Source organism: Apis cerana, linkage group LG10 (assembly GCF_029169275.1).
Source record: "Apis cerana isolate GH-2021 linkage group LG10, AcerK_1.0, whole genome shotgun sequence".
In the NCBI taxonomy this organism is placed as follows: Eukaryota; Metazoa; Arthropoda; class Insecta; order Hymenoptera; family Apidae; genus Apis; species Apis cerana.
The window spans coordinates 11,242,752-12,221,451 of record NC_083861.1 but is presented as its reverse complement, the minus strand read 5'-3'; the positions used below and the strand labels follow the sequence as shown (position 1 = coordinate 12,221,451).

At 33.2% G+C, this 978,700-nt stretch overlaps 73 protein-coding genes, 18 long non-coding RNA genes and 1 pseudogene across 273 annotated transcripts; 44 read left to right on the top strand and 48 right to left on the bottom strand.

The window, feature by feature from the left end:
* The first annotated feature begins 30,306 nt into the window (after positions 1 to 30,306).
* Positions 30,307 to 49,135, top strand: LOC108002202 (zinc finger protein Elbow). 2 transcript variants are annotated; one of them, XM_062080681.1, is made up of 3 exons: positions 42,720 to 43,053; positions 43,175 to 43,266; positions 45,589 to 49,135. In XM_062080681.1, exons 2-3 carry the CDS (start codon positions 43,204 to 43,206, stop codon positions 47,185 to 47,187), a joined length of 1,662 nt encoding a protein of 553 aa, XP_061936665.1. In that variant the 5' UTR covers positions 42,720 to 43,053; positions 43,175 to 43,203; the 3' UTR covers positions 47,188 to 49,135. The 2 variants fall into 2 exon arrangements, with proteins under 2 accessions (XP_061936666.1, XP_061936665.1); XM_062080682.1 differs by lacking the exons at positions 42,720 to 43,053; positions 43,175 to 43,266 and adding an exon at positions 30,307 to 31,055.
* Positions 49,136 to 57,795: 8,660 nt separating this feature from the next.
* On the bottom strand, positions 57,796 to 96,133 carry LOC108002221 (syntaxin-binding protein 5). Of its 14 annotated transcripts, none has more exons than XM_062080676.1 (23): positions 95,802 to 96,133; positions 89,179 to 89,276; positions 88,273 to 88,455; positions 87,902 to 88,036; positions 86,237 to 86,300; positions 83,242 to 83,446; positions 82,976 to 83,051; positions 82,734 to 82,888; positions 82,328 to 82,619; positions 81,991 to 82,234; positions 81,590 to 81,843; positions 81,319 to 81,508; positions 79,531 to 79,560; positions 72,240 to 72,285; positions 66,812 to 66,928; positions 66,533 to 66,652; positions 66,229 to 66,354; positions 65,895 to 66,104; positions 64,381 to 64,489; positions 62,118 to 62,201; positions 61,708 to 61,803; positions 61,512 to 61,636; positions 57,796 to 61,434 (listed from the first exon to the last, which is right to left on the bottom strand). In XM_062080676.1, exons 1-23 carry the CDS (start codon positions 95,919 to 95,921, stop codon positions 61,172 to 61,174), a joined length of 3,342 nt encoding a protein of 1,113 aa, XP_061936660.1. In that variant the 5' UTR covers positions 95,922 to 96,133; the 3' UTR covers positions 57,796 to 61,171. The 14 variants fall into 14 exon arrangements, 13 of the variants coding, with proteins under 13 accessions (XP_061936660.1, XP_016919253.1, XP_016919254.1 ...); XM_017063764.2 differs by lacking the exons at positions 72,240 to 72,285; positions 79,531 to 79,560 and adding exons at positions 75,040 to 75,556; positions 75,907 to 76,206 and having other exon boundaries at positions 66,812 to 66,937; XM_017063765.2 differs by lacking the exons at positions 72,240 to 72,285; positions 79,531 to 79,560 and adding exons at positions 75,040 to 75,556; positions 75,907 to 76,206.
* A 1,671-nt stretch (positions 96,134 to 97,804) lies between these two features.
* Positions 97,805 to 100,918, top strand: LOC108002204 (phosphatidylglycerophosphatase and protein-tyrosine phosphatase 1). 2 transcript variants are annotated; one of them, XM_017063738.3, is made up of 6 exons: positions 97,805 to 97,878; positions 98,169 to 98,221; positions 99,883 to 100,022; positions 100,181 to 100,258; positions 100,382 to 100,615; positions 100,715 to 100,918. In XM_017063738.3, the coding sequence occupies exons 2-6, from the start codon at positions 98,212 to 98,214 to the stop codon at positions 100,835 to 100,837; spliced, it is 585 nt and encodes a 194-aa protein (XP_016919227.1). In that variant the 5' UTR covers positions 97,805 to 97,878; positions 98,169 to 98,211; the 3' UTR covers positions 100,838 to 100,918. The 2 variants fall into 2 exon arrangements, with proteins under 2 accessions (XP_016919227.1, XP_016919226.1); XM_017063737.3 differs by lacking the exons at positions 97,805 to 97,878; positions 98,169 to 98,221 and adding an exon at positions 99,067 to 99,207.
* On the top strand, positions 98,212 to 100,114 carry LOC133666806 (mitochondrial GTPase 1). Its single transcript, XM_062080711.1, has 2 exons — positions 98,212 to 99,207; positions 99,883 to 100,114. The coding sequence occupies exon 1, from the start codon at positions 98,212 to 98,214 to the stop codon at positions 99,184 to 99,186; it is 975 nt and encodes a 324-aa protein (XP_061936695.1). The 3' UTR covers positions 99,187 to 99,207; positions 99,883 to 100,114.
* Positions 100,919 to 101,561: 643 nt separating the features above from the next.
* LOC108002207 (alanine--tRNA ligase, mitochondrial) lies at positions 101,562 to 106,561 on the bottom strand. Its single transcript, XM_062080680.1, has 11 exons — positions 105,883 to 106,561; positions 105,561 to 105,734; positions 105,129 to 105,469; positions 104,693 to 104,974; positions 104,476 to 104,620; positions 104,199 to 104,371; positions 103,242 to 103,570; positions 102,907 to 103,171; positions 102,404 to 102,799; positions 101,951 to 102,302; positions 101,562 to 101,838 (listed from the first exon to the last, which is right to left on the bottom strand). Exons 1-10 carry the CDS (start codon positions 106,066 to 106,068, stop codon positions 101,960 to 101,962), a joined length of 2,634 nt encoding a protein of 877 aa, XP_061936664.1. The 5' UTR covers positions 106,069 to 106,561; the 3' UTR covers positions 101,562 to 101,838; positions 101,951 to 101,959.
* Positions 106,562 to 106,577: 16 nt separating this feature from the next.
* On the top strand, positions 106,578 to 119,456 carry LOC108002229 (RNA-binding protein 4.1). 28 transcript variants are annotated; one of them, XM_062080688.1, is made up of 9 exons: positions 106,763 to 107,255; positions 107,309 to 107,357; positions 109,196 to 109,219; positions 109,693 to 109,972; positions 110,430 to 110,702; positions 110,826 to 111,045; positions 111,480 to 111,734; positions 113,224 to 113,280; positions 115,749 to 116,587. In XM_062080688.1, exons 3-9 carry the CDS (start codon positions 109,199 to 109,201, stop codon positions 115,786 to 115,788), a joined length of 1,146 nt encoding a protein of 381 aa, XP_061936672.1. In that variant the 5' UTR covers positions 106,763 to 107,255; positions 107,309 to 107,357; positions 109,196 to 109,198; the 3' UTR covers positions 115,789 to 116,587. The 28 variants fall into 28 exon arrangements, with proteins under 28 accessions (XP_061936689.1, XP_061936676.1, XP_061936685.1 ...); XM_062080684.1 differs by having other exon boundaries at positions 106,764 to 107,255; positions 109,693 to 110,035; positions 110,388 to 110,702; XM_062080694.1 differs by lacking the exon at positions 115,749 to 116,587 and adding an exon at positions 118,859 to 119,456 and having other exon boundaries at positions 106,767 to 107,255; positions 109,693 to 110,035; positions 110,388 to 110,702; positions 111,600 to 111,734.
* On the bottom strand, positions 111,054 to 118,859 carry LOC133666807 (uncharacterized). Its single transcript, XR_009831490.1, has 2 exons — positions 117,792 to 118,859; positions 111,054 to 111,721 (listed from the first exon to the last, which is right to left on the bottom strand). It is a non-coding gene; the product is annotated as an uncharacterized LOC133666807 (long non-coding RNA).
* Positions 119,457 to 120,284: 828 nt separating the features above from the next.
* Positions 120,285 to 125,209, bottom strand: LOC108002209 (phosphoacetylglucosamine mutase). Its single transcript, XM_017063743.3, has 8 exons — positions 123,231 to 125,209; positions 122,880 to 123,088; positions 122,669 to 122,739; positions 121,948 to 122,525; positions 121,597 to 121,878; positions 121,320 to 121,477; positions 120,952 to 121,260; positions 120,285 to 120,683 (listed from the first exon to the last, which is right to left on the bottom strand). Exons 2-8 carry the CDS (start codon positions 122,972 to 122,974, stop codon positions 120,545 to 120,547), a joined length of 1,632 nt encoding a protein of 543 aa, XP_016919232.1. The 5' UTR covers positions 122,975 to 123,088; positions 123,231 to 125,209; the 3' UTR covers positions 120,285 to 120,544.
* Positions 125,210 to 125,243: 34 nt separating this feature from the next.
* LOC108002255 (DNA (cytosine-5)-methyltransferase PliMCI-like) lies at positions 125,244 to 131,825 on the bottom strand. Of its 5 annotated transcripts, XM_062080670.1 has the most exons (17): positions 131,638 to 131,825; positions 130,862 to 131,440; positions 130,402 to 130,765; positions 130,000 to 130,326; positions 129,666 to 129,818; positions 129,133 to 129,595; positions 128,846 to 129,045; positions 128,164 to 128,581; positions 127,766 to 128,089; positions 127,480 to 127,631; positions 127,122 to 127,350; positions 127,016 to 127,049; positions 126,827 to 126,938; positions 126,615 to 126,764; positions 126,348 to 126,514; positions 126,018 to 126,258; positions 125,244 to 125,819 (listed from the first exon to the last, which is right to left on the bottom strand). In XM_062080670.1, exons 2-17 carry the CDS (start codon positions 131,326 to 131,328, stop codon positions 125,592 to 125,594), a joined length of 4,029 nt encoding a protein of 1,342 aa, XP_061936654.1. In that variant the 5' UTR covers positions 131,329 to 131,440; positions 131,638 to 131,825; the 3' UTR covers positions 125,244 to 125,591. The 5 variants fall into 5 exon arrangements, 4 of the variants coding, with proteins under 4 accessions (XP_061936654.1, XP_061936653.1, XP_016919322.1 ...); XM_062080669.1 differs by having other exon boundaries at positions 127,016 to 127,350; XM_017063833.3 differs by lacking the exons at positions 130,862 to 131,440; positions 131,638 to 131,825 and having other exon boundaries at positions 127,016 to 127,350; positions 130,402 to 130,445; positions 130,607 to 130,746.
* A 1,427-nt stretch (positions 131,826 to 133,252) lies between these two features.
* Positions 133,253 to 134,862, top strand: LOC108002241 (leucine-rich repeat protein 1). Its single transcript, XM_017063802.3, has 3 exons — positions 133,253 to 133,420; positions 133,548 to 134,368; positions 134,520 to 134,862. Exons 1-3 carry the CDS (start codon positions 133,253 to 133,255, stop codon positions 134,746 to 134,748), a joined length of 1,218 nt encoding a protein of 405 aa, XP_016919291.1. The 3' UTR covers positions 134,749 to 134,862.
* Positions 134,863 to 135,012: 150 nt separating this feature from the next.
* On the bottom strand, positions 135,013 to 138,449 carry LOC108002242 (uncharacterized). Of its 4 annotated transcripts, none has more exons than XM_062080713.1 (5): positions 138,319 to 138,449; positions 137,270 to 137,416; positions 136,902 to 137,006; positions 136,502 to 136,831; positions 135,013 to 136,423 (listed from the first exon to the last, which is right to left on the bottom strand). In XM_062080713.1, exons 2-5 carry the CDS (start codon positions 137,402 to 137,404, stop codon positions 136,169 to 136,171), a joined length of 825 nt encoding a protein of 274 aa, XP_061936697.1. In that variant the 5' UTR covers positions 137,405 to 137,416; positions 138,319 to 138,449; the 3' UTR covers positions 135,013 to 136,168. The 4 variants fall into 4 exon arrangements, with proteins under 4 accessions (XP_061936697.1, XP_061936698.1, XP_061936696.1 ...); XM_062080714.1 differs by lacking the exon at positions 138,319 to 138,449 and adding an exon at positions 137,703 to 138,072; XM_062080712.1 differs by lacking the exon at positions 138,319 to 138,449 and adding an exon at positions 137,881 to 137,991.
* Positions 138,450 to 138,489: 40 nt separating this feature from the next.
* LOC108002200 (phospholipid phosphatase 1) lies at positions 138,490 to 154,457 on the top strand. 3 transcript variants are annotated; one of them, XM_062080710.1, is made up of 7 exons: positions 141,939 to 142,142; positions 142,758 to 142,849; positions 144,968 to 145,130; positions 148,379 to 148,533; positions 149,192 to 149,415; positions 149,595 to 149,715; positions 150,560 to 154,457. In XM_062080710.1, exons 3-7 carry the CDS (start codon positions 145,067 to 145,069, stop codon positions 150,917 to 150,919), a joined length of 924 nt encoding a protein of 307 aa, XP_061936694.1. In that variant the 5' UTR covers positions 141,939 to 142,142; positions 142,758 to 142,849; positions 144,968 to 145,066; the 3' UTR covers positions 150,920 to 154,457. The 3 variants fall into 3 exon arrangements, with proteins under 3 accessions (XP_061936692.1, XP_061936694.1, XP_061936693.1); XM_062080708.1 differs by lacking the exons at positions 141,939 to 142,142; positions 142,758 to 142,849 and adding an exon at positions 138,490 to 138,632; XM_062080709.1 differs by lacking the exons at positions 141,939 to 142,142; positions 142,758 to 142,849; positions 144,968 to 145,130 and adding an exon at positions 146,233 to 146,858.
* An 11,496-nt stretch (positions 154,458 to 165,953) lies between these two features.
* LOC108002249 (F-box/LRR-repeat protein 14) lies at positions 165,954 to 181,667 on the bottom strand. The gene has a single exon (XM_062080667.1). The coding sequence runs from the start codon at positions 180,387 to 180,389 to the stop codon at positions 178,944 to 178,946; it is 1,446 nt and encodes a 481-aa protein (XP_061936651.1). The 5' UTR covers positions 180,390 to 181,667; the 3' UTR covers positions 165,954 to 178,943.
* Positions 181,668 to 184,047: 2,380 nt separating this feature from the next.
* LOC108002208 (ras-related protein Rab-35) lies at positions 184,048 to 188,870 on the bottom strand. Its single transcript, XM_017063742.3, has 3 exons — positions 187,904 to 188,870; positions 185,896 to 186,320; positions 184,048 to 184,558 (listed from the first exon to the last, which is right to left on the bottom strand). The coding sequence occupies exons 1-3, from the start codon at positions 187,953 to 187,955 to the stop codon at positions 184,430 to 184,432; spliced, it is 606 nt and encodes a 201-aa protein (XP_016919231.1). The 5' UTR covers positions 187,956 to 188,870; the 3' UTR covers positions 184,048 to 184,429.
* Positions 188,871 to 189,513: 643 nt separating this feature from the next.
* On the top strand, positions 189,514 to 191,710 carry LOC108002244 (tRNA selenocysteine 1-associated protein 1). Of its 2 annotated transcripts, XM_017063808.3 has the most exons (6): positions 189,514 to 189,937; positions 190,324 to 190,383; positions 190,476 to 190,673; positions 190,788 to 191,110; positions 191,194 to 191,393; positions 191,477 to 191,710. In XM_017063808.3, the coding sequence occupies exons 2-6, from the start codon at positions 190,342 to 190,344 to the stop codon at positions 191,599 to 191,601; spliced, it is 888 nt and encodes a 295-aa protein (XP_016919297.1). In that variant the 5' UTR covers positions 189,514 to 189,937; positions 190,324 to 190,341; the 3' UTR covers positions 191,602 to 191,710. The 2 variants fall into 2 exon arrangements, with proteins under 2 accessions (XP_016919297.1, XP_016919298.1); XM_017063809.3 differs by lacking the exon at positions 189,514 to 189,937 and having other exon boundaries at positions 190,323 to 190,383; positions 190,480 to 190,673.
* A 334-nt stretch (positions 191,711 to 192,044) lies between these two features.
* Positions 192,045 to 197,487, bottom strand: LOC108002243 (transcription factor TFIIIB component B'' homolog). Of its 4 annotated transcripts, none has more exons than XM_017063806.3 (7): positions 197,423 to 197,487; positions 195,581 to 195,959; positions 194,569 to 195,016; positions 193,979 to 194,412; positions 193,292 to 193,393; positions 192,527 to 193,125; positions 192,045 to 192,275 (listed from the first exon to the last, which is right to left on the bottom strand). In XM_017063806.3, the coding sequence occupies exons 2-6, from the start codon at positions 195,930 to 195,932 to the stop codon at positions 192,545 to 192,547; spliced, it is 1,917 nt and encodes a 638-aa protein (XP_016919295.1). In that variant the 5' UTR covers positions 195,933 to 195,959; positions 197,423 to 197,487; the 3' UTR covers positions 192,045 to 192,275; positions 192,527 to 192,544. The 4 variants fall into 4 exon arrangements, with proteins under 4 accessions (XP_016919295.1, XP_016919294.1, XP_028524757.1 ...); XM_017063805.3 differs by having other exon boundaries at positions 196,784 to 197,483; XM_028668956.2 differs by having other exon boundaries at positions 196,992 to 197,465.
* Positions 197,488 to 198,014: 527 nt separating this feature from the next.
* On the top strand, positions 198,015 to 204,823 carry LOC108002248 (WD and tetratricopeptide repeats protein 1). Of its 5 annotated transcripts, none has more exons than XM_017063817.3 (15): positions 198,183 to 198,586; positions 198,798 to 199,085; positions 199,340 to 199,457; positions 199,689 to 199,819; positions 200,026 to 200,137; positions 200,290 to 200,676; positions 200,802 to 200,919; positions 201,034 to 201,201; positions 201,400 to 201,500; positions 201,599 to 201,726; positions 201,952 to 202,032; positions 202,143 to 202,285; positions 203,822 to 203,966; positions 204,046 to 204,238; positions 204,386 to 204,823. In XM_017063817.3, the coding sequence occupies exons 3-15, from the start codon at positions 199,392 to 199,394 to the stop codon at positions 204,587 to 204,589; spliced, it is 1,977 nt and encodes a 658-aa protein (XP_016919306.1). In that variant the 5' UTR covers positions 198,183 to 198,586; positions 198,798 to 199,085; positions 199,340 to 199,391; the 3' UTR covers positions 204,590 to 204,823. The 5 variants fall into 5 exon arrangements, with proteins under 5 accessions (XP_061936646.1, XP_016919306.1, XP_061936648.1 ...); XM_062080664.1 differs by having other exon boundaries at positions 198,319 to 198,586; positions 198,837 to 199,085; XM_062080662.1 differs by lacking the exons at positions 198,183 to 198,586; positions 198,798 to 199,085 and adding an exon at positions 198,015 to 198,092.
* On the bottom strand, positions 203,770 to 208,188 carry LOC108002199 (Bardet-Biedl syndrome 5 protein homolog). Its single transcript, XM_062080665.1, has 8 exons — positions 208,035 to 208,188; positions 207,602 to 207,750; positions 207,227 to 207,276; positions 207,030 to 207,157; positions 206,409 to 206,544; positions 206,205 to 206,306; positions 205,919 to 206,110; positions 203,770 to 205,853 (listed from the first exon to the last, which is right to left on the bottom strand). Exons 1-8 carry the CDS (start codon positions 208,073 to 208,075, stop codon positions 205,650 to 205,652), a joined length of 1,002 nt encoding a protein of 333 aa, XP_061936649.1. The 5' UTR covers positions 208,076 to 208,188; the 3' UTR covers positions 203,770 to 205,649.
* Positions 208,189 to 211,185: 2,997 nt separating this feature from the next.
* LOC108002251 (uncharacterized) lies at positions 211,186 to 218,789 on the top strand. The gene is made up of 7 exons (XM_017063822.3): positions 211,186 to 211,708; positions 215,549 to 215,837; positions 215,998 to 216,191; positions 216,414 to 216,799; positions 216,866 to 217,140; positions 217,419 to 218,020; positions 218,275 to 218,789. Exons 1-7 carry the CDS (start codon positions 211,674 to 211,676, stop codon positions 218,720 to 218,722), a joined length of 2,229 nt encoding a protein of 742 aa, XP_016919311.2. The 5' UTR covers positions 211,186 to 211,673; the 3' UTR covers positions 218,723 to 218,789.
* A 143-nt stretch (positions 218,790 to 218,932) lies between these two features.
* Positions 218,933 to 221,494, top strand: LOC108002214 (programmed cell death protein 5). The gene is made up of 4 exons (XM_017063750.3): positions 218,933 to 220,641; positions 220,883 to 220,991; positions 221,062 to 221,225; positions 221,291 to 221,494. Exons 1-4 carry the CDS (start codon positions 220,576 to 220,578, stop codon positions 221,333 to 221,335), a joined length of 384 nt encoding a protein of 127 aa, XP_016919239.1. The 5' UTR covers positions 218,933 to 220,575; the 3' UTR covers positions 221,336 to 221,494.
* Positions 221,495 to 221,702: 208 nt separating this feature from the next.
* Positions 221,703 to 225,575, bottom strand: LOC108002239 (protein disulfide-isomerase TMX3). 3 transcript variants are annotated; one of them, XR_009831487.1, is made up of 11 exons: positions 225,303 to 225,575; positions 224,630 to 224,687; positions 224,488 to 224,527; positions 224,129 to 224,292; positions 223,869 to 224,052; positions 223,651 to 223,795; positions 223,269 to 223,509; positions 222,999 to 223,191; positions 222,685 to 222,877; positions 222,483 to 222,600; positions 221,703 to 222,400 (listed from the first exon to the last, which is right to left on the bottom strand). XR_009831487.1 is itself a non-coding variant. In XM_062080656.1 (10 exons), the coding sequence occupies exons 1-10, from the start codon at positions 225,343 to 225,345 to the stop codon at positions 222,566 to 222,568; spliced, it is 1,296 nt and encodes a 431-aa protein (XP_061936640.1). In that variant the 5' UTR covers positions 225,346 to 225,575; the 3' UTR covers positions 222,357 to 222,565. The 3 variants fall into 3 exon arrangements, 2 of the variants coding, with proteins under 2 accessions (XP_061936640.1, XP_061936641.1); XM_062080656.1 differs by having other exon boundaries at positions 222,357 to 222,600; XM_062080657.1 differs by having other exon boundaries at positions 222,357 to 222,600; positions 224,630 to 224,678.
* Positions 225,576 to 226,201: 626 nt separating this feature from the next.
* LOC108002238 (jouberin) lies at positions 226,202 to 233,787 on the bottom strand. 2 transcript variants are annotated; one of them, XM_062080652.1, is made up of 7 exons: positions 231,013 to 233,787; positions 230,771 to 230,919; positions 230,032 to 230,379; positions 229,609 to 229,764; positions 229,441 to 229,527; positions 229,079 to 229,344; positions 226,202 to 228,455 (listed from the first exon to the last, which is right to left on the bottom strand). In XM_062080652.1, the coding sequence occupies exons 1-7, from the start codon at positions 232,796 to 232,798 to the stop codon at positions 227,195 to 227,197; spliced, it is 4,053 nt and encodes a 1,350-aa protein (XP_061936636.1). In that variant the 5' UTR covers positions 232,799 to 233,787; the 3' UTR covers positions 226,202 to 227,194. The 2 variants fall into 2 exon arrangements, with proteins under 2 accessions (XP_061936636.1, XP_016919289.2); XM_017063800.3 differs by having other exon boundaries at positions 229,079 to 229,527.
* A 314-nt stretch (positions 233,788 to 234,101) lies between these two features.
* On the bottom strand, positions 234,102 to 237,436 carry LOC108002213 (dynein axonemal intermediate chain 2). Of its 2 annotated transcripts, XM_062080654.1 has the most exons (10): positions 237,115 to 237,436; positions 236,883 to 237,044; positions 236,534 to 236,792; positions 236,196 to 236,449; positions 235,976 to 236,135; positions 235,659 to 235,851; positions 235,412 to 235,547; positions 234,634 to 234,780; positions 234,331 to 234,540; positions 234,102 to 234,241 (listed from the first exon to the last, which is right to left on the bottom strand). In XM_062080654.1, exons 1-10 carry the CDS (start codon positions 237,286 to 237,288, stop codon positions 234,176 to 234,178), a joined length of 1,761 nt encoding a protein of 586 aa, XP_061936638.1. In that variant the 5' UTR covers positions 237,289 to 237,436; the 3' UTR covers positions 234,102 to 234,175. The 2 variants fall into 2 exon arrangements, with proteins under 2 accessions (XP_061936638.1, XP_061936639.1); XM_062080655.1 differs by lacking the exon at positions 234,102 to 234,241 and having other exon boundaries at positions 234,330 to 234,529.
* Positions 237,437 to 237,446: 10 nt separating this feature from the next.
* On the bottom strand, positions 237,447 to 239,588 carry LOC108002216 (uncharacterized). Its single transcript, XM_028668963.2, has 5 exons — positions 239,425 to 239,588; positions 239,026 to 239,345; positions 238,362 to 238,703; positions 237,983 to 238,274; positions 237,447 to 237,914 (listed from the first exon to the last, which is right to left on the bottom strand). The coding sequence occupies exons 2-5, from the start codon at positions 239,293 to 239,295 to the stop codon at positions 237,661 to 237,663; spliced, it is 1,158 nt and encodes a 385-aa protein (XP_028524764.2). The 5' UTR covers positions 239,296 to 239,345; positions 239,425 to 239,588; the 3' UTR covers positions 237,447 to 237,660.
* Positions 239,589 to 240,420: 832 nt separating this feature from the next.
* LOC108002225 (protein disulfide-isomerase) lies at positions 240,421 to 243,810 on the bottom strand. The gene is made up of 8 exons (XM_017063775.3): positions 243,663 to 243,810; positions 242,698 to 243,029; positions 242,444 to 242,581; positions 242,115 to 242,345; positions 241,669 to 242,040; positions 241,448 to 241,576; positions 241,284 to 241,370; positions 240,421 to 241,213 (listed from the first exon to the last, which is right to left on the bottom strand). Exons 1-8 carry the CDS (start codon positions 243,808 to 243,810, stop codon positions 241,163 to 241,165), a joined length of 1,488 nt encoding a protein of 495 aa, XP_016919264.1. The 3' UTR covers positions 240,421 to 241,162.
* A 124-nt stretch (positions 243,811 to 243,934) lies between these two features.
* On the top strand, positions 243,935 to 246,737 carry LOC108002198 (methyltransferase-like protein 22). Of its 3 annotated transcripts, none has more exons than XM_062080659.1 (6): positions 243,935 to 244,071; positions 245,107 to 245,178; positions 245,251 to 245,382; positions 245,501 to 245,686; positions 245,761 to 245,928; positions 246,025 to 246,737. In XM_062080659.1, the coding sequence occupies exons 2-6, from the start codon at positions 245,109 to 245,111 to the stop codon at positions 246,309 to 246,311; spliced, it is 843 nt and encodes a 280-aa protein (XP_061936643.1). In that variant the 5' UTR covers positions 243,935 to 244,071; positions 245,107 to 245,108; the 3' UTR covers positions 246,312 to 246,737. The 3 variants fall into 3 exon arrangements, with proteins under 3 accessions (XP_061936643.1, XP_061936642.1, XP_061936644.1); XM_062080658.1 differs by lacking the exon at positions 243,935 to 244,071 and adding an exon at positions 244,107 to 244,814; XM_062080660.1 differs by lacking the exons at positions 243,935 to 244,071; positions 245,251 to 245,382 and adding an exon at positions 244,107 to 244,814 and having other exon boundaries at positions 246,025 to 246,485.
* Positions 246,738 to 247,331: 594 nt separating this feature from the next.
* Positions 247,332 to 252,957, bottom strand: LOC108002224 (polycomb protein suz12-B). Its single transcript, XM_017063774.3, has 9 exons — positions 252,734 to 252,957; positions 251,884 to 251,930; positions 251,218 to 251,401; positions 251,022 to 251,113; positions 250,714 to 250,906; positions 250,149 to 250,514; positions 249,571 to 249,923; positions 249,246 to 249,499; positions 247,332 to 249,174 (listed from the first exon to the last, which is right to left on the bottom strand). The coding sequence occupies exons 1-9, from the start codon at positions 252,831 to 252,833 to the stop codon at positions 248,634 to 248,636; spliced, it is 2,130 nt and encodes a 709-aa protein (XP_016919263.2). The 5' UTR covers positions 252,834 to 252,957; the 3' UTR covers positions 247,332 to 248,633.
* Positions 252,958 to 254,166: 1,209 nt separating this feature from the next.
* On the bottom strand, positions 254,167 to 280,647 carry LOC108002196 (diacylglycerol kinase eta). 6 transcript variants are annotated; one of them, XM_062080641.1, is made up of 23 exons: positions 279,897 to 280,647; positions 279,330 to 279,534; positions 278,763 to 278,899; positions 278,467 to 278,558; positions 278,260 to 278,390; positions 277,875 to 278,043; positions 277,698 to 277,800; positions 272,384 to 272,706; positions 271,754 to 272,071; positions 271,528 to 271,679; positions 271,184 to 271,430; positions 270,619 to 270,887; positions 269,931 to 270,184; positions 269,490 to 269,778; positions 268,533 to 268,760; positions 268,002 to 268,104; positions 267,640 to 267,909; positions 267,258 to 267,552; positions 266,850 to 267,170; positions 266,507 to 266,602; positions 266,064 to 266,195; positions 265,812 to 265,956; positions 254,167 to 254,537 (listed from the first exon to the last, which is right to left on the bottom strand). In XM_062080641.1, exons 1-23 carry the CDS (start codon positions 279,933 to 279,935, stop codon positions 254,515 to 254,517), a joined length of 4,341 nt encoding a protein of 1,446 aa, XP_061936625.1. In that variant the 5' UTR covers positions 279,936 to 280,647; the 3' UTR covers positions 254,167 to 254,514. The 6 variants fall into 6 exon arrangements, with proteins under 6 accessions (XP_061936625.1, XP_061936624.1, XP_061936628.1 ...); XM_062080640.1 differs by lacking the exon at positions 254,167 to 254,537 and having other exon boundaries at positions 265,307 to 265,956; XM_062080644.1 differs by lacking the exons at positions 254,167 to 254,537; positions 277,875 to 278,043; positions 278,260 to 278,390; ... (2 more) ...; positions 279,330 to 279,534; positions 279,897 to 280,647 and adding an exon at positions 275,186 to 275,327 and having other exon boundaries at positions 265,307 to 265,956.
* Positions 254,192 to 257,891, top strand: LOC108002197 (probable glutamate--tRNA ligase, mitochondrial). The gene is made up of 9 exons (XM_028668965.2): positions 254,192 to 254,329; positions 254,418 to 254,652; positions 255,494 to 255,689; positions 255,783 to 255,997; positions 256,535 to 256,757; positions 256,921 to 257,081; positions 257,170 to 257,333; positions 257,418 to 257,575; positions 257,654 to 257,891. Exons 1-9 carry the CDS (start codon positions 254,230 to 254,232, stop codon positions 257,732 to 257,734), a joined length of 1,533 nt encoding a protein of 510 aa, XP_028524766.1. The 5' UTR covers positions 254,192 to 254,229; the 3' UTR covers positions 257,735 to 257,891.
* A 1,118-nt stretch (positions 280,648 to 281,765) lies between the features above and the next one.
* Positions 281,766 to 285,307, top strand: LOC108002232 (probable actin-related protein 2/3 complex subunit 2). Its single transcript, XM_028668959.2, has 7 exons — positions 281,766 to 282,696; positions 283,172 to 283,265; positions 283,501 to 283,600; positions 283,706 to 283,907; positions 283,995 to 284,215; positions 284,326 to 284,527; positions 284,601 to 285,307. The coding sequence occupies exons 1-7, from the start codon at positions 282,623 to 282,625 to the stop codon at positions 284,626 to 284,628; spliced, it is 921 nt and encodes a 306-aa protein (XP_028524760.2). The 5' UTR covers positions 281,766 to 282,622; the 3' UTR covers positions 284,629 to 285,307.
* A 209-nt stretch (positions 285,308 to 285,516) lies between these two features.
* Positions 285,517 to 286,781, top strand: LOC108002195 (transmembrane inner ear expressed protein). Its single transcript, XM_017063727.3, has 3 exons — positions 285,517 to 285,657; positions 285,978 to 286,330; positions 286,436 to 286,781. Exons 2-3 carry the CDS (start codon positions 285,985 to 285,987, stop codon positions 286,603 to 286,605), a joined length of 516 nt encoding a protein of 171 aa, XP_016919216.2. The 5' UTR covers positions 285,517 to 285,657; positions 285,978 to 285,984; the 3' UTR covers positions 286,606 to 286,781.
* Positions 285,933 to 289,606, bottom strand: LOC133665593 (uncharacterized). 2 transcript variants are annotated; one of them, XM_062080650.1, is made up of 2 exons: positions 288,684 to 289,606; positions 285,933 to 286,048 (listed from the first exon to the last, which is right to left on the bottom strand). In XM_062080650.1, the coding sequence occupies exon 1, from the start codon at positions 289,604 to 289,606 to the stop codon at positions 288,686 to 288,688; it is 921 nt and encodes a 306-aa protein (XP_061936634.1). In that variant the 3' UTR covers positions 285,933 to 286,048; positions 288,684 to 288,685. The 2 variants fall into 2 exon arrangements, with proteins under 2 accessions (XP_061936634.1, XP_061936635.1); XM_062080651.1 differs by lacking the exon at positions 285,933 to 286,048 and having other exon boundaries at positions 286,780 to 289,002; positions 289,207 to 289,606.
* On the bottom strand, positions 289,385 to 301,978 carry LOC108002231 (S-adenosylmethionine decarboxylase proenzyme). The gene is made up of 6 exons (XM_017063786.3): positions 301,329 to 301,978; positions 297,584 to 297,670; positions 291,177 to 291,303; positions 290,409 to 290,511; positions 289,999 to 290,282; positions 289,385 to 289,915 (listed from the first exon to the last, which is right to left on the bottom strand). The coding sequence occupies exons 1-6, from the start codon at positions 301,457 to 301,459 to the stop codon at positions 289,613 to 289,615; spliced, it is 1,035 nt and encodes a 344-aa protein (XP_016919275.1). The 5' UTR covers positions 301,460 to 301,978; the 3' UTR covers positions 289,385 to 289,612.
* Positions 301,979 to 302,320: 342 nt separating this feature from the next.
* On the bottom strand, positions 302,321 to 306,403 carry LOC108002194 (U3 small nucleolar RNA-associated protein 14 homolog A). 2 transcript variants are annotated; one of them, XM_062080647.1, is made up of 8 exons: positions 306,161 to 306,403; positions 305,488 to 305,704; positions 305,074 to 305,370; positions 304,744 to 304,995; positions 304,052 to 304,355; positions 303,817 to 303,942; positions 302,953 to 303,737; positions 302,321 to 302,877 (listed from the first exon to the last, which is right to left on the bottom strand). In XM_062080647.1, the coding sequence occupies exons 1-8, from the start codon at positions 306,259 to 306,261 to the stop codon at positions 302,392 to 302,394; spliced, it is 2,568 nt and encodes an 855-aa protein (XP_061936631.1). In that variant the 5' UTR covers positions 306,262 to 306,403; the 3' UTR covers positions 302,321 to 302,391. The 2 variants fall into 2 exon arrangements, with proteins under 2 accessions (XP_061936631.1, XP_061936632.1); XM_062080648.1 differs by lacking the exon at positions 305,074 to 305,370 and having other exon boundaries at positions 306,161 to 306,373.
* A 506-nt stretch (positions 306,404 to 306,909) lies between these two features.
* Positions 306,910 to 308,276, top strand: LOC108002215 (guided entry of tail-anchored proteins factor 1). Its single transcript, XM_017063751.3, has 4 exons — positions 306,910 to 307,145; positions 307,211 to 307,376; positions 307,663 to 307,730; positions 307,832 to 308,276. The coding sequence occupies exons 1-4, from the start codon at positions 307,077 to 307,079 to the stop codon at positions 308,021 to 308,023; spliced, it is 495 nt and encodes a 164-aa protein (XP_016919240.1). The 5' UTR covers positions 306,910 to 307,076; the 3' UTR covers positions 308,024 to 308,276.
* A 1,786-nt stretch (positions 308,277 to 310,062) lies between these two features.
* Positions 310,063 to 313,215, bottom strand: LOC108002252 (coiled-coil domain-containing protein 6). The gene is made up of 6 exons (XM_017063823.3): positions 312,994 to 313,215; positions 311,679 to 312,219; positions 311,093 to 311,228; positions 310,899 to 311,026; positions 310,606 to 310,700; positions 310,063 to 310,470 (listed from the first exon to the last, which is right to left on the bottom strand). Exons 1-6 carry the CDS (start codon positions 313,213 to 313,215, stop codon positions 310,315 to 310,317), a joined length of 1,278 nt encoding a protein of 425 aa, XP_016919312.1. The 3' UTR covers positions 310,063 to 310,314.
* Positions 313,177 to 315,143, top strand: LOC108002253 (nuclear nucleic acid-binding protein C1D-like). The gene is made up of 3 exons (XM_017063824.3): positions 313,177 to 313,309; positions 314,458 to 314,699; positions 314,801 to 315,143. The coding sequence occupies exons 1-3, from the start codon at positions 313,194 to 313,196 to the stop codon at positions 314,971 to 314,973; spliced, it is 531 nt and encodes a 176-aa protein (XP_016919313.1). The 5' UTR covers positions 313,177 to 313,193; the 3' UTR covers positions 314,974 to 315,143.
* Positions 315,144 to 315,768: 625 nt separating this feature from the next.
* LOC108002203 (bifunctional 3'-phosphoadenosine 5'-phosphosulfate synthase) lies at positions 315,769 to 321,524 on the top strand. The gene is made up of 6 exons (XM_062080624.1): positions 315,769 to 316,559; positions 316,796 to 317,599; positions 317,726 to 318,160; positions 318,238 to 318,447; positions 319,054 to 319,336; positions 319,488 to 321,524. The coding sequence occupies exons 1-6, from the start codon at positions 316,524 to 316,526 to the stop codon at positions 319,580 to 319,582; spliced, it is 1,863 nt and encodes a 620-aa protein (XP_061936608.1). The 5' UTR covers positions 315,769 to 316,523; the 3' UTR covers positions 319,583 to 321,524.
* Positions 321,525 to 321,634: 110 nt separating this feature from the next.
* Positions 321,635 to 329,043, bottom strand: LOC108002237 (uncharacterized). Of its 2 annotated transcripts, XM_062080610.1 has the most exons (4): positions 326,843 to 329,043; positions 326,660 to 326,770; positions 322,512 to 326,564; positions 321,635 to 322,434 (listed from the first exon to the last, which is right to left on the bottom strand). In XM_062080610.1, exons 3-4 carry the CDS (start codon positions 326,511 to 326,513, stop codon positions 322,141 to 322,143), a joined length of 4,296 nt encoding a protein of 1,431 aa, XP_061936594.1. In that variant the 5' UTR covers positions 326,514 to 326,564; positions 326,660 to 326,770; positions 326,843 to 329,043; the 3' UTR covers positions 321,635 to 322,140. The 2 variants fall into 2 exon arrangements, with proteins under 2 accessions (XP_061936594.1, XP_016919288.1); XM_017063799.3 differs by having other exon boundaries at positions 326,660 to 329,043.
* A 264-nt stretch (positions 329,044 to 329,307) lies between these two features.
* On the bottom strand, positions 329,308 to 334,061 carry LOC108002233 (inositol polyphosphate multikinase). Of its 3 annotated transcripts, none has more exons than XM_017063790.3 (5): positions 333,919 to 334,061; positions 332,575 to 332,892; positions 331,886 to 332,062; positions 330,923 to 331,183; positions 329,308 to 330,659 (listed from the first exon to the last, which is right to left on the bottom strand). In XM_017063790.3, exons 2-5 carry the CDS (start codon positions 332,741 to 332,743, stop codon positions 329,953 to 329,955), a joined length of 1,314 nt encoding a protein of 437 aa, XP_016919279.1. In that variant the 5' UTR covers positions 332,744 to 332,892; positions 333,919 to 334,061; the 3' UTR covers positions 329,308 to 329,952. The 3 variants fall into 3 exon arrangements, with proteins under 3 accessions (XP_016919279.1, XP_028524755.1, XP_028524754.1); XM_028668954.2 differs by lacking the exon at positions 333,919 to 334,061 and adding an exon at positions 333,425 to 333,566; XM_028668953.2 differs by lacking the exon at positions 333,919 to 334,061 and adding an exon at positions 333,415 to 333,559.
* Positions 333,674 to 337,527, top strand: LOC108002234 (meiotic nuclear division protein 1 homolog). 2 transcript variants are annotated; one of them, XM_017063793.3, is made up of 5 exons: positions 333,674 to 333,809; positions 335,850 to 336,089; positions 336,194 to 336,299; positions 336,401 to 336,547; positions 336,606 to 337,527. In XM_017063793.3, exons 2-5 carry the CDS (start codon positions 335,863 to 335,865, stop codon positions 336,741 to 336,743), a joined length of 618 nt encoding a protein of 205 aa, XP_016919282.1. In that variant the 5' UTR covers positions 333,674 to 333,809; positions 335,850 to 335,862; the 3' UTR covers positions 336,744 to 337,527. The 2 variants fall into 2 exon arrangements, with proteins under 2 accessions (XP_016919282.1, XP_016919285.1); XM_017063796.3 differs by lacking the exon at positions 333,674 to 333,809 and adding an exon at positions 334,387 to 334,570.
* On the bottom strand, positions 334,785 to 335,535 carry LOC108002235 (zinc finger HIT domain-containing protein 1). Its single transcript, XM_017063797.3, has 2 exons — positions 335,394 to 335,535; positions 334,785 to 335,306 (listed from the first exon to the last, which is right to left on the bottom strand). Exons 1-2 carry the CDS (start codon positions 335,533 to 335,535, stop codon positions 334,984 to 334,986), a joined length of 465 nt encoding a protein of 154 aa, XP_016919286.1. The 3' UTR covers positions 334,785 to 334,983.
* On the bottom strand, positions 335,391 to 336,929 carry LOC108002236 (general transcription factor IIH subunit 5). The gene is made up of 2 exons (XM_017063798.3): positions 336,787 to 336,929; positions 335,391 to 335,800 (listed from the first exon to the last, which is right to left on the bottom strand). The coding sequence occupies exons 1-2, from the start codon at positions 336,819 to 336,821 to the stop codon at positions 335,614 to 335,616; spliced, it is 222 nt and encodes a 73-aa protein (XP_016919287.1). The 5' UTR covers positions 336,822 to 336,929; the 3' UTR covers positions 335,391 to 335,613.
* On the top strand, positions 337,358 to 340,228 carry LOC108002222 (cytochrome c). The gene is made up of 4 exons (XM_017063771.3): positions 337,358 to 337,522; positions 338,739 to 338,788; positions 339,201 to 339,342; positions 339,435 to 340,228. Exons 2-4 carry the CDS (start codon positions 338,750 to 338,752, stop codon positions 339,578 to 339,580), a joined length of 327 nt encoding a protein of 108 aa, XP_016919260.1. The 5' UTR covers positions 337,358 to 337,522; positions 338,739 to 338,749; the 3' UTR covers positions 339,581 to 340,228.
* On the bottom strand, positions 339,540 to 345,816 carry LOC133666803 (uncharacterized). The gene is made up of 2 exons (XR_009831483.1): positions 341,358 to 345,816; positions 339,540 to 340,789 (listed from the first exon to the last, which is right to left on the bottom strand). It is a non-coding gene; the product is annotated as an uncharacterized LOC133666803 (long non-coding RNA).
* Positions 345,817 to 348,249: 2,433 nt separating this feature from the next.
* Positions 348,250 to 384,788, bottom strand: LOC133666802 (uncharacterized). Its single transcript, XR_009831482.1, has 2 exons — positions 382,904 to 384,788; positions 348,250 to 349,337 (listed from the first exon to the last, which is right to left on the bottom strand). It is a non-coding gene; the product is annotated as an uncharacterized LOC133666802 (long non-coding RNA).
* On the top strand, positions 348,705 to 450,482 carry LOC114578087 (rap1 GTPase-activating protein 1). 13 transcript variants are annotated; one of them, XM_062080618.1, is made up of 12 exons: positions 358,780 to 359,154; positions 362,812 to 363,224; positions 376,806 to 376,889; positions 410,724 to 410,835; positions 410,909 to 411,001; positions 439,394 to 439,702; positions 444,075 to 444,257; positions 444,654 to 444,892; positions 444,978 to 445,256; positions 446,286 to 446,451; positions 446,556 to 447,392; positions 447,465 to 450,482. In XM_062080618.1, the coding sequence occupies exons 2-12, from the start codon at positions 363,184 to 363,186 to the stop codon at positions 447,624 to 447,626; spliced, it is 2,505 nt and encodes an 834-aa protein (XP_061936602.1). In that variant the 5' UTR covers positions 358,780 to 359,154; positions 362,812 to 363,183; the 3' UTR covers positions 447,627 to 450,482. The 13 variants fall into 13 exon arrangements, with proteins under 13 accessions (XP_061936597.1, XP_061936596.1, XP_061936595.1 ...); XM_062080617.1 differs by having other exon boundaries at positions 358,780 to 359,372; XM_062080616.1 differs by having other exon boundaries at positions 358,780 to 359,984.
* On the bottom strand, positions 410,266 to 410,823 carry LOC114578088 (uncharacterized). The gene is made up of 2 exons (XR_003698704.2): positions 410,702 to 410,823; positions 410,266 to 410,591 (listed from the first exon to the last, which is right to left on the bottom strand). It is a non-coding gene; the product is annotated as an uncharacterized LOC114578088 (long non-coding RNA).
* Positions 444,909 to 446,289, bottom strand: LOC133666805 (uncharacterized). The gene is made up of 2 exons (XR_009831485.1): positions 445,346 to 446,289; positions 444,909 to 445,280 (listed from the first exon to the last, which is right to left on the bottom strand). It is a non-coding gene; the product is annotated as an uncharacterized LOC133666805 (long non-coding RNA).
* A 593-nt stretch (positions 450,483 to 451,075) lies between the features above and the next one.
* Positions 451,076 to 451,707, bottom strand: LOC133666804 (uncharacterized). The gene is made up of 2 exons (XR_009831484.1): positions 451,566 to 451,707; positions 451,076 to 451,482 (listed from the first exon to the last, which is right to left on the bottom strand). It is a non-coding gene; the product is annotated as an uncharacterized LOC133666804 (long non-coding RNA).
* LOC108002220 (disks large homolog 5) lies at positions 451,227 to 468,021 on the top strand. Of its 7 annotated transcripts, none has more exons than XM_017063758.3 (13): positions 451,227 to 451,402; positions 452,044 to 452,149; positions 452,766 to 452,783; positions 453,144 to 453,291; positions 453,403 to 453,751; positions 453,850 to 454,269; positions 454,459 to 455,547; positions 455,638 to 457,585; positions 457,763 to 458,789; positions 458,887 to 459,128; positions 459,198 to 459,427; positions 459,619 to 459,838; positions 459,931 to 468,021. In XM_017063758.3, exons 2-13 carry the CDS (start codon positions 452,107 to 452,109, stop codon positions 460,035 to 460,037), a joined length of 5,841 nt encoding a protein of 1,946 aa, XP_016919247.1. In that variant the 5' UTR covers positions 451,227 to 451,402; positions 452,044 to 452,106; the 3' UTR covers positions 460,038 to 468,021. The 7 variants fall into 7 exon arrangements, with proteins under 7 accessions (XP_016919247.1, XP_016919250.1, XP_061936593.1 ...); XM_017063761.3 differs by lacking the exon at positions 451,227 to 451,402 and having other exon boundaries at positions 451,479 to 452,149; positions 455,638 to 456,202; positions 456,479 to 457,585; XM_062080609.1 differs by lacking the exons at positions 451,227 to 451,402; positions 453,144 to 453,291 and having other exon boundaries at positions 451,479 to 452,149; positions 455,638 to 456,202; positions 456,479 to 456,772.
* A 62-nt stretch (positions 468,022 to 468,083) lies between these two features.
* On the bottom strand, positions 468,084 to 477,051 carry LOC108002210 (protein spaetzle 4). 2 transcript variants are annotated; one of them, XM_062080628.1, is made up of 7 exons: positions 475,427 to 477,051; positions 475,144 to 475,260; positions 474,805 to 474,983; positions 470,707 to 470,862; positions 469,798 to 470,586; positions 469,516 to 469,638; positions 468,084 to 469,441 (listed from the first exon to the last, which is right to left on the bottom strand). In XM_062080628.1, exons 2-7 carry the CDS (start codon positions 475,171 to 475,173, stop codon positions 469,201 to 469,203), a joined length of 1,518 nt encoding a protein of 505 aa, XP_061936612.1. In that variant the 5' UTR covers positions 475,174 to 475,260; positions 475,427 to 477,051; the 3' UTR covers positions 468,084 to 469,200. The 2 variants fall into 2 exon arrangements, with proteins under 2 accessions (XP_061936612.1, XP_016919233.2); XM_017063744.3 differs by having other exon boundaries at positions 475,492 to 477,051.
* A 121-nt stretch (positions 477,052 to 477,172) lies between these two features.
* On the bottom strand, positions 477,173 to 482,900 carry LOC108002254 (monocarboxylate transporter 14-like). Of its 10 annotated transcripts, none has more exons than XM_017063827.3 (9): positions 482,658 to 482,900; positions 482,163 to 482,326; positions 480,765 to 480,965; positions 480,055 to 480,325; positions 479,662 to 479,906; positions 478,852 to 479,110; positions 478,307 to 478,534; positions 477,827 to 478,021; positions 477,173 to 477,751 (listed from the first exon to the last, which is right to left on the bottom strand). In XM_017063827.3, exons 3-9 carry the CDS (start codon positions 480,846 to 480,848, stop codon positions 477,606 to 477,608), a joined length of 1,428 nt encoding a protein of 475 aa, XP_016919316.1. In that variant the 5' UTR covers positions 480,849 to 480,965; positions 482,163 to 482,326; positions 482,658 to 482,900; the 3' UTR covers positions 477,173 to 477,605. The 10 variants fall into 10 exon arrangements, with proteins under 10 accessions (XP_016919316.1, XP_016919314.1, XP_016919317.1 ...); XM_017063825.3 differs by having other exon boundaries at positions 480,765 to 480,972; positions 482,658 to 482,871; XM_017063828.3 differs by having other exon boundaries at positions 480,055 to 480,321; positions 480,765 to 480,972; positions 482,658 to 482,869.
* Positions 482,901 to 483,465: 565 nt separating this feature from the next.
* Positions 483,466 to 488,620, bottom strand: LOC108002256 (monocarboxylate transporter 2-like). 4 transcript variants are annotated; one of them, XM_017063835.3, is made up of 11 exons: positions 488,537 to 488,620; positions 486,893 to 487,291; positions 486,403 to 486,529; positions 486,159 to 486,302; positions 485,582 to 485,709; positions 485,426 to 485,441; positions 485,232 to 485,366; positions 484,817 to 485,083; positions 484,331 to 484,486; positions 484,061 to 484,252; positions 483,466 to 483,992 (listed from the first exon to the last, which is right to left on the bottom strand). In XM_017063835.3, exons 2-11 carry the CDS (start codon positions 486,971 to 486,973, stop codon positions 483,829 to 483,831), a joined length of 1,410 nt encoding a protein of 469 aa, XP_016919324.1. In that variant the 5' UTR covers positions 486,974 to 487,291; positions 488,537 to 488,620; the 3' UTR covers positions 483,466 to 483,828. The 4 variants fall into 4 exon arrangements, with proteins under 4 accessions (XP_016919324.1, XP_061936620.1, XP_016919323.1 ...); XM_062080636.1 differs by lacking the exon at positions 485,426 to 485,441 and having other exon boundaries at positions 483,466 to 483,982; positions 484,817 to 485,102; positions 488,537 to 488,619; XM_017063834.3 differs by lacking the exon at positions 485,426 to 485,441 and having other exon boundaries at positions 484,817 to 485,102; positions 488,537 to 488,617.
* Positions 488,621 to 489,914: 1,294 nt separating this feature from the next.
* Positions 489,915 to 496,648, top strand: LOC108002245 (monocarboxylate transporter 9-like). Of its 4 annotated transcripts, XM_062080625.1 has the most exons (11): positions 489,931 to 490,327; positions 490,581 to 490,769; positions 491,920 to 492,141; positions 492,311 to 492,437; positions 493,233 to 493,447; positions 493,549 to 493,639; positions 493,733 to 494,004; positions 494,794 to 495,053; positions 495,258 to 495,550; positions 495,767 to 495,961; positions 496,131 to 496,648. In XM_062080625.1, the coding sequence occupies exons 3-11, from the start codon at positions 491,938 to 491,940 to the stop codon at positions 496,310 to 496,312; spliced, it is 1,839 nt and encodes a 612-aa protein (XP_061936609.1). In that variant the 5' UTR covers positions 489,931 to 490,327; positions 490,581 to 490,769; positions 491,920 to 491,937; the 3' UTR covers positions 496,313 to 496,648. The 4 variants fall into 4 exon arrangements, with proteins under 4 accessions (XP_016919300.2, XP_061936611.1, XP_061936609.1 ...); XM_017063811.3 differs by having other exon boundaries at positions 489,915 to 491,641; XM_062080626.1 differs by lacking the exons at positions 489,931 to 490,327; positions 490,581 to 490,769 and adding an exon at positions 491,661 to 491,713.
* A 136-nt stretch (positions 496,649 to 496,784) lies between these two features.
* Positions 496,785 to 497,671, top strand: LOC108002247 (cytochrome c, testis-specific-like). Its single transcript, XM_017063815.3, has 2 exons — positions 496,785 to 497,209; positions 497,349 to 497,671. The coding sequence occupies exons 1-2, from the start codon at positions 497,083 to 497,085 to the stop codon at positions 497,531 to 497,533; spliced, it is 312 nt and encodes a 103-aa protein (XP_016919304.1). The 5' UTR covers positions 496,785 to 497,082; the 3' UTR covers positions 497,534 to 497,671.
* Positions 497,672 to 500,742: 3,071 nt separating this feature from the next.
* On the bottom strand, positions 500,743 to 510,038 carry LOC108002250 (uncharacterized). Its single transcript, XM_017063821.3, has 3 exons — positions 506,971 to 510,038; positions 506,486 to 506,895; positions 500,743 to 501,536 (listed from the first exon to the last, which is right to left on the bottom strand). Exons 1-2 carry the CDS (start codon positions 507,609 to 507,611, stop codon positions 506,493 to 506,495), a joined length of 1,044 nt encoding a protein of 347 aa, XP_016919310.1. The 5' UTR covers positions 507,612 to 510,038; the 3' UTR covers positions 500,743 to 501,536; positions 506,486 to 506,492.
* Positions 510,039 to 514,739: 4,701 nt separating this feature from the next.
* Positions 514,740 to 532,158, top strand: LOC133666800 (uncharacterized). Its single transcript, XR_009831481.1, has 2 exons — positions 514,740 to 515,415; positions 518,241 to 532,158. It is a non-coding gene; the product is annotated as an uncharacterized LOC133666800 (long non-coding RNA).
* On the bottom strand, positions 530,943 to 537,238 carry LOC108002211 (uncharacterized). 8 transcript variants are annotated; one of them, XR_001766830.3, is made up of 8 exons: positions 537,035 to 537,238; positions 536,799 to 536,925; positions 536,189 to 536,672; positions 536,026 to 536,134; positions 535,738 to 535,937; positions 535,307 to 535,643; positions 534,813 to 535,156; positions 530,943 to 534,697 (listed from the first exon to the last, which is right to left on the bottom strand). It is a non-coding gene; the product is annotated as an uncharacterized LOC108002211 (long non-coding RNA). The 8 variants fall into 8 exon arrangements; XR_003698712.2 differs by having other exon boundaries at positions 536,022 to 536,134; positions 536,189 to 536,675; positions 537,035 to 537,237; XR_001766829.3 differs by having other exon boundaries at positions 536,189 to 536,675; positions 537,035 to 537,237.
* Positions 537,239 to 544,014: 6,776 nt separating this feature from the next.
* LOC114578086 (achaete-scute complex protein T3-like) lies at positions 544,015 to 632,460 on the bottom strand. Of its 7 annotated transcripts, none has more exons than XM_062080602.1 (8): positions 632,208 to 632,460; positions 631,316 to 631,549; positions 612,908 to 612,944; positions 582,865 to 583,007; positions 569,254 to 569,331; positions 555,483 to 556,097; positions 546,446 to 555,380; positions 544,015 to 544,992 (listed from the first exon to the last, which is right to left on the bottom strand). In XM_062080602.1, the coding sequence occupies exon 7, from the start codon at positions 547,453 to 547,455 to the stop codon at positions 546,463 to 546,465; it is 993 nt and encodes a 330-aa protein (XP_061936586.1). In that variant the 5' UTR covers positions 547,456 to 555,380; positions 555,483 to 556,097; positions 569,254 to 569,331; positions 582,865 to 583,007; positions 612,908 to 612,944; positions 631,316 to 631,549; positions 632,208 to 632,460; the 3' UTR covers positions 544,015 to 544,992; positions 546,446 to 546,462. The 7 variants fall into 7 exon arrangements, with proteins under 7 accessions (XP_061936586.1, XP_061936589.1, XP_061936587.1 ...); XM_062080605.1 differs by lacking the exon at positions 569,254 to 569,331 and having other exon boundaries at positions 546,446 to 554,867; positions 555,144 to 555,380; XM_062080603.1 differs by lacking the exon at positions 569,254 to 569,331.
* On the top strand, positions 565,788 to 568,064 carry LOC114578085 (uncharacterized; annotated as a pseudogene).
* Positions 620,796 to 627,020, top strand: LOC108002227 (protein yellow-like). Its single transcript, XM_017063777.3, has 7 exons — positions 620,796 to 620,927; positions 622,212 to 622,493; positions 624,207 to 624,336; positions 624,862 to 625,024; positions 625,674 to 626,033; positions 626,134 to 626,322; positions 626,606 to 627,020. Exons 2-7 carry the CDS (start codon positions 622,232 to 622,234, stop codon positions 626,789 to 626,791), a joined length of 1,290 nt encoding a protein of 429 aa, XP_016919266.1. The 5' UTR covers positions 620,796 to 620,927; positions 622,212 to 622,231; the 3' UTR covers positions 626,792 to 627,020.
* Positions 632,461 to 633,778: 1,318 nt separating the features above from the next.
* LOC107999026 (putative 1-phosphatidylinositol 3-phosphate 5-kinase) lies at positions 633,779 to 642,555 on the top strand. Of its 2 annotated transcripts, XM_017058656.3 has the most exons (14): positions 633,782 to 634,089; positions 634,266 to 634,477; positions 634,555 to 634,744; positions 634,819 to 635,056; positions 635,154 to 635,360; positions 635,425 to 635,639; positions 635,743 to 636,091; positions 636,169 to 636,529; positions 636,594 to 636,864; positions 636,942 to 639,648; positions 639,745 to 640,295; positions 640,414 to 640,746; positions 640,825 to 640,986; positions 641,051 to 642,555. In XM_017058656.3, exons 1-14 carry the CDS (start codon positions 633,975 to 633,977, stop codon positions 641,245 to 641,247), a joined length of 6,108 nt encoding a protein of 2,035 aa, XP_016914145.1. In that variant the 5' UTR covers positions 633,782 to 633,974; the 3' UTR covers positions 641,248 to 642,555. The 2 variants fall into 2 exon arrangements, with proteins under 2 accessions (XP_016914147.1, XP_016914145.1); XM_017058658.3 differs by lacking the exons at positions 640,414 to 640,746; positions 640,825 to 640,986; positions 641,051 to 642,555 and having other exon boundaries at positions 633,779 to 634,089; positions 636,942 to 639,677; positions 639,745 to 639,909.
* LOC107994231 (UBA-like domain-containing protein 2) lies at positions 641,689 to 659,963 on the bottom strand. 2 transcript variants are annotated; one of them, XM_062080598.1, is made up of 4 exons: positions 659,657 to 659,963; positions 651,281 to 651,355; positions 644,524 to 644,617; positions 641,689 to 644,193 (listed from the first exon to the last, which is right to left on the bottom strand). In XM_062080598.1, the coding sequence occupies exons 1-4, from the start codon at positions 659,762 to 659,764 to the stop codon at positions 644,045 to 644,047; spliced, it is 426 nt and encodes a 141-aa protein (XP_061936582.1). In that variant the 5' UTR covers positions 659,765 to 659,963; the 3' UTR covers positions 641,689 to 644,044. The 2 variants fall into 2 exon arrangements, with proteins under 2 accessions (XP_061936582.1, XP_061936583.1); XM_062080599.1 differs by lacking the exon at positions 659,657 to 659,963 and adding an exon at positions 652,952 to 653,092.
* On the top strand, positions 659,483 to 660,260 carry LOC133666799 (uncharacterized). Its single transcript, XR_009831475.1, has 2 exons — positions 659,483 to 659,590; positions 659,951 to 660,260. It is a non-coding gene; the product is annotated as an uncharacterized LOC133666799 (long non-coding RNA).
* A 627-nt stretch (positions 660,261 to 660,887) lies between these two features.
* LOC108001447 (tRNA-uridine aminocarboxypropyltransferase 1) lies at positions 660,888 to 662,423 on the bottom strand. The gene is made up of 4 exons (XM_017062446.3): positions 661,945 to 662,423; positions 661,750 to 661,890; positions 661,489 to 661,672; positions 660,888 to 661,321 (listed from the first exon to the last, which is right to left on the bottom strand). The coding sequence occupies exons 1-4, from the start codon at positions 662,170 to 662,172 to the stop codon at positions 660,987 to 660,989; spliced, it is 888 nt and encodes a 295-aa protein (XP_016917935.2). The 5' UTR covers positions 662,173 to 662,423; the 3' UTR covers positions 660,888 to 660,986.
* Positions 662,424 to 664,762: 2,339 nt separating this feature from the next.
* Positions 664,763 to 665,772, bottom strand: LOC133666816 (uncharacterized). Its single transcript, XR_009831502.1, has 2 exons — positions 665,345 to 665,772; positions 664,763 to 665,282 (listed from the first exon to the last, which is right to left on the bottom strand). It is a non-coding gene; the product is annotated as an uncharacterized LOC133666816 (long non-coding RNA).
* Positions 665,773 to 670,368: 4,596 nt separating this feature from the next.
* LOC108001517 (diuretic hormone 44) lies at positions 670,369 to 697,804 on the top strand. 2 transcript variants are annotated; one of them, XM_017062548.3, is made up of 4 exons: positions 670,369 to 670,750; positions 692,739 to 692,916; positions 695,436 to 695,843; positions 695,939 to 697,804. In XM_017062548.3, the coding sequence occupies exons 2-4, from the start codon at positions 692,767 to 692,769 to the stop codon at positions 695,966 to 695,968; spliced, it is 588 nt and encodes a 195-aa protein (XP_016918037.1). In that variant the 5' UTR covers positions 670,369 to 670,750; positions 692,739 to 692,766; the 3' UTR covers positions 695,969 to 697,804. The 2 variants fall into 2 exon arrangements, with proteins under 2 accessions (XP_016918037.1, XP_061936575.1); XM_062080591.1 differs by lacking the exon at positions 670,369 to 670,750 and adding an exon at positions 675,601 to 676,082.
* LOC114577996 (uncharacterized) lies at positions 686,454 to 689,225 on the bottom strand. Its single transcript, XR_003698539.2, has 4 exons — positions 689,039 to 689,225; positions 688,591 to 688,677; positions 688,332 to 688,527; positions 686,454 to 688,236 (listed from the first exon to the last, which is right to left on the bottom strand). It is a non-coding gene; the product is annotated as an uncharacterized LOC114577996 (long non-coding RNA).
* Positions 697,805 to 697,874: 70 nt separating the features above from the next.
* Positions 697,875 to 701,212, bottom strand: LOC108001479 (F-box-like/WD repeat-containing protein TBL1XR1). The gene is made up of 6 exons (XM_017062490.3): positions 701,071 to 701,212; positions 700,475 to 700,762; positions 699,495 to 699,841; positions 699,074 to 699,418; positions 698,613 to 698,981; positions 697,875 to 698,505 (listed from the first exon to the last, which is right to left on the bottom strand). The coding sequence occupies exons 1-6, from the start codon at positions 701,126 to 701,128 to the stop codon at positions 698,374 to 698,376; spliced, it is 1,539 nt and encodes a 512-aa protein (XP_016917979.1). The 5' UTR covers positions 701,129 to 701,212; the 3' UTR covers positions 697,875 to 698,373.
* Positions 701,213 to 701,325: 113 nt separating this feature from the next.
* LOC108001481 (methionine-R-sulfoxide reductase B1) lies at positions 701,326 to 707,534 on the top strand. Of its 8 annotated transcripts, none has more exons than XM_062080594.1 (5): positions 701,417 to 701,465; positions 701,620 to 701,681; positions 703,589 to 703,688; positions 704,331 to 704,503; positions 706,868 to 707,534. In XM_062080594.1, exons 2-5 carry the CDS (start codon positions 701,669 to 701,671, stop codon positions 707,056 to 707,058), a joined length of 477 nt encoding a protein of 158 aa, XP_061936578.1. In that variant the 5' UTR covers positions 701,417 to 701,465; positions 701,620 to 701,668; the 3' UTR covers positions 707,059 to 707,534. The 8 variants fall into 8 exon arrangements, with proteins under 8 accessions (XP_016917982.1, XP_016917980.1, XP_028524274.1 ...); XM_062080593.1 differs by having other exon boundaries at positions 701,426 to 701,549; XM_062080595.1 differs by having other exon boundaries at positions 701,428 to 701,549; positions 706,904 to 707,534.
* A 133-nt stretch (positions 707,535 to 707,667) lies between these two features.
* Positions 707,668 to 716,325, bottom strand: LOC108001482 (serine/threonine-protein kinase Pak). The gene is made up of 9 exons (XM_017062496.3): positions 715,002 to 716,325; positions 714,034 to 714,229; positions 712,661 to 712,829; positions 712,430 to 712,556; positions 712,216 to 712,333; positions 711,849 to 712,132; positions 711,263 to 711,758; positions 710,964 to 711,182; positions 707,668 to 710,850 (listed from the first exon to the last, which is right to left on the bottom strand). The coding sequence occupies exons 1-9, from the start codon at positions 715,055 to 715,057 to the stop codon at positions 710,767 to 710,769; spliced, it is 1,749 nt and encodes a 582-aa protein (XP_016917985.1). The 5' UTR covers positions 715,058 to 716,325; the 3' UTR covers positions 707,668 to 710,766.
* Positions 716,326 to 716,330: 5 nt separating this feature from the next.
* On the top strand, positions 716,331 to 720,631 carry LOC107993325 (ras-related GTP-binding protein A). 5 transcript variants are annotated; one of them, XM_062080589.1, is made up of 8 exons: positions 716,377 to 716,514; positions 718,307 to 718,396; positions 718,505 to 718,584; positions 718,692 to 718,791; positions 718,880 to 719,264; positions 719,336 to 719,551; positions 719,627 to 719,742; positions 719,810 to 720,631. In XM_062080589.1, exons 3-8 carry the CDS (start codon positions 718,573 to 718,575, stop codon positions 719,899 to 719,901), a joined length of 921 nt encoding a protein of 306 aa, XP_061936573.1. In that variant the 5' UTR covers positions 716,377 to 716,514; positions 718,307 to 718,396; positions 718,505 to 718,572; the 3' UTR covers positions 719,902 to 720,631. The 5 variants fall into 5 exon arrangements, with proteins under 5 accessions (XP_061936572.1, XP_061936571.1, XP_061936573.1 ...); XM_062080586.1 differs by having other exon boundaries at positions 718,474 to 718,584; XM_062080588.1 differs by lacking the exon at positions 718,307 to 718,396 and having other exon boundaries at positions 716,331 to 716,514.
* LOC107993326 (beta carbonic anhydrase 1) lies at positions 719,856 to 725,975 on the top strand. 4 transcript variants are annotated; one of them, XM_062080590.1, is made up of 5 exons: positions 719,856 to 719,997; positions 721,508 to 721,592; positions 721,849 to 722,036; positions 722,101 to 722,292; positions 722,387 to 725,975. In XM_062080590.1, exons 2-5 carry the CDS (start codon positions 721,532 to 721,534, stop codon positions 722,594 to 722,596), a joined length of 651 nt encoding a protein of 216 aa, XP_061936574.1. In that variant the 5' UTR covers positions 719,856 to 719,997; positions 721,508 to 721,531; the 3' UTR covers positions 722,597 to 725,975. The 4 variants fall into 4 exon arrangements, with proteins under 4 accessions (XP_061936574.1, XP_016905192.1, XP_028520381.1 ...); XM_017049703.3 differs by lacking the exon at positions 719,856 to 719,997 and adding an exon at positions 720,698 to 720,955; XM_028664580.2 differs by lacking the exons at positions 719,856 to 719,997; positions 722,387 to 725,975 and adding an exon at positions 720,698 to 720,955 and having other exon boundaries at positions 722,090 to 722,228.
* A 380-nt stretch (positions 725,976 to 726,355) lies between these two features.
* Positions 726,356 to 728,038, top strand: LOC114577995 (uncharacterized). Of its 3 annotated transcripts, none has more exons than XR_009831474.1 (3): positions 726,401 to 727,057; positions 727,448 to 727,532; positions 727,736 to 728,038. It is a non-coding gene; the product is annotated as an uncharacterized LOC114577995 (long non-coding RNA). The 3 variants fall into 3 exon arrangements; XR_003698535.2 differs by having other exon boundaries at positions 726,407 to 726,765; XR_003698536.2 differs by having other exon boundaries at positions 726,356 to 727,532.
* Positions 728,039 to 728,389: 351 nt separating this feature from the next.
* Positions 728,390 to 737,313, top strand: LOC108001518 (uncharacterized). Of its 8 annotated transcripts, none has more exons than XR_009831473.1 (5): positions 728,390 to 729,007; positions 729,078 to 730,001; positions 730,163 to 732,710; positions 732,955 to 735,657; positions 736,169 to 737,151. It is a non-coding gene; the product is annotated as an uncharacterized LOC108001518 (long non-coding RNA). The 8 variants fall into 8 exon arrangements; XR_009831472.1 differs by having other exon boundaries at positions 728,390 to 729,311; positions 729,472 to 730,001; XR_001766727.3 differs by having other exon boundaries at positions 728,390 to 729,315; positions 729,472 to 730,001.
* A 270-nt stretch (positions 737,314 to 737,583) lies between these two features.
* Positions 737,584 to 751,044, top strand: LOC108001428 (uncharacterized). The gene is made up of 4 exons (XM_062080734.1): positions 737,584 to 737,654; positions 739,183 to 739,318; positions 740,449 to 740,605; positions 746,373 to 751,044. The coding sequence occupies exons 1-4, from the start codon at positions 737,584 to 737,586 to the stop codon at positions 748,694 to 748,696; spliced, it is 2,688 nt and encodes an 895-aa protein (XP_061936718.1). The 3' UTR covers positions 748,697 to 751,044.
* Positions 751,045 to 757,342: 6,298 nt separating this feature from the next.
* On the top strand, positions 757,343 to 760,830 carry LOC108001449 (uncharacterized). The gene is made up of 3 exons (XR_001766698.3): positions 757,343 to 759,791; positions 759,854 to 760,062; positions 760,148 to 760,830. It is a non-coding gene; the product is annotated as an uncharacterized LOC108001449 (long non-coding RNA).
* A 2,515-nt stretch (positions 760,831 to 763,345) lies between these two features.
* On the bottom strand, positions 763,346 to 803,257 carry LOC108001483 (uncharacterized). Of its 17 annotated transcripts, none has more exons than XM_017062499.3 (6): positions 802,588 to 803,257; positions 775,927 to 776,045; positions 775,122 to 775,426; positions 766,710 to 767,073; positions 765,725 to 766,095; positions 763,346 to 765,597 (listed from the first exon to the last, which is right to left on the bottom strand). In XM_017062499.3, the coding sequence occupies exons 3-6, from the start codon at positions 775,351 to 775,353 to the stop codon at positions 764,615 to 764,617; spliced, it is 1,950 nt and encodes a 649-aa protein (XP_016917988.1). In that variant the 5' UTR covers positions 775,354 to 775,426; positions 775,927 to 776,045; positions 802,588 to 803,257; the 3' UTR covers positions 763,346 to 764,614. The 17 variants fall into 17 exon arrangements, with proteins under 17 accessions (XP_016917988.1, XP_061936568.1, XP_061936563.1 ...); XM_062080584.1 differs by having other exon boundaries at positions 802,849 to 803,257; XM_062080579.1 differs by having other exon boundaries at positions 775,649 to 776,045; positions 802,588 to 803,255.
* Positions 793,966 to 796,047, top strand: LOC133666798 (uncharacterized). The gene is made up of 2 exons (XR_009831466.1): positions 793,966 to 794,714; positions 795,462 to 796,047. It is a non-coding gene; the product is annotated as an uncharacterized LOC133666798 (long non-coding RNA).
* A 1,713-nt stretch (positions 803,258 to 804,970) lies between the features above and the next one.
* LOC108001510 (proline-, glutamic acid- and leucine-rich protein 1-like) lies at positions 804,971 to 808,273 on the top strand. The gene is made up of 8 exons (XM_017062538.3): positions 804,971 to 805,351; positions 805,474 to 805,872; positions 805,967 to 806,313; positions 806,391 to 806,570; positions 806,640 to 806,904; positions 806,987 to 807,187; positions 807,261 to 807,553; positions 807,647 to 808,273. Exons 1-8 carry the CDS (start codon positions 805,250 to 805,252, stop codon positions 808,194 to 808,196), a joined length of 2,337 nt encoding a protein of 778 aa, XP_016918027.2. The 5' UTR covers positions 804,971 to 805,249; the 3' UTR covers positions 808,197 to 808,273.
* On the bottom strand, positions 808,173 to 811,155 carry LOC108001511 (esterase E4-like). Its single transcript, XM_017062540.2, has 7 exons — positions 810,868 to 811,155; positions 810,115 to 810,400; positions 809,864 to 810,049; positions 809,507 to 809,786; positions 808,959 to 809,434; positions 808,604 to 808,880; positions 808,173 to 808,520 (listed from the first exon to the last, which is right to left on the bottom strand). The coding sequence occupies exons 1-7, from the start codon at positions 811,120 to 811,122 to the stop codon at positions 808,319 to 808,321; spliced, it is 1,962 nt and encodes a 653-aa protein (XP_016918029.1). The 5' UTR covers positions 811,123 to 811,155; the 3' UTR covers positions 808,173 to 808,318.
* Positions 811,156 to 811,177: 22 nt separating this feature from the next.
* On the top strand, positions 811,178 to 813,247 carry LOC108001439 (large ribosomal subunit protein uL2). 4 transcript variants are annotated; one of them, XM_017062438.3, is made up of 5 exons: positions 811,178 to 811,443; positions 811,700 to 811,847; positions 812,080 to 812,221; positions 812,417 to 812,730; positions 812,933 to 813,247. In XM_017062438.3, exons 2-5 carry the CDS (start codon positions 811,710 to 811,712, stop codon positions 813,110 to 813,112), a joined length of 774 nt encoding a protein of 257 aa, XP_016917927.1. In that variant the 5' UTR covers positions 811,178 to 811,443; positions 811,700 to 811,709; the 3' UTR covers positions 813,113 to 813,247. The 4 variants fall into 4 exon arrangements, with proteins under 4 accessions (XP_016917927.1, XP_061936552.1, XP_061936551.1 ...); XM_062080568.1 differs by having other exon boundaries at positions 811,413 to 811,620; XM_062080567.1 differs by having other exon boundaries at positions 811,425 to 811,626.
* An 88-nt stretch (positions 813,248 to 813,335) lies between these two features.
* LOC108001497 (putative ATP-dependent RNA helicase Pl10) lies at positions 813,336 to 822,695 on the top strand. The gene is made up of 8 exons (XM_062080563.1): positions 813,336 to 813,904; positions 814,986 to 815,067; positions 815,509 to 816,053; positions 816,150 to 816,616; positions 816,691 to 816,995; positions 817,080 to 817,379; positions 817,481 to 817,744; positions 817,836 to 822,695. The coding sequence occupies exons 1-8, from the start codon at positions 813,860 to 813,862 to the stop codon at positions 817,931 to 817,933; spliced, it is 2,106 nt and encodes a 701-aa protein (XP_061936547.1). The 5' UTR covers positions 813,336 to 813,859; the 3' UTR covers positions 817,934 to 822,695.
* A 719-nt stretch (positions 822,696 to 823,414) lies between these two features.
* LOC108001498 (dnaJ homolog subfamily C member 3) lies at positions 823,415 to 826,824 on the top strand. The gene is made up of 7 exons (XM_062080566.1): positions 823,415 to 823,592; positions 823,836 to 824,121; positions 824,195 to 824,305; positions 824,418 to 824,617; positions 824,715 to 825,040; positions 825,175 to 825,518; positions 826,025 to 826,824. The coding sequence occupies exons 2-7, from the start codon at positions 824,073 to 824,075 to the stop codon at positions 826,441 to 826,443; spliced, it is 1,449 nt and encodes a 482-aa protein (XP_061936550.1). The 5' UTR covers positions 823,415 to 823,592; positions 823,836 to 824,072; the 3' UTR covers positions 826,444 to 826,824.
* A 1,457-nt stretch (positions 826,825 to 828,281) lies between these two features.
* On the bottom strand, positions 828,282 to 833,479 carry LOC108001492 (5'-nucleotidase domain-containing protein 3). The gene is made up of 8 exons (XM_017062509.3): positions 833,281 to 833,479; positions 832,026 to 832,201; positions 831,510 to 831,737; positions 830,803 to 830,943; positions 830,559 to 830,716; positions 830,283 to 830,469; positions 830,076 to 830,216; positions 828,282 to 829,902 (listed from the first exon to the last, which is right to left on the bottom strand). The coding sequence occupies exons 1-8, from the start codon at positions 833,477 to 833,479 to the stop codon at positions 829,546 to 829,548; spliced, it is 1,587 nt and encodes a 528-aa protein (XP_016917998.1). The 3' UTR covers positions 828,282 to 829,545.
* On the top strand, positions 833,276 to 842,138 carry LOC108001494 (uncharacterized). 11 transcript variants are annotated; one of them, XR_009831462.1, is made up of 6 exons: positions 833,276 to 833,415; positions 833,779 to 833,982; positions 836,521 to 836,923; positions 837,652 to 840,063; positions 840,132 to 840,791; positions 841,416 to 842,138. It is a non-coding gene; the product is annotated as an uncharacterized LOC108001494 (long non-coding RNA). The 11 variants fall into 11 exon arrangements; XR_003698527.2 differs by lacking the exon at positions 833,276 to 833,415 and having other exon boundaries at positions 833,841 to 833,982; positions 836,521 to 839,417; positions 839,491 to 839,561; positions 839,901 to 840,063; XR_009831461.1 differs by lacking the exon at positions 833,276 to 833,415 and having other exon boundaries at positions 833,841 to 833,982; positions 836,521 to 839,417; positions 839,491 to 839,561; positions 839,822 to 840,063.
* Positions 842,139 to 854,573: 12,435 nt separating this feature from the next.
* On the top strand, positions 854,574 to 869,019 carry LOC108001504 (uncharacterized). 2 transcript variants are annotated; one of them, XM_062080564.1, is made up of 6 exons: positions 854,574 to 854,729; positions 860,479 to 860,556; positions 865,912 to 866,684; positions 866,744 to 867,067; positions 867,127 to 867,445; positions 867,508 to 869,019. In XM_062080564.1, the coding sequence occupies exons 2-6, from the start codon at positions 860,500 to 860,502 to the stop codon at positions 867,916 to 867,918; spliced, it is 1,884 nt and encodes a 627-aa protein (XP_061936548.1). In that variant the 5' UTR covers positions 854,574 to 854,729; positions 860,479 to 860,499; the 3' UTR covers positions 867,919 to 869,019. The 2 variants fall into 2 exon arrangements, with proteins under 2 accessions (XP_061936548.1, XP_016918016.1); XM_017062527.3 differs by lacking the exon at positions 854,574 to 854,729 and adding an exon at positions 859,075 to 860,113.
* Positions 868,942 to 875,081, bottom strand: LOC108001505 (uncharacterized). The gene is made up of 14 exons (XM_062080733.1): positions 873,568 to 875,081; positions 873,350 to 873,498; positions 873,213 to 873,287; positions 872,043 to 872,916; positions 871,756 to 871,926; positions 871,460 to 871,592; positions 870,707 to 870,849; positions 870,283 to 870,409; positions 870,095 to 870,206; positions 869,952 to 870,013; positions 869,759 to 869,893; positions 869,546 to 869,674; positions 869,390 to 869,473; positions 868,942 to 869,323 (listed from the first exon to the last, which is right to left on the bottom strand). The coding sequence occupies exons 1-14, from the start codon at positions 873,746 to 873,748 to the stop codon at positions 869,152 to 869,154; spliced, it is 2,547 nt and encodes an 848-aa protein (XP_061936717.1). The 5' UTR covers positions 873,749 to 875,081; the 3' UTR covers positions 868,942 to 869,151.
* Positions 875,082 to 893,774: 18,693 nt separating this feature from the next.
* LOC107997012 (tyrosine-protein kinase Drl-like) lies at positions 893,775 to 978,473 on the top strand. 4 transcript variants are annotated; one of them, XM_062080534.1, is made up of 9 exons: positions 893,775 to 894,406; positions 922,418 to 922,557; positions 951,179 to 951,449; positions 961,582 to 961,753; positions 966,157 to 966,361; positions 972,383 to 972,539; positions 972,818 to 973,085; positions 973,363 to 973,549; positions 974,426 to 978,473. In XM_062080534.1, exons 1-9 carry the CDS (start codon positions 894,262 to 894,264, stop codon positions 974,672 to 974,674), a joined length of 1,794 nt encoding a protein of 597 aa, XP_061936518.1. In that variant the 5' UTR covers positions 893,775 to 894,261; the 3' UTR covers positions 974,675 to 978,473. The 4 variants fall into 4 exon arrangements, with proteins under 4 accessions (XP_061936518.1, XP_061936519.1, XP_061936521.1 ...); XM_062080535.1 differs by having other exon boundaries at positions 893,790 to 894,406; positions 922,418 to 922,545; XM_062080536.1 differs by lacking the exon at positions 893,775 to 894,406 and adding an exon at positions 914,571 to 917,369.
* On the bottom strand, positions 916,246 to 929,328 carry LOC133666796 (uncharacterized). The gene is made up of 2 exons (XR_009831456.1): positions 922,746 to 929,328; positions 916,246 to 922,653 (listed from the first exon to the last, which is right to left on the bottom strand). It is a non-coding gene; the product is annotated as an uncharacterized LOC133666796 (long non-coding RNA).
* LOC133666797 (uncharacterized) lies at positions 964,318 to 965,316 on the bottom strand. The gene is made up of 2 exons (XR_009831457.1): positions 964,556 to 965,316; positions 964,318 to 964,476 (listed from the first exon to the last, which is right to left on the bottom strand). It is a non-coding gene; the product is annotated as an uncharacterized LOC133666797 (long non-coding RNA).
* Positions 978,474 to 978,700: the final 227 nt, after the last annotated feature.

Sequence of the window (978,700 nt, the reverse complement as noted above, 5' to 3'; positions counted from 1 at the left end):
ATAAGCAGCTTTCAAAATAGAAATGTAATGGGTCGGTGGGGAAGGGAATGTCGGGTGATTGATTGCTCGCTCAGCGACTTACCGACTTGCCACAGCCCACGGGGTAACGAATGACAGCCACTTAAGCGCTGTTTGCCTACAGTTTTGTAAAAGCGTTTTAATTATCGCCCCGACCGCGCCTCGAGTTTGTCGCGTACGCTCATCCACCGTACACCGAATCCGATCCGTGTTTTCGTCGACTTTCGTTCAACGACCGATCCCGCGTCTATCTTCGTCTCGATAACTTTCCAATTTTCGTCTCGTTTCTCTCTCTCTCTCTCTCTCTCTCTCTCTCTCTCGAAACTCACGCGAAACGACCACAAGTCGATCGTGACCCGATTTATAAAATATACCATACATATATAACGCCGTTCCAGGCGGTTGCGAGATTGTGACACCGTTTCACGCGATACGATTTTAAATAAGATAAAGCGATCGGTCGAGTAGTTATGTTACAAGGTAATTACGACGAATTATCACCGCGTAGACTGCGTATTCGCGGTAACCGATAAAGTTAGCCTCCGAGTAGAGGGTATTTTGCGTTGGAATGCAAACTATACATACTATAATACAGCGGAGCGAATATATAGAGTCGTGGTCGTTGGTTGTTGTCGTTTCGATTTCAATTCGCTACGTTTCGTGCGTGGACGAGGAACGCGATAAAGTGCGATTATTTTTTTCCATCGCGAAAATTCTAGATAAGATTTAAATTTTAAATCAACCGCTCGATACCGAAGATAGGTTTGGAACGGGAAAAAAAAAAATAACTTTGACTCCAAGCTGTAATCATCGATTCGATAATAATTCCGACTTTTTAAAATAAATTTATATATATAATATAGTAATCGTATTACGACTATTTACGATAAGGATGATCGTTCCCGTTCAATTTTCCATTTTCAATCAACGGTTCGGGGACGAGGTAATATTAAATCTTTCTATCTTGTAATATTTCCCAGAAGAAATAAAGTCTCTGGGAGTTCTACTTCCATTGTATATCCGTCTTTGTTTTCCCGTTTATCTCTCTCTGTCTCGCTCTTCCCTCTTGCTCCGTTTCTGCGAAGTTATGGCGCCGTTAATACCCCAATGGCAAGTCTTTGACGTTTTGACGCTGACGGATGAGTTTACGGCTAATATAGTTCTCTTTCATCTCCGCCGCTCCTTCAGCCCACGTTTCGGAGATTTCAAAACGACAGCTACCAGACGGATAAAGATTCAGCTTTGATGCTTTAGTGACAGATGTAGCGACATAAACGATGTTTCGACGTCGAGTGAAAGAGAAAGAAAAAGAAAAATGGAAAAAGGAAAACCGAGTAATGCCGAGTATGACCAACGTGAAATTTTGCTTGTCGTCCCGATAATACTTTAGACAAATAACGATGATGAAGAAGAAAAAGAAGGGAAAGAAGAGGAAAAAAGAAAAGGAGGCTCCTTATTCCGTTTCTATATCCTCTCGAAATATATATATATATATACGTATCGTTAATACGTCGTAAAACTTCTCCTATTTTTCTTTCCTCTTTTTTCCGTCTCTTTACTCGCGCTGCCGAGTAAATCATACATTCGGTGTTGCCGCACGATAAGCGGTGCAAGGATAACAACGCGACAAAGGATAAGTTGGCGGATGCGTCGAAACGAATTATAAACGAATTATAAATCGTACGATCGGGATTATTTTACAACGTTTGAACGTATCGTTATCCCAATTTGAGATAAATCGGTTTTCTCTCGGATTATTAACTCAACTTAACAGTTCCCGAAAGGTTTCTCTCTTTCCTTCTTCCTCTCGGAACGCGACAATAAATTTTTACGATCGTTACGATTGTAAAATCGTCAACCAGTCAACGACAAATCGTAAATAAGTAATTTGTAGCCATATTTCACGAACGCTTGGAGAATAGAACGAGGCGTGTCGATGAATCAGACGGTTTCCGCGGAAAGATATATCGCGTTGTTCAAAACTAACCGTCTTGCTTGTTGATTCCGCATTTTAACGCGGTTAAAACGAAATTTTCGAGAACGAATATATATATATATATACACACAAATACACACGGATTCGGGGGATGGGAGAAAGCGAAGGGACAGCTGTCCCTTTGGAAGAAATCTCCACTCGGCGCGGAGTGAGTGAGTGTATAATTTACACGATCCGTGGCGTCTATTCGAATCGGACATTAAACCGCAATAGCTTTTCAAACGTCACCGCTATTCCGAAACGAGATTCGACGATACTTTGGTAATACCGGAGGATGATCGTTGTTCGTGACGTATTGTGACCAAACGAATTCGCCCCGGGGACAATAGATACTAGAGAACGGTGGATAAAAGTGTAAAAATGCTGACAAGCGGATAATAAAGGAGGCAGTCAGTCACTTTGAGAGATGGTGCGGAACAAAGGGGGTTGAAGGAAGAGGCAGGGGAGGTGGGGAAAAGTTGCTCGGTGAGCCGTGAAAGGGAAAAAGATGGATGAACGCAAACGCAGTTGGCGCGCACCAAGGAGAAACAGAATTTGCGGCCGGTAATAAATCATAGCGGTCTCCTTTCTTTCCCTTCGCCGCCTCATCCCTTGTTTCTTCTACTATGTATACATCTATATATATATATATACACATCGAACTCGAACCGTATCATACAAGAGGGGAGGGGGGAGTGACGTGTTATTATGTACTACATATATATATATATATATATATGTATACATATATACACACGTATCGTTGCTTTTAGAATTCGATCCAGAAATCGATGTAGGAGAAAAAAATCGATTCGATTTGGGGGGAAAGGAAAGGAAAGGATTTTATATATATACATATATATATATATACACGCGCAGAGGCCCGTAAGCGATAACGGTAACGAGCGCTCAAGCAACAATAACATAACTGCGCGCGACTGGCTCGTAATTATTTCTGACACGGCATTTCATCGGCGCGGTGATCAAACAGGTCACGTCGTCGGGCTTCCGACGGTGTGACAGTCTATACGTGGAGCGGGGAAAGAGGAAAGGAAAAAGGGGAAAAAAGGGAGAAGGAAAGAAAAAACGCATGCGGCAATAATAATAAGAGGGGGAAGGGATGGAGACGTAGACAGAAATACGAAGCTGGTGCAGCGCAGACGACTCGGCAAGGGCCTCGTTGCCTCATGTTTAAATCAGCGATAACGAGAAGCCTCGGTGACATATGTCACTGTCGCTGTCAGCCGGCTACACAATCAATATAGTCACCCACCCGTCCGTCCGTCCGTTCGTTCGTTCGTTCGTTCGTTCGTTCGTTCGTTCGCTGGTTCGTTCGTCCGTCCGTCCGTCCGTCCGTCCGCCAGCTAGCTCGCTCTCAGCCTGCCTGCTGCCCGCTAGCCTGCCCTCCAGCCTGCCTGCTTTTCAACCTTCACATGCATACACCGTATTCCACCCGATAATGTATTCGGTACGTGACTTCGTATTCGACAAATACAAGAGCGTCCTCGGTCCGGCGACGGTGCGGCCAACTATCTTTCCCTGTCCGGCCGAAACGCGTTTATGGAAAAAGGGGGAGGGAGAGGGGGAATGTTTTCCACCTTTTCCCTGTTTCCTTCGTAACATCGAGTTCGGATTCTCGAGGATTAGGTTCAAGATTTTCCTTTCACCGCGAAACGGGTACCGGTTTCGAAGGTTGTAGAAGGGGAAGGGAGGGTTAAAATCGTTGTCCATATTATCGCGTAAGAATAAAATTGGTCGGGAAGAGAATTGGAAAATTGTTGGCTCGATCGATGATAATAATCCGCGTTTGCGGAACGTACGAGATAATTAATACGAGATTATTAATAACGCGTGATCCAAGTTTCGAATAACAAGTATGACGTTCGATCGACTTGTACGACTTAATCGAGGCGACAATTTGTCGATCGTTCTTATACACCTATGTAACTCTCTGTTTATATACCTGTGATTAAATAGCTTTATCAGCCGTGATCAATAAAGGCCGACTTGACCGATTCGTTCGAGGCATTTGCTTATCTGTATACATGGTCGGATTCCTCGTAAAGGTGAATTTTAACGAGGAATCGTCATCTTTTCGTCGTCGATTTCAAGGGAAAAGGAAAAAAAGTACGCACGGACGATTATAAAGTTATATTCTTATATACGATCGAAGAAAACAATTTTTTTTTTCTCTTCCATTATGGTGATTTACGCTTCACGTATTTACGCGGATAATTATTGATACACACACATATATATATATATATATTTAACGTTAATTCGGATGCGCTATAAATCTCTATAACTCTTAATTACTCGAAGCACAAACATCTGTTTATACGGCTTATAAATATGAATGAAGCAAGACGAAACACGAAGTGTGGAGATATAAATCATTCATCATGCTCAAAGCCTGGGACGGTTATGTAAATCGTATTAATTTGTGTAATAATAGATAGACTATTATACATAATTGTGGTAAATAAATTGCACGTACATAGTATCCTGCTACGTATGCGAACGTTTCGTTCTTGACACGTTTACATTACATACAAACGATTACGGTACGCGTTGCGATCGAAGGCGCAGGTAAGAAGAAGGCGCAGATGTAAAAATTTGTCCACCGAGCAAAGCATCGTCGCTTGCGCTTTCCCCGCGGAAACGCACGTTTTTCCAACTGTTTCTGGCCTGCGCGGAAACCTATTACTATCTAGAGCGAAATTAAGTACGTCGCAGCTGACGGAGGAAAAAGAGGAAGAGAGAGAGAGAGAGGGAGAGAAAAGAATCATCGGAAAGGGAGTTTCAGGTATATATAGTAAATTTATTATAGGCACTGTACACCGGCATCCTCACCGATCCCCACTCTAAACTATACCCTGGGGATCATATTTTATGTTTTAATCTCTCCATTGTTCCAGGTATAACGGAGTTTAGAAAGAAAAATAATGCCTACTCGGAACGCACAAAGCTGTCGGCCATAAAACACCCGTGTCGGGTCACCCAGCCAATGCGCAGGCGTGCACGACCTGCATTTTTATGTCCGCGGTCAGATCCGCGTACAGATTTTCTCGAAAACGCGGGATAAAAACCGTGGACGGGAGAGAGAGAGAGAGGGAGAGAGAAATACGTGAAACGTAATATTACAATAGCATCCGGCCACGGCACGTAAATCCGTCCCGCCGTGTCGACGCGTGTTTTGATTCTTTGCGCGATCCTTTCTACGTTTCCACTACCTTCTTTGTTTAATCATTCCGTCACGTTTACTCATTTCAGAATTCAATTCGCCGCTTTATTCCTGCCGCCTCGTATTCCATCTCGCCTCGGATCGAAATCCTTTCCCCTCGCCCCTCTCCTCGAGTCGAACGGAAAGATTTTTCTCTTTTTTTTCCACGATCGTTACCTACGCCGCCTACGACACCCTCCGAGAGAGAGAGAGACGGCCGAATTCGTGTTATTGAAATATAGGATTGCTACGATTCTTGGCTGCAATGTATCCAAGTGATCGATTCGGATCGACCATCGATCTAGAAGGAGCGTGTTATTATTGTTAGTACGACTTTGTCGAAGGGAGAGAGGGACGTTTCTCCGACTCGGAATTTTGGAATTTTGGCGTGTAATCAGAGACGACACGTTGTCTCGCGCGGTGGGAGAAGTCGTGGCATCTCGTCACTCGGCCGTCTGCTTTCAACGCGACACCCGTTCGATGCTAGACGTCGCCTCCCGCACACTCTCGACCAATATGTCGACTCTCCGCACCGGGGAAACCATTGGAACGTGAAAACCTATCGTGACAGCCGATCCTAACTGTTTCACGCTACTCACAGACGGGAAACACGACGTGCTTATTATACGAATTAATCGACTAAAGTGCCATTCCGCTTTCTCCTCCATTACGCGGGGAACGCGTAAGAAAAAATCTCCCTCTTCGACCAAACGCGTGTAAACGATTTTATTTTTTCTTCTCTCTCTCTCTCTCTCTATATATATATATAGAGTGCGATACAGCAGAGAGAATCGGCCAAGTTTCTTCGTTTCAAAGTTGAAATTTCAAATGGAGTGACGCCCGTTAACGAAATATCCTGGCAGACGAACGCGCAACGTACGAGCATTAACAGTTTTTTACACGCGAGTTTTTACACACGCGCGCACACGTGTACATATATATATATATATACACACGGGCCGCCTTCAAAGTCGGCACGACGGTACAACGGTGAAATTACTGGCGACGCGACTCGGAGCGGGCAGGGTAAGGGAAATACGTCGGGTTTTGAAATATGACAAACGCACGTGTGTTGTCCATGGGTAAATTTTGTTTATACTCCGAGTTGTACGGGTGTTGCTCGCCGTGTCTGCACAACGCGCTCCTTTGATGAGGAGAGACGAGCCGTACAAGAGTCGTGAGCTTGGCGCGAACGCAGAGCCGCGGCCAGAGGGAAACGGCGAGAGATGGCCGCGTAAACCGTGACGCGTCTGATACCCATTGCATCCGAGCCGCGGAAAAAATTTTTAAAAATCGAGTCTCCCTCGAAACGCGCCCGCTACTCATTCCAGCACTCGCGGAAACCGTGAAAATTAATTTAATCGCCGTTACGTTACGACCGATCGTCTTAACAATTTTTGCGGAAATGGAAAAATTGGACGAGTCGTTACGGGTTGGACTAGCTTTCCCGGAAAGCGGGCGAAGGATATATACGAGTCGGGGGATGAATTTAAATCCCGCGCGAATCCTTGGAGAATCGGCGGGTGGCAAGGCGTGAAAAAGACGCGAGTGCCTCGCGAGAGATCCCGTGTAATTTGTATTTGTCGTTGGGATGTGCGTAGTAAAGTCGGATCCGCGTAGAGCAGCGGTAGACGCCCGACGCAGAACGCGTTTTCATCCTGATGTACGACACCTGGCGTATGACAGCCGTGATTTATCGGCTACCGAACACGGTTCGCCCGACCTGCGATGGAAAATGGAGATGAGTTTTCTCCGCCCGACCTCCCCCTCTCCTCTCTTCCAGCCATCCATCCCGAATCCGCGTCTATCCTTCCAATGCTCGATAATTTATCGAGGAGGGGGTGCGAGGAGCGGGGCGGGAAATGGAGACGATTATTTCATCGGGAGAGAGACTTCGGGGTTTCGTAGCACGGGGGGATCGAAAGACTTATTACGATTATAAGGTAGAATCGGTAGTCACGAATCGGGACGTCCATTTGTCTCCGGCCGGGTGACTAACGGAACGCGTGTTATATCGTCGCCTAACACGCTACCTACCACGTTGACGACCAACGGCTTGAACGAGACGCGCGATACTTATCTCCGGACCCTCGTCCGCTCTCTCTTTCTATCCTTCGTCGCGAGAGGACGATAATTTAGACCGAAGACCGTTTTCACTTTTTTTATCGAGCTCGTTCTTCGCGCACATTCCCAATATAACGCGAGAACGAACGCGTTTAAAAAACGACGATATATATATATATATATATATTTATATATGTATATATACACACGCACACAAGTTGTAGCATATGAGTTTTTGTGCTCGTAAAACTCGTAGAAATTGAGGGAAAGAGACACGTAAGTACGCGTATAGGTATAGGAATAGAGCGAGGCTGGAGAGAAGAGAGAGAGAGTGGGAGCTCCGAGTGACAGGCGGACGTAGTGAGAATGACACACTCGTTTCCATTTGAGCAATTTCAGCGCGACTCGAGACCGAGACGCCGCAACGACCGACCACGGTTGTCTTGCTGTCAAGGGGAAGAAAGCCGACGAAACGGCAGGAACAAAAGAGATGAGACAGGGTCTGTGGGGTGCGCGAGCTGTCACCTGCATTGTGTCGTTGCTTTCCTTCTCGCTCCCTCGCCCATACACCCATACTCGTAATTCTCTTTCTTGGCTTTCCTAGCCTGTCCTCGCGACTCCGCAGCCGCGTTCGGAGCTACAATAGCCAACGGCGGATTTCCCTGTGTCCTTGCGTCACCGCGCGCCACGCCTAATCACCCTTGGGCACCCGTCTCCTGCTATTGAGATGTTTAATTAACTCTATTGTGATCCTCTTTCGGCTCGCGATCGCCCGCGTACTCCCGATTATTGTCAACCGACGCCCAAGGCGTCTTATCCCAACGGGAATCTCTTTGTGCCTTTGATCTCCGTGAAAATTTACCTCTCCCTCCACCTCCGCTTATTCCATTAATACCCTTGCATATACATATATATGTGTATCCCGGCTTTAAACGTTCCTTCTCTCGTCCAGATCTCTGGTCAAAAATTGTCCGATCCGTAATAAAAGTTTTGTCTCTTGGGCGAAAATTTTGCCCCTCTCTCTCTCTCTCTCTCTCTTTCGCCTCCTTCTCCGTTATCGTGCGGATAATTCCTTTATTTTTTTTAACGTTTCGAAAAATATTGCCTCTCCCCGAGTTTATTTATTGTTGACGGAACAAACCTTCCCTTTTCCTTTTCGACGACGCCTCTACCTACGCCAGGTACTCGAACGCAATAAGCAAAACAGGCTCCGGTCGTTCGGACCCGTCAATAACGTTTTATTGTATTTCCCACCCATATTTTCCTATATTTACAGTTAGAGGATTACCTAGGATTACCATTACAACGAGTTGCAAATTAAGATAATTGAGCAGCTTAGATTTACAACTCGACTCCCTTTCGAATACCTTTGGAAATATCTTTCGCGAAACGTACTCAGTCGCGATGAACGACTAATCGTCCGAAATTCGTGAAAGAGAAAAGGGAACGAGTCGTTCTCCTCCTCCTCCTTGGAGTCGTTCTTCTCTCTCTGCCCGAGAGAATTTGCCGGGATTTTCGAATTAATCGGATCGAGCGTATTAGAGAGGAATGGGAAGGAAGGGAAAGACGCGGCTTCGCGCGGAAAAGCTTTTCACCGTTTCTGCCGCAATACGCTGTCCGCGCGCGGTCGACGTTATAAATTTTGAAAGCGAGCTGTCGAGCTAACCTATTCGGCTCGAATCCAACGAGCGAACAACAAGCTGCTGCCGGTTCGTGTATTTTAAGAGTCGATGCTGGTAGACGTATTATGTCGTGGATTTCGAATGCACGGCTACGTTTCGTGCGGGCACATTGAAGATCGTGGATACTGGTTCCATAACAGCGTGCGCCGTTTAGATACGGACGTCATTTCGTATTCGAGGCTGGAATGCACTTTGGGTTTCGGTCATATTTATTTTCGTATCTGCTTCATCTTTATTCGCGTGTTTAGCTGTGTTAAATGTTCCGCGATACGACCCGTAGATTGTGACACTTTGTGTCAAACTCTGAAATGGAAAATTACAAAAGCTGGCAACGAAATATCTCGCTGTATTTTATTCGATCGCCGACGCTATCGCCCCCTCCCTCCTTCGATAAAAAAGTCTCCCCTTCTTTATCGATGAAACCGTTTCCACGATGCCGCATGCTCCCGAGATCTCCATATTTCTCCTCTCCTCCACGCGTTTATACGCTCTTTACGACCGCCCGATCGACCATTCGAACAAATTTTCACAAAATACGATAACGCGAACGCTTAAATCTCTCTTTCCATTTTTCTTTCCTCTCTCTCTCTCGAAACGAGTTGCAATCATCACGAAGAAGATCGATCGAAGCTTCGAATTCGACTCGAGGAATCGTGCGATTATTTATTTCCATCGAGTCATTTTCATCAGTCGGTGCCAATTATTAAAATTGAACGAGAAATCGTCAACGTTTTCGCCATCGACGAAAATCGACGCCTGGCGTTTAGAGCGAATATATATGTGTGTGTGTGTATGTGTACATAGGATTGTTAGATATTATCGTTCGACGCACATTTATCTTATGCAAATCGAACGAGCGAATTACGTGTTTGATATTGAAAAGAAAAAAGAAATAATATATAATAGCGTTGAAAACGTGGAAAACAATCGATGGAAAAATATATTTACTCGCTACGTGAATTTTTCCTATCCTTGTACTTTGTTGAATACGGATAATTATTCGTTTCCGTTTTTTAATTATATACATATATATATATATATACATCTTTTTTTTTATTTATTCAATATATATATTCCCAAGATGGCGTTTACGCATATTAACGTATCGCGCGAGTAGTGCCAAGTACGGGTAAACAAACGATCACGATCGATAAAACATCATTGCTAATTACCAATCGCTTCTAACGATCCACTCGTCGTACGAGCGACAACAACCGATTATTCAATCAATTTTCGAGAGATAATCACGATCTCTCTCCCGTATGAAATCCAAATATAATTAAATCCGTGCTTTTTTTTCTTAAAAAACTATTTCCATCCGATTAACAGGTTTTTCACAACGTTATGCGCGTTATAACCTTTAACTTTATTGCTCGTGCTAAAAGGAGGTAAAAAAAAAGAGAAGAAAGAAAGAAAGAAAGAAAGAAGGAAAAAAAACCCGCATACACGTGTGTGTATACGATACGTACAAGGCTGCGCGTTAAACTAAATAGTTTTAGTTTCGTTGCGTGTATATATTACATAATACGTATATAGGATACATAGTGGTAATTTTTATCGCAGGTATTTTTTAAAAAAAAAGGAGAGAGAGAGAGAGAAACGGTTTCAAAGAAACGGGTGAAATATATTTCCTCTCTCTCTCTCCCTCCTTTTCCTTCCTATTTATTCCACCTCGCGAGTTTCATCCGACTCGTTCGTTGCGTTTATTTCAAATTCGACGTCTATCGAGCGGACGGAATAAAAAACGCGCGACACAGTTTTTTACGATTCTTATTCGAGCGTTGTTCGACTTTGAACCTTTTCGGTAATGTCCGTACACGCGCGCGCATACGCGCGCAGTACGCGTGTGTGTGTGTCGGTATAGGAGCGTACGTCCGTCGGTATTTCGCGATCGTTAAGCTTGTAACGTATACGTTACGTGTATACCGGTCCGCGTATACACGAAGCATCGCACTACCTCGTAAAAAGTTAAACGTATTACACGTTCGCGCTGCGGCTCCGGCCACGTTGACATTTCGTGTATAAGCACGCAATATAATTAGCGGCCATAACCATAAATAAGATAATTTGCATGTATTTTGTATAATAAAGCTATTTTACGCCGTGGCACGAATCTCGTGCTTTATGACCGGGGTGTATGTAAGAGAAAAAGGAGGAGGAGGGGGGAGGGGGGAGAGAGAAGAAGGAGAAGAAAAAAAAAAGGAACGAATATTCCGTGGAAATGCTACACGATAACCCGGCCTAGAGGATCGAGCATCGCCGTTTCCATCGTCGCTACGCCTCTCCCAAGAATTTATAAATCCTAATCACTCGACGAGGAGCGACGCTCTTTTTCTTTCCTCCAACCTTCGTCATCGTCGCGAGGGAGACAAAGAGAGAGAGAGTTGGCCCCATTTCCACGCTCGTTTAGCGGCGTCGAATCGCGAACTCGGGAATAACGTAACGATGAGGAGGATGACAGAAATTGGGAGGAGTCGCTACGCCGGTGCAAAGGCAGCCGACTTCGGTGCTCGGCCACGAACAGTTGCTCGCCCGGCATACGAATGAAGAATATAAACGTGCGTCGTCGTTATCCGCCGGATTTATAATAGGTAAGCTCGACGCACAGGTGGTTCCCACCGGTGCCCGTCGAGTCGCCGCCTATGCGAGCATCGTCGGAATATATTTGAAACAGGTTCGAAGGAATGCATCGAACCGACACCGTGCTCCTGTCCGTCCACCGTCCGTCCGTCCAGCCTATCCCACGAACGTGGATAACGTTTTCGTGAGATTTAGGGAGAGGAGTTTCCGGGGGAAAAGGAAGGAAAGGAAAAAAATCGAACGTTAGAATTTTCCTGGCAAATTCGAGAAATTGAAGAAGAAGGAGAGGAAGAAGAAGAGAAAGAGGGGGAAGACTCGAGGGAAGGAAGGAAGGAAGGGAGGGAGGAGGAAAGGGGGAAAAAAGTGCTTATTAAAGCGAATGACGTGAGAAATAAGTTGTGCACGGAGAGATGGTAAAATCGCGATAAACATCGCGAGGAGGAAGTTACGGAAACGTTGAAGATATCGCGTTGAAGATTTATTTCCTTTTATTGCTATTAGATTAATTAAGGAGATTGAAGATCGAAGGATAAATTAAAGTGTAAAAATATCGTATCGTTAAATAAATATTAACCGGTATAAAAATCCGCGCGGAGAAGAACACGCTCGAAAAATTACATTCAACGAAGTAATTCAACGAAGAATTCTTTTTCTTTCTTTTCCTTTTTTTCCCCTTCCCACGATGGAATCCGTCGATCGTCGATCCGTCGACGATGACGACTGTAGTTTGGAAAAGAAAAAGAAAAAAGAATCACCGTTGCGAGGAGAAGCATTGCGCGATAAATCTTATCCGGGGACGGGATAACGCGTTTAACGCGCGATCATACGCGCGATCCCTTCCTTTTAATTTCGCACAACGGAGAGGACGGTACATCGCATTAGCGGCCGTATTATGATCCATAATAAGAATTATGGAAGCGTTGTTGGCTCGTCGTTGCGTGCGCGACACGCGAGCGGTAATTAGCCGAACGACGTCTCCATCGGCGCTCGAATCGATACGCGTCGCTTCATTAGGAGATAATGAGCCGTTCGAGTTAATAATTTCCTGCAAGGAACCGTAATTATATCTCGCGATATCTGGCGAACGACGAAGCCGCTCGTTACGAGCCGAACGTTAATTGGGGATAACAATAAGCGAGCGTTGTAATAGTAATAAGGACGATGACGACGATTACGATGATGATGATGACGATGATGATGATGATGATAATAACAATAACAATAATAATAATAATAAACGTCGCGGTGTTATTGTCACGCCGTTGCATCGGAACGCCGTTTCGAGGACGTCTGGTTAAAAAGCGATTAATGCCAAAAAAATTGGACGCGCTTGTAAAAAGAATTACGCGCGATAATTAACGTCCGCTCGCAACGTCGACGATTTTGCAACGTTGCCGTCGATCCAAACGACACAAAGTGTGTTTTAATATTTTTTAGAAAGCGGAATTTTACAATACGTAAAATTAAATATTGAAACGCGTGCCACGTGTAATAACGGATTTACGCGAGACGAATCACGGATCCGTTAACTACTTTCCGCGTGTACGATATATAGAGTGTATAATCGTGTTCAACTGGTCGCGGAGTGTGCGTGCCGCGTATACGTACGCGAGAGGTAATTCGAACGTTCGTTTCGCACGATAATCGCTGAGCTGTCGCGAGGATATCGAAACGTGTATCCCTGGCCGTGGTGTATTATTCGTAGTTTCCTCTCTTTCCTTTTTTTAAGACGGTGGGAGAGTAGTTGAATCGGTGGCGAGGAAAAATCGGATGTTCTCCCTCGATCGGTTCCTAGGTTGGCAATTTTGGTCGGGAGGAAGGAGGGGAGGAAGAGCGAGGCAGCTGACCGAGGCGTACGTGTTCGCAGGGCCATTATGAAAAAGAGGAGCAGGGAGGAGGAGGAGGAGGGAGGGAAGAAAAATAAGAGCGAGCGCGCGGGAGCTTCCCTTCGCAGATTTTTCGTGACAAGATAAGCCACGTCCTGTTTACTCTGGACTGGTGTGGCGTACGAAGATGCTCGTTAAGCCTTTTAGTGGCGGCGTATCGCGCGAGCACCCACAAAGTCGTATATCACCCGGGGGTACCTCGGTTTGTACCGGTACCTTAACTCGCCGCACGTAAACCCCTGCGAACGAGACAACGATTCTACATTAAGTACTCCTCCTAGCTCTATCGCGCTCCCCCCAATCCCCTTTCTCGCGTTGGGCGTCCAAGAAGGAGGAGAAGGACGCTCGTGTTATTTCTGTTCTATTAATTTTTAGGAGGGGGAAAGGGCAGACCGTTGGAAGCGCGAGATCCAGGATCCGATACAGCAGGCCGAGGTGAGGTACGAAGCAATAACTGGTCATGTCGCCCAGTAATTCAGTAGCCAATTAGTTAGACGGCGGCGGGAGAGTCGGCGAAGATGTCTATCTGGCCTCGTACGAGGCGAGCTGTTGCAGCAGCTTCCTGCACCGTTACCGGCACCTACACCACCGCGTCCCGCCACCGACACATCGGCAGCGAACGAGCGGTGAAGCGCGACGCGATTGCGGCGCAGTCCTTGGCGAGAGACAACCGTGTACCTCCTGGAAACCGATTCAACCGTGATTTCTCTTCTCCTCCGGCTAAGCTCGATCCTCCGCGATATATTGGCCGTGGCGAAACGCAAATCTTTCGGGTCGTTGCACCCACCAACGACGACCACCGCAACGACAACTTTTCGATAAATCTCCTCTTTCTTTCTTTCTCTCTTTCTCTCCTTCCGCGCGGAGACGACGAGTTCTCGATCGTCGAGAATGGAAATTGGAAGGAAACGAGGAAAGATTCGGTGTTGCCGAATTTAAGAAAGTGGGTTTCAATTAGGGGAGAGGGGGGCGAGCGATAAAATAACGAGGAGGCAAGCCCTTGCACGAACGCGTCCCCGAGCGAGAGAGAGAGAGAGAGGTTAAACCCACACTTTCTTGGCTCTCCGGGTGAATTATGCTCTCTCCGGACCGTAACTTACCCACACCGAGTTAATGCGTGCTTGTGCAATCTCGCCTGCCACGGTCCAGCCTACCTGGGCTAATGAGTAGGTGTTTGTTGGACATTCTGACACGTTTTACGACTCACCAGATTACTTCCCCCCCGCTGCCCCGCGGCGGGTAGAGACAGAGAGCCGGCGGCCCGTGTGCGAGTGTGCCGCCAACAAAGATCGGAATAGGATCGGTTGATTTACTAGGAGCGATCCGCTACGATTTCATTCGGGGATACGCCTCGTATCGCCGCCTCGTTACTCTTCCGACCTTGTCAACCCGAATCGAACGCCGCCGGATTATAAAAATCGTTTCCCGAAAGGAGAGGGAAAAGCGCGTTTTCGCTTCACGGATAAGACTCGTTTCCTACCTACAAACAGCTCGCACTACCGTCCCGGCGGGTTATCTGATTTTTCCCACTCGTCCAAATAATTCTAAATAGCCGAGCTCGCCGTTCTTTTCGGTATTTTCTGGTTATCGCGATGCTCGCCACCACGGTTCCTCGAAGGAAGGTCGCCGCCGCGTGAACGTCGGCCGCGCTATTTCGGTCCGCGCCGCATCCGCTCGTAAAAGTCGCCCGAGGCGTGGGCATCCATCCTAATTAACAACCGTGGAACCAGGTACGGGACCATCTGATACCGCGCGGAGAGGGCATAATCCGCTCGTTACGGACACGAACCTGCCCTGCTCGTCGCCCGGGGCAAGGACAACCCTCGCGATCTACGATTCCGGAAATTGGTCGATCGCGGCGGAAAATTCGGAGACCGAGACTTGTTGCTCGGAATCGAGAGTGGAAGAGGAGGAGAGGGGAAGGAAAGCGGCGGCGAATAAATAGGCGAGATAAACGCGAGTCGCAAGTTATAAACAAAGATACGAACTGGCCGTGGGTCGCGGGACCGCGACTCGCGCACGGCTGGCGGCGATAGAAGCAGCCAGTTCCGCTTTATGATCCCATAAATATCTCAATAGGATCTTAAATTACCTCTCCCCGGTGGCGGAGCGTCCCTCCGGCTGCCGTTCCCCGCCACTCTGGATACACGTTCACCCGGCCGAGTTTTCGGTGGAGACGTTACCGTTATTTACGGCCTCGTTTATCAACGTGCCACCCCTTTCCCCTATCGTTGCCTCCACGCAGACTATCCGAGCCCAATCCCGAGATATATCGCCCCGATACCAATCCGGATCTCCTCCCTCCCCTTCTTTCAACTTTTCGCCCGGGGGCGCGCGCAACTTCTCCTCCCGTTCCTCGGTGATAAATGCCGGCGAGGAATCGCGCGGCGGAGCGATAGCGGCCAATTAGCAGCGCCTCGTTCGCCCGCTCGCGGAATATCTCGCTTCGAAGGCGAACGTATCACATGGGAGCTCGTCCGCGTCAACGTTTCGCAGCGGGGAAAAAGGACGGTGGTTTTGGGTTTCTCGGCCGGAAGACGAATAGCGGCAGTCGACAGCGTGGCGAGTAAACGCCCGATCGCTTTGACTGGCGAGAGAGGGACAGAGCGGAGGAAACCTACCCCCTCGACGCTTTGGGCACCTCGAAACCGCGCTGTCCGTGCGAAACCTGATAATCCTCCGCCCGATTAATCTCTCCTCGTTCTCGCGGAGGAGAGGAAGAAGGAGGAGTTCAAAGAATCGCGACGGTGGTAACGTAAACCGCGCTGGGGCGGAATATAATGGGAAGCCGGGGATAAAAGACGAGAGAGCGAGCGAGCGGGCGAAGATAAATAAACAAAGGAAACGGGTTGCCTTTGCCGCCTCGTGGTCGAGTCGGGAGCTAATAGCGGTTGCCGTAAACGCGGAAACGTCGCCCTCCTGCCTTCTCCTCCGTTCCCTCTCCCTCCGATCGACACTCGATCGCAAATTCGCGCCGGGGTGGTGGATCTAGGGTTGCTTTTTTCGGGAGCGATGTTCTCGAGACGTTATCGAGATTGGAGAGCGTGGAAACGGGCTGGAGGGCGAGAACCGGGTGATTTAGTGGGGTGGCTACTCGACGACTGACCGAGATAACCCGCCTGTCCACGGAACAACCCCATTTGTCCAACGTCTTCCGCTACAAAACTGCTCGCCGCCCTCCAACCTCGCCTTCCTTTTGAATAACGATCGGCGCCTCGTCGAGAAACCTCCCTTCCGCTCCCCTCGATAACGTCTCGGCCGCCTTTTAATCGTCGAGAAATACGGCGAAACAAGGCAAATTTGTCTCCGACGATAATCCCGTAGCTGTCAACGGGAATTACCGAATCCAAAGATATTGGCGGTAACGAAAATTGACGCGCTCGGTTCGTACGTCGCGCCGAGTACAAGCGAATGGAAAAAGCATGGGAGAAGGAAGCGCGAAAGGAAGGAAGGAAGGAAGGAAGGAAGGAAGGAAGGAGCGATCGATCGACGCTGGTCGGGGGCAGTGGAGCAGCGGTGGTGACACGGTCGCGAGGTGGCAGTCTCGGTCGGTTTCTCGGCATTATCGTAGAAAACCAGTCGGATCGAACGTGTGTGCGTGTAGCGATCGCGAATAAATATATATCGCGAGGAGGGAGAGAAAGAGAGAGAGCAAAGGCGGAGTCCATCCTCGAGGTCCTCCCGAGGAAGGAGAGCGAAAGAAAGGAGAGAGAGAGGACGAGCGAGGTGGGCCGTGGATTTATATCCCGGTCAACCACTTTGAGCCATCAGCGGCTCGTTTGAAGTTCAGCCGCGGCCGCGCAGACGTTATAAAGACAAACTATGCCTACGGCACCGTCATGCCCCACCACTTCGTACCATAATTCTTCGGGCCGATCCCTGAAACGGTCCCGCTCTCTCTCTCTCTCTCTCTCTCCGCCCTCCTCCCTTCGGCTTTCGGCGCGTATACACGCATACCCCGTGCTCGAAACGTGTGCAGCACGGGACCCCTCTGTTCGACCCTCTCGCCACCCCCCACCCCCGCCCTCGCTCGCCGCTTCCCTCTCGACTCGTTTCCTTTACGGTTAGTGCCCGAGGGTAATAAAGATGGTTCTGCTTATGTACAACCGGCAACTGGAGGCGGAGCCAGGCTGCCCTCTGTGGGCAGGACTAACGCAAATGACTGTTCCATGCAAGATGGCGTAGGCATACACCGCGCCGCACCGCGCCACGCCATCCACCATCCGTCCCGCCGCTTATATTTAGCATGCAACGCGTACCCTCTCCGCTTCTCTCTTCCACTTCTCTCCGTACGCTTCGACGTACGCGCGATCTCACTCCGCCTCTCCCTCTCTCTCTCTCTCTCCGTCGAGTCCTCGTTTCGCTCCTCTTTTCCAAATTCCCCGAAAATCGAGCACGAGCCCCTTTCTCGCGAGGCACGAACGAGTTTCCACTTGTTAATTCCGTCCAAATTCCCCGCCCGATTCATTGATACCCGTAAGGAAACGGGGGAACGAGACGACGGGAGCCTCGTAGACCGTCTTTTTACGTATCGTCTCCGTCCGTAAAAAACCACCACGATTTATCGGCCGCTTCTCTTCCCTCTATTCTTCGATCGAGTCGAGGAGAAAGTCTTCTAGGTAGCAGCTCGGTAGCGGCGTCGCCTGGATTCTCGTTGTCGTGGAAGGTAAGAGGAGAGGAGACAGTTTTATAGAGACGAATCCTCGTCGTAAAAACGTCGAGGGCCAGGAGAAGCGTCACCGGGGGAGGATCGCTGTTCCGTGGAAAATCGAGACGCGTGGACGAGAGCTGAGAGAGAAACTGAAGGGGAAAATGGAGGGGCGCCGTTAACAACCGGCGGAGAGAATTCCAGGGAGGAGAGGACGCCGGTCCTCCTTTGATACGGCGGGGCCTCGGCGAGTTTAAGACACATGCCTGGTTGCTAAGTAGCGGCTTCTGCCGCCGCGTCTACGCGTCTCTCGCATCGGCGAGGACGACGAAGACAACGGACGAGGAGCAGGACTGATGTCGGTCCGCTTTGCCGTGGCCCACGGCTCTTCGTCTACGTCTCGAGGCCACGATTGATGGCCCTCGTGCGTTCCCTTCCCTCCTCCCTTCGCCTCCTTCCCGACCTGCCAGCCGGAACCGCGCTCGTCCCGACATCTTACATTTATGGAATATCTTGAAATCTCCGTTTCACCGCCGAGCTCCTCTCGATCGACCGATTGTTTCCTCCCCGCCTCTTCGCCATTCCATCTTTATCTCCCATCTCGCTTTTCCACCGTTCCGCTCGTAATAAGGGATACGCGTACACGTGTACTTATCTTTATATATATATATACATATCGTGAGAAATTGGACGAATCGAAATCGAAGGAAGAAAGAAAGAAAGAAAGACTCTATATTCTCCGCGGAACTTCTTCACCTTGACGCCCTGCGTCTCTCGTGCCGCGTAATGGAGAGTGTAGGGTCTCCATGTTGAATCTGACAAGCTTTTTCTGCTACGATAAAAGTCGGAAAGGGGCAATCTATTATACCTTCCCCCTATCGGGAGAAGAAGAAGAAGAAGAAGAAGAGGGCTGAACCGGACCGAAGGTTCGAGTAGTCGGTCGGCGCCCTTTGATCCATCCCGACTTCCATCCGGCTACTGGAATTTTCTATTTACCATTTAAGACCGCCACTCGATACCGGCTCTCTCTCTCTCTCTCTCTCTCCCGTCAATTCGATACAGTCTTTTCCCCGATTTTGCGAAAAATTTATTCGCGGGCGAGGCGCTCGTAATACGCGGGCTCTTGATCCGTCGCGATCAAGAGGAGTCGAAAAATCGGAGGGGGCGAATTCCTCTCTCGGGCGAATAAAACGGTCGTAACTCGATTCGGGCAACGGTCGGTTATCCTCGATTGCGTTTGCCCGGATTGACGGTCGGGGGGAGAGGCGCGTAGGTATGCGTGCACGCGCTCACGAGGGAGGAGAGGCACCGAAACGAAAAGAATCCGATCCGTTTGGTAAAACCGAGGCCGTAGATCTCGCGGCGCCGTTGATGTGACACGCCGGACTCCGACCCCCCCCCGCCTCTTCCTCTTCTTCTGGCCGGTGCTGCCGGCTTTCGATACCCGTCCGTCACGAGCCCGTCATTAAGCCCCGACCAGATTCCTATCTGAGCGGACGGGAGAGGGAGGGAGAGAGCATTAAAGCTGCCGACGGAAGAGCAGCAGGGTCAAGGCTTCGACAACCCCTCAACCGCCCGTTAGGAACCTATCGATCAGTGTCGTTCTCCTCTCTGCGCCGACTAACTACTCCCGCGGTTAGATTTGCGGAAACCCACCGGGGATCGGTGAATTTCAATGACTGACGGCACGTCCAACGTGATTAGTGTTCCCCTTTTTGATCTCCCTCCCCACTCCTTCGCCCCCTCTATCTCGTAATTGGAAAATAGCGCCACTCCCCTTCTTCCCCTCCCGCGTTATTTCTCCCGCGTGATCGCCGAAACGATCGATCTAAACGATATTACACGCGTGTGTATATATATCGGTCACTCGGTGGCAAGGCGTGGCGTTGGAAGTTCGGTACGGCGATCGGGTGGTGGACGGTTGGAGACAGGCTGCTAATGACGAGGCGTTAATTCAGCCACGCGAGAAGGAAACGTGGCCTGCCTCGTCTCGCTACCTGTCAACCGTTATGGGGGCTTATGCATCACGGTGATGAACGATGTCCCGCGGCCAACGAAAAGGAAGGGGGGCCATCCGCACGCGATACGTGGATCAGCTCGATCCTAACGGAAAAAGAAGTCGAGTTTCCCCGAGCGGTCGAGGGAGTATTTTCGAAATCGCGTCCGGTTGGATTTTGATTCGATCCATCCGGAGGAAAGAAATATCGAATATTAAAATGTACAAATATATAAACAATACGCAAAACCGTGATATCGAATTTTCTTTCTTTCGTAAATATCGAATCGAGTATTAATTGAAATTTGAGACGATACATTTTCATTACTCGATCGAAAAGTAATTAAATTTGACGCAATCCCCAAAAGTAGGAGAAAGAAGAAAGAATCCGAATTAAGATTTACATTCCTCCCTTCGATATCGCTTCGATAAACGATACGTGAATCGATGGAGGTGCAAATTGCGCGAGCCGATAAGATTGGAAGTCGATAGAGGAAGTCGATAGGCGTTTTATTGCGCTCGTTGCATCCGAGTTTTCCCGGAATCCGATCGAGAAATCGGTGCTCTTGGCGGGTGTTTCGAATTAAGAAAGATGCGGCGATAATAGCGATTGGCACGCTTGCGCGGAATTGCAAAATGGGAGAAGGGACGGGCGGTAAATCAAGATACGAAGCTCATTGGGTAGCCGTGTATTGCGACAGTTATACGAGCCATCCATCATCATTTAGAGGTGGCATCTATCAGCGTCACCACTCGTGAGAGCGATAATGACGATTCCATGGCTTAGCGGCTCGCTTTGACCCAAGACAACCTCTGCAATCGTTAATTTACGGACACCTCTCCTTCTATTATTTCTTTCTCCATTTACGCGTCGCGCCTTCTTTTTTCCCTCCTTTCTTTCTTAACACTCATTATCGCGCCGTCGTAATCGAGAGAGAGAGAGAGAGAGAGTTTGCACATTTTTCGACGAGCTTCCCACGAGTATTTTTCACGATTAGAAAGGAGCGCGTGGTAATTACGTACTCGGGGGAGAATGTGACGGGAAGGAAGAAGGTTTCGACGTTTCGGAAGGTTGTTGTCCGCGAGGGGGGAAGAAGGAGGAGGGGCTCCGTTGGGAGCATTGTGCGCTGATAGATGTGTCAAACGCGGCCCGTATTGTGCGCCGCGGAGATAAATGGAGGCCGAGTGAAGAAGCGAAACACGTGCCTTTGTTGCCACTCCGCTCGTCCAAGATAATTTAAACCGGCTTTCTTCCCCGATACCCACCGTGTCCGACCCGTATCCCTATCCCACCGGTGTTATTACGTCGAAAATTTCCCGGATCGGGTGTAAAAATTATTGCGAGGCCGAGCCTCGCTCTATGATTAGCCTCTCCTCTCGAGTGAGCGTCGACGCGTGTGAGCGGATGCGCGGGAGAAAGAGGGGAGGGAGGTCGGTAGTCATCCAAGAAAGATGCATCGTAGCGCTGAGGGAGGACGTCGAGGCAGGAGGAGCGAGAGAGAGCGAAGGCAATGCCACACTCTGCCACCCTGGCGACACGGCTGGGTGCAGAGCTGAAAGCGAGAATTCTCCCGCAGCGTGGAGACGCGGCACTCGCTCCGCATAAATCATCCTGCTTCTGCTCGGAACAGGGAGGCGAAAATAGATGGAGCCCTCTTTCTCCTCCTCTCCCCTCCTCTCGCGCTTATCAACCCGACCTCGCCTATTTTATTTACCCCGCTCGTTATTCGGCCAAACTGCCACCTTCGCGGACACCTTCTGCTTCCCGATACGATTTTCGTCCTCTCTCCGGTTCTCGCTCTCGAACAAAGAAAGACCTCCCACGCAGGTTTCCGCGATTTCCTCCGGGCGTCCACTCGGCAGGAGTCCGTCCTCCGTCGCAAAAGTCCATTTTCGTGGGAACGGTATACGTGTAACGGCAACACTTTTTATCGCGAGCGACGAAGACTCGACGTGACAAAGTAGACGTCGTTTTCTTTCAACGATTCAACGGGAGAGGGAAAATCGATCGTTTCGAATTTCAGAGGCGCAGCGTTTCGCAGCGTTGTTCTCTTTGTAGCCGGGAACGATGGCGCTGATCCGTTCTCCCTTTCCGGCCTCGCTCTCGCTCGTTCCACTCTTTATCCACAGCATCACGCTGGGCGAAGCGTGCTGAGCCATAAATCTTCGCCCTGTTTTTACGTGTTTGACCCCCGAGCGACTATACCATTATTAGAAGCAGCTTTCAACCTTATCCCGCTAAGAATTTCACGAAACCGCACCATAACTAAACCCGCCCCGCTTCCTCCCTTTTCTGACGTTTATTGACCGGCTACGAGTTTTCCCCTGTTCTCCTTGAGAGAGGGAGAGAGAGAGACGCGTTCGATTCATCGTGTCACCTCGGCTACCATCTTACCCTATCGAATTTCTCCTCCCCCCTTTCGCATCTCCTTTGAAGTTCTAGCCGTGTCGCGAGAGAAATTATCCCGCCAAATTGCTCTTTTATCCTTTCTTCGTCTATCCTTCCATTCGGGACGCGTTTGATCGGGTTACGAAACGAATTAGGGGAAAAAGTTTAAACGATCGCTGGCCCAACCAAGTATAGAGCGACAAAGAAGTGGGGAAATATTTAAATTTCGTTATACGCACGATCGGAATGTAATCGAATCGGTGAACGCTATCAGCGTTGCGTGTCGTGAATTCGTAAGAAATTCCGTATTTCGGTCGTAATTGAACGGGGGGACGGATTATTTGGAAAGAACGCCAGCGTCTCTCAAACGTTCCTGAGCGAAAGTTCGAAAGTTCGCGCGGCGGAAGGACGAGAAGGTTTGGGAGAGGGAGGTATTCGGTGCGAGATGCAAAGTCGACAAATCGTAACGGAGCGACGTGAAAAATTGCCCCCGGATAGAGAAGCGATAACCGAGGAGGTGGAAAGCGTTGCGTCGGTTAGCGAGAGTTTGCTCGGACGAGAACACGTTCGAACGAGCAGTAATATCGCGATGACGGTAATTGCCGCTTTGATCAATGCGGAGCCGGCCGCGAGTAGGCAGCCCGCGTCACGCCATCCAGATGTAGACGTCGCTTTGCCCTCCTCTCCGCTTCGAGCGAACGATTGCAAGGAGGAGGGGAGGGAGAAAAGAGCGAAGAAGAAGAGGAGGGGCGGTTGGAATTAGAAATTACGAGACGGTGGAAAATCGGCGATGCCATTAAGGAGGAGGGAATACTAGAGATACGTTGGGTTGGCGGGAAATCGAAGAAGCCACCTCTCCCTTCCTCCTTCCCTCTTCCATCCTTCCTTCTCACCCTTCATCTCCGAGTTTTATTTGCGGCGGAATAAATAAAAATTTACGAGCAATTTACGGAGGGTCCTCAGCCGGGTCAGGGGGATCCATCAATTTACTCCGAAGTGCTCGTTTGGCGCGCAGGCTACAAAATCGTCGACCAAGTTCTCTTTATGAAGCTAGAATAGATTAATGCTCTCGTTTGTTCGGTAATGGCCCCGATAAATTATCTTAATAGCTCGAGGCGGCTATAAATATATTCCTCGGTTCCTGCGATCTTACGCTTGTTTTCCTGGTATATCGCTGTCTCTCCTCGCGCCGTCCAACTGCCATGTTTTCCGTGTCGCTGATTCTAAGAACGCGAGATTCGAAGCGACGAGGAAGGAACCGGCCCGTCGTTTCGCCATCGAATTACATTTCGACGCCTCCCCATCGACGTCCCTGTCCTTCTTACCGATTTACGATCTCTTCCTCTCCAACGTTCTCTCTCGCGCTCGATCGTTCGAATTTACGCGCGCGTCCCGATCGACGGAGGGCTCGAATGCACGCGTTTCGGGGGGGAAGGGAAGGGTGAAATTAGGCTGGCGATGCATCAGTCTCGGGGAGCACTTAACGGCGCAAAGTCGTTGGACGGCGCGCTATCACCCCTAACGGTTGGCAACGGTCGTCGGACGGCACGGCTCACGGCTGCGCCCCGCGAGTCTGACACCGCAACCGTGAGTTATTCACTTAATGCGGCCATTACGCGCTCCTCGATGCCGCTTCATCCTGATTTACTCGACAAGCATTTATCGCTGCTATCTCGGCTACCGATATTAAACCCTCTCTCGTGGTACCTTCGATTCGATTCCGCCTCTCGATCGGGGGAGGTGGAAAGGATGGAAGGTAGAAATAAATCGGAGGAGAGGGTGGTCGGGAACTGTGGCGTTTGTTGGCGTAACATCTCTGGCCGCGTCGTAGCGCCTCGGTTGAAACCTCGTAAACCGGGCAACGACCAATTAAACGAAACGAGCAGCGCGCTGATGCACTCTCTGCCTGCCGGCATTACCTACGGGTTATACGACTCGCGGAATTACCCTCAAATTACACAGTTGGTACCGATGTGTGCACTCCCCCCCTCGCGCCGCTCTCTATACTTACCGGCTGGGTAACAACCGGTCGGCCAGCAACGCCGCGGAAACCCTCCGCCTCCTCCCAACTCGGCGGGCATCATCTTTTCCGTCCCGTATTCGCGCGCCTTCGCCGAGGATCGTTCCGGGAACCTATAAACTTTCGTCCTCCCTGCACGAGTCAGCTTTTCGTTCCAGCTTTCCTCTTCTTGGCTGAGAATCACAAATTGGAAATGGAAAAGGAGAGAGGAAAAGCTTTCCTCTTCTTGGCTGAGAATCGCAAATCGGAAGAAAAGAGAAGAAAAAGCCAACTTTCCTCTTCTTAGCTGAGAATCGCAAATTAGAAATGGAAAAGGAGAGAAAAAAGGGCCAACTTTCCACTTCTTGGCTGAGAATCGCAAATCGGAAGAGAAGAGAGGAAAGGCTTCTTGGCTGAGAATCGCAAATCGGAAGAGAAGAGAGGAAAGGGCCAGCTTTCCTCTTCTTGGCTGAGAATTGCAAATCGGAAGAGAAGAGAAGAGAGAAGAAAGGGCCAGCTTTCCTCTTCTTGGCTGAGAATCGCAAATCGGAAAAGGAGAGAAGAAAGGGCCATCTTTCCTCTTCTTGGCTGAGAATCGCAAATTGGAAAAGAAGAGAGGAGAGAGGAAAGGGCCAGCTTTCCTCTTCTTGGCTGAGAATCGCAAATCGGAAGAAAAAAGAGGAAAGGCTTTCCTTTTCTTGGCTGAGAATCGCAAATCGGAAGAAAAGAGAGGAAAGGCTTTCCTTTTCTTGGCTGAGAATCGCAAATCGCAAGAGAAGAGAGGAAAGGCTTTCCTCCTCTTGGCTGAGAATCGCAAATCAGAAGAGGATTGAGGAAAGGCTTTCCTCTTCTTGGCTGAGAATTGCAAATCGGAAGAAAAGAGAGGAAAGGCTTTCCTTTTCTTGGCTGAGAATCGCAAATCGCAAGAGAAGAGAGGAAAGGCTTTCCTCCTCTTGGCTGAGAATCGCAAATCGGAAGAGAAGAGAGGAGAGAAGAAAGGGGCTCGCGAATTCCGGATCGGGGGCGAGGCCGAGGAAGAAAACGAACGTCGTCCCCGTCGAATACATTAGTGATTCCTAGCAGGCGACGCGGCGTAATGAATGTTTCCGGTGACAGCCGACAGCGGGGAATGCCTTCCGCGACAAACAATGCGGTTCTCTGTTCATCGAAACCGCTTCTTCTTCTTCCTCCTCCTCCCCCTTCCCTCCCCTCCTTCTTTCCACGCCGCCAAAAGGATTCGTCGTCGCCACCCCTGCGTCGTATACGCTTGAAATTCACCATTCGCCGCTCTCTAGCCTCGCAAAGGAGGAGGAGGAGGCCTCGCGCTTCCAGCCTTCTCTTCCTTCGAGGTTAATTGGCCGGCATTCTGCCGTCGAAGGGATTCGGATGAAGGATTCGGAAGGGAAACCGCGCTATTATCGGGGGGGGGGGAGGAAGTGGCAGAGGAAGGCTTCGAAAGATCGCGTCGCACGGAAAATTGGTCGATCGGTATGCGCGCACGGCGCGAAACTGCACTTGCGGTCCCGGCCGATTCGCACGCTGGAATGTCGACTCGATACCCGACCACCACCGAGTCCATTTCCATTGTTGCCGCGGCCACAATTCCGAACTCCTCCTTCCTCTTCCGTTCAGATTTCGACTCGACCCCGTATTTTCCCACCTTCCTCTCCCCCTCTCTTTGCATCGCTCGCGTTACTCCTGCACTTCCGTAACCACCTATCGATCCACCCGGTATCCGATTCTTTTCGCTCCCACCCGTTCCGTGAATTTCTTACCACCGATCAAACCCACGAATCAACGTTTCGTATTCCGTGATCTTTTCCGCGTCTTTCCGCGTGAGCAAAGAAAATTTGTCCCCCACGCTTTGCAAGATTCGCGATTTCGTCTTAAAAAGATGAAATGAATCAAACCGATGCTCGAACGAGCAGATCCGAAGAGGTAATAAAGAGAAGCAAGATTTTCTGTTCGTATCTTCTCCACGATCTTCCGAATTCGAGTCGCTTTCGTGGCGCCGTCCGGAACAAACAAACGTTCTCGCGACGAGCGCTCCAAGAGTTTCCAGTCCCAGAGTTTCGAGCGATTGAGAAAAGACCTAAATTTTAATTCGTAAGAAAATCCATCCCGTGCGATTATAAAGTCCTTGAGTTTGAAGAAAGGGGAGGGGAAAGAAGTTATTACGCGCACGTAACAAAAAGGACCGTTTCGATCGCGCGCACAAAGAAACGCCGTGAAAATGCTCGTACACCGGCGTTATTTCGTTCGCTTCGGGGTTGTGTTACGCCGCGTAATCTTACCGCGAGCAGCCGTGTTAACAAGCGTACGTATATATATGCATATATATATATACGAGTCCAACGTGATAAACTTCCAACGTGCGTTTCGTTGGCCAATAACCGTCGCTTAATTCATGTATATCCCCGTGGGCACACACGCGTTACGCGGATAGTTCTACCGGGATACACATGTATATACATTAGGAGTGGCGCTCGCCGATAATTTTGCGGAAAATTTTCAACAATTGCACTCGGCTTTTTATTCCAGCTGGAAAGATAGGGACAATTTCATTCGGGGCGAATAAATCGCGTTTCCTCTTTAATTATCGCGTCACCGGTGAGATAGATCGGTGGATGCGAAAGAGGGAGGAAGAGGGACGAGTTGGGATTCTCCGTTACACGATCCGCGCCTGGGGCCCCACGCTTGCACCGCGTATGGCTCGAGATTCATGCCAGTCCCATGCTTGGATCATGTAGCGAGGGGCCTTTAGAGAGCCGTGGAGAGTCGTTGATCAGAGGCGAGGTTATCTCTTGTCTCCGCAAGAGGCGGTCGAATGAAAGGCACCGACAACGTCCAGCAGCGGACCATACATCAACCCGCGGCTTGAGTAAATAAGCGCTGCTCCGCTCCGTCTTCTCTCCTCTCCTTCTTCTCCCCTTCCACCGGTGTTGTACCACCGATCCGACTCCCGTTTTTTCTCCCTCTTCTTCCCCTCCCCGACCAACCAACGCCCAACGCATTTTTACGTTCGTGATATTTTTCCAAAACTATTCCGTCCGTCTCTTTTCTTTTTCCCTTACCTCCAACTTACTTCGTAAATAATACGACGATAACTAGGGGGATAACGTTATTCTCGATGAGTTATCGATGAATCCCTCTCGTTGCAGGGAGAGAGAGAGAGAGAGAAAGAGATATACAACGCGCGATAAATCACTCTTTCACGCCGGTGCGAATATTTGCCAACGGTGGACGAGATAAGAAGAATGGAAGGAGAGAGAGAGAGAGAGGAGGGGGGGATTTAGAAAAGGAGCGTAAGAGGGAAGCGTAATTCGGGCGGAACGACACGATTCGGAGGTGGGATGTATCGATGTCGCGGTATCGTTATCGAGCGTGTAACGCGTCGGTCGAACGAAGCGAAACAGGACGAGGCAGAAACGCGGATGTTCGGGTTGATGTCGCGGTGCTAGCGCGAAAACAGGCAGGACAGCTTACCTACCACCAACGTGTTTTCCCCTGTCACCGGTATAAACGCATTTCATATGTGTGTATATATATTTTAAACATATATTCCGTGCCGCGACGGTACGATAAACGGCCCTAAAATAAAATAGCTATCGGGCCTGCAGATAAACCGGTAATATGTTTCAGGAGTAAATGGCCGGATCCTGATAAACGCAAGTTATGCGCTTACGCGCAATGTCTTTTCGGTCGTCCAATAAATTAAAGCCCTTCCCTTTCTCTCTCTCTCTCCCTCTCTCCTTCCCTCCCTTCCCGAACGTCGAACGGAACGAAGGCAGAGGTGTTGCCGCGATTATAATTTATTCTTGATTAGCATTAATCCTCGCGGGCCTTCCGTCTCCCTTTTTCTCTCTTTCGACGTTAACTTCTCGGTAGGTTTATCGGCCCATTCGCCCGCCCGTAACTTACACTTACGATTATTAATGTCGACAGATTTATCGGAGATTGGCACGAAGAAAATCTCGAAACGTAAAATAGAACGGCGCATAAATACGAATCGGGCGTGCGTGAAAGCGCTGTATTGTATCGCCCGACCTGTATCTATTTACCTTACCTTCAAAATCATCGTTAACTCCCTCCAAGGGATCTCAAATCGTAAACGCGATAAGGTAAAGTGATCGAGAATCGTCTATTCTGTTCGTGGTTATTTGTCGGGAGAAAATGCTTCAACGTTTCGTAGTTAAATGTGTGTTAAAAAAAAGCGAGCGATCCTTATCGATATTTGCACGTGGTGGAACGATATTATCGATACGGAGGAAGGCGGTATTAACCGCGGTAAGAAAAAGCATTAATAACTGCACGCGTCTAGGCGGCACATTAGTCGTGATTAATGGGCTTTACCGCTACGTTGACTGGTGATGGATGAAGAAAACATTGTTTCTGAATACACGCACGACTAAATGATAAATCCATTTATTTTCTATTTAATATGGATTTTCTCTTTCCAAGAATTTCTCGCAATTTGTATTTACGCGTATTTCAAAATTGTAATTGATGGATTCAGAGAGCGAGAGAGAGAGAGAGAGAGAGAGAATGATCGTTCCATATCGTTTCTTTCGAAGACTAAACTTAAAAGACCGTGTCGACTCCACGGGCGTTGTATTCGAAATAGGTAGATAGATTTTCGCGCGCGCACACTGTATATATACATATACGTATATATTATATATATATACGTATATTCGGTCCCGAGACGAAACGACATTAGCCGCTCTTATCCATTCAAACAAAATGTCAAAGTGCCAGATGATAATGCGGAGAAGATAAATCAAGCATGCTGAAAAGATGACGGTGATAAATGTAAACCCGTCTGCCAGGCGGCCCCGGAGATAGTTACCGAGATACACGACGAGTCGTGACTGATGGCGATGTCGTGAGATGTGGTATCATAATAATTCATAAAGGCCGAGGCCAGAGGCTTAATCGCTGATTAATGAAAGGACAGACTTGTCCCGATCTCGTTCTTCCTTTTTCTCGTCCCACTTCTCTCTTTCTTTCGCCGCTATCGTTCTTCCTTTTTCTTCCTTCCTCCTTCTCCTCCTCCTTCTCTTTCTCCTTCTCCGCGTCCTCTTCTTCTTCGTTTTCTTCTTCTTTGTCGACGGTGCTGCCGCCTGACGTATGTATATGTAGCAACCGAGCGAGACGAGTAATCCGACATGTGTTCGTTTCGGCGATAGAACCAATTAATGTTGCGCCGGCGACGTTACCCCCGTCGAGTCCATAATTCACCGAGCAATCTCCTTCCACGGAGATTCCTCGACGTAACTTTGAATCCGGGAGAGGCTATCCAAACCCAACCCGTAAACTCGTCCCCCTATCGACCGCGTTAACTAATTATTTCGCGTCACGCGTTTTTCGCGTTCCCTCGCGTTGTTGTCGCGTTCATACGATTGTTCGTAAGTAACGATAGCACGGTGATATTAATCCGAAATATAAAAAGGTTCGAAAGATTTTTTTTTTTTAGAAACTCGAGAGAGAAAGGAAAGGATAGATGGATTTTCGCCCGACCATTTTCTTATTCGCGATTCGGGATTCTCGCGAAAGAATCGCGGTAAAGAAAGATAACGGCTTTACCGACTACGCGATAACCACGTATTTACCGCCATCTGAAGCGATCCCCGATCAACTTTCAACTTGGAATTTTCAAATATAATTCCAACAGTCCTCTCGAGTCGTTTCACGGTTCGAAAGTTGTACGAATATAATTCCAGGCCGTTCTCTCCCCTCTCTTTCGTAAATTTTACGATATCGTTTTATCTCGAGATATTTTATTCGCCCCGACTCGTTCGTTGTGAGCGAACAAGTTTATCGGAATCGATCGTCGACGGACGTGTTCCAAAGGAGGCTCGCCGCGTTTGCGCGAATAATTATATCAATCTCGTCACATGCGGAACGCGCGCTCTTCCTTAATTGCGTACGATTGAAAAATTGCTCGACGCGAAGAACTTTCCTCGACCGTGTCATCGATCCGCGCGCGAGTGCGAATCGATTTAATTAAAATTATCCGTATTTGTCCCGCTCGATCCAGAGCCGGACCGCGTTTTCTTTCAACTCTCCAAGGAAACGCTCGAACAATCGACGTACCTCGATCGAACCAATTTTTTTTCTTCTCTTCTTACCATAGAGAGAGAGAGGGAGAGGACGAGAGAGCATCCGCCGATTTTTTTACACGTCGTTTACTCGTCGTTTTCGCAGAGGAACGTTTCGTTATCGCGTTTCGACATCTCCGCCCCGTAACTCGGCCGTTTCGCCACGGAATATACAGAAAACAGAGATTCGCCTACATTCTCCGGCCTCGGTTCTTAAGCCGCGATTATTTATTGCCGACCGCTCGCGCGTTTATTACGTGTTCCAGCGGCCGAAACGATTCCCCGGTATTCCGTGTTCTGACCGATGAGGACGTAATAGGAATTTGTGGCCGACCCTCCTCTTCTTCTTCCATCTTAATCCCCCCGCGACGATTTTCAACCATTTTCAACCAGTTTCGGCTTATCGACCGAGCGAAACAACGACGACAACAATATTGAGAAGTTTGGAAAGCGAAGGCGACTTACTTGCGGATATGGATAGGATATTAGAAGAGGTAAGGAGGAGCAATGGAGAGAGAGAGAGAGAGTGATGTTTGGAGAGGGGAGTAAAACGCAGGGCTGCGTGCCTGCCGGTAATCACGCGTCGGGATAAAGTTATTCCGGGGCATAAATAACCGACATGTCTGGAATAAGGCATTAATTTATGTTATTTATCGCCCATTACGCAGCAAAGAAACATTCGCATGGGAAATAATGTATCATTCTCAACACGCGTCCGCGGCCAACTCGGGGAATCGAGAATGATTCAGAATGCCAACGAACGGGCGAACAGTGCGTACGTATGTACATCGTGCTCTCTAAGAACCGACAGAAGTAATGTTCCGCGTATACGTGTGGCTGCGTACGCGTCGTTGCGTAACCCAACGCACACCTCTCTCTCTCTCTCTCTCTCTCTCTTTCTCATTCACCGATGACATCGCCTCGCCGATCATTCTTTTTTTGCACACCGTCAAGATTAATCGTCGACCCGATCCCGCCTCGATAAACGCTTATTAAGCCGTTCATCGAGGAGCAACGGTAAACTCTTCGATTAGCTATCGCTTCCAATTTAATTTCGTCCCTTCGGTGGAAAGAAACTTAACGTTGAGGTTAAGATTCGTCGATCGTTCCCGACTTTCGAGCGCGTTCTACCGCCGTTGAAACCTCGCATAATTTCTCCATCTCTGCTTCTCAATTCGTAGGATGATTACGTAGCAAACTATTTCTCGCTGTTCGAACACGTCGTAATTTAAGCACGTGAAAAAATCGTACATTTTTCTGGTCAGTTGCCATTACTTTCTTCTACAATCGAACTCGAGTACGTACCCTCGCGATTATTCAAGCGACTTGTCCGAGTCACCGGTCACGTAAACCTATAACGCGAAGCGTGTATTACGGTATAGGCTCGGTAATCCGATGCGAGAGAAAATGGTATCGAGGAGGAAGGGGGAGAAGGAAAAGAGAGAAACGATTGCTAACGCACGCGATGTGTTGGCCGTATCGCGACGCAGTTTGAAAAGTTTAGTACTTTTTTAAAGAAGAAAAAGCTCGTAGGATCGTTTCCGTATCCGATCGTTCGTAACGCGTAATTTTTCGCGGTCAAGTTCAATACGGGCGCGTCTCTCCAATCTCGATTTATAGTTTTATACCTGCGGTCGAAGGGAAGAAGAGATACCTAATAGACAAGATTTACTACGGCACGCCCGTCTCAATTGCGGAACAAATTTATCTTCTCTGTGGTCAGCGGCCTTCCCACCGCTTCCCAGCCTCAATCTTGGTTCCGCTCCTTTCGTGAAATATTGGCTTACCCTCGAAACTTGCTCGAACGGACGCACGGCGGAGGAGAGAAGAAGAGGGGCAATTCCGGTGGGGCCCCGTAAACTTTTCCGCCTGGAGAGGAAGAAGGGCGAGGAAAGCCTCTCGCTTTCACCGAAAATTTTCCCCGATCGATCCGGCAAACTTTTCCTTTTCCCGAATCGAAAATTACGAGAATAGAAATTGGCGGAAAATACAGGAGTTTCGGGAGGGCGGGGAAAGAGGCGCGCGATTTCATTGTGCGTGAAACCGAGCGCGTAAACCGGAACAGGTCAAAGCCAGCCTCGACGAAGGAAAGTCAAATACTTAAGAGTGTTTGGACAAGCCGTCACTCCCGTAACAATGGGGTTTTTACGTCGAGTCGTAAATACACAAGGGGCTTTCTTCTCTCCCCTACTATCGATCGCTCCCCCCCCCCCCCCCTCATCTTCCACGTTGCGCTTCCACGCGTTCGTCACTCGTGGTGAAACCGAGTTGGAAGAGGAGGGAATTTGGAGGGCGAATTACGCGCATAAACGGATACGACAGGTAGGTAGGTAGGTAGGGTGGAGCGATAGCCGAGATCTTTGGCGAAGTAAACACGGTTAATGGAGTCGTTGCTCGGTCGGTGAGGCAACGACCGAGGTGAGCGCAATACGCGCGCGCCGTTAGTACGCCGGGCTGCGTAATCTTTGGCGGGGGCAGGAGGTAATTAGCGGCAACGGACGGTTACGTCCGATATAGGAACAATGGGACACGGGCGATGCGATGGGAATAGGAAGAGGGTGACGGCCGAGGCGAGTAATGATAAATGGACGGGTGGCTGACAAGCGGCCATCGTTCGGCCGGTGATGGATGGCCGCCGCTCCTCTCCCTAATTATTTCATACTTTGCAATCGGAACGATAATCCATCCGCGGTACCTGCACCCTGTCACGGATAAATCATCGGTTATCATTCCTGAGTCATAACACGTGTGCACCGCCGGCCAGTGTCACGAACAATCGGCGAAAGCTCGTAGCGGCGCATTAGTGTCAAGGCGAGTCGTTAATTCCACGCCGGCCGGCCAACGGGATAACGGCGCCGTGAATTTTCCATCGATCCCCCCCATTGTTCCCCGTCGCCTTATATATACCTTTCCTTTCCCTCCCCATTGTTCGCACGAGCGCGATAATGATAATAACAGCAACTTTCGTTTTTAAAGATTTTTCGGGCACAAAGCGATATTGTGTTTTCGCCGAAATGCGAAAAGGCAAGTTTGAAGTTTCTTAAGAAAACGGAAACGCGATAATTTACGACGCGGCCTACGATTTTCCATTTGCATTCGCCGGCCAACCTTGCGCCTTTTTATTACCCTTCGTACCTCCGCCACTCGGAATTACGGTCATCACGGAATGGACGTGCGACGTATATTTCGCAACGACCCGTTCTTCTCCATTCGATAAAACCATTGTTATCGTCGCGCGGGATCTAACGCGATTAGAAAGGAATAGAAGAGGAAATGGCGTGTCTCGACGGAGAGTCGCTTCGAAATATCGGGATTTCGGGGTCGCGCGGTAAATCTTGGAGATGCGAAGGGCGAAAGGTGTGACGTATCTTATCGTAAACGTCTCGTAACGGCGTCGCGGCACTAACGACGCGTGACACACGACGACGTAAAGCCGTGGCGCCTCGTCGGGAAGCTCGCTCCGCTCGTAAACCGCGGCTAACGCGCCCTTTTCTTCAACCGCCGCCGTATTAACGTCGATCGAAATCACCCTCCCGTGAAATACGTCCTCCTTTCTATTATTCTCCTCCGCCTTCCTCTCCCGCACCTTTTTACCTTTGCTCTTTTCAAAAAATTCATCCACCAAAAATTTCTACGTACGTTTCTGTTCGATCATTCGTTCGTCGGATCGATTATAAAAAGCGGAGGCAGAGAGAGAGAGAAAAGAGGAAATCGTAGGCTTTACGATCCCCGGTTATGGGCGGCGGAATTTGACGAAAGTGGCGACCAAGAGTTGTTTCCCTGGCGCCGGCGGAAAGTAAATTGGACCGGGCTTTTGTATAATGTCGGGTCTTGGACGAAAATAATAACGAGCGGATCTCGTAGCGCTTAAAGGGATCGGCCGCATCCATTTATTAGCCGCGAGATGACGGGCAGTTTAGAAATCATCAGCGGCAATTAGACACGGCTCGGTCAATTGTTTGCTCGCCGGCAATATTCGAGGGACGCTCTCGAAAATTATTACCTCGAATCCGTCGCCCTGTCTGACGTAAACACGTAGAAGGGGGAAGAGGGGGAAATTGTCGTGCTCGATAATTTTTTCGATCGGGTTATTATTAATTTTAAAATCTCGAGCCGAGGCGGAAGTTGGAGGGATTTTTATTAGCAGGGCGACGGGTCGAAGGAACGAGGCAGTTTGGCTGCGTATCGCGAGAATGTGATAAGCGCGTCTGGCCGAGTTGTTTACGAGAATGCGGGAACCGTGTAACGCCGCGCAACCCCGTAAGGCAACGGCAGCTAGTCGGGGCTGAAACACCCCCCTTGATGGCTATAAAACTCCGGGAAAGCATGCGCGGTAGGTCGGTCGGCTCGCCCGTTCGCCTGTCCGCCCGCTGTCACATACGCTCTTTCCCGCTTACCCAGAGTTACGAGGCTGTAATTTCACCGAGGGCGTCTCTTTTGCCCTTCCCGCTTTATCTTCGCGTCTCCGAACCACTCTACCTCTCGCCTATACTATCCTGTACATAGTGTGTGTATATATATATACACGTATACACGGTGCGCTTGTCTCCTGTCCCACGGTAGAAACGCTGTCGGCGACAAACTCCGAGTTACGACGCTGCTAAACTCACAAAAGCTTTTTACAAAACTGTTAGTCGGTTCCGGGGGACCCTACTATACCGACGATAATTCGCAGCCTCGAACGTCCATACTCGAATACCTCCTTTTATCCTTTTAGTATTCTCGCAAGAGCGCTACCTTGTGATATCCTTGGGTCGTTTTCTCGAAAAAGATCCCCCCATTCGCCGAGGATGTAACGCAAACGTGGACAAACGTCGCCTCGACTCCCGTCTAACCTCGTTGTCGATAAATACGAACGGATATCTGCGTGTATCCGTAATGTAATTCGAGCGTATATAACGAATATAAAAGGGGAAAGAAAAGGCGAAGAGAAAGTTTAGAGAATGTTCTGGTGGCAGGAGAGATAGCGGAAACGAAGGCTGTCTAAACAATCCATTCTTTCTCGCGACAAAGGTGACGGGGAACGTGATATATATATATATATACATGCGCGTAATGACCGTGTCCAAAATCGAACAGCTGTTCGTCACAGCGTGCAAGGCCGCAAGAGAAGGCTAAAAGGCGAGTGTATACACGAGTGTCGCACGGCTGAATGCCACCGCCGTTCGATGGCGCAGGCCTTGACGAATAGAGTTAATGTTAAAAATGTCAGTATGAAATATTCGAGTGCCGATCGTTCCGAAAGATGGGCGTGAAGGCATCGGATGGACTCGACGATGCTTTTGTACCCGATACAAAGGCGATATTTATCGAAGTAATTTTATATTTTTTCTTTTTTCTTCCATCTCTTCCATCGAAAAAAAAGAAGAAATTTATATCTCAACGCGGACGAGTACTTCTTTTTTTTTTTTCCAAAAAGGGAAAAAAGAAAAAGTACACGCGATACAAAAGAGAGATGTTTCCTTCTCACGGATAAAATATATACGGAATATATTGGATATTGGACGCGACGTTAAACTATTTATCGGCGCGAAACAGCCTTCTCTCTGGGCGAGATACAAAGCGATCATGTTCCGGTCCGAATGCGTTAAGTGGTTAAAGTTGTTTCCTTAGATAAATGGTACGGTAGCTCGAGGGTTTCGACTGACAGAGGTGATGTCAGTTTAGCGATGAATAAACTAAGATTGTGAACGCGGCGGACCCATCCATAAATACCAACTGTACGGATAATGTTTGTATAGTCGGTTACCAGCGAATGCTACTGTACACATAGGACAGTCGTTGGTGTCGACATGTGTACGGCGTAAATAAAGTAGCCGCAGCCGCTAACTCCGCTAACCGCTCTCCCGATCTATGTGCGTTCCTCGTCAGTGTTTCGCGGCAGGAGGAGGGAGGGGAAAGGTAAGTGACCACCCTACGAAACTTGTAAACGCTAAACGAGCCGTTTTACTCCCGATACACGAAACTCGATCTTCTTGGCCTCCCGTTTTTAACACGAATTAGCGACGCTTATAATATTCAAATATACATTCGTATATTTATACGCCCCGTACGTATTTATACGTACGTGTGAAGCGTATAATGGAACGGGCAGGTCGCCGAGCGGCCGATAAACGAGAACCTGTCGGTCCGACGATCGAATCGCGAGGATTAATATTCGTATTTCGTCTCGAGATGTTATCGAGATCGATGTCGCGCGTGGATCGAAAGGAAGAAAAAGAAGAAAAAAAAAGGAAACTTTTTCCAACTCTCCATATTTTTACGGAATGAAGATCCGACGTAGGTTTTTCGAAGTGGAGGGGGCCGAAGAAGAAATATCTCGATCAATCGACATAACCGATAGTGGATATATCAGCGCGATACGGTTAAAAGGGATCGAGATGAATATTGGATCGCACGATGAAAGCAGCTCGTTAAATTAGTTTCTAATCTGTCCGATCTCTGAAAGCGCCGAGTTTCAGGCTTCGTTCTCGTGCGTCTAATCATTAATCTCTGCCAGCAGATGTGCCGCCGTCATTGATTTAAATCACCGCTACGTTGGTTAACCCTTCCTAATCTAGTCTGCCTGTCTGGACTGGCTTAACGTTTGATCCGATTGCCAGCACGACGCCACGTATTAACGAGACAACGTATATATATATATATTTTTCTTTCTTTTTCTTCGTCAATTTCCAAATGAATTATCCGTATTTTCCTCCGTGAGTGCACGAACGAGATCTCTCGACGAGAAGGAGGCGATGAAATTACCTGGATCGAGCGAAAAATCCCTCGGATTCGCCGTTGAAAATTTCGTAAAACGAACGTAATTCGTGAAATCGATCGATCATTGGCGAGTAAACAGGGGAACGGAAAATTGTATCCTCCTCGCTCGAGGAGAGGATCGGTCGTATTTTTATTATTCGAGTTAAGGAAAATTAATCCGCTCCGTACCTTGTGGCACTCCTTGCGTACACACTTTTCACAACCGTCTCGTCGATCGATCGATGGAACGAAGAGATATTCCACGTACAGGTGGTGGAATCTTTTCGTTCAGTTTATCAATCGTGACGAAAGAGGGGAGGAGGGGGATAAAAGTCGAGGGTAAAGGCGGGGGATGGAACGATCTTTGGAGGGAAATTCGGGTACACGGTGTTTGCGGGGCCGGGAAGCGACGGGAAGCAGCGAACTCGGGACGGTAAATCAAGGCCGAGAGTGAACTCTCGCCAGTGGCAAACAATGCGCGGCGTGACGAAGGCATTGTCGAGTTTACGCCCCACAGGGTGCTGCTCTGCGGCCAACATCCCGGTTCTCGGTTCGCTCGCCATTATGGGCAAAGGGGGAGGGGGAGGTTGGAAGACGGGGGCGGGGGGAGGGGAGGGTACCCCATCAATTACATGGGAAATTGCGCTCGCATTATTTATGTGCGTATACACCGACACGGGCTGCACTAGGCCACGCCACACTTCTCTGCACCGGGTTATCGATGGCCCGACAAAGAGGACATAAATAACGCCTTTTGCACCGATACAACCGCGATTCTAAGTATAGGTATCGCTCCGATGGACGCGCCTATTCCGATCCGTGTAAGTACGTGTAACGTGCCATCCTCACCAAATCCTAGCACACGAGCTCCGATTCGACCCTTCCACGCTTTTCCAATTTTTGATTCCGATTCACTCTGATACTCGACATTTAATCCCGTGAGATTTTCGTCCTCGGCTCGGAAAAAGAAATTTCTCGATTCGAACGATATTTACAGTTATACAAAACCGCAGACAAAGTAGAGAGGGAAGTGGTAGAGAAGTAGAGATCGTGGTGAAAGTGTGTATGTGTATATATATATATATCTATATATATATATAGGGGAAAAAGGGAGAAAAGAATAGAGACTAAAAGAGAGGGAAAGAAGATGGATATACGGAGGTGGCGAACGAAGCGACAGCTGTCGATTTTCCTCTACAGACCTTGCGCAGAATGCGCGAGCAAAGTTGTAACGGGCTAGTCATAAATAACGCGCTCGTTTCTCGACCACGGAACGGCGAAGGGCGAAGGGAGGGGAGAGGGAAAAAAGGACCGAGGAATAGGAAGAGAGAGAGAGAGAGAGAGAGAGAAGGAAAATATACGGAGACATCGTGCCAGGGATAGGTTCGTGCTCGTCGAGGACGTGGCGGGATTAGTTCATTAGCTGTACGTTATACTAATCGCGTTTACGTTTTGGCTGATCGATGCGCGGCGAACGGACGGTGATTATCCGCTCTCCGACTAGTTTCCTAGCGGAGACACGTGAGAAATCACGACGAAATTTCGGTCGAGGAAGAGGGAAAAAAAAGAAGCAGGAGAAAAGAAAGGAAAAAGGTGATGAAGAAGCTCGTTTTATAGATCGTATTCGAAGAGAAAGGGGGAACGAACGTGTGGTTTATCTTGGTGGGGAAGTGCGGTGTATCGAGCAGTTTCCACGGAAGGGCATTAGCGGCGTTATTAGCGCTAGTTAGAGGATACGTGGTTTGGCGGAGAGTAATAATTATCCGAGCCTTCTTTCTCCCTTTCTGTCTACGCGACGACCAACAATCGGCCGACAACAAAGTCACGGGGGCTTTTTCTTTCGCGATTCACAATCGCGTGGAACGTGGAAATCGTGGACAATAATTTTTTTCCATCGATTTGGGTGGCCGGGTGGGTGAAATCGGGGGATGGGTTATTTTATCGGGTATGTCATGGAGATTATAAAAATCGATTGGGAAATCAGGTTTGAAACGACAGATCAAATTAACTCACCTAATAACGCGCAATTTCGTGATCGATACGAATTATGTAAATCAACTTGTCTGCATTGCACATGTACGTGCGGGTACAATCGGTATAATTCTGTGAATAGTAATGAAGGGAAGTAACACTCGAATTTCCATGAAACAATTGATATGCATTTCGATGCAGCACGGAACCCATCCACGTCCGTGAACATATACCAGTTCCATTACCACCTCAATCTATTTCAGCCAAATTCATTAATCGCTACAATATGCATTCGACCTGGTGTTACGTATGCATTTAAAACGTATTTGCGTTAAATTTATTCGGAACCAATCTTCTACGAATATATACGTACGTTAATAATATTTTAAAAGTTATCGCTCTTTTCTTTCCTTCTCTGTTATATCTCTCGAATAAAAAAACATATCGCGATAGATGAAAGATCGAATTTTTATTTCACGCGTTAAAGGGGCGAGGATTGAATAGAGAGAATAGACATTTGACACGCGTAATAGATATTCGCACGCGTTTTACAATAGTTTTTCTTTCTTTTCTCTCCCCTCCCCGATGTGACGAAACAAAGAGAAGAAGGAAGGAAAGTTTATCCTCGTTACGCGTATATGATATATCGTATTATTTCATAATTTTCGCGTTTCGAAACTGTACTTGCGTGCAATATTTTATGCAAGTAGTGTAACGTTCGAGATTTTGAAACATTTATACTTTCACCGCAAATAGCGTGGTAATCGTTCGGGGACGTGACAGCGTTCGGGATAAGATCGTTGTAAAAGAAAATTATTTTTTATAGCTGTCGTAAAGCTGTAAATTTGGTGCTTTAATAGAATTGCCAAGGGTCGAGCTTATAAGTTGTATTACTTAATTACCCGGCTCGGTATTCATCTTTCAATCGGAAACGTTCCTTTAATTCCATTGAACGCTACTATTGACATTTATTACTGTGGCTTACAAATGAAAAGTCTTTTCAAGACTTATGCCTATACCGTTTTACGACACCTTCCCCCGATATTTCCTCTTTTTTCTTGAAATATATATATATATATATAAACATATATACACACACAGACACATATATATATAAATATATATATATATATACACACACATATATATACATGTATATACTTTTTCATGAATATAGAGAAGGGAACAAAAGGTAAGCTTGGACTCGTAGTCGTATTTTCCCTCTATTTATTTTCCGTCCATTATCCGAGAACACTTTAAGCCTTAAACCTTCGTCAAAATTAAATATATTCGTGAAAGGAAACATCCCGTATTGAAATAGAATTTATAATTTTTAATTTCGAGTCGTAAAACTCGTAATTTTAGATTATAGATTTGCTTATGACTCTTGGGTATAAAGTTTTATGCGTAAGTAAGTAGGTACTTGAAAACGATCATAAATCTAAACGAATTGTTTACCCGATGTAATTAAATGAATGGAATAAAATCGTGGTAATAAATCACACGGTGGAATCTAGTTATCATTGCCAACGAATGCTTTGATGTACGTGTGTATCCTTGTGTAAATAAAAATTATTAATGCAACGTAATAAATTTCATTTCGAGAAACCCAAACTGCACGTAACTGCAGAAAAAATTATTGTATTAATTTTTTAACGTCGCTCGTCCCATAACTCGTCCATCTTTCGATATTTCGTTATTCCATCTTTCCTCTTTATCTCGCGCTACAAAAAATAAACGCAAACGTAATTTTACCGTTTTTCGGAATTCGATTTAAAACGAACGTACCAACAATATTTATCCATACGTTACTCGTAAATTTTCGAAGAAGAAACAGCTTTTACAATTCTCGCAATTCGTCTAGTTTCGAACCAGATCTTTCTCGAAATTAAAATTAAAATTGAAATTGTATTATTATCCAAAATAATATAACGTATCGCATCATAGGTAAATATTATCATCGCCACTACCTAATCCTCAAATTACACGATATTTTCTTTATTTGCATGTCAGTAAAGCAAAAGAAAGTATGGCAGTAAATATTCACGAAGAGCATATCTTAATTTCCAATATTTTATAGCAGGAAAGGGCAGAGATTTTAGTTACCTGCTTAGTTAGTTTCCCTTAGTTTCTTACTTGAAACTTTAATAAAACCATAAAAGAGAAAGAGAGAGAGAGAGAGAGAGAGGAGTTCAGCAAATTATTATTCTCTGGTATACACTACTACTCTGCAAGTTTAAAGACCTGTTCAAACTTGAAATACCAAGAGAACAATCGTAACATGTCGGATTAACACTGCTAATTTACCAACCGTATCGTAAAGCTTTATACGTATATATATATATATATATATTACGAAAAGTATTATATTATATGAACGAGAAAGAGAGAATATGGAATAGGGGAAAATTATTTATAAATAATTTTTCGTGGAGGAATGTAGAGATATTTTTTTAACAGAAATGTTTACAAATCGTTTTTCGAATCGTGGCATCTTGTTCTCGATCGAACGAACGAAAAAAATGTGGACGCGGTGTGTAAGAGGTGTATAAAGGATCGGTTGGCGAGAAAAGGAAGAGGGTAGAAAGAAGAGGAGGGAAGCGAGTGGAAGAATGGAGGAGAGGGCGGGGTAGGTGGAAGTGGTTGTCGTGTGGGGGGCACCTTGCACGAGTTGACACGTCGTTGGTCGGGTCGGTTGCACCCGGCAAAAGTGTCGGCAAAGCGCGAACCGACAACGACCACCGTGTCGCGAACGCTACCGCCACCATCGCCACCATCGCCACACCACCGCTATCTCCACGTCACCTTCCTTCTCTTTCCTTCGTATCGCTTGCTCGCCTTCTTCTTCCTATTCGCTCCGTCCTTGTCGTTGTCGTATACCTCTCGATACCTCTCGCCAGGGGAGTGGGGAATCCTTCGACGCTAGTAGCGATGGCTTCGAGTTCGAATCCGAATCGAAGCGCGCGGAAAACAAATATTCGATTGATCGTCGAAATTTCGACTCGAGTCGAAAGTGTACGCGAGGAGAGGAAAGAAAGAAATTAGATTATTCGAATAAGATGAAAAACGGGCGCGTATTTGCGATCGATCGACGCAAAAGGAAAAGGAAACGCGAGACGATGGATTTGGATAACGTTGGATCGAAATGTCCATTCGATACGAATATCAACGAAAAAGAGAATTACTTCTGCCTTCTTCTTTTGTTTTGTTTATTTATTTTTTTTCTTTCCCCTCCCACGAGAGCGTATCACTTTCATCGCTAGAAAATCCGAAATGGTGAATGGTGGGAGAAACTAGGATGTACCGACAGAGCGGCGAAGGGGTAAGCTTTCCCGGGGGAGCATGGTATGGCGGGGTAAGTCAGCTGAACGGTCATCGATAGAGTGTGTGGTGGTGTAGCGGAGGGGTGGGGTGGGAGGGGGGCGCAGGGAGGCTCGGTCGAGGGAACAGTAAGCGATGCGACTCAGTCGCGATTCGAAGCCGGTCGTGGTAACCGAGCGTGTTGCGTACCGTGTCGCGTGAGCACACGGTATCCTCTTTATTTCGTTTTTTTCATTTCCATATATTTTTTTGTGCTCCGTTGTGTTCCCTCTCGTGTGTTGAACGGAACAGTGGTGTTCACGCTGGAATATACCGCTTTAGAATCGAGATGGCTTCGTTTACGTGTACTTTTCTCGTTTCACCTTGACGAATACAACAAGAAAGAGAACGTGTTTTTTTCGAGCCTTTGCTCGTTTCCCCTCAGCTCCTTTGTGTTCCACCGTCGCGAGTGATCACAGTGTTATTATTCGTTCCAAAGAGAATATATTTATATATATATATATACATATATATATATATATGTATATATGTACATAAATATATATATATATGTATATATGTATATATTATTCGTGAACAGGAAGACGGCGAACATTCTTTCCTTCGAAGATGCTGACTTCTAGCGCGAATCAGTACCTCCGTCCGGAATATCTCACGCCTTTACCTACTACGGTTGGTGTCGAATTTCCTAATTTCTGTTTCTTTCCTCCATTTTTTTTTTCTCCCATCCCGATACGAATATTGTATAATTATTACGGTTATCGTATCGTGTAAAGAATACATGAATAATAATAATAATAATGATCCAATTGAACGCGCGTTTAATACGCGGAATTTCGTTTCGAATCAGTGGTGATCGATATGATAAATGATCGATCAAGGTAAAGTTTAATTTGGTAAAAAAGAGAGAGAGAGAGAGAGGGAGAAAAAAGAAAAATATCGATAAATCGCGTAAAGGAAACGGTTATAAAATAAAAGATCGAAAATGGGAATATCGCGACTGGAGGCGTGAAATTCGCATTACGATCGAGTCGACGTAAAATGAACACGATGAAGAAGGATAGTTTCGACGGTTCGTTAATTCTAGTTGTCGACTTCTCGTTAATCGCGACGGGAATGCATTTCACGTCTTATGCTTTAACTCCTGTAAACTATTTTGAGGACAGCGAGTGCTGGCAAAGTTTCTGCTTCAACGTTCACTGATTTACGAGCGCCATAAATCAAAACACGATTCGGTAATACAATGCTCGGAGGATCGAGAGAGAGAAAGAGATGGACGGAGAGCGCGTTCGCGTTAAAAAATGAACGAAACATTTTGCTCCTCCGTTGTTTCTTCCTACCTTTTTTTTTTTTCTTTCTTTCTTTCTTTCTTCTCTTTTACGCGAGTTATGAGTGAGCATTCTGCGCGGTGAATACGCATTTACGACGATAATAAGTCTTTCTTCCTATCCTTTATTTTATTCCGTCCTTCTCTTTCACTTTTCCCTCGATCGACTATCTTTTCCTTTAATCCCTAACTACGCGTTTCCCTTCGCGTTTCTACGTTTCAAAACGTGACGATGTAACTCGATTAAAATAACGATCAAGCTTAACTTTCAACGGAACGATTTTCCAAAGAAACGATTCGTTATAGATATTACCGTGCATTCCCTCGAGTGCATGGGCAAAGAGCATGCGTATTATGTTTCAATTGGTATCACGAGTAAAAAGCAACAAGTAATTGGCAGTACCCGATGCTATCCGGTTAAGCGGTCGCGAATCGGGACTCGCAATTATTTAATCGGAGCAGGGGTATTCCATTTCTATGAAATTTTACGCGACGATAGTTTTGACGTCCATTGGGGTCAAGGGAAAAATTTATTCGAACGGGACGATTTTGAAATTAACGCGTGATATATATAAGAACAATTTATTTTTCTCCTGTTTTTTCTCTATCGTCCTATCTCTCGTCTCATCAACGGGGTTAAGCGTTCGATCAGCCCTCGTGTAAAGGAACTTTCAACGCGGCCAAGAGTTAATTTTAAACGAGTTAATTTTCGACGATCACGTTTTACCCGTCCACGAAAATTCGAGTCGCGTATCGCGATTTAAAAAGGGAATGGGACGGAATTGGAAATAACGATCGTTTAAAAGATTGAGAGAGAGAGAGAGAGAGAGAAGGACGCGTTTATACATGCTACTATTCGACACGATGGGGGATTAAAAGGGAAATTTCGAACGATGAATCCATAAATTAAGGTTAACGATAAAAATACGATATCGCGAGCGTTGGCGCGTTCCGTTAAGTTGTCCGAGGGAGCGATTAACATACAGCTCCGGACCCGTAATGCCGTAATAGCCTGTTGCAATTCGTGGCATTAATATCTGTCGGCGTCGAGCCATTAGCAAAAGCAACCGTAAACCGGCGGGTTAGCTGCACGAACGTTGCGTTTTAATTACGGCGAACATCTGTTCGATCGAGCGCGTATCAAACCGCGAGAAATATCGTTCCTCTATACGCTAATTACACCGACTGCATCATCTCTGCCCACTTGGAAGGGAAAACGCTCGCTCGACACCGATATTCAACGCCGCCAACGGCTTATTAATTGGCCACCGTCCTACCTCCGTAAACAGCCATTTTAATTCTCTCTCTTAACAACTTGATCGCGGCAGACGTAACGCACGAATAACGCCTCCGTGCTCTTTCCCTTCCTCCCTTTCTCTCCACCAATTTTCTTATTCTCTCGAAACTACCCTAAACGTTAACGAGTCTCGAAAAGGAAAGCGCATAAAGAAAGACTCAACGTGGAGTCGACAAAAAGAGAGAAAAAGAAAAGGATGAAACAAGAAAATATGGAAGGATAAAATCGGTGTAGTAAATTTTTTGAAATAGGCGTGACACAATAGGTGTATATTCGTATAGAAAACGAAAAGTCCTCGCTCGGGGAGTTAACTCGAGCGAGGAGGAATTAATTGGAAAGAGGAATTGTACGAGTCGTTTTTCGTTTGCAGCTGGACGCGAAGAAGAGCCCGCTCGCGCTCCTCGCCCAGACTTGCAGTCAAATAGGAGCGGACACGCCGTCCAACAAATGCTTGCTGGGCTCGTTGGACAAAGGTTCGAGCAACAACAAGTCGTGCAAGTCGACGGATCAGTCGCGGGAGAAATCGTCGCCGGGGATCGTGGTCGGAGGCTCGTGCTCCTCCTCCTCCTCCTCCTCCTCCGCGGAGTCGAGCAAGGCGGCCAACTTCAAGCCGTACGAGTCGTGTTTGTCGAGCGGCGTGGAAAAAGCGTCGAGCCCGGACGAGCAGCAGCGGTCCTCCTCCGCTCACTCGATATCCGGCCGCTCGAGGACACCCGGGAGCACGAACAAGCGATGCTCGAGCAACCAGAGCGGGTGCTCCGTACGGGCGATCACCCCTCACCAGCAGGGGAGGAAAACGGCGACTCCGAACGGTGACGGGGCACGGGAATCGCCCGCCTCGAGGAACCAACTCGTCGTCGACTCGTGCTCCTCCTCCTCCTCCTCGTCGTCCACGTGCTCTTCCTCCGGCTCCTCGCAACCGGCGGTGGTCGGCAGTCCGTCGTTGCAGGCGTCGTCGAAGCCATCGTCGTACAGCCCTGCGGGCGTCCTCGCGATCGCCGACCCGTCCATCAAGGACCTTCCGTTGGGGACGTTCAAGCCGGGCGTCAGCCTGTCCTGCTCCTCCGCCTACCTGGCCTTCAACCCTCAACTGCCGATCGACGCGACGGCCAGCTCCCTGATATCGCACCAACACGCCGCGCTGAAGAACGGCCTGGTGGGGAACCCGTACCTGAGCTACGCCAGGTTGAAGAGCTCGGGATCGGGGGCCGACACGGCGGGGCTGATGCCCGTTTGCAGGGATCCGTATTGCACCGGCTGCCAGTTGAACTCTCATTTGCTCGCGAGCTCGGCGAGTTTGGCCGGCGGCGGGAAATTGGGGTCGGCCGCCTCTTCCTGCCCCGGTGGATGCGCGCAGTGCGACCACAAAGGGAACGGTGTCGGCGGCGGCGGCGGCGGCGGCGGTGGCGGCGGCGGTGGTGGTGGTGGTGGTGGTGGTGGTGGGGGCGGTGGTGGTGGAAGTGGTGGCAGTGGTGCGACGACGGCGGGTTACGGAGCGTTGGGTGTCGCGGCGTACGCTCACGCGCAACTCGCCGCTTTGGCGGCCGTCTCTCAGCTCCCTTACGTGTGCAACTGGATAGCCGGGGACGCGGCGTATTGCGGGAAAAGGTTCTCCACGTCGGACGAGCTGCTGCAACACTTGAGGAGTCACACGAGCGTGACGGGCGGCGCGGCCGCCGATCCTTCGGGGGCGGCCCTCTCCCTGCTGTCGCCCCCCGTCGGCCTGCCCGCCGCGCACCCCCTGTTCGCCAGGACTTACCCAACGCCCCCTCTGAGCCCGCTCGCGACCGCCCGCTACCACCCGTACGGGAAGCCGTCGCCGCTCTTGGCCCCGTCCCTGTCGTCCTTGGCTCTGCCCCTGCCCCCGCCGCACCCCCACACGGCCCCGGCCTTGCCACCCTACTTCTCCCCGTACTCCTTGTACGCCGCCCCGCCGAGGCTCGGCGCCGCTTCCGGTCTGCCTCAATGAGTTCACGGCCGAGCCAGCGGCTATCGATCGTCTCGTCGACTGTGATCCACGCGCGGATATTTCACTTCTCCACCTCGCTCCCCCTCGCTCTTCCTGCACCTCACCTCGTCTTCATTTTCTTTATCTCTCCCCGCTCGTTTAACCAGCTTCTTCCTCGTCGGGTACGCCACGTAATTTCGCGTGGAAACGCGGATCGGAAAGTTGGTGAACGGATTATTCCACCGATTGCGAATGCGTGGACGCGCGCTTTTAACTGTGATTCCGTGCGCGAGAATAATAGGGGAGCGACGAAGGCGGATCCGAAAATAACGCGCGCCCGAAACGAACAGCGGCCGCGTAACGGCCGCTGCGTGATTATTAAGTCTCGTCGACTTATCCCCCCGCACTAAGGGGAGGCAGGAGGAGGGAGTGGGGATTTTACCACCTTCTCTCTCTCGGTCGCTCGCATATCTCCGACATCACGTTCGCTCGTGATCCTACGTTTCTTGTTTACATCGACCGATATATATCATTTTCCTGTTCCCCCTCCGCGTTGAGCGTTGTCGACGAAGGTGATCGAAAAACTCGTTTCCCCGCGCACGAAACGAGACGAAAGACACGTTTAAGGTTAATTTCGAGTAAGAAAGGAAGGAAGGAAGAGAGAGAAAAAAATAAAAACCAATGTTCAACTGTGATTTTCGAGTGAGAAAGCACGTGCATGAGTGAGATATACCGCGCTTCCGCTACAGTTACAGCGTGATCCTAGAATTTATCCGTATACAGCGACGCCGATCGTTCCATTCGACGGACTGATTATTTTTAATATCGAACATCTGCCCCTCCTCTCCGAGTATTTCTTTCCAACATCACGATTATATTCACCACCCGATTCGGACGATTTGGAACGTGAAACGTGGAAACGTTCGAGATACCGAGAAATAGTACAAAGTGTAAAGATAAATATCCGCACGATCCGTGTAAGGTAACGAAATTCCGATCGTAAATTCGCAACCGACGTTCTTTTCCGGCGTCGTTTCGCGTTCCAAGCCCGAAAAGCGAAGATAACGCGTGTATGGATGGAGAAACGGACAGGCGCCGTAAATTCTGGTCGATCGCGGTCTACCAGTCGTACCAATCGTTCGTATCGCGGAACGCTCGAGTCTATGTGTTTAGTATTTACGGATCAATATAACAATATTCATCGCTAAACCTTTATTGTAACTATTGTACATTTGTTCATAGACACGTTCATAGAGGATGAAATTTAATAATGATGAAAAAAAAAAAGAAGAAAAAAAAAAGAAAGGAGGAAAGGGACGCGTGAATAAACGAACGGACGGGTGAAGTTTCGAAGCTTGGATGCGCGCGAATCGAATGAAACGGGATCCTTGATTGATCGACTAGTTGGGATACATCGCGTCTATATATTTTTAACCAAAGTTTTAGCGATCGATCGATGATTAAGTAGCGAATAATAAACGTGTATAACGTGTATCGATATGTATATCATCGAAGAGATAAACGAATCGCTCGAGATATTTAGTTGTAAATAGATTTATTTTCTTCTACGTCCTTGTACGCGTATATACACGTATATACATATATGGATATTTGTGTACGCGCGTATGTATATGTGTATATACGTTTGTGTATATGGTAATTGCCACTGTATCGCGATTATTATTATTATTATTATTATTATTATTATCATCGTCATTATCACTATCATTGTTCTCTACGATAAAGGAAAAGTTCAAATTTATGTTTCCGAAGGAAATCACGTGTAACGTACGACGAATTCGTTTAATTCAATAATTGATTTGTACTTGGAATCGATATTTTTCTATTCATTTTTCTCGAAACCCTAAACGTTCACTTGTTGATTTTATCATTGTTGTTCCGATAAGTTACGCAATCCTGTTCGGTATCCTATTGAAACGAAATATATCGCAACTTATTTCTCAAATAATTATTTCGAACGATGCGTGCTTTTTTTCCCCTCCCCCTCCCTCCTTTTAATCGATCTAAATGGGCAAGAAGGGAAGAAGGGGAGAGGAAGGGAGAAGGGGGCGAGCGAAGAAATTTGAAAAAAGGAGAGAGAAGAAGGAGAAAAACGAACTCGCGTACTATTTTGAAAGTAAGCAAGAGGATATTCCGAGAATGAGTCGTAAAGAGACGGAACGAGCGATGGTTGGTAATTTTACGGTCGAATGAGAAAGCGCTTTCTCGCTCGAGGAAGAGGAGGGAAGAAAAAAACGGAGAGCGACGGAGAGGAGTACGTTGCGCCGGGTCCCAGGGTGATCTCGATTGCCCTTTGAGTGATTTATGGACAGACTACTTCTTCGTCTATTCTCCTCGTTTCGAAACGATAACGTATTGCGGCGAACGATCATCCTCGTTATCGTCAACTTTTAAAACTACGCGCTGTCCTGTTCGGATCCGATCCTTGTGGTCTTCTCTCTCCTCTTGTTTTGAAAAAAAAAAAAAATCTTGTTTTCGTTCTTTTTAGAAGCTTTAGGAGAAAAAAAAAAATAGAAAGAAAAGAAAAGAAAAGAAGAGCCTATCTTTAGGAGCCTATCGAGTTGCTTCCTATCCTGTCAGTTTGCGTCTAGTAACGGCGAGGCGCGACAAGAAAGAGGGTCTGGAAGCGAGGCGAGTGGCTTGTCGAGAGTTTCCTTCCGGCGATGTGGTGTGTCACGGAAGGCATTGGACGTCGGCGAAAGAGACTCGCCGAAGGGTGCTTCGAACGAATTACGACGAATAGTTGGCGCCAGAAAAATGACCGACCTTCGACCGAAGAAACTCGCGTCTCCCCCTTTTCCTCACCGAGTCGAACATTTTTTAAAATTTCGATGATCGAGCAGCGGCGAATCGGACGAAGAAATTTCTCTTCTTTTTTTTTTTTCGTCGACCGAAAATCGGGTCGAAAATTTTGGAAACGAGTTTCGATTTCGCAATCGAAATAGCAGTAAGAATTTTTTTTCCTCCGGGCGAAAGCGGTGTATTATCCGCGTAATTGCGCAGCTGCTTCGAAACTGTTGGCCTTCGAGAGCCGACCGATATCTCTCCCTGGTTAACCGGTCGGCGACAAGAAGAAAGGTAGTGGTCGTTGAAAAAGAAGATTAATCGGTGTCTTTTAAAGGGCCGCTGTCGTCCCAGCACGACCACAATAGCTCGTTCGTGCCGCGAGATATTACAACGATCATCCGGCTATAGAATGTTGACCAAGTTGGCGCAACATTCGCCGCGCCATCTCGAACCGTTTTCCACGATTAATTTAGTCGTACGGTATACTCGACGACGAGACGAAACGAGACGAGACGAGACGAGACGAGTCTAGCTGCTATCGTTGGTACTTAATAGAGGCAATTGCGTTTATCGCTAGTTTTGCGTTTAGTCTGTTCGATAAAGTAATTACTGTCAACAGACTCGAGAACGCGAAGAAAAATAGTAGAAGCGAGGAAATCGTGAATACTCGAATAAATTATGAAAACTTGGCTAGGAGCGAGGTTAACTGTCGGAACATACGCGTATTCTCGTCCAACGAACGAACGAGTTTATCGACTACGCGCGTAACGTCGTACTGTTCACTGGTGGAAACAAGTCTCGCCGAAGGAATCCGATTGGTTAATTCGAAAGAAAACGCCTATTTTTCACGCGCACATTTTCTATCATTTTATTTATATCGCATATACTAATCCAAAACGTACGCTAATTACAATTCGTTGGATAATAGTTTAATTTATAAATTCGAGTAATTAAGATATAATACTAATGTACGCGTAGATAATTTCCAATCTTGGACGACTGTCCTAACGTAACTTCATAAATGAAAATAACTTTCACGATTTTGAACATTCGAATTATAAATCTTCCACCACTGTGTAGCGTACGGTGTCAATAAAGTGAAGTCGTCTGTGAAGTGAAGATAGGCGGTCCTAGCGAAGGACCCCTCTTGCCCCTCCCCCGTCCCACGTGACTTCTTGCACCAGCGAACAGTAGTACGCGTGTACCGAAGGAACGCGGCTTATGCGCAATCGTACCAACGATAAATTAACGAATTCGAACGTTTCGCTTTCGATAATTCGATAAACGTTTGATCGCGAGAAGAAAAAGAGAGAAGAAAACGAACGATTAGGAGCGTGGGATGAGTAAAGATGGAAGGAACATCGGTATTCGAGTGAGAGAGAGAAAGAGAGTTAGAGGGGAGGGGAGAGAGCTTGTAACGGACACGGAAGGATATCTGGACGGAAAGGAAGGGATGTCAGAGATGTTTCTCGCAATTAGTCAAGTTTTCCCGGTGCGCGAGCGGCCGTGTCCAACACCGTACTAGCTTATTTATGACCTCCGGGATACGCGTAAACGCGAAAGTAGACGCCGAAGAGGGGAAGAAGCCCTTATTTCCAAATATTCCCTTCTCTGAACCTCTGCACCCCACTCCGATTCCGATTTTTCTTCTTTCACGCGCGGTAATCGATTGTACGCGGTCACGAATCGTAATCGCGAGATGCGTTCACACAGGGTGAAATAAATTGTGTTGTGCACACAACGGAAATACCTTGGCGCAAACGAGCGTGAACGAGTCGAACGAAGGAGGAATTGATTCGAGCGGATTAGCGTACAGCGAAGGGAGAGGAAACCGATACGGCATGCGGTGATATCGCGAGATCGAGTTCGAAACGGTTCTTCGCCCCGGGGTAGCTATAACTAGGTTTTTAATTTCTTTGTTCCCCTCGGGTGTACACACACCGGGCGTGCACACGCTCGGCGAATTTCCAACCGAAGAATCGTACGAATCACGGACGAATTATTCTCAATGCTCCTTCGAAAAAAGAGATTTCGATTCCCGTGAAACTTGTTTGACACGCGATCGCGTCGTCCCCGGAAAACACCGAGTAATTCGTTTCAACTTGTTCGCCTTATACCGATCCCGAAACGAATCGTTTAAATCGTCGCGTCGTCCCGTCTCGCGTTTATGCGTATACACCCTTATTATTTATACATATATCTTTTAACTCGATCGGTCGACGGTAAATTGACGGTGGAGGAAGAGGAGGGGAAGGAGAACGGAATGGAACCGATTATGCGTGATTTATTTAAATTTCTTCGCGTCGATGTAAAGTGGATTGGTAGGAAGGGAGGGAGGGAGAGGGGAGGGGAATGACGAATAATTTATTGCAACAGCGTTATAATTCTATAATCTGGGGATAATGGAGGTCATTAACGTAATGCTTGTCTTCGAGCCGGATGATCACACTGCCCTGAAATCTGTGATCATTTCCGACAAACCCTCGGTATCCTTCGACGCTGCATGATTGCACGTTTATGCGATTCCTGTTATTTTCAATCATTATTTTCACCGGATCCTCGCCCCCCTCCCTTCCTCCCCTCTCCCTTCCCCCCCTCCCCGTAGACCCTCGCCATCCTTCTATCACCAGGTAATTGTTATAATGAACAGGGAAATGATAGGTTTAAGACCCGGCTTGCCTCGCGTTTTGTTTGAAAAACCTGCGCGCACAATGCGATCGATCTTTACGACGATTCACCCAATTTACTTTACCTTTATAAATACGTCCTTCTCTCTCTCTCTCCCTCTTTCCCCCTCTTTCTTCCCCCCCCTCTCCCGTTCCCCCCTCTTTCCATAAATTCCACTTTTACAAATTTATAACGCTCTTAATTACGCTCCTTTTATTTGTTTATTTATTTATTTTTTTTTAAACACAGCTCTCGAAAAATTCTGGTTATTCATTCCCGTGATACGTACGCCCATAAATTTGTAATTCAATCGTGTGTCTCGTCAAAGTTGGTAGATCGATCTTTCGTTGTAATGATAATTATAATTTTTTTTTCTTCCCTCCCCGTTCGCTCAGGAAGGGAAAGGAGAGGGGGGAGGGGGGGAGATATTTCGAAACGGTTTTAACGAGTCACGAAGCGGGCATAATTAAGCACTTGCCAAACGTAATGCGGATAATTATTGGAGCACGTAAAGGGAAAGGATAGTTAGTCAAAGTGATTCTTCAATGATGAACGTGAACGTGAACGTACGACCGAAATATGGACGCTTGAGAATTGAATATCTCCGAGCAGGTAAGAAGACCGATTCATAACGATTTATACGTGTTATAAATTCGTTATCATCTACTCATTATCTAGATAATTTCCTCGAATGATAAAGTGGCGAAGAATATATTATATTTGTTCTTTTTTTCTTTGTATTTTTCTCTTGTATTTTGTATCTTGCGTCTTTTCAAGACGAACAAAGCATCCAGTTCTAAAACGTCTAGAGCGTTTAATAATATCTTATCTCTCGTTATAAAAAAAGGAAGTAGATCTTTTTATGAGGGCACATTAAGAATATCGCTGAGCGATGTATATATACTTGCGAGAGAAACCCGTGTATCGATATCTCGGGTGACATTAAAAGAAATCATTACTAAAAGCATAATTAACAAAGCTGAAAATTACGTCCTCGCTAATGTAACTATGTACCCTTATCGATAAGATATCACGATATAATATTTCGAGTATACACCTAATTTTTTCTCTTTTTTTTTTTTCCTTTTAAAAACGCATAAATCGATCGCGACGAAATACCTCCTTGCTTTTCCTTTTGATTCTTTTTCTTTCTCCGCGCCAAATTCCCGAACGAAATGAAAAATAAAAATAAAAGAAAATAGTAATAGGTGCGATATTTCCAAGTAAATTCGGGGCGCAAGCTAAGCTCGCGATAAAAGCTACTTTAAATAAACCGTTCTACGTATGATAATCGCGTAGATGGGTATACCGATACATATACATATATATATATATATACATGTATAGAGCTGAGGGGGATAACGCGGTAACGTGGAACATATTCTATCAGTTTGATAGCTCTCGGTGGGACACTCGATGGTGGATGAAAGCTAAGGCGGATGCCTTGATATCTAATATCGGGTGTGCACCTTTATGTCGTCGGTATCGGTTTATGTTGCCCCGGGTAATCTTCACCTTCCCATACCGGGCTTAAACTTTTCACCGCCGTAAGTGAACCCGCTGGCTGGCTAAATAAAAGTGTGAAAAGTCGTCTCTCGGGTGTATTTCGTTGCATTCATATTCCTTTTTTCTTTCTCTCTCTCTCTCTCTCTCTTCCCGCTCTATAAATGCGGTGTGAACACGACGATCGTAACGTTGTAAATATTTTCAGGTTAACATTAAGAAGTATCTATTCGAATATGACGTATATTCGTGAATGTAGAAATTCGTGCGTGTTAGAAATTTTAGATTGGTTGGATTAGAATACACGTACGTTTTTAATATACTTCTTCATTCAGGATAACAAAATTTGTACAGGAAGATATAATTGAAGCGGAAGTGGCACGCGGTAAACTTTTTTAAACGATTTTCGAAATCGTGGTAAATCGTGCTAAAAATTATTTTTATTTATAATCTTATGATTTCGTGTATTAAAGAAATCTAAAAAGCGACACGTAGATCGATATATAATAATGTGTAATAAAAATATGAAAAATATATAAGTAAAATATGTGTATATATTTAGAATAATAATTTTATTAATAATATATAAATAAAAAAATAAATTTTTTTTCCCTTTCTTTGAGCACGTTATTTTCAATGGAATACGTCTTATTCGTGAATTAAATAAAGAAAAATTTTTCGGACCATCAACGCCATCTCGCGTTTGGATCGTGGAAGCTTCGACTCGTTACTAGCATAGCAGAATGTGCAAGGAGGTATTCGTGACGTTACAGAGAAGAAGAGCAATACTGCGCGAGAAGGACAGAGAACATCTCCCACCATTTTAAGGACATCGCATGAAAAATTCATTAATTAATCGTTTTCTACTTAAAATTTCGACGCTTTTAAGCTCGTATCTTAATATTAGAACCTCTAACAAGTTTCTCGTTTCAATTTTAAAGAGAAATTCTTTTCCATTAATTATAAAATATAAATATAAATGTACGAACACTCACTTCGAGATCGAATAATAAACAATTAATTTATTCGTTCGAATAACAACAGAAATATACAAAAAAATTGTACGAGAAAATAGAAGAGGAAAGAACGTTACATATTCATGTATTCATATTTATAAATAAATTCCATAATAAATTAATGAAACAAGCATTGCAAATTGATCGGACGCGTTAATTGTTAATTGTTAATAATTAATCGAAAAAGATTTCACGTTGAAATTGACACGAGAAACTTGGCTAAAGTTCTATCTTTAAGATGCGAATCTAAAAGTGCATAAATTTTTAATAAAAAACTAATGATTAATTAATTTTCAACGTAATCGAAATGGTGAGAGATATCAGGAACCGTATAACCAAAAATAGTAACACGTTTTTTCTTATCCTTTTCGATGACGTCACGAATACCTCCTTGCACATTCTGCTATGCTAGTAACGAGTCGAAGCTTCCACGATCCAAACGCGAGATGGCGTCAGTTACTCTAAACTCATCGACTCCTTTTAATTTCTGGCCGAAATATATTCCGTCGATAATGTACAGCTTCTGATAAATAGTTCTGAAAGAAATTTTTTAAAAGTATTTTTATACCGTATACATCATATATCCCACGAAGTTCGGTTAGTATATAAATATTAAATAAGAAGCGAATTTCTTTTTCTATTCAATTTCATCTTTTGATTTGTACGATACGAACGCTGATTCTGTACGTGCAAAGAAAACAGAAGCGTTCTTTCATTTTAATACGATTCTGATTATTTTTTTTCTTTTTTTTTTTTAACATAGCATTTATCGCAACGTAATTGTTCGACAAAAATAAATGAAATATGCACGATCAGACGGAACGCGAGGAAAATTCTCGTGACGCAAGCACGCGAAGAAATATATAAAAAAAGGGGGTAAGAAATTGACGTGGAAGCGAAAATTGAAGGGAATGTTGAAAAGATAGACGTATCGCAAATAATTGCCACGTGCAGTTTAACAGCTACCTGAGATGACTGAGGGTAGAGGGAAGGTACCAAGGCAGCTATTTAACATTCCGCCTCATTTCCTGCCGCCACCCTCTTCCTCAGCCCCCGTGTCCCGAGTCCCCGCCCTTCCCCTATTTCTCCTTGCTCGTTCCGGAGGAAACGTTGCGCTCGATGCGAAAATTGCTTCGCCAAGAATTATTGACTATAAATTACTCGTCTCGCTACCCTAACCTCTCGGTTGCACCGTTACTCATGCAAATGACGCAGCGAAGCCCGCGGGCCCTTTTCGGTTTCTCTCGCTCGCCTTATTCACTGTTACCACCGATCCAAAGAGTAAACGGAAAAGTAGGTTGGAAAAGGCGACTCTCTCGATATTGGCCGCCAATTGCCGCGCATTTACATTTTATTACTACGCGTACTCGAGGCAGACTATCGCTCCCCCCGGCTCCCCCCTCTTTTCCTCCTCCCCGCCCGGCAACCTTCGCTCGCCACCTTACCGTGTTTCGATTGTCATTGGGGGGGAGGGATCGCGATTCCAAAGATTCTTCTTGCTCCAACAGACGTCGAATACCTCCACCCTCGGGGGAATATTGCTCTTTCAAGGCTTCCCGTGAAACGACACCGATCAATTACGAATCGGTTAACGAATGTTGTAAAAAATTCTCTCTCTCTCTTATTTTATATCGTAATATCGGATTATATAAAGGACAATTGTTAAACGATTGATAAAATATATTTATTTACATCATCGAACGAGATTGAGTTTTCGGTGAAATTCGACGTTTTCTTTCTTCATAATTTTTCTCGAAGAAGTTGGGGAGGAGAAGAGGTACCGAAGAAGGAAAAAGGAGGAAATGAAAAGGGAGGTGAGGAAAAGGAGAGAATGGAAGAGGAGGAAGAAAAAGAACGCGGTACAGTGAGGCTAAATTGAATTTTTTTCAATTCATTCCACTTCCCACAAGCGAGCTCAGAACTCGATGAGTATCTGTACGCGACAGCGGCGCCTATTCGCGGTAAATTCTCATTATTTTTAAATTGGAAATGAGAAGTGTGCGCGGCGGGTGTGGTTGAGAGCCTACCGCCTTTATCGCCGTGGAATAAAAAAAAAAACACCAGGAAGCCCTGGTGCTGCGGCGTCTGTATTATTCCAGACCGATGCCTATCCTAACTGCGGGAGCGTCGCAAAAATTAATTTAATTACCTGGCCGGTGTCAATAACAGTAATCGTTCTCCGATTTAAAACTTCGATCGAGTATAATCGGCCTAATTTTCCGCGTCGTTCGCATTATTAATCGCTCCTTGTCGCTTCGATCATCTATGTAAATATTTCTCCGATCAAGAAATGCACGCGATATATAAACGGGCGTTCTTTCTCTTTTTTATTTTACAACGTAACGTTTGTAATTGTAAAAAAAAGAAATTTACGTAGCAAAAATTTATGGGTTCTTTTTTTTTTTTGCTTTAAATACTAATAATCCCAATGATAAAAGAATGAAAAATAGTATCGCGATAACGATGTAATCTCGTCGTTCGTTTCGAAAATATTCTCGGGTCTCTATCATTTATTTTCGTATTTTCGAACGATCTTGCGTATAAAATTAAAATTGAAATTAATACATAGAGATGACCGGTGAATAAATTTCATAAATTTCTTACGGAAAATTATTTGAAAGAAAAGAAGACTTGGTTTGGTTCAAACTCATTTATTAATCGGAGCCAAGATACAGTCTGTCCTCGAGGCAGTACTTTTACAATAACATGGTATATTATATTTCTTGAAAAATAAGAATTGTACTAGATTAGTAATAGTATAAATCGAGAGTATTAGATATTTCGCTGCATCTAAGGACAAAAATTTCATGTACAATGTATTAGATTTACAGATTCAGGCCACAGCGTCGAAATAGGATATTTAGACAGAATAGACGTGATGAACATTCGATACGAAGGAGGATACAGAGCGAGTGGAGGGGGAAGAGGTAGGTCTAAACGCACGGTCGTTCAACGAGACAGAACGGCACGGAATTGTACGTTGGAAAATATTTGGCCGTACGTTCGTGCGAAAATGAAAACTCTCGGATATATAATTATAACGATGGATCGATTTGTTGAAATTAATAATAATAATAATAACAACAACAACGGATGGAAAATAAATTCGCAAAAAGAACGTTATCCTCTTTTTTATCGAGCTTAGTAGAGAAGAATCGTGCGTTATATAACGAAAAGAATTTCTAATTAAATCGAACGACGATATTAAAGAGACGAACCAAGTTTACAACCGGATAAATTCTGCACGTGCGTGTATGAAAAATAATTTCTTCGATCGGGCATAACGATAAATCTCTGGTTTTTACGATTTCCTGTCCTGCGTTTCCTCGACACAGTGAAGCGAAACGAAATATAGGAGTTAAAATTTGGATAATGCGTATAATCTCCAAACAATAATTATCTTTATATAGTTTATCGTTCGTATCGTATCTAGTAGTTTTAAATTACTTCATTTATTACAACAATAAATTATTTTCAAACATATGTCAACCTGTTTGATATGATAAATAATTCAGAATCACCTAAACGATAGTCTTTATACAACAAGTGTTAGAATATGTTATATTATCAAACACTTAAGTAATAATGTATTTCTTGTTTCTTGTCTGCAACTATTATACATTTAACTACTATTCTATTTTTAGAGCGGTAAACAACTTTTTCTCACTTTCACAAAAGATCCGAGAAGGATATTTTTATCCGCGTAATACACTATTGGTTTCTTTTTCTTCTTCTTCTTTTGTAGGATATCGGTATAGTAGTAGTAGTAGCAGTAGTAGTAGTAGTAGTAGTAGAGTAGTAGTAGTAGTAGTAGTAGTAGTAGTAGTAGTAATAGTAGTAGTAATAGTAGTAGTAGTAGCAGTAGTAGTAGTAGTAGTAGTAGTAGTAGTAATAGTAGTAGTTTTCCCGTTTATGTTTTGTATATATATATATATATATTTATAATCACACGATAGCGGTTACTTTTTTTGATTTTTTTTGTTTTTTGTTTTTTTTTTGTTTTTTTTTGTTGGGACTTTATTTTATATCTGAGGAAATCTGTGGCGTATCGAGCTGCTGGATTTCGAAGACTATCGAGACTATCAAGACGATAAAAGCTGTCGCGAGAAAAGATATTGATTTAATAAAGTTAATAAAAGTAGAATTAATTCTCGGTTCTCTTGTGTTCGTTATACTTGTGTGTGTGTGTGTATATATATATGTAATGTATATCACAATCCCAAAATTCGAAAAACTTTTCATATGGATATTACAATTACGATATTCGAGCAAGTCCACCCTGTTTCTTGTCGTGGACCACAACGGTATAATATTAATACATCTCGTGACAAAAGTGGTTCATCGTTCAGTTGTTCACCAACGAACCTCTACTTACGTATATTGTCCGAGGGAAATTATAATCAAGTAGTTTGTTCGACTCAACTCGAAGAAATTGCGATCTAATTAATTCTCTGCAGGACACGTTATATATATATATAATATAAGTTTTTTTATGCGGGTGATTAGTACCATTAACATCAACTATACAATTATTGCTATGGAAGCAGTACGACGATTCAGAATCTCGATAAATTCAAATGAACTTACCACGATACGTACTATATACGGCATACATACGTATGTATATGTATAATATATATATATATATATTGTCTTTAAATAATCTAATCTACGTATAATTTTTTTAAAATTACAGTAGCTCTTCTTCCCTCCTTCATCGTACCATAAATTCAGTTGAATTCATCATCGACGCTGAACTAGCGTAACTTACAACACGTTATTATACAAACAGCTCTTTGTTTTAACGTATAATATTTCTTTCTACTGCATTTGTTTCCTTTATGTACATAGCGTATCTAGCGATAACTACGATTAATAACAACTAATATATAGTTTATCAACGATGCGACAGGTTTATCTCGATCGATAATACTAATATAATCCCGAAGATCCGATACATCGTAGGTAAATCATATATTATACACCGCATTCAACTTTTATCTCGGTTGATTAATTTAATTTACCTTTATTGTCAATACATTCGGACCAACGTCGATCTTTTCAATTTTCAATTTCCATCTTTTTTTTGTTTTTTTTTGTTTTCGTTTATTTATTTTTTTTCCTCCCCTCCTACTTTATTTCATCTTTATCACGGATAAATTAATTAATCGTAACGTGTTTTTCACCCGTTCCCTCTTACAATGGGATTTGTTACAGGACGTCCGAATGGATTAACAAATATAGCGATCGGTTAAAAGGCGAATTGTTACATAATTGTGTATTGACTCGCACGTAGTTGAATCCTATGCCTGCCTAAGATAGTACTTGGTTTCCTTTATACCTTATTTAACCTATATATATGCGCTATAATAATTTCTTTTATCTCGAATATAGCAATCATCCTCGCTTCTCCTCGATTTTATCCGTGCTTGATTCACACTTGGTTAACGTGCATATCGTTCGTCTCTTCGCTTTATACCTTATGTATATAAGTAGTATATATATATATATATTTTGAGGTTATAACACATTTTTGAGAAATCGCGCATATATATATATATATATATTTAATCTTATATCTGTGTTATACGTGTATATATACGATTCTTTTTTTTTCCTTTTTTAATATTCTTTGTTGAAAGATGTGCGTGTGTATATATATACCTGCTTGTAAAAGTATCTCGTTATATGTCTCCTTTGCTCGTGCTCCATTTTCGCTCTCCCATTCTCTCTCTATTTCTCTCTTTCCTCTTTCTTCTCGTCTTCGAAGCACGCACGCACGCATTCACGCATTCATTCACACGCCTCGTATCGCTCGCATGCCCTTTATCACGTAACATGTTTCCTGTGTGTGCGTGTAGTAAAGTTCGCGATTTATCCGATACAGGAGTTTATCCCTTCCAACGACATAGCTAGTACGTAGACAGAACTCATGGGTGAAACGTGAACGCTAGACTGCAATGTAATCGCACGCAATCCGAAATTCGAATCTCGATCGGCGGCCTCGATCCTCATAGCTGGTACCATTTCTTGTCCTTGTATTTGAGCATCAATCCGTGGGCAGATTGAGAGAAGCTCTCGGCCTCCGACATCATCCGCGCCGTCCTGTCCTCGAGCTGCGACAGCTTCTCGCCTCGTTCCAGCACCATTTGATGGGCCAGGTTCACCTCGCCCGTCGCCGTTGTCACGCGCTCGCGAAGGCTCTCGGCCCCTGCGTTCGGCCCCGGTATGTGCTTCGCCACCGTGCGGGAAGCTCGCCCGCTCGACTCGCCGACTGCAATTATCCGTTGGAAGCTTTTTCTTTTCTTTTCTTTTCTTTTCTTTTCTTTCCTTTTCTGAAAAACCACTCACATAATTCTTCTCTGTCCAGACTTCGCGACCCCCCGCCGAACAGGCCTTTGAAGAAACTCTCTTTGGGCGGCTCGGGCATATCGTGACCGATGAACAAGTCTCCCATCATCTCGGTTAACTCGCCGCTGGAAAGGAAGAAAGAAAGATGAGAAAGAGAATTTCTTTTAACTCGGTTCAAAATAAACAATTCGATTACCAAAATTGACTGGAAACGGAAAACTTTTGGATCTCGGTAGGCGAGGAGAGGTACAAGCCGTGGCCTCTATTGCTGAAGCAAAGCGTTTTTGCAATTCTGTAAAAAAGATGTGGGATCGTTATCGATGCGTTCTCTTCACTTCGCAGGGTATATACGATATATGCGTAGGTTTCGTCGGGACGTAACATCGAAATTGAGAAAAAATATAAAGCTTCTTTTTTATCGAGTGATAATAAAAGGGATTAATGAAAAATCGAAGCGATCGTTGGCATTACCGTGATAATAAACAGAGGAAAGGAGGAATCGAAAAATAATATGCGGAGAAATATAATGTGGGTGATAATACGCGCTAGGCATTGCATATTGTATAAAATACATATTGTGAAAAGTGTATTTTATAGATCACTTACTGATCGGTATCGCCATTAACAAAGAGTTGATGACCCCATATGGACAACATGGGGTCTACAATGCCATGTTTTGTAGTCTGAAAACTGTTAGAGATTACAGAGACAGGAGAAAAGTGAGCGTTAAGCCATACACGAGTAAAAAAGAGATTTTTAGTTCGCATTAATTAGCATTAACCCTTAAAACATCGAATCTTTCTTTCAGATATATTCTCAAAACAAAATAATATATTCCACTTGATCCCAGTTTTTTTTCTCTCTCTCTTTCCAAATATGTAAGTATGTAGAAAAAACGATGTAAGAAAAACGAAATACAATAATAACAATAATGTAAAATTAATGATTTATCGTTTCTTGCTAAAAAGTCAAGTGTTAAATTTTAAATCTAATATAAAAATTAAATATAGCGAATTTCCATAATATTCATATTCTGATTTGTGTTGATTTGTCTACGAAAAAAAAAAAATGTCCATACAAATAAGAGAGATTTTTCTTATCTGTGTATTACTTATTACGTATATAATTCTACCAGATGATGTGTTAATTAAAAATTTCCTGGAAAATCAATATCAAAATTTAATGGAATATCTGAAGTGTTAAAATATTATAAATACTTATATATATATATATCTACTATACTACAGTTTACGTTAAGATACTAAGGAAAAAATGTGATATAATTGTCGAAAAAGGAATAACAATCGAGTAATGATTAAATTTTCTAACGACTAAAGAGATTTTTTTTATAAAAAAGAAAAAAAAAATAGCAAGTATCTCGAGGGATTTCTAATCTGTAAGAAGGTACAAAAAATTAAAAATACCTTACATTTTATATTTTATAAAACATTCTTAAAGAGTCTTACTTAATCAAGTAACTAATTACATGAATACGTTAATCAGGATATGAATATTTATATTATTCACTATAACTAGTTAACAAGAAGAGATGTTACTATATAAATAAAAAAGTATAAAAGTTGAAGATGCAAATACGATATCATTTTTGAAACGAATAACGACCAATTCATTAAAATAATAGCAATTTGAAAAAATTTTTTTCAACTATGTGGAAGATATAAAGAAGTGCAATATAGAATTGTGCTTGTATAAAGAATTTCTACGCAAGGCATGCTATAAGTGTATTAAGGGTTAACGAATATATACATATGTACGTATGTATATATAATTAAATATAGTAAAGAAATTACATGCTATAAATATTAGTAAAATTAATATCGTTATCATATCACTAGTATCGTAATTGATTATTTATTATATATCGGTGTTAAATATAAGATATAATGTCTAATCAACATTCAATCAGCTACATGGTGCATAACGCTATACAATGAAACAACGAACGTTTAAATTCGCGATATATTTATTTATTACGAGCAAAACTATACCTGAAATTTGTAATTTGAAATTGTTCTCGAGTTCGTTCTTCGAATTCATTCTTACGTGCGTGTATTAATGTATTTTCAATTTTTAAATTTTTAATACGATAAACGATATAACTTTTTTTTATTAGAAACAACGATTAAGTGCTCGAGAAAGTAAAGTAAAATAGAAAGGAATCGTCATACTTGAAATCAAATCAAAATTAACTTTTAAACTTCGGTTTTCGAAAATTTATCACGCCTACTTTCGCGAAACAGTAATTTTTCTGTAATTGATAAAAAGATTTAAATGTTACGTCAGTAATGACATCAAATTTATATACAATTTGGACGAAGAATTAATATATATATATGTATATAGCCATTTATTTTTAACATCTTACCTATATTTCTTTTCATTCTTTGTTGATAGCAATTTTTAATTAAGATTAAAATTACAATATTTCTCGAATAATAACGAAATTGTACAAAGTTTGTCAATTGATATCATAATAATACTTTAAAACAGAGAGGATTGTAAAAATATAATCGGAGTTAAATTTCAAAAAGAAATTAAGAATTAGAAAGCGCTCTCACACGTGCATTGTCTACGCAAAATTGTTATCTTTTTTTTTTTTTATTACTCGCTATAGTATTTATATATATATATATTTATTGCGAAAACGATCGATTAGAAGTATTAGGCCAAGAGAAGAATTTTATTAATATAAAATAAGTTTTACGCTACCGTTCAATATAATATTATAAAATGTTGCTGTATTAAGAAAAGTTGCAGTGGCATGTTAGTGCATTATATACCATGTGCAATTGTAATCGTTATTTTGCCGCAAAAAGCAAATTATCCAGGGTATAATTGTTATTCTTACCTCAAATCTATAAGCGGTAGAAAATCGACGTCTATAAGTGGCCTCAGACTTGGCAAACTATAGGTGGCTATGTGACCATTCGAAACGTAACAAACGAGACACACGTTATCTGAAATAAACAAAAGACGCTTCTTTATAACAACGAACGAAATTTTATAAAATTGGTCGAAGAAAAAATTTTGTACAATGAAAAATATAAAAATAATTGCGGACCTTTTAAAGTCGTAACTTTTGCTTCGATCACGTAATCCTTTATTACTAAATTTTAATTTTTAATTTAGTTGAAAAGATTCGGACGAATCGATCGAAAATTGATCGAAGAAAGAATTTTATATGATAAGAAATGTAAAAATACTTATACACTTTTTAAAATCGTAATCTCTACTTTGATCACGTATTCCTTTACAAATTTATCTCGTTGAAAGATTCAGATCCGACGAATCGATCGAAAATTGATCGAAGAAAGAATTTTATATAAGAAATGTAAAAATACTTATACACTTTTTAAAATCGTAATCTCTACTTTGATCACGTATTCCTTTACAAATTTATCTCGTTGAAAGATTCAGATCCGACGAATCGATCGAAAATTGATCGAAGAAAGAATTTTATATAAGAAATGTAAAAATAATTCTGCACCTTTTAAAATCGTAATCTCTACTTTGATCACGTATTCCTTTACAAATTTATTTCGTTGAAAGATTCAGATCCGACGAATCGATCGAAAATCGAAGAAAGAATTTTATATAATAAGAAATATAAAAATAATTATGGATCTTTTAAAATCTTTACTTTGATCGCGTATTCCTTTACAATTTTATTTCGTTGGAAAGATTCAGATCTGACGAATCGAAAATTGATTGAGGAAAAAATTTTATGTAATAAGAAATATAAAAATAATTATGAATCTTTTAAAATCGTAATCTCTGTTTTGATCGCTCGTTTCTCCGAGGAATCGATCGAAAGTAAGAAGACAAAATTTTGTGTAATAAGAAATATAAAAAATAAAAAAAAATAAATAATTACGGATACAAATTTACAAATTTATTTGTAAAGATCCGACGAATCGATCGAAAGTAAGAATTTTATATAGTAAGAAATAAAAAAAATAAAAAAAAAAATAATTACGGATACAAATTTACAAATTTATTTTTTAATTTTTTAATTTTATCGGAAAGATCCGACGAATCGATCGAAAGTAAGAATTTTATATAGTAAGAAATAAAAAAAAATAAAAAAAAAAATAATTACGGATACAAATTTACAAATTTATTTTTTAATCTTTTAATTTTATCGAAAAGAACCGACGAATCGATCGAAACTAAGAAGACAAAATTTTGTACAGTAAGAAATATAAAAATAATTACGGATATGATCCTTTTAAATTTCTTTACAATTTTATTTTTTAATCTTTTAATTTTATCGGAAATCGATCGAAAGTAAGAAGACAAAATTTTATAGTAAGAAACATAAAAAAAATATAAAAGAAATACAATATAATTACGGATATAGACCTTTTAAAGTCGTAATCTCTGCTTTGATCACAATATGAGTTTCGGCCAGTTGTTGCCTGTACAAACAATTTTGAGACGGTAATGCCACGACTCTGGCCTGTTTCTCCGACGCTAATACGACAAATTGGCGATCCTCGAACCCGTCTCCTGTACCTGCTGGCGTATTCATCGATGGGGACATTCGGCTATTCGTACATTTACCTTGACTTCCTGAAACGGGAAACATAAAGACAGTTATCGTTTCTTCGAACCGTTTCTAAACAAATAAGCTCAACAGTTAAACTTTAACTTTGCATCCCATAAATCATAAACAATTAAATCTACAATAACGTACTGTTACGCTCTTTGCTGTCCATACTGTCGTCTTTCCAAGACTCGTAAGAATACGGAATCAGGGCACCATTACAATCCAAGAATGACATCGATAGAATGCATCCTTTCAACTTAAAGGTAGATCCGTCTGTGAAAAGTATGGAGGGAGAGAGAGAGAGAGAAAACGTGATTATACGTCAACTACAAAAATTTGCGTATCAAAATTTAACATATCGCCAAAGTTTACCGATAAAGTTGCTTCGATCGTCTATCGAAATATAATAATTTCAAATAATTTCCATAACTTGTTAATAAAATTCACTTACTGCACGTAGAAACAACGACCGGATGCGCGTGTCGTTCTCCACGAGCTGGCGTGTTAAATATCACCGTTTGTATAGATCCTAAAGAGGTACCGATCCAAAGCGTTGGTACGGGGCTGGTATCTTGATTGACGAAAGAAGATGATGAATGAAAAAAGGAAAAAAGGAGAGAAGAAAAAGAAGAGAGAGAGAGAGGTAAATAAATAAATCCTTTACATTAATTAATAAGAGGATTACAAGAAAGAGAGAAGAATCATGCGTAGTTATATTACGGGAACGTACCGCTCTTTTTCGTGTAGGAATCTGCGAACGTAAGGCAGCTGATGGTTTCGGTGGTGATATTCTCGAGCGAGGACATGCTCGAGCTCCTTGACCGTTGAAACGAACTGTCATATTTGTCTACCCGGCCAGCAGTCCCGAGAATAAATGGAAAATTAAAATACCGTAATGTTGGGTAAAAAGGATTTATATTACGATTAGATTTTTTTATATATATATATATACGGACACGACGAGCATGCAACACCTATATTCACAATAAACATCCCCGACAAATTCTTAGCCATTTTTATAAATGAAAATTGAATCAAGGAAAATCGCTAATTAAGAGATCGACAGATCGGATCGAAAGTATGAGAGAAAAAAAAAAAAAAAAAAGAAGAAGAAAACAAAAGGAAAATTTGAGATGGTATTTGATATTGACAAGACAGATGTGACGTGGCGAGAGAAATAGCGATAATTGTAAACAACAATAATAATAATAACAGCGACAGCAACAACAACAACTATCACGACTAGAGTGTATATATATCTCTCTTGATATATATATATATATATATATAGGACAGTTCACAGAATAACATATCTTCCATTCATTTCAACATTCATCAAGTCGATCCGACGTGTGTTCTATTCTGTCGCAGAATTGGAATTAGAATGCCAACGCAAAATGAAAGGATAAAATAATAATAATATATATATAAGAAAGGAAACAAATAACATTATTGGTAATTGTTATAATCGAGAGATCGGTGAATCGAATAGTTCCATCGTGTTAATTATCCAAAAATTCGAAAAGGGATTTTTAATCGATCAATCTTCCCGCATTTGCCCAAAGTGATTGAAAATCGAAACGCGCGTGAAAGAAAATTTATTTCTTTTTTCAAATTTTGCAAATGGTGGAATTAAATTTCAGATCAGTTTTATTCCGAAGTAAAGAAGTTGTTCGCTTCAACTTGTCTTATTTATTGTAATTATCAAAAGAGATCGTTTTTTTCTTTTTTAAATCCAATCCTGGTTAATAATCGACAAAAAAAAAAAAAAGGAAATGTCGTTGGAACGAAATTTTCGCCTCTGCATAATATTCATTGTGCAATGCGCTGTCGTCCTCGAGAAATTGAAATCTCGATCGATAATATTGAAATGACGAGTTGCGCCACTCGATCATTTCGATAACGAGATTATAACGGAACAGATATAGATGCAATCCTCAAAGCCGCTCGAAACCTCGAAAGGCGTTGACCTATTTTTTTTTCTTTATTCTTTTTTCTTTTTCATCAAACCGAAAACGTAAATTTTTGAAATAATATACGAGATCGAATAAGAGGGGAGGGGGAAATAAAAAAAGAAATCTCTAATAGGAAGAACACGATTATGCGGTTTGCAGTTTAAAAAAAGGCATTCTGCGACATCCCCGCGAATTCTACGCTTTTGAAGATATATTCAGAATACATTCAGTATACCCGCGTAATATGCACAAGATTTTAATAAAATTTTCAATCGAGTTCTTTTTTTTTTTTTTCTTTCGGAATACGATTCGTAACTTGAAAAATTGATCGAGAAAGATATTATTATTGTTATTATTATTATTATTAATTAGCTCGAGACACGATAAATTCATCTTTATCAACATCCTGTGCATGTTCGATGTTTCGTTAGTTATAATAGTTGTAATAGTGTAACACCGAGCTGAAGAACGAATTCAATCGTTATCATTAGGCAACATTTATCAGAAAGAGAAAAGGAAAGGAAAGAGAAAAGAAAAAGGAAAAAGCCAACCGAAAGATTAGGCAGATAGAATGGAAAAATCGGAAAGAGAACGCGGAAGAAGAATATCTTTCATCAGAGGTGCAGAGTGAGAGAATTAGAAAATCGCACGCAAAGTTGGAAATTGGAATGTGCCGTTTCGTGTCTTTCTTTTCTTTGAGAGAGAGAGAGAGAGAGAGAGAGAGAGAGAGAGAGAGAGAGAAAGTGGAGTTTGACCAAGAGCGAGAGTGAACGAATCTTTAGGAAAAAAAAATAAAAAAAAATAAAAAGAAAAGATGCGATGCAGAGTAATAAAAGTCTGCCCAGAGTAATAATTATAATAATCCACACATCATGTCAGCAAGAAAAAGACCAGACAGTATTTAATTGAAACGTAACATAGCGAAAAAAGAGGCACGATAACGAAGACCAACCTTAAAAAAAAGAAAAGGAAAAAATTTTTTTCTACGCATCTTTTTCCCGACACATGGCTTCTAAGAGAACGAGATCGAAAAAACGCTGGTCTCCATTAATCGTAAATCGAACCTATCGTAAGAAGAATCGCTCTAATAACAATGATTGAAATCAAAGGAAGAACGAAACGGAGGAAAAAAAGCGGTTCAGAGAAGAATAGATTCGTTGATCTCTGATAAATAAATAAATAAATATATATATATATATATAAAATATACATAGAAAAGAATCGATGAATCTATTAATCAAGTATATTTATATATATATATATATATGTATGTGTGTGTTATATGTATATATGTAAATAGCAATTGTATATAGATAGGTAGAGAGATATTAATAATGATAATTCATCGAAATAATACTACCGAAACTGTTATACTGTCTGGTGTTGGAGAGAATATTCTGGTAGTTGAAAGAAGGTTGCGGAGCGGTCGACGAATAGCTTCGTATCTCGGCGCTACGGTGGCTAGGGATCAACGAAGCCGTTGGAAAGTTGTTCAACGAGGAAGAATCCAGCTCATAATGGTTGGTAGTGGTACTCAGACACTTCTGGAGCTTTCTTATACCCTGAGCACGAGATTGACGTGGCTCGACCGTAAGGGATTTGCGAGAACTCGCATTCGAGGTGGAGGCGACGACATCGTCGTCGCAACCGGCATTTACCACGGTATTCCGAACACCCGATCGAGGGCTAGTGCACGCACCGCCCGCGGCGCTACTTTCGCTATCGGAACCAGCGTCGCCGCACGGGCTACAGGGGCTATTACTATCGGCGTTGTCACCTTTCTCACCGCAACCACCACTACCACCAACGACCATTGTACCTCTTCGCGTTATCGCCAACACGCACATCCCGTTCATCTACAAATCATCGACAGATCAACTGTGAAGAAAATATAATCAGCAGTCTTGTGTATCCCCGTTTCTCAACTTCGAAAAAAAAATAAATAAATAAAGGGAAGAAATATATCGCCTTCTTACGCACTCTTACTTCCTTAATAATATTATTACGTCAACGATATAATTAACTTCTTATTCTTCCAGGTAATACTCTCATTTTTTTTTTCTTTCATTTATTTCCTTCAAATGATTGCGCATTCGATCTGCGCATACGATACAACGTGCTAAAAAGATAAGATTTAGTTCAATTTTTGTTCTTTTCGTTTCATTCAGAGAAAAGTAAAGAAAAGGAAAGTGTAGAAAACAAAAGAAAAGAAAACAAAAGAAAACAAAAGAAAAGAAAACAAAAGAAAACGAAAGAAAAGAAAACAAAAGAAAACGAAACAAAAGAAAAACAAAACAAAACAAAACAAAAGGAAAACGAAACAAAACAAAACAAAAGGAAAAGAAAAAGTCTTAGAAACTAATTTGACAGCGATTTGGTGCGAGAAATTTGCTTGTCTTATGTATTGTCTTATTTCTACTATTATTTCCGCTTTAAAGGAATAGCTTTAAAATACAGAGAGAAAGATAAAGAAAGGAAAGTTGATTTAAAATTTAAAATTATATTGATATTAGAAGAAGAACAATTTCTTTTATATAATATATATATATACCTGTGGGTTCCACGTAATCTAAAAATTCTAATAAAGAAATTTTGGTCAACAAGCGCAAAAAACGTCAGAATCGTCGTCGCAACACGACGACACGTGTGCTAAAGCTTTCACTTTTTCCACCTTTTGTGTTTATTCGACTTAAATCCTATTCTTTTGGAAGGCATACTTGTAACAAGTTTTCTTCAACATCGAGAAAAATATTTTCGTGATAGATCGACAAGGAAATTACGACAATTATCGATGATAGAAGAATAAAAAAAAAATAAATCGATACGTACATCGATTCATCCATAATATTTTTCGTTCAATAATATATATGATATTCCAAACGAACTAAAAAAAAAAAGAAGAAAATCGTAAAAAAAAACGTCACGAAAATGAAAAATTATTCCACTGTTCTTTTTTTTTTAATTCAATTTCGTCTAATCTAATCCAAATTATATCGATCGTTTTAAAGTAACAAGGATTCCCTCCTATCTGTCGAGGCTAAATAAAAGAACGAAACGATTAATGAGAAAAAATATACGTGACGGAAGATTCTATTCTATTTTCTTCGCATAGATGATTATTTCTAAGATTTGCTATGTGGAATATCGGCATATATTATGCAGAGTCCTTTATAGCAGTCAGTCAATGTCTGGTAAAAAAGAAAAAAAAAAAAAAAGAACAAAAAGAACAAACGAAATAAAGTATTATGCGGACATATACGATGATGCAATGATGTTATTTGGGAAAAAGAAAGAAAGAAAGAAAGAAAGAAAGAAAGCAAGAAAAGAAAAAAAAAATGACACGATGATATTTTTTCTTTTTCTTTTTTTTAATTTCACGCCCTGTTGTCATTGATTGATGCCGTAACCATCCGTGTTATTATTATTACTATTGCTATAGCGTGCAAATTATTAAAAAACATATCGAGAAGCTTTGAAAAGCGATGTTTTACCGAGAGAAAGGTATGTAGAATCGTTAAACGAATCCTATGACATCGTATTTTCAAAAAAAAAAAAAAAACAAACAAACAAACATACACATATCAGAGTATGGAAAGCATACATATGTGTATACGATTCTTATATATTATATTCTTATACATATGTATATGTGTGTACATATGAAAATGTATCACGTATCGCCAATATCGGCTGATAAATTATTTATCGGCTGAGAATTATTTATTAATGGAGGAGGAGATTCCGAATAAGAAAAATAATTGCTTGCGTAATTAAGATATTCAGAGAGAAAATTTTGAATCTCCAATGATGAATATAAGAAAATCTTTTTTGAAAATAACTCTTTTTACTCGGAATTTCGATCATCCATTAATAGCGTCCGTCGATCGATATCGGATACATTTTGATTCAGCTTTGGCAATACGTATGTAGGAATGAAAAAGGTTAAAAAAAAAAAAATGTTGAAAATATCAGCGTGAATTATAACGGCGCTCGATCGAATCGCACAGTTAGATAGCACAGATAGTTGAGAAAGAAATAAAACAGCGCGCTTATTCATCATGTTCACGCGGGAAAATTATCCGTTTTTACAAATTTTTTTTTTTTTTCTTCTTCTTCTTCGGAATGAACATATATATATATAACTTTTCTCTCGGTGATCGGACAACTGTCAAAAATGTGAAAAACCTTTTTTTTTTTTTTTACCTGAATCAACCTTGCTGTCGGGGAAGACCGCAAAACTGATTTGAACCTGAAAAAGCGTCAAAGTAGAATCTCTTCACATTTTTAATTAGTAGATTGATTTTTATCGCTCAGAGGGTATAAATTTTTTGCGAGTTCTTTTTTTTTTTTCTTTTTTTTTCAAATCAGAAGAAAAAAATCTAATTTTACGTATTATTATGTAATCGGTTACGGTACACTTCGGAGGAGAATTCTTGAAACGTTTGACAAACAACTCGAGGGGGAGGGGAAGAGTGTGTGTGTATATATATAATAATAATAATAATAACAATAATAATAATAATAATACCGTTAAAAATGGGGGGGGGTAGGATATATATATATTTATACAAATCGAAATACGGAAATTCACACAAAATGATGGGCACCAAAAAAAAAATAACATATGCGAATATGTATAGTTTCAATATATATATACGTACGTAAACTACGCATTCCAAATACTCGTAATATGGGTATACAGATATATATATATATATGCTTGTATGTAAAAAAAAAAAAAAAAAAAAAAAAGACAAGTAGTCTTTTCTAGTAAAACGAACAAGGCGTATGGGATACAAGCTGTATAAATGTGGATTAATGAAAATGTCGCAATATAATTGGGATATATACGTATATCTCTCTGCTCCGCGATATCCTAATCGGGATAATTATATAATAAATTCAATCGCCTCTTTCCAATCGATCTCTTCTTCCTTATTTGCAGCAACTCTTAAAAAAAATTACGTGTAATACGTACGTATTTTTCGCGTTCTGCAGCTGTTCTGCGGCTGTCAAACGAGGCAATTAATCAAACGTACGCGGCGTTAATTTTATATAAGAAAGAATGAAAGTAGTACAAAAAAAAAAAAAAAGAAAGGAAAAACTTTCAACGAGCTTGAAAATTGAATTGAAATTTCTCGTTCTTTAAAACGTAGAAAACGTAGGCACCCTCTTTCAGTACAACCCTATCGATGAAAATGCGAGATAAATAACGACGAGTCTGCACTCTTGTTCCTAATCCCTTACTCAAAATTCCTTCTTGTATACGTGTGTGTATATATATATATATATCGATGAAACTTGATTGACTGACTATTATATCAGACTCTACATTTTCCAACAGATCGGGGAGAAATTCCACATAACCTTTTCTTTTTCTTTTTTTCTATACTTGTACTTTTTCATCCATGGTTCAGAAATTCAATTTATCCCTTTAAAAATTCACCATTCTCGTTCTCGCGTCGTGGTGTATTTAATATACTCGTAAAATCATATTGAATCGAAAGTACGAAAAAATACCAGATTTGCACGAGTAGAACTTTATATATCGTTGTTAAATCTTGTGATATTAATGATTTATGAGAGGGGAGAGAGAGAGAGAGAGAGAGAGGGGAGGAATGATCAAAATGATCGATCCAACTATACGTTTATATATATATATATGCACGTATATACTTTAAAACGAACGAAAATTTTCGTTCTATCGATTTTCGAATGTATCGTTCGAAAATTCCTAGAAAAAAAAAAAAATAAAAATAAAAATGTCACGATAGATGATACATGCTCCGCGGGAATGAAAGGGTTCTACTACTTTCTTCATGTGCAGCGGTTAACAAATAAAAAAACTAGATAACATTAGTCCTATATATATATACATATATATATATATACACATATACATATATATATATATAGTGTTAACGTTTGCATATATTAGTCATGCACAAAAATACAAATGTTATTCTAATCAAATACAAAAGATAAAGCTTGGGGATCTAATAATATCGCAATTGGCTTTGTTCTTGCAAGCTGCTATTTTTTTTTTTTTTTTTTTACGTGCGCGTCTCATCCTCAGATTTATGTGAGTCGAATACAACAGATAAATTTTTCTTTTCTTTTCAATTTTTTTTAAATTGAATTACGCGCACGACCTAAGTTTAGTCTTTCTCTTTTTCTTTTTTTTTTTTGCTCCCGTTATTCGCGCGAATAAGTGAAGAGAATCGAGAAGATGGAACACAATCGCGGGCAGTAAAATAAAGAGTGAAAGTAGAAAGAATAAAAACGCGATTGGACACGCGTATTCTTTCGAGCGAAACGAGCAGAATGTAAGTAACAACGTTTCACATAAACCTTTGATTCCAACGGTTATATATTTTGGCCAAAGCTTAATTCGTTTACGTATACGTATATATACGTGTATATATACGTACAATATATGTACACGTATACATATTTCGATATCAATAGTTATATTACCTCTAAAAAGTTTATTTTACACGAATCTACGAGCATCCTAGGCCTTCTTTTAAAATCGAAAAAAAGAAAAAAGGTAGAAGCATCGTCGAAACGTAGCACAGCTTTTTTTTTTTCTATGTAATTGATCTAATTTTTTTTCTTTTTCTTTTTTTTTTTTTTTTGTAGAACACAAGTACACGCTTATACACGACGAACGAGGCATCGCGGAGGGATCCGTTTCTTTCTTTCTTTCTTTCTTTCTTTTCGATCGAAGAAGTCAGTTGGCAGTGAAACGCAACGACGTTACGATTGAAAGAAAATGTTGTTAGTTAAAACGAGGAATCAAATTCAATCACTCGGATTCCACACTAGAAAAACACGCACGTACTCTCCATTCTCTTGTGTTAATAAAAAAACGTTCAACTCTACACGTGGTCACATCTCTAAATGCGTACACGCACACACGCGCGCGCACGCCACACACACGCACACATATGGGCACAACACAACAAACTCTCTTCACTACTCTCTAATTATAAACACTTACTGAATCTTCTTATTAGATTGTAGGTGAAAGATTCGGGGGCCGTGTTCGTTTCCTCGCATCGTAGGTCACAAATCATGGTCGGATCATTTTTCGCAAATTTTAAATTCGGCACCGACAACAAACGACCCTCCCTTTTCGCTTGCCTCATCTTTACGATCTTCTTCAATATAGGGGGCCTCGATTCTTGGCTCTCGGCCAACGTCAAATTAACAGGCCGGGCCACACCTCCGTCCGGCCTCCTCTCCGCGGGGGGAGCCTCTCTCTCCCCCCGCCCGATCCATCTGTTTCTATCTGCGGCGTCGATCGCCACCACCGCCCTCCTCCTCGCTTCCTCCTCCCGATTCTTCCTCTTCCCTGTCTCCTCGCCCGTCGGGCTCTCCCCGCGCTCCGATAACGAGTCCTCGGGCGACAATGATGATTCCGACACGATACTCTCAACTGGAGACAACGAACTCGCGTTTTCGTTCACGTTACAGTAAAAAACGCAAGATTTCTGACTGCTAGTATCACTGCCTACCTGTTAACAATGGGGTACTTGTATATACTTTTTTTATCCTCTGGTATTAGTAGCCCGTCTATTCCTAATCTTCTCTTCGTACGAAGAAGCAACGTTATTGATTAATTATTGATTTTTCCACCTCTCTACTAAGTATTCCTTTCTTTTTCCCTTTCCATTTTAATTCGAGCAAAAGTTTAGAAAATTTATAAAAATATAGGTGAAAAGTATAGAAATTTGAAAAGAGAAATAAACATAAGATGGATTGTTCTTACATCTCGACTCTAGAGTCTCTAAATAGATAAAAAAAAAAAAAAGAAGAAGAAGAAGAAGGAGAGAATATCGAAGAATACGAAAAAGCATACAAGTACCCCATTCTGAGACGTGAGCAAAGCCGGCGAGAAAGTACTTTTTATTTTCAGATCAACCTTGCTGAGCTGCCTCTTCAGATTGAATCCTTTCCAACCGTGATGATTCTTAGCGCACTCTTCCTCGTTAACCGCAGATTTATTGATCTCAATCACAGATTCCTCCGCGGTTCCCTTATCGTTATTGCTCCCAGTTTGATATTCGTGGCCGCGAGGCGGCGGACATTTCTGAGAATGTTGACCGTCCCTGTCGGCCACCATCCCTAATAATCCTTCAGATTCCGCGCCAGTGTCCCCACGAGTCTGACGGATCATTAACCATGTTGGATTTTGCACAGTGAAATTAATTTTTCGTGTATTAAATGAGAAACGTCAAAATTTTTTTTTAATTCTAATTCTAAAAGCACCTTACGCACACATATATATATATATATACATACATATATATATATACACGTTACACGCGCAACATACCGTTGCAATATATCGCTTGCGTGTTTGCTAACGCTTCTTATCGCTACATAACCGCACCGTATCTCGTCAAATTTTGTCAAGCAAGATATATATATATATGTAATATAACTTGATAACACGTTACTACTCGTATATTTATCTACGAATTTCATTGTGAATTAAAAAACAAAAGGAAAAGAAAGCTTTTTATAATCATCAAACGAAGAAAATATCGCAAACGCATGGTCAGTCACTTGTCACTTCCCAAATGGACGACGCAGTTATCGAGAAATGTTGAGAATGAAGAGTGCAGACAAGGGATAGAGATTGCATTTCGATGAATAAAACCTAAGATGCTCATAGAAACAAATATATCTCGATCAAACGTATTTTTGCAAGATGTATCTAGTGTGATCGGATTTTTTCCAATATTCGGTCATTTTCTGATATGAATGCTCTTAATATTGAGTTCTCTTCTTCGTAATTCAATCTTGACAACGCGCTTGCTCGACAACAACGGATATAGTTATAAGCAAGAAAACAATCGAACCTATTCGAGAGAAACGGAAGGTAGTCACGTTTTAAGTAAGTTGGCTTCTGAACAAGCATGCACGTATATATATATATATACCATAGAGGGTGTCTACAATTTTTCTTTTCCATTCGTAATTCATATCGTTAAAAATTTGCTTACCAAATATTATTGAAACGAGTCGATGAACATGAATACGTATTGTTATTCGAGTTAACTTAATTTCTCGTAATTAATTAATAACAAAAAATCCCAACTATTCCAACGTAAAATTAAAGAAGATGGAAATCATGCAAGATTTATAAGATATATCTAACGAGACACGTGTTTTATATTATTAAAGCCGCGATATCGCGAATATCTCGGTGAAAAAAGATACGAGAGACGCGAAGCTTTTCACGTATGAACTTTTATCCGAAGGAATAAAAAGGTTCTTCTCGCAGCGAGGAAATCTTCGCTATCTTTCATAGTTTTTGAATTATTAAACAACTTTAATGGTATACCCTTCGTTCATATTCGTGTACGCTTTGTGCGCACGTATTTCAAGTGGGTGAAATATTTGAACGAACGCGAAGAAATCTTGCATGGTTTCTTTTTTTTCTTTTATGAAATGAATTATAGCAGATAAATTTCTTCTCTAACAAAGCTTTTTACTAAGCGTATACGCATCGTTTAAAATAGCAGAAATAGTTAAACGTTCGAATTTATCACCGATATTATTTGAAGAATAATAATGTCTTCTTTTCCATCGTAAGATATCTAGCAATTTAATCAAACTTGGCTGCAGTATACATATATTATACACTATACTTACTATATGATATACTCGTTATAAGCAAATTAAAAACATTCCAAAGAATTCTTGGTCGCATTGATTGAGTAAAATAAAAGAAAATATATATATATATATATCTTTTAAGAATTCTATAGAATGCTTCGACTTTTTAATTTTTACTTTTTACTTGATTACTGATACGTATATTTTTATTTTATTATTTCAAATCACCTGCTATAATCGTCATTACTTGATTAATGCTGTCATTTACGGTGGCGATATATGCCTGTAGCTGAAACATTTCGTAACTTCTCGTTATAAATTTGCGTTTTTAAAATCACTACTTTTATTTTATTTAAAATCAGGTACCACTAGAAGAAATAATCGCTTATACATTGACTCTTTTTAAATAGTATCTTACCGTATTTTTCCAAATTTTTAACACGATACAAATACTGTCAGATGTTACTTTTTTTACAATTTAATGATGTGCAGGATGGTACTTTGATGTAATACTCGACTGAAATGTTTGCAATCGCTTTGCTACTTGTTGTCATGTACAACGTAAAAACAAGTAAATCAATTGGAAATTTATATATGTACTCTATTGTGAATTATGCAATTTATTCAAACTACTAAATATAACACTATAAATAAAACACAATACAGATCGTTTAACACAATTACATTTTTTATTACGTTCTCTGTTAATCGTTATAAGAAGAAAGATTTATAATTAACTAAAAAAAAAAATGTGACCATTTTTGTAACCATTTTGAAATATACGTGACGATCATTTTTAGCAATAATTTTCTAATATACAAGACTCAACGTTTAAGTTTAATGTTGCATGTACAAGGGTAACATTTATATAAACGATAAAAATATTCTCTCTAATAAATTATAGTTAATATTTGTTTGAATATCGAATTAAATGCCTATTTTCAAATGAATACTTTTTATGTAAAAAATTTACAGACAGAAGATAAATAACTTTTTTAAAAAATCCGTACGAAAAAAAAAAGAAAAAAGAAATGAAAAATAGGAATATATCGATATATACATATACGTAATAATACGAATAAATTTTACACGCAGCCTCGAATTAATATTATTTATATATATCTCTAAAACATTTTTTCTATTTTTGATATTTTCGTGACAAATAAATCTTGCAATAAAACACATATGTGAACAAGCACGATTATAACGTAAATAAAAAAAAAATTGTCAACAATGTGTGCAACAATATGTATTTGCAAAACGTGCAAATATATAAAAGGTGAAATGCTTGAAAAACGGGTATCGAGTCGAAACGAGCAGGAATCGACACTTTCGTTTCGTTTGATTATCGATATTTAAAAAAAAAAAAAAAGAAAAGAAAGGAACGATTTTGCATATTCGGTATTGTTTCATGCGTTTTTTTTTTTCAACGATACACTATATGCGTTTAATTCGATCATATCGTATAGATTCGTATCGTTGTGAATTGACTGCCATATACGTACATGCACACCAAACGTTTGTGTGAATAAATCGATCAAACTTGTGTATAATTTTTTACATGGGGATATCATTAAAAGCAAAGTGTACAATATGATTAACTGGACATCGGTTTATCAGGAAACTAATTTATCATCTGTGTTACTTGTTTTGCTTCTCGTTACTACGTATTTAACATCGATCGATAACTTCTAAATACGATTGAAAGCTAAAAATTATCTACCAGTTAACTACCTACTTCTCTCTCGAACTTCTGCTCATTTTTTCGCAATAAAATAACAACAATATGGTCGCATATTCATATCAAACGAAAATAAAATTATCTAGCTGTTTCTTTAAACGAAAAAAATAGTATTGCTCTTACTTGTTTCAACGTGGGTAGACACATAGTTAGCTAAACATTAAATGCAATAATAAGCATGAATATGATGAAGAGATTCGTCGTTTCTTTATCAAGAAATAAATGTGTGTGTGCATGTGTGTGTATACGAAAGTGACTTCGTTAAAAATATGCAACGCGTTGGAAAATAAAGTAAAAATTTATCTAATAAATCGGTCGGAATGATCGATCTCGGATGCATGATGTGAATAATAATAAGAATAATCTTGAATTGAAAAGTGATTTATATAAATATAAATCGCAACTAAACTTCAATTCTCTCGGAAAATGACAAGTTTGACCACTAGTTGCCGATAATATTCTCGTTTGCTACTTAAAATCGAACAATTCGTATAATTTCGTATATTCGATAAAAAAATTTCTCCGCTAAATTTTAATATCTCTAAGATTCCAAGCAGAAAATATTATTTTTTTAACGTTGTTGAATTGTTCGATAATAATAATTACTTATTAAAAAATATATCGTAACAAAAAAATAAAAAAAAATTATTTCAGAAAAATTATTTCGCGCATCGTCTATCGAATAATTTACGAAATAAAGGATAAATTTCATATTTAACGATACGTTTAATATTAACGATTCCCATAAAATGTATAATTCCGTGAATTGTTAATTTCATAAAATTTATCATCATTGAGAGAAACGAAGGATTCCAATACTTTTTCACGGGGAAAAAAAAAAGAATTACAATAAACGTTTAAATCTCGTTTTTTTTTTTTTTCTTTAAATATCCAACAAATTATTCGTACGAATAATTTTCTGCTTGGAATTTACGAAAATAATATATAATAATTATATACTTACTTAACTATTTAGAATTTCTAATATAGAAACGATGGGTTAGTTAGAAGCATCTTATGAATTAAAATAACGCATGACAATTATGAGATATAAGAAGAAAAAAAAAAAAAGAAAAAAAAAACGACGAAACGAAAATTTTAAATTTGACAAATGTTTGATATTTTTAACTTTACATAAATGATGGATTTCACAATTATATGTTTTAAACGTTGTTGATGTATATATATATATATTGAGAGTAATCATTTCCGACACCGTCTACGTTATTTTTATTCGATTGAATTAGTCGGGTGATTCGGCTTATCAATATATATTAGGCGTTTGGTGTATTGTTAATTGTCATTTTTACCAAAAGTCGTTTTTATTTATCATTCAATTCCATCTTATAAATTAACGTAAAACGATTATAAATAAACGGATTAACTTTTGATATTCGATAAATCAAGTAATTTTTTCTTTTTTTTTCGTCTTTATTTTCTAGGAATCGATCGTGAGAAAATCAATGAAAGCACCAAAATTCGATCATCGAATTTTCAAACAATATCGTCAATTATAAAACTGTTCTTCGAAACATCGTATCGTATCGTATCATCTAAAACTATTCGATAAATTCTACTTTTAATAGATAGCTCGTAATCAAAGCTGAAGTGTTTACGATTTAGTATCGAGAGTAACTGAAGTTTTCAATATTTACAAAAGAAAGAAAAAATTTGTAATTACAAAATTTATAAATGATAAATCGAACATTCAAATCATCGGTAATTTTTCTTTACAATCATGCAATAATAGAGATTATTAATAATTTTAGTATCTAGAGAAAAAGCGAAATGCATAATAATTATAAATATTAAATTTTCAAAATGTTTTCGCCGGATAAGGTTAAGGAGAATGAGAAGGGAGACGATTAAAATATTTAAAACAATTTTGTCTAATAAAGAAGTACATTTTACCTGATCTGTACTAGGACTCCTCGCTTTGTCTTCGTTTTCTCGTTTCAATTCATCCTGACGTTTCGGGCTGCGTAGCACTCGTTGACACAGATCCACGTTACCACCGATGTCGCCGGTGTTCAACACGATCAAAGAGATCTTCTGGACAATGTCTATTATCACTATGCCAGACTCGTTCCCGTAAGCCATTCTAACAACAAAACAGTAAACGGAATTTTTCTTCTTTTTGAAAATACTTTCTCAAATATTACATCAGATTTCAAATACTCACAAACCGTACGAAGAGTTCAAACTGAGGGCTGTTATATTTTCAGCTTGTTCCCCGCTATTAGTAACCGTTAAGCAAACTAGGGTCGCCTGGAAACCGGCGGCTCTCTTCTGTAAACCGGTCTTAATTTTGAGCGATTGGCTCGACTCGTTATTTTTCGACTCGCTACTTCCCGAAGTATTGCCAGCCGGAGAATCATGATCGGATGAGCTTTCCACTTCCTTAACCGGGTCGGCTGTCAGCGATATCTCCAGAGTCTAGAGCGAATTCCAATTTAACGATTATTACGATTACGTTGCGATATCGTTTGAATTATATAAATTTAAATTACGAAAAATGTGAAGAAGCGTTACGATAATCAACTTTATCATCGATTTTTACGGATAGAAAAATTAATTACTTACCACCACCTCGGACATACTCTCGACCTTTTTGAATTTAAACAAGACAACGTGTCTTCCGCTTCCCGCAATAGCCAATTTCCGACTCTCGGGGCAAAGGAAGATGAGTTGTATCGCTAAAGGATCCTCCTCCGAATCTAAACTACGCGCTCTACCTTTTTCAAAAAGTTTCGCCGTCTTTAATTTATAAAGGACTTGTAGCGTGCCTGCTGACGCGTCCCAAAATTTTATACTGCCGTCAGCGTGGCTGAAAGGAAAACGAGACGTGTTTCGTTATATACAATCTTCTATTGGAATTGGAATCTAAATATTTCCATTATTTCTTTTCCCAAAAGCTTACCCGGTCAAAATAATTTCATTGTAACCGCTGGAGCTCGAGCTCCATTCACCGCCAGATATTGGCCAATCCTTCTCGCTGAATCCAGTCTTCTTTTGAGACTTGGACCCGACCGAATAAAACGCTGGCACTAGATCCGATGGACAGTCCGCGAAATACGCGCAACACGTGACGGGTGATTCGTGTATGTCCATTGGATATGGATTCTCGAAACACGGGAATCCGGGAGTTAATAAATCTATCACAACCAAGTCGTTTTGTAGTAGAACCACAACGGCGTATGGATCTTGATAATCTGTAGAAGGGATTAATCGTTCATCATTATAGAAAAAGAACATCTCGTTGAAGGATCATCTGGAATTTTTTTAAGAACGACTGAACGAAGAAAGAGAAATCGATTTATATGTACCACTGGTCCATGGATTTTCGCAGAGCGTTATAAAGTCTATCACGTTGTGCTCCATTTCTAGCACGGTGGTAGTTTTCCCATGTATCACCGTTATACTTGGAGTTCGGCCAGTCGTGTCGTAGGCTAAACCACCGGAAAATATAACGTACGCTTCCCTAAATTAATCAGAACAGTACACACTATTTTTAATCGCGCGAAATGGTGGTGGAAAATATTTAGAAGAAAAATTGAAGAAATCTTACCCCGATCTTGATAGCTTCCACTCAACCTTTTGTATCAGTTTACAAGGTTCTGGCTCGCCGTCTTTCGTAGTTTTCGCTGTAACGAGATATTAAATGATGAAAATGAAGTACACAATGCGTAGCAGTTTAAATGATTTACACCGTCGAAACACTCTTCGAGTCGAAATAACGTGGAGGGGGTAGTTTACGATGTAGATACTTACCGAGAATAAAAATATATATTTTATAGTGTAAAAATGAAAAAATAAAAGGAGAAAATTTCTTACCGTGTGGATACGTTATATTCGTTGGTTTTAATTGACGCACTGTCCACGTTGACAGGGAGCCATCGGTATGACTACACATAAACTGTTTACCCTCGTGGTGCCAAGATATCGATCTCAAAGGTACGTCGCTTTGGCATCTGTAATCCGCATTTTTCGTCTTCAAGTCCCAAAAAACTATTTGTCCCGACTCGTATCCTATCAGCATCTGAAATCAAAGATTAAACGGATGATAAAAAAAAAAAAAAAGGTTATCTTGGAGGTAAGGTAATATAATTTATCTTGCGAATTACCTATTCTAACAAATAAATGTTACATATATATATTAATTTTAATAATAAAATCTCATCTTCATGATACATCGATATAATTTATAATACAAATTACGTACACACAACAAGAACAAATATGAAAATATGTAGTGCGGAATGAGTCACAAAATTTAATATTATTTTAAATGCAACAATCGATGACTTCTTTGAAATTTGTATTGTGTTTGAAATTGTAAATTATGAGTAATATATATATATATATATATATAAAAATGGACATCCGGCACAATGGAATATCTTCGAAAAAATAATTTTAAAACGCCGTCCTTATATTTCCTGCCGATATATTTTACGATTCGTTGAAATTAAAATTAATTTCCATTTTCGCGAATGAAATTTAAATTAAACGAAATCACGTGCAGTAATTTATTTTATTCGAAAATATTAATATTAACAATCGAGAGAAATTATTATTATTATTATTATTTTTATTTTCACGCACGAATTCAATCTACGTGCACATGTCTATTATCTCTCTCTTTTCTTCTCTGAGATATCAGATTCTCCAGATACACGTTGCCTATTCGAGGGTTCATTCAAGAAATAGAAAAAAAATCATCAAGTCACTTTTTGTTTTATCCCGATATCTCAATCGGTCACCGAGATAAAGATAAAGACTCGAAGCGTCCGCAATGCTCAAGACGGTGTAAAGGTTATGAATGGGCCCGCTGAATCCAGTGACCTATATTCTTCTATCCGAGTACTACGGTTTCCCGCATGTCTGCCGTTTGTCCGCAGTTGGAATAGAATGCGAGCGAAAGATCCGAGCAAGGGCGAAGATAGTAAACGATTAAAAATTACTCTTTTCTTCGCACTAAGATATCTCGGCAACCGATAATCGTATCGAGATAAATGAAAAAGCGTTTTAAAGGAGAGAGTTGCGCGGTTCTAACGATCCTTCGTCCATTGGCCGGGAATCTCTGTCTTTCGAGTTATAGCGATCCAAATTTCTCGTAATTTTAATAACGTTTAATAATCGGGTTTAAGGTAGATGATTAAAAATTACCTTTTCTTTATGCGACGATATCTCGGGAACGGCGAGTCGTATCGAGATAAACGAAAAGGCGTTTTAAAGAGCAAAGTTTGGCGCTTCTAATGGTCTTTCATCCATTGATCGGGAAACGCTATCTTCGGAATTATAGCGGTTAAAGTTTTTCTTAATTTTAATACGATTTCATCGAGTTTTAAAATAATTTGTAATAGAATGTATAATACCATCTTATTATTAATGATGGGTTTATATATTTTAAATTTATTTCAAAAATTATCTTAATCTCATCCTTTGCTTCAAGTTGGATTATTTTACTTCTATTTCCATCTAATTCGAGTTTATTTGTCTTGATTAATCGAAGAAATTTTATGAGTTTCGTAAAAAAAAAAAAAGAAAAAAAGTCTTTAAATCGTAATCTTCAATCGTAGTCTTCTTTTCTAGATATATATATATATATATATGAATTAAACTACCGTTCGGATTCGAGTTAGTCTCCTTCTTTCTCTATATTCGTTCGTACAGAGAAATTTATCGATACCTATGAATATTTTCGTTGATATATCCTCGATTAAAAATAAAGCCGAAAATATAACGTTTTTCTATTCTTATTTTATTCTCTTAAATCATCCCTTAAATTTTTAGATAACACATTTGTTGCTGAACGTATAATTATTCGTGTAAAATACGCAAAACGTATGCAATATGAAAATCTTTACATAGATTGGAATGATCCCATGAAATGAGATAGAGAAATTTTAACATTAAAAAATAAAAACCAAGTCCAATTTACATAATATACATACGTATATACATATATTAATTCTGATATCGATATAATTATATTAATGATGAGCTTGTGTAAAATGTATAAAAAGATGAGTGATCATGATTGCGAGATAAATTTTTATTAAGCTCTTTATATATTCTGTGACTAACGCAACACCATTATGCATTGTTAAAGCGACATAAATGTAATGGGATTTAAAAATGCAAACGAAACAAAGAAGATACGATGCATTTTAATTGTAGAATTAATTAAAATAAATATTAACGTCTAAATATAAAAAAATAAAAAAAGTAAGAAGAAAAATGAAAAGAAAAGAGGAGAAAAAGAAAGTTACAAGTTCAATCACAGAGAACTATCGACAAATATCGATTGATTGTCGATCGACGATATAATATATTTAAATTTATATCTGCATTTTCGTTGTTTCGAACGAATTTTATAATACGTAAAATTAAAATTAAACGATTACCAGATAAAGAAAAACTAATTTTCGTGGCATTAGTACGTCGAATAAAAATATAATAAAATTATCCCATTACCTTTCCATCTGCATAACACACGTATATTAGTAACAAATTAAACGATACGATTCTATCAGAAAGAAATAATTTCGTTAAATCATTTTGTACGACAGTAATAGCATGCACGCATGCACACACACAACATGCAAGCACACACTTCTCAGTCTTGTTACAATCAACACCCTAAAGAAGGATTTATAAAAAATATATATGTTAAAATGAATCTTGAGAATATATATATATATATATCCTAACATCATGATTTCGCTTCATAATTCGACATAATATATTAAAAAATGTAAGGTATGACGTCATGGTAAGGATGGAGAATAATGCAAAATAAAACGTACTCAAAAAACACGCGTACCTTGCTCAAATCTAAAGGATTATCACTCAAGTGTACTACAGCACCAGGATGGGTCTTTCTAGATCTGGAAAATATATATACATATATTATATACGTGTGCGTGTATGTGTAATTGTAAGTATGCGCTGTTGTATCAATGTATATGTAACGTGTTCGCATACGTAATTTATATGCCTACTTATAGGATTAATTTGCATAATACTCGAACATACGTGTATCACTTTTTTGAAAAAAAGAAAAAAAAGAAGAGTATTCGAGTAATCATTTTTACCAACCAATTCCAAACCAATTGTGCATGAACAACGTTCTTTTGGAAAAATACTTGATTTCGTTTAAGCTTGGTAAGTTGACTTTATGCTTCTCTGCACTTCGGCTCTTTCCAAACAAACGTATCTGTTAGTATGCCTCGTACGAATTAGAATACATACAGTATGTAATCGTAATCTAATTACAACAACACGAAAAAAATAAAAAAATAAAAGAATTGAAACAAGAAATTAAAATAGATGCACAAAATACAATGAAAGCTGTGCTTGTGCTTAATGCGTAACGTATACATAATAAATACATGTTATCTCGTAAAAATCCTGAAACGAAGTTTTTAGAGAGAGAAAAAAGTAAAAAAAAAAGGAAAAGAATAAACAAATTAGAAATATTCTATAATATGTATCTATAACATTATCGTGATATCAAGAAAGCTGATAATATCTATTCCATATTAAAGTAAAATCTCGAGTAAGGAAGAATGGATGAAACTTAAAAAGTATTAACGTCATAAATAATAATAATTAATATAGGATACGTTAAATCGTTTAGAATCAATGCATCAGATTTTACATTTAAAATAATATTATTTTTATATTATATTTAATTTTAAAATTTAATCTCTACGAAGTAACATTATTTCCCATCCTTCTTGGCTAATCAACAACCCATTGAAAAATTTTTTACCAAGTATTCATTAAAGATTCACATGTGTTATTCACACTGACCACTTTCTTGATCACTTTTCTCCCACTTAAAAATTTAATTTCAATCTACTTGTATTTTCATTCCCTCTTTAAACCCTTTTGTTTTTTAAATAAACTTCAACGATCGATAATACATGTTTTAAAATTGATCCTATATACAATATTGTTCTACGGATTAATGTTCCCTCTATACATTCACACATTATACATATTCACACATTCTAATATGACGTACTTATGATTACAAATTATATTCCTTAATTCTAATCTCACTCATCTTTTTGAAAACATATTTAATACCGAATTCTAAAATATTTTTTTTTTCAAAATTATACGTATCTTAATTTACTTATTAACGGTATTTTAATCATAAAATTTAAAAATTTATTATTTCTACATTGTCACGGAAATAATTTAATTAATTAAAATTGTACGTGAAAGAAATTTAAATAGTATATATATATATACATATATACTATTTAATACACTGCCTATTTTATAATTATAAAATTTTATAATTTATCAAAAGTATAATAGAGTAGTAACAATAGCAGCTTCGAACAGAATTACAAATTGAAAATGTGTGTTGCTCGCGTTGTTTATTCTACATATGTACGTATAACACAATTGTTATAATATAATTATAATATAATTAATGTTATACATTTACATAGAAAGATATTTGCATACTCACACTTCGATAGCCTTGTTCCAATTAATTACATATCCAGAAAGGACAAATGTTTCGATATGGAGTACATGAATGTTCCCTCGTTCCGTACCGACGTACAGCCATTTACTTTGCAATGGTAGGTGAATGCACGTTATTCTGTTTGAAATATACAGAATATATTACAACTACGTTACGCGCAAATTACGTAAAATTTTAACGAATACTTTTAAAAACGTTCGTTGCGTCGAGTTTATTATATTTCTGTTTCTTTTTTTTTCTTTTTATTTAGTATAAAAAAAAGGGGGGGGAATAAATTAGTATCGTTGATTATCAGGAATGCGGAATAAAAATTTTATCGAAAAAGAAATCGTATATTTAGTAAAAAAACTGACCTTTCTCTCTGGAACTTTAGACTCTGCACAACCTGTGGTATTTTCTGCCGAAAATTCCATAGATGTAACGTGTCATCCGCAGTGGCGGAAACCAATGCCCCCTCGTTGATTAAAAATTGTAATTGTATCACCGCTGTACATCCTTCGTGTTTGACGTGTGCATCTACACCTGGCCGGCCCAAACTGTTTTATCGTTTTAATCAAGGAAATATTGCCGATTTATCAACAATAACTAACACAATTAACAGGGATTTTAAATAAATCACGCCTCGCTTTCTATCTCTACAGAGAGATAGAAGCACCGTTATAATTTTACTTCTGGCTTGTCGTGCACGAGCATTGATTTTCTGCATTCTTCATAGATGCAGGATCGATTCTTTACAGAGAGATTTTATCGAGCAATAAAGCGCATCGTTCGGATGAAAGTAGTTACTTTGTCGCAACTACCTGTCTCGATGGCGACTAGGAAGCTTATCGAGCTGTGATGAGCATTCACTACCTGATAACTCTTTAGTCGGAATAGACCAATAAAAGCAGCCACGTGAAAGAACACACGGTTGACGAACCATAAACCAGCAGCACCGTGTTAATTAATCCATTCAAATGTTATTTCTTGAAAAATTTCTCGAAATCGAGAGAGAAAGGTAATCGAAAAAATAATAAACTTTTCTTTTTTCTTTGAAAGGAAGATTATCGTAATAAGTCCTTAATATATTTTGATTGATATTTTTCTTTTTTTATATTATTAATTTTCAATCATCGCGAATAAAACGAATAAGTGAAGAGAGAGAGAGAGAAAGGGGTCGAAGAACGAAAAGAAAATGAAGATTTATGAGGAATCTTTGTGAAACCAGTACCCATTTACCTGATCTCAAATTGAGCGTATTAATGTTAAAAAAAGGATACATTCTAAGAGATCCTGATTTAGTGCCAATAGCAAGAAGCCTTTGAATTGGATCGAATGCCACTGCTGTCGGCTGATGTGGAAACCCATGTCTGAATGTCTGAAACATAAAAGCATTTGTTTCATTTCATGTTTCCTGCTTTAGTCAGCTGAAAGTCTATTCAACCCCACAAGGGCTGCAGAACAAACGATATAAGGTAAAAGATAGCATTGTTCCTTTCAGCTTTCAATATAAGTATATTTGGCTTATATTATACAACAATTTCAATCAATGTTAATTTTATCCTTCAATTTCCTCTCTATATTTCGTTTAAATAAAAATTGCTACCCTCCAAAAAACTTTTTCCCCATTTTTTTTTCTTCTTTGCGATATTAGAATATTCCAGTAAAGAGTATTTCTCAATTGTTATTGTCGAATGACTTATGTATATTTTATTATAGAATATTTAAGTAATAATTTCAATGTCTATTTATTATCTGACAATCGGTATGTACATCGTAGAGAGGGGGCATTCGTTATTTTACTGCTGTCAATACTGCGTGTCAAGAAGTTGACGGTATTATGCACCGTATATCTCATTTTCTATTTTCCGGAACGATAAATATAACCGCATATCAAGCATTGCTCCGTTTGTCAAGTAGCGTACATTAATTAGCATTCGTGTTTACTGAGAATAATAATGTCCCAAATATTTAATAAAAAGTTCAAAAAAAATAGAAAATCGTCCAGAAGATATTGATTTAACATTTTACAAATACTTATTTAGATATTGCCAGATGTTCTCAGTGTGTCTAAATTAATAAGAATCAATTGATTATTTGATACATCGTTGAAGGAACTTAATTAATAATATCGAGTTGGAAAGTGCGATCTTGATTAATTTATAACGTCTAAATTCTGCGAATAATAATTCGGTTTGATTCTAAATCAAATTTAGAAATTTAACGGTGGAGATGTGGTTTACGACGAATGTAAAAAAAAAAAGAAAATGGACAAAGCTTTGATAAAAAACTTGAGATAAGTTGGCTGTAATTAGGATGTGCAATGCTCTAATAATAAAATGCTCTATTGTACGGAATATTTAAGAAAGATTCTCTTTACGACTGCGAGACAGATTCTTTACAAATGAATATTGCCTCTGGCAGTAATTTCTCTTGCCTTTAGAAAAACAAAGTCTAAAATAAACCGTATAGAAATTTATAAATTTACACCACGTATCTTTCATAGATAATTGTTACATTACGTAATATAAAAATATAATATACGTATATATATATTTCAAAGACGAAAATAATTGCGAGATAATTGTAAAAATCATCGTCAAAGAGAAATACATTTTGGTATATTTTTTCAATCGTATCTAAAATTACTCCAATTAATTTGATAAACGTCGTCAGGTGTCGCGTATCTTTTCATCCAAGTACGCGTATTTCACACGTGATTGTTCGACCAATGAACAAGTACAATATAATACAATATAGCATAGGGATAAAATGTATCTATGGGGAAGAAGATAAAGAAAGAAGAAATTTGGGACAAAGTGGAGTTAGGATTAATTTGACGCCCTAAAAGATAGATATATGTTAAAATCGATTCTGATGCAGCACTACTGCCTTTCCACTGGTCATGAAAACTGCCCTCGTTCCATTTCACCAGAACGGAGAAGTAGGTTAAAATACAGCAATACGAAACTTATGAACGCTACCCGCCTTACCCGATACGCCCGATTTTAACTTTCCGGAGGTGGTCTCTGGTCAATTTCCGACAGTTCCGCGTTACAGTGTTGCGGCCAGTGTAGCAGACTGCCCAACTTTAAGCATCCGATATACTCGTGTATAAATTGATACACGGTATAAAAATGCCGAAGCGGTGCACGCAACTGTCGGCGATTCGAGAGAAAGGATGAACAAATCGAATTTTAGTATTTTATTATTTTAGTTTCTTCTTTTATCGAAATTCGTGTTGGTCGAGAAGATGAATCAGAAAATTGGACGAGATGGTAAATTTTATTTGTCTGAATATATTTTGAATTAATTGTTTTGAATAATATGACGTTATTGCAAAAATAATAACGTGATAATATATATTGGCACGATTTTACTTAATTATTAGTTTGCATGGAACTGTCTGTCGAATAATTTATGCAAAAATTGATTTACTTTTATCTAACTGTAACAACATTCTTGTGTAACTTTAATATAAAATACTATTTGATAATTCATAGATGTATTTATAATTTATATTTATTATGTACGAGTGAATCTCGTATAACTGCATGGATGTGATATACATAATGATATTATAAGTATCATAATCAAGAGTTACTTCGAAGATATCATTAAACGTCAGACAACATCGCGATATTAAATTAATAATCGAAGATTTTCCTTCTTTGAGATTTCATTGACTAAGTACTTGTACTCGTCATAAAAAGTATATGTAACAAGTTGCATACTTCACGCGTTTCAGCGTGCAATGAATCATAAAAGTATTTGTAAGTATTTGCAATAAGTGAATCGTCGATTTCACACTTTTATCGCGTTATATGAAAAATTTGTTGATATTTTTATCGATAATGATTAAATCTGCTATCTGTATTCATTAAGTACAATTATAAATAGTACAATTATAATATATAACGATAAAATATAAAAAAATATATAGAACTTTAAGTAAGGATTATTTAAGTATTTAAAAACGTTATCGTTTTTATACTGATTAAACTTTTTTTTTTTTAAATATAAAAATTAATATTATTATTTAAGACTTAAACTGTGCTAAGCAAAAAAAGTCACGCAATTGAAACTAGTTTAATCTGTAATCTAATCGAGAAAATGCAATATGTTATACTGAGTATAATTATATCGTATATTTTTACTTGCTTACAAATAACGTTTAACGATAAAACATTTTACATTCATTTGATTAGTAACATATTTAAATACCGAGATTTACTTTTTTACAAGGTATTTATTTTTCTGATATCTTAATACTCTATTGAAATATATCTACATATAAAAAAAAAAAATAGAATTTAATTAAAAATTCAACTTTATAATGTTTTTATATATCTATTATATAGAGAGGATTTTCCAGAGAAATAGATTTTTTTACAATATTAATTGTGTTTTCTATCATTTATCCAAAATAAAATTTATAATTATATACTTTTTTCAACCTGCTATCTATTTAGTATCTACTTCTATTCATAAATAATCCGGATTAAATATCTTGAAATTTAAAATATAAAATTAATTTTATAAAGTTTTTTAATAAATTCTTGAAGCTGTGAAACGAAAAAATCAATTATAACTTTTAAATAAATCATTCTTAGCAAGCATTTGATAAATTTTATATTAAATTTCAATTTTAATCTACTTTGATCATTTTTGTCAGTAAGTACGTTATATATATGTTATCAATAATACATATACAATTTTAATTTTTCGATGATAAATCAGGAATATATTTAAAAAATAATTAAAAATTTGAATATTAAAATCCTGTTAACTAAGCATTTTTATATACATAGTATCAGCAGTTAACATTTGCTTTCCGCAAGATCATATTGCTGAAACAACACATTAATATGATTATGCGAAAAGGCAAATTTTTACATTTTAAAAATTAATTATATATTTATAATAGTTTAAAAAAGAAGTAAAAAAAAAACATAAGAAAGTCAGAAATTTGATGTTCTACGTATAATCTTTTAAATATAAAAAATTCTTCGTTAAACAATTAAAATTTTTCAAAAGTTTTTTTTATGATATTAAAGCCTCCTTTATACGTCTTTATTATAAAAGAAAAAAAAATATTCGTCCATGTTTATTAAAAATCGAGAAATCTGTTCAATAATTTCCGTTTAATATTATCGTAATTACGCTTCTAAATATTTATAATCACACGTACAATCAGTATGTACAGTTCATGAATAGTAAAAGAATATTGAGAAATATTAACATTTTATTTTATATCGTATGTATTACATTATAACAGATTATTATGTACTTTGAGTTGAAATTTCATTTTGCCAATAACAGTTTATATCAGTTTATATAGCTGACATAATTGTTTTTAAAGGTGCATAAACCGATACGCATAACGTAGAAGATAGAGAAATTCGTTTCGATATTGCTATCGACACAGCTGTGTCGAATCCCGGCCTGCATTCACTTCCATTAAAAGTAACCTCTTTTATGCGCGCATTTTGCAATGTTTGTTGCATTAGTTTAAACATCGTTTTATACTTTGAATTAATTGTGAAATAAAAAATATAATTAATCGTAAAATTCATATATCAAAACAGATGCATTGATAAAAATGCTAGAAAAATAATAATTTCAATATTATTATAAAACAATAAATGATATTTACATATTGTATATTTCTTTTTAATATTTCTTTTACTTGAAATAGCCAAAATCACAAAGTGGTGGAAAAAATTGAATCATACTTTCCGCTTTATAAAACAAATTTATAAGATAAAAAAATATTATATATATTATATAAAAATTTATTAAATATAAATAAATATATAAACAATATTTTATTTATAATATAATTTATATAAATAATAATATTTTTATTTTTATGTAATATATTATCAAATTATAATGTATATATTATCAAAAATATAAAAATTTTAAATCTTCTACAAGTTTTACATTTCGAGCTTTTTTTCTTTCTAAAAATAGCAAATTTTGTTTGAATATCCAATGAATTAAAATGTTAAAACACACGCTATTTATCGATAGCGCATTTATTAGCACAATTATTGTGAATTTTGAGTTTTATTCCTAATTGTTGCTTCGTATTTTATAAAAATTATATTTATAAATCATACTTTATAAATTTATTTTAAAATTACGATGTTTTTATTTATTGAATCCTTGAATTTGTCTTTGAATTATATTCTGATTTATATCTATACACATTAAATAAATAATTAATAAAAAAATTTTAAGAAATTAGATTAAATCTTCAAACTTTTCTAAAAAATATTAAAAATACAAATATAATATTTATAGTAAATAATTATTATGTAATTATTTTATATAAATTCTATTAATTTTTTTTATTTATGTTGTTAGAATAAAAAATGCTATTAAAATAATGTTAATATATTGTAATGTTATTGCTAAAAAATTCGTTTATTCGAATTAATTTTCATCATTAGATTTAAACGATTTTAAAATAATATTCAATAATATTCAATAATAATATTTTTCTATGTCATGTTGATACGCGATCCACAAATGTTAGCTTGATAATATATAATATACATATACTTAGGATAAACTATCGATATCAGATATGCATCATGCATGTTTCTTTCATATATAATATAATAATCTTCTTTTATTTAGAATGTTAAAGATATTAATCGATTAAAATATGTAATACATATATTAAATGAAGAAATAAATGTAAAGTTTTGAAAAAATTAAAAATAATGATTAATTCTTTTATTTAAATTTATTTAAATTTTTTTTTGGAACAATTAATATCGGAATTAAAATCGGAATTAAACAAATTGATTTCAAAATCGATTAAAAATTTTAAAACATATTTGAAATAATTTAAGAACTTGTATATTTTAAAAAAAAATTTCAATCAATATTCATAAGAAAATATTTTTATACGGATGCCTACATAGATTTTATTCTTTCATTTATTTATTTACTATACAATTATAATTTGAATAATTTTTTTTTATAATTTAATTCATATTTAATTTTCTCACAATTAATTTATATTTTCATGATATTTGTTATCATTATATTATTATTTTCATTATATATATCTTCTATAACAAATAATCGCTATTTAATTTAACTATATTTAAATATAGTTAATTAATCTTTCGTGTCTGTGTGTGTGTATATATATATATATATATATACATATATATATATATATATATATACATATATACACATATATTAATTCTCAATAAGTATACCTTATATTCAATATCATTTATCGAAAATGGATATATCAAAAAATATTTGAAAAGATATTGTTTACCAACAAATAGATTTACTTATTCTATATCTATTTAAATTAATAATTACATTTATATTAACTTTAAAATAATAGTTACAATTTCGAATGTATTTAAGATATACTAAATATATATAATTAAATCTTTTTACTTTTAATTATTTTTATAATATATATTTTTTATCATATCTTATTTATAATTATTTTTAAATACTTCTATATATGATTAATAGGAGCAGTATCATAGTATAAATTACTTTCACGATGATAATATAACATGGATGATTTTACTTCATTACGATATAATTATATATTAATAATTTACATGTAATAATATGTATCTAATTAATATATTAATTTCATAGTTATATATAAATCATATAATCATACTAAAATATGTAAAAGATAAATCTCAAAATAGATCGCAGAATGCAATTAATATTTTTTAATTGGGTCATTCCAATTATAAACTAGAAATTTCAAAAGAAAATAATATTATAGATTGAAAATACATAACATACGCAAATTACTTTCATACATCTTAAAATTAAATAAGATAATTGCAAGTCTATTTATATATGTATAATTTAAAATTAATAATATGTTATTGTCACTGACCTTCTTTACTTGAAAATGTTCCGGTCGTAAATTTTCGACGATTTCTTGATCGGGTTTGACGGGTTGCGGTACCGACGATCGGAAACCGTCAAGCACGCCTTTAATTGTAAACTTCTTCATTACGAATCGAAGATAACACCTAAAGGATCACATGTGCAGCAGCAATACAAATTCAACTCTTCTTAGAGTTCCAAGTCAAAATACGTAGTTTTTAAAAAATGCGTTTAACAAAAAATTACAAATTTCTTAATAACAAGAATTTTCAATATGTTCTATTTAAAAGTTTCTTTTTCCGCAAAAAACTACCGATGACATCTTTCCGTATAAATGGTACAAGTGTCACTCATCGATATTTCGAGTCTTACGAAACTTCTACATTTTGACAGAACAACGATGACGTCGAAGAGGCACTACAGCACATTTCGATATCATAGTACTTTGTGTAAATATAGGCGCACACGTTACCGTAACAATTTATCGCCACGTTTTTATAAATGCTGCGTGATCAGAATTGTTTTCGTAGTTGACAGCAATGCAGTGTTGTTTAATCGTATCAGGATCAATAACTGGCAACAGGCTCATGTGGACTCTTGCACGACCGCGAACCAACTCTATGCGCAATCGTGAAAGAAACTTTATGCCAAGTTTTTATGTCAAGTTCATCATTAAAATAATCTAGAAACAAAAATAGTTAATTTAAAAATATTGACCTATTTAAATTAACTATAGATTATAAATTATCTTAATTATAAATTTTAATTATAAATAATAAATTATATTTTTAATTATATTTAATTTATATTTGTAAATTTCGTATCTAATTATTTAAATATAAATTGAAGTTTAGAATGAAATTCGCATTCTAGTATATTATACATACTAAATAATTTCAATTCACTAAATAAATTTATCTAGTTTTTTATTTGATACATATTTTTTATATGATTTTATTATTATTTATATATATATACATATATATTTATATAATAATAATAATAATAACAATAACAATAATAATAATAATCAATCTGATTACATTCCTATTAATGTATAGTATTTTTTCTAGGGATCTTAGATCCATAAATGTACTATACATAGATTTTAGATACAAATCGTCAATCAAATTACTAAAAATTACTAGTTTTGATGCTCTGCGTTTTCTCGCAATTTTATAAAATATTTGTTTATCACGATGCAAAAAAATTTCTAATGACTGAATTAAAACTTTTATTGAATTGAATTTTATTTACATATTTAAAATCTATTGTAAAAAACATAATTTCTTTTTTTTCTTAATTTGCGATTGAATTACTTTCACTATTATATATAAATTTACTAATAATATATTATTATATACAAATTTTTATTTAAGATCATTAATAAAATAATTAATTTTTAGATTATTTATTTTTTAATAATTTTTTAATAATGTATACATACAATCATATAAAACTGATTCAATATAAAAAATTACAAAACATTTAAAAAATTTAATACGTAATACTTAATACGTAATACTTATTTATTTTACATTATATTTTTAAAATTAAAGAAAATATTTAAAAAAAAGTTTTTTTTTTAATATTTACAATTTTATTATAATCAACTTTAGTTAATTTATAATGTACATGATATACAAACATGTTACATATTTTATTTATATATATATATATATATATATATATATATATATATATATATATATATATATTTTTATATATTTACAGAAAATAAAAATATATTTATATATATCAAAATAAAAAAAATTTTAACGAAATTAAAAAAAATTAAACGAAACAAAATTTAAACAAAATTTAACGTATTTAATTATTCATTTATTATAAAATATTTATTATCATATTGTAGTCATATGTTTTATTTTATTATATCAATCTCTAAATAACTTTTCCTTACTTCATTTTAATATGTTTAATTTTAAAAATTTAATATACTATTATTTTGAATATTTTCGTAAATGAATAATATATATAAGCATATGAAGAATCAATGATAAGGTTGGTAGTATTCAAAACTATTTGTTATTATTATGATATATTCGGAATAGAATTTGTGAAAGGTAACTATTAATTTTTTATCATATCAATATTTTAAATGTATTATATTTAATATATATGTAATATATATTATATGTAATATTATATGTAATATATTATATTTAATATATATGTAATATATATTATATGTAATATTATATGTAATATATTTAAAACATATATTATATAAATATATATTTTATATATATATATAAATTAAATTGTAAATGTTAAATATATTTATTAAAAAATTTGGCATGTATTAGATTTATTGATTAATTAAAAATATTGTATGATAAAAATATTATTTCAGGAAAATTTTCAAAAGGAATATAAATTAAAATTATCTCAAAAAAATGAGTCTAGGTAATGTAGTACCCAAATTTCGTGATACTTTTCATCTAGCAAATAAAGATATATTAAGATGGTTCCCTGGACATATGGGTAAAGGATTAAAACAAATGCAGCATCAGTTAAAAAATGTAGATTGTATCATTGAAGTTCATGATGCAAGAATTCCAATTTCTGGACATTATGCAGATTTTAACAATGTTTTAACTGGATTGAAACCTCATATTTTTATATTAAACAAAATAGATTTAAGTGATATGAGATTTAAGGATTCTATTATAGAAAGTTTAAATAAAAAGGGATTACATAATATATTATTTACTAATTTTAAAAATGTAAAATGTGAAGGTGTTAGAGAATTAATACCTTTAGCACAAAAATTAATTAAAAAATCAAATCGATATAATAGATCAGAAGAATCTTCATTTCAAATGATGATTATAGGTATTCCAAATGTAGGAAAATCATCATTAATCAATCGATTAAGAAATAATATCCTGCATAAAAGTAGTGCTGTACAAGTTGGTGGTATTGCCGGCATTACACGATCTGTATCAACAAAAGTTAAAATATCAGAAAATCCAAATATTTATGTTTTAGATACACCTGGAATTTTAATTCCTAAAATAAATGATATAAATACTGGTCTGAAGTTAGCATTAGCTAGTTGTATGCAAGATCATTTAATAGGGCCAGAATTACTTGCAGATTTTTTGTTATTTTGGTTGAATAAACATGAACGATTTGAATATGTAAAAAAATTAGGATTAATAAAACCATCTGATAATATATCAGATGTTCTTATATATATTGCAGCAAAATTGAAAAAAACTTTAAAAATTAAAAATTATGATGGTAGAAAAATTATAAAGCCAGATTTAAGATTTGCAGCAGAATATTTTCTCTCTTTATTCAGAAAAGGAGAATTAGGTTATTATTGCTTAGATGAAGATTTGTTACCACTATTATCAACAAGATGAAATTTAATATAGAATACATAGGTATCATATATTATTAAATTTGTTTATATATATTTTTTTGTTTATGTATAATAGAATAAATCTTGAGAAATTTAAAAAACTGAATTGAAAATGTTATGTAAATAATAATTAGTAAAAATAGTGTTAGAGATACTATATAATTATTTTACTTTTTAATATTGAAATATTAAACCTTAAATCATATCAAATGTATATGACAATATATATATTGCAATAATACGTATATTATCGTAATTCAAAAAAAAAAATTTATTTTTAATATATAAATTATCTTCGTATTATATCTATATTACATTTTTTTATATAATTGTATAATTTTTTCAAAGAAATTTTCAAAATTAATTGTAAATTAATATAAATTATATTATTTAGATTTTTTTAATTTTATAAATTTGTTATATCGTAACATTTATGTACCGTTATGTTAATGTACAATCCCCTCTTCGTATATATAATTATCTTACTTTCGGTTAGACAATTCGGATAACTTTCTAAAATGTTATAACAGTTGTAAGTTTTTCAACAAGATATTGGTGAAAAAATACTTTTAATAGGATCATTTCATAAATGAAAGTTATAATACATATATCATATTAGAATTGATTTATTATTATTTCATTGAATAGATTTTAAATTGTAATAATTATTTTTATTAATGAATTAAAATTACAACAGCAATGTTTGCAAGAGTGACATTTTATCCAACACTAGTTTATAATATATTAATGGAAAAAATTTCATCGAGAAATTGGTATGACAGAATTGACGAAACTGTTATATTAGGTGCTTTACCATTTCGAAGTATGACAAAACAGGTATATAATTATTATAATATTATAAATAATCTTAATAATTAATTTTCAAACTTTAGAAATAAATAATAAATATTTAAGAAAAATTTAAGAAATGTATACATATATAATTTAAATTTAAAAAAATTACATTCGGAAAAATAAGATCTATAAAATTTTAGTTAATAGCTGAAGAAAATGTTCAAGCTGTTGTTTCAATGAATGAAGATTATGAATTACGGTTGTTTTCCAATGAAAAGGTATATATATTGAAATTATCATTATGTAAATGAAAGTTTTTAATAACTATATTAAAATATCTATATTAAAATAGTATCAAAATCGATAAATAATTTAACCGCTTAATATTATACATTTTCTAGGAATGGAATAAAAATAACATAGAATTTTTACAATTATCTGTAACAGATATTTTTGAATCACCTTCACAAGAAAAGTTATATCATGGTGTAAATTTTATCAATAAATTTCGTGATGCAAATACATTAAATAATTCTATCAATTCTGATAAAAGTTATTATCCTAAAAGTGTTTATGTACATTGCAAAGCAGGGAGAACACGTAGTGCAACATTAGTTGGATGTTATTTAATGATGGTAAGATAATTGAAAATATATGAATTAAATTTTTTAAAAAATTTTATACAACATTCTTAAATAAAATATTGAACATTTTATATTATAATGTATATCTAGAAGAATCAATGGACTCCAGAAGAAGCAATAACATATATACAGCAAAAAAGACCACATATATTATTACATAAACAGCAATGGAATGCATTAACACTCTTTTATAATAACCATGTAAAAAAATAATGAATAATGAATATATATATATAATTATTAATATAAATATATATATATAATAATATAATAAAAAGAATTTTTATTATATAATGCTATATAAAGTTAATATATATATATGTATATATATCATTTTATAAAACATTTCTAATTTTTTTAATTAATAATAAAAATAATTATTAACAATATATAAATAATGATTATTAACAATATTTCTAATTTTATAATATATTTTATTTTTATATATTATTTAAATAATTTTTGAAACCTTATAAAGTTTATGCCTAAATTTTAAAGTTAAAAAATAAAAAAAAATTGAAATTTCTATAATAAATATAAATTATTAAAATTTGAGTACAAAAACTAAATTATAATTATTAATAATTTAAAATTTGCAAATTATAATGTACAATATTGAAATGTAACATTTATATTGTTGTAATAATTTATGTTGTTCTATTGTATTATATTATTTCAATTTATTTTATAGCATAAAGTTTATTTATAATCAATGATAATAAACAAGAAAAAAAAATTTTATACATGTAATACATATAGATACATGTAAGTATATTTGAAATTTTTATTAAAAAATAGAAATATAAATTTAATTAATTTTGTCTCAATTAAATTATACTTAATAATATTTATTTAATTATGAGTATATATATGTATATATATATATATTAAATAATATTTAGATAAATGTATTTAAAAAAATAAAAATATTAATATTATAATAATATAAATAATATATTAATATATTATTTTATCAAAATAATAATAAAATATATATTAAATATAAATACATTACATACATATAATTACATTACATTATTTTTACATTATTAATGTTAAAATGTTATTATTATAATTAAATTATAATAATAAAAAATAAAGATGTTTTTAAAATAATGTTTTAAAAAGTAAAAAGAAAAAATAAACAAACCTGTTTATATAGATCAGATCACATTCAAATGTCTCAATCCATACTTTTTTATTCTTTTGAATACCTGTAATTAATAAATTATATGTAATATTACGTTTGTTATAAAATTGAAAATAATTAATGTTTCAATATTTTCGTTATTTTATTAAAAAAAAAACCAATATCACAATACTTACTTTTGTTTGTTATTTTTTTTGTATATGGATAATTTTATTTAAATCATTTAATTTTGTTAAACATTCTTCTTTAATAAAATATGGTATTAGTATATCTTCATTTTTTAATTCATTCTCTATCTCTTTACTAATTGTTTTAAATGTTTCACATGTAATTTTTCTATTTTTCAATTTATTTTCTAAATCCAAAATTTTATATTGCATATTTTTACCTGCCATTTTAGCAGTTTTTGCAAGTGATCCTACAATTGCTTTAAGAATAAAATTTGATGCTCCTTTTGAGGAATAATTAAGAAAACAAAAATATTCTAGTTCTGCTGTTTTCAGTATATGTGTACCACAACATGTTTCTCTAAAAAAATATTCAATTTTATTAAATAAAAAAAGCACTAAAAAAAAAAGACACTTTTAGAATGTATAATTTTCTAATGTTATTTTTCAAAAAATACTTACTTTGATTTCAAGTCAGAGAAATTAATTTCTATAACTCTAATATCTTTATAAGGACAAATCTGTCCTGGTATTAACGTTACAGAATCTTCTGCTAATAATTCCATGGCATTTAATATTTTTGTAGTAACTGGAACATTAGCTGTTATGATAGTATTTATAAATTCTTCAATTTCTTTCAATTGTTTAGAAGAAAGTTTTTCTCCAAATGAATTAAACTGACACTTTAAACCATATGGGAAAACAAGAGAATGACGCAAATAAACTGCTTGCATTTTCTGTTGTATTATTGCATGTAATAAATGTGTTGCAGTATGATGTTGCATTGTTTCTATACGAAATTTGGGTTCAATACAAACTAAACAATTATCTCCAATTTTTAATTTCTCAATGTCTTTTCTGTATGAATAAATTCCTTTAGATTTTTTATATTATATTAATAAATATAATATATAATTATAATATTATAATAAATATAAATTAATTAAATTAAAATTAAAACTTACTTTAAATAAACATGTGAAAATTTTCCATAATGTATTACATATCCATTAATTTTCTTCACATTATTTATATCAAAAATCAAATTTTGTATATAAATAGAACCTTTATCTGATATTTGACCATCTTTTAATGAATAACAGACTGTTTTATCCAGTATAATTCCTATTTCATCTTTATTTGATTCTGTATTATAATTTGCAATTTTCTTATTAATTATTGAACATATATCATTATTTGTTTCATTCGTTTTGTTTAATATTATATTATCTATAGCAAACAAATTGTGTATTCTTCTATTATATTTAAACAATATTATTAAATCAATGATAATTTTTACCATTTATAATTAATGCCAGGATTTTACTTTCAATTTTAGGAAACTCATAACTATTTCCATTAAAAACATATTTATATTTAAAACTGTCATCGGTTTTAGGTACATAACTTTTTTCAAGTATTTCTAACGATTTTTTAATATCTATTAAATTACTCTTTTCAAGACCAATTCTTGATTGATTCTTCAGATTCTCTAATTCTTTATAAAAAGCTACTTCATCGAAATATAAACATTCAATTTCTGCTAATTCTTTTATTGTTTCTATATTTAATCCATATGTATCATACAATTTAAAGGAGACACTTCCTGGTAATACTTTAGTTACTTTTCTATAAAATAAACAATATATTAGACAACATGTATATTTTAATATGTAAAATTTTATTTAAAAAAATTGTTTTTTTTTTAAATTTTCAAGTAATTAAATTTTTGATAATATCAAAATTATTCAAAAACTCAAGATTTTCTTATCAAAGTTGGACCATTTTGCATATGAATTGCATATAATATTTATTTAGTAATTTTATGATAGCTAATAAAAAAATAATTTAATTATAACATTATTAAAAATTCATAAAATTAAAACTTTTATAAAAAAAATTTCCTTAATTATTAAATTATAAATCCAAATATATTGAAACCTAAATAAAAATATGATAAAAATATGAGCAAAAAATCAATTTCGTTTGATCAATCAATATTTTGTTTCTGATATTCACATATTCGTCTAAATTCGTATTTATTATAATTAATTATAATTAAAGCCAAAAGGATAGATAATAATCATAACATTTAATAAAAAAAATTCTATAATTGTGTATAAAATTTAGAAGAAAAAATAGTCTAGTTTAATCTAATAATTTAATCTAAATTTCGTGATTTAATCTAATAATATAAGAAAACAATTTTTTTATTTGATATAAATCCTGCATATTTATAAATTATAAACATACATACAAATCATCATGTATGTTTTGAAGATATTTATATCCATCTCTAAGACCAGGAGATAACCATTCAGTAATTGAGCTCAATTGAGGATACGTTTTAATAAGTTTTATCCATTGTTTACTAGAAGTGTATTTTAATCTTTTATATAATTCTTCTTCATGTTCTATTATTTTTTGTATCTAATTTCAATTATATTATATAATAAGATATATATAAGAAAATAAATTTTAAATTTATTAATATAATAATATAAATATCCATACTATATTTTGTTGTATAATACCTTTTTTATATTGTTCTGCAATTCTGGATAAATATTACCTAAAGTTTCTACTACAATATAAGATAATTCAGAAAGTATTTTCTCTTTTTTAAATATTTTTTCACTTACATCAATTGATTTTCTTATTATTTTTCTAAGTTTATTGCTGAAATTACAATTATATATTATCATTATGTATATAAATAATATATTACTTATAACTACAGATTAATTTTACCTTTGCTCTGGTATTACTCCATCTGCTAATGATACAGTAATCATTCTGCTATGATCTGCCAAAATTCTATATCCACTATCAAGAGTATTGACAACAGTATTACTAAATGTGCCTTTGTATTCTGGTGCTTTTGTGCATTTTTGAATAGCTTTAAAAAATGGTTGAAAAATATCTGTATCATAATTGGATTGTTTTTCTTGTAATACTGCGACTAATCTTTCAAATCCCATGCCTGTATCAACATAATGTTTTGATAGAGGTATTATTGCACCACTTGGCAACCTAAAATAAAAAAATATATAAAATAATATATAAAATTAAAAAAAAAAGAAATTCATATTTAAAATACTAAATATTTTATATAAAATAATATATTAATATAAATATTCATATATTTATTTCAAAATATGAAGATAATTTTTTTAAATTAATATACCGTTCATATTGTATAAAAACTATATTCCACAATTCTGTGAGATCTTTATATCCTTTGTTAATTTGCATGCATCGATTTTTCAATTGCTTTGTATGATCTACATGTATTTCGGTACATGGCCCACATGGTCCTGAAATACCCATTTCCCAAAAATTCTCTTGTAATCCAAATGGTAAAATTTTATCTTTCTTAACTCCAATATTTAACCAAATTTCTTTACATTCTAAATCAGGCTTTAATTCTAATTTTTCATCTCCATTAAAGTATGTTACATACAAAAATTCTTCCTTAATACCATAATGTTTTGTTAATAAATTCCAAGCATAACGACAAGCTTCTTCCTATATAAAAATATAAATCTATATTTATTATTATAGTTTAAATTAGAAACTAAAAATAATGAACTATGTTAAAATATTTTTAAAAACATACTTTAAAATAACTTCCAAAAGACCAATTTCCTAACATTTCAAAAAATGTATGATGATAACTATCATTTCCAACTATATTTAAATCATTATGTTTTCCACTAATTCTTATACATTTTTGGGAATTTGTAACTTTCATTGCAGGTGAATCATAATAATTTAAAAAAATCCCTTTAAACTAAAAAAAAATTAATAAAATCTATATAAATGATATCGTAAAAATATATAATTAAAATTTTTCATTCATAAAAATATTATAATTACAATAATATTAATTTTTCACTAAATATTTATAAAAAATATTATTTTATGATTATAAAACATACTTGATTCATGCCAGCATTAACAAATGCAATTGTATGATCATTAAATGAAATAACCGGACTTGACCGAATAAAAGTATGCTCCAAATCTTTTTTAAAATAATCCAAAAATTCATTTCTAATTAAATTTGCACTTTTTTGTATTGTAAATGAAGAATTATACACACGTGTCAACAAAATACAATTCATATTATTTTTTTATATCAAATTAATCAAAATTAATCTATTAATTCAAATAAATTTAAATTAATATTATTAAGTATTTATTTACTGCAATTGTATAAAATATTTTTCAAAATTTTATTTTTTAAATTTTATAAATATGAATTAATTTTAATTATTCGGAATTTTATTTAAAAAATTTATTTCAACTCATAGTTCATTACGAAAATTTTCTATAATTATTCTATAAAATAAATATTTGAAATTTTTAAAGAAACGTTTAAGTCAACTAAATTATATTATATAATTTTTAAATTTTATTTTCAATAGAATAATAAATTACAAAAATCATCTTATGAACACGTATAAATTCTTTACATGTTAATCTTTTGTAATTCAATTTTATTTTATTAGTGTAAATTTTATTTACGCTAGATATTACACAAGATATATTTTTAAATATTATTAAATATTTACAATGTTTCCAAAAAGAATATTCATAAAAATCTACCTAAATAATCTAGTGACTTTATCGTTAAATGAATTAAAGGTGGCAGTATGTAACACAAAACTTATTGCTTGCCGTCAAAAGTATTCAAGGTGGAAATCGTTGACGCCATTTCGTATCTCGTTTCGCTGATAGCGTCACGAAAGTTTTATCCCTTTTTACTTTAATTTAATTTCGCCAAAACGTCGCAGCCACATGTAAGTATTAATGTAATATTATAATAAAATATTTGATCATTAAAAGTATCTTTGAGGAATTTGCGACTTAATGGAGAGGAGATTCGCATATCGTCAGTTACTAGGGCACGCCAAGGGCCGGTTGTTTTTAGATATCTTTTTTTCTTCGTTGTAAGGTCGTATTTCAATTCTATGTTTTTAAAATTCAATCTGTAATACATTTATTTGTATTAATTCATTAGAATAATTATGATTGATTGAAAAAGTAGTTGACTATTTTTCTTTTTATCGATAAAAATCTGATAACTTCTATGGCCTTGAACAATATATGTATAAGCGTCTTTTATACATTTACCGGAAAGGAATGCAACTTCTCAAATTTTATTTAATTTCTTTTTTCAGCTATTTGAAGTTTACAAAATTTAGTAAATCAACTTCTTTCCTCATTTTATTAGAAAAAATATAAAATTGTTTTATTTGTATTTTAAGATCTGTTCTCAGATAATAAAAAACTGTCTAATAAGGATCATGTAAGTTTTATGCATTTTTTTAATATTCTTGAAATGTAGTTTCTTCATTTCAGGAAATTTCAAGGAAATGTTAATGCTTACATGTAACTATTTCTTCAAAAGGTACTAATTTTTAAAGCATACCTATATATGGACTTATACATATTTACAATTTCTTTTTTTTATTTTCTATTTTCTATGATTAATATTAATATTAAGTTTAAATAAAAAATATGCATATAATATAATTTATGAAATGTATCAAAAAATTATTTTAAAATATGAAGTTTTAATATTAAATTATATTTGTTTCATAAAAATTATTAATGAGATTTAGAATTTTTGTATAAACATATTTATTAAAAATATTACTGTCATATTTCATTAAAAATATTTCAATTTCGTATATATTTTGCATTTTTTATAAAGATTTATAACTATACATTGAGTTCATTATATTGATATTTAAAATAATTCAAAATATTGCTTTTTTTTTTATTATAAAGTATAAAAATAATATCATTAGAAAATCTATTCCTTAGACAAAAAGATACATGTGTATATTTTTTAATAATATACTTGTAATTGTTTAATATAACAGATTGCATATAATTATTTTAAGAATATGGAAATTATGTATAAATTCTCAATACATTACAATTTTTAATTTTCACAAATATAAATATAATTAAAAAATTAATTATTAAAAATAATTACTAATTAATTATTAAAAATAAAACAAATATAGAGTTTTAATGTATTAAATTATATTTTTTTCATAAAAAATATAATTAGTGAGATTTAGAAATTATAAAATTATAAAAAAAAATATTAATGTCATATTTCATTAATATTATATATTTAATAATATATATATATATTGCTAAGCTCAATGTTGTTCAATGTAGAATTTAAATAAATTTAGACAAAAAATATTCTAAAATTCTTTTGCAGTATACAGAAATATTATTATATTAAAAAATAAATTTTCTTTTATCTATTTTTTATTAAGTTCATTCATTTCTTCTTTCAATAGATTACTAGAAAGAAATAAAGTATATATTTTATCATGGTATCTAATTTCTAGTCAAATTATATTACATATTGCATTTTAATAAGAATTTTGCTTGTTAAGTCATTATTATCCCATTTATTTCTTAGCAATATTTTCATAAATAGAACTATCAGTTATACTTTAATAAATAATAAGTTCATCTAACAAAAATAAATGCAAATATCTTAGTTCTATTTATCTTACATCAATATAATATTCCTGCTATAAACTGTTTTGCAAATTGATCAATTTCAGTTCTATCCTTGATTAGAATATAAATCATCATTGTATCATCTTTTATTAGTTTATGGAATAATAATAATAATAATAAGAAGAATCACTAAACTTATTAAAATTATACGAACTGAATTGTTTTACAGGTAAAACTGTATTTATAGAAGGAATATATAAGAAAATTTCATGAATTTTTAAATATTATGCTACTATATATCATATATCATACTATCGGCTTAGTTTTTTTTTAATATTTGTAAATATAAGATTTCTTATTATGTTAGGTTTATGATTAATTTCCATATTCTTATGATTTATATATGATACATATTATATAGATTTGTATTTTATTATATTTTATTATATTTAGAGAATTAAAAACATAATTGAAAACATTTTTTTGTCTATAAATGTATAATTATAAATATTTTATATATTGTTGTATATATAATTATGTATACAATATATATATAATTATACATATATATGTTGTATATATAATTATATATAAAAAAAATATACAATACATTGTAAGCAATCCTCATAAATGTAAATTATTACTATTATTATTTAATGAATTTTAAATAATTGTAAATATAAAATGCAATCATTTAATAGTGTAATAATAATATATATAAGATAATAATTAATTACACTATTTTTTTATTTTCAGAAAATGGTTTCATCTAATCAACCGGTAAGAACAATGCTAATAGTAAATTGTCTTCCATTTTGTATTATTTAATGACCTCATTGTTTATTTTTCATGTATAATATTACTTTTTTCAAAAAAATGATTAATATAAATTGAATGGCACAATTTATTTATAGGTACGTAAAGTATTGTGTTTTTGTAATTTTTTTTATATATTTTATTAAAATCTTTTATAACTTATTGTTTATAATTATAATATATAAATTTTAATATAAGCTCAGTGATATCACATTATCATTATATTATATGATTTTTGTAATAATAGCAAAAATTTTGAGCAAGATAAAATCTCAAACAGACACCATACTTTCTGCATACAGGGGTATGGTCGATTTTAGAGGTACAATATAAACGTAATGTTTTCTTTAATAATTGGTATTTATAAATGCATGTATTATTAGTAAATAAAAAAATATGTCAATAAGTATTATTAATTGTATATTTCAATTTTACAGAGAAAGACAAAAATATTTGTGGGTCGGTTACCAGAAAATTGTCGCAACGATGAGTTGCGACAATTATTTTTACGATTTGGTGAGGTAACGGAATGCGATGTCATGAATCGGTATGGGTTTGTCCACATGGCACGTGAGGAAGATGCAGCTGCAGCAATCAAAGCTCTTCACAATTCCAACTTCAAAGGGGCAACAATCAACGTGGAACAATCTACGGGCAAATCACGTGGCGGAGGAGGAGGACGCAGGGATGGAGACAGAAGAGGTGGACCAGTGAGAGGTGGTAGGGGAGGACGAGACGGTGGTAGAGACGCTCGTCCTGGACCATACAATGATAGAAGAGGTTGGTATTTATTTTTATAATATTCTATTTTTATACAATTATTTTCTCATTGCAATTATAATTTTTAACATTATTCATTATAAGAAATTGTTCAATATTTAAAAATGTAATATATTTAAAATTTTATATAAAAAAATATTAATATGTTTTTTGCTATACTTTATTTTACATTAAATTTAATACATAAATTTAGTTTTCTTAAATATTATTAATATATACGAAATTAATATAATAATATTAATTTATAATATAGTATAAACTAATTACAATGAGAAAATAATAAATTATAAAATAAATATATTTTTATAATACAGACTAAAATACAAATTGGATATCTCGGCATGCTTTACAGTTCTTCCGATCCAACTCGTTGGTTACGATGGATCTGCTGCAGGTGGCGTCGCAACGGGGTACACCGATTACAATCGTGGCGCTGGAGACTTTAGTGGACGTGGAGCAGACTTCGGGACTGGATACACTGATCGTGGAGCATATGGTCAAAATGTGGGAAGCGCGGCAATGGGTTACACTTCTACGGCACCTGGAATGGGAGGAGGATATGGACCAGCAACTGGAGCTGTTGGAGGATACGGACCAACTGGAACAGCTGATTATGGTCGAACCGACTACAGTCGCGCTGCAGATTTTGGAGCCAGAACAGATTATGGTAATGATGATTAAAATATTTTAACGTAGAGATATTTTTGAATATTAAATATTTAATAAATAAATTTATTCAAATAATAATAAAAAAATATTAATATAATAACATAAAATATATTATTTGCAGTAGTTGGAGGTGGAATGACTGGGGATTTTAATAGAGGTGCACCAGGTCCAATGGATTATGGACGTACAGATAATTTTGGTGCAAATCGTACAGTTGATTATACAGCTAGAAATGATTATGATCGAGCTGCAACTGGGCCTATGAGAAATGGTGGTGGTGCAGTTGCCACTACTGGGTATGGAACGGGTTACACAGATGTAGGATATGATGAAAGTCATTGGTAATATATTTTATTTATCACATTAGATTTTATTTTATTGCATTTTTACTAATTTAATAAATTTTAAAAAATAATAAGTTAAATATTAAAGATTCGAATTAACAATTAGTAATAACTTTTCTTTTTATAAGATTCTATATGTTATATGTGTTTAAAAAACACATTTTTAATATTTGAAAAGTTTATATAAATCTTGACAATTTAAAAAAATATTTATAATAGAAGAATAAGTATTTTGTAGCATTTTAAAACATTTTAACGATAGTATAACGATTATGAATTGAAACTTTATTTTTATTCTAACCTGTAATGCTTATACTAATTTAAAAATTGCAACCATAGTATATCTTGAATTAATTATGCTTGAGAAAATTTTGGTGCATTATGCAGGATAGAGTGAAAATAGGTTAACATATTCCAATTATGTATGACAGGGGTTATCCGGGCGGGCCTGGGGATATGATGGGTGGGCCCGGGGGGGTAAGTCAGGGAGCTTCAATGGCCTATGACAGGAGGGATGGTCCCCCTGTTAATGATATGCCTCCATTTAACAGGCCAATGAGTACTGGACCCAGCTACAGCACTGGGGCACCTAGTTATAGTACTGGTCCTGGACCACAAGCAGACATGTTTAGTAGAAGACCTGGCAGTGCTGTCCCCAGTGGTGGATATCCACCTGTTGGTGGAGGGTAAGTAAAAAAAATTATTCATTTTATTATCTAAAATAAATAATTTTATATATTAAACGATATTATATACAGATTTTTATTTCATAAAATCAAACATATTACTATAAAATATTTTTTTTTTATTCATATTCTTTATTTATAATTTCATGATATAAAATATTATATAAAATTATGATGTACATAGTTACACATAGTATTTCATAAAATTAATATGAAACTTCAGGAATATATAATAATATTTATTAAAATAATTTAAAAAATCAGAATAAAAAAAATATGAGTTCAAATATCAATAATTTATAATTATATTTTTTCTAAGGAGTTATATTTTCAATTATATATGTGTAACAAAATAAAATATTTTATTTATCTGAAATTCAAAGGTCATTGCTTATTTAATAGTATCGATATTTATTCGCATCGATTAAGTATTTAAGTATTAAAATAAATTTTCTATTGTTGGCACAATAACAATAAGATATTCATTTTATCTTATTACGAAATATATATATTATTTATATATATAAATATATATAAATTTTGCTCATATATAGATAACTGAAAATTTTATTTGTCGATATTCTGCTGTTAAATGAAGAATATGTTGATATTTAATATGTTGCTCAAACATTGTATTGTTAGATAAGTAATGACCTTAAAGGTTAAAAAAAAAATACAAATACAATACATACTATGTTTCATTCAGCAACACTACAGAAGAATTTATATATTCTTTGTCATTTTAATATTAAAAAAATATTCATCGATATGTTATTTATTTATTTAATATTATTTAATAACAATTTAATGGTTTAATGGTTCTATAATCAATGATATTCTTTTTCTATTAGATTAACTGTACTATACTAATAGACTATTAAACTACATATTATATATTTCGAAGTATGATAAAATATATATACGTATATGTGCTTTGTATGGCGCGTGTGTATCCTTTTTTATTTTTTTATTCTTTTTTGTATACAAATTCATCTTTTTATAAATTTCTAGAAAGATAAAATCTATTATTATTTTTCTATTTGAATTATTATATTTTTAATTATATTTAGCAATAAAATCGAATTAAATTTTGTAAACAAAAAGTCAGATAAATTTTTGTTTTTACAAAAATATTATTATTATTTCAATTTATTATATAATTATTATTATATAATTAGTATATATAATTATATCATAAATTTGATTAGCAATTAAAACAAATTATTATTTACATAAAAATATAATTTTACATATTATATAACTATAATAGTTATGTAAAAAAATACAAATTTAATTTTTTTAATAAAAATGATTTATTAATGTTTTGCTTAAAAATATGTTGGAATTTAATATTAAAAAAATTAGCATTTTTGGAATTTGCAAATTTTTAATTATCTGTTTTGTTTGTCCGAAAAAAACATATATATATTTATATACATATATTGATATTTGTTATTCATTATCATAATAAATTTAATTTTTATTTCAGCTATACCGAAGGGTACGACAGACCAGATGCATATGGTCCTCCACGTGGTGGCGGACGGTAAGTCTTATTGTTATTATTATTATTTAACATTTACACTTATTACACCAATGCGTTTTTCAAGTGACATTGATCACACAGCGTTAAAGAGCGATATTAACTTATGCGAGTAATCGTTCGTTGTTTAGGCGACCACGCTCTTTTTGCGCAACGTTATTCGGTTTGATTGAACACTGATATCAGTGTATTTATATTTTGCGGATCGAGATAGGCTAAACATTTTCTGTAAAAGTATAAGATGTAACACTCAGCGCGAAATCAATATTTCTTGATCGTAGAAAGCGTATATTTGTGCATATAATGGTACAAGATTAATTTTTATTGTTGATAAAATATGAATAAATTATTCTGCGACTTTTCTAGTGTTGAGTGTAAAAGAGAACAGAGGTAGTTGTATATTTGAATATTTATTAATTATTACTCATATTAATTGATTTTTTAATGCAATAGTATTAAAATAGTAGTATATTTTAGTAAATATGTTATAGATATGTATTTATGAATATGTTTCTTAATATAATATTTTTGTGACGAAATACAAATCTTCATAATTTATTTATATATTAATATTTCTTATTATAAATTCAAAAAACAGACTTTAGATTTTTTAAATATTTTAAAAATATTTATATATACAAAAATTAAGTTATCAAAATAAAGTATGAGATACATATATGAAAATTAGGAAACTATTGTATAAATATATTATAATCAGAGAAAAAGGAAAACTTTGTCGTTGAATTATCTTATCAAAGAAAAAAAGAAAAAAAAATGGTTGTCATTGACATCAATTGAATATCTATATTTTTAAATAACTTTAATGGTTTAAAATCTTTTTTGTTAAATAGTTGACATTTTATTCAATTACTAGTATTTTTTTTAAGACAATTATAATAAATTCATTGAGATTTATAAAACTTATAAACAATATAAAATTTATGTACTTTGATATGAAAAAATGAATAAGCCATTAAATTATTTTGGAAGTTATGATGATATTATAATGGATAAGTTAAATTCAAACAAATGTAAAAAAAATATTATTAGATTAGTATTTCGTATTTGTGAAAAAAAAAATCACTTTTGCTTAATGCTACCTCTCTTCTTTTATGTACTCTGCGGTAAAAGTCCGCGAATTCAGCGTGTACGTGATTCGAGATATTTGCGATTAATCGAACAACTCGGTTCGGTAGATGGTGAAAAGTAAACCGTAATGCGTTACGACACACTGCGCCGTTAAACGACATGAATTTCGAAGATGCACGCCATCGATCTCTCTGTGCCTCGAAACCGCATCGGCCTTAGCTTTTTTAAAAAAAATATTCCACGTCGAAAAATGCGTATTACGTTTCGAGATATAAACGAGAGATGAAGTCCGGGTTGATTGTTTATAAAAATTGCGTTGCGTTATTTTGCTATTGCGCCTTTTGTCAACATAATTGCAAGTGATCAAGCAGCTAGCAGAACAAATTTTCAACGATCATTCAGAAATTCTTTTTTCGAATGTTCAAAACTTCTGAAATATTCATGAACGTTTAAACGAACGTCATCGATAATTTTTTGCGACAATAGCGAGAAATACTTGAATGTGCCGGTAAAATAGTTTTAAACATGTGACAACTTACCAGACCTGTGCATATATATCAGAACATGTTGCTTATATATGTTTCTTCAATTCAAATATAACGATTATATTATTTATATTTGTATTTTAATTATTATTTGCTTAAAAATTATCTTAATTATCTTAACGAAATTAATGGAATATTTTATCTTCATCGAATTTAAATGTATATTAGAAAATATTTTTTTTATATCTTTTTTTATATGCATTTTATTATTTAAAATTTTATATGGTGGTTTAAACATTAAATATAGTAGTTAAAACTTTATATATATATTATTTAAAAAAAAGTAGTATTAAAATTTCCTAATAACTTAACGATAGATTGTACATACATTAATTAAATTTTTAAATATAAATTATAATTTTTATGTAATTTATATGCAATTATTTAAAAACATCAATATCGAAATATCTCTCTCTTTCTATATATATATATATACATATATATATTATCTTTATTCGCTTTTATTTGATGGTATCATGAATGAAATAATAAATAAAAAAAATAATTTATTAAATCACATAGAAGAAATACAAAATAGCTGAAATAGTTCAAAAAATGTTTAGCCAGGTCTGTAAGTTGTATGTTATTCGGCAAATGTGTGTTACATGCGTTGCGAGGAAGTTCAATCGTTAAAATCAGGTATATCCATACGTGGTGTGATATTAAAAGGCGACAGTGTGAACGCGACACTGCCGTTGTGTAAGAAAGAGAATGAAAAATATAAAAGTAAAATATATTCGTGCATACCAGTGTTACATCTTATACTTTCCAGCTATTGTTGCGCCGAAAGGCGATGAAGAAATTAATACTGCGATTTTTCATTTTTTGACCTTTTAGCTTCCCAGGTCCGGCAGACGCGATGCCACCGAGGTACTAAAAGCGTACACTAAAGCGAATACTAAGCGCATGCGAAAGGCTCCCTTAAAAAAAAATGCCTCTTTAGTGGTGGTCATTCGCTTACGGAATCGAAAACCTAGGAACTGCCCTGCGTCCGACATACAGAGTCCATACCATTACATACGATACTATGTATAATGATATAGATATGATATAACGATATAGATACGATCTAACGTTTAACACACTAACTTAAGGTACGGTAAGAATAAGGAGCACATCAATCAGCAACATAATGAATGAATTAATGAAATAAGCAACTACGATTATTTGAAGATAAGAAAGAAGAAGATTGAATTCCTGACTGAAGTGAACTTTGTAATGTGGAATCAAGAAATTTTATATATCGTTCATTTTTTCCAGCAGATAGTGGATATATATTCTTTTTGTGCGATTTGTGTTCGTAGTTTTTTTTCCTGATATTTCCAATGTTTTTCTCTCTCTATCTCTATCTTTCTCTCTCTTTTTCTATCTCTCATAGTGGTACAACTCAATGCTAAAGGCATGGGTTGAATTATCTTTTATCTATCTTAAGTCACATGATTATTACACATTAGTAGGATAGATGATTTCGTTATAAGTTTGTAATATTTAGCATCAGCAAGATGGTGACTTAGGCTATTAAACAAAAAATGCTGTATAATCTTTTTTTTTTTTTACACGTAAGAACTTGGATAATGTTTTAAATGTTCATTAATAAAGCAAAGAAACGTGTTTGCAGAATTTATCAATGTACCTCAACGGAATGAAAAATAAAATTCAAACGTATATGTCTTTAAGTCTCTTAGCTTGAATATTTACAAGTACATTTTCCTCGTTACAATTTCTTTATAAATACCTTATTATTCGCAAAATCTCTATATCAAATTCTCTTATACATGCTAAATAATTAATCAAGATTTATTTTTAACTTTCGATTATTCATCACATTTTTATTTCTTTTTTAAATAAATTTTTTTTATCAAAGTTTCTTCTACTCTTTATTGAAATATGCGACATCGACTAATGGATACATTAAAAGGAGACCATCGAAGAAATTTATATACAAGACCAACTGAAACATGATTTATTCCTTTCTCGTTCTTCGGCAAAACAATCTAGGTATTATTAGCGCGCGTTTATACGCGATATAAACATATGATAGTTATTAGAATGACGTTTTGCATTGTAAAATTGTTCTTTCTCTCCTTCCTTTTCTTCTTTCTTTCTTTCTTTTTCTTTCTCTCTTTTTTTCTTTTTTCCTTTCTTTCTTTCTTTTATCCAAACTTCAGTACAGGGATATTGAATATTATTAAACAAATATATTAATGAGCATGCAATATTAAATACAAATATATTTTAAATCAAGATCAAGTGTTTATAATATTACTATTATTTTTACATAATAATAAGTTTCATATCATTCAATAATAATTAAATATGTGCACAAATGCAACAATTTTATATTAAATATATAATTCATGTAGCATCAAGGTAACATATTTTTTTATTGTTAAAATTTAATGAAATTTATTTTTTGAAAAAAATTCTTTATTCTTTATATGTGCTTATAAGTAAAAATGCCTTTTATTAAATTTAATTATTTGTTATTTCTCAAATAAATAATATCAAAAGTGAAAATATATTAAGTTTCTATGAAGATATTATAAATTTCTTGATCTCGATCATTAAAATTAAAGTAGTGATTGCAAGTAAAGTAAATTGCAAAAAAAATTCATGTTATTTTTATATACAATATGGTATTTTAAGGAACTTCAAAATGTATATAAAAGGATATGTAAATTTATAAACTTATTAAACTTTTAAAAATAGAAAAACATAAGAAATGCAGAACGTCATTTAACTTTTGATGGTATCTACATGACTTGTACTTAGACAGCGTAATCATGAATTGTGCGACGAATTGCGCGTAAATACAGCGCACTCTAATCCTGGTGGCATATCAACGTCAAATTATTGAAGAGGCGATATCAAGTCGCTTACCTATGCGTGTGGCCTATAGATGCGACTCTGGTGAATAATGCAAGCTTCGATTTGCGGATAACGTGCTACAAATTGCGTTTGCGCTCAAAACTGGCGGTGCTTTGAATTTAAACAGAAGGTATGTTCAACGCGTGCGCCATTTTACTCTTTGCTCGTTAAAGCAAAAAAAAAAAAAAAAAAAAAAAAAAAAAAAAAAGAAAAAAAAAGTTATAATGATAATGAAAAAAAATGAAAACAGAACGCGCTTATTGCGCGTATTGTGTCAATTATCGGTTATTGCGACGCTGAAAATTTACAATTAAAAACTACGAAAAAAATGTTCCTGCAATCGTCGATTATAATACCGTTGCGAAGATGCTGCGATGGCGAATGCTTTTAGCATTTAATACGCGTTAATTCTAATTCCATCTGTTAGCAAATTATCGATTTTTTTTTTTTATTTGTATCAATAATATGTTGTCATACGTGGCACGAGTCAAACTTATTTTATTCCGAATGTGTGTTTCATCTCGAAAATTCTATATCAATAAATTTTTTATTTTTCTTATATTTTTTTACTATTAATTTTGATCGATTTAATTAATTTTTAATTTTTTCAACATGTTTTTAAATCAATAATATAAATAACGAAAATATCATATATAATATCATATATATAAAACAAATTATTAGCTGTTGTATTCTTCATTAATCTATATATTTTCAATACAACATTTTAATTATTTTAATTACGTTGTATTTAAATTGACTCAATAATATGTCATTATTTGCCACAGATTTTTAATCAATTATTAATTATTAATAAATTATAATATATAATATTTTTAAAAAATTAAAATTGAACATAAAAATTATCGCAGTGAACATTTACTATTTCATATTTATAATCAATATAATGTGGATGGAATTAGGACTAAATTAATGCGAATATAATGAACAATATATCAAAGAATAAATATAAATAAAAAAAATTTACTTAGTTTAAGATCTCATGATGATATGTATGCTCATATTTATATGAGCTTCAAAAATGTATTGTGCATCAAATAATATAATCTTTTTGATAGATTACAAGCTGGATGACGAGACACTGGACATTGAGATGAACTCAGATTGGAGGTATGAATCCTAATAATATGAAGAAGCCAATCCTGTACTCAAATCGATGGATTTATTCTCTCAAGGAAAATACTTACAACAACATTAAAACAAAAAGGATGCAAATAAATGAAGAAAAAAGAATTTTTATTTTGATAATAAATGAGAAACATGTAAAGATATAACATGTAATAATTAAACATCATAGATTATTTCCTTAAAATCTATTATTTCTATAATTAATTATTATATTATTTTTAATTGAAGAAATGATTTTACTTTCTAAATATAAAAAATTAATTTTTATTTAAAAATTTTTTTTTTTAATTTAAATTTAACTTTTTAATTTAGAGAAATAATTTATTTACAAAAAGTTTTTAAACAGATATGATAAAATATTTCTAATAAAAAAAATGATTCTTAAAAATAATTATTTATTATATAAAAGTAGCATTCGAACTTAATAAAATATATAAATTTTAGCCAATATAATCATTCAATTAATGTATTTATTATGTATATATGCTTTGCATATAATTGAATAAATAAAGTTTAAATAGAAAAAAAGTTTTTTAGATTGTTCATATCTATAAATTTTCATATATTAACAAATAATATTTTTATATTTAATATTTAATACATAATTTCTGTCATTTAAAAAAATAAAAATAAATATTTTACAAAAAATATTCGTTAAATAAAATTGAGATTAAAATAAAGCCAAGGTTAATATATAGTATATTAATATATCCGTGAAATATTCTTGAAGATTCGATTCTAGAAATTAAAACAAACAAAAAAGTTAGTATATAAAAATATCAATTGAGATTTCTTATTATTTATATATTATTAAATTAAATTATTAGTAATTTAAATTATTCAAATCAAAATTGAGATGGAACAAGAAAGTAATGTGATAGGAATAAAATTGTTTTATTCTATTTTTATCTGATTTCGATAACTCAAACTTTAATTGATAACTTAATAGATAAATAATTTAAAAGATAAGCAATCAATCGGTATTTTTAAATTCAATTTTTATATTTATTTTGATCTTTAAAATATCAATTCTCTTAAAATATTCTACGAATATATTAATACAGTGTATACATACAAAGTGGGATTAGATTCATGACAGAATTAAAATAAGAAAAATCTTAAATAAAAAAATAAATCTTAATTTATTTATATTAAAAATATATAATATATTACATATTAATTATATTATTTATTGTATTATAAAGAAACTCTACAATAAAATTAGTAACAAAAATATTTATTTTTGCAATAGAAATATAAAAGTAAAAAATTACATTATTATGTAGATATTAATATGATTATATATTATATTTCATTACATTAATAAGAATAGATATGAAAATAAAAAATAACTAATTGGTTTTTATATACATATATTTTTTATATATAGTATATATGATCTTAATTTTCATATTTGTACTTTATGAATATTTATTATTTATTATATAATGTTTCTTTATAAAAAATATAGTAATTTTTAATAAATTAATAAAAGACATTTTTGTAAAGATTTTGTAAATTTATAATAAATTTATAAAAATTATAATTATTATATATAAAAATTAAATGTTAATACAAATGTTATTTTTATATCGTAAACAATATAAAATTATTTATTATTCAAATTGAGGTTTAGGTCCAATTCCACCTGCATATTTGTATACTAATGATGCCACATCAATAATTAATTTATTAAGATCGTATAAATTTTCACATTCTGCATATATTCGTACTACATCTTCAGTTCCTGATGGTCTAAAAATAAAAATTTTTATAATTAATAAAATATTAATTCTTTATCGTAATTGTTATTATTTGAATATTTGAATCTAATAAGACCATTGAAATTTATATATAAAAGATATTGAAAGTTTAACTAAAATAATCATATAAAAATAAAAAATTATTAATAAATATTTACTAGAAGAATAATATTTCTCATGAATAATAATAAATAATCAGTTTTATTAGAAACTTTTTTGAATACTGTATATATGATTATAATAATAATTATATATATTACCTTACAAAAGATCGTCCTCTTTTATATCGCAATATTACTTTATCAATTTCGTCTTGTAATCCTTCAGGTGTTAAACATTGTCTTCCTGCATTAGTTGTTGTTATAACATTTTTATCATTAACTTTTATCATTAATTGTTTATTTGGTAAATCTGTGTACATTTTTTCCCATTCCATAATATTCCAACCTTTTGCATGCAAAATTGTTTCTACTAATAATAAATCACTAAGAGCATCTCCAACTGTTTGATTAATTATATCTATTATATTTTTTAATTTAGAGGCAGCTGCTTTCTCTTTTATAGACCGTCTATAATGTGTACATATATATATTTTTTAATACAAAAGGAAAATTTTCATACTACTTACTTTGAATTTATAATAGCTTTCTTAATTGCTTCGATAGTAGTTTCTTTAAAAAGTACTGTTCCATGACCATTTGCTTCAAAATATATTCCTATATCAAATTCTAATGCTTTATTATGTAGATATTTAATACCAGTTGAAACACAAGAAACTGGAATTTGCTAAATAAAAAATTGTAAAAATAAATATAAATTTATATCTATATCATAAAAAATATTGATTATATATAAATAAAATATATGATTTTTAAAATAAACAAAAAAACATGAAATATACATACCAATATATTTGAAATGTAATCAGTAGAAGCACCATTGGCATATGCTGTTTGTACTAAGCCAATTTGAAATGATAAATGACTTTCTTGTAAAAGTTCTTTAAGATATGTGGCAATAAGTGTTGCTATTCGATCACCATCCAAAAGATGAAATTTATCATTTTTATCCAGATAAAAATAAATTATTCTATCTGCATCACCATCTATGGATACACATCTAACATTTGATTTAATAGGAATATTTACCGGTGGTGCTTGATGCACTTTGACATAATCAGCTCCACACTACAATAAATTATTTAAATAAGTTATAATGTTTAAAGTCAATGAATGTATTATAAAAGTAAGATATACCATATAATTTAATTCTCCATTTCCATCATTATACATATTAATTGCAATTGTTTTTCCTAGATAATTTTGAAATTCTTTTGTAGCAATAGCTCCAACACCATTAGCAGCATCTAATAATAATTCTGCGATATACTGCTCATTATTAATTTTATCTTTTCTTATATGTTTAAATGCTTCTGATAATTTTTCATAATAACCATGTAATGTAGGCATACCATAACTACCATCTGTATTAATACATACAACTAGATAATGCAATTGAGGAGTTGTAACTATACCAAAATCTTTTACAATTCCATTTAAGGCTTGAATTCCTGTAATAGCAGCATTTAATAATGCTGGACTACTTTTTCTAGTATCTCTACCAGTTATTACAGTTGCATTTATAGACATATTAATATTTTGTTCTTTTATAATATGCTTTATCATAGAAACTAAATTTAAATCTTCTGTATTAACTAAGTTAGTAGCTATATGTTCCCAAGTTGCTTCTAACATTTCACCAGCTGGATCTATAAGTTTTACACCATTATCACATTCAAGATTATGACTTGCCGTAATCATTAAACCAATTGCAGCTATAAAATATTAAATATATTTAAATAATGCTAAAAGTAAAATAAATAAAAAATACAAAACAATAAAAATATTTTATAATATCATGTAGCATAAAAATAGTTTATTATATAAAATTTATTTTTATATTTATATTTAAACTTACCATTTTTAACTTTAGATCTTAATACTGCTAATAATCCCATTCTATATAAAACATGTCCTAGAATATCTGCCCTAATAAAACAATTAAAAATATGTACATAATTTAATGATAAATTTAAAAATGAATGAATGTAAACTTAATTTAAATATAAATTATTATTCAATATTAAAAAATTGAAATTGTTACTGATATATAAAAATAAAATAATTACTTTGTTCTAAAACCAGCTGTTCCATATTGAATATTATCACTGGATTTTTTCATATAATTGATATTAACAATATTTTCTAATTGAGAAAATTCCATTGTTTATTAATTTTTTATATGAAAAAATATCTGTATAAAAATTTTTCTTCGCGTATATAATACCTTTTGTTACCATATGGATTAAGTGAATAAAGTGAAAGTAATATTGCAATGCTAAAAATATTAGAGAATTTAAAAAAAATGATTAAAATAATTTTTCAGAAATATAATTTCTGAAAATCTATATTAATATTAATGTTTATTACAAAGAATTACAATAAAAAATTATTTAATATTATTTAAATATAAAACTAACCTCATTTAGTAATTTTTTCTTAATTTTTTAATAAATTTTTAATACTATTAATTTTTTTTTTTAAATTTTCTCATTATATTAAATTTATATAAAATACTTATTTTTTAAATAAATTATAAATCATTCATTATACATCATTAAAACTGAAATACTATATTATCATTATTATATTCTTATCAGATTAAAGAATTTATCATTTTGATTTTATCAAAACAGATTAATAAGAAATAAATCAAAAAATGAAATTAATATAAAAAAAAATAATTCAATACAAATAATTCTTTTTAATATATTTATTTTGTGATATATATGATGTACAATATATGAAAATTGTACATATAAAATATGTACCAAATTTTATAAAAGATTCATAAAAAGGATATTATATAATATAATGTACATTAAAAGTATTATCTTCAACTGAATTATGAATAAAAATTCTTAAATATAATATTAAGTTATGCTATTATTTTTTTATATTATTTTTAAATATTACTTTTTTCTTATTATTTTATCAGCTAAAATAATTATTCGTGAAATGAAAATAAATAAAGAATATGACATTATTCAATTGTATCTTTTAAAAATGCTTTATCAGATAATAAATAATAAAAAAATAAATTCGAATTATCGGAAAGTGAATTATCGATAGCATTGTTCTAAATAAAATTCGCACTTCTATTTATTTTTATTTATATTTTATTATATTTAAATTAAAAATAAATTAATACATATTTATACATTAATATATATAATCTTATTATTCATCTTTACATTTCTATATACATTTTCACTTAAAAAATTTTTGAATTATAGTTAATTTAATACATTTCTTTTCCACATTTCAAATTCCATTCTAATAAAATAATTTTACTGATAAAAGCAACGAATCAAAAGTTTTCGATCAACACCGGTTCACGTTTGAATCTGAAGCTTCGATTTGTTGTTAGCATAGCAGATTATGCAAGGATACAAGGTTACAGACATTATTATTCGAAAAGGATCAAAAACATTAATATTTTTAAGGATGATATATAAAAAAATCATTAATTATATAGTTTTCTACTTAAAATTTCAATATTTCTAAGTTTACAAGAGTTTTAAGCAACTTTGTATTGATTTTAATGCAAATTTTTTTTAGAATCTTAAGCACAAGTCTCTAATACATAATTAAGTATCAAATAATTAATTTATTTATTTAAATCATAGTAAAATTGTAAGTAAAATTTATATATAAACCTATAAATTTTAAATGTATATAATCATATTTAAAAATAAATTTTATAGTAATGAGAAATTAATAAATCTTGTGTATTATTAATTGATTCGATATAATACATTAATTGACAATAAATTATTTATTAAAGAGAATTTTGTAATAATAATAATAAAAATAAAAATTGAAAATCTCATTGAAATTCTAATTTCAAAATATGAATTTGAAAGTACCAAAATTTTTAGTAGAAAATAATATATTACATATATGAGAAATTAATGAATTTTTAATATGGCATCTTCAATTTTTTCATTATTAATTTCTATGATGTATTAATTGTTAAGAAATAATTAATTGAAAAAAATTTTATATTAAAATTGATGAAAAATTTATTTAAAGTTCTAGATTCAAATTTAGAAGTAAAGAAAATTTTATAAAAAACAAATAATTAATGAATTTTCTAAATGCTATCTTCGAAATGGAGAGAAACTCTCTATCTTCGCACGATGTTATTTTATCCATAATTTTGAACATCTTATATATTTTGCTATGCTTTTAATAAGTTGAAGCTTTTAATACCTAAACTCAAGAAACTTTTTTATTATTGTCATACTTATCGATAAAATATTTTTTATTAACAATTAAAATAGAATTTAAAAAAAAAAATAATAGATTATCTATACTTTAAAACAAAGAATACTAATACTATTATCAACTAAGAATATATGAATAATAAAGAAATAAATAATAAAAGATAAATAAAAAAAGACATATGTATATAAAACAATAAAAACAATGTTTATACAAAAATCAAATTTAATATAAAATATATAAATAATATAAAATTAAAATTTTTAAAAATATATTAATATATTTACAATTAAAGAGAATATAATGAGAAATTTTAAACAAATAAATAAATTATATAATAATTTAGAAAAACATATTTAATTATAGATATTTATTATAGATTAATTATAGATATAATTTATTAATAATAATAAATTATATCTATTAATAATAATAAATTATAATAAATCATAATTAAATTCATTCTTTTAATGTTTTTCTATATTTCATCACACAATTTTTTAAATGTTTTTTTTATTTTTTATTACTTATTCCAAATTTAAATCAATTAAGTTTTAATCATTTTGTATTTTTATATCAATTTCAGTTATATCTTTGTTTTGTATACAATTCCTTATTTCATAACCAATAGCTACTCCTAGTGGTGGAGGAACTGCATTTCCAATTTGTCGATGTTTATCGAGTATATTGCCATAAAAACGAAAAGAATCTGGGAATCCTTGAGACCTAGCACATTCACGCACACTTACTACTCGAGTTTGTACTGGATGTAATACACGACCCTTGAAAATGAAATAAATTATTTACTTTATATAAATTTTAATTAAAATTAATATTTATATTTTAGAGATATAAATTTATCAAAGAAAAAGATATAATAAATAGAATTAGATTATATAGGCTTGATATAGATATAAATATTTAAATATTTATAGAAATTATAAATATTTAAAAAAATTTTAAATAATAGTTTTATATACTTGTTTTCCCATAGGTTCAGGATTTGTAATAGTTGTACTAAAATATCCATTCCATTCTAGTCTACCATATAAACCTGCCCAATGATTATGACGATTTCCCGTATGTGGTAAACACCATGGAATTAAAGTATTAAATTGTCTATCTGTAGGATCACATGATTTTCCAGTGCAACAACAACATACTCCACGATATGCTCCCACAGAACTCTTTCCAGCTTTTTTATCATCATGAGTATATTCTCTTGAATAAAAATTAGACATGTAAAATATTTTTCAACATTAAAAAAACTTTGAAAATCATATTTTAAAGATATAAATACAATTACTTACAATTTTTTACAATAAGTACCATCACTTAATCTAACAGCAATATTTGGTAAATCCCGCCAGTCAGAACCACTCGCAATTGGAATATGAGCCATTCTTGCTTCTACAAGAGGTGTCATTTCTTTACATATATGATCTCTTAATAATGGTTGATACTGTTTTCCTCTCATCTAAAAAAAAAATTTTAAATATATTATAATAAAAGAAATTGCTATCCATACAAAAAGTATATTTTTTATTTTTTTTTAAATATTTTTATGAAATTATTACTTTTCTTTGAAAATGTGTTGTTGGTTCATTTGTATATGACATTTCTTCCTTATTCCAACCATTTTTAATTTCTGGTAAATCAAACATTGCATCTTTTACACTAATTGTCCTAAATGGTGCAGAATCTATCCAATTACAATTTGAGCTATACTGAAATATTTAATAAATGTAACAATATAAAATATAAATGATTATCTTTATATAGTATTTACCTTTTTATTATCAACTAATACGCTTAATTGGCAAGCACGTTTACTAAAAACATGTGAAGGTTCCGGATATTTTGGTAGCATTTGTCCAGGTGCAGCAGCTAGAATTATCATTCTAAATAACATGATAAAATGATATTAAAATATGAAATTGTTATGAATATATATATTTGAAATAAAAATAAAAATAACCTTCGTCTTGTTTGAGGTATTCCATAATTTCCAGCTTGAAGAATACCAAATGTACATTGATAACCCATACGAATTAAACATCTTAATGTTAATTTTAAAACCATACTTCTCTTGAAAGAAACAAAATTTCGAACATTTTCCATAATAAAAAAATTAGGTCTGTAGTAATCACAATATGATAAATATGAAACAACAAGAGAATTCTTGAATAAAGAATATTGACGAGAATTGAAACGATTCATGCCACTAAAACCTTGACATGGTGGACCACCACACAATAATTCTACTTGCCCTTTCTGTGGAAGTTTTTGACCAATTTCATTTGTTGTTTCACCCTGAAAGATATGTAATTAATTCACTATATTATCATTAAAAAAAGACAATATAATATAAACTAAATATAAACTACATACAAATTATATTTATCTAAAAAAGATAAATTATAATTACAAAATTATATTTACATTCATAACTTTTTTTAATAATACATTACAATCTTCTATAAATACTGTTGCATTAGGATTATTTAATCGATATGCATAAGCAGCAGATTCTTCTTTTTCTATAGCCCAAAGATTTTCAGCTACACCAGCTTGATGTAAACCTTCAGATAACCCTTTAAAACAATTTAATTAAAACATTTATTTTTCTTAATATATTATATTGATTTATTATATTGAAATCAATAAAAATATAATAAATTATACAAAAATATATTAAATTTTGCAAAAAATGCAATAAATTACATACCACCACAACCAGCAAATACATCTAATGTTTTTAATTTTTCTGATATTTTCTTATATTCAATAGGTGTATTAACAATTGCTCTTTTTTCACTTTCCTCTGTTTTTTTCCCTTTAAATTTTAAATTGCCTTTACTTTTACCACATTTACCAATACTAATAGCATGATATGGTGGTTCATCAAATGTTTTTTCTTGTACATTATAAGCTTCATTGAAATAAAATCGATATGGTCCTGCAGCAATCCATTCTTCGATAGATTGATTTAAATTCTCAGAATAAGCAAGATAGCATTTTCCAACAACTTTAATAAATTTGATATTGCATACTACAAAATTATTATATATGTATCAAAATATTATGTATGATATTATAAAGAGAGAAAAAGATATCATAATATACCTTCATTACTCCAATAAACCATATTTAGATCTGCTTGTTCCATTAATGTAGAACTTCTATGTGTATTTTCTGGTCTATATAATTTATTTACCATAATATTAATGTCAGAAGGTGGAACTAACATATCATTTGTATTGGCGAATATTTTATTTATATATCCTATACAAAAAGGATCAGGAGTATCAAAATTTGAACCTTTTATATGATCAGAAGATTTTCTATAAAATTCAGGATACATATCTTCATCTACATTTTCTTTTTTAAGTTTTAAAACATCTTGATATGTAGTTTTATATTTAAAATTGAAAACATCTGGTTGTAAAAATACAGTTGTTCCAACTCTATAGTCTTCCCCTTTGTACTTTACTAAACCATAAATAACTTCTTTGCTATTTTTTTCTTCTATTCGTTCATATACCTTGAAATATAAAAAATATGAATAATTATTGAAAATAAGGAATTAATATTAAATAAATATTAAGTATAGTTTCTGTCATCCAATAAAAAAAAATAAATAATATAAAATTATTTTATATGCTATATGATATATATATAATATATCATTATAAATCTTCAATATAAAATATTACAAAATAATATTTTAATTATCCTAATATTATAAACAAAATTTATTTTAATATTATAATATAAACATTATCATTACAACATTAATTTTATATACCTTTGGTGTATTGAACTGTTCCAACATATTTAAACGAGTACATGCAGGACAAAATCGATAACTGTTTTTTTTATGAAAATATTTTATATCAGGTACAGGATCTTCAAATCTAGCCGTTTCGGGTATATAACGCTTTTGAAAAAAAAATGTTTTACCATCTAGATCTTTTACATCATTTTCAAAATTTAAATCCATATTACCTATAACATAAAATAATATAGAATAAAAAATATTATTTTTGATCTTAATATTCGTATTTAAAACTTCATTAAATATTAAATATATACCTAATTCACTCCAATTTTTTTGTATTTCTTTAAAAATAACAGTACATTTAGATCTGACAGATTTGAAGGGTATATCATCACAGTCATCGCTCAAAAATAGTTCTATAGGATCTGATGTTTCTCCAAGAATAGTATCATTTCCTCTATGCAACCAATTTGCATGAAATTGTTTTATACCATTTTTATTTTCCCACATATAAATAACTTTAGCAACATGAGATGGAATTGCTGGATTTCTTGGTTCTACAAGTACATAATCATTTATTCCTATTTCTTCATCACCAACTATAACAGATTTGTAATATGTTTTTAAATTTTCATTGGCAATTTGATCTCCTATCCATATAATCTCTTTTTTGAGTTCTTTAAAATCTTTTTTTTTGCTTTTGTCTTCTTCAATTTTTTTATTTTCCATTAAAATTTCATATTGATCTTCATTTTCTGGATCAGAATCATCCGCTTCCTAAAAATACAAAATATTATATATATACACAATTATTTAAATAATAATTATATTAAAAAATAATTCTTACTTGAATAGCCATATTTGGACATCTTCTTTTAACACAAGCTTGCTTACTTCTTCCAGTTCCTCCAAATTTAATCATATCTTTACAAGCATTACAAAGACCACAATCAGGTTGTTGACAATGTTCACATACTCCACATCTTTGTCTTTTAGGTCCCTAAAAGTATAATTACATAAAATTTATTTTTATTTATTTTTTTAAATATGTAATATATATGATACAAAATGTAACAAAAACAGTTTCTATAATATTTTATTATGATTATATTATAATCAGCAATGCATTCAATTGTTTAAAAAATCATTCTATATTTTAAATAAAAAAAGTAAATGCTTACCATTGTTATCTTATCGTCATGTTTAATTAACTGATCTGTAAATATATTTTCAAACATATCACTAACTAATTTTGTAGTAGTTGCTTTTGTCCAAGCAGGTTTTCTAACTTTTTGTTCTCTAAGTTGCGTTCGACGGAAAGTTATTCTTTTTCCTAATGTAACGCCTGCAAGATTTGCTAATGCGCGCATACAAGGACTTGTAATAAGAAGTGTATCTTCTGGGTCAGCAGAATTATCAAATGATAATACTTGATCACATATAAATTGTGCATGTCTTAGTAAAGAATCTTCAGTAAATTTTGACATATTTTTAGGTGGTACTATTGTCTGTAAAAATTATATAATTTTAATATAAAATAAAATATATTATTCAAAAATTCTTTAATAATGCTCTCAAATTACTTGAAATTTATTAAGTAAATCTTCGTAGCTGGGATTAATTTCATCTAAAAGAAATTCGATAACCAATTTACTCATATATATTTTTTCTTTAACAATATCCATAAAAGGAGCATATTCTTCAGATGGATCCATTAAAATATATTCCGCAAATGCTGTATTGAAACCTATAAGAGCCAGTTCTCCTCCATCAAAACCAGATACATACCACTCATTTATTGGACCCATATCTTTTGTTGGTACTCCACCCTCTGGTGATGCATCTTCTTCATAAATAGCTTTTATATAACCAGAAAAATATAACATTACATTTTTTTCTATAAGTCCAGTATCAAAAGCACATAAATGGCCATTTTTATCATAAACACTAAAATTAGATTATTAGAAATTAGAAATTAAAAATAAAGTTATATAAAATTTTTACAAGATATATCAAATTATTCATAAAATAGAAGAATCTTACCTGAAATAAGTCAATTTATTTTGAGGACGCTGATCACTTTCATGTATGAAAGATTCAGTTCCATTAAATAAACATAATTTTGGGTCGATTAAAGCAATTTCTTCATCTACAGCACCATTCGGATGACCCAGATAAAATTTTATTTCATTTAATTTTTGACGACAATATTCACATTTATTATGAAACATATTTATATTTTTAATTTGAGGTGTTGGTAATATATTAATATCTGTAAGTTTAGCTTTTTTTTCGATGTGCTCATCTAAATATTCCTCATCCGTCTTTGGATCATGATTTTCTTTATTTTGTTCACTTTTTTGCAATATATTATTTTCTGTTTTTATATTTTGTAATTTTTGTATGTCTTCTTTATTAGTTGCATTCATTTGCTTTTTTTTAGCAAGTTGTTTAGAAAACATATCAATTATAGATGTTTGTCTATTAAATTTTGATGTATTAGACTTCATTGTAATATAATTTAAAAAATTTAGAAATGTAGAAATATTTCCACTATTTCTCTTGTTATGATAATATTGACAATTTTAAATCATGTTTGAATTAATTATTTCTAAAATATTACTAAAAAAAATAAATAATTGTTATAATATATATAAAAAAAATTTTATATTATATACTTATATTATATATGTATATTATATTATGCAAGAATTTTATTTACTTAATAAATAAATAAAATATAACATTTTAATTAAGTTTGTCTTATTAAATAATATATAGATTTGGCAAATAATAACTAATTTAATAAAAAATAATACCTTATAATTTGATTTCTATAAAAGAATATAATGTTTTATTTAAGAAATTCATTATAATTTCTAAAATTTAGATCTACACAAATATAAAAAGAATATTTATTCCAATTTTTTATCACGAATAAGATTTCTTTTATATATTTTATATTCTATTATAAATATTATATATATTATATATAATATTAATTTTTTATATAAATTTCATAGATTTTTATAGACTTTATTTATACACAAATACACTTTATATGAAGTACTCCTTCTTAATTTACAAAATTATAATCAAAATTTGTTTTTATTTAAAATCATATATTTTTATACTTAATTTGCATATAACATTTTAATCCACATTTAAAATACTGTAAGCAATTTAACTTTTATATTCGTTACTCTTTTCAAGAAATGTTTAACGATTTCCATGTGTTTATTTTCCCGCCTTTAAAGACTATATAAAAAAATTTATTATATATTATATGTATATTATATGTTTGCGTATTGTATATATTTTGTATATTAATTACATTTAAATTTAAAAATTAAATAATAAAAACAAAGTTTAAATTTTTTAAATTCTTTTTTATTAATTTTAATATGAATCCAAAAATGACAGTTTAAATTATTGGAATTAAATAATTTAAAAGTTTTTGCATCTAAGTTTCGCATTTTTAGGGACTTTTCTGAATTATATGATGCCATATTGAATTTTTATTCAATTTATAATAAATTTATAATAAAAATAAAAATATGTATAAAATTCAATTTATTATATTATTAATTTATTTCAATTATATAATTAATAGTTAATTATTAATTTATCAATTATAGCTTATTCAGTTAATTATAAATAAATAATTATTATATGATGAATGAAATATATGATTATTATGATTATTATTTGATAATTTATTATAAATATCTTTTTTTTCAATTATTTTCAGACTCTTAATTATGCTAATATGCGATTTGAAGTTTGAATTGATCTAAATTATTCGAAAAATAATTTAAATTTGGTATTTTATATTGTATTGTATTATATCAGGATTGGATAAAAGTCCAACATGGCATCATCACATTAATTTATAAAAATCCCTAAAAATTCATAACTTCGAATGCAAATAATTTTTAAATCACAAATGAATTTACAAATTCTGAATGTCAAAATTTAAAAATATATATAAAATTAGTTAAAAATTTTAATGCTTTTATTTAAAGTTTAAAGTTTTTAAAATTTAATCAAATATAATAATATAAATGAATTTATTTGTTTGTTTTTAAAGAAATTGAAATTTATATGGAAATAATTCATATATTAGTATTAATAGGTTAAAAGATATATTATATCTGGATCAGTTTCTTGTTTTTGTTGTGCGCGAAAAAACAATTTTTTTATTTTCTTATAATTTAAAAAATAATTAAAAAAACATTACAGTAGTAAAGTGATTATAATTAATAATCAAATATGTAATTAACAAAAATTAATTAAATTATAATAAATAATAAATTGATTAAAATATGTATCATGTAATTATTAATAAAAATATGTTAATAGAAATATTATGAATATCGTATATTTATTGAAATAATAAAGTGTTCTTTTTATTTTCTTTAAAATTTATTCAAAATGAAACTTCATTGTAACATAGAAATAAATAATAGATTATCTACAACAAATGTAGTAAGAAGAAAATCACAACGTTCCATTCTAGCAATTGGAAGGCAAACAGTAAAAAATACAGAGATTTATATATTTTGGCAAACATTACAAAATAAACAGGGTACTAAATATAAGGTAAATAATTGTTTTATATATATATATATAATAAATTATATTTAAATGTATATGTAAATGGCAATATTGTTATTTGAAATATATTTTTCTAATTTAAATATTTAAAAATTAAAAATTTTTTTTTCAGATTGATAATAATATTGATAAAATATTTACAAAATTTATTGATGAAGGAAAAGCTACAATTCGCTTTATTGACCCACCTCATGATTTGATTATTCAATCTGATACAATTCAGTTAAAAAGTTTCATTCATACTTTAAAACTTGGAATAACTAAAAAAATTAATCCTTCAATTCTTACTATTTCAAATTTGAATCCAAAATGTATGACTTTTGTTCCAAAAATTAAAGTAACAATTAACAAATCTTCTGAATATCCAACTTTAGAAGGTTTTCCAAGAACAACTGAAGAATTATATTTAATAGGATTAAATAGAAAATCATTTGACAGACAAATTTTAAAACTTCAGAGTTTAAGAATTTTAAATTTATCAAATAATCAGATTTCATCTTTGCCAAAAGAATTAGGAACATTACAACACCTACAAGAACTTATTTTATCACAAAATCGACTAGATCGAGCTTTAAAATGGTTGTGGTTAGATCAAGTTGCTATTAGATCTAATCTAAAATTATTAGATATAAGTAATAATTTATTACAAAAATTACCACATGAAATTGGAAAACTTGATAGTCTTGTAAATTTAAAAGCCAGTCAAAATATGTTATCATATTTACCTCAAAATCTTGGAAAATTGCATAATTTAAAATATTTGGATATATCGAAAAATAATTTACATTGCATACCTGGAAGTATGAGAAATTTACATCTCATTTCATTAGATGTATCAAGCAATTTATTTCTACCTACAGATTCATATTCTATATGTACAATAAATGTACCAAGTTTAACCGAATATGCAGCCAAGTCATTTCTGAAAACAAGGTTTGTATGAATTTTTAATTTTTCTTTAATTTGTATAGTTATATTAGTTAATTTTTATTTAATAAAATAATGAAAATTCAATAGAAAAATATATATTTATGTTTAAACTTTTAATAAATAAATTTAAAAAAAATTTGATTTCCTTGTGTAGATGTTGGTATGATGCAAGCATAATTCCATTTACACTGGTAAAATATTTGGATGAAGCAAAATATTGTGTCTGTGGTAATCCATGTTTTAATTATTACATAAGAAAATTTATGAAATTTAGTTTAAATACAATAGCAAATATTATAAAATCATCAGATAGTACTGTATTACCATTTGATTGTTATTTTTGTTCAAAAAAATGTATACGTTATGCAAAACAACAATATTAAATTAATTTATTTATGATAAAATATATTTATCTTTTTTTTGTATATTTTTATATAAAGATACTTATTTAGAGATATATTTTTAAATAAAATATTAAATGAATATTAAAAAAATTATTTATAAATTTTGTTTTATTTTTATCTATATTTTATATCCATAATTTTTATCTACATTTATTTATAAAAAAATTATATTTGAATGAAATTTATAAAATATATGAAATTATTGTCAGGATTGTAGGAAAAAATTAAAAAAAAAAAATAAAATGCATAAAATAATATAATAAATTTTATTGTGCAAAAAATAACTATAAATATAATTATACATACAGCAAATAAGAAAAAAATAAAATTCTCTCCATCTTGCACACAATTTCATGTATTTTATAAATATTTTAAATTTTAATTATTTAAATACATTTTGAAATATAATTTAAAATGTTATAATTTAAAATATAATATATAATTTAAATGTGTAATTTAGATATTCAGATATTAGATTAGATATTCATGCAAGATATTCATTTAATAGACCAATTTAATTAATTAGTAAATAAATTTAAATAATTAATAAAAATTATTTAAATATGTTTCATATGAAGTAAAGCATTTTAAATATTATATAAATTTTAAATAAATTTATAATACACTTTTTTGAATAAATTTTGTTCAAATATTTAAACAATTTTTATCAGGGAAAAAATTTAATACAAAGAATTAATTATAGAAATATTGAAAACTTATTTTAATAACAGAAAAAATTCTACAAAAAAAATAAAAATTCTGCAATGCAATAAATAAACAATTACATAATTTAGAAAATAATGATAAATAACAATAAATATTATATCATAGAAACAAATTAATAGAAGAATTTTGATAAGATAAAAAAGTAAAACTTTCTAATTAATAAAGTAGTAATTTTGGCCAAATAATATAATAAAATATATAAAAATAAAATATATTATTCAAATGTAATTTTTTTAAAAATATATATACTATAAAATTATATAATCAAAAATTGATATGATTATATATATATATTTATTTTTAAAATGTATATAAAAAATATATGACTCATTACATAAATATAATTTTTTTATACATTCGAAAAAAATTTTTATTTTGAAAAACAAGAAATATAATAATCATTGTTTAAAAAATGTTTTTGAAAAAATTATTTGATATATTAATTAATAAATTTACAAATATAGCCATATAATATAATACAAACTTCTTTAATTTAATGATATTCAATATTAAAAATGTCATTTTTTTTAATTTAATCTTATTCAATATATCAAATTTGTATGTAATGAAATAAACAGACAATAAATAAACTACTACTTAAAGTATTTACTTTTGAAAAGTTATTTTCTTTAAAGTTAAAAAAATATTATTTTTGAACATTAATATTATTTATTTATTTTTTATCTGCCATATTTTTTTTTATAAAATCAAAATCAGAGTCATCCATATTAATAAAAAATTGTCGTGATGTAACAACTTGTTTTTTACCTATGTGTGGTACACAAAAATCGATATCATTATATTTATTCTCATCTATATGACCATGAACTTGTAAAGATTGAACAAATACTTCTGGATCTTCTGGACATTGAATTAATTTCATAGTATCTTTTTGTAATAAATTATTCGATGAAAAAATATTTTGATTCTATTGTGTGTGTAAATATAAATTAATTATAATATTTGTATTAAAAATATAGAATGTAGAATGATTCTTTATACAGACCTGCAGATTGGTATTTTTAATTTTTATATTTTTACAATTGTTTGGTATTTGTAAATCATTTAATGATATTATATGGCTTTTTAAAAGACTTCTAATTACCGCATTTTTGTGAAGTCCACATTCTTTTAAAATATTTTCTTTATCCTCAATATCTTTATTATCAATATCATTTTTATTATCAGTTTTTAATATAGTAATTTGATTATGAATTTCTGTAGTTGAATTTTTACAGTCATGATTGTTAGATTTAATATTTAAACTAGCTTCCATTTGTCTAATTTTCCAATGATCTTGAAGATACTCATTTGAATAGTTAATACCATAATTAGCCTATAAATTAAAATCTGTTTGCATATCCTACATATTTATCATAGTTTCTAAATTTATAAATTATATTTACTTCTTTAATACTGGATGCAATTTCATTTTCATGTAATAAATACTTAGAAGGCGAAGTGTTATATATTTCACCACTGCTATCATTAGTATCATTAAAATCATATAACTGTAAATGATAATATTCAAGATAATTAAATATTTTTTCATTTATATATTTAGTGAATAATTATTTTATATTTTAATGAAGAATTATTGAAAATTTATTTTAATTATTATTTAATATATAATTGTTATTTAAGCTATATAATTGTAAATATTATATTTTTTTCATTAAAGAAATATAATTAATATAGGTATTATAATATATTATAAAATATATAAAAAAAATAAACTTGATTTTAAATATATTAAAAGAATATAATTACTAACATTTACATTTTGTGGAACTTTGATCTTTTTTAATTTTAGATTTTGTTCATAAGAATCTTTCCGACGTATGAATACAATATTTTCATCTGTTTGAGGTATTTGTGTTACTTTTTGAATTTCAGCATATAGATTCATTATAAAAATAACCTATAAATTAAAAAGTATAATTATAAATAAAAATATATTAAATAAAATATAATATAATTATTTATAAATTTTTTATATATAGTTTTATAAAATAATTTTTAGAGAATTTTTTATATTTTAAAATTTTCGTAAAGAAATATTACAGTTTTTTATATTCATTATAAATTGATTTGAATTAAAATGAAATTTAAGATAAAGAAAAAAAAGATAAAAGAATATAAAAGTGATGATAAATTAAAATACTTAATTCTTTATATAAAAATAAAATAAATAAAAAAGTACCCACATTAATTTTTTAAAAAAATTTTTAATAAATTTTATATAGCAAGAAAAATCTTATTAATTATATAATATTATAATATAAAATTAATCTACTATATTCTTATACTTTCTTTTCACAATTTAATTAAATAATATCACTTTGTTATCAGATAATATCAAACAAGGTTAAAGCTTGACTATACCAGTAACTGTATTATTTAAATATAATTCGTAATAGTTTTTATATCATGGATCATAAGTAAATATTTTTGATTTAACTAATTAAAAAATTACGAGATAATCTAAAATATTTATGTAAATATTTCTAATTCTTGAAATTTAAAAACGAAATTTATATATAATTTCATTATTTTTATTATTTTAAATTTCAAAAACTTATTTTCATATTAAATATGTATATAGTATATGTAGATTATATATATAAATATTGTGTATATAAATATTGTAATATGTTATATATCATTATGCATTATGTTATTTAAATATTATTAAAAAATATATAATCATTAAATATTTTTGTCTTTATTTTTTTATTTGTTTATAAAATATGCCTTTTATTTATAATATTTAAAATAAGAGTAATGAAAAATTAACATTTTGTTAAAATTTTACTCATTTACATTTTAACAGTATTTAAGAATAGAATAAATATATAAATCTTTTAAATAATTTATTTTTTCTATTATTCCAAACTTTGTGGTTGAATCATCAATGACGCTATTTTAAAGCAGTGTTTGTCAGTGAACTGTCAATGAGACAGTTTTGAGAGTGTCAATTGTATTTATACATGAGTTATTTTTTTTTTTATATTATTACGATTAATATTGATTTTTAATATCAGAAATATATAGTTAATTTGTAATGTTTCATAAGTAACATTTTTTTTAAACTATTCATCACTAGAAGAAATAATTTCTACACGTGGACAATGCAGGTTAGAATTTAACTATATGTAAAATTAATTAAGGTTTAAATTGATTTGTTTTTTAACTATTGCTATGTATTTATATATATATATACATATATATGTATATATATATATTTGAATATTATATTATTGCGTATAGAAAAATATTTCATTTTTTTATATATTTTTGTAATTATGTTAATTGATAATAGAGGATAATTTAAAAGCAAATATTCATGTAAAAAGATTTATTTTATATTTATAAAAATTTTTATATATTAATATGTAAAAATAAAAAATATATTATAAGTTATTTTCAATTTAAATAGATTAGTATGCAACAAGTTTAGAATAAATTTATTGAGTATAAAAAAATGGGTTCGAAATAAATAATATTATTGAATAACATTATTAATAATATTATTAAATAATAGTTACTTGAAATTTTTTTTTCATTCTAATTGATTCAATTCTAATTATTCTTGTAAAAGATCAATTTCTCTTGTAAAACATCGACAAAATAATGGAATTAAACATATTTTTGATTAAAAATTATTAACATATTAAAACACGTTAATTAAAAATTAATATAAAAAATTCATAAAAATTCATTAGAAATAAGAATAAAATGAGAATTCAAAAAAAGTTCATCAAAATTAAAGAGAATTAATAAAAAATTCGTAATAAATTAAATTAAAAAAGTAAATTTTTCATAAATTCTATAATTATAAATTATAAATAAAAAATATTTTAAAATAATTTAAATTAATTATAAATATTACTCAATTGTTTTTATACTTCAATAAATAAAAAATTTTTGTTATGTTAATTATATTAATTGCCTTAATACATACTTATAAAATATTCTAATATTAAATAATCTTATTATTTTATCATTGACAATGCATTATATTTTTAATTTCAATTATTTATTATATTTATTATATTTATTTATTATATTATATTTATTATATTATTAATTTCAATTAATAAATAGATAATAAAAAATAATCAATATTTTAATTTTTTTTAGAAAAATCTTTAAAAAATATATCATCTTTATATCAGATTTATATTTTTCTAATATTTTATATATATTTCATAGATTTTATTTTTGTATATTAGAATATTTCATATCACGAATATTATAAAGTTAATATAAAAAATAAATATTGTTTAATTATTATTATGTTATTATATGTTAATTATTATATTTTAAATTTTACTAATATTAGACGTAAAAGAAATTTATACATGAAATAACATTTAAACATCTATAGAATTTTGCAAATAAGTAAAATGTATGTACTTTGTTTATAATAAATAAATATTTTCAAAAAAATATTTCAAGAAAAATAATTGAAAGCTATTTAAGATAAGAAAGATATATACATAATTTTCTTCAAGAAAGAAAAAAGACTCTTATCATATTTAATGAAATTATTAAATTAATTAATACTGCTCGATTAAGATAGCTAAGTTATGATAATATGATGAGAAACAATAGATTCGAATTATTTGATAAATATAGATCTTTATATATAAAAAAACTAACAGGATAAACAGTAAAAAATATATAAATTGTTATTGTATTTAAAATTTTAATTATAATTTCTTTTCTAAATCTAGAAGTTTTCTAGATCATAACTATTAGTATAATTTATTTTCTTATGTATTCTTTCTTATGTATCCTAATTTTCGTCTAAAAAGTTTAAATTTAAAAGTTTACGCTTTTTTGTTTTCTTTTATAAGATATTTTTTGAGATATTAAATCATTTCTATTTAAAAAAACAATATATAAAATAAGTAAAAAAAAAAAAGATATGTATTGAATATTTTTCTGAGAATTTTTCATAGAAATTCCCCCAAAATTGGTATACTGACAGACTCAATATGATTCAATTCCTTATAAATATACTATATGTGATTCATTTTCTAGAATTATTGTCGATTGATTTCTATTTATGGTAAGTATTTGTAACCTATAAATCTATAAACTTTATAAACCTTGTAACCTTATAAATCTTAAATATCCGCATTCCATATTAAACATTAAGCTTAAGAATGAACTTACGTTTCTAAATACATGTATGTATATATGTCATTCATGTGTTAATCAAATTTTAATAAAAAATTTTTTATTAATTATATTGATTCATATTTAATATTATTTTAAAAATTATAATTTGCAATTATAATGTAAAATTATTATTTATTACATTCATACATTCTATATCAAATGTATATAACTGATTTATGCATAGACTACAGATATGGAATAATAAATAAAAATAAAATAGTAATAAAAAAATTTTTAAATTTATTTGAATTATATATCTAATATATATGAATTATATATTATTTATTTGAATTTAATATATATATTAAAAATAAATAAATGTTTTTTAAATGTTTTTTTATAAAATACTATTATTTTTTATTTTTTTTATATTTTAATTAAAAATTATTAATTTAATTACTTTACTTTAATTGACATTTTTTTTATATATTATTATAAGTTAACCGTTAACTTTTAAATTATATATATATATATATTAGATGTAGAAATTATTATATATATATATATTATAATTAATATATTATCATTTTGTCATATCGTATAAAAAATTAAAAAAATAATATTATATGATATGCAGAAATCGAATAATTCGAAACAAATAAAAAGAAAATTAAATTAATTAATTAGTAATTCAAATTTTGCTTTTTATTTAATATATTTTATATTTTATTTAATATATTCTCAATGATAAATATTACAAATATCATGAAATGCTAAACATTAACAAAAAGATTCATATATACGAATGTTAATTTTAACTTTTTTCTTTTTATTATGTATTTCGATGAAGAGAATTGTAACATATTTGAATATGATGAAATTAAATTCAAAAAAGTTTCAACTGATTGTCAGATATTATTTTTTAATGGATATTATCTATGTCAAATATTTTGAATAAAATTACATTATTTCGTTTATTTTTGGATATCTTATCGTTCGTCTTGATGGTGGTATTAAAACGTTTGTAGCACATATGAAAACCGCACCACACGTGTCGAATTCTTTCATTGGTTGGTCCATGGAGGGGACAAGAGGGTGGGTAGAACATTTAATTGCAAGGGAAGTCGTTGATTGAAGACGAGGTATACGCCAGTTGTGTTTCACCGTTGCTTCGAGTTGAACCGTTCTTTCATATTTTTTAATAAAATGTGTCGTTAGTTTCAGATATATATATATATATGTATAAAAAGACAGTTTTTGATTTTAATAAATTTTTTATCCTCTATTTTTAATTCATATAAAATAACAAATTGTTTGAATTTTCCTTGAAAAATAGTGTTATTGCATATTTATAGTGTTTAACATTCTAAAGTTTTTTATAATTTCAATATTTGCGATATTAAAATATAGTTAATCATTTTAAAATAATAAAGATTAAAATTTATTATCAATGTTTCGTTAAATCAAAATTGAACGATGACGAATCCGTCTCGTTTTCTTCTTTTTCAACCTATGAGGTCAGACATTTACTTTGTAATTTATGAAACCATAATTTTAATAAAATACATTTTATATGTGTTCAAAAAAAAGGGAGGGAAACAATATATTTTATTCCAAATTATCATTTTTAATCATTTTTTTCTTTCAAATTGAAAATGAAAAAATTTTTTTGATTTATTATTAATGTTATTATTATTATTTGAAATATGATTGATAATATTATTATTTGAAAATATCGTATTATATATTATATATATATAATGTATAATAAACAATATTATATAAGGTTTTATTTATTTCTTTGTATGTCTTTATTTCTTATATGTTTTTATGTATTTCTTAGGTATGAATCATTTACTCTTCATAAAAAAATAATAGATAATAAAATATAATTGTAATATTTTCTCTTTTCTTAATTTGAATAATTTATTGAAATATTATATTTAATCGATTATTTTTCGATTTTAATCGATTTTTTACTTGAGATATTTGTCATTTGTTTATTTTTAATAACCAATGTGTATTGTATACATTGATAACGTTATTGATAAAATTTTTATCATTCACTTTTATCTATTTATTTCCTTCTACTACTGATACAATTATTACTGATGAATATTGGAAATACAAAGCGTGAAGATTGATTATGTGTCAGTGTTTGAATATTTTCGTGACCGACTGAAGGTGCTTCATATAAGAATAGAATATTGTCTCAAAAATAAAGGTTCGTAAGTTAGAATCTAATAGTTCGTGCTATCATGTATTTATATAAAATTTCTCTTTATTCTTTTTTCTTTTATTTTCATTAAAATGAATAGATAAAAAAATATATGATGTGAAAAAATATAAAAAAGATAACATCATATATTTTATATGTTTATATATATTGAATGTATAATGTTTAAATATACTAAATTTTAAAAGATAAATTTTAAATATTAATAAAGATTAAATTATCTCAAGTATATTGAATAGTATATTGTGAACTATAATATTTTCCTGCCTGCTAAGTTTCACTTTTCCTCTTAATTAATTTAATAGTAGTACTTGGGTTAAAAAATGCTTATGTTCCCCTTTGAAAATGCGGATGTGCTATCATGTTTTTCAATCAAGTTCCATTAATCGACGTTTTTGAAGCCTCGACCTAATTAATAATAATTCTTTATGTTCTTATATTTTTTTGGTTTTGCAAAACTTAATTAAAAATTTTCTCCAATTAATAATTTTGAATAATTTTAAAAATTTTGTATAAAATAAAATTTAAATATAAACAATGCTTTTATTTTTATAAAACTTTTAAGATGAAAAATTCCTTATATTTTACAAGTAGAATATTTAATATTTCTAAAACTTTTTTTTCTATCAATAATGTTTTAATATCAATATTAAATATTTAATATTTTGGATATTATGATTCTCTTAAAACGAACTTCCCTATATATAACATATGTATTCCGTCTCCGTAAGATTAAATCATATGTATGTATTTTTCCAAGAAATAAAATTCAATGAAATGAAATATCATTCAAATGAAATATCTTTCTTTTTAAAAATTTAAAAAAATTTTAAGTTTCTTTTTAAAAAATTTTTGTTTGTAAAATAAGATTTTAAAGCATATATTATACAAAACTTATTCGAAAATATATGCAAAAATCGAGATTCGTTCATAAACGTCATCCAATATTTCTTCATTATGTATAATACTGTGTATATTTTTAGGTATAACTATACTCATTCCTATTAATAAAATACACTGTTTTTTTTTATTATTTCTATTTTATTTCCTTTATTTTAACATCAAATATGAATATTTCTTATATTTTTAGATATACTCAAATAAGTTTTTTTAATTCGAATAATAATCAATATAATTTGTATTCAATTGATGATTATTAATAAGAGTTATTAGTAGCTGAAATTAAAAACTATGTAAATTAGTATTTAAATGAATTTAAATTAATGTAAATTTAATAATCCAACTTTATTTTCATGTTGCATATAGCATTGGTAAATATGAATTCAAAAAGATTATATCTTAAATTGTCATCTGTTCAATTAAGTGTTTAATGATGTTCTAGAAGATGACAATTATTAATTGTTTTCATACTTTCATAGAATCCATTACTTCGTTATTGAATAAACTTTACATTATTTTTTAAGAATAGTCTCTTATTAATTAAAAAAAACTTCTCTAAATAAAAATAACTATTGAAAAATTATTAATTTCTGAAATTAAATTATCGGTTCTTATTTATTTATTTATAACATTATTCATATTTTATTCATATTGAATATTTATTTTAATTTTGTTTAAATTCAAACAAAAACAACTCTAATATAACTTTGATATAAAAATATATAATTATATCTTTTTAAAATTTAATTTTTAAAGTCACATTATAAAAATATTTTAAACATCATTAAAGTAATAATAATTGAAAAATCATTGAAATAATAATGAAATAAACATTGAAAAATAATAAATATATACTATAGTATAATATATTATATATTATATCTCAATGACATATTTAATTATTACTATATGAATTGTGAAATTTAAATTGATAATACAGAATACAATTCAATAGAAAAAATCGTTAAAGTATTGTCAGAGAATGAAAAATTATACGAATTTTTTGCCCTATTTTTTGTCATATAGCGTATTTTTCGACTATCTCTTTAATATCCTTCTATAATCATTTTATTAAAGAAAAATGTAATTTATTTATTTCGAAAATATATAAATTTTAAAATTATTATTTTATATCTAATTCAATATTAATGAATCAAATACAATTTATAATTATCAAAAAATATCATTGTCTTTATATTTTTCCAGAGGTCAACGGAGCAATTGACTCGTTGCAGTACAGGAACGTTAGAAGATATTTTGGATAATTCAAACGGAATAACAACCCGAACTGTCTCTGAAAAGATCATGAGTATCTGTAAAAACACTACGCGTTGGATATTAGTTTTCGATGTGTTTCTCGCTTTATCAGGTTTGAATACGTTTCTTTTTTTTTCTCTCTCTTATTCTTATATTTAATTATAAAGTATAAATTAGAATGATTGTATTTTAAAATTTATTATTAACTATGCAATTTTAGAAAATATTTTAAGAATAAATTGTTTATATATCAATATTATATTTAATATATTTAAATATAATACGTTATCCGATTATCCGCACACTAGAAACGAATCGTGCATGCAATGAGAGTTGGCTGGAAAGAAAACCACGAACCATGTAATATAATACTATATGAGTCGACTGTCTGCTTAGAATTTTTCCGGGCGTGTCGCATTAAATAACTTAATACACATATACGCACATACGGTTAATGAACTGTGTTGCAATAAAATGAATCGTGTTATTATTAAAAAATATATAAAATTTTTTAATGAACTGGTCGATCAATGAGATTAATTGACTTCAATGATTTTGAAATATGTAGTCAAAGATATCTTCTATTTTAAACAATTTTGTCTTATAGATATATCGGATAATCGGTTTTAGTTTTCCAGATGTAAAAGTTCTTCTAAACTTATCGAAAAAAATACTCAAGGATTTTCTGTTTAAAGAAAACTTCACATAAATACTTAGTGACTTTAATGCGTAGACGTAACTCTCCCTTTGCATCTTTATCTAAAAAAAAATAACCTAATTCAATCTATCCTTGAATTCCTTGCAGGAATGTAGGATGATTAAATAGGATTAGATTTTTCTGGATAGAAAGGATAGGAAGGAAAGAAATATTTTGTTGTTCTTTCGTTTATGCATTAATTTAAAAATTTTTTTTTTAAATTTTTAAAAATTTAATGAATTATTTCAATATTTATTGAAATATTTGTGTAATAATTTTTTCACAATATACAACAATTAATTAATTGCTGATCAATCTGATGGTGAAACAGATTCATTGACGTAACGATTTAACGCATATCAGTTGTACATGCATGCACATTAAAAATTGATTTTTAAAATTAATGTTATAATAATCTGTTAAAAAATTGATATACTATTATCGTACACGGTCACACGTGTTTGTACGTCTTTTTATCTTATCTATTGAATTTATTTATCAATTTTTTTTACAATAATTAAATTATATAGTATGTGACAATATATTAATATAATCTATAATATATCAAGATAATTTATCAAGAAAGTATTCATTTCTTTTTTTACATTTAAATATCAATTAAATTTAAGAAGAAATTTCAAAGAAATTTAAATATCAATTATATTGCGATTTAAACTTTTATATCGAAAGAACAATTGCTTGATCATCGTGAGAAGTGATACAATATCGTCAGTTATACGCATGCGTTTCAGTTGAATGTATATTTAGTGTATTGCTTCACGTAACAAGGGCACAGTACCGTGTGTGACATTGAATCTACCGGTATTCGAAGTGAGAGGATTCCTCTTCTTCTTTCTCTCTGTTTTCTCCCCCCTCTCTATTATTATCCTTCCTTATTTCTCTTCCTTCTATTTATCTCTATTCCTCCCCTTCCCCTTCTTCATTTATTTATTTTTTTCTTTCTCTATTATTCTTATTTTTCTTTTTTTTTATTTTTATTTTTATTAAATTTAACGCTAATTCTTTATAATTACGTACTAAATTTGCATAACATGGACAAGAGTAAACGTGAGAGAAAAGTAGCTTCACGATGGAGAAATTTTAAACGAATGCTGTTAATTAAACGAAATTTATATTGTCTCAGTAAGTATCAAACGAAACTAAAACAAAACATATCATGATTTTTCTAGATATGACATGTATTTTTCTAGATATGATATGTATTTTCCTAGATAAATAGGTATATATTTCTAAATAGATATTTAAAAACTTATATATAAGAAAGATTTCCAAATTCGTAGAAAATTTAAAAAATTATGAAACTTTAATAATAATATTATATAAATATCCCCAAAATTTTATAATTTTTTGAATTTTCTAATTAAAAATTTTCTTTAATTTGGCAAGGATTTTGTATTTAAAATTTTATACTTCTTCGTATCTATACTATAAAAATTAAAAATCACGAAGATATATAATATATTTATTCAAATATATTTAAAAAATTCATCTAAAAAGATTTTTATTAAAAAAAAAAAATTACATAATTGAAAATTATTTTATTATTTAAAATTTTAAAATTTATTTTATTAGAATATTATTTTATTATTATTAATATTATTTTATTAGAATTTTGTAATTAAAATATTTAGAATTTTATAATAAAATTTCTTTTAATTAATTATGAATAAATTACAACAAAATTATCATAATATTAACAAAGTTTTTTTATTATATTTTTCTAAATATTATATTTTTTTAAATTTATATATATAATTAAACATATATAAAAAAATTATTCTTTTTTATTATATTATTCTTTTTTTTTTTCTTTAAAGATTATTAAAAATATTCGTGAATTTATATAATTTTCATAATTTTTTAAATTAGAAATTATTAATAATGTGGATGCTATTATAATAAAATATTAAATTAAAAATATATATAAATAATTTTTCAATTGATAAAAATAAAAAAATTCAAATATAATCGAAATAAATTAAAATATATTGCATTTTATGTTATATTAATAATATTTCCTATCTTTATCTATTATATTCTTGTATTATTATATAATGTTTCTAATATTAGGTATCGATTAAAATTTTTTTATATAATTAAAAATAACATTGAAATTATAAATATAAATGTTATTTAACATTTATACATTTATACATGCATAAATTTGAATTGTAAAAGATAAAAAAATTAAGCATTTTAAAATTAGAATTGTTAATGAATAAATGAGTAATTTCAATTGATTATTTGACATTTGTTTATTATGTCGTATATTATGTAAATAATGATTAAATTATTCTAACAAGTTGTATGTTGTTTATTTATGATATTATTTATGATAAAAATATATTTTTAATAATTTTAATAATGATTAGTAAAAAAAAATGTATTTAAATCTTTATATCTATTTTAATTTATATTTATATTTTATATTTTATATTTTATATTATATTTAAAATTAAACATAATTTATCCAGTATATCACTTTTCTTTCGCGCATTATTCATAAGTGTATATGTATTACATAAAAATTATAAATTGTTTAATAAAAATTTTTCTGTGAAATTTCCTCATATTGTTAAACTTTATAATTTTTTATTTTTATCGTCATTTCTAATTTTTAATTATATCATTATATATTTCAGTTATCGTACTTCTAGGAGTATTGGAATTCAGAGCAGTTCCACGACAATATATTGGCTTTTATTGTAATGATCCAAAAATTTCTTTCAAGTTCAAAGGAGATACAATTTCTAATTCATTTTTAATATTTGGATGTCTTTTAATACCAATTATAGTGGTATGTAAATCAAGCTAAATTTATATCATCGAATTTATATTAGAAAATTTTTTATTGTCAAAAAATTTTGGCAATTATTAAACAGATTAATAATTTAGATTTAAATAATTATTTACTATGTACTAAATCGAAACAATGGATTGGATAGAACATGAGAGTTAAATATATATATATGTAAATATGTAAATAACATTTATATGAATAATAATAGTTATATATTAAATATAATTAATAAGAAATAAAAATAGTTTAGAGGAGAAGGAATTATTTAATTGTATTCAAATTTTATTAGTTACATTTCCGTGTATGCGAAAACAATCACAATTGAAGATTTTGAATTAAAATATGACTGTGAATTTCATTAATCTCATTATTAAAATTTATAAAATAAATTAAAATAAAGATATCGTAAAATAAAAAGTTTTTAAATAATAAACATATAATTGATAATAATTATTATTATAATTAATAATAATTACTTTTAATATATTTTTATAAAAAAATATTAAGCGTTTATATTATAACTATCAATTATAACATATATTATATATATTATAACTAAAAATTATAAATGCAATTACATAATTGCAATTTGATAATATTTCTGTTTTTAAATATATACAATTCGTAAATAACGTTTTATTTTATTTATTTTTAGATGTGGATAGCTGAATTTGTATGTTATCCTGCAAATAGTTATGCTACTGAATTAGGATATGTTGGTTCGAGAGCAAAACAAATATGGTTATGGTATAGACAATTTTTAATTGGATCTGTTAGTTTATTGTTTACATGTGAAGTTATAAAAACTGTAATTGGCGAACCAAGACCGCACTTTTTGGATACCTGTAAGCCACGAGAGGCTGAGAATTGTACCGATGGGTAAGCATTTTTTTATTCATAACAATACGAAGTTTTATATATATATATATATATATTTAAAACAAGAATTAGATTTAAAATATTATGAAATGATATTATATACATATATATAAATAAAAGTAAATAATTATTACAAAATATATTATTATCTAATATATCATTTTTGTGTTTTATTTCAGATATGTGGAAAAATATACATGCACAAATACAAATGTTTCAGACTGGAGTATCTTAGATTCTAGCAGATCATTTCCATCTGGTCATTCTTGTCTTTCCATGCATACAACTATTTTTATTATAGTAAGTATTTACAGAATATATATATATACCAATTTGCATATAACTATAATATATATTTATATATTATATTTTGAGATATATTTTACTGTCACTTAAATTAAATTTATGATTTTTAAATAAAAAAATATCATTTTTATAATTTTTATAGTTTTATAAGTAATGGAATAATATTTTATATTATTTACATTTATAATTGTTTGCATTTCGTTAAAATTTGCATTTATCTTTAATATTTATTAATATGAAATAGTAATAGAAAAAGAACTCTGGATATTTTTTGTTTTTAATAGAATAGAAATCTTAAGTTTGAAATATTTATATTAAACAATATTTAATTAATTTTATAAAAAATAATGGGAATTTAGAAAATAACTTTTTTTTACAATTAATAATATTGTTAATTTATTAAAACATTTTCTTTTTAAATTTTCAAAGTTTTTTCATGTAATTTTTTTCAAATAAACACTTGCACATTATATAGGACTTTGTTATCGGTAATTATTTGCAGATATCACATGTGTATGATATGAGCCACTAAGTAAGTATATATATATGTATATAAATGTACGTCATTTCGCATGATTTACATCAAACGTGACATTCGATTTTTTAGATGATTATTTCTTATTATGATTATTTCTTATTATTTTATCATGAATATCATTTGGATGATATATTTATTTTATTATAAATTATTTTATTCTTTTTTGCTTGAATATAAAATAAAATTATTTTGCAATTATTTTTATTTGTGGAAGTAAATATAAAAATACTTATTGCTTTCTTCTTCGCTGTTCGAAACTTTTTTTTTATATTATTAGAAAAAAATATTTTTCTGTTATAGTGCTATATACAGCGCCGTTTGCCAGATCGCTCGGTTATGCTAAAACCGTGGTTACAATTGTTGATGTGCATGTGGACCGTAGTATGCTCATTAACCAGACTTGTTGACAATAGACACCACTGGTGGGATGTACTCGCAGGCATCATTATGGGTTTTATTTGTGGCACAGTAATTGTTAACGTACTGTGTTGTAAGTTTCATATAAATCGAAAAATCTCACAAATTTACTGTGAAAATGGACAAGTTAATATTGATTATGAAACAAAGCAAAACGGCAAAAAACTTTTACACGAAACAACAATTGATCTTTCAGAAAATCGTGAATTAAAAAATGTTAAGTCATCGACATGGAAGGAATAAAAATAAAAAATTCAATTTGCAAAAGAAACATTCGAAAAAATTATATATATTTTTAAAAACGTTTTTTTTATATAAATTTTCTAAATTATTAATGGAATTCTATGCATTACACAAAGTAGATACATTTTAATTATATTTAAAATTTAATTCTTCTTTATTTTATTCATAAACATTTGAGAAAAAATTACATGTTGTAGTTTGTATTGATAAATTTATCATTATATATATTTAAGTACATTTAACATACATTGTCATAATTTAAAAATTTATTTTAAAATATTTCTTAATTATATAATTATTATTTAAATTATAATGTTTTAATTTTAATATTCAGAAGTATTGATTAACTGTATTTTTGAATTATTGATTATCATTTTTATTAAATAATTAAAAATTACAATTTTTTAGAAACAAAAAGAAATTAAAAACAAAAAAACAACAATAATAATAATAAACACTAATAATAAAACTTTTTCAAATGTTTCTTTTTTTTCAAAAAGTATTTTCTTGCAATTTAATGTAATGAAAAATATTAAGCAAAAACAAAACTTTTTTAACATATCAAATTAATGTAAAGAACAAAAAAGAAATTCTTCTTATATTATAAAAAATCTATTTAAATAGTTAATTTCTCATTTTTTATATTTATATTATATTTTTGACATGATCATTAATTTATATATTAATGATCACGCATGTTATAGTATTGGTTAAAGAGATTTAATTCTAAGAATAATAATTCAATCTAGAAAATATATAAAACAAAATATATAAAATATAAAAATTCGAGAAATTTTTTTATAATAAAAATTAATATAATATTTTTATTATTGAAAACAAATAAATATTAACATCTTTGAATAAATAATTTAATTTTCTAGATTTTATCAAATATTTTAGTAATAAAATATTCTCATTTTAATAAAATTAATTCTGCAATTTTAGAAAAATTGTTAATGAACAAAATATTAAAATTAAATTTCAATTTACAATTTTAATTTCCTATAAGATTTGAAAAGAAACAAAAATCTATTATGAATTTGATTATAATTTTATATTAAATTATATTAAATAATTTTATATTTTTTCTACAATTTCTCTTTTTTTCTTGATATATCAACAAATAATTTTTTTTCTAAACGTACAATTCAATGAAAATTTAATTCAGTTAAAAAAATATTTATAAAGTATCTAACTTCATTGATTTCACTGATCTTGAAATATATTATTAAGATCATTTAAACAATTTCGTCCATAGATATAAGTGCTGCAAAGCTTTTATTATAAAAATTATAATTATTTTTATTGGGAAAAGTATTTTATATAATAGTACTAATCGTAATTTTAAAATTTGAAATAAATTCGAATTAGATTCTGGCGTATTCAGGTTATTTTAAGTATAATAAGTATAATAAGATTAACTTTGAATAATAAATAAGAAAGGTTTCAATGGCCTTGTTATGATGTTAGGTCAATGTCTTGAGTAATTTCATTTTTACATTCAAATAAAATAATTAATAAATCGTGTTATTAGTTTAAAATACTAGTTTATAAGAAATACTAAATATAAGTAAAACACATTTATCATGAGTATAAAACTCATATTTTGTTTGTAATATGTATTACAACCTAAAAGTACAAAGTTTTGCAAAATAAAGAGTACATTGTAGGTATGTAAAAATGAATCTCACAATGAAAATTATTCAATCTAATCATATAGAAATAATTTGAAAAAAAGATTTTATATTTCAGATTTTGTAAAATTTTCTTTACTATTTTTTAATATTACTCCAAACAATGTTATTATTTAATTTTACTAATTTTTTAATGTGTTTTTTAAAAATTTTTTAAAATTTTTTTTTATTTTATAACATTTTTTTTAATCATTTTCTATTTTTAATATTACCAAATTTTTATCCTTAATTTATCTTTTTATTATATTCAAATCTGACGAACGAAATAATTTTTTCTTGATTATCGATTATAATAATTATTTTTTTATACTTTTCTGATGGATATTTTCCAAAGTTTTTGACAAAGTTTTTTCCGTGATTTATTTTAATTTCATTATAAATATCGATTATCATGATTGTTTAAAATCTTTTTCTACTTATTTTTATTTTATTCGATATAAGATTTTCATTTTGCTATTTTTTTTAAAATATACGGTGCGTTTATGAAATTATATATAAATTAGGTATAATTTATATGTAATATAATAATATAACAAATAGATCGTATATAGATGTAATATCATATATGAAGGTCATTGAAATCGTTGAATACAATCATTTTGTAAATAATTATTTTTAATTCTTTAAGACATTAATTTGATCAATATCATATTCTGAAGTTTTAGATTTATTATACCTTTATAACATTCCAAATCTTGCATTTTTATTTTTATTTCGATTAAATATTTTATCAGTAATAATACTATATTAATAATAATGATTATTGTGATTGCAATCTATTTAAATAAATATCAAAATCGTGATGCTATAGTGATTAAAAAAAATAAAAATATGTAATATATTAAACATATAAATATATTTCTTACACTGTATTATATTAAATACATTTGTAACATTGTATTAGTATATACAAATAGTAAATTATTTTTTAAGAAAAATTAGAAATAAATTGTTAGTTCTATGGTATGTGATGCTCAAAACTTCTCTGGTCAAATTTATATTTTATAATATTTAAAAAGTCAGAAACAAATTCTTGTGCTAAAAAATATGATAAAACAACATTAAATTCAGAATAAAAAATAAATTCTATTTATACATACACACCTTAATTATTTTTATTTTTTATTGTTTTTTAAACATATTATTTGCTACTATATTTTTGGTAAATTTTTCATATTAAATGACTTGATATTAAAAGTTTTTATGTTTTTAATGTTTATTTTTATTATTGTATATGATTTGTATATGAAAAACAAGTCTTATTGATAGATTAAAATAAGATCTAGTGGAAATAAAATATGTATATTTTGGAATTTAACAAAATAAGATTCATATTTTTTTTATAAAAAAAAAAATTAGAAATTATTATTATTATATTCAAATCCAGAAATACCTAACTAGAATAATAGTAAAATTACATATACATTCCAAAGTCCATTTATTAATTCCATAGTTCATAAAAAAATAATTTTTTAAGTAATTTACGATTTTACATGTGATTTTTATGTATTATTTTTACATTCCAGTTGCAGCTATGTTATTTATGTATTTAATATTAGTATATGATTATAAATAGTTATTATATAAATATGTATGTATAATATTTTTTTTTTGCAAACATCAGAAATTGCACCTTTTATAATTGAATATCTTTTATTTTATGTAAAATTTTGTTAATTTGTCAAATAAAAAAAATAAGAACGATTAATATAAAAAAGAAAAAATAAGAAATGTAAAATAAATTTTTTTATGTAAAATTTTATGTATTCGCATTTTATAATCATATTTGTGAATTTTACAATTGTATAATTTAAATATTGTATCCAATAAACTTTTTTATATTATCTATTTTTTATTATTAATATTATTATATTATTCCTTATGCACCGATATGTTAAAATTTTATTTCTAATCTTATCTTATCTAGTACCTTATATTTATCTTTATAATTATGTACTGAAAGCAAATTTTTTAATATTATTTTTAAAATTTTCTTTTTTCAGAATAATAAAATTTCTATGGCATTTTATATAATGAATACAATAGAAGAAAAAATAGAGAAAAAATAGCAAACAATCGTAACCTAACATTACATGTTACATGATAATTAACAATCTCATCATTATTTAATCAATTGATTAACTTTGTTAGATCAACTGATTTGTTTCTCAAGTACGAGATTTAGATATGAAATATGCAATAAATCATTGGATTAGTGATGTTATTAATAATTTGTTGATATTATATAGAAAAATTCTGTTTCACATTTATGTAAGATTTTAAATAATGAAAATGATTGTATAAAAATCTTAAAAATTAGAAATTATAATACTTTGATATATCATATTTCTTTTTTTTTTACAAATAACGAATAAATTATTTTGAAACGAAAACATGTTTCTAAAACAATGATAATTTTACATAATAATACATAATAATTTTATTCGAGAAAACTTTTGTCCTTATTTATGCGTGTTAATTAAAGAAAAAAAAGAAAAAACTTATTATCAATTAAGATCTTTATCTATCGTTCTATCCACAATTGCTTAGAATAACGATCATTAAATGTAATCATATTACGCGATCAGAAGTAGTACAAAACTACTACATAGAAAGTTTGCCATATAACAGCTTAATCAAGTTGATAGGTGTCGGTGTAAACACGTGGTTTTATCGTTCGTTTAAAACTTTCTCTTTCGTTGGTTATTCTTCTTTTTGTTCGCGCGTAAATGGACGGATGCGTCGAAAACGAGCGATTTAATTTAGTAGGCAGCCAGTTGTATACAACACGATGGCTGAAGCATTTTTTCGTCAAAGGTTCGCATTCGCGCGCTTCACGTTCTCTCTACCCGAAGCACTTTTTTTTCTTCTCTTTGGCCAACGAAACAATTGGTCAGGGGTGAGCGCGAGAAGCGGTACACACGCATGCACGCATACACATACACGGACACGGATAGCATGGGACGGGGGTGGAGGCTGGAAATGGGTTGGCGGGAGAGTGGTGAGATTGCCGTGCGTGCTACACCAGCAGCACGGAGTTGGATGAGAGAGATGAAGTGGTAGATTAACGTCAACCGACGTAGCCCATTCATAACTGGCCTCTCTTCTGTCCGTGCGCGCCCCGAACCGCCTACGTATACGCAAACCTTCTCTATACGCCGATTTATAGAATTGGAAAAGCGATATCGGAAAAATAGTAAACTTTATTGATGAATCCCTTCCGACCTTTAAGCGATATCGCAGCGATCGAGTCGACCGCATTCCCCTGCTATTCTGGCATCGTGCTACAGGTGGCATGTAAGCCAATCCATGCTGTTCTCCGCACTTTTTTCTCCACTTCTCTCTCTCTCTCTCTCTCTCTCTCTCTCTGTCTCTGTTTCTCTCTCTCTCTCTCTCTTCTTTGATAATAATACTCTTAAAATACGATTAATTGAAATTTTTCCAACTTGATATCATTATTGATTATTTTGTTGATTTAATCGCGAGCATATTCTTTTTTATTTTCTTATTGAGATTTTATTGCGTGTAATTATTTTGTACTCCAAATGATTTATTTTTAAATTTTTTAATCTTTTTTTTAAAAATATTTCTTTCGAATTTGATTTTTTTATTTTCTGGTTTAACAAATTTGATTTAGTCTTTTTAAAACTTTTATAAACAAAAACTAAGTTTTAAATAATTTAATAGAGATATTTTTAACAATGATGTGTTGGAAAGAGAAAACTAGAAAACTTATAGTTAAAATTAAAATAAAAATCAAATTAGAAATTAAAAGTGAATACGAGTGGAAATAGTCGATCGAATAGGGAACAGAAAAGAGGAGGCGCGCATCGAAGATATGGGCGCATGTAATACTGCAGCTTTGTATTTAGGCTTTAATATTGTGACATTCCCTTTATACCAACGAACGAAGCACAACATGAAATATACTTTAATCCTAATATATCATATATACAATGTGCCACCGGCAAAATAATAGTATAAATTGCATCATTGAAACGATCGATATTCGCAATAGTTAACATTGAATTCAAAATCGATCAACGCCATTGTCATCGATTAGTTTTGTCGGATTTTCTTACTACGTAAAATTTCAAACAAGTCACGTTAGATGGCGCTACTAGTTGTACGGGACGCGGCTTTCCTGACAAAATATTTTCCGTCACGATGTTTGTTCGAATTGTAGGAAAATTCTTGTCACAACATATATGGAATAATATCCGATGATAGATTAATGGTTATCATAAAAATAAAAACTTATCTCTAAATTGATGCTTCCTTTTGCGATCATTTGAATAACATTGAAAATATTCGAGATAATTTTGGTAATATAATTCTATAAAATATTTCAATGAGACTAATGAGTCAGTAACTTTACAGTCTCTCTGGTATAGGCAAGGGAGAACGTACGGCAAGACCAGAAGGACGTCCTGTGACGCATTCAATTGAAAATCTCAAGGCACCCCCGTGCATCGTTCGAAGATAATATATAGGGTTACATTACGTGCAAAATCGATCAGTTATTTTAGTTAAAAATATAATTTTTAATGAAACAGATAATGATAATTTTGTTCTCGTAGAAAATTTATATACTTATTTTAAACATATTCCTTGTTGTATCAATATTTAGTATATTTTATATATATATATATATATATATATCATAGAATTAAATATCTATTTATTTTAAATGAATATTTTCATTTCATATTCGTATCTTAACTAATTATAAATAAGAAAGACGAAGAGAGTTTTTACTGTTGGTATTCTCAGAATGTTTCGAATCGAGAGAAACTAACAATATGTATGTATAAAAGATAAAATAAATATAAAATGATAGAATCGTAAGGAAAGAACAATTGATAAATTATTTGTCACTATTTGAATGGATATAATTGAAAATATATCGTGATTCGTGGGGAGTAGCGAAACGTCGGCAAACAGGATTCTATTTAATTCAACGTATATAATTGTTACGTGGACTATTAAAGCTTTGCATAAGCTGCTGTTTCAACGCATACTGAATATAGTAATAATTGACGTACCATATGTACGATTCAGAAATCGAAAATGAATAATAACATAATAGACAGAGAAAAAACATTAACACGATCAAAAAAAGTACAATCTGCCAAAATATAATTGACAATTTAATTTTCTTCAATTTTCATTTTATTAGAGAGAAAGAGAAAAAAGAAAGAATTAAATTTATTATTAATATGAAACTATTCATTTTTTAATACAGTACAAATCTACTTTTTTTACGTTATACATGTAAAGTCATCGATTTGATGTTTTTCAATTTATTCATTGCTAGGCGTATTTTTTTCTCTTTCTCTCTCTTAATTATACTTAATTATATTTGAAGATAAAAAATCTCAATCTCAAGTCGTTTTTCAACGAAAGAAACATACAAAATATTATTATTCTAGGTTGATTGCTAACAATCAACGTATGCCGTTGAATTTCTAAACAGATTCTAGCTCGACAATTTAACGTTTATTAAAAATTTTAGAATTCTAAAATAACAATGCGTATACGTATGTGTATTTTATGAATAATGAAACGATTTAAACTATGAACATGTCTTTAAATAATAATATGCAATTATTCCAATTCAAAGGAAAAGTTAATTCTAAAATTTAATTTACAGAATAGATTTATAATAATTAAGGATTGACAGATTAACCATTGTCTACAATGTTTCAAGATATAAAACTGTTTGTCATCGAAATCGTCGATCATACTTGAAAAGTTTATTATCAGTACATATAGAATAAACGTTTCGAAGAATCTACAAATAATAATTTAAATTTAATTAAATAATAATAATTAATATCGAAAATATTATATATAAAAAAAAATTTAACACTTAAAATATCAGTATCATTTTAAAGTGAATTAAAAATGTTATTATAAAATATTCAATAATTTTTAAAATATCACAAAATTGCTATTTTACAAATCTTTCTATAAAAAAATTTAAATTATTTAATAATAATCGATCATATTTGAAAAGCTTATCAGTATATATATATATATATATATATATATATATATATATATGCAATATTAAGATATGCAAAAACATATCTAATGGAAAAATATGTATACAAGTAAGTATACAAGTAATAGGAGAAAATAAAAAATATAGAATTAAAAGAGATAAATAAAAAAAATTATTTTCAAAATGTTTCGATCGATAGTCTTGTAATATTTTGGAATTCATGATTTAAATTATTAGAGAAATTTAATCATAACATTTATATTCGTATTATTTATATCGTATTATTAGTAATGTTATATATTTAGAAATAATTTTTACATCCTTACATTTTCAAATTTTGTTCGATTTTATATTTATGCTTTTTATAATATACATTATGCTTTTAATTAAAAGTATCGATGAAACAAAATCAAAATGATCTCATCTAGTAAATAAATGAACGAATCGGATAAAATGAATGGCACGAGTCGCCAACTTTCTTGTCTTCTTCGTATTTTCGATCATACATATGTTTTGTATTGTGGAGAAAAAAAGAGGACGCAGGAAAGAAGATGATAGATGGGGAAAAGAGAAAGAGAGGAAGAGGGGAAGAGGGGAAGAGGAGGAGAGGAGGCGTGCGAACGAGTAAACGAAGGAGAGAGAAGAAGGAAAGAGAAAAGATAAGGAAAGAAAGGAAGTCTCGGTGGCTCGACGGGGCACTTTCACCTGCTGGCCCTTAAGGGTTCAAAAATACGCGAGAGGAGCGGAGAAGTTTACGCAGACGCTCGTTACACTTGCTCAAACAGCGGAAGTCGCAAGTGCAACGACGAGTACCGTTGATTCCCTTAATTTGACGATATCAGCTTTAATGGAAAGGCGGTTGATACGTTCCCTTTAATATACATATACAACATAAAAAGTTTCACGACGAATAAAGCGACTAGGAGGAGTGGGAGAATGGAAGCGAGTTAGTGTGCGAGTGAACGTGTGCGTGCAAATGAGAGAGTCGAAGAGAAAAAGAGCTGAAGGATGGTGTGCGTGGGGTGAGTCACGGGTGGTAGAGGAGGAGGAGGAGGAAGAGGAGAAAGAGGTGGAGTTGCCGCGGCATGGAGGGGACTGGGGTAAAGAGGAGTCGTGCGTGGGGTGTGAGTTAGGGGCGCGCGTACAAGAGACGGAAAAAGATAGAGAGCAAGAAGGAAAAAGAGAGGAAGCAACGGCGTTGGTGGGAGACGAGAGGAATATAAGAGACGGCAGGAGGAGGCCTCGTTCGAGAGAGAGACGATAAATGATCGGAAATATATTGACCAACGGTTCGATATTGCCGAGTTTTTTCATAAATTTCGATGTTTTTTATTCGTCGCGAAAAACATAATTTTTGGAAATGTTTACTTCGCTAATGTGAAACTTTAGATTCTCAGAATTCGTGGCTTTTCGCGAGAAAAAGAATCGCGAGCTTTTTGTTAACGAATCGACCAATAATTTTACATTTTAACCTTGGAAAGACAAAGAGAGTCACGGCACGAGCGAAAGCCACGAACGATGAGAGAGAAAGAAAATACGAGACTGAGAGAACGAGAGAGCGAGGGCGGAAGGGTAGAACGGAGAGAGAAAGAGAGAGAAATGGAGAGAGAGCGAGGAACGAAGAGGAAGATAACCGAACAAGCAGAGACGATGGCTCTGAGCTACCAGCGGATTTGCTATTGTCCATGGATTCTTTCGAATAAATAGTTCTCGGAATTTACAGAAAGTTCGGATAAAAAACTTTTTCCTCTGATTCGACGATACTCGTTATAAGCGATATTTCCAGAGAAAAGTTTCATTTTTATAAGATGCGAAGGAAATTTTAAAAAAATACCGCTACGCTCGTAGATGGTCAATTCCATGCCGGTCCGTAAGGTCTCGTTTATTTTTGCATTTTAAGGCATTGAAGAAAAGAAAATGTTAAAAAATAGGAAAAAGCGAGCGCTCAGGTACAGGGTGAGAGCTGAAGAGAGGACGGCTTGAGGGAAGAACTAGGGAGTGGGAAAGATGTGCACAAAAACGTACTGACGAACGTACAATGAAGCAAAAAGAGGTATCTAACCTACCAACGCGAAGTAGAAGTCTGTAGGCCCGGGAAAGAGTTGTGCCGGCGCAGGATCGGGGTGCTAGTAGCTCGACCGAACTAAAGTAGAAAGAAGACGAGCCTCTTCGCTAGAATTCTTTAAAAAATTCTTATATAACCGATCTTTACTGTTCCTGTCATTGCGTCACAATCATTTAATTTTTATTTCAAACAATTCCGCACATTTGTTTCACCGATTTCAATTTTTTTCCTCTTCAACTTTTTCGGCCAATTTCGCGATATTCGATTAAAATAAAAAATAGTTTCCAAATTTTTTAAATAGGTTTATAAAGACAAATATGTAAAATGTAAACAATATTTATTATCGTTACGATAATATTCTTGTCTATACTTTTGTACTATTTATATAAACTAATAACATGACATTAATTATAATAAGAATTACGTTCGTTAATATTAAATATTAATGAATGTATTGTAATTATTAATTATATTTAGATATATAAACAGAAGAAATTTCTACTACAATACAAATATTGAAAATATAATAATTCTAATTATAAAGTAAGCTTGTTAACGTTTGTGTATAAGTATCTATATGTAAAATTTACTTTTATTTTAATCTGTATCTATTTTATAAAAAAATTTACAACACTATATAAATTCATAATCAGATATTATTTATTTTTTTCTAAAATACTTGAAGAAGGGAATAAGAAATCAAAGAAAGCATATGATATTTCGAATAATTTTTCTTTTATTTTTATATAAAGTATTTCAAAGCGGATGACGCAAGCAAATATAAGACGAAGATCCTACTAATGTAAAAAAAAAAAAAAAAAGTTTATTTCGGAAAGAACGATCAAACAAAAAAAAATAGAACAGTATCGATTTTTGAGAACGAAAAATCGAATATCGATAAAATAACGAATTTTCAAACATAACTTATTAATTCACACTCCCACTTTGTGTAAATCTAGCTTAATTAAAGTTAAAGCTTCGTGTCTTCGTATAAAATTTGCACACAGTAGCTGATTCGTACTACTCCACGTGTACAAAATACTCGCATCGTATCAAAAAAATAAAATAAAATAAAATCGACAATCGTTATCACAGACTTCATCACTTATCACATATTCTACAGATTAAATCAATTGATAATTAATATTTCTAACTCTGTCTTCATCGACGCATTTTGAAATTTCTTTTCATTGTCAAAAGTGAGGTTAAATTAAAACCTATATACACGATACAACACGGACACGTAGGTAGAGCGTGAAAGCGAAATGCGTAGTGACGGCGAGAAAACGAAGGAAGCACGTAGCGTAGCAAGACTTTCGTTTGGCGAAGGAGAATAAAATTCGTACGGTTGCGTAGGTAAATAGTTTGGAAAAAGAAGGAAAGGAACGCAGGACGCATTCAGGTAGTTTCCTACATCGAGGCGAATCCGCTTACTTGTCCGCCCTGGAGCGGGCTGCTTTGTGATGAATGCCCATCCTTCCCTTTTGCCCTCTATTCCCCGGCCCAACTCGGCATCGGACGGACGATCCCCGCGCGCACCATGCCCCGCGCTTTTGTCTCGGAGAATCTGCACAATGCTTTTCTCCTCGTGGAACCCAAGCCTCCTGCATCTTCCTCCCTTGCTCCATCCATTTTTTTCCTTTTGCTTCGTTCGGGTTCCGTGACTCTGTGAAAAGGACTTAATCACATGCGGCACCAGGGATTTGTCCCTTCTCAGGTAGTCTCGTTTAGCGCCCAGAAACTCTTTGGATTTCCTTTCTTACTCAACTTTTCGCTTCCTTTCCAAATATATCTATCAAGTACCTGTAAATGTCCACTACACCTATATATCTTTTTCATATTTTTCAATGATATTTGAACTTTTACTTTTCTCCAAATCTATTGGTTGTTCAACCTTGTTCCAACTATGAAACGCATATATAAAAGAATATATTAATAAATTGCATTAAGGAATATATTTATATGCATGTATATATATATATTTTTTTTTTTTTTCTTATATTCATTATATGCTAATATATTATTGTTAATTGATATGAAAATCTTGAAATTTTGACACTACATTTCAAAGTATAGTTTCTTCTTTCGTAGCACCTGTTATGCTATTAGTATTGTATAAACATTTCAAAAACGAGAAAAAAGTAATATATGTACTTCTGTATCAACAAAATATGGAAGAGAAGATGAATATTTAGAAATAATTGGAGTAGAGAAGCAATAAGAGAAGAAATGTGTAGCAGGATAAAGATGAATTTACCAATTATTGGAAGAAATAAAGATAAATCTTAGTAAATAACATATAACATATATTATTTTATTTTATCCTATCATTTTGCGATATATTTTTTAATCTAAGGTATAATTTTAATTAAAAAACACAATTTGTGTTTATTTTTATTTTCTTAGTTTAGTTGGTATAGTCTTTCAAGTTCTGTTAAAGTATTCATTCAATGAATGATTTAACATATTAATCTTTTAATGAAAATATCGATAAAATAATTATTTACAATGATATAATTTACAGAGAATACGAGATTATATCAATTAATGTATTAAAAAAATATATATTTCTATTTAAAAAAAATTAATAATATTAAGCTTTTTTTTTGAACCATTTAACTTTTATCTTTAATGTTTCTTAATTATATCAATAATAAAAGAAATATAAATTACGTGTTTCATCTTGTGAATCCTTTATAATTAGAAAATTAATAAGAAACAGTACATTATTTCAAGAAATTGGAGCTGTAAGTAAAATATTTTTATTCTTAGAAATATCAAAAAAATTTTCTTTCTTATCTCTTCTCGGATTATATTTTTTTAATATAAAATCGAAATTTTTAGCAGTATAAATTTTTATCAAAATAAAATTTTTTAAAAGGAAAATATTATTGGAAAAAAAAAGTGCCACACAAAATTTTTCTCAGATTCTCGAGAGTAAGAATTTTTCTCGTAAGTAAGAATTTTTAATCGAATTTTATGATTCTGTTAGAGGATTATAATCTGAGTAGTATAATAATCTGAGAGCAGTAGCACGACGCATAAAACGAGTTTTTTTTTTTTAATATTATATATTTTTAATGAAATATATTTTACTTATATAAGACAAAAAAAAATTTTCGGGGATCAACGCCATCTCGCGTTTGGATCATGGAAGCTTCGATTTGTTACTAGCATATCAGAATATGCGAGGAGGTATTCGTGACGTCACAAAGAAGGAGAACAATATTGTGCGAGAAGGACAAAAAATTCGCCATTTTTTGGTTATGTAATTCTTAACATTTCTCACCATTTTAATGATGTTACATTGAAAATTAATTAATTTTTGTTTTTTTTTTAAATTTATGCATTTTAGACATTTTAAAATTAAAATTTCACATAAATTTCTCGTATTAATTTTAATGAGAAATTATTTTCCATTAATTATTTATTAATGATTAATACATCATAAGAATTATCGGAAATATTAAATACTATTTATATTAAATACTAATTATCAATACTGAATGATTATCAATTTTTTAATAAAAATTTATATATTTTGAAACTTGCACGTTAAAATTAGACAAATTTCTTGTGCCAGTTTTAATTTTAAATATGAAATTTCTTTTAATTAATTATGATTAATCATGATGCCATTCATATATTTTTCATTAATCTATTATTATTATAATATTTATTTATAAATATATGAATTTAAAATTTTATTTTTTCCGTATAAATTTTATTCAAATTCATAATTTTGTTTTTATTTGAACAAATAAATTGATTATTTATTACTCATTATTTCTTACATAAAGACGAGATGAATAAAACACTCTTTATGATAATTATTGATAAGTAATTAATTAAAAAAAATTAAAATTGAAACGAGAAATTTTTGTTTGAAATTTTAATTTCAAGATGTAAATCTAAAAGTGCATAAATTTTTAGTAAAAAATTAATAATTAATAAATTTGTATTTATTTATCAACTACTTCAATTGGGTAATAAACAATCAATTTGTTTATTCAAAGAAAAATAAAATTATCAATAAAATTAATACGTAAAAATAGAGAAGGAAATAACGTTTCAGATTCATACATTGGTATTTATAAATAAATGCCGTAATAATAAATTAATGCAAAACGAATTACGATGGTATCGATGATATCAATTCAGTAATACAGTAGTTACTAATAAGTAATTCATTGAAAAGAAGTTAAAATTTAAACGAAAAATTTATTTAAAACTCTAATTTTAAGATGTAAATCTCAAAACGTAATTTTTATTAAAAATATTAATAATTAATTAATATTTATAATATAATTGATGAGAAATATTAGGAGCCGTATAATCAAAGTAAGTGGTACATATTTTCTGTCTTTCTTTATGACGTCACGAATACCTTCTTGCATATTCTGCTATGCTAGTAATAAGTCAGAGCTTTCGCGATCCAAACGCGAGATGGCGTTGATGATCGAAATTTTTGATCGAAATGATTATTCCCTAATTTATATATCACTTATAAATGTAAAATATATTCTGTCAACAGTTTATAGAAAAGAAAAAATGGAACTGTAATTCTATAATGTTTAGAAATAGCTGTTTAAAAAATATCGTGAAAAAAATTCGTATATAAATGTTTCAAAATGAAAAATTTCTGAAAGTTTTACAACAATTATATAATAGAGATACATAGGTAAGTACCTATATATTAAAAATTATGGATTCAAATTAATTTCATTTACTATACATGTGAAAAAATAAATCTAACCTCTAATTTTTAGTCCAGTTGACAATTATTATTTGATACAATATATTATATATTTTTATACATCTACGTAGTAAGAAATAAAAAAAAATTAGAACTTACCTTGCTTTTCTTTTACGGCTTTGGAGTTCCATAAAAGTACAGTATCAAAACTTGGGAAAATTTTATTTGAAAATATAATAATACTTTCTTTCGGGTTATTATTTTTAATATTGTTATTTGAAAATACATATGACAATTTACTTAAAATATTAACAATTTCAAACGATCAATTAATTATTAATATTTCTTTATTTTAAATTTAGCAGAAGAAATAACTGTCAAAATAATTCTTTAACAGAAATTGTTACATTACTGTACCCGTTACAAATAAAAGATGAAAATATTCTATAAATGAGATATTATCAGAATTATTTCTACTAAAATTGTACATGTAATAACTATTGAAATTATTTAAAATAATTATTTCAAGTGATTTGAAATGATCTATGAAAGGAATAAAAAATCAATAGACATTTTAAAAAACGTAACGTATTCTATATTTAACAAACATCTTCGTCACGTCTGATATTTACAATCACACAATGCGCGTGTATTTGCTAACATATTCATCGTTGAATATTTACAGTGTGGTACATAATTACAAAGTGCGATACGGACGGAGCGATCAGCAGGCCGAATTCCTCTTCAGTTCTTCACGCGTGCATATGTTACACTTTTTATATAATACATACATTCAGTCATAGGTATACGTAATAATTGAATATTGAAGTTTTCTTTACTTGTATTTTCGATATTCCGATCAGTTTGAATAGTTATGTAGAACACGAAGTTCCTTCCTTCCTTCCATATAGACATTCATCGCAGACATTTTACTCTTCCACGTAAATGATTATCATCGAAATATAGATGATATAGATGTAACAAAGTAAAAAATTTGATAATTCCACCATTTCATATATTTGAAATTTTATTATTTTTATTTGTATTGTTTTGAAATAGAATAAAGAAATAGGGACGATAAGTTCTTTCTTGCAAGATATTATTATTATCATGATTAATAACTTTATCATCAAAAATGCTAAATTAAAAGAAACGTTTTCCTTTATTTGCATGAAATTTGATTGAAGTAATTACCGGACACAATACTTTCTATGTAAATCGTATATTTGATAAATTTCAATGGTAATATTTCCGTTTCAATTTTCTTTGATTTTTATGTCGTTGACATTTCTAACATTTTATTTCTCTCAAAATTTATTTCATTAAAATTCATCGTTTTCTCAATTCTTTTCGTTCCTATTTTCGTATCAAAACATAAAAAAAAAAAAAAATTGTGTTTTGGATAAACATTGTTTATAATCAATTATTTTATGAATAAAAAAAAGGACACTATTTTTTTATTTATTTCATTAAAGAATATCTTATGCTTGTTTTCTTTGAATCACATTTGTTTAATTAAAAGTATAACAGTATAATATTAATTCGATGGAATCGCTGAAAGTATTTTAATTTCGAAATTTACGTTTCCAAAAAATAATTAAATTTTTCATCTTTTCTATATTAATATTTTGTTCAAAATGTAAATCCCTTTCTATATTCCTATATTCCTTGAACAAAATAATTTTATTTTCTTTTTGCAATAACTTTTGCATGTTTTGAATTTCTCTGAATTTGCATATATAATATGTATCTATTTTACAGATAATATTAATAACGTGAAATAAAAATAATAAGGGAAACGTAAATTTCAAATAATGTATTTTTTTTTTTTTTTTATACAATTTACAAATACATAAATCGATCGATCGATACAATGGTATTATCGATAAATCTCATTATAAACTTTGTAATTAATTACAAATCATCGTGCATTTCTCTTATATTACATAAATAAATATTCACTGACTAGTGTGCAATATTGGTTCGCAACACAATCGCAATTAAATTAATTATGTAAGTATTTACGAATGCACAACTTTTTCTTCTCGTCTAACGCTTAAATAATAATGATTTTTGAATTCGGCGCGCCGAAGAGACACTCCGATCCGTTCCTTTTTTTCTTCTTTTTTTTTCTTTTTTTCTTTTTATACAAAAGCTTATACAACAAGTAAACAACAAAAAAGCTTGAAACGCTGAGACATTTCGATTTATCGTGTTCCTTCCTTTCTCGTCATTCTTCTCATTCTTTCATCATTTCTGTTTTCAATTCACAAAACAATCGGTAGATTTTTGTCGACCATTTTCTTTCTGTCGACTCTCTTTAAGTATTCGCTAAATGCTTCCTCCCCCCCCCCCCAATAAATTTCTTTATTTTTCACAAAGTATGCATCCATGGAATACTTTCCCCATCTTTTGTCTAATCGATCGACGCTTTTTAATCGATTTTACAATTTTACAACCAACGTATACATACATACAATATGTTACATGTTACGGGGACGAATGTATGAACGAATCCGTGACATTATTGGTTCTTCTAAAGAAAAATATAACAGTATCAGTGAAAAGTTTCAACGCGTATATCGATTTATCCGAAAAAAAAAAAAAAAACAAAAAAAAACAAAAACGAACACATAAAATAAACATTGAAATATACAATGTATATACAATGTATATTTGTAATTTGAATGTGAAATATTTTTCGATACGAATATTAATCGTATTATTCGTAATGCAAAACGTAAATGTATATATTTATGCAAATACATATATACGTTAAAACGGTATAGTGGTTATTTCTCGGAACAAATATTTATATAAATTGAGGAGGAAAAAAAAAAAAAAATGTTTAAAAAGTTAAATCATCGAAAAAAAACTCGGATCGAATGAGAAATAGATCACGAGTCACGAGTTTGTATTTTAAATGTTTGTGTTTCGATAAACGCATAATACATGTACAATAGAAGATGAGAAATATGAATATTCGATGATAAAATTTAAGTGATAAGGATGCATAATAATCAGTATTCCATTATTATACGTATGTATACACATACCGAGACACATACGGATTATGTACAACTCACGATAACAGTTAATTTAAAATTTTTTTTTACATCTTGGAATTATTACATTGTTACAGCGTTAGTCGCTTATCTTTCACAAAAAGTAATTTACTTTTTTTTTTTTTCGCATTTTATTTTATTTTCGAAGATACCTAATTTATAATGCGTTTCAATTCATTCAACAGTCGCGAATAATTCTTTACTAAAAACACATGAAATGTCGTAAGAAAAGTTTTTACAAAGATCGCAACAACACGGCACTGCGAAATAGTACTATTTCCATGATTTGCGCAATACTTATGTTTTTATCACATCGTTCGATGTTATTTCCATAATATTACGTACCTCTATAGAGTATTTCCGACAATTCTATAATAGTATACATATGTGTATTTCATTTGACCAATTAGAAATAACAAAGATTTTACACGATGTATAAGCGCATCTCTATTATATTAACATTTTTCGTTATCGATATTACTCGGTAGTTATATAAAAGATTACTCGAAACGTACCGTAAACATTGGTAAGATTAGTTTTTCTCTTTTTATATCAGAAAACAAATACATGATCGATTAAAATTGAAAGGATAAAGAATCGGTCAAAACTGTATCGTCGTTGTTATTGTTGTTATTGTTGTGTTGTTGTTTCTCTTCATCGATCGGTAAATTGCAGTTTTTTCTGTTTATTTATTGCAAATCATTCCTGAAATTTGATTTCATCAAATCTATTCGCTGAGAGAATTATTATTAGGAACCTTTTCTCCAGCTTTTTTTTTTCTTTTCACATATACAATTATACGAATTATATCCTATTCGTCATATCGGGACGAGAAAAGTAAGAGAAATTGATGTGTCGAGGATTCGGGAAGAATGGGTAATGGGAAATGATATTGAGAAATAACTGAATTTCACCTGTTATTGCCGCGTACGCGTGCCTCGATTCAACAGCTTCGTTCATCGTGTGCAAGGTACTTACCACCTTGTATATATACACCATACGTAACTATATATATATATCGATCGAAAGACGAAAAAGTCTCCGTTTCTTTGTCTTACAAGGAGATTCATCTATACTTGTAAAACTGTATATTTTGAAGAAAATTTTGTTGCGTAGAATGTAGAATATAGAACGTAACGTGTTGTATACGCGTTAAATAATTTTTTTCAAGGAGCGAAATCAATCCTCCCAGTTTCTCGTTTCTTAAATACAATTTCGCTTAGGAATATTTTTCACGATGCAGAATGACGTTAGCATTGAAACGTTTTACACATTTCAAATTTATCTTTGCATAAAATTTATGAATATGAAAAATTAATCCGAGTCGAGGAAAAAAATGAACACGCATGTTCGTTCGAAAGTAAAACGTTCACGAGTTACGCTGTTGATAGTAGATTTCTCACAACTTGCGTTACCGCGTTACCGAGAATGATTGTGCAATTCGGCGGGTTTATCACTGAAAAGAGGTTATTACAAGTATCCCTTCCCCACTTCTCTAGGCATCACAACATTAAGGGCGTAAAAAATTAAAAAGAGTCTTTATTTTTCATCTCCGCTATTTTCCTCTCATAACCTTTCATAACCTATTTTCAATTCGAAAAACGAGTCAAAATATATTTTATTCTAATTACACGTTTCGATTTAGAAGATTTAGATTAAGTCGATCATTGCTAACACATTTTGACAAATTGACAAAAATAATCTAATAATGTACGATACATCTGAAAGAAAAATGTTCTAAACTTATTGTACAAGAAATATTGATGAAACACTTGGAATTTTCCTCGAATTCGTATATAACTCGAATATCACTCGATTAACCTAAAATTCTTGAAAGCCTTTAAATTTTCGATAGATCTTGAAACTCTGGATAAGTTTGCTTGTCTTTAGAGTCTCGACAGGCTTTTCAAAGTTTAACGGAATATTCGATATCCTACATACAAACATTTTAGGGATAGATATTTTCGTTCAAGTAGTATCTTTCTTATGTAAAATAGTAAAGAGAGAATTTGAAAAGTTCTTTTTTCAAATAGTTTTTCGAGTACGTTAATATTAAAAAATGCTGACAATCTAGGGAAATCGAGAGAGGGAAAATGAAATGAAGTTAAGGTTTCTCAATGACTGTGACAAAATTCGTAAAAAAATAAGTTTATTACATTTACATATTACTTATTCAATAATAAAATCGTATTTAAAGCTAATGTAAGTATTATATATAATGTAATATAATACATATATAGTATATAGTAGTGTCATAATTACATTTAAATTTAAATAAGTAATAAAATAGTTTTATTACTTATTTAATAACAAGATTGTATTTAAAATGGCATTTTTTTTAAACTAATTTTTTTTTCTTCCTTTTTCTTTTTTTTTTTTTCTTTTTTTTTATATATTTCCGATAATATTCCCCATTTTAAAAAACATTCTTTCGCAAGGCACCGATGTCGCAGAAATCAGTAGAGAATTATTTTCGTTAATTCCGCAAGGAATTTGGATATTTAGATATACTTATCAACAACGCGATGAATCTAAATATCCCTGTTAACCTAACTTTCTGCTACATAAGTTTATAATTCGTTTATACGGACACTTAGCGCTCGGTGACACGAGCGTTGAAGATAGAAAATACCGGATGTTGAGTCAAATTTGAAAGGGAAGTTGTTACAGATGTCGAAAGAAATTTCATAGTTAACGAAGAGTAGAGGATTGACGATATAGAAACAACAATTGTGGTTTTATAATTGTATTATGAATAAAGGAAAGAAGTATGAAAAAAAAAAAAAAAGAAAAAAAAAAAAATATTGGATAAATTTTATAAATATTTATTATGTTTTTTTTATTCATCTTCGATCAATTGTTATCTAAATTTTTCAATTTCATTCTCGCATCGGAAATAATATCAAATAATAACTTAAAAAAAAAAAAAAAAAAAAAATATTATTCATCGTGGAAAGAAATATATATATATATGGTATATAAATCTTCATACTAATAATTATCACAAATTCATTGCGAATAATTTTTTAATGATAGATAGACGAAAGAAAGCGTGATAAATCGATGCACGAATCAAATTTCCTGAGTGCGTTCTACTTTTATGGATATGATGTAAAATGGAAGAGATAGATCTACGTGTCGATAAAGCAAAAGTAGAGACGGTAGCGCACAAATGATGACGACGAATTTTCCATAAATCATCATTGGAGTTTTCCTTTATCATTGGACTTCTCGGAAAGTATCTCGTCAAACGATTTCCTTCAACAATTTTACAAACGATATCGCGCGATTACGATTATCTTGGAAAACCAGGCACGGATTCGTTATTATTAGACATTAAAAAAAGAGATTTCCATCCGAAATTATTACTCGAGAGGAGAAAATATCTTCTATCGGCCCCCTGTGAAAAAAATGCTTTTTCAGAATGTTCTCGATACGTTTCGTGTTTCTTAAACTACAACCGTTAACGCGAGAAATATTCGTACGATGATGAGAAAGGACGGATATCAAAGGATACGTTACACGATAATAACAGAGGGATAAACCTAAGTTTTTATCAAATTTTTCCATTTCTATCAGTCTTACAGGATGTTCCGCTTTTGACGCAACAGGTCTTCCTACATCGAATCAAAGATAAACGAAATCAAATGCAATATTATTAATGCTATTACACGCCATGTGCCATGGGCGTTTATGCGAGAGATAACGATTCAAAGTGTACAGAAAATAATGGTTCTTTTTTTCTTTTTTCTCTTTCAAACAACGATATCGATGATGATCCCTCTTAATCGATCGTCGGATTTCGATAGAACGATAAAAAATTTCAGTCTTTCGAGGATGTAAATTTGAGTGCTAGTTACATGTATAATAAGTGAAAACAAAATGCGTTCCTTAGTTTCCTTAAGAAAGTAAAAAAGATATACATCGAGGAGAACCGATGTATACTGGCGTTCGGTACGAGTATCGGGAAAAGAGAATCGAAGAAATTCAAAGGAATGTAAAAGTTTATAAACTGGCATAAAAGTTGAGAACGTTATTTACACTTTTATACAAAAGTGTTATGCGTACCGGAGTATAAATATGTGCGGGGAACAGTGAAAACGGAGGAATTGTAAATTTCAACGATCAGTTTCTTTTCTTTTTTCGCACGTACGACGGAGAAGGAGGAGGAGAAGAAGAAGAATTATTCAAGTTTGTATTGACCGTTTATCAATGATTATCCACCTGAAATGAATGGGCATAAACGTTTATACCGACATTCGTTGAATGCGCGTGAAATTAAAATTAACCATGAACGTGAAAATTAACCACAAACAGCTAATGTTAGTCATTCTTCATCCGCGTCTAAATTAATCTTTCAACTTTCCTTAAATGATCGTGTCCCATTCTCGCTTCAGATAATATTTTAATGCTTTGAAAAAAATTGAAAAAAATTGGCAAATTAAGCGCGTTCGACAACGATTCTTTCCAACTTGAGAAACTTTTTAACCATAAGAAAACAACGATTATCGTCGAAAAATTATTAAAACAATAAGTAACAAAGTTAAGCTCGCGTTTCCTTAATGCAAGTCGTCGATTGTGCATAATTGTGCATAGGTACACATCAAATGTATATCGTGCCATTTACGATTCTGCAATTCGTTTCGGTTTTTTTCTGTTCATTACATCATTAATACGTACGATACAGAACGAAACAAGTCTGATTTGGCTCGGATCGGTTCGCGAGTACTTTTTAAACGAAATATTCGTGTATATATCCTATGTGTCTAATCTACCGAATTCTTCTTCTCTTTTTTAACGTATACAGAAATATCTATATCCTTTGAAAGTCGAGCATGGCTTGACTTCGATAATAATCAATTTTGATAATTTCTACAATTAGTATGACAAATGTATCATCATGAATCGAAAACGATTCTTTATTTTATTTTATTTTATTTTATCCTTTAAATCGTTATTGTTTCCTCTCTCTCTCTCTCTCTCTCAAAATCGTATTGCTTCGTTATTTCTTTAAAAAAAAATTTCCATTATCTTAAATACATCTTAAATGTAAAGAACACGTCTTTGGCGTAAATTATTTATATTAATGGAAAATTTAAATTTATTATTTCCCATTTGAAATGATAATTATCGTTCTATTGCGTTGGTTTAATCGTGAAAATCGATTAATCCGATTTTTTTCTTACTAAAATTTGTAGAAATATTTTTTTCCAAAATATCAATAACTTCGAAAAATGTAAACAAACTCGAAATTTCCAATTTAAGATAAAATCATTCATTGAAAAACTATGATTTTGATATCTTGATTATTTTCTACATTGATCGACTGTCATCTAAAATGTGTCATCTTTGTATCTTCAATATATATAATAATAATTGAATCGAATGTATTTATTTGAAGGAAAAATATAATGATTAAAATTCGTAAAAAAGAATTTCTTGCAAGATTATTCGCGTAGTAATAGAAAAGATTTTCTATGCTATTCGTGTACGTAAACCATAACACGGAAGGATTAAAAGTAAATTGAAATAAATCATATGTTTTATGTTCTAATTTATCGTAAAAACAATTTGTTTTTATCATCGATTGTTATTTAACGAAACTATTATAATATTTTTCCAACAGCGATCTATCCGAAACACGTGATGTGAAATTCATCCATTTCATTGCAATTAAAATAAAAAATAATAAATGATAGAAAATTACGTAATTCAATCAATAAACATTCACAATAAGCAATCTAACATACTACACGTATCTATGTATATCTTTACTCTTGTTTTTAATGCACAACGATAAAAATTTTGATCACGTTTCAATATTTGCTGGATAGAAGAAAATTCAGTGTTTTATGTACTCGGAATCCCCGCACCGATCGAAAATAATAAATATCGCGATACTAAGAAATTTTGCGTGAATTTTAAGAATCTATAAAAATTATAATAATAATAATAATAATAATAAATGCAATGTATATCTACGTACAACTATAAATAAGTAGCAACTAATAGAAGAACGTAATTGTAATAAGAGAAATTTGATAAAATGTATCATAAAACAAAAAAATTGTGTAGATATGTATGTGCGCACGCTTGTTTATATAGGATATTGAAAAAAACATGTTTGTAAAAATACAAATGAACTGTATTAACATTTAAAGAAATATATTATAAAGATTAACAAACGCAATCATTTTTCACAGTTTCAACACGACCAACGATAACAGCGAATCGGTAAAAATTATAAAATATTTAATTATAAAATATTTCTGCCATGTTTCTGCATGTCGTATTTAATAAATGCTGTAACGAATTCCTCGTTACACAACAATAGTTTCTACACAACGAAAAAATGGAAAATTGTGCTTAATAATAATTTTCTAATTTCTAATCTGTAACGAATCTCTGTAATAATTTTATCCTTTTCCAAATATAATCAATGTAAAAAATTGACCTGCAAAAACAAGGCGCACACAAATATATGTACGTCCCTAAATACATACGTATCCCTTAGATTCGAATGAGCATGGTAACATACAACTGTGGTCAAAATAATACTTAGGAACAAAAATTATCTACAGCTATCTATTTATCGATAGAAAGTCACGTAGATAATATACGGATAAATGTACCAATGATGGAAATATAATCCAAATCAATGTTACAAAATGAATTAGTATCGTTATTAATAAAAAACTAGATAAAATTTAATAACGCGTTAAAATATTACACAAATTGAAAATATAAATCAATTGCACTTTACTTTCTAATTGTTATAAATTGAAAAATAATTTGATTCGCATTATTGATTTATTCGTATTATATAATATTTGATCTACTAATTAATAAAAGATTTCTATACATTTGACTAGAATTTTCTAATGAATTTTTCTCAGTTATTCGAACAACTTCATTGACGTCGTTATTTATTAAACTATATATATAAACGTAAACAAATATCATGATAGATATTAGCAGGGCAATAACAATAATATTTGAAACGTTATATAATCTTATCAAAAAGACAAATTAATAAATATAATATTAAAAAATTATTGAATTATTATTATTATTTATCTCATTTCTGCCTTTCCTGTCATTTCTGAACTCGAAGGCAATTGTATACTATATGCTTGAATTTATTTTAAAACACGCTTCTTCTTCTTTTAAAATACGATATAAATAAAAATTACAGTATTTCATCCAAAAGATTAAAGATTTCGAAATCTTAAAAAAAAAGAAAAAGTATAAAAAATTTGTATGAATCAATATTAAAATTTTATAATATATATATGTGCATTAACGATTAATTTATTCTGATTAAAAATAGGTATTTGTAATACCTGTTAAATACATTAAATTTTTTTTTCAATAATTAAAATTGACTTTTGTACATAATAAATTATCAAGAAGAAATGTATATGAATGTATATGTAACAAAAATATACAATAATTTTACTTCAAATTAACACTTTCCAATTTCGTTTCTTTCTTTTTATTTTAACATAACATAAACAAAGATACTTTATCATAAAAGATTATCATTTATCTAATAAATTATAAAAATGTTTAAAATTATTCAAATTTGTCAAATTCTTTCTCCTTTAACTAATCAAATGTTAGATAGAAGCGAATTATTGAATCATTTTTAACATTTTTCAATCATTAATTACTGTATCTAAATATTTTATTAATACAGACAAGTTAAAGTGAATGAAAAATGTAAAATTGATACAAAAACGAATTGATCAGAAATGAAAAAAAAAAATGTTTACAAATTTGAATAGAAATAGAAAAATAAAATTCACAAATTACATATGTTGAAGTTACACGAATATGGATACATAGTAGCAAGCAAAGTAAGAAAAAATATAGATAAATGAATCGATAAGTTATTAAAAAAAAAAAAAAAAAAAAAGAGAAACAAATGGTTCGTAAAAATTAAAATCATAATAATTGGTTAAAAATAAAAACTTACGTTGTATATCGTTAAAAAAAAAAAAGAATTATTCTTATTGAAATCTTTAACAATTTTATTGTTAAAGTATTGTTCGTTTTTTCATCGATATTTTATTATTTCGTTAATAATTAATCACATATTGAACTGAATAAATATCTTATAATGCGAAGAAATTTCAACTTAACGATGCATTTGAAAATTCTAGTCAAATGTGTGGAAAATATTTCGATTCGATGTACACTCGAGCAACAATAGTATTATATTTTTTTTTGGCTATAAAAAAAGAATTGAAAAAAAACCGAATACATATTTTTAAAAAAATTATCTCAAATATAACATTATTCGAAAAGATCGATACATATGTACCCATACATTTGTCATAAACAAAATAACAAAGAGAACAAAGAATTTTTCTATCCCGTTTGTAATCAGCATTGATGCAACAACGCAGATAGATTATTTCTAATATGTAGGTACATATACGTACATTTTATTCAACAACCGGTCCGAATGAACTAAATCGATACGAATAAATTATAATTATCATCGAATTTGATGTGATTTATTGCTACTTGCATGCACTACTTTATACCTACATCTTATTTTTATCTTTTTTAATTCGTATACAGATTATCAACGTAATTCACGATTTTTTTTTTTTTTTTGCGATAACACAGAAAAAAATTTGCTACATCACATGTATTATAATACACAATGTACTAATCTTTGTCATTTCACACGCTCGCGTCTTTTTCTCGTTTCCTTCTCTTTCTTTCTTTACTTGTACATATCTATTTACAAAGTTTTAAGAAACAGATATATGCTTCATATATCATATATATATAAAATAGAAACATATTTGTTATATTACAGAAGATCTATACAGGCAAAATGATCGTATCGTATCATAATTCGGTGCCTAAAACATCGCGCATTCGATATCATTCACGTTATAATATTATATATACGAACTTACGTTATTAAAGAAGAAAGCAATGATTTTTTTCGCTAATCAAACAAACATAACGACCCTACATACTACACGTATTATATCATATTGAAATAATCGAATCACGTTGAAAACGAATCGAAGGACTGAGGCATTATTCTAATCTCCATGTTCTTTGGTATAATATGTCAGATAATTACGATAAACCGATGGAACAAAAAAATCTTCAACGAAATAACAAATTCAATGATCTCATTATAAAACACACGCGTACGTAAAACCAAGTATATACGTATATACGTAGAGAATAACTTGCAATTTTTTTTGATTAAAAGTTATCAAAAGTTATATAAAATTACTACGAAAAATGAATTAAAAATTTTAAATCTTTACGTATATGAAACTTAACAGTATTCACACAAAAAAAAAAAAACAATGAAAAATAATACGTAATTGTGACGACAAGATATCCGGTAATAAAAAATATTCGATGAATTGCTTCGTGTATTTTATGCCCACGCGTGTATGTGTGTACATAAAGATACATACGATAGATTATGTGATTACATTCACATAAAAATGCACATATAAATATGAGTGAGAGATCAAAAATATACAGAATATTAAGAAAAAAATTATCCAGACGGAGAATCAAATACAACACTTTGGTCATAAGTATTATCGATACTTGATTCGCTAAAACAAAGATTAACAGATACGCATACATATATATATACATATGTATATATATCTATTACATATATATATATGTACATATAAAGAAAAAAACGTTAATGTTTGATACGATAAAGGAAAGGAAAAAAAGAAACAATACGATGTATGCGAATTTTCATTACGTACGTAGAACGTAGTTGAAAAACACGAAAAGAGCGTAAGCGCTAGACCTATAGTCTAATTTAAACTTCGATTGAAATTCAATTTTAACGATTATAATAAAGGAAACGAATGGAATCCCGAATTCTATTAAAATAAATACGATTATGTATCGTCGAGAAAATTACATTAGAAATTAATTTCCAATAATATGTCTATGTAAATACGTATGGTAGATACGCGATGAACGAAGCGTTGAAAATTTGAGAAAAAAATCTTGAGAAAATTTGATATGATAAAATCAAAATATATACAAGTACATCGAATACACTGATCCGAATTGTACCAACTAAATATTGGTACATGTACGTGTATGATGATGTATAATAATCGAAAAAGGAAAATTTGTGTTTAACGTAATTGTGAGGATGACAAGGAACAAAAGATAAGCGTGCACGCGTTACGCAATCGTGTCACATTATCTGAAAAGAAAAAAGAAAATGGAAGAGATCAAGTTGAATTATTTATAGATTATCTATGTACTTATGCATGAAAGGGAAGGGAGATGTAGGGAATAGAATAATGGAGAAGAGAGAAAAGAATAAGGAAAGAATAAAAACTCACAAGAAGAAGAAGAGAAACAACTAGAAAATCGGCATGGTATCTGGCAATGTTTCGCAGGCACCGAGGAAACATGTTGGTCACTGATACGAATGTAGGGACGCATATAATGTATACAATTGAGAAAAAGCCATCACCGCACGTGCCAAAGACCAAGATTTAACGTACTCAATTGCGGCAATTTCATAATCCTTTCTAAGCCATTGGTACTTATCCTGGTGCATCCGTAAAGATCGATACATTTCAAGTGTTTCATACTCTCAGCAATGGTGTAGAGTCCTTTATCCGTCAATCTGCTGCACTGACCAATATTCAACGTTTCCAAATCGTGCAAGGTCTTTGCGATTTTGCAAATACCTTCGTCGCTGATTTGACAAGCAGATAGCGACAGTAATTTCAAATTAAACAATCCTTGGGAAATGTGAACAAGCGCTTGATCTCCGATTTTATCGCAAAATGATACATCCAATGAAGAAATCCTACTGCCGCCTTCCGCAAGATAAGCCATACCGATATCGGAAACATTGTCACAGGATCGAAGGTTCAATTCGCGCAAGCTAGACATCTTGGCTAGATGTTTCAGCCCTGAATCGGTAATACATACGCAAAACGAGAGATTAATCGATTTCAAAGTGGTTAAACCGATCGACACGTGCCTGAGAGCTTCATCGCTCAGCCGTTGACAATCCTGAAGGCTCAAGTGCTCCAATGCAAGATTTCCTCCAGCTGCTTCGCGATTTACACCGGCCAAATGAGCAATACCCAAATCGGATACTTGCCAACAACTTCGTAAATCGAGTCTTTTTAATTTCTTCAAATTCCATGCTATACAGAGAAGCCCTCCGTTGGTAATGTTACAGCAACCACCAAGTTCTAAATGTTCGAGATTTTTTAAATACTGCACTATCCTACCGAGAGAAATGTCTGACACTTGTTTGCACAACGAAAGATTGAGTTCGGTAAGTGTGGTATATTCTTGGCAAAAAGCATTGATCAAGCCAGCGTCGGTAATATTATAGCAACCCGAGAGATTCAACGCCTCCAAGTTTGGCACGCCTTTCAAAACATCGCCGAGACCTCTGCGCAACGACAGTACCTGGACCCTTTTCACTCCTCTTCTTACCAGACTGGCGAATAACGCTGGTGCCTGTTTTCTTAGGTGTAATCTGGCTTCAACCCCTCGCCAAACAGATCGGTAATATGCTGCATCTCTCCACGCCGTGCATACTTGGGCGGCACGTCCCTTATCTCTGACCTCGAGATAGCTGAAGATCAACGCCAATATTTCAGGATACAGGCAGGAGATATGCGTGCTCGGTGTGACAGTACCGCGAGCAATTACTTGCGGTTGTTGCCTCGATGAAAGACCTTGCGCGTATGCCGGTAGACCGGTCGTACCGCTAGTATAATGTGGCGCGTTACTCGAGTTATAAAGAATCCCTTGACTCTGCGAGGTCGGTATCGCAGCCAGGTGCGGTTGGTGTAACTGATAATAATGTCTTGAACGATGAAGCAACGTTGTACCACGACTCGGCGTCAATGCCGGAAGTTCCGTCATCAACAGCTGACTTTCCTCCATCTTGCCCACTGATATACTATACACACGCACGCACGCATATACACGTTTCTCAAAAAACTCTAGCCTTAATGTTATTATTTCGTACGCGTTTTCCTCTTTATTTTATTTCTTTCCGTTTTCTTTGCTTCTCTTTCCTATACTTTCTTTCCTATACATTTCTCTGCCTTTATGAGATCATCTCTTTATATTTTTCACTTGTTTCTTCCTTGCTTCTTTCAAACACCGCTATTCTATTTCTTTCTCGCAATTAATTATATCGTACCACATATCTCGTATCATATTTCGTCTTCGATTTTTCCATGTAAATAATAATTCGAAATTAACGATATTCAATCTCGAACACTGTATTTTTCTATCGATCACGTCAATATTTACTTGGATTAAATCGAACATCGACGACAAATTTATTTTAATCAATGAAAAATAAAAGAAAAAGTTCGTCGATTATTTTGCTTTACAATTTTCAGTCCCACGCGGATCGCTTAGTACTTACGAACACCGCATAATAAATGTAACGCTATCATATTTTTTGATTCCTATTTCCTTTCATCCACACGTTTCGCTTCTTTCTTTCTTGTTCTCTATATTTCTCTCTCTTGTTCTCTCGGTTCTTTCCTGACCGTTCTCCTTTAACCTCCCTCGCACCGTCCTTCTCTTCTTCTTCTCTTTCTATTATGTATAAATACGTGTATGTATTCATCTACTATAAAGTACATACACACACGCGCGCACGCGCGCGCGCGTGTGCGTGTGTGTGTTTGAGTGCGCGTGTATGTAACGTTATTACGTGCCTGTATCTGTAAGCGCGCCCGCAAGCGCGCGTATCTATATATGTGTGCGTACGCGTACGTCGTGCGTGTCACACGTATGATGTATAGTATATTTTTTTTTCTTTTTTTCCAATGTTTGTTATCACCCCACCATTTCCTCTCGCTGTTCCTATCTTTTTTTCGCTTATAATTGTTAGTTTTTTTCCGATTTTCCTCTTTACTACAATGATCACCTTTTTCTAGACGCGATATGAATATCAGCAATACTCACACGCACACTGCCGTTACGTTCTTTCGAAATAAAAACAAATTGCCAACAAATTTTGTCAAGCATCAAATTGATTTGTTTCTACACACCACTACCGTGATATTATCTTTGTATTCACTCCCTTAACGGTTAAACGTGTCACAAAACCACTCGCGTAACTGGCTTCGGAACGACACATCGCCAAAACGTAAACCGGTGCGCTGCCAGTCGCGAACTGTTGTTCCAGTTACCTAAAGTTAGATGTCGTGTCGTCGCTCTGTAACACAAGGAGAGTAAACTTCGTTTCAGCGAAACACCGATTGGCTGAGAGTGCTCAAACCTAGATCACGTGACTCTACCGACGAATATCGATTCGGGTCGCGCTGCGGCGGCATTTTTAAGTTTTCGTCAGGAGGTGGGGGTACAACACCATGTACTATTCCGAACCACGTTGCCAAACAGGCCACTGTTTCCTTAATTTTTTTACATACTTTATTCTTATTTTAAAATTATTTTTGCTTAATTATTTCTCTCTAATTTTTCTTATTTCAATTAAAATTCTTATATCCTCTTTATAGCTATTTATTATAATAATTAATTTAAAGAAAAAAATAAATTATTTTGATTAGCATCGTATAATATGAAACATAATATAGAAAAAAAAAATTTTTTTATATATGTACTTATTGTGTAAAAATTTCTATATATGTATGCATCTAACAAATAAAATATTTGGCAAATAAAATGAAAAAAATCAATATTAAAACTTTAAAATAAAATTTCAAATAAAAGTTAATTTATTATAATCATTGATAGAATGAATTTATTTAAATATTTTAATAATGAAAATATTCTTCGTTACAATTAATACTTTTATGATAATTAATTTTATAAAATATATTTTTTTTAATATATATATTTGCTTACGATAAATATTCAATAAAAAATTAATATAATAACATTTTCTCAATTTTATATTTTTAAACATTAGTTTATAATTTATAATTTTATCACACATTATATATAGCCATATCAATAGCATCTACATATTATATTAAATAATATCATTTAAGAATTTATATCATATAAAACTTAAATTTCTATATATTAAAAATAATATTATATTACATAAAAAATATAATTATATATAAATGATATTGTATAAAAATATAAAAAATTAATTATATAATATTATTTATAATATTAAAAATGGAAAAAAAGAAAGATAATATATTTGAAAAGTTATTTTTTATAAATGAATTTATTTATACATTTATCAATATATCTTAGTTGTTAATTATTTATACATTATAATATTTTAAGCGTTGTAGTTGCTTAAAATTAATAATTTTTTTTATTCAATAATATGTTTCAAATTTAATTTATAATTTTTATAAAATGTTAATACAATATAATATTAATCATTATTTCGGAATTAATATTAAAAAGAAAGAGGTAATAAATAATTTAAAAAAATATAAAATATATTCATATACACATAAATTCTATTTATATTTTAAAGTATATAATAATTCATGTACAATATTATAACTGTATAACAGTAAACAATATTGAATATACTTGATTGGAATATTTGTGATATGCCACTAAAACTGGCAAGTAAAATATTTACATATTATAGGATGCCACTTCATTCCCTTATTTAAAAGATATGTTATTCTGATCAAAAATTTGTAATATCATTTAGAACTAACGGTATTACAGCGGCAGCTGGATAAGTATCTTAACTATTATCACAGATGATAAAATACGTTTATTGTATTATTGTATTATTGTAGCACATATATATCAATCATATTTATTATTAAAATTAGCAAATTATTACGTAATTATAAAATATTTAATTTTATACTTATAATAATTTTTATTTCAATTACTATTAATAATAGTAGTAATAAAAATTATAATTGTTTTAGCAATAAAAATGATTCTATAAAGTGAAGATTTAAATTTGTTATTTTAAAAAATTAATCATTTAAATTACTTTCATAAAAATAAAATTTTCATACATGATTATAGTATTATATTAACATTAAAACTTTGTAAGACTTACACTTTACAAAATTAAATTTTATATTATATATTCATATTGCAAGAATAAATAATTTTAATTTCTTATAATTTGTTGATTCATCTTTCATAATGAATAATTTTTTTAAATACCAATTCTATTTACATTTTGAATTTGTAATATTTAATTTACACATTATATTCTGTCAATTAAAAAAAGCTTGCCTCTGTTATACCGTAAATATGTTATACATGATTATTATTAAAATTTGATTTATAAAGTTCATTCTAAAGCATCATCAAACTACAGGAACTTTGTACAGTAAATATGCACAAAATTTTCTTAACCTGCTGATGATTAGATAATTATTTAATTTTTATTAAATATTATATATTAACAATATTGAATTCACATTATGGTAACTTATCCAGAAAAATTTATCCATATTCATCCAAATCTCATACATACAATGTTTCTTTATTTTATTCAATAAATTTAGATTAAACTTTGTACAATATATTTCTTTATCTTCTACTTTATACCACTTTTTTTTATAATTTTTTTGAAAAATGAAAAAAATGAATAAAAGAAGCAGTTATGTATATTTCATTTGTTTTTCCTTTTTGTGCTGATATTTTGTAAATTATAAATTGTACAATATAAATAGGCCTTTATATTTTTAATTCCACATTCAAAATGCAGTTTTTTGAAAAGTGTGTACTTACAAAGTTATTTTTGCTAAATAAACACTACACACTCATAACATTTGCATCCTATGTATATTGAACATTACTAGCATCAAAGTATATTTCTATGAGAATACAATCTTCGATGTTGTAATATAAATACAAAACTTAATAGTTTTAAAAAACGTCAGTATTACATTATATGATCATTTTATCGCTATCACATGCTCTCTGTTTATTTTTGTTTCACTTGTGTTATGTGATTAAATGATATCAACAACAGATTGCATGCTTATACAATGCTGTTAACAACACTTCTTTTTATGTTGTTTTGTGCTTTTTCTTAAATTGACTGTTTCACTGGTTTGTATAGCTTGTCGTTCCTTCCTTTCTTTTTTGGTTCTTAATACTTGTCGTGTTATAGCCATAAACATCTAAATATAACAAATTAATGTAAATTAAAATTATTATAAAATTAAAAAAATTTAATAATTAGTATTATTATTAATTATTAAATTATATTATGTATTTAAACACATAAAATAATTTTTTTATTTCATTAAACATAATATATTATATATATATATATATATATATACATAAATTATGTTTAATGAAATAAAATTATTTTTAAAAATATATATTAAATTTAAATTTCTATTAATAAATTTATGAATTTATATTATACATATAAAATATTATTACATTATATATAACTGTATATATTATGAAATCTAAAAACATAAAAAAATGTAAAAATTATTAATAAGTAAAAAACTATAATATATATATTATTAATATTATTGTAATTAAAAAACAATGTTTTTTACAAATCAAATGTTTAAATAATTCTACAATATAATAATATCTTTAGGAACAAAGCTATTTACATTATATGATATAAATAATTTAATAGAAAAATATATTATTTATACACTAATGAAGAATTAAAAAATTTCAATGTTTTAGAATTTTGATATATTTTATTGCAATTTAAACAAAAAACAAATTAAAATTTGAATATTCTATTTTTTGATCTTTTTATTCAATTTTATTTTATTAAATTGGCTTTCAAAAAATAAAATCTTTTCTTACAGAGAAAGTTATACATCAAAATTTATTTATATTTTAAAATAAATGTAATATATAAAATATGGAACAATATTTGTAATTTTAACACACATTGTCAGAGAATATGATTTTTTATCTTCTAATTATAAATATGAATGTTTTTCAACAAAATTATAGCTATTCATAGAAATATCTGCATTTTTGATTTTATGACTTTTTGTATATGAAATAATAAATAATTTTTGAATAATATTTTATGTAATAATAAATAAAAAATTTATAATTGTTTAATAGGAAAAACAATAAAAATAAAATATAATTAAATAATATTTATATATTAATTAAAATATATAATTTTTATTCTTTTTTTATAAATGTATAACAAATAAAAATAAAAAAACAAAGAAATCTTTGTTTAATATTATATAAAAATCAAAAAGTTAAGTAAAATATTCTAATAATATTTATTAAAAATAAACAATATTTTAAATATGTATTTGTAATTGTCAAGATATATTATTAAAACATATTTAAAAAGTTGAATCATTAAAAAGATTATTTAGAAAGATATGAATACTGATATTTAAATAATTATTAAATATAAGAATATTTCAACTAATTAGTATATTTAATAATTAGTTGAAATATTCTTATAAAAATATATTTCTTTGTAAAAACATATTAATTATTATTTACTTACTTCTTGCACATTAACATTGTCTTTAGCAGAAGTTTCAAATAACTGAATTCCCATTTGATTTGCAAATCTTTGTGCATCTTCTGTTAATACCACCTTTTCATTAGGTGCATCATTCTTATTTCCTACAAGTACCCTGTTGACCACATCACAATTTTGTTCGATTTCATGTAACCATCTTTTAACATTAGCAAAAGAATCACCACTGGTCACATCATACACAACTATAACACCATGTGTTCCCCTGTAGTAAGTTGAAGTTATTGTCCGAAAACGTTCTTGTCCAGCTGTATCCCAAATTTGGAGTTTTACTCTCTCACCATCTACATCCACAGTTTGAATTTTAAAATCCACTCCTATTGTCGTTATATAACTGCCATTAAAAGTATTGTCAGCAAATCGTAATAGTAGTGAACTTTTACCTACACCTTAAACAAAAAATACAAAATAAATATAAAATATAATTAATATATATAAATATATTTAAATAAATAATAGATTGTAATCTATAAGAAAATAAATAAAAAATAACTATTATTTATTAATTGAAATAATTGTCAATATATAATTTTATTTTAATAATAAAGATAATCCTAGTTAAATCCTATGAAAAATTGTTCAAAGTCAACTAAATATAGTGATTCTTTTTTATTTATTATTATTCATTATAATTTTTAATTATTGATAAAATATGTCTAATTGTTCAACTATTTCATTTTTTAATTTTTTTTTATATTTATCAACAATATTTGTATTTATTTGGTATAATTGAAAAGATAATAAATAATAAAAACAAGAATATGTAATTCAGAAGATTTGATGATTCTTTTGAAGTTATATTAAAACAAACAATAATTTTATAGATATGATATAAATATTTGATGTTATTGTTTGAAATTATAATCAATTTAATAAATTATATTGAAAATAAATTATATTTGTTTTATAATTGATTAATATATAGAAAATAAAACATTATTGCTATTATATTTGAAGAAATTATCTAAGAAAAGGTTAACTTTTATCATTAATATGATAACTTAACAATAATAATAATAAATGTTATTAATAAAAATTAAGTTAATAAATGTAATAAAATATAAAAATATAAATTTTCTATTAATATAATAAAAAAATAATTTTCTTTATAACTAAACATATTAAATAGTTAAATCTAAAAAGATATATACATTTTTCAATTTAAATTTTATTTCATAAACTTAAAATTTAATAAAACATTTACATAATAAATAATAATTAATTATTTTTTTCATAAAAAACATTAACTTAATTTTTGTAATGATAGTAAAAAATTTGTAATTTATTAGAATATAAATAAAAAATATATTCGGATATGTTTATTAAAAAAGAATTTTCATTTATTTATGTTAAATATATAATAAAGCTTTATATATTCTTACTATTAATACTTTTATATTATATACACATATTATTAAAGTTTTGAAAAAATATTTAATATTAAAATCTTTTTTATAATTAAAATATATCATAATCAAAATATTATTAAACATATATATAAAATATCTTTAAAATTTAATATTATACGATAAGAATTAAAAATTTTTATATCATAATTATTTAATACAATATAATAATATTAATATAATAATGATATGAATATATATAAGTGAATAGCTTATTAATAATATCAAATATATAATTTAAATATATAATTTTGTATATTTTTTAATACATATCATAGAAAAGAAAATCATTTGTAAACAGAAAATTTTAATGAAGATTAACAATAGAAGATTATTACTTAAAAAAGTAAAAGTTTTTTAAAAAAATTTTTATATCTTTATTGTAATCATATAAAACATAATTTTTTAGAAATCTTAATTTTAATAAATTTATTTTATCCATTTTCTATTAAAAATATAAGTAATATGATATTCTCTCTATAATAATTTTAAAAATTTATTATACTATATTTGTGTGAACTTCATTATTGATGTATTTAAACAATGAAGAAAATTTGTACACTTACCACTATCTCCTATTATTAGAAGCTTAAATAAATGATCATATTCCCGGGCCATTTTGACATGTATGACGTTCAGGTTTATCAAGTGTTTCCTCGTGAAAATGATTCGAAATAAAAACGATACATTCACTGTATCGTAAATAGTATGGATATAATTAAATGATATATGAATAAATTCAAAAAATAAAATTGCTAATTTGATACGAATTGAGACAACAGTTGCGGCTTATTCCAACTAAAGACTCCAGTATCAAATAAGCGCCATGTTTATTTGTCGTGATATCATAATTTATTATCACCACTGAGAAAAAATTACATTTGTTAACGATGATAATTATTTCATATTAATTTCTAATAATCAACACATTTTATTTATTTAAAAATTTTTTATTTAATGAAAAAAATTTCAACATATTTGGCAATAAGTGCCATTGGTTGAAAGAAAAGAAAAAACACCTTTTAATAAAATTATTTATTTAGTGAATGATTTTAAATTATTAATTGTTTCATATGATTACTTGTGAAATTAAAATTTTATGTTATATTCAATTAAAAAATTAAATATTTTATTACATTTTTATAAATAAATAGCAAATGTCAATACACTACATACATGCATACATATGCATATAAACATATTATATCAATATCATTTATTATTAAATATCTATCCAGTATTATTTCATTCCTTTTTGTTACTAATTTTTATTATTCCGTAATTATATATTTATATATTTTATAATAACTACAAAAATTTGAAATGAATAATTTAAAATATAAAAATTTACTAAATATTCGTAATATGATTCTTTTTTCCTATTCCCCTTCCATTTAAATCTTTTCTCAATCATTTTTTTTTTGCTTTGTTCTTTCAAGCTTAACCTTTGAATAATATTGTTGAGATGTCAATAATTCTAGAAAATTGAAATATTTCTCACATATATATAAAATAATAAATATTATAATATAAAATTATCGTTTCTCTATAAATTTATTTAATGATTTAAAGAATAATAATAAAAAAAATTCTCTAGATATTTTTATCAATTCTTATCATTAATTATACATTTCTTATTGTAATAAATTTTAATTCAATAAGAAATTTTCTATCGCTTTAAGTATTAAAGACAAATATAATATTTGATATAAGATTTGTTAATAATTTATATGTTTAAAAATAAAATATCATAATTTAAGTATTCATTGTTTTTAAGCTTTAATTTACTCTAATTAAAAATTATTCTAATATGTATTTGAATATTTCATATGACTCAATAATACATTAAAAACGTATGAATTCTAGCTTAACATTTATGAATCTTTTATTTAATATAATTTTCTTCTAAAAATTATAGGAGAGAATAAATAAATAAAAATTAAATAAAAATTAAGTAATTATAAAAATTATCCTATTTCATATAAATTTTCTTTTTATTGAATCAACGAATATTACATAAATACACATAGATAATATTTATAATATTTTTTATAAATTTTTTATTTAAAATATTATATATCATTTTGTCATTCTCCAATAGAATATGATTTCATCTAGTGAATTCTTGTTTCATTTTTCACTAAATAATAAATATAAATTATTAATAATATATTGTAGAATATCAAAATTATGTAATAATTAAATTAAAATTCATATTTAAATTATAAAAAATGGATTAATTAAATCATTCATTTTTTGTATCGAATATTAATACTTGTTTCATTTGTTGTCAACGAATATTTGTTTTTCGATATAAATTTGATATCGTATTATAGATTATCGATACTAATAATATTTAACATCGAAACAAAAATATCGAAATATCAAGTATATAGCTTAAATGAACATTGCCATCTAAAGTATAAATATTGTTCCCTAATTATTTTAAATAGAAACAATGAAATTTGACAATGATTTTTTTTTTTGAATGATGTGAAATTTATTTAAAACAATCGTAATCTTAATAATCATTGTTTTATGAAAACATAAATGAAAAACGAAATTAATTGTTATTAAAATAAAAGACTAATGAAAACACAGTAAGTTTATAACATTTTTTTATTTAAATTTATGGTAATTTTGGAAATTTTTAAATTCAAAAACAATTAATTAATATTTAATAATGTTTGTATATAATAATATTATACATAAGATTCTAACCTCTTTTTATTAAATAATTATAATAGAATATTATATTTCATATATATTGTTATATATTATTATTAATAATAAAGTATCATTATTAATATAGTAATAATAATTATGAAGATTATAATAAAACAATAATATAAAAATAAATATATAAATGCAATATTAATTTTGTTTGTAAAAAAATAAGTAAATTGATTAGTTAATATTTAAGTAATATAAATTATGAATTTTGTTTTGTTTTGTTATAAGATTTTACGAGATTTTTCTGTTTCAGACAATTATAAACAAGAAAATGTCTGGTCCTATGGTATTATGTCAATTATGGATGGGTGGTGTAAGTAAATATTCATTATTTTATATGAAAATATAATTTTTATATTTTATTTCTAATATTTATAAAAAAATTAAGAATATATTTTGATTTAGTTAGAACCATATATGACAGAAAGTTTTATAATGAATGCTTTTCATAAAATGGGAGAACAACCACAAACAGTTAAAGTAATGAGAAATCGTTATACTGGTGAACCTGCAGGTTATTGTTTTGTACATTTTCCAACTGATGAAATGGCACTTGATGCTATGCATAAATTAAATGGCAAAGTGATACCTGGTTCAAATCCAGTAAGGATTTACAAAATTTTAATTAAATCCTTATTTATAATTTATTATATCATATTAATATTATATAAGTAATATAGACATTAGTTTCAACTTTTATTTTTTTTTATATTGTAGGCTGTAAGATTTCGATTAAATCATGCTAGTACTACAGGAAAACCAACAGCAGAAAGAGAATTTAGTATTTGGGTTGGAGATTTATCAACAGATGTAGATGATTATTCTTTATATAGAGCATTTGCTGCTAAATATAATTCCATCAGAACAGCAAAAGTCATTTTAGATAGTTCTGGATTTAGTAAAGGATATGGTTTTGTCAGATTTGCTAATGAAGAAGAACAGAAAAATAGTTTAGTGACTATGAATGGATATAGGGGACTGGGAACAAAATCATTAAAAATTTGTAATGCTGTCCCTAGGCCTTGGAATAAATTATCAGGGTATACACATTTTGATTTTTTATTTATAAAATATATATCATATATTCTCATATAGTACTAACAAATGATTCTTCTCTTTTTAGATCAACACCACCACAGTCATCATCAGAATATACACCTTCAAATTTAAATTCAGATGCTTATAATTATTATGATACATCATCCTATTGGAACAGTTATAGTGCATGGCAGCAAGGTTATTATGAAAGTGAACCTACATCAGATGGATATAATAGTTATGTATCTGATCAAAAACCTGAAGAAGATGAATTAGAATTAATTGGTATGAAACACTATATTATTTATAGATATTGTATTGTTTATAGATATATTGATATCATTTTAATTTTTTTTTTTTTTTTACAGAACATTCAGTTCCTATAGATATTGATAAACTTAATAGAGAAATTATAGAACAAGATTATAATCTGTGGGATGCATTAGAAAGTTCAAAGTGGATTCCATGTGACACCTTAGAATTGTGTTATTAAAATTTCTTTTGACATAAATTACTTATTTGCTATATATATGCAATTATGTATTTTTACGTATGATTTAAATAAATTTATAAATTGTAAAATAAAAATTTGTAAGATAAAATTTACTTTTATTACAAAAAATTGTTTACTACTAATTTAATAAATTTCATGTTATAAAATTTACTATATAAAAAGATTGAATATTTAAGTATTTAAAAATGGAATTATTATTTAAATGTAATAAGAAATTAATCATATTTTATAATATTCAAATCTATAGAGAATAAGACTGTATAATTTATATAAAAAATCTAATTATAAGTTTAAATATATAGAATGATACAAAAAAACCATAATTGTTAAAATGGATATTATATCTTTAGATTGATGAAGAATCATTAAATTATTAAATGATTAATAATTGGTAAGATTCAAAATTGGCATTTTCCTAGAAATTCAAAATAAAAGTTCATTTTTATTGAATCATATTCTATTCGTTACAAAGATAAAAAATATTAAAGCAACCATAGGTTACAACTCAGTTATTTTCTTGAAAAAGAATGATGTTAAAGTTCCATTAGTCCTTAGACTTCATTTACAATGTGTTTACATTTTGCAGTCAAATATAAATTACATATTTTTTTTGTCCCTTATTCTTCTTAATCTAGCATTTTTTTATATTTTATCTAAAATTTAAATAAAATTTAAATAATTAGATTATATTAATAATTATAATAATTAAATTATTAAATTTTTTAATAATAAATTTTGTATTTTGTATTTTAAATAATCATAACAATATATTTATATAACATGAAATAAATAATTTAAAAATTTTATAAAAATTAAATTAATTATAATCTTTCCTTTTCTATAGGAATTCATTCAAAATATCATAATAATTATAATTGCTAAATATTTTAATAAATATACTTACATTAGCTTTCTTAAGATTTTAAGTATTAACGTCCGAACTAACCATATAAACTTGTAAAACACTTTTACCAGGTTCTTCCAAAGATTCTTTTGATAAAATGACCAAAGAACCTGGTTCTACATTACCAATACTTGGTATAACTGTTTTAATAGGATCTATATGATGAATTTCTGAATTAAGATTGATATTGTCAAAAATTAAATTCTCTGTAACTTTTGCATTATCTTCCGATGAAATTGTTATTTCATCATTGGAAGAACAATTTAACCTTTCATTATCAAGAGTATTTATATCAGGTCCCTGTAATCTTTTTACTTTTGGTAATCTTCCAGATCTTGTTGGTCTTACACGATAAATTTCTGTGTCGCTGTCAACATCATTACATGAACTTATTGATTCTACATCATCTTCTTTGATTAATAGTTTTCTTTCATCTCTTGTTCTTTTATATATTTTTTTATTTATTTTATTTGATGTTTGTTGACATTCATCATCATTTAAATTTTCTTTAGACATTATTGAATCTAAACCAAAATCGTCTTCTTTTTCTTCTTCATTGTCAGATGCATCCATTTCAGCAATACTAGATGCTACAATTCCTAAATTAATAAATATTTTAATAAAAATAAATTAGTAAATATAAATTAATAAATATTTAATGTAATAATATAATTTTGTAGAAGAAATATGATTTTGTATAAAATAAAATCAATTAAAAAAATATTTGATAAACTGAAAAATTTTTAATTTATACTTTAAACTTACTTCGTCTTCTGGTTGATTTTGAATTCTTCTTACTCTTTGTCTTTTGTTGCTTTCGTTTTTCTTGTATATGTAAGTATTCTTTTTCTGAATTTTCAAATGTCGCTATAAACAATAAAAATTGATATTAATCAATAAATAAACAATTTAATAATTTAAGAAATCATATTTTAATTTTATTGTGAAAAAATAATAAAATTGAAGAAAAAAATTATTTATAATTTTTTTAGATGTTGAGTTTCCATTTTATTATTAATATAAACATAAATTTATTCATAAAATTATCAGTAGAATCTATACAAATTTTAAATATATTTTATATAAAATTCCATTATGTAAGTTAAATATTTGTTGAATATAAATATATATATTCAATTGATTAAATTATTGTTTACTTTTATGTTAAAATTTTATAATATTTTTATTATATAAATATAATTAATAAAATATAATATATATAATTAAATAAATTGAAATAAAGTATTTCTCTAATGTGAAAAAATACAAAATAAATATAATACATTTTAAAAGTTTCGAATAATTTTAATGCTAAATTATATTTATAAATGCAAAAATAATAAATAGCTTTATTGTAAATATTTTTATTATTTAACCATTTTATGCAATATTTTTTACAAAATATATGACATATGAACTTGTACTTGATTTTTAAAAAATATATAAATTTACCTAATGATTTTTCTAACATTTCAGTATCAAATTCTTGATGATATGCCAGTGCTTTCTCAACCAAATGTCTATTAACTTTTTCTTCTTTCTTAAATTTTAACTTCATTTCTTGCCTTGTTCTATGAGGAAAAAGACTTTGCATCAACAAAAAATCTGTACCAATTGTATTTAATGCTTTATAGAATTTTAAAGTTTCCCGTTCGGACCATTCTTTGCTTTTCTGTCGTTTTTTATAAAATCCACTTCCATTATTATCATCATCAATAATAGCTTCTTTTGCTAATACTTTCCTACCTTTTTTTGCATTAGTTTGTTCTATAACAAGACTTTGTTCATCTATTATTAGTTGACCATTTGGTCCAACTTTTACTTGAGGCACTGGCATTGCAGATGATGGATCATCTTCATTTTCTTCTTCTTGAAATTCTTCAGATCTGTAAAAATAATTATTTGTCTTCTATTTTTACTATATTATTTTTATAATTATTTTGTTATATTTATATATTATTATTACAATTACTTTTGAATTTAAATATTTATATTATTTAATTTATTTATAATAAATGTTTATTTATTTATTTAATACATACTGATATTCCAACATTTTTCTTGTTGTAGATTCATTAGATTTCTTCATAGGATTAGTAACAGGGTTGTAATATATTAAATCATACATTGTAAGTTTGCTTCTATCTGGAGTTTTATTTTCATGTTTTAAATGAAATTCTCTTCTAGCTTCTGCTAGTTTTCTTGTAGATTCTGAGACTAAAATACGTCTCTTTTGTCCCAATTTAGTTGTTATTAAATTGTTTTTAATATTATTAGTAACAGCATCTTTTGTATTATATGATAATTGTACTAAATCATTTTTTGTATGATTGGTAATACTGCAAGGTAATCTTCTGCTATCATCTTCAGATTCACTTGTACTCGCTCCACTTCCTTGAATACTGTTTCTTCTTACTCTGGTGTTATTATCAAATTTTGGTGTTGGTTTCATAAAACCAGACCGATTTTGTGTTGATTTTATGGGAGAAGCTACAACAACAAAATATTTTAACAATTCTTTATGATAACTTTTTTTTAATTTTCCTATCTTACAATTTACGATATATCTCTATAATAATTGTTTAATAATTTTTGAAAAACTTATGATAAAGTGTAATTTTATTTTTCAATTTATATAAAGAACAAATAACATAAATAATTACTTTTACTGCATTCCATTATCTGTTTTTTTTTTTTTTATGATTCAGTAAAGAATATCAGTATTTCCTTTAAAATCATTGCAAATAATGACTTGCCTTTTCTTTAAATTACAGACTGATAATCAGTTAGGCTGTTAGTGTCTGCATGCAGCTTTGTATAGCACTAATACAAATGCATAATGCATTTGTACATTCCAAGTATAAAAATGACTTTACGTAGGAACTTAAACAATTATAAATCAAAAAATCAATAATAATACAAAATAATAATATAAATAATAAGAATTATATTATATTCATTAATAAATATAGCTCATTTATATAAATATTCTTAAATTGTGAATGTAAACTCTAATTTTTAATCATAATACAATATATATTGAATTATACTTACGGATTTGCGTTATATTTAAAATTTCTGATGACTGTATATTTACAATTTCTTCCTTAGAATTTTGCATAGAATCATTTTTATATTCGTTACATTGTTCAGTAGGAAATTGTTCATTTGGCACTTGCTCTTCTATTTCTTGTATTTGTATTATTTTTTTTGTATTTTCTAAATTTTCTTGTTCTTGAGTTTCATATAAAATATTTTCCGAACTTTGTTGTAATGAATCATCAGATACATTTTTATTTTTGTCTTTGTTCTCAAATGTATTAATAATTTCGGCATCAGATATATCTTGTGTTGCTTTCCTTCGAGTTGGAACTGTAACTATAGCTTTTATACGTGCTCGCTTCATTGTTTTAAAAATTTATTAAGAATAAATCTGTAAATATTATTTAATATTAAAATTTATAAACATTTATTATATATTATGCATTATTAATATTATTTATGTATTAATGTATTATTATCAATAATATAAATATAAATTATAATTTTAATTATAATATTAATTTATCTCATAAAAAAGATTGTAAAATTATCCATTTACTTCAAATTTTAAGTAATGTTAAATTTTATCATGGATATTTAAAAATTCCATTATTAGAATATATTATTTTAATCATTTATATTTAAAAAAATAAAATCATTTTAAATATCAAAAATATAATTGTAATATCTAAATAGTTAAAATTTTAGTTATTGATAGATTTTTTTTAATTTATAAATATTTTTTTTAATATTCTTTAAAAGATAATATAAATATAATAATACAAAAATGAAAATAATAATATAAATGAAATAATAACAAAAATTTACAACAAAAAATTTTATAATTAAAATGAAAAAGAAAGATAACGTTTTCTTTACATTTTGATTAATTTATAGATCTCGTTACAATGTTATATCATTAGTATATAATTGTTAAAATTAATAAAATACAATATAAAATATGATTATGCAATATAATGAAAACTGTGACAAAATTTTTTAAAATAATTTTAGAAGCATAATAAATACCAAAAATACAAATATAAAAAATATAAAAAATATGAATATAATTATATAAAATAGATCAATAAATATAATTATGTATAATCAAATATTATTGCAATCAAAAAAAGAATTAATTATTTATAAAAAAAATAAAAAAAAGAATTTCCAAATTTAACATTACTTTATAATGTAAAGTTATATTTTACTTACTAAAGTTTACGATATAATTTGGGTAAAATAAACTATCAATACCATATTATTTTCAATAGCTAATTTTTTTTATCATTTATAATAGTATCATTATTCATTAATTCATTATGCTTTCTAATTTATTTTTCCTTTTTATTTTACTGAATTTTTCCAAAAAATTTTTCTGTTTTTTTTATAATATAAATCTTTTTTATTTTTTTTAAATTACCATGATTTCATTTTTTCAGAAGAATAATTGATTGTATTTATAATATTTCAATGATACTTTATCATATATTTTAATTTTTAAATTTTATACACTTTATAGACATATCCTAATGTCATTCCATCTTCCTGAAATTTCTACTATTCTATTTTTATAAAATAATCTTGATTTATTTGCAAAATACTTAAAATAACTTTTAATGATATTAAAAAAAACAGTTTTTCTATTGAAAATCATTAAATCATCTAATTATTTTATTTAATAATAATTGCAAAAATATAGCTTATTCAACTTGCAACTTGTTCCAATATTATTAATTGGTAAATTTTACAAAAAAACTTTGGACACTTAACTTAGAATACACAATAGTGAAAAATTAAAAGAAAACTGAATGTCTTGTCCTAATTCTAATATTAATAAAAAATAGACTGTACTTCTCAAATTTTGATCACCAAAACCGTATGTACAAATAACGAAAAGAATTTTTAGGACAACTTTATAATTATATTGTTGTGCATTTGCCTTGAATGTACTATTAGTATTGTTGTATATTTGCCTTGAAGATAATATATAATTATGAATATTTTAGATTAATTAAATGTGTATAGATATAATTATGAATTGTGAATATACCTTGATCTAATGAAAATATTACAATGAAACATATGAAAAAAGAATAATTTTAAAATATTTTAATATAAAATGATTATTTAACATATTTAATTAATCAAAATTTAAATTTAAATATTCTTAAATCGATAAATGTTATTTTAATTAAATTATTAATCTATTTTCATATTTTTTGGATTTTGATTTATTAATATTATATTAAATTTTTTATCAAAATTTTATTGATTCTTATTCTAAATCTTAATTTCATTTATATAAATTACAGTTACTAATTTATTATTAATAAATTTATAACAAGTAATTCATAATAATTAAAAGTTTTTATTCATAAATGTTGTTTATATATATTTCTCTAGAAATCCCGATCACAACTTACATTTTAAAGATTCTATTTTAGTTCTGAACTCAAGATTTAAACATCATTTTTAAAATGTTTAGTGACAGATATTTCGAGCATCGTCTTAAAAATGATTGGTATAAAACATACGAAAGATATTATATTTTGTTTAAATATTTCTCATAGATTTCTTAATCTAATTAATAATTATATTATTTTTAGACAAAATGCAAAATTTTGAAATTTTCAATTTTATATTCATTTAATTCAGAATGTTTTAAGTTTTAAATTACTTTACGTCTTATGAAGATAAGTTTTAAACTTCATCTTATAAATTTTCATTAATTCCTATATGAATAGTCAATCCAATTTCAATCTATAACGAAATAACTATTCATGAAAATATCAATATAAAAAAAAAATGTCTTAATTTTTAGTATTTTTAAAACATATTTAAGACATTTTTAAAATATTATTAAATGTTTTTAAAACCTCTTATAATATTTAGAATTTTAAAATGTCTAAATTGTAAAATTAATAATATTAATATAATGATAATATTAATTAAAACTATATAATAATAGAAAAATAATAATAATAATTGTAAAAAATCTACCAAATGTAATAAATTGTAAGTTTTAAATATATAAATATTATAGCATTTATAAATAAGATAAAATAGATAAATTTTGTTAGGTTAGAAAATGATATAGTATATTTCCAAATTGAAAGTTTCATAAACAAATGATATACGTAAAAATTTTTATGTAAATGATAAAATTAAGAAAATTTAATATGAACATAACATTGATTATTTTCTTAGATTAATTTAATTATTATAGACATCAAAACATTACAAATCAACGAATATCTATTTATAGAACATGAAAGAAATGGAAATGGAAACAAAGCTTGACATTATGTAGAAAGTTACATCTTCACATCAGTTGTCCTAAAAGATAAAAAATAATTGTAAAATTTAATTATATTTTAAAAAAACAATGAAGTATATAATATTTAAATAAGTATATATAGATATGTGTATACATATATTAACTATAGGATAGGATGTGATAAAGTACAAAAGTAATGTTAAGTTCATGGTATTGTGTAAAAAGACAGCAGTACGAGTACGTTTCAATAACGCTTTAATGATGCATAAACAAGTAACGACTTATTAATCATTTTGTATTTTATTTTATCATATTAATTTTAAGTTAAGTATTTTTAACCAATGTTCGTGAAAATAATTATTGCACTTTTACTGTAGTACTCTCTTTATATTAGAGGTTATTTTTATAAAATGATTACATTTACATTTTTCATTAAAAAAATAAACGCATAATACAATTAATAAAAATAATGAATTTCTTATGATTTTCAGAGGATATTTAATTTTTTTAGTACAATAAGTGATTTATAAAATAAATATAGAAATGCTTCCTAACATACATGATAAAGATTACAGAGTTTTGGATTTAGTACGGCAACGTGAAATACGGGTATGTTAATGCAATAAAAATTTAATATATTATATATATTATGTTAATAAAAATTTAATATACTATATATATTAAATATATTTATTTTTAAATGCATTATTAATTAATATTTCTTAATATAAATTTCAAAACATTATTTTTAAATATATTTAAAATATTAAAACATTTTTCATAATGTTTTTATATTCTGGTATAAAGTGTGTTTAATTTTATTTGAATTATTTTACACAGGATTCAGTAGCATATGCAGTTTCGCAGAAGTTACATGTGACAGAAAATTTAATATCCCGTTTAGGACTTGAAAAAGAATTAGTTGGTCATACAGGATGTGTTAATTGTTTAGAATGGAATGAAAGTGGACAGTAAGTATTTATCAAATAAAGAATATAATAAATAATAAATTATTTGCAATATAAAAAATATTTATAGAATTGATAATTTATATATATTTATAATATATAATATATAATATATATAATATATATTATCTCATATAAAATGAGATAATTAAATGTAATTTAATATTTAATAAATTTTTATTTTTATGAGTTATAATATATATTTTTAGAATTCTTGCTTCTGCATCTGATGATATGAATATTATATTATGGGATCCATTTCGATATGAAAAAAAATTAGTACTTCGTACACGTCATCATGGAAATATATTTTCTGTCAAGGTAAACATTGATTTTAAATATTAGTTTGTTGATTTATTCAAATTGTATTTTAAAATATTAATTTTTATAATTTAAAAATTTTTTTGATACAAATCAAAGAATTTTATAATTAAAAATAAATCAGAAAAATATATTATTTCTTTTTTCTTTAGTTCCTGCCAAAATCAAATGATAGGATATTGGTATCAGGTGCTGGGGATGGAAAAGTACGAGTTCGAGATCTTACACTTCTTGAACCAATATTTTCGTGTAATTGTCATATAGGTCGCGTAAAGCGTATTGCCACTGCAACTACTGTACCTTTTCTTTTTTGGAGTGCTGCAGAAGATGGTCTTATTTTACAATATGATATTCGTGCTCCTCATAGTTGCAAAAGTAATGACTGTAATAGTGTGTTAGTAAATCTTGTTAATCATGCTGGTCGATATGCAGAGGGTAAATGTATTTCTGTGAATCCAAAGAAACCTGAATTAATAGCTATTGGAGCTAATGATGCTTATATACGAATGTATGATCGTAGAATGATTAAGCTTTCTCAGGTAATTATAAAATTAAAATTAAACGTTTAAAAACTTAAATAATAATAGAAAGAATCTAGATGCAAATATTATTCATAACAAAAATAATAAATTTGTAGTACAAAAAAAATGATTTATAATATTAGGTGCCTATTTCGTCTCCACATAGTAACTGGACAAGAGGAAATGTATGTATACGGCTAGCTGGTGGAGGTGATCCAGATGAAAATATACCATTGGGTTGCGCACAGTACTTTATCGCGGGTTCGTTCGTACGATCAGAAATAGCGTACGCGACTCCTTTACCCTTATTTTCCTCTTTTGTTACATTTTATATGATCACTCTAACAAAGACTGTTAATGTTTGATATTGAGCAGGCCATCTGCATTCTCGACAACGTGACGGTAATAGAAGTCTTACTACTACATATTTAACCTTCAGTGCTGATGGAAATGAACTTCTTGTTAACATGGGTGGAGAACAGATTTATTTATTTGATATCAATAATCCAAAGAATTTGAAGACTTGCTTTGGTTACTCTACAAGTATGTATTCATAATTATAATTATGGAAATTTTATATTATCATAATTATAAAAATAATATATATTAAAATAAAAATATTATTAAAAAAATTTTATATTATATCTATTATAATTTACAAATAAAAAAATTAAGCTATACTTTAAACTTGTATACAACATATATGAAATAAATCGTAAATATTTTTAAATTTATTAATAGGAAATTTTGAAAAGTGCTGTATAGAGAATAATGAAGATATAGATTTTACTAATAAAAATATTAAAATCCTGCCACCATATGTTGAAGAATTAAAACGTCAAGTAAGTTTTTTTCAAGTTTTTCATAAAATTTAGATATGTTAAAAATATAATTAAATGAATTAATTTTTTTTCTCTTTGTCAATTATTTTTGTTTTTAGGCTAATGAAAGCTTTGAGCAACAAAAATATACATTGGCAATTAATTTATACAATAAAGCAATTAGTTATTGTCCTACTGCAGCTGTGCTTTTTGCTAATAGAGCTGCAGCATACATGAAACGAACATGGTATGAATTTTATTTCTGTATTTAAAATTTTTAAATATTTAAGAAATAAAGTAATGAGTAAATAAAATAAAGAAGAAATAAAGTAAATAAAAAAATTAAAAAATTTTTTAAATTATCAAACAATATTATTTTTCAATTAAAAATATTTATAACATACATTCATTTTTATTTTTTTTATTTTTCTAAATATAAAGTCTAAATATCATATAATTTTATAATTTATAGGGATGGTGATATATATGCTGCTCTTAAAGATTGTCAAACGACATTACTTCTTGATCCTGGACATGTAAAAGCTCATTTCAGGTATATATAATAACAATTTATCATAATAACATTAAGTGTAATGTAATATATATATTACATATGTATACATATATATGTACATATATATACATACACATATATATTTGTAGATTGGCTCGTTGTCTCTTTGATTTACATCAATCAGCTGAAGCTGATAGAATAATTAAAGACTTTCAACAAAAATTTCCTGAATATGCATCTAACTCTGCATGTAAAGCATTAAAAATGGATATAAAAGAAGCTATAGATTCTGGTATGTCTTTCCTCATTACATTCTATTGAAAGATTGATATGATATATAAGATATTTTACATAATTGCTAAGCCATAAATGAAACTAGAAAATAGAAAATAGAAAAAAATTTCATTACACAAATTTAAATGATTTTGAATGATGTATGATTTGATGTATGTTTATATTAGAAATGAAAGCATTTTAAAGATTTCACAATCAATATTATTTTAATGAATGAACCTGTATATTTTTGTATTAATTAATATATATTTTTATTCTCTAAAGAAAAATAATAAATATTTATTACTAAAAACAATTTAATCTTATAAAATAGCAGTTATATATATTAGTTATATATACATATAAATAAGTTATATATATACTTATATTCATAATATAAATTTAAATATTAAATTACTAAGTTATAACTAAAATTAAAATATCTTTTAAACTAATTATTTTTTAACATAATTATATTTTAATATTCATTTTTTATAGAAAATAAAAAATTAATCAATTTGTAAACATATAGTTTAACATAAAGAAATTGTACAATTCAAACCTATTTAATTTTGTTTAATAAAATTTCCGTTTATTTTCTACCATTTCTTTAAAGTTATGGTTCAGCCTATGTTCAAATAGAATTCATTTTGTTTTGAGGGGGATATAATTTAATGTAATTGATTTTTTTTTAAATGAAAATAGAAAACATTCATTTGTTGAAATGCAAATGTATATTTTTTAATAAATTGATTAATATACTTAATTATCCCTTATAAAAAAATGACTAATTTACTTCAGATAAAAATCCGTTAAATTTATTTTTTAATTTAATTTTTTTTTTAATTTAACTTCAGTTTTATAAAAAATAAGATAAAAAAAATAATTTATATAGAATAAAAAAAGATGCAAAGCACTTTTTTTCATATCTTCTATATATATAAATCATACATATTAAATTTTGTAATATTATCTTTTAAAATTGTGTGATTCTTATCACCATTATTTTAATAATATTATAGATAATATTATATGATGATGTGATTGCATTAATATATTAAAAAATATATATATTTCCATTTAAAAAAATAGCGATTATTTTGAAATTTTAATATATAAAAAAATATAAAAAAAACATAAAAGAATATTCTAAAAAAAAGTTGTTTTATTGTTTTATTATTATCTCTTTCAAATAGTGAAACTTTGTTCTGAATATTTTTTTCATAAGTTATAAAAGAAGATATATTCATAAGTAAAATCATTATCTGTCTCTATTTAAATACCACAGCTTGTATATTAAAGTTTAATAAAATAATCACTATAAAAATCATATCTGAAATCATTTCTTCCAAATTTTGATATTTGATTTTCAAATTCATAAAAAAAAAGAAGAGCAACCAATCTTATGTATATTTAATTCTTATATTTAATAATATGATGAAGTATTGATAAGTTTTAATAATTATTATATGTGTAATAATAAATACTGACAATAATTTTTTCATGTTCAATTTATCAAAAATATTTTTTTTATAATTAATTATTGTACAATTAGGTAGAGATATTGATATGAATCAATTAATGATACAAATATCAGAATATGAACAAGAATGGCGACGCAATACAATTGATTATAAAATGAGGTTTTGTGGGCATTGTAATACTACAACTGATATAAAAGAAGCTAATTTTTTTGGAAAGTAAGTATATTTTAAAATAATATATTAGATTATTTTAAAAATTTAATTGAATTTGTAATTATTATTTTTTTCCTTTAAGCAATGGTCAATATATTGTGGCAGGATCAGATGATGGTTCTTTCTTTATTTGGGATCGTAATACTACAAATATTATACGTGTATTAAGAGGCGATGAACGCATTGTGAATTGCCTTCAACCTCATCCATCTACTTGTTTACTAGCTACTAGTGGCATTGATCCAGTAGTTAGATTATGGAGTCCTTTACCTGAAGTATGTATAGTAATTATTTATTAAAACTATTCATTAAAAAATTTCATTAAAAAAAAAAGAAAGTTTATATTTATATTTATTTAATCATGTAGAATTTATATATAAATTTTTTCATTAATTTTAAAAATTGAAATTTATTTGATATAGGATGGTAGTATAAATGAAAGAGAAATTCAAAATTTAGAAGATGCTGCATCTGCAAATCAAATTCGCATGAAAAGTGACCCATTTGAAGTAATGCTTATGAATATGGGATATAGATTTCCTGTTCAGCAGGCTGAACTGAATGAAGATGGTGATGATAATCAAGATCAATCAATTGTGCAACCTTTAAATTGTAGACCAAGTTAAATTTAAAGACAAAATCTGAAAAGTGGTATGAAATTGCAATTAAACAATTAAAGACTTATTCAGTGTTATATTATAGAATACTGATGCTTTAATTCCAGTTATCTATTTTTTTATCAATTCCGTATAAACGTTGACTTTTCCATAAATAAAATACTAAAAAATATTTGGTAAAGTGTTAAATATAAATGTTGAATGAGAGAAAAATAGTTATATTAAATAGTTGTGGAATTCCTATCATTGACTTTTTTATATAAAACAAAATTAACAAAAAATATTTAAAGAAATAACGAGTTTTAAGAAGTCAATATAGTTACATTAAAATAATTAAAATATAATATAATTCATTATATCTTGTATAAATATATATTGTATCCTACAAATTCTAATTATTTAAATTATTTTCACTATTTCAAATAATAAATGAAAATATTATTTATAAAAGTTATAAAGTTTATTTGATATAATAATAATGATAAGTTTATAGATATAAACATAAAGAAAATCTTATTTTTTTAAGTGAAATATATAATTTTTTATATTTAAATTCAATAGAATATTGGATTTTGAATATAAAAATAATTTCCTGTAAGAGTATAGAAATAATAATCTTTAATATATATAACATTTTCATTTATTATTTAAAATACCGAAAATATTTCAAAAATATAGAGTTAGTAGAACACTCTATATATGTATACACATATATTTATTATCTATATTTTTTTTTATAAATATTTTATATAAATATTCTTTTTATAACAATTATTTAGTTATAAAATTATATGACCTAAAAAATTAAAATTAGTAAAAATGTCAAATAATATACAATTTTTTTTATATAATTATTTTTCTTGTCTCAATTATTTTTTTATTAATTTTAATTATAATAATAAATTTTATATTCATTTTATATTTTAATTTTATATGATCTTTGATTGAAATTCTTAAATAGAATGAAAATATATAAAATATGTTTAATATGTTAGTATTAATCTTTTTTTAAATTTTATATTAAAAAAATGATAATTTTGTAGCATTTAAAATATATCAATAGTATTAATTAAGTTTGTGGCACAAGCTCCCATAGATTTTGCAATGTACTGGCTTCTCGAGGTTCTTCTGCTGCAAGACCTAAATAAATTGAAAAACTTGGCTTCCTTTGATTTGATCCTTCAGAAAAGTAATAACCAAACACATTCGAAATTTCAATTTGATTGTCTTGTATTTCAGTATATTGTTCCATATTTGATTGTTGTAATGGAGCCTGTAATAATTGATAGATAATTAATAACACTTATTCAATAAATTATTTAAAAATAATATAATTACCTGGTGTTCAAAAGTATAATCAACACCAAAAATAGGAAATTTTTCAAATGCTTTCCATAACATTAAAATTTCTTTATAAACGATATGAAGTTTTTGAACAGGATTAACTTGAAATCCTAATATATATCCTCCACTGGATTCAGTACTGTTAATAACTAAAGTTGGACCAAACTTTGAATTTTTGATAATAATCTATTAAAAAAAAAAGGAATGAAAAAGTTTTTACTATATTTTTGATTAGGAAATTCTATATATTAATGTGTACATAATATATATTTGTACTCACATTTGCTATTATAAGATAAGGAATTGATATGTTAAATTGACAGTTAACATCAGCGAACCATACTAAACGTATATTTGTCACGATAAAAGTTCCAATATTCCCCTAATACAAATGTTAATAAAAAATATTTTAATAGTTTTATATATATATATATATATATATATATATAAAATATATTATTATTATAGAAAATAATGAATTAACCTGTTCTAATGATAAATTCCAGATATCTTGCAGTGTTGAATGAACTGTTTCTTGTGGTAATAAAGTCAATTGTTTATCATTAATTATTCCACTTCTTAATTTAATTTCTCGATAAATTTTAGATGAAATATATGCTCTGTAATGTTTGAAATATTTTTTTTTATATTATAATTATAATTAAATTTTATTTGAATAATAGTAATAATTATAATTTTTATAAATTTTCATTTTTTGATTAAAATTTTTTATATAATAATTTATCAAAAATAATTTATATAAATATAGAAATATAAATTTCTACTATAATTTAAATTTTTCGTAATATTAATACAAAATAATGCTATTATTATATATAAAAATATTTTATAAATATTCATTAGAAGATATATTTTTATCTAATACTTTAAACATGTAATAAAATAAATATAATCAAAATATATGGATTTATTTAAAAAAATAAAAAAAAAGCAAATAATTTTATTTAAAAATAAAATTAAATTTAATTTAATAAATTTTTATGTTTTTAATAAATAATTTTAATTTTCAAATTTTTTAAATGAATATTTAAAGAATAACTTATATGATAAATAATAAAAATTTTTAATTAAATAAAATATATACCTGTAAACACCAATAACAGAAGTGTAATGTCGTGTACTTTTTAAATCTCGATTTGTGAATAAAAATTCGTATCTACAATTTCGAAAAGAAGCTAAAATATATAGAGCTTGCATGTGTCTTCCTTGTAACTATAAAAATAATATTTTTTGTTATTTAAAAAACAAAAATAAATCAATGATTTAATAAAGTATACTAACACTATGTATAATTTTAGTATTTACTGTTATAAAGGTGTTATAGCCAATACCTGTATAATAAAAAAATAAAAACATAATTCACATTAATTTTAATATTTTTTATAATATTTTAATATTATGTAAAATTTTCATATTTATTATTTTTTTCTATATATTTATATTTATGTTTTATAAACTATAATAATTATACTTTTATATTTTATTTATAATATTTATAAATTACAAGATTACAAAATTCGATTTTAATTAAAAATATGTATAATTTAAAGATTTTATTTAATATAAATTTAAAAATATATATTTATAAAAATGATTATAAATGAAAAAAAAACATTAAATTATTTATGTGTTTCTTAACATATTTATGGTTCATACTTAAATTGATTTTAGGAAGAAGTAAAGAATGCCATATAATTCTGAGATTGGTCACTATCAATCTTCCATTATCACCTGCATTTCCTTTTGTATCTTCTATTAAATCGAGTTTATCAACATTAAATTCTCCCAATCTTAGTTGCATATGACTAGTAGAAAAATAAAAATGTATAATTATCGTAAATATCCATTATTATTTCTTTACAATATTTCAAATAAAATATAATAAATTATTTTTTACACAACACTATTAATTTTAATAAACATTTCAGTTAATTTGATTTTTAGTACAATTTATATAAATTGAATTTTTATTCATAATATATGAATAAAATTCAATAAAAATTCAATAAAAATATGAATAAAATTCAAATAAAATTTATATATATATAAGATAATAATTAATATGAAATACATTTAAAAAAAATATTACTTATAAGAAACATCAAATCGAACTTCGTTATCTTGCCACATTTTCTTCTTACTGGTAAATTTTATATCAATATATTGTAGAATCCACCTATTATAAATCTAATCAATATCGTTACCATATCTATATATATATATTATTTATATACAATGTCATAAAATAATACATATATATATTATTAGCAAGTTAAAATATTTATATATTTTTATTTTTAAAAGATTAATTATTATATACGAAATAGAAATAACATAGAATAAATAGCTTAATTTATTATAATAACACAAAAATATTTTTTTTATTTCTTATTTTTCATAATTAGATAATTAGATATATATAAATCTAAATAAAATTTCTTTTGTCTCAATTAATTTTTTTCTGTAAAATATAAAAAAATTCAATTTTATTCTCATCTCTTGATTATTTCATTTTTATGTATTGTTGTGAATTTAAAATATAAAAATATTTTCTTTTAATGGAATAATTTTTCTGTTGTGAAATTTCTCAAAATCACTTTATACTTTTAATTTAAATAAATGCAATAATAATTTGAATAAATTATTTTTTAAAGTTTCGTACTTGTTAATTTGAAAGTAAATATAAACAAAGAAAGGAAATAATGAAAGAAAGATAGAAATAAAAATTATGGAATCAGCGCCATCTCCAGAGTGGCACAAATGAAACATATAAAGAAAAGATAGTAAATAATAGAAGAAAGATATAGACGAAGTGAGAATGAATCACCAGTACCATCTTTTGAGTATCAAAGATATCGCTTCAAAAACAGAATAAAAATTAAATATTACTGCCATCTTGAGAAAAATAGAAAAAGACTTTTAGAAAGATATTTTTAGCATTTAAGAGATGGAGTTAACCCTTTATTCTTATTCTGCTTTATCCTACCTTTAGGGAGATCTTAGATTAGTTAAGATTATATATATATAAGTAAAGAAATGGAATTAACAATCAATTTTTAGTTTATTTCTATCTTTCTTTTATTTTATATTTTATTTACTACCTTTTCCATTTGTGTTTTATTTGCGGTATTTTAAACATGGCACTAATGTCATAATTTTTATTCTATCTCTATCCTTTTATTTCTTTGTTTCTCAAAATTATTTGCTCCTCAAAATTTATACATTCAAAAGATGGCATATTTAATTGACATTAATTTGTTTTCTTTATTATCTTATTTATATCTTAATTATTTCTATTCTGTTTTTTTTTAAATTTTTCTTCTTTATTTAACAAGATTAAATTAGTTTTAATAATTTAATATACTTTATTTTTAATTTAATATTTTATTTTTTAGTAATTTATTTACTAAATTTATTGTTTTTATTATATAATTGAGTATATATCGAATTAAGTTTCTTTATAGAATACATAAATTTTTTAACAAAGTTTTAATACTTTTATTTTTTTATTTTTTCTTTTAAATAAGACAAAAGCACTCTTTATATAGATATTAATTAATTAATAAATAAATATAATTTATAATTAGAAAATATAAATATATCATAGAATAGATGTTTAATTAATTAGTTTCAAGTTTATTATGAATGAATTCCATGTATACTTTCTAACTTGAAACAAAAAATAAAAGTCAATTCTTTATTCTTTCGTTTATAATCTTTGTGTTTTGAGTTTTTATTGTTTTCTTGTTTTATCTTGAATTTTTATATTTATAATTATTTGTTTTGAATAAAATTTTTTTTTAATTTAATTTTTTCTTGAATATTTATTTTTATAATTATATATTTAATTATATTAATTAAATTAATTATATAATTATTCTATAATTTGTTAATTTTTTTGCTCTCTTCAAATTTTCGAATTTATTGTTGAATTGTGATGTAACATGATAGCGAGAGTGAGTAAGCTACTTTGAGTAATGAGTGGGAGGATCCGCATTTTTGCCGATTGGTATCTTGATATCAGAGTTAAATTCTACATATTGGACGTTGTCTTCTTAATCTAATTCCAGTAAGCTAGGATTTTTATCTACTTTCTATTCATTTTTCTTTTTTTTTATTTCCTATCTCTGTTTACCTATCGAGATGTTCCAAGACCTCTATGTTCCTTTTTGCATTATTGGCATATTGAATACGTTTTTCTATTGTCTCGATTCGATCTTATCATCTAAGTATCATCTATTTGACAGTTCGTGCAAATCAATTGATGTATGTCTGATACATAAAAATTGATAGATGAGATTAACAATGATTCGAATTGATTTTTTTCGCTTTTTTTTTAATTTTTCTTTTTTGTGTTTTTTTATTTGTATTTTTTTACTTTCTTTTTCATCTTCTATTCTTTCTTGTTCTGACTTTTTACTTTTTTTCTGAAAACAATAAATTTTTCAATAAAGCATCAATAATAAATGTGATTCACTCTTTGCTTTAAATAAGAGAATCTTTGATATAAGGATATTGTCAGTAGACTGATTTATAGATTTTAAGATTAGTATCAAAATCAAGATCTTGATTAAAAAAATTTATGACAAATCGTTGGACGAATTAACTTGTATTTATTGCAATTAATGCGAGTGATCATTGGATATAATTTTATAATGTATGAGATATCAGATTTGATATATGAGAGGGAAATGATTGATAATAAAAATCTATATTCAATATATGTAAAAAATAAATTATAAAGACACATTCCGATTTCATTCACAATCCATTATTATTTATAATAATTATAACTTACGATATATATATATATATATATGTGTGATTGATTAATTCAACTTGATGTAACGTACTTGACAATGGCTTTGAATGTAGCATCGTTTGTTCATATCGCGTGTATGACACGGAAAAACATTAATATCTATGAATAACGATTGCATACATGTTTAACTATCGCGATGATATCTAAAGAAACATCAAAATCAAGAATTCTACGTATGCGACAAAGAGAAAAAAATTTAAATATTTAATATTATTAATATATTTTTAATATGTCATTAATATATTATTAATATATTTAATTTAATATAAATATTTAATCGCATGCACATGCAAAATATCTAATAAAAATATCGGTGAAATATTAAATGAAATTTATTCATAAAAATCTAATATGTGATACATATATGATGATGACCAATTCAATATTCGTTAGGTTATAATAGAAATAAATGCGACGAAAATTCAACTTGCAATTTATAAATTGGGAAACAAATAATATCCAACCAATTACATACGAAAGAAATAATACGAAATGTTCAGTAAAAATTGGATTTTCTAAGAATTGATGAATCGAACGGAAAATTGCGACAGGGTAATCCCTGCAATTAACGTTCACACCCCGGTATAATCGAATTCTTCGAAAAACAAAATCGAAACGGATGGCTAGAAGCGAGCTCGATGTTCGATCTTTATTCCATCTAGCGTGTGATTGAGTCGAGTGAACGTTTCGTCGCAGCTGCGCAGGTGTATCACCGGCACCTTTTCATTAACATCTTGTCCGAAAAGGCAGTCACGCCAGCGGAAAGCTTTGGTGCGGTCGAGTCATCTTATCGATTTCGTTTCGTTAACAGCCCTTTCTCAATAATCTGTTCGATCGGGAACAAAATCACTTTGAGCGTAATAGATTCGAGAGACCGGAATCTGATAGTTGGGATAGGAGAATGCAATGGACGAGGGCACAAGTGATCGTGCTGGTAAAAGGTAACTAATAGTCAAATATTTCCGATGTCAAGTCACATCGGTGGGAGAATGGATGCAGGCTATTGAACTTTCCAAGTTTAACGAACCATTAGGGGCTATTTGTTCCGTAAACTATTTGAAAAGTCATTCCAGTCAATCTCCTTATTGAGAGAAATTAACGATAATTTTTCAGAATATTTTACGAGATTTAATTATTTAATTTCTTTTTTTATAAAACAAGGAATTTGTTATATTTTAAAAATAGAATTTTTTTATAATATCTTTATCGTGATTATAGAAATGAAATTTAATAGTATTGGTAGACTCTTTGATTGTTTTTTCTCCAATTTCAAAGATTCTAAATCAACATTAAATATGATCACATGGATGATGTTTCTTTCGAAAAATTATATTTTTGATTTGAGCAAACAATAAGTTTTTTATCAAATTATTATTCCGTTTCTTTGACTAACAAACGATTTTGTTCAAAATTTTGGAGGTGATTCAAAATTTCTGCCAACGAATTAAAAATTTTTTAAGAAAAGATTAGATGTAATTTGGTTATTTATGAAGTAATCTTTTTCTCTCGAATAAAATTTAATCAATTTCCCAAATTTGTATAATTTATTCCATAGTTTGGTGTAGCATAATAATCAACCCTATATTGGAATGTAAATTTATGATTGATGCCTTTATCGAAGATCGAAACTTCTGTCACGAAAGGAAAATAAATTTTTAAAATTTGAAAAATGTAATTGACCCAGATATTATAAATCATGTAATCATAATACGATGATTTATCGTAATATTAAAATATTATATTAAAATATCATTTCATCGTTATATTACGTTAATAAATCGTATACATTAATAAATGAGTTACTTAAAGAAATTATCATCTTAATTTCTCGAAGAAATTTAGGACAATAGATGCCAGATTTTAACGAGAATTGATAATGATTGGCCATAGATTGTAATCTAGGTTAATTTCCTGTCTTGAGTAAAAGCATTCTTCGTACTTCGACTATTCATCACTTACATTAATGTTAAATGATTTGCTACAAGATTTTTCCAATAATAAATGTGTTGTTAACTTTTGACTTATAATCGAACATTAACAAATTTACATAATTAAGTCATGTTTTTATCTAAATATATAAATGTTAAACAGTTTCATTAATTAGTTAAAAAACTTTATTAGTCTATTGCTTATTTCTCGTTATCGAATAAATTTGATTTATTCACGATTTTTCTACGAAAATTTTGATTTAAAACATTGATTTCAATAATTATTATTTCATATACAATTCCAAGCTTAAGTACATGACATGATAACGATCGAAAAAATTTTTTATAACCTCAATATCGATCGAAATCGAATCTGTTAATTCAGAAAAAAGTTTACTTTAAGAATTCATCGTAAATAGAAGGAATAAATAGAAGATAAACTAAGGTACTGAAACCCTGACTCTATATTTATAATAGATACTCACGTAATGTACAATATATACTCAACGCAAAAATTTCTCCAATTAGCAAAGTAATATATATAATATAATAATTATATGATTCTTTTTTAACATTTTTGTCAATCTTTGATAAATTAATATAAAAAAATTATCAGTTCTTTAAATGCGCATAACTTTTTTTTCTTCAAAGTAATTAGACTTGCGTGTTGATATAAAATGCATCGAGTAGATCGAATCGTGCGAACCGGTAAAATTACTGACCGAATTCACCGGTAGAGTTGCGTGTGCGTACATCAACACGTCACGGACATTTATTTGTCGGTGTATGTAAAATTCGTGGTCGGCTACAATCATGGAAAATCGAGGTCACCAGGTTATGTTGAACTTTGACGTCGCGTTTCCTTCGTTGACCCTCACGATTATTTGGCACATGGAAGGTAATTCTACTAACAACAACTAACCTAACTTCTTGTTTCTTTTACGAGCGAAAGAGGAATCGGCTTTGATCTCGATTATGAAATACAATCTGATGAAGATACATGAAATTAAGAAATAAACGAAAAATTATAAACATTTATTAAGTTTGTTCGTGTTTTACACCCCAATTGTTTTCCCAAAATACATTGATGGTCTTTTATCGCGTGATCATGATAGTCATTGATCACGTAAAGCACAAACTACGAGTTAAAATAAATTAGTCTGAAGTAATAAATTCTTTTAAATAATATAATTCAACTATAAATCGTTTATTATTGATTAAGAATTATATTATTTAAAATTCTTGTAATTATTTGTATAACTTATGTAACATTTTTAACGAATTTGTAAATGTCTAATTGATAAAGATCTGTTTGTTCAAAAGCTCATTTGAGATTTGTGGGTAGATATTTGTACACGTTCCAAATCTGTATCGATAAAGAGCACACAGTGTTTGAAATCAGGGCCAATTTCCAGTAAAGGTAATATAATTGTGTGCCAATCACGAAGAAATGTTGGTCAATTACGTTCACTTCCTTATTTTGTAGGTCATGTTGATTGCTAAACAGATAATTTTATTTTTTATTTTTAATTAAGCAGCTATTCTATTTCGAAAGTTTTCACAATTATCGTTGTCTGCGCATTTAAAAATAACATTATCAGAATTATAAATCTTTAAAGAGTAGTTCATTTATCTTCTGTAATCGTTCATCAAAAAATGACAATAATTTAATGCCAATTTCTTCTTTACATTACATTTTTAATATCTGATTTTAGAAATTTCTTAATAATAAAATTATGATATAAATGAATAGAAAAATATAATCAAATGATTCAACTAGATTTGATAATTTTCTTAATTGAAGAATAAAAACAAGGATTGTTTTTATATTCATTAATTAAATTATAAATATTTCAACTATTCAGATTTCAATATTATCTATGAAACTTTAAAAATATGCATATAGCTTCTTTAAACATAAAACTCAATGAATTGACATCTGCAAAAATAAATTCATGCCCATATTCTATCTATCACAATTTTCATTGTCTATTTTTACCAATTCCATCATCCATTTTATCAATTTCTATTGTTATCGCGACATAAGTTAGCAAAGGTTCTTTTTAGGTCGAAACATTTATATAAATTCCGATAAGGATTGTTACGTCGTCAATGTCGTTGGTACGAAACTGGATAATGCTTAAACATTTCCGTGCACGTAAACTATTAGGCTTTAACGAAATTTCTTTTTCGAACTCCTCTCTCTCTCTCTTTCTCTCTCCCTCTCTTCCTGTCTCCCCTCTCGTTGTTGTCGTAGATCGATGCGTCGCGTCTGGAAGGCTCGTTCCGTAAAGGCACGTACCACCCTCTTCCTGTTCCTCCGTTCGACCCTCCTCGGGCTGCACCACCTCCACTTCCGCCCACCTTTATATCCTCCCGCAGCTTCAATACACTCGCTGAAACATTTCAGTCCGTTCCGGGCATCCACCCGGTTCGATGCTCCATCTTTCTTTTCTTCGTCTCATTGCGACTTTATAACAATTACACGTGACGTTTTATCACGTTTATTTCAAATCAAAAAATGCTACTTTTATTTTTACAATTCATCATCTTTTTTCATTAATTTGTTTGTTCTATAATTTATTTTTCTATTTCAAAAACATTTATTCAGGAAAATCACTGTTACAATAATTTTTATACGAAATAATTCATTCCTCAACGAATATATTATTCTCCGATTGTTTAGTTTTATGGTCAACTTGTTTCCACGTTATGGTCTTTCCCTTTTAAGTATCTCCGAGGAAAAATATTTTTGACGGCAATAAATCAGGAGAAACGAGAAACAAAATTTTCTTCTAATTTTCGTTCAGTCTGTGCTTTTTGAACGATTATTTTTATAACGCGTTATTATAGGCGTCGAACATTCCATAATAAAATTGGATGGTCCTCTCACGAGGTCAATAAATCTTCCTCGGACACCGAGCTAGCACAGAGTAAAAAGAAAAACCGAAAGAGGAATAAATCGAAGGAAATATGGCCTTTGCTGGAAGGATTGACAGTGGACGAGTTGGCTCGTTATCGAAGAAGGCGTGTACAGGGACAACCAAAGGACAATCTTCAACTTTACATCGAGGCTGAAAGCGAAGATCTCGTGTCCGAATATCGCCAAGCTTTTCGCGCGAGAAGCGAAGAATCCCTCGAGGTTCGTATTCTTCTTTGTATGCTCATCTCTAACAGATGAATCAATTTTTCTCATTTCTTAAACGTCATACAACATTTACTCTCGTTTCAAGTCTGAACACCTTCATGATCCAAGTAATGTTGTTAAATTTTCCGATTCATAGATGTACCCCTTACCGTAGGAATGTGTCTGGCCTCAAAATCTTGAGACAAAGGAATCGAGCGAAAGTGGGCAAGCTTTAATTCGAAAAGATGTAAGGGAACGAGAGGAAGTAAATCCGATTAAAAATAAAACGAACGAGATCAATGACGATAATAATACGATGGAGACCGAATCTCTTACCAATTCTCTTAAACGAAATTCTTTGAGCAGAAGGTATGAATATAATCTATAACGAATAAAATTTCTTAAAGAATATTTCGATTAACCCATAAGCTTGTTTGAAAATAATAAATTCTTTTCTAACAATGGTAATAATAATGGATATTTATTAAACAGAAACAGTGAACAAAATAAAATTATTTGATCGTTCTTCGTACAGGAATTAATCGATCTATTTGTTTTGATCGTTCAATTAATATCTCTACGATGTAACAGGGGTACCAGTTCCAAACGTGATAATGAATTATACACGGATACGGAAACTTATTCATCGTACGTGGCTTACGAAGGTCGGCATAAACCTGACCTAGCTCGTAGATCCACATCTTTAAAAATGGAAGGTGATTTGGAAACAACTACTGAAAAATGTGAAAAATTCATCCAATGGTTGAACGTTAGTCGACCGGAACTTATACGTGTACCTACGCATTTAAAACTCGAGGGTGAATTTGAAACGACGACGGAAAATCAGGAAAAATATGTACCGTTTATAGGTGTGCGAAGACCGGAATTGTTAAGGCAAAATACCAATTTAAAATTAAATGGCGAGGCTAATTTCGTGCCAGAATATACCGATATGTTTAAGAAACACGATAATAAGGGTAATTATGCAAATTTAATTTGTTATTTTTAAATTTGATAAATATTTCGATATTTGTATTTTGCAGAACGTCCTCATCCTGTAAAACCTGAAACTCATCTAAAGTCTGGAAATTTATTTTTTGAAAATACACTGGAGGATACTGTTAATTTTATTAATTCTAGTATCGGGGAGACACGATTGATGCATGAATCGAGCAAAGATTCTGAAAAAGAAAAAAAAAAAAGAAAGGAGTTAATAGAGAAACAGAGGAAAGACGAGGAGATGAAAATGCTGGTTTCAAAGTTAGAAGATCTGAAGACTTCACCACTTGAAATCCCGGAGTATAAAGATGCATATAAGGCAAATTGAAATTTCTAATCCTGAAATTATCGTTTCATCGATTTTTGTTCTACTTTTATTTTTAATTAATTTATATTTGCATTATATTGAATCGAAATTGCTACGTAATGTTTATTCTAACTTTAATCTAACTTGGTCGACGTATTCTTTTTTTTGTCTATTTATATCTCAATAACAAAAAAAAAAAAATGAAATATCAGCTGTATATAAGAATTTTGTTGCCAATTTTATAGCATGATATTATTAAGAATATAATTTGAACACTTCTTTACCTATAGGATTTTCCAAGAGAAAGGCCTAAAATTATAAAGCCAGAAGATGAAATTGGACGAGCTGATGGATCAAAAATACTTTCTTCTCCTACATTAAAATTTTTAAAAAAAATTGATCAAGATCCAGAATACAAATCGAAATACTTAGATTATCAAAGAGATTGTCGAAAATCACCATTATCTTCGAGATCAACATTCAATTCTTCGCAATATGGTGTACATTTTGGAAGACAAGATTCCAAACGATACGATCACGAAATTACCAGCGAGGTACGAGCTCAATACATTCCTTACGGTCACATACCAAGGATCGAAAGTTTAAAAATGCCTGCCAACTTGCGCCTAGAAGGTAATCTTGATTTTGAACCGGAATATAAAACTGCTTATTGCGTAAAACGTGAAAATCAATTACAAGCTGATCAGAGAATGCATCGTAGACGAGATCGTAGTTTAAGCGCTTCTAGGCGAAAAGAAAATTATTGGATAAATAATAATTCAGAACAATTTGGATTCACAAATGCTGCTCAAGATCAAGATGCATTTCAAATATTAAACACGCGAGTTCATGAAGATAATGTCTGTGGAAAACCACCATTAAGTAATCAAAGGTTTGTATTATATAAAAATTCTTGATTGTAATAAGTTGTATTTAAATAATTAGTATTAATGTACAAGATATTTTTTACTTATTGCTTATAAGGTAATTTTTGATTTTTATGATAAAAAAATATTGATATATAAGGTTTGAAATATTTAATTTTAAAGTAAAATAAATATAAATTCGAATTTTTTGTGAAATTATTATAACAGAAATGTTAATATTCGTTATAATTTTGATTGTAATATGTATAATACAATTTAGGGGATCAAAATCTTCACAAATGCATGTCCAAAGACAAATGCAATCAAATATGATGGAAAATAATAAAATAAAACATAGATCGACTAGTCCAACATATCGACTTCATGTTTGTAATGTCGATGATGAGCCAAGAGGTTTCCGACATAGGCATTCGCCATCATTTCAGTCTTCCGGAAGAATACATGATTCTTCATCGAATTGTGTACTTCAAACTAACATTATTAGACCATACTCTCCTAGTTTTGGTAAAAATACAAAACAACACATCAATGGTCAATCATTTGTTGTTTTGGATAATGAAACTTTTGATAAGAATAAAAATGAAATACGCAGAAGACAAACAGATCAAAATTATAATATTGATGGTATATTGTCTATTTCTAAAAAAAAAACAAAACCTTTAGCAAATTGGATGCCACCATGGTATGATAGTACAAATTCTATTTAAATAAAAAAAGAGTTTTGTACTTTTTAATATTGATTTAAAAATAATAAAGTTTCTGTATAAATATAAATTGTATGACATTTATCAATATTTAATTCTTCCAAAATAACACATTTAGATATATTATATAAAATTAACATAACATAGATACATACGTATGTATTATATAATTTAAATTTATAATATCTTCTAATATCGATTAATAAAAAAATAATACATGCATGTGTATTATATAGTTTTAAATATGTATTAGTAAAATCCATTTTTTAATGTATATAAATTAGAAATACATTATTTCTTATAAAAACAATTTTTTTCCACAAATAACAAAAAAATTTTATGTATCATGTCTTCTTGATATATTTTTCTAATATAAAAAGATAAAATTTTTAGAGAATATAATCGAAAAAGAAATGACACATGAAATTTTTTTTCATATATAAAAATTTTGATTCGTATACAAAGTATCATATGTAAAAAAATTATATATATGTAAAATACGATATGTACAATTTATAAAAATAAAAATATATATAAAATAACAAAAAAGAATATAGGATAAAAATTTGTACATTTTTTTATAAAAAATACATATAATATTTAAAAATTTTTAATTTAACATATAAAAATTTAAAAATATATATTAAAAAGAATGATAAATGATATTAAAAATACAAAATATATTTTGCCGATAAGTAAGACAACGATCAAAAATCAGCGTCATCTCATTTTGGATTGTGGAAGCTCTCTAACTTGTTACTAGCATAGTAAAATATGCAAGAAGGTATATGACACAGAAAAAAAAAGGATATTGTACGAAAAGAACAGAGTATCACTATTTTTGGTCATGTAATTTCATGTAATATCATTACCTCAATAATATTATATTGAAAATTAATTAATTATTAATTTTTTGTTAAAAATTTATACAAATCTATAATTTAGATTTGCATCTTAAAGTTAAAATTTCAAACAAGTTTTTTGTAGCAATTTTGTATTATTTTTTTTTATTATTATTTATTTATTCTGAAAGTATTTATTTAATAAATTTTGTAAAGAAAACTATATCCGAAGCGAAAAACTTGTAAAAATAAACTTGTAAATGTAAATATAAAATGTTTGAAAATGTAAGAAAAAAAAAAGATTAAAAAGTATATAAAATATAATAATTGTACACATAAAAATACAATATTAAATATATATACATATATATGCAATATATGTATAAAAATGTACAATTTTTCTATAATTTTAAAAGCAAATTTCACTATTTTTATGATATTGTTAAAAAAATAATCTTAAATTATTAAATTATAAAAGAAATTATAATTTTTTTAAAATTATATTTTACTTAAAATTCATTTTCTTATACAATTTTTATTAATTATGAATTTTTTACAATTTTTTTTATATCTTTTCTTAAGATATATTCTATCTTTTTAAAAATCAATTTTAATTAAAAATTTAATTAATATAAGATTATAAATGCGAATCGATGAGAATAACCTATATATTTATATATTGGCCAACACTTATTCCTTAAAACTTATTTTTATATATAAGTATATATCTAAATGTTACATAATAATAATTTATATAATCTATTTGAAAAATATTTACTATTATATGTATAAATGAAATCACTTTGAATTATTTTATTAAAAATCCAAATCTTTACTGAACATGCGTACCTATGTAGATCTATTCGACGTGTATATATTCGACAACCTTCATGTTTCTCATTGCTATATTTTAACGGAAGTTGCGTTTCTTAGAAGTAACATATATTAAAAAATATATTGAGTTTAAATAAAATTTGTTAAATATCAAATAATAAAGAATTAATACTATAAAACATGTCAGACCCAGAACTTGAAGCAATACGACAACAACGTTTAGCTCAATTGCAATCCCAATATAAGGTAAATTATATTATATTATTTTTGACAAGTGTAACCATAAATTATTCAACAAAAATATAAATAAAAATCAAATTAAATTAATTAATAATTAAAATATTTTTAATTTTATGATATAGTACATTTAATTCATTGATTTTAAATATTGAACCATATTAAGCTGTTTATAACTGTAATACATAAATATTATTTCAATAAGTAGTTATTATAATATTCATTATAATTATAATTTTTAAATGTTTAGAATAATAATGCAGAAAATAAACAAGCAATGGAAGAAAAAATACAACAAATGGAAGATATGAGAAATTCTATTCTTACTCAAGTATTAGATCAATCAGCTAGAGCAAGATGTGAGAATATTATATTTTACATATATTTTACATTATGTATATAATTTTATAATATATATTATTTTTTTAGTAAATACATTATGTCTTGGTAAACCTGAAAAAGGAAAGATGGTAGAAGATATGATATTAAGTATGGCTCAACGAGGTCAATTACCTGGTAAATTAGGGGAAAAAGAACTTATCAGTTTACTTGAAAGTGTAAATCAACAAACACAAAGAAAAACTGTTGTGAAGGTTAGTTATAATACATTATGAATATGTTTAAAAAAAGAAATGAATTCATTAATTATTAATTTTAGTTTGACAGACGAAGAGCAGCATTGGATTCGGATGATGATTTATAGCACCTATATACAATTATATGTGGTTTGTTAAAGACGACATAATATTCTTTGTCTAATTTTTGAACAAAAGTTAAGATTATAATACTATTGTACGCTTAATTAGTCATACATTTTTATTTTTTATGATATATTGAAATAAAAATTAAAATCTAATATTAATACTTATTTTAATCCAACTCATGTTTTCAAATTTAACATTTTTTTAATATTCTTAATGCTATAAATTTGAAGTGTTATCTCTTTTTATTAAATATAGATAAAAATATATATACAAAATGTATAATTTTTTATTTTTGAAACAATTATATTATCATCAAATATTCAAACTTTTCAACATTTATGTGGTATGAAATACTTTTCATTATAATTACATAAACAAACATATATATATTTAATTTCAAAGTATACAGAACATTATTTACCACTTACATTTTTTTCTTAAAACTTTAATATATTTTTATATTTTTTTTGTAATATAGAATAAATTTTTCTACGAGGTTTAAAAAAGCTTATTTATGTCTACATATGATTTGTATTGTCTTATGAAAGTTCCATTTAGTTAAGATATTTATTTTTACATTATACTATATATACGAGTACACAATATTAATATATTAGTGGAACATTTTTAGAAAATCGATTCTAGAAGCCAAAACAAATATGTAAGTTACTATTGAAAAATATTGGTTGATATTTATTTATTAACTTGTAAGAAAATGAAATTTGCGTTAAACGCAAACACTTTATAACTTTTACATCACCATTTCTCTTTTTGCTTCAATGAGAACTTAAATTGCTTATAAATTAATAAATAATTCTCAACTAATATTTTTACATTTTAATTTTTGTTTTGATCTTCTAAAATTAATCTTCCAAAACTATGTTATAAATATATTCTGTGTATATCTGTATATACAGGATAATGCGTAATTCGTAAAATCTCCTGATCTATTTGTATTATGGACTATCTTGTATATATTCATAAAATTTGTTTCATTTTACTAATTACAAAAAATTATCATTTTCATAATTCATGTAATTTAATTAAATTAATATATTAAATTACTGTAATAATAAATAAAATGTCAATTATGATACAATCATATCAATTATGTAAACTTTTTAATATAAAATTAATAAATATTACCTAAATGAAATTGAAATTTACAGGTTAAAAATTTACAATTTTATACAATTGTTTAATATAAACAATATGTTAATCCAATTATTCTAATCTTTCTTCATATGATTTGCTCCTGGATGGTCTGAAAAATCATTTAATATTAAAAGATAAAATATATATATATATCTATATTATTTATATAAACATTATAAAAATAAATTTATACCTTCTTCGTCATCATCTGCATCTAAAATATCTGGACAACAAATACCATAACATATTAATGATAAGAATCCTGCTGGTAAACCAAATAAGACCATTGTTAGAATGGGATTACCCATCCACATTGCAGAAAGAGTTGTTTTTAATTCAAACCATGATCTATATATACGTATCAACCAACTATTTCCACCATATCGCTGAAAATATATTCCATAATATTAATCTTTTTTAATTATATAAATACATATAAATTATATAAATTTTTTAATTATATATATACATATAAATTTATTTAAAAAAAAATTAATTTTTTAATACCGGAGCACTTTCATTTCGAATTTGCTCTAGGAACAATTCTATCACATGAGGAGTTAATTTTTCAGTTTCATCCTCCGGAATGTGATGATGGTTTGTTGTAGTATTAATAACAATTAAACTTGGTAATGGTAAAATCATCATTGCTATACTATTGACTAGATCTGGACTAGCTATCCAACCAAACTGAAAATAACTAAATATAAAAAAAAATAATTACAATCAATTTTATTTAAAATAATAATATGCAAATTGCTATAATATAATACTTACTCATGATATTTTTCTCGTTTGTTTTTAATGATAGATTCTACCATGTCTTTAAACCGTGCCATGTGTAATGGTATTTTTTCTAATTGATTTTCTTCTACTACTGCCAAAACCAAATTTTTATTTGTCAAAAAAAGTTGATTTATGTTTCCTCTTGTTACTTTTGGGAATGTAGGAAAACGTTCTGCATTTATCCATTTATACATTGTCTCATTTAATTTTTCTATATCATTTATATTATGATCTGTATTGTAAAATAATTATTATTAAAAACATATTATGTAATAATTATTAATATTATTATCGATAATATATAATTAATAAAAAAAAATAAAGTAGCTAAAAATATTTCTATACATAATATTAATATATCACAGATACTTACCACTAAAGTTGTAATGTATATTTTCCTTATAAACAAATAATGCTGGAATATTTTCTACAGGAGCATGTTTACTAACAATATTTGGATGAGATTGATAGAAAAATGCATGTGGTTGGAACACATTTGCAGTCTTATGATAAAATTCCTAAATATATTTATTTAAATTAACATCTTTATTAACAATATTTTTATTATATTATGAATAAAATTTATCTTACCCATAATGGACCAGATCGTTCTCCAACATATAAAAAGTATATATCATGTTCTTTTTTAATAGTGTCAAAACTTTGAGTTTTTGTTATTCCCTGAACTGGTGGACCACTTACTCTTAATGCAAATTTTACTATTTCATCTCGTGTTCTATCCCCATTATATATAAATTCTTGCTCACCTTTTAAACTATATATAAAATATAAAAAAAATATTATTTTATGTATAATTTTATATTATAAAAAAATATAATCTTTTTTCTTACAATATAATAGTTGGAAATCCTTTAACTTTAAAAGCATGAGCAACATTCGTAAATCTAGTACAATCAACTCGTCCAACTCGTATTGATGTTGCATGTAAATATTGTGCTACGTGAGCCCAAATTGGTTCTAATCTTTTGCAATGTGCACACCATGGTGCATACATCTATAGAAGAAAAAGAATTTTTATAATATATATTATAATTATACAAAAAAACATACAAGATAATTTTCTTGTTATATAAGATTAAAATAATAGTATCATGTAATAGCACTTTATTTGAATAATATAATAGAGAATAATAATAATATAATAATATAATATAATAAGAGAATCATATAGATATAAAATATTTTATACCATTACAAGCCATTGTCCATCTTTATGAATGTCCAAAAATCTATAAAAAAAATTTAATATAAAAAATTATATAAATATAAAAAATATTAATATGTATTATTAATATAAATATAATATAAAATAAATATTAATCATTACATACCTATCACTTAATTCAAGTACACGTGATGCTATTACAGAAGTAAAAATACCTGAAAAAACTAAATTATGTTTTAATAATAATACATATATAATAACAATTTATTAATTTAATAATAATAATAATAATAATATAATTAATGTATTTAAAGATAATTAATTTAAATAGACAATTAATTTAAAGACGATTAATTAAAATATTAAAAAATTTTTAATTTAAAAATTTATTTTAAAAAACATTATATATAAATTAATTTTTATATATATTAATTTTAAATATAATTTTTAAAACCATAATTTTTAAATAAATATTTAAGAAAAAAAAATATATAATTATATATAATATGCACATTAAAATTTAAATCTAATCACATATAATATATGTAAATTTTTTGATTGAATTATTGAAATTATGAAATTATTTGTTGAAAAAAAAATTATTTTAAAAATATTGAATTAGACAAATTATTTGTCCTAATAACTTATAATAATTTTAATTACTAAAATTAAATTAAAGATTTAAATGCTAATAATCAAATCTAATTCTAAAATATCAATCGATCGACAATATTTGAGGGTTATGAAATTCATTTAATATTAATTTATAAATCTAATCTAAAATCTAATCTAACATGTTATATTTTGTAAACAACATTAAGTAAAATGAATAAATTTACCGTAAATAACTGCAATAAACATCAATTTCGTTATTATTACCATTGCAGCAAAAAAATTTTTTTATCGAAAAAGACTACTTTTTTAAATAGTAAAATCCAAAATATAATATTTAATTAATTTATTTTCACATAATTAAGATAATTAACACTTTTGATTGTCAAATTGAAATGTATATGATAAAATCCAGTACATTTCTACTGTGTTTTTATTCTCTGATGCCATACAATCTTCATACCGGCAGTTTCTGAACTAGTAACGTTTATACTATGCATCTGAAAATATATACATATAAGAAAATACTGCACAAAATGCAAATTTTAAATGCAATAATTGCAAATTTAAAGCAGTTTGAAGTATACGCATAATTTACATTCGAATTATTAAAATTACAAAAATGACACTCAGTAAAATCAAGTATAGTTGTAAATATTTTTTTATTGTATTTTTTATTATTTTTTAAAGTAGAACATATTTTATATATGCAATAAAAATAATGTAATAAATTTTTTCATTCTCTAAAACTGTTGTTCAAATCATTTTATAGAAATTTATTAATGTATACATATAAATATAAAAAATTATTTTTTTACAAAAGAATTATTAGTAAATTGAATATTAATAAAAATTAATAGTTTTGAAATTTAAAAATATATTTATTAAATTTATGAAAATTGATACTTCATTTATACATTTCTTGAAAAATATTTTACATTTTAACCAAATGGAAGAAATTATAAATTTATATAATTATTTTTAAATAAATGAAAATGTTTGTGTGAATATTTTATAGATTTTGAGATTGGTTTGTATCTTCAGAATTGATATTAGATTCAGCATCTTCAAAGTCCTGAAAGTAAAGCAATAATGCAGATTTTGCATAAATATATAAATCGAAAAATAATTGAAAATCATATTTTTATTTGTAGATTATAAACTCACATAATCTTAATCACTAATTGTGCTATCCGGAAAACCGTTAAGTAACATTAAAAGAAAAATATAGAATGAATGTACGATATTAAAGATAATCATAATAAAAAGAATGTATATATAGCAAAGAAATAGGAAAGGATAAAAAATGAGACTAATGCCAATCGTAGCTAAACTTGTCAATATACTGCCCATTTCTCGCTTTTTTTGCGAGATTCATTTTTTAATTACATATATGTACATATATATGTAATGCATCCAGAAAAATCATACATTTTATCAACTTTTCATGTTTTTATGAAATTAACAAAGTATTTAATATATATTTATATTTTGTTATTATAAATATTAAAAAAATATTATAAATAATATAATATTATAAATAATATTAATTAATAATTACGAAAAATTTCGTACCTCTTCATCACCTGACTCTTCATTTTCAGTACTTATCGGTATACCAACTAATTTAAATATGAATAATATGTAAATTATAAATGCTATATTAATTAAATTCGCTAAATATACGCCATATAAATATGTCAAATACAAAAAAGGAAGAATAATTATTTTCACAGAAATTCTAGCTATATTTCCGAAAAAAGAACCCATATTTAAAATAAAAATAATTTTATTTAAGTTAAAATAACTTGCACGTTTATTTCTTAACTGTTATAATATAAAATAATATAATAATTAATTTCTCTTAGATAATATATAGACATCTTTTGTCGATGTACGATTTATCATCGAAACAACTTCGTGTTATATGATAAATAATAATTTAAAATACATGCTTTAGAAATACATGAAATAAAATATTTTTAAATTACAAATTTGTTTTAAATACAATAAGTTATAATATATAAAGGCATTTTATATTAAATACATTAAATAATGATTTTAAATATTATATTTTTATTTTTAAATTCTTAAAAAGATTTTAGATTATATTTTTTTTTTATTTTGATGTAGAAACTTCACGTTCAATAATAAAAGTCGCATTACTACGTATCGAACAATCACTTTCATAATTATCTATATTTGATTCAATATTTGTAACATCTAAAACTAAATTTTTGTTTTCAAACATTTTTAACGAAATTTCATCACAATTTTTTACATCATTTTTTTCAACAATATGTATTTTATTATCAGTAGAATTTGAATCATTATTTTTAAAACGCTTATCACAAATAATTATTTTTCCATCATTTTTTTCTATTTCAGTAATATGCTCTGATTCAATATTTTCTTGTGATAAATCTTTTGTACTTTCATGATATACTTTCATCTTATAATAATCAGTAGTACTATCAGAAAAACTCTCTGATATATAATTTTTTAATGTGTCATTATTTTTCATTTCCTTTATATTTTTCAATCTTTTTTTTATATGCCAATCATTTATTTTGTTACTTTGTAAAGCGTAACTTTCAATAACTTTCTGTTTGTCACTATTTGTTGTACTTGACTCAAAATAACTCGATTGATCTTCACTACTTATAGATGTATTTTTTCTCAATTTTTTTTTCTGTTTTTCTATATTTTCATCTAAACTTGTTAAAACTTTGATCTTATTTAATTCTTGGACAAAGTTTTTTCCAGATTCAATATCACCTGATGATTTTGACGTATTTGATAAAATGCTATCGATTTTTTTAATAATATTATACAAACGATTCGCACTGCGATTTTTTATTGTTTGTCCAGTTTCATTTAATTGTTGGAGTTTTATTTTTGTATTATTATATTTATTTTTTTCTAAAGGAATATTATCAGGAAATTTAAAAAGATTAGAATCATAACTCTGATTAGATAACAAATTCTTTTCTTTTACAGTATCTTTATCTTCAATTATTTCTTTATTATTTGATTGTAAATCTTCTTTGGATATTAAAGATGTATTTAAAAATTCAAGGGAAACATTTCTATTGTTTACTATATTTTCAATTTCTCTCATTTTTAATCCTATATTTTCACCTGTGGCATCTTTATTAAATTTTAAAATTTTTACCGGAGCAGAACTGCCAAAAATTGTAAAAGCTAACATATGATCGTATGGATGATAATCTACACAAGTTACTGCTCGATAGTATTGATCGAATGTATATTTTGCAATAAGATTTCCAGTTTCTAAATTCCACACATTTAAAGATGAATCTTCATCACCGCAAAAGATTAAACTACCGCATGGAGAAATACAGGCTGTTGATTGTATTCTGCAACAAATATTTAAAAAAAATTCTTATATATAGAGATTAATTAATAATAATATTCCAATACCAATACCAATTATACATTAGATAATTTATATAAAAATTTATATAAAATGAATCACGTTTCGTTTTATAAATATATTTCTTTCAAAATTATTATAGATCTCAATTTTAATTTTTTTTGTATAAATTAAGTAAAATAGAAAAATAAAATAATTATTACAACGCATAAATAAGAGAAACTTATAGAATGATATGTTAATTTTTTATTATTCGAATAATTATTATCCAGATTAATAAGATTTACTTGAAATATTTTGTTAAAGAATTTTTTTATATTTTTCCTTTTAAAATTCATTGCATTTAAAATAATTATTTTTTTATTTTATTTTATTAAAAAAAAAATATATATAATTTGTAACAATTTCAAAAAATCTATCATGATAATTCGCGTAACTTGCCATTACTTGTTCATTACATTATGTATATGTATATATATAACAAATATAAAGAATCAAGTTATAATTTATAAAATTTGAAATTATTAAATTAAATTATTTAAATTAAATTAATTATAAATAATAATATAAAGAATATTTAATTATAAAGAATAATATAAAGAATACCTTTGATTATTCAATTCATTATATTTTTGCAATATTACACCAGTTGCGAGATCTAACATTTTTAATCCATTGTTTCTCGAATGAACAAGAAGTCTAGATTCCAAAGGATGTAAAATAATCGTATTAATTATTATACCGTCGATTTCTCTGACTTTTATTTTTCGTGATATATGCCATTCCTTTTTAAATGATACTTTTCGATTTTTTTTTAACGCCCATAATATTATTATTCCAACACTGTCTGCTGTTAATAAGTTACTATTTTTCTGAAAATACATTGAATTTACAAAACCCTCGTGACCTTCCAATTCCTGATTAAGATCATGATTTTTCAATTTCTTATCTTGTATCCAAATGCGTACTATTCGATCATAACATCCAGTTGCTACTATCGAGGTATTTTCAGACTCGAATTTACCACAATATACATACGAAGGATGAGGCATCATCTATCATGCAATTTCATCTCGATTAATATCATAATAATATGTATAATGTAAATATATATGGAAACAAATTATATTATATACTTCTATGTGTTGTATAATTTGATTCTGCACATCCCAAATGCGAGCAGTTTGATCTGACGAAACAGAAAGTAAATAATTATCATTGTTAGACCAATGAAGAGAATAAACAAAAATTTTGTGTCCTAAAAAGCGTACGTGTATTTTCTTTGCTTCAACCTAAAAAAAATTTTAATATTTATTAATATCAATATTTAACAGAAAAATATAATAATAGAGAAGTATTTAAATATTTATAATCTTTTTAATTTATTTTTAATATATGAAAGATAATTTAAAATCATAAGGAGTATAAAATCTGAATTATATATATTTTATGATATAATTTAATTAAAATTTAATATAATATAAAATTTAATTTAATAATCACAAATTAAAATTTAATCCTATATATTGACAAAAGCAAAAAATTTCTATATAATTTACCTTATAAATGACAATAGGATAATCTTGGTCCTCAACAAAGCTACAAGCCAAATATTTGCCATTGTTGCTAAAAGCAACATAAAAACATCCGTTTTCGCTGATGTCTGTTTCGAAGAAAATATCATTTGGTACTTTGCAAGATTGTGCAGTTAATCTAGTCCATTTTGGTAAATTTATATTGTCTGAAGTATGATTTTTTTGTGATTCATTACATGTATTAGATAAATAATTCAATGATAATTGTTGATATAAAACAGGTTCTAATTTAGGTGGATCAATGGACTTTATAGTAACAAATAAGCTACTAGGATATTTTTCTCGAATATTTGATTTCCACCATGTGTATACCTAAAAAATTTCAATAAATTTCAATTTTATAAAATTTTAAAAATTTAAAAATTCTGAGTAAAATTTGAGAATAAAATTTGATAAAAAATTCTTATTGGAAATATACATAGTACAATATATAATTTAATTTGGAATTTAATTGGAAATAATTATTTAAAAAAATAAATCGAAGAAAAAAAATATATATATAACCAAGATACTTAAATTTTTCTATAATTTTAAAATTTTCTTTTGTATATTAATGATCATAATCATTAGATTGATCTATTATAAAAAAATTATCAGTTGTGATTATCCAAAATTAAAACTAAATATAGAATTTAAAATAAATATAATAACGCTTAAAAGAATAAAAATAAATTTTTACAATATTTCTAAAAACGTAACTTACTTCACATGTATGAAATCTTTCAAATTTTTGAAAATTTTTTTGAGGCTTATACAATTGTAATCTGATCTTTTTATCAATATGTAACATATTATTGTATCCTATAGGTTTTAAAAAAGCCCATGCTATTTTATACCAACAACTTTCATGACCTATTAATAAAAATAAAATCAAATGATTAAAATGATTAAAATGATTAAAACTAATTATTTTGAACTAATGATATTAGGTATAATAAAACTTGCCAAATTTATCATAATTGAAACTGGCTTCGGCAAAACTTAAAAGATCTATAATTTCGAAAAGAATTACAACATATTCATTATCGGTTTTCAGAAGCTCTTCAAAATTATGTTCGAAAATAAGTTCTTCCTCCCATATTGGTATTATGGATTTATTTTCTTTGAAATCGAATTTTCCCGTTATTATAGGTTGCAAATATGTACTTGTACCATATTTATTTTTTAAATATTTCCCACTCTCTCCTTTTATTATATGAACTTTTACCATAGGATGTTTCGTCATATAATCAATCTCTAACATATCCGTTCTATGAATTGTTACAGAAATATATTTTATATTTTTCTCTTCTTTTTTTTCTTTTTTTTTTAAATTTTCTTTGACATTAACAGGTGTATGCATAGATGAAGTAGAAATATTTTTTTGATGTATTTTTCGCTTTTGTTGCATTTGACATTGTTCCGTATAATTTGTTTTTTTTTTCTTCATATTTGATCTTTTTAATTTAGCTTCATTATAAATTTTTCTCGAACGATTCTCATCCAAATCATCATCCTCAGAAGTAAACGATTGTTGACTAGAATGTTTTAAATAATTCCTATTTAGATAATCATGTTCATCGACAGATATTAAATTTTCTTTAGAATGCTTTTGATCATTTTTAATCGAATGTTTTCGATTATATTTTTGATTATTCTTTATTAATATTTTTTCGGAGGAATCCGATTGCACAGTAATATCTTCCAAGCTTTGCGATGTATTGGAATTATCAGAAATATTTTTCCCATTCTTATCTGTGGAAAAATTTTTTTTATATTTTGATTTATGATTCATTCTATCTTTCAAAGACATATCATAATTAGATTTTTCAGTATGTTCAATATCTAATACTGTTTTTTTTCTTTGATTTTCATAATTTCGACCATTTAAATTTATAGTCTCATTTAAATTTTCGATCATGATTGTCGTTTCTCTCAAACTTTTGTTTTCCTTGCTCAAATCTTGAGAACTTCGGCCATCAAATTTCATTTCGATTTTCGTGTTATCATGATTGTGATCGGTTTCAATTTTAAGAATTTCTTCATTTTCCGAATCAAAAGCTACATTATCAAAACCAAATAATAATTCCTGTTTTAAAAATGAATTTGTTGTCAATGCTTGTTTTGAAGAATGTATCGCTGGCAATGATTGATTTGAAAAACATGCCATTGACAATGATTGTTTTGAATGTTGAACAGACGAAGATGTATTGTCTGGAGATGTATTTGTCCAAGAAATACTCCTTGGTTCCGGTAATTGAATCACAGTGGTATCTTTTGACCATCGTTTCCTCGTTGGTTTCTTCATTTCTACTATTTCATTTTTTGATATATCCCATTGTTTTCTATCATGCTTTTCCTCTATAAACGATCGATTTCTATTTTTCTTATTCGATTTATTATCTTTTATTGTACGAATTTTTTTTTCATTTTTTTTCTTAATCTGTGATTTTTCAAATTCTTCAATCAGATCTATCGATTCTATAATTTTTATATCATTATTATATTTTAAAAGATTTTGATGTGCAGTTGAATTGATTTTAGATCTTTTAACTTTTTTATCACGAATAGTATTTATATTCGAAGATGTATTTTCACATTCCTGTAGAAATCGATTTGAAATATTTTTATCTACCGTTTTATTTTGATCATCATTATCACTAAAAAATTTGTCTTCTTCATATTCTTGATGAATATCAACGATGACATCCATTGATTTTGATGAAAATTCTGATAAATTCATAGTTTCCATATTAAATAATAAATAATTTTAATTTATTTAATTTAATTTTAATTTTTTTATAATGAATATTGATAAAAACTTCTATATTATGTATATTTATATATTCTCTAATATTGTTAGTAATTATTATTAGTAGAAAATAAATATTTATTATAATAATCACTTTAGATTCACTTTATTTTAATTTTTTTTCGTTAATATAGTTTATAATCTTATATTATTTTTTATTTTTGAATTGAATTATAAAAAATTTTTTAACTATAGATATATTTAATATTTCCTTATTATATTTTTGATTTCTAGAATTGTTATAATATATTCTAAATAAATATTTTTTACTTTTCTATATATATAATTATTTTTTTTAAAATAAAATATAAACACAACCAGACATACATATATACATAAACACATACATACACACATATATTCTTTTATTAATAAAAAAAAATTGTTCAATAAAAACTTCAAAATAATTTAGTTTATATTTCTATATAGTTTATATATTTTTTATAATAAACGTAATTATAAAAAATTGTTATATCATATAAAAATATAAAATTATAAATAAGTAAATAATAAATAAATAAAATAAATTTTGCAATATAAATTAAATCTATATAGTTTTTTTTATTATTTTTTGTATAAAAATTGAGTATTTTATTTTATTCCTCTTATTATTTCTCAGAGGTTATGTGCATTTTTCATTTAAATCTTAACAACTTTTTGATTAATATATAAATTGATAGTAATTTACTTATTTTTTCAAATAAAATACATAAAAATATTTGTACAGTAATTTTTTAACATATGAGAAATAATTTTCATATAATTCTATTATTTTTTTTCAAATATTTTCGTATTTTTTATATTTTTTAAAAATTACACTTGTATTCAACTGCAATCAAATTTTTTCACTATATTATAATATTTATATATATATATATAAAGTATAAACTTTTATTTATTCAAATATGTATATACAACTACACAAATATATGTAGATATATAAAATAACAGTTACTCTTGCTAATTCTCATCCGATAATTAGAATTTATCGGAAATTTCAATTAGTGTTGTTATGTTTTTGACTGATATATTATATTATACCTGTTCTTTATTATTATGTATACATACATACGCAAATAAAAAAAAATACAAAGAGAAGAAAAAAAGAATAAATATTTTTTTATATAGATATTTATTGTACAATTTTTCAAATAATTATAATATTATTAGAATAATTATAATTAGATAAATTTGAAATTTAATATATAGGAGAAAATTCATTTTTTGAATTTATATACATATATAATATTAAATTTTATATTTATTTATTATATATATATATATATATATTTATTTATTTCATTATATAATAAAAATTTATGATTTTAATTTGCTTCTCTGTTCATCATTTGTTATTTCTTGTTTTTGTTCTTTTATTAATTCCTAAAACAACAAATTTTTAAATTAAATTTTTTTGCTTCTTTTCTTACATTAATATTAAATTATATATATTTTAAAAACATTACACTTACTGCTTTTATAGCATTTTCATAATCTTCTTCGCAATGTATTAATATCTCATCATGATTATTAAAATATTTAAGATTTTTTTCATCATTTTTTATATTTCCTATTGGACATTCCATTTCAAAATTTATATTTCGAAGAGATTTCATTTTCAATCTTTGTTCTCTACTTTTAGCTTCCTTTATCTTTTCTCTACGTGTTTCTCTATCAAGAAACTAATTTCAATTATTTGAATATAGCAGAATTATTATATATAATTATTATATATTATAATTACTATATGCAATTATTATATTAATAAAACTTACTGTTGTAAATAAAACTTTATCATTTTTTTGATTAGTTGTTAAAGCTTTTGAAAATTCAAGTAAAAATATTGTTCCTTTTTTATTAGCTATTGCTGCTAATTGTCCTTGTTCATGTGGTTTTATATATGTTAACACCTCATCACAAACCTAATATATGTTACATTAATTCTTAAATATGAATAACATTGCTCAATAAATTAATAATATAAATATACTTTTAATATATAATTGAATGATTTTATTGAATTCTTTGTCTTAAACATAAATTCAAAAAATAAAAAAAAGATAAATGACATAATTAAATATTTCCTCAATTCAAATTTTTAAATTTAAATTTTTTTTTAAATTCAAATTTTTCATTTTGTTTCGATATCTTTTTTGAATGATTTTTTTTTAAAATATCTAAAAAACCCAACATTATATAAAGAAAAACTTTTTTTTATAAACAAAAATTTATATAAACAATTTACAAGAAAGTACATTTATTCTTTTTATAACTTTGATGATTTTTTACAATCAGTTACGAAATTAAAATTATGAAATTAAATAATTATTGATGCTTTTATTATGTAGAGAATTCTTCTCCATTAAAAATTAAAATAACTATTTTAATATAACATTTCAACATTTTTATTTTTATTAAAAAATTTTGTATTTTCAAAATAAATGTAATTCTATGTCGAATTTAAATTTAAATCAAAAAATTCAATTAAAATCATTCATTAAATATTGAAAATCAAAATTTTTATTAAATGATGTAATATTAAAATAAACATGCTTTCACACTAAGAACAGGAGAATCTTGTTGAATTAACAAATCCCAGATATCTAATGTTCCATCCATTTTTATCAAAAAAAATACAGAAAATCGTGTTATACTCCAAGCTCCACCCATTAAAAAATCTCTGTGACCACTAAAATATAATTTTAATGGAATTATAATATTAAAATATAATTCTAATGTAATTTATATTAATTTTAGTTAATAATAAAAATGTAAATTAGGTAATTTTTAATATATTTACGGTGTCCAAGCAATGCAAGATTCTTTACAATCTTCCGACCATATTCTTGTTGTCCAATCTCCAACAGTTAAAAAATTTTTAACAAATGTTGGATTTCTTTCTAAACTTATTACAGGTCCATATTGTGCTTTGAATCTTGTTGCAATTTTTTCACTTGAAGTTTTACCTTTGCGATTTCCTGATATTACTATACCTAAATATAGAATAAATACTAAATATAAAAATATTATATTAAAATTACTATATCTAAACATATAACATGCATAAGCATATAACAATAAATACATATATGATTATTATATAAGGTTTTTATTTACCATTTTCAAGACCGCACATAAAACGTGTACCCATGGATGGTTCAAATTGTAATGCAGAAATTCCAATTGCTTTATTAATATTCTGATCATCAGGTTTGTATAAATCAATTACTAATGTTTCTGTAGGCATTTGTAATTTTCTAATATCCCACCACATTATCTATACAATTAATTTATAAATCATATATATATTAATTTTTATTTTATTTTATTATTATACCTGTCCATCTTTTGAAGCACTGAAAAACTCTGTACCAGTTTTAGAATTTATCCATAAAACTTTATTACATAAATCTCTATGACTAAATTCCATTGAACTTGTCTCAACTAGTTCTGATCCTTTTCTAATATCCCAACAAGCTACTTGACCAGTCATTAATCCGCTAATTAGTATGTTGCTATCTTTGGGATTGTATTCCAATGTTAGAATTGGACAGAATGGTTTTAAAGTCATACAAGGTATATTTGGATTTTCTATGAATTTAAATAAAATATAAATCTTTTTTTTTAGAAATTTTTAATTATAAAAATTAAGTTTTAATTAATTTTTCAACTTACCTACATCCCAAATATATGATTGAGAATTGTCATTTATTGCATTTTTAAAATCAGTATTACAATAACTAGCTGCAAAACGATTTCCTTGATCTGGTGACCATGAAAGATGTGTTATTTGTCTTTTTATTGGTAAAATATCACGATATACATTAACTGTACGTGAATACACTTGTTGTATTAAAGAAACTGGTTCCATATAACTAAAGTATTGTTCATAAATATTACATACATTATTCTGTGAAATGCATTGTTCCATTGGCTAAAAATGATAAAATATGTATTAATTTATTAATAGTAAGATTTATTAATAGTAAAATATTAAGATAGAAAACAAAAAAAAATTAATTACAGGCAGCAATTGAAGCATTGTATGAATATATAATTCATCTTTTTCTATTTTACGTTTATATCTCATAGCTTGTTCTATATCTTTTGCATTTAAATCTTTTGGCCAACCACCTTCAAAATGACACATACCATTATCTTTAAAAGTTGCAGTATTGGTATTTACCTGAAAATTAATAATAATAATAATATTCATATACATATATATTTTTAAATATAAATTTATGTGCATGTACCTCATGAACAGAATATATATTGCTACATTGAGTTGCCCGAGTTGTAGGATTTATTTGAATATAGTGATTCATATATCCTGCATGTGGTTTAATATCAACTTCTATTTTTTGATAATTTGAAAAATTACATTGTTTTCCAAATTCTAATCGCTGTTTTGTATAAATGTATTGCATGTTAATATTTTTTGTATTCCAGATTATTTTTAATTTAATCAATAATTTATTTAATGAATTAAAATATTTAATAAATTGCTTATTAATTAACTTAAGATTATTAATTTTAAAAAAGGAATAATTTTTAAATAATTGAAATGATTATCATCACTTATAAATCAATTATAATTAATTACATTTATTGACATTAAAAATCATATTAAAATATTTCATTAATTTATAAAATTATACACTGTATTTATAAAATAATATCCATTGTGTTTTCTAATTGCTATAGTAACGAATATATATTTCTTTCACTATCTCTCTCACTCATTCACTCATTCACTCTCTTTCTAGATAATTTTATAATAATAACGATTATCATAATTTTTATTTATTAATTCTTACTAAAATAGGAATTTTTGGATCTAAACCTTGATAGAGAATAAAAATCATTTTATAAATTTTCACATATTCCAATTGTGTATAATCAAAGAAGATCTTCATGTTAGGAAGTATATCTTCTATAATAATTTTAATTAAATCATTATAATATTGTATATATTGAAATTTTTGCATTATATCAAAGAATAATAATAATTGATCTTTATTTGTATAACGTATACAACATATTTCTGACATTCCTAAAAAAAAAAAAAAAACAGAAAATAAAGTATTCATTAAAAATTGTAAAAAAAATTTAGTTCAATACCTTCAAAATTGCTATTATAAAATAAATTCCAAATTCCATTTGACATATATTGTGTCACATTAGAAATAACAGATAATTCTTTGTATGATTCATTTTTTAAAATATATTTATTATTAAATTTTTTCACTTCGTACATTTTCCATGCAGAATTTAATTTTGCATACATTGCTCTAATATCTTTTAAATTAAATACTTTAATATTTTTAGAAAAAAGAGATTCAAATAAAGTTATTGATTCGGAGAATATAGATGAAATATTTTTATGTACTGATTTTTTTTTTACAATTTCATTCTATGTACAAATAACATAAGTATACATATATGTTATTTATTTATAATATTATATATTATTTATAATATTATATGTATATTTACTTACCATTTTATTAAATTCTATCAAAAATATATGTAATATTTTCTGATGTTTTTGAATAAATAATTTTTTTGTAAAATCAATATTTAAATAAGTATGGTAAATTTTTAATGATTTAATTATTTCTTCTGAAATATTATTTCTATTAAAGTTATCTATAATAGTACCAATTATTATTTTCTGGTCAGAAGTACATTGAGAAATTGCATTTTCATGTAATGGACACTTTATATTACACTTGTTAATCAGTGTACAATCATTAGATTTAATTGACATTTTTTGTATTAGATTTTTCAATTCACTAATTGATGTTGCAGAACATTTTTCATCAGATTTACAATATTTTGACTATACAAAGAAAATTATATTAAATATTAATTAATTAAATATAAAACAATTAAAATATTTTCAGAATTTATAATAAATGAATTCATTAATAGAAAAATTATTATTTTTATATAATATATAATAATAAAATCAATCAATATCAATAGGTAATAGTAAAATTTAAAAAAAAATTTTTATAATACACATAAATAATATATAAATATTTTATAAAAAAAATATAATAAAAATTAATAAAAACTTAATTAAAAATTATTACATTTAAAATTTTATTAGATTAAAAAATAAAAAATAATATATGTGAATATATTATCCAAAAAATTACCTCTTTTATGGAACAATTAGATTTAATTTTATTTTCCAATTTATGATTAATGCTTTTGCATTGATTAACTTTTTCAATATTTTTAACATTTCTTTTATTTATTGCAAGAAAATTTTTAGTTTCTGTAAATTTTATTGAGTTTATTAATAATTGATTATTATTCTTTGTTTTTTTAATTGTATATGTATCTATCTCATTTTGTACTTCTTTATCATTTTTCATATTTTGATTATTTTGTTTTATAGCATTAAAATCTTGTTTTAAATGCATGTTCTTATTGTTAACATTTAAATTTTGAATCTTTTTTTTTTTCTTATTTTCTATAATTGATAATATATAATTAAATAAATTAAATAATACATTTTTTAAAATTTTAACAATATTAATTTAAATATTTACCAGTTTTTTGATAATATTCATGTTTGTTGAAAAATTTTTGATTTTTTATATTTAAAGATGATTTCTCTCGTAATTGTTGTGTTTGTAATAATGTTCTACTAATATCTGCAGCAATTTCTTCATCTTCATCTTTGGACTTTAAAATAGAAAATAAAATTAAAGTAACTTATTTATAACAAATTTTATAAAAAATGTATAACAATAACGTATAATAGTCTTACTTTGAGACAAGTACAAACATTTTTATTAACTTCTTGTTGAGGATTAACTTCTACGCACCATGGTTGTAAACAATACATTGCTTCTTCACAATTTGTTTTTAGTATAGTTTTTACTTCTTCTGTCAGAATCAAAGTTCGATGTAAAAATTTAATTAATTTTGAAAGATTGAAATTTTGTAAATCTTCCATTGTTACTCTTGAATCTTGTTTCTAATAAACAAAGATAAAAATAATTAAATAAGAAATAGAATATTAATAAAGAACTATAAAGAATAAAAAAAATTAATAAATTATAATAAATTAATAAATGTTGCTCAAAGTGTTAACTGTATTTCTTATACACTAAAATATCATATAAATAGAATTTATGTATGATATATTTCACAATTCCTTCTCATACATATGCAGTTTTTTAACATATAACAACATTAAGTAAAATAAGTATTATATATTAAATACTTTACGATTTATTGATATTATTTGTGAAAATATGAGATAGACTGAAAAAAAGATAATGAAAAAAAATGAAATAAACATTTATGAAAATGAAAAATTGATGTAATTATATATATATTATATAATTGTATATATAATATATATATATTTTCATGTATATATAAAATTCATTTTTTTATAAAATTTTTATTTAAATTAATTTAAAAAAATGTTAAAATCGCTTCTACTTTAAATATTCATAAAACTGTTATATATATATAAATGCTGTAAATGGAAATATATATATCATCTACAAGTTCAGAATAACTATTCTACAATATTAGAGATAATTTTTTTTTTAATATTAATTTGTTGTACGAGCGCGTGTGTGTTTATTTAATAAAAAACAAGGTTTTTTTTTATAAAAATAAAATACGTTTTACGATTTTGCGAAATCCTTAGCCTAATGATCTTTCATAAGTTCATACATCAACACCTTCATACATCAACATCACAAGGACAAAGATACTGTATCTAAACATTAGAGATTTTAAACAGTTTTTAGAGGGCACTCATACAAAAAATGATAAGAACGATGTGAACAATACAATATTTTTGAATAGTTTTTTGATATACAGATTATCTTCATATCAGACATTCAGATAAAATATTATTTTATCTATTAAATCTAAAACATATAAAACAAATTGTTTTATCTCTATGTGCAATTTATCACATTAGAAACTCAGTCATATGCGAAATATACATTGTAAACAGATTATACCAATTATATGCATACGTGATTATTATAAATATATATATATATATATATATATTTAATAATAATTATATATATATGTATATATATAAACAAATTCTATATAACATTGCAGAAATAAATTTTTAGTAATTGACATATAATAATTTGAAAACTTGATTTATAAATTCAAGTCTAAAAATATTAAAATAGAAATGGATGAGAAAGAAGTCTTCTATAAATTAATATCTTTTAAGCAGAATTATTAAGTTTATAAATGTTGTTATGAGAAACTATGGAATTGTTTCTTCATAATGTCACATATTTATAATTCATCTTTTCTTGGCACATCATCATCTTCATCTTCTTCTTGAGCCTGTAAAAATAAATATTATAATTTTATGTTATTAAAATACAAATAATATCAATTATAAATTTTTACTAACTTCTTCTGCAGCTTGACCATAAGCACCATCAGATTCAATAAATTTAGAAAGTCCTTCAAGCGTTCTTTCGCCGTTATATTCTATAGCCTAAAAATTTACTTAATTTAGAATACATTATTAATCTCAAATAAGTATTAATATTTTAATTAATCTATTATTCTTACTTCGTTTGTTTCCTTTTTGTAAAGAGTAATTGTTGGATAACTACTAACTTTAACATCTTTTAATTCATTTGCAGTAGCATCCATTTTTGCTATAACTAAATTTTCACTGTCTTTATATTTTTCCCCAAGCTATAAATTACATTATATTTATTATATTATATTCAATTTTTTTTTAAATTTATTAAAATTGTAAAAATAATAAATATGTAAACAAAACATACTGCTTCGTATATAGGAGCTAGTTGTTTGCAATGCCCACACCATGGAGCATAAAATTCAACTAAAACGTTTTTCTTTTTATCATATGCAACTTCATGGAAGTTAGTACCAACAAGAACTTTCACAGGATTCTTATCCCAATCTTCTGGCAAATCTTGCGTAAGAAAATGCCTTTTCAATTTGCCTTCGATAAATGCAGTTACAAATTCCAAGACATTTTCACTGGATATTTCTGGCTTTTCTGGTTTGTATTTAGCCATAATTTGTTCAAATTTTATAATACGCATAGCAGGTACTTCACTTTTTTTCATACCAAAATATTCTAAGATGCGTTCATGATCAGATTCATCAGCATTAATTGTCACAAATAAAACCTGCAAAATACAATAAAATAAAAAATTATTATTATACTATATTTATATTTATTATTTATTTTTATTTATTATACCTCTCCACGGAATTTTTTTGCTGGTTCTTTAATTTTATCTACATATTCTTCAAAATGACCAGCTTCTTTGCTAAGGAACACAAGAAGATGGCTTTTGATATCACCACTAAATATTTTTTGTACTGTGTCTTGATTGAAATCAACAACTAATGGCAGTGAATGTACAGAAATGAAGTTTTGTAATTTTTTAACATCAAGTTCCTCATCAAATTCTTTTCTGCCTTCATCAAACTAAAACAATTATTAAATATTATATGATTGAAATCTACAAAGGAAAATTGAATACATAACAAATATATTGAATATATAACAAATAAAAATTAATATACCTTTTTAAACAAAACAATTTTACCATCTTCTACTCCATACTCATTGAAAACTTTATCATTATTACTTATACCAAATACATGATCATCAACAGCATTACCAACTTCTAAAAATACTTTTGCACCATCTGATTCTATGTCCTAAATAATAGTTTAATATATATATAATGATTAAAGTTTCATAATACAATAAAAATCTTAAACATGCATATATTTCATTATTTTAAATGAAACATAAATAATATACTATATAATACCTTAAAGAATCCAATAATAGCAATATTATGTGACTCAATAAATGATTTAGCTTCTTCAACTGTTGATAAATTTTTTGCAGCAGGACCTGATTTTTTTATTACCCAATTTACAATATCATCTGCTTGACGACCTCCACTATAATCAATAGCTGATCCTTTACGATAAAATTTAAGGGTAGGATATCCACGAACTCCATGTTTTTCAGCTAATTCTGTTTCAATAATTGCATCAACTTTAGCTAATTTTATAGGAAAACCACCATCCTGTAATTTTTTAGCTGCTTTAGCATATTCAGGTGCTAAAGCTTTACAATGTCCACACCATGGTGCATCTAAATAATAGAAAATATAAGAAACAATAATTAATATGAATAAAATATTATATATATAATTGTTATATAAGTATTATATTAAAAAATCTATTGTACTATTATATAAAATAATAACTTAAATATTTACTAATAATAATAATACATAATAATAAATGAAACTATACACAAATGAAATATATACATTTTCATATATTTTATTTGTATTGTAATTGATTTTTATTTGTTTAAATGTTCATGCATATAATATATTATATTATATATATACATATTCATATAAATTTAAAATTTTATATATGATAACAATATTATTACTAGAATTTCTTTATATATAGTAAATAATTTAATCTTATTTTATAAAAATTTTAATTTTATTTATTAAGATAAATATTATATTATATCCTATAAGATTTCCATTATATATTAAATATCAAATTAAAATAATGTCAACAATCATGAACAATTTTATAAGCCGGCTTCTAAATGATGACGTGTAAGAACTAACCATCTGGATCAGCTTCTATTGTATTTTGTTTTAAATTTATATAAAAGTAACAAATAAGATAAATATCATATTATTATTTTTTTTTAGATATAATTAAAATTTATTCAAGAAAAAAATCAAAGATTACTCACAAAATTCAATGAGCAGGTAATCATTTTGTTCGATTGCTTCTTCGATGTTATCTTTTGTAAGCACTAAAACCGAATCTTCGATTTCAATTTTTGCAAGACTAAAAGTAAAGAAACAAATTATTAAAATTGTTAATGCAAAAATCTTCATCTTTAAACGAAGACAATATTATTTCTTGATAAGTTATATCACGACACGTATATAAATTTCGTTTAATCGTACGACAAAATAACGGATTCTACCGTTACAATATTGAGATTAAAGTCACCAACACCATTCGTTGAGGAATATGAATAAAGTGACCAAATACAATGATGCAGAGAACTATACAGTTGGTAGATTGTGGTTAATGCGTGGCATCACATTCATCGTGGAAGATGCTGATTGGTCAATACAGTATTTAGAGATCCAGTAAGATGTAATATAAGATTACTATACAAGAGTTAGAACATCATCTTTTTTAATGATACAATTTTATTATTTAATAACGTATTTTATGTTATATTTTAATATAATTAAAATTTTTTTAGAATAATTTTTAATTTATAATTTATATATATATATATATATATATATATAAAAGAAACAAATGATAATGATATATATTTATTCAATATGTTGATATATTTCATTCTTGAATTGATTGATCATTAAAATTATCTTAATTTTTATAAAATACTTTTGTTAAAATTTTCAATATTCAAAACTTAAATTTTTTATATATAAAAAAATAAACAATATATTTCAACATATTTAATTTAATAAAAAATATAATTTAAACGTGTATTTTATATAATTATTTTTTATATTATAATGTATGAAATATTTTTCGTATAATTTAAATATAAAATTTTTAATGAAAATTAAATTTTATTAATTTAAAAAAATATATTTTACAAATATTTATTTTTTTTATTTTCTAATTTCAAAAATGTATAGTACAAAATATTTAATAGATTCATATTTTTAAAAAAATAAATATAATTGAGATATTCAACAAATATGTCATATTTATATACAATAGTATATTACATAACTACAATTAAAATATAAGTGCTTAAAATAACAAATTAGAATTTAACCTTATATTTATTGTGAAATATTGTACATTAAAGGAATTTTTTTAAAAATTTAAATATTTCAGGATTAAACAGGTATATTAAAAAATAATTATTCCATGATATATAATTGTTTTTTTAAATATGAAAATATATTAATTATAAATATATAATAATTATAAATAAATCAAAATATACTACTTTTCATTAAATAATATATCGTTATTATATTATATAAGAAAAATTAATTTAATTTTTTATTTTATTAAAATCATTTATATTAAATATTATGTTTAATATAGAAATAAGAAAAAATAAATATAAAAAAATATTTAAAACAAGCATTCAAAATTAAATTTTTAATATAATAGTGATCTTTTATTTACAGAGATGACATATGTAATAACATCAGAAATATTTACAGAAAATAAAAATTTGTATATAAAATATAAAAATAATAGTAAGTTTTTCAATTTTTAGAAAATTATATATATATGTATATATATATATATATGTAATTATATTTTTTTAGATGCAATATCCAGTTTTATTTTTAAATATCCATCCTACATGATTAAACCAAAATGTCTTAACAATATTATAAGTCATGATAATGATAATGATATAGTGTTAGATAGACAACAAGAAGGAAAATTATTAATAGGTATAAATTAATATATAGAAATTTTATATGATAGCGAAAAAACCAAAAAGTTAATATGATAATTTATAAAAAATATCATAAAAGATTAGTTAAAATTATATTATATTAATATTTTTAGAACATCATATATCTACAAACTTACAATATGTTGGATTACAAGTATGGCGAGGTGCATTATTGTTAGCTGATTATATTTTATCGAATCCTGATTTATTCAAAGATAAAATAGTTTTAGAATTAGGTGCTGGAGTTGGTTTAACTAGTATAGTAACTAGTTTTTTAGCAGAAGAAGTAATTTGCACAGGTAATGAAATTTGTAATGAAATGATATAATAGTATATATTATTTTTTATATTTAAAATAAATATTATATTCTAGATATTGATGTCAAAGGAATATTGAAATTAATATATAGAAATTTTATACGAAACAAAAATTATATTAAAGCTAAAATTTATATTAAGGAATTAGATTTTTTAAATTTAAAATCATTTACATCTTATAAGAAAAAATTAGATAAAGCAAATGTTATTTTAGCTGCAGATGGTGAGTTATAACTTTATATTTTATTATAATTATAACTTTATAAACTTATTTTTAGAACAAAAATAATGCATATTAGATAATATCTTATGTTTACAGTAATTTATGATAAAACTATAACTGAAGGATTTGTTCAAACATTAAGTGAACTTTTAAATTCAGATATATCAAAAGTTATTTATATTGCTTTAGAGAAAAGATATGTTTTTACTACAGCTGATATGAAAACTATTGCACCTATGTATGATGAATTTTTAGGACTTATTGAAGCAAAACATTTTAATTGGCATACCGAATATATTAAAATAGATTTTCCACAATATTTTAAATATAATAGAATAAAACAGATGGTTCTTATGAAAATAGAAAACAAGTTAAATAAATAATGTAATTTAATATGTAACATATATAACATATTCATGGACATAAGAGAAATATTAAACAGTATTAAGTAACTAAATATATAATTGTAAAAATCTTGGATAAATTTAGAATGCTATTATAAATTTTCATTACTAATAACTTTATAAATGAAAATAAAGTTTTTATATTCTTATTAATTTTTTCATTAATTAGTAAAAGTATATATAGCATAATTTATTACTTCATAAAAAGATATATTTTTCCGAAATTACATGATTGTTTGTGCGTATGTGTGTATTTGTGTATATAGAAACATGTACTACAATTTTATCCAAAAAAGCTACCCCTTAGAAGGAAAATAATTTTTAATATAATGTTATAATAATATAATTACCATTATATAATTATTCTAAAAAATAAAAGAATATATTAGGTTGTCTTGAAATAAATTGCAATTTTTTATTACTATTTCTAATATTTAAAATTTTACATATTACAACCTTATGAACTGTAAATTATTTTTATATTTGTTATCTAATATTATTTTAAATTTCTTAAGAAATTTATTTTCAAATATATTTACAATCAATATAAATATTGCACTACATAATTTAATGATGATACTTTGATTTTCTCTATTTTTATTAATTTCATTAATATTTAATAATGACGTAATAATAAAAAAAAACATTCATAAAATCTTTTTATAATTTAAAATATTAAAACAAGAGAATTTCTTTAAAATATGAATCATATATTCTGCAAAAATAAAATAAATTTTGCTGAACATATAACTTTTTTCAATATTTTGTAAAAAATTTTTTTATAATGTTCGTATAAATACATTTATACGAAATCAGATTTTTTTTTAAAATATAGAATAATTTGTATCTCATCAAATAAGCTATATAAATTGTAAGGAATTTATTTCGATTAAATAAGTTAATTTTAAGTAAAGCTTTATACATGATGTTATCAAAAATCGCAATTAATTTTCGAACAACCTAATAATTTGAATAATTTCAAGTAAAAGCACTGAACACTTTAAATTATAATATTTCTATGTTTATTGTATTTTTTATTTACAACCTAGCATAAGTATTAATGGACAGTGATCTAAGTCGTTCGAAGAGAACATTACTAGAAATTAATACTTAAAAATTGAATAAGATTTCATTTTACATATAGAAATATCTTGGGAATGTAATTGTTTCTTCGAACGATTATCGGCAGTAAAATTGTGTATATTATATATACACAGAGAATAAACTTACTGTAACTTACTAAATTTCGTCTATAAGTTTATCTGAAAGAATGACAATCGACAAAGAAATCTTTACTAAAAATAAAAAAACATACAAACATTTAACGCATTATAAATGAGCACAAATACTTAATGTAAAGGTCATATATTGGCGAAAGTCACTCTCACATTCAGATTTTCTCGCTTTACAAAGGCACTTTTTTTATAACAGTTCATTCCTTACTTTGGGGTAAAACCTATAATTTACAGCCTCAGTTTATTAAATTGAGTTTATAAGAAATATCTGAAGTAATTTTATCAAGGTCCCATATTTTAAGAGATTATGTGCTAATTTTCCCAGTTTTGTATTAACTTCAGATATTAAATTTATTCATTAATCTATAAGATTATAATTTAAATTAATATTACATAGGAGGTACAACTGTTTTATCATGTAAAAGAATAATCTATTATCTCATGAATATACAATATTTATCCAATGACCTTGATTTCCTTCAAAATGTAGTTATATGTAAATTTAACATATATTATTGAATAAATTAAATGTATATACATATATGTAGAAATAAATGTAGAAATAAGCAGTTGAACAAGACGCGGCCTGCACGAATGCGGGTAAAAGACGAGAGACGAAAGCGATTCATCTCACTCGAACGCGCGATATTTTGACCATATCGATTGGTCAAATGCTGTTACCCGTTCGTGTATAAAAAGAGGTTTTTTTTTCCAATAAAGTCAGTCTTATCCGACACCTACTAGAGTAATAGCAAGTACAAGCGGCAGACGTCTTCTACGTATTCTTGTTCTTCATGTTACCTAGTACGCTCAGGATTCGGTGACTAGGATTATATTCTTTATATGTTCAAATATCTAAAGATAGATATTTTCCTTCGAGGAAACAAATTTGCAAACAAATTTTCTACTATTCATAACTTCGCAAATGAAGGAAAATATTTCCTTCTTAAGATTACAAATAATGCATCTTTCAATTATCATTTCATCTTCAATTTTCCTAAAAACCTCGTCACCGGAATCGAAGCGAACACTTTATATTGTGGTATCTAAAAAAAGTCAATCCTCATCACTCTATACCATTAGAATTTAATCCTTCAATATTTAAATTTTCTTTAGTATTTGTATTATTTTGTTTAGTATCTAAAGATGCATGACAGCCTGAATTAAGCCATTTTTCAACTTGAGCTTCATGAGATTTTTGTAAAACTTTTCGAATATCACTATCTTCGCCTCCTTCTTTCATGATTTCTTGTAATTTTTGTATTGTTTGATATAAAACCACAGGACTAATTAGACCAAAATCAAACAAACTACACATATGTAAAACAAAATTACGATATAAATTTTTCATGAGCAATTCCTTTCCTTTAGTTTCTAGAAACATTTGGCAAGCCAATGGTATTTGGCAGTCTCCTACATATCCATATTTCATGACATGTAAATTCCACATTTTCATAAGTTCTTTTTCTCCTTCATTCACATCTGTAAAATCATCAATCATCATTCTTGTTTTTGTTTGTAACCATTTTGGATCATTTTCTCCTTCAGAATCAATATCCATTTCTTTTGGATATATAGGTAAACATGTAACAGTATGATGATACAACCTATGAAAATTTTCATAAATCATATAATCTATTATATATTAAACAATATTTATTTTAAGTAAATTTTGTACCTATTATGCCCTGTAATATAAGGTCTCTGGCTTTCATATTCATTTTCATCGAGTTCTAAAAATTCAGAAAGACTTGGTTTAGTTCTTTTTGGACGACATACTAAAATATTTGTTACACTTGTTCGTCTTGTCGGTCCTGTTCTTGAAAATGCTACATTTGATGGTTGCGAAATTAATTCATGAGGACTACCAGCATAAGAGCCATCATAACATTCATTTATTGCTACATCTATGCGAGCACCTTGTGGAATTGGCTATTAAAATAATCATAATTACATTATAATGTCGTTATGTTATGTAGAATTATATATATTTAAATACTTACCACATATGTAAATGTAAATCGCGAATGGCATAATTTTAAGTGTTTTAAAAGTGAATAAAGTTTTCCACAATCTAATGAGCACCATGGACAATGTAAATCTTCACAAGCTTCTGTTTGTTGCCGACTATTATTATTATACAGGAACTGATAAACTATTTGCTGTGTACCCATGACAGTATCTGTTTTTTCACTAGATGTCGTCATTCTTGAAGAATTAAGAGGACTAGGTGTTGGCAGTGTAGAGTTATTGTTGTTGTTATTGTTATTACTATTATTGTTGTTGTTGTTGTTGTTATTATTATTATTATTATTATTATTATTATTATTATTTGTGGAAGAACGTTCTAGACCAGCTGAAATTATAACATTAATTTATAATTTCTTAAAATTTTATTTATGTATTGTGTATATATATATGTATATATATATATATATATATATATATACATATATATATATTTTGTGAAGAAAAATATGAAATAAGACATAAAATATATTAAATTGTTTTTCTAACTTTTGTTTTTCTATTCTAAAGAAACCAGCTTGTTGAGCATTATATATTTTCATAAATAACTTACTATTTCCTGATCGATTTTCCTTATTATCACCATTTGGTAATGGATGAATTGGAGCTGGTCTATCAACTAAACCATTGCTTGGTTCAGTTGTCCAATTAAGCCTAAATTTTAACGTTGGACCTTTGCTAAATACTTCAAAAGGGCCACATTCTTTGATGTCAGGTACAGACTCCCAAGAGCTATGCTTCTTTGGGCTAGATCGAATATTAGTTTGTACTTCTTGTAAACCTAGTTCATAATCTCCATCAGTTAATAAACATCGGTTGTGCTTATCATATACTATCAGTTCAGAACCATACAATTTTATTTCCTCTCCTCCAGACTTAATTGAACCCGTGGAGGATTTACGACGCTTTTGAGCTGGTTCTAAAAAAAATGTTTATGTATATATAATTATTAAATATAAAGAAAAAATATTTTTAACATTCTTTTTTCATAATATTGAAAAAAATAATTGCGTGTATATATATATATATATATATATATATGAAGAAAGAAATATATGAAACAATATATTTTCTAAATAATAATGATATAATAATTTATTATATATATTTTTACCAACCATCTAAATCACAGTTATGCATAAGGCAGCCAGTACTGGATGTACAATATACTCTAAGTAAAAGCATATAAGTTTTTGCTACATGACCATTATTTAAACTGAAAGATTCATTAGGTATAGATATAGTAGGTGCTTTTGGAGGGGGTTGATTTTCACAAGGATTGATTGGAACTTCACTTGTACCAACAGAAACCTAAAATAAATAATATTTACTTAGTTAACAACTTTTAATTTTTTTGATATATTTCAATTCATAGATATTTAATGTTGTATTATTATGTTAATGTAATTCATAAAAATCAACTTGCCTGCATAATTGGTGAACTCACATCTTTTCGTTTCTTATGACATATTTTCAATAATAATGTTTCCACTTTTACAGGATCTTGAGGTGTTTCAACTGTAATATTAATATCATTATAAAGATATATTATAATAAAATCTTAAATACAATTATTTTTAACATACAAAAAATTAAACAAAAAATGTTTTACATATGATTACCTTTTTTATCATAAAAACCTAGAAAAGTAAGAGTCATATATCCACGAACACCTGGGTTTTCTTCTTGATTATTTTTCAACATTAATTTTTCCAATATCATATCAATTTTAAATCCTCGTCGAGACTTATGGCTTCTGGACATACGTTGCCTCATGTAAGTTAAATTTCTATATAGAAATATTGGCTAAAAGAAATTTCATAAAATACTTTACACAATTATATTTCTCCTAGTTTATATAAACAAAAACATAAAGAACATACAATATGCAATATTTAATTTATATCTTATAATGAAATTATAAGACAGTTTTATAATATAATTTTATACCTACCGTTTTTATATATTAAAAACAAATATAAAAAGTTTCAAAATATTTTTACAGTTTGGATTACATTCACAAGCACTCTACTGTAGAGTTTAATTTTTACAATTCAAGAAAAGTTCACTAAACTCTTGGTACAAAAAAAATTGTACCAAATACACTTTCATTCACTTTATTTGTCTACAAATGTTTATTGTTTCACCTTCATCTAATATTTGTACTTTTTTAATATTATTATATATTAAAATATTCAGTTAACACTTTGAGGAGAAATTAAACTATAAATAATTAATAATTAAAATAAAATATGAAATAGAGATAAATTTATTTTATTTTTACTTACTGAAATTTGGTTTCTTGTGCGAAGAAATCGATAAATTTGGGTTGGCTCTGAAAAAATAAATATAATCTATTATAAAAAAATAAAAATATAATTATAAATTCAAATAAATGAAATAGAAAAAGAATTCAATTAAATTCCTTTAAATAACAAAGATTAATATTTTTTTCAATTAAAATAATTTTTATAGAAATTTAAAAATATACATATATTAAAAACATCATAAATGTACTTTCTGATTGAATGTTTTTTTCAATATGAAATTGAAATATAGAACATATATATGAACGTATTTATATATATATATAACTTATATTAAAAAATAAAATAATCAAAAAGAAATTAAGTTTTTTATAATAAAATGTAATAAACCATAATAAAACTATATAAAATCTTTATTTTTTTATGTTTCTATATGCTAATAAAATAATAATTTAGGGATCAAATTGAATAATAATTGAATATTATATAATAAACATTTATTATTTTAAAAATGTAAAAAATATTTTATTATTAAAAATAATTACAACAATTAACCATAAATATAAATGAAACTAAATAATATATCAATTATCATAAATGACTTAATTTTTCAAATTGAACATTAATTTACATATAGAAAAATGACATGTGCCCAATTGAAATGAAGGAGGGAACGAAATGTAACGACGCGCGAATCGGCGCTCCGTACGTTCAATACATAAGGTTATGTATGATCATTTTTATTATTTATAACATATATTCAAATAGAACTAATCATTAATTACTTAATTATTATGAATTTTTATATTAATTAATTTTGAAATTTCAAAAATATATAAAAAAGAAAAATAATATGACTGAAAGTTCTTACTTTCGAAGGCCTGTAGGAAGAGCTCATGGTCTGCTTGTATTTGATCCATTCGAGGACCTTTTTGTCCATCCACTTCTTTTTCCCGCTTTTTCGGCGGCATTTTCACGCGATTCGTTGTCAAATTTTCTACGAAAATTCACTTTTGTCACGTAAAAATCCAATGACAACACCCGCCCCGCGCGAAATCTGCGGCGCTTAGCCTGCGACTAAAGCGCACCCTTATGTATGTATCGTTAATAAGTATCTAACTAACTATTTATTGTGAATATATTTCGCGCAAAATTTAAACAATTTATTCTAATTATGTATCTATGAATATAAATATATATACATATGTATATATACATATGTAAAAATCTATAAAAATTATAAATAATTTTCTCTTAATAATATATTATATTATTTTGTATTTTATATAATTAAATAAATGATAATGTGAATGATAGATATGTGATATATGAAATGATAAAATTTCAAAATGTATAAATGTAATATAAAATTGATATAAGTTTATATTTTACCAAAATTATATATTGCAGATTGTAATTGCATTTATTTATTGTCATAATATTTGTCATTTATTTTGGATTATTGGATTGGCAAATAAATATCTTGCATATCCTATTATTTTTTAATTAATTATTTTATTTAATTATTATATATTTTTAATTTTAATTATTTATCATAAATAATATATATTAATAAATGGTACTAAATTGAATTACTTTTATATTATATATACATTATTGAAAATTATATTATTATTTTTGCGGTATTTCAAAATCTAATTTTCTTCTTTAGAATTTCATTCTCTAGAATGATTTTGAATAATTAATTTTAACAATATTAATTCAGCAGAAAAAATATGATTTACTATTTGTTAATTTATTTACACTTAATATTTTGTAAATTAAAATTTAAAATAAAATTCCTAGTAAATACTTGCATTTAGTTACTAACAATTGTCATGTAGCATAACGGCTTACATATATTTGAAGTAAGCTGTGAAGATTATTATTAGAACAAATTATATTTATTCTTTAATATAAATTAATTTTATATTTCATTTTTTTAAATAATATTATTTAATATAAATATATAAATATTGTTAATATTAAATAGTACTTTTATATTTTTCAAAAAAATTTTTTGAGGTTAGTTAATGAAATATTTTATTAGAATTATATATATATATACATATATATATATTTATTTATTTCAAATACATATTCGATATATATTCATATATATGAATGAAAAAAACAAATACAATTGAATTATGTGAATTAGTTTTTAGTAATTAATTTTTGTTCATTTCAGGAATATTGAAAATAAAAAATAAATTTTAATGAATAAATATAAATAATATTTTGTAATTAAAATTAATTATAATTTATATTTCTCTTTTTGTAGTATGATATAAAATAAAATAGTTTTACATATAACAATATTTAATGAAATTTATTTAAAAATTTTAACATAATTCAGTTTAAAGTATGAAGTATAACATATTTCATATTGTGAATGTTCAATTTATCCAAAAACGATTCATCAAAAAAGTACAAGTAAGAGTTAGATTTGCTCCTAGTCCAACTGGTGTGTAAAATCTCTATTTATTTTATGAATATTTTATTTTCTTGTGAAGTAAATAATCTTAACATGTAAAAAATTTAAAAAATTACAGGTTTATTACATGTAGGAAGTTTAAGAACTGCATTATATAATTATTTATTTGCTCGTGCTAATAATGGTGCATTTATTTTACGAATTGAAGATACAGATCAAACTAGATGCATACCTGAAACTGTAAAAAAAATACAAAATGATTTATTATGGTCTGGAATTATACCTGATGAGGATCCAATAAGAGGAGGACCTGCAGGACCTTACATACAATCAAAGCGACTTGAAATATACAAGTATGATATAATTCATATGATTCATATTATTCAATTCAAATAATAATAAATATTAAATTTATTTCTTTATTATAATTACAAATATGTAAATGCAATATAAATTTTATATTTATAAAACTATTACAAAACTATATATTATATTATATATATTATAAACCTTTTTATAAAATTATTAAATATAATAATAATATTTTATATCTTAAAGCTCAAATTTTTTTTTCAAATTGAAATTTTTTTTTCAAATTCAACAAAATATATATATAATATAAAGTACAAATTATACAATTATATTATATATAACAATTATATTTCAATTATATTTTTATATTATATAAACAATTATATTTCAAATAATTATAATTTAAGTAATTATTTATATTTATAATTATTATTATATTATTATAATTAAGTATTAGTTTATATTTTAGCTATAAAAAAATTAAAAAGAAAAACTAATATTGTAAAGAAAATTCTACTTTATTATAATCATTATAATTTATTTTAGTTTTAATTTAAAATAAATTTTTTTATATAAATTAAAAATTTAAAAATTCATTTAAATAAAATTAAAAAAATTATATTATTGTTTTCAAAAAAATAAATATTATTTAAAAAAACAGATATTAATATTATAATAGAAATATATGAAAAATATATTTAACATTTTTTATGTTTTATAAGGAAACCATTTTAAAAGTTAGTATATTATTAATTAATTTTATTTATTATTTAAATTTTACATGTAATTTTAATTAAAAAATTTTTATATATATTAGTATTATTATTAATATTCTTTTAAATATATTAAAAAACTATCAATATATCACTTATTAAATTACAGAGAACAAGTGCTTAAGCTCATAGACAATCAATCTGCATATTACTGTTTCTGTACAGAGAATAGATTGAAATTATTGCGAAAAGAAGCAATAAAAACTGGACAAGTGCCTAAATATGATAATAGATGTAGAAATTTAAGCAGTAATGAAATAAAAGTAAAACTTAATAATGGAAATCCTTTTTGTATTAGATTTAAGGTATAAAAAATGTATTATCATTATATGATATATGGCACATTAATAATATTATATTTTTTGAAATTATATTTATAAATATTTATATATTTATAGTTATCTTCTGAAATAGAATATTTTAATGATTTAATATATGGTAAAGTAGAACTTGATATTACAAAAAGAGAAGGAGATCCAATTATTATTAAAACAGATGGTTATCCAACTTATCATTTTGCAAATGTTGTTGATGATCATTTTATGGAAATATCTCATGTATTACGAGGAATTGAGTGGCAAGTATCTACACCTAAGCACATAATGATGTATAAGTAAGTATTTGTATAAAATTTATAAGTAATTCACATAATATTATCTTTCATTTTATCAGTATTTATAAAAAATATTTATTAAGTATTTAGGCAAATTATTAAATTTTAATATTAATATTAATAAATTATTAATATTTAATAAAATGATTTTTAATCAAAAATATGTCTATTTTCATTATTTATTTTATATATATATATATATATATATATATATATATATATATATATATATATAGAAAAGTTTATATATAGAAGAATATATAGAAAAATATTTCTCTGATATGATGCTTCTTCAAATTTGTAACATTTTATATAGATATTAGGTTTCAAATTTTAATGGCTTAAGAGATTTTTATTTTTTTTTAATTTAAAAAATAATTCATTATTAACAATATGAACAATAATTTGAAAAAATATGATTTTAAGATTATTGAAATAATAATTTGATCAAAAATTTTTCAAAATGAAGTAAAATTATTAATGAAGTAAAATATAAACTATATATGTAGAAAATAAATATTAGTATAATTATTACAGAGCATTTAATTGGACTCCACCTATATATGGACATTTACCTTTAATATTAAATTCTGATGGAACTAAATTATCAAAAAGACAAAATGATATAAATATAGAATCTTTTAGAAAAGAAGGAATTTTTCCATTAGCAGTGTTAAACTATGTTATTCATGCTGGTGGTGGTTTTGATAATAAAGGAGGTGCTCATTATATTGATAGTTATGAAGAATTGATTAAACAAGTACTTAAGTTTTTATACTTTTTTCTTGTAATATATTGGCCATTAATATTATATTATAATATTATATTTTGAATTAATATAAATTGTAATATATGAAATATGATATATATATTTAAATATATTTTTTTTTCCACTATTTTATTTTATTTTAATTATTTTACAGTTTAATATTTCTAAGATAAAAGTAAATTCTAATAAACTTTCACCTCCAAGATTATTAGAATTTAATAGACTAGAAATAACAAAATTATTAGCAAACGAAAAAAACAATAAATTTTTAATTGAAAGAATCAAAAAATTAGTTATGGAAACATTTTCAAATAGGTATGCATAATTTATCTAATACCTATTTTACTTTCTTTTATTTAAAATTTTTTAAATATTTTTAATATTATATTAAATATTATTGTAGGCAAATTGATGAAAGTTTACAATTAGACGAACATCATATCATTTCTACATTAAAATGGGCACAAAATAGAATATCAAAATTAAATGATCTTGTATCTCCAAATTTAAGCTTTTTATGGATTATACCAACTAAACCATTAGATACTACTTATCTAGAATATTTAGGTATAATTTATTAAAAAATTTATCAAAAAATATTATATGTGATTAAATTTATTAAATTTTGTATACAATCATTTTTCTTTACAGATACACTTAAAATAATAAAAAAAAAATTGATTGAAATTGACATTCAAAATTTTAATAATATATGGATAAATAATTATCTAAAAAAATTTGCTAATGAACATAAAATTCCTTATCCAATATTGATGAAACTTTTACGTTTTATACTTAGTGGTTTAAAAGTAAATATAAAATATTATAAATTTATAGATCTGTAAATTATGTAAATTATTTTACATAATGTATTTTAATACTTTTAGGAAGGTCCACCAGTAGCTGAAATGATGGAAATTTTAGGAAAAGATTCTACACTATTAAGAATAAAACGCTATATTTCTTAAAAATTGTGATCAAAATTTAAAAAAAAAAATTATAAATTTGTTATATACTTATAATTTAATATTATAGTTGTAAATGAATACTTTTTCAACTACAATTGCTCTTTAGTAATAATAGAATAAAAATAATTCTAAATAGAATAAAAATTTTGAATATCTAGTCAATTTTTTTATTTATGAAGCATTTTTTTTTTTTAAAGATTTTTTTAAAAATTTAAAAGCATTTAATTTTATATATAAACTATTATACAATTTTCATTTTTATTTACATATGAATTGTATATATAAGTATATATAAGAAGTAATAAATAATAGATATAAAAATATATAGGATTCAGATGTTCATATAATTTTTAATCTTTTGTAACAAGATAGTAAAAAAGAATTATGAATTAAAATTTATTTATGATGATATTTATAAAAAATAGTATTTTTTTTTATATTATTTCATATTATATATAAATGTAAAGATAAATTTATAGTAAATTTATATTAAAATATAAAACATTGGTGACATGAAAAATAGTGATATTTATTTTTTTGAATTTAATTTAATTTAATTCAAATGTTAAATACATTTGCAACATGAAAATAAATATTATTTTTTTTATTAATAGTTTATAAACAAAAATAATATTACACTTTTAAAAATTAATATTACTGTCTAAAATTTATTTATCAAACTTTCATTTTATCTAAAAAAATAAAAATACAATTTAAATTCATTTATAGGAACTTTCATATAAATTCATTTATAGAAAATATTTATTATTATTATATATTTTCTATATAATTTTAAAATATACAAAAATAATAAATATATTAATATTATATAATATATCTAATATAAATCATAATATATAATATTAAATCATATAAAAATATAAATATCAAAATTTAAATTTTGATTAATATTCATTTTCAATATAATTTCATTTTTGTTCTTTATTATCAAACATTTGAAAAATTATATGGGATATAAATAAGAATATCTTACATATTGAGAGAATAAAAATTTTAATATCATGTTAAAAATATTATAATTTATTTTTAAATAATGCATACTAATATTAATATATTAATATTAATATTAGTATTTTTATATAATTATTTATATAAAAATTATATGATATATAATATAATAAAAAATAATTATATAATAATGATGTAAATACCAAATGTTAATTTTTAAGATTAATAAGATTAATAAGATTAAAATAATACATATGATAATAGTTTATAAGAGCATAAATTATATTTCTAATACATGAAAATTTTAATGAAAAAAAAATTTTACAAATATTTTCAAATAACAATTACATTTATATCTATTATATATATTAAATTAATTCTAGAGAAGGAAGAATAAATAACAATATAAAATTATTTCTTAAAATTATTACATAACTTATTTTAAATATAAAATTTATTATAAGAATATTATTTTATTTTGAAAATATGTTCCATTTTCAAATAAATAAATAAATTTTAAATAATTCCGTAATATGAAAAATTTATTATTGTAAAATAAAATGCTTATTGCTTTCACTCTTCTCAACAATTATGATTATGCTTTTCTGAATTATGTGTTTGAAAATATCATTCAAAATATTATAAGAAAGTGATTAAAAGAATATAATTATAAGAAATATTATAAGAAAGATTTCATCAAGAATGAAAGATGAAGAGATACAAATACATTAAATTATATAGTTTTCAACAACAAACATATACTTTAAAAATTGAATTTATAAATAACTAATAAATGAAATTAATATCTTTCTTTTTTTATTAAATTTGAATTCAATAAGATATTTTTTAAAAAAATTGAATTTAATGTAATAAACTCTCTTTTTTCCTTTTCTGATGAAAGATATCCATCACTTTTTCTATTTTGTATAATTTTAGAAAAAGTTATTTTTAAATGTAATTGATTATTGTAAAATTAAAACTATTACACCATAAATGATCTTTTTAAAACATTTATGATAGTCTAAAAAGAATTGTAATATATGTAAAAGTTACATAATACATAATTGTATGAATTTATTAATATCATTTATAGCAAGGATAAAATTTTGAAAATAAATAATATATAAATTTTGGAATTGAATAATACATCATAATTTAATCTAAGATTTATTCTGAAAACAAGAAAACATAAATAATTTGAAAGAATCTAGTTGAATGCATAGCAGATATATTTCTTTATGCAATTCTAGATAATATAATGTATTGATTTTTTTATATAAGAATGTTTCAAAATATTTTATATTTGTTATTATAAATTTCAAATTAATATTTTATACAATAAAATAAAAACATTTTCCAAAAATATAAGAAAAAAATTTTATTATTCATTTATTTTATTAATTTAATTTTATTTTTTATTAATCAACATCAATTTTATCAATTATTTATTAATTATATTAAATTAAATTAATTATATAAAAAGGAAAGTAATATTTAAATAAACTAAAAAAATAAAACATAAATATATAAAATTCTCATTAAATATTTAAAATGAAATAAATTTTTTAAAATCTTTAAACTATCTTCTTTTAAGTTATACATATTTTTTCATTATTTTTTATCACATAATATATGCATTATAATTATTACATAATTTATTCTTATTAAATTTTTAGAAATATTAAATATACAAGTATGAAATTATAACTGATTGCTTAACATTATATATATATATATATATATATATATATATATATATAATATTATTTATTAAATATGTAAATTATAATTTTTATTATAATTATTTTATAAATAAATATCACATGCAAATTATTTTTATAATACTAATATATATTATAATATATATTTATAATACTAAATATAAGATTTTTTTTGGAATGCATAGTGTAAGATTGAAATTAATATATGTTTAATAATAATAATAAATTAATCAAATACTAATTAAATACTGTTTACATATTATGATTAGAAAATCTAGATAGGCACTTGCAAATTACATTGAAATCTAACACACACTCACTCACACACATAACGCGCGCGCGCGAGCGAGCTAGAGAGAGAGAGAGAGAGAGAGAGAGAGAGAGAGAGAGAGAGAGCGAGCGAGAGAGAGAGAGAGAGAGAGAGAGAGAGAGAGAGAGAGAGAGAGAATTAATTTCACTTTGTATTATAAATTGAGCATTTGATCATATTTAAAAGGAAAACATAATATATATATCAAATTATACAATCTAAAAAAATTTCATAAGTATATTATTAACATTTCAAAATATTTCATTAATATTTATACTATAAAAAAGATAAATATAATATAATGAGAATGAGAATGAGATAATGAGAAACAATTTTTCTTTTTTTATTTTTTAAGTTAATAGATTGAATCATATAATATTTCCAATTTTTGTTAAAAAAAAATAGAATTACTGGACAAATTTTTTTAATCACATATTATAAAAAAATATTCATTCAATTATATTATTAATAAAAAAACTTATTATTTGTAAGAATAAATGTAATATATAATGTATAATAATAGTGACAATTTTTTATGTTAAAAAATTATTTTAAATATTATTTTAATGTTTTTAAAATTTTTGATTCACGTATTGAAAACATTTATACATTAGATTAAAGTTATATATTTATCTGTTAATTTTAAAACACAAATAAATATGAAAGATAATAAATTAATTGTTAAACATAGATTATCTAAAAAACTATTAAGATTAAAACCACAATATCTCATTTCAAAAGTTTTAGTTATTGTATAATTGTAATATAATGTACAATTACAATTATACATGTGTATAGACTATGTAGACACATGATTCTGTACATAAATTTTCTATATATATCTTTACAATATATTTAATGCATTTCACATATTCATATTAAGTACATATATTATGTATATATGCATTAATATATTATTATAATAAAAAGAATAAACATGATTCTCTTACACAATAAATAATTTATTAATTAATAATATTAATATGAGTTACAAATTATATATTGTAAACTTTTTTTTATGATTTTACATTAAATACATCAATTAGATTTATAATTTATTAAATATATTTATAAAGCTTCATTTATTTCATTATTAAGTTTATTATGTAAGAGAATTTAGTATTGGTATCTTATAACTTGTGATATATGAAATATTCATTAATAATATTAATTCAAGAAGTTTAGAAAATAATTATTAATATATTATTTATAAATTTAAGAAGATAAAATTTATCATTATTAATCAATTATTAAAAATCGTTTTTTTTATTTTTTAAAACATTTTTATAGTTATTTCTATAGCAACTTAAAATATCTCTAAAATTATTATTATAAGTTCATTGATTTAATTTTTTTTTATTTAATAAGCTTAACATCACATCACATCATACTGACAAAAAAATATCAAATGTAAATAAAAAAAAAAATATGAATACTGAGATCAATGATAAGATATGTATACATATATACAAAGCAATATGGTAGTGCTTCGTCAATTTGTACTCCACTAACATAGATATCTTCATTAATACTTAGAATTAAGGATTGAAGAATGTGTAAAATAATAATTTACTCGTATACTTTTAATATTTGTGCAATAATATTCTACTTATATTAATAGCTATTCATAATTTTTTAAAATAGAATTTTATAATCTTAGTTTTGATACATATAATCTTCTTTTTAATTTATAATTAACGAGGCATTACTGATCAACCAAATTAGTTGCAACATCAAAAATTTTTTAAAATTAATAATGGAGTGTAACAATAATATAAATATAAATGTAAATTATAAAATATGATATAATATAATAATGCAATATATATAATATGGATACTGAAATTATTAATAATATATGTACAAAACATTTATAGATACATACAAATATAAACACATTTCATATAATACACAAGCACACATGCATTTATACATATATTATGCACACATATTATATATTCCAAACTGAATATAATACAATACATCATACACACATTGTCATACACACAGAGAATATGTGCTCATTAATCTCATAAGAGATGAATATTAATGCATTAAATGCTTGAATTATGAAGTGAATAAATTTGAAATTAGATATTATCCCAGATAATATTATCTTCAAATTCTATCACTCTTTTTAAAGTATAAATAAAATATGATCAAAGGCAATATACTAAAAAAAATACTAAATCTTGACAATTTAGCCACAGATAGTTCTGAAAGATAGTGATTCTTTTTTTTGCATTTAAAATAATTAATAGTAATAGTAACATTGGCAATAATCAATAATTATAATAATTACAATAATGTTAATAATTACATGAGCTCATTTATAATAAATTATTTCAAAGTTAAATTGATTAATTTCTATTATTTGGTTAATTAATTTAATAAATGTAATATTATAGAAATCTTATAGATATATATTTGAATTTTAATTGTCAATCGCGTGCTAACATAGTTAACATAATAATATAATTTTAACATAGCAACAAAAAAATTATAATACATTTAAAAAATTTTCTAAATTTTTCATTAAATTTGTACATGATATTTTTATTGCCATTGGCAGGTATTTCATACACATTTTTCTTTATTATTATCAGTATTATTATTATCATCTTAATTATTATTTATTTCAAAACTCTTATTATATGATTATAGGAATTTCACTTTCATTTAATTATGTTAGATTGTGTTAAAAATGTTTTCTTAAGCGCTTTTTAATTTAATTAAAGATTTAAATGTAATAAAACACTAGATGATAAAAAAATTGCAGAGCACTTCATGTACACAGTGTGTTATTTTTGTATATATGTGTATGTATATGTGTACATATATATCTTTATGTAAGTTTATATAAATTATTAATATATATAAATAAGGATTTATAGCTATACATTTTTGTATATATTTAAATTATACTAAATGTAATTTTAAATATAAATAATAATTTAACAAATAATGATTATAATCTTAAATTATTATTTTAATTTATTATTTTAATTTTTGTACTTATAAAACAAAATTAAATATGCCATTATTGCAAATTTTATAATTCATAACATTATAATCTTACTTTACTTTTTTCATAGTTTAAATACCTATTATTATGTATTTATTTTATTTAATAAATATTTTTTATTAGTTCTTTATATTCATTGTTTAGAAATACTCTTGATTTAATAAAATTTGTAAATGATTTTTAAAATATCTATAATTTTATTTTCCAAATTTAAAAATTTTTTTTATATACAATATTTAACAACAAAATATATATTATAAACTACATAATAAATGAAATTAAAAAATTTGCTACAGATGTAAACAATTATAAAAATTTATTATTGTTATTATTGGTAAAATAAAAGTTTTCTGACTGAAATCATAAATAATAGCAAATTTAATTTATTTGAAAAAAGCACTTTATGACTTTTTTTTAGCATATTAGTATTTATTTTAATTTTTATTCGTAAATAAAAAAAGATTTCTTCAATATTATAAGAAATGAATAATAAAAAAATAACAAACCAATGATATAATAATTAAAATGATTGTTAAATGATATCTATAAAATAAATCAAACAAATACAAGTGATAAAGAAAAATCAAATAAGTTTCACAAAATAAAATATATTATATTTAAATATATATAACTAACAATAGCTAAATAATAATTTAAGAATTTTCTTTTTAAGTTCAAATTTTTTTAATTCAAAATAATTTTTAATTCAAAATTTTTTTAAGTTCAAAATATGAAATATAAAAAGTGACATATAAAAAATTATTTTTTAATTTTATTACATACATATATCTATTAATTGCAAAAAAGAATTCTAAAATTCTATATTGTAATTTTTATTAATAAATTTTAATTTATATATATTATAAATTTTCCAAATATTTCATTTTTATCTTTATTTTATCTTTATTTTAGTGACTGTCATATGAAAGTACTAATTTATATTAATTTTAAATTATTAATTTTATTAAAAAGTTATAAATTTTAAATATTATTTTCTAATAAATATACTGTAGTTTTTCCTTAATATTTATACATATACATACACATTTTACTTTTTGCACAGAAAAGTTAAAATAAAATAATTATAAATTAAATATATTTATGTAAATAACATAATTGACTTATTTCAAATTTAAATTTAGAATGTGGTTTTCAAATACATTAATACTGTTATAAGTAAATTTAATACAATATTCTGAAATTCTAAATATAAGTTAAATATAATAAATATAATAATATAATATATATTTTTAAACTTATATATAATAATTTATATTAATATATAATTATCCAAGTCTTTAATTTTTGCATAATATAAAAAAGAATAAATATAATTTTTAATTCTTAATTAAATTATAATTTAATTTAATATTTAAATCTTTGTTTAATAAATGCATTGTTAATGTTATGCTCATATCTAATAATATATAATATGAATTATTTTATTAGACATGTCTATAACATATATTAATACTTTTAAAAAATTAAAAATTTCTTAAAGTTCTCTAAAGTATAATTATTTGTCTTTTGACGTAGAATCAGTTCAATAGTTTGGCACAAGTAATATTATTTTATTAAATACAGCAGTATAGAAAATAATTTTCATATAACATTGCTGTGTCACACTAAGTGCCCCTTTTTATTAGAATATTCATGTTATATTTGTATTCTATCTTATTGTTACACATAATTTTTAATTGTATAATCTTTTTTCTATTTTTCAAATAATGTATATTTGTATCTATATATTTTTTTAAATCTATGTTAATAGCATCCAGATAGTTATTAACTGGCATAACATTTTTTGTTTGATTGTATATTTTAAACTTTTAATTACTAACTACTTTAATTAATTAATAATTTTAATTAATTGTATAGTTTTAATATTTAAATAAATGTCATGTATTTAATTATTTAGATCATTGATAGCTTGTAAGATTCGTTTAACATGTCCTACTTTAATAATACCAAGTTCTTTGAGATCTCTACGAGCTAATGATAATAACTCCCTACCTCTTATATCGTGAGAAATAAATTTTTCGGTATATTCACCTAACTGTAGATTTTCCAACCAGCAACATACTTCTTGTACGCCCCATGTAGTAATTTGATCTCGAGCAAGATTTGTTCCAGAATTAATTCCTGAACGTCGAAACTTTAACCAAAACAAACCTCTATGACGATTCTTTTTATCTCCCTAAATATAAACAATTTCATTATATTATTGTATTAACTATGTTCTAATCATATAAATTATATTTAAAGATTTAAAAAATATGTTATTAAATTAAAAATTTTTTATACCTGTTCATCTGATGGTAAGTTTTGTAAATATACTAATCTTGTACCTCCTTCATCAAATGTACATTTTTTTAATTCTTGTTCCATACTGGCCAAAGAAAATGAAAGTTTATTTTCTAAGTCTTCTCGTAATTTCTGCATTATAAATTTTATTTATTTATTATAAAGTTATTAAAAATTTTATTGATATACAAAAAAGAATTAACCCTTTCACTGTTGATTATTTGATTGTCAATTGTAATGTACACATTAAATTTAGTAATATAGAAATTTGCATTCTTTTGCCTATTCTTCACTACTTTGATCTTATAATCCGTCTAATGATAATATAAAATTCTATATTGTATAATTTATTTCATTATTTATTATATTTTATAGTTTATTTTAATCTCAAACAGTGATAAGCAAAAGTACAACAGTGAAAGGAATATTAATTTATTACTTACTAAATTATGTGCTTTATCTCTGAGTAATTCACATGAGTCTTCATAAAGTTGTCTTGCACTTGACACCAATTCTGTTACTACTGGTCTTAAATTAATCTGTTGAATGAAAATTAAATTATTAAAAATATATTACTTTAAAAAATATATAATAATAAATAATATTAATAAATAAATAATATATTTAAATATTAAATATAAATAATAATTCTTTAATTAATTTATTTAAAGAATATATTTTACAATTTAATAATAAAAAAAATATTTTAAAAAATATTTATTTATATTATTTATATTTAAAAATAATTATAAGTAAATTGTAAATATAAAATAAAAAATTATTAACTCCTTGCAAAATTTTTCCATCTGGATGAACTTGTTCAAGTGCCTGTGCTGTTCGTGCTGCAACTTGGTATAAATCTGGTTCCAAACTTGGATGTGATATAATGAGAAGTTTAACCCACTTAACTAAAGTTGTAACCACTTCAATAAATCCCAATAGAATATACATTTCTTCCTCATTTAAATGTGTTGGTTTATTATGTATTTGAAGAAGTTTAGATTGTGATTGCAATTGTGTAGTGCTTAAAGTTGATATTGATTGGGATATTGCATTGAGTGTACTGCGTTGTTTTTCTTCCCATGTTTTTAAAGATGTTTCAAGTGCCTATATTATAAAAAAAAAAAAAATTATATTTTAGACTATATTTATTGGCGCATATTGTCACTATAATCTTAAATTAATAATATTTACCCTATTTCTGTAAAGCATTTGCATACGATTTTTATGTATAATACGTATAATACCAGGAGGTTGAATCCAAGCTTCGCCATCAACTTGTATAGGTACTCCTTCATCACCCAAAATATTAATTTGAACTGTTTGACATTGTGCAATTCTATGATGTTGTAAATTAATTAATCGTGATGCAGCCATTTGAACAGAACCAAATACAGCTACAACTTCTAATATACGATCATCAAATGAAGGTGCTAAAAACAAATCTCCTTCTTTTGTGCCTCCCCAAAAATTTGTACCACCCATAAAGCTGGAAAATATATTTTTATAAATATAAAATATTAATGAAAATATTTTATTTTTATATTTTTATTATATTTTATTTTTATGTTTTTACCTTGGAATGTTTAATACAACAATTCCTTGTAAGGAAGGTAATGGTATTCGTTGGCCATCACATTCTAATTGTACTCTTTGTTCAAGATTTTTATATGTTTTTTGTAACCATTGTTTAGATCCTAATACACCATACCACATATAATTCTTTGCTCGTGATCGACATTTTTCAGGATGTTCTTCTCTTTTATGATGGAAATCAAGACTAATTTTTGCATCTATGCCAATTCCAAAATAATTATTCATAACACAACGTTCAAAATAACCTTCCCTGTAACAATTAAAAAAAAATTATTTTAATTATTTATTAATATTATTTGTAAATAATTAATATTTTATTTTATTCTTTAGTATATTATTTACATTAATGTTTCATCAGGATCCATCAATGGTGATACTGCAGCACAAAGTGCATCTGCATTTGCAAGTAATGCTTGACTAATAAGTCCAGTTCCTCCACTAACATCTATAAAGATATAGATTGTTATACAAAAAATATGTAATTATTACAATTATTCTTATAAAAAATAATAAATAAATTATATACACATATTACATATATATAATTTTTTTAATAAGAATATTAATAACATTTTTATCGGTTTTAATCATAGAAAAATTTATGAAAGAATATTTTTTTATTTAATAATAAAGAATAAAATAATTAAAACAATTTTTATTTTTAAGTTGAAATTGACCGTGATAAAAATATATAATATATATAAATACAATGTTAAAAATTTTCTTAATTTATGATTATACATCATATTTCAATTTAAAAAAATATTCGATATTCGATTGTATAATATCAATTATAAAATAGATCTTGCTATATTTTTATATTATTCTATTTTAGAATAATTTAATTATATAAGTATTAAAACATTTACTTACTTGGCCACATAGGTAACTGAACTAATGGATTAATAATTGGAAGTTTTTTAACATCTTCTGTTTTATCAACAGATTTGACTCTTTCATGACGTAAACTTGCATTAGAACCACCAAATCTTGCAGCTGTAGCAGCTAAAGAAACAACTTCTGATGCTTTTAACAAACTTCCACTACTAATTCGACGAGTTGCTTGAGGAGAAAAACCTAATTCAGGTAGTTCCACGCTTACTAACCATTCATAAAATCAAAAAATAATTATATTAGATAATAAAATTTTACAAGTTTTCATATATTGAACATATTGAACAAATAACTTATAAAAAAAGTTTTAAGTAATATTACGAATTTTTTAAAAGGATATTAAAAAAAAGTAAAAAATTTTAAATGTATGTATATAGAGTGCAAATATATATATATATATATATATATATATAAAATGTATACATATAAAGTGCAAATATATATAGAATGAATAATATAAAATTTTACAAATTATTTTTTTTAAAATTATATAAATATTATTTTACTTTTTAACAATATTAAATAAAATGATTTTCAATCATATATATAAAATATCAATTATAAGTGCAAGAAATTTAGAACAAAACTTTTAAGAAATCTAACTTATAAAAAACTCATACATTCTTTTATTTCTTTTTTAATGTAATATATATATTTTTTATTAGTATTTTAATTTAATAAATAATACTTAATTATAATATATATATTTACTAAATTTTTTTTGCATGTTATGATAAAAAATATTTTTCATATCAAAGAATAAATAATAAGTAATAAGAATAAATAATAATAAAAAAAAACAAATATGTTTTAAATTAAAAATTACACATTCGTCTATTATTTATCATCTATTATCTATAATCATTATTATTACATTACTATAAAATTATATGAATTTAAATATAAAAATTTAAACTTAAATTAAAATTAACTTACATCTTTCCATACTTTCGTTAGTATGTCGTCTTAAATAAGGATTCATTTTATATTCTGCATCTGAATCATGTTGACTTTCAATTGACATTGATGGACTGGGAGGATTAATTATAACACTTATTGTGGGTGGAAAGCTATTACGTTTTTCATTTGTTGGAGTAGTATCTGAAGATACAGTAAAGCAACAAACAGGGCGTAATAAATCAGATGCCTTACCATCTTGCTCTTTAAATTTATTTGCCTTGTTTACATTTTGTTCTATTGATCCCATTTTGTACTTAAATTTATTCTAATAAAAATTGAATAAATTCTAATAATACATTTAATATTTATATTAATATATATTAATATTTATATAATATATATGTAAATTCTTTCATAAAAATAAACATAATTATAGAATATTAGTAAATATATTATATTATTAGTATTAATTGTTACCTCCATTTCTATAACAGTAGAATATTTTGTTGATTTCTTAAATGATTTAGCAATTTCATTTGTAATATCAGTATTTTCTAATTCATTTTCTAAATACTCTCTTACAGAATCATATTCTTCTCCATTTATAATACTAGTTAAATCTTGTCCTATTAAGCTTTCAGAATTTTGTAATTCACTAGTAATCATTTCTGAATTATCAGGAGAATCAATGTGTCTAATTTCGGAATCAAATGTATCACTACCTATATATCCTAAAATAAAATATATATAAATAAAATATAAAATATAATATAAAAATATACATATAAATATTTTAAATATTCATTATAACTATCAATTATAACTGTAACATTTTATCATTTAAAATAATTTGATTTATTTATATACTATAAATTTTATTTATATACTATTATATACTATTATTATTTATATACTATAAATTTTATTAAACAAGATTGTTATAATAAAAGTTTATGATAATTATATTAAAAATAGTGTGAAATATAAAAAGATTTTATATCATAAACAAATTTTAAAATAATAACAAATAATTTAAATAAATAATTTTTAAGATATTAGTTGAATTAATATTTTAATATAAATATTAAATAATAATTAAAATAAAGTTTAAGTATTTGTAATAAAAATTTTAAATATTTATATTAATGATATTATTACAATTTACCTTTAAGTACTTCCATTTTAGTTTTATTTTCTGATTTTTGTTCATGTTCTGGTGATTGGATTGAATCTATATCAGATGAAATGTCTTGTGTAGTTCCATCTTCTGAAGGTGAACTTGTATCAAAAGTGGTTCTTGTAACACTAACTTGAAATTCTGAAGAAATTTCTATATTATTGGAATCAGATATTTGTTGGTCATTAGATTCAAGTATTTCCGTTTCTTGTTCATTATCCATACAAGGAATCATAGAGGTATGAAAATTAAATGTACTAAAAGAAAATCCAATAAATATTAATTATCAATAAATATTATTTCTATGTTTGCTATTATTATTTTTGTTTATTAAAAATTTTTCAATTTATAAAATTTAATTTTTTTCTTAGAATAACTTTTATATATAAAAAAAAAATAATTTTAAAATTTATTTTTATAAAATACAATTTCATATATTATATTTGAATATCTATAAATATTTTCATATGTATTCAAAAAATAAATAATAAATAAAAATTGAATCTAATTTTTATTAATATTTTCTATACGATATAAAAATTACAATATTTACCCTTGAGGTAAATTTTCACTATTTCGTCTACTATCAGCAAAACCATCAGGAGCAGGTAATGTTAATATCTCTTCAGGTTGAGAATCTCTTCTAAGATCTGGTATAGGACTTAAAGATGCTACATTAGGAGTTGGACTAGTACATATTGAATTATCTGTACTTTTTACAGATTCTATTAGTGTTTCTACAGATAAACTTTCAACATGATCTACTTTTAAACCAGGAATATTTAATTGTTTTTTTTTGCCTAAAATATATTATTTTTTTATTATTAAAAATATTTATAATAAAAGAATAAAATACATTAGGAATTTATTAAAAAAATTTTATATAATTATACTTACTCAATATTGAATTTATTATTGTACTATCATCTAATGAACTATTTGTATTTGCTATTTTATTACCATGTTTTGAGTTGACATTAATTTGATCATCTATAACCAATTGAGCATATTCTACAAATTTTCTTACAGTTCTCTTTAAACTATTTGCTCTAAAATTTTATTAAATTTAGAACAAATTATAATAAATTTATATTTTTTTTAAATAAAGAAATATTTAATATACCTTGACATGACAATTTCTTTATCTGCAAATTGTTTTCTTTTTTGCACTTTTTTTAAATTTGTTATATCTTTCTCTGGCTTTTCTAATACTCCTTTTTCACAATTATCAGATGAAACAGAAATTTCAGTATGTAAATTAATATTATCAGCATCATCTATGTGTTCAGTTGATAGATATTCTTCTTCTTTGCATAATATTGTTAAGAACAAATTAAATTTTTGCTGAAGTATTTTACATTTTTCTTCCACTTGTTGGTCCTCTGAGTTTATATTTTCCATTATATATGCTACAAAATCTTTTATTGTATCACATAAAATTCTGCAAGTAAGTATTTTATTAATATAATTTTTTTTTCTGATTTTATTTTTTTCTTATATCATATTTTAATGAATTAGAGATTATATTTTTTATAATAAAATATAATAAAATATAATAAAATATAATAAAATATAATAAAATATAATATATAATAAAAATATAATTAATTAAATAACTCTATTTAAGACTAAATAAATTGGATAAAATTAATTTAAATAATAAATTGTATATAGAAAGTTTACTTTAAAAGTTATCATTAATTTAATTTATATCATAATTTATATTTATATACACTTTATAGAAGATACATACCTAATACTAGATAAAATTATATTTTCTTGATCTGATTCCAAAACATTTGTTATATGGGTAAGAATATTCTCTTCATATTGACTAGCAATATTTGATTTTTGTACAGTATCAGGATGATTTAAAACACTTTTGGGACATGGCAAAGATATACTACGTTCAAAAGTCATAATACTCCATCGATCAAGCATTTTTGTGCCTGCTTTTTCATATTTTTCTAATAACTGAGGTAAATGAGCATCATCATCACAAGAAGATCCCCAACCCAAAACACGTGCCAAATCATTTCCTGTTCCCAATGGTAGAACTCCAACTTGACACTGCTTCTATTTTAAATTTTTGTGCAAAAAAATTATTTTGTTAAAGTTTAAAAAATTACATGCACATTTAAAAAATCTATATAAATCATATGTTATTATATTAATTATATACAATTCATTATTTTTATATTGATATAATAAAATATATAGAAATATGGATTAAATTGTTATATTTTTATCTATTATATAGCATACATTGCATATAAGCAAAGCAATAATTAACATTCAAAAAAAATATTAGTTCTTACAATAAAAATAAGAATTTTAAACATAAAATATATTATAAAATATTTATTAATCTACTGTGCAAATAGAATTCTATTCCTCTTAAATTGTTTATTACATACAAACTAAAAATTTAAAAATTCCTAAAAAGCTTTTATTACAGATGGAATTACAATAAAAATTATAATAAAAATATTATTTTTAATTATAATTATATATTATAATTATATAATTATAATTATAAAATATTAATATTTTTTATATAATAATAATTATATTTGTTATCCTTCAATAATAATTATAATTATTAATAATTAATGTTTAACATATATATTAAATTATCATTTAGTTTTCCTTCTTTTTTTTATAAAATTTTTCTTAATTAAATCTTTATACTTTATTTAAAATAACTATACATAACTGAATGATATAAAATCAGGATGAATGAAGATTTCTTTTTAATATTAATTTTTTAATTTATATAAAAAATAATTTAAAAAAATATATAGAAATAATTATAATATATTTTATTATATTTCTATATGTACATATTGTAAAAAAACAAAAAAAGAAAATTTTATCTAATAATTTTTATAAACACAAAAATTTTCATAAATGAAATTAAATAATTATTAAAATGAATGAAATCATTTTAAGAAATATATATGTTTAAAATTTTATTATAAAAAAATATCTCACAATAATTATAAACATATAATATAAATAAATATGTAACTAAACTATAATTATGAAATATATTAAAAATATATTTTACCAAAATGGAAAATAATATTTCTATTGTAAATTAAAATGTTATAATAAGAAAGGATAATAATCAAGATATTACAATAAAAAATTTCACTAAAAAACACATTTAAAATTACTTTACATATTCTTACTTTCTAGATTACCTAGATCAGGTTTGACCAACTTTGCTATAAATTATACAACCAATCCATTCACTCCTTCATCTAACACTTCATGCTCAGATACATTTATTTAAATATATACAAAAGATATATAACATACTTAAAATTAAAATTAATATAAAAATCTATATTATTTTTTACTTCATTTGAAAATTTTAACAAAAATAAAAAATTACTTAATTATTTCATTAACTAATAAAATAATTAAATAACTTTTCAACTTAATGAAAAATAAAATTAATTTTTATAAGTCATTTTTAAAATAAAATTGATGAATTAAAATAAATTATTTCAAATTATAATTTTGTTTATTGTAAATTGTAATTTTTATTTTATATAAAATTTACTCAAGTCACAATATAGTTTAGTTTTCAAATCTAAATTTTCATAATAATAGAGCAACAAAGAAAAACGGATAAAAAAAGCCACATATAGCTTACAAATCATCAGTTGATCATCTTTGATCTAGATTATATATAATATAAAATTAAATAAATCATTGTGCACATAGATCCAATTAATAAATAATTAATAAGTTAAGGAATAAATATTAATTTTACAAATGCCACATTCTAGAATTGATATCATTAAATTTTTATTAGTTCCATAGTATAAATTTTGTATGTGGTAATTAGTATAATTACATAAGATATAATAAATATGATTTAAAAATTATTCTTTAACATAAAAAAAAATTTTTATAAAAAAACATAATAGAAATACTTAAATGATTATTAAAATAGTTATATTTAAGTATATTTTTCAATGAAAAAAAAATTATAAAAAAAAACTAAGATAATATTTTTCATATCTATTAAAAATTGATATTATAAAAAAATACAATTTTTTTATGCATTATAATTTAATAATGAATCAAATAGATTAAATATTAATTAATATTATTAAAGCATCTAATTAGTTACAATCTAAAACTATTAATTTAATACATATAAATCTATATACTATTAAACTTATAATTAACAATATTTATTCCAAGACAAATATACAAAATTTTGTTAACAGCATAATATTATAAACAAAATAATATTTAATAATTCAAAAAATTATTAAAAAAAGAATAAATAACTATATATTGATTTGATCTTTATTTTTGAATATGTAATAAAATATTCTTCATAAGTAAAATTAAAACCTAAAAATCTAATATAATTTTGTTAAAATTGATTTAAAATCTTAAAATTCCTATATCTTTTATACTACTAATATTTATGAAATTTATTTTCAATACTATCATTTGCAATTATACTTTATATTACCACTATGACTGCAATCTATAATTATATGGAACACTATACAATTCAATCACACACCTTTTGAATCGTTTGGTGCAGCATTCCACTACAAATCCAAATCCAGAGGAATTAATTCCATTGTTATAATCATAGGGAGTATTGTTTTGTACTTTAATCCATATTCCACTGGTTCCAATACTGCTCCAGTCTCTTAATTACACTGAATAATATAACAAGATAAGTGAAACATAAAAGATAAATTTACGGAAATTTTGTCCTTTTTTTGAAAGTGTAAGGCTAAAAGACTAAAATAAACACGAATATATAAATCAAAAGTAAATCACGTATATATACAACAATTAAACAAATGAATTTTATACATATTATATTATATCTGAATTCTTTAAATGCAGTATGAATTTGTACAATCATATTAATTGAATTTAATTTTTCAAATTATAAATTATAAATAATTAATATTTAAGGATGATAAATATTAAGAATTCTTTAATATATCAATATGTTTCTAGTATATAATTTCAATATTTAATTCTACTTTCTATTAAGTATTATTTTTTTTTTAAAATAAAAATTATTTATTTATATTTATTTATATATTTAATATTTAAATAAAAAATTGAAAAAATTTTCTAAATAATATATATAGATATCAGAAATATTTTATTATTAATAATATATTGATAATTGATAAAATCGATAAATCCATATATTTTCAGACTAAATTAATAATATTTCGATACGCAAAAATCATATGAATGCAAAAAAAAATTAAATTTCTTCAATTAATATTTCGTATATTATTTATTAATTAATATTTGTAGAATGCTTTTTATTATTAAATTTACATTATGTTGTTCAGTATAACAATGTTCACAAACAAAATTCATTTGTTTATTATATTGTAATCATTCTATTCATATATAATATTTATTTGAAAAAAATTTTATTAAAAATCTTTTATATTGCCTAATATAACTATTCACTTTATTTTTAAATTTGTTTATATATTGTTAATATTGTTTATATATATTATATATGTAATGTTTTTTATTAGTATATTAATATTACATATTAACAATATATATAATATATTGTTAATATTGTTTATATATATTATAATTTTGAACATTGCAATATTTATTAGATATTATAATTAGCAACAATACATAACAATTGTAATACAAGTATATCTTTTTAAATAAAATAATTATTTTCCTATACAAATTTATATATTTTTTTTAAACTTTATATCTTATAAACATCCTTTAATAAAATATATAAAACATAAAGTTACAAATTTTATAATAAAATTTTAATAGTAATTATTTAAATTAGTAATTATTTAAATCACAAATATACAATTATAATTGTATATTGATTTAAATTATAAATTTAAAACTAACTAACTTTCAAACAATGAAAAATTAAAATGAATTATAATATGAAATACTAAATTAAAAATACAAATAATAATATGATTATTAAATATTTGATTTTTAAATATATATAAATAAGACATTAAAAAATTTTCAAAAATTACATGCTTAACATACACTTACCATCTACAAATAAAGTTAATGAAGCTTCATGTATACAAAGAATCCTAATGCACAAACACCAGTATCATCTGAAATAAAATTATAAAAAAGACACACCATGCTATTTAAAATATGAAAGCTTTTCATTGTTATATACTTAACTTTTTTGTAATATTTATAAAATTATACTCTCTTAATTTATTCTAATATCAATTAATAAATTTAAAAAATAATTAATTTTAAATATTTATTTCTTTAATTTTTATAAAATTTTAAATCATATATTGAATATGATCATTTTTTTACATTTTTCATATTATATTTTCAATTTAAAAATATAATAATAAAAATATAAATTTTTATTATTTAAAATATATGAATAAAAATAACTTACTTTTAACTTACATATAAAATTTAAGTTTTTAAAAAAAATAAATAATCAAAATTTTTAAAAAATAATTAAAAAAAGATTAGTTTATAACTTTTTATTGTAATCTTAATTTTTATTACAATAACAAAATCATTAATAATCTTAAAACTAATAAATTTAATGTCTGATAAGATTATAGATTTTAAAATACTGAAAGTTTTATTATATTAATTAAAATAATTAAATATAATTATAAAATTGCTTTCATTGATGATAATGACTGGACAATAAGATAATATAACATTAAAAATAATAATATAAAACAATAATATAAAATGCTAATAATAAACAAACATGCTAATAATAAAAAGATAAACTTCTTTATTATTTTACCTCAAGTCTTTGTTTAAAATAATTTTATGATTTCTAAATGTATAAATAATTATAATTTAAATATTTCATGCATATTAATATAGAACAATATAGCTTTTGCATAGCATAAATATGTTTAAAATGAATATATATATATATATATATATATATATATATATATAATTTGGTAGCCAAGAGCTGTAAATGTATACTACGTAATCTCATGCAATTAGCAAGAATTTATCAAGCCAAAAAAAAATTATTTAATTTATTTATTTAATTTACTTACATGCATTCCTAGACGATCAATTTCAGAAAGAACCCAACCAACAGATCCATCCCCACTGCATACCAAAATACGAAATGGATCAAAATGACGAAATAATCTTAACCTATAAAGTTATATATTAATAAGTTATATTCTCAAATAATTTAAAATTATAAGAAAGTTTGTAAAACATTTTACCCTGGTCCTGGTCCTCCTTTTATCAGATCAAATACTTGTGCTGGATTTAATAATTGTTTAAATCTTCTAAGAAATTTAATACCTTGATTGTCACCAGATTTACTATTTACAAATACTAAAAGTGGACTGCATCCAGTAGGTCTTATAGCTTCCCAAGCTTCATCACTACCTATAAAATAGTTATTACATTCTTTATAAAATTTTAAAAATTATTGTATTGTAAAAATAATATATATATTAAGATTTTTTAAAAAAAACAAAATTTTCTATAAAAATTATGGATTCTATAAGTTTAAAAAAAAAATTCATTAAATATATATATATATACAATTAAATTATAAAAAAATATAATTAATAAAATACTGGATATTATAAATAATGTTACCTATACTATGCAGTGCTGTAGGAGGAACTACACTCAATTTAACTGGTCCTAATGGACATTTAACACTCATGGCAGGTCTACAAGCTGTGTGTACTGTAGCTCTACACCATAAACATCTCCAATCTTGAAGCCTATATAATTATAATAAGAAACTAAACAAAAATTTTAAATTTAAATTATGCATATATTTGAAATATAATATTATACCTGAGTACAGAACCACAAGTTTTATCACATACAGAACATTTTGAAGATACTGGTAAATTGCCTTCCATCCATTGATGAGGCATAGTAATATTCTGTATAAGAATAGTTCATAAAATATATTATAATAATTATAATTTGTTTTTAATAAAAAACAGTACAAAATATCACTTGTCATAACAATTAGAAATTTCATTTTATTTTAGCAATTCCACAAGATTATGTAAAGAATTAATGTTAAAATTTAGAAAAAGAATTAACAGAATTATACTAATAAATTATAATCTTTTTACATATACCCCATCTTTATCCTCAATAATGTCTTTGCCAATAGATGCCAAAGTGGTCCATTTGCAATTATTTATTGCTTTTATACTACATCGTTTATGAACTTTATATTTACATATTTCACAACTTAAACCATGAGAAGTAACACCTGTAATATATAAATATAACATATACATTATATATAATATATATTATTATTTATAATACCTGTAATTATTAACATTTTTTATAATTTATACGTTAAAATATAATAATATTTATATGAATTTATAAATCAAAGATTATCATATACATAATAATTTTTTATTATCTTTTATATTATTTTATTTTTTATTAATTAAATTTAGTATTATAAAAATATATACTATAACAAAAATTATTAATTACTTATTGTAAAATTAAATTATTTTATAATATATTTATTCTTATTAAAATATAATTTATAAAAATTAAAAAATTAAACTTATTTAAACTTATTTTAATAAATACATGAATTATTATAATTATATATATTATATATATATAATAAATAAAATATATAATAAAAATATATAAAAATATATAATATTTATATTTACCATAAAGAGCATCTCTACAAACATTACAATATGTTGGTCTTGCATGACTTGTTGCATACCATTGATGATTACCACTAAGCATTTCTGCAATTCCAGAATCTGTCTGAGGGCAATTTTTTGTTACTGTTCTTAATGCATTCAACCAGTCTTCCATTTCTTGTCTACTTTCACCACAAAGAACTAATGATCGAAATGGAGTTATCACCTTAAAATTATAAGAAATATTTATTTCATTTAATATGATATAAAAATATTAAGACATATTAATAAATTATTATATTCAATATTGTAACGTAAGTATTTATGATATTTTTTCCAAAAAGTAAAATTATAATTTTATAAAAAAAATATGAATTATATATAAACATTATTTTAAATAATATTTATATTTTCATAAAAAAATTATCATATTTATCATTTTTCATTAATCTAAATTAATTATTTATATTATTTAATAAGCAACAAATTTTATATTTATTTTTACAATTATCATATAATTTATTATATAATTTTCAAAAAATTTTTTATATATATTTATATATTTTTTCATATATAAATCAAAATTACCTTGAATCGAGAATGAGTTCTTTGTTGCTTTGGTGACATTTGAATTGCAATTTCAAACACAACATTTGAATGTATATAATTTGTACATATTTCGACCAATTGCAAATATTATGTTCAAACGGAAATCGGTTTTTAGACATACAAAAAATATAGAAAAACGTACTGAGCATCGAAATAATTGAAGTAATAGTTATGTGCACGATCTTTTCTTCTTCTTTAAGCCATTGCTATGTCCTATTTTCCATGGCGCATGTCATGTCACCTCATTTATAAATAAATATTTGAATGAAAACATAAAATATTGTTATAGAATTATGTTATATATATTATTTATCTTGTTTTCAACATATTTTTATTATTATCATATTATTAAAAGTTCTCCGCTATAGAATAAATGAGTAATGAAAATAAAATTTAAAATGAAAATAAATTAATTAACTTATTAAGGAATATTTCAAAAGTTCAATAATACCAACATATATGAATAGTTTATATTATATTGATTATGTAATTAATTAAAATTTAGAAAAATAGAAAATTATTTAAAATTATAAAAATAATAGAATATATAATTAAAATAGAATAATTTACTTAAATTAAAAAATAATTTATTTAAATACAAATTATAATCGAATTAATAGCATTTTTTATTAATTTTTTATAATAATGTGTTCAAAAATTTATAATAATATCAATAATGAAAAATAAAAACATAAAGGTCATATATATCATAAATATTTAATAAGAAAATTTAAAAATATCAGTTTATATTTAAATAAATGAATCTCACACATTTTTAATATATAAATTCATTTGTAATTTTTAATTAATAATGAATAAACGAATGCGTATATATATATATATATATATATACATCGTTCTATTAGATGTTCCTTAAAGATTATCGGTTCAGGTTACTTGTGGAATGTTAAAGTATTTTGATCGCGATGATAAAAATTATGATATAAAAATAAAAATACAATAAATTAATATTTAAACATTACTTTAATTTAATAATAAGTTGAATAATAATAATTTAATAAACAAATTATAAAACCAAATAACTTTAATATAAGTGTTTAAAATAATGTCTAATTTCTTCAAGCACAATAACTAAATGTGTGAATCTAATTTTTTTTATTTTATGTTATTAGATATATATGTTATAATTCTATTATAGAATTTATATAGAATTTCAAAAATAAAATATATTTTTCTATATTATAATATATAATACTCATGTTAAAAAGTGATTAATTAGAGTTATCAATGATTGATATATCATCAATAAATTGGTTATCAAATTGTTCATTGTCTTCTATATCTATATTTTATTATAATTTATATTTAGCACTAAGTACATTATAGAGAACCATCTTATGATGATCTCACATTTTTAATAACATTATGGTCGATATTATAATGAATTCATGTAGTAGGGCAGTTCATTGAATCTAATTACTGGATGTAAATAAATCAAATAATGTGATTTCAGTTATTGTTGAAATTAATTTCAAAATCATTTATAAATTTTTTAATTATTCATTACTCCACAATTTTTGGAAATATAAAATCAGTATAATAAAAGTTATGTATATCAATAAACATCAAACATATATATATATACACACATATACATTCTATAACGATATAAATTGATTTAGATTTTAATATTTTGTCTTCCAATAAATTGCAACATATGTCATGATTTTATGAACTTTCGATATTTGATTCAGAGAATATATATATTGTTAATTGTGAATGCATATTGTTTTGAAATTTTTGGCGCGAATTTTAATTAAATATTATGAAATTCTAATATTTTAATATATATATTGTAAAATAATATATATATTTAATCACATTTTAATACATATAATATGAAATCTTCTTTTTTAATGTTATTTATATTAATTAGTAAGTAATATTTAAATATTAAAATAAAAGAATACGTATCTTTAGATTAATTAAAAATATATAAATCATTTTATTTGTTATGTTATTTTTTTAAATTATTTAATTATTGTTATTTAATTAAATTTTAAATTTAAATTTAAAAATTTATTTAAAAAGTTCATAAAGATTATTTAAAATTCAAGAAATATAAAATTTATTAATAACAAAAAAATTAAAAAATTATCTTAGAGATAACTAATATGAATATATATAATATGAATATATCATAAGAACTTTATTTTATTAATTCGGATTAAATAAAATATTCCGACAAAATAAAACCATTATGCTTATGAAATTATTTTTAAAATTAAAATAAAACATTATTAGTAAATATTTGAAATCTATTTTAATTTTTCTTATAATGTATGAACATTGATACAATATGTGGTGAACTTTTAATATTTTTCTGTATTGTAAACTGACTTAAGTACTTAGTTATAACTAGATTAGTAAAGTAATTAATTATTTTCTGAATTCAATTAATAAAAATGTTTATATATTATATATATCTATGAAATAAATAAATGAAAATTTTAACATATTAAATAGAATATCATAAAATGTATATTGTCCAATAAATCAATTGCTATTGGTAGTGGTACAACATACATATAGTTAGGTGATCTGGCTATGTTAAATCTACGATCACTTGGTACAAGAGAAAAGATTAGAAATTAGTCAGAATCGTGTATATGATTGAATTTCTCAATAGATAATTAATAATTACTGTGTTATAATATTAAAATTAATTAATATAAGATATAATAATGATTTTATTAGAGATACACAATAGGATACTAGAAGAAACATTAAGTAACAAAATAAAAAATGCTCTGTCGGGGTAAGTAAAGTGTTCCTTTTTTAAGAACAAGATATTTTTCACGTTTTTAAGATAAAGTTAAAGATTATAAATTAGGGCGGTGTCCATTTCAAATATTAGCGATGTTTATTTTAATAGAATATTTAATATTTATATATATATATATATATATATATATATATATAAAAATATATATATATATTATATATATAAATTAAAAAAAATGATTAAAAATTTAAATCTATTTACATTATATCAAAAAATATTTATGTAAAATATAATTTTTCCAGCATTTAGTCATCTATTTTAATATTTATTTAATACTATCTTAATATAAAAAATATATAATTAATATTAAAAATTTATGAAAACAAAAAATAATGAAAATAATATATTATTATGTTTATAATATAATTAATTTTCATTATCAATTAATAATTTTGTATTTTATATATTTAATATATGTAATATAATTAAAATATATCTTTTTTTATAGTCATAAACCAGAATCTACAGATGTTGTTATAGCAGATTTTGATGGAGTTTTATTTCATATTTCTAATTTAAGTGGTGACAAGTCAAAAATTAGAGTAAGTTCTAAAAAATTTTATTATGTGTATTTTTTAGCATAATAATGTATAAAATTTATATATTATATATTAAAATAGTAATATATAATTAATATTATTTATTTATTTTATTTAAATATTAATCAAACTTAAATTTATAATAATAATAATTCACAATAAAACTTTATTTGGTATTTTTTTATTTATTTATATTTGATATTTTTTCTTTTAAATAATGTATTTAATTTTATTACAGATAAGTATTTTACTTAAATTTTATAAACAATTGCAAGAACATGGGGCTGATGAGTTACTTATACGTGAATATGGACCTTATCTTATAGCTCCTGAAAATGGTAAACAATATAATTAAGTTTAAGAAATATTTAATAAATTAATAATAATTATTAATTATGTTATTCAAATATTATTTAATAAGATTTTGGTATTTTTTTTATTAGGTTATAATGTCTCTGTATTAATAGATTTGGAAAATTTGCCTGAAGATTGGGAATCATTAGTTAAAAAAATTGCACTTTTAAAAAGGCATTGTTTTGCTAGTGTTTTTGAAAAGTATTTTGATTTTCAAGAAGAATATTATGATTCACCAGGTACACAATTGCAAAAAAGGGCAGTTATTCAATATAGAGATGAAGAAACAATGTAAGAATGTACTTTTATTTTATAATATATAAAATAAAAATGATAAAAGTAAATAATATCTTTAATTTATATATATTTTATATAAAGGTATGTTGAAGCCAAAAGTGATAGGGTAACAGTGGTATTTAGCACAATATTTAAAGATGAAGATGATATGGTTATTGGAAAATTATTTTTACAAGAATTGAAAGAGGGTAGACGTGCAAGTCATACAGCTCCACAAGTTTTATTTAATCATCGAGAACCACCATTAGAATTACAAGATTCTGAAGCAGCTGTTGGAGATTGTATTGGATACATTACATTTGGTAAATATTAATTTAATTATGTTAAAATTATAAAAAAAATAACAAATTATAAAAATTATTAAAATTTATAAATTTTACATTAATTTTTTCTTTATATTTTTTTTCTATAGTATTATTTCCAAGACATACAAACAGAGAAGCTCGTGATAATACCATTGACTTAATACATATGTTTAGAAATTATTTACATTATCATATTAAATATAGTAAAGTTTATATTCATTCAAGAATGCGTACAAAAACAACAGATTTTTTAAAAATATTAAATAGAGCAAGATCTCAATCAAAAAACACTGAGAAAAAAACTATCACGTAAGTTCTTTCAAAAATATTTCTTTTTTAATATGTTACATTAGGATATTAAATTTGAAAATATATTTTACAGGGGTCGAACATTCATTAGGAAGGAATGAGTGTAAACATAAAATTATATTCCTTATATTGTTTTAATAAAAGATAAATGATTTCTCATTTATCTTATAGATTTATTAGAAATTTTTTGATCTTCTGGCAAGAAAATTTGTTATTGTTTATAACAAAAGATTCTAATTCATCACATGACTTAAAAACTATCAATTTTTGAGTCTTAATATTCATTATCTATGAACAATATAATGTTCTTTATAAAAACTCTATATTGCTAAATACATTTGAAATGTGTACACAGCAATATGATTGAAAAGTCATTTTATATCGAAATTTTTTAAATAATATTATTAAAATGCATAAAGTTTTCAAAAAAATCAGGGAATAGTCTGTTTACGAATATAATTAAAAATTTCTTTTATTTTTATTCGATAAAATGTAATTAATTCTATCTTTAAAATCAAAGATACATAATCGCACTTCTCTTTCTTTAAATTTTTTATCTTAATAAATTCACGAAAATGATCTTTTTTTTTTAAATTCCACGTACAACGAAAATGTTTAAAATAACAAGAAACGCGTGGATTTTACAAAATAATATATTGATGTATCATTTGTATTTTTAATAACATAGATGTCTTTTTTGATAAATTATTTTTATTAGCTACATTTTATTGTCTCTCTTATTAACATATTAATTGTAATATAATAAAAGTATTAATTCTATATTATAAGTGATATAATTATCAAACCTTTGTTTGTACTAATTGAAAATATTGAATTATTATGAAAATTAATATTAATATATAATTAGTAAATGGATATAGGGATTGGAAAATAAGATTAAGATAAAAACTAGGGTGTGCCAAATAGGGATTCATTAATAACCACACCTCTTTATTTAACACTGACATAAAAGCTACAGTATGTGCCTCATAGAATTTCAGTTATACGCGTTTTTCTACAAAATACACATTCTGTTTAAAGTTCATTGTATTAATTATTTTTATAATTAAATGAAAAAAATTGAAATCTTCAATGTTGATACATATATTTCATTATATTTCTTTTAATATGTAAGTATTATAAATGATTACAATAATTTATTAGAATTGAAATATGTATATATGTGTATATATATATATATATATATATATATATATAAATTTTTAAACAAAATATTTTATTAATAATTCTGAAACAAATTTTATATTATTTTGTATTAATTTTTTGATATAATTAAAGTTTAATTTTTTAATTATATATGTATAAGATATTTATAAATTATATTATTAATATCATAAAACAAAAAATAAAATCAAATAATTATAATAATGATTTAATAATGACATTTGCTTTTAGAAAATTTATTTCTAAATAAATTCAAACTTTCCAGTTAAATTATGAAGATAGTAAATGAATCAACTATTGCATCAACTTTATCTTCATCTTTGTCACCTTGTTCACCTGAAATAGTCATACAATATGAAGATTGTGTTGGAAGTGAAGTTGAAAAATGGTTAGAAGATGAAGTACTAGCAGGGTTTCGAGTTTGGCAACTTGCTGGCATAATTCTTTCTATTCTACTTAGTATATTGATTGGATTTTGTTGTTGCATCAGATTCAGAGTACCACGAACTAAACAAGAAATAGAAGCTGATTATATTCGAAAAAAAATAACAGACAATTTTAGACATGAGTTATCTAAAATCAGTAATATAGAAATGAATGATATGGATTTGAAAAAAGGTAAAGAAATTTAAAAGTTGTAATATGAAGAAAATTAAAATTTAACTTTCATTTATTTTATCTATTAAATTAATTAGTATTGATATATCTATTTTTCATTATTAGCATTAAGCAAAATTCAAAATAAATTTGATATAGAAACTTATGAAGTACAAAAGCTTCATGAAGAATTAACATATAAAAATATCCATAAATTGCATTCAAAATTCAATGGAATATTTAATGGAATTTATTTTAATAAACAAGAATATTCCAATACTGGTAATATAATTTAATAAATTTATAAATTATTTTACTTATTATCAAATACAAATATAGATCTTATTTTTTAAAACAATGATTATTACTAATATTATATTTCTAATTAAAATTTATAATAATTAAATTAGATATTATAATAAAAGATAAGAAATATAACATTAAACAAAATAAATAAATTCTATACATCATTAATTGACTAAATATAATCTTTATTTTATGAGTATAATACAGAAATTAAGTTATCTTACATGCAACAATAATCTATAGCAAAAGATAATACATTTTAGAAAGCATATAATAGGACTAATGTATATTACCTACCACATTATTTATTTACTTATATTATTAGATGATTAATATTGTAAAAAGTGCAGATTCTTCATTATTTTTAAACAAAATAAATTTTTTACAAATTATATGTAATTTAAATGAAATATATAGATATACACATACATGTGTATAACATTCATAAAATAAAAAATAAATATAATATAAATTTTATATTCTCATTCATGATTAAAGATTATTATATTTGTTTTTAAAGAATATTAAGTTATTACTATTAGTACATTTATAAAATTAAAACATCTTATAAGTATGTGAAACAAAATTTTTAGATAATACTTTTTAAATAATTCTTATTGTCTCTCTCTCTCTCTCTCTTTCTTTGAAAACTGAAATATTTTTATAATTTACTGTATTTGAGTAACTATAAAATTATGCATTATTATTATTTTTAAAATATTTTTTGGAAATATTATAAAATAAAATTTAACAGAATATAGATACTTATAAAACCTATTTATTTGTTGACAAATAAAATAAATAGTATAATTGAAAATAACTTTTACAACTGATTTTATACAGGAAATATTGAAAATCAAGCAGAGGAAAAAATAACAAAATATAAATTTTTTTTATAAAAACTTGAATATTCAAAAAATTAAATTTAACAAAAGTTAAATTTTAATCAACTTTTTAGAAATATGGTTGCTTCTTTGTTGATATAAATATTTCTCACAGAAAAATAAAAATTTTAGAAGAAATATTTGTCATATATGCATACATCGCTCACACATATTTTACACACACGCATATAGGAATGATTTAATTAATCATAGTAATTTAACTAGTTCAATGCTCTTTCCATTTCATAGAATGATTATTAATTTAGTAAGGAAATCTATATCAGGTTTACAAAGATCTAATCTAAATTTCCAACATTGTACAACACCAACTGGTGTATTATTTTTCATATTTTTAATAATATCACATATAGTAGTTATTCACATGTGGAATATTTTAATCATACTCTGATGAATTACGACATTAAAAAGTTTAATAAATCTTTTATAGATATTTATATGAATCAATAAATTTTTTTAGAAATAATACATCGAATTAAGAAAAAAGTTATTTCATATTTATATTTATAAATATAAATAGAAAAAATATATTTAAATAGATAATTATTTTTTAATTAGAAAATAATTTTTATAAAGAATTTTTTTAAAATAGATATCCTTTTATCTGAAAAAATGATTTATAATAAAAATAAATTTAAGAGAATTCCGATATTACTAATATATCTCATTTGAAACTATATCCTGTAATATTGTAATATGATCTATTTTGATTTTTCTAAAATGAATTCTTACAAGAAATATTGATTAACTAGACTTTATAAGAGAATTTTTCACATGGAACAAGGATACTTTATGTTTTATTCTACCTATAAATTAATAAATGTAGGAAAAACTTCATGGACTAGAGGATCCAATAGAAACGTAATGTACAATATTGTTTTGAAAGAATTCAAAGTTGTACATTGTGCAAAACGTTTCCATAGAATGAAAGAACTATTTATGCTTTTAAAATCTATTTGCATGCATTCTTTCAGTATGATTTTATTTATAATAATAAAGAGGTATAGGCTGACATTTAAGTATAGCGATGATAGGATACCTCTAATTGATGAAGATTGGAAACTAACTACGAGGTAAGAGGTTTTCATAGAGCTTGACCAAATAGCATTTAATTGTGCTATAAGACCACTAGCAACAATTGCGCTAAATGGTCTACTTAAGCGTACCTTCACGAGATTTTGTTTCTCCACCATGAAAATTTCATTTTTGGGCTTAAATATTGAAAGCTGATTACTGTTTGTGGAATCAATGATAAAATTGGCAAAAAATTTCCGCAACTTCGACTTTTTGGTTCATCATCTAGCGATTCTGTTACAGTTTCACTTATAATATTATGATGGGGTGTGGAATATGGATATGGTGTTGAAAGTGGATTACAAGTAATATGTACTTCTCCCATATTCCACTTATTTTTTGTATCAGTCGAATTATTTTCTTGAGTCAATTCCGAAATACAAGAAAAATGTACTTTTTTATCTGTGGAAGCTATAGAACAATTAGAAATATTAATTATACGATTTTCCGAATTCAAAAAATTACTTTTACGATGATTAGATATATTATGATCTAACATAGAATTTGATAAATTCATTGATTTTAAAGATGTTTTCCTATAAACTTTAGATCGTGTAAGGGGTTTAATTGTTAACTGTGGTGATGATATTGATCGTATAGAATAAGAATTAGTACCTCTATTAATATCCATGTAATTCTGCAGAGAATGACAATCGTTACTTTTTCTATTTAAATATTTATCTTCTATAGACACATCAGGATTAATGGATTGTGGCGTGGATGTAATTAGTGGAATTGTGGGTGTTGTAACATTCTTTCCTCGGGTAATTATAGAATTTTGTGTAGCAGTGCATTCATTAAGATTTGTTTCATTATTATGTTTTATATATTGAGTAGATACAAGATTATGTTTTTTGTAAATATTTGTAGGTTTTAATATATGTTTTATAGATTGATTAAATTTGTTTTTTTCATTTATAGAATTAAAAAAAGAAAAAGAAGTTTGCGAAAAAGAAGAATTATTAATAAGCGCTTCATTTGTTCCTGATTCATTAGGTCCGAATGAAGCGTCCATGAACCCTCAGCTTGGGAATCTTGAATAAAATGCACAAGTCAAATCATAATTCTTGAAACGACAATATTGTACATCTGTACGGAGCCAATCACCAGAACATTTTAGAAAATCAGTTTGTTCTAAATCACGCGGACAACTAGCAGCTATTGATTCTTTGTTAGCAAAGACAGTTACAACAAATTTTTTTGGTTTAAAAGTGTTCAATACACGTCGTATTATTTCCTCATATGATGCTTCTGGAATGTTACTCTCAAATGAGACATATGAAAACTCTGGTTCTGGTGTGATGTGAATAGTCATGTAATTTCCCTGTAAAAATAATATTTATTTACTAAGTATTTATTTCTATATTTATTTTATATACAAGATTATTTTTTATGAAGAATACTTACATTTTTAGATACTCCATTCATTGAATATCCACAAGGTTCGAATAAAAAATCATCAATAATCATATTTGGAATAAGTTTGTCAATTCCTGATTTTTGAGTTGCTTCATCTGCAGATGAGCATACATCTCTAGTGAAAAGAGCCATTATTTCTGGATCTAAATGAGTCATTAAGATTTCTAGGGTTTGATCTGGTTCTGAGGGTTCATCAACAGACTTCTCTTTATTCAAAGTATATAAATACCAACAATCTGAATCTACGGAACCTAAACAATAGGCTTCTCCACCTAAAAAAAATACAGCAAATTAAATTTTTTTTTAAGTTTTTCTTTCTTAAAATTATTAATTATATAATAGCTATTTCAAATCTCCTATTTGGAAATCTGAATATATAAATATATAAAAATTATTACCTGGAAAAAATGTATCGAGTAAGCCAACTTCTTCTTCAAATGCTTGATGCGGAGATATTTGCAATTCTGGCTTCTTGTAATTTTTTCGCGAATAAAATACATTCTGAAATAATTATAATTTTTTGTATTTTAATTTTTCTGGAATTTGATTAAGAAAACAATTAATAATTTAATTATTATATAATAATGAAATAAAATTAATTAAAATATATATTCAAAGACATATTATATATATTACAAGACATATTAAAATATTAAATTAGAGATAATTTGAACAAATATATTTTCATGTACTATATCATGAGTAGGAAAGATCAATAAACCAAGAGGTAGAGATGTATCCTGTATATTAGAGGTTTCCTATATATAGATACTTATCCATGTACTAGGTCAAGTTATATAGCTAAGTACTTTTAAGTTTAATTTGTTTGCAATAAATAATAATTATTATAAAGAATATTATATTATCAAAAGATTCATATTTTAATATATAAAAAATGTTTATTATTAATATTATAATATTATAATGTTATATTGATAAATATAATAATTTTCAATATGTGATTTCTAAAAAAAAGATTTTCATAATTGTCTTTTAGATATTTCATTTACATTTTAAATTTTATATAATTAATTATTTATATTAAATATATTTATTCAATATTAAAATGTTAGATAAATAATTAATTTTATAAGTAATTATTTCTTAAGAAACATTTTAAATATTTTGATATATTAATAATAAAAAATATAGAAAATGTTTTATACCTCCACTTCTTCAAAGCCAGTATATTCTTTTATGAGTTCCAAAAGAGGCTCCAAACATTGAAGAGGAGTAGTTGTGCCACATGTTTTCAAAATAAGTCTACGTTTTGATAGGAACATGCTGCTTTCACTGTAAAATAATTTATATTTCTATAATTTTGTATTAATATTGAATATACAAAATATACATTTAAAAAATTGATAATATATTCATTATATATATAATAAATAAATAAACAAAATAAATATTACAGATAAATATTATAGGATATCAAAAGAAAATATCATGTTGATATTTAATCATTTTAGCAAAAATTTTCAAGATCATTGTAAAATCAAATAAATGTATCAACATTTCTTAATATCTCATAATTATTATTTAATATATGTTTACTTAATATCAATATTTATATAAAAAAATGAAATAATATAATATTTTTGTTTATACATTTCGATAAAAATAAACAATTTTCAATCAGATACTAGAATTTTTAAAAAAATTTAAGACATTTACTAAAAAGAAATATGACAGTTTCAAATATCAATATGAAACTGTTTAAATATTTATTATTTACCAATTATAAACATTTATTTATATCTTAAGGAAATATTTCAAAAATATTACATTACAAAATTTACATTATTACATTTTAACATATGACATCATCGTCGTTAATCAATATTTCAGAAGAGCAATGACGACAGAAACACGTGTTTAACAATATTTAAAATTTATTATAAATTTATTATTGTTTTTTGTTAAATATAATTTTAAAAAATTAAATTTTAAAACTTAAATATAATTTTAAAAATGTCAATAAAAAAATAAAAAAAATTGTAAGAATAATATATAATATTATATGTAATATATTTAAAAAAATTTTAAATATTTTATTGAAATTAAATTTTGTTCTTTTTTGATGAAAATTTTTAATATAAATAATAAAGTTGAAGGTTATCAAAGAATGAAGATTATTAAAAGACATTTACTTGGCTTCTACTGTAAAATTATTTTTAGTTTCAGATCTAGATGGTATTAGATATAAAGATTAAGTAAGTCAAAATATGCTTATTAACATTTTGTAAAATACTTAATATATTAACTAAAAAAAATAATTTATTAGAAATATATATATCATTTATCATTTAGAAATGAATTTAATTATATTTAAATATAATGTTTGATTAAGTCGTATCTTTATAAAAATACGATCTTCTAAATTCATTATGGATGTTTGTATAACTTCCCTAAAACTAAATTAAATATCACAATTTCTTCTAGAATTTACTAAATATGATTTACGGGTTATCATTGATATTTCATATTAGACCCCATTGACCCTAGATTTTCTGAGTAAAAGTGCATAATAAATGAAATATATGAATTATTTTATTAATCAAAATGAAACATTATAATAAGCTACCGATGAAAGTACAATATAGACAAGATAATTTTGATATTGATTTAAATATGATAAAATATAAATACAATTATTTAAAATACTGATTCTTTTATGAACTCTCAAATTTTTTTCACATTGTAATATTTGCGACATTATTTTTCATAATTTTTTTCAAAGATCAGTTCATAAGATATTATTTAAATTATAAAATATAATAAATTTAAATTATAAAATATAAAATATGAAATTTAAGATTTTATTTGACTTATTTTTTAAAATAAAAATATTTTACAGAATGCATTACAACTAATATTTAATCTTTAATAATTTAAACTTACAGTATTTTATATTAAATAATTAAGTTTGAAAAAATTTTATAAAAAAAAATGTTTTATTAAACATGCCAATATTATATATTATTATATACATAATAATATATAAATAATGTTAAATTAATGTTAAATTAATATTAAATATTAAATTAATTTGTACATTTTTCTTAGAATAAAATTTTATTATAGTATATTTGAACAAAAAATTTATGAATCGATAAAAATCTCATAAAGTTAAGCTGAATAAAAAAAAAAGCTGAGTAAATAGATTGAATGTTTATGATATGTATTATCAATTAGAGAAATATTTAATTTTTATGATTATGGGTTATATTATTTTGTAATAAAATAATAAAATTACTTTGTAATAAAATATAATAAAATAGTTCATATTCAATTTTAATTTCAGAAATACAATCTCTTTCTCTTTCTTTGGTACACATACATATATGTATACGCGCATATATATATAACAATGCGTGTTAACATTGTGCAACGCGAAAAAGCTGTTGAAAAAAAATAATAAATGAAATAAAATTTATCAAACAGCAAAATGATTTTTTTAGCAATTTCTGCTAAAAAAAATATATACTTTCAATTTTTTATACAAATTTAAAATAAAATAATGGACATTTTTCTCTTATTCCTACAAATAAAGTTAATTTATATTTTTATCATAAATGTTTTATTAAAAAATTCTCATTTATAAGCACACATATTATACGATATGATAAAGTTCAATTTTTATATCAATATAAGATATGACAATTAGAAAGAAACGATTAATCTTTTCCTGAAAACGAATCCGGTAACAAATCAATGATCATAATAATGTAATTTCTATTTCAATAATAAATAAATAAAATATCAAATATCGAATTGGAATTTAATCAAAAAAATAATGATATATTGAATAATGATATATTGAAAAAAGAAGTTCACTTTAAATATTAAATCTCTTTTAACTTTCAAATCCTTTTTAATTAGTAAAAGATTAAGAATGTCTCTAATGAATAGATATCTTATCTTGTTATAAACTTTTTTAATACTATATTAGTTCGTTAAATTTAAAGCGATAAAAAACAAAATACATATAAAAATAAAAAACAAAATATATAGAAAAATAAAATTAATAATTCGAAATAATTTAACGTAATACATATATAATATAACATAACAATTTATATTATATTATATAAAGCCATTATTACTTAGTTAATTTCGAAGAATAATTAGATTACATAATTTAAAAATGATAATTAACAATGTTTATCATATAATACATAATAATAATACATAATAATACATAATAAGTAACATAACATTAAAAAAGAAGAATATATATAATAATATATAATTTAATAATCACATTATAAATATATATAAAAAAATATGAATCAAACATATTAATTTATTTAATATATTTTAATATAATAATATTTTAATATAAATTATAATTTGTAAATAATAATAAAAAAAAATATGAAATAAATTTTTTTCATAAATATTTTTATTTATAAAAATATCGATTTTAAAAAATTTTAAACATTAATTTAAATTAATTCATGTATAATTCATACATAATTAAAATTAAAATATTAATTTAAAATAATTTTAGAAAAATATATATTGAAAGAGGTAATAGTTAAAATTACGATAATATAGGTTTATGCGATCATTTTCCTCAATTTAGCTATAATTTTTCAATGAATAGTTGATTAAGAAATATTTCTCTATGACTTCCTCATTCAAATATATAAATCTGTAGAGTTAAAATAGTATTTTTATTAGTACTCTATAATACTCTTTTACATCGTGATAATAGACAGTATTTTTTGAAATTAATAAAATATATTTTTGGTCATATTAAATTTTGTTTAAATTTTGTATAAATAATAAAAAATAACTTTGAAATTTAATAAAATATAGATGATTAAACATTTGTAAAATTGCATTTTTTATATATATATATACATATTATATATACATATTTTAATTTCATATATTGAAAAATGAACTTTTACTGATATTTCATATATTTTTTTTGTGAATAATTAAAAATGTTTAATTACTTAGAAAAAAATTTAAAGATTTGAATTATTGGTTTATTTATAAAAAACTAAAATTATTTAAATTGCAAATTTAAAAATTTAGATTTTATCGATACGAGATTTAAACTTTATTTTTCAAACGATAAATAAAATTGTGCCAAAAATGTTATTAAAAATGAAATTACATAATGATATTTTCATTTTATTTCTGATTTGCAAGTAATTTATTATTTAATAGACTTTTAATAATTATAATAATAAACTCATAATTTAAAATATTACATATTATAAATCTTATTATTTTGAATAAATATTTCTTTTTTAGTAAATTTAGTAATTAATTCTTTTATATCTTTTTTCTTTCATATTTTTACATGTATTTTGATCATGATCATGTATGTGATCAAAATAATAAAATAATTTAATCACATATATCATTGTATAGATCAATATTTCTTAAAAATTATATAAAATTCCTTAAAAATTTCTAAAGTAAATCTATTATTTTTCAGAAAAATCAATAACACATTTTATAATAACATTATTATTTATTATTTTTCTAAATAAACAATGTCTAATAACACGAAATTAATATTTAATTTATAAAATTTATTAAAAAAATAATTTTTTTAAATCTGTCAGTTCATACTTCTTTATGTCTAGATAGAATAGAAACTATCTTTTTTCTAGGAATTTTTCTGTATATTTACAATTCTTGTTTTATAGTAAAAAATAAATATAATAAATAATATAATAAAAAATAATTTTTTAATTAAAATATATAATATAGTAAAAAATAATTTTTTTATTATAATTTAAAATATATAATAATTAATTATAATAATTAAAATAATTATAATAAACTTTAATAAATTTTCTATAAATTATAATATTATATTACTATATAATATTTTAAAATACTATAAATTATGAAAATTATATATAAATAATAGAATATATAATATATAAGTAATAAGTATAAGTAATAAGTATAAATAATAAAAGTTATATGATATTATGAGAAAAAATGTAACAATATTATAATTTTTATATTATTTCATTTCTTCAAAATTAATTATATTTTTAATAGAATAAAAATAAAAAAATAAAAATATGTAAGAAAAATAACAAAAGAATTAAAAGAAATTTCATTAATCCTATTAGGAAAAATTTGTAAGAAATATCAGAAGAGGATGAAAATATATAATAACAATTATTCTAGCTGCCTTAGTCTTTCTCTCAAGATATAATACTGAGAACTAATCAAAGAATGCATTTTAAAGTATAAAGATTACCTTATCAGTTGTAACATAAACAATTGACAGCTTAGATTATTCATTATATATATTGGATCATTATAGTATGGAATTTGATGAGGTTCTGGGAACGTAAGTCAAAATAAACCCAGGCAAGATTCACGAAGAATTAAAAGTTCGTAAAAATGATCTTATCACAAAATTAATGTAATTAAAAAGAAATAAGAAAATAGAATAAATATAATTTAAGAAAATATTTAAACATATATCAATAATTTTTATATTTTTAATATATCATATATTATCATATATATTATTTTTAATTTATATAATAAATATATATTTAATTTGTATATACATTTATTTTCAAGAAATTTTTAAAATACATAATGATAATATATTGTAAATTATTTTTTTAAAATATTAATAAGTTTTATAAAATTTTATATTTATATATTTACTTCATGAAAATTGTACTATTCATTCTTTATAGATTAAAAATTTATTTAGTTTATTTAGTTTAGTTTCATAATTTTAATTGAAAAATATAAAATTTATATATTATTCTAATGATCTTATTATCTCAAATTTAATAATAAAAGTTAAAAAAGAGAGTATAAATTTATCTCATTGCTTGCAAAATATTTTTGATAAACATCGCTTCCATTTTTCTCTTTATTTTTTTTCTGTAATTCATTACTTTTTTCATTTTTTTAATAAAATTAATTAAAAATTTTATATTAAATAATTATTTTTCATTTAGTTAAGCCCTTAAAATTTTAAATTTTTATTTTTTATCATTTTAATTTTCACAAGCAAATATTTTGAAAAATATATAAATACAAAAAAATATTTTACATAAAGATATAAAGTATAAAAGAAAATCAATTATGCTTACATTTATTTTAATATTATAAAACACTATAAAGTTTGTATTAAATTGTTAAAAAAAATTGATATTTTTTAGCTAGAGATTAAAGATAATTTTAGCTAATATAAAGATAATTATGAAATATCATTTATTTATCTCTTGCACGATTTATTTTTAAAACATAGAACATAAAAATATATAAAACCATAATAAATATATTTATATAATTATTAATTTACATTTCAACTTAAAAATGTAATGTTAATCTTTATAGAACTTCAGTTATTATTAAATTAAATAAAGATAAATATAATATAATATTTCATTTATTTCATAATTTTCTTTTTCAATTTTTTTTCTGTATTTTCTGTATTCTTCTAGATATTTAAGTAAATTAATAATAACCAACGTACACATAATACATATAATATTTAAAATAAAATAAAATAAAATAATATTAAAGATATTAAATATTTATATAAAGTTTAAATATCTACCTGAGAACATAAGCATCTACATGCTCAGTACGACAAATGCTGATAATCTCACAACGAACGATTTTTAGTAACGATTGCCACTTCCATCTGAAACAAAATATTAACTTTTTATATATAACTTTTATTAATATCAATTGATATACAAAAAATATCGTTTATAAAATTTATCATTCTTCTTTATTCTTTATAATTAATTGTTTTAAAAAAAATATTTATTTAAAGACATTTATATTCATCATTAATATATATATATATACATACTATCAATAAATAATTCAACTTATTAATCCTTAAAAATCCTAAAAATATTTATATGGTAAAATTAATTTATTTATTTGAAATATATATAGATATATATCACTTTAAAATATTTCAAATATCGATAAATTCAATTTATATAAAAAAAAATTAAAAATAAATTAAATTTAAAAAAAAATTAATTTTATTTTTAATATTTAATTTTTAATATCAAATCTAAATTTATATTAATTTATATTATCCAATAAATGTTAAAATGTTAAAATATTAAAATAATATTAAAATTTATATTATCTAATGAAGTAAAGTATCATATCAATTAATTAATATTAATTAATTATTAATTAATATGTATTTTAAAATAAATTAATTATTTAAAATAATTTAAAATAAAATTTTAAAATAATAATTTAAAATAATATTATAAATAAAGTTATAAAATCGATAATAAAAGATCAGATAATGAGATGATTTGATATGCAAAAACAAATAAAAAAAAAAAATAAACTAAAATTTATGTTTTTCGTCTTATTTTTTCGTCTTATATTTGGAAAGGAAGCTTCAAACAATAATTTTAATTATTATTATCTTTTTTTTTATTTAACCATTAACTCGTTTATATTATAAATTACCTCAACATTATATATACAAAATGAATCACTCTATATATAAAATGAATCTATATATCCTACATCTATAGCCTATATATACAAAATATACAAAATAACTGAATTCAAGTTATTTCAAATGAAGTTAGAAAAAAATTGCATTATTTAATAAACTTTAATTAATATTAATATTTTAATATTCAAATGTTTCTATTGCTAGCATACTTCACATGACAAATATCCAAATGATAAATGCTAATAAAATACATGTACTGTGCACGTGTTAAAAATGATAAAATATTCTTCCTCTTTTCAATTTTATCTGTTTATATTTTACACTTATCATTCCCTAAAAAAATCCTTATATTTCTTAATAATGTTGAATTATTCGAGACAATTTTTACTTGATATATTCATATTTATTGAATGGTATTAAATATATTACTTGAGAATATTAGATTATAATATTAATATATTAAAATATGCAATATACGTATAATTTCTACCATATTTAATTTCAAATTTGCGTTTTTTTAATATTTATGTATAACTTTTTTATTTTTTCTTAAATAAATATATAAAATATATATAAAATATATATTTAAGATAAATATAACTCTATTATAATTTATAATTATAATTTTTTCTATTGAAGAGGAACAATTATTGTATAATCAATTAAAAATTTATACGAAGTTTTTCTTTGAAATATTAGAACATTTATGTATATCAGAATTATATTTTAAATATTTCAAGAAAATCAAATAAATTAAATTTCCAAATAATGAATTCTAATAATAATTTTTAATAGATTAATAAAATAAATGATTACAAAACTATTCAAATGCATCCAAACTATTCAAATGCAAAGGTGAATATTGAAGAATTATTGATCTTTTTACTCGATATCGATATGATTATAATAATACTAAATTTTAATTAAATTAATTATATAAAAATTAAAATGATTGTTTTATTAGTTCCTGTTTATAAATTTTTGTTAAAACAAATGTTTACAATAGAATATCGTCATATAATAAAAATAAATTATTTATTTCTATTATTATATTTTAATAAATTATTGATAAATATAATCTATATCTAAACTAAATCTATAATAAATGATAGTAAATAATATTGATAAATGATTTCGCAATTAAAAAATTTATAATAAATGTTACATAAATTATATTTATTATATCCTTGTTTTGTAATTCATAAATAGCGCGCTTTTAAATTTCCTCTACGGGAAGGTATATAATAAGTCATATTGAAAAACATTTTTCAAATAATAATATTTAATATAAATAATATGCATTTCATATTTATTGAAAAATTTTATATTATTTATTAAATAATTTTTAATTTAACTTTATTTAAAATTATTATATAGAATTTGAAACGAATAATTATAATAATAATAATAACAAAATAGTAATTATAAATATTTAATATAATAATAATAACAATATTTTAATATTCTTGTAATTTACTTTTCAGATACATATACATAATTTAGAAAAATAAAAATATTAATTTAAAATATTTGAAATATTTGATCGATTGCTATGAAAATACACTTTTATACAAAATATAAATATATAAAAATATATAAATTATACAAATATATCTTATACAACTATATATGTAGTAGTACATGTTTCTCGAAAGTACTATGTAAATCAATAATATATAAAATGTCATTAACAAAAATCTTATATATTTTAATTTTTTATTAGAATATAAAGTTATAAAATAAAAGATAAAAAATAATATTTTAAATACTATGTTTCTATCTATAAATTTTTGTTTTTTTTCTATTAAAAATCATTATTATAAAAACCGTCAGTTATTTTACTTCTATTCTTATTAATAAATTTTGTAAATGAAATTTTAAAAGTAATTTTTATATATCATATAATGATATAATAATAATTTTGTAATTTTAAATTTTTTATTTGTTAATAATAATAATAATAATTGTTTAACATTATTTACATATCTTATAACGATTTTTTAAAAAATATATTGTGTTATATTAATTTATATTCGATTTTAAAAATGAAAAAAATTATATTCAGTGAAGGAATTTAAATTTATAAATTACTTTTTTCAAGCAATGATTTAATCTAGATGTTAGTAAGATCTTAGAAAAAAGGAAGATCGCATCGGTGCTTATGTCTATTTATATTCAATTAAAATAAGGAGATAAAGTAATGTATGTATATATCAGAGTCTCGTAGCCTCGCTTTAAGCGGTCGGTATTACTGGAACAAGAAGGTGGGCGCATCGATCTTCGCCAAAAAATACGACATATACTACTATACAATTCAATGCATTCAAAGTAGTGCGTCGTCAGAAAAATTTTCCAACAAAATCATTTTTTTTTAATTAAACAATATATGAATCAAATTAAAACCATAATAATATAATTTATCAAATATTGAAAATTAATCTTTTCTTTTTAGAATAATCATAAATATAAAAAACTAATTCTCAAAAAAATGTTAGGTTAAGCATACTAACAATTATCATCACTACACCACAAGGTACCGGCAGTACAGTCATGTTTGAGAGACCGGTTTTATTTTATTAAGATATTTATTTATTTTGAATTATGTCATTGATTAATTTTTAATACTTATGATACTTTAATTTAATTTCAATGCATACTCATAAATGAATTAATGTTCAAACATGATTAGAAATTATGAAAGTTGTATTAAATTACTATAAAGCTTGATATTATATGATATACTATAAATTACAATGATATTATATATAAATTATAGATAGCTTTTAAAAGATAATTTTCAATTAAATTACGAACAGAAGAAATAATTGATTAAATCTGAGAGAGATAGCATGTTTCAACTTACTGAGGAATCTGCCTAAGATCGCCCTGCTTTCTGTTTATGCTGCTGCTGCTTGTGAACCAAATCTCAAGAAGTTTCTCCACTCCTTCAAAAAATTGCACGCTATCGGTGCTGTCGTCTTTGGTAGTTGCCATTCTTTGGTGGCACAAAATATTATTTACAATTACGATATATGTGAAAACAAACAAAAATTTCTTTCTTGAGTTTGTGTTTCGCTCCAAATATACGACAAACCGACCCTCTCACCCAACTTTGCTTTACTACTGAGAACAAGTGATCGAGTAATCATATTGGCGGTGGTTTCTATCTCTCTCACTCTTCTTTGCGTGCGCAAGATGGCGTTTTCTATCTTTTTCTACTCCTTTGCGTTACGTTCTTTTTTAACTACTATCTCTATCATGGATGCGTGTATCCATTGCTCTACCAATCGAAAATTACTTTTGGTGCATGCGCATTAATAGATTCCATTTAAAGTATATTTATTCTTTAATTTTCAATAAATAATTTATATATAAATTTTTATTTATTAAAATATAAATGCAAATTAAAATAAAAAATAATAATATATATTATTACATATAATATATATTTATATATTATTTTTTACTTTAATTAAATAATTATATTTTAATTATATTTTATTATATATATTTTATTTTATTAATGATTTTTAATTTTATTAATTTTAAAATTATATTCTAATAGTTTTTCTTATATAAATTATAAATAATTATGAAATATAATATATAAGATTATATATAATTCTACTTTACAATTATAAACTGTAAAATACACTTGTGAATAGAAATTAAAATATAAATTATGATAATGAACTGAAGAAGGAATTTAATTTTTCATCATTTTTAATATTTAATATTATTTTTTTAATAATAATGAATTATTATATTTATTATATTTAATTATAATTATAAAATATTTATATAATCAATAAATAATTAGTCAGAAATGATAAACAAGGAGAAAAAAATATAAAATTATTATTATATATATAATATATTAAACAAATTTGAATATTTCTAAAAAATTTATACATAATTATTTCAATTTATTTTAATAATTTTTTTTTATTTATTTTATTTAGATTTATTTTATTTTGTTTTTTATTATTTATTATATTTATTTTCTTAGAAGTAAATTTTCGATTTTTTTCATTACTTTTTTTAACTAAAACATTTTCATTCATTGGTTCAATAATTTTTCCTATACGTGTTTTAATAACAGGTTCAATTAATTTTCTATGAGCATTTTCAGATACAAAATTTCTTCCAATTGGCATTCTAACACTAGCTTCGTAATCTTTAACACTTGTAAATGGATATGGCAATTCATTAATCTGATGCTCTTTTATTTTAGGATTATCTTGTTCTAATATTATTACATCACCCTTATTTTCATCTTTTCGAGGTAAATCTTTTGGTACTTTCAAAATAAAACGTTTTTTTTTACGTTTTGAAACCTTAATATTTTTTCCACCCCAACAACCCCATCCTGGTAATGTTAAATCGATATCTTTAGGTTGAGATTTTTTCACCTGCATATAAATTTAATATTATATTTTATAAAAATAATTTGGAAAAAAAATTATAATAATAATTTTTTTATTTACCTCTTCTTCTTTTTCTTTTCTGAACTCTTCTATAACGTCATCATCTGCAAATGCTTCACTTATTATATTACACCTTTCTTCATCATTTTCACTATCATCCAAAACATCATTACCACCAGTAATATCAATTGGAAGATCTGTATTTAGATGTTTAGGTTTTATATTCATGTACTTATTTGGGTCTATTTCTATTTTATTTGATTTATCTATAGATAAAGTGTTATCAAATTTTATGTTTTTAAATTTTTCTAATTCAGTATTCAATTCCAAATTATTTTTATTGGTAGTTTCATATAAACTTAAATCTAAGATTGGTTTTTGTTTTTTTGCTTGAATTTCAAGACCATCAAAATTATCTTCTTCAAATTCAATATTTTTATATTTTTTTCTTTTTTTTTCAACTTTGTCATAATTCTGAGTAATACATTGAAGCTTAGATTCAATTTGATCTTGAATTTTTTCTTCCAAAGAATCAAATATTTTATTTATTTTTTCGTTATTTAACGAATTAGATAATAGATTTAAAGAATTGACATTTTTTGTAGTAATATTTTCTATAGATTCCACATTCCAACTAGAAGTGGCTATAACTTTATTTAAATGTATTTTTGATAATTCAATCTTTTTCTTAGATGTTTCATCATTATTTAATATAAGTTTTTCTGTAATTTTATCATGTGAATTAGATATATCATTTATGTTTTCAACATTAAATTCTGTCATTGCTAAATTTTCCTTATGATTATCAATTTCAAATGATTGCACATTACATGTATTATTATCAACTAAAAAAAAAAAAAAAAGTTAATTTTATACTTGTTACTCAAAACATAATATGTTCCTTTATTATTATATATGAAGTACCTTTTGAATTGGAATTTGATTCATTTATTACTGAGATCATCTGTTTATTCAAGTTTCCTGATATATTTTCATCATCTTGGTTTTTAAAAAAATCTTTAATAGTATCAATATTTTTGTCTTTTTTCTCTATGAAACAGATTTTAATAATAAAACTTACAATTCTTATTAATAATTATATATTAATAATTATATTAATATATATTAATAATTTTTATTATAATTTTTATAAACATACCATTACAAAGTTGTTTATCTTTGGATGAATTATTCATTTGTTTACTGTCATTTGTATTGATGTTTAAATCTTTTTTCTGTAATTCATTATTTTGATTATTCCAATATTTTCGATAACTTTTAACAAATTCATCAATTTCTGATTCAGTTTTGATATGTTTCATCCATGGATTTTCTTTATCATTAACTAAAAACTGTATAGATGAAGTATCTCCTTCATCTTCTTCATCACTATCATTTGGATTTTTTAACTTTTGAGTTAGGTCTCGACTAATTGATAATTGTTGTGCAAGTTCTTGTCGAGTCTAATAACATTAAAAATAAATTATTAATGCAATGGATTGCAATTAGATTGAATATCTGATGAATATTCACAATACAAATATTCAAATATAAATACAAATATTCATAAAAACACTTAGTATATATATGTAATTATGAATATATAATTTCAATTAAAATATTATTTATCACATAATGAAAAATCATCATATTATATATAAAAAAAAAAGAATAACAAAACTCTTTTTAAATTTTAATTAAATTAAAAAAAATAAAATAAAAAATTAAATTATAATTAATTTAATTTCATTAAAGAAAATCTTATTATATCTTATCTTATAATAATAAAAATCATAATAAAGATTTCTTTTCATTTTAAGAAATTTATTTAGATTTATATAAAATACTTACTGCTTTATTATATTTTGCTCTAATTTGCATATATTTAGCCCACTTTCCTGTATTTCTATGTTTTAATGACATTCGTTCTTCTGCTCTAATTCTATCCAATTGTTCAAGTTTTTCCAATGCAGCTTCAGGATTAGTTTTTTTTAATTCTTCAAATTCTTTTAATTGTAATTTTATTTTTTCTTTTTTTTGAACACGATGAAACTTTTTACTTTTAATTTTACTTTGACGATGAGCTTTTGCTTCTTTATAAGACTATAAAAAAATATAATTAAATATATATAATATATAATAATAACTAAATTATTAATATTTTAAGTTTTTAACATAAACCTGTTGTGCTCTAATTCTAGCAGCTTCTTTTCTTTTCATAATAATTTCCTTTAATGTCAAAGAAAATCTATCTTTTTTTTGTTCAATATTTTCTTTTTCTGGTTCTAATGTGGCAAGTTCTTTCTCTAAATCTGATTGAAGTCTAAATCGTTTAACAAATTCCTTAGAAGGTTCTAATTTCATTGATGATTGATTTAAAGGAAATTGAAGTGATTCTGCTATTCTGTTCTTTGTTATTACAGCATTCCATTTTTTTAATTCTTGTTTTGTATTTTTAAAACCAACTATTCTTTTAATCTAAAGATTAATCAAGACTATTTAAAACATTTATATTCTAATACATTACTTATAAAATTTATATAAAATATTATATAAATATTTTAATTATACAATATATAATAAAAAAATTTTTACTTTATCAGCTATTGGCTTTTCCAATGGTTTTGATAAAACATGTATATTTTTCTTTATATCTTGTAAACTTTTAGTAATTTCAAGATGATGACCTTTTTTCCCTAATGTTTTGGCTAAATCATGTATTTGAATTGTATCTCGATCAGATATTCCACTTTTTACTAAATGAAATTCTGATACTTCTAATGTAGGTTCACTTCTCTCTGCTTTTTTTATCCTACAATAAATTTAAAAATATATATTTTATAAAGATTTTAAAATTAACAAAATCATTTATATATTTTCTTCTAATATTTTCTTCTAATTTTTCTCATATTTTCTTCTAATTTTTTTTATTTTGATTCTTATATCTTATACAGTTATAACATTATATATAAATAATGTATATATAAATAAACATAGAATATATTTTTGTAATTGTGATATAACAGAATGATTTATATTAAATTTCTATTTCTATTAAATATTGATAATTTTTAAATTTTATAAAATATAATCTTGAAATTAATATTTACTATTTTGAAACAAATAATATTTGCCTTTGAAAATATATTTTTTCTATTATTAAAAGTAATATATTTAAAATAAAATGGTTATAATTATAAGATCCTATAAAATAAGAAATAAGAATAACATAATAGATATTATTATATATTATTATATTATATGCAACCTTTGTCCTTTATCAAGTTGTAATACAGCATCCAAAAGTTTAGAATGAGATTCTGATACATCTTTTTCTGTATCATCTAAAATTTCTGAATAGTTTAACATATTTAATCACATATATCACGTATCTTCTACTCGTATATTCTACTTTTTATAAAATACCGATGAAAACACCACGAATTGTAAGCATAGAAGAAACAAAAATCATATAGAAATAATATTACATATTATATTTTTGTATCCAGATTTAACAGTATACCAATAATATAATATTATATATCCTCTTTAACATAATATAAATATTATAAATTTATTATAATTTATAAATTTATAAATTTATTATAAATTTATTTAGTATTTTTGGAGTAAATTTTTTTTATAATATAATTTTATAAAAATTTTATAAAAAATTAATATAATAAAATTTTAATTATAATATATTAATAAATATTAATAATATTTAATAAATATAACAAATTATATTTATTAATATAAATATCAATATAAATATTTAATAAATATAAATATTTTTTTAAGAATTCTATATCAATCTTTCAAAATGATAAATTATATTGAGTTATAATAAATTAAAAAAATTAAGAAAATCATTTGTTTGAGATTTAAGAATTTAACAAAAAAATAAATTTGTTATTCAAAACCAATAAGAAAATGCCGCATTCAATATTTTAATATACCAACTAAATAAAATTTAAAAACTTGTAATTAGTTATCCCTAATATAATTAAGTTGTCCATCTATTATATATCTTTTCATATGTTTAGGTTAACATAAGTAGTCATATAATGTTGTAACCTCCAAAGCCTTTTTTATTAAAAATCAAAAGGTATTTTCCGATGGTATTTAATATTTTGATTAATATCCAATAAGAAATATGAGATTTGTCTTATTGGAAATATAAAATGAATTTACTTGTAATATCAACTGTAAGTTGTCTTTTAGAATACATTTTCCCATCTTTAATTAAATATGTAAGTATTAATGATATTTTATATTTCTTAATTATATTTATTATAAATTATTATTCTTATTATAGATTACGTCTCGTTTATATACAATAAATAAGCATGATATGGAATTACGAAATGATTTGATTAATTTAAAACAAGAAATGACTGGGATATCCATAGTAGATGAATTTTCGAAGTATGCAAAACTTCAGCGTAAATGTAATAAATTAGAAAGTACATTAAAAGAAAAAGGTAAAATAATATTATATTTACAGATATTATAAATTAAAAATTAATAATAAATATAATCATTGATAGAATTATAAGTAATAATTAGATATATTTCATATTTTCAAACTTTTTATGATTTATTATTATAATAATTAAAATCAAGAATTAAAATTCATTTTTAATTTATGATTGAAATATGAAGTAATAAAATTATTATTACATCATATCAAATTTTAGTTTTATTTTGCATTTCTTTTCATTATTTATTGTTAAATTTATCTTATAAAACAATATATTCATTATTTAGCAAATGAGAGACTGTCTTCCAGATTGAAGGTACAAATATCTGTAACATATGGTTTTCGCATATTAAATGTAAGTATTTAAATTAATAATATAAGTAAATATTTATTTGTTTTTATTATTATTTGACTTATTTAATGATTTATAAAGAATCATATTATTCATATTTTCAGGGTTTATTAATGTTGATTTTATTATATCTATATACAAATAAACCTGTAATAATTTTACCAAAAGGCATACTATGGCCTATACAAAGTTTATTAAGCTGGCCATGTTATCATGAAGATTCTATTTCTTTGATTATGTGGTTAATAATTGCAAGATTAGTTGTGGCTACTTGTAAAAAAAATGGTATGACATAATATTAACAATTTAGAAAATTAGATTTTATAAGTAACATAATACAAATTTTCCAATAAATAAATTATTATTCTTTATGTATAAACATTCATGACAAAATTTGAATTTCAAGCTGTCAACATATGAATGAAAACAAGTTTAAAAATGTACATAAAATTTATACTTCTTCCTTAATATGCTATGAAAATAATTGTAGTGTTTGCTATATATATTGTATTTGCTAAAATATTTAAATAAATGTCATATTTTTAAGTATTTTATTAAATTATTAATATAATATTTTTATTTTATTTTAAATTTATTATTTATTTATTTTATTTTAATTTTAAATAAGGATAGCAATAAATTTTACAAAAATAATAGCAAAAAAGTGACTGTATTTCATAAAAGCTTAAGTAAAGTACATAATACGTAATAATGAAGTATGTCTGTATAACTATTAATGAGTAATAATTTTATGTTTTAACAAAATTTCTTTATATGTGACAATTAATACATTTATTCCGTATAATGTAGCAACGTTTTATTCATGTGTAGAGTATTCGTGAAACATCTATTTTATAAAGCATAAAAAAAGTATTAATTTTTGTTATTATTATAGGTAAATATTTACCATTTAATTCTCAATAATTTTATGATTTTAGATTAGCTTTTATGTGATATTAATTTGCATTTTCTTAATGATTTTATAATTTAATATTGTGACATATATGATACTCAAATATTACACATAGAAATTTTATCATAGAAAGTTCTATAATACAAAGGTAGAATTTTTTTTTAACTAAAAGATGAATTATATATCTTTTACTTTATTACTGAACAAAGGACAAAAAATATTGTCCATAACATATTTTCAATAACAAATTCATAAATCTCACGTTTTTTTGAGCACCAATGTAGTAAATAATAATGTTTAAATTATTATAAAATATAGCGCAAGATTGTTATGTCATATTTTATCACATTTATATAAATATCAATTGAAAATATATTATACATGACATATGTTACAAAATTGCAAATTTTGTGATTAAAAGGCACACAAAATATATTAATTTAATATTTGACAAATATATTCATTTTGTCAAAGACCAATATTATTAAAGATTAAAAAAAAAAAAAACAAATATTATATGCATTAAATAATGGTATGTTTACCAAACCAAATTAAATACTTAAATATTATTCATTATTAAATTGAAATACTTGTACATTATTAATACAACAAAATATTTGAAATATATTTAATTATAATAATTTTTCTTTTTCAAATGTTTTATATGATTGCATTTAAATGCAACAATGTCATGTAGATGTTATCATCACAATATTAGTTTTGTTGATTTTAAACACATACAAATGCTTATATTTGAAATACTCACATTATGTGATTGTATATAAAGTATTAAACGAATCATAATTGAGATATTACAAAATAAAATATTTTTTTGGGGAAAAAAAAAAAAAAAAAAAAAATTGAAAAAAAAAGAGAAATTTTCATTTTTTATTTCTTTGTTAATCGCTTTTTTTTTTTTACCTGTAATTGCATATTTTTTTTTTTAAGGCATATTAATTTGAAATGTCGTTCTCGCTCTTCTATTTTCATTATAAATATTAATCATACAAAATTATAGTTATGCAACTTGAAAACTATATTATTCACCATATTATGCCATATAATCAAATTATAAAAACTAATATTACAAGAAAAAAATATTAAAATTTAAATAGGTTACATAGTAACCGCTACAGAAATATTTATTTCTATTACCTATATACTTAAATTAAAAAGTAATATTTTTTTTTATACTACTACTTTGAAGATTTAAAAAATGCATTAGGTTATTTATAATAATAATAATAAAATGCAAAGGAAATTAGAACAGCGATCTTCCCATTAATTTTCATTCTGTTAGGCTATTTGAAGCAGTTCAGAATTTTTATATATGATTATTTTTGTTTTTTTATATTTCTTTTTGTTTTTTTCTTTTTTTAAAATTTTTTTTTATAAATACTATTTTATATATTTGAAGAAAGATTTAAGCGACTTGATACCAAATACAGAGCAATTCATAAAATATTCAATTTTATGGATATTTCGAAACTAATTTATGCGCAATATACTATTATCATAAAAACAGAAAAAAATGACTGAAATGTTAAAAAACAAAATGTTTTTAAAAATAACTCTCAAGTATGTTATACAATCACATAGCAAAAATGCATCAACAAAAAAGTACTTTATACGAATACACGATGAAATATTTGTTATTAGATGAATTCAACTGACTTATGTTTTAGTAATATCCATTGGTGATCCACCAGTTGTATTTGTAGCTGTATTAGCCGCAATTGGTGGACCACTTGGACTTACAATAGTTGGAGGAATTGCAGGTTTAATGAATCTATCTGATGTGCGTCTATTGGATGAGGTTACCACGTGACCCTGTTTTAAAATTATTAAATATTTCAGATTAATACAATTTTAATATTTCATATAATATTTCATATATATTATGTAATAAACATTAATTAATTAATATATTAATTATTGTAACTACTTAAAATAAATGTAACTTACAGTGGAAGGAGGCGATGAACTTGCAAACGGAATTGTAGTAGGTTGTCCACAAGCATAACATCGATTTGTATTAAATCCCTCTCTGGTTGATGAGCCTATAAATGGTGTTGATATATATTAATAAATATTAATAAATATATATTTATATATAAATATATACAAGTAATAATGATAGAACATATATAAGTATAAATGATATATCACATAATGATATATAAATAATAACAATAATATATTTTATAATATATAAAAATAATAATTTTATTTCATTTTTATTACATTATTATGATTACCTGGACTTAGTGGTCTAGAGGAACTAGGTGAAGGATTATATGGTACTGGGCTAGAAACAGTACGATTTCTAATATTTCCACCAGACATCACAATTTCATTGTAGTGCCGTTCTTCTTCCATTTCCAAACTAACAAATAAATGAAGTTTAAATATCAAATTAAGATATTTATATAATTTATATAATATTATTTACCTAGATTCTGATTCCGAAAGATGTCTACATAAAGCTTCACGACGCTCTACTTCCAATTGCAATTTTCTCTGAAGTCTTAAATTTTCTTCACGAATTTGTTTTTCTTCATTTACATATCGTTGCATTTTTTCTGTATCTAAAATATAAATATGTATTTTATTATATAATATGCATTATTATTATATATTATATATTATAATATGCTTTAAAATATCTATGTAAGTATTTTTTTTAATTATAATTATTTTTTTATTATAATTTTCTCATATCTTAATTTAATATTTTCAATATTTTATTTATTTAATAAATTTTAAATGCTATGCAAAGGAATTGTAATATTTTAATTGATAATTAAATATTCTATATTATATTAAATGTTAAAAAATTAATAATAAAATATTTTATTAAATAAAATATTTTTTTTTTATTTTTTTTGTAATTAAAATAATTTAGCAAACTGCAGTATAATAGCATATTTAAATTGAATGTTGCAAATATAATACATTGTTATATTTTTATAAATTTCAAAACATACTTATTATTTATTACAAATAAATTCACGTTATTGCATGATAAAAATTCTTACGTTCTTGTTGTGAAATAAACAAGGTATGTCTTAATCTGGCTACTTCACTTCTTAAAGTTTGAATATGTGCACTTAGACTGGTAGCAGTATCACCATTATTGATTTCTCTTGGCGAAGCAGGATCTGACACAGGTTGATCTAATTTTATTTGAAGCATTCGTTTTTCAGCTTCCAATTTATCCATTCTTTTCCATAATTTATTTACTAATGCTTCCTGTTCTTGTTCAAGTGTATTTTCAAGTTCTACTTTCTCTCTACGTAACTGTTCTAAATTGCTTTGTTTTGCAAGTGTTTCAGCTTCAAGTTTTTCTATCTTCCTCATTAACTTATTCACAAGACATTCTTGTTCTTGTTCTAAAGTTTGTTCCAATCTACATTTTTCTTGACGCAATTGATTCAACTTTCTTGACAAATCATTTGTTAAACATTCTTCTTCTTGTTCATAATGATGTGCTAAAGTTTCTTTTTCTTTTTTAAGAGCTTGAATTTTTTTTAATAATGTATTACTTATAAATTCCTCTTCTTGTTCAGCTTTAGCTTGCTATAATATAATTCAACAAGAAAATTAACAAAATAATAAAATATTTTTTTTATCACAATTTATTAAAATAAAAATATATGAAAATTATAAATTATTATGAATTTCATTTTGAAATTAAATAATTTAAAATTTTTATATAAAAAATATATTAACTATATATTTATAATTATAATTATTAATTTTATTAATTTTATCAATATGTTAATAACTACTTATATCAAACAATTTTCAAATTTATAATATTTTATATAAATAATAAAATATAAAATATTCTACATTATAGAAATATTTAAATTGTTTTATAATTATTATTCAATATTCATCAATTCAATAATCATTAATCTAATATTCAAGATTTGTCTTTATTTATAAATGATACATATTAATAATACAATTTATTTTTGTTAAATAAAAAAATAAAAATAAATAAATCTAAAATTATTTTACAAAAATATCTTATGTAAATATTAATATATTAAATATAGTTAAATTATGGAAAATTAAATAAAAAAAGAAAATTAAAATATAATCATATAAAAATATATATATTTCAAATAATATATAACATTGGAAAATAGTTATAATAAAAAAAAAATAATTTTATATAAAAAGTATTTTATAATGAATAAATTCTTTTAATTTAACCTAAAATTAAATATTTTAAATATTGAATAATGAGGTATGTCATTGTAAAATATTTTGCAATCAAATAACATTTATAATTAATAAATAAATATATTATTTAGTTGATAAGATATACTACAAGAAACTTACTATAATGACAGAGGCTTGCCGAAGACCACGATTTTCTTCTTGTAATGCTTTTACTCTTAATTTATACGTTTCTAATTCAACTTTAAGAACACGATTATGCTGTTGTAGTGACTCAATTCTTTTTTGAAGTTGTTCTCTAGTTACAGGAGACGGTGGCATCATTATTGGCCCTCCGTCGATCGAGCTTGAATCGCTTTCAGATGCGCTATCACGGTCAGCCATTTTTCTTAGACGAAAATTTTTTAAAAACAACTTATAATTCTTTCTTTTTCATCGCACATTCAAATAAAGATGAACAATATCTTTTTTCTACTATGTAAGTATCAATTTTTTTTGTTAAAACTTCATTACTTTACATTAAAAATACTGTAATATTATAACATCCTACCACGACATGTGTTCTACCATAAAACAAATCAGCTGTTTGATTCTCCATGAATTACTTGCAAAGAAGATGTCAAATGTATTTCGAAAATGTAATTCCCTAGATTTTTAAGAACTTATTTTAAAATTGCAAATTTAGGGAATAATTAAGGGTTATTATATTTTATATTGATAACTATTGGTATTGAAATTCTTTATTTAACAGAAAACACAACAAATTAAAACGATTAATTTAGAACATACATAATTTTTATTTTTGTAAAGACAATTTTCTGAAATCATTTATTGTCTAAAATGTAGAAGAATATTAATTCGAAAAAGATTTTTTTTTCTTAATGTATTTGTTTCAATTTTTATTTAAAATCTTGGATTTTCTTAAACTTATAGTTCAATCATAGATCAAATTACATTATATTAATTGAAGAATTTCAAAATTTCATTTTCTTAAGATCATAAAGAAATAATTTATTATATTAAACAATAGCATTCACATATATAAAAAAAAAAGTGTACTACACTTAAATTAAAAGAAAATAAAATTAAAAAAACATAAAGATAATTCTTAAAAAAAATTATGATTGTTTTATTATTGTAATATAATCTAATCAAAATCAAATGTTTTGTAAAAGTAACATTTTTTAAATATTTAAATTTTAATTTTTTTTATTATGTCATTTGTATTAAATATTCAAAATAATAAGATAGGTACATTTCTTATTTTTTACACGTAATAATAATTTCAAATTTCAGTTCTTATTTATAATGTTATTACATGATAGTTAAATATAAAGTTAAGTTCACATGATAACATAACAATTTATTAAATTTTTGATTATATAAAAAAGTTTATAATAATCTTACAAAGTAAGAAAAATAAATTAAAAAAATATTAAAATTTATCATATTGAACAATAAATTGCAAATAATGTACAATATTTTAAAACAAATATTATCTTATGATTTGAAATTTTAATTATGAGAATCATTTAGATTGTGAATAAAAGAAGAAACTATTATACTTTATAATAGATATTTTTTTCTGTAAGATTTAAGGATTTCATTATATAAATTAAATTATAGGTTAGAAGTGTTATTATCCGGAATAAACATGGACGCAGATTTTGAAGAATTGTCACATGATACAGATATTATTACAAGAATTAAACAGTTTCGTGATATAACTTTAAAAATTGAAGATACAATTAAATATGCTACAGATCCTGCGATATATGAAAAACTTTCTAACACAGATAAAATTGAATATAATCTATTAATGTCTTATTGCTTAAATAGTATGTTTTGGATGTATTTACGTGCAGAAGGTAAAATAAAAGAAAGAATTAATAATTATATAATAATTTTAAATTTAAGAAAATATTGCATTTTTTTAAAATATTTTATATAAGATTTTGATTTTATATAGGAATTGATCCAGCAAAACATCGAATAAAATTGGAAAATGATCGTTTAAAGAAGTCTATGACACGTGCAAAACAAATTAATGACAGAAAAACTCTAATGCCTCATATAAACAAAGATGCAGCACAAAGATTTGTTAGAAATGGATTATGGGAAATAAAAAATAAAAAAAAATAATATGAAAATAATATAAATAATATAAATTTATTATATTTATAATTTATTATAATTGTAATATAAAAGTATAAGTATAATAATGCATTAAATTTATAAAAAACATGTTTTAAATATATATTTATGTGTATGTTAAATTTATTAAAAAATAAACGTTTTTTTTAATGGATTAATTTCTGTATATAAAGTTTTAAAATTACGTACATAATATACTTTTGAATAAATAACTAATGTAATATTTTATATAATGTAACAATTCTATATAATTCTTTTTTTTTCATATATATTTAAAAAAAATATATCTTTAAATATAAAAGAGATATATTTCTTAGAATATATATCATATTTATTTATTATCATAACTTTGTTTATATGAATAAATATTTATAATCTTAGAGTAAAAATAATCTTATATTCAAGTAATACAATATGAAAAAAGTTAATCAATCTATATCAATAAATCAATAAATAATATATATAAAATCCATTGGTCCATTATGTAATATAAATAATTACATATTACATAATTTTATTTATATATTTTTTTAAAATAAATAAAGAATTAAGAATATAATTTCATATAAAATATAATGAAGAAAATAACAGATATCTTGTAGGAATGATATAATATTTATATTAAAACATTTAATATAATGATTATTAAATCATGTTTTTAGATATTTAACTATATATTTGAACATCTCTATTTTTAATTTGTTCAGATTTTCAAAATAAATCAAAATATATATTGTTAGGTTATATTTTTGGATCTATTAAAGAACCTATGTATTTTGTAACTAAAGTGCAACGCAGCAGATATATTGAATAATAATTCGTATGTATACTATTTTCCTAACTATCCAAATATATTATACATGTATATAGAATATATCATAGATAAAATGTCTAATAATAAAAAATATAATATTGAAAAAAAAATTTATAATCATTATGATACTAATTGTAGTTTATAATATTAGTTTCGTAATATATTTTTATTTTTATATTGAAATATTTTTTTAAATTTTTAAAGCATAATAAATATAATACTAATAATTTAATTGTGTTTATTCAATATTCTCTAATTAGAATTAATAATATATAAATATAAAATATATATATTTAGTTCTTTTATTTATAACATATTTAAAATTTAATAATGAATTTATGTTCTTGAAATGTTAAAGATAATTAAGAAATAGCATGTATTACAATTATAAATTAACATCGTTTGTTAAAGTGTTAGCATTTCGAACTAGTTTTATAGTATAGTATAGTTAGAGCATATTTCGTATTATTCACTATTGCAGTTGTGTATCACTGATCACGGAATAGAATATTTCTTATTTTCTTATTTATTCAATTTTAATGTTCAAAAACATATATAAAAATAAAATCAGAATTTATTTTCTTGTTTTTTTTAAAAAACAATTATTTTTATATTAAATATTTAATATATTAAAATTTTATCTTATATTCGCGATCAATTGCCACGTATACAAGTGCATTCATAAATATATATATATTTACGTAGTCAAAGATATAATATAGTTATGTCAAACGAAACTCCAAATAAACGTATGATGACGGTACATATCATTTATATTTTCTAAGATACTTTTACTAAGAAACATATATATACAATACATAATATTTAAAATGTTTATATATATTTATTTTAATTTAACTTTTAAGACAGATAAATTCTTTTTATTATTTTATAGATAAAATTATTTAAATTTTAGAGTTATTAAGAATATTTAAAATTAATATTTTATATTTATTTTTTTAATTTTTGTATTATAAATAATAAAATTTTTATTAGACTTGTAGCAATGTATCAGAACAAGCACATCATGTATCAAGAGCAAAACGTGGACAAGCAATAGGGAGTATAAGAGGTTTTCGAGGATGTACAGTTTGGTTAACAGGCCTTTCTGGTGCAGGAAAAACTTCCATAGCTTTTCAAGTTGAAGCTATTTTAGTTAATCATGGAATTGCTGCTTATGGACTTGATGGAGATAATGTAAGAAGTGGTTTAAACTGCAATCTTGGTTTTAGCAAAGAAGATAGAAAAGAAAATATAAGAAGAGTTGCAGAAGTAGCAAAATTATTTGCCGATAGTGGTCAAATTTGTTTATGTAGTTTTGTATCGCCATTTGAAGAAGATAGACAAATGGCAAGACAAATTCATAAAATGTCGGATCTTCCATTTTTTGAAGTTTTTGTTGATACACCTCTTAATGTATGTGAAGCTAGGGATACGAAAGGATTATATAAAAAAGCACGTGAAGGCACAATCAAAGGTTTTACTGGAATAGATCAGATGTATGAAAGACCAACAAATCCTGATTTAGTGGTAATCACTGAAAACTGTACTCCAGAAGAATCAGCTGCAACTGTTATTGATCTTCTGGAGAAACATTGTATTATACCAATACTTCAAAAACCTTCTATACCAATACGGGAGTTGTTCATTCCAGAATCACGAATATCTTCTGCCAAAACAGAAGCAGCTACTCTTCAGAGTTTAGAAATTAGTGAAATAGATGTACAATGGCTCCAAGTTTTAGCAGAAGGTTGGGCAGCACCTCTTACTGGTTTTATGAGAGAACATCAATATCTTCAGGTATATAACATACATATATAATATACATTAATATAAAATATAAAACAATAATATTAAAAATAAAATTAAAAATTCAACTATTATTATTACAAACATAAACTAAAACTAATTTTAAAATATTTTTAGACTCAACATTTAAAATGTCTTCTTGAAGATGATAAAGAAATTAACCAATCAGTTCCCATAGTCCTTGCAGTACATGCAGAGGATAAGCAACGTTTGAATGGGCTTTCAGCTTTTACATTGAAATATAAATATAAACCTCTTGCAATATTACGTAGGCCTGAATTTTATTTTCACAGAAAAGAAGAAAGATGTGGTTGGCAATTTGGTACTAACAATTTAGGACATCCATATGTAAAAATAATTCATGAATCTGGCGATTGGTTAGTAGGTGGTGATGTGGAAGTTATTCAAAGGATTAGATGGTATGATGGTCTAGATAAATATAGACTTACTCCAAATGAAATTAGAACAAAATGTAGAAAAATGAAAGCTGATGCTGTATTTGCATTTCAACTTAGAAATCCTATACATAATGGTCATGCATTATTAATGCAAGTATGTTAATTTGTTAACTTATAATAAATTTATATAATAAATTTTTTTGCATAAATATTTTATATTTGTATTTATAGGATACAAAAAAACGTTTATTAGAAAATAGAGGATTTAAAAATCCTGTTTTATTGTTACATCCTCTGGGTGGTTGGACAAAAGATGATGATGTACCATTACATACAAGAATTCTACAACATGAAGCTGTACTTAATGAAGGAGTATTGGATGCCAGTTCTACATTGTTAGCAATTTTTCCAAGTCCAATGATGTATGCAGGACCAATTGAGGTAAATTTTAATTATATTTTCATTTTTATAATTACAATAAAATAAATAAAATTATAATATTGCATTTATTTTTTTTGTTTATAATTGCATTTCACAAATATTATTAAAATTAATGATATTTTATTTATAAATTTAATTATTATTGATTTTAGAATTTGATAATATTATTATGTTTATATTATGAAATAAATTTCGTAGAATTAAATTAAAATCTGGTAATTTGAACTGATTATCATATATACTGCTTTTTTTAATTTAATCATTGAAACTTTAATTCTTTAAGAAGAGTATTATTTTTTCATATTGATCATATATATATATATATATATATATATATATATATATATACATTATATATATAATGTAATAGAGAATAAGAAATAAACTCTACAAAATATAAAAGATTTAAATTTTATTATAAGAAATATACAATAAAAAGAGACTAATAACTTAATAACATTAAATATTTTTTTGTAATTTTATATAATTTATATAAATTAAAATTTATAATAAAAACAAAAATATAAAATTATATTATTATCTTGTAGAAAATTCTATATAATAACATGTCAGATAGAATTTTATATCCATTTTATTTATTATTAGGTACAATGGCATGCAAAAGCCAGAATGAATGCTGGTGCTAATTTTTATATTGTTGGAAGAGATCCTGCTGGCATACCACATCCTAATAAAAATGCAACACCAGATGGAAATCTTTATGATCCTACTCATGGAGCGAGAGTTCTCTCAATAGCTCGAGGTTTACAATCACTAGAAATCATACCATTTAAAGTTGCAGCATATGATAAAAAATATAAAAAAATGTCTTTCTTTGATGAGAAACGAAAAGAAGATTTTGAATTTATATCAGGGACAAAAATGCGTTGTATGTATAATAATATATATATGTATATTACATATATATATTATATTATATTTCTAAAAAAGAACATCTATTATTTAATATAAATTAAAAACTTGATTTAATAAGAAAATAGAAGTTTAGTGTTTAAAACATATATAATATTTTTTTATAGGTTTAGCAAAAGCAGGTAAAAATCCACCTGATGGCTTTATGTCATCCAAAGCGTGGATTGTTCTTGCACAATATTATCAAAATCTAGAGAAGTAAAAATTTATTATGAAACATATTAAAAATTATTGCACTTAAAAAACACTTAAAAAAAAGTGTTTATCTTGAAAAAAATAAGTAAAAAAAATATTAAAAATGATATGATATTAATATCATTTGTATATTTGTACATTTTTCTTGTACAGTACAGTAATTTCAATATTTATCTATTTTAGATAACTTAATATATATATATATATATATATATATTTTTAATGTATAATATATACGTTAATTTTATTTTATATAAAATTTAATTGTATTTTCTTCATAAGAATTTTATAAAAATATATATAATATATATAATATATGATTTATTATTGTATTTAAAAGATATATATTACCCAACATTAAAAAGTTATATTTAATTTAACAAGATATAGAAAAATATAATTAAAATAAATATCTGTAAAATATTTTAAGTATAGAAATATTTAATATTTAAATTTTTTTATTACTACAATAAAATACAAATATAATTTATAAAAGTTTGATTGCATAAGAAAATGAATAAAAGTTAAAATTTAAAAATTAAAATATGCGAATATATGATTTATTATAATATGTGATAAATAAAAAATATATTTCGTAAAAGTTTTAATAATTATGCAATATTCAATATGAACCGGTAATCATACTATAAGTTAATAATTAAGTTATAATAAATAAGTTAATAAGATTTTATAAGAAAAAAAATTGATATAAAATTTTTTGAAAAAAATTAATTTTGAAAATTTATAACAAATAATTTTAATGAATATAATTTTTTAGTTACATATTATTATTAATTGTTTCTATTCAAGTTAATGTTTATAAGCACTGATGATAATATAATTAATATATAACAAAAAGTGTTTCTTTGGATTATTTATTTTTTATTTTTGTATTTTATATTACAACAAAACTTTAGTATTTTAAAAAAACAATAAATTTCTTAAATTAAAAATATTTGTGATAGATCGATTATAATGGAAAAAATATATCGATCATCAAAGTTGCTAAATTTTAATGTAAACTCTTTATTTTCATTTTTTATATTTTATATTTTTTATATCTCTACAATTATTTATATATAAAAAATAAACAATATAAAATAAAAAATTTTTGAAAAATTAAAAAATGTAAAATTTCATTATATTCAATCATCTTTTTTCATTGAAAAAAAGTTATGTATGCAGTGACAGAAATTTTTAACAATATTTCTAATTTAATAAATAATAAATAATATTCAGAAATACTTTTTGCTATTTCAATCTACAAAATTATTATTATTATGTTTATAAATACTAATATAAATAAAGATAATAGAGTGGCATAATGAAATGGCAAGATAGCCAAGTCTTTATACTTCCTTTGTATATCTTCCTTTGTACATTTAATTTTTTTAATCGATTTTTCCAAAAATGAAATTTCGGATGAAAAAAATGTATTAAATTTTTTTTTATTTTTTTCAGAAAAAATTACCTTTTACCTGGCTGTATAGTAGTCACAATGACGAATTTTTCAATGAAATGTATACAAAAATTTTAATTATATATAAATACATAAATTTAACTGTACTTTTATATTTTAATAATAAAGAAGTACAGTTTCTATTAGTAAAAATTTCTAATTTATTATAATATGAGAAATTATTATCATAAAGCCAAAAGAAAAAGAAAAAAAAAGAAAAAAGAAAAAAAACAAATATTAACTCTTGAGCATTATAATATATAAAAATCTATAATAAGTCTATAATAGTTAACCATACAAAATTATATTAAAAATATATATAAATATATTTGACAGATTGGAAAAATATTTTTGTATAAAGTTATGCAAAAAAATTATTGAAAAAATCAAAAATATTTGACAATTCCTTAATTTACTATTCTTTATAATAACTATAAAATGCATGACTTTTTTAAAAATATTTCCAGTCCTTTACAAATTAAAAAACAAAGAATACTTATAATATAAGTATAAATAAATAGGTAACGAAGTATTAGTAATCAAAAAGCAAAAAGTAAATGAATTTAAATCACAAACAATTTATAAGTAGACATGTGGTTATGAACAATGTTAATTTTATTAATCTTGAAATTTTGTATTTGCATTATCAAATAAAATACTTATTCATCTTTTATAGATTTGTACAAAATATTTTATATATCATACTACAGATATTTTTATTTATTTTATATAGTTAAACGAAAATTTTGTATCGAAAAACATTATGAAGATAAAATTTGTTATATCATTCTTTTTACAATCTTAAATTGGTTTTAATAAGTATTTTCACACAGTAAATTAATCTTACAAAACTGCTATTTTGACAGCAGATAACTATTCTGCCCTTTGGATACATAATTAATGTTTTAACATAATGAAACCTATATATACTGAAAGTAAATATACATTTTAGAATATTCTGAAATTGGGTCTATAGGAATGTGATTTAACCCCTACTTATTTATATCAAATAAACATTTTTTTTAAATGTACGATTACCACAATAAAACTGTAAAAATCATTCTTTTATACAAAGCATATCGCAAATATAAAATGCGAAATTGAATTCAATTATTATACATAATAGATGCAGTAGCTAAATTGACTTCTGTATTTGCATCAGTTAAATCAGGTAAAGATAACATCACTGGGATCACTTGTATTTTTCCTGAATCATCTTCTTGTTGCAAGTGAACTACAGCACCTGATTGTAATATTTCATTTGTCATCATTTCATCTGCCATAATTTCTGCAGGTTCAATATTATCTGCAGTTACTTCTTCAGTATAAACAGTTGTATCTTCCATATTCATTATAACTTCTGCTGCATCCGAAGCTTCTCTAGATGTTTCTTCATATTCCTGATAAAATATACATAAAATATAAAAAGTTAATTCAATAAAAATAAAATAAAATTACAAAAAAAAATTATATTTACCTGTTCATATACTTGTTCGTATTCCTCTGCTATTTCTTGTTCTTCAAATTTAACTATCTGTTCTTCTTCAAATTTAACTATTTGTTCTTCTTCGAATTTAACTATTTGTTCCTCCTCAAATTGTTGATCTGTTTGTTCTTGATATTCATTTTCAGGAACTTGAGGCTCTGTACTAGCTAAGACTTCTTGTTCATGCTCAGAACAAGAAGAATCTTCTTGTACTTTAGCTTTAATATTTCGACCAAGTACTATTCTTTTAAATCCAGATCCTCCTAAACTTTCATGTCGCCTTTCATGTTTATTTTTATCACCTAAATATTTAAAACGTTGTCTACACACACTACAAGAATATGGTCGTTCATTTGTATGAGTTCTCTCATGACATACAAGAGCACTAACTTGTTTACATCTCCAAGGACAATATCTACACTGTAAAGGTCTTTCATCACTATGTCTATTTTGATGATGCTTAATCAACTGTATTTTAGTCTTTAAATTAAATCCACAAATTTCACAAGTGTATGGTCTTTCTTCAGAATGGGATATCATATGAGTTTTTAATCTGAGTTGATTTACAAATCTCTTCGGACAATGTGGACATGGCAAAGTTCCTTCTAATCTGTTATGTGTGACCATCATATGATGTCTTAATCTTACTTCAGATGTAAATGTTAGTTCACAATCTAAACATTTCATAGGATCTTTTTCCATATGTGTATTTTTAATATGTGTCCTCAAAATCATTTCTGTTTTAAATGTTTTGTTACAATGATAACATGACGCCCTTTTCTTTTCTGGTGGTCCATCTATATCTTCCTTTACAACACCAGGAAGTAATTCATTATGTATATGAGACATATGCCATTCTAATGATCTAGTTGAAATCATCGATCTATTACATATATGACATGTATATTGTCTACCATCCTTATGAACTCGATTTCTATGTATAACAAGTGTTGAATGATTTGGAAATTTTTCACCACATACTTGACATGAACATTCTTTTAATCCTCTACTATCAGTTTTCTCATGCACTCTCATGTGTAATCTTAAACCATCTCGTCTATTAAATCCAACACCACAAGTATCGCATCGATATTGGCGTTGATCTTCATGAATTCTTACATGTTGTTTTAAAGTTGAACTATTTTTAAACATTTTATCACAGTGTGGACACTGGATAGTATATGCTTTATGAGTATGCATATGCTTTGAAAGACTATAAAATGGTACTAATTTATGACAAACAGGGCATTCTCTTTTATTACCTACAGGTTGATGTTTACGTATTCTATGGTGTCTAAGACTTGCAGGATTTTTAAAATCAGCTCCACAGTCTTCACACAAATAGGCTCTTAATGTTGTGTGTACAGATTTCAAATGAAAACTGAGTTTTTGTTTGAATGCAAACTTTTTAGGACATTTTGGACATTGATATATTTTTTCCCAACTCATGTGCTGTGTTTTTACATGTTGATCTAATGTTCCTTGATGTTTAAACTTTTCACCACATACATCACATAATTGTCCATACATACTGTCACAATGTTTTTGTTCATGCTGACGTTTTTTTCCTTTTGAATCTAACATCATGTCACAATATTTACATAATAATTTTTTTATACAAATTACATTATGATTGCGTTTTGCTTTATTTGTTGGAAATTCTTCCATACAATCTTCACAAAAATGCATAATTTTATAGTCATGCATTTTCAAATGTTCTTCAAGAACTTCTTTTGAAGCAAATGTTTCTGGACAATAATCACATTCTAAATAATGTTCCTCTGGAATATAATCTGCCGGTTGACTTTCATCTATCAAATCAGGTAAATTATTTTTAAGCACTGCGTTATTTCTATCTTCATAAAGAGAAATAATATCCTCATCTTTTAATCTTGTAATTACAATTTTACTTTGTTTTAAATAATCTTGAAAATCTTGTAAGTTTTTTTCTTTTTCACCTAAAATTCTTGTTAATTTTTCAATATTTCCTTCTGTATATGATTCGTCTAATTCTTTTTGAAGAGATTCTTTTTTCTTTTTTGCTTCTTCCCATTTCAACTTAAGTTTTGCTAAACGCGATAAATACTCTTCAGTATTTACATAAGCATTTTCATTAGTAGATTTTTCCTTGACTGATTCTATAATTTCTGAAGTATCATCTTCAATTTTAACATTTTCATTAAATTCATTATCATCTTTATTAAACTGTATGTCTATAACAGTATCATTTTCTATATGTGTAAAAGAACTTTGATTATCTTGCCTTTCATTACGCTTAAAATAACGAGTTTGAGATTCTTCAAGTTTTAAAGGATGCGAAATATTAGCATGTCCACCTAATACTTTTTCTCGTTTTTTCTTATATTCTTCTATTTGCTCTTCTATAATTTGTTCTCTTATTTCTGATTTTTTTGTTCGTTCTGAAAATAAATCTTTTTCTTTTGTAACTAATGTTTCATATCGTTTTAAAATTTTTTCCATTGGTTTAATGTCAAAATTTTTCTTTAATGTAGATTTATCATCTTTTTTCTCTAATGGTTTATCCATTTTTTTAACTTTCACTAACAATATTTCATTTGGTTTTGATCCTTTCACAGTAACATACATAATCCCATCTTCTTGATTGCTGTTAATGTTTAAAGAATTATTAACATCTAGTTTTTGTACTTTTAAATCTTTATGACTTCCAGTTTTATCAGAAATATTGGACTGACAAATATTTTCATCAGTTTCTTCTATGGATCCCTTTTTATTTTGCAATAATAATCTGCGTTTTAATATGTTTGGTTGTTTTGAACATTCTTTTGTACTTTCAGTATTATATATAGTTTCAGAATTAATGATGCTATGTGATTCAATAGACTGATTATTACTCTCTGTATCTTCTATTTTAATATATGTTTTTAGACGTGTATCATAATTATATGTTGTTTGATTACAATCAATATTTTTATTATCTGATACTGAATTATTATCAGAAACAAAAATTGACTGTGAACTTTGTTTGATGTTTTCTTTCTGTTGAAAATGTCGCCTTTTTGCATTCGGTATTACTACTTCATCATCAGAATCTGCAACATCAGAACTATCAGGTTGAAAAGGAGGATCATCCGGATCAAACTCTTCTATAGATTCATTATCATCACTGTTTTGTAGAATAGTTGAATCTTCAAAAATTTCGAGTTCAGCTTTATTTTCTAATTTTTCAAGATTTACTTTTCCAGTTTTTGAAAGTTCTTGTTCATTTTTTTTTAATGAAAAGATTGCAGATATTTTTGGTACAGAAGCATGTTCATTATTTTCTTTACTTGTAGATGGATTTGTTGCAATACTCTCAACAATGTTCTCCGTTTGTTTTTCAAAATTTCCTACAGATTGAATTTTATTTAATTCTATATTTTTTGTTGCTGTATCAGTCAGAGTAATATGAATAGATTTTAATTTGACTTCTGCTTTCTTAATTTGCATAAAAAATTTATAACTCATTTTTAAGTCACAAATACAATCCATACACATTTGAGTTGATAAACTATCATATGGATTTATTTCTTCCAAATGTTTTATTTGTTGACTTAATCTCATTTGATTACCTTTTTCACTAAAAATATCAACTAATGGAAGTTTTAAACCAGCACAAGTTCTACAATATTTTCTTAATTCCTGTTTTGTTTGTTCCAATATTGATAATTTCTTTTGTGCAGATATTTTATTGTGCAAAGAAATTTTGGTTAATTCATTTAAACTATTTGCATCATGAGTTAATAATTTTACACGTGGTGTTATTCTCTTTAATTCATTAATATTTTTAATCTGACCAAATACTTCTTTGTTTGATATTATACCAGATTTGTTTGATTTATATGTTGTTCTAATATCATTGTCGTACGCATTTTGAATATTAGTACCAGTATGTTGAAGGTTATGCAATTTCACTTCACTATAATTATGATCCTTGTTTTTAATTTCAGTGTGCTGCATTTTTGATCTAGTCATTTAAAATATTTCCATTGTATTTTAAATGTATATTTAAAAAATTTGTATAACCTAAGGAAAAAAAGCAATAAAAACTTAATAAAATCTAATATATATATTAATATTAATAAAATATATATTAATAAAGATAAATATATTTCATTTACCTGATTTTTATGTAAAAATGAAAATCCTTGTAACATTACTTGTGCATGCTGTGATTATAATATTTATTATTTTTTTTTAATTTTTTATAAAATTATTACATATAGCACATCCTATTAATATAACTTTATTGATTTAAAAAGTAATAAAAATTAGTTAAACTAGATAATATATGTTATTGTTACTTGTAAAATACCGTCGTTATTGATATTTTCAGGCTCTTGAAGTTCACGTCTTTTCTTGCAAAATTAAAAAAATTTTCGATTTTCTTTTTCAAGAAAGATTGAATTTTTTTATTATCACCGTAAGACAAATATAAAATTATGTATTCATAGTCACAGGTATTCATTTTTCATTCAAATTGAGGTTAAGTGAATATAATCATAAGGAGTACGTACTCCTATACTGAATCATAACGCAAATGTAATTACTATGCGTTATATTAGTTTTTAAATTCGTTAATTTTACTATACAATACTCCTAATCAGAAAGAGTAATAACGTTATTCAAAAGTTTTTCCAAACTCTAGCTAATATAATTTCTTCGTAATGATATCCAGATGGCGCAACGTAATGGCGCCTGTAGTGTATATTATTTTTGATCTACGCAACGGACATTCTACAGTTCCGAAATTCATGACTAGTTTTCATTAGCCATAGAACATTTTCGTATGTATTACTCTACAACATGTTATAAAGATTTGTCATAAAATACGAACCAAGAGATGTAATTTCGTAAAAAGAATCGACTAATTTACGCACACTCTGAGATGAAAATTTACACCACGTTCAACTATCGTGTTCTGAAATTCCTTTACTGAAGCTATGACGTTGCTTATGTTCATAATGGCCGCGATTGTGACTTTGTTATTAAAAATATTAAATGTGGAAAATTAAATTTAGTACTCAGCATATATCAAGTACGTAACGATAAAATATGTAATAATAAAATAAAATTTATAGCATTTTAATTATTTTTATCAATATTTGTTATATAAATTTCATGTATTACGTACCCATTTGTGCATGAAATCACGAACAATTTAATTGATTAAACAGAAAGTTTAAGTGTTTTATATATTCTTATAAATTATAAATTTATAATTTATAATAAATTATATTTCTTTAAAAAGTTTTTATATATACTGTTTAATGTATTATAAAAGAATACTTAATAACTTTTGAAGCATTATCATACAATCTAAATAAGAATATAAGAACTTCTTAAAAGCGTCCTAAATACGTCCATTAAATTACTTTTCTTATAAATCACAATATTTTTAGGATGTCTTATTTATAAAATATATCTTTAAAATATATTTTATTTTAATCGTAACTAGATAATTAGAAGACGTTAGAAGAGACGTTTTTAAGACATTTAGAAGACATTACTATTTTTAAGACATCTCTAAAAGTATTCAAAAGATGGCGCTATGTTTCAATTCTTATTTTATTTTACTTTGCCTTTGAAGATACGTGTTTGGTATTCTATCTTTTTTTTTATTATGTGCTGTTCTTTCCTTTATTTATGTATTTTTTTTTATGGTATTCTAAAAATATGCTGAAAATAATTAAAATTTCAATATTTTTATTCTATCTCTGTCCTAATAATTTTTATCTATACCTGTTTTTGATGCATGATCATCATATAAAATATAAAATACAAAAATGTCAATTGAGTACATTTTTATAATTTTTCTTTTAAAATTATATTTTAATCATTAATATAATAATATAGATATTATTGTTTATATTTTATTATAATTATAATGTATTTTTAAAATGATGATCTCGCAAAATATAATGTATAAAACAATGTAAATAAAATGTATAAAACATTTTGTTATCGACATTAGATAAAATAGAGTTCGTTATTATTACATGGTGTATAATTTAAAATGAGTGTATCATTTAAAATTAAATATAAACTAAAAAAAATTGAGAAATTAAATTAAGTTTAAAATTAAGATTTAAAATATGAATATATTGAATTCAGAATATATTGAAATGATAAAAATATAATAGATATTCACAGATATTCACTAGATAACTACTTAATATTTTTACTTAATATTTTTTTATTTATTTTAACAAGTTGTAATAAATGCAATTATATAATTACTTTTTATGATTTAATATATCAACATTATTATTATTTTATGGATAACATATGTTTGTAATTAAAAATTAGATTTTTATATTAAAACAAAGATTTTATCGTTAGAATTCAATTTAAAATTTGTTGGACAATAGAATTGTTTAATTTTATTTTCATTCGTAGAAACGAGTATATAATATTTCTCTCAAATTTTATCATTCGTTTCTTATTTAAATAACAACGATTGTCCTTTTCTAATTTTCAAAAATAAATAGATATAAAATAGTTCGTTTATAAGCGTGTTCTTAATTATAATTTTTAATTTTCCAATAATAACATACTTTCCAATAATAATTCCTTACCAATTTCTTAATTGATCAAGACAATTTTCAATCTAATTTCTTCCAGAGGGAGGATAAGATAAATTTCATGATTTTTTTATACGTGGATTACACTTTTATAAATAAAATTTGACAGAATGAGACAATTTTTTTCTTTCATCAGTATTGTGAGTTTATTCAAAGGGTAAAAAGAAAAAAACATTCAAACGTTACATTAACACTTGTATGTTTTGTATTTATATTAACATAACAATTTTTGTGTTTAGTAAGTGTATGATTATAGAATCTTATTTGCATGGTAAGAACATAAGAAAAGAAATGATACGAATTAATACGAACAATCAATGACTACAACAATGGTTGCGTGAATGACGAATATACATATATGTACGACCATGTATGTAAAACCAACGAATATGGTCTTTAATAAGGTGGAATATCGACAAGTGAATGGTGCACCGAAAAAATGAGAGCATTATAAATGTTGTTATATTTGGTGCGAAATAATTAACATTCAGTTTTCAATGTTTCCATTATATCCAATTACGGATACATTTAAGACACATTTCGTGAAAGCTTTGAAATATCGATAAATATTTTACCGCTCGTTTTAGGATTGTCGCGTCGCAACAATTGATAAGCTTTCACGAAACGTTCCTAATCTCGCACTTTAATTCACACGGTAATGTGCATTGCATTATCACGAGTTACAACTTTCGGTTTATCACTGACCTAACGTCAAAAAATCAATCTAATTTTATTAAAGAATATAAAATACAATTATATAACATCTCGTATTGCGATTTAAAAGAAAATTTGTAACAACAACTTCCTACGTTGCAATAAATACATATAGTTCATGCAGTGATATCCTTAGAGATCAGGAACATCTCCACAAGTTTGATCAAGTTCTCGATTCCTTCTAAATAATTTAAATCCAGAGTATTTTGATCCTCTGCTGGGAAGACATGCGTAAAGTCAATCATATTAATTCTAACCCAATTTTGTTTCTCTTCCATGGAACTAGTAAGCTCGTTCAATAGATCATCGTAGTCCTCCTTGATTCTTATAATGTCGTCGTCAAAGTTGTTTACGTAAGAATGCGTTCGACACAGTCGATCAACTCTAAAGTCTGGACTACACGATTCGCTTCTGCTCAGAGTTTTTTCCTTTCCTGATGAATCGTACTCGCCGCTCAAGCTGATGCTCCTTTTAATGAAATGTACCCTTTCCATCGTCCGATTCCTATTAGTTTCGATATTACTCGAAACTGAATTACTTGTCGCGTCGTTCATGTGTTTGAACACATTTGATGTAGTTGTATGGTTATTTGTGGAGGAAAATGACGTGGATACGTGGCTGGGTAATTTATTCGTGTTATTTAGGCGGAGATAATGCCGCAATCTTTTTGCGTCATATGCCACCAACAAAGAACTAGAATAAAAGCGGAACAACCGCTGGATACGAAAGAATAGTAAGATCTTCCACAAGAAAGAGAGCAGCATCACGATCAATTGACGACAGGGCGGTCTTTCTGGACTTATATTCAGGAAGATTTTCAGCGCTGCGCAGGAAAGAAAAGGCACTATATGGAATAGTTTGAATAAAAAAAGGTGAATTATTTAAAGTGTTCTGGAAATGGCTTCCAGCGTTTCATTACAATCGTTCCTCATACGATCCAATAGTGATATGTATACCACTTATACGACTATATGTACGTGACTAATGGAACATTAAAAAAACATTTCAATTATAACACTAGCGGTAATTCGTAAATTCATAGTACTGTGTATATTCCCTATAAAATAATTGAAGTTAATAATATACCTTCCACGACACCTTTAGCATCGAGAGTCTTGCCGTAATGTTTGCCAAATTGTTTTAATTGCCCGGAAGAAACGCAATATACTTGAAAGCCGGTTATACAGAATCCATAAGTGCGTTTAGATTCGGCGTATTTTAATTCTTCGGTTGCTTTTTTCTCTGGCGTGGCTAAAGGGTCCCACGTTCGTCTACCTATTTTTATATCCATCACGCACGGTTCCGCCATACCATCGGTAATATCTTTCAGCGTAAGGAATGTTACTCCTAATATTTTACGAAAATGATTAATCATGTTGTGTTAAACTGTACGTAACCGAGCAATTTTTCAGCAATTAAGTGTAGGTAGAGAATCTTGGGATAAACTCTTTAATACTTATTAATACATGCATGGTAAATTAATAACAACATATACTAAGCGTCGAATTTGTATTAATATAGATACAATCTATCTTCTATTTTACGCAGGAGAGTCGATAAAAAGCAAAATATTTATTTATTTTCTTTATCGTTAAAGATAAACGAAACGTTATTCGGAAAAACATCCAATTGCTTCATACAGGGTATAATAAATAAAAATATATTTAAATTAGAATTATTTCTTTGTAAAACCTTTGTAAAAAAAAAATATCAATAATCGCAAAAAAAAAAAAAAGAAAGAAAGAAAGAAAGAAAAGAAAAGAAATGACTTTTAAAAAAATTTCATCTTATCAGTTTATCTGTTCATTTTATAAAATTATTCATCACTTTAAATATTTATCTTTAACTGCGAAAAAATAATTACATATCTTGGTCTCAAGAAACAATATCGTTGACAATATCATCTTTCACTTTTATCTACTTAAAATGATTTTTTAATACAATTATGATCATAAAAAATATATGAAAAATAGAATTAAGGGAGGATATGAAAAATGTAAGAGTATTATATGTAGACAAGTTAAAAATTCGATACTTTTGATATCTTACGTCTGCCAAAAATTTGCAACTCTGTTGTGCCGTAATATCTTGGAACATAATTTTTCAATTGTAACATAACAGGATCTTGAGATATTTGTAAATTTTCATAAAACGAGATTTCTCTTTTCCCAAGTAACGGTTTAACAACAGGTTTATATACACGGCCGTCTGATCTACGTAACATGCCTACAACATTTATTAATGTTTTTATTACATCAATCGTGACATAATAATAAAGATAAAAAGAAAATATATATATCATACGAATGTAAAATTTTAAATGAGAGATTTATAACAAGCCAATTGAGTAAATAGCAATAAGGAATATGGAATAAATAGTGAGAATGTATCACGGATTTTTATACGAGATATCTGAATTTTATAATTTTTTTTTTTTTAAATACGATTTAATTCGATTTAATAATAAAGATAGTTTTATATATATATATATATTTCTTCTTTATTTTAATATAATAAAAAAATCGTTTACTTATTATTAAAGCAAAGTAAATACAATATATAGTCTATTCTTCTAAAAAAATCGAAATTATTTCTCTTTAAAAAGCAAGAATCAATGAAGCATCTTGTATTGTTGTTCTTTTTTTTATCAAATTATGAGATATCAAAATATAATATATAAAATTATTTTCTCAATAATCTTTCATTTTCCACGGCATTTAATTCGATCAGGTGCTTACCAATCGTCTGCCGTTCGATGTCTAACGACGGATGTCCGGCTACCCGAGATTCCAACGGGCTTATTCCAACAGGAAGTCCATGATCGGATGGAATTTCAGCTAGCTCCGTGTTAGAAAGCTTATCAAGATTGCTTAAAGTTTTATCGGTCTGTGAGTCTAAGGTCGTCATCGTTATTGCACTGAATGGTATGCAGTAATTACTTCTGCAATTAAAGAGTTGCACGATTCGCAAAGATCTTATCTTCGCTGTAATATCCACCTTAGCCACCAGTTAGTCATCGAAATTTATCTAATTATCTTCGGCTGTCTTACTTCCGTCTATAAATACAAATTTCAATTGATGAAGGAGCTCAACATAGTCCTAGAGAGAATATATTGCATCTACTTATAGATTACGATATTATTAAAGTATAATTAAAATAATTGAATGATCTTCTTCAAAAGACATTTCAATTAAAAGTAAGACGTTTTTATTTAAATTTTAATATAATATTTTTAAATGTATTATATTATCCATTTTTCAAACAAAGTGGAGAATACAAATAAAATTCGAATTTTTTTAGAAGAAATTTTAATACGTGTTCTACAATTGTAAATTAATTATATAAAATTATAAAAATAAATTTTTACATTTATATTTTTATTACCAAATTTTAATATTGTGATTAAATTATAATATTAATATTAACATTTCTAAAGACGAAAAATATATTATTATATAAAACATGCATCGATGTTTAAAAAAATCTTCCAAATGTCTTATTTTTTTTTTTTTTTTTATTTAATAAAAATTCTATTGTACTACTGTATCGATAACTTCATTCTTAAAATAAATGTTACCTTCGATTACCTATTCTTTCTCATTCGAAAATCCGCAATTAAAAATTTCGGATTAATCGTATCACAGGAAAATTCACATCACACTGAATGACATATATATATATACATATATATATATAGATGCAGCCTCTCAATACTTTGTTAAATGATCGAAAATCAAAATAATTTGGAACAAACATTTCGCGCGATACTTAAAACATCGTATTAAGGTACTCGTCTAGATCGGTAGAGGGCAGAATGTGTTTGCGAAAACTGAATGTTCTAAATTCGCGCTTTTACCAACAAATCGGGATATTCGTTCGTCTTTTGAAACTGCAATATTAGCAAAGACAATATTTGTATAATTAAATTAAATTTGAACAATTTTCTACCTGATTAACTATATCTACATTAAGGTATTAACACATTCATTAATTAATACGGGAAAACTTATAACATTTCAGGAATCAATATTTTGAACATACGAAAGAATCATAAAATACAACTCATATAAGGCATACGTACATTTATTGGAAATAACAGGAGAATAATTTATTAGCCACTCTTCTTTTACAATTGTTATATCTATGACATTTTACATGCCTATGTATTATTATAACCTATACAATAACCAGTCCACAACACAATAAGATATACTCGAATATGTAACACTTTCACGTAGTAATTTCGTTCTAATCCGTCCGTGTATTAGGCGGAACAAATATTACATTCACGAATTTAAACTTCACATAATTATAAACGATCATACGTCCTTCCACTAGACGTTTTTCTACTTTTCTATTGCTGTCTCTTTCGTCACAGTATGAAGATTCTTCTAAGTTCCACTAGAGGGCTATTGTTTTTATAAAATGAAAATCGTTCCCGCTTTAATTTCGGGCTTTCATATTCCTTAGTTCGTTGATTAAAACAACAATTTTCATATTCATAATATTCATTTTTTTATTTTGTATTTTTACTTAACTGAGCATAATCTAAATATTTTATTTAGAAATTAGTTTTTTGTACGATAATATTATTATAAGATAAAGTTTACTCTATATTTGACTTAAATATAATTATTATTGTAAATACGATATAGCAACAAGAAATATACAGTGTAATTTAATGATGTTAAAAAAATTTAATTATTTCTATTAAATGGTACATATTGTGAGGGGTAAGTTTTAAAACAATTAATGATAATAACTTTCCAAGATAGTAATTTTTCATTTTTCTATAATTACATATAGAATATATTGCAAAATAATCAAATTAATGAAGAGTAAAAAAATTTCATTAATCTTTTTTGATAACATATAATTATAAACCTATTATTTTGTATATAAATATATAATTATTATTAAATTTAATATATAAAAAAATACAAAATATTAAAAGTATAAATATACAATTTTATTTAACATTTTGTCTTTATTACATATTAGATTTATTACATTTGTAATAGAAAAAATAAGTATTTAATTTTGTTTATTATTATTATTTATTATTAATTATTTAATTTTATTTAATACTGAAATACATATAAACTTCATAACACACTTAACATAATATAACATAATTTTACACTTATTAAGCTGTCCATTTTAAACATCTTGTATCAAGATGAGTACCTAAACATTTCATACTACAATATCTAGCACCGCAAGGAATACATGTGTAATTACTAGGGAATCCACAAACTGCACAAAACTGTCGTTCAGGAAATCTTGATACCGGTGCTTGAGCAGATGCATAATTAGGAGGATTTGGATTAATGTTAAGATCTTCTTCTACTAATTGAGCAAATGTTTTACGAAATCGTTGCTTATAATATTCTGCTGATCTAGTTTTTTTTCTTCTACCACCTCTATTGTCTAAAGTTTCTTGAAATTTTGGAACTTTTTTACTCATTACTGAAAGAATTATAATATTTGTAAAATATTAGAAAGATATTATTTAGATTTATGAATGAATATAATTGTAGAAAATATTTAATATACCTAAATCAGCATGCGGATCATCGTGAAAATTATCTTGTTCCAAAGCTTCCAATGCTTTCTTTTGTCTGCGTTTACGAGCAGCTTCATCAAGTACTCTTTTTTGATAAGCATCTTTTATTCTACCAGATTCACGTGCAGCCATTTTTAATTATTTTACAATAAATATATAATTTCTTAAACTGTTTTATGATATATTGTAAAGAAAAACATTTTTTGATATTTATATTCCTTTCTCTGCTAAAGGAAATGATATTTGATCCATAAGATCATCTACTTTTGTCTGTAAGGTGTCCAAGATATCAGCAGAAATAAACAAATGTCTTTCATCTAAATCTTGAATAATAAATTTTCGCCCCAAAGCAAATGTCTCATCTAAATGTAAAAGAAATTGCTTCATAGCAGCATCGCTGTAATTGTAACAAATAATTTTTTTTAATATTTCCTATTTTATTATAGTTATTTAAATAAAATGTCTAAGCGGAAAGGATTAACTCTTGATGAAAAGCGTATAAGAATGCTTCATTTATTTTATGAAAAAAAAGAATTTTTTACTTTAAAAGAATTAGAAAAAATTGCACCTAAAGAAAAAGGCATTATTGCACAATCGGTAAAAGATGTACTTCAAACTCTAGTAGATGATGGATTAGTTAGATCAGAAAAGATTGGTACTTCTGTATATTTTTGGACTTTTCCAGGGTAGGAACAAAATATATAATTTTATATATTTATATTTTCAATAATACAATTATTAAAATAATACAATAATACAAATTAAAATAATTAATAAATATATCATGCAGAGAAAATATTACTGCAATAGAACAAAGAATATCTGAAGCCTCAAAAAAAATAGTAGAAGCAGAATTTAAACTTCAAAAACTTAAAGAAGCTTGTGAAAAAGAAAAGGTAATAATAAAATGAAATATTATAAAAAATTAGTTAATACAAAATTAAAATATTTAAAGGTATTCATTTAATACTTCTCATTATTGCAATAAAACATATAGATAGGAAAAGAAGATACAGAGGAAAGGCAAATTTTATTACACGAGTTAGAAGAATTAAAAGCCAAAGAAGATCAATTGAAAAAACAAATAACTAAATTCAGTGATGCTGATCCAGAAGTTATAGCTAAACTTGTAGAAAAAGCAAAGGTTGTAAAAATTAAAATTAAAAATTTTAAACTTTTATTGATTAATTTTTATTTTTCAGGAATATAGAGAAGCTACAAATAAATGGACGGATAATATTTTTGCTATTCAAAGTTGGTGTAAAAATAAATTTGACATATCCGAAGGATATCTTAATAAACAATTCAACATTCCTGATGATTTAGATTACAAAGAATAGAAATATTTAAAATTCTATTTAATTTTTTATTTTATATACATACCATTCAACTAAAATTCCTTTCGTGACATTTACCATGACTTCTTGTCTTTTACCTTTCACAGAAAAGATCAAATTCGTATTTGTTTCATATTTATAGTTCTCTCTGCAATACCGCTTGCACGCGTGTAAAAATCATAGAATACGTTCGACTAAATCTCTAGATAAGAAAACCAATCTAATTTAAATTGTTCATTTTAGTATGTATCAATAAAATTGTTATTAATGAAATATAATGCAATTATATATATTTTGTTTTTATATTGACATTATTTTTACAAATTATAAAATATATATATAAATAAAAAGAATAAAATTTTAATTTTACAATGAATTTATAATATTATTTTATCATACGTAATTCAATAAAATTATATAATATTATATAAGAAAAAATATGTTTTATTTAATTAATTATCAAACATAATATAATTTGTAATTTATAAATATATAAATTTTAATATTTATCTATGGTCATTTAAATATAATAAAAATTAATTTCAATCAAATTTAAATTTTACACAAATTATTTAACCAATCAAAGAAGAATCTCTTAAAATTTTATTTAAGCGCCCTCTAGAGAAACATTTCGAATATCCATAAACTGTTGCATCAGCTATTAAAATACGCTGAATTCATGCTCAGAGGAAATCAGTGGTTATACATCGATCGAAGCATCTATTCACGGTCAGGCTATAAACGTCTGTAAAATTTTCTCGCGCGAGTGTTAATCACTTAAAGTAAGTTCGATTTTCTTTTTTTTTTTAAACAATAATCCAAAATATTGATTAATTTATTCATTGTTCTTATTGAATTAATATTTCTTATGGATTTTTTGAAAAATTGCATAAATCATTAAATCATTTAATTAAAAATTTTAATCTATGGTTTATACACGTGCAATTGAATTATAGTTCTTGAGAACCCATAGTTAATGAAATTTTAATAATTTTTATTATATTTTCATATTATTCTCCAGTTATTTTATTCAAATGCAAAATCAATGTGTTACGTAATGTATCCATCATTGAACTTCTATTATATTTTCATTAATAAAAAAATTCTAAATTTTTTGATAAAATTTCTTATTTTTAATAACTATTATTTTAAATGCAATTTGTAAAATTATAGAAAGGCATATCAATAGATTTGGTTATAAATTTTTAGTATGTTAAATTTTTTTATAAAATTCACATTTTAGTATTTTATATTTTTTAAAAAAATTATTATAAAGTATTGCAAAATATTATATCATCTTTATATCATTTATTTATATAAAATAATATCTTTATTGTATAAATTTTCTTTTATATTTAATAGTTATGTCAATTTCGATATATATTTACGGTAAAAATGTATTAAAATTTTTAATATTATATTTTTAATATGAAAAAATGAAATATAGAATGAAATTTTATGTATTAGATGTTAATGTATAAAAATTTTATATTAGATTGAATTGTTGCATTCAAATAGTAAATTTGACCTTTAGACGAATTCTATGTATGTCAATGTCATAGTATTTTTAAAATTGAATATTTTTATATTATAATATATAACATTTTTTTATTATATTATGCTTTTTTTTAGTTTTAATTATTAATTATATGTTAATAAATTTTCAATTATAACATTTTCTTTTATCGTTTTGTGTATCGAATTTATTTGACATATATTGAACAGAAAATGAAATATACATTAATTTATGATATATAATATTAAATTATATAATATTAAATTGAATTATATAGTTTAATACATATATATTTCTTGTGCAATAATATTACGAAATCTAATTTTTGTTCACGTGTCTCATGCTTATGTAACATGAAATAACGAATCAAAATTTAAAAATGTATCTCATATATACAAAAAATTAACAAAAAATTTTAATATTTTATTTATATCTTAAAAATTTATATGTGAAAATTTACAAATTTTACAAATTTTATCCAGATTAGAAAAAAATGGGTATTCCTGCTGGTGATCCAGAAAAAGGAAAAAAGGTAAAAATGAAAAATATATAATTTTAATAACATTTATTTTCTATTATTATTTAATATTATTCTTAATTATTTAATTTTGAACATATTTAAATTTTGTAAATATAAATTTTTATTCGAAAACACGTGTAAAATTTTGATCTTGTGACATATATAAAAGTTGATAGACATGCGATAGATATGATCGCAATAATAATAATTCGTTCGATAATATTGATTTATTATTTTTTAATTATTCTATCATATTAAATGAGTATTATATCATGATTTTTATTTTATATTTAAAAAATTAATATATTATTTATTTTAATAATTTTATTATTTTATTATTTAATTATTATTTAATTATTATTTTATATTAATTTAACATTTATTTGTATTTCACTATTTCATATTAAATTTCTTTTTTTATTAGATTTTTGTACAAAAATGTGCACAATGTCATACAATAGAATCTGGTGGTAAACACAAAGTAGGACCTAATCTTTATGGAGTATATGGTAGGAAAACTGGTCAAGCACCTGGTTATAGCTATACAGATGCGAATAAAGGAAAAGGTAAATAAAAGGATATCTTTTATTAAAATATTTTTTAATATAACATATAATTTTTTAAAAATATTTAAGCTATATTATGAATATTATTTTAGGTATTACTTGGAACAAGGAGACTTTATTCGAATACCTTGAAAATCCAAAAAAATACATTCCTGGTACAAAAATGGTGTTTGCTGGTTTGAAGAAACCGCAAGAACGTGCTGATTTAATTGCATATATCGAACAAGCTTCAAAGTAAGCTTAATATTTTTCAAAAGTGATAAAACACGCTAGACGTGTACAGCGGGTAAAGAGGACTTAGTACTAATTATCATTTCAAACCTCATGGATATCCCGCATACATTTCATTTGACTCATTCATTGATTCTCCGTCTGGTACTCGAGCGTTACAAAGTCTGAATAGTGACAACTTGTTAATTATAAGTAGGTGTATCATGCATGTAATTATGTACATTGACAGGAGTTGAACTGGAATTATCTAGAATCGACTCTGCTTTATCATTGAAGATATTTTGGTGCTCTCTCGCGATGGCTGAGCCATATATAGATTGTGCACTATTATTTATTTATGAATATAAACTGTTAAAATCGTTCAATGAAGTATTAAATTGTAATGCAAGAATATGAAAATACAGATTCGACAATGAATTTGTAATATTCATTTTCTCTGTATTAACAGAGAACAAGTTTTTTAACATCAAAAATACGTCAAAGTACAAAAAGGCAATAAAGAGATACGCCTTGCCAATAATTTGAATCTAAATTTTACTGGTATTAAAAGATTGTATTAATTACACAAAGGAGAAAATAGTGTCAATAGTAAAATTTGAAAAATTCTATTCAAAAAATATGAATGGAAATAAAATAAATAATTGCAAACATTTAATTGTAGTATTATAAATATTAAAATCCATTTCAAATGAATTTAGATAAGTATTTGTATTTGATAAGAATAAGGAAGGATGCGGTTAAAAATGCCAGGAAATAAAACCATATTCAAAATTTTATATAGTTTTCAAATAAGAATATTTGCATTTCGTTTCGATAATTCGTGAAAGTAAGTTGTTTTTATTTTTGTTAAGTTTCTAATTACAATGGAAAATAATTTCAATTCTTGTGATGAGAAAATATTAAATACTACTAATAATCATGTAATTGAAAACAAAAAGAATTCTTTAAGATTTAAATTGATTCGAGTATTTAGTTTAGGAACTTTAAAGAATCCAAAAAGTCCGAAAAGTGTTTCAAATTCTGCAAGTTCGAGTCCTGATTACAATATTTCGTGTCAAAAAATGAGATATTCTTGGCATTCTTCACCCAGCAAAGAATGTTATAAATTGTGTTCATTGGAAAGTGATATTTCGGTTTCATCTTCGGAATCAATCGTAAATACTAGTTCTACAAATTCACCAATTACTTCGTTTTCACCGCAGATAATTTATTCGACCTGGTATAACAATGAAAGGTAAGTTTCCTTTATAAATTTATAAATATATGAAAATATTGATTAAAATATTATTATTCAAATAATAAGAAAGTAAATATATACATGTATACACACATATACATATATATATATATATATATATAATTTTTATTTTTTATTTTTACTATTACATATGAAAATATTTATATATAAAAATATATACATAGATATAGTAAATATTTTGTTTATCATGATATATAATGTTTTAATAACAATATTTAATATTTTTTTTTATATTTTTAATATTTAATATTTTCTTTTTCTTCAATAGTTTCATTGAGAAAATAAAACATTACTTTAACTACAAAAATATCTCGAAATATTATTTGAAATGGAACAATGTGTTTTCATAATCGTAACAATGTTTTACAAAGAAATTAATACATGTATATATAGTATATACAAATATATATACAATTTTAATATTATATAAGCAAATATAAATTAGTCTTATAATAATCTTCAAAGAGTTATTAAATAAAATATGAATATGAATGTGAAACGTAAAAATGGAAAAATAGATAAGTACTTTGAAGGTATGATGAAACGAACGTACGTCGGTAGTGTGGGATGGGTCGATGCAGCGCCGGCGCTGCAGAACATAACCAAGAAGACGAATATCCCCACCAATTCTCTTTATCGTCGAAACGATCGCGTCGACGTGTACCCACTTCTCCATCTATCGCACGAAACAGAGTGAGAAGAAAACAGTCTCTCTATCTCTATCTCTTGTTCTCTTTCCTTCTTACTTTTCATCTTTGCCTCTTGTCACACGAATGCAGCTCCGCAGAACACTATACGAAGCACCTCGAACCAGTGTAGAACGGTTTGCAACAAAGTAGAGCCGTTTTCGCGTTTACCTCCTCGTGGGGAATTAGGAATTGAATAAAATTCACGCAGGTATGTATCAAACTCATTTTTCTATCGCACCTTGATATCATGTTTATATAATTGATTATTTTTTAAAAATATTTTATAGTTGTACTTTTATATGTTTTATATCGTTAGAACGTATAGAACGTTGACAACAATGACAAGTAAATTGCCGCGCTTTTACATAGAATAAACGATGTTACTTCTTAAACATTATAATGTAAAATATCACGTATCAAAAATGCGCGTATCATAAAAACGTATATCATTAAAAAGCTTATTTGGACTCTTCCAAATATGCAAGCACTGCAGAAAAATCTCAATATGTATTTTTATACTTATCATTTTATAAAATTTTGTTTCCAAGTTTTACATATATTAAAATAATTGTCTACTCCTTAGAAAAACAATAGTGCTGTAACTATTGCGTGACTTGTTCACAGCAAGTTTCGAAAACAACGATTTATTCATTCATGTAACGGTTTCTTTCGAATACCGTGATGAAAATTTATCTTGATTTGATCAAACGTATCATCTCTATATACTATCCGTATAATTTTATTATTAATGGAAGTTGTGGTTTATGCATATAAATAGTATAATTAAAAATGATAGAATATCGTTGAACATATCGTTTCGATAAAAATTTTATTTATTTAAAGCTAAATATATTTTAATTTTTTTATTTAATAAATGTTTCTTTCTTTATTTGTTTATTTACTAATTATAATGACCAATTATTTTTATTCAATTAAATGATTATAATTTGTAATAAATTTTAACTTTCCGTAATATCTAATAGAAATTTGACGTAATGCTCGAGAAATTTTACGATCATAGAGCAAAGAGCATTTTATTCTTAACTTTCAGTTTTTCGAATGCCTGAGAATGGCCTCAAGCAAAGAGCATGATTTAGGACATACAGTATTTCCTAAAGTATGTAGGTATATATACAACAGAACAAGAAGTACTTATGCATATATCCATTTACACACACGAGTATTCGTGACTATATCTATTTGTAGCCTGCATCATCGGGCAAAAAGTAGGTCTAGGGAATCAGCTGACCGAAAGAGGCGCGTGCGCTTTACTAAAAGCAGAATACATTTGAAACGCCCACTATACACCTACTCGTAGGATCTTGGAAAAAGTCCTCGAAACACGGATACTGATAAACCTACAAAAATTTTTTTTTACTTAATCATTCGTTGATTACACATTTTTATTACACACACACACACACACACGCACGCATATTTATAGACGCATTGATATTTTATATTTAGAAATATTATAGATTATATATATTTGATATATGTAGAAAGAAACTTGTAATACGCATATTATAAAAATAAAAAAAGTATAAAATAAAAATAAAATAAGTATATCATAATAGAAAAAAGTTGTAATAGAACTTTTTCTTTTATATTTAATAACTTATATTTAATAATTATTGTTTGTATTATATATCCAGCTTGTTTTTTTTTCCGTTATCTCATTTATTGAATTTGAAATTTGAAATTTGAACATATCCGTTCAATTATTATATCAGCGCACTTTGCAATGCACACGTAATGGATCTTTGACCATGACCGAGTGAGAGTTTAACGCGAATAAACATAGTCAAGGTCAATATGACATTTGCGTAAAAAAGCAGTAAGATTTTGAAGAAGCGGAATATTTTTTCATGATGTAAGACGAATAGAAAATTTAATAATGCTTTCGTTTTCACGTATACAACTCGTTCGTAACGCTCTCTCCGTTGCGTAAAACAGCTTTCTTAAACAAAAGAGGATTTGCCAGTGAAAGGAATTTCACCGTTAGCCGTGAGAAAAAAAGTAGTGCAGTGACATACGGAAAATCTCATTACTTAACCATACTAGTTACATTCTGCGGCCGTAAAATCGTTAGTCTACCTTCGAGCTCCGCATCTTTTATGTTGTCATAAATTAGCTTCAGAACTATATATTTCAACTATATTTTTATAATTATAATGAACTCTTGTAGAAACTTTTTTTCTTTAAAAGCATTCTTTTTATTAAGGAATAAAATTATCCATTTTCATTAAAACTCGGAATAACTTGATCAACAATGATCCATATTATTCGAACTTACTTCATTTAATTAGCATTTAATTGTCATCTGATCGATTGGATGGAAAATAATTCACTCCCATTGAAACGACTGAATTGAATTGATTGGAAGTTTGAGTGGATCTTTATTTCAACGAATAATTCCACAAAATTACACGATCGATTCATTTTAAAAGATAATGAACACGCGACGAAAAGAAGTTTCGGCTTAAGAGCGATATAATTAGCGCGTGTATCGCGATTGAAACAAGCGAAACGCTTCGTTCGGCGCGTTGTTTCCGCGTGCGTAGAGTTTCTGCATGAAAAAGTGGGGCGCTTAATTCCCATGGTTGTATCTCAGTTTGAATCGAATTAGAAAGGGAAATCCTGATTAATTGTTGCCAATAATGATACACAGTGATGAAGTACTCGCCGCAACAGCAGCAGCAGCAGCAAAAGGAAAGGAAGTCGGAGAGCGACGTTTGCTCGATCGACACGGCGACACCGAATCGCGGCGGAGGAGGGAGGCGTCAGTCGACATCGACAGAGTGTAAAAATTTCACGAGCACGTCGTCGAGGAGCGCGATCTGTCGTTCGCCATCGACGGGGATGTTCGCCTGGATGCGCGTGTTCCGGCTTGCCTCGATGCTTCATCAGGTTGGCTGCTAGATTCGAGTGTTATACGGAGCGCCTCGTGTCCGCAAAACTCATAGATGTATTTAACGATTTAAAAATTGAAAGGGATCGTGTACACGTGTGTATGTATGCGCGCGTTCGTCGCGTTCAATCCGCGCCTGCACTTATGCAATCCGGTCCATCTGTCGTTTATCCGCACGCATGGTCACACGTGTACAGGTGCATTCGACGACCCTTTTCTCTCGGTCGTGATTACCTTGTATCCATAGGGTGGTCGGTTCGTAACGTAGGGACGGCCGACGGTAGCTCAACTATAGTGCGTTACGCGATAAAAAAAAGCAACGGGCGTCGTACTGGCTACGTATCGCCTACTTATACGTAGAGACGAAGTTACACACACGTATATATATATGTATATATATGCGCGCATACCGGTATAAACGTTTCTGTAAGTACGTGTATACACGCGTGTGCATCGTTACGCATGCGTATAGAGCGCAGTCCCGGGTTCCAGTTAATCAATTGGTCGTTTAAGAGGCATTAATTAGCGCGTAAGCTTCGAAATCGGAAGTAATTCGTCGCGACACGTCGCTCACCATCCATTCCAAGTTCTATTCTCTCTCGACGTTCCGTTTTCTTTCTTTTTCCTTCATTTGTTCAATTGTCACGCATTTGGAGACGGGTTACATGTGCACGCGTGTACCATTACCTGCCATAGTAAATACGGTTTTTTAGCTTGTACGTGAATAGCGATAAGAATATAACGTGGTGCTACGTTTACAACTGTATTCCAATTTTATTCCGTTGTTTTGTTTTATTCTTCCTTTTCTTTTTTTTTTTTTACTTTTTCGCTCTCTCTTTCTCTTTCTTCAATATCGATTCGTTTTCTGGATGACGACAATCTAACAAATGTTCAATATTTTTGCACGAACACGAATGATCGAATATTGTTTTCCCGAATCGATCTTGGTTTATAAATTTATAAAAAATATCGCATCGTGCGAAAAAATGTACATCGAAATTAATTCGACTCGACTTCTTTCTTCGCATTTATTTCCTCTTTTGAAATGTTATTTATCGCGCGCGCGCTTCAGGTATCTACGAATCACGAATTTACATCCGATTTCACTCCCCCCTTCCCTCCCCTTCTCTCCTCCATTTGTTATCACGCGATCGTTAAGAAAATCTTCGATCTTCAATGTTATCAATATCGATCGATATATTTTACGACTATGCAAACCGACAAATAAATTTCAATATTCGTTTTAACGCGCGATTCATCACTGTTTTAATGCGCCAATCGTACGAGCATCCCAGAAAAAGATCTCCTCCGTTACTGTGAAACTGTGGTGGAACTGCGACCAGAATTTTTAGAAGTACGTTTATCTTTGAATAATAAAACGTTGTTCTGTCAAACGATAGTGTTTATTGATTCATATACATATAACCAGAGTATAATTAGTAACTATCTATAGATTAATCGTGGCTTTATGAAAGATGCTTTAGTAATTTTCTTTTTTCTTTCTTTCCTTAGTTATCCTCCAATTTCGATAAAAAATTAAATCGTATTTCTTCTCTTCCTTTCCGATCACGTACTTGCCTTAATTTATTGAAAGAAGATGTAATAGTGAATAACAACTACGAAGCCATTTGTGCAATGCACAGAGGCAAAAAAAAAAAAAAAAATAAACGAAAGTGAGTCACACTTGTTATAGGTTAATAATAGATATGTTTCTTTACATATGTTTTTACATCGAGTATAAGAGAGAGAATGTTCGCGAAATGGTTAGTAATATTAATTTTTAACGGAACCCATTCAAAGAGTTGTTTTAAAGAGGTTAGATTTAAATTTGTATAACTTTCTCGAATACGAGGTACATGGAGGTTGTCAATTTGTTCATGTACAACGATGATTGAAATTTGCAAGTTTATGTACATCAATGATCTCGTATATATCAACTCTCCGTTCTCAAGGATCATTTTCTTTACGTAACACATTCAATTGAAGGTTTTTTTTTTTTTTTTCAATATTCTAAATTTTACACGTGATAAATTTAACAGTAACGAAACACGATTTTTTATTATTATGCAAAATAATTATATTTTAAAATATAATATTAATTCGATTTATTCGAAAGAAAGATAATATGAAATATTTTAAGATATACGATAAGATAGAAAATTTCATGAAATTTGTTTTGATAAAAGATAATAATATCGATACAATTAAATTGATATTATTATCATTTTTTACGTGAAAAGAAAAGAAAGGACATAAACGAATACTAAATCTATGCTTATCATTAATTATTCGATATAATTTAAGATAAGATAGTAAAGTTTATTTTTAATATTTTTGCAAGCTTGTAATTGAAATTTATTATTTTTGATTGAAATATGTATGCGAATGATCATTCTAAACTCGTATACTCGTAAAAAATGAATAGTATATATAAAAAAAGAAAAAACAATAAGATATTGTATTGCATCATATCCTATCAATTACTGTTAGAAAACTGCTTATGTAATATTATCTGAAGTACGTACATATTTAATTTAAACCCATGACGTAAATGTCATAAATACACAATTAACACACTGCATTTAATGCACGAATGAATATTAATGGTTTAATAATATTCGAATATTAATTTTGTTGAACAAAACGATGTAAACTTAATTACAATAATACGTTATCGGTGTAATTTTTTTCGCGTTATTCAGTGTTCGTAAAGTAGGTCGTGAATTCTTTTATACCGGATATGAGTTTAGTTTATCAGAGTTGATTATTTCGCACTTTCGTCATAGAAAATTCTCACTTCAAGGAAGAATTGCTTCAAAAATTTGAATATTTTGAACGTTTAAATTTAAATTTAAAATAATTTTTATTTTTGTAATTAAATGTTAAAAAATTAATTTATTCTTGAATAGATATTCAATAGATTACGGAAAATAGAATAATTGTTTAACGATTCTGAACGAATAGTAATGTAATTGATAAATTAAGTCAAAAACGAGGTACAGAATATATCTACACGATCGATATGTCTCGAAGGATTCTTTTATCATTTTAGCGTCATTTTCGACGTTACCGATTCGGCTCAAAATAAGACTATAATGGTTGGAATCAAAACTAAATTTCAATTTAAAATTACAAATGATCGTTTTAAATTTCGTCGAGCGTTGTGCTTTGTCAAGACACTCGGATCATGTATTAGGTGTATAATATGATTTGCGAGGTCATCGTCCTAAAAATACATTGTAAACTCGAGAATGTAATATTTATATTTTTTACATAAAAGACACATTTTGTAGTTTTGAAAGAGAAATAATAAAAAGTTTACTCAATCGACATCTCGTACCTTTTACGTGTCACGCGCCAAAAGCACGTATAGACAAGAAGAGGAAATAGTGGGAGAAGGACGGATATAGGGTAAAAGTATTGAAATCAGCGCCATCTTCAGAGTGTCGCAAATGAAACGCATAAAGAATAAAAGATAGTCGCAAGATAATTATAGAATAAGAATTAACTACTAACGCTATTTCTTGGATGATTTCAAAGAGATTCTATCGAGATTCTATCGAGAGATGGCGCTGATAGTTCATTCCTGCGTGTATTTCTTTTGCGGCACTCCAAAGATGGCGCTGATTTCAATATTTTTATATAATTTCCGTCTTTTTCCTATTGTTTCCTCTCTTTATCTATACTTCTTCAAAATTTATACGATCAAAAGATTTCGACATTCGATTAATTTTATCTTCTATTATTCGTAACAATCAAAAGATCAATGAATATAAATCAATAATATAATGATGATTTATAAAAGAATGCGTGAAAAGTATTTTTAAAATCTGTTGACTTTTTTTTATAAATTTTTGTGATTAAATTAAATACAATTCTTACATTAAATCTTATGCTCTAAATCATAAAGAGCATTCCGATCTTTTGCGCGATTATATAATATAATATTTCGGAACACAAAGTTCCATTAAATGTTAAATCTATTCTATATCTCGTCTGTGATTAAATATTGCCAGTAAAAATTGGTTGGAAAATTCAAGACGAAAGACAATAACGACATCTAGGAAAAGAAGTCGATAAAAGGGAACTCCGATAAACAACCCCCGAAGCTATCCACCTTACCGGCCAATCACATTGAATGTTCGGTACGGTTCGGGACTGTGGGTGGCAGGTAAGACAAATAGTGGTAGGGAAGGAGGGTGGGGGGTGGATGGTCGTAAACACTCGCGCAAGAAGCACGTACATAGTCTCGCGAGAACTCGTGCCATGATTACGTCGTTCTGGAATATGAGCGTGATAGACGTGTAACGATCGAGCGAAACGATCGCAAAAGTTTGACAGAACTTGTCACGGATTTCTTTTTCTCCAAGATTCGTCGGTCGAATTATATCGAGGTTGTTATCGTGTACAGGCGATATTTGCCGATTCGTTCGAATAGAAAGAATTATCGGAGGTATCGGTTAAATTTGCGCGGCGGTGTTTCGAATGTGCCGGTGAAACATAACCTTATGCGATGCGTCGTCCCCTGATTCGCCATCTCTCCGAGGGTGGTGCAGGTGACAATACCAATGGCAGGAGGCAGCAATCCGTAAAGGAGGATGATCGTGCCAGTTACACCTGGAATTGTCGCGAATATGGGCATCATCTGTCTTCCTGCGACCTTCTCAAGGTTCCGACAGCCCTCGGATGCCGGGGGCAAACCACATCGCCGGAGCCACGAATCGCGATCCACAGGTAGGCCGATTTCGATCAACAGTAGTCGTGTTTCATGTTGGTAGGGGAGGCTAGCTCCGAAATTGTCCGGGTCAGTGCATCCTTCGGGGGCTCATTCTGGGTAACCGCGCTCGCGCACTACACTCGATTGTTATATTTAAGCAAACAATCCTTTGAACTTTGTTCCTTGAAACTGTTAAAAAAAAATTTATTCGATTAATTTCAAAGATGATAACGAACGTGATCGTATAATCGTATCGTTGTTTGTTTGTACAATGGATCTTAACGTACCTATTTGAATCCGAAATATAAATTTTAAGATGTTAACTTCGTATTTTTATTAAATGTCACTTTCTATTGTAGATATTATTTTACTTTATACCTTTTTATATTTGAATCGAATCGAATCAAACGATTCATTATTTTTCCAACGAAATTATCGATTACACGACAATTTTGACAAATTCTAAAATTTTTTCGTAAAATGAGGTTAATGGATACGTATCTATATTTTCGTGTATAGATTAAGGCTGCGCCCTATATTTCGTGACCCAAATTCTCTTTCGGTTGCTTCATATATTCCGGAAAAGGAATATTTTCTAAACGACGGCCCTTGACTCGATGGGATCGCTATGTATTATTTACGTACAGAGAGTAGAAACGTAACAGGGAAATGTTTATTGCGTCGTCAAATTGTCGACGATCGCGGAATTATTTCTGGAAAATAATGCGTCTCCGGTTCGACTAGTTCCCGAATTACATCAGAGACAGAAGTTACAGAAGTTTGTCGCTTGTTTGCGCTCGCACCACGAAATGAGAAACCGGTAAACAGTTCTAGGTGAAATAGGTCATCGACGAAATTTACGATCAAAATAATCTTCTTTAATTTTGAACGAAGTGTATATAACGCGTGCAGTCCTTTTTATCCCAGAATCGTAGAAATTTGATTTTACGACAAGTGAAGCGCCGCGTATTCGAAGCTTGCCCGTCCTCTATAAATATATTTATATTCGAATATAAATACGAATTTCGAGGATCGATTAATTAATTTGTCGGCGCTTAAAGTATACACGCTCTACATTTCTCATTCACGTTATCTCGGTCGTGCAGGAATTAATGATTTCTCGTAAGATGGTTAGTTAGTAGTCATTCATCTTTCGTTTCGGTATCTCCGTGATTTATTGGATGTTATTAGAATTTCCTGACCGTATCGCGATTTAATTAAACGTGGGAGAGATATTTGGTGGTTGGCCAAGAGTTATATTCGCTTAGAAAGATACGCCCTATTTGATCGATTTCGTAATTTAGAAGAAAGAGACGTTGATTCATTGGATTGGATTCGTAGCAGTACGATTCAAATTTCGCGCGATCCATGGCATGGATTGTTCGTCATGTTCGAGAAGAGAGGACGAAAAATTGGAGAGAACAAAGCTCGCGTCGGTTTTGATCGAAATTTTTTTTTTCCTTTCGAAAGAAGGAAATTTTAATAAAAATCTTCTCTCTTCTAATTGTAACGCCAATTTACGTCACTTACCGGTCGTAAATGAGAAATTACGAGAAAACGGTATATAAACTGCGAACAAAGAGAGGGAGACAAGCGGATAAAAGCGGGAAATAAATGGCACGCTAATTTCGTCCCTTATTCAACAAGTGTAAACACTTTTGTGCTCGCGTTCCGTTTAACCTGTTGAATAAATATGAGTCTGAAAAGAAGCGAGTTCGGATGCAGGATCGTATTTCGATGCTCCTTTCTTCCAGACAATTGTTCAAGAATAGAGAGAGAGAGAGAAAAAAAACTGGTTTCGAGTCCGAAAAGAGAGTGGAAGCGCAAAAAAGGACGTTGGATGGATGGCAGGACGCATTCGTAGAAATTCGGTTCTTTTAGGGAATCAATTGTATAGACCCTGTATGCGCGTCATCGGGCGTATTTGGACATTGATAAGGACGATAGGGGAAGGGAGAGGGCGCGATGCATTCGTTTATTAAAAACTTGGACAAAGGTATATATAGTTCTCGTTTTTTTTTTATCGATTTTAGACGAAGCGATATGTTTTATCAATCGAACGACTACTGATAATCCTACAATCTCCTTATTTTCGATTATTTAACCGCGTAGATTCTTGCAGCATGGAAACAATTTTATTATAACAAGTATGTGTGATCGATTCGAAGAAAGTCCTCTTCATTTCAGGTTTAATTTTCATTCAGGATCTCTCTCACGATGCGTTATTTGGATGGAAAAAAGGAGACGCGATGGTAATAAGTTTTATAAAAATTTCCCAGTTTTTGTTGCATCTTCTGTCCCGTGTTTTCACGACGATCGAGAGATTCGTAAGAATAATAAAGGATTTAAGGATACAAAGGATTGATTGGTTGAATGTCAGATCGTGTCTGATTTGAACAAACTATGCCAATTAAGATTAGGCAGGAATTATATATTACAGTTTAAACGAAGATTTATCGAGAAAAATTGTAACTGAAGTAGAAAGAACGGGTTTTAAAAAGACAGATCAGGTATAAATATCTCACTTAACTTAATAAATTACTATTAATTTGTATAACCTTACCTAAAATTCCAACTTATTTTGCCAATATTATCTTCACTAAAGAAAAGCTTCTAAAGAAAAGCAACCCAGTTTCCTTAGCTCCTTCTTCGTAAGACGATAATTTGCAACTAAACGAGTAACCACATATATAAAACAGTGGGCTGGAAATTGACGAAGCGCAACTCTTTGAACGGTATCGGTGCACGCGTACGTTTAATAAAAACGCGTTCTTTTACATAATCGAGAAAGGGGATAGCGTGGGCGAAGGAGGGGAGGGTAGAGGACATCCTCATTCCACCCGCGGTGGTCGATCGGACGAGCGGAGATGATCGTTGAGTAATAAATTAGTTTTGCCAGAGCAGGCAACGGGAGATTATGCAATCGGTGGCGATAAGTGGGGCAATTCGATGAGGAGCGGAGATGACCTTGACTACGGGCCCGGAAACGGAAGTCGACTTTTTGCGCTTTTCTCTCCCTTTTTCGAATACAAAAATATCTCGAATTCGGTCTTTTTCGTATACAAAAATATCTCGAATTCGAATTCGATCTTTTTCGAATACAAAAATATCTCGAATTCGGTCTTTTTCGAATACAAAAATATCTCGACGTCGAATTCGATCTTTTTCGAATACAAAAATATCTCGAATTCGGTCTTTTTCGTATACAAAAATATCTCGAATTCGAATTCGATCTTTTTCGAATACAAAAATATCTCGAATTTGAATTCGATCTTTTTCGAATACAAAAATATCTCGAATTCAGTCTTTTTCGAATACAAAAATATCTCGAATTCGAATTCGGTCTTTTTCGAATACAAAAATATCTCGAATTCGAATTCGGTCTTTTTCGAATACAAAAATATCTCGACGTCTTTTTCGAATACAAAAATATCTCAAATTCGGTCTTTTCAAATATACAAAAATATCTCGACGTCGAATTCGGTCTTTTTCGAATACAAAAATATCTCGAATTCAGTTTTTTTCGAATACAAAAATATCTCGAATTCGAATTCGGTCTTTTTCGAATACAAAAATATCTCGAATTCGAATTCGGTCTTTTTCGAATACAAAAATATCTCGAATTCGGTCTTTTTCGTATACAAAAATATCTCGAATTCGAATTCGGTCTTTTTCGAATACAAAAATATCTCGACGTCGAATTCGGTCTTTTTCGAATACAAAAATATCTCGACGTCTTTTTCGAATACAAAAATATCTCGAATTCGGTCTTTTTCGAATACAAAAATATCTCGAATTCGAATTCGGTCTTTTTCGAATACAAAAATATCTTGACGTCGAATTCGGTCTTTTTCGAATTTTCCTCGAGTATTATCGAAAGGGAGATTGATCGATCGAATCAATCAGGAAAATAATGAATTCTCGCGAAAATTCACCACCCGCTTCGAAGTTTCAAGCATTTTCGAAGCTTCGTCCACGCGTGGTCGCTACGCAAACATTTTGAATGGAAACTATTCGCTTCTGCGGAGCAAAATTTTGGCAGAATTTCAGCCGATTCTCCGCGCGAAACGAAAGATCTTCTCGAATTAAGTCAGGTCGAACCGTTTTCGCCCTTTTTGTGACATTATCGAGAATAACGACCACTTTGTTTCCTCTGCTCTTCCATCCCACGGCAGAGCAGATCTCGTTTTCCCTCGTTTCAGGATCGCAGTCGAATCCCTAGGAGGATTTTCGCTCGGTCAGATGGCGGCCGAATCAGGAAGCAGTTTCTTCAGGAGAAGAAACTGGGATACAGTCAGCCGGGAGAACCTTTCCGCTTTGTGATCGTACACGCGGATTAAAATTATTATTTATTAATTAGAGAAGGAACAAGGAAGGAAGGAGATCTTTTTCGCGAGAGTTTTGAAGAATTGATTGAAATTCTTCGTAAGAAAAAGAAAAGGGTAAGAAAAAGACACGTATTTATTATTAAGAATAATTCCAACGAAAACGAACACGAGTTCGTTATTCGCTCGATAAATTCAACGAAACACTCCTCTCCCGATCTTTCGTAACGTTTTACTTCATTAAGCCATCCCGGCTTTTCACCGTATAATTTTCCTTTGATCTATACCTCGCCTCCTCCCCTTCTTTCCTCCTGTATCGAAGGGCGGATGAGCCTCCTCTCCAATACCTGCATCCTCCTGCACACGCGTGTGTAAACTCCCCCTCTCCCCCTCCTCTATTCACATCGCTACGTGAGCCCACATCGCAACTAGATCATCCACTTCTACTTTTATCAGACTCCCTGCAAAAAAGGACGAATCAACATGTGTGTACATATATATATATATATACCATTACCTGTCTGCAATCTCTCTCTCTCAATATCGTTTCGTTGGAACGCGAGTTTTTCGTGGATACGCGAATTTTTGCTCGGGGAATGTGGACGGGGCGCAGCGGGGCACGTTCAAGGACTTCTCTTTGCGCTTCTTTCGTCCGGAGATTAATGGTGTCGGTGGCGAGGGGAGGGGAGGGGAGCGAGATAATTCCGCTAAATTTCGTGTTCACAATGGTGGCGAGATTGGCGAGAGAGAGAGAGAGAGAGAGAGAGATGCAGTCCGTGCGTAATTGACTATTCTTGCGTCGAAACGCCTGAAATGCGCAGCGTCCCCACTTTCGCCGTCCGAATAATTGAATCGTCCGAAAGGATTCCCTTCTATTCTTCGGGCGAGAGAGAGAGAGTGGGGAGGGGATAGGAGGGTTTGACAGAAGCGGGCAGATCGGTTTAATTAACGATGGGGAGAATATATCCTTTACTTCTTGTCGAAAGGATTCGATTTTTCCCGCGTTTCCCCGTTCGAGATGTCTTCTTCCGGCATTCGTTCGAACGAGCATTGCTATATACTTTGGATGGAACGTATAGATATAGGCATAAACGATTTTACGGTTTAAAATCGTTTACCGTAAATCGATTTTACGATTATTCGATTTAAACGAGTGGATGTAATTCCTTGGGATCGGATGCAACGTGACCGGTGTAAAATTGCATTGGATATCGGTACGGGAACGGTGGTTGATTAGAAACGGAGAAGCGGCGAGAAGGGAGCGCGTGTCGCGGTCGATTTTTCTCCTTTCGGCTATTTTCGGCTCGACTCGGCTCCGTTCGGGATCTGCCGACGGCCGATCTGCCCGTTCGCCGCGCCGTTCGATCCGAGTCGAGCGCACGAGGGAGGCTCGTGCTCCGTTGGAAAAAAACCGTGGTAAGTTGACCACGTTGCGCAAAATAGAAAGAGGGTTAAACGTGGAGATTTGCGCGAGGAGGTGGTAACCATCTATGGCTTCCCCCGATAATACGCTTGCAGGGGTATCCGGCGCCGACACCTCTCTCTCGTATTCGCCATCTCGCATACGATGATTCTCGTATCCCCAAATCCGTTGACACGAATTCGTTCGTTTCGTTTCGGCTGAAATTGAAATTATACTCGCAGGAGAGGAAGAGAATTTTTTCAAAGGGGCACGCAGTGAATAAATAGGAAAATCTCTTTAAAACTTTGTGCGCGAGTATTAATAATAATAAGCATAATGAAACTCAAGTACGAGTCTCTCTCTCTCTCCCTCTCTGCCGATGTTTTTTCAACCGTGACTATAAAATTATACGTACGTATGTAATTAAGCGTCCCTTCTTTCGAATGAAATCATAAAAGGGGAGAAGCGGATAATTTTATGAAAGCTTTACAATTTACATCTCGTAAAAATATCTAAATCTTTTTACGTTCGGTGGAAAGGAGAGGCGAAGAGAGGGAGAGAGAGCGGGCGGGAGAAGAGAAATGAGAATATTTTAGAACGCGTCGTTAGTACACGCGCACGCGCTTTGCGTTAATATAATCGGGAGGATAGGAGCGAGAAAGGAACGTTTAAATCTAGGAAAATATTTACTTAAAAAACTCGCGATCCTTTTCTGATTAGAATACCTAGCTCGGTGGAGGGAGAGATACGGATTGTGGACGTAATTGCAGGCGGTGCATCCGAAGAAAAAGAAATCTATTGTAGAAATTTCCGGAAATTTTTCCGCGGTATAGCAGCTTTATTCTCTGGGACAAAGAAACGTCGCTTGCACGCGGCTAGTGGAACTTCCTGAAGCCGTTATCTCTCTGGCTGGCTTCCCGAGGGAATCTACCGCAAACAAATACTCGTATCTTCGAGTCGAACGTTGGAAAAACGTGGCACACGCGTTGCGAAACACCGTTACTTTGTTTTTTTCCGATCCCCTCCTTCACTCGACGTAAACCGAGTAGGACGCGTCCTTTCCGAATATACGAGCCATCATTTTTTTGTTTTTCTTTCCTCGTTCCTCGTTTCGCCTCTATTTGGAAGAAACCGAGCGTAATTCGGCCCACGTTCAGTTTATTTTTCCGTACGCGCATTAGATAACCGAACCGTTTCGTTTCAAACTGCTTCTTAAAAAGTATCCGTAGTTCTCGTTGGGCCGATAGAGGCGCTCTCTTCCGAGATAATTTCTTCTTTCTCTCTCTTTCTGGACGAAGTCAAGTTTATAAAATTCATAACGCAGTCAGGCTGGAAGAGAGCAATTGGTAACACGATCCGTTGTTCCCGCGATGCCCTCTTCCCACCAATGTTATTATCCCGTTCGAAAATGACACGGGCTTTGTAATAATAGCATCATCGTGAGAGAAGCGAAGGAAAGATATAGAAATCGAATCGATTTCTATCTCCTTCGAGACGTGTCGCAATGGGCCGTGTCGCGTGCATCCTCGCTACGGGATCGTTGGTGGTTGGGATTCTTGCAATTAGTACGAGTACGGGACGAGAAATGAGCGGATGATGTAATCGCGGTATACAACGTCCGAAGCGAAGAATTCCTTTCGAGTTGCGCTCCAAGAAAATATACCTTCGAATGCTTTGTTATTCTCGATTATACGACCAGGTTTATGCATCGGTTAAATCAGCGATTCGACCAGATACGAGTCGTAAATTTTGGAGCGCGTTTATTGGAAAGAAATAGGCCACCATGATAACGATACGTTATATAATCGAACCACTCGAGACTCGATTCTGGACGCGAAAATGGACGAATAATTTAGACCTATTGTCCGATCGATCCGATTGACCGTCTCGATTAAACGTTTGCCCTCGTTGAAATTTCTTTATGAAAATTTCTTTATATATATATATATAACATAATAAATGGATAAATTTATCGTCTAATGCACGATCGTAAACCGACGGATTACCTTGTTACTTTTATTGTTATTTCTTATTATCTTTACGTTATTCGTGAAATGGTAACTCGACCGATTTATTTTCATCTCTCGGTACGCAACAAAACAATCGATATGAAGAAAATGTTTATGGCTTCGTGATTATGGCTTTTGGCATCCACACGGCATCCTGCATGGTAGTTGGCATTCTTCTTCGAATTCGATGTCGACTGGTTTTGGTAATAAGACGTTTGCTAAACAACTTTGATGCATCGATATATAATTAGAACGATATTTCTTCTTCTCCTTCTTTTTCTTCTTCTTCTTCGATTCGAACACTTGAAAAAATTCGCCGCTTTTCCTGACGAGGCTCGGTGAAAAATTCGAGGATAAATTTGTAAACTGGTGCAGTGGAAGCGGACCATGGAGCGCGGTTAATCGGTCGGAGCAGGCCACTCATATTCGACGAACGTTGACGTACAGATTCCCCCATGAATATGCGCTACCTTTGGTCACCGTGCGCGCTCTACGCCGCGTGCACGACGAACCCTCGGTCTCGCGAGCTCTCCTTCGGGAGCGAGATGGGGAAAAAAAAGAGGAATACGGTCGAGGAAGGATCGGAAGGAGAGTCATTGCCACTGGCGATGAATTGAAAAGGAGAAGCGAAAAAACGTGGAGCCAAGTATTATTCGAGACGATAAATTCCTCTCTCGCTTAAAAAGATTTCGTGGAGATCGAAAATTGAATTTTTCTTCCTCCTTTTCACTTCCTCCTCGTTTTCTTCGAGTGGAAAACGACTCGTTTCGCGCGCGCGAATAACAGAGATTTCGAGGTCGAGCGGTTCGATCGAACGAACGTGTAATCTCGATGTTGCACGAGCAACGATGCGCCACTTCTCGTGTGAAAAAAGCGTACGAAACCGTTCTCCGTTTCAATTTTGTAGGTTGAGTTCGTATACAACCTCCATTTCTGGGCCAGTTTAACACGGTGATAAACGATACTTGACGATTATATTAAATCCGTTTTAATTATTTAATTCCTCGAAAAATATCTTTCGAATAAAAAACAATATATTCGAGGGGATAGAAATTGACACCCTGTTTTTAATCACGATCAAGAAATTATAAATTTTGGGCTTTGGGCTTATTAGAAATTATAAATACGGAAAATGGCGCCCGAGTGGACGAGCAGGTTGAAACTCGTAGCACAAAGCACCCGCTTTTCTCCGTTCCGAGCACGAGTACCGATCGAGCTGTGTGTTTTACGCTTTCCACTCGTCTCGTCTCTAACCTTCTCCCATCGGAACGAAAGTGAAAGTAGAGGTGACGCTTTTGACGAGGAAGAAAATAAGGGGGGAAGAGAAGAAGCAGGGTCGTCGTTGAAGTAAAAAGTAACGAGACCACTCTTTACTTTTTCGCTACAATTTCCTCGAATCTTTTTAAAAAATTTTAAATCATCTTCTTTTTTCTCTTTCCCTCTCTCGTCGAGAAAAAGTGTTACAAAGCGAGACGAGAAATCGTTTGCTTCCGCGTGAGTCAAGCGCGCACAGAAAGCATAACGCCCGCCCGTCAAATGTATAATTTATAACGAAAACTAGGAAAACGAGTTTCAAAATTTCTTCCATTATCTTTGAAATTTTCTCGAAACTTACTTTACCTCCTCGAAAACGGATATCGCGGATATAGGGAAATCGGGGGAGCGAGAGAGAGAGAGAGAGAGAGAAGGGTTGGTCAGAGAAGGCGGTTAAAAGCGGTGCACGCTTCGGTTCCCTCGATCGTGGGACTCGCGAAGAGAGGTTGTCAGACGGAGGGAGGCGGCCGAGGAGGTGGAGGTGGCGTCCAGTCGGTGAGAGGGAAAGAGAGAAGAGCGAGACGTCGTCGAGAGACGGAGAGAAGGGAGAGCGAGTGCCACTGGCGATGCATTCAGCCGGCCGCTAAAACAGTCCTCCGCCACTTGGATCCGTTGTCAGGTCGGGTAGCGCGTGCCGATCGAGCGTCTTTCCTTTCGATCCGCACATCGGTCGGCAATCCCAATTCCCTGCGCGAACAACGAAACGCTCGATCGATACACGACTGGTCGACGAATTCGTGTGCCAACGCGCGTGGAAAAAGATTCGGCAACAGTGCATGGACTCGAGGCGAAGAGTGCAAAAAATTCACATTCGAAGAAACGATGTTATGAGACGTTTGTTGGCCGCGGTACGATCGGTGGAACGACTAATTAACGACGACGACGACGACGACGATTCAACTTGGTTAGTTTCGAGGAGAAACGGTCGAAGAGATACCAGGAGGGAGAGATCACCGGTTAGTTTCCACGGACTGGAAAAATCGCATTTCACGCGACCATAACGAGTCACTTGGCTCGTGGTAATTACCGTTAACGGTAATTAATTCTTCCACTGTCCGCGTGGCTAATTTCTTAGGTGTAAAAGTAACGCGTGCCTCGAATCCAACCATTAATCCTCGCTCTATGATAAATTGCAGATGAAACGCGATCGATATTCCGTAATATATAATAATCCGTAAGTATTACGCGATTTAAACCGACGTACGTACCGTTCTTAACTTAATATTTCGTCCGTTTAAACCTTTTCTCCTTCGATCATTTTTTCGCTCGTCCCGTTTTTCTCTTTTCTCTTCCTCTCTTTTATCGTTTCACTCGATTATCGACACGATTCGAAATCGAAAATTTCTTCGAATCTTTCGACATTGCGAGGGGGAATCGACGAATACAAACAAGAGGAGCGGCCCGATCTGTGCGCGTTTCTGTTCTGCGACGCGAGCTTCGCGCGTATATTGATAAAACCGGGGGAAGGGAAGAAAAAAATGTGTCATCGAGTTTGATAGTGGCGATGACGACAGTTGAAATGTGAAAACGGTTTCCGTGTCTACGATTCCAGCGTTGCCGCCAATTTCCAAAGGGATTCGAGCGAGGAGAAAAACGAGGAAAGAAGAGAAAGAAGAAAATACGAAGAGCGGGAAAGAAACATCGAGGGATCTTAATCGATCGCGAACGATAACGGGACCTCGATGTATCCTGGGATCCTCGTGTAATCGCGAGGACGTGATTCGGTGAATCGGGTAACGAGCAAACCGAGTCCAACGGGAAACCTACCCTCTAGGATTGTGATCCGGTAACGAGCAAAAGACGTTGCTTTTCTTTCGCCTCGCGATCGATACAAAAAACCATCGCAACGCGATTCCAAAGCGGCCGGTGTGTAGGTTAACGCGTGCTTAGACCGGATTCGAACGGGAACTTCTATCCAGGGATGTTGTCTCTCGGCTGTCGAGAAAGGAAAAATTTTCGTTCGAATTTTAGATCGATCCATCTTTTTATCTTCGCGAGGAATTCAGTTGGCAAAATTTAATCGCGAATAAAGTTCGATAATTTCTCAATCTTGAGAAACGTGATAATAAAATCGTGGAAATAACGTAGCAAAGAGAATTATATTATAAAATCGATTGTGATAAACGTTTCATTCGGATTAATTTTAATTACTTATTTTTAACTAATTTTTCTTTTTTAACCAATATCGAAGAAGCGTGCATCTGATCGAAAGATCCATAAAAACTTTTCGTTTTGAATTCTCGAGCTTCTTTCTTCCAAGCTTATCCCGGTTGGAAGAAGGATCGGAGGTGGTATTCGAGCGAAACTTTAAGATGGATCGCCGACGCTTGAATCGAGGGGCGGAAAGAGAAGGGGTGGATGTACGTCGACCGAGCGGAATTGTATTTTGATTCGATGAGTCGTGATCGAATCGACTGGTCGGAGAATACTGGACGTTCGGAAAAATTTGGTTGGCGAGAAAGATCCGGTATATTGGAATTTTGAATTTCTTCGAGGGAACGGGATAGGGAAGAAGTTGAGCGGACTTTTATCTCGGAATCGTGTCGTTTCTAGAGAGGACGAGAACGAGTTCTCGACGCGCAGTAATCTATATTTCGGGAGGGAGAATCGATCGAATTTGTTTTTTCACCTCCGCATCCTCGAGCATTGGACGGTTGAGAAAGGCGAGTAGTTTCGAAGTATCGCGAAAACATGAGGCAAATTTCGAAGCGGCGTTTTATCCTCGACAACTTTAAGGATAGATACGATCGAAACAACTTGGTTAAAGTTCCTCGTGAAAAAACGATGAAATTTATATTGGCGACACCTTTCGATAAATCGATCGAAATATGCAAGTCGTATTTTGTCCATAATCCGTTCGATAAAAATCTTAAAAAAGGGATAGTGAAAAATTTAGTGAAAGATTTCGAAAAATAATAAAGTAATAAAATTTGTATGAACTTGAATCTTTCGATCGAAACGCTCGATCGAAATATGGAATTTGAAAAATATTTTATCCATAATTCGATAAAAATCTTAAAAAAGGGATAGTGAAAAATTTAGTGAAAAATTTCGAAAAATAATAAAGTAATAAAATTTGTACGATTGGCGACGAACTTGAATCTTTCGATCGAAACGCTCGATCGAAATATGGAATTTGAAAAATATTTTATCCATAATTCGATAAAAATCTCAAAAAAGGACAGAAAGTGAAAAATTTCGAAAAATAATAAAGTAATAAAATTTGTACGAACTTGAATCTTTCGATCGAAATATAGAATTCGAGAAATATTTTATTCGTAATACGTTCGATAAAAATCTCAAAAAAGGAAGTGACAAATTTCGAAAAATAATAAAGTAATAAAATTTGTACGATTGGCGACGAACGCGACCTTGAATCTTTCGATCGAAATACGGAATTCGAGAAATATTTTATCCCTAATCCGTTCGATAAAAATCTCAAAAAAGAAGAGGAAGTAAAAGATTTCGAAAAGTAGTAGAATTTGGCAATGAACACGAATTTTGAATTTTTCGACAACTCGATCGAAACGCTCGATCGGAAATATGGAATTCGAGAAGTCCCTATTTTATCCCTAATCCGTTCGATAAAAATCTCAAAAAAGGATGAGAAGTGAAAGATTTCGAAAGAATAAAGTAGTAGAATTTACGCGATTGGGGATAAACCTTGAATCTTTCGACAACTCGATCGAAACGCTCGATCGGAAATATAGAATTCGACAAGTCGTATTTTGTCCCCAATTCGCTCGATAAAAATCTAAAAAAAGGAGAGGAAGTGAAAAATTTCGAAAGACGTAAAATAGTAGAATTTGGCAACGAACACGAGTTCGAATCTTTCGACAACTCGATCGAAACGCTCGATCGGAAATATGGAATTCGACAAGTCGTATTTTGTCCCTAATTCGCTCGATAAAAATCTTAAAAGAGGAAAATTTTGAAAAACTTTAAAAAATAGCAGAATTCGTGCGATCAAGGTATCCGTTGGAATATATACGTTGGGTATGGCGATAACGTAATTGAAATGTCTCGAGTTCCCGGAATGTTCCCGCATAAATCACAGCCGTCTGATCGACTCCTTTAAGTGGATCATTCGTTAAATGTAAATGTTGCAATAGAAATCTCGCCGGGGTGTTCGAGGAGTTGTACGGATTTTTCTCTCGCCGCTGCCTCTCGAAACGATTACGCGGTTCCCCGATAATGGCCGAGGAAACGTTTCTCGATGCTCGATGCTTTTATCTACAAACTTTAAAGTGAAAATTACAAATTCCTTGGAGCTTCTCTTAACCCGCATCCTTGAAAATCATCGTGGCGCGAGAAATCATCGCGCAAAACTCGTCCTTTCGAGATCAAGTTTAACGTTTTTTTAGGTTAGCTTTTATTTTACGTAATTTAAAATAGGGCGACGGGTTAAAACTTCGAATATACCCGTGGTTTCGTTTCTCTTCGAAGAAGAAACATTAATCGAAACGACGAGATAATAACACGGTACGCTTTCGAGAAAGAAAGAGAGAGAAAGAGAAAAAGACGTTCGTCTGACGAGGATACACGCACACTACGAAACGGATGGCGGAAACGTTCTGACTCACTCGACTTTTTTTCGCCACCATTCGACACAGGAGCGGACGAGCCATTAGCAGAAATAGATGGAAGAAAATGAAAATAGTGTCGCTGGATCCAAGGAGTGACGATCGGAGCGATTGGACCATCGATCGAAGGGTAATAACGAAACGAAATAATTATACGAATAATTGACTTGGACGGCGTGGAATCGTGTGGATTGTTTCGAAACCTGTTCGATAACTACGTTCGAAACATCGTAACAGAGTGCATATAGCAGGTAGAGTGACGTGTGTTCGATTCGAGGCATCGAGGACGTAGTACCGTTTGATTCCTCGTGTTAGACTGTGTGACGATACCGGCCCACCTTCCTCCGCCGTTCCATTTCGTTTTATTCTCTCTCGTATGCAACTCATCATCCCCCACTGGAGATGCTCAAGATACGGATGTTGGATTACATCGGGGATACTGGGTAAGTATTGTCACGATTCTTCCGTCTCATCCATTCTGCGAGTAGAAACGAATTCGCGTTATTAATTTCGCGTACAGTGCGATATAATTGCACTGAATAAAAATTACGTACGACGAAAAGTTGAAATCGCGCGAAATGTTATTCGAGTTTTGACTTCCGGTGAAGAAGGAGAAAAATAAAAAAGGAAGTTTGGAAGCGAGTTGGAAAGTATTTTTTCCCCAAATTCCTGTGCACGCTCTCTCCGCTCGCAACAACAAGGCGAAACAAGCACGTGCATTTATACGGACGACGTTCCCTCTGTACGCTCGCATAGAACTGGCGAGCGCGCGAACAAAACTCATTCATAGTCGAGTCGCGAAACGACGCATGGATTGAAACGTAGATTGTTCGTTTTAGGCATGCGCAACGAGACATTCGCTCGCTCGTATATATGCTTGATTATTTTACGTTGACAAAAGAGAGCAATATTTGGCCTAGATTGAATCGGTAATATAGTATTCCTATATTATCGATTATGTTCACGCGTTCTAATTAATTCCGTTAAGTGTCGATTGTGAAATTTTAAAAAGAGAGAGCGTAATTTTAATTTCGCGAAATTTCGAAGTCTAACGGTTTAAATTATTATCCGATTCTCGAGCGTGTCATTTATACAGAGTGTCAATCAGATATGTTCCTTCGTGAACGAATGGGATAAAAGAGAAATAAAGAGCTTCGGCTTAAAAATTTGCCAAACGATTCGAAAGTTGCGTTTGTTAAGTAAGGTCATCGGCAAACTGGTTTCTTTCCATTTTTTCCCCCCCAACACGAAAACAGAAGTTGCACGCTCGAGATAAAATCGGCGCGTGCAAAATGGCCAAAATTACACGCCTCTCTCGTCTTATTTTCTATCCGACAACATACTTGAGTCGATTCCCCTTTTCTCTCGTCGCTTGTTTTCAACAACAGTATATGTACTGTTCCCTGGTGAAAAAACGTCTCGCGGGACGGCAGAGGAGCGAGAGGAGTTCCTCGCTAGGATCGTTTATCCCCACTCTAGACTCTTTGTTGACAATCCTGACACCTTGCGCTACATAATAGTGGAAGAGCTACAATTTGAACGGTCAAAAGTGTAAAAATTATTTTCATTTACGAAGTTATATTTTTCGAAACTATCTATATATATGTCTAGCTTATTCGTAGCTTATTCGAACACGAAATTACATATATTTTACAACTACCGTTACGAATTATAATTAACATATATTATAAGAAATAAAAAAATTTTTATATTACATTGATACATCAGAATACATTAAACTTCTACACACAGATCGTTTTATCGTCCCTCTCTGCCCCAATCGGATTAATGTACAAATAATACTAGTTAGGAATAGAAATGCGTGTAAAAATAAACGTTTCCTCCCACATTAATCAATCAGATTGCTTCTTTCTAGCAATGAACAATATATTCGCGTGGAATGAAATTATGATCGGGCCACCCATTTTTACTCGGCCGGCCACTAGAAACGTATCGCCCGGAATACTAATGAACGCGGCCGAGAACAAGACCGATATTCTTTCCCACTTGGGGTATAATAACCGACCACGCCTCTCGGCCACGGTGCTTCGCGTAGACGTAAAATTTCGAAGCGAAATTGGACCGAGTGGAGACCTCGTTTTCTCGAAAGGGACGTTGAATCTCCGATATTTATCTCGTTTGCTACGCGATTGCACCGTTACACAAATACGATACAGCGTAATAATCGATTCGCTCGAAAATAACAACGGGCACTTCGAGCGAGTCAATTTGCTTGGGGAGGGGGTAATGGCTTCGAATATTTGTCGTATAAATATAATCGTTACGTTAAGGTCGCGCAGGGACGAATTATTATCGAATCTCGAATTAATATTTCGTGGCGCAATTTCAATCGAATGGGGAAGGGTCAAAGCAGCGGGAACGCGTTTCTAATTTCCTGTTTATTATAGAAACGACCCACACCACCGGTTTGCGGGTGCAGAATTGATCTAATTGAGGTCGTCGATGCTCGAACAGGAAGGCAAACGGAGGCGTCTCGGAACGTTTTCACTCGGTGAAACTTTTCCAACGAAAGAAAGAGACCGCTCGCCTCGTAGTGCGCAACGATTTTTTTTTTAAAATCGTTCTAGCTCTTATTTATTTATTTTAACTGCTCTGAAAAAAAGTTTCTCCACACGGATCGAAACAGTCGAATTCCGTATATAGAGAAAGCGTGAAATTAAGAGAGCAGAGTTTCGTATTTTCATCGCGTCCGGTCCACATTTATATTATAAACACGGGGCGGGAAAATTTGATTTTCCAGGGATCGTGATGAAATTTCAGGGAATAAAGTAAGAGCTTTTAGAGCTCGCGGTTTTGCGGATTCCACGATTAGTCGAGATTGTGTCATCGCGGATGTGTGCGGCCAGCGTCGTGATATCCGTGATAAGAAGTTAACAAACATTGTTAACAACATGTTGCGACATTGTTTCCATTTTTTTTTTTTTTTTATATCTTTTGAAACGAAATCGTAATACGCTTTTTTTAAAAATATTTTCTCGATTGATCGAACGTCTCTCTCTCTCTCTCTCTCGTATTATTTCGAAGGACGAACGAGATTGAAAAACGAAAGGAATGCGAAAGCCGGGGAAAGCTTCGATTTATCGAAAATAAAAAGGCGACGAGGAAATCGAGCGAGACAGAATCCGTATCGGTCAATTGTACGCCGTTCCAGATAAAGCTTTTAATCGAGAGCAAAATATACGTATATATACGAAGTTATATTACTCGTCAACACTTAATAAGCAGATAAGCACTCGCTGTTGTAATTTTAATAGCGAGGCTACACTTGTGAAAAGCGTGCAGTCGGCCTCTCGCTATATTCGTCGTTCTATGCGCCGTGTGTGAGTCACTTTTTGAAATATAATTAAAGAATATTCATGATTGTTAATTCGCTCGTTATATATTCAGGCTGTCGTGTTCGTATTCCCAACTATCGCCCCAACACGTATATATGGACGGGGAGTTTGACTCTCCATTGGCGAGGCAAGGTCTCTCCTCCTCCTCCTCCTTTATTATTAATAAATTCAACCTTATTCACCAACTCGTAAACACTTGCGTTATATTTTTTCCAACGATCGAAAAACGGGGGAAAATGATATTTTCGTAGGAGAGAGAGAGAGAGAAAAAAAATTTCTATCTTTACCGATCGTAGGTAACCGTTCGTCGAGGATTCATTTTTTAGCTGTTCCAATTCGAGATGGAAAAAAGCGAGGAGCGAATTAGTAGCGTCGGCGATATCTCCTCCTCCCTTCATTTCGTTCGCCGATATCTGGCCTCTGGGCAATATGGCAATACGCCCGGTATTCGTGGAAATGATACTTTGCGGGCAAGGTTGTCCGGTTCGTATAAGCGTACTACCTACGTTTCTATATATACGTGGATATACACCACGTTTCATAGGTGGAGCAACGAATCTTACGACTTTCGATAATTTTCGTAACGAATAAATTGAAATGGTCGTATTTGCTTTTTTCACAGGATCGTAAAACAAGTTGAGTCCCTTCTCGATTAATCCTCCTCGTGGTTTGCTATAGTTGGCAACGAAACACTCCTGACGGACACTCCTTGTGTATATTTAATAAACGTACGTCGCTCGCTCGCAGTAATGTTCGTTATTTCAATAATCTCTGCGGTTGTAACTGCTTGGTTAAAACTGGTTATTTCGCGTGTATGTTTGTAATAATAATAGGACAGAAATGAATTTCTGTATTTTTTTGAAAAAAAAAAAAGTGATTTATAAAAAAGAAAAAAAGGATAAAAGGAGGATAAAAGGAAATATATTTTACGTATGATGTTTCACGTTGCGTTGAACTACTCGTGATGAATAGTACGTAACCAGACGTTAATTATTAATTATTACACGCTTGTATATATTACACAAGCACCGGTGCAGTGAATCGGATTGAAAATTTACTTTTCCCAGATTCGCAGGTTTTTTTAACATGGAACGGATAAGGAATATTTTTCAGAAAGAAGAAACAAAAAAATACTCGTTTCGAAGAAGCGATGATTTTTAATTATTGACCGGAAGTACAATAAAGTATATCGTGAAACGAAATATCGAGCATTTCGCTTCCCTGGCGAGTACATAAAGTAAGGATCTGCAAAGTTGCCACGGATATCGTAAACGAAACTTTTCTTCCGATGTCTTCTTTCGATTAAAATCCAACGAGTTTCTTCAACGCGCGAAACTTCTTCTTTCGAGTCGAATTAAACTTCGGAACGGAACTTCTTTTTTTAAAAAGAGTAGTAGTAAAAAGACAGGGAGAGGGGAGGGGGTAATTTCCCAACCGCCGCGATAACGCATCCGTCGCTCGAACGTGTTTCGAATCTTCGCTCGAGCCGAGCAACTCGTGGCCAGGTATTATTATAATTTAATCGACGCTAAAATTGATTCGCTGCGCGGCCGATCTATTCGCGCAGCCCTGATCGGCCTTGCACGTTCCAATGAATAGATGAATGTGTAATTGCCACGCGCGATTCGATCGATTCCAATCGAGCCAATGAATCAGTCAACGTCGATGATGTCCGCGAGACATGTCCGATGGGAACCCTTGTTTCCACCAAGGTCGCGCCTCTACGCTGCCTCTTATGGCGCTCTCTCCTATTTCGAAGGAACGTTAATTAACCAGTTACTTCCTACGAGTAATTATGCGTGTCCTTGAACGCGGAAATTCTACTCAGGAGCGTAGAAAATTTTATTTATTTCTCGTTCTTGGGGGAGGGAGAATTTTTTTTTCCTTCTTTTTTTCAAATTTTTCCAATTAAATTTTTACAGCGTGGAACGAGTTGAAAAATTCGAAAAATTCGAGGTTATGAGCATGTCTCCCCTGTATCGGATAAATTTGAGAATCAGGTTCGAAGTGAGCGTGCATCTCGAAAGAGCGACGATGGCGAGTAAGCGGGAGGAAGAGAGGGAGAGTATGCGAGAGGTAGGATTCTTTGTCGAGGGAGAGAGACGGTTTGTGTACACTTCGCGAATACGTAAAAGCTCTCCGCCGGTACTGCAGAAAGCGAAGGGAATCATTCCTTTTAGGCGTGTTTCCTCGAGCGTCCGTTTTCGAGGATTGTAAAAAGAAATGGTAACGAGAAACCCACACTTCTTTAATTTCCGAAATTAATTTTCCAAATTCTTTTAAGAATTTCTTACAGTTAATGTTATCTTTATAAGGTTTAAGAAAAACTCGATTTGCCAAAATAAAATAATTTAATACAATAATATTTTTCGAATATCGTTAAATCATTAATTTCGAGCGGGAAATAAATTTCCATCTTTCCCCTCCCCTCGTGTTTCGCGTTAATTTCCGTTTATTACGCGAGTGGAAGGCTCACAATGTAAGTAATCCGTTTAACCGTTACTCGTTTAATCACGCGTGGCTCGTCTCCTTTTGACACCACGCTCTAAAAAGAAGGAGGCGACGCGACTGGTAAATTCGCATGCAACGCCCTTCTCGATCAATCTTCAAAACTCGCGCTGATTACTTACTGCTCGCGGGACGCGATACATTTGCATAATGAACAGTCTGCGTACGCGTTATTATTACTTTTTCTTCCCGATTTATTTCGTTTCGAAATTTCGCAATCACGAGATTCGTGAGAACGCGAAGGAATTTTAAAAATTTTCCATCTCGTCGCAGCAGACGTATTGCTCAAACATCGAGAGGAATAAAAAAATTGTCAACTAAAGTCAGGAATATTATTATTGGTAACGTAGATAGGTTAAAATTAATCCATAAATGATTGGATTAAAGGATTCGCTGGATGGCGAGTGTATATTATGAGTGGAACGATGTGACAAATCGTTATATCGCGTGAATTTCCAATAACAAGTGATTACTCAACATTAACTTCGATTTGCAAAGAAAAATAGGATAAAATAAAAAAATCTAAGCGATAATTTATAACGATGTAAATTTAAATTAAAATAGATGTTCTCGAGATTGTTGTTGTATATAAAATTGAAATTCGAATGGTTTTTACAAAATTCACGGAATATTTCTATTGAAATTAAAAAAAAAAAACTACTGACCGATCAGTTATCGATTAATCGCCTGCCTATAAATATCCCGTATTTCGTTTAATCCGTAAACGTTTAAAAAGAGGATTACAAAATTTTTTAAACGTGTATTACATCGAAACAATTACTTTTTATACGTTTGAGAATAAATTTTAATACACATTAAATTCCGCAACACGCTTCGCGACGGGATCATGCAACGCGTCGCATTATCGTTCTTTAACAACTTTTGTCACGATCGGAGAAACGGGGTTGTGGGATACGACGTACGCGAGGTAAAATCAATTTGCAGCCTCGCTTCTTTAGTTACTTGTACAGCGCGGTAATTGGATCGCGGTTAGCCTCCTTACGAGTTTTCGAATGAAATTTCACGCACCTTATGAAACTCGATTTCGTTACACCGCCGTCGATATTATCCTCTTTAATAACCCCCCTCCTCCCCTCCCTTCCCCCTCCTCCTCCTAGCTCCTCCAACTCGCAATCTCGCATTATGAGCGATGCGGCGGTCAGCGAGGATACGAGTCTCGCGTATGAAATTTTTTTTCTCTTTTTTTTTTTCTCTCCTCCTCCTCCTCCTTTCATTTTTCTTTCATCGACTATCAACTCTCGTCCAGCTGTGCTCGAATACGATCACGCGCCTATCGTCCACCATCGAAGATTTATCATCGCGGCTGGAAACTAACTATTAATTACGTGTATATATCGTTACCGCTTATTTCCGCTTAATGGCCGCGCGCGATCACGATTATCATTCGATCCGAACGATTAACGGCCGATCGTGTTTCCCGTCTATTTACATCCTTTTACCCAGCTCTGCAAAATTTAACTCGTTCGTTAAGAACAGACGACGATTAGCGCACGGGCCGACTCTCGATATCGACTCAACGCCTCTCTCTCTCTCTCTCTCTCCGTCGAATTATTTATCGATACACCTGCGCCCCGTCAAACGCTCTAGGAACCGAGAGCGAGACAGCGAGAGAGCGAGACGAGAGATGGACAGAGAGAGAGAGAGAGAGAGAGAGAGAGAGAGAGAGAGAGAGAGAGAGAGAACCACACACACACACACACACACACACACACACACACACACACACACACACACACACACACACACACACACACACACACACACACACACACACACACACACACACACACACACACACACACACACACACACACACACACACACACACACACACACACACACACACACACACACACACACACACACACACACACACACACACACACACACACACACACACACACACACACACACACACACACACACACACACACACACACACACACACACACACACACACACACACACACACACACACACACACACACACACACACACACACACACACACACACACACACACACACACACACACAGAGAGAGAGAGAGAGAGAGAGAGAGAGAGAGAGAGAGAGAGAGAGAGAGAGAGAGAGAGAGAGAGAGAGAGAGAGAGAGAGAGAGAGAGAGAGAGAGAGAGAGAGAGAGAGAGAGAGAGAGAGAGAGAAGGATTAGGAATCCTTGTTTTCGACGTTTCAGCTATATTAATACGGGCTGGATGCAATTTTCTCAGCGTGATCTCGCCGCGCGCGAACCCTCTTCCTCCCCCTCCCCCGCCCCTCCCCGCGTAAATCCTCGCGGGTCGTAAAGACGCGATTTCAATTTAACCGTCGGTCACGAGCCGGATACGGGGTTGAAATATTATCGCGATTTTATAGGATAACGATTACGCCCATTGTACGAGATATTAACGGAGCGAGGCGAGAATATCGATCCGCTCGTTCTCGATCGTCGGTCGAATCGCGAGAGAGGAGGCGGGGGAAGAGGGGAGGGGGAGGGGAAAGGTGGGAACGTGATTTAACAGCGTGACACCGGCTCGGAGATATTATCGGGGGGCGGTTAATAATCTCGTCGAAAATTTTTCTATCTCCGTATCGCGGCGGGTCGATTGTGCGCCGGGTGACGTGCGGGGACGCGAGAACCGTTCAACCGTCGCTCACCCGGCCGGCGAGTAAGAAAGAAAAAGAAAAAAAGTAGTTCTCCACCTCTGGAGAATATTAAACAGCCTCTCCGGTGTTCCGTCCCCCCCCCCCTCGAGACCCTCCCTACGGGCCCCAGCGCGCGTATATTTTCATGCACGCCCACTTCATTTTTTAACCTCTTCTCGTCTTTCAACATCCTCGTTGAAAAGAGGGCACGACTCGTTGAAACGGTCCGATCTTCCACGCACGGATCACACCAAGGGGGGAGGGAACGAAAACTGGAACCCCTGTACCTGCTCAACCTGCTCCCTCTTTCTTCGATGCTCGATCCGCGCCCGGTTAAAGAGGAAGTTGCAACGGAGAAGAGGGCGTAGCACATCCGGTAGCGGATAATACGCGGTCTAATAATTTCGTCCACGAGGGAAACCTTTTCGAGTTACGACGGTTACACGCTTTGATACTCGGCAGAGAGAGAGAGAGGGAGAGAAGAGAGAGAGAGAGGGAGAGAGAGAACGGATACTCTTTTCGAATCCGGAAGAAGAAGGGAAGAATAGAAACCGTCTCTAGGTAGATAACGAAAGTGTGGAAATCCTTGTCACTCTCCGTTTATTATGAAAGGCTTTAACGTACTTTCGCGACAGGATCGAGCATTCTCTATTTCGTTTACGATTACCGTGGTCATTTATTCGTCGAAGCGAATCGCGTGTTTTTTCCTCTTTGGACGGAAAGGAGGGAAAAATCGAAGAATGCATTTTTACGGGAGATGCGTTATTGTCGAATTATTCGACGATAAGAGGCGTGTATTTAAACGCGCCGTTTGGAAATCCGAATGGAAGAATCCGAAAGTAAGGAAAAAGCGAATTTGCACGATACAATGCCGCGGTTAATTTCCATAGAGGGATCCCTATGGAAGACGGTTCGGCGGATGCCTGGCTCAGCAAGGGAGCATCCTCTTTCCTTTTGCACGACGAAAATATCGTTGGGCTATTACCACGGGGCGCGACTGGAGAAACGTATACAGCCATGGTATGTAACAGGCCACAATTTCTCGAACAAAGCCACTAACAAGTGAGCGCGGCCTCTTGTGAATCAGGCTATATCTACCAAGTGTACGTACAGTGACCCGACGTGCTCGTGAGTTCGAGCAATAATCCCTTGACACCGGCAACCGAGCTGTTAGCTTCACGCACCATCGTCTCTTTCCTCCCTCTCCCTTTCTCTCTCTCTCCTTATATCGTATACGCCCGCGATATACTATATCGAGTTGTATATATACGCGGATCCCAAGCCGCAAGAATTTACTTTTCACCGCTGCGCGAGCAGAAATGATCGTTGAATCTGAAAACGCATCCAGCCAACAAGACTGCGGCAAGAAGGTAGCCTTTGTTTCTTCTCTCTCGAGTAATATTTCTTCTAACGTTTCTGCGTTTGTCAAAGTTCGTCGAAAATGGCACGCAATCGTCCGCCATTACCAAACCAGATCGATTTCTCGAATAATAAAATTTATTTCTTTCATTCGCTAAATCGAGGAAAAATCGAGTTTAGAAGCGAAAGTGATTTACGAATCGACGTAGAAAAGATCAGAAAACACAAAAATACGTTACGTAAAATATCATCTGGGTTATATAAGTGATCGAAAAGAAGGTGTGATCTTCCCCGCAAATTACATTATTGCCGGCTCGATTGATTTATCCCTCTGCGCTCGTGCAACAGGTGTTGTGTCGCTGTGCTTCGCGTAGCGACGATATTCTTTTTATTCCGACGCGAAACGCGATTTTTGAGAAACATCGAAAGGGAAAACATCGAACGACGAATTAAAAGAGGCGAATGTATAGAAACAGCGAACCGAGCGAATGACGGCGTCGAACACCGAGGTCGAGGAAAAAAAAAATTAAAGAAAAAACATGTTGGCTATACGCCAAGCGCGAAAAAGACCGTTGCAGGATGAAGCATCGTGTTTCTTCGCAAAGGAAATATCTTCTCTAAAATCGTTTTACGGCACACTAAATTATCGTATTCTATAGAAATAATGTTACTCGATTTTATTGTTCTACGTGAAAGGTAAAATTCCCTTCGAATCGTAAACTGGTGGCCGAGACGTTGAGGTTGAATCAACGTCTTACGAGAATAGATTTTAATATCTGCTTCTTTTTTTTCTCTTTTTCTTTTCTTTTCTTTTTTTTTTTTTTTTTACGAGAATTTCAATGGAAGACCAACGTTGTAACGTGGAAAATAGTGGTTCTTACGATCATGAGATCGAAGATAGATTTCTATTATCGCCTCGGACGAATCGATTTCCTGGAGATTAGCCGCGGCCATTGAGCATATCGAATTAGAGAAAGGTAGGAAAAATTGAGCAAACAGAGCGACGAGGCAAGCGTTATTCTCCAATTCCGATTCGCGTTCCTTTCCGCCGTATCCCACTTACGCTCGCGGGGCATCGTGCAAGTGTCTTTACACCTCGTTAGTCACTGTCTCGGAGAAAACGGACGTCAGCTCGATTTACGATCCGCCGACAGGAAGAAGGATTTCCATCCTGGATCGAGTGTACCCGACTTTATTTTTTACCCGCCAGGATAAAAGGAGATAACGTACGGCTCGCGTGTCGCCACTTTTCTCGACATGCAGAATAAGCAACAATTTTTTTTTTTATATCTAATTCAAAATTTCCTACTAAATTCGAAATTAATAAAATAATAATATTAAAATTATTCATGTTATAATATGTAACGGATTGACAAGTAGATCCCAGCAGTAACTAGAATTGATGAATGAAGTGAAAGTGAAACTGGTGTTGGTGCTATCATCGTTAATCAAAGTGAAAATTTGGAACACTTTTATAAAAGCTATTATTGGTAAACCTGGAATCACCTGGATCCTTTGAAAACTTGAACGCTTCGAAAAATTTGAATATTTTGTTCAGCCATTCGGAATAGATTATCCAAAAAATTAATTACTTCCAAATCGTTGATTGAATTTTTTTCACGACACGAGTTACAATTAAACTGTAATCTATTTCGAATTATCTGTAAATTATAAAAAAAAAATTTTCTTGCGACGTTTAAAAATCAAAAAAGTTACTAAACAATGACTCACAAGTTGAGAAGCACTGCAGCAATCGCGTTAAAATAACGCTGTTCCATGGGCGAACGAAAAGAAGAGGAGGAAGGTAGATATCGAATCTACGAAATCGTTTCCGTTTCCGTGCTTTCGATTCGAGCACGTACGTGAAGAAAAAAAAAAAAAAGAAAAAGAAAAGTGTTTCAAAGTGTTCTTGTGCTCAAGATCGTACAGTGATGCGCACGCCAGCGCGGATTTAATTTGCCGGAAATCGTATGCCGGAAACGAGAGCGAAATGTCCGATGGCGGAACGTGATAGGAATGACGGTGTCACACCAGTTTGACCCTCCTTTGCGTCCGTATACGCATACAACATGTCTGTGCCGCACCGGAAAAAACAAGATTAACTATAGATCGCACAAGGGAACACGTTCGTTCTAATGGACTCAATTATTTAACCGTGTAAATTAATTTCTATCTGTATACGTGTAAGAATTATTTAAGTATCGGGTGAAATTGAGTTTTTTGGTCGGAAGAAAAACAATACATTTTCGAAACAATAATCTTTATTCGATCGAAATATGTTTTAGCGCGAAGAAATTCTTCATGATAATCGATTTGAAATATTTGGTGAGTATGGTGATTTGTGATGTATGATTAATGCCGATTGTTTCTTAATCAATTTCTTAGGATGCTGTTATTTCTTTGATTCAGAAAAGAATTTATCTTTGTTTAATATGGATTTCAATCTATTTCGTTCCATATCAATTTTTGAAAACTGAATGGTCCTCTGATCAATAGAATTTTCTGTGGCCCAGCTTAAATTCATACAAAAATAATATAAATTTCTAAATTCGTTCGATAATATATTTCTCGAAAAACAATTAAACTTATACAAAAAAGAACTTACTATACAAAGGAAATATAAAAGTGAAAATATGTTAATCAAAATATAAATGTTGATTATAATTTATTTTAAAATTGACAATTTCACGTTATATAATATATTTTTATATTCTCCTCTTACTTTTGCTCAAAATATCGAATACAGTAGATCGAGAATTAGTCAAATTTGATTTTCTCGAAAGCAGAGGATTAAAATCGTTTTTAACCAATTCTTTTATATCTGAAAAATCTTTCAATATTTTAATGAACAATTTACACGAGAATGACAATTCCAACCGTGGGTGGTACGAATTAAAAAAAAAATGTCCGAAACGTTTTACCAGCGAATAATATACCGTATTGCACGTGTAGGACATTTCGTTGAAATAAATTAACTGTCAGTTTGAAACGACGAACGAACGACTGTTCATCTTTGTCGGATAGAATAGCGATGATTGGGGAGATAACGTTGGAAACGCTCTTTTTCCTCGACGCGCAAAAATAAATTGCGGTCAACCGGGGAACGCCCCTAGTTTTCAAAGCTCGAGAAAAATTTCGCGAAAAAATAACACTCGGCATCGGAGGCTCGAAACATCCGATGAAACCAGAGGAAATTTTCACGCGAGACAAGTTTCGCTTGAAAGCGAACTAGCCCTTCGTAGCTGGTAATAAAACGTTCGCACGCGCGTGTATATCGGATAAATGAGAATAGGTATATACTGTTCACTGGTGAAAAAAGTCTCGCGGGACGGCACAGGGGCAAGAGGGGTCCTTCGCTAGGACGCTTCTATCCCCACTCTAGACGCTTTGTTGACGATCCTGGCACCACACGTTACGTAGCAGAAGAGCTATAATTTGAAATAACTTTCGAAATAAAAATTATCTTCATTTATGAAGTTATATTAAGATAATCGTCTAAGACTATTCATTATTTTGATATAATATACGAAATTATTAATATATTATATTAATACGAAATTACATTTATAAATTAAATCGTTACGAATCATAGTTAGTCCACGTATATTATATCGATACATTAAATTATTTTGAATTCTACAACTTAGGCGTAACTTATACGTAACAAATAATATGAAGAAAGAATAGAATAATAGAAAGAAAAATGTATATACGAAAATAGACGTATTAACCAATCAGACCTCCGAAACTTCTTTCCAGCAGTACGTACTGTGCTCGTAGCAGGTTTCTATGGAACACCCTTCGCGCTTCTTCGACCGTATGCTTGAGTATTCCCCTCTCTGGTATCTGACCCTATTTTCGGAGCACGCGTCCCAATCGTTTTGGTCTCCCTCTCCATGAGCGCACGTGTCGCCAACAGAATGCTGTTACACTTTGATCGCTATTTCACGCTTCAATCGGTGTTTCGAGATTCGAATTATTAATTATTTCGATGGATTCGAGGAAAATGGACCAGACGAATATTTTTCAAAATATGATTTTTTTCGTCGAAATGAAAATTTTCCGGTCCATCTCTCGCCGAATCATATCCGACTCGAAATCTGGAATAAAGTGATGATACGTGATATTGTTTCAAGCGGCAGAAGTAAATGGATTGACGGACGATTAGTAGAGTATGTACAGAAGAAGAGGTGGAATTCGGAGGATGGAGGTTCGAGGGGGTGAGTTGTCTAATTATTCAATTTATCGTAACGCACCGCGCATGCAAATCCATCGAATACACGAATAAGAATCGAAACGCGATCCGTCCGTCGCGCAGCCTATCCGTGACGAGTGTCGTCGCTCCAGTTGTTCCATTCGCTACCACAAAGCGACGAGACGCAACAGTGAAGCGGAAACGATCGAGTACGCGTTACATTATTATTTCGATTGTTGATTTCGCTACGCTTCGTGCGCTCCCCTCTCCTCTTCCTCGATGGATTCCTTTGGCGCGGCTTTTCGAAATCGAGCAGCCGTGCCGTGGCTCCTGTCAAAATTCGTCAAGCTCTGTCAAAACGTCCGTGTTCCCTTCCAAACAGGGAACCCCTTCTTCCACTTCCCCCTTTCGTTTCTTTAAAGCTGTTCCATTTTTTTTCTTTTTTCTTTTTTTTTTTTATTTTTCCACCGTTATCCCTCTCGTCTACGGATTCGATTTAAAGAATGAGGCTTGCGTTATTAAATTTTTTGTTCGAAGATCATCAATTATTTGTTCTTTCGAAATTTAACGCTATCTATTTTATACATAAAAATATATCGAGGAAAATAAATTTCGATAAAACACGAATCATTTTGATCAGTTTGCAGTGTAATAAATGAAATACGTAAATATTCGAAATTTTCGTTTCAATGTCTCACGATATCGGTGATTTGAACGAGCTTAGATATAATTCCAAACTTTTTGCGATTAATGAAAACTTATGAACGAATGCTGTTTGTGATATTTTTTATATGTCTCGTAACAAATAATCTTTTTTTGCGGCGACATTTTTATGCTATGTGTAGAAAAAAAAATTTATATAATATATGATATTTATATATTATATTTGGAAATATATTTAGCAAATGATTCTTTTAAAATAATGTACACAATTCCAAGCAGACTTTGTCATACAGATACATATCGATATGTATTAAAATTCGATATTTTCGATCTAATTTATCGCAATATTGTATGTATTTTCGAAAATATATAATTTTATATTAGCAAATATAAATTAATGTTCCTAGATCATTTTGGTTTTCATTAATTAATATAATAGTATTGAAAACTTTATAATATTTGAAAAAGAAAACTATAAAATATATATAATAATATATCAAAATATATTTTAACCAATGCAAAATTATAATTTCATCATAAACAAGATATTGAATAGATTTACCACTTTATTTTGTTTAAATTATATATGTTCTAAGGTCTAATGTCTAATATATATATATATATATATAACTTAAGAGATTTTCTGTCTGAATTGCCGATGCAAAAAGCAAATTCAGTAACAAACAATAAATATCATCAGCGTCATATATGTAATATACATAACGCTGTAATTTCATTTCAATTTAAATAATCAATAATGTCTGGAATAATTCATTTAAATTTGATGAACTTTGTCTTTTCCAGCGCGCGCTCACGTCACCGCATTACGTAACTTGCCTCATTCTTCCTTTTTCCCGCGAGCAGATCCTTCCACCTGAAGTCATTGTCCGTGCTCTGGCGCGATAAGAGAATCGCGGTGAAACAACATGCAATCGAATTATCATATTAATCGGCATTGTGATTCGTAATAGAGGTTATCGCCTACGGCATCTATGTTATCTATCTGGTCAATCGTGAGCGTCCACGCCTCTTCGTTTATGACTTTATTGCGTATTTACGCGCTAATCTTGCTGTTTACGAAACCCACCGCACGTTATTCTTTCTTTCGTTCCACGCTCAGCAGAGCCGCGTTAAGGAGACTCGGTTACGCATGCGCGCAATAGAATTATTTGCTAGAAGAGCATGCGCCAATTCCTTACCACTTGCTTTTCGGTAATTTTTCTTCGTTCAAGATTAAGATATTTTGTCCTTCGATTTCTTCGATTTCTAATTTATGAATTTCTTTTTCTTTTTACATAGAAGATTTCTCTTTGAATTTTCTTGTATAATAATATATATCTGCATTCAATTCGAAATACGTATATATATATATTCAAACGACTTCCATAACTTTTTTATTTCCATAAGAGACGTTAATGCACGAGATAAACTCTACAAAATGCGATCGAAAGAAACGTCATCGAAATATTCATTTCGCACGAATACAGTGATCGACAGTGACGTTAATTAAATTGCAAAGTATGTACCGGCCGATTCGAGTTTTAAATTTAATAATTTGTCCGCATTCGGCTAATAAAGTATCGGTATGGAATTCGATTCGACTTTAATCGCGCAATCGGAAACATCGTGCGAGCCACGTTTAAGGCTTTAACCGCGTATACCAAGTAGACTCGCATAGTTTGCTCGCATTAAGCGAGAGCAAAGCGGCGCAGAAACGGGACAGGTTAGGTGAATGGATATGTACGAGTAGGTGAGTAGGTAGGTAGGTAGGCAGATAGCTGGGGCAACAGAGGTTGATCGTGTAGGTAGAGAGGTAACGCGTGTGCGCGCATTGATGCACACGTGTTTGCGCCCTGGAGATTCGATCCAACTACCGAAACATGACATCCTTTCTTAGATGACCCATAGTTCAAACCAAAATATATGACCGTGTCTTATTTAAAAAAATCTCGACAACAAGTATTGTATCGATATAATACTAGACTAGTTAAAAGAAAAAATCGTTGTGCACTTGAATCGAACGAACGTAACGTGTAAAAGTATGCGTTTTCTGTATAAACAATGTTCTAACTGTGTAACTGTCGAGGTATAGGATCGATGACTTCGCTCCTGCTCACGTTTTGGAACAATACTAATCAAGTGATGGTATTGTGTCCGCGTAGTTTACGAGTGGCGCACATATGCTCCGCTATTTTCCACGTTGGGACATCGGATGAAGAAATTGTAAATCATCCGAAGCGGGGACCTTCGTTCCCAATCTTTATATAATAAAGGATATTCGTTACATTTATACCGTTATGGATTTGCACGTGAACGTAAAATAAAAATTATGAAGTAAGTGTAAAAAGGAATAATCGAGTTTGCGGAATGCGTTCAATTTGCCGTCGAGTTGGATCCATTATAACCGAATGGTGAGTCGAAATAATTCGCGCATCGCCGGATTATTATCGGCAACAGTGGCATCGAGGCGTTTAATTTTTCGTTCCACCGACTTTTTCCCCCACTCCCTCCGAATTGGCGGGATTGGGTGTCGCGGACGGCGCAATATGTCGCGTGCCACGGTCCCTTCGAAATGGTTATAGCTTTGCTCCTCCAAAGAGGGGGAAATTCGTATCTAAACTGCGTTTTTTTGCCACTTTGCCAAGTTTACGAACCACGTACAGCTTTGCCTGTTGCGGTGTTGTATCCTTTTCCGAAGAGGAAGATATTTTATTCGTAACGTAATGAAAAATTCGAATGCCGCTTTTTGGCATTTACGTTAGCGCTCACATTTCTCCTACCGCTCATTTACATAAATGGAAATTTGCTCGGATAATTGAACGAGACGCGTTTCCTTTGATCTTTTTCAGCGGTTTAATTAATATAACACGTTTTCAACCACGCGTTCCTTTCTCTGTCACGTGTCATTGAATAAGATGTTACGAGATCGATTTTTTTCTTTAAATCTTTGTCGATTAAATTCGCGAGAATATATAGAAGAATATTCGAGAAATATGCCTCGATCATAGCAATTGTTTGAAGCGTTTTTTCGAAAGGATTCTGATTGATTTGTGACTCGTAAATTTACACGCATGTCTAAGAAAATTAAAGGAAAACATTCTTCGTTTAATTATCCGTATATTCGGAAATCTGATGTAAATAAAAATTGAAATTGTTTGGCAACGAGTTTATAATGCCGGATTTTATATATAATTCATCGTGAATATTTTAATCGTTTCGATTATTATTATTATTATTATTATTATAAGAAACGAGAGAGAATGTTTTATCGATTTGTTTAAAGCGATAAATTTCAGAAATTAAATTAAAATGCGTAAATAATAAATAAATAAATAAACGTGCTGAATGATAATCGAAGCAAAAGTCAAACGAACACGGATAAAATTGTTTTATTTTTATTGCTAATGAAATCGTTTGAATACGAATGAATACGTTTCTAGACTTTTTTTTTTTCACAAAAGTAAACGCATCGGATAAAATCGATTACGGATTAATTTTACATATCTCTTTTCTATAAGTGCTTGCACGATCGAATAATTTCGTTACATCAATCATTTATTTCGATTTCAGTAATAATCTATGACGCAAATGCAATAAAATATTCACACGTAATACTTTACATATATATATATATATATATACACACACACACACATATATATTTACATTTTAAAATTAATTATTTCAATGTACGAATAGATTGTAGAAAATTGATAAAATTTTTCGCCTGGTGATAAGAAGAAAAAAAAAAATGTCAAAAATATGAAGTGCGACGCGATAAGAGAAATAAGTTGAAGGAATAATTTTTCATCGTAGGAAGTAATTCGATGCTGATTCAAATTAAGCGTTGAAATGGTCGCGCAATTTTCAACGCGTTGACGAATAATAGTGGAATTAAAGGAGCGAATTATTTGCAATTTCCTTACAAGTAAAAGCAATTATCTTTGATATCAGTTGAAAGTGGTACAGCAGCACTGTCGAGAAGTGGCAAAAGGGGTCGTGGGTGGTCAAAAGTCTCCTCGATTTACATCATCGACGATTACCACCTACGGTCCTGAACCTCGCTGCCAACAGTCACGGAAACATATGCACGCGCATATTTAACGCATAACGGCACACCACGCTGCTCGTACCGTGACATGGGGTTAACCTACAGAGAGGCAATAGACGAGGCAAGAAACCGTGGAAGAAGAAGTTGCTCCCGCTGAAACTCGAAGAAACTCGTGAATAAGCGAACGAAAATTGTCGCAAAGTTGAGATAGAAAGGAAGATAGCAAGTGTATAAAATGCGAAGAAAAACGGAAAATCGGAAAATATTTTCGCGCGAAATTAAATTTTCAGCGTTGTCGATCGTCGTCGATCGATAAAAAAAAAATCGAGCTTAATAACAATAAATTTACAAGCAAGGAATACGCGATGAATATTTTTTAAAACGTTTCGTGGGATCATAATGGAGGGAAAAATCATGAGGGCGGAAACGAGAGACGGTAAAGGAGAGGCAGCTCGAAGCAGACTGAAAAGGAGGGAAAACGGGGAGCAGAAGAAATACGAAACAGATAGACAAGTAAACGAGATAGTGAGATGGCAAGGCTACGCAAGGTAGAAAGGGAGAGAAGGATAGGGAAAGAGAGAAGCAGAAGAGGGGGAGAAGATATTTCCTCCCCGGGGGCCTACTCGTCGATTTTCCCTTCCTCTCGTTCCCCTAGCCATCGCCGTACCCCCTCCGGCGCAGTTGTGCCACTAGGATCGGGGCCTTACGAGCGCGTGACGCATGCTTTCTTGTTTCATACTCGCTCCGTCGGGCTCCGCGTACGCACGTGCGTTCCTCACCGAGGCCCATTCAAGTGTACGTGCGAGAATCCTTGCTTGGAGTGTGCGTGTCCGTTCGAGAATTCGCGCCCTTCGATATCGAGCTCGATTTTTCACCCATTCCCGCGCTCGAATACACCGCCCTCTCTTGTGCATCCTTTTTTCAACGTAATCGAAAATTATAGTGAACGAATCGGTCGGATACAAGCCCGCGAGTGTGAAGGACGTACGACGTGGTGCTCGAATGTGAACACTTTGTATCGTTCGTGGAATTCGAAGTTCGTAGAAGACATTGAACGATAAGCGCAATATTTTTTTCCTCGTTGCTACTCTGCTCGATCTTTGTTGACTTTCGTTACACAAAACAACGCGCACTGTGTACTTTCAAATCTTGTTTACGAACTTTTATTTTGCGATAAAATATGGTCGACTATCCCGCTGCTTGTTGTGCACGCTTCGCTTTTCGTTTACAGGAGCGAATTACGTTTTACGTTTTCGAGCGAAGACCGATACGTGAATCGTGATACGTATATATATATTTCGATTCTTTATATATATCATACATACCTGAGAAGAGGCGTAGCGACGCATAATCTTGATCGAATTAGTGATTTGAAAATTGAAGTTGTTAATTCGAACGAATAGAATAGATAATTACGAAGCGAGCAATACTCGAGAGTTTCCTTGGACTGTTTTACAGCGGCACGTGACGTCACACAGAGAACGCTCGTTCGATATTCACGCAATATTTACACTCGTATCGGTAGTGCGGGTGCGGAACATCGCGATATCTATCAACGTCTTAAACTTTTTTTCGCGTCCGCCTCGAGATCTCTTGTTGACTTTTGCCATTGGATTCCCAGAGGACTCTCATAGCTCCCCTCTTCTCACTAGCACACTCTACACCAATCGTCCGACGATCGGTACGTTCATACGAAACGACGCAAGCATCGAGTTTGCCTCGTCGTTTCTGTTTTCTTCTCGTTCACGTGTTTTTTGCCATTATTTATTACACCAATTCTATTCGACACCGTATCTGTTGTTTCTTCCGATAAACGTAATCGAAATTTTCAGTGGGAATTTTTAAGTGCATTATTCCGAGCGTAATCTTGACGAAAAATTTTGAGACGTTTTCGTGAATTAGGTTATAATATTTCGTATCGCGTCAAATTGTGTCCACTGTGTATTGATGTTTTACGCCATTATATACATATATTTTATATACGATAAAAAGGTTAAACGTTTAAACATTGTTAAAATATTTGCTGTCGATGATTTACGTGGTATTTGATGCGTCGTAAACGTATCGATATATTTAGTGCGATATTGTTTTAAATAAAAAGTGTTCTCGTTCGAAAGTGATTCAATCGAAACTTTCCGGTTTAAAAGACACAAAGTGTTTCGTTTAATTAAATTCACAATCGCAAGATCCACCAGCGACAAAGCAACGCCATGTTCATTCGCGAACGTTCAGAAGTTGCACTTCGAGAGTGATTCGATTTCTCGAGAGACCATTCGGCCTGAAGATAGCGACACCATTTTCAAGCGGAACGAAGATCGATTACGAAGCGGAGATCGATCAAAATCGAATTAGCAATCTCGAATTTCATCAGTATCATCGGTTTCGTTCAAATCGGAACGCGTGTAGAACATCTTGAGCACGATAAACGCGAGAACGTGCGTGTCATTGTTATTTTCGTTTCGTTTCGTTTCGTTCAGAAATAAGAACCGCATCGTGGATTGTCCTTAATCGCATATACGAGACTCGTCGAGCGATAAAGCGTGTGTGCGGTTCTTTGTGTCGGAGACGAGGTGATGAATTGCTCGTGCTCTCGCATATCGTTGCAATCGTTTATTTCTCGCAACTCGAAAAGAACGACGACCCGTGGCGAGAGAGTTTTATCGTTTTCGCGGTGAATATTCGTGGAGCATCTAAGTCTTCGAATGTGACGCTTGTTTCCGCAACATCGAACGGAATAAGGTTAAGAAACAAAATTTGATCCGAGAATATATAGCGTTTTACGGTGTGGTGACGCGATCAAGGAAAATATCGGAAACACGCGATACAATTCCACGAAGTGCGAATCGAAACGCATCGTCGTCAAAGCTGCTTTTGATCTCGAAGAGAAGCAGGAAATAGCAAGTTCTTGCCATTGCACTTACGCTTATCTAACGAAAGACTTCGATTGTCGAGCAAAAAAGCCACTTGCAAAGCCCGCGCTCTTTTCCACGCGCCGGATCTAACCTAAAAGATAGGTTTCTCGCGCTTAATCGCGATCTAACCTAAAAATCAATTCTCGATACGATTGTGAGAGCGGAGTGAGAATATTCATCGATGAAGAGTAGGCTTTTGGCCGAAGGCTACGTTCTCTTATCTTTAATAATTGTTTAGAAGAACGAGTGAGAAAGGGAAAAGGAGATATAAAGAAACAGCGAAGAATCGTGAAAGAGGAGGAGGAAAAAGAGGTGGTGTACGTATCGAGGACAATCGTGGGTGGAGAGTGGAGCTCTCTTCTGGATAAGGCTAGCATAGAGGAAGAATTATCGACGATAAATTATATTACTGGTGTCTAGGAAAAATAATCATCGACGAAATAATTACCTGGTGCGCGGCGAGCAGAAAACGATTAATCGTCCTTTCGATTATTCCCAGCCGGACTCGGTGAATCGGGAAATTTTAAAAGCAACGAGCGAAAGCACGAAGCGCGTAGGAGTGGTGCGTAGCTGGTGATATCGTGGGCGGTGTGTTCAATGATCGTAGCGTTGTTGTCGGTTTTGTCGTCGATCGACGTGCGTCGAATTCGCCTGGATGCCAGTTTTGGAGGGTGGTGTAGCTAAAAAGCGAAGTGTCGACAGGACAGCTCGCAAAATGCGGATGAGACTTTGCACCGGTTCCAAGGAGTCGTATACGCTTCTCTCCAAGAAACGGTAATTTCTCACTTTTTTTCATATTTATGGATTTAACAACTCTGACTATTTTGATTAGAATTTTATAATTTTAAGCGATTTTTAATCGACATTCACCGCATTAAAAATCCTTTCCAACTCATAATTTAAAACATGATTACATCTAATTCAAACCGTTTATAAATAATCTCGATCCACGAATTGTTGTTGGAATATTGGAAAAAAGACTCGAAAGATCGTTGAAATTGGGATTAAATTGAAAAATTTGTATTTAGAAGCGCGATATGTTCGGGATAAGATTTCAGTTTGGTTATTCCGCGGGATGCGAATTAGGGTAGCGTGTAAGTATTCTTCCCCTACGGTGCACGTCGTTAAGAGTTTAGAGCATGCCCGTTACATCCTGGACGGGAGCGTACCGTGAAGTTTGCATGAAGCAACGTAACGAGCCGTAATCTCGCGGTAATTTACGAAATGACAGTCCATAAATATTTCGTTGGTAAATTGTGATTACGGGTTTGATCGACTCGACGTTTTTTTGTCTTGACGCTCCTCGCCCCCTTTTCTTAACTGTAATCACTGTTCGCGTTTTATGTAGCCCACTACGTGTGTGCGTACACTACCGTTCACAAGTATCCGGACTCCTTTTGACGGACTCGTACAAATAATAATGATACTCGAATCTTATCGCAGATTGAATTAAAACCAATAATCTCCTGATTATTATCCAGATTAATATTCCATTCGAATAATAACGAATGTATATCAGGAGAGATAACGAAATCATAATTTTGCAATCACGCTTGCTGTCTTCAGAAAGCAAACACCTGTCTGGACGCTTTGGTGGACGGTATAGTATTGTGTACGTGATTCGCTGTTGAATTCCGGGGAAGGATTCTCGACTCGGCGGCGTTTCAGAAAATCGGAATGCAGCGCGATACACGCGGATGCGCCAGCGTTCCCCGGAAACGTGTTTGTTTTTCGATGCGCTGCTGAGCGGACACGAGCGATTTTTTATGGCGATGCACTACGTTATTGTACGCCGCGATTGTTCCTCGAATACTTGGCGAACAGGCTGTACCCCTCGTTTCGAATACGAAGCCTCTCGACGAGACGATAAAAAGATGGCCGTGATATAAATCGGAGTTTCCCCTCCCCGTTCAACAGGATTATCAAATCTGTCGGTAAAGTAATTTTACCGACCGGGTAAACGTGCCATTAAAATATTTTTATCGCGTCAATTCACTTACGAATCTGACAAATGCCACGGATTATTCTTCTTTTTTAATTGTTAACGAACGTGAGCTGATTCCTTCGTAAAGTAATCGTCGATTTTTATGGATGCTCTCGAGCATCAATGGGATTGACGATTCTTTAGGAGGAATAAGAATCGAACGGTTCTGAATCGAACGAGCATCTTGAGACGCTTGTATAATAAATTCGTGGACATATTCTAGATAGCTCTTGCCGGCCTATTTGAATATCAGCAGATGCATATCCGAACGTCTAATTTTCGTATTATCCGGTTAAAAGGATTCGTTCGCGAGGCCAAGCCTGAAAATACGATTTCTCGTGCAATTCATTTAAATGGAAATGAGGTATACGTCAGAGTGTTTCGCGGCGTTTTAAATATCAATTCGTCCTCGTATAATGGATATAACTATAATTACGCTTATTGAGATAATTAAAGGATCCTCCTCGGTAAGAATTCTTGGAAATAAATTGGACGTCAAGAATGATAAAATTCGCCTTATTAATATCTGCATTAATGATAAATCTTATACAGTGGAAATCTCGAGTAGCTATCATCCAATCTTTTTACGATTTTTTTTTTTATTCGATCTTTTTCTTCACGAATTTTGTTAATTCTTCGATTTAAAATTCATAGATATTCAAAACTTACGCGATTTTGGTATTTGCGTTTTATTTATTTTCGTTAGGGGTCGGAGGGGGAGGTGTAATTAGCGAAAGAATCAATTAGGAGAAAGATATTGGCAATACGATTAAGTAGGGAATATTATTTATCGTTAATTTTTCGTCTTTAAGGATGTCGGATATTTTTATCGGGTATCCATCACGGATGGAACGGTTCGAGTCAAATACAGCGCTCTATATTTCATCGTGCACGCGCGCGAGCACCGGAACTAAAAAAAGAAGACACGGAGGGATAGCACTAATATAACTCCAGACATATCCGCTCCCGCCAGATTAATTCACCGTTAGCCTCTGCTTTCGCGATGTAACGTGTCTCCCCCAAACGCGAAAACAATTCCGCTAGAATTCGTGCCTCGAAATCCCTTAAAAAATTGTTACAGAATTTTTCGTTTGAAAAGGATTTTTCTCTCGACGATGCAAATTATTCTTTTCGATTCCTTTAACTTAAGTTTAAATAATATACGTTTCGTCTTTTATCCATAATTTTTCGAACTTTCGTCATGGCTTATATCGTTCATCGTACGTTGAAACCATTAAACGTTTTTTGCTATTTTTCTTCGGTCACTGCGCGCATGCTCCATCCGAAGTTTGGATAGATGGCGCTCGAGTAATTTCAGTCCTCAATTTTCGACGGCTGACGGTTATTACGATAAAAACCAGGGAGCTAGCCGATATAACCTGAATTTAGTCGCGAATTTTTTCTACGGTTAGATCACTCGTCGCTTAAAAACTTTCTTGTATCCGGATAGCTCGATTATTTCTATCCGTACGTAACGTGTGTAACGTTTATCGATATTTTCAATATTGGTCTTTCCGTGAATAGCTGTATCAATTTAATGGACAGCGCGTTCAAATTTCTCGAGAGAAGAGAGAATCTACGAGTATCGTTTAAGGACCGACTCTGCGTACAAAGAGAGATCTTTCCAACTCGCGATTAAGTTTAAAAAAGAAGAAGGAAAAAAAATGAAATATCGCGATGACAATCGTGTGGTAAAATTATGGTAATTCGAGGACCAAGATATCCGCCCGTGCCATAAATATTCATTCAGACGCGGGAAGAGGGGGTACTTAAACTATTTACATAGACGTGGATACGAGCGGATTGAGAATTCGAAATGGGCCTCGGTGAAAATTTTTCGTATCCGATTACGACTGAATACGATAAACGTCTTGATGATTCGAGAGAGGGAAGGGGGAGATCCCTTTCACTCGAGACACGGATAAAAATATTACCACGATTCTCGCGAATGAATCGGTGCGCTCGTTGTGTCGAAAATTGTCGTGTTATTTATTATTAATCTTTCCAATATCCACGATGATTTCCACTATGATTTTGCGTTTTTCCCCCTTATTTAAAGAATCTCTCTCTCTCTCTCTCTCTCTCTCCGCCAACCGAAACCTATTCCTGATTTCGTTCCTAAATTAACCGTCACGTGGCACAATGACGAAAATGATGACTATATTGGATGGAAAACGTTTAGGACCCCCTGGAATTATCGACATTAATACCGATTTAGTTGAAAGGAGACGAGAAGGAGGGAGGGGTAGGCGCAGGTATAGAAAGCCGAGTGCTCACCCCTTTATACGTGTTGGCTCGTGTAACGCGTGTCTACTCATTGAAAAGTCTGCGTTAAGCCGGTCAGCGTTAAGTCGACGGTGAACCAATAAATCCTCGGCCCTTTGATTTCATAGGGAATGCACGAATGCCGCGGCAACACGAGTGCCCTTTCAAGTTCTATTTAACACGAGACGTGGCGTGTACATTGCGTACGCGGATACTGTTACAAACGTATTGCCAACGGATCTATTATGGTCGCGTACAGCCGTGTCAAATCCACGTTCTTGCGGAGGATGACGTCCATCATTATTGGCAGATTCCTTTATTATAACTTTGCCAATAAATTTGAGAAAATGCGATATGTCGGGTTAAGAATGGAAATAGAGGAGGATGACGCATTGAATTTACGAATTTACTCTTCGAAAAAATTAAATATCGAGATATCGAGGTTGTTTTTTTTTTTGGAACGAGGTAAATACGGCGTCGAAAAGTTTCGTAGATTCGGGTCAATTTTAACGTTGCTTATCATGGGAAAAGTTTTAATCTCGTTAAAAGCGACATTCATCCCGCTTCTGAATCCATAAATACCATATGTGTATACTTTGTAAACGCCTCAATACGATCACAGATAGAATTTTCGTCGAAAATTTTAAAAAACTTTGAAAAACCTTGACAAATAATATATTGCAGCTTTATTGATTAATTTGGTATAAAATTTAATGAATTGAATGTTCTTGTTATTAAGTGAAAATATTTTTTGAATTTTATTAAATTTATTTATTTTAACGTAAATAAAACTTTTTTTTACAAGTTTAGATCCTACTGGTCCTTTGTTTTATTTTTTCGATTCTCATTTGACATTTTCTGATGCTAAGTTCGTAGATATTATACACATTGATATGGGTATCTATGGTTTAGCATTGAAAATTGGTAATGTGGACTTCTTTCTTAATTATGGCTATAAACCGCAATCCGACTGTGCAGTAATAATCTCCATTTCTGTCGGAACAAGGTTCGTACAAGATTCCTAGATATTAATTTTTTTAATTTTCCAAAATTAAAATTTAAAATTTTTTATAAACAATTTAATATTTACGAGAAACTCAAAGTCAAGAAAAACCTGGAGTATCGTAATATACATTATTACAGTTTCTAGATAAGATCAACGAACGCATTTCGAAAAAAGAAAATAATACTCTCGAATATTCGAGTTCGACGACAGTCCATGTCTTAAAATTTTTGCGTTTCTATGCCTCTCTCTCTCTCTCTCGTATCGACGAGCCGCGCATTATAAATTAACATGTAACGTCGGGATAGAGAACAAGTGAGCGTATGTTGGCGATATCTTGACCGGATTCTCTCCACGGATTACTTCCTTTCTTCTTCTGGCCACACAGAGTACAGCTGCCAGAGTCCGTCTCTGCAACGCCTGTCCTTCCTTTCCCCCCACTCCGCGCCCTTCCCCACGATGAATCGAACCTCTGTGGCGAATCGCGTTACACGGCATTCGGCGAATTTTCGATCGGTCATAATACGGAGGAACATAGCGTGCGCGCGCCGATGTTTAAAACTCCAAACACTCGGCATTTGGAAGCCACTCTCGCGGGCGACAGTTTCTCTGCCTGTATTTCTCTCGATGGAACGAAACTACGAATAACGCTAAAAGAGGAATTTCGTTCTCCCCGTGAAGATCGATGCTTGAATGCGATTTAAAAGTTGACGAATACGAAACGAAGTGATTCGTTGGTAAAATAAATAATGAAAGGAATATTTACGATCGGTCTCGTTCTTTTTCATATAGCATTTTATGGATACTCTCTGGAAGAGAGAACGGTCTAGCAACCGGTCTATCTTTGGAGGAAATCTTCGAAGGGAATCAGCGCACGGTCTCCGAGGATGAAACGATATAATTGAATTCTTTGTCCATTACGCTATCGCGTTTCTTCGTTCGAAGGTATTCGCTACCGTGCGGGATGATTTATTACCGAGATCGACATTCCGCGGATCGCGCATCGATCCCTCTCTGCGCCCTCGATATGGAATTTTTCCTCCCAGGATTATAATCCATTCTTGAACCTGAGGCAGCGAGAAAATGGAATCGCGCTTTCTCGTAAATTTCTTATTTCTCGTCCCGAGTATAAAAACCCGGGTCGGTGACCATTCGGTCAATTTTTTTCTCCCTTAATCTCGTCTCGAATTTTCAAAAAATAAAAAAGAATTTACCCTCCGCTCTCTTCCCTCGACTTTTATTATTTCGTATCACGTATAAGGAAGAAGCAAGGCATCGTACTCCGTATAATAAATGTATTCAAGCTTGGAAATTTCTCGTGAAAAGTGCGATGTCACAGTGTCGGGGGATTCGATCTTTGCATAAAAAAACCGGAAGACGACGTTGGCCTATTTTGCATTCATTAATTCGAGGCAGGCGCCTACTTCTTAACCGCATCATCGCGATGATGCATCCGTATCGTTGCGAAAACGTTGAAAGGAATAAGTATGGGGATAGAAACGGTCCATTGTGCAGCGAATGACGATTCCTCCAACGGTTCCAAGAACTCGCGAAGTTATGCGAGGTTATTTTTCAATTTCTAATTGTTACTCGTTTACGGATTACGGTACACACGTATATATATATATGTTCCTTTGACTCGATAAAAGAGTTAATCTCCTGGATCGGATTACAGAGATCGGTTTACAGCCCGGTCTGGCTTCGATAGTTTCGTTAATTGTAACATTTGTCTTATTTTTTTTCCCCGCGTTTCCGCGTTTCAAACATTTATGAATCGTTGCGATAATGAAAATAATCGAAGAGAGGCTTAATTTTTGAGGCGAATCACCGTTGCTGATTCGAGGATGGCGAAGATTGTAGAAGGAAGGGGAAGGAAAAATTTTTCATCGTGCGTGTCCGCGTTTAATATTTCACGTTAAATGCGTTTCACGCTCGAGAACGGAATAAGTGGAGAATTAATCTTGGAGATAAAAGGAATTTTTATAATTAAAAAAGAAGAAAAGAGACGAAAAAAAAAATAACGCAGAGATACAATCGCGCCTTATTATTCGCTTTTGTTGAATAATTTGAGAAAGGATTTTTTGCGCCGTCGATATCGTAATTGAGCTTCGCAACGGTCCGGCATTTCTTTCTTCGTCGCATCTCTAGAAACGCATCGCGTTGATTGTTTCTATTAAACGCAATCAGTACCATTCACTTTATTGCCGCTGTGTATAAAGTTATTTAATGGGGAGGGGTATTAACGGTCAGGGTAGCCTCGATAGAAGCCATTACGCTTTATTTCACCGTTGCATCTCCTCCCTTCATCGGCCATTTTTATGCCGCGGCACGAACTTGTTCGAAACAGCTCGAGCCAATCTCCAAACTACTTGTATCCGCGAAGAACATAGGCGATCGAAAAATTTTGTTACAACGTTTTAAATACAAATTTCTCGAAATTAAACGCGATCGAAATACTCGACGAGAAATTTTTAAAAACTTGGCAAAAAGATTTCTCATTCGAGTTCTTTATGGCACACGTTTTGGTTAAAAATTTTTGGAAATGCGATCGAAATACTCGATGAAAAATTTTAAATCGTTTTAACAACTTCATAAAAGGATAAAGCACACGTTTTAATTACAAGTTTTTGGAAATTAAAGAAGATTCAAAATTTCTCGAAATTAAAATCGATTGAAATATTCGACGAGAAATTTTTAAAAACTTGGCAAAAAGATTTCTCATTCGAGTTCTTTATGGCACACGTTTTAATTACAAATTTTTGGAAATTGAAGCACACGTTTTAATTACAAGTTTTTGGAAATTAAAGAAGATTCAAAATTTCTCGAAATTAAACGCGATCGAAATATTCGACGAGAAATTTTTAAAAACTTGGCAAAAAGATTTCTCATTCGAGTTCTTCATGACACACGTTTTGATTAAAAATTTTTGGAAATTGAACAAGCACACGTTTTAATTAAAAATTTTTGGAAATTAAAGAAGATCGAAAATTTCTGGAAATTAAATATTCGCGATCGAAATATTCGTCGAGAAATTTTTAAAAACTTGGTAAAAAGATTTCTCATTCGAGTTCTTTATGACACGTTTTAATTACAAATTTCTCGAAATGCGATCGAAATACTCGATGAAAAATTTTAAATCATTATAACAACTTCATAAAAGCATAAAGCACACGTTTTAATTACAAATTTTTGGAAATTAAAGAAGATTCAAAATTTCTCGAAATTAAACGCGATCGAAATATTCGTCGAGAAATTTTTAAAAACTTGAAAAGATCTCTTCGAGTTCTTCATGACACACGTTTTGATTAAAAATTTTTGGAAATTAAAGGAGATCGAAAATTTGACTATTCTCGACGAAATTCGAAACGATTCACGTTTTCCCTTTTCGATCGGTCGAAATCGTGATGATCCACGTCTGCGCGATCGACCCTTGATTCGAAAATCCGGATCACGAGGGAGGATTAGCAGGGGTTTAAGTCGGCGGCCTGGGGTGGCGAAGCCCTACCTACCCATTTTTACGAAGCCGGCCGCGCTCTCCCGCTCCGATCCATCATTCCGTTCTAACGTACGCGCTTCGCTTCACATCTAATCTCCTACCAACCCACGCGCTCGAATTACGTCCACCTCGAATTATCATAGCCCGATCATGATGTCGATTTCTCGCCGATCGATCCGTCCTCCCTTTGTCGCTTACAATCCTCCATTCTTGAATTCTTGATTCTTGGAGAAGAAGAAGGAGAAGGAGAAGAATGGAATCGTTTCCTTTCGCGTTTTTTTTTTACGCCGCGTCATCGTTGGTGAGACAGACCGGAAGGAGAGTGACACGATCCGACAGGAATGTGGAACGCGTTTGGAAATTGAAGGGAATTAACCCGGGTCAAAGATCGGCGAGAAAAAGAAGATTTTTCAAAGTATTGCGTCACCACTTGCCGGATCAGACGGAACGATGCTTTTATTTTGTCATTGGAAGCGGCAAGCGAGGATTTAATTAAGCATCTGCTTCTCTCTCTCTCTTTCTCGTTAGTCGCGAGTCGCATCGATGATGCTTGCAAAAAAGAAAAAGAAAAAAATCGACGCCAATTTGAAATAAGAAACCTTTGAATTTGTTATTTTCGTTTCGAGATGTAATACGAAATCCAGGCTTTTTCTTTTAAAAAAATTTTCCCTTCAATTTCGATATTTGTATTCACTGCTATTTCTCGTCGATTTGAATCGAACGTTCGCGTTGAAATTTCGGATGGAAGGTGTTTCGCAATCCGGCGGTTGGCTTCGCTTCTGGACAGGAAACGAGCAATTAAGCGGGCAGAGCGAGCTTATCTCGCGAAGCGAGAGACGGAGGAGGAAGGGGGGAGGGTCGTAAACTCGTCCACGAATCCGTCGTGGCACGAGTCCGTGTCGTGGTGCACGAGCGCGATCCGTGAAACGATCATGATTGGAACGCCGTAAGAGCCTATCTCGCCGTCTCTCTATCCGCAATAAAATCGGTGATTTAGCTATGGCGAAGATCGAACGTGCGTATAAAATTGATTTACGCAAGAAAGGGATAAAAGATTTTCTCGTATCCTTGGCGATTTTTCCTCTTTCCTTCACTACATCTGTCTTCTTTGTCGCCCGCAAACGCGGCCGTCCATGATAAATCCGTCCAGCGCCGAATTTTATGCTGGCAACAAATTTCGCGCAACAGTGCGCTTGTATTTCACCGAGAGAACGTTCAACGTCGCACTTCGCCTCGTGAAACACAAGCCGCGCTAACGTTCGCGTCGTTAAGAAACCAGAATTTCTCGTACGGGCGATAGTCGTACAGGGGGCACCGGTCTGTTTCTAAGCAAACACATCGGAACGATCGGGTTTTTGATACATAAGATCCTTACGATGTTGAAGGCATACGACACTTGCCAGCTGTGCTCTAAACCATCTTTCGAACAACGACGGTCACTGTGTTTACTCTCTGTGCTACACTCGAAAGGAAAGAAAAATGCATTCGAATATAAGATATAAATTCTCGCAGTGGAAATAGTACTATATAATTGGACAAAATTAATTTTCAAATGTATAAAAAGTAATTGTTTCGCTGCAGTGTGGAACAACTGTACGTTATTAAAATTCTAAATTCTTTTTATTCGCGTGCATACGCGAACTAATCGATAACTGATTGGTCACATTTCAATAGTTCCATAAATATTCCGTAAGTTTATTAAGAAGCATTTAAATTTCCATTTTATAACATCTCGAAAGATTTAATTTAATTTATAAATTATCGATAAGTTTTTTTCTTGCAAATTAAACTTAAATAATTACTATTACATCTTCTAATAGTGTTTTTTTCATTTTATAATTTTCAATTTTATCGTTAGTTTGTTAAATTTATAATAATTTATAAGATAGAAACTTCTTCTTTTTAATAACCATTTTTCCCTTAACATCCGTTTCTTATACCAATTCCCAATCAATTCAGTTTATCGTGCGTTTGCCAAATTCGCTTTCGAAATTAATCGTCTGCCAAATATAATACCAAAAACCGGAAAAAAATAATTTATTATCCAATTAACTCCTATTATTCGAACCAACTGTGCGTCTCGTAGATTCCACGAGATCCTGCCTATTAATAACACGATAATATTAATTTTTCACAAATTATGAAGACATTTATATATATTTTATCGATATGATTGTCCATCCCCTCCTTTATCTGAAAAAAAGGAAAAAAGTGCGAATCGTAATCCGACATCCCGTTTGCGGACCGTTTTATTAAATCAATCGGATTAGGGAGAGGGTAGGGGGGAGTCATGTTTGCACAAAACAGACGTTATCGAGCACGTAATCTCGGTGAATGGAGTCGTCGAGCGTAACCGCAATTCCGTCGTATGCGGAAGCGCGGCCGTATAATGCTCGAGGAGGGAGCGACATGCCTGCCTCCCCGCCGACAATGGCGGCGGATCGGGCAGGGTGCGCGGGACAGTGGGCACTTTGTGAGTCACGCGTCGCCGTCCACCCCTCGGACGGAGATCATCATCCGACGACCCCTGCGGCGAGCCTTCGATACTCTCCTCTCCGCCAATTTTTTCCTCTTCTCGCTCCGTGCCGATTGTCATTCAAATGTACGAATCGCGAGACGTGTGTGTATGGGATGCTGGTACCTCGTGTGTTTCCGTTTTCTTCTCTTCGAGTTTTTTTTTTTCTGCTTCTTTCATCTCGAGTTTTAACGAGTTTCATCGAGAGCGGAGGTCTCTTTTGATTTTATTGTAATCAATCTTTGGTTAATTTATGTTAAATGTGAGAATGATGTGTGTATATATATATATTAAAATTTAAAGATCGGTTTAGTTATTTATTTAAAATTGTTTCAATCGTCGCGTTATATTATATATTTATAGGGATAATTATTCGATTATCAGTTTCTAATAATCGAAATTGATTTAAATTTTTATAATTTAATATATATGAATCAAATTCAATATTGTTAAATTCAGGGTATTCATAGGATCAATATCATTGATGACCAATTGATTTTACAGAAAAAAATAGATTTACAATTTCATCAATTAAATATAAAATTTTTAATGATGGAAAACAAATAATTAATAAAATAATAATTGGGATTACTGTCGTATGTTTTATTTTCATATCAATCGCCATATGTCGTAATTTCGTCGTTTTATCGCGCCCTCGAGCCGAGTTTAAATAAGCTTTGGATCGAGGATTTTATCTTTGGAAAAAAAAAATTTTTTTCTCAGTATTTGCGTGAAGGATTTGCGATTTATTTACGTTATTGCGTTTTCATACGTGAAATATGAGTTCCATTACGCAACGAACGGTAGAGACTGGTCACTGGGCCCATTGTAGTCGTACGGGTAATGACAATCGGCGATGTGCACAGCACAGTGGGCACTTTGTGACTCACTTTGCATCATCCGCTGCAACAATCCCCAAGCCATCGTTATTGTCGGCCGATTCAGTTTACGCGATTTATTTTTTTCTCCCCTCCTCTCGACGCTCTCGTAATCGATTTGCGGACGAGTCTATCGGAAATAAAATTACATACTTATGAACTGACGGGCACAGGGAAACCCGTCCACCCGGAAACCTCGATATTTGCCAAGTTTTCCTTCCGTCGAATTTTAAATTACGTCCAATTGTTTTTTTCTACTTCAATTTCTAACGAAATTTCAGGATACTTTGAAGAATGTTCACGGATGTATAAAAAAAAGAGGATGATTTCGACGGAACAACTAGGCTTATAATATTCGAGTACCTATTTTATATATAAACGATTGTAATCAAGAAGGTAAAACGAAAAATACGAAGTTGAAGATGTAACACGAATATATTCGTCGGGTAAAATTGGAAGTTAATGAAAAATATTAATTTTATTCTCTTTTTAAATTAAACAAAGAATTGATCTTTTGGTTGTAGGAATTTTTTTTTGAAACGACTAATAGAAGATTTTCCAATTTTTCTAACATTTGTAATATTTGTCATTAACCTTGTTTACGTACGTATACATACGTATAGAAGGCGCATATTTATCGCGTTGAAATATACCGATTAAATGTCGGTTTAAATTTCTCTCACGCCAATAACGAAATTGCTGTAATGACGCTCCATTCCCAGTAACGCGACCGCGCTTTCTAATTGGGCTTATCCCGTGAAGCGTGACGCGTTCCGATTAGAACCAACCGATGAAATTCGGTCGTTTCGCGGTCGTTTCGTCCAGTCGGTATATACGAACCCTGTTTTAATTTCGTGTTAGGCGTTCCTCTCTAAACATTTCCAACCCGGTAATAATAACGTATTCGCGTAACCGTATAATTAAACTTTCACGGCATGGAATTAAATTCCGTAGGAAAAATGTTGATCGATACTACTGCATCGTGATTGACGGATAATAAAAATGTGAATAGTTTGAAGTAAACGAATGTTGAAACGCGCGTTTCGCTCTTTATCGGTTTGCTAGATTCGTATTGGGGAGGGGGAAAAGGAGACGTGTGCTGCCCATTGGTGGAAAGAAGTCTCGCGAAGGAAACGTTTATTTTCACGCGTATTCTTTTCTCTAGCGTTGTATTCGTCACGTACACTAATTCGATCGCGACAGAGACGATCTATGTCGTAGAATTCGGATTCTACGATATCGACATGATACATAAATTTCTTATTTTTCGTAATATAAATATAATTATGATTCGTTTAATTTTATAATTAAAATTGTGTCAGAATTGTCAACGAATAAAGTTACTTCGATAAGTTATCGTTCGATACATAATAATAACAATCGGAAATAGTGGCCGAATTTATATAAAAATTAATTATAACAACCACGAAAAAATGTTATATTAATGCATTTTAATAAGTAATTATTCAAAGTAACTTTTATTTAACTTTTTTCACGGATTAATATCCAACTTTGTTGTCAAAGCGTCTGAAGTGGCGGAGAGGCGGTCCTTTTCAGACTTTTTTTCACCAGTGAACTAACGATACGTGCACGTAAGTACGTACTTACGTGCGGGTTGCAATACAGATAGTCGTCTAGGCCTCGAGAGTAGAAAGAAAATTCGAAGCGAAGTCGGTTCGAGAATTATTGCCGATATTAAATTGTATGGGTTGCATCGAAATAACAGGGTGGATAACGATAACTACTCTTTATCGTAACGAGGGGAGAGGGTTGGGACGAGGCAGCGGTGCGTTACCGATCGTTTCGACGATAATATCGAAAGCCACGCGAGGAATTAATCTTTCGATCGAGGAGGGAAAAACGATGCAACGATGCATAACCAATGTTGAGGTGGGGCAGCTACGAAGCTACCCCCTTTCGTTCTAAATTAATACGTATCCCTACGTTTTATAAGTGACGAGATATCGGCGATGGGAAAAATTTAACAGTCGAAGTTACGAATAAATTACTTCAATAATTCATCGTTCGAAATATAATAATTAAACTGAGATTATACGAAAAGAATCGAATAAATGTTATTCTTCGTTTCGTTATTATTCGAGATTTTTAATTACTCACCGAGGAATACGAACGATGAAAAATATAAACTTTTGTCTCCTCGAAATTCCAAATTGGTTTCACATTCGTAACTCGTTTTAATAATGGGTCGCGGTTCCCGTCTAATTATCCTTATCGAGGTGACGCGGTGCAATAAAGGTGCGCGCGATTAAACGGAAGACGTTGCTCGTCGATTCGAAACGGGTATTCTAAATTTAGCTGTCGGCCGGCAACGTTATCCAAACTGTCGCGTGTCGCGCGTATTTATTAAACACCGTTTCGGTGAAACTGATATTACAATCTAACATATGGGCGTAACGAGGTGTGAATAACTCGGGATTACCCCAAGCATCGTGTCGGATGCATGGAAAATTCGAGCGTGTCGATTTCGAATCGACATCTCTCATTTCTCTCTCGTTCGCGTTCGATTTAAACAAAGTTTCAAACCGATCGAACGGGACAATGATACAATAAATAGGAAAATTTGGAAAATTTGCGTATCGTAACGTTGGCCGTCGCTGCAAAGACGATTAAAACTCGTGGAGAAACCGTGCGAGATACACGGGAGTATACGCAATTTCATTTGCTCTCAAGGTTACGCAGGACTCTGTTGGTCGAGGCTTTCAGGTAATTACCGACGGAACACGAGACACGACACGATGTTATGTACACACGCGCATGCGCGTTTGTGTGAAATTCCTCTGCGGTTAATATATATATATATATATTCGTGGTTGAATCATGATGTCTCTCGGCATATGGACGTTCCGTTGGCCGTCGGTGTGGAATCGCGTGCCGCGTCCTGCTCGGCCGAATGGAAACGAGCACGTGGCCATCCACTCCGCCTCGCGATTCTATCTCGATCCCGTCTCGATTCCACGCTCGAGATATAATACGTAATCCACACCGCGCACGCGCGTCATCTGCTTGGAAGAACAAGGCTAATATAAGATTTCGATATACGTGTGCTCGCGCCATTTCCGCGCTGTGCAAAAATCCGATGGAACGAGCTGTGGTCGTCTTCTCGATTTTAATTAGACTGGGTTTATTCTCTGCTGCGAGGATTTTATTTCTTTCTCTCTTTTTCTCTGTTTGAATCACTTTGATATTCAGGAGGGAAATCTTGAAAGCGATTCCAAGTCTTATTTGTGTCCCTTTTGTCGACAAGTTCGTTATCTCTTCGCGAGGAAAATGATTTCTCCTTTTTCTCTCGAATAATCGAAATAATTTCATTTACCCCCCGAGGGTAAGGCTTGAAAAAGGATATGCAAAGGAGGAGAAATTTGTGGATGGTAGTATAAAAAAATAATTGTAATGAGTTATATTTAAAATATTTTATTCTAAATGAAACCAGATGTCAAATTTAAATTAATATATATATAATTTAATCCAGGCAAACGGAAAAGTTGTGTTCTTCCATTTATTAATTAGTATATCGTATCTTAACAGTAATGGGGAAAATTTAATAGTCGAAATTACTTGAATAAAGTGATCTCGATAAATTATCGTTCGAAACGTAATAATAATCGTAATAATAATTGTAATGGCAAACGACCATTATTACAATTATTATGTTATACGAAAAGAGAATCAACTATGATACGAATAAATTTTTTATTTTAATTTATCTTGTTCGAAATTTAACTTTTTTCTTTAAATTGAACTAATACCCAACTCTGTGATATCGAACGATATCGTTAAAACGATAAATTCAAAATTCCTTCGAAGAACGCCCGATAAATTCGCAAGTCGACTAAGGAGCGTGTCGCCGCCATAGAAATTCCCCCTATGACCTCCTTTGCTCCATAAGCGTAGTCACGGGTTACGCGGAACGGGGTCAAATGTACATCTCGTAAACGCGAAACGTCGAGAGAAGCCCCGTATCAGCCTCTCGAGCGGGCAATTTCGAGGGTGCCATCGAGAGGCGTGAATGCTCTCTTTGTCGGGATGCAAATGTCACGGACGGAAGAGAGAGAGAGAGAGAGAGAGGGAATTATGCTCGATGCACAATACTCGTAATAATGGTAATGAAGAAGAAAGAAATATGGGTTATGCAAATGCAAAAGGACGAGGCTCGAGAGAAGCGAGGCGATCGAGAGATAAATGCGACGGAAGGATGCGCGACGTGAAAGCGAGAGGGAAAAAGTAAGGGAGTGGAAAGTTAAGAGCGAGAGAAGGAGGAAAGTCTGGTATTTTTCTCGCTTAAATTAAAGGCAGAGGTGACATATGCGGGGTTGCGCATATATCACGTGGTAGTCAACAACAACCCCTCGAGCGGTCGAACCCCCGAAATTACGAGGGCCACTGTTTGTTATTTCTTTCTCCCTCTCGACGGCCGGCCGATGCTGCGTGCTCCCTCTGTCCAAACATACGGCGCGCGCGATGCGCCTTTCGACCGCTGTTTTCGCGGCTTCGTGTTATTTAATTCTTGTTTAATCGTCTCGAGACAAACAAATCCTTGTCCTTTTTTTTTTCTTCCTTTTTTTCCTTTTTTTTTCCCTCCACAGACGTCAAGCTTGTCCGTACGAATGATTGAATTGTTTTGCGTGGCGCGTGGCAGTTGTTGGCGGTGAATAAATAGAGGAGAACACGGTGTTGATATCGGATATACGATGCTTAAGCGGGCCGTCGTACGGTTATTTACGCGGTAAATTGCAGGGTCGGTTCCGGAAAAAATGAGGGAGCTTGTTTTGAATCACCGCGATAATAAAAGCGAGCCCCGTGTTTGTCGAAATAATTAATCATTTTATACGTGTAGCTATTCTCGTCGAAAGCCTTGATTCGTGTAACGCGTGAAGAGGTTATTCTCGAAACGAAAATCGTTACGTTGTTCAATTTAGTTTATAAATATCTATATTTGTGATGAAATATCGAACCACGATCAGAGTTGGGCGTTAACCCGTTGAAAAAGTAACTAAGTTAAAAATCTCGAATAAAGTTACTTTAAATAATTATTTATTGAAATAACACGATTCGTTTTATGTTTGGCATTACAATTATTTCCGATTTTTATTACGATAAATTATTAAAGTAACTTATAGAAGTAACCTTACTCGTAACTCGGACCATTAAATTTTCCCCATCGCTGACCACGATGCTCGTAATCTCGATACGTCTTGAAAAGAACGCGAAAGAATTTGTTTCGGGACAAGGTCTTGGTCGGAGCGAAACGTTCTACTGAACAGCGCATGCGCATTCTCCTCTCGATTTATCTACGCAACGACCAATAGAATTTGAACACGGTAGAAACGGTAATCGCGGATTCGTGATTCTCACATGTATATCTAAATATTGGCGAGAAGTTGGTGTGGAGTAAGACGGTTGACACGATCTCTTCGAGTTCAATATATTTGCCTGTTTATTCGATTCGGTGTCGGTGGTAAAACGCAAAAGGGAAGTAGCGGGAAGACTCGACCGTGTTTTCACGAGCCTCCTCGACGTTGAAGCGCACGTGGGCGTGAAGAAAATGACGCGAAGTAACGCGGTAACGCGGTTTTCACGGAACAATCGTCCCGCGATTGCGATCGTTTCGATCTGGTAGAAACGATCGAGGCAGGGGTCGAACCGGAACCGATCTTTGAGATCGCATCGAGAGGGGGAGCTCGACCTGTGGGGACAGTGTCGTTAATATCGGCAAACTTGCCTCCCATAAATCACAATGGGATAACGCCCGTTGCCATCGCCCTATCGATTCATTTATTCTCCCCATCGTGCATCGTGATGAAGTTGTCGCGCGAATCATCCTTCTGTCCGATCTCGATTCACTCGAGGGGAAACGGATAAAAATCCGTTGAAGTTTTTCGGTAAGAAAAATTTAATCGTACTCGAAAATTCGAACAAAATAATCGTTCAAAATTGTTTTTAACAAGTTTTACACACTGTGTTTGATTGGTGATCGATCGAGGTTGACGAGTCTCGCGATGAACAAATATTTGTACGTGAAATCGAACGAGGATACGCATCGATCCTTCGACAAGCATCTCGGACGCGGAAATTGATTATTTCGCTGCGTGTTTTCACGACGGAATACGCTTTATTCGCGCGCTTTCGGGGATTTCTGCCGTTGGAAATTAAGTTTGCCAATAGGATCGTGCGAATTTTTTCATCGACGTTTTTCACCTCGCGATGCTAGTGATTTCCGGAATGAAAGCGCAACAGGATATTGTATCGCAACTCGGTCCAGACTTGGCTTGGCGCCGTAAACTACGTTCATTCGTAATATTTGTATTTCGTTATCGTTCGATAAATCGAAAACTATACGAGGTCGCCTTCGGATCCTTTTATGCGCGTTCCACTCTCGATAAAGTTGAAAGTTTAAACGTTCGAGCCTATATTTCCTTTCCTCGATATTCGAATTTAAAAAACGAATAACTGCCAATTTTCTTCGTTCGTTTCTCTCGAGCTTCGCACGTCGATACAAATCGTGAAAAACGTAAAACGATGAAGAAGTGCTAGGAGGCGTTAATTAATAATACGCGATGGAATCAAGAAAAATTGAAGTTTCGTTTCGCTCTGCAAACTTTCTACTTCGTCTCGAGTCATTATATACACATTCTCGTTACCGCGCAAACCCGAAACTCCTCTCTGAATAATTTCACGGTGGTTGGCCACCGTGGAAAGGGTGTGCTCCCCCGTTCGCGGAGATTCGAAGCTCGGTGATCGATGTTAAATATCGACGCGTGCACGCGCAACAGAGCATGCTCTGTAATAAAGCGATCACGCGGAGGAACGCGACGCATTTATCATGGGGCAGCGAGCACGCTCCTCGACGCTCTCCTCGGTATCCTCGATGCGGCGGGATACTTGGGATCGATCGATCGATCGATCGGAGGCAACAATGTGGCGTCGCGTCACGGGTGTGTCCCGCGTGTCGAGAGGGGAGGGAGCAAAATGAAAAATCGAAGAGGAAAGAGAAAGCGCGTTCGTGGCCGTCCACCTTTGTTGCAACGATCCATCATCCAGCCGGCCTTGCGCGTATCTCTCTACACGCATATATCCGTCTTTCCCGCTTTCTTTCGTTTTTTTTTCATATTCGACCAGCTGCTTTTACGACCAATTACGACCGGTAATTTTCAACCGTAAGTGTCACATCGTTCTACGAGTTCGAAGATTTAAATCTTGCCCGAATTCTTGAGTGTCGTAATTTACCAGTTTGCCGACAAACTGGTCCGCTTGGCGGTATCGCAACAATTTTCGCGGTGATATTCTTGCGTAATAATCGCGGGGAGGGGGGGGAGGGTAACAACGGGAGGTTTATCAAACGAGAGAGAGAGATCGTTTTTCAATCCAGGGTCGCGGAAAGGGTGGTACCTGCGTGGTGGGTGCCTTCGGTCGGGGGAACTTTCCTCGAAACTGATAAACTCGTCTCGGCACGGTAAATCTGAACGGGCGGCGCGATAACTTTCACGAGATAAAATTGTTGTGCACCATCGATTTATATATCGGTGCGCTCGAATATATTTCCAATATTTTCAGAATAAGCGGGAGGTAAAATTTTGAATTTGTATTATACGGGGATTTGATTTAATTTTTAGATAATCGATACTTAGAAACGTGTGTGATGTAAAAATTTCGACTGGAATGCGTAAAATTAATATCTCGTTTAATTAGTGTGGTGGAAAGGTTGATTAGAAAAATTGATAAATTGGTTCGATAAATTGGAGAATTGGATATGTACATTCCAAAGAAACGGGTGTTAAAAAAGGAAAAAGTTTTCCTATCCTATAAATTATCCCGATGGATGCGGGCCGGTTATGGATCTGAACAGTGAAAATTTAACAAAGTAAAACGATGAAATTGAAAATTGTAAAATTGTAAACATTGAAAGGGATGGAAAAATTGGCAACTAAAGTTAGGAATATTATTTTTTTATTGGCAATAAATAGGTTAAAATTAAAGAATCCTCTAGGCGAATATATTCCCGTGAATTAATTTTAATATAATTTAAAAAAAAATAGAAAATTTTTCGTACATTCTTATCGCGTGGAAGATGTAAAAAAATGATTGACAGATCGTTTCATTGCGTGAATTCTAATATAATTACGTAATTACTTAACTTTAATTTATAAGAAAAAAAAACTTATCGATAATTTATAACGATTTAAATTAAAATAAATATTTCGAGATTTTATATCGATCAATCATCGATTAGTTCTCTGCGTATTTTGTTTAAAAAATTGTTAATAAAAATAATTTTCTTCAATTATGCAATACATATTATTCGAACCGTAGTTTTTTAATTAGTCTCTTTCCTGCTTTTTTCTTTTTTACGAAAAAAAAACTCAAGATTTCGAGCCAAAGTATTCGATCTGATGATGTTGCAGCTTGCACTCTTGTCGCAAGAGCGGTTTAGAAAATGAGGAATTTATCAGGGGGCGTCGCGTAAATAGCGTTTTTGTTCATAGTCCTGGCGTGGTGAGAGCAGGGCCCTCGTCACGAGCGCTTATTAAATTAACTCGTTTAATTGGAGCCGTTCTTTTATTTCACCAGCACGTGCAGCTCCCGTAGAAACCCGATTCCTATGGGAAACCAGCCACGTAGTTTTCTCGTGTGTGTCTCCTGCGAGATCTTCCCTCTTTTTTTCGAACGCGGTCGACCGTGGACAGAATCGTTTTCCAAATCCCCGAGCTTCAGTCTCGAGAGAGGGGAAAATGGAAAAATTCAAATTTCGTTGTTTTATCAGAATATACACGTTTGTAAAAAAATATATATATATATATATATAATTTATTATGGTCCCTGAGATTGTTGCGCAACTTGGTTGTTTTTCTCAAAAAACAAGAGCTTTATTTCTACTAGACTTGACCTTTTCGGAATACGAGAAATAACGATCTCGCGGCACAAACTTCCCTGGAATTTTTCAATAAAATTCTGTTCAAAGGACTCGTATCTATCTTACCTGCATACTTTCTAACGATTAAAAAAAGAGAAAAATGTGAAAAGAATAATATGAAAATTCGAGTGGCGATTTTTTGGAAATTTCGAATTTCACGCGTGAGCGTGTATGTATCGTTAACAGAGGTGAGAATGCGCTCGGAGATAAGATTCGGTATTTAGCCGTGGTATAATTCAATTTACAAACGCGCGATAAGGTGCACGAGATACAACGCGACACCCAACCTTTTACCGATCTTTTACAGTGGAAAGGAATGCGAGATTAACGATAAGAAGGAGGACAATAATGACCGAGCTACTTGAAATTCCGTTTCGTTTTGAAAACGAACAAATTGTTCTCTCTCGCCGTATCGAAAACGTATCGATTATTCCCCTTGTTACATAGACCCTTTTAGACGCTTCACGATCGTAGATATAGCGGAAAAGTAGTAGTAGCCATCGCCGATAAATCATTTCTGAGATGCGGTGAAAGTAGAAGGGAATATTAGTTTGGAAAGTAAACAACAGATACGAAACGTTTACGTAACCTATCTCTCTCTCTTTCTCGTTGGCGTGCTTGTTAGGAAGAAATTCATCGCGGCGATCAGCCTTCGAGTCTCCACAACGCGAAGCAACTGTCAAATTGACAAAAATCATAGCTATTTAGGTCGGCGATTGTGCTTATCCGCTGCCAGCCGATACAAGCGAGCTGGAATAATAGCGGTAGCGCTGAACGCGAAACGCAGACTCCACGATGCTGAAAACAGAAATTCCATTCGCGTGTCGCGAGCCCGTGTACGAATCGTAGTAGTTGGCGCGCGTGCGTAGACGCATGAAAAATTTCCTTTTACAACCTGTCCATCGATAATCTATCTATGCGTCTGTCTATCAATACGACCGTTTCAATTCTTAATGCGTTAATTATCTGTCACGATTCATTTGCCACGAGCGATCCAAAAACACGTTCGTTCTAACTCTCTGTCCCGATTTTACGTGCTCTCGATAAATCGTTGGATAGGAAGCCGTAGCCGTGTTGCGTCGTCGCGGTCACTCTAACGACTGTTATTACGGTCGCCCGATAGATGTCGTTGGCGAGTCGAAAATACGGTACAAGTGGCGCAGATCGTAATTCCGAACTAATTGCCGACGATCCTTTTTCTGCGTCGATACGAGGCAAGCATTACGTATCGCAGATTGCATATCGCGCGGTCCGTTACGATCGCTATAATTTCAGAAATTAAGTTATCATCAACGTCCTCGCTTTTCTTTCCTCTTTTTCCCCCCCTCCTTTTTTCTTTCCTTTCTTTTCTCGGATTTTTCTTATTTTTGCACCCGATCGCAGGAGGAAACGAGTGGTTTTTTTCTCACCGATGTATGTAACGACTGTGTCGGCGATCGGACCATGGATTTTTATGCATATACTTTTCCTGTCGTCGACAATTGGCAAGTTTTTGCGTGCGTAATCGATATAATATCTTACGTAATAATGCATAAATATATCACTCGAATATTTGAGCGCGTTACAGTACGATAAAAAGCAAGCAGTCTCGTTACGACGGAGGATGCGGTTCTTCTTTTGTTTTTCTTTGAAAAACCTGTTCGCAAAGCGTAATTTTACCTTCGACAATGTAAACTGGAAGATTTAGTAATAACAACCGTTCCTCTTTTAAAAAGGCAAATAATCGCTTTCCGTGTTTCTCGATCGTTCTCGGTCCATTTTCGAATATATATCCACGCTTCTTCCGATCATATTACATATCAATTCTCATCACACATCATTCTCATCCCTTGTTCCCTCGTAACAGCAATAAGAAACTTTAAAATAAATTTCCCTTATACACTCGTTATATTATATTTTAACTCGAAATCTCTTTCCGTCCAACATGAAAATTTCTCATTCAACGTTGAGACGAGATAAGAGGAACGTGTCGTGGATTTTCGAGGCTTTCGATGATAGAAAACGAGGAAAGGGCGAGAGAAAAGAGAAAAGCTTCGTTCGATTGCGAATAACTACAGAGTTTTTCTTCTCTCTCTCTCTCCCTCTCTCTTTCGTGCCTCGATTTCGATCCAGGTATGGATCAGGACACCCCGCGAGTCGAACAGCTACACCTTTATGGCGGTCGACGAGGCGGAATGCGCGATTATCGACAGATACGACGATAAATGCCAGAGTCGCAGAACGATTGCGAGTTCGTTTTAGAAGCTCGCCGATTTGCCTTGTCGAGGCAGGCCGGCCGCTGCCTGTCCGCTTTCTCGCTCGTTTCCAATCCTTCTTTCGCAATCAAGCAGCGCTCTACCACGCGCACGCGCGTCGTTACATCGAATCCTCTCCAACACTCGCTCCTTTTAACTAAATCGAACCCGCCGATTTTTCGAAAGGGGAAATAATAAAAGGGGGGGAAAAAAGGGAAAAATGTTAGATTTGCCAAAGGGGAAGGATGACGAGTGGAGATTGAATGTAAATTTATATTCCAGCTAACGACGTAATATTTCATCGATTCGTTGGGGGGGTGAGAGGATAGCTTTACGAGCCTTTGTTCGCGATTCTCAACGGTCCCTTGTCGAAAATTATGGATGTGCTACTATTTTAATTAATCGAGAGAGGGGGAATAAAAATACAGAAATTATCGGGATCTTTATTAAGATTGTATTATTATTGTAATGGAAATAAGGGGGGAGTAATACAAAGTTACTTTGAATTGGATTATTTAAATTACCCGCGACACGATCGAGAGATCCAGTACGATTATCTTTTTATTTTTATTTTTATTTTTATTCCTTCCTGGAAAAATTTTAATCATTGGTGTAAATGCCACGCTCACATAATCGTGAACATTTGAATGGCAACAGAACGTTGAAAGTGTTAACCGGGATCCTCTTGACTGTTCCAAATCGGTGGAGCAGATGTGCGTTCCGATTTTGAAGAGTCCGCGACCAAAGGCCGAGATATTTCCGGCAATATGCTCCAACATATTTCCTGCAGCGTCAAAAGTTTAATAATCGAAGTCGCTTTAATAATTTATTTAAACGAAATAATAATCGCAAATAATTTTAAAAAATGGCAAAGAATTGTAGTTACGAACAAATGTTATTCTTTATCTCTTTGTTCGAAATTTTTAACTACGTATTTTTTCAACGGATTAATGGCCAACTGTGGCTCACAGCGCGAAAGAGAGAGAGAGAGAGACTGCGTAAAACTGTCCTCGAGGCGAGGAATCGGATTGAAATCGATCGTCGCGTATCCCTTCGTGAGAAAAGTCCTTCTCTTACGCTTGGAAATCTTCTCTCCTCTCTCAAGTTCCAAGCTTCTCGAATGCTTGTTTAGAACGGAGACAGGGAAAATTAAATTTACTTCCATAAGTTGCTTTAATTCATTCTTCGAAAATAATAATAATCGGGAATAATTGCAGTAGGAAACTTCGAGTTTATGCGAAAGGTAATTATAATAGCTGGAAATAAATGCTATTCGAGCGTTCTAATAAGTAATTAGAGATAACTTCACTCGAGACTTTTTTCAGCTAGTTACTATTTCAACTTGGATCAGTGCCAAATTTTTGCCTAGAAGGAGAACGTGCGTTACGAATTTTAATAACGATAATCTGGAAAATTAGGAAAAATTTGATCGAGAAAAAAAATTGAAGCGTAGTTCACTTCGATAAAACCAGACGATTTCGATCTTACGGAACGATTGTCTCGGGTTAAAGAGAGAGCGAGTCTCGCTTTTGCTAATCGAGTTTAACGACGTCGAGCTGACCGCGTGTGCCTTTCGTATAAATATACCTTTCTTTCGCAGAATTTCAAATATAACGTGAAAATTGAATTACCCAGTGCGGATATCGAGTTTTCATTCTCATTTTCCATTCGAACGATGTAATTTTAAAACCGTTGGTGACACGACTAGCGCTTGCGAACGGTAGTTCCGATTTCCTCCGCTATGGATAAAAACGATCGACGCTCCATCTGGAAGAGAAACAGGGAACTATCGTTATTTCTCGAGGACACGCGATTTTTTCGGTGGAAAAAAGGATTTAAATCGATACAGTGTGCAACCTACTTGAGAGATTTCCTTACGTTCTTACCTTTGTGCGAAACGTACTTTCCGCTTCCTCGAAGAATAAAGTTGAGAGCGAGGTCGAGGAGGGTTAGAATTTGAATAATGTATCGGATTGAATTCGCATTTCAATTGGTTGATTCGCGATCAGTTGTAAGTAAATGTATGTTTGATTGGATTTAGAATACAAGTACAACGTAATTTTTTTTTTTGCGAGAAATTTTGAAAGAGAAAATTGTACGTAAATTGATTCCTATATTAATTTCATTGGATGGAGGAATATTCAATGAACGAAAATTACTTCGCGTTACCTATTGGCGTAAAGGTTATCGACAGAGTTGAAAAAGTAACTAGTTAAAAATTTCAAAGACTACTTTAAATAATTACCTATTAAAATGCTTGAATAACGTTTATTCCTAGCTATTGTAATCTCAGATCGTTTTGCATTACAATTATTATTATATTTTGAACGATAAACTATCGAAATAAAATTTATTCCGTAACTTCAACTATTAAATTTTCCCCATCACTTGTTACACTATTTCAACAATGACCTTATACGGAATAAAAAAACAAAGAAAACGAAAATAGGAAAAAATGTTTACACGTGTTATTAACTTCTTTCGAAATTGTTTGCTCGTTTTGAACCAACATCTCGTTATATATTTCTACGACTATCCATACAGATATCCATATATTTGGACGAAATGTTAATCCGAGATAAACGAAAAGAAAATTAGATCGTGCGTGATGGCCGAGGGGGGCAAGTAAGCAGCAGCAGCAGCACCAGCTGCTGCCAGATGGTTGTTTCGAAGGATCCTCGTAGGAGGGGGCGTCGAATTAGGCGATCTTCACGACTTTTTTCCAGAATGTCTAGTCGATCGCGTCCGGCCCATCTGCTCCTCGACGTTAATCTCTCGACCATTCTTCGATGCGCGACTGTGTAACGAATGATACATCATTTTTATGAGTTTTCGTGAATGTAACGAAAAAAATAAAGATAAAAAAGAAAAAAGAGTTGTTATAATATCAAATAAAAATTTTCTCACACGGGTGATTATCGTTTTTCAGGAGACAACAGCTCGAGCAATCCGTGTATTGCGAGGCTGAGTCCCGGCGTAGCGCTTCCGAGGACGAGAGACAAGATGTTCAACCGGGTGGCAATCAGCAGGAGAAGATCAAGGTGAGAATTTTGGATCGATAAGAAAATTCGATAAACTCGTTGTCACTTGTCGATTGACTTTCGAACGTTGCAGAGTACCACGCAAGATTTATTCGAATTGCTGGAAAGAGTGCAGTGTTCGCGTCTCGACGATCAACGATGCGTTCTACCGCCGTACTTCTCCCAGGTAAAACACACGTTAACACTCTTGTTTATTTTTTAACGTTGGACCTTAAGTCATCAAAATTTACATTCCTAATGATTTTTAATATTTTGTAATTTAACGATTATTTTAATGAGAATCTCCTTGGAGAAAACTGTTAGTTTGATCTTGTCTTAAGGGACATTGAATTAACGCCGATACCCGTATATCACCCGTATATGGTTCGTAGATCGGTATCTATATCACTTCTTTTAATAACAATTCGTCCTGTGGGTCTAATCAAATTCTTGAGGGCGAACGAAGAAATCGATGAATTCGTATTAATTCTCACGAATAATTTTAAAGATCGCGACGTGTTCCGATTTATCATCGCTTGACATCGATCGATACGGTTCTCTCGTTTATTCTCGTTGATACGATAGAACGAATGGAATATGTCTCGAATTTAACGTACGATTAGATAAACAAGTTCATTTTCGATGAATGTTAATAAACCAACGTTAATTGAAATTAATCGAGAGATATCGATCGAACGATAATATCCATGACACGTCGCATAGCTATATTTGGAAACACGTAGCGCGTATCTCTATCTCGATGGATATCAGCTGTCGTCGCGAATTAATTAGAAATAATTGCATACGATGAAATGGAACGAAAATATCTCGTATCTGTACGATAAATAACGTTTCGTATTTATAATACAATAATATATATATATATCTTTCTGTGGCAAATGAAAAAAGAATAAAAAAGAAAAGAAAAAGAAAGATAAACGGTGGCGAAATGTATATATATATATATATATATATCTTTCTGTGGTAAATAAAGAAAGAAAAAAAGGAAGCAAAAAAAAAGAGATAAACGTGGCGCGGTGTTTGGCAGGAGGCCCGAGTAGTTAAGACTCCATTGTGGTTGAAAAATTCTGTACGTATGCAGAATCAGTTCCGCGAGCTCACTTGTCTGGCTAGTACTATCCACGTGCAACCGGAATCTCAATCTGTCTGCTGCGAATCACTCGAAGATAAATGAACGTCATGATGGTACGGGTAGCAAAAAGCTATAGGACGAATCGTTTGGTCACGCGCTGCTTGAATTTCAATCAGGATTGTTTTCTCTCTCTCTTTCTCCTTTTCTTTTTTTTTTATTCTGCTCGCCCAGTATCTATAAAATTTTCAGTCTATGTAGATTTCGAAGGGAGAATTTCGCCAGTCACGTATTGGACCGAGAGGGGAAGATTCGTACGATTAAAAATGATCGTGGGGATCATTCGAGTGTCAATTTTCAGTGTTGCGGTTGTCTGGTAAAATTTAACGATATAGGGATATTTCTTTGTTCGACGTCGATCAATGGTCGGAATGAATTGACGAAAGTAGTCGTCTACGGTTTAATGAACTTTTGGTATAACGCTTTGGTATAATGAGAATCGTTTAGGACTGTTGACTTGAATGTGAGAAAAATGAGAAGGGGATTTTTTTTCTTACGACGCGACGAAAACTCTTGACAGAAAAGATTAAACGATTATCTTTTTTGTTTTATAAAATGGAATCGATGATATCTGGGGAAAAATTGACGATATAAATTTATTTAATATCTATCCTTTATTTATTCTCGTATCTCAATTAAACGTTAGGAAAAGATTTTATTTGTGGAAGATTTTAAAAAATGAAAATAGCAAGTAAATACATCTGCTTTTTTGCGATCTTTCTCCACGTGGTATCCAAATGTATGTAAACATATGTATAACACGTGTAACATTAATATCGTGAGAAACTTAGATTTACAAGTATTATCTCCAAGTTAAAAAGAAAATCTATTGGATCGACCGATATTTTACTATGAATCGATATAACAGTTTTCTTTCGTCTACGAGAAGGAACGCAGTAGATATATACGAGAGGCAAAGGTAACTTACCGACAGTCAATACCGATTTAGTCGGTTAGTAAGAAATCTTCTTTACTTGCTGCGATCCATTCCACTTTACCGTTCGAAATCTACCTTACTTTCCAAAGTAAAATTCATACATCTCATTTGAGATAGCAACTAATTTAAATATATCTCGATAGAATTGACTTTTTAATATAAAAGATAAATAATTTGTACTTTGTATTCCGTCATGTCATATCTTTTATTATTTGAAAAATCATAACCAATACCAATCAACGATCTAAATATCTTCTACATTTATATATGATACAAGTTTCATAATTTTTAAAAAAAAAACAAATTAACAAAATTCTTCAAACGATTACAACATACGTTGGAATAAAATTAAAAGATCGATTTTCCTAAGAAAATTTCAGAAAACACGACTTACCGTAAATTCCTAAGTTTTCCACATAAGAATCGAAATTTCTTTCGATTCAAGTTGGATTCATGTTCGAACTTTTTAAAATTCCACGTTCGTTCGATAAAATGGAAGTCGGTGTAGACCGTAAATTGGCTTTATGGTTTAGTGGAAACGGACGAGTATCCAGTGAAAAGTTCGAAAATGCGGGATGTCGTTATTGGTAAAACGAGCATATGTGATCCTCAGGATGTAAGGGGGAGGAGCACGCTTCCGGCCGTGCAGGTACGCGCGGCGGAAGTGTCGGTTGAACCGCCGCGACCGCTCGTCATGGTGTGGCTTTAACCGAATAGCCGGGAAGATTTTCTGATTTCTGTCTGCTCGCAATCCGTGAAGATCGGAGAGATTCAAGTTTGGCTACGTTCACGGTAACACAACAGGTTATTGTATCCGCTGCTTTTACGTGGGAACGACCCCGAAACTGGCGCAAAACACAGCCCGAACTTGACATCGTTACGCTTTGAGCGTTTTATGAAATCGTTATTATTACGCATCGTAATATATATATCCGCTTTTTTCTTTTTTCTTTTTCGCGGTTATTAAATTATCGCGTGACGCAATGCGTGTATGCATTAATAATAATAAACTAATTTTAATCCTCGAGCGCACGAGACAGAGATGGAAAGAAATCTGAGGGAATACGAGGGAACTTTTTCATCGAGGTCGTTCAATTTCCATCGGTACTAAATAACCGAGACCGTGCGAGTATGTATTGTCATGTTAATGAACGGTACTCGTTACCTAATTTTTAATTGTTTCTGTGTCAACAATAGAACAACTTCCTAATTTGACATAAAGAAACGTCGTAAATTAAGTAACGTTTATTTACACGTTCCGTCTACTCTCGTTAAATTAAATTTTATATTTGTATGTTCAATGGAGAAGAAGTTTCTTTCGTGGTCGTAACCAATCGATCGATTTTTTCCTTCGTATAAAAATTTTAATATTCTCTAAAGGAAGAAACCATCGATTTCCTTCGAAAGTTATTAAAGAATCCTATGATTCAAAAAAGAGAAAGCGCGGAGAATCGGTCGATCGGTTGAACATGCATCGAAGGATGATGATTCCATCGTTGTTTCTCCACGATACAATAATTTAAACCGAAACGCAGCTGTCTGTTATCTCGAATTCGAGCCTAATTCCGTAAAAATAAAAAGGGAGTGAGGAGGCCGATATCGATACTATTCTAGCTCAGTGTTTCCCAACCTTCCAAGATATCCAAATAATAATCGCAATATTTTTCATTTAATTATTCACATTATCATTTGTAATAATACCTCGCCGATCACCAGACTTGTATATTTACCATTCTTTAAAGATCAAGAAATATCGTATTTACTTGATAAGATACACTTTCGTATTTGTAAAAAGAGATAGCATTTGCATTTTATTTTAACTTATCCGTAAAAAGGATGGTCGAGTCCGAAAAGAATATCGGATGAAATATTCTATATATTCATATCTCGTGTATCCGTATTCGTCGTAAATCATAACGCAGATTTCCATCCGTGAAGAGAATAAACTACATCGTGCCCTAGGATCACTGCTATTCCCGGAGAAAGAGAGGTTGGCTTTGATGTTCCTTCTGAAGAATAAAGAAGAGGGCAGGCATCTGCCCACGCGTCAACGCGATAACTCGTAGTCGGTCCGACGCTTATTGCCCAATGTCTTTGACTCGAAGAACGGTCGTTAAGAATGGAACAAGGTTGGCGTTTTCAAAGAGTCGCGCGCAAGACGAAGAAACGCGAGAAAGGGAGGCGGTGAAAGGGGGGTAGGGGCGGAGGAGGAGAGGGGAAGGATGGCCGCGAAGAAGGAAGGCGGAGAGGGGAGGCGAAGGGGAGGAACGGCATCGCGGAGACGATCGCAGCCGAGAGAAGCCGTTGTGTCGCTTTCGGACGCAGGAAGTTGGGTAAAATAATGAAAGAGGTGGACACAAAGGAATGGGAAGCCTTGGTACTATCTACCTACCTATACCGGTAACGAAATAAGTCGACCACGAAATGACATCCGCTCTGCTGCCAGCCTCTGTGCCGTGGCAGCGCGTTTCCTCTTGGCTGGAAACCTTCCCTCCGCCTTCCTCTCCACCTGTCGTTAAAACAATTTCGCCCAACAATTGTTCGTCCCTTGGCTTTCGAGAGTCAAACTTCATCAAATTCTCGTTTTCGATAATTTTTCATCCAGTTATCGGATGGTTAAGTCTAGATTGAGTGAAACAAGAGGATTACGAGGGTTATAAGGGTTATAGAGCGTTTAAGGGTTTACCATCTTGGTTCTCGGCCACTAATTCTCCGTCCATGCTTGCAAATTGTCTCAATTGGACGAATACGTTTCGCACGAATCAACTGCAGAATTAGGATTGAATTGCGGTTTGCTACTTTAGCGAGATCATCATCGATGCTCGAGAACTCTTCTCTTCATCGTCGAGCATCGTTGTTAAGGTTTCGATTATTTTGCGGATTGCGGCTCGATTATGTATCTCTCTGTCTCTCTCTCTCTCTGTTTCTGTTCCTGAACGGAGAAGCTTAATGTTCATAGCATCGTTGCTATCCATTAGAGAAATTGTAGTCGAGGGAAGCATTCGAAGAAATGTCAATTTATAAAATTAGATGTTTAATCATAAAAGCTTTTGTACTTTCTTATCCTTTATATTGAATATATCGATAAATTTTCTTTCTTAAATGGCAATGTTATTTTATTGGTAAATCAAAACGTGGACATGATTCATGTTTTCTTTATTTATAGTAGAAACACATATAATTTATAGATATAGAAAAGCGTATTTTTTTTTAAATACGCATTAAAAATTAAAATATAAGCAAATAATTACGTTACATTAATTAATGTCGTTTTCGGCTTTTTTTTGCAAATAAATTCGAAAGCGGCAAGCATTCAACGTCAAAAACACGAATTCATCTAGATTTTAAATCTGTCAAATTTATTTATACATATATTTTAATCTTGGTTCCAATATAGAAATAGCATGTACGAATTTAAATCGGATAATAATTCCATACGAAATCTTTAAACGATCGAATCGATTTGAATTGAAAATAGTTGGGCGGTCGCGTTCAAAAAATTGATCGAATTAAATTCCGTTAATTCGCAACTACTTGGTTTTCGTAACTGTGATGAAAAATTGCGAGTTATTAACTAACGGTTCTCGAAGAGAGCTAATTTGAGAACGCCTACGATCGAATCGATTGATCGTTAATCTCGAGAAAAGAAAATGATGGAAGTTTGCGTGGAACCAAGTTTACGCGTTTGATGGCGACCATGGCAACGTTTGTTCACGGCACGATAGCAGGATGGTGGGAGAGCTTTAAGAACAGCAGGACGTTCAAGCCGCGAGCACGATGGGGTTGGAGAGGGGGGGTGAGGAGGTAGCGGTGGGAAGCAGAGACGGCAGACGAGGCAAGCCTCGAACCGTACGGTCTCGATGCCAGTCGCGCTCCTGCATTTCTACGACACCGAACTGTTGATACGCGTTCCTTTCGTCCGTCTACGTGTTCGTGTATCGTATACATGCTCGTGTGTACACAATCCTGTCTACCGAACGCGCCCACGGTGTAAACACTTTCTATTCTGACCTCGCTCGGTTGATCGAAACGTGAGCGACGACCAGAGAAGCTAGAATAACCAGGAAAAAGTGACACGCACCGTTAAGTGGTATCGTATACGTTTTGTCCGCGGTTCGATTGCGAGAGATCGAACTATGAAAATGACAGTGAACTTTAGTGATCAAATGAACAGTCGTACGATCGAATTTCAAGTGATTCAAAATTGTATTTATTCGCGATATACACGCGAATAGTGTTGTGAACAGTTACGAGATATTATCGAGAAAATTACAGAAACGGAAATATTGGCGTATAGTTTGGTGGTTGGTTATCGGTGTGCTAGTACACGACAAAAGAAATATATGCATATTTCCGTAGTACGAAGGATTTTTTTCCCGCGCGTTTTTCGATCAAAGTAAAAATAAGTGCACAAATATCGCTTATGATACGCTCGTATTTTTACGCGGCGTGTGCCGACTTGTACCGAGTCGAATTTAATCGTACGCTTTATCGAGGTGTCTAACGTTTCGAGGATCAGCATAGCCTCGTAAAGGGTGCAACAGGACACTCGTCGCGTTAGGTTAGGTCGGTGCGTCAAGATCGAACTGGTTCCCCTAGTGCGGAGTTGAAAGGATACGTGTTTTGTAGAGGTTTAAAACGCAATCGAGGATACAGTAGGCGGTTATGATGGGTGTATTGAGATGGAGGCACGATCTCAGATCGGATGCCGGCCAACAGCAGCAACAACGGCCTAACACCGAACGGTCTTCGACAGGACATAGCAATCATGCGCACGCGCATACGCATACACTGCCGAAACTAATATCACAGGTGAGTTTTTCCCGCGCTCTTGGAAATTCACTACGATAATCTTGGCTATTTCGTCGCTTCTTTTGATCCCTTTCTCCAAGTATAGAGCTTATCATCGAATCCGGAACTATCTTATGAACCTTTTTCGTTCTTTTCTTTTTCTCTTTTACTATATTACTATACATCGAGATTCGGTTGGATTTATTACGATTGGATTTTCTTTAGGACAGGGAAGATTGGTTATCATTCCGATCAAATCCGATCAGAGTTTTTATCGTCGACAGATGTCGATCTATGAAAGGAAAATATCGTACGGCTTACTGGTTACCTTTTCATTTTATGAATGGAACATATGTTCCACGAGAGAAGATTATTCAAGTAAGACCCATCATTGTGGTTGTTTATAATTTTACATTTCGTTGTCTTTTTTCAACAAAATTTGCGATGAACCGTTTACGCAATGGAATTAAGAATAAAATAGGAATTTACGAATCTCATCTTGGATCATTATCGATATTAAATATATTTAATAAACAATTCGTGGTATTAAACGAAGCAGTATATTTTTTGTTTGTAACTCGTAATTTTACGTTTATTACGCGATAAACTTTCGCAAGTAATGTGCGTAGTTGACGAAATTTGAAAGAAAAATACGAAAGGAGCATCTGACAAAATTAAACTCGTCGAAACTTTGGGTCGTTTGGCAAAGATACAAGTGTGTAATCGTTGGGTATAAACGAAATCCACGCGATCTCGAAATAGCTCGTCGCGTTTCACGAATAACGAGCAAATTGCACGACGATCGTGCTTTCACGTCTGCTTTGCAACCAATTAAACCGACCGGTTGATATTTTCCAGTGACACAGGGGATCGAACGCAACAATGGTCGAACCAGTGCGCGTTCGGTGCGTTGTTCGCGCATTTCCGGATGATCCGTTGGTGATCTTAATTTCCTCCAGCTGCGCATGCCCAGTAGGCTTCCGCGTATTTGGTTTTCGTGCGTTGAGCGTTGGTCATGGCGTGTCCAGGCCGGAGAGAAACGCGTGTAATACCGTTGTTACGCTTTTTTGCGCGCAACCTCGACGAGTTTTGAACCTGTCGGAAGGAAAAGCAGCAGAAGACCTTAGTCGCAGCGTTCTAACACCGGTGTCGAGACAAAAGAAAGGGTCCAAGAAGTGGAAGGAGAGATGGAAAGGAAAGAAAAGGAGCAACGGCGAGAAACGAGCGCGGTAACTGTAACCACAAAGATCGGCTTCGCGGTAATTTTCCTCCGACAACCCGTTACTCCATCGTTCTACGGCCAAGGCGCTTTAAAAACTTCTATTTTCCCATGACCGGCTGACTCGTTGGTTCTGCACGCGTAACGCTACACCCACGCTGCGTAGTACTCGCCATTATCGATGATACTATCGATATCGCCAAGATTACACAAATACGAAATATTTATTGTACGATTACGGTTTAATCAGTTTTTTAAATCGTCCGAATTTTTCTAACTATCGAGGCAAATCCCGTCCAAATTGGACCATATTTTACAGTCAAAGAGCATTCAAATCGGATCTGGACGATAGCCAATCTTCCCGTTTGATAAAATTGCTCGCATTTACCCGTCCCTTTCTGAACGGATATTTGATCTTATTTGAATATCGTTTCGCGTTATTCTTATCTACCCTTGCATTAAAACTTTAAGTTGGAACAATTTTCCAAAGAACCGACGTCCATAACCTTCGCGTTAATCGATCGTATACCGTTTCTATGGTGGAACAGTTTCGGTCAATGTAAACGCAGCTTAAGATGTTGGCCAGCATCACGCGCGAAACCCTATACACGTTGACACAATTACTCGAAGGGCCTCGGTTGTCCATCTAGTTAAAGTCTCGCTTTTAACGACTCTCGCCAGCACGTGCTGTCGACGACAGCCGGTTCAATTCTCGTCCAAGAATTGTTTGTCTGATTGGCGAGAATTACACTCGTCGAAAGCGAATTAAAGTTTGCTTAAAGGTTTCGAAATCGTGAGTTGAAACGATCAATTATGAAACCTTACTACTCCACCTTTTTGCACGAGTTTCGATCTTCGTAGATGTATATAATTGATAAAAATCATCGGTAAAATACGCTCGCTTTGAAAATATATATAAATGGTTAAAATCGGATTTTCGTTGTTTTTCGGATCAAAATATTTCAGAAATCGATTATTTAACTTTCACGAACGTTTCATAGCGAGACCAACAGCTGTTGTTGGTGTTCGTCAACAAATTGTTTCCCGTTCCGACTGAAAGTTGAAATTTCGTTTGATCGACGAGAATTTCCCATTCAGTGTTCGCAATAAACGAATGCAACGTTTTCGCTATTAATCGAATTTAACGATCCGCTTAAGATTTTCAGCGTTCATCTCTTATTTTATCGTCGGCCAGAATTATTATTCGCGAAGAAGGTGTTTATTATGAATTATTGGAATGTATTTCGTGATAAGCAGGTTCCTTCTTCCTCGAAGGAAACTAGAACGCGACCCAAGATAAATTCTCGTATTTTGCATAATAAATGAGCAAGCTTTCAGTGGTGAAGTTCGTGACAAAGAACTCGTCATGCCCTCGAAATAGTCGATTCTCTCGGTATATGATTCATTGGCTCTGCCCACTTCTCATTAACCGTGACACCGAGATCGATAATAATTTACGTAACAGACTGGAATAATTTCGCGGACAATCTTTCTTTGTCGTTCCCCCCCCTCCATTCGTCAATAATATCCCACAACAACCGATATATTCGAATAATCCTTCTCAACAACGATCCACGGCGTTATTTTACGGAAATATAAATTTTCCCTAGTTGGAAAGATTTTTATTTTTTGATTATCTCGAAGAAAGGATTAAGCGAGGTGTAATAATCGAGAATGTCTCCAAGACGATACGTTCCTCCCTCGTTTCCGCTCAAGAGACTCTGTTTCCGTGTGATTAATTGAATAGCTTGTTCAAAAGTTTTCGATTCTCCTATAAAATCCTCCATTTTCTCCGCGGCTGCATTTCGCGTATCGACGCCGCATCCCCCATTCACTTTCAAATTTCCCTTTTCAGAGGGATCGTGCTTTCATCCGCCTGTGTCGAGCATCTTCAATGCCTAAAATTCCTTCGTTCGCATCCGCGTGTGGTTGAATAAAAGAAATAAAAGATTGAAGAAGCCTCTCCGTTAAAAATTGTCCGTAATATTATAAAAGAATCGATTAATTTCATTTCGCATCTCCTCTTCCCGTTTAAAAGATTATCGTGGAATACGTCGCTTGGAAAAAGAAGAGAGTATATATATATACACGACACGAAATATTCCATTTGCGGTTGGAAAGCGGTGTCGTGGTTGGCCGAAACTGTTCTCCGTCTTCGTCTTTTTCTCTCCTGTTTCTTTCGACGCGATAGCTATTAAGACGCGAAAATATCGCGATAGGTTAGGGGAGGGGAGTAGGGAGGGGAGGGGGGAATAGTTAGAAAAGATAAAATCCGCGTGGGGAGGAGAGGGACGTGGCCGGCGAGGAGAACGTCCGTCGTGAAAGCGAACCGTGTAATAGCGAGAGGAGGACTGGTTTTAAAAGGAGCTCCGCGAAAGGAGTCGTGTGTATGTACTCCGGTTTTACGTGCGCGTCGTTTTAGATCGAATTTTATCGTCGCTCTTCTTCCACGCAATTGTACGAATTTTGTATCCGAGAAGAAGTAAATTTCGAACTTGCAGGTTTTCATCGTTGCGAATTTCAGTCACGGAAGGTGAAAAAGGAAAATTTGAAAAATTGTTGAAAAGTCCTGTTAAATTTAAATTTCTGTTCACTGTTTAATCGAGGAAAAAAAAAAAAGAGAGAAATTCGAAAAGAACTTTTCGAATGTTGAAAAAGACACGATTAGATTTTTATTGGGTTTTGTATCCTCCCGATGAAAATAAATTTCTCGATACAGAGTTCATTCCAAATTCCACTATTGTGATCCGTGAATTTATTCGAAAAAATGAAATGAAAAAGTTGAGAAAGACACGATTTTATTAGCGAGTTTTGCGCGAATAAAAAAAAATATTGATCGATGCGAAAAGTGATAGATAGATTACGCGAAAAAAGGGAATTAGATTGTTGCACAATTGCGCATAATTTGTGGCGAAACGAGAATTGGAACGAGCATCGGCCGCTTGTACCAATTTTCTCGGTATAAATTAATGAGCGATGAATATTTCGAAATCGTGGCCTTGGCTGCATCGATACATGGCCACTTATCGATTTGCCGATCACGAAATAATTATCAGTATCCCCCGTAGACTTGAACCATATTTGAAACGGACTCGAAACGATACGTCGAAATTTAATAAGACGTTAAAATTAAGGGACGAGACGCGAAGGGGAGAGCGATAGTTAAATTGTTCCGAAAGAAATTCAAAGGTCTGGCGCGTTGGATTTATAAAAAAAATAACATTTCCAGAAGCTTTTGGAAAAAGGTAAACGAAACTCGGAGAAAGAGAATTTTTTCCGCGGCTGCGAGTACACTGGATCGAATGCATTTTTAAAAAAAGCAGCGGCGAGCCTTTTCTATATTCTGCTTACTGCTTTGCTCCATATATGGACTCTTTTCGAAAAAAAAAAATGATACAGAGAACGTAAAACCATTCTCGACTTACGGGATAACTCGTTCGCTTTGTACTTTTTACTTTACGCAAACATTTCCTTCGAATATCGAATCGTATCTTCTTCCTCTCTCGTCGTTGTACGCGTGTAATTATCCAATTGTTCCGAACAATCGAAAATATTTCATATTTCCGTTGGTATATGTAAACCGATGAAAAGAGAATTAAAGAAGGAAAAATGCAATGGCGCGTGAAAACAGCCCGAGGCGAACCTCTCGCAATTAGCAATCAACGTGTGTATTAACCGGCGCATTCTTCGAAGCACAAAACACGAGGCATGGAAGAAGCGTGTTCCGAGGCCTTAAAAGCTCAGTTTCGTTTTAAAAGGCGGTTGGCGCAAAAGGGGCCGCACAGCTGTTCCCCTCTTTTTCTTTCTTTCCCCTCCTTTTTTCCTTTTCCCTATTTCCACGTATAAGGCCCGAAGCCAAGGGTAGGCACATATACTTGGCGTATATCGCGTACTCGACTAGCGAAAAGGCAGCGTTGCGACACGTTGGCTCGGTTGCCAATGTAGATAGCCAGGTGCAAAGGGATATCGCAGCTGCCACACCGTCTGCCTACCGAGCAACGAAAAATCGACCCATCCTAGAATCGGCCTAGCCTGTGTGCACGCGTGTACGTGTATACGACCGAGTGGAAAATCGATACACGGTGGATTACCCTTTAACCCATATGCAACCCATGTCTATGATATATTCTAGTGGATACGGCGACGCGTTTAGCAGTGTTTAGCGAGTGGGGGGAAAAAATTTGATCAAATTTGATTTTTAATAAAAGTTTTAATAAACGTTCTCCTTTGATTCGATCGATCTTTTTCGTTCTTTTTCGTCCGTTCGATCGTACGAAAGTATGGGAACGAAAAATTCGAGCGATCGGTGGACTAATTCCCCTCGGCTTATAAAGGATCGTCAACCTTGGCATAATTGAACGTTCTTTCCATTTCAGGCGAACGTATCGAACGCGTCGCATCCTTGCACGTGTCTCGTGGATCGATATTCATTTACTTCAAGTAGAAAAAAGAAAGCGTGTTCTAATCTGACACTTTTTGTTTTAATTCCAGCGGACAAATTTTTTTGGCACGTAATATTATTTCTCTCTTCTCTCTCCTCCCCTCCAGCGACCCAATTACCTCCTCTCCGCCTTTATTTTCTCGACCGACGCGATAATGCATAGCATCGGTGTAATTATCGATCTTATCGGTGGAATTCAAATGAACGGCCAGAGCTTCGCGAAAGGTTATCGTCGTCCAATCGAAAGATAACACGGCCGAATTAGCTTAAAAAGCTACGTGTACGCGTGTAATCTCGTATCGAGCGTTTTGTAACAGTGGCACGGAAACGGCTTGATATTCCAACAGTGGCGCGTATATATATATACATATAATATGTATATATATATATACGTGTACATACATGTGGTGTGTTTACGAAGGATCGCCGTGTTGCCGCTAATTTCACGTTTTCGACCTTAACCCCCTTTCCAAACGAGCGTGTATACGTGTAACTACACACATGCACGCGATTAACGGTGGTTAAAAAAAATGTTGGGCCGCCAGCATCAGATAGGATTAATTGGATTATTCGAAAAGATTGGAACGGCGCGCGGATACACAATGGATGGAAATAAAAGAGCGAGAAGGAAAGTTTGAATTGCAATTTGGAATAAAATGATGGATCCTAGCGATGGTTACAGGTATGTATATATATATATATATATATACATGGCGTAATTAGTCGAAGAGATGGTTTGATAATTCTAAATGCCACTCGCTCGATAGCGGGCTCATTAATCTCTAACGACTAACAAAGGCTGGAGCGTTAATTGGCGTTGTACGCGTTTGATTGGTGCCCTATTAAGCGCAACTTTTTATCGTCTGTGATCCGTCCGCCTGAGAACGCGGGTGAAGTAAAATGGCGCGCTGTTTAAAATTCGAAATTGTTTGAAGAGAATAATAAGAGTAATATATTGTTGGAGACTTTTGTGTATTTTTACTTTCAAAAGGGGGATCGAGTCAAAAACAAGTTTACCAAGTTTTCTGTATTTCGAAATATTACAAAGATTCTAGTATCTTTGCGTTAACTTTATTATCCTTTATAACTTTTTTATTTTATTATAAAGTTAGGATAATTTCTGGTATATTTTTAAAATAGGGACCAATTGTTTTTGCAAAACGCGAGGGTATTCGCCCGATCCGTTTATTCTTTTGGCGATAAGTTTTCACTCTCGAGATTCGCTGTTGCAGCGAAATATGGAAATAGCGTTATATAACGTGAAACGCAATTTACCCGTCGTCGGAGAGTGACTCAACGATGAAACTTCCATTTCTTTGACAAATTTCCCCCTGAAATTCGAAACGCAGTTTGTTTCGTCTATTTACTCAAATATTATCGCCAAGTTTCTTTCCTTACCGAATTAAAACGTTAAATACCACAGTTTCGAAATTATGAAATATTTATTTATTCCCCTGGAAAACAACAGCTCTTTTTCTCTCTCTCTCCCTTTTTACGAAACTATGTCGTTACGAAAATATTGCAAAATTAAAATCGAAGAAATATATAAGTTTAACAATTTCGAATTTATCTCTTTTATTTCGAATTATCCTCCGAATTTCCGATACTTAATTCTCACGCGAATTAATCTCACGCGGAAGAGCAACGTTTTGGCAACAACGGCGGTTAAAGGAAGTGGTATTTCCTCGGTTAGTTTGGCCGGTGAGGCTGAACAGAAGGCGCGAGCGACAGCTCGCAACGCAGGACGGAAGCGGTACGTTTTGCAAATTAAAAAAACGATAAGACGAAGCGAGCTGTATATAATTTAAAGTAATGTGAACGAATATTTTAAAATATAAAAAAGTAGAATTTATTTTGTACCTTTTGTATCAGGGTTGATTAAAATTTATTTAATAAATTTAAATATCTCGAAAATAAGTGAGCTAAATTTATAAAATTTTTTTTCTTACATTAAAATTATAAATATAAATTTAGAGATTAAATGTTATTCGAACTTATTAATATCTAGTTTTTTTAGAAATAAATTTAATTTAGATATAAAATTTTTAATACATTAAAATTTACTTTATTAGTATTAATTTTTATATTAAAAATTTATGGGATAAACTATAAATTTATTTATAAAAATTTAATTTTTAAAAAAAAAAATTTTAAGTTTTATTTATTCTATAAAAATATATATTTTAATTTTTAAAATATAGTGATAATGATTAAATTAGTAGTAAAAGTATATTTTGAATTTATAAATTATTTATATATATATATATATAATTTAAAGGAACTCGGCAAAAATGATTATTCACCTGTTTAACAAAAACATGGCCTATTGAATTGAATTGAAAGCTTGGGATCGAAATCCGAAATTTTTATTTTTCCATCGCGAAATGTGTCGTAGAATTGTAAAAAAAAAAAAAAAAGAATCGGAAATTTGAAATCGAAGATCGAAGGACATGGAGGAAGAATTTCGAGCATTCGTGTGGAGGCATAGATTGGATGTTGTTAGTAGAAATGAGCGTGGTTCATGACGACAATTTCATTCCTGGCACACCTTGTGCCTGCCCTACGTATATATGTATATATATACGCACGGATTGCACGCGCAACACTCGCACACGTATAAGCAACATGGGCGCGTCCAACTATGCGCGCCCGTACTGAATTATTCATCCCCGCGGGAGACAGCGTCTCTCTTGTTTCTTTCTCCTTTTCTGCTACACTCTGGACGAGAGAGAACTTCCCCCTCCACCTCCTCCTTCTCTTCCTTCACTCGGTTTCTTTCTTTCTTACTTTTCTTTCTTTCCATTTCTTCCATCTTTTCTTTCCCTCTACGATCCAGCCAAGAGGAAATCCGGCCCCTTGTAGCTCTCGCGAAATATTCTCGAAAACGGGAATCGTCTTTTTGATTTTTCTCGCGAACCACTCTCCCGGGATTTCGCTCCGAAGAAATTTCTATTTGTCGTTGAGTCCTTTCTTTTTTCGCTTCCTTTCTTCGACCTCTCAAGAAATTCTCCCGCTTTCGCGCGATTTCGGGAAGCTACGTTTCAAATATCATCCTTTTGGTAATATTCGATCAAAAAAAATCGTATCCGTTGTTTAATTACACAACGAAAAAGAAACGAAAGAAGCGAAGGTTAATTACTAATTATCGCGAAAGGAAGCTACGAGATTAATTAGCGATCGATGATGCAGCATACGTGGTTACACTGGAATTAATTATCGAGCGTGCGCTCGATCATCGATATAATGTAAACGTGGATACGCGCTACTTTTTCCCCTCTTCCTTATCTTTCTCTTTTTCTTCTTTTTTCCTCCCCTCTCCTCCCTTTATACCGTCGTGCACTCACAACTTTAAAATCCCAACGCGGCGATGACGAATCTCACGCGAGTTGCCAACGCGACATAATTGCTTCGTTTCCCCCTTGTTACATCATCGCTTACGTCGTTCGAACGCCTCCGTTCTTCGCTGCGTTCCTTGTGTCGGGCAGAGCGTCTCTCGTTGTATTGTCGCAAGTAGGAGGAGTTGGAAAGGTAGGGAGAGGGAGGGAGAGACGGTGTTACGAACGTTAAGACAAGTTTTCCGCCCTTCATCGCGAACAATCTATCGCGTATAAATAACGCGTCGTTTTCGAAACGACCATTAACGGTTATTGTTCCGCTATATGTATTTCGATGATGAATATTCTCTCTCAGCCAGGAGAGAGAAATTTCTAAACGTATGCGTGTTTCCCTCGTCCTACCTGTTTCTGTCATTTCATACCGCTGATTCCCCGTCGGTAACCACTTATGTACAGAGTCGCGTTTCCACACTCATGGGTGTGACTTTGCATGTGAAACACGCGTACCGTATATATAGGTATCACGGAGAATATTTGCGGATGCATTTACGGTCCATTGTGCGGTGTCACTCTCACGCCACCAACCAATCGACTCTTTTCTGCCTTTCATTTCTTTTTTAACTTCTCTTTGAATCATCCATCGAAATTCAAGGTTAGAAACGATTCAATCGATCGATACAACGCGTATTGAAAGACGATCGGTGTTGCGTTATAATCTTTCTCGGCTAGACTCGTGGAAATGGTCTATCCACGCTCGGCATGAAGATACGCAAATACACGCGCACCGTTACAGCGCATCGTACGTTTGGCGGGCGCATAGACGGTGTATACTGGGAGAGAAAAGGGGGAGCGGGGAAAAGAAAGAGGAGGCGAAGGAGGAGGAACGATGAATCTGCACTCGCTCGCAGTTTGCTTAGGGTCGAGGGATAATGCGGCAAACTCTTTCTCTCTCTCTCTTTCTCTTTTACCACGTTTGTCAGAGGGGTTAAAAAGGCCCCTCTTTCTTTCGATTTTCCATCTCGCCCTCGCCGCTCGCGTTATTAATACGCGAGTTGCGTTCAGCCTTTTCCTTTCCACTCCTCTCCCTTTCTCTCGCGTTTACTCTTCTCGTTCCTCTAGGTTAGCAAAACTCCGCGTTCGTATACTCGTGTGCTCGAAACTCGTTCGATTCGAATCATCGACGTTCGAACGAGCAAAAGCACTGTTTGTTCTCGATCGTCCGACGAATGTTTTCTCGTTGAGCATCGGTGGGTCGGTAATGTAGGTAACGTCGCGATCGAGGTGTAATATGCCTTTTGCGCCTACGTATTAGAAAGTTTCGCATTGTTCACGGATGAATCTACTACATAGGGAGGAAGCTTAGAGCGTTATTTATCGGCGATGTTTAGCGAAGGATTACGCGAACTTTGTGGAAAAGTAAGGTACTACGAAGAAGATAGATAGGATAATTCGAAAAATGTTCGACGAAATGTTCACGAGTCGTATTTTTTTTCGAACTACGTGATATACGTAGTTACGTGTATACATGACAGGGCGAAAGAATGGATTTTATATAACGCGTAAGAGCATTCGTAAGGTTATGTTCCTTCTAGCTCAAAATTAGTATCTATTTAAAGACGTGGTAATCGTCGTTGAAGAATTTTTTATCGCGTATTCCATTTCATATTTTATTCGTATTTATCTCGGTTTGTAAATAAGATTTCTCGGACGATGGAATATTATTAACTTTGATCTCTTTCCTCGGCATACTTTGCAATTACGATTGGATGCGTCACGTTTCCTACTTAACGAGTTCTAGCCTCTAACTCGCAATTAAGAAGGATGTAAGTAATAAACCTGAGGCGCTATTATCTTATTGATACAATCTCCTTTGCTTAAAAAATTGTATAATTTTAGGATAAATTTTAATGTATTCGTACAAATTTACTCGTTCTAATTATTATTATTACACGACGCGTAACGAAGGAAGGACGCAATTCGATGAACAATTTTACGAAATTCGTCGTTTTTCTCAAAGACAGGTTGAAATAGAAAGGGAGGCAGCGTCGGAAATAAAGTCGTAATACTTTTCCCAATTTCAAAACGGAAAATTCCCCGTTATATTTATCTTCATGTCTATCTTTAGTTTATTTAGATAATAACAATAAATAAGAAAAAGAAGCCTTTGGAAATTCTTTTAGACATTCGATGTGTTTCGTTAAGAAAAATATCCCTGTAAGAGAATAAGAATTCATTCTTTAACGAATAACAACAGATAAGTTTGTTGGATGTGAAGTTTTTGGAACACATTTCCCTTGATCCAGCTTTATCAAAACGTATTATGCCCCTTCGATAAATTCGACATATTGCGAACGATACGCGAGTCGGACACGAAATTGGCTTCGATCGATTCGTGGAGCCACTGGTCACTTCCCTACGCGTAAACGTCTGTTACCGCTCGCCTAGCAAACTTCTTTTTTCTTCTCCCTTTACGGTCGTTTGCATTCTCCCCTAAAATTCCACGAACAGAGAGATACGAGATAAGATACTCGAGGGTAAATCTTCTCTCCCTCCTCCATCTTTTCCTTGTCATTTAACGATCCGTTCTTAGATAACCTACCGATTTTTCGCGAAATTTTGGAAGAAAGGAAATTGATACCTAAGATACTCGAAGCATAAGATACTCGTAACCTTGCAACTTTCACCTAAACGTTTACTCTCGATTTCGTCCATCTATTCGACGAGTTCTCATATTCCTGGTTGTCGATGCGATCGAGGGTTTTCTACGACGGTTCGCCACTCGATGAGTCATGTCGCGCACACCATGCTCTCTGTCTCTCTCTTTCCTCTCCATTTATGCTCTTCTCCGGCCTCCACTTTTCTTCGTCGTTTTCCCACTCGCTTCCCCCTCCCACCTCTATATTTCTTTCAATTCCCTGGCTCAGCCATCGAGTCTATCTCAGTATCTCTCTCCGTGTCTGGGTCGTCCGCTTGTTTCTAGGTTACCGAGAAATTAACGACTCCCCTTCTCGAGCAGAAGGATTTATTTAAGCCCGTGATTTTCAAAATATATACATACGCACGATCGAAACGGATGGAAAGAGTCTTTGTATATTTACAAGAACGAGAGAGAGAGAGAATTGACCTAAAATTCCTATCTCGCGGAAAGAAATTTTCGCTAGAAACTGTGTAGCGCGGATATGTATCGTTGTATAGAGTGGAATATGGGTTCCATCGCGTTATTTTCAGTCAGTCGTTATTTATAATTCAAGTGGAGATACGCCTCCTTGTCGGGGTGGTATACATTCGATGTGACACGCATTCGTATTATGCCCGTTGAATAATTAAAAGGGGAAAAATAAAGGTTAAACTTAGCCGAAGATTAATTTTAAAACGTTCCATCGCGATACTATCGCGGAGATTACGAATTATACTCCTTCGTTTTATAATATTACGTGATTATAGAGCGCGTCGTGAGAGTATTTATCTTACGCAATTATATTTTTTCTCCCCCCCTCCATTTTTCTCTCTATTCGAGAAAACAGTCCTCAAAAATTATCGACCGTAACATTAGTCGTATAAGTATATCCGTTCGCGTAGTATATCGCTTTTTATCTTTACATAAATCTCCCCGTTCGATTCCTCTTTTCTTTATCTACATCGAAGTTTCTATACATCATCATTTCATTTTTATCTCCTCTGTATCGCTCGCTCGCATCTCTCTTCCTCGCCTCGGGCTTGTCGCTTCTTCGCGCGGTTTATCGAACTCCGAACGCTTTTTATTTTACCTTTTCCATTGTATTAATTCCTTCTAAAATTACCTCTTCCTCCCTCGATAATTTTCGTAATTAAATATAAATAATACAGTATCCGGTATGAATCGGCAGTTATTTCTTTTTATCGATTATGTACTTGATGTTTATAGGAAAAAGGAATTAATAAAATTATTACGCAAGGGAAAAGGAACTGTCGAGAAAACGAAATAATCGATTGATTCTTCGAAGATAGCGAGAGGATCCTAATCTGCCCTTTCAAACACACGCCTATGCGGTTCGAGTGAATCATAGCACAGTGTTGATCTTTCGCTATTTTTCTCGTTCCAAGAGCGAGAGCGAGTCGATCTGTGCCTCCCCCCCCTTCTTATCTCTTCACCGACCTTCGATCAATTATTCGAATAATTTTCACGCTCGCTTGCCGACAGCCCACGGACGACCATTGTTCGGATTAAGAGGTCTCGTGGCTTCGAATCATCCCTCTTTAAACGTAGGCTCGTGTGTAGGCGGACAATGGCACGATTACTTTCCAAAGAATCAAATCGAGATTGCGAATTCGATTGATTTGGAAGCGAAGAGAGTCGAATAATATTGGGAAAAAATAACCGGAGAGGATTCCGTTGGTATTAATCGAACGGTCGATATCGAGAAATATTTTTTCCCTCCCGATTATCTGTCGAGGCTAATATTTATACGCGCGAGATAAACGGACAAACATTGGCTAACCTTATTTTTGCAGAAACCAGTTACCAAATCCGTTGTTTTTCGTGCTGAGTCACTCGAAAAACAGTTACACAATAGATGAATCACAATCGTGGAATCAAATCAAATTTCAATTTGTTACGAGCTTGCGTGGTAACTATCCTTGATGATCGACCGATCGTTACCTTCCAATAAATTTACTTTTCGTAAATTTTATCTTCCGTAGCTTAGTGTTCACTGCTCGAAATAAAGAAGTCTCGCGGGACGGCGCAGCGGCAAGAGGGGTTGTCCTTCGCTAGGACCATCTATCCCCACTCTAGACGCTTTGTTGACGATTCTGACCACATGGAAGAGCTACAATTTGCACGGTCAAAATCGTAAAAATTATTTTTATGAAGTCGCGTTAGAATAATATTTCTAGTCCAAGACTAGATCGATGCTTGGACGCATATCATCGTTTTGGATTATTACATGTGACAAATATGAAGAAACAAAAATACGTGTGAAAATAGATATTTTTTTCCAAATTAATCAGACTCTTCCACCAGTGAATAGTACGTAAATTCTCTGGTTCTTTCAAGAAGGTGGATAACGCAGCACGTAATTCGTTGTTGGGTGTACGTGTTTGGCGCGAAATACAAATAACAATTACGGTGGAAAAGAAGTGCACGTCCTATCCTTGCAAGAAAGCAAAATATTTCGTCCGTAGCGCTGCCTCCATTTTATTTACACGGTATATACGAGCAAGTAAGTGCGCAAGTTAAGATGGCCGTTGCCTCGAGAGACACGTCCTCCTCGGAATTGAATCTTTAAAGACCTGTAAACTCTGGCCAACCTGTCCTAGATTCGCAGGCCTCGCATCGTCCAACCTGGTTACCCGTTTCTTTCTTTACATTTTTAACCGAAAGTAATAGAATTACGATGAAAAAAGAGGCAGGAGAGGGGGAGGATGAAACGTGTCGGGCATAAATCGGTAATGCAGCGTGTTGGAGAAAAATGGTTTCTAGTTTTAAATTATCGAAACGAATATAGACAGATGGAGGATTATTAAAACGAAACGTGTGTGTCGATATGGTCCAAACACGTTTAATATTTTAGCCATAAACTTAAACGTAGAAAGCGAATCAGTGTCTACGACTGGATGGAAATTGATTTCGAATCAACGATTTATTACAGTCTCGTTCACCGTTACGATCTTTTTCTCCTATTCTTTTTTCTTTTTTTTTTTTCCTATTAGAATCGTATTTAATTAAAGATTGTAAAAAGAAGCAGTTCGAGGAGTGCAATTAAGATAAGAAAAATTGGCGGGCATGATTACGCGAGGAGAGTATAATCAACGTGTTCGTACGAGTGTAATCGTAGGCTATCGCTTGCGCACGGTCAACGTTTTACTTCGCAGTAAGTTGGTTAATTACGCGTTCATTATCGGCATAGAAACAGGAACTAAAATTATCGCGTTGAAAAACTTATTCGATGGACATTCGACGACCTTTAAAACGTAGCAACAGTCAAGGATGTCCGCTCTTGTGTGCAAATAACGTTTAACCATTTGGCGTTTTGGTTCGAATCGAATTCGACGATTCGTCATTAGTGAGATAATACGATTGGACACGGGCGAAGAAAAGAAAAGGGGGGAGGAATATCTTTTTTCGTGGAATTTGTAGAAAAATTAATTATTTATTTCGAACGAAGCGTGTCAATGGTCGAAACGTTGGCTCGTTCGTAACGAAACGTACACGTGTAATGCGACCGATTAATTCTACTCTCGTGATGAAAACATTCGTCGCGCACGCGACGGCAAGCGTTATTTTTCGCCGTGTAACATTTGCACGAACGAAATGTAAATTGGAAAGCATCGATACATTCGGTGCGGAGACATAAGTTTCGCAATTGGCGTCGATTCATCAGCCTCCGCGTGAAATTATTTTGTTTGAACAGAAGAGTTATGCATCGACTCGTTTAACGATGTAATCATGAAAATTGTAGCGATTAATTTGTAAGCCAATAACGGACGGATGTGAAATATTTTGCGTCGCTTTACCTAGTAACATATCTGTGCACACCGCTTAAGTAATATTTACAGAGTAACTCGTATGTACTTTGTTCGATAAGAAGTTGTACGTCGATTTTCACATCGAAATTATCTTTATCAAATATCGAGAAATTAACTTATTTTTTTCTAACTCGGTTTTCTAAATAAATTGGATAAATAAATTTAAGAGAGTAAATAAGAGTATTTATCATTCGAGACGCTTCTCGTCGAAGAAAAGAGACGAGAGGTGAAAAAAAAATTGAGTAAATTTCTAAAAAGTCGGCTTTCGTTCAGATTCTCATTAATAAAACATCGGAGGACGTGCATACAAAGTGGTAATTCTCTCCATACGACGCTCCGCGTTTAAATATTCGAATCGCGAGTGTATCATCATCTCTCGTTTGTTGCTTCTAATACCAGTTGGGCGGAAAAAGTGGTTGGAAAAAGCGGTATAATAGCGATTGTTTTTCCTTCTTCTTCTTCAATGTTATAATTTCTAATCCGTTAAACACGCAAGTGGAACGCCTTTTTTCTCTTTCTCTTTCCCACGATGCGGTTTCCACAAGAAGGAAAGCAGTTTGCTAGAAATTCTTTCGCTCCTTTCTCTAACCTGTGCTACGCTGCTAACTAATCGCTCAATTATTTTTTTTTTTCTTTTTCTTAACGATAAAATCGTTGAACGGATAATTCGTTGCAAAGAATGGCGGTATTTTTTCAAAAGCCGTTACAGTTATTGTTACATCAGTTCTGGGTAATGAAAAAGAATTTTTTTGAAAACATCGATCGACGTGTATACAAGGAAAAATTTCTCATTGTTGCTTCATCGAGAGAACGCGGCTTAACGCATCGCTAAATTGTCCAATTGGCTGCGAAATATTGCGCGGTACGTGCACGAGCGTTATTTGGCTCTAGAGTGTGTGGAGCCGCGAACGTATGCCGAGCCGAGCATTAATTAAATCCGAAAACGAAATTTCGTAATTGAAATTGGCCATTTCGTGACCGTTTCCATCACCGAGTAACGCGCATTTTCGGTTTACTTTCGAGTCAAGTTATTTCACGTTAAATTATCACGTTCTTTTTATAGATATTCTTTAGAATAATATAAAAAACTGTAGAAAAAAATACTCAAAGGGAAATAACAGCGTTTAACAAGAGTTTCGAGTTAATTGTAAAAATTTCCGTGGCGCTTTATAAAAATATAAATATATAATAATAAAGAGAAAAGAAAAGAAAGAAAGAAGAAACAAGTGGAAAAATTCGTCGCGATGCTTAAAAATAATCGAGCAGCCGAGTTTCATAGGAATGAGACAAAAAACAGTGGAAAGGTTAATAATCCAACGGTCGAAACGACGTTCTAAAAAGTTAGGCGCTGGATCGGTATGCGTGGTGAGCGCGCGTGGTAGACTTGGCGAAACTTTCTCGTTCCGCGCGGTGCGTTCCGTCTGAACGGATTTCAAGAATGAATAGGATTTTAACAAGAAGCTACGAGCGGCGGAGAAGATGAGGAAGAAACGAAAGGCGTAAGAAAGGAAGGGAAATATTGAAATAAAGAGCAAGGAAACGACATTTTCTTGCGTCGATGAGAGAAACAGAGAGAGAAAGAGAGAAAGAGAACGAAGCATCGTAGACTTGAAAAGTAATGCGGATGTGCTCGTTCGGATTACGTTTCTCTACGGTCCGAGTTTTAACTTCCTGCGGTTTCCTCGAGTCGTGTGCCCCTCTCCCTCTCTCTCCCCTCCCCCCTCTTCCCCCATTCGCCGGGAAACTCGCTCTGCCTATATTTCCCTTCCTCCTGTCCTTCAACCGCTAATTTAAGTGGCTCTAAATTCGTTGTTAGACCGTTGAACGAAGAATAAAAAAGGAACGAGTATATGTAGGAGAGAAGAAGAAAAAGAGGATGATGTTTCTTCGTCTCCCTCCCGTTCTCCGCTTCTTGCTCGCTCCCATTCGTTCACTGCCAAATATAAACCCAACCAGTGTCGAAGCTTTGGGGAAAAAGGATGGTTGGAAGTGGAGCAAAAAGGTTGAGAGCAGTGACAGCAATTCCATCGCTATTCGACTATCTTTAGATCGCTCGATTTTAGAGGGGAATCCCGGCGTTGCTACCGATTGGAGAACCGCCATATTTAAACGTGATTACATACGTAAATCATGTTTCATTATTCGATGGATTAAATTTTTTTTCAAACGAGTCACGGTTGGTCGGCAATCGGTATAAACGAGGAGGAAATGGAATGAAAATCAGATATAATTGGAAACGAATAACAGGGCGAACTGCTTGCTCTGCTAACTAAAGTGTTGCACGGGGAACAGGCGTCGGCCGTTTAATTAACGGGAAGCAAATGTGCTTCCGGCACACGCTTGAATAATCGTTTAATTATTTATTCCATGTATCTTGTACAGCTTGGATGTGAAAGGAGAAATGAATCATTGGACATTGTCGTGTTTCCGTAAAATCCCGTTAATACTTATGAACTGATTCGGCCAACGAGGATAACACAAATAGATAATAATCTTATATTAATTCCAGAAACGAATATCGTACTTTTTGCCCGCGAAATTATACAATTGTATATATTAAGAACCAGCTGGAAAATGAAATAGCCGATTATTCGCAACTTGATATATCGATGGTTGAGCAGCGATATTCACGAGCGGCTCGTTCGTACTATACAGCTGCCACCTGCCGCAACACCATATGTTCCTATTATTAGCCACTCTTTATGGCTAGTGCGTGTCATTTTTATTATTTCCTCGTCGAAATACCTTCTATTTTTACTCGATAGGATCGAAAATTTCGTTTTCTACTCTCCCGGCCGATTCGTATTTTCCATCGAGTTCATAATCGACTTGCCTCGTTCAGGTAAAAAAAAAGGCGAAAATTGATCGCTTCGTTACAACGAGTTATTCCTCGTACGATTAATTAACCCTAGTTTAGAGGCGTACAAGTGTTAATTTTTTTTTTTTCGTTAGAAGAATCGATTTTATTATTCGGTTAATCGGGGAAAATCTTCAAAGGAGTATCGATCTCTCGTTCAAATTGTTCGTCGTATTCTCAGATTGTTGGAAAGAGGGCGTTTTGAAATTTAAATCGTTTAAATCAACAATTAAAATGAGATATACGAGCGGTATATTTTATCGCTTTGCTCCAGTTTACACCTGTCCGGTATATTGCGGATGCACCGGTGTCGTGCATCATCCGTAACGCGCTCTGCGATTCCAATTTATAATATAATAAATTTTACGCAGCGAGTTTGCGAACCGAATGAAAATTTTCCGCCTCTCGCCTCGGAAAAGAGAATGAAAAGTTTGTCAAAGTTGGTTCGATTCACGCACGATGTAAATCATCCGAGTTAGTTGACGAGTTACATCGATCTCGATATCTTTTCACAATGCGCGATAATCGAATCCAGCCGCTCGATTAATTTTTAAGGAGTCGAGCGGAAGAATAATTATTTCGAAATTAAATACATTGGAGATATCCTTGGGAGCGAATAACGCAGAAACGGTTATAACGGTTATGTAACGGAGGAACAACACGGGAAACGAGCGAAGACGTAGATCGCATTGGAAATCGGTGTTCGATAATCGATATTTCGTGTGACGCGTGTGATAACGTCCAACCGTTGATATTTCGGCAACGCATGCCACCGGCTTGCGCCGCCATGTGTTCGATGCACTTTCCAACGGTACGTTGTTACATTAACGTACGCCTCCCGCTACACGGTCTACACGTGTTCGTATTTCATCAACTGCGTAAATATTTCCACGACTTTTATGCGCTTCTATTTTTCGCTTAAAGAGAGAATGATATTGGCAAAAAAAAAAAGAAAAATTAAATCTCACAGTTCGTCAAAGTTCGTCAAAGTTTACTTTAAGTTCAAATAATAACAATGATTATTATAGAGAGAAGAAAATATTTGCTCATACCGGTACATCCTCGTGCAAATAGCAAATACTCACGGCCAACGATTCGATAATATTTCGATGTGCGACGTCGGTAAGTAAGTAAACTATCGACATTTCTACCGGTTGTCCATTACGAACGTTCCGGATGGTGTACACATCGTTCATTTTGACGTATGGACATATTCCAACTTGAATTTCTCTTACGGCATGGAAGCTGTTCAAATTCTTATCGAATTAGCGACAGAACGAAAGATAGTTACGCAAATAGTACGTGTTTCTTTCTTGCCGATATATTTGCCCCTTCGTTTTCTTTTCTCTTTCGTTCCAATTTGCAAGTATAATCTTACAAAGCTAATATTTCGCAATGTAGAACGTGGTGGAATAGTGGCGGAGAGAAGGAAAGTGGTGGGGGCAATAGGGCGATTGCCGCGCTACCGACGCAACAACGTTCTGACCTTTTCAAAGAACGTATCCTGTAAAGTTCTATCGCCTCGTTGAGAACGGCTCGAGTATTCGCGAATGGTCGATCTCCAATTTGCTTATGGTGGAAGCAGCGTATACAGTGGTTCTCGCATTATAGTTTCTGCTAGGTGGCGAAATTAATTGGAATTAGCAGGTCGGAAAATGAAAATTTACGATTATAACCGCGTAATGTTACGATATTGCTTTTGAATGGGTTATTTACGACGCCGTTCCTGCTAATTCTTTTCATTGAAATTTATCATTTAATACCCGGTAAAATAATTATTCGATATTTTAACGAATAATCGTCACGGAAAGGGATAACTTTGTTAACGGATCAAGATAATTTTTACACCGCACACTCTCCTATATCGCCATTCATAATAATCGTGGAATATTTATATTATAAATAGTATCGAGTAATATTAATTCTGTGCGTATTTAACAATTTAAAGTTTTAATCCTTCATGGAAGCATACCATCCGCATTAAAGATAAAATGCGTTTGTATAATTTAATTAACCGTCTCGATTAATCGACGACAATTTTTTCCAACAACGATATTTATGTAATCATATTTACACTTCCCTTCCTTTTATAATCCGCGAAGCCGTTCCACAGTTCTTGTTTCACGAACACCGAAGCAGAATCGTCCAAGACACTTGGATTTCCCGCAATACGAGCATTTCTTCGGTCGATCCCCTTCCGGTCAATTCGATCGATCGTTCGCCGGTGAAACCGACTTTTTATTTACGTAATTTAACAGTCGAAGCGGGAACGATGAAACAGGACGCTAGACAGTGCGTAACGCGATCCCACGCATAATCGTCGGAAATTTATACCCGATTACATAGTTGAATAAGAGTTGTGCAATTGAATTGCGGCCAGCCGGAATTTCTTTTAATTTTCCAATAGAAAAATTTAAATTTGACTTCCACGAGTTCGTAAGAATTTCATTCGGGGACGAAAGGAATCGTGGTTGAAAAGTGGGTTTCGTCGATTTATTTTTTTTTTCCTTTAATTAGTCACATCATTCGTTCGCATCTGTTGCATCGAATAGTTGGCCATCCTGCTCGGTTCTTTATATAACCGGGACTATTCAAAGTTCCGCAAAAGGGCCGGCACGATAAAGAAGCGTAGAAAGCGAGTGTATAAGAAGTTCCGTGCATCAAAGGTACAGGAGTGGCGCGTATGGTTGGTACAACAATGCCAAATGAAATTCATTAAAAGGCGTGTGTATACGTATAAAAGAGCGTGTACATGGCTCTCTAATAATACTTAAAAAAGAAAAGAGGGGAAAAGGAAAATAATTACTTGGTTCCCGCCGGTGTATAACGTTGAGTTAAAATTTTACGGCTTGTAGACGTGATGTACAGTTAAGTTACGTTATTTATCGCGAAATGACTTACCACGTCATGAATATTCTCCCTCGATGTTGATTGATCAGTGTATTCAAAATTGCGCATATATATATGTATACACACACACATACATATATATACACATACCCGACTACTTATTTTAAAACGGTATACATATTGCGTTAAACTCGTTTCGTTAATTAGTTTCGCAAGTTAAACAAAAAAAAAAATTTTTCACCTCATCCGCTGCGCAATTTGAAAATTACTCAATTTACGATAATAATTACAATTATAAAATACGTTTCCTTTCCTTTTTTTAACATCTACTTTACATTCATTCATTTATCGATACACCTGATTTAAAAAAGAATGAAAATTCTTCGAGTTTAAATTGCGAAAACGCAGAGAGAGTGAGTGAGTGAGAGAGAGTGAGAGAGAGGGAGGGAAGGACAGAGAGGCGAGTATCGAACTGGGCTGTCGTGATTACAGACCCCGAGGGAGGACAGGGCAGCGTCGAGTCCTGGTAATCAGAATAATCACACACCCACGCCATCCCCGTCACCGGTCGGCGATGCACCCGTTGGCAGGGCTCTTATGGAGGCTGCGCTTCAGCAAGCCACTTCCGGATCTCAGCCACCTCTGGTGGTGACACCGCCTGGTTACTGGGTCGACGGTACCGATCATCGACACGCCCTGGACTCGGCTGGCAGGGCGTTACTTCCGGCCCAGCCTGCATGGCAACCGAGGATAGACCAAGACGACACGGCCAAGTGCTACAGGCGATTTTTCGTCGGCAGGGTAACGTATATATATATCACTTGTATAATTTTAAACATCGGTTATCTATCTCCCTTTCGTCAATTTCGCTCCGTGGTCGAAGTGAAGAACGAGAAAGAAACTAAAATTACCCACGTTTCACGTACACACGTGGACGTGAATTTGTGGTATAGGTTTCACGGGGAAAGATACAACGGGATTAAGTTCGCTAAAACTTGGTCGAAAGGTTTCTCGTTTGAAATATGGTGGGGAGGCAGGGGAAGGGAGAGGAGAGGGGGGAATGTTACTGGCGTTTTTTCTCCGCGAGCATGTAGTGGTAGCTAATTCGACGATACACACACACGCAGCGGTCGATGGCAAGGTCAGTCGTTAGATACTTGGACGTCTCATTATGCCTGTATTACCGAAATACAAAATACCGTTTAATCCACTTACGGTAAATTGTAATTTCGAATAAACATTACGTAAATATCGTCCGCCCTCGCCTCGTATTTTTCCGTGAAAAATTTCTCGCGTCGCGTAACGTACGAAAGCTTCGAGGATTCGTAATTGTGCCGTCTCGCGTTGTTGTTACATTGTTGTCGCGCTTTTCTAGTAAAAGATTAAAGCGAATTCTTACAAAGTAAATTCATACCTTTCAATTAGAGAGAGTTAGTTAACCTCTTTCTCTCTCTCCGTTCTGATTTTACAAATAAATTGTAATAACTTTGAAAATTGTTCGTTAATTATAAACGTGACGCGAGAATAATGCGAAATGCGTACTTCCGTAAACCGTGTTTCGCATATAAATTCAGTATATCGGTTATCGATTGGCTGGTCAAAGTGTTTGGTCGTGTGTATCGAAGACGTACCGTTTCCTTCAAGTTTCGTATCGTGAATGAAATAATTTAAAACGTCATTCAATTTTATTAGAAACAATTTTGTAAACGTATATGTGTAATTTCCGATTACATAATAAAGAACGATTAACGCGGTAGTAAATTGTTACTTACTCTATGGTAACTGTTAAAACTGTAAATCCGTGGTAATTGACCGATGTTGAACGAAGGAATTATAAGATTATAGTCCGTCTTGAGCCGATTAGTCCCCTTACTCGCTCTCGAACAAACAACACGCGTGCAGTTTGAAATAGTAAACGCATGATGATTGCGAACATCACTGTCCGTATCCTTTGCTTAATTATTGCGGCCGAGTTGCAATTTATGAATAAAGATGCGTGAACATTGTTCGTGGAACAATGTAGTCTGATTAAAGGAACGAATTTTAATCGTTGGTAAAAAATGCATATCCAACGGAAAAAATCGAGGCGATAAAATCGTTTATTATTAAGTCTGAAACGGATTTTGATGATTTTGCTTCGTATACGTTATAAGAAATATGTTTAATAAACGCGTATCGAGACGCGACCCGATTAAAAAATTGTAAAATCTGAAATTTCAAATTCAACGCGGTAACGCCGTTCGAGATGACATTTTATCGAAAACAATCGATAGACGTACAATGTCTTTGAAAATGTTTCATCGAAATGATATTATTTCTTTTGTTCCGTTGAATTTTTTTCACGGTTCGTTTAATCGAATTTTTATGCAGTAATTAAGAGATAATTAAGCCAGTTATTTTTCTAAAATAATATTAATTATGCCAAGATAGCGTCAGAACGTATTATTCGATTATTGAAACGAATTCTATTTATACTTGGCAAAAATACAGATGCTAAAGATAAAACGGAGAGAATAATAACGGTTAGGATCAAATGGTTCCGAGTTTATTATTACAAAGCTTAAATTTATCTTTATTGGCTGAAGCACGCCGTTAATGGGCAAGATAGATACGCACGCGTGCTGGAAACCATGATGGCTTTTCGAAGGAATACGGAGGAGGTGATCGTGGAATAAATTTGCTTTTCTAGACCAAGATAAAAGATCGCGCTATTTAATCGCGTGTTACAATCGTATCCAGCGATCCAAGCAGAAATAACCGCGTTGGTTACTTGGTAATCAGGCTGTGCGCATTGCATATATACATTTCGCGATCGTTGTACGCGCATAGTGACCAAGGTAGATGGAGAAGGAAGATGAGGCGCGGGTCAGAGAGAAAAGGAATGGAGGGGAGGCGCAGGAAAAGGAAAGGAGCACTGTTCGGGCGTGGGAGTGGGAACGTTCTCATAGCTACGAGCAGCAATGCTTGTAAGAAGAAACTCTTCTCCTCTCCTCTTCGACATCCCCGATTTTCATTCTTGCTAGCTTTTAAGATGCCTCCGCTTTTCTTCCGTTTGCCCTCTTCTCTTTCTTTTCTCTTTTTTGGATTATTTAAGATCGAGATTTAACCGAGATATAACATAGATTTTAATTCCACGCTCGGACTTTGTTTTTAAACATTTTTCAATCGCTTCGTTCTTTTTTCATTCCTCTTTGAACTTTGATTTTCGTTGAAATACGGAGAAAATATCGAAAGGATAAAATACCAGAAGGAATGTGTATATATATTCGCTTTCTCTTTGGGTATTAAATGGATCTTCGTGCGTCTCTGAGAATATCGGAAATCACGAATAAACGTTTAACGAGATATAACAAGGTACTAATAAATTGTAATTACACGTAATTGTAATTATTCTTCGGAATATTGAGAATTAATTTTTACGAAGATTTATCTTACGAAGAAACATGTTTATTTCGATGATGAAGTAAAATGTGCGTTACCAATGGATACATCGAATTTTTTTATCTTAATTGCGATACTTGTTTGTTATTAAGTTTTATGAATCGAATGCGTTCGTTTTTATTTTTCTTTTTTCTCTCTCTCTCTCTCTCTCCTCCTCAACTATTCTGTTTTATCGTCAGTCGTTATTATCTAAGGATTTTACTCTTGCACAGATATGTTACCGTATCTCGTTTCGGAAAAACAATCTGTATTTTAGTTTTTATTTCATTACTTTGTAATTTGTTTTCATTCATATCTCTATAATCTCTATGGCACAAGTAAAGTTTTATGAGATTTCTATGCAATTTAAATTTCTTGAATATTCTTTCCTACAAGCACAATTACAGTTACAAATTGCTTGAGTGGATATAAATGCAATTTTATTCCTGTTAGGCCGTTAACTGGGAAAGACGAGTTTATCCGTTTAACGGATTGCCGACGCTTTAAACATGTTCATTTATTTCCTCCATTTTCTCTTTTTTAATTTATCGTTACGTGCGTAAAGATGGACAGTGTTTTCTTTTTATTAAAAACAAAGTATATTTAGTATATTTATAAATTTTACAAATAACGAAGAGAAAAACTTTTCGAGACTATTAACAAAATTTCGTGTAGCTACGAAGAAGAAGGAATTCACGAAAAAAAAAAAAAAAATACAAAGTTCGCGCTTTCAAGAATTACTTTAAAAACTTTCTTTTCAATTAACCGAGATTATTTTTTATCTGTTTACCGATTCAATCACTACGTATACGTATCATCCGGTTTAATTACATTTAATTAAAAATTGTTTCCCAATTAAAAGCCCGCGATACGTTGCTTCGAATCCAATTTTTTTGACTAAAATCTTTTCATTGATATTTTTCCATCAAATTTCCAGTTTCAACGTTCGTTCAATTACTCGATGTACGTATATATATATATAATAAACAAGTTGGTAAAAAAAAAGATAAATAAATAAATAAATAAAAATAAAAGTCAAGAGAATTCAATGTTAAGTCAAATCGTGCGAAAAAGAAAATTGCCGTATGCGCATCGATTATTATCATGCCCGAAGATAACATTATCGGTAATTCTATGCTCGTGAATAAAATATCGTTTTTAACGAGCGTTTAATTGTAGTTAAATATAACTCGACCTTTCCGGAGTTAGTGCATTTTAATTGTTATTCTCTTGACGATGTCTCTGCAATAACCAATTTACGATTATTTTCATTATTCGTACATTACAAACACGGTAAACAAATTCGTAGATAATTACGCGTTTTATATTGTCGTTACGCGTACTTTTTTCTCTTTTTTTTAAATACATATTTTCTTCCGACTGAAACTTGATTTCCCGATTGATCACACACGAAATTTTACACATGAATTCCGTTCGGATATAACTCAAAATCTTACTCGATTTCTCGCCAGAAAATTCGTTGAAAATTCTCAACTTGTCCCGTATATAATCAAAATACTGTTCCAAGTTCAGCCTTGTCATTCATTCTTATCCCCATTCGCGTTCGTTCGAAACGCTTTTCGCAGGAAAAAGGAGGCGACGACGAATCGATCGTTCGACCTTTCGCGCGCACCCTTTCGAAAATGTTGCGCCTTTCACCGCTCGGTCGGAGAGCGAGGCAGCGGATGGGTCGTAAAAAAGTGGGCCCGGCTCGCTTCCAACCCACCCGTATTGAACGAATTTTCTTTTGCAGGAGCACGTGAACCTGGTCGGAAGGGACGGAGAGAACGGGCCGGTCCTCGTCTCGGTGAAGGCCGAGACGGTCGCTGGACAGGAGCATTGGAGGGTATTGTTGCGGTTGCGGGCAGGCTCCACCCACGAATTGGTACCGGCCGCGAACCTCGGCCCGAATCCGTCACCCGCGAAAATGGTCAAGGTGAAGCGAATTTTTTTTTTTTTTTTAAATATTTCATCGAAAAATTTCAACATTTAACTCTATTCGATGCTCTGTTCGATCGATTTCTTCGTTTATTCCAAGATCGTTTATCGATAATTTTAATTAATAACCTTTGTTTAATTAATTCTAGATAAAGTAAGGAGTCTCGAATCTCTTCCTTGAATTATAAAAATGAATTTTAAAAAAAATTTTATTTTCAATATTTAAGTCTTGTTTATTATTTACACCTCGCAGGATATTGGATTATTTTCAAAGAGGCATTGAGATTGGTGAATTCGGGTCGATTCGATTTTGTTAATTTTAATAATCGAGAAGCTTAAATTCTTCAATCGATTCATCGTCGCTTATTATTATTTTCGATCGTTTTCATCGCAGGCCATCAACGAGTCGCTGAACGTGAGCACGCTGATGCCCGTTGTCTGTTCCGGTGCCGGTACGCTGATAGCGCGATACGACGAGCACGCATTGGTCTCGAGGTTCAAATTCGGCGTTCTTCATCAACGCGCCGGCCAGGTGACCGAGGAGCAGCTTTTTGGGAACAGGCAGATCACGCCTGCTTTCCAAGAATTTCTCGACTTGCTCGGGCAAAAGATCGATTTAAGGGATCACAAAGGGTATAGTATATATATGTGTATCAGTTATTTATGGAATTGATTGTGAAAATAATTTTTGTTGAATTTTTTTTCAACAAAAAAATAGGTATCGCGGAGGTTTGGACACTAGACACGGGCAGACGGGCGATTCGGCGGTGTACGAGGTATTTCGAGGCCGAGAAGTGTTGTTCCACGTCGCCTCCCTTTTGCCGTACAGTCCAGGGGACTCGCAGCAATTGCAGCGCAAAAGACACATCGGGAACGACATCGTCGCGATAATATTCCAAGAGGAGCCAACCCCTTTCAGTCCAGATATGATCGCGAGCCACTTCTTACATGCATTCATCGTGGTACAAGTCGTCGACCCCTGCACACCTAATACGAGGTATATTCTTAGATTCGTATATATCTGTGGAAGTAAGGTTATGCGTGAAATTCTCGGATGCGTCAGTTACGAAATCGCTAAATACTTACTTTGCGAACGAACAATCCAAATATTTTAATAGAAATCCTTACGTTTTCCTTTTGTTCGATCGATAAATAATTTTCTTTTTTTTTTTTTTTTGTTGCATACCGTGTAAGTAAGGTTATGCGTTCGATCGATAAATAATTTTTCTTTTTTTTTGTTGTATATCGCATAAGTAAGGTTATGCATGGAATTCTCGGATGCGTCAGTTACGAAATCGCCAAATACTTACTTTGCGAACGAACAATCCAAATATTTTAATAGAAATCCTTACGTTTTCCTTTTGTTCGATCGATAAATAATTTTCTTTTTTTTGTTGCATACCGTGTAAGTTAGGTTATGCGTGAAATTCTCTGCGTTAGTTACGAAATCGCTAAATACTTTACGAACGAACAATCCAACAATATTTTAATAGAAATCCTTATGTTTTCCTTTTGTTCGATCGATAAATAATTTTCTTTTTTTTTTTGTTGTATATCTCATAAGTAAGGTTATGCGTTCGATCGATAAATAATTTTTCTTTTTTTCTGTTGTATATCGTATAAGTAAGGTTATGCGTGAAATTCTCGGATGCGTCAGTTACGAAGTCGCTAAATTCTCAACTTACGAGGAATCCAAATATTTTAATAGAAATCCTTACGTTTTTCTTTTGTTCGATCGATAAATAATTTTTCTTTTTTTTTTTTGTTGCATACCGTATAAGTAAGGTTATGCGTTCGATCGATAAATAATTTTTCTTTTTTTTTTGTTATATTATATAAGTAAGGTTATGCATCAGTTACGAAATCGCTAAATACTTACTTCACGAACGAGCAATCCAAATATTTTAACAGAAATCCTTACGTTTTCCTTTTGTTCGATCGATAAATAATTTTTCTTTTTTTTTCTTGTACGTTACGTTCTGGTCGGTATTCGTACGATATTTATATAAAGATTCGTGTTCTGTAGGTACAAGGTCAGTGTAACGGCACGGAACGACGTTCCCTTGTTTGGTCCAGCTTTACCGACTCCGGCTGTATTTTTACGAGGAATCGAATTCAAGGAATTCCTCCTGACGAAATTAGTGAACGCTGAGAATGCGGCGTATAAAGCTGAGAAATTTTCGAAACTCGAGGTAATTTAATTATTCGCACTATTACGAGAACATTAATAAATTATAAGAATATATATATATATATATATATTTAAATATCAATTATTTTTTAAACGCCGAAATAGTTGAGAACGAGGTCAGCTTTGTTGGAATCTCTGACGGAAGAATTGCAAGCGAAGACAGCTGAATTTCTCGGTGGAGCAATCGGATTCGGAGGTAGCGGTCTAACTTTCGGAGGCAATTGTCCAGTAAGCCCGACCGGCAACGACGCATCGGGATCCGGCAGCGGTGGAAGTGGATCCAGATTTATCGACACCGTACGAAAAGCTCTGATATCGCGCGTTAGAAACGCGTCGACGGAAAGCGTGCCGCAACAGTTGTCGAAAAAGGGCCAGTCGGAGTCTAGTCCGCCGAGCAATCGACAATCGACCACGAAAATTAATAGCAAACGTTCGGTGGAGCCCTCGAGCCCCTTAGGCTCGCCCGATTTAACCCTTAGAAGAGATTCGGAGCGTGGAAGTCCCAGCTTGGGTAGTCAGGACAGTAGTTTGTCGAACACGGATAACCAAGATAGCAGTTTGGCCACTTTGCAGCAAGACGAGGTTGATCGGAGAGAGTCTACCGCATCCATTTGCGCTAGCAACGATAACACGGTGGTGGACAAAATTTCATCCGTTCAAAGACTGACTCACGAAAATTTACGGAAGCAAGAGAGGTCGGAAAAGACGGAAACGACTCAACGTGTTATTTCGGAAAGTGACGACAGCTCGTTGAACAGCGAACTTGAACTGGATCAGGTCGTATATCCGGACAGCGACACGGGCCTCGAATCGATGAGCTCGGCCGAGACGCACGATACCACGAGGTGTACCACTAAGGATGGCATTTTAGAAACCGAAAACTTGAGAATGGAAGTTACGAGGCTTAAATGCGATAAATTAGATTTGCTGAGGCAAAATGTGGTACGTTTGTACGCTGTGGTAAATGTTGTATACGCTTTGTTACCATGATTTAAGTACGATATTATTTTACAGACCTGCCAACGTGATATAAAACGTCTGCGAGAAAAGGAACTTCAATTGCAGTCCGATCTCGCAGCGGCATCGAAAGAAATTCTTCGATTGAGAGCTATGCTGAAGGAATGTTCGACGAGTATTCCATTGGACAACAACAATCAACAGACATCTACCGTTTAAAGATGGCTTTGAGATACATTTAACCCTGCCTTCATCGGCGCATAACTTCCCGTTGCAATTATTAGATTTTAATAATTAGTTAGGCGCAGTAGTTGAAAACTCTATAAATAAACTCGACATACTTTTTCGGAATCGATTCTTGAAAAGAAATTTTTCCGAAGCTGTTTGCAAAGAGTTTGAAACTTGCAATTCAAATGCTTTACGTTACGTTTTAACACTGTGGTTGAACTTCTTTAGGTAAATTGATATATACCCTGTATATTACGAAAGAACGGGTCAGTGAAGGATATTTAGAGAAAATGTTTTTTGCGATATAAATATAGCGATACGTCTTTCGAGGTATTTACAACGTAGACGCTAATTGTTACTTGTAGAAATATTTGTTTGATCTTTAACAATATTATTTATCTATTAATTTATTAGTAGACGTAAGTTAATCTCTAATAGTCAATATAATTACAAATAAATGACACATACAAACATACACATAAATAAATACAAATAGGAATGTTTGAAAAAGTAGGTACATCTTGTCATTATAATAGATAGATTAGAATAAAAAGTAACATGGCCTTTAGACTTAGTTTCCAAAATCGAGAATAAATATACAGAAATTAATATAACATATTTTACTTGTAATAATTAAATGTGCATAAATCGAAAGATCGATATATATATATATATATATATTATATATTATATATAAAATAGCAGTTACAATTCTCATACTGTTTTCGAATGAGATAACTGCATATTGTCCCATACAATAATATAAAGTGACTGGTATAAATACCCATACGCTTGTGGGTTATAGAAATATGTGTTTTATCGATATATTTCTGACGTCTCACATTGAAACAAGGATATGTATCGTTAATTACAGTATTCGTCGCGGTGAATTTACCGAAACCATTACTAGTTTTTTAGTATTAGTCTGAAACAACTTTAACAAATATGAAAACACCTCGTTAGTTAAATCTTCCGGCATCATTAGCCAATGTAGAATAAGATTAGATTTTCTAACCGTTTTCACGGTTGTAATGATTTAAATGCACCAAATTGTTTAATAACAATTATTACGATATATCGATGTGTCAGTAACATACGAGTAAGACACGTATTACCGTTCATTGTTCACTAATACGCAAAGTAAACTAAGTGTATTTCATTTGCTTAGTTATGCACCGTTTTTTTCATTATCTTTCACAAAATGGTATTAGTATGATTTATTTTTATTATTATTAAAACTATTGCTATTATTATTATATTATTAATATTATTATCATTATTATTAATTTCGTTGTATTTTATATGTTTTTTTTTTTTTTTTCTTTTTTTTTTTTTTTTATAAATATTTGGCTATCTTTCTACGTAGAAAGATCGAAAATGTTGAAGAAAAGAAAGGACAGAGGGACTCGAAAGTTCACTCATATATAATACCAAAGTTTATCATAGTAAAATCTACTTTTCTTAGTTTTCTACATTCCTTTTCATACAATATTCGCCTCTAAAATCTGCGTATAAAATAGCATGTACTTTTCTCAAGCAAAAGTTTTTTCTACAAGTACAAGTTTTTTTTTTCTGAATTTTGTATCTCTTTATAAATATTTTGCAGACATATTACGATTATCACTGCCTGTACAATGTCGTTTTGGACTATATCACAATTTTCCTCTTTAAATGAAACTTCTAATTTGTCATTTTCTCGATATGACATGATTTTTTTCAATTACTTGTATTGTTTATAGCGAAAAATCGTTATTCACGAGAATTCTTATCTCTAGAAAAAAATTGTGGTATACGAAAAAATGAAAATTTCTCGTCAAAACATCATCACATATAAAAGAACTATATCTTGGAATCTATTTTATGACAATTTACTTTTAAATTTATTTCAAATAATGATTTTTGTAATGCCGGCTAAAATTTTCAACAAAATGAAACTTTCAAAAAATATACAAAAAATAGTAATCGCTGCGAACACTTTTCAGTAATGCTATTTTTAACTGTCGTAAAGATGAGCACACACGGTGTATTTTATAGAGTTTACGATCAACGTATATTTACAATGTTGTTTTAGACTGAGCGAAAAATAGGTCATCCGAATATTTGATTTCGTGGAATTTGTAAGAGAGATACTCGAAGCATCTCGACTACCAGAAAATATATCTCGAGTGATTTTGAATTCCAAAATATCGTTTTATAAACAAACAACTAAAATGATTTGAAGAAAGCACGCACATACGTATATACATACAATATAAAAATTTGATGCTGCAGGATATGAAAGAAATTTTAATAGCTGTATACATATATCTCACTATCGAATATAAATGCAAGTACTCACAAATTTTCATTACTGCGCATTAAATTTCATATTTATGAAAAGCTCGAAAATTAGGTGAAATTACTTTTACAAATGTATATAATGTTAATTATGTTTAAATAATGGGTCATTTGATAAGAGCGTCTCTTTGTCTAAAATTTAGAAAAAAAAAGACTAAGTTCATCATTCTCTAGTGTGATTTCTATGCTGGCCTTGCAAAATCAAAGAAAGATTATCTATATTACAAAGAGATATGTGTTATTATATTACGAGAGAGAGTGTGAGTGCGAACGAAAGAGAGATAAAATATTACTGCTACAAATATATATTTTGTATTTAATATTAATCGCCCAAATCTATCTAACAGAATTGCGAATACTATTATTCTCTGACACTACGACACGAAAGTATATATTTCTTATGACTGGTGTAAGTATTCGCGCATACTATTTTTTCTTTTCTATGCACGACTGTCAACTTGAAAATCAGTGATAATGATGTTCGCCAATAAATAAAATGATTTAAACCAATATTTTCCAATTATTATCATATGAAATAATTTTAATATGAGTAAGTAATTTTTAATAAATTAAGTAAATAATTGTTATTTATTTTATTAATTTCAAAAATTTTATTAAAATAAGTGATTTGAGTATATATTTAAATGTTAATAATTTGAAATTTAAAAAAATTTTTTTTTATTAAAATAAAACTATAACAGATTAATTTTTAATGTAATAAATTATTTAAATATATATCGATACAATTTTAGATATTTTTAAATATTATATATTTTTACATGTAAAGAGTCATAAATTTTCTAAATAATTTTATTTATGTCAAATAGATTTATTGCTATAAATATATATTATAATATTTAATTGAACATTATTTGAATTTATATTTAAATATAAGATTTAAAATTGACCTTGTTTAATCGATTTTATTTCAATATACTATAAATAACTTTTTATAAAAAATAAAAAGTTTAATTATAACCATATTTTTAAAATCAAAATATTTTGGTGCGTGTGTGTGCGCGCGTGTGTGCGTGTGTGTGATATGTATGTATGTATATATGTATTCTTTCTGATACAAACAAACAAAAATCAATCTTGATCTCATAAGATAACATAGTTTTCTTAATAATACATCAAAAAAGTTGTATTGATACAAATTTATCATTTATCATTTTACAAATTTACATGAAATGTTGAAAAATATCGTATGTTCTTTGTAATTATTATTTAAATACAAACTTAGGAATGCATTAAATAAAAATATTCTTCTAGAATGAACCTTTCCAAACAACATAATCGACTGATTTTATGTGGATACTAGCGCCGCAAGTAACAAGCTCGTCCATAAAGTATGTTTATTATCGACAATGCGAAACAGACTGTAGTGGCGGAATGAAAATGGCTAATTGTCAGGTTCGTTGGTGCAGCAGGTGAGCGATCAATTATCGTTAATATCAGGACATTAGTTGCTTCGGGATGAACGGTGCGCAGTTTGTAGCGATCTGAACAGCTGAAATCAGTGAAAATTGTGTCGATTTTAGTGTTGTCGAACGAGTTAATGGATTTTCTGAAGAGGTGCGTGATCAAGATTACCGCTGGAAGGCTTGTTGGCTCCTTTTTTTCTACAGTGATAACAAGTTTTCAGTTTGTTAGAAATGAGCCAGCCAATGATCATTACTCGTCTGGCTTCACTCTTATACGGGAATCAATAACCTCCTAGAGGGAAAAAAGAACGGATGCGACGCGGTCTCAAAACATTGAGACACATCAGCAAAACGTAGATTAATTTATTACGTCCATTCAGAAAACATACGTCCACCCGTTGTTTCTCCCGTATCAGTAACCGCGCGGAAAAAAGTGATGCATGAAAAGTCTCGATATTACGAGGCACGTGTTTGTATTGGAGTAAGAGCTGCTCTGTGTGTATGTGTGCCAGGTGCACTGTTGCATCCCTCTGATGAGCGCCATGCACCGTTTAGACCATAGCCATAATGTCATCCCGAAGGCTACTTCTTAGTAATTCACAAAGGGTTCACTCTTCCGTGAAGTACAGCGCATGGATACTTTCCAGGCAATACCTAGCACGTACCTTGCTAGAGAAATATTTGTGGTAGATTCTCGGTGAATCAAGAGTATGGCTTCTGGTGCATCTTCCCTGGATAGTGCTGGAAGTAGTGGTAAGTTTTTAGTTCTCTATATTATGTTAATATATGTTTGTATTGATTGTCTATATCTTTTACATATATAGATTTAGGTGGAAAAAATGACCTAATAATATTGATGCTATTATAAAGTTTTTATTTTAATTTCAATCTTTAAAGAAAAAGAAAAATAATGGAAGCTGTTGTGTTCTATTTTTAAGAATGGAAAAGAGATATTTTTGTATGAACATTGATATATATTTAATGGATTTCATTATGTTAGAATAAATTTATATTATGAAAATTCATTGTCAAAAAGTAGTTTTATATTTTTCTTTAAATAAAAAAATAATATGATATTTAAGTTAAATAAATCAAGTTTTATAATCTTGAATTTAAATAGAGAATTGTAATTGATATATTTAAAGGATATTTATAATTTCACTTTACAAAAAACAGTGAATCATGATGCTTACATGCGTGACATAAAGTTTCTTTCCTGGTGAAAGCTAGCTAGACTTCTGATTATATTCTGTTCTACCAATTGTAACAACATAGTAGATACTGTATAAATATAATCATTTCACTTTTATATTTGTAGTGAATCTTATATTGTACTTATAATTGATTTTTATTCATTGTTCTTTTGCAGATGGAGCACTCAATATGGGTAAGACTATATATATATATATATATATATGAAAAAAATGAAAATTAATGTCAATCAAATTGTATCGTGTATTGAATCACTTCTTGTCACAGATATTTTATTATTGAAAATAAGAAAATTATTTATTCACAATAGATTATCAAGTTTATTATTTTGTGTTTTGTTAAAATGTGTGTTTAATCCATATTATAAAAAATGCAAATCAATTTTTAACACAATTTAATATCTCAATTTAATGCACACTTTGTTGCACCAGTATTATATTTTATACGTAGAAATCCACTTTTTATATTTAATTGCATTTTATTTATTATTTTGCAATTTGCATTATTGGATATAATTTGCGCGTATGGCATGCAGAAAGAGATAGTGGAGGCTATGGCAGTGTCGGCAGTCCTGTCGGTGGGCCTGAATGTCGTAGTGATTATGATGGTTTGCAAGCTCAATGTGATCAAGCCATGCATCAGCTTCAGCTACTTAGGCATAAACACTCCGATACTATAAGACGGTTTGTCCTGGTTTTGCTTAATTGTTTGTGTTATTCTGTTTGATGTCTTTTATAGAAAATATATAATTTGAACAATCATATATTTATTTAACAATGTATTTTAATATATAGGTGTGAACATACTATGAAAGAATTGGAATACTATAGAGGACAACATATAGCAGTCATGAATCAGTTAGAGGCAACATCACAAGAGAGTTCCGCACTGCGGGGCAAATATGGAGATCTAGTAAATGATAAACAACGCCTGGATCGGGAAGTTCAGGCGTTGCAGAAAGAAGTATCCGAATTACGATGCCAAAATCAAGAAGTTCTTGTTTCTGATGCTAGTAATAGTGACACCATGAATCAACATTATTTATCCGCGCTTCGAAAATATGAAGCTGTTAAAGATGAGTATGATGCCCTTCGAAAACGGTACGATGACTTAATATCATCACATTCATCGGCTGTTAACAAGGTATGTGCGTTAATTTTTGGAACGTTAAAACATGGATGTGTTTTATGAAATGCAAACAATGATAATTTTTTTTTTAAACTTTATTTGATCGATAATAGTTGGAATTATCGCAAGAAGAAGCCGCCAGATTAAAAAAACAATATGATGAAATTGTTCAAGAGCGTAATAGTGCAGTTCGTGAGCGTAATGGTTTAAAACAACAGTGTACTGCTGCAATTAGGCAATGGGATATTGCATTAAGAGAAAGAAATGAATATCGCGAAGCTTTAGCCAAAGTACAGCAACAACATGAAGAGGCAGTAAAGGAAATTAATCATGCAATGGTGCTACGCATGAAGGCTAGCAAGGATATGAAACGATTAACGGAAGAAAGGAATGCTGCATTGCAAGAATACAGTTTAATTATGGGTGAAAGAGATACGGTACACAAGGAAATGGAAAAACTTGGCGATGATCTTACACAAGCGTATACAAAAATCACTCATATAGAAAATCAGAACAAGCAATTTATAGAAGAGGTAGATTTAATTAGATTATTAATTTATTGTACTTTATTTTTTAATTAATTTAAACACGGTATATGCATATTTCTTATAAATTTTGTATTGGTTTTTATAGTTATTTATACGTTGTACATTACTTGCTACTGTGTGTACTATTTTTAAATGAATGTTCTGTATTTTAATATCTGCTCTTTTTATTTTTAGAAAAAAGCTTTATCCTATCAAATAGAAACTTTAAGAAGAGAAATTTCATCCGCTTTACAAGATCGGGACGAAGCTTTAAAACAATGTAACGAATTGCGTCAAAAGTTTGGTGATTATTCTGAAGGTTCAAATAGAGATTACAAGAATCGTATGGAATTACATTCGTACAATCACGAACGCGATAATTCGAGCAAAGAAGCCGAAAGAGAAAATAACACGGCAGATTATACTAAACGTGATAAAGAACGTATGGACAACTTGGATCAGGCAAATTTGGAGTTGGATAAACTTAGAAAATCTGTTGATAAGTTGCAAACGGAGCTCGAAGAAGCTTTGCAAGAAGCAGAGGTATCAAAACGAAGAAGGGATTGGGCTTTCAGTGAAAGAGATAAGATAGTTTTAGAAAGGGAAAGTATTAGAACTCTCTGCGATAGATTAAGAAAGGAACGTGACCGTGCAGTTTCGGAACTAGCGGGTGCTTTGCGTGATTCTGATGATATTAAGAAGCAACGGAACGAAGCGTCGAAAGAGCTAAAGGATCTCAAAGAAAAGATAGAATCCGGCGATCACGCGTTAAGAGCGAGTCAATTCGCACAAAGCTTAGTGCATGCGCATGATTCGGCGATCGATACTGATGTTAACGACTGGGAGATTATTCCCATTCATTTGGATCTCAGTCGACTTTGTTTAGATTCTGATCGTGATTTGGGACTAACGCTGGTCGGAGGCCGTGATAATCCGTATTATCCAAACGACACAGGAATTTATGTTGCTCAAGTAATATCAGGAAGTGCTACCGATGGTAAATTAAGAGTGAACGATTGCATTATGCGAGTAAATAACGTAGATTGTACATCTGTTTCTACACGTATAATTATGGAAACTTTACGTACCTGTTCGGGGGGATCGGCCACGTTGACGGTAAGGAGACGGCGTTTGACCAGAAGATCTTTAAGGACAACTCAATTGTCCGTTGGTTCAGTTCCTCATGGTATTTCTTTGGAACTTGGAGTATATATTTCAAAGATTTCACCTGGTAGTTTAGCCGCTAAAGATGGCAACCTTGCCGTTGGAGATAGAGTGTTGAACGTATGACTCTTATAAAAGTTACTTTATATTAATTTTATTTATATTTGTTCGTTTAACACCGATACAACATCTCCTTTCCTTTTTTTGCAGATTAATAGTAAACCAATGGAAGGCATTAATTCCAGTCACGAGGCAATGGCAACTTTGAATGACACGAATACGGATGTGTTGACTATCACAACTTTGAAGGGAATACCATTGCCTTCGGCGACTAGTTCTGAAACCATGACCATCGATGGTAGCTTCGGCACTGAAAAACAGAAAATGGTGAACAGTTGTTCTCAAACGGAACAAGGAAGAATATTGTTGAAAATTCCGTCAGACGATTACGAGAGAAGGCACGTTGCTTCGAACTTTGGCGACAGAAGTATCTACAAAGTTTCGAAATCGGTTAGCGGTGAGAAACCAAGTGGAATTAGCAACGCCTGGGACAACATAAGAGAGAAGATCGATATAGTGCGAGGACGCAAGCACAGCAAAGATCGGGAGGAGAAGAAGAAACGACACCGCAACTCGAGCCCGAACACCTTCGAGCAAGAGCAAGACGCAATAGCCGAATTAGATTCGGTGATAGAGAGTTATCACAAGAAAGCAAATAACGGAGTGTTGAAACGAAGTAAACGACGCGGAACGGAAAAAGTTGAGAAGAATGGAGGTACGTGGCCGAAAGCCAGAGGTGGGCCTCTGATTCAGAATGGTACCGGTACTATTTTACATTCACGTAAGACAAAAGAAAGATTGCCCTTAAGCGTACTCCTTAACCAACCGCCAAAGTATGAAAGTTATAATTATAACCGCATCTCCAATCCTATCCCCTTGACCAATTTTTCCAACGTGAACAATCGGCATACAGTTTATAAATCCGTAGAAAAACCATTATCAAATTTCCTTAAAACTGGACCGTTATTTAGTCAAAAATCCTTTACTCCAGTGGTGCAGTTCAAAGATATCCCGATAGATAAGAAACCGGCAACCGAGTTCGAGAACACGGAAAATAGACTCGGCTCTACGCTTACACCATCCGAAACTAGCATCGACTTTTCCGTGAAGTCGGTTAATACCGGGAAAGACGTGGAATATTTCTCAAAGAAAAGAGCGCAAAAGTATACCCCTAGCAACGAGAGCCAAGTAGACACGCTACAGCATAATAGAGCGCAATCTCAACTTTATTCCGGGGCTGGATCATCGACATCCTCGACTAGCGGGCCGAGACAGCAGTTGACTGGTAATTTTTCATTTCCTCCCTATACGCATTCGCATCCGCATCCCCATCAACAAAATTCTCTACCTTCGAGATACCCTTCCCCGCCCTCTTTGCCGTCTGCACAGTCCGGGGAGTCGATAGGACTTCCCGATGCACGATCTTATTGTTTCGAACCTTCGTATAGCCCCGGCCCGCAAACAGGATTCGGGCATTTGCACACACCCTCCGTAGATTTGCATTATCACAAATCTCGCGCTCCACCGATTGGCACTACGTACGATGTATCAGCATACACGCATGGCTACGAGGGTGGAACATTTCCAAGGAAAAAGGAAAACCAACGTTTTCGAATACCGTCAAATCCTAGTGTGACATCGAAAAGCAGCGTGGGTAAATTGTCCACCGGCAGTATAGAAAGAACTTCGGAAAGAGGCAGTCCAATGCCGACATTCCACGTGGAGGTGCTTAGCCCTGGTACAGGAGGCGGAAGCGGGTCTGGTGGAACTATTAGAGGAAGTAGTAGCAATAAGAGATCCAGCATGCCGGATTATTGTTACTCTCAGCCAAGGCCTGCGCCCGGAGAACTCCGCAGGGTTCATATAGACAAATCGGTCGAGCCCCTAGGTATCCAAATTTCTTGCTTAGAGAGCGGCGGTGTATTCGTTTCTACTGTTAGCGAGCACAGTTTAGCATCCCAAGTCGGCCTTCAAATCGGCGACCAATTGCTCGAAGTCTGTGGTATCAATATGAGAAGCGCCACTTATCAACTTGCTGCCAACGTGTTGCGTCAGTGCGGTAATTCCATTACGATGCTGGTGCAGTACAGTCCAGACAGTGAGTACAGTGTTTCGTACAAGACAAGTAGAATATCCCTATCATGAGCTGCACTTTATATCAATTTTTTTTGCACTTTTATATACGTCATCATTATCTCTCATTATTGCATGCTTTCTACTCTAATCTTAACATCCTGCTCATATCCCCCCCTCTCTCTCTCTCTTTTTCCAACAGAGTACAACGAGTTGGAAGAAGGATCCGCTTCTTCGAGTTCATCGGAAGCCGGCGGCGCCGAGGGAGGCAGTCGTAGTGGATCGCCAACGCCGTGCAACAGCCCCGAAGCTCCTAGAAAAACAACTATCGAGCCGCTGGAAACCTCGGAACCTGAACGCGATGCTTCTAGTAGTTTAAGTACCACGCGCGATACTTCTAATACTTTAAATATTATGCGAGAAACTTCGAATACCTTGGAACCACCTCGCACCATTCGAGAGAGAGATATTAGAAATTCCGCTTCCTTGGAAGTGCCGAGTACGCAGCAGAGAGAACGAGAAATCAGAGCATCGGCGTCGTTGGATATTAACATCAGGAAACCGGAACTTCGTAGTTCAGCCACGTTGGATAATATGCGTAATTCCGCAACTCTTGATACGTTACGTGGCACTGCAAATACTCTTACACGCGCACAGCTTAATCAAGCAGCGACCACGTTGCAACGGCAAAATGCCACGGTGAGAAGTCCAACGCAAGAAGACCAAAATCGTAAAAGCCCGCCACCGAGTGAACCGAGATATCTTTTCATCGAAACGAGAAAGTGTTCGAATCTAGGTATCTCGCTTGTCGGTGGGAATGGTGTTGGGATATACGTACATTCGGTACAACCAGGTTGCCTTGCCGAGGACGCAGGATTACGTCCCGGTGACCGAATCTTGGAATACAATGGCGTTGATCTCAGACAAGCAACCGCGGAACAAGCTGCTTTGGAATTGGCTAGACCAGCGGATAAAGTAACACTGATTGCTCAATACGTACCTGAAAGGTATAACGAAGTGAAGGATAAACCTGGAGACAGTTTTTACGTGAAAGCGATGTTCGATCGAGTAGGCGAAGTTGGAGATAGCCTGCAACTTAGGTTTAATAAAGACGATATTTTATACGTGGATAACACAATGTTCAATGGTACCCCGGGTCATTGGCGAGCTTGGATAGTTGATCAAACTGGGAGAAGGCAAACTTGCGGTATAATTCCAAGTAAATTCAAGTAAGTTAGAAGAGAAGAAGGAAAATTTAAGATAATGGTTTTAAATCGTATTGTATGTATTTTTAATGTATGTGCTATATTTGTAATATGTTTTAAGGGTCGAAGAAGAATTGCTTTTGCGACGTTCATTAGGTGATTTGGAAACGGATACTACTAGAAGAGGTAGCACAAGTGCAAGAAGAAGCTTTTTCCGTCGGAAAAAACATCAACGTTCTTCTAGCAGGGATAGTAAAGAATTGTCACATCTTACAGGAGTAAATTTGGGTTGGTATAGCGATAGTGGAACATTGAATGAGGATACTCTTCCAGCAAGCTATCAACGTGTTGAACGATTAGATTGTAAGTGTTTTTTATCGTACATTGATACTTGTGATCATTCGTCATTAATTTTATTTTATTTTTATACAGATCCAGCTTTAAGACCAGTATTGATTATCGGGCCGTTGAGCGAATGTGTAGTAACAAAACTATTACAAGAATTTCCAGGACAGTTCACCAGATGTCTTGCAGAGGCAATGCATTGTTCTCAAGCAACGCTCGAACAAGGTTTACGTGATTCTCTTTATGTGGACTATAGAAAAAAAGGAAGCTATTTCGAGTGTACTACAGTGCAAGCTGTGAAGGACATCTGTGAGAAGGTATTTTTTTTATCGAATGCCTATAAAGTATTGATAACGTTATTTATAGTAAGAGTATAAACACTAGGTAAAATATCTAAAAGTAGATCATCTAAAATTTATATAATTCTTTGGATTTATTTATATTCCTTTATTATATTTTATTAAAACTATTATTATTAAAACTTTATTAAAAACATATCTATTTATAGAATACTCATTGCATTTTGGATGTTTCAATTGCATCGATTGAGCGACTTCATCGACATCAAATCTATCCTATAGTTTTGTTGATTAAATTTAAAAGTACCAAACAAATAAAGGAAGTGAAAGATTCCAGATATCCAAGCGATAAAGTTAGTGCCAAAGTTGCCAAGGAGATGTATGAACAAGCATTGAAATTGGAAGCTGAGTATAGGCATCATATTTCTGGTAAGAATATTTATCAAATAAAATTTCCATGTATTTTATTTTCTTATAGATTCGCTTCGTTATTATTCATTATATCTTTTTCTATATTTCAGCTGTAATTCCAGCTGGTGTAAATGTTGCGTATATATGTACGCAAGTAAAAGCTGCGGTAGATGAAGAGCAAAGCAAAGCGCTTTGGGTTCCCAGAGGGCCTCCCTGACATTTAAGGGGGGGTCCCCACAAACCGCAGTGGAAATCAATCTAAATTCCACCAGGGGGCCCTTACGCCGTACGATTGTACAAAATTGTTACAAGTTTGTTTTTTATGGTCTCTTATTTGTCTCGATGATATACAAGAATTTCGATTCTTCGTTTTATGGTTTCATTACTACGATTGTTTCGATAATTTTTATCTATTTTGTTATCGTAATTCAATTATGCAAAGATTAACATATTTTTGTTTCTTTCTTTTTTTCTATCTTTACTACATTGAAGTTTAATATAAATTATAAAGTTTATTTGAATCAGTTTTTTTATATAATTATTTCATCAAATATCTAACGATTTTAACAAATATTTGACACTAATTAAATAATACTAATGTTTCCTATAAAACATCGCGAAAAAATATAGTATGTGATGTAACTTTATAAGATTTTCCTTAAATCGTTAAATATATTCAAAAAACTATTCATATTTCAACAAAGTGAAATATTTTTCACGTCTGCTTCGAACCTCGATCGATCGTAATTTCTCAGTTAGATATTCACTAATATGAAAACTTTTTATTACAATTGGCATGAGACCATAAATGAAACGATGTAGCAAGTAAAAATATTCATCGTACCGTGGCCCGTAAAACATTTGGTGGATGAATTCGTAAGATTCGTTAGCGAATAAATTTCAGCCAATCGTACTTGTCTAATATTATTAACTCCTCAAATCATTACTATTGTACAGAATAATTTCGCGTAATTAGTATTATTGTACAGAAAATGTAATATTATAAATTAAAAAAAAGTTACTTATTTGTATATAATTTACTTATAAAACTTATGGATTATATGCTTCTTAATTTTTAGTTTAGACAAATCCTTTAAATTTAAGTGATATTTTAGTCATATTGTTTTATATATATATATAATATTATATATATATATAAATAATTGTTTATAATCCATTTGTTGAAATTGCGCGACAATTGGTTTGAGGGGTTAATATTTTAAGATTTAAGATCGAGGAATTAAAAAATGTAAAGAAAATGAATATGGAATTGAAAAACAATGGCTTCTTTCCGCCATTTTTTTAATTTGTAAATATCTAAAATGATAATAAGCAATAGATATTCGTGACACAGACTAACTCAATATAAAACGCTCGTAACAAAATATATAATGCGTTATTGCTTTTTTACTTCTATAGTTTGAATTATTTTACGAATTTATACTATAATGTTTTTTAATCGACTTTAAGGCGCTTTATAAGGTGCAGTCATATTTTGAAAGATATATAAAAGTGCAAGCACGTATTATTACGTATCTACATTCAGAATCTAATACATATTTATAAGACATTTTTATAAAAAAAAAAGTATAGTTTTTCTTATTACAATTTTAAAAATTATATTTAAATTGTTTCATTCTTAGTTTTTTTAACATTTTGATAAATATAATGAATTTTTTTACATTATTTACAGTATCTGAGGTGTAGATATGTACAAGGTACATTTAATGTACCAAGAAATAAATATTAAATTTAATTATAAAAATTTATCATAACAATGCTTCGATACTTAAATTACATAATTTTCTCTTGTATTAGAAATGAAGCCTTTTTGATTTTAAAATAGGCTTGCATTTTCTAATGATATCGATGAATATTATACAAATCAAGAAAACATTTTGTCATGAGAATCAAGAAATTAAGGTAATTTACAAAAATTTTTTATAAGTGTCACAGACATGAAATGATTGTCCAGTTTTGTACGTACAGAGAGGATTAAATAAGAAAGACAAAAAAAAAAAAATTAAAGTTAAACATTGCTTTTTGTAAAACAGAAATTTAGTTTTTTAACAAGACAATATTTAGGCGTAAGTTATCAAACTGAGACCAAAAATTTAAAGGATACTATGCTAATTCATAAGGATAATTAAATTTATTCGTATCATTATTATCAATATGTTTAATGCAGAAATATAGATATACATATATACTTTTTGATATATTGCGAAATCAATATCAAATCGATTATGAATTTCGTAATACAAAAAGCTGGAAAAGAAAAAAAAATATATAAATTACAAGAAAAATGCCAAATATGTTTGGCAGTTTGTAGCAACAAGGAATTATTGTTTCACATCCAGGGTAAATACTCTTTAAAAAAGCGATGGCGGACAATCTAAACATTAAAATTAGGAATTTATTAATATTTCAGGAAAAAATATTTAATTTTTATTCTTTTATAATTAATAGGAAAGATATTATAATAATGTACGTGTTACGTACATTTATACATGTATTGTATATATTTTTGTACACACATATGAATCTTAAACGTTATACTAACTTGTGAAATGAAATATATAAATTATTATTTAAAATCGGCAATCTTAACTATATTTTATACGATGATATTATGCGTGAAATACAGTATATTTTCTGTAACGAATTTATATTTTTATATAAAATTGTTTTTTGAAATTATTGTAAAATATGGAAATTATTTTCAGTAGAACTGGTAATAACTTTCTTTTTTGATATTTGTTTAATAATAAAAATTTGTAAAATAATTAATTATAAAAAAAAATAACAAAAAATTAATTTATATATATAATTATATATATATTTGTATATATTTTTCTTTTCTTTTCTTTTTAATAGATATATAATATATATATATATATATATACAAGAAATGTGATTAAGAAATAAGATAAACACAAAGTGCATTATTAAAATGAGATTTATTTTGTTATTCAATTTATATTGAAAATAAAATTACAATGAATATTAAAAAAAAAATATTTAAATTCTTTATGTTCTTAAATATTGTACTTCTTCATCGAAATGTAATTAAATATAATGTAATTATAAATAGAATTATTATTTCGTAAAACTTTTTTTAATTAAAAAAAAAAGATTGTAAATATATCGATCCAGATTCTTTAGATAGAATTGATAGAAATGATAAAAATTTTAATTTTGAATAAGAATCTTATTATTGTATAACGAGTAAGATTCATTTGTGGAGAGTTGCAAAAAAAATGCACCTTTTATGTTCTCTTTCAAAAGAAACTTTTTTTCCAAATATTCTAATGTAAAAAAAAAAAAGAGAGAGAGAGAAATATTGTTGATATACATAAATTAAACATAATTTTTGAATGAGTGAAAAATTAAGATAGGTCGAGGGCGAAGTATAAATGCCAAAAATAATACGAGAGAGATAGAAAAAAAGTGAGCAGTATCGAAGGAGGAGGGAGAAAAGATTAATTTTGTATTAACAATTATTTTAAATCACAGCACTGTGATACATGTGTAACTGCTTCGATGATGACATATCAATTTCACAATCCTTCTACATTATTACTATTATACATATACGTACGTAGTACGAAACTCATATTTTGGGCAATACTTATATATATATATATAGTATACATAAATGTTATATATATATATATACATATATATATATACACATACATATATATACATATATATATATACACATACATATATATTTAACTACGCACTTTTACTATTTTTCATAAGCACGTGATTCTGATCCATTTAATAACCACTATATACAACAATTGGTGCGCGCAAAGATACGAAAAGAAAATGAAAAATATATTCTTAATTTTTTTATTCAATTTAATTTCGAGATAGATAATGTTCGAATGGAAAAATTTTTAAATACTCTCAACTACTATTTACAAATTTATAAAACATAAACAAAATATATGTACATATAGATTTTTTTTTTACCATAGAAATATTATTTGGAACAAATTTTTTTGAACGAAAATATGATTTCGTTGAAAATCAATGATATAAATTTATATAAGTTTAATTTAATCTCGAGATACGTATAATAAAGGTATTTTAAGACGCGCGTGCTAGATCATAATATAACAAACAATTAGGTATACGATAATAAAACAAGCATTGATTACTGATCATTGAAGCGTTTATGGTGATATATATATTACATGGACGAGAAGCAGAGCATGGCGATTGGGTTTGAAGAATGCGCGGATACAGATCGATGAGTTCTGATAGCAATTTATTCAAACGATGATCGCGACTAGTCTTCAATAGTATTCTATTTCCTATTAACGAATTTCTCCTCGCAGTATCACTATCTATGTTCCGATCGAAGTTCTATCGTCTTGATATCTCACCTTATATTCCCACGCTCTATCTTTATATATATATTTTTCTATATTCTATTTGTATCGCACGTTTTTTACGTTATTGCGGGAAAAAAAAAACAATAATTTACTTACCGATTTTTCATTTTCGAACGTAACGAAGAAAAACATTATTCTTCTAAATTTTAATTTTTCTCGCTAAATATCAATATTAACCGGGCATGCAAATGTCTTCTTCGTCTCTCTTCCTCGTCGGTAGAACCGTCTTCGAATCGAAGTATTACCTCATCGATAATGAAATTCATCCTTCTTTAAGAAAAAAAAAAAGCTGTTGTAGCAAATGTAACAGTGCTGCGAGTTTAGTTAAATCGGATTTAAGTATTTTTCAGTGCAGAATATCCAGATAGTCGTCGATAAATAACAATTCGTTCGTTCGTAGAGTTTAAGTTCTCGCGTAAATTTTTAAATATTTGTGAATTATTATTTATATATAAAAAGTTTTTTTTTCGAAGAAGAAATAATGAAATATAATTGTGAAAAAAAAATCGTGCGCTGAAAAGATCGATGAAAAGAATAGGTAATAATATTAGAATTGGAATTTTGTAAAAAAAAGTTAGGTTACGGCAGAGCGGCATTTCTAGTTCTTTTAATGATCACGTTTCTATCGTTGTCTTTTTACATACACAGAGTGCATTATTATAAAATGGAATTGCATAGTTGCTAAGTGCAGGTTAACCTAGACTGATTTACAAATCGATCAATCATCAATCAAGTATGTGTCTATTTTGTCGGAAATAGAGTTGGGGAAAATTTTTTTTTAATAATTATTGAGTAATTAGTAGAGGAAGAAATACTATGCTCCATAGGTTGTTGAGATTTCTATTTACAAGCGAAAAAATCGAAATACACGGTTGTATCGTTCGTTTATAAAACGCATTCACTGCCAAAATATTTATTCAACTTTCTCGTTATTAATCTCGCAGATGAATTGTTCGTAGAGAAAGTTATATAAATAATTTAACAACAGAGTAATAGAATAAACGTACATGTTGCGAAGAGAAATAATAATAAAAAAAAAGTAAACAAATGAAATAAAATGCATCGTGGTGGGAAAATTATTTTGTAAAGATATTATTGTTAAATGTAACGGATGTTTAGGTTGAAAAGGAAACTCGATAAAATTTGATTGTAAATGATCTTTTTTTTTGTTGAATGATGTTATATTATACACGTAATATTATTTAAATAATATTCATTGGTATGTATTTAATAATATTATGGTAATATAACATTACATTTTATAAATGTATTGTAAATACGTATGTAGCATATTTGTGCGTAATGTATTATGGATTGTATAAAGAGAAAGTTTCTTCGTTTTTTTTTTTTTTTACTTTTAAGCGAATCTTAAATGATCATTTTTTTTATCTCAATTGGTTCGCAGTTTGCCCACTAATGCTTCCACGAACAAACACACATAAAAATTATTCATGAATCCCCTTATTAAGTTATTAAACTTATTTTTAAACTTATTTATTATTTATAGTTAAACCCTAATATAATATCAGCAATAAACTTGATCGTTTATTCGCAGAATATAAACGTGTTTTCTTGTTTTCTTAAAATGTTTATCCAGCATGTTCGAATTGTTTTGTTTATTTTGCATGTTCAATCTTATATATATATATATATGTATATTTTTATTCTTTATTTTTTTTCTGTATTTATAAAACGTTACAATACTATTTACTAATAATTTTATTCTGTAAATGGAGAATTACACTAACGAACGAGACAGAGAAAGATATATCAGAAATATTTATTTATTATAAAAAAATAATTTTTTTGCATTTTCATCATTCTAATCATTAAGATTGTAATCAAAATGTCCAATACTTCCACTGTCGATTGATACTAATACGTGTATATGTATATTTATGTATAAAAAAAAAAATTATTCTTTTTTATTACTTATTTCGACTTTTCCCACCAATATGCTTTCTATACATAAGCTTTAACAGTGAATGCGTGCATAACTATTAATGTAATGTTTCTATATGTGCTCGATAACTAACTAAGTGCATAGCACAGATATGGCGATTGTAGCATTTTTTGTAGCAAAAAAAAAAAAAAAAAGTCTTTTGTTAACAGCATTGAACAGATAGGATATTTCAAAAATCTGTGATCAATATGTATATCGACGCGTATAAGCAGCATGAAATTTGTGATTGTATTAAGATGCAAATATTTTTTATACGAATTGGTGTATACGCTCAGACGGTACGAGGGACGAAATTAGCGGTTAGAAATATTCCGAATATCGGAATGAGAGCAAATCGCAAGATATAGATTATTGATTATCATTGAGCATTAATTTATGTGATGTAAATATTAATAGCTAAAGAATGAAACTTTATTAATTTTATTTTATCGAGTTGTATTCAATTTTGAATTAGGACGAAAAATTTGTGACATAATTTTATGAAAAATGTAATTTTATTCCGAAAAGAGTTATTTGAATATTTTCCAGAGATCCATTATTTTATTTATACAATTGCATTATTTAAAAAAAAAAACAGGAGGATTCGATTTACAGTGCGCGAGTTTCGCTTGAATTTTAAATAAAATTCAAGTTGTATGTGTAGCTCAATAATTACGTATGCCGATATATCGTATAAACCTGACACACGTTCCAACTGTCCAAGTTTCACGCTGTTTCCTGTTAAAAGAAAAATGAGTCTTCCTATATGTCTATTCCTGCCACGCGCATCGACTGCCCCGAAGATATTTTTAAAAGAAAAACCTTCATGACTTTTCATTCGACTTTAATGTGAATGTATACGTATGCAATAATGATAATACACTATTTTCACGATCAGTGAAATCCTTACTATTTTTGAAATCTTTTACCGATATGGATTGAACATGCCACGTGTTAATATATCACTTGATATACTTGATATCGATTGACTTTTCAACGTTACAGCGAGAAAAAAAATATTGCAATCGTCAAATATGATACAAATTTAAAGCAATTTATAGCACTTTTGGTACGAAAAATTACGATAAAATTGAAAAAATTTAATTATACAATAAAAATAAAAGTTGCCCTTATGTGCTTGCGTGTACGTAATAGTAATTAATATCGCAATTTAAAATTTATTCAATTCACAGCTAGTTAAATAATATATACGAAAAATTACCATGTATCGATAAAAAAAAAAGTCTGTCGGTCTCTTCGAGAATCTGTTATATATATAATTTGTAATTTATTTATAATTATTAGAAGAATGAGCAAAACATGGTTTCTTTGCTATTTTTCATTACATTGCAATACCAAGTACATTGTTTGGAAGCAATTAACAATATATAAAATACCGTATTGTGTCATCTGATCCCCTCCCTCTCTTTTGCAATGGTTTTGATACCAAATGTTCTAGCTCGTAATTTATAAATACATATATACTTCTATTTATAAGCATATGTCTTTTAATATGATACAAACAACTTAACAGAATACATATATTGAAATATATGTGTGTACATGTACATATGTATATATGATATGTACACACATGTATTTGCAAATGCGACACAGATGATACGATCTTTGTAATATTATGATATAATATATATATATATATGTATATGTGACACATTGATTAATATGTACGATGTAAGGAATGGATTCGGTGTATTCGTGTGAGGTTATTACGGCAACACGTGCGAATACCCAAATATCGACGTTATTGTTTGTAAGTCTTTTCTTGTAAAACGTACAAGTTGTCTTATGTAAGAGAGAAAGGAAATAAAGTCGATTCTAACGAAAAACTTTCTCGTTATTTTATCATTATTTTCATCATCCAAATAAGATAAGATTAGATAAGAAGTAATACACAAAATTCAAGATTTTATTTTTATAATTTTCATTTTCTTTTAATAATAACAAAAATTCCATGATATAATAATTGTAACAGTGGCAATTATTTGATCATTTTCACATCTTAATCTTTTAATACAAAACATGTAAAAATTCGCATTCTTATGAATAAATAATTATACTCTTATGGTTGTTATAACATTATGAATAATTATAAAATATGGTTTAGTGTTACAAAATATATAAGCAATGCTCCATTACCGAGATTTACGTTACATGTTACAAATGTAAATAATAAAATCATATTGAATAAATGCAACGAAGATATGGCTTATAATATAGTTTCATTCACGAGCCTTATTCATTTGTGATTATTTGTAAAAAATATTTAACAAGCATTACATACGCAAGTCTTACAGTATGAAAATATAATATTATTCTGTAAAGAAAAACGTGACAATCAGATTATTCTGTAAAGAAAAAAAGTGAAGACAGAATCAAAATATAAATATTATATTTCTTTAAAATCTTTAAATTTATAAAAATGTTCATTAAATAGTATTAACAATAATATTTTCTGATTTTACACGTTTGTCGATTATGATTGTTAAGACAACTTTTGACTTGTACATGTAAAATACAAATATATAACAACTTAACTATCTATCGAACAAATGATAATATAAATTGACATTTGTAACAATCGAGGCACCAATTTATAACAATTTACTAAAAAACAAATATATCGTATATATACTTCTTTTCATGAATTATCTTTTTTCATCTTATTATTTATATTTACAAAATATATTTCGAAAAATATATGTGCTATAAATGGCTATGGCAAATGGATTCTATCAAACAGAATTTCTTCCTTGTTATAAATAACAATAACGAAGACTAAATTTCTTGACTAGGCTGGAGCCATTCAGTTTTTCCATTAAATTTTAAAAATTTTCACAAATTAATATAATAATTTTTCTCCGTTCTCAAATTAAATTTAAGATTCAATTTTATTATATCCATTAATCCAAATAACGAATTATAAAAACAAAACATCTTTCACGACAGTACATATGAAATTAAGAGGAGAATTTTGAAATTTCTATCGACCAAAAAAATTAGTTCCTTTACGTGTATCGAGGCGATTGTACTTTAATTCGTTGCTTTTGAGTGCGAGGAGAGCGTGATGTTACGCGAAATTCAAGAGGCAAATCGTAACAACGGCAAACGCAGCAACTTGGAAATTTAAACCAGTCGCTGAAAATACCACGGCATTCGTTGTTTGGGTCATAAGCTAATAACCGATGAAGTCGATATTGTTGCTCGCATCTGCATCCATCTCGACAGTACATCTGCTTGTTCTCGTGTCTTGGAATAGATAAAATTTTTTTAAAACATTGTCCAAGAATTTATAAAAACAATATATCAATATATAAACTTACGTGCATTTTTCCCAATGAACGTATTGCTCGAATGGATAAAGATTCAAAAGTGCCAATACCTCTCCTCGTGTATTATTCGCCCAAAATGGTGCAACAACTTCCTCCTTTACAGGACAAGCATTCCTGAAATATTTTTATCGTTTACAAAAAAAAAAAAATACATCATAACTATATCATAACTATATCGTTCCTCTTTTTTAATCTTAATTATACTCATCGTGCAAATTTTTAATTTTACAAAAATTTTTCTGGATCGATACAAACGAAATAAACGACATTTACACTCCTCGAAGCTTGAGAACCGGTTGTTCCTGTTGATCTTTCGCCGCGACATCCTGATACAGCTGGCCTTCCATAGTCGAAACTTCCGGCTTATTGGGTCGATATTCCGGTCGTGGCCTGAACTCTTGTTGCTCGTTCGAGTTGGACGTCTCCTCCTCTCGAACGGTCGTCTCTTTCGGTGTCGCGAATAAATCTTCGTTACCATCGAGCTCATCCGGTAATTCAGTAGTGCCGGGGAAATTCATCGTCGTCGTTTCCTCTATGTTGGATTCAGAAACCTCTACGACCTCGCCAGTTTCTTCAACGACCTCGTCTATTCTGTCTATTTGCTCGGAAATTTCATTGATACTGAAATTTTGCTCTTTCACCGTGTAAGAACTCGTCACTGTGGGCGATGTCGTTATCTCGTCTGACGAGTTTTTCTTTTCCTCGTTCGTGCTATTTACCAAACTTGTCATCGAAGGAGTATTTCTCGTAGTTGATTCACCAGTGGTCGAAACAATCGTCGAGGATATCATTGTCGATGAATTTTCCTTGCTAGACGAAGTGGCAGTTGGCGGTTGCGCAGTAGTTGTTGTTGTGGTCGTTGAAATAGTCGAGGTTCTCTCGGTCGGTCGAAAATGAGGCCTTGTGTATTCGCTTAATTTTGGAAATTTGTTTAACCGTTTTGCAACGTTATCGTTGAACGATCTACTCGTAAAACCTCGTCCCTCGTCCCTGAATTCGTTGTTCAATTTTAAATCATCATCCGCCTCGAAATATTCGTAATCGTGACTGTACTGGTATTTTCTAAATTGTCGTTGGATAATTGAATGATTATCGATTAAAGAAATAATATTGTAAGAAGGAAAAGATTATTCGAATACACACGTGTATTATTGGGAATCAAATCTTCGATATTTGACTTACCTATGATCATCTGAAAAATGATGATAATAATCATCATATTTTAATTCCACATCATTTCTCTCAAATTCTGCTCTTAATACGTTAATATGTCTTTCATCGCCATACATGCGTCTCATTAATCCTTGATTCTCTTGTACGAAACGACGAACTGCATGCCTATATAATAAAATTATATCATAAATATATCGAATACATTTCATTATATTAACATTATACATTAACACAAACGAAATTTCGATTGACAATACTTTCTATCATTTCGAATATTCCGTCACAACAATCATATTTCGAACGAGTATATTCATTATCGAGAGTAAAATTACATCGCTTTCTCAATATTCTAGTAGTATTGTCACGTATGATTTTAATAATCGAAGCATACTGTCTATTTAAAATTCATAACGAGGATGAATTCATTTGAAACTTTCAGTACAAGTGAGGTATAGAATAAACATAACATTCGATATTGCAATATGAATAACAATTGGAATTTAAACTAAATTTCAATAACAAATTATAAATAATTATTTATTTCATATATATCACCACGTTTACGTATAAAAATATACGTATTTTACAAAATCTACTGTCTTAAAGATACAAAACCAAAAATCTATATCTTTTATATTAAGGATATGACACTAATTGTTGACAATATACATTTTGTCGATAAATTAGAGAGTGATCGAAAAGTTTTCGAGAGCAACGCCATCTCGCGTTTGGATCGCAGAAGCTTCGACTTGTTACTAGCATAGCAGAATGTACAAGGAGGTATACGAAGTGTGTGACGTCACAGACAAGGTAAGCAATATTGTGCAAGAAGGACAGAAAGAATCTTTAATCACGTTGTGTGGGAAATTTATTAATTACTCGTTTTCTATTTAAAATTTCTTAACTTTTAAGCTTGCATCTTGAAGCTGGAACTTTACACAAGTTTCTCGTATTAATTTTAATATGAAACTCTTTTCTATTAATTATTTATTAACGATTAACGCGTTATAGGAATTAATACATTGAAGACGCCATATTGAAAATTAATCGATAATTCGTTTTTTAATGAAAATTTCTACACTTTTAAGCTTTTATTTTCAACTTAAAATTTTAGACAAATTTCTCATATCAATTTTAGTATATAATCTTTTTCTATTAATTATTTATTAAAATATTAATGCATTGTCATTTCTAATATATCGAGACGCCGATTCGAAAATTCATTAATTATTCATTTTCTAATTAAAATTTCTATGTTTTTAGACTTGTATTATGAAGCTAAAACTTTAGCCAAGTTTCTCTTGTTAATTTTAACGTGAAATCCTTTTCTATTAATTATTTATTAACGATTAATGTATCGTAATTTCTAATACATTTAATAAATAATGGAAAAGAATTTCACATTGTAGTTGACACGAGAAACTTACTTGAACCTCTAATTTTTAAATACAAGCTTGAAAATGCAGAAATTTTGATTAGAAAACGAATAATTAATTATTGTTCAAATTGTATTGTTCATCTCCATTGTATTAGAAATTACATTGCATTAATCGTTAATAAATAATTAAGGGAGAAGAATTTTATATTAAAATTGATACGAGAAATTTAGTTAAACTTCTAGATTCATGAAACAAGCTTAAAAGTGTAGAAATTTTAATTAGAAAAGTTATTAATTAATTTTCAATATGGCGTCTTCAATGTATTAATTCCTATGACGCGTTAATGGTTAATAAATAATTAATAAAAAAGAATTTTATATTAAAATTGATATTAGAAATTTGTGTTATGATGTAGCTTCAAGATACAAGTTTAAAAGTTCAGAAATTTTAAGTAGAAAACGAGTAATTAATAAATTTCTCGTATGAGAGATTTCTATCCTTCTCGTATATTGTCTGTGACGTCATGCGAGTTCGTATACCTCCTTGCATATTCTGCTATGCTAGTAACACATCGGAGCTTCCACGATCCAAACGCGAGATGGCGCTGATGTCAGAAACCTTTCAATCAATCTGACTTATCATTTGATCAAAATGTATTTCAATATTTAATGTAGAATTTGCATAAAATGAAATAGTATATGCAATAATAGTTTCTACAACATATAAGAATGTAAATATATATATATATCAGAGAATCAAAAATAAAATGAATATTGATCGTTATCATTTCTTGAATTTCCAAAGACATTTTCTCAAAAACAGAATAAAATAGAAAATTGATTATTGGCGATACGATTGATAACTCGAATGTTCTATTCTATTTTGCTTTTAAAAACATATCTTTGATATTCAGAAAATGACATTAGTTTTCAATTCTTACTCTGTTTTATCCTATTTTTGGAAAAGATATTTTTGATATTTGAAAGATGGCGCTAAAAGTCAATTCTGGCTCTATAACTCCTTTTACTATTTTCTATTCTTTTTTTTCGTTTTTTATTTATGATATATTTTGTAGATGGATTTCAATATTTTTAATCTATTTTTGTCCTTCTCTCATTTGTTTCTTTATTTGTTCTTTAAGCATAACTATAGGCATACAGAATATGAATAAATTTTCATCATTTTTCTTTCGAGGAAATATTTTAATACAAAAAATATAGATATAGATAAAGGAAAATAAAAATATAAATAAAGATATAAATTCTTAATTTTATAATGAAATTTAATTATTTTTAATTATTATTAACATTTGATTTTGTAATATCGTAATTCAAATTATATATAAATGTCCAGCATTTAATGATATATATATGAATTGTAAAAATAAGTATAAGATAAGATAAATGCATCGAATTATATAATTAGAATTAAGTAAAATGATGAAAAAATGTTTAGTTTCTAAAAATATAACAAGAGATAGAGATAAGGATAAAGATAAGTATAAAGTATAAATATGTAAAGATAAGTAAAAAAATAAATAAGTATAAAAATGTTCACGTGTCACTTTCTCTCAAATTATATTCTCCTAATACAAAATTTTGAAATCCAATCCAAAAATTGCATTAAAATCCAAAAATTTTAAATTTCGAAAAGACGGGAAAAATTTCGCGTGCCACCTCTTATATTATTATATTCTCCTATTACAAAATCCTAAATTGAAAGAAAAATTTTTGTTCAAGTTTCAAATCTTGATTTTGTATCAGGAGAGTATAAAATGAAAGAAGGTTGTTCAAAAAATTTTTCCAAGAATTTTCGCCCAATTCCAGGAACTTTTCCTCGAGTTTCAAATTTTTTAACAGGAAAATATAAGTTGAAAGGAGATTGATCGAGAAATTTTTCCACGAATTCCAATTCCATTTTTTTTTTAATACTAATAATTATTAGATTTTTAATACTTTCTTAATTCTAAACATATTTACTCTTTATATACTTACCTTTTACTTACCTTTAATTGCGATTTTTTTTTTTGATATTTTTTTATATATTTTTTTTATCAATTTTCTTAATTTTAAAGATACTTAATTTTTTTGAGATTTTAAACGTTTTTTCAACAAATTTCTTAACTCTAAGATACTTACCTTTATATACTTACCTTTTAGTAATATTGAATTTATCGTCTTAAATATTTCTTTTTTTGATAATATTAAAAAAAATTTCGAATAAAAATTTAATGTTTTAAAAAAATCATTATATTTGATATTGTAATTTATTTTTTTATAAATGAGTTAAAAAAATTATAAATCTTTTTTTTTTAATGAGATTATATATTTTAATGCATTTGAGACAGTTCAATATTCTCTATGAAAAAGTACGGAATCATACTAGTTGAAAAATTACTAATTCAGAAGATATTCAATTATCTCTTTGAACTAATGGTTTTTTATGGCTAGTAATTTTTTATAAAAACTTATATGCTATATTTTTTAATGCACACAATAACGCATATTCTATTTTATTAAAAAAATAATTTGATCTTTATATTATTTCTACGCGTTCATCTACAAAAAAAATAGTACCTTATATTATACTTTTTTTAAAATCATTCATTTTTTAATCAAAACATTATCTAATATTATTAAATTTCTTAAACCTTCATCCTTCGAACTCTTTTATATAATAAAAAATATTATATAAATATTTCGTTAGAAAGATAATTCTGTTAACTTACCAAGGATAAGAGCTGCCAGCTATCGTGCACCAGTTTTGCCGTCGAAAATCACAAGGAAGATTCGACAATCGGGCACGACCAGCCCGAGAATACGGTTTACTGCAAGCTGAGGATGCATCGTATCCGAAAGTGCTTGGTCCACCACCTCCTTGACATGTTACAAGTTGATATACGATCACCTGTGCAAATTTACAGAGAAATTTCGCTCAAAATCCATTCCGTTTTGATTAATCTTCGTCTCGTCGTCAATTTACACGAATCATGATTCAAAAATTAAATTGAAATTATAACCGTAACACCTCGATTCCACATGAACAAAACGAATCGATTATCACTCACCTGAAAGACGAAATGCACGATCACATTCATAACTCGCGTTTGATTGACGTTTAATTCACAGTTTGGACCTGCAACCCGTTTAGGTCCGAATATTTCACACTGTTAATCGACAGGAATCTGTTACAGAGGACGAAAAGTTCGTAAAATGTTTCTTCTTTTCTTACACCCAGAAACACTGCAGCAACGTTTCGACGAGGAAGAAATATCCGCTAGGACTGTTGCTGTACACGGATCACGATCGCGAAAAAATTGGAAGAAAGAAAAAAATGGCACTATAGGTTACACGGCCATTGATAGAAAACATGGGTGCAGCGTTTTCTATGTAGGAAAAGAGAACATGGCACGAACTTTTCGCCCACAATAGCGTTTTCACTGGCGTAAAAAAAGAACAGAGGCTACATGACAGCACCTCCGCGCGCGAAGAGGACGCTTTCATTACTGAGCGTGTAATCAGCCGGCATCGCGTGCGTTGGCAAAACTGGTAAAAGTACTTATACAGCGGCAAGTGTTCTCTGCGTGTATACGCGATCGCATTCGACTCGTTCGGTTGACCGACAGAGTTGAAGGGAGAGGAGAGGAGGCTCGAGAAGAAAGGAGGAAGAGAGAGCACGTCCAGAGGCGAAGAGTAGGTCACCGAGAAATGTACCGTTACATTTCGGCCCATCGATGTGTGTCACGGGGCTCCGCAGTGACGTAGCAAGGGCTCTCCTAGCCGCACACTTCTTCTCGTTTAGCATCTTCTATATCTAACATAACAAGTCCAATCGCTGAAAATAGCAATATTGTTCCAAACAACTGGATGCGCCAGTGGTCTATGTTGCCGCTACTGTCGCTTCTCCTCTTCTCTTTAAATCGCCATTTGCGCTGCGTCTCTCGATATCTGCCTATCCTTTCTCTTTGGCATCGTTCTTTTTTTTTTTTTTGTAAGCGATCGATGCTCGTTCGAAGAAAGTACGGATGAACACGATCCCCTCCATCGATTTCGTGGCTATCTCGAAATGGCTCGCTTTGTTTACGTACGAACAGAACAAACTATTTAACGAAACACTGTGTTCTACTAACCTCAAAACTACTGTCACTTGGAATCTCTTTCACTGGATTTTTTTATTTGTTTTTTTCTTTTTGTGCAACGAAACGTTCATAAACAAAGCGTTAAAGGTGTTATGCTTTCGTTGTCGCACAAATATAGATATGAATTATGATAATTGAATTGACAAACAGTTCCCAATATACTTGGCATTTAGCGTTATACACGTTCGGTTGATTTTTATGGCATGGCAATTTTAAACGAATAAATAAAATTGAATATACGATACATTTTGCGACAATCATTTTTATTTGCTTGCACATATTCTGTAAGCAAAATTTTGCCAAGTTTTTTCAAAGATATATCTTTATCTAAATAATTTTAGCTTAAAGGTAAAGCAACATTATACCATTCCGTTAGGTGGATAGGATTGGATTATTGGAGCATCGTTTCGCCCGATTACTAGTTGGCAAAATACCAGTTTGCCGTGGTCGCTGGTGAACGCAGATACTGGTTCTTGCATCTTCACCTACAAGTAGAAAAGAAAGCTGCTCGTATCGAAGCGCTCGCGCGTATTCTATGCCATTAGTGATCTCCGATTACGCTACAATTTCTGATAAGCGTTGCCAATTCTGATTACCGGTTATGCATGAACTCGCTCGAATCTAATTCCAGGGAACTAGAAAATGTTGAACGCCTCGAGGTACGATGTTCTAAAATGACACATCGAATCCATGCTAGTTTGCCATTACGTTACATAATTCGATGTGATTTTTCTTCATTTTTATGATATTTTGAACATAAAAATGTAAATAATAATATCTTTTTATAAATTTTTTTCCAAAATATTTTTCAGTATGATAATGAAATACGAATAAGATGTCAGAATTAAATGAAAGTTGTGGCTTAAGTGTGTGAATTAAATGTTGATGATATTTTACATTAAAGTGAAATAAAAGTTTTGTAGAAATTATAACGAATGTAAAAAATATAGTAGTAATATTTTTAAACATGATCGTTGTTCTTTGCAACGAGCAATTTAATTAAAAGTCGAATAATTATCTTACATTTGTATACATTATAGCGATATATCACACAGATGTATATTTTATACAAATATATATCATTAAACATTAAAATTTTTTTTTATTATTCAAAAATTGTATTTAACATTACAAAACAATCGGTCAAGAAGAATTTGATTGCTAAAGTATATATATAAAATTTTTTAATGAAAATAAAATTTCCTTTTAATTTCTTATAATATTATTGCAATTTCGTAATTTATTCTACGTAATTATTATTTTTAGAAATTATTTATATACAAAATCAAAAATTTGTTATTAATATCATGCAATTTCTTTATCTCTTCTTTCGAACAAAAATAATCATCCATAATTAGATTAGATTTATTAAATCAATAAATGTTTTTTGCCTATGCTTCAGTCATTTCTTCTCTCGTAGGATCTTTGCGAAATTTCCAAAGTCCTCCTATATACCATAAAACAACGCAAGAAAGACTCAAAATTGATGTGAAATGTAGAGCACCGACGTAGCTCATCATCCAATCATGCACTAAACCTTAAAAATAAAAAAAAAAATCACATTTAATATCCGTCCAATATTTATAAACGATAGAATTAAAAATATTTTTACCTATAAATGGACCTATAGTAATGGATAAAATTCCATTGCAAACCATTTGCATTCCGTATGCAGCTGGTAGTCTCTCAAGAGACACGTAATCGGGAATTATTAACGTTTGGAAGACCGCTTTTGTTCCTTTTGCGATCCCAATAATTAATGCGACAGCTATTACCACTACATAGGTATTTCCCCAAGTTGACAATACTGAAACATCGAACGAATATTGAACATTCAATAATAAAAATCATCGAAATCGTTATTTTGTCTTAATATTTCGAAGAACTATTGAGAAAAATATATACATACTTTCTAATGGTACGTAAGATAAATACGATATAAAAGAAAAAAATTGATTCAAAAAAATTGATCCCACTCGTAATTTTGCAGATTACCATAAAGTTGAAATCAACCCACCCAGCAGATCGTAAATCGGTTGGCGTGAAGGGGTCGATTTCTCATTTTCGAATATTTTACGTTGCTTTTACGTACTGGTCCTTCCAATGGTGGATCCTATCAAGGAAACCACGTAAAGATTCCTTGACGTCCAACCGGCCTTCTGCGCCAAAAGTGGGACGCAGAGACGTCCGGTGATGTCCGAGATCGCTTGGATAGACATGACGGTGGCGATCGAGGTCCTTTCCAGTCCAGAAAGTTCGGTAAGAACGAAAGGTATCATCGTGTTAAAATTTGTTTCCGCGACTAAAGATACTCCCATACCTGTTCAAAAAATGATTATTACCATTGGAGATAAATTTACGTGTTATTTATAGCCGACTCATTAATTTTCATTCTTCTTAATTTTCTTCTTTCATTCTTCGACTGAACGTTTAATTATTGTGTACACAATACATTGTGTTACACTTTACTTTACTTTGAGTGCTCTTATCTGTTTCACTCGACGAGTTATCTACATACTTATCGTATATTTTTTTTATCAATGCACCATCGAAACCGTATCGATATTTATTCGATTGTCCGATTCTCGAACGAGTCGAAAAATTACATTCTAATTTATCGAATTCTTTGCGAATTACCTAAAATAACGGCTACGTAACGGGCATCCTTCAAAAGGGCAAGATCCATGTGTTCCGTAATCGTTGCCCAAGTTGATTTTTTCTCCTGTTTCGCGTTTTCCACGTTCGCGTTTCCCTGTCGTTCGCTCGACACGTTCCCTTTTCGTTCCGATTCTTCTTCCAATAATCGACGATTGGGATCGATACCATTCTCCACGTTTAACTTCACGATAATTTCTTTCGCTGCGTCGGTGTCGTTGCTACTGTTTATTCTTGCAATCTATCACAAATCAAATATCTAACGGTTAATCATCGCTAACCTAACCTACGATCTTAAGGACACGCGTACGAACTATTTTGTTCACTGCTGGAAAGTCTTACGGGACGGTATAGGGACAAGAGGGGAGGCGTCTATCCCCACTCTAGACGCTTTGTTGACGATTCTGCCACTACATAGTAATAGAAGAACTATTATTTGAATATTCCAAATCGTAAAAATCATTTTCATTTATCAAGTTATATTAGGATAATCATTCAAGACTGGAAACTGAAATACCTTCGAAACTATCCATAATATTTCTAGCTTATTCGTACAGGTATAATTGTTATGAGAAATAAAAACATTTTTATACTATATCGATACGTTAGAATTCTCTTGATTCTACGCCTATGCTAATGCATCGAGGATTAGTATATGCGACAAATATCATGAAACAAAAGTGAAAATAAGCAAAAGGGTATGTTTTAACTCGTATTTTCTCACGATTCACGTTACAAGAATATCGCGTCGGAGAAAAAAGAAAATACATTTAAAAACGTGATTAAACTCACTTGTTTCTCTTTGAATGGTTTGAGAAGTGATGCCCCGATCAATGAGTGCATGGATATGCCAGAGAGGATCAAAAGAGTCCCGGTGGTCGCGTAGTTTTCCAATAATTTCGCGATTAAAAAGGGCATCAGGATAGGTCCAAGGCCGGTTAAAGTGACCGACAATCCCATGGCGATGTTCCTCTTCTTTCGAAAATACGTGTTCATAGCGAGATTCGTGGCTGGAAACATGATACCGTGCCCGATACCTAGAAATTAATTTTCCACTTTTTTAGTTCTCGTCTCCCGAGAATCGGTCTCTTCTGCTGGATGGATGAAAGACGGGGAAAAAAAAAAAAATGGAAAAATGGAAAAGTGAAAAAAGACAAAGGGGCGATTCATGCGGCAACTACTCACCCACGATAATGCAATAAGTGATGATAATGGAGGGCAAGGAGATTGCGTATGCAGCTGCACAGATTCCAACGATGACAATGAAACCGCCGAGAAACGCGACTTTTCTGAACGTGAATCTCTTCATCATTGGACCGCTTATCAGACCCAGGCTGCACGTGATCGTACCATTCAGATGAACAATTAACGACGTTTGTGTGGCCGTGATACCGAGTGAAAAGAAACGTTCCCTAAAGATTAGACCGAAAGTTTGTTGTATCGGAAGTATAGCTAGCTGCAACATATTTATTCCATGACGATAAGTCAGATTTGCATTGTATTTATAAGTGTAAGTTTTTTCCTCGATAAAAGAAATTGATAATATCACAATAACTTGACAAATAGTCGATGTTCTTCTTTATCATTTAATTAATCGTGAAATTAATCGTTCTTTTTCTAATAATCTAATAGATCAGTTTCAAATATTCTATTAATCCTTAAAAACATTATAACGAGCGTAAAAATACAAAGTTGTTTCGAATATTTGAAATACGTATAAATTTGTCTACATAAATTACAAATTTGACAAAATATTCATCCTTGTGTCGATCTCAGGAATGAAAATACGAACGAAATCGTCGAGTGTTGTATTCTATTGTACACAGTTAGTTTTATTTTATTTCAAGAAAAAAAAGAAAGAAAGAAAGAAAGAAAAGAAAAGAGAGAAAACTCACATTGATGATAGTGACACCGATGACTATTATCCACGCCCATCCTCTATCAGTTTCACCGTGTGACATCTTATCGATCATGATCATGAGATTAGTGTCCCTTTTCTACATCCACGTTGCAATTCTCCTGTACGGAAGGATCATGCAGGAGGAGATGCCGTTCAGCTTTCGTTTCCTTCGCCTCGTCTTGAAGCCGGTGGCAGACTGCAAACTTTAACGTGTCGACCGAAATACAAAGGCGGGATTGGACAAATGATAAGATACGCTGCTCTAAGGTTGGATAAGTGTTCAACGTGTACGCCCACGCACACATGTGCGCACAAGCAAATTGTTTACAAGTTCCGCGAGCACAAATCGAATCGAGATGCTGTTCGTTGTTGAAATGCTCGATCGTTGTTGCTTTTTATATTGTTGTGCGTTAAATAAATTTATGAAGAGTTACGATCGTGTGTGTGTGTGTGTGTAAAATCATATTTTATTATTAAAAGCATTGAATATTGTTTTATCGGAAAAGGGAATTATTTATTTATTTATATAAGTATTTATATAACGAAAACAAAGATCATCTCGTTGATCATCTAAGACAGACTTATTCCTCTTTGATCTTTTCGTATTTTACCGAATGATATGTCGATAGTTGATGGACTTTTGATTAGATAAAATTTAGATTAAAAATTTAGATTAATCGTGAGATATTAATTAAAGATTAATTAGTAATTAATTAGTTTTTTATTTAGAATAATCGGGAAAATTTTCTTCGAAAGAACGAATAGAGAATCGTATCGCGTATACTTTAAATTTTGTTTGTATAAATCGTGAAATTAAATATTGATCATAAATCGTACGATTACGTTGTACGATTTTCAAGACGCTGTAAAAGATAATATGAAATAACGCAAAAAGTTTTTGAGAAGTTACCAGTCCGATGTTCGAAAGAAATCTATTTATAATTAAACGAGAAAAAAATAGAGAAACGATTAACATTCTAATCACGTGATACCATTATCACTACAATAAGATAATCATTTTTCAATAGTACGAATTCTAGTGACTTTAAAATTTCTAAATACAATTATATACATATATACACATAAGTACATTAAAGATGGTACGCGTGCTTCAATTACAAAGGGACAAAGAATACGATATTGCGCCATGCCATTTTAAACCTATTGTTTAATAATGGTTTGATGACCCCTCCACACAATCCATCCAATTGAGTTAACATCCAACGTTAAATGCGAATGATCACTTGGATATTTTCTTTAAATTTCAGATGAACGATTATTTATAGCGGTGCATAATAACACTGATATGAAATTTCATTGTCAACAAGTAAAACACTTCGTTGAGTGATATTAAAAAAAAAAAAAAAAAAGAAAAAGAAAGATATCTACTTACCAGATATTCATACGAGAAGATATAATATTCCATGATTGTCTAGTTTTTCAGGTTTCTATGACTTCTTTCAGTTTATATATTCTTCGGTAATTTATTATCAACGATAAAACAATTTGACATATCATATCAATTTTTCTTCTCAAAATATGATTATAATAATATAACTAAAAAAAAAAGAATAATATTTCCTTCCGTAAACTTTACACGATAAAAATACATGTTAATTAATAGATACGTGTTAAATAAGATTTTTTTTTATGAAAGTAAAGTAATTAAGATAATTATGAAATATGTATAATAATAAATAATTGAATGCGGATAAAAAATATTTTATTGAATGCATGTGGTCTCTGATAATATGTTTTAATATGTTAAAATATTCAGGAAGGCGATATTTTTCAATACATTTTACTATTCGTTATTCACACGAAATTTAATAAAACAGTATTTGCAAGAAACTAATTCGAAGAAATAAAAAAAAAAAAACGCACTTACGATTCACTATTTATGTAACCATGTGAAAACATGTGTGGAAAAAGAAGGAAGATTAAATTACAAATTAATTTAGATTTTTCTATCGCGTTATATTTTACCGAAAAACGAGTGTCTTTCTTGAATTTTTCGGTCGATATCTTGAAATGTCGTAAAAATATGAGCAACGCACGCTCCGAGCTGCGCACTGTTTGTGACTGACTCGATGAAGGGAAGCGAGCCGATAAAAACCGGCTCCGTGACTCGACTCCGGGCTGAGGCTGGTCTTTGACTTTATTTACCCGCGCCATCGCGGTATCTGCGATCGACTTGTGCACGCGAGATAATATTTCGAATAATTGTAGTATTGGAAGTATGCGTTTCGTAAATTTATCCTTTTTTTTTTCTTTTTTTTTCTTTTCTTTTTTTTTTTTTTTCATCTCTGAAATAGCGATTGAGTGTTATTGATATTTAAAAATGATTTTTTTTTCAGTTTTTTTCTTTTCGTTTCAATTATTACATGCAATTTTTTGAGAATTATCTGGACTATTTGTAATTAAATAAATAAGTACGACTTATTTATTTGAATATACGAATTATTTAATTGAATTAGCATTTATAATTCCAAAGAGAATTGTGTACGATTTTCCGTGGGAAACATTTTACATACATTTAATAAATAAATATATTTTTTTCATTTTATTTTAAAAATTAACGATGAATTAGTAAAAACTTGAAGATTTTTCTTTTTAAAAGTATCAAATATTACATAGATTTTATTGAAACAAAGTATGTTTTATATGAAGAATTGAAGGTATAAAAAAAAATTAAGTTTTATGAACTCACGCTTCTTTTTTTTTTTTATTTGCATTCATTTATATAAAATAGAAGATTAATAATTGAATATTCTACATGTATCACGAAATAGAATTTGATTTTAAACAAGATCATACAAATTATACAAATTGTATTACAAATTCGTATAAATAGTAAGGTATGATAAAGTGTCAGGTACGCATCTTTGTCTAAAAATATTGTATATTATAACATTATATAATCCAAGATGGACATCGTAATATCTGGAAGAAAATTACGAACTTCGAGAGAATTGAAATAAATTATATTCTTGAAGCGAAAATGTACATAACTAATGTTAGATATCGATAGTATATCGATTTTGATAAAATTTAAACATTCATTCCATCGATACATCTTGCGTTTTTTTATTTAAATCGGATTTCCCTTTTCTAAATATCTTGCATATAAACTCGATACTCCATGTAACAAACATGGCAGATATTATTAATGTCATCACGTGTATACAAATTGCATAACTTTTACTGGCATCTCTGATGTATCCTGTAAAAGGAAAAGAAAAGAAAAAATACGATAATTTATCATGATTTTTATTATTATGTTAAACCTACCGATCAACGGACTCAACATTATGACGAATAAACCTTTAAACACCATAAACATCCCAAAGGCACTCGGCAATTTGCTCAAGGAACAGTATTCGGATACGGTGAGATTTAAATTCACCAAAGTTGCGCCTCGTAAAAATCCTATTATCACGAATATCACTATCAAAGATGTCCCTTTCGATTGCATTACCATTACTGGAAACGAAAACAGGATATTAGAAGAAATCAACGAGTGAATAAATAAAAGGGAAAGATAATTTCTCGCGAACGTACTCGATCGCCCAATCCCAACCAGTATGGAAAACGTCCAGAACACGATCCTCTTTTTCAATCTTAATCTATCGAATATGGTTGGGAGTGTAAGTCGGGCAAGAATGTCGGTGAACGCAGTTATCGATAAACAGGAAGCGATCTCGGCTTTGCTCATTCCTATCGACCATCAAGTTCCTTCAAAAGGTCCCAAAAAATTCTAAAACATGAGGCACACGGTGGGACGAAACTCGAGAAAAAACACGACAAACGAAATACGTTAACAAAGTTCGTTCGATCGAAGTTTCTTTCAAGGGCAAGTTTGTTGTTGATCGTTGTTTCTCTCCTTTTTCCTCTTCTCAAGTTTTATAGTACGATCTTTGTCTCTCGTTTGTCGCGTTTTTTCGCGAGTTTCGTTCCACCGCGTGCCGTAGCTAGGAGTGCTAGGCTAGACACATCCTTCGCTACCTACTAATATTTATATTTCGTTTCTTTCTAAGAATCACTTACCTATACTGGACAAAAAAAACGGCGTCATCAGTTTGAAGTTGGACTCGGCTACATAATATAAACTCAGTCCGACGATGATGTTTAAATAGACACCATCCTTGAATAAATCCAAATCGAAAGTTTCCTTTATTTTTCGTAACAATTCGTTTTCTTTGCCGTGTTGCTTTATCTCCTCGTACGTCGTGGTATTATTTTCGCAATCATTCGTACCGTACTCGACCTTTTTCGTCGTTTCGGCATCATTTAACCGTAACAACGTGTCATTCTCTGAGGAATTATTTACGGGCTGTAGAAGGAATTTTGTTCAACCATTTGAAAAAATCTTATCACGCGAAATAATTAAAAAGAAAAATGAAAAAAAAAAGAAAAAGCGAAGTTAAAGAAATGAGAAACATAAGTACGATAAAAAACCTACCTTCCCAAGGGGTTTTGAACTTTCGACTCGAAACGGACGTAATAAACAAGCGCCTACAGCAGAGTGCAATGCCCATCCTCCAACGATTAACATCGCGCCACGAAACCCGTAAGCATCCAAAAGAAGATGTATCAACTACAAGAGGAGGAAGAAATCATCGATATAACATAATTTTGCATAACTTATCTGTTCACCTATTCTGAAATCATTCTGGAACAAAAGATAGATTTATATATTCGCAACGAGAACTAATTCGTCCGAGTATTTAGAAAGATTATCAAACTGGCTCGATCGATAATTGGCAATTTTATTTTCGTTATCAGTAAAAATTATCTATTCATATACTTTACCTGAGGCACCACCATCATGGCCAATGTTGTGCCTGCCATAGAAAATCCTACGGCTTGTCCTCTCTTTTTGTCAAAAAATGTGTTCAATGCTACGAAAGATGCTGCGATCGCCAATCCAGTTCCCAATCCTAATACGTACATTAATTTTATTTATTTAACAATGAATAATCCTTGTGTCGAAAATTAACGAAAATATTGATTTTACAATATTGAGTAAGAATGTTACATAACTCGAGAATATGAAAAATATTTCAACTGAACATCGAATATTTAGATTAGATACGAATGAACTATCGATAACAATACTTTTACATGTAAAAATATGCAAAAAGTTTAAATCGATTAAATCTTCGTTTTTTTTTTTTTGAGAAAGTCGAAATTAAGCAACGAAGAATAATTCGTCTTATATTTTTTTTCGTATCTCGACAATTTTACATATTTTTGAAAATTTGTTAACTCGATTAATTTTATTCTATATGTATCTTATTTTTTCTCTCTCTCTCTCTCTATCCGTTTGTACAAATGTTAGAACAGTTGCTCATGAAAAATTTGTTCCAAAGGCTTATCATCTACCCACCTCCTAAAATACTATAAGTGCAAACGATATGAATCATGCTATTTGCCCTCGATGTCAATATCAGTCCGCTACAACTTAAAAGAGATCCAAAGAAAGATACTTGTCGATAAGAATACTTCTTCAATAAAGGTCCTACCAAAAGGCCTAAATCGGTGATAAAATAAATTAATATTAACTCCAAATGAATCAATATACATTGTTCGTTAAATTTATTATTATTATTATTATTATTTTCTTTACATACCGGAAAAATTGACGATAGCGTCGAGGATGCTCATTATCAAAGATGCTTTCATTGAATCTATATCGAGCTCTAAAAAGAGATCGTGAAAAAGAAGGCCGAACGAGGGATCCAAGGATCTCAAAGAGAGCTGAAAAAGTTTATAAAAACCACGCGTATAGCGTATTTCGATGCGTATCGATACGAGTTATATAAAAATTAGAAAAATAAAAAAAAACAAGCTCATAGATAACAACGATAATTGAGATATAAAAATTGGCAGATAACAAAGGATAGAAAAACAAGTTTTCCGCTAAGACGTCAATGCGCGGAAATTGTGATGAAATATAGATTTCCTTCGTTTAAATATGCATAACTCTTCTCAAACTTGCGATAAATAATCATTTTTCCAGAGTCGGGAAAATTCCGGAAGAATCGTTTCGAATTTCAAAATTATGTATAAAAAAAAGAAATATCAGGACGAATAATTAAAAACGAAACCGAGTTAACTTACCGAGATAAGGCTGCTTCCGAAACACACTAACCACCCCCAGCCGCCATCGATCCCCTTTCTTTTCGCTTTTTCACGATTCATCGTGTTCCAATTTTTTTTTTTTATTTTTTTCTTCCCGCGTACGAGCTCGTCGGACGAATTCGACGAAAGTGGCGCGCAAAAGTTGAGCGGCACCGCGTTGATTATTCCATATCTCGATCGATTATGTCGCCGCCTCTTCCATTTCACCGTTCGCTCAACGTAATCCGCGGTGTGTATCGACACCGGCGTTACTCTTCTTCGCCTCGATCGAGCACTGGCGAGTCACTTGGTGCGCGCGCACACGCACGTTCGGGCCGCGATCATCAGTAGTTGATCGGGTCGCCCCTCTTCGCTCCACGGAAAAATACTCGCCGCGTCCTTTTCTCCCGCCATGTTTTATAAAAAAAAAAAAAAAAAACTTTGCAATATGAAATATTTATCATTGGAATTGTGCGCGTTATGTTTGAAGAAAAAGAAGGAAAAAAAGAAGTTGAGCAAGCTGCTACTAGATATTCTCGTAGGAGAAGGAAGGAGAAATATTTTTTTTTTCAAGTGTTCCATAACGATGGAGTTCCATAACGATGAATAGTATTTTTGTGCGCGTGTGTTTCATCATTTTTTTGATAATAAATTTTTAATCTGTAATGAAAATCGTCTAAATTCATTTTCACTATATTACAGTTATTGTACAGTGCGATCAATCGGTTCCATATTTAATCAACTAATAGGATACAAATACATGACACACTCGTCGTCGTGCCGGTGCAGTGATTAATTTTATTATTTTATCGCTTCTTCAATTTCTTTCGTTTATTTCAAATCAATATTTATCACTTTATGTTACTTTTAACCCGATAGAACATATGCATATATCTATATGCATATAGATACGTGAATAATCAGTTTTCTAATTAAATGAAAAATTATTCGAGGGAAAATATTTAAGGCATAAGGAAAAATTGTGTAACTTTGTCGTCGAAGCGTTACAATTATAACTCAATTATAGATACCGAGTTAAGAGTTATACCATTTAACTATTCACATATTTGCACTTAAAACGGAAAAACAGCGCCTTTGTTTCTCTTCTTTTTTCTTTCTCGAACGGGTAATAATTTTTTTTTCTTTCTTTTTTTTCGAAATGTTTCTACTTTATCACGAAATTATTTTTTTCTTTCTCTTTGATTCAAAGATTTTAACCAGAATGCCATCTGGTTTAGATGATAAATCGAGAATAAACGATACAGTTTTTCGAGAATAAGGACATCATTAAACTATTTTGTCAGAGATACAATATTCCTTCAATGACACGTAACCGCAAGAAATCGATCGCGAAAGATAAAACGTGCACGCGGGGGAAGATTTCAATCGTTCTTCAATCGATTCATAGAATTTTTTTTTTTTTTTTTTGGTCAACTTCGAATCTCGAAGAGAAACGCTTCGATTCGTTTATTAGTTGAAAAAAAAAATAATAATAATTAACGTTAACTCGATAGATCAATAATTCAAGGAATTTTTAAAAAAGCTTGTCGAGAATACGTTAATCAGTCTTACGTTAAAAACTTGTTTCATTGAAAATTGATCGAGTAATCTTATAATATTACGCACAAACAAAAAAAATCTTACGATTAGGCACCGAGCAAACGTTCTTTCGATGATACCAACTCTGCTCCCGCGTGGTCGATACACTCGCTATCGTCGCTATCTTCCTCCGCACGATTTCATCGAAGATAATGCGATGATAATCATAATCGATAAAGATAATCTCGTTCGTAAAAAAAAAGGATCCCTCGTGCGATCTTCAGCGTTCCATTCTCGAACATTTGAGAAAGAAAACGCGCGAACGTGCCGCACTATCGAAACGATAGCGATCCGAGCTAACTGGACAAAATTTTTTTAAAATTTAAAAACGATACTGCTTTCTAATATAATTTGTTAATTTTATTCGAAAGTGTACGTAATTATAAAAATATGACTGAATGTATAAAAAAAGATTAGCATCGCGTTTAATTGGTGTAGAAGAAAAAAGAAAATGCGCGGTGATCGATATATATAAAAGATATATAAATATATGAATATTTGACTTTGTGATCTTAGTAGTAGACGCGTGGCGGACGCAAAAAAGTTGTAGCAGGCGATTAATTTAGAAAGCAGTTTGAATTTGACAGACGTACGATAAACTGGAGAATTGGAAATGGTATTGCGAAAAAACGGATGTTAAGAAAAAGATGGGTATCAAATTTTCTGATAGATACTGGCCAGATATAGGCCTGAATAGTGACAATTTAACAAAGTAACGATAAAAGTGATAAAATTATAAAATGAAAAAGAAGACACATTGCATATGTATTGGTCAAACTCTGAAAGAAATACAAAAATTGCCAACTTATATTATTATTAATAATAGATTGCTTAAAATTAATCCATAAATATCGATAGCTGGATTAAAGAATCTGCTAAGTAATAAGTATATATAAGTATAGATGGTTAAACGTTAAAATCAATTTTAATATAATTTAAAAAAGTAGTTCCACCCTTATCGTGGAATGATATGGAACACATAAAAAATCATTGACAAATCGTTATATTCGGTGAATTTTCAATGCAAAGTAATTAACTTAAGTTTAAGTTTAATTTATAAAAAAAAAAAATAAAAAACTTATCGATAATTTATAACGATTTAAATTAAAAATAAATATTTCGAGATGTTATATGTGAAATTCAAATGCTTCTTAATAAATTTACAGAATATTTCTTGGCTAATGTGATTGATCATTTCCCTAACGTTTAAAAAGAGGATTTAAAATTTTAATGTATGTTTGTTTACACATTAAACAATTATTCATTTGAAAATGAATTTTTCCATTTAATATACATCATTCGAATCACTGTGTCGACAACGCGCGCATTCTTTTTCAGCTTTGTTTATCGCTTCCAAAGTGGTGGAGAATTATTCGAGGAGGAAAGGAAATGCGAAATGAAGACTATCTTGTTACTTCGTTGGTTTCGTTTGTTCGACGCAATCGGTGGTGTCGCATCGTTCGCTTCCATCTCGCGTGGCACGAGAGCAACTAGATCCAGTCCAATTTAGATTTTTCGTCGCTTAAACGTCACGCTTCTATACCGAATATTTATATTATGCCAGGTGTCGCGGGGATTTATCTCGTAGCCAAACTTTGTGCAAGTGGTAGAGTGGTACGATTTTCGCGAAAAATGTGCGAAAGTTGTGAATTGATCGAGGTTGTCGTAGTGGTAGGTCTCGTTTCGCCGTTCGTTTTCTTCCATTTTTGAGAGGAATTCAAAATATCGAATGGATTAATCGACAGAGCTGATGAGAATGGATTACTGTTGATCGTTCTTCGATTCTCTTCGATCCTGTTTCCTATAATATATATTTAGAATCTCTTTCTTCGAAAGGTAAGGAAGAAATTTTTTTTTTAAAAATAACTTTAATAAAAAATCGATTCATCAAAATTATCAATGACATTGATTGCTTTTGACTGCTAGATTAGAGATGATTAGAGATGTAATTTTGTAAATGAAATAAATAAAATAGCGTCATAGCGAAAGACAAGCAAAATGCTCGGTCTTGATTCTCAAGGGAAAATAGAGAATCAGGAATGACATACGAAACGTTTAGTTTTGAAATTGTTTCGCGTCTAATTTTCAGGAATACGTATGTAGTAAAATTATATACAGGTATTGGCTTAACACAGTTCATAAAATTAAATATTTCAAAAGTAAATTGCATTATCACCTTCAATATTGACATTGTTGGTATTATCAGTGCTACTCTAATTTCTCTCCATTGCAACCGACACGTTGAGTCCACGATTCGAAACAACAGGTTGAACAACAGGTACGTTAATTATTATTAATTTATAGAAAATATATGAGGAACGATGCCTATTTAATTTCAATAGAAATAAACGCGCGATTAATTAACATACAAGAGAGTTGCTAAGAATATATTTTCGCCAATGGTTTGAATTACTTGCGGTGTGTATGTACACAAACCGCTGCGGTTTACAAAGCAAATTTATTTTTTTCCATCCAGCAAATGTACTTTGATCGGTGCTTCTTTTTCTATGCTTCGCTTTTTTAATATTCCCATTCGCCCAAAATCCAGAGCCAATCGGACTCTTAATTGAGATTTAAATTTTCTCGAATATAATTTCGAGAATACCGTGTGTCACAAACAAATCGATCGACAACATAGCGACGATTCGCGCATTTTAAAAATAAAAACATTTTCTTATTTTTTTTTAAATTAATTATCTCGCTTTTAAATAAATTATTCTCGAAAAAAAGAAAGGAATAAAAATTCGTGCTAAAAACGAAACACCATATCTAGGAGGATGATACGTCGTTATTCGCATTGTTGTTATTTCGTTGTTATTATCTCCTGGTGATAACGTTACCATTGCAAAATTTCATTTATGATCTGATTTCTCTCTCTCTCTTTCTCTCTCTTTCTCTCTCTCCTCCTCGGATGATTTCCTAATTCCTGCGATGGCAATATTTCATTCTCATTAAGGATAGGTGCTTAGCACGTTGACATTGTGTACATAGATAAGAAAGTCTTCGAATTGGTTTCTACCCTGTTCCTCAGTTAAAAACCATCCGGCCACGCTCCCACATATTCGTGTCTATTTGTTCATTATTGTATCATTCATCTTTAACTTTCTTTTCGTCGATATTATACCGGAACGAGTAGATTTCTCTCAATCGGTAAGCTCCTCGTCCGTTTACTTCTTTATAATTTCGCTCCTACTTTTTCGCCTCGAACGTTTTTCTCAATCGGTAACACAGTCGTTTGTTTCCTTTAAAAATTCCTTCGTTCGAAGATCCTACTTTTTCGCTTCGAACGTTCGAATAAGAATCTTGTCGAGCGAGAGAGAAAGAGAGAGAGAAAGAGAGATGAATCGAAGGAATATCGGAAACATATTAATATACGTATAATATATATAATATGACACGTATTATTAAGAAATATTTATTGGTTTTAGAGGGTCGAGGATAAAAATATGACGGTGACTAAAACGAATGGGAAAGCAGCGATAGAGACGAGAATTTTCAACGAGGATGAGAAGGAGGTTCGAAATAATAGCGCGTTGTTATCTATGGGAAAGGAGAGAGAAGAGGAGGATGAAGACGAGATCACGTTGGAAGATTTGGCTCCCGATGGTGGTTGGGGATGGATAGTCGCTATAGCCATGATACTAATATTTGTTAGTATTCATTCTCCTTCTTCTTCTTTTAGTAAAATTGCACCATTATTTTATGTGTAACGAAGAAAGTTGATCGTTTAATCTTATCCAACGAGATTATATACGTCCTTTCGATTTATTTCGAAACGAGAAAATATTTGAAAGATCCTAGATTTATCTTTTTCTCCAGATCACGACGTTCGGGCCAACTTCGTCGTTCGGAATAATATTCGGCGATTTTCTGGAAGAAACTGGCCAAGCTGGTACCGCGATGACGCTTTTCAATTCCGTTTTCATGGTCACGTTCTCTATCGCCGGTAAGCGCATAAATGCGATCCTTTTTTCTTTCCCTTTTTATTTGTCAACAAACCGTTATGACAAGCAACATAAATATCTTTCATTCCACTGCCTTTGCAGTGGTTTTATTAAAAAACAAATCGTCATAAAATAACGTAATTTTGATCGCATAATACGATCTTAATACGTTTATTTGATATACGAACGTGTCTTCCGAAGGCGCCAGGAAGCGGAATCATATCTCCGCGGACAAATAAAGCTTTCGTTTAATTTACAGCTTCGGATGCGTATGTGCATTCAGTGTCATTTCCTCAATGATATTTACGATATCATTGATAATTATAGAAGCTGAAATTTTCTGATAAAAAGGAAAAATTAATTTTTATCTTGAGGCCCTCATTGGAGGGTGTGATTATTATTATATAATAAATCTTCTGAGGGAAAAGGATATTATTTATTCCGGTTTACTTGTTTTTACGAATTATTTATCGTTATATTTTCCAACGAGAGATATAATCATAAACGTACATATTCAGCGCTGGAAATATAACTGATAAGCGTCCACCCACCGGCAGTTATGTAAATCTTATCCGAGTGAATGTTAGATAAGACTTTTTAATTTTAAAGATGAAACAAATCTAATTGTAGATTTTCAATTATCAAAGCAAATTCTCAACCTGTTACTCAACCTCTTTATTCCTCTGTAAGATAATTTACAATTCCCTCCTACGATAAAATATTTACGACGATCAAAAATAGTTTTCACAATCGTAACGAAAAAAGCAAAAGCAAAAATTTTTATTAATTTGCTCTAGGTTTGATGACCAACACTCTGCTCAAGAGGTATTCCATGAGGCCGGTGGGGGTGGTCGGGGCGATGCTGTTCTCGTTTCCAAACGTGTGCCTCGCGTTCGTGCGGAACGTGTACGAGATGGCCTTGATAAATTTTCTGCAAGGATTAGGGCTCGGCCTGATTTTCACCATTTGCAACACGAATTTCAACGCGTACTTCGTGAAGAGGAGGGCGCCGGTACGTAAAGGAGGGGGGTTTTGTCTATCGGACAAAACTCGTATCCTCAATTTCTTTTTTTTTTTTTTTCTAGACAAAATTCTTCTTCCTCGTTGTTGCAGGTGATGAGCGCGGCCCAAGTGATCGTCGGCCTCGGTGGAATCGCGTATCCCATATGCATCGAGAAAATGATGAGAATGTACGGGTTTCGAGGTAAGTGAAAAACGCGATTAAAAAGAAAAAAGGGAAGAAAAAGAAATTATTCGCGGCGACGATAAGTATGATGTACGTATGATTTGTGTGGAGGGACCGCGTTGATGACGGGCGCCATGAGTTTGAACTCCATCGTCGGGATGACGATGATGCATCCCGTCGAGTGGCACGCGAGGAGACCGGAAGATGTCAGAGCGGAGAAGAGGCGGGCGAAAGAGGAGTGGAAATTGCGTGGCGTAATACCGGCGTCGGATCGTCGTTACAGCGACTTTATAATAGCTCCTGTAAAAACAAGATGCAGCAGCTTAACGAGCCTCAAGGACGAGAGTGGAAAACAGGTTCCGCTTTTGATTGAAACGTTGAAAGTAAGTTTCGTACGTGTCGTCGTCTCGTTCGAATTCATTGCTGTTGGAAGATATATCGAAAAAGACGTGTTTACGCGAGGGGAAAGTAGCAAGTATGCGATAAATACCTCGTGCGGCGATGTAAGCAGTGGGAAGGGCCGATAAACGGAAAATATGTATCTTAATTATCGATCGAGCAACTTTGGTCAACAGATGCCGCTTTACGGAGGAAAAAAGAAAAGAAACATGTTACTCGATGTTATCGTTCCGCATTTTTCTAAATGAATTTTTAATTTTTCGATTTCTGATCGAGTTGGTAAATATAATATAATGCACATTGATAACAAGGTTTTTGGGGAAAAAAATTTAAACAATATAATGCGCCTCGGAACGAAGAAAAAGAAAGATCAAAAATGGAAAGTTTAAATCGACAGAGCGGTATTCCTAGCGGCGAGCAAACCTCTCTACACGTACGACACGAAGGACAGCCGAAGTAGTGGGGATGCGCAGTGATTCTCAAACGGAACTGGGCATTAAGTTGAAAAAGTAACTAGTTTCGAGTAAAGTTGCTTTAAGTAATTTACTAAAATGCTCGAATAACATTTATTTACCAACCATTAAATTTTGAAATCGCTATGCTCGAGTCACTCTTTCTTTCATGTACATGTGTATGAAAATTCGTATGCTCACCGTTTAAAAAGGATAAAGAAAAAGCGAATTTTCATTTTATTCTTTGACTCGAAGAAATATACGTTATATATTTTATTTATTATTAAATTTATACCAGTTATATTTTTTTGTTAAATACAGACGCCAGCGAAAAGGGTAGCCTCGATATCCGAGATCGAAGACAGAATTTACAATCGAATGAAATCTAAATCGATGCGTGAATTGTTGACGCAACGGTTATCCGCGTTTTCCTCGTCAAGTTTGATGAATTTGGTGACAGGGATCGGAAGTGTAGGGGACACTAGGCAGCATCACTCGGACGGGACGAAAGTGAGGAAAATAGAGAAGGGAGTGCAAGTTTCGATGGAAGAGAAAAAGGATATCGGTAAAGGTTCTCTACAGTACGTGAAATTATTTTTCAACGTTCTCTCTCTTATTTCTTAGAATATAAAAAAAAAAAAAAGAAAAGAAAAGAAACCTATATGTAAAAACATGTTCTCGTCGTGATTATTCGCTTAAAAAAAAAAATAAAAAATTCAAATTTCCACGGAAGATGAGAAAGATGAGGAATAAAAAAAAATATATATATATTTTCAACAATGCAGAGAAATCTGGGAAGAACTTCTGGATGTCTCGCTTTTAAAGAATTGCGGTTTCATAAACATTTGTATGGGAATCAGTTTCGTGTTGTCGAGCGACTTCATATTTTCTTACCTTTTGCCACTGATGATGACCAACAGTGGTTACACGAAAAGTCAAGCGGCCTTGGCAATTACCGTCTGTGCAACCGCGGAATTAGTATCCAAGATTTTGCTCGCAATTTTCACTTTGTTGGTAAAAGTCAAAGCGAAATATATATTCTTCGTCGCTATGATTGGCATGGCGTTCGCAAAAATTGGTTAGTAAATTACACGTACTGTAAACGTAAACGTAAACATAAAAAAAAAAATTTCACATAAATCGTTCTTCTCTCCACACTTACATCCATCGAAGATTTTTATCGTTGCGAGAGAAGAAACAAATCATTAATTTTCGTCTAAAATTCCTATTCTAAATTAAATTTTTTATTGAACCCTATAACATATATATATATATATATAAATTTATTTTTCAGGTTACTTAATGTACAATGAAACGTTGGTCGGCTTGTTTGTGATGATAACGATTATAGGAATGGTCAGATCATGGTTGTTGGTCCCTCAACCGTTAGTTATCATAGAGGACGTTTGTATAAATAAATTCGCCTCGGCGTACGGTATTGCCGGGGCTATTAACGGAATAGTTTCTATAGTGTGCGGCCCGATCGTTGGTGAGTATAAAAATCCAATGGTGATTTCCGTTTAAATAACCCAACAACAATAATGCACGGAGAGACGAGAAACGTACACGGGTAGTAATAATAAAACAAAAATTTATTATTATTCGTCGGAAGGGGGAGGGGGGGGGGAAGAATTTTAAAATGGTATTTTTCCTTTCAGGATTCATGAAGGATTGGACCAACAGTTTCGTCGTTTGCCAGCTCGCCCTTATTCTAATGAACGTCCTGTTCGTTATCCCGTGGGCAGTACAATTCTTCTCGGTTGATTTATTAAAGAGGAGGAAGGAACGGGCGGATAATAAAATCGCCGCCCAAACTTCCGCTCCCTTTTCTACGGATTGAAAGAAGGAGAGAGAAAGACATTGTTGTGCTCTGTATATATGTATATATATATATGTGTGTGTATATATGTATATGTATGTATACAAATGCACGCATTTGCTATATATATTTTGTACAAAAGAAACTACTTTATTATTTATAAAAATATATATGTAAAATAAGGAACTTTGTAAAATAGGGAAAGATTAATCATTGAAAATTATTATTTTACAATCGAATGTGCGTATAAATGAAATAACGTTTCATTCAAACAATTTCGTAAATTTGTACGATTTATCTCGTTGAAAATGTGCGTGCATCGAACGATATAAAATAAAATTGGCAAAATCCCTCTCCTCTTTTGTTTCATAGCTCGGTTTCTATCCGTTCGACTTTATTTTCATTTCTAGGATAATGTCGACCTTCGGTCAGAATTTTTTCCCCCCTCTCCGCCACATCTTCGATGAGGATATATTCAACCTTCGAGAATATATTTCCTTGTCCTTTCTACGCACGATCTCGAAAAAAGGAAAGGAAGCAATTCAAGTCGTAGATCGTCAATCTCGATTTCGACTTCGAAAATTGTCGATAAATTATTTATCCAGCGAGTCGTAGCAAATAAGTATATTTTATTCCGTGTAAAACTTCACGTCGTATCTCGATCGATCACGACATCTCGCTCGATAAAACGATACGATTAATTAACCTCGAATTAATTAACGTCGTTATATCATCGATATAACCTCTTTTTTTTTCTTTTTTCGTTTCGGGGGGGGAAACGATAAAAAAAAATGGGAGATCCGGTTAAGGGGAAAACGTTGTTCGTGAGAATGTGCTCGATGTGTCATACCGTTGGTAAAAATGAGAAACACAGGGTAGGTCCGAATCTTTTTGGAATATTTGGCAAAACGTGTGGAAGTACGTATATAACATATACATATATACCTTTTTGTTCCCTTTTCTTTCCTTCCTTTTTGTTTACCTTTTTGTGCTTTCGAGCGAGAAATAAATAGATTGGAATACGTACACGAGTATTGTTACGGATTGTTGATTCCAGCCTCGGCCGGATTCAATTACACCGACGCGATGAAGAACAAAAACATCGTGTGGAACGAGACCACGCTGGACGAATATTTACGTTTACCCAAAGATTTTGTTCCCGGCACGAGGATGGTGTTCACCGGTATTAAAAAAGCTGACGAGCGTAAAGACGTGATCGCTTATTTAGCAACGTTGAAGTGAACATTTTTGTAAAATTGTCTTATATCTCGTTGTGGAATATCCTGTACAGTAGCGTTTCGTAACAACGTGTATACTTAATAGCAGTTGCGGAGTGAATAAAACGAATCGAGGAAATTTTAAAACCCTCTCTTTACCGGATATCGAATTTTTATTTTAACGTTGTTGCCTTGTTCGTGCAAGTGGATCAACGCGTTAATTACACTTTATATGATTAATATTATTGGTATATTTTAAAAGTGGTTTCTATAAATACGTTATTCGTATATCGAGTTTTTATATCGTTTCAACATGTTTCAACTTTGGATCAACGCGTTAATTACACATTCCCCGAGGAATATACCAAAGTTGTTAAACGAAGAGATTATTTATCAACCGCGTACGATTGTAAAAATTAAAAAAAAAAAAATTATCACGATAATGAAGTTCACAGAAGATTGATCGATTGCAGAAAATTAATCCAACATCTTACACTCGTCTGACAATTTCAATAATTAATTTTATCGTTGTTGCGATTTCGGGTAAAAAATCGTACGCTGATTTAAAAATCTTTCCTTTTTTCTTCTCGAAATAATTTTTTATACTTACCTCGATATGCATAATCTCGATGAATTTCAAGAAAATTTCTGCAAGGAGGATGGGGGGATCCTGAAATACGTGCAATATTTTTATTAAAATTTTTAAAATTCTATTTCCTGTTTTATTCTGTTGTAAATATTTTCTCCTTTTTTTCTCTCTCTCCAAATAATCCTTTATATCTACCTCGATGTGCATAATCTCATTGAAAATACTTCTGTCGCTAATTTAAAAAAATCTTCTTTTCCATTTTCTTTTTCTTTTCTCGAAATATCTCTTTTACATCTCGATGCGATGAATTTCAAAAAAAAATTCCGCATAAGGAGATGAGATCCTGAAATACATGCAATATTTTTAATTTTAAATTTAAAATTTTCTTTCCTTTTTTTCTTTTCTCGAAATAATTTTTTGTACACTGATGCGAATAATCTCGATGAATTTAAAAAAAAATTCTACATAGGGAGATGAGATCCTGAAATATTTTTAATTTCAAATTTTTAAAATTCTATTTTTATTCCGTTGCAAAATTTTTCGTGCACTAATTTAAAATCTTCTTTCCTTTTTTTTTCTCGAAATAATTTTTTATACATCGATGCAAATAATCTCGATAAATTTCAAGAAAAATTCTGCGTAGGGAGATGAGATCCTGAAATATTTTTAATTTCAAATTTAAAATCTTCTTTTCCTTTTTTCTTCTCAAAATAATTTTTTATACACCGATATGAATAATCTCGATGAATTTCAAGAAAAATTCTGCATAGGGAGATGAGATCTTCAAATATTTTCAAATTTAAAATTTTTTAAATTTTATTTTTATTCCGTTGCAAAATTTTTCGTGCACTAATTTAAAATCTTCTTTCCTTTTTTTTTCTCGAAATAACTTTTTATACATCGATGCGAATAATCTCGATGAATTTCAAGAAAAATTCTGCATAGGGAGATGAGATCCTGAAATATTTTTAATTTCAAATTTAAAATTTTTAAAATCCTATTTTTATTCCGTTGCAAAATTTTTCGTGCTCTAATTTAAAAATACACTAATTTTTTCATGCGAATAATCTCGATGAATTTCAAGAAAATTATTAAATCCTGAAACATTTTAATTCCGTTGTTAAATATTTTTCCAATACTCACATAAGAATTCAATAAGAAATACCGTGTAATAATACACGAAGACGGTTACAAAAAAAAAAAAAAAATAAAAAACGATAACCGGTGGATCGTTGGTGTGGAAAGCGAGAGCCCTTGCGGAAATGACGTAGCAACACCGCTTCACCCCCTACGTGGAACGTGCCCGGAAATCGACCCTAGAGGATAACGAAAAAAGAGAGAGAGAGAGAGAAGGAGGAGGATTGGATGGACGGAGAAAGTGAGAAAGGAGAACTCGCCCTCGACGAGGAGCGGTCGGTTGAGCGGGACCAATTTCACGAAAATTACGAAATTATCGACGTTGTGGACGTGAAATCGGCCACCCCTTTTATTATTGCTACCGGTTTTGCGCACACTTCCTGGCCGGCCAACGGATTACTCGCGCAGGCCGCCACGCATCGAGGTAAATAAAATTAGTTTCCGAATTATCGAGCTCGATCGATCCGTTTCTGAGAATAACGTTTTCAAAGCGAAGTCGTGAATAAAGCGAATAAAACGAGTCGTATAAATAATAAAATGTATTTTAAATATTTCGTAAAAAATTGTTACAGCGGATACAAATTGAGAAAAAAATTGTTTGGTCGAGAAATGGAAATTTATTGTGTGTAAATGTAATAATTTAATATAATACGAGTGTAGCGAGTGACCGAGTTGAAGAATGTCGCTGAGAAACGTCAAAAAAAAAAAAAAAGTCTCGCCTTCAAAGAAAAATCGGTTCTCCAATTTATATTTATATTTATATCATCATATTTAAAACTCCAAAAGTTGGAATTCTAAATTTTCCTCAACTCTTTTTTTCTTCAAAGACAGTTTACAATCGTAATTACAAATCAAGGCTTTGCATTTACAAAACATTTTTCTGTAATCGTGTCGCGGAATAATTTAAGATTGGAGACCTTCCCCTCCCCTCCCCCTCCCCTCCCCTTCTATACAACTGGACGAACGTGTATCGTGCGTTTTACAATTAAATAAAGAGAACTAATTATTACGTCGTAATTAATTATTATGTCCTCGTTATAGAATTAAATTAATAAAAAATAATCAAGTACTTCAGGCTGATGCAAAAATTTACAAATCATCGCGAGGATGGAATTAATATATAATCTGTATGTGTTTTTGATTTAAGTAAAAGTGTTCGTTTCTTGTCTTCATGAGAATAAGAAAATTGTACAATAATTCTCGTTTGAATTTTTCACTTCTTTCATCTTAATGCATACCGAGACTTATACAATAATTAATTAATTAATTAATTAAATAATATCGTGGGAATAATATTTTCCTTTGTTGGCACGCAAAAATTATTCTTTCCTTTTCAAGCGTATTGCCTTAACGTGATTCCTTAACATCTTAATGGACGACATTGTACGATATAAATAGTAAAAATGTTTCTTAAATAGTCGTTAAAAAGTATAAAGTAGAAAAAATAGTTTCATCAGTTTAACACGATTCATCTTGAGTCTTACTTAAGGCACTTTCCTATGTACATATTTTTTTTTTTTTTTTTTGATTTATTAATATTATTTTCTATCGACTTTAATCTAACGATAATACTAATAATCTATTGTTACATCCTGAACGTGAAATGTATCACTTTTTTTTTTTTAGAGAAAAATTTATTGCTTGCTTAATTTCGAGTCCTTTTTAAATTTTAACAAGAATCTTGACTTTTTTAGACTTATAAACACCGCCTCTGGTTCGTTTGATTATATTTCTTGAAATTTTAACAAGTACTCTTCGGTACGAATAACACGGATAACATTGGATAAAATTAATTCGTCAACCGTTCATATTTTAACATACGTACAAAATTACTCGTTCGTAAATACGTTAAAATCTTATTAAACGGCGACTTAATGCTTGAAATCGATCAAAATTTTTAATTTTTATTTAAATCGAATCGTTGTCGAAGGCGGAATTCTCTTCAAATAATATTTAATCGAAGATAAATTCGCGTGTATATAATTTTTAATTTTATGCTCACATCCACACTAAATTTAAAATAGATAGATTTAGACATACTTGTGCTTCTCTATAAGAAGGCCGCTTTTAAGGCACAATTGAAAAATATTTTGCAATCCTATTCATTATATCCTGTAGTATCCATGGAGCAAGTGTAAAAAACCGAAGGCAGTGCCATCTTCTGTGAAAGTACTTTGCGCGGTAAGTACTGGTTGTCCGTTAACCTCAAACTGCCACTTGAGAAATTTCATCCCGAAACAACTCTCTTCGTTTCGCGAGATCACCGTGAACGAATCGTGGTATCCGAGTTTCCGCGACGAATCTGCAACAAAAAACACAGGAGAAACGTAAATTCGACGACGATATTTATCCCTCCGTTCGAACCCCTCGAAATTCTCCTCCATGTGATTTATTTCGGATAAACATTATTTCGTTGCGTATTCTATCCCCGAAATTCTTCCGAGGGAAGGAAGAGAATTTCTGTATAACCCACCTGGCCATTGTACCTCATCCACCATCGATCAGGGAAGATCCTTATTTACCTGGATCAGCAAGAATTAAACGCGGAAACGGACCAACCGATCTTACACCCCGGTATAACCTCAAAGATCGTGGGAAAAGTATATATGCAGTAAGTATACGTAAAATCACAAAAGTTTCCATCCGATGAGTTTTCGTTTACCACTCGACGACCATTCAATTTGATTTCCTTCTTTTGGAATTTACGGTTTTGAGATTTTAAAAAAAGTGATTTTTATATATTGATAATTTTCTGTTGACAAATTATATATATATATATATCTATACACGTATATTAAACACGAAGAAATATCTGATGTAGTACATTGTAGGATGATGTATAAATTTGTGCAAAACGTAATAAGCTTATCGGGATAAATTTGGAATAAAAATTAATTTAATTAAAAATGTTTTTTTTTTCTTTGAAAGTTTCACGAGCTTACATCCCACGAAATTGCAATTAAATAAATTCAATTATGAGCGCAAAGAGGTAGTCCTTGGAATGAATGGCTTCTAGATAAAACGAAAAATACGAAAAAAACGTGGCACTGTAAGGACATTCGTTTATCAGGGCGTGACTGGAAATCGCTTTTAAGAGCAACATTTTAAAACCAAGAGAAACTGGTCTTCGGATGATAAAGCGTCTGGAACTTTTCTTTTATTTTATCAGGCACTAAATTTTATCCGTGTGCGTGTCGTACAAAAATCTGGAAATCGACGATTCGAGAAGATGTTCGATATATTTCATATTTCCTGATTAATATCTATTTCCTTCGTTTCACATTTCTACATATATTTTCTAAACGATCCAAATCTATTTCGAGAGTAAAGAACTCGATTTGCTTATGTTATTAATAACGTATTAGAATAAAGCCAATTCGCAAAATATTGGGATTTTATTTTTGGCGGAAAAGGTTTTTTAATCTTTTAAAACAGTATAATCGGTTTGAAACCGTCGTCGATACGAGCACTGTCGCATTGTCATGCTGGTAATGTTTATTGATAAGATACACAACATGCGGGTTACCAGCATGACAGACCTTTAAATTCTTTTGTTCCTCGCGAACCAAGTCGAAGGAGAAGAAGAACAGCGGACCTGCATGAACCTTGCAACCATTTCGTTTTACGACGCAGTTTAATTTCTTTTAAAGCGGGCGGGGAGGGAGGGGAAGGAAAAAACACGAGCATCTTTCGCGCGGAGTTAAAGCAAAAGAGAGAAAGAAAGAAAAAAAATTTCGTCATTTTAGACCGAACTCGTCGAGCTCACGCTTATCTTTGTAAACACGCGAAAGGAATAAAAATTGAAACGAGAAGCGACGCGTAGCGCATAAAAATTAATTAACCGCGTCATTGTCCAACGGTGAAACTTAACCGTGTATATATTTTTACTTACGGTGTGAAAAATTGAACACGTTTTGCGATTTCGCTACACTTTCCGTCAAGTACATTTGTACCCACCATGTAAACGTAATCACACGTAGTATGTCACGCGTCTCGAAGAATAATTATCTCGATTTAACAAGGGTTAAGACGCTACTCGATACTTTTTTATCGAACCTGCTATTTTTCTCGCGGAAAGAAGAAGAATAACAGTATTAATGCACGGTTAAAAATTTCATCCAGTGCAGGGAAAAGTTTCGTTCGCGCAAGCGCACGACGCTACGGCGTGAAAATCGCACTTGCGCGCTTTGTGTATCGGGCCTAAGGGACCGAAAGAAGGTCGACTGGCTTGCGTTGGAACGGGACGACGATATCAACGTGACCAACGGGAGCCAAGGAAGGAATTTATTAAATTAATTTGCCGCGGCGACGCATCTCGTAAATTTCGTAGATGACCTCACTTTATAATTGTCGAGAATTACTCGCTCGCTCTCGTTCACGTTCGGAGCTCGCGTGCGAGAAACCTTTTACTCTCTCTAGGGGAGGCTCGCGCGTTTTATCGCCACTTTCTTCGCGCGGTGCGGTATTCGGGAATTTCTCGTCGCTTCGGGGATCGTAAAAACGAGAAAAGAAAAAAGGGGGGAGAGGACGATCGCTCGGTTCGCCAGAAGCGAAACATCGTTTTAATTTGTATGATTGACGCACGCGGGGAATTCGTTTTAAGGCCAAGGTAATTGAACGGGGCGAGCAAGGAAAAAAAGAGGGGGGAGGAGGGGCTTTGCAAGAAGGCAAACACGGTTAATGGTTCGTTTTAAAAGGTGAACCGTATCGAAAAAGCTACGGTCGAGAGGAGAGGGAGGAGGCGAAATGAATTGAAAATTAAATTGCGTGCAACGTGAAAGTTAACACGTCGTTGTTTTGCCAAAACTTGCGAATCTCGAGAAGATCTTTAATAACGTACGAACAACGTTTCAAATATGATCGATCATATCTTGGTTGGATAACGGTGATTTTGCAAGTTGATCGAGGTGAAAAGGAAAAATCGAAGAAATCGAAGATACGAAGCACGAATGTGTTATTTGACATATGGTAGTCGTTCCAGAGAACTTTCTTAATAATCCAAGTGCTATTACCCATATGGCTTTGAAACTCGAGTGTTTCCACTCTTTAACCTAAGTTCGATCCAACCTTGTATTTATTTGAGAGCATTTTCAGTCTATTATATAATGGATAACTCGAAAGGGATAAAGGAAACGACGTATGAAAAATTTTCTATCTATCTATCTTCCCGAATTTGGATTTTATTTTTTAAACCGTTTCCTGTATTCTTCCCTTATACGCGGCAACTGTTTCCTTACCGCCCATATGTTAAAAATACGAAAAACTTCTGTCGCCTTATGGGCTGTGTCCTGAGTGCCGATACGTGCACGTGTATCAAACATAATATCTTACTTACTACTGTATGGCACGTGGGTTACGAATGTTTCCAAGGAAATCATGATTTCTATTTATAACTCGACGACTGCGCGCCCAACCGATCTTTTTTTTTTTTTTTTTTTCTCTCTTCTCTCGATTTCTGCATCGCGTCTTCGCCGACCTCTACTCCGTTCCAAGGGCGAAAATATTGTAAAAAATTTTTTTTTTACGATAATTAATAATACCTTCTTTATTTCCACTGTTTATCTTATTACAGTGTATTATAAAATTCTGAGTAATATACACGTTCTAACGAAACGTTACGTAACGAAAATAAGATCTCTCGAAAGCTGAGAAAATAAAACACGTAGGTTTAGCCCGAGGGAGGCGAGCATATGCGTGATCAAGGCAAAGAGAAACGGATCAATGTCAAGCAATTGGAAACCACGAAGATTGGGAAAGGTCTGGTCGGGAGATATTTCGAGGAGGATACCTAACATATGGCGAAAATGGTGAACCACTTCCGTTTGTGGGTGAGCACTTTTATACGGCGGCACGAGAGAGAGAAAGAGAGACAGAGCTGATGTGAATTTAAAATTTCCCCAACACGTGTTGCTTCAAAGTGCGCTTGACAGTTTCTTCCTTATCACAAGCACACTTCAGGGTAATCTTATCGCGGGATAAATATTTTAAGCCGCTGGTAAGTAGCAGTAGTGGCTTCTCTTCCGAATCGATGAAAATAATTCGTAACGCGCAAGCGCACGTTGACTCGGGCGCAGGTTTTAATCCCACGGAAATTAGAGAGAGCACACGCTTTGCAAAGTGGTTACACGCGAACGCGTGAAGTAAGTTTATTTTCGTGGAGCACGTGTTCGAAAGGAAATGCCGAGTACACGAGTTTCCACTTGGCGACGCTTCCTCCGATGTAATTGTCACGTGCCCGATCAACAGCCCCGTCGGTTCACGACCACTTAAAACACTTCAACCGAGCGCTCCTCTTGCCCGGCCCAGCGTTGCTTTTTACGAACGTGAAACTGTATCGCGCGAGTCTCCATCGTCGTTTATTGCCTCGCTGCCTCACGAACACACACGTGTAACTCCCCCTCCCCATCGCGATATCGTGCTATTTCGCCACTCGTCATCGTTGTCCTTCGCGAGACGTCGTGAGAAAGAAGTTTTGTAACCGCGTTTCCTTCCTTCCTTCCTTCCTTCCTTTCTTCCTTCCTTCGTGTGTTTAACTCGGCCGAACGAACGACTCGAGACACACGCGTAATTGAAACTTTTATATTTTAATATTTTATGTATCTTTTTACGTATAAAAAGAAAATTTGTTGAATCGTTAAACTTTATGTATTGTTGTTTTGCGTGACATTTTATAAATTGGCATAAGGTGCATTCTCAAGTATCACACAATAAAATGTCTTTCATCTTTCTTATTTCGTTGAGATCAAATCTTATAATCCTTCTTAACTCCTGTTAACGTAACACGCTCTCACTTGACTGTTATTCTTATTTTTTCACTTCATCTCTATCTTCATCACTGTTTTCTTTCATCAATTTCTTTAATAGAATAGAAATAATTTCACTCGAGCTAATCATCACCACGTTATATATGCTTACAAAAACTTTGAAAATAATATTCCTATTGCCACGATTGTCAAACTATTCCCAAATGCAGTCCGATCCACAATCTAATTTGAAAATCTCTATCTGACTATTTATATTATTATATTATTCCACACTTGATATTAAGATTATATATAAACAGCTCAAAAAATTCGTATTCGCGAAAAATCGATATTCAAAAAAAAATCAATCGTAAATAATAAAAATATTATTTTCCGTTCGAGTCCAAATGGTGCTCGAGAGTCTACCATCTTTCGAACGAGAAAGGGTAAAATTCGAGAAAAAAACGAAGGAAGGGTTTTTATAATGATAAAAAAAAAACGCACAAACCTTTTTATTAGACGTGCGTGAGTCGTTGCGTGTGTTGCTGATGTACTAGCCTGCCCTGCTCCTGTTCCCACCAGCTGACGACGTCCATGAATTCACCGGATTCGGTGATCTCCTGCTTATAATACAAAGCCCCAGAAAAGGTTTCCGGACTTGCCGCGTAAACGGTGGCTGCGCCCTCTTCGCTGTCCCCGCCGCCGCTGTACGGCGACAGAATTTGGGGCTCGAGATTCTCCTCGTTTTGCCCGTAATATTCGGACGGTGGGGACGCTACCGAATTAGGCGAGAGCCGGGAGAAATTTTGCGCGTTGGATGAAAGTGTCGTCCTCGGCTCCAGATTCTCCTCGTCGCCTATCGAGGACGCGTAGTAATCGTGGGGCGATGGAACCGCGGTGGTCCGATTCGGCGATAATCTGGAAAATTACGATCGTATAAAGTAAACGACTCGGGGATAGAAATGGGTGGGAATATCGAGAGAAAGAAATTACTTGGAACACGTGTTTTTTCGTTTCCCAACTTCCTCGTCCTCGTCCAATTGTTCACCGTCCTCGTCTTCGGCGGCGAGGACGTCATCCTCGAGGGCGAGCCTCTCTCCAGAACCGTTGTGACTGGACGAAACGATGCTACTGGTGGGCGATGGGACGCGCTGCGTCGCGGCAACCGAGTTCGAATCGTATTCGACACCGTCAGCCTCGGCGAGCAACCTTTGAAGTCCCCTAATGTACTCCACGGCCATTCGTAAGGTTTCTACTTTCGACAATTTCTTGCCCCTGTCTCCGTATCCTGCGGCGATGTGGCTCGGAATGTGTTGTCTCAATGTGGCGAATCCATTGTTCACCTGTTTCACTCGATTCCGTTCGCGCGCGTTCCTTCGAGCGACGGCAACGGGCGGCGGTTGTCCGTTTTTCCCGTGTTTTTTCAATCTGGATGGGTCGTAAGGTGGCAGCACCGTCGCCGAATTCGTGTTCGCGTTATTGTTGTTGTTATTCTTCGGCGCGATCAGATGCGACTGGTTCCCGATTATATTGCTCTCGTTGTCCTGCAGTGTTCGCAATAACATCAGTTGCTCTTGATCGTTCCCGTTTATTTGCACCCTGTTACAGAATACCGTAACACCCATGGCAGTCATCGTGATCCGGTGTTCAGTTTTAACGGCCGAGCAGGGAAACGTGGTACGTTGAACGCAACGATAATACGGCGGTGTGAACGAAACGATCGTTGGCAAAATCCAACGTTCTCATCGGTCCTTCTTTCTCGAAAGGAACGCGCAAAAGTCGTTCAGCGTGAAATTTCAACGCTACGAGGAGATATTCTCGTTTAAAAAATAACAGGTTTCGATTGTGTCGATGCGCAGAACGAGTTTGTGTCGTGAGAATAGCGAAGTGGACGAGTAGCTTATCGACTCTAATGCCTTTCGAGGACGAGTCTAATTGATAGACTTTATAAATAAAACTCGCTCTCCCTTTGAAAGACAAAGATGATTATCAGAGACAGACGGTTAGACGACTGTTCGATTTGATGTTTGTATCTGGGTCAGAATATCTCGCGAGGAACGGGACGTCGAGTATCATCGATCATTTGTTATATCGATTTATTACAATATTATATATTCTAACTAATTATCTCGTTTCTTCTCGTTCTTTAGAAAAATATCATTTCGGCACAAAGTTAAACTCGTGTTGAATTTTAAACGATCGAGTAACGACGAATTATATTTCTTTTATGAGAAAAAAAAAAAAGAAATATCGAAATTTTTCGTTTCTTCTAACAACGATTTATTAACGGCGTGTAAGATAACGTGTTATCTTTCTGATCGAAAAAGAGCTTATATATATATATGTATATATATATCATAAAAAACGATTTAATAAGAAACGTTTGTCATCACGATCCGTGGCGAGGAACGAGCGACTTTGTCGAAGCTTTCGATATTCCACGGGTTCTTTTTCTACCAAATGACGAAGCTGATGACCCGAACCAAGATCCAATTGTCTCGTTGTCGGTCACAACGACTTAAGTAAAGCATGAGGTCACCGTCTATTCTTCTCCACGACGGTCGTCGACTCCTTGGAAATTATTCCTCGGAATCCAAATTGTTATTTTACGAAAATATTTAAAAAAATAGCATATCGAAAAAGGATCAACATTCGACTCTTCCGTTCGACCCTTCTCTCTCTTGTTACGTTCAACGATAACATTTGAAATTGTACGTTGTTCGAGCGTCGCGTGACGTTTCAATTAGAATCGAGATCTTTGAATCGTATTATCACAATATAACTGAAGGAATTGTATAGCACCAGTTAAATGCTTATTTACAAGGAAAGCACTTTAACGATTTCAAATAGAGAATTCAAACGATCTTAATGACGATCTTTATAACGATACGAATAACCATCGTTTATGTTTTAACACTTATTACGAATCGATTTATCTATTTCGACTATTAAGGCACTTATAACCAATTTTCGCTGCTCCGCTCGTAAGAGTAAGGTCACTCGTTGCTGAAAATTTAAGGCACGAATTGTTTCGGCGGTTGAAACGGTCGAGTATCTTGAGATCAATATTTCGACGATGGTCGTCAATACTTTTGGAGCACCATACGAACTTTCTTCTTTGGCGTAATTCCAACATTAAAATCTGTTTCGATCGGTAACTCTTCTCGAGACGATGCTCGCAGCCACGATTCTTTGAAACTAGTCGAAAATCGGATCTATTACACAAATATAACTCCATTCAGTCGGCAAATTCTTCACATCCAGCATTCGCTACCGATCAGAGTAGCGTCGTTTCGAACTGGACCATCGCGTCGCGGCTCGCATCGCGTTTAGCTATGAAATGAGCGTGAAACGTGGACGAAACGTTGCCACCTTCGATATCTCGCGACGAAGATAGATGGTGTAGCGTATAAGAGGAAAAAAGATAGAGAAAGAACGAGAGGGATATTTTGAACACGCGCCGTAGCCAATATCGATCTAACGAAAGCAATTTAACCCGGTCGATAATTATGACGAAATTTTATAAATTCCCCGTTCTTTCACTCAAAAATCAATAAATCCATAGAAAATATCCATAGACCGATCGTGTACAGAAACAAGTACAGAATTCACTCTCACGTACTCGAAACACACTCGCGAGTCACATTTTTTTTCGTTTCTCGTTTCAAACGTTGGTTGGATCCTATCGATTCGATCGAAAGGATAGTCACTCGATAACTGGATCCGAATTCCTGTTGGTTAACGAAGTTTCCTCGACACCGTAACCGACGTGATCTTCCCGGTATCCGTCATCGGTCACTTTTTCACGCAGCTATTCCCGGCGTATAGCAGCTCTCGTTTCTGATCAAACCTCCGTGCTACGCACCGCATGGCGTCCGCGTTGAGAATGAACACGGACATCCGATAGATGGGTTAGGTTTCAGCATTTTGCCGCACTATACGGCCAGACGGAGGGCTGGTTTTAAGGGGCGACGCCAGGGGGGAATTAGGACCTACGAGAGACGGAAAGAACGCGATAGGGGGAGCGAGAAGGACGCGAGGGAAACGCGTGTTGTGCGAAGAGGAGAAGTGGTGGGGATTTTGAGCACGCGCCGCAGCCCCCTCGTTTCTTCTCCCCCGGAACTGAAAAGGGGGACCGTGCGCGCCATATGCCCGGGGGGAGCGCGTGTGCCAGTTGCGTATGTACATTGCGCACGTATGTGTTTTACGTCTATGCGACTGCGCGAATGCGCGCGGAACCGATCTATCGCCGCGCAATGAGAACCAGCCATACGTTCTTCGTAGCGGTCGATCCTTCGCTACTGCAGACCCTGTTATTTCGAGAGCTTTGTGAAAATGAATCCCAGGACACCCGCGAGCGAAATGTTCCGGAAATTTGCGGGGGTGACTTTTAAAATGGACGAGCATTCCATTTATCATATTGTACCAAATGTAACCAATTTAATCTTGGCTGAGATTGCGATACGAGCTTATTTTACGAGCTATTAATATTATTCGTCTTTTAAAAATCGATATATAATACGCGCATCGGAAACTCCGACGCAATCTGGTATTTGTGGATCGTGTAAATCCTTTGGGTAGATATTTAAGCCGCGGAAACACATTTTATAATCTACATTTCCGAGTAGCAAAACCGATTACACTCGGCCGAGTTTACATATCAAGTTTCCCTCGCCAAAAAGATTCGAGAAAGGATTATTTCACTGATCCGATTTCCTCCGATCCCTTTGTGTATCGACGGTCGCGTATAACGAAAACAATTTTTCAAAGCATCTGTCGATCGTCGTTCGACGAATGAGATAAAGAGAGCTACTTTCGCGGTTCCATCCTCGGATTAAGTCCTTTCGTTTCTTTTTTTTTTCTTCTCCTTTTTCTCGAAACGGATTCAAACGCGCATTTTTCCACCAATTTTGCGGCGTAAATTTACCAAACGGGCGAATCGATTAATTCACTTTTTCGCGGCGCTATGCGTTTCACAGCGCAGAACAGGAAGAACGACGTTCGGTTTGCCGCGGAAGTTTCGTGTTTCGGGGCGGTGCACTTGCGAAGGCCGGTAATGTTCCAAGCTTAAAATAGAATTTCCACTACGAAGTTTAAAACTTTGACCATAAACCGAGGAGAAGGTTTCGTTTTTATCGTGGAACCGTGGGAATTTTCTTCGCAATTTTATAATTAATAAAATTAGTAAAACTTCGATCGATATTTCTTTTTTCGATTATTTTTCAATCGCGATCGAAACGATTGTTACGTACGATTATTGATTAATTAAGACACGAGGGTTGTCCCGTCGAAGGACGGTTTTTTCTTATTATTAAAGGCGGTTTCACTCGTAAATTTCGATTGGGGCAAAAAAGTGGAACGAGAGTGCATCGAATAAATTTTCTCACAATTCAGCCAAGGGTTCGTTACTTCGTGTCGCAGGAACGAAAGGTTCGGAGGGATTTGGCCTAGATCCAGTTTATATTCTGTATACCTAAGCCTGAGAGCGCAACCCAACCCCGTATAATGGAGGGCGCGATCCAATTTATAGTGTGAAATATACGGACAACGTGCAATCCCTTACGGTTATCTTATTATAATAACAATTTGCGAGTAGGGATTTAGCGTTAGAATTTATGTGAATTCAGTTCATCCGTTGTGTGAAAAATCTCTCTCTCTCTCTCTCTTTCTTCGAATCATGGATAGAATCGAAATAGAAATTTTTTCTTTCTCTCTTTCTTTTTTTTCATCAACCTTATTCCCAATTGTATTTTCCAACTCTTAAATATCACGAGAAATAAAAAGTGTTTCTCGAAACGCTTTTTTACTATACATATATATTATTCCAACTTCAAATTCCGCAACACCGATAGAGATAATCTTGCTCGCGAACCATGATACAAAATAGCCGGGTAGTCTTTTTTTTCTTCCTCTTTTTTCCCCTCTCTTCTTTCACAGACCGCTCTTCCAGAGGTCGAACCACTCCCGAAGGTTCGATCTAGATCTAGTTTTGCGCCCTGCGCAAACTAAATCAGGGAGGGAATCTAGATAGATTCTGCGAGACGAGATAATGGGGGACGTTGTGCGAAGGTACAATACAAAGAGACGGGGAGGGGGGGAGGTTTTCAATTCACGAGAGAAAATCTCGAATCTTTTCCCTTTTCGCCTCTTGGAAAAAGCGAGGCTCCGCGTGGATTACGAGCGGGATTTAAAAATCCTTGACTGGCATTGTGTATACACGGTACGCATATCTATATACGTATATTTATACGTGAGAGCCGCGTACATGCTCGCCCGTCGGTCGTGCGCCCGAGCTGTAAGCTCGGTTGCATCGAATAAGGGGGCGATAAAGTTGTATATAAAGTTATCTCGGGACGGTCTCGAATAATCGTATATATACAATCGGTGTATACACGCTCGGTTTTAATAATAATAACCCGAAATTCCGTGATATACGAATTCCGATATACGCGAATCGGATACCTCGATCCTCGGATCCTCTGGCTACGTAAATCCGGATGATAATAATTTATCGGGAGACCCTTTTTTGGACACCCGTCCCAATCGTTTTTCTCTCTCCGCCTCGGCCGCCTCTCCTTCGCAAATTTTTCACTCTCCAACGTTCGACGTACCGCGCATGCGCTTTACATACACCTATTGCCTATTACTCGACCACTTGTCCAACTAGATACGTACATAAACTAGATATAGTATATAAACAATACGTATATTATAGGTATATTGTATCTCGCTTCTTAAATATTCTGATTATTCTGAATTGATCAATCAATGTATATAGTATACAAATAATAGATATATTGTATTTCGCTTATTAGGTATATTATTTTCTCTTAGATATTCTGATTCAATCAATCAATTAATAAAATTTGGTGAATGGAAGCAAGACTGTTTCCTCGACAGTACACAAACAAGACATTATCGTTATTAAATCTCCAACTACTGTATAAAAGTTCCAGGAAAAATTATCCTGGATAGGCAATAATCTGTCGTCCTGGCTGAAAATCGGTGGGGAGCAGCAGCACCCGCCGCGGGAGGCTGAACAATGAAAAAGCGGTAATAATAAAACGCGGACCAGTAGCCCCGGCTAACAACGTGTGAAGCGAGGTTGGCGATGCGAGCGGTCGGCCGGGGTACCTAGGCACGTAGCGTGCGCGCAAGAGGGAAGAAAGGGATGGATAAAGTGGGGCAGAAAGGGGGTGGGCCGGTGCGGGCCCTTTGTTAGGACGCGTGCCCTTGCACGTGTGCGCGGCCAATGCCTACGCACTTCTGTCACGCACTGTGCAGGGGCGGATTTCCAAGCCGTAAATTTTTTTCCCTCCTTTCTTCTTCTTCTTCTTCTTCTCCTCTTTTTTTTATAAATCCAATCCTCTGCACAAACTTCGACGCCGTTTCGTTCCCGTTGCATTCTCGCGAAAAATTAAAATTTATCGAAATTGGAAAATATTAGTTGTCGATTCTCAAACTTTTCTCTGGACTCTAGAGAAATAATAATAATAACAGCGGCGTGTCGTCGGGCCAGTACCGCTTCTCCTCCACCCTTGAGAACAAAAAGTTGTGTGTCCCGTTTCGGAGCGGAGGGGAGGAAAGAATGGAAAGTGTATCGCTTACAATGAAAAATCTGAGCACGGAATCAAATGGAATGGATTAGTTCCGCGGATAGGGGAGGGGACCGGGGGGTGATCGTATAATTTTGCACAATGTGAAAAGGTATTCAGGTATTGGAGGGGAATGGGATTACATTTTTCTAGTCGAATAGAATACGTACACCTACGTACAACGGTATAGCCAGCAGCACAAACAGGGCGATGATTGCGCGCTCAGGGGCGGATGAAGGGAGTGGAAAGTTCAAGAAAAATCAGAGGGGGGGAAATTAACGTTTATGCGTGCGATGCTTTATTTATAATTGGCTCGAACAACTCGAGGAACAACGAAGAGGATAAAAATCCGAGGCGTTCTTCTTCCACACGCGCGCGCGTGCAGAATTCGTCGGACCGCAAAAGGAGCAGATGAAATTTCCGTTTTTGCTCGGTGCAGTCGGAGCTATACGGTTTAATCCGCGCCAACGGATCTAACGCGAGTTTTTTTTACACCTCCAGCGAAAATACCACCACGAAGGAGAGGTCGGGCTTCCACGAACGACCATGACGCATGTGCGACAAAATTCTGCAAGGGTACGTGACTAATGATAATAATCAAGGGAGCCCGTCGGCCGCCTCGCAAATCATTCGTCCCACATTTAATGCGGATCCGTGGAAACGCGAGACGATTTTACGAAATCCGAAAGTTAAAAAAAGAAGAGCGACATCGAACGTTATTCGCGAATTTGAGAATAAAGATAATTTAGAAACGTCGATGATCGAATATAATAGCAAATAATAACTATGAATAGTAGATGAAATAAATTTCTTAATAATAATAATAATATTAATGATGGGGATAATGATGAAAATTTAATGTTATTACTTACTGGGAACGTTGTATCTGGAAGCCCTAACGTTAATCAATTTCCATCGATCAATTAAAAATGGTATAATTATATATATAAAAAAAAAGAAAATTAATTCATGATCTTAATTACGTTAATTCGAATAATCAATCTTACTGATGAGCTCAATATTCCTGTTCGTAAAACTGAAATAAGTATAATAACTATAAAATATTTTTATGATTAATGGATATAAATGATTATCGATCATAATAAATGTAATCGCTTAAAGTAATTTTATTCGAAATTTTTAACTCTGGCATCGAGAAGGTGAACCGTTATCGAGAATCAGACAGTGGCGCACGGTCCACCGTGCTACTCACAACCTACCACGCTACGCTAGAAAGAGAGGCTCCACCGTATCGATTGGAGTCGCGTGGCCGAAGCGTGGCATATCATCCCTCTTCCTTCGCGCACGCTTTCCTCCGTGCCGTTTCGAACGAGAACGAGAGGGACAAGGAGCGGCGTTGAGTTCGAGAAGGACACGCGAGCAGGCGTGTACGATGGAAAAGGAGGGGGAGGGTAGGAAACAGAAAGAGAGACGAATACTTTGCGTCTCAGACACGCTTCGCTCGTGTGCCTTCGAAACGTCTGACGCGAGGCCAGCTGCCCTTCGCCGCGCTGTTTCTCCACCGAACGAACGGAATCTCGTTTCGTTCGCGACAATAAGACGATCGTCCCTTCCCTTCCCACAGTTTAAAGGGAACGGGATCAGAGTGGTGGTGGTGGTGGTGGTGGTGATCGTGGTCATTCGTGTAACATCTGATCGACGATACGCGCTCCTTCCAACAGAGGGAACTGTGTACGAGGTAACCGTGGAAAACGCTATGTCGTAACTATACTATACGCAGAGATTACGTTCGCTTCGATTAACTTTGCGGTTATAAGTTGGGGAAGAGATATGCGTGCTCTTGTTAAGGAGATACGATCGATCGATACGATCCAAGATAAACGTAAGTTGCGATACGATTAAAGAACATGAGTCGAAAAGCGTGACGTAACTGTTCTCGCTATTCTCTTATTTCCAAGCTTTCGACGCGACTTCGTTGATCGAACCAAACGAAATCCTTCCTTCTTTCTCGCATTATCTTTACACTCGCGATCCAACCTTTGTTTTATACGCCCATGATTATACGACTATTAGCATAAGGTAGCGATTATAAATTTTTTTTTTACTCGTAATTAAGATTTAATCTTTCGACAAAGGGCGGAGAAAGCTCCCGTTTTACTTTCCTTTTTTCCCGTTTCCATTAATCACCGCATTATTACGCGTCACGCTTTTTGCTCTTACGTGCGAGCAGTATAAGTGAAAAAATTAAACGGTCGAATAATAAGAGTGGTATATAAGTAGGTGTACATCTACTTACCGTGAGTAACGATCAAAAAGAATAAATTACATCTATTTGGCGCGAATGACAAGCGTTAAAACATTCGTTGGTAAAAAGTAAAACGATCAGCTATAAATATACTTGGTTTTATGCAATACGCATTAACGGGATCGAATCATTTTCGCACTGATTCGAAGGTTGTTTATTCGCCGTGCAAGTCGATAGCGAAGCGCACTTTCGTAGCCGGTGACTTGCAGGTACCTGGACGCAACGCAGGTGAGAGAGTAACTTGCACCTGGATGTACCGAAATTAACCAACGAACAACGATCAGATCGATATTTCATCGAAAATCCAATCGTCTGTATTAATCGAATAATGAAATAATCACTTCGATTATTTGTCGTGATCAAAGTTTCTCTTACTTCGCACTTGCCATTCTTCGTAATTATATACATATATTTTTTTTTTACACCACCATTTTCAACCAATTTAAAATAATCAACCTGTTTATTTTATCATACCTTTAAATTAAGATCCCTTTCATTTTTAGTTAAAGAAAAATTGGAAAGACGAAGTTGGAAAGAAAGTCGATCTTTTCCGACATATTCGTTTTCGAGTCTCCAATATTTTATTTCCTATTTTATTGTCTGATGCGGCTTATCTTTTAATCAATTTCTTGGCAGCAGTATGCCGTTGTTATCTCCTTGCTTCAAAAAAGAACAGAATTTAGCGTTTTCATCATCATCCAACCTGATTCTAATTAATAATTCTCTACAAAAATGATTTTTTCGCTTTCCAAACTACCACCGAATGATCCATCCTCTTCTCATCGATAAAATCGACCTTCTCTCCGAATCTAACATTTCGACACTCAAATTCGTAGCACAGTAATAATATTCTAAAAATCAAAAAATCAAACTAATACGAATCTAATAACACATTCGTGCGTGCAAAATTTTCTAACTGTAGCTGGTTAAAAAAATCACGGAGACGGAGTCGAATTTTTATTATTTTTTTTCCTCGAGCCACGTTCCTTAATTAAAAAAACACACATGGGGGGAGGGGGGGGTTCACGACTTCCGACTTCCTCCGGACAGATAGGTCGGTTCCTGGTTTCCAATGAACGGTTCTCTCTTATGGCTTGCGTCCAATATCCATGGAGCATAACATATGCGGGCAGATGGTTTCTGCCCCCTTCCAGCTCCCCCTCCTTCCACTAAACCTGGCCACATTCGATTTTGGTCTTTCCTTCTCACCGCTTCCCTCCCTCTCTCTCTCTCTCTCTCTCCGTGCTTTTCTCGTTCAATCGCACGCTCAGCGACCCGATCCAAAAAAGCCCGAGGCACCCTCTCTACGTAGAGTGCTCTTGCCTGTTGCCCACCCCAAAAATATCCGAGACTCATCCAACCACCCTATTGCACCCATCAGCCACGTGCACAGTGGTTCTCTCCTCCACTGACAACCACTTGTGGATCTGCTTTTCCCGGATCTCGTTTCCATCTCTTCGATATGTATATTATTTTTATCAAGGTGTCGATAAAAAAGGTTTCGTTCCGTGAATGAGATGAGAATTGTACATTTGGCGTAGGTTTAATTTAAATTTCCAACAGAATTTCCAACGGAGAGATCGATGAGGTTAAGGTGAACCCTCTTGGAAAAAACGGGTTCTCCTCCCTTCTTTCCCTCGCTGCACGTCTACACTGCACGTCGTGGGACCCGTCGAATCGCGCATTGCGATGTTAAGGCAACCTTGCACACGTGAGAGAAGCGCAGGAGAGTTTGGAGAGTTTTAGGGGTGGATTCAGCATGCGTGGCATGCGACGTTATTCTTTTGTGTCTTCGACCCCGTACGTGTACGTTCGCACCACGTTCGCCTCTCTCGCTTCTACTCTCTCGTAGCCTCTATTATTCTGTCCTCTTCTATCAAACGCGCTCGTGCGCCAGGGGTGCCAGCCACGCAGCCCTCCATTTATCTAGGCGAGTGCCTGCACATGCGCGTTCGCACGAGGCCAGTGGTTTTCAACCGAGTAACGCTCGGGAACCTCGAATGACGGTGAATTTTTTCTTCCCACCAAAAACCGTGGCGTTGCTTAATTGATAACTTGACCGACAGGGCGAGAAATCCGATCCGTCCCAAATCTATCGTTATTAGGTCATATGGTTGGTAACGAGGCGAGATCTAATAGTGAGAACCGCCTCCTTTATTACATATTGAATACGACTGTTCCTTTATATACGTGGCGTATAACTTTTCGTTTCGCTATGGAGACTTCAATTATTGGCAATTCGGAAAATTTCGATCCTTACTCACTGTGTTTATTATATATTTCGAATTCGATTTTTACGTAAATACATATTGTTCGTATTATTCCATATAGGTATTTCGAGAGACGTGGCTTCGTTATACGTGTTTGAAATTAATTTAAAAGCGAACGTGATTACGTTTTAGGAAGGCTCGATTGAGGATCACTGGGTCACCGCACGAGATCGGTGCAGTTATGTCGGATCACGGTTCCCGTATCACGGTTTCGGGTAGGGGCGACATATGCCACCTGAATGGGCGAAAATCAGGGGAGCAGTCAGGTTTCTGGATCAAGTCGAAGTTTCGGGGATGCAAATTGGGATTAGCCGTCGCCGCCACCCGGTTCGCCCAGATACGCTGGCCGCGTACGCTGCGCGCGCATGCATTAGCGGCGCGCGCATATCTAATTTATCATTTTATGCGCCGATTCGAACGAAAGGGAACTCTCTTTTATTTTCCAGCCCCGCTAGAAGCTTGATGGTTAGTTCATCGGGGCGCAACAACGCACGTCTGCCTGTATGTGTCTCTGGTGCGCGCGCGTGTGTGTATGTGTGTATATACGAGGCGCAAGTGTACGAGCGAATGAACGACGTTACTAAAGTGATGTCGCTCGAAATATAGCTTACCGGATCGTCCGTAAATTACATGCGAACGTATTTACGAGGAACCATATATTCCGATAAAGGTGTCACGCGTATATATTGAATATTGAATATCGATTATGAGTTAGATATACTTGGCAGAAACGTTACGTTTAAATGTAAATTGGGAAAAATATATAACATTGTAAACATATTGGAAATAAAGGGGGACACGCATGCGCTGTCACGCGAGTGAATTAATGGAAATATTAAATAACTATATATGCAAGCGGCCGTATTTGTGCGTGCGTGCGCATACATAATTCACCATTTCGGATATGGGGAAAAGGGTTTCGAAACCGAATGGCACGTTGATCGTATCGTATTGAAAAATAATAACAATGACTGTCCGCTTTATTTATCACACCGTCTTCAAGTGATATTTTAATCGGCGATCTTTAATCGGCAGGAACTGCCTGTAATAAATTTTTGCGTATTGTCAAATGTAATAAACAGACCCGTAAAAAATTAAATCGATTAATTCGCATCGACGAAATTATTATTCGGTCCTGCCAAACTTGCTTAAACTTGACTGTTTAAATTATTAGACAGAAGTAAAACGGAGAGGAAAAGGGAAAGCTCGCTCGAAATTCGAGATATGAATGAAAGAGAGAGAAAGAAAGATCTTTCGTATAGAAATATCGTATCGGCATGACACGATCGAATCCGAACAATAAAAGTTCGCGTCCCCCCGCCTCCTTCCCCCATCCTCGACTCCCCGAGGGGGAACGGAACGGAGAAAGAGAAAGACGTCCCAATCGCGTGGAAATAAATCTCCATATCTGACACGAGGCGGTATAGGCTTCTTTTTTCCTATGAAAAACCATCGTAGGAGAAGAAGAAGAAGTAGAAGAAGAAGAAGAAGAGGAACACTCTTTCGTGGCGTGGAACCGGTGAGAGGAGGGGCGGAGGGGGGAGGAAAAAGGGAACCCGATCATTTCTACTACGGCATGAAAGAAAACCTGCACGAGCCGTTGTCGAGGATAGAAAATGAAGCGAAGGGGGGAGAGGGATGGGCGAAGGAGAGGGAAGGAGAGAGGTAGCAGTGGAAATAGCGGCTCGTTCTTAGTGGCACGAGGACCGTCTCGAATCCCCCGTCTGTTGAAAGAACAGTTTCCCCCCGAAGGGAAAGAAGAAGAGGAGGAACTGCGTCTCCTCTCCTCGAGGGGTCCCCGATATTTCTCTCCTTTGATATTTTCCAAAAAGGAGGAGGAGACCAAGGGTCCTTTATAGAAATTTGGCAAAGAAATTGATGATTTCGAGTGGAGAGGATCCTCGATCTTCGTTTATCGCTACAGAAAGGGTATATTTTATAATTTTATTCCCATTTTTTTTTCTTCGATTCAATTTAACCTTCATCGTGAAACGGAATTAATTAATTATTTTATTTAGTTTAAAATTTAATTTTGAATAATTACTTGAATTTTTTTTCGGTCGGACGACGCGTATGAATTTTGGATAATAAAAAAAGATACGGAATAATCGATCCTGCTATTTATTTTCCCTTTGAGAGAACGCGCGTGTTTGAACTCGAGATTAAGGGGGATGGAAGAGAGGCAGGCAGGTCGATTCTCCTCTCTTTCCCTCGATCTAATCCACGGAGGATGATGATGCTTGCGTAGCTGAATCAACTTCCGTTACACCGTCGCTTGACATTCCCCGATTTGTCAAGTTTAGCTACCAAGCTTACGCGAGATCGAGCGTTGAGAAACGAGATTACAGATTATCGATCTTGCTTTCCTTATTTGATCCGGCCGCCCAATTTCCAACATCCAGCTGCACGTCGGATATAATGAAAGAAAAATCGTGGCATTTGCTACTTTCGCTTTTTTTTTTTAAAAAAGAGGTTGAATTAAAAAGGAGAGGAAAAAAAGAAAAGGGAAAAAAGTTTTTACTGAGAATGAGATAAATTAAAATTATCGAAGAGGCGCAAGATCTAATTTTCCTTATTTCATCCGAATTTCCAGCTGCTCATATATATATATAAATATAATAAAATATAGTAAAAGAAAAATTTGCTACTTTCGCTTTTTCAAAAAAACGAGAGAATTAAAAATTATCGAAGAGCGTAAGATAGAAAGAGAATCGAGCCGGACTATCTAATTTTATTCCTTATTCGATCTGAATTTGCAACGTTCGGCTCAGATAATAAATGTAATAAAAGAAAATAAAAAAGCGGTTAAATTAAAACGAGACAAAAAAAAAGAATCGAATGAAATAAATTAAAATGTTATTATCGAAGATCTAATTTTCCTTATTTCATCCGAATTTCCAGCTGCTCATATATATATATAAATATAATAAAATATAGTAAAAGAAAAATTTGCTACTTTTTCAAAAAAACGAGTTAAATTGAAACGAGAGAAGAAAAAGATCAAAATGAGATACGTTAAACACGTTATCGAAGATAGAATCGAGACAATGTTGCGGACGATCTAATTTTCCGTTAACGCGGCTCGCTCCTCTCCACGGATCGTGCACCTCGTATTTCGGGTAAGTGTGGCACGCGCCGGAATACGTGGAAGTCGGATATCATGGGATAAGCCGGGAGAAAGAGCGAGAGAGAAAGGGAGAAAGAGAGAAGTTGCTGTACAAGAAGTGGTCAGAAGGCGGTGTGAGCGGGGAAGGGGGAGGTTGAGCGAGAGGGGAAGACAGGTGCATCGCACCGCCAATTATATTTCGGAAGGGAAAAACGAGCAGTGCATAAAAACATGAAAAAAAGTCCGCAGGCGCGCACGCACACGCATCACCCGGAGTGGGAGCACCCGCTGAAAGAAACCGACTGAACGAAGAGAGAGAGAGAGAGAGATAAGTATCGAGCGAATAATGACAAACAATGATGGACCAATGATGCAGATATACGTATTTGATCATCGTGAAGGGATCGAATAACGAACATAATTTTACATTACATTGGAGGGAAGCATCGATATGGGATCGTAATTTCGATCGTCCACTACGATCGAAATAGGGACTCGTCTTTTACGAGCCCCTCGATTATATTAGCACCGCAACATCGCGAAACATGTTCGATAGAGAATGTGACGAAAAAGGTGAGAACGGTAAAAAATACGAACGTGTAAAGTAACAGTCGTAAAACACGAGGAGGTGAAATTTGTTTTATCTCGGATAGAAGGGGAATTTCTCTGGCGAAACGTTGGGAAGAAAGTTTACGTAAGAGAAACACTTGTGTACGATCGAGCAACTTACAAGTAAAAAAAAAAAAAGAAATGATAAACGAATCGTGTTATTAATGTACTTTATCAAAACCGTTTTCGTAGTGTTGTTTCGCGCAACATGGAACGAGGAGTTTAAATTTTATTCCTCTTCGATCGATTCGATGCTAACAAGCGCACGTTTCATAAAGATAATATAAATTTTCGTTAAACGACGTCCTTGTAATCCGAGAGAATTGCGATGATCGAATGCGACAGCTCGCAAGAAATCGAATTTATTCGATCTCCCCTCCCTCCTCCTCCTTTCGAAAAAGGAGGTTGCGAAACTGTAGATAAAAGGAGAGAAACAAGTAAAAAGGCCGTGTACATATATATATATATATACGTCAGAAAGGGAAAAAAGTTAATAAGCACGGCACGCGCCCTGCCTCTCCCTCCCCTTTCTTTAATCACTCGCCTCTCTCCACTTTGCAATATTCTCCACTTATAAGTACTTTGTTCCTCGCTTCTCGCTTCTTTTTCTCGCGCACCGCTCGTGACGTGATCGAAATTCGTATTTCGTTATTATAAAGAAAAAATTATATTTACGATATCTATTTTAATAATAGGCTGTGCTCTCATGTGCCTCCTGATTACAGGTATATAGCCCACGATATTCAATAACTATATCACGTATATCGATATATTTTTCGTTCGTGGATCGAACGTTGAAATATTCAATCATATTGATTATGCAACAAGTTTCGTTTCGAAAATTTAATTTCGAAACGAAAAATGCATCTTTCTCTTCGGTAAAAGTAGAAAGACAGCGAGAAAGAAAAAAAGAGAGAAAAAGCGAAACCAAGACAACGGGTAATCTTCGGGGAGTCAATTAAGGTGAATTAAACATCACCGAAAGAAGTCCAAGTTCAATCGGAGTCAACATGGTAGAGTTGCTTCTATTCGCCGCGGCGAATCGTTTCGCTCGTTTATCCTCCTAAACGATGCGACATCGTAGATTAATCTCCTAGTCGCTTTTTCCCTTCCCTTCGAGACGAGGATGGACGAGAGCGCAATAGCACGCGCACGGGGCGAACGGAGAAGGAAGATGAACAGGAGTAGGACGAGAGAGAAGGAAGGAAGGAAGGAAAGAAGGAAGGAAGAAAGAAAGAACGAATACAGTGGCGTGCGAATAAGCAGGTGTACGACCTCCTCGTGAAAACCGCCGCTTCTCCAACTACTTCTTCTTCTTCCTTCTCTCCTCATTACCGACTTCTTTCCCCATCTCTGATTGTGATTCTCGTGCATCACCGTGATTAATCTTCGTTATCGATGTAAAACTTGTAAAAATTTCAATAAATTTAAACCTTCGAATTTTTGATAAAATGTACGCCGCATTTACATACTTATCGAAAGTTCAATCGTTCTTCTTCCTCCACGCGGAATTCAAATAAACCACGATGACTTTACTCGAAGGAGGTTTTTTTGTTTCCTTTTATTTCGTTTTTCAAGCTTATCGATTGGTGGATGGCCGATGACAGTCGAATCCACCAATGTGTGAAAAGAGGTGCGATGGGATCTCTGAGCAGCTATTCAGCTTGTTGTTGAATTACCCCAATATCAGGCTACGTTCGTACTTAAGCTCGATGATTGTTATTACGGCACAGGTAAATTCTTGCTCCGGTGTTGTGCATGACTGGTCGCCACTTCGACAGAAATTTAATTCCTTATGACTTAATTCCATCTTTTCGCGCCGTATAATATAACATAATATAATATAATAACGCGGATACTTTTGCCAATAAGTTCGCCGCTTTCGATTGCAAAAAAATTGGATCGATGTTGCCGAGAAAGAAAGACGATTTTCATTCGCAACTTTGTGTATTTTACGAATCTTCGAAGCTCGTGAGAAGATAAATCGCATTATCTTTTTTTTCTCTCTCTCTTCGATTTATCTTTGTTCGTAGAATCACTTCCTATTAAATCAAATATATGACATCCTATACGTACACATCAATCGTACGTTATATCATATTATAAGTGATTAACTCTTTTATCTTGATTCGATGAAATATTGCTGTTTATTTATCGAGTTATAAATTCTTGATTCACAGTTCAATTATTGTATTCCGATATTACAAACTAAAAGTGATTAGCGATAAATAACATTGTGAAATTAAATTCTTCTGTAGAGTAGATTAATAAGTTGAGGGGTTTGACTTGTGATATGACTGCACCTGCTAATTTATGATGACGTGACAAGATGTGGAATTAAGGTCATCGCATTTTATTAACAATTAAAATCGTATAAAGGATAGACCGCCCGGAGAGGGATAAAGATATATTTCGAATTATCTGTCGACTGACAATTAATGCTTTTTTTTATTACAACGATAATTAAAGCAACATCGTTTCGTGTAAATGTTTCGTCGATGTTCAACTATTTCTTTCAACCGATCGCGATAATAACGTTTCTTTCACATTCACAAATAACCAGGAGACACGCGAAAATCGTTCGTTGAAAAATATTCGAGAAGCTCGTGCACGCGAGATCTCAGAAACGGATATCTTCATCTCGATGTGTCGAGACCGTGAAATTCTTCGAAATTAAAAATTTTTCATATACGTAAAAAAAAAAAAAAAAAGAAGAAAAAAAGAAATAAAAAAATTCCAGTAAATTTAATTCGTCCATCGAACCGCGATATTCATCCAGATCGACACGTTTTGTGACCGATAATTGTCGATCCACAAAACGGATTAAAAGACCAACATCTTTCGAGACGTTAACTCGGTTAAACAGTTAAGGTCTGGTTAACCATTATGGGGATAAAAACCCGAGGAAACCGAGGACACGATTCTCTCTGGTTCGCTCCTACCCGGTTGCTAATTAAAAAAGATAAAAACGAGGGATTACTTTTCCGTCTTTATCTCGATGGTGTGCCAATCCATCGCTGTGGCTAAAGTGTACGTACACAGAGGGAACGGCGCGCAAGAAAACGTATAGCGGTTTCGCCGTGGCTCATTAGCTCGCTATCGCGGTTGGCGCGAGCGAGTGTTGCCTTCGGCGTGGCACCTTGCCTTCGCGACAGACAGGTGCATCTCGTACTTTCCTCCTTGTCCCACGTGTCGCGCGTCAACTCGCGCCATCCTTGTCCACTGGTCCGATAACGAGAGCGAACGAGCGAAGAGGAGGGACGTGGCGTACGACGAAGAAGTCCGAGGCACGTGGCACCGAAATAATCGTTCGAATTGCTCTTGCGACCTGCACGATATGCAGATGCCTCGGGGAATTAAGGTCTTCCCGAGAAATCGTTGGAATTACTTCGCTCGCTTCGCGTTTTCTTTTCTCCCGTAGCATTCATACGCCTAATCAGATCTGCTACCTCGGTACGTAAGTACTCTACTATGTCAACACGGTCTATTGGCCTCCAGGCGCTTAGGATCGTTATTACGCAGTTATCTTCGAGCGGTGATGCGTAATTTGTCGTTGGACAAGTAACATCGAGTTACTTTGCAAGTAACACGTTTAGCTTTTAGTTTTTTTATTTCGATCGAACAGATTACCAGTAATAATATCGAATTTAATACACGATACGAGCGTATTTCTATTAAATTACTTTTCATTTGCCTACGGGATAAATGTTGTTTTGTGAATATATCGTTACCCGGTAACTTCGTACGGGTAAATTATGAAATATCGCGATTTCTCTTTGCATTGTGCGATTTTATGAGACAATCACGATCCTTACACGTCGCTTGTGATTCATACAATTATAGATCACGACATCGTGCAGTAATAAACGAAGAGGAATAATATAATATTGCGGTAATTTCACTGGATCGTAATAAATTTTGTTTCGTGTAAAAACTGGTTTGACCAACGTTTGCCGAACTTGTAGAAAGTTACAGCGCCTGGATGAAGATTGCACCGATATACAGTTGAGCAGCGGGTACTACTATCTCGCAGGCCACGCGAAAAACTTTACTTTTATCATCTTCGCGTAATGATAATTTTTTTATACAAATTTTTTTTTTTTAATATAAGTACTACAAAAAAAGACAAATTTATATATATTCATATAAATTATAGATTAAAAAAATTTCCATTCCAATTATTAAAATTTCTCGAAAATTTTTTCGTTTAATTTTCGTAAGAAAAGTGGGATACCAGTTAACGACTGAGAAGTAATGGCTGGCTTTTCGAAGACGAATTCGTTGTCAAATTGTTTAACAGCGGGGTATTGTTATCAAGATGGTGTTGTTGGAACCCTATTGGTCGGCTCTACACTCATCTTTCCACGGCGTACATACTGAAAGTGTGTTCGATTTATCGCAGGAAAGGATCTTCGCTATGCTCGTGTGCTTCCGAGTATAGCGCTATTTGAGGGTTGGCTGCAAATGGAAAGGAAAATTTGTCTTCCACGTTGTTCTTCTATTGTTTCACAAGATTAATTCCCATACTCGGGCTGATGTAAAGTGCTCGAACAAGTTCTTTGTGCCTGTTTTCGTTGATGTATCAATTAATTAGCGGCCAACGTTTAGATTCTTTTACTAAACAAAAATAAATAATTCTAGTATGTTCTAACAAGAGCAAACTTCCGAATTAAAAAAAAAAAAAATAAAAACAATTCATTCATAAAATAAATAAGGAAAAAAAATCTACGTAATATTTTAACAACAATCATTAAATCATCTCCATCACCTCCTCAAACTTGATCTGAAAAATCATACAAAGAGATTAAACTTCGAATCGATAGAAACTTCATCAGTCATAAAGGAAGATGGACGACTACGTGCACGATCCAGAATTTATCTGACTCGAAGATCTCGAACGTTAAAAAAAGAAAAAAAGATCGATCTATCGTTATAATTTTCGACTGACCAGAGAGGTAGGGAAAGGAGAAGAAGAACTATAGTTAATTTCCAACGCGAGCCACTGTATAATAAATACGCAGGAATGTTGCCCAGAAGAGGCGGTTACAGCGAGGAAGCTGGCGCCGAATTTAAAACCGAGCCGCGTATCCTTAACAGAAATAAAAGTGTGACACGGTGGCCCGTTCCTCAATGGCTGTGCAAAAGCTGCTCGCGCGATCGGAAGGCGTTTGATACCTGGGCTGGATTCTCCTCGTGGACGTTAGGTCAATTCTCCGCGAGCGGCCATTAAAAAAAAAAAGAAGAAAAAGAAAGAGAAAAAGAAAGAAGATTCGGCGGGCCGTGTACGCGTGCGCGCACGCACACGCTTGCGCAGGAAGTGACGAGGAAGGTGGCGGTTGCGGCGGATAGAAGAAGAGGGGGAACCTGCTCAAGATGAGACGAGAATGACCAGGGGGCAGCGCACGCGAATCCATAATGATACACCATCGAGCGAGCAGGCCGCTTGCCTGGATAAAAACGAGTGGACACTGTTCTCGCGCGGAATCGCGTCAACTTGGCCCTCCTTGTCCTCGAAAAATGTGAGCGTGGCTCGTTAAAAATTATGCCGCAAAATCGATACTTGGCCCGCCGCTGAAAAATTCAATCAACCGTAGGGACGATCTTGGCTCGGCCGCGCTTCATTCGGGAGCCGTTTACTCGTGTAACCGGGATTATTATTCGGCCAGTTGTTTTCGAACCGGGCTCGAGTTCACTTTCCATCTCGTTTCGTATTCACGCCCGCCAATTTCGGAATGTGTAATTGCACGATTGCGTGTTCTCGGTTTCTGCGGTTTTCGAGAATCAACGCTCGCGGTTTTCCGACTCTCGTCGTGATGGAACAATGTTGTCTCATTTCGGGGACGAGTTAATTCGCGCGACGAGAGAATGGGAACGTGTCTAAAGAAACAGAGTTTCACGAATAAATATTATTTCGCGATGGAAAGATTGTTGTACTCTTCTTAAAATTTTAGGTTATGTTTTTGTCCGGACTTCGATCGAGGAAAAATTCACTGAAACAAATAAAGTATACGTATATATTTAACGATACTCATTTTAATTCTATGTAGTAAAATCGGCCTAATTGAATCGAGGTAATGGGATTAATGGCGTCGAGTTAATAAGAGGCTGGAAAGTTACCGTTCCAGGAATCATGCACCACACGCGTCCTTTCGCAGAAATGACTGCAGACACAGAGGTACAATTGAGGAAAAAAGAAAGCAGAATGATTTACAATGAGCGTCATGGCATCGCAGACGTAAAATTAAGTAAAATTTCAACATATGAAAAATATGAAAAAATGTTTCCTTTAAATATACCATAGTCTCGCACAAATATTCGAATAAGTGTGATTATTTCTTTTTTTATTTGTTCTTTTTATTTCAAGTAAAAATTATCCTGTACGAGGGAACAAATTTTTTTCAAAGAAAATAGTTTTTTGAAAGAGCTGAAAAGTACAAGAATTGCGCAGAAAGGATTAAAATTAATCTCCACGTGTACGGCCATAAACAATTTGGAAAGTGCACTTTTAATACACGCGTATGGTCATAAGTTTACTTACGTATTTCGCTACATAAAGAAGAACACCGTAATTCCGTGATCATCGATCGAAATTGTCAATCGATTGATAAATATGGATCCGCTATTCGCGAAAGTTCCTTCTCAAAAGTATCGGCGAAATCAATTGTATGGAGAGACTTGTTTTCCTTTATTTTTTCGTCTCTTGTTTCTCAATAAGAGAATTATATTTAAAGAAAGTTTTACGAACAACCATTGTAAATTTTAAAAAGGTTAATGAATTCGATTTTCAATACTTACGCATTTAACCTATACATTACGTGATTGATTGAGGAAGCAGAAACGAATATCTTCTTTGAATAAAAAAAAAAAACGGTAAAAAGAAAAAAAAAATGAACGAAATCCAGAAGAATTTAAAGGAACAGCGATCGGTTGTCGGTGTAAAGATGATTAAATTATTACCAAATCGTTTTTCTTTGAGGTTAGTTTGTAGTACGCGAAGAGGGCGTTGCGCGAAATGAGTTACGTACGTACATATACGTACGTATACGCGTTGGTCTATTTTCTTTCCCCTGTAGGTTCTGTTAGTGCCGATTCCACCTCCAGCTCGTTTATTTTCACGAGGCAACAGTGTTTCAGCCGCTGAAGGGAGGGTGCACGCACGCCGAGAAAATAAAAGGCAGCCGCCTCGGGAGCGCGTTTCACGATACACCGGCTCATCGCCGGAGAAAAGGATCGGCCACGCGGCGGGTCAGACAGAGACGAAGAACCCGGGTTCGGTGGGAACCCGAGAAGTTGCTGCCGGTCCCGCTCCCGTCGTCGCTCTAGCGATGGCCACCGATCGCCCTCGAAACGTATCAAACTCGCTCTGTTCATCATTTCGATGCGATTTCAATGCAATTTTTTATCGTGTTCCTCTTTATTTTCTATTGTTTCACTTCGTGAAATTTGCGTACGCCTTCCAACAGTAAGTAGACATTGATTTTATTTATTTATCGCCATCGTAATACGGTTCTGTAAAAAAAAAGAAATATCTGAAAAATTTAAAAAGTCGAGTTACCGAATAATATCGATCGATATTCGAGCGTAAGTACGTAAATTTTTAACATCATGAGTGAATACGATTGGAATTGCGTAAATCTTTCTAGTACATACGTAGGCCATCACTGGCGGAGAACAACAGAGGAGAACATGAATAAAATGCAGCCACGCAGCGTGAGTACGTTGCCTGGAGTAAGTACTACAAGCGTTTGAGAGCTGAAAGAAGCAACTCGAGAAGGCGAGTAAATCTGACGGCGCCCGAGAGAACAGGATAAGAGAAAGAGGAAGAAGAGGAAGAAGATCGAGAAATAGAAGTAGAAGAAGAAGGAGGGCTGAGAAAATGTAAAACGAAACAAAGGAAGGGGAGAAGAAACGTTGTTCCCAAGAGAGGGTGGAGATGAACCGGGGAGATACTAATCGGTATTTCTTGATAGCGAGAGGAAGGGGGACAGAAGAAATTGGTGAGAATGAAAGTAGGAGGAAGTGAGATAAAATTTTAAGATACCGAGCGTGGCGGTCGCGTGGCGTGCAAGCAACTGCGCATGCGCATGTGCTAGCGTCACGCTCAATTTACCTCGCTTATCAACGTACTAATCGCACGTTAATTTCCTATCCTGTATAATTAATTTTCCATCGCACATTTGTTCAAAATTTCCACGTTTTATCATAATATCGAATCGAATATTTCGAAAACGATCGTATTATCTTATTTTTCGTCCCTGATCGTGAAATCAGTAAAAACTCTAGACACGAAATAATCTTTTTAAAGAACTATCGTTGTTACGATGAAAAAAACTTGTCCACCTTTACACGTATTTTTCACTCCGGATAAAAAGTGGAAGGGTAAACGTACCCGAATAATAAGGTCTATCGGAGAAACGTTTCGGCAGGGCAACGTTTTGGTAGGAAGAAAGACAGACGATGCGAAAACTCGACCCAGAACCAGTGGGCATTGAAGAGGGACAGTGGCACGCGCGTTACAGCATTCTCCGGAAGAATGGCAAAAAAGTATGGAGGAAACGCTACCGTACTTGGCAGCGACCACGAAACGAGTCGCTTGTTTTCGTTACTTGCAACGATTACAACGGTACCGAGAGTACTACGATTCCAGTGCATCAGGCTTGTGGGTTGAAGCCATTGGAACGCGGTGAAAACGAAGAAAAACCGGTATACACCATGTTCGGTAACTGTTACCACGCTGCATCGACAACTCGTCAACCACTGACGCACGCGCACCTATGTGCTTGGAAAGTGCGCACACGTTCGTGCGCTTCTCGAAACTCGAAAAAATCGCACAAAAAAGTCTGACCGAATTGAGCGTATGCGCACGCCTGCGAACATTTTTAACTGTAAACAGATGTTACTCGTCAAGCTCGCAAAATGTCGTTGCGCGATGTAAAGAAGTTTTTACAAGATTATTTACTGCAATGCAACGTATGAATCGACGAACTGATCTGAATTGATATATATATATATATATATATAACAAAATTTTAACAGTCGAGGAAAGATAAAATTGTTTCAATAATTTAATGACATTATATAATGGATCAATTATAATAATTACGAATAAATGTTAAACATTTTAGATAAAATTATTATTTAACTTTATTCGAAATTTTATTTCAACTCTTAATCTGATAATCACAATTAAAAACAATTTCTTACCGACAAAAATTTTTGATTTTCACAAAATTAAAAATTCAAATCCATATCCAATAACTGATCGGCTGATACAGAATGAAAACTATAAAAACGCAGGGAAAAAAAGAACTAACGAGAGGAACGAGATCGATATCGAACCGATTTTTAATATTCGTTACAAGTTCGCGATGCATTCGAAGATTTGAGAAGCCTCGTTACCGTATCATCGGATGGTAGATCGCAGGTATTGTTTATTCCCGAACGCACGCACGCGTTGGCATATCGAAACAAGGACGAAAAAGGGAGCTACAGGTTTTCGAAGGTTTGTTCTGGTCAGGCCCAAAACGATCGGGAGCGGTGGCTTGTTCGGTTTGTAGGTTCGTGTGCCACGGGGCCAGTAGGCTCCCCCTTATGTGGAAAGTATTGGTGCGCACGCGCGAATCGTCTTACCTTGGCCACGAGCCCTCGTGCGAGTTTACACGTTAATCCATTCGCGCAAATTGCACGCACGAATCGTCCTATCGTATCGCGTTTTGCAATTTCATCCACACCGTGCCTTCGCCAATTCCTATCTGATCTGCGCTCCTTCGAGGAACATCTTTCCAAAGATATTATCTCGCCTCTCTATCCTCTCTGTGTCGGCTGCCACTGATAGTTATTGGACGTCAATTTGAATTTCTAATTTTTCTTTCTTGGATGCCAGACAAATAGATGAATATTTATTGAATTTAAATAAGTATTTTTCGATTCTCTAATTATTTCCAGATTTTTCTAACTACAAATCTTGTTGCTATCTGATAATTGATTACAAAAATGCACGTATAAATACGTCAAATATCCTTTCTTCGCATTGTCAATTTTTTTCATCAAAAATATTCGATTCAAACAAGAATTCTTAAAATAAAAAAAAAAGAAAAAACAAAACAAAAGAATCGCCAAAGAACGTACAAAGAGGGGATAAATCAACAGGAATTAGATAAGTAATTGACAAATAGCTTTCTGTCCAAATTACCGGGGATGTCGACTCGACCATTAATTGGTCCTCCGGTAATTATGATACGTCGCGTATCGCACCCGAAAGCAGCCGCGTGTGCGTGCACGCTGACGATTCTACACTCGAGAACTTGATTGAAAAAAAAAAAAAAAAAATAAAAACTGCCCCGTGCCCTTCCACCGAGAGGGACCACCTTGAGCATCCTCCTCTCTCTTTCTCTTATATTAATAATTACGCCGCCGAAACCTGTCCGGGTATATACACTGGTGCAGAGTACGCCGGGAGGAGCAACAGGCTGCTCGTTGCTGCTCGTCCAGGTACTCGTAATTGTCGGGCCCTCTCTTTCGATCCTCTCGCTGAATACCACACAAATACGCCACGAGTTTACCCGTGGAACGAGCGAGAGGAGCGAATTCCAACCGAAAATCGAGCACGTGCTTTTTACGAGAATGTGTAGGTACGCGTGTATGGTGGCGTCATTGGCGTAGGATCAAGACGTTCCAGACAGATTAGAGATGACCGTCGTCAAGACATTTTCATTCCAATATAACGAGATGATAATTTACAATTGATAGGAACAGTATCGAAAATCGAGGAGCAATATAGAAGTCGGGAGCAATATAATTCGAGGCCGATTGATGAGTTTTGTATCATCGATGGGATGACTGGTGTCTTTCGAATAATACAGATATCGTTTAAGGATATCTCATCGCTCGTAAATATTCTTTCACGCTATGTTAATCTGTTTGTAAAACGTTTTTTTTTTTGCTTGACATTCCTGTTGCTTCTCGAAACGTTCTCCGTTGAAAATAAAAGAAATATATATATATATATATTGTCTATAATTCTACATACCTGTTTACCTCTTACGCGATGATGAGCTCCTGGTTGAAAGTGGAAGAAATATTTGTCTATAATTTCAATTTTAAGCATCTTTTTTTAACCTAACCTCGAAAAGACGAATCTTAACACGCAAAGCTTACAATATTCGCTTGATTTTCGGCATTCATTGATAATGACGATGACAAGCCGATCTAATAAAGCGTAATCAAGGTTTATGGTCGCATGGAAAATATCGTACAAAGGGAACAGGGGCGCAAAAATAACGATATATCGAATGCCTGCGGGATTTCGATAAATCTTGATGTCATTGTCAAAAGGAGGGCGTGATTTCGGCAAAGTGGCTGCTACCATCGACGCTGAGAATGGTTGGAATCGCAGTAAGCGGCCGATTGAATAGAATACCGCAAGAAAATACCCGTCTCTCCACGCTCCATAATTCCGCGGCTCGAGCCTCTCTCTCTTTCTCTCTCTTTCTTTTTCTCATTTTTCCACCGCAAACTCGGCTTCCTTTTATTTTTCACGGTTTCTTCCCCCACATTCCCTCCTTCCCTCCGCCGCGTATCTCTGAGGGGGGTGACAAAGAGTCGCTGTCGAAGGAAGAGAATGAACCGATGAATGGTAGCGGTCAATGCCGAGGCGTGAGACCCCAGGACACCGTGGATTGTCCTCCGAGAGAAAACGACACAGAGAATGAATGGGGAAGAATGGGCTCCAAACGAGGCAAAGTTAGTCGACCTGAGGATACCTGTACGGCAAGGGAAAGGGAGAGGCAGATTCACGAGAGGAAAAATGGACGTAGGACGAGGAGAATCTCGCAAAGATTGCTCCTCCAATTGGAAATCGCGTTTCTTTCCCCCTTCTCGGACACCGTTGCGATAATATTTTTCTAGGACTCTATGAAAACTCGTATTGGATTCGTTTTGGCTGCGATCTCATTTCCCCAGGACAAGTACCCCGAGGACTCTTCGATTCTTTTATCCATGGATTAACTGTTACGACAAAGATTCGATCGTATTCTCTCTCTCTCGTTTCTTGAGATAATTCAACAAAAATAAATATTTTTAGAAGCTAATTCCATTAGCTCTATTCAATCGTTGGATGGATCTCGTTCGTAAAATAGAGAATCACTTCACAACTCCCTTTACTTTAGTCGAAGAAAAGAATTTCTTGTTGTGAAAGCAAGTTTTTAATTTAATTTCGACGAATTCTTTTAATATATTTATAGCCGGTTATCTTCGTTACGATGGGACGAATACAATTTGTGATATTCTAATTGCGATGAGTTCTCTTTGCGTTGAAGAGTTGATCATGGAATGAAAGGGGAAAGCTATAAAGATTGAGCAGATTAGCTTTGTTGCAATATGTGAGCATCTTCTTAATTTTTTTACAGATCAGTAGGCTCGGCTACGTTTTTTTTAATCTTTTTAATCTTTTTAAGACCCTTCCTGGAGTTTCACGTCGTGTATATTTAGGCTGATATTAGGCCTTGCCAACTTCTATATGGTTGCTTATTAGCTTCCCTCTAGTATATTGCCTTCGTAGTACAGTCAACAACTGGATCCTCCGCGTTTATCGTGAATTATTTCTTTTTCCCTCCGTCGCTTTTAATGGTTTCAGAAGCATGACTAATTTCTTCATGCCATACAAGATTGATAGGATAATTATAGTTCAAGTAGTTAATGTTGATTATTTTCGCAAGCATGTCTCAATGCAGGTATAATATAAAGTATTTATTTATAGTATCATCTGAGCTAAAGTTGCAATTTTGCTGAGATCGAATATTAACTCTAGACTTCCTCCATTTTAGAGTTAACGTTTATAATTCCTCATATGGTAAAGATATTATTATACGGAAATCTGAAATAAAACATAAATGTAATAAAACAATATGTTAAACTAATAATTTAAATAATAAATAAAGAATTAACAGGGAGTGATAGAGACAGAGATTTTCACTTTTTAAATTTTTAACCTTATACTAAAATCTTGTAAAACGCTTGAAAAGATAAATTCATGGAATTTCTAAAAATACTACTGATAAAGTCTTCTTTGTCATTTCGCAACTTTAAATCGTCCTTCTTCAACTTGTTCCAACACCAAGTACAGTACAAAACGGAGCATTACGTCACACGAGTACAATCGAGCTCCAGTCAGACTGAATCGCGTTGTAATCGTAAAAGACGGCTAGCTAGGCAAATATTTATAGTCACTTCCTGCCTTGGGACTTTCTCACAGCCAAGGGATTCCGGTATATAGACGTAGGAAACTGATCTTGAAGGATCACCTCATGGTAAATCGTTTTTTACCGTGGAAGATCTATAAAAAAAAAAGTGAAATTCGATCAGCGTGACAAGCTTCGTTAAAAATTTATTCTATCCATAATCTTTATTTTAAATCAATGAAATACTTATAAACTTTATTGTATTTTCTAAAAACTTAAATATCTTTGAAATTATATCACACAACCTTTAAAATAAAGAATTCATTCTTTCAAACTTTTACGAATTGACAATTTCAAAGCTCTTCTTCTCGTTATATGTATCTGAAAAAAAAATCATGCATCGAAATATTATACAAATCGTTAAAAATGGTGTCAAAGGAAAGAAATGCATATCTTTTAATTATTGCCTGTTCCTCGACTCCCGAAATCTGTGATTCTTTTTTTACTCTTCTTTTATTTTTTTGATGGTTGTTTAATATATCCAGTTTTTGCGACCTCCCAGGAAGAGAATCCAGGTGGTCTGTGTATCTCTCGAAGGTTGACTTTCTTCCATCCGATATAATAATATGTCGATTTTGATATCTACAAAAATAATGATCGAGATCGAGCAGTCGATAGATCGAAAAAGGTACGATGAGAAATATCTTTCGACAAAGTTAGATTTTTCTTTCGTTACCTTTCTCTTTTTTTTTTTTTTAACTGGCAAGCAACGATTAGAAAGTAATTAACGCCTCGATCGTTCGTACATCGTTAAATTGGACCCCCTGCAGCCACTACCCATCTTCAACCGGATACTCGATGTTTCAACGGGGGATCCTATTGTTTTCTTTGAACTGCTTTCTCATCATCCAAAGTAGATGACTCTCGTTAATAATTCTGACATATTTTTCACGGAAGAAATATGAATTATCGATTAAGGAAATCGTTTAAGAAAATACTACCAAGAGTTTAATATAATACCTACATCCACTGCATCCGATGTCAATTCATTTTTCTTTCTCCTTTTATATGACGAAGAAAATTTTTCTTTTTTATTATATTCTGATCAGATCTGGAAATTCGATCGTTTCTACCTGAAAAAAATACAAATTAATTTTTAATCTAATTTTGTTACTCTTTTACATTACCTTTTATATTATGGTCATTGAATTAGTCTAGTACGAGATCTTTCTTAAAGGAAAATTTAACGATAATAATCCAACATGATGGTAAGATGGTTTTTCCGCAACAAAGGTTTAGGTTATATAGGGAATAAAAAAAAAAAAAAGGAAAAAGGAGAAGAATGACAGAACATTGGTGTTGTGTCCCCACTTCTTGACTCCACTAGCAATGAAATGAAAGGGAAGGCACGGTAATTGAAGTTAAACGAGATAGCCAACCATTCATAGGTTACGGAATCATGACAATGAAGTCGCTTTTCGTTGAACGGTTGCTTCGGGCGACAGACAATGGCTCTGCTGGAGTTTATACCGTTGGCGAGAAGTTATGTCGTAATACCGTGGCCATTCTGCTATTTTTCTACGAGAAACACTCTCGCAAATTCCATTTTTCTCTTCCGTTCACAAAATTGTTTTCCCCGATTTATATTGATCGTCTTGAATTAAACTTTTCCTACTAATCAGAATCTTTTGTATTCGTTCGACTTAATTTACAACAAATTAACAATTAAAATTATGCATACCTTTAACTTACTTCAATAACCTTTAATAACAATTTCAGTTTTCAATTTTTACTTACTATTTGATTTATAATAATTATATATGATCGATGAAAGTTACATCATCAAATTGAATTAGCTCCTAATAAATGAATAGCATTCCTTTGAATTGAAACATCATTTTAAGTAACAGTAAGTAGGTAATTACTGAAAAAAATGTGAATGATTTATTTGTAAAGAAAAGTTAATTTTAATTCTACGTTCATAACCTAACCGAAGTAATGATATATTATAAATACAAATATTATTTACTTACACATACAGCATGTAGTATATTTCTAAAAATATATTTCCTTCATTACGTCTCATTGCATTACTATAACACTATTTAAATAATTTCTGAATTGTAATTAGTCTACCGCGTTTCACATTTTCGTTTCAAAATCCGTTGACACTTTGCCCATAAGTTACGAAGAAAATAATTAAAATAATTTTCGATGATCAACGCCATCTCGCGTTTGGATCATGGAAGCTTCGACTTGTTACTAGCATAGCAGAATATGCGAGGAGGTATGCGAATCGTATGACATCACAGACAAGGTACGCGATATTGTGCGAGAAAGATAACAAGCATTTCTATTTTATTATCGCATAGAAAATTCATTAATTATTCGTTTTCTACTTAAAATTTCAAGACTTTTAAACTCATATCTTAAAGCTAGAAGTTCGAGCAACTTTCTTGTATCAATTTTATTGTGAAATAGCTTTTTATTATTTATTTATATTAACGATTAATACATCGTAATTTCTAACACATCGAGACGCCATATTGAAAATTAATCAATTACTCGTTTTCTAATAAAAATTTCTGCACTTTTAGGTTTGTATTTTAAAGTTAGAGTATCAAATAAGTTTCTTATATCAATTTTAACATGAAATTCTTTTCCATTAATTATTTATTAACGATTAATACATCGTAATTTCTAACACATCGAGACGCCATATTGAAAATTAATTAATAACGCGTTTTCCAAACAAAATTTATGCACTTTTAGACTTGCATTTTAATGTTAGAAGTTTAAACAAGCTTCTCCTATCAATTTTAACGTGAAATTTCTATTAATTAATTATTTATTAACGATTTTTATAAATAGTGTTTTATTTGCAAATTCTCTTTCTCTCGTCGAGTGATAAACAATCAATTTTTTCATTTAAACAAAAGCAAAATTTTGAGTAAAATTTATACGTAAATATAGTGGTGGGAGTAACGTTTCAGATTCGTGTAATTATATTTATAAATAAATTTGGCAATAATATTAAATTAATGAAAAATATGTCGCGTACGAATGACGTCAATATTTACGTAATAATCTATTAATAAATAATTAATTGAAAAGAGTATCGAGTTAAAATTGAGACGAGAAGCTTCAGCTTCGTGACACATTCTCGAAAGTATCGAAATTTTGATTGAAAAACGAATAATTAATTAATTTTCAATATGGCGTCTCGATGTATTTAGAAATTACGATAGGTTAATAATTAATAAATAAATTAATGGAAGAATTCGTATCGAAATTGATACGAGAAATTTGTTTAAAGTTTATCCTCTAATATGCAAGTCTAAAAGTATATAAATTTTTATTAAAAAAGTAATAATTAATGAATTTTTAATGTAGCGTGGTCGAAGTGGTGGGGGGTATTAGGAGCCGTATAATCAAAAATAGTGGCTCGTCTATTCTGTCCTTCTCGCACGATGTTGCTCTCTTTTCCTCGTGACGTCACGAATACCTCCTTGCACATTCTGCTATGCTAGTAACGAGTCGAAGCTTCGGTGATCCAAACGCGAGATGGCGTTGATCACCGAAATTTTTATCCTTGTCTAACTTATGGACAATACAATAATCGGCTGTCATTTACAAGAGAAGAAACGCGAAAAACGTTCTATAACGTTCAGAAATAATTATTTAAAAACTTTCACAAGGATTTAAGAAAATTAGGAAAAGGGGAATTAATTAGAAGAAAAGGAGAAAATAAAAGAGAAATAATTCATAAGGTATAAAATAAAATCTTTACGCTTTTTTTTTCAAGATCAGGAATTTCTTCCGTTTTAGGAAAAAATTATTCCAAAGAAAATACGTGATATTTTCTTTGAAATTTACACTTATCTCGCACAGTGTATCTAAAACTGAAGCAAGACATCAAGCCACGTCTGTCTGAGCGCGACACACTTCACACCAAAGATAGGCTTGGCGATACAAACCGAAAGATAACAAGATCGATACTCTAGTTTCTGACTTCTCGACTGAACGAACTCCCGCGGTGACTATACCACCTCGCGCTATACTGGCCAAGAACCACGTGTGTGTCTCCGCCAACAGATCGAGACCGACCGATTCTCTCTCTCGAACGCGAGACAAAGGCAAAGGCTTCGTAAACAATGTCCCACTGCGATCGAGTTTCAAGAGATGACCAATGATCTTATTCGTTTTGACATCGGCCAACGAAAGATTCCCAAGGACCCGGATAAAATCTCTAACCCTGCCTTGGTTTACGAGCATAGCTATAGAACGAGATGAATGATTTAAACAACGAAGATGGAGATTATCGGCCACTGTATCTATTCCGGTCCGACAATAAACGTCGTCCTCGAAACGTTATATATACTCTTACTTGAAATTAAGAGATTGTGAAGTGTACGATTCCATTATTACCTACAAATTTCTTTTTACGTATCACGGACATTGAAAACCCATTGAAAAAGTTAATAACTATTTAAAAATTTCGAATAAAGTTACTTTATCGAAATGCTTAAATAACATTTATTCGTAGATAATTTTGATCGTTTGTTATTACAATTATTATTTCGAACGATAAATTATCGAAACTTTACGAACTTTATTCGTAACTTCGACTTCGAAATTTTAATTTTTGATAAAACCAATGGTAAATCGGTCACGAGATCAGCGGCCGACGATCATTTTTAGAAGTACGTCGTAAAATGTCGTTTTAAAAGAAACACGGACGGTAGGTAGATGATTCTATCTATGCGCCTGCATCTCTCGCGCGTCGAATTCCTGGCGAAACGAGAGGAATCCCGAGGAAGCCGTTCCCCGTCACGACCACCCACGACACTCGTGGCGAATTCGTAAGGGCACGAGTTTCCCCTATCCCTTCTCGTCTCCCCCCTTTCCTTGCCCCCTGCTCCATTCACTGTTGGAAAAACTGGTCGCTAAAATGGAATCGAAGTGGAAAGGAACGACGACCGCCCGCGAGGATCGTTCATGAAAACGGCCCCCCTTTCTATCGTGCCCCCGAGGGATACTTTTCACGATTACTTCCGGCACACAAGAGGCGACGATTTTATTAAGTCTAACGCGCGTCTCTCCTCGAAATAAATTCACTGTTGTTCGAAATCCAATTTTTGTGATATTTTTTTTTTTCGATATTTAGAAAAATTTTCGTTTCGAATTTTTAATAAAAAAAAAAAAAAAAAGAAAAATTCTCGTTTCTTCTAGAAAGAATGAAGAAACTCTCAGCTTTGGATCTAGACACGGATAGAAGTTTCGAAAAAATAAAACTCGCTTTTAATTATTCGAGCGGGTGTAGTTGGCGGGCATGTACACGCGTCGACGGCGAGCCGTGATCGCGAAAGGAAGAGCGGAATATATTACAGCCTCGTTTCCTTTCGACCTGCCACTCGGTTAAAATCTCACTTTCGAGATAAACGACGAGTAAAACGCCGTTGAAACCGAATACTAGAATAAATTACAGCGACAATCCCAATTAACGTATCATTCTTCTTGGATCATTTTTTTCCTTTAAAAATCGTATTTCTGATACGAAAAAAAAAAGAAAAAAAAATTATTCCAACCATCCTCTGATCCTCGATCGATGACAAGTAGATGCGATATTATTGTAGATTTTTTTATATTGCTCTTATCCCCGATAAATTCGACGATGAAACGAGAATTCGTATTTTTCGAGGAAAAATTGGCGAAATAAAAATCCTTCAAAGTAGTCTACCTGCTTATTTCGCGTTTCAAAACTTGGTATCGAGCAGGTATCGCTTGTTACTTACCACTTTCCATCGCCTTACAGTCAGGATCAACTTGATCGCACGGGGAAACTTGGAGTTCGACAAGAATTCGCGAGAATCGTTTCAACGCGAATTAAAAAAAGAAAAAAAAGAATTACACGTCACGGTATCCAACAAGATTACACGTCTCCTCTTTATCGACCCGATTTCGCTGATCCTCGTTGATACTTTTCCAAGCGAAAGTGCAAAGAGGATGAAGGAAAAAAAAAAAAAAGAAAGAAAAGAAGATGCAACATCACGTGAATGCATTTTTTTGCGAAACGGATAGGGGGAGGTGTGCGTACGGTGAAATTGAAAAAAACCGAAAGACGTGCATCTCGGGCGAAATTGCACGTATTGCTCGTTTCTTATTTCTGCTTCGTTTAACATGACAATTTAGCTTCGGGCTACGGTTTACGCTAATAAGCACTCGGTGCAACAAAGTTGAACCATAAGCGAACGATTAAAACCGGTGAGAAAACGTATCTCGCACGGAAACACGCGTGTGAAGAATTTTTTTGTTTCGTTGTTCGAGAATTGATCAAGATATTTTTTTCTTTTTTTTAACGAAAAGTCTCGAAATCGTTGACAATTCTTTTCTTCTTTTTTCTAACGAATTTCGTCGAAGTTAAAATTTTAAATAACAGGAAAGCATACAGGTGAAGAGGAGTCGGCACTTCTTCCTTGGACGAATGTATTTCTTACACCGCGCTCTTCCATTTTCTTATAGCCGAGATATAAATTCATTGAATGCTCCTATATCGATATCCTTGAGAGATTCGTTTCATTTAACATCGAGTTGAAATTAATATCCGCTCGACTAATCTAAAGTGCTACGAGACAACGAGAAAATAATTTGTTTAACGAAACGCAAAATTGCGAGATTCCATTAAGAACATCGGCATTATCTGATACAAATAATACCCGATGCGAAAATATCGATCGACTTTCCGTTTCTCGCAACTCGAGAGCAAAAGATTGATGAACAGCGAAAGATTTCCAAGATCGAAGGAGCAATGCTTCTATGCTCGAATCGCTCGCTATCCCCTTATAGACTCCTGGTATCGTTCGAGCCGAGAACTCAATCGTATTGCATAATGAAAGGGGAGAGGGGGGGCATCGCGAGAATTTCGACACCCTGCTTGTAATAAATTGCGGACAAGATCGAAAGAAACACGCTCGTCTAAATTCTTTTTTCTTTCTTTCTTTCTTTTTTTTTTCCTCCTCTACGCTACAACGCTACAACGCGCGTTAAAAGATTAAAAGAAAGCGAAGAGAGTGCGAAGAGAGTTCCTCGAAGAGAGAGGCCCCTCTTGTCGCCGTGTGTTATAAATCTCGAAATTTAAATCCAATTTAACGCGGGCTGGAGAGGTAGTAACAAGGCGCGACGAGTGTTGTCGGTTGTTCCTTTCCAAGGAGATCGTCGTTGCCGGCTAGACGGATCTGCATCCGTGTGTTCAACGTAGGCCCTGTGGAAGCTGGTCCTTTCGACTCGTTGCACCGGTAAGGCAAGTCCGCGATTCGATCGTTCCGTGTACGCTCGACGACTCTCCTCGCCGTTCATCCTCGTGTTCCTCGTCTGGTCGGGCGTCATCGATGCGGATAAGAGGATTTACTCGAGCCATCGCGTTTCCAAGTAACGCGTGCCTACATTACCCCTCTAACGTAATAAATACCGATTCGATCAATTTTCTCATCCAAATTTTTCCATTCTCTATTTTTATTCTTCCTTTCTTTCGTTTTACGATACGATCGACAATTATTTCGACAAATACTTTTCCGCCGAGCTACAATAACGGTTAAGCATCATTTTCGGGAACGTTTCTCCGATGATTCTACTATTTAACGATCCTCGAATGATACAGCTCTTGAAAAACGTGTTTTCTTTCGCGACACTTTTAAAAGTGCGGTGAGGAAGGGCGGAGTCTTCTTCCCGTCCTATCCCTTTCTTTTGCGGTTTTTGAACAAACAACCAGCGGTAACTTTTCCAGCGCCCGAACTTCTTTCTTTCGTTGCTCCTCGGTTTTTCGAGACCGCAGAGAACGTAAATCAAGCGAAATCGGTGAATCGTTGAGTGGACCGCGCGAATTATGGTCAACGTAAAATGTACATATATATACGTGTGTAAATTACGTGTCACAAACTGGTGTCTTTATTTTAAACGATAAATAAATCTGAAAATATGATGAAAATATAGATTTTAAATGAGAGAAAGGAGAAATTCGGATTCCTGATATATCCTTTTTAACAAAAAAAAAAAAAAAAAGAATCTAGAGAACAAGAAATCAAACGATCCTGGAAATTTTAAACGCAGCTTGTGTAAAATGATGAATTTTTTCAAATTATACAGCCATCAGAGGCAAAAAAAAAAAAAAAAGAAAGAAACTTGTCGAGAAGTGTCGAAATATCTACTGGCGTAATGGCAGAAACGAAAAGGCGGCTTTGTATCGAGCGACAATGGCCGATTTGTGTGGTGAATTTACTTTTCCTATCAACCTAACAAGGCAATGATTGACCAAACGTGGCGATAACAAGATAGAAGGCTGATAAAATAATATCGTTCTTTGTGCTTGACTGATCAGATTTTTCAGTAGTTTTACCGCAATCTCGATTTATATCCCCGATTTTTAAACATTTTTAAACATTTTTAAACATCTTTAACTATTCAAAAGAAAAGATACGAAAACGATTTAAAAATTTTAAAAATCATCTTCCGTTATTTTCAAATTTGAAGATCGATGCCTAGGGATTTGTACCTAAACTACTATTCTATTCGGATCTGTTAGAATAGGTTAGGTTAGGTTAGGTTAAGTTAGTAACCTGTGGCTACCTGAATAAGAAACAATACCACTTGTTTCGATTTATTTATTGAAGATCGATTTTTCACGAAAAATGCTGGGTACCGTTATCATGAAACAATGAATAATTTGTCAAGAAATTTTCTTTCGGCCTGACAAGAATCTACAAATCGTACCTGTTTTCACTGTCAACAATTTCATCCACTACGGTCGTAATTTCTATCGACTGTAATTCGAATTCATAAATCAATATTTTGCACTTGTCCAAAGAAAATCGTTCTTTGTTTTCATCTCGCGTTATATACGGCACGGTGTGTTCGCAATACGCGTTCGATTAATACGATACGAGATATATCGGTAAGGAAGATTTCTCGAAGGAAGAAGATTACTTTACGTTACAAGGGGAATAATGAGAATCTGATATAACGTTGTTCAATATATTTAATGATTTATTGTTTATTTTATATATATATATATATATAGATATGTGTATATATATACATATATATATATTTAAAAGGCACGAGTTTGATAAAATTTTTTCAACTTTTTTTTTTTTTAGTCCAATGTGAACGTTGAATGAATTCTATCGATTTCGTTATCAAACAATTTCGTTATAAACATTATTTACAATAATATTACAAATTATTATAATACAACTCGATATTATACAATTTCATGAAAATATTTAAATAATTATTCGAATCGATATATAAATAAACGAAGCATTTTTTTTTTTGTCAGTATCCATCGAATTGTTAACATCTCAAAACGTTAATAACATTTGTATAAAATTTACAACAAATCAGTTCTTCCAGTACTAACGTTCGATATAAACTTCGTAACACTGGTACATTCTTCTTTTTCCTTCTTCAAACTTTTGTTAATACCGGAATATATAATAATATTTTTTTTTCTCCTTTCTAAAAAATATAGTATAAAGATACAATAATAAAAAAGTTACTTTCGTGCGCAATTTCAGGCTAATTTGTTAACTTATTTAACTTATTTAAAAATATAAAACAATTTTCTCTTCGTAAGGCACTCTGGAATGCTCCATCCTTCAAGGACGTTTTTATTTGATCTTTTCCTCAACACTTGCGACACTTTTGCGTTCCGCCGTATCATTACATATCCTAGATGAACGTTTTTCTCTCAGACACAAACCCGTTTTTCGTAACGTCTTAGATTAACTCGACTTTTAATAAAAAAAAAAAAAAAAAAGGAAAACGAATTCTAATCTATAATTCTAATCTAACGATTTGTCCTCGTTCGTAAAATTATAATTATAATTAAAATATTGTAAAATATGACTAGATCACAGTGTTAGAACAGCGTTCGTCGTTTCTGCGGTTTTTTTATTTTTATTTATTTTTTTTTTTTCGCCATTCCCCATTGTTTCTGTAAAAGAAAAAAGAGAAACAAACATTTTCACCATTGCATATGATAAATATCACACGTTAAATTTTCTTAAATGATAAAAATTCTCCGATGCACGTGAGAATAAGAACGTAAATAAAAGTTTCGGAACGCAACCTGTCCTTTCTCTCTTTCGAAAATTTCCACTTTTCAAATTCACATATCCCTCTCTCTCTCTCTTTCCCGTTCGATTTCGCCCGATCGAAACGAATCGAAACGAGACGAGTACGAATAAAAATAAACAGATAAAAACGCGCAACCTTATAATCTCAATTTCCAGGGGAATGGAATAAAATTGGAAGACTCGGTGGAGAGAATCGGCCCGAGAGAAGGCTGCACAACAGGTATACACGTACAGTGGTGAAACAGGGGATGATTTCAGGTAAGGGGGGGCTAAGTTTTACTTTTGCCGGGGGAAGGGACTTGGCTCCTCTTCTTCGTGGGTACAGCGGTGAAAAAAGAAGAGGAGATCGAACGAGACGGCGGTCGAAACGAGAGAGGGAGGGGGGGAGAGACAGAAAAAAGAGAAAGACGGAAGAATAGCGTACCGGTTCAAAAACCCACAAAAGGGGAGGGAAGGAGGGAGGGACTGGAATATCCTGAAAGATGCATTCAGGTTAAACGCGGCAGACGAAATCGTCTCTTGTCAAGGGAAGGGGAGGGGGGAGAGGCGAACAAAACGGGAAAACGGAGCGAGATGGGAAAAATGAAAATCCGCGGGAAGAAGAAGTGCTCGAGAGAAGAATCCCTTTTCGAAAATGTTTGACTTGAAAATAAGAAAAAGAAGATAATTACCACTGAACCCGTAAAAACATATAATCTCTCCCATCTCCATTAATTGCTACTATCGTTATATCGTTAACGGCAAGATCGAATTTAAAGCAAAAAAGAGGAGAAAAAGAAAAAGAGTTGGTTTGATTTTCGCAGGGGAATACGGGAGGTGGGAAAATTTGTCTCGAGGAGGAGTTCGAAAATCTCGAACTATTGGAGAGGTTGAAAGGCGAGGGGATGGAAGAAACGGTAGAGGCGCGCATACACGGCGCGACACGCGTGTTGGTGAAAGAAATCGGGGACAAAAGCGTCGCTTCTCGAATGTATACTCTCCGTTGCCCCTCTGAATGGAGTCTGCGATTTGAATGGCCGGGAGTTTCAGCGAGGGGTCGCGCGCGCCATTGTGCCGGGGCAAGGTCACAAATCTGGTCGGAAATTTCTTTGAGCTTGCTCGGCAAGGTAACGCGGATGTTACCTCACGGGCGAAATTTACGATCGTCGAGGAGCGCGGGAGAAGGCGAGGGAAACTTTCGGGGAAGGAGGAAACGGAGCGGTGCAATCCCCCTCTTTCCTTCGCCGTGAACGACAAACGTCGAAGCGAATGCTGGGAAGGGATCTCGATCGAATTCAGGGAGACGAGGATGAAAGTACGGAGCAAACTAACCTACGTATCCAAATGTCTCACTGGCTCTGCTGCCACCACGAGATCACGTCCAACAGCTCCTCGTCCTCGGGGCTCATGGGCTCGTAATTGTCGTAGCCGTCGGAGTGGGCGGCGTAAAGGGTGGCCGACGTGCCGTACCCCTGGCTGCCAGCTGACGACGCCTCGGAAACGAAGCTCGGCGTGGGCGAGCTCGAGGCCTCGGAGCACGGGGCCGGGACGAAGGTCGGGCTGGGGTTTTGCCTCAGGTGGCGATGCAGATCGGTGGTGGCGGCGTGGTGTCGAATCTCGTTGTTGCCGTTGTTGTTGTTGTTGTTGTTGTTGCCGGCAGCGTTGCCGGCGTTCGCGCTTCCTCGAAGCCTGAGCTCGGGGGAGGAGTGGCGCAGGGCGGACGACTCGGCGCCGATCCCGTTCGCGGAGCTGCACGTGGACGAGGCGGAGGAGGGGGGCGAGGAGGAGGAGGAGGAGGTGGGGGAGGACACGTCGGTGTCGTGCTCCTCCAAAAGGCGCTGCAAGCTCCTTATGTACTCGACCGCCATCCGCAGCGTCTCGACCTTGGACAGCTTTTTACTGCCGGCCCTGGACCCGCCGTGGGTCCCGGCCGTGCTCCCACCCAGCGCCTGGGCCACGCTCTGCGGTATGTGCTGCCTCAACGTGGCGAATCCATTATTCACCTGCTTGACGCGATTCCGTTCGCGGGCGTTCCGCCTCGCGACCGAGGCGGGCTGATGGGGCACGGTCCCGTACGGGCCGCCCCCCTGCCCGTAAATCTTGGACCGCTTGCAACCGTGTTGCTGGATCTTGCTCGCGTCGCTGCCCTGCACGGCGCTCGTCGCCGAGACGATCACGTTCCCCCTGTGGCTCTGGCCCCCGGCCGTCGACGAGCCGTGGTGATGCAGATGATTCGGGTGGTGGTGGTGGTGGTGGTGGTGGTGGTGGTGGTGCTGTTGCTGCACGCTCAGCATGACGGGCAATGCGCTCGGTACCTCCTTCGCCGGTCCCACTAGGGTCATATCACTGACTCGAGCCCCCTCCCCCCGCCCCTCCCCCTCCTCGCACGGAGGAGAGCGCGCTGGAGCGCGTGCCAGATGACCTCGACCAGTGGAATCCTCCGGTCGATGATGACGACGATGGTGATGACGAGGACGATGGTGGCGGTGGTGATCGGTCGTTCGCGCGACGGAACTGCACGGAACGGAGAGAGAGAGCCGATCGACGACGGCCACGGCCACGATCACGATTCTTTCCTCCGGCCGAGAGGAGAGAAAATGATCCCCCTCCTTCGCTCACAACTCGCCTTCTCGGATGTAATTCGGCGGCGACGCGTGCTACGAGTCGATGGAAGCGTTGGGGAAAGGGAGAGGGAAGGAGAGAGAGAGAGAGAGAGGGGGGAAGAGAAATATGGGAAACACACGAATGGGGAACACGTCGGTCGAAAAAATGGAAAAGAGCGAGAGACGTCCGAATCGCACGATTTGTACGTGACGAGAGATCGGTAAAGTCGGAAAACTTTAAAAAAAACCGCACCCTTGACGCTCACGGTACGGATCTGGCTCCCGAAATGCCTTACTAAGAAGGGTTCGAGGCCTTATATAGCCAGGGCGGGCACGCGCCTATCCCCTCCATAAGGCCTCATACTCGATCTCGGGCCCTAAACCCCCATCTTCTCCCCCTCTTTCCCACCCTACTGGCTTGCAGCGCCTCATACCCCTGTCCGCATCCCCACCACTCCTCCGTCCATCCAAAGGCCCTACAACGCCCGAGATTCTCATCTTCGTGAATCGCCCTCTTTCGTCCTCCTTGCTCTTTCCGCCATCTATTTCGCCGTTATCGATCACTGATAACGCTCGCCCGTCTTCATCCTTCCACTCGTGCTTCCGAGTACATTTCAACTTCTCCCTAACTTCTCACCCAATTATTACAAAACGCAATTTTTCTCCAGAGAGCTATCCCCGAAACAAAGCGTTCGTTAAAAATTCGGAACAGCGTCACGATCTTTCTTACCGAGACGTAACGTAACGTAATCTGGGAGCGCGATCGTGGAGAATATCGGAACGAAGGATTCTCGAATATCGAAGAGAAAGAGGAAAAGAAAAAAGAAACGATCCCCGAAAATTCGTGCACGCGTGAGAGACACTGCACGCAAGCAAGAAGGGTCCGCATCCCCACCGACCGGCCTGTGTGTCTCAGGGATCGAAATTTGAACAGTTATATATCGGGAGAAAGAAAAGCTGGTCCAGAGAGAAGCCGGTCGAAAGAGAAAGAGAGAGAGAGAAAAGATGCGTGGCGAGGAAGGAAGAGGACGAGTGGTAAGAGGAGGACGACGACGAGGAGCAGGAGGAGGACGAGGAGGTGGTGGCGGGCGAGGAGAGAAGCTAGGCAGGAAAGAGGGCGCGGCGCGAGTGGAGCGAGGGGGCGCGTATGGAGGATACGTGGGCCCAAGTTGGGGGCAGCGGTGTACGGGAACTCCGGCGGTGGTGAAGAGGGCAGGGGGTGGAAGACGTGAGCCGTTCCCCCACCCTTGCGCCGTGGCGCGCGCCGACCCCCATCCATCCACTCGCTCCTCCCCACCACCGCTCCCTTTTATCCGCTACGTACGAAGCGTGCGTGCGTGTACTAGGACGCACGCGTGCTTGCCGGGCCTCGTGCTTAAGGGGAGGACGTGCGCGCGCACGTAAGCGCGCGTGGACCTAGCCTCGTGTGAGTGCGTGTGTGTGCGCGCTCACGCGTGGAACAGGTATATGCCCTGTTCCTTCTTCTTCTTCTTCTTCTTCTTCTTCTTCTTTTTTTTCATTTTACCGGCGCTCTGTCTCCCTCCTTTTTTTCTATCTCTTTCTCCTTATCTCTCTCTTTCTCTCTCTCCATCTATGCGCGTCTATCTTTCTCTCCGTTGGAAAAAAGCGGCGCGCGTAAGGGGCACTCGACGAGGGCCACTGGACGTTTCTCCCCACGCGCGCGTATAAGTAAGTACGCGCGCGGACCGAGTGAGTCGAGGCTGCGTGATAAATATACGACGGCCGAACGTCGTCTCGTCTCGCGTTCGGATTTTCGACAGATAAAGAAGCGCTTTCACGTGCTCTCCGACTAACTTTTATCCAGGTACTCGCGTGTAACTGATAACGCTGTGATAATAATACTCGGTTACCAACGATACCGCCGCGGTATCGAAACTGAAACCGAAACTCCCTTCTCGAGTTTTCTCATTTTTTTCTTTTCTTTTCTTTTCTTTTTCTTCTTTTTTTTCTTTCGTTTCGCGAAACAACCAAGCGTCCCCGAATTATTACTAATAAACCGTATCGTCTCTCCGTTACCGGCCGAGTTTCCTTTCGAACGAATGATCGCCTCGAACTAAGTTTTCCTCTTTACGTTTTCCTTTTCTCTTCCTTGCGATTCCTGGTTCTCAAGGACCAGGGTGAAAGGCGAGGTGTAAAAAGAGAGAGGGAGAGAAAGAAAGAGAAAGAGGTATCGGTGTAAAAAGATTTACGAGACTGTCGGCAGATTTTTCGTCTTCTTCGTACTTCTCACCGCGCGACAAATTTTTAACCGCAAAGTTGCAGGTATCGCCATTAACATCGTAGAGCTTCTCTTGGTATGGCAACCTGTTCCAAGGAACATGACGCCCCTGTGAACGGTGTGGCCCATTCGCGTACCCGTTACGCCAACTACTAATTTTCGCCGATCCGACGCAAGGACGTTAACATACGTACATCCTCGACCCTTGAAAGAGCGATCCTTTTTTCCCATGTAATTTCGTTACGATAAAAAAATATATACCCCGACAAATTGTGCGTTCGGAAATATTTTATTTCTTCTTTTTCCTTTCTTTTCCTTTCCTTTTTTGAAAAATCATTATATGATACGAGAAAGAGATAAAATTTTAAGATACGGGAAAAGAAAAAGAGATAAGGTGAGGTGAGATAGGTAAGGTAACAAGGAAGGTGAATACGAGGAGAGGGAGGGAGAGAGAGAAGGAAAAGGACAAAAAGAAAATTTTTCAGTCAGTGATGGCTTTATTACCTTGAACCTTTGAATGGACAATTTGTTCCGTAATTATATTCTTGAACCACGTCGGTCAGGCTAACTGGCCACATCACCGATAATTATCGTGAAATTAACACTGAAGAGAGATCGCGTTGTATCTGAAAAATAAATGCAAAAACGTTGTTACAAGTATCTTAAAACAAAGTCTTAAAATATCGTCCAACTGGTCGAGCCAGACGAGTCTAATTGCGCATTGTTCGAGTCGAATAACAAATTTACGTTACGTAACTAAATGTGACTCGAATGAAAGAGCAAATTATTCCATGTTTGTGAATTTATCGTGTAATTAATATTAGTATCAAACGATCTCGTCTCGAAAGATCGACAATAAAACTCCTATTGAAGAGTTATTATGATTTTACCCTTTTCTTTTTTCACGATTGGACAAGATTTCTTCGAGGTCGATCGGAGAATCGGTTTTTCTGCGTTAATGAAACCGTTGTCGGTTAATAAACGATCCGAACGAGAAAAAAGGAAAAAGCTTCGAAACAAGATCGAACGAGATGGTACTTTTCAAAATGCAAAATGTTACAAGGGCATAATTATCATTTTCCAATTTAGGATATACGATAATTGAATACTTACTTTTTTTTTTTTTTTTTTTACTCCCAACTCGATATAAACATTCGATAGAAGTAGACGTATTTTGTTAAGGGAAGAAGGACGAATAGATCGATGACAAATTTAACGATAAACAAGAAATTTTAAACAACAACGGTGAATTAAAATGCAAATACACAGGTCCACCTTGGAAATATATCGATTTCCACGTGTCGGCATTTCGTTACCGGCTGACGTATGTGCGCGCGCGCGCGCACGCCACACAATAACGCACAGGTAGCACTCGACCTAGAGGAAGGGAATTTATGCGTGCGCGCCACCACCTTCCTTCCTCGCCAAAGACCATGTGGGGTTGCCACCCATAACCTAATCGACCACGCATATGGCGCTCCCGTGAATGCGCTCTCGTGAACAGTTTAGCAGGTATATATCAAGGTAGCAACGTACCGAAGCATATGCCGTGTTGCAGGTTCACCGAATTCCTCGCGATTCGCAGGCGAATTCCTGACGCACATATTTTCGTTCGTTACTCGGGAACCAAACGGCGGCAACTCGTGATTTCAGAAAATTCACGAGATACGCGAGATATCGGAACACACCGGTGGAATTTAAGCTCGAGATGTGGCATCGTTTGATCAAAAGAAAAAAGGAAGGAGGAACCGAATCGATACATTCAATGGAAAATCGGGCGGCTGGATGGGGATACGAGGGATACGATCGCTCGAAAATTTTATATTCCTCCGCGCATTATTGTTTCCAACAACAGGTTTACCTTCGAAAGATCGAAGATAAATTGGCGATAATCAATACCGCCTCTGTATAAGAATTTTTTTCTCGCCGAAAGTTTCGCAGCTGCGCGCTGTACGGGTATTTTATCCAAGAGTTTTTAATTATCCCAAACAAAGCACATAGATATATATTTCTCCTTATACATCGCGTATACCGACTTACGCGACTCGTCGCCTTACGCGCGTAACGATACCGTCACTTCCTAATTTATCGATCGGAAAACTATTTTTACTAGCGTTGTCGAATAACGTACAATACGCTTTTGGCGAAACGACGAGGTTTCGACGATCGAAAGAAATGAAAGAAAGGGGAAGAAAAAAGGAGGGGGTAGGGAGGGGAAACTCGTGTCCTCGGCTCGCGTGGTGTCACGCGTGTAAACTTGCAATTACTCGGTGAATAAATGTATGAGACTGGGTGTACGTATCCGCGAGCGAGGCGGAGGTTGGCACGAGGCGCGAATGAATACAGGCATAGCGGCTCGACGCGTTTTCGAGCGCAAAACGAACACGATTTTACGGCTCCATCGGGGCCCATGGTAGCCGGGGCGCTGCGCTGATTAACGATCCTGGACACGTCGTGGCGGCGTGGAGCCGAACGGGGGTTGCCATGTTCGTTTCCCATGCCGCGCGCGCCGCCACCGCCACGACCTTGCCGCGTTTATCACTGCCTCGCTTAGTTCCAGGAACTAAGCGAGACTGGAATCGCGCCGCGCACAGTGGCCGCGTTGTACTCTCGATAAGGATAACTCGTGACGGTGGTTATCGGTGATAGCGCTCGAAGGAAAGTGTCGCAAAAGCGGAAGATGTTTCGAACATCTTTCTTGGTGGTATACGACGCAGAAAGTGGATCCTCGCTTTGAAGCAAAGGGGGAGGGGGGAAGGGACCCTTTCCATGGATATTTATTATTATTAAATCTGTCCATTCGTTGCTTTAATTATTTCGTTAATTACCGTTTAAAAACTCGTTTTACATAATCTTAATGGCAATTATCGATCGACGGATGCTGCTTCTTTCGGAGTCTTTCTTTCGTGGGTCTTGCGTAATTGGTTGTTAAAAGTTGTTTATTGTATTTACATAATCAACGAACCTATCGTTGCTCGTGTTATCGAACCTTGTTATCTTGTTACCTTCTCGCAACATTGAATAGCGAATTGCTATTCCTTTTTCCTTTTTTCTCTTTTTTTACGAAAATTTATCTTCTCCCCCAAACTCGACCAATCTGGTATTGCTCGACTCCGAATAATTTCATAATTCGTCGCTGTTGAAAATCGCCAATTTACAAGCTGTCTTACATCGGCCTTCCAAAAAGTCGCGTAAAACGATCTCGATCCAACTTTCTCGATGTCGTGGTGGATAAACGAAGAAGAAAAAGAAAGAGTGCTATGTTTTAACTCCGAAAACGTGTAAAAAAAGCATCGAGTAGTAGTTTCTCGTCGCCGAGAGACTTGAGAAGCGATCGACCGTTTACTTGCAGCGCGGGGCAAAGATTTATCGCGCGTCCCGCGCGTTCTGCGTCCCTCTTTTTTCATCCGTGTGCGTACAGCGATGATCATTCGCCGCAGTCATTTTTCACGTGGACGAACAAAGGGCAACAACGGCACGAAGGACAGCGCACGTTCCCACTGGACTATCTGTCCTCCAGGATCTGTCCCTCGCTTATTTCAGTCGAGGAATGCCGGCCAAAACCTCCCCTTTTCCCGAATCGTTTGTTCCCGGTTATCGAGAATTGACACTTGGCCGATTTCGAAAATCGATTCCCGCCAAAGTGGAAATGGAAATGGTCGAAATGGCGCGGTTGAAAATATCGTCGAAATACGAGGAGAAGAGCGGAGTACAATCGTTTAATAAATAAACAGTGGACGTGTCGATCGTCGAAACGCAGAGAAAATCGTGAATATTTTTTTTTACGTATTCTCTAGTCGATAAACGGTGGATGCGTCGAAACACGATTGCGAATATCATCGAAATACGAACAGAAGAACGGAATGCAATTTTGTAATGGATAAACGGTAGACCGTCGAAACGCAGAAAATCGGAATACATATTTTTCTTTACAACGTGTTCTCTAATGGATAAACAATAAATGCGTCGATCGTCGAATCGCAGAGAATTTTCTTTACAACGTATTCTCTAATGAAACTGGATGATTAAGAATATCGTCGAAACAAAGAAAATCTGAATACATATTTTTCTTTACAACGTATTCTCTAATGAAACAGTGGATGATTAAGAATATCGTAGAAACATAGAGAAAATTGGAATACATATTTTTGTTTACAACGTATTCTCTAATGGATAAATGCATCGATCGTCAAAATATATTTTACAACCTATTCTCTAATGGATAAACAATAGATGCATTGATCGTCGAAACATAAAGAAAATCGGAATACATATTTTTCTTTACAACTTATTCTCTAATGGAATCGATCGTCGAAATATATTTTACAATATATTCCCTAATGGATAAATAATAAATGCGTCGATCGTCGAAATATATTTTTCTTTACAACTTTTCTTATTCTCTAATAGATAAACAATAGATGCGTCGAATCGCAGAGAATTTTCTACAACGAATTCTCTAATGAAACTGGATTAAGAATATCGTGGAAACATAGAGAAAATCGGAATACATATTTTTCTTTACAACTTTTCTTATTCTCTAATAGATAAACGGTGGATATATCGAAGCGATCGCAAATATCGTGGATCGTCGTTGAACAGGAAATGGCATGACGCATACAGGTTGTAAAAAAAAAGGACAGGCATCTCGATTAAATTTTATCGCGACGATAACAATATAACTGTCAATGATAAATATCTTATCTCCGCCGTGTGATTTTACAACGAGCGATGGAGAAATTAACGATCGGATAAGTTGCGCGCTTTTTCCTTGATCGATCTTGAGAGAGAAACTTAAGATTCGACACGCCGTTTTACGAACCACGGTATTTACGACATAGTCCTCCGGATCTCTTCTTTTCGGGGAAAATATCTCTTCTTCCCATTCCCCTGTCATTCGACAATTCTTCTCCTGACAACAAACAAGAGAGTTTTACTTTTAATCATAACATAAAATACATAAAGACAGACATTCGTCAAATTCAGTAGTATATTTTTTCACGAAGAAGAGAAAGAGAAAAGGAAGAACGTGGCGAGCCTTGGCGATTCAAATTATCTCGAATTTTCGCGAAACAATAATAACGTCTGCTCTCCCCTCCCTGCGCAGAAGAATTGCGCGCAGAGATGTCAAGGTAAAGGGAGGGGGAAAGGAAGGCAGAAGGACGTACGATATTTTGCTCTCGATCACCTTTGATCCCGGCTCTCTTCGACTTCATAGATCAACTATGGAGATATTAAAGATAATAAATGCACACGCGTTCGACACGCGATAATGAAATAAACACTTTTTATCCGGAGGAATTCAAGATAAAGACGTGCATAGGTATTCGAGATACGTTGATAAAATTCCTCGTGATTATCCCAGCGAAATTATTCCCTTCGAGAAGAACATGGTGATGTACATTTTTATATACTTTCGAGAAACCTGCGAAGAAACAAACTTTATTAACATCGGAATGAAAAATCGATACAACGACGCTTCGTATACGAAAGAAATGTGAATTTGTGTGAACTTTAAAACGCGTACCTTCTTTTTCTTTTCGGATGACGAATATGGACAACGCAAAAGTTTTCCATTCTTTTTTTCCTCTTTCCGTCCCCATCTTTGGTAATCGACTCATTATGTGGCAGAGGTGTAATTACGATCGGTCGAAGTGTAATTAACGAGGCACCGGCGCTAAGAACGGAGACGCGCTATACCGGTGTTATCTTCAAAATCTTCCTCTCCCCTCTCCTCCTCCCTCCACCATTCTTCCTCTTCCCTTTCACTTAACTCGATTCGCGCTCGCCTCTCTCTCTATCTCTCTCACCCTCGTCATCCCTCGTCCCTTTTTTCTTTTCTATTTTTCTTTCCTTTTGCCGCGGCTCTCTTTTTCAAACCTTCTTTCTCTCGGAGGGGTTTGTTCTTCGTTATTGCTCACTCGAGATTATCGACGTTTTTAGCACCTCCATCCTCTCGTATTTCATTTCTTCTTATCTCTCGTTATTGGAATAGGCGAGGAAATCTTTCTTTCTTTCTTTCTTTTTTTGCTTCTCCTTGTGATAAGATCAAGTTTTGGCATCTCGAAAGAAAATTCAACTTTTCTTTGTGGAAAACCGCGCGTGGATAATTTTTTTTTTTTATTACGCGTCGAACAGCCACCTGAAAGAAAAGCGAAATTATTTATGATTTCGAGCGGAAAATTTTCGCGGGGAAGAGAGGGTTGGTTTTGTTCGTTAATACGAAGGAAAGAGGCGAGAGAACGGTGAGAAACCTGGTTGGAAACAAAACGGCAGGTGGATCTCGCTCGAAATTTACTCATGAAGCAGAAAAAGGGTTTTCAAGGTTGGGGAAAGCAATGCTGTATATCGTGATCTCTCTCGATAGATACGTCTGAATTAAAAACGAATATCGAGAGAGAAAGAGAGAGGAGAAGCAAAATCTTTCGAAAATTGGCTTTCTTAATCTTGAAATATTAACTTTAAATTGTAAAAATAATTTAAAAAAGAAGAAACGATTCGAAATTATTTACGAAAACCAGTTACATTTATATTCTTCTCTTTAAACGAAATCGTATTATCCGATTATCCGAATTATCCCGTGGAGAGAAAATTTCGACGTACTTCAAATAGATGCAATATTTCATAAGAGAGAGAGAGAGAGAGAAAGGGAGGAAGAAAAAACTTCGTCAAAGTATATCCAATCGTATCCAATTATTTTCTTAATTCATATACTCGTATATTCTTATTCGACGATCATTATTCACCGGATAAGTAAATGCAATTTCATACAAGAATTTCGCGATATCGTGCGCGATTCACAGATTTAATGCGATTCGAGTTGGAAAGAAAAAAAAGAAGAGGAAAAAAAAGGAAGGAAAAAGTATTCCACGCGATCGACTTCGAGTTTGCAAATTTTTGCACAAACTTTAATTGACCGAGATACATCACGGGACGCGTGCCTTGTGTATTCTTTGTCCCTTTTCTCTCTCTCTCTCTTTTTTTTCCCATTTTCATTGGCTTCTTATTTTCGATGCAAGATACATGTCGACACTTTGAGGATGCGGGCCTTCGAGGGTACCAATTACGATCGGCAGCTGCCACGTTGAAACGTTACATTTGCGAATATATTTTGATTTGAATGTAGACAGGCACTAAAAGTATTATACCCAGACGTTTTTCTTCCTTCTCCTATGCTCCTTCCACGCGTTCTTATTTCCGATTAAACTTGAGCATAAACATTTTCAATCGTAGAACGTGAAACGGTACGTAAGAAATATTATTTATGGGAATTGGTGGCAATTCTTGGGAAAGGTGAAGGGATAAACTTATAATTTCAACTTTCGACAATTTGCTCTCTCAACCTCGTTACGTTTATTTTTCTCTACGACCGATATTATACAACGTATTCCTTCTCGTATTTGTTCTTATTCCGTTTATTGTACTTTATTGCCGATACTTTTTTTTTTTTTAATATGCGATTTATAATTCGTAATTTATAGTAACACACTTTTTTCGAGATGTTTCTCCAGCGGAGAGGAGGGGATAGGAGGCGCGTGCTCAATCGTGGCCGAGCACGCACGCGCGAAAGAAATATCGTGCATCAGAATTCATCTTAGCCCGATGCGCCTCTGCACCTGTCTTTGCCTCTCAGAAGCTCGTTTACTGTCGCACGTTACGTCACAGCCTCTCCTCGAATCCCCACCACCCGTCCGAAAACGCGCGCGCAACCTGTATCGTGGAAAATAGTATTCTAACTCATCTCTCTCTTTCTTCCTCATTTATCGATCGCTTCAAGAATCCTCGAGCGAGACACATTTTCCTCTCTACCATCTTCTCACGACGCGTTTCAAATCAATCTCCATTATACTCGAAACCACTCGTTTCACGATAGAATCGACAAATTTTTCTCCATTCTTCGGAAAAGTATTCTCTCTCCCTTCCCCCTCCCTCGGGAATGTTATCACGCGAGTATCGTGAAATCGATTCGAATCTCGGGATTCGGCCGGTAGCCTCCCCCCTCCCTTCCTCCTCTCCATCCACTCCGTGGACGGAGAAGTTAGGCAAGGTGTCGACGGTGGCCGTAGGACCGTTGGGAGTCTGGCGAGGTGCAGGTGACGAGTCCGGTGGTCCTCTCGGACGCGCACGACCCTGTGTCCGAGTATGAGTGTGCGTGCGTGTCACCGCGGCCGTGAACAAGGACGGGCGAAGACGGGTGGCGCTCGTGCGACGAGGAGAGGAACGCCGCTGGGTGGACGCCGCGGGGGGAAAAGAAAGACGGGCGAAGGAGGAGGAGGAGGAGGAGGGAGGGAGGGAGGGAGGAAATAAATAAAGAAAGAAGGAGAGACCTGTAAAATCGTATCCGAAGAGAGTCGAGCGGCGGAGGGCGCGTGGCAGCGGTGCGCAGCTGCAGCTGCCGTTTTCGTTCTCCGCGCGCGTATAAGTCGCGTACTACTCTACCGTCTCCCTCGTCCTCTTTTCACGCGTGCGCGCCACTCTCCGATACTGGTGGCGCGCGCCAACGCTCATTAACGCCAACTCCCTCTTGTCTCTTTCTCTCTCTCTCTTCCTCTATCTGCTTCGAGTTTTCCTTTCGTTCCATTTCTTTCGATTTTCGCAATTTCCTTTCATTTTCTCTCTTTCGATCGTACTGAATTTTTTTGCGAGATACTTTTCTTTCGATTTTTCCTCGCCGTCACTTTTTCCTCAATTTATACGCGGCAAACGTGCGTAAACCGAATATTCTTTGTATTCTTTGGGTTACCATAATTTTATACGATATTCTTTGTAAATTCGTGGTCACTTAGATGAATTATCCCATTCCTTTGAAAAATAATATTCTAAATTACTTCGTGATTGATAATTTCTCGTTTATACACGTCGTTAATTTTTACTTCTTCGTAACTAGCATTTCAAAATTAAAACTTTTCGTTGCAATATTTACCAAACGCCCGTATCAAAGGAAATAGAGATGCACGAAAACATTGATCACTTTACCTACGATCATTTTGCCTCGTGCCAACGCGAAAAAGGGACGAATCGTTTCGTCGGAGAAAATTATGCGCTCGGACTCGTTAACGCGGATTAAAGTTACACAGTTGCGTTTCGTACGGTTGTGGAGGTGAAATAAATCACGGTGTTCCTATCGTTCTACCCCAGGTTTCGAGACGGCGTTTTGCCGGGAGCGACGGACCCCGCCGTTCTCCGCAACCGTTTTTCATAACGGTGGCTTAATTAACGCGAGCCATCTGACGTCTACCGTCCGATATGTTTTGTAATATCCTGCGAAATCTGGCAATAACGATACACTCCAGGTGATGCTCTCCGTGTTTTGTCGTCCCACTTTGAGATCACCGCCTATAGACGGACGTCTTATTAACACCCAGTGTTTTCCTTCTCTCGGTCGAGAATTTCTTCCAACAATTTCATTTACATCGAAGGATAAACACCTTCCCTTCGAATAAATTCTCCCACTGAAACGATGCACCGAATACGATGAAACAATATCACACAAGCGAACCGTCTGATATTTAGCGAATTAATTTTTAGGAGGTTGGCAATAAACGAAGCTTCGTTCACGCGTTAATTAAGATATATATAATGAATCCCTCGCTCAAAAAATATCTTTATGGTCTATTTCTTCCGGATTATTTTCAACGACGAAACCTGAATTCGTCCAAAAAATGCTTCCCTGCTGTTTCGTATAAATGTAAATAAGATCTTTAATTTTTCGTAATTAAACACTTTTCCTAATGAACGAGAAATGTGATGAACGCAATTGTAATAATCTTTCAGATCTCTTTTAGATGGAAAATTTCATTTTCGATCCTGAAATATTCTTAAAACGAGAGCATTAAGATTCAATTTTTACAACTCGGGACCAATACCACTGGAATGCTGCCAAAAATTATTTCCCTTAACTTCCGTCAGCCGCGCCACACTCGGCTCACCGTCGATAAATTCTTCTCTTTACATTTACGACTCGACTTTTATCCGTGCGATGAAACGAAGAATTGAAACGGGAAAGATAAAGTAAGACCTCCGTCGACGTCCCACCAGACGCCATCCAATTTCAACAATTTTAAGCAAGTTACGTAAAATCGATTTACCTCTTTAATCGAATCTAACGAAGAGTTTACTGCTCCTGTTCATTAAAATAATACCAATTTTTTAACACACATATACATATATATATATATATATATATGTTCAACAATTTCAAAGAAAGCCGCGAGAATCCACCGGCTAAACCGGCCCATTACGTTTCCGGTTTCGAGAACGGATATATCTCGAGCCGTTGCTTCCTCTTTTCCCCGTTCCTTCAGCGAGCAACGTTTCGCGAGACGTGTAGTGGCTTGGCCGGCCGCGTCAAAATCGGGCAGCGAGAGGGAGAGAGAGAGAGCTAGCGACAAAAAGCTCGGGCAGCGAGCACAATGAACGCCCACTCCGGCATTATTTTCAATTCCATGCATTCAAGCATTGAACCGCCTCCGGAATCGCTATTCCTCAGCGTGTGGAATATCGGCTTTTATTATAAGCATCGCACACGTGTACACGTATCCTGCGTGTACGCGTATACCAGTGCGGTTCGGCGTGCGCGGGGGGGTAAAAACGGTCGTGTGAGCGGGCGCATAGAGTCTTGCCGTTATTATTCGCATTGATAAATGATCGCCGGCCGCGTCACGGCGAACAATGGCGTCGGCGGCGGAGAACGTTTCCTTCGGATACGTACGGCGGAGCCACTCGCCCGTCCAAACCTTCCTCCCTCCTCCCCCCACCCTTTTTTTCTTTTAACTTCGTTTCCACGCCGATTACCATTTCATTCGGACGGCTTTGTCTTTCGCAGGACGTCCATTCAAATCTCTCTTCCTTTCGCGGACAAGAGATTTCGCACTTTCTTCCCTATTCTTCTCGACGACGCGAGAACCAGACTTTAGTAGGGGTAGTTTTGAATTTTCTTTTTTTTTCTCCCAATAGAGTAGACTCGATTCTATCAATTTGTGATACAAATTTCGTCGAATCCATGTATCTCGTTCTTACTTTTGCAAGTCGTCGGGTTCAGATTCAAATAAAATTATGAATAAAATTAGCACATTTTTAATTATAAAAAATTGTAATTTTGTTTTGTTCTTTTCATTTTTGGTCGAGTATTTTATTATATCTGTAAATTTGTATACTTTTTACACATTTAGTCATACATATTTTTAATGATATAATAAATTATAATAAAATATTGCTTTCTAAAAATTAAATCTCTATATATAAGCTCAAAATAATTTAGTCCAATTAACTCCTATTACTCGGTTAATTCGAATCACAAATATTTGTATATTCATATATTTTTTACACAATTTTATTTTATATATATATTTGATCGTAATTTTATGTTACATACATTTCTGACTATTATAACAAATTATAATAAAAAAAAGCGGGTAATTGAAAATTAAATTTCCATATAATAAACTCAAAACCTGGAAAAAAATAATTTTGGTCCAGCTTCTATATATTCTATATATTCGAACCACTGTGAGAAATTTGGCAATAAATTGATTCGACAATCCGCGATTCAATCACGAAAATATATGGAAGTGCTAAAACTATACTACGTGTAAAAATTCGATTCGCATCTTTATACTATGGGATATGTAGCAAGTAATATGCGTGACGTAAATCATCTTTCACCGTTCATTCGAGGATGACACTTGTAAATGAATTTAAAATTCGCTTAATCCGCGGCCCCGTGTTCCGCGAGAACGCGCGTTAAATCATTTTGTCGGAAACGCGAGGAAAGGACGAGAGAGATTAACAAGGCGGTAGTTTACGTTACAGCTGCAACATCTAAAGATATAGTTTGAAATTCAAGGTAAACTTCAATAATAGCGGAGATACAGGATCTTCTGGTTCGTTCAAGGACGTTCCTTCCTCCTAGTAACCTATTAACTTACATCCGCGTGCAAGTAAGGAGGAAAAGCTAAGTAAAGCGTGCGCAACATTTTCTGTTACCGTCCGTTCCCTAAGAGAGAAAGAGAGAGAGAGAGAGAGAAAAGTATATATTACCCGCCTTCCACGATTCAATCCGCGAAACGGATCAGAAAAAATCCGTTATCGAGAAGAAGTCGCTCGTTTTAATTGGTAAAAACGACACGTTTACGTTTCGGTTAAAGGACGAATAAAACAAGTAGCGAGGCGAAGCTGTGTTCTCGAGTCACACCGAGTCACCTGCCCTGGTATAAAACCAGTTCACCTATACGATATTTTGCTCCGGCGAAAGATCGATTACCTCGCACGCGCGGAACGGATTATGCGATCCGATTTTTATATCGATTTTAATTACCGATGTCACATTGGACGATGTTCGAGTATCGACAAGGTAACGGTAATTATACACGGCGCTTTTCACACGCCATTATATTTACCAACTTTTGCAATGCCCGCATCGCGACAGTGGAGTGGAAGAAGAAGAGAAAAAAGAGAAAAAAAAATATCCGCTTCGATTCCGTTTCTGAGTGAAATCAGGATGATTACTTTTTTTCAGGAAGCGATGTGTAATATCGGGAGAGAGAGAGAGAGAGAGGTAGGTGACAGAGTATATGGAAGGTCGGCGAAGACGCGAGCAGGAAGAGAGTAGAGGGGATGGTTGGCGCGTGGCTCGATTCCTCTTCCCCACCTCTCGTGGTCGAGAGCCACCGACGATCCGAAACTCGCGCGCGGCCGTCCAGAGAGCGAGGCAGATGCCAAGGTACTTCTTTCGGGTCTGGCTCTTAACCGAGGCGGTATTAAAGGTAGGAGAGAAGCCGACACCACCGAGAAAGGCTGTAAGAGGCAAGCACCTGCCGTAAGCGCATGGTGTCGGGTCACTCGGCTCCTCGAACACGATCGTCCATAGCGCCTAACCCGACCGGCTTGCCTGCCTTCTTCTTCCACTGGCCTCGCTCCACTGATTGCCCCTATGCCCACATCTACCCACTACGAAAAATCAGTCGGATGAGAAGAGGAGAAGAGAAGAATATACCTGTCGCATAAAGTAGCCGCGTCGTTAACTAGCGTGTCTCCCCTTCGGTGCGAGCCGCTGCCTTTCCTTCTAACGACGATAATCGGTCGAAAAAAGGAGAGATTCGCGAAGAAATCTTCGACCTCTCTTTCCTTTCCTTTTCCTCCACTCGAATGAATCGTAGTATATTCCTCGCTACATTTATCGCATATAAAAATTCGTTATATATTACTTAAATATATTAAACATTACGTTTCATTTGTCAAAATTTTTACTGTTCACTGCTGGAAAGAAATATTATTCTGGAAGAATTATATATTTGTCACATGTACTAATCCAATTGTGACAGAGAAGGGCGATAAAACGACCATCTGTATCTCGATTTCATTAGCATAGGCATAGAATTCAAACTATTCTAACGTACCGATATAAAATTTTTTTATTTTTCGTAATATGTGTAGACTAATTATGATTTGTAACGATTGTTTAATTTATAAATATTAACGTAACTTCGTTCGATCAAAATAATTTTTACTTATACAATATTTAAGATTTTCCATATTTAAATTATAATTTTCCTATTACTACGTGTAGTGTCAGAATTGTTAACAAAGTGTAAAAAAGTGGGGATTGGCAATCGTCCCAGCGAGCCCCTCTTGTCCCCGTACCGTCCCGCGAGACTTTTTTTCACCAGCGAACAACACGTAGAAACTTCTCGTACAAGTGGTAAAGAAAGAAAGAGAGAGAGAGAGAAACGTTGAAATACGGAAAGTTCGCCGCGTCCCCTTATACGAACGTTACGAGATCGAGAGGAGATACGGCTCGCCTCAGTCCTCTTTCTCTCTCTTTCCCATTGTCTCTAACGGATGATTCTCGATTCGAAATAGGAGCATGTGCCTCGGTTCTCCGTCATTTCGAAACGAATGTCCTCGAATGTGTGGAACTGCGAGGATCAAAGGATACAACCTGCGTTTATAGCCAGACAGAAGAGAGGGGAGGGCAGCAGGTTGGCAGGCAAGCGAGGTATGTACGTACGACCCGCATGATCGAAATGAAGAAATAGCGCTGCGAAAGAGAGGAGGAAGGAAGAGAGGGAACGGCGTTAAAGAGACTCGGCCGCATCGATCGGCAGTACTAACCCAGTGAACGTGACACCCAACCGCTGCTGCTCAAGCATGCAAGGCTGCGTTCGAGTGTCCGCTCACTTTTTATCCAAGACCGGTCTATCGACGACGTCTAGCGCGGGTCTATCGTCCTCGTCAACTCCCTTTCTCGCATTATCGCATAGCGGGACGCGCGGAAGAAAATAACGGGAGGAAGAGGGGGAATTTCTTTCCTTTTTCGCGTTCGATATTATTAACTCGATTTCGATTGCGTTCAACTTTGCAAACAAATTTGACCGCATTTCCAAAAGGAGGGACGGCGTTATATCGCGATATTTCGATCTTCTTTCGAGCGGTAACGCGACATTATACCGCGCTACCCGTGTAAAATTGCTATTTTATGATCGCGTTTGCCATTGAAAATGGACAGAGCGATACTTGTAATCATAAACGTACGTTTTTATTGAAAACGATCGGTCAGAATGATTCGATTCCTTTACCTTCCTCTTAAATCGAATCGTGTATTATTACGTAGAAACTCGTCGAAATTGTCCAATTAAACGAGCAACCTTGGAATTAAATACACTCGATAAAATTTTAGGAGAAACGGGACGTAACACATGCGAGTGGCGTATGAAATAGGTGGAGATTTTTTAGATATATTTCCCCTCGCATAGTTCTCTCTCTCTCTCTCTCTCTACGTTCCATGAGTCAGCGTGGAGGGTAGAGAGCGCATTACGACACAGGCACGTATGAAACAAACGTGGAGGACGAAAAGAGGGTGATTAGGACAGATTGGCGCCCAATTCTGATTATGTCTCGCATCACCTGCCCCTTCGCAGGTGGTTGCCTATCCCACGAATATTTATCCTCGCGCTCGATCGATAACCGACCACCGACCAGCCGCTCAACAACCCCGTCCAAGATAGCGGTTCGATACGTACACCCCCGTAATCACTTGTACGCTCTTTTTGATCGCCGACGATAGTCCCGCTTCCGTTCCAACAAACGTTGCAAACGTTGTGGTGTGTAAAAAAAAAAAAAAACGCACGTTGCAGTACGCTTTTTTGACCAGTTTGAAGATTGGAATAGAACTAGATCCATAAACTCTCGATCAAATTCCCGATTATCGGAAGCCTTATATCGTTTCAGCTTGTTTGATCTGGTTTTATCACTGACCATAGTTATGCCACAGTCGAGCCGTATGCCGGAACATATTTTTTTTTCCATCCACCCTCGCTTTCCCGACAATCACTTATATGCGGGAGTCTGCACCTGGCCACCCCCGCACACACTCTTACTCCTTTGGCCACCTTACCTCGATTCTATCCGTACTCGTGCATATGCTCAGTATCGTAACTAATTTCTATTATACATTTTTCCATAACGAATTTTACGATTATTAATTTTTGTTTTAAAAAAATATATATATAATAAAATAAAATATATATATATATATATATATATACACACATATACTTCTCATAACAAAGACATTGTAAAAACACCTTGTGTTTGGAAACGCTTCTGTATAAACACGAGATGGAAGTCGTTTCATTTGTGAAAGGATACGTAAACAAAGCTAAACGACTGACTGAATTACGTCCCGACCTATAACACAATGGTGTACTTCTCGACTGTACTTGGAACTGTCCTCGCTCGTCCCACAACGGCTATTTAAACGATACATCGGATTCGTCGAAGAATTCATCAAGGATTCGCTGCGATCCGTCGGACGAGAGAGACGAGCAAGACGATGGGCTGGCGAACGAAACTGCCGAGTTTAACGCCCAAGGGCTACGCGAGAGGGCTACGAGAGGTCAGCCGCGAGCAAACCGCGGGGCATCATGGCGGCTCGATACGCGTCTGCGTGCGCGCCGCGCGCAGCCTGCCAGAGAACAACACAGAGAGGAAGAAACGTTGTTGGCCGCCACCACAATCGCCGCTTCCCAAACAGAAAAATTCAAAGTAACGATCGCGGCAGATGCGAGCACCCATACGTGAATTTGCTTCCCAACCCTTTTCTCCAACAACGGATAACGAAATAATAATCGTCAATAATGCTTCCATTTCTTCCAGGCCTTTCACCCCTTTTTCCATCGATTCGTTCGAAAACAGCCTCTGGAAATCATCCCTTTTCCGGCCTGCCTTGTCCTTCTCCGGCACGCACGTATACGCACACTCGAGTGTTTATTTGAATAAGACATCTAGATGATGATGGGGCGGCAGCTGCGAGAGGAGCTTTTTTCCACTTTTCCACAGATTTTTGCATGGCGCAGGTGATGCGGGCACGCGACCATCCCTTTCCCTCTCGACCACCGTACCCGCACAAACCCTTTCGAGGGAACTGTCCGCCGTGAATCATTGGAGGATCTCGATTCGAGGCGAGGAAAAGGATCCATAGGGGCGGTAACAGATGCTTTTCCCGATGAAGGACCAAGCTACCACCAACCGTGCACACGTCAAAACAGGATAATCCTTACCTTTCCCTCCGCATCCTCCCGCTCTTTGGATCGCGTCAAGCGTATTCGATGATTCACATTCGCGAAAAATTTCAAACCGCCCTCCCCTCCTTCCCCCGTCACGTTTTTTTCATAACGTACGCGAAGCGGAGAACGTATGGTAACGATATCGCGACGAGGCATTTTATTCCCACGCATTTTGGTTGCGTGGCACGGTCTGGCACGCAAAACAAAGGCCCACAACAACCCTCGATCGTTGCCCTAATAACGGTAACGTATACACCCTTTTAATCGGGGGGGAAAAAAAAAAACTCCCTTAAATCGCGCCACGATAATTGGCAGGGTCGGGCAATAACGACGACAAAACGGCCACGATATCGCCTAACGCCATATGCCGCTCGCGAGAACGAATTCCTCGCTCTCCCGCGAAGCGACGATTCGCCAACGGTCGAAGATCTCCTCTAATTTACGATCGAATCTGTTCTAAGAATAAACTAAGAGAGGGAGAGATGGGGAGGGGGAAGTTGGCTCGCCTCGAGAAAAAAAATGTTAGCTAGGAAAGAAAATAAAATCTAAGAAAGATAGGAAATATTGTATATACTGGCTATAAACGGGTGTCTGACCGCGCCAGCCACATGTCATCAAGATGCCTACACGCGTGAAGAAATGCGAAATGCATTGGCTATCGGTTGGCGGGAGCAAAGAATAATAGGGTGGTGGCCAGAAACGAAGATACGAAGGGAGCGAAGGTGCTGCTGGCAGGCTCGAATGCCAGGCCGTGAGGAAAAAGAAGACGAGCGAGGTAAGTACCTATTGGGTAACATTTACGCCGTTTACGACGTTTCTGCCTGCGTACGGCACACGAAACGTGTGCACACTTGCGAAGGTAAGAAACACAGTGTTGAAGAGTTAAAATCGTTGCGGTTCATAGAAGGATTTTATGACGTAACCAGTACCACACTACGAAGCTATTATCGTCTATCCTCGCGATAGAAATTGCCTCTCTTCTGATAGATACTCCCATTTCGGTTCCATTGTTGCCACACGTCGCGCTGTTTTCGTACTGAATCCGCGCATGCGTGAAATAATTAACCGAAAAGTTCGAGGTCTCGCTTACACGTTCGTGTTTCAGGATCACGCGAGAATGAAGTAGGGTTAGAACTGAAGGAAAGGAGGAAGAAATTGCGTTTCCAACGCTGGAGAACGTTGGAAGATACACGATCGTTTCGTACTGGCAGAATTTATTTCGCGATCGATTCGATGGGCGGAGAGAAACAATGCGAAAGTTGGGCATCAGATGGCAGAGCGGGCAGCGGACGATCGTGGACCATCTGGTGGTCCACTCTGGCATACGGCGAGCATCCGACGTATAAGCGTACGTAAAAAAAAAAAAAAAAGTCCAAAACTCGATACTCAGGATATAAGCCGAGAGGAATTTGAAGATAACAGGAGGAGCACGAGGGAAGACAGCTGTACTCGGGATAATCCCGATTAAAGTAAACGTGGGGAAAAACAATGTGGATACAAGGAAATCACTTTGGAATCAGGATTCGATTTTTAATCTCGTAACGTAAGTTCTATCTTCCGTCTCGAGACGATTAAAAACTCACGGGGCGAAATAAAATCGAGAGGGGAAAAAACATTTGGAACGGCGAAGGAGAAGGTGGAAAGAGGAGAGAAAATATTAAACGAGATATTTAGGTCACAGTTGTTCGGTGTACCGATGCGATTTCAAGCTCGGACAGGCGTAAGAGCGCGACCGCTTTGTTTTTCAGGGTGCAAAGGGAGGAAAAATAAGACGGTTAACTAAATATAAGACGAAATGGTGACCGAGTCACGTCTGCAACAAGGCACGTGCAGCACGCGTGCTTCGACTTCGTGCACCGACAAAAGAAACCCTTCGCGTACAACTCGCCTCCCGAACGCCACACTCCTACGCACGCTCACCAAAATACGATTCCGTTCACCAGTGTCAAGGACGATCGGTAAACGATTCTTTCCTGTCCTTGAACTCCCTCGTCCCTATTGGATCTCGAGTATATTTAACATTTTGCCCATCCCGTCGAAGATATTAAATCATCTTGTCATATCTTCTCCTCGTTCGAATAATCGCATCTTTCCAATACGCGCATATCGATCGAAATTATTTTCAGTGACGTGGAGCAAGAGAGTACCAAAGCGACGAAAGGGGCATTAGTTCGTCGTCCAATCCGTTGTTTTGTCTCGATTAAGCATCAGTTTTTCCCTCCTCCTTTTTTCGTGGTTTTTCTTTGTCCGCCTCGCCGGCACGTACCCTAGTTTCGGTGGAGTGATTTACAAGTCACTCCAGCGTGAAGGCAGGTGACCGTGCCGCTCGAACGCTACTTAAGCACTTGCACGAGTCACGAACACACAAGGAAACGCGTGCCTCGCGTCCGCAATAACCATAATCTCACTATCCGTCCACATTTCTCCCAATTATTAACTGAACATTTGTCGAACATTCGAGGGAAAGTCCTTCTAATTTTCACGCGAGATTATAGAAAAAGATTATGGGAAGAAGCGGTCATCCAAGATCACTATTGGTTCCACAGCGTAAAAAGGTCGAGATCGTAGAGCCATTAGACCATAAAATCATCGCCTGCAAGGATTTCGACCGTCGGAATCCAAGATCGCTGTTGAAATCGTTCGAACGCGACGAGTCGTTTCGTGAAGATAAAAAAATGCAGAAGGAAGGAAGGAAGGAAGGAATAGTCGATCCATACTATAGCAAATACGTACAGGATGTGTCGTAACTGCGCATCGTGAAATTTCCTTCTTTCCACCGAGAGCTCCGTTGCCAAGTTTTGTTCTCGAGCCCTGAGAACCATAAAGATAAGGTGTCGTTAGGCACGCGTTCGTCCCATTTATTTTAATAGGCTCCAGTTTTTACGTTACGGCCGCCGAGGTAACGTTTTCCTCGCTTGCTCGCCAATAAAAGTACCGAAAAGATGGTAAAGGCGAGGGTAAAAAGAGTAACGGTTTCAACTCGCGATTACTCGTTCCGCGAGCATTTTCGTTTCCCACTGCGCAAACGAGGCAATGTGTCAAGGACGTCGGAAAAGGAAATTTAATTTCGCGGCAACGATCTTTAATATTTGGCCGAAGGATCGTTAACACGGCTGACCCGGCGTGCAAAAGTGTACCGACACCCTTCAATTACTTCTCACGTAGCAAAGCGATACCATTCCAGCCACGGATTATGGTTTGCGCTCACGCACTCCACGCCGTAATGTGCAAGCCCTCCACACCACGAGGGCTACCATAAATATCAGTTTGCACGAGAAACCGATCGTACCCAACATTGTAACGCGGAGGTTAAAGTAACGCTCTCGCTCCCTTGTTTTCGTATTCGTATTCGTGGATCATCGCGTGCCTCGTAAATCGATAATAATAATTCGATCCGTTTATTCCACACCGTCGAAATCGACTTCCGACGAACGGAATTATTATAACGCTTTCCTCGCCTTTTATTCTATCAACCACTCCGGATCCAAATTGCTGCATGTTACATTACGAAAATATCGTTACTTCCTTTCGTTAATAACTACCATCGTTTCATTCGCGTTATCGTCCGAGTGCTCGTTCCCAACATCTTTATCCCTTGAGTAATAAACGAGAACGTGTTATAAAAATCGCGTCTTGAATAAAACAAGAAACAAGAAAAAATGTAACGCAGAAGATTCGATTCTTCGAAGCTATGCTATGTAATTTCAACCGTATTCCTTCATTCGTTGTAATAATTAGTAATCGATCGTTGGTGGAGGAACGGTGTAATACCGGTGCGTGAAGGCACGTGCTATCTTGGCCTCGCGCCAACTTGCCGCCTCTAGTCGCGCGGGTGTAGATACCGCTCGATGTTTGTTCGGGAAAAAAGAAGGAAAAAAAAAAGGAGGGGAAGAAAGTGCGGGGACCGAAGCGAGGGGAGGGGGAGGAAAGGAAGAAGGTGTAAGAGCGAGGGTTTGGTCGTTGAATCGGCTCGTTGTTACCTTCCCTGCCCCGTCGTGCTTTTTCCTTTCCTCTTTTTTTATCTCTCTCTCTCCCTCTCTTCTTTCCCCCGGTTTTCCTTTCGACCACTCTCTCTTTCTCTCTCTCTTCAACCATTTGCTCAGTCGTAAAAGCGCGTCTCCTTTCATTTCTCAGCAGGAAACGCGGCTATCTGTCGGAGCTATCTCGTAAAACGGAGTACACACGCTTCGAATCGGAAGACTTTTCGGTGGAACACGCTAAAAAGATTTCGTCACTTCTCTCCTCGATAGATCCGTACTATTGCGCGGAACAAGATCTTCGTAGCAGAAGTGGACGGAGGCGTTCGTGTCGTATATAAAACTCGACGAATCTTCGATGTTGCCGAATTTGACAGTCATTGTTGTGTACGGATTGTATATTATTAATAATAATAAAGTAAGTGTTTACTCGTTATCGTTTTTTTTATTATTTGTACTTGATTGGAACGGGCTGAAATATCTTTTATCGGCAGTTGTTAATAACTGTACAAATAAAACCGTTTTTCTCTTTTTCTGGCGCATAAATGATCGATCACGAATTATTTATATTTTAAAAATCGAATTCGTTCTTGATAATTAATTAATCTGGTTTAATCCCTCTGGTCAAGCAATTTATCGAGTAAACGAGCGTGCGTCCAAGTTAATAAAGTTTTTTTAATCTTTTTTTCGTATTTAACGTTTTCTTTACGCATTCAAAATACGCGTTAAATAATTACAGCGGCTGTATATCAAAACGCGAATGTAAACAGTTTAAAGTGTAATAATAGTTTCAAGATTCTGTAACACTTTGTTAAAACTACTAGTTTTAAGCAACAACACGGAATAACGAGAACGATAAGTAGACGGTGAAAATATTAAAGTATTAAATACCTTTCAGCTATCCGTGCATTCCTTTAATATTCATGCCGATGATTGCCTCAGATTACATGTAATTTCTGTATCAAAAAGATACGATACGAATCACTGCCCCTAGCTATAAATAGTTTATGCAAATTACCCCTATATAGCATCGTGCCCCCTCGTAAAATCATTAAAGGAACGAGTATTAAGATATCCATGATTTTTTCACCAACAATTTCCCCTCATTTCACTTTCACGGATATCGTTGGAAAAGTTACTTCCAACAAATCGGCACAGATCGTTCGGAGCGTCCTCCTCTCTCGAAAAACCTTGCATTATGCAAATTCCCGTCCCCGGCCTATTCCCTCCCGCATTTGAAAAATTTCTTCAGAGCCTTCTCTCGTGAAATTGAAATTTCAGTCCCTCCAAGGTCTCGGGACCCCCTCCCCCACTCCCCGATCTTGACATTAGCGGATCCCTCCCGCCCTGTTGCCGCCGCCGCCGTCCGTGAGATGGCATCGCGACGGGTCTCTCGACCGTTCCAGTCTCGTGCCGTTCCAGTCCTCTTCCAGAAATTAGTAAATCCCACACGCAGCAACTGCGCAAGCTGTGCAACCGGCGCGCCGCGGCGCGGCGCGGCGCTTCGTCAGGCGTCCCCCTCCCTCGCTGTAGTCGATGCATCGGGAATAAGAAACGCCGTACGCTTCGCAGCACGCCCACGCGCGCATTATCGCCATCCCAAAGGGGAAAAAATATTCGATTCTTGGCAGATATCGGCGTCTGTAAACGGTAACGAGCGCCGCCACGGTTTCTTTTCCCAGCCTTTTACGCAAGTGGGGCTATTTTTAAATATGTATATGCGCGTATGATGGAGATACGGATGCGGATTTCAGTTTTATTCGGCCATTTATTTATATATGTGTGTATTATTATTTTATATTAAGTTGCATTTGTTAGCCTGGAAATTATTTGTATTTGCACATAGGGGGGGAAATGTAGATGGGGATCAGAGTCACGATTTTTCCTCGATCCCCTTATCTCTGTTTCTTCCTTTCCTGATCCCTGAACGTCGTGACACGCGCCATCCAAATATACGGCGGAGTTTCCCTTATCTTTTTGCGCAAACGTTCCTCTTTCACGTATCTCCGTGAATTTTCATGTTTCCTATCGTATCTCTTCTCTCTTCCACGCGATACGCGCATTACCCTCTGCGATGGAACTTTCTGTGGATTTGTAAAATAACGCAGTCGAACGGTGGGGAAAAATTAAATGGTGTGATTATTTACTCGCGATATGCGAATTATTTTCAATGACGAAAAACGTTGGGTTTGTAAAATAATGTAGTCGAATGAGAATCCACTGCTGAGGAAAAATTCAATGTTAAGATGAAACGTTGAATTAATAAAATCGAACGTAGGTGTTCAACGCTCGGGAAAAATTAAGAAAGGACTTGCGATATGATGAATTATTTCCAGCGATGAATCGTGAAATAATTAAATTACGATATTTAAGAAACGTTTCGAATCAATGATGAAACAACGGAAAGGTTGCATCACGCGAGTCGAGAAATCGTTTAATAATCGAATTGCGAATTTTAGACCGATTAGATGAATTCGATACACCTACGACTACTATTACGCTCCTCGCCCACGCACGCGAGTGTTAAGATTAACAATCCAGAAACGTTCCATTTATTACACGTTCGTGTGCCGCATTCGAAACCTCCCCGCCCTCTTCCCTCCGCGCAGCCTTCCTCTCCCCTGATCACTCATTAATACGAGAGATCGCCGCCGAGGAGACGAGCCGCAGCGGAATTTCAATCTCGTGGCCACGATCGAAACCATCTTTCCCAAACGTATGTATTCGCCGTGTATAATAACCGTGTACACTGAGAGCAAATGTTGGACAAACTGTTCCACGATGCTATCGACGAAATCTGAGGACCGAGCCGAAGAGAGGAGAGGGAGATTTCCATAATTCCGAGGAAAGGGAGGTTTCCACGAGGGATGTAAGAGAGAAGGAAAGGCGAGAGGCGAGTGGGATGGAAAAGGAGTGTTTTGGTATTCCCGTCGCGATAGCTTGGAGGGAATCCTTTTTTTCGCAGAGAAGAGAAACTTTGCATATCTGGCCGGCTGTCGACAGGGGCTGGACGTTAATCGTCTAATCTCGGTGCACGAGCTCGAGGGGAGGGAGGCACGCGCGGGAAATTATTTATTTGCGTCTGGGTTTACGAGGGCCCCGAAGGGGAGGGGCCTTTAATACGATATCTTCGATGACTAAATATAAATGCAAATGAAAGAGACGGATCTGTTGCAAGGAGGATCGAGTTTTGGCGATAACGGTGACGATATTCGAGGATGACAACGGCGCGAGTACCGGTTCGCCGTTTGATGATAATTTGAACCCATTTGAATAATTAATAATATCGCAAACGCTGCGCGCACGCAAATGTAGCCGGTGGACAGATTAATCTAAATGTAAACGCCTGTAATGGCCGGTTTGAAATATAAAATTATAGTCCCACCTCTGATTCCACCTCGTTCCAGGAAGAAAAATCCGGAACGTTTCTTAACAGAAGCGTGTTTCTTCCTCAATCCGTGCACATGCTTCGAATTCTTGTGATTTCCGAGCAGGTTGGGAGGAGGAATTGATAAATTTGGGGAGGAAGAGGAATTGATAAAAATAAGGAGGAGGAGGAATTGATAAAAATAAGGAAGAGGAGGAATTGATAAAAATAAGGAGGAGGAGGAATTGATAAAAATAAGGAAGAGGAGAAATTGATAAAAATAAGGAGGAGGAGGAATTGATAAAAATAAGGAGGAGGAGGAATTGATAAAAATAAGGAGGAGGAGGAATTGATAAAAATAAGGAAGAGGAGGAATTGATAAAAATAAGGAGGAGGAGGAATTGATAAAAATAAGGAAGAGGAGGAATTGATAAAAATAAGGAGGAGGAGGAATTGATAAAAATAAGGAGGAGGAGGAATTGATAAAAATAAGGAGGAGGAGGAATTGATAAATTTGGGGAGGAAGAGGAATTGATAAAAATAAAGAAGAGGAGGAATTGATAAAAATAAGAAAGAGGAGGAATTGATACAAATAGGGAAGAAGAGGAATTAATAAAAATAAGGAGGTGGAATTGATACAAATAAGGAAAAGGAAGAATAGATAAAAATAGGAAGAGAATAGAAAAAAGGAAGAGAAGGAACTGATACAAATAAGGAAGTGGAGAAATTGATAAAAATAAGGAGGAGAAGGAATTGATAAAAATAAGAAAAAGGAAAAATAGATAAAAATAAAGAGGAGGAATTGATAAAAATGAGAAAGTGGTGGAATTGATACAAATAAGGAAGAGGGAGAATAAAGAGGAAAAAATTGGAAAGACGAAAAGAAATAATGAAATCGAATGTACGATGGATCGTGAGAATTATTTTCATCGATGAAACATCGAATAATGTATTCTTATAAATTAAGAATACAACATCCTGAACAGAATGTGGATTTTTCAAATTTCAAAGTCGGTGAAATTTTTCCAGGTATACGGGGTTTCACTTTCAACGAAGTGACAGCTCCTCCTCTTCTGTGGGAAAATATGAAAATTTTCGAACCCACCTCCGCCTTTTCACCATTCATCCTTCTTTACGCTTCGCGAAAAATCCAAGAATTTCCCACGATAGATACTTTTCTTTCCAGTAATAAAAGTATCGTAAAATAAATATATCTCGAAATGAGATATTCACAGCAAATTCAATTTTGTGGCCGGCGAGATATTTCGTTTTATTGTTTTTTCGACGAGTCGAGAAATTAAAAAAACATTCGAAGCAATAATCGACAAAAAAGATGTAAAGCCTGTTCGTCGAAAGAGTTTGCAAATAATAATCAATCGATGTGATAAATAATAGTTAAAACGTAAAAAGAAAAGGTTACATAATAAATAGATGTATAAGAAATAGGTAATAATATTTTAACGTTCCAATGTTTTCTCGACTCGACCGACGACTCGAGGGAAAAAACGCGAAGCAATAAAAGAAAGAGGCGAGAAGAAATTGCCGACAAAAAAGCGTAAAGTCTGTTCGTCGAATGGAATAAGAAGCGAAACCAGCTATAAGTGCAAATTATTCAAGGAAATAACGATCGATCGAGTTAATTTTATTTATGTAACGAATAATAGTTAAAATGTAAACGAAAGCCTACGTAACGAATAGATGCATAAGAAATATGTAGTAATATTCAAGAATAGTTTATCGATTTTAATTAAAAAGTGCATGTACGCGTGGTATACTTTTTTTTTTTACAGCTCATAAAAATTTGCGGCAGCTGAAAGCGCGTTGAGCCGAGCAGAGGTGTCGTACGCAACGTTGATATAATAAAATAATGTGCGTCTGTTATGGAGGAAACGTTGAAAGGAATAAAAGAAAAATGTTTTTTTTAACCGCTAAATAAACAGTAGCCGTAAAAGTTTTAACACCCTTTAGCGGGTAAGAAGGCTTTTCCAACGGATCGGAAGGATTTATGGAAAAACAAAGACGGATCTATCAATAGGATTCAGCTGTTTCTAACGGAAACGTATCAAATTTTCTCGCTTCTCCTCCCCCCTCCCTTTCTCCCTTGCCGCACTCCTCTCTCGAGTGGTCGCGCTTTTGCTCGCCTCATCTCAAATTGTTACGTCACAGCTCGCCTTCCTGTCAAAACTCGATCTTCCTTTACCTGGTCTCTCTCTCTCTCCTTTACCGACCGAGAGAGATTCTGATCAAAGAACCGCGTACCTTCGGGAAAAAAAAAAGAGAAAAAAAGAAAGAAAAACGCGCTTGGCGCGTTTTTTTCTTTCAACGCGGTTCATCCCTTTCTGAAATTTTATATTCCCCTCCTATATCGTTCGCCCCCCTCCCTCCTCTTCCGTTACGCGTTCTCCTTTCCTTCTTTCCCTTTTCTTTTCTTTTCTTTTCTTTTCTTTTCTTTTCCTTTTCTCCTCCGCCTCGAGGACAGTTTTTTACGCGCACTTTTTCTTTCTTGCGATAAATCGATAAAAAACGCATCGATAAAACGAATTTTTCGTACGAGGCCAAATTTTTTATCACCATTATTACTATTAATATTAATATTATTTCTCTTAAAAGAGAAAGAGAAAAATGAGCTAGAAGACAGTAACGATTTGATCGTTTCTCTTTTCGAAGCAATCATTTTCGAGCCGACAAAGGTCGAAAAGAAGGAAAGGAGGCGAGAAGATAAAATATACAAAACGGGTTTATATTAAAAATTCTAGACTCTCTCTGAAGCATCGAGAATATTCTCGGCAGGAGGTTATGGATGGAGGTCGATGGAGTGAAAATAATTAATACACAGCTCGTTTCTTTTTTTTCAATATTCGTCGTGGAAGCTCGGCCGCGAGGCGAGGTTAGGTTTCGACCCTTACCCTTCCTCTCACCAGGGGGGGAGGAGGAGGATCTCGTAATCCAGTTTTTCGACGGGAAAGCGAGTGGAACGATAATTAGGCGCCACGCTTCCAATAATTGCCGCCAGGGGAATCTTTTTTCTCGAAAGGTCCGATTGATTTTCGATCGTTAACGAGCTTAAGGAGCCTCGAACAGTTTGATATACGCTCGAATATTATTTTGCAATAATAAATTTCGAATTTTTTATAATATTTGTATAATATTTAAATATCATTTATCAACGAAACGTTTGGCTCCGTCACGATATATTTTTAGAAAGAAAATTAATAAGGTAAATCAACTTAATTAATGGAAATAGTGGAAAAGTAAGAAAACTAAAAATATAAAATCGCTTGATTTGCGAGGCTTATATACTTGCTCGAGTGATTTTTCGCTCGAACACAACGAAGAGTTTAATTTATACCGTGCTTCGTCTAAATATTATTTATATATTATTTATTAACATTTATTAACGAAACTAGCCGTCATATTTTCAAGTATGTGCGAAAGAAAATTAATAAGCTATCGTTTTAAACAGTGGAAACAGTGGAAAAGGTTAAATAACAAAACTAAAAATAAGATCACGCGATTTTTGAAATCGACTTTAAATATTTACTCGATCAATTTTCCGATCGTTGATGAGTCATCGAAGAATTTTTGTCGATTTAACAAAAATATTAATTCCGCCTGCCACATATTTTTCGCGAAAGAATATTATAAATATTATAAATATATAACGTTTGGATTTATAATTTATATTAATATCAAAACAGCCCGTTTCGAAACGTATCCTTTTTGTTCGAAAACGGATTTCCGCTGGCTCATCGTCCAACGGTGAAAAATGGTCATTTTACCCCGATCCTCGGTTGGATATCTCGAAAACGTCGAACGATTCCATTTAGAGTGGAGACGTGGGTGCCTGGCCACCTGGGCCAACCCTTTCGCGACCCGTACGATTGTAAAGGTTTCAAATTCCGAGGACCGATGAATGGGACATGGCCGCAAAGGAGAACGCGGGAAAAACGCGAGGAAAGCGATCGTGGTGAAAGGGGAATCAAATCGAGGAGAGTTCTATTCACGTCGGCTACGCATTCTTTATTTTTTTCCACTTGCATTTTTTCCACGCCGTGGAACGAGATCTCGAATTTTTGAGAAAAAAAAAAAAAAAAAAGACACTCGTTTGGACGAAAAGAAAATTAGGCGTAAGGCGCAACGTCCAAGAAAATAGCAAGAAAATAGGTTTCTAATTTTCAAAGGGAAACCGACATTGCATCTTTTCGATGGTATCGATTTCGATCGATACGATACAATGGATTCAAATACGCGGATATTGCGGCGAACGTGCGTTGTTTACCCCCGTTGGTCGATACGCTCGGTTGTCTTATCGTATCCACGGCCGCACCTTTTAAAGTTCGCAGCTCGGAAAATCTTTTAATCCCATACAAATTTTCGTTGGTTGGAACCGCGCTACGGCGTAAATAGATGGAACAGTAGAGGTTCGAGTTTCGGTTACAGTAATGCGATACCTTTTTGTATTGGGTAGCGCGAGCGGTAAAATTATTCAGGGAAGAATATAGATTTGTAACGTGTCCGCTTCTCTTTACATTTTAAACGAATAAGCAACATTTTCTTTTATCTCGTCGTTGCGTGTATTAATTACGTTTCTCGTTCGAAGAATTTTTAACACGGCCGTCATGCGCGCACACTTGTAAATACGTACGTAATACCATCCGAGATACGAAGGTGTGTATACCGCTGTTGGAGGCCGGAGAATTTTTTGATGCTCGTTTCGGTGAAAGCAGAGCGTATAAAGAGTACGTAAAAGACCTTTATTACCTTTTCGAGCAAAAAAAAAAAAAAAGAAAGAAAAAAAAGGCGAATACAGGGAAAAAGTTCTTTACGAAAGCGTTTTTGACCAACGAAACGATGAGTTATGAATAAAAATTTATCGACGCGGTCGTGCGCAACACGCTACATTTACGCAACTCGACCGATCAAGTCGTTGGAACGTTGGAGAGATAAGTATCGAGTAAATATAATTTCTAATGAATCGGATTCCGCGATAAAGTTTAACAAGGAGAGGGAAACGCAGGCCTTCGTCAACGTCTTGCTTAACAAACCGACTAATGTAATGTAAGTAAGAAGGGAGAGACCAGTTCTTGAATATTTTACGCGTAAGGCAGGCAGCTGCCAGGGAAGATCGGATCGCTTTCAAATTATCCGGGCGACTTGCCACGAGTGCCCCCGCGCCTTCTTGCTGCGCACACGAGCGTGCGCATGCGCAACGCCGTATCCCGATCCTCGTGTAAAAGAGAGCAATCAAACGGAGGAGAATACGGCCGAACCTTTCCTTACTTTTATCTTTTTGCCACGAAATTGTGGCCAACCATCGAGGACACTTTACCCGAGCGCATTTTCTCATTTTTCCTTTTTCTCCTTCCCCCTCCTCCCCTCTTCCTCCCTCCTCTTTTTTAGCACCGTTTCCTCGCTCGGTATTCGGAATAGGCCCATAATCCCTACCATACGAGATTATTCTCCTTCTCGATCGATCGTTTTCGAATCACCCGGTACGTACATCAATATACATTAATTCATTGAAATTGCAATAACGACGATACACGTGCCATCCGTATTTATCGACGATACTTAAGTTTTTTCGAAATGCGCGTAAGGTGCACCGATAAGATCTTTATGATCTCTCGCTGTCGAATCGTAAGAGCTGTGCATCGTAAACGCAACGATGCAGTTTCCTCGCGCGTGATATTTTACACGTTCCAAATTTAAAATTAATCTATAATCTTCTAATCTAATCATACGTACATATATATATATACATACATTTATATATATATACATATATATATATACATACATTTATAACAAAAAGAGTTAAAAATTTTGTAAAAAAACTTTTCTAAATGATCTGATATTTTTTTTTTTGGTTTTTTTTTTAGGCTACAGAATGAATAGGAAAAGGAATGTTACTAATAGCCGTTTCGGCTCGTTTAATGCGTAGCCCCGTGACAAAGATGATGCAGAAATTTCTATACGAAACTTAACGAGGGTATTAAATATGGGTATCGCCGCATCATTATCATCCCATGACTAGACGGAAAAAAATAAACGATTTATTTTTTTTTTTTCTTTCTGAGAAAAAGTCAGTCACTACTAAGAAGATATAAAGTATAACCTTTTATAACGCATCTCGGGTAGCGTGTTACAGCGTTATACTTTTTTCCAAGAAATTCGTTTCTTGTTTGATGCATAGGTGGCGATACTTCTCTCTTGTCGTTCCCAGCTTTTGCATAATTTTTAGGTAGGTAAATGATATTGCAGCGTGCCACGAAGAAACATTGTTACGCGAAGAATTCGTTCTCTCCTTTTTATCGAGGATCCACCGCGGCAGCACCACCTACCATTTGCATGATATAGTAATTACTGCCAAAAATGCTAAAAAACGACGCTAAAATTCAAAAGCTGTGTTTATACGGCTTGCACGGTTATCTTTTAACCATTACGCGTATAATGTTACACCAATCAAAATACCTCTTCTTTTTAATCTTTTTTAATCTTCCGTGTCATGAGTAAACAAAGATAAATTAATATTTCGAGTACACGATTCAAAAAAATAATTCTTTCCTTTTTTCCCCGCACCAACTTGATTCACGAAGCTCGCGACGCAAATGTACGAAACAACAAAGTTGCAAGGAGGAATTCGAAGGAAAAAAGCAAACGAAAAAATAACACACACGTATGCTTTCACTTTTACATCTCGAGATTAAGATTTAATTAAACAAACTTTCTCTCATATTAAAACGAAATTCAACGTAACGTTGGCAGGATCATCGCTATTCAACTCGTCGTTCAAGTTCAACGTCGCCGACAAACTCGTCGAATCATCCGAGCAACAGCGCCACCACGGCCACGTTTTTTCTCTTTCTGGAAAGCGCAAACCGTTAGATAAGACTTCTTTCCACGGTTATAATTAATAACGGTAAAAGTTTTTTTTCCCTTCCACCATTCCTATATCCTACGTATAAATATATCGAAGGCCGTAATCGCGTTGAGTTTTTGCGTCACCGTGTTGTATCCCGTTTACGTTGCCCCGAGCGTTTTTTTGCACGACGTAATCTACATGGGACACCCTCGAGGGGCCGAGATAATTATCGAGATGAAAAACGCAGCTTCGAGAAAGTTGTCGTGCACCCAGCCACGTGCCTCGCATGAGATAATGAAAGGTGTCGCTCCTCGGCTTTTCCCCCGTGCCGAATTTCGCGTTCCTCCCGCCTCCCCCACCACCGCGCAAGTCAGAGAGTCTCCGCCGCGAAATTGGAAGGAGAAATGCGCACGCGCGTGTGTATATATATATATATATAACGGCGTAACACGGTGCAGCACGGTGAAGCGTGTACACATCCGTGTAACGTTATTATTAACCCAATAATAGACGCGCCACGAGAAATTACACGAATTAATGTCTCGTTTTTGGGGCATATGTCTCGTCTTAAAAAAAAAATGTGTAACGCTCGATTCTTAATTGGATCCAGGAAATGAAGTTATCTGATGTATCCGTTCGGGGAAGTGTATCTCGTAAAAATTTATCCTAAGTCCTCTCTCTCTCTCTTCCTTCTTCTTTTTCTTTTTTTTCACGTCCTACAATTATGGTAAAATTCAGGTCTTGTACTTTCACGGCTTGAAAAAGTTATGTTGCAAATTGTATCTCTTTCCTTATTTTTTTTTCTTTTGCACGATGAATTTCATTTACCGCAGGGGTATTACGAGCGCCACGGCATAAAGGTATTAAGAATGATAAAAAAAATGTACGAAAATTGGTAGAGAAAGAAAAAAAGGCGAGTTTTATATTATTTGCATTATTAGTTATTCGTTTATTGAAGTTATTATTAAATGAGATTGTAATAACGGGGCAGCTGTGTGCACGGCAGTTGTATATTTTAATTTCTAGCACGTAACACCGCTGCTTCGGTTATAATAATAACGTTAATTATGCGGTAAGTATTCATCGAGGATTAATCGGCGTTCGTTAAAGAGAATTTCATTAGATCGATAATTACGAGCTTGATAATTCATGCATTTGATTTTATCCCATTCATTCTCGACAATTAAAAAAAAAAAAAGAAGAAGAAGAAGAATCGAAAAATATACCGATAAGTAAAGAGAGAAATATACATATATATCAATTTATACGAGTAACACGAGTCCCTTCGTTACGGATAATTTTCTGCATAAATTAACCGACCAACAATATCTTATTGAAACCCGTTGATGAAACGACTTACGGTACCATGTAATGGGATAAATAAGTAAAGAAGGAACGCGGAGAGCCACGCGTCTCGGCCCCACGAAATCCCGAGAGATTAATTATCGAATCCCCCCTCCAGAGTAATTATCAATTGACCAAACGTTGCGAGCCAAGTCTTTTTCTTCCTTCCTCCGTACAACGTCGCATTATTTTTCACTTTTTTTTTTTTCCGCATACAATTTCGGAAGGCGTGCCTCCATCCGCTGCTGGTCATCCTTCCCACCGTGCCGCTTCCTTCGTGATTGTACCGCGAGTAATCGAGGTCGACTTTCCTTCCCGAAAACATCGACGGTCGAGTTGCGCGTTTAAGATAAAACAAGGAGGTGGCAACCACGCGCGCCTCGATCCTGCGCAACTTTACGTGGGTCGATAATTAACAGCGTCGTCGACGGTATTACGAGTTTTAAGGTTATTTTACGATCTCGTGGAATATTTCTTTCTTCTTTTTCTTTTTTATTTATTCGAAAAATTTGTATTCACGATGCGACAATTTATGCGAGTCTTTGACGATATTACGAATTTTAAGATTATTCCACTTCTTTTTTTTTTTCTTATTTGTTCGTTTGAAAAAATTGTATTTACGATAATTTATGAGAGTTTCGACTATTGTTGATGATATCATAACTTTTTTTAAGTTTATTTTATGATCTCACGCCATCTTTTTTTATTTATTATTTGAAAAAATTGTAAAACGATGCGACTAGTCTTGGCCGATGTAAATTTTGAAAAGAGAAGATATTCGAACGAGCACCTACTTCTGACAGTTGAGAACTCCGGAAGCGGGTCAATCGAAGAACTTGAAATCTCGGATGGGAAGAATCAAAGGACCGCCGACGATTTCGAAGATCCGTTCTTACATGCAACAGTCTCTCTTCCGTTCTCCTCTTGTCACGAGTATCTTGTTAAAAAAAAAAAAAACTCGATTACCTGCTTTGAAGAAACTTGACGTGAAAATGAAAGTCTTTCTTTCCGACCACTTTTCGTTTTCGAACCTCTGATTATATATATATATATATTATATATATATATATATATATGGATCTTCGAAAAAAAAAAAAAGATCGAGAGATTTAGTTTATACGAAATTTCCCGCATCCGGTATTTCATTTTTCTTTTTCTCAGAAATTTCCTTCTATGAAAAAATCCTACGTTATTCCCACGTAAATATAAATATAAATATATAAACAACATATTCGACCGAAAGGGAGGGAAAGAAATTGCGATAAAAAAAAAAATTGGTCATAACGGTGCTCCGCTCAACAGCTGAACTCCCCTCGATCGTAGTGCATGACAGGACCGTTCTCGCGACGCCCCTCCCTCCCCCCTCTTTTTAAAACTACGTCAACGCTGTTGGATAGGGGAAGAAAAATATTCGTACACAGGTACGGTGCATAATTACGCGGTGATCAGTTTCTCTCTTTTCTTTTTTCTACCAACCATTTCTTCCTACCTTCGAACAACAACGTTGCCAAAAACGTATTTGCATACTCGAGGGGAGTAGTAGCAGTCTACCTACCCATCGAATTCCACCGACCGACCGACAACGTATTCACGTGCGCGTACTCGTCTCGAGAATATTCGAAATTCCCTCTCCCTCCTCCCCTCCCCGCGTGTAATTTGTTCCCCGCTTAATCTCGAATAAATGGAATAGCGTGGATTTCTTTTTTTATTTCTTTCTCTCTCGTGGGGAATCATTGGACACGGTAACCGCGATGTTCCCTTCGATCGAGAGCGAATCGGGATCTCCGAGAAGGTTTTCTTCTTTCTTTCTTTCTTTTTTTTTTTGAACATGTAAATCAAAGTGTGGACCCCTGTGATTACACGCGCGAAACCGATCGTTTCCGTTGAAAACGCGTTAAACACGTGTCAATACCGGGCCTCCTCTCTCCGCTTCCCCCTCCCCAGCAAAAATTATACCCCTTAATGCTCGCTTATCGTTAAAAAAGGATACCGCAATATTTAAGGGGTTTAGAGTTTTTGAGGGAAGCACACGTGTCGTGAGAAATATATATACGTATATACGAGGTATTTGATCTTTCTCCTTTTCTTCTTCTTCCTTTTTCATGCAAATTTCCTCGTTCGCGTCAATCGAATGCGATGCGTTCATTCAAATCCGCGCATTGGACATTTTGACGTACAACGTTCAACACGTTTAAAATATATTTGGGCGTGTAAAGGTCGATGAATATGTTTCATCGTTAACTCTGATTACGTATTCCACGATCCGAAGTCGTCTCAAGAAGACCGTTCCTTTTTTCTTTTTTTTTGTCCTCCTCTCATCCTCGATCGAAGAGACGAAAACGAAATTTCGAGTAAATGCGCAGGTAGATGCCACTCGTGACGGAAACTCGTCAAGGGATGAAATTCGGGTCGAAAGGGGGGAGGGATCATTGTGAGGCATCATTGTTCACGGTACAACACACGGTAGCCTCGCTCTGAAATGGCATTAAACCTTGATTCCAACTCCGAAATGATTTTAAGAGAGAGAGAGAGAGAAAGAGAAAGGTAGCTCGACTTAAAAAGCGACCTCTGAAACGCGAGTTATGCGCACCCATGCACGAAACCTTTATACACGGTGTGCGATAGGAACGAGGAGAAGGTAGAGCTTATTACACACGATACAATACAAGGTGTGAACACAAGTTATTCCCGTTGAATCGAGAATATATCTGATTTTCATTTAAAAATCTTAGCTATTAATCTCATTTGTATCGGTTGTTCGGAAAGTAATCTCGTTTTTTTTCACGACAACGAAACACCAAGTCGTTTCACGTACGATCGTAAACAGTCGAATTCAATAAATTCAATCTCGCAGCATTTTCTCGAATTGTTATCCGTCAGTTTGCTTCGATCAATACCTTTACTTTGTCTTCGTCAGCTTCGATTTCTTCCAGAATGTAACGCACCTTTAACGTCGTAATTGTTGGAACGAAATTTTGAAAACAATTTTGACACTTTCGATAGACTTTATGTAACTTTTTTCTTGTCTAAACGCTATTCTTACCTTTTCAATAATAAAAAAATAAAATACGCCGAAAATGTTCCTTTCGATCTTGTTCATCTTTTTATCACACACAAAAAACACAATCGCGCACGAAATCGAATGAATTTTTCTTATAAATAAACCGACGAAATGCCAACGCTCTCGAAACATGTAACAACGGTTTAGAACGAAGTTGGCTGGACAAACGTTCGACTAGCGACGCTCGTGCGAGAAAACGAAATTACTTTCCGAGCAACGCAATAATTTCTAATCTAGAATGAAGTTGGCTGGCTAAACGTTCGACTAGCGACACTCGTGTCGCTAAAACGAAATTACTTTCCTTGCTAGCAACCCAATATAATTCTCGTAATATTTATCGCGAATACTCGAGCAAAATTAACTTCGTCGCTCTTCGTGCACCACCCGTTATATCTGGATCGAGTTTTTCTCGTCCCTGTTCGAAGTTAGAGGGAGAAGAAAAGAAGAAAAAAAAAGAAAGGGAAGACAGAAGAGGATAGAAGGATAGGATAGGCAGGTAGGAAAGTCGTTGAACGATATCGCGTGGAAAAAAGAAGCGGTGGCCCAAATATCGACGAAGTGATCGACGAGGAGGGTAGGTCAGGCCCAGTGGTGGAAAACTGGTGCGCAGGTAAAACCGTTACCGGCCCATTTCGATTCGTTCGAATGGTTTATGGGACACAGAGACTTCTTTTCGGGGCGTAAGTCGTCTCCTTATATCGTTCGTTATCCACGTACAAAATAAGGTCTGAATTCGGGGTGAGCCGAAGAGGGTACCTCGCTCTTCTCTCCAAGAAGGAAGTTTTGAAAAAAAAAATTGCAACGACTCGATTTGAACCAGTTCCCCTTCTTCCTCCTTTGTCTTCCTCTAGTTTCGAAAAAAAACTGACGGCTGATTATTCGAATCCTCGACCGGAATATTTTGTCTCTTCTTTCGTTAACAGAATTGAAAAATAATGATTAATTGAAAAAGTAATTATAGAATAAAGTTGATTTAAAACGCTCGAATAACATTTATTCAATAACGTTATATCATAATTATTACGATTAAATCGAATTTCGAATTCTCTCTTTTATAATAAACTTTCTTCTTTTTTTATTCAGACTTGTGTAGAGTTGGATATTCAATTCAAAAATTAAAAAGTTTTTAACCAAGTTAAAAATAATTCGAGCAAAGTTATGTTATTATGGTCGATTGATGCTTTTCGTACAATCTTATCATTACAATTATTTCCGATTATTATTATATTTTGAACAATAAATTATCGTAACTTCAGTTGTTAAAAATTATTAAAAAAACGTAGGGAACTTTTCTCACGAAGGATGCACGTTTTCAATCCGACTTCGCCTCGAGAACGGAATTGGTCGTTAATACATTGAAAAAGTGACTAGTTAAAAATTACTTTGAGCAATCACTTGTTAAAACGCTCGAATATTTATTTCTAGTTGTTATAATTAATTTTCGCGTGACCTCGATCTTCGAACTTTGCCAATTTACAATTATTCCCGATCTTTAATTATTTTCGATGAATAAATCGAAATAACTTTATCGAAGTAACGGTTAAATTTTCCCCATCATTGTTCTAAACAAGCATTCGAGAAGCTTGGAACGAAAGAAAAAGAAGTATTTCCAGAGACTTTTCTCACGACGGACCAGAGTTGGCCATTAACCCATTGAAAAAGTAACCAGTTAAAAATCTCGAACAAAGAGATAAAGAATAATATTTATTCGTATAGCTATTGTAATCGATTCGCTTCTCGCATAACCTCGCTCGACCAGTCCTCCCCTTCGTCTTCCTCGTTTCGAAAAAATTGACCGTCAATCTCTCTTCTTTCGTTTACATTCAGAGTTGATTAAAAAAGTAACTGGTTAAAAATAATTCGAACGAAGTCACTTTAAATAACACTTATTCGAATAATTATATTACAGTCCGATCCGCTTTTCGAACATAACCTCGTTTACGATTATTCCCGTCACTGTACTTTGAACGACTTATTATCAAAATAACTTTATTCGTAACTACCAACTCACTGAACAGACGAGTATCAAAAAATTTCGAATGGAAATGACGAAAAGTAGATGGTGTACTCCCGACTCGAGGCGTTGAATTTCGAAAACGAATAAAGTAGCCCGAAGGTGAAACGAGGCGAGGCGAGTTGTCTATAGATTATCGCGTTTCTGCCAAAGGCTTCGACGTATAAAATGGACGAGCGGTCGAGCGACGAAGATAAAGTTAGGAGCGAGCCACGCGACTCTCGTAATGGCTGTGCTCGTAAATACGGCAGTGGACTTAGCTACACTCCTTACCCCTCTGCTCGGCCCCTCCGGCTTGAATTTAGAGATCACGATAGCACCGCTTGGCAAGCGGCCATTACGCGGCCAAAGAAATATTCGAAATTTAAGCGTTCGGCTAATCTTCTTTCGAACGAATCTCCACGATCAAGATCCGCAATTCCATTGTGATAATCGCTTTAATATCACTTTTATATCGCGATATTCGTTGTAAAAAGTTTTTTAAAACAGTAAAAATCGGGATCATTGTTAAAAAAATTTTCGATTGGATAGATAGGAAAAAATTTAATAGTTACTTGGATAATTTATCGTGGAAAACGGATTGCAATAATTACGAATAAATGTTATTTGAAGTAACTTTGTTCGAAAACTTTTAACCAATGATGGGGAAAATTTAATAGTCGAATAAAGTTATTTCGATAATTTATCGTTCAAAATATAATAATAATTGCAAGAGCAAATGACCGTTTTTTTTAAAATTAATTATAAAATTATTAAAATAAATGTTATTCGAATATTTTAATAAGCAATTACTTAAAAGTAACTTTATTCGAAATTTTTAATTAGTTAAAATAATTTTTCAACAAGTGATGGGAAAAATTTAATAATCGAATAAAGTTACTTAGATAATTTATCGTTCAAAACGTATTAATAATCGAAAATAACTGGTAAATGAGATTATACGAAAAGCGGATTATAATAACTTAATAAATAATAATCTTTTTCAACGGGTTTAGGCGTGAAAATGAATTTTTCGATCTCGTTCCACCATATTCCTGTGAATATTAGAGCAACGTAATCTCTCTACGTTTCACCAGAATTTGAATAAACGAAATATAACTTTCGACTCGACGGAACGATCAGATAATCCATGCCGGTATCCTTTGAACATTTTCCTTCGAGAGCTGTGACTTTTCGAGAATGGATGGCTCGTTGACAGATTTCTTTATTGCCTCTCTCTCTCTCTCTGCTCCTCCTTCCGTCCTCCGCATCTTAATTTTCTTTCTCCTCACTCGGACAAACTTGAGCTCGATGCAACATCTGCTTATTAAATTTTCTCAATTCGATAAATTCACAGCGATTCTTTCTCAATCGATCGTCGAGAAAATTCATTTCATCGAAAGAGAAAGAGAGACGAAAGAGGAGGTGGAGGAGGAGGAGGAAGCGATCCAAACTGTCGTGACTTTTGGAGAGTCCATTAAGCCAATTAAGGGATGTCCTTTCCGTCGGAAGTCCCGGAAAAGTGGATGTGTACACACGTAAGAGCAGCAGGATGGTGGAGCAGCCTCGATGAAATTCGAGGAACCTTTCTCAAACGAGAAACAGATTTCGCTCGTTTTCAAAACGAGACTTAGTACACGTGTTTTCCTTATTTATTCGTCCAATACGAGAAATTCTACTTATTCATACACGTATTCTGCACAATAAACATCGAATTTTTCTTTTTTTTTGTACGAATATTTGTACGAATATTTTTCTGCAATTTTTTTTTTTTTTTTCGTTTATCGAACAGTTACTGGAAAGAAGTCTCTTTCGTTGACGATCCTGACATCTATACACGCGCTACACAACGGCGAGAACAACTGTAGAATTCGAATATTCTAAATCGTAAAAATTATTCTCACTTATCGAGTTAGATAGTCAAGGATAATGAAATATATCTTCGAAATTATCCATAGTACGGCTTGTATATTATTATTTCGAATAACTCGAAGTCACACTTATAAATTTAACTATCGAATTGTAATTACGGGTTCACGTATCTATGAGAAATAAAAAGTTAGAAAAACTCCTTTAAATTCTATGCTTGACGCATCGAGATTCAAATAGATATATTAATCTATTATTTTGGATTAATATATACACGACAAATATACCAGCGATAGAAGCAAAGATCTTTCCGAATTAATATCGAGAATATTTCTCTCTTGTCTCGCTGGAACACGGTAGTCTCGTGTATTTGTACTTTTCTCGCGCGACACGATTCCATTTCCTTTCGAGCAAAAAAGTCGAAGATTGAGGAAGTGGGGGAGAGGAAGGGGAAAGAAAGAGAAAGAAATTACCGTTCGAGAGGACGGTGGCGCCGCTTGTGTTCCAAACACAACGCCGCCTAGTATGGACACTTTAATTGATGCGACAATATTTGCGCTTGAAAACTAAAAGTCGCCCATTTATTTAGGACAAAAATGGGTCGCCCTGTTTATATATATCTACTTTGTATACTCACTCTAACCTACGTACACACACGTCGTAACAACGGTTTTTCCAAGCTACCAAAATTGGTTTTTTTTTTTTTTTTACTCCGTAAGCGTGTCACCAAATACGGATTTTCCTGTTCAGGAATTTTTATTTTTTTTCATTTTTAAAAAAAATTTATCGATCCGTTTTTATTATATTTCAGGACTTCGACTTTTCCGGGCAATGTTAAATTAGACGAAATCGATGACGGGGAAAATTGATCAGAGTCCAAGATACTTCGATAATTTATCGTTCGTACGTAATAATAATCGCTAACGAAGCGGATTGATATAATAACGAGTAAATATTATTCGAGCATTTATTAATGAGTGATTATTCAAAATAACTTTTAATAAAATTTAATAATTGAAGTTATTTCGACAATTTATCGTTAATAGTATCGTTAATAGTTGTGGGCAAATTATCGACGGATAATAATTATTCGAATAAATGTTATTTAAAACGACTTTGTTCGAATTATTCTTAACCAGTTACTTTTTCAACCAACTCCGTATGAATCTAAACGAAAGAAGAGAAATTCGAAAATTGATTTCGTCAATTATTTCGAAACGAGGAAAAAAAAAACTAATTCGAATTAATTATAATAACTATTAAAATAAATGTTATTTTAATTATTTTAAATTAACTCTATTCGAATTATTTTTAATTAAATACCAACTTACTTTATTGTTATTATTACTCGAAAAGTACGAAAAGAGGAAATAAATGTCACTCTTTATCTCTTCATTCGAATTATTTTCAACTACTTACTTTTTCTTCATTTTCTTTTTCTCAAAAAAAGTAAAAAACACGAGACAAAACTTTTATCGTCACTCTCTCCTCGATATAATTCAATCCTCAGTAATTCTCGCTTTTCTCTTCGAAGAGAATCTTCTCTGGAGGAAAAGAAGAAGAGAAAATGGAACGAGATGACGAGACGACCGCTCGTTTTTAGAGTGGAACCCCATCCCCTCCCTAATCGACAAAAGTGGATATATCCCGACCATAGCACAGTCTTTGTAGTAGCCGACCAGTTCGATATCGTCCATTAATACAATTATCTCATAATTAGTCGACCGATGTCTCGAGCGAAAAAAGCTCTTCGGCCTACTATCCGATTTCTCGAGATCTTCGATAACATTTCTCTTCCCCGGTCTCCTATTTCGCTTCATCTCTCCCTCTCATCGTCGATTTTTACTCTTTACGATAATTATAAAACTAGCTGCCTCGCTTCTCAGCGAAGAAAGTGTTCTCTGAAGCTCTACTACGTTCCAATTGAAAATTAACCGTCGAATAGACGACTCTTTCCCCCACCACTCGATTCGACGCGAGAGGCGACTCTTCTGCCACCACTCGGTTAGATGCGACAATTCCAACAGTGACGAAAATATTATGTTTCATCCTTTTAAGATATCGCGAATAGATTCCTAAGCTGTTTACGTGTAATCTTGCGAAGCGTGGAATGATGTACTATCGAATTTTTCGGCGAATAATCGGCGAATTTGAATAGTCTTGGGAATGGAAATATTATTTTCAAAGTTTTCAAGTTTTGTAATGAGTTTGATTTTTATTTAATACAAAATTACTTCTATTGGTTAAGACGATAGAGAGAAGGAAAATAGCGATGAAAATAAGAATAATAGACGATGAATGCGAGAGTATGTTTATTGAGATTGTAAGGTTTGCTCTCAACTAAATAAGAAAGATTACATTTTATCGCGATACCTTGACGAATAGAGGATGCATCTCTCTAATTACTTTATTATCAAAACATCGCGCAATATAAAAATTTTATCACGTTTAATTCGCGTGTGAATTAATTTCAACTTAGCCGAGAAATTCATCGAACGAAGTGCAGGAACTCGTCTCGAGTTTTATTTTATTGGAAAAAGGCTTGGAACGCAATTTAATCAAAAAGGAAGGGGGAGAGAAAGATTGGAGGAAAATGAAAATTTATATCGCGATATATCGATGTACTATCCACGAGTTCCAGGAACGTGTCTATCCGCCGTGTTATTCGAGGAGGATCCTCGAAAGGGATACGGACAAAGGTCACCTGAAAAGGGTGAGGAACGAAGTCTAGCATCCACTCGAGCACGTGCTGCGTTCCACGAAGGAATTCTCATTTCCCTGCACGAGGAAAGCAATCCCTATACAAATGGAGGGGGTTATGCAACGCTCTCCACGAATATTTTCATAGCTGTGCAATTCGAGAGAGGAAAGAAAGAAGAAAGAAAGAAAGAAAGAAAAGGATCGGATTTCCATCCAGAGATCGAAATCTCTGAATTTTTCACAACGACTTTTCGAAATTTTAACTTTCGTTGCAACTCGCCGATAAAGAGCCAAAGGCCTTCTATCCGATCCATCAATTTTATTACTGGCACCAGACTCTCCTCCTCCTCCTCCTCCTCGTCCACAGAGTGATAGGCCTCGAAATCTCGAAACACGACACGAAACCATAGGCTTTATAATAAAATGTTTCGAATCGACTAATCAAAGGCTATGGGCGCATCTAGGCTCTAATTGGGAGCGCATCGTCGGCAAGTATTACGCATCCGCTGAACGGATATCACACTCGAACGCAGCGTTTTATTCCCCTCACACCCTCGCCGGAGGTGATCGCCGGACGATAGCCAGGAGGGCCAGATGTTTCGAGGGACGATGACGGGTTAAGATTCTCGATCAATTTTTATTACGTTTCAACAACAGTCGCGTGCCACCTTCCTCTCCTCCTCACGACACCCCTTTCCTACTTCTATTTCCTTATCCCTCCGCCTATCTACGCCCCCTGTCTCTCTCTCTCTCTCTCTCTCCTCCGCCTTTTTCTTCTTTTCTTTTTTTCTCTTTTTTTTATTTCCTTTCGCGATCCTTATCCCGCCGTATATTTTTCGCCGGGCTTTTCGAGGAGATTCGGGGAACAACGAATGGACGTGGAAACGAGACGGACAATCGTACAGCTGTTCCCTCGCGGGGGCGCATCTGCCTCCCGTTCGGCTCGCGTGCAGTTTCGGTGGAGGGGGGAGAGAGAGAGGAAAGAAGAAAAAGTATCCCTTGCGTAGATTTATACCGACCTCTTTATACGCGGTTTGTATCTTCCTCTCCTTCTCCTCGATTCTTCCTATTTTCGCGATTTGTTGCCTAATTGCCTCGAAAGGGAATGGAATCGTCCTCTCGAGCGCGAAAACGATACGCGACGATTTGATCCTAACGGTTCGAGCGTTCCGAAATTGTATACTTTTTCGGGGGAAAAGAAACGTAAAAGATCGGATGAAATTTCTTGGAATTTAAAAATCGAATCCTTGGACAAAGGAAAAATTTATCGTATTTATAAAATATTGAGCCGTGGGACGTCTTGCAAAAACAAGGAATTGAAAAGTATAATCCGAAGGAAGCGTGAATCCGAGGACAGAAGCATTAAGGCGTAGGTAATGGGCGCGGTGCGGTGCGATGCGGTTTCGACAATGTAGGTATTAGACGCTTAGGATTAAAGAGTTGATCGCGTGACTGGCGCACAGCTTGACGTAAATGAGCGTGTAACCACTGACCACGGATCACCCTTTATCCCTTCCCTGCCGCCGCCACCGCCTCTGAAAATCCTCGCCGCCGATTAACACCCGTTAAACGGGAATACAAGTAACGGTAATAAAGAAGACCCTCAATATAAATATATATATATATATACACATAGATAGATAGACAGATGATTGTTTGGAAAGTAATTTCGTTTTCTCCCACGAGCGTCGCTAGTCAAACGTTTATCCAGCCAACTTCATTCCAGAGTAGAAATTATTGGGTCGCTCGGAAAGTAATTTCGTTTTCTCGCACGAGCGTCGCTAGTCGAACGTTTATCCAGCCAACTTCGTTCTAAACCGTGTTATATATTTCGAGAGCATTGTTATTTCGTTGGTTTATTCGCGAGAAAAATCCGTTCTATTTCGTGCGCGATTGTGTTTTCATGTTTGTGTGATAACAAAGGAATATTTTTTTATTACCGAAAAGTGTTCAGGCAAGAAAAAAAGTTACGTCTATAGAGAAAGTGTATTAACGATACGCCAGTGTCAAAATTTTTCACGTTTCGAGAGAACAGTCAAAGCTGACGAAGACAAAGTAAAGACGCTGATCGAACCAAACGACGAATAACAATTCGAGAAATTGCTACGAGATCGAATCCGATTGTTCACGATCATGTGAAACGACTTTTATTGTCATAAGAAAACGAAATTACTTTCCGGACAATTCAATATATCTATCTCTTTCTCTCTCTCTATATATATATCTTCAAATAAACTGAAATTGTAAGAAAAAGAGGAGAGAGAGAGAATTGTTGATTCTTGCTTTTGATACGTGATAAATAACGAGGTTCAAAAATACGACGTTCCTCGACCCTCGCGACGTGTCTCTTGGTTAAATCGAAGGGCTGTGAATAAGTCGTGAGGAAGGAGGAGGGAGGGGGAGGAAAAAATACAAGGCGCCATGATAGTGAGCGTGACTTTTCGTGCGCACACGTCCCGTTGTAATTTAAGAAACGAGTTCTCTTTCCACGGGCCTTGTTATGCAATGTCCCGTGAGTGGAATAAGCAAAGCGACGAAACGCGGTTTACTCGGAGGCCAGAAATATTGCGATCGGGCGCAATGATATTGCGTCTACTACGCGTTTAAAGCGTGAGGTTTGACACGACCGAGGCAAGTGTTTCAATGGTCAAAGTGGGACAAAGATTGGACGTCTAATTCGTCTTTCGTGCGGTTCCGTTCACTCGGCTCGATAAGGATTTGTCAAAAGAATCGTAGCCATCGTTTATAATTTTCAATATTTTCTAGTAAAATAAATAAAAACCTTCGTGTTCGATTTCCTTTCCTCGATTCTTTCGCGTTCTTTTTATCTTTCATTTGTCGAGTATTTAGAATATTTTAAAAAGTGTCTCCAATTAAATTCCGGACAAATTCTCGATCAGGATTCGTATCGAACAGTTCAAGTAACGAGATATTCGTGTATACGGAACGATTAATGAATAATTTTTCTCGAAATCGACGCGAAAATACTTCGATTAATCTTTTCTCTTTTAGAGGTGAGAAAAGGTGAGAAATAATAAATAGGAGGAAGGAAGGGTGCTACCGTGTTGCGGTGAGACACGAACGGAAGGGTTAATAATAAAGGGAGGAGATAGATCCGCTCTCTCTTAACGAGAGAGAGCGTCCCGTGAATGAGAGGATGGTCGACCGGTTTCCCACGAAGTCTTTTTTTCTCAGCCAGGTTGGTTGGGCGAAGAAGAAGCCTGCTTGGAGGAGGATGCGCCAGGACCATTCGTCCTTCCGCGGTGAATGGGAAGGAAGGATAAGGCGGTAGGCTCCTTCGCTCCAGTCTCAGCGAAGAACTGCTAAACTCTGCGGGGGAATTTATCAACGTCCGGATACGAATCAGGCTGGTGGCTTCGTTTACAAGACAAAGCTCGGCCGTGTGGCCGGTGCGGGAGACGCAACCGAGTAGACGGATACACGCGACCGTTCATAGGCGCCGATCTCGATTTCCTCCTACGAATATTCGAGAAAAGGTTGAAAAATTTAGACAAAAATAAAACGTATATAGGGCTGTCGTTTAGTAAGACTGTCTCTTAGTCGTTTTCTTTCGAGGAGAGAAGTTTGAAAAAATTTGATAGAAATTTGATGACGGTTCATAGGCGTCCCTCGTTCTTTCGAAAAATATCGGACAGAAAATTAAAGATGCGATGACCGTTCATAGGCGTCTCTCGTTTGTTTTCTTTCGAGGAATATCAAAGAGGAAAATTTTGAAAAATGACGAACACAAACGTCGAGAAAAGTTTGAAAAATCCGAAATACGATAAAAGTGGCCTTTCATAGGCGCCGATTTCATTCTCTTTAGAAGGGAATATCGGAGAGAAGCTCGAAAAATTTTAAAAAATCCAACATATTCGATACAATGTTTTTTCACGTCGATATTCTTCCAAAGTATTCATCCACAATTATCGATTTCGCTCTCTACGGAAAATTTTAAAAATATAAATCAAATAAATCAAAAATATATATATATATTTACCACGATGATTCGATTGACTGTCCAATTAAACTTGGAAGTTCGCGTGGAAATTTGCGCTCGGCGCTTTTGCACGCGCCGAGAGAGAGGAAGAGAGAGAGATTGGAACGAAACGGAAAGGGAGAGAAAGCGTTCTTTTGATCCTTCTCCTCTCCCGGTCTTCGGTCCACCCACGCCGAGGACTTAATTCGCTCGATCGGACGTGCTGATTTAATCGCAAACACTCGGAACAGAGGCAACGCACGCACAGAGAGAGAGAGAGAAACGTTCCACGTTTTTTGTTATCGAGACAATGGCCGATCTCCGCCGGTGTCTTAATTAGTAAACCAAGATCCACTCCCCTCCTCCTTCTCCTCTTCTCCTCTTCTCCTCTTCTCCTTTGCGCCTTTATGCCCCATTTACACTTTTCAAAAAAAAAAAAAAAGGAAAGAAGGAACGTAAGAGAGGATGTTGCTACGATGTTATCGGCATCGTGTCCAGAATTATTATTCTCGAAAACGGAAACAAGGAAAGATTGTAAAATCAGGGGGAAAACGCGTTACACGTGTAAACCCGTTGTCGAGTCGGGATATTTTTAACCGGTTTATCGATAGATCATATCGATAAGGGGAGATGGAAAGATAAAAAGACGGAGGGGGGGGGAAGAAGAAGAAGAAAGGAAAAAGGAAGATCTAATCTAATTTTCGATCGCGGTGGCTCGTGCATCGGGGATACTAATTAAGACGTTCCCCGATTGTGCCCCCCTCCCCCTCCTCCCGAATATCTCCGTCGATCTCTCTCCAACGAGGGACAACGATTAAATTCGTTGTCTCGGGAGAGACAATGGGGGCCCCTCGTCTCTCCTGGCGCCACTTCTTTCGGCTATTCGGTATTTCGGCGCATCTTTATCGTTCCCTCTTCCCCCTCCCCCTCCCCGTAATCGACGAAAATGAATTTCTTTCTCGAGTTGATGGAAGAAAAGCGAGTTTCAATATGATCCAATAAACGTTCTGAAGGGTCATCCTCGCCTCTAATGATGTCGAAATAATTTATTTATTTATTTATTTACTTTCCAATTCTTTCGCTGCATTTTTATCGTGCTCAACCGACCCCCTCTCCCCGTAATCGAGTTATTAAAATTTATTAAAATTATTTATTAAAATTAATAATTTTTATATTAATTATTAAAATTTCTACGTGATTTATATTTATATTTCAAGAATCAAATTCATACTATGCTGACAATTTAATTTCATTTCATAATATAGTAATAATAATTGTTATTATAATTTCTACCTTAACAGTTTATATTATTATAGATCTTTTTTTAAATAAATTTTCAAATCTATTTTTATTAAAAAATCATAATATTGAAATTATTTGAACAGTAATTCCAATTATTATTTTATTGATTATTTTTTTTTCCATCATTAAAAATTTTATATTTAATTAACGAAATTGTAAATCCATTCTTTTCGGTAAAATCAATTAGTAATCAATGATATTGATCTTATGAATATCCTGAATTTAATAATATTGAATTTGACTCTTATATACTAAATTATAGAAATTTAAATCAATTTCGATTATTAGAAACTGACAATCGAATAATTATTCCTATAAATATCCCATGAAAAATGAATTTATTCTTCCTTTCTTTCCCGAGTTGACCGAAGAATCCAGTAAGGGTTCCGATCACTCTCGCTTCCAACGACATCGAAATTATTTATTTATTTATTTACTCACTTTCGACGAGAATCCCTTCGATTCCTTCCCTCCTTTCTTTCTTATACAACGGGAAATCTCGCGAAAAGAAACGGGGGGGAGAAAAGGGATTCGAGTTTTTTGTGGGGGGAGTGGCGAGACGTCGTTAAGGGGGTGTACGCGATGGACGAAGAGAAAGACGAGGAGAATATCTCGAATATCTCGGAAAATCGTGGCAAGGTGCCGGAAGAAGGGTGTGGCTCCCCTTTCGTGATAAATGATCGGCCTCTTCTTTCCTCCTCCTCAAAAAAAAGTATCCCTCTCTCCTCCCCACCATTCCCCCCTAATTGTCTGCCCATCGAGAGACGAAAACTTCCAAACTTCCAAACTCGTGGAAAGTAGAGAAAAGGAACAGCGGTTTTCGGCTGTTTAATAAGAAGGGAGAGGCGAATCAACGCCCTCTCCCCGCTCTTCCACAATTTCTAACAATCTCCCTGAGCGCCTGAGAGCCAAGCAAAATGACGCGCGAAAAATCGTGTTGGAAACGCGGTGGGAGAGGAAGGGGGGCAGGCGGTAGGCTCGGCAGGATAATCTTTTGGAAGGTTGCCAATACTAGTAGATAAGGCCGCTCGTCGTGCTGGGAGCTGGCACGAGTTTTGTGTCGAGTTTTAACCAGGCTTTAAAGCGGGAGGCGGGAAGCAAGGATCTGTCGTCTTAGCGCGATCGCTCTTAGAGAACCGCTAACAAACTCTAAGCTGAAATTAAAATGCGCGTGGATTGCAAGGCAGGCAGGCAGGCAGGCAGGCAGGCCTTTTACAGCCTCGTGTCCGAGCGCACCTGAGCGGTGCACCCCGGTGTCGAGTTAACACGGATCCAGCGCCCCCCTCCCCTCCCTGCTTTCGTCACGCACAAAAGAAACGGGAGGGAGGGGAGGGAGGGAGGGAGATGGAAGGTCGTGCGGATCGTTGTCGTTGTTGTTGTTGTTGTTGTGGTGTGGAGGTCGTGAACAAGCTTTTCCAGGGATAAGCCAAAAAGATTACGAAGGATTCGATAAATTATCCGTCCGAAAATGCGGTGAAAATTAGGCTGCCTTCGAAATTTTCCCAATTTCAGTTGTTAGAATCCAGACTTGAGACTCTCAACGGCTTCGAAGGATCTTCTACATAAATTATCCGGAAAGTAGGATCTAATCGAGTTAGCCTATCTCGAAATTTTCATTTGTCCAAGATTGCTAATTAAAATTCCAATTAAAACTCGAATCGAAATCGGTCTATCATCCTCCAAATTTCGCCCAACAATTGAATTCGAATCTAACTTCTTTCCACCTGCCAAATTTGCCAGCTTTCATCAGTCCATTCATTTCCAATCGAGAAATCGAAAACTGCTTCTAGGATGAATCGATCGATCGAAGATGCTCGAGGAGGATCGAGCGGAGGATCGAGGCGGTTCGGCGAAAGAATCTCTCGTGCCACCCACGTGCACAAGTGCGCAAGGGGCGCCCATATGATCGGCCGAGAGGTCGACGAACGCAACCAGATCCACCTTCCTCGAGGAGGTGCAGCAGGAGGAAGAGGAGGAGGCAAGCGTTGCATCCGCGTGCTGCTCCACCCTCCTCCTCCTCCTCCTCTTTGGCTGGGTGCTGCCGTTGCTGCCGTTCCGAACGGCGGACGGTACAAAGGCCATTATGTTACAAAGAGACCGAGATAACCGACGGTGTCCCGATCAATGGGGGAGAAGGTGGCGGGGGAGAGGGGAGAGGGAGTCGAAGGGCGTGGGATGCAGGAAGAAGAGGAGGAGGAGGAGGAGGAGGCTCGATACGATTTCTTCCACTCTCTCGGCGCGAAATGGACAAAGATTCTTGGATAGAAGCGTGATCCAATGAGAAAATTGGTTTTCAACCGCGCTATTTTGCAACGAGCGCAGCAGTAATAATAATAGGCTTGACCGAAAAAGGTTAGGCCGAGTTTCAAAACTTTCCTTCTCCAATTCGATTCGTAATTTCCACTCCTCTCTCTCGCTTATGCGTTCCAATTATTCGAAATTATTACGAGGGGGGAGGATGTCGAAATGGCGATAATTCATCTTCTTAACGAATTGCCCCGAAAGGACGAAGGTGAAAAGAGGTAAAAGAAGAAGTATCTTCCTCTTTACTTTAATAAAGGATTGGCACGGTATCGAGATTCGGTTCCTTCTTCCCGTAGGCGTTAAATCAACGTTTCTCTCCCCCCTTGCGAATTACTTTGTTATTTTCACTCGTTACCTCGCTTTCGTATTCCGTACTTTTATCCCTTTCTTATCCTTATTTCCTTTTTTTTTTATCGAATCGAGTCCATAATTTTTTTTTTTTTTCAAAAGTAAAAAATTAACATTGCCGAATATTATTTCTTTCGGTTCGCACGCGATCGTCGAGTTACAATCGTTACGCTCGCCTATTATCGCGATATTCGCGCAATAGACAGGATTAGCGATTCAATTACCGCTGTGAAATATATATATATATGTACGATATATTTCATGGAAAAAAGAAAAAAAAAGGAAAAAAATTTATGCCGACGAGCGTTTGTAAATACGCGGAGAACCGTATAGATATAAGAGAGATAAGGGATCTAGATCGATCAAACGTCGGAGAAAGAAAGTCGATTGTTGTTACGGTGAGAAAAATAATACGCGCGTGTAGCCATTAGACGGTTAACTATCCGTTACTTATCGTGTTTCGGATAGGATATTTCGTAAGAGGGATCGACTGAAACGAGAGAGAGAGAAAATAGAAATGGATCAAAGGCGACAACTTCAGTCGGCCTCATACGTCGAGTTACGAAACGTGTCGACACTTTTCAAACATCAATTAAAAATTTACAGGGCTACAGTGTTCTATATTTCGAATAATATAATATAACGAGCGATCTTTATATAATAATAACGATCGATCGAATAGATAAATGTAATATAATAATATAATTGCTGCGAATATTTAAAGCTCAACGAAATCGCGCAATTTTATATTTGTAGTTTTGTCATTGAACGTTGCCAGCGGCACGCTATTTCGCGCGGTTAAATTGTTATCTTTATTAGTTTTTCTCTCACGCGCGCTTCGCAGTTCACATATATCGTAACAGGCAGACGGAATTACGTTACGTTAAACGCGTGTTCATTCGACCAAATATCAATTCGTTTATTTATCGTTTCCATCTGTCAACAACAATAAACAATGTGATATAAAATATAATATTTTCGAGTAGATAATAAGAGGGGATGATCGAGGGGGGAAGATGGATTTTTGCGCAAAATTATTATTAAGAAAGATAAGAGAATAGCGATCGATTGGAAACGGACAGTGTTTTCGGAGGACTTTGGACGGAGGGGGATCGAATCTTCGAAAAGGAATGGAACAAGTGGAAGCTTTCGCGGACAAGTAAGGCGATGTAAGCGGTTCCCTCGTTCCCAGGCTCGGTCCGCGTTGCATCCGATCGTATCTCCCCGACGATTTATTGTTTGGTAAATCATTTAGTCGCTGCCAACCTGCCGTAAGGGAGAGTCCACTCTCCTCTTCCTTCTTTCCTTTCTTCCTTCCTTCCTTCCTTCTTTCCTTCATTTCTCTTTTTCTCTCTCTCGATTTTCTCGAAACAGGAATTTTTTTATATTCGTCATGATTATCGAAAGGCAAATGTTGAAAAATTATCGATCCACATTTTTATCGTCTCTCTTATTCATTTCTCTCTCGTTTCTTAAATTTTTCTCTATCGTTCCCATTGAACATTGATAAACTCGAAATTGAACGAAAAGAGAAAAACCACGTTAAGATTCTACAACAAGGATCGATCGATCAATCAATCGATAGATCCTTCGTTCGTGCGGAAATCGAATCGTGCGCGTGAAAAGGAGAGAGAGAGAGAGAGAGAGAGAGAGAAGCGGAATTTAAATTCGAAGAGGTGGGGGAAAAGAAGCACACGCCAGGCACGCGTCTTCTCTCGAGGAGGAATGCTTACTCGGTCGCGCTCCTCGAACACGAGTAGGCTCGTGGAATGATTTCGAGACACGAGGCGAGCGTTGGTCAAGCCTCGGTTGAACGAAGAGAGGCTGAACGAGAAAGGAACCTGATGCGACCCGATGGAGAGAGAGTGAGAGAGAGAGGGAGAGGGAAGGAGAAGTGAAAAATGCACACGACCTAACCGCGCAGGGTACAGGTGCATCTCGGACGATGCCTTTCAAGAATTTCGTGCTCGATCCACCCTCGAGGAATTTTTTTTCCCCCTCCTTGTCTCCCCTCCCCTCCTTCTGCGACGTCGGCCCGCCTCCCCTCCCCCTCGCTCGCTCGCTCGCTCGCTCGCTCGCCAGGCCTCGGATCCAAAACAATGTTCCCACTCTTCATCGACGAGTACTACTACTGCGCCACTCTTCCACCGCGAATCGACGAGATCAACTCGCAATTATTCTATTCGCGGCCGAGATTCTTCCCGCTTCTGGGGAAACGTGAAGATAATCTGTCGTAAGGAAGTGGTTCGAAAGATTCGAAAGGGGTCGAGATGGATAAAATTTTTTTTTTTTCAGATTTTCTTGTATGGGGATTTAATTTTTTGGAAAATAATGTCGCTTTTTTTTATTCTAATTTATTGTATCTCGTTAATGGCGTAAATAAAAATATAAGCAGATACGTGGAAAGATTAATCGGGATAAAAAAGGAAATACGAGTGATCAATATATATATATATATATAAAATAGATAAATATATAATGGAAAATAATAGGTATAATGTAACTTGAGATAAGATAGAAATAAAATTAAATAAAAATTAAGTTAGAATTAGAAATATCCTAGTTTTATTCATTATTTTAATCTGAATCTCACTGAGAAACTTATTGATAATTAATAATCGATAATGATTTAAATATCCGGTAATAAAATTGAAATTTAAACGAATTAAATTATCTTACTATATCTTAGAATATCTTTCGAACTATCGAAATCCGATCGATAAGTTATTATCGATTAAGTCTCTGCTTGTATATTTTGTTTAATCCGTAAACATTGAAAAATTTTAATGCATAAGAAAAATTTTATTACACGTTACGATTATTTTTTATAAATTTGAAAATAAATTTTCTCCACTTTTAATAATACCAACCCAAATAACAACTAAAAACCTAAAAAACTAAAAAAAATTGTTCGAACCATTACGCGACGCTTGGCTCGATCGATCGCAGGCAAAGGACCAATCGAATCCTCGGGATGGAGAAGACCGCGGGCGTGTTTCGAGAATTGCGAAACGAGGTCGAAAATAGACCTTTAGGTCTATTCGAATCGAATCGAGTATTCGCTGAAAATGACACGTTTTAGCTTACATTTCCTGTCGAATGATAGGGTATAGCGTGGGCGCCCTTATTGGGAAATTAATTCGCCTCACTGTTTCGATCCACTCGTGTTATTATTTCCTTTCCGGATCGGCATTCTTTACAGCACCCGTCCCCCTCCTCTTTCGTCACCCGCCAATTTAACATCGCGTTTCACACACGCATACTCTATCATTTCTCCGAGGCCACGATCGACAGAGATTAGGAAACGCTTATATCGCGCACGCGGATACCATAATTGGGAACGTTTCGTTTGTACCAGCTTTATTTTGCGGTTTCTCCCCTCCGACTCGAAGGAGGGAGCAGAGCGATGAAATCTGTGTTGAATTACGTGTTATCGTGCCGCTATTTCCAACGAGAATTCGTTCCATATTCTTGGAAATTATTCGACTCTCTTCTCCTTCGTTACGTTATTTACAGAATTCTAATGGATTTTTCTTTTTTTGATCGATTCACGATTCAACAATTCCTCGGGAAGAAGGGGATTATTTTCAAAGGTGGATCATTCGTATGTGCTGGCCTATTACGTATTACGTAGATTTCTAGAATTGTAAACTTTTTCGTAAATAAATAAAAGTGGTGTAAAAAAAAAACGAGGTTAATTAAGAAACAACAAGTGTTACAATGAAAGTAATTCGCGAATCGTATATATCTAAATAATTCGTTGCGGTAGAACATAACGGGGAATTTCAATTTTCAAGAGAAAGAAGGAGAAAAAAAAATAAACTTATTACTCGTAAAATATATATATATAATAAGAGAAACTCTTTCCTTTTACGCGCGTTGTTACTAATATCGCGATACGCACGATACACGAATTCATACGATCGATACACTAGTTTCCGCTTCTAATTACACAACGCGTTCTATTATGTATATTCTTTTTCTCCTAACACGAATTTTATGTCATCGTGCAATTACGATCCTTTTAATCGCGAAAAATATTAAACGCCATTACATATTCTGAATCGATTCCAATCAAATTGTAACACTGTACCTATCTCGTAGTATCGATCGATCTTGCCATTAGCAAACAAGTTCCTCTTTTTCCACTCATCGTATCTTCCGACTGAATTCGAATTACTTCGCCGTTCGTGGCGCCATCTGAAAACAACGTTCTTTTTAACCGTTTCGTTACTACGGGCAACTATAGGCCGCTCTGCACGTACGACGAGCGATTCGAGTTACAGTACATCTTTCTTTTTAATCATTTGTTTCACACGCGATACCTTTATCAACAATCATTATTATCTTACGATTATATCATATTATTAAATAAACGCAAGTTATAAATACCTCGTTTCGAGAAAAGTTTCTTTTCCGTCACAGCAGTGAAACGTAAACACGGCCGCTGACGACCTTTCTCGAGTGCTGTGCGCATTTTTGCCGCGGCAGAGAAATCGCCCATAGCGGAAACGGTTAAGAAGAGTCGCGACTAGAGTTTCCAGTCCCGTGCGACGATTTCGAGCGAAACGACGTTCGAGAAGCGTCGCTCGCGTCGCTGTTTATTTTTTGCACTCCAGCTTGGGAGATCAGTCGTCGAAGCTACCGAAACGGTTCGCGCTCTCACGAAACGTGCGAAAAGTCGTACCGAAGATTTAAATTTGAAACTTTTAACTCGAAAAACGACGGATTCAGGTGAATTTCGAGAAGAATTGTCATTCGGTTGAAACGATTGGATAATCTTGTATTCGATTTACGTATAATAAAATCTTGAAGAAAAATTGGAGGAAAGAACTTATTCCGCACAGTTAATAAATTATTAAGAATTATTCGTCTCGGACGAAGATCGATCGCTTTCCCCTTGTTATATCCTTTCGATTTCTTCTCTAGAATATTATTTGTTGGATAGATAAAAACTAGGGGAGGGAGGGAGGAGAGGGCAATAATGCTGGTAATGGATATAGGAATGCGGACGGTGTACGAGGGATAACGAGAGAGCAGTTTTCCCACCGCGATCGCAGTTTCTATTTTGTCTCGTGAAGGAAGGAAGAGGAGGAGGAAAGGATTGCTCGTCGTCGGAGTTTTTCGAACGGATCGATGCACCGTCGAAGCGACAATGCCTCCTTTCTTCCCACCAGTTCCCATTAAGCAGGGCGATTATCTTACGTATTAAATCGCGAAAATGCGGTTAATTGAACCGCTTTCGCTATCGATGTAACGAATGAACGACGGGAATAAACGAACCTCTCTCCTCCTTATATTTCTATTGTCTTCGAAAAGGGAACGAAAAGAAGAAATCTTTCGCGTCGAATATTTAAGTAGAACTGATTTCGAAGATTTCGGATAGAAATAAAAAAGATTTGGATAAAACAAAATGGAGAAGAGAAGAATTTACCGTTAATGATTAAACAATTTTCTCTTCCTGATATTTCTTCTATATTGTTTTCAAAACGAGTCGAAAAGAAGAAATCTTTCGCGTTGAATATCAATTCGAATAGAATTAGTTTCCAAGATATCTAGGATCGAAACGAAAAAGATTTTTAGAGAGAGTAAGTAGAAAAGAGAAGAGAATTTACCATTAATTACGATTAATTAATCCCCGGATAAATCGCGAAAATGCGGATAAAAAATTAATTAAATCACTTTCACTACTTCAATGTAACAAATAAATACGAGACTAATCTTCTCTCCTCCTTATATTTTATTTCCTCTTTCTCTCTCTCTCTCTTTCTATCGTTCTAAAAAAGGAAACAAATCAAAAAGAAGAAATCTTTCGCGTTGCGTATCAATTCGAATAGAACTGGTTTTTCATTTTTCAGATTTCTAGGATCGAAATGAAAAAGATTTATATTAATTAAGTGGAGAAAATAGAGAGAGAGAGAGAGAAGAGGAGGAGGAGGAGGAGGAAACGAGAGAGGGAAGCGAACGACTCAAGTTCGATAATTGCGGTTCATCGAAATCGCGTGCCAAAGATCAGGAGGAAACGAGAGAGGGAGAGAGAAAGAAAGAGTGAGAGAGAGAGAGAGAGAGAGAGAGAGGAGGGAGGGAGGGAGGGAGGGAGGGAGGGAGGGAGGGAGGGAGGGAGGGAGGGAGGGAGGGAGGGAGCGAGAGAGGGAGAGAGAAAGAGAGAGAGAGAGAGAGAGAGAGAGAGAGAGAGAGAGAGAGAGAGAGAGAGAGAGAGGGCGTAAGAATGCGCGGTGCACGTGCCTTTATTTATTTTGCATAATTAGTACCGCTTTGCCCAGGGTATCGTCAGCTCGACAGGTTCTCAGTTTTCACCTCTTCTTTTTCTTTCTATCCTTCTCTCGTGCTCGCCTCGACTCCGTCTCTCTCACTCCTCCCTCCCTCAATCGATATCGAACCTCTTATCCTTTTATCCATTGCCTTTTAAACAATAGATGCGAGAATCTTTTTTTTCCCCCTCCCCGCAAAATTTCATCGATCGAAGCCTCGTTAGACGTTCATACATTCGTTGGATATCTTTGGAGAATAGATTCCAGAGAGGTATAAAATATAACGCGTATAAAAGAAATAATTCATTTGAGCAAACGTTCGTTGGAAATAATTCGTTCGACTTTCGCATTATCGAACGATACGAACGATTAAATAAGACGTATCGGGGGACGATCGATGAAAAATCGATCGATTTATCAATTAGACGCGAATCGAACAACTTGTGCACGTACGAAGGTTTTTCTTTTAACATTTTTCGCCCGTTTCAACGATCACCATGCACGTATTTGAACGCGTAACGAGCACGTAATTATAAGTATATATACATATATATATATATATATATATATGTATTTATATTTATATTCGAACAACATTTATATCTTATTCCTGCAACTCGTTAATTCTCGTCAAGTTCTGCTCGAGAATAAGATCGAATAAACTTCCACCTTTCTCTTTATTTCCCTTTCCAATTCCGCTGTAATTGCGCGCTTGCTCCTCGGCCGGTAGATGGCCACGTTAATGAACGCGACGCAAAGTGGAGCACGACCACACATCTCGTTCCCATCCTATAAAAAAATAACATTAACTTGTTACACTAATTTCTCGATTATCGAGCCACTCGAGCAGCATGCGGGAATCGGATTCGACCCGAATAATTCGCGTTCGAGAAAAATGCTCGAGAAATTTTTCCTCGAACGATCGAGGTGGTTGGTACAAAGTTAACGGTAAATTGGTTTCCTGGTCGATCGTGAGTCGTGAGCTGCCGAATTTTGTCTCGGCCGAATCGACGAAAAGGCGGTTGGCTGGTTGGTTAAAAGGAAGTCTGAAATTTGGCCGGGGCCCCCAGTTCGAAATTAGTATTCATTAGGGGAGCAAGCGAGATTTTCGACGAGTCATGTGGAAATAATTAAGGTAAGTGTGGGGTCCGCGGTGCACGCTCGCCTAATGGCCCCCTCTCGCTCTCTCGCTACCTTTCTACCCCGTTCCTCTTCTTATTCCTACTCTCGTTCGCTCTCGTCCATACCCCCTCTCCTCCAATTTCGATTTCTCTTTCGCACCCAGTCATTATTACTTTTATCCTCCGATCCTTCCTCGCTTCCTCCGTTCTCGTTAATCCTTCCACCGCAAATTTAACGAATTTTCCACGCTTTTCTTTTTCTTCTTCTTATTCTTTTTTTTTTTTTTTTTAATTTCAATTTTGACTCGATTTAAGACGATCATCGACACGCTTAGTCGCGATATACCCGGGGAAATAAAAATAAAATTCCGTCCGTCGGATTCGCTCTCTTAAAATCGTAATTAAGATTTATGATTTATATTCGATAATTTGGAACAATGCAACGACGGGTCGATTATCGATCGAGGCTGTAAATTAAATTTACGAAATGGTACGTACGTAACGCGAGAGATGGGAGAGATTTAATAAGGGGAGTAATAAGATGATTCGCACGATTCATAAAATAATCTCGTTTCCCAATCGTGTGTTCGGGCCGCGCACGATTATTCGCCTCTTCTCCAAACCGTTTCGACGCTTTCTCTTAATTATCTTCACCGTCTTTCGCTTTCTTTCACCGCGTTTTGTTTCGCCGCGCTCCAAATTACCGATACCCTTTGTACCCTCCCCGCTTGCGTTCCCCAACTTTTTTTCCACGCGCCCGAATTTTTGCGCATTTATTTATTTATTTCGCCGCCACGTTGAATATACATGTCCGATCCTTGCCGAAATGAAACGTTCATCGGTGCTCGACGAATCTTACTTGCTCGTGCTACGACGAATATCGAGTTGTTGCGTTATGTAAATGAAACACGTGCAAAGGGAGAATAGGAGAAAATAAGGAGGCAGAGGGGGGAAAATTTAACGAAATAATCGCGTGTCGTTCTTCTACGCGTGCGAATCGAATCGAAGCAAACGCGTTTTTCTATCGATTTCCAAATTCCTCTCGACTCTTGTCTGAAGGCTTGGAAAGAAGGAGAGACGTAGAAAAATCGTTCGACAGAAAAGTTCGCGCGGGAACGAAGATATTGGATTTTTACTTTTCCTCTTCGTCGCGCGACAAGAATTCGGAAGATTCTTTTAATTTTTTGGAAGGAGGAGTGGAGAGGGGGGCAAAATTAACGATCGAGGAGATACGTTGGCGGTCGAAATGTTATTAGGGCAAATGGAAAATTTTATTGCGGTTTGATCTCGTTTCGAAGAGATATAATATATAAAAAAAGAAAAATGATTCGCCGGTTGGCGGAGACCGGTTGGATATAAACAGCACCGCGGAAGTTTCTTCCATCTCTTTTATTTCTCCTTTCCTCTCTCTCTCTCTCTCTCTCTCTCTCTCTCTCTCTATTTTTTTTCCATTTCTAACTTATTTCTTATGGCTCAAACGAATTTTCTTCCATATTTCTCACCGAAATTTTTTTCGATACGATTCTTTTTTATTATTCGGACTTCTCTCTCTATTTTCTTTCGGATTTTTAGCGCATCTCTTGTGCTTTTCTTCGATCTCTTTCATCATTGAAACTTTTCTTTCTCTTTTTTTTTCGACTTCTAATGCATCCTTGCATCTTTTGTGCTTTAAATGAATTTTCTTCGATTCTTATTTATTATTCGGAGTTCTCTCTCTATTTCCTTTCGGTCTTTTAGCGCATCTCTCCGAACGAATTTTCTTCGATCTCTTTCTATTTTTTTTTCGATTTTTAAAGCATCCTTGCATCTCTTTAAATGAATTTTTTAATATTTTTTACTGAAATTTTCTTCGAAACGATTCTCTTTTATTATTCAAACTTCTCTTAAAGTATCCTTGCATCTCTTTAAATGAATTTTCTTCGATATTTTTTTACTAAAATTTTCTAAATTTTCAAAACGATTTTCTTTTATTATTCAAATCTTTTTTTCTATTTCTTTTCGACTTCTAACGCATCTTTGTATCTCTCGTGCTCCGCATCTTCCTTTTTCTTTGAGATTACGATCGAAACGAATTTTCTTCGACACGATCTCTTTCATCGTTCAAATTTCTCTTTCTCTCTCCACTCTTTATCGCGATCGAAACGAATTTTCTTCGATATTTCTTCCCCACGCCAGAAATTATTGGAATATAGAAATTATGCTCGTTCGAAATCGTATTCGTCAAACCGCACCAGCGACAAGTTCAGGAAAACCGGTTCGCCCATTTTTCCCGTCTCACTTTACTTTTTTAACTCTTGATAACTCTTTTTATCAGTTTCGGATTAGAAACTTCGGATCAGATTGGAAAGAGCTCGCGTTCTATTAATAAAAACACAGAATAATACGGATTCCGTGGAGAGAAAGAAAGGATGGTCCCGAAATTAGGAGGGGAAAGAATCTCATCGATATTCAAATTGAATGAATTCTTCCCTGTCCAATCCTCCATCGTTGAAAAAAATTCTTTGCGACAATAACGTAACGAAATCCTCTCCTCTCTCCTCGAGAATATTTAATTAAACGCGTATAAAAATCGGCAGGATCTCCTCTCACCGCTTCTCCCGCACAATTCCATTCTCCTCTCTTCTCCTAAAAACATATTTTAAATTGAAATTACTTAAATTATATAATTTAAAGGAACTCGGTAAATAAGATTACTCACCTGTTTAACAAAAACATGGCCCTTCATCAAGTAAAATTTAAATAACTGCATTATATTTATTGTACAAAAATAGCTTGATAAATTGTCTTTTAATTGAATAAATTGATTAACAATTGAAATAACAACTGTCTCTCGATCATAAAGTGAATTTGAATTTTTAGTAAAAATTCTAAAATTTATTTATGGGATAAGACTTATTATAGAATTTTATTTAACGTAATTATTTATTTAAATTATTTGTAAATATATATATATATGTACCTAGTTCAAATTTGATTGGAGGAGGATTGGAAAATAAAATGAACGTCTCCTCTTCTCTCGTGTTTTTTCAGAAATTTCGGGGAACGGTACGTCGCCTCTAATAAGCCCTAATCGTTCCTTTCTTGTGTGGAAATCGTACAAAGGTAGCATGATAAATTGTCTTTTAATTGAATAAATTGATGAAATAACAACTGTCTCTCGATCATAAAGTGAATTTGAATTTTTAGTAAAAATTCTAAAATTTATTTATGGGATAAGACTTATTATAGAATTTTATTTAACGTAATTATTTGTAAATATATATATATATATATGTACCTAGTTCAAATTTGATTGGAAAATAAAATGAACGTCTCCTCTTCTCTCGTGTTTTTTCAGGAATTTCGGGGAACGGTACGTCGCCTCTAATAAACCCTAATCGTTCCTTTCTTGTGTGGAAATCGAGACGTTTCCCAAATCGTCTCGAGATTCGAGAATTCCTTAAAAGTTTGATGTACGACGCAACCCGCCACCTGTCCCCTTAACCTGTCGTCGTCCCTCCCCCTCCCCCTCTCCCTTTCCTTCCTCCTTCTTTTCCCCCGTTTCACAACGGGGCCAATGAATTTTATGGGTAGTCTAATGAAGTCGTTTTAAAACTCGCCACCCAGCGCCACCCGACGATCTTATCGCGACTTAATTGGACAAACCGTATTTCATCCGGCTAAATCCTTTTCCTCTTCCTCCTCCTCCTCCTCGGATACGGAGAGCACGTGGCGAGCACGATTAAAACTCGCGACTTGAACGATCGATTGGTCGTGATCGGGGTGAGCGATCGAGCAGAAGGGTCGAAAACGAAAATCGATATCGAAGCATTCGAACGAGGGATTTTTGCAGATTTAGGAATTTCGAGATGTGGGAAGGTGAATAACAATGGATAAAAATGATAGTTTAATTGGTTAATTGGAAAGTTGAAGCATTGAAATTTTTTGGAAACTTTACACAAATATGGATAAAAATAATTCTCTGATTGGGAAAGTTATTGGTCGGTCGAGATGTAACGCGCGAATTCGGGCTAAACGCGGAGAAAAAGAGAGAGAGAGAAATTCCTCTCGATTTCTCCTCGCTTCTTCTCGTTTAATCCTCCGTGGACATTCGTTCGACTTTCTTTCCTTTCTTGTTTATTAATATTATTTATTATCATATATTATTTATTATTCATATGTTTATATATATATTTATGTATTATTTATTAATATTCCATCTTCGATGATAATCTCTTTTCCCTCTCTCCTATCTCTTTCCACAAAAATCTCTCTCTCTCCTTTTCTTTCCTTCACCTTTACTTCTTTCAATTAACGCGAATTAAATATTAAGTGTGCAAACAAGTTCCTTTCCCTTTATTTTCCACGATCATAACTTCTGATCGAATTCGAATTATTTTACCGTTCGTGGCGCCATCTGGAAACGGCATCTTTTCGTTTTTAAGAAGACTCGCGACAAGAGTTGTCAGTCCCGTGCGACGATTTCGATCGAATTCGAATCGCTTTACCGTTCGCGGCGCCATCTGGAAACAGCGTTTTTTCGTTCTTAAAAAGAGTCGCGACAAGAGTTGCCAGTCGCACGCGACGATTTCGAGCGATACGGCGCGCATGAGAAGCGTCTTACTTTTTGCACTCCAGCTCGGGAAATCGGGTGTCGAAGAAATGGTTGTGACGCGCCACTTGAAGAGAAAATATGTATCCCACGGTGGCAAAGATTTAAATTTGGAAATTTTAATTCGGAAGATCGATGATTCGGGTGAATTGTCAAGCGGTATCTATCCGACCGAAACGATTGGATAATCTTGTGTCCGATTTATGTATAATAAAATCTTGCATTTGGAAAAAGAAGGGAGGAACAACTTATCTGCACACGTAACAGTATCGTTGTACCTCTCTCAATTTTCGTTTATATCAACATCCTCCTCCTCTCGTTTCTCTCCCTCCCCCTTTTTTCCCTCGTCCCTTCATTCCACTTCCCGGGGAAGGAAAGTAAAACCAGCGCTCGTTAACTCGGCTGCTCGCCGCACCTGTGTGTTCGCAACGCGAGTACGAATTTTTCATACGGATCTCCCTTCTTCCTTCCTTTCCCTCTCTTTCTTTCTCCTTTTCAAACTCGATCGCGGTGAAAAATAATTCCTCCATGGGGAGGGAGGAGAAATCCGTTGGCCCGCAAAGGATTAAAAGAAAATTAACCCTCCATCGCATGAATTTTTATGACGAGTTGAAAAATATATATATATATGACTGGTAGTCCACTTAAATAAATAATAAAATTTTGTTAGAAAATGTTATCTGTTGCATTTTATGACTGTTGGGAACATTATACGTACTTTTTCATAAAACATTGAACATTTGCACCCATGAATGCGAGAACACGTGAAATTTAAGTTCCCAATTGGAAATAGAGGATTAAAATCGGGGGGCGGGAAACGTGAAAATGAAACAATAATGATAATCGATATTCACGAAAAGTCGGATGAGAATTTTAAGAAGGATACGATTTGTTCGGTGTCCGTTTCGCTTTTGTCGTCATATCGGATTAGATATTTGGTGTAAAAGAGATTTGGGTTCGGGATAAAATCGGCAACGGTCGAAATCACGGCGCGGGTTTGGGACGGAAACCGAGGCTGGAACACGAAATGAAACGCGTGCACCTGCCCGCTCTCTTGGCTCCCCTCTCTTTTTCTTCCCTTCTATCCACAGTAACGTATCACTCGCGTATCGTAACCCTAAAAATACAAGCGATAATAGCTTCTCGATCTCGAGACGAGGCGATAAAGAGAGAGACCTCTCCGTTGTTTTTATCGAAAACCGATAATCAACGCGCAACGAGCGTGATTATATACACACAGTAACTTAATAACAAACCTTTCCTCTAATTTTTTTCCAATTAAAATCGACACGCGTACCTCGATTAAATCGACGGATCCTTCCTTCTTTTCTCACCTGAAAAAAGATAAAATTTATTAGGAACAACGTGACAATCCGAGATGCAACGAATTTTTCAATAAACCATATAATTTTAATCCTTCTCTTCTATATGGAACGAGAACCCGTATCCGAGTTAGTTGAAAAACGTAATCGGTATCCGAGCAATATCGTGGCCATTGTTCCTTCGTATATAATGGGAGTCGGTGTTTCGAGCCTACGCCACTGCATTGTTCGTCCTTCGTCAGACGCGAGACCTCCTCGCTCTTTTTCCCTCCTAACCGGGCGACGGGTATAAAATATAAGCGAAAGAATCCGGCGCATTGCCACATACGTACAACGGGCAACGAAAGTATTCGCTCATTATATTTGCGATTTTTGATGAACTAAATTTACGCGTCGAAGGAACAGAAGGAGGGAAATCTCAAGATTATGCTCGGCAAAATTTGAAAACGATTCACCAATTTATAACAGTAGTTATAATACATTATATATACGCACTATATTAATATAAGTTACAAATTCGAACACTGACACATTGTTGATAGCTTTTATACATTTTAGCCAGAAATGTAAACACCGGTACAAGCTATAGTTCCATCAACGTAAAAGTGTGCGGTATAATATTCAAAACGAAAGCGAATAAGTCTAAAACGTAAAAGTGTGAACGAGAAACTGTATATACGCGTGCGCGAAGCACTATCGAGGCAGTTTCGTGGCGAAGAAGAGGAAGAAGAGGAAGAGGAGGAAGAGAAGGAGGAAGAAGAGGAAGAAGAGGAAGAGGAGGAGGTCCCGAATCGCGTTGGCCGTGTTCTCGGCGACTCTCTCTCTCTCTATCCCTATCTCTCTCTCTCTTTCTCCTTCAACGGAAGAAAACTCGACGCGGGACTCCTTTTTTCCTCCCCCTTTTTATTCGGCAGCTCCCCTTCGAGGCCTCCTCGTCGTCTTCGTCGTAGTCTTCCCCCACCCGGCGGGCAACGATGCGCGTGCCAGAAACCTGGTACACACACGTGCCATCCCCGATACTCGATTAATATTGCCGCCGCTTGTCAACCGACAACCCCTTAACAACCGTGCCATTCCATTTTTCTTCGTCTCGTCGTCGTCGATTTGGAGGATAAAGAACGGGGCAACCGTTTTTTTTTTTTTTTTACTTTTGTATTTTTCCTTCGATTCGAGTTCTTTTTTTCTTGCAGCCGAATCACTTTTCCGGAAAAGAGATCTTCGTTTTATATTTTCAATCTTGGAGTTTCTTAGTTTCTTTTCTTTTGTAATGATTTTTTTTTTCCAATGCGATTTCAAAATTTTTGGCCTCGATCTTTTCCTTCTTAGAGTTGAATTGAAAACTTTTGGAACAAAAAGATCTCTCTCTTTCGCTCTCTCTCTCTCTTTATTTCATATTTTTAACGCAATTTTTAATTCAGCATTCTCACCTTTTGAATGTTTACCGATAAATTTTTTCTTTCTATCATTTTTCCATCTAAATTGGAAGATTTCCAATTTCGACCGACCATTTTCACGAAAATACGATCATATCTACTTTCTCCGTGGGCACAAACTAAGCGATTATACAATTTTCATCGCAAACCAGATGCAAATCGGGCGCAAATATGGTCACGACGTATCGTAACGAATTGACTTTCTAACCGTGAAACCTATCGAGGAATTTCCTCGTTCTACGTGAAACGCGCGATGTTGCGCGCGCACGCGAATTCGCGTGCGATCTCGAATCCGACATTGCGCGTCGGAAAAACGGTCTCAAACCATCCTCGCTGTGTCTTTGGACACGCGTGCGCAGATGTTTATTTCGCGTAACTGGGCGGCGTTACTCCCCTCCCCCTCTCTCTCCAAACTCTAGATATCAACACACGAGGTAAACGGAGCAAAACCGAGTATCGTGTTGGCGTGACGAAAAGTAATCGTTCGTGGTTGCGCCTTTCCTTGCACTCCGTGAAAATCCTCCGTAATTTTTAGATTCTAAGTGAGACTCGTTAAGGAATTTTTTTTTTTGTTTCAAAATAAAACGAGTAATGAAACCACAACAACATTTTCCACTCCATGCGTAATTATTACATATCTCTCGATATATATAAAGGGTGTCCCAAAATTCACGCAAGATTTGAATTTTGCGCTATTTGTAAAGTGTTGAAGATTGTTAAAAATGGAAAGCTTCTTTTCATTGTCGAGGAATATTTTAAAAATAACGAAGGTTTTTCGAACAGAATCTTGTTCAGAGACGAGGCTCGTTTTCATGTCTTCGATTAATCGACAAAATTGTTGCACTTGGGGTTCAGAAAATCCACGTGTGTGATCGTTGAGAAACAAATGCGTCCACAATGTGTCACTGTTTGGTACGGATTTTGGACTGGAAGCATCATCGTACCATACTTTTTCGAAAATGCAGCTGGTCAGGCAATAACGGTTAATGGTGTTCGCTATCGCGACACGATAATTCCAGTTTTTTCTGCCTAAATTGCAAGATACGGATGTGGACGACACGTGGTTTCAACGGGACGATGTCACGTGCCGTACAGAAACGATTCAATTACTGCACGAGTCATTTCTTGGTCGTGTAATTTCCCGTGTTTTGGTGATAGGAATTAGCCAGATCGTGCAATTTATTGACGCTGTTCGATTTTTTCTTCGGGATTTTTTTCAAGTTTAAGGTTTATTTATACCAAGCCCACGACCATCCACGTTTCAAAGGAAATTGAGCGCTGTATCGACGAAATTTAGCCACATTTACGCAAAACGGTCACGGAAAATTTCGACAGAAGAGCATTTTTTTTTTTTTACCCGATATCCCATACTTTACGAATCGATAAAAAATTTATAATTTTTAATCACAAACCTGTGTTTTCTATCAAAATTACTTCCTGAATTTTGGGAGACTCTTTACTCGCGATAAATTCGTTTACATTGTTCCAAAAAAAAAAAAAAAGAAAACTTCAAGGTCTCCACTAATACGAGTCCACTAATAAATTCAAGAAATTTAATAATCGAATTCGACGGCTCGAAAATTATGTCGGAGGCAAAAAAATTGAGATATGGAAACGGGGCCAATCCTGTCCCTTTCGCAATTCGAATTCGCGGATCAACGACTTTCATCGTCGTCCACCTCGTTGCGAATCGGTTTTTCGGGGATCGGCAGCAGCTGTGCCGATCTCCGCCAATTATTTCATTACGATGAAAGAGGGAGGGAGAAGGAGGGAGGGCTGATGATCGCAATTTTCGTTCCCTTCCATGGGAAAATTTCGATCTCCCCGAAGATTTATCGTCCCCTCCCCCCTTCTCGAACAGAGATTAACGAGCGACGATCAAAAAGTTGTTGCTCTCCACGATTTCGAGATTTAATCATTTCACAGTGGTTTGTACCATTTAATTTTTTAGAATTAACCGCCACTTACTTTTGGCACAATCGCTATAAGCGCAAAAAAAAAAAAAAATATTTTACCTAAATCAAATCGTTTAGAATATGAATGTTCGTCAGCAATGAATATTCAAAATATTCAATAATCGTCAATAAATTGTTGTTCGTCGAAATATTTAGAAAAGTATTATTATTCGTGTATTACATAAAAATTAACACGTTGTTTATAAACCAGTTAAAGGGTTTTTATCGTAACTTATTGAAAATGTACGATCGAATGTGGAGAAAAGAGAATTAATATTTTGGGTTTGATTGATATGGGATAAAAAAAGGAAATAAAGAAAATAAAGAAATATATAAATATTTGTGATTTGAATCTTTAGCAATTTGACAAACTTACGAAGTTGAGAATTGGAAATGGTGTACCGAAGAAACGGATGTTAAGATGCTTGTTAAAAAGAGAAGTTATCGTGAACAGTGATAATTTAACAAAAACGACGATAAAAAATGAATAAAATTGAAAATTGTAAAATGAAAAACTAAATAAAAATAAACAATAAAAATATCCACGTGGTGGACATAAAAAAAGTACAAAAGTTGAAGCAGGCGATTAATTTAGAAAGCACTTCGAATTTGATAAACATAAACTGAGAATTGGAAATGGTTGAGGGAAAAAATGCTTATTAAAAAAAAAAAAAGTTATCCCATAGATATGAACAGTGATAATTTAACAAAATATAAAAACTGAATAAAACTGAAAATTATAAAATGAAAAAAGTACTGTAAGAAGACACTGCATCGCTCGAAAGGAATAAAAAAATTGGCAGCTAAAGGGATTAGGAATATTATTATTATTCACAAGCTAAGTTAAAATTAATTCATAAATATCAATGACTGGAAAGAATTGTAGACGACGAGTATATATATCACGAATAGCCGTGATATATAACTTAATTTATAAATTTAATTTAATAGTTTAAAAGAAAAAATAGAAAATTTCTACTTTTCATACGTTCCACTCTTATCGCGTGAAACGATATGGAATATATAAAAAATGATTGACAAGTCGCGCGAATTTCCAGTATGAAGTAATTAACTTCAATTTAAAAAAAAAAAAAGAAAAAAATCGACAATTTATAACGACTTAAAATAGATGTTTCGAGATGTTAATTTGAAATTTAAATTCTTCTTAATAAATTTACAGAATATTTTTCTACGACTATTGAAATGTGAAAAAAAAAGAATTTAAAATTTTAATAACATATAGTTGTTATACATTGCATAATTTTGTTTTGGTTAATATATATTATATTACCGCTGAACGAATTAAAGAGAAGGGAGGATTGTTTAATAATTAATTGATGATATCATCATCGTTTATTTTATTCGTTCAATACATGTTGAGATGATGTCGAAAGTATTTTTGATATTTGATACAAGCCGTTTCCGAAATCGTAATTGAAAAATTTCATAGGATTGATGGTGAAAGTGGCAATTTCAGCCAATTAATCGAAATCGTTAAATAATGGATTAACAATTCTTCACACGAATTTTTCCATCATGTAACTATATCGATAACGACGGGAGTGACTCGGTTGAATTTCAACTTTCAAACTTCCTTTCGTGTAACGTATTATATAGAGCCGGCTTATATTCACTTCGCTCCGCAGAAACCGCCACAGCAGTTAATCGTACACGAATACGTGAAATTATATTCCCAGTTAATGTGCATTACGTGCAATTATCTTATCTACATCGACATTTCACTCCCTGCTGATTATAATACACGAATAACTTTATTTCGACGATTACGTAAAAACTTTGCATTTATTTTTATTTCATTTCCATAAGAATAGGGCAAGTAGTAAATATTCTACGTATGAAAAAGCACCTAACCTTTTTTTGATGTTACACTTGCACATCTAATACGCATGCGCGATGAAATTTGACGTTACACTTGCATACTTATTACGCATGCGCGATCAATCGATACGCATCGATTCACATACCACTTGAACGCAATTTAAGAAAAATGATCATGTTTTATCTTTATTTCGTTCCAGAATAGAGCAAGCAGTAAATTTTATATTTTGAATCTACGTATGAAAAAGTATTTAACCTTTGAATATCAGTTTTTTCGTGTTACACTTGCATACCTAATACGCATGCGCGATCAATCGATACGCATCGCTTCACATACCGTTTGAACGTAATTAAAGAAAAATATGGTGTTTTTTTTTTCAGTGCCACCGATGCAATTAATCTCATTTCGAGGGAAACATTGATTGCACCTGTGCGAAAGGCTTCCGCCGTGATTAATGGAACGTGATCGTGAAGGAGAGACGATGAAAATGGGTTAAGTACAATTTCGTACGTCACCCAGCGCGAGAAGATAACGAGATTCGTTTGGAAATTCCCTGTTTTGCGTGCGTATGTGCTAAACGTACAACGCGTGTCGTCGTCCCGTTAACACTTAATGATTGTCGTTCCACAATGAACATTTGATAATTTTTGTTTCCGCATTCTTGCTTTTTTTTTTTAAATATCTCTCGCTTTTTAAAAAATGGTTTGTTTGTTTCGATAATAAAACGTGATAATAAAATCTCCATTTTGAATCAATCGAGTAAATTATTAATTTGAAAATGTTATATAGCCAACGTGGTATATAGCAAACCAAACCCATATATATATTTTTTTTTTAATTAAAAACTTTAATCTAAAAAAAGTTGTTTTCTCTTATTACAATTTATTTATATTTAACGTGATTTCAAAAATTACGAAACAACGCTATAACCAAGCACTTTAACGTTTTATATATTTAATAAGAACGAATAAATAATAAATTCTTCGCGTGTCTATAAATTTATTTATCGAATGTACTCCTATCCCTTTTTTTATCCATTTTAATTGCTACACTTTCGTTCTTACTACTTACGTATTTATATTTACTCCAATATATAATTTCAGACCCGAAGAAATGAACTTTAATATAAACACGTATATACACAAAGATATCGTACAAGTGTACAAACTTAGCAAAAACTCGTGATTAACGTGGAATTCCAATAATTATTATCCAGAGCTATCTTTATCGTTGACACGCTGTAATCACGAATCTTGATCTTCCTGTTTCGCCATTCGGATTTTCTTCGATCCTTCACAACAAAATCGCACGTTGCAACGCAAAACGGGGATTGCAGGGATAAAGGGAGGAGGGATAGAGGCGTTTAATCGAGAGCAAAATAAATTGCAAGTTGACGTGACGTATTCATTAGGCGTATGAATATCTCTCTGATCTTCTTCTTCATTTTTACATTTTCTTTTTCTTTTATATATTTTGTTTCGATGTCGCGTCGCGGGGCAAAATATCGTCCATTTGAGACACTACAACAACGAATCGCGTGACCGTGCAAATCTATCGAGTGCAATTCCAAGAGTTTTTGCAGTCACATTTTCCATTCAAACAATGCAGCAACCTCTCTTCCCTTCCCTTTCTTTTCTCGCTCGTTTCTCGATAACGCGCCACTATCAATCACCTACCATTACTTTCTTCATTCTCTCGGTTACGTTGTTATACGGAGAATGCTTGCTACAAATTAATTATAGCCTCGAGCTAGAACATTTAATCGCACGTTGCTTCCACGTTATACGCCAGTTTAACGATTATTAAAAACTCATAATTTTAAATTATCATCATTTTTCTCGCTTATTTTTCCCCTCCCCCTCTCTTTCTATTCTGAACGCCAAAATCATTATCGATTTTTTTTTCTTTCTTTTTTTTTTTTGGTATTTATGTAAAATGTCGTTTAATTTCATATTAAAAATGGGAGGAGAGAGATTTCACGAACACCGAAATCATTATTTATATAAAATGTCGTTTAATTTTCTACTAAAAATAAGAAAAAGGGCGAAATTTTGTTATCATCAAAAATCATTATCGATTTTTTTTCTTTCTTCTTTTTTTTTTTGGTATTTACGTAAAATGTCGTTTAATTTCATATTAAAAATGGGAGGAGAGAGATTTCACGAACACCGAAATCATTATCGATTTTTTCGATTTTTCTTCTTTTTTTTTTTGGTATTTACGTAAAATGTCGTTTAATTTCATATTAAAAATAAGAAGAAGGGGGAAATTTTGTTATCACCAAAAATCATTATCGATTTTTTTTTCTATTTACGTTAAAATATCGTTTAATTTCATATTAAAAACAGGAAGAATTTTCGCGAACACCAAAAATCGTTACCAATTTTCCACTTTTCTATTTACGTAAAATATCGTTTAATTTCATATTAAAAACAGGAAGAGAGGAGGGGAAGACAGAGAGAAGTTTCGCGAAATCGATTGAATTTCAGCAGCACGCGACGAGTGGGAAGTGCACGCAGCAGACCTGACAGATTCACGTTTAAAACGGGGAGGAGGGGGGAGGGCGCGCGCACACACACGGGTGAAGGTGCGTGCACGAGCACACTTGTCGAATACACGGACCGAGTGGCATATATACCAGTACCCATTTGCAGGAACTAACAGTTTACCAGCACTGTTCGTTAACTGACTTTCTACGAATAGTTCGAGAGGCGAGGACAACGTCAACCCCTGTCAACCACTCGGCTCACTCAACCATCAGGAAGAGGTATCGTTTCATCTAGCTAATAATCGCCACCATTTTCCTACGTTTCAGAAGACAATCGTGTTTCAAATCGTGTCCACGTTTCTTTTTAACCAACGAAATTAATTCGTTGTAATTTTTGTGATTGAACCACAATTTTTCGCCCTCCCCAAAATTTTTGTACGATCTCCTCGACGAGATAATTTCTCAGAGATTATCAACTTTAATTACAATCAAAACGAGAGTCACTCTCGTTCTTTTGCTTTTTCTTTGTTTTTGTTTCTATAATAAAGCGCGTACGTGAATTGCAAATTAGAAAATTGCTCGGTCGAGTTTTCGTGGAAATTTTTCAAGTGTTGCGACACAAGTGTTTTCGCGAGGGAAACTCGGCACGCGCCATTACTCTTCGCGCTCGGTCAACCGGAATGTAATTCACACAATTTATCTTATGCGAGAACAAGATTTGCACACGCATCGAATAAATCCCGCCCACTTCTTTATTCGCATATACATTTGTATACACGCGTATCTTGTCGCGTTTACTTTCTACGAAACTAGTTCGAAACTTTTAAAACAAGTGGAATTCGAGAGATCGAGATAAAATGCGTAAATCATTTTAATCTTGACTCGTTCGAATTTTCCGAACGATTATGCACAAAATTTTCATTTATCAAAATAAAAGAAGACGGTATCGAAAATGATCCCCGTTGAAAATAAAATATTCGCGGCTCGTTATGAGTTATATTGCGATTTCTATCTACGGCGATGATTGATCGTCGAGTTGGGCAGACGGAGGATCCGCTCGCGTGAACACGATCCACGTTGGAAAAGGAGGGGAAAGGAAAGGAAAGCGGTGTTCGTTGGAGAAATTAAAAAGAAAAAAAAAAAGGAACGAACGCGTTTAAAGTTTTGCCAAGCTCTAACCAAACTTAAACTAATAGAGGAATAATAAAGAGGGATCGTAACTTTCGATAAATCATCCCTCGCGCGATTTATATATAACGTATCTGTGTAATTTATCTGAATATCATTCATCAACAATGTGAAGGCAAGAATTTAATAGAACAACAATATCGATAAAAATCGGCATGCATTCATTATCAGATATACGTAACGGCTTGGTAACTGTAACTTAATTTTCCTTTCGATGAATTATTCAAAACAAAAAGAAAAATTAAATCGTAAATTAATTTCTTTTAATTTCGAGTCTTCTGTTCGCTTTCCGTCGATCTTATTTAAGAAAAATAAATAAAGAAACGGATAAATGAATTTAGATATTTCTAAATTCTATTTCTATTTCTTTCCAAGGTCCGCTATTAAACATCGAAATGTTTCGCGAAACATTCGTTCTTCTCGTGAGTTTGGCGTATCTGGGAAGCGTGTACGGAATCCAAAGATGGGGGACTCAGTTCGGCCAGGCACCGCTGTTGGAAAGATTTTTCTGGAGGACATTGGACTTCGCTTATCCGGACGAGGCGAGCAAAACAATGGCGATGATGAAAGGAGAATACATCCCGGAGAATGCGTTGCCCGTTGGTATAGAAATTTGGAGGAACAAGCTTTTCGTCACCGTGCCAAGATGGCGTAACGGTAAGTCGAACGTAACACTTTTCTTTTAAATTCGTCAATTTACTATCCTACGCTTTCTCCAAAAGTATAGTAATATATGATACACTAATAATGTGATGAGATATATACTATATTATTATAATTTCTCCAAATATTTTACATTAACAAAAATGTCAAAATTAACGCAAAGATAACTATATATGATAAAAATGGCCGCGATACAATTTATAAATTTACTATACTATATATATATATATATAATATATATAATAAATATTTTATATTACAATTAACCAAGATTAAAACCAGATCGATTTTAAACGTAACGATTACAAAAAAAATGTTAAAATTACACAAAACTAAAATTGTATATATATATATATATAATATTATATATATTATATTATATATATATATAATATAATATTATTATATAATATTATATTTCAAATATATTACGATGCTTGTAATCGATTTACAAAAAGGAGAATGTTGAAATTACACAGAGATAACGTCGCTCGATAAAAATGGCGGCGATACGCACGATTTACGGCGAACGCGGTGATGGCGGAAACTGGCCGGTAAACAGAAGATCGGGCAGTGGCCGGGCAGAATCACTGTCTGGCCGACTTCCGGCTCGCGACAAAAAGTGCCGAAAACCGCGCGAGCGGATTTCAATAGGGCATTTCTACGTCTCTGTCAACCTCCTCCGCCTCGACTCCCAAAATTTCTCCTCCCCCTTCCCGCTCCTCCTTGGACTAGGAGGGTGAATGGGGCTCATTCACTCCTGCGCTCCTTTATTTCCCCTCCTTCTTGTTCCTCGTTTCGTTCCTCTATTATATACCCGTTTGGCGCGAGCCAGGCCATTGTTGTTGCATAAAATACGAAAAAAAGAGAAAAAAAATCATTCGTTGAAGTTTTTCCGTCCTCACGTTCGACGGAATTTTGTTCCATTTCCTCCCCTCCCCCGTTCTCTTAAAATCAATGTTTGTTATTTAAATCGTTATTTTTAATTGTAATTCACGCATTTCAACTTTTACTTTTGAAGAAAAATTTCCCATCACGTTCTCTGCCGAGAAACGTGTCAAAGGCCACCTCGGTCGGTATTGTTTTAAGGGCAATTGTTTTTTTCCTTTTTACGCGACCATTGCTTTTGTTCCGGTTCCATTTCATTGTTTCGCGGGATGTCAGGTTCGTTCGGGACGTGGCACCGTGGATACGAGATATTAAAACGGGAAGGGAAGGTTATTCCGTTCGAATAAACCGGACAAATTGTAAAATATTCTTCAAGGGGAGTCCTATGTATATATTATATATATAGCCTGAGAGTTAGCCTGGCTGGAAGCGTGATTTTGATCTCGAAAATTTCGAGCATTTTTTCCAAAGTTGCAAGAAATGTCAAACTTGTCGTCACGACTCGCGATTGTACGCTGCAACCTTGACACGCAAATGCGACGTTGTCAATTTTAAAAGAATTCTACTTTATCTCGAACCGCTTTCTTTTGCCCTACCCTTTTTTCACCCGTTTGCCCATAAATCGTATCACGTACGCGTTTTGTAAAAATATTCAACACATAATGTTGATATAAATAAAATTTAGAAAGGTCAGATATCTGCTTTGTTACTCGTTCGATCCGTCATGCATGAAGGTTTTCTTCGCGATAATACCACGTAATTTAATTTACATTAATTTTTCTCCAACAAGGTGTATGTTTTAATTTGCTCTTGTCGCAGGAATACCAGCGACGTTGACTTACATATCGCTCGACACGAATCGAGGAGGTACCCCAAAGCTCACCCCTTATCCGAATTGGACGCAGAATAAAGCTGGAGCTTGCGGTAGCGCGATAACCACCGCCTACAGGTATCCGTATTGCGAATCGTTAATTATTTTGCGACCGAGTATCGATCCAATTCAGTAAAATATTGTTCCGAAAATAATTTCATTTTTTTGAGTGTAATCGTGTAATCAAGCGATTAAATAATATATATATATATATATTTAAAAACTTTTCGAACTCAATAAATATCAATCGTTACGTCGCACGTTTGTAAGAACACGAAATTGAAACAAGAGAAAATAAGATTTTATGTATATATATATATATTCTTATAGAACAGTTGGTTCTCGCTTGAATAATGCATTTACCTATTGCTAACGAATCTGTGGGAAGATTCTCTCGCTTCCCCTCTCCTTTGCAATACAAAAGATTTCATCTTCTTATTAGAATTTCGTTATCGTTACGCATTATATCTATCATTATCGAATAGGTATCAAATATTAATGAGACGAGATCTGGATCTCGTTAGACAAAGAGAACAATAATCGTATTAATAATAAATGGAAACCGCGTCGACGATGTCTATATGATGATTCCTATTGTTCCAGAATACACGCAGATAGTTGCGATAGATTGTGGGTACTGGATACAGGTACGATAGGTATCGGAAACACAACGATACAAGCGTGTCCTTACACTCTCAATATCTTCGACCTGAACAGCGACAAACTTTTGAGACAGTACAGGCTGAGAGCCGAAGACATCAACATGGCACGTATTATTATGATCGTAACCGGTGATGCGGAAAATTTAATTGTTTCGTTACGCTCCGTTCTGCCGAAGCCAATGTCAACAGGACGAGCATGCGCATTGCGACGCATCGGTAGTCGCACTCGCGTCTTTCAACGCCATCTGGCATTCTCTCGTGTTTACATTTTTTTAAGCACAGTTGTTTCGTCCTACATTATACGAGAAACGCGAAAATAAATACATTTTACGCGTATTCGCAGTTATTCGAATAAGAGTGAAAAAGGTAAAATTTCGAAATTGATAATTAGTATGGATAATATTAAAACGTAACGTAATATTATACGTAATTACCTCACTAACAGCTAATTTTTTTTTTTATTTTAAAGCTAAGGCTTTGCCGTTTATAACGATATAAGAAAGAACACCGTTACAACTTCTATTTAAAATTAAAACTGAAAATAAAAAATGTGATAATTCTAAAAATACAGGGGTCGCTATGGAGAAAAACGGAACTATGCAGTCGCGTGGGAAACAAATAAAATTATCGAATCGATAAATTATTAATCTTCGTTCGAGATTTTCAACTAATTATCGTAACTTTAAATAAGAAAATATATGAATTCTCCCGTTTAATCGACGTTCTTTTTAATCGATCTTTTCGATCGAACAGAATACGTTTATCGCCAACATTGCCGTCGATTTGGGGAAAGGTGGTTGCAACGACGCGTTCGCCTACATGTCCGACGAGCTCGGATACGGATTGATCGTTTACTCGTGGGAACAGAACAGATCTTGGCGAATAACTCACAGTTACTTCATGCCCGACCCGTTGGCCGGCGACTACAATATCGGCGGCCTGAATTTCCAATGGGGGGAGGAAGGGATTTTCGGCATGAGCCTGTCGCCCATATCCGTCAACGGATACAGAACGTTGTTCTTCCATCCCCTCAGCAGCAGAAGAGAATTCGCTGTTTCGACGAGAATTTTAAGAGACGAGAACTTGTCGCAGAATAGCTATCACGAGTTCCAGGTTGTTATACGATTCCATTTAAAAATTCCTCGTCTCTCGGTCTTGAGAGTTGTTCTTCGAAAGTGTTTTTTTTTCTTCTTTTTTTTTTCTTTTCGATTAGATTCTTCCCGAGAGGGGAGAGCTCGGTCACTGCACTGCCTCCGTTATGGATGAAAACGGCCTCCAATTTTTCAATCTGATCGACCAGAATGCGGTCGGCTGCTGGAACTCCTTGTTACCGTACTCGCCCGAGAATCAAGCGGTCGTTGCCAGACACGACGAAGCTATGATATTCCCGTCCGACGTTAAGGTAAAAATTTTTATTTTTTCTTCTTCTTTTTCTTTCGTCCTTGTATTTCTCCATTATTAGTCTTTCAGGCGAGAATACAAAAAAATCATTCGTTGCAGTTTTTTTCCGTACGATTCTTACTTTCAACAGATTTTTTTTAACAATCACTGTTTGTTAAAATTGTTATTTCCTCGTTTTTAATTGTAATTCATGTATTTCAACTTTTATTTTAAAAAAAATTCTCAAAATTTCCCATTCTTCTCAAGAAATAAATTTTTTCTTATTTTCGTTTTTTTTTCCCCAGATAAATCGTGGTCTATTGTGGATCATATCGGACAGAATGCCAGTTTTCTTGTTGTCAACGTTGAATTACACCGACGTGAACTTTAGAATATTGACGATGCCGGTCCGAGACGCGATCGCGGGCACAATTTGCGAGAACTCGGCCTGGGGCTTCGTTGGCAATTCTCTTTGGTGGGAGAATAATTGAAAATCATGGAGAGGGGACGTAGAACGTCTCGTTTAGAAAATCATTCGTCCTATTATTAATTCTCTCTTAACTAAATCAATTGTTATAGATCGCTATTAAATAATAATAATAAAAAATTAGACGAATATTACGACCGTTATGCGTCTACCTTTAAACAACTCGAGAATTTCGTAACCAGCGATACCAACTAATTTTCAAATTTACGCAATAAAATAAATTATAATAAGTATTTACACGTGTTTCTACAACTGTTTCACGATCATCCATCAGAGGAAAAGCCCGACTCTCTGCCTCCACGACAAATGAAAGAAAGCAGGTTTGAAATTCACTTTTTTTTTTTAAATTATTAACATTATTTAATATTATTAATGTATTATTTTTTATTATGTATATCGATTTTTATCTTTAACATCTCGTAAAAATTCTATACAAATTGAGAAAGAAATAATTTTGAAGAAGTAATGAATGGATCTAATTACTGTTCCTGCGTCGATTAAAAGATGTTATTAAGGGGTGCAAGAAAACATCTGTCAACCCTCTATCGCATTCCATACCCGCAATTGAGGATTTAAATTTCAAACATGTGTTCCCGCAAAATTCAATGTTTTAAAAATAAATAAGAATGCCGTTATTATTTATTTCTTGACCCCACTCATGGCTTTTAAGTACACTTTTTTTTCATAACTCGTAATAAAAAATTCACGAAAGGGTTAATACTCGTAATTCTATATAATTTGTTTAATTAATAATAATAAATTAATTAATAATAAATTAACAAAAATTTATTTACATTCCTCCACGCGTTGCGTTAAATCATTCCTCTAACTGTTGGAATGAAATAAGATCGTATATATACCGTGACCGACTTCTCCCGGTTTGATGGATGCTCGATCGAGCGTGTCGTAATTGCACCGATTAAACTTCTTTAACGAGCGCCTCTAATCACCGTGTAAAAACAACAACGACTCTCGCTTGCAGTTCGAAAGAGAATCGTGAATTGCAATATGAACGATTTTTTTTTAAGCGACCTGTTTTTGATTTAACGGATTGATATTTTCGGTTTTTCAGAATTTTTTAATTCACATTATTCTACGCGATGACTAAGAATTTGTCGATGTGAATTCTTTGAGAAATAAAAGGCGCGTTTCTCCATTTACCGATTCTTGGAAAATTAAGCGGACATGTACGTACGGAATGCTGCTCTCGAGAGAAACAATTTCCTTTCTTGAAAAATTGAAAAATTTTTCGAGAATTTCGTTTAAGGCCAACTCGGTCGAATAAAAAGGAAAAATTATACGCACAACGATTTATTGACAGTGATTCTTTCGCGAGGCGTGAAAACAGTGATCGAATTGAAAAATTTTTGAAGAATTTCCTTATTTAAAATCGAAAATTATTTAAATATGAAAATAATAATCGAATTGAAAAATTTTTGAAGAATTTCTTATTTAAGACCGAAACTCGACCGAATAAAAAAAAAAGAAAAAAGGAAAAATTATTGAAAACAATTCTTTCACGAGGCAATTCAATCAAATAAAAAAAGAAAAAAGAAAAGAAAAGAAAAAAGGAAAAAAATTACATGCGCGTTGGCAACGATTCTTTCGCGAGGTGTGAAAACAGTGATCGAATTGAAAAATTTTTGAAGAATTTTCTTATTTAAAATCGAAAATTATTTAAATATGAAAATAATAATCGAATTGAAAAATTTTTGAAGAATTTCCTTATTTAAAATCGAAAATTATTTAAATATGAAAATAATAATCGAATTGAAAAATTTTTGAAAAATTTCTTATTTAAGACCGAAACTCGACCGAATAAAAAAAAAAAGAAAAAAGGAAAAATTACGCGCACTGAAAACAATTCTTTCACGGGGCAATTCAATCAAATAAAAAAAGAAAAAAGAAAAGAAAAGAAAAAAGGAAAAAAATTACACGCGCGTTGGCAACGATTCTTTTGCGAGGCGTGAAAACAGTGATCGAATTGGCGTGGAATCGGGCGGCTCTACGGAGCCAGATGGCCCGGAGTTGGCCCATTAGTTTCGCCCTTGTTTCCGATAATTTGAAGGCGACCGGCTATTCCACGCTCTGATATACGATCGGATATCGCTCTCTCCCTCCTCTCGAAATTATCCGTTTCACGCCCCCGCTTGTAAAATATGGCCACGCGTCTTCCTTCCCAAACGAAAGAAAAAAATTCGCCCTACAACTATCCCCCCTTCCCTAATTTTTCTTCCTCCTAATTTTCATTCATTCGCCGCTCGCCGAATAATCCATTTTTATCCGCCAATTTTAAATAATATCCATTCACACTTTAAGATGGTTAACTTATTACCGTTGCTAAAATGAAGAATACTCTCGAAGAGATCCTGTCTAATTCAAATTTTCCCTCGTTATTCGTATACAATCGATATAATTTTCCCATTTCCTTGTTAAAATAAGGACGAAAAAAATAATAATAAAAAAGAAAAATTAAGATGAAATTATGTATATTCGCTTGTAAAGAAAAGAAATTTACTAAGAAAAGTTGGGACCCCCGCGGGATTAAGAAAAAAAGATTCACGGCCTGGATGCTAATTTGGAAGATCGATAGATCGCAGATCGCGATACTTGGCGCCTTTAACTTTGGCGATTAGGGGGAGAGGGGAGATACATCGTAGATCGGTGGCCACGATAACGAGCGAGCGCTGTTTTCAATTTGGAAAACAGACCTTTCGCCGTTACATATATCGTTGCCCCGATCGTGATAAAGCGGGACCTTAATGAGCCTCCAGAGCTGTCTCGTTAACGTTTGGCCCATGCGCATCCTTCGACCGAGCATATAGATCGAATCTTACGATCATTTTTCGTCCAATATTATTATTGTCCAATATTGGAAACCAATATATAAGAGTGATTGTACAGTTATCTGATGGTTTTATAATAATTAAAAATATTGGAAGTGTATCGACGAGTTCTTCGTAGTTAACTAATCGTAGAAGAATTTTAAAAAAAGGGGGAAGGAGAAAAAGGTAAAGGTAAAGGTGCAAAAGAAAGGAGGATCCAGGATTTTATCTCGGAGGTTGTTGTAAAAAAAAATTGCTAAAAATCTTGTTGATTACAAGGTAGGTAGCAAATCTTCGGTTACAACGTCGTCGCGACAGATCGGAGAACCCTTCCGTTAAATTTTTTAAAAATTCTTATATTGCGAAATTATACGAAATAATTATTAAATATTAAAAGCACGTAAAAACTAAATTTACGTTATCTCGGATGGATAAAGTATACAACGAAATATAAATTTTTATTTTTCTACTGTATACATCGAGGCCATTTAAATCTCTCTTATGGAAAAGAGGAAATTATTTCGAGATATAAATGGAAATTTTTTGTTCATTCTACTATAAAATGTAATGTCTCGCCCATATCTTTGATACGTTACTGAACCGATTCAACGAGACCGAAATGTGTCTTGGGTCAGAATATAAGATGGCCTAACGCTTCTTAGATTTCGAATCGCGGCTATCCTTTGGTTTGTTTTAAATTAACGTCTAGCCAACCACGCTCGCGGCACGCTTTAACACCTTTTTAAAAGGTGGCTGCTCACCGAGTCTCGGTTCTTCCACCGGCGCCGGTAATTACGGGTTTCGAAAATGAGCTACGTCGACATCGACGTGATTCTTATTACGAATTACTCATAGGCCATTCTCCTACATGTATCTCGTTTTATTCTTTTTCGACACGATTTTATTGCATTCCACACGTTTTTAATCTTCTAACCTTTCACATATAAACGAACCAATTAATGTGTAAAATTTTAATGAGTCAATCTTTACAAATAACTGAATGATTGACATTTCTAAAGTTAGTAGTGAAAATATAAATATGAAAAATGTGCAAATATTCAAAAATTTTTCAATTTATAGTACTGATTTCGATAACATTCTACTTTTTACTTTTTAATTTAATTTTCTAAGTTTTATAAGTAATTTTTCCCGAAACATTTTTTTTTTGATAAAAGTTCTTTAAAAAATCCATATGTATAATTTTTATTTACTTTAAATTATTAATTCTTATATCATTATATTCATTATTATATTACATAGATACATGTGGAATACAATTTTGATGGGAATAAACTTCACCTCATATTTATTCCCATCGATTATGCAAAGGTTTCGTTAGGCCCTCTATGTTCGAAACTAGCAAGCTTAAGAATCTAACTTGATGATAACTTCTTGCCGACTGAGATACAGAAAAAATAAAATTTAAATAAGATTTAATTATTTGACATGTGATAAATTTAAAAAAAAATAAACTATGATTATTGATTTGGATCAAGAGTCTATTATAGTGAGAATCAAATAATTAAATCTAAAAATTATAAAAAATCCTAACCTTAATTAATGAAATATAGAAAAAGTAAATATTACTTCGCGGACATTATAATTGTGAAAAATCTAATATAATTAATCATTTCTGGTAATTAAAACCCCTTATCGTGTGACATGATTGAATAATCCAAAAATTAAAAATGCATGCGACTCACCATTAGATGCGAAGAATTTGCACTGCTATTGTTTATATTATAATCGAATAAACACTGACTCTAATTTCGCGAAATAAATTTACACTTAAATTATTACGAAAATATTATTACGAAACAAACACTGACTCTAACAACGATGTATTGCACACGATCACAAAATATCAAATTTTATCGCGTCTTCTTGACATCCATATTGGAATCTTTCGCGCCTTCAAACTTAGATCAACTAACAATCTAGAAACAAACAAAAATAAAAATTTTTAAACAAATATATCTATATTCTATATAATATATAGAATTAATCAATTAAAACAGTAAAACAATAATCAAACAATAATACGATTTTTGAAAATTATAACATGAAATATCTATAACTATCAAATAAATGAATAAAAAAAATTTATCACCAAAAAATTCCGAATTATAATAAGAAACACATAATTAAATGAAATAATAAAGAATAATTATGGAAATAAATATTACGCAATAACTAAATCGCATACCTCAAGAAAAAATAACACATCTAAACCTCACGATTATCAATATTACAATATCTCGTGCCGCGAATTCGATTATTGAATTACAAATTAGAAATACATTCGATAGTTGGATAATAAATCGAAATGCAACAAGTATAACATAAAAGCTAATCCTCAATTTTCTAAAAAAAGCTATATAATAAGCAATATTATTTTCATTGTCTCGAGCATAACCACAAACGAATAACGGAGATGAGTATATGAACAACAAACGCAATTAGATAAACGCATTTCGAATAAAATCGGAACAAAAATCGAATGAAAATCCTTATAATTATCATATTTCTTATTGTACATTTAAAAATAAACCGTGAATAAAATAAGTCGTGAATATGAAAAAATATGCGACTTACCGTTCGTAAATAATATCATGGTGACAAATTCTCGTTGGTCTGTAATGGTAAACCATATCGACACTCGGAAAAAAACACGTTGCCACTATTTATATTTATATTTTATTTTTGTGAATAAACATATTTAAAACACTCGCGAAGAAAATTATACCAAATCTTAACGAAATTCATACGTAATTTTAAATTATACGTAAAACGAAACACGAAGTAATTTCACTACGTCGGAACAGTACAACGGTGGAAACGAAACTAACTTGTAAACTCTCCCCACCTGGTAATCGTAGCTCGGCGGACAAGGTCGAGCGTCGAAACGAATATATCGATAATAATATAAATAATTGTCTATCGACTCCAAATAAATATTTAAATATCAAATAATTTAATGTTAATAATTTATAATTTATAATAAATAATATTTATAATTTAATAAAATTATATTATAATCGAATAAAATTTAAATTTATAATTTATAATATTTAATTTAATAAAATTATAAAATTTAAATTTATAATTTATAATATTTAATTATATAATAAAATTATAATAAAATTATAATATAATAAATTATAATAAAATTATAAAATTTAAATTTATAATTTATAATATTATAATTTAATAAAATTATAAAATTTAAATTTATAATTTATAATATTGTAATTTAATAAAATTATAAAATTTAAATTTATAATTTATAATATTGTAATTTAATAAAATTATAAAATTTAAATTTATAATTTATAATATTATAATTTAATAAAATTATAAAATTTAAATTTATAATTTATAATATTATAATTTAATAAAATTATAAAATTTAAATTTATAATTTATAATATTATAATTTAATAAAATTATAAAATTTAAATTTATAATTTATAATATTATAATTTAATAAAATTATAAAATTTAAATTTATAATTTATAATATTTAATTATATAATAAAATTATAATAAAATTATAATATAATAAATTATAATAAAATTATAAAATTTAAATTTTATAATTTATAATATTATAATTTAATAAAATTTAAATTTATAATTTATAATATTATAATTTAATAAAATTATAAAATTTAAATTTATAATTTATAATATTTAATTATATAATAAAATTATAATAAAATTATAATATAATAAATTATAATAAAATTTAAATTTATAATTTATAATATTATAATTTAATAAAATTATAAAATTTAAATTTATAATTTATAATATTATAATTTAATAAAATTATTTATATAATTTAATAAATAATTTCATATTTATATTTTATATTTATAATATTCTATTAATACTTTATCAATTTTTTAATTATTATTGATGTTATGTTCGTATAATATCCGATAATGGCAAGATTTAAACAGAAATTTAATTTCAATTCCAACCATTACTAACGTTGAGATCTTATTCTGACCGGAATCGGTAAAAATGACATTCAAGTATTAAGGCTTACGAAACCGTTTGAACTATGAATGTAATACAAATAATGCATTGGACAATCGATCTATATTATATCTACTCTATGACTGAAATATCAATTTGTTGATAATTTCTATAGTGTATGCCATATTATCTATAGCAAAGGTAAAAATATTACGATGTAACGTGTACGAATAGCTGACCACGGACAAGGTATCATCTGTGATTTGACGTTTCTGTCAAAAAATTTTATTCTTATATACTTGTCAACACAGATGCGAGAACAATATTTCGTAAAAAGTTTTATTTAAAAATGTTTATAAAAAGATAACATTGGACAAAATGAATAAAAATATGAATTCGCCATCTAAACTTACGGAGTTCGCTCCGTTAAGTCCTGAAGAAAGCCAACCTGGTGTGGCTTCTTTATTTTCGAAATTTTTTAATTTTACTAAAGGTAAAATCTTTTGTTTATTATATTTACTTTACTACTTTTTTTATATTTTATATTTTACTTTTTTAAATGTAAAATATTATATATTTTAAAATCTAATTTATTTTATGTTGTATAATATATAGAAATTAATGATAAATTTATACATAACATGTACATACATATCATATAATTTTTAGGTTCACAAAATGTTGATGATTCCACAATCTCTTCTACGAATGAAGAACAAAGCTCATCCGATTCTGAATCTTGGAAACAATCAGAAAGTACAGAAAAATCTCCTGAAGATGATAATTCAAGTATGATGAATTTTCCATTAGATTCTTGTGAAGGCAGAAGTTTACCAAATGTATTAAAACGTATTAGTAATATTGTAGCCTTAAAAAGTAATGTAAGTTATTTTTCACATATTATATATATTAAGAAATATAAATTATTTAAAATAATAATAATATTAATTTAATTTAGAACTTACGTTCATACAAAGACTCTCAATTGAGAAGTTATTGGATGCCAGATAGTGTAAGTAAACAATGTTATGAATGTGGTGAACGATTTACAACATTTCGCAGAAGACATCACTGTCGTGTTTGTGGTCAAATATTTTGCTCAAAATGTTGCTCTGATCAGATACCTGGAAAAATTATGGGATGCACTGGTATAAATATAAATAATAAATGAATAATTTTATTAATTACTTTGTAAGTTTAATAAACTTATAATATATAATAGGTGATCTCAGAGTTTGTACATATTGCTGTAAAGTAGTTTTATCTTATTTGCAATCATCGGATATGAGAAGTGATCTATCAGCAGATTTAAAAGCATTGCAAGAAGATCTTCAAGTTAAATACGGAAATAATTTACCACCTATTTCTCAAAAAAGTACAAATGAATCCATACAAGATGAAACTTCAATCTGCAGAAAACCAAGTGTAGGATATATGGAAGAAAAATATGCTATTGGACGGTATTGAATTTTTATTTGTTTTATTTTTTTATTAAGTGTTATAATTTATTATAATTTAGAGATTGATAAAATATATATTTATCCTATATTTTTTCAGACCAACAACTAGTTATTTAACATCTCACGAACGTTCTATTGTTTTACAAAACTCAGCGTCTTTGAGGATGATTTATGAAGAGCTATTTAGATCTAGTCAAGCAATTCTTTTACAAACGCATAGGATTAGATTGAAAAGTTACCACAATTGTTTTTTAGCTAATGAATTAGTAAATTGGATGATTGCACAAAATAAGGCAGCTACTCGGTATAAATAAAACAAATTTAAAAAATATATATATATAAAAATATTAAAATATAATATTTTACAGGATACAAGCTACTGCTATAGGACAAGCATTGCTGGAAGCAGGTTTTATAGAACCAGTACTTGCTGATAATGAATTTAGTGATACAGCAGCTGTATTTAAACCAGTAAAATTATCTAATATGCAAAGTACTGATTTATTAACTGAAACTCAAAATACTTGTGATGCTCAGGAACCTGCATGGGTAAAAACGATTCCACAACATGATTCAACTACTGGTAATATATAAAATATTTCTATAAACTAATTCATAAAAATACAAAAATACAAAAATACATAAAAATACAAAAATACGAAAAAAATATATGGAAACAATTTTAGATTCAGAAAGTGAAACTAAACCTTCAAATTCGATGCAACAAACAGCTGGTCGTTTACCATCTTCTAGTTCAAGCTTTTATTTAGATTTAAATTTAGAAGCATCTACTGTTACATTAAAAAGGCCTACATCAGAAGATTTGACTACAATTTCCGTAGATAGTAGTGATGGTATAATTGAACAAAAAGAAGTCACAGTAAAATCACATAAATGTAATTTTAAAATTGCTGATGATCTTTTAAATGATAATGATACACTACAGGTACAAGAATTTAAAGAAAAAAATGGTTGGCATAAACCAACGAATCTTCGAACTGCGTTTGGAGAACTTCATGCATATGAAAATTTAATGTAAGTTGATGTATACAAATAAATAATATATTATATATTATATTAATATATATTTATTTAAATTTATTTAAATATAGATCTGCATTCAAGCAACACGAAGATTCGTTAATTAAACAACTTCTTAATAAAGAAGGTTTATCGCAAAATTGGTCAGAAGTAATACTTCCTATTGCTCATCAAATTATTGACTATGTTAGACCAGATTTAAATCATAATGTCGATGATTTAGATATTCGGCAATACGTGCAAATAAAAAAATGTTCAGGTGGAAATAGAGATGATTGTGAGATTGTATCTGGTGTAGTTTGTACAAAAAATGTTGCACATAGAGGAATGAATGCAATGATAGCTCATCCAAAAATTTTATTGCTTCAATGTGGATTAATGTATCAACGCGTAGAGGGAAAATTATTAAGTTTAGAACCTGTGATGTTACAAGTATGAAGAAAAATTTAATGACGTTCTAATTTTTTCAGTACAATAAATATTTTTTTATTTATAGGAAAATGAATATTTAGGGCATACAGTTGCTAGAATCACCGCTCTTGGTCCAGATGTTGTACTAGTACATCGTTCTGTATCAAGATTAGCACAAGATAGACTTAGAGAATGTGGAGTAACACTTGTTTTAAATGTTAAACTCAGTGTGCTTGAAAGAATTGCACGATGCACAGGTGCTAATATCGTAAATACTATTGATGCCCATATAAGCGCTAGATACATGCTTGGTACCTGTAAAAAATTTTATTTGCGAAATTTTTCAAACGAAAAAAGTGAGTAATAAAAAATGTAATTTTTTATTTGAATTTTTTATTTTAACCAAATAAAACTGATTATTTTTTTTTTCCAGATGGTATCAAAACACTGATGTATTTTGAGGGATGTGCAAATCCACATCTTGGAGCTACGATTTTATTACGAGGCGGTTCTCAAGCAGAATTAAAAAAAGTAAAAAATGTTACTTCAATGATGATATTTGCTACTTATTCTTGGCGACTTGAAAAATCATTTCTTATGGATGAATTTGCAAAACCGCCATCTTCTAAAGATAATCCATTTTTGGATGAAACATCGTTCAAAGATTTCAAAGATTTTCAACAAACCAATAATATATTGCATACTAAATCTAACGATGGAAATGATTTATTATTAATTCATAATAAAGATTATTCAGATAGTACAGAAATTTTAAAAATATCAGAAGTTCAAGAAGATTCTAAAAATTTATTAAATTATTCTGAATGTATAGAAATAGAACTTTCAGAAAATGGAAGTTCATCAATAAAAGACATAGATTTGTATCATAATGAAAATATGTTAACTTCAGATTCTGTTAAACAAATATCCTCAATATTATCCGAAGATGCTGATCCTTATGATACCTTAAAATTATTTAAACCTAAAACAAAATCTTCTGTAGTTGATGAAAAAGGTGCAGGAGATTATATAATACATAAATCAAATAATGATAATTTAAATAATAGTTCTGATCTTGACACAGAGGACAAAGAAGATCCAAATAGTACTATAGAATTATTTGGAAATAAGATTAATAGAAAAGTCAATCAATCAAATATCAAAGAAGAAGTTGAAAAATCAAAAATAAAAGATAAAATCATTTCAGAAGAAAAACGTATATATGGCGAATCTATTAGTGATCATAGTGATCCTTTACATCAATATTTAAATGAAAATGAAGAAGATGTTTTTAGTCAAACTAGTCCAAATGGTCAACATTTAAGCGTTGCTGATTTACCATTATTAAATAAATTTAAAAAAGCATTAGAAGGTACTATATTAAGTATTTCACCTTATTTAAAATTTTCTATACCTTATTTAGAAACTGAAACAGGAAGGAATTGCATATTACGAAACTTTTTTCCAAGAGAAATCTTTTATTCCATACAATTTGTAGATAAAATAAAAGAGATTAAAACGAATAACGTATCTGTAGAACAATCTGTAACTGAAAATCCACTAATGAAATTAAAATTAAAACCGCAACATCCATTTGTTCAAGCAAAATTAACTACAGATGTAGATAGTCGAGAAGTACAAGCTTTATTAGCTAATTTTAGAGCATGCGGTAGTCGATTATATCCAACCAATAATGTTTTATCGGATAAACAAATTTTAATGCAATCAGAGGTAAATGAACAATCTCCAATGTGGCCTGATTGCTTAGATCCTACCAGTCATCAACGTTTATCTGTATTATTTTGTAGTTTTTCGCATACTGGTAATAATGATACACCAGCATTTTGTGTAAATCCTTGGGTAGTTAATATGGACTTATACGGAAGAAATGATATCGCTCTTGGACGTTTCTTAGAACGTTACTGTTTAACATCTGAATATAAATGTCCTGCTCAAGCATGTCGAGCACAGATTGCTCATCATGTTCGGCGATTCGCACATGATGGTGGATGCATACATATTAGTTTAAGTGAAATGAGCTCTGAACCGTTTTCTCAAGAAAATACGAATCAAATTTTAATGTGGAGCAAATGTATGAAATGTAAAAGTGTTTCACCTGTAGTACCAATGTCTGATGATACTTGGTCTTTGTCTTTTGCAAAATACTTGGAATTACGTTTTCATGGAAATGCATATACTAGACGTGGTACAGATACTTGTCAACATTCGCTTCATCATGATCATTATCAGTATTTCACAAAAAAAAATATGCTGGCTGTGTTTAAGTATACAAAAATATCGCAATGGGAAATTTCCCTACCACCTCCTTTAATAAATATCATGTATGATCCGAAGCAGCATGCAGATGTGATAGAAGAAATGAAAAGTTTAGCATTAAAAGGAGATGAAGTGTTCTCCTGTATACGAGAAAAATTAACAACTTTACAAACAGATATGGATATTTTAAATGCTGCTAAACAACAATTAACAAAAGATCAACAATATTTCAAAAACAAAATAGAAGAAATACAATTAAAATTAACGTCTCCCACTTTAGAAAATAAAAAACTTGAAGGAAAAGTATCCGAAAAACAAGTTCAAGCCCTGATGTTTAGAATTGAAGATGGAATAGTAATTCTTAAACGATTGATATCAGAAGTTGTATACACTTGGAATGCAAAAATTTTAGAAATGTCTGTTAAAAAAAAAGATGAAAGACCAAGGCGATTTACCGAACGATCATTAACGACTGGAAGTAATAGCATTATCGATACAGATGGATATATAACAGAAGACACTGCATCAGAATCACAATTAGAAGATTTAAGTCCTATGTCAGCAGATTATAATGCTATAGATGCCATTGCTGCAGTACAAAATGATTTACAAGGGACAGAAGGCATAGAAAATTCAGACAATGAAATTTTAGAAAGTAATCCTGAAGATATTGTTGTTGTCCAAGGTTCTCCAAAAATGCATCAGAGATCACATTCTGATGTTTTACCTATCACTTTTGATGATATGCCAGATAAGAAGAAAAAGAAAAAAACTATTTTGTCACAATTATTGCCTTCTGTTCCTGTTACTCAACCAATACCAAATCCTTTAGGAACTTTGGAACATCATTTACTTCCTCTTGGGTTTGTTAATTATATTAAAACTTTTCTGTGTATGTGATATATTAGAGATAATTATACGTGGTTAATTAATATACTAAAATATTTTTTGTTTTACAGATCAGTTGTACCTATAGTAGTATATGAAACAGAACCATCATCTATAATTGCATATGCATTAGATTCGCATGATTATAAACACGCACTTCATGAATTAACGCGTACCGTAAAAGGTCCGGATTTAAATCCCAGCCCTTTAAACAAACGTAAATTTCCCGAAAATAAAGAAAATTTTCCTGATGTCACACAATCTGGAGAATTTAAGCGACCGTCCGTTTTATCATTTTTTCGAGGAAACAGTCCAAATCCTACAAGTCCTTTAGATTCTGATAAAAGCATTTCAAATATGGATTCTTGCATACAAAATCCATCAATGACTACAGAAATAGATGAAGACAAAAAAATAACAAAGCAGCAGAATTATATTGAAGTTCAATTTAATGATGTAACGACAAATTTCTATTGCAGAATATATTTTGCTGCCCAATTTGCTGCTTTTAGAGAAAATGTTTTACCATGTGGAGAAGATGGTTTTACGAGAAGTTTAAGTCGGAGTGTACAATGGGCTGCAAGAGGTGGTAAAAGTGGAAGTACTTTCTGTAAAACTCGAGGTATCAAATTGTATGAATATATGTTTACATATATGTAATATATGTGATAAATTATGTATAGAAAATGAAATTTCTAATGTGTTATTTATATCATTTGTCAACACATTTTTTGTTGCAGATGACAGGTTTATCATAAAAGAGATGTCTAGACTAGAAATGCAAATATTTCTTGAATTTGCACCAAATTATTTCTCTTATATGGAAAAGTGTCAACAAACTAAGCAACCAACATTGTTGGGAAAAATAGTCGGTGTTTATCGAGTATCTTTCAAGAATAATACAACAAATGCAGCACTTCGAACTAGCGTATTGGTAATGGAAAATTTATTTTACAAGAGAGCAATAACGGATAAATTTGATTTAAAGGGATCGGTAAGAAATCGGCTCGTAAATCCCGATGATATGTGCCACGAAGGAGAGCTTGTATTACTCGATGAAAATTTATTAAACAGTAAGCGTTATATTATATATAATTATTAATAATTTTTTATATAAAAATTTCTGAATTAAATACAAGATATATTTTCAGTGAGTTGTGATTCACCGCTCTATATTAGATCACATTCCAAAGCAGTTTTAAATAAAGCCATTGAACAAGATACTAAATTTCTGGCTGATAATTCTGTAATGGATTATTCATTATTAGTTGGTTTAGAACCAAACTCGGATGAACTCGTTTTAGGTATAATAGGTAAGTTTATAGAAAATTATATTTTTAGATATAACATATTTTTATATATATTATATAATTATAGATTATATAAGGACGTTTACTTGGGATAAAAAGTTAGAAACAATGGTGAAGAAATCAGGTATATTAGGTGGCCAGGGAAAATTGCCAACAATAATATCACCTGAAGAATATCGAGCTCGTTTTATAGCTGCTATGCACCGATATTTCTTACCAGTACCAGACAGATGGTCTGGTTTAGGAAGAGGTGTAGAAACATAAAAAAATATGACTTTTAAATAGTGAGATTTTCAATTTTTTTACAAATACTATGTACTAAATATATTATATATATATATCACTCATTTCTATAACCACTGATATAAATAACGTAACAAGCAGTGTTGCATATAGAGATACGAAATTGTACATTAATATTTTATGAAATTATTACTAATTGATATTATGATATTTTGTAATGTTATAAAAATAAGTCATTTTTATTATAACGGAAAGTCTCATTGCATAGATTTAAAATCGTAATTTATGTAGCAATGCAAACATTCAAATCACATCGCTTGTATTTACACTCATTATTGATCATTTTATTATATGTATATATGTTAATACCGAAATTTATAACCGAATTGTTTCTTTTCAAATCTAAAGTACAAAGGGTATACTCACGCATATGAATAAGAATTACATAAAATTACATAAAAGTCTATGAAAGCACCATTATTAATGTTTTATTTAAATCATTTTTTTCAAAATTATGTACATAAACATTATTTATTATTATTGATAGTCAAATATAAACAATAATAATAATAATAGCTTTAACATAATAGTATTTTCATAATTTGTTTAGATCAGTGTTCTAAAATTTCTATATAATTAATATGAATAACATTTTTCTAAAAATATCATGTCACGCCAGTACAAATTTTAATACATTATACATATTTCATGATCAGGTCACAAAAACAAAATATAACATATAAACTATAACATATCACGGGACACTGATCTATACGTTACAAACACAAAAAAGACATTAAAGCGTATACCTTACAGAAAAACGTTTCATCATACTCAATTTTCATATAACATCATTTCTATCGTATTTACACAAATGAATGCACAGTGATGAAGCTGCAGCGAAACTCGAAAACTTGAACTATTCCATCTCTCTGAAAATTTGATTATACTGATCATGATGTCTCTTTTCTTTCGAGACTGATTTTTATATTATTTATTAATTGCAATGAAATCTGCAACTTTCTAATACATTTTAAGTTTCTATATGCTTATTCAAATAATAAAATGTCTTTCATTTGTTTGAAACTAAATATGAATCAATATAAGACGTGTCATGAAAATAAATAGATTATTTTGTGAGAAAGATCGTCGAATCGAAAATGAAAATAAGCTTCAGGTGTACATCATCGATTATCGATGTGTATATAAGAATGAATGGAAAACAGTTTTTATTATATACTGGTTAGGTAAATTACAATAAGCTGTTGTATAAGAATTTCTGCGAATAATACGAAATCTATGATTAAATCATTTACATGTGAAGAAGTACGAAATCTCTATTTGTTTTCCTATGTGTAAATTGAATTGACGATGAAACAGCTCAGCTAATATGGCTCCACTGCTTTTTTTCTCGTAGAAAAAAAATGACCTACACTGGATACTATCTGAGCAAGTGATTTCTCCGTATGAATGATTTCTAAAAAATGTATAGTATAGTTCTTCAAATCACTTTACATAAATACTTAGTGGACATTACATAATCAGTAAATTTCTTTTTACAATTTTTTACATAATAATTCATCGTAATTTCGCATTCATTATAATAGCCTCGTATTTTTATCCATTACTCGTTTCGCGTTGAGCATGAACAATTTTTTTTGCCTTTTATTCGACTTACATCTTTATCATTATTATTATTATTATTATTACAAAACAGTGCCGACAAAATCAGATTTTATACAAAATCACTGGATCAAGTCATCATCAAGATTGTCATCAAAAATAACAGATGACAAGAAATACGAGTAAGATAATATTTTTCAACTCGTGGTTACTAAACTACTAAAATCAAATTACATTGATTATGTCGCTCAATTGTGATAAAAAAAAAAAAAAAAGAAAAAAGAAAAAATAACTAAAATTCATCGCTAAATGCTATCCAGTGTCGGCAATTTTTTGTACTATGGTGTGGAAGTGATATTCGATTTCTCATTGACTTCAGCGGTCCATGAACCGCAAATGTTTCCTATCTAGCCGCGAGTTCTGTAGATCGAGAAACAACAAGGAAGATACCCGGGACGGTGGAGGAGGCTTCTCGCTACTCATTTACAACAAGCGGCATTCTGGACGCATACTAATTTCATAAACGCTAAGGAGAGTATCGCTGTCTTTCATAACCATAGGAACTACCGTCCCAGAAGTACAGTTTTTAAAAAGGAGAGAGAGAAAAAAGAAATAATCTCTTTGCAAACTTCCTCTTTCTTTATGTTCTTTTCTCTTCTTTTTTTTTTCTTTTTTTTTTTTTTCTTTTTTTTCTTTTTTTTTACGTGTATCACTCAGAATAATCCAATGGAAGAAGACAAGAGCTTTTTTTTTTTCTCGCGAGATGTTTCAACAGGCTCGATCGTCTTGCGTCTTTCAATATACAACATATATCAAAGAATAACAAGAATAAACAACAGAGGATCGTATCGTACCTAGTCTAGAAATTCATATATACCGTATTATAGTCGATGAAAGATGAGGATCCCCTTTCTATGGAGAGAGATCTCGTTTCTTCTAGGTGCACGTCTAAATAATTATTTGAATTTTCCACCGTGCACACAATTTTTCAGAAAATCTTGCGTCCTTTTTCTAGGGATAAGGAGATACGAGCGTGTGAATCTCGGCTAATAATCGCTCTTGTGGTTACACAGCGTATAATCCTGGGGAGCCAGTCGATCTTTTATAAACCATGCTTCCTGTTTTAAACACCGTTTACATGCACATCGTGCGACCTCGGGATCTTACACACGGGCCGCCGAATCACGAGTTTCTTTTATCTCTGTGGTTCGCCTAGGCCCAATTGTTGACTCTGTGTTTGCTGTTGCGCATTCCCGGTTACACTACACCGTCCTCCATGGTGTTGCGCCGCCATCCCGATCTGCATCGAATTCTGATGCAATCCATTTTGACTTGGCGACATTCCTGATAATGATAAAACGAATTTATTCTTTAATTTACATATGCATAAATGAGACATAAAACAAGAGTGTAATTATAAAATAACAAAGATTTGCGACACAAGAATGTATCTTTACATTTTTATGAATTCATTAATGTATACATTGCGGATAGAAATAATCCTCGCTGGTTGGAAAACATAATAAAATAAAGAAAATGAATCGTTCGAATTTAGTGGAAAAAGATTTAAGAAAAAATTATACGAAAATATATCATCGATTAACGTTGAGAAAAAATATTCTTTTAATAAATATATTTATTTGAAACGAAATATATAATAAAAATGAAATTTACCCGAAGGAGTTTTGTCGCCCGCAGACATTTTGGAAAACGCTAAGAGTGCATCAGGGAAATTTGGTGGTGTAGCCGGTGTATTACATGGAGTAATCTACAAAAGAAATATATTTTTATAGTAATTGCAATAGTAATCGGTAATACTAATCGATTTAATTGTTTTAAATATCTACATATGTTTATATCTCTGAATATTGCATGTATAATTATTTAGGTCGAGACTAGGACGCATGTCTATATAGTCGTAAACATAGATTCTTCGTTTGAAGATCGATACTTACATCAACCTCCTTTTCATGTTTGACTTTAAAACCTATGAGAATACAGGTTTAACACATCGATTAAGAATAAGTATTTTGTATGCTTACATTTCATTACGTAAGAGTTAAATATCAATTAACAGTTATAAAAAAACACCTACATGATTGTTACTTTGTCATCAATGTTTCCTTCATTTGTATTAATATTTTATTCATTTAATAAAAACATTTTTATGTAAATATTTTTTTCACACTGTGTATATTTATACTGCTTTGAAAAAATTTATACTTATAAAAAGATTATATTTATTTAAGGAAACTTTAATATTTGATTATTTAAATTCGCTAAGAAAAGAAAATATTTTAAATTTCAAATTTTGTTAACGGTTATCAATCGTTAAACTTTTATATATTTATTATGAAAATTTCTGACTTCAATTATATAATATTCTTCCATTATGAATTAATTACGAATATTTCTTACTTCAATTATATAAATATATTCTTGTAATCAATATATATACATACATATGTAGAAGTATTTAATTCCTTTGCTAATATTAATTATCTTAAACAAATTCTACGATGGATCATTATATAATACATGTTTATGAAGTATTACAGCATTTCGTGTTTCATTCATTTGACTAGGCAATTATATATTTTCCGATGGATAGGAAATTATCAGGAAAGAGTTACGCTTGTTTCCTGCTTGTGTCTCGGAAATACGGAACAAGACATTGGTTTGTCTATAAAGCTAAAAATATCCAACGAATGTTTTACGTAAGCCGCAATGAAGCGACACACATCTATGGTAGGCGGGTGAAAAGAGAACAACAAAAGTAGCTTTCTGTGAGTAAGAACTACTCGTCAGTTGTTAAGGTCATTGAACCTTTGGCTCCTGAATGTGATGTCAGCGTACCACCAGGTGGACAGAAAGCAACAATATAAGATGCACATGTGTTCTTGTGTTCTTCGATGCACTGTCGATTAGCTATATATAAATAAATAAGAAAGTGCAAATCAAAATTTGTTATAATTTTTAAATTTAATTTTATAAATTTTTTTTAAAAAGTTAAACATATATGCAAATAAAGATAATTATGGATATGTAAAATACGATTAAATAAATTTTGTTAATTACAATAAATATTTAGAAATATTATTAATAATACCGTGACACAAATTAAATTCAAACTTACAATTTCATTCAAATTTATTAATAAATTTATTAACCATTTAAAAATGTAGAAAACTCATAGATACAAATTACTAACCTAAATGACATAACTAATGATAAGAAAAGTAAATCCTAAAATCTTATCTCTAAAATGATGAAACATTTATAAAACACATGTTCATGTATTTATGTATGTAAAGAAATAAATAAAATTTAATACAATTAACCGACATTTTATCACTACTCGAGTCAAATATATACATATTTATAATTGTGAAATTCATTTCGATTCTTATTTAGCATTTTATTTAATATAAATATAAGTATAATAAAATAATCAGAAACATTACCAATTAATTACTTGAACGCGTACAATTGTTTATAGTGCCATGATGCAATGTTTACAACTGACTTCAGCGGTCGCATAATGGCTTCCCGAAGCGGTCTACTTCGACAACATATGTATATATATTGGAAAAGAAAGTAAAGTAAAAATGGTCAGAGAAATCTAGGATTTTGCCCTCAGATTTGAACGTTGTTCGTCCAATGTTGAGCCAAGATTTGGCACACAGTTTATCGGAATGCCTCCGACCGAGAATAGTAACACACCTAGCAACTGTCTGCTGACAGTGGTTCTCTGCCTTTCATATCGTTTTGAAATTTATTAGTGAAGTTCACAGTGAAAAGAAGAACGCTCTCGATACAACTCGATGTCTTCACTCGATGTATAAGAAACGAGTTAGTTACGCCGAGTATCGATAAGCTATAGATAGTTAACTCAAATATAAATACGATTTATCGATAATATCGATAAAATATGAAATATACAGTAGAAAATAACTGACGCAAAATACAATAATAAAAATTAACAAAATTTGAATTATATTTTATTTATTTTGTTTTGATATAGATAAGGAATATTTTAATATTTAATTAATATTTTTTATTATCTATTGTAGAGATTTCTTTTTAATTTTACAAATAATAATAAAATAAAATAAATATAATAAAATTTATCGAAAACAGAAATATAGTAATACGATATGATTTATGAATATTTTATCATCTATTATTACATCAATCTATTATTTTTTTTATTTTATTTTGTATTAATTGTATTTTTTTATAAATACTTTTATTTATTCATTAAATACGTGTAAATGTATTATTATTATGTCTAAATAATTTAAATAAATATTTATATCACCATTTTCTTTACTAATTGGTAAATTATGATGCATTATACTGCATTTCAAATTCATTGAACTCACTAAAAAGTTTAAAAAATTTCTATCTAATATTTAAAATCAAAATAAATTATTTTTGTATTAAAATATTTTTTAAAATAACACATAAGAATTATAAACAAATTTAGAAAAGAAAAGATAAAAATACTTTTTAATTGAAACTTTTATCAGAAAAAAGTTATTTCATTTAATATTTTCTTTTGTTTCATAATCTATGTTTGTATATTTGCAGAGAACTTATAGACTTCAAAACATTATTAGAAACCTCTTGTTTAGATAAGCTTTCAACATTTTATCGATTATTATTGAAGGAAAACAAACTAATAATAAAAATGAATGAGGAAAATGAAAGAAATATAACTTTTGTTTCCCATGTCGGAACATAACCTCAACACGATTTCATTTCAGAAATTAGGATTCAGTAAATTTTTGATTTAAATTCCTAGATAGCTCCTATAGTGAATCATAAGAAAAATGAAATTTTAATCTCTGAAGAAACAGAAAAGTTAACAAGGAAGAGCTCATTCTGCTGAATCAACGTGTTCATGCCACATAATTTTATGAGTTTTTTAATTAAGTCAAATACTTGGTTGCCATGCTGCAAATGACAGCAACAGACTGTGAAATTAATACGATTCCTCATTTACTATCGAATTGACTTTCATAATTAAGTTAAATAATAAATATAAAATATGGAAATATATAAATATAAATAGAAATATAAAATAGATTTATTTTTATCTTGACGTAAACTATACAATTGTAAGTGTACTAGTAATCTTTCTAAAAAATCACTAATTTCGATTGTTCTAGTAATTCTAGTGTCAGCGCCAAACAACTGCAATTTATAATCTTTGTAAACGATCGCGAAGAATTCTTAGCACATGAGAATATGCCAGAAGGCATGAAAATAGACCGCCAAACATTGTTATTATTTTCATACAATTATACAAGTCATATGAATCGCGCCAGTGAATATTATCAAATATAATGCGTTCGTCTTGATGATTCATGTCGCTTGTAACCAAGCAACCACTGCGAATCCGCAAAGAACGAAATCCTGTAAAGGTTATTTTCGTACGTGTAATTCTACAATATAGATGTTCCTTTTGCTTATTCGACTATGCATTTGTATAGAATACGAGCGTAATGATGACGTTGTGTTTCTTGGAAATACACTTGACACTGATTTCATTAAGTAGGATATTTGCCTAGTTTATGTTAATTGTATTTTTATCGATAATCAAGAAAATTATAATTATGTAACGATTAATTTTAATCAGAATATTTAAAAAATTTTTTATATTTTTTAATCATCATATTTTAAAAATTTTAAAATCTAATATTTAAAATTTAAAATGTCTTTTAAAAATTTTAAATTAGATATATTTCTTTAAAAAACTTACTTTCAATAACTCTTTTCATTTTTAATGTAATTATTTTTTGTTTTTGAATTTAATAATTTCTCATTTCAAAATATTAGAACATTATCAACAAATTTTATGCGTAAGCGTATTTTTTGCGCAACATTTCCAGTTGAGAAAAAAAAATTAACATATGTGAATATCAACTGTACGATAAACAAATGTATTAATTAATATAAAGTATAAAGATTAAAAATAATAAAAAATAAAACGTAAAATTCATTATGATGTATATTCATTATGATATGTATAACATATGACATGTATAATATATGATATATTAATTGAAAACAATTTGCGAGATATAAAATGCTAAATGTTCAACAAAAAATAATTTCCTTATATTGAAAGAAATAGAAATACATCGCTTGCGTTACAAATTGGAAACAATTCATGATATATGGAATAGAATACAAATTAATTATGAAGTCATACATAAATATATATAAATATATGATATAATATTTCTAAAAATATTGATATTTTACGAATCTTCTTTTTATAATCATAGTATGTAAAAGTACATACTAATAATAAAAATTTAAATATTTTACATTTTTAATTTTTTTTGTACTCTCACGTTTTTATATTTCGAAAAAAAGATAATCTATTCAACTTAGATCGCGTAATATAAGCATTTATTAAAATATATTAAGTGATCTCATCTCATATGCGATATGTGTGTTCGCATTGTATATGACTTCATATAAGAAATTAGAGTGGCACACATCATAATGACGATTTTTTATTTTCTTGATCGCATTGATAAATGAAAATATTTTATCTATACATTTTATCTATGATGTCATATACGTCTTGCATTTATATTTACATAACTGAAAAATGATAATATTTTATGTTTACTGTTATTCTACGTTAAAACTTTTTAAGTCTGTGAAAAATTTTTCAAAACGAAAATAATAATAAAACGATCAATTGCAAAATTTAATTATTATTTCTTTTAGAAATAATAATTAATACACGAGAATTAAAAATTATTTTACGTTAGAATAAATTATTATCATAAAATTAATTAAAATAAAAAAATTCAGAGATAAAGTATATATAATTAGTCAAAAATAATGATTATTAATATAAATTTAAATATCAACTAAAAATAGAAGTGAAATCGATGGAAATAACATTTATCAAACAACAACGATAATGAACAGTTTGATACTCAATGACAGACGGAATGAAATTTAATGGCTATTGATTTCTCACTTCATTTCCAACCGTCTAATTTGCATACGATGTAGTATAAATAATTCAAAATAACAAGTATCTAGTTATAACAACATTATAATATTTTTTTAAAAATTTATTCAAAAAAAAAAATGAATTGGAAATTTCAAGAATTGAATTATTTATATCAAAATATTATCTCGATTCATTTATATTTCTTATATCTTAAACATAATATTTTTACGAAATGTTTAATAATATTTATAGTTGCTAATTTAATACATTATTATACAAGACGCAGAGCGTGAGTAAAGTTTAAGCCAAATCGATGACTCGAATGCGCACTTCCCCTCATGTTACGTGACGATGCACAAAAATGTAGTAAATCACCGGTGTGTATAAATCGTGTATGAAATCATTGATTAATAGCGGTAAATCAATTAATAGTATAAATATATATATATATATATATATATATAATTAAAATAAAAATAAAGTTCTGTTTTGATTCGTTGAATTTTTTTAGAAAAGAAACGTAACAAATATATTCTTAGTAATCTGTTATAATTCCATACATAAGAAGATATTAAATATAATTTATAGATATTTATTTGTGTTTGTATACTTCGATAAGATTCTCGGACTACTATTATCACGTAAATCGATCAATATTAATTAAAGTCTTTGGATGTTGTGATATTTTATTTTTTCATATAGAATATATAGTAAAACAAACTATACTAATTTCACGGGACGAAAAGAAATGAATAAATTCCAAGTATTCATAAAACAAACAAAATGAAACAATGTCACGTGAACAAAAGACAATGAAAAAATTTCATTTCTCGCGCGTGATCTCGACGCGATTCGCGCAACGAACCTAATGAATAAAATCATTCGCGTGATGTGTCGTGGATCGTTGCACGTGACATAAATAAAGAGAGTCAATGGAAAGGGAAAAGAAGATAGAATATCGCCGCCATAACCGACGACGACGACGACGACGACGACGACGACGACGACGACGACGACGACGACGACAACGACGCTCCTGACGCGGAAATAGTTTCGTATCGATTAGATGTCGATACAAGAATAAAGGAACGATCGAACTTTTTTTGATAAATTTTTCTCAATTTAATTTATTGAAAAAAAGAAACTTAGATCTAATAATTTAAATTTTAATGAAATATGTCAGTGTTTATTAATATGATATTGATTAGTATTACACAATAATTATTGTAATTATAGCCATAAATAACCAGTTAAATAAAATATATAAATATAAAATTTAGAAAACCTCTAGAATATTCGATATATATAATGGTTTAATAAATGATTTAACTACGTTGAATATTTTCGTTATTTTATCATGAAATTATGGTTACGTCCTATATTTTCCATTTTTATAAACCGGTTCTTTTCTGCATAATATGACTATCAAAAAACGAATCAACTTACTTGACCAAAATGTGTACCAGGTCCTTGTGCACAGGGAGGTATCGCAGCTTCTTGAAAGAAAATACTAAGAGCAGTCTGAAATTATAAAATAACCATTATTAGATTAAACAAATCGAATATATTTCGATATTACTATTATGGTTGTATTATGATTACATAACAATCGTTTTTCAAAATGAATTCTGTTTCCGTTTACGAATCGTATCATTAATCTTCAGACAGCGCATAATAAGTCACATAACCTTTAACATGTTCGCGATGATACATGCTCTACCAGTGACACATTATACACTTATCATACGTTTGTAATTATTGATAATACACTGACTGATAATTAATAACACATGAAAAAATATTTCAATTTCAAAAAATATGTTAAATATTTTTTGCTTAATTTAACCTAAAAAAAATATCGTTATAATCATAGTTATTACTTCAAATGTACATTAGAACATTTTGAACAATATTGAAAAATCAATATTAAAAAAAGCATATCACTTTTTTCATCGCTTAAATACACAAAAGATATTCAATTAAAAAAACGCTTAAACTAGTGACCTAACAACAAATTCTTTCCGTTAGAATTTCTAACTAGATATGTAAGTATATGTCTGCGCGCGCACGCTCTTGGAAAAGACCTTCAATTCGATTTATTAAGGCGGGTGTGGTTACATTTACAGCGTTAACACAGCTGTACACCAATCGATCGATACGCGCAATTATGTATGACACCACTAGCAACAGATGAATATAATAATGGTTCTGTTTCTATTGCAAGATCGCATTACGTGTTGAAATACAATTCAATCACGTGCTCAAAAATTCTTCGTGCGCTAAGTGTCACAAAATTTCAATAATACGAAATATTTTTTTCAACCATTGTTATTTTTATTCAGTGAAAAATTTAATGAAAAATATATTTTTATATTTTATAATTCTTTTTTCGGACAAATAATTATACATCTTTAACATTTGTAAAAAAAATTTTTTCAAAGATCAAATATAAAATTGATGAATTCCCATTTTTTTCTTTGTATTATTTACGTTACAAAAGTTATTACAATCTATTTACACTGTAAGTTTTTTGAAGTAATTATACTGATTTATCATTATTAAAGAGATATGTAAATTCTTTATATTTATTTTTTTATATACTCAAAACAATGATAAAAACAAACTATATATAGACATTACAAGATCTAATTTCACAACATGAAATTTATTCTAATTACAAGTGATCACAATTTTTAGTATTATATAGTACTATATGCGCACCACGTGATTTCGGTTGCCGGTTGCGCGCCGGATTATAATTAAAGATATTAACACATAAAAACTTTTCAGTATTTGATATATTCTTTCATGACACATCACATTATTAACTTTAAGTTTCAAAATATTACAAACAGATCAATTTTAAATTCGATGCAGCCAAACGATATCATTACAATTTTGTAACAGATAATCTTTACATTTACCATAACAAGTTAGCGATTATTCGCTTCACAGAATTAAAAATATCTATATAACTTAATCGCACGAGATCGCAACGTTTTTTCGTATCATTCAATTGCATCAAACTTATCAATACTCAGATAGATCATTGACTACCTGTATAACAATCTTTTTAACCGACCTAATTGCGTCGGAAATTTACATACAGTTTCTTACCAGTTTCTCACGTGCACGCGACATACTCGTTTTCGCGAAACTTTGAAAATTGCCTTTCTAAGGAAAACCGTGACGCGCCTTGTTTACTTTTGTTCTTGTATTTCTTCGTATTTGACTCTTTTTATGCAGTTCTCAATCCGTTTTCCGCTAAGTTTTCCTCGAAACCCAGGTTTTACTATGTAGCACGACGTTGCTACTTGCATGCATCTAAAATATTAACGGTTGCCTATGGTATCCTTGTTTTGTTAGATTCTTCGAGGAGACAAGAATATACATTCGCGATCACGAGGTATATTTGTAATTTTCTTTTTGCTATATCGCAAATGATACCGATAAATCGTTAGTAACAAATCTTATCTATATTTATCGAGAAACAAAAAGGAATAAGTACAATCGCGAACAATTTCAGTGAGTTAATATTAACCTATATTCGCGTTAATAAATCGTATTAAAGATAACAAACAGACAAATTATTTGATTATTCGATAAAATTACGCTTATGTTATATGGAAGTTTAAAGTATAATATATCTTATAAAGGCGATCAGAAAAATTCTTATCGTTATCCTCGTTACGCTAATTAAAGCATGCATACACGTATTCTTTATTTATTAAGTTATAATAAGTATTTTTCTCATTGAAAATAAAACGTATAGAAACAATAATAAATGATTTCTTCTTTTTTTTTTTTTTTAGGTATTTTATACTTTTCACTTAAATTTGAAATCACGTATTTTATTTTTATAAATGTATTATTACTTAAAAATTTACGATGATCTTTATCGATAAGAATAAAAATCCTCTCAATCATTAAATAACTTATCCATCGAATAAATGTGTAATTTAAAACTTTTGATTGATAATACATTGTATTGATAGTACGCATGTATATCTTGTTCGATTAAAAATCGATCTAGAAGCAATTGTACAAACAAATTTGAACCATTTTAAATTTACGATAAAAATTATCTATAATAATACAATATGAAAATAAGTTAATAAGAAATTGAGAAACGAGGTAAAAGAGACATTCATCTGCCATGTGAATATAGAAACTAGTAAATCTTGGGCAAAATCGTTCCGCGTGCCCCAACACTTCTCGACCACGTTACGTTCAAATCACGTAACGAGAAAGAACCTGAAATAGATTTCCTACGTTTCAAAGTTTCCAGTTTACCTAGACGTATATTGTGGAAAGATTTTCAAAACGCAGAGAAAAAATACGAAAGAAATAAAACTAAAGAAACTTTTTATTTCCAGAAATATGTTACAGCTTAAAAAAAATTTGAACATTGTTTTGATACTTATAAGCTAACAGTTTCTGTAAATATTATTGATTCATTCAAAATGAAAAGTATACATAAAAGTAAAAAAAAAATATATATATATATGTGTGTGTATATATAATAATATTTTATTGTTGTTTTAAATATTTTAGATAAATTTAAAATGTTTAATTTAAAATTCTAAAAAATTCTAGAGAAATTCATGAAAGACCAATGGTTCTACTTAAATCTATATACGTTTTCAGATCTACGTAGATATCTGGGGACCTTAAGGTCAAACGAAACTTCGTTACATGAAATTTTATCTATCTTCTAACGTTTCAGAAGTTTTATTATAGTTCGGTTTGCGTGAGATTATTTTTTAAAAGATGAATGTTTGATAACAATTATCGACAGAATAAAATTTAGTATTGTATTACATTATATTTAAATTCTAGAGAAATATAATAATATTTTAATATTTTATATGCATCAACCTAACCTAAAAATAATGTTGATAAAACATATCTCTTCTATGCTAACTTATTGAGATAAGAAGATTTACATACGTTGATCTATTATTGTGACTATTATTATGACTATTACCATGTCATCTAAATTAGAAAAGTATGTTTCTTTTGCACGTCTTATCACATTTAAAAAAAATTATATTTCTTTTATTTAAATCAATTTATATATTTATTTAAATCAATTGTTTCGATTTCGAATTCGAAAAAAAGAATTGAAAGAATCATAATAAAAGAGAAGAAAAGCAAAAATGATAAGTATCAGAAAAAGTATCGATAAATTAAACGTTGACGTAAAAAAAAAAAAAAGCTGAATCATGAAAAATAGAACGGTGCACTTTCGAAGAATCGAAGCACTTAGAAGCAATTTCCCAAATAGTGAAAATTTCTCAAAGAAGTATATATTGATTTGATGGAAGCATCATTTCTAAAAGTTGTTCTCATGCGGTTTGCAAACAAACTTCCTTCTCTTGAGCATTCTTTCGAATAAAAGAGAAATGGCACATTGCCACCGATGTAGCGTGCTAATTTTTCACGTTCTTCCGATAAATCTCTGGAATTGTTTTGGTATACCATGGGTACTCGATACGCGTGAAACGCGCTCGAAGAATTTCATGAATTTCTCGAAAATGTCAGACACGATAATAAATTTAATCCCCGATTCACATATTATTAGAATAAATATAGAAAAAAATGAAAATAAATTTAAATTGAATGAAGATCCACTTTTGTTTGACCTTCGTGGGAGAGAGAAACAAAGGATACACATATACAAGCTGTTAACGATGAGAGACACTGATGGCGACAAAAACAGAACAGATGGACTTTGCCAGATGTCACTGCAATGGAATCGTCGTAATCTTGCCGTTCCTTTAGCTCGAAAGCCGACCTCTAAAAAGGATCTTACGATGGTAAAATAGTATAGTTTTGACGATTGATATCGATAATGATAACAATAGTTTTATTTCTATCTCGAACGGCGTGGCTTCATCATGCGTCCGCCATGCAATTACATCCTAATGGCACTTTGCGTTCAATGCTAAAATTAACCAGCATTCGAGGATGAAACGCAAGGAATGATATACACATGACCCGATATTATTATCTTGATTTATTTTGAATATATATACATATATATATTTATATTTAAATATAATCGCGAAATTTTTTTATTCTATAAGAAAAAATATAAGCTCAATAAACATGAAACATTTCATTTTTTCGAAAAATCACGAATTCAACTCTTGGTCAGTAAACTCATTTTGTTACTTTTTAAAATTTATTTTCCTTTCTTCAAGTTTTATCTTTTTATCATTCCTATTGTAAGTTTCTTTAAGACCTATTGTAAGTTCCCTATCTGTATACGTTATCGCGGTGCCAATCGCCGAGCTATATGTTTTGATGTTGCTTTGTTCGTGGAATATGAAATATTGAACATAAGCAATGAAACTCTTCAACTATGTATTATCAACAGGCCAGAAATCAATACCGAGAGACCGAGGAACAAATATGTGTACAATATATAAAAAAAAAAAAATCATATAATTATAAAAGTCAAATTTTATTAATAAATTTATAAATAAGAAAATAAAAAAGTATGCCTTATATTCCTTTAATAAATTATTTAATTCGTTCTTATTAACTAATCTCATTGGATAATCATGAAAGTATCTCGTCTATTGTGTACATGTTACGTATATGTATATATATATATATCGGTACAGATGGCATAGTGAAAGAAACGGAAAGAGAGAGAGAGAGAGAGAGAAAGAGAGAACTGGAAAGGTACCGCTGTAGCGTATACATATAAACTTACCAGTACTCATTAGAACCTGTATCGTAATCTGTTGTTAAAAGCATTAGCAGTCGAGCAGAGAAAGTTTTCAGATTGAATTCAACGAACAGACTAAATTCTCTCTCTCTCTCTCTCTCTCTCTCTCTCTCTCTCTCTCTCTCTCTCTCTCTCTCTGCTTTTATTTTTTTTTGTTTTCTCTCGAAATAATGCAGTTTTGATTATTACGAAAATTTAAGATTTGTAATCTTTTTGTAACTATATTATTTTAAGTTTTTGATCAAATATATTTCTCCTTTGTTATGGTACCTGTAAACGTGTATTATTAAGAGTGTAATAAAAAAAAATAAATACATAAGAAAAAAAGATGAATATCTTTTTTTTAATATAAATGTTTATAATGCAATTTTTTTTACACTCCATTTCTTTTAATTTTTTCAATTATATCAATATCAATTAAGGATATATCCAATGTATTAGATTTAATCAGATTTTTAATATTTCTCGAAAAAGAATCCTTTCTTCAAGAGATACTATTCTCCATTTTCAATATTTATAATGATTTCAATACAAATATCTAATTTCTATATATTTTTGTGATTTATATATTTTACATTGGCAGGTGTTTCAATGTTTATGAACGGGGGTGTACAAAAGATATTGACGATGTTTATTTTAAATGATGCGATGGTTATTTTCATTTGGAATGACGTAACGACAATAATAACGGAATGACATTAAATATTAGCAATCCTTTGCGATTCTTATGAAATCTTGCGTTTAAAGCGACAACCAGAGATTACAATTTAACTTCTAATATCATGTTGCAATCGTTTAGTAAACATGGTGCTAAATAACCGATTGAATCTCGCAATCAACTAACGATCAATTTGGTTTCAAGATAAATTGCCAAAGTTTCGTGATAAAATTTCATTCCTCTTATGTTTTGAATGCCAATGTTTTTTTTTCTTTCTATTTTTTTTTAAGCTCTTATAATGCTATGCATTTAAAATTAAATTTAAAAATTATTTTAAATATATTAATTTATATTTTAAATAATTTAATTTAATATTTTACTCTTTTTTAATCTTTAAATCTTTTCTATTTTAAAACAATATCTTATCTTTAAAAACAATATTTAACTAATAACTAATAACACTTTCCAAAAACAGAGATATAGAAATGACTTTCATTAAATTTCTGAATACGTGGTACGATAAAATTTCTAAAGTTTTAATTTTAGTAATCAAACGTTTAAAAATATAAAAAACTTTTAGCAAAAAAAAATGACCAATTAATGCCTATGGATAAGATACTAATTGTTTAAAGTGTATGCTAGGTTCTTGACCGTATTATATTGGTTGATGTGAAAGTCTGAGAAACTTGTAAACTGTGTAAACTTCATGAATTGCAGATATCAGTAAGTTATAGAAATTATATCGTTAAAATATACATATATTTTTCCAAATAAATGTCATCAAAATATATTTTTATTTTGTTATAATTACCTTTTCTAATTCACTTTATAATATAGATTTTAGAAAATTATTATTTATATATTATTATATACATTATTATATAAATTATTTATATATACATGCATTATATAAATATTATATACACTTTTTTTACACTTTTAAATTTTTATCTTTAATTAACATCTGTAATCTATTTTCATTGATGATATAAAAATTATAAGAAATATAAACTTCATGGATTTTAAACACAATATATATAAACCGCATCAAAATATATATGCATTTTTTCTAATAATCACCATTAAACTATTCTTTTTTAATTTCATGGAATTTATTACGATGGATTTATCGTATATAATTTTTTCTGATTTCTTGATTATCAGAAATTATTGAAATTATTAATCTTAAATATTTTAATTCGTATAACAATAACATGAATGAAAGATGACAGATAATTGATGTTAAATAAGATATTACGTTATAGTGATATATAAAGTATAAATTCCAATCAAATTTTATCGATGTATTCTATTGATACGAAATAAGAGAAATATTTTATATAAATATTTCCTATTAAAAAAGTTATAACAAGTTATATGCAAAATTATATACAAAAATATACAAGTTTTATAATTCATATTTGGAAAATAATATTTTATGTTAACAAAATTTATGATCATTTTATAAATAAATATTTCATTCGTTTCATTTTTAAATAATTCTTAATTTCTTAAACTGATATACCGATACTAACTTAAATAGATACAAGTTAAAGCAGAAGTTGTGTTTTGTTGTGTTCTATTCGCTCGTAACGTTACGTGTAAGGTCGTTAACTCACTAATACATAGTATATCGATGGACTAAATGTAATCTAATTTCCATAAACCGAAGGAGGCTTTCAGTACAAACGGATAACTCGTAAATCGATAGGAAAGGTTGTACCAAAAAGATAGTTATTGTTCGCGATTGCTGCACGCGATGTCAGCATTGTTCTCATTGTTAGTGGCCAAGTCCGTTTACAGACTAGGTTTGAAGAAATCAAATATGATATAGATATATGACCTTATTTTAAACCTTTAAAATTTTATGCACGTTAAATGTATGTAATATATGTATGTAATAATGTTTGTGAATAAAAGCCAAGTCTAAAATGAGATTGACCGAATAGAATCACAATAAAAAAAATGATGTAACTAAAAACAAACGAAAAGATTAGAAAAATATAATCTGTAACTATCTGTAATATATTATAACTTTAATACCGAGATCAGAATGATCATGCTCATCGTAATAATAACGAACAAAACCTCTTAGCAACATCGTATGATTTTTATGAATGGATTTTATCCTTATGATAATAAATATGTTTCCTTATTCAACTTATATGACTTAGATCATTATTGAACGTATTTTAATGCGATTATACATAACAATTAACAACGGAACATCGTTCAATTGAATTCAATTAGTGTTTTCATTTAAACACGTGTGAATACATAACTACGGATCGAACGACAGTACCGCTTGAACGGTCGGCCATTTTCGCTGCTTTGTTTACGAAGAAAGTATCGAATCGCGGTGAGCATAAATATGGTGAAGTTCTTAATGCTTTCCTAAAAAAGATGCGAAATCTTATTCTCTTACTTCGAATTGCCAATGAGCCGCTTGTAGCAACTGTTTCGCTTGCTCCCTGGCACAACCTGCAGCCAGCACAAACTGATTGATCATCACCTGCTCGCGAAGGGTGTCCATTTTTTCGTCACGTTTTACCGAAAAGGCAGAAAATATCAGAGAAAAATCAAAATCACACGAAACACTAGTATAGGCACAGTTTTCCGAATCACCAGGTTTTAACTCTGCCTTAAGTTTTCGTTTAGATGCGAGTGCAGCCTACAAGCGGCAAGCAGAGTCTTGTTTTGAAAACTAAACTCATTGCAGACGGCTGACGGGTACCGCGGGTTGCGGAACGTAAGAGACGAAGATGTTATGACGTCACTACCAGCTATTCACTAATCAGCGTACAGCTTCCCGTGTGTTTGGGAGCATTCTCTTTTCCGTACATACTCCCTATCTTCATTGTTTATTTTCAAACATAATAAATAATTCAAAATGTTGCAGATTTGATGAATAGTACTATATTTGCAGCTAATTTTTTATTTTTGAATGTTATTCTTGTTTCGATATAAGTATAGTGCACATTATTAAATTTTTAAGAAACTTTAACACAAAAATAAATAATGTAATTTGATGTTTGATTCTTTGTAAATACTTATTAGGTCACCTACCTCTAATCAAGAAATTTTCTTAGTGTTGAATCTTTTTTAATCTAAAAGTTTTTAAGTTGACGAACCTGTTTAACAAGAACATCTGATTAGTAATATAATTATAATGTAGTTTATTGAATTTAATTAAAAAATAATATATTTTTTTATGAAATTAAAGATATTTGTCAAATAATATCACGTGAAAAAGTGTATTAAATATTAAATATGATAAAAAAAATCAATCGAAATTTTTTAATTACAAATATTAATATAATATTAAAAAAATTATTTATATTATTTTATATGTAATATAATTTTTTGTTTGATTCTTAAAAATAAATTATAAAATTATAAATACTTCGCATGACTTACATGATTTATATATATATATATATATATATATATATATATAAATGTTCTATTTTTTACATTTACAATTGTTAATATATTATTCTATATACATTTATTCATTTATTATAATATATAAAATTAATTTTTATAGTAATTATAAAAAATTGATTTAATAATCAATATAATTAAATGAATATAATTAAAAATAAATATATATGTATTATAATTGTTTTTAAGGTTAAAAACGAACATTATAGGAATATTATTATTAATTTCTTTTATTAATGAAATTATAAGATATTTAATATATATAATATATTTATAAATATTTTTCTTATAAAATTTTATTGTTATAAAAATTAAATTAATGGTCTTTTATATGCCCATAATTTTTCATGATCATACATAATATGAATTTTTTCATACATATATTTAAAAAAATATAAAAGATCATCATATTGACCTTTGTATCTTTCATCTAAATCATTTGTATGCCGAAGCATAGTATTATTTATAGAATTTTCCTCAGTATCTTTTATGTTAGCATATCCTTGAATTATACCAAATGCACATGTATGCAATTCTACTAAGAATTGATGAATTGCCTCAATAGTAGCTAAATACCATCTTGGACTTTTTTTCTGATGACGCCAAAATTGTGATATTCTTGATTTTAAAATAACACAATGTAAATCTACAAATAACAATATATATTATTACATATGATATAAATCTTATATAATTATAATTTCTCTTAAAATATTTTATTCTATTTTTAAAAAGAATAAAGATAATGAAAATAAATATTTTTCTGTATATAAATTTACAAATATATGTAATATGATTTGTTTATAAAAATACCTCGTAATCTTTGATCTTTGTAAATGGCTTTTGTTTGATGCCATGTACTATCAATAAAAATAGCTCTTTTTATAGGAAATGCATTCTTTATTCTATTTGTAATTATTTTATTATCTTTTTTAACCTCCTTTATGAATAAAGAATCTACAGATACACCAGTTTGGCTAGGAAAAATTAAAACAGTCTAAAGGATAATATTATTTATACAAAAATTTTAAAAACATAAAATAATTTTAAATATGTTGTTGCTGTCATATATACCTCTTCTTTATCCAATATATCTGGGAAATTAGGATATGTAAAAATTCTCACATCTTCAGGAGCAAGTATAGCTGCATGAATTGCAGTACTTTTTCCATCTATTTCACGTGCATGTTTAATGATATCAATTTTAATAGGTAACTAAAAAAAGAAAAATCATTTATTCACGTTTACATAATTTACATAAATTATTACCTTTATCTTTGGAAAATACTGTTCTCCAATAACTGGTAAATAACAAGAATAACAAAAAAATTTTCGTGACCTACAACAATGTTTACATATTTCTCTGCCTTCTATTGTATCCAAAATTCGTGCATTAGTAATTTTTAAATGACAAAAAGGTGTTTTATCAATTATTTTTTGCTTTCTTTCTAAACTTGAAAGCTTTTTGATTTCGTTTATTACATCAGTTTTCGCCATATTCTTAATAATAATAACATAAACAAATTAATTCACATTTAATTCTTAATAATAATATGAATAAATTTAATTCAATATGTAGTATTTGATATTATTATTGACACTTATTGACACTTAATAATAAACATTCATAGAATAAATTTAATAATACATAACTAAACATTTATTTATACATATAGTGAATTATTATGAAGCTCATTTTTGATTACAAACAATGTACACCATCTGTTGTTGAATATATATACTATAGCTCATTGGGTAACTAACAAACACTATGATATCGTTCAATTCACATTAAAAATTACGAAATTAGTGCCATCTCGTGTTTGAATGCCCGAAGTTCTTTCTTATTATTAGCATAACAGAATATGCAAGGAGGTATTCGAAGTTACCGATAAAAAACATTGTGCAAAGAGCACAGAAAATATCTTTCCCCGCTTTGAGGAAAATGCATTAATTATTTTTAATATTTAACTTAATATTTTGACAGTTTTAAACTTGTATTTTAAAATTAAAACTTTAAGCAAATTTCTCGCATTAATTTTATTATGCTTAAAAGTATCAAAATTTTATGATAAAAACAAGATAATTAATTAATTTTATTAATTAGTTAATTAATTTTCAACATAGCATTTTCGATATATTAGAAATTATATTGTATTGATCGTTGATGAATTTTCTATGCGGTATCCTTAAAGTGATGGGAGATACTTTCTATCCTTCTTGCGCAATATTGCGTATCTTGTTTATGACGTCACACAACTTCGCATACTTCCTTATATATTCTGCTATGCTAATAACAAAGCAGAGTTTCCACGATCCAAACGCGAGATGGCGCTAATCTCAGAAATTTTTCGAAATCGCTCTCTCACTTATCGGTAAAATATTTAACAATTAAAATAAAGAAATTATACAAAGTATAGAAGTAAAAGAAGGAATTAATTGTAATTAATTGTAATTTAAAAATCATTTAAATAGAAATATATAAAGAATATAGAGAAAAATAAAAAAAAGAAACATTTATTTATATATATAGGTATTATTTATTTATATAGGTATGTATGTATAATTTATAATAAAATATAATATAGGCTTTATGATATATAAAAATATAAATATAGAATGTAAATATTCATAGATTTCGTGAAGATTTTTCATTAATAGGATATAGAATATGATAGTAGGAAAGGTAAAATTCGTCTTTATCATATGAACGTGTTTCATTTGCGACACTCTGGAGATGGCGCTGATTTCAATATTTTTAATCTATCTCTATTCTCTCACTATATGATCTTAGGATGGAATTTAAATGTGATTATTTAATTTTGAAATTTACAATTTTTTTTTAATCTTTATGCTTAATTTATTCTGAATTGAATCGATATCATTGAAAATAATTCTAAAAAAATACTAAAATAAAAGATACGAAATAATGGAAAAAAAATAATTAATATTTTACGAATATATCATATCTATATACGTATAAAAAATAGAATTTTGATTTTGATTGAACATTGATAATAGATAGAAGAAAATTTAACTACAAAATAAATTTCAATATAAACGAGCATAGTTTCACTTGTAATTTATGAATTCTTTCTTTTGTATCTTTTAATTAAAATCTTTTCATCGATGAAAATAACGTGTATACTTACGTGTATGTGTGTGTGTGTATTGCTGTTTGAAGAACCGACAAGGTTCAATTATTAGTTAGGTTTTCAATAATTAGCTAATGAGCAACATAGGTTTCTAAGAAATAAATGAAATGGGTGTTAACGCAGTTCCCTTCTAATTTAGATTTTCTTTGACAAACGAATAATTAATCGAATTATTTTTCAGTCTATCGTTATAGTCTGCTGTACTAAAATCACAATAATTACTTGATGACGTTAATGAAATAAAGAAACTTTGAACGAATTGTTGTGAATAATTTTTGCATTCATGTTAATTTTACGTTTCAAGTATAAAATTCTATAAATATTTTAATACAAAAAAAAAGAATAATTTAAAAAATGGAATAACTCTAAATAAATAAACTTTAAATAGATTACTAAGTAGATTAAATTAAAAATTGAAAAGTTAATCTACAAATTATGAAAAGTTAAAATTTAAAAGCATATTCCATTACAATTTCCTCTCATAAATTATTATTTTTTATTGTATAAAATATGCATTATATTATATTATTATTCTATACATATTATAAAGTATAAAAGTAATAATCTCAAAAAATTCATACAGATGAAATTTAAAAATTTATCGTGTGCATACCGTTTAATATTTTATCTCAGAATTATGGTTGAAATATAATTTAACTTTTTTAAAATATTTAATTTCATTTCTCTCTTTTATTTTCTCTCGAAAATCATCTTTATATTTTACTAAATTTTTTATTGAATTTAATTGATTACATGAAAAATTCTTTTCTTTTGTAAATGAGTGTAGAATCGATAAAAAATTATTCAAAATATACTTTTGAATGGATTCAAACGTTAGAAATGTAAAATGATTAAAACTTTTCGACAATCTTCATGTAATTAAATAAATTTAATTTTTCTGGATATCGTTTTCAATTTTGCATTAAAACAAATTTATTTATTTTATTGCATCATTTATTCATCTTCAGAGTGTCATCTTCTGCCTAAATAATTATATCGAAATACAATATAAATTGATCTTTATATTTTTATTTCAGATACGAATTCAATATTAACACGGAACTTCAAATTTTTCTGACGTCTTCCGTTTAAAATTCGACATCAGTATGCTAATAACGTGCCCACGCGTTGTATTTTTTTTCACGAACGAGCGTTCGTAGGCAGATCTTTTGATGTTGCAAATTTGTAGGGATGGCGATCCTTCTAACAATCGTAATTTACGATTGAATAGATGGCTTTCATATGCTTTAACTTCATTTAATTTGCACACTTCAAGGAATATACATTTTTTTTTATAGATCTTACTCGATCGTTAAAGAAAATCTAATTTAAGAAACCAAGCTGCACGAGTAATTATCCACTTGATTTGATTACATTGATGCAACAAATATTGTCCAAGATTTCGATTAATATCTTCTGTATTTGACCAATGCCTGCGGCTCGATACTAAATCTGCAATTATGTTCTCGATTGAAGGTTAATTATAAACATTTTAATTAAAATTATATCTTTACCTGTTAGAATTATAATACATATTAATTCGTGAATATACGCGTACATAACCTAATTTTTTAGACAATAATCGATCAACGATCAGCATTAACTTTTCGTTGTATTATTTCCAAAGCATCGACGCAAACGTACGAGACACTTTATGCCACTGCCAAAGAAGAAAATTCTCGCCTCGAAATCGAACAAGCCAAATGATTGATCCCTTTTGTTTCGAGGTTCTTTCGATCAAGTTCTATGGAAAAGCGCGAATAACGATAAAATCGCACAAGGTAAGGATATACGCGTACATTTATTTAACTATATTTCAACTATATTAATTAATCGAAACTTAAAATTTAATACAAATACGATTCCTCTCGAAAAAAAGATATCGAAATTATAGCTATATATTTCTTTCGTTCGTGCTTCAATTGGATCTATTTGTAAATGCGCATGACTAAATATGCAAGTATATATGTATATACATATACATACATATACATACGTCATAACCCGGGAGGTTGCGTTCGTGCTTGAATAATTTCCAATGATTCGATTAAACTTATCGTGTAAATTCCAGAGAATTCCTTCACGGTTATTCGTCACAGGTTTAACTTTTTTTTTTTCTTTTCTTCAAGCCTATAATTTTAATACGAATACATCTCGATTTCTGGCGAATCTCACTCTCAAGTTAATAATTTCAATTACTCGGGACGAAATACTCGGAATTTGTCTCAGAGAGCATTTCAATTTTGCTAAAGTTAGTCTTTGGAGTAATTTAAAATAATCTTGGAGTTCAGGCTTTCGTTAATTTTTTTAATTATATTCTTTCAATTTATTTATCATTTATTCCTTTTTCTATAATTAAACTAATAACAATATGGTAAAACTTTGAATGAATCATCAATTAATTTAAGCAAGATTAATTTAGTTAACTCTCTTTTTTAATAATCCGAAGAAAATTATTTTTTTTTTAGTAACTAATTAATCAACGTCATATGTCACTCTAGAGAGAAATTACAATAATATTTGCAACATGACATTCGAGGATTCTCATAATGGTGTAATACTAATTAAGAATTAATAACGAACGTTAACAATATTGAAAATAATCATAATTCACGTATTTAAGATATTTTCGAAAGAGAGAATCGTGTACGTTCAATGACGGATAATTCGAACGGAATATCTCCATTCGACCCAAAATCCGAGTCATAGAAAATGATCCAATAAACCCGTACACATCGTTCGAACGGCTGAGCTCCAAGTAGGGCCAACTTCGATTAGAACGAATTCGCGCATTGATTTACGTTTGATCAACTCGATCGAGATTAAGGGAATGTTAGGATTGTGTACAGAAGTAAACAAGGCGAGATTGCATTTTTCGTTTACACAAGATACTTAAACGCGACATTGACTCGGATAATGATCGTCGATTAATTCCATCGAATTTGATCGAAAAAAAAAAAAGAAAAAAGGAAGAAAAGGAAAAAGAGAGTAGAATAGGATCATTATCTCCTAATCTTTCCACCTGTGGATTCTAGGCAAAGAATTGTAAAGCATGGTTCGCGATTCGTCAGTTATCTTAGCTAATCTTAAGAAGGGAATCTCCTTTCGAATCGCTTTTTGTCTTTACCATTAAGACCAGGGACCGAAGGTCCATCGATAAGCATCGAGGCCAATAACGTTCAAAGTGCGTATACTCATATCCCGTGTAACGTTCGTTAGTAAGATCGTTATTTTCCATTTTCTTAATTGCTAAATAGCCCGGTATACGTCCACGTTTGACGTTGAGGAACATCACGATCGGAAAACGAGATTTGCCCGACGATTTTCGAAAGGAAATTCCTCCCGTGTCCGGGACCCATTAAACGATGCACGGAAAGGGGAAGGAGAAGACGGGCAACAGGCGGCCAAGTCGGCTCAGTCGAACGGTTACTCCACTAGCGGGAATTAGTTGACAGAGCCGGGGAGACGTTAAGAGCAGCTATTAGCAGCAGTGACGGGCTGGAATAGCGCCGGCAAAGTCGCACTTCGATCACCAACTCTAATTGCTTTAGGATGGAACTCGCTTATGGGCAAAGGTCCCGCCCCGTACGTAGGTGTTAAGTGGACTTTATTCGCGCTTTTTCGTTCGATTATTCGCAAGAATTCGACCGATTCGACCATTCGATCTGAAAAATTTCGTGTCTCGAAATTAACCTTTCGTATATTCTCTTAAAGAAAATTCTTCGAGTAGCGTGAATTCTTGATTCTCGTTATTATTATTTCATCGATATGCAAAGAAGTAATATGAGGCTTGGACTTTTAACCGATCAGATTCGGTCTTATCTTTGGGAATTGATCTTCGTGTATCATTCGACGTGTATTATACACGTTAATTCGATCTAGTTTAATATTTATTGTAAAATTTTTTTTTACACTCCTTGCTATCTTTATTACTTAACTATCATATCAGAATTACGATAAAATTGATTTATTATATAGTTAATAATATATTTTCTATTCGTTATTGGAAAACGATATTTCATTATCGGAATAAAATAAATTTTGACTTTTGAACGTACAATACTCGCTTTTGTACCCTTTTTACACCGTTAAAAACTCTATGTAACCAGATGATTTATTATTATTCCGACTATCTCGAAGGATTAGAATGATTAAAGTTGTTCATTCCTTCTTTTTTTTTTTCTATCAGCACGATAAGACGCGTTTGTAAAAGAGACGTTAAATGAAATTTTCGGCCAATTATTCTATTGTGAATAGAAAAAAAGAAGGGAGGGAAAGGTTGATAGAGAAAATAAACGTTCAGAGGATTTCAAGCAATCCGTTCCGAAATGAATATTCATCGTGGATGTTCTTACAATGGAGTGAATTCGTACTAAAATTATTCAAAATACCTACGTTAATTATGTTCTTGAGCAAGAATTATCCCCCCTAATGTCTGTCCCTAACGAAATAAGAAATTGCGTCTACATAAGTATACGTATAAGTATATAAATTTGCATAACTCGTGAATTGACAAAAAAAAGAAGAAAATATTTAATTTCGATTCAGAAAAATCGAAAAATTGTTCATTCGATTATTTGTTATATTTCAGAACACATAACTGAGTGAATTGACAAAAAGAAATTGAAGAAAAAAGAATTTAATTTCAATTCAAAAAAATCGAAAAATTGTTCATTCGATTATTTGTTATATTTCAGAACACATAACTGAGTGAATTGACAAAAAGAAATTGAAGAAAAAAGAATTTAATTTCAATTCAGAAAAATCGAAAAATTGTTCATTCGATTATTTGTTATATTTCAGAACACATAACTGAGTGAATTGACAAAAAGAAATTGAAGAAAAAAGAATTTAATTTCAATTCAAAAAAATCGAAAAATTATTCATTCGATTATTTGTTATATTTTATTCAGAACGCATAAGTATATAAATTTGCATAACTCGTGAACTGACAAAAAGAAATTGAAGAAAAAAGAATTTAATTTCAATTCAAAAAAATCGAAAAATTGTTTATTCGATTATTTGTTATATTTCAAAACACATAACTCGTGAATTGACAAAAAGAAATTGAAGAAAAAAGAATTTAATTTCAATTCAAAAAAATCGAAAAATTGTTCATTCGATTATCCGTTATATTTCAGAACGCATAAGTATATAAATTTGCATAACTCGTGAACTGACAAAAAAAAAATTTAATTTCAATCTTCATCCGATCGCTTATTTATATCTTAACACGTTCACATTTTATCGTATCGAATCGTTTTCTACGGAAAAGATTTCCGAAAAAAAAAAAAAAGAAAAAAAAAACTATTCGAAGTAGTTGAAATTATTTTCATGATTCAACCCAATAAAACGTTTGACGTTTCATCGGCTGTCTCTGACGGTTGAATATAAAACAGGATATCTCGTCATCAATCCGTAATGCGTGCGTTTTTTTCGGCATTTCGTAAAAGAAAGAATTATTTCTAAAAAAATTCGAAAGAAAAATCGGATCGACGCGAGGATCGTTTCGATCCCTCTCGGACATTCCGATACCGGTAATTCGAGAGGAAATCCCTTTTTTTCCGAATTAACAATTAACACGACTTAATAATAGGCGGCGAGCATTCTCAACTTGATTAACTTCATTAACTGAATGTTCGATGGGTAGGAGCAGATGTTGCATTTTCATTAAGCAAAAACAATCGGTTGTGATATGAGAATTAATAAATTCATCACGCCCGAGATGTTGTCTAGAAATTGAAATTCAAATTTATGAAATTAAAATTAAAACGTAATCCGTCTGTGACGAATCAGGCGTAGACGTCATTGCGGGGCAGGAATTGTTTAATCCTTGTAATAAATGTAAGGGAAAAAAGTTACTACTCTCAAATCATTAAGGAAATGCGCGAAGAAAGAGAATAATTGATCTATATATACGTATTTCACCCTTAATTATTCTCTGAAGATGACTCTCAGATGCGAATGAATACCGGCCTGTCCGCTACTTTCAATTACTTCGATCACACACTCGCCGCCGCTCGTAATTCTCGATTCGGATTAAAGCGGGAATAAAATGTAGCGGCGGACAGTTTCGATCCAGTGGCCGTGGAAATCAACTTAACGAATCAGTTTAATTAACGTGATTGTTAATAATTTAATTACAGTAAAAATATATACAATATTAATACGCCTAATTATAACAAAATCCAACGTAGTAATGCACGAGCATAATTCGCGTATAGTAGTATCCCTTTTTATTGAATTATTCGAAAATAGTTTGCGAAAATCTGTTATAAATCTCGAGAAAGAAGAAAGAGAGAGAGAAAAAAGAAATTTCAACGACTTCATTCATAATTGCACGGGATATTTAATCACAGGATCTGCCTCTTTAATCAGGATTAAAGATGGGCGCGAGGTGGGATGAGATCGGTTCGTAAGGGCCAACACCACCTCTCTTTCTCTCTCCTCCTCCTCTGTCTCTCTCTATGGGCAAACGGTGTCGAGCGTAGTCGAGTCGAGTCGGCACGGCCGGCTATAAAAGCCCTCTCGCACCGTGCCGTCCACGTCACACGTCGTTAGCACTCTGCACGGTGAGGAACTCCGACGTACCACCTGTTATATTATTCTTCCCTTCCGACCGAGCGCCTCGTTTTCGTTATCTTTCGTTCTACGTACACTGGCCTTGCCTTGATCGACCAACGATCGACCATCATCACTCCGTCATCCGTTCGTTCTACTCCTCGCGAACTAGACGTCCCGGAAGTTGCTTTTTCGAGTGTGAAAAAGTGCTTCGTATCTCTTTTCCACCCGTTTCGTCTCTCTCTCTCTCTCTCTTTCGCGCGCGCGTTTCGAGCGAGCATTTAACATCTTCGTTTCACGTGATCCAACGGAACGGAGATATTTCGTTCGAGGGGAGATTCCTTTGGCCAATTTTCAAGGTAAGCGTGCTTAATGATCCTCCGTCTTTTTTTTTTTCAAACTCTTTTTCTTTACCGCCTTTTGGCGGGAGATTCGAAAATTGTTTAGAGAGGCTTCTACATACGAGTGGAAGCGCGTTGCAAGGCCCGGTCCGATCGACTTTACCAGTCGTCGGATAACGGAAATTAGGACAAGGATCCACCGGTTATCATTCCGTCTCTCTCTTTTTTCCCTCGCTTTCGTTGTTTTCGCTGTTCGACGTCCAATTACCTCGAATATTATCGCGCGTCTCTCGAAGAGGAGGGGAGGGGGGTACGGGTTTAAGATCGGCGGCGAGTTTAAGATCGAGATGATGAAAATGGTAGAACGATTGCAGATCGATTGCCGCCTATTTTTAGATAATGTTTTTTTCTTCTTTTTTTTTCTAAATCAGTTAGATTAGGAATATATCGTCGAATAACTCGTTGCGACAGATGCAGAAAGAGAAGATAAGGCGGATTAGAGAAGAATTAAATAGAATCGGAAAGTTTGTTGCAAGTTGTTGCTTAATCATTCTCGCTAATATGACGATAACGGAACGAATCAATTTTTACGCGAGACGTGGAAATATTGTTCTTTCTACATTTTTCAAGAGCCAAGAGTCGTGGAAACGATGTTATTTTTTTTCGAAAATTTCACCTACCGGACATCTCGATAGGCATCGTCTCACTTATTAACGCGATTACGAAAGCGAATAATCTTCGATCACCAGTTTTCTTACTCGGAAATGTCTCGCGCTCTCGCGCTTTGCTAATTAATGCCAGAGTTTAACGATCAAACGTAGCGTAGATCGTTGGCGAGATAACATCGTTGCGTGCGGGGGAATAAAAAATCCCCCGTGGATCGTACACTTTTCGATTTTTTTTTTCTTTTATTTTAATTAACTCTCACTTGTAATCTTCTTTAATATTGTCGCTCGCTCGGTCGGTAAATTTTCCTTTTTTTTTTCAAATGAATATTCGAAGCAATCAAATTTAACGGCAAATAAACAAAACGACTCGATATATATATATATATGTATATGTATGTGTATACACGTTCATTCGTTGGAAATTCGTTGTTTAATCACAATAATATTAATTATAACTTAATGATACGAGCTGGCTGCAGGAAAATTAACTTTTTGCGCGCGCATTCGTTCACATTTATTAATTTACGAAAATCGCAATTTTCGAAAACCGTTGTTCGAAGGAAATTTTTAGATTCAAAAATATCTCGAGATTCATCCCGTCTCGAATCTTGGAAAAATCGATATTTCGTCGAACAGATCGATCTTTCGAGAATTTTCGAGAGGAAACTTGGATAGAAATGTTGTTCCACGGTAAGAAGGGCAATCGAAGGGAAGATCGAGGAAGTGACCAAGAGGATCGTTCGTAGCGCGTTTATAAATGCGAGTGTAGCCTTCTTCCTTTCCTCGATTTGGACCCGATGGGACCAACCCGTGGAGGAGAGCCCTTAGCAATGACTCCTGTGGGGTCGTATCGAGAATATTGGATTCCTCCGTGTCGCGAAACTGTGCTACGATTTGCACTCGTGCTCGATTTGTGCGTGGCTCGATACGCATACCTCTCAACGTATACCTCCCTCGTTTTGCGCCCAACAATTTTTATTATTCGTTCCATTCCGCGAGGTGATCCTCCTCTATGAGCCGAGTGAATTTCGAATCGGATGTTGCTTTTAGAAAATAGTTAATAAAAAAAAAAATAATATACGACTCGTTTACTCGATTGATTTATTTTAGTTATTTTAGTTTCGTGTATTTTTTTTTTTTTTTTTAGAGTATATTTTGTATCATCGCGTCAAAAGGATAGAAAGAGGGAAGAAATATTTTTTTATATTTTCGAATGTTGCAACGAGCAACAATTTTTTTTTTTTCAATTCAATACAGTTAATTAAAATAAACGATGAATCGATTGTAAATACGCTTTCTTGCGAGATCTTATATACACTCGAACATCAAGAGATTAATTACATCATCTTATAAATGCAGCCTCTTCTCACTGTCTACATTCGAAGTAAATAATTTATCTCTCTCTTTCTGTTACGTATACCATTTTCTCATTTTCTTTAGCAATTAATAATCGTCTTATTAGCCTATTCTCATTTTAATAAAAATCAAGTTTATGTCTTGTAACTATTCCGTTTCGAATCTCATCTCTCGGTTCTGTAAAAATCTTCCATCTCGTCCCTTCGCGTAGAAACGTTTATGTCTCCCTCTCTCTCTTCTTCGTTTGTGCGTTAACGCGTAACAAAAAATGTCTAGGCATGCGTTAAAATGAAAAACTCCGATATATTCCTTTTTTCTTTCGTATACAATAAGAAAAAGAAAGACGCGTTCAAGAAACTTTCAAATAAATTTATTATCTCTGTTTCGTTCTAATTAATCGATCTAATTAATCGAAATATGTACAACTGAAGAATTTTCGAGAAACGAATCAAAGAAATAAATAAAAAGTTTCGCGAAACGATAGAATACGTTCGATCGCGATGAGAAAACGGGTAGCGGAAGGAAAGAGAAAAGGAAAAAAGTTAGCTAAATATCTCGCGATCCGCGCCGCTTTGTAAATGGAAATTCAATCCTTATTTTCCATTGGGCCGCGTTCTCAACGTCGCCCGAAACTTGGACAGATTCTTCCTTCGCTCAAACACACACACACACTCTCTCTCTTTATCTCTCAGAGTTTTCCCCTCCCCGGAACAGATGTCGTGCGTGTCTCGTTTCTACGAGCAACCGAAACGAATGCCAATCTCGCTCGCGCGAATTCGCCAACTACCTTTTATCGAACTTATACTTAAACTTATACTCGAATGTCCCCTTTGAATGGGATTTTGATCGCCCACCAATTCGACCACGATCGTCGATTAATCCGATTCCTATCGAATCTCCTATCGATCACCGCTCACAATGTCGAAACTTTTATTTATTTCGATCGATTCGATGGCCACATACCGAGATCTCGAGACTCAGATCTGTGCCACAGCGACGTCGACAGCTTTAACAAAATTATCCCCCTCGGGATAACCGGATTAACGGCGGTTTTCGGTAATGTTTCGCCCTCCCTCGTGAAAAACGTGTGTGCTTTCTCTTTCTATCTATCTATCTATCTATGTTTATCTCTCTCTCTCTCTCTTTCCTTCGTTTTTGCAACGTTTCTCGATCTCGATTTTAAAAGAGAGAGAGAGAGAGAAACTTTTTAACCGAGTGAAAGGATGACCTTGATTTAGTTTTAAAGAATAGAGCAGTGCAATTTATTAGGATGAGATGAATGAGATGTTGAACAATTATTTCCTCTCTCTCTTCCTAGATCAAATAATTTTCACGTTTTTTTCCGTTTAGGGAGGAAAAGTGAAACGTGAAACGGGAAAGAAATATCGTTTTACACCTGTGGTATAAACATTAAATTTCTTCGTCTGGAGGAGGCAGAAATCATTTCGAGAATAGAAATGAAAATATAAATGGCGTTTTCACGAGACTCTTAATGGACGTCTTTAATTTTTTTTTTTCTTTTTGCAAAACCTAGCTACAACGATCGCGATGGAACTTTTTCACGTGCTCTTTATTGCAACGGAATATGGAATAAAACAACTGTTTATGACAAGTTTGAAGAGAGACGTATTGTGAACGTAATAAAGGGCTATGCGGGATTTACGATAAGGATAAAATATTGAAGTATTAATTTTTTTATGCTATCGAGTGTGTATTCACTTTCTTTTTTTTTTTTTAATTATTCAAATATAGAATATTTCAAATGTCGTTTCACATTTTTATTTTATTTCTCTGTATATATATTTTTTTTAAATTTTCGTTTAGAAGTTTGCAGAATTTATTTTCAATAATTAAACTTTTAAATAATTAATCTTGATAGAGAAATTATTCATGAAAGTGTCTTTTGACGCAACAAGATATCGTATCTATACGATACAATTGCGAGTACGTTACATTCAACATCGTATCTAATTGTTCTCATTTTTAATTTCGGGATTTATTTAACAATAACAATAAAAGCGATCGCGATAACGTATCGTCATTGAAATATCGTCTCGTTGCACGCTAATCGAGTTGTCGCAGATCGAGATAAAAATCGAATTCTGTCTCTAGCAAAATAGAGCAAACGAAACGACTGGATTGATAATTTGGTAGTGGGCACCAAATTAGAGAAGACAGAGAAGGGAAACATTATCGAGTATACCCGTTATTATTCCTAATAATCGAATAGATTAGCCGCGTTACGTTAACTGGTTTCCGAGATAGATCGATAATTAGTCTCGCGAGAATCGAGTCGGCACAGGAATTACACGTACCGTCGGTCAGAAAAGTTTTCGCAGGTTATCCTGAGAGAATAAAAGATTCGCCGATTTTGAAAAAGTCCGATTTTAATGAAAACCTGTGTGAAAGGATATGGAATATAACAGTTAATATAAAGCAATTTATTTTTCGATAGGAAAATCTCTTTGAACGCGTGAAATCAACTTTTAAATTTTCATTATTTTTTTCATTCATACTTCGTATACGAAATTTTACCCCGCGGAAATATTTTTTAATGGAGCAGTAAAATTTAAAAAATTTGATTGAAAAAAAAAACGAAAATACAATACTTTCGTTTTTCGATACTTAACTAAAACAAAATTATCGATCAAAGTTTCGTAACGTATGAATTTCGTTATTGATTGCATATGTAATTGCATCGTAACGCGTTCAACGTTACATTTGCTTTTCTCTTTATGTGATAAAAAGAATAACGAGTCGATAATAATTTATAAACGCGCGTAAAATTAGAAGCAATTACGCTTGCTTCTGATAAAATTCATTCAGTTATCGTGGTGGCCGGCGCCGAGCTGAAATCGTTATCGCCGTTTCATTGTGGAAATGCACTTTGTCGCCTCGGTCGGTTGTAATTCTCGGTTGCGATACGATAAGACGAAAGTTTAGCACAAAACGATGCATGAGAATCGATGATCGAAGGTCCAGTTCGATATGGAACTCGAAAAAAAATGGCGTGCACGAATGTCTAATACGATTGTTAATAGTTTCGGTGTCGAGTCGAAGTTCGATTAAAAGATTTACTCTAGATCGTCGTCCAGTGATTATTATCGTCGAAGATGCTTAATGTACCGTAATGTAAAGATGTTTTACGCAGTAAGAACAATGTAGCTGCAATCGAGTGAGATTAGAAGCGAGTTAATGTATAAATAAATTTTCAAGAGAAAGAAGGTTAAGAGATACGAGATGGTCTTAAACTAATTTAATCAGAGAGATGAAGATACGAATGTTTGAAGAATAATGGAAGAAAAATTTGATATGTTCGAAAGCCGGTAATTTGAAAGTGAATTGTTTTTTTAATACGATTTTACATCATCATTGTTCTCTTACGCAATTCGTAAAATTGTATAGGTTAGAAAGTATACATAACACTAGACTCAAACTCGTCAAAAATGAAGGATTTCATATTTTTTGTCTTACGATTATTAAAAGCATGAGAATGTTTTTGACAAAATTAATATTGTAATTGCGTATTTTTATGACATCACTTTAATTACAATTAAAATTTAAAATAGATATTTAAATATTGCAGTAGTTCTAGTTTTAAAAATATCCTATACTGTTTAATACTTTTTCCAACTTTGCAGATTTGAATACAGTTTTTATTGTACATTATGCAAAATTGTATAAATATCATTACAATATTAAATGAATTATTCATCGGGGACATTATCTAATATCTTTTGAAGAAGTAAGATCTCCTTGAGAATTAATTGCATAATAAGATCGTAGAAAACATGATCAATTTCCTTAAAAATTCCCATGACTGTTCAAACGTGTTTCAGCATAATAATATCTGTGAGAAAAATGATGGAAAGTACGAGATCGCTAAAATCTTATCGACAGAGATTATTTAACGAGCTTAAGCAATTCATACGATTGCTACACGTCATTTTTAATTATATGAATTCAAGAACTTGAATCTTTTGCGTTCATTTACTTGAATCTATATTTTTGAATCATTATTATCTCTTTTCGATACATTTATCCAGACACAGAAAATCCTGTCAATAATAATGGTAATATTCTTTACATATCAATTTATATAATATCTTCCAATTGTTATATTACATCAAACATCGACGCGTTAGCATCTATTTTATATTTTATTACTTGCAATTCCCATGCGCATACATGTTTACAAATTTTAATGCAAAAAACTATGGAGACGTTTAAATTTTTTTTTTTAGAACACAGTTTGCATATTTCAAAATGTCAGGAAAGAAGGAAGCCTCAGAGCATGTATTCGTTAACGCGGTATAGGTTATAAAATTTCGTTACTCGTAAATGATGGAAAGGACACGGAATTCGCCGTGTTAAAACCTAGAAGATTTATCGATTATTGGCAATAATGCGGAAAAACTGTGATAAAGTGTAATTTGAAACTTTCGTTGCAACCATATATTGCAAAATCGTTATGCAAACATGTTTTTTTTATGTTTTAAAATATCAAAATTATCTTTTTGACAAATTAAATGCTAATCGCTTGCAATATATGAATAATCAATCTACTATTAATTTTAATATTAATGAAAATTTCAAGTTCAATATAACTTTGTCAAGATGCATTAAATTATACTATTATATATTTATTATAAAAATTATTTTAATTACGTATTTTAAAAATAACATTTTTAAGAAAGATTTATTGAGATACGATAAATGATAAATCAATTGTCATTCCAATTTTCATGAACTCTTTTATACAGTTTATCCAATCATAGTCCAGACATAATTTTCGCGCAGTGTGCTCAACAAATTGCCTATTCCGTATATGCTTTGCAAGACCTTAACGATATTGTTTGTATTAAACTATTAACTATTCGCCTACGAAAAACTGTTTTTCTTTTAATATCTCTGTATTAAATGTAAACATTAGATAAGAAATGTACTTCGGATATCAAGCGTGTATCAAGAAATAATATATACCAATATATTATTCAATTACCAAGCCGCTTTCAATTTCAAAATTCTCTCGTGTCTCAGGACGGATGAAAAATAGATAGAAAAATGCGAGGAAGACTTGAGGTAATATTTCTTGAAATGGCACACTGACTTTTTCGCAGAAGAAAAAATTATTTGAGAAAAAATTTATTACGTAGTTGTGAAAGTCAAAAGTGAACCGGTTTAAATTAGCTATCTCTATAAAATTCTTGTTCGAGTATTAATAAAAAAAATTAACGATTTCTCATATTTTTTTTCTTCTTTTTTTCTTTTTTTTATAAATATTGTTCTACTTATGAATAGTGGTATGGTAAGATGTATGTGTGCATATGATGCAACAATTTTCGCGGTAACGATGAAAGTGTTTTTCTGATAGTTGTGTTACGATACGTGTTTCGCCATGCGGAAAAGAGAAAAACTTGATAAGTCAGCTATAAAGAATTGGAGTTATTTTATGAAATCGGATAGAATTAATAAAAAAACAAAGTCATATGTACATAAACACGATCTTTTTTTTTTTATATTCCTCACTTTTCACACATAAAAAATTGCAATGGATTACATAAATTGAGATTTATTAGATAGATAACTATGTGCTGTTCCCATTTAAGTGAAATTTCGTAGTTCGAAAGTTTCTAACAAATGATTTTATTTAACGTGATACGTCAAATGATATTTCTTCTTTTTTTTTTTTTTTTTAAATAGTTTTATACATTCACGAAAAGTATTGCGAGTATCGCGTGGAATTTCGTTTTGTGCAAATGCTTGCCTTTAACTTTGCTGGTAACAAAGTCTGTGTCAAAATTCCTAAAATTTCCAGGCTAACTTCGAGCAGCTGCAAGAAGAAATACTCGAATGTTTCGTGTTATCAAGTTTCGCGAGATTGAACTGATTTTTTTTTTTTCGAAAAAATTTATGGAAAAACCAATAAGACTACGAACGTTTCATATCCTCTTTCCTTTCGTTATTTTCACGATAGAATCTCAACTTACGATCGATTTTATTATTATTGTGATAAAAAAATATCCACTTTCTTAATTAAGAGAAAGTTAAGAAGACAAAGTCGCCTTTATCCTCCCCGACTGTCTGGAAGAATTTTCGCGAGGCGTGTAATCTTAAGAAATTAACTTAAAAATTTTCAGTGGTTCAGAACACAAAGAAGGCAAAGTTTCGAAAGCGAAGGGAGGGGGAGGGGGAAGGGAGAGGATCGCGTTGAACGAATTTTCATAATTCTATCCTGGCAATTTGCATTAAGTACAAGGCGTCCAAGTGTAATTACCTTTTACTTTAAAAGACGATCTTGAAAAGGTACTCCTGGGACAGGTGTAATTGTTTCGAACGCCCTTCGTTTCACGTTACACGAGGCTGTTCTAATTTTCTGGTTTAATCCCAGCCCGATTTACACCCACCACCACCGAAAGATTTCTTAATACTGTACAAATTATGACAAAGGAACGAGGTTGTAATGCAGTTTATAATGCGACAATTTAGTAATTTTTAATAATTTATAATAGTGATGGATTTTTTATTTCGTTAATTCGTAATTCAATTCGCAAAAGGGATTGTATTAAGGTTGATAGATTTTTAGTGAAATTACATGACATTTGTTTCGACATAACATTTAGTCGAAGTAATTGTAAAGTCATTTATCGTTTCGTTTATTTTGATATTTCTGGATTATTAACGTTTGGTTTCGATAGAAATATAATGGAAATCAAACGTGATATCAAACGTATCGATAACGTTATTATAGTTTCGACGAAAGCTGTGCTTGCTATAAAATAACATATTAACTGTTAAATGAACTTTACGCTCTATAAAATATTTTTAGCCACAGTTTACGTTCAAATAATTCTCATTATTAATTTTTTATTATATACCGAGCAAGCAAGATTGATTTTTCATAATTGGAATTCGTGAATTAATGAAATTACGAATACTTTCATTACATTAAGCAAACTAATGTGTATTATCATTATCACGAAATTAATAATCATGAAATGCTGTTCACGCTAAACGATGCGTTTTAAATTTCCGTTTAATGAATTTTCGTTTTCGATGCGATATGGCAGCCGATATTATAAATACTCAAATATTTTGAGGAAGCAATTTCCTTTCTCGTATTTTTTTTTTTTTTGTATATTAATTTAAATAATATTTTTTAAAAAGAAATGAGAATTCTGCAACAATTCAAAAAACTATTACGTTGAATACATAATATTAAATTATATAAATTAAAAATTTTGTATAGCGGAGAGAATGCTCGAAACGAATCACGATTCGATGAATTTTTCTTTATCTCGTTTTTCCATTTGAAATACGGAAATTAGAAGGATAGTTTATTTGGGTCATGGTACGGCAATAATCCATCTTTCTGTAAAAACGTGCCGCATCTATCATACCGTGCCAACTACATATGTGCGTACATCGTCGTATAAAAGCTTAAGGCATATCATTTTTATAGAGTATACGTATTTAGATACAAGTTTATTTTAACAGAACCTATTCTGAAATGTAGAAACTGACAATAAAAAGGCGGGGTGAGTGAACAAGGAATCATAAAACAGTTTTATCGAGAAAGTTAATAAAATTGTTTTATTACTCTAATCCGTCGGTAAAGATACTTCAATCAACTTAACTTATCGTCGAGATATGAATTATATTTTTTATTACATTGCTAAAATTTGGAGAAAATTTGCTTTCGAATTTTCATTATAATTATTTGCAAATTTTTATCTATACAAGTTGAATGGAAATTCTGTCGAGTCACCCTGTACACGAGAGTCGATCTCGAGTGAAATTCCGTAAGTGACGAAGAATCGAGTGAGAATTTATACCGGCAAATGATAGCGATATACATAGAAAATCTCGGATAGTTTATCCTGAAATGTGAAAAATTGGAAATGAAACGAGTCAAATTACGAATCTTACGTTATCTACGTATTGGTAATGGAAACAAGCATTTCAAACGTGTGCACGCGACTAAATTCAGTTTATCGAGTCATACGCGATGAATCAAGCTTTCTAAAATTGTATTTTATATTCAGTATCGTAATTTCCCTCTTTTTCTCCGGTGCTCGGTCTCCTCGTGCCCTCTTCGAACTCTCATTTGAATTTTCATGAAAACAAACCTGCGGAGACAACGAGGTTGTGCATACGCGAAACGAACGTGCCTGAGGGGGGAAAAAAACAGGAAGATGCGAAAAGTGTTTAATGTGGCGTACGCGTCGCGAACAGTGGCCACCCATTTTCCTCGCTAAATTAAATCCAGTCACGTGCGAGAGCTGATAAAATACGAGTTCTTTAATCTGTTGTTTCAATAATTAAATCGTGTGTCAAGAGTTAGATGATTTTTTTTTTTGATAGAATCGATTCAATTCGATGAGACAAAAGTCAAGTTGGCAGGCATATCTTCGTTTATGAGGAAAATATATACTCGAAAAGACGCAGTGACAAGTAATAAAAATGACAAGAAAGACGCGAGAGATTATTTTTAATAAAGATCTTGACATCTTTAAAATCACAGTCATATCAAAATGACCGTCGTAATATTGTTATGCATATGAGCTCTATCCGTCAAATTTTACGTCCTTGTAAACGTGAGATTTCCCATCTGTATTAAAACTGACCTGCGCACTCTATACACATTCGTACCCACGCGTTTCGAGCTTATAGAAAATGCCAGCCTAACCTCAAAGGCAACGAGACAGCAATGAATGCCACGGCAATATCGTGTCGCGACGTAGTGGAACGTGAGCAATACGAGTTTTCCCAACTAGTAACTAGGATTTAGAATAAAATTCGAATCACAGAAAATACTGATACTACGATACAAGTTGTCTGTATCATATCATGAGAGATCAGAAGAGATCACATCGAATTTGATCGATATTTATATATACGTATAGGATATACAATAGAAAGTATACAATAGAATGCACGTTTCCGTGTGATGTTAAAAATCCATGACATTGCTTATCACGACGAATTTATCGAATAATCTTCTCTTTGAAAATCATAATGTTTATAGCATTTATGTTGCTCATACGGGTAGCTAAATTTCTACTGGTAGTTGGAAACTTTTTGCAATTGTGAATAATAGAATTAACAGTCGTAGAAATGAAACCATAATTTGTCCACAACAAAGAACAAATTTTATTTCATCGTCTGTTGTAATCGCAATTTATATCAATTACGATTAAAACGAAAATATGGAAAAAGTAAGACAAAATATTGAATTTAAATATTTTTTGTGAAATAAAATTTCGGAAAATGTATATTCACATACGAACAAATCCATAGGAATCGAATCGGTCTATATTCAATATCGTGAGATGAATTTATGTTATGTGAAACAAAAAACTCATGCAAAACAAATTGTTTCAAAGCTCGTGGTAAATCAATTTTTGTTTTTGAAAACTTTGTAAATAACACTCCAGTTATTTTTATTGTTACGATAACACAATTTTAGGAATAAATAATCAACTTTACGTAACGTGTTTTTGGAATTTTTCTCCATTTATGTATTTCTAAAAGACAATAACTTTGAAAATCTTAAAAAAACTATAGTTAAAGTTTACAATTAAGATGGAAATATTCAAATATTCTTTAATAATAATTTAATAATTTCAAATAAGTTACTTAATATCATTCTTAGCAAATGATATAGATCTCGAAAAAAATTTACAAGTAAATGTAGAACATTAGATACCAAATAGTACAATATCACATGATTATATATTTGTCAACTTATACAATTTAACAAACATCCACTCTTATTTTTACTTTAAACATGGCGACATTTGAATAAGCTTATCATTTTTTTCCTCTGTGAACTGATGCCCTAAATTGAGCAATCTCTCTCTCTCTCTCTCTCTCTCTCTCTCTCTCTCTCTCTCTCTCTCTCTCTCTCTCTCTCTCTCTCTCTCTCTCTTTTTCCGATTCGCATTCAAAGAATTTTTATACATAAAGATAATTTATTTTTATGACTTCGAAACGAAGTATTCTTATTATTCTTTTTATTTCTACGTTATAAATCAAATTCATTGTATTTGTTAATTTTATAATTTTTCTCTTCCCCTCTCGTTCAGGAAGACGTGTCATTTTTTTTCGTGGTTAAATTTTTTCCATTTTGATGTCTGGCTCGTCTATTAGCCGAGAATTTTCCATATTAAATAGAACTCATTTATTATCAGAACTTTCTTTTATCTTTAATTTTCTCAATCCCATTTTTTTTTACATTTTTTTATTAAATGAAATACATATTATATCTCTAAATTTTATTCAGTTACTGAAATAGATTCAACGAGCACCATTATACAATTATTTATATTGTATAACAGTTAAATTTTTTCATTCGTCATATGCATCAACATAAATTGTCACTTTATTTAAATAATTAATTTTGCCTCCTGTATTAAATATAATAACATGTAACGTGAACGTGGACAGTATCGTGTTAAAAATGACAAAAATTAAAATGTTTTGTGAAAAATAATAAAACTTTTCAACGATTAAACGATTAATAAATAAAACCACTAACTGCTCAAATTGTAAAATTGGAAATAATTGCAGGATACGTTATAAATAAATCATTGAACGGTAAATCAAAATAAATAAATAAATCGTGGATAATTGTCTTTGATTCCCAAGCCGGAAAATTTAACTCGTGCAAATCAAAAGGGAATTTACTGGTCATGGAATTTCAGCAAATATTTAATTTCTCCATGCGAAACTTGCTTGAACCGAAAATTAATTTTGCTTTTCCCTCTTTCGTCCTGTCAACATCTTAACGTTTAATCGTTTTTAGATGCAATAAAGTTAATACGTTTTCTTGCATATTTTTATTACGACAATTCTTCGAGAAGGATAATTAATATAATATAATAGATCGAATTATTTCCTGCTTGATGTTTCTTCGAGTGTCAGAGAAACGCGTACGTGTTCCTATTTAACTTTTAATTTATCATTCATTAGGATAATTGTATTTCGTCGTAACTGTTAATTTAATTCGAAATTATTGTGATAAATATATATATATCATAATATGTTAACAGGAGTTTCTCTTAAATTATTGTATCTCGCTACAAAATAATTTTTCGTTTTTTAACACGCAACGATTTAATCTTAATTTTAAAAATCAATATCAGGTACTGTTTCAATGCAAAAACGGCGCGGATGTAATTAAACGATAATTCTATTTTAAAGCTCAGTCGACGTCTCGAACAACTTTCTAAACTCGGCAAGGATACGTTGAGAGAATAGTTTGCGTTAAATTAGAAAACTTGGTTCAATCGAACAGATGTAGATAGATAACGCCTAACGTTTCGTCCGTATGGACTCAAGATATTCCATGTCCGACAATATGCGTACTTGTACTACTTCCGCCTACGGAACAATGCACGATATTTCCACGGTAATAAAGGGACGGTCGATAAAATATTTTGGATTTTTATACGGATAAAAAAGCAAAGAGCTCGAAATTGCAATAATATTTTGTCAAAAGTAAATAATGCGTTTAAAAATTGTATTATTCGATGATTTTATTTTTGTTATTAATATAAATACGAAAAGTTCATCCAAATAATCGCCTGACGTAAACACGACAATATTACGCTATTATATTTAGCGGGATATCGAAAAATAACATAAACAATTTTTAATAAAGCTGTCACGATCAATTCTATTGTTATTTATTTCGTTTATTTATTTCATTTTTTTTTATCTTTTTATATTTTTCCTTTCTATTTATTCTTTATACGAATCCACGCACGATATTACAAAATTATACGATATATATTTAGTAATGATTTATATTCAATAAATTATATTGTAATCATTTGAATTTCGCGCCATTCGTTTACCACGAATCGATTAATTTTTAATTATTTTTAGTTCGATTTATTCACGCAAATAATTACTATTTTTATACCTTTATATCGTGAATATCAATCAGGACTATGTTGCATCGTAGGTGGCTGTATTAATCTGATTCGATAGTTCAATCAATAACTGTGCGACTTCATCGAAAAAGTCGATTCGACACTCGAACGTGATGTGAAGTGATTCCAGAAATGAGATTTGCTTGACGAGGAAAATTGAGGTTAGAAAAAAGGAAGGGCTTGAAAATCAAGCAGAGGAATCGAGTCAAAGGATCACGCGTGTGGACAAGATTTCAATTTAATCTTGTAAATTGCACATGCAAATTTTCGTTGAATTTATGCATAGTGTTGTATATAATTTCTGATAAATATCTTACTTCATTTCGTGTCAAATTAAATATAATTAAGAAAATATTTAAGAAAATTTCTCTACTTTGTGTTCACATAAGGTGAGAAAGACAATTCTCGAATTAAAATTTTTTTTATTCGATCGAGAACAGAACTACAACAGTTGAATATACTCGAATATAAAGATATTAAAAATGCATTAATTTCGTGTATACATGAAAATTCTGAGGAAGAGAGAGAAAAGTATTAAAAAAAGTTTTGAATACTTTCTGATGAATCTTCTCTGGTAAATTTCTTCTCTTCACTTTCGTATAATAAAATCTTCGGTTAAAAAGTAAATTGAAAGGATATGAAAGAAGGGATAAAGTTTAATACTTTGTAATTTTTAATATCCGGTATTGTTATATTTGAAATTTTAATCGAGAATTGCACCTCCTCGATATACCTTTTCAACGATTATTTGATCGAGAAAGATTTTTCTTTTATTGATTGCAAGGGATTTTAATAGAATCAAAACTTTAATTGGAGTATTTTTTTTTTTTTTTTGGATTTTGAAAAACCTTCTTCATATCGATTCTCTATTAAAATTCTCTAATGAATAACCAGAATTTCACGTTAGATTCGCGTAATATATCTTGAGAAAATTAAGAGGAAAAAAAAAAATAGATCAATTCGTTAAACTAAAGTTACCGGATCGAAGAATAATTTTTAAGGGCTTGGCGCGTTTATCAGTGAATCGATACGCAAATTAATCCTTCTATCCCTTCGTTATCGATAAATTTCCGCTGGTCCTAAACTTGACGATGCTCACGACAATTATTACATTGATTGCGGTTTATTGAACACATGTATGCGATATTTTTAGACTCGAGACTATACATGTGCACGAATTATTAAACTATTATAATACCACGTTTTCCCCATTATTTTTCTTCTGCAGAATTACGATATGAAAGTAGGATATTTTCTAATTGGAAATTTTAAATTGGGGAATAATTTGGATTATATAGATCGGTGTTAATTGCAATAAAAATAAGTGTCTGTCTGTTAATTATTTTTCAATTACTTGAGCAGTTCGTTATTTAAATAAAAAAGAGAATTAAAAAGGAAACTTACTTTCTTTGCTTACTTTCTTTTTTTTCTTTTTTCTTTTCTTTCCGCCGTTAATATTCGTCCATTAATTTGATCGAAATGTAAATTAATAGTTTTGAAACTATCGGATAATCCTTGACGAATCAAGAGAGCCGATAATCTGTCGAAATTAAATTTTCACAACTCGCCAAGATATCCCGGAGGCAATTGCAAGTTTTTACTTTAACACCCACGTTACCTTCCTCACCGACTGCGAAAAATCTCACGATGTGAAACTAATTTGCATACAGAGTGAATTTTGCATAATTTTTTTCATTCTTTTTTTTTCCAAATTCGTAATCTGATTCTGTATATATTTTCGTAATTTTTCGTTAACGAATCTATCTGACAATGAAATGAAATATTCAGAGAGAACTGAATCAAAATTTTGAAGATTATCTTTCGATTATTATTCTTGATTTGACTCAAAATTCTTAAATTTTAAATATAGATAAAGCATGCAACAACGTTTATCGATCTTGAACATAACCTAAAATTTTACGTTCTAATAATGTTAAAAATGGTATAAAATTATTACAATTAATAAATTAATTAAAAATTCGAATTATTATTTATTAATATACATTAATATAATTAAATTCTAAATTTAATGCGGTTATATGTTAAAATAATATTTAATTTATTGATTAATTTTTATATATAAATAATTTACAAATTAAAATCCTTTCGTACAATTAATATTTATTTTGTTATAGATAGAAATCAATCTGACTTACATCGATTTGAACTTAAAAATTTAAAAGTCGAAAGGACTTAAAAATTTAAACGTTATTTAATTGAACGTGAATTTATGGCGAAATGAATAATAATTCATCCACTCGTTTGTTCGATTATTATTTTTTTCGTTCGTTATTAATGAATCAGAAAAGATGATAAACGATTCGAGAAAAAAAGGCAAATAGGAGGGAAATTTCACTGATTCACTAAGTAAATGAAGTAAAGCTAAAGTTAACTTTAGAGATTCAATAGTGTTAATGAAGTGGCCGGCCAGGTACTTTTCGCGAGCTTCAATTTTAAGATTACGCGAAACGAATATCACGTATAACGATCAACGATGAATCATTTTCCCATCGTTACTGTTTATTTTTTTCTACTTTTTATTTTATTATTTTATTATTTCTCTCTTACGTAACAGATTCGATAAGTTCGTTACGATTGTTCGCAGTTATTGAAATTTTTCGTAAAATTTTTTCATACTATTCGATATATTTAAGGTATGATCGTTCGATGTAACGCGTGAAAAGTGTACAATGGATTGCAATTTATTGAAACAAATTGCATCTATTGACGCGAAATAAATGTATTGTTCAAAAAAAAAAAAATTGAAGCGAGCGATATAAATTAATTTTGTGTAAATGAATTAGTTCAAAAAAGAAATAGAAAAAAAAAAGAAACGAATAATAGATAAAGAAACTTTATAACACGATATAGTTAAAAGCAGCCACTCGATATTTAAAAAGGGGACGATGAACAATGGAAAAAGTTTCGAAATTCATTATAAGAATTTTCCGGTTGACACATTCAACTGATAGAATTATTTAAGTTAAAATGAAAATTGCGTTGTGACAAGGGAGAATAAAAAAGAAAGTTTTGAACAACGTAATATAGTATAGTACGTGCAAAGTAAATAAAATGATCATAACGTGAGTAAAAACTAACTTTGCAAAAGAAACATCGTGTCTTTTCGTCTATGATGTTCTTACATATTCCATTAATCCACTTTCTAGATCTCCTAGTATTTATTATTCGTTAACTTTATGTAAATAAAAACATCCGGTGTATAAAAAAAGGAAGTCAGCTTTAACGATCTCGACGAACTTCATTTAAAGTTTTGTAATTTTCTACGTAGGTGCGCGAGAAGATTGATTTATCTTAATATTGCTCTTAATTGCATTTAGATTTATTATAAAAAAAGGTCTGAAAAAAGGATTAAGTAGCTGTTGATAGACTAGATTCTTCTAGATTTTTAAATAAGAATGCATCCTCTATCCTCTTCTTATTCACACTTGGAGACGTCGATAAAGTTTTGACAAAGAGAGAAAGAACTGGGACATCTTGTATATAGGAATATTTAATTCTCTTTCACGATCCCCTATTATCCCTTTTTACAGATGAAAAAAGTTTTTTGCTCGTTAGACGATCGTTTAGCAAAATTACAGAATTGCATTCACCACAAAAGATGGTGGAAAAACCTACCTTTGTAAAATTCCTTATTGTTAATCGATAAACGGCCGGTCGGTCACCATTTTCCTTTATTTTCCAGCAACCGTCCCGCAATCCTTCTGTTTCTGATCTATTCCGGCCTGCGAATAATTTCACGCCTGTTGCCTCGTGCAATATTTTCCTGTTCCTCACCTTTTCTTCTACTTCTTCCCACTGTCGCCACCCACCACTGTAATTAAAGCGTTCAGAGACGAGTTTAAACACCAAGTCTGAACGAAGAATCTTTTTTAACCTTCTTGCCAAGTCTCCACTCTCTATTTGATTCATCAGTGTATGTCATCAATATGGTGAATATATTAACTTCAAATTTGTTAATCTTCTGCAAAAATAGGTTACACGTAGATTTTAGTATCAAAAGGACAATCGAAATTATAAATGAATATATATATTGAGTTGTTCGGAAAGTAATTTCGTTTTCTTATGACAATGAATCACCAAGTCATTTCATATGATCGTGTTCAATCGAATTCAATCTCGTAGCAATTTCTCGAGTTGTTATATATGTCAATTTGCTCGAATCAATGCATTCCTTTAGTTTGTCTTTATCAACTTCAACTGATCTTCCAGAACGTGGCGCATCTTTAATGTCGAAATTGTTGAAACGAAATTTTGAAAATCACTCTTAATGTATTGTTAATAGATTTCGCATAACTTTTTTCTTGCCTGAACAACATTCTTACCTTTTTGATAATAAAAAAGTAAAATATACCGAAAATGTTCCTTTTGGTCTTGCATCTTTATTATCACGCAAGAAAAATACAATCGCACACAGAATCAAACGAATTTTTTTTATAAATAAATCGTGAAATGCCAAGTGTCAAAATATATAATACGAATACAGTTTAGAATGAAGTTGGCTGGATAAACGTTCAATTAGCGACACTCGTGTGAAAAAACGAAATTACTTTTCGAACAACCATATATTTTACTGATTTTCTTCGAAATCAATCGAGGCAAGGTTAAACCGCGAGGTTTAATCAAATGCTAAATTTACTAATCCTCGTTTATTTGAATGTAGCTAGCTGTCCTCTAAAACGGAATATCGACATGATCAATAGAGAGTTACGATCCGTAAACAGGACAATGAAAACGATAGTGGCGCGGTGACTGGTGAACAATAACAACTTATCACCAACTTTGAAACATTGTCATTTTCATCCAACTTTTGAAACATGTGATTCTATTAATAATATTAATATCTCTTATGTAAAAATAACTAACAACTTTTTGTAACTAATTTTTCTTTTATTCTTTCTTAAGCTGACGAATCGTTTTAGAGGTTATCTTCCAAGCTTGATTATTAATTTAATACTTTTTCATGAATGTTCGCCAATTACAAAGTGCACAGAAGTGAAAAAAAAAATAAGTGACAATGACAGAAAAAAGGAAACAGAGATTGAGGAAGGACGAGTTTGCGAAGGCGACCAACCGGCGTAATTGAAAAGCGGGACAAGCAACCCCAAATTACCAGGCGCAAATTAAACCCCAGGTGTTAATGAACTCGCGATGTTGTTGACGACGAAATTGCAACGATCCTCGATGTCTATATTGGCACATCGACCCAGATTCATTCACTTCCGAACTTGACCTTCTCATTTGTTACTCTCATACGAGCCTCCTTGCTATAAATAAAACGTTCGAACGTTAGAATGGCTCGAAAAACTAAAAATAATCTTTATATTGTATGTTTCAAAGTACAGTTCCCTTGACTTTTAATATTTTGACGGCGCATAGTGGTTCAAATAACGTATATTAATCGGACAAAATTAATTTTCAAATATATAAAAAAATAATTGTTTTGATGTGTAGTATACATTAAAATTTTAATTCTCTGTTTAAATGTTTACGAAGATTAAACGAAATATATAAGTAAACAACTAATCGATAATTGATCTGTCACATTTCAATAGTTTAATAGAAATATTCTGTAAATTTTTTAAGAAGCATTTGAATTTCAGTTTTATAATGGATATAATTTAGCTATCTATTATTAATAATAATATTCCTAACTTTAATTGGCAATTTTTTTATTCCTTTTAATATTTGAACGATGCAATATTTTTTTATAGTGTTTTTTATAGTTTTCTCATTTTATTCTTTTTATTCATTCAGTTTTTATCAAATTATCAAATTATTTTGTCAAATTATCATTGTTTAGGCCATATCTGGCCCATATCTATTGGATATGAACAGGATTGTCGAAGACATCTTGTAGCAAATAGCCATAATTTCTTTTTTTTAATAAGCATTTTTTCCTTAACATCCGTTTCTTTGAAATATTATTTCGAATTCTCAAAATCCAGTTTATGGTATATTTATCAAATTCGAAGCGCTTTTTAAATTAATCACCTGCTACAACTTTTTTGTTTTTTTATATCCACCACAGTTATTTAAGAATTCAAATTTGTATATTTATATATTTATATATTTTTTATATATCTATTATTACGTATTTTCTTTTTTATTTTATATTAATTAAACGCAATGTTAATTTTTTTTATATATTTAATTATATTTTTACATATATTTTTATAAAATAATAAATTACAATAAAAAGTAATATTGTATACTAAAAATTAAATCTCCGTTAGCTCCTATTATTCGAATATGTGTGATACTATATGTGAATAAAATGTTTTTGATCGAAAGATCGACCACGAAAGTTACGAACAAGAAAAATATGAACGTATCGAGTTTCACAAAAGTAAAATTGATAGCTAAAAGTAAAATTGTAAAGCTATACCTTTTAATTCCTCGACAGATGTAAATTGGTCTCAATGGCTATATATATTTCTGAAAATCTGAAAAGCCAGATTCCTCTATCGAAAAAAAAAAAATTGAAGAAACCAATTGAAAACGCAATTTGGACTCGATTGAAAACATTTTATAATATTTTATATATTTAGGTTATAAATTGACTTGAAAATCGTATGTAAAAATTATTAATTCATCTTTTCAGAGAATTGAAAAATATAAGAATATAAGAATTCGTATATTAAGACCTACACAAATATTTCACAGTCCTTTCACCTTTCCATTTAATCTCAACATGCGTCACGTTAAATCGAGCATAGCTATGTCATTTACACCATAAACACTGTCATCCTATTTCCTCCCTTCTTCCAATTCCAAAAATCCTCAAATATGATATCACCAAATCCTACAAACGAACACAATTCTTAAAGATTATCTTTGTTGCTTTTTTTTTTTGAAAACATAATAACAATTATATTTGAAATGATAAAATATAACATAATAACGAATTATGCGACTTTCCACTATCATTTGTCATAAATAGGATTGAAATATCGAAATAGGATCAATTGATAATTAATGCATGTGATTTACATACACTAGTGTAATTTAATAAAATAATTTCATTATAGTGCCTATGTTTAAATAACGAAATAATGATGAGAAAATTTACTTAGATCCTTTTTTGAATTTACGAAATACATATTTTACAGAATATTACGCGCACTTTATCGCTATTTTTTCCAACGATTTTCCCTTTCGCTCGATGCTGGCCATGACTTTCACTCAAACTTATTAGATGAAGTTAAACGTCAATCTTTCATGTTGAATTCCTTGAATCGATTTACGTATTAAAATTTTGGAAAGAGATTTTTCTACCAATGATGGGCAAAATTTAATAATTGAAATTACTTTTATAAATAACTTTATTCATTAATTTATTCAAAATATAATAATAATCGGAAATAATTGTAATGCCAAAAAGGTTATATAAAAATCGGATCGATTATAATAATTATGAATAAATGTTATTCTTCTTTTATTATTCAATGAATTAATACTCAATTCCGTCTTCTCTCAATCTTTTGATTGTCTTTTTGCTTTGATTTCATGAGGATAAGTCGAGGTTATGGAAGTTACTTTCAACCACGCCTGTTTGTTCTATAACATCCGATCGAAGGGTCTTCGTCCTTTTGACACCCTCTTTTGATGGAGGTGCCATTAACCTTTATCAGATATCCCACACCAATTTTTCTCTTTCCATGAGTTTATTATCCACCATGAAACGTCCCATTTCTGGGATAACCTCCAATAAACGATAAATAGTCGCACGCTCGAGCTAGCGTTATGTATATATACACACAGCCAATAACAACGAATTTTACTACGTTTTATCGATACAATCTTGATGCAAGTATAATTAATTCAAAGAAAATATTGAATTAACTTTGTTATTTCTACTTTTCATGTTTTTCATGCAGAATTAAAAATAATTTTAATATCTTGTCACTGAGGTAACACAAATATTTAATAAAAACACAATATGTACACAATGTTCGTTACAAAACTTTTTTTACCGAAAAATCCAATAACGGGTAATAAAATGTCGTTTTCATTTTGTTTCAGATACACTCGTTCCCAGTTTCTCAACACAATGATGTTGATGAGCGTGCTAGTGTCTCTATTGTTCGTCGCTATGGCTAAATGTCATCCCATATCCTACGACACATACGACGAAAGAGAATTGTCACGGGATCATCCACCACTCTTACTTCTCGTTGATCACCGAATTCCGGATTTAGAGGTATGAGTCTCTATATAACGTCTCCCCCCTCTCCTCTCAAGTTATTACGATGACATGAGTTATCGAATTAAAAAATGAAACACCTGCCGTATCATCGCCCATATTTTCTTATTGATCGCATTCAACGCTGATTTTCACTTGTTTCATTCTCTCCAGCATTTCTCGTTCATACCAGTCCTGCGCGTATAAATAAAACTAGGATTCAAATTCTAAAGGTCAATGAATATAAGTAAAACGGTAGGATGTCAAGCATGGTTGACATACTTTCCCTAAAAAGTGGATTTAAATATTGAATATGTCGGATTTCCATCGATTTCATTTTTTATATTATACGCTCGTGTGATAAAACGAACAATAAGCTTTTTATATTTTAATATATATACATATATAAAATTTTTATGATACTGTTAAATTATCGTGAAATAAATCGAAACATTAAAAAGCGTCAAATTATTTTAATGTACATAAAAATTTACTATCGAAATGAAAGCAATAATGTCATTTTTTTTATTTTGAAAATTTTTTTCGAGTTAATTAACCATCTATTTTTATTCGATTGCTCAAAATGCAAAATATACGCAAAAAATTTCAATCGGTAACAAGCGATTTCTAACCAAGAATTCTTGAGCGACCACATGCATCCTTGTTTCGCATTCAGCGCAGACGTTTCTCCACACACACCTTTGCTATTAACAATCATTCGAACTTTAAACTCGATTAAAATATATCCCTTCGCGGATTGAATTCATACCGTGAACGGATATCTATTCCTTGTAGCATAACAGAGAAAATCAAATGTTATAACACGTCAGACCCGAATTTCATTTTATGGAGACCTTGTATAAACAGATTATTGGAAATATCTTCGTTACCGAAACAATCGATACCATCATTATCCTGAAACGCGAGAAATTATCCGCGGTGTAAAACGTGTATAATAATACATGTAAAGGATAATACGCAAATGGTTAAATTATCGTTAAGAGGAATTGTAATTGAAGATATAATTGGAGAAATGTCTACTCATAATTTCTTGAGTATCAATCGAATACGCATAAATTAATATATAATATATATTCAAAGACAGAAATAATTCAAGGAAGTTGAACGAGGCATATGAATGGCGCGTTTGCATTTCTCGAGATATTTTTCTTTCTATTCTTCCTATTCGGTGCGTTTAATTAAAACGATTTCATTGTCAGGGACAGCGATCGTTGCCGGGAACAAGTCATGGGAACACAATCTCGCGAAATGCTCTTAATTAACGTCCATATTGTGGAAGTGATAGAATTTATGTCAAGAATGTTTGGAACGGAGCGATATATGCGCGAAATGAAAAGTAAATAGTTGCTGAGAGAGAAAGAGAGAGAAAGAGGGAGGGGGGGGGGGATTTAATTTTTATGGAATTGATGGAACTGTTTTTACTTAAAAAAATGAACATTGTGATTATAAAATTTATCAACATATTTTTTTATAATAGAATGTAAATTAGGATGAAAAGCGAGAAAACGCATGAAATTCGAAGTATGAGTGAACGCAGAACGTTTCGTGTTAACCATACATGCGCATAAGTGTGTACTTACGTGGCCTACTCTTTTAGTACGCGCCTCTTTTTGCTCATATTCTTGAGCGAGTATGTTCCATAAAACTGACAATAAAACCAGAAAAATATTGCGTGGTAGTAGGCTAGAGAAAACTGCGCAACGTTGCGTTGATTTCTTTCTTTTTTTTTTCTTGTTTCACATACGTGCATATGCAATCGATCCACTTTAATTCTAATTCATAATGACCTTTTTTTTTTTCCATCACTTCAACCGTAATATTGTCCACGATAATCAAATTCTGTTCTTTACTCAAAAGCATGGTACTATAGTCGGCGTAATTGTTCCATCTTTCGCGTCAAATATCCACGAACATCCTTTGTGAAGTGTTTCAATATTCATAAAAAAATCTTCACTTATTATTACGACATTATGCACAATTCTCTTGAAACTGAAATATAATTGTTTTAAAATTCTCATTTATATTGGGCAAATTTAGAAGGAATGTGAAAAAATATTTTTCACTCGACTTTATCAATTCTACGATCATAGATGAATTTTTTAGCAATATATTTAGATGTTTTTTTCTTATATGAAAGGACTAACAACAATAACCAACAGGTGATCAACTCTAAATTATTTATAACTTATTATTACAATATACATACTTTAGATGTAATTTTTTCATCGAAATTGTAGGTTATTGTATCATTAACACGATTGATTCTTTAGGTTTCTAACTCACGCGAATTCTAATAACTGGTGATGGATGTCTTTTTAGAAATATTACAATTTTTATTTCAGTTCCATTTCCCAATAAAATAAAAATCAAGTGATCTATAAAAATAAATATAAAAAATACATTCGTTTCTTGCATAGTGTATAATCGGTCCAAATAAATTGCAATTGGATGTTGCAAAACTATATTTTGAAAAAATTAGTACTAGAATATTAATAACAAAATTTTATAATTTTCAGAATGAAATGTTCGACTCGGGAAACGATCCAGGATCAACAGTAGTCCGAACGAAACGTCTTGAATCAAAACGTATCGGATCATTGTCGATCGTGAATTCTATGGATGTGTTACGGCAAAGAGTTCTTCTTGAACTTGCTAGACGTAAAGCGTTACAGGATCAAGCGCAAATCGATGCTAATCGTCGTCTTTTGGAAACGATTGGAAAAAGATCGTTACCCCTTTATGGTGGAAACATGTCTAAAACCGGCGACTCAAGGCTAAAGAGCGAATTTGAATATGTACTCGAGCAACAAGGAAAAAATCATGATCGAAACGTGGCACCAGAAAGAATTTCCGAAAGATTGCAGGATTGGCTCCATAACGACGATTCGGCATTTCGAGAAAGACAAGATGATCAAACGCGAAGGGTAATTATTCCGAGCGAACATTTAATTTCATTATGAATCAAATTTATTCCTAAAATTTGTTCATAAAAGAAGTAAATGAAATTTAAAATTTTCAGGCGCAAACAAATGAGCTACGTTTACTGTAATCGACACTCAAGAAGAGCACTCACAATCAATTTTCGCTATATTACGATTTTTTATCTAAAGCTAATGAATTGCATATAGTTTATCTATTATTCGTCATATTCCTCAGGTTATATATATATATTATATATATATATGTATACAAACATGTATCTATACATTTTGTGGCGTGCAAAATTCATTATTTAATACGTATTTCATTCATGAATTATATGCAAATTATTCATGTGTCAAGCGTAAAATAAATATTAGTATTCGCGCATGATATATTCGTAGAAAGCAAAAAATTTAAGAAATAGAATGTAACAGTATTTATTTTTTCATTTTCGTTTTAATTTTAATAATCATTTTAATCGTAACTAGTTTAATTTTGTAGCATCCAGAAAGGGAAGAAAATAGAAATAATAATGAAAAATATAAAGTAATTTTTCTTATTGATATTTAAAATTTAATGTTATAATTTAAATGTTTTATTTTTCTATTTCTTCCTTTTCAATAGCGCAAATATGTATATGAAACAAAACAGTATTATGCGTTGTGATCCCACAAAGTCTGCCCAATCCAACAATCTATATAGAAGACATTTTATATCCAATATTGGATGTAATTTAACGTAAATGTTTTTTCACATTAGAGTTAAGTTTTATGAACACAATGATAGAAATGTTATAAACTATTTTATTATAAATAATAATTTAAAAACGTAAATATTGTAATTTTTAATTGAAATTAACTATGAAAAAAGATTATAAAATTGTATTTATCTATTGTACAGTAAAGTTTCTTGAATCATGCAATATTTTGCTAATAATTTCAAACTATTTCCAAAATATAATAGATCCAAATAGCTATAAATTTAATGTAATGCAATTATTTAAATATATAGATCAAATACTTTTTTTTCCCAACAAACTTTAGTCATGAAAGGAATAAATGTAATTAAGAATTAATGTTCCATATCTTAAATATATATGTGTAAATTATTTTTTATTATTTTTTATTTTATTTGTGTTAATAACTTTGTAATCAGCAGTCTTTTATTTTTATATCCTCTGTCTTAATATCCTCGAAGAAAATCAAGTAATGATCTAATGAATTATATTTTATTACCAAAGAAATATATTACACGTGTGTATTTTAAAAAAATCGGTAAATAGTTCCTTTCATAAGTATCATAAATTAATAGACATAATAATATGTTTTTTTCTATCAAATTTGTACTTATGTAAAACATCGAAATATGATTTATTCTTGTAAATTTTATTAAAATCTTATTAAAATATTTTATTTTTGATTTTATACACTTTATATTATAATGAAAATGTAACATGCACATGAATATTTACAAAAATAATAATACTGTATAAAAATCACGATAAAAAATTTTTTAAATTAAATTATGCTATTTTGCAAAATATTTTTTTTTTTCATTTTAGTTTATCTCTCTATTTCGTTCTTCAATTTTTTATATTAATTCAATTTTATATTACTTATATTCAAAAACAATTTTTATGATTATCTTAGTATACAAAAATTAACTCTTCCGATATTTATATTAATATCAAAAAATAAATAATATTATAATTAAATTTTATTATTATTATTTATATATTGCATTATATGCATATCTTGTTATTGAGGAAATGTACAAAAAAATCTTCACTATGTAATTATGCAAAAAAATTATATATAACATATAAATAGATTTTATTTATTTTAAATCTATGTACAATATTGTGTATTTATTTATTTTCATTTTAACTCTTTTTATTTGTATGACTTATGTTAATTATTCAATGCATAATTGGATATAAATAAAATAAATTTAATTTAAATTATATTTGTGTATAATCTAATTGTACCTCTTCATTCAATGGTATAAGAAAAATAAATCATTTAATTATACTATTTTTTTAAAAAGATTTATTTTATTTCTTATTATTATCGATGTTCACATAATGCTTAATATTATAATTAAAATTACAACATTATTTCATTCACTTACAGTGAATGAAAATAGTATTTTTCTCTGAAATATATCTGTCAAACTTTTTCAAATTGTACAGAGTATCATTGAAAATATTTAATGTACAATACTTTTTATAAACCTCTTCAACAGAATAATCTTAAGAAAATAATCTATAAAAAGCCACATTTTTTTTAATTTGCATTTATGTTTAAATTTTATTTAACTCATAAATCGTCGAATCATTTTTATCTATATATAAATAATTAATATTCTATGAAGTTATATCCAACAAGCACAAACAAATAAAGTGAAGTAAGTATAAAATGTGGCTAATATTTTGAATGAAGAATTAAACAAAAATAAAGTGAGAAATATTGAAGGTAACTTAGAATCATAATAAGTCCAAGAAATGAAGTATAATCTATTATTTAATTGCAATCACATTTTACGAAGATCAAGAACAAATACACTCCCATCAGATGCAGAAGCACCAACTTTGTCACCTCGGCTATTCCAACATACTTCAAAAATTCCTCCAGTACCTTGGTAACTATGCACCAATTGACCGTTCTACACAATTAAATATATAATGAAATATAAATATAAATATAAATTATATATAATGAAATATATATAATTTCTTAATGACAAGTAGAAGAAAAATATTATTATTTTACCTGAGTAGACCAAATATGAACACATTTATCAAAACTTCCACTAGCAAGAAATTTGCCATCTGGACTAAATGCTACGCTATACACTGGTTCTGTGTGTTTTGTAAGTCTGTGTATACATGCACCTCTTTCAACATCCCATAATCTTACAGTAGAATCGAATGATGCACTAGCTAACGTTAAATTCATATTTGGATTATGGGTTCCAGGTCCAGTTGGGGACCATTTAATAGTATATATTTCTTTGCTATGAGCTTGTAAATCATGTACCCATGTATCTTGTTTCATAGACCAAATTTTAAGACTCATATCATCTGAACAACTAGCCAATAAATTGCCTTGAGGATCCCATTTTATAGCATTAACTTCATTCTGTAATTAAAGAAAAAAGAAACTCTTTATGTTTTAAAAAATAAATATTTAGTTATAAACTAAAAAATATAATTATATTTCTATATACATACCGTATGACCTTGGAAGCTTTTGATTGGTTTATCAACATTAAGTTTACATACATGAATACATTGGTCAGTGGAACAACTAGCAAATGATGTATTTGTTTGCCAATCAACATCTAAGGCAGGTGCACAATGAAAACTAAACTGTTGAGTACATTGTCCACTTTCTGCATCCCATATGATTGTTGTTTTATCAACTCCAGCACTTAATATATAATTTCCACGTTTGTTCCACTTTAATGCAAAAATTGGACCCTTATGTTGACCTAATGTAGATGCTAATTTGCCATCTGTCTTCCAAATCCGTGCATAACCATCATAACTTCCTGTAGCCAATAAAGTACCATCACACTGAAATATAAAATAAATTTTATTTTATTTTTTTTTTTTTTTTTTTGATTTTGTAACTTAAAAAAAATAATTTTACCTTCCAATCTAATGAAGTAACATCTTTGTTGCTTGGTACTTCTGTACCACCCTTTTGTATACAATGACGAAGAACAAGTTGATTTGGAGCCTGAGAACTACCAGACATATCCCAGATACGAGCTGTACTATCCCCTGAACCAGAAGCTAAAAGATCAGTTGTTGGATTCCATGCACATATGAAAACTTCTGATTCATGACCACGTAATATTGTAGCTTTAGTGTCTGGAATTTCAACAGCGCTAGCATTAGTTCCTCTGCCTGAACCTTGTTGTTGTTCATCTACTTCCATTTCTGTTCTATCTCCTCCTCTTTCATTTGTGCCTACACCTTCATTGGAAGTAACAACTGAAAATAAATTATAAATTAATAACAATTATTAAATAGAAATTTTCCTTTCCTTTTTATAATTATATATGTAATTTAAAATAAAGAAATAAAGAAAGTATTTAAAAAATGTTAATATTAAAATCTTAATATTTAATAACATTTATCTTCATATTATTTTATATTTGGATTATTATTTTTGTTATTTTGATGTTATCAAATTAATCATTATTATTGAATTAATTTGCAAATAATTAATTTCTAAAATTTTAATTCTTTATTCCAGATTACATATATATTAATAATATAATTGTTTGCTCCTAGTTTACGGACATGTTATAATTTTAAAAATGAGCTTTATTTTGCTATATCAGTATATATTTTAACATTAACAAAAAATTTACTAAAGAAATAAAAAATATATATAATATATAAATATATTAACATATTTTGATTTAACTGTTATAACAAAAAATATTAGCTCATAACAATCCGACAACTAAAGCAGTCCATTAATATACCTGGTTTAATAAGGAGGTCTATTAAATTTAAATATTTTTATAGACCAGGGTGTACCAGGATAATAAAATAATTCTTGATTTAATGAATTATATAACACATTGTTATAAAAATTGTTATAATAAATAAAATTACCTTCTTCTCCATTTGTGTCTTGGACTTCTGTTTTCACTTGTTGTTTTTGTTGATTAATTTGATTTTGCCTTGATGCCACAACATCTGGCATAACAGCATCAATAAGAGAAAGAGATTCTACCATTCTTTGTTCAGTTCCATCTTCACCTATTGATATCTCTGCTTCTGTATATTGAAGTCCTTTTTGTAGAATTGATAAAAGTGCTGCAGGTGGTACTAATGCTCCATTTATATTACTTTGTGATATATGTGATTCTATACCAAATGTATATGCAGAATGTTGAAATCCTTGAAGAAAATATACAATCTAAATTACAATTCTTGTATAATTTATAAAATAATTTATACACAATAAGTTTAAAAAATATATTTAATAATTAAATGCTTATATTTATTCTCAAATAACCTCTTTCAATAATATTTAATCTATATTTTATAATATGTTATTAACTAATAAAATTTTATTAATGATAATTATTATTATAAAAAAATATATATATATATCATATAAATATGATAGATGTATATAAACAATAGGAATACGAAATTTGCCTAAATTATTTAAAGAAAGGTTATGAATTACTCTAAAAACATACCAGATTCTTGAAGGTATCGGTAAACCAAGAAATTGACTTCATCACTAGAGAAGCTCATCGTTCTTTGCTTTCGCGATACTAGCACAACATATTTATTGAAAGTTGCGCCTAAAAATCACTTTAACTTAGGTCGGACGCCGAGATTGCCGCGTCGAGATCACTATAAGAACATAGACACACTACACATGAGACTTTACCATTGGTCAAAAAATACGAACAATAGTGTGTTCTAAAAAGATACATCGCTAACTTCAATTATAATTTCTTCTTATTTCAAAACAGTGAAAAAGAAAAGGATAAATAATTAGACTTCATTCATAAAATGTTTTCAAGTGGATTATGTAAACAATAAGAAGTGTACTTATGCAACGGAATACAACAATGATCTAGCATTGGTAGTATAATAGTTTTTATATGATATTTGTTTATATACGACATTTCAATAAATAGGATAGTTTTGAATTAAAAATAAGTCATAGGTACTTATGTAAAACATTACATATTATTATTGAAATTTTTAAATATTTCAATAATGAATACCATTTATAGAAATTTGTCAACACGTTTACAACATTTAATAGTATTTACGCCAAATTTAATGTTCCGAGGAGGTTCGTATTACATTTTTGTAATTAAATTTATATTTATAAATATTGTTTAAACATTAATTAAATTTAATATTTTTATGAGGTTAGTTTGAATAAAAAATTCCTTATTTTCTATATATATTGATATTGAAAGAATAATATAGTAAGTTATATATTTAATTCTTATATTTAAGATGAATAATTTGTATTAATTTTTTTTATTTAAAAAAATATTATTTATATATTTATTTATTAAGAGGTTAATTCTTTTTCATGTATCAAAAATTTTAAGAATTTATATTAGTTAAAAAATGTGCCAAGAATCATTTATATTTTTAATATTACGAAAATATTAAACTGTATAAAAAATATATTTCTGTATAAAATGTGTATATATGTATACATATCTAATAATAATAATAACATATCTAATACATATCTAATAATAATATATAACAATATATAATTCATATGTTTCGAAATTTTGATTTATATAAATTAAGTTCAATAAATTCTAAAATAAATTTTCATTCCTTAAAATTAAAGAAATAAATAAATTAAATATGAATGATTCTAAAATGCGTATTCTAAAAATTAATAACAACATTAATAACAAATTAATAATTATTTTAATTACTTTAGTTTATTAATTTTAAATACTTCTTATTTCGCATTAATAATTATAATTCGTATTAATAATTTTGTTAAATTATTTAAATTTGTTATTGAAATTAAAATGCAAAAATTTTACTTATATTTTAAGATTTTTTTTTAATCATATCTCTTAATCCTTATATCTCTTAATTTTTTTTTCTATTTTTTGTTTTATTTTTTGTTAAGATTAAAAATATATACAAATTTATTATAATAAAAATTTTTTTATTTATCTTTTTCATATATTGAACCAATATTTTAAATTTAATGATATTTGATTAATGATTGATTAATGATGAATATAAAATATAATATAATAAAATGTACTTATTTTTAAATATTTTTCTATATAACATACAATTAATATAAATATATTTATAAATAATTAATCTTTAGAAAATATATTATTAATAATTATAATTTTTAATTATCTTTTTTTATTGTTTATTATTCAATAATTACATTTTAAGCACTGTCACAATTATAATATTATTTATAATATTTACCTATCTAATTAAAATATTAATACATGTCATGTATTTTGTATTTAATTGTTTACTCTATTATAATCCACTTGGATTTATAATAATAATAATAATAATAATAATAAATAATAATAATAAACAAATAATTTCATTTTTTTGGAAAATTTTAAAACTTAATAAAATCTAAAAAAGTCTATCGTATATTTTATCTTCAAATTTTCTAAAAATTATAAAATTTATAAATAGTATGATCAATTAATATATAGATTTTTAAAATATGAGATATATATTTTATTTTATTGTTAATATATTATAAAATAATATAAATCTATTAAATTATAAAAATTGATAGAAAATTGTATGTTTTATTTATATCATATTATATATTATTTATAGATACTTGTTATATGGATTGTTAAATAATTAATGCTTTATTAATTTTTGAATAATCGATATATAAATGAATTTTTATATTTTCTCTCTTTTTATTTATCCAAAAATAAAAATCCATAAATTTGTATATCTAGATCACATCATTTTAGTTTTTCCATATAGAAGTCACGTGTAACTGCGAAAGCATAATTATCAAATCTATTTGCCAAAGAAGCTGATTGGTTGACTCAAGGTCACGAAATCTGATCATCCATGCTTCAAAGGAGTAGGCAGCAGTGCCGTTTCTGTTCTCTTGGTGTATAGTTGCATAGTTGCGAGGAAAGCGCGGCAAGCTGCCCGCGTTCTTTTTTTGTGTTATTAAAATTGTTATTATTGCATTTTTTTTTAACTTATTTTAAGGCTCAATTAGGAAAATGACTGTGGAAATCGATAAAGAAGAATTAAAAAAACGTTTGACGCCGCTACAATGGCACGTCACACAGGAAAAGGGTACAGAGAGGTACGTGTGATGGAAATTTAATTTATTTATTATAAAATTATATTGTGAATCAAATTATCCTTATTTATTTTATAAACCACATATTTGTATTAATTTTTGCTATTATTGGAAAATTTGTTGTAATTATTTTCTATAATATGAATATTTTGATATCGTTATATACGATAGTATGTATGTAAACAATAATTTGCAAGATTCAAAATTTTTAAATCAAAATTTAATTATAGATTATTTTATTTTCATGTATATAATATATAATCCATTAATAGTATATCTTCATGACTTTTTTACTTTAAAATTTTTCAGGCTTGTTATAATAAATGTTATGATAAATAAATTTGATTTATTGATTTTTTCTTTATATATAATTTTTAACTAACAATGTTATATTATTGAAATTTTAATCGCAAAAAAATAAATTACAACATTTATATGATACAATTTTCCAAAAATATTGTCCGTATGGTGGAAACTGGTTTACTTTTAGGTGATGTGAGACTAAAATAACTTTTTCAAGAGCATGTGTTGGCTTGACTTTGCGTCATGACCGAGTGGTTTAAAAATAAAGTATAGATCTTCATAATTAACTTCCTAGTATACATGCTTCTTGATGCTTTCAACTTTTTTTGTTCCCTTATATAGACCTTTTTCTGGTTGCTACAACAAATTCTATGAAAAAGGCACATACACCTGTATAATTTGTGATCAAGAGTTGTTTTCTTCTGATACAAAGTACGACAGTGGTTGTGGTTGGCCTGCATTCAATGAAGTATTAGATCAGGGACGAGTCAAGCTAACCAAAGATACTTCACATGGTAAGTGTATATATGAAATTTTTAACTTACTGATAATTTTTTTAGAATTATGCTCGGATTTTTAATATAATAACATAGTATTAGATATTATGCATTATCATCATTATCATCATTACATTAATTAAAAATATCTGCTTAAATGGTACATAGATAAACTCTGTATTATGAAATTTAATTTTTACATGATAATACTATACATTATCATAAATTGTACATTATCACACTTTGGAGTTTTATCTGTTTACCATTCTTAAATATTCTTAATTTTTTCTCACATTCACTCTATCACAAAACCTTTCCTATACTTTTAGTTCTTCTATCCTTAAGCCTTCCATGTATATCACTTAATTTTATTAAATCTTTAAACAAATTTTATATTTGATATAAAATAATATATTATTTTAAAATATACAATACAATTATCAATTACATTTTTTATGCAAAAAATTTTATCAATATTATTAGATTTTTATTACAAATGTTTATATATTTTTAATTTATAAGAATAACTTGTATACTCGTATACTTATAATGTTATTATTATTTAATTTTTATTAAAATTATGATTTTTTAATATATAAAAGGCATTCCTTTTATCCTTTTCCTTGCATGTTAATGCTTAGAGTGTGATTTGTGTTAGACTTACATCATCTAGTATAATCTAAAATTATGCATTAAAAATCATTTTCTCTGTATTTTATTTTTATATGTAAAAAAAAATAAATTAACTTTTTGCTATTTAATCATATATTTTTTTATTTAGCTTTGCTATATATAATTGAGATTTTAATAAAATTATTATATATCATAAAATTGAAGTTTAGATTAGATTATATTTTATATGGATGAATTAATAATTAATATAACCAAGTAGGACGTTTTATATGCAATAAGAAAAAAATTTGATATAACATTTTTTCATTTTATGTTTTGTTTTTAAGAAAATTGATTTTGAAAATTCCCTCTATTTAAATTAATGTTTATAAACATTTGATAAAAAAGATTATAAAATGTTTATGTAAATTATTCATTTTTTATTGTATTACAAATGTAATTGAAAATAATACATACATAATTCGATGAATTAAAAATGATCGAATTGTAATCGTTTTTAGTAATTTTTAATTTTTTTCAAATTCTGAAAATATTATTTACTAAATTTTTTAATATATCATAAATAAAAATAAAAAAAAATCTGACTATATAAAATCTGACTATTTAACGAATTAATTTATTTTATTCCATAACAAATCCATCACAAAATACTTTTAAGAAATATATATATATCTAATTATTTGTCAAAATTTTATGAAAACTAATTAATATTTTTTTGGATAGAGACAGTTTTTAAAGTCAATTTAATTTTTAATTTTAAAAACTTCAAAAATTAAGAATAAACGAAAAATTTATTAAATCTTTTTTAATTTTATATATATTATAAATCATCTCCTACTCAGTTATATTATATATATTATAATAACTCAATTAATTATAATTATGGATTTATTCTATATTAAAAACTTTTTTTTTGTTAAATTATTTGTTTATTTAAAAATTACATAGAAATTTTTAAATTTATGTTAAAATTATTTTTTATAATTTTATTTTAATTATTAAATAATTTACATATTTATTAAATATATTAAATTTTATTTTTTGTGTAAAAATATATGGACAAGTAAAAATGTATGATATGCAATATTAAGTAGATTGTGGTTTTAATATTTAGTTATTGAAGTAATTAGTTATTAAAATGGTAGCTATATGGTATTTACAAATATAAAGATTGTAATAATAATATGTAAAAGCAATAAGTGTAATGTGTAAATACCTGTATTTTAATGTGATAATTAAATAAAAATGCTTTTTATTAAATAGTATTATAAAAATATATTATCTATCTAAATATAAATCTAATTAATGAGGCAAATATTTCTCAAGATTATTTTAATATATTTTTGAATTTTGTGATACAATACCAAGGCAGTTAGATTCAAGAAGAAATTTGGAGAGAACTTCGATGGATGAATGAAACAAGGAACGAGATTATGGGTATTAATTAGAATGTAGCTATTTCTTATATTACTTAGAATATAGAATTGATAAAATATATATTTATTTTTAATTAAAATTTTTATTTTCTTTGAAATTTATTTAGGTTATTTAGGTTTGATTTTAATTTTTATTGCAATCATCCTGTTGCTTTTATTAATATTAGTTTACTCTTTTTGATGCTGCTATAACTGGAAAACATTTAGAGTGCATAAACAAAGGTGTTGGTCTGCGTTTAATCACACTCTATAATTCTATTTCCTTTGTCTTCCTATTGCCCCGCTACCACCACTTCACTCTCACCATTGACAGTTGGTGGAAATCTACTACTGCTGATCGCAAACCCAGATATGGTGCGGACCGAGGTGACCTGTTCAAAGTGTGGTGCACATTTGGGACATGTATTTAATGATGGACCAAAACCTACAAGGAAGCGATTTTGCATCAATTCAGCATCTATAAACTTCCATCCAGCAGGAGAAGAGAAGAAGATCACATCATAAAACTAGTAAAACACTATCTTTCTCAAAATTTTTGAAAATGTTTAAAAAATTTTATCCATTTTTTATTTTTTATTCTGTAAGAAAAAACAAAAATTATATTTTTTATTTAATATTTTAAATTATGAATATCAGCATATACATGTTATTTTAATACATATATTCTATATTTTATTTATGCATCATAGATTCTGAATTTAATTCCATTTGTTAGATTATTATACAAAATGTATATTTATAATGATAAAGTTAAGTAAATATTTATATTATAATCTCTTAGAATAAATTCAAATCTGTACATACACTCTAAATGAAAATCTAAAATATTACATTTAGTGTGTATAAAATATAAAAATTCATAAATTAATATAAAACATTTAAAAAGCAAAACAAAATAATTTATAAAAACATTCTGTTATTTTTTCATGTTACATATAATGGATATAATATATAAAAATAATAATTATATAATAACTTTATTTTGCGTAATTATTTCTGACACAATCCTTTAATATTAAAAAAAATTATTTCTTAATTCTATATTTATTAAAACAATATTTTACTATTTAATATTAAAATGAAAGGAAGGATTTCATTTAAAAAAGAAAAATATTTTGTTATAAAATGTTTCCTTATATTTTAACGTTTCAAAACAAACTAAAAGGTATTACAGTATAATATATACGCAAATTCTAGGCATAATTTTTACAATAATTCATTATCCATTTGCTGCTTTCTTTCATTTTTAAATTCGACACTGTTAAGTATTAGTAGTTTTCCTGAGAAACCAGATTTTTACCAAATATATTCATTAGATAATAGATGCCAATTTCATATAAATAGAGGTACAGAATTCTTATTAAAACTTTGAAGCCAAAATCTTTAGTGACATATGAATAAATTAACGGCTTCATTGCTAGGCCTGATTTGTTTTATAATTGAGATCTCAAAGCATTTTCAAAAACATCATAAAAAAAATATTGAAAACATATACATATTTGATTGGTATATAGGAACCTATTTCATAGTTTTAAACTGACAATAATACATTTCTTATAAGAATACATAAATGCACTTAGAACACTAATCAAGATGTAGATGCAAAACATTTATTATTATTTTTATGTATAATAAAATATTATATTGTTTTTAATACATTAAAATAATAAAGATAGCTTGAATTTTATAAGTAATACTTGCTTTTATTACAACAAGGTATATTAATACAATTTTGTACTTTTGATCACTAAAAAAAAGTTCATTAAAATATCACAAATATTTAAAATATCCACATTTCTAATTATTTGTTTACATAATTTTTTTATAAACATAAATAAGTAAATTTTGCATCTAATTTGTCTTGATTTGCGAATAAAAATAAATCTTATAGATAGCCATTTGTAGCTGAAATACGCTTAATAACTGCCGTAGTAATATAATGACATAAAATGGACGTTACTTTTTTTTTTTTTTTTTTTTAAAGATATTTGTGAAAATGCAGGACCTCGTTCAGTATTTCTGATCGAGTTAACGTCAATTTTGACCCTGAATCGCATATTTTTTCTTTTTTTTTTTTCCTTTTTCTTTTTTTTTTTTTTTTTTACAGAAACTGTTTATTAATACTAGACGTGCACAATTATTTTTTTTTTGTTCTCTATACCTCCTATCATTGCTTACAAATCCTAAATAATTTGGAGTTGATACTGAAACAAAATAGTGCAAGAGTCCATTCTTATAGAATACTGAAACAAATTTCATGTGATTATATATTATTATCCCTGATTCTTTAGATAAAATTCTTTCAGCATATAACTCCAAATTTAGGCGTAAGCGCGATACGAACTGAGCTGCTTCGTCTGTCAAGTATAATTAGACATTATTGATATAAAAAAATTAATCGGGCTTTTTAATATTATGAAAATAATAAACCCAGTAAATAATAAATATAATATTACATATACGATAGTTCATTACCAAATAATGTATGTTTTTTTCTTTTTTTGTTTCATATTATGTAATATATTCTTAATTTCTTCAATATCTATTATATTTTTACGTGGCGTTTTTTAGCTTTAGTTTACGATAAATTCCTATATGTAATGAAAATGCAATGAATAAAAATAACAAATTTGAAAATGTGTTTCTTAAACTAAAAGTATTCAAGGTTTCATTTTCAGTAGTATATGTTTAAGATATAATACAATTAGGAAAGACATTAATCATTATGTTTAATGTAGTACAACCATTTAGAAACCTTGTCTTATATAATTGTCAACGTAAATTTATATATTTTTTATTGATCTGTATGTTTGTGTCTGTATTAAACAAAATATTAAATTATTCTGGTTGATGGTTCAAGATTATAAGGAATCTAGCGCGAGTTTTTCACGTCTCTAAACATGACAAGACAGGCACTTTATAGTGTCACAAAATGTTCCTATATCTGAACCTTGTTTTAAAATTTCATCGATCATCCGTTCACTTTTTGTAAGACACGTTAAAGACAACTTATATTTGACCTGTATTGAAGAACACACGTAATTGGACATTTGTCCATAGAAAGATGTTCTTATATCTAACATATTTTAGTAACAAGGTCAATATCTCAACGTGTCCCGTCAGCGATGCAAATGAGAAAAAGTACTTATATTTTATTTTACAATTATAAATGAATAATTTTAAATAAAAATTGCATGTATTAAATTTATTATAAATTTCATTATATATATGAAATTAATTTTCTATACTATATACACATTAACATAATACAAAAATTGCAGTGTCCAAATATTAAAAAAAATCTATTAAAATTCAATTTAATATAACATAATGAAATTTGCTAACATCCAATGACAAGAACGTGATTCTTGAGAACGTTTAAAACAAGTTAGGCTATCGCTTATACATCTACGTCATACTGACAGACCAAAGACTGAAAACATATTGCTCTGCTCTCCATAACTTCATTCAAAAAATATAAATCTGACACGAAGACCAATTTCTTTTTTCTACAATTTCTTGTTAAACCATAATAATGTATTAGAATAGGTCCTATGTACTTGTTCACATTTTTTTATGGTATTATCTAATAAGGTTTTTGCTATAAATAATGTATGTTTGTAGCTAACTCTGATCTTCAATTTTAGAGTCAGTAATACTTTTATATCTTTAGAAAATAACTGACAGTCGCTTGAAAATCCTCGATGACCTTCAATATTAGTACAAGAGTTTTTCAGGCAACAACCCACACATACAATTTATTTTGAAGACTATTTAAATAAAATGTTTAACTCTTAGTAACTAATAAATACCCATCGAGGAATACAAGATTTCTGCCGTCAGATCGTTCACAGTTCTTCTGATTTAACTTTATTTCCTCTCCCGCATAACATGCGAGAATCGAGCAATTTAAAAACTTTGAAATCATTTCTCGATACTTTTCAAGGTATCGGATAAGTTCTATCTATCTATGATCTATATATATATATGTATGTATATATGTATATATATATATATATATATATATATATACATATACATATATATATATATATGTATATATATTTATATATTTATATATGTTTATTCATTATTTATTATATATTATTGAATTATTGTGCCGTTCCATTTTGGGAGGGTGATTCATTATTTTTCATTATTTGTAAAATTATATCTTTGTGATCATGTTATATGATCACATATACCACTCTTTTAATTACCTTTAGCAGCTTCCTTTGCTGCCATTATCAAAGGTGTTAAGGAAGCAAGAGGCCTTGCTAATTTCAAGAAAGGATGCTGCAATTTGTTGTAAAATTACAATTTTTATTAAAATTTATTTCATATGATTATTATTTAAATTTGATGTATATTAAATATATTTCATTTTTTTAACATATTATTAAAATTACCTTGAGTAATTCTGAAGCGGCTGATCGTTTTTCCACTTCAACTTCTAAACATTGATCCAAAAAATCTTGGAAAATTCCTGATAATTTATCTTTTTCTTTAATTTCTGGTTTTCCATTTGTTGCAATTAAATATAATGCTCTTAATGGATTTTCATTCAAATATGGTGGTTCTCCTTCTATCATTTCAATAGCCATTATACCCAATGACCAAATATCCACCTTTAAATAATGTATGATAATATAATAAATATATCTTATTTTTACACACGCGCGCGCATACACACACACATTTTTTTTACCTTTGGACCATATTGCTTTCTTGTAACTACTTCTGGTGCCATCCAATATGGTGTACCAACCATTGTAGTTCGTTTACTTTGCTCTGGTGAAATTTGTGCACAAAATCCAAAATCTGTTAACTTCACTCCACCATCTAGTCCAAGTAAGATATTATCAGATTTAATATCCCTATGTATAACTTGATTACAATGAAGGAACTCCAAAGCTTGTAGGACTTCTCTACACACTGCTGCTATTTGACCCTCATCCATACAAGTTTCAGTTACAACATCTGTTAAACTACCACCAGGTAAATATTCCATAACGACCCATAATTCTTCTCCTACGAGATAACTATCCAAATAATTTACAACATTTGGATGTTTATTCTCCCGCATAACTAATATTTCATTTATTATTAATTCCTTCTTTGGTTGTTGTGAAAGGTTCATTTGTTTTATTGCAACTTCCATACCTGTTGATGTTTCAATTGCTGTATATACTGTTCCCGAAGCACTAAAAAAAATAACGTTATAAATATATAATAATGAAAATCAAGAAAAAATTTGTTAAAAAAATAAAAGTTATATTTTATATGTAACTTACCCTTGTCCTATTTTTTCCATTTTTGTATATTTTCTATTTGGATCACCTACACTTACAATTGTTCTTAATTTTTCTAATATTTCATCATCTGACATTTTTTTCTTTCTAGCTTTATCACTTTGTGCTGGTCTTGTTTGATCAGTTGTTGTCGATGTAGGAGTAGCTTGATTTTTATTTCTATCCAATTGTGATTGGTGTGGCTGTTGAGGTGTACCATTTCGTTGAGGTGATCCTAATGTAGTAGTTAATGGTGGTGGCGGCTCTTCTTCTATTGGCTTTGTGTACTGTTATAAAAAATTTTATTCTCTAATTTAATATTTATATTTAAATAATTTTTTATTTTTAACAGTTTACAAAAATAACTTACAATTGATTTCGTACGTTCCGGTCTAGCAGAAATTGGTGGTGGTGGTGGTTCATCTTCCTGTTCAGAACTAGTTGCACAAGCATCTGTTGGTGTACTACTTGGACTACTGCTACTTACTCTATAAATGTTATTTTTCAATGAATATTTAAATATATATAGAAGTATGTAGAAATAAATAAAAAAGAATATAGAAAATTTATACTTATAAATTTACCTGCTGAGTGAATGTTGAGAATGAGAACTTCCAGAAGCTTGTGACATTGCTTGACCACGAATGTTTCCTACTCCTGTTCCAACACCTATACCCATGCTTCTAGGACTACTCGCTCTCTCAATAGGAGCTGAGCATAAAATTACATTTTTAATTTACTAATATACTATAAAATTTATTATAATAATGATATTAATAATATAAATTAATTTTTATACAATATTATTAACTTACCAACCACTCCAACCATTTTTGTAGTTGTCATGTATTTGGAACCTTTTGTTTCTTTACTGCTACTATCATACCAATTCAATACATCTAATACAGCCTGTGGATTTTTCTTCTGTTCTTGTTTACTAATATTACTAGACATAAGCAATCTTGCCCATGCTTCTGGCATCCCCTAAGATCAAAAATTATGTTTCAAAGTAATCATTAATAATCTTATACATAAATTTTTAAAAAATAACTGATATAGGAATATAATATTTACAAAGATGTAATTCTCAAAATTCTTAAAACTAAGAGTTTTTATCATGCAAATAAAATATTTGAGAATTTATTTATTAAGAAGAAAGAGTAGAAGAAATAGTAAGATCTTAAGCAATCAAATTAATATTAAATTTCATTATTGCAAGAAAGCAATAATATCAAATGCAACGTTGACTAAAGCATCTATTAATCTATTAAAGCAGCTATGCTTCTAATCTTTAAATTCTAAATTTTAAATAAGAAGTAAAAACTTAATTTTGTTGATTGCAACAAAAACAAACAATTAAATTAAGTGTATATATAATAATAAAAAAAAAAATACAGACAAACTACTCTTGTGGTCATTTGAAATTACTTACTTTCAATGGCAGCTTGAAAGAAATACGTGTTTAGTTAGTTTTTCATGTGAAAAAATAATAGGTATAAGAAGCATCAGACAAATTACCAAATTACTTTTCCACAATGTCCATACACATGTGAACAAGTGATGAAAATTCAATTTTTTTTAGGTACGAAAAATCCATCTGAGATATGATTTTACAAAAAGAAAATTTTTGTTATATTAATTAATATTTAATAATACATTACTAGTTGTTTTTATAATGTTATCTTATGAATATTATGAAATTTTATGAATTAAGATTAATTTCCAAAAATATATTCATTATTATTTATGCAAAATTAATTTATTGAAATATACAAATAATTTTATCATGAAATGAATATTTTATTTAATTTAAACTGCTATAATTTATTCCATCTTTAATCTTTAAATTTTATTCTTTAGATTTTATTCATAAAATACAATGTCCCAATAAATAAATAAACCAATGAATTACAAAACAAATATTAAATATTGTATAGAAATAAATATTAATTTAATAATGTTATATTATCAAAAATAATAAATATAAAAATTTAATAAGAAATATTTTCTGATTGAAAATTATTATAGGATTTATAAAAATTTATACAACTAGTAGTGTAATGAAATATAAATATATTTATTAATACATAAACTTTATTGGATACTCCGTACCATTATATAATAGCAAAGCAGAAAGCGAGTGCATTTTGAACAATATTAACAAATTGTAAATAATAAATTGACTTACCGTAAATTCACCAGTAACAGCATCAAATCCAACATGAACTGTATGTTCAAAGTTAGTTGGGTAACTGATATTGGGTTTATCTTTATTTTCCTTTACCTTCATTTTGCTTTTTAATGTTTTTTTCTTACGTTCATCAGAATCAGGTTCTTTAGGTAGTGGACGCATATCCACTGGTAAGTTAGGTGTTGATTCACCTCTGAAATCAATTTAATATTTATCTAAACACTAACACTGATTAAATAAGAAAAAACAAAATTTTACTTTTATATATTTATCTCTATATTTTATGAATAATATATGAATAAAAATTATAAATTAATTTTTATACTAATTACATTTAAATAATTTTATTATCTATTATTAAATTAAAATCATATAAAAAATATAACTAATTTATTTAACTTATTATATTTAACTTATTATATCTTTAATATACATATAAATATATATATATATATATATATATATATATATAAAGTATTATAATCATTCATATATATGTAAATTATTTATAAAATTAATATAAAAATAATGTACATATGCATATATATTATGTTTATAAAATATAGTTAGCAAAATAACATATGAAGTCTTTAAAGGATGATCTCCCACATCAGAATGTCATCATGTCTGAACTGTACGATTTTATTTTTAGCAACCAGTAGATTAGTGTCTGTTACTCTATTTTTAGGAGATGCAGACTTCTACTTATTGCAAAGAAAGTAATAAGAATATAAAATGTAAAAACTCATGAATTTTTAATCATATATAATATAATACAAAAGTATATTATATATTATATTTATTATGCAAGACTGAAGTACTACAAAATCAAATTTTAAATATTTATTTTTAAGTATATGCTTAAATTTCTAATATTAAATAATAAATTTGCTTTTAAAATTTTTTAATATTAATGAATTATAATACATGATAATGCAACATAAAGAATAAATTTAAGATAATACCTATTTGATGTAAGTCGCACAGGAGGTGCAGGGGGTTTATCTTCTTCATCTGACATATTGTATCTACTTTTGTTTCTTTGTTGTCAATCTATTTTACAACAATATATTTCTATTGTTTTACTTGAAGATTTGTTTAACAATATTAGCTCAAATCTTATAAAGATTGTAATTGTTGTTATATTATATAAATTCTAAAAGACTAAGAGTTTAAATCACAGTGCACAAAAAATTCTTTATGTTGACAAAAACACCAAGTCTGTTGAAAACATGAAATTCTAAGATCCATTCACTTTTGTTTTGGAAAAAAAAAGTTGTTTCTTTGAATTTAATAAATAATATTGAAGTGATGTTTTTAAAATACCGGTTCTATATCACGAGCACAAACAGATAGATTCTTGATAACCGGTAAAGAACATAAAACAAAACGGAGCAAAAATGCCTCTCTTCGTGGATGACACCACGAAAGATGTTTTAGAAAAATTATTTGTAAAAAGCCTTGTTCGATTGCGAAGAATAACGGCGTTCTTGAACAGGTCAATGTCGTAAGTATGGGGTGTGCTCGAAGACGAGGGATACACAGGCACCTCAAGAAAGCGTGATTCACGCACGGGTGCAGACACCGCGCCGCATCCACTGATCTCTAATTCTCACTCCCTCTCTTTCTCTCTTCACTTTCTTATTCCTTATCTCGATTTTCTTTAGTATCGCGTTCGCTCTTTCGTTCTCACGATATTTCACTCCTCCTTTTTTCTATCCTCTCGCATTCGCGAAAGAAAAAATACGATTGTATATCGTGTATATATGGCGCCGCTTTATCCACACGTCCGTAATGTGCCGCGTTTGGGCACGGCGGAGGCGGAACCGCGCGGCGCTCTAAGTCTTATCAATGGTACCTCATTTCGTACATATAATCGACGCCCAATGTCGACGAATGTCTCCCTATTCTTCTCCACGACTTTTCAAAATTGATAAGAAGTCTGAATCACCACCGCCGCCGCGGTCCTTTGGCACTGCACAGCGCCTCCAGTGGAACACCGTTCACTCCCTCTCTTTCTGTATCTCTCTCTTATCCTTTCTCTTTCTTTTTCTCTTTTTCACTTTTTCATTTGCTTTTTTCTCTTTTTTTTAACTGTATCTTTCTCTTCATACATTTACAAGATTTGATTATTAGTACATACACATATATTTATTTCCTGTATCTATACCTATTATAACTTAATATGAATGATTATGTATATGTATATACATATGATTTAAAAAGAAATTTAGAATAAAATAGACTGAAATGGTGGTAAGACTGCAAACGAACAATTACAGGTTAGCCAATGTAAAAACAAATATTGTTATAAACTTCATTATAGTTTTATTCATAAAAATTAAAGCTTTATGTGAAATATTACAAGTTTTCGAAGATAAATTAGAAATATGAATATTCAAAATATTTTAAAATCTTAAAATTCTGTGTACATAAATCATAGTTTAATAATTTTAACTATTTACTATATATTTTCATGTAGGTATCTATTGATATTTTTATTCATATTCCTACAATAGATAACATATGCTTTTATAGATTATTTTTATAATGTATTTAAAAATATTATATTTTTCTCATATATAATTTCTTTATTTTAATTCTCAATTAGAAAATAAATTTAATATTTTAATAATATATTTCTAAAAATTTTTATTGTTAAAAATTTATTTATTAAAAATGTATGATTTAGTATTATTTATAATCATATGTATAATAAAGAATGTTTGAAAAAACTAATATTCCAATATCACAAATATTATTAATAATTATAAAATTTATTATAAATTTATAACAACTAATATTTTATAAATATAAATATATAATAATAATAATAATAAATATATAAATAATAATATATTTATTATAAAAATTTCAGTTAGAGTAATTATTAATTTTGGGAAACAAATCCTTTAAATATTTATTTAATTAATTTAATCTAATTTATAATATCTACAATATATATACATATATACACATATATATATACATATATATATATTTATATACATATTAATATATATTTTTTTTTAAATTATAAATATATATGTATGTATTTATATTATTTTTTTTATATATCAAATGGAAAATTTATTAAGAAAATTATTTTATCATAAATATTTATACGTAATATCTGTATGAAATATTATGTATCAATAATTATATCAAAGTTAAAAAATAATCATAATTTTTATTATTTTTTAAATATTTTTTTTTATTTTTTTGTTTATTTTTTTATTTTAAATATTATATTATAATACTATGATATCTTAATGTTATATTTATTAATAAAAATCTTCATATTCATAATTGATCCATATTTTTGACACGATTATAAGTTTTTTGCATAGTTAAGATTATATTTGATAAGTTTATGTAAATAGTTATATTGAAAACTCTTCTCTAAATGACTTTTTCATTGAAAATATTATATTAGAAAAATAATAAAATTTTAATAATATATTAATTGTATTTGTATTTTATATAAAAAATCAAATTCAAAACAGAATTATTTGTTTATCTTATATTTTTTATATTAAGTATTACATATATTTAAATTTTAATAAATTATAGACCAAATATTAATATTTTATATTAAATTTCATATTTTATTTTCATATTAATATTTCATATAAAATATATTATTATATAATTTAAAAATATTTAAATTAGTTTACAATAATAATCATGTAATATTTTTATTTTAAATTAAAAAAATGTAATATTTTTAAAAAATATAAATATTTTATAAAAAATAAAATGTTTAAAGATATTTATTTTTACAAAAAAGTATAATTTAGAAATTTAGAAATAAAAAATAACTAATGAAAAATAAGAAATAAGATAATTAAATTGTTTAATATTTAAATAATACTCAAGTAATATTTAAATATATGAATATTGAATAATACATAAAGTAATACATAATAAAAATATTGATGACGATAATATACATTAATATACAATAATAAATATATTTTTATTGTATATATTATCAAATATAATTTTTAATAATCAACTTGATTTAATCTTAAATCTATATCTTTAAACGATACTTGAATAATGATAATATGTGTGAAGTTAGCTATTAGAAGTTGGTAATCACAGCAGAAAAATAAAAAGTAACCATTTTTCATATAATAAGACTGTTTACTATTAAGGAAATCGTTATTTTCGTTTTTTATAATCATTATTTTATGTTATGAAATATCTATGAATTATATTTAATGCTATTTATAAGTCAACAAGAAGACTAATGTTTTTATTACAGTTCATAAAGTTATATCTACTATATTTATGATTCATCAAATAATGTAAAATAACCTCGATATGAAATTTGACATTTGACGACATATTTAACGTATGTGCATTATCACAAATATAATAAAAATTATTTAATTGTAGAATTGTATTATATTATTTAATTATATGTTACAGGTCAAAATAATTAATCAATCACTTTTTACAGAAGGAAAGTTATCAGAATCAGTTTTAATTAATTAAAACTTTAACTAAGTTTAACATTATTAATTCAAAATGAAGAAAAAGGTACATAAATTTTATTTTTATTTTTGTATAAGATTAAAGTTATTTAATAATTTCTTTATTTATATATTGGTTTTATGTTTTATATATAATCAATATTTATTTTTTAGGTTTTGTTGATGGGTAAAAGTGGTTCAGGAAAAACCAGTATGCGTAGTATAATTTTTGCTAATTATATTGCTCGTGATACTCGTCGTTTGGGAGCAACAAGTATGTAATATTTGAATATTGTTATTTTGTCAAATATTATATTTTATATTATATACACATATATTTATTAATTTATTATATTTAATAGTTGATGTAGAACATAGTCATGTTCGATTTCTTGGTAATTTGGTATTAAATCTTTGGGATTGTGGTGGTCAAGAAGCATTTATGGAAAATTATTTTGCATCACAACGTGATAATATATTTAGAAATGTAGAAGTTCTGATCTATGTTTTTGATGTAGAATCCAGAGAATTAGATAAAGACATGCATTATTATCAGAGTTGCTTAGAAGCAATATTACAAAATAGTCCAGAAGCAAAAATATTCTGTTTAGTACATAAAATGGATTTAGTACAAGAGGATCAAAGAGATTTGATATTTAGAGAAAGAGAAGAAGATTTGAAAAGACTTAGTTTGCCTCTTGAATGTACTTGTTTCAGAACTAGTATATGGGATGAAACATTATATAGGTATATCTTCATATAATGACTTCAATTTATAATATTTTTATATAATTTTATATAAATTATTATATTTTTAGAGCATGGTCTTCAATCGTATATATGTTAATTCCAAATGTGAAAGAACTTGAACAAAGTTTGAAACAATTTACAAATATTATTGATGCTGATGAAGTACTTTTATTTGAAAGAGCAACATTTTTAGTGATTAGTTATTGTCAAAGACAACATCATAGAGACGTACATCGATTTGAAAAAGTATCTAATATAATAAAACAGTTCAAATTGAGTTGCAGGTAAATTGCAGAAATAAAAATAAAAATCAATATAAAAATTGGTCTGAATATATATTTATAAATCATATCTTTTAGTAAACTGGCAGCACAGTTTCAGAGCATGGAAGTTAGAAATACAAATTTTGCGGCTTTTATCGATGTATTTACGTCGAATACATATGTAATGGTTATTATGTCGGATCCTGCTATTCGTAAGTACTTATAATTTTAATTTTTTTTATAATGAATAATGAAATACTTATTCTCGTATTATTTCAGCATCAGCAGCAACATTAATCAATATTCGTAATGCCCGAAAACATTTCGAGAAACTAGAACGTGCTAGTCAAAGTTCAGCATTAAGTAGATAGAAATCAGCTCGACCCAGGCGCGTTGTCACCCGGGTCCAAGCTGTTAATCATTATTGAATCTAAGAGTCATTTTAAAAGAGAATCATCAAAATAAAGGTGAAAAAAATAAGAATTTTTTTCTTTTTGTTAATTAAAATAATTTTGTTAATGAATAAATAATTTCAACCATTATAATAAATGTTATTCTTAAAGAATGATATTCTTTGATAAAAAATATTTTAAATTATTCATATTTTATTTTATATAAAAATTAATAAAGAAATATTTAAAAATTTTGGCACATATGTATATTAATAAATAAATATAAATAAATATATGCCATTACTATATTAAGTGAAATATATTGTTATTCACTTACAATAAATAATCTCTTGGCTCTTAGATAAAACATGGTTTTCTAGATTAAGCATTTTCCTGATTTTATAATATTACGTATAGCGTTCTTAAATTTCTGTATAGCAAATCTGGCCTGTTATAAAAACATATATTTTTTTAAATTATATTATATGTTTTAATACAATAGTGTATATACTTATTATAACTAACCATGTCATTATAACAATTAATAAATAATTGTCTTTCAATTTAAATGATAGTGTTAAATTATGTTATATTTTGTATAAAATTTTGATCAGTATTTTTTGATATAAAATGATATTAAACTTGCTTGAATTTTTTTATAGCTGTATTTATGGAAAAATAATAAAAGAAAGGGAATAATAAAGTCTTATGTTTTTATATGTATCATTAAATTATATTTTTTGTTATAAACAAAATGATTATTAAACTTAATTCTAATATTCTATTGAAATAAAAAAAAAAGAATGTTACGTAATATTTATGAATACTCAACTAGTCTGAAGATATATTTAAAATTCCCGCCATTTGTGTATTAATGGCGAATTTGTGAGTGTCATTCTTTTAGACTAATAAAACAATTCAGATTTTATAGAGTTTGAATATGGATAAAATAATTAAAGGAATAATGAAATATAGAAAGTGCCATAGAGAAGAAATGGTGAAACAATTTCAAAAAGTTAAAGACTGTCCTGAAGTATGTAAAAATTATTTTATCTAATTTAATATTAATCATTTATAAATGTGTTTATTTTTTTGTGATATACTTTTTATCTCATGATATATTTATTTTTAAATTATGTTTATAAGAATATTTTGACATTTATAATGAAAAATATATCCTGAAAATATAATAAAATTTAAATAAAATAATTTTTTTTATCATTCGTTTTTATCATTCAAAAGGACAAGTTTCTTTTGAATATGATTTTCTTATCACATTTATTTTGAATATGATTATCTTATATTTACATACGTCCTTGAACTAAAGAATCATTTACAAAAAAAAACATTGCGTTTATTCTGAAAAATATTATCATGCATGAAAATTAATTATATAACGTAATATTAATTATATATATTAATAAATATTTATTTAATTTATCTAAAAAATATATTCATCATTTATATTGAAAGAGTAAATAATATATGTTGCAATTAACGTAAATTACATTTTACTAATCTCTAAAGTACAGTACTAATACTTAATATTGTAATTGATTTATATAAGTCGTTACTCTTATCATAGCCAAAAGCAGCATTCTTTACCTGCATGGATTCCCGGATGATTCCTACTAGATTTACGGAAACAAATGTTGGAGACATGTTTGTTGGTACGAGATTTCACGATGACATTATATTCTCGAATATGAAACTTGTTTTTTTGGTAATTTCACGATGCAATTTAATGACATGTTATTGCGATGTTTTTTATATTTGTACTTAAATGGGTATTTTTTTAATTTTACTAATTAAATAAATATCATATTAATGATTGGAAAAATAAATATTCGATTTAAGAATGACGAAATCGAAAATGTATTTTTTTTTTCTATAGATAAGTTTTGTCATGAATTTTATGTTTTTCAGTAAGAAATGCTGGTAATATTATTCCTCATTCTCAGCATTTTGAGGACGAGTTAGCAATGTGTGAACCGGCAGCCTTAGAACTTGTTTGTTTAATGAACGAAATAAAACACATTATAGTTTGTGGCCATAGCGATTGTAAAGCTATGAATATGTTATATTCTTTACGCGAGGAAGAATTAGCATCGAAAGTACGTATTTAATTAATTTTATTATTTTTAAATCTATTTTGCGAATTTATAAGATATTTTTCAGGTAAATAGAAGGATATCGCCATTAAAAGCATGGCTTTTTGCACATGCTAGTAATAGTTTAGCAAGATTTCAACAGCTTGAAATCGCTGATTTCCGTGACCCGATACTTTTTCAGGGTGAGACATCTTTACGAAAATTTGTGGCTTATATTGATCCTGAAGATAAATTCGGCGTAGAAGATAAATTATCTCAAGTTGGTATAAATATAATTTTAATCTGTTATACATACATATTTATTTTATTTTACATATTTAATTACAACAAAGTGAAATTTATTTTAATTTCAGATAAATACCTTACAACAATTACAAAATATAGCTTCTTATGGATTTTTAAAAAAACGATTGGAAAGACATGATTTGCATATTCATGCATTATGGTTTGATATTTATACTGGTGATATTTATTATTTTAGTAGGGCAAATAAGAAATTCGTAGAAATAAATGAATCAAATGAAAAATGCTTACTTACAGAAATTAAAAAATATTATTCTTAAATTTTTTATATCAAAATTATATCAATTTATATCAATATTGTTTAATATATCAATATTTTTATATTTATAATTTATTTTTTTTTTTATAGAAAATCATTTTTTGATTAAGACTGAATTGTTGAATCTCTTATAATCCAATAGTTTTAAATATATAATAGTTAATAGTTAAATATTTGTTGAAATTTTTTATTATGTATCTAGATATGGAAATTATAAATTGATTTTTATTATCTTTATTTATTATCTTCTTTTTTTTAACTAATAATTTTTTATATTATAATTATCTTTTTAAAATTTAAAAATTTTATTTAAAATTTATACAAAATAAATTGATAATAACAATATATGATATAAATTTATATAATATAATTTTAGATGCATATTATTATGCACATAGATGAAAAAAATTTTTATATAATATAATGAAATAGGTAATAATTAAATTGAAAAATATAAAATATTTATTTAAAAATATAAAAATATTTATTTCTTGATAAAATATGTATATATAATTACAATTGTTGAAATCTGAAATGAAATATTATTTTTGATATATATTTTATGTATTGTTATACATATATACAAAGTTTATCTGTAATATATTTGTAACGATTTACATAATAATATATTCTGTTTATATATATATATATATAATTGTTTATATATATATATATATAATTGTACATGTTCATTGTGATAAAAATAAATAAAATATATTTATTGTTCTTGTTTGATTCATATAACGATTCACTTCGCTTCTTGCCGATTTGATTTAATATACTTTACATTTGAATTGTATAAAATCGAAGTCATGGAATAGCCAGAGGACGTACTGATGGATGGACGGTTTCGTGGCCAGGCGAACTAGAGCATGCCACTCCCGAAAGAGAAAGCAAAACAACGAACTAAAGTATAGAATTAGGATAATAATAAATATGATATCAGAGATTCGTATAAATTTATTGATGCAATGTGTATTTAATAAATATTGGCATCATAAATATAATATATATATATATTTTTTAAATAATGTGATTTTTTTATTATATTATTAATATTATTTATTAATATTTATTAATATTATTTATTAATATTAAGTAAGATTAAAAATAAAATTAGAATATTATTTTATTTATCTAATATTAAATCATAAAAAATTCTAAAATATATTATTGTTTTTAAAATTTTTATATAAAAATGAATTATCTATTATTTTAAATTAGAAACAATATACAAATATTTTCAATGCGAGTATCAAAGAATTTTGTAAATTCAAAAATTTTTTCTTAATTCTATGTGGATAAAAATTCTATAAATTATCGGAATAAAAATATCTTTAGTTTACGAATAACTATATACCTGCATATCGGCACGAGGTATGCATACATTCTAGAAACTTATGGCCAAATACAAAAAATAGTTCGCATTTTTCAATGTGTTTTATAATGTATAAAAATAGTAGATAAAAGTGAAGAGGATTCATTATTCTGTCTAGACGAATCGTAGAGTTGGCTCCGTTAGGTCAGTTTACGGACTATGATGAATGTATGGGTATGGTAAATCGGAAGGTGGGAGATCTCTTCGGAGACGATACATGCGTTCTTTTTTCTTTCCAAGATCTCGCACCCCATGAATCGCTGACATACTGACCTAGATTATTCTGGGGTATCTATCATGAAGGCAAAGCGTGCTGTAAATATAATACATGTTCTATGTTAAAAAGTAAAATCATGTCATCTTTTATTTTTCACGTAAGCGAGATTCAGAGCGAAACATTTTTACAAAGTAGAGAATTTCATACGTTCAAGATATTTGACTAGATTGTGCATTAAAAATTATATGTATTGGATACGATATAATTATATTATATTGTCATTTACTAGAGATTGGATTGGTTTTAATAAGTTATGAATCCAAAAAAATCAATTTTTAATTATGTGTGTAACTATTTCTTAGAGTTAAAAAAAAAAAAATATTAAAAAAAATTTTATGATAAAATAATTTGATTTTTCAAGTTTATTTCTTTTTTTTCGTTTCAACATCATTATTGAAATACTTATTTTCGAAAAAATATTTTACCAAGTTTCTAAAAATGGAATTACAAGCGTTTTAAAGCATGCACACCATCAAACTTCCGTGAAGAATGTCTTTAAATTAGATTCGGTTACGAAATTCAGGTGCACGGTAGCCTTCTGGTCCGTTTACCTGGCTAGTCTGACAATGTTTACTGCTATTATATTATGCTTGATAATTTTGCGGCCAAAAAGTGAATTAAAACAAACATCTAAAGTTACATAGTATAGTGTACCTCGAATGAACTCAAAGAAACAATTGATAGCCTTTCAACTCTGTTTATTTCGATATCGATATTTGTTTTGCAAATAATAGAATTCGAAGTAATTCTTTTATTATAAACTTTATATATTTAATTGATAAATTTATTAATTATTTCAAATATAAAAATTTTATATTTATATTAAAAAAATTATTTTTCATTGCATTACTACGCATTTTTATATATAAAATTTCGATCATTCGATTAATCGAATCGAAAAAGATTAATCAGGTCGAAGTAGTCAATCGATACCAATCAAAATAAAATTTCTAATAACTTTATCAATTTCCATGATACAGTGGTGAAAGTTAAAGAATATGTATAGAAAAAAATAAAAATTCTATTTAATATGTTTTGTGTAAAAAGAATCTAAATGATTTAAGATATTCTTATATCCACATTTTTCTTTTTTATAGATATATAAATGTCTTTAAATAGTGAGTTTATATAGCTTCTTTTTTCAACATATATAATTTATATTAAATTTTTTCTCAATCTTTTGAAATATATTGTCTAAGAATTCAATAGAATTTCAAATTATTTTAAAACAAATGTCCGTATTAAATATTCTGTCAATTTATTTAGGGTGCATTCGTCATAATATTTTTATAGGTTAGATTGGATAACGTCCCTCATACGAATTTATTCGATACGTTAATTAATTACGCGGATACGACGTCGTTAATTTTTCTACGCTTGACGGATCTTCCTTGCCAACGCTCGCACAAGAATAAAGTTTCGGAAAAATACACGAGCGTAACGAAGTAGTAATGCCACCGCGGAGTACAGCGTGTTATGCTTCGGCACACACCACTGGCCACGCACTCTTTTTCTATGACCATTCTAAAACGAAAGAAAGAAAAAAAGGAGATCGTGCGAAATCGTGACATCGTTACTATCTCCCATGCTTCAATAGCTAATTTATCCAATTTTTCGATTCGCTGAAATGAGGCTCAATGAACTATTTCGATATTATTACTTCATTTTAGTTGAAATAGAATGTCAAAATGAAAATAAAATGCTAAATAATTAATAATTTTCAAATATGTATCGCGATCGTATCATGTTTCACATTTTTTTTTCTTCAACTGATGAGTCACGATTAGTTAGGTTATAATATGTTTACCGTGATATGTTTACTATAATTAACATGGCACGTATCATATCGCATAACGTTTTAATCTATTTTTGATCATACATTGTTAAACTTTCAAGTCTTTATAAAAAACAGAACATTAATAATGAATATTTTTCCTCTATTTTGCTTCTACCGATATTTATTTTTTTTTGTTTTTCTGTGCATATATTTATATTTTTATTAAATATTAACATATTATTAGAATTTATTTTAATTAATTATTAATTATTATAATATATATAATTTCAAATATATAATTGAACAAAGAAATAAACATCATTAAGTATTTAATGTTTATTTTAAAATTATTATTTTAAATAAGTTTCAATAACATGCAACCGGTAGAGGGCTTTTTTCTCAGCGGAATCTTTATGTGGTCATTAGTGTTCTCGTTTTCAAGCCTCGTGTTTCGTATCCGAGTAAAAGTGAGTCCTAAATAAACGACATGCATGACCATAAATACACTTCCCATGTCGACAAAAAATGTCATTTAGTGAATTGCCCGTGTCTATTATAAAATTAAAAGAAATAAGAAAGAGATAGGATAAAACGTTTTATGTACGATAATCGCTGTTATTTTTATTTCTAACCTCCTTCGTATCCTACTAACCGCGCGTCATTCTATTTAAGTCAAGGAAGTGATGAATAACATGCGAGTTTGACATAATTTTCTCAATGAGTGGATCGAATGTCAAGGTATAAATCCTATATCTATGTATCCAATGTATTTTTTGTCTTAAAATATCCGAAATTCTAAGCAGGACCGTTAACCTAACGTTTAACTGTATAATTATAATGCAAGTTGTCCGAAAAAATTCTCTTTCTCTTGCCTTCTCGCTTCGTCCTTTCTTATTTTATGAATTATGTACAGACTTGACATCTAGCTATAATGTCAAGATCCTTCTTATCCGTTAGGGATAATAGTAAGTCTCGTTAATGTGAGTTATTGGCAGATAATACGAGGATTCGGGTGTTTCTTTTATGAATAGTAAGTAGGTTTTTCTTTAAATAAAACATATAATGTAATATTATGATTGTGATTAATATTTTAATTGATATTTAAAAAAAATTTTTTGTTCAAGCAATATCTACGTAAACATCCTTAGTTTTTTAACGAAGAATGAAATAATAAAATAAACGAATGTTCTTGTTTATTCTATTTTTTTATCATTCAAATTTTTATTATAATATTCTTTTTTTAAATTTATAACATATCCTTGATAAATCCTTGCAAAAGGCATCGAAGGACTCGCTCACTGTTTCGCTTCAGTTCATGACGAAAAAAATGATCGTATTTATATAAATCAGCAATTGATTAATTTTAAGCGGTAAGCAGTGTGTCGAATGTATTCCAATGATATTGTTTATTTTTACGCAGTATATTTGCAAAGTGGTAACGGTGGCATAGCTACAATGTAATTATAAAATGTTGCAATGGCAACCGGTGCAACGAACTCACGAATGTAAGTACATACCGTGCAATGATATTGCCGGTGAACACTCCAATTGTTATGAAACATCTTTCTATACGTTTCGCGAACAACTACCTGTACTGTAGAATAATTATTTCGTTCCAAAATGAGCGTGCACTATATTTACGATTATTTTTATTTTATAGCTTTATAGTTTTTATATCAATTTTGATATTCCTTCTGTTCTATTGTAGGTTTTTTAATGTTGAACAAGATAGAAAACTTTCTAAAAATTATTTGTACGCAATATTTTATTGAGCAGAAATTCTTGATGCTATTGAGAAACGCTTATAATCTAAAGAATGGTTTCATTGAAATCACATATAACAAATGATATACGTGTATACGTGTAATATTTTTCTTAAATTAAAAAATTTTTCAATGAACGAAACACCCGATTAAAAAAATGAGTTAAAGAATATAACAAGTCGTGATGAGCTTTAACATCTGTACATCTGTATATTTTTTATTTATAAATATAGATAAATACGGATAAAGAGAGATAATATTTTATACAGGCCCATGGCGCAATGTAAGCTGCATGAAAATAGTATTATGTAAAATCCGAGCAAAAATTTCAACCACATAGAAAAACTTTTGTTGAGAACCTCGAGGATACCTACTTACCTACGCTACCGAGGAATTGGACACCGACTTGGCCGATTAGTCACGATCGATCGTTCTCAAATTGTCGCTTCTTTTTTTTGATTCGTAGCGTGAATTTATCGGTATTATAATATGGCAAGTATTTATTTATAATTTATTTACACATTGTCAGTTCTGATTTGTAGAAATCTAATCAAAGTTAACTTAAGTATCTTTTCTTTCCTATTCCCATCCATTGAAGAATGATCAAAGATAGGATCGTGGAAGCGTAAGAACAGCGGCTTAAATCATTAGCAACAATATAGCGATCGATCAAGAGAGCTGACGTACATGAAAAGAAGCCAGCGGCAAGTTGCAATAGGGCCAATTTCTCTTTATCAATGATCGCCCTGTGGTTTTCTCCGTGGTCATAGCGTGTGTGTACGTAACACACGGAATACACGTTGGTGTTATATACTAGCCAACGCATAAACTGTTGCTGCGTGTGCGTACAAGTTCAAGAACAATGGCAGTTCACGATCTGTATAATGTATGTAGTAGGTATACACGATTTTACCATGCGACGGTACTGGCTCATTGTGGTGGCGGCGGCGGTGGCAGCGGGCAGCTCTCGTGCCACTGACCCACAAACATACTTACCTATGTTATACTATGCTCCTATATACATCGTTCTGCCGTTGTCGCTATGCTTTAATGCCCGTACACACCGCGTTTCCGCCTCTCGAAACACGCTTGTGTACGTCGTCCTTGGAAGATTTACTTGCGGACCTGATTGCAATCCTGATGCTGCTTCGTGAATTTTTCATTCGAGCCTGCACCACCGTGAACTGAAAGTAACTGCGTGTCGAGCAACGAGGGCGGTAATTTTAAGGCAAATTTCTAAGAATTTATGTTTATGTTTATGTATATATGCACGTATATTTGTTTCAGCTGGGCTCGCTTCAGGATAGAACGGATTAAAAAAATTGGATTTTGTTGGAAGAATAACATTGCCGGATATATCGATGTGCTTTACTTACGGTTTCATTTTACTTTACTTAGCGTCCTCTGGCGCTATTAAAAAGTTGCGTTCTAGAATGGTCATGGTATGATGAAGATTAGATTCGTATCCTGCGACATTAAAATTCTTAACGTTGATATATCCGCGTTATGCATATTGATATTGTATGTACGTTTCCTTTTCACGCGCTTATTTTTTTTTTTTTTTGAATTTTATTTTTACTTTCGTGAACCGTTGTTACTTTACATTTTAAATAATCATATTATAAGATGAATTACAATGAATTTTGATTTAAAAAAAGAAAACACATTTAAATTTTCACAGGAATGTATAAATATGTATATTGGATTAATAACAATCAAATTAGAGATTAAATGTTTAAAAACTTGGTATATAACTCTTTATAAATAACATTCGAATAATTTGATATAAAGAAAAGAGTTTGTATGAAATTATAGCGAATCCATTTTACGTGAGATTGTAAGAATTGAACATTATTCGAATTTAGATCGTGAAAAATATTTATAATCCGTGAAAAGAATGACAGATATCCGTGTATAACTGTATCTACAGAAAATGGTGGCCGCGTGTAATCCGCAACTACTTTACTCCCGCGTTTTACTCTCCATCTCAATTGTCCCACTTGGTAAACAGGACAAAACTGGAAGAGCAAGGCTGAAATCCTGCACGGAGAGACGGAGAGCGGTGCACGAAAAAGAGGTAGTCGATTCGCTCGACTTTTTGCCATCATCGTCGTGAATACAAGACGACGAGAATCGTCACGATGGATAGTGGCAGGAAGCAACGGGATGGAAGGAGAAAATGAACAGCCGGTCACGTTAAAATCGTGAGCGGTTCGTTATTATCACTGTTGCGACCCACTCTTGGTTTCTGATATCAAACAAGCTGGAAACAATTCTTCTTCCGCCTCTCACTCCCTTTCCATTGTTTTCTTCTTCTTCTTTTTCTTCTTCATTTTCTTTCTCTTCTAACCTCTTCTTCGTATTTGTTTCAGACTAATCCTGACTTTGTGCTCCAATTGACCTGGCTACCGAGAACAAAAGCCTCGTTTGAAAGCCTTTGATGGATCACGGGACCGAGTATAATCGCACATGACGTCGAGAAGAAGAGAGAAAGAGACATATTGTTGCGTTATTATTAAATTTTTAAGTGCATAGATAGTAGCCGTAATAATGTATCTATCAGTCAGATATTAGCGAATCGATTAAAATTCTTTTTATTATAGATGAAAGGAAACAAATGGATTTTCAAGACGAATAATAATTTTTTTTTCACTTAAAAAAGAGATTCAAAATGTCGTATCGATCATGTATATATTCATATACTTGTTGAAAACATTATTTATTTATATCACTTTCGAACGGTCCATTTCATTTTTCATCGTATAAATTACAAAGGATCTCCGTTAATTCCGATTGTCGATTTTTTCCTCTGCTCGTTCTACTTTCAGTTAAGATTATAATTAATAAAGAATAGTCTCGGTAATCTCCTTCTTTTATCATGGAATTTAGAACATTTTTTGCCGGCGATTCTTGATGAAAAAAAACTTTACGAGAGACACAACGCGCGCCACAGACGGGATTATTTTTACGATCAACGCCAAACCGACCGCGCATACCAGAATCAAGCTAGCCGTCAATTGGCCTTTTTTTTTCCTTTTTCTTTTTTCTTTTTCGTCTGTCCGGCGAATTGAACTGGGTCACAGTTTCGTTCGCGGAGCTAGGGCAATAGAGACGGAACCTTTACCTAGTTACGCTTTCGAGAATTGGGATGACACCACGGAGAGTTTGATCGTTGCCCAAATTTCTCCCCTCCCTATGATTCTGGTATACCCAAATCCGGAACCTGGTTCGTACAGGGGGGCCCCCACGCTACACGGAATGTCCTCATTCTTTTTGAGGCCTCGGGGCCTCGAGGGCCGCGTGACTTCCTCGACGTAACAACTGGGAACCGCGACGATGGCCCCACGTGAAGCTTCGAATTCGTCCCTTCGAATTCCGTGGACGTGATACGTCGTGGCTAATTTTACCACGAGGCGTTCGAATTAACTTTGGAACAGGGTGAGGGTAAAGGAAAGAGTTTGATGTCGTGATACCGATTTGATCGGTTATTTTTAATAATATCTTTTCACTTTTTGAACGATAGAAGATTAATATAAAATACCGTTTAATAAAAAGATAATTATGCTTTTTAAAGCTCAGTTCATTTAAATTCACTTTTGTTTATAAATAACGATGACGCGTCTTAAAAATGGATCCTGGTTGTTTCTTTGAAGCAACAGGTGGTTATTTCCATCCGTCCAACTTTCTGTGTATCGCTTCTAACTCATGCGGAACCTATTTGTCCATTTTCTTTACTTTTCTTATTTGAGCCTAGTGACGAATAATCGTAGAATGGCTTACTTTTACTTGAAACGATTATTTCTCTTTACGCTTGTCGTACGTTATTTTTTAGCATATCTTTTAAAATATTATCGATCGTATTTTCCAATTATTATTCATATATTTAAAGTTTTCGAATATCATGTATACTGGATTATTTAACAGGTTTATTAGATACTTTCGACTCCCGATATATTATATATTTATAAAAGAAAACGCCGTAAACGTCTTTCATAAAAAAAAAACTTAACCTACGTTATTAACAGGAAATATTAAATCTGCATTTGCAAAACATTGCTGTTCCTCCATACACATACACACACGTACACGCGCACATACACACATACATGTATAACACGCGACACGCGCGTCCGTCAAATTCTGTATTGTGGGGCGTCAGCCTCGAAACACAACGAGTTCGCCGTTCACCAGCGATCATACCGGCGCTCGTCTCGGCGTGATAAACAATTACGAAACGGATTGTTAAAAAAGGAAGCGATACGGCTCGCGCATATTTATGTAACAACCGCGCAGGCTCAGCAATGGCCACGAGCGTGTAACGGCAACGCGAGTAAAGTTTTCTCGTGAGTTCGTGTGCGCGTAACATCCGTATCGACGTTCCAAGCGGTGTGCATGCGCCCACCCAGGTTTGCCATCTCTCCTGTTCCTCTCGTTCCTTGCACACCTGTACGTTATCACGTACGCCTTTTGGTCACGCGTGTGTGTCACACTTAACGCCTATCTCTAGTCATCGAGCAATGTGGTAGGATCCACGGGTATACCACGAGCAGAAGTTTCACTCGGTCTTCGGCCCCGACTTCTCTCCTATACGTTCTTTTCTATACGTTTATGCGCGCGCACACGTACGTAATGTACGGACGCCTGTAAACGAGGCTGTGCGTTTGTGAAATCGTACGTGTGATGTCGTACAGGTATGCGCATGCGTATACGTATACGTTGGAGGCTCGTACGCGTGCTACCGGTCGTTTAATCGGAGAACGGGCAGGCAAGTCCTTGGCAAGGCCGATCGAGACATCATCCAGCCACCTTTTTCCAATTAGCGGACTTCTGGTAATCGGCTACCGACTTCCTACGAACAAACGCACGCGTCAGACGCGGTGTTTGCGGATTGCCTCATCCTCTTTCGTACACGAGTAGGAGGTATGCGTTGCAGATGTTTCGTTGCTTTCTTGTGCCTGTGCAGTTTTTATACCGCGTGAAATTTCGTTTCTTCGAGATTTCGATCTCGATCTATTTATATATATATATATATATATATATATATCTATTTATATATATATATTTTCGATCGATTTCGCACGATCGTGTTTTTTACACGCGATAATAATAGTTACGATTTATTTACGAGTAATTCTTTTTTTTTTTTTTCTCTTATTCGTTTCAGTAGCTTAATTTCTCCCTCGAGAGAATTGCGCAACATCGACCTTGAAGAACAATTATCCTGACGAACAAGGAAATTTTTCTTAAAGCTGGAGCGACGAGGAAGGTACGGAGGCTGCTGGTTTGCGAAATTTACGACATCACACCGTGGGATTCTTTGTTGCAACTGACAGTCTGTCTGTAAAATTGTTTGGTCAAAATTGAATTGGCCAAGTGCACAGTTTGTTGGGTAAAACGCAATGAAAGGATGGTCGGTGCCCACTAGAGACCCACAGACCGTGCTTTTCGCCCGATTTACTACGGTCAAATTTTACAGAGGAAGCCGTCTGTCGCTCGCGAGATAACATCTCCAAGATTTTCCACGCTTTGCGAAATTGCGGTTCCATTGAAATAATTGTTAACGTTATACGCACTATATCGTAATCTATAAACGAGTTAATTTGTTTCGCGTCAAATCGTCAATGTGTAAAATATTTGCACTGGAATGCGTATGCGGTCGAATCGAAGGAGACTAAAAGGACTCGTAATTTTTTTATAACACCTTCGAGATAATTTCCTGGCCAAGGCCTCGAGGAGATTCATACAGGTGCGAGGTACAATGTTAAAACGAGATGCGGTGGCCACAATCGGGGGCCGCAAATCGTTTTTCTTTGCCACCGTAAATTTTCAGCTGCATCATTCATTGTACAGGGACCGTTCTGTCCAACTTCTGTCCAATTTTCGAAAGTTAGAATTTCCTCGTGTTTACTAACAATCGTCGCAGGATTTAAGTGTCATCGAAACCTGTAGAATTATTTACGGCCTTCCGTTTTGAAACATAGCAGAAATCTTCCGTACCTGTTCCTTCACCAAACATCGCAACTAACCACTCAACTGTGACTTCTTGTTAAATTGGAATTTTTAAAATTTCCAAAATTCGATTATATGTATTTAATCCAGGAATAATTTACACGGGACCTAATAATTTGTTACTCGTTTCTATCAATTTGAAACGGTAGAATAAGAACGAGGAACGATTACAATTATTTCTAGGACACTTTTCAACCGTGCGTTGAGATTTGCGCACGCGCACTTTTTATTCTATTCCTCTCGTACAAATTGAATCTTTACTTATCCTCCACGTTCACGGAATACAATGTAAGTATGTAAGTACCTCAAACACAATTCACACTTGACTTCTCGTACACGTTGTTTTATGTATGCGAACCTACTTTCCTGGCGTCGTAAATTTTTGATATCTCCCGGTAACGATAGATGGTCCATCGTTCACCGCCGACTTTCTTCGCGGCTTGAATGCCGCAATCAGGTGACGCTGCGTGTTTTCAGTGAAAAAAATGCGCCTCATGCAAAATGCATGAACTAAAAAAATCACAATAAGTAAAGGTAAAGGTAACCTCTTTGCGTTAAGTTACTTAAGTTTGACTTCACGTTTCGCTTCCATGATTTCTGATAATTTAAGTCCTAAATAATAAATTGATCATCGAAAGTTATCTCTGAATAATAATTGCAAAGTTAAAATCAAAATCAAAATTTAGTTACTTAAGTTTGACTTCACGTTTCGTTTCGTGTATATATATATATATATATAACTTAATTTTTGAATAATAGTTTCTAAATAACTGGGTAAAGTTTAAAATCAAAATTTAGTTACTCACTTAAGTTTGACTTCAGGTTTGTATATATACATATATATCCATGATTTCTGATAACCTAACCTTCTAAATAATAAATTGATTATCGAGCGAAAGTTATATCTCTGAATAATAATTGTAAAGTTTAAAATCAATTTTTAGTTACTCATTTAAGTTTGACTTTACGTTTCGTTTCGTGTATATATAACCTAATTTCTGAATAATAATTTCTAAATAACTGGGTAAAGTTTAAAATCAAAATTTTTAATTACTCATTTAAGTTTGACTTTACGTTTCGTTTCGTGTATATATAACCTAATTTCTGAATAATAATTTCTAAATAACTGGATAAAGTTTAAAATCAATTTTTAGTTACTCATTTAAGTTTGACTTTACGTTTCGTTTCGTGTATATATAACCTAATTTCTGAATAATAATTTCTAAATAACTGGGTAAAGTTTAAAATCAAAATTTTAACTTAGTTACTTAAGTTTGACTTTACGTTTCGTTTCGCGTATATATACATAACCTAATTTCTGAATAATAATTTCTAAATAACTGGGTAAAGTTTAAAATCAAAATTTAATTGCTCAAATTAAGTTTGACTTCAGGTTTGTATATATATATATATATCTCCATGATTTCTGATAACCTAACTTCTGAATAATAAATCGATCATCGAGCGAATGTTACATCTCTGAATAATAATTGTAAAGTTTAGAAGCTAAATTTTAAGAAGTGTGTGTATATTATACTTGCACAGAGGGCCGACAGAGGTCTCATCACACCGTGTTTACGTGTTGGACACTCGGACTCTTAGGAAGCGTGTCGAATCTCGCATGGCAAAATATTTTCGGTGGTGAGCATGGAAGCACCGCAGGTAGGTCGAGCGTACGGAATCGCGCCTCGCAATATTTAGACTCGTACTACTTAACCGTGTATAAAGGGGACCGTGTTGCGAGACGACCGATTATTCACGGCCCTTTTCTTTTCTTCGCTTTTCGAATCCCGGAAGAGTAGACCCTTTTCCCGAGTTCGTTGCACCGACAATACGGAAGTCTCGGCAAGTTTCGTAGGTAAGCCCTTTTACCGTTTCACTCGAAGAACCGTTTCCCGTTAATTCTCGCTTACCTTTTTCAAAACCGATTTAAGTTCTGCATTCTCCACCATCTTTTATCTTTTCATTTACCTTCGGAAAAATGTCGTTAAAATAGCGCGCGGATCAAGGAAATGGATTGGATGGGTTTGACCTCACGGCACTTTTATCGCCTCCGCCTTGGGATCGCGTGTGAATTGTTGTCTAATCGCTTCGTCGACTTCGATTGCTTTAATCGTTTCCTTATCCTTGTCATTACGTCGCACGAGAACAGCTTCGAAGGTTTTTCCTTTATTCTTCGCTCCGTGTATTATATCGACTGGTAATGCGAAAAATAATTTTCATTGGAACAATAATAGTAATAATAATTCTAATAAACGTTATCGTTAAAAAATTATTTTCTTCCATTTTTCTTTTTAACGCGTTCTCGTTAAATCGAAAGTGTTATACGCTCTCATATTTTATATATATATATATATTTCGTTTCACAGTTTCAGATACCTACTTTAGACGGTACTGTACACAACTATCGTGTACACAAAGGCTACTTCTATTCATCGAGCATGCAGGGGCTAAGCTGAGAAAAATACTATTTGTGAATCGCTTCGTTGAACGAGGGAAACAACGAAGAAGATGTTGCTAACTTCCTAACACGTGGTAAACGATACAGGGACGAAAATTTTTAAGGAGAATCCTTAAATATTTAAAGCGTTACGCGTGTCGTATTTTCGACGCGCGACCATCGTAAATTTTCCAAAGTTTCAATAATAAACAAATATCGCCCCGGCTGCAACACACGTGTTTCTTCGAGATCCTGGGCACGTTCCTGTGCTTGGAACGTCTACGTCAGTCGTGCCGTCCACGTGTCATTTCTCTGTATCGAATGTTCACGTTCGGAACAATGTATGCAATTTATCATTTCATGAATAGAAGGCACAGAGCGCAGGTACGAATGAATATTTACAAAGAAGGTTTAATCTTGAGCTAAACAATAGAAAAGAAGCGGTAAAAGGGATAATAAATATTGTTCGTATTTAAATACTTTCTTAATGTTGTATTGTTCCAGCCTATTGTTAAGTAATTTACTTTTAGCAGTTAAGATAATTTAATCCAATCTGTTAAATAGTAATTTGTTATATGTATATATAAATTTAAATGATAATATGATATACGTATATGAAATGATATAGAAATATTTAATATTCCATATTCGATATTCCATGCTTGGAATATTTATAAAAAAATGAGAAAAAAAAACGAGCAAATGTAGAAGAAAACACGCATAAACATTTTGACAATCGACAAGCGTTGGATTCGCCAGAAGGTGATATAATTTATGATCTTTGTTTGTTTCCAAGGTCGTAGTTAAAATCCTTAAATCCCTCGTCAAACCTTCCCGAATCTCGGGAACCGTTAGGATTATTCGATTTGCAGAATTTTACTGCTGGTAATAAACGAGATTTTGTGCCGTTGTTTTTCTGACTTTTCACCAGGAACCTCCAATGACTATTACTTATATCCCCTATTACCTTTACTTATATATATATTTCAAAGATTCAGTTTGCGAATTCTTTCGTTATCCTTTTGATATTTCTTTGTGCACATGGATTTACCGAAAATAAATAAATAATCACTCGCTATCGCGTTATCCTAACCTTCGTAGCATGATATACGTTGGATCATTTAATATTCTCCAAAACTTTCGTTCCATCGAAGGAACGGAGATGGCGCTGTAATCCTCGTAACTCCTCCATACGTACCACGCACACACACACACACACACATACACACACATATATATATATATAATCTCTGGATCGCCGTTTCCGGATCATCGACCACTGATCTCACGGTTCGCATACTTTTCAAATAAACTTGGAAACAATTAGGTCGATCTGTTGTACCGATGCTCGCGCAGGAGGAAGAGAAGGAGGAGGAAGGCGGTCGAATGGTACCACTAGTCGCAGTAGCGAAAGTGTAACCGACCCGTCGTAGGGGAGAAGTGGGGCTCCTGTTTGTTCGAATTCGCGGAAAGGGCCCTCCCCTCCCTTCCGACGATGACGTTCCGACGTTGCGTCAAGGAGTGAGAGAGAGAGAGAGGAAAAAAGAGGCCTTCCTCGACCGCGTGGCGGCCGTGTAGGGGAGGAGTTGGCTTCGACGCCTAATTAATCGAAAGTTATACAACGATTATTAGAAGCAAATCGCCGCGAAACGTTTTTCAACGTTGTTTTACGTATCGCGACGACTTTTTCTTTAGATTCAATTTCTCGCCATTGGCGAAATTACATTTTACTGTTTCCCGGTCCTCGAGCAGGACTTCGAACAGGAGAGGAGATTTTCCTCGATCTTTCAAGCAGCTGTGGGAGAGCGTGTCGATAGGTTCATTTACGGTATTTCGTGAACTAGCGGTAAAACCAATTTTTTCTGCCGGCACTTCCTCAAAAGTTCTGTTTTTTCTCTCTCTCTCTCAGGGGCGGCCATTGTCACGGATTTATAGGGTAACTGTAAAAACCTTTTTGAAAGGGTTACTCACCGTTTCTTTTTTTTTTTTCCCTTTTTTTCAAAAATTCACCTAGCTACCTGACAGTTTCATTCCCTCCTTTCCGGATTTTTGGTAGGACAGTACCTCCTACGGCAATTCGAGAAAACGAATTTCCGTGAATCTGTTCCTTGTATTATCATTATTATTATCGTATTACGTGTTATTACATTTTTTTTTTTGGTATTACATACTTGAAAATCCCATTGCACGCAAGAAGATCGATTCACGTTTTGGAAAAAAAAAAGAAAGGAAAAAAGAATGTGGAACAAAGAGGGAAAAAAAAAAAAGAATCGTTTCGAATAACGTAGTTACTTAGTGTGCATAAACGCTTTTACGCGTTTCCCTGGCGGGTGTGTAGCTGTTCGTCCATGTGCCCGGTGAAGGTAAAAATTACGAAATTCCCTCCTCCGCCAATTAAACGATCAAGAACATACGATACGACGCAAAAGTAAGAAAAAGAAAAATTCTGAGACCAATCCCGATTAACTATCTATACGACAAACAATCGGACGAGGATCCTGACTATTCGATCACACGTTCGAGCTATAACTATACCCGTTCTTTTTAAGAATATACGTGTCGACCACCGCGTTTCACTTTTGCTATTTACAACAACTAATGGACACGTTAATTAAAGAAAATAGAGCGTCGAGATTCTATTGAAGCTTAATTCCGAGGACTGGCGCGAGAAAGAAGAGCGATATCCGACTCGTTTAACCTCGTTCGATCCCAACACCAATACCGCTTACTTATTACTCCTCACCTTTCTTAATCTCGATCAAGCCGAACACACACGCGTTCCATCACCCGGTTCGTTCTCCGTGCACATATCCACCCGTTTCGTTTCGTTCGGTTTGGTTAAAATCTATCGAGATCGGGGAAGGGAGGAAGCATTTGTCTCCGGATAGCCCGATACCCCGTTACGAATGCGATCTGACATGGGGGGAATTGATCGGTTCGCAGTGGTGGTGGTTGCGCGGAGGAAAATGGTGCGGGGCCGAAGAAGGTGGTGGAAGAAGAGCAGAGGCGAGCGAGGGAGGGGGAAGAAGGTATAGAGAGTGGGGGCTTCGAGGGCCCCCCTCTGGCTGCCTTCACGCAGGTAGGGGCCCCTGTCGGTCGGCTCCGCGTAAGACCCCTCGCAGTAAGGGCCCACAGGCCATCCAGTTCGTTTCTTCCTCGCCTACTTTTAGGAATTAGTCGCATCTCGTCCGGCGCCACGCGAGCCACAGGCCTGTCTCTCGTCCGTGCTGCATCTACGAGGCCTCCCTCCGCTATCTCTCTTCCTTTCTTTCCCTTCCTCTCTCTCTCTCTCTCTCTTTCCCACCTTCCTCTCCCTCTCTCTCTCCCGCCCCCAATGCTCCTCTCTCTCTTCCTCCCTCTTTCTCTCTCTTCCTCTGTCTCCTTCACACTCGCGTTCGCCCGTGACGTTATCAACCGGGACGCAAGGATAGTGCGGAATTGACGAGACAGGAGGAAAGAGTTTTCCGAGCCGGGCAGAGATAAATGGGGCGAGCGGATATCGGAGGACGGATATCGAGGAAGATAATTTTGCGCGAGTGACCGTGAGGGAAGTATCGCGGGAGTTTGAACGCACGTCGTCGTTGCACACGCGCGTGGTTGCGCGTATATCGCGGTCTCTCCCCGTCGCGCGCCCAGGGGAAGGAAAGGCGCGAGTGTTTCGGGCGGGAAGAGGAGGAAGAAGAGGAGGAGGAAGAAGAAGAAGAAGAGGAAGAGGAAGAGGAAGGGCAGCCCTGATCCAATTCGATCTATGCTGGAACGCGTATCGGTTGCCACCGTATCGGACAATTCGGCGAGGGTGGTGAGAGTGGATCCCTGGTGGATGCTCGAGGAGGAGAAGAGGAGGAAGAAGAAGAACACGAGGAAGAGAAGAGGAGGAAGGGCAGCGTCGCAGTGAAAGTTCGGTGGTCACCGTCGACTCTAGCCTCCGATTATTCTCGGGGAATTGGGCGATTTTCGATCGAATGCCGTCCACTTACAGACACGACTTCGTGCTTCCGTCGTTGAGATTTGTAGGGGGGGAAAAAAGTACGTCTCTCCCTCTTGTTTATTCTTCTATTTTTTTTTCCTCTCCTTCCCGTTTCTTTCCTTTATTTCCCTCTGCCCCCTCGTTCCTCGTTCCCCCTTGATCACCGCGTTTTTCGCCGTGTCTCGTCGTCCGCCGGCCTTCCCTCTCTCGCCCCCTTTTCCCCCGGTGCTAAGCCGTGACAGGTGAAGTCTCGTACAAGTGATCTTGATACCTCGTTCTCGAAGAAAGCCGAGCTCCGCAAGGGTGAACAACGACAAGTGTCTCGTTCTGTGAATAGATTTATAAGGGAAGGTCCTGAGGACATCAACAATTCCACTCTGGATACCACGCTGCTCATATGTAATTATCCATGATATTATCGATTTATTATCCTTCCGCACGATCGCTGGATTTCTATTTCTACGCAATTTAACATCTCTTCTTCACGCTTGAACATCATCCAGCCATCGTGCCGCACATCCTCCAACACGGGAGGAATCGTTGAGGAATTATTGTAAATATTGTAAATACCGGAGAATACCTCTCTCTTCCTTGGATCGAAATCCAAGCTTCTCTTCCAGGAGGCTGAGAAGAGAATTCGCGAGGGTGATAAATTTCGTCGAGGATCGATGAATTGTTATTCGAAGGAGAACGGGAACGTTTGCTAGAGCAAACGTCGTTGCATTTTTATGAATCGATTCCTGCTCACAATTTCTTGTACCACATACGTCACTCGAGTTACCACGCTTTCTAACGATAGAACCCGTGTCTCGTGTTCACGATCGAAGTTGCGAATTCCGGCCGACTTTTTTTTCTTTTTTTTTTTTTCGAGTCCTCTCTCTCTCTCTCTCTCTCGTTTTAACAATCGAGGTGTCATCCGAAGAATCAATAATGGGATATTAAACTTACTTAGGCAAGCTGGTTTATCCTTGGATTTTCGTAATTCGTCGATACGTGTATATATATATATATATATCTCGTGAAGGAAGGTCAGGTCTACTTGTTTGAATGGACTGGAATTCTTCCGGAACAGTGTTGAGGAAGAATTCTTTAGAGAGTGCTACCGATGCGACCCAGTAAGAAGTCGAAGACACTAGAAATTGAGAAATCGAGGAAACACGGCGTAAAAAAAGATTATATCTGGCGAATTTATCGGATAATAAACCATCTGATACGCCTGTTTTAGAGCGTATTGAAGAGAGAGAGAAGAAAAATTGGTACTTTACGTAACACGGATAGTTGGAAATATATTTATATAATTTATAGGAAATTTGAATCGGTATGGAAATATTACCGAATCGCACGTGATGTGTAGATAAAAAGGTAGGAAAAAAGAAAAACATCGCAGAAGAATTGTCGTTACACGATTTGACAGATGAAGGAGATCTTGATTCGATTCAAATTCGCGTAAAAATCTATATACCCGTGGTCTGATAATGAATAATTGGATTGGAAAAGAGAGGAGCAAAAAAAAAAAAAGTCGAAAAGTTGACCGCGAGATATTTTATTGCAACGCAAACAAATCGTGATCGAAGAAATTGACAATTGAAAATATCGTTATCCTTCGATTCGTTTCGAGAGGCCGTTCGCAACGTGTCAGTGGGACCTGGCACTAAAACCTAACAGTTAGTAACGGGTACTGGTAACCGTGTCATAAAGGAGGATCCTCCGCAGCATGAAAGCATTTCGGTATTTCGGTGTATCCAGTGTATATATATATATATATTAACGATCGAAATCTCGTCGTAAAAATTTGTCCTTGTTTCCTTGTCGAACAACGAAGAACGAAACCTCTTCCGTTATCGTACTTCTTTTTCCCTCCTGACTATTATTCCACGTACAATTGTTATCCGTGTGCAAAATTTCAAACACGTTTCTCGAAAGATTAAAGATCGAAGTGGAATCGAGTGTTGAATCGAAACCGAGAGGGATGGAAGGATCGGATTGGAACGATATAAACGAAATTGCACCATCGCGTATATTTATATAGTTGGGAAATTCTGTTTTCGCGTCGAGCAAAGAGCCGGCTCGAACAACGCGAGTTAACCGTTGAATAATAATAACGAGGGTAAAACCGTTTCTGGAAGATATTTATTTTACGAGATATCTTTGTTCACGATCTTGGCGATCTTGGTGCCGCAATCGCCTAGCCTCGAGTGTGCCGTTTCCTCGAGCGCCCGTCTCTCCTTCTCGTTTCGAGAAACGACAAATCATAGCCCCGTGTCCGGGCCATCCGTTCGAACGAATAAATTCTACTTTTGTCGTCTTTGCCTCTCTCTCTCTCGTCTTTCCCCGTTGTGTGTAAATTTACGATCGTAACCGATCGCCTCGTTACTCGTCTCCTCTTCCTCGAGAAACCGATCGCACTGTTACCGTGCCTCTTTATTCGAAAACAACGTCCTTGTCCTTGACCGAGACCACGAAATTTCGAATCCCTCGTCGCGCAATTTCCATCGAGCGTCGAACGCGTACCTTACCCACACATCGTACGAAATATATATATATATGTGTGTGTGTGTGTATATATATGTACGTACGTATATATTATACGCGCAAAAAAAGCTAGATACGGCGAGCAGTACGGCGTCTCTCTCTCTCTCGTTGGTTCTTTGACATTTAGAGAAGGGGACACGGCTATTAAGGCATTCGGATATCGAGGAGCGAAGAAGAGGAACGAAGTAGGAATAAGAAAGATTATACGCGGAGACGAAAGAGAGAGACGGAGGCTGGCGAGGTGAAATTTCTCCCGAGTGACTTCCTTTAGCTTCGGCGGACGGCCTCGAGTGGGGAGGGAGGAGAGGGAAAGGGAGGGGGGATCGACGTGTTGGCGTGAGGTTGTAGACATCTCGCGAGGCGGTTCGTTGCTCCACGATGCCAATCCACGATTGGCTCGAGCGTGCAGTGTCAGTGTCACGAGCATTCGGTTCGATTTCTCGGCGGTGTGCTCGTATTTCGGCCAATTACGAGCACGGTCGGTCGGCCAACATATTCCCGGGAAAATTCGTCACGCTCGAGTAAATTGGACAGATTCGACCTAGGTCAATGCTCCAAAATCGCATATCGGTCGCGTTTCAGCAAGTGTATACGCCTTCTCCTTCTTCTTCTTCGTCTTCTCTCTCTCTCTCTCCCTCTCTCTTCGAGAGTAAACATCTCCTGCTCCTCCTCGAGTCGAGATACGTCTCGTCCCGTCCGATCGAATCGTAAGGAAAGGATCGAAGCGTTCCTTCGATATTTTCCCATCTTGGAAACTTTCGATGTGCGCGCATTCTGCACTGGATCTTCCGGGAGCGAGAGAATCGAGGACGAAGAAAGAGGAAGCGGCTGTGAAATTGTAAGCAAGCGAGTCAACTCGGTAGGAAAAGCCCCACCGTCGGGGAGGCTGTTTTTACGAAGGACCGACCGAGTGAAGAAAGAGAGATGTGGGGGCCTGGATATGATCCAACGATTCCGAGACGAGGCGAGAGAGAGAGGGAGATAGAATTACGGAGGCAGAAAGGGAATGCCGTTGGAGGGACGAGGAAGGAGAGAGGAACGAGAAGGAAGAGAGAATAACAGCGTGGTGGGGTATTCCCCGGTGGTAGCGGCGTGGCTCGAGAGTAGGTCAGTGTACCACATTAACCGGTATTCCAAAGCCGGGCTAACGGAGGGAGGGGGGAGGAGGGGGGAAGGAGGGAGGGCTTCCGACTCGTCAGTTCCGCAAGCGATCTATAGATATACCTCGGCCAAGAGACTCGCGTCCACGGTCGCGTCCCCTCGTGCTCGCCTCGCTTTGTTCATCGCCGGTGGATCTCTTACCGAGTACCGCTACTCTTCCTCCTCCTCCTCCTCCCTCTCGATCGATTCCGCATCTGCATCGATCTCTTCGGTTCGATTAATTCGAATTCGCGCGTCGATCGGGGGAGGGGAATTTATCTCGGTTACATCGATTTTTTTTTTTTCTTCTCTTTTCTTCTCACCGCGCCGGACACTCGCCTCGATTTTATCCGCCTCTCCCTCGTCTTCTTTTAACCTTTACCTTAATAGTCGGCGCACTTTCTCCGTTGGCAGCACCTCCGGTGCCAGGTTCCCTCGCGTACGCGCTTCGTACGCGCCTCTACGATGCATTTCGATGTCGACATTGAGGCGAATACCGGAGCGGCGGAGTTCGTTCGCTAGGGGGGGGAGGGGGCAATTTCTCTCGCAGCAGATGAGGATCCTCTTGGCTCGCCTCGCGGTGGAGCGATTTTTTGAGATAATTCTATCTAACTTCCGACGCAAAATTTTCGTACGGAAATCGGATTGCATACATATTGAACGAACGGTCGGGGAGTGACTCGAAGTAGAGGTATTTTTGCACGGAGGAATGCGAAGCGCTACGGGGAAGGCGTTACGCTTTTGCCGGCGTTCAAGTCTCCGATTTCCATGCGAGCGTGGAATTTCCGTTCGATTTTTTTATCACGAGACTCGAGTGCAATTTTCGAACGAAAGTAATCCTTGCTCGTCCAAACCTCGTCCAAATAACCCACATAATTAACCTCAACTTAATCGCTCGGCAGCTAATGAAGGTTCTAAATATAACCCCGTTTCAACCATACCGCTATGACAGATAACACCCTCATTTCGACTTTTATCTCCGCCACTTACGCGATTAAACGCGAAAGTCGACGAAACGCATTCCTAATGCTAATACGATCTAAATGGCCGATCTTCTCTTGGCTTCCGCCGGAAGTGTCATCAATAATTCTCCCGAAAGAAAATCTCCAAAAGAACACACTCCTCCTCCCCCTCCTACCCGCGTTAAAAAGCGAAAGAGCAGGGTGGACCTGGTAAATTGTTGGGAAGAGGAAGAAGAAGAAAAAGAGAAAGAGGTGGCATCGCGAGTGCGACTCGTTTCTCGTCGATGTGGGTCACCGCGACGGGGAAGCGCGATTCGCACGCGCCATTTTTCGCAACGAAAAGGAAAGCCATGGCTCGCGCGCCTAGCAAAATCCGACTGGTTTCGCGTAGGCCACCTCTCCGTACGAGCGCAACTCGTAACGGTGCTTCGACCCACTTCCGTTTCCCCTCACGCCGCTCGGATATAGTTTACCCAGAGTAAACCACAAGCGCGAGGACTCCCTCCTCCACAACCCTCCGCGGATTAAAAGCTCAGAAAAAACGAATCGCGTTTGAAAAATGGGGAAAAGTAAATGGGGGAGGAGCGAGGGAGCCGCGGAGGCGATCGATGGATCCGATCCGCAAAAGTGTGCCAGCGCGGGAACCAATGGCTCGCACGCGCCATTTTTCACAACGAAAAGGAAAGCCGTCCGGACAAAATCTAGCCGATTTGCGTAGGCTTCGACCCGTGCACCGGCCTGTAACGGTGCTCCGGCCTACTTCGGGCCCCCACTGTAACGCGAGCGCGGTATAGTTTCGGCGTATGGTCACGGATGCGGCTCCTTTTTCCTCGGAAAACGCGCGCCAATTGTTCGATAGAGGTAATCCTCTCCTCCGATTTTTCTCCTCGTATCGAGATTACAATTAAACAGCGATATATATATATATATATGTATAACGCGTGAAACGCGTATTCGAGACGGTATTATCTTCGATAAATAGCCGGTGATCCCATTGATAAGTAGCTCACCGAGACATTGTCGTAGGCTCGAAAAAGTGGGACCGTTGTTCCCCCACCGGGGAGGGAAGGGAGGGCAGTCCGCGCCATTGGACTAACGGTACCCGGCGAACACGTCACACGGCAGCCCCTCTCCTCCTCCTCGGTCCCTCGAGCGGGGACCTCCAACGCTCGTCTACCGCAATCGACAAGGACGGGGCTCTAACCGACGACAAGGACGGACACGCGCCATTTGCATGATTCCCATGACGCGGATGCGCGGATCGAGGGAGAATCGGAAGCTGTTGGAGCTTGTCAAATGACCGCTCGAGAGATACATATTTTCGAACGCGGCGATTCGGTTGGTCGAGCGTGCCGAGCTAGCGTGCCACTGACCCAGTTAACAGGAGCGAGTCTTTCCTCTCGAGAGAAGCGGTATCTGGCTACTTAACTCGGCGATACCCGCGCGCCTTAACGCCTTCCACGTTTCATCCTGGGGCGACACCCTCTCCCCGTCGGAAGCGAGAACGAGGAAATGAAAATTGGCTGTTTCAGGTCCCCGCGGCGCCGTCGGCGGTTGCAGCACCCCCGGCAGTAGAGTGGATCCCTGGTGGAACCCTGGTTCCCTCTTCCCCTCGACCCCTGGGCCCCCAAGGATCGACGAGGGGGCACCGGACAACAGCAGCGGCGCCTTTCACCCGTGCTCGCCGCCCAGCCCGTCCCAGCGCCACCCTCATCACCAGCCCAACGCGTGCAGGAACGCGTCCACGCCCTACGCCGTCTCCCCCAACTTGCCCCCTTCGTGCTCCGCGCCGGGCACGCGCCCCGCCGATGCCGTCGTAGCCGCGCCCGTCGTCTACGGCATCGCCTCGTCGCCGCCTCAACCCTCGTCCTCGTCGTCGTCGTCGTCGTCGTCCTCCTCCTCGGCCGGCAACCTAATCCTCTCGGCGCTGCTCGCCACCACCTCCTCGGAGGCCCAGCACGAGAACAGCGGCGAGGGAGCGGATCCCTTGAACGGAATCCTGTCGTCCCTCAACGTGCGGATCAAGACGGAGGAGTACCCGAAGATACGAGCGGAGGAACGAAGGGCGGGGAGCAGCATTTCGTCGTCGCCGTCCTCCGCCTTCAACGCGTCCCTGCTCACCTCCCTGCTCTCCACCTCGTCCAGGATCCCCCCCTGCCAGCGCCAGCGCGGCGACACGGACCAGCCCCCCCTCCTCAGACCCCCCTGCGCCAAGCTCGAGTACCCCCCGCCCGAGGCCACCCCTGCCGCCGACCAGGAGCAGCGGCACCGGCAGCAGCGGGGCGGGAAGGGAGCCGAGGGCGGGCGAGGCGCGAGGAAGCCGGACTACCCCCAGCTCGTGGTCGGCCAATCGTCGAGGGAGGCTGCGGGGGAGGAGGCGCTAGGCGCCACGTCGCCGTACGACGCCGTATCGGGGAGGTGCGGGCAGGGGAAGCAGGGTGGGAAGGGCGGCTCGTTGGCCAAGGACGGGGTCGCGCCACCCTGCGCAGTGTCGCCGAGCTCGGACCTCGTGGTCGAGATGAAGTACGAGACGCAGTCGGGGCCGCCCGCGGCGCCCCCGCACCTCAGCTCCGCCGGGGTCGAGCCCCCGCACAGCAGCCAGGGGACGGGGCTCGTGGTCGGCGGCTCGCCGGCCGAGGTGGTCGGGGTGGACAGCTTGCTGCTTTCGCCGTGGGGCGCGACGGGGCCGGATTTCCTCGAGCCGCCGGACGTGAAGCAAACGGCAGCTGGTCTGCAGGACGCGTGGGACACCCTCCTCCTCGGCTCGTCGGTCGGCGTCGCCTCCGCCCAATCGTTGGCCGAGCTCAAGCCCCTTCCGCCCTTCACCGGCTACACCGGCCACCTCAGCATCAACGGAATACCCGGCCACCACTACCACACCATAGCCTCCTCCGCGCAGAGGCCCTCCTTGCCCTCCTCCTCCCCCACGTCCTCCTCCAATCAGGAGTACTACGAGTCCCCCGTCGTCTCCTCCAGCACTCCCTGCCCCCAGGGCACCAGCCAGAAGCAGCAGCAGCAGCAGCAGCAGCAACAGCATCAGCATCAGCAGCATCAGCAGCAGCAGCAACAGCATCAGCACCACCAGCAGCAGCTGCCGCAGTCCTCGCAGCCGGTCGACTACGACATCGAGGACATAGCGGAGATAATCGGGTCGGCGATAGCCGACACCACGGTGCCGGGCGGCGGGAACGGGCCGGGGTCGGAGCACGACCCCGAGGCGTCGCGCGACTGGATCGACATCGCCGACTGGATCGACACGGCCTGCTCCCCCAAGGCGCAGGAGACCACGTCGCCGAGCCCCTACTCCCAGATATACGGGACCGCGACACCCTCCACCCAGGCCCAGCAGCACGGGTCCACGCTGCAGAGCTTGCTGACGCACGGCTACGCGCCGCTCATCAACGCGAGACTGCAATCGGCCAACGCCGCGCTCCAGAACACCTCCTGCGGGGAGACCCCGTCCTCGACCAGCCCCTATCCACCCGTCAGCCCGCCCGGCAGAGTGTCCACCTCGTGCAGCCCCGACCACCTCTTGCACTCCTCCTTCGCGGCACCCTCCCACCCCAGGAAGAGGTCGAGGCCAGCCCCCGCCTCCCAGAACCCGTCCAAGAAGAGCCCGGCCGCGACGGCGCTACCCTACGGGACCGAGTCGGGGTTGATAGGGGGCAAGGAGAAGCCGGTGCACAGATGTTCCATTTGTAACAGAGGTTTCCTCAATAAGAGCAACATAAAGGTGCATCTGAGAACGCACACGGGCGAGAAACCGTTCAGGTGCGAGGTGTGCGGCAAAGCGTTCAGGCAGAAGGCGCATCTGATAAAGCATCAGCAGATTCACAAGAGGATCGGCAGGGATTAGGGAAGAATTCGTCGCTTCCAACCGCCCCTCGAAACGCGACCAGATCGCGAGCTTGCTTCGCTTTGTCCCGCGAGGGGGAGTTCTACGTGCGACGCTGTCGAGCAGCTCCGTGGAAGAAAAGGGAAAAGGGAGAAGAAGAAGAAGGAGTGCGTGCGAGGAGTGGTGCGGTATCGAAGAGAAGGCGCGATCGAAGAGAGTCTCGTGGGTACGAAGCCTTCCGCGTGTGGGGACCTCGAGCAACGGTTGTTCCGATGGATGTACGACGTCCCGAATGACGGAACAAGTGAGATGATCTCTCGTGCTGTGTTATACATTGACGACGTTCAAAGTGAGTGGAAACCCACTGTAGCGCGGTGTGTACATATATATACGTATCGATAACAGAGCACACGTACGCGGGTACGTGCGTATATATAATGTAATATGTATATATATACATATTATATACGTAGGATATACCGTAGAACGAACCGAGAACGATATGAAAATTCTATAATTCCGTCTATGGATAATTCTATGGATAAAGCATATCTTGAACGTAGAGCGTATATATATATATATATGTATATATATATATATATAGATACTATACGTATGTAAGTCGAGGAATTTGCTCCTGGAACGACGGTGGGGCAAAGGAAAAAAAGAAAAAGGAAAAAAAAAGGAAAAAAAGAAAAAAAGGAAAAAAAAATTTTCTCGTTCGATCTCTCTTATCTCTTTATCTCTTACTCTTGCTCACTTTTCGTAGTCTCTCCATTTCCTGCCTCCTCCTCCTCCTCCTCCTTCTCCCTCCCCTTTCCTCACCCACTCACAGTTGCAATTAAATTTACGTTCCTTCCAGAATTTATCTTTTTTTTTTTTTTTTTTAATAACAATAACCGTAATTATTTAAAGTGTATTTAAACATCACCTCGTTATAATATGTATATATATATATATATACATAAATCGTTCTTCGTACCTCGACCGTTTTGGCGCGCCACATGCAACTATCTCCGGGTTAGTCGATGTTGCTTCGTGTTCGAATAGAACGGTATCGAAACGAAAAACTTAACTCCGTAAGTTTTAATTACGTTCGGATCGTTCAAATTTTGTCTATCTCTTGTTCTTGGTTCCAGAGGCAAATTCCTAAGCTCCGCACAGAGATACATATGTATACATATACATGTATAAATAGGTGTAACATAATAACACACGTAAGAGGAAGTGACGAAAACTACGCGAGGCGCGGCCACGCGTATGGCCTCGCTACGGATGTACCTAAGCTCTTCCAAATACGTTTTAATTTTTACTTCTTCCCCTCCTCCTTTTTTTTTTTTTTTTCTTCTTAAATTAAGTAAATTCTCTCGTTTTATTTATATCGCTTTTATATTATATACTTTCACGCGATTGTCCCGCGTTTTTTTGTTTTATTTATTTTCTTTCTTTCTTTCTCTCTCTCTCTTTCCCTTTCTCTCTCTCTCTCTCTCTCTTTCTCCCTCTCTCGTCGGCTTATCTTTATAAGATAGTCGATCGTTTTTTGTCGCTTTTTATTTAAGTTTTTCATCACTTCTTCGTTTTCTTCCTTAGCTTTTCATCTTAATGCAACATACGCAACATATGTAGAACGACAGTTTTAGATCGTTTTGAGGACATCCTTTTCAAGGCTGTTCGAAGATACTCACGTTGCGCTTCTCTTTTCTTTTTTTTTTTTTTTTTTTTGTACTTGGCGGTTGTATCTGTCGAGGCTTGTTTACGGGTTTTCTTTTTTCTTTTTTTTTTTTTTTTTTTTTTTATTTCTTGTCCTTGTATTTTATTACTTGTCTTCTAAATTTTTCTTCCCTTTCTTTCTTTTTTTTTTCTCTTTCCAGAAAATTCGATCCTTGGAATAATATACATATATACATATATATATATATACATATTATATATTATTATATTTTATATATATATATATATATATATATATATAAAAAATCGAATTATGCGTATTTAGAGATATTATCATCATCAAATGAACCACGAGCCTTCGATGGATCGACCGACGGAGGTTGACAATACACGACATTCGAACTTCTCGGAGAAATATTCATTTATCAATTATTTTTTTCGCAATCTATATATACACACACACACACACACATATATATATATGTAAATGAAAATCAATCGATATTTTATTATCTATCTCTTATTGTCCTTCCTTACTCGATCCACGAATTCTCGTTGACATTGTATCCTGTGTTGCAATGGTCGGTGGCTGCGAATTGTAATTTGTATAAAGTCAGAAATATGTGGATTTTATTTATAAAAAGGAAAAAAAAACTCATGTTCGATTAAATGATTGTTACCGTAATAACGGAGAATAATTCGTTTTACTTCTCATGATCTCCTTTCCTTTCCCCTTTCATCTCCCCTTTATCGTCATCCACTCAATCGATTACTAATCTGCTTCATTTAATCAACATTTAAAACAAAAAAAAAAAAAAAAAAAGAACGATAACAAAATAATCAGTCGAACAAATTGGATCGGTAAAAATGCTTGGCTCTCTTCTTTATCTTCCAAGTTTTGCAGACGCGCGGTTTATAAGCCGAAATGACACGAAGTTTGCCACTCTCGAGTGGAAGTTTAATCGAAGCGGAACGATATCGACATTCGCAAGGTGAAAGTTGGCAAGCCTTTTCGTCCGAAATAATCAGGCTGTAATACACCGTCGAACGACGAAACGTACCCTCCGCGGTGTTTATGGAGCCAGCCAATCAGGAACCACGCGCAGGAGATCTGCGTTGCGTGTCCCCGCGTATCCGGATCTCCTCTCACGTGTTCTACGTGCCCGTTTTCTTTACTTTTATTTCACCTTAAGTGTGGCACCTCGAAGGGGTCCACGTCCGTAATTCCGCGTGCTTGCTTGCCTCGCTGCAACGTGCGCTGTTGCGCGTTTTCCATCCTCGCATTCGCGCTCATCACACGCTTCCTCTGATAAAATTTTTAAATCGTCTATTTTGGAAAAAAAAATTCGAACAACGTTACTCCAATTTATTCGTTATAATCGATCCGATTTTCGTGTAATCTTGAACGTTGAATTAATTTCGCTCGGTCGAGGATTTTAAATCGCCGTTGCCTCGTAGTTCGTATAGCGCGTTAACCGCGTTACGCGGGAGCCGCCCGCTGTACTTCATAATCTCCTGCTCCTTATGCTCTCCTTATATTTTCGCGTATTAAAAGAAGAGAAAAATTGCGCTTACATAACAACAACAATAATAATTTATCTTCCGTTTTGCCTTGAAAGAAAGATGTCTTTCTCAATTTATTATCCTTTTCTCCCCGTTCCGTTTCCCCAATTAAATAATAAGTAGAAAGTTTTTCTCCTTCTCCCCCTTCGAGTTATCATCGCGCGCTTCTCTCGTACAATTTAATCCTTCGCGGGACGAATTTCCTCCTCGAAAATGGCCAAATGGATTGCAGCTTCGACGAGCTAGCTTCAATTCGAAAATTAAATTTTTGGATACAGATTAAATTACTTCGATCCCCGCGTACCAATTCGACCTGACGTCGAGGCTCGTCACGCTTCGCAGGATGGGGCAAGAAGGTGTTGGTCGAGAGGAGAAGGGGAGAAAAGGATCGGTAGACAGCTTCCGGAAACAGGTTGTGGAATAAGAAGAGCACGGGCCCATTGTTAAATGTAATAATATAACGGGGTTACGGTCCCAAAGGTTATACGGCCTCTTCTCTTCGTGACGTTGTCTCCGCGGGGAGACAGGGAGCGCGGTGGGACGAGCGCGGTGGACGAAAGAGGGAGCGAGACGGAGATATTCTTATTTTGGTTCGACTCGCGAGATCCGTTAAAACCACAAGCGCGGATCGCAGCCACGAATGAATACCCTTGCGATAGACCTTGCGATAGACGCTCGGCGTTCGAGGCCATTCGGGTCGCGAGCGTTGCTCAACGAATCCCGGACGATTCGTCTGATCGATTATAATCGAGGGGATATCGAGTGGAAGGAAGATTAGGAGTTGGAAGAAAGGGATCCTGGCGTCCAGTCAGGCCAATGACCTAGATTTTTGGGCCCAGCCAAGGGGCTTCCTACTCGAGATCCGAGTGAGTTAATACATCTTTTCTAGGAGACTGGTTGCCGCTGTAAGAGGATTCCTTGGATCGCACAAGGAAATCGGGGAATGGGAATCGACTGCATACCTCGAGTCGATACGCCTATGATCGATCTCTCTTTCACCGGTGGAAGATGTAAGGATGAAATTTTGGCCCGTCGAAAGATAATTCGATTTAGAAACGGCGCGGCCGTTAATATCGTAGAAAAATTCCAGCCTTGCGCGCCGCGTTTCGCAAGATTTTCGCCGGGGAACGCGCGTTCGATGCGCCTCTCGTGTTGCAACCTCTGCTCGTGTGCAATTTTTCCTTTTTTCCGTAATCATAATTAACGGTACACAGACTGTTATAGTTTCGAAAAAAAAAATAATAATAATAAATAACTCGGCACGGTTGAGAAATAGAATTGGATTTATCGTGGCTTTAAAATTATTCGCAAACGGAAAAAAAGAAAAGGAGAAAAAACCCTTCGAAAGAAATATCCTACATCTCCGCGCCATGTTTCCCATTCCCCTTCGAGCTTCACGCAAACATCCGCGTTCCTTGTCTCAAGCGTCTCCTCCCTCCCCTCCTCCGCGCCATTTCCGCCAGTCTCGAACCCGCCAATTCGCAAATTGTCCTTGGACGTTAAGATCGACAATAGGGGACACGCGGAAGCGAAAACGGTCAATTTCGTTATTAAACTGGAAGTGACGCATCGAAGATGTGACGCAGAAAGGAAGGAGGAAATACGTGTATATACGTGTAAAAAAATCGGCCTCTCTCACAATGGACACGATCCATCCTGCGTAAGCCAGGTTCTGCTTCTATCCGGCTTAAAAACGTGGCCAGACGGTAGCGTTCTTTCTGGCACTCACTGTAGAGCTTTTTAAGAGGCCTGGCCGGTCGAAGAAAGTCTTTCACCGGCGCGGATACTCGACACGGGGAAGGGATGGGGAAGGAGTGAAGCTCGGGGGAGGGGAGGCGCAGCAGCAGCCACAGGTGGTGGTGGTGGTGGTGGTGGTGGTGGTGGAACGGGGCAAAGAGGAACGACGAAGGAGGAAGGATCGATGTTATACTACGTCGGTATACTTGGTCGTCGGTACCAGGCAGCGATGTTCCACTTACACGGCACACTTAGCAACCCGCCTCGGTTCAGGATCCTGAAGAGTGGGTCTATTCTACGACTCCGCATCGGAGTCGTTTGCTACTCACCCGTGGTTATAACGCTGCGTCTCTTCCCCGACGTGAAATTCGCGATGGAGCGGAGACGGCGCTTCTTCGTAGATAGAGGAAACAGGATGGACAAAGACCGCTACCGACAGTAGAAAACTACTAGAGGGGGAATTCGCAAGGGTTATCGCGTAAGGAGATTTATACTACTTTGGTAGCCGGATTTTTTTTCAACTACTTACAACCCACTTATAACCGATTTCGTTTACGATGGAGAGGAGAATTATCGAAAAAAATATTTTTTTTAGGATATTTTATTATTACGCTCGTTTTATTGCACCGCGTGTATCGTACCATTGCTGTTTCCATCTACGAGAACGACGATGGGAGCATCGCAGGCAACACGTCCGCGCGATTATTCGAAGAGAAATTATTTCGTTACGAGTTGAATGTAATTCTAACGAACTAGTTCTCACACGTTGAAGGTTCTAGGGCAACGGTGTGTTTCGATACATGAAACGCGCGAGGTAATTAACATAACAATTGCGCGTCGTGTTAGAATGACGGCAATGCTCCAGTGATTGTTTTTTTTTTTCTACCGGAATCTTTCGTAACCATTACTCGTACTCGAATACGTCGACACGTACGAATAAAATATTTCCGATTGAATCGAAAGTTTTTTTCCAAACTCGTCTTTTTCTCCATTAACCTCCCTGATCTTTGTATTTACAATTTTTTGCTTGCACATCGTCGGAAATCGAGCATACAAACGTTCTCGACTATCGTCGGAACTAATTTCGAGGATTTCGAGGATTCGATCGGAGAATTTTGCGCGTCAGAACTTTCTTTAAATGGTCGAAAGCGTGTCGAAGTTGGAACGAGCGGATTCGACGTAATTTCGATTTCTCAACGGGAATTCGGAATATCTCGCTGTTTCATCGCGCGACCACGCGACCATCGCGGACTGCTTCCGACCGTTCCGTGTCTCCGCACCGACACCGACCTTCCACCCCGCGTGCAGATGGCGCTCGAATTCGAACACGCGGCCGGTAAGTGTGTCAAATTTCGACTTGGCCCAGTTCCTGCATAATCTTCAGAGAGACACCCGACTGCCTCTACGCCTCGTCCCTCATTATCGATTCCCAACCGCCGAAATGCCGTTTTCGAACGCAACCTGAACAACGTTCGTTCGATCGATCGATCGATATATTCTCCCAAGTAATTCGACTTCGTAATTTTAGATTTCGAGGACCGTGTAACGTTACATTATCGACACAGCGACGTAAAAGAGTATCAAATGTTTGCTGGAAATCAGCAGTTGATATATCATTATTAATTTTTCCAATTTATAACGGTAATGATTATTGATTGGTAGTTGCACGAATCGATGCGTTTCATTAAGCGAAGTGAAATCTCTATTAGCAGTTGGCTGTTCCCTACACGTGTTATATGATTATTTTACAAAAAAAAAAAAGATTTATTCAGAACGTTTGGGTTTTGCATTTTACGGATCGTTGACATTCCTCGATCAGATATTCGCATTCTATGTGGAAAAGACCAATATTTCGAGCGATCGACTCGTGTTCCAAATACCGTGAAATACCAGAAGCTTTCGTCCATTCGCATCCTGTTCTTCAATTCCTCTCGGTTCGACTTAATATCGAAAGAATTGCTCTCGTATTTTTCGTAAAGGAAAAAGAATGACAATGAAATATTTTGTCCTCTTATTTTTCTTCGTCCGAATCCAATGTGTCGCGAATCTTTTGACACGATCTACGGGTGAGGTTGCGTGTTCGAAAAGAGGCGAAGAGCGATAGGCCCAGACGATGGGAACTTTACCACGGGAATGGAGAATCCTATTACGGTGTCGGAGATGAGTATGACAGGCCGGGGCCTATGAATGCGAGTGTACGCGTGTGCACGATGCGCGTCTTCTCGTCTACCGTCGCGTACCCACACCGTCCTCGTCCTATTGAGAAGTAGATGAAAACAACCAAAGTAATTGTGTGAACCACTCGCATCACGATCCGAATCGCCTTTAATTATTCGTCCATTTGCGAAATTCTTTTTTCCCCCCGTTTTCCAATCCGCCGAATACAAGTGTTCGACAAGTTCATATACCTACTCTTCTCTATCTTTCGACTCGATTGTTCGAATATTAGCGCACGAAAATGACTTAAATCTTTAGATTAGACGATGTTTTTATCCTTAAGCGGATTGGCTGCTCGGTTGGTTTTGAAAACCGAGGGAGAAATGGTGGGGTTGAGGCTTGGAGAAATACAGTTAAGAATTCGTCGCACGTGGAATCGCTATATATCTAGCTGTTCTTGCCCTTATCTGATGCTCCATTTAAATAAGAATTCCTAATTACCATTGTGTACACTTCCCCTCCAGTCACGATTTACGATTTGCCGTGGATCGATGTTACACGCGGAATGACAACGATCGCCGCTTGTCATCCACGCCCGTTAAGGGCACCTGTCTTTCCTCTCTCTCCTTCTCTCTCTCCCTCCCTCCCTCTCTCTCTCTCGCTCGCTCGCTCGCTTATCAGTTCTAACGGTACCACGGCCAGGACATTAGCATATTTTTGACATACGCATAATGGGTAATTTATAACGTGTATACCAAGGAACAATCGGCGATCGATCAGCGATAAATGGAAGATCCTAATTGGCCCGTGACTAACGAGCTATGTGATTATGGTCTTAACGTTTTAACCGATTCGGATTCTTCGTGCAACCTATTAAGATAATGCCAGACAGATTCGTTTTAACTATACAATTTTGCTATGCAAAAACTTTGTAGAGATGAAATACTTCTGAAAAATCTATTTGTCAAGGATTTGGAGGATCGAATTGTCGTTAAGAAAAATATCCCTTTTAATTACCACTTTCTTTTTCCTCCTCGACGAGGGATCCGTCTCGAGTTGTTAGAAGTTATTATAATGGATATACATGCGCCAATGATATATACGCGTTTCTGTCAGATCTCATCGTCGACAGCACACAATCGGTTCCCGATAAATAACTCGTTTAAATGAATTTCACCATTACCACCATACAATGTCCTCTTACAATCTTCCAGTCTCATTACCATTAACATAAGTTTCTCAACTACTTCTCTTCACATTAGTAAACAATGGAACGTTACATTTTACAGAATTTTCCGTGTGACGAAAATCGAAACGCATTATACATTATTTTTTCTTGCAAATTAATCGATCAATTTTCTATATATATATATATGTATATACATCCTTCTTTCTTCTTCTTTTTCAACCGTTTCTTGAAAAAACTCATCGGTCGATATTCGTTCTCAACCGTCCCTTTTTCCAGGCTTAACGGCTACCACGTTTTTTTCGGTTAGGCACCGCCCACAAACCGTCGTTGTGCGCGGCAAAACAACGCGTCGAACGCGGCTAATGGGCCGAGCTCACGTCGCGGCTGGCTTAACGATCAAGTTCGATTTCTCTTGGCATCGCTGTCGCGCGTGCACACGCATATACACTGTGCGCGTATCGCACGTGTACACGGGGTGCCTTTGAAAATTATCGTCGATTTAGCTCGATACGTGAACGGACCACCTTCCACGAGCGAGTGACACCCAGGCCGTGCGACCGATCTCGACCTTTCCGCCTTACTCGAGCTTCTTCGTGAAGGGATTGAAGCGAAAATTAAGGAGGAGGAGTATCATCTAAGAATTCAGCATTATACGATTTTTGTCGATGAATTATATATGTATATTTTTAATCGATTTCTTTTTTTAACGCGTGTTTCAGTGTTTACATGTTCTTTAAAGGATATTATGTGGTAGAGCAGAGTTGTAAAACTGGCGATGGCTATCATTACTATGATCTATTTTAACTTCAGTGAAAGTATGTATATATTCTTTTGTGACATACTTGTTTTCAAAGATTGTAGACGGATTACATTAAAATTCACTTGGTTTAATCACTTGCACTTGCGATCGTTAAGCGAGATTTTTCCGGATGATAAGGAAAAAAAAAAAAAAGGAAAATAAATAAACGTGAAGAGAATCTTTTCGACCGTTAAAGAAAACGATAAATCAATCTAATGGGTTGGGATTTTAACGAAAACTCCAAGCTCGTTCTATTGTGAATATTCTTAGCGATTATTCTATAGGAAACCATAATTTCCATAGAAAACCACAATCCGAATCGAATTTGAAAGACACTTCTAAATCGTGAATGAACCGTATTCTCTTAATGTATTATATATTTTTATGGATATTATTAATAGAATTATTAGGTAAGCAAGATTCCATGTAATAAATTATTAGAATCGTCGTGAGTAAATTTTGATATTAAAATCTGTGCAAATAACTGTACGGTTGTGTCGATCATCATCTCGGTGTTTTCGCTACGTTATTATCCACACTGTTATTCCGTGTAATCTACAGAAATCAAGGATCGGGACAACACCTCGTTATTATTCCATTTGCGAAATTTCACGAGATCGATCGATCCGCCGAGTAAATAACACCAATTTAAAAGGACGGCATAACGATGCGTACGTTGGCTCGGTGTTTGCGCCACCAGGAAGAGAACGCGCTGCACTTGGTGCAGTTTATAGAAAGCACCGATTGCGTTGGTGGCTTCGCCTCTCTCTCTCTCTCTCTTTTTCTCCATATGTCAATGCACAAATACGCTCGCGCGAGAGCCGTTCATCCGTTGCGAGCCGATCGGATACTTTGATTACGGATCGGATGAAACAACAGCGTGGAAGAGATCTATGATGCGTTTTTTAATATACTCGAAAAGAGAGGAAGGATTAACGTAATGATCGGGTTATTAAGATGGATTACAGCGAATTAAAGGGATATTAAAAGATAAGAGTTCAATTTTTAAGTTGATAGGGAAGAAAAGGAATATTTCTTACCAATTTTTTACTCATTGTATCGTAATTGTGTTATCCGCAATTGCGATCCGTTGCACGATGGCAAGCGAGTTTTGAAATGGAATATACATCACATTTTAAGGTCAAAGGTGTATACAGTCTGAATGTGTTCCATAAATCCAGCACAAACTAACAATAGATACTTCGATTTTTCTCCGTACATAAATTTACGTCCTCGTTAAATCATAGAATCGCTACGTAGGCGTGGATCCTTTATTAATGGATACGGACACGGGTGGAATGGATGATTCCGTTTGAAGAACGAAATCAAAAAGATTAGAATAGAAATTTTTATATTATGATTAATAATCACGCTTTTACAATCATCGTAAATTTTACGCAATATTTACCCGTAAAAAGCAATATATTTAACTTGTAGAACGAGAATAGAATATATTCCTTCGTGCTGTTTGTCTTTTTGTTTTTGTCGAATCGCGTGCTATTGTGTTGCCACATGTAGCCGCATGCACGAGAGAGCCGCGCATGCGCGTGTGTCTATATAGATGCCTATAGAGGTATCAAGCGGAGCTCGAGTTAAAAGCGTGCAGTGTTCTCTTGTGCTCCTCGTGCTGGTGGGACCTTGTTTCATGACCCACATAAAGCAAGGCCGTTAACACTACTCACGAGTTGCGCGCGTATGGGTGCGGGCCCCAACGAGCTACTCGCCGTTCTATGGGACCCCACGTGTCCCCTCCACGGTTGCCGAGGCGAGGGGGAGGGGGAGAGGGGGAGGGAGGAGGCTCGACGACGTGCCCCTCTGATATACGCTACCTGCATATACCGGCATGTACCTGTATGTGCCTTCATATTACCATACATCACGTGTACGTGTACGTGTAAGATGAAGCAGAGAAGATGGACTTGTTAGTATGCGTAAGACAAGTGGACCTGTATGTCGAAATGCGTGTGCGTGCACGAGAGAGCTTGAGAGTCTGTATACAGGTTAGTCATTAAAATCACCGTGGATGATTTTCTATGGATTATGCATTATAGCGCATTTACAGGTCTGAATCTGTTCCTAACTACGTAAATAATTAACCGTTGATAGAGAAGTGGAGAAATATTATTATGACCTGAAATATTATTATGTTTACTGATGCAATCATGTTATACGGATTAATAGAGAGTAAAGGGGGATGGAAAGCGAAGGAAAGAAAATTAGTTGTTTTCAAATATTTCTATATTATCTATTCGAGTAGGCAATATATGTAAGGTAATGGGTAATAAAAATTTTTTACGAAAATCTTTTGAATTGTTATAAAAATTTCGAAATAACGTAATATTAAATATGATTTCAGCGTCCACATTCAATAATAAAGGATGATTGTTTGTTAAAAATGTGTGTGCTGTGTACGAGCAGTATTTGACGTTGAAAAAAATTTTTATCCAAGAAATGTTCCAAAGCGAAGAGAAAATCAGTGTCACTGTTTATATTTATATATCGAAAACCGAAGCAATAAAGGATACGTATACCGAAAGTTAAGCGGGAGAAAAAAAAGTTAGGTCCTGGGTCCTGTTCGTGTAGTACTTATGTAGCATTTATAGCGTGCGCACTGAATGCACATCCGTATACGAGTGTGTGCGTGACTGGACAAGTTAGTAGGTCACACGGATTCAGGAATATATCGGTGGGCGTGAGTCGTACACACCAGTATCCAACATATCGTATGCCCACGGAGAACTGTGACTTCAAACGCGGCTTCACGAGGTACCTTGATCTTGACTAGATGCAAGGTCCATTTCGCTGTCGTCGTACGTTCAATAAGGCATTGCTCCTATTTGCTTTCGCATTGTTTGCATTGCTACCGCGTATTAAACGGATTTCATGCGTAGCTAGACTTTAAATAGGGAAAGTTTTAAAACTTATTATATATTTACAAATTTTCCGTTAAATCTATTCGTATAACGTATTACAACAAAATTGCATACTTTGTATTAGAAAAGATCTGGAAATTTTAATAAAAAATAAAAATAAAAATAAGAATAAGTGTTTTTATTACAAAATTACCAGAACATCTTTTCTTGAATTATCCAATTACTTTCTAATCGTTGATTTAAAAATAAAAATAAGATGAGAATCAAGAATCATGAGTTTTCATCGATGTTTCTTAAATATATTGCGAATCTTTTAAATAACTCTTCCTTGGTATTTTTTCAATTGACAATCTACAACGTATAAAAAATTTAAATACATGTGTATTTAAAATAGATAAAAATAATCAAATAATCATATATAATACATACATGTATGAAAGTTGAATCAACTATATTATATTAAGATTTTCAATCGTAAGATTAGGTAAAGAAAACAATAAAATCAAAGATCAGAGCTGTTTCATGAGTCCATAGATTCAGACAATATGAACAAAAAGATCAAATAGTGAAAGAAGGATAGAGATAGATTAAAAATATCAAAATCAATGCCATTTTTAAAGTGCCGTAAATGAAACATATAAAGAAAATAAAAAAATAGTATAAGATATAGAAATAGGATAAGAATTGATCGTAAGCGCCATCTCTTAAATGACATAAACATATTTTTTTAAAGGTAAGATAAAATAGAAAAAGAATACAGCGCCATCTGTTGAATATTCTATTTTATTTTACCATTGTCATTGTCATATATAAATTACAGATGTATTAAATATTGCTTCTTTTTGTATTAATCATCTTTATATTCTTTAAATATTCTTATTTAAACGTCTTTTAATTTATAATTAATCAAATACGAATTTTTTTTATTCTATTCCAATTGTGAAATACGTTTTGTCGGTAAAGAAACAGCGAATAAAAAGTTTTCGATATCAACGCCATCTCGCGTTTAGATCACCGAAGCTCCGACTTCTTATTAGCATAGCAGAATGTACAAGGAGGTATGCGAATTGATGTGACGTCACAGACAAAGAGAGCAACATTGTGCGAAAAGGACAGAAAACATTTTCCGATACATTAAGATCTCCAAAAAAAAAATCATTAATTACTCATTTTCTACTTAAAATTCCGACACTTTTAAGCTTGCATCTTAAAATTAGAATTTCCTGTATCAATTTTGATACGAAAATCTTTTCCATTAATTATTTATTAACGATTATTATTTAAAACGAATTTAATTGATTAATTTTCAATATGGCGTTTTCGATGCATCGATGTAATATTATGATACGTAATCGTTAATAAATAATTAATGAAAAAGATTTTTCGTACTAAAATTGATACGGGAAGCTTGTTTGAAGCTATAACTTCAAGTTTCAAGCTTAAAAGTGCGGAAATTTTGCGTAGAAAACGAGTAATTATTTAATTTTCAATATGGCGTTTTCGATGTATCGACGCAAAACTATAAAATGTTAATCGTTAATAAATAATTAACAGAAAAGATTTTCGTATTAAAATTGATACAGGAAACTTGCTTGAAGTTCTAGCTTTAAGTTTCAAATTTAAAAGTATAGATATTTTGCGTAGAAAACGAGTAATTAATGATTTTTCTATGATTTTTTTTATGGCGTTCTTGTCGGGAGATGTTCTCTATCCTTCTTGCACAATGTTGCTTTCTTTGTCTGTGACGTCACACCAATTCGCATACCTCCTTGTACATTCTGCTATGCTAATAAGAAGTCGGAGCTTCGGTGATCCAAACGCGAGATGGCGTTGATCTCGAAAACTTTTTATTCGCTGTTTCTTTACCGACAAAACATATTTTATTAACTATTAGAATAAAAAAAGGAATACATTAGATTAATTATGAAAAATAGTTATATAAGAATATATAAAGAATATAAAAATGAATAATACAAAAATACAGCAATATTTAATACATCTGTAATTTATATATAATGAAAGATATATAAGAATTTATAAATGTGATTTATAGGAAAAAAATTTATGTATATAAAAGTACAAGATAAGATAAGATAGAATAAAATAGTTTGAATATATGTGAACGTGTTTTTTTTACGGTATTTTAGAGATGGCGTTGATTCCATTTTTATGCTTTATGCTTTTTATGCTTTATCCTGATATTATTTGTCTACACTTGCCACATTTAAAATTTAATGTGATTTTTAATTATATTTTTTAAATGTAAAAAATTTTTTATATTGTATTTCTAAATCATCGAAAGAAAGTAATATATTTATTTTGATATATAATGCTAAAACAGACAATTATTTATAACTGTATATTGAAATTTAATTTTATTACCAATTTTAAAATTTTAACATCGCAATTTTAAAACTGAATCGGTAACGTTGAGAATGGGATCTTAGTATCTCCGACATATGAAACCAGAAAAATTTATTGAATATTAGATCTATTTTGTGGAGAAGTTCAACTTCTATCGATTGACCTGGATCTTCGAAAGAATGTATTTCGAAATATTATTCGATTTTGTAATTATTGACCGATTTGTGATAATCACAATGCTTGATTAAATATAATTTTTTTTAATTTAAACAGATTTATATAGATGTCTGGGTCACAAAAAAAATAAAAAAAAACGATTTTAGATTTTCAAGAATTTTTTTCTTTTTTATTCATCTTCGAATCTTTCTTGTACAGCAATGGTGACAATATTTTTAATTTTTTCCGCGACATTTATCATGATACGCTAATTCACATAATCAGATACCGAATTACATGAGCAATTATTAAAGTGTTTAGTCCAGATTATTCATTAACATAACATAATATTAAAATTCTTTTCTAAAAAATTTTGCATACATTTGGCGGAATAGAAACTGTAATAAAAATACAGAAGAATTACGTCGAGTTTAAGAGCATATATATATATGGCACTGTCCCGTTTAAGAACCGTGTAATAATAAATTTAAATATAACATTTCGAATTTTTAAAATATACATTATAAATGAATTAATCTGCGACTAATACACAAAATAGGATTTTAATCTCATTTTCGGCAAGCAATGAAACGCGTGGATTTAAATAGCATGAAATATATTATATTCAACAATTGCAATTTGCGTTGTTAATGAAAAATTTATGAAAAAATATTGCAATCTTAGAAAGCATTTCTCTTAAAATTTGAATAAAGAAATTTAATTTTCTATTATTTTTAACATTTATTAAATATATCTATATAAAATAACTATTTTTATTCATAATTACGTTGTGCGGATTTAACTTTATAAAAATATTCAGTTTCAAATCACGCGTCAAATTCACTTAATTCTCTCTCTGCTTTATAAGTACACGTTCCTAAATCAAACAATGAAAATATAATTGTACCACGCTTCGCAAGAATAATAGATTTTCTTTTAACATATAATTATTATTAGTAATCCTTATTCATCTGAACTTCAGATTTACAATCTTCGGCGCACCTAAATCAACAGATTTCGAATTAAACTATACGAATTTCATTTTTTTTTTTTTTTCTAAAAATCATTTGATTCTCAACAATTCCATAGAGCAACATATTTATATCCTCGCAAATTCTAAACACGTATTCTCACGATACTCGAAATCATATTTCGTTTCTGTTAAATCAATAACATAGATACAACAGTTTACTAAAGACTCTTATTGATTGAACAAAACGAACATCATTAACTATACCATTTGATTATTATTTCTTCATAAAGTTTTCTACCGTTTCAAAATTTTCTAACAAATATGACGACGTAACGAGTCTATTATACGTGATGTGTACAGTGGTCTATCGTTCCAGCGTTGGAAGGTCGGAGAGAAAGAATAGACCTAGATTTAATCTTCAGGCTTCCATTTTTATATTTGTTATTTGGACAAGTTTTCAAACGATGACTCCTTGTTGAGCGAGCAATTTCTTCCTCTGATGAAGACTCGGAGATTCACCTTCCATCTCCGAGATAGCCTTAACACCGTCGAACGACTTTGAGGTCTTTAAATTATTCAGAGCTTTCAAACAGTTGTTCGTAGTCATTTCTAAAGACTTGGAGCTTTTCAACGACGCATTCGCCAGTTTCTTTATAGTCTCTGAAATAGGACACTTAATAAAATCGCTCCTCTCCCTTTCCTTTTCTTTAATCCTCTGATTGTTCTCCACCGTCAACAGAGGATCCTTGGTTTCGACTTCTTCCTCGCTCACCTCTTCTTCCTCCGCTTCTATGCCTTCCGTCTCTTTGGAATCCTCGCTTTTCACTTTCTCACTTTCCTCCACGACCTTCGATCCCCTAAGCATGTCCCGACGCGTCTCGCCCTGTCCCTGACGCGACTCGTTCTTGTCGCCGCTCTCCTCCTCCTCCTCCTTCCTCGGGTCGTCCTGGCCCAATAAAGATTTCGGCGGCGCCTCGACGTAGCCGCTCTCGTCGCTGTCCACTTCCTCGTCGAGGGAGTCCAACGTTAGAAACGGAGTCTCGTCGTTTTGCAACAGATCGTGGTGGTTCATTCGACCTGGATATTTCTCCATCACTCGTCTCTCCCTCTCCTGAGGATCCTCCAGCCTGCGCAGTATCTCGCCCCTCGGCCTGTAGTCGACCACGTCGTCGAAATCCTCCACATCCTCGAAATCGAACACGTGAGATGCCTCTATCTCCTCGTCCTCCTCCTCCATCGACTCCTCCTCGTCGTTTCGGGACGAGAACCTTTCCCGGCTCCCGTGGTGTACGACCACGTTTCGACGATGGAAACGGGGACTCCCGGCGCAGGTCATGAAGTTTGGGGAACCTTCCGAGTTTCTTCGAGGGCCCGGTCCCCTCGCGACCGTCTCGTTGGGGAACATCACTCTTCTGTCCGTTTGCTGTTCCGTTCCATCTCCTGCAACGCATCACCGTATTACTCAACAAGACGAGAGAGAGGGGGGAGAAAGAAGAAGGGACGTACATATATATAATAAATATAATTACTTAAACGAAGTACGTTACGATTCGATGAAAATAACGACCTGTAGCATGATGATCCTCCAATCCGGCGGGCGCCCTCTCCTCGCTTGTAGCTGTGCTCGCCGTCTCGCACCCGCTCGAGATACTTCCATTTTCGTCGGACGACTCGCGGTTCAAAGCGTCGAGGAGCCGCGCGAGCCTCCAGCTGTCCTGATCCTGCCAACTTCGCGCCACGTTCTCCAACGTCCTCAACTCGTCCAGGATCCTTTGTTGCTCTATCTCCTCGGCGACGATGTCCTCCTCGATGGCGGACAGTTTCGGCGCGCTTTTCGACCTCTCGAGGGGGGGCCGGTAATTCTGACCCCCCGTGCTCAGAAGCAACTTTCGCCGCGGCAACGAAGGGTTCTCGTACAGAGCGTTTGCTAGCGACAACCTGCGGGAAATCGAGCGTTGGTTAAATCGTATCGAAGACGCATTGCAACAGGTTAACAGGAGGAAGGAGGAGGTGGCACGGATCCGTGGCGCTCGCGCGAGCGCCCGGCCTGAATCGTGACTCGTCGCGGGGCGATCGTGATCCACGAACGGAGCGCGACCCAAATTGCCTCGCTCGCCGAGAGAGGTCACGGCCTTACGGTAGCTGTTCGCCGCCTGCTTCGAGCAGCCTGCACGCCATTTCTCCCGTTATCGCGCTTATTCCTCCATTCTCTTCTTTCGCGGAATGGAAACAAGTGGTTTACAAATTAAATTTCCATGAGAATATATATATATATATTATTCCAGGAGGACGTTAAATTTGAAAATTTCTTACTTACTTGCTTAATTTTAACGCGTTAACGTTTCGTGGAAATTATTAGACACACGTTGGAACGCTAATGGGACACTAACCAAGTTAAAACGAGACGTTTAGCAGCGGGTAATTTCCTCCGTCACTATTGCATTATCACCCGTGATATTTTCACTCGAAAAATGAGGAAATTTCGTTCTCCGATCCACGCTTAATTTCGAGTCTTTTTCATTTTTGCGAGAAAAATAGAAAAAATGGATTACCTAGCATTTTGTCTGGAGACCTTGTCCCGTCTGAATTCCAGGAGCGCCTGCTGCAGCCTGGCGTTCAAGGTCGAGGCGAGCCTCCTGGCGGTGGACTCCTTGCTGCAGAGGGCGGCGTGGCACCTGAGCTCGGGCCTCAGCCTTCGCCCCTCGTGCCTGTACACCCAGACGAACAGGCGCGGGTGGGAAGCAGGCGCGGTGCAATAGGTGACCCTGTGCGCCCAGTACTCCGTCAGCCCGTGATCCTTGGTCGTCGCGGTCAAACCGCCGTTCGTGACCGTCAGCCTCATCGACACGTCCGGCCTGCTGCTGGTAACGTAATTGCGCCATAACGTCGACACGGGTTTCTCCACGCAGCCCTCGCCTAGACATCGATATCGACCAATTGATAAATTGGAAATAATACACGTTTTCGTCGCGAAAAATGTATCGTTCATTTTTTTTTATAATTGAAAGAGAAAAAAATTTGTAGCCAATTATACGTATAATAGTTCGACAATTTTAGAAAATTTGTCGACGATAATTTCTTCTTCTGCGAAATTGTAATGGAAATCATTTGGCATTGCGTTTGGTATTTTTTGAGACTAGAAATGATCGTAATTGAACAAATTATAGTGGAAAATTTTCGCCGCTGATTCGAATATATTTGTAGATAATAGATTTGTAGATAAAGAGAGACCAGTCGATATTGATCTTTCTTGTCCAACTGTGGAAATTTTTCGACGATAAATGTATCTCTAAACGATATTTCTAGAGAAGATTGTAAGAGAAAAAAAATTTTGAAACGAGTCGTAATTGATGTGATAATTGTAGAATTAATATCGACACCGTTTAAAACGTATTTATTTTATTTCATCGTTAGACAATTGCGAGAGCGGAAAAAAGTTTGAGATCACCTGCGACGACGATAAATTCGATAAATTTTTGAGTTAATGGTTCTATTATATTAGAGATCTCATTGTACTTAACTATTTACACTATTGCACGTTGCAACTAGTTTTCAATTATGATAATAATCCCACCACAATCGCGTAACTATTACCGCATCGCTATTATTATTCGATGTTTCTGTGGTGTATTATTTAAGAGTGGCATCACCGAGTAACAGTAATCGAGACAAAAGAGATACGCGCACACGAGTTTCACCGCTCGTTTCCGCGTACAATTACACGTGGTACAACTACACGCTACACAATACCTATTACTTGTATTACACAGCTCGAAACAAAGTGGTCCCTCCCCCTCACGGACTAAACAGACGCGATCTACATAAATTCGCATAATTTCGAAGAATTTATTTTATGTAATAATGAAACTGTCTCAAATTCGAACCGTTTATTCACAATATATTAAGTTGCGCCACGTGAAATCACCAATATTGGAATAAATAACGATCAACTTGTTTAAACTCTACTTAATCTAATTAATATTTTGTCCTCTTACATTTCCTTTGTGTAATAAGCTCTCTTGTATTAGTTTTAACTGTTCTTTGAGAAGCGTATAAATTTAAGCCAAAGTACATCGAAATATAGGTTAGCTTTCGGAGAGACGATTCTATCGAGGAATGTTTAGTGATGGTTTTAAAAATTCGAACGTAGAAATCTTGAAAACGAGCGAAAGAAGATGGATTGAAAGGCAGTGAAAACAAGAATTAGACATAAAGCTCAAAAAAGTCCATTTTTGAATAGAATAAATTAAAAGTGATAAAAAGTGGATGCTATACGACGATCTGGTTAGATACTAATGAAAATCCTAAACACATGTCTGAAAAGGCGACGATGGTCTGTAAAGGGAATAATTCGTTATTCTTTTCCTAGACGAGGAGATACCGTAACAGCGACATCCTACTGCCGAAAAATTAATTAGTCGATAGATCACCAGTACTCGCCAGATATTTTACCGACCGATCCTCGCTTGTTTCGTCGTTTTCGGAAAAATAAAATATTCGACACTCGAGAAGCCGTAAAATATCACGGTATTTGAAAAATTTTCTTCACGCTTTTCTTTTATAAAAATGAAATATTTTGACAGTTGTGGAAAAAAATTAATCGAATAAAATCGAAGCCAATGGCTCGTATTTCGATCGAATAAAAATTATAGTTTCGAAAACGTATATCGTTTTTCTTCCGACCAACAAAAACCGTAATTTCACGAACTAATAAATCAGCAGAGTAATAAAATTGACACCATTAAAAAAACTCGATTTAAAAAAAAAGATCGATATATTGTTCACCTGCTCCTCTTCCACCATTCCTTCCCATTCCACTCCTTCTCTTTCTTCCATCGATCTTCCCAACTCTAACTGTATCCCCGTTTCCTGCATCTCTAAATTGGTAACGGCGATCCAACGGCGAATCGAACTGTATCGAAGGTCAGGATGTGTCTGTCCCTCGATTTAGTTCCAACCGTGTGTGTATATTCCGCGCGCGTATAGAGCCTGGAATGTCCAGCCATACGCTGGTAACGGCCGTTTCTTTCCGCGTCGCGTCTTGGCAAAACTTCGAAAAGAAATTACGCACGTATTTTCCCGTTCCACTTTTAACTTTCGCGTTAACACGTGAAATTCGTTGGCATCTTTGAAAAAAAAAAAAAAAGAGGAAAAGAACGAAATAAAGAAATGTTTGCGATGATCGATGAGGGTATCGAAAGTTTATTGATTTTTCTCGTTCCTTTTTCTCGATATAAGCGGACGATATCCGAGACAATGATTCGGTGGAAATAAATATGCGAAAAATTCTCGTGTGTCAAACTCGTCGGCTCGTTTGAATAAAATAATGGTGATCACATCCGCGATTAACTCGTTACTTGTTTACAGTTTTGGAGAGAATGTTTATTTATAATCCGACGTAGCTTTCTCGAGAAAAGTGTCACGAGCCAAAAATAGAAGAGTAAATAATTGGTCAAATGTTTCGTAGAGATGGGATACGTTCGATCGAAATTTTATTCGAGAATTTATAATGACCTTGCAAAATTCGTATGGCTAAGGTCAATAAACTTGGATTAAGAACAGTTTGTTGAATCTATCTATCTAGTTGAAAAAAGATCCCGTTCGTTGATTTGAAAAGGGAAGAACGAAAAGGAAGAAAATCACGCTTGAAAGAAAATGTATTCGTATATAAAAATTCCTCTTTGTGAAATATACATATATATATATAATGCGATGCACATAATAATTATTCGTTCAAATTTGTTAATTAAATTATTATCCGCGTTTTACTTTTTACTAATTAAACTGCTAATTAAATTACTGGTAAATATGGAACAATTATTTCATATTGTTATAATTAGATTCTACACGCGCGACTTATCTTTATTATCGGCAATGTATCAAATTGATTGAAAAAAAAAAAAAAGGAAAAAAAGAAATGAATTAATTTAAATCAGGCGTAGAAGAAATAATCAAAGTTGACGATTGTTGTAAAAGAAATCTCGCGTGATTTATTTACTCCTCGTAATTACCAATTATGTAAATGATCGATTATTTTTCAAAAGACTGAGATAATTTGTGAATATTAATCGAATACGATTCGTTTAAAATACGTTTAAACGACTTTCACGCAGAATTCCTATAAAATAAAAAATTTGTCTTATTATGCAAAAATTTTTTTAAATCTAAAATTATCCTGATCATAAAAGTCTATAAAAAAAAAACCGGCTTGCACGATATCGTTTTTTTCTCTTAAAAAGATTAACCAAATTACTTATATCTCTTTATCTCTCACTCGAGGATATATTTCGTATTTATATTGTAATCAAGCAGATAGTTATTTTTTTTTATTATTATTATTACATTATTTTAGAATTCTTTGGAATATCATGTAACGTAATTAAAGTTTCAAAATCGTTCCCAATCATCAATTTCATACGATCGATACGTTAATCGTCGGTTTCGTTATACAACGATTATTACTTCACTGAGCAGATTTTATAATTTAAGGGGAAAAAAAATTAAATATTTCATAATATAAAATTGCTTTAATATTTAAATCGATTTTTGATCATTTATCATCGATGCGCACTTTTTCCTTAACAATAATAGAGATTATTTGAAGAAGAAGAAAAAGATGCGATTAAAGCGTTATTATTCGAGGAAACAACGTTTCACAGTTACTAGAAATTGCGAGAGTAGAGAAGTTATCGAGACAGTCTCAGCCAGTTGAATACAATCGATAAAAGTGAACCGTGTGAATGATCGTAAAATTCCACCGTTATTAATTGGCCTGTTCTCACAATCAGATTACCGGGTTAAACAAGATTTTAATTTTTCCCTCGTTTTCCCTTGAATTGTGTTGGATGCAAATTTTTTGAATCGTGCCAATCAAATCAGCAAGTATCGTTACGATAATTTGCATCTAATTTTCTCTAATAGGAGACAGACATATTATATCGCGTTTAATCTGAAATGTAATGACATATCGCGTCGTACGACTTACAATGAATTTGCGTGATTAAAAATTTCTGAAGAATCGTTCTGTTTCTGTCAAATTCGAATCAAAATAAAAAATTAAACGTTCAACAAATATGAAACTGGATTTTTTCTTCTTCTTTTCCTTTTTGGATCGAGATGAAAGAAGTTCGATGAATCTTTTCATTCTCTTTTCTATGTAGCTACACAGGAAACGATCGTTTGAGTACGTAAATAAAAAAATTTCCCGTAAAATAAAATATTTTGAAGATTTGTATTCCAATCCGATCGCCATTCTCTTTTCACTTGAAACGTTCTCTAAACATTTCTCGACACATACTCGATAAATTCCAACTTTTCCACGAGCACTTGTCCACACACTAATTTACGTTATTTAATCTTCTATATTCGATATATCGATACGAACGAGAGAAAGCAGCGACTCGTTGACAATGATCGTCACGATTCAATGACACGAGAAATGTGTACGCCCGGTACATATCGAATCGCGAGCGGAAAAACGGGCGATCTGGAACGGACGCGGAACAGGAAACAACGAGAGAGGGAGGTTCGAACAGAGTCCAGGTTCGAGAACGAGCAAAACTGTAGATGCACGGTCGCCAGCCCGTAACACGTTCGATATTATCCAATTAAAAGTAATACCGTCCATTTTTCTTCCGTTAGGCCGTCCGCCATATTGCCAGACCCGGTCGATCAAGAGATTTCCATAGAAAATGAGAGGCGGAATGCGACACTGCTCCCCCTGCATGGTATAGTTTCACCGCGCTCCTCTCCTAGTTAGCGGCTCGCGCAGGAAATGAAAAGTTTCGAGCGAGTTTGCTCGGACCCATTGTTGCCGGCTGGATGCCAATCCAGGCCTCCAGGTTCAATTGGGGAGCCGAGGTAACGAACCTCCACGATCGATCGATAATGCAGATGCATGGGATTGATGCGACGAGGCCGTTTTAATGGAATTCTTCTTTAAACGATCGCGTTTTTCTTCTACGTTCATTCTTTCGTTACGAAATCGAGAGATTCTAACGATATATCATCGTGGATAGGAATTTTTAATGGAGAAATTAATCTTAAAAAATGATTTTAATTGCGCGATATATGTATATATATAGTGAATTTTTTTCCCCTAGATTCTATCGTTTGATATTTTGTTTTGTTCGAACGAAACACGTGTCGTTACGAAACGGTTGTGTGAAATTTTTGCATCTTTTTTTTTTTCCTCTCTTTTGCCCTACTATTTGCACCCAGCGGAAATTCCAAATAAAAGTAGGCGCATACCTTCGTACCGATTGCACGGAATGAAGGAAATACGAGGATAATTTATCACGATATATCGCGTTATTTCCAATAAGAAAATAGAGAAGGAAACAGAAGAATCTTAACGAATGTTAGCGAAAAGAGTATTTTTATATTAAAAATGAAATCAATTTGCAAAATTAGTGTGGCAGATATTTAGAAACCGGTTGAAAGGAGATCGAAAGGAGAAAAAAAGGCCTTGGAAGTCTTTGCTCACGAGGTATTAAAATAATAATAAGTCAAATAAAAATTATAAGAGGTCGAAGATGACGATATTTGGCTAGATCTATTTGCATTCTTCTCGAGAATGACGCGAAGGTGAACAAGAACGAAAACTCGTATCAAAACTGGAAACTATTTGAAGGAGATTCGAGGAAGAGAAGCAGCAGGAATATCATTCTAGAAACTTCCTTCTTACGTATTTTTTTTACACACTCTTCCGAGACGAAACGCATACACGATCGATAGATCCCTCGTATATATTAATTAACGTATTTATTCCTTCGATTGAAGATTATTCAAATGTCGCTTGTATCATTATCAACTGGAATAAAAACTTTCAAATTATACACGTATTTAAATACGGGAATTAATTTATTCTCGTCACGTATCGTTATTGTAAACAAGCGACAATACTTGACCTTCATCTTTTAAGTACGCTAAGTCAACGAGAGGTTAAAAATAAAAATAAAAAGAAAGGAAAGTTAACTCCTACTCGTGCCTCAAAAATTCACGATGATACATGAAAATATCTTAAAATCTTAAAATCTAGAATCCTATCGATTCCACGCAAAAAAAATCTGTTTAAAGAAGAAACCTAACCTAATCTAACTCTCCACTGTAGAAAGATAAAAATACGAGAGAAACGGGAATCGCGTTGAACGATTGTTTTCGAGAGTTCAACGAACGAAAAATCGTTCTAAATGTCGCGATAATTGCTCGCCTGATAAGTCGATGTTTAATCTCTTCATACTATTATTCCACGTAGCCTGGGGGGAGGGGGGAGAAGGTATCGATGCGCATTGCATTCCTTTCGTTGCGAGAGAACGGAATCTCGATCGTAAACGGGTCGTAAAACGCGAGGGGAAATAAAAAGAAAAAAGAGAGAGAGAGAGAGAGAGAAAGGAAGGAAAAGAAATTAGGCAAAATGTCAACGCGAATTTCCCCAGGAGCGACGCGTGGTGAGAGATTAAAAAAGAAAGAAGCATTGCGCGGTGCAACGACCGGACATAGGCGTATGCGGAGGGGGGCTCCTACTTTCTCTGCATACCTTCGCCTCGGACTGGGTCGGCCTTAATCATCGTGAACGCCATTATTACGGTACGTTTATTCGCAACCGCCTTATTTCGCCCGCGATTAATTAATTCCCGACATTTTTCCTAATTCCTTCCCCAAACTCGCGCGTTTTTATCACGATCTCTCTGATCTTCTTTTAGAAATCCTAGAGATTTTTTCCTTAGTCTCGATCGAAGTGCTGCAACACTCGTCTTGACAAGTCGGCAGAAAAAAAAGAATAAATAAATAAGCTTGATGATTGATGATTGGAACGAAGTGCATGTGGAATGTTGTTACATAAGTTGTTTTTTTTTCGCTAAACAATTCATTAACGGAATAAAAAGTAAAGTAAGTAAAATTTAATTCGCGGTAAACGAGGCAGTTCGAAAAGAAAACACGCTCGATGTAAAGAAACGGTCTAATTTTTCGAGAGAACGAGGCCGGGGAAAAATCTTGCGACAATAAATGGGTGAAAAAACGGAAAAACCGATACAATGAGTCAATTTTTTATTTTAAGAACTCGTTTACGTAACCAAATCGATACGGTATTCTTAGAAACGATTGGTATAGTCATTTTACGAGCCATTACGGTTATCGTTCAGATAGACGAGGAAGAAGTCGAAATTAACGAAATTGTTTCATATATATATATATATATATATATATATACAACCTGTTAAATTTGCTACATCCGACACCAATCTCTCGAAACATTTAACGGCGATTAAAAGATAATCAATCGAGTGAAAAAAAAACTCGAATCGGCCGCTTGTATCGCGTATCATATCTCGAATGCAATTACGACCCCTTTTACGAGACTCGGCTGGTGGCCGCTTTCGATACGCGGCGGCAAAGTTTAACGATAAACGGGCGAAAAGTCGAATTTATATTTATAGCCATATATATATATATCTTCTTTTTCAGGTGGCCGTTCCCGGTACTATAATGGATCCAACGTATGATTGCGCCAGTTAACCTTGCGCTCGACCAGGCTAACTGCAAGAAGTATTGCGCACTTCCGGCTGCTCGCTCGTCGCGTGTCTCGCGAGCTTCAGAAATATGCGCGCGCCTCCTCTCTACACAATCTTTAATTGCCGTTTCGTGAACAGGGAAGGGAGGGGGCAAGAGAGAGTGGTAGGGATGGTGGATCGCACGATTATTTCATCCGTGCCAGGTCGACGAGGTCTTTAAAGGAATCGATCTCTCCATGTTTATATCTATTTCGTCGACCAAGCTATTTATTTGTCCAGGCAATCGTAACGAATACCAATTCGAGACTGTTCGCCTTGGAACAGTTTAAAAAGAGGAAAAAAAGGAAAATGATACGCGATTGGTTGATCGTCGACGAGGGACGAATGAAACGCGGGCGAATTTTTATGGTCGAAACGAAGCGAAGAATAAAAAAGATTTGATTCGCTCACCTTTGGCCCATCCAGTGAGAACGTTCCCAAGATAAGCGACTTTGTAGCAGGGGTCGTATTCGGTGATCGAGGCATTGCCACGATGCCTCCTCCAAAGCCTGCCGAGCCCCCTCTTCAAGGACCTGAGCGTCTTCTGGCCGAATTCTTTCCCGCCGGTCGGATTCTGCGCAGTGCCCTCCACGCTGTTCTCCTCCTCGATGGGATCCGCGACCACGTCGCCCATCGTTTTCATCCTTTTCTCTCCCCAATATATCTCTCTATCTCTCTCTCTCTCCCCGTTCCACGCACGCGTCTACTCCGCTACTCTGCGCACAGACACGTGGAACGATACATAACAAAGGAAGCGCGCGCCGTTTGAACAGGCTGATGGCGGTCGTTGCGGAAAATCGCTACATGCGCGACTTTTCGTGCAACCGAAAGAGGAGGAGGAGGAGAAAAAGAAGAAGAAGAAGAAGAAGGAAGGAGAAGAAGAGGAAGAAGCGAATATCGCGCGAAGGAGAGGGAGATTGCAAAGGAGAGCTCTCGACCTTTCAGGGTCCTGTGGCGGCGGCGGCTGCCGCTGCTGCTTCGAGTTATCCAACACAACCAGGTGGATGAGCTCTATCGAGGTCACGACCGGTGCCGGTGATCGAGAGAGCTTGTGAAACTCGAATAAATCTCTCTCTCTGTGCGATGCCGAGTCCCCCCCCCCCCGCCGTTCCGAGATTACTATACTACCACTACAACGGCGGCGCACAACCACCGACCACCGGCCCGTTGTGTTTCCACACCTCAAGGCCGACCTCTGCCAGTTATTCTCACGTACGATGGCGGAGAAGAGGTGGTTCTCACGAAAAACCGGAGATATCTTCCGGAATATTCCTCCTTCCGCCCCTTCCCGCCGAGGATAAGCACGACCAACAATGTCCTCCTCTTCGCCCGTTCCTGAAACAGAGAGATGTTCAAAATTTCTTTGATTTAGGGGGATACGTTTCTTCGTATAAATGTACACACAACGGAGAAGATAGTTGGTTGTATGTACTGTTATATTGGAGGTGGTCGAGGTAGGAGGTCAAGACTGGTTACGAGTTATTTTTAATGCTCGTCTCCCAAAGTGTAAGTCTTAAAAAAAAAGAAAAAGAACTTTGCATACGCTTTCTTTAAGTGTAATGCAATAAAGGAGAGAAGAAGCTTAGTCACGGTTGATAATTATAAAATGATCGTAACTATCTCCTGCATTGAACGTTAACGGTAATTATATCGTTGGCAATATTTTCCAATTTTTCTCGAAACGTAAATGAATATACTGTTCGAGTTAGGCGAACAGGTGCGAAACCGGTATACCGTTCGGGAAATACATTAACACGTGTGTGTATATATATATATATATAACTCTCCTCTTCCATAACTTCGCGAAATTATTTATAAATCGGATGATCGTCACTTCTGAAGTATAAAAATATTCTTATACGATCAAAATATTCGTACGAAAAGGAAAAAAGTCGTTTTGAATCTTCGACATCTTGTAACAGGATTTCGAGGATTCCGTCACGGTTTAAAGAGGCAGATAATTCTTCGATGCACGTGGGAAAAACACGTGCTGCAGTTTCGAACATCGTATTATGGAGAAATCTACGACGTTGCCATTGTATCAATTCCATGTGTTGTAGGGGCACAGAAGAATGAGGGAAAAGTGAAAAGCATAGGTTAGGTCCGAGTTACTGTCTATTTTCACATGCTTTTTTATTTCTACTATACTGTTCGTATAAAATCAGAGAATTCTAATGTATCGGTGTAAGGTAAAAATTTCTCATAATATGTTTAGGCTAATTATGATTTATAGCGATAATAATTGTACGAACAAGCTAGACTTTGACCAAGATATATGAATATTGTATCGAGATAATTAATAGTTTCGAAAATATTTCAACTTCCAGTCTTGGATGATTATCCTAACGTGACTTCATAAATAAAAATAACTTTTATGATTTTGAATATTCAAATTATAGCTCTTCCACTACTATGTAGGTGTAGGTTAGAATTGTCAACAAAGCGTTTGAAGTGGAGATAGGCGGTCCTAGCGAAGGACCCCTCTTGCTCCTCTGCCGTCCCGCGTGACTTCTTTTCAGCAGTAAACATTATCCGGATCCAAAGTTATTCTTTCAACGAAACGTATGCAAGAGTGCGACCGAAGCACGTGTCACGCAACATTCTACGTCAATAATGTGAAAAGAAGCTTTTCCTCCTTTACATATTTATTTGTGTTAATAACGAAACATGCTTCTCACAACTTCGCCCACTGTCAATAACAGGACAACGGCGTAATACAATTTTACCGACCGACCTTCTAGTACGTTCTGCGTCGAAACATCGTTAAGCACGTTGGCCCGATTTGGAAACACATGGAACGATAAGCACGTGCTAAACGATTCAACGATTAAAAAATGATCTGTTGTTTTCACATTCGAAACACATATATCTGTGCAACAAATATTCCCAGACAATTGCCCCTATCTCCATTCAAACAAATTGAAAAATGATGATCAGTTGACGAAAATTTTCCACCGTGTAAATAACAGGAGTGCGCATGCTTCGTGTGCATCCACCATGTTGCACGGACTAACCTCACCTTTCGACGACTGATCGATGTTCTAAATTACAAGGATTATAATCGTAATCGTAAAAATGTATCGTAGAATTTTTTCAACGTTTTTTCCTACTCCACATTCCTACTTGCGTAACAAGTCGAAATTCGAAATCGGATGGCAACCGTTGCGTCAATTTTTTTCCATGAAAATTCGATCTAGGCGATAATTCGTAAAATAAGCACGTTACAATTGAAATAAACGTCCAAGTTGGCGAAATTTATTACATCCACACGGTATAGACGTAATTCGCGCGTAATGCGTTAGAAGAAAGACACGGTGAAAGTATAATTTAACGCACCGGTGAATATACGTACACAATTGAAAGTTCTCGAATAAGGGTTCTCGAAAATGAGTTCGTTCGATTATATCGTAGATCTGGAATTTTACTTATTACCCGATAATAATTTTAATAGCGTTATCTTAACCCGTTATCGCACTGAATATTATCTTGGCCAGAAGAATTAAATAAGACGATCGTGAATAATAATAGAAGTGAAAATTTTCCTAATCTCAAATAATCGGAACGAGAGGATCCGATATAGATTACGCGGATTGCACAGAGAAGATACGCGTTAAGTGAGTTTACGAAATTTCGTTAACCGCTAAATAAAAGGATTGCAAGGATGGAGCGTAAAAGTTGGTACACGGTTTGCTGAATTTCGAGCCCAAGGCTCTTCTCTTGGTCTTCAACGGACTCGACCGAACCTTACTAATCGCCTGTGTTTTTTGCCCGCTTAACTTATCTTACCGGAAATTACGGGCTTCCAACGGAAGTCTTGCGGTCGGTCTACCAGTAGGAAACGTTGGCCAAGAATCGAATTCTCGTGTTTGGAAACGTTATTATTAAAACTTCACCTATCCCTCGAAATTCGAAAACTCGAATGCTTTTCTCCGCAAAGATACAATAAAGAGGAACGAAATCGTGGAAATTGTTCATTGCAGAATCGAATCTCGCCTCGTATAGTTTTTTCCTCTGAAACGACGAGGAGGATAACGACAATTATTTCGAGGGAGGGGAGGGAAAAAGACTCGTAGAATAAGATTACATTCGTCACTCGTTACTTCGAATGGAACACCGAGCTCAACTCATCGGCGAGGAATGGGATCACCGTGGCCGCTTTCAGCCGTAGAAACTGGAGTGTTGTTAAACAGGGGATAATCGCAGTCACTTAAAGTCAATGCTGTGCAAAAAGATGGCAGGTGTAGCTTTTACAATGGGACAAAAATAGAACGCTTGGATTGCCATACAATGACATTCAACAATTACGTAAGACTTGTTTCATCAAGTGTTACTGTATAACCAATAATTGCTCATACCGATACCAATAATATATATATATATATATGCATGCAACGAAACATAACGAATTCTATAAAACAACGAAATATCGTATCATCATTTTCTAAACATAAAAAATGGTTTAAAATACGCGCAAGAAAAGGCACGTGCGCGCAGTTGTGACTTTTCAAGGTCCCCTTTTATTCAACCTCTTTGGAATAATAAAATGTATAAGATTTTTTTATTTTTTATTTTTTTCTTTTTTCCTTACTAAAATTGTCTTGTCGTCCAATTTAACGTTCCGGCTTGTTCCATGAAAAGCATCGATTGTCGCGCTATTTCTAAAAGTGTTCTTTAACGACTTATATAACTTAACGATCCTCTCTCGAGCGGCGTATGAATATTTATAGGAACAAGTATATCAAAATATCACCCGGTGTAGGAGAAAAGGGGTATTTATTAAAATTACGCGATAAATAATAATTCGGTAAGAGGTATTGCAGTGTTCTCTCGAAATTTCGATATAATCGAAAACGTATCGACGTATTCGAAGTATCGGAGAAGCAACAAAGAAACAAACAGTTATGATATCATCGTTTAAAATAGAGTCACAATAAAAAAAACCGTGTAATACACGCGAGATAAAATTTTGTTTTTTTTTTTATCAAACTTTCTGGAATTTTTTGTCAATTCCTCCCACCTGAAAAAAAGGATTTGAAGATTAGGAAAAATTTTCAAAGAATTTCCGCCCCGATCGATCTGATCCAATCAATCGGAAGCTTATCGGTTTTCTTTCAATCGTAAACAATCGAATTAAGAAAAAATACATATATATTTTAATCGATCGATACCGATGATAAATGATATATATTTAGCATCTTTAGAAGGAAATCTAATTGTTTATAATCGAACTATTGTATTCGATCAAGATTGATAATATAGTAAAAGAAATACGATAATTGCAGTGGCCTCGTGTCGTTGGAAAATTATTAATGGAACTAGTTCGTACAAAGATAATAATAATAATAAACAACAACAATAATAATAATAGTAATGAAAAAGAAAAGAAAAGGAGATCTATCGAAACGAAGTTAATGGAAAAGTTCAATTGACCATTATTAGCATAAGTAACGCGAGTTTAAAATGCAAGAGTTAATTGCATATTCAAACGAATATTATTCGTTATACGTAATATGATAATGCAAAAAAAAAAAAAAAAAAAAAAAGAAAAAAGTGTATTTGCATAGAGATTATCCAAGTCTCGAATTATTATCATTCGAATATAATAATTCGAATTGCTTCAGTTTGTAATTTACCATCAGCTTTTGAGGTATTGATCGTTTGAAGAACAAGATTCAATTAGAAATTTCCACGTTTATGACACGTATACTTCTCAGTTTAAGGTTATATATTGTCTGTACTATTGTTAATTCAGCGCAATAATTGAATTCGTATAATTGTTATTACGTTTTATATATATATATATATAGTTGAAAAAGTTATTCAAAGAGGCACGAAACGCGTTGAAGACAAGTGTCGAAGACTCGATCGGTAATTACAGGCAACGAGTCGCAAAATCAATTTGCTAAGATTTTCATCGTCGATTGTACAAACACTTGAACGCTTTCAACCGTTATTATAAAAACACGACGATTATTATCCGAATAAAATTACTTTATCTTATCCGTGATAACGCGTTTCCGCGTACCCTTATTTCTTTTTTTTTTAAATAATTGCAATTCTTTTTCTCGAGAAAAAAACCCTGTCAATCATCCTTCTTATTTATTTATTAGATTATCGAGGAAGAAGAAAAATCGTTATCAACGGATAGGAAAAACATTTGTCAACAATGTTCTTTCTTTCATTTATTATTTGCTCGCTCCTTGTTAAGTTCGTTTGGAATCACGGAGCAAACTACTCATGCACCCAGGTGTTGACTGATCGAAGATTAATCGAAGAAAAGAGAAAATCATGGAATCATCGCTTTAGCGAGAAAAAAAATCCCTGCAATTATCAATTGCAATCTTCTTTGCACGATACGATCATATCGACGTATTACGCGTTCCATATAAATATATAAATACAATTTTTACTCGATATCGATCCTCCAACAATGCGAATTCACACCACCTTCCCGTTTTATCCCTATTCAAAACGCCCATTTAATTTCATTATTCCGATTGTTTCGTTATCGAGAAATTAAAAATTTATAGCACAACCGATAACCTTCGCGGTGAAACTCGCTCGTCGAAGCAACTGCGTATTTTTCTGCAAAAAGAGGAAAGAGGGACAATAATAACAATAACAACCTATCTTTATTTCCTCTTTGGAGAGACGCTCGCCTTCCAAGGATCGACCCGACCGTGATCTTTAACAAGGTCAAACCGCGCGTTGTATCCCCTTGAAAATCGATGATCCACGACGTCGAGGAATGAAAAGGGGATTGCGAAACGAAACGCGTAGAATGCAAAACAATTCGGCCCCGAAACGTGAACCGAATTAGGAGAAACGCGCCTTCTTCTCTCGAGCATCTCTCTCTCTCTCTGTTGCGTTAACGATAAAAGATCACTGTGGAACGATAATATAATATTCTGGAAGAATCGCTCAAAGTCTCCCTCTCTTGAACTTCGTCGAGACTGTCTCTCTTTCGAAAGCAGCTCGAATTCAGGGGGAATGAGGAAAAAAAGAAATTGTGTAATTGTCTCGGCGATGGTGTTGGAAGAGGGAGAAAGAGAGGAAAATATGTGTATAAAACACCGACAAAGGAAGATGAGACGAAGGGAAATGGAGCGTAGCCCTGCTGCACCGGAACCTCCCACCATTGTATGCTAAACCGATTGCGAGACGCTGTCTGAAAATTCACCTTCCATCCTCGTGATACGCTTTCGTCACGATTCAGACGGGGGGATTGGTCCACTTTCCGCGAAACACGGAAATTAAGGAATTAAATTTGGGGAAATGTGGAAAAGAGTAAAGGGAATTACTCGAGCGTCATCCGGTTAAAAGGCCGTTGACTCTGGTGAAACTTTCGCCTGACACTTTCGTGCGAGGGAAAAAGGAAGGTTTGCGGAGAAAAAAAGATCCGAATCAGATACGAGGAAGATTAATCGCGATAAGAAAGTTCCCTCCTTTGAGGATGATACGGAAAAAACGAACGAGCCTCTGCTCACATTCCACGCATTGGAAAATTGTTAAACCGTGACGCGAAGGAAGTTTACGACTTCCACGTTTTATATTATACACGCCGTAAATTAATCGCACGACGTTGAAAATCTTAAAACTCATCAACAGCCCGACAAAGCGGCCGTGCGATTTTCCTTCCTTCCCTCTTTTTTCTCCTTTTTAAAATTCCAATTAAATCCAAAACTCGATACGAAAATTGCAATAATACGCGAGAGCGCATCGAGTTAATGATATATCTGCTCCGCTAAACGTGACTAATTGCGAGCACCGTGAACCGCGCGAGAGATTAGCCAACTATTCCGCTTCCGAACGTCTACTCTCGGTTTCGCGACGGGTCGAACAGCCAGTCAAATCGTGTTAGAGAACGAACTCCCATTAATCGATTAAACGAACGAATCATCTCTGAAGAGACAGCTCAGAGAGAGAGAGAGAGAGAGAGAACGAATCTTCTCAAGGAAGGAAGTAAGGGACGACGTTCTCACGACGGAGAGGCATCGCTATCTCCCCGCGGATCCTAATTGCAATCTCTTACGCTCGCCTACGAGTAACCGCAGCCATTTAAACTTGTGTCGTTATATCGCGCAGATAGCTCGCGCAGAGAGATTCTCGCGAAACGGAAATTCGACAGAGGGGGGGGAGAAGCACGCTTTCGAAAACATTTGGTTATTTTCGAGTGGAATTTGCATAATTCGTTGAGAAGGCTTCGTTTAAATAATTAAAATGCAAATTAACGAGATGGTTTTTTTAAACGAGCTTTTAATCGGATTCCAATCTATTAGATGGATTTCCTTTGTTAATTCCTACGCGATTTTATGAATAGCGCGATATATAAATTCTTCACTTTCCAGTTACTTAATTAAAGTAGTGGACTTACGCGTGTTCGATTTACGTAGCACGTAACGCGCTTCCCCGCCATTGTTCGGGATCATCGGGAGGCTTGGTTATTGGCTGAATTACGAAATAGTACGGTGTAACTTTTACGATGATACAATAAGCGCCGATTCCCTTGTTAAGAATTACAAGTGACTTTCCCCATTATTGCGCGGATCTATCTCGCGTGGATCAAAATACGGGTTACGTGATGTTCAGCGAGAATTTTTCGATCGGGAATAATACGCGGCGGGCAAAGTTTCGCGATTTACTTTTGCCGAAGGAATCGATAACATTCCGTTAAATAATTCCCACGCGTACACAACGTCACAATAAGACCACCAAGACTATTAAAACTTATCTTTCGGATGTTATTATTTATTACGTATTTTTCCTAACCCCGGCAATAAAATTGTCGACAATAAAAAAAACAACTATAAAGATAAGAGTTATTAAGCGCGACGAGAGAGGGAAGGAAGAAGGAAAGAAAGAGAAAGAGAGAGAGAGAGAAAAAGCGCACAGAATAATTGGTTGGAGCTCGAACAAAAAATTTTCCAACAAGGAACAAGCTGGTACCCGATTACGATATTTTTATTTATTACGAAAGTACGTTTTCGAGGATATTCGACTTACGAATTCGAACGAATGTTTAACGTAGCTTCGAACCATTTTCCGCTGATACGCAAAAATCGATCGCCCTCGATTCGAAAAAACGCGCCGCAAGAAAACGGCGCGTAAAGAAGTCGATATAAAAAAGAAAAAGAGAAAAAATATCAAGAGCACTTTCTACAGCGTCTGCTCCAGTTACAATCCGTGATATTCACCGGTTGTATGTATGTTCTCCCCGGTTATAAAGCGATCAAGGTGCAACATCAATTTGGATCGTTAGGGAATAAAAAAAAGAGAGAGAGAGAGAGAAAGAAAATCAACATTCTCGACGCAGGTTTCTCCTCGCCCTTCGATACGATTATTTTTTAACGTAGGTCGAGGATGTCGAGAATTTTAATTGGTTGAAACGATGCTCACGATATATAATTTGACGATGTAAATTTGTCTCGGGCGATAATTCAGATTTGAATAAATATAAAAGGCGAAGGTGATACATTCTGCTCGACCTCGGCCAGAGACCGTTCAAGATCGTTTCCTGTAAGATTTCTCTTCCTGTAATCGTTCGTCTCAGATCTCGACAAGGTGAGATTCACGGACGAGGTGACCGGCTCCTTGGGAGGGGAGGGGAGGAAGGAGTGTTTTTTACAAAGTAGATTCTCTCTCTCTCTCTCTCTCTTCTTCGAAAAGAATCTCCTCTCAATTTCTCTAAATCCCTCTCCGCCCGATACTTTACACTTTTCTTTGTATCTTTGGAAAAAGAAATAATTCTAAAAATTATTTTTTTAACAGACTCAAAGGCAATTACACGATCGAAGAATAATTTCTCTTCGAAATGAGTTAGTAAATGATAAATTTTCAAGTTTATGCACGATTCGAAAACGATTTTCTCCTGGAAACCAGCCTTCTTGGTTAACTTTTACCTACGTTTCGATTTTAATCGAGAGAGAGAGAGAGAAAAGACAGAGGATCGCAGTGGTTGGAATTTCAGTGTAAACCACCGGTTGAAAGTATCTAATGGCCGAGCGAAAGAAAGAAGGAAATTTGTTCCCTTCCCCAGCCTTGAACCCTCGGCGGGGGAACAGGTGGACGGAGGCGGCGTTCCGTGACGAGAAGGAGCGAGATTGAAACCGTCAAGTATGTCACGCGACTACACCGCGGGCGCACCGTTTCACGCCGTTTATCGACGGAGCAATTGTGTACCAATCCACGCGTCGTGAGACTCGTGGCGCGCACCGTGCGCACCAGCTTTTATTGATGTTATTAATATGGACCCGGCTCAAAGGAGCTCGCCGTGTGTCGCTCGGCACCGAGAGATCAATTTTTCGCAGCGATGGCGCGCCATTTGAAACTGATCAACCTTTGATCCAAGCGGATTTAAAAAAGAGCTCCGATCGAAATTTCGCGTTGGATCGATGAAATTCATGTTGGGCTAACGGAACGATTCTTAGAAAATATAAAGGGGAAAAGAATTTTTGAAAAAAGACGAAACGGATACGATGATAGTGGGAGGAAAAATTGTCGGATCTTTGAAAAATAAATAAAATTGGCAGTGGATCGATGAATTTTATCTTCGAAAGTCGCGTAAACGGGGAGAAAAAGGTTTTCAGATTTTTGAGAAAAGATGAAAGTAATGCGATTGTAGGAGGAAAAATTGTCAGATCTTTGATAGAAAAAAATAAATAAAATTGGCATTGGATCGAAATAAATTTTATGTTAATGATGCGTGTGATTCTTCGTGTAAAGATAAAAATGGGAGGGAAAAAGATTTTCAGATTTTTGAAAAAATCGATTCGATTGGAAAATCGTAGACGACGATAGGGAGGAAAAATTATCGAATCTTTAATGAAAAAAAATAAATAAAATTGACATTGAATCGATAAATTTTATCTTCGAAATACGTGTAAACGAGGAGGAAAAAATTTTCAGATTTTTGAAAAAAGATGAAATTGGCATTGGATCAAAATAAATTTCACGTTGAGCTAACATACGATTCTGAATGGTGAAAATGGGAGAGAAAAAGATTTTCAGATTTTTGAAAAAATCGATACGATTGGAAAATGATGATAGTAGGAGGAAAAATTGTCGAGTCTTTGATGGAAAAAAATAAATAAAATTAGCATTGGATCGAAATAAATTTTTAGGCTAACATATGATTCTTCGTGTAAAGAAGTTTTCAGATTTTTGAAAAAATCGATACGATTGGAAAATAATGACAATAGGAAAAATTGTCGGATGGAAATATAAATAAAATTGGCATTGGATAGATAAATTTTTATCTTCGAAAGTCGCGTAAACGGGGAAAAAAAAATTCTCAGATTTTTGAAAAAAGATGAAATTGGCATTGGATCGAAATAAATTTCATATTAGGCTAACATATGATTCTTCGTGTAAAGAAGTTTTCAGATTTTTGAAAAAATCGATACAATTGAAAAATGATGACAATAGGAAAAATTGTGGGATGAAAATATAAATAAAATTGGCATTGGATCGATAAATTTTATCTTCGAAAGTCGCGTAAAGGGAAGGAAAAGATTTTCAGATTTTTGAAAAAAGATGAAATTGGCATTGGATCGAAATAAATTTCACGTTGAGCTAACATACGATTCTGAAAGGAGAGAAAAAGATTTTCAAATTTTTGAAAAAATCGACACGATTGGAAAATGATGACAGTAAGAATAATTGTCGGATCTAAATAAAATAAAATAAAATAAAATTGGACGGATAAATTTTACGATAAACGAAGAGAAGTTTTCGGTGAAAAAATGTTTTCCAAAAATAGAGAGAAAGAAAACAGGCGGCTTTCTTTTCGTTATAGATGCACAAGTTTCTCTAATAAGAAATGCGCGTTTTCGGCGATAGCCTGATGCGCCGTGCATCAACAAGGGACAGGGAAATGCATTAGAAAACGGACGAGATGCGGACTCGTGACTGAACTCTCTTAATCTTTTTCCGGTTGGCGCGCCTAAGAAACGTGCGCTCCTCTCTTTCGCGTTTCCTCTCTTAGCGTTTTCACACCTGACAGGAAGGTACGATTAAAAGTTTTGTCGCCTAACCAATCTGTATTCAGACGTCTTCCCATCCGTTCCTTCGCTTCGTGAAACGCGGATATCGAGCTTATCATCACCGGTGGAAAACCTGTTAAAAATAATTTTTCAAAATTGAGAATTAAAATAAAAAAATTCCACCTCTTCCCAATTTTATTTGGAGAAAGTATCAACACGCCAGTATCCAAGATATATCTTCCATAACGGTGAAATGTCTCGAGTCGTTACGAGAAATGTTTATTAATTTCTAATCGATTTATTAGTCGGAATCGGTTTTCTTTTTGGGCATAATTTTTCGAAGGTCCCTCGTTCTTTCGTTTACAAATTTAAATATTCCGAGTTACGATTATTATTTTTCCGTTGCGGGTGAAACATTAGAAAGTTTCGTATGGAATTGGAATAAAAAAATTCTTTATAAAACCGTGACGATCGCGTGAATCGTTTTTAACGGTGTTCTGAACAAGAGACGAAGAAATCGACTTCGATTCGAAGAAAATCTTCGATGAAAATGCGAGATAAATTATCCTAAAGATTAAGAAGAATTTTCCCCTGGGAAAGAAAGAAAAGAAAACGATTTTTACACTTGGATAATTTAAAATAAAATTTATCAACATTTTCCCTCCTCGCCCATTTTTTCGATAAATATTTTCTCTCTTAATACTTAGGGGATGGTGAAAAAAAATTTTTATCGATCCCGTCAGACACGAGATAAGATCTGGAAGAAACAAACCAGCCAAATGGATCACGAAAAACTTATATTCATATCCTTCTTCGGGCGCGTTTCTATTTCGATCTCAAAGAAAAATTACAAAATGGAATTTCGTTGTTAATAGAGCTTGGCCAAAACTTCATTAAAAATTAAATTAAAACAACCTGATACGATCTGATCGCTTAATTGCAATTAGGGTTGAAATTTCAAAATGGCATCGTTGTTTAATCTGCCGCTCGATCTCGGATTCTCTCTTCTCTCGTACGTGTTTATTCGCTATCCTATTAGAAAAAAATAAAATAGTTTCGCAGAGAAAAAGTGGACGAACGAGTTTTTCTCGATCGACGACGAAAAAACGAGCAACAAGCGTAAATGAAGGAATCGCGCCCTCTCGAAATCGTTGGAGAATACAAAGAGAAGAATAGCGGAATATTCTTCGCTCCCTTCCAAATAACGGATCTCGATCCGTTCGAAAATTCTATTCCGCCTATTACGAAATACCGGCTCCGTGGAAACGGTATTTCTGTGTCGAGGAGGGGATTCCACCGTCAATTTTCCACCAAGCTAATTTGGATTTCATGGAGGGGCGTAAAAGATGCACGGGGAGAAGACGTTGATGGCGATTCGACTTGCGGCGCGGCGAGCGAGCGAGTGGTTAACCGATGAAAATTCAGGATTAACATCGTTTGAAAACCGTGGGAACGTTTTCCCGCGCTCCACGAGAGAATCGATAAGAATCCTCGTTTTAATTTCCCCGAGGATGCTTTCGATTTCCATCATCGAGATCGAGGCATAGATCGAGGCCGTGCGTGCGCATGCGCGTGTATATCTAATTAGAGTTACCCGTCCAATGCATTAAAATAAACCCATGGATATAAGCGAGCAATAATAGAAAAAAATTACTATATTTCTAGAGAGATATGACACGACGTTTTTATTAAAACGCTCTCGATCATTTCTTTTTTCAACTTTCGCGTTCGTCTTTTTCCTTTCTTCTCGATCCCGTAAAGACGTCTCACGAATTTTATTAATATATTCCGCGCGTATCCGTTACATGCATCCAAGTACACGTTCAAACGCAGGACTAACTAACGTCTAATCGTCCGACCTAACGATCCAACTAACTAACGCGCGATACACAGCAGCGTCTTCGCATAACGATCCCGGGCTTATATATCCCCGCCTGTTAGTCATCGCTGAATCATGATCCAGTGATACACGAGCCGAAAGCAAAAAAAGACGCGTGGAAGACTTACGATACACGCTGCTAGATACAACACACCCTGCAGTTTGCCCTTTCAAGCGCGCTACTTCCGCGCTTGCGCACACGCGGTCACTTATCTTTTGTCAACAGCCTCGACAATCGCGCGGCCATTTGTACCTTCTGTCCGGGCCAATAATTTCGCAGCCTCCGATTATAGGCCGTATTCTTTTATCGTTTCTTCGTCGCATTTCGGCGCAGGTGCAAGTATTCTCGAAAAAACCAACTTTTCGTATTCGATGCTATTCTACTGTACTAACTAACTGTATCCTTACTTTCCACAATTTATAAAATATTTCAGGATGAGGATTCGATCTCTGGATCTGAAAACTTCAATCTTCGTAATTCGAGAGAGAAAAATTCCCCCTTCTTGGTTCGCAATGGAACAATTAGTAGGCACATCCGCGATATAAAAAAAGAAAATAACACGTGCCTGGTTGAAGCAACGCGTGTAAAAGCTGGATAAAAATGGTGTGCTCGGCAATTTCAATTTAGCGTCGATTCGTTGGCGGGATGTGAAGGAAGGGAGAGTAGATGGAAATTGTTATCACCGGCGAGGTCCCTCCGCTGGAATAAATTAACGCGTACGAGGTCGATAGCAAACGGCTTCATCGCGTAATCGAGAAAAATGCGTAATACGACGTCCCGCGGTGCTGCGGCCTATGCGTCTCCCTCTCTCTCTCTCTCTCTCGCTCGCTCTTCATCCGTCCCACGTCGTTAATGCATAATGCACCCCGATGCATCGCGCGTACACGATCGCCAGCAGACACGATCGTTTTCTCGATCATTAATCGATCGAAGGAGCATTGGATTAAAGGACGGTCGTCGCCGCGCCTGCGCAAATTATGTCCTGCGGCGTAAGCCGATCCCCGAGTCTAGTGATTTTCACCCTACAATGCATATACATATATATATATAAAATATATATATATCGGGATTTTTCACCGCCGGGGGAAAAAGAGAGTTTTAACAGAGTTCTCTCGCTCCCCGATTCCTTTGCTACTCTATTTTGAAGGAAACTGGTAGAACTTGAACTTACGTGGTGGATATCTGATAGTGATGGGGTTAAGCGTGTCGCGAGTATTCGTTTCAGTAGAGTCAGAAATGCGGAAGTGGGAGGTGAGAATAAAAATTTATCGAGATTGTATAGAAAGAATTTGGCGAAGGTAAAGATATAAGAAATATCGAATGTTACGAATAAATATTATTCGAATTTATTGAAAACTTTATTTTATTTCTGGATTACGATTCGTAATTTCTAACGATTCTTATCACGGATCAAAAAAATATATAGATTCGAATTCTTCATTAATTATTATCGACGCGTTTCAACTATATGTAAAATTTGATAGAGATTTACAAAAAATTACACGAATCTTTGAGATTGAATTTGATCTAGACACGAAGGCGCGTATGTCGAACTCGAGGCCATCACTAGCGGTTACGTACGCGCACCGTGAAAAGTGGAGCATGAGCGTGTATAGGTGAAGAAAGATCGAAATGTTTGCACGCGATAGAGAGGGGGAGGGGAGGAGGAGGAGAGGGGTATCTTAGAGAACCAGTCGAACGGTAACCTCTTTTCTTGTTATTTATCCTTTCCTCCGGTTTTCAACTGGAAATCTCGTTAACCTACTCGACTCGAAAAACAAGCTACGCCTACGTTCGTATCAATTGCAAACGTCGTATCGTTGTTACATCTTCGAGCATCGCACCTGACGATGAGCGAACGATAAACTCGTCATTCGTAAAGTTACGCTTTTAATAAGCGAGACCGATATTCGATTCGTCCGCGTTGAATTATGTAATGGGATTACATCTAGGATGACGTACTAATGCGTCAAAGTTTTTCTTCGATGACAATATAAATAAATGTTATTCGTAAAAATTTATCGAGACAATAAATCTAATTTATGTCATTTTACGAGAATGAGAAGTAAATATCGCTTAATATATGCTAAAATATTAATCTGTTGAATTCGAAATTTGTTTTGATATATAATACATACTATTAGAAAGCAATTATGCGAAGTTAGAACTCTAATTAAATTTTAATGAGTATCGTTATCTCGTATGCGATGAGAAGCAAAAAGAAGTGTCATCAGTATTGCAAAGAAAAATAAATTTTTCGAACGATTAAGTTTGTATAATAATAATTACGAGGCAAGTCCAGTGGTTAAAAAAACAAGAATCTGATGTTATATTCAAAGTTCAAGAATTATTATTTTGCTAAGCACGATATCTTTAACAAGCACGATATATTATTAATCTAACACGTCATCAAACGGTGCAAAATTAATACGAAGACTAACGTACAAGATGAATCTCGTTACGGATACAGATTTTATATCGATCGTTTCCATTGTATGCACCAGGAAAATTCTTATCGGCATTGAAATCACAATTCTTCTCATCTGCCCAGTCGCTCGAACCGTAAACGCACTGAAAATATTAATTCGGACACGTTCCTTCATACGCCACGTGTGCTTCACAAATACGTATCGATCCTGCAATAAAATTCTTCCTGCCGCCGGATTATAGTATAGACCCTAGACCAAATATATAGAGCCTAACACACTGGACTAATAAGTAGCAGTTGAATACGTCACACGTTTCGGTAAAGCAACGCCTGTACCGGTTGAAACGTTCAAATATTCATCAGGCGTAACGATAGCCCCGATATTTTCTGCGTGGACACCGCGCATGCGTAGTGTAACGGGTGTATGCGCACAAGGACCTTGCGCCATCCTCACGCGCGATACATTCAAGTAAACGTTTGAACCGTGCACTTTTCGCCTTCGTTTTACGACACGTTTACGGAAAACAATTATGCCACGTGATTATTTTTACCGTATCCTCGTATTTTCCATGATTACCGTGTTCTTCTCGGTTGTCACGTCTGCGACGAATCGACTTTTGTTTCCAACACGAAGTTACACAAGTCGGTTGATAAACATTAAAAATAGGGGAACGTTGTTTCTTCCAGCTTCTTGCTTAAATTTTCCAATCGCGGAACCGTGAAAATCGGTTCACCACGCCATTGATCCTTAGCCAGATCCAAAGCCTATTCGAATTATATCGCGCAGAACGAAATAATAGGACGCTTTCTTCGTTCGCGAGGCGAGAACGGTAAACAGGAAATCGAGAGACCGTGGCCAAAAAGCTTGGCGTGAAAAACCTCTATTAAAGAGAAAGTCGTTGAACCTTCGTGATGCTAGCGTTCGAGTGAAATGCAGATTTATCTACCTCGAACCAATCGTCTCGTTAATTTGTCCTCGCTCGGAAATAGGAAGCGAGTCGGAGGGGAGGGGGGAGGGAGTTGGATTAATCGCTCGTTAGGAAATGACGGATCGTCGAAATCGTGCTCGATCATTTTTCCATTCTCTTCTGTGAAATGAATGGAAAAAAATAAGAACCGACGGGGATCGTTTCTCTTCTCGACCCTTTCGTCCCCCATTGTTTACAACGGAGAAGAGGAAAAAACGGACGAGAGAATTGAATGGATTAAACGGTCGATAATTGAATCTATCCTTGCAAGAGGACCAGGCCTTAATGACTCGCGTGATCTACCTAGAAGAATCGACTCTTCCACGTTTTTTTTTTTCCTTACGTATCCATAGTCTCGTTTAATCGCGAAGGAAAATTAATTCGAAAATGATCGCCATATACTCATTGTGCTGAAAACGATTCGGTTTCCTCGAGCCATTTAATCCCGTTTTAAAACGTTAATTCTAATTACACTTTTTCTCTTTAAAAGTTAATCAACGTAATTAGAAATTTTTAATCGTATTATTATTTGGCGCGTTCAACTCGCCATGGTAATCGCGCGCGTTCGTAAACTTGTTATATTTCGAACAATCGAATATATCTTTGCATATTATACAGGAATTTTAATTACTACTCGCGTAATTGTCTCGCATAGGTGGCTCCGCTACTAAACTTTTTCTTCTCGAGTTTCGACCACGATGTTCCTAATTATCCTTTCCATCGCGATCTAACGCGAGCAATTTAATGGATTTTAAACTCGTCGATGAATATTGATAGAAATCGAACGATTGGCAAAAAAAAAAAAAAAAGAAAAACAAAAAGATGAGAAGAAGCATAAGCAAGTCGTTAAAAATTATCCGACAAATAAATAAACGGATAAATATATAAGAAATAAATAAACAGATAAATAAACGGAGAGACGTCAATAGCACGCATCAATTACAGCAGATATAAATTTTTTAATAACGCTTTCGTTCTCTATCGACACCGTGAACGACTTCGAAAATTATATTATCCTAATTTGTTCGAAAAACATCTCTCGATTCACGGAAAAGAAATCGCGGCGAGATATCGATAATACGCGATTCGTGGAATTCGGGGAAGATTGAAACGTTCTTGTGCACGGATTGTCTCGAAGAATGGCGGAATGATGTTCGTACGTATCGCCGATAGAATTCGAGGAATCCGACGTATTGAGCTATCAAGCGATAATTTTCGCCAACAGCACAAAGCGGGGAAGAACGCTCCTCGTGTTTCGTTTTCGTCGCGTTCTAACGCGCCATCTCTCCCCGAGATCGAAACCGTTGGAATTCGAGTGGAATCCCGCCAAGGTAGGAAGAAAATGGCGCTTTTCCGTGGCATACTTCCACTCGAGGAGGGGAAAAAAAAAAAAAAAAAATGCGAGTCGGTCGGGGAGAGAGGATTCGATCGTCCGCCCGTTGCGACGAGGCCTGACAGGTTGCAACGGGGAACCGTTACGTTGGCGAGACGAAGCCGAGTAGTTACTTACTTACTTACTGCGAAGGAAACCACGAAAAAGTTACACGCGCTCGCTCGCAGCCGTGCTATGCTCGTAAAGTCAAGTTTACGGTAGACTGACAACGAGATAAGGAGTTTGCACAATAGTTATGCCCGCTATTTCTCGCCAATGGGCGGGGGAGGGGGGATATCGGAGATGAACACGATGAAAGAAATTTTTCTCGATCGACTTTGAAAGAAGACCTTTGTCATCCGTTTTCTTTGCGTGTTTTTTTTTTTCCTTTTATCTCTTATCGTCTGACTCGTTCTTTCCGAGAATTTCCTATCCTATCGTTCGTTAATTATCTTATAATAATCGGCATTGTTGTTACTCGATTTACACAGAAATCGAAACACTGGAATACCGCGACATTCCAAATGGATTTCAATCCACGCCGCTCCCTGCAACGCTGCAACCCGCGCGATCGCCGCTCGTTAACTTCCGTGGTTAATTACATCACGGCCAATGACGTAAGGCGGGAATCATCTGCATGAAACTCGAATAGGTAGGATAAGCGCGCCTGTGCGAGAAATAATCCCGGAATATTTTTTTTCCTCCAGCGTAGTGACTCCGTAGGTAGGTAGGTAGCGATCCTATTGGCTGCACACCGTAACAAATTATGCGACCATCTCCACCGTTACAATTAGACGATCTATCATCGCGTTTAGGGCTCGTTATTAACCGACGTACGCGTGTACATCGTCCAACATATTTATGAGTTGGACTGCTCCAGGATATAACGGCACTTAACAATATTACGTCTAGGTATCCGCGACACGTAACAAATACGTACGTTTGTATCGTTTATTAGAGAACACTTTATATCCTTCGTTATCTTAAAACAGGACGGTCTCCGTCGATAAAGTCGTTCGCGAAATGCGTTCGCAAAAACTTCGAGGCACTTCATTCGACTCCCGTTTCAACCGTTGACCAATCGGACGGTTAATAACCATCGCTCACGTATCCATTCCTATTCGAGGATTCGTTTTCCCGCGTATAATTCCGAAAGATCGTCCATCTTACTTGTGGTTATCAATTACCATCCGACTGGGATCATTCTCGTACGTAATTCGAGCGCACACACACATCCTTTCTTACTTCTGTAATTGCTTTCGTCCGATTCTCACGCGAAATTCGAACGAATCAACGGTTTTACCGACGCTGCTCGCGATGAGTGCGAATAAAGTACAAGAGGTTAAGCGTTTGAAGAAACCTGGCACGTAAAAAGGTATATACTATCTTCGAGTGGTGTTCTCCATATTCTTTTTCATACGTTTAATTTTCTCAATTTTTTTAAACAAACGTTTAAAAAAGGGTATTTTAATAATATCGTTATTAAATTTTGCGAAATATATTTGTTTTTACTGTGGATTTTATTATATTATCGGCATAGATACTTTTCCTTTTTCGATTGCAATGCGTATTACAACACGAATCCGATTGAATTTCGACTTATTATTCCGTAGAATAGAAAGTTAACGCGTATTTATACCGTAATAATAGAAATAATATTTATTTTTTTAGAAAAGATTCGAAATATCAAAAAATATCCAAGTTCGATGATCATCCGATTTTCAATCGTTTCGTCGCGTATTTTGTTTTCCCATCCAATCATTTCGATTATCCGAAAAGATTATCTCGATCTTTATCTCCCCATTACTTCCTCATAATCCACGTTCTCACTATAACACTTAACGTTGTTTACTATCTTAATCAACAAGTGTTACTTCAATTCTTTAAAATATATCCGATCGAAAAATCTAAGCCTTCGTGTTGGCCAATCGCCAATATCACAATGCTAATCACAGGAATATAGATAAGAAAAGAAAATATTTGCTCAATATACGATTCCTCTAATAACACCGACATCTCATCGAGATTAATTTATAAACGAGATTATGGGATATCTCGAATGCTCGAAGAATAATTTTCTTTTTCCACAAGAGATGAAACTTTTTTCTTTTTCGATCACTAGTCGGACAATGGAACGCTTGTTAACATGTTCACGCACGAAGATCGACTATCGAAACATCGATAACATCGAGGTTACGCGGAGAGCAAAATTTTCTGCAAAATTTTCTAGCAAAATGTACGGAAACAAAACACCATCGTTCGAGGACATCGAGAGTTTCGATATCAATCACAATAAAGAAGAAACAATGAGATATTACGTCATATTGTTATTCGATTCAATGGAAGAGCATCCCCTGCCGTTAATAGGATTAAAATTAAAAACGAGGAAAATAGAAAATTGTAACGACACACTGAATTTATCTTTTCGTTACTCTTTTTTGTAAATTTGACGTCAAATTTAAATTAGATTAAATTCGAAATCTCGATCATCTCGTTTAAATTCCCAAAATTTACATCATAACAACGTTACAACATCATTACAACGTTATTATCTTATAAAATTATTGTCAGATAATCAGATTATATAAAGTACGCATACAGATGTATACACAAATGGTTGAAGATATATCATGACGTTTGTATTTTTAATTTTAACTTTAATATTATTATTAGATTTCTGATAATAAATAACGCATTGATATCGTTAATATTGATATCATTATCTATCTGCAATACTTTCCTACTATCTCTACTAATTTATAAATCGCTAATCCGATCGTTATTAATTCAATTTTATCGAATACATCTCATACAATTTTCCACATCTAATCCCTAATTTGATTAATATTTTATGCGAGTCGTATCGTATCGTGCATATTTTTATTTCCGAATGTCAATATAACCTTTATTCTACTTGAAACTATTTTATCAAATCGCAATGCTTGCGAAAAATTCATCGCAAATAATGTTCAAAATATCAACACAAGAGAATACACGCTGCGTATTCCAAAAACAAATACAAATATTCAAAGCCTCGGTCAATTTACAGTTAAAGATACTCCGAAAACATACATCCATGTCATTCGACGAAAATTCACCCTTACAACGCCTCGCTCGATCGCAATATAAATTACGAATAAAATCGCCTACCTTGTACAGTCGCACGCTTTCGATCCTAACCTCTCTTGCGTATCGTCCGTCAATCACGTTCGATCACTGGAAATTCGACGACACCTTTGCAACACCTCGAAAGCGAGAAAGACGCGTTCGTGAAATGAAACCGTAGGGGGAAAGCAAACGTTTGGACGACACACACGCACGGGCGGTCGTAGACGAACTGACACGAGTGTGCCGCTGGCTCGCGACGTAAGCGTCCGACTACAGACGGCGCCTAACTACTCGCCACGCGATTGGTCGACGGCCGACCACCTTGCACGTATATACACTCCATACACCTGGCTAAATTGCGCGATCGTTCGTGTGCGTTTCTGCGGCCAGGAACAATAGAGGCGGAACTGGTACCGAGCGTATCTTTTTTTTTTTCCTTTTCTTTTTTTTTTCGAAACGAATGAATGAGATGCGTTCGCTCGATGCTGCTGGCAGCCTCGCCGTGTGTCTCTTCGCCGTGCGCTCCTGTACATACGACAGACCTAGTGCACGATGAAGCGTGTAGAGACAATCTTGCGCCGGGAAACTAAATGCTTACATACTTGCCTCGTTTTCATATATTTTCAGCGTACATCTCGCAATTCAACGGAAGGATCTTCTGTTCCAAAAACCGTGCCAACTGTTCTATACAGTTAAAAAGAATCGTATAGAAATATAAACGTGTATATAAGTTCCGTTTAATTTTTTGAAATACGGGAGATCTCGGTTGGTCATTTTAGTAAGCAACCGTTAAAAAAGATTAATAACAGATACGCGTACGTGCTACAAGTCCACGAGATTCATTGTTTCGAACATTCTTTCATACCTATTCTTCTAGAATTCTTAATTCTTCTACCTGCCTGTCCGTCTATCGGCTAAGCTTCTAAACCTCCTTATTGTACTCTCCCTTTTATTACCGTTAACTTCCATTCCTTCAAAGTAAGTCCTCCATCGAAAGTAATTTGACAAAAGAAAAAAAATCCCACGAGAGATGCATACTGTATGCAAATAGATATACGAATTCCTCGAAAGAAAGCCCATAACGTTACATCATTACCCCCAGAATTTTGTAAGGCGACATAAAAGAATAACAACTTTCGCTGTCCATCGTTTGTAATTTGGTGAAAGCGTACGACATTTCTTCCACCTGTATTCAATTTCAAACCCGTATATTAGACGTTTTCGTTGCAAATAAATCCATTCAATTAAAATATTCAATCCAGTGTTGCGCGCTAGGACTAAAATTTTTATCATTTCCTTTAACTCTCGTCTCTCTCGAACGAAAAATTCGAAAACTTTCTCCCGTTGCTAAAGAGAGAGAGAGAAATACAAGAGAAAATATTTCAACTACGAAGAACTTATTCTCTCTCAGAACAGTATCGAACCACATCCATCGCGGAACGAAAGTTTGCGCAATTCTAATTTTTCTTTTTTATTTCACCCATTCGGTCAACGTTTTTATACATTTTACGCATTTTTTCTCACGCATCTTTCGACGACTACCCATGACGCGATCGTTACGGACCGATTTTGTCGCTAATGCTCACCGGTCTGCGCTCACCTGCACGCTCGTTAATACTCGTATTATTGCGAAACCACGAAATCGCGAAACGTGGACGAGCCGCGTGCGGAATATCACGCGAGGTGCATTGCACGTAGAAACGATAACGGTTATGTGCTGAATGTTAATGCGGAGGCGAAACGATTTCCACTTGTTTGCAAAATGCCGATTCGTCCATTTTCTGGATTACTTATTCGAAACGCAGGAAAATTCGCCAATATGTATTCATTGTTGTGCGCATATAATGTTCGATGTTGTTAATCGTAGATGAAAAAAGAAAGAAATTTTATCTATCTTAATGACTTTTTGGAAAGTTTTTATGGATAAATCGTATCGATCTGCTTTTACGACATTTATCTCACGAAAGATGGAATATCTGTATCAATTCATCGAGGGAAGAATATGTTTTATTTCTTGAATATTAACATTTCGAGTTTGCCACGAGAAGTAATGTATTCGTGTTTGCATTTTTAATAAGTGTCCGCCAAGTGTTACATAATATTCCTGTGTGTTAAAATATCGTAGAATTTTTTAAAAACATCTTTTAAACAGATCTTTATGCAGATTTGGGAAAAGATTAATCAACACGAAATATAGAACACACTTTTTTCTTAATTCTATATCCCTTTTTTTATTCATCTTTAAGATGCAAAGTATAATTGTTTGTCACAAAAATAGGCGCAAAAACTGTGATGGCCGTGTGAAATTTTGCTTTTAATTTGCTAAAGATAAAAGAAAAAAAAAGAAATTCTTGAATCCTTATCGTTTCATTTTAATAATCGATCGCCATTTATTCCAACGTCAATTTTCAATGGTAAAAACTTGAATACGTGGGAAAGAATTCGCAAAGAATTGTTTCTAAGTAAGAAAACGAAGAAGTTTTTTCGAAGAAAAATCTTTGAAACAAACAAAATTTTTTCTCTCCTCTCCTTTTTATATCGAATAAAACAATAAGAAATTTGCAGAAATTTATTATCTTTAAATTTCTCGCAAAAGAAGTTCACGAACAACGCGCCGTAAAAATAAACGAGGAAGCGAACCAAGAGAAACAAAACGTAGACGTCGTGAAAAAAGTAAGTATATTTTCATAATCGACAAGATTCTCCTAAAAAATCTACCTCATCTATCGAACACTATCGACAAATAAAACACATTTTCTTCGTAATCGTAACTTGTAATTAAACCCCTCTCTCGTCCAGATCGAGACCAAAAAAGATTCCTCCTTCTTACGAAAATACAATTATAAAACAATTATAAACACATATGAGCACAACTCTTTGCTCTCTCGTTGCGAAGAACTCTCTAAGAATGATACTTGTGGAAAAAAGATTCTTTCTTACAAAAATTCCTCCAAGCTTCGATTCTTCCTCCCTATATTTTCACAACGAGTTATTCGACACTCGCAACACACTATGTTCTCTTTTCGTTTCTTTGTAACGAGAGTAGAATAGGGAAGAAAGAAAGGGAAAAGAATAACTCTCGGGATTCTATTCTCTGAAGGAGGACGAGGAGATACGGACGGAGCAGTGACCTCGCGTAATCGAGTTGACCCCGTAGGACGATTAGCCAAATTGGAAGGTCACTGTGAATTGTGACTTATCCTTGAGCTTGCGACTGCTCGCTGTGGATTTTTCTATCCATTGTTTCGTCGTGGAAATTTCCAAAATCACGTTTTTCGATAATGGATACAAAATGTGCAGAAACTGAAAAATAAATAGGAAATTAGAATTAGCGGCAGAAGTTTATGGGATTTAGATGAATGATAATAACGTATTAGGTAAATAATCTAATATAACCGGTGTCACGATAATTTAATTCAACACTGATAAACCTTGCTTCTTGGCTAAGGTCAGGTTCTGATAATGTGATTTAATCAACAACGTTATTTCATCCCGCAAGGATAATAAACGATGTGGGTTTTATTTCGAAGAAATAAAATTCGTGTTGTTGCGATACATTGTGTTATTGTTACGAGAGTAATGTTAAAAAAGGAAAAAGTAGTCGAAAGGAAAAGAGTAATTGTGATAAAATATATTTATTTCTCCGATGATAAATCGCGATTATGGAAAAAATGATTATTTGGAAATATGGGGGCAAACTTGTTTCAAAGTTGGTCGCGTTTGACAAAGAAGGAAAATAATATTCTTTTGTATATTTTTATAACTCTGTTAGAATTATATAATTATATAACTAGGCTCCAACGAGTAATCTGATAGGATAATTTAGATAATCAGAATCAAGGCGAGAAGTTGGTATTAATATTCAGATATTTTAGATTCTGGAAACTTTTTAAATAATTAACTGGAAATTGAACTAAAACATTATAGAGAATCTAATGGTTCTCTAATAAGTACTTGTGTCTTGTTGACACGATGATTAAGTAGAAATACAATGGAAAAAAAATTCTTGTTTGAACTGCGATGCCGACTTGATTAAAAGTATAAAAAGTAGATAAATATGCGAGTCAGAAATAAACAATATTTACGTATAATTTAATTCGTATGCAGAGAGTGCAAACAATGTAAATCACGTTCAAACATCTTCCGCTCGTCTTATCGCTATGCAATCTTTTTATGTATGAATAAATATCAATTGAATACTTCGTTGGCTTACAGCAAAATCTTATTATTCTAATTTAAAACTGCGCTCATTTTGAAATACTGGAAGATGTAGTGAGTAAGTATATTAAAGAATTATATAATAAAACAGGATTTAAAATATATAAATTGGATAATGTCACGGAATACATTATGTAGAATTATATAATGAGAAAAGATTTAAATTGTATAGAAATTGGAGAAATTTACAAAATATTTACAGAATACCATGTTTCAAGAAATAAAGCACTCGAGTTGGCTACATAAAATGAGATAAAAATGGATTTATATTTATATTTGCATTCGTGTAGAAATTCGAGGAAAAGATTTTACGAATGATACTGATAGAAATCAGTATCGAAATTTCAAAATTAGAAGAGAATCTTAAATTTTTTGCAAGCTGATATAAAATAACACAGAAACAGCTACGTCGTTTTTAAATATCAATTTTTACAAATTTTGTTTACTCTTAATTAAAACGAAATAAAATACATCGCCGAGATTATCAGAAACTTTTCATTTCGAAATTTTCTTACGTATAGGAGAGGCTCGGTGAAAGTAGTGCACCACTCAGTGAAAGTCAAATCTGCCATTTTTGACTCTTTCAATTATACGGAACGGAAGTTTAATATAATTTTAAAAAAAAAAATGACAATCGAAATGACGACGGAATATTGACGATGGTCGAAAGATCTTTTTGATTTCCTTATTTATCGTGCAAATGAATTTGCATGATTTGCACTTTTTACGCGTACCTTATTTCAAATTGAAGGAGATGCATTATTACGCCATGTTTGGATATTAACGCATTAGAAATTGCTATATCGACTACACTGACCGGGAGAACTTATAAAGTGACTAAATCAGATGTTAGTATATAGATGAGACCATATTTGTAATAATCATCTAACATATTACGTAATAGAGAATATTAAAGAAATAAATAACGCGTTAGCTACGCGTCCATTAGTTTATACTAGATGATTTTAAAAATAGATGATCAAACTTTGTCTCGCATTCTATTCTTTCTAATTTTAGAATACTTTGTTTCCGATTCTAAAGTTGTGAACTGTAAATATCGATAATAAGTGAAAATAATTAAAAAATTGCTGTTCTATTTTATTCAAAATTATTATTGAGAATGTTGATTGCTTATGGATTGATGATATTTCATTATGTTTTCGATATATTCAAGATATCATTGTTAGAACAATAACATGAAACGAATAAATGAATAATTACGATATAATTTTTATAATAAATAATAAATAAAGTCAAATATATTCTTTTGTTATGAAATTAATTTTTAATTAAAGTTTTCGTATATTTCCTCATCTATTTATTTACTATTATTCTGCAAATATTTTGTATTTTAAATTGTATTTTAAAGTAATTAGTTATATTAAAAATTCAGTTTACGTATGAAACAAATAGTCAATGAAAATTATTGTGTATTATTCTAATGATAAACAATCTTTTTCATAAGTTGAATATTTTCCCGCGTTTAAAGTTACACGCGTATTAAAATTAATCTGGCACGAGACGATATGCAAGAACTGGTTTACATCCGGTGGTACTCCATTTGCTTATCCTTAAACGATAAAGTTATACGATACTCATATGCAGTCTATTCTAAAACGGATTATCTTTGACTTTCACTCCCGTATCATGGATAAGAGCAACCACTCTTTTTTACGGTTAGTTTCCTTACGAATTACGTTCGAAAAGATGCTACTATTATAAATTAATATATTTATGAAAATTAATATTTCTCCTAGAATCCACGTTTCCACTTTAAAATAATGAAAATCAATCAAACTAAACACAAAGAGAAGAAATAGAAAGGGAGGAGAGGGGGAAAAAAAAAAGAAAAACAAAAGCAAAGCAAAACAACGAAAGAAAAAGCAAAAGACAGGAATCGCGGGCAAAGCAAAAGCACGTACCTGAACAAGTCGCTTCACGTCGCTGCGATCGCGATTGTCGGACCCCACGGCTATGTTAGGTCCCCACATTCCACCTGTCAGAAGGTGGGTCTGCTCTCTCACGGACCGTAAAGGAAGCAAAGAAACCACTAACGGTGGAAAATAAATCGCGATTCGCGATAGTTTTCTTTTCTAACTATCGCGAAATCACCTTCGAAAACTTATCGTTTTCAATATGGCTGTATGCACAGATCCCATTCCGCTATTCACTATATTACTTACATAGTTCTTTAATGTCCATTTTCCGTTAACGATTCGCGCCGCATTCCTGATTGGATCATTGAAAATTCCAGAAAGAAATCTCGTTGAAACTAATTTCAGCAATGTTGATTACCGAAAAATATTTTCACGTTTTTCACGGATGTATTCATCAAATGCATTTGATCCTGCGTACTAAGAAGCACGCGTGGGTCTGGAATGTAAATGTACTGAACGAAGTTATCGAAAAATCGAAGAAAACAAGCGGAAACTACTTTTCACGATCACTACACGCACGATCGATAATGTAATACTATCCATATAATCTTTATGGAACGACTGATCCTACGGGATATCTCTCAAAACAAAAGTCCAAACAAATTGTTGCCCGAGCAACGTTCTCCACAACATAACTGGACACCGGTAGGTAGGGGAACTGATTCGAGGAGGAACGACTGCTAGAATCGAGTCTCGAAGGCGAGAGGAAGGATGCTAGCACAGGAGAGGGAGGCAGGGCAAAATCAGGAGGGGGAAAACTTCTGTCCTGATCAGGCAGGATGACCGGTAGGCGTTAGGGCTCAACACAATCCGCGTCTGTATATCCTACAAGCGTCTTTATATGTACGTGAATATAATTGAAATATCCTTGTTTTCTTTCAACTCTTTTTTTCACTTGTATCGTCTTACTCGTGACTCCATTTTTGCTTTCTAAACTAATATTTCTCCATTATCGCGAACTAATTTAATTAAAAAAATTTTATTTTTTTGAAACATAAAGAAATTGAATCGACTTTTTTATTACATATTAATTGATTATACTTTTTTTTTTTTTATTATTTGTAATTTATGTTTAATTTCACATTTCTATATCTTTTTCTATATCTTTTAACGATACGAATCACTTTAATTAATTAAAAAAAACAAAAATATATTTGTAATAAATATATTAATATGTAATAAATATTTACTATATTTAGTTACATATTATATATCTTCTATATTTAATGATTGTATAATTTGTTTTAAAATTTTCGACTATAAAAATCACATTTTTAAATATTTTAATCTTGTGTTATGTGTTATTTGTTATGTGTTATTTGAAAATTATGAATCGGATATTTTGTATAACGAAGTGTAACTAATAACGTATAAGAAATCAAAGTAATGGGGATACAAATAAGTAATACATATGAATAACGGTATGATGACACAGACTCATAAACGATCCAATACTTTTTCGCGCTATTCTATTCAATATTTTATATAAAATATTAACTTAGTTTCTCTAATATCATAAAATTATCATTTTATTTATTTCCTAGTTATTTTTAATACTTTATAAAATTTATATGATTTGGAAAAATTAGAAAAATTCATAATTACATTATATATTTGAAACGAAATATATAATGATTAAAAAAAATTTTTTTTTTTATTTATATAATTATTTTTTTTTCTAAATATATTATGAGATACATACATATATATTATGTATTATATGTGTATGTAATATGAGATAATTAAAATATATATTTTATATGTACATATTAAACATTATATGTACATTTAAACATTTATTTTATTGAAACAAAAAATAAACTTTCAAACATTACGATTGACAAAAAATGCATCAAATGATTCGCGTGATCTATGAGAGAAAAAGAAATATTTAAATTGTTATTGCTGACTGCACTGCAAAATTACATAATAATTCCTTTTACGATTGAGGCCAATCGCATTGCGTAAAAGAATCTCAGTATGGTGTTTACTGCTTTCAAATTACTACTAAGCGCGCGATTTATGCAAATATGTACAAATATATAAATTGAAATTAAAAGAAAAATTTAAAATAAATTATTTAATATTTAATATCTAATAATAATATTTAATATCTATATCATAAAATATCAAGTTCTTCTTCATTTCTTTAAGAAAAAATGATTAAATTATACAATTAATTTTCAATTTATTTTATGAAAAAGAATTAAATTATACTATAAAAATATAGTATAGTATATACATACAACAATAAAAAATATCTCTAATATTAAATTTAATTTTTGAATTTATAAAATATTAATATACATTTTTGCTTCATATTATAATTAAAATATAAATTAAATATTTTTATAATTAATCACATATTTATGTTTATTTTTAAATTGTAAATTTTTTTATCATATTATTTATTATATTTTTTCCTGAAATGAAATTTCTATTTTCTTTTTAGTAATTTATTATTAATAATAATATTATGTTAAATGAGTGTGATATGATATTTATTTAATTTCTTTGTATAATTATTTGTGAATAATATTTCATATTTAAATTATAAATCATTTTAAAATTTAAGAAAACTAACCTCATTTATGAAATAGTAAAAAGCACGTGGACTACTGGAAGTAGAAGTAAAATAGCAACAATTATGGATTTAATTAATTTTTTTGATCATAATTCAAAAGAGTATAATGAATTTTTACAATATTTAATAAATTTCAGTGGAGATATACCATTTAATATAGAAGAGGTAAAATTAATTATTTGAAAATAACCTCTTACATATATAAAAGAAATATGCATATAAGATAAATATTTCAATATAAACATATTGTTTTTTTTTTTTAATATTGAATATATTTTTATTCCTAGATTGATAAAATACAAAATATTATCATATCCACTATTAATACTTACTTAAATCAATCGCAATCTCGATATAGTGGTTTAATAATTTTGGACAAAATTTTATCACAATGTTCGAAAGATATTTTTTCAAAATATTGCATATTATGGATATCAAAAAGTATGCAAGTATTAGAAAGCATTCATAGTACTTCACAAGAATTATCTATTTCTTGTAAAGTTCTTGGCTCTTTAATAATCCAGTCAAAAAATATTCCTGAAATACAAAAACAAGTATCCACACAAATTGTGAAACAATTTATTAATATAATTAATAACTTGAATTCAGAGAAAAAGTGTGGTCCAATATATTATTTAATTGCTGTATTGTTACATCAATACCCTGAAGTTTGTGAACGTTTTCAGGTAATCAATTTTCTTTATTTTCTTTATAATATATTGTATTGTATATATTTTGTAAATATGTTTGTTCATATGTATTTTGATATTTTGTATTTAGATATCTATAAAAAAGATTATATTATTACAAATTGATTCTTCCGAAAAAAATTTAGTTAATGCAAGTGCAAGATGTTATGCTCTCTTAGCAAAAGCAACAGAGCGTTCATTTAAACCTTCAGTTTCAAAATCAAATTACACTTGTTGGACATATAACCAAGCACTTATTTGTAATAGTTTACATGTAATAATGGATGAATTATTTTCTAATTTAATAGAATTAGAAAATGTAAATATCTGGGATAAATTAGATTTGCCCAATATATCTGAGGAAAATATTATTCAATTTTATTTTAAACAAAAACAAAGATTTTTAAATTTGTGTTCTTACTTATCATATATGTTGTGGTAAGAAAATAGGTTACAAATTATTTAAATATAATGTATAAAAAACGAAATTGTTTAAATAATTTATATTTTTACAGTGGATTGGGCACAAAAAATTCAGTATTACCACATGAGATTTTAAAAGTTTTATGTAGAGGTTTAGCAATACAACCATCGAACATAAAGAATCAAAATTCTGTTAAAGAACAAATTTTATATCTAATTTTACCAGAATTGCATATTGCACTATTCCATGTTTTAGATTCATTAATAAATGGGTAAGAATATGATAATTTTTATATATTATGCTATTGTTAAAATGAAATTTATAAGATTAAAATATTTAGATTTAAGGAACAATTAATACCATTTGGTTTAACAATATTACAATTATTTCTTCAAACATTGCAATGGACTGAAAATGTTTTAGTAAATCAAATAACAATTGGTGGAAACAAACCGTTTAGAAATGTAAGGATATCTGTTTATAAATGTCTTAACTCTTGGTTAATGAATACTAATTCATTATCAGGTATAGAAACTATTGCAGATGAATATCTTCTTTCTATATTAAAAGATATAGTACCAGAAAAAGATCGTATCTTATTAACTGTAAGTTTAAATATTTAAAAACAATTTATTTTGTTTTTTTTTATAATACAATGCTTGTTATATTATAATGTTATCGTTATAGATTCAAAAGACACAAAATTTGTCAAAAAGAGCTTTAAAACGTTTGCGAGATAGTCAATATGAGAAAGGAATATATTTAAATAATGGAATTGCTTCTGATAAAGAACATTATCTAGATATAGATACATGTAAAATCGCTCTTGATATATTGCAAAATATATTTTTCAGTAGCGGAACTTTTTTAAAACAAACATTCTTTAAAGTAAGAATTTTTATTTTAAATTTTTTTTTGTAAAATTTAACATTGAATATAATCATTTCTATCTTTTTTTCAGACAGTACAAAACATTGTAATATCTTTATTATATGATTGTTATTTGAGTAATACCGAACAAAAATTTTATAAAGAATATCCTGATTGTCGTCTCTTATTGCTTAGAGTTTTAAGAGCTTCACAAATGAATCCACATTCTTTAATGCCTTTACCTACGCAATATTCTTTAGAAATATTTGAAATGGCATTAAATGATAATAATTTATATATCGTTCAAGAAGCTAAAATAGCATTGGCAGAACTTGAGAAAATCATACATCCTTATGCTCCACCTATCCAACTAACTCAAGTGGAGTAAGTATTAAAAGTTTATATATCTATATAAAAATATTTTTCAACAATTGTTGCATGCAAAATTTTATCGATATATAATATTATTTTTTTTAGAATAATACAAAAGGAATTTGTTTCTGATGATCAAATTGTGCAAGAACATAATGTAATAATAGAAGATGGAACTTCTTCTAACATTGAAACTGAACTAAATAAAAGTATAGAACCGTCTTCAAATAAAAGATTAAAAATCACAAATTCTAATAAAAGTGAAATAATAAACAACATTCAAAATAAAATAGATATCGTACAAACAAATCAAGATCCTTTAGAAAAACGAGATGATACAGAAGAAGAACAAATGATAGTCACAACACAAAATGAAAATGTTAAAGAAAATGAACAAGTTTTACAAATTTGCAAAGAATCAAATGCAAATGAAACTTCAATGTCAAATGTAATTAATATAGGTACTTCAGATTCAATATCCTCATCGAGCATTATGAAACAAACTGACACTAGAAACGATGAAAGCATGGATATAACAGAAAACATTGATCCTAGTCCAGAAAATAATACATCTGAAGTAAATCAAATAAATTCAGAATTAGAGAAAGGAGAAGAAGAAATATTACAATTATTTCAGGATATACCAAAAAATTAGTATTTTAAAATAAAAATATATGTATTATATATATTCCATTCATTTTTAATATCAAATATAGATATAATATTCTTCGATTTTGTAATAAAAATTTTTTTCTAAATCACTTATATATCTTCTTGCTAAAATGTTATTGAAGGATACTTTTTAATTTTAATTACACTATTGATATTCATATTTTTTGTCTCGTTTTTTAAATAATTTTGAACAGTTTCCTTTACTTTTTGAGTATTGTCCACAATATCCACGGTACTTTTGAAAAAATTACATGAAGTAGATTGTAATCGTTTCGCAAGACCCGTCCACATACCTATTTCACAGTATCTGAAATAATTAGTTAGGAATATAAAATATTTGTTTAAATATTTGTTATAATTTACTTAATCTCTATTCTATACTTTAATTACCTGAATTGTTCTATTATGCGAGGTGTTGAAGTAATACTAATGAATGGATTGATCTCATCGGAAAATTTTGGAAATATGTTTGGAAATAAAGTATCATTTTGAGATGAAAACGTTATATTAGGTTTTCCACTTTTAGCGAATTCAGCTATTAAATTTGTGAAAATATTTTCTACGCGTTCATTTTCTTCGTTTAATTCTTCGATACAATGGGTTGGTTCGCCGAAAATAGTGTTTTCCTTGAAAATGTATCCAAGATCATCGCCGTGACTTATTATAGCTATAATAAAAAAAATATCCATAAAATGCATTATAGTATGCTTAATATATTTAAATATACAATGACTTATTTGTATACCATCTGAAGCATGTTTTGCTTTTACTATAGGTAATCCTGATAAAAAAGTTTTACCACATTTTCGAGTTTTTTTATGATCGAAACTATATAAAAACGATTCCGATTTTTTAGCCCAATGATTTGCGGTAAGAAAAGCTGGAACATTATATAGAGAATCTCCCATAGCCTCAGCTATTTTCGCAATATGAGCAGAGTTATTTCTAGTGTTAAAAATATTAAAATATTTATTAAAAGTTTCAGGTGTAAAACGGGATATATTTCCAAAATTCGAAACGGTGTTTTGTAACGTTGGTATAAGATGCTCGTTCACAAAGTTTGGAACAGTACGTAATTTATTTTCAATTTCAGTTTTGTAATCTCCAAAAATTGCTCCTCCTACTTCATTATTCATAACACCGATCAATAATGGTACAGATGGAAAATCTCCGATTTTTAAAGTATCTTCCGGTGTGTTGGTGATAAAATTAGGAAGAGATCTTAAAAAAAAAAAAAATAACATTTTCATCATAACAAATCAAGAATTACAAAATTTGAAAAATACGAAATACCTTCCATCATCATTTCCTTCGATCACAGGACCAGGGCCCAGTAAAGTTGACAAACTAGATATGAAACCTTGAATTGCAGAGCGTACAGTTTCCAAGTTAGAATCAACCTGTATCAATTTATCAACTGGTATTTGCTGAAGGCAACGAATCATTTCAACTGTATTGTTCGTAGGACATCCGTTATTTGAAGCGACATATTGTGCGGTGGACGCAGGATTTTTGTCAAATGCAAAATGAGATAAAATTGAACCTGACATAGCAATCAACCCGCTAAAATTATCTAAAAATTCATACAAATACAAATTTTTTTAAAATATAGAACATTTAGACATCAGAATTTTACACGATGTGATATACTTTTTGATAATTTGGATAACGCAAGCATAAAAGCAGCACTAGCTCCTGTACCATGACCAAATGCTATAATTTTTTTCGGATTTCCGCCAAAATATTCAATATAATTTTTCACCCATTTAACCGCCAGCATCATATCGAATATACCGTTGTTACCTGGTAATTCTTTCGTGCCAAGACTTAAAAATCCTGAATGAATGATACAATGAATATTTTTTTAAAATATATATAAATTCACATAAATTTTTAATTACCAAGTGAACCCAATCTATATTGGATAGACACAACTACTAATTTTTTTTTAATCAGATTCCTCATATCATACTGACAAGCAGAACCTCTTCTAAAACCACCCCCGTGAATCCAAATTAATACCGGATATCCATCACTGGAATCTGGGAGCATAGGTGTAAATACGTTCAAAAAAAGACAATCTTCGCTTCCCTCGATTTTTTGGCCGTTAATATTATTAGGTTGTGGACAAGGAGATCCCCATTGTGTAGCATTAATTTCACCTTTTAAATATAAAGGTCTAGGTCTCTAAAAAATTATTATTTTTTTTTATTTATTTTATTCATTAAAAATCAGCAATAAAATTAGAAAAATTATTTTTAAAAATCAGTATAATTTAAATAGACTGTTATTGTTACATATGCAAAATAAGATACGTATATTTATTAAATTATAATCGTTATGACAGGATGTATGAATTGATAAATTGATTCATTTCTATATTTTGAATGATGATAAAATATATCATTATGATACTGTTTTTTAAATTCAGATTAATTTATTATAAATTTAAAAAATTTGTTCGATATGAACTCCTTGTTATAAAATTTTCATTTGTAATATTTTTAAATTATTTAAAAGTATAATTTTTTTTATTTAAATCATATAAAATAATATTCTTTTTATTTATAAAAAAATTAGTAGAATTATTAGTATTGATTACTATACATAATTCATTTTTATTAAAATCATTTATAAATAAAAATTTGGCTTACTTGAAATCGATAACGACCTACTGGAGGAAGTCCAAATCGAATACCACGAAATACATAAAATCCTTTATTTGGATCTCTGATACCATGAATACGTGCTTGTCTTTCATTTTGCGTCACATAAACAATGGGATCATCTACAGGAGGTGGTGCAGCTGTTCTACCACCAACAATTCTTTTTTGTCTTTTTAAATTATATGAGGTAACAATCGTTAATACATAAAATAAAAAAATTACAATTATTATACGTCTACACATGTTGAATGTTTGTATTATACTGATAATTAATATTCATTTCCTTGACTGATCTTATAATTGATAACTCTTACAAGAGAGGATATTTTATTTTATATAATAGAAGTATATATATTTATATTACAAAAGTATTTATATTATAAAATTAAAAATTATAAATTCTTACGTTTAATAATTTAATTTATAAATCAAATATTTTCTTTTATAAAATATATATCATTTCAAATCAAAATTTTAGCGGGCAAACAATGCAACCAATATAAACTTTGTATAGGTCGCTCAATTTCCGGTTGAATCTTTCTCTATTTGATGTCGATTTACTTGGTATGTAACCCGTGATTGTCTTAGATACAAAATCGTCTTAAATTCATAAAAATAAAATGCATCTATGATAAAATAATTATTTTTTGAGCAAATTTATTAATTTTCTAAATATTCCTATAAATATTTTAGTTTTTAAAAAAAAGAATTTAAATTTTGTTTGTATCTTTTTAAGGTTATGTTAGTGTAAGAAATAACAGACAGTATCACGTTTTGTATATTGTAAAAGTAAAATAATTTCATGTAATTTTGTAAATAGATTTTGAATCATGGGTCGAGTAATTCGTGCTCAACGTAAAGGAGCTGGATCTGTCTTCAGATCTCATACAAAAAGAAGAAAGGGAGCACCTAAACTTCGTTCCTTGGATTTTTCTGAAAGACATGGATACATCAAAGGTGTTGTCAAGGTTTGTTTAATTTTAATAATAATAATTTTTAATTACTATTTTGTTTTATTTCATTTCAATTTAATTTTATTTCTAATTATTATTGTTATTGTATTTGTGATGAATCTTAATATACCTATTTCTGAGTGAAAATATGAAGAAATGTTAATAGAGGCTCTTTCTGAGACAGTTTTATACTTTATAAAACCACACTTGTAATTTTTGTTTGTTTAAACAAATTATATTTTTATAGGATATTATTCATGATCCTGGCCGTGGTGCACCATTAGCTGTTGTTCATTTCAGAGATCCATACAAGTTTAAAACTCGTAAAGAATTATTTATTGCTCCAGAAGGAATGTATACTGGACAATTCCTTTATTGTGGGAAAAAAGGTAAATAAATTTTATTTAAAATAATAAATTAATATATATTAAATTATTTTCATAAAAAAGATATTATAAATGATAAAGATATAGATATAGATATAGATATAGATATAGACATAATAACATGAGATATAATATAATATAATAAAATATAGTAAATTTAAATTATACAAATCAATAAAATAATATTTTATGTTACAGCTAATCTTCAAATTGGAAATGTAATGCCTGTTGGTCAAATGCCTGAAGGTACTATTGTTTGTAATTTGGAAGAAAAAACTGGTGATAGAGGTCGATTGGCAAGAGCATCAGGAAATTATGCTACAGTTATAGCTCATAATCCAGATACAAAAAAAACTAGAGTGAAACTGCCTTCTGGTGCTAAAAAAGTTATACCTTCTAACAATAGAGCAATGGTGGGTATCGTTGCTGGTGGTGGACGTATTGATAAACCAATTCTTAAAGCTGGTCGTGCATATCACAAATACAAGGCTAAGAGGAACTGTTGGCCTAAGGTATAGTATTTAATAATATAAACAAAATTTATATTTTATTGTAATATAAATATTTATCAATTTATCAATGATGTTTATAGACATTTGAAACCTGAATAATATTTTGTTGAAAATCTTTAACTGAAGATAAAATTTAATATATATATATATATATATTAAATATAATCATTATTGAAGATTTAATATATTTTCCTATTTACAGGTTCGTGGTGTTGCTATGAATCCTGTTGAGCATCCACACGGTGGTGGTAATCATCAACATATTGGTAAAGCATCTACAGTTAAACGTGGAACTAGCGCTGGTCGTAAGATTGGTCTTATTGCTGCGCGTCGTACAGGAAGAATCCGAGGTGGAAAAACCGATACTAAAAAAGATGATTAGACAAAATATTGATTAATTCTGGATCTTGTACAATAAAACATTTAAAAAAAAATTTATTTGTAAATATTATTTATCGTAATATTATTTATCTTATTGTTTATTTTACATCATTAAAAGAATAATTTTCTAAAATTATGAAATAGTAATTTTATGATTTTATGTTTTTAGTGTTTTTAATAGTACGATCTGAATTTAGCTGAAGTATTTGATCTGAAATTCGTAGATAAGTAATGTGTCAATATGTCGAGCACGGATACCAACAGACAGTAAATTGAAAAAGTAATGCAACGTGTTCATAGATTTCATTACAATATCATGTGTAAGCCATAAATGTGTTTCAAACTTTAATACGTGAGAATAATAGGAATAGTAAACAATTAGAAAATTAAAAAGCAGAGTATGTTCTCTTAGTTTTCTCGATATCCGGCGGATATAAGTCGTCAGCCATCTTGCTAGCAATATTTCGGCGCTCGGCCATTTTTGTTGCGTCGACGTCAAGTGTGGCCAGAGGCCTTTCATCGTAGCCAGTCTTCGAATTTCCTTTGTATCGAATTATCGACAGATAAAAACTGTAATTCTAACTACTTGGCTTAGTCGACAAGTTTCGTTTGTAGCTCAGGAAGAAACGAAAGGAGAGGAAAAAGGATTGAACAATTGAAATTTTTTGCTTAGTGATTGTCTAGGCGAATAATAGTTAAAGAGCTTCTGCGGCAGAGCCACGAAAAATACGCACCGAGGCGGAGTAATATGAGTAATGCAGCCAACCAGAATGGATCAGGTCTAGAGCAGCAGGTAAGAAATTAAAAGTTTTTTAATATTCTTGACAATTATTATTGTAATCTACCATTTTTCTCTTTGTCTTTTTTATTTGATTCTTTCATCATTTTATATCGTTTCAGAAATGATATTGTACATAATTGTATGTAAATGTTCAAAAATATTATTTTATAACCTATAATTCCATGAATCAAATGTTCTTGCATCTTGTCTTGCATTAAAAATTTTAGATTTGGATCATCGTTAAGTTCGTTTGTGACGTACAGCTTTGTAATGGCGGCAACCAATTCCGGGAACAGCAAACCTCGTGCTGTGACGCATTCTCACATTGCTTTTTTACTACGTCCTGAATTTTCGTGATTAGATGAATATATATAATATAATATATAATGTTACTTTAAAAAAATTAGAATATATTCATTTTAAAAATTTTATTTATTTAAAAAATAGAATATAATTTTTTCTTTTCTTAAAGTTGTCATAGATGCTATTTAATAAATAATTAATTATTTAATAATAAATATATTTACTTATTAAATATTTTATTAATAAAAATAAAAAGATATATATATTTTAGTAGTAAATTTAAATATATATGAACAAAATGATACAAAATAATTTTAATATTATATCATATATATTTAAAATAATCTGTAATAATATAAAATAGTATAGACATACATTTTATAAATTTCTTAATAATGACATTTAAGAAATTTTTTTTAAAAATATTTTCTATAATAATTTATTTTTGGATCTTGATAAATATAAAGTAATATACTCGAATATAATATAATAATAAAGAAAAAAAATAGACATGATTAAATAAATTTTAATTAATAATACAATAAATATTAAAAATTATAATTTTTTAATAATTCTTATGCTTTAAAAATATTAAAAGATTGAATAAATTTTACTTATTTTTTTTTATTTGCTTCAATTTTATTCTTTATATTATAATAAATAAATTTCCGATTTAATTTAATAAAATTTTTAATTATAGTTAATTATATTTTTTTCTTTTTTTCTGGTTAAAATAATTTTTATGAGTAATATATAGCAAGAATTTAAATATTTATATTTTACGTTTTAGTTAGCTGGTCTGGACTTGCAGGGCTCCCGCCAACCAAGTGGGGGTCGCTACGTACCACCGCATTTACGAAATAAATCTGGAAGTGAGTATTGTACATATATTAATAATAATAATTATATTATACTATTAATACATATATTATTTTATATTTATAATTATTTATTATTTATAATTTTTATTATATATATTTAAATTTGAAATTTAAATGAAAAATTAAAAAATTGATTTTATTTTTTTTTTAAATATATTATATGTTCATTATTTTTATTAATTTCATTTTTTGTTAAATTAATTTCAAATTCTTAAATTAAGAAATTATTGCAAATATATATATATATATATATATATATTAAATATTTTGAAGAAATATTTAAAAATTAATAATTAAAAAAAATGTTGCTACTGAAAAAATCTATGAGTCAGTAGAACCTCTTGATAATACTATTGTCATGTAAAAGAATTTATCTTTATGTAAAAATAAATAATAAATAATAAAACAAATTGTATTATTAATTTTTTATAGGTAACGCGCCTTCTGGCGGAGATCATCATTTTTCTTCCAACTCAAGACCATATTCTGATAGAGATAGAGGAAGAGATCGTGATCGTGAAAGGGAAAGGGAAAGAGATCGTGATAGAGGAAGAGGTGGTTCAGGTTATAGAGATACGCGCTCTCGTGATGTCGATTTTGGAAATTTCGGAAATTTTGGTGGGCGCACTAGACGTAGTGCCAATCAAGAAAATGGAAGAGATTATAGATATTCCAATTCAGACCGTGAGCGAGATCGAGATCGCACGGTTAACTCTGGAAATGATCGTTGGCAAGAACCTAGAAACGATCGCTGGCCAGACAACAGAAACGATCATAGAATGGGAGGCGGTCGATGGAAGGACGACAGAGAAGGAGGTAGGACGAATTCTGAAATCGACTGGACAATACCCACTTCCAGAGATGAGCGATTGGAGGTGGAATTATTTGGTACTGGAAATACTGGCATTAATTTTAGTAAATATGAGGATATCCCAGTTGAGGCTACTGGGGATAACATACCTCCACACATCACATCTGTAAGTTTTAAAATTACAGAATAATAAATTTTTTTTCAATAATAAATCATCGTATATATATATGTCATATATGTTATAATGTTATTTTTCTTATAGTTTGACGAAGTTAAGCTGACGGAGATAATAAAGAATAGTATTAGTTTGGCTGGTTATGATAAACCCACACCAGTACAGAAGTATGCGATACCGATTATTATCGGACGCCGTGATGTTATGGCCTGTGCCCAAACAGGGTCTGGTAAAACAGCGGCCTTTTTAGTGCCAATATTAAATCAGATTTATGAAAGCGGGCCACGTCCACCACCAATTAATTCTTCTGGAAAGCGCAAACATTTTCCTCTTGGTCTAGTATTAGCACCTACAAGAGAGCTTGCTACGCAAATATATGACGAAGCACGGAAATTTGCATATAGATCACGTATGCGTCCTGCTGTAGTCTACGGTGGTTCGAATATCGTAGATCAAATGCGAGAATTAGATCGTGGATGTCATTTACTTGTTGCAACACCTGGTCGCCTTGTAGATATGTTAGGTCGTGGTAAAATCGGATTACATAATTGTCGGTTCGTACAGAATTTTTATAATTATTAATTTTAAATATTTAATTTATAGTATAATATTCAATTTTCATTTTTAGATATTTAGTATTGGATGAAGCAGATCGTATGTTGGATATGGGTTTCGAGCCACAAATAAGACGTATAGTTCAGGAGGATACAATGCCTCCCACAGGAGAAAGACAAACACTCATGTTTTCAGCTACATTTCCAAAAGAAATTCAAATGCTGGCAAGAGATTTCCTTAGTAACTATATCTTTTTAGCTGTAGGCCGTGTTGGTTCTACATCTGAAAATATTACTCAGAAAATTGTATGGGTGGAAGAACATGATAAACGTTCTTATTTGCTTGATCTTCTTCAAGCTAGCAATTTTTCAGATCCTTGTATGTTATAAAGATTAAAAAATTATAAAACACAGTATCATATATGTATCATATAGATATTTAACAATTACTTCTAAATTTTAGCTGCCGAATCATTGACTTTAGTGTTTGTGGAAACAAAGAAAGGTGCAGATATGTTAGAAGAATATTTACATCAAATGGGATATCCGGTTACTAGCATTCATGGTGATCGAACACAGCGTGAACGAGAAGATGCTTTACGTCGTTTCCGAGCTGGTAAAGCGCCAATACTTGTTGCTACTGCTGTTGCTGCCCGTGGACTTGATATTCCACATGTAAAACATGTGATAAATTTCGATTTACCCGGAGATGTAGAAGAGTATGTTCATCGGATTGGTCGTACAGGTCGTATGGGAAATTTAGGTTCGTTTTCTTTTTTTTCTCATTTCATGATATATTATTTCATACTTACTTTCATTTTTCTTTGATGACTGATGTTTGAAAATAATTTAATCTTATAACAGGTTTAGCAACATCATTTTTCAACAATAAGAATATTAACTTAGTACGTGACTTGGTATCTCTCCTAGTTGAAGCTAATCAAGAACTTCCACCTTGGTTAGACGATATGTTTAGTGAAGCAAGATATTCTGGAGGTGGATCTCGTCGAGCCGGAAGTACTAAAGGCCGATTTAGCGGTGGATTTGGTGCTAGAGATTATCGTCAGCAACCTAGCTCCGGGTCTGCTCGCAATAATGGTTCCTCCAATAGGCCTGGTAGTTATGGAGGTTAGTAAATATTTATCTAAAATTTTAATGAAAATTTGTTAGAATAATTAACGATTAAGATTATCATGTGTATAATCATTTTCCTCTATAGGAAGTTACGGAAATTATGGAGGTAACTATAACAATTCATCGTATAATAATTCTGCTAACAACGTCAACAGTAATGATCCTGATTGGTGGGACAAGTAAATCATTATCACCATCTCTATTTTCACTTTTATCATTATTACTACTGTACACGTAAATTCAAATATATGTAAGAAAGACACGTACGACATACACATCGGATACAACACGCACGTATTTGCGCGTGTATACGTATACACAAAAAAGACAGTATCACGTATATACAAATCACGTTCGCTGACTGCCTGTGCACTACAATTTTCAAACTAAAAAGGAAAAAAAAATAATTGTGTTTATTCAATTCCATAAATACTTTTATTCGCGTGCGACGAAACACTATTGACAAATCCAAATATAATCTCAGCATTAAGAACTATAAAAGAAAATCACCATATAATATAGAAAAAAAAATGATCTCATTTTTAAGAGAATCAGAGTTATTAGGATTTGTCAAATACTAGACAAAGATATAGGATCCATCCAAGGTTTCGTTGCCGTGCGTGTTGAAGAACACAAATAGTATAATCATTAATGAATCAAATCGAGCAGTCGTTCATGTCTAGTTAGGGCATAACGATGTGACACGTAGTAAGTGAAGAAACTTAGTGAAATTTTTTAGAACTCCTGTCGAGATTATGGGGCTCATTATGGCTTCATTATTAAAATTTTTGAAGGACGTGGTGGGCGTATCTTCGAGAATCGTGGCGTCTAGATTCGTGTAATCATAGAGCTTTAAATGCACAAGTGCTTTATTATTCTCGCCTGAATGGCCAGTATCTTGTGTAATTTAATTTAAACCAGTGGCGCTATTTTTTTCTTTCTTTTTATGCATATATATGTATATATATTTATATATTTATATATAATTATATATATATATATATATTTTTTACTAGGCGTCCACGATACGCCATACCGCCATCGCCATAGATTTCGTCACGATTCCTGTTTTAAATTTACTATAATCCAGCGACGAATGGTACTTTGTTGTTTTGCCGTCCCCAGACACAGACGACGTTGCGCCGGCAATATCATGGTTTAATCGACTAAATCGCGTAAAGTGTTCAGTAGTCGAAAGCTTTGATGTTATGAGAAGGACACAGGCTGCGTCTTAAGATACTTTTAGAAATCTCGTTTATATTTCTGTCACGTCCTGTTAATATATTAAGTAAGTTTAGAAGTCTGATGCTGTAAACTTATTGCTTCTGTAACTCTTAATTCAAAGAGTTATTTTATTTAAAAGTTCGGTCATTATATTTAGAGTAGGCTGGAAATTTTCAGCAAATATCAGGTATATTTGTACCTGAATTTTAACGTACTCTAATTAAAATTTCTAAACGTAACAAAGACGTTGTCCTGTAAAATTGATACGGTGTGTTATAAAAATCTTAGATCGCAGTACTGAATGCGAGTGCTCTAGAACGAGAAAGCTTACATTTTAAAAAACGGGTAAAAATATACGGTTGCAGTTACAGAAGGGAACTTCAAAAGAAATAAAAACAAAAGGAGCAAAAATACGCTGTTAGTTGGCTCAACCTTACAAGATAAAAAAAAAAAAAAAAGAAAAATATACAAAAAGCAAGCCCTTTGAAATAAGGATACATAAAGGCGCACTCATATTTTATAACTGTATTTATCAATACGCTATATATATATATACATACTAAGTAATATTCGTAAATACATAAACATTAAAATAATTGAAAAACGACTGTGATATCGAACGATCTTGCGACATTCAATTTCCATGTGAATTGATAAATGAACAATTTAACGAAATACAAATATTAAATGTATTAATTAATCGGTATTGAATGTCAGGAAAGCATTAAGCTCAGTTATGCGAGCCAAGAATGGAAATATTAAGTCGTTAAAAGTGAATAGAACATCAAGAACAACGTGGCTGTTGTCCGATCGGGGAGGGCTGAACGCTAGCCTCTTACAGTCCTAAAAACATGTTTTTGGGGCATTGTTTCTACTTAAAATAAACGCGCATTAATAATAGATAATAACGGCGAAACGCGTCATTACTGGTTGATGATGTTGGTAGGGCTTTATAGAATGTGTCGATATCTTTTGTGCAAACGAGTCGGATTCTTACCTAATCTATGTGAGAAAAAGTACAAATTCAATTTGCGTGACAACTGACAGGATTTTTAGACATGTCATACTTATACCTGTTATATTAATAGATTTATAGTGCAATCGCGTGCGTGAATCGTATGCCGTGTGACAGTGGACCAAGGTGTGAATGCCTCTTTGATGGGGAATAATTATTTCAACTAGAACTTTCAAATAGTGTTACGAATAATATTGTTGGCTTCCGACCATGGTGTGTGTGGTTTCAAATTCTAATATGATTGATTTATCATCGAGTCTGTTTGTCAACTCGGAGGCCCTGCCAAGAACATTACAAGAAGAATTCACAACGAAAAGTGATCCATCACTTTTTCGTTATATAGTGTACAATTTTACGGCACAATTGTTTAGTTGGACCTTAGTCTATATAAGAGAGTAGATCATGCCGTAATATTACTATTATTATTATGATTAGTACCACTACCGCTATTATTCTTACTTTATTATTATTATTCATTTTTTTTTTTTTTTTGACAAGGTGGTACTATTTGCGCAAACTTTGCATAACGACTTTGCTGTATTGCGTTGCGTTATTTTATTGCGATAGAAAAAGAATAAGTGACATTTGGACACTATTATCTCGAATTTTTTTTAAATATATATATGTATATGTATATGTATATGTACATATACACATATATACACTTCTCTCTCTCTCTCTCTCTCTCTCTCTCTCTCTCTCTCTCTCTTTCTTTCTCTTTCTCTTTCTCTTTCTCTTTTCTATATATATATATATATATATATACATATATTCATGTATTTATATATATGTATATATATATATATATATATATATAAATAATTATATAAAATATATACATATATTATATATATTTTTTTTTCTCTTTTTATTTTTTTTGCGAAATTTATAATCAATGGAATACAAATGACTTTGTCAGTATTCTACTATAAATTTCATTATTAAAGTTTTTATAGCTATACTTCAAATCAAAGAGAAATTCTAGATTTTATTGTCCAATTGTTCACTCAGGCAACGAATACATATGACGCGTCGATGTAAGTTATTAGTCTTGTGAACTTGAAAATATGTTCATTTACGAATAATGTGGTGGACAGAGATTATGCAAGTAACAGCTATATACGAAAGTATTTTCATACTTATTTCTCTCATAGTTATAACACTATTTTTATACATAACAGTGGTGTTGATCGTCAAGTAATCACGATATCATTAATTCCATGCGTATTTTTTTTCTTTTTTTTCATTTTCTATATTAACCAACAGGTGTTCGAGTATCGTAATCGAATTTAAGCGATGTGTAGCTATTGTCGTATGTTTCATATTTAAAAAAGAAATTGACAAATATATTTGTGCGATAGTCAGATGTCCACCGTTTCGTAACTGGTAAATGTATAAATTCATGTACGGTATTATGATTTAGAACGTATTAGCATTTTTAGAAGAAATAGGAAGATGATATAATAAACGAGACTATTTATTAACATGTTAAGTATTTATTTTTTATGTTACTTCTCTTAAGAAGAACAGTTATATATTTGTACTGTATAAATACCTTTAAATATTATGTTTAGTCCTCTAAAATATATCGGACGAGCAGCCTTAGGAAACTTTTATGGATCTACGCAGAATGGAATGATTAGACAAAGATCAATTAAAGTAAGAAGAATTAAAGTGTGAAAAAAACGAAAGCGAGAGAAGGGGGAGGGGGTAAGAATAGTACTCATTACATATTATGTAAAAAAAAAAGTGGCGTTTGACTGTGACTGCAATCATTATTAAGAAAAGAAGCACACATACGAAAGAGAGAAAGCGAGAGAGAGAGCGAGAGAGAGCGAGAGAGAGAGAAAGAAAGAGCGAAAGAGAGAGAGAAAGAGAAAGAGAGAGAGAAAGAGAGAAGAGAAAAACATTGTAAGCCATGTTATTATGTACAACATGTTACAATGTCACAGATAAAGATCGGTGCATGTGGAATTGACACCGAATACGATTGTCGCGTGTAGGTCATAGTTTTCTTTTTCCCATATTTTTTATGTTACCCATGTTCGGAAAATTAAATGAATACTTGTTCGATTTGCTCTTGGTGAGAAACAGAAAAATTTGTATGCGCTTATTGTGTGTCTACCTCGAGCAGTTTTCTGTGTTTAAAATAAGAAAAAGATAAAATATTAATACTCAAAGGAAAAAGAAAAGATTAAAGAAAAAAGCATTGAGTTATCGTATGCCCGTGATATGAATGTGAGAGAGAAAAAAGAGAGAAAGTAAAGTATCGAGAGAAAGAGAGAAATGAAAAGAGCACACGCGTAGGTGGAAAATATGAGCAAAATTAGGTGGGATGGCAAAAAAAAATGTCTTCTAACTTTTATGAATGTTATTTAATCGAGAAGCGTCGCTTGTCGTTGAATCGAGAACGCAGACAAGATATGTATAAAAGAAAGAAAAAGAAAGAACAAATTTTAAAGGAAGCACAGTTTTGTGCTTTCTTAATATGAGTCTCAATGGCTGTGTTTCATTTTTCTACGGCGAATGACGCTCATTGTATCATTCACTTGTAACTCTAATGATACTGCTATATATCTACTTCACTGAGATGGCGAGCAAATGGCAAAAGTGTGAAGGACTTAAGGAACGGTGTATGTACCATTCTGTCGGTCTCTTAATTAATAATTGCACATTTACACGCTACATTAGGTGAACCGAGAAAAATATGAGAAGTAGGAAAAAAAAATCTGCAAACAACTGTACGTCGTACGGCTATTGAATGAAGTAATAAAAATAAAGTGTCTGAAATTTAAAAGGGAAGTCACACTTAACCTATAAAGTGTGTATATATATATATATATATATATATATGTATGTATACACAAACATTTGTCGTTCATTAGCAATAAGTTACGATTGCATTGTGGAAAACATATGCATCTTGCGTTTAGTTAAAGCAACATGTGTGTTCTGTGAAGAATGATGTAGAGTGTCAATATTGTTACAAATACCTCATATAAGACGATGGATCACATATTATTTAAATATCATTCATTTAGTGATTCATTCGTTTATTTATAGTATTATGCAGTGACAGGAGAACTCTATAAAATGAACCGTATAATAAAGAAAAAAAAAGATTATGCAGTGTAGAATCTTTTTATATGTATATGCCTTTTTTACCCTACAATTTATATAAATATTCAAATATGTTCATCAATCTTTTACTTATATTTTTTGCAAATATATTTCTATTTCTGTAATTATTTTCTATATTTTAAAAAATTGCATAATCTTTTATACCGAACAATTTTAATTCATAGAGCTTTAATTTAAACTAATTAAAATAATTAAAATAATGTGTGTTTTTATATCCGTAGTAATGATATTAAAAAATATTACAAAAAATTTATCTTTATCGGATATATGAAGAAATGTTAATTTGTAAAAGAAAAAATATCCTAAATAATTATTAAAAATTTACATGTTAACTACATATATATATATATATATATGTATATATATGTATACATATATATATATATATATATATGTAGATAATTTAGATTTGTTTCCAACATTTACAAACACATATATGTTAATATTTTTAAATTTTACGGAGTATGTATTTTTATTATTTTATATATTTAAAAAGAAGATGAGCAATATTTATTCAATAAATTTTCACACATGAATTTCTTGATTTTGACAATTCTATATTCGTAATATTTTTATAAATAAGATTACTTTGGAAAAAATTAGAATATAAATTTATATAAACTTTCAAACGAAATAATTTTTTGTTGATTGTCCTGTATTATATTAATTATGATTCAGGAAACAAATAATCATTGTTATCTACAGGTATTTACTATAAATGCAATATTTAAAACATTATAACGGATTGTGGGCGCCAATGATGAAAGGTCAATCCTGTTGGTGCAACTTGGACCAATCATATAAGACCACGATTGCAATGGCGGCGTGGCTGAACAGTTTTGTGATATCGGGTGGTTAGATAGAGGCTTCTAAAGCCAGCAACTTTGTTTTCTTATGTATTGAAATATTCATATTATCGTGGCTCACTCTTTTTATTCAGTCATGTATCATTGTGGTTTATTATTGGTCTTATTGGATCTGTCTTTAGATGGTAATTAATCCTAACCTAAAGTATCTTTAAATGTCTATTTTGCAGTATAATATTTAACGAGTTTATATTTTAGTGGTTGGAAGTGTTTCTCAATTAGAAATTGACAGGCATTTGGAATTAGGTAGAGAATTTTTAGCAAAAGGACAATTACAGGATGCACTGTCACATTATCATGCAGCTGTTGGTAAGTTATATTTGTAATCATTTGTTTTATTTTTTTTTGATTTCTTTGATTTATAAAAAATAAAATCTGTCATTAAAATTCAAATGTTGATACATATTTTTTTTTTTTGTAGAGGGAGATCCAAATAACTATTTGACATATTATAAAAGGGGCACAGTATATCTAGCATTAGGTAAAGCTAAATTTGCACTTCTTGATCTTGATAGAGTTTTGGAATTGAAACCAGATTTTACTTCTGCAAGATTACAACGTGGTAATGTATTACTTAAACAAGCTCAATTTGAAAAAGCAGAAGCAGATTTTCGAGATGTGGTAAGTTTTTTTTTTGTTTGTGATATATTTTTTTTAGTATATTTTTTATTATTCACATATAATCATATTATAAATTTTTATTTTTCCCCAATTATAGTTAGCAATTGAACCACAAAATTCAGATGCCTATAATGCCTTATATAAAATAGCACCTGCCCAAGAAGATTTATTAGTTGTAGACAGATTAAAAATGAATGGTGATTATGCAGCAGCTGTGCATCAAATTACTAGAGTTATTGAAATATGTCCATGGTCAGCTGAACTTAGACAACATAGAGCTGAATTATATGAAGTACTTGAAGATTATATTAGTGCTATTTCTGATGTACGTTCTACAACCAAATTACAATCTGACAATACACAAGGATTTTTAAAATTAGCTACTTTGCATTATCGTCTTGGACAAGTTGAAGAATCATTAAAGTAAGTAAGGATAAAATATAAATATTATAAATAATTAAAATATAAATGTATAAGTCATATTATTATTTATCTCATATTTAAATTTATGCAATTAAAATTATATATATGTATATATAATATGTATATATATATAGGGAGATTCGAGAATGTTTGAAACTTGATCCAGAACATTCAAAATGTTTTTCATTTTACAAAAAAGTTAAAAAGGTAGCAAAATTATTAATATCTGCAACAGAATATGAAGATAAAAGAGATTATACTAATTGTATAGATTCAGCCTTGCCTATACTTAAACTTGAACCACAAGTAATCAATGTACGTTTCCTTGCTCATCAGCATCTCTGTAAATGTTATACTAGTAATCAGGAACCAACTCAGGCAATTAAAAATTGTCATGAAGCATTAAAAATAAGAAAAGAAGCTGCAGTATATTGTGATAGAGCAGAAGCTTATCTTGCTGCTGAAATGTTTGATGATGGTAAGTTATATATTTATAGTTGTAAATATTTTAGCTTATTAAAGCTTGCATAAGATTTTCTCCCAAATTATTAAAAAAAATTTTTTTCACATAAAGTTTACTATATATTGAATAAATACAAATAAATACAAATCTTGTCTAAATATTATCATTAAATTCTGAAATAATTAATATATTAATATTATATATTAATTATTTATAAATATGGAGTAATTTTTCATATATATTTAACGGAAATTAAATATCAAATATTATATATATTACACTGATGAATTATAAGAATAGATTAAGTTTTTAATTAAAAAAAAAAAATAGAAATTTTAAAAATATTGAAACATTTAGACAAATTTTATATTTATTATAAAATTCAAAATAAAGTAATATTTTTTCAAATAATGAATTGTTTAAAAAACAAATATATGTAAAGATTAAAATGGGAGAACATATCATATATAGATTTGTATTATTAATATAATTTACTAATATAATTATTATTTTAAAAAAAGCTATTAGAGATTTTAAAGAGGCTTTAGAAATTGATATGAGTCTACAAAGAGCAAAACAAGGTCTTCATAAAGCGCAACAACGACAAAAACTTTCTGAATCTCGAGATTATTATAAAATTTTGGGTGTGCCAAGAACAGCATCTAAACGTGATATTATCAAAGCATACAGAAAAGCTGCACAAAAGTGGCATCCTGATAATTTTCAAGAAGGAGAAGAAAAGAAACTGGCAGAAAAAAGATTTATTGATATTGCAGCTGCCAAAGAAGTATTAACTGATGATGAAAAAAGAGCAAAATTTGACCAAGGAGAAGATCCATTAGATCCTGAATCAGGAAAACATCAACAAGGATTTAATCCCTATCAAGAATTTCATCACTTCCATGGATCTCCCTTCCAATTTAAATTCCATTTTAATTAGTTATTTTTTTCATTTTTTATGGTTCTAGCTCAAATAAAATTCGTGATTTCATAACGTCGTTATGTATACGACACAACTTTTGCTATTTTAGATAAAATTTCATTTTGCTAATCTACCTCGTCGGTAGTTATATGTTTTGCATCTGCATGGAATCAGAAGACTGTATGTGAAAAATTATTAATCGGTCAGTAAGTCAAAAAAGTGACAATTAATTAAAACAAATTATAAAATATGATTAAATTTTTATCTGAATCATATATAAATTATCTTACTATCATTTCTCATAACTTGTTATTGAAATTAAACATATACATAATGTAAATAATGCATGCACATAATTTAATTCGTTATTCATAATTTATAATATATGAATTTTTATAATAATTTTGAGTAATTGACTTACTGAATAACATACTTGATGCAGACTGAACATAAAATTAGTTTTCAGCAATGTCAATATTCTTTATCATCGATATATATTTATATATAATAAATATAATAATATTTATATAAATATATATATTATATATATATATAGATATAGATTTCGTACCATTGATATACGAAATAAAAATCGTGATTAAAATCGCATTTTAAAAAAACTCTAGGATGTATTTTGCCGAAAATATGCTATCTAACAGCCATTGGCTGTGGATTATTAAGTTTAGCTTGAAATTGTGCGATAATTAGATGAAGTAAATATAATTAAAGTCATTATCATAATATAACCATCGAATACAGATACTTCAAGTATAAATAAATAAATAAATAAATAAATAAATAAATAAATAATACTATGGACTGACTGTATTCGATGATAAATATACATAGGACAGTGCTGTGTGTATGTTGTATTTGCATGAGTATGAGAGAACATTATGTAAATATACTGTATCTCTGATATTTGTTTAAATATATTTGAATAATTTATAAATATTATAATTTATATATATGTATATAAATATATATATATATATATATATATATATATATATATATATATATATGCACACACACATACACATACACACATACACATTCATATATGACATTATATATGTTGTACACATGTGTGGTCTTAAATTCATATAATTGCTTAATTTTATTATCAAATCCAACATGAATTGTAGCTATTGTTATATAATTATAATTAATTTATGTTATAAAATACTTACAATTTATCTTTAGCAAAAAGTATTGAATTTCATTTACTTTATTTTATATTTAATAATTTATAAACTTAGTTTTGATTGGATTTTATTTAAATTATTTTATTTTTATATTTGTTTCATTATAAAAATTTTAAGAAAATAATACATAATAAAAATTAATCAATTTTTATACTTTTTATATAATTTTTATTAAAATATTAGTTTTTTAATATTTGTTTTCAATTTTATTTTATGATATATTTCATAAATTTTATAATTATTGATATAATTAGAATATTATCTGTGAGAAGAAATAATATAATAAATAATAATATTTAAATATCATTAATAAAAATCAGTTAAAATAATATATATATACATATATGTATATATAGTAATACTTATATTTTTAAATGCTTTATTTTTTTACAGTATTTATTAAACTTTAAATAATTCTAATTTCTAAGAAATAATAATACAAAAAGAAATATAAATTTTTTAAAAAATTATTGAAATTTCACAATTATTATTAAATTTATATATTGAAATTATTTTGCTTATTTTGAATAAATTGAAATTTAATTTATAATAGATATTAATGCTATAAAAAATATAAAAAATTTTGAAAAATAAAATATCGAAAAATAAAATAATGCTAAATTCATGTTGGAAAAAACATCATACTAGTTTTGGATTAATTGATTTTTATTGATTAATCAGATCATTCATATACATTTGAACACATTTGCATTTAAACAAAAGTTCGTTATCGAAACAAAAGAAATATTATTCCATTCTGATAAACAAAATATTAACAACTTTTCTTTTTTATATTAATTATAATATAATATAATTCAATGTAAATATATATATATTCTCTTTGCATATAATATAAATATTAAACTAAGCAACATTAATATGTAAAATATTTTTTTATTTTATTTTCAAAAATTTTTACTTTATAATAAAAAATAAAACATCTTGGATCAATTTATATATTATAATTAAAGGAATGATTTCCTCATAGTTAGTTAACTTTTTCAGAAATTTCAAATTCACAAAAATTTTTTAGATAATTTACATAACTTTTATATGATATACTTTTCTACTGAATATTATAAGTGCTATTATAAGAAAATATTTTTTATTTTGCGAAAAAGATTGAAATTAAAATAAATGAATACTTAAAAAATAAAAAGACTCCTATTTTTCATAGCAGCAAAAATATTTTAGGTAGTAAATATAAAAGAATTATTTTATATTTGAAATTAAAATCACAGTTATTAGAAACAATCCTATTAACTTCAATTTTTATATTCTCTTATCATATATATCATTGTACTTTGTTACAAAATATAGAACAATTTTCATATGGCTGTTTTACAATATTATATAGTACATATATATTGCGATTTGATAATGAATATTATTTTTAACACTTACAATTAGTGTAATGAATTTTGTACCTGAATAAATTACTTGTATCTATTTACCATAAAGAAAAAAATAATCAAATAGTTTTTAATCCTGAAAGTGTAGTATATTTTTTGTTTTACGTAGCTTTTTTTTTTTTTTTTTTTACCATTTTATTTTTTTTGCAAAATTTTTAGATATTTTAAACAATACCTGTAAACATAATGTACATAGATTTATTTATTTTGAATCTTTGTAATGGAATTTTTTAATAAATCAATTATAGTATTTTATCTAAACAAAATTATCCATATATAAGTTATATGTAACAACATACTTCTTCGCAAAGTTAACGTATTAAGCAGTCTAATATTCTCTTTTTATCTACATAAAACGCAAATGCGTTTTAAATATTTATTTTTTTTTTTATATTTTTATGTCTTCTAGAATTTTCAATTAAAATATTTTTGATTCATTTCTATCACATTTTAAAGCATTTGATGCTTCTAATTAAAAATCTAAATATTAGAACTATATATTATACGAAATAACTTGTATATTCATGTGGCATTACACCTCTTCTTGGATAAAAAGTATGACTTGTTGAATATTCTAACAGATTCGTAATTGAACTCATATAAATATCGGCAAATCTGAAAAGTCTTCTTGAAAAATATGTAGGATTATGATATGTTCTGAACACAGATCCAAATTGTTTATTAAATACTCGTTTTATCTCGTTTCTTAATTCATCTCTTTCCTCGATCCATTCGTTGAGTATCGTTTGTACATCTGGCCCTTCATAATCTTGATGTTCTTCAATTAATCCTGTTAGCATTTGTAACCAATTTGCGTTTTCTTTAAATTTTGGATTATTTAACGTTGCAATTTCATGCTGTAATATATAAAAATATACTATATATCTATATTATATATATTATATATATATAATATATATAAATAATATCCTGAATAATCAATTAAAAATAACAATTTTTATGAACGATAATAAATAATTATTTTGAATACATATACACATAATAAATTATAAATGCATTACAAATTTACCGTTAATTCTTTAATAATAGCTCCAGTTCGCCAACCATGTTCCAAAGTTACATCCGCTAGATCGCTATAAGGATGATCTCCAAAATATAATACTTGATGTCCTTGCCATCCGGTCATATCTTGTAATTGTTTAACTGTGCCCTGATTTTAAACCTAATATCAATCCTAGATATTAAAAAAAAAAAATGTAAAACGTTTTATACATACTTCAAGATAGATAACTCCTTTTTCAAGTTTAGTAACTCGATCCCATAGCTGTGTTTTATTAATTTCATCGTATATTCTAAGAGGTCGAGATTCTTCTGTAAAGAATTTTGGTTTTCTTGCTTGTACTATTACTACATCGAAATAATCTTTCCAATCATCACCAACCAAGAATTTCATTCCAATATCACTAATTAAAAAAAATAACATTAATTGTATGTAGAATTTTGTGCATTATTATTATTATTATTATCGTTATCATTCTATTATAATACTTACACAAAATGGAAGGGACTATTGGTTACTAGAAACATTTTTTTATTAGCTCTTTTAAGTCGATCAAAAAATCTTTTCAAATCTCTATTTTGTTCCAAATATTCGGAAACATTTTTTACTACCATTCCATGCATTATAGGATGACAACTTTGTACAGAGTTCTAAATAAGAAATAATGATATCTGATTTTTATCAAAAACAATCGTAATTGATTTTTTAACTTTTGTATAGATTTTTCTCTTTTTACCTTTACGTCTCTAAAAAGTATTTCAGGATGATAATCGATATGATTTCTAAGGAAATATTCCGTGACGTTACATAGAAGACCCATTTCTGGTACCGAAAATAAATCAGCCAATTGAACCATTTTTGTCCGGTGCAACGTCTCCTAAAAGAAATTTAATCTGTATATATATAGAAATGTATATGTATGCAGAAGTATAACGTAATACTTACTTTCTATATTTTATGTTGAAAAAATTCGTCATGAAAAACATACAAGTAGATGCGTGCAACAAAAATAAACAAATAATCACTTCAATTATTGTAACTAAATAAATTCTCATATTATCAATTTTTGTTCAGAATAAAATTGAAAAAATATATATATATAGTTAATAAAAATTTTAAAAGAAAGTTAAAACACATTCATGCATCTTTTCATATCGTTGAACATTAATTGGATTTTTTGTGCTATTCTTTGAAAATATTTTACATATTTATTGTTTCGGATACAGTCAACAAATGCAAAATAAAAAGTTGAAAAATATCAGATTTCTATATTGAAACAATAATAAGATAATTAATTATAATTTCAGGAAAATGACAACAATAACAATAACAAATAATAAAGAAACACGAGAAATCGCAATAGTAAACAATAATTTCTTTCATAAAAAAAGACACATCGCACTTATAATTAATTAATTATTAAGTTCATTCAAATATACTTACATGAGAATGTTTATGTGGTGCTTCCACATAGGCGATCGGTATTATCCGGTTTTTATAGAGTCTAAGGACCTCGTCGTCGGGTACTGGATGTAAACCGCGATAAACGGTGCCAAATTGAATTTGCAAGAAGCTGTCGAGTTTTAGTAGCAGACCCTTTTCGATGTCATAATGGAGGCCACGAACAGCGAAATCCTTCTTGTACTCGAGGTTGGTGATTCCCTCGGGGTACTGTACAGCCGATTAAACGAGTTTGCGTCAAGTTTCAATTGAAATTCTCGTTCGGCCGTAATTGTCGTTTGATTTTCGAGAAAATACTCCTGATGAACTAAATTTCGCGAGCAGAAATGAGTTAGAAAGTTTCGTTCCCTAGTTTGAATTAGTAATCTTGCCGAGTTTGAAACTTTGTGTACACGTTTTCACGATTGGTATATCATATACAGAGTTAATTAAAAAAAATAATTAGAAAATTAATGTATATAATATATATATATATATATATATTATATTTTGATATACCTTGTATTTTTGAATGAGCATATCACGTCCAAGATTGTACAGTAAATAATCCATGGATGGCTTGTAACAAGCCAAAGTGTAATCATAATCAAATCCATATACTTGGACTTCTTTCAAGTCAAGCTCATTGCAAGAAAATACTCCTTTCGGATTCACGTCTTGGGGAAGTTTCTTAGCTGAAAAAAAAGTTGATTAATATTTCAATTAAATGCGATAAATACACGTTAAATTTCTAATAAATTTTATTTGAAATAAAAATAAAAAATAACAATTTGAAATATTTATTTCACTTCTATCATCTTTATTTGAAAAATACTATAATAGTAAATAAATTAAAAAGTTATTATCGTGATATTTGATGTTTTATCTTTTATCATTTATCATTTCTTATATCTTATGCAACATAATTTGAAATCGGAATAATTATTTTTTTCTAGATGATCAAATAAACAATTCAAGATGAATACATGATGTATGATGTAGAGATATTTGATCATGATGCGTGATTTTACATGTGGCCTTGTACGAAATGTTTTTAACTAAATAGCAAGGTAACACACGAGATTATTATTCTATTTCAATTCATCATAAGTCTGCAAATTCTCGAAAGATATTTCTTACCGTCCTAGATTTTTCTATTTAATTCATTTTGCATTTTTTTACCAATTAATTCTAAATATAAATTCTGATATACAAATTTTTTTCTAATAATTTCACTAAACACGTTGATAAACTGATATTTAACTAATGTAATTTCCGTAATTTAATTCAATATTGTACAAATATGTTTTATAACAGTTATCTTAAAGTCTATAAATCATGGTTATTAGTACTTATAATAATGAGAACTCTTAATGGATTCAATGCATCGTATCGAAGATTTTGGAAATTTGCCAAAAGCAATTGATAATAATGTTCTTTCGTGCAACAGATATGTAAATATATGCACATTTTCAAGGAACAATCGATATAAGTATTTAATTTCATAATTTGATTAAAAGTAAATCGAACACTTCCTGAAAAGGGGGATTATTAATGTATCAATTATAATTTCCGCGTGTATAAATGAGTATCAAGGTCTCGCGCCATTATCATCGATTTAAAATATCAAAGTATTTATAAATGCGCATGCTCGGACTCAAATGGCGCGGCAGAACATATACAAGAGTGATTGAGATGGAATATTAGCGAGACTAGTGGAGCTGAGAAGGACATCAAAGTAAAATGGCTGCAGCAAGTGCCAACATATACTTACACTTGTATTTTTCACGTATCTTCTGGTAATTTTCGAGCATGATCTCACGTGATATTTGACCACGATAAAGGGCACGGTCACCAATGGAACGCATTGACACAACATGGCTGCTAGACGCGCGAAGCAACCAAGACGGTAAGACATTTTCAACGAGAATAGGCGATGCTGCAGCGACGGCGAGGGTCCTCGTGTGCAGCATCACGAACGATTGGCGGGTATGCACCTATGATCACGGTGCTCAACGATTGGCGCTCTGCACGGCGGGAGTTTCGAATTAGTACAAACGTGTTCGAGGCTTCAACGTTACTGATCGACTGAGGCCGCGTGTTGTTTTTGACGTTATTACTTAATTATAATTGAGCATACCGACTTGCACGCACTCTAACAATAAAATTGCAGCCCTCTCTTTTATCTCTGTTCTTCTCATGGAATGTACATCTCTTTACTCGCTATTTATATTCTCGCCTCGTGTGTACTAATAAATGTCGAATTGTACAGACTTCGCTTCGATACTGAAGCACGATAAGTGCACGCACGCCACGTATGACCGACTGTCACTGCTGCGTTCGTCTCGTTACGAGGGGATGAAGGGACTGTGTATGGTTCTGGTTCAATCATGCTTCACGCAACGTCGCTGATACATACGATCAACTGTCAAGTGGGGAAAGCGGTAATACCTGAAAGACGGAAATAGATGTAAATGTAAGAATATAATACGTAATATGTTGCCAAGTATATTTTCTTAAGTTTTGAAACTCTATCGATTTGTAGTGTGTTAATCGCATTGACAATCTATAATCATTAGCGAATTTTCAATTTGCACGAATAAATATTGATTATCTTAATATTCTAAAAAGAAAGATGAATATATTATTGAATAAATTTCGAAATGATGAATATATAATTATTTTAATTAAAAAATCTTATATTTCAGAGAAACATGATTTTATATTTTCGTTCTGTCGTCGAAACAATTATAATAACCTAAATCAATGATTTTAATAAAAACAGATTAATTAATATTTGAATTCAACGAAGCAAACGAGAACTTTTTTGAGTCGGATGCATTTTATTTATAAAGGATCGAACTTTAGATAAAATATTCCAATTATTTGTCTGACATAGATCATGTTTTTTGATGCGTAATACGTCATCTTGTAAATCGCAGAAAAACAGTGTGTGCGCACGCATCTACAACTAGTATGTGTCGCTTCGATCTCCTACCTGCTGATATTTGAGCTTTCTGTAATTGTTGCTATCTTCCTAGCACTGTGTCAATATTATGATTAATGATCGGTCGCGTTCTTCCAACGGCCATTCTCACATTTCTACTTCCGTATGTTATATATTCGCAATTATTCCTGACACAATTTTCACAATTAATTATAGGCATTGTATCTACAACTAGCAGTTGCGAGAACTTTTTGCTTCTGCATATTTTAACATAAATATCCTTTCATTTTTATTAGAAATTATGTAGGCAATTTGTAGGCATTGAGAATTGAATATACATTCGTTCTTTTTTTTCCGACAAAATTCTTCTGTTTAATTTTTTTACTTTTTTTATCTTTAAGAGTCTTTACTGTATTTTTAAAATTAGAATTCGTAACGATTGTTAGAATAATAGAATAATAGGATAATAATGCGTTGTTATTAATATAAATAAAATAATGCATTTATATTAATAGATTATTTATAATTTTATTTCAGAAATTTTTACATCAAAATATTTAAAGAAGCTTTGAATTGGTATTTTTTTATCTATTATATCATGATGAATGAAATTATCTAATCTAATAAATCTAATAATATCTAATATCTAATAAATCTGATTTTTTAATTTATTTTCAATAATCTATGAACGGCATAAGTTTCTTATATAATATTCTTTACGAAATTATATTATTTCATAAAGAATATTAGAAAGTCTATTAAAATCATATTTTTCTTACATTTATACTATATCATATATATTACATTTATTATTATATTTACGTATAATGTATTTATATATTACGTTATATTTATCTATGGATTAGCAATTATTATAAATCTATTTAAATATATAATTATTTTTATAATTATCTATCCATAATAAAACTAGAATTATCATTAATAAAGATGAAATAATTGCAGAAATTTCTGAATTTGTAAATAAATAAGATATATAAGATTCAAGATGTTTGCTTTTTTATGATTATATAAGTAAGTAAATAACTTTAATTAAACAAGTTAATAATGTTCCGGTGACGTGATTTTTCAGAATAACAAAAAAAAAAAAATTGAATAATCATCATATTGACTTCCCCTGGAATGGCTCATACGTAACGCTACTACTGGCACGTGACCTCGTTGTCTTAATCTAGCCCAGTCGTCGGTCGTCGTACTCTTCGTAATCTTTCTGATCGGTTGTACGCAGAAGCGCCGCTAGCGAAAAAAGTCTGATCAGAAATCGTTCCAGTATTTCACGATGTAATTCGTTTCACGTTCGCGCATTCCATCTGTCGATTGGAGAAAAAAAGAAAGAAAGAAAGAAAAAAAATAATAAAAAAGAAAAGAAGAATAACGAAAAGGATTATGCACCGACTTTCCATTCTTTATGGAATGCAATTTCATGATACAGACTTTCTATGCTCTTCTGCACCTCTCACTCGACTCCACCCATCCGGCTGATTATCATTTTCGATAAATTCTTCTTTCTTTATGGTCTATTTATATATATATATCCAGGGGAACTCTCGAGTGATTGATTTCTTTCAATTTTTCCACGAATACGAATCCACCGCTTAATTTATTATTTATTTTGTTTACCTTATTTTCTTCGTTACACCACTTTTACGGTAGTTCTCAGGATCGCGTGTGCCTTTCTTACAAATGAGTATATACATATATATATACATATATATATATAGTAACTTTAATTGTGAAGCGGTAAAACACGTTCCTGCGTGAAATTGGTCATCTTTCTATGGGAAAATTACTACCTTTCCTTAATCCAATATAACAGTAGAACTGTTTACAGCTTTTATTACATAAAAGTATAACGTTGAAATAACAATAGAATTTAAATAACACAAGAGTTGTCACAGAAGTTTACGTTTACGATAAAAGTGATTGATCGTGGTATTAGCGAAACGTTATATCTCAGGGGATAAATTTAGAATGAAAATTATCTATTATACACGGGTAATCCATATACCTCAATTTATCCACAATTATCTTCTTCATCTCTCATTTCAGTTTCCAGCTTTCGGGACGTTTTGAAAAAAGAAATGATCCGCATGGAGCGAAACGAAACCTTATCTCGAACCGAAGTGTCACGTTACAAAACATTGGAGACTCGGCGATGTTTACCATGGATGAAACGGCGCTCGAGTCGAATGAGATAGAAGTCAAATGGAAGTCGAATGGGTGTTTCGTCCGGACGACATCGACGCCTCGCTTCGACTCGTTTCTTGTTGTCACACACCGTCCGAGCGTCGTGCCTTTATTCGTACTCGCGTGTACACAGATACACACGGTTAGCCCGGCATACGTGGCAGGGACACACGTATAGGAAGGCGAGGAACGCAGATTGCTAGAGGCGCTGTTCCGCTGACCTACTCTACGATTATCACTCACTATAGCCCGATCGCCGGTGCAGGTGCGTGTGCGTTAACTAGCGTTGCCAACTATACCTCCTCGAGGAAAGGAGGACGCGGCGCGGGGACGTAATCAAATAAACATTTTCGGTCCTTTTACCCATTTCTTCTCCTCCAACCCGATCTCTTTTCCTCCAAAAGTAATTTCACGTCCCGAGGAAGGCGCGATATTTATCTCGAGCTTCTTACTCCGGGATTCCTTATTGGACGATAATATTAATCTTCGCCACGAGTTATATCGAAAGGTTTTTCTCAAAATTTTATCATCTCGTGAAATTTCCTCCGTAACACATTCCGCTAATATTTTCAATTATTGTATCGATCGATTACGGCGAGTTTATCCATTTATCAGCGTACCTCCACGTTTTAAACGTCTAATTTTCATCTTGTAATTGAATCGAGACGCAACGAGGACAGTGCGGCCATTGATTGAATCTAATCAATGATCGTTAGTGTTAGTCGCGAGCAATGGTCTTATGTACGGTATATTCACGAATAAGTATAACTATTCTTGATTTATAACTAATAATAATCGTAAATATCGATATAATATATATCGATCATTTAACAATTATAGCTATAAATTATGGAACATAAATAATTTATTTGTTCTAGCAATTAGTGCCAAATTATTAAATTATTTATGAAAAGATTTCGTGAAACAATCAGAAATATTTATTCTGAATAATACTTTTAAATGCATACATATACATATATATATATGTTTCAGTATTCCTCGGAAAGATTAACCCAAATTGCCAGAAGAGAAATGATTAATCGAGCGAAATTTTATATATATGGAAGACAACGATACGGAAAAGAACTTATAAAAACCTTATCTTCGGGGAATCGAATATAGAAAAATAAGGAATCGATTATTTTACTTACATGTCTACTCTACATATCTGAGCGTTAAAAATTGTAACGCATACATGTATACCACGAGAGAAAGAGACATCTATCTCAACATCCGTATTCTCCTATCTGCGCATATTTTTATCATCGATCTCCTTCACGGCTCATCATCGGATTAATAAATCTCGATACACGCAAGTCCCCGCGAAGATCGATGATTTCTGGCAAGTATCCGCGGCGAAAGTATGGCAGATCAATTTCGCGATCGAGCCGCCACGCGATGCGTGACCGACTCGAAAGCGAGCATGTTTTTTTCCCCGATCAATTACGCTTCTTTAATCTGGTCTATCTTCCTTTTCTTATTCTTTTTTCTTTCTCTTTTTTCCCCGTGCGCACCAATGTCTATCAATGTTTTTATCCGATCTCGCCTCTGGACATACGCACTACGGCTTACTATTCCGTTTCCATCTCTGACAGAGGCGGTTCTGAAAACTTTCTAGCGGGCAAAAAGTCGTCCCATTCGAATGCTCGTTGGAAATTCGGCAGCGAGTTTTTTGCACCAAGTTGCGGTATAACGAACAGCGCGGTGCACACGGTAGACGTAAATGGTTTGCTTCTTCCTTTTTCTTCCTTTTTTCTCGGAGGAGAATTTATTGAATTAAGGTGACCTCCTTTTCATTATGACGCATCGTTGTTGTCGTCTATTTTCAGCGTCTTTCGTTTCAGATTTGCAAGAGTTTTTAAATTTATACGGATAAATATCTGTGTAAAAAACGTTACTTCGCAAGTAGCATCGAAAACGTTAGATATTCCTCGAGTAAACTCTAATTATAGTTCATAGTTCATGGTACGTATAGCTTATTATTAAAGTTGTAACATTAATTCCGCAATCGTGTTTATAAATAAGGAAAAAGAAAAAGGAAAAGAAGAAGCGTAAACTTTTAAAAGATAAAACTCTTCCATATTATTTTATGACGTCTCCGCGTCATCCGAACGAAATAGAGAACGATAAAATTTAACACGTTACACAAGTTCTACATTACGTTAGATAATAGATATCGTTATTGTTACACATCTAGATAAAATTACACCATTAAGAAAACCTCGTATCGTTGTGCAACGTAAACGTGTTACACGGAATATATTTTCAAACGTGCGTATATATAAACGTGTTTCGAGCATATTTTCAAACATATGTTTCATAATGCATCACGACTTTTTTATGTCGTGTCATCATATTTTCTCTACCAGTGTTCTCTACTAGTAGAATCGCCTCTCTGCGTGTAAAATAAAATATTACGATGACCAACATTGTGATGGCCAACGCGTCGAATATTACTGTCTAAATCGTTTTCGCAAAAAAAGAAGAGGACAATGATTCGATAAATAATTCAAAGTAACTTCATCGGTTTGGAAAGAGGTATTACAGTGCGCGTTATTTAATCCGCTGGCGTTCGTCGCGCAGAAAATAGACCGTGTCGACGAGCGTGCTATTAATAGACGTTTTTTTGGACAAGCGTCGTAAAGATATCGCCCAACGTTGCCAAATTACGAGCAGCACAATTTATCGCGAAACAAAATTGTGCGATTCCAGGGCACGAAGGCCGACGAAGAAACTTGGCACGCGGATCCTCACCGCGGGTATGAATGATAAAATATTAATAGAAACGTGTGCAGAGTCGAGCGGGGAACGGTAGTCGACGGTGTTTTCCAGATTGAAAAGCAACCTTGACCCACTGGGAGGAGGCCACGTGGAGTTGTGCTATCAGGAAATCGTACTTCGCGGTATATATCTTTCCGGAATTATCTTGTTTATCGATTTCCTTTTTTTATTATTCGATTTAAACGAGTGACAATAAGGGATCGGCATTCTGTGCTCTGCATAACGACGAACGGAATGATGTAATCCGATCCTCTTATTATGAATTCCGCTCATCGCTACGCTCCTTTTTCTTCTTTTTTCTTTTTCGTTCTTCGCTTATTCCCCCGTAAAAGGATGTTTACAAATGTCGACGAATCCGAAATTTTGTTACGAATTTTTCTAGATAGCAAAATAATCGACCTCGCTCTCTCTCATTTTATCCTCGTTTCCATATGTAAAAAACCTCGTTGAATAAATCATAGGATAATCCTGGCGCGCTAATGGAACGGCGGAGAGTTTAGAGTTGGAAAGGAAGGAAAGAAGAGGCGTGAATTCCAACGTATCGAAGAACGGTGACCCCGCTATAATAGGGGAAAGGGAAAGAAATACCTGCAGATAGGAATAGCAGGATCATCGATAGGTCAGGTAAGTTCCTGTACGTTTATTTCCATACCTTTTCCACGTCAGAATTTAAATTTTCTTTCTATTCACAGCGTTTCGAGATCGCGTTTCAGGACCGACGGACGATCGATCGTTTGGCGATCACCTACATTTTTCGCCCGCGATTCCAAGAAACGATTCCCCCCTGTTGGTAAACGGATCACTAAGGCGACAGCCGTCGTTTTATTTCCCATCCCGGGAGACAGCCAGTGTCAATCGAAACGGAGTCGAATCGAGCCGAGTGTACCCGCTCGATGGAAGCGCAGCAGCGTGGCTCGGGAGTATGGACCTTGCGAGCGGTCAAAGTCGTGGCCTACTTCACTTCCTGCCTTCGAAACTTTCTCCTCGTGGCGTCGTTCGTGCGTTCACGAGTGCCAAGGCCTAGCCATGGGATCAAGTTCAACGCTTGCTCCCAACGTATAAATAATTCCCTGATCGAACAATCGCGCCAATCTGTCCGCGTGCGGAAATTACGCACGGAATTAAAGACTCTTCGAAACTTTTTTTCCAACTCGGAGAGTTAGATTTTCCGTCTTCCTCTATTCCTCTTCCTTCCCCTTCTCCATCGCCTAATTATTTCATGCGCCACGCTCTTCGTGGCAATATGGAGAGACTCGGCAGACCCGTCGGATCTCGAGAAATCATTCGGTCGATTTGTCGATCGATCTATCGTTTCGAGTCTTCTGAAGAAATTCGTCGATTTTGATGCAAAGGTATATCGTTGTAACTTCTAACGTATCATTACACGGTAAAATTTTTTCGAAGCATACGAGAGAGATTATTCGATCGAAATATTTCGAAATCGCGCGTGGTTTGATTTTGAAAGCGAATAATTTCATTTACCGATCGGGATCGCGATAATCTGAAAGCAATCAAAGAAGAAACGATTCTTCTCAATTCTTCTCGCATGCGCGTAGGATGCGCAACTAAAAAGTATTATTTGGGACGTTCCATTGGCCGAGTATCCATCGCATCCGAGTATGGGCCACGATCCATAAACCGTGTATACGAACCGTGCACTGAACGCATTATATTTACGTTTGGTAAAAAATTCTAAAACTCGCCGCCTCTTTATCGATCCCGCTATCTATCTCGCTCCACAGCCACGTTAATAAGAAGAAGAAGGATCGGCCCAAAAAATATATTTTCCAATTGGCGAATTATTTCGAGTGTAATTAAAAGGCGAGAAAATAATGGGTAATAATAAGGGGAATATTAATATTAATTCTTTTTTTTTCCTTCAAGTCTACTTTCGTTTATACGCTCCTTTTACATTTGCTCGACTTTCTCTTACTTAATAAACGTGCTGTTCGTATTAAATATTATTCTTTTTTCAGGAAGAAAGAAGGCCGAGGGTCGCCGTTTCCCATATTCTCTTCTGCTCGCCCAGCTATCTATATCGAAATTCATTTTCGTATCCCGCTCGCCGCGATCGCCATGTTCTGATTACTCGAGGAATCAGAGCGTCCTCCATAGACGGCCGCAGTAGATTAAATTTTAGCAAGCCATCAGTATGTTTCTCGTAATTAGCCACCGGTGAATGGATCCACGGCATCCGGAATATTTTTCTTCGAGCAGAAGAAGAAGGAGGAGAATAAGCGCAGTACGAATAACGTGTATTAAAAACGAACAAAATTCATTTTCGAACGTTCAAACGGAATATATCGGCAGACGAGTAATCGATAATTGGTTAAAGTTTCAATAATCGAGTAAATTTCTGTAAATTTTCTAAGGAGCGTTTAAATTTCGATTTTACAATATCTCGAAAATATCCATTTTAACTTAAATCGTTATGAATTATCGGTAAGATTTTTGTTTTTGTTTATTGGAAATTGGCGCAACGCGACGATTTTTTCAATAATTTTTAACGCGTTCCACATCGTTCCACGCGATAAGAACGTATGAAAAGTAGAAACTTTCTACTCTTTTTTTCTTTTTTTTTAAACTTTTATATCAATTTTAACGTTCACGCGCGCGATACGTACTCGCCACCTCGCCAATCATCGATATTTATGGACCGATTTTAACCTATCTATTGTTAATAATAATGGTCTTAACTTTAGTTGCCAATTTATTTATTCCTTTCAATGTTTGAACGGTCGGTTATGCAGTATGCTTCTCACACTTTATAATTTCCAATTTGTTTAAGGTTATATCTACAACGTAGTGTCTATCGGATAATTTATAGGTTAGAATCGTCGAATACGCATCCCGCGTAGCGAATAGCTATAACTACTTTTTTTCAAGCTTCCTTTTTCCCCCTAACATCTGTCTCTGTCATAATTTTGTCCAGTTGTAGCTTCTATTATTCGAAACCAGTGTCCAGTAAAATTATTATTCCACTCTCTCGAATAATACGATACTGCAACTAATAAATAATATATATTTAATAACGTGTAAAAATCTAATCTCCACGGTGTAATCTCTTGAACGATTCCGTAAAGAAGTTAATCGCAGCCTTGGTTAATGCACCTGCTAGGAAACATGTACGAGGCCTCTCGTTAATCGTGCATAAATTCTCGCCGTAAAATTACACGTACACGGGCCGGAGCCATAGAGTTCTTCTGTCTGTAAACGGGTCTAATGACCGGTGAGTCAGTGATCGTATCCTGTTTCTACGTGTCTTCCAGCACAATCGATTCCGGATGCGGCCTCGCGAAAGCGAGCCTTCGAAAGAAGCCGATACTATTCTCCTCCCGTGTAACACGTAACTCGAATTCCACGCGGAGAAAAGCTGCGCCACTCCGTCTATTGTGGCCAATGTTGCCAACATTGCAGCGTCTGCCTGTCGGGTGAAATCACTCCACTGTTTTGCGCGCGAATTCTCCTTGCGCGAGTACGAAACTGGACTAATAACCGATTAAGAGGATCTTAACGATGATCGTAAAAATCCAGGGAGACAGACGGTGTCTGACGATGTCTCGCAACCGTGCGAAAGGGAGCACCACGATGCAACAATAACTATTCTTTCTAAAAAGAAGTTTGTATATATATATATCTTTTTGTACACATCTCTTGTTGCTTCGACTTTAATTCTACATGTTGCGGCCAATGCGGTAATTCAAGTTTTTTTTTTCTTTTTTTGTAATGCTTGTATTACTTATTATTTCGTTATAATAACAGTTTGTGATTTTTTTCGAAATCAATAACGATCTCGTCAAGATTTATATTTATCGATCGCACGAAAAATTATCAATTATTAAACGAGGAGAAAATATATGCACGGTCGTCATTAACGATATAATTAATAGGATATAAACACAGGTATTATAAGAGCTTAAAATTGAAATACGCGTAAAGCCGGATGAAAGCATTTAACACCGAGTATCTCATACGGATCTCATACGCTTTCTCTTTTTCATTTGTTACTTCTTAATATTAATTCTTCCGACAACAACGCGCGCGGTACAGTAGGTAGTACCTACTGTTTTGCCTACAAACACCAAACGCCAGCGAAACTATAATTAACATTCTTCCAAGCCCATTTTTTAACCATTACTTTCTCGACAATCTTCCTTAAATACCGTGTAACTATTATTTGTACTAATAATAGAAGAACATAAAGTAAAGAGTAATAAATTTCACTTGCTTTCTATCGTAAATTTATATTTCAATAACTAAAACACATTTTAGTCCGGATGACTTTCTTGCCATTATTTTATTCATTCCGATCGATACCGAAATATTACGTTGTTACGCATTATACTTTATATCCATGTAATTCTCGATAATGGATAATTTTGGATCATCGAGTTTAGAAATAGGATAAAAAGAAAACTGCTCGGTGGAAACAGTTAAGTCTTCACCCATACCGGAGAAATGTTTCGAACGGGCGTGAATAATTACCAACAGTATGTCCGGTCTACCTCCTTAAGAGCGTCCAGTGAATAAATAATTAAACTTTAACGCAAAACTCGGCGACCGTGGCATTCTTATATCCGTTATTTAAAAGCGGATGTCGGGATAAGAAACCGGATAAAGCGTGCTCCTAAACAATTGACGATCATTGTATTATCGAGATTGTTATAATTGCGTAATTCAACGCGCTTGAGTTCTATTCTATTCGCTCGAAACAATGAAGAGAGATTAAACGTTGAGAAATTGAGAATTAAGTGTTCTCGATATATTTATTCCTCAGAGGTATCAATCAAACGAAATTTTGCCACTTCCTCTCCATTTATACTTTTCCAATATAAAATCGAAATTTCTTACGGAAGAATATAATCGTAAGAGACGTGGCACGCCGGAAAATGTATTTTTATACGACGTATAAAAATTGAAAAAAATATAAATGCAATGGGTATACGACGCATAAAATAATAGAAAGATTTATTAGAAGAAAGATAATAGAATATTTACGCGTACAAAAATTTAAAAGTATATATATATAAGTGTATATATAAAGTGTATATATATGAGAAAAGTAAAGTAAGTACATTTTGTTCATAATTATGCAAAGAAATTCAAATCGATAAAAAATTTAGGATATCAACGCCATCTCGCGTTTGGATCATGGAAGCTTCGATTTGTTATTAGCGTAGCAGAATGTGCAAGGAGGTATGCGAAGTCGTAGACAGAGAAATCAACATTGTGCGAGAAGGATAGAAAATATTTTCCGCCATTTTACACGGAAAATTCATTAATTATTAGTTTTTTACGCAAAATTTCGATACTTTCAAGCTTCAAGCATGTTTTTCGTGTCAATTTTATTCTATTCGATTAATTATCTATTAACAATTATTAATAATTAATAATTAATAAATAATTAACATCACATACATTTTAATACATCGAAGACGCCTTATTCGTTAATTATTAATTTTCTATACTTTCGATACTTTCAAGCTCGAATTTTAAAGCTGGAATTTGTATTTCGTATCGATTTTAATGTGAAATTCTTTTCAATTAATTATTTATTAACGGTTATCGACCAAGAGTGAACGAATTTCTATTCCGAGATCGAATAATAAACAATCGATTTATTCTTCCAAAGAACGAAGAAATTATGAATAAAAATTATACGAGAAAATATAGAGAGAAATAATAGTTTCAGATATATATATTCCTATTTATAAATAAAAGCTATATTAATAATAAATTAATGAAAAATATATCGTTTATCGATAGTGTTAATCCGCATATGACGCACGAATAATTAATTGAAAAAAATCTGTGGTTAAAATTAAAACAGAATATTGCCCGAGACGTTAACTTTAACATGCGAGCTTAAAAGTGCGTATATTTTCATTAAAAAACCATTAGTTAATTAATTTTCAACGTGACGTGGTCGAAATGGTGGAAGGTATCAGGAGCTTCATAATCAAAACTAGTGGCACGTTTTCTCTTCGTGACGTCACGAATACCTCTTTGCGCATTCTGCTACGCTAGTAACAAATTGGAGCTTCGCGGATCCAAACGCGAGATGGCGCTAATTGCTCTAAATTCGTCGATTTCGAGTTTCTTTGTTTAATCTACGAACGAAGAATGGATTACGTGAACAATCTATACGATTAAAGAAAACAACGTAACAGCAATTTTATAACGTTCTTTACGATGTAAATATATATATATATATATATACATATATTTCTGTTCGATTTGTTAGTTGTTGTTTGTGTTAGATACGCGTATCTAAGTAAATACAGAAATAATAATTATCAGATAAATATAAATATAAATCGCATTTTTCGAGGTCATGTTGAATTCGTATTCACCATAAATTTTTTATCTTCGACATACATAGACGGAACATTTTTACTTATTTTCTTCAAGCGTCGTAGAAATTATATATATTATAATACCGTAGGCACAGATCAGCATATCTCGCATGAAAGTCGACGAGCTCCGTCTCGTGCTGCGTCCGTTATTCTATTTACGCTCGGAGGAAACCCGAGGATTCCGGATGTACGGGGTGCAGCCCGGGTGAAAGTGAGTTCAGAGGCGTATTCTTGCGTCAAGAGATTAAAAGATAAGTGGCGCGAGGACATCGTTTTCGATTACAATAGCAATTTTTCTAATTTCGAGTGGAAAAAAAAAATTAAAACGATAAATACAATTTCACTTTCTCGGAACAGGAAAGGACAACTTTTCAAACGTGCCTGTAACAATGCAATTCGCGTTGATACGAGATCGAGAAAGAGAGCGAAATTGAGATCCGAAACGAATATCAATTCGAGATTGAAAGGAAGGAAGGAAGGAAGGAAACGTGGGAGAGGAAATAGACATTGAAATAGACACTGTGGGTGATGCAAAAGGAGGAAAGCGAGCGTGGTGAGAGTGACTTGTCCCATTCGATCGATATTAATTTCCCCCCTCTCCTCGCCGTATTAGGAGTAACCGGAACTAACCGGCATTGGTATGCGAGGAGGTGTAGCGTGCGGCTAATAAAAGTGAAAAACGAGAGTGGGGAGAGGCGGGATTCCCTATCCGTGTCGTCAGAGGGAACAATTTGAAAATTGCACGGGCGCGAGAAAGCGAGTGGAGGCCCGCCATCCTGCGATGACTCATTGTCACGCGATTCGTTCGGTTCAAGCGGGCGTTGAAAATTTACGCGTAGGTGGTGAAAGTGAGCGAGCCTCGACCCGGACGATGATTTAAGACCGGTCTAACAGATGTCAAATGTCGTGGATTCGTATTCGTATTCTCACGACGGGAAAATAACTCGTCGAGCTTTTAATCTCTGTCGAAATTTTCCATTCGGAAAGAAAATTTTCGAAAACAGCGTTCCATCGAATTCTTATTCCCTTCCATCGGAAAGAAATCGTCGCGAAATTATCGCGGAAAGCGCATTATTCTTCTTCTTCCTTTCCGATCGAGACTCGGTTAAAATGGTTGCTCGATTTTTCTCTTTCTTTCCTTCTTTCTTTTTTTTCCCCTCGCACAATGACGATGATAAACGATCAGGCCTGCCTCTTACCTATCCAACCTAAGAGAAATCCTCGATCTATCATTCCACCTCCTTCCTCCTTTGATCTCCTATTCTCTCGCGCGTTGGGAAAGGTCGATTCTCGATGCTTTTACGCGCGGGGATCACAAAGTGAAACGGATCCGATCCTTATCTCGAACTTAACCGCGATGCAGAATAGATGCAGCCTCGAAACTGTAACAACTTTCAATTTTACGTTTAAGCGTCTCGTTCTCGGAGGATTGGAGTTGGAATAGGGGAGGGGGAGATTCGCCAAGTTTCTCCAATTTCGTTTCTTTTTCTTTTTATTCTTCCATCTCGTTGAAACGTGTGTCTTATTATATGCGTCGCATTGGCGTTGCTCACTAAAAATCGAAAAGTGGCCGAGGATAATTTTCTCATTTATAGCATAAAACGGCATTGTAACGAGAAAAGTGAAACTTTTCGTACTTGTGCGGTTCTAACGATCATGGGACGTCCAACTATCGAGACTGAAAACAATGGAAGAAAGCGTTTTACTTAATATAATAAAAATTTATTAGCCATTGAACCATTCGTAATTATACGCGCGTCTCGTTTATCAATTAAGTAATTCTTCATTCTCGACTCCTGTTGCTAATTTTCTAATGAAGTTTTCAAAAAAAAAAAATCCACAATTCGAATCCCGTACGTTTGTACACAATATTCCAATGTAATGATAAATCGATTCGTTTCAATTCGATGTTTAAATTAAAAAAAAAAAAATAACTCAAAAAAAAATTTTACTCGAACTGCTTTCCATCGCAGAAAACCTATTTTCGAAAAAAGCTTCTTTCATTTTCAGAAGCGAAGAATCACCGAAACTTTCATCCTTCTCGTCAAATTGCGATTCTTCATTTCGAGGATACATCGATAAGTATATTATAGTATATTATAGTATTAATCAAGAGAGAGAGAGAGTTCTGGAAATATCGATACATCTTCCTCACGGCGACAAGAGGATTAAAACCAGGCGAAGTGATAAAGATGAACGGACTGGTAGCGCGCCTCTATTCCTCCTCCCCGACAAGAGAATTACAAATTAGCTTCCGTCATTTGTCACGAGTCATCGAACGACTCTCCTTTTTTTATCCATCTATATTCTGCCGTCATTAATTTCCATAGTGAACCGTCACCATGACCATTTCAATCTTGTTATTATTTCTTCTTTTTTTTTTTTTTTTACACGACGAGAAATATAAAATGGAACGAGCATAAATAATAATAATAAGAAGAAGAAAGAGGAGGAAATTCGTTCAAAGCTTTGGGTTCGGGTAATTTATTCGTAATCGTCGACAGCATTTCCTGTGTAATTTGTACGTCGAATTCTTGTAGCGAGTTTATTGGCGCGCTAAACGTGTTAAAAGCGCAGCTTCTTTCACGTATGGAGCGGCGCCAATGGCGCCGATACCGTCCAACCGTTAAAAACCGTTTCTTCGGGCGATTAGCATACTACTACGGGCACACTGACACACTAAGATCCTGTCTATCTATCGTGCTTTCCTTTTTTTTTCTTCCTCTTTCCCTTTTCTTTTTCAAGAATTTTTCGACGAGCGTATTTCTTTTTTTTTTTTTCTCTGAACGAGAGACACGTCTTTCAAGCTTCCCTTCATGCGTCCCTAGTCCCCAATCGTAAAAAAAGAATCTTGCAAATTAACCGAGGAGTGGAGAGAGAGAGAGAGGGGATAAATTAATTATATACAGCGATGAAACCGATATTTTACTTCGGTTTTGATCGAAAGGAAGGTGCTCCAGATTCGTATCATCAGCAAAAAACGAAGAAACAGCGAGCGAAATTTATGGCCGGGGAGAAAAGTTTATGGCGGTAATGGATTATTACAGGACGGATATCGATACACAGGGAGCGCGGAATGGAATTTCGAGAAAGGTTCGTCAATTGCGACAAACGGGTACGACTTTCACTCCATTTGAACGTATACCGTATACGTTCCTTCTCAAATTTTTCTCTCTCTCTCTCTCTCTCTCGGTACTTAATTTAACGAATTCGCTGTTATTCTTATTTGTTCGTCTTAATTAAGAACGAAAGAGAACGAGGGAACACGTTATTTTCAATTTTTCATCGCGTGAAATGTTTATCATCCAGCCAACGCGAGACGATACATCACACGCACGTATATATACGTAGATTGTAAACACGATGGGAGGATAATGAAATTCAGACAGTCGCGCGCAAACGACATTTTCGCGACCGCGATAAATCCACTCGCTCGTCTCGCATCGGAGAAGCGACAACTCCGACTAAAAGTAGTTTCGATCACGAGGGTGGCCTGACGAAGATTTATATCCAATCCCGATAATTAATCCGATCCATCGATGTGTATTTACACTGGCGCACGTTACGTCCACGTCCTCGTACGAGGGACGAGACACGACGAAAGAGAGAGAGAGAGAGAGAAAGAGAAGAAAGCGAGTGACCCAAAACCGCAAAAGATATCGAAAGAAGACGAGTTGTTTTCGCCGCCCACGAACCATTGTCTTCGAACGAAAGATCGAGTCAGATGTACGTTCCCCTTTCCCTGCCTCCTCGTTGCTCTTTCTTCGTTGCGATCTCGCGCCTGTGTGCGATCACAATTTTGAGCCGCATCGAGCCAGAGTCGATAAACGAGGAGCACGAATTTTTCTCTGTTGCGTGGCGCGATTAGCGGCCGGCCGGTCTACGGGCTGGGAGAAAGTTGGTTCAAGGTGAGCCGTGGTGGCGCTAGTTGTAGCTCCCCGAGACGAGAAGTCGCAACACGGCCGCCCTCCCCTCTTCCTCGTCCCTCTTTTCGGCGGAGATGCGCGCGTGGTCGCATCGCTTTGGGGGAATTTACACGCGTAAAATCGTGGAAGCGATGTAACGAGGCCGATGGACGCTATCGTTTCGCCCATCTTTTTCGCAGTCGTAAACCGTAATTTACAATCTATTAACGCGTAGCGAGAAGATAGCAGCTAATCTAAAAGATGTTTTCTCATTTGTTTAATTATTCCGAATGGCGTTGTTAAGTAAGTTTACCGCATAATTGGATTTTATATTTATTGAACTTGGTATTTTCCAATTCTATTAACGCGTGTCCCATCCGAACGTTTATTTCCTCAATACGAATAGCGTTATTGATTACAATGTTGGCGTACCACTTTTCTCAACGTTTCTTCAAAGTGATATACGGCTCCGTATGTGGGTTAATCCCCGTTTTTTTCTTCTTCTTTTTTATTTTTTTTTCCTTTCTTCTTTGCATAACATCATCCTCATCTTCTCATTATAAATCCTCGTTAAATCCTCGTTGATCTTTGACGTGTATCTAGTAATCCGTACAGAGGGAAAGAGAGGAAAAAGAAGAAGAAGAAAAGAAAAGAAAAAGATCTCGTTACACTCGGGAAGCAACTCAGTGAAAGCTTCGAAGTTCGACTAATTAACGCTGACGGTGTTGCCGTTTATTTGACTGGGAATCGACGCGCGATGTAACGTAACTATGTGTGTGACGTAACTATCGTAAAAGAGCGACGATGACAAATTATTATGCAGTTTTATTATGCAGAAGGATTACACATTATGTCGTCGCGTGACGTAATTAAAAATTTTCATCGGTAAGGAAGAGGAAGAGGAAGAGAGGAGGGAAAAAAAGGAGAGAAAAAAAACCACCGTGACGAAACATCTTATTCTTCCGCTTAACAACAGTCTTTTAAAAAAAAAAAAAAGAGAAGAAAGAGAGAAAAAAAACAAAAATATCTTCCTTCCTCGCGTCGAATGCGAAACACGCATGAATCATATCTTAACGTTATGCATATTTCAGTTCCATACAGGCTGACATACTTTCGTTTTCCATTCATTTATCGCCTCTCCCGACAATCGTTTCCTTTGTACCGCCAGGACGAATCCAGTTCGAACAAATCCTCCCGCTTCACCTTCAAGCCGCGATATCTCGTTATCTACGATTTACGCGAAAGAATGCCCGAGTTTTCCACCGATTATCCGTTTTTTTTTTTCGGTCTCGGCGAAAGTGTGCCAGGACCAAATCACCCGCCCGGTTTAACGCCGTCGGAAGAAACGTTGCGTGAAATCGGGCGTGAATCGGCGCGCTCCTCGACATTCCTGCGCAATTCGGTGGCGCTCGAGAAAATCGGTCAAACGGCGTTGCCCCCCGATCCGATCGGGATTCTTCCACGCGCGAGCAATTTCGTGCGTGGAAATTTCAAGCGTTGGAAATGTCGGGAAAAAAAGGAAAACAGCCGTTTCCCTCATCGTTCGCGGATTACGCCCGATTTCAACTTACAATTTTCTCCTCCTCAATATGGACGGACGGATTGCTCCTCCGCTCGGAGAAATTTTTTCCACCCGCCTCGAGGGGGAAGCTCGTGAGGAGGAAAGTAAAGGAGATATTATTATTATTCGGCTTCCTTTCTTGCAAGCGTGTTCGATCCTATCGTTTCGAGCTATCGAGATAAAAAGAAGAAGAAGAAGGAAAGGAAAAAAGAGGGAAGAGGAACGGAATTATCGAGCTGTCCGTCTGTCAGCAGGTGGCGAGGCATTGTTTTAAAAGAGCGTTTCAAACGAAACTGTTTCCCGCCAGATTGAAAGCATTGGAAAAAAAGAAAAATCGACGTGTCAATTTCTAGCGTTACTTTATCCCGCGTTACGATGTCAAAGCCTGCCGTTGACCCTCGTCGGGGAAAAAGAGAAAAACCAGGGGCAGAGGAATTGTTTAAAACAATCGTGGACCATTGTTTTCGGAAACCTTTCTCTCTCCTCTTTTTTTCGCCTGATACGTCATCGTCCACAGTTTTATTCAAATTTACTTTTTCAATCGATAATCCTTGGAAATTGTCGAATATGTGAGCAGATAACGTGACGATATGAATTGGCAGGAAGTTGATTACAGGAAATCGTGAAGCGGGGAGGATTTTCCTCGACGAAACTCGTTGTTTGCGAATTAATTTTTATAGTTTTATCGGATAGAATAGGTGTTGAAATCAGTTGGTGGATAAGAAAAATAATTTATGAATCAGTTTTTTAATGTTTTACATGAATGGAATAATTAGTTTTTAGAAAAATAAACAGCACGATAAGGAAAGCAATGGATAAAAGTCGCCAACTTTTTAAATATCTGCACGAATGGAATAATTGGTTTTTAAAAAAATAAATAGCGCATTGAAAAAATATAGAAGAACAATTTGCCAATTCTTTTAATATTTACACGAATAATGTGCTTTAATAATGATATATTGGGACAGGAAACAATAATCGATAGTCCAATAGAAAAATAATTTACGAATGGCAACTTTTTAAATGTCTACACGAATAATTGATTTTTAAAAAAATAAATAGCGCATTGGCGTATTGTAGAAAAATATAGAAGAACAATTTGCCAATTCTTTTAATATTTACACTTGACACGAATGTCAAACAATAATCGATAGTCTCAACTTTTTAAATATCTATACGAAAAATGGAAGAATTGATTTTTAAAAAAATATAAAAGAACAATTTGCCAATTCTTTTAATATTTACGCTTTACACGAATGTCAAACAATAATCGATAGTCTCAACTTCTTAAATATCTACACGAAAAATGAAGAAAAATGAGAATTGATTTTTAAACAAATAAATAGCGCATTGGCACATTGTAGAAAAATATAGAAGAACAATTTGTCAATTCTTTTAATATTTACGCTTTACACAAGAAAAACAATTTATGAATGGCAACTTCTTAAATATCTACACAAATGGAAGAATTAATTTTTAAAAAAATAGCGTATTGGCGTATTGTAGAAAAATATAGAAGAACAATTTGCCAATTCTTTTAATATTTACGTTTTACACGAATAATGTGCTTTAATAATGATATATTGGGACAGGAAACAATAATCGATAGTCTAATAGAAAAATAGTTTACGAATGGCACCTTTTTAAATATCTACACGAATGGAAGAATTAATTTTTAAAAAAGTAAATAGCGCATTAGCGTAGAAAAAGATAGAAGAACAATTTGCCAATTCTTTTAACATTTACTCGAGTGTCAATAATGTGTGAATAATGTGTTTTTAAAAAAATACACGATACATTATATCATAGGAAAAAAACAATCGATAATCTAACACAAAAACAATTTACGAATATAAATATATTCCAACTTCTCAAATATCCCCACGAGGAACGGAAGAATTGATTTTTAAAAAAAATCAAACAGCCCAAAAGAAAACAAATATAATCGATAACGTAATAACAACAATAATTCTCCATCTACTCATTTTCAACCTTTTCCTCGACGAGTCTCCACGCAGAGCCTCCACTTTTGAGAGGCGGTGTAGTTTGAATACGGGGACGACAAAGCAAGATCCGTGTGAAAGCCGAACACGGGTCTCCCGTGAATGGGCCGGTGACGTCAACCGGCCGCTGGAAAAATTGCGCAATTTCACCGCTCCACGGCTGGGCGAAATTCCTCGGCTTTCTTCCGGAATCGGAACCGCGGGAAAAACCGGCGGAGGGAATCAACGGCTAATTACGATCCGATCCCCCCCCCCGAATCGTCGTAATTTCCCTCAAGAACGAGTCTAATATCCCGAAATTTATCGCTCGCTCTCCAACCGTTTCCTCCTTTTTGTGGAAAAATATCCAGGCTCCTCGATTCCCGACACTCTTGTCAAATAATGTAACGGATCTAGGCCAAGGATTTAGACCTGGCATATTTATCAAACATATCGATCTTAGTCCATCGATCGTTTTCGAAAGCGAAAATCATTCGGGAAACGAAGATAAAATTTAACAAGTTGTGTCGCACAGGCAGCTTTCTTTTATACTCGTTTTTAATCGGCTGGCGTCTCGATCGTCGAATATAATCGGTATCTGGTCGAGGAGTTAAAAAGTTACGGCGGCCGTGAACCGCCGCTGGTTGGCAACTTTCGCTGCTATCTTGACCGTGCTCTACTTCCGGTACTCGAGAAGAGAAAGGGGAGAGGCCGATATTTACACGTACGTAAATTACACACGCGCGTTTTCGAGAACAACTTTCTATGATCGCGGCAATTTTTCCTGGAAAAACGAGATGACCTAATTTTCATCCGATATTATTCCACGATAAAATTTGAAAAAGTGAGAAAGAGAAACCCCCTCTCCCCAATTCTCCTTTAAAACTCCAAGATTCGCGGTAATTTCGTTGATATATGATTCATCCGGCACCCTGGTTCGATTAAGAGAAAGAGAAGAAAGAGAAAGAGTGTCGACCCCTTTGAGTCCAATCCTCTTTTCGAAATCGAGATTTTTCCGAAGGACGCCGGAGAACGCCTTCCTCCTCTTCCTCTTCCACTTCCTCTTCCTCTCGAAGCGGAGAAGGTGGTTGGAGGAGGGGGCGAGGAATTTGAATTTTCGGCGAGAGGTGGGTTTTTGGTGAAAGCCGACGAAACGACGAGAGGGGAGAGTATATAGACAGCGTTTCGTTTCTGGTCAGCTCACAACGAATCCGCTCGGCGTACTCGTCGCCGCCTGTGTTTCCCACCCGCTCGAATCGGCGTTCACGCGTCCTCCGCTCGAGCCGAGGATTTTCGAGCCCGGGGTGTTGGACCGAAACGGTCTGTGCGTCAGGAGGGAGGAGGAGGAGGTGGAGGAGGAGGAGGCGGAGGAGGAGGAGGTGGAGGAAGAACGAGGAAAAAGAATAAGTGCTAAGTGTGTGTGCCAAATAGGATTATAAACGACTGGCAGCGGGGAAAAGGGAGAGCGGAAAAAATAGGAAAAAAGGTTTGTGAGATGTTGGAGAGATGTTCGTGGCTCGTCCAGTGACTAATACATTTGAGTATATACGTATATATGTATATGCGTACGGTTTTTGCGACGCGGTGACAATTTTCGAAAAATTTGTCTCGCACATGTGTGAACCATTTGTGTTTTTTTCCCCACCGTCTATTTGGTGACTCGCGCGTCTTTTTCGTACCATCATTCCGTCCGTGGACGAGAAAAAGGAAGAAAGGAAGGGAGGAAAGATTGCCACAGATGGGGCAAGTCGATTCCTCCCGATCATTCCGCTTTGTCATTTACACCACGAAAATTTTCAACCGCTTCAACCCGATAGTTTCTCTTTAAATTGCCCGAATAGACCTTTTCTTCCTTTCTTTCTCGTCGATTCTTTCCATCCTTCTGGCAGAAAAATTTCCTGCTCGATTTCTCGGGGGATTTCTTTTCGGGAAGGCGAAGGAGAGAGAGAGAGAGAGAGAGAGAGAGGGAGGGAGAGAGAGAGAGCGGAAGCTGTAACGTTTTCTTCCTCGCGGATCGACCCCCACTCCCTCGATCTCGTGAACGCGACAAGACGTTGAAAAGGCAAAAGGGTATGTGGGGTAGCGAGTCAGTGTGTCAGCGTTCTCACGTCTCTCTTCGAGGCGTCCTTCCTTCTCCGGTTCTACGCCGAGAATAAGGCCGCGTGTAGGCAGAGAAAGACGTTGGCGCGCTCGTACGCGCGTGGTGGGAGGTAGGGAGGGGGACGAGGGGCCGGGGGAGGGGTTTCGCCGTCACGAGTCTCACGAGTGTCGTTCAACATTCGTACCAATCGATCCAATCCCGCCGCATGTGAGCCTCGTGCGACACGAACGCCGTGATGATTTAGAGGCCGTAATAATCGAGTCCAATGGTCGACTTCTCGAGGAGGATGGAAATCTCTTTCTCCGCGAACAAGTGCTTAGAAATTCGTGATAAAATGTATTACGAAAATTATGGAATCTCGCGTGCGATTTCCACGGGAACGTAGAGGCGAGCATTTTCGTCGAGTCCGGATTTCGAACCGCTTTCAACGAGCGGGACGAATATTCGTGAAAGTTGGAGCTCGTTGCTCGCGTCCACACGTGAGATCAATTTTCCGCCGCGTTGCCACGCCGTTTGCCTTAATTTCCCGCTTTCTGCTTTCCGTTCCTTCCCTGCCTACGGGAAAGGAAAAAAAAAAGAAGAGATGAAAATACCCGAAACGCATCTCGTTTTCCGATCTTTCTCGATTCTCTTCCCCCTCTTTCCACCTGTTAACCAGATCGTAAAAAATTACGTCTATTTTCTCTTTTCTCTCATTTAGCCATTTTGAAAATCGTACACGCGCATTTTTCCCTCTGTAATTTTTTAAAATCGTTTCTTCTTTTGAACTACGTAATTTTAGAGAGAGAGAGAGAGAGAAAGAAAGTTTTGACTAACAAATATTGTTTCTTCGATCAAAATTTGAAAATTTTTGTCCAGAGAATAAATTTTGAGAGATTCGTATTTATACATTGATATTTAAAAAAGTATATATTTTTCTTCGTATATTTTCATCGACTTCAATTCGTAACCTATCGAAGTAATTTTCATTTATTTCTTAAATTATATCATCTTAAGCATTATATTCGAAAACTTTCAATCTACGAGACCAAGGTTATATATAATCCAAAATTTCTCCAATATAATAAAACACCCTCAAACTTCTCTAAATTATCGAATTACAACGAATTACAAACGCGTAATAACAAGTAACGCATCCAAGTTGATCGTTGGGTCGGGGAACGATCGCACCGGACGATTCGGGGAAACGAATTGACTCCGACTCTCCGATTTTTCGTTCGAAAAATAATCCGCCCCGTAAGAGCGTGCCTCGACTCTTAACTTTCCATCCGATAAGTGGAACGGCGTAACCATTAGCATGCCCGGTTCCTCATCTTTTCCTCCTTTTTTTCCTCTTTTTCCTTTCTTTCCTTCTTTCTTACCTTTCGTCCACGATCACTTTCACAAACACTCGGGAAGGACGGAATTTCGCGGCGACCGTTCCTCGTTCCGTTCCGTTCCGTTCCGTTCCATTCCGTTCCGTTCCGTTCCGCGCCGCCTCGCTCGCCTCGCATTCTTACCCGGGGTTTCTCGCTCGATGCGTGCGTGTGCATCGTGCTTATAACGGTACTTTGTTACGTCACACGTAGCGCTCGCACCTGTCACGCCTCGACAAAAGGGTTGCACCACACGCGCACCGGTATTATAATAATAATAATAGTAATAAGGGGAAGGAGAGGAGGAGGAAGCCGCGTCGTCATCCGATATCTGATTTCCGTGACGAGGGAACCGGGACTTCGTCCCTTCTCCTTCTTCTTCTTCTTCTTCCCTTAGTATTCACTTTGCACGGATGGCGGCGCACCGATCGATTCTTTTTTGCGCGAAACCTAATCGCCCGGACGTCGAGCGTTTTATGAATTGGAATCGAGTCGAGAATCGCGATCGGAAAAAGAATATACGTTGTATCGTTTCCCTTCGTATATCTTCCATCTTCTTTATCGTTTCAGCGGTTATCCCAAATTTGGAGGGAATTTCTCGGGATCTTGAGCAAAGAAACGTAATTATTCCTCGGTATTTTTGAATGTGGGTCAGGTTAGCCGTTGATGGAAAGAAGAAAAAACGGTACAAAGATTTAACGACCAATGATGATAAATTCATGAGGATATCTCCCCTCCCCCTCTCTCTCTCAAGTTCAACCGACGAAAACGAGGGTAGAGGAAGCGCATGACGGAACCTGTGCACACCTATATGCACCTATACATATACACGTGTCTACGAAATAATTGTGCAACAACGTTTCCGCCCACTCGTCACCGTCGTCCCGAGTTTTTTAATGCACAATTATTTCCTGCACCCATCCGGGGAAAACGGTCTCGACGAGAATTTCGAAATTATCCGAGAGATCGAGCACCCGGCCCCGTTTAGATGCACGTTTTCCTCGCTCTCCATTACGCATTCGTGATTTAGAACGTGAGACGCGGACGGGAGACACATTCTCGAGACACGCGTGCGCGAATGGAACGTCGCCACGGTTGTTGGATGCAAAAAAAAAGAAGAAGAAGAAGAAGAAAACTATTCTTCCTTCTCGCGGAAGAGAAATTCGACTCGATCGCGAGGAGCTTTTTTTCCTTTTCCCCAAACGAAATAATAATTCGCACGGTGGAAATTATTCTTATCACGATTATCTTTCTCCAATTGGAAAATTATTAGTCTGCGGTAAATGTTGATGATTCGAGTACCCGCTTACCTAAACTCTCAATTAAAATGTTGGTCGGTTGGAAAGGAGGTCGTTATCTCATTCCAAATCGTACTTGTATTTAACAGTAGCTTTCATCAACTTACATGGCGCTCATTAAAATAACACAACCAGTGTACCGTGCTCTTTCGAGAAAAGTACAAAACCGTCCAAATACGAAACATCGGCACGTTAACGTTATATTAATTTTGAAACAGCATTTCTCGTATAAGAATATAAGACTCGGAACGGAATTTCTACTTCTCTAACTTGTCCACGATTCGCCCGACCCCCGAACATTAATTTTCGTGGCCGCTTTCTCCTTTCTACTCCCCCTCCTCCTTCCAAAACTATCCTCCCCTGCGAAAATTCCGTTCAACTGGATTTGTCTGGGAAGAAGGGGCGCGCACTTTCCTTTTCGTAGCCCGTCGAAATCCCGAGAAAAGCGACCCAGATTCTCCGCCGCCCGCATTGCCGCTAATCTGCCGGAAGTCGGTTGCACCGCGTCCACCTGGGCTCGATAACCGCTCGAAAACAGCGGATAAAGCCGGCCGGTGAAAGTGAATCCGTGATCGGGGTCGTTTTGTAACGAGAGAGAGGCGAAGGTGAAATTACGAAAATTTTTCAGGGGGCAGATTTAACGGATAATTAAACGAGCTAAATAGGGAACCGGTTTAGCTAGGTTCGATAAATCGTTGTTGTCATCGAAGAAAGAAAATTCCCCCCTCGTTTCGCATTCAAATGGGACGTAAAAGTGGATCGAAGAGGCCAATCACGAGTAGCATCCGAAAAATTGGAAAGGTCGAAATTTCTTTAACTGTGTATTAATTATATCATTTTTAAATTTATTTAATTTTAATCGAGCGAGTAAAAGTGGATCGAAGAGGCCAATCACGGACGAGCATCCGAAAAATTGGAAAGGTCGAAATTTCTTTAACTGTGTATTAATTATATCATTTTTAAATTTATTTAATTTTAATCGAGCCGAGTGTAAAAGTGGATCGAAGAGGCCAATTACAAGTAGCATCGTCATCCGAAAAATTGGAAAGGTCGAAATTTCTTTAACTGTGTATTAATTATATCATTTTTAAATTTATTTAATTTTAATCGAGTGAATTAATGTTTTTTGTAATTTAAGCTTTATTAATTTAATTTTTATACACTTGTTGAACGAGCTTATAGCGAAACTCGTTGATTATCTTTAATTTTATTTCATGTTTTGTACTATAATTTTTTCACTACCTATATTATATATAAATATATATTGGTCAAATTTAAGATCAAATTTTATATCGATAGAAATGAGGATCATTTTTATTAAAAACTCCAATTCGTTTATCTCATTCACATTATTGCTTAAACCCCAATAATTTCGTATTAATAATTTCGATTGCAAAAAGAAAAGCGAAACGAGCAAAAGGGATCGTTCAACTAAAAAGTTTTCCTTTCGAAAATGAAGAGAAAGAAGAGCGCCTCCCTTCGCACATTATTCCATAATTCCAATAATTCTGTACTTCTCTCGCTTCGTCCCGTCTCGCACGCCAAACTCTGGAACTCCCTTACCTCTGGCGAGATAGATAAGAAAGTTGAAGGAAAGGGGGCAGGCGAGGAGCGGAAGGTAGGAAAGGAGGGGATGGGAACGGCGGCGGAGTGGGGGGGGCCCTGTTACGCAGGAGGCGGAAGTGGGAGGGGGTGAGGACGAGCAGCGCGATCGAGATCGTGAGTAGGTCACTGGGACGTGGCTCGTGGCCGAGGCGAGCGTGGCTCGCGCCTTCAGTCGGTCCCCGTCGGCCAACCTCGAACCAACTCTCAGCGGGCCCCGTCCTATACGCGCGCGCGCGTACACGTAGCTCGCTCGACACGACACCACTTCCCATCCGTTTTTCTTCTCTCCTCGCCTGCCGGGAACGGAACAAGGGAAGAGAAGAGGAAGAAGGAGGGGGGAGAAAGGAGGGGAAGGAAGAGAGGCCCCGATGACAAAGTCGGGGCGAGTTTCGTGGCAGTTTTTTCTTCGCTCGCGCGCGTGACGAGGGTGAACGGGGGGAAAGGAAGAAGGGAAAAGAAAGAGGAAAGGACTCTGCTGCCGGGGAAGGAACGAGTCCGCGGGATAAGAGAGGTGCGATTCTTCTTTTCTTTCTTTCCCTCCCTGCCTGTGAACAATTTTCGTTTCCAAGTGGTGACAAAGTACCCTTCGATTCCTTTCCTCGAATCTGCTTAATTTCCCCCATCTCCTCTCGTGTCCTTTGAGCTCTTGAGAAGCTCTCCCCTCCCCCCTCGTGGTACGTGAAAGCGAGGGCGAGTTGCCTGAGAATCATCGAGAGAAAGAGAAAGGAAGGAGAGAGAGAGAGAGAGAGAAGGAAGAGAACACAAAAGAGACACAGCGTTCGGTGGAAAGATGAATCGGGGGCGTGTTGAGGAGAAGGAGGAGGAAGGAAAATAGGGTGGCCCGTTTTCATAGCAGGATTCGTTTTTTTATTGCAGAGAGGAGACCCGGAGAGGACGATGGAGAGGACGTGGCGGAAGTCGACTCTGATCTTATTGCTGCCTCTGCTTTTCGCCGTGAGTACAATTTACGATTATTCGGCTTGTAATTAATTCGTCTCTCTGCCAAGTGTACCATTACGCAGACGCGTAACACTTTTCTTTAGACGCGCGCGCTATAAACCCGGTTCGATCATCCATCGCTTTATTCGAGACAATTCGATTCTTTTTAATAGCCCGGTAAACGATGCGAATCGTTTAAAAGTCAATTTAAAAGTCTCCTTCGTTCGAACGCGATTGCATTTCAGAAAGGAAGAAGCACGAGAGAGAGAGAGAGAGAGAGAGAGAGGAGCCGATCTCGACCTCCTCCACTTTCGCTTTCCCTGACCGAGCACCGGTCTAATTAAATCGCTCGTGGCTTTGCGCGGTTTAATTCGACGATCGGGTACCGTCGTTTAAGGCGACTGCTCCCCTCGTTTAAACCGGCGGGGACGCGGAGTCGCGCGACGGCGACCGTTATTCCTGAGCCGAGTGAAACAGGTGAATCTATTTATGCACCTGTCCGTCTTCTTTCCAATGCCATTGTCGCGCGCTCAACTTGGAATCGACCGATCCGAGTCATCCTCTTCGAGCCACAATACGCATTCGTATATATATATATATATATATATATGTTTATGTCCAGAAGACAACGAGTTTGTTTATTACATTACGTATCCGCGTAATAACGAAACGTGGATTTTGCGAAAGAACGAGTTTGAAATTGAAGTTGTTTCGCACGCTTCTTTTTCTCGCCCAACGCCTAAACGCGCGCAACACCGCTATTCGCACGTGCTGGCCGAGAAACTACGTTAAAGGGGCATCACCCGCTTGTCCCACATATATATATATATATATATCGCTTGTGGCGCCACCCTACGACCACCGTCCGTTTTCTGGTAAGAAAAATCCTCTTAGCTGAGCTCGTGAATTCGTATCTCGCTATCTTTTTCATTCGCGGCGAAAAAAGTAAAAGGCTATGGGGGAATAAAGCGAGCAATTAATTAAAATCTGGGGGACGGGTTTTTTAACGAGATTTATCGTTCGTATAATCCTATTACGTTATTTGCTTCCGTTGTATATATAATCGATGTACTTTCTCAATTATTATCATCACCTTTTTCGCCTAAAGGAAGGTTCGACTAAAATCCGATTCTCCCCTTCTCGAAAGATCGGGGGGGAGAATTTAACGGTCCAAGTTAAGGGAATAAAAGTTTCTACACAAGAGTAACAACAAGAACGCGTAATATATATATATATATATACACAAACGTAAGTTTATTCGGGATCATTAACCGGTTTATTCTTCTTTTGTCGATTCACCGCTCCATTCTCGAGAATCTCGAGGAGGGGGGGGTGAGTGAATGAAGGCGGGCACAGGCTTGCACGGGCTGCAGCACAGGTGGCAGGTAGCAGGCTACCACGTTGTAGCACCGGTGTGTTAACTATACGGTTGAGCAGGCGAAGCGAAGATAGTGGGTCATCGCGCCGGACGCGATGCCCTCTTTCGACTATACGCTCTCTAGACGATCCCCCTCCCTCGCCCCTGTTCCACCAGCGTCTCCCCCTCTTCCAAGGGAACGAGATATATAGCGGGTCAGACTCTAGTCGAGTTCCAACCGGAGGATCCACTTCTTTTCCATCGCCGGCTTTCTTTCCCGAGAAACGGTCTCTCGTCTCCTTCTTCCTTCCTTCCTTTCTTTCTTTCCTTCTTTCTTTCCTCCAGCCCAGGCCTTTTTCACGCGAAACGATCACACACGACTCTTCGATACTTTTCTTCTTTTTCTTCTTCTATTTAGAGGTTTTTCTCGCGGAAATTTGAACGGGGGAGGTTATCGACTCTCTCTCGAGCAAGATTTAGATGGATCTCTTGTTATTCTTCTTTATTTTATTTTCATCTCGAGTTTATTATGTCTAGTTTGTTACGTTTAGGGGGTAATAAGAAAGAAGTGGATAGGAGAGCGTGATTTGAAGGATAGGTTTGTAGGTAGTTTTGAGGAAGTGATAAATTATAAGGAGAAGTAGTATCGTTTTGTGAATATTGGAAAGAGATAATTGTGGAAAGTTATAGTATTTGTAGTTGGAATCACTGCGTTCCAAAGGACGATCAAATTAGTGTACAGAGGCATGTGATTGATCCCTTTTCGAGTCGTTGGGAAAACATTTTATGAAAGAATTTTATATCGATTTTTTGGATCGCTCTTTCCGAATTTTTTACGAACATTTCGATCTTTCGAACATTTCATATAGATCCTTGGAACATTCTTTAATGAAAATTTCGTATCGATCCTTGGATCATTCTTTACGAATTTTTTACGAATTTTCATATCTATTTTTCGAATATTCTTTAATAAAAACTTCATATGGATCCTTTGAACATTCTTTAATGAAAATTTTATATCAATCCTTGGATCATTCTTTACGAATTTTCATATCTATTTTTCGAATATTCTTTAATGAAAATTTCATATCGATCCTTGGATCATTACGAATTTTCATATCTATTTTTCGAATATTCTTTAACGAATATTTCATATCGATCCTTGGAACATTTTTCAATGAAAATTTCACATGGATCCTTCGAACATTATTTAATTTCATATCGATCTTTCGAATATCTTTCAACAAATATTTCATATAGATCCTTCGAATATTCTTTAAAATTGTGAAAATTTCACATGGATCTTTCGAACATTCTTTAATGAAAATTTCATATCGATATTTCGAATATTCTTTAATGAAAATTTCGTATCGATCCTTCGAATATTCTTTAAAATTGTGAAAATTTCACATGGATCTTTCGAACATTCTTTAATGAAAATTTCATATCGATATTTCGAATATTCTTTAATGAAAATTTCGTATCGATCCTTGGAATATTCTTTAATGAAAATTTCATATCGATATTTCGAATATTCTTTAATGAAAATTTCGTATCGATCCTTGGAACATCCATCAACGAACATTTCACATCGATCTTTCGAATATCTTTTAACAAATATTTCATATCGATCTTTCGAATAAACATTCTTCAATAAACTCTTAATGAATATCTCATATCCTTTGACGAATTTTCAACGAACAATCGTTGCGAATAACAATAATAAAAAACGTAAACGCGATACTCGAGAAAAAAAGCTACGCCCGATTACAAATTACGTTACGTTTTCCTTTTCATCTCAGAGGTCGAGCGAAACTTTTAAAACCATTATTATCCTCGCTTCTGTTGAAATATCGTGTTCCTAGGCGAGCCGGGACGCGACGAAACGCGGCGAAATAAAAAAGAATCCGACTCGTCGCTGCTGAAATTACATTACGGCTGAAATATGGGAATTAATGTAAACAGAGGCAGACAGGTGGCGCCTCGAGCGTTATATGGCGCGTTATATCGTCCCTCCTCCTGTTTCTCCCTTTCTTAAAAAATTACAAAAGTCAGTGATCGAGGAAAGGCGCGCCAAACATGGAATTTTCCAAAATGACCCGACCTCCTCTTACCGAATAATTCACTGGAACGGCGGAATCGAGGCGATTTCTAATTGCGTTATAATCCTCGTCGCGTGGACAATCCTCCTTTTTATTCCCAAACGAGAAAGAGAACCGCGTTATTCGGGAGGCGATGGTGGAATCATCCGGATCAGTGAAAACTCGTCATTCGATACCGAAACAAATACCAGGCGGTCGAGACAAAAAGGGAAAGAAGGAGGTAATCGGTTGGCAATCTTGCGGGCTACCGCCGACTTTCCACTCTGTCGCGCTAATCTCTGCCGTAATTCGAGAACGCCGGATTTTCGAGCGAGCAGATTAACGTTTCACGCCGCTCTTTTCAACGCTCGTTTCTCTCCCAATCGATCGAATTGAGGGAGAATAAAAATAAAAATAGAGAGACAAGGTGAGATCCGAAAACTTTTAAACTTAAATGCGGAGAAGGAAGCGCTTAATGCACGGTCGTTCGTTTCGCACAGCAGCGGTGTTCTTCTTTAATTAAAATCCCTCCCCGCCGGCTTCTCAACCCGATTCTCACGCGTTTTAATTGGACCCCGACTTTCCCGCCATTCCCGATTTTCGAGCAATGGAAAAATAAATCCTTCCACGTTGCAGTACGAGAGATTAATCAAAATACGAAGCTTTGGAAATGCGAGGAATTGGATCGGAAAAGAGAAAACAAAGGAAATAATAATAATATAGCAACTGACAAGATAATAAATACGGATAATAAATACGGAGGAAATAACGAAGCTGGTCTAAAAATCGCATCGCGATGTCACTTTTAACAAACGCAGCTACAGCTTTCTCCGACATCCGTTATCTCCGCGATCCACTTTAATCTTAATAATCGAGTTCGTCCAATGTGGGATCTAATATCTGGGACCGTAAACGTCGATGTTGTTGGAGCCGAAAAGAAACGAATTTCTCGAGCGACACTGCCAGTGACCCGACCCACATTTCCGCCGCCATGTGTACACATATGCACACGAAGGCATTGCGATTTCTCTTGGCAAAAATCGCGTCACCTCACTTTCCCACTCGCCACCCGCATTTCGAAACTTTAAAAATCTCGACCGAAGCGATTTTTCCAAGGATTCTCGAAGGAAATCCGGAAGGTGAAAGTCGGCGGCCGATGACAATGGAAAAGTGAAACCGATCCTGGCTTCCTCGATCGAACGGCGTCGCGAAAGTGACTCGCGTTGAAAATTTTCGAGAGGAGCTTTTGGAAGACGATTCGATTTCGTAACTCTTTCCGTAACTGGAAACTCGAAAAACCTGACCGTAACTGCTCTTTACAGTTATTTATTTTTATTTTTAGAACGATCGCTCCCTTCTTCCCTTCCTCGTCGAAGCCTGCCAACGCGAAGAAGAAGCGTGTCAATGATCCGGCGGCACGTGAGAAAAATTTCGAGCTAGGGATTTTATCCGGGAGGGGAAAGCGCGTAATTCGTATTCAACCTGGAATTTGTAGAATCCGTGGGCGTTGGTTCGACACGATTGCATTTCAACGACGGATCGTTGCTCTCGATCCTTCGACGCCTCGATTTTAACAACTCTCTCCATATATATACATATATTTATTGCGCAACAGGGACAAGATTAGTCCAACTCTGAAACGATTGAACCTCGAGCAACGTCGCAACGTGGAATTCGTGATGCGAGCTCATTCGTTCGGGAAGAACCGGCTTGCTAGAGCCACCGTTCGTGGGACAAGAACGAGGATTTCGAAACGTTGAAAACAGAATTCGTCGAATACAACTTATTATCCCTATCCTCAAACTATTCCCAAAATCGCGTTGATGGAAATCCAGACTCGACGCGTCGTTCCATTTCTATTCGCGAGACCGTTCGAACGATCGAATTCCACTCGCCTCGAACCAATTACTAAAACTTTCCTCTTGTTCGCAGAGGGCGCGGTGCGAGGCGCCGCTGGTGGACAGCAGCGCCCTCCCGTTGGAGCACAGGTCGGTTTACGGGGCGGGCGGCGCGCAGTACGCGCACGGCGCGGAGGAGAACTGGCCGCTCGCCTCGCCCGACACTCCCCAGATCAAGCACCTCCAAGTGCAGTGCGAGAAGACGCACATGCGCGTGAACATCGAGTTCGACAGGCCGTTCTACGGGATGATCTTCAGCAAGGGCTTCTACTCGGACCCCCACTGCGTCCACTTGAAGCCCGGCACGGGCCACCTGAGCGCCACCTTCGAGATATTCCTCAACTCGTGCGGGATGAGCTCCTCGGCCAATCACAACGTGGCCGCTTACGGGGCGCCCACTCCCTCGGGCAGCTACGTCGAGAACACGATCATCGTCCAGTACGACCCGTACGTGCAGGAGGTGTGGGACCAGGCCAGGAAGCTGAGGTGCACCTGGTACGACTTCTACGAGAAGGCGGTCACGTTCAGGCCGTTCCAGGTCGACATGCTGCACGCGGTCACCGCCAACTTCCTCGGCGACAACCTGCAGTGCTGGATGCAGATACAGGTGGGCAAGGGGCCCTGGGCTAGCGAGGTCTCGGGCATAGTGAAGATAGGCCAGACCATGACCATGGTGCTGGCCATCAAGGACGACGAGAACAAGTTCGACATGCTGGTGAGGAACTGCGTCGCCCACGACGGCAAGAGGGCGCCCATCCAACTGGTCGACCAGTACGGCTGCGTCGTCAGGCCCAAGATCATGTCCAGGTGCGACGTCCCCCCGGATCCCGCCCCGGATCGCCCTCTTAATCCCTCGATCGTTCCAGGTTCCAGAAGATAAAGAACTTCGGCCCGAGCGCCTCGGTCGTCAGCTTCGCCTACTTCCAAGCCTTCAAGTTCCCCGACAGCATGAACGTCCACTTCCAGTGCGTGATCCAGGTCTGCCGCTACAACTGCCCCGAGCCCAAGTGCGGCCACCCGGGCCTCGAGTACGGCGCGCCCGCCGCGCCGGGCCTCGCCCACGACTACGCCGCCCCGCCCGTCCACCAGAGCCTGGGCCCCGAGTACGGGGCCCCGCCCGTCCCCGAGTACGGCGTGCCGCCCGCCTTCGCCGACCCTCGCCACCCCAGCGGCCCGGCCGGCGCCTACAGGTAGGTACAGCAGTGGAGGGGGGAGTTTGGGAAATGTCTCATTGGAATTTGGGGGGCAGCGAGCAGAACGCGGACGTGGTGCCGGCGCCGCAGGCGCAGACCTCGTCCTCGTCGCCGAGCTCGACGCCGGGCGACGCGACCGCGAGCAGCCCCCCCCAGAGCCCGCAGCAGCAGGACGCCATCCACCTCCCGCCGCCGCCCCTCCCCGGCCACCCGGCCGCCGCCTACCAGACCGTGAAGAGGAAGGGGAGCGCCGCTTCCGAGGAGCTGGAGGGCAACTTGGCAACGCTGGGCGGCCGGCCTAGGTCGGTCGAGGGGTTCCCGGCCGAGCTGAGGGGAGCCAGGAGGCGAAGATCCGTCGACGGCCTGCCCGAGCCCGTGAGTACACTTGGGAGGAGGTTGTTTATCGTCGGGCTTCTTTATTTACGTGTCGTTGGCAGATGGAGCGGACGATCGTGAGCCTGGTGAAGGTCGGGCGCGTGTACAAGAGGGCGGCGCAAGAGATGACGGACGTGAACACGTCGAGGACGATCCAAGTGGTGGCGCCGGGCGACGTGAACTTCGCCCTGGGGACGACCAACTCGAGCAACGACACCACGGTCGTGATACAGAACGCGGCCGCGTCCAGCGACCCCGAGACCATCTGCATGAGCTTGCCGGGCTTCGTGGGTGGCCTGGTCATGCTGCTGCTCGTCGTGGTGGTCGCCTCCCTGGTCGCGGCCTTCCTCTTCGTCAGGGTGCGGGCCGTCGACCGGAAGAACATGGTGGCGGGCGGCGGCTTCGTCCACCCGGCGTACGCGCCCGAGAACTGCCCCGTTTCCAACCCAGAGTTCGTCAAGGTGGCCAACTGAGAGATCGTATGGTCGGGTTAATATGGACGTTTCAACAGGATCTCGAGGACACGCTGCATACGTGTATATATATATGTGTATATACGTATATGCATATATATACATGCGATGGAAACAATCACAGACCCGACACGCAAACGTTCTCTCCGTTTCTTCTTCCCCTCCTCCCAATTTCCCACTTTGCTCCTTCCCCCACTCCCCATCCACTTGCTCGAAGAACGGATGGAACAAAACGGGTAATAAAAGGAAACGTGTAAATAAGCGTTACGCTTAGGAAGAGAAAAGCGAGAAAAGAGAGGGAAAAGAAAAGGAAAAGGGGAATAAGGTTGATCGCCTCGGAACAGTCTCGAAGGGCATTGTAAATAAGTCGGAAGTGGTAGGACGCCCTACTCGATTATTTATATACATATCTACACACACACATATACACACACGCGCAGACACACACACGTTCGTATACTTATTATACGAGAAGGGTATTTATCCTTGTATTTTCTTCTCAAAACTTCGTTTCGTACCTCAATCTCGTTTAGCGAGCCACGGGTTCTCCTCTCGTCGACTATTGTTGGAACCCGTGACGATTATTATTATTATTATTATTATTATTACTATTCCATTACTACTACTACTACTACTATTACTATTATTATTATTATTACTATTATTATTATTACTATTATTATTATTTATTTGTTTCTCTAACTAAGCGCCCTTTCTCACGATCGAATCCGACTAACCTAATTTATTCGAAATCGAAATTGTTTCGTCTCTATCCCTATCTCCCTCCTCCTATTTAATTATTTAAGATATTCGATATTTTAAGTATTCCCCTTCTAGATGACACGTGGGGGATAACGTGTTTCGAGTATGTGCTTGAGCGCATGCGCATACACACACATCACACACATACACACACACGCATACACGAGCACGACACGAATGGATATAATTGGACGATGCGATCGCGATACGCGCATGCGCGGGCGAGTTGTACGCGCATGCGACGAGACGCGAGGAAAAGCGTTTTTTTACACCGAGGCAACGATTCTGATTTTTACTTCATGATTATTTCAATTACATACTCGTTTTTATTTATATAAATCCTAATGCGTAATGTAATGATCCTCTTCTTCGCTCTCCCACCCCTCCCCTCTTATGTTATTCCTTTGTTTTATGAGAGAAAGAGAGAGAGAGAGATCCGACAGCGAGGGAATCGGTGGGAACGAAACGGAATTATCGGGGATTACATCTAGTCCCCATCAGTTTCCAAGTCTGCAAGTACGGTCTGTACTTCTCCATCATATTCTCCCGTTGCTTGGCCACCTTTTTGATTTTTTCCAATTCCTTGTATATGTTGTACACGCTACTGTCGGGCCTTATGTGGATCGGATCGTCGAACTTGCATCTGTCGGCGAGCAAAGGAGAATATTACTTCGACGTATCATCGGAAGGTTGTAATTTTCAAACTCACTTCAGTAAACTGAATTTCACCCTCATATCGACGAAATAGAATCCCACCTCCTTGGTCAAATTCAAGATCGTGCCGAGCTCTATTCTGATAAATTCCGATAACCTCAGCTTTGGTTATTTGGCTGTTAAAATTGATGAAACAGAGAGAAAGACTTACCTCACATTTTTCGTGTTGGCCAGGAATCGAAGGGTGACGGTGCGCCGATTCAAAATTTTCAAACTTATGTAATCGTTCATTTGCACGAAGATCGGTTTCAAGTAGCACGCATCGCTCGAGTAAATTTGCCTGTTCGACACAATTTCGCTCTCAATTACGAAGCAACGAAAGCGATCGACGATCGTTCGATTACGAGAGCCCATTTATCCTTACTCGGTCTCGACCTCCTGCGCCTTCTCCTCCTCCTCCTCTTTCTCCTCGTAGTACTCCTCCTCGACGACAGGCTTCGCGTCCTCCGTCTTCTTCTCCTTGGTTCGCGAAACCAGCGAAGGCGTGGACGCTTTGTTGCTGCGCGCAAACAAGAAGTGTGAACGGCGTTGTTTCCTTTCCGCTCGATCGTCCTTACCTCTTGAACATCTTCATCGTCGGCGAGTAGAAATATTTCTCCAAATGGGCCGCAGATTTCTCCTGCGAGAAGGAAAGGGGAGGATCTTGTTCAACTTAATTAACGAGAGGAGATGAGCAATAACGAGAGCAACGGCCACCCACCACGTACACGCTCTCCAGTATCGGCGTCCTTTCGAATATGTCCCATCTCCACGTGAGGGGGATGCCGGTCGGGTTATCCTGCCAAACACCGCCGATCTGGTTGAACGAGATCCTTGAACGAGAGAAAACAAAGTCGGTCGAGGGGAAACGGAGGAAGACGTTGGTCAAAGATTCTTTCTTCCCCTCACCTCGTCTTTCCTTCCTCGTCGAACACGGCACCGTTCCCCATCGTGTCGAACACAGCGATGATCTGGGACTTCCTCTTCACGCCCATGAAATCTTTGCCCCCTGGGCTGAATACAGTATACATATCGTCTTGAAACCGATTTTTCCGATCATTCCCTTTTTCTCTTCCCTCCGCTCGCTCGCTCCTCTCGATAATCAGGGTTGCCGAAAAAAAAAATAATGATTATTTACATCTGCGTTATCGCTCTTTTGCTTTCTCTCTTTCTCTTTCTTTTTTTTTTGGCAGCCCTCTGGCACGATCGATCATCCGAGCTGAAGGTTCATCGAGGGACTCGAAATTTTCGAAATACCGAGGCTTTCAACGATGCTTCAACCTTCAACGAGATTATCGATTTCCAAATAGGGAATGGTAACATTGATAATTACAGTCTCGCTCAGGCGGCCTGCTGAATTTAATGGCAAGGCTCCCGTTCGGGTAATATATTTCCGCCGATCTTGCGCCGGAGAAGTTCATGAAGATGCGCTTGTCGTTGTAGTACAGCCTCCTTTCGAGCCTGTATTTCTTGAACCTGGCGATCGAACTCAATCGTGAACAATCTTGGAACGGGTTGTTCGAGTTGAATAATTGGCGAGTCGGGATTCTTTGAATCGAGATTTTCGATCGAAGAAGAAACGAACGATTCGTTTCGCGAGTTAACGCGTGGGGAAACTCGCTCTCTTCTCTTTTTATCGCTCGTTAATGGGGACGAGAAATCGTCGATACGGCCATCGCGGTAATCCTCGAGCTGGCAAAATCAAATTCGCCGATGCATAAAATTTAACGAGCTGTTTCGCGTGATCGAATTCCACGGATGACGAGTTTCCTCGTCGATCGAAACCCGATATATATATATATATATATCCTCGATGTGTTTAATCTTGGATGTATCTCGAATCTTATATCTCGAAATTGTATAAATTATAAAAAAAGGAAAAAGAAAACGGATAAAGTTTGCTTTAAATTTCGTTTTAATCGGGTACGTGCATACTCGTAATAAATCATGGGACTGTAATATTCATTAAAACGGAGCAAACATTAATTATTGATTAATTCTCTTTAAAAACGTAATATATAAGAGTAAAATGGGAGAAGGAGGGAATCGAGGATTCGATTTCGAATTCACAATGCTCGAAACGTACCAATCGAGATGAGGTTTGGCAGGATTCGTTTGATACTCGATAACTTTCCTCATGATTTTCGAAACGGGGAGCACGGTCCAGCCGAGCTTCACGAACAGCGGGTTTGATAATTGGTACTTGATCGTGGTTTCCTCTGTAACGTAGAAATTTCACGCGAGGGCTCGCGAGAGGCCTCGAGGGGCGCTCGAAACCGCGATAACGGTTCCCATTCGATCGACCGATTCGATCGTGGCAGAATTTCGGAAATTTCGAGGGAGAGAAAAAGGAGAGACGAGAAATAGAAAGGATCGGTTTACCGATCGGCTTCTCGTACACCTTCACCACTTTCTTGTAAGGGAACACGATCGGCTTCACGTACTCCTTCACCCTGATCAAATCGATTTCTTTCTCCCGCTCCTTCTTCACCAACTCGATGATCTCTTTCTCGTCCTCTATCAACGCTTTCTCCTCCGGCTTTATTTCAACCGCTGGACCAAAACAAAATTTATCGATCGAGAAAGTTTTAAAATTCAATATTTTATTTTATTGGGGAAAAATTTTTATTCAAAAAAAAGAAAAAAAAGAAAAGAAAAGAAACGATTACCCTTCTTCTTCTTCTTCTTCTTCTCCTCCTCCTCCTCCTCCTCCTCCTCCTCCAACTTGTACGTCACCTTCTTCTTCTCGCTCTCAAAATCTATCTTCTTCTTCCTCTTCCTTCTCTCGCCCTCTCCCCCCTTAACCTCCTCCCCCTCCACCCCCTCCTCCGCCTCCCCCCTCTTCTTCCTCCCTTCCTTCCGCCCCCTCCGGCTCCTCTCGCTCGCCCTCCCCCCCTCGGCCTCCCCCTCGCCCTCCCGCTCACCCTCCTCCCTCCCCCTCCTCGGGTTCGCCCTCCTCCCCCTCCTCCCCCTCGCCGCCCTCTCCTCCTCCGCCGCCTCCTCCTCCTCCTCCCCCGCCTCCGCATCCGCCCTCCGCCCCCTACCCTTTCCCCTCCCCCTCGGACGCCTGCCCTCCTCCTCGTCCGACTTGCCCTCCCCCGCTCGCGACCCCTCGTCCCTGTACAACCTCCTCCTCCTCTGTCCCTCCCTCCCCCCCGGCGACCTGTCCTCCGGTCCCCCCCTCCCGCCGCTCTCGTCCGCCCCCGCCTCGTCCCGCGCCCTCCACCTCCCCCTGACCCTCCTCCCCCCCTCCTCGTGCTCGGGACCCACCCTCGCCGGAGGGGAGCCACCCTCCTCGCCCTCCGCCGGCGACCGTGGCGCCCCGTCCGCCGCCCTGCCCCCCGACTCGGGACCCCTCCTCGAGGGCGAGTCCCTCCCCTCCTCGTGCCGGTCCCCCCTCCTCGGGGGAGCCCTGTGGCCCCTCGCCTCCTCCTCGGTTTCGACCGAGCGCCGGGTCCCCTCCTCGGTGTCCAAGAATTGCTCCTCCCTCAGGGATCTGGGATCCTTGGACGGGCCCGGGTCCCGCGGCACTTTGCTCGCATCCTGCTCCGTTTTTCGGGATTTTTAAGGATTCGAGGACTCGTTTTTGTCCGACTCCCGTCACGAATGATCGAATAAATCGTTCCGATCGATTTCCGATATTTTTGGAATTAGCGTTATTACATTCATGTTCCCGTTTCCAATTTTAAATATACTCGGGTAACGTGTACTTACCAATCCTGTGTACATACGTTGAAAACGTGTATATAGGAGAGGATGGAAAGATGGCGTCGAAAGAGTGGAATGCGGGCGGTTTTCGAACTGTCGTGACGAAAGTCGCGAAGGAGAAATGGACTGACCGATATCGATTGACGGAGGACCCACTCGATCCGGATGTTGTTGAACTTGAACGCCTCCTCGCAGCAAAATGTCCCCTGAGAGGTGGGCGCGGAAATTAGAGAAATGAGAGAAGACAACTTAAGGTTAAGGCACGTACCCATTGTCGAGTAGTTTCAGCGATGACGTGGTCGCAGAATCTGCATATCCTGAGAGAGGGATAGGATTTGGACCTCTTCTCGCTCCAGTCCCGAATAAAGTTGTTCACGAGGTTCAGTATCATCTTGATTTGCGTATTGTCGAACGATTCTGGGGAAGCGATGAAAAATGGGAGAGAATTAAGGGGGAAAGAATCGCTCGTTTCTTTGCACGGATTACCTTCCAGAGTTTGGAAAGGGCAGACGAGCTTCTTCACTATTTCCTTGAGTAGAAGCGACAAGATATGAATTTTCTCCGACATCCTGCACGGCGCCAACCTTTCCAAAATGTACAACACGTCCTTTATCCGGCATATAATGTTTTCGATGTCGTTTGGGTTTTGCAGGCACAACAGAATCATGTCCGTCTAATAAGGGAAGGGGACGTTTTATCTTAGGGACATTTTAGAAAACGTTTCTTTCTTTCCGCTCACTTTGCGAACCACCTCGTCCGGCAAAACGTCAAAGTCTTGACACCGAACGCAAGGGGACATGTCTTGGTAGAGATCCGATTGTTGGCACTTTTTTTTCAACACGCTCACGCAGATTATCGATGCGGTCGAGGCGGTGACAACGTCCAGAGCACCGTGCAAAGGGATCGACTCGTAATTAATCGCGAAACACTTCTTCGAGTGGAACCTGGATGGATGTTTGTTTCTTCTTAATGAACGAACCCGTTTATATTTAAAAAAAAAAATATTTTTTTCCATCTATTTTTTATCGGGGGACCAACTTGTAAAAGTCCACGAAATTTCTCAACAAACGATGAGCCCTCGTGAAAACTTCCAATGCCAAGCTCAGCCATTCCGAATCTTCGCACAATTGCGTCTTCCGATAGAGGCAGAACATCGTTGCGAACGATATTTCTTTCTCCCTTTCTTCTCTCTCTCTCTCTCTCTTCAGATCTTTTCGCTTTAAAGATATTTCTATTTCTCGAGAATGAGAATTGCTCGGCCTCGATACTCGTTCGATTAACCGACGGATCGATGGATGTGAACGGTTTCGTTGTAGTCGAAATATATAGGATACGCGAAATCGTTTTTACCGACGAGCAAGCTTGGCCCTTCGATAATTCTTTTTTCGCGCGTGGAAACAACCGAAGCCGGAATCAAGCCCGGTTTATTTCTCTCGTCGCAATCAATCAATCGCCGCGGTAAATCGTCATCATCGTTCCTCTCGACTTCGCTTTCATCGCACCATGTTTTTGACGCGTGACAAGTGACGTTCGTCGTGTCGCGTGAAGTAGGCAGCGCGTGGCAGCGCGTATCGATATTTCACCTAGTCGGTCTCGACCATCTAGTTCCCTTCACCGCGCGCCAAATTCGAAGCGATGCAAGATTGATTCGCGATTCCAAAGAGTTTTATCGTTTATTTCTTTTTTGAAATATTATAATTAGGGATGGCCCGAACATTTTCATTCATTGTTGCGCCTTGTGACGAAGTTTTACGTTTCGTAAATAGATAAACGAATGTTTAAAAACTTAGAAATTTAGAAATCCCTACGTGCAACGATTAAAACAGTTGATTAGATTCTATAGATATAAATTTCGAGAACAGGTTTTACATAAATGTTGGCCAACGAATTTTTATTATTTTAAAAATAAAATTGATCGCTCTCTACGTCTAATAAGTTAAAATAGTTAATTAGATTCTACGTTTCATAAATGTAAATTTCACGTTTTATGTGAGCTAATGTTGGCCAACCAATTTTTATTTTCTTTTAAATATAGAAATTGACGAATTCTTACATCCAATAGTTAAAATTGTTAATTAGATTCTACGTTTTATAGATTTCTAGAACACGTTTTACGTAAGCCGATGTTGGCCGACGAATTTTTATTTTTTTAAAAATATATTCCTTTCTACATCCAACGGTAAAATATATTAATCACATTCTACGTATCTACGTAGACGCCCTGTAAATTTCACAAGAGGCATGTAACTGGACGTTGGCCAACGAATATTATATTAATTATTTTCAAAAAAAAAAAAAAGATAGAAGAATCGACGAGATCTCGTTCCTTCCAGATTTTTCTTTCTTATTTCTCTTAAAAACTATACCCCACCAAGGATATATAATGAACGAAAATTGTGCTCGTTCGAAGGAGGGGCCACGCTCAAAGGCTTGTTTAACCTTACATTTCCACACGTGTGACACGTCATGTGGAACTTGCGGCGAAATGCTCGTCTTGTTTTACCCTAAAATTCCGCGATAAAGAGTAAGGGGGGGGAGATGCACTTGGGGAGAGGCTTAAAAGGGATTGCTGGTGATTAAAACAAAGATGTACGCCTCGTGGATACAAGATTCATAGTGCATCGCGAATGTAATTTTTCTTTTATCGTTTATCGTTCAATTTGTGAGGCGTATTGAAATTATTGGAGTTGTAATATTTTATAATGAAATTTAATTAAAAAAATCGCTGCCTCTTTTCCGTGTCTCTTTTATCACTCTTCCTTTCCCTTCTTGTAATTTTTAAAGTATTTTAAAGTATACAAATTTTGGTGCATTTTGGAACATTTGATCCGTTTACCGTAAATTTTAGCAAAATGTATCCCCATTCGAATATTATTCAAATAATAAATGTAAAATCTATCCCACGAACTTTTTAACACGTGCAACGTGTCGGTAATTATTTAAACAAAAATCGGGGAATTTATTATCCTCCTCCCTCCCTCCTTCCCTTCTCTTTCCCTTCTCCACTCAAATCATCCCTCCCGATTTTAACATCGATCCAAATACATTTTCGCGAATCACGTACATTTTTGATATTTTATATTTTAAATTTCACTTCCATTCCATTACTCGCTTTTATTTTCCACGTTTAACGTTACACGTTCGCGGCATAAATTGAAATAAAAAAGGGAAAAAGCCTTTCGACTTATCCCACAGTCGTTGTCTACTTCCGAGGAACACGAATAACAAATCGCTAAGTGGAAAACTCCGACCTTCTTCCTTTTTCTTTCTTTCTTCTTCTTCTTCTTCTTCTTCTTTTTTTCGTTACTCACACTGATTACAAGGAAAAGCGAGGAGGAGAAGCAGGGACGGTGGTTTGTATTTATAAAAAGTTCTCGCGGACACGATTCGTTCGGAATTTTCGCTCATTCGAAGGAGGGAAATGGGGAGGAATCGAAGGAGAATGATTCGTGGAGCGTGAAGAAATATTTGGAGGGTTAATTGAGATTAAGCAGAAGTTTCTTTTCGAAATTATCCGAAACGGAGAAAATTTGGAAAACGCGATAAAAGGAATCGGTCTTTTACTTAATATAATTATTTCTGGAACCAAAAATTCGGTCAATCATTGTTGAGAATTTCTTTCCGTGCCGTCGAAATAGAATCTCGGTTCTTTCGAACGAAAAAGGGAACGAAGAGAAATATAATTATGGAATAGAATGCTTTTGGTTCAACGAATAAAAAAAATTTGGGAACGAAAAGGCTGCAGATATAATTATTTGCAGGATTGATTCGGTTAGTTCTTTTCTTCCACTCGATTCAACGCTCGTATTTTTTATCTAAATTTTCGAATGAAATAATGTAAATGGGAAAATTTGAGGAATAGGAATTTATCCGTCATAATAAGAATAGGATGTTTTCGTTTTTCGAATCGATTCGATCGGAACGAACGAAGAAAAAAGAAAAGAGAAACGGTGGAAAAAGATCGTTGGGAGAATCTCTCTAAAGTTCATCCCCGCCGAAACTAACTACTCGCCATTTCGACGAGATGGAAAAAACGAGAATCTGCTAGAATTCGTGATTCTCTATCGTAATAATATCGCCCTCTCCCCTCGCACTCGACTTAAAAACCGACCGAGCGTGGAATATTTAAATTCCTCGCGGCTGAAATTGTTCTTCCACTCCTCGGCACGCTGCCACGCGCTTCGTTACCTCTCCCACCCGACTATTGCATGGAGAAGGGAGGGGAGAGACGCCTCATATGACGCATACCACGTTGCGCATCCACCTCAACGTATTAATAATTTCGTATCGCGATGCTCACATTAATATACTCGGCCCGTGTTGCGAGGAATACACCTCGTAAATCCTCCTAACCTTCTCCGCCCGTTATGACCAGTATTATCCACTTTATATATATATCTATATATAGAATGGAAGAAGATGGAATTTGGTATTCGGATGGAACTTTTCTCTTTTTTCTGAAATTAAGATATCCATAGTTTTCCACGACAATATATATGGAATGGAATTTTCTTTGGCTCTTTTTTTTCTGAAATTAAAAAGATAGATATCCATAGTTTTCCACGACAATATATATGGAATGGAATTTTCTTTGGCTCTTTTTTTTCTGAAATTAAAAAGATAGATATCCATAGTTTTCCACGACAATATATATATATGGAATGGAATTTTTTTTTGCTCTTTTTTTCTGAAATTAAAAAGATAGATATCCATAATTTTCCACGAAAATATATATACGTAGAAGAAGATGAAATTTGGTATTCGGATGGAACTTTTCTTTTATCCATAGTTTTCTATGACAATATATATATAGAATGCAATTTTCTTTTGCTCTTTTTTTTCTGAAATTAAAAAGATAGATATCCATAGTTTTCCACGACAATATATATAGAATGGAATTTTCTTTTGCTCTTTTTTTTCTGAAATTAAAAAGATAGATATCCATAGTTTTCCATATATATATGGAAAACTATATGGAAATATAAAATATATATGGAATAGAATTTTCTTTTGCTCTTTTTTTTCTGAAATTAAAAAGATAGATATCCATAGTTTTCTAAAACAATATATATAGAATGGAATTTTCTTTTGCTCTTTTTTCAGAAATTAAAAAGATAGATATCCATAATTTTCTAAAACAATATATATGGAATAGAATTTTCTTTTGCTCTTTTTTTTCTGAAATTAAAAAGATAGATATCCATAGTTTTCCATATATATATGGAATAGAATTTTCTTTTGCTCTTTTTTTTCTGAAATTAAAAAGATAGATATCCATAATTTTCCACGAAAATATATATATATATATACATAGAATGGAAGAAGATGAAATTTGGTATTCGGATGGAACTTTTCTTTTATCCATAGTTTTTCACGAGATTATATATGGAATAGAATTTTCTTTTGCTCTTTTTTTTCTGAAATTAAAAAGATAGATATCCATAATTTTCCACGAAAATATATATTCATAGAATGGAAGAAGATGAAATTTGGTATTCAGATGGAACTATTCTTTTATCCATACTTTTCCACGAGGCTATACACACATATTCCAAATTATTATTTATCCTATTATTCAAGAGGACTGCAGATGTAAATAATAACTTACATGTGTCGATTCGAGTGGAGCCAAAGTATAGGTAGTAATCGAGATGGCTTTTCTATTCTATTTATTTCAAGCACTCGAAATCCCATCTGTCCAACGAAGCCAAATTAGAAGTGGACGTGCCTAATTACGGCCATATGTCAAGTGAAACAGCGATCCCAATCCATCCGCTAATTCCATTCTTCTCCAAATTTCTCTTACCCCTTTCGATTCCAAAATCAACGCCCTCCTCTTCTTACCCCCAACTTTCCAAATTCTCCCCTTCCCCCTTCCCAAGAAATTCCCTGTGTATCGCTGCGCAAACTGCTCGGGGCGCGCGATGACGATGATCCCTTAATCGAGGGTGGAGACAGGGAGCGCTGTCGACGATGCGAGTAACACGGGATAATCGCAAGTCGAAAGGAAAACAAGATGGCTCCGCCTTTAATAAGACCCACCCGCCGCTCAACCGGCCTCCAACTTTGGATCGACTTTGATTAGAGCATCCTGCTAATGACAGGGGATCGACCGCCGTTTAATCTAATATTCAAAACTGTCTGAGCTAACTCGTCGGGAACGGGAACATTGGCCCGATTTCGCCGATCCTCCCCCTCCCCTTGGAACGGGCCGATTGATACGAAATTATTAACCGGGATCCGCGTTCTGATCATACGCGAAAACTCTGATGGAAGAGAAGGTTTGTGATTGAAGAAAAAAAGGAAAAAATATCTGTGATCAATATCATGGTTAAACGCCTATTAAATATTTTATCCATTTTATCGAAAATTAATGTTACATGTCGGCTACGAGAAACGATTACTTCATTTCGTGGAAGAAAGAATTTCGTGTAACGAATATCAGATGCTCAATCCAACGTATAATATTTCGACGCGAGTCGAAAGTGTGTAATTCCGTGAAAAGGCTTATTATTAGTGAGAGAGAGAGAGAGAGATGCCTAAAAAGAGGTTATCTTTGGATCGATGAGATCCACGCGATTGATTGGGTGATGAGAATTTTCTAGTGGTCCCTATTTCCAAGTTTATTTCGAAGCGATTCGATTAACCTTCGAATTTTGGAAAATTTTAAACCGAGGTCGAATAATTATCGAGCGTCTAATTGTTAAAGGACGAGGAAAAAAGAAAAAGGAGAAAGAATTCCGTAATTGGAGACGTTGGAAACTCTGTGGATCGCCATATCCTCGGAGGCAGGCTTCCCCTTCCTTCCTTCTGAAAGAAGATCGTAATTAGCGAAATTTCCTGTCAAAGCGAACGAGGGCAGCTTGTAATTACGGAATAAATTCATATTCGAAAAAAGAAATATATATATATATATACATGTACGTATATAGCGTACACTCTTGTCATCTCGTCGACGAGGCATCCCTTTGAGGACGATTCGTCCCGGATCTTTCGCCAATTAACGCTATGGACCCGAGAAATTGAGCTTCCGAAGATTCAGATTGTGTGTAAAGGATCTCGTTGGGCGACGTTGCTCGAGGGGGGCGTGCTCATCCAGTCGCCCAGTCGATAGCGATAGCAAATTTCTCCCACCTTCCCTTTGAGCCTCGCCTCCCTAGCTCTGATCGCTATCCCTCGATGCGTTTAATCGACACACGGAGATGTAAACCGATATCGAATCGATCGAACTGGATTTAACTCACTCGAACGTGCTTCACGACGAAAAATTATAAATAAACGTTCTGTTTTATGCGATATATTTATTATCGAATTGAATATCCGATACTGTTACGAAGCTGCACCCATCGACTCGACATTCGTAAGAAAGCGTTTGCTCACAGCGGTATTGCTCGCTCAACCGTCTGCATTTCTATTCCACGTATCGTGTTTCTCGCTCTCATCTTCCAGTTGCTTGTTTCAGTCGAGTTCTCGCTTAAGCGTGCAATAGTGTAATTCCTCGTGCAATATCAGGTTGCGCGTCGACACGAAATTGGAAGGAGAGCGATATATATTCCAAGTTTTTAATCTTTGCTCGATCGACATATTCGCTTTTTTAAAAATATTTCGTACATGGCGAAGCGAGCGATGATCGGTCGGTAAAATATCCGGCGAGCACGGTTTATCGACCAATGTCTCTTAATCGATTTTTTGGCAGTAGGGTACTGTCGTTGTTTAGGAAAATAATTATTTTCACGATTTTCATTGGCGTTGTCCAACAGGTTAGTATTCAAAAATAGTCCGAATTAGTTGGCTTCTCGAAGAAAAGTTAAATTAACGGAAAAGAAACTGTACGAAGTGAAGATATATGCTAAGCGAAATCGATCATTTACCCCAAGATTTCCATTCGCCGTCGGGATTAAAAACAGGTACAATTTTAATCGTAATATAACAAAATCGAAAACGCCTTACATTTTCTCGATCTTTTAGGAAATTAAGCGCGGATCCATTGCCCCAGAAACCCCGAGATCGAACAATCCACGCGTCTTTGCCCTTGAAATTGCGATCCACCATTTTCCTCGCGTCTCCGTTCCTCTCCCCTCCCCTCGTTCATGGCCCGTTCACTCTTCAACTGCGCGCAACCCTCCTGGCTCCAATGCTAATTTTATCGCCGGCGACGTCGAATTAACCGAGTCATTATCGTGGATTTTGATAATATCGGGTGTAGCTCTTGCCCGTTTATTTCCACGGTGAGGGGAGGGGCGGTGTAAACGAGTATCGAGATATTTACACATCGGGATAATGGCCGATCGTTGCCCCCTCCCCCCCTCCGTTTATCCACCCTGAATGTAAATCAATGGGAAATTTAATCGGCTGATAATTTAATCGATACGCTAATTACACGTAATTTTATTAATAACCGGGCCGATTGCTCGATTATCCGTGTCATGGAACAACTCCTCCTACTTGTAATTCATAACGCGCGACTTTCCATTCCGGCAGTTTGAATCTCCGTGAGATGGCGCGATTTTGATTCAGCGGTGTCGAACTATTATTTTGTCCCTTTGGTTTCGTTCGTTTCCCTTTTCCCTTTCGAAAAAGAGAACGAAATTTTGTCGCGTATCTTTTTCAGGGAGATTGGGAAAAATTAAACAAAATATCATCGGTGTTTCGAGTTTTTCCTTCTTTCTTCTTACTTGGAATAATTTCAATTTGGAAAAGGTTGAACGCTTATTCTTTACCTTTATCGTTCTAGAACGTTCTTCGAAAGAAACTCGTGGAATTACGTATTTGACGATATACGTATCTAAATTACACGGTTTTTTCTCTCCAAGGGTATCATATTTCACGAACGTTTCGTACTCATTTCATCACGTGCAACTTCGCGTTTACCTCTTCTTGCCAAGAGGAAAGTAAAGGTTGGCGAATCTTTAAAAAAGGAAGGGGAGGGGGAAAGGAAAGAGAGAAAGAAAAAAACGAGAGAGAGAGAGAGAGAGAAAGAGTATATTTTTCGAGTATATCCTTCTCCTTTCCGTTCGTGCGACTTGGCAGGACAAAGAAACGAGTCGAGTAGCAAGAAACGAGGGGACGAAGGGGGTGGGAAAAGGCCGGTGATAAATGTTTGAGAGGCCGGCGCAATGACAAAACGTTTTAGGGTCGAGAAGTCACGATTCGAAGTAAGGATACCTCCGCGTCCAACGACCCGTAAAAATATACGATATCCATAATCTATCGTTTCGTAACCCTTTCGATCCGAATCACGATCGCATTCGTCTCTTTTAATCCCGCTAAAAAAAAAAAAAATGCATCAAAACGGCCAAAATTCTCGATCCAAAAATTTCTATAACAATAACAAATAACAAATAATTCGTAAGATCGAAAACGAGATTACAGATCGAGTAAACGTTTCAAGAAAACTTAAAACTTTTCAGATTTTTAACTAGTTAACTCTTCCAACTCTGGGAAAAGAAAAGAAAAGAAAGAAGAGAAGGAGAATTGGCGGCGATTCGACTCTCCTTTTTATTATCTCTTGATTTGCCCTTGCCTCGAGCGGCCGAGAGCGAGGTTGCAGGATATATTCGGACAAATTTCAACCGGGCCAAGAGCTCGTAAAAAGCTCTCGCCCTCCCGGACGTCCCCTGCCATCTAAGCCCATCGGGGTTGAATGCTATCCGGCAGCGGCCTGTATCTCGACAAACACGGGGGGCAGGGAGCCCCACGACCGCCACTTTTCGGCCAATCCTACTCCTCCTTTCGAGAAACGGCTTTCAACCTCCCTCCCTCCCACGTGAACATCGTAAAGACCTGCAAATTGCTGTCCACGAGTCAACGGCTGGAAATATATAAAATTTGGCCGGCCGCCATTCCTCTCTCGCTCCGTCCAACGCCAAAGCGGCGGGAGAAGGGGGGGAAGAGGCGAAATCACGTGTGCACGAATGGCAACCGTTCCGCCGATATTTTTTGCAGTTGCGCGACGAAGATGGAAACTTTCCTTTTTCGAGGAAGAAAGAAAGAAAGAAAAGAGATTAAACGTCAATCCACGATATTTTGTTTAGAAGGATCGAGTATATTTTAACCGAGCGGACAAATATTTTTGCATAGGCAGGGGTGGGGTAACGAAAATATTCGAACGTTTATATTTCAAATTATTCATGAACGAAATATTATACGAAGTGAAAGGAACTTGTATTAGGCGGAAGGGAATTCCCGAGATTATTATTTGAAAATGATTCGCCAATTTATAACAATAGTTGTCAATGCATTTATTACAATCACGCATTTAATTTAACAGATTGGAAAAATATTCGAATCGCTTCGTATATACATATATGCAATATTGATTAAAATTATCTTCGTAATAATTCGTCTCGGTCGACGTTTCCATACAGCGATTTCGTAAAATTACGATCGATGGAATTCCAATATTTCTATAATTATTTCTCCGCTTTGAAGATATATTTCAAATTTATTTAATATTTTGTATTTAACGTACGTAACGATATCTTACACCTAACGATATCCACGGTGTACGTTGAAATTAGAAGTCTTCCAAAAACTTATGGCCACTATCTTTCAGATTGTTATTCAGAATATCTAGATATTTGTATTTATCGAGTATTCCGTACAACTAGCTGCCGCTACACGAACCTACCCACACCATGGCCGTGTTTTATCGTTTGGCCGTACATTTTGAACGTCCAATCGCCGTATTCGCTCCCCTCCATACATAATTTCGCCCATTCGAGTTAAAAATATTAAACTTAGACTCGTCTAAAAATATCGTTCTCCCCCAAAAAGCGATATCTCTTGTCACAAACGTTTTTGGAAAAATTAAAGTCCCCTCTTTTTTTTCATTTTGCTTATTAACGTACTCTACTCTATTATTTCGTAAAAATAATTCTCTCCTCGGTTTCACAGGACGAGTTTTCTTCATTCGTTATTTCATTTCACGTTAGAGAATATTGATCCTATTAGTTTTTCAATCGGCAACCTATTACTATTTAGATTAATTTTGGAAAATAAGAATAAAATATCGACGATATGTAAAGGCAATGCAAGCTTCACGTCAGAGAATATTAATCCATTTCTTTGACTGTTATTCTTTCAGTCGACAATCTTTACATTAATTTTGGAAAATAAGTTGACATCGAAGTTGACGTATCTTCGAAAATTCGTTATCTGACGATAAGGCAAAGTTTAGGTCAGAAAATATCGATTGACCTATTACTATTTCGATAATTTCGATTAATTTTGGAAAATAAGAATATAATATCGAAGTTAACGCATCTTCGAATATTCGAACATAATGAAATTTGATCGTAGAAATCGTTAGAAGAAAAAGAAGAAGAAGAAAATTCGTTTTTTCTCCTCCCCTTTTTTTTATTGCTCTCATAGGCCGCCAAGTTTCAATGAACTCTGCCAAGAGTAATAAACTATAAATTCACCCCCACCCTCTTCCGCCGGAATTTCTTCAACCCTCGTCGCCCAACTTTTTTCGACAATAAAAAGATAAACATCCCGCGTGTCTTTGCGTCTTTCCCTCCAAAGGGGGAAAATTTACATTCGTCGGACCATCTCTAAGAATTTTTCTCAAAAATTTTTTTCAGTATTTTTTTCTTTTTAATTTATTAATTCAAAACTTCTTCCTTCCTTTCTCTTTCGATCGACAAACTATTATTATTCCTATTAGATTAAACTATTATTATCGAGATTAATTTTAGAAAATAAGAATACATAACGAGATTTCGCAGAGAAGAAAGACGATTTTTCGTCGAAAAACGCGAGTTGCGTGAAGGGTTATTGATATTTGAAATCGGCACGCGATCAATTATTTATAGGGAAGGGGGGAGAAAAAAAGAGGGGAGGAATCGATGAGATTTTTTTTAATACGATCGTTTGTACACGGCACGATCGGGAAATAAAATAAGCCGACGGTGTTAACGGAAGTCACGTAGGGAGGCTTAAAGTCGCAAACAACTTCCCTCGTCCGTCTGGATCTATTAATTTAATACCGTGAAATCGCTTTGTTTTCCCTCTAAACAACTTGGCGATGCGAATAGCGGGAGGCCTCGTCACTGCTCGTCGAGCGGGGAAATAATCGTATCGGAATATTATTTCGCAAATTCTACGTTTTTAAATCGTTTCTTTGTTCATTACGTGCCGACAGGATTGGATTTATCAAGAGAGAAAAATTTTAATGCGAAGTATATTCTTTTAGGAAAGTTTTAATACGATATACGCAACGCGTTAACGCTATCCAAAGCAAACCACGTTTGTTCGATTCCGAGTTCGATTCGAAGGACGAGGATTATTGTATAAAATCCCTTCTTGTACGCTTGCAATTAATATATAATATATTTGCGATTTTAAACGCGCGAGATAAATAAAAATATTACTCTGATTCGAGAGTAAGTTTCTTTTTCGAATTTGGAATTTTCGAAACACAGGGTATGGATAAAGCGATTAAATTCGTCTAGAATTTTTCCCTGAACGGGGCGGGACGGATTATTCGTGACCGTTCTCAAAGAAAGTGGCAGAGGAATGCAATCCGACCGTGCAATTATCGCAGAGGGCGCGAGGAAACAAAGTGCGGAATCGTATTTCGCCGTTTAGTCAGTGTGGCGCTGCGCGATAAGGAGACCGCCATTCGATCTGCTTTCCGCTCTCTACGCGCCCTCTACAGGGTGTTTTGCGAGCTTCCCATCGATGCCAGCCATTTCGAAAAGAAGAAAAGAAGAAAGGAGGTGATTAATCCAACCGTCTCGTCTCAAATGCAAAGAAGAAATATCGAAGATTCATTCCCTTTATAATAGGCACGATCATTGTAGGGGACGTTTGAATTTTACCAAAAAGTGGCTCTGTTTTCGTGACTCGCATTAATATTAATCAAATACGCACTGTGTGCAGCCAAGTTTAAAATCTTACGCGAGATGGCGCGTCTATCGCATTACACGCGGTCAACGATCGTCGATCGTTACGAATACTCTCAATCGTTTCCCGAAATTTTAACTCAAAATAAAATTAATTAGGCTACCGTTCCGATGGAAAATGACCACCCGGTACGTGACAGCGCGGTGTCTAGCATATTGTAGGATCCTTTTCGTGGAGGGGTGGCCACCCTTATCTTTAACGGACAGCATTCCAATCGAAGCGCGCGCCCTTCTTCGCTCCTTATAAACCGGGCAAACAGCTTCCAAACCGACCCCCAACGCGTCTCAACGCAGTTATCGAGCTCTCCTCTTTTATTTTATTTCCACATTCAATCGAATCGATCCAATTAGGGATATCAATCGATTACATTAACCGATCTTCTTAATTCCTTTCTCTCGCCTCTCGTTTTATCCTAATTAAAAAAAATAAAAGTTAATACCGCAAGGATAAGTTTATTAAACGATCGTACGATCCTCTTACGAATGTTCGAACGCGTGAAATTGTATCATACCTTCGGGAGGACGAATTAAAGGGAGGGGGAGAGTGGAAAGCGGCGACGAAGGAGGAGACATTTTTTTTTTTTCGTTCGAGGCAAAGGAAATCGGAAATATGGAGATCTTAACGTGGAGAGGATCGGCGAATCGAGCGCATTAAAAGTCCATTATCGGCCGGTCCGGAGAACAGAAGAAGGGAAAAGGACAGAGGGGAGATGGAAAGGAGAATATAACGAGAGAATTAGCACCCTTCTTACTTGTTGACCCTTCCCTCCCCAATTTTACTACACAATAGACATTGAAATTTTGAGAAAAATTCTTTTGATTTTTTCGAAAAAATTCTTTCCCGAAGGCAAAAGCAATTTCCTTTCCTTGGACGAGAGCACGAAAACGCGCTCTCCTCCTCCGAGTTTCAAAGATCGCAAAATTTCCTTTCCCTGGTAAAATATATATAACGTTACGTCCTCCTTCGCTCATCCTCGTTTTATTCGAGTCGATTTACCACTATATTCCCCCCTCCACCACCCAAAAGGAGCGTGCTTAACTCCATTAAGGGGATATATATATATATAAGGAAGGCCGTACAACAGTGTTTTCCAACTTATATATCATAAATATTACGCAGAGCGAGGGGAGGAGGGGCTTTTTGTAAGCCACGATATTACTTTCTCTCGAATGGTCGATGTATAACAATTGGGTACTACCGTTGATCAACTACCGTTCTTTTATCGTGCCACGTAATGCAAAAATGAGATAATAAAAATATATTTCTCTAACATCTATTCTCAGCGAGGAACGGATGAAATGAAAATTTTGATTTCGTTGAAACTCGACTAAGCGTAATAGTAGAGTAGAGAAAAATTCACCTATGAGAAATTGTGGTGGTGGACAGTTCCGTGACTCATTACTGAGGGGGAATGAATCGACGTGGCCCTGCAGGGCTTGACGCGTTCATTCGATATTCTATCGAGTTATGTCTCGGCGAAATATCGATCGGGTCGATACGAATGTCCCCCCTCCTCTTCTTCCTATGGAAACATGGCGGTAACATCGTCGTATCGTAACTTTGCTCTTTTCACTCGTTACTCGACTCTTTGGAAATTCCCTTTTCTTCTTCTTCTTCTTCTTCTTTTCTCGGATCGGAAAATCGACTTTTCGAATGGCCAAGATCAGTGTCGATTTCGAACGAAGTCGTTAAAAGATAGCGATATCCCTTTTCCCTCTGATCCTCTCGCGAATCGAAGGATTATTTGCGATTCTAAGATTTTTACCACGCGAGAGAGTTGTATATATTGGGTTGTTTAATCTCGTTGCAATTTCTCGATCTTTAATTGTCGTGACGAAATTTTGAAAAACAGTTTTTACACTGGTCTATCGTTATTACACCGTTTCTCCGTAGATTTCGCGCGACTTTCTTTTATTATTTCAATATCATTCTTACCTTTTCGATGATAAAAAAGTAAAATACGTTGAAAATGCTCCTTGCGGTCTTGCTCACTTTTGTTATCACGCACGAAACACAATCAAACGCACACAGAATCAAATGAATTTTTCTTATAAACCACGAAACGTCAATTTCGTCTCGAAGTATAACACAATTTGGAATGAAGTTGGCTGCATAAACGTTCGACTAGCGACACTCGTGTGAAAACACGAAATTACTTTCCGAACAACCATATGTATATATATATATATATATATATATATATATATATATATATATATATATATAAAAGATAGTGCATAGAAGATTAAAAGTACGAAACTTTGTTTGTAAAGAGCAAAATTGTTAATTATCGTTGAAAAAAAAGGCTTAAGTAATTATTTATCAAAATAATTTTGAATAATATTTATTCGTGGCTGTTGTAATTGATTCGCTTTTCGTATAACCTATTTGTTTAGTGCTGCACGATTATTATTACATTCTGAACGATAAATCGTCGTCGAAGTAACTCGAATTATTAAATTTTGCCCATCACCGGTGAAAGAGAAAGATTTGTCCTTCCGAATGGGACGAATGAGAGACGCGGCTCTCTGGAAAAGCGTAGATGTACGATTCTTAGAAGAACATTTTCAGGAAAAATGTAGGTTCCATTCATATATACTCTCGCATCGTGTCAAGTACTACTAGAAACCTTTGAATCCTTACAATTCTTGGCAATTGATGGAAAAATATCGGAATAAATTCTTCTCTATTTTTTATTTTCTTTTCGAGTAAATTTTATTTGAAATTTATTTATCCATTTTGAAACGAGTGTTCTTCTCCCTTTTTTTTTTTTTTTTTTAAATTTGTACTCGATAGAACGTGGAAGTATTCTCAAACGGAATTTCTCGTCTGCGAATTGGTAGCGTGGGATCACGTTTCCAAGGGAAAACGATTGAAAGTACGTTGAATGATTTAAATGGATTGCTCGCGTGTTTCAGCGACAGCCATCGGGCTTCCCTTCCCTCTCTGCCTCGCATGTTCATACCGATTGCTCGCTCACTTATTTATTTGCTTAAGAGCGATCATCGTTCACACAATTTGTCGAATGCGCGCGTCTTTAAATACTTCAACCATCAACAGGCATATGAATCGAATACTTTCACTCGATAAGCGTTTCGATACGGATCGAAAAATCATCTTTTTAAAAAGAAAATATCCCCCCCCCCCTAAATAAAACATAAAAATATAAAAAAAATGAAACTTTGAAAAATCCCTCACAGTCTCGAAGATCGATTCCTGTTCTCAAACAAAGCAGAAAGAAAAACGGATGTGATCTTTGTGCAAAATGTTCGATGAAATAATAAATACGTCTTCGCGAGGCATCTTTATTCCCCTCCCTGGTGCGAAAACTTGTGAAAGTGGAACTCGTTCGGCGACAGTGGATTGGGAAGAATCGGTGGTGGACGGATCGATTTCCAATCATTATTAATTATCAGAGTTAATGATCCGGCTGATTGGAGGGAAACCGTCTCGAGAACCTCGTTAGAGTCCCTTTCGTTATAGATATTTGTTCACTCTCGTCCTCCACCGACGCCCCGTTAATTAAATAAATTCACCGCTAATTGTATTCCAGCTTTTCATTACAAAACGGATGGATCGGACGGATCGGTTCGAGCCCCGCGGAATCCTTCGAGGCGACTCTCCCCCCTCAATTCCCGCGGGCATCCTAAACGCGCGCCACTCTCGCGCTTCCGGCTCACTCTCTCCCCTCCCCCTCTCCCCCTCCCCGCTCGATATTAAAAATTTACACGCAGTTCCCTTACCTTCGACACGCTGGTTAATTAATTACACTCGATGCTAATATTTTGATAAAAGTGTGTATATACGCGTGTACATCCTCTCTCTGGAGGATTTCAACGCCTCTTAGAGGGCGTTAAAGGGGATCAGTCCGATTTCCCTTTTCTTTTTTTTTTTTTTTTTTTTTTTTAATTTTAAACACTCGAAAATTTAAAATTCAACAAGAAAATTAATTATACGATCGTGTACGTTATTCTTCAAAGATGTTTTTTGATATTGTTGATATTCCTGAAAAAGGATCGAAACCGAATTTTTTAAGGCCAAATACGTATTGTTCACTGAAAATATATCGTTTCAACGGTTAAATTAATTGTAGAAAAATAATTTATTCTTCTAATCATAGAATGATTAAATTTTTTGAATAAAATCTAAAAATGGAAATATCTTGATATCGAAAATATCAAAATTATTCTCTTTAATTGGATAAATATGAGATATTTCGCACGAATAAATAAATGTAAAAATATTAAGTTCATTAAATTCTATAATGACACTATTCTTGTTAATAAATCCTGACTTGATATTAAACAGGCAACACAATTTTTTTATATCCAATTCAAACTTTTGCTACTAATCCAGCAAATAATATTGTTACAATCTTGAAATTAATAAAATAATAATTTTAAAATCAAAAAATTTAATCAATAAATCAATTATAAAATCCAATTATAAATCCATATTATAAAAAAAATTAAATTTCGCCTATCAAAACACAACACGAATATTACCATCGATAAAAATCACTAATATAATTAAAAACAATCGAATTAAAAATTATCGATCGAAAATATATTTTCGATAAGAAACCCTTGGATCCAATTTTTGTATCACAAAATTAATGCCACGAAATTGGACCCAATCGGACCCATATCCCTCCTCTTCCTATATCCATTCACGCACGGAAATGCAAATTCAAGATTAAAGCCCACCGTCTGCCGCTACACGATTTATATAGATACAGCGTGAAAGATATTTGCCGTCATAATAATACGTGGAAGGGGGGAGGGATGGAAGCGATGACTGGAGCGTGCGCGACCTAAAAGCTGGGCCGAGCGACCACCTGGCTGTATCAAGTTGAAATAAGAGAGGAACGACGACGAAGAAATGTAAATGTAAATATTAATACAGAGAGATACTAGGTACCGGTGGCTAAGAGGGAGAAGGAGGAGGAGGAGGAGGAGGAGGACTTCCTCCTCCGGGAATCTTCCTTTCCCTCGCCTCTTTCGTCCGTTCAAATATTTAATGGATTCGGGATTCTACATCCTCCATCCACGGTTTTATACAGAGCTCGGTTGCGCGATGACTTTGCTCGATTTTATATATGTATATATATATATATATATATGTGTGTGTATGTTCGTATATTCGTGCGAGCTTTTACAGGTGTCCGTTTTTCGACAATCGTTTTATCGTCAAAGTGGCACCCGATTCTGTACGCCCGTTGACCGAAACGGAAAGTTTGTCCGTGTCCCAGTTTCATTATTCAGAATTTTTTTTTCAGAGACGAAAGTTTTCGAAGATCTTTATTCTTCCGATCGCTCGTGCGAAAATTCGTTTTCTCGTAATGGGCGAAGTCGAAAAGGATAGTTAAAATTTATCGGTCTCCGTATATTGGATTATCCTTGGCTTTCGATTCGATGCGTGAAATTTCGCGATACGAAACTTTTTCGTTTTTCAGGCTTTAGGAAGATAGATTAAAATTTATTCGAATTTATTGGGTTAAATTAGCTGAAATTTTCGTCGTGAAATAGAATTTGAAGAAGAAAAAAAATTATCTCGTTTTTCAAATACTTTTCAAATACGGAGTCTCGGAGAAATCTCGAGCGAATTGAAACTGAGAAGACTATGAGAATCCGATAAGGAAAAAAACAGATTGACCATTAATTAGTTGCCGATCGGTTCTGATCAACCTCTGGATGAGTTCCGCGAGATTTCACGGAGTTAATTAATTCCCCCCTCCGTATAATTAAACTTCCGACTCGGTGCACACGTGCTCGCATCACTTCCCATAAATAAGAAGACACTTGAATTCGAAAGCAATTTAACATTCGTAATCGGTCGTGTGAAGATAAACCTTTGGAAGCCGGGCGTTAATTATCACGGCTAAATTAGAAAGTGGAAAATTATTAACTCGATGTTTTCGATAGTATCACCGTTTTCGTAACATATTTTCAAAGAATAACGTTTTAAAAAAATAAACGTGTCGTTTGGAAAGTAATTTCGTTTTCTCGCACGAGTGTCGCTAGTCGAACGTTTAGCCAGCCAACTTCATTCTAGAGTAGAAATTATTGGGTCGTTCGGAAAGTAATTTCGTTTTCTCACACGAGTGTCGCTAGTCGAACGTTTAGCCAGCCAACTTCATTCCAAACCGTTATTATGTAATTTCGAGAACATTCCATTCGTTCCATTGATTTATTTATAAGAAAAATTCGTTCGATTCCGTACGCGATTGTGCGTGTTTTTCGTGCGTGATAACAAAGACCGAAAAAAACATTTTTCAACGTGTTTTACTTTTCTGTTATCGAAAAGAATAGTGTCGAGGCAAGGAAAAAAGTTAGTGCGCGTTAACGATATAACCAATCAAAACTGGTTTTCAAAATTTCGTTTCAACAATTCCAATTAAAGATGCGCCACGCATCTCTGGAACAAGACCAATCGAAGATCTGACGACAGACAAGATATATCGAAGAAATGAGATTTCTGCAATTTTCAAATATCGAAGAATAAGACGAAGGAGGATAACGAAGCTTCTTGTTCCATCCGTGTTGTTTACTGATTGAAAACATTGAAAAATCACGGGGAGGGGTGAATTTCAAGTTCGAAGCTGGGTGGAAAAGGGGGGAGGGAGGGAAGTAAAGAGGATAGCGAAGCGCGCTTTGCAGGATTTGACGGAATTAATTAACCCCGTGGTATAATTAAAGTCCCGTTTCGTCGGCTGGGGAACGTTGCTACACCATGAAAGTTAAACTGACGAAGATCAAATCGTGAATCCTAGTTGCAAACTGTGCATGGTGTGCCCGGTGCAGTGAAGTACGGAGAAAGGGAAACAGGTAGACAGGGTAGAACAGGGTGGAAAAGAGGATAAAGCGAGAGGGGGATAAAGAGGACGGATGGAAGAAAGAAGGATGGAAAAGGGAAACAGTGGAGGACGAAGGGGAAGAAAGAGATTTAATGGTTAGAGAGAGAAAAGATCTTTAATTAAATTCTACCATTCTCTACCATTTTCAAACTGCTATGCGTTTTCCATCGAAACGTCGATAGAAAATCGAAGATTCGATAAAAGCTTTCCCGGGGAGGAGGCAAAAAAAAAAAACTTTTTTTCTTTATTTTTTTTCTCTTGATTGATAATCGAGTAAAGTGTGTTTTTTTACTATATTTTCGTTATTAAAAATTAATTCGAATCGTTTTGAAAAATTTTCCGCTAAAGATGGTTCGATTTATTTTCACATCGGTCGCAAAACATTCTATCGCGGCGGCGTTTAAATTATAACGGGATTTGCAAAGTTGAAACACCGTGTTTGTCTTCCATAAACGGTATTCAAAACGTAAACCAGTCGGCGATAGTAGCACGAATCCCGTCATCGTTCAACGTCAAGACGAGTCTGATCCTTCAAAATCCAATAACATCAAAAATATTTAAATCCCCTTTATACGAAAAGATTTCCCCGCTAAATTTTCCCATAACGTTCTAAAGCCATTCTTGCCGATTATTATTCCACATACCATTTGTATTTCACTCGATACTTGCTTTCTTTTATTCCTTAACCTCGATTTATTTTATAAAAAAAAAAAGAGAGAGAGAGAAAGAAGGTAAAGAGAAAAAATATGAAAAGACAGATTATTTCACGTTCTCCTATTTTGATATTATTCGATATTTCGACGATTCTGATAGTGCATCACGGTTGGTTGGCCATCCAAAGGTGTGATTTACACTTACCGCGATTCATAGGGTTGTACGCACATCGTGTTATACCCCACGATTCGTCGCGTATTCGGTGTCGCACCCCGGAAAGCGCGCATGCGCGATTCGTGGCGCTTTCAATTCAGCAAACGACATTCGTCAGTTGCGCTCCGACACCGACGACGTAGAGGTCGTTTCTCCCGCGTTTCGATCCTTCCCTTCGATATCTCGCCGACGCGACGAGTAACCATGTGACCTTCGCTCTCATCGATATTTCGTTCGACTATGGATGATCCGTGACGCACAGATCGAACAGATATCCTTCGACGTTCCATTCTTTCGGCAATTCGTAAAGATGGAATTCGTTTCGTAAAGTTCGATCGAGTTTTCGAATTGTGCACTCGAGGATCGGCCACGTGGAAACGTAACGTCGAACGAGGATTTCGTGCACGGTAAAAAAGATGCGAGTGACGTTTGTCGTTGTGGACGCGAGCCACAGGACTTTTTTGAGGTTATGGTCACGCGTGTAGACCATGTAGAAAAGCGGTAAAAGTGGTAGACGGTTTTTCGCGCGTGATCACGATCGGTACGTGATGTTATTATGTGAAACAATGCGGTGGGGTGATGGATCGTGTGATTTATTGCGATGCAAGTTGTTCGTTCTTCTGGTTCTGGTCGGGTGCAGCGATGGATACTTGAATATCTTTATCAGCCAGTCCCAGGTTATGAAACTGTTGGGTGAGTACTTTGCCGATTATTTTTAATTTACGCGGTTTCTTTCACGATTATTTTGCGCATAAGAGATTACTTTCACCGTAGAAAATGGAAATTGTTTTGCGTTCCTTACTTAGCGCGTAAGAAGAAAAAATTGACAAATTATAGTTCGAACGATGGATACGTTCAAGAGAACAACATCGTGAAATGTAACGACGCAAATCGTGTACTATTTACATTCTGTACTGTTTACTCAAACGATGTTAGAAACAAAATACACATTGGAAATCTACGACTGCCTCGAGCGATTTTTTCAATTTGCCAGAACAAAAACGCGAGTTCGTTTTATTTAACATTCACAAAGCCAAACACTTTTTGCGATTAACTACGTATTTCGAAGAAACGCGTCGATTCGTTGCGCGTAAAATATTATTACGGTACATTTATCGCGCAGAAATTTTTCATCGGGAACAAATTTCTCTGCAATCGTAACGCGTCGAACGGACCGTCGTCATCGGCGGGAGGGAAGGGAAAAAGAAAAAGACGGGGGCACGTAGAATTAAACTCTAGCGTTTCATCGTATCGAATGGCGATACGAATTCAAAAGAACCACGAACGCTCAATTAACTTTGTCATCGATGTCGCTTCATCAAGAGAGCGATGCGGGGAACTACGCTCGCAATGGGTGTATCGTTGAACTTTTAATTAGGAACGACTAGTAACGAGTCACGACCCCGTATAATTATCGAATTAACAATAACCCCGATAAACGACCAACGAATTTAACAGTGCGCATTTGCGTTAATCACGTCGAATCCCTCTCGTTCCCCGTTCTTAATGGAATATCAAGCAGCGTCGTGGAAAAAAAAAATGTTACAGACTCGTTTATCAACGAGGGAGGAAGAGAAATAAACTCGTCCTCGAATTATCATTTCACTCTTCGTTATCGTTCTTTAAAATTCACGTATTATCCCATCGATATTCCCTTATATATCATACACTCTTTAAAACGAAATAAATTTTTTTTAAATCGGATCAAACGATTCGAAGCTGCAAAACGATTGAAAACTCGTTGTTTTTCACGAGTTTTGATCTATAATCGTAACAAATCTTTATATCCGCAGCTTTTTCACTCGTCGATCGTGAATTTTCGATGAAATTAGTGACAAAAAAATTGAATATGATTTTTCCTTCCGATCGACGAATACTTTTTAAAAAATTCTCTCCTACGCGCATCGAAACTAATTCTTTCGGCATCTCAAAAAAAGAGAAAATAAACAAAAATTGAACTCGTTTTCAAAGGATGCGCGAGATATTTTTTTCCCCTCGCCGTACATTTGACGAGGACACCCATTCGAAAAATTAAATTGTATTCGGAGAATTTATCGTTTCCTTATTCTCCACTTTGATTTACGGCTTGATCACCAACACACGTTCCGCCCATTTTCCTTCCAATTTAAGACCATTCCAAACCGCGTTTCCCACGAGCCTCTTCGAAATGGTGCCGAAATCGCCTTCCACGACTCGGTGCCCGCGGTAGATTTTCGTTTTTCGACGGTCAAACACGGTTATAACGCTCTCTGTGTACCGTGCTTAGTTCTCCGTTCCATTCGATATCGCTTCACGGCTCCACGATTCGCGCGCCTCTCTATCTGTGCGCGCACAGCGTCAGTTTTCCGGCAGCGCGAAAAAAGAGGGGAAAAATTGCGGAATGGCCGTATTTACGAGGTGGCGCTCGTGACTCTTGGAAAATCGAGGCAATTCCCGCTCCAGGAACGGCCGACCCCTCCATCGCTCATTTCCGCTGTCAATGGTCTTACGAACGCCTCGACATATCCATCAGCTTTTCCACGGTTTAACGCCTGCGAGAGATGGATATCGAAGAGAGGGGGAGAGGGAGAATTTGGTTGCAAATTGGAAACGAGCGCTCCACCGTGAATTCGATATATATTCCCGATTGACGAACGCGTTAGACGAGCTTATTAATTTTTCATATCCTCGCGCAATTGACGAGAGCTCGATTCATCTAATTTTTCTCGTAATTATATCTTTTTAACAAATTTAGTAATAGATTATTTTATTTATTTATCAAAAAGGAAAGAAAATTTCTTTCGAGGTTTCTCTCTCTCCCTCGACTTCTTAAGACGATTATTCGAATACTCAAACTTATCGTTGAAAGTCTCCTACCTGTCACCTTGAAAAATGCTAGACAGAGGCGCCCCGATGCGCAACACAGATCGAAGGAAACGGCGTGCGACAATGGGCTGGGTCGATTTCTCAGCCGTGCGAGCGACCGTGCCAACTTAACGGCCGACATAATCGTTAGATCTCGAATTCCCCCTCTCCTGGCGGAGGACAGGAGAGAAAGGGTTGGATATCGCCCAGCACAGCGCCGTTGGGGCGAGTTTAGGGCGGGGGAGGGCTCTCGAAAGTCACTTAACTTAGATTGCGCGAGCGAAATGACTTTAGCTCCAAAACTTCGTTCCGTCGGATCGAGCATTGCCTGAAAGCGGGGAAAAAAGGAGGAGAGCGGTGACAGAGAGCGAGAGGTGGCTCGAGAGAGGGATCGTAGCATTGACGAATGATTGTCGTGTATGTTGTACTTTGTTTTCGTCCTCGAAAACGAGAATTGACGGATTAAGTGGAAACTTTGCCCAATTTTGCGTATTTATTGTACGTATGCGGTTACGGTAAGTCGTAGATGTCGAGAAAAATAATATGAAATTAAATAAAATGATTCGAATTAATGTTAATTATCCATCGAAATTGTTCGAATAATCGATTATCATTACGTTTGGGTATAACGGGATAAGTTTATTAACTTGGAAAATTTCTTACGATTCGGTTTTATAATTTATATTTCGTTGTTCGTTCGCACATTTACGGGCGAAGTATGGACAGAAGCGCGGGCAAGGTTGTCGGAGTACACGAAAATACGGGCACGCGATTGGCTGACGCCTCTCGTCGTGCCGAGTCAGCACGTATGCCTGAGAAAGTTTCGAACATTCGTACGGGGGAACGGTTCGATGGAGGACTTTTAGCGCGGTACAGTTGATGGGACAGAAGGAGTGCAACGCGGAGGGACTGTTGCGCAATTTCGAAACGTTAGTTAGATAATTGAAAAAGTATATTTTCAACGGTGTACATGGAAACGCGGATGATGGATTTGGATGTTCAATCCTGGGGAATATAGATAGAAAAGATTATAAAACGATAAAGTTTCGATTTCGAAATATCTGGTAATAAAGTTTCCACGAATCGAGAAATATTTTCGATTTTCGTTGCTCGATACCACGGTATGGTAAATAGGGAAGAGCGTATTGGAACTGCTGAAGGGGGAGAATTCCCGTTTCTCGCGCTCTCTGCATTTGACATCGATAGATTTCCATTTCGTTCATTATATAACGTAGATGAGAAAAGTTTGAATTATTTTTCGAAACGTGAAAACTAGTTTTTCGTCAAAAAAGCCTGGAAAGCAAGGACGAAATATCGAGAATAAACTTTTAAACGGATATATGAAATCGTGAAATTCGCCAATCTCTCTTCACAGTTTCAAAGAGTGACGCGAAAGGTTTACGGTTTAACAAACGATCCTACATAAATATTGTACCAAAACTCCCTCTGCTCCTATTTCTATACAACACTTTTAATACACTCTCTCTCCGTTATAAATATTTCTCGCCGACTAATCGAACAGTGTATATGTACACGCAGTTGAACGTCAAGATAAGCGAACCGCGAATAGAAAAAAAAAAAAAAAAATTCCCATGTAGAAACTGGGCGCAACAGTTTCGAATTTTGCGTTTCGAATTCGCGGCCAAACAAATTTTTAATCGAATCTGCAACGCGGATAGAGCGACCGCGAAGAACCTGTACGCACGTATATATGTACGTGTAACGGAAGTATTTTGGACGAGAAGAAGGAGGGTGTCGGCCGTTTGGTTTGGAACTTTTCGCGCGTATTACCGACCGAGAACTGTCCGTACTGTCCGGTGAGGAGGAACAGCCGGTCGAACACTTTCGAATTAACGCGGTCCTCTCGAATTGATTTTTAATTTGGCCCCAGACACGGCCGGTGCGTGCGGCGCAATCGGTTTCCGTCGTGTTTGCCCCGTCTGGACCGCGAAACGGACCGACAAACAAGTCGACGCAACGTGGCTCCTCGTTCCATGGAAGGGGGAAGAGTGAGGGGACAAAACTCGTAAAACAACGACGAGTTGATAGTCCGCATCTGTCGCCGGGAAACGACGAGGAGGAAATATTCTTTGTCGCGAGATTTTTTTTATGGAAATTCCTTTGCCAAATTGTTTTACTCCATATTTGTTAAGTTTGGGGATAAAAGAAAAGAAAGAACGTAAAAGTTTTCTCCTATATTCTTCAGAAGCTGTTCGATTTCCCCGCGCAATTCGTCCTCAAAGTAAATAGAATTAAAGAAACCGATACACACACACTCTCTCTTTATATATATATATATATATATAGTATATGTTTCATTTATATTTAATTTCTTCTCGTGAAGCTTTCGCGTGGACTCGACTCCAGAACCAATTACTTTTTTGTCCACTCTCCCGTCTGCCCTCTCCCCTCCTTCCTTCTTCGCCGTCGTTTCGCGATCGAGATAAACGTCGAACGACGGACACTCGAGGGCCGAATACGGACGTTTCTTTATATACGAACTCGTCGTTAATCATTCGATTATGTATTATGGGAAAAATATGGAGAGGGGGAGGGGAAAAGTCGGTCCACTGGGATGAGTCGGTGGTGGATGCGCGTCGTTTCATTCCCTAGCAATTTCCACGAGTACACACACGCACATACACATACACGCGGGCTGCAAGGAACGTTAGCCAAATTGCAGCAGTTTGCCGACGGGTAGATCCGGCCAGACGATAACGTAAACCGCCATGGTTTATGGCTGAACGATCCGCCATGGGTGTCTCGTGTTTGCGCACACGCTCGCCTCGTTGCGTGCGCGTTTGTACCTGTAGGATCCGCGTATTCACATATTCCCGCCGATATGCGCATAATAAATGGAGGACAGTTGTTGCGGTGGTAGTAGACAAGTGTAAATACATTACGTATTGATACAGCCGCAGGGTAGGTGAAACCGAGACGATTGACGCGCGCGGTTGCCGATACACGGTTTTGTCGTCTTAAATAAACTATGAGGAGCGGCGTGGCAAAGATTCCAGAAGTTTCTCTGGATTCGCTCGATGTCGAATTAGTTTCGATACTCGTTCGAATGGAAATCGCTTGCTTAACGGGCGAATATGATTTTCCATCTCGATTAAATGCGAGAAGGGAATTATTTTTTTGGTTAAGGTGTAAAATTATCGATTGCAAGTTTGTCGAGTGTGAATGGAAACTGTGAAAGGTATTGGAAGGATAATCAATACCGCAATCGAAATTAATCGTTGAGAATAGGACGTTAGACGATGATTCATTAGAATTCTCGTCGCGCGGTCTCGATTATCATAGGAATCGCTGTGCCAATCATGGCTTCCGAATTTACATGTCATCTCGGCCAGTTGGCTATGCGAAATACTCTGTCAATACAGCTCTCCGAGCCGTGATACGGTCGGTGCGTCGTGCGTTGCGACAGCTGTCTATATGTTTATCTTTATGTCGGAGGGGGGAGCGAATTGGTGTTTACATCTTTTTCCACGAATCGATGTTAAAGTCACATTTGTCGCGAGATGAAATAGACAAATAAATTTTCCATTTTAACGACGAATCGCTGCCGATTATTAAACGATCTGTCATAAAATAATTTAACTGTATTTAGATCGATTCGCGCGCGCAACGATAATTCATCATCGCGATAATTTCGAAATTAATCCGCAATATTGTCAACATTAATTGCATACGCGTTAATTCGGATAATAACACCGGATTTTCTAATGAATCGTACGTTGTAAAGTGCTTAGTTACGTTTAATTATATCTATTATAAACGTTGCCGCCTCTTACCGCCTCGCGTCATAGAAACGTGGTTTGTTAAACTTGAAAACTCGATTTATCACGTGGATCCATTCTCCATCGTCCGAAATTTACACCTCCGCGTTGTTGGCGCGCTCGTTGTTCTCGATTTCTCTTTCAAAAAAAAAAAAAAAAAAAGGAGGGAACACGAGTTGGAAGCATAAATAATTTCGTACAAAGAGAGAGAAAAATATTTCGTTACGTTCGGCCGATTGTTACCGACCAACGTTATACTCCACCATTGTCTTGCCAAGCCCCTTTGAGCGCAGGATACAAAGAATTAATTCGACAGCGCGATGAATTCATCCTTCGTGAATTTCATAGCACGATACCGTTCGTAGTCGATCGAACAGAAGAAAATTCTTCTCCACTTTTTTTTTATTATCATTATAATAATTCGAGAGATAATTAAATGTCGCGTTAAATATACGGAAAATATTAGAAAAAAATTGTGCGTTCTTGTCGTTGAATATAACGTTCGATACGGCGGATGAAAAATCGAAGGGGATTCCCAGGGGCGAATTTATCGATTTTCGATAAGTACAAAAAAATAATCGTAAAACGGTGAAAAATGCAACTGAAATTCAAAATGGCTGAGCACACGTGCAATACTTGTACGTGCAAAAGCGCATACACGTGGAAAACGCGTATTCTTCATTTTGCGGATTTTATTTTGCAAAAATAAATTAAAACCAATTTCTCGTTTCAACTTCAAAATTCCAATTTTTAAGACAATCTATTTCAAAATTTCAACTATCGTAGAAACAAATTAAAAATCATGAGTCTTTAAATTTCTCGTTTCAACCTGCAAATCAATTTTTAAGACGCGTTATTATTCAACTTCGAGTATCGTACAAATAAATTAAATCCCTTTCTCCAAATTTCTTCTTTCAATCAAAAATCGTAGGAACAAATTATAAGCCTTCAAATTTCTCGTTTCTACGTGCAAATTAATCCCCAATTTTTAAGACGCGTTAAATAAAAACCATCCAAATTTCTTATTTCAAAATCCCAACTATCGAACAAATAATTTTAAAAATCATCCCTTCCTTCAAATTTCTTATTTCAATATATTTTAAAATCCCAACTATCGTACAAATAATTTTAAAAAGCATCCTTACTTCCAAATTTCTTATTCCAATATACTTCAAAATCCCAATTATTATACAAATAAATTAAAAATCACCCCTTACAAATTTCTTATTCCAATCCAAAATTTTTAAAACGCATTATTATTCAATTTCAAGTGCAAATAAATGAAAAACCATCCCTTCCTCTAAATTTCTTATTTCAATATATTTTAAAATCCCAACTATCGAACAAATAATTTTAAAAATCATCCCTTCCTTCAAATTTCTTATTTCAATATATTTTAAAATCCCAACTATCGTACAAATATAAATTAAAAAGCATCCTTACCAAATTTCTTATTCCAATATATTTCAAAATCTCAATTTTCGTATAAATACAAATTAAAAAGCATCCTTACTTCCAAATTTCTTATTCCAATATACTTCAAAATCCCAATTATTATACAAATAAATTAAAAATCACCCCTTACAAATTTCTTATTCCAATCCAAAATTTTTAAACGCATTATTATTAAATTTCAAGTATCGTACAAATGAATTAAAAACCTTCCTCCAAATTTCTCCTTTCAATAAAAAATCGTAAGGACAAATTAAAAGCCTTCAAATTTCAACGTGCAAATCAATCTCCAATTTTTAAAACGCATTATTATTCAATTTCATCGTACAAATGAATTAAAAACCTTCCTCCAAATTTCTCCTTTCAATAAAAAATCGTAAGGACAAATTAAAAGCCTTCAAATTTCAACGTGCAAATCAATCCCCAATTTTTAAGACGCGTCATTATATCCCCGATTTGGAATTCGTACACGCAGCTCTCGATGATATTTGGGAAATAACGGTTGGGGCAAACGTAACCCGTGCCCGCGTTCCGTGCAACGAAATTGTCCGGGCAAACATAGAAACAGGCTGATGAGCATATATTAATTCGCCGTGCAAACAGGCGATCGCTAGGCTTAACCCGTCTCCCACCGCGCGGATCGATGATCCGCGATGAGGGGAGGATAAATTTTCACGCGTCTTCCTTCGCTCGCGAGTATTTGCGTAAATCACGCGCGCTCGCCGATGCGAGACACGTGTAAATATGTACGGAATCACGGGTATGGGAGCGTGTATCGGGGAAATAGCCGCTTCCTCCCCACCCTGTATAAATTTCCCGTATAAACCGCCGCCCGATGGCCGACGTTCGCCGGATTGGATTGCGAATCACTTGCATACTTGCCGGCGTATTAATCGCGGCAAGGCCTCCTCGGCGCACCGATCGCTCTCTCTCCCCTCCATTTCGATTCAAAGCAGTGGCGCCCTCGCTCGCGTCCGTTTCGTTTCGTCAAATTAACCGAGTTTGCGGATCGGGAGGGGAAATCGCGTTAGTTTTATACGAGGAATATTAGGTTAGTAGATTATAAACGATGGCCAAGTGTCGCGATAAATTTCGTTGAATTCGATTCAATTGGGTTTAATTGAAGGAGGTTTGCGAGTGATGGATGCGAGGCACGAGTATTTATTACTTAGTGCTTTATTTTCTTTGCTTATTTTTCTCTTTCTTTGTGGTTATTGGGTTATAAGTGATGGAGGAAGAGATTTCGTAAAATTGAGTCTACTTGAGTGCAGTTTGTGAACGAGATGGCACTACTGTCTATGCGATTATTGGATTGTAAATGATGGAGGAAGAGATTTCGTAAAATTGAGTATACTTAAGTGCAGTTTGTGAACAAGATGGCATTATTTTCTATGCGATTATTGGATTGTAAATGATGGAGGAAGAGATTTCGTAAAATTGGGTCTAATTGAGTATTAAAGTTTGAGTATAAATGAGGTTAATAAGGATCTCGTAAAATTGAGTCTAGTTGAGTTCAGTTTGTGAATGAGATGAATAAATTGGCAGTATTTTCTATTCGATTATTAAATTATAAATGGTGAGGAATAGATTTCGTAAAATTGAGTCTAATTGAGTATTAAAGTTTGAAATGAGGTTAATGAGGAATGAGGATTATGAGGATTATAAATGAGGTTAATAAGGAATGATATTATTTACTCGAAAAGATTTCGTAAAATTGAGTCTAATTGAGTACAGAGATTAGTGAATGAGATGAGCAAGAGATGATATTTATTTAACGATTTTTTTCGATTATTGGATTATAAATAACGGAGGAAAAATTTTGTAAAATTGAGTCTAGTTGAGTCTACTAGTTTGTGAATGAGATGAATACTTGGCACTATTTTCTATGCGATTATTAAATTATAAATGATGAAAAAAAATTTTATAAAATTGAGTCTATTATAATTGAATACATAGATTACTGAATGAGGTTAATAAAGATTTCGTAAAATTGAGTCTAGTTGAGTACAGAGGTTTGTTAATAAGATGATATTTACTCAAAAAAGATTTGGTAAAATTGAGTCTAATTAAAATACAGTTTTTACCTTTTAACACAGTATTTTCTATGCGAAGTACGATTGTAAATCTGTTAATGAGAAATTCTTTTAATGAAACGAATAAGGGATAAATATTTACTCAGTCTCGAGATTCTTTTTGATTCTCGTAAATACGATTATTAGATCGTAAATGGTGGGGGAAGCATCGCGATAGATTTCGTAAAATTGAGTCTAATCGAGTAGAGAATGTGAATGAGATGGATAAATGTTTATTAATATTTCGTTTTTTAATATTTATTGATAATTAGACGTCAAATGGACAGAAATGATGAACGAAGAAATTTCGTAGAAAGATTGCTCCAAGGAACGCTCCCTTTTTGATACGAATATTACGCGAAAAAAAGAGAAACATCTACTGTTTTATGAAAATTGCGAGCAATTGAAACCTTGTACAAATTTGATTTTACAGCGGCGGCATTCAAAGGAGTAATTGCTGCCTTCTTTGCTTTTTCTTTTTGAAGAGGTACCCATTTTGTCGAATACGATAATTCAGAGTGTAATGCACATTGTGAGAAACGCATTGAAGTAAAACGATTGAAAAATTGGTAAATTCGTTTGTAGAAAATGAATAATTCAATCTTTCCAAATCCGACGACAAGAATTTTACCAACTATAAGTATCGTAAAATTTATTAAACGATGATTCCAAAGATGCTGTGTACGTCCCTGCATCGAAATTTCTAATTAAACGCGAATAAATGAATATATTACGCCCGTTAATAATTTCATTAAAAGAGTAAAATCAACGAAACTTTTTCGACCAGATAACAAATAACATGTAACGTGAAATATATCGATGTCGACGGATAAAAACAAATAAAAATTATCCGAGTTATTTTAATCGTTTAAAATTTTATCCTCTCTTGCAACGTTTCCACGATATTCCGAATTTCGCGACTATATATATATATATATACATATACGCACACACATATATATATAAAACACGTGCCGTGGAAAAATACGTTTTTATCCGATTCGCGGAAACATTTCCAATCGAGATAACTGTGGCCGTATTACTCTCGAGTAGTTGCATTCTCGCCTCGAATACATTAGGAGCACGAGGGGATCGATAAACCTACTAATGGCGAGGAAAATGGTATTAGGGATTTTCCTTTAATCCTTATTCCTCATCGGTGTTAAAATGCGCCGGGCACGGGCGCGTAAGTTTACTTCCAATTGTCTGGAATACTTTCCTTAATCGAATTACTCGGAATAATGGTGATTGCGAATATGAATAATTGAAAATTAAGATTATTCCTTTGGCGAGAAATTTGAGAGAATTTTAATTCAAAAGTGTAATTTTTAACACGCGGTTAAAAACCGTGCATCGATACGAAATTCTCGGTTAGTATCGTAACGTGTTGTATTATTCGCGATTGAATCGAGATGCCATCGGTTTTCGCGTGACATATGGTACGTGCCAAATGCGCGCGTATACGGGTCGAAAGTGGTTTAGCGCATTTAAATATGGACGCGCGTATCAGCGAGACAACAGCTGGTAAATAAAGAGAAGGGAGAGAAAGTCGTGACTATAAATCAATTTGACTTTTTATCTAATTTTCTGCCTAATGTTAGCAACGAGCAACGCTATCGATCAATTTTCCTAAATGTATATCGATAATGGCGACAGTATGACGCGATTCGACGTTACCAAGAAGATAGGCAACCATTGATAATGCAACGTATTGTACATACGCCGATATCTGTACGCGTTACAATTATGATCGCCCATCGCTTTGTGCGTCTAACAGACGTTTGACGCGGCACATCTGCCTGGATTATATAAATACACGCTCCAACACTTTGAATAGAATTTGCAATTAAATAAAATCTATTTCCACAGCGTCGATGGAATTTATCCTAAACGAACGGCTCGTGTCTGCGAATATATTTCAATAGTATCGTCCGAAACTATCAGAAAATATATGCAACGTACGAAACATCTTCACTCGTTGATTCGAAACGTTGAGCGATAACGACGGGAAACGGCCGGTCGTAAAAATAGTCGTAAGTAACAAATACAAATAAAACAGAAAAATAGAGGAAAAAAAAAACTGTCGGCGAAATAGGACGCGATGAGCAAATAACGTTCGTTCTCATTCGACGACCGTTTCGAAGCGCGCGACAATTTTTGCTCGAAACATTTTTTCACGCAACGTTACGCGTGCCCACGTCCCGAACAAAGTATTTTGCCAACTGTCCACCGTGCGAGTATCGGCGCTAGCGGCGCAAAAGGGAGGGGGTCGAGCTAGCTGGTAAAATATTAGACGGTGCGCACGGTGCAAAGTGGTCGAGCTATAATGCCCGTGCAAACACCAGTGTCGAGGAGAATGACAAAGAGAATGTCGCGCGTCGAAAAAGCTCTATCTTGGCGCGACTCGAAACGAGGGAATCGGAATGCGCGGAAAATCGTTGGATGCCCGTTCGACGTGCCCGTGCACATATTGCGAAACGGTCGTACTCCTGTCCAACTCCATCATCGCATAAAAATCGGCCTGCAGGCGTAATACCCTGTACCGGCCGTATCCATTGGAAATTGCTCGTGATCCTCTGACATTTTTTATGTTTCCATCGTTCCGCTTTTTCCCTTCTTTCTTTCTCCCTTTTTTCTCTCCTTTCCCGCGTTGTCGTTGTCGTCGCAGAGAATGGCTCCGTCTAATAACCGTGCGCTTTATCGTTTTCAGTCGTGCCACGGCCGATGTACGACCCCGTTAAAAAATTCATTAGGTGGAAAAAAACGTGTATTCTTCTCCCTGCTTTATCCTCCTCTCTCGTCCCGTAGGAAAAGCTTGGTTTACTCCGTTGTACAGCATCGTTCTATAAAGACGTACGAGTTGTTGCTCGTCAAGCATGTAATAATAAACGATAATAAAGTGGAGAATAATATCTTGGAACGAACATTTTTTTACATTTCTCTCTTCATCCTATAATCATTCGGAAAGGGATCGATCGGTTGTATTAAAAATTCCTCCGCCATTCGCTTACAATATAAATGTTGTCGTTAGTCAGCGTGTGAAATAGGAGATAGAATGCTCGATACCGCGTCGAATGAAATTTAAAACGGACGGCGTTAATTATAATTTCTGCCGACTCGATGACTTTCTATAAATCATGCGCTTCGAAGCGCCCTCCCCCCCTCTCCTCGTTCCTCTCTGTCGGCCAAAAACGGATCGTGGAAAAATTCGATACGCTTGGGAAAATAAATAATTGCTCGCTGCGGATGAATATTCAATAGGCGGACTCGCATTTACTGTTTATTGCGGACACGTAGGATCGACCAAATTTCCCGATATTAAATAAACTACAAAAATATATATTCACTCTACAATTATCCCTATCTAAAGATGTTCGCGAGAGACTTTGGAAATCTATTGGGTGTATCGATAAGCGAGTAAGGGGTGTTCCCGTACGATAAATCCGACGTGAAGAGCGAGGTGGAAGGGAACGGTTGTTCGTGCGGCAGAATGGTAGTGGTGCATCGCCGGCTGCAGATGGCAGGACGACGCTGTAGGACGGTAGTGGGGGAAGGAAGGAAGGAAGGCGAGAAGTTCTTGACGTCTGCGCGAGGCTCCTTTCGAGGCAAATCCAATTCGACAAGCAGCTCCGTGTACGTAACCCGTTGTAAGCGTCGTTCGGGGAAATAAATCCAGTGACGAGTGTGTCTGGAGCAGAGCAGCAAAACTTGGCCGAACTTATGAGCAGGACTATCGTCATTAACGTCTCTCTCTCTCTCTCTCTTCCCTATAAAACGATATGAAAGATTTTCGCCGGCCGTAATTCGAGCGTAATCGCACGTACGCGGTATAAATTTTTGCAAGCAGAAATTTTAGAGGATAGATACGAATTTTTACGACAAATTCGCCCTATATATACATATATACATATATATGTATATTCTAGAACGTGAGCACATGTCGCGTGAATAACGGCTGTAATTTTCGAGTGGTACTTGGTTCCGTAAATTCTACACGAATATCCGACGTATCTAATTATACTGTTATGCACACATACCGGTAACTTATTTGCGCCGTAGAATTGTCGCGTAAAATTAATATTACTTCGCGCTTGGAAATTAATTTGCATTCCCTTATCATCCCTATCCATTTTCTTTCGATCGATCTTCTGCTCGATTATTCCATGATTAAATGGACGAGAGAAATTATATATATATATTTGTTCGTGTAACGGTTTTATCGGGGATGTTAATTCGATCGAAGCGGTTTCCCGGTTGCGGAAAACCTGAAGCAAGTTTCGGCTTTTCCGCATCCCTTCGAGTTCAAGGGCGAAAAGAAATTGTTCCGCGCCGGTATTCGCCAATTAAAAATTCCGGCTGGCTGACGAGCTCCTCTAATTATCGCCGGCGGTATGGCGGCCCCCTCAATCAGGGACGGTTAATTAAGAAGCCGTGGTAATCATCGACGAATTTCGAGAACGGAGTGAAGCAGCCTCCTGCGGGAAACGGAGGCTTTTGTGCGTGCCCCGCCATTGCCTCTCTCTCTCTCTCTCCAATCATCTCTCTGTCCTATTTTTCCGCTTTTCTTTCCTTTCTTTTATTCTTTTTCGCGTGAATACGGAGAGGAAGAACACAAGAGGATGGTTTTTCTCGAGTTGCTCTGCCTGTCGATGTCTCGAAAGATACTTGCTCTCTTCGTCGTTCAAAATTTAAATTTATGCTTGTTTAAAGATATTTTTAAATGATTTTATTTTGTTTTTCAGAGATTATTCGAATTTATTTAACTATATTTTGCGAATCTAATCGAATCGAGCAAGTTGTTTACAATTTTAAAAAGATTTGATAATTTAAAGTCCTTTCGATAAGGACTATCTAAAGTTGGGTTCAAAAGTAGTCTTCTTAATCGATTATCTTTTGCTGCAACATCAATCTCCCGCCATTCACAATTAATCATAATCCTAGCATTATCAAGCATTTGAAAGTTGAGAGAAAAGTCCTCTCGATAGCGATACATTAAAATAAAAGTAAAGATAATTCGGTATTTATCTAGAAACTTGTCACTTTGTTTGCGTTTGTAACAAGCTTGGATTAATCAACGCGTATCTCGTGAAACTACGATATTCGATAATTGCCACTAATTACGCCTTCGTACGTGTCACTTTCGAGCCGCGTCGAGGGCCGCAATCTCCTCTGTCTCTCTCTTTCTCTTCCCCCACTCCTCCCGCCGCGCCGCGAACGAGTCGAATAACGCGACTCGTTAACGCTTTTACTTGCCCTTCTCGAACTCAGCCCGTCGTAGTTTCCGTCTATCCGCCACTCGAATCGATCTCTCGCTTCGGTGTCGTCCCCGTTGATTGTGTTCCGACGACTCGCACTTACCGAACGCCCCTCGTATCTGGTATTGGTCCGACGAGCAATCGAAATCGATCGAATCGAGCTTGACGACTCTTGTAAAGAGGGACGTTTAAACGAATTTCACTGTTTCCTTCGTCCCTTCTCGTCGACCAAGGTGTGTGCAGTTATTTGAACGGGGCAGACACACGCCCGAGGTTTAATGAATGTTTTTGTTGATGCGCTTGGATAAGCCTGTGTAGATCGACTATCGAAAGCCAGGATAGAGTGGGACGACTATCGGTATTCGTGAGGATTCGGCCGAGGATTTGATTGGACTTTTTTGCGCGTGTCTTTATTCCTCGTCTTCATTTTATGTGTATATATATTACGCGTTCGAGCGTTCTTCGAGTATCGAGTTTATTATTCGCGACGAAAATTTTTTCAAGGTTACGTTTTTTGAGATTACGAAACCGTTCAAGTTTTTTTTTTTTTTTTAGTGGGATTAGTAGTTTTATTACGACGATGCGATGGTCGAGATCGACGTGAATATAACGATGTGTAATATGAAAAATTTAAGAAAGTTGGAAATTAATGGATAAGAGGAGTGAAATAATTAAATTCGGAGAAAAGTAAAATAAATACATGTTTGAGTCGATAAATAACGAATAAATTTATTAAAACACGAAAGTGATGGAAAACTTTGTATAAACGCGAGGAAATTATGTAACAGAGGGATATAGTTCGCCCGGCCTCCACTAGATGGTGTAGAGATTGACGCGTCTCTCGAAAGTGAAACGATTCCTACGGAAGTTTAAATACGTGCGTATGATTCTACACTTTCATCCTTCCGATGTTTAATGGGAGATGATGAATGTCGTGTTCTCATTTTCGATATGAGAGGCCTGAAATTTTTTTTTTTGTTACGCAATTTGTCAGGTTAAACCATTCTGATCCCATTTATTTTGAATTTATCCAGCAAACTTATTGTACGCGTGATTATCATACCTTCGTTGAAAAGATGTTCGAATCGGTGTACGATTATTTTATGCGAGAGAAATAATTCGTAAACTTCCCGATTTTTGTAATGAAATAAATAAATAAAAGAAAAAGAAAAACAAACGCATAAGCATGTTTGATCTCGAATATCGACGATTCTCCTTCGTGGAAAAATTTTCACGATAAAAAAAGAAATACGAAGGAGAAACGCATTATATACTTTTCTTCGTTGGGTCATGTTCTATTCATCCGAGCACAAGAAGACTCAAGAAGAGGGCATGAAATTTTCCCTTACATTAACGCCGCTAAATAACAGTAACGCACCACTGTTGGGAAGCAATCCTATTACAAAAGAGGTTCCCGTATTGTGGAACATTTGCCTCAAGTTTCTCAATTAGTCACGTTCATCGCCTGCAGGCAGCGCTTAATGCGCGCGACACTGTGTGCTCGAGCCGCATTTTCCACGCGGGAGGACCTTTCTCGTCGCGCGCAGGTGTATGATAAAACCTGCTGGCTTTCATTGTTGTCTCCAACAATCGGTTACCGTTAAATAGTCGTGCCTTTAAATACGTATAGCCGCCACCGAGCTCGGGCGGAAAATAGACGAAAAAAGAGAGGGAAAAAAGTAGGAGGCAAAGAGCCGTTGAGTTTTTATTTTATCGCGATGGCGCTTGTGTCGCGGAGACAAAGGGGGACGGTGTTTTTCAACCGCGGTTAAAGAGAATTTACGTCTTATTTGAGAATCATCATCGTTTCAACGTGAAAATGGAGCCGACGGTATAATAAAAGTTTAGTTATCTCGTTTCTTCTTTGGATCCCGTTACTTCTTCTTTTTCGCAATTTCAGTTTCCGTTACGATCACCGCGTAAAGAAAATACATACGACGAGTAACTTTATTTAAATTACGCCACGTTCGTTATCGTCCTTCGGCTTGGAGGGAAATCCATTTGCCGTTTAGGGAAAGGACGGAAAGTTTTCGTCCCACAGGATCGATTCTCGGCGAAATTGCAATCGAAAACGCACGCGAAAGCCGGATGCGCGGCTAATTAAAAGCGGCGATGGAATAATTGAATATTAAGAATTCTGCTTGACAAACCGGTAAGTGGCCGAGAGTGGGACGGAGAGGATGGGACGGGAGAGTGGAAAAGGGTGGATTGTCAGAGCACGTGAAACGGGTTGTGACTGATTTTAATTAAAGACAAACAGTCCCTCTAACTCGACGACGCTCTTTTGCGGCCCACTCGGGGAAACAATGCCTCCCACCCCTCTTTTCCTCTCTTTCACTCCCATCTCCCCTTCTTCCCGCCACTTCTTCCTCTCTCCTTTCGAGCTCGCCCGCTTTCTCACGCCTTTTTTCCCTTCCTTCCTTTCTTCCTTTCTTTCCCTCCCCCTCCCTCCCTCCTTCACAAAAGAACACGTAACTGCAATTCGCAAGATCCTTTCGCAAGGAAAGGGAGGAGGAAAAATTTTTTCAGGGGAGAGTCGAATCGCCCTCTCGTAGCCGAGATAATTCGAGAGTCGTAACGGATTCTTCCTCTCTCCGTGTTGCGAAGAGGGTGGATACGAGCTCCTAAACGGCCCGTACACTTTGGAGGTACACTCGTGAAAATAGAGTAGAGTAGTTTCACGATGGGAGGGGATGGATTATGAAAATATCATGCAGCGATTACCAAGGGTTAAAGGAATTTCGCAAAGGGGGGTGTATAGAATATATATAGAAGAATATCGAGCGCGCTTTGTCGGCCCAGAAACGCTCTCCAGGAGCGCCTTAGGGGATGGAGATTTTCTCTGGACCTGACTCCTCCAACAGCTTCCTGGAAATCCATGGTAAAACCTCTCCGCTCGGATCGCTGTTTGCATCTTATTAAAAGGGGTAAATGTTAAGGAAGTGGGCGGAGGGGAGGGAGAGGGTTGTTTGTTCAACTTTGGCAACAGAGTTATCCCATCCATGCAATTAACATCGCCGATATAATCCAAGCGGTTGTAACATCGATATAATACGATCTTTCGAACGAATGTTTAACCCCTGTTCGAAGATTTCAATAATTTAAAGAGTAAGAGAGAAAGGAAAGGAAAAGAGAACGCGGCTCGAGAAAGGCGGCTATCCACTTTCATCCGTCTTCTTTATTGCAAATTCGACGAGTCAACGCGACGCCAATGTGCTCGACGAGGCGCCAAGTTGCGACGAACGAGCACTCTGGAATCCCATTCGAGGCGAATGGGACAGCGAATCCCGTTTAAAACGACTCTGATGAGACGAGGGTTTAAATTATTATTAATCGTGTTTCCATCACTCTTCGAGCATCTCTCTGTATTTTTCTCGGATCGATCCGCGTATCGATTTCGCAACAAGGCTGATCCTTGCCAGGCGGAAGAAGTCTTGTTTATATTATCGGGAAGGAAGTTGGTGAATGGCGATAACGAAATTTTGGAAAATCGAGCGGAACGAAATTAACATCTATCGATTACACGCGACGAGGAGTTTCGTTGATTCATGAAAATGTAACGGTTTTACTCGGAGGAGAAGGGGGAGAGGAAACTCCCCCTATAATTTTCTCGAAACTTTCCCACACCCCGTAACTAAATTTCATCGAATCAACGAAACTTTCCTCCCGATTGTCGATCGTCGTCGTCGTCGTCGAACAGAAGGAAAAGTTTCGAGATCGCTGATCGCGATCGCATAAACGGACGACGGGGAAGTTTCACGATCGGTATTCCGATTCGTTACAAAGGGGAATACGTTTATTTCGCCGGATTTTTCTTTTTTATATTCCACGCAAAATGCAAAATTTACTCGGTATGTCGATAACGATGGGAAAACATTTAACAGGCGTCCGAACAAGTTCCTTTTCCTCGTAACGATCGTGAAACTTTCCACCGAATTCGAATCACTTTACCGTTCGCGGCGCCATCTGGAAATGGCGTTCTCTCGTGTTCAAGAGTCGTGACAAGAGTTGCCAGCTCCATGCGTTCGCGGCGCCATCTGGAAATGGCGTTCTCTCGTGTTCAAGAGTCGTGACAAGAGTTGCCAGCTCCATGCGTTCGCGGCGCCATCTGAAAATGGCGTTCTTTCGTTTTTAAGAAGAGTCGCGACAAGAGTTGCCAGCTCCATGCGTTCGCGGCGCCATCTGAAAATAGTGTTCTTCCGTTTTTAAGAGGAGTCGCGACAAGTTGCCAGTTCCATGCGACGATTTCGATCGAATTCGAATCGCTTTGCCGCTCGCAACGTCACCTGGAAAAAATATTATTTCGTTTTCAATCTCTTTTAATCGATTTCTCGGCCGCGGCAAAAATGTGCACGGTGCTCAAGAAAAATCGTTTACGCCTCGATGCTTTTCACGATGTTTATTGAAAAGGAATACTTTCCTCGAAACGGAGTATTTATAATTTGTAAACACGTTTAATTACACTTTGGAAAGAATATCATTACATGATATAATCGTACGATAATAAAAACTGTTGATAATCGCGTGTGAAAAGATGTACTCGTCGCGATACGCAGTGTCTTATCCAGAGCGACCATAGCCGAAAGGGAGCTATATAGTAACGAAAGAGTGAAGGAGAGTCGCGACGAGCGCATCGAGAGTTTAGTTCTTTTTCCAGTGCTTACTTTTTGCGCTTCAGCTTGGGGATCGGTGTCGAAACCATTTAGAAATGATTCTGACGAAAAAAGCGGTGGCAAAGATTTAAATTTGGAAATTTTAATTCGGAAGATCGAGGAAAATCCATCCTACTGAAACAATCGGGTAATCTTGTAACCTGATTTACGCGATAAAATTCCATGCAATTTCGTACGGTGAATTTCTTAGCTCAGTTAAAATAATTTCACGCGCGAATTAACGCGTAGATTTTTATATCTTAATACAAATTTTACGTGTTCTTTACGTATAAAGAAAGAAATTTGTGGAATGTCAAAGTCGTTGTTTCGCGGAATATTTCGATAATAAAGTGATTACCAAGATGCATCCTCGGTTCGTCGGGACAAGTATCGATAAAATGTTTTTCGCTTTTCTTATTTTATCAAAAGCAAACCTTATAATTCCAATAAAATTTTTCTTAATATATCTTAATACATCAATTTTCGTTATTATATACAACGAAAAATCAAACTCAATTCCACGGCTGTGAAGTCGACTCGAATGTAGTTCGATCATCCAATTTGAGATAGTATATTATTCCAACGCTATTCGCGATATTTTAAAAAGACCAAACATAAATAAATATTTCTAATTGCTAGAGAGTCATCACCATTGATCTCAAACGATTAATTTTATTCGATATAACCGTAATGAGGTCGAGGAAACAAAAGATTAATAAAAAATTCGTGTTTAAAAATTTGTCGCGTGTTAGATTATCCAACTAAAAAAACTTGCTCCATATATATATATATCCCTCTGCTTTCTCTTTTAAACGAGCTCACTCCCGGATCACGCCCGTGCAAACACACGAAACGGGAAAGTAACGAGATCGTAACGTTTCGTTTCCAGAGATTGTCTTTCTCTCGCTCGAAAGGGAGACGAAAGGAAACCCCTCCCGTGGAAACGGAGTTTACAGACGCGAGATTAATTCCGGGGTGGGGGACTTTTTCTCCTCCCTTCCCCCAAAACAGTTCGAATTTCCCCTCATAATCGAGCGTATCGCCCCTATTGGCCAAGATATGTTTCCTTTCTGGGAGATGTTGCGTTCTTAATGTGTTTACCTTGCCTCCTCCTGACCTTGCTCTCTCCTTCCCCTGCTTTTCGAACGCACGCCCAAACACACCAGCTCGCGCTTCTGCAGTGGAAATGGATGCTCGCTCTCACGTCACGAGAAATAAATTTCTTCTTTTTTTGTTTTCGTGTGTAGGAGGAGGGGGAAATATACGTTGCGTTTTAGAATTCGTGAAGATCGAACCAAGTGGAAGTGTTTTCTTAAATTGTTCTTGGAATTAATCATGAGATTAATTATTAATTATTATAGATATTGTAGAAAGAGGGTCACGCGTTTTTGATCATGATTGTGAAGATAATAAAGGTTTAGAAAAAAAAGGTTTACGCAGAAGAAGGCAAAGGGATTTTTATACACGCGAATTGAATTGCAAAGCGATAGTGTATTGAATATTGTATATTTAGAGAGCATCGAAAGGAGGGAAGGACGTTTTGATATTTATTCGACTTTGCGACGCTTTCGAAGATACGTTTAAATTTTTAAATAAGAAACGCGTTGTGAGGTAAATCGTAAATACGGCGTGCTAGTAGTTGCTTGATAGTAGAAGCTTTGGTTAAAATTCGAATGATATTTCCTATTAAATATTACAGGTTTGGAGTATCTAAAATATGTATTTTGTGAAGTATCGAAGGGCACGTTTCCGATTAATATTTCCTGTCAATCAATATCGAGTTTAGAGATAATTTCGTGGAGCATCGAGGGTGAACGATATATGAAAATTACGTTTAAATTTTTAAATAAGAAACTTATCAATCATACAGTGAGCTTAGCTAGAATTTAAACAATAATATTTCCTATCAAATATTATAAATTTATAGACAATTTTTTAAAGTATCGAGGGGCACGATATTTATTCGACTTTACATTAAATGCTTATGAAGATTAAATAAGAAACTGATAACTCACAATACCGCGTAAAACTATAAAATAATAACATCTTCTGCAAAACGTCACAAATTTTCCATTACGATTTTAATAACTTGGATAACTATTTTCACATTTTACATCGTATTAAAACGTATACTTTCGTATAGAAGAATACAGAATATAAACAGAATCCTGGCGTTACAACAACCCGTTTTATTCTCCAGAATTCTATCGTCAAATCGACTATTCACGCATTCGAAAGAAACCGAAACCGACGTTACTTTTCCCACCGACTCGATATCTCTCTCCCCTCCTTCTCCAACTCCTCTCTCTCTCTCGGATTACGATCCGCGAATCTCGAGCGAAAGAGTGTCTCTTCTCTCTCGTTCTCTCTTTTTCCCTATCGTTCCCTCTCCTTCTCTCTCTCATTCCTTCTCGTTCTTTCTCGGTCCTTCTCGTTCTTTCTCGGTCCTTTTCGTTCTTTCTCGTTCTCTCTCATTCCTTCTCGTTCTTTCTCGGTCCTTCTCGTTCTTTCTCGCTCCTTCTCGTTCTCTCTCGGTCCTTCTCGTTCTCTCTCGTTCCTTCTCGTTATCTCTCGTTGTCTCTCGTTCCCTCTCGTACTTTCTCGCTCCTTCTCGTTCTTTCTCGTTATCTCTCGTTGTCTCTCGTTCCCTCTCGTTCTCTCGAAATCTCTAGGACAGTTACGCCACGATCTGAATTTCCTCGGGGCGATCTGTGCGCCGCATCCGTCTGCCTTCACGTATGACTACGCAATTCGATATCACGCCCGCGACAACCTCCTTCGAAATACCTCCTCCTCCTCCTCCTCTTGCATTCGTGTGGAGAAGCACGAAGGGGAAGAGAGATAAGGCGAGCTTTAAGGGTTGGAAAATATTCAGGATATATGTGTGTGTAGATATGTAGGTGTTTGCAGAAGTTGAAGAAGGATCGTGAAATCTGGTCGAGGCGCGAACCACGAGTCCCGAAATGGACTGTCTTTCTCGCGGAATATGAATTTCTATGAACGCTTCGCGTTATCGGATATCTCCTCCTCTCTTCCCTCCTCCTCCCATGAGAGTAATTTTAAGCAGTTTAAGCGGGGAGGGAAGGATTTACGAGGAGAAACGATTTATGTCGAGATTATGGCAAGAATGGTCTCGGTGTAAATCTCTTACACGTCGTTCTATTGGATTGAAATTTCCAAATTTCGAGTTTTGGGGATCGATCGTTCGGTTGTCTTTCTTTCTTTCCTTCTTTCTTTAAGCTCTTTTCGAGCTTAAGAAAGTTGTTCAAAGTCGATGGAGGAGGAAGATATTTTTAATTTGTAATCGAAGAAGATATCGAGACGCGATATTTCGAGGATCTCCGTTTGAGGAATAGTTGATAAAGTTTGAAAGTCGATACTTTTTCTTTCTTCTTAAGTTTCAAGAATAATCGACTCTTTATCTTCGATTTTTTATCGTAGAAAATTTTAGAACGACTCTCTGTATTTTTTCGATTGAAACGAACATAATGCTCGTCATCGAAGTTTTATGCAAAATTTGATGTTTCGAAGCTACAATAAAAACAAGAATTTCGTGCAACGAGGAGGATAAAACTGGAAAGGATATTTTGAAAATATCGAAGGTATCGTAGAAATAACAAGAAACACACGTTCGATCATTCCGCACATCATCATCATCATTATCATTATTACAAGAAGTAATACCATTTCGAACACTCCTCGAATATCCAAAGACATTTCATTCCCCGCACGTAACGTATCCACTTCTCGAACTTTCTTCCTGAAATCTTGAATTTCCAGAGCAAGAAAACTTGAGCAAGAAACGTAACGTTATATTAGAAAAACTTTACGTGATTTATAGCGAGAACGCAACGTGGAACGAATATCCCGAACGAATATTTAACAATTGTCGATCGAGTTCTTTTTAAAAAAAAAAGAAACTTTCTCTCTCTCTCTTTCTTTCCTTCAGATCTTTCTTCGCAAGTTTGCCACGTATTTAGAATCGTCCGACGTATATTTACACGTCGGTTTATCGCCCCGTATATCGGAAACATTGGCAACAATGCGAGGCACGTAAACGCGAGGAGAGGGGATGCGCGTGAAAAAAGCGACTTAGAAACCGTCTCGAGGAAATATTTCAACGGTTACGAACGTTGAGTGAGACGAAAAGAAAGAGAGAAAGAGAGGGAAGAGAGGTAAGAAATGAAACGTTATGGCGTTAAGTCAACGTTAAGGGATTACGGTAACTTGTTGTCCAGTCTTCCGTTCGTTCGTACGACTTTATCTCGGGGGTTCCGTTTGTCTTTAAGGGCAGTCGAGCAGCTTAGTAGACACAGTAGGGGTGGATTTAACGGGGGAGGAGGGATAAGATAGGTGGCCTCTTCATTTCGGCCATCGAGTTGTACGGATTTATATGTGTATATATACATATATATATATATAATAGTAACAAGTGTATCGATTAAAGAAATCAAGGGAGACGAATTTGATCCGTTTAAAAAGGGGATTCGTTCTTATTTCGATACGATTGGATCTGAAAGCTGGAATTTCGCTGTCTTAAGTATGCTTCGTGTCGAAAGGCGTCGTTCATTCGTGGAACTGAAGTTTCGGAAAAGTTCGGAAATACAAGCAGCGAAGAGAGGGGAATTTTGCAAATACGCTTCGCATCCGAAGGCATCGCTTTTACTTCGACACGATTCTCAAGTCGACGAAAAATTTCCCATTCGCGTTGGGTCCAACCATTTCAAAAATTCGAATATACGTATATCGAGCAAAGGGAATTTCGCTCTCTGAACCACGCTCGTATCGAAAGGTATCGTTCGTTCGTGTTGGATCGGAAAATTTGAAAAAAGGAATTTCGCAAATACGCTTCGCAATACGATCCAAAAGGCATCGTTTTTTATCTCGATAGGATTCGCACGATGCTCAAGTCGACTTCGCGTTCGGTCTGAAAATTCGAAAAATTCGTATATACACCGAGCGAAGGGAATTTCTCAACCACGCTTCTTAATCCCGCGGAATCGAAGGTCGGAATCCGATATGTGTTCACAAACGAAATTCGCTTCGCTAAGGAATACGATGCTTAAAGGCTAGGCGGCCGCCATTCTTCCCCGCAAGAAGAGGCGAACAATCGAGCAAACGTTCCACTCGAGTTCCCCCTCCCCATAAATACCCCCATCCAGGGAATTTGACAGCTGACGGGGTCAGATAGCGATCTATCAATTTGCCTCTCGATATTTCGAAATGAAAAATCGGAGGAACGACGGGGAAGGGTGTAGTCCCCTCCTCTCCCACGAGGCTGGAAACTGAAACGGGCGGAGGAGGAGGGGGAGGAGGAGGAGGAGGAGGGAGGGGGAAGGGAGGATGGAAAGCAGCAGAAGATGGGTTTATGGGGTGCGGAGAGTCGATGGGCCGCCTCTTCTGGCTGCGCTAAGTAGAGAATCATGTCTGCCGTATGAACGGGCAGCGAGCAACCACCAGCTTCTCCTTACCTCGCTCCATCTATCTATCTAAGACCGCTAATGTCGAGGGAGTGGTTGCATCTTAAATGTAACGCTGGGACCCTCTCCTTCCTCCCCTCGCCCCTACAACTCGGATCATCCAGATGCATTTCGCCAAAGTTTATGCGAAGGGGTAACCGTTTAATTCGGATTAGCAATTCCGATTGATGCCTTGGACGTGGGTTTAATACACTCCGCGTCTTCTTATCGCTGCTGCGCGAGACTCGGATTCGTAGACACGTATTCGTACTTTAAAAGTTTAATTTTATCGCATTATATCTCCGTTTCTTTTTTTTTTTTCTTTTCCTTTTGGAAAAGTCGTAGGGATTTTGATCGAGAAAAGTGATAGGGTTTTAATTTGGATTATATTGGGATAAGTCTGGATTCAAATTGCAGATATGCGTTCGTACTTTATTTTAATATATCTCCATTTTTATTTTTTGGTTTTTCTTTCGTTGGAGCGGTAGCAAAAGTCGTAGGAATTTTGATTGAGAAAAGTGATGGATTATCGTTAATTTGGATTTAAAGTTTAATTTTATTACATTGTATCTCCGTTTCTTTTTTCTTTTCTTTTTGGGGGGATAGAAAAAGTCGTAGAATTTTGACCGTGAAAGATGATAGGGTCTTTTATCGAAGAATTGCTTAAAAAACGAATATCGTTAATTTGGATTTAAAATTTAAAATATTATATCTCCGTTTCTTTTTTTCTTTTTTCTCTTCTTTTTCGTTGGAGGGATAGAAAAAGAATTTTATTATATTAATTAATATTATATCTTATTATTGTTACATCTTCGCTTCTATTTTTCTTTCTTTTTTTTTTTCTTTTTCATTGGAATGAGAAAAGTGATATGGATCGGATGTTTTATCGAACTTGAAGGAAAACTGCTTAAAAATACTTTTACCGTTTTCGTTAAGGAATAATTTGGAGTTTAATCCACTCTGCATCTTCTTATTTAATACTGCTCGAATTCCAAATACTCATTCGTATTTTAAAGTTTAATTCTATTATATATCTCCATTTTTTTTTTTGCTGGAGCAGTCGTAGGATTTGGATCGAGAAAAGCGATGGGTTATTTTCTCGAAGATATTTTTAAAGAGTAATCTGGGTTATATCGAAGGATACGCATTCCTTTCGATTCGTACTTTAAAGTTTAATTTTGTCATATCTCCATTTTCTTTTTTTTTTTTTTGGAATGAGAAATGATGGAGTGTTTTATCTGAAGAAAAATAAATTAATTTATTGTGAAACTCGTTCGAGGATCGAGTATATCGATTCGTTTGATTCGTTACAGAAAAATGATATATTAATCGAGATATTTTTGGAATTTCGTTAAGGAATAATCGTTAATTTCGACTGTATTGCGTTTCGAATATATCGAGCATTCCTTAATATTCGAGTCATTTTATTCGGATACATTTCGAAAAGAAAGGAAAAAAATAATTTAGATGGAGATTTTTGGAAAAGTGTTCTATATATATATATACATATACATATTTTTTTTTACCATTTTCGTTAATAAGAATATCTGGATTTGACGTAAAATATTCGTTTATATTGGGAAACGTTCCATTTAAATTTTAATTGAAATTTCATTGTGCGAGGGAGGCGGCAAATCTGATTCTAGAAATGCACAGCACGCTAAATTAAATCAGTGTAGAGATTGACGTTGTATCGCAAGCCTGATACGACGTCAAATCGAGTCGGGGATACACCACGCGTGTGACTCGCATTGTGCAATGGGAATGTTATCACTTTGTATTAATCTAACCAACGCGTCTACGGATTATACGTTAATTTCTTTTCTCCTTATCAAACGAGATGAATATTATAAAATTGGCCGAATGTTAAATTTCCAGAATGTTACCGATATCGGATTATGCCCGACTTTCGCTTACGTACGCTACTTTCTTCGCGTCTGACTCGAAACGCTTAATCCACTTGCTCGCGTAACTCGCAACTTCTCTTATAAGATGTATAAATTATTTTTCGTAATGAAAAAAAAAAATTCTATGTAATAAATCTGGCAGATCACTTTATTTCACCGTTCTAACTCTCCAGTTAACGTGATCCGTTCAATTAACAATCAATTCGCAATTATTCTTTCTTCACACATTCGATGTAAAACGACGAGAAGCATGGAGCAGAAAATGGAGGAGATTCGCGATTACTTTTTCTAGAAATTTCTTCCTTTTTTTTAAACCCAATAATAAAACGAAATAAAAAAGAAGAGGGATCGGAAGAAACTAACTCTCATAGATTCAACTAGATTCGATATAATTCGTCGTATAATCTACTTCGTGCAATGTAACAGAGATGTCTCTCGAGTAGAGAGGCACGGTTACTTATACGCGCGCGCACACCATCGAGATCTTGTCGCGCGAACGTAATCGGTGGATAAGTTTGGAACCAGAAGCGGATTGTTAGGGAAGCGATAGTGTCAAGATGTCTCGGGGGTTGGAATCCTTGCGGAACAACGTTGTTGTAACTAAGGATTAAGGATAAAATGAGACGTAGATTAAACGTAACTCGGTATCCCTTGCCTGGATAATTACCGCCCAGGAAACTGAAAATTGAGCTCGGCCAAGTTTTGAATGGATTATTCCCTCTCCCTCTCGCGTAATTACACGTCACGGTGTTAACTCGCGCTAGCTCCGTCAGATGGCGAAACTGTCGGCGATTTGTCGCTGCTTTCCGGACATTCGTGATTAATATTATTCGAGTGTTGACGCGAATTATATTCGGATATACGATTCATAATTTTTCGAATTCAATTTCTATTTTCCTTTCTTTTTAATTCTTATTGAGTAAAAACGAAAATTGATACTCGAAGGACGGATTTACGGGACGTGTGGCCCCGCTATCGGTTGGATATTTTTACATTATCGAAGGTATGTGGCGAAGGGACATTTATCAAAGTCGGGGTATAAATCGTCGAATCGACGATTAGTTTTTCGCTCGCGCGTGCGTTAAACGATATTCTGGTCAACGTCCCTTCCCCATTCTCTGTACGATGAAGGGAGACGTTTTACACGTGGCGCACGTGTCATTGGAAAGACGAGCAGAAAGGAAGACTTTCAACTCGTACCGCCTTCTCTTTCCATAATTGATCATCGGCCAGCCTACGATCGATACAACCGACCTCGCATTTGTTTTGCTTTTTTTTTTCCAGGGCTGAAGGCCGAGTTGTACTACGTGAGGGAAGGAGTGGTTAACACGTACGCAATGAACTTCGTCGTTCCGGTCCCGGCCAACATCGCCGATCTCGAGTTCTCCTGGCAGAGCCTCGCCGGACACCCGGTACGTACGTACGTACGTAACACGGAATAACAATACGATTCTCGTCTCGCGGGGAGAATGGGTTTTCTTCGTTTCTATTCCCAGACCAAATTATCCTCGCTTCCAAACCTGGAATATTTATTATAACCTCGCGTCTAGAAAAAAACACCAACGGACAAAGATCCTTACGTACATATATATATATATATACACACACGTACACACGTTACCTCTTCCCTCTTTACTCCTCTCCTTCCATCTCGTTCTCCCGAAACCCATTCGGCGCAGAGATCGCAACGAGCTCGCCATTAGCGAGGTGCAACAACGCGGAACAAAGTAAACACGTGACCCTGCCTCGAAACGTTAACTAAAACGGCATCCTCGTTTACGTTTACGCTGCTACGGGATTCGAGGGGGGAGGGAAGAGGGAGGGATGGCGAGCTCTCGTCACGACGGAAGAAGAGGAGGAGGAGGAGGAGGAGGTTATGATAGAGAGGAAAGGGGTGTATCAATACTCTATCAATATGAAATACAAACAGGGAGCAGGGACGGAGGATGGGCGTTACGCGTGTGTGTGTGTGTGCGGCTCGGTTTTGCGTTTCCCTTCGGTCACCAAGGAGACCGGACAACCGCTCCTGCCCCCTCCCCTCTGATGAAACGAGCATCGCCGAGGAAATAAACGGTGGAAATACACCCCCCCTCCTCCTTCTCTCTTTCTACTCTTCTCTCCACAGCACGGCGAGGCCGAGGAGCGACGTTGCCTTGTCGTTGCCTCGGCTGCGATGTATTAATTTGTTTGACCAGCCATCTCGTTTTAAATTTCTTTCGTTCGCCTTAACGCGCGCGTGACGGTTAAAGATTCTTGACAAGTGGGAACTTATATCGATCGTTGACGGTATTTGAAATATTTGCGTAATGTAGTTGGAAATAATTTTGTTTATATATATATATATTAATAAGAGCGATCTAAAATAATTATGATACGAAATTAATTAATATGATAATTTTTTGATAAATATAAAAAGCAACGTGTAGTAATTTCAAAACTTATCGTCCACGTATTTATCGTTACGTTATGACATAATTACAATAGTGAATGCATAACGCGTCACTTGGAAATAATTTCGAGCAATTTTTGGTGAGCCTAATGACAAACTTTGTTGCCTATGTATTTTTGTTTATATTGACGATAGCAAGAGCGATCTAAATTAATATTTCACGACGCATTGGAAATAGTCGATGCACAGAAATGCGTATACGTTTGAAAGATATAGACGCATTGGAAATTAGGGAAGTAATTCCGAGCGATTTTTCCCTTTTTGCAATTTGCATGATAACACGGAGAAAGGAGCGTGTACGCGATGCGAACATATTAATAGCCTACGAAACAACGTAAAAAAAAAAACAAAAAATGGATTTCCATTATCTTCGCCCCGAACAAGACGAATCTGACGAATATCACAGCAATTGCCTCAAAATTCATCCAATCCCCGTTCGAAATTCCCGAGATAGACGGCTAATTATCGTCGATGCGTAAGCTCGCTTTATTGTCGTTTCGGGACCATTTTCCACCCCCCTCCGCTTATCTCTCGGATTTCTCCCGCGTACAAGTTCGTTAACCGCGAAATCTCCCCGTTCTCACGGTCACGAAAGCCCCGTTTCCGCCCTTATCTTCTTCACCCCCCATCCCCTCCTCCCCCCAAGACCTCTTTCGCCCTTCCAATTACCCGAATCCGGATAAAGAAAAATTAGCCCTACGATCGGTGAACGATCTTATTCGCGATTACGTCCTCGACAAGCGGATTTTAATTAATTAAAAAATTCCAACGAGCGTTCCGAGATATATTCGCGAATATGTACACACCCTGCCCCTAATTTTCACGCGATAATATAACAAAGAAAATCAAATCCAGGTGGATATATTATTACGTCATCTCGAATAAGAGGAAGACGCCTTTTCCCCCGAAAGAAGGAGCGAGGAAGGATACAGAGAGGTGAGGAGCGATAATTTGCATTGGAGGGGGAGGGGCGGTGATGGAGTCCACGTTATCGCGGAGAATTGGCCGGATGGATTTTTTCCCAGATTTCCAAGTCGCCCGATTGCTCTCTCTCTTCGTGTTACTCCGTGTTCTCTTATCCAAGGGAGAAATCTTGCGGGATCTTGATAAGGACCGAAAAGTTTCTGGGCCCCCGAATCGCCGCACTTTGTCTCCCTTATCGACGATCAACCCCTAACTAAACCAGATTGGGATCGATATTTATTTTCGCCCCTTCTTAGTTTCGAAACGGCGGTATGAAATCTGGAATTTGGGAAAAGGAAAGAGGTTATTTCACGCGTGTGTAAAATAAACTTTTATATTTTATTTAACAATAGAACTTGCCAGTCAAAATGACATTATTGTTTCTTTTTTTTTTTTTTTTTAATATTTTCCCCTCTGAGAAATAAGACGACTCTTGCAAGCAAAGTATTAAATATTGTTTCATTTTTTCTTTAATACAAATCGCAGTCATTTTCACTGGTAAAATGTTCTTTACGTATAAAGAAAGAAATTTGGGGATATTTCGATAAGTGATCGTCAAGATGATTACCAAGATTTTCTTATTTTGTCAAAAAATTCCAATAAAATTTCCTTCTTGCAAAAACTCATACTCAGAAACTTTGAAAATAATATTTCCACGGCTCGAATCATCCAATTTGAGACAATAAAAATCTAACCATTCGATGGCGTATTATTCGCGAATTTTTTAAAATATTCAAATCACGTAAATAAAAATTGCCACGAGTTTGAGTTCGACGATCGTGGGAATAGAAATATTATTCTCAGCGTTTTCGAGTTTCGCAAAAGGATTAATCATAGACAAAGAAATAAGAGAAGGCAAAAAGTAAGGATAACGAGTGTGAAAGCAATAGTCGAAAAATCGGAAAATATATAAATATAAATTAGATTCTTTGAAACTATTTTTTAAACTTATCAATGAAACAAATGCGCGAAACGAATAATTAGAAGGAAAATTGCTTGCTCTGACAAGCCGAGGATGCATCTTGCTGACTTTAATATCCGATAAATTTCTCTACGCTTAAAGGTGCATGAAATATTAAAATGTACAAACTTTGTGCCTTAATTTGTGCCTAAATCGCCCTCTGAATCTCGAGTCGGAGCGCTCGAAAGTGTGAAGGCGTTCGTTGTATAATTTTTACCAGCGGAGGAGAGTTAATAAAAACGATCCTCGTTGGAGAATCGAGTTTGAAAATTCATGGAGCGCACGCGCGTTTAGCCGCGTAATTCTAAACCGACCCCCGCCGTTCCAAACTCAATTTTCTCTGGAAATGAAGTCATCCAGGGGAAGGGGAAAAAGGAAAACCGCCAAATATTGTCGCAACCAGACAATTTTCGAATCGTCGGCAGAAAAATCCGATCGCTTTCGTTCCCGATTTTTCCCTCGAGCTCGAAGAAAGAAACGAAAGATTAGATCGGAGCTGCACCAAGTTTCCGCAAGTTCGAACTGAACTGGGGAATTGGGGATGATTTGTGAATCATCCACTTGTTAGGCGAAACTTTCTCCCTCGAGAACCGGCTACGAATGGGTCTCTCCTATTTTCTTTATAGGTTTCCACTTTGCGAGACAGAAAAATTTTCTACGCAATAATATTTTATTCTAAACAAGTTTTTGGCTCGATCCAGCTTGCGCATTCGAGTTACCCATCTCGAGGCCTCGAACGAAGGAAGGGAGAGGCCACCCCAGGGCGACAATTACTTGTAATACCGTCTCGAGGGTGGCTCGATGGAGCTCGATGGGGCGTGCTACTTTCGACCGAAAAAAAGGATATTGCGCCCTTTGGTAGGGGAGGAGGGCGTCGCGCCCTTGTCTTATCGCAGCCTCGAAGCCATCCAGCGCCCATTCATTCGATGGATAATATTCTTCTATTGCCGCGCAAGAAGCAGCAGGGTTATTCGTGTTATTCTTTTTTAAAGTAGTATCGTTGTTTCGTAGTTGCTTGCTCGTTTCTCTTCGATAGGCGGAGTTAAATTAATATAATTAAATACGTGTAATAAATTCGTCGATTTTTCGTTTGTTGTATTTAAAACAGCTCGAATTTTTCTCGAATAGTTCTCGATTCGGAATATATTTATTCCAACAGCTATTAACCGTGATGAACTCGATGATATAAAAATGGTTTGTTAAACGAATTATTTAATTAATTGTGATTGACTCACCATAATATTCTCCCGTTTTTCTTTTTTCCAACGAATTGAAACGAATCAGAGTGTTATAGAACTCGAAGTTCGATATCTTTTTGTTGACTGTATTTAAAAGTTGAGCAGATTATAAATTAAATTAAATATCTTGAAAATTGAAAAAATTTCTCCTCGAGGAATTTTTCAAAGATGGTTTTGGATTCAGACATTATAAATATTTATTCCAACAATCGAGATGAACGTACAACTCGATAATATAAAGAGGTAATATAAAAATGGTTTGTTAAACGAATTAGAGTATTATAGAACTCGAAGTTCGATATCTTTTTGTTGCTCGTATTTAAAACTGTTCCAATTTTTCTCAAAGTGGAGCAGGTTATGAATTATTATTAAATATCTTGAAATTTCTTCTCGAGGAATTTTTCTCAAATAGTTTTGGACTCAGGATATTTATTCCAACAGCCATTAACGATAACGATAAACGTACAACTCGAGTCAAAGTGGAGCATATCGTAGATTTTGTTATTGAATCTTCCGAAATTTGTGAAATTTTAGAATTTTTCTTAAATTGGGGATAGTTTTTAGACAACAATGTCTATTCATCGATATTTTTTTACTTATTTATTTATTTACTCTTAAAATGTATAGCTTCGATTTCTCTCAAACTGGACCAATTGTTTTCTTCACAGATTATTCCATCTCTTGAAATTTTTGCTCGTAGAATTTTTTTCAAGATGGAATATTTATTCCAGCAGCCATTAATAACGATAAACGTGCAGCTGGAATTTTTCTCAAAGCGGAGCAAATCGTAGATCGTTATTAAATCTTTCGCCTAAATTTCTCGCTCTTATGGAACTTAAAGTTCAGTAAAATTTCATTTGGTTTTATTATTGCCAGCAACACTGCTATTTCTATTATACAGTTGATATTTCTTTATTTTTCTTCGACACATTTCAAATGTTCTCGCGCAATTACGTATAATTGAATAAATAAATTCATTCAGGTAAATCGGTTTTAACATTTTATTTACTTCAGTTTTCAGCCAACACAAACAGCCGTTGATTGTGATAATAATAAATTTATATTTTCTTGCTCGTTGTATTCAAAGCAGCTGGAATTTTTCTCAAAGTGGAGCAAATCGTAGATCGTTGTTAAATCTTTTGCTAAAAATTTCTCCTCGAGGAATTTTTCTCAAGATGGGAATAGCTTTCGATCCAGACGAATATTAATCCAACAGCCATTAACCGTGATAACGATGAACGCACAGCTGGAATTTTTCTCAAAGTGGAGCAAATCGTAGATCCTTATTAAACCTTTTGCTAAAAATTTCTCCTCGAGGAATTTTTCTCAAGACGGAAATAGTTTTGGATCCTAAGAATTGTACGTCACTGTGACAATAAATTATCATATCTTTTCGTTTATTTAAAATATATTTCGAATTTTTCCCAAGATGGAGATAGTTTTATATCCGGATACAATTCACAACCTCTCTTTCTCTTCTTTCTATATTCCGAGTTATTCGATTCTGAAGAAGTTATACGACAAATGTTATACAGGGAATCGTCAGACTCTTTTTAACAAATATTCTTATCTTATCACGTTTGCATTATGTACAAGTGTTTATAAAAATATGCGGCACGTTTGGAGAGGGTGGATTCTAGAAACGATAAAAACTCACTCCATCCAACGTAAACACAAAACGCTTACGACTCGTTAATCAACCCTTATCGGACACACGTGCGCTTTCCTCACTCGTTTCGATCTCCAGAATCAATATAAATACACAAATATGTATATAAATATAAATACACGTACGTATACACTCGTTTCAAAAAAATATTTAAGCCGGTATTACGCCCTTTTCGATTTTTCCCTCCCCAAACGGATCGCTAATACTATTATGTTCATTAAACGATGAAATCGATCAACGATTAAAACACAAAGTGGACATCGCGAGCCACGGTTCCGCGTCGTTTCCATGATTAATTAAATGGGACGAGGCGAGGCGACGTTCGATACGACGCTCATCCCCTCCACTTTCCGTATGCACTCACACTACGTAAGTGCGCAGTGTAAATTTGATCTTTCCAAAATTTTCCACGCGCATGTCTCCTCTCGGGCGGGAGTTGGAAACGAAATTCAAAATTATTGCGCCGTTCCCGCGAACCCCGCTCGAATCCTCGTTATCGCGGGACGAACGTTCATTTTTCATTTTAATCGCTTTAAACCCCACCACCTATGCCCGCTAATTAATTAAATTGAAACCGCGTACAATTTATTACGTCACGCGATACGGTATTCACGAGAACGTGGCTCGCACGTGCGCATGTGCATACGCCCACTCTGTTGCGCGCGCATGTGTGTAACTGTCGTTCTCCGATGTCTCGTTAAGAAGAGAGGAGGGAACTTTGTCTGGCAATTGGTATTTGTTCGATAAGGTTAAGTTAGGTTAGGTTAGGTCTCGTGATGCGTCAGATCACTTCTTTCCTCTCTCTTTTCCAAATTCATTCGGATTTTATCGAAATCGAGTTATTCGCTCCAGATGCGAGAGAAAAGAAGGGTTTAAGAAGGGAGAAAGCATGGGTGGATGTGTATATATATATATATATATATTTGGAGCGAGTTTTAGTTGGGTAATTTAAATTAAACGAATTTTTGAATACGATCGTTTCCTCGACTTCGTTAAAATTAATTTGAATTTGTATTATGGAAATCTTTAAATGTTTGCTATTACTTTAGAGCACGTGAGATACATATTTTCTCTGGTGGCGCGTCATTAGAAGCACTTCTGTAGCTTCGATTTTTCAAGTCGGAATGGAAGAGGTAGAAGAAGCGAGCAAACTTTTAGAGCGCTCATCACGACTCTTCTTAACGAAAGAACGCTGTTTCGAACGGTAAAGTAATTCGAAGTCGAAAGTTACGATGGTGGAAATAAAGGAGAAGGAATTTATTTGCACACCTAATATTTTAATTCTTTCTCAACGAGAAAATTCTCTCGAATGCAGCTTCTCGAACGTCGAATATTTTTACTTTTTGGAAAACGAGTGTAAATGGCGAAAGTATGTTGTCTCTTGATCAATTTCTTCGAATAACTCTTTGCAGACCAGTTGTTCGGATCGTCGTGCAGGAATAATAGTCGAAATTCGTTCGCTTCTCAAAGAAAGATTGAGTTAATGTAAAGATGTACAATTTAACTCGTATTGAAATAAATAATATAAAATAATAATAACTTGAATTCGTTTGTTTCTCAAAAAAAGAAGCGGTTAATGCAAAAAAAGTACAGCGAACGAAATATAAAGATTAAATTAATCGCAGAGTATATACTCTCTGGTTTGTTCCAAAATTGGCGGGAATTTTGTGGTGATTTCGAATTTAATCGCGAATTTACGCGCGAGGCGAGGCGAGGCGATACGATTAATGCCCTCGCCTCCTGTTAATCCAAGGACCGGCCCTCCGCCCCCTCCTCGTCCCCCTCGTCGTCTTGCAGCGCCGCGTGGACGCCTCGCGCCGCCTCATGTCGTCCCCTCGTTGCAACCCGCCCGCGGTAAGTCCTGTGGGATAACAGCCCTGCGTTTCGGATAACAGGGAATATCAGCCACGGGGGACACCCGACACCAACGGTGTACACGCCCCCCCCACCTCGTGACAAACGCACCCACCGCGGATTATGCGACATAATCGGTCCGAGACCCGGCCGTCCAACGACGCGTGGACCCGAGCAACCACTTGGCGAGGAGGGAGGCACGGAGAGAGGGGACAATTGTAATTTCCACAGTCGAAGGGTTAACGAATTTTCGACGCGTGAATGGATTGGAATCATCGTGAGAGGATGAGAGAAGGAAAGAAGAAAAATAAGGGAAAATGTTTTTAAGAATTCAGTGCGAAGAGAGAACAAGCGTTGAGCAACTTTCTGACGTTGGATATTGGTTCGATCGAAGGATGTGCGAGCGCGCTGTCGTCGCCTCGCGGGGAAGGAGGTTTGTATCCAACAAGGAGAAAATTAATAGGTTAATCTCTCTCTCTCTTTCTTTCTTTCTTTCCTCACTCCCTTCCCCTCTCCTCCCCTCCCTTCCCTCGATTAAGTTCGACTATATCCGCCAGATGTCCGAAAGCAACGGATGGATCGGGTTACGTACGACACGTAAACTTTCGATTTCTCTCTCTTTCTCCTTGCTCGAGACGACGCAGCACGTGCCGCGTTGTACCGCGCTGCACGCTTCTCAACTTTTCGTGTACTCTCTTCCCCCCTCCCCTTAGTTTGCAAAACTTGGAACTCGACCGCCACCACGGCGAGACAAGGCCTTAAGACTGGAACGTGGGCCGCGTTTAAACTGGAAATTTTGTGTATACTGTATAATGCGATCTTATTATGTTAAGGTATACCATCGCGGTAGGGTGAATGTATAATGGGAGGGAGAGGGGGGCGATCGGAAAACGGGTGGGGAAAGGACGGCTGCTCTGTTTCCATATCTGCCCGATCGCGTATCGCGCGCGGCTGGTCGTGTTTCAGTTGATCGCGACTATTTTGTCGAGCAGAAGGAATTTTTGAGAGATCGAATCGGGGGATTTGCTTCGATTGCCCGATATATGTATATATATGATAAATAATATTTTATGAAATGATAAATAATATATATCGATACAGATTTTAATATATCGAATCGATTGCTCGTAATTCTCGTAATATTTGTACGCGCTTTCCTTGACAATGGATGTGGATCAAAGTTGATCGAAATTGAAGATTTTCTTGCTATTTCGTCTTGTTCGATTTTGAAAAAAATTGCGCTTCTTCGCGAGCTTTGCTCAACGATACTCTCGCTTTCTTCGAAGATTAGAGGAATTTGTTATTTCGAATCTAAATGAGCTCTGCTCGATATTTCGTCTTTCGATCTTATGGAATATCAATCGCTCAACTCATTTATACTTCCTCTCTTTGAAGATTGCGTCACGATACTCTCGTTATTCGCACCATTTGGATTCCTTAAAGAGGAATCGAAAACTCGATGTATTTTACTCTCACCTAAATTACTTTTTCATCAAAATACGTATCACGCGAGAATTGTTCGTTTCAAGACGCGATAAACCTTGAATTGAATAGATCGAGATTGAAGATCGTTCTTTATTTTAATTTCGAAAAAGAAAATACTTTCCACAATCGAACCATTATCCATCTTTATCCAGATTCCACATTTCGTTCCTCCTTCTAAATTAACGAGTTTCCAGAAAAAATTCCCTTTCGCAATTAAATCCTTGCATGTTTCTCGCGCTCCACTCGAAATTGAATCGTGCATCGAGAGGAGAAAGAGAAAGAGAGAGAATGAAATTATTAAAACGTGAACCCGGAGACGGTTCGCTGGGCTCAAAAAAATTACTCGACTTATTTCCGCCATTATTTCCAAAGCCGGATTCCTCTGGTATTTGAATTTTATCGCGTGGCTGGTGGTAAACTGGTGGCGAGAGGAGAGCCCACTCTCTTCCCTTCCTTTAATACACGTCGTGCAAATACGAGGGGAGGTGCTCGATAAATCGATACAAATCGCGACGAGCATGCCTTTTACCCGTTTGAAATTGAAAAAATAAAAAAGTAGCGATTCATGAGGAATAAGATCGAGCAATTATCGGGGAAGAAATATCTCGTCCCTCGAAATTTTGCTTTACCCTGAAATGGCGAGAATAATTCTCTCGTTGTAAAATATCAGAAAATCCAATAAGAATTTCTTTCTTCCCTCTCTCTTCGAAATGAATTCTCACCAAGCCCCCTCATTATTCCCAATTTTCCAAAATTTATTTGCAAAATATTTCTCGATCTTTTTATTTCTATTTCGAATACGTTTTCGAATATTTTTAATATTCAAAAAAAAAACGAGTAGCAATCGGACTTACTCTGGGCTTAATGAAATATTTTTAATACGAGATACGAGATTTTATTTAACAAAGGAAAAACTCGCTCCTAAGATAATCGATCTTCTTCTTCTTTGGAAGGAAATACAAATATTTTAAAAGACAAATAAAATAACGAACGCAACTTGTTCCTCCCCCCTCCTTTATATATTCAAACCTGAGAGACTCGGCGATTTATTTTTTTTCTAAAAAGGCCTCGAGACTCCTTCTCGAGAAGAATTCAAAGTCGATTCCCGTGGCGACAAGGAAAGACATAGATGCCACGAAACATCGAGGTGGGGGGGATTTGAGGTAATTGAGCCGCGTGACAACAAGCGTGGACGGATAAACAGGCGGAGGAGGAGGGTGTACAAATGGCGGGGGCTCATTACGGCGTCGAGATAGAAGGGGAAACCGAGTGGGGGATGTTTTGCGTTAATCCCCGCCTTTTCCTTTTCTATTTTTTCCCTATTTTATTATTATTATTATTATTATTATTATTATTATTATTATTATTTCTGATCTTTTCTCACCACCCGGACGATTCTCTTCTTCTCTCGGCTCTCTCATTTTTACCTTTTACTTTTTCTTAATGTTATATATACGATTATTATTATTATTATATTTATATATACGATTATTATTATTTTTCTTTTTTTTTATCTTTTTCTTTTTTCTTAATATTATATATATGATTATTAATATTATTATTTCTGATTCTCTCCTTCTCTCGGCTCTGTCATTTTTGTTTTTTATCTTTTTCTTTTTTCTTAATGTTATATATACGATTATTATTATTATTATTTTTTATAATATTATATATTATTCTTTTTCTTTTTCATAATATTATATATACGATTATTATTATTATTATTTCTGATTCTTTCCTTTTCTCGGCTCTCTCATTTTTTATCTTTTTCTTTTTTCTTAATGTTATATATACGATTATTATTATTATTATATTTATATATACGATTATTATTTTTCTTTTTTTTTTACCTTTTTCTTTTTTCTTAATATTATATATATGATTATTAATATTATTTTTTTTTTACCTTTTTCTTTTTTCTTAATGTTATGTATTATTATTATTTTTCTTTTTTTTTATCTTTTTCTTTTTTCTTAATATACGATTATATATACGATTATTATTATTATTATTTCTGATTCTCTCCTTCTCTCGGCTCTCTCATTTTTGTTTTTTACCTTTTTCTTTGTTCTTAATGTTAAATACATACGATTTACATATCGAATCGATCGATTTTTAACGGAATATGATATTCGTATTATTATTATATTATATTTATACTATTGACCGGGCAGTGAAAACAATAAATAAAAATGTACGGATTTAGCTGAATGAATATATCTCATTATACGTAATAATATCTGTTCATAAAACATTCGAGGAACATGGAAAATGAAAAATAAATAGCTACCAATTACGAACAATGAAACCAGGGACAAAATTTCAAGTTTCACTCGCGTTTTCCAAAAATTATAATCGAAAATATAAGATATCCTTTCAAAGGAAGAGAAAATTCCAAAATTCCTCCCCTTATATCCCTTATCAGATCAAGAGCTCCCATTTCGAGGGTGAACAACTTGTCCCCCCTGAAAATTTTCGAGAACAAACCGAAGAAATATCGATAAAAGGAGCAGATAATTACTACCGCGGAGCGAAATTCGACTCGATTGCTTTCGATACTCGAAAGGGGGAACGTTAGAGGCGGCCGTGGTCCACGCGGGGATTTTTCTCCATTCAGTGAGAGAAGTCTATTGTGTCTCCCCCTCTCGCGAATTCCTTCTTTCCGTGAACTTACCCTTCCCCCCATAGAAAACTCTCGGATTCCGCCATTAATTTTGCGTGAGACTGGGGGGAGGGGAGGGGGTCGGCGTGGATGAGCGGAGTTTACCGGCGAAGATAGCGGCGCCGGTGACGGTGGCATTGAGCGATCATCTCATCTCGGCGTGGAAAGTTAGATGAGGAAATTTGTCGTTGCGATAGGTTCCCTCGTTCGTCTGGCAAACTCTGGCAGAGGCCTTCCGTATCTGCAGGGAGGGAGGAGGGAAGAGGGAAGGGGGAGAGAGAAAGAGAGGTGCTTTATAATTTGCTTGGACAGATTCGATGGCCGAAAATAACGATCGGGCGGTTTTCGATATTCGATGAACCGATCGAATGGTTGCAAGGCAAGGTTCGATTTTAATATTACAAAATTAGTTGGAGATCGTTCGATTTCAAAAATTTGTATCGAATGATGGATATAGTTTTCGAAAATTTGGATGGAATGTAAAGGGTTGTAATGTAGTTTCGAATATTCGATGAACCGATCGATTGTAAGACCAAGACTTCGATTTTAATATTCCAAAATTAGTTGGAGATCGTTCGATTTCAAAAATCCGTGTCGAAGATATCGTAATTTTCGAATATTTGGATGGAATGTAAAGGATTGTAATGTAGTTTCGAATATTCGATGAACCGATCGATTATAAAACTAAAATTTCGAATTTAATATTCCAAAATTAGTTGGAGATTGTTCGATTTCAAAAATCCGTATCGAATGATGGATATTGTAGTTTTCGAAGATTTGGATGGAATGTAAAGGGTTGAAATATAGTTTCGAATCGATATTCGATGAACCGATCGATTATAAGACCAAGAGTTCGATTTTAATATTCCAAAATTAGTTGGAGAGGAGATTCTGTCGATTTTTCGATTTCAAAAATCCGTATCGTAGTTTTCGAATATTTGCATAGAATGTAAAGAGTTGAAATATAGTTTCGAATCGATATTCGATGAACCGATCGATTATAAGACCAAGACTTCGATTTTAATATTCCAAAATTAATTGAAGATCGTTCGATTTCAAAAATCCATATCGAATGATGGATATTGTAGTTTTCGAATATTTGCATGGAATGTAAAGGGTTGAAATATAGTTTCGAATCAATATTCGATGAACCGATCGATTATAAGACCAAAATTTTGAATTTAATATTCCAAAATTAGTTGGAGATCGTTCGATTTCAAAAATCCGTATCGAATGATGGATATCGTAGTTTTCAAAGATTTGAATGGAATGTAAAGGGTTGAAATATAGTTTCGAAAATATTCGATGAACCGATCGATTATAAAATCAAAATTTCGATTTTAATATTCCAAAATTAATTGAAGATCGTTCGATTTCAAAAATCCGTATCGAATAATGGATATCGTAGTTTTCGAAGATTTGGATGGAATGTAAAGGCTTGAAATATAGTTTCGAATCAATATTCGATGAACCGATCGATTATAAAACTAAAATTTCGAATTTAATATTCCAAAATTAATTGAATATCGTTCGATTTCAAAAATCGGTATCGAATGATGGATATCGTAGTTTTCGAATATTTGGATGGAATGTGGGTAAAAGGTTATAAGGCAAGGCTTCGATTTTAATATTCCAAAATTAATTGAAGATGGTAGATATCGTAATTTTCGAACATTTGAGTAGAATGTAGATAAAAGGTTATAAGGCAAGGCTACGATCTTGATATTCCAAAATTAATTCGAGATTTTATCGATCGTATCGAAGATGGCGGATATCGTAGTTTTCGAAGATTTGGATGGAATGTGGGTAAAGGTTATAAAGCTTCGATGATAGTTTCAAAAATCGAACGAAGATGATAGATATCTCGAATCGCAGTTTCGGATATTTGAACGGATATTGGAACGTAGATAAAAAATTATAAGGTATGATTTCGATTACGAGAAGAGGTAAAACTTCGATTTTAATATTCGTATAGACAGAGGAAAATGTAAGGAGTTTTCGATTTTATTACCTCGTTTAAAATTGTAGCGGATGGAAATTATATTTTCACGTCGCCCTCTCGTACATTTCCTTTTCCATTAGTTCAACCGTTTCTTTGAGAAGCGAACGAATTTCGACTATTATTCTTGCACGAGTTTAAGTCGAAGCTGAAGCGTGGAAACGAGAATCTCGTAAACGAGCGGAATCGCAGTGTTCGAAGTCCATTTTTGAATAGAATTATAAGCTGTGACGAGAAGTGGATGCTGCACGACGATCATTCTTTTTTAAAAAGAGATAATACCGTAACATCCTACTTCGAGAGATTGATTAAGAAGCGCATCATCAGTACGCTCATCGTCATTTCACACTCGTTTTCCAAGGAATAAAAATATTCGAGAAGCTGCATTCGAAGAAGAATTTCTCCTATTTCGATGTCTTTGATTTAACCATTTTCGAGTCGCGAAAAATCATTCCAATAAAAGTAAAACTACTATTCATTTTGACCTCTTAAAATCCTCTTAAAACAAAAAGTATTCGCCAATATTCCCTGACCGATCGATCGACCGAGGAAGAAAAGTGGCGTCGATCTTTATTAACGAGAGATCGGCTTTAAAGCCGTGGGCGAGAAAAAGATGATCCCTCGTTAATCACCGAGGACAGAGGACACGAAGGTAATATCACGGGCAGAGCAGTATCGAAGGACGCGTCGTCGAAGATGGCCGGCCGGTTGGCTTCAATTTGGCACCGTTCCAAAACGGACAGATGTCCCTAATTCTTCCTTTTGACAAACGACCTTCGTCCGCGAACCTTCTTCCGTCCTGTCCCATTCGAACATCCTTCCGTCTCTCGAGCATCTGCGCCTTGCTCGAAGAACACGTTCACGGAACAATCAAACGCCGAGTGTAATTATGCTCGCGATTGTTCGAAACGCGCCTACGATTCCCTCCAATAATTCCATCCACTCGAACCGTGTCTCTTCTCGAACGTAGCACTCTTAGTTAACGCTCCTCCATTTCGAAACTAATTGGCGAGAAAAATCGTCTTTTCGAAATTTACATTCTCGGATAAAAATATATATATAGAATTTCGAGAAATTGGGAACGGACGAGAGCGAGAGACGGGTAAAGGCGACGACGAATCCGAATCGATATATCCGTGCGTTGGCGCCACGTCATAAATGTAATTACGGTTGCATAGAGGCAAGGATCCAATTGCACGGTCGCGCTCGACGCTCGTCGGGAAAGCAGAGGGCGCGGTTGACTGGAGGCGGCGGCGAGGCGCAAGACGCTTTTCGGGCGGAAAGTCGGGATCGGGGTCTCGTTTATCAACCGTTCCGGATTCCAGACGTCTGTCCCGCGTCCCGCAGGATGAATTTATCGGTTTTATAATTAAGCGTGTGCCTCGTTTCATAATTTATCTCTCCGCGCTCTTTCACGATCCCATTGCTCTCTCTGGCTTTTATTTACTTTCCGAGTTCTTTGAGCGTCTTTTAAAATAGGTTCAGAATTCAATGTAACCCCGTTCAATTTAAACGGTTCGAAGCATGGATGATCGACGTTAATGAAAAATAACGGAGATTTTCTAGCCATAAAAGAGAAAACCTTCTTTTTCCATCCTCGTATATAATTCCTGAATTATGCAGTCTCGCCTCGAACACAAACGTGCTCGTATTAAAGTGAAAAATTTGTTCGAACCAATTAACCTAGTCAACGATAATTTCCCTTATTATAGAGAAATCCATCCTCGAACGACAATTATACAATCACGCATCTCAACCAAATCTCCCCCTCTCGATGAGCTGGTAACTCAGAGGAGTAATTACAACGAAACGATTGAGCCCTCGGTGTCGCGATCGAAGGAAATCCGTGTTGTGAAAAGAGAGGAGGAGGAGGATAGTTATGGGAAGCGAAACTGGCGAGTAGGAGGGGGAAGGACAGCCGGAGGAAGGAGGATGGCGCGATATGCACGACAGAGAGAGAGAGTCGAGGGAAATGGAGTGGAGGGGAGAGTTAGATACTGCGATCCCTTGGAGTCTGAGGCTTGTTTGAACAGGCTCCCGCTTTCGAGCGGGGAGAAGGGGTATCGGGAGTTGCTATGACGATCACGCTCCATCGAATTACGCGAAAATTGGCCCACGCACCCTCCCCTCCCTCCGTGCCCGCCCTTCATCAGCACTCTGCCAATTCGCGGGCTACGAATGCGACGATAAACGCGCACATCCGTGCGCCTTTCTTTCTTGATTCGCGTTTGCCCCCATTTTCCCTTTATTCCCTCCATCCATTCCCTTCTTGTCGCACGTCTTCGTTGAAGAGGGAAGAGGAATTTCTTCGTTTCTTCCTCGGTGAAATTTTTTAAACAGCTGTGTATATTTTTATTATTACTATTTTTTTTAACGGGTGTATCGAATCGAAGAATTTTTCGAGATACGTTGAATTATTATATGAATTTAACAATAGAACCACTAGTCAAAATGACCGGTTTTGTTATTCTTTTAGAAATTTTTCTTTTTTTAAATTCTGAAAAATAAGATAAGACTCTTGCATCAAAGTATTATGGATTTCATTTTTTCTTTGACATAAATCGCAATCATTTTGACTGGTAAAATTAATTAAAATTCTAAAGTTAATGAGAAAATCGCAATGGAAGGATTACGATATAAATTTGATAACGCGTTGTTGTGGAACGTCGGAACGAAGGAAAAGTGAATGAGGACGAGAGAACGGTGTAAATTTCGAAAAAGGATCTTGGCTCCCCTTTTCGATTATTATCTCGTGTAACGAGCATCATCGAGCTCGTCGTTTTCGACGAGCTTTTAATGCGTTACGTGAAACAATTCCCGTGGGGTTGTTCGAGCCTCGAGGCCGACTTCCCTCCGAGTTTCCACCCTTTCCACTTTGTGTACACATCGAGGAAGGGAGGGGAAGCGTTATGGGACACAACAAGCTGTCGTTGACCGAGGAAACGCGCGTCAACCTCGACGATACACAGGTTTATCGATACTGCAGGCGTCGATTAATCGGATTTAGTTGTAATGAGATTAATCTTTGCTCGGTTTCGAAAATCGAGCCCCGTTCGCAGCAAATCTTTCTCATTATTAAAAGAGGACCACTCTTCGTTCAAAAAATGCACTGCTAAAGATCCTCGTTTAAGCTTATCTCGCCAGTCTACGCGAATAGTTGGAACGTGTAACTAGTTAACTTCTTGAAATTCTTGTTATTGGCTGGGCGGTGAAAATTAAATAAGTAAAATACGGATTTGATGAATGAATGTTTATTTAATTATATCTGTTAATTATATCTGTGAAAATAAATAGGTATCGGTTAGGAAATAATGGCGTCGCTGGCCAAAGTTGGATGATGAAAGCGCAAATGAAATTTCAGGGAACTTCGAATTCTATAAATATATCTTGGAATTAGAATATCCGGATATAAAACTATCTCCATCTTGGGAGAAATTCGAACCGGATATTTTAAATAAACGAAAAGATATCGTGATAATTTATTGTCACAGTGACGTACAATTCTTAGGATCGAAAACTATTTCCGTCTTGAGAAAAATTCTTCGAGGAGAAATTTTTAGCAAAAGATTTAACAAGGATCTACGATTTGCTACACTTTGAGAAAAATTCCAGCTGCTTTGAATACAACGAGCAAGAAAATATAAATTTATTATTATCACAATCAACGGGTGTTTGTGTTGGCTGGGCAGTGAAAACTGAAGTAAATAAAATGTACCGAATTACCTGAATGAATTTATTTATTCAATTATACGTAATTGCGCGAGAACATTTGAAATGTGTCGAAGAAAAATAAAGAAATGTCAACTGTATAATAGAAATAGCGGTGTTGCTGGCAATAATAAAACCAAATGAAATTTTACTGAACTTTAAGTTCCATAAGAGCGAGAAATTTAGGCGAAAGATTTAATAACGATCTACGATTTGCTCCGCTTTGAGAAAAATTCCAGCTACACGTTTATCGTTATTAATGGCTGCTGGAATAAATATTCCATCTTGAAAAAAATTCCACGAGCAGAAATTTCAAGAGATGGAATAATCTGCGAAGAAAACAATTGGTCCAGTTTGAGAGAAATCGAAGCTGTACATTTTAAGAGTAAATAAATAAATAAGTAAAAAAATATCGATGAATAGACATTGTTGTCTAAAAACTATCCCCAATTTAAGAAAAATTCCAAAATTTCACAAATTTCGGAAGATTCGATAACAAAATCTACGATGTGCTCCACTTTGACTCGAGTTGTACGTTTATCGTTATCGTTAATGGCTGTTGGAATAAATATCCTGAATCCAAAACTATTTGAGAAAAATTCCTCGAGGAGAAATTTCAAGATATTTAATAATAATTCATAACCTGCTCCACTTTGAGAAAAATTGAAACAGTTTTAAATACGAGCAACAAAAAGATATCGAACTTCGAGTTCTATAACACTCTAATTCGTTTAATAAACCATTTTTATATTACCTCTTTATATTATCGAGTTGTACGTTCATCTCGATTGTTGGAATAAATATTTATAATGTCTGAATCCAAAACCATCTTTGAAAAATTCCTCGAGGAGAAATTTTTTCAATTTTCAAGATATTTAATTTAATTTATAATATGCTCAACTTTTAAATACAGTCAACAAAAAGATATCGAACTTCGAGTTCTATAACAATCTAATTCGTTCCAATTCGTTGGAAAAAAGAAAAATGGAAGAGTATCATGCTTAGTGAATCAACAATCATATGTAACAGACAACAAATTTTCTTTCATCCAAATTATCTTCACTAAATAATTCGTCTAACAAACCATTTTTATATTACCTTTAATAACATTCCTGTGGAGCATCCTTCCAAATACCTTCGAAGATCGTTCCTAAATCAGCCGAATAAATCACTCGAATATGGACAGTCAACGTGTTAAACGAGAATTCCGCCTCCTCGAACAAATTCATTTGCTGCCTCAGATTTCCATTATCACCGCCTTTCTCCTTCCTCTTCCTCCTTTTTTTTCTTTCCACGAGGAGAGACGAATCCAGCAAAACGGCCGCGCAACAACGGGGAGAATAGATGTGGATCGACCGAGGGAGAGAATAAACAAGAGATGATATTTTCCACCCGAGTTTTCATACCCGCGTTGGATAAAGTTAACCAGCGACGGGACTCGCGATTTTATTTTTACTATTATCGCCCCTCGAGGAGCAGGGAGGGTCACATTTAGCTTTCTGCTACGCGTTTAAGCTGAAATTTCAACGTTTGTCGCTCCTTTTATTTCCAAGAGGCGAGATAAATTTTTTGAGCAGGTATCGTATTTTCTGCAAATTAAATTTTTCAATTTTTCTCCCGAACGCTGGTGTTATCCCTCTGTTAACCTGCGTATCCTATCCCTGTCCTTAGTGCATACAGGCTCCGCTTGAATTTATCATCTCGCGTGTCTCGTTCGTTTTTTGGCGATATTAAAAAATGTTTTGGACGAGAGTCGAACGGTTTCGAGGGGGTCGTTATTCATTTTTTCGTTGGAGGACGCATGAAGGTTGTGTAGAGGATTAAATTGTTTTTTTAAACGAAAGCATATGTTTTTGAACGCGTTGATAGACGCGGTATGTAGTTCTGTGTGAAGAACCATTCGGCTATTTGTGGTAAAATGATTGGTTTAGGATAAAATATCTTGTGAACTAATGATTTTTCGACCCGTGTAGCTTGATACTTTTTCACACAGATTGTCAAACTGCGTCGAATAATGGATTAAAAAATGTACGATCTCGTTTAAAAAGGCAAGGTTTGCCTTCGCAGTTTCTTTACGCGTTCATTTAGGGGAAAATTAACAACGTCGGAATATACAGCTTTCGAAACCGTTCAACTTTTGTCCGAAACATTTTTTAATATTGTCGAAAGCAAACGAGATATTTTGGATGATGTAATTGCAAAAGTGGTACACCCGGTATATTGCCAAATCCTTTAGAATTAAGTAAAATGTTGAAAAAAGTAAAAAAAAGAAAAAAAAGAAAGCAGTTGTGAAAGGTAAGAATACGAAATTTCATAAAAATTCTTGGAAATTCGAATTCCTGGAAAAATTTCTCGAACGACCTCCTCTTAATTTATATTCTCCTAATACAAAGTCCTCTTAATTTTCGGTCAAAATTTCGAAATTTCCAAGATTTTGACGTCATTTCCAGGAACTGTCAAAATTCTAGGAAAAATTTTTCGTACGACCTCCTATCAATTTATGTTCTCCTAATACAAAGTCCTCTTAATTTTCGGCCAAAATTTCGAAATTTCCAAGAATTTGAAATTCCACAATTCCTGTCATTTCCAGGAACTGTCAAAATTCTAGGAAAAATTTTTCGTAGTCCTATCAATTTATGTTCTCCTAATACAAAGTGGAATTTTCGGCCAAAATTTCGAAATTTCCAAGAATTTGACGTCATTTCCAGGAACTGTCAAAATTCTAGGAAAAATTTTTCGTACGACCTCCTATCAACTTATGTTCTCCTAATACAAAGTCGAATTTTCGGTCAAAATTCTAGGAAAAATTTTTCGTACGACCTCCTATCAACTTATGTTCTTCTAATACAAAGTCGAATTTTCGATCTAAAATTTTTGCTGGTCGAAATTTTTACTTGATATCAGGAGAATATAAGTTGAAAGGAGGTTGTTCGAGAGATTTTTCCAAGAATTCTCGACCAATTCCAAGAATTTTTTCGAAATTTGAAATTTTTGGTATTCTGTGAAAAATTTCGACCGAATTTCGGGATTTTATATCGGGAGAAGAAGAGGATATAAGAGGAGGATTTATCTTTTTAATCTCTTATCTTTTTTCAAGAAATAAACATTTTTTCATCATTTTACTTAATTCTAATTATATATATTTTGTTATACTTACCTTTTTTCCCTCCAAACGGTTAGCATACGTAAAAATGTATATTTTATATCTGTATAATGTATAAAATATACACACGAGATATAAAAAACATAAGAATGTATCTATCCGTTAGCAAATAGGAGGAAAGTAAAACGAAGTAAAGAAGAAAAGAAAGCAAAGGATTACACATGAGAGATCTATGATGCCGACTGTATGAAAGTGAAGCGTATAAAATCAAAGGAAAACAAGGAGAGGAAAGAAAAGGAAAGGAAATAACGATTCTGAAAACTTCTTCCATTTCCAAACTCTTCTTTTTCTAGATTCTAAGGATAAAACTTTTCTATAATGAAAACACGTTAACCTCGACAAACAGCGAAGAAAAAGAAGAGGAAGACGAGAAGACCGAACTGACGGAAGAGGCATTAAAAAAAAAAAAAAAAGAAATTAAAAGACGAGAGAAAGAAATGAGAGAGAGAGAAAAATATACGTTAGAAAAAAATACACGCGAGAAATGTTCCTCCATCCGTAAAAGAATTTAAAACACGATTGAATCTGACGGATTAAATTGAAAAATTTCGAGATTAGAGGCGCAAGCAAAACTGAAAAGCGCGCGGGATAATGAGAGACGAAACACGAGAGAAAGAAAAGGGTGAGAGGGAGGGAGGGGAACAAAGGGAGAATGCGAACAAACGCGTGGCCAAACGCTTAGACAAAGTGCAGGCAGACAGAGGCAGGCAGAGCGTTCTCGTATAAACGCTTCCATCTTCAACGGAGTCGAGAATATTGCGTTAACACCGAGGGTGCAAACAGCCCTTTGTCTATCCCTCTCTCCCACCCTCTCCCCCTCCTTATTCCTCCAGCATTCTGTCACGCTTGCATAAACTGAAAGACCCTCTCGAGTACAGTCAAGCTAATAATTAAAGTCGGTAAAACCGCTCGTTAAATCGTACCGCGTGTGCCCTACATAGTCGGGGAAAACGTTCCTTCGCCCTGTGTGTGCGTGCAATTAGTAACGCTTGTCTTCATAATTGACACGGGGCCAGAGTGTGCGTATTAAATTATCAAAGCCGGCTCTTTATTCTCGGAAAATGGAAGAGAGGAAATTTTTACCATTTTTACTTTGCCCCCCTCCACACACACACACACACATATATATATTCCATCGTACGAATCAAAACTTACACAATTTCTCTTTTCTTTTATTTCAGTTCGAACGAGCTTATTACGTTCCTTCAAATTACACGTTGAAACAGAGAGCCCTAACAGAGAGAAATATTTTTTCAATAAAAACGAATACGAATAATCTAACCGATTTAACCGAGAAAAATAACACGACCAAGATCGATGGATACTTCATTTCCTTTTTCTCTCTCATTCTCGCTCAGAGCTAAAAAAGAAACGGTTGATCTTTCGCGTTGATTCGCGGCGGCGAGTCGATAGTCAAGATTAACGATTTTCTCGATTAACCGTGTCAACCTCTTTTCCGCTTTTACCTAGGAGATAGGGGGACAGAGAGAAAGAGAAAGAGAGAAAGAGAGAGCAAACTTCGCCAGAGGTGGGGTTAATGATTAATTCATCATCGTGCACAAGCTATAGGAGAAGTGGCATTAAGCTGCCTACACGTAAATATTGTCCAACTCGAAATAAACCGATGAAGAATGAGGATGGGGGAGTAAGAAACGTGGAATCCTTCTCCCGACTAATTCATCCTCTTAGTGTCTGTCTAAAACCATCGAGGGATTAAGTATTTGATCGAGATATTACGAGGGGAGAATCGAAAGCGCATTTCTTTAAACAACAGGCGATGACAAGGCTGAAGACTAGGCGCCACGTAGAAAGATAAAATATTATCGTCTATTTACTAATTATTAAATTAAAAATCTGGTATTTTATCCGATCGATAAACTTTCCAATCTCTTCTGCGATATCATTCGATCGAGTATTTAATAATTTTATACGTAAGAATTTTTATACGAAATAGGCGTAAAGAATGATCGTTAACCAATGGTTTGTTTACTGCTGAAAAAAGTCTCGCGGGACGGCAGAGAGGCAAGAGGGGTCGTCCTTCGTAGGACCATTTATCCCCACTCTAGACGCTTTTGTTTACAATCCTGACAGCGCACGCTGCACAGTAAGAAGAGCTACAATTCGGCTACATTCGAAATCGTAAAAATTATTTTCATTTATCAAATTAGAATAGTCATCTAACGTGACTATTTTTATTCGTATACGTGCAATTATTATCTCGGATACGAAATTACATTTATAAATTGAACTATCGATACGTTAGAATACTTATAATAACTTGGACACAAATCGTCGTTTTATTGTCACGATCGGATTAATATACGTGACGAATGATACGCTGGAAACAAAAATACGTGTTTCCTCCTACATTAACCATTGATTTTTCTTTTCTTTCCTTCTTACTATCCTTAAAAGCCACTCGTTAAAATTACGATATTTCGAATGGGGAATTTTTAAGCCTGGAAAAAAAAAAGATCGGAACTTAAATTTCATCGTTACTAGGTTCGAGTATAGCTAAAATCATCGCCACCCACAATAGGAATGGTTCCACGATTCGGACCAATAGTTTCGCCGGTCTCGCCAAGTTTCCAATCTCCAAAACTTGTCGTGTCCTCTTCTTCCCCCCCTCAAGTCGTGCTTCCCCTCGAACAAAACTCGACCGATCGCCCTCCTCCAACGCGACAGATTCAAACCTCAAATTTATCTCGATTAAACCGCGATCTTATTTCGCGCGGGTCGAACTTCAAACTTGGGAACAAAGTTTCGAGAGCAACAGAATTCCGCCGCTACACACAGGGCGTGGAATTATCGATCAATTTCAAGCGGCGTCCTCCTCCTTCTCCTCCTCCTCCCCCCCCCTTCCCCCCCGATTATCCAAGTATATCTGTAACAAGGAGAGGGAGAGAGGGTCAGTTTGGTGGCCGAATTTACGACTTCTCGTTAACGACACCCGATGGCAACAATTCACCGAGCGTGAGTACTTCGCTCGGACTAATTAGTAATTCTGCTTTTGGCAAGATTTGCGAAAACGACGAACGAACGTTCCAATGATTCGATCTAAATATAATCGCGTGATTTGTGTTTTCGATAATGGTGCGTTTTCGAACAGTGTTAAATTTTTTTTTTTTTTCAATAAGTTTTAAAGTTATGTGAAAATAAAAAATATATACATATAGAAATATTTGTGATTCGAAGTAACTTTTAAGTAACTTTTTAGAAAGTTTCGAATTTGACAATGCGGACGATGCGGAACATGTAAAAATAATTGACGAATCGAATTATATTGCGTAAATTTTTAAATTTGAAGTAATTAATTTAACTTTACAAAAAGAACAAAAAGCTTATCGATAATTTATAAGCATAAATTAAAATGAAATTTAAATTAAAATAAACGTTTCGAGATATTTTATATCGGATTACAAAAATTTAAATGCTTCTAAAAAAATTTACGGAATATATTTCTCGACCGAATTGAAACGTGATCGATCAATTCTCTACAGGCCTATTTCGTTTAATGCGAACATTTCGTTTAAAAAAAAGGATTTAAAATTTTAACGCATCGGATTATTTATTTCTTTTATACGTTTGAAAATGAACTTTTCTGTCGAGTTGTAAATATATACTTATTATTCGAACCACTTTCTTACCGGAGGAATTTCAATCGCGTTTAGTTACGTGACCGATAATAATTGCGCACCGTTTACATCGAGGTTAGTGATCCATGGTCGTGCGAGCGTCGCGATTCGACACGCTACGCGCAAAGTCAATCCGTTAGTAATCGTGGTCAAGGGGAGTTGGGAAACGGTTCAGCGATAACGCTTCGTTTAAAAAAGGGGCTGCATTTGAAATTTTTTTTTCCAAAAAAATTCAACGTAATTTCCAAGTTCCAAGCTTCTACTCTACGAGAAAATTTTAATCGAAGCGTAAAGTGCCAGGGTAACTTTTCCTCCTCGAGAAGCACGAGGGAATTTCGTTATTGCGCCGAGGGACGGAGAGAGATAGAGAGAAAGAGAGAGGGAGAAATGCAAGGTCTTTCGCGGTGTTTTATTCATTCTCCTCCGTCCTGTCCGCAAGCCATTTCGCTCCTCCGTGTGTAATCGATTCTTATACGTGACGAATCGCGTTCCACTTTCTTTCTTATGCACTCTATACCACTTTATTCTCGATGAATCTGACAATTGATCGGTTACCTGGCGAATCGAGGCCGGCACGCAGGCCTTTGTCGAGGCAAGATGAAAAAGTACGGTCGAGTACGGTTTGGAGGCGGAGGAGTGGAGGGGGAAACGAGGCGAGCAATTCGCTGTACGAACGCGACACGGTCCAATGCCGTTTTCGAGCTCGTCCACGATCGAGTAGCGCTTTCCAGTGGCGCTGCTGCGTCAGGATTCTCCAACACCTACGTATCGTTAAAAACTGTCTTTCTGATTCTTCGCGTGTAATTGTTCTAAGATAGTAGAGAAGAGAGAATTTAGAGTCGCTTATTACGCTTTGTATAAACAAAAAAACACGTTCGCACGTTTCAAGTGGTGGGGATTATTCGGCTCGAAGGATGAAAAAATAACTCGATCGCGCGTTTCTGTTCGCCATTCCTCGCGTCGGTCCGTTTACACCCGATTACGCGTCGTATTTTCCTTTATTAGAGAATTATTATTTTCGTGGTATATTATCCACGCGGTATACATATACCGATATCGTGGTTTGATTAACTATAATATTAATATCCATCTCGAGAGTTCGACGAGTAAACCCCTCAAGCGGTAACACAGCTATTGCTTACATCCGCCGCGGGAAGTTATTCCTTGAGACGAGCCCTGCTCATCGAATATTATCCTCCTCCATCCCTGTTTACTTGTATATTTAACCACCAATCGTATACTCGTTCGAAAATTATACCGGCAACAACCACGCATAATTTACGTTACTCGAAATACGATAATGTTAGATTGAATTCTACTCGATCTGTATTTCTGCGTTTTAGCATATTTTCACGTTGTTCTTTTTTTTGTATCAAACTTCAACTATCTTCACACGAACGAACGAATCTGGAATACTATTCTTGGAATATTATTCCGATATCGAAATATCAGGTTTCGGAGAGAAGATTCCGTCGATGAGAAGATCAAAAATTCAGGCGTGGAAACGAGAGGAATCGAATTATAATTTGTACGATTTCGATTACGAGAACAGGCAAAACTTCCATTTTGATATTCCGCAATTCCAATTAAGATTGCGCCGATTAATGCAACTCTCGACGCTCGTTAAATTCCTGAAAGATCACGAGACAGAGGAAAATGTAAAGCGTTTTCGATTTTATTACCTCGTTTAAAATTGTACCGGATGGAAATCTTGAAACAAATGATCGATCAACTGCGACTCGTAAACTCTACTCAACCCAGATTTCGCTTAGCACAATTTCACGTCCTCCTCTCGTACATTTTCTTTTCCATTAATTCAATCGTTTCTTTGAGAAGCGAACGAATTTCGAATATTATTCCTGCACGAGTTTAGTCCAAGCTGGAGCGTGGAAACGAATACAAGTCCATTTTTGAATAGAATTATAAGCTGTGACGAAAAGTGGACGCTGTACGATCCGAACGACTGGTCTGCAAAGAGTTATTCCAAGAAGTTGATCAAAAGACAAACCTATTTTACACTTGTTTTCGAAAAAATAAAAATATTCGACAGCCGAGAAGAATTTCTTTATGTTTATATTTCGATCGAAGAAAGATCATTCTTCCGAAAAGAAAACGGGCAATTTCACGTGGACCTAATCTAAAAATATCGCGAATGGATTGAACGAATATATTAATCGAAAAAATAAACGATATATATATATATGCAAATACCATACATTTTCAATAAAATTCGAAAATAAATCCAAATTCGAGGGAAAATCGTGCACGTGTCGCGATAGTCAGGGCTTCCTTCTCGTTGGGCGAACAACAACGTTCGTACGGATTCGCGTTGAATGGATGTTTTGTGCATGCGAGAAGCCGTGCGTGGATGGAGAAACGTGGTGGAAGCTTCGTATTGTTGGAAGATGAGGCCAGCTTTCAAACACTTTTACGCCATTAGCCAAAAGCGGATATCGGTGCAAACCGTTTCAGAAGATAAACCAATTCTTCCTCGATCAAGATCGTCGAACGTCCGACTCGACAAAATTGCGGGGCCGAGGCGAAATTAGCTCTCGAATTCTTCGACTACAACAGAGAGGATTCCAATAGAAATTGTTAACCTTCTCGTCGGTTAAATTTTCTCCTTAAACTATTCGCTTGCAATTGGAGGGCACCGATTCATATTAACATTAATACTTTTTCGACAATTTTCGTTAGCAAGATTTCACGTAATAATACACTGGCTCTGCGTAACAAGTTAAGCACGGCAAGAACGCGAACGAATGTAATAATAACGGCAACGCCGCTAGAGATAGAGAACCACGTGATCGTTACTAATGGCGTACAACGCCTCTATCTATCCGGGTAGAAATTGCAATGGTACAAGCTTTTAATGCAATTTCCACACTTATCGCGACGATAAAATATTCCAAGTATATGCGCGATAAATGTTCATCGTCGAATATCCCCCCTTCCCCCTCTGAATACACGAATTCATTCGCCTAAGTGCTTTACATATCTATCGCGTTAAAAGCGTAAATAAAAGAAATATAGAAAGGAGAAAAAAGCAACAAGCTACGTGCAAAGTAAGAAAAATTTACCTAGCGATAATCGTCCCGTATTATATACCTTTCTCGTACGTATCTCGACTCGAGAAACTTGCTCGGAAAAAAGAAAACGGTTATATCACTTTCGTGCTGGATACCGTAAAGTATAAACTTTTCGCGAGGAAAAGGAAAGGGAGAAAATTTCGCTTATCTCCGTCGATAATTCTTCGTCAGAATTTCGTCTCCGAATCTCTCAAATATAATTGACTTGGCGCGTTAATTCGAGCGGTAAGAAAAGAAGAAACACGAGTGGAAGGAAAAAGGAAAGAAACACAGAGAGATCGGTGTCACGCCATCTTGGGCCCCCGTGGCGATGATTAGGACGATTAAGGAGAGGTGGTGCAAGTTGACGTTGCATCACGAAGCCACTAACCGCGTTATTTATGCCGCCTCGTAAAACTTGTCGCGTGCCCGAACACACTGCTCGCATGTCCCTTTTGTCGCCCCACTCTGTGGAGAAGCAGACCACGGGTTAGACTACACGTTCTCTCTCTCTCTCTCTCTTCCTTCGAGAATTTTAACAATTTTCTTCCTCCATCTTTTCAATCACGATTAATATGTATACGTAGAAATTTCTATTGAGAATATTTAAATAAGGCATTAATTAAGAGGCACGCGACGAGAGCGAAGATAAAGCAAGAATGGATCCAGTGTGAAATATCGCATGCGTGCAACGATATGCGCAAAGGGGCTCTCTCTGTCGCCAGAAATATTTTTATTTATTACGCATGCGCGTGTTTGATTAATTTGCCATCGTACCGAGCCGATATAGATATTGCTGAGTGAAAATAAGACTTTACTTTCGACAATTAAATTGTATTTTATATATATATATATATATATATATTACATTAAAATTTCATTTTATCAACGAATACAGAAAAGTGTAACTATTAGAGCGTTTAGTTTCTTTCGCTAGCAACATGAATATGCGAGGCTGGACTTGACACCGAAGAAAATTCTTTAAGAGATATTGGAAAGGTGTTTACTATGAGCCTCGATCCAATCCTGTAAAATATTGCAATGCAGCTTGATAAACCGAAAGCAGAAAAAATTCGCGAATTTTGGAAAGGGGGCGATGGAGAAGTAAATAAAATCTCATTAAACGAATTCAACTACTAAAGAAAACTTTTCATTTTCGTTTCGAGAAAGGACTCCTCTCTCTGTTCGCAGTTGCCGTACTCGATGGAGTTGGATTACGACGTGGTAGGTGTTCCAGGGGCTGTCGGCCCCGGGATGATGGCGCTGCTCCCGCCCAGGGTGAACGTCTCGGCCAGGGGAGAGGTGCCCGTCGCGTTGCAGGTGTTCAGGATCAGGCTGCCCTGCTCGGGCCTTGCCAGCGCCGAGATCCCGTTGGCGTTGAGGCTCAACGTCACCGCACCCCCCGGCACCAAATACAACGACACCGTCCTCGCGTTCAAGAGGAACAAGATTTGCTTCAAAGGTGAGCCTCTTTTCTCTTTTCAATTTAGATTTAATCGACCCCCCTTCGAGCTGTTGCAAAGGAAAGTTTAATTCAACGATAAGTTTGGTGAAATTGTCAGAAGGGTGTTTTGATAAGATTCTCAGTTCTCGAATGAATGAAATAAAATGTGAATAGAATTTTTCAATCACGATAATTCATCGAGGAAAAATTCCTTCGAAGAATATTCATCATCGAGGGAAGGCTCCTTCCGATTCGATAACTCGATAAATAGCGACGAAGATGCACCTACCTCGTGTTTGTTCATTGGAGGATTGCAAGGTCCATTGTTTCGAAGAATACGATCGTATCGGACAAGCTGGACGCCTGGAGATGGAAAGCAATGGGTGTGGAAGCAGTCGCCGGGTTAATATAAATCGGATTCGAAGAAAATCGTTGGAGATGGAAACGAGTGAATCGAACGTGATTTTAACGTTTGGACAAATTGGCAGGTTTAATTAGAGTGGGTTTGGAGGACCGGTTGTTGAACGGCGTTCGCGATTAAAACACGGAGGGAGGGCGCCGAATTCTATGCACGATTTATGCCCCCTTTGTGCGACGCCCGCAGCGCGCATAATTTCTGAAAGCGCAGAATTTCGCGTATGCCGGCCAAACGTGGCGCGAAAATCCGAAATCACTGATTAAACTTGGCGACGCGCGCCGCTAATTTCGTTTAATTGACACACACGCATCCATCGTTCCGTGCAACTTTATTAATTTCGTGAATCTAATGCGTCAGACACGTGCGAGTAATCTTCTTTTCAGATCGGGTATCCAAGATTATCCGATTGTTACGGTCGATTCCTCTCGAGTTTCGTCTTCCAAATTTAAATTTTTGCCACGACTCGTTTCTCTCCAATATCAAAACTATTTCTAGATATTAGGTTGGGAAGAAAGTTCTTATTATTTTTCGTTATTTTGATAAATGCTCTATATCCGATTAGGTTGGTGTTAAATTGCATTGAGTTTGTGTATAATTTTAAATTTCGTTTCTCTGGTTTCTCAGGATGTTGGAAGCAAGAAGTAAATTCGAACAATTTTCCCAGTATCCCAGTTCCACGAGTGGAGAATTTTATTCGACCGGAATAAATTTGTTTCTCGTTGTGCAAAAGTGCATCGATTCCAATTCATTCTTTATTTTGATCAACATTTGAATTTAACAGTTAAAAACCGTAACAACTTTCTTTCCAATCTAATAGTTTCGCCACTCGATTTACCAAGCTCGAGTGCAAAAAGTAAAACTCTTTCTCGTCGTGCGACTCTTGTTAACCCTTTCGCGGCAAAAATGCGCACAACACTCGAGAAAGATCGTCAGCGGCCGCGTTTACGACTCGTTGCAACGCTCGGTGCTTTCGCGGTGTTTATTGAAAAAAAAAAAACTCGAAACGAGGTATTTATAACTTGTACGACACACTCGTATTTAATCACTGTTTAGAATCGAATAACATTACAGTTGTATAATAATATTATGATATAATCGTGTAATAATAACTGTTGATAATGATGTGAACCATCAAACAATTAGATCGAATCATACGTGCAATACGTCTTACGCAGAACGGCTATAGTTGCCCGTAGTAACGAAACGGTTAAGAAGCACGTTGTTTTCAGGTGGCGCCACGAACGGCGAAATAATTTGAATTCGGTCGAAAGCAAGCAGCGAACGACGCTTCTGATGCACGCCGTATCGCTCGAAATCGTCGCATGAGACTGGCAAGTCTTGTCGCGACTCTGCTTAAAAACAAAAGAACGCCGTTTTCAGATGGCGCCGCGAACGCATGGAGCTAGCAACTTTTGTCACGACTCTTCTTAAAAACGAAAGAACACTATTTTCAGATGGCGCCGCGAACGCATGAGACTGGTAACTCTTGTCGCGACTCTTCTTAAAAACAAAAGAACGCCATTTTCAGATGGCGCCGCGAACGGTAAAGTGACTCGAATTCGCTTAGGATCGTGAAAAAAGGGGGATCTTCAAAGAAGAGAAGTTAAGAATTTGTATCTTTTTTTCCAAATTTTGAAAACTCTTATCTTCAATGTCATCGTTTCTTTCGATGTATGCTCTCGTCGAGAAATATATCGAGGAATAAGTTGAAAATCCGTTTTATCAGATTTATTAGGACGCTTTTATTAAATTTTCGAATTATTTTTGAAGAACATATATATATGTGTGTTTATATCGGTTGCGCAAATAAACGAAACGTGTAGACACGTGGAATGGAATTCGATATAAATTTTCATCGATAATATAAACGGCGTTTTCAGAATGGAACAAAACAGCAACGATGAAAAAGCAGCGTTAAAATTACAAAAGGTTACAAATATAAATTAACAAATGACGAATTCTTGACCGGTAACGATTTCAAGTGCGCAAAATGCAATATTCGTTTCCTGCCCCAACGATCATTGAGATTACAATCGTCATTCTGTTTCAAAGTTCAGTTAGATTAATCGATCGAAAAAGATCATTAATAAGAATCGTTAACCGTCTCGATTTCAGGATAATCAAAGTCTCTCTCTCCCAGCTTCCCAGTTTCAAATATTTTTCACGGAGAAAAAGAAGAAAGAGAAAGAAAACGACGTACAGACGTGATTCTCGTGGTACGGCCACTCGTGGAGAAACATCCCACACACTCTCCTCCACCTCTCGTCCCGGAAATCGACAAGAATCTCGAGTATCGGGGAACTATAGCGGCAACATTTTGCCCGACAGGTGGATGGAATGGTGGCTCCACGAGATACTGGAAAAGCTACAGGAACTGTACCTTGTTTACACCGAGATGAGGGAAGGGGGAGAGGATATAATAAAAAGGAGAAACGAAGAAGGGGAAAATAATACAAAAAATAGAGAAGATGGAGGATCGAAAAAGGGAGGAAGAGAAAAGCATGGAAGCGAGAAAAAGAAGAAAACAGATTAAGGAAACCGAAGATGAAAGATTTAAAAAAAAAAAGAAAGAGAAGAAATAAAAGGATAGAAAGAGACAAGGAGAAGCAAGTTGACTCTGATCCGGATCTGGTTACCGGTGTGCAGGGGGCTACAACGAAACGCAATCCGCCGAATAAAATTGAATCTCGTCACAAGTCGATGTATTTAATGAAAGAAGGAGGAGAAAAAGAAGAAGAAGAGAGGATCCAAGATCAAGAGGATCGACCGCGTAGAAAAGTGGAGTGGTGAAAGGGGAAACGGAGAGCAGCAAGATGAGGAGAAGGGTGGAAAATAAGTATAAAGCCGCCTTCCTTCTTCTCCTCCACCTTCTTCTTCAATCAGAAATTTGCTTTCTTCTTAGGCCCCCTCCCCCCGTGGTGGGTCAGAGGGGATGATTCTTTGCTCTGCGCGAGAGGAGGGTCCCGCAGAAATCCGAAATCGGTTTGGAGACCACTCGAAAATAATCGAATCTCGTGTTGGCTCCTCGAGTGGCTCCTCCCCCTCCTCCACCTCCACTCTATATATTCCGTGTATATATACACTGCGGTTGCCCCCACCCCGCCTTCTCAATGGGCGGCCCTCGGTCTTACGGCAAATATATATATCCTTCCTTGGGAGGGCCATGAATCAAAATTCATTAAGGGGGGGGATTTAAACGGTGGTATCGTATCCCCTCCTATTTCTCCAACGCGTCTCCCCTCGATTTCTCGGAAGAGACATTTTTTACGATTTAAGATTTAAAATTGTTGACGAATTAAGAGAGGGGGGAGAGAAAAAGGTACAAATATAAATCTTATCGCGCTTTTACGTTGTCACTCGTTTGATTGTATATATATATATATATCGAGTAACGAAGATATTAAATGTACGGAAACACGGATTAATGACGGTGGTAACGGATATCATCGAATTTCATTAACTAAAACGATTGCATTAATAATGATATATATATATATGTATATTTCGCAATATTTTATCGCGTTACAAAATTATTGAATTCCAGCGGGGTCGGGAGGGACGACCGCACCGGGGTGGTGTAATTTTCCTGCAAATATAACGGATGTAAATTAATCTTTTATTAACAAAGCCACGCTCCCCCCTCCCTCCTACGGGTAAATCGAAATATTCTTCGTAATTTCATCGCGACAAATTAACGTTAAATTTATCCGTCGGCGAAGCGTTGTGATACAACGCGTATTTGACCATCGGTCGGATATAATTCGAACGAATTAAAGATCGATACATAATAACATACGTCGTATCCCAATTAACGTTCCACGCAACGAAACAGAAGTAGCGGTAATTTGATATTAATATTATTGTTGTTGTTGTTGTTGTTGTTGTTACATCGCGTAATAAATCATTCGTAAGAATCATTCTAGAATCGTGCGATGTATTGCGATATCGTTTTCCTATTTCGACTTCAACTATGATTCGTCGATCGAAATTCGATCGAAACCAAAATTCGTTTCAGGTAAACGGAGTTTTGATTTCCAATGGACGAGGAAGAACGATAATTCGATATTATTAATTATTATTATTATTATATCGCGTAATAAATCATTAAGAATTATCCTAATAAGAATTATTCTAGAATCGTGCAACATATGATCGAAATTCGATGGAAACCAAAATTTTTTTCAGGTAAACGGAGTTTTGATTTCCAATGGACGAAGAAGAACGATAATTCGATATTATTAATTATTATTATTATTATATCGCGTAATAAATAAGAATTATTCTAGAATCGTGCAACATATGATCGAAATTCGATGGAAACCAAAGAAGAAGAACGATAATTCGATATTATTAATTATTATTATTATTATATCGCGTAATAAATAAGAATTATCCTAAAATCGTGCAAAAATATGATCGAAATTCGATCGAAATCAAAGAAGAAGAATGATAATTCGATATTATTTTATTATTATTATCGCGTAATAATTTGTAAGAATTTTTCGTCTGTGGTACTTGAACTTCTCCTCGCTGTTGATTCATCGATCTAAATTCGATCAAAATCGTTCCAAATAAATGGAGTTTTGACCTCCGATAGGCGAAGAATAATAGGAGTTCGATTCAGTTATTTCGATACCATCGATCAAAATTCGTTCCAGATAAATAGAATTTTAGTCTCCAATAGGCGAAAAGTTCGATATTATTATTATAATAATAATTTGTAAGAATACTAGAATCGTTCAACATCGTTTGGAAACGCTCGAGCATTGCGTTTGGAACTCAAAACAATTCTCCTCGCTGTTTATGATTTATCGATCGAGTAATAGGAGTTTCCATTCGATTTTCGTGCCAGATAAATGGAGTTTTGAATAGGCGAAGAAAAATTCGATATTACTTTATTATTATTATCGCCTAATAAATTATTTAAGTAAGAATCGCCATCGACCAAAATTAGTCTCAGATAAATGGAGTTTTGACCTCCAATGGGCCAAGAAAACAGTTCTCCTCGCTATCTGATTTATCGATCGAGTAATAGAAGTTTCCATTCGATCCAGTTATTTCGATACAGGCCAAAATTCGTGCCGGATAAATGGAGTTTTGAATACGAAGAAAAATTCGATATTACTTTATTATTATTATCGCCTAATAGATTATGTAAGTAAGAATTATCGTTAATATTTCAACTTCTCGCTGTTTAATCATCGATCAAAATCCGATCAAAATCGCCGAAATTCCAGATAAATGAAATTTTGATCCCCAATAGGCGAAGAAAAATAATATTTCATCGCGCAATAAATCATTCGTAAGAATCGTTCAACGATATATCCTTTTCCTATAATATTTCAACTTCTCCTCGCACTGTCGATAATTTATCGATCGAACGACGGGAAGTTTGCATTCGATCCAGGCCATCGACTTGGAAAAATTAGTTCCAAATTCGTAAATAGAGAATTCTAACTTTTCATCAAAGGACATATAACACGCTATGCGATACGAAATATGATAATTTTCCCGAACATTTGTATAAATAACAACAACAACAACAGAAAAAAGCAGGATATGTCGAGATCGAATCGTGGCGCAATTCGAGAGGGAACAACGCGTCTCGAAAGGGGTCATTTTCATTAATCGCGCTTACCTTCAACAACTTGATTCCAGACCTTCGTAAATCTCGGTTAAGGTTTGTTTGTTTGGCGGGCAACCGAGACACGACTCCTCCTCCTCCTGTTCTCGCTGCTCTTCTGAAAGAACTCTTCTCGACTTTGCGCCTGTCCTTTAAAACTGGGAAAGCGTTTAAATCGATCCGCGCTCCCCGTGCACGGCAAATCGATTCCTTTGTCCTTTCCCTCCCTTAATCTCTCCCCTTCCTTCTCCGCGCTTTTTAATTAAAAATCAAGCGATGCGGTCTCTTTGAACGCAACTCAAGTCGTCAAGCCGGGGATATTAATTATTCCACTTTGATCGAATTCTACACTTTGGAGATTTATTATATGTATTTATATCGGATTAATGTATTTATTATTCCGATCTTATTAAAATGATCTTATACGAATATCATTTCTAATCGCGATGTTATTTAATTAATAAATTTAACGCAAATCGTGTAAGCGTATTTTTTAATGTTATACATATTCAAAAGACTGTAATTTTTCTTTTCTCTTTTCATTTTCATACGTTAATTCCGTGAATCTTTCATATTCCTTATTTCCCTTTTTATCGTATATTTAATTAAATTCAATTTTATAATAATATACACGTAATGTTATAACGAAATAATAAATTAAATGATAATATAGTTCCCTAAAAAATTATTTGTTCGTAATCAGGGATCTTATGTCTTCGAATTCCCCCAAAATTGAACGAGTTCTCTTTCTTCAACCTCGTCAATCGAATTACAGTCAAATAGTTACACAATACCATACCATTTTCATAAATATTTACAAAGCGATCTAATTACCTTGCCCCCTCCAAACAAGCGCGATAATTAGCAATCGGCGCATCGAAAGCCAAACCGGAACCAAATTTGCCAATTCGACGTGTGCTAACTAGGTCGAACAAACAAGTGCGAATAATTAAGTAGCGTGGTAAACTCATCAACAATTCAATTAGCTTTTCGTTGGTTCGCGAAACGGCGGGAGAGAAGACGACGGGGCGGAGGGGAGAGGAACAGGGGCAACCGCCGCGACACTACTCCCCCCTGGCGGAGAGAATGGCGAGTTACCTGCCCCCTCTCTTCGAGAAAAGAGAACTTTCTTCAACGACGAGGAGGGGGGAAGATTTTAGATTCAAGATCGGGAAATAAACAAAGAGAAGAGGAAAGGAAGATTCCTACCTTACCTTTCGAGAATCGCCTTTGGACGGCGATTTATTCTTAACTTTTTCCACAATCTCTCCGATTCCTTCCATCGTTATCGAGCAAAAGTCGAGTCTTGCTTCGCGTTTTATTTATCCTGGCAACGGCACGAATCCTTTTCTTTTTTATCGCCCCCTCCCTTCTCTCCAAATAGTGTACGAAAGGAAAGAAGGGAGGGGCACGAATCCTTTTTTATCAACTCTTTTAGTCCCAAAAATATACGAAACGAGGAGGGAGGGTAAAAAGAATTTTGTGAAAAGGGGACACGGGAAATTCGCGTCGTTTTCGCGAGTAATGAGGTTAAGAAAGTTTTGTTTTTATCGTTCTGGGGAATTGGTTTCTCTCCGCACAGTTTTATTCTATTTTTTGCACGAAACGAGAGCAGTGTTAAGGGAAAGAATTGGGAAGAGATGCGAGTGAATTTCCAAAAACTTTTCCAGAGAAGTTAAGCTGGCCTATTTTGATATTTATTTATATTTTGAAGCAAATTTTTGATTGTAAGAATAATAAAAATATTCAGTAAGATTTTGTAAGGGAAATATAAATTTTAAGAAGAATCTAAAAAGTAAGAGTAGTTATTAAAAATTGTCCAATCTGCCCGAAACTTATAATTTTACTATCATTTCTATCATACTCGAATGATAGAGACTTTGGAATCTATCCTTATCGCAATATTACGAAGTCATTGCAACAAAAAAAAGGAAACGAGAAGATTTTTGAAAGGATAAAGATTCCATGGAACAATATGAACAAGTATATTCTTTTCACTGTATGAAAAGAGAGGAGACCAAGAAACGAAACACACTAAAATACGCGCAACAATTATTTCAAATCCCTCCCTCCATATTGAAGAGGAACGAACGAATAACAATTAAGAAACAAAAGTTACGGATATTTCTTAGTTTCGTTCGCTTTTTCCATGGACTGTGCTTTTTTGTTATATAAATGAAAACGTTTATAGAAATTTTTTTAACATAACTCGAACTCGGACCATTTTTCGAAATTTTATTTCTTCCTATCCTTTCGCATCCTTTCGAACGTTTGGTAAAACGTTCTCGGTTTAAATCAACTCGATGAATTGTGACGCGACCTAACCTGTACCGTTACGCGCAAAATTGGCCTACAGCCAACTTCCTAAACGCTTATGTCCATACATTAGAAGGTACTTATTTGGATAAATACGCGAGTACATCTTTCGAAGATCCTTGGAATCGCTACGTGGAATGAAGAGCAAAAATAAGGAAAATTTAGCAACGAAACATAATTGGAAACGATTTTCTGAACGGAGATATGGCGTTACACGTTTTTCATTAAAAACGTCAAATAAACGTCTCACAAAGTGTGTCGAAGTGCGTAGTGTTTCGAATCTCTCGTTTTCAATTTATCAGAGCTCGCCTTCTTAAAACGCGACCCTCCTCCTTGAAACAGAGAAAAAGAGGAATAGAATTTTATCAATTTTCCCCATGGAAGGAGGTGGCAAGCGTTTCCATTTTTGTTTCTCGCGCGAAATCCGGCCGGCGGAGGAGAGGATTGGCAAAGGAGGGAAGAGAGGGAAGGGGGGAGGGGCAAAGAGTTATGTAGAGCGGAAAGAGGAAACGAACGTGAAAGGAAATCCAAAGAGGTTCGAAGAATGACTACGTGGAGGAGCTTTGTGCAAAAAGCTCGTCGTTTGTAGTGGACGACAGCGCGAGCAGCCAGAATGTTCAAAGAGATTTTCCTTCCTTCTTCCTTCGAATATCGCCCTGAATCCCTCCCTCTTTCTCTTTCTCTGCCCCGTGGTTGCTCGTTTATTCGATCGTGACTCGATACGTGTAAACGAACGATCGATCAGCGTGTCAACGATTCGATGGTTAAATCGGTTAAATCTCTCACCTGGTGTCTGCCATCCAGCGATGGGATTAAGCGGATCGCGAGTTCGCGAATCAGAAGATACAACGGAATGGTGATAATCTTTTAATATTTTCTTTCCAAGATTTGAAGAAAAATGAAAAGAAGAAAGAAAAAGGATTCGAGGCGGATTTAGAAATCTCGAATTATTATTGTTTCTTGCTTTAAATAATATTCTTTTTCTCTCTCTTTAGATTTAAAACGGCGCGGATATTTGGTTCGTTCGAAAATTGTTCCAATACTCGAGTCGAGCTCGAACCCATCGCTAGGCTCGATACACACCGAGAGGCGGGAAAACGATTCAATCGACAAAATGGATTGTCGATAGCGTAATGCGGCTTCGACAAGCTTTGTGGATGTAACACAATTATTTTACGCCGATACAGAAGTTCCCCCCCTCGTTAAATCTCCCTTCCTTCCCCCCGAACGAATCTATGTTAATGATCGTGTTTCTGCGTTATTGAACGATGTCGAAGTCGTCGAGTGGCGTGCTGCTATCGACAGCACGCGTCAACTCTTCGCGCGATCTATGAATCTTTGAACGAAATTTCAATGAGCCAAACGTTTCTCCGACATCGTCGTTTATCGCGCACACAGAGAATATAAATTTCGTTTAATCGATTCATCGATAAAACCTCTCTCTCTCTCTCTCTCTCTCTCTCTTTCTTTCTCGTTTGTTATACACGAGAAAAGCTCGGCTCTATTCGAGCCAATTTTTTTTTAATTCGTCCTAGAACGTTCTTATTTACGGAAAATATCTCGAGAAAAGTAATTTCGTTTTCCTCGGATTTTTTAATCTATTTTTACTTGGAGAAAAAAAGAAAATTCTTCTTCTTCGAGTAACTTTAATTCCTCTCTTTCCTTTCGTATTAATTGGGAAAATGGGAAGATAGATGTATATCCTTTCTTCATAACGGAGACGATGTACCGTATGTTCGTTTTCGAGGAAAACGGGGGGAAGAAAATTGTTACAATTTTTTTTTCTGTCGCAGGAGTGCAAGCGCCTCCGAGGAACGATTCGGTACGTTTGGAGCCAGGACCTCTGAGCGGCGCTGGAGCGCTGTACGTCGCCGCGACATGTGCGTGCGCCTTGATACTGGTGGTGGGGAGCGTGGCGAGCGCCCTGTACATTCGCAACAGCAAGGCTCGAATACAAGAGTCGCAGTAAGTGTATAAGCAGAATTTTATACACCATTTTACCAAACCAAAAATCTCTCTTCGCTCTTTCTCTCTTTCCTTTTTTTTAACTACGATTTTCGTTTTCACGTTTCAACATTTCTCCACGCTCGAAAAATTGAAATTGTGAATAAACGGACGGAAAATCAATTTATTATTATCGCCGAAATATTATCGCGAGGAGCGATGTAAACAGAACGCGTAACGGGCGCGTACACATCGATGATCGTCGATGAATAAAATCGCCGGGGGATCGTAAATTACCGTAAATCGGAACGGAGATGGAACAAATATATCGGATTTCGTTTTCGGATAACGAACCTTTAAAAATGCAAATTTCCAACCGTTGAACCGGTAAAAAAAAATCCTAGCGGCGCGCAAATTCGTTCGATTTTTCAATTTTTTCCCCCTCTCCTAATTTCACGGGCGGAATCCAAAAAAAAAGAAAATTTGCGATGCGATTAGAGGGCAGCCAATATGCTCGTATCGCATATCTCAAGAGTTTCCCAAGGGTTCGACGAGCCGAGTTCTTCTTTTGCCTCGGGTCGGTGGAAGGAGAGAGAAAGATTCTACGCTCTCTTTCTTTCTTTCTCCCCCCTCCCCCCGGGAAATTCATGGGATAAGAACTCCGGTAGGAGAACTCCGTCCGCATGAAATATCCTTTCAATAAGCCCGGGTGATCCGTCTGCCACCACGTTTTATTGCGCCAGCTTACCTTCTCCCAGGAAAGGAGGAATCTCCTTCGCCTCCTCCTTCGCGGAATTAACTAACCGCACCGGTTAGTTGATCGAGGTGTCCGCCATCTTCGCCGTATTAATTCCATTATTACGATCCGTATATACACGCGAATATTAAATTCGCAATTAACGATCCCTCCTTTACCGATCGAGACGGATGGAAATCGTCCGTTCCATCGCTGGAAAAAAGGCAACGTCGTTCGGATGAAAAGTTGAGATTAAAAATTTTAATGCACGCTCGTCGTCGTGCACTTTCATCGTTATCGCCCCGTGATATCTCTTCGGAAGGGGATTACTTTTATCAGAGGGGGAGGAGTGGAATTTTCACGAGGAGGAAAGTGGCCGATTGTCTCTATGGAGGGACGTATATTAGCCCTTTTTGAGGGCCTCTGATGAACGCGCGGCTTTACGATCTATATATATATATATATACATTCTCTCCTTCTAGGGAGGAGGGAAGAAGGCGAGATTTTACATCCGTTCGCTCGAGTAAACACCGTCGACCCTCGTCGTCTCGATCTCGACGTCGCACAAAGGACGATTGGACGGGGGGACAGGATGCTCTTTGCGGCTACGAGTGCTTCTTCTCAGAAGGAATTTTCTTACGAGAGAAGAAAATTTCAACGATTTTTTCCTCCTTTCTCTCATTTTATCGAGGAATGATATTTCACAATTTGGCACGTTGCAGGGAAATTTTCGAAACGACGGATCGATTTTTCTGTTCATATCGAGAGTTGGATACGCATTATTCGATATAAACGTAGTTTTTCCCCCTCCCTTCCCCCCGTCGAGCTTTTATAACCCCATTTCGCGATGTATAAATTATTAAGCCATACCTTGAAGGAAGATTGCATCCGGGAAAGAAGAAGAAGAGGAAGATTCGAGGCGAAGAAGTTTCGAGAGGGGAAGGGAGGAGGAAACTTTTACTCGCTGCTCTCGACTACTCTACTCTCCTCCTTTTTTTCTTCTTCTTCTTCTTCTTCTAGAGACTCGTTGCACTTAGCTCGAATATATTAATTCTCTCCTTGGAGGGGACTGTCGGAATTGTGATTTTTACGCGAGATTTAAATAGGAAAATATATACGTACATAATTTAAGTAAAGAAGATTTAAACACTCGTTCCACTTGGTTTTAATTTTTTCTCTCTCTCTCTCTTTGTCTCTCTACTTTCCTCGAAGAGAGAAACTTTGCGAAATTTCCAGCGTCTCGTCTCGTCTCGTCTTCCTTTCGTCGCTTTATAATTAATACTAATTTGCATAGTAATAACTCTGCAGCGCAAGAGGAGGATTCCGTACCGCGCGTTAAAATTAGATACGAAAATGAAATAAGTTTCATTGTCGCGCGGCTCTGATGCATCGTAAACAGACGAAAGGGCTGGCACGCGCGTTCCATCGAAACATCTTGATCCCTGATCGAGAAGAATTGTTTTTAATCGTGGAGAGATAATAACGTGTTTAAAGGGGAGGATGTCGAGATCGATTAAATATCTTCGATTACACGATCCGTTGCGCGATGAAATTATAGAAAAATGAAGAGAGGAGTAGAAAAGTTGGAGGGGGAAGCGCGCGCCCTTTGTGCAGCCCCCGCCGTTCCAATTCACCCTCAAAGTGGACCAATTGTCTCTCCTCTCTAGCTACCGTTATTAAATCTTTTGAAGTTTCCTCCTCCTCCTCCTCCTCGAGGAATTTTTCTCAAGATGGAAATAGTTTTGGATCCAGACGAATATTAATTCTAACAGCCGTTAACCGTGATAATGACAAACGTTACAGCTCGAATTTTTCTTAAATTGGAGTTTTTAGATAGAATGTTCATCGATATCTTTTTATTTATTTATTTACTCTTAAAACATGTAGTCTTAATTTCTCTCAAAATGGACCAATTGCATTCCTCATAGATTATTGAAATTCCTTCTCGATATTTTTTTCTATTTATTTGCCCAATTCTCCTTAAAATTTCTTCCCGCGGAATTTTTTTCTTAAAATGAAAACAGTTTCAGATTTATCACGATGTTTGTGCATCAACATTTTTTCATTTACTTATTCTTGAAACGTACAATTCCAGTTTCCCTCAAAACCAATTGTGTCTCTTCACGGATTATCAAATCTTTTGAAATCTTTTGAACTTTCTTCTCGTGGAATTTTTCTGTTTATTTATTCTCGAAACGTAAACTTCCACGTTCCAATTTCCCCGTGAAAGTGGACCAATTGTCTTTTCACGGATTATTAAATCTTTTCAAATTTCCTCGAAGCGAAATTTCTCTTAAAAAATGGGAAATAGTTTCAGATCTACAACAATACATCGACATTTTTCTACTTATTTATTCTTAAAACGTACATTACCACGTTTAACTCCAAATGAACCAATTATCTTGTAATAATAATTCTTAAATCTTTCGAAATTTCTTCCCGCCAACATTTATTCCACTTCCAAGTATCTTCTCCGTGAAATTTTCCTCAAGAAATAACAGTCTCAGATTCAAACAACGAACACAATAATCACCAAAATAATTGTATCGAATAATATATACAACGCGTACCAATTAAATAATCTAATCATCGATGTTTAAACGCTACTGCAACGACAGCAAAATAACTCGACCGTTACGAACCGTTTCCGCGATAATTTCTTCCTTCAATTCGACCAACGAACAACATCCCCTCTCCTTCCTCCCGTATTTACACGCCAAATTATCTCGCCGAATTATCGACGGTCGAACGGAGCGAAGGCGAAAACGTATATAAAAAGCGTATACCCGATGGGACGACGGATGTAAACCGCTCCCCTCTCCTTCCTAGCGAATACAAAGAATCGAGGGAGGGGGAAGAAGGAAAAGAACCGAGGACCGATTTGAAATAGTCGCCTCTCTTTTCCTCTCGTCCAACTTTTTTCCCGTCGAACCGTGGATTTACCAACGGCCGATAAATCCGGCCGAAATATCGGAATTACTCGCTGCTACCTCCGTGAATTTCTCTTTTTCACTCACTATCTCTCTTTCTCTCTGTGCGTGGAGAATTTTAGTCGGTTGTTTTCTCCTCGCCGGCCATCTCTCTGATATCTAGCACGGCGCAAAGGGGAACGGAGCACCCTCCTTTGAAAATTTTGGCCCCGCGGGCCAACCGGTAATTTGACACGGCGCGAGGATCGATCGTAGCGGATATGTTATCGTCGCGGGATGGAAACGAACGAATTTTCTGGCTCGATGATTACGAAGAAATTTGAAATTTTCCTCAAGATGTTTCTGAAATATATACGTATATGCAATTAGTTATATCTATTTTAATTAATTTCATAGATATATATAAAGGTATAATTTAATATATATATATATATATATTCGAGAAATGAGAGAAATCTTTTTAAAGTAATTTCTACGAGGAAAGGGGTGCGCTTCGTGATAAGACGGCCTAATTTGAATATTTCTGGTACGAGGAAAGGCACTTAAAATTCCTCTACCCCTAAGACAAGTTCACGGTGGTTATCTCACGGAGGAGATGGAAATTTTATATCACGATTTTATAATCTTCTTTAAGTCCTCCCTTCCCTATCGTACTCAGTTCCCATTTTCCTAAAATTTCCCAATTTTTTTTTTTTTGTTTTATTTCCAATTCCAACAAAAATACGAAAATCGATCTGTCTCACGATCTTCCCTTCCAGGAAAACGCTGCCCTGCTGCAGCTACTCGGCGGCAGAAACTGGCGGCCTCGCGAGAAGTTCCGTCCTGGTCAGAGTCGACCCACGGCCCGGCAGCGCCAATTCCGGGAGCTACGCGACCATCGCCGATCTGGAGCCGTTATACGCGAGGCCGTGCGGCTCCAGGGCGAGTTACTACGCCTCCAGCCACGTCACGCATCTGAGCCAGGTATCGTGCAATTAATCAGACGTTTCAAGTCACGAAGGGAATGGTATTGACTTCGAGACTGGAAAAGCGTTAGGAAATTAAATTGTCGAGTTTCGATTTCGAAGATTTGTAGAACCCCTTTTTTCAATTATTAAATTGGATTATATTATTTATATGATATATATTTCGAAATTACAAAATACTCGGTTACAAATAGGAAATATTACCAAGTCAAGCTCGTGAATGTTTCTCTTTAAATTTGATGGCTGTTAGAATCGTTGTCTTTGAAATTTGAATCTCTTTATATATATATATATCTCGAAAGCAAAGTTAAAATGCTCTCACTCCCAGAAATAACTTAACAAAAAACAGAAACAAAATCGAAGCTGATGTATTGTCTCTGAAATTTGATATATCTTTTAAATCTTTTAATCTATATTATTCACACGTATCCCTCGAAATTAGAAAATGCTCTCGCAGCAACGACTGAACGGCACACACGTTCCCTGAAATAACGTAACAGGTTTAAGGAGCGGGAACAAAGTCGAAAGTAAATGAGAATCGGATTTCCTCTCTTCGTCCATCCGCTCTCTCTTTCTCGCCTCCTCTTCGAATTCGACGCCGTTTTATCGCACGAGACAGAGACGACACGATTACTCTTCTCTTTCTCTTTGTCGCGTGCAAGACGAAAGAAAGAGAGAGAGAGAAAGACGCTCGAAAACTTGATCGAATTTGCGGTCGTGGGGAGAGTGGAGCGAGGGCCGTTTTCCGCCAACAACTCCTCCCCCTCCCACTCCTCTTTATTCACTCTATTTCAAACCTTCCTCACGCTTGCCTCCGGAAACTGGTACACGTGTTAAATCCCTTTTCCCTTCCTGTTCTTTCTCCCTTTCCCTCCTCTTGGAATCTTGTTGTAGGAAGGTTCTCCTTGGAGAGATGCTCTCCTCTTTGGGAAAGGGAAGGGAAGGGAAGGGTTGAAAAGGAGGTTTGCTTATGGAGGAACGTCTTATGTACACTTGCGATACGAGAAGCGAGAAAGGGGGGATACGTTCTTTCTTTTCTTTTATTTATTTTTTTTTTTTGATAGATAAGGTGGATGGATGATTAACATTTTCCAATCTGCTATATTAACTATTTTGAAGCTGTAAAAAAAAAAAGAATATTAGGGATATTAAAAAAAAAATATTATTAAGGAATTATCATATTCTCATATTCTCCATTTCTTTTTTCTTTTTTCTTTTGGAAGAGGAATTTTTTTTTTTTTGGATGGATAAGCTGATGGATAATATTTGTTAACATTTTCCAATCTGCTATTTTGAAGCTGTAAAAAAGGAAAAAAAGAATATTAAAAAAAAGTATTATTAACGAATTATCAAATTCTTCCTTCCTTCTCTTTCCCTCCTTTTTTTTTTTTTTCTTTTAGATAAATAATACTTGTTAACATTTTTCAATCTGCTATATTAACTATTTTGAAGCTGTGGAAAAAAAAGAATATTGAAAAAAAAAGTATTATTAACTTAAAGGTCGCTCCCTCCCCTCCCCTCCCGTATATTCCACGATCAAACGAGATGGTAACTTTAATATTATTCTTTTGATTTGAAATGCAAATTCAAATCCCCCGCCAAAGGGGATATTATACGACCGAGTAGTATAATTGCGTAAAACGTTGATCGATGCTCGGGTGAATAATTAATAGAGCGGAGAGAGAGTCGACAATTTACAATTTGCACGGAGGAAAAGGCGGTCGTCGATTTCGAAGCGGGCTCGCTCGCCTTCCTTTCTCGTTGTTCTCCTCTATCTTCGCCTAGAGCGCGCCACCAGCGATCTCTTTGTGATCGCACGGAATTCAAATTTCAATGGAGAACCGGGTAAGGCGATGCGCGACTTTTGTTCGGTAAAGAAGATCCCCTCTCGATCGACTCGTCGAAAGATTGTTTGACGCCGATCGGAGAAGAGTATTTCGCACATCTCGTCGCACACCCTTCCCATCTTCCTTCCAAAATTTCTTACGCTAGAACGGGAAGGAAAAATTAGAAATAAAAAAAAAACAATACTTGAAAAAGAAAGAAAGAGAATCGTATTGTAAAATTATTTCCAAAAGTATTTAAAAATTTATCCTCACGTATATCTGAATCTCTCTCTTCTCGCGTCCGAAACGAAAAACGAGAGAGAAGATAAGAGGAGAAATACGTACAAGCAAAGAGGTAGAGGGAGGGGAGGTTATAGAGATCGCGCAAATGTCGAATAAATATGCAATGGAGTTTAGAAAGAGCAGCGAGGCATCGCTCGATTCGCGTAACAAAGTCTAGAGGGGCACTTTCCGCCCGCGAAACGAGCGTTTTACATTAATTTCCCGGGGAAAAAGAAAGTGGGGTACTACCACCTGTGCTCTTCGCTATTCAAAGAGGAGGAAAGAGAGAGAGAAAGAGGGAGGTGAATCGGGCGAAAAAGGTTACACACGCGGTTACCTTTTTCCTTCCTCTTCCCAAGGAACCCTTGTGGATAGCGAGAGAGAGAGAGAGAGAGAGAGAGAAGCTGGAAGTGGGTCTCCTCCTCCTGTGATTGTTTCGGCTTTGATCTTGGATCAATTTACCGGGTATATACGCGTATATGCCCCAACCCTCCTCCTCTGTTCTCGTCTGAAACGCGCCAACTTTGTTGCACCGACACGAACAACAGAGAGAGAGAGAGTCTTTATAGAAACGCGTGCAGTAGCGATGGGTTCGAGTACGTCGCGAAACGTGGAACCACGAATCCAAAGGATAAGAATTCTTTGCAAGTATTGTAACATTTTTGAATTTTGAATAATGGGAATTATTTTACCTTTAATTTTTTAAACAAAGAAACAAACAAATAAAAAATAATATACACATAAATTACATATACAGATCGAAAGTGAATTTGATCGAAGTTGGTGTTAAAAGGAAAAAATCTCAATTTGCATATTTCATTACCAAAAAAAAATATATAATTCGGCCAAACTAATTCTGATTCTCTAATAAATCCCTTCCTGCGATCTTTAACACCCAACTCATAATTCTACCTCCAACTTTCCGCCACTCTCGAACCCATCGCTGAGTAAAACCACCAGCAGCCGGAGCGCGAATATACACGTGTAATACACAAGGAGGTGCATGTAACCGCCAACCTCGAGGATGGGAAACGGTTATCCTTTAACGCAACGATCTCGTTCGCGCCCTCTCTTCTCAAAACTCGCCCAGTCATGTAATCCAGCAACGTCTTATCCCTCCTGTAAAACGATACGCTTGAGATCCATCCACCCATACGCCCGAGAAGAAGCCATTACTGCTCCTGTCTACCTACAGAGAGAGAGAGAGAGACTATTCTCCTCCTCCTGATCCTCCCGATAAACTCGAAAAGGAACAACCTGTCCCCCTCCCTCGAGCGAGATAACCAGTCTCTTCGACCAATCGGAGATGGCGTGCAAGTTTTGCTTTTAATTGCGAATTTTTTTCTTGCTTTCTTTCACACATTTTCTGCTGAATCGAGGAGATGCTCGATCGGTATTTTTGACGATCCTCACCTCACCTTCTTGCTTTAGTTTTCACTCTGGTTGAGAAGCAGAGCGGAGAAAAATCGCTCTTTTCCTTTTGGAAATCGAAGGGAATTGAATTATTTAAATAGTTGGTGTATTCGTGGAGAGGAGAGATGGATCTCTTTTAGGTTTTGTATTTAAAAATACGACGATCGAACTCGAGATCGAGGTAAAAAAAAGATAAAAGTTTTCAAAGTTTTTCCTTCTACTTCCCTTTCCCCTCCCTTTTCCTTGTTCTTCTCGGTGGATAAAAATGGTGGAAGATGGCGAAAGGTGGCGGTGGGTTCTTTAAAGAAAAAAAGGAAAAAAAGAAAATCGTACAATCCGAGATCCTTCCGTTATTAATTAATCCGTTTGCCTCGCCTTTAAATCGAATCGACGGAATTATTAAATTATCGGAAGGAAGGGCGGATATTGTTAATTAATTATCCGACTTCAAGTTGAAAAGTTTCGCCTGGACCGCAAAAAAAAAAAAAAAAAAGAAGGGCTTCGACGTGGCGTGGAATAGCCTTCCCTCGAAGAGAGAAAAAAAAGGGAAATGAAGGCAAGTGGGCTGCCGAAAACTATGGGGAAGAGAGGGAGAGGGGAGGGGATGCGACGTTTGATGAGAGAGAGAGAGAGAAACTCTCTCGATAAATAAATCGAATTGATGCATTGCGCGTATCCGGCAAAAAGTTCGCCGATGGCGCGCTGTTAAATCAATAGCGACTCGATTGTGATTGTATAAAAAAAAAAAAAGCGATTTGTCAATTTAGATTCGGTACAAGAAGAGATAGAATAAATAAATAAAAGGAAAAAGATCATATAGCTTGTCCTTTCTTCTTTTTCTTTTTTTTTTTTTTTATCTTCCCCTCCCAATTTTAACGAAAAGCAAAGCTTTATCTTCGAACGGTGATGCAATTAATTCGCATGATGCATAAGCAATATCAATCGAAATCAATCGCGGAACACGGCCAAGCGCGAAACAAATGATAAACGAAACGATCGAGGGGGGGGGAGGAATAATATTTGTAGCTCGTATTCGCGGTTTTATTTTTCCTCCCAAACTCTGCGACTGAGCGTTTGCGATTGTACATATACGAATAATAATGATAATGATCTGAAACTGCCATATTAGAAAAAAAAAATTTACCGTGCAAAATGCCATCAAAACCACGATCTAATCACCGCCATCGTTGTAACGCAGGCGAATAAAGCAAAGCGTTTGATAACTCGATTATCCCCTCCCCCGTATTTTTATTTTTATAGTGCCACGGCGCTTGCTCGTAATTCACTTGGGCGGAGAGAGGAAACCCTGTTACTGCTTGCAAACATTATAATTAAAAGTGGTAGAAGCGTGGTCCGGTTATCGCCGGTTTAAACCAACGGCGAAAAGCAACGATGGAAGCATCCGCTTTTGCTCACCATAATAACGAAATTATTGCACCTACCTCCCTGTCTCTCTCTCTCTCTCTCCATCTAGTGGCTGTTCTCGTGCCGCCGCGATTATCGCAGTTGAACAAAGCACGCTCCTCGCTTCCACGTTCCACTATTTATATTTATAAGCTTATTCTCCGCCCGTCGAAATTCCACCGCCTCTCGAAATTCCGGCACCGTTTCTTTTCATACGATTATTATTTAAATCTCATCGTCTCGTCGTATTTTCATTGATGAAAAAAAATGAAAAGGAGAAGAGAAACAATTGGAAACTGATAACGGAAACTGAAATAACGGAAAGATTATTTAGTAAAGAGGAGTCGCCTCTTTTTTTTCAAATTATTTCGTAAAACATCAGGATAGAGAGATTCTTACTTATTTATTTACTTACTTACTTACTCTCCCCCCTCCCCTCTACAGATTCGCACACACGTGATCGTGTCCAGTAATAATTTGCGCGCGTCGCGCTAATGCTTCTCGAAGCGTCGAGCCTCTCCTCTTCCTTTCTCCTTCTCCCACTACCACGCTGAAGCACGTACACACAAAGAGGCCGTTGCACGCGTAGACGCGTGCAAATGGGATGGGAGGGGCCGGAGGCAAAACTGCGGAAAATTGAAATTAATGAATAACCCGTCTCCCCTCCTCCTGTTTGCTCCCCACCCCTGGTCCTTCTACGCAACGCGGGGACCTGGTGGAAAATCGTCGTGGAACAAAGGGGAGTGCGGCTGGAGTACGATGGAAACGACGATATAACGATGACACGCAACGCGAGGGTATAAAAGCGCGATGGTATAGCGAGGGTTGTCTTCTTCCTTCCTCTCTCTCTCTCTCTCCTGCTCTTCTTCACATCGTCCTTCGGAGACACCTTTTTCGCGTCTTGTTACAGGCGACAAATGCTTTTTTAACGAGTTTTCCGCGGATGGGATTTTCTTTCGTGATGAATTATGCAGACGAGCGTGTCAGAGAGAAAGAAAGAGAGGGGAAAGGGTGGAAATTGTTTAAGAATCCCTTTGCTGTCTGCTCGTCGTCGTATCAGATTTAATACTCTCGGAGTACCTGTTAATTTACAGTCGACCGATCCTTGCGAGAAGGCGAGAGCACTCGCCGTGTCGAGGTCTGCCCTCTACTGTCGCAATCTCGTGCAGGAGGGCACCTTCGGTCGGGTCTACAAAGGCACGTTGGAACTGGCCGGAAGGGAGCAAGAAGTCATCATAAAGACAGTCACAGGTATTGATCGATACGTCGCAATTATAATTTCTATCTAGATTTTTATTTCCGATTCGCGCGGTGGAAAAAATAAATTCCTCGATACGTGCTACGTATTCTTCGTACGTTCGAATTTTTCGCGGCGATAGTCTGCGTTAGCAACGCGCGATAAGGTAGAGAATCGTGCGTACCTACAACCGATTACATACTCGTGAGAACTTTCTTATTCGCGAATTCTCTCCCATTTTCGAAATTCAAAATCGAATCGAAACGAGTAACATAGAAATCAACAATTCTAGAAGTGGCATCGGCTTATCAAGCCTCTTTGCTGGTGGTCGAGGGGTCGCAATTGGCAGGACTGGTGCACTCGAACATAGCTTCGCTCGCTGCCGCATGCCTGGACAGTTCTTGCCCTTTATTGGCGTACACGAGCACGCCGGGCGAGTTGAATCTGAAGCTCTACCTTACCGATGGAAACCACCATCCCGGGACAAGGGATTTGGTGCACGTTGGTGCACAGGTTGCCAGAGCAGGGGCATTCTTGCACGGTCGAGGCCTCCTGCACAGGTATGATCGCATATCTACTACTTTTTACGTTCGACAACTCGTCGAGAGTCGATTAGAGCGTTTTCAACCGATTTGTTTCAGGCAGATATGACTAAGTGACTAGTAAATAGTCAAATACCATTATTCGTGTCACACGAGTAAAATGTTACGCAAAGAAAAGCCACTTAAAAAAAAAAAAAAGAAAAAAAGAACGAATCTTCAAATAGATCGTGTTTGTACAAGATACGAGAAAGAAATTGGAACGCTCTGTGTTTAATCGGGCGTATATACTTTTCAGGGATATCGCTGCCAGAAATTGTTTGATCGAGCCAAGCAGTCTTCGTGTCCGATTAGCCGATACGGCTTTGGCGCGAGATCTCTTCCCTCAGGACTACCATTGTCTCGGTGATAACGAGAACAGACCCATTCGTTGGATGGCCTTGGAGACCCTCCAGCACAATCAGTACAGCACTGCGACAGACGTGGTGCGTATCATGAAGCGTTGCCGTAATCTAAAGATATTTAAATTACTCCTGAAAATAATTAATAAAGTATTATGTATATTATTAGCATTAAATGTAATTACAGTACGAGATATAATTGTTCTTTTTTCTGTTCTTTTTTACTTCGGATTTAAATATACACGATTTATACATATACAATAATGTTTGCAATACATACTTATATAGTGGAAAAAAAATTATTCCAAGGTAGAAAAAAAAAAAATTATTTAAATCAAAAGATGTACCGAACAGTTAGTTAATTTACTTATTAATAATACATACGCTTCATTAAAAATGCATGCATAATGCAATTTCTGTTGCAATATTATCGAACTGATACATAGAATACAAAGTATATAGTTACTTGCAACAAATTATCATTTTCAAGTGACATTGTCGAAGATATGGTAGACATTATCGAAGAAACTTAAAATTGAAAAAAGCCACATGTCATAAATATGAATAGAATTAATGAATATTAATGACAAAAGAACTTGAAAAGGAATTGCTTGCAGCATTGTTTCAAGCTAAATATTTGGCTGAAATTCATTCATCTTGTTTGAACGTTTAATTAATATTTTGCTCGAATCGAATGATCCAACGTTCGAGATAATCAGTCGTCCAAGATAAAAATAAAATCGTTGTATCAACAACCGCTTATTAATACATATATACGCTTCGAGAAACGAAAATTGTTCACATATTTAAAAAAGCATCGGGAATAACATTTTTAACTTTGTATCCGATAACGGTTTAAACCGTTGAACGATACCGATGTAAATGACACCGATGATTCACTTTTACCGACTGATCGTTTTCTCTCTCTCTTCTTCTTTTCCCTCTTCTTTTTCGTTCCAGTGGTCGTTCGGCGTGTTCCTGTGGGAATTGGCGACGATGGGCCAGCAACCGTACGTCGAGGTTGACCCGTTCGAAATGATGGCGTGCCTTCGAGACGGTTACCGACTGGCCCAGCCGAGGCCCTGCCCCGACGAATTCTTCGCCGTGATGGCCGTCTGTTGGTTAGGTCTGTCCAGGGACCGGCCGACCATGCCTCAACTCCTCGCCTATCTTCAAGACTTTCACGACGCCCTCGGCGGTTTCGTTTAAAAAAATATAACTCGACTCGTGTTGTTCCCAACCAACCACAGTTCCTTCGAAACACACACACACACGCATATACACACGCACAGTCGCGTTCTTCTTCTGAAAGAAACGAGAGATTCGATGATATAAATCTTTGAAAGTGCATATATAACGTACGTTCAAATGGTGGTGGTACGGTGGTTTCAAAAAGACGGAAGGATGGAAGAGAGGCGAAAATCACTGCCCATTTGCGATTATCGATTCGTCAAGCGACGGTTTGTTATTATTAGGTGATATACTCGATTGCTGTTCCCTTGTTGCGCCACTGTATCGTGGAAGGGCCGCGCATTTTGTTTTCGAAATTTCTCTTTTTTCTCTTTTTTCCTTTTCGAAAAACACGCGGATTTAAAAATGATTCGCTGGTGGACAACGTGTGTAGATGTAGATAGATAGATAGATAGATAGATAGATAGGTAGGTAGATAGATAGATAGAATCGCGACCCTCCCTCCGTGATCCGACGATGAAAACATCGACGCGCGTGTAATATATCCGTCCATAGCAGTTAAAAAAAAAAAAAAAAAAAAAAAAAAAAAAACCCGAAGCGCACGATATTCCTTTTCCCTTGTTTTTGTTTTTGTTGTGTTTCCTTTTCCGCGAAACATCCGCGGGAGCGGATGAAAACCGCGTACGAGGGCACCTGTGAACCTGCAACCGGTGCCGCGGCGCGCGCAGTCTTTCACAGCCACGCTGCTGAACCATGCTTGCTGCATGCATGCGAACTTTATTCTCGAAACTTCTCGCTTCTCTCTCTCTCTTCTAAATATGCGTGTATCGTTCCATCTCTCCGTACGGTTTTACAGTTAACGGAAAAAAAAGAAAAAGAATCTCAATTTACGCGATGATCACTTTTTCGAATTCGATTATTAACGAGAGCAACGATCAAAAAAAAGAATTTTGTCCGCAGTCGAAAAATTTTGAGACAAAAGGGAGGGGGGAAAACTACTATTTTTCTAAACTTTAAGGTCGCGTCAATATTTTGACATTGATTACATTTATTAGAACGTTGTTTAGTCCTGCGAAAAGAAGAAGGAAAAAAAGGAAACAAAATTTTTCACGTTTTTTTTTCTCTCTTTAATATCCGTTTTGCAAAAGTACATTTGGGATATCGGTCGATGGTGTAAGAGATCACGATGTTATATTACGTAAGAATGTACTTTTTACGTATATATCGAGAATAAGAAAAATTCTCGAGCAGAGCGTTAGAGTTTTATTAGGCGGGTTCGCGGAGTGAAATTATCTATGCGGTTATCTACAGTGTGTGTTATACACCGGTGTATATAGGTGGCGTTAACCTGGAAAAAAAATATTTGCTTGCAACCATTTTATAAATAATGCATTAAGTTCGAAAAAGGGGAAAGTACGAAGCGAGAGGGGAGATGGCGAACAGTGGCGAAGAAAATAGATCGCCTCCTTGCTGTTCGACGAGAAATTCTCGAGGAATATCATCGAAACGAAAAAGGAAAAAAAACTTTCTCATCTATTTTAGAATTTCGTATAAAATTCTCCGGGCACAAGATCATTCTCCAAGATTAATTATTATCACGTGAAATTAGCGTCGAGACGTAAATCTCGAGGAATCGATATCGCGAATGTATTCCGCGCAAAAATTTAAGAGACTTGTTCGACGGAAGAATTGCAGTGACCGACGTTACTAACGCAGTTTCGAGGTTATGTTTATGCGCGCCGTTGTCAACGAGACGATTTGTCCAAACGAGAGGAAAAGTTTCAACATTTCTACAATTTCCGGTTCACGTTCACAGTTCCCTCCGCTCTCGCATTATATCTTCACACTCTCTGAAACACTCTTTGATACGCGTGGCATCAATAACGACGAAAGTAAATGAAAAAGAGAAAACAACCTCGCAATTGCGAATACGTAGGAGCGCGGGCAAAATGATGTATCGTCGTTGAGCAAAGAAGGAATTTCAAAAAAATTGTTTAGCTAAACGCAATCTCGTCTCGTTAAACACGTTCGTCGTCGTTAACCTTTGAAACATTGCTGTTCGCGTCGCGCTTCGTCCAATTCGACAAAAATCCTCGGCCATTCTTACGAAGAAGCGATATTCGCCCACCAGATCGCGCTCTCTGCGTTCGTTTAAGCGAGGCGACGTTTGAAACGGTTAAAGAAAAGCGAACAACGACGGGGGAGAAGAAGAAGAAGGATCTTGTGATGCGTACACACCGTTGCGTAAATGGGCGGTACACAGAACTTGTAACTTCGTATTCATGTATCTATTTAATACCACACCGCGCAAGAAAGTCACTTAATCGACAATTATCCACCACCACGTCTCGCGTCTCCTAATTAAGCTCGGATCTTCGTGATTTTCACTTTTATTATATACATCGCCTCCTCGAGCGACCATCCACTCGACATTTCTATGGTTCTAGCTATTCGATACGCGTGTGTAAGTATACATGGTATGGTATGGAAGCGTCAAGAAGGATGTTATTTAATTAATATTAAGTAAGATATCGATAAGAGATGTACATAATGAATTTTAAACGGTGAATTGTAAAGATCGCTGCACGATACACTTAGTCGTGTTATTTAAATTACGTATTTATTTCGATATAGGTACGCCAACTCGAACGAGAAGAAGAATCGTACAGAACACTTCTAGTCTCTTTCTCTAGTCTCGATCGATTTTATAACGACACGTTAGTCTCGTTATCGAGCTTACTGGAAGAAAAGCGTATTTTTAAACTATTGATTACTTTTTTGTACATGATGTTGTACAACTTTGACATAATTTATATATACATACATATATATATATATATATATATATAACGTTTTGCTTTCGATTTATATAAAAATCGACTCGAGCAAGAAGGAAGATTCGCCGCATTTCGGGGAAGAGAAGAAAGTCATTGGATTTAAAAAACGAGAAACAGCGGCGAAAAATCCCTGAAAAGACGCGAGATGACGTAAACACACACACGTTTTTTAAATGTATTCGATGTGTAAATGTCGCATGATGTTCCTGACTACGACCATTAATAACTTTATCGCACTCTTTCTCTTTCACACTCTCTCTCTCTCTCTCTCTCTCCAGTTTTCGACTTGTACACACCTCCCTTTTCTTTAGCATCTATAAAAATGCTAAAAAATCTACGATCATTTCACAGTAAATGTGCAGCCTGTGTACGGCTCACGGGCATATTTCAACTAACCGCTAATTAATATTACCCACTATTTAAAATAATTATCACTCTCGCTAAACTATTCATTATATACGACGTTTATTCATCCTAAAGTCGAGTTTCATTTCCTAAACGAAATCGTCGTCGACTTTAATAATACCGATGTGTATAATTCACCGAGATTAATCATAGAGATAAGGGATCCTCTTCGATGTCTTATTCTCCCCTCCCCCCGCCCGCCTTCGTTTCATTAGTGAGGAGGAACAGGGTAGGCTAGCGCTGCACACTTTTTTTCGCTATCTCGCCGTATTTAGAAGAGGAAGAAGAAGAAGAAGAAGGAAAGCTTCGCGTCAACGTCACCCTCTTTTCTCCCTCTTACTCGAAGAGGAAGGTACTCGAAGAGGAAATCGGCGGTATCCGCCTTCCCCCCAACGCAACCAAAGACAACCCCACCTCATCTCACGAGACAGTTCCAATCGACTGTAAATAATAATCTCTAGCGAATGATAAGTGGTGCGCCGAGTGAGTTGATTTGTGCAGATTCTATTATTTCCTACGACGATTTACGGGATTATTTTTCAACGGAGAATGAAATATACGTGTTAAAAAAAGAATTTCTTTTCATTTTATCCATCCAATAACCACGATTCGAAATCGAACGATCGAAAGAAGAAAGGCTTATTAATAATTATCCTCCAAGATGATCCTTTTTCCTTTTTAACACTTCGATAAAATGTTTCAATACTACTAATCCAAATATTTATTAAATTTTCCCCAACTTTTTTGTCGTTCCATTGCATTAATTTTCATCAAAGTTGAATAAAAATTCATAACCTCCGAC

Excerpts from the sequence above, each read along its gene's own strand:
- LOC108002232 (XM_028668959.2), top strand. The coding sequence starts at position 282,623 with ATGATTTTATTAGAGATACACAATAGGATACTAGAAGAAACATTAAGT. Across the intron at positions 283,266-283,500 it reads GTGACAAGTCAAAAATTAGA|ATAAGTATTTTACTTAAATT; the intron begins GTAAGTTCTAAA and ends ATTTTATTACAG. Across the intron at positions 283,601-283,705 it reads TCTTATAGCTCCTGAAAATG|GTTATAATGTCTCTGTATTA; the intron begins GTAAACAATATA and ends TTTTTTTATTAG.
- LOC108002215 (XM_017063751.3), top strand. The coding sequence starts at position 307,077 with ATGAATTTACTTGTAATATCAACTGTAAGTTGTCTTTTAGAATACATT. Across the intron at positions 307,146-307,210 it reads TCCCATCTTTAATTAAATAT|ATTACGTCTCGTTTATATAC; the intron begins GTAAGTATTAAT and ends TTCTTATTATAG. Across the intron at positions 307,377-307,662 it reads AAGTACATTAAAAGAAAAAG|CAAATGAGAGACTGTCTTCC; the intron begins GTAAAATAATAT and ends TTCATTATTTAG.
- LOC107994231 (XM_062080598.1), bottom strand. The coding sequence starts at position 659,764 with ATGGACACCCTTCGCGAGCAGGTGATGATCAATCAGTTTGTGCTGGCT. Across the intron at positions 651,356-659,656 it reads CGGCTCATTGGCAATTCGAA|ACTGCTCTTAGTATTTTCTT; the intron begins GTAAGAGAATAA and ends TTATAATTTCAG. Across the intron at positions 644,618-651,280 it reads CTGGTACACATTTTGGTCAA|ATTACTCCATGTAATACACC; the intron begins GTAAGTTGATTC and ends TTTCTTTTGTAG.
- LOC108002237 (XM_017063799.3), bottom strand. The coding sequence starts at position 326,513 with ATGACTAGATCAAAAATGCAGCACACTGAAATTAAAAACAAGGATCAT. Across the intron at positions 322,435-322,511 it reads ACGAACAAGTATATGAACAG|GAATATGAAGAAACATCTAG; the intron begins GTAAATATAATT and ends ATATTTTATCAG.
- LOC108002236 (XM_017063798.3), bottom strand. The coding sequence starts at position 336,821 with ATGGTAAATGTCACGAAAGGAATTTTAGTTGAATG. Across the intron at positions 335,801-336,786 it reads AAAGGAATTTTAGTTGAATG|CGATGCTGCTATGAAGCAAT; the intron begins GTATGTATATAA and ends TTACAATTACAG.
- LOC107993325 (XM_062080588.1), top strand. Across the intron at positions 718,792-718,879 it reads TCGTCGTTTGGGAGCAACAA|TTGATGTAGAACATAGTCAT; the intron begins GTATGTAATATT and ends TATATTTAATAG. Across the intron at positions 719,552-719,626 it reads CAGTTCAAATTGAGTTGCAG|TAAACTGGCAGCACAGTTTC; the intron begins GTAAATTGCAGA and ends CATATCTTTTAG.
- LOC108002238 (XM_017063800.3), bottom strand. The coding sequence starts at position 232,798 with ATGGAAACTATGAATTTATCAGAATTTTCATCAAAATCAATGGATGTC. Across the intron at positions 230,380-230,770 it reads AAAGATTTCATACATGTGAA|GTATACACATGGTGGAAATC; the intron begins GTAAGTTACGTT and ends GAAATTTTTTAG. Across the intron at positions 229,765-230,031 it reads ATCCTATTGTCATTTATAAG|GTTGAAGCAAAGAAAATACA; the intron begins GTAAATTATATA and ends AATTTTTTTTAG.
- LOC107993326 (XM_017049703.3), top strand. The coding sequence starts at position 720,863 with ATGGATAAAATAATTAAAGGAATAATGAAATATAGAAAGTGCCATAGA. Across the intron at positions 721,593-721,848 it reads TGTTGGAGACATGTTTGTTG|TAAGAAATGCTGGTAATATT; the intron begins GTACGAGATTTC and ends TATGTTTTTCAG. Across the intron at positions 722,037-722,100 it reads AGGAAGAATTAGCATCGAAA|GTAAATAGAAGGATATCGCC; the intron begins GTACGTATTTAA and ends GATATTTTTCAG.
- LOC108002220 (XM_017063758.3), top strand. The coding sequence starts at position 452,107 with ATGGCTTCTGGTGCATCTTCCCTGGATAGTGCTGGAAGTAGTG. Across the intron at positions 457,586-457,762 it reads GGTGCAGTACAGTCCAGACA|AGTACAACGAGTTGGAAGAA; the intron begins GTGAGTACAGTG and ends TTTTTCCAACAG. Across the intron at positions 459,129-459,197 it reads ACGTGTTGAACGATTAGATT|ATCCAGCTTTAAGACCAGTA; the intron begins GTAAGTGTTTTT and ends ATTTTTATACAG.
- LOC108002249 (XM_062080667.1), bottom strand. The coding sequence starts at position 180,389 with ATGGAGGAAAGTCAGCTGTTGATGACGGAACTTCCGGCATTGACGCCG.
- LOC108002194 (XM_062080647.1), bottom strand. The coding sequence starts at position 306,261 with ATGTTAAACTATTCAGAAATTTTAGATGATACAGAAAAAGATGTATCA. Across the intron at positions 303,943-304,051 it reads AGATAAACAACTTTGTAATG|AGAAAAAAGACAAAAATATT; the intron begins GTATGTTTATAA and ends TCTGTTTCATAG. Across the intron at positions 302,878-302,952 it reads GAAAAGAAAAAGAAGAAGAG|GTGAAAAAATCTCAACCTAA; the intron begins GTAAATAAAAAA and ends ATTTATATGCAG.
- LOC108002216 (XM_028668963.2), bottom strand. The coding sequence starts at position 239,295 with ATGCATTTAAAACAAGATTTTAATGCTATAAAACAAAATAATCAAAAT. Across the intron at positions 238,275-238,361 it reads TGATAGAATTTAATAAAATG|AATGAAATTGTAAAAAAAAA; the intron begins GTAAGTAAATAT and ends ATTTGTACATAG. Across the intron at positions 237,915-237,982 it reads TTATAATAGCAATTTTGAAG|GAATGTCAGAAATATGTTGT; the intron begins GTATTGAACTAA and ends TTTTTTTTTTAG.
- LOC108002208 (XM_017063742.3), bottom strand. The coding sequence starts at position 187,955 with ATGGCCCGGGAATATGATCATTTATTTAAGCTTCTAATAATAGGAGAT. Across the intron at positions 186,321-187,903 it reads TCTAATAATAGGAGATAGTG|GTGTAGGTAAAAGTTCACTA; the intron begins GTAAGTGTACAA and ends TTTTTGTTTAAG. Across the intron at positions 184,559-185,895 it reads ACAATGTTAATGTGCAAGAA|ATGTTTATGGCTATAACACG; the intron begins GTAAGTAAATAA and ends TGTTATATTTAG.
- LOC108002222 (XM_017063771.3), top strand. The coding sequence starts at position 338,750 with ATGGGTATTCCTGCTGGTGATCCAGAAAAAGGAAAAAAG. Across the intron at positions 338,789-339,200 it reads ATCCAGAAAAAGGAAAAAAG|ATTTTTGTACAAAAATGTGC; the intron begins GTAAAAATGAAA and ends TTTTTTTATTAG. Across the intron at positions 339,343-339,434 it reads AGATGCGAATAAAGGAAAAG|GTATTACTTGGAACAAGGAG; the intron begins GTAAATAAAAGG and ends ATATTATTTTAG.
- LOC108002253 (XM_017063824.3), top strand. The coding sequence starts at position 313,194 with ATGCGCTATCACGGTCAGCCATTTTTCTTAGACGAAAATTTTTTAAAA. Across the intron at positions 313,310-314,457 it reads CAATATCTTTTTTCTACTAT|GTTAGAAGTGTTATTATCCG; the intron begins GTAAGTATCAAT and ends ATTAAATTATAG. Across the intron at positions 314,700-314,800 it reads GATGTATTTACGTGCAGAAG|GAATTGATCCAGCAAAACAT; the intron begins GTAAAATAAAAG and ends GATTTTATATAG.
- LOC108001482 (XM_017062496.3), bottom strand. The coding sequence starts at position 715,057 with ATGTCAGATGAAGAAGATAAACCCCCTGCACCTCCTGTGCGACTTACA. Across the intron at positions 714,230-715,001 it reads GTGCGACTTACATCAAATAG|AGGTGAATCAACACCTAACT; the intron begins GTATTATCTTAA and ends AATTGATTTCAG. Across the intron at positions 711,183-711,262 it reads GAAAGCAATATGGTCCAAAG|GTGGATATTTGGTCATTGGG; the intron begins GTAAAAAAAATG and ends CATTATTTAAAG.
- LOC108002251 (XM_017063822.3), top strand. The coding sequence starts at position 211,674 with ATGGACGAGGGCACAAGTGATCGTGCTGGTAAAAG. Across the intron at positions 216,192-216,413 it reads CGAAATTCTTTGAGCAGAAG|GGGTACCAGTTCCAAACGTG; the intron begins GTATGAATATAA and ends ACGATGTAACAG. Across the intron at positions 217,141-217,418 it reads AGTATAAAGATGCATATAAG|GATTTTCCAAGAGAAAGGCC; the intron begins GCAAATTGAAAT and ends CTTTACCTATAG.
- LOC108002225 (XM_017063775.3), bottom strand. The coding sequence starts at position 243,810 with ATGAAGATTTTTGCATTAACAATTTTAATAATTTGTTTCTTTACTTTT. Across the intron at positions 242,041-242,114 it reads CAAAAAAATTCCGTGGAGAG|GTTTTATTTGTGACAATTAA; the intron begins GTATAATAAATA and ends TGTATTTTGCAG. Across the intron at positions 241,577-241,668 it reads TAGCTCCTATATACGAAGCA|CTTGGGGAAAAATATAAAGA; the intron begins GTATGTTTTGTT and ends TGTAATTTATAG.
- LOC108002198 (XM_062080659.1), top strand. The coding sequence starts at position 245,109 with ATGACATATGTAATAACATCAGAAATATTTACAGAAAATAAAAATTTG. Across the intron at positions 245,179-245,250 it reads TATAAAATATAAAAATAATA|ATGCAATATCCAGTTTTATT; the intron begins GTAAGTTTTTCA and ends ATATTTTTTTAG. Across the intron at positions 245,687-245,760 it reads AGAAGAAGTAATTTGCACAG|ATATTGATGTCAAAGGAATA; the intron begins GTAATGAAATTT and ends ATTATATTCTAG.
- LOC108002250 (XM_017063821.3), bottom strand. The coding sequence starts at position 507,611 with ATGACTGCCATGGGTGTTACGGTATTCTGTAACAGGGTGCAAATAAAC. Across the intron at positions 506,896-506,970 it reads CGAAAAAACACGTGTTCCAA|ATTATCGCCGAATCGGACCA; the intron begins GTAATTTCTTTC and ends GTAATTTTCCAG.
- LOC108002229 (XM_017063778.3), top strand. The coding sequence starts at position 109,199 with ATGGTTTCATCTAATCAACCG. Across the intron at positions 110,703-110,825 it reads TGGAGCCAGAACAGATTATG|TAGTTGGAGGTGGAATGACT; the intron begins GTAATGATGATT and ends TATTATTTGCAG. Across the intron at positions 111,046-111,479 it reads GGATATGATGAAAGTCATTG|GGGTTATCCGGGCGGGCCTG; the intron begins GTAATATATTTT and ends TATGTATGACAG.
- LOC108002214 (XM_017063750.3), top strand. The coding sequence starts at position 220,576 with ATGTCAGACCCAGAACTTGAAGCAATACGACAACAACGTTTAGCTCAA. Across the intron at positions 220,642-220,882 it reads AATTGCAATCCCAATATAAG|AATAATAATGCAGAAAATAA; the intron begins GTAAATTATATT and ends TTAAATGTTTAG. Across the intron at positions 221,226-221,290 it reads AAAGAAAAACTGTTGTGAAG|TTTGACAGACGAAGAGCAGC; the intron begins GTTAGTTATAAT and ends TATTAATTTTAG.
- LOC108001498 (XM_062080566.1), top strand. The coding sequence starts at position 824,073 with ATGTATCATTGTGGTTTATTATTGGTCTTATTGGATCTGTCTTTAGAT. Across the intron at positions 824,618-824,714 it reads AAGCAGATTTTCGAGATGTG|TTAGCAATTGAACCACAAAA; the intron begins GTAAGTTTTTTT and ends CCCCAATTATAG. Across the intron at positions 825,519-826,024 it reads TGCTGAAATGTTTGATGATG|CTATTAGAGATTTTAAAGAG; the intron begins GTAAGTTATATA and ends TTTTAAAAAAAG.
- LOC108002231 (XM_017063786.3), bottom strand. The coding sequence starts at position 301,459 with ATGGCAACTACCAAAGACGACAGCACCGATAGCGTGCAATTTTTTGAA. Across the intron at positions 297,671-301,328 it reads GATCTTAGGCAGATTCCTCA|ATGGAAGTGGCAATCGTTAC; the intron begins GTAAGTTGAAAC and ends ATTTTGTTTCAG. Across the intron at positions 290,283-290,408 it reads ACTCGATACATTTTTTCCAG|GTGGAGAAGCCTATTGTTTA; the intron begins GTAATAATTTTT and ends TATTTTTTTTAG.
- LOC108002199 (XM_062080665.1), bottom strand. The coding sequence starts at position 208,075 with ATGTGGCAAGATAACGAAGTTCGATTTGATGTTTCTTATAA. Across the intron at positions 207,158-207,226 it reads ATACTAAAATTATACATAGT|TTACAAGGAAGACACATGCA; the intron begins GTTAGTATACTT and ends TTATTTTTATAG. Across the intron at positions 206,307-206,408 it reads GGAATTTATCATTAGAACAG|GGGAATATTGGAACTTTTAT; the intron begins GTTAATTCATTA and ends CATTTGTATTAG.
- LOC108002243 (XM_017063806.3), bottom strand. The coding sequence starts at position 195,932 with ATGAAGCGAGCACGTATAAAAGCTATAGTTACAGTTCCAACTCGAAGG. Across the intron at positions 195,017-195,580 it reads TTTAAATATAACGCAAATCC|CTTCTCCCATAAAATCAACA; the intron begins GTAAGTATAATT and ends TTGTTGTTGTAG. Across the intron at positions 194,413-194,568 it reads AGAAAAATGTTGGAATATCA|ATCTGAAGAATTTCAAGAAG; the intron begins GTATGTATTAAA and ends TTATTTTTACAG.
- LOC108002207 (XM_062080680.1), bottom strand. The coding sequence starts at position 106,068 with ATGAATTGTATTTTGTTGACACGTGTGTATAATTCTTCATTTACAATA. Across the intron at positions 104,621-104,692 it reads GGAGTAATACCAGAGCAAAG|CAATAAACTTAGAAAAATAA; the intron begins GTAAAATTAATC and ends TTGTAATTTCAG. Across the intron at positions 102,800-102,906 it reads TTTTCACATGTTTATTTAAA|AAAAGACATTGAGAAATTAA; the intron begins GTAAGTTTTAAT and ends TTATTCATACAG.
- LOC108002195 (XM_017063727.3), top strand. The coding sequence starts at position 285,985 with ATGAAGATAGTAAATGAATCAACTATTGCATCAACTTTATCTTCATCT. Across the intron at positions 286,331-286,435 it reads TGATATGGATTTGAAAAAAG|CATTAAGCAAAATTCAAAAT; the intron begins GTAAAGAAATTT and ends TTTCATTATTAG.
- LOC108002247 (XM_017063815.3), top strand. The coding sequence starts at position 497,083 with ATGGGAGATCCGGTTAAGGGGAAAACGTTGTTCGTGAGAATGTGCTCG. Across the intron at positions 497,210-497,348 it reads ATTTGGCAAAACGTGTGGAA|CCTCGGCCGGATTCAATTAC; the intron begins GTACGTATATAA and ends TGTTGATTCCAG.
- LOC108001481 (XM_028668473.2), top strand. The coding sequence starts at position 701,603 with ATGAATACCATTTATAGAAATTTGTCAACACGTTTACAACATTTAATA. Across the intron at positions 703,689-704,330 it reads CAGGAAAAGGGTACAGAGAG|ACCTTTTTCTGGTTGCTACA; the intron begins GTACGTGTGATG and ends TCCCTTATATAG. Across the intron at positions 704,504-706,867 it reads AACCAAAGATACTTCACATG|TTGGTGGAAATCTACTACTG; the intron begins GTAAGTGTATAT and ends CACCATTGACAG.
- LOC108001428 (XM_062080734.1), top strand. The coding sequence starts at position 737,584 with ATGCTCGCGCAGGAGGAAGAGAAGGAGGAGGAAGGCGGTCGAATGGTA. Across the intron at positions 737,655-739,182 it reads CTAGTCGCAGTAGCGAAAGT|TGGTGGTGGTTGCGCGGAGG; the intron begins GTAACCGACCCG and ends ATCGGTTCGCAG. Across the intron at positions 740,606-746,372 it reads GGATACCACGCTGCTCATAT|GTCCCCGCGGCGCCGTCGGC; the intron begins GTAATTATCCAT and ends TGGCTGTTTCAG.
- LOC108002213 (XM_062080654.1), bottom strand. The coding sequence starts at position 237,288 with ATGCAATACATTTATACAAAACAGCGATTAGAATTTGGAAAACAATGT. Across the intron at positions 235,852-235,975 it reads TATGTGCGGTCTTGAAAATG|GTATAGTAATATCAGGAAAT; the intron begins GTAAATAAAAAC and ends TTCTATATTTAG. Across the intron at positions 234,541-234,633 it reads ATAAAGTTTTATTTACAACA|TTTCTTGATAGAGAAACACG; the intron begins GTAAGTTTTATT and ends AATTGAAATTAG.
- LOC108002233 (XM_017063790.3), bottom strand. The coding sequence starts at position 332,743 with ATGACGACCTTAGACTCACAGACCGATAAAACTTTAAGCAATCTTGAT. Across the intron at positions 331,184-331,885 it reads GTTGCAAATTTTTGGCAGAC|GAGTAACATTCCTTACGCTG; the intron begins GTAAGATATCAA and ends GTAAAATATTAG. Across the intron at positions 330,660-330,922 it reads TGCTAAAGGTGTCGTGGAAG|CGCTGAAAATCTTCCTGAAT; the intron begins GTATATTATTAA and ends TTTCCTGCGCAG.
- LOC133665593 (XM_062080650.1), bottom strand. The coding sequence starts at position 289,606 with ATGGACGCTTCATTCGGACCTAATGAATCAGGAACAAATGAAGCGCTT.
- LOC108002197 (XM_028668965.2), top strand. The coding sequence starts at position 254,230 with ATGAAGTATAACATATTTCATATTGTGAATGTTCAATTTATCCAAAAA. Across the intron at positions 256,758-256,920 it reads ATGAAGAATTGATTAAACAA|TTTAATATTTCTAAGATAAA; the intron begins GTACTTAAGTTT and ends ATTATTTTACAG. Across the intron at positions 257,334-257,417 it reads TACTTATCTAGAATATTTAG|ATACACTTAAAATAATAAAA; the intron begins GTATAATTTATT and ends TTTTCTTTACAG.
- LOC108002256 (XM_017063834.3), bottom strand. The coding sequence starts at position 486,973 with ATGAATCGTGAAAAAGCGAAAAGAAAGGGGATCGATGGCGGCTGGGGG. Across the intron at positions 485,710-486,158 it reads CACTTATAGTATTTTAGGAG|GATTGGGAACTGGATTGGCG; the intron begins GTGGGTAGATGA and ends TGTACGTATTAG. Across the intron at positions 484,253-484,330 it reads GGTTGGGATTGGGCGATCGA|TAATGGTAATGCAATCGAAA; the intron begins GTACGTTCGCGA and ends TTTCGTTTCCAG.
- LOC108001439 (XM_017062438.3), top strand. The coding sequence starts at position 811,710 with ATGGGTCGAGTAATTCGTGCTCAACGTAAAGGAGCTGGATCTGTCTTC. Across the intron at positions 811,848-812,079 it reads ACATCAAAGGTGTTGTCAAG|GATATTATTCATGATCCTGG; the intron begins GTTTGTTTAATT and ends ATATTTTTATAG. Across the intron at positions 812,222-812,416 it reads CCTTTATTGTGGGAAAAAAG|CTAATCTTCAAATTGGAAAT; the intron begins GTAAATAAATTT and ends TTTATGTTACAG.
- LOC108001517 (XM_062080591.1), top strand. The coding sequence starts at position 676,051 with ATGGAAGAAAAATTTGATATGTTCGAAAGCCG. Across the intron at positions 676,083-692,738 it reads TTTGATATGTTCGAAAGCCG|ATACACTCGTTCCCAGTTTC; the intron begins GTAATTTGAAAG and ends ATTTTGTTTCAG. Across the intron at positions 692,917-695,435 it reads ACCGAATTCCGGATTTAGAG|AATGAAATGTTCGACTCGGG; the intron begins GTATGAGTCTCT and ends TATAATTTTCAG.
- LOC108002245 (XM_017063811.3), top strand. The coding sequence starts at position 491,938 with ATGACGGTGACTAAAACGAATGGGAAAGCAGCGATAGAGACGAGAATT. Across the intron at positions 494,005-494,793 it reads TTTTGATTGAAACGTTGAAA|ACGCCAGCGAAAAGGGTAGC; the intron begins GTAAGTTTCGTA and ends TGTTAAATACAG. Across the intron at positions 495,962-496,130 it reads AGTGTGCGGCCCGATCGTTG|GATTCATGAAGGATTGGACC; the intron begins GTGAGTATAAAA and ends TTTTCCTTTCAG.
- LOC108002204 (XM_017063737.3), top strand. The coding sequence starts at position 99,183 with ATGAAATTTAATATAGAATACATAG. Across the intron at positions 100,023-100,180 it reads TTCGAAGTATGACAAAACAG|TTAATAGCTGAAGAAAATGT; the intron begins GTATATAATTAT and ends ATAAAATTTTAG. Across the intron at positions 100,259-100,381 it reads GGTTGTTTTCCAATGAAAAG|GAATGGAATAAAAATAACAT; the intron begins GTATATATATTG and ends TACATTTTCTAG.
- LOC114578087 (XM_062080611.1), top strand. The coding sequence starts at position 348,945 with ATGCGTCGTCCCCTGATTCGCCATCTCTCCGAGGGTGGTGCAGGTGAC. Across the intron at positions 349,166-376,805 it reads CCACGAATCGCGATCCACAG|CGGCAGAAGTAAATGGATTG; the intron begins GTAGGCCGATTT and ends TATTGTTTCAAG. Across the intron at positions 376,890-410,723 it reads GAGGATGGAGGTTCGAGGGG|GAGACAACAGCTCGAGCAAT; the intron begins GTGAGTTGTCTA and ends ATCGTTTTTCAG.
- LOC108001479 (XM_017062490.3), bottom strand. The coding sequence starts at position 701,128 with ATGAGCTTCTCTAGTGATGAAGTCAATTTCTTGGTTTACCGATACCTT. Across the intron at positions 700,763-701,070 it reads CCGATACCTTCAAGAATCTG|GATTTCAACATTCTGCATAT; the intron begins GTATGTTTTTAG and ends ATTTTCTTCAAG. Across the intron at positions 698,506-698,612 it reads TTCATATTTGGTCTACTCAG|AACGGTCAATTGGTGCATAG; the intron begins GTAAAATAATAA and ends TTAATTGTGTAG.
- LOC108002244 (XM_017063808.3), top strand. The coding sequence starts at position 190,342 with ATGTCTGGTCCTATGGTATTATGTCAATTATGGATGGGTGGT. Across the intron at positions 190,674-190,787 it reads TGATACCTGGTTCAAATCCA|GCTGTAAGATTTCGATTAAA; the intron begins GTAAGGATTTAC and ends TTTATATTGTAG. Across the intron at positions 191,111-191,193 it reads CCTTGGAATAAATTATCAGG|ATCAACACCACCACAGTCAT; the intron begins GTATACACATTT and ends TTCTCTTTTTAG.
- LOC108002221 (XM_017063764.2), bottom strand. The coding sequence starts at position 95,921 with ATGAAGAAGTTTACAATTAAAGGCGTGCTTGACGGTTTCCGATCGTCG. Across the intron at positions 66,653-66,811 it reads TTCCTACACGAAAAAGAGCG|ATACCAGCCCCGTACCAACG; the intron begins GTACGTTCCCGT and ends TCGTCAATCAAG. Across the intron at positions 64,490-65,894 it reads AGAGATTACGACTTTAAAAG|ATAACGTGTGTCTCGTTTGT; the intron begins GTCTATATCCGT and ends TGTTTATTTCAG.
- LOC108002203 (XM_062080624.1), top strand. The coding sequence starts at position 316,524 with ATGTCAAACGAAACTCCAAATAAACGTATGATGACG. Across the intron at positions 318,448-319,053 it reads TGTATGCAGGACCAATTGAG|GTACAATGGCATGCAAAAGC; the intron begins GTAAATTTTAAT and ends ATTTATTATTAG. Across the intron at positions 319,337-319,487 it reads ATCAGGGACAAAAATGCGTT|GTTTAGCAAAAGCAGGTAAA; the intron begins GTATGTATAATA and ends ATTTTTTTATAG.
- LOC108002200 (XM_062080708.1), top strand. Across the intron at positions 145,131-148,378 it reads TGTGTTTCTCGCTTTATCAG|TTATCGTACTTCTAGGAGTA; the intron begins GTTTGAATACGT and ends TATATATTTCAG. Across the intron at positions 149,716-150,559 it reads ATACAACTATTTTTATTATA|TGCTATATACAGCGCCGTTT; the intron begins GTAAGTATTTAC and ends TTTCTGTTATAG.
- LOC108002254 (XM_017063827.3), bottom strand. The coding sequence starts at position 480,848 with ATGATCATGATCGATAAGATGTCACACGGTGAAACTGATAGAGGATGG. Across the intron at positions 479,907-480,054 it reads CACTTATTGCATTATCGTGG|GTATCGGGCACGGTATCATG; the intron begins GTGAGTAGTTGC and ends ATTAATTTCTAG. Across the intron at positions 477,752-477,826 it reads TACTATAGGTCCATTTATAG|GTTTAGTGCATGATTGGATG; the intron begins GTAAAAATATTT and ends TTTATTTTTAAG.
- LOC108002210 (XM_062080628.1), bottom strand. The coding sequence starts at position 475,173 with ATGAATGTGATCGTGCATTTCGTCTTTCAG. Across the intron at positions 470,587-470,706 it reads CATTTTTCAGATGATCATAG|AAAATACCAGTACAGTCACG; the intron begins GTAAGTCAAATA and ends ACGACAATTTAG. Across the intron at positions 469,442-469,515 it reads GTTCATTGGGAAAAATGCAC|ACACGAGAACAAGCAGATGT; the intron begins GTAAGTTTATAT and ends ATCTATTCCAAG.
- LOC108002248 (XM_062080662.1), top strand. The coding sequence starts at position 199,392 with ATGCTTCCTAACATACATGATAAAGATTACAGAGTTTTGGATTTAGTA. Across the intron at positions 199,458-199,688 it reads TACGGCAACGTGAAATACGG|GATTCAGTAGCATATGCAGT; the intron begins GTATGTTAATGC and ends TATTTTACACAG. Across the intron at positions 203,967-204,045 it reads GAAGCTAATTTTTTTGGAAA|CAATGGTCAATATATTGTGG; the intron begins GTAAGTATATTT and ends TTTTCCTTTAAG.
- LOC108002235 (XM_017063797.3), bottom strand. The coding sequence starts at position 335,535 with ATGGCTGCACGTGAATCTGGTAGAATAAAAGATGCTTATCAAAAAAGA. Across the intron at positions 335,307-335,393 it reads TGATCCGCATGCTGATTTAG|TAATGAGTAAAAAAGTTCCA; the intron begins GTATATTAAATA and ends TAATTCTTTCAG.
- LOC108001447 (XM_017062446.3), bottom strand. The coding sequence starts at position 662,172 with ATGGCGAAAACTGATGTAATAAACGAAATCAAAAAGCTTTCAAGTTTA. Across the intron at positions 661,891-661,944 it reads AGTATTTTCCAAAGATAAAG|TTACCTATTAAAATTGATAT; the intron begins GTAATAATTTAT and ends TTCTTTTTTTAG. Across the intron at positions 661,322-661,488 it reads CAAAGATCAAAGATTACGAG|ATTTACATTGTGTTATTTTA; the intron begins GTATTTTTATAA and ends TGTTATTTGTAG.
- LOC108001483 (XM_062080571.1), bottom strand. The coding sequence starts at position 775,353 with ATGAAAACGATGGGCGACGTGGTCGCGGATCCCATCGAGGAGGAGAAC. Across the intron at positions 767,074-775,121 it reads TCTCACTGGATGGGCCAAAG|GCGAGGGCTGCGTGGAGAAA; the intron begins GTGAGCGAATCA and ends ATCGATGTCTAG. Across the intron at positions 765,598-765,724 it reads GGAGGATCATCATGCTACAG|GAGATGGAACGGAACAGCAA; the intron begins GTCGTTATTTTC and ends GATGCGTTGCAG.
- LOC107997012 (XM_062080534.1), top strand. The coding sequence starts at position 894,262 with ATGTTATTATGTGAAACAATGCGGTGGGGTGATGGATCGTGTGATTTA. Across the intron at positions 894,407-922,417 it reads CCAGGTTATGAAACTGTTGG|GGCTGAAGGCCGAGTTGTAC; the intron begins GTGAGTACTTTG and ends TTTTTTTTCCAG. Across the intron at positions 966,362-972,382 it reads ACGTCACGCATCTGAGCCAG|TCGACCGATCCTTGCGAGAA; the intron begins GTATCGTGCAAT and ends GTTAATTTACAG.
- LOC107999026 (XM_017058656.3), top strand. The coding sequence starts at position 633,975 with ATGAATAAAAATATGAATTCGCCATCTAAACTTACGGAGTTCGCTCCG. Across the intron at positions 639,649-639,744 it reads CATCATTTACTTCCTCTTGG|ATCAGTTGTACCTATAGTAG; the intron begins GTTTGTTAATTA and ends TTTGTTTTACAG. Across the intron at positions 640,987-641,050 it reads ACTCGTTTTAGGTATAATAG|ATTATATAAGGACGTTTACT; the intron begins GTAAGTTTATAG and ends ATATAATTATAG.
- LOC108002234 (XM_017063793.3), top strand. The coding sequence starts at position 335,863 with ATGTCTAAGCGGAAAGGATTAACTCTTGATGAAAAGCGTATAAGAATG. Across the intron at positions 336,090-336,193 it reads TATTTTTGGACTTTTCCAGG|AGAAAATATTACTGCAATAG; the intron begins GTAGGAACAAAA and ends TATATCATGCAG. Across the intron at positions 336,548-336,605 it reads AACTTGTAGAAAAAGCAAAG|GAATATAGAGAAGCTACAAA; the intron begins GTTGTAAAAATT and ends TTTATTTTTCAG.
- LOC108001505 (XM_062080733.1), bottom strand. The coding sequence starts at position 873,748 with ATGATTCTGTTGTGCCTGCAAAACCCAAACGACATCGAAAACATTATA. Across the intron at positions 869,675-869,758 it reads GCGCAGGAGGTCGAGACCGA|GCAAATTTACTCGAGCGATG; the intron begins GTAAGGATAAAT and ends TGTGTCGAACAG. Across the intron at positions 869,474-869,545 it reads GCCAACACGAAAAATGTGAG|AATAGAGCTCGGCACGATCT; the intron begins GTAAGTCTTTCT and ends GGAATTTATCAG.
- LOC108001497 (XM_062080563.1), top strand. The coding sequence starts at position 813,860 with ATGAGTAATGCAGCCAACCAGAATGGATCAGGTCTAGAGCAGCAG. Across the intron at positions 816,054-816,149 it reads TACCTCCACACATCACATCT|TTTGACGAAGTTAAGCTGAC; the intron begins GTAAGTTTTAAA and ends TTTTTCTTATAG. Across the intron at positions 816,617-816,690 it reads ATCGGATTACATAATTGTCG|ATATTTAGTATTGGATGAAG; the intron begins GTTCGTACAGAA and ends TTTCATTTTTAG.
- LOC108002252 (XM_017063823.3), bottom strand. The coding sequence starts at position 313,215 with ATGGCTGACCGTGATAGCGCATCTGAAAGCGATTCAAGCTCGATCGAC. Across the intron at positions 310,701-310,898 it reads CTCTAGACCACTAAGTCCAG|GCTCATCAACCAGAGAGGGA; the intron begins GTAATCATAATA and ends CACCATTTATAG. Across the intron at positions 310,471-310,605 it reads GTTCATCGCCTCCTTCCACT|GGTCACGTGGTAACCTCATC; the intron begins GTAAGTTACATT and ends ATTTTAAAACAG.
- LOC108001492 (XM_017062509.3), bottom strand. The coding sequence starts at position 833,479 with ATGCTGCACACGAGGACCCTCGCCGTCGCTGCAGCATCGCCTATTCTC. Across the intron at positions 832,202-833,280 it reads GATACGTGAAAAATACAAGT|CTAAGAAACTTCCCCAAGAC; the intron begins GTAAGTATATGT and ends CTTTTTTTTCAG. Across the intron at positions 831,738-832,025 it reads TGCTCATTCAAAAATACAAG|TACCCCGAGGGAATCACCAA; the intron begins GTATATCAAAAT and ends TCGGCTGTACAG.
- LOC108002227 (XM_017063777.3), top strand. The coding sequence starts at position 622,232 with ATGTTTCGCGAAACATTCGTTCTTCTCGTGAGTTTGGCGTATCTGGGA. Across the intron at positions 625,025-625,673 it reads GAGCCGAAGACATCAACATG|AATACGTTTATCGCCAACAT; the intron begins GCACGTATTATT and ends TCGATCGAACAG. Across the intron at positions 626,034-626,133 it reads ATAGCTATCACGAGTTCCAG|ATTCTTCCCGAGAGGGGAGA; the intron begins GTTGTTATACGA and ends CTTTTCGATTAG.
- LOC108002224 (XM_017063774.3), bottom strand. The coding sequence starts at position 252,833 with ATGCCGCCGAAAAAGCGGGAAAAAGAAGTGGATGGACAAAAAGGTCCT. Across the intron at positions 249,924-250,148 it reads GGAAAATCGATCAGGAAATA|CTGGTCTAGAACGTTCTTCC; the intron begins GTAAGTTATTTA and ends TTATAATTTCAG. Across the intron at positions 249,175-249,245 it reads TATATTACAGGGCATAATAG|GTTGTATCATCATACTGTTA; the intron begins GTACAAAATTTA and ends AAATTTTCATAG.
- LOC108002202 (XM_062080681.1), top strand. The coding sequence starts at position 43,204 with ATGCTGACTTCTAGCGCGAATCAGTACCTCCGTCCGGAATATCTCACG. Across the intron at positions 43,267-45,588 it reads TCACGCCTTTACCTACTACG|CTGGACGCGAAGAAGAGCCC; the intron begins GTTGGTGTCGAA and ends TTTCGTTTGCAG.
- LOC108002255 (XM_062080669.1), bottom strand. The coding sequence starts at position 131,328 with ATGAAGTCTAATACATCAAAATTTAATAGACAAACATCTATAATTGAT. Across the intron at positions 129,819-129,999 it reads ATGACGATAAGATAACAATG|GGACCTAAAAGACAAAGATG; the intron begins GTAAGCATTTAC and ends TTATACTTTTAG. Across the intron at positions 127,632-127,765 it reads TGTATTTGCTGGTTGTGGTG|GGTTATCTGAAGGTTTACAT; the intron begins GTATGTAATTTA and ends ATTGTTTTAAAG.
- LOC108002239 (XM_062080656.1), bottom strand. The coding sequence starts at position 225,345 with ATGGTAATAATAACGAAATTGATGTTTATTGCAGTTATTTACG. Across the intron at positions 224,053-224,128 it reads GGATTTCCAACTATTATATT|TTTAAAAGGTGAGCAAGAAT; the intron begins GTAAGAAAAAAG and ends TTTTATATATAG. Across the intron at positions 223,510-223,650 it reads TATACATTACAACTTTAGTG|ATCATAATATAAATGATATA; the intron begins GTAAGTATCTGT and ends TTTACAATACAG.
- LOC108002241 (XM_017063802.3), top strand. The coding sequence starts at position 133,253 with ATGAAACTTCATTGTAACATAGAAATAAATAATAGATTATCTACAACA. Across the intron at positions 133,421-133,547 it reads AACAGGGTACTAAATATAAG|ATTGATAATAATATTGATAA; the intron begins GTAAATAATTGT and ends TTTTTTTTTCAG. Across the intron at positions 134,369-134,519 it reads AAGTCATTTCTGAAAACAAG|ATGTTGGTATGATGCAAGCA; the intron begins GTTTGTATGAAT and ends TTCCTTGTGTAG.
- LOC108002242 (XM_062080713.1), bottom strand. The coding sequence starts at position 137,404 with ATGAATCTATATGCTGAAATTCAAAAAGTAACACAAATACCTCAAACA. Across the intron at positions 137,007-137,269 it reads AAGTTCCACAAAATGTAAAT|TTATATGATTTTAATGATAC; the intron begins GTTAGTAATTAT and ends TATCATTTACAG. Across the intron at positions 136,832-136,901 it reads TTGCATCCAGTATTAAAGAA|GCTAATTATGGTATTAACTA; the intron begins GTAAATATAATT and ends TTTAATTTATAG.
- LOC108001504 (XM_062080564.1), top strand. The coding sequence starts at position 860,500 with ATGGAGAGGACGTGGCGGAAGTCGACTCTGATCTTATTGCTGCCTCTG. Across the intron at positions 866,685-866,743 it reads AGGCCCAAGATCATGTCCAG|GTTCCAGAAGATAAAGAACT; the intron begins GTGCGACGTCCC and ends CGATCGTTCCAG. Across the intron at positions 867,068-867,126 it reads GGCCCGGCCGGCGCCTACAG|CGAGCAGAACGCGGACGTGG; the intron begins GTAGGTACAGCA and ends TTTGGGGGGCAG.
- LOC114578086 (XM_062080602.1), bottom strand. The coding sequence starts at position 547,455 with ATGACCCTAGTGGGACCGGCGAAGGAGGTACCGAGCGCATTGCCCGTC.
- LOC108001511 (XM_017062540.2), bottom strand. The coding sequence starts at position 811,122 with ATGTGTAGACGTATAATAATTGTAATTTTTTTATTTTATGTATTAACG. Across the intron at positions 809,435-809,506 it reads GAAGGAAATGATGATGGAAG|ATCTCTTCCTAATTTTATCA; the intron begins GTATTTCGTATT and ends TTTTTTTTTAAG. Across the intron at positions 808,521-808,603 it reads CGCATAATAGAACAATTCAG|ATACTGTGAAATAGGTATGT; the intron begins GTAATTAAAGTA and ends TAATTATTTCAG.
- LOC133666806 (XM_062080711.1), top strand. The coding sequence starts at position 98,212 with ATGAGTCTAGGTAATGTAGTACCCAAATTTCGTGATACTTTTCATCTA.
- LOC108001510 (XM_017062538.3), top strand. The coding sequence starts at position 805,250 with ATGGATTTAATTAATTTTTTTGATCATAATTCAAAAGAGTATAATGAA. Across the intron at positions 805,873-805,966 it reads AAGTTTGTGAACGTTTTCAG|ATATCTATAAAAAAGATTAT; the intron begins GTAATCAATTTT and ends TTTTGTATTTAG. Across the intron at positions 807,188-807,260 it reads TAAAACAAACATTCTTTAAA|ACAGTACAAAACATTGTAAT; the intron begins GTAAGAATTTTT and ends TCTTTTTTTCAG.
- LOC108002196 (XM_062080640.1), bottom strand. The coding sequence starts at position 279,935 with ATGTCACCAAAGCAACAAAGAACTCATTCTCGATTCAAG. Across the intron at positions 277,801-277,874 it reads AAAGGAGGACCAGGACCAGG|GTTAAGATTATTTCGTCATT; the intron begins GTAAAATGTTTT and ends ATAACTTTATAG. Across the intron at positions 269,779-269,930 it reads CTACTGTTATAGAAATGGAG|AATAAATTTAAGTACAAAAT; the intron begins GTAACAATTAAT and ends AATTTTTATTAG.
- LOC108002209 (XM_017063743.3), bottom strand. The coding sequence starts at position 122,974 with ATGGAATTTTCTCAATTAGAAAATATTGTTAATATCAATTATATGAAA. Across the intron at positions 121,261-121,319 it reads AAAGCTATTATAAATTCAAA|ACGGTCTATAAAAGAGAAAG; the intron begins GTAAGTAGTATG and ends TACACATTATAG. Across the intron at positions 120,684-120,951 it reads AGAGGACGATCTTTTGTAAG|ACCATCAGGAACTGAAGATG; the intron begins GTAATATATATA and ends TTTTATTTTTAG.